Raw genomic sequence first — 1,153,433 nt, forward strand, 5'->3', positions numbered from 1 at the left:
TGTCTGCTACTGATGTGCGGATTTGCCGCGACACCAGCTAAACCACCTAGCCGGCCGTGTGGCCGAGCGTTTCTAGGCGCTTCAATCTGTAACCGCGCGACCGCTACGGTCGCAGATTGGAATCCTGCTTCAGGCATGGACGTGTGTGACGTCCTTAGGTTAGTTAGGTTTAAGTAGCTTTAAGTTCTAGGGGACTGATGACCTCAGAAGTTAAGTCCCATGGTGCTCAGAGCCATTTGAGTCATTACTTAAGCTTTAAGAAGATGGACAATGGATTGTTATTTCTAATGTAACCGTAAATATGACTTCTTAAAACATCCAAGCATTCTCAATCACCAAGTAAATAAATAAATGAGTTGTGACAACATGGCCTGGTGGAAGTCTTTAAATCGGACGCCATTTCGGCGACGAGTTCGTCCTTAGAATCAACGGCACCCAGTTGCCCCTGGACGGTCAATCATCCAAGTTCCAGCAGGCCCAACGTTGCTTAACTTCGGTGAGCGGATGGGAACGAGTGGCGAGGCCGGTGACTAATAATTAAATGAAAACTGAGGATAGAAGATTCTCCTATTTCCAAGTATCCTTCTTCTTTCGTGAATACTTTCGTTTATAACTGACCTTCCGCCGTCTTCCTATCTTCTTAGCAGTAACAATAACTAATTCCACAGTATGTGATACACCATAAATCACACATAACAATGTGAGCTAGAAAATCATAACATTATTTCGATATCTATTAAAATTATTGTTACAATTTTTATTTCTATTATGAGAGAGATACTTGTAAGTGGTTATTTTTTTAGGAATTGTATGAGCAAAGTTGTACTCTTCCGAAACAGGGCGTCCTTGTGACTGACCGGCACATGGAGCTCCTTGGATCGATCCCTGGCACCGCACGTGATCCGCTGTTCGAACAACTGAGTAGGTAGACAAAGTAGCAGTCCAGTTTAGAAAACCGACCAGGATCTAACATCATCCGTATGTTGTTGTCCTCGTGATTTCTGAATACTTTACACACTCCACAGCTTATTCGTCTTCTTGGCGACACAATCACATTGCAGATTTCTCCCGGAATCTTCTATGGACTGTGATTGTGACTATTGATTTCTGTCTATGGCTTTCTTCGGTAGTAAATGACCGCGATCCCAACCCGTTCACAACTTCAGAATTTGAACTTGTTAATGTGTTTTTGAGACCATGATGATCTTCCAGTAACGATCCAGAACCACTGAGCCTCCTGTCAAAATGAGTGCCGCCGATCTTTCCTACGTGTAAAGGTGGCCCTGGTGAGGGTCACACCACGCCGCTCCCTCCTAGTACCGTTTTAAATATAAAGGCTGCACACAAGAAAAGACCCTTGTTATTATGTGCACTTGCGTGAGTAGGATGAAAATAATAATATTGACGCTAATCATGCATACATACCTTGTAAACTGACTCGTCCCACACCATTTCGATAAGAGAGTCGATCAAATGATCTATGGAACAAACAACTAACTGACTGACTAACTACAGACAGCCCAATTATCCTGTTACGAGTAGACGTATCAATTAAAAATTTGTCACGTAAGAAGATCTATGGTCTCTTGATGGTCTAAACCATTTGAGCTTCCCAAGTCAGTACAATCAAAAGAATCATGAATGGACGAAGTAAGGTCTTTTAGTACAAGTAAAAGAAAGAAATAGTAAAATTATTAATTTGTAATCATATCACACAGTTTTTTGCCACGTTATCTGAGTGATTGTCTGTCCACGTGCTAAGACCCCTTTCTCTCAAGAGTAGGTACACGTTTCAAATTGAAATATCTGTCACCCCTCTCTTCCTCTGGAAGTGTAAAAAATTTAAATTTCCACATCATTGCAATCAATAGATACAGCAATTTATGTCACGTTCTTTGAAACAATGCGAGTGTCGATATCGATAACAAGCAGGAAACATCGAAATTCTCGGTTGCCGGAATGAGAACCCTTGGTGAGAGAATCCCACTCAGATGTTGTTTGCAATATATTCTTTCTAAAAAATGCACCAGTGTGTGTTAGGTAAGAAAAACTGGCACGTCGCCAATAGAAAAATAGTTGCCTACTTGAAGAAAGAAAGGAGAGATTACTGTGGTTTGACATTTCGTCGAGGTCTGTATCTTTAGAAACGGAGCAGACTCGGATAGGGTGTGGATGGGAAGGTATTCGGCCATGTCTGTTTGAAAAGTACCATCTCAGTGCATACATTGAACGACTTACACTCATTAACCAAAACATTATGACCAGCCACCCCCCCTCCCCCCCACCCCGCCTCTCTGACGTTGGATGCCACCTGGGGGTGGCTTGCGGGCATGTGACGCACGAAGCAGACACGGACGGAGTATCAACTCAGCAGAGATATGGACTGCAAATGAGGAAATCCATTGACATAAGTGACATAGGGTAGATTATTATTACGCAGTGCGTGTGAACTAGTATCTAGAAAACGCCGAAGCTGGTCGAATGTTCACGTACTACTGTCGTGAGCATCTTCGGAAAGAGGTGAAGGATAGTGAAATTACCACTAGGCGCTAAATGGTTGGACGTCCACGACTCATCACAGAATATGGGGTTTGGAGGCTTATCTGCTATGTAAAGTAGGATAGATCGTGATCTGTGGTATCTTTTCCGAAAGAGCACGTTAATGGTGCAGGAAAAAGTGTTTCAGAGCACACCTTTCAACGTATATTGCAGAAAATCGAACTCCACTGCACTCATACGGCCGCGCGGTTTGAGGCACCATGTCACGGATTGCGCAGCTCCTCCCGCTGGAGATTCGAATCCTCCGTCGGGCACACGTGTATGTCTGTGTTGTTCTTAGCATAAGTTAGTTTAAGTAATGTGTAAGTGAAGGGACCGATGGCCTCCGCAGTTTGGTCCCTTAGGAATTCACACTTATTTGAACATTTTGCACTCTTACGAGTTCACATGTTGTCTCAACGATATCGTCAATTACGATCGCAATGTGTACGGGACCATCCGTATGCGACCTTCGATCAATGGAAACGTGTCGGCTCTTCGAGTAAATCATATTTTCGCCACACTAGATCAATGGTCGTCCCCACAAACGCCGTCATAGAGGTGAACGGCGGGGCGAAACGCGCGACGCACAGCGGTAGCTGGCTGGTGGGAACAATGTTATGCTATAGGGGATATTCTCTTGCGCTCGTATGGGACTTGTGGTAGTAATGGAAGACACGATGACAGCTGCGAACCAACTGCATCCCTTCATGCTTTAGGTCTTCCCCGACTGCGATGTCATCTTTCATCAGAATAATTGCTCGTGTCTCGGTATCAAATCCGTGGTACACTGGCTTGCGGAGCATTACAGTAAATACACGTTGATGTCGCGACGACCAAATCATTTGTAACCCATCTGGGCCATCACCGCGCCTCGTTATCTAAGCGAATTACATGTGCGTAGACATCGAATGCCACATACAACCAAAAACCTACCAACAAACTGTTGGATCCCTGACGTGCAGAATCAGTGGTGTATTTAGCTCCAAAGACGGACGAGCAAGCTATTAAGTAATGTTTTGGCTCGTCAGGAAACTACAGAAAACATGTCTGGTTGGATGAACTACGATTTTAACGGTCATCCTCTCGACTGCGAGTCCATTGTGCGCATGCTCTGTGCTACCTCACGTGGACCTTGTGTTCGGTAGTAGTGGAGCAGATTGCATGATGAAGCAGTAATTGCGAATACAATGATGAACTAATTTTTGTGCATAAGGATTAGTGCTTTGTCTGGTACAGCATCATAGAAACTACTGGCAGCAGCGTTCCTGTAATAGCAGCAGGTGCTTAAGAGTCCGGCGAAACGATACATCAGCGCACGTGATGCTCGTCCGTAATCAACAACTTGCCACGGCAAATAAAACGAGATAATCACTATGTCGCCACGCTATTATGTTTTCCCTCTCGCTTTTTTTGTCAGTCGATTGTGCTTAACCACCGTTTGCGACAAATGAGCTGTCGACCGTAACAGCGTCAGTGGCTATGGATTACGCCCCTGCCGTGTGACGTCGCTCGGCGGGGCACACGGGGAGAGATTAACGCTGGCCAGTGTTTACGCGGCTCAGGTTCCAAACCGCCATCTATACGATCCCAGAGTGGCACTCGGCGTCAGACAATGCAGACCGCATTGAGAGCCCCTATTTTATGAAAACCCCATCGAAAAATACAGAAAAACCACGATACATGCAGGCTTTTTTCATCTCTACTTTCGAGAGCTTCTATATGTGTTATGGTTTTCATTGAAGAAACGTGTAAGGTTTGTGTTGTTGAGCTTTGACGTAATGTCAAAGCCAGTTGACATGTGGATGACAGATGAGTAATCAGAGAGAGCTTTCCATTGCCACAAAACTCTGAAGAGGAGAAATAATTCACGGGTGGAAGACAGAAATCTGAACACCAACTAATGTAGTATGACGTCACCTATGTCTTCAAAAATGATTCAAATGGCTTTGAGCACTATGGGACTTAACATCTGAGGTCATCATTCCCCTAGAACTTAGAACTACTTAAGCCCAACTAACCTAAGGACATCACACACAGCCATGCCCGAGGCAGGATTCGAACATGCGACCTTCGCTGTCGCGCGGTTCCAGACTGAAGCGCCTAGAACCACTCGGCTACAACGGCCGTCACCTATGTCTTCAAAACTGCTTAATACCCCATTAGGATCGAAGAAGACAAATACTGAACGGTAGTCAGTTAGGTTTTATAGCATTTCCCACGAAGAAAATTTCATTTCCTTCGCCTTTCATTGCTTCCGGAATATAGGCTACAATAGTTCGATAACATTAAAATCTAACAGTTTTAGTAGCTAACTGTGACCTGTTAATTAATGAGCATCGAATATTTTCAACCATGTGAAACATTATTATCTCCAAAAATGCAGTTTATTACTGTGAAAACTGCCAGCACCATTCACTAACGGTTTCATACGTGTGTCACAATATAATCTGAACATAGCTTTACGGAACTTCCACTGCGTTCCTCAATTGGATTTTAAACTTAGCCCACTGTTCTCCGTACGAGATCAGGTACTGCAATTGTGAATAACTTAGATGTAAACTCGCCAGATGACATTACTTGTTTGCCATTTGGCTAAAATACGATTTTTGGCCATTGTGTAACATTAACCTCCGTCTTGCAGTCGTTTGCCTTCACGAATTTTACTGTACAACCTCTAGGCCATATATTTATTTTATAAATATATAAACAAGTTCCGGAAATCATTTGCTTGTACTAGAATGTTTATAACGCTGTTCAAAATTCGGTATGACAGCGGAGGTGAAAGGAATCGGTGTAACAGTCACATTGTTGGTTACACCCATTGTAATTACAGACTCCAGGATCTCTGTAATATAGATCGCCAACTAATTCCACATTTCAAGCTTAAAGTCCTAAGTGGCCCTCCTTTGTAGTGGTGAGAACCTAATAGTTCGAGGTAATCTTACTATTTGCATAACATTTGAGATGTTTCAAATGCTCTAGCAGGATATGGCTCAATTCAGGATTGTGTTTGCACATAATGTCTCGGGAGTGTAGCGCGACGATGGATACAATCCAGCTTCCAAGCAGTATTATCACATTCGGGCCACGTTCTGTCTGGAGTCGTCCAGATAAAGCAAATGAGAAGTTGCGTCCTTTGGTAACACCTGGGCTATTGAAGACAGACGGCACCAATACTGGTATGCAGGTCTAAAATGGCAAATCCATCAATCAAATACTCGCCTGTAAAATGAAATAAAAATAAAGAGCTATGAAATCAGTCTAAGTTTTCACTAAAACGTATAAATGATAAATGTAAGAAACGAAAGATTTTTGAAAAATAATGGTTATCTCACACCTGCATTTGTCACTTTATTATGTCACTTTATTAGACATTTCATCTTCAGGTATCTATATACAAGGAAAAGACCAAAGGAAGTCACAATTACTGATAACAAAAACATTCTTAACATAGGAATCACCATTCACAGTCAATTGACTACATACATTGTGACATCATAATCAGATGTATAACAATTTCTATCCAGTATCAGGCATCATGTCGCAAACCAACTTGTCCATTTAAATATAAATCATGAGCACTTATAGCACACAACAAATCCGTGGCGAAGCACACCCAAAGTCTGAGGTGACATGTGATCTTCAGTCGTGAACGTATCGTCAAAGATGGAAAACTGGTGACGAAATATACAACACGAGAACACAGAGCAACCTATAATTGATATTTTAGGTACCAACTTGACGTATGGTATCTTACTATCTTTGACTCAATCACAAAACCAAAGAGAGTAGGTGAAAGCATGAAGACATCGCTGTAGCTACATAGTGAGTGTCAAATAATTTTGTCAAATCATATAGTATTTCGATATGGTCCACTGTCATAGTAGATAACATCGTTGTATTAAAAAATGTTTAGGAGGAATGGACACGCCCTCTAATCAAACTACTAACAAACTCTGCTAAACACCTTACAAAATATATTTCATTCATTTATTATGTGAAATACAACATTCCTAAAGTTTCTGGGAATTGAGGACAATACACCAATTCTGTTCTAGGTGCCTTAATCAGAACTGTCCTTTTCTTATGTTACATAACACCAGTAAAGATTTTAAAAATATGTAGTGATTACTGTCAGTTCGAATTCATACGTATGTACCATATAAAGATGTAACACTGTCAGCTAAGATCTTACTGTATAAAAAAATACACTCACACAACGTGCGTTCCAATAGTACGGGAAAATTTTAGTCATCATTATCTAAAGCTTCATTAGCTGAAGCAATTTAGCACCTAGTGTTTAAACTGGCGTCAGAATAGCAATATTTAATGATATCAACAAGTATTCCAGCATTCATCAGAATATAATTCAGTCTTACGTCCACCTTAAAGTATCTTGCTTACTTCATCAAACATGTATGTAGAAAGTAGACCATTCCTAATCCAATAGTGAACATAAGTGACCTAAAATTAAAATTATGAGGAATGTAAACTGATTAACCATCAATAGAAACTAAACGGAGCGCACATTCTAAGAATGTACGAACATTGCAATCGTTCTGTTATTCTATTAGTCAAAAGTTCTACTATGAAAAATGAGCATATGGTGACAATAACACACGATAAATGTGTCACACCACCTACATCTTTTTATTCTTAGTATAAGCAATAACACTACAAGTTGTTGTGCCGCTCTTCCATTGCACTCAGAGAACCCATACATTATGTAGTATCGCCTAACTGCTCTGTTCTCCAGAAAAGCTTGTGAGCAGTTACTGCCGTGTGTCACTGTTAACGCATAACTAAGAGTGCCGGAAAACAAATACAGAACCAATCAGTAATGAATACAGACCTGAGGGCAAAAAGTTAATGAGGACAGGTACCATGAGCGAATTGAAACAAGACACTCAGTGCACACCACCGACATTTGCGCAGTTGTGCACTATCTCCCGTGCAATACAGACATAAAGCTGCGATGAGAAACCAGATGAAATGCAATACCTCTATAACAAACTGCTGGATACCGTGGGTCCCTTATCTCAAAATAATCACGAAGTATCCCTGAACAACCTCTGAAAGGTTGGCAGTAGACTTCTGGTTCACCCTCCACATATATTTATTTTTATTCAAATTGTACCACCATGACAAATAAACATTCCTGCAAAATTGATCTACAGTGAAGTGAAACTACTAATATTCCTAGGGTTGTTCTAGAAAAGAACGTCCATCCTACGTACACTTGTAAGTCCTTGTAGCTAAATATTTAACGGTAAGGAAGCAAAATTTTGGAACGCCCTTCGAGTAGTATAAGCAGACGACAGATACAGTAATCCCATTATTGTTAAGTGTAAGAACAACGCAATACAGAATAGTGTGAAATATTCTACAACTGTAACTTTACAGCCTTTCGCAACAGTTATCAAGTTGCGCTGACCCAGTTCTGTTATGAATTCTGATGAACGCCAGTTGCAGCAGCAGCCTAAACTTTAGTACGCCATTAATGTTTGAAACATAGCGCTATTGAAGTCCTCGAAAAATGTGTAGGAATATTTAACGACTCTACGAGTATTTATTGCAAAATATCGAACATAATCAGGAAACATACAAGTATGAATTGAGAACTTAGACAATAGCTCAAATATTATTCCATTCCATAGATGTAAAATCAGTTATATTTTACACTAAATAGAGAATATACTAACAGCAAAAATAAATTAAAGAGTAACTATTTCTTTTCTTACGGCGTATTTAGTATTTCGGATAGTCTTCATAACTGCAGTAAGCCGCAAGGTAGATTTATTGTAGAATATTTACATACTTTTTTACAGTAATGGCGTGATACTGCGCGAGAGAGAAGTCGATAATAATATGTTATCAAGGTGAAAACCGTCAAGGTGGTGAAGTTTGTTCTTACAGTTCACGGCTGTGTTCATCCTTAGCTACAATTTCCTGGTCTTCCTTCAGTGGATCAGAATATCCATTCGTATTTCATAAATACATAAAACGAAAAGAGACAGAGCGAGAAGAGAAAGAGAGCAACATATATTGAAATTTTGCATCCTTTTCTTTTCGTTCACTTCAGAAATTTTTCGTCCGGGTTAATACAGTAGAGGAAACACGTAAGGTGTCTACAAAATTAAATGTTATCAGAAAATAAAGTTACAACATTAGATATTGTAAACAATATGTCTCAAATGCTGAATCTCACTCCACATCCTAGTATTTGTTAACAAGTACTAATTTGCTCTGTTCATATAACCGCAGTACTACATCTTTATTCAATTTACACTAACATTCTCCCACCTATCCTGAAGACTGGAAACCCACAATCATCTTACGATTACCATCAACATCTTACCACAATACAAGCATGTACCCGGTGTATTAAAGCCCTGTAATAGATTGTTCACGATCAACAGAATGAATTCTTTTACAGACACGGATTATACTACAGACATCAATCCGGATTTCGTAAACACAGTAGCACAAATAACGCACGTATAAAGATGTTAAGAGATATATGCATGTACTGCAGTCACATCGTGATTGGCCACAGAACACACAAGCACATCCTTCATTATAACACAGTCATACAAGAATAGTCTGCCAATATTATTATAAAGGCACTGTTGACTCGAACTATGCCACACACAACGATGACATCACAATATTGGCACTACTAGACTTCAGCAAAGGCTTTGGTATGGTCAACTTCACGTAATGTTCAAAAAATTTTCTCATAGTACACTTAAATGATTTTCAGGCTACTTGAGAAGCAGCAGCAGCGTGTTGCCCCTGGGAATAAGAAATCCTCCTGGTAGCATGTCTCAAAAGACCTAATAGAATTGTTTCTCGGTCACTCATTGTTCTCCTTGTATGTTAATATCATGTCATCAGTTCAGTCTCCTTGTAAGTAATAAATCAATGCCTACGACCTTCACACCTATGTAAATGAGAGACCTGAAGATACCGATACTCCTGTCGCCCAGAGTAATGACAATCGGCCTTCAGTACCCAGACTGGCGCAAAATCTTTTACCTAAAATAATTGCGAAGAAGTGCGAAGTGATTTCAGTATCCCGTCAGAAAGTAATTATGTCATAGTTCACCGAAAAAATGCCTCCTATTCTTTTCGACGGCATCCGAATATCGTAACATAAAATGGCGAAAAACCGGGGTTAACTTGTACGAGGCCTTCAACTTGGCAGATAATGCCGACGCTTGGCGCTGAAGGACTCCGCTTGCCTCTATACCCTCCAATCCATTTCCCATCCGGTCACCCTAATTTAGGTTTTCCATTATCTCCCTAAATAGCTTCAGGTAAATGCTGAATGAATTCTTTTGAAAAGGGAACCGCCGATGTTCTCCCTCCCTCCCTCCTATTCGTAATCTGAGCTAATCTTCCATCTGCCCTCTTCGTTCTGCTAAGCCCCCTTATTGCAATGTAATAATACTCCCCAGAAAAAGCGAAAAGTCTAGACGGTTGACTATAACTACTCAAGAATGCTTGTCTGCGTTAGATTTGAATATTTGTCTATTTGACTACACCAGTACCTGATCTGAACTATCAGGATGGGTGTAGAAAGACGAATTACGCAAGTACCACACTTCTTCATTCACAAGAATAGGATGAAATTTTTTGTAGAATTCTAACGATCTTTTTGTTTGGTGGGAAAGTAAAATCACTTGTCACTTCTTCCAATTTAGTTTGAAATCCAGGTTTTGCGCTCTTCGGACCTTTGTAAATAGATGTCATTCATATGCCCTGCGGTGGTATTAATATATTGAGGTTCGCCATCTCTCACTAATCAGATTTTACTCTAGCTGGTGTTTCTAAACATAAAATGAAGGTAAATGACATCAGCGTTGATTAGAATTCTTTTCTGCGGTGACAGTGAGCCAAATTAATAGCCAACAAACGAAAAGATTCTTTCGCTTATCCCGATAGGAGATCGACGCCTTCTGCCGACACACAGTACTTGGTACGTGAACCTAATCTATATTAAGATGTAAAGGATATACAGTTTTTACATTCTAACTAAGAGTTCTACACTGACTTAGTTGGTGTTGAGAAAATCGTGAATACACCAGTAATAAACAGCATCAAATAAATATATACGTTGGCTATTTGTGTAATTTCCGAAGGTCCCTTAAAGTGCTCGTTACACAAAATTTTTTTCGGCGTGTCTTGTTGACACTTCTTGATTGGAATACTTCAACATATGATCCCTCTATCGCAGAGTTTTTTAAGGGTGACATTATCACTTGCATAGCGCGAGCAGTGCTAAGGACGGAGGAAGCCACTGTGTTTATATATATCGCAACGTTTGTGTCTGGTGTTTTAGATGTGTACCGAATATGTGTAGACTGATATTACAGCGTTTGCTTCTCCTGCATAGCTACTATTTGGAATATGTTTGACGGGTGTATTTCATGTTATATCAGCCTTTGCACAATACAGAAAATTGAGAAGCAGTGTGCTCTTACTAATTAATTATTTATCTCCTAATTGAAGGGTCCTCTCACAATGATGTAGGATTTATTACCACAACAGAAAAACGAAAAGCCTAATTTGGTGTTACTTCGTCTTTCCCAGATGTATATTAATGCTCCGCGCGCAGCACGGGCTGTGCATGGCTATTTTTGGTGATATTTGTTTAATAATGGCCGTTGGGATTGGAATTAAATAGTTTCATTATGAAATTCAATTAAGAAATACTGTCTACAAAGGAAAAATATTCTCATCCATATAGATGCTAAGAGTTTTCACTAATTTTTGATAGCTGACCTCAGTCTTTACTAACAAATGTTTCTGCCCCAGTGTGGGAGTAAAAAGGAAGCTAATAAATTACTGTCCAACGCTGAATTCTGGAGTATCTGTTTCTTCAAGGCAAATGTTAATCACGTGACAGGAATTGTGGTTTCGTCCGAAGCGAAAAGTCCAAGGTTACAGCTGGTACCTGAACACTGCAGCGCAAGCCAACGAAACTCGCTGCCAGCCGCAGCCATGAGTGAACGTTATCGGCGAATGCACCCCTCGACATGTTCCGTAGATAGCCACTGCTGGAAGTCTACTTAAGGTCAGAACACAGCGTTGCTCGCCCCATACTGTGATCGTCGATTAAAACTGCAGAAGCCATTCAAGTAGCAATAGTCTTGTAGAAACTGCTCGACCTCCTCCTGAAGTAAATAAAGGCTTTCTACAATACGCAGAACAAATTATATTATTGCTGCAATCTGGTCTATTAATAAATGAATTTTAGTTGCCCTTTTCCCAGCGTTTAACGTAGGATAAACAAAAAACCGTCGTCATCGTTTTTAATAATAATTCTAGCAGTAGGCGACGAAATGTCAACCAGGAAAGTATTCCTTGGACCATGAAGAAACGTCTAAATCAGTTATCATCAAGAATTTAAATGTTCACATTTTGTTTCTCTTCTTCCATCTTTTTGTACGGTTCCGTACTTCATTCAATGAAAACGGGTCCTTACAGTATCACTTTGTTGTCCGTCTGTTAAGATCCCTTTTTCTCAGGAAGAGCTAGAGATATGAAATTGATATTTATGCCAAATATTCAAGTGTACAGTCCCTTGGCGGCGTAAAAAATTGAAGCTTCTAAGGCAATGCGATCAAAAGATACGGCCATCACTCAAGACTCGAAAACTCATTCTCCGAAACTTGTAGATAAACTGTCTATGTACGAGGGCGTACTGGGAAGTATTGCCTACCAATTTTTTATTCTATTCACAGTATCTGTTGATGTACACTACTGGCCATTGAAATTGCTACACTACGAAGATCACGTGCTACAGAGGCGAAATTTAACCGACAAGAAGAAGATGCTGTGATATGCAAATGATTAGCATTTCAGAGCATTCACACAAGGTTGGGGCCGGTGGCGACACCTACAACGTGCTGGCATGAGGTAAGTTACCAACAGATTTCTCATACACAAGCAGCAGTTGGCCGGCGTTGCCTGGTGAAACGTTGTTGTCATGCCTCGTGTAAGGAGGAGAAATGCGTACCATCACGTTTCCGACTTTGATAAAGGTCGGATTGTAGCCTACCGCGATTGCGGTTTATCGTATTGCGACATTGCTGCTCGCGTTGGTCGAGATCCAATGACTGTTAACAGAATATGGAATCGGTGAGTCCAGGAGGGTAATACGGAACGCCATGATGGATCCCAACGACCTCGTAAGACTAGCAATCGAGATGACAGGCATCTTATCCGCACGGCTGTAACGGATCGTGCAGCCACGTTTCGATCCCTGAGTCAACAGATGGGGACGTTTGCAAAACAACAACCATCTGCACGAACAGTTCGACGACGTTTGCAGCAGCATGGACTATCAGCTCGGAGACCGTGGCTGCGGTTACCCTTGACGCTGCATCACAGACAGGAGCGCCTGCGATGGTGTACTCAACGACGAACCTGGGTGCACGAATGGCAAAACATCATTTTTTCGGATGTATCCAGGTTCAGTTTACAGCATCATCATGGTCGCATCCGTGTTTGGCGACATCGCGGTGAACGCACATTGGATGCGTGCATTCGTTACCGCCATACTGGCGTATCACCAGGCGTGATGGTATGGGGTGCCATTGGTTACACGTCTCGGTCAGCTCTTATTCGCACTGAAGGCACTTCATTCGATCCCTGCGAAACCCTACATTTCAGTAGGATAATGCACGACCGCATGTTGCAGGTGCTGTACGGGCCTTTCTGGATACAGAAATTGTTCGACTGCTGCCCTGGCCAGCACATTCTCCAGTTCTCTCACCAAGTGAAAACGTCTGCTCAATGGGGGCCGAGGAACTGGATCGTCACAATACGCCAGTCACTACTCTTGATGAAGTGTGGTATCGTGTTGAAGCTGCATGGGCAGCTGTACATGTACACGCCATCCAAGCTCTGTTTGACTCAATGCCCAGGCGTATCAAGGCCGATATTACGGCCAGAGGTGGTTGTTCTGGGTACTGATTTCTCAGGATCTATGCACCTAAATTGCGCGAAAATGTAACCACATATCAGTTATAGTATAATATATTTCTCCAGTGAATACCCGTTTATAATCTGCATTTCTTCTTGGTATAGCAATTTTAATGGCCAGTAGTGCATTACATGGTCAACTTTTACGCTTCGCTGACGCAAGTTGCAACCCGCTGCCACTAGAGGGCTCCAAATTGCAGTGTGTAACGTGGCGGTGTGTAACGTAAGTATGTCGGTTTCTGGGAAACAACGTGCAGTAATAGAGTTTCGAATTCGAATAGGTCGTTCGCCCATGGAGAATCCTCTCCTTCAGTGTGACAATTCCAGTCCACACATGAACTCTGCGATATCTGCAACAATCCGACGCCTTGGGTTCGATCATCCTCCGTACAGTCCCAACTTGTCCCCATCCGACTCCGGAGTGGCCGTGCGGTTCTGGGCGCTACAGTCTGGAGCCGACCGACCGCTACGGTCGCAGGTTCGAATCCTGCCTCGGGCATGGATGTGTGTGATGTCCTTAGGATAGTTAGGTTTAATTAGTTCTAAGTTCTAGGCAACTGATGACCCAGAAGTTAAGTCGCATAGTGCTCAGAGCCATTTCAACCATTTGAACCCATCCGACTTATTTGTTTTCAAAATTTATAGAAAACCTTCGAGGAGTTATCTTTCAGAGGTGAGGCTGTGCCTCCGTCAATAAAGTAAAACGTTCTACAGTGACGGTAACAAAAAACTGGACTCTCGTTAGATGTAGAATATTTATGAGGGGTGTTTTATTTAAAAGTTCTAAGAGTTTTCCCATAAAAAATTCGGAGGCGTCACGTAGTGCGCAATAAAGTGTGTGCGGAACCCTCAGAACGTGAGTCCTACTCGGAACTATCAGATTTTTATTTTCAGTGCATTTCATTGTTTTTTTCTTTTTCATAGTGTGACCTTCGACATTCAATGTTTGTTCTTCCAGATCCGTTTCCTGTCGCCCTAACGTGATGTGTTGAAGTTCATATTTTTAGGTATGAAGCTAGACATTATCTTCGATGCTCGTTTAAACTGGAAATTTTCTGCAGTTCCTCTAGACGTTCGATCACTGGACTTGCTCAGTACCGCAAGTGTTCGCAATTTGTGCTGGCAGGGGGTGACCACGGCAACGACAGCGCTGGCGGCGGAGGGCCGACGTGGTGGTCGTGCAACGCGACGTCGCCCGGCGAAGAGGGGCGCGCCCGGGAGGCGGCGGCCGTGTTCAGCTGCGGCGGCGGCTGGTGCGTGGCCGAGCGCGCTCTCTGCAACGGCGTCCCCGACTGCCCCGCGGGCGAGGACGAGAGCGTCCACCAGTGCGGTGAGTCCCGCCGCACGGCTTTTGCTCTCTGGTAGTCTCCTGTCACTCGGCTGGACTCATTTGTTAACACTAGTCCCTTTTTAATCCTGAATTACACGTTGACATAAGAGCAAATGTACAAACCAAACAAGTTCCAGCAGACAGAAAATTTGTAGACGGGACTTGAACAGGAGGTAAGACGATTAGGTATTTACGTCTCTACAGTTCTACCCCCACGCATGCCTCCACAACTTCACATTTGTTCCTTAGACATTTCCGCTTTGCAGCCTTGCGCTTTCTTTCAGTTTCACTCTTTAGGCGTCTGTGTTACTTTTTTCCTGATTCACTTATTAAATTCCCATATCTTCTTTCGTCAATCAAATTTAGTATCTCGTGTTTTATCCAATAATTACTTTTATCCAATAATTTCTCTGCGTCTTGACTTCTTGTCTCGATTTTTCTCTCTACCTTTAATATCTCTCCAAGCTAGACATTCATCTTATATTCTATTACATTCTCCTGTTTCCTTTCGGCATTGCCTATTATTCCCTTTGAAACTTTTAGCCAACCCAGAGCCCATCTTCTTCATTTCCTACCTTTCTGCAATTGGTATTAGCTTCTCGCATTCAGCTTCTCACTTTTGATAACTAAAAGCATGTGGTAAGAGTGTGCTTCTGCTCCTGGAAGTGGTTTACAATTTAAAACCTGGTTTCTAATTCTCTACCTTACCACTCCATAGTAAATAAGAGAACTTCAAATGGGTCCAGGTCTCTTCTACACACGTAACTTCTTTCATTATTCTTTAAACAAACATTTAAAAATCTTGATTTACCAAAACAGTATTATGTCATTTAATAAAACTACCTTTCAGTCAAAAAAATGGTTCAAATGGCTCTGAGCACTATGGGACTTAACATCTATGGTCATCAGTCCCCTAGAACTTAGAACTAGTTAAACCTAACTAACCTAAGGACATCACACAACACCCAGCCATCACGAGGCAGAGAAAATCCCTGACCCCGCCGGGAATCGAACCCGGGAACCCGGGCGTGGGAATCGAGAACGCTACCGCCCTTGCAGTCAAACGACAGACCATCATCAGGTTTCTTTTAGTCCTTCTGAAGTCTGTTTTCTAAAGCATTAATTTTTAAAAATATTTTAAATCTCTAAATCATGGTCTCCTTTAACAATGCTTTAACCAAATGTTTGAAAATACTTATATTACTTAATAAATAAGATTCCGCCACTTCCAACTCTTCGCTCTCATTTGAAACGAGTAATGCTGGGAGACAAGCAATACATAGCCGTTACTTAAATCCAACATATGTACCTGTCTCGAAGACGAGTTTCTGTATTGGGTATTAGCAGGTTTAGCGAAACGGACGAGAAGACTTCTGTTTCTAGCTGCTGCTGACGTTGGTCACCATGGGAAATATAGTAGTCTGTAATTTGTTCGCATTCAACAGAGCAATTTGAAAGCACATTCCACTCACATACATGTTATAGCATTTGTATTCTCTCAGACAACACACAGAAAAATAGTGCTTTACAGGATGGAACAAGCATTTTCCCTTAACGACATGCTGCGCCTCTGGAGATGTTACGAATCTTCCACACGACAAACATCAGATGATCTGCAGGTGTTTAATGTGTAACAACAACCGCTTTTGGTATTTCGTTCCTTATCTTTCACACTGACTGTAAATCAATGAGCTACGTAAGTCTATTGCTGTTCCTGATGTATATAAACGGTTTAGGAGACAATCTGAAGAGCCCTCTTTGAATGTTTGCAGATGATGCTGCAGTTTACCGTCTTCTGAAGTCACCAAAAGATCAAAACCAATTGCAAAATGATTTATAAACGATATCTGTTTGATGCTAAAAGTGGCAATTGACACTAAAAAATGAAAAACGTGAAGTCATGCACAAGCTGCCACCGTATGCCTGTCTACAAACATACAATTAGCCTCAAAAATAAACTTGGAGGAAATGGAACACCCCAAGCAGATGTATTACATGGACCTTTATTCTTCCGTGGCTGCAGGATTAATTTTACTCTGGACGTAGCTGATGGAAATTCTGGTTCTTTTTGGTTTACACTGGCTATCGTTCGTTGTGAAATTCAACATACTCCTCACTAATAGCAGCAAACGGACTATCTAGGATACGCTCCCCATCCACAATTTGATCAACAAATCAGTATCAAATGTATCACATTCCTCCACTCCCAATTTCTTGCTGAAGATAATGGGAGAAAGAAAATGAACCTAGATTTCGTCATCATCAAAGCCACCACAGACCGAACAGCAAGTCATTCGAAGGATACATAGAAGCCGGCCGGAGTGGTCGAGCGGTTCTAGGCGCTACGGTCTGGATCCGCGCGACCGCTACGGTCGCAGGTTCGAATACTGTCTCGGGCTTGGATGTGTGTGATGTCCTTAGGTTAGTTAGGTTTAACTAGTTCTCAGTTCTAGGGGACTGATGACCACAGCAGTTGAGTCTCAAAGTGCTCAGCGCCATTTGAACCATTTGATACATAGAAGTGACAGTGACGTTTTTAAGGAAACATCCCGGTTTTGATCTCCAGAGACGTATGTAAGAAAACAATTTAGATTGGCTTGCCGGAATTTGAATATCGATACTCCTAGAAAAGAGTTAGATATTCATTCTGGCTCATTATAGTGTAAAAGTGATAAGAGTTACTCACTTAATGGCGTACATGACAATTCTTATACCTTCTCTGAGGTACTGGTAAGATCCGACTTTTATTTTCTGTATCTTCTTCGTCTTCTCACGGTGCAATGAACAGCTAAGGTACATTCTGGAAGAGCTAAGGTGTTAGACAGCTTACGGTTACTGTACTCATGCTTATAACCCTTCTGGTTATTCTTTTAATTTGAACATTAGACATTATGAGCTCTTTCCCCTATTTATTATTTAACAATAAACGTCAGTCGTAATAGCGGAAACTACACCTATTTGTGCCCTCTATTTCCTACTTCTCAAGTGGGTAGCTCTGTAACATCCTCGTCGGTTGCCAGTACGTTTCTTACTGTGGTTAGGTAGGAATGTGACATAAGCTAAGAGTCCTATTTTACAATTTTCCAAAAGTGTGGAAAAATTTAATAGTAATTCCTAACTAGCGCAGCTGCTTATATAAACCGGTAGACTGACCATTATACTACGGGGGTAATCGGAGACAGGCTTCTAGCTAGATGAGAAAAATGCAGATCCAAAGTCTAGATGGATGTCAGTTCTCTTTCAGATCGATAAGTAAACTGATAATTCGATCTGTCTCTTGTTTCACTAAGTGAAATGCCGATAAATGACTTCAAAAATTGAAGTGAGGCGCTACCCCTTTTTTTTAGCCGAGAACGTTCCAAGAACATAAGCAACTGTGCAGCACAAACAGGAAGTCTAGCGTCACGTCATTAGTGTGGAGTGGAGCTCGAGAGCTGCCAGCACGAAACGAGACTCGTGGGACATGGGGAGAAGGCTGCTGTCAAGAATGACCATCTAGGCAGTGCATAACTTTGCCGCCAGACAGAATTTGTCTCCTGAGTTTCGCACAGTAAAGTAATATTTTCGTTCGTCTTTCATTTTTAACGCATAACATCAATATTGGACAGAGAAAGATTTAGTGTCGTTCATAGAATCTCTCGTCCAACGCGAAGTCCCAAGCGTCTGGAGGAACGTGCTAAGACCGATAGAAGAACGGACCGGCAGAATTACAAAAAAATTAATTTTAACATTGGTTTGCTGCAGAATTTTTGAACATATTTTCAGTTCAAATACAATAAATATCCTTCAGAGGAAAAACATCCGCCCACAAATCAGCACGGTTTTAGGAATGATCGCTAGAGCGAAAAGCATCTTGCCCTTTCCTTACTAGAGATCCAGCGAACCATGAATGAAGGGCAACAGGCTGATTCCATATTCCTAGATTTCCGTGAAGCATTTGACACGGTGCCACATTGGCGATTGTTAACGCAGGTAATAGCATCACTGGTGGGAATCACTGGTGGGAAAGCGACTATCTTTTTGGAGGAAAACTGTTGACAAAATTTAGAGAACCAGCGTTTGAGGCTGACTGCACAACGGCTTCCAGGTATGTGAGTGACTCGAAGACCTCTTAAGTAACAGGACCTAACATGTTTTTCTCGACTTCGAGTGTCCATCAGAGGCAAGGGTATCGTCAGGAGTGCTCCAGGGAAGTTTGATAGAACCGCTGTTATTTTCTGTATACACAAATAATCTGGTGGACAGGGTAGGTATACGTCTGCGGGTGTTTGCTGACGATGCTGTGGAGTGTTTGTAGGTGTCCTCGTTGAGTGACTGTAGGAGGATACAATTTTCTGGTTGGTGTGATGAGTGGCACATGAGTACATCATAGATGAGTGTGGGTCAGCTGTAAAGGAGACCGCATGTAGGACACTAGTGTGTGTTGACTACTGTTCGAGTGACTGTGATTCGAACCAGACAGGATTAATGGAAGATATCGACGCAATTCAGAGACGGGCTGCTAGATTCGTTACCTACCGGTGAGTTCGAACTACACGCAGGTATTACGGAGATACTTCGGGATCTCAAATGGGAATCACTGGTGGGAAAGCGACTTTCTTTTTGGAGGAACACTGTTGACAAAATTTGGAGAACCGGCGTTTGAGGCTGACTGCACAACGGTTCTACTGCCGCCAACGCACACCTCGTGAAACGGCGATCAAGATACGGTTAGAGAGATTACGCTCGTACGAAGGCATATAGATAGCCGTAATTCCATCGCAGTGTTCCCGAGTGGAACAGAAAAGGAAATGACTAGTACTGGCGCCATACTGTGCCTTGTGGAGTATATATGTAGATGTAGACGTAAGTGCAGATAAAGTTTAACTGATCCATCACGTTGTCACTTATTCAGCCTTTAGTGAGTGATACGACTTTGGCCTCTGTTCTGTAATTATGCTAGCGGTTTGAATTCGTAATGAATACGGCTACTGCTTGTACTCAAATAACATGTAAATGAGGACTTGTACTAAAATAAATCGGTTTCCCAATGCTTCGTTTTTAAAGTCATGCATTGTTGCTGACATAATAACATAGTGTACTTCATTACTTCTTTAGAAAAAGTGTACTGTGTGGGGAGGCAACTCATTCTCGGAATTTTTCAACCAGTAGGTAACATCCGACACCTTGTCTGAGAAAGTACCAGAAATCAATATATTTACCCTTTTTGTGGGTGATTCTACATCCACTTAACGAAACAGTCAACAACCCAAAGATAAAAATTGTATAAGGTGGCAAAATGGAGAAGGCATGTTGGCGGGAAATGGTGATTGCAAAGGAATATTGATCAGCGTCCCTTCGTGTGATTCTCCTTTCAACTACAGCTCACAAGCCTAAGACATCAATACAAGCAGCTAATGACCATGCTGTAAATAAAGGAGAAAACGTTACTGTGGTGTCATGTAAGATGCTGCGACAGTCTTACCTTATCACAGAATGATACGTTTTGCGTCATCGACTTCATCTACACCTACATCTACATGACTACTCTGCAGTTCACATTTATGTGCTTGGCAGAGGGTTCATCGAACCAGAATCATACTATCTCTCTACCATTCCACTCCCGAACGGCGCGCGGGAAAAACGAACACCTAAACCTTTCTGTTCGAGGTCTGATTACTCTTATTTTATTCTGATGATCATTCCTACCTATGTAGGTTGGGCTCAACAAAATATTTTCGCACTCGGAAGATAAAGTTGGTGACTGAAATTTCGTAAATAGATCTCGCCGCGTCGAAAAAGTCTTTGCTTTAATGACTTCCATCCCAACTCGCGAATCATATCTGCCACACTCTCTCCCCTATTACGTGATAATACAAAACGATCTGCCCTTTTTTGCACCCTTTCGATGTCCTCCGTCAATCCCACCTGGTAAGGATCCCACACCGCGCAGCAATATTCTAACAGAGGACGAAAGAGTGTAGTGTACGCTGTGTAGTGTAAGCTGTCTCTTTAGTGGACTTGCATCTTCCAAGTGTCCTGCCAATGAAACGCAACATTTGGCTCGCCTTCCCCACAATATTATCTATGTGGTCTTTCCAACTGAAGTTGTTCGTAATTTTAATACACAGGTACTTAGTTGAATTGACAGCCTTGAGAATTGTACTATTTATCGAGTAATCGAATTCCAACGGATTTCTTTTGGGACTCATGTGGATCACCTCACACTTTTCATTATTTAGCGTCAACTGCCACCTGCCACACCATACAGCAATCTTTTCTAAATCGCTTTGCAACTGATACTGGTCTTCGGATGACCTTACTAGACGGTAAATTACAGCATCATCTGCGAACAACCTAAGAGAACTGCTCAGATTGTCACCCAGGTCATTTATATAGATCAGGAACAGCATAGGTCCCAGGACGCTTCCCTGGGGAACACCTGATATCACTTCAATTTTACTCGATGATTTGCCGTATATTACTACGAACTGCGACCTTCCTGACAGGAAATCACGAATCCACTCGCACAACTGAGACGATACCCCATAGGCCCGCATCTTGATTAGAAGTCGCTTGTGAGGAACGGTGTCAAAAGCTTTCCGGAAATCCAGAAATACGATATCAACTTGAGATCCCCTGTCGATAGCGGCCATTACTTTGTGCGAATAAAGAGCTAGCTGCTTGCACAAGAACGATGTTTTCCGAAACCATGCTGATTACGTATCAATAGATCGTTCCCTTCGAGATGATTCATAATGTTTGAATACAGTATATGCTCCAAAACCCTAACCGACGTCAATGATGTAGGTCTGTAGTTCGATGGATTACTCCTACTACCCTTCTTAAACACTGGTGCGACCTGCGCAGTTTTCCAATCTGTAGGTACAGATCTATCGGTGAGCGAGCGGTTGTATATGACTGCTAAGTAGGGAGCTATTGTATCAGCGTAATCTGAAACGAACATAATCGGTATACAACCTGGACCTGAAGACTTGCCCGTATCAAGCGATTTGAGTTGCTTCGCAACCCCTAAGGTATCTACTTCTAAGCTGCTAGCAGCTATTCGTGTTTCAAATTCTGGAATATTCCATTCGTCTTCCCTGGTGAAGGAATTTCGGAAAACTGCGTTCAATAACTCCGCTTTAGCGGCACAGTCGTCGGTAACAGTACCATCGGCACTGCGTCTTGCCGCTTGTGTACTTAACATACGACCAGAATTTCTTAGGATTTTCTACCAAATTTCGAGACAATGTTTCGTTGTGGAACCTGTTAAAGGCATCTCGCATTGAAGTCCCAAATTTCGCGCGTCTGTAAATTTTAGCCAATTTTCGGAATTTCGCGTTCTTCTGAACTTCGCATGCTTTTTCCGTTGCCTCTGCAACAGCGTTCGGACCTGTTTTGTGTACCATGGGGGATCAGTTCCATCTCTTGCCAATTTATGAGGTATGAATCTCTCAATTGCTATTGCTACTATCTCTTTGAATTTGAGCCACATCTCGTCTACATTTGCATAGTCAGTTCGGAAGGAATGGAGATTGTCTCTTAGGAAGGCTTCTAGTGAAACTTTATCCGCTTCTTTAAATAAAATTATTTTGCGTTTGTTTCTGGTGGATTTGGAAGAAACGGTATTGAGCCTAGCTACAATGACCTTGTGATCACTAATCCCTGTATCAGTCATGATGCTCTCTATTAGCTCTGGATTGTTTGTGGCTGTCAAGTGTGTTTTCGCAACCATTTACAATTCGCGTGGGTCCGTGGACTAACTGCTCGAAATAATTTTCGGAGAAAGCATTTAGGACAATCTCGGAAGATGTTTTCTGCCTACCACCGGTTTTGAACAAGTATTTTTGCCAACATATCGAGGGAAGGTTGAAGTCCCCACCAACTATAACCGTATGAGTGGGATATTTATTTGTTACGAGACTCAAATTTTCTCTGAACTGTTCAGCAACTGTATCATCGGAGTCTGGGGGTTCGTAGAAGTAGCCAATTATTAACTTAGTTCGGCTGCTAAGTATAACCTCCACCCATACCAATTCGCACGGAGTATCTACTTCGACTTCACTACAAGATAAACCACTACTGACAGACACAAACACTCCATCACCAATTCTGCCTAATCTATCTTTCCTGAACACCGTCTGAGACTTCGTAAAAATTTCTGCAGAACTTATTCCAGGCTTTAGCCAGCTTTCTGTACCTATAACGATTTCAGCTTCTCTGCTTTCCATTAGCGCTTGTAGGCTTGTAGCTCAGGGACTTTCCCAGCACAACTACAACAGTTTATAACTACAATTCCGATGGTTCCTTGATCCAAGCACGTCCTGTATTTGCCATGCACCCTTTGAGATTGCAGCCCACCCCGTACTTTCCCGAGGCCTTCTAACCTAAAAAACCGCCCAGTCCACGCCACACAGCCTCCGCTACCCGTGTAGCCGCCAGCTGAGTGTAGTCAACTCCTGACCTGCAGCCAACACGGTCGCAAAACCGTCTGAGCCTCTGACTCAGACCCTCCACCCGGCTCTGCACCAAAGGTCCACAGTCGGTTCTGTAAACGATGCTGCAGATGGTGCTCTCTGCCTTTATCTCGTAAGCAAGACCGGCAGCCTTCACCAAATGAGATTGCCGCTGGAATTCAGAAAGAATTTCCTCAGATCCAAAGCGACACACGTCATTAGTGCCGACATGTGCCAACACCTGCTGCTGGCTACACCCTGTGCTCTTCATGGCATCCGGAAGGGTCCTTTCCACATCAGGAATGACTCCACCCGGAATGCACACGGAGTGTACACTGGATTTCTTCCCCTCCTCAGCCGCCATATCCCTAAGGGGCCCCATTATGCGCCTAACATTGGAGCTCCCAACTACCAATAAGCCCACCCTCAGCGATTGCCCGGACCTTGAAGGCTGAGAATCATCCTCTGAAACAGGGCAGGCAGCAGCATCTGGCTCAGCCAAATACAGTGCTTGAAACCTGTTTGTCAGACGCACCGGGGAGGCTTTCTGATCAGCCTCCGGGCACGTCTTTCGCTGCCTCCACACCTTGGAACGACCTCCCAATCAACCACAGGCGAGGGCTCAGCCCCGCTGCGGGCAGCAACCGGGGCAACCACAGCCGCAGACCGAGCTGGGGACAGACGGGACGAGGTTGACATCCGGCTCCCCACAGTGGTGCCCATTGGCAACAGCCTCAAGCTGCGCGACCGAAGTCAGCGCCGCTTGCAGCTGTGAGCGAAGGGATGCCAACTCAGCCCTCATCCGAACACAGCAATCACAGTCCCTGTCCATTCTATCGATGTTGAACAACAGTTACTGAAACACGAGTCCGTGCCTAGGTAACGCAAGGGAAACACGCAAAGAATGTATGAACTAACCTGTACAAATGCCTAACGACTGCGCTACAATCTGCCTGAATTTGCGATTACAGTAACTAAAACTCGAAATTACACCTCCTATACGAAACTCACACTCAATTTAAGTAAGAATCTACGAAGTAAACACTAAAGCGCGATGCTACAACTCTCAAATATTATAATACGCCAGAAATTTATGAATTAAACAATGCAAGTACCCAAAAACATGCAAAAAAATTAAGAATTAAACTATGTAACAAATAAGTAAGCTAGGGGTATACGACTTGCAGCTGGCAGCTGCTTATCCAATGGCGGCAGGGACCACACTGGCTTCCACACAAGGTGACGCAGCTAAGGCAGGCCAACCCAAACATTTTCAGAATAAATGAATATATCGAGGTGCTGTTTCCGCCAAATTATAGAGGAAAATAAGGCGAACCTCCCGACTTTCACAAGTACTTTTTATCGTTTGTAGTCACCGAATTACGACATGGATTTTTTTTGTAAAAACTATAGACTCGTACTGTCGTCTGTGGCATCTGAAAGAAACTTATAAGAGAAATTCACCAGCATAATATATATATAGATCTTGATCAAATAGTTTCAAGACAACAGCTCCTCCAAACCACCTTTCCATCGTCAAGAGAAGAGGTTCCACAAACGTCCGCCGTATTGTTCCAAATGTAAGTAAAGAGCGCTATATTGAAAATTGGGTGGACTGATAAGATACGGGGATGTTCGCTGCAGAATCGGCGACGAAAGCAGTATACGGAAAACAATGACAAGAAGAAGGTACAGGAAGATAGGAGATCTGTCAAGACATCAGAGGGATAGCTTCCATCGTTCTAGATCGAGCTGTAGAAGGTAGAAACTGTAGAGAAAAACAGAGGTTGGTATGCATCCAGCAAATAACAGAGGACGCAGGTTGCAAATGCTACTCTGAGGTGAAGAGACTGGCACAAGGGAGCAAGCAGTTCGAGGCGGGTTGCATCAAACCAGCCAGAAGACTGATAAAAAAAACCTAAGAAAACCTAACGTAACGTGTAATATAGGTATCTTTCTTGTGTATAGCTTCAAGCCCATCAGACTGTGCTCTGCCGTTGGTTGTTGTAAGTGCATTCGATAATCTAAAACAAGAATATCGCTTATGGCAAATGTCACCAAACTATTAGAGCAGCAAGTGCGGTTGTGTGGTGGAGAGTATCTAAGAACTCAAGATCTGTCTTTTCAAACGTTATAAAAAAAAAGTTCTAGAAACTTGGAAGTGTGATGAATAAAACACGCCGCAGAAAGAAAAGAGCAGCTAGTGAAGAAATAAAATTTACAACTTAGCAACAGTAACACACAATGCAAAGGTCAGTAAGGAGCGTCTCGGAGGTGCGAAAGAGATCAACCAAACGAGTGTTCTGGGAACACTACATCCCATCGCATTTCATCCGCTTCACATTTCGCTGTATACACAGCTTCATAACAATGACTTCCAAACTTCGCTACACTTCTCTGAATGTTATCTACAAAACGTGGAATGTGATGCGGAAAATCTATGCCTCGTTTACAGAACATGGGCAAGTCAATCTGAGCAAAATGCACAAATCGTTAGTCGAAAATCCACGCTGATCCAAAGCAGTGGATTAAAACAACGCTCTTGGTCCATCAACATTACTTCCGTGTTTTACAAGGCCCACGCCATTGACGCCTGTTTTATAGGTGGGGATCTAAATTCACACGACTTTGTTAGGTAGGTCTTCGTAAGATACGCTCCTACCGCAGTTGTTGGAAGACAACAGACCGGACATTTGGCAGCCACTGTGGGACCAACAGTCCCTCCCATTCTTCACATGTAATGGCAGATCCTCTTAAGAGAATATGTTCAAATGGGTCTAAGCACAATGGAACTTAACATCTGAGGTAATCAGTCCCCTAGACTTAGAACTACTTAAACCTAACTACTAACCTAAGGACATCAGAGACATCCATGCGCGAAGCAGGATTCGAACCTGCGACCGGTGCTCTTAAGAGAATATGTGAAGGGCAATGGAACTGTCGTTCAGAAAACCCTGAATGGTCTGTGCACTCACAAAACTTAACTCTATACTTTTATCTGTGGCGAAAATTAAAAGAAAAGTGCTATTGAGAAATATCGTCTCCTCCCAAAGCATGAAATGCGTTATAACACGGGTCTGTTCTGCTGTTAGCTCCAGCTTAAATTCAGTGTGCAGTATTGTTTTCCCAGTATCGTTGTATAGCTTGTAGCAATGCTCAAGTCCAAAATTTTGAGCACTTGGTACGACAGCCGTCATAATAAACTCAGGAAACGTAACGGAATTGCATGTTTGATTACATTTGAGATAACAGGGAAGACGTTTGTGTAACCTCTTCTCCTGAAGGAGGGGCCATGGCTTGCGGCATTTTCTTGATACTATTTGATCAAGTGTTATACATGTTATGTCGTCGAAGTTCTCTTAGAAAGCCACTGAGAAAATATATAGTTCCATTAGAAAAAAAAGATGGTGTCCTAGTTCGGTGACTGTAACCGATAATAATTTCTTTTTAACGCCAGGGAAGTCGCCATATTGTCCGCTATAACTTCGTGAAAATCGCGCCTCGTTATTTTTATATCTTGTGGATGTGTTCGGTGTGGCCTCTCTTAGTTGCCTCACGCTATACATACATAATGTTCGCTATAATAGCGTTATAGTATCTCTCTGTGCTAATATTTATTACACGTAACTCATCCGCAATGAAAAAGTAGATAGAGACTGTGAAATTGAGAAATCTGCTGTCTTCCCCGTCTTGATTATTCGGAAGTTGCGATCGAGTCGCAGTCATCACCACAGGAATCAAGTACGTAAATCAGAGCTAAATCAAGTAAAAATGCAACTTTACATTTTCTTCTTGGAATGGTCTATTTTGTTTGATTCGTTTATCGGTTGCGCTGGTAACCGGGTGTCGAATCATTATTGGTAAGCAGATAAGATGGGTGACTGCGGACCATGCTTATATTAAACATGATACAACAAATGATTTGGTATTACGTTGAATAGTACAGATCCGACGTCGTGAAGTAACTTTAGACTGCAGAGTTACGGCTTTTCTGAGGTGTGCAAATCTACAACTAATGGCACCTGATGGAGCGCGAATTGACACTTCATCACACTGGTCTCCTTCCAATTTACAAAAGAATTTCGTAATTCACATCAGTGATAATTGTACAGACGTAATAGCAGTATCTGCGTCTGACGTCGGCATTGTTACTTACATACACAACAGAGATTTCTGAAGTACACTGCATTCAATAGAATTTTCCTGTTATCACCTATTCGTGGATTTACAAACCGAATTGAAACCTGAAGCTGTAATTCATGATTTTCTTGCATAAAATTCGTGAGTAAGTGTACTTGTAGTCTTTGTAGACAAGTTTTAATTTCAATATCTGAAAAGTTTTTGCAAAAGTAGACAGTAAAGGGAATCTTTTGGATGACAAGGAAAAAGCTCTTAGCTTGATTATTCATCTGCGAAAAAGGATTTCGAAACCACAACGCGAAAAGTAACGAAAGTTTTCAGAAGGTAATATTATTGCTGTATGGATTGAAATCGTATTCTAACAATAATCTAGATAATGAAGCACTAACATTATGTAACAAGTACCACACGAAAAACCTAACATTCAATTCCTTAGAATAGCGCCAATTTAAAATTCACCGTAGTTGACTTCCATCCGTAAAAACTACATAAATTAACCTAGAAGAAACGTACTGGGACTACCGCCGATAATAAAGAGGGTATACACCTGAGCAAGCATAGGAACGCTTAGAACAATCCTAAATAGATTAGATGTGGCTCATATAGAAAGAAATCAAAATTAATTGCAGCAGTTTTATTTTACTCATCTTAAGATGGTAGCTGAGTGGCTGCCACTATAAAAATAATGGTTTCGTTTTTTATAAATTGGCATTTGCTACTGCCAGCCACGGTTTTCCTTGTCTGTTGGTAGCACGACAAATTTCGTGAAATAATTCCAATTATAAAATGCATTTTTCTTGTACTATGGCAGTTTTATGCGTGATGTTTGTAGTGTGGGAGCTGCTGAATTTGAATTTAAAGTAATCTGAACGGGGCCAGTTTGATACTGCGTATATACACTCCTGGAAATTGAAATAAGAACACCGTGAATTCATTGTCCCAGGAAGGGGAAACTTTATTGACACATTCCTGGGGTCAGATACATCACATGATCACACTGACAGAACCACAGGCACATAGACACAGGCAACAGAGCATGCACAATGTCGGCACTAGTACAGTGTATATCCACCTTTCGCAGCAATGCAGGCTGCTATTCTCCCATGGAGACGATCGTAGAGATGCTGGATGTAGTCCTGTGGAACGGCTTGCAATGCCATTTCCACCTGGCGCCTCAGTTGGACCAGCGTTCGTGCTGGACGTGCAGACCGCGTGAGACGCCGCTTCATCCAGTCCCAAACATGCTCAATGGGGGACAGATCCGGAGATCTTGCTGGCCACGGTTGTTGACTTACACCTTCTAGAGCACGTTGGGTGGCACGGGATACATGCGGACGTGCATTGTCCTGTTGGAACAGCAAGTTCCCTTGCCGGTCTAGGAATGGTAGAACGATGGGTTCGATGACGGTTTGGATGTACCGTGCACTATTCAGTGTCCCCTCGACGATCACCAGTGGTGTACGGCCAGTGTAGGAGATCGCTCCCCGCACCATGATGCCGGGTGTTGGCCCTGTGTGCCTCGGTCGTATGCAGTCCTGATTGTGGCGCTCACCTGCACGGCGCCAAACACGCATACGACCATCATTGGCACCAAGGCAGAAGCGACTCTCATCGCTGAAGACGACACGTCTCCATTCGTCCCTCCATTCACGCCTGTCGCGACACCACTGGAGGCGGGCTGCACGATGTTGGGGCATGAGCGGAAGACGGCCTAAGGGTGTGCGGGACCGTAGCCCAGCTTCATGGAGACGGTTGCGAATGGTCCTCGCCGATACCCCAGGAGCAACAGTGTCCCTAATTTGCTGGGAAGTGGCGGTGCGGTCCCCTACGGCACTGCGTAGGATCCGTGCATCCGTGCGTCGCTGGGGTCCGGTCCCAGGTCGACGGGCACGTGCACCTTCCGCCGACCACTGGCGACAACATCGATGTACTGTGGAGACCTCACGCCCCACGTGTTGAGCAATTCGGCGGTACGTCCACCCGGCCTCCCGCATGCCCACTATACGCCCTCGCTCAAAGTCCGTCAACTGCACATACGGTTCACGTCCACGCTGTCGCGGCATGCTACCAGTGTTAAAGTCTGCGATGGAGCTCCGTATGCCACGGCAAACTGGCTGACACTGACGGCGGCGGTGCACAAATGCTGCGCAGCTAGCGCCATTCGACGGCCAACACCGCGGTTCCTGGTGTGTCCGCTGTGCCGTGCGTGTGATCATTGCTTGTACAGCCCTCTCGCAGTGTCCGGAGCAAGTATGGTGGGTCTGACACACCGGTGTCAATGTGTTCTTTTTTCCATTTCCAGGAGTATATCTTCCCCATCAAATAATGGCAAATTTGGAAGTAATTTTGCTCACCAGCATGTAGGAAGAATGGTAAACGCTACTGTCATAGGCCTGACGACCAGGCTACCAACTGAAATTGTAACTTCCTCTAAAATTATGTGTACCGAAATACTTAAATTAATGCCTGAACTGGGAATGCGCACAAAACATGAGTTATCGTGTAGCCTGCTGTAACTGTACCTGGTGTGCTTACTCTGTGTTATTGCTAGAAAAATTTTATACGAACTGATAGGGCAATGCGACTCCTAATGCCAATACGGAAATACAGTCACTGAAAATACATTCAGCCCCTTAAGTACTGAATCATCTGGCCCTGTTCAAAACTCTGGACATAACAAATAAATGAAATAGTCTTACCTCTAAAACAACGATGGTGGATCGGGTTATACTCTGCTCTCTCATGAATAAAAATAAAATATATTAGCTACAGACTCAGTGGTGTGTAATGTTGGCCTAATACTTTGAAATATACATGAAATTCTTTTGGCTGATAAATGAAAACATTTAAGAAGAATTAAATGTCTTTAAAAATCATATGAGCCGGACATGGAGGCGGTAGTGATTTGGGTGAATTACTAACACTGTCTTTTTCAATAATGAAATTGTATTCGAAGGTAAGTTTGTCGTTTGAAAACATCTTAAAATTGACATTACATTACTCAGAAAAATTACGCCCTTTTTTACCAAATGAAAACCTTTCTTTGCTGACGTAGTCAGACAAACATTAGATTTATACGTTAAGTATTACCTAACATCATTAAAAAGCATAAAGACAAATCTTCAAATTACGTATATCTTTGTTAACAAATCTTAGAAACATTATGAAAGGGAAATATCTAACCAGGCTACACATCAAATCTGTTAACGTACTTTCTGGGGTTACTCAACATAGAATTTACTGTTACTGATTATCAGCCAACTCATTTACACAAACTCTCTGGCAAAACGCAAATAATAAAAGTTAACTTCTTTACCTAAACCGCGAGAAGGTTTCTACTTACACATTTATATTTCCAATAATACACGTACTCATAAAACTTCTTTGTAATATCAGTCCAGTAACCAGTAACCCTTTCTTGTCACAGTTAAATTTACATTTTTTCATGTCACTTTTCATTCCATTATAAAATCATTCATCGTTTTAACTACCTATTTTACGTGCTGTGTAACACAAAATATTGGTATGACAAAATTCCTACATAATAATCAAACATTTGGGGACTTGACAGAGTACAACACAAAAACTGCCTACTGCATCCTCTTGGGGTCACAGACTGACACACACTCTTTTAGGTGCGCCAAACGCGCTCTTACTCCAACCTTACAGTCTCAGACCAGAAGCAGTATCTTTCGCTCTGCGGTCGTGAAAAGTCAGCGATCCACTCTATAGAGCCCATCAGAGACATACATAGTATACAATACTATAGTTTCATTTTGGTTTACATTAGTATCATTAAAATATTCGCATGACACATATGAGTGTACCCCAGTAGACTCCATTCAATATGTTCCATGAGGATAATCTAAGTCCTCCCACTGCACTCCACACCACAAACGCTTTGAGGCACGTACCGAGCCTTTACTGGTCTAAGCAGTCCCACGATTTGTCGCTCACAGAGCGTATCTGGAATGTGATTGGGAGACGCACGCGGCCATAAAAGCCTCCAATCGATTGTCTTCATCATCTGATATAATGTGGTTTTCGGCCATGGCACAAGGTGACATCAGGAGGCCATTTTGCTCCAATGTCACATCGAATAGAAGATGTATGTGCTCGCGAGGGTGACACCTCATACAGTTAATGAGTGACGAGGGTTCCATATGAAAATGAAAGTTTATTCATTTAACATCCGTTATATGGCTTCTATCTTCACTACTTTTGCTTTATGTCGAACTGGTGTGACACGTATTCAGTGGGTGTTACTGCTTACAGCATTTTTTCTGCAACCGTTCGGTCATACAGTATTATGCGCGACATGCTACAATTGTCTGTTTTCAGAAGCTGGTGCTCACAATTCGCAAATATTATATGCGGACAAGAGCAACTGATAAAATTTCTTTATTGAGCAACTAGTTTTGATGGGCCATCATCAGGATCATAAAAACATTTACATGGTCATAGTAGCAAGACAAATGGTGTCAGATAATAAAAGGCATCAATTCGTCTCCGTTGCCAATATAAATTACATCGTCAGTCAGAAAATGTGACAGACAGTGAGAGTGTGTCAGGCAGAGCTATTGTAAACGCTTTTGTGAAATGGTGATGATCTATGGACCGAAACCGGCTGATCAATAAAGAGATTTTACTAGCAGTTCTTGGCTGTAAATCATGACATTCTTTTTTTATTGTTTTGGGTTGATCCTCTGCACGTCTTCCTGCAGTTTGTCGGCGCTACAACTTCTCTCTCTTTACCATCATCCACGAACCGTCTTGTAACACGCCCGGGGCTACAAGTGGGGGTGGGGGACCCTTAAAATGGTTGTCGTTCCTTGACCGTGCACCCTGTCCACACCACGTACCTGATAATCCCGCGGCGGTCGTGCTGTTCTGCTCCACACTGCTGCTGGCTTGTCTGAAATTATCTATCGAAATATGCAAGAGGGTTTAGGGTAGCCACTTCGACGTTAAAACACAACACTGTTCGACGTCTTGTACGAACAACTAAATTCTGAGACGATAAAGAAAGTCGCAGGTTGCACTGTTTACATTATAATTCAGAAGTGTTATTCCAATTAATGGATGATTACCGGTCCATAATATCATTCGGACGAGCGTACGCGTAACCGACACGACGCGGGTGATTGTTGATGATGCAGAAGCCGAATGATCGCACGAAAGTTCTTACGCTCATCACGCATACACAGATATTTGGTACCAGTCCTTCTTGACACTAGTAGTGACATTTTAACTCTGTTCGTAGAGTTAAGTTTTTAGTTCTCAGTTCTTACTTGTGCGAGCGTGCGCCTAACTGTCGCGGCGCGGCTGATTGTTGATAATGCGGAAACGCGGTGATCGAACGAACATCCTCACGCTCGCTACAAGTCACTGGCACTTGACTGCACTCTTTTATGGCAACTAATTTTTACTGATTCACATCAGTTCATTCCGGGAGACAGAACACGGCGCGGATGATTCATACATTATGGTACGCATCGCAACGAGAGGATACACAATACGTTATCGGCGGCACTGCTCATTTTTAATTACTTCTTGATGCACTTTTCTCTGAACCATTTCCATATTTCATCACTTTACTATAATAGCACTTGTAGCAACACTTCAACTTCCATACTAACAATGCCTCTCACATACAGAGCTACACGCTACACAACATAACAGTTTCGTGTCCCGCCCTCGACTCGCCAGACGCAGCTGCTCCACAACTAAGCCAGCGATATGACAATACGCTTACAGTCTCACCGAACTTCTATTATTCAAGATGTCATTTATATGTATTATGAAAATATGGGTCCAATTCGGAGGACATTAGAAATAATGCTATGGCTCAATATATCACTAAAGCCTGAATGATAATGTATGTTATTATGTTATAGTATGAATGTATCAGGCTCCCAATGGCCGAATGGTTGCGATTTCTACACCATTCATGTTAGAGAGAATTATCCGTACGACAGCTTAAGTTGATAAATCGGATGAAATCCTTTCATGCAGATCGTGATGAGTGGTGCGTATGTTATGCGATGCTTGGCATTTAACTATCAGTGCTGGTGATTGCAGTGACAAGAACGACTAAAACCCAGATTCGATTGCCCAGTTTAATTGGATGCTACAAGGATGGATTTATGGAAGGGAGGCCCACACATTTAGCGGCTATCTAACCACAGTACGTCAGTAACTAACACTACTGCATACTGTACGATTACCACTCCAACTCATAACAGGGCGTAAATAATTATGCCAGGATGCGCGTTCACAAAATGTGTCCTTTAGTGATACCGGTCACAGATGGTGTGTGATAGTGTTTTTGCTTTCATGTATTCTGCCACCCTACTTAAATTCTGATGATGTCATAGTCCATTCTACAGCACCAGCTGCCACCTAACAGATCGAATTTGCACAAGAAGTCTTTCAATAAAAGTAAAGGTAAGGCATTTACTGTTAAACAAACTTTCTCCCATTACAGTACGTTCAGCTCCCTCCATTTTTCTCCCCTCGACCTCATATGTGATCGGGAAGCGGTGAGAGATGACCTCATTCTGATATCGTTGAAACCATACTTGTATTTTCCGTTCAAGATAGCTAGGAAAGGCTAAACAAACCCGGAAGTTTACTCGGAATGGGCATAAGGCGAAATTAATAATTTCAGTCCTAATGTCGTTGACTGCAAGAAACACTAAAACTAAACTACGCCGGAACATGTCATGAGTGCGCAACGGTACGGACCGGCCGCCGTGTCATCCCCAGCCAACAGGCGTCACTGGATGCGGTTATGGAGGGGCATGTGGTCAGCACAACGGTCTGCCGGCTGTTTGTCAGTTTACGAGACTGGGGCCACTACTTGTCAATGAAGCAGCACCTCAGTTTGCCTCACAAGGGCTGAGTGTACCATACTTGCCAGCAGCGCTCGGCAGACCGGATGGTCACTCATCCAAGTGCTAGACCAACCGGACAGCTCTGACGGGAACCGCTGTTACTACTGCGACGAGGTCGTTGGCCGTTGGCTGGGTGTCATACAACTCATTCACGATCGTGGTAGAAGCAGAAGCTTCTAACACGTCGTTCCGAGGGAATGTATTCACAGTATCTTCAATAAAAGCCTCCGATATGACTAAAGCCGTGGTATTCTCGGGATACTATTTGAAGAAGGATTACGCCTCTTTACATAGAAGTCAAAGCTGAAGATGTTCTTAAAATGTAAGTATTAAGATAACATGATCCTTGAAACAACGCAGAGGTTGCGTCTAAAAACTGATCTGTCTGTCGCTGAACTACATTGCTAATATAACGGACGTGTGACGGAAGTTACGTAGTTTACAAACAGAATATATGCTTGCGACATTAGACATATACTCGTGCAGTACATGAAAGACTTAGCAGATGCACTCACGTCGCCATCCATCAAATCTCTAACAATTCCATTAGATCTGAAGGTGGAAAATAACTTCATATACACCCACATTGCTGTGAAAAAGCTTCAAGTGTCATCAAGTAAACATTTTAAAACGGCCCGAAGGAGCGTCACATTTGTTATAAGATATTCGGATATTAACCATCACAAGCAATACAACATCTGCTACACATCCTCAATGAAAAAATGAACTCTCGATTCCTTCCCAGAGATGTGGGTAGCGCAAGTCATAGTGCAAGGAAGAAAGCCCAGGTAAGCCAATAGCGCATAGCTCGTGCGTCAAGAAAATTCTGGAAGGGATTGTTAAAGTATGGCTAGAACGGTGGCTGGGACTGATGTACTTGCAGTTTCAAAATACCTTCCGAAAAGGGAAGGGGATCTGTTTAATGATCCATTGCGTTTTTTGCAGTTTTCTCGCGTTCTCGTACGGTTAAATGAGTGAGGAGCTGCTTTCTATGATTGAAGAATTGAACGATTGTTAGACTGTTCTGACCGTGGTTTACAGAGAGCTGTTGCCCAAGTTGAAATATAATGTCATAGATCTTTGTCATATTGAAAATTAGTGCAGAATTTAATAAAATTAACTTGGACTGCCATAATAGTGTATAAATTTTCGAGTGCTCTCTTAGAAAATGTGGAGTGCTGTGTTATCCTTGGATGGAATGTGGCAGGTGAAGAGAGTTTTTAAACAAGTCTTTACGTCAATACGTTAGTAAAGCTCAAACAAATTGTGAAGTAAACAAAGACTGTTTTGGTGAAAGGGTAATAATTAGTACGACGGGCGTTGAATAAGTAATGCAACATATTTTTTTCTCCGTTAATTTTGGTTGGAAAAAATGCGAATTTTGTTTTGGGACATCGTGGAATATTTCTGCCCCAGCCTCTATAGTTTCATGAGGTTCCGATAGGTAGCGGCGCTATGTGTAGCGTTCAAAAGTGGCGTCTTTAACGTGGGTGCGTTGCAAGCAGTAAACTGTATTTTTGCATCTTTTGGCGGAAACCCAGAGCATCTCAGATATTAGTAGTCGCTTGCAACATGTCTACGGAGACCTGGCAGTGAACAAAAGCACGGTGAGTCGTTGGGCGAGGCGTCTCTCATCATCGAAACAACGTCACGCGAACCTATCCGATCTTCCACGTCTCGGCAGGCCGTACAAAGTTATGACTACCGTAATGTTGGAACGAGCGGACACTCTCATTCGAGGAAATACAGGAAACTGAATTTGTCGTCACAAAAATGCCAACTATTTTCTCTTTCTCCATGACAATGTGAGGAGTCACATAAGCCTGTACACCCGAGAGGAGCTCATAAAATTTCATTGGTTTTTTCTTTCCTCATACAGCCAACAGCCGGGATCTCGCACCTTCCAACTTTCACATGTTTGGCCACATGTAGGCTGCACTGTCTGGAAAACAGTACGTGGATATGGGGAGGTTATTGATGTCGACCAGTAGAGTGGTCCCATGCGAGCATACATACAGACCCTCCCAATAAGACGGCGTCAGGTCGTAACATTCAACAGATATTTTGTTAAGGAACAGGGTTTTGTAGCCCAAAGAGTTGGGAATGATATGGTGTACAGGGTGTTACAAAAAGGTACGGCCAAACTTTCAGGAAACATTCTTCACACACAAATAAAGAAAAGATGTTATGTGGACATGTGTCCGGAAACGCTTAATTTTTCATGTTAGATCTCATTTCAGTTTCGTCAGTATGTACTGTGCATCCTCGATTCACCGCCAGTTGCCCCAATTGAAGGAAGGTAATGTTGACTTCGGTGCTTGTGTTGACATCCCACTCGTTGCTCTACAGTACTAGCATCAAGCACATCAGTACGTAGCATCAACAGGTTAGTGTTCATCACGAACGTGGTTTTGCCGTCAGTGCAATGTTTACAAATGCGGGGTTGGCAGATGCCCATTTGATGTATGGATTAGCACGGGGCAATAGCCGTGGCGCGACAGGAAGACGTTCGAAGCAATTGATCGGCGTCTTAGGGAGCACGGAACATTGCAGCCTATGACTCGCGACTGAGGAAGACCTAGAACGACGGGGACACCTGCAATGGACGAGGGAATTCTTCGTGCAGTTGACGATAACCCTAATGTCAGCGTCAGAGAAGTTGCTGTTGTACAAGGTAACGTTGACCACGTCACTGTATGGAGAGTGCTACGGGAGAACCAATTGTTTCCGTACCATGTACAGCGTGTGAAGGCACTATCAGCAGCTGACTGGCCTCCACGGGTACACATCTGCGAATGGTTCATCTAACAATGTGTCAATTCTCATTTCAGAGCAAATGTTCTCTTTACGGATGAGGCTTCATTCCAACGTGGTCAAATCGTAAATTTTCACAATCAACATGTGTGGGCTGACGAGAATCCGCACGCAATTGTCCAATCACGTCATCAACACAGATTTTCTGTGAACGTTTGGGCAGGCATTGTTGGTGATGTCTTGTTTGGGCCCCATGTTCTTCCACCTATGCTCAATGGAGCACGTTATCATGATTTCATACGGGATACTCTACCTGTGCTGCTAGAACATGTGCCTTTACAAGTACGACACAACATGTGGTTCATGCACGATGGAGCTCCTCCACATTTCAGTCGAAGTGTTCGTACGCTTCTCAACAACAGATTAGGCGACCGCTGGATTGGTAGAGGCGGACCAATTTCATGGCCTCCACGCTCTCCTGACCTCAACCCTCTTGACTTTCATTTATGGGGGCATTTGATAGCTCTTGTCTACGCAGTCCCGGTACCAAATGTAGAGACTCTTCGTGCTCGTATTGTGGACGGCTGTGATACAATACGCCGTCCTCCAGGTCTGCATCAGCGCATCAGGGATTCCATGCGACGGAGGGTGGATGCATGTATCCTCGCTAACGGAGGAAATTTTGAACATTTCCTGTAACAAAGTGTGTGAAGTCACGCTGGTACGTTCTGTTGCTGTGTGTTTCCATTCCATGATTAATGCGATTTGACGAGAAGTAATTAAATGTGCTCTAATATGGAAAGTAAGCGTTTCCGGACACATGTCCACATAACATATTTTCTTTCTTTGTGTGTGAGGAATGTTCCCTAAAAGTTTGGCCGTACCTTTTTGTAACACCCTGTATACGGATCCTGAATAAAGCCAATAATCTTTCAGAAGAAAAAAAGTCTTACATTACCACTGGACTCCCTTCATAACTTAGTTCTCACTTAATGGCGTATTAGAGCACAAATTGTAAGCCCAGGCACAGTTCGAATGAGCACAGAAATACAGAGCGTTTATGCAGATCTCGGTCAAGAAATCCTTTCCAGAGATAAGATCGCGTATCAGACAACAGATGGCAGCCAACTGTTTGAGGGGAAACGCAATAAAGCGGCCTGCGCTTGGCGGAGCGGAGCCCCGCGCCGTGGAACGTCGCTCTTCGCAGAGGGCAGGCGTGACGGCAGAAATACTTGGCGGCTGGGACAGCGCAGGGTGGGATAGGGCGAGGTGGGTGGGGCGGCAGTAAACGCCGCAGCCCAAATAAACGCCGGCGCCCCATAAACCGCGGGCGGACACCGCCCCTTTTCGGCGCGCTCGCCACCATCCGGCGCTTACCATTCCCGCTGCCGCAGCCCACGTTACACTTCCTTACACGATTTGGCCAGAATCGTCCGACACCCACAGGAGAAACGCTTCAGCCGAACTATCTGACACAAATGTACCAGAAGACGAGAAGACCTACGACTTAGTTGCTTCTGCTATCTAAAGCTATTCTTTCTTAGTCTAAATGACAGCTATTTCCAGTCCGTTGCTCTGAGATCATGACTGTCGGTCACCAATTACATTTCATGGCTGCCATTTCGACAAACGACTCTGTTAAAGTCTTCCACGTTATGATCTGTAGCTGGCTAGCTGTCATGAACAGAAAAGAAAGGGACCAGAGGATGCAAACTGTTGCTACATGGTCTTCCGATCTATTGGTACGTAATCAGCATGGTTTCAGAAAACATCGTTCTTGTGCAACGCAGCTAGCTCTTTATTCGCACGAAGTAATGGCCGCTATCGACAGGGGATCTCAAATTGATTCCGTATTTCTAGGTTTCCGGAAAGCTTTTGACACTGTTCCTCATAAGCGACTTCTATTCAAGCTGCGGGCCTATGGGGTATCGTCTCAGTTGTGCGACTGGATTCGTGATTTCCTGTCAGGAAGGTTGCAGTTCGTAGTAATAGACTGCAAATCATCGAGTAAAATTGAAGTGATATCAGGTGTTCCCCAGGGAAGCGTCCTGGGACCTATGCTGTTCCTGATCTATATAAATGACCTGGGTGACAATCTGAGCAGTTCTCTTAGGTTGTTCGCAGATGATTCTGTAATTTACCGTCTAGTAAGGTCATCCGAAGACCAGTATCAGTTGCAAAGCGATTTAGAAAAGATTGCTGTATGGTGTGGCAGGTGGCAGTTGACGCTAAATAACGAAAAGTGTGAGGTGATCCACATGATTTCCAAAAGATATCCGTTGGAATTCGATTACTCGATAAATAGTACAATTCTCAAGGCTGTCAATTCAACTAAGTACCTGTGTGTTAAAATTACGAACAACTTCAGTTGGAAAGACCACATATATAACATTGTGGAGAAGGCGAGCCAAAGGTTGCGTTTCATTGGCAAGACACTTAGAAGATGCAACAAGTCTACTAAAGAGACAGCTTACACTACACTCGTTCGTCCTCTGTTAGAATATTGCTGCGCGGTGTGGGATCCTTACCAGGTGGGATTGACGGTGAACATCGAAAGGGTGCAAAAAAGGGCAGATCGTTTTGTATTATCACGTAATAGGGGAGAGAGTGTGGCAGATATGATCCGCGAGTTGGGGTGGAAGTCGTTAAAGCAAAGACGTTCTTCGTGCGGCGAGATCTATTTACGAAATTTCAGTCATCAACTTTCTCTTCCGAATGCGATAACGTTTCGTTGAGCCCAACCTACTTAGGTAGGAATGATCATCTAAATAAAATAAGAGAAATCAGACCTCGAACAGAAAGGTTTAGGTGTTCGTTTTTCCTGCGTGCCGTTCGGGAGTGGAATGGTAGGGAGATAGTATGATTGTGGTTCGATGAACCCTCTGCCAAGCACTTAAATGTGCATTGCAGAGTAATCATGTAGATGTATATTTTCCACATCACAGGTTTTTCTATTAGGTTCCCCAATAATCCCGTGGTCATGATAAGTGATCGTGGCATTTAATGAGCGTTTTTAACATTACTCAAGTTTCGGACAGCATGTTGCATAAATCGGTTGTTACTGAGCAATCGGGCTTCTGCCGGCTATCAGACAGCACCTGAAGAAGACTGCGAGTCACGCAGTAGAAATATCGTGCAAGAAAGGCGCGAATAACTTGCAGAAATCCGACGGTTCAAAATGGTTTATTATTAAGTACAGGTAATTTACGGTACTTAGGCGTAGCACCTCTTGAAGCGGGGACGACGAACTTAGCATGTCCACCTGTTTTGTGCCGTCTGTTGTTAGATGCCGCGGTTTGGAGGTGCTTTACGACCCTGGAAGAACAGCGCTTGGAATGACAATAGTGACTTCGTAGAAGCAGCAGCAAGAGACCTTGAAAGACTGTCATACTGTTTTATGTTCTTGGTTTTTTTGCTTGTCAAAACGTATTCTCGCTATACAAGGTATTTGTATCCAAAAATTTGTCATAGAATGCTAATATACATGTATGATTACACTTAGCTCAATGTATGAGGATTCTTAAATAGAGTGGTGTTGAAAGAAGAAATATTATTGATCAAGACGGAAAATCGAGTAGGATTCCAGTTTTCTTTCACCCTACAGCATTGAAAACCCCGCAAGGAAAAGAATGTCTGCTAGCAAGAGCAGAAGCACAGTTATTCGGATGTTTACTAGTTCGTCCGTACAGTAGTTATTTTCATGAAATAAGCGCTCACGTACATGTTATGTAGGAAGACACTGTAAACCCAAAAATTATTAATCAACATTCCAACCTGCACTCTAAAAGTCCTCCCAGCAATGTTGTCCGGCAACATTGCAGCTGCACTAATTGTAGCCACATGTATGGTATCATTGGCAATCACTGTTGCCCCACAAAGTTTGCGGCAGAACATTTCCAAGTCAGGAGTGTTCACACGACACACACTCTGACATCAAAATGAGCGAATTGAGATAGTAGAAGTGAGCCATTTGCATTCCACAATAAAAACAGTTACCAAGAAAAAGAGGAATCGGACTTCGTGGAATCGTTTTTTTTTATTTTTTTTTTAAATTTGAACCTCTTTCGAAACTTTAGCTCGTGAACTGATACTAGATGTATACCTTTTACAGAATGCTTAAACACGATTTTGAGCATATATTTTAAAAGTAATTCATCTGAGAATTGGTGGGATCAATGCCAATGTCAATGATTGTCCTCTCAGTTTTTGGCTATTCGTGGTTCATGAGGCTCATTTTCTGTAGTCTTGCCTCCATTACCAATAGCAACGTGAGAAGTCTCTCTGGTGCCTTTTCCTTTAGCTTACTATTTCAACACTAATACTTGATACACAGTTACTTCACTACTATTTTTTTAATATGAGCTTAATGTAGTGTTAAATAAATTGCCTTGTGGCAATGAGGAACAAAGTAGGTGTTGTAGCATCACATTTCAAATCCTTCGATTCTCTTCTGTTTCTGTTTTCCCACGGTCCATCTCTCGCTACAAAACAGTGCTGTGCTTCAAACGTGCGTTGTCAGAAATTTCTTCATCAAATTAAGACCTAAGTTGGATACCAGCAGACTTCTCTTGACCAGGAATCCCCATTTGCCACTGCTAGTCTGCTTTTCATGTTCTCCTTGTTCCGTCCGTCGTGGATTATTTTGCTTCCTTGGAAACAAATGTCCTTAACTTCATCTAATACGTAATTATCCATTCTGATGTTAATTTTCTCCCTTTTCTCATTTCTGCTGCTTTTCATTACTTTCGTCTTTCTCTGATTTACTCTTAACCCATATTCTGTATTCATTTGCCTGTTCATTCCATTAAGCGGACTTTGTAATACTTATCTTTCACCAAGGTTATAAATAACGTCAGCGAATCTTATCATTGATATCCTTTCACCTTGAATTCAAATCTTATTCTGAAAACTTTATTTTACTTCTGCCATTACTTCTTCAATGTATAGATTGAACAGTAGGAGCGAAAGAATATACCCTTTTTTTGCACCCTTTTTTATTCGAGCTCTTCGTCCTTGGTCTTCCAGTATTATTGTTCCCTTTTGCTTCTTGTGCATATTGTATACTACCCATCTTTATTTATAGCAACCCATACTTTTCTCAAAATTACATTGTCGAACGCTTCTGCGAGGTCGACAAATCCTGTGAACGTGTGTCGATTTTTCTTCAGTCTTGCTTCCAGTTCCAACGGCAACGTCAGAAAGGCCTCTCTGGTGCCTCTACCTCCTCAGAAGTCAAATTAATTGTCATCTAACATATCCTCAATTTTCGGCCCCATTCTTCTTATTATTATTCTTATCAGCAACTTGGGCACCTGAGCGATAATTCTCGCACTTGTCGACTCTTGTAATTTTCGGAATTTTTTGGGTTATGTTTTCCAGAAAGTCTGATTGTGTCACACATTGTGCACACTAACGCTGATACTCGTTTTGTTCCTACTTCCCCCAGTGAGTTTAGAAATTCCGTTGGAATGTTATGTACGCCGTTTGCCTTATTCGATGTTAAGTCTTCCAAAGCTCTTTTAATTCCACTACTGAATCCACTATTTCATCCCTGTTTCCTCTTCTGTTATGTCATCGGCCAAGTCCTCCCTTTCATAGAGGCTTTCGATACTGATTAAGAGGCTGAAGAAACCATTTGGATCGACTTAACACAGATGCAATCTGAGTCGGTGTCAATAGTCGTGGAAGCAGTGGGCAACCATTGTCATGTTTAAAATGTCGTGCAAGATATTTAAAACTGATCCATACCAGATTTTTCACTTTTTCCATAACTCCGTCGAATAGGATACGTCAGTCTTCGAATGCCGGACCTCTATTTCTCTTGCGATTGCCTGTTTTTCATAGAGAGATAGTCTGACACTTCGTTTTTCGTCATACGCACTTGTTTGATTACACTCGTAGCGTTTTCGCCACGTAGCCAATGTCCCATACGAAGGTGTGTTGTTGCCATATACAGTAAGACTGTTGCCATATACAGTAAGACCGCAACAATCTGGCACTCGATAGTCCAGCAGACCCGATAGTCCGGCAGACATCAGGAATTTCCCCGTATTTTTAGCTCTGCACGGCAGAACAGTCGGAAACCTTCGAGAAATGTCGGAAACGTTACGTGCAGTGCCTCGCCAGTAGCAATTGTCTGCCTCACTGATCGAATAAGTCTAGATGGAGAGCTTTGGAAACGATGATCAGTTGTCAATACATCGCCGTGAAATTGTGCCAATGATAATTCTGCAAGCACAAATCCAGCAGAAGAACTCCTGGAATGAATCTATGTTGACAGAAGCTTAGTCATCGAAGGAAAAGTAACTTATGATGCGATATTACTCTGCTTTCAACCCACAGGAGGCACCAGAAACTGAGAGTAACGAAGAAGAAACACCTAATACTCACATCTTTTGGGCGGAGGCCTCACAAACCTAAAATTTTTGCGAAAATCGCCAACAATAAAACGATTCTGAATTTGTGAATCTGCACTCCAAAAAAGATTTCAATTCCAGAAGCAAGTTAACATTTCTGCAGTATTCCAAAGGGCTCGAAAGAAAATTTGGGCTTAGCGTTCAGAGTATTACATAGGATGGACGACAACAGGTATCTGTGCTACTCATAATGACAGTGATTCTAATTAACCTTAGTGAAATTCTTTGTAATAACGTTTTGTTAGTTATCTTCGTCTTGATCTTTTCAAATAAATTGTGCCTGTTTTATTTCGTAACTGGAGTAAATAAAATTATTTATGTGTACTGAACTTTGCTGTTTTCCCTCTTGTTGTCTTTAATGAATAACAGCTACTTGATTTTGTACGTTAAAACTACGGCTCTTGCTTATATCACTTATTTCAGACCAAGTTTTCAAAACGAACGTGATAATTCATCATATTTGATAATATGCCGTTGACAGACATCCGAGCATGGGGGTGGGGATTGTCAAGATTCTACTGTATTTTCACCATTTCAACAGGATTGTTTTACGTTGTATTATATTCTTAAGTTTCTGGTTCGGTCCGTCTATGTGCAGCGGTTTTATCATACCATGTACAGACAAAAACCGAAAATAGTCCAAATCATACAACAGGCAATTACAGACGGCGTGACAACTAAAGTTAAAAATACCGCAGTGTTGTTCCTCTTCAAATGCAGGAAACGAATTGTCAAACAACATTCCACTCTGTCAATGGGCTATGACATTGTGTTCTGGCATATTACAGTACTTCTGCAAGGGGATTTCATCATTCATCGAGAACTGCAGATATGTACCACCAAATAAACAAAAAGCCCGCATCTCGTGGTCGTGCGGTAGCGTTATCGATTCCCACGTCCTGGTTCCCGGGTTTGATTCCCGGCGGGGTCAGGGATTTTCTCTGCCTTGTGATGGCTGGGTGTTGTGTGCTGTCCTTAGGTTAGTTAGGTTGGTTGGTTGGTTTGGGGAAGGAGACCAGACAGCGTGGTCATCGGTCTCATCGGAATAGGGAAGGATGGGGAAGGAAGTCGGCCGTGCCCTTTCAGAGGAACCATCCCGGCATTTGCCTGGAGTGATTTAGGGAAATCACGGAAAACCTAAATCAGGATGGCCGGACGCGGGATTGAACCATCGTCCTTCCGAATGCGAGTCCAGTGTCTAACCACTGCGCCACCTCGCTCGGTGGTTAGTTAGGTTTAAATAGTTCTAAGTTCTAGGGGACTGATGACCATAGCTGTTAAGTCCCATAGTCTTCAGAGCCATTTGAACCAAATAAACAGAAATCGCAGTCTGTTCGAAGTAATAATGGAAACTTTGTCATAACGTCTCGTATAGTTTTTTTTTTTTTTTTTTACCTACTTCATAGAAACGTAGAATATTATATTAACTATGAAACGGGGAAATATTGTATTATAGGATACTATTACCTTACTGTCATTAGTTCGATAATTTTGGAAATTTTATCTCTGGTGCAGCAAATGCCTTGTTCGAGTTAGCGAGGCACAGCGTTGTCACTAGCAACTGCCAGTACGGTTGATGTTCCTGTCGAGACGGGCTGATGTGGTATAGCTGAGGCCAGCCGGTTGAATTAACCTTCCGAAGAAGAACACGTTTTTAATATCTGAGAGAGCGTGGCTGTGCTCAGTATGAAGACAGGCGGTACCGACTACGAAGACTGTCACGACTCCTGAGGCCACAGCATCGGAGCAGTCCTTTCCTGCTGCTTCTCATGTTAATGTTGCAAATTCTCCACCTACTCTCGAAGAATGAGCACAACCATTGAATGCATCTAATTGAATTTCAGTTTGGGTGTACGGAACACATCGTTTTGCCTGCACAAAGTGCAAGTTCTGTGTGCTGAGGCTGTAGTCTCTTTGTAGAACGAGTAGCAGGTAGGCCAGTCGCCACTATCTAACGCACTAGAAGCAGCAACGACAGACTTTCACAACGTTACACCGACCCTTCCACATCGCGCCTTTTAATTCAGTGGCATCACAGTGCGCAGACACTCCTGGTGAGAGATTATTTTACCCTAATGCGTTATCACTGCAGGGAATCCTTAAATTCATATCTGATATAATTAACGCAAGGAACTTACACGACAGAATTCACGTCAACCAGCGCACGCTGCACCGCACTACAAGGCAGGAAAATGAAAGTTAGGCATACCGCACGGCTATTGAAGTAGCGTTCTTGCAGTAACGTACAGCTCTAAAATCGTTACTCGCTCCTCAGTCTACAGATAGACTATACTGATCTGTTAGTTAAAGGTACTGCCATATCATGGAATACGGAAATTGACCAGCAAGTATTATAAATTCAAATGAACAAAGGCAGGAAACATTTATATTTATTACAATTGTTCGCAAAGCATCAACACAACAATCAAAGAACGAGTGTGAGCATAGAAACGACTATGTAATTGGGCACGCAGGGAGGAATTAAGAACTTCATCTCATCACACGATGAAATTGGTGACACGTGGAGGCGTGGGCGACTGCTGTGACGTCGGAGCATTATAGCGATGTTCCGGCAAGTCTTCCACAGCGTTGCATCGCTACTGATTGGCACACAGCAGCTTTTATCTCCGCGTACGCCAAGTAAAACTTAATTAGTCTCTTTTTGCTCCATTCCAGCCTTAGCACTCTCCAGGTAAAACTATTACCCGAGCAGTCAACCCAGTTTTATTGTAATCGACGGAACAGTCACTTGCTGGAACCAGCACACATGCGTGGATTCTATTGTCTGCTGGAACAGGCCCGCAGTGTCAGGCAAGCTGTTCAATGTCAGATGCCTAAGATTCGAGTATCAGTCTGCTAGAAAGACCGTCTGACATGGAATGTCATAGAGTGACACTAGGCATCGGAATGAATCAAAATCTGAAAATCGAATAGAGAATAGGCTGACATGCCTCCAGAAGCCTAGTCAGAACACTTTATTCAAAACAGCATGCGAATCACTTCGCACGAAGTGTTATAATCTCTTGAATAGATCTCGGGTACAGCACTCAGATCACCTCAAAATAAATTCTCAGAGATCTTAGAATGGTCTTGGAATCACATCCAAATCAGCGTTCCATGGCATGGACTCTGAATGATCTCCAAAAGGGTTTCGAAAAGAGAGAATGACTTTGAAAGTAAACTCACAATGGTTTTAGACAGCCCCTATCGGCAGTTTTGTACTTTGTTCCTCACTCTGCCAACAAGTCGCTGTCGGTCTTGGTAGAGAGCGCCAACCTTTCTTACCTTGTTTCGAATACTCCCAGGGCGGCAACTGGTGTGGGTCACACGAATCGACACGATGTTTCAAAACCGTCTTTCACTGAGACCCCTGCTACTGTCCGTGGCTCGCTCCTTTGAGCCTTACATGCTGGATTTTATTGACAAAAGTGCTGTTAATGCATTAAGATGTTCCTCGGTATTGCTAAGACGTCGCGGGAGGTGTAGCTTAACGAAAAGCCAGATTCTTCATAACAGATAGGCCTTTAACCCCACTTAAGCGCCATAGGATCCCGGACACAGCAGTCAGTATTTAAACGGGACTTCCCCTTCAGGACGAAGCACAACACCTGAAAACCGCATTTATCCGTGTTCAGTAGCTTTCAGAAAAGTCCCAAACAAATCTGACGAGCCTTAACTAATATCTATTGTCCTGGACGCTAGGCTGCAAAATATTACAGGACTTACTAACATCTATAAGAATGCGTATACTCACGCGTTGTGGTTACATAACACCCGTCGTTGCGATCTTCAGTCCAGAGACTGGTTTGATGCACCTCTCCATGCTACTATATCCTGTGCGAGATTCCTAGTAACTACTGCATCTCACATTCTTCTGGATCTTCTTAGTTTATTCATCTCATAGTATCCCTCTATAATTTTTAACCACGCTTCCCTCCAGTACTAAATTGGTGATCCCTTGATGCTCTAGAACGTCTCCTCCCAACCAGTCCCTTCTTCTAGTCAAGTTCCTCTTATTCCGAATTCTGTTCAGTACCTCCTCATTAGTTACATGATCTACCCATCTAATCTTCAGCATTGTTCTGTAGCACCACATTTCGAAAGCTCCAATTATCGTCGTGTCTCATTTATTTATCGCCCATGTTTCACTTCCATACATGGCAACACTCCATAAAACTACTTACAGAAAGGACGTATTGACGCTGAAACCTATACTCGACGTTAAACAAACTTCTCTTCTCTAGAAACGCATTCCTTGCCATAGCCAGTCTACGATTTGTATCCTCTCTACTTCGACCATCATCACTTATTTTGCTTCGCAAACAGCAGAACTCATCTAATACTTTAAGTGTCTCATTTCCTAATCTAATTCCTTCAGCATCACCTGATTTAATTCGGCTACATTCCAGTGTCCTCGTTTTGCTTCTCTTTATGTTCAGCATACATCCTCCTTTCAAGACACTATCCATACCGTTCAACTGCTCTTCCAGGTCCTTTGCTGCCTCTGACAGAATTACAATCTCGTCGGCAGACATCAGAGTTTTTATTTCTTCACCTGGACTTTAATTCCTACTCCTAATTTTTCTTTTGTTTCCTTTAGCATTTGCTCAGTATTCAGGCTGAACAACATCTGAGACAGGCTACAACCCTGTCTTACACGCTTCTGAATCACTGTTTTCCTTTCGTGCTCCTCGACCGTTATAACTGCTATCTGGTTTCTCTACAAACTGTAAATAGCCTTACGCTCCCTGTATTTTACCCCTGCCGTCTTCAGAGTTTGAAAGTTTGCAGTCAACATCGTCAAATGCATTCTCTACGTCTACAAATGCTAAAACGTTGATTTGCCTTTCCTTAATCTATGTTCTAAAATAAGTCGTCAGGTCAGTACTGCCTCGCGTGTTCCAACATTTCTACGGAATCCCAACTAATCTTTTCCGAGGTCCGCTTCTACCAGTTTTTCCATTCGTCTGTGAGGAATTTGTGTTAGTATTTTGCAGCCGTGACTTACTAATCTGATAGTTCAGTAATTTTCACACCTGTAACACTTGCTTCCTTTGGGATTTCAATTATTACATTTTCTTGAAGTCTGATTCTATGTCGCCTATCTCGTACATCTTGCTCACCAGATGGAAGAGTTTTGGCATGGCTGGCTCTCCAAAGCCTATCAGTATTTCTAACGGAATAAGGTCTACTCTCGCGGCCTTGTTTTGACTTAGGTCTTTCAGTGCTCTGTCAAATTTTTCACGCAGTATCAAATCTCCAATTTCATCTTAATCTACGTTCTCTTCCATTTTCATAATTTGGCCCTCAAGTACGTTGCTCTTGTATAGACCCACCAATTACTCCTTCCACCATTCTGCATTCCCATCTTTGCTTCTGAGCTTTCGATATTCATATAGGTGGTTGTCTTTTCTCCAAAGGTCTCATTAATTTTGCTGTAGACAGTATCTATCTTACCCCAGTGATAAATGCTTCTACGTCCCTACACTTGTCCTCTAGCCATCCCTGCATAGCCATTTGCACTTCCAGTCGATCTCATTTTTGAGACATTTGCATTCATTTTTGCCTGCTTCATTCACTGCATTTCTATTTTTTCTCCATTCATAAGTTAAATTCAGTATCTCTTCTGTTACACAAGGCTGTCTATAGCCCTCGTCTTTTTACCTACTTGATCCTCTGCTGGCTTCACTATTTCATTTCTGAAAGTTACCCATTCTTCTTCTATTGTATTCCTTTGCCTGTTCTTTTCAACTGTCACCTAATGCTCGCTCTGGAACTCCGTACAACCTCTCTGGTTCTCCCAGTTTATCCAGGTCCTATTTTCTCAAATTCCTATCTTTTTGCAGTTTCTCCAGTTTCTATCTACAGCTCATAACAAATAATTGCGGTCAGAGTCCACATTTGCCACTGGAAATGTCTTACAAATAAAGTACTGTCTTACCATTACATAATCTATCTAAAACCTTCCAGTGTCTCCAGGCATCTTCCGCGTATACAACCAAGTGTTAGGTATGATTAAGTTAAGCTCTGTGCAGAATTCTACAAGGCGGCTTCCACTTTAATTCCTTGCTCCCAAGTTCATATTCACCTACTAATTTTCCCTTTGCTACTATCGAATTAAAGTCCCGCGGACTATTATATTTTCATCTCCTTTCACTACCTGAATAATTACTTTTATCTCATCATAAATTTTCTCAGTGTCATCTGCGGAGCTAGTTGGCATGTAAACCCGTACTACTGTGCTAGGAGTGGGCTTCGGGTCTGTCTTGTCTACAATAATGCGTTCACTATGCCGTTCATAGTAGCTTATCCACGTTCCTATTTCCTATTAAATGTACTCCTGTATAACCCACATTTGATTTTGTATTTATCACCCTCTGTTCATCTGATCAGAAGTCTTGATCCGTCTGCCATTGAACTTCAGTAATTCTTACTATATCTAACTGTAACCTATCCATTTCCCTTTTTAAATTTTCTAAACTACCTGCTCGTTTAAGGGATTTGACATATTACGCTCCGATCGGTAGAACGCCATTTTGGTTTCTCCTGATAACGACGTCCTCCTGAGTAGTCCCCGCCCGGAGATCCTAATGGGGGACTATTATATCTACCGAGTATTTTACCCAAGAAGACGCCATCATCGTTTAACCATAAGTAAAGTTTCATGCTCTCGGGAAAAATTACGGCTGTAATTTTACCTTGCTTTCAGCCGTTCGCAGTAGCAGCACAGCAAGACAGTTTGCGTTGGTGTTACAAGACCAGATCAGTCAATCATCCAACCTGTTGCTCCTGCAACTACTGAAAAGGCTGCTGCCCCTCTTCAGGAACCACACGTTTGTCTGGCCTCTCAGCAGATACTCCTCCGTTGTGGCTACACTTACGGTACAGCTGTGCGTCTATCTGCCAGCCTCCGCACCAACAGTCATGGTTTACGACCGGCAGGGGGGGGGGGGGGAGGGGGGAAGGGAGAGGCAACTAAGCAGCTAAATTTAAGGTACGTGAATGTAACGAGTGCTGCCAAATTCCGCAACTGTGGCTACATCGCGTTTGTTCAAAAAATGGTTCAAATGGCTCTGAGCACTATGGGACTTAACTTCTAAGGTCATCAGTCCCCTAGAACTTAGAACTACTTAAACCTAACTAACCGAAGGACATCACACACATCCATGCCCGAGGCAGGATTCGAACCTGCGACCGTAGCGGCCGCGCGGTTCCAGACTGTAGCATCGCGTTTGTTGCAAGTCGTATATTAGTCATAGGCATAACTAACAAGGAGCGGGGCATTGCACCCCTCCCCTCTGCCCAAGAATAAAATAATCTTTGTGAACCTAATTCACATCATGCTCCACCACACGGCTATTCAATATCAACTTGAAGAAAGGTGGAACCTTTAATGGATACTGACTAGATGCAAACAAAAGCAGAACGAGAACTCTGAAAACTGTTTCACTGATCACCACTAAACTAATGAAACGACACTCTAGCATAAATCCTGGCTATTGCCTTGATGGTACGTACGTCGTTTTTCCTGTATGTGTTTCAGTGCTGCCTGTGTAGGTGCTCAGACGGATTATTGAGTAAAGAAGTTATTTTAATTTCTGCTTCCAGGATAGCGTTATCAAGAAATTGTGACTACGGGACTGCATTGAATCTCCAGTGTGTACCTCTTATTGTTATGTTTTCATTTACAACGTATCAAATAGTTTGGTAACATTACTTCGGGTAAGCATAGCTGTCTAGTGCTAAATCTATGGATATCTCTTTAAGTTTTCATTCTTTCGGTGTAGCTCTGGCGTACAATTTAATCACAGGACTCAACCTGATTCCTGTCAAATAAACTACTAGCCCTACTTAGAGGAAGACTGACGGTTCTGTGCATTTTGCACTGCGATTTTAGCTAAATAGACTCCTGAAACGAAATCTAGTTCATGATAGACTAACTTTTTTTACGAGACACGTTTTGGGTTAAAGCAATTGCAACGCTAGTTCTTGGTCATACCGATACGTATATAAAATTATAACCATTTACCTACAGTACCCCGTGTATCTCTGCTATACTGAACATCTTCAATAACCCGTAAAATTTTTATGCTGCTCTATCGTTAGAGTTATCGCCCTCTCTACTCCTTCAGTGTCTAATTAACTATTTGAAGAATGCGCTAGCAAGCGTCTCACTATTTTTTTGTTATGGTACTTTAGTAGATATTACTTAGTATCGGGACGCGAATATCAATCTATGCGCTTATGTGAACTCATTCTGTTAACCAGACCACTGATTGTATAGCTCCCAAGCAACGCTGTTTCCCGAATTCTACCAGGCAGTGCTGCCCTCAGTCATCCCTTGATTGCGCACAGTTGACTACGCACAACTGGCTCCGCACAATTGACAGGGCATATCTCTGTAGCGCGGTATTTTGTCACCACATACCGCAAATATTATGGGAAGCAGGAGCACTGCGAACCGCCAGAAGGCAGCTATTTCTCTTGTATACCTTGATAGCCAATGAGAGAAGACTTATAAAAAGAATTACTCAGTTTACTTTCATGAAACAGATACGGGGATTTTTACGTAGGTTAAATATAACTAATAGGGATTTTAGACGTCCTAACGACATAATTGCTAGAATGTTACAGTTTATGTGATTTAATATAAATTCATGTGAGTAGTTCCTTACGTTCAGGAAATTTCATATGTTCAAAATATTTTCAAACAGTGTCATATAAAGGGCAATATGATGGGCGAATCCACACGGCAGGAAACAGGACTGCACCATAAAACTAGTAGGGACACAATTTCAAAGATAACGGACTCAATAATTCGGATGTACATGGTGGTTTTCAAAGTTATACGTTAAATGTCAATCTGGTAACATTTTTATAGTTACTGGAGAGTCGACAGCATGAACAGAAACATAAATATTACGTTGTGCTTTACTACACTGAAGAGTCAAAGAAACTGGTGCACCTGAGTAACATCGTGTAATGTCGTCGCGAGCACGCAAAAGTGTCGCAAAACGGCGTGGCATGGACTCGACTAATGTTTGAAGAAGTGCTGGAGGGAATTCAACCCATGAATCCTGCAGGGCTGTCCATAAATCCGTAAGAGGGCGAGGGGCTGTAGAACTCTTCTGAACAGCACGTTTCAACGCATCCCAGCCTTGCTCAATAATGTTTATGTCTGGGCAGTTGGGTGTGTTTAACCTCAGAAGAGTGTTTCTGGAGTCACTCTGTAGCAATCCTGGACGTGTGGGGTGTGGCATTGTCCTGTTGAAATTGACCAAGTATGTCGGAAAGCACAATGGTCATGACTGGATGCAGGTGATCAGACAGGATGCTTGCGTACGTGGCACCCGTCGCAGAAGTATCTAGACATATCAGGGGTTCCGCGTCACTCCAACTGCACACGCCCCACACCATTACAGAGCCTCCACCTGTTTGAACAATCCCCTGCTGACCTCTGAGATGCAGAGACCATGCACTCATGAGGTTGTCTCCATACCCGTACATGTCCACACGCTCGATAATATTTCAAATGAGACTCGTCTGACCAGGAAGCATGTTTCCAGTCATCATCAGTCCAATGTCGGTGTTGACGGACCTAGGTGAGGCGTAAGGATTTGTGTCATGCAGTAAAAATGGTTCAAATGGCTCTGAGCACTATGGGACTTAACATCTGAGGTCGTCAGTCCCCTAGAACTTAGAACTACTTAAACCTAACTAACGTAAGGACATCACACACATTCATGCCCGAGGTAGGATTTGAACCTGCGACCGTAGCAGTCACGCGGTTCCGGACTGAAGCACCTAGAACCGCTCGGCCACAACGGCCTTCTGTCAGGCAGTCATCAAGGATACACGAGTGGGCCTTCGGCTCCGAAAGCTCATATCGGTGATGTTTCGTTGAATCGTTCGCATGCTGACACTTGTTGATGGCCTAGTATTGAAATTTGAGCAGTTTGCAGGAGGGTTGTACTTCTGTTGCGTTGAACGATTCTCTTTAGTCGACGGTGGTCCTGTTCTTGCAGGGTCTTTTACCGATCGTACCGATGTCGGAGATTTGATGTTTCACCTGATATTCACGGTACACTCGTGAAATGGTCGCACGGAAAATCCTCACTTCATCGCTACCTCGGAGATGTGTCCCATCGCTCGTGCGCCGATTGTAACACCACGTTCAGACTAACTAAATTCTTGAAAACCTGCCATTGTAGCAGCGGTAATTGATCTAACAACTGTGCCACACACTTGTTGTCTTACGTATATAGGCGCTGCCGACCGCAACTCGTATTCTGCTTCTTTACATATCTCTGTAATTGAATACGCACGCCTATACCAATTTCTTTGGCGCTTCAGTGTATGTCCATCGATTCAAACTACTTCAGCGAAAATATTGTAATTTATATGATCGTATGTGAGAATAAGAAGATATGAGTGCAGGTGCCTACAACGGATCAGCACTGGTATATGATGACGTAGTTGTCAGCAGATATCCTGTCTGTAAGTAGTTTGTCAGCTTCAAAATAGTCATGAAAAGGTTATCTACTGGTTTATATATTCATTTTCATGTAAATAGCTGCGATTGTTATACGTTATCAATAACGTTAACATGAAGTAATTTTGTTCGTCGTCAGCGTCCTCAGAAGATATTTAACTAGAGCTACGTTTCTATTCACCAATGTAAAAAAGTATACTTAATTTGTATTTCTAATAAGCATTTATTCACAAGCCTTCCGTACATAAGAGCGCGGCTCTACAAAGTTCGTTTGTGTGAGGAGTTGCCAGTGTCATGTAGGCAAGTGGTGTGTGGTTTCTCTTGCGCCTCGGCCCGGACTTGACGGGGCGTCCACAGTACGACCGATAGACGGCCATCGATCACGCGGCCTGATGGATGGGACCCGGTGAATGTCCACCAAGGCGTCGCCGTCGACAATGGAAAATTTGAACCACATCGCCACTTCCGCTGTGAGGTACATGGCGTCGCTGAGATCCACTTACGGGAACATCCATCTCTCGAGAGCGACGTGGAATTGAACGCAATATTAATTGCCGTTTGTCCATCAGCATAACCCATTTCATCACTGTCATTTTATGCGTTGCTTTCTCTAAATTCATTTCGTTATCCCTTTGTGTATTAGAGGTCTAAATATCTGAGACTAATGATAAATCACATACTTTTTACAATAAACAAACTACTAACCATTTCAAAAATAATTATTTTTAAACCGTTTTCGAATATTGTGGCTGTGATGTCCACTGAGGAAATTAAATGTCAGGCTCGTGAATGTTTCAAACGTTTTGAAACTAGACATTTACCCTTTATTTCATCACATTATGGTAATTAGAATGAGAAATGGATTTCTTCATTTAGAAGAGTCGTTTGTAGTATATGACGCACAGTAAGAAATAGCCAACCAAGACGGAAAAGTGATTTGCTTCTTCTAAAGTTGACAAGTAGGAAATGTGCTGAAACGTAGCCGCAGAACGACGCCTTGACTGGCTGATAACCCTAGAAGACTTCTTCATGAAAATATTAATTTTCCAAACACAAGTTGTTATGAAATCGACTAATAATAGGGGAGAGAGTTGTTCCTTGGAACACTTCTCAGACTTTCCCCTGTAGCTAGCTTTGTAACAGAAATAAAATACAACTCCTTATTTCATTTAAAAACGACAGAATTCTCTTTGTATGTGGCGAAGTCTTTTTCTGAAATTACAAAAATTACTCCAGAAAATTATGGTGTATCCAAATATGAGTAACTGTTCGAGTGTACAACGTTTTCATGTACCTATGAACAAATATTCTTTTCAAATTTAAGAAAGCAGAACAGAGACAATCTCGTCAATATTGTATTTAATAGTCTATGATTACATTATTAGTCTTCTAAACAACAATGATAAAAAGTGAAACTGGATAAGTAGACGTGTTATCAAAAACTGTTTACATCTTTAAAATATTTTCAATTGGAAGCTGAGGGCAACAAACATAAATTTACGTTTTCAAGACAGGAAAAATTATTAAGATATTAAAGACACTCAGTTAATTTGCAAATATCACATAGCCCATGGTACAACACCGTCTTTCGTTTCAAGGTACAAGATGGTGCACGATCGGTGAATGGCTTAATCGACCACACATTATGTAACTAGTTTAAAAAAAAAATACATAATTTTACTCAGCATAAAACTCTATAACTGAAGAATTAACGGTATATTCCAAATATCTTTAATACATTATGCAGCATTTAAATATACTATACGTAGCCTCGTATATGTAGAACTTGTAATATTTATAAACACTGCACAAAACGCAACATCATGCTTCACAACAAAAACAGTAGAAGATGCCGTAAACTGCTTATGGCGGTTTCTAGTGTGTATTCCTTCATGTGATGCGAAAATCAGTCACTTCATCGAAACCCCTACCAGGAAACATCATACGTCCCTGAATGAACGTAGGAGGTGGGGTACTGGCGGGAGTGCAGCTGTGAGGACGGTTCGTGTGTCGTACTTGAATAGCTCAGTAGTTCGGTCAGAGGGTCGATTGTCCTCTGTAATAAAGAAAATGAGTAAAGAAGTCAACGATCAACTTGAACGGATGTCATGTGACATCCGCCCAGACCAAACGAAACGAGCAATACCGAACAAAAGTATAAAAAATAAATAAAAAATGTTGGTAGAGCACTTGTTCGGGAATGGCAAAGGTCCCGGTTTTGAGTTCCGGTCCGGCACACAGTTTTAATCTTCCAGGAGTTTCATCACATGTTCTTAGATACACTATCCTCGTGGTACAACACTCTTTGTTAGGAATTTGCGCATAGCTTTCGTATTAAAAGTTTGACAGCATCAAAAATTTGTCTGTTTTAGTCATCTTGTGGCTTATGTAAACGTTATGAGTACTCTGCTCGAAAATTGAAAGCTGTTGGAAACATTATAGGCTCATGAGTAACTGAACCAGAGAAACCTACCTAGAGCCGTGTGGCACCTCATTTATCCCTGATGCTGAGTTGATTCCATGAGACACCGAATCTCTTTGGTAATCATCGTAATCAAATAGCTACTCACCGGTAACGACAACCCAGATGGAGCTGAGTTACAAGCGTGCGCAACTCAAGTAACGACACTGTGCGATCAGTGGGACTGTTATCCAAGCACCATCATAGCTGATTCCTCAGACCACTCTAACACAGTTGGAAAGAGATGGTATGGTACATTGTCCTCCTGCAGGCATAGGTACTGCAGGCGAACAACAAATGTAGTTGATCGCAGTGCCTGTATAGTTCTGTAATGAAACACGAATGCAGAGAGTTCAGTTGCCCGATAACACCGTACGTAAACATTCTTAACAGGAGATTACCACCAGCATCACATAGGCACTTGTGAAACATAGAAAACCTGTTGACGCAACTATATTCAGATGCTCACATAAAATAACTGGCCTAAAACTGTAACACAGAATGATATACGTCAGACAATTGTTTATTATCGTGTATTTCTTTGTTTCAAAATATCATTTCTCTTCATGCAGTTTGTTTCCAATTTTATGAATTAGATCGTTGTCGCTTTTCTTTATGAGTCTGGTGACCACCAATTATTCCAGTGGCTTACTGGACAGGATAGATGGCCACTGGATCACTACATAATTAGCCTCCCTGACTGTAGCCAATATAGTAACCACTACAAAATCGTTATATGAATCTGAAATCACTTAATTCGTGTCCAACTGTTTTATGTGATCAACAATCTTATTAACTAACTTTCAAACCGATCCTGAATGACCTCTTTGACATCTTTATCTCTCACATCGCATCAGCAATCAACAAATTAATTTTTTGAGTTTGCTACAGCATGCTCGGTGTGTAGCGTGGTATTTAGATGGAGTGGGCTTGAAAGGGGGTTGTGCAGACGTGGGACTCAGTTTAACAGTGTTGTATTCACCACAAACAATTTCAATTAAGAGAACAGAAACAACCTAAAATAAAATGTACATAATTTGCCGTATCCAGAAAGAACTGACGTAGGGCTGAAATAATAATACACGAAATACCCTTCTGACGACAAATGAAGAAGGTTAAATCTGGAACAAATTCAGTTTGGCCATATAACGGGCCACCATGTAACAAAAAACACGTAAAAACGTCTGACACTTTACCACAATCAGAATTGACAAACACAATTGATGCTAGAAATACCAATCTTTCTTAGGATCAGTACAACAGCTTATAACTACGCCTTGATCTTTTCTCATTGTCGTCACCAGACATCTAACACATCATGTATCAACAAAACTACCATGCTCTCGAGTCGTATGTCTGAATAACTTCTTGTACAACGCATAATATTTGTCAATTCATTACATATATGACAACTCATTCCCATAAAGAAATAACATAAGAAAATCTTAATGTACAGCAGTGAATCACACGTTCAGTTACAGGAATTCAATGTTTAATAAACAGCTGAGTGACGCTCGTCACGAATAAAACAACCAGCTTGTCTCTAAATTGCTTACATAAACTCACAGCGTGTACTGATACAATTACGCCTGCCATGTATCACATCACACAACGCCAACTTTCGCAGGCTTCTCGCATTTATTCACTGTATTTTGGTGCAGTGATTAGCTTGTCCCATTGGCTGCTTAATTTCACTTGGTAGACATCTAGGCACTTCGCGATTTGATGGTGCCTTCATGGGTGCGTTCACACACTACCGCACGCGTCGCATAGTAAAAATACAAACCAACCACTGTACTCTCATACTTCGGTTCAGGAAACTGTTTTATGAGTGACTGCACTCGAATCAAGTTGGCACATAATATGTTGCACGGCTTCAGTCTCACAGCCACCAATCTACCGCCATTAGTTGCGAAAACACACAGGCAATTCTCCCCTTGACCTAAATACGCCGTTCGTTCGTGTCCTCTTAAACTGCTGTGCGGTTGGCCAGGTAAAGACAGCAACTTCTGACCCCGGTTGTTGGTTCACACGGCAGCCGCATCCACGCTGCCCGTCGTGTCGTACCGGCAACTGTCCTAAACAAACAACTCGTATAGCGGCCCCTAGAACTTGGCCCTGCCCGAGACTCGCTGCTTCCTGTAACTTACGGCACTGACCACGCCACTGCCTCGTGAAGTTCGTATCCTGTACAGTTCCCCAAACACAGCCCGACCCGCCATCCTTAGCCGCTGTGACAACACTCGATGCCACGTGCTGACTGCCGACGACGCGCCGCAGGCAACGACCGCAGACACGGCGATGGCTCGAGGAAGATGTTGTTAGTTCCGATCGCTTCATCTCACTACGAGCCGCCGTTCACGCCTGTTCCCAGCTCCGCTGTGGTGGCGTTCTCGTTAATCAAATGGCCCGTCCCGTTCGACCTCTCGCGGCACGAGCTCCATACACGATTTGAAAGGAATCCCTGGAGGTAAGCTGTTCGAGTATTCTGGTCGACACTACACATTCTCTGAATGCTCGAATTCTTTTAATATCCGTTAATCGTCTTTGGCCAGCACCACATTTGAACTAGATACTCTTCTGTATTGTGTACTAAACCGGGGACCTAGAAACGACGGAGAAGCTCCGTTCCGCCGTAGCCCTCTGTGGTTCACAACCCCACAACAGCCCACAGCAGTCAACCCACCCCACCGCCGCCCCGCGCCGAATCCAGGGTTACTGTGCGGTTCGGCCCCCAGTGGACCCCTCCCCCCTTCCCCTAGGTACGTCTCACACAAGACGAGTGTACCCCAAATGTTTGCGTGGTAGAGTAATTATGGTGTACGCGTACGTGGAATCGCCAGTTGGATTCGTGCCGGGGACCGGCACGCCTTCCCGCTCGGGAAGCAGCGCTTTAGACCCTGCGGCTATACCGGCGGGCCACCAGAAACTCTTGGTTTATAAACACAGGCCACAGTCACAGTCCATATTATCCCGAAAGACATAAACACACACACACACACACACACACACACACACACACACATATATATATATATATATATATATATATATATATATATATATATATATAAAGCTATTACTATACATAGACAAACGTCCTTGTTGGTCCTTCACATTTGATGTTTCTTCTGTGCGCTGGCGAAGTTTCGAACCGTTCTGGCTGATGGCAGAGCCGTAGTGCAGCATCAAAATGACGTCTATATGCCACTCAAGTCACAAGCAGCGTGCTGTTACTGAATTCTTGTGTGCAGAAAAAGAAACCGCGGTGAATATTCAAAGTTTGTGTGCAGTGTATGGCGAAGCTACGGTTGATGGGAGAACTGTTGGGCGATGGGTAAAGAAAGTTACATTTTCAGAAAATGCAGAAACAGAGCTCCATGATCAACCACGCTCGGGACGTCCTGTCACAGCCACTGCTCTAGACGTTGCCTCATCCACCCTACAGTTCACACCTGGCAACCTTGGACTTCCATCTCTTTGGGACGCTTAAGGATGCTCTACTGGCAACAAACGAGAGTGTCAGTCAAAGTGCAAACATAGCTACGCCTACAGGATACGGGCTTTTACCAACAGGATATGTACTTGCTGTTCCACAACGTTGGCGTACTGGCATAGAAAGTGATGGAGACTACGTAGAGAAATAGGGTAGGGACATGTTGATGTATATTGCACCAAATTCTTACTCTTAACATTAAACCATGAACCAAGGACCTTGCCCATGGTGGGGAGACTTGTGTGCTTCAGAGATACCATAGCCGCACCGTAGGTGCAACCACAATGGAAGGGTATCTATTGAGAGCTCAGATAAACATGTGGTTCCTGAAGAGGGCAGCAGCCTTTTCGGTAGTTTTAGGGGCAACAGTCTGGATGACTGACTGATCTGGCCTTGGAATACTATTTAACATGGCGTTTCTGTGCTGGTACTATGAATGGCTGTAACCGAAGGGAAACTACTACTATTTTCTCGAGGGCATGCAGCTTTACTGTATGGTTAAATAGTGATGACGTCCTTTTGGTTAAAATATTCTGGAGGTAAAATAGTCCCCCATTCGGATCTCCGGGCGGGGACTACCCACGAGGGCGCGTTATGAGGAGAAACAAAACTGGCGTTCTACGGATCGGAGTGTGGACTGTCAGGTCACTTAATCGGGCAGATAGGTTAGAAAATTAATTAAAGGAAATGGATAGGTTAAAGTTAGATACAGTGGATATTAGTGAAGTTCGGTGGCAGGAGGAACAAGACTTCTGGTTAAAAAAAAATGGTTCAAATGGCTCTGAACACTATGGGACTTAACATCTGTGGTCATCAGTCCCCTAAAACTTAGAACTACTTAAACCTAACTAACCTATGGACATCACACACATCCATGGCCGAGGCAGGATTCGAACCTGCGACCGTAGCGGTCACGCGGTTCCAGACTGAAGCGCCTAGAACCGCACGGCCACTCCGGCCGGCGACTTCTGGTCATGTGAATACAGATTTATAAGTATACAATCAAATAGGGGTAAGGCAAGAGTAGGTTTAAAAATGAATAAAAAATAGGAGCGCAGGTAAGCTACTACGAACACCATAGTGAACGCATTATTGTTGCAAAGGCAGACACGAAGCCCACGTCTACCACAGAAGTACAAGTTTATATACCAACTAGTTCTGTAGACGAGGAAGAGACTGAATAAATGTATGATGAGATACAAGAAATTATTCAGATAGTGAACGGAGAAGAAAATTTAAGTCATGAGGGACTGGAATTCGATAGTACCAAAAGGAAGACAAGGAAAAGTAGTAGGTGTATATGGAATGGGGGTAAAGAATGTTAGAGGATGCCACCTGGTAGAATTTTGCACAGAGCATAACTAAATCATAGCTAACACTTGGTTTGAGAAATATGGAAGAAGTTTGTATACGTGGAAGAAACCTGGAGACACTGGAAGGTTTCAGATAGATTATGCAATGGTAACACAGAGATTTAGCAACCAAGTTTTAAACTCCAAGACATATCCAGGGGCAGATGTGGATTCTGATCACAATCTATTGGCTATGAACTGTAGATTAAAACTGAAGAAACTGCAAAAAGATGGGAATTTAAGGAGGTAGGATATGGATAAACTGAAAGAACCAGAGGTTGTAGAGAGTTTCAAAGCGAGCATTAGAGAACGATTGACAAGAACAGTGGCAAGAAATACAGTAGAAGAAGAATGGGTAGATTTGAGAGATGAAACAGTGAAAGCAACAGGGGATCAAGTAGGTTAAAAGACTAGAGCCAGTAGAAATCTTTCGGTAATAGAAGAGATATTGAATTTAACTGATGAAAGGAGAAAATATAAAAATGCTGTAAATGAAACAGGCGAAAACGAATATATAAGTTTCAAAAGTAAGATCGACAGGAAGCGCAAAACAGCTAAGCAGGGATGGCTAGAGGACAATTGTAAAGATGTAGCATATATCACTAGGGGTAAGATAGATACTGCCTACAGGAAAATTAAAGTGACCTTTGCAGAAAAGAGAACCACTTGTATGAATATCAAGAGCTCAGACGGAAAACCGTTTCTAAGCAAATAAGGCAAAGCAGAGAGGTGGAAGGAGTTTATATAGGGTCTATACAAGGGCGATGTACTTGAAGGCAATATTATGGAAATGGAAGAGAAAGTAGGTGAAGATGTAATGGGAGATACGATACTGCGTGAAGAGTTTGACAGAGCACTGAAAAGATCTAAGTCGAAACAAGGCCCCGTTAGTAGACAACATTCCATTAGAACTACTGATAACCCTGGGAGAGCCAGCCCTGACAAAACTCTACCGTCTGGTGAGCAAGATGTATGAGATAGGTGAAATACCCTCAAACTTCAAGAAGAATATAATAATTCGAATCCCTAAGAAAGCAGGTGTTGACAGGTGTGAAAATTGCCGAAGTATCAGTTTAATAAGTCACAGCTGCAAAATACTGACACGAATTCTTTACAGACGAATGGAAAAACTGGTAGAATCCGACCTCTGGGAGGATCAGTTCGGATTCCGTGGAAATGTTGGAGCACGTGAGGCAATACTATCCCTACGACTTATCTTAGAAGATACATTAAGGAAAGGCAAACCTACGTTTCCAGCGTTTGTAGACTTTGAGAAAGCTTTTGACAATGTTGACTGGAACGCTGTCTTTCAAATTCTGAAGGTGGAAGGGGTCAAATACAGGGAACGAAAGGCTATTTAAAATTTATACAGAAACCAGATGGCAGCTATAAGGGTCGCGGGGCATGAAAGGTAAGCAGTGGTTGGGGAGGGAGTGAGACAGGATTGAAGGCTATTCCCAATCATATTCAATCAATACATTGAGAAGCAGTAAAGGAAAGAAAATAAAAATTTGGTGTAGGAATTCAAATCCCTGGAGAAGAAATAAAAACTTTGAGGTTTGCCGAAGATGTAATTCAGTCAGAGACAGAAAAGTGCCTGGAAGAGCAGTTGAACGGAATGGACAGTATCTTGAAAGGAGGATAAGATGAAAACAAAAAAAAAAACAAAACGAGGATAATCGAATGTAGTCTAACTAAATCAGGTGATGCTGAGGGAATTACATTAGGAAACGAGACACTTAAAGTAGTAGATGAGTTTTGCTATTTGGAAAACAGAATAACAGATGATGGTTGTAGTAGGGAGGATACTAAATGTAGACTGGCAATGGCAAGACAAGAGTTTCTGAAGAAGAGAAATTTGTTAACACTGAGTATGGATTTAAGTGTCACGATGTCTTTTCTCAGAGTATTTGTATGGAGTGTAGCCATGATGGATGTCAAACATGGACGGTAAATAGTTGAGACAAGAAGACAATAGACGATTTCGAAATGTGGTGCTACAGAAGAAAGTTGAAAATTAGATGGGTAGATCATGTAACTAATTACGACGCACTGAACAGAATTGGGGAGAAGAGGAATTTGTGGCACAACTTGACGAGAAGAATGGATCAGTTGGTAGGACATGTTCTGAGGCATCAAGGGATCACCAATTTAGTACTGGAGAGCAGTGTGGAGGGTAAAAATTGTAGAGGGAGACCAAGAGATGAATACACTAAGCAGATTCAGGAGGATCTCGGGTCCAGTAGTTACTTGGAAATGAAGAAGTTTGCACAGGATGAGTAGTCTGGGGAGTCTCTGGACTGAAGACAACAACAACAATAATAAATATCTTTGGACAAAAAAAGCCATATATGTATATCGACACTAATCCTTAGCCAGGATTTAGTTCCCTTGATAATACTCAGGTAACCCAAACGGAACTTGGTGGTTTTGTGGATTTCGAGCCTCAAGTCAACCAAATTACATCATGAATCCTGTTCTATGGTCCGCGGAACACCTTTCGTAGTTGGTCAAGAATCAGCACATACAGAAAATTCTTTATACGCAAAGGAGCTCCGTTCAGCTGTTCATCTTATCTTTTCATAGACCGAAAGTAAAACAGCATTCGGCACCATGACCAGTCATCCACACTCCAAGTAAAGATTTTACGTTTGCATCTGATACCTAAGAATGTGATTTAGAAATGATTTTGGTAGTACAGCGTTGTTCTGACTCTTAGGGCTACTACATCACATTCTGTTTGCTGTTGCTAAGACTGGATGAAAAGTGGTTACTGTATAAAAGATGCAGTCGACCAGGTTAACTTCCCGCAGCCTTGTATTGCTGTACTTGATGTTTTTGCGAACTCAAATTACGTCATAGCCTCCATTCCGTACACTGTGTAACACTGAAGTAGCGGTTGCCGACCTAATCATATTTCCAGTTTTTGCTTTCAAATAAGAAATTTCTCCTGCTAAAAGCGTGACACGATTTTACCTGCTCTTTTCATTAATGCCTCGTATTAAAGCTTACATTATTTATTTTCAGTAGTAGTTGTGGACATTTAAAAAAGGTTAAAAATGGAAAATTTCCTTTTTTATATATTCCCAAGTAAACTATTCTTTATAAACAAATTATAAGCTGCTATTAACTTCTTAACATTCACAATCATGCAAAAGTCTAAAGGTATTTTATTTGTGCAGGCTAATCAGCTGACAAAACTTAATAATCCTTACTTAAACATAACTAACCTAAGGACATCAGACACATCCATGCCCGAGGCAGGATTCGAACCTGCGACCGCGGTCACGCGGTTCCAGGCCGAAGCGCCTAGAACCGCACGGCCCCGAATAGTGTTATTTGTCAATCAAACTGCGGGACGGCTTTATGGTGTAGTATCATCGCTTCATGCAGCCTTCTTTGTCGTTGTTCTTGAACGTCTGAGTTGTTGACAATAAATTTCAGCAGCGATGGTTACACCTCAGGGGAGCAATCGCTAATACGCAACACCGTCACTGTTCCACCAGATACATAACACAGGAAACTAACTGCGTGTTTGCTACCGTGCGACTCTTAACTGATATGCAAATTAGGAGGCATAATCTCGAAGTTAAGTCAATCACACCCAAGTAGGTTTATACAGAATCTGCAGAAGGTGTGTAACGCAGTTTATGGTGGCCTTAATGTAAGTCCTACATGGGGAGGCTGACCTCTCACACAATCTATTCATGAAATTAATCAATGTATATTTCCCTGATAAATGATGATGAGAAAGGAGTCTGGTGAGTACCATCCTAAAAATTGACAACTACGTTTGTTTTCTTTAAATCCATCATGTATATTAAAGTAAACCAAATGTGTAAACAATGGTCACGTGGAAGAGGTTTTGGCAAGAACTTAGTATCAACGATACTACACGGAATCCAGTGTGCTTCTCTACTACGAGGAGGGGGAGCAAAGACAACAGGTGAAATGTATAATATCGGTAAAAAAAGGTGGATAATGTGACGCAACACCACGGTATACCCCAACGCAAAGTGGTTCTGTGAATGCTACCGCTGGGAATCCTCCCAATCACCTGAAACCCTAGAGGCTAGAGCTGCATATGTTACCGACAATAAGGCGCAAGACGGCGTGCTGACGACGGCTGCTATTCGTGGTCGGCTCCGCTGCATGGAGATGGGCACCACCTGGGAGACCGATCGAAGCGCGAGCGCGAAAAACAGAACTGTTTGCCCGTGTGGCCGGGCAAGTGAACTGAGAATGAAATTACTCTAAGCGAGGGTGGCAAAAAGCGCGGCCGACTCCTGCAGCGACCAGGAACCAACTCATCCCAAAAAATTCTTCCGACCCGTGCCGAGAGAGGGACCGCTCCGCTGTGCCAGAAGTCGGCCAGTTGACGCCAATAAACAAAACTTCCACCAGTTGTGGCCTTACAGTATACACTGCTGGCAATTAAAATTGCTACACCAAGAAGAAATGCAGATGATAAACGGGTATTCATTGGACAAACATATTATACTAGAACTGACATGTGATTATATTTTCACGGAATTTGGGTGCATATATCCTGAGAAAACAGTATCCAGAACAACCACCTCTGGCCGTAATAAAAGCCTTAATACGCCTGGGCATTGAGTCAAACAGAGCTTCGATGGCGTGTACAGGTACAGCTGCCCATGAAGCTTCAACACGATACCACACTTCATCAAGAGTAGTGACTGGCGTATTGTGACGAGCCAGTTACTCGGCCACCATTGAGCAGACGTTTTCAATTGGTGAGAGATCTGGAGAATGTACTGGCCAGGGCAGCAGTCGAACATTTACAGTATCCAGAAAGGCCGTTACCAGACCTGCAACATGCGGTCGGGCATTATACTGCTGAAATGAAGGGTTTCGCAGGGATCAAATGAAGGGTAGAGCCACATCTGAAATGTAACGTCCACTATTCAAAGCGCCGTCAATGCGAACAAGAGGTGACTGAGACGTGTAACCAATGACACCCCATACCATCACGCCGGGTGATACGGCGGTATGGCGATGAAGAATACACGCTTCCAATGTGCGTTCATCGCGATTTCGCCAAACACGGATACGAGCAACATGATGCTCTAAACAGAACCTGGATTCATCCGATAAAAATGATGTTTTGCCATTCGTGCACCCAGGTTCGTCGTTGAGTACACCGTCGCAGGCGCTCTTGTCTGTGATGCAGCGTCAACGTTAACCGCAGCCATGGTCTCCGAGCTGATAGTCCCTGCTGCTACAAACGTCGTCGAACTGTTCGTGCAGATGGTTGTTGTCTTGCAAACGTCCCCATCTGTTGACTGAGGGATCGAGACGTGGCTGAATGATCCGTTACAGCTATGCGGATAAGATGCCTGTCATCTCGACTGCTAGTGATACGAGGCCGTTGGAATTTAGCGCGGCGTTCCGTATTACCCTCCTGAACCCACCGATTCCATATTCTGCTAACAGTCATTGGATCTCGACCAACGCGAGTTAGGCTACAAACCGACCTGTATCAAAGTCGGAAACGTGATGCTACGCATTTCTCCTCCTTACACCAGGCATCACAACAACTTTTCACCAGGCAACACCGGTCAACGGCTGTTTGTGTATGAGAAATCGGATGGAAACTTTCCTCATGTCAGCACGTTGTAGGTGTCGCCACCGGCGCCAGCCTTGTGTGTATGTTCTGGAAAGCTAATCATTTGCATATCACAGCATCTTCTTCCTGTCGGTTAAACTTCGCGTCAGTAGCACGTCATCTTAGTGGTGTAGCAATTTTATTGGCCAGTAGTGTGTTCGTCTAAGCACCCAAAACGTACTCCGTCAACCTAGAGGCCAATTCCATTCCTTTCCGCCAATTTTCGACGGTGACTGCAAGTCTGTGCTGACGTAACAGTCGGGCAGCCTATCAGAGCCCCCGCCAGGACTTTGCGCGGGAAGCTTTCTCGCGATGGGCGCCAACGGAAAATGATAGTTGGCGCCGTTTTGTCGAATTTAGGCGACCATTTCACCGAAACGGTGTACTGAAAACCGCACTCACTAAAATTTGAGCCCAGTGAAATTTTCGCCTCTAAAGGGTCTAGGAAGAGTTCGCTAATACCCTTGCCCGGCAGATAGAAGAGCTGAGGGATGGTACCCAGAGGTTTCGAGCTCGCATTTTCAAGCTATACTATGCAGAACGCTGCGGACTGAGAATATCAATGTTACGAACGCATCGACAGTTTTCCAAAAGAAATCGATACACGTTACAAAACCATGGAACACATAACAGATGCTGTTTTAGGTGCTAGTCATTTGATTAAAACTTCATAGACGAAACTTCCCACGATTATACGAACATTAGTTGGTTCATATCATGAGATTCATTATCCTTGCATTAATTTCACTACTAAGAGGACTTTTTCCGAAACTTTAGTTTGGAACTAACGTTTTTCTGAACTTTGTGTGTTTCGATAACGTTACGTAAGATAATTGTATTTTAAGAAAAGGTCATATTAACTAAAAATTACCTTTGATCCGTTATGAGTCAAGTACGACTGGCTAATTAGGCGGGTAGTCAACAAAAAAAAATGAACTAGCTAAAGATATAGCTATTGATGAGGCAATATCGAAATCTGAAGTCGAAAAAGAAGGAATAAATTCTGAACTGCGTACTAGTCAACTGTCACTGAGATCTTCAGTTATTTGTTTTGCTTTTTGAATAATCAGTTAAACTGTTTTTAACGCGTTTTACTTATTCGTCTTCATCCATAAAAAACTGTTTACGAAGCAGTTAAAATTATACTTTGATTACTCAAGGACGCATGTGAAAAAACGTTTATGCACAAATGTATTTTATGCATTGCTTTTGTGAGTGGCAGTTTCGAGGAAGGGTGGGGGGGGGGGGAAGGGGTGGAAGGTGACAAACTAAAGTTCTGCACTGGGTACCAAACTACCCAGCTACGCCACTGCGGAAACGTCACTCTGAACGGGAGTAAAATATTGGGTGTGTAGGTAATCAAATGAGCACGAAATGGAAGGAGTGGTTGAGAAGGGAGTGAGACAGGGTTGTAACCCACTCCGGATGCTATTCAAGTTGTATATTGAGCAAGCAGTAAAGAAAACAAAAGAAAAATTTGGAGTAGGAATTAAAGTCTAGGGAGAAGAAAAAAAAACTTTGATGTTTGCCAATGACATTGTAATTCTGTCAGAGGAAGCAAATGACTTGGGAGAGTAGTTGAACGGAATGGACATTATCTTGGAAGGAAGATATAAGGTGAACATCAACAAAAGCAAAACTAGGATAATGGAATGAAGTCGAATTAAATCAGGTTGTACTGAGGGAATTGGAGTAGGAAAAATTTTGAGGAAATTTGTGTCACGGTCTTATGGGACCAAACTGCTGAGGTCATCGGTCCCTAACTTACACACTACTTCATGTAACTTAAACTAACTTACGTTAAGGACGACACACATACCCCATACCCCAGAGAGGACTCGAACCTCCGACGGGGGGAACCGCGCGGACCGTGACAAGACACCTGAGACCGCGCGGCTACCCGGCGCTGCTAGAGTTGGAAATGAGACACTTAAAGTAGTAAATGAGTTTTGTTATTTGAGAAGCAAAATTACTGATGGTGGTCTAAATAGGGAGGATATAAAATGGAGACTGTTAATGGCAAAAAAAAAAAAAAGCGTTTCTGAAGAAGAGAAATTTGTTAACATCGAGTATAGATGTAACTGTGAGGTTGTCCTTTCTGAAAGTATTTGTATGGAGTGTAGCCATGTATGGAAGTGGAACGTGGATGATAAACAGTTTAAACAAGAAGAGATTAGAAGCTTTTTAAATGTTATGCTACAGAAGAACGCTGAATATTAGATGTTTAGATCACGTAACTAATGAGGAGGTACTTAACAGAATAGGGGAGAAGAGAAATTTGTAGTACAACCTGACGACAAGAAGGGATCGCTTGGTAGGTCACATTCTGAGGCATCAGGGGATCAGAGATGAATGGTTACAATAGAGATACATACAGATATACACTCCTGGAAATGGAAAAAAGAACACATTGACACCGGTGTGTCAGACCCACCATACTTGCTCCGGACACTGCGAGAGGGCTGTACAAGCAATGATCACACGCACGGCACAGCGGACACACCAGGAACCGCGGTATTGGCCGTCGAATGGCGCTAGCTGCGCAGCATTTGTGCACCGCCGCCGTCAGTGTCAGCCAGTTTGCCGTGGCATACGGAGCTCCATCGCAGTCTTTAACACTGGTAGCATGCCGCGACAGCGTGGACGTGAACCGTATGTGCAGTTGACGGACTTTGAGCGAGGGCGTATAGTGGGCATGCGGGAGGCCGGGTGGACGTACCGCCGAATTGCTCAACACGTGGGGCGTGAGGTCTCCACAGTACATCGGTGTTGTCGCCAGTGGTCGGCGGAAGGTGCACGTGCCCGTCGACCTGGGACCGGACTGCAGCGACGCACGGATGCACGCCAAGACCGTAGGATCCTACGCAGTGCCGTAGGGGGCCGCACCGCCACTTCCCAGCAAATTAGGGACACTGTTGCTCCTGGGGTATCGGCGAGGACCATTCGCAACCGTCTCCATGAAGCTGGGCTACGGTCCCGCACACCGTTAGGCCGTCTTCCGCTCACGCCCCAACATCGTGCAGCCGCCTCCAGTGGTGTCGCGACAGGCGTGAATGGAGGGACGAATGGAGACGTGTCGTCTTCAGCGATGAGAGTCGCTCCTGCCTTGGTGCCAATGATGGTCGTATGCGTGTTTGGCGCCGTGCAGGTGAGCGCCACAATCAGGACTGCATACGACCGAGGCACACAGGGCCGACACCCGGCATCATGGTGTGGGGAGCGATCTCCTACACTGGCCGTACACCACTGGTGATCGTCGAGGGGACACTGAATAGTGCACGGTACATCCAAACCGTCATCGAACCCATCGTTCTACCATTCCTAGACCGTCAAGGGAACTTGCTGTTCCAACAGGACAATGCACGTCCGCATGTATCCCGTGCCACCCAACGTGCTCTAGAAGGTGTAAGTCAACTACCCTGGCCAGCAAGATCTCCGGATCTGTCGCCCATTGAGCATGTTTGGGACTGGATGAAGCGTCGTCTCACGCGGTCTGCACGTCCAGCACGACCGCTGGTCCAACTGAGGCGCCAGGTGGAAATGGCATGGCAAGCCGTTCCACAGGACTACATCCAGCATCTCTACGATCGTCTCCATGGGAGAATAGCAGCCTGCATTGCTGCGAAAGGTGGATATACACTGTACTAGTGCCGACATTGTGCATGCTCTGTTGCCTGTGTCTATGTGCCTGTGGTTCTGTCAGTGTGATCATGTGATGTATCTGACCCCAGGAATGTGTCAATAAAGTTTCCCCTTCCTGGGACAATGAATTCACGGTGTTCTTATTTCAGTTTCCAGGAGTGTAGGTTACATACAAATGTAGGTTACAATAGTTACAGATGAAGAGGCTTGCATACGATAGAGTAGCAAAGAGAGCTGCATAACATCAGTTTGTGAACTGAAGAACACAACAACGACACAACAACAGGTAACCAAAAAAGGAATTCTGTATCTAGTTCTGTAAAACTTCGAAACTGATCACAGCAAATATCACCAAGACATTAAATGACGTTTAAATAGCTCATGGGTCTTATCTTTTGGTCATTAAAATTTGTGTGTATGTTTTAGAAGCTTTATAAATTGAAAGAGAAGCTCGCTCGCAGAAACAAAGTTTACACTCCACTGATTATCATGAGAGATTTAACTTTCGCTCGGACTTGTAGTTATAGGAGGAGGAGGAGGAAACCATGGCCTCCTTAAGGAGCCATCCCAACAATTGCTTGGTATGATCTGAAAAGTGAAAACTAAATTTGGAATGTCCAGCCGTATAACTGAGCCCAGATTTTTAAAAACAATCAGATTTCCATCGTAGGCTTTGGACAGGCTAATGGAAAAAGTTAATTATTGTCATTTAGGTATTTTTATAGTTTATAAGCATCATCAATACATCATATTCAAATATTTTTTGTTTGTAAGTTGCTATATATATATATATATATATATATATATATATATATATATATATATATATATATTTCTGATAAATTTAGTCACGTTTCAGCCTCGATCTCACCATACTCTTAGATCTTTTTTGGTACTACTTCCCACGTTTCCCCGTTGCATTGTGACTCTCTTCTTTTTTCCCTCCCATACTCATCTTTGCCATCATTAGCGCGCATGCTGGGTTTACGGCTTCTCTTTTCATACGTCTAATTATGTCACTAATTTAGGATTTGGTTTAGCAAGCATGTTATTAATTTTGTGCCGCCGTCTTTCTACAACGTTGGTCGTTCGACAGCGCAGTTTGTAGGAACTCTAAAGTCTGATAGGGTTTTCTTCATTTTCTAACCATCTATCTACAAAGTAGTCAAAAAAGAGAAAAAACTCTCAGAAAGCCTGCGGATACCAGGTTCTTTTGTATGAATCTCGAGCCAGCCATCAAATACATCTTCAGGCTATAGAAACGCCGGCCCACTACATACGCAAATTTGTTGTCTCAAGTCTTTATTTTCTTTATTTCCATGTGTAAGTCATAGGTCTTGTACCTTTCTCCAGAGGGACTTTTTCATGTGGAAGTAACATCCATAATCTCCTGCTGTCTGTAGTAAAAGTTCAGCCACAGAAATCGCTACTGATTCGAAATGTACGGTGGATTAAGCAGGCGTCCCATCTCCTCCGAATACATTTTGGAATTAGAAGTCTCTTCCTCTAGTGCTCTTTTCTTTGGTTGGTTCAGTTTCTCCCATACTTCCAAACCAGCTCATTCGGAGCACCACATTGATGCTCGGATGAAAAAATCACCGAATCCTTGGTTTCAAGTATTCCTCAGCAATCGTTTGCTTTCAGTCTTCTACAGCGCCACGTCTTCTTTCGTTCTCTTACTATGTAAGAATAACCTTCATAGTGGCAGCATAGCTTATCCCAAATAGTCGCTGAAACTTACATAACGGAACTATCGTGAAAGAAATACACAAGCCACGCTTTGTGAACTCTACGAGAGCTAGGAACGGTACTAAGGCTGTTTCTTCAAACAGTCGGCTACTGTGTAGAGGAGGTCTATCAGGGCGAAGTTCAGGCGTGTCTGAGGAGCAGGTAGTTTAGACAATCCGGGCGCAGGAAGGCGTGGCATGAAGGGAGCAAGTATTGGGCGATAATTTCACTGGACGCAGTTTTCATGTATTCCTCCAAAACGGCCCAAATAATAACACAGCCGAGGTACCGAGCTGGCGCGTTCCTGCCCAGAACATGAGGGTCTCCCGAGAACACTACCGCCAGCCATTGTAAAAACAGCCAACGTCCGTCGTTCTGGCCCTTGACGTCTGATATCAAATGCGAAAGCCGCCAGCCATGGATCGGGGCTCCGTCCACAATTTCCAGAGGCCAGAAGTCCCCCACCTACAGCTAATGTGAGTGTTTGGTCTCCTCACAGCCCAAACGTTCCCTCTCCACTCCTACATGAAATGAACAGAATCGTAATATTCATGAATCCTACTCCCGATCATGTACATGCTGTTACATTGCATCCGATTACCTACTTTGCATGACGGAGCTATATAGTAGCAAAATGACATTAATTTGCATGTACGCAAATCAAAATTGTAGAAGTGCAAGGTAGTCTAGTTTGATGGCCCTTAATAAGTGTACGAACAGGCCAGAGGGCCTGTCATCTTGCATCATTTTTTTCGGGGAGTTGCTGCTTTGTTTGGCCTCGATTACTTCTTTCTTTCCCTTGTTGTTGTTGTGGTCTTTAGTCAAGAGACTTGTTTGATGCAGCTCTCCATGCTACTCTATACTGTGCAAGGTTCTTCATCTCCCAGTACCTACTGCAACCTACATCCTTATGAATCCGTTTAGTGTATTCATCTCCTGGTCTCCCTCTGCGATTCTTACCCTCCACGCTGCCCTCCAATACTATATTGGTGATCCCTTGATGTCTAAGAAAATGTCCTACCAACCGATCCCTTCTTCTCGTCAAGTTGTGCCACAAATTTCTCTTCTCCCCAATTCTATTCAATACCTCCTCATTAGTTATGTGCTCTACCCATTTAATCTACAGCATTCTTCTGTAGCACCACATTTCATAAGTTTCTATTATCTTCTTGTCTAAATTATTTATCGCCCATGTTTCACTTCCATACATGGTTACACTCCCTACAAATATTTTCAGAAATGACTTCCTGACACTTAAATCTATACTCGATGTTAACAAATTTCTCTACTTTAGAAATGCTTTCCTTGCCATTGCCAGTCTACATTTTATATCCTCTCTACCTCGACTATCATCAGTTATTTTTCTTCCCAAATAGCAAAACTCTTTTACTACTTTAAGCATCTCATTTCCTAATATAACTCCCGCAGCATCACCCGATTTGATTGGACTACATTCCATTAGTCTCGTTTTTCTTTTGTTGATGTTCATCTTATATCCTCCTTTCAAGACCATGTCTATTCCGTTCAGCTGATCTTCCAGGTCCTTTGCTGTCTCTGACATAATTACAATGTCATCGGCATGCGGCACCCATAGACCCTACACCCGAATTTTGAACTTTCTCCCTTGCATTCGCACATTACGTGATTGGAGAATAAACCAGGTCTCGAGTTTATTGATATGAATCATTGTCGATTAATGGGTTTAAATGATTTTCATCGAACTCCGAAGTCTTTCCTGGTCGTGTAGAATCGCAAATATCAGAATTATCCTCCTTAAAACGAGAAAACCATTTTCTTGTCATGCTCTGTCCAGTGACATTATCCCCACATCACGGTGCAAATTTTTTTGGCTTATTGTTACCACTCTATTGAACGCAAACAGAAGAATACGGAAATGTTACGATTTCTCCACTCAGCACACCATTTTCTGTCGTCCAGAGCTCCACTTGCTATCTCCAGATCACAGAACGACAATATTTAAACTCAAATAGCAACAAAGAATCACAAATAAAAATGACAATTTATAAATAAACCCACAGCAATCGGTATATCAACATGCAAAACAAACACGCTACGAGTGGATGCAACAACCTAATAATTTAAGTAGGTGTATGTATGTAAATTACTCTGAACACTTCGTGATTTTCTCAGGTTAATGTGCGGTTGATGGTTGATTTTAGAAAACCAAGTGAAAAATACTCGTCAGCAGCTATAAAGCAGTTTCAGAGGTGGTTTTCAATAGCTTTTATGTTGTTTTAGTCTACTGAACGATTTGCACAGGTGTTAGACTTTTTCGTACACTTGAGTTTCTTTAATTCGCAGTCTCTTTACATTTCACTCAGGTGCCCAAAAAAACTTTAGAAACTGCGATATTACCAGTTTCTGAATGATGTCACGGATATTATATCCTGTACATTCTATGATTCATTGATTTCTTACTTGATTTCGTCAGTCTAACTCATTGGTGGATGATTATGATGATGATAATGATGATGGTAAGTGTGTGACGGTGCTGAACAGCAATGTTATTCGTACCCTAACTGATTTAAAGTACATTTTTGGAATTCAAAACGAGCTGGCACACAATATTTCAACGATTGAGACAGTCGTATTCTCCTGCTATTTAGAGCAGTGGCCATACGTGTATTCGATGCTTGATCTCCGGCCAGACTCGTTAGCCCGGTATTAATAAGGAAAGGAAGAGGTCATCAGTGACAACTACGCATTTGAGAAGGGTTGAGAAGAAGATCGATTGTGATCTTTCCACAAAAACTTCGTCGGAAGAGATTTGGGGATCTTCTGGAAAGATTAAATCTCAATGTCTGAACCAGGAAATGAACTCCCGAAAATGAGAATCCAGTACATTATACGCTGTGCCACGTTGCTCGGAACTTGTATGGAAACTGGTGCACTGGACGGGAAAAAAGATATTTTATCTTTCTGTTCTGCGTTTTGTTTACCAGTAGTAATATTCATTCGATAAGGTTGTTTCACGTATAGAACACACCTACCCCATAAATTAAACAAAAATGTATATAGTTATCAACCTAGATCACCTGCAATACGCCCACTGTCTTTATCAGTCCCCTCTTTCTGCGGTTGTTAGAGTCTTTGGGTTGAATTTTGAGTGATAATTGTAACGACAGTTCCCATATCTGTCGTTCCGAATGAACAAGGTGGAAAAGACACGTATTTGACATAAAAATTTTCGCCTGCTCAAGAATAAATGGTTCAAATGGCTCTGAGCCCTGTGGGACTTAACATCTATGGTCATCAGTCCTCTAGAACTTAGAACTACTAAAACCTAACTAACCTAAGGACATCACACAACACCCAGTCATCACGAGGCAGAGAAAATCCCTGACCCCGCCGGGAATCGAACCCAGGAACCCGGGCGCGGGAAGCGAGAACGCTACCGCACGACTACGAGCTGTGGACTCAAGAATAAATGTCGACTACAAGAGTACACGCAAACATCAGTGAAATCAAATTAACGAGAAAATCACTAGAATGGAAAAAAATACCCAGAATGTCACTGTAACAATTCTCTCATTCTCAAATTTAATGTATAGCCCGCAAACCATACATACTTATGTTACAATCAACGAATTTGTCTGCGTTGAATCTTATTTTAAATTAAGAATGATGTATAAAGGGAGTTACGCTGACATACGGGGGCTGGATTTGCGTTGAGGCTTGGAGGTTTGCGTGCTGTTTTAGAGATAAGGCTGGGTCTAAATGCGGCGGCAGGTACTAAGTGAAGGGCAGTTTAGCTGACGCTAAGATTCGAGTGCCCTTAATCTTTGCCTCGTACGACACTTAGGCTTTAACGGCGAGTTGCTCTGAGTCCAGGAATATATTACAGAGGGGAAGTACTGTTGCCCTCTTAAGAGTAAATCTCACAGCCCTCGGTTAAGACTAAGGGCCTCATAATCTGACAAATTCCTTGTTTATTAAATCTGCGGAGAGACCTTTATCGTAACCTGCGAAGGCAGTTGAATTTCTTAGATATAATCATCATCTGAGCAATTTATATCGATACTATTATTTGTGCGACCATCCTATCTCTGCATCAGATTTCAAAAACACTATAGATCCCTCACGTGAAAGAAAAAAATTGTATTTGCAGATGGTTGTACGCCGAGACGAACCTTGCTCTAAGAAGAACTTTCGAATTCGATTCGAGTTCTGATCGCAGTTTCAATCTCGTGCAAAATTATTTGGCATTCACAGCTGTACCCACCTATTTTCAGAATAGGGTTTTATAGTATCATATGGATTATTGGTTGGCCAAGTAATTTTGTCGCCACAGTTGGCCCCTGGTGTGTCTCGGTATTCACACCGACTGCAGGTATCGCAAAACTGCATCCATTAGATGTGAACGACGTAATCAACGCACTAGACATATAATGAATGTAAAAGCAGAAAACTCAGGAACATAAAGTAGACGAAAATTAGTAAAATCTCCGTGCTATCATCATATATCAGGAAATGAAAACGAAATGTTGTTCCGTCACTAAGTGTATCGCCTGTGATGTACAACACAAATAGTATTGAGAAAAGTAATAAAGTTTCAATATTTATACCAGATGCAGAAGTATGAAACCGGAATTTCCCTATAGATGGTGCTAGCCGTCAGTGTAGTGTTCGTGAGACCGCGTCTGCAGAGCCATCTGCTCCCTGCAACGGCTGACGGCTAATGTCAACACACAGCAACCTATGTTCCATACGTCGGTATCTGTTCAAAATCCGTACCCATGTCGACTTTTCTGAGTACGAACAACGACTTGCGGACAGCATTGGTTTTCTGTTGTCATTTGAAGAAAACTGCTGCAGAATCGAATAGAATGCTTCTCGAATCTTTCGGCGAACATGCTCTTCTGAAAACACAGTGTTTCGAGTGGTTCAAAAAATTCAGAAGTGGTGATTCTGACGTGAGAAACAACGAGCGAGGGACACCACCGAGAAAGTTCGAAGACAACGAATTGCAGGCCTTATTGGATAAATATGATACTCAAACTCAACAGGAATTCGCAGAACAACTCAATGCGACGCAGGAAGCCGTTTCTCTTTGGTTGAAGGCTATGGGAAGAGTGCAGAAATTGGGAAAATGTGTTTCGCATGAACTGAATGAAAGGCGGCAAGGAAGTCGAAAGACCACTTGTGAAATGCTGCTCGCCAGGTACAGATGAAAGTCGTTTCCCCTTCGAATAGTGACAGGTGATGAAAAATGGATATATTTTGAGAATCCTATGCGTCTTAAATCATGGGTGAATCCGCGCAAACCATTGAATCCATTGCAAGACCAAATCACTTTGGAATGAAGACAATGCTCTGTGTTGGGTGGGATTAGAAGGATGTAATCTATTATGAGCTGCTGAGACCTGGTGAAACCGTTAACACTGATCCCTACCAACAGCCGATTATCGATTTAAGACGAACGTTATGTGAGAAACGACCGGAACTTGGAAAAAGGCAACACAAAGTCATATTGATCCATGACAACGCCCCGTCGTACACAGTAAAACGGGTCAGGAAACCGATAGAGACGTTCAATTGGGATTACTAGGGCATGTAGCTTATTCTCCAGACATGGCTCCGTCCGATTATCATCTTTTTTCATCAATGGGACCCGCTCTTGCTGAACAACGGTTCAGTTCGTATGAAAATGTACGAAAATGACTCGCTGACTGTTTCGCTCCAAAAAAAGAACCTTTTTATTTTTTTTGGTTTGGCATTCATAGGCTGCGGGAGAGGTGGGAGAAATGTATAACTAGCAATGGAGGTTTTGAATAAGCTATTGTTTATCAATTTCCAACTATAGACGAGTAATTATTGGTTCAAATGGTTCAAATGGCTTTGAGCACTATGGGACTTAACAGCTATGGTCATCAGTCCCCTAGAACTTAGAACTACTTAAACCTAACTAACCTAAGGACATCACACAACACCCAGTCATCACGAGGCAGAGAAAATCCCTGATCCCGCCGGGAATCGAACCGGGGAACCTGGGCGCGAGTAATTATTGCAACCAAATTCCGGTTTCATACTTCTGAACCTGGTATATATCAAATAGATATCCACGATATTTCTGTTAGAAATTACTTCAGTACTCACATACACAGGCTCACTCTGAGAGATTATTTTTGGAAGCAGATGGCTATGGACGGAGAGGAGATTCACAACGTTCAGGAACAAACCAAAAAATTGCCATTTGTTACTTTGGCCGATTCACTGATTCACTTCCGTATTGTTAGTAGCGATCCAAGTTTTTATCGTATGTATCAACGGTCGGAAATCCCAAAGAATATTTTTAGGACAAACAAATATAAGTAAACGGTTTGTTGAGGTAAAATTAACAATCTCTCTCCAAATGACAAAAAAGAGCAGAGGTATATAATACCTCGAATGCGCACCACAGGAACATTTTTGTGCTATACCATAGACGTGGGGTTGGTGAACCAATAGCACGTATCCAGTAACCGAAGTGCGACTAAATAAATGAGTAACGGATGTAGGCCTACTTAATAAAAATAATTTTTTGTTCGTCTGCATTTAAAGTCATAGTACCAAAGTTCATCGTCAACGGGCTATCGTTGACGAGGCGTCGTAGAGTTTGTGGATGACAGATCTTCGCTTATGCTCACTATCAGTCATGTCGAACTCCATAACACATTGTAATCCACTGTTAGATTGCATAGGTTGACAGCTGTTCCAACAACGACGCCTTCCGACCTCTGCCGACTAGCACCGTACTGCCAAATATTGTCGTGGCGAAACATTACTCAACGGTTTGAGTTTGGTTGTTGCGCGCTTACTTCGGATGTTGTGTTACACACAGTTAGTACTGTTTTGAAACTTGTAAGTATTATTTAGCATGGCTAGTTTGGCAAAGAAACAAAATGTGCAAGTTAAGTGTAATGTAGAATTTCAAACTAGGTGGACAGAGAAATATGGGAAGATTGCCACACTTAGTGCCCGCTTGGTTCGAGGCGCCACGCAACGGCTAGCACGGTTCCTCCCGTCGCAAGTTTGAGTCCTCCTTCGGTGTGTGTGTTGTTCTTAGCATACGTTAGTTTATGTAGTGTGTAATTCTAGGGACCGATGACCTCAGCAATTTGGTCCCTGAGGAATTCACACACATTTGAACATTTGAACATCGCAAGCTTACTAAAAGCAATAAAGCTGTGAGTATTTTATATTCCGGGACACTAGTACGTAGAACACCTTTTGTAAAACGACACTATGAAACAAATCATAAATCTCTTTTTCAAAAAATTCAAGCAGAGCTAAAGGATTGTAAAAGACGGAATAGATTGTCGAAATCTATGATTAAGTATGTTATCAAGGATTTTCATAATATTTCCGCAAGTTTGGCTTCAAATGTCACTGCCCGGCATGGTAAATCTATTGGCGGCTGAAAATTTTTGAAGGAAGTCTGGTTACCATGTGCCCCATAATTTTTTTTTAGGCTTTGGAAAATAAAGGTGAGATAATTGAGCGCATCGAAGATATTTCTTTACCGAAAAACAATAAAAGAAACCTAAATCTGACAGTAAATGAAAATTAACAAGAAAAATTGACCCCACGTCCTCTCCTTGTATGAGAGTAACTAAATCTGCCGGTTCAGCCATGATCGTGTGATTTATATGGTAAAAGACTTCGAGGAAGAATTAATTGTGATAATATCGTTGCCAGCAACTACAAAAGGCACAGATATTTGTACGGCTGCTAAAGATTCAGTTTCTGAAAAATAGAGAGAACTGAGCAAAATTGTTTCGATAAAGACTGATGGTGTTCCCAATGCAGCGGGAAAAGGTAATGGTTTCATTTTTTTATCACAAGCACACATTGGAAACTGTATTCGTGAAACCTCTGCATCATACAACAGCAAACCTTATGTGCAAAGGGGGTTTCGTTTCCTTGGCCGTAATCATAAAAATACTGAATCATACATCATCGAGAGCTTCTAATAAAAGAAAGTTCGAAGCACTGTTAGATGAAGTGAACTCGTTGTACAACTGCTTAGTGATGTGAAACAATGTTCGCTGATTGAGCGGAGGCAACCTAATACAAAGACTTCTGGAGTGTTTGGAAGAAATGAGAATGTTTTTGGAAAATGAGGGAAAAATTATCCAGCATTCACAGTTAATGGACGTCACGTGGTTTCCAGAATTGATGTTCTTGGCGGATATGTGTCCCCATTTCAATGATTTTAAAGTAAAGCTTCAAGCCAAGAACAAAACTATTGTTTTATTATGATGGATGTTATTCGCGCTGTTGACGCTAAACTGCAAGCTTTTTAAGGACAATATTGTTCTCAAAAACTACAAGTATACCAAAATTTGAAGTAATTTACTAGCATTTTGGATTTACACAAAAAGCGAGCCAAAAAAAAGTCACTGACGAATTTTTTTCAGTAATACATTATTAAAACGAAGATCATTCACAGAGATTTTCTCAGTTCACAAGTGTAATGAGAAACAATACAGTTTTGTGTGCATCCAGGCGTGACTTTGCTGAATAAACTGAACATGTCTAAATTTGACTGGGCGGAAATTGAAGAAATTTAAATACAGCTGAGTAATTTGCGGTCTATTTCAGTGTGGTCTCAAAAATATATCGAAATAAAAAAAGAATTCGAAGTAAACGGATTAGGAAGACTATCTTGCAACATGTGCAAAAATGCCGACATTAAAAATGTGGAAATGTGAAATTCAATTTGAATACAAACAGCTATCTAAAGAAGCTGGCGTTTGCTGTCTCCCAATACTTTCATCTACATACGCCTGTCATTATTTTTTGAAATGAATAACATTAAAGACTCGCTAAGAAACCATTTGCCACGTGACGCATGTCACCTGTCTTCTGCTAAACGATAGAAAGTATGCACCTAATGTAAATGCCATCCAATTTGCAACGACGTAAGTAACATAAATTTTTCTTTCATTTAGGTAAACAAAAAGCGTTAAATTAATGAGTGCTGTAAAGAAAGGTCTTTTTCTGGTTGCAAATAAAGACAGTTAATGTGGAAGTAATTAGTATTTCTTTTCTTCCGTTGATCACTAGAGCCCATATACCTGTGCACCATCAAATTATCGTATGTCCAAACAGTAATAAAATACACTACTGCCCATTAAAATTGCTACACCACGAAAATGATGTACTACAGACGCGAAATTTAACCGACAGGAAGAAAATGCTGTGATATGCAAACGATTAGGTTTTCAGAGCATTCACACAAGGTTGAAGCCGATGGCGACACCTACAAGGTGCTGACATGAGGAAAGTTTTCAACCGAATTCTCGTACACAAACAGCTATTGATCAGCGTTGCATGGTGAAACGTTGTGATGCCTCGTGTAAGGAGGAGAATTGCGTACCATCACGTTTCCGACTTCGATGAAGGTCGGATTGTAGCCTATCGCGATTGCGGTTTATCGTATCGCGACATTGCTTCTCACGTTGGTCGAGATCCAATGACTGTTAGCAGAATATGGAATCGGTGGTTTCAGGAGGGTAATACGGAACGCCGTGCTGGATCCCAACGGCCTCGTATCACTAGCAGTCGAGATGACAGTCGTCTTATCCGCATGGCTGTAACGGATCGTGTAGCCACGTCTCGATCCCTGAGTCAATAGATGGGGACGTTTGCAAGACAACAACCATGCACGAACAGATCGACGATGTTTGCAGCAGCATGAACTATCAGCTCGGAGACCATGGCTGCGTTTACCCTTGACGCTGCACCACAGACAGGAGCGCCTGCGATTGTGTACTCAACGACGAACCTCGGTGCACGAATGGCAAAACGTCATTTTTTTCGGATGAATTCAGGTTCATGATGGTCGCATCCGTGTTTGGCTAGATCGCGGTGAACGCACATTGGAAGCGTGTATTCGTCATCGCCACACTAGCGTACCACCCGGCGTGATGGTATTGGGTGCCATTGGTTACACGTCTCGGTCACCTCTTGCTCGCATTGACGGACGTTACATTTCAGATGTGTTACGAACCGTGGGTCTACCCTTCATTCGATCCCTGCAGTACCCTACATTTCAATAGGATAATGCACGACCGCATGTTGAAGGCCCTATACAGGCATTTCTTGATACAGAAAATGTTCGACTGCTGCCCTGGCCAGCACATTCTCCAGATCTCTCAGCAACAGAAACCATCTGGTCAATGGAAGCCGAGCAACTGGCTTGTCACAATATGCCAGTCACTACTCTTGATGAGCTGTGGTATCGTGTTGAAGCTGCATGGGCAGCTGTACCTGTACACGCCATCCAAGCTCTGTTTGACTCAATGCCCAGGCGTATCAAGACCGTTATTACGGCCAGAGGTGGTTGTGCTGGGTACTGATTTCTCAGGATCTATGCACTCAAATTGCGTGAAAATGTAATGAAATGTCAGTTCTAGTATAATATATTTGTCGAAAGAATACCCGTTTATCATCTGCATTTCTTCTTGGTGTAGCAATTCTAATGGCCAGTAGTGGGAGTTAGAGAAAAGAGTAACAGGCTATACCAAAATTTAGTTCTACGATTAAATTGATGACGCACCATGGACGTATTAACCATTTCTTTGGAAGAAATGGCACATACATGTACAAAGGTTCGTCATTCCTGCCACAGGCAACAGGACCAATAGTGAGTAAACGGTAGGCCGCGTTATACGCTGAGGTAACGAAAGTCAAAAAAGTGGCTCTGAGCCCTATGGGACTCAACATCTGAGGTCATCAGTCCCCTAGAACCTAGAACTACTTAAATCTAACTAACCTAAGGACATCACACGCATCCATGCCCGAGCCAGGATTCGAATCTGTCACCGTAGTAGTCGCGCGGTTCTGGAGTAAAGCGCCTAGAACCGCTCGGCCACCGTGGGCGGCAACAAAAGTCATGGGATAGGGGTATACACATACAGAGATGGCGGTAGTATCTCGTACACAAGGTATAAAAGGACAGTGCATTCATGAGAAAAGATTTTCGATGTTGTTATGGTAGCGTGAGGGGAATTAACAGACTCTGAACGTGGAATGGTAATTGGAGCTAGACGTGTGGGACACTTTATTTCGGAAATCGTTAGGGAATTCATCATTCCGAGATCCGAGAGTACCAAATTTCGTGCGTTACGCCTCACTAAGGACAAAGCAGCGGCCGACGACCTTCACTTAACTATCGAGAGCGGCGACGTTTGCGAAGAGTTGTTAGTTTTATCAGACATGCAACATTGCATGGTGTAACAGTAGAAATCAACTTATCCGTTAGGACATTGCAATGAAATCTACCGTTAATGAACTGTGGCAGCAGACGACCGACGCGAGTGTCCTTGCTAACAGCCCGACATTGGACCATAGACGACTGGAAAACCTTGTCATCGTTAGATGAGTCTCCATTTCAGTTACTAGGAGCTGATGGTAGCGTTTGTGTGGCGCAGACCATCCAAAGGCATGGACCCAAGACATTGTGCAAGCTGGTAGTGGGTCTACAATGTTGTGGGCTGTGTTTACAAGGAGTCGACTGTGTCCTCTAGTCCAGCTGAATCGATCATTGGCTGTAAATGGTTATGTTCGGCTAGCTGGGGACCTTTTGCAGCTATTCATGAACTTCATGAACTCAATCAGCGATGGAATTTTTATGGATGACAGAGCGCCATGTCACGGAGCCACAACTGTTCGCGATTGGTTTAAAGAACGTTCTGGACAGTTCGATCGACACTCCCGCCGAAGGTTCGAGTCCTCGCTAGGGCATGGGTGTGTGTGTTGTCTTTAGCGTAAGTTAGTGTAAGTAGCGTGTAAGTCTATGGACCGATGACCTCAGCAGTTTGGTCCCATCGGAATTCACACACATTTGAACATTTGTGTTCGAGCAAATGATTTGGCCACCCAGATCGCCTGAAGTGAATGGCATCGAACATTTGTGGGACACTTTCGAGAGGGCAGTTCGTGCACAAAATTCTGCACTGGCAACACTTCGGCAGTTATGGACGGCTATGGAGGCGTCATGCTCAGTATTCCTGCAGAGGACTTCCCAAGGACTTGTTGAGTCAATTCCACGTCGAGTTAGTGAACTACGTTGGGCATAAGGAGGTCCGACACGATGTTCGGACGTACCCATGACTTCTACCACCGCAGTGTGTAATACACGCAGGAAACTGATAAGAGAGGTAATTAGCTACATGCATTAACTTGGATGAAGTAGGTGAGCGGCAGAGGAGAGAGAGAGAGAGAGAGAGAGAGGAGAGAGAGAGAGAGAAAGAGAGAGAGAGAGATGAGACAAACAGACCGAGGTAATGAGTAGGACGTGTCCGTATAACAAATCAAACAGTAACCTTGGAAAGGGGCAGGTAATTTTATTATGGAAGCCTTATCTATATACCTGTTGATGCACAGTGGTGATCGTTCTTGGGAATGAGCCCATCGAAGTGATCTGTTCATCGAAAATCAAGGACCAAACGATGAAAAGGCTGCGTTCACACTGCCGGCCGGGCCGGGCCGGGCTGACGCGTACTGGCTCGGCTCGTGCCTAGCCAGCTCAGGCCGACGAGTAGTGCATTCACATCACATCGCGCGCCGCGCCGAGCCGAGACGGCGAAATGGAGGAAAATCCACTTCTCCGATTTTCATGTTTTAAAAATTCTTAGCGGTATACAAGACTTCGCCACATCGTTTTATGAACTTATTTTTTCCTTAAAAGCGTTACTTACGTCGTGAAAAAAGAAAAAGTCTACTTTTCGTTTCGCGTGATTTCTTAGTTTCGTAACGCTTCCCAACCGATTTTGAAGAAAGTATGCGGCTAAAGAATCTGATTTTTGTACACGTGGTAGTGCAACTTCTTAGCTTCGTATTGAATCATTTATCTTTCCATATTTCTTAACAGTCATTGTGAAATGATGCTATTTGTCAACGTTGTGCACTTGATTTACAAATCTTGTAGTGAAAAAGTTATGTAGCGGGTAGCTTACTGTTAGATCCGTTTTAGACCATACATTGTTGGGAATGAAATGTAGCTAAAAGTACCAAAAAGTTTTTGAAATGATAATGATACTGATATCTGTCTCTGGTCTCAAGTAATGCGAGCTATTCAGTGGCGTCAGTGCCGCGTCCGCAAGCGCGGTTACAGCTTGGTTTAGTGTGGTCATATAATGTAGGACAGAAAAAAACTAATTACTAGTGATCAGCGCAGACCTAGTGCCGACCCCTATTATTATTTTAATGGTCTCATTCTGTAAATAAATCCAAATGTATAAGAATTTTTCCCTCGGCTACTGGACAATCATCTGCTATGCTTTTATAATTGGTCCTTGATCACAAAAGACAAACAATTATTTGTTATCAACATCCTACAATTAGTATGATGTACATTTCGTATTTCGAACTAAAAGACAGAAAAAAAATAATGAAGAGTTTATGAAACTACTGTAGATCGGCACAGATGTGCGTTTCATTGTTCTTCATTTTTTTTTTTTCTTCCTTGGCGGGCTCCGCTGCACTGTCAAGGTAATCCCCACTCTTTGGCTAAATGGCTGGCGGGAAGCCAAATAAATAAATATAAAAAGATCCCCACCCTTCGACAGCTGACAAGCATGTCAGTAGAAAACGCAGCTGCAGTCAACAGTTGCTCGCCTTTAGCTTGTCTGTGCTGTCGTGTAGAACAATGTCTTCACTCTTTTATTGGTATTGTTTTGACTCTGCAGTGACTCGTCGAGTTTTGAAGTACAGAAAAACTAGGAGGTTATGGATTCGTCCTATAAATAGCGACAGACATTTAGGAGAGTTTTTTTCTTTATATGAAGAACTTAAAAACTATCCTGAAAAATTTTATTCAAATTACAGAATGAATCATAATACATTTCAGTGTGTGCTGCAGAACATTCAAGACAAAATTTCTAAACAGAACACAAATTTTCGCAGAAGTATTGCAGCAGAAGAAAAATTGTGTATAACGATAAGGTAAGATTCGTTAGTACGCACTTTTTGGTTTGCAGTAGAATTTTGTACAGCATTCACTACCTCCAATTAACTGTAGTCGTGCTTTTGTATTTTAAATTTCACAAACGCTTACCTCTGAGAGGAAGAGAGTTTATGGGACTCCTGAGAGTCATTAGGAAGTAATTAGCTTCGTCATTTTGGGTAATATCTTGCTGTGCCTTCAACGAAGAATCGCAGAAATACTCCTTCAGAATTTTCCAACTTTTTTCTTCTTTTTTCTTCATGATGCAGCGCTTGGCAGTGGTGATGGTTCATCATGTGGAGCCACTGATGACCTCACAGAATTCTTTTCATTACCTTGTAAGATAGACAGATTGATAGGCGAAGAGTTTTGAGATAATGCCCTTTGACTCAGTGGTTCTATTTCCACTGATAAGGAACTGCCACAGCATGACTTTACAATGCATGATCATCTGGTAGGGTCACATTTCCGTCCCTCAGTGACACTCATATCTGTCTCCGTTACAAGTAAATGCGAACTATTCAGTGGCGGCAATGCCGCGATAGCTGGCGAGCTATTGTTGTAAAGGCATGTAAATACGGTAGAATAAAAAAATGAAACAAAAGTAATTTCGCATGTATCATTATAATAAACGTAATTTTTCCTCACTGATTGTGAAATGTGAGGTAACATCTTAAAATAAAACACGTGTTCAGTCACACTTGTGATGAAAGCAGAAGGGAGACGTGTGATGCGTGTACTGCAGAAGCTGTGGTGCTGCTCCACAGGCTCGCGCCTGCGGTCGGCTCCCGCCGGCAACATTAAACACTCGGGATGTCGCCGGCTCGGCTCCGGGAGGCTCACGCCGTGTCGGTGCGGCCCGGCCGCCAGTGTGAACACCGCAATTCAAAACCATGTGCTTGATATCGAAGCGGGCGGCGGCCCGGCCAGGCTCGGCTCGGCCCGGCCGTCAGTGTGAACGCAGCCTTACTGTCTGCGCTTCGTCACGCAGCGAGCGGTCCCACGGCGTATTTCTCCAGCGGCGCCTCCTCGCGCCCCTGTCAAACATCGGCAGCGCGCGTAAACGGTCGGCGCCTATGCCCGCACCCGACCAGCACTTTCATTTGACTCGTCAGCGGGGTAGCGGCCTGCGCTGCGAGCACATCTCACGGCGCCCCAAACAAACAGCTGTCGGCGAGAGAACAAACCACTGCCAGCATAGTGCCACGGAGGAGCTCGGAGACCTGCTAAATTCGGGTAACCTGCCGAACTCTCTTAGTCATGTTACACTAACGTTTCCTCGTGTGACGTTCACAAGATGGAAAAGTCCCCTAAAATTCCGTACAGAAGAGGTCACGCCACATATCCACTGGCTGAAACTCTGAGGTATAGTGCTTCGAAAATGTTGAAGCTTTTTTCGGAATATCTTGAATAATAATCGCGTAGCTCCCCTTGTGAGTGGTGTATTTAACAACCGGCTTCGTGGCTTAGAAACCACATCATCTCTTAAATTACAAAAAATGTTCATTACAGTTGTGGTCGAATTACAGTTGCAATCGCCGGCCGCTGTGGCCGAGCGGCTCTAGGCGCTTCAGTCCGGAAACGCGCTGCTGCTACGGTCGCAAGTTCGAATCCTGCCTCGCGCATGGATGTGTGTGATGTCCTTATGTTAGTTAGGTTTAAATAGTTCTATGTCTAGGGGACTGATGACCCCAGATGTTAAGTCCCATAGTGCTAAGAGCTATTGGAACCATTGGAACAGTTACAATCAGTAGGGAGAAACAAGGCAGATTCCTAAGGTGGTTAATCATGGATTTCAAGTTGCAACAAATTACAAAAAGTGTTCACTACAGTTGCGGTGGAATTATAGTTACAATCAATAGGGAGAAATACAGAAAACTGCTTACATGGTGAGTAATGATGTGAAAGCTGGAACATGGACAGGATCGAATATTCCTTCCCTATGAATAAATCACGAAATTAGTGGTCGTTTGGCAAGGTTCACGGTCACACAGACGTTACTCAATTTACTTTATAAAACCATAAGAACTGTCCAGAAATATCCTTTCCACGTCATGCGATAAAAGACTGATAATGTGCTAGGCCAGCCAGTCAAAAATTAAAGACACCTACAGTGAATCCAAGAAGATGACAGTAAGCTGAAAATAACCGGTTAACCAACAGAAATGGGGGCACAATCCATTCAGATTGCCTTAAAGTTAAATGAAAATGTGGGAAGCATCTACAAGAACCCAAAGATGATAACTGACGGGGAAATGTGTGTGAAAATGACATACCATACATAATAATTCACCACAATGCATAGGGATGCAAGCGCGAAAATGACCAGCTATGGACTGACCGATAAGCCATGTCGGCGGCGTAAATAGAGTCTACAATGCGTATTGATGCAATTCGAGTGGCATGGTCAGATTTGTAGACAAAAAATGTTATGGTCAAGTAATACAACAGAACAAATACGGGTGACAAAAAGAACCATGTGTACCAAAAAAAATCATTTTGTCATGTGTTAAGTAACCGCTTACTGAAAATAGTTCAGGTAAAAATAATTACCATAAAATAAACATACAAATTACTAAAAAATGGTTCAAATGGCTCTGAGCACTATGGGACTCAAATGCTGAGGTCATTAGTCCCCTAGAACTTAGAACTAGTTTAACCTAACTAACCTAAGGACATCACAAACATCCATGCCCGAGGCAGGATTCGAACCTGCGACCGTAGCGGTCTTGCGATTCCAGACTGCAGCGCCTTTAACCGCACGGCCACTTCGGCCGGCTACAAATTACTATCTAAGGAGTTCTTACTTGAGCATATTGTAAGAAATAAGTGATAAGTAAACAAAGCATTTTACTGAACATTTTAGCGAGCAATGATAACACATTGCTGAAACATTACAATCTTGGCTAAAAATATCTTGTATTATGAAAGCGGTTATTTTCAGCCTGTTGTCGTCCGTTTGGATTCATTGTGGGCGTTTTTAATATTTGGCCTATAGTTCCTGCTTACCTTACGATCAGCTTACTGCCTAATTTGCTCATAGACTAGGAATGTTCGGTCCCGACCATGTTGCGACTGTTATGTCATAATTCACCATGTAAGTAATTTGCTCTATTTCTCACTATTTATTGTAACTATAATTCGACCGCAATTGTAATTTAATAGATGTAATACGATAATGTGTTTTCTAGGCTACGAAACCGATCTTTATATAAATTACTTACGAGAGCAGCCAAGCGGGTATTATTCAAGATGTCTACTTACGGCTGTGGTTGTCCGTGATACTCGCACAAAATAATTTGTCGAAGTAAGGGTGGTTGTGCAAGGAACTGAAGACATGCTATGATTTCGGATGCACAGAAACATAAAGACAAATTTCAGTATTGCAATTTTTGTTCATTTAACTTCTGAAGATCCTGTTACGTTACATCAGATATAGGTACAGGAATTTTATATCAGTTATTATCTGTATTTACAGAAGACGTAAAATACTTTTAAATTGGTTCTTGCAATAACTTAATTTACATGCTTATTTAATGGCCATACAATGTAAAATTTCCGAGTTTTAAGGACGCATACATTTTGTTGTAACTGCAACGGAAATTCATGTTAACACTTCCTGAGTGTCAGAACAGAGCAGAATGCGGCGAAGTCAAGAATCTCGTTACAATCACGACCAACATAAGCGTACATGCGTGGCGGGATGTAAATGACAGTTTATGTCTCACCCTGCTTCCCCTATCAGCAGATAATGACGCTCTCACCTGCTGGTCTTCTGTTCGCTGGACTATGGAGACATTTAACTGCTTCACCTAAGGCGGGGAATTATTTTGCCAAAATAAGTAACTTGATTAATGATTCGAACCGCTGAGAAACTATAGACCAGTAACAGACCGAGAACTGTGATGAAAGCAAATATTTCTGTGTAGAAACACACAAATGAAAGAAACCACGTCAAAAAAAGAACGTGATTTAGCGCGCCCACAATTCTAGACTATATAGCGAGGCGAGAGGTAGCTGTAGCTCAAACAAAATGTGTACAGGATGGTCAGAAACTGGCTGAAAAACTTGCAAGGGTGTTTCAGAATAGGCTGTGATGAGAAATCAGAGTTAAGAAAAACGTTCGATACGCTGCCCCGATTCTGAGTTAATTAGCATTTAACTTGGGCAATCAGGCCGTTGCGCTTGCAAATTCAAGCGACTCGCCGGATAGAATAAGTCTGTTGTTCCCATGGAGTAGACGATAGTCGCAGAGGCTGTTGTGCCCTTGGCTCGAGTTCGATCCTTACTGCCATCCGTTGTAAAATTTTCGTATCGCGCTCTTGTTCGGTTTTGGGAAGCTGTACGGAGAGCACGTCTGGCGACACAGTGTTTGGAGGATCGCTTGAATTTGCGGGCGTAACGATTCAAATGGTTCAAATGGCTCTGAGCACTACGGGACTTAACTTCTAAGGTCATCAGTCCCCTAGAACTTAGAACTACTTAAACCTAACTAACCTAAGGACATCACACATATCCATGCCCGAGGCAGGATTCGAACCTGCGACCGTAGCGGCCGCGTGGTTCCAGACTGTAGCGCCTTTAGCCGCTTGGCCACCGCGGCCGGCCGGGCGTAACGGTCTGACTGGCTAACTTTAATGGTAAATGAACTCGAAAACGATGAAAAGTATCGCCCCTTTTTTCTTTAGCAGTTATTTCTCAGAACAATCTATCCGTCAACACACTTACAAGCTTATCGGACTGTTTCTGAGAATCGAGTGTAAGACAGACATACTGTAGAATTAAACAAAAAGCAACGATAACTTCTCCAGTCTCTAGAGAGATTGATAATTGGAGAAAATATGGATGAATTTTGGCATCTGAGAATAACGAACGAAAGCCATTAGCCGTGAGAAGCCACTTAGCGTGAATACACAGACGAGGACGGGCAATAAAACTACCGCTCTAACATCGGGGGAACCGCAATGCTGTTTGCTCATGGTGCAAATCACGTATTTCCAGCTTAGGCCACTCACAAACTGGACTATATATTTTTCTAACCTTATGCGAAACTTTGGCTTATCAACTTTCATAGGTTTTTGACTTATAAGCATACGAGTATTCTAGGGCCGTTGTAAGTCCGTGTACGGTAGCTGAGAGGATGAGCTCAGCGTGTTCGGTCAGAGCTTGCTGGTCCCTGTAATAAAAAAGCAGAGTGAAGGGATCAACAACGATTTTCAACGGATGTCATGTGATGTCCGCAACGATCAATTACAACGCGCAAAAAAAAAAAAGGTCAGTGCGGCAGAATGTCAACTCTAAGGGCCCGAGATCGATTCCCGGCGGGGTCGGAGATTTTTTCCTCTGAGGGACTGGGTGTTGTGTTGTCTTAATCATCATCATTTCATCCCCATCAACGCGCAAGTCGCCGAAGTGGCGTCAAATCGAAAGACTTGCACCCGGCGAACGGCCTACCCGACGGGAGGCCCTAGTCACGTGAGATTTACATTTTTAGGGCCGTTGTAAAAGTAATGCAACACTTTTTTTTCTTAGTAAATTTCGGTTGGAAAATGTGTAAATTGTCGTGGGTCATTGTGGAATATTCCCTCTTCAGCCCCTAAAGCTTCATAGCGTTTTCATAAGTATGTCGCTATACGCAGCCTTCAAAATGGCGTCTGTAACGGAGGTGCATTCCAAGCAGAGATCTCTCTTTGTTTTGTGTGGAAAGCCAGAGCATGGCAGATATTCATAGGCGCTTGCAGAATGTATAAAGAGACCTTGCAGCGGGCAGAAACGCGGTGAGTCATCGGGCGAGGCGTCTGTACCCACCACAAGGTCGCGCAAATCTGTCTCCGCATGCCGGGCTACCGCACACAGCAGTGACTCCTGCAGTATTGGAATGTGTGGACACTTTCACTCGAAGGATCACAATCAGACAACTCGCTGCACAACTGGACGTCTCTGCAGGCAGTGCTGACACAGTAGTCCACAAGTTGGGGTAAAAACTGTGTGCTCGCTGGGTTCCTCACCCCTAACAGAGGACCATAAATGGCGCAATTGCTTGCGTCCTACGAGGCTGGCCTTGACAACTGTTTGTTGAACGTCGTCACAGGCTGTATAGCATGGGTTCATCACTTCGAAATGGAAACAAACTCGTAATACAGGGACTGGCGCCACACCACCTCTACTCCGAACAAAAAGCTGAAAGCCGAATCCTCAGCAGGCGAAGTCATGGCGACGGCCTTCTGGAACTCTGAAGGAGAGTTTCTGTTTGATGTTCTTCCTCGTGTCGTTCAACCAGTAGAGTGATACCATGCGGGATTGCAGGCCCTCCCAGTAATTTGGAGTAAGCGCGTTGTATTGGATGGAGATTATATTGAAAAATTTCGTTTTCTAGCCACAAGAATGGGAAATTATATAGTGTAGTGAAAACCTGGATAAAACCAACCTGATTCCAGAAAAAAATTTAATCCATTGTTTATTTAATGTCTCTCGTGTACAGGTTGAGTCACGTTATTTTGTGAACGTTTACACATATCGGAACGTGGTTTTCGGCAGATGTTTCTTTTTTTTTTAGCTTAATGTTTTTAGCACTGGTATCAACGCAAATACTGAAGCAAGTACGTTTTATTTAAATGAAGCCGTATTATATTTATAACTGCATTCGATACCTCGTGAGAAGTAAATTACAATGATATAGCGAACGTTGTAACCTTTTGTACAAAAATTAGAGAAATGTCTTAAAATTAGAGAGCGGGGTGATCTGAATCGGCATTAGGTCTGCAAACACCGCCAAGCAGAGCACTAGTGCTACGCCGTGCCACAATATCAACACATTTGACTGTTATTGTCTGCACTTCAGGCCGCTCATTTCTGCTTCATCGTTCATTGTCTGCAGCCATGTGCATCGATGAGGAGAAGTTGGCTATACTTTTTTTATATACTGAACGTAAAAGAAACGCCGCTTTATGAGGATCGCCAATGTCCGACGCGTCAGGCAACTGCTCGAGTTATTGAGATGCTATTGCGGACAGGCAACTTGAACGCCAAAAAGAGGACAAGGAACATCACTGCAGCTGACAATGAACACGAAGAAGTTGTTCTGGCTACGACGCTAAAAAAACCGCATAGTGGTACGAGACATATTGCCAAGGAATGTCGAATCAGCCTTTCGACAACTGTGATTTCGAAAGTCGTACAGAATTTTGTTGGTTCTCCCTTCAGCAACAGAGAGACAACGTGTGCACTTTACCGATGAGGCAACGTTTACCAACCACGATAACATCAGCCGAAAAACTTCGTCAGGTACAACATCGACGGCCATGGAGCGTAAATATTGGACAGCATCATAGGGTATTACATTGTGGGATCTTATTTCACGTGAGACTGTCTAAATGGACATTCCTATACACAATTTCTAACGAACATTCTGGCACTTCTTCTAGAAGAAGTACCACAGGCTGTTCGAAAACGTATGTGGTTGCAACACGATGACTGTTCATCTCACTTCTCCCGTGTTGCAACGCAAATACTAAATTAGAACTTCCCTGGACTTTGGAGAGGACGAATTTCTGTTGTCCAATGGCCTGCGAGGTCTCGCGATTTCACTCCGCTTGATTTTTTTCTTTGGGGAGCGCTCGATGATGCTGTCTATGACGAAGCCCCAACTACGCCAGACGATATGTGCCGTCGAATCGAGAGTGCATGATCTACCATATCATCCACAGTAAGTACATCGGTTCATCGTTCTTTCGAGCGCTGATTGCAAATAAGCCTTTCACTCCATAGTCAACAGTTCCAACACATTCTTAAATAAAGGATGAAGTTATTTTTTCGCAGGACAAAATTCATGTTACTTGCTTGTTACCAAATCATTGTTAATAAATTGTTTATTTCAATTACGTGTGTACAAAAATGCACAGAAACATAAAATAAATCGACCATGTGTATTGCACGTAGCTGGTAGCACTGTCATTACGCGCATGTGTTCAGCATGAAAATACATTTCGTCAAGAAGAATATTTATTTTGGAGTGTACAGGTGGTCAACCTAGTATGTTTAACAAAATAGTTCAACGAATGAATCCCATATGATATAATTTAGAGCTGTGTAGATAGAGACAGGTGTCTGACAGCATGTATTTTACCTCTAAGAAAAACACAGGAAAATAGGTCAAATTTTTCATCTAACATTGGATGCTTAATACAGTAGTTGCTTTTTGCAGGTATAAAACCTCTTTATTTCTGAACAATGTACTTGATTTCCCTGTTTCAGCTCACGTAAATCTGAGAGGATACGCAAATGTGAAATAGATTTCCTAAGCCCTCTGTATCACTCTAGATTCAGCCTATGTCGCATTTCCATGTATAACATTCATAGTTGAACCTCATCTATGTCCTAAGGTGGTTCAAGGGGAAATCAATATTTCAACTTGTAGCGCTGGCCTACCTTACGGTAAAAAGCTACGCAGCCTGATCCGAGACGCGTGCTTGGTGCTGTTTGTGCCGCAAATGCCGTTTCCGGCCACATTCTAGGACATTTCTCGAATTTGTTTACAACAGGTTTCAAAGTCAACATCAACAAATACTATATCACTATAATTGTCTTCTCAAGAGCTGTCGAATGCAGCTATAAAAAGTATACAGTTCCATTAAAACAAGTACTTGCTTCAATATCTCTGTTGATACCGGCGCTTACAACATTAACCAAACAAAAACATATGTCCTCCTCGACGCTCCAATGCATGCCAAAATCGCGTTTCGATTTGTGTAACCGTTCACGAAATGAAAGGGGTGTTATATCTCACATGGTTCACACTGTATAAGGGGCATCAAAAAGTTTCCGTTTCAGCGCATATGCAACGTAGCACGACTTCGTTGCGGGTATATAAGTACCGACATTTAGGCCATGGATTAGTGTGGCATTTGTGGCGAACTGTGGAAATGTTATTACCAAATGAGTCCAAATATGACGAAAGTGCTATTATTCATTTGTTAACTGCCACACGGCAAACACCGGCAGAGATTCATTGACATTAAAGAATGTGTATGGGGCAGTTTGTATGTCTAAAACTGCCATTATGGCATACGTACTGCTGCTTCATGGTAACGCACGTCCCAAATCGCAGATGTCGTAACGCAGAAGTTAACGCTACACCAAACTGGAGACACTCGAGCAATCGCCGTGTAGTCCTGATCTCTCCCAACACGATTATCACGCCTTCGGTCCATTACAAGAAAGGCCGACAATTCCTGGCGAACGAGGAAGTGCTGTATGCAGTTACGGACATCTTTACACAGGTGGCGGCGATGTCTTACGAGTGCCAGACGGTTACATCCAACTGGTTTGCCCCCGGCAGCTGAGTGGTTAGCGCGAAAGAACGTTAATCCTAAGGGCCCAGGTTCGATTCCCGGTTGGGTCGGAAATTTTCTCCGCTCGGGCACTGGATGTTGTCTTGTCCTAATCATCATCATTCATCCCCATCGACTCGCAAGTCAACGAAGTGGCGTCAAATTGCAAGACTTGCACCCGGCGAACGGTCTACCCGAAGGGATGCCCTAGTCACACCTCCAGCTTCGGGAAGTGATGGTCTGAGTGATGGTGATTTTACCTGATTGTCATACCGAATCATCCTTAGAACAGAAACTGTTTTGTTCACCCCTTATAAATAGTCACGGCCGTTCTGTCCCAAGATCAACCAATCGGGTGCGACCGAACGCTGTGTCATTCTCCTGATAACAACTTTTGAAATGCGATATCTCTCTTGTATTTACAGTGCAATAACAACTGATAGTATATTGAAATTAATAAAGCTGGCATTAATCTGTTGCCTGTGACTGAACTGTTATTTCGATATAAATTTAAAATCATCAATATTTCAATGACTGAAAAAATAAAACGATTCTGAAAATCAATCTTTTAATTCTAGTAATTCACCCAAAATACTATGTATTGAGAAGTACCTTTCAAACGTCCCCTTAGAAAAATTTATAAATGACTATGCTGATAAACCTCTACGTTATTTGATTTCCAAACAGCTGAACGAAACTGAACGTACTCCGACATTTCTATCTTTACTTATTCTGATCAACACTAAACTGACACACAATATTTTTAGCGCAACGCGCTCTGACTTTCAATAATCCCTACAAAAGAATGGCCCTGACTAACAATAACCTATACCTTTCATGAATCAATTACCTCACAAAAATCTTCATTGCTCTAACTACTGCAATACAGCATGTGCCAATACTGCCAGCTAAATAAAAGATTCTAACTACTGAAGGCACTAACTACTGCTAGGCATAGTTAGCAAATGAAAGATCTTGATAGGGAACAAACAATGTATTTACCTTAATAGTGTTCAAACGTTCATGACATCGTCTTACAAATATCCTGTTTCTGACGGACACACGTCCAGAACGTCCGCTCTCAAAATTCTGCCATCTCTGTCCCCACATCCACGAACTGCGCAACGCTACACAATGTTCACATCCAACTGCCCAACACTACAATAGCGAATATTCCAACAATGCAAACCAGCCACAGACTGCACACAGCACAATTAGTGATTTTCAAACAGAGCGCTACGTGGCGTTACCAACATAAAAACCTGAACAACCTACTTAGATAGCCCCCATGCTCGCCACAAAAAATTTTACAAATTTTTTTGGGCAATGGCCACTCTATATTTGTTAAAATATTTTTATATTAATGCTAATAATTATATCAAATGTACACAATTATTGATACACTGTCGGTCAAAAGCAAAAATTGCCCACTGTCCATAAAAACAGTCCTGATCATTCATCACAGTAGTAATTACATTGCAAAAAGGGTGATCAGTAAACGAAAATGCACATAGAAGTAGTGGATTTCCATGCAGTCTTGAAGAAGTAGTGTTGTCCATCCAACAGAAAGACAGTGCTGACTCTTGACATGCAGACAGGTAATGGGCCACAACAGAGCAAACATCCAGCAGGATCAGTCGAAGTTTTGAAGAATTTTGGTAGGTGGGTCATCACAGAGCAGACCCACTGTAGTCCTAGTAGAGATTATGGTACTGGTGGGCCACTAGAGGTTCAGACCCACTGCAGTCCTTGTATAAATACCGTACCGGTGGGCCATCAAAGGTTTAGACCCACTGTAGTCCTCGTAAAGATGGCCAGCAACCATCTGTTGCAGCTGTGTGGGTGCACACTCACCATTGAAGAGTCTTGCGGATAATATAATGAGTCCACAATCCAACACTTGTGCAGTCACTAACTTTATGGAATTGTCCTTAGAACCAGCAATGCTGTTAACCAGTCCCTTGCTCAGTTATCAACACACGTGCAAACACTAACAGTCCCTTTTTTCGACATATTGTGCATATACTATGACCAACAGAAATGTGTGCACTGAAAAGAATGCCTACAATTTGATGAACTGGTGTCAATTACAATTTTATAACATGAGAATACAATTACAAAGGGACAGAAAACATCATGAAAGACCATAATAATACATATAACATTTGTAGTAATACAGGCTTTACAAAAGAATAGAAATAAGCATATACATCAGTGTTACAGGAATTATGACATAACTAAAAAAATAAAAACATGAGAAGAGCTTTCGAAACATTATTTTCACACATGAGCATTAAAACAAAACACAATAAATAATGCCTAAACATCTTTACAATGTAAATAACAAAGTATTGAAAAAATTCTACAACATAACTCTTATCAGATAAACACATAAAGACATGAAGTACACAAATACACAAGGGTGGCACACAAGCACATAGCGGAATAAGACAAAAGGAAAGGACAGAGTATGTTTTACTGCAGTATTTATAGTATTTGATTTGCAAACAAAATTTCTTTACTTCTTGGAGATCTCTCTTAGTTTATCATTGTCCCCAACAAGTCTTATCTATACCTGTTGTCCCTAAACCCTACTGTTTTGTTGATATCCTCTTTCAAAATAATTATTCTTCATTGTGCACAAATTTTTTCAGCTGAACCTTTTTTTGTATAACTTCTCAATGCATTTCTTCCAATTCATCACAACTCATTCTCTTATATATCCTACCACCTCTTAAGCTAACTTAAATCTACTGAGCTCATATATACATATATATATTAAGGGACGAGGCAATACAGCAGCACATAACAAATTAACAGAAACAGCAATGACAAAAAAAATTTAAATTGGCAAAGCAAGCGGAAGTATATCTAAATAAGCAAAGCAAATGCAACATTACAACTAACATGAGCCAATGTGCAGCAGCAAGAAAAATAAATCAGTAGTAAAACTGGCTTAATACAATGTAAAATTCAGTAGAACTGTGCCTGGCAAACAGCAGCAACAAATGCAATAACTTATACCTAAACATGATAAATGTCAAGCAGAAAGAATATTACAGTAAAGATAGGAAATGTCTTATACCTAAGTGAGATCTTAAAACTAGAGCGTTGCATCACCTTAACTTACTCTACCAAAAAGGTTACCAAATCGTTGAAAAAATTATGTATGCGATTCCTGTGACGGGAAATGTCTATTTGTGCTCCCTTTTCTAAGAAAGTAGATCATAAAATCATTCTTTACTGGGTTTGTAGACAGAAAAATTTTCTATTAGTACATCTATTAAATTTTATTTTAACCAATGCTACAGTGCAGCTATAAACTAGATATTAAACAAAATGAGCAAATATATATATATAAAACAAGGCGTGAAACGTCATTCACTAGCCATGTGACATTTCATAATGCAGAAACAAATCTCTCAACTAGCAAGAAAATAGACATACAATGTTTCTCATCATTTCATTAGGCAATTCAGCAAATATCAGAAATTACGAGCTCCAAAGTGTAATCATATGTTTTCAAGTATGAACATGTCATACTTGCGATGCTTTCTACAAATAAATGTCAATCGCAAGGTTAATGGCCTCTCTTTTTTTTGGTTGTGCCTCTGAATGGCATGGCTTTTTTTCCAGGCGACTGTCATGTAGTTGTGCACCTACAGCACATTACGTCAAGGTCACTTAGCTATCTTACCGAAATATTTACGACAGCAGTTTCCGATACAGTGACAGTCCCATATTAAAAATTTCACAGATCGAAAAATTACAGTGGAAATGCTTAGAAACGAAATCTCATGAATAGCAGTGTTGTGATACTCACATACATGCATGTCTTACACTACGATTCTTGGTTTCCAACATCTTTTTCACAAATCAGAGTCCCTAACCACGACTCATCATTCATATACATATAAACATGTAATCACATTCCTCATACATCATCAACTTATCTCAACAGCATAATACATCGTCGTCGCAATAATAACATAATAACACCTCATTCAAATCTCAAAAACGTCGTAGCTTTCTTCAATTATCTCACAACCTTTAAAAAAATGCTCTCTGCTCGTTTCAGTAAAGTCATCTACCTCAAACGTATTTCAAAAATCATGATCCCATACCAAATACATCATCATAGGTCTCATAGTATCACAACAGTCCCGAAAAAATATGAACAGTTGACAAAGTAGAGACAAAACACAATTTCATAAGTGTGAAGTTATCCAACTGCATAATTGTGTAAACATGTGTTGCTGACATAGTGAAAGAAAAATGTTTCTCTCTCTCTCAGTTAAATGATCAGATAGCTGTGTAATTCCGTGTTAGAGAAATATGGTACCGATGTGTAAAGTTGTATAAGCAAATACTGTATTAGCTAGGGCTCCTTGTGCTTGCCACATGTTTAGTACACTAAGTAGGATATATCCCCCTGAGGATTAATGTAATTATACTGTAAGGTGTTACAGATTACAGCAATGAAATGAAATGTATCACGGAAAACCTTTGTATCTTTGTAATTCAAAAATTCATAAGAATTAATGTTTTAAATACAATATTAATCACACAAATACGTGTAGTGTAGCGCTTAACTGTGCATCTTGTTGTAAGATAATCTCTGTAATTACTTAACATTAAAAATGTGCCAAGTGTCGTAATTATCTTCCTCTGTAAGCAAAGTTCTGTAGAAGTCAATGTACTTACCTCGTCATAAACAAAAGTAAAAGGCTATGTGTATAGATATCGTAGTTATTACATACATTACCGTGATGAAGAAGTACAGTACTGTAACATCTTGTTGTGTAACGAGAACGCCTGTTTCATTGTAACTATACCACAAAAGTTTCTATTAAAACATGTTTTACTTTCCAGAAGAATTCAGAAAAACTGTGCAGATATAGAACAGATCCAGCACAAAAGCAACAATGTAAATTGTGTCACACATTAGTAGTGTCGTGATATAATCGTGTAGCTGTCAAATAATCTAACCACTGTGTCATCTGTTAACTCTTAGAAATGACTTTCAATCCAGAATGTCGTTTCAAGTAAACCAAAATGCTGCATTAGAAGTATATCTTCTAAGTATGTAAGCCTTATAGTCATTACGTAATTGTGCAAATAACAAGCAGAAATGTACACACACAGTAACACTGTGTTGTCTGTTCACTATAACAATGCATTCGTAATTATTGTCTAAGTAAGTTCCCTAGGTTCTTGACTGGATAGTTAACTTTAAAATATTGTTGCATGTTAACAGTTTGACAAAGCGTACTAGTACATGAAGTGAAAAATTTTATGGCAAAGACTAAGTTAAAAAGCAGATTATCTCTCTATAAATGGTTTTACATGTGAAATGTGGTGTAAACCTTTAGTCTTCCTAGTACGCAGAGCTTCAGCTTCAACACAATTATCATGTGGTATGGTAAAGAATTCTCAAATTTTTCTCAAGGTTAGAGTCTATGTTATTTTTCTCTGAGCCAGCCGGCGCACGTGGCTGCCTGCGGTGTGAGTCATTGTCTGTTACTTTTGTTGTTGTGCGTCGTTACTGGGATTTGGAGATCTGACTTCTATTAATTCACCTTGTCGAGAGGGCCCTGCCCTGTTTGAATCGCGCCAGTTCTGATTAAATTCTGGTCTGTCGTTAAGATTATATCGTCTGTCGTCATGTTGGTAATTTCTGTAATTTTTTTCTTGTTGGTCACATGGTGTGGAATTTCTCCATGAATCGTAACTGCACGGTGGACCGTTGCATCTGAAGTTATTCTGTCTCCCTTGATAATAATTATTTTGGTTCCCATATTGTCTGTTTCTCTGAAAATATTTTGAGAAAGACACATGGAGGAAATTAGTTCATTATCACAGAAAGTAGTCGAACTTTCGGATCAGCTAAATAATTTATCTGCGAAGGTAGATGATAATGTGAATGACACAAGACCGGTAGTCTTTAACGACACAGAAGAATACGGACAAATTAGGAAATTCAAACAAAATCAGATTCAAATTATTATTCGTTACTATGTAAATGCGGTCTTTCTCTGTGATTATTACTACTGTGCCAACGGTTGTCATACGGGTGGTGTCTGTTTTGGTCACGATTTGCATTGTCAGAATAGCCTTGTCGTGTCCAGTTATTATTTCCATCATCGCCGAATTGTGACAGATGTGACCTGTCATTGTTGTGTTCCAGTTTTCGTGTCCCGCGATTGTCATTGTCAATTTCCAATTCTTGTAACAGTCCCTGAAAAGCTTTGATGTCGTCTTTTGAACGTCCTGCCAAAGTAATATGTCTGTTCAGGCAATTTGATTAAGCAAATGCAGATGAGTTCTGAGGGGTTGTATGGGTTTGACGGGTGCTGATTCTTGTGCAACATGTCTTCAAAATATTTGACAAGACTGGAAAATTCAGATTGTTCAAAGTGTCTCATCATTATCTTGCTATGTTTTACTCGGTCTTGAGTAGCTTGAGACCAATATGCTGACAGGAAGGCATGATAAAATTCTCCTTCACTGTGACAATCGTGAATGACTGATCGTACTCTTACAGCTGGTTCATTCTCTAAATAGCCACACATAGGTTCTAATCTGTGCTCTAATGACCAGTTGGGAGGAAACAATGAGAGAATTGATGAAGCCCCGTTTGTGGATCAATGTCGTGGCCAGTATTCTTAAATGTTTTGAATTTATGTGTAGTAATGAACAGCTTATAGTCAAAGTCATCGTGTTGGAGAGTCGCATATGGGTAATTGTTACGTCGTGTCGGCAGTTCCATCTCAAAATTCGGTGCACTTTTTCAATTTCTTTCATAATTTCCCAAATGCCCTGTGTTATTATTTTGTGGCTTTTCCCTATTTCTAAGTCCCTCTTCCCGTGTTGGAGTGCGAGTCTCCTCTGAAATATGTAATTCTTGTATTATTTGTGCCCACTGATCTTGTACTTTCCAGATTTCTCTTTTGTGTTGCATATTAATTTGAGTCTGATTTTGTTTGAATTTCCTAATTTGTTCGTACTCTTCTGTGTCATTAAAAACTACTGGTCTTGTGTCATTCAGATAAATTATTTAGCTGATCCGAAAGTTCGACTACTTTCTCTCATAATGAACTAATTTCCTCCATGAGTCTTTCTCAACCAATTTTCAGAGAATCTACTACGTCCTTTAAGTTTTCCTGAGCTTAAGCAAGTTGCGTAACTGAATCGGTAGATGCAACTGAGTCAATGATGGCGCGCAAAGTCTCGTGATTTTCATGAACAACAGTTTGCAGTTCTTTTATGGCTGCCTCGTGATTCTGTAATGCATTGTCATGCCGCAAAAAAAAGGTTGAAAACGCTCACAAATTTGTGTTTTTACGTCATTACAGACTTTTTGACATTTCAGTTCGATGTTATGTAACTCAGTAGTTAAATCTTCACGTGTATGTTGAAGTGTTTCTTTAATCTGTTTCTGTTTTGTTACATTGTGTCTAATTGTTGCTGTGTTTGTCTCTGGCATTGTTCCATTGTGTCTAACGTTTGAAACTGTTGCTATGTTTGTCTCTGATTTTCTTTGATTTGTTGCATTAATTACAATAACAATGTATTCTGTTCCTCTATGCTTTTCGGCAGGGAATTTGCGCTGCCAACATTCGCATTTTGAGAAGCAGAAGATGTGTCTTGAGTTAATTGAGAAGAAGGTGAGCACACAAAACCTGAATCTACAGTATTTGCAAAATTTTGTCCTGTCATTTCGGAATCCTGAGGTGAGCTGTTGCCGACTGATCGATCGACAGTAATACCCTCTTCACTAGCTGCTTCACCATCTACACCATTATTTGCTGCCTGCTCCATTTCCAATTCACAATTACCAAATTACTACTTTGAATGTCTGGTAATTCATTACAAGGTGGTGCTGATAAGCTACGCTCGTCATCACTATCATTTATCAGTTTACTTTGGAGCTTAGTGTTACGTTTTCCACATGCCATAATTATCATGTATTGAACACGATAACAAAAAAGCACAATTTGAAGAGAAAAAATAAGAAAATACTTTAAAACAGCACTGAAAATAATATCTAATTGAAACTTCCTGGCAGATTAAAACTGTGTGCCGGACCGAGCCTAATTAATCGCAAGCACAGCTGAAAAATATCTGGTGCATATCTACATGCATGCCACAACTGTTTTACTGTACAATAGTGAAAAACTACAAATACAAAGAAGATTCTCTCTACAATTATGCACTAGCAATAAAGAATATCTACACTAATTACACAAACTACAAGAAAAAATCTGAGATTCCAGTGCAGTATCCTGGCAGGGTCGCCATATGAAATGTCACCTTAGAAAAATTTATAAATGACTGTGCTGATAAACCTCTACATTATTTGATTTTCAAACAGCTGAGCAAAACTTAACGTACTCAGACATTTCTCTCCTTACTTGTTCTGATAAACACTAAAATGACACACAATATTTTTAGCGCAGCACAATCTGAATTTCAATAATCCCTACAAAAGAATGGCCCTGACTAACAATAACCTATACCTTTCATAAATCACTTACCTCAGAAAAATCTTCGTTACTTGAACTACTGCAATATAGCGAGTGCCAGTACTCCCAGCTAAATAAAAGATGCTAACTACTGAAGGCACTAACTACAGATGGGTATAGTTAGTTAATGAAAGATTTTACAACATGTCACTGAAGATAGTGACAATGAGGAAACAAAGCTTTTATTAAAAATACGAGTATTATTGACCATTCTCGTCATGGAATCAGATGATCGAAAATCTATGCTGTGCTCTCTCCGTGACCTTGAAGGAACTTCGATTTTAATAGATTTCTTTCAACTTCTAGAGGATAAAGGAGAGTACTTATTGAATACGATTCTGTGAGAGTTGTTCTAAATTAACGAATTCATCACTTTTTAACGCCTGCTTTACTTACGTAGGTCAACCCTATGTCTTTTACAGGAAGTCTCATTTGTAGAAACGAAAGAGGAGTGCAAACGAAAGTGTCAATTTGTTCTTCCTCCCTTTGAGTTGAAATCCCTGTCATGAATTTCTTATTTTGTCTCATCTAGTCTTTTAATCTCGCCTTGGACTTTCTTTTATTCCTCGCTTTTTTGCTTCTTCGACCTTAGTCCATGTCGCAGACTATCTAGCTTCCTCTGATGGAAACTGTGAAACATCCTGTACCTGACGTGATGATGGCTTCTCAAAGGAGCTCGTTTCATTATTCTGCAGAAAACTTTCTCTAAAGGCGCTCTTGGAGTCTTACTAGCCACTGGCTGTAGTAAGACTATCAGAGATACGCAATGAATACGTTTGCTGAATGTTACTGGAAGACCTTAAAATCCTATTACGCCTTGTAAATTTTAAACGTTTGTGTTCGTGACTAATTGTAACGTGCTTTTGCCTTGAAGCTCTCAAAATATTGAACATAATAATTGGAAACGCAATCTGACTGGATTGCTTGTATATCGATGAAAGCAGAACTGCCGGCCGGTGTGGCCGAGTGGTTCTAGGCGCTTCAGTCAGGAACCGGGCAACCGCTACGGTCGCAGGTTCGAATCCTGCCTCGGGCATGGATGTGTGTGATGTCCTTAGGTAAGTTAGGTTTAAGTAGTTCTAAGTTGTACGGGACTGATGACCTCAGATGTTAAGTCCCATAGTGCTCAGAGCCATTTGAACCATTTTGGAAAGCAGAACTCTAGAAAATGCAACTAATTTCAGTGTTGACTACTAACACTGAATAATGGTTGTTCATCGTCCATTAAGCGGTACTTTATAAGCTCGACTTGTGCAGCACGTCTACTCGCCATTTGTGAGCTATACTGCCTGAAAAAAAGCTATTAATCTACGATCTGATGTGACGAAGAACGTGAAATCCGATAACACCGTTTCTGCATACCTCGTAATATTGCGTCAAGTAGCCTTAGTTGTAGTGCTGACAAAATCATGCGATAGAGCAGTACGTAACTAAATGCTGTTACCCAAGCGGATAATTCAAAGTATCACTGAAAATACTTATGATCTGGTGACGAACACGCTGTTGGAATCTTATACGAAGGGAAATAGGCAAAGCAATAAATTCACGGATGCTAAAATTACGGGAAGTGTTAGAATGATCAAAGTAACACATAGAATTAAAACCCGTAGTAGGGGGCGTACAATGGATCAGATCTGACACTTCTAGCATTCCGTCTTCGCGTTGTCACTAGAAGAAAATTCAAAATAATATTACGAAATTGTCTATCATGATTTTGCAAGTGAGAGAGAGTGACGAGAAGTGACCTGCATCCGCAAATGTTTGAACTAAAATCTAATCCTGGTTATTGGAGATCCTGGTTACCACGTGCCCTGCTGAAATCGAATGAGTATAAAGGTTTGAGATATAGACAAAAACTCGAAACAAATGTGGCATGCAGCGTGGGCTAGATTTCCCGTTGTATTAAAGAATACGAAAACCCCGGTAGTGTAGATGTAAGGCAAATACACTAAGGAATCTGTCACCTCACAAAATGTTTTGTAGCGGCCGCTTGAATGCACCCATCTAGAAACGCACAAGACAACCGAGGCAGAGACGAGAGTAATGTTTTATTCGTCCACATGACCTTCTGCAGAAACAGCTTTTGCCACTTCGCATCTTCATTGACCGTCACAGGTGAAAGTCCTGCAAGCGACCAAGACGTACCTCACAACGCTTTGAAAAGACTCTCTCTTATAGCAACCGTAGATGCTCGTGACCAAAACTCTTCGGGAATAAATGACTTGTGTGTTGCACGTGGATGTGCCTGATACGAAACAAAAGTCCCAAGAGAGCAGCCGAGAGTCAAGCTGATTTTTTGATGTAAGTTGTAGCAAACTTAGATGACAGTACTAGAGTCTTTCTTCTGGAGAATATCGACAGGAGCTAAAGTGCACATTAAGAATACCATATCACTTTAGTAGAAATCATTAATACTGAGCCGTGCGCTACTCGTGTTCATGCCGTTTATTGCTTGCCTTTGCGGTACTGCCGTCCCGTACCTTATTAGATTTACTGGCGTCACTAAGTCACTAAGTTGCTGGCCTGCCAGCCCGTGAGTGGCAGCAGTAGCACTATCGTTAAGAGCACGGTCGTACTATCTTTGGGCCCGCATCTCGTGGTCGTGCGGTAGCGTTCTCGCTTCCCACGCCCGGGTTCCCGGGTTCGATTCCCGGCGGGGTCAGGGATTTTCTCTGCCTCGTGATGGCTGGGTGTTGTGTGATGTCCTTAGGTTAGTTAGGTTTAAGTAGTTCTAAGTTCTAGGGGACTGATGACCATAGATGTTAAGTCCCATAGTGCTCAGAGCCATTTGAACCATACTATCTTTGGAGCGACCACTAGTATTTCTGGGACGTGGTGTGTGGTGAGTTCAGTTGGCATGGAGCTCCAGTGAGGTCTGCACAGCCAGTACACGCCCGACCGGTGGCGACACACATGCACTGTCCAACGGAAGGAGACCTTGAGCAGGGACGGCCTTTGGTTGGTCGATCGGTCGGTCGTCTCAGCAGGCGACGTGTATTTGGTCTTCTGACCGCTTCTGGGCCCCTTCAATTGGTCATCTTGCGGGACGTGGGTCGGTTCCTTCCTTGTGCAGAGAAGTCAGGTGGCCAATGGGCAAGTGTTCGCTGTGCATGGTTGGGTCCGAGCCAATGTCTCCGGGTCGTCCTGTGTCCGAGTTGCGAACGGACATCAAGGGAGTCGGCACGGAGCAGCAGTGAGGTCCGGATAGCCATGACTCGCCCGATAGTTGCCAACACACATGACTTGAGTGTGGACGACCTTGGTTGGTCGTTCGGTCGGTCGTCTCATCCGACAATGTGTATTTGGTCGCCTACAGCTTCTGCGTTCTCTGTGTGGGTCGACTTGTGACTCATCATTGTTGTTCAACAGTGGCTGGTTTTAGTGTTGCTCAAGTTGTTTGTGGAAGAGTTTCGCTTAACTGTGTGTGACTTGTGTGGTTTTAATGCTGTCTGCGAGCTGGATGGAGTGAGTCGGTTGGGACAGAGCAGCAAGCAAGTCTCCACAGCGCTTGGCCAGACCGGATCCGCAGGCAGCGTGCACGGGCTGTCCGACCGTGAGGCGCTAGCTTCGAGAGCGACAAGTTCGCTGCCCACTGAACCAGGACTCTGAAGTTGAGTGAAACCTCAACTATTGTGACACCTCTTTGCTCATTTCCGGGTTGTTGCCCCCTTGGCCGTTTGGGCTAGCAGCATTGTATGATATGTGGAGTCGGCGAAATCTTGCAGCTGCCTTCCCATGTTGTGATTAATTATTAAATTGACTGTTACTTATCAGTGAAGTGCACCAGCGGTATTTTCTGCCCTGTGGCCGTTAATGCTGCAGTTACCTGCCCTGGTCGATAGCGTAGTTTGTAGGCAGTGTGCCTTTTCCTCGTCATGTTGTTGCTGTCCAGCACACCGTGTAGTTCGACAGCCTTTTAAGTTGTTTCGTTTATATTTGCTTAGAGTGGTTATTGTTCCCCTGGCTGTTTTTAGACGCCAATTTCTAGAGGCGTAGTGCTGTTCGTATTCTCGTCCTCAGCCGATATTCTCCATCGTCGTGTCGTTGTTCAGACAGAAGGGGATTGGTCAAATTGTTGGTCGGTCCTTGGGCCATCACTAGTTTGCGTTGCCATCCCATTACCTAACTTTATCTCTTGGCTACCTGTCTCACCTCACCTTACGTTTGAGCTTGGAACACTTCTGAGCATCACTTGCTGTGATTGTTTTAAATTGTTATTTTCATTTTAGTTGATGTATTGTGCGAGGCTTTTGGTCATCTATTAATTCAGCTTTTTTAAATTTTGCACAAATGCCTTCAGCCGTGTTAAATTAAAATTTTGAGCATTGATTGTTTTAGAAAAAAAAATTTATTCTTAGGAATTGTTCGATCTGAAATGGTTTGTAATCCAGGACCGAAGCCGTTAGTTGTTCCATGTGTTATGTGTGATCTTCAGCCGAGGATTTGCGGGAACCCCTTAATAAGGCCTTCAGCCAAAGTTTCAAATTTGTTTCTGGCCTTCAGTCATGCAATAAGTTAATCAGTATTCGGCCATTCTGTTGTGAGTTTAAAACGAAATTTTCTTGCTTAAAAAATATTTATTGGTTTGGTTTGGTTGTTTGGGGAAGGAGACCAGACAGCGTGGTCATCGGTCTCATCGAATTAGGAAAGGATGGGGAAGGAAGTCGGCCGTGCCCTTTCAGAGGAACCATCCCGGGATTTGCCTGGAGTGATTTAGGGAAATCACGGAAAACCTAAATCAGAATGGCCGGACGCGGGATTGAACCGTCATCCTCCCGAATGCGAGTGCAGTGTCTAGCCACTGCGCCACAGCGCTCGGTAAAATATTTATTAATGTGCCTTAATTAAAGTTGTCCTTCAGACGTGTAGTGTAGACCTTCAGCCACTCATTGTTTTCATTGCAAGTTTTTCTTTAATTTTTTTACCTTCTATTTTTAATTGCTTTTGATTTCTAAGCCAGACCTTCAGCCTTTCTTGTGTTTTCTGTGTGGTTTTTGGTCTTCAGTCCTAAGGCATCTCAAGTTTTCTTTAACCAATGTGTAAATAAGTGGTTCTTAGAAAAATAAAATTGTGTGTTGGATTGTGCAGCTCACAGTAACTGTTTACGGCTCCATCCACAACCTTAACCTTACCCAGTGCGCTCTCTGGTTACCTACCAATCAGGTTTCATATATCAAATAGTCAATCTGCATGAAATCCATGCCCACATGAACGACAATAAATTTTTAAGGTACGGTCGCAGAATACAACAAATATGACTATGAAGGATACTGATTGACAGTCAAAGGTCACATTCAATTAACTATAGCTCTGGTAGACAATTCCGCCAGATCTGAGCTATGATGACGCTGATATCGTAGTCGGCTATAACGGAATGGTCCGAGCTGCACCGCGCCGTAGCTAGACTTCCAGCAGAGGCGGCGTATGGAACCTCTTGAGAGCGTGTCTTCGTCGACGTCTCTCGTTTGTGCCGTTAGCATGTAGTTCTGTCGTGAGGTGCCAGCCTTAACATGGGACATCACTCTTTGAGAGACACCACATCTCTCCCCCTTCCCCCCCCTCCCCCAAATCCCCCCCCCCCGTCCCCACCGAACCTCCACACTGCTGCCGTGTGGTGGTAAGTCACGAGACGATGGAGAGGGTGAGAGGGCGTGAGGCCTGAATACTGGCGTAGACTAGGAGGCAGGAAATGTAGCGACAGCCGATGGCAGTTCCCTGTCCACAACCCGGTATCCACATTGAGTGACCGGGAACACCGGCCGAAAAACTGGCCACAGTGTGCACACCCGCTACCAGGGGCACTGAAGCTGTGGTCGGAAGGACAGCAGGCAGAACTCCAGGGGCGTCGTTCCGACTACTCGGGGGCGGCGCCTAAGTGGACATCGGTTCTCACCGGCGGTGACGTCGTCGTTGACGGCAGCGGCGGGGGCGGCGGCGGTGCGACGTCCATCTCCATCGGCCCCACTCTGTACGGCCCCGACCGCGACTGGTGGAGACGAGGAGATGACTCCTGCTGCAGACCCCAGTGGCGTACTGGGTCTGTGGGGGCACTGACGTAAGAGCGCCACAGTTGGTTCTGTCGACACTGCTGCAGCCCAGAGTACCCTACAACGACGTAAAGTGAACAGCCAAATTCTTGTATGATGACAACGTGCCCTAACGTTGTTTCTTGCCATAAGCCCCGAAAAAAACTTGGTCCTGCAGTTAAGGTTTGATTGAGGTGGCGGAACGAACTGTTTCCGTTGCCGCCTCAGAAGATGCAACAGGGAACAGCGACGACGACCATGTAGTAATTCTGCCAGCGAGTTGCCGCCACGTGGCAAGGAGCGATAGGAGGGCAGAAAAATTTCTTCAAGGCTAGCTCCTGCGTGTGAGTGGTACAGAGTTTCATTTGACTTTTGAATATTGGAACGGACCATTCGTCAACACTCTTAGATTGAGGGTGAAAAGGAGCAATGTATGACGTTATCAACACAAATCTATTTAAAGTGAGCTGAGGTTAATTGTTGTTCATTGTCCGAGAAAAGGACCTCAGGACGGCCTTCGAGACCAAAAAAGAAGACAAAGCCCATAGTAGTACTAGCAGTACTGATGGACGCGGTAGGAACGACAAACGAAAATCTACTGTACGCATCAGCCTCCAACAACCATTGCGTGTTCCACAGTGGGCACATGAAATTTATGGGTATCTGTTGTCACAGTCTTGACCGGTCGTGGACACTGGAAAACTGTGGAGGCAGAGCAGAGAGATGCTCCGCACAAAGTGTGCAATGAGAGTTCATTTGTTGAGTTTGGGCGTCTATGCCCTACCAAGTACAATCACGCGGGGCGAGTTGCTTTGTGCAAACGCCACCCCAGTGAAATTGCTGCAACAATGACAAAACTGCCTACTGGTAGGGTTAAAGAATCACAAACCGTGCATCCTCATTTTCTATAAGTAACAGCAGATCACTTGACGGCGCGGATAGCCCATAACGACACGAAAAGTACTGACGTGTCACTGGGTGGGGAATTTCTTGAAAACTACCTGGCCATACATGGCCTATGTATTGTAAAAACTACTTACAGACCTCGCTGCTTCAGCATTACGCCGAAAATCGAGGGGAAAATTTTGAAGAATTCCTAAAACTTGAGTGTCAAGTTGATAAAATGATTCGTTAGTCAAATTAAACGCTGTGCTGCTACTGACCGGTAAGGCAGACAAGTCGGTATTTGAGTGTTGTGCAGTGGACTGTACAGCATTTTGTATCGATAATTAGCCAGTAACAGAGCCTAACGTTTGCTCTGTCCACGGTGGGAAAGACTTGGTAAGACTGAATAAAGCCAATACTGTTAGATGATCTGTAACCAAATATAACTTTCGGATGTTCAAATATTTGACGAACTTGGAAACATCACAGACAATGACAAGTCCTCTTTTTCAAGCTCACTGTCATTGCACTGCTCTTTGCTGAGAGTATTTGAGGCAAATTCAATGGGAATGTCAGACGAAACCATACTATGGGACAGCACAAGTCCAGTCCCGTAAGAAGATGCATCCACAATATCACAATAGAGTTAGCTGGATCTAAATGAATTAGACAACGACGACTTAACAATGCGTCCTCTAATTGCTGGAATGCGTCCTGATATTGTTCGGACAACACAATGGGAAAGCCTTTGTGGCGCAGCCGATGCAGCGGAACAGCAATTTATGCAAAGTTTGCAATAAATTTTATGTAATATACTAAATTCCATGTACAGCCTTAGTTCGTTAATGTTATGGGGTGCTGACAAATCTTTAATCGCAGACAATTATGAATGAGTAGGATGACAGCTTATGTGTTTATAACATGTCTTAAATATTCTGGTTCGTCGAGAAAGAAGGACACAAGAGGAGAGAATTTAGCCAAAGGTTAACATGCAGAAATTTCTAATCTGTAGCAGTATACGAGTAACTATAGACTTTCTCTGTGGAATAATGTAATTTTTCAGGATTATCAATAGCTGCAATAATGAGTATTACTGTGGCTCTGGAACAACACAAGTGAAGAAAATAAATATTTATTATTACACGAAAGAAGTGTCTTTTTCATAAGTTTTCGACCTGACTTTCCTCAATTCCTCACTCAGTAAATTACCTTTGAGGAAGTTTAATGTCCAGAATGAAAATCCTTCGTCAAATTTCAGTGCTCCTTAGTAAAAACACCCTATATTGGAAGACTCATCTGAAATTGCAACAAAAGGAGCGATTTACTTTTGCGTAACTTTTCAGCTTTTCTCAGAAAAGAGTCATATATGGTGATTTTTGACTGAAAGCCCACTGCACAACCTTGTTCTGGCGTTTTAAAGAAATGTTTTAGTAAAAAAAATATTTCCACCATCATTATGTGGCATTATCTCTCCATTCGTGCCTCTAGTCATTAAGCTTTCTTTTCAGTTTCTGTTGTGTTTTGGGAAAAGAAGCAAAATTTACAACTAGATAAATGTATCTGTTATTCAAAGCTCGTCGTTGATGAGACCCTCTGAAGAAAAAATGTTTAACAAGTCAGGTGAAAATAAACCGTCAATTCTGTTTTAATATTAGGGAAATCCTGTAGGCCAGTGTATGTTTATTAATGAACAGCTGGAACTGAAAGGAAGTATTATCTTTCCAAACTTGAGTATAGAATGCCATCTTTCCGTTCCTGCCGGCCGGTGTGGCCGAGTGGTTCTAGGCGCTTCAGTCTGGAACGGCGCGACCGCTACGGTCGAAGGTTCGAATCCTGCCTCGGACATGGATGTATGTGATGTCCTTAGGTCAGTTAGGTTTAAGTAGCTCTAATTTCAAGGGGACAGATGACCCAAGATGTTAAGTCCCGTAGTGATCAGAGCCATTTGAACCTTTCCGTTCCTGCCACGGTACAGAGTGAGGGAGTGAACCTTCTTACTACAAATATCCTGTCATTCATCAGCGTTATTAATTTTAAGGAATAGCTGGCAAGCTCTACAAGTCCTCACTGTCTTCACAGCTTCATAACTATGAAAGAGTTTTATTGGGTAAGTTCTACCCCGCAGCAAAAATGTAGCTCTGTTGTATCAGAAATAAAAAATTTGATTCCTGTTTATCCATGGATAAAAAGCTTACGAAAACATGACAGTCATTACTCTACGAACCAGTTGAGAGTACTCATTAAGATTAAAATAGGTTAACACGTCAAAGGATAATTAAGGTGAAGAAGTACACCACTTCATTCTGAATAGGGACAGGAACAAAAAGATGGTGCACTCTTCGCTGCGAATCATTTTAGAATTTCTCAGATGAATAACAGGAAGAAAATCCTTTGTCAAGTTATCATTCCTATCTTTCACTATTAGAAACGTGTTGGGTAATGGGATTCCGTAAAAAACTGCAGCAGAACTTGTGATTAATTTTTTTCTGAACCGTTAACCTTTCTCATTTGAAGAATCATCATCAGTGACGAATAACGGCTACATTTCTCTTGCTGACACGTTTCAGTTTGCTTCTTTTGCTAAAACACAGTATAAATTTGTATAAATTTACCTCGCAGTAGCCGTTTCAAGAGAATCCTGAAACAGTGTTTCTCATTAAACAAGCAATTGGCGACCAGAGAGGTCAATAGCTAGGAAAACCTCATTGTGTCGGTTTGCAGTAATATATGAGGAGATACTTGCTGCTTATTTTCATGTAGCGTATTCACTGTCCACCGGCAGTCGATGACTCAGAAAATTACTGTATTGGTTTGAAAATAAGAAGACCTTACCGTCTACGATATCGTCGTACACAAGAAAGTTCTGTATGTTAACCATATAGAGAAATAATATTCTCTTTGTGTGCTATCAGTTGCTAAAGTCTCGTTCCGAGACCTCGAAAGCTGTAGGAGTTATGTGGAATGTTACGCATATTTCACTCTCGCATGAATGCGCTACATAAAATCAATTTTCATGAGATTCGAGGTATGAGTTAAACAAAAAATTAGAATGTTAGCCACATTTCAGATGCAGCGATATATTGTCTAAAATTTACCACTACTTTTCTTAGCACCATTTTCGAATCTTAGCTGGTATATTACATAGAGATAAAATATCACAATAACTCCGGCAATTAACGAAATGTTGGGCTCTTCACCATGAAGCTGATACAAATTAACTTCCTTTACCAAATAGTTTATGTGAAATCGTTTGAGACAGGCACAACAATGCGCGTCTCTATTTTGTCAGCGCAGAGCATCGTTAACCAGCACGCCGAAAACGAACAAAGAACGTCTTGTTCATGCAGTCTGGGCGCTGCCAACCGGGAGCCATTGTGTGCTGCCTCATTACACACCAAGGGGATATTTTCAGCGATGGTTGAAGCCATCTCCCATTGGCTGGCGTTACGTAGGTAGCCCGCTTTCTTTTTGTGCGCAAGCTAAGAAGGTTTCAAGCAGCCGCGGCGTACGGAACGACTTGAGGGCATGTCTTCGCCGACGTCTCCCATTCGTAGCTGCCTCTGGCAGCGACTGTCTTCAGCTTGTAGCTCCGTCGTGAGGTGCCAATTCAAACATGGGATCTCGTATTACGCACAACACCACGTACGTAACAGGAGTAATTATTAACCACATCCATTAACGAAGATCAGGTTAACTTACATAGCGTATAGAAAGTAATAGTACGTTGGCTTGGTAATCGATTCTATGAACAGGTGTACTGCATGGCATATGTTTACTCTAATCTCAGCATGCTTCACAATATGCATCATCTGGCTTTACATTGTACTGAGGAAACAACGCCCACCACTGCCTTCATCTCTCTGCCCCATCAAACAACGGAGTATGAAACATGAGAAGCAGCGTCATCTTATACACTATGTCATCAAAAGTTCCCGGACACCCCCAAAAACACACATTTTTCGTATCAGGTTAATTGTGCTGCCACCTACTGCCTGGTACTCCATATCAGTAATTAGACATTGTGAGAGCAGACTGGGGCACTCCGCGGGACTCACGGACTTCGAACATGCTCAGGTGATTGGGTGTCACTTGTGTCATATGTCTATACGCGAGATTTCCACACTCCTAAGCATCCCTAGGTCCACTGTTTTCGATGTGATAGTGAAGTGAAAACGTGAAGGGACACGTACAGCACAAAAGCGTACAGGCAGATCTCGTCTGTTTACTGACAGAGACCGGCGACAGTTGAAAAGGGTCGTAATGTGTAATAGGCAGACATCTACCCAGATCATCATAATCCACTGCAAGTACTACGACAGTTAGGCAGGAGGTGAAATAACTTGGATTTCATGGTCTAACGGCTGCTCATAAACACACATCACGCCGGTAAATGCTAAACGACGCCTCGGTTGGTGTAAGGAGCGTAAACATTGGACGACTGAACAGTGCAAAAATGTTTTGTGGAGTGACTAATCACGGTACACAACGTGGCATTACGATGGCAGGCTGTGGGTATGGCGAATGCCCGGTGAACGTCATCTGCCAGCAGGTATAGTACCTACAGTAAAATTCGGAGGCGGGGGTGTTATGGTGTGATCGTGGTTTTCATGGAGGGGGCTAGCACCCCATGTTGTTTTGCGTGGCTCTATCGCAGCACAGGCCTAAATTGATGTTTTAAGCACCTTCTTGTTTCCCACTGTTGAGGAGCAATTCGGGCATCGTGATTGTATTTTTCAACACTATCGAGCACCTGTTCATAATACACGGCCTGTGGTGGAGTCTTTACACGACAATAACATCACTGTAAAGAACTGTCCTGCACGAGTCCTGGCCCGTATCCTATAGAACACCTTTGGGATGGTTTTGAACACCGACTCCGTGCCAGGCATCATGCCAGGCCTCGCCGACCGACATCGATACCTCTCCTTAGTGCAACACTCCGTGAAGAATTCCCCAAGAAACCTTCGAGCAGCTGATTGAACGTATGCCTGCGAGAGAGGAAGCTGTCATCAATGCTAAGAGTATGCCAACACCATACTGAATTCCAGCATTACCGATGGAGGATGCCACTAACTTGTAAGTCATTTTCAGCCAGGTGTCCGGATGCTTTTGGTCACATAGTGTATGAAAACTGCCAAGTTGGTCGACCTCCCAACCGAAAATAAAGAAAGCAGAGTTAAAAGCAAACTAAATGCTGACTTTTATGCTGTTAATTAAACTCTAAGAGCTACTGTATATAAAACCACATACTGAATCACTTGATGATGAATTATTTACAGAGTAATAAGACCAAAAAGACAAGAGTAACGTTCAATATTCACAGCAGTTTTCCAAGAATTTCACTGAAAATATGTTTTTGAATCAGAAATGAACCTGTACTGCGTCCAGCAGACGACTACAAATATCTTAGTCTAAAAACAGAACCTACGTACAAGCTCTCACAACGACCTTCATGCTAGCCACTCAAGGACGGCACCAACCCATTCCATTGACGATCTTATGCAGTTTTATGTAACGATTTTTGTGTGTGGAACAACGTCTGCAGATGATACAGATGAAGGAAGGTTCTCTTTGCCTAGCTGCGCTGGACTAAAGCAAACCTTCAGTTACAAATACACCACATAGTTTAAAAAAAATGACTCTGAGCACTATGGGACTTAACTTCTGAGGTCATCAGTCCCCTAGAGCTTAGAACTACTTAAACCTAAATAACCTAAGGACATCACACACATCCATGCCCGAATAATTTGAAAGAGAGACTAGGTTTCACCGCTTCAGTTTTGGGGTTACCTTATACATGTGAGTCAGCTTTGGCGGCCACTGGGTGCGCCATTAGGTTGGCAGGGGCTGGCACCATCAACCTCCAACTGTCTGCCCAACTGCTCTCTCTCTTCCGGCTGGCTGCCTGCTAACTGCGAGACAGTCTTGGTGACATTCTTTCACTCCCAGTTTTCTGTGAAGGCTGTCCCTTCAGACAATCACGTTGATCCAATATTACTGTTTCTTTTTCAGGCGGTCGTCCTGGTATAGATTTGAAACACACAAAAGAATATGTCGTTAGTGTTACAGAAAGAGTATTTTTATACCGACATGAATTCACTTAATGCGAATAAATTGGCATCAGATGTATTGGGTGCAGATGTTACACTAGCTGTTGGCGACGTGTGAAAATCTGTGTCCTATTGAGACTACAACCTGGATTTCCCGCTTGTCGCGATCGGTCGACATAACATTTAGTCCAGCCGTGCATGCCTGCCGGAATGACCTAAACTTGCATATGTCACGCTATCTACGCCCCACATATGGAGCCGGCCGTTGTGCCAGAGCGGTTCTAGGCGCTTCAGTCCGGAACCGCGCTGCTGCTACGGTCGCAGGTTCGAATCCTGCCTAGGGTTTGGATGTGTGTGATGTCCTTAGTTTAGTTAGGTTTAATTAGTTCCCAGTCTAGGGTACTGATGACCTCAAATGATAAGTTCCATAGTGCTTGGAACCATTTAAACCATATATGGACCTTTGCGGAGGTCTGGGAGGCATATGCTGATAGCCATATGGTAAGGCGAAAGCTCGGGATAAGCGGAAAATCCTGTTTCAAGTCTCAGTCCGGCACAAATTTTGGTATGTCACAAACAAGTAGTATAACACCAGTACCTAGTATCGCTAACGTCGGGTTTATTCTCATTCAGAAAATTTATTTCGACCTAATTTAAAAAGAAAAAAAGTTGTTCCGCCAGCATTTGTAGCCACCTAATGGCGTTTGGTGCTCTACCGTGCTAATCAGGTTACGAATTTGTTGGTTGTGTGGCCGATTACGTAATCCTCTTCTGTATGCCAGGTATTCTGTTGTGGCTGGCTGATAGAGTTCTGCCTTCCCTAAGCAGCGAGGTCGGTGCAATGTGAGTTTGTGACCCCTGTCTCCACCCACTGTTAGCGATCTTTTTTTGTACCGTTCGCGTTTCGCCAGAGTACTCAACCATGTTCTTGAACAGTGCCTGTGGGAATGGTGATTGTAACAGCGAGTAGAGGTAGTCTACGTGAAACATCCCAGGACCCATTCTGTGGCGATGGTGATGGAGCTGAGGTGTGTTAATTTCATGGTGAATGGTTAAATACTGGTCAGGTTTCGCTAGAAATAGCTAACGGTACAATTAATTTTAGTCAGAATCAATTATATGATCTTTCTCCAAACAGATAGCGAATTGATAGTTTCGTCTGTTTAGATCTGTTTACGAAGCCTTAACCTTCCGTATGCAATCTGTTGCGCGAGAATGATACATAGATATTTGCCCCTTCTCCCGACTGCTCAGCTCCACGCTGGACGTCTATTGGCAGAAGTACAAACGGACTGTAAATCACTTCAATACGACCGTTCTTTCTTACAATGTTTGCTAGACTCCATTTTGTCACTCATGACAGCTCTTCGTTGTAGCACGCTACCGCGAATGCGGCCTACGCCTTGCTCTGGCTGTCAATGTTTCGTCGGTTCGTAATCCTATGGCGGGTCAATGCTCTCAATTGACGCCTGCTGTACGAACCATTATCGCAACAGTTATCCCTTTACGCAGATAGGTCATTAAATGAAGAAGTAGTAGTTCACTTCTGACTGTCTTACATGAGGAGCTCAGTCGTAGCCTTTTTGAACAAATTCGGCTTTAATGACGCTAAACACGATTATTAATGGGCAGTTCTCTATTTATTTTGAAACTTTATTGATAATACAATATCATACCAGCAGACACAGACAGGCAGTCAACAATGGGATAGTTACTCAATGGTAATGCAACCTTATTAATAAAATTATTACATTAAAAAAATAAATTTTCAACATAACAGCTTCTTAAATCAGACTAAAAGGCATATTTTATCCTAGTCCCATACAGATTCCTAACCATCCTCAGTTCTGAACATTTGCGGTTATGAATTTTTAATAGTTACGACAATACTTGTAAGGTTTACATCCAAAAACGTGGAGTGCATACAATACATAATTCATACTTGAATATTATCTGTTGTAAGCACCCCTCGTTACTTATTTTCCGCTTTTTAATCTTGCAGATGGATTATAAAAATTTTGATGAGATTTTACTTCACTTACGTACGCCTGTGTCACAGATGTTTCAGACGTATCCTCCTCCTATCAGTCTGCCTCCTTTATTCCCCCTCTCTTTGCTCAGACGGAGGCCTCAGCTCGCAATCCACCTCCAACAAATTCCGATGTTACTCGCACAACACGTCTTTCCTGCGAGGCGGCTGAAACTCCAAGCGGTACCAGTCTTTTTAGCCCCCCACTCCCCTTTCTCTCACCACCAGCGAACAGACCAACGAGAAAGTTAATATTGCATTGTCATACAGTTATGAGCTGTGATTAGAATTTAAAGTGTCTACCTCTTCAGGAATTCAGTTTAAAGTCAATTGTACAGTTTGTACCGAAGACACAGCCTAGATAGCGACCCAATAAAAACGTACTGAAAACTGTGCCAAGTGGCGCAACGGTTGAAAAGGTCCCACTTGGTTTTCCCACAAAGCGCAGCTGGTTTAAGGATATTTTCGTGGTTGATTTCCTTAACCCATTGTCGTCAAACTGTGCTCGTTCTTCGACCCTGACGGACTCGGCGTCCATTTGACGGTAACCTCTGAGCTTTATTCCCTTCTTCACACCCATAAAATAAACAAGAACTAATTTTTGAATTATCAAGTAACTACATTAGTCGTTGTCAACACAAAAAGGAAGCTGCAAATGTTAATGCAGCTGCACAAAAACTGTGAATTGTTTGGAAATGTTGCGAGCATTGTGAAATGATCAGAGTTTTTTTTTTTAATTGAGCTCTACAGGAAATTAGCTGAATATTTAAATATAAAGTACCTATTGTTTCTTCCTCTCTATGAAAGTGTTGTTGCTTATACGGAAGACGTAAATATTAGTTAATGATAATATAGATTAAGGAAATCCTAGCAGAATAGGAGTTACTCAGCAAGACATAGGGTTATTGACACAAATGTTATACTGTCATAATAGGAGCACTAAACAGAACTGCAACGTGGAGACCAGCGGCGACGTTCGCATAACAGACCAATCTGTTTTTGAGAGTCGCGATTGGCAGTCTTAAGGTGCGAGATAAGATACAGAGTTGTCATATTTCTATAGAGAGCTTAGTCAAAAGCATCACTTACTATATGGATGTTTTTGGAGCCCCAAATCACAGATCACTCGATGATCGATTTTTCTATGTTATATGAGATATTTTGGTTTATTATCTGCTGGCCGATGTGGCCGAGCGGTTCTAGGTGCTTCAGTCTGGAACCGCGAGACCGCTACGGTCGCAGGTTCGAATCTTGCCTCGGGCATGGATGTGTGTGATGTCCTTAGGTTAGTTAGGTTTAAGTAGTTCTGAGTTCTAGGGGACTGATGACCTCAGATGTTAAATCCCATAGTGCTCAGAGCCATTTGAACCATTTGTTTATTATTTCCTTAGTCAGCCATCCAAAGACCTCAAAGAGGTTTAAAATCATTTTGGCAATAATATTCTCTTTTTTGTCTGAGCTATTTGTTTCTCACCAAGCCCCTGTGCATAGCACAGCATTCACAAATACAACTCTCGCTGTTTCATAATGCTCGCCGGCCGCGGTGGTCTAGCGGTTCTAGGCGCTCAGTCCGGAACTGCGCGACTGCTACGGTCGCAGGTTCGAATCCTGCCTCGGGCATGGATGTGTGTGATGTCCTTAGGTTAGTTAGGTTTAAGTAGTTCTAAGTTCTAGGGGACTGATGACCACAGACGTTAAGTCCCATAGTGCTCAGAACCATTTCATAATGCTCCACAATTTATTATTATTTTTTTTTTTTTTTTTCGTGAGACCATGAACGTTTAAGCTATTAATCACGGAACGATTCAGAGAACAATTCACAGAGTGCTAAATAAAATTTGAAAAGTTTAAACAATATAAAATAAACTTGAAAGCAAACGACGGCTTATAATAAACATAACTAAACATTACATGAAATTGCGGTAAACTACAAAAACTCTTGTAGTGGAAACTAAGAGTTTGCCGGTTGCAAGCCTTTAAAATTCGAGGATAATCGAATTTTTCATTGTCACTGGAGACCTACCGAAAATGTAACCTGCAGTGCAGTGAACACCAATCTGTACAGTGATTAAGAAAGGCAGGAACAACGACTAGGACTAAACGCCTGTTCGTCAATGACGTCTAGACGAAGCACAAGCGCTGAAGAAGGATAAGGAAGAAGTCAGCATCTCCGTTTCGAAGGGATACTCTTGGCATTTACCTTAGTCGATTTACAGAAACCACAGCGATTAATGCAAGTAAAGTTGTTTATATGAAATGTTCTTTTCGAATGAGTCGTTATCCAGAACAACGAATGCGATAGAAGGGTATATTTGCTTCGACGGCAGGGACACAGAAACATTTGAGACATAACACGTCATGACGACCGTAGCTTGTTGATGTTCATCTGATAGCTTCCTTTCAAGACGCTGTCCATTCCGTTCAACGGCTCTTTCAAGTCGTTTGCAGTCTGATAGTATTACAATGTCACCGGCAAAGCTTAAAGTTTTTATTTCTTCTCCCTGAAGTTTAATATCTACTCTAACATTTTCTTTGGTTCCTTTACTGCTTACTCAGGGTACAGACTGAATAACATTGGGGATTGCGTACAGCACTGTTTCACCTCCTTCGCAACCACTGCTTCCCTTTCACGGCCTCTGACTGTTATACCTGCCCTCTGGTCTCTGTACAAGTTGTAAATAGCCTTTCGCTCCCTGTATATTACCCCTGATACCTCAGAATTTGAAAGCGAGTATTCCATTCAACGCTGTAAAAGGCTTTCTGTAAGTCTACAAATGCTATAATCGTAGGGTTGCCTTTCTTTAACCTGTCTTGTATGACAATTCGTAGAGTCAGTATTGCCTCGCGCGTTCCTACATTTTTCCGGAATCTTCCTCTAAGTAGGCCTCTATCAATTTTTCGGTTCTCCTGTAAATAATTGCCGGCCGAAGTGGCCGTGCGGTTAAAGGCGCAGCAGTCTGGAACCGCAAGACCGCTACGGTCGCAGGTTCGAATCCTGCCTCGGGCATGGATGTTTGTGATGTCCTTAGGTTAGTTAGGTTTAACTAGTTCTAAGTTCTAGGGGACTAATGACCTCAGCAGTTGAGTCCCATAGTGCTCAGAGCCATTTGAACCATTTTTTTTTGTAAAGAATTCGTGTTAGTATTTTGTAGTCAGGACTTATTAAACAGATAGTTTCGTAATTTTCACACCTGTCAGCACATGATTTCTTTGGAATTCCTTGGAACAGAACAACAAATGCGATTAAAGAATATATTTATCTGGATGGCAGATTTATTATTCCGAGTTCCTGGACATAGACGCTCAAGAGACATAACATGCCCAGGCGACCGTGAACACAGCCATTGTAGCCACTGGAAGGACCACGCCATTCGATACTGCGGCAGAACGTTTACTTCAAAATGTTGAAATGTGAGTTAATTCCTAAAGCACCAAACTGCTGAGGTCATCGGTCCCTAGATTTCCACACTATTTAAACTGACTTAAACTAACTTATGATAAGAACAACACACGCATCCATGCACGAGGGAGGACTCGAACCTCCGGTGGGAGCGGCCGCACCATCAGTGACGTGGCGTCTCAAACCACGCGGCTACTCCACGCGGAGAACGTTTAGTCAAGGTAGCTTCTTCTGTGTTACCTCTAGGCGAGCGTCTGGAAAGAAAACAGTTTATCGGCGAACCATCTCACTTCACTGATGCATTACAATCGGAAATACGTAATAAATTATTAGCATCCCACGTTATCAGTTGCAATTGACGATATAACTGGTGCTACTTTGCAGGTTAGCTTTGTTGAAAGACAATCTCACGATCTCACATCGGAAAAGGAACGTGATATCCTCCGCTGCGGTTCCAAGCTGCACTTGCGCTAGCGGAACAGCCTGCGGCCCCGTCCGGTCCCGATTCGCTACCTGATGCTGGTTAACGACCACGCCAGACGACCGTTACCCACAGCCGAAAGAAAATTATGGCTGGCGCGAGGGTCTGCCGCATCCTGAGACCCACGACGCGCCGCCCCCAACCCCCACCCTCTTATCTGGTCTTAAAGCTGCAAGCGTGAGCCGAGGTTCGCCTCTCTGCTCTGCGCCGTATCTCTGCGGCGGGGGACATTTGCCTCGAGGATATACTGCCCTCCTAATACCAGCGCCACCTGAAGCACTGGTTGAGAGCCCTCGTCTAATGTCGAAGCTAAGTGGTGTTTCATTTCGTTTCTTTCTAAGTTGGCATCTAACACAGGTGCAACTTGTGAAATAAGGCGGAACCAGTGTGGGTAGAAGGCCCGCGACTCAAATTAAATGTTTTAGGAGAACGGAAGGAGCTCTGCTCATAACATGAGGCCTCTAACGAATGAAGGGAATACACTACTGGCCATTAAAATTGCTACACCAAGATGAAATGCAGATGATAAACGGGTATTCATTGGACAAATATATTATACTAGAACTGACATGTAATTACATTTTCACGCAATTTGGCTGCATAGATCTTGAGAAATAAGTACCCAGAACAACCATCTCTGGACGTAATAACGGCCTTGACACGCATGGGCATTGAGTCAAATAGAGCTTGGATGGCGTTCACAGTTACAGCTGCCCATGCAGCTTCAACACGATACCACAGTCCACCAAGATTACTGACTGGCGTACTGTGACGAGCCAGTTGCTCGGCCACCATTGAGCACACGTTTTCAGTTGGTGAGGAATCTGGAGAATGTGCTGGCCATGGCAGCAATCGAACCTTTTCTGTATCCAGAAAGGCCCGTACAGGACCTGCAACATGTGGTCGTGCATTATCCGGCTGAAATGTAGGGTTTCACAGGGATCGAATGAAGGGTAGAGCCACGGGTCGTCACACATCTGAAATGTAACGTCCACTGTTCAAAGTGCGTCAATGCGAACAAGAGGTGACCGGCACGTGTAACCAATGGCACCTCTTACCATCACGCCGGGTGATACGCCAGTATGGCGATGACGAATACACGCTTGCAATGTGCGTTCACCACGATGTCGCCAAACACGGATGCGACCATCATGATGCTGTAAACAGAACCTGGATTCATCCGAAAAAGTGACGTTTTACCATTCGTGCACCCACGTTCGTCGTTGAGTACACCATCGCAGGCTCTCCCATCTGTGATGCAGCGTCAAGCGCAACCGCAGCCATGGTCTCTGAGCTGATAGCCCATGCTGCTACAAACGTCGTCGAACTGTTCGTGCAGATGGTTGTTGTCTTGCAAACGTCCCCACCTGTTGACTCAGGGATCGAGACGTGGCTGCACGATCCGTTACAGCCATGCGGATAAGATGCATGTCATCTCGACTGCTAGTGATACGAGGCCGTTGGGAAACCGCACGGCCTTCCGTATTACCCCCCTGAACCCACCGATTCCATATTCGGCTATCAGTCATTGGATCTCGACCGACGCGAGCAGCAATGTCGCGATACGATAAATCGCAATCGCGATAGGCTACAATCCGACCTTCATCAAATTCGCAAACGTGATGGTACACATTTCTCCTCCTTACACGAGGCATCACAACAACTTTTCACCAGGCGACGCCGGTCAACTGCTGTTTGTGTATGAGAAATCGGTTGAAAACTTTTCTCATGTCAGCACTTTCTAGGTGTCGCCAACGGCGCCAACCTTATGTGAATGCTCTGAAAAGCTAATCGTTTGCATATCACAGCATCTTCTTCCTGTAGGTTAAATTTCGCGTATATAGCACGTCATCTTCGTGATGTAGCAATTCTTAAGTCCAACATGTTTTGATTGCTCTTTTAGTGGCAGTTCGAAGAAAGCGCCATGTTATCCGGTACTGAATTTAAAATCATTAGTAAATTTTCAGTCTTTGAATTATGGAAAACGTGCTACACCATTAGCAGGGAATGTTGAAATACTATACTTGCAAAAAATCGTCCGTATATTGTCTCGTTCTGTACTGGCGGAAATAAGAATTAATACGAGTAATTTTTACCTCTCGGGTACGTGGTTGCTAATATGAGGTTTCCTGATGTAGATAAACGCTTAAATTTATTGAATTACTAGCATAGCACCAAATGTTTGTTTCAAAAGTAAAGAGTGCTGCATTACTGGCCGCTACTCTGCAGGTATTTCAGCCATAATAAGGATAAAGCTCAGTCTCTGTGCTTCTTGAAACAGAAGTCACAATTAAAAACGTTCCAAGTATCATCGTTGACACGTGGACAAAGCTCTTACCAGCGAAAGTAACCGATGCATTTAATCCAGGTCTATTTAGATGCAGCAGCTGACGATAGTCTGTCGCTTTAAAAACACACCTCGTCCTCTTCATATTCAGATGATGGGTAAACATGGAGATAATGTCAACACTACTGTTTTACTTGATGTTGGTTTTAAGTCTGATGGTGGAAGTACAGGAGATGAGCTGATTTCAAAAGCATAAACCGCTGTTTCTTGCATTGCATTAACTGTTTTTGACAATAACCCTGCGATGGCGCCTAAGACCTTATCCATGTTTGCTGCAGATTACTGACCATAGATGAAGAAACCAGCGGATCACAAGGATAGATGTCACAATTCTTGACACAATTTGCCCACTTCATTTCTTGCGTCTCTGCAGTACGCTCAATCCATCAATGGCCCAACATCTTTGTCTCTCAGGCATTGGAAACTTGGCATCTGGAATAGCATTCGGCATATCTGTTTGCATAAACTGACGCCAAATTTCGGGTGCAAGGAACAGTGCCATCCTTCATATGTGTTCGGGTCCAACTTAACTGTTTGTCAACACGTTTTATTAATTAACAGGATTGTTTGTGGGGAGGAAAGTGCTTGCTTCGCACTATTCACTCATATTAAATAAACTCCTGGAAATTGAAATAAGAACACCGTGAATTCATTGTCCCAGGAAGGGGAAACTTTACTGACACATTCCTGGGGTCAGATACATCACATGATCACACTGAAAGAACCACAGGCACATAGACGCAGGCAACAGAGCATGCACAATGTCGGCACTAGTACAGTGTATATCCACCTTTCGCAGCAATGCAGGCTGCTATTCTCCCATGGAGACGATCGTAGAGATGCTGGATGTAGTCCTGTGGAACGGTTTGCCATGCCATTTCCACCTGGCACCTCAGTTGGACCAGCGTTCGTGCTGGACGTGCAGACCGCGTGAGACGACGCTTCATCCAGTCCCAAACATGCTCAATGGGGGACAGATCCGGAGATCTTGCTGGCCAGGGTAGTTGACTTACACCTTCTAGAGCATGTTGGGTGGCACGGGATACATGCGGACGTGCATTGTCCTGTTGGAACAGCAAGTTCCCTTGCCGGTCTAGGAATGGTAGAACGATGGGTTCGATGACGGTTTGGATGTACCGTGCACTATTCAGTGTCCCCTCGACGATCACCAGTGGTGTACGGCCAGTGTAGGAGATCGCTCCCCACACCATGATGTCGGGTGTTGGCCCTGTGTGCCTCGGTCGTATGCAGTCCTGATTGTGGCGCTCACCTGCACGGCGCCAAACACGCATACGACCATCATTGGCACCAAGGCAGAAGCGACTCTCATCGCTGAAGACGACACGTCTCCATTCGTCCCTCCATTCACGCCTGTCGCGACACCACTGGAGGTGGGCTGCACGATGTTGGGGCGTGAGCGGAAGACGGGCTAACGGTGTGCGGGACCGTAGCCCAGCTTCATGGAGACGGTTGCGAATGGTCCTCGCCGATACCCCAGGAGCAACAGTGTCCCTAATTTGCTGGGAAGTGGCGGTGCGGTACCCTACGGCACTGCGTAGGATCCTACGGTCTTGGCGTGCATCCGTGCGTCGCTGCGGTCCGCTCCCAGGTCGACGGGCACGTGCACCTTCCGCCGACCACTGGCGACAACATCGATGTACTGTGGAGACCTCACGCCCCACGTGTTGAGCAATTCGGCGGTACGTCCACCCGGCCTCCCGCATGCCCACTATACGCCCTCGCTCAAAGTCCGTCAGCTGCACATACGGTTCACGTCCACGCTGTCGCGGCATGCTACCAGTGTTAAAGACTGCGATGGAGCTCCGTATGCCACGGCAAACTGGCTGACACTGACGGCGGCGGTGCACAAATGCTGCGCAGCTAGCGCCATTCGACGGCCAACACCGCGGTTCCTGGTGTGTCCGCTGTGTCGTGCGTGTGATCATTGCTTGTACAGCCCTCTCGCAGTGTCCGGAGCAAGTATGGTGGGTCTGACGCACCGGTGTCAATGTGTTCTTTTTTCCATTTCCAGGAGTGTATTTTGAGAGTACGTCTCACCAGGCTCGCGGAAGGACCTACAACTCAACTCTGTGGAAACTTGAACACAATGCAAAAATAGCTGTGGAGAACGAAAAGTTAACAACACCGACACCAAACTCACACTGCACTGCGTAGGATCCTACGGTCTTGGCGTGCATCCGTGCGTCGCTGCGGTCCGGTCCCAGGTCGACGGGCACGTGCACCTTCCGCCGACCACTGGCGACAACATCGATGTACTGTGGAGACCTCACGCCCCACGTATCAGCACAGCCTTCGCTACTTGTTGACGGAGGGACCTATGCAGTGCAGCACCAAGTAGGGGAGGTATTCAGCTACCCGGAACTAGATAGCTACACGTAATATGGGCACTTTACCTTACTATTCTTTCGATGTTAGCTGCTTTATCGATCCTCATTGTCAATGAACAGTGCTATACACGAAAAAAGAACGTTTGCTAATGAGTACACCAGGAATGAACGTCGTTAGCTAACCTGGGTCTTTAAAGCTGCTGACATCCATGACTTTCCGATTCTACACTCTGCGACGGAAAGACAATGTAATCCAAATGACAGAAAGAATTCCCAGCAAATAGAGAGTGTCCGAGTTCCTAGAAACTGAAAGTAAAATTCCGTGTTCTGACCCTAGACGGGCGAATCAGTCCCACCGACCGCCGTGCCATCCTCTGCCAATGGAAATATCGGATGCTATGTAGAGTGGCATGTGGTCACCTTTAGAGGCGCAGCACAACCTCGTAATGGAGAATAACAAGGAATGAAAGTGTCGACGTCCTTTCGAAAGAGCTGTCACGGTATCTGCCTCAACGTTTTAGGGGAACAACGTAAAACCCAAATCTGGATGGCTGGAAGGAGATGTAAACTCTGGTCTGCCTTCACACAGGTCCAGTCACTTATCGAGTAGCCGCAAGGCTAGATCAGATAGCTCAAGCTAGGCCAGATAGCTCAACTGCTAAATTTTAATCTGCACTTCATATTTCCGTCGCAGAAATCTGGAGGCGGCCTTGTTATTTTGAAGCATATTCATCATACTGTGATTGTTAACCGTACTGCTGAATGGCTGTTAAGTTCTGAAACTGATATCACATCTTATGTTCCAACAAACAGCTCTTATGACAACGCCTCAGTTCAGGAGTTCGTCGATGTTGTCTGTGAGTCTACCCAACTAAAAATTTCGACCAAACTTTCGTTGTAGCACCCCTAAAATCGCTAGTAAAGACATTTCTTTCTTTTACGATCCCCAAGCTCTATTAGATCTCTCTAATTATGCAGATATGTCATCGACTGTCACAACAACGTGAGGTCGAGGAATGTTGAATACATATGACTGCAACAATGTTCTCTCTAAATAAGTACCAACAGCTAATGACAGTTGGTACAGTACACTGGATCACAGAGAGATAACGGCTTTCCGGAATGTGTGTGTGTGTGTGTGTGTGTGTGTGTGTGTGTGTGTGTGTGTGTGTGTGTAAGCTCCCACGGCCGGAATCAGGTTATATTAATAAGACAGAAAGAGTACCATAAATTGCTCGGTCATTTGGCGGCAGAAGAATCGTCGCTGTCCATGACTGAATGAGTGCAGTAAGGTAAAGTCAGCATTCTGAATCCGTACGGTATAGTGAAAGCAAACAAAGCCGGCAGATTGATGAAGAGAAATTGACAGATTCACAATTCTCTAGTTTGCAGAGTCTCAGTCCCTGAAATATTCCGGTTGCACGATTATTACCGTTGTACCGTGGGACATGTAAATTTTCTGACTTAAACAACTTCGTTACTTATCGCTATAAGGGGCTTCCAATTATTCCACGATAATAAGACTTACAAAAATTTACTTTCGGCAACGGTTGCTGGAGGATTTTTGCTGGCATATTCGCTTCTATCGGAGATCAAATAAATGATTGTTGTGTAATTAATCCTACTATAAAAATAATACCGAGTACTAATATTCCAAGAAGAACATTATCGGACATTAATTCAATTCACCTTAGTCTATTATGCTACTTTTGATGAGTGTACATACACATATCAAAATGTTTTGCATCACCCAGGTTCCCAGAACTCCTGAAGATAGACGTCGACTGTGGATATTGTATCACAGACACAGTTAATTTGACTTTGTTCAGAGATGTCACTAAGCCCGCCCAAAGATGTAAACAACCATGTCGACGACATTCCTCGCTCAGGCCGCCCAAGGGCTACTACTGCAGTGCATTACCGTTACCTACGGGTCATGGCTCGGAGGAACCCCGACAGTGACGCCACCATGTTGAATAATGCTTTTCGTACAGCCACAGAACGTCTTGTTACGTCTCAAACTGTGCGCAATAGGCTGCATGACGCGAAACTTCACTCCCGACGTCCATGGTGAGGTCCATCTTTGCAACCACGACACCATGCAGCGCGGTACAGATGGGCCTAACAACATGCCGAATGGACCGCTCAGGATTGGTATCACGTTCTCTTCATCGATGAGTGTCGCATATGTCTTCAACCAGACAATCGTTGGAGATGTGTTTGGAGGCAACCCAGTCAGGCTGAACGCCTTAGACACACTGTCCAGCGAGTGCAGCAGGTTGGAGGTTCCGTGACGCTTTGGGGTGGCATTGTGTGTGGCTGACGTACGCCGCTGGTGGTCATCGACAGCTCCGTAACCGCTGTACAATACGTGGATGCCATCCTCCGACCTATAGTGCAACTATACCGGCAGCATATTGGCGAGGCATTCGTCTTCATGGACGACAATTCAAGCCGCCATCGTGCACATCTTGCGAATAACTTTCTTCACGATAACGACATCGCTGGAATAGAGTGGCCAGCATATCATCCAAACATAAACCTACCGAACATGCCTGGGATAGACTGACAAGGGCTCTTTATGGACGACGTGACCCATCAGTCACTCTGAGGGATCTATGCCGAATCGCCGTTGAGGAGTGGGACAATCTGGACCAAACAGTGCCTTGATGAACATGTGGACAGTATGCCATGACGAACACAGGTGTGCATCAATGCAAGAGGACGTACTACTGGGTATTACAGGTATCGGTGTGTACAGAAATCTGGACCACCACCTCTGGAGGTCACACTGTATAGTAGTACAAGATGCAATTTGTGGTTTTCATGAACAATAAAATGGGCCGAAATTATGTTTATGTTGGTCTCTATTCCGATTTTCTGTACAAGTTCCGGAATTCTCGGAACCGAGGTGATGTAAAACTTTTTTTGATGTGTGTATATCTGATGGGATCTGAAGAAAACTGATATCCACGCTACCCAGAACCAAGACAGATACAAAAACCTGTGCAGAGTAATACAATGAATTGTAGAAAGGACAAAGCACAATTAATTAATGGTATCTGTAATGAAATAGAACTGTCTCGTAATTGCACATCCGGTGAGAGCCTTCACTTGTGAATTTAATCCTCATAAGTGGGTGTTAGATGACGAGAAGGGAAACCCTATCAGAGACAAGGAAGGCGTTGGTGCGAGGTGAAAACAGTACTGTGAAAAGTTATACTCTGGAATTAACAACAGTACGGACAATCAAGCAGTTGAGTAACTAACTTTGGAACCTACAATTTTACGCAGTGAAATAGGGAATGCGATTCAACATCTGAAGAATTATAAAGCCCCTGGTGTAGACGGCATATCTGGAGAAATGATCAAAGAAATGGTACAAGAAGGTATTGATGTGGTGCATTCATTGTGTAAAAGAATATAGGAAACTGGGGAGTGTCCGGATGTCTGGTCGAAGTCTTTCTTCATCCCCTTACACAAGAAAGGTTTTACGAGGGCTGTCCAGAAGGTAAGTTACGATTGATCGCGAAATGAAAATCACAGTGAAAATCTGAAATGTTTCATTTGTAACAGTTAGTTACACCTTTCAGCTACTTCTCTACGTAGTCGCCGTTCTGACTCAGACATTCGTCGTAGCGTTGTACCAATTTTACAATACCCTCATCATAGAAGGCAGCCGCCAGTACTTTCAGCCAATTCTCTACGCTGGCCTGAAGCTCGTTGTCTGTGCCAAAATGTTGTCTTCATAGCCAGCGGTTCGTTTGAGCAGAGATGAAACTCAGTGGGAGACAATTACTTGCTGTATTGTGGGTAACCAAACATTTCCAATTGAAACGATGCAGGAACATCTTCATTGCCCCTGCAGAATGAGGCTGAGAATTGTCTTGAAGAAGAAACCGCACGACAGTTATGTAATGTTGGTTGCATAGCTTCAGGGGAAAATTCCCACCAGGCCCTCGTACTTGGCGGCAGACACTATTTTCTATAACATCTTTACGCGCTCACTAAGAGCTCAGGAATGAAAAGAGCGACATAATTCTACCTAGAGTCATACTAGAGACACTGCCCAACACATCTTTGCAAAGCTTTATCGGATTTTCATAGTTGTTTCCATTTCGCGACCGATCGTAACTTACTTTCTGGAGAGCCCTCGTATTAGGAACTACTCCAACTACCGAACTATTGCCCTCATATCTCACGCAAGTAAAATTTTGCTTTACATCTTAAACCAACGTTTGAAGCCGTGCATTCAGCCTCATATATCCACAGAACAAGCAGGTTTTGTTGGAGTGGAAGGAACTCGTGAACAGACCCTCATATAGGAGAAATAATGGAAAAATCGTGAGTGTGCTGTGTTCCTGTTTTCATCTGCTTCCGTGACTATAGAAAAGCCTTCGACAGTGTTGTGTGCAAAAGTTGTGGCAGCTGCCAGCGGCGTTCGGTGTCCCACCCCACTTGATGATCAAAATTCTATACAATAATCACTTCGCAGTTGTAAAGACAAGTGCTGACACGTCCGACTCCTTCAGAGTATCAAAAGGTGTGAGACGGGGTTGTGTCCTGTCCTCACAACTGTACAACATCTATGCAGAACATGTCATTAGGACAGCTGTTGGTGGTAGGACCAAAGGCATCTCAGTTGGTGGGAGAACTATTAACAGCCTATGTTTTGCTAATGACACTGTGCTTTTAGTTAACTGCGAAGATGAACTTGCTGAGCTACTAACAAGAATAAAGAACATTAGTCTAGCATATGGATTAGACATCAACATCACCATTCGAAAATCATGATAACTGATCGAGAAGAACATATCCAGCTCATAGGTCGATTAAAGGAATTGGAAGTCGTGCAGTCCTTCATCTGTCTTGGGTCAACCATCTGCAGCACGGGAAGTTGTGCAGATGAAATAAGAAGACGGATCAAGCTAGGGCGAGTGGCTATGAAGAAGCTCACCAAAATCTGGCAGAGCGGAGCAATAGCAAATAGCACAGAGATCCGGCTAGTTGCAACACTTGTGTTTTCTGTCTTCCATTATGGAAAAAAATGGGTCTGAGCACTATGGGACTTAACATCTTAGGTCATCAGTCCCCTAAAACTTAGAACTACTTAAGCCTAACGAACCTGAGGACGTCACACACATCCATGCCCGAGGCAGGATTCGAAACTGCGACCGTAGCGGTCACGCGGTTCCGGACTGAAGCGCCTTGAACCGCTCGGTCACAACGGCTGGATAGACACTCAAGGCCAGAGACAAACAGAGCATTGATGCGTTTGTGCTTTGGTGCTGGCGTAGGATGCTACCCATAAATGGATCGAAAATAGAACAAATGAGTCCATTATTGAACAACGCGATATCTCCAGACGCCTTCCTTCCCGAGTCACCGAGATGATTCTCCAGTTCTTTGGCTATATTGTGAGAAGAGATGGAGAAAAGTGAAAGAATATAATCTTGCAAGGAAAGAACGAAGGCGCGAGACCAAAAGCAAGAGCAGCGAGCAGATGGATGGATCAAATTAAGAAGATCTCCGGTCTACCTCTTCAGCAGGCAGTAAGAGAATCTGGCAACCGTCTGGGATGGAGACGCTTGGTTCGTGGAGTCACGACGCTCAGCAGTGAGCACAACGACTTATGATGACGGTGATATCTGATGGTATCCTAAGCACTCGTATATTAAAGCAATTTCAAGAAATTTATTTGCTTGAACTGTGAATGCATAACAAACTGTAAACCCCCACGACTTTAATATTTAAACTAATGTTGTTGTTGTTGTTGTTGTTGTGGTCATCAGTCCTGAGACTGGGTTGATGCAGCTCTCCATGCTACTCTATCCTGTGCAAGCCTCTTCATCTCCCAGTACCTACTGCAGCCTACATCCTTCTGAATCTGCTTAGTGTATTCATCTCTTGGTCTCCCTCTACGATTTTTACCCTCCATGCTGCCCTCCAGTACTAAATTGGTGATCCCTTGATGCCTTAGAACATGTCCTACCAACCGATCCCTTCTTCTAGTCAAGTTGTGCCACAAACTTCTCTTTCCCCCAATCCTATTCAATACCTTCTCATTAGTTATATGATCTACCCATCTAATCTTCAGCATTCTTCTGAGGCACCACATTTCGAAAGCTTCTATTCTCTTCTTGTTTAAACTATTTATCGCTCATGTTTCACCTCCATACATGGCTACACTCCATACAAATACTTTCAGAAACGACTTCCTGACACTTAAATCAATACTTGATGTTAACAAATTTCTGTTCTTCAGAAATGCTTTCCTTGCCATTGCCAGTCAACGATTTATATTCTCTCTACTTCGACCATCATCAGTTATTTTGCTTCCCAAATAGCAAAACTCCTTTACTACTTGAAGTGTCTCATACCCTAATCTAATTCCCTCAGCATCACCCGACTTAATTTGACTACATTCCATTATCCTCGTTTTGCTTTTGTTGATGTTCATCTTATATCCTTCCTTCTCCATGGATTTCAATACCTACTCCGAACTTTTCTTTCGTTTCCTTTACTGCTTGCTCAATATACAGATTGAACAGCATCGGGGAGAGGCTACAACCCTGTCTCACTCCCTTCCCAACCACTGCTTCCCTTTCATGACCCTCGACTCTTATAACTGCCATCTGATTTCTGTACAAATTGTAAATAGCCCTTCGCTCCCAGTATTTTACCCTTGCCACCTTCAGAATGTGAAAGAGAGTATTCCAATCAACATTGTCAAAAGCTTTCTCTAAGTCTACAAGTGCTAGAAACGTAGGTTTGCCTTTTCTTAATCTTTCTTCTAAGATACGTCGTAGGGTCAGTATTGTCTCACGTGTTCCGACATTTCTACGGAATCCAAACTGGTCTTCCACGAGGTCGGCTTCTACCAGTTTTTCCATTCGTCTGTCAAGAATTCGCGTTAGTATTTTGCAGCTGTGACTTATTAAACTGGTAGTTCGCTAATTTTCACATCTGTCAATACCTGCTTTCTTTGGGATTGGGATTATTGTATTCTTCTTGAAGTCTGAGGGAATTTCGCCTGTCTCATACATCTTGCTCACCAGATGGTAGAGTTTTGTCAGGACTGGCTCTCCCAAGGCTGTCAGCAGTTCTAATGGAATGTTGTCTACTCCCGGGGCCTTGTTCCGACTTAGGTCTTTCAGTGCTCTGTCAAACTCTTCACGCAATATCATATCTCCCATTTCATCTTCATCTACAGCCTCTTCCATTTCCATAATATTGTCCTCAAGAACATCGCCCTTGTATAGACCCTCTATATGTTCCTTCCACCTTTCTGCTTTCCCTTCTTTGCTTAGAACTGCGTTTCCATCTGAGCTCTTGATATTCATGCAAGTGGTTCTCTATTCTCCAAAGGTCTCTTTAATTTTCCTGTAAGAAGTATCTATCTTACCCCTAGTCAGATAAGCCACTACACCCTTACATTTGTCCTCTAGCCATCCCTGCTTAGCCATTCTGCACTTCCTGTCGATATCATTTTTGAGACGTTCGTATTCCTTTTTGCCTGCTTCATTTGCTGCATTTTTATATTTTCTCCTTTCACCAATTAAATTCAGTATCTCTTCTTTCTGTTACCCAAGGATATCTACTAGCCCTCGGCTTTTTACCTACTTGATCCTCTGCTGCCTTCACTATTTCATTCCTCAAAGCTACCCATTCTTCTTCTGCTGTATTTCTTTCCCCCACTCCTGTCAATTGTTCCCATATGCTTTCCCTGAAACTCTGTACAACCTCTGGTTCTTTCAGTTTATCCAGGTCCCATCTCCTTAAATTTCCACCTTTTTGCTGGTTCTTCGGCCTACAGTTCACAACTAATAGATTGTGGTCAGAGTCCGCATCTGCCCCTGGAAATGTCTTCCAATTTAAAATCTGGTTCCTAAATCTCTGTCTTATACAATCTATCTGAAACCTTTTAGTATCTCCAGGGTTCTCCCATGTATACAACCTCCTTTCATGATTCTTGAACCAAGTGTTAGCTAAGAGTAAGTTATGCTCTGTGCAAAATTCTACCAGGCAGCTTCCTCTTTTATTTCTTAGCCCCAATCCATATTCACCTACTATGTTTCCTTCTCTTTCTTTTCCAACTGTCGAATTCCAGTCACCCATGACTATTAAATTTTCGTCTCCCTTCACTATCTGAATAATTTCTTTAATTTCATCATACATTTCGTCAATTTCTTCGTCATCTGCAGAGCTAGTAGGTATATAGACTTGTACTACTGTTGTAGGCGTGGGCTTCGTGTCTATCTTGGCCACAACAATGCGTTCGCTGTGCTGTTTGTAGTAGCTTACCCGCATTCCTATTGCTTTATTCATTATTAAACCTACTCCTGCATAACCACTATTTGATTTTGTATTTATAACCCTATATTCGCCTGACCAAAAGTCTTGTTCCTCCTGCCACCGAACTTCACTAATTCCCACTATATCCAAGTTTAACCTATCCATTTCCCTTTTTAAATTTTCTAACCTACCTGCCCGATTAAGGGATCTGACATTCCACGCTCCGATCCGTAGAACGCCTGTTTCCTTTCTACTGATTACGACGTCCTCTTGAGTAGTCCCCGCACGGAGATCCGAATGGGGGACTATTTTACCTCCGGAATATTTTATCCAAGAGGACGCCATCGTCATTTAACCTTACAGTAAAGCTGCATGCCCTCTGAAAAAATTACGGCCGTAGTTTCCCCTTGCTTTCAGCCGTTCGCAGTACCAGCACAGCAAGACCGTTTTGGTTAGTGTTACAAGGCCATATCAGTAAATCATCCAGACTGTTGCCCCTGCAACTACTGGAAAGGCTGTTGCCCCTCTCCAGGAACCATACGTTTGTCTGGCCTCTCAACAGATACCCCTCCGTTGTAGTTGCACCTACGGTACGGCTATCTGTTTCGCTGAGGCACGCAAGCCTCCCCACCAACGGCGAGATCCATGGTTCATGGGGGTGATTTAAACTAACACATTGAATAATAAGAACAATTCGAATGCTTTCGCCTTGATTAATTCGGTAGGTAGCTCCAACAAAAATTAAATGACATTTACAAACAATAATTGATACACCAGCGAAATATCAAGATATACGTCAGTTAAAATGTCAAGAATTTGTATCAATGTAATTTGGAATGACGGACAGGATTTTCAGGACCAGATAGAAAGAACATATAAAAAGCTAGTCGTAAGAAAGTAGCCAACCTACCTTTCCCAAACACCTAAAGAAACATGAATATGAACCTGGACGTGAAAATCATTAGAGTGAACAATTACAACAAAGAACTTCTGACATCATAGGAAAACTTTCACGTATAAAGATTCCTTGTAATGAAAAATAATCAATAACCAAATCAATATAAGCAGTAACCCATCATGTTAGCCACTGAAACAATAACAAAGAAATACGTAAAACATAGAAGACTAAATAATTAATTAATCCTTCCTCTCCGTCCCGCTCTGTCTGTATCTCTGTCTGTCTCTCTTTGTCTCTCCCTCTCTCTCTCCCTTTGTCTCAACACACACACACACACACACACACACACACACACACACACACACACACACACACATACACACCACAGTCACACATATGACAAATGGACAAATATCAAACCACACGTACACGACACTAATAAAAGACGAAAGGTAAACACACAGCGACAGTTGGAAACATTACTCACTGCTAACCAACACATATTGAATACAGTGAAATGTGGAAGTGAAGTCTTGAAATACACTCCTGGAAATGGAAAAAAGAACACATTGACACCGGTGTGTCAGACCCACCATACTTGCTCCGGACACTGTGAGAGGGCTGTACAAGCAATGATCACACGCACGGCACAGCGGACACACCAGGAACCGCGGTGTTGGCCGTCGAATGTGGGACCGGACCGCAGCGACGCACGGATGAACGCCAAGACCGTAGGATCCTACGCAGTGCCGTAGGGGACCGCACCGCCACTTCCCAGCAAATTAGGGACGCTGTTGCTCCTGGGGTATCGGCGAGGACCATTCGCAACCGTCTCCATGAAGCTGGGCTACGGTCCCGCACACCGTTAGGCCATCTTCCGCTCACGCCCCAACATCGTGCAGCCCGCCTCCAGTGGTGTCGCGACAGGCGTGAATGGAGGGACGAATGGAGACGTGTCGTCTTCAGCGATGAGAGTCGCTTCTGCCTTGGTGCCAATGATGGTCGTATGCGTGTTTGGCGCCGTGCAGGTGAGCGCCACAATCAGGACTGCATACGACCGAGGTACACAGGGCCAACACCCGGCATCATGGTGTGAGGAGCGATCTCCTACACTGGCCGTACACCACTGGTGATCGTCGAGGGGACACTGAATAGTGCACGGTACATCCAAACCGTCATCGAACCCATCGTTCTACCATTCCTAGACCGGCAAGGGAACTTGGTGTTCCAACAGGACGGTGCACGTCCGCATGTATCCCGTGCCACCCAACATGCTCTAGAAGGTGTAAGTCAACTACCCTGGCCAGCAAGATCTCCGGATCTGTCCCCCATTGAGCATGTTTGGGACTGGATGAAGCGTCGTCTCACGCGGTCTGCACGTCCAGCACGAACGCTGGTCCAACTGAGGCGCCAGGTGGAAATGGCATGGCAAGCCGTTCCACAGGACTACATCCAGCATCTCTACGATCGTCTCCATGGGAGAATAGCAGCCTGCTTTGCTGTGAAAGGTGGATATACACTGTACTAGTGCCGACATTGTGCATGCTCTGTTGCCTGTGTCTATGTGCCTGTGGTTCTGTCAGTGTGATCATGCGATGTATCTGACCCCAGGAATGTGTCAATAAAGTTTCCCCTTCCTGGGACAATGAATTCACGGTGTTCTTATTTCAATTTCCAGGAGTGTAAATGTCGTCGAAAGAACGCTGAAAATTTGCCATCTGGAGTATGAGGATTGAGTAAATACAACTCCAAGACGACACACATAGATTAACAAAATTGGAAATCATAAGTAACACCAAACCATAATTGGCTGCATATATATATATATATATATATATATATATATATATATATATATATATATATATATATATATATGGACAAACGTGCACTGCAGCCCACTGAAGATGCTTCCTACATAAAAGAAGCTAAACGAGTATTTCAGATAGCAAACTGCCTTTTATTTAGTTTAGAAGGCGGAACATATCTCTATGAATTTTGAAGCTGGTAACGAACGACGGAAAACAAAAAATAACGTAGTTCACGCGTACAGGCCAACAAATGCTTACACGATTCGTTTGACGAGAAAGGGAACATGAAACTGAGAACTGGAAGTGTTGCTTTTCATAGTTGTTTATAATAAGCTCAAGGGTGAGAGACGTAAGAAAAAACGTCGTCACGGGGTGACATCGGAACTGAAAAGTCGAGGGATATCAGTTATAATTTTCGCTGGGTACATTTTTGTCCTCAGTGAAAGCGAAGAAAATTTAAGATACTAAAATGAATAAACAACCCGTTGAGATTGGATTAAAGATCGAGAGAAAATTAAGGAAGAACAGAAGTAATGTGCAACATAGAAATGAGGTTAGTGAGAAGCTTGCCATCAAATTTGAGGATCACAAAGTATACGAAGTGAGATATGATTTGTCGTGGAAGCAAAGTAACACGCGACGGACGAAACAAGGAGGACATAAAACATAGCCTATCACAGCCAAAGAAGACATTCCTGGCCAAAAAAAGTTAATAGTTTCAAGCATTGGCCTTAATTTCAGGAAAATGGCTTTGGGTACATGCACTCTATGGAAGTAAATTATGGACCGTAGGAAAACCATACGAAAAGAGAATTGAAGCGTTTGTGATGTGGTGCTACAGATGCTTGCTGAAATTAGGTGGGCCGATGGGATAATGAATGAGGAGATTATCTGCAGAATCACATGTGCAGAAAAACACGTGAAAAACATCGACAAGAAGAAGGGACAGGTTGATAGGACTTGTTTTAAGACATGAGGGGGTAACATCCATGGTGCTATATGGAGCTGTAGAGGGTAAAAAGGTAGTGGTGGACGGAGATTGGAATATGTCCAACAAATGAATGACCTCAAAGAGAACGGTCTATTGACACAAAGTCGACATGGGTTTAGAAAACATCGTTCCTGTGAAACACAACTGCCTTTTTATTCACATGAATTGTTGAGTGCTTTTGTCAAGGGATTTCAGATCGATTCCGTATTTTTGTACTTCCAGAAGGCATTCGACACTGCACCAGACAAGCGGCTAGTAGTGAAATTGCGTACTTATGGAATATCGTCTCAGTTACGTGACTGGATTTGTGATTTCCTGTCAGTGAGGTCACTGTTCGTAGTAATAGACGGAAAGTCATCTAGTAAAACAGAAGTGATTTCTGGCGTTCCCCAAGGTAGTGTTATAGGCCCTTTGCTGTTCCATATCTATATAAATAATTTGGGAGACAATCTGAGCAGCCGTCTTCGGTTGTTTGCAGATGACGCTGTCGTTTATCCCTTAATAAAGTCATCAAGAGATCAAAACAAACTGCAAAACGATTTACAAAAGATATCTGAATAATGCGAAAAGTGGCAGTTGACCCTAAATAACGAAAAGTGTGACGTCATCCACATGAGTGCTAAAAGGAACTCGTTAAACTTCGGTTACACGATAAGTCAGTCTAATCTAAAAGCTGTAAATTCAACTAAATGCCTAGGAATTACAATTACGAACAACTTAAACTGAAAGTAACTCATCGAAAATGTTGTCGGGAAGGCTAACCAAAGACTGTGTTTTATTGACAAGACACTTAGAAAATGTAACAGCTACTAAGTAGACTGCCTTCACTACGTTTGTCCGTCCTCTTTTAGAATACTGCTGCGCGGTGTGCGATCCTTACCAGATAGGACTGACGGAGTACATGGAAAAAGTTCAAAGAAAGGCAGCACGTTTTGTATTATCGCGAAATATGGGAGAGAGTGTCACAGAAATGATAGAGGATTTGGGCTGGACATCATTAAAAGAATGCGTTTTTCGTTGCGACGGAATCTTTTCTCGAAATTTCAATTACCAACTTTCTCCTCCGAATGCGAAAATATTTTGTTGACGCCGACCTACATAGGGAGGAACGATCAACACGATAAAATAAGGGAAATTAGAGCTCGTACGGAAAGATATAGATGTTAATTCTTTCCGAGTGGTATAAGAGATTGGAATAATAGAGAATTGTGAATGTGGTTCGATAAACCCTCTGCTAGGTACGTAAATGCGATTTATAGAGTATCCATGTAGATGTAGATGTAGAAATGAATGAGGACATTGGATGCAAGTGTTACTCCGGGACGGTGAAGGTGTTGACATAGGAGAGCAATTCGTTGTAGACCTCAACGAATTAGTCTGAAGTTGGTTGATTCCCACAAAAAGTTATGGGAAGTTTGAACATCTCTATTGTACGTCAGCAGAACACTTCGAACATTTCACCTGTGTGATTGAACCACTAAAATGAAAAAAATAAAAAAGTTAGAGAAACGCAGTACGATTGTGAGAGAGAACGGTGAAACATCGTATTTGTTTCCTTTTTTTGTTTGTTTACAAATTTGATATATTTCTTCAGAGCGTCGTAGCGAAGCATGTCAGTGATTGTTGCACATATATTTTTAAAGGCGTGACTCACAGTACAATATTTTCATAAATATGATAAACTGCTCAAAAACATAAGTACAAAGGTGAAAGTTTCCCACCATTGTAGAAGACGAATATTAAGCAGGTGAGAAACTGAAGCAGGTGTAATGCCAGTTAAGTCTATATAGTCCTTGAAAGTGGAGGTGTAGCTCCGAAACGCGTTGGACAGTAATTATAAAATAAAAAATATTGTGACTGAAGGCGAGATAATTCATCTCTGCCCCAGAAGTTACGGTCACAGACAGGCTACGACTTAATATCCATTAATAACGTCATTTGCACTCTCCTGTCCATACACTCTCGTCTCGTTCTGGCTCGGTAGAGAGAAACCCCGCCCCAAATAGAACGCACACGAGCGAGCCGTTTCTTCCGTGTGTCTACGCAGCACGTAATTTGTACGTCCTTGCGCAGAGCATCGGAGTTTGACGTCCACACAGGACGCGCAGAATACCTGCTCCGGGTTTCCGCCGTGTAGCGCAGCGCACAAACGCATGGCATACAGAAGCTCAGACCGACACGGACCAGGCTAAAATTGCGTATGATGGAGCAAGTGTTCGTAGGCGCCCAGCAATGTTTCATTGTACACTCGCGCGGGTGAATGAAAATGTATAACGAGCAACGCCGTTCACATAGTGCGCGCGGGAACCAATATTTCCTTTGATGTACCGACACCGTGCGTTGCTTGTTAATTGGCCAGAGCAGCGTGGTTTGATTTCCACAACGGATACGCAGCGGTACACGTAACTTTTTTCATGGCGCGGTCCGAGTGGTCTCGGCTTCAGATTTTTTCTCTCTACGAGAATTATTTCTTCCTGAATTACCAATCACCACGTTAAATTCATAAGCTAATCGTAAGGCAACTGGAAGACTAACGCAATGAGAGATGAAGTAATATCGCTAGTGTTTAATGCGTCTTTCGTTTTACACTCATAGAAGAAATATGTTTTTTATATTATTGCATTCTTTTAAGTAGCCAGTGAATCCACAATTAAACATAAATTATAGATATCACAAGTAAACATAGAACTAAATTTTAGTTTTGTCAGTCACATAATTATGGTGACAAAAGTAGAAAATGGCTAAGCAGGTATCACTAAAGGACAAACTATTTGGCTGTAGAAACATGCATAAGTGGAGAGAAGATAGATGTCGCCTATAGAAGAATGTAAAAGGCATTTGAAGAATAGAGAAGCAGATCTATGAATATTAAAAGTTCAAATGACTATCCAGACCAAAGAGAGGAAAAGAAACCAGGAAAGTGGATATATCTATAAAATTGCTATACAAGGAAAATGAAGACGATATTACAGAAAGATAAAAGGAAGTAAATGAAGAAGAGACGGAAGATATTAAATGGCAAAAATTATCTATCGGAGCTGTTAAAGACTTAATTCGGAAAAAGCTCTGGAGTAGGCGACTTTGCCACAGAATTATTGAGATCTGTGGCAGGGCCAGCCATGACAAAACCACTCCGTCTAGTGTGCTAGATAAATGAAAGAGGTGAAATTGATATAGCAAGCACAATGTGAAATTCCAGTTGACAGAGAGGCAGGTGCTGATAAGTGTGAATATTGTGGGACCATCAGTTTAAGTCATGTTTGCAAAATACTGACATGAATTATTTACAGAAGAATGGAAAAATCTAGGAGAAGAACAGATTACCTACGACTGGCGTTAGAAGGCAGGTTAAATAAAAGGTAACCTACCTTTATGGCATTAGCAGATTCAGAGAAAGCTTCTGACAACATCGACTTGATACACTATTAACAGTACTGAAGGTAACAGGTGTAGGCCTAAAACCACAACGTTACATACCTTGGTTCTCATCAAAATACTGAAATTTACTTAGATATCATTGTTTTATAATTCTGCTACCTTTCAGCTTCATTGTTTGAATTCGATAGTATTGCTCTGTCACAAAACAATATTTACAAGCGACCGCAGGATGATATACACCATCTGATATTCTCCAGGCATTCGTCCAACCTAAATCGGTCCATCGGATTGCGGTATGGAACAGCGTGATTCATCGCTCCAAACTACACGTTTCTAGTCATCCACCGTCCAGTGGCGCTCTTTACACACCTCAAGTGTCGCCTTGAATTGTCTAGGAATATGTGGCTTAGAGGGTCTTGCTGGACTGCTGTGCCCCAATCTTTGTAACTGTTTTAACAACCTAGGCCCAGTCATTGTTCTAGCTGGACTACTGGTGACAGTTTGGAACTGACGAGTGATTCCATCGGCAGGTTTCATGTGATTTTTTACAGTCTCCGCAGATCTCGACGGTTCCTATCCGACAGTACATGCATGGCACCTGCCTGGACTTCGTTTATCTGTGACTGTTCATTTCGCATCTCCACTTGACAGCCACACCAAGAACAGTCGACTTGAGCAGCTTCAGAACGGTTGAGATATCCCTGATGGATTTGTTAATGAAATGACATCCAATGTTTAGTCAGTGTTCGAAGTCACTGAGCTCCCCTCATCGACCAATTCTGATGTTATTGCTTCTCTTTCCGCATTGCAATACTTCCCACCTCTTCTTATACAGTTGGTGCCGCCTCTGGTGATATCTAGTGGTCCATTACGCGTAAGTTCAGATACTTTGATCATAACAAGATATTTCGAGTTCCAACGCGTATTTTTCGTCTATGACAGTACCGAATGATGAGAACGTGTCGAGTTTCGTGGAAATTTTCCATTTATTGTTACAAGTTTATGTGGCCAGAATCACTAGATCTTTATATTAACAGCCGGCCGCGGTGGTCTTGCGGTTCTAGGCGCTGCAGTCCGGAACCGCGGGACTGCTACGGTCGCAGGTTCGAATCCTGCCTCGTGCATGGATGTGTGTGAGGTCCTTAGGTTAGTTAGGTTTAAGTAGTTCTAAGTTCAAGGGGACTGATGACCTAAGATGTTAAGTACCATAGTGCTCAGAGCCATTTTTTATATTAACATTTGTTTGCTGTAAGTATACTGCTGCTGGTGGAAGATTTGTAATAAGGCCTGCACAGCGTATAGTTGTCTTCTTGTACCGCATTGTGGGGCGCCGGGTGGAATTATTGTTAGTGTTCTTATTATTTATTTAATACTGTTGTTTGCCATTCTCAACACTGGCTCTCTAACTACAATATTGGCAACCAGAAAGTGATTAGCAAAACGTGAAGCCTGTAATTAGAATTCCTAGTGCCCACTTCATCTGAGAAATACATTTATAGCTACAGCTTATAGCTCTGAGGAATTAGGAGATTGTCTGGGATTCATAATCAAAAACCATTCTCTCTAAAATGTTCACTATATTCTGAAAGTCACAGAATAAAAAGAATCCACACAATCCAACTACCAGAGCAGCTCAGAGTGTAATGCGCTGATGCAACTATAACTGTTCAAATTAAATGTTTAAGTGCATGCTCGCCATAATTTGATGATAATGTTCACCATATGCCACGCTAAATAATGGAATGTCTGTCCTGCGGCGGCACGTGAAAATACGACATACACAAACTAAAGATAGATCATTAACGTCATCCCAAAATTAACACTTCACTCGAAATCTATTTCATTGTTACGCGTATCCCGAGTAACTTGCGACGCGACTCCCGGCACAGGTGGTGCGCTAATCAGCGTCTGGAGAGAACTGGGGCCTTTCTTTTCTCGTGCAGCGTTCTTCTATATAAAGCTGCGGTGCAGACGGCTAAGGGAACGCCTGATCAAATCCGCTCTCCCGACTAGCCGCTGGGCTAGTAATGCACCACTTTAAGTTATCGAATAAATCATTGCTTCCTTTCCTGATGGCCGATGAAGCTCTCAATTTAAATGTGCAATCAGCACACAGGTAAGTAATCATAATAAAAGTCTGACGTGGCTAAGTCAAATGTTTTGGGCGAGATATTTAATTTTATTACACTACACGCAGTAGACGAGCTCTGAACCTGCTCTTTGGGGATACGCTATAGCTATAGTTGCACAGTTATTCTGTTGAAACTTCTCACATTTTTATGATTATAGCGGATCTCCCTTCTACTTAAATTTAAATATTCTAGCTTTATTTATTCGCCTACTTAATCTATCTTGCTCCCTTAATTTCTAAGACAAAAACCAGAAAATCATGGATTTCAACTAAAGTTTTAATTTGTGAGATCCAGAATACTGTTTCTACTAAATTGTTATGCAAAAGGAATCTAAATATAAATTTTTAAGTTTCTAGCTCTTTTCCGTTGCGTCAATGATTCTTACAGAAAAAGTCCAAATTTCGAAAATGGTTAAAGTTATTGAACTGATATTCAACACATATTGATTTAGTATTACTCCTGACCTGCTAGAAACGTTTCAGGTTATTTATTTGATTTTTAAAGTATTGCGCAACATTTATGACGTCAGAGCTAGTTACAGCGGACTGGCTGTCACACAATGGAAAGACGGATGTGAATTTTGTAAGTCGTGAGTAGGCTGCTTCCCTACAGGATGTGCTTGACGGTATTTCGTCTGATGTAGATGCTAAAAATGTAAATGTCGTGTGACTAGGGCCTTCCATCAGGTAGACCGTTTGCCAGTCTTTTGATTTGTCGCCGCTTCAGCGGCTTGCGCGTCGATGGGGGTGAAGTGATGACGATCAGGACAACACAACACCCAGTCCCAGAGCGGCGAAAATCTCCGAACCCGCCGGGAATCGAACCCGGGCCCTCAGGTTGACATTCTGTCGCGCTGACCACTCAGCTACCGGGGTCGGACATGTAGGTGCTAAAGACCTACAGTTCATGTTTTAAATTCAAAAACCGCATTCAGAAATCGATTACTTGCCGAAACTGGGAATCGAAACATCTGGTGAGACAGTCCATGTAATGCATCTCTCTGACCCGATGCAGATCTGTTCTAAAGATCACGTGTGATTGATGCACTGTCTCCGAACCATTAATCGGGCCAACATGTTTCCATTATAGCAATGCTGTTTGCTAATGGCAAGCTGAGACAGGGAATCACTGACACATGGTATGACTGTGGCCGCACACATTGCTCTTTCCTCTGCTGTTCAGGAATATAAGCGCAGCTGTATGAGATCTGCTCGTGGACAACACTGCAGTGAGACAGCCAAAGTGATGTGGCCGACATTCACGAATGATTCTAAAGACCACACCGTTGAGTAGACTACAAATATTGATCGAAGTTCACCGCACTCCAAGCTTTGTGAAATGTAAGAAAATTACTTGATACTAATGTTGTTTTCAGCCACTAATATCCCACTTCTCCTAAAAGTCTATCCATCTTCTTCTTCTGGTCTCTGTCCCTCACTGTCATAAGTCTGATAAACAAAGAGCCAAGGTCTCTAGATTGCGTTGGTTAATGAATAAAGAAGCGTCTGGGCGTCCTATTGAACGTGTTTTATGAAACGTCATGACAGGCAAAACATGTCCACTTATGTTTTCTGATGCAGTGACAGTATTGAAGGTATGCATGCGCCCGAACATGGCATCAACGTGATATCCTAGAGTCAGGGAAGGGCCTGAAGGAAGCGTATTGTTTTACCGAAACCGGGTGCCAATGAATAAAACCAGTAAATAAAGTTGATACCGTTATTATTACTGTATATAAGACTTGATTCTGGTGGCCAGTAACTTCGGATTTTCCAAAAAGGGACTTAAAAAGAGCTATTTAGTTGTGCGCACGTGTGTTTCTAGTGCAGTTGGTCTGCATTTCAGGTAAGTACTACACGAAATCACTGACAGAATGAAGGAAAGGAAACAATAAATGTGATGTAGTGCATTTTAGAGCAGTGACTGCTACGACTGATGTAATCAACATTGACTGAAACACAAAATGCAACGAAAAGATATGGTATATCGGGATGATTCAGAAGGCGACTACTGCAACAGTGCTTATTCTTCTTTTATCTAGACTTTGCAACAGAGACGACGGTCACAAACGGAATTTTAATGTGAAAAATAAAATTTAAACCGTGTGCTGAATAGTGTCTTCAATCTTGTTCGGGGACTTTATCTATATACAACGCTAAATTATCATTGATAATACTGTAAAGCACGCGTCCACGTAGAAAAGTTACTGTATGCAGTGCCAAGTTAGAACTAAACTACAGCAAACTGTGCTTTTTTGACGACTATCTTGAGAACTCTCCCTTAATGTTATTGCGTTTTTTCATGTCGGCCCGGAAAACTACGAGCTTCGTGGTGTGCTGTATACAGGGGACAGTTAATACTTCTGAAATACGATCGCCCTAAAGGGTAAAAAATGTTGCTGTTTGGGATTTTGTATTACGATAAGTTATCGAAACGTGTTCAATTGGCGTTCAGAGATGGTGATTACTGTTAGTGAAGTTTGTACAAAGGTTTTACGCTTCACATTGAAGCAATGGATGAATGCAGACGGAAGTTGCATCCCGCTTCCATGAAGATAACACTCTGTCGATGCAAATGGGGCACCAACTGCTCTGTGCGTTCCGGTCGTTTTAACGTCCTTCCTGCGGAGCTCAACAGCTAAACAGCGGGGCCACTTCCGCAGTACACTGCCCAATACATTGCGTAGAAACCATTGTCTGGCATTGCCGGAAAGTTTACTGACGCCCGCAGTTTGCCTGAAAAACAAGCCAACACTGTCACGTCACTACCTTTCACGAGTGTCGAGTTATCTTCATTCTCTGTATTTCCATGTGGCTACTCGGTTCGCACAAGAACGTGGTTGATGAGTTTCACCAACGTCAGGCGGTAATACAGCTATAGTTGACTTCTTAACAAGGGTAAGGGCTAACAGTGGCGCATAGTGAGCTTCTGGAATCTGAGGAATTTGTGGTGGCAAGTGGGACGAGCGGGGCACACTGCAATCTCGGCGGTTTATGGATACCACAGGGGGCGAGTAAAGTGTCCTTCTTGTGTTCTTGCACGATGACCTGAAACAGAGCGCAGAATGTTCTTTCTGTAGCGCAAGAGGCTGGAATGTAATGGGAGAATCAGATATTGTCGTAGGAGCAGTATATGTGACATAGGCCTTCTGAGACAACGTTTCCTGTTAGTTACTGTTTTCTTTTTGTTTATGTCATGTGGCATCCTTGACCTATACTGATCCTACTCCAAGAGCGAAACACGAATTTCCAGCCCTCTGCATAGAAAACGAAGGTAAAATATCCCTGTGTAAGATGTTTTTGTTGTTGTGGTCTTCGGTCCGAACACTGATTTGATGCAGCTCTCCATTCTGTTCTATACTGTGCAGCCCTTTTCATCTCCGTATAACTCCTACAACCTAAATCCTTCTGAATCTGCTTATTGTATTCATATCTTGGTCTCCGTCTACGATTTTTACCGCCCCCCACACACACACGTCCCTCCAAAACTAAATTAGTGACCCTTTAATGTCTCAGAAGGTGTCCTATCAACCGATCCCTTCTTCTATGCAGGATGTGCCACAAATTTGTTTTCCCCGCAATTCTATTGAGTATCCCCTCATTAATTACTGGTCTTCTAATCTTCAACATTCTTCTGTACGACCACGCTTCAAACTTTTCTATTCTCATCTTCTCTAGACTGTTTATCGTCCATGTTTTACTTCCATAGACATACTTTTAGAAGAGACGTCCTGGCTCTTAAATCTATATTCGATGTTAAGAAATTGCTCTTCTTCAAAAACTTTTTTTTTTTGCCATTTCAAGCTACATTTTATAGCCTCTCTACCTCGACCATGTTCAGTTATGTTGTTGCCCAAATAAAAGAAAACTCATTTGTGTAAGATAAAAATGTGAAAATATGTGGGAATACTGCATAGCTTATAACATCCCCTTAGAAAATTAAGAATTACAGTGCTGGAAAAACTCTTACGTTATCTGATTCTGAAAAAGCTGAGCAAAACTAAACGTACTGAAACCTTTTTATCTTTACTTATTCTGATCATGTCTAAACTGACACACAATATTTTAGCGCAACGTAATCTGACTTTCAGTAACCCCTACAAAAGAAAGGCGCTGACTAACAACAACCTATACCCTTCATGAATCACTTATCTCACAAAAATCTTCATTACTTGAACTACCGCAATACCGCGAGCGCCAATACTCCCAGCTAAATAAAAGATTCTGACTACTGAAGGCACTAACTACAGATGGGCATAGTTAGCAAATGAGAGATTTTGATAGAGAACAGACAATGTATTTACCTTAATAGTGTTCAGAATTCATCCAGTTTTACAAATTTCCTTTTTCTGACGGATACACGTCCAGATCGTCCGCCCACAGTAACCTCTCAAAACTCTGGCATCTTTCTCCCCACATCCACCACTGCTGGCGGCTCACCGCCAACAGCCCAACACTACTGGCTGTTCACCTCCAACTGCCCAACACTGCACGATTAACTTTCAACAACGAGTCCAACCAGCCACAGACTGCACATAGGGCAGTCAGCAATATTAATACAGAGTGCTACGTGGCGTTACCAACATAAAAATCTAAACCGCCTACTTACAAACTGTTCTAGAAGAAAATACCGATTACTTCAAGCGTTGTGATTATTGTAAACAGCATCCTTTAAAGAGTCCGCCTCTGTAGCTGAATGGTGAGCGTGGCTATCCGCCGTGAGGAGCATCAGGGTACGATTTCCGATACTGCCAAAGATTTTTCCTTGGTGGGAGGGTTGTAAACCGGCGCTCTTAGTCTCAGTGATGCCCACTGAAGAATTACTTACCAGAGTAGTAGCAGTACCCTGTCTGCTAAACGCACAACGGCCGTTAGTGCGGTCTGCAGACTCCCACCCCTCCATACCGCATCCAAATAACCCCAGTGGCCATAACGGCGGTGATTACTAATATCCCTTAAAATTAAAATGTACGTTGCAACAACACCCAGATATTACTGTTTTCATTTTTCCGTCAACATTCACGTATTTTCACCGCAAGTTACTTTACAATGCATGGTAGAGGATATTGCCTACTAGTATTATTATCAATTTCCTGCCTTGTTCCAGTCACCTGAGAGCTGCCGATAAATGACGAATTGTCTTATATTGAGCCCTAAATTATTCATCGTGATCCCTTCGCAAGATATACCTCAGTGGCTTCTGAATGGCCCCACACTACTCTCCGAATATCGGTTCGATAAGTTATCCAACGGGGATTTTCGGCAACAGCATCTTTCGTCAGTCAATAGACACTTAGCGTTTTTGTTGCGACGACAGGGAATAAAACAGGAACTGTTTAATCGTTAGAAACATATACGTTACTGAAAAATCATAATAAGATATTGCTTCACGACTTTTTATAAAATATTCTATGTTAGCAAATTAAAGTGCCGACTGATGGAACGCATCTATAATGTAACATCATTCACTGCCTTGATTACTTTCTTCTACTACTCATTTGTGTAACATTTAAATCTACACATATTTCATCTGTCGATATGAACTGGTTCAAATGGCTTTGAGCACTATGGTGTGAAATTAACCTGGAAGTCAATGTGACTTAATACCAATTGATTTTCGGTCTCTTTCTTGAGGTTGTCTTCCAGGCCTTCTATTCGTATTTATCAGTTTCCTTACTCTTTCTTCCTTTTATGTTAGGGTCATACCATAGGTTATTACAGTATTTAATCCACTCCTCTTCCGTAATATTAGTCAAACGAATCGTGTCCTTGCTGTTTAAAGCCTTAGATACTACCTGCTAAGCGTCATGAATAATGGTTCAAATGGCTCTGAGCACTATGGGACTTAACATCTGCGGTCATCAGTCCCCTAGAACTTAGAATTACTTAAACCTAACTAACCTAAGGACATCCCACACATCCATGCCCGAGGCAGGATTCGAACCTGCGACCGTAGCGGTCGCGCGGATCCAGACTGTAGCGCCTAGAACCGTCGGCCACTCCGGCCGGCGTCGATATGAACTGCAAGTGATTTAAAAAGTTATGATTTCAGGCATTTTTGATACGGTTTAAATGCTTAAAATTCGCAGAGCTACGTTCTCGACACAGCTGCGCCTGCTCTTCCACCGATTCACATGCTATGCAGGAAAGGCTGTACAAGTCGCTGTTATAAGCGGGTTTTCGTGTAGAAAAAATTGATAACTTTAACATCTTCTTAAGAACACTATTAATGCACCTTAATTGACAAAAATTTACGAATGCATTTCTTTCGTTGCACCCTTACTGTGTGAAAAATTTCAGGGTAGGTTTCGACATGTCGGATTGGACTATTCCCTTGTAAAAGGCTTCTCGGAGGTACGAGTGGGTTCAAATAAATGAGTGTTATGCGGAAATTACATTCTATCACATTTCATCCTCTTCATATTTCGCTGCATCTACAGCTTCATGGCAACGACTTCCAAAATCGGTTACAGTTCCCCGAACGTTATCTACGAAAAGTGCAAAGTGATGCGGCATATCTACCCAACATATTTTTTAAAGAAGAAGCATCGTTCACAAACCATGAGCAAGTCAGTCTTCGCTATATGTAATAACTGTTGAAAATCCACGATGGCTTAAGAAGCGGATAAAAGCAACACAATTTTGGTGCCTTTTTTTCAAAATCCTCATCATTGGTCCTTGTTTTATTGATGGGAATCTCAGTACACTCAAGTATCTCGACTTCCTAAGGTATGTTGCTGTCATCGTTATTGAAACACATCCACTGGACATAAGGCAATCAGTGTGGAACGTACCATGACGGATATTCCTTATCTTCCGTTGGAGACCATTGGAACGGTCGTTGAGGAAATGCAAAATGGACTGCACACTTACCAATATTTCTATACTTTAATCTTTGACAAAAATAAATGCTAACGTCTTTTAACGCCAACGACTCCCAAAGACGTGAAAAGCTTTATAACAAGGGCCCATGCTGCTGTCAACTCCAGATTAAATTCAACGGGCAGTATTGGTTCTTCATATTCGCTTTATAGCGCACAGCAATGCTCAAGGTCAACATTTTGAGCCCTTGGTATGACAGCCGTGATAATAAACACACGAACCGTATCTGAGTTACGTGTTTGTGAAAACTCTTCTTTGACTGAGGGACAGTGGTTTGCTGCGTTGTTATCTTGTATTTGGTGAAGTCCCATTCATTTTATGCCACTGAAGTTCTTTTAGGAGTTTCTTTTAAATGCCACGCAAAAAAGTAAATAGATTCGTTAGGTAAACAACAAAATCGGCCTCTTAATTCGGCGACTGTAAAAGATAAAACTTACTGGCGTACGTCTGGAAATTGGCTATATTGTCCACTATAACACTGCGAAAACCGAACCTCGATATATTTAATAGTTCTTGATGTATTTGATAGTAGTGGGGCTAAGCAGTTTCTGCTGCAGCTTGCGATTTTGCCAAATTTATCCAAGATCGTGAATCGGAGATGGTGGCGATAGATGTGGCAAATTCGTATTTATGTAATAGTGGGAAATTCGAATTTTGGTCAGACATAGGGCAATTGGGGTATCTACACTAACCTAGCCCTCCCCACCCCTCCCACAACTGTGATGGCGTCACCTATTCTCCAACACCACCCCACCTCTGGAAATAATGAGAAATGGACACTCTCTGTCCACCTGCTGCAGAGGAAGGATAGGTTAGTGTACTTTATTAATTTCTGGTGGGCAATGTGTACTTGGTGGTGTTATCCTGATGAGTAAGTCCTCCCCATTCTTCCAACCCCCCCCTCCCCCCCCACCACCACCACTTTCTCCCAACATCTACCACCGCACCATCGCTTTTTTTTTACCTTGTATGTGTATGTTTGCTTTGAAGTTTGAAGGTGGACTGCCATAGTCCACAATACCGCCACCAGAGGGCTCTGGAAACCACCCCATAGCCATCCCCACTTTCCGTCCATCCCCGACCACCCTTTACGAGTTTCAGCTACTTGTTTGGAGGCACTGTCAGAGAGAAAAGAATTTCAGACTCCTACAACTACTGTGGTGTTCATCACTGTTCCGAAATAATTGAATGGAATTAGTTAATATTTGCTGCAGTAGTCAGGGATGTTAAAGCACTTTTTTTTGCTCTCCTGACTTCTGGAAGCAAAGTTCTACAATGGGAAACCCACACTGGTGTCTAAGCAGAGACACAAAAATTAGAATAATTACATATCTAACAGTTCATGAGATATTTCAAAACTCAGGACAGTTCGGGGAAAAAAACACAGATACAACAGATCAGATTCAAAGATTCTCCTAGAATTCGAAGCACTGTCCTACAGACAAGAAAAATGGCTGGAATTTTCGGTGAATTTTCTATGTCCTACAACTGCTGGTCTGGTTGTGCTCTAAAGCCACAATGACAGGTGGGGCACAGCATCCCACCTGTCTGAACCAGAGGAGGCTGGTCGGCCTGAACGTATCTCTGAACACTCGAACAATGATGATATCTCATGACTCTCTGACCTCAGGGAGCTTTTATAGATGCCTTTTTCTGCCACTGTCATGTCTGAACGAGCCTGTAAAGACTCCTATTCCTCCCACAAAGCGTGTCTTGTGACTCGCAGTCGTCATGGAACCTTACTGGTTCTTACTGACATTACCCACCTAAATGCTGCTTCTGGCGTGGGAGTGCCTTCCATCACTTCCTACTGATGGATAAATTACGAGAATTTCTGCAGAAAGCTATTTTTGTACAGATAGGAAAAAAGCACAACACTCATATTGTACTGACAGTAAAACTCTGCAAAAGTTTTCTACCGATCATGAAATAAGTAAATTATTGTGGACACTTAGTCAATTACATTGCTCTGCAACTATCGAGGAAAGCTTGAATATTTCGGTGTGAAACCGATTTCCAACCGTTTTATATCACCACAAGCGATTGTACCACCATGCCATATCACTACATCACTGTAGCAAACACAATTCATACGCAGCACCATAAAATCATCACTATCTTGTCCTCATACTGCGTATATCTATCGACCACGAGGCGCTGCTACATACGAGGTGTGGCTAGAAAAAAAGCGGACTAGTACTGGTGAAACAATAAAACGAATGCAATAAGGCTGAAAGTCGCGTGGCCTGTCACGTGACTCTCGCTCCGCCTACTGCTCGAGTTTCATCTGCCTCCTGCACTCAGTCTGCCCGTGGCGTCTGCTTTAAGTAGTTGACGTTTTGTCTGTGCGTCGGAAAATGTTGAGTGTACAGAAAGAACAGCGTGTTAACATCAAATTTTGTTTCAAACTAGGAAAATCTGCAAGTGAAACGTTTGTAATGTTACAACAAGTCTACGGCGATGATTGTTTATCGCGAACACAAGTGTTTGAGTGGTTTAAACGATTTAAAGATGGCCGCGAAGACACCAGTGATGACACTCGCACTGGCAGACCATTGTCAGCAAAAACTGATGCAAACATTGAAAAAATCGGTAAACTTGTTCGACAAGATCGCCGTTTAACAATCAGAGCAGTGTCTGAGTTAACAGGAGTTGACAAGGAAAGTGTTAGGCAGATTCTTCATGAAAGCTTCAACATGAACAAAGTGTGTTCAAAAATGGTTCCAAAGTGTCTCACAATTGAACAGAAGGAACGCCGAAGAATGATTTGTTCTGACATCCTGGAAAACATTGAAAGTGATCCCACCTTCTTACAAAATGTTATTACTTGCGATGAATCGTGGTTTTTTACTTACGATCCCGAAACTAAACGCCAATCGATGCATTGGAAAATTCCTGGTTCTCCACGACAAAAAAAAGCACGAATGTCAAAATCGAAATTCAAGGCAATGATGATTGTTTTTTTTGACATCAAAGGGATTGTGCACATTGATTGGGTACCAGAGGGACAAACAGTGAATCAGCATTACTACATTAGAATCCTGGCTACCCTACGTGAGCGAGTACGGAGAAAACGGAACGATTTGTGGAGAAAAAAGTCATGGATCCTTCACCAAGACAATGCCCCAGCTCACAGTGCGTTGTCAGTGAAGACGTTTTTGGCAAAACACAACATTCCCATCTTAGATCATCCACCCTAGTCACCTGATTTGGCCCCCTGTGACTTTTTTCTTTTCTCTAAAGTCAAGTCAGCTTTGAAAGGAACTAGATTTGAGACTGTTGAAGCAGTAAAAGAAAAAGCGACGGAAGTAATGTATGGACTTACCGAAAATGATCTGCAGCATTGCTATGAACAGTGGAAAATTCGTATGGAGCGGTGTAGAGACCGAGGAGGAGAGTACATTGAAGGAGATAACATGAAATTGTAAATAATTGTAAATAAATGTTTTTTCCAGCATCAGTCCGGTTTATTTCTAGCCGCACCTCGTATACTGTGAAGACACACAGGTCTAAGAAACAGAAGCACTTGCACTGTACGAGTCACAGTGCTAGATATTTCCCGTGAGGTACGTCGGTCATCCAATGCGGCGAACAGTCACGAGGCAAGTGCCCCTACATGCACTGGCCTGATGTGTGATTGGGGGATACTCCACACACAGGGAAAATCTCCAATCTAGTTTACAAAGGCGTCCACTAACAGCACTGTTTACAGCCAGACCTGCTTGCTGCCGTTGTTTCTGCAACGTGTTGCGACTATTTCCTGGTTCTGGGATTACAAGAATATTTCCTTCCTGAGTACTGTCGACGAGAAATGCTTTGATAATCGCGAATTAATTTACCAGTCTCGAAACCGATATCAGCTCCAATATCTGATTTTACACGCCAAGAAACGACGATATTTGCGTCGCTTTTATGCTGAAATCATTGAGTAGCATGTATTTTCACATGGATTGCCGGAATGTCATACCATTTACGTGACTGTTCTCGATATCAGCCCTATTGTACTATGCAACCGATCACCTGCACATTAAAATTCTGAAGATAAAGAGTGGAAACTATATCCTTAGAAAGCCGAACCTTTAGTGTCAGACGTCCTGCAAACAACTGAATAACTAGAGACTTATCTCGTCTGAGAAGATATTTATATGAAACCTCGAAAACAGAGGAAGCTGGTAGTTTCACTCATGTTTTTTTTAACGAATACCGATGTCAACGACATAACAGACTTCAGATAATGCTTGTAATTTACAGAGTCAACTAATGTTTAATATTCATAAAACACGTGTGTTTCTCAAGTGTAGAGCAAGCAAATATCTCTTCCGCCGGCGTTTCATCATCTCGATGTGAACAACACTTTAGAATAGATATTCTCTCAACCAAATAAAAATAGGAAATGTATAGAATGGTATTATACCTCACAGTCAAATAATAGGCTACTGGAACTCTCCGACCTCCTGGATGGGGAGAGAGAGAGACTTGTAACGACTTGCCTCAGTACAGCCCCAATAAACATGTATGACGTCACTGAACACATCACCACACAGTGGAACAAGAGGTTTCCCCTTCCTGTCTGCAGAAATCAGTCATAGATGAACAAAAGATTCAAGAACTGGACGCTTCCCGAAAGCCGTTGAATGTATTTCTTGGAAAGATTGGCCACCTGGAACAATAGCGAAGTACCAGACTACTCGTTACGGATGGCTAAAAAAAGTCAGGTTCATGTACGAAAACCATTAGGCTCGGCAAAGCTTTTCGTTGATGCTTATCACTTCAGATACCTCTATTCCTTCCCCATACCTACACCTGCTGGTAACTTTTAGCACTTAAATATGGTTTCCCATGCATATTTCCATTCTTCAGATTCAGTATTATGCATTAAATGAGTGTTATTCTGTGTTACATTGTTCTAGAACAATTCTCCTGCATCCCTTCAGCTGGCCTAAGCTACTCTTTGACATAGCTCAATTTTGATACCTTCTTACCTACACTCGCAAGATAATTTTATAGTCCGTCGTTTCTTGAATCTAGTATCATGTGGGAGATGTTCACAGTACCACTTTCGAAAAAACTGACAGGGGCGCTGAATTGTTGCGTAGCCGAATTCACATGAATTTGATGATGGAAGTGGTGAAATCCGCCTTTCTGACAGCGAATATGTCAAACACCCTTCCCATTTTTGTAGGGCTGCAATAGGAAGATACCTGATAATGTTGATACGTTGCCAGAAACTGTGAGAACTCATATCAGGACATATATCTCGTATGGTAGAGCTCAGACAGGCAGTGTTATAGGGGTGGATGTACGTCAGAGACAGCATGCTTCACCTAAGTGTTTGGAATGTCGCATGTTAAAGCGCGCCAGAAAAAATAATAACTCTGTCTGCCATACTAACAGCTGAACTGTTAAATTCCACCTCATGTCAAATGTGGTAGGAAGTAAGCATCTAAAGACTCGCGAATAAACCGTACTTGTTGGAAATAGTTGATGTCAAAATTGGTATTCTGGTGGAGCAGCTGTCAGCAATAATGCAGTTGCTATCAGTTCTTACAATTATTTTGCTATAAGTTCAACTTATGTTCTTAGAATCTGTGGCATATAGTCACCACCTCATCGGAAATTTACGTTCCTGGCATTGATGCGTCCCACACTCTTCCCACTTTTGTAGGAATGTAATAGGAAGATCCCCCCGTTAAAAGGAATCTGGTTTTTAAGCTCTGATTTAAAACTAGGGAAATGGAATGTTTGAAGTTTGATCCCTTCGCGATACGGAAGTACATTTCAAAAATTAACACATGGTCTATATGGTGAAGAAGGCTGTAGCTTTAATGGAACATTTATTAATTATAGAAGGGAGTACTTTACACTCTGTCTCTGTACTTAAGTAGCGCTGATAGTCGTTGGGAAACTATGTTACATGCAGCTGTTTCCTATACACCCTAGGGTTACTGCGATGTTTTTTTCTTCGTGGGCACTTATATTTCGAAATTAGAATCGAATCTATATGAATTTATGTGACATGGAATCATTTCGTATTAATGGAACATTTATTATTGGTGCGAAGGAGTACCACAAATAGCATCACTGTATTTAAATAATCATGAAAGATGTTTGGAGATTAAGTTACACTCATTTCATTCCATTACAACTCTGGGATACTGCATATTTCTTTTTTTCTTCATAAGCAAATTACATTTTGTATGCATGCATAGGGCATGGAAGACTGTAGTTTTATTGGCACATTTGTTAGTGGTGGGTGGAAGTACCACAGACAGCATCACTTTATTTCAATAGTCCCGAATGGTATTTGGTAACTATTGTACAGGCATCTCATTGTATTGCTTCGTTAAATGGGCTGTATTTTCATCATACACAGATTACATTTTGAAATCAGGATGGAGTTGATTTGCATGTATACGGCATGGAAGAGTCTAGTTTTAATGGAACATTTGTTAATGGTTGGAGGGAGTACCAGTCCTAGCATCACTGTACTTGAATAACAATGACTGGCATTTGGAAACTATCGAACAGCATTCCACTAGTAACTATTTCTGTATGATTTGAATTCCACAATTATGGCCTGCTACACCTGTTGGAGTAGGTACACCACCCTTCAACGAACTTTCATTGATCTTGGAATGATAGAGTTACCAAAATCATGAACAGCACATCTGTGTCTCAATGCTCCCCCTGTCTTACAATAAACAATACCACAGACCTACTCTCACTCCGCAGCATCACTTTGTTGCTTTAGAAATACGTCCTGTGATGCTTCTGGAGCTGTTAATTTTAAAATAGCACCACTAGGCGCAGTTAGTAATTACTGCACTAACACACCTACTGTTGAAGATGGGAATGCCAGACAGAATGTGTTGTACTTAGGTGTCAACTGCTCCTCGATGTATAAGTCAGCTTGCTGCAAGACTCTCCAAATGTATCTGAATGTGTCTCAACTTAGTACCTCTCTTCATATTCTCAGTTTCCACTATAACTTCTACTCTACCACAATTTTGACATTAGACGGCCGTAGCCTGGCAGCCGGTGTAGATTTTTGTTGACTCGGGCGACGACTGATCTTTTATAGATTCTTTTTATTGTCTTTCGAATCATATTGTGTACATCTTGGCAACGGATAAAGCTATCATAAAACAACGGGACGACTATTAATTACATATACACTCCTGGAAATGGAAAAAAGAACACATTGACACCGGTGTGTCAGACCCACCATACTTGCTCAGGACACTGCGAGAGGGCTGTACAAGCAATGATCACACGCACGGCACAGCGGGCACACCAGGAACCGCGGTGTTGGCTGTCGAATGGCGCTAGCTGCGCAGCATTTGTGCACCGCCGCCGTCAGTGTCAGCCAGTTTGCCGTGGCATACGGAGCTCCATCGCAGTCTTTAACAATGGTAGCATGCCGCGACAGCGTGGACGTGAACCGTATGTGCAGTTGACGGACTTTGAGCGAGGGCGTATAGTGGGCATGCGGGAGGCCGGGTGGACGTACCGCCGAATTGCTCAACACGTGGGGCGTGAGGTCTCCACAGTACATCGATGTTGTCGCCAGTGGTCGGCGGAAGGTGCACGTGCCCGTCGACCTGGGACCGGACCGCAGCGACGCACGGATGCACGCCAAGACCGTAGGATCCTACGCATTGCCGTAGGGGACCGCACCGCTTCTGCCTTGGTGCCAATGATGGTCGTATGCGTGTTTGGCGCCGTGCAGGTGAGCGCCACAATCAGGACTGCATACGACTGAGGCACACAGGGCCAACACCCGGCATCGTGGTGTGGGGAGCGATCTCCTACACTGGCCGTACACCACTGGTGATCGTCGAGGGGACACTGAATAGTGCACGGTACATCCAAACCGTCATCGAACCCATCGTTCTACCATTCCTAGACCGGCAAGGGAACTTGCTGTTCCAACAGGACAGTGCACGTCCGCATGTATCCCGTGCCACCCAACGTGCTCTAGAAGGTGTAAGTCAACTACCCTGGCCAGCAAGATCTCCGGATCTGTCCCCCATTGAGCATGTTTGGGACTGGATGAAGCGTCGTCTCACGCGGTCTGCACGTCCAGCACGAACGCTGGTCCAACTGAGGCGCCAGGTGGAAATGGCATGGCAAGCCGTTCCACAGGACTACATCCAGCATCACTACGATCGTCTCCATGGGAGAATAGCAGCCTGCATTGCTGCGAAAGGTGGATATACACTGTACTAGTGCCGACATTGTGCATGCTCTGTTGCCTGTGTCTATGTGCCTGTGGTTCTGTCAGTGTGATCATGTGATGTATCTGACCCCAGGAATGTGTCAATAAAGTTTCCCCTTCCTGGGACAATGAATTCACGGTGTTCTTATTTCAATTTCCAGGAGTGTATTAACTCTGAGCGGCCATAACCACGTGGGAAATTCTCCACATGAATCACATGGGTAGAAATGACAGCTCAACCAACGCGCTGCCGTTTTTTTAACTTGTGTACGCGGTGCTACCGCCTCCTCTACAGGGTGTCCCAGCTATCTTGTCCACCCAAAATACCTTGGAACAATAACAGCTATTGGGAAACGACTTTCACCGTTATCAATGTAGGGCTGGGGCCCATGAAAGTACATATTTGGAAACATTCTAAAACGAAAGCATAACTGTTGAAACATAAAACAAACACTTCATTTCCAAGTGCCACGTTTTCTATGATAAAAATCTTTCTATTTCAGGGTACAAGTTGACGGACGACTGACGAAGTATGGTTTAACCCGCCATACGTTGTGTAACTATTTTTAAAAATATATAGAATTCCATTCATCATAAAACTTTTTAACTGGAGACATGCCAATGGTCTTGCCACAGTGATAACACTGTTTCCCGTCAGATCACAGGGGTTCAGCGCTGTCGGACTTGGCTAGCACTTGGATGGGTAACCATCTGGGTCTGCCGAGTGCTGTTCGCAAGTGGGCTGCACTCAGCCTTCATGAATATAACTGAGGAGCTACTTGATTGAGAAACAGTGGCATCGGTCTCGAAAGCTGACAACGGGTGGAGAGTGGTATGCTGACCACATGCCCCTCCATACCTGCATCCGGTGACGCCTATGGGCTGAAGATGACACGGCGGCCGGTCGGTACCGTTGCGCCTTCAAGGCCTGTTCAGACGATGTAAACTGAGGAAGTAATTATATCCTCAAAATACCTTCAATATATTATACAGCACAAAGGTATAGAACACACAATACTTAGAAACGCTGTACAAGATACCTCATGTCTCAAAGTAACTAGAACAGTGTAGTATCACCCTTTTTGGATAACTTTTTTCTCTTATAGAGCTAATGTTTATGCGTGACTGCGCAAGTGACCTATATGGATCAAAGTCTCATTACGACTGCGATAAAGAAAGAGATTATCTCTGACTAGTGAATAAAAGGTCTGTGGATAGTGTGTGAAACATTGCGTATTCTATGGACTTAGTTACTTCTGATTTTGCAACTGCAGAGGGTACGAACAGGTGGGGACTGTAATTAGCGGCATTATTCGAAGTTGCTATTTTGAATATGGAATGTAATTTGATTAATTATGACAACATTTCGTCTCATATAAGAGGCGATGTATCCTGAATTGAAGCTATGAAGAACAATATAACGTCATGAAAGGATAAAGTACGTTTAACTCTTTGGTTATTCAAAATTCCCCCTTTCCTGTCGCCCGGGACGTTAGTTTTTGTGTCGTAACCTGTAGGAAATCAGCAAAGCCTGAAGCACGGTCGTTTATGCTCTATTTCGAGAGATTAATTTTTGGAGTTTTATCGAAATGAGTACACAACTTGGACACTGATTCCCATGCTGCAGAGTGAGTATTTCATAGCTCACAAGACGGTTTCCCCACGGCGTACTATTGTGTTTCTGAATATTATAAGAATTTTCAGAGTCGACGATCGCCGGAATTCTGTAGAGCCACAGAAATTTTATCCCATGCGCTGACTTCGAGAGGCAGATACAATATGATTATGAACTGTAACTTTCTAATCGTTTTGTTTTATAGACAGGTGAATTCAAATAGGAATTAAATTTATAATTCGCCCAAATGTTTCCATTAAAGTAACTACATATTATTCAGTCATAATAATGTAACTACAGTTTAATGGGGAGAGAAGTTAAAACAGTACAAAATGCCGGCAAGTGCTTAATAAGCAGTTCTTATGACTGTCTCTAGTGCGCGGCCACCACACCGACCGGGAAGAATCACGAGTTCCTATGTGCACTACCCTCCAGCTGCGTAACGATCCATTATATTATCTGCCGGTTCTGTTGCTGCGTAAATGTGTTATTTCTTCAAACATTTGTAAACCATATAAGCTATTACGACAAACATTTTTTCGTTGTATGTTATCCCATCTCATCATTCAGTTGTTTTGTGCAGTGGCATACAAAATTCACTTAAACGATTAGTCTGAATCTATATCGGTTTGGCAAAATTCCTGGTAACATTCACGGAAAATAATTTTTAGTTTCTTAAATAAATGTTCACATGCTGCCCCATAATTTAGATTACTTGCTTAGATATAATGTAGAACTGATCTGAGCAGGAAGATTTTTCCTCTGCCGCGAACTCTACGAAACACGCCACATGGAACCAGTACTAATTACTCAAAACATTTAGTTTGAAAAAGTAGTTATGAATAAAAGCTTTGACACTATTAATTCACATTCCCACGAGACAAAATGATTCTCCTTGGACCACTTACTCGTGTCGTAATTCGAAAAGTTAGTTGAAACAGCAGGAAATTCGCCTTGCTGTTAAAAGTGCATGGCTGCTACTCCCTGCGCTTGCCTTAAGGCACTTCGTAGCGCGGGATTACGCTCGATTCTCACTGTCTAGTACGGATCTGCAATCAATTGGCTCAAGTCCCTGTTCACTCTTAATGAGGGATTTCCCTCGCACAACCAAGATGCTTGCTTAAATAAAATTAAACTTTCACGGAAATCGAACTTTCCAGAAATCGAAGGAAGCTTAACAATTGCGGTCTCTACAGTTTTGCCGAGCAGAAGTAAAGATATTCCTAACATAATATAAATTCTGACAGCATTACAATCCTTTTTCTTACCATGCAGTACAATAACTCATTTCATACGACAGCAAAACGTTAGAAACTCATTAACGCACACTGAACTATATCTACTGTTGAAACGCACTCTTTACTTAAACTTCCCTTACATAGCTACATATTGAAATTAAGCCATTCTGAGGAACTCTAACTATTATAAGAATTTTGAGATATCTAGACTAATAAATCACTAACATTTATGAATTGCCTGGATTATTATATTACATCACCAAAAGTGTATCTCACGTACGTAATAGATAAAAATTTCTTTTAAGTAGATTTGAATATTCAGGTAATCATTGAAGTCAGAGCTATGAAGTTTTATCTAAACTTTACTATTATTATTTCATGTTTTATGAGAAGATTTACGACAAAGGTATAGTACAATGGGGTTAAAACTATTGGAGGGATACGTTACGTAGAGACCTCACAACTGGCTCATTAATTTATTGTAACCATTCGGCACAACCAGCTGTCACCTCGTACTGCGTGACAACGAACTCTTTTTCTGCTACGATACTGAAGCATTGCAAGGGACTTTGCATCAAATATAAAGGGACAATTCTCATTTACTACATGACTATACTTTATATTATATCTCATCCCTAAGTATCTATTTTAATTCCTTCTTGAAAATATATCCAATTCCTTCAATAATTATATAATCATTGATTTTGGTTGCAGCCAGTGGATGAGAGAGTAGTATATTGGTGTCTCGTATCGGAGTATACAGCTTCATATAAACTTCAGTTCAATGATTTCTCCTCTATTCGTTAGATAAAATCGAATCAGTGTTATTAGTATTATTTGTCTTCCCAAAATTTTGACGCATTATTAGTTCTCGTTCTTACGAAGATCGCTTCTTAAATAATCAAACCTTGCAATTGTTTGTAACGTGACTTTATATTCATTACAGCTGATGTACTATACATCTACATTAGATTAGTTTAACATCTTAGAGTTTTTTTTACTTGGGGGGGGGGGGGGGCGGAGGGGATTAAACTGTGTTGGTATGGAACGTTGGCGTTCCACACATACATGACATATCTTGGACAACGATACACAAAGAGCCTGCCATACGTCAACTCATAGGCTACACAAGCTGACTGTTACTGTTACTGTTAACTGCAAGTTGGAGACATCGGACGAAGTATTACTCTTACAGGCCACTGTACTGCGAGCAAATAGTCAGCCAGTCATTTACAAGTGTGTCTAGTATTGGGAAACGCTGCCTCTGCAGTACCGTGATCTCATGTGCAGCGGCATGCAATGTTATGCAGAAACGACGCACATGAGTATCAGTGCGTTTTGTAAGCTCTTATTGCCGTACCGCCTCGACCCTATCTCATGTCTCTTGGTAGATCGTGCAAGCGGCAAGGCTTATTGTGGTCGTTACAGAGCCCGCCAAGCTATGAGTCGATAGCCTGTTTCCGGGATAACAGGTCATCATTAGTCATGGCTTCCTCTCCTACAATTCCCAGACACTTTTCCTCCCGCAGAGAAACAGGATCCCCTGTCGACAAAAAGAAAAACCTTGTAACAAAAAATAGCTTAGGCAAAACCAACTGTTACTAGTATGAGCGGACACTAGTGCTGTGAATATATATACGGGATGTTAGAGGTATAGTTCAGATATTTTTTCGCGATTGCGGACATTGTCCTGAACAACATTGCAGCAGTATTTACTTCATTTGCAGACTAATAACTATTGCCATTAGGAGTAGTGTGTTTTTAGGTTGGTTAGTACCTCCAGGTATTGCAGTGTGGAAAGGAGGGCAGAAACGGTTAGTCTATACTGACAGTCGTAATCCACTTAGTGGTGGAGTTGTGACCGTGCAGAACACTTCAGGTATTAAATTTTGTGACGTGTTTGTGAGATGACTGAAGAGAACATCAACTAACACTCTAAAGTAGGTACATATTAAGCTACCAATGATCACAATATCTGCACGTAGACCTCTCATGCCCTGTCTATACTGGGAGCAACGGCTGTAAGTGCAGATATTTCTATCGGTGACTGAGGACTGTCTACTGAACAACATTACATCAGTGTTTTCGTCATTTGAAGACTAATAATTATAACTATTAAAAGTTGTAAGTTTTTAGATTGATTAGTACGTCCAAGTACGTGTGGCAAGAGCGAGCCATTAACGCTTATTTTTCCCTGGACAGCAGGACACGTTTTTGAAGTCTGGTCGTTGTCTTCCGGTTTTCAACATCCGCTGTTTGCTATCCATTCAATCTTCTTCCTGATGTGCCCTTTAATTTATCATGTCTTTACCATCTTGCTCCCATCTTCATTTGTCGTATCTTTACCATCTTGCTCCCACCTTCTAGATGGTCTTCGTTGTTTTATTAACTAAGCTGGTGTCCATTCATAAATTCGTTTCGGGCATAGTCTACTATCCATTCGTTGGGGTGGCCGTACCAAGTTAATATTTTGCTATGTATTTCATCGAGGGTAATGCCTTTATTTCTCTTATAATTTCTCGTATCCTGTCATTTCCGATTCGTTTGAGTCTGGATGTACGACCCCTTATTTCTTAAAACCAGTGATGTTATTAAGTACTTCACTTAAGTGTCACTGTGGAAGTTATGCATAGAATATTTCGTACATATCAAATAGCTTCATGATATCGTATTGAATTTGATGTTTTGATACTTATGGTTTCTTCGACTAGCGCACGTAAAATCTCATGTTATTATCTGCAAGTTGACTTTTACGTTAACAGGAGTACTCACATAGAAATATATGCAATCTGCCACACAAGTCGCACTGTCTTCTAAAGTGTACTGTTAGTGGCCAGCGCTGACCATCTTTTGAAAGTACATGTTCCGCAAGCAGACAATTTGTCGTGCAGGGGTTGACTGCGTGTTGACAGCCCCATTAGGCCGGAATTTAAAATTGATGACATAACTAACCAAAGTCTACGAACCACTCAAGCTAGTCAATTATAGAGAGCTGCACCAGCAGCCTTAATATGACGTGCAAGCTCTAGGCTAGGTCGGTATCATGGCTTGTGTGTAACGGGTGTGGTTAAAGTGCACACACAAACTCAACTGCTTCTTCCACATTCCTTATAGACATAACAAACTATGGAATAATGAAAATTAGTAATAGTGAAAAGCTGGCACTTTGATTTTCACTAGTTGGAGAAAGATCTTTCAGCGAAGTACAGATGAAAGAGCCACTTAACAAGGAAATTATAAACACAGTTGTGTATGTGGAATTAAGTTTGAATAAAAAATAAAATTCTTTAGAAATACTACAAATTTTTACCCAGACAAAGAAACTGATCCTTGCGCGAAATTACAAAAACTGCTGCATAAATTTAACTACTGAACTAGTTATCAACGAAACATTTCAGATTCTGAGAGGAAACAAAGACGTATGAGCTATGAAAAAACTTTAATTTGACAAAAATGATGTGTAGTTAATATTCGGAAGGGAAAAATTTTGGCAGTGGAAATTAACAATTACGGTAATTGCAGCATCAAAAATTAGGTAGCAGGTACTGTACAGTAAAGGCAAGAGAATGAAAATGCCTTCTGATTTATTTGGCAAATTTTGTAAAAAGAGCTGCAGCAATGAGCAGTGCTACTTAACTGCACCAATAATGTAAAAATTGAGTTTTAACACCGAATAGATAAACAAACTTGACAGTTACGGCAATGATTTCGAATAAACTGACGCTTACAACGTAACCAGACGAATTGATGGAAGATTCCCTATGGAAATAACCGCTGAAGTCCATCTGTTAGGGAAAGGCTTTGAAGACGATAAAAATGAGTCGTCAACAGTGTAGGAAAAGTGGGCGATGATGATGACACCCTAAAAGCTTAAAGCAGTTGCTGCTGGTAATGCCATTTGACTTCCAAACCTTTCTGTTATTCAGCTTGAACATTCAAGGTTAGCTATGAAAATATTTATATATTTGGTTCCATGTCATAGCACAGTAGTGAAGTAACGCATAAGCGTTAAACAACGAATTCATTAGGTGTTCCAAGCTAATAATATTGACTGCACGAAATAAAAATGTTCGGATTACTTAAAGCTATCGTGTATCATATGGTGCTTGATATACGAGGTTCTATGCGCAGCACGTTTCTACTGATTTTGTTTTCATACGTCGCACTGACTCAGCGCCTATTGGTAACACGTAACAGTATACGCAGCAGAATTCGTGTGAAGTTTTGCTGTGCGGACGGGTCGCGAGTAGTGCTTGGGCGGCTCAGTTGTTAGTTCAAGCGAAAGGATAATATCCCGAGTTCGAATCTCGGTCCGTCACACAGTCCTCATCTGTCACGTAATTTCACATCAGCGCACAATCCGCTGCAAAGTGAAAAATCGTTCTCGAAATACCCCTCAGACTGTGGTTAAGCCACGTCTCTACAATATCCCTTCTTCTAGGAGTGCTAGTCCTCAAGTTTCGCAGGAGAATTTCTGCAAAGTTAGGAAGGTAGGAGATCAGGTTCTCGAGTAAGTAAGGCTGTGAGGACGGCTTGAGAGACGTGCTTCGGTAGCTCACTTGGTAGAGCGCTTGCCTTCGAAAAGGAAAGTTCCCGAGTTCGAGCCTCGGTCAGGCACACAGCTTTAATGCACCATGAAATTTTAAGTATAGGAGTTTGCCGCAACAGATAGACTGTATACAGTGTAAAATCGACCTGATATACAACCAAAATTCATGAACATATAACCTATCGACATAAGCGCTATTAAATACAATCCCTTTGTGGATACTAAAATATGTATTGTATCAATGTGAGGACATGACCTGAATATAACTACCGTTCTTAGATAATTCACCCACTTGCAGTTCACAGTTCGTATTTCGAAGCGCGCGAGGAGTAGCATAAGGTAGTTTCCCGCAGTGAATTATACAGAGAGAGCTATTCTTGAACAACTCGCTCCAGCTTGTTCCTGGTCGTTATTTACTATCCTGATAGTTTCAACAGCCAGTACCGTATTTAAATTCGGTTACTATTTACTTACATACATTTACTGCAATCTGCAATGCACTGAAGTAGCGCATTCTAACTTCATGACTGGACTATAATTTGTTAATGTGAGGGGCTTATTACACTATTCTCACCATATTTAAAGGGTGACTCATTCCACTTATGACCCTAAGTAGTGTGGGTTGTACAACTGCATGTGTGTTTATTGTTTTAGCTTATATTTTGATTTTTAAACTCTTTTCTGAAACTGGCATTGCTGTCTACATTCACTCTTGTTTTATTGTTTCAACACGTGTGCTTGGAGAATGGTTGGCAGCTGTGCTTTTCAAATTCCTCTCATCGTTTCGGAGTTTATTTGATATGAATGTCGTAAAATGTTCTCGGGATTCCATTAATTTTTATGTATTAAGAGGTCACTGACCAGATACTTCCACACCTGACCTCTTACGTCGATTGATTTCTATAATACTGTTGACATGGTACTGTTTTTGATGAAGTTGCAGTATTACATAGTATTAGTTTTTACAACTTGTTCAGGTAGAATTTTGGATACTGCGTCTAAGATTTTTAACAGCAGAGCGTCATACCACCATACGCTGAATACTCATTAAGTGATGAGTTCAGGTATTTTCAGTTTTATTACCATCGATTGTACATCTTATAAAAACTTTGTAAACCGATTTAAAAACATGATAGTTGATCGTCTGGAGACTGTACTAAAACGGAGTCAAAAATCAAATACACGTGCGCTTTCTATTTTTGTAGATTCATCGAGTGTTGCATCGACCTGCTTTGTGTGTGCTCTATACTCAGCACACTGTCACCGTGTATTTATATGACTTAAAGCTCAGGGCCCAAACACACTCCTCTGTACTCCTGCAGATAAGGGTTGTTCTACTGATTGTTACACATGACTTGGAAAACGAACGATGTGTTATCTTTTGGACTATGTCTACAGGATATGTTCTTCTTCTATGTCTTTTTATTCTATTGGAACAGTAAATTGGGTTTAATAGATAGTTTACAGGGGTCATTTTCAAAACATGTTACCCATGTAGTTTTTCCTATGGTTTCCACAAATTACTACAGTCAATTTATGTGTTGCTCTTCAACAAATTACCGAGGTATTATACTGTATCATTTGAATCCTGGAGCGATTCACCGGTCGGTGTGGCTATAATGTACTCAGAAAGAAGGCACTGTCCACAGAGGGGCATCGCTTGCAAAGCATTCAACCACAAGTGTCTATCTTGCATAACCTGAGGGGATCGGTTTAGCAATGCAATTCAACTTCTGTTAAGTCGAAAGTCTGAATCTCTTGTTCCCCTGAATCATCTATTACACTACTGGCCATTAAAACTGCTGCACCACGAAGATGACGTGCTAGAGACGTGAAAAATAAAAGACAGGAAGAAGATGCTGTAATATGCAAATGATTAGCTTTTCAGAGCATTCACGCAAGGTTGACGCTGGTGCCGACACCTACAACGTGTTGACATGAGGAAAGTCTCCAACCGATTTCTCATACACAAACAGCAGTTGACCGACGTTGCCTGGTGAAACGTTGTTGTGATGCCTCGTGTAAGGAGGAGAAATGCGTACCATCACGTTTCCGACTTTGATAAAGGTCGGATTGTAGCCTATCGCGATTGCGGTTTATCGTCAACAGATGGGGACGTTCGCAAGACAACAACCATCTGCAGAACAGTTCGACGACGTTTGCAGCAGCATGGACTATCAGCTCGAACACAATGGCTGCGGTTACCCTTGACGCTGCATCACAGACAGGAGAGCCTGCGATGGTGAACTCAACGACGAACTGGGTGCACGAATAGAAAAACATTTGTTCGGATGAATCCAGGATCTGTTTACAGCATCATGATGGTCGCATCCGTATTGGGCGACATCGCGGTGTACGCACATTGGAAGCGTGTATTCGTCATCGCCATACTAGCGTATCACCCGGCGTGATGGTATGGGGTGCCATTGATTACACGTCTCGGTCACCTCCTGTTCGCACTGACGGCAGTTTGAACAGTGGACGTTACATTCCTCATGTGTTACGACCCGTGGCTCTACCCTTCATTCGATCCCTGCGATAGGATAGTGCACGACCGCATGTTGCAGGTCCTATACGGATTCAGAAAATGTTCGACTGCTGCCCTGGCCAGCACATTCTCCAGATCTCTCACAAATTGAAAACGTCTGGTCAATGGTGGGCGAGCAACTGGCTCGTCACTATACGCCAGTCACTACTCTTGATGAACTGTGGTATCGTGTTGATGCTGCATGGGCAGCTTCACCTGTACACGCCATCCAAGCTCTGTTTGACTCTATGCCCAGGCGTATCAAGGCCGTTATTACGGCCAGAGGTGGTTGTTCTGGGTACTGATTTCTCAGGATCTATTCACCCAAATTCCGTGAAAATGTAATCACTTGTCAGTTCTAGTATAATATAGTTGTCCAAAGAATACCCATTTAACATCTGCATTTCTTCTTGGTGTAGCAATTTTAATGGCCAGTAGTGTAGTTCTACAATTGCACAGGATGTTTCAAACCCTTTAAGTCGAAACAGCAGAGACGCTGGGTATTTTGAGATAACCAACGAGTACTTGGACAAGCTGTGCGTGTGAAGCTGAGGTCTGTTGACTGATTATGTTTCGTAACAAACAACGCCTCCGATATCACTGCGCTTGCTTAAGAAACAATACACAATCACCTACGATGTGTCTGCGGCAGAGATTACCGCCAGCTACGGAGAAAATTTTCATAATACAGTAGAATTTGAGGTGATGGTGTTGTATTGTGAGGGAAGAGATTCGTTAGTCATCAGCCGGCAACCACTGCGTGAAACGCACACATCGAAGAATACAGTGTGAGGAATACCGGCGAGACACCCTTTTGACGAAAAGCCCGCAAATACTGTAGCCAAATAATTTTGAACCAAGAGTTCATTTCGCAGTCGTTTATCAGGTTCAGTGCCTCAGTTTCAAAAGAGGTTTAATTGTTTTATAGATGTGCTTCTATTAACTGTAACGGTGTTTTCAGATGCTGCAACAGATGATTCTGGAGTGACGAAAATTCATCTCCCAAGTTCTGTCAGGCTCAGTAGATTATGTCTCAGTCTGAGGGAAAGAATTGTTGATCAACTAACAGGACCTTATTTCCTGCCGCTCCGCTTGAATGGTCACATTACTTGATATTCGTCCGGGATATGCTACCGTTTCCGTAGAGAACTGTATCTAACTCCGCGTGAGGCTGTAATTGCAACACAGAGGTGTACCATACATCTTCCACGTTAATGTCTGTGAGCACTTAAACAACAGGTATCCGAATCATTGGTTCAGAGGGAGACGTCCTGTCCCACGGCTAGCTCGGTTGCCTGATCTTTGGTTGGTTGCAAACTGAGAATACGTGAAGTCATTTGTGTATGATGCTCCAGAAGAAACTAATAAGAACTTATTGACAAGTTTCTACTTGTCTGTCTGACTATGCAACAGACAGCACGGATGTTTCAGAGCTTATGCCAAATTTTAGATACCATTACGTATACTGAGACTGTCTTTTATCTCTTAGAAAAGCTGTCAAATGTTTGCTGTCAAGTGTAAGTTGCTTATGTCAACAGAGAGGTAAATATACCTTTCCAACCATTTATTCTGTATCCTAAAGTGCTCAGTCAAGGGTTTCCTAATATCTCTACAAATTTCACCATAAAGTTCGGGGGCACCCTTCACATTACTTTTGACTGTGGATTCGCACTTAGCTTGGTACTTAAGTATCGTTCAGAAGTGAACATTTACTGCAGGAAGAGCGGTTCCAAATATACTTTTCATTAGTCCTGCCTCTCCATTGCTTTCATCTGGTATTCGAAGTCTTTTTTACCTCTGGCGAAAGGTTCGTCGCTTGCAGACTTCGCATTGGAATCAGATCCTCTTTGCTTTCATTCCACCTTAGAAAATTTCTTTCCTTTCCTCCAATGCTTCCCCGACATGTAAGCTAAGCAAATGCCGCAACATGAGTTCGTCTTTCTGTCCTTCCATATTTATTTCGTCCACTTGGGTTTTGTAGCTATTGTGGCTTACTCTTTTCTCCATGTATTGTAGCGTTATCCAAAACTTCCTCCAGATCGAACCTTGCTAGGACGAAATTTTCCTCAGTTGTCTTTTCATTACTATGTGTACTTTCTAGCTTCTTCAGCCGCATATAGATTTCAGTAGCTTCAAAGTTGTATCATCGACTCCTGCTACCATTGTTAAGCTCAGTTCATTTAAGCTGTGTGAAGTTCTGTCCGCAGCCCGTGGTCTTGCGGTAGTGTTCTCGCTTCCTGCGCATGGGGTCCCGGGTTCGATTCCCGGCAGGATCGGGGATTTTCTCTGCCTCGTGATGACTGGGTGTTGTGTGTTCATCATCATTTCATCTTCATTGACTCGCAAGTCGCCGAAGTGGCGTCAACTAAAAAGGACTTACAATACGACGGCCGAACTTCCCCGCATGGGGCCTCCCGGCCAATGCCATACGATCATTTCATTTTTGTGAAGCTCTAACCTTATTGCTGTACCATCTATTTCTTCCATATTGACTCTCTCCACTTTTTCTATCACACTCCGCGGCAGTTCTTCTCCACAGTACAGTCCATTGATATGCCCCTACCACACGCGTGCCGTTTTTTCGACATTTAATAGAAGCTATAAATGTACATCTCGTTTGTTAACATCTTTACATTTTATTTCTCCGCAGTCGCGCTTACTTGTCTTGTAAACTTCGTCGATTTTTCCTACAGATATTTCTTTCTGAATATCTTAACAAGTCCATCTCATCTGATTCATCTTGCTTGCAACTCCTATTAATTTCATTTCTGCTCTCCTACCCCAGTTTGAAAATTATCATGGCTTATTCTTCCGTGCATTAGCTCTGGTATTTCCTGCGTTATCAACAGTTACTTCGCCTCCCGATCCACTATATGTATGGATTCTTCTTCTGCATTAATTTTCTTCTATAAAATATTCGAATCCCGTTAAACTACTTTCCTTGCTGTTACTTGCACCAGTCGTCATTGTGTCAGGAAATTTCCAGTTCGTCTCAATCTGTCCTAAAATTCCAATAATCCACACCAACAAATACGTCTTTCTCTGTATCCTCATGAATTTAAACCTATAACCTGAATATGTATTTGCACCAGGGTATTTATGCAGCCCAGAAATTGATTTCCTGATCTTTACTAACTATGAAGTTGTTCAATTGGCACTTACTGTGCTGATGTTCGGTTTTGGAACAGTGTGTTCGCTGCAGCGAGTTTAAAGCTCTGGCTGAACTAAAAGAGACCTCTCTGACCCGTCATTCCGTGCCAGCAGTCCATATTCTGGCATAATGTTGCTTCTTTTCCTACTATGGCGTTCCAATGACCAAGGACTAGAAAATTTCTTAAACTCTTATTTCTTTTACCAAATTATCTATTTTCCCCTACAGTTCTTCTATTGCTCATTATTAGTTGGTGACTGGGTTGTTAAACGTGTACTGCTGTGTTTGGTCTTTCCCTGGTTTCAATACTTAAAAGAATAATACGGCCATCGCATTGCTCATAGTAACTTCCACTGTTACCTATTTAGTACAGTGTTTCCCAGTGCTACTGTTATGCTCCTGTACTCATCAGACCAGAGCTCTCTGTCCTCTTTCCATTTCGCATTAGTAACAACCTACCTCAGCCAGCCTATAACTTAGTTCTTTCTGTTCCTCTAAAACATTCAGATGTTTAATATTCCACGCTCCGATTCGTCCGTTTGATAGCCCAGTCTTGAGTTCTCCCCGCAGGTGCTCGAACAGGAAACTAGTTTACCTCCGTAATTTTTAAAGAGAAACTTTCCATAATGAGATCATGTTAGAGGACTTCATGTCCTGTAAATGGACGTCGTGTATGTCAGGGTTTCTATTGCTTTCTGCATTCTCACTGCGTTGATCATTGCTGATAGCTTCTGTCTTCTTTCTCTTATTTCTGATATATCTTGCGTGGGGCAGGACAAATGGTATCAGGCTAGAGGAAAACAATAACAGCTATGTCTTTAAACAACGACAATCCATCATTTGCACATCATGAAAATGAGTCAACATGACGGGAGAGCGACAGTGTGGTGTCGGTGGAGAGCGAGTGTGTAGATTGGGTTGGAGTTATAAAGTGTGATGTGGCCGCCCTCGTGAACGACCGCTGCACTGGCCGCCAATATCCGGTGCGGTCTCTGTGTCCTACTACGGCAGCTGCGGCGGGAGCGACTAGTGTAGCGTCCCGCCGGCCTCATACCAGAAACGTACTTGACAAGACTTTTCTCTCTGTCAGTCGGTGTGAGGGCTTTCAATGTCATTTGACTTTTCACCCAGTTTACTGAATATCCTAAACGGTGGCATCCATTTTATCGGCTCTGAGCACTATGGGACTTAACTTTTCAGGTCATCAGTCCCCTAGAGCTTTTTTTTTTTTAAAAAAAATCTTTATTCTTCAAAACCCAAAATTTTACAAAACTAACCCACCACCTGAAATCATTAGTGGGTCGAACTTAGCTACAAAATTACATTTCAGCAGCATTTACTGTATCTTTTATATTCTACTATTAATGTTCGCTACAGGAAATTAGTTCGATCTATGGGTATCTATATTATCTATGGGTATCAATGTGATTTACTGTTAGTCAATCATACTATCAACTCTAACCTACTTTACTACTAACAACTACATCCTGCAGCGTTACAGGTGTGCCAGTATATAATATAAAGCTACTGTTTCATGGCCATGCCCACCGAGCTAACCCCAGCGGGTGTGCCCCTGCACTGGGCTGGCCTTACAACAATCACTGCAGGTCTAAGGAAAATTTCCTACAATCTACTTCTACAAATAATAATAAATATTATAAGTCATAGTTGGTGTGCTGTAGTCTTAGCCGGTATGGTCGCACCCTCCCCCTGGTCCTGGATTCGTCGGATCCCGATCGTCGTTGACGGTCGGCCAGTACGCACCCTGGCGGAATGGGATGGTGCGTGATGTCAAAAATTTTTTGGATCCTATCTACTCGATCTCCCTTCTATATTCCCTTAGGATCTTGGCGGATACCTCGTTAGCCAGTTTATCGATGATGGTGAAGGTGGTACGGTCCCTAACGAGATGAAAGGTGTCTGTGTTAGGCAATGAGTTTCGTAAGTTACCTGCAACGTCGTCGAAAAGCGGACACTCGTAGACCACATGATCCGGTGTGCCCACTTCAGCACCACAGTCACACGATGGTGTCGCTCTTTTCCCGAATCGGCAAAGATATGCCAGGTACGGGCCATGCCCAGTGAGGAAGTGCAGCAGTCCCTTGCTTGGCTGGAAATGTTTCATCTCTAATCTTTCCTGAACGTTTGGTAATAATTGGTGCGTTCTTCTTCCTGTCTCTTCCCCATCCCAAATTTCCTGCCAAAGTTCCATTCCCCTTCTTTTAATTGTAATTTTATCCCCCACTCTGACCCCCATGATATCCCTAGTTTTTTCAATTTTCCCCTTTTTCACCCAATACCATGCAGCCTGCTCCCTGATTTTTACATCAAGTGGGCACAGGCCCATGAGTATCAGCAATGCTCCCCCTGGTGATGTTCTATATGCCCCTACTGATCGAAATATCATGTTCCGCTGCACTCTCCTCATGGCCACGGCAGGAACGACCCTCGTGAGCCTGTGGGCCCAGACCCCGGACCCGTAGCCCACGATGGAGACGAGAATGGTGTTATGATATAGCTTGGTGAGATTTGGTGGAAGATGAAATCGTCTATGGCCGATGTTGATGAGATTGTTTAACTCTTCTATTGCCCTATGTGTAGTTGCCTCAATATGCCTGGTAAAGCTCCATTTTTCATCTAGTATTACCCCTAGGTATCTATCTTCTCGACGACGTATAACTGGTGTGCCATCCATCCTAACTGTAGGGTTTCTGACCAATTGGCCCTTTAGGAGTAGGTAAGTGGATTTGTTAGGTGCTATTTTTTGCTTAGTTCTATGGCACCACTGTGAGAGTAATGTGGTTCTAATTCCTCCCGGCTCCGACCGCCAACAAACAGGAGGAGGTCATCAGCGTAAGCTATCACCTCTAGCACATCTGCACAGCTCTCCAAGGTCTCAAGGAGAGGCTCCATATTGATATCCCAAAAGAGTGGCCCCAGGACAGAGCCCTGTGGACACCCCTTTGTTATCTTCTTGCCCACTCTTCCGCTGTGTGATGATAGCCAAACCTCCCTGTTCAAGCAATAGCTCCTGAGACAGCCATATAGCGGCCCTGGACACTCCTTCTCTCGTAAGCGAGAGAAAAGCGAAGGCCACCACAGGTTGTCAAAGGCGCCACTGATGTCCACCATGATGCCAACTATGTACTTATGTGTGGACGACCCGCAGACCTCAGCCGCCATGGCGATTGCATCAGAGGCAGAACGCCCTGGCCTAAAGCCGAACTGCCTGCTGCTCATTCCACAAAGCACTCGGTGTGCCATTAGCCTGTCAGCCAGCAGCCTCTCCAGCAGTTTTCCCAGAAGATCCAACAGACAAATGGGTCTGTAGGACTTGACCTCTTTTGGATCCTTACCCAGTCCCATTTTTATTATTACAACGTTTGCTTGTTTCCAGATGGTGGGAAACTTTTTGAGGCTTAGGGCCTCATTGTAGATTCTAGCTAGAGGTGCTACTAGTTGAGGAGCGAGGTATTGCACCACCTCCGCTATGATGCCGTCTGGTCCTGGGGCCTTTCTTCTCTTAAGTGCCTTAATGTGCTCCGCCACCTCGGTCTCCGAGAAAGGGTACACCAAGGTGTTGTTTTGGTACTCATCTAGCTGAGCTTGCCTAATTAGGCCTTGTTCTTCTGTATCCTCGTTTTCCGCGTCATCCGGAAGCAGGGACCGGAGAAGGACATCAGCAGTTTCCTGCCATGTCCCTGTCATCCGATTCCCATCCTGAATGGTTGATAGTACCATAGGAGACCTAATTTTTTCCCTGACTATTTTATATGGGATACCCCAGGGATCTGTAGCCAATTGGCTTTGAACATACTTCTCCCAGCTTACCAGCCTAGCCCTTTTGAGCTCCCTCTGGAACTCTTCCTTGGGATTCCTATAGATTTCTAGCCATCTCTGTTTTTCTTCCCAGACGACACTTCGCTGGTAGTACCTCCTCGCCCTCCTGACCGACTGACGCGTCTGCCCCAGTTCAGCAGACCATGGCGACGGGGAGGCCGCGACAGCCCTTCTCCTAGTTGGTACTGCTGCCTTTACCGCTTTTGTGATGGCACTAACCAGCTCTTCAGCATGCCTGTCGGCGTCTTCATCACCCTCTGGCCATGTCGGGGGAAAAAACTCTCTTGTAAGGCGCTCCTAATCATTTTGTTATAATTTAATTGAAACTCCCACCCTATGTCCCAGTGGCATTCCCTGTCTGTAAGCTCAAATGTGATTAAGTTATGGTCACTTGTCGTTACTTGGTCTCTTACTCTCCAGTTGTTCAGGTGACCAGCAAAATTTGGTGAAAGCAATGTTATATCAATATTAGTTCCTTCTCCTCCTCCGCCTGTGTAGGTGGGGGGGTTCCCGGCTCTGTTGGCGACCAAGTACTGTAGTGACATTGGTGTTTCCTCCATCTTCTCCCCTCTGCCGTCCCGGGTGCCACTGTGCCACAGGGGGGACTTCGCATTGACATCTGTCACCACCACTATCTTTCTACCTCTTAGTGCTGTTGTGACTCGTGATAGTTGATCTAAATATGTCTCAATGTCCTCACCATATTGGTAATACATATTAACTAAGTGAATGACCCCGACTGGAGTCCGGAGTTCGGTTACAATACAGTGTTCATTTGAAAAATGAGCGAGCACTGTGACTCGTATGGCTTCATTTATGACTATAGTGGTGGCTTTAGGGTCATCTTCAGTGGATAATATTTGCCAGTTAACACTAGCGAAAGCTATGTTCCCCGCAAGAGAGTATGGCTCCTGTAGACAGAGTACGTCGAGACTCATCTCCTCCACCACCCTTCGTAGCTCCTGCATGACTAATCGGCTATCATGTGCGTTAAGTTGTCCTAACTGTATTTTAATTGTCATGGGAAATACGTGTGTACGTATTGTTCTGGAAAGGTCTTCCTCCAGTCAGAAGCTATCCTTCCATTGGCTAAGACAGCCTGTTTGTAAATTTCGTCTAGATCGAATTTCTCGTTTCTTCTTTGAAAAACCTTTTTGACAAGGTCACGCAGGGCGCCGAAGTTAGTGGGGAGATTCAGGGTCTTTAACTGTATCCTATCGACAGCCTCCATGGCCGAGAAGGTGACTTTACGTCCATACTGGTGTCCCACCCACACTATATGCCTTAAAGCTGTGGACAGCCGGCTCCTCCAGACGCGAAAGTTGCAAGGCATGTTCTAGATTGGGGTAGATCCTGACGGGATCCACCTCTAGACGTTTAACTAACGGTTGGTCAGAGGTAGGTGCAACTATTGTACTGCTAATTGTGTTAACTTGAAGTGGTCCTTCGGATGTGGAGCTATTTTTTGTGGCTTTAATTTGGCCCGTTATTGCAGGACGCCTGACTTCGGGTGCCCGATCCTCTGGCGGTCTCGAGTTCCGGGGGGAGGGGAGAGCGGCAGCTTCCCGTTCACACAGGTCCGTCTGGACGGACACATATACCATACCTGTTCTTCCTGTTTTACTTCCTTCAACGAAGGTTAAGAATTGCCTGAATTTAGTAGCCCTAGCCGCGTCCCTACGCCTTTTCGCCGGAGACTTCCTTTTTGGCATCCTGCGCACAGCTGCAGCTTCAGCCATAATCAATTCTTGATATCAGCCTTTGCTCCAACATCCTATAGGATGGGCAATTCCTACCTGAGGCATTACAGGTCTTTTTGCCTCTCTTTGCACATGGAATGCAGGTTCCAGATTTTGTGCAATTCTTCCTTACGTGATCCTCCACTCCGCATCTGGAGCAAGCCGACTTCCTGTCAGAGTACTTGTGGATATGATCTAAATCTCCACAACTGTGGCAACGAGGCACCACCAAGTAGTCCCTGACGTTGATAGCATGAAATCCAACGTATATTCTGCCCATAGATGTAAGCTTTTTCCACATAGATCTTGTTAGTTCTGCTACATGATGTACTGTTTGCCTGTCTCTTGGTCCTGTCTTAAATTTTAATTTAAAGTCATTTCTAAATTGTTCATTGGTCATATTATCAAAATTTTGATTCCTAATCGTATCGCACAATTCATTATTGTCCATCGTAACCGATACATCATACATGATTACGAGTGGATTCCTCTTCTTTGGGGGTTCACACCTAACCGCCTTACACAAATTTTGATTATTTAGAATTTTGTTTTTATCCTCTTCAGTTGCTACGTCCACAATTACTACATTTTTTGTTGCCTTAACTTTGTTCACCTTTATTTTATCTTTGACTGGATTTACTATGGTGGTGAAAATTTCCTGGACCTTTTTGGTGTCTTGACCAGGCAGGGGTCTTAAGAAGACCGCCGTGTCCGGCTTTTGTGCCACATTCGCTATTGTCTCTCTAGTTGTTTGGGATTTAGGGGCAGTCTGAGCCACTACACCTGCCCATGTCCTAGCCGGTTGTCTCCTAAGGGTAACGTTTTCTCGTTGCAGTTCTACAACTCGCCCCTCAAGCTTAGCATGAGCAATCGCCTAGGAGGCAAGTTCGTTCTTTATCGCCAGAATAGCAGTTTGGTTAATCTTCCCGTTTTTGACGTTGGACTCCAACAGTAGTGTGATTCTGTTGTGTCTCTCAGTCACACTCTCATCAATCTCCTCCATTTGCCCCGATGGGTCGGGAGCAGAAAGCATCAAAGCTCTCGCGAAAGCACACGATTCGCTTGTCTCTGGTTCGGCCATGATTTGACAAGCGAGAAAAAAGGGGGGTTGGGAGCCCGTCTCTAACCCCGGACCGTCTCCTCTGGCATTGGGGGGGGGGACTAAAATGCAGGTCGCCCACCAACCTCGTCCCTAAGTCAAGGGCATCTATGAGTCGCCGAGTTCAGCACACCGTTGCCAGTGTCCTGGTCCCCTTCAGTGGCCTCGTCACCGACGATTTCTCCCAGTGTTCCTCGGCAAGTGCACCCCACACTCTGGAAAAGCGGATGCACTTCTCGTCCTTTGCCGCCTACTAGCCCGAGCTCCCACCTGCAGGCCAAGGACCCACTCCTACTCAGGTGGCGGGCCGGTCACTCAGTCGTTCGACGGTCTGGACCCAGCTAACCTGGCCCAGGCGATGTCACCACCCCCTGGGTTTGGCAGAACACGCCCCGGTTAACCACGGGCGCGGCGAAGTGCACTTGCCGACTCGCGCCGAGGTCCCACGCCGACAAAAGATGTCGCCGGCATGCAGAGCACCAGCTGGTCTTGTGCCCTGCGAATTGAGGGAGGGACAGATAGTCCCTCAGACACAGCTCCCCCTGTGCCACGCACCCTTCGCTTTCGTCTTGTGTTGGGGGCGTTTGACGTCCTACCATGACGGGAGTTTAACGTCCTTCCTTGACATAACGACAACCCTCACCGTTCCACAGCCCAGAGGTGTTATGAGAGTGATGATGTGATAAAATGATGGTATGGCCCAGGTCTTATGTTGTGGAGTTTGACATCATCCAGACGGTGCGGCACTCAAACCCGAGTTACGTTCCCCGGAGGGCCTCCACACGTACTGGTGGATCATGGCCGACCATGTCTCACCCACCGCTTTTGATAATTCACAGTGCGGTTCAGTGAGGATTGCACCCAGTTAAGGGCTAGCCTTTTAACGTCATGCATGGACGGCCCTTCCTGTGTTAGCTTCACCCCATCTAAGGAGGTTACTGAGCGCCGGGGCCACGGGATAGGACATTACGGTCCCCGCCCCACTCAGGTTCCTCTGAGCCACGGAGCACTTCAGACAGTCTGAAGATTTCTGGGAATCAGAGGGTCTCCTGGCGGTTTTAACCCAGTTTCGGAAGGCAACACACCTTCCCCAGGTGGCGCCATGCAGACCGCTTTCCCCTAGAGCTTAGAGGTACTTAAAATCTAACTAACCTAAGGACATCATACACATCTATGCCCGAGGCAGGATACGAACCTGCGACCGTAGCGGTCGCGCGGTTCCAGACTGTAGCGCCTAGAAGCGCTCGGCCACTCTGGTCGGCCAGTCCACAGTAATCGAGCGGAGCGTACCTTAATATTCCCGCGTCTGAGGAACAGACTCTTTCCTGAAGTTAAATCTTCTGCATTGTGCCTCATAATCGATTGATTGAACTGTAATCAGGTATGAACGCCTGAAGAAGCGCATGTAATAAGTGATATGGCTAAAGTGACTACTCGTACACTGCTGACAAAACAAGAGCATGGTTTATGCTTTCAGCAGCTGCAAGTCTTGGTACAGCTCTTCCGAGATCATCTTGTACTCGCTGCAACATCCAAACATCTGGCGTCCAAATTGCAAGCAACACCACTATCCATAGTCCTTGTTGCGAACGAAGCTGTGTTTTGTAATTCTTCGGAAGACCCTCCAGAACACTTTTCCTAAGCGGAATGCGTTGATACACGACACTCACCTGTCGATGAACATCACTGGCCAAAGCACAGCAAGCGCACCGCTTCCCATCATTTCATTGTTTACGTGGCTCTACATCGAGTGAATTACTGATCTTGTACTGACACCAACATAACGTGAAAAGAATAGCAACGGTCCGGTTATCCGGCCGGTAATTCAGGACTCTGCGACCAGTGCGCTACCTACGGCTGACCCTGATACTATTGTAAGACACGATCAGTATGTCGGAAGACGGCCGGAGAAATTGTCAAATTGCTTGCCCGGAGCACAGCCTGTAAGCGGAAATTAGCTTGCCAACAACTTTTTTTTCTGAGCAGATATCAACAAGCAAAAACAAAAATATCTGCCAAACATGTAGATCTGGATAATCTTCTCAGTGACCACCAGTAATTAGCCAGGGGACTAAGTACAGAGAAGAACATAACGAATAAGAAATGAGCAATAAAAGTCACTACTGAGTCATACCAGCACATCTCTGGCAATCGATATGAGAGAGGTTTGCTGCGAGTACGCTGCGGCGCTGTCAATCCGTGGCCGAGTCAGAAGTCAGGACAGCACTGGCTGGCGTACGGTCCCATTCATGAGTCTGCCTGTGAACAAGAAAGCAAATACATAGTCCACTACATGCCCCAGGTGGTCGGTTGCATCTGTACTGAAGTCGTGGGCGCGACCGCTGAGCAGTCCTGAACTGCGCGCACCCAGTGCCGGTTATTTTTTGTCTGTCACTTCTCGGTGTCACGCACCGAAGACAGCGCCCAGACGTGCGCTGTGGATTCACTAGCAACGGGTGTAACCTGTCGGTTAGCCATTTCCTTGCTGCTATGTGTGTCTGGAATATGACGCCGGGGGAGGGCATGCCGTGGTGCTCAGCTAAGGCTGCTACACGTCGGCGACGTTGTTCTTTCGAGCATTATGGATCGTACGGCATTATGTTTTTTGTGGTTTTTAGCTGTCTTGTGCCATGTTGTGTATTGTTCATTGATTTCCGTTGCAGTTGCCTACCACAAGTGACTTTCTGTCTCATTAAACTGTGTATGTCAGTTCGTTCGTTTCTGATGTCAGTGTGGGTCCTATTATGCCATGCCAAGTATTGTTCTCGTTCGCTCCCGTTCGTTAAAATCAGTTTTAATTGCTGATTGTTGTTTATTTACGTCTGTAATCATATGTTTATGTTCTGGAACGGAGTATCGGTTTTTTGAGGGTAGAAATTTCCAAGTGTGTCAAGCTAATTGTTGTAAACGCAAATTATGTTCTTGTGTAAATCGAGACAACGTAAGAAAGGATTACGAGGTGTTTCAAGTGAACTGTCATACACGCCATGCATGTTCTTGGCTAAAATTTGCGTTGATAATCATGTTAAAGGCCAGCCAGTGTGGCCGAGCGGTTCTAGGCGCTTCAGTCTGGAACTGCGCGACCCTTACGGTCGCAGGTTCGAATCCTGCCTCGGGTATGGATGTGTGTGATGTCCTTAGGTTAGTTATGTTTAAGTAGTTCTAAGTTATTGGGGACTGATGACTTCAGATATTAAGTCCCTAGTGCTCGAAGCCATTTGAACCATTTTCTCATGTTAAAGAATTTGCTGAAATATTTATGCTACTATTTTGAGTTTTAACATCGGTCATTAGCCGCATTTTATCACCATCCATGGATCAATGTGCTTTGAAAATATAGGGTGATTCATCCGCCTGTACCTATCGCTTTCATGCAAAATGCAGAGCCTTCAAATAAACGTGCAAGGTTTTCATATTCTTTGGCTCGTTACACGCAGACCGTAGTCATACAGAAAAAATGTGTAGGACAATTTTGTAGGAAATTTAATGTAGTTATATGTCTGGAACTATTTGAGAAAAACTTACAAAAGTTACTTTCAAACATTTTGTATGTAAATAACTCGAAAGAAGTGGTTTCGAGCGAAAACGCATCCGAGCACAAAATTTAAGTACTGTATGTTTCCCAAAAGAAGGTCCTATTCTTTTTTTTCTGTAGGACTAAAAGTGTAAGAATAGGGAGTGTTGTGACTTGGCAAGACAGCCAAGCCACTATGAGATAGCCGAAAGGCACGCGTTTAAGCTCACGCAGGCTGGCGTGAGGTCTGGAACAGTTAAAGGAGTTGAGTCTAGTAAAAAAAGTATGTAGCTTCTGGAATACTTAACTTTAATCCATAATTGGTAAAAATCGGTCTGACAGTACATGCATCACAAGATAAATAGCAAATGATAATGGCGCCTTGCTAGGTCGTAGCAAATGACATAGCTGAAGGCTATGCTAACTATCGTCTCGGCAAATGAGAGCGTAATTTGTCAGTGAACCATCGCTAGCAAAGTCGGCTGTACAACTGGGGCGAGTGCTAGGAAGTCTCTCTAGACCTGCCGTGTGGCGGCGCTCGGTCTACAATCACTGACAGTGGCGACACGCGGGTCCGACGTGTACTAACGGACCGCGGCCGATTTAAAGGCTACCACCTAGCAAGTGTGGTGTCTGGCGGTGACACCACATTCCTCCCCCGCAAATCGGCGTACGGTTGTGTTATAAGGTTTCCGCCTGCCGTGGGGAGGACCGCATGTTGACGTATGCGACGAGGTGGGGAGCCTAACAACAGGCGAGGCTCTGCCACCCGCACCCTGCCATTCGGTCCGAGGGGAGCTAGGAAACGCCTGAAAACCTAGTCCAGGGTGCACGCCAACATGCGGTGTACGCGCCCGTAGAGAGACAGGAGGGGCCGAAGGGTCGACCTCCATCGGGTCGGGGCATCCGACGGGCGAAGATGTCCTATGGACCGGAGCGGGCAAGAAGTCCATGGCGGAGGACAACGGGTCACGGGAAGCGATCGGCGGCGCGTGACCTAGGGAGGCGCCCGGCGGTTGCAGCGACGCGTCCACTGTGGGCGTCGCTGGCGGGAGAACAGGCGAAGGCGGCGGTGGCGGTGCGTCGCCGTGGGGCAAAAGGGAAGGCATTGTCGGTAGCACCTGGGGATGAGGCGAGCCAGTAGATGGGTCCCCAGGGCGCTGACCGGACCGCACCGTCGCTGAAAGCAGACGGGGAGCGGCAGAACCCGTGCGACGACAGTGGCGCAGTTGATTGAGATGCCGACGCACCTCACCAGAGGCCCCCAAAACCAGATACGTATCGCGGCCGAGGCAGCGAAGAATGCGCCCTGCGAGCCAACGCCGTGAACCTCGATAGTTGCGATAGTATACAACGTCGCCTGGGGCAAAAGCAGGCGTCTGCCGCTGCAGAGGAACCTGATGCGGCGGATGTAGCAAAGACATCAAGGTTCGATGAGGACGACCGTGCAACAACTCAGCCGGCGAGCGACCATCTCGGGGCTGAGAGCGATACGTGGACAAAAAGAGCAATAACGCATCCTCCCGAGAATGAGACTCTTTCAACTTCAACATCTGTGACTTGAAAGTCCTGACCAATCGTTCAGCGGCACCGTTTGACTGTGGCGAAAACGGCGCGGACGTCAGATGTTGAATACCATTGGCCTTGCAGAATGACTGAAATTCTGCGGACATGAACTGTGGGCCATTGTCGGAAACAATAGTCTGTGGAAGACCTTCAATGCAAAATATTGCGGATAACGCTTGGATGATGGCAGATGACGTTGTGGAAGACATCCGGACAACAAAAGGAAAATTACTGAATGAATCGTCAACAACCAACCATCGAGCAGACCAGCAAAATCGATGTGTAAGCGTTGCCAAGGGGAAGTGGCTTTTTGCCATGCAAAGAAATTCCGCGGTGGTGCGGATTGTTGTTCGGCACACGCCATGCAAGAAGAGCACATATTCGTAATCGCGGTATCGATTCTGAACCAAGTACAGTGCTGACGAGCAAGTTGTTTCGTTCGCACTATACCCCAATGTCCTTCGTGGAGAATAAGACAGAGGACTGTAACGAACGTGGGACCACGACCCTGGACTGATCATTATCAGAACGAAACAGCAAAACACCACGTCGAACAAAAAGTCTCTCCTTGTTAGCAAAAAATCGGCGAACCAACGGATCCTCGATCCGTGACTTTGACGAGGGCCATTGCGTAGCAACAAAACGCAAAACCGTAGCAAGGACAGGGTCAGCAGCTGTGGCTGTAGCTACACGACGAAAATCAATCGGAAACGATTCGACCACGTCATCGGTTTCCGAATCAATGAACATGCAAGCAAGTTCGGAGGAATCGAATGCTCTGTCCTCAGCAACAGGCAAACGGGACAACGCATCGGCGGTTCCGTGCTTAACAGTGGACCGATACAAGATATCGTAGTGGTACTGCGAGAGGAAAATAGACCAGCGAATGAATTTCTGCGCTGTACGTGGAGGTACAGGCTTGTTCGGATGAAAAAGCGACGTCAAAGGTTTGTGGTCTGTGATGATGGTAAAGTGACGACCATACAAGAAATCATGAAACTTAGTAACACCAAATACGAGAGCCAATGCTTCTTTCTCGATCTGTGAATAATGTCTTTGCGCAGACGAGAGCAATCTGGACGCAAAGGCAATAGAGCGATCGTGCGATCCATCTTTGTGCGCAAGCACAGCACCGATCCCAAAATCCGATGCATCCACCATCAACAAAAGGGGCTTCCGGGGATCGAATGGCGTAAGGCAAGTATGGGAAAGCAACGCCGATTTCAACTGGCGAAAGGCGGAAGCGATGAAGCGGAGCTGAAATGGAAGAGGCGTGGCGCACATAGCGATGATAATAATTGATTTTTCCCAGCACACTCTGTAGCTGCTTCAAATTCTGCGGCAAAGGCCAGTCTTGTATGGCACGGAGGTGCTCTGGACTGGGATGTATGCCTTGGGCATTGAGTACATGGCCCAGATAGGGTAAGTCACGTGCAAAAAACACACATTTATCCTTCCGCAAGCGAAGACCATTTTGTCGCAAGACCTGAAATAATGTTTTGAGATTGGCTAAATGTTCTTCTTCCGTCTTTCCGGAGATCACAATATCGTCGAGATAGTTTGCTGCAGTAGGGACCGAGGCACAAACAGTTTGTAAATATTGCTGAAACAATGCTGGGGCGGATGCACACCCGTATGGCAGTCGTTTGAATCGGTACAAACCAAGATGTGTGTTAACCACCAAAACGCGCTGGGATTCTTCGTCCACCGGTATTTGCAAGTACGCATCTGCTAGGTCCTACTTCGAAAAATATTTACTCGGGCACAGTGTGTCAGAAAGATCTTCCAGGCAGGGTAAAGAAAAAGTTGCAATCACTAGTTGTAGATTCTCTGTGGCCTTGAAGTCCACGCAAAGTCTCAATTTTGTGGAAGGCTTTTGCAAAATTACTAAGGGTGATGCCCAGAGAGAAGCCTGCACACGTTCAATTACACCTTGTGATTCCAAATCGTGTAATGTTCTTGCGACCTCATCACGCAATGAGTGGGGAACATTGCGCGCTCTGAAAAATTTCGGTTGCGCGTTTACTTTCAGTTCCAAATGTGCTTTATAGTTCTTAGCAGAACCAAAGCCCGGTGCAAAAATGTCTGCAAACTCTTCACGTAGACGAGAAACACTGTCTGAAGGCACAGTCTGGTTCACTGAGAGGACCTGATTGACTATAGACAAGTTAAACAATTGAAATAAATCTAAACCAAACAAGTTCACTGCAGAAGAAGAACAAAGGACGTACAATGACACAAGTTTTGTTTGTCCCTTGTATGTTGCAAGAAGGCTGCACTGTCCTAACACAGGGATTGCTTGTCCTGAATAACTACTGAGCTTAACATTTGCGGCACGCAACAGAGGTGTGCCCAGCTGTTTGTACGAGTCATGATTGATCAGTGAAACTGCAGCCCCAGTATCGAGCTGGAATGGCATCACGTTGCCATTAATGTCCAAGTCTACGAAAAGTTTATTGTCCTGCTGACGACAAGAGCGACTGTCTCATGCAACGTGAACTGACACTGGTACAGAATCACTTGCGACTTGACGGGATTTCCGGCGATGTCGACGCACACTATTTGTGGGACGAACACAGTCACTGTTAGAGACAGTGGCACTGGGCGGAGTGGAATGAACTACATGAATTTCCATGGGCGAAGGGTCACGAGCCTGAGTATTCTGGGTTCGATTCCAATTCCGACGCGAAGCAAAGGGCCTGGAATGGTTGTGAGTGTCCGTTCTGAGCTTTTTCTGGCAAACACTCTGAACATGTCTTCGTTTATTACAGAAAAAGCAAATAGCTTGGCGTGACGGGCAATTCTCACGCGAATGTCTAGTAGCACACCGCGGGCATGATTTTAGCACTGCATTTGCTCGCTTGCGTGGCACACGTGGCTGAGAGCTTGGCGGCAGCTGCACGGACAGGCGCGAGGGCTGTTTACTGTTCTGTGCAGCGCGCCCGGTGGGCCGGTTAATGTGACACACAGCCGGTGAAGTTTCAAATGATTCCTGAGCAAAGTCAAGTGTGTCCTGCCGATCCAATATGTCTATCACTTGTTGAAGGGAGGGATTGACTAGTTTCAAAATCTGTTCCCGTATACGAACATCAGAAACGTTCTGTGCAATTGCATCATGTACCATAGTATCTGAATAAGGAAGTCTGCATTGACACTCAAAAGCACAATCCCTAGTAAGGCCTTGCAAGGTTGCAACCCACTCCCGATTAGTTTGACCGGCCGTACGTTTTGTACGAAAGAACGTATACCGTTTGGCAACTACATTGACTGATTCTTTGAAATATGCATCTAATGCAGACAAAATTTGTTCGTAGGACAGAGTTGCTACGTCACGTCGGGGAAATAATTTCACTATCACACAGAACGTCTGGACGCCTACGGATGCGAACAAAAAAGGCTGCGACTCATTATCTTGAATTCTGTAGGCGGCGAGGTGGAATCCAAATTGGCGTGACCACTCCATCCAGCTTTCCAGTGCCGCATCAAAAGGACGAAAAGATGGTGCAACTGCGTGTTGTGGCTGCGGGAGCGGTAGAGCGGCGGCTGCCGCATCGTTTTGCAGTGCACGTTGACCCTGGACGAGCTGTCCAAGGGCATCCAATAAGGCCTGCGTCTGCTGATTCTGCAAGCGATAAAATTCGGCCAGTACATCTGGAGATTGTGGCGAAGCCATGACACAAGTAAATTAGAAAGTATCGTTACGAACGCGAATTGGCCTCGTCGCCAAACTGTTGTGACTTGGCAAGACAGCCAAGCCACTATGAGATAGCCGAAAGGCACGCGTTTAAGCTCACGCAGGCTGGCGTGAGATCTGGAACAGTTAAAGGAGTTGAGTCTAGTAAAAAAAGTACGTAGCTTCTGGAATACTTAACTTTAATCCATAAATGGTAAACATCGGTCTGACGGTACATGCATCACAAGATAAATAGCAAATGATAATGGCGCCTTGCTAGGTCGTAGCAAATGACGTAGCTGAAGGCTATGCTAACTATCGTCTCGGCAAATGAGAGCGTAATTTGTTAGTGAACCATCGCTTGCAAAGTCGGCTGTACAACTGGGGCGAGTGCTAGGAAGTCTCTCTAGACCTGCCGTGTGGCGGCGCTCGGTCTGCAATCACTGACAGTGGCGACACGCGGATCCGACATGTACTAACGGACCACGGCCGATTTAAAGGCTACCACCTAGCAAGTGTGGTGTCTGGCGGTGGCACCACAGGGAGCACGAGAATATGACAATATAGCGTATGGTCATTGAAGGCGTCGTAGCTACATAAAACCATGAGGTATGGGCAGCTGAATCGCCCCGTAAATGTTTGGTTCAGTATGTTATTTGGTGTTTTAATATAACATTCATCGGATATTATAGCCTTACACTATATTATCAGTTATAAGACCAAAGGTTGTTGTATTTAGCTAAATGTAATCAAAAAATAGTTCGAGATCAAGCTCTTGAGAGCAGATTTAGTCGCTCTTACTATTATGTAAAAAGTCCAAATTACGGTTTCTGTTAATAAATGATGAGGTCAAATTTGTCGTATAAATCAACCAGCTCCTTCCACGATCCATTCCTTATGCTTCGTGCCGTTTCAACCGCACCATTGAGTGCTGACCGTTCTCGATAGATTTAATAGCAAGAAGTGTTTTTTTCTGGAGATGTGTTTGTATCTCGTTTGTTCTACACTTCTGAAAATAGCGTGTATTGACGGCTGCTATTTTAAACCTGTTCGGATACAGCCAGTACCTGTGTCCTTATTCGATAGCCTGAGATATTCGTTTCAATGTACGCAACAACTAAATTCACTCGCATTCTATTGCCTATGTTACGCATTACACTATCAGCTGACCCCTCAGAAGGAAGTAAGCACCGATGTCCAAGTGTTGTCTACTGAGGTACACATACGACAGTTGTCATTTGTGGACGTTGTTTTCAACCAGGCGCATGCAATGCGGCCTCTTAATGCAGTGTAAGTTGCAGGGGCACTCTGTTTGATCCAAGAAGGACAAATCTTCCCGTCATGTTGCTGCAGATGCCAATACCTCCCCATCTATTAGCCACAGACTGGGGACACGCTACAGAGAGACAGGTCAGTATAAAAGACGGGTTGGAAAAGGTCGCCGACGCATTAAAACCCCATGTCAAGCATCACTGCATTGGAGCGTCGTACGGCTGCCACCAGAGCACCGAAAGACGATCACAGAACGGCTACTGTAGCCGCTGTGCCCGATCTTACTTTAAAGAACACATTAGGAGACAGGACCTTATCACCCAAACGTCCTGCTCGAGAGCCCTGCGTGAAACGACAACATCTGGCTGCTTGTTTCGTTCTCATTTTAACTGGCAACGTCATCATCTGCCAAACATGACATTGATAAACGAGTCCATATTTACACTGATGCATGGTGATGGCAGTACTGTGTATGGAAACTCCATGGTGAGCGTTGCATGCCAAATGTTGTCCAGGAAATTGACGGGTTTTGTGACTGCGGTGAAGACATCAGTGTTGATAGCTGTACGGATCATGCCGTTGTCCATGATCGCTTTACAGCCAGGCACTCCCATCGAATAGATCCTCTCGGACCATGTGGTGACTGCTGCATATGGTGGTGGATCTGAATTCATTCTCATGCGCGATAATGCCAGGACCTGTGTACAGGCGTCAGTAAGGATGTCTTGTGAAGCCTGGACATAGCATCAATGTAAGGCCGGTAATGAGCCCCGACCTGAACCCCATCTAGCATGTGTGGGACATGCTTGACGGAAGTGTTCGTGGTCATGTTGTTCCGTCACAGGATCTCCAAGAATTCTCAAGGTTTCTCACTGAAGAGTGGGAACGGGTACCACAGGGTGACCTCTGTAGACTTATACAGAGCGTGCTACGCAGATGTCAGGTGGTGATAAACGCTCACAACACTGACATTATTGAACCTCTCAGAGTCCAATCGAAAGAACCCAGGGTGACGGGATGAATGATTCTATCCACTTTGTTTTCCATACCCGTCAGACATTGCAACTCTTGTTATGTAACTGAGCGAGGCTGTTATAATGATGTTTTGTTGTGTACTTAATTTGTGACAGATGAAGGTATAATTTGGTACGTACCCAGTCCTTAATTGTTGCTCAATAGAGTAAGGCAGACGCCCAAAGTCATGTTTCCGTAATTCCTTTGAGCAGTGTACCTTTAAACAATCGTATCTTCTGGAAGAAGAAGGAACAGATTTCTTAAGCATTCTATATATTCTCCTTAGTCCTTGTTCAGCTTGTATGCTACATGCAACTTCGTTTTGCCTGCGTCAGAGAACAAAATGAGCTCTCTGTTCCTGATTGCAGTACAGACTTTACACAAAGATCGTTCTGTGCATCACCTGTCTTCGTCTGTAAGTTCCTAGAAGGAGTAGTATCTGCCTGAAAAAATATGTTTATTTCAGTGTCAGCATTTTATCAAAAAATAATTTTAACTTCTGTTTGTTCTCGGTGAATTTTATATATTATGTTATAATACGCTAATATACTATCGAATAAGTGAATATTTCATCACACAATACAGCGATATATTTTTCTCCGTGTACTACAGGGTCTACATTCGGCATTAAGCTACAATTGCACATTCTAGTGGGGCTGTTTTAATAACTTTTAGATGTTTAAGACTGCGTATTCGGAGCCTTGCATACATTTCATCCGTTTTCTAACTTCAATAACTCAAAGTGTTCAAAATGGTTCAAATGGCTCTGAGAACTATGGGACTTAACATCTGTGGTCAACAGTCCCCTAGAACTTAGAACTACTTAAACCTGACTAATCTAAGGACATCGCAAACATCCATACCCGAGGCAGGATTCGAACCTGGGACCGTAGCGGTGACGCGGTTCCAGACTGAAGCGCCTAGAACTGCACGGCCACACCGGCCGGCAACTCAAAATGTTCCAAAATTTTGCTGAACCACACCCTTTTTTCAAAATTACTTTCCTCGTCTTATTTGTCGCTCAACAATGCACTGACCACGAATATCAACTTCTCATTCACGAAATATACGCTCACTGAGGATATGCCCTTCTTAGGGCGAAGTAAAACAGATGTTCAACAGACACTGGCAGCCATAACCGAATCTGCATCTAACCTTGCTCAGCTTACCCATGTCAACTTCCAGACCAATGGGTATCTTAAGAATCTATACTAAAACATGTATCAGGCCTGATAAATATGACTTTATCCATTAGTAAAGAACTATTTGTCGTACTGTAGACTTTTTCTCAACGGTTTGCGACTAGATGATAGTTCGTATTGATTTATCAAATTGGAAGCAGCAGAAGAGCAATTTACTGTAGACGTGCTTTGCATTCAGATAGAAGTTATCGTGTACCCAAAAGGATTTGAAATACCATCGATGATATTGTTAGTGTTAGAGTAGTCTAAATGGATCGAGACTGACGCAGTATATTTATATACTAACAAGTAAGTCCAGTTAATGACGCTCTAAGTTAGGAAAAGATAGAAGCCATACATTTTTATCTTCGCACCTTTCTTTGCTCAAAAAATTACTGCATATCGTTTTGCATGATGATTTGTTGGATCTCTGCCGTTTATAGCTTCTAGGGGAAACCAAGAATTCATAAGAACTTCTTCTTCTTCATGTGCCGTTTCCTCTAAGAAGGTTGGCTGTCATCATGGCAATTTCTGATCTTGATTTGGCTGATCTAAGGAGTTCTGACGTTGAACAGTTGTACCAATTTTTTAAATTGTCAATCCAGGATGTCCGTCTTCTACCCCTCGTTCTCTTCCCACAAATTTTCCCTTCTAGTATTATTTGCAATATTTTGTAATTTACTCCCCTAATAACATGGCCTAAATATTGTAGCTTCCTTACTTTAATAGTTTTAATTAATTCTTTTCCTTTCCCATTCTTCTTAGGACATCTTGATTAGTAATCCTCGACACCCAACTAATTCTAAGTATTCTTCTATATGCCCACATTTCAAAAGCTTCTAAACTGTACATGTCCTTCTTTTTCAATGTCCACGCTTCCATTCCGTATAATAATTTTGAGAATACATAGCATCTTAGCAACCTCATTTTTGTGTTTAAACAAATGTCTCTCGAACTGAATGCATTTTTCATCTTATTAAAGATACTTCTGGCCTGCCCTATTCTCGATTTAATTTCTTCTGAGCTTTCAATCTCCTCATTTACAATTGTTCCGAGATATTTAAATTTACGTACTTGATCGACTCTTTCCCTATTGATTGTAAGATTTTCTTGTTGGTGTGTTTTAGATATCACCATGAACTTAGTCTTGCTTACGTTAAGAGTCAAGCCAAATTCTTCACTTTTTTCTGCGACTTTGTCAAGAAGTAATTGTAGATCTTTGAGGTTTCCAGCTAGTAGTGCAGTGTCATCAGCAAACCTAACATTGTTAATGTTTAGCACATTCACTTTAATGCCAGTTATTTCATCTGATAGAGCTGCCTGGATTATGTCTTCTGAATACATATTAAACAATAAGGGTGAGAGAACGCAACCTTGTCTCACACCCCTCTTTATTTCTATATCATTCGATAACTCATTTTCTACCTTCACGGTTGCGGTTTGATTGTAGTAGAGGTTATATATAATGCGGATGTCTTTCTTATCAAGTGTTTTCTTTTCTAACAATTCTATGAGATGATCATGACGAACTTTGTCAAATGCTTTATTATAATCCAGGAAGCACACATATAGTGGCTGGTTAACCTCCATACATCGTTGCGCTAATATGTTAAAAGCAAACAATGCTTCTCTTGTACCGAGGGAACTTCTAAAACCGAATTGTGTTTCACTTATACCTTCTTCTACTTTTTTGTATATTCGTTGGTGTATAACTTTTAGAAATATCTTTAAGGTGTGACTCATTAAGCTTATTGTACAGTGATCATTACAAGTTTTGGCATTAGCCTTTTTGGGTAATGTAACAAAGGTAGATGTCAACCAATCCCTAGGAATAATTCCCGAATTATAAATATCATTAAACAATTGTACAAATATATCTATATGGTCTATTCCTATGAGTTTCAGGATGTCATTTGGTATCTTATCCGGTCCAGGGGCTTTTCCTGTCTTTGATTTGTTGATAACATGTAATATTTCTTCTTTCGATATGCTTGGTCCTCGTTCTCCGATCATGTTATCATAAAATTTTTGATCAGATAAGAACAGTTATGCTCAATTACGATACGACAAATAGCACTTAAGTCAGTGGTTCCCAAACTTTCTAAGACAATACCCCTTAGTGAAATCAGATGTTAGCAATTACCATACCAATAGAACGTGAAATTACAGTTCGCTGACGAAAGCAGTCCCTGTGTTACATGCATAAAAATATGTGACTGTATTGTTGTGATGAAATAAACAATCACTTGTTAGATAGTGTAGAGCAGTGATCGTCAAACTGCGGCACGCGGTATTCGTGCTGTCCGCGGTTCTGTAGCAACTAACAGCCGAACCCAAGAACGTCAACTAACGTAGAGATATTCTTAAAGAGTGTGGCTTTCCAGCTCAGTAACAGACATAAGGACTTATAGAGAAAGTGATATTTTATGATGAGCTTCATTGCGGTTGATGTTGATGCATTTGGCGGTGACCTATGTAAAGTTGGCTGCTTACCTCTGGGGCTGAAGAATCATTGCGGGAATAGAGGATTTGATAGGGATATAACCGGATCGTGGATAGAACCGGCTCTGCTGCCACTTCTTGACAACAAATAAATGAGGAGTATATATTACTTATCTTCAAAAGTACTGTCAGCTCAGACCGTCCGCGTTTCTTACCTGTCACCTGCTGTGGTATAACTTTTGACACGGAAATAATACAGATTCGTGAAAATGAATTTAAGAGTTTGTCATCATAAAATGTGGCACTTCTTTGTAGCATCTAACATTAAATTAGTTAAGGCTGTTGCAATACAATGCAGTGAGCAAAGGATAAATAATCAGTAAGACGTTTTGATCGCATATTACATAGCATACAATCCGAGTAGCTTTTTACCAGTCAGACGACTTCTGCGCCACTTACTGCTTTTGTTCCACATCGGTGCTATTCCACCTACTTGCATTATTTTGTACTAAAAGTAACAGTTTCAGTTTCTCTGTGATTTTAATAATCTTTCCACCATCCTACAAGTTAATAAGCTATGAAGGAGCGTCTGACTACTGTGATTGAAATTGACCAATGCCAAGTCAATACAATTATCTTGCTATTTCAAGGTAAACCTTGAATATTGAATTAACAGTTTGTTTTTATTTTTATCAACACCTAATATCCTTTTTGCTGGTCTAAAGTTATCCAGAACAGTAGGTATATGAAAAAAGTTTGTTTAAAACCTGGTGTGACATTAGCCTGGAAGTCAATGCAACTTAGTAACAGTTGATTTTCGGTCTCTTTCATGTGGTTGTCTTCCAGATCTTCTATTTGTATTTCTCAGTTTTCTTTTTCTTTCTTCCTTTTATGTTAGGGTCATACCATAGGTAATTACAGTATTTAATAAACTTTTCTTTCGTAATATTAGTCAAAGGAATTGTATCCTTGCTCTTTTATTTAATGTTTTCAAAGCATTATATACTACCTGCTGGGAGTCATGAATACCATGTTGTACAAGGCCGGAAAAAATCGCAACAACAAAAAATAATTAATGTACAGTAATTAAATTTGTCTAAGCAACATATATAAATGATTAAAATTGGAAGATAACGGGTTAATGGAAGCGAGACATAAGCCGTTGCAAATGCGTAATGGTGGGACGTTAACAGCCAGTCTAATCGTCAAAATTTTGAGCGCAAGCATGCAAACGTACTTGCATTGTGTTGTAAAAGTGTTAGATGTCAGTTTGTGACATGAAATTCCATGCCTTGTGTACTTGGTTGATCAATGGGCTCACGGTTAATGCTGTTTGCGGATGACGCTGCTAGACTTGTCGTCCGATGATGTTAAAAAATGGTTCAAATGGGTCTGAGCACTATGGGACTTAACTTCTGAGGTCATCAGTCCTCTAGAACTAAGAACTACGTAAACCTAACTAACCTAAGGACACTACACACACCCATTCCCGAGGCAGGATTCGAACCTGCGACCGTAGCGGCGGCGCGGTTCCAGACTGTAGCGCCTAGAACCGCTCGGCCAGCCTGGCCGGCGTCCGATGATGTCCCATATGTGCTCGGTTGGAGACAGATCTGGTGACCGAGGAGGCCAAGGCAATATGTCGACCCTCAAAGAGCATGCTGAGTAACAGCAGCGGTATGTGGTTAAGGCGTTACCCTGTTGGCAGCATGCCACGGAATATCGTTCATGAATGCCAGCACATCGGGTCAACCTGCCAGACTGACGTACAAATTTGCAGTCAGGTTGCGTGGGATAACCACGAGAGGGCTCCTGCTGTTACACGAAATTACACCGTGTACCGCAACTTCAGGTGCTTTCATCAGGAAATGTAACAGACCTCCATGCTGCTCTCACATGAGCTCTCGTTTGACAACACTGAAGTCAAAGATGGCGGTTGTTTGGGATTAGTTGAGTGCACACTAAAAGACGGAACTGTTCTTGATGTAACCGATTTGTAACAGTTCGTTGTTTGACTGTGGTGCCAACTGCTGGTCAAATTGCTTCTGAAGGTGTAGTACGATGTGTCAGAGCTATGCGCCGCCAACAATGGTCTTTCCTCTCGGTAGTGCCACATGGCCGTTCGGGGCCCGGTCTTCTTGCGAGCGTACGTTCTATAAAGGCTCCAGCCGGCCGGAGTGGCCGAGCGGTTAAAGGCGCTACAGTCTGGAACCGCACGACCGCTGCGGTCGCAGGTTCGAATCCTGCCTCGGGCATGGATGTGTGTGATGTCCTTAGGTTAGTTAGGTTCGAGTAGTTCTAAGTTCTAGGGGACTTATGACCACAGCAGTTGAGTCCCATAGTGCTCAGAGCCATTTTTTTATAAAGGCTCCTTTTAAAAAAAATAAATTTGTTTACTGCTACTACCAGGCTAATTACTGTTTAGCTCTGCAGGACCTTTATACTGAAATGTTTCCCACACCACCTTGTATTGTCTTTCTATGTGTGTGAGTAACTGTATGTTCACAGTTGTGGGTAAATACATACAGCGTACACAGGGCGATGTGTGAAACTGATAGCGATTACACGCTTCCGCTGTTGTAGAAATCTGCTCCAGTGCTGCAGATACCGTGTTGAGCTGAAAGTGGTAACCAAAGTACGGAGAAATGTTCTTCGGGGATCTGTTGCGTAGCAATCAGATTGCTTTCAGTTCTGAGAAATGTCCAGCTACAATTGTGGATTTGAATGATCCATGAAGTTACTTCTTTCCCGAAGAAAGCATCGAACTATTTCACTAGAACTGAACGCTCTCGTCGGAACTGTTCTCAAGCTGGTATTTATTATTAAATCACAACAGAAGTTTACGCTGGTTGTAGAATAACACGTACCTTCTTGAAATGAACAATATTTTATTGTTCTATTAACTGATTTCCTTCCACATATATTTTACAATGTGAATCAAAATCTCGCCTTGGCGTCGATTGTTACATCTCGAGAATGGCTCTTCTCTTGTAAAATTACTCTTAACAAGAACAAAAGCTCTATATCCTAAGAATAATTATGTGAGCGCTGACCACCATAGAGTAATAAACAATATCTTTGTCTCTCTCTCTCTCTCTCGCACTGTCACAGCAAGTTACGCTGCATGATACATCATAGTTTCCGTGAGCACCAGTGCCAGCAGCTAGCTACAGTGGCTACATTACTGCCTATTCTTTCTGCATTGTTGCAGAAGTAACATACAACTCCTCGTGGTCCCATTACACTGTTTCTTTGAAACTCAGTGAGCTGTTGCTAATGGGCTCTTCGTCGCATTAAAGCATTCTTGATTACCATCTGCTCAAAGCATCCAATCTCAAAGTTAACTAACGCCCATGACCGCTACAGCGTGTATTTGAAACAAACCTGATTTTTATCCTCATACTGGCTCTACTAGCGCCACTCGTAATGCGACTGGAGCGAAAAGTGACTATCTGTCTTCTTTCAGTTGTAAAAACACGCACAACTGCTTCTTGATGTTGCGATTTTTTACTCCTCCAGTGTATATTACGAATATATCTGTCCTAGATTTGCTCATGGGCTCTCTTCAACATTACTTTAATGTAATTCCGATTTTGTTAATAGTTTTATTTATTTCTCACGATAAGCTTTGAAATATAGTTTTTTACGCTGTTAGTATCTAATGTATTGCGTCGGCAATTTCTGTTGACAAAATAATCTATGTCTTCTGTGGTTCTTCCTTTTCTTTTCTAATGCTTCATTTTCACTTTTTACAGCTTTTCAGTACCTGTTCCTTCTTCTTCAATAGTGTCCCAAGTAGCTTATTTCTTACTCCGTGCTGATACAGGCAGTTAACACTTTCATACTGAAAGAAATGTACTGTAACGTAGCAAGTTATTACAAGATGACATTCGTTGCAGTAAGGCACTCGGCCGTTTGTTACGGTGGCTGCAGGATGGCTACGTTTTTTTTCGCTTTGCTCACAGCTTAGCTGACGCTGCCTCCTGTGAGAACAGCATAGAGTAACATTTAGTCAGTACGAAAATTAATACCTTCTACGAATCTAAATAATCCATATTAATTATTATTCCATTTTGTTCAAATTTGGTACACAGCCTTTTGTTATTAATGGAATGATGCTGTCAAAAATTCAGATTTTTATTTATTATAGTTCTGGAGATAATGAAAATTACCTAAAAGTCCTAAAACCGACGTTTATGTTTTAAAATCCAGTTAGGAACTAACAAATTGACTTCCATTATCATTTGTAGTCTTTACAAAGTTATCAGTGCATAAAATCAATTAATTAGAATTTCCTTTTCAAAACTTTAATTACTTTATATTATGTAATACAAACATGGCTCAAAATTATTATTTGCTTATATTTTATCTGTGTGAGTGCATGAGAATGATTGAGAGAGTGTATGTGAGACTTACGTTAAAACTTAATATGTCATTTTATGTAAGACCTTGTACAAGCGAACCGTGGGGAAGTTATGGTACAACCACAATTCAGATGACGTATATCGGTGTGAGCTTGCTTTTGTATAAAAGCAGCCAGAATGAAAGTTAGAGGTTGAATAAGTTTATTTATAGGTTTGGAGAATACTTTGAACTTCGCTTATTTTGATTAAACAATATACTAGAAAATGAAGTTTAATGATATTAATTACTATTAGTTTATCATTGGATAAGCAAGTTTTGCCGTGAGAGCGATCTAGAAGGAACATTCTGATTGGTCGTTTAGATAAACAGCCAATCGGAATTAAGCTATTCCCACACGAATATAGTGAGGTGGGTAGAGAGTAGAGGAGCTCGAGATAGTCCCTTGCTAATCGGCTTACGGATAACACCATGTTAGATAGCTCCGTAAAAATACTCTGCAAAATGAAGGAACAGTGTGTTGATTGCGGTTCAAATACCTCGTTGCTGAAGCGAATGGAGGTGCGAACCATGTTAGATAGCTCCGTAAAAATACTCTGCAAAATGAAGAAACAGTGTGTTGATTGCGGTTCAAATACCTCGTTGCTGAAGCGAATGGAGGTGCGAACATTTTAATGACGTTTGGAGTTTCTTAATTAAATAATTGGAGATTTATGAGCGTGTGAACTTTCTGGTCGAAGTAACAATTCCGCGTGGCATGTTTTGTGCTCTGTACGGATTACTTTGGCGAGCACTTCTCACTAAGAAGACCTCTGAAACGACCGAATGTTTAACTCGCGAATAGTTGTGGGTCTGTGACTGTTAGAACGTGAAAATTAGTCGGGTCGGACTTGCTGAAATTCTGGCTGCTTTTCGAGTGAAACTATGTTGTACACACAGTGAACGTTGTATGATAAAGTATTACCATAATATATAGGGACTTGATAGCTATTTAATGTGTTTCCATATGAATAAAAAGTAGATTCAATCTAATTTTAAATGCTTTCTGCAAGTTGACTGGATCCTCCGAACGCCCGATTTTTTTAAAATGAACTTTCAGGAACTGACTTTCAATGCGCGTTATGCGGCCTCTGTGTGGTAGGTATTAGGTAGTGGTTTCATCAACGCTGCTTTACAGTGTCCTAGCACGTATCTGTTACTACAGAGTGAAGGCACGTCGGAAGGAAGGAATATCGAGGTAAGGTGGACTTTCGATAATTCAGAGAGAGAACGAAGACGACCGACTCCGCCCCACCACAGTACTTTACAGACCTCTTCCTGATTCTGCGTAGCAAATAGCCCCTTCAACTTCCGTTTACGAGAACTGGCAATTAGACATATCACAATATAGTGAAACGTTCCGATATCAGAACTTCCATACACTCTTTTACATTTCATTTCATTTTTTATTCTTGTATGCACCGTTACATAATCTGTAACTGACTTGTGTCCACTACTAGTCCACGCATACTTCTGACTATCTTCTTTCATAAAAATATGTTAGTTACTATTAAATAATTAAAAGCGGAAAATTTATTCAGCAACAACCTATTCTGATTACAAGTTATTTCTCCGCCCATATCAACAAAATAAGTTATTGAATTGTTTCCTATCATTACATTTTGGTCACAAATAAAAACAACTTGATATTTTTGGTTGTACTGATCCATAACTTTCTTAAAAGGTGTCGTAAAAGGTGACAGATTCCTAAGTCTTACTGTCCTCATGTGCATGAACTGCTATCAGAGTAAAGTTTCCTTAATATTGTTCTACTGCACTTAGATGTGGTACAGCCGTTTATATTTGGTCCTAACCCAATTCATTTAACAAAAACCATTAATTTTATACCACTTACATTCTATTTTTAATAATCTGCGATTTTTCGATTCCCCGCATCGTCCTAATCAGTAGTCTTAGACAAAAAAAAAACATGATGTTTTTTGTAGCAATTTGAAAATAGTTTACTTTTCTTCTTGGAAACGTTTCGGCTGGAGGTCGGGGGTTCCGGTTAGCTCCAGAAAAAAATGAAAAATTACCTTTAAACGATGCTCCCCATTTCACCACAGTTTGTCAGAATTATCAGTTTGTGGATAATGCCACTATCTCTGACCATACCACAAAAATTTTCAACTACGTTCCACCTGTTTTGGTCTTCGTTGACTGGGCTAAATACCACAATGATGGCTTTTACAAAAATGAGGGGGACACTAATACACTCCTGGAAATTGAAATAAGAACACCATGAATTCATTGTCCCAGGAAGGGGAAACTTTATTGACACATTCCTGGGGTCAGATACATCACATGATCACACTGACAGAACCACAGGCACATAGACACAGGCAACAGAGCATGCACAATGTCGGCACTAGTACAGTGTATATCCACCTTTCGCAGCAATGCAGGCTGCTATTCTCCCATGGAGACGATCGTAGAGATGCTGGATGTAGTCCTGTGGAACGGCTTGCCATGCCATTTCCACCTGGCGCCTCAGTTGGACCAGCGTTCGTGCTGGACGTGCAGACCGCGTGAGACGACGCTTCATCCAGTCCCAAACATGCTCAATGGGGGACAGATCCGGAGGTCTTGCTGGCCAGGGTAGTTGACTTACACCTTCTAGAGCACGTTGGGTGGCACGGGATACATGCGGACGTGCATTGTCCTGTTGGAACAGCAAGTTCCCTTGCCGGTCTAGGAATGGTAGAACGATGGGTTCGATGACGGTTTGGATGTACCGTGCACTATTCAGTGTCCCCTCGACGATCACCAGTGGTGTACGGCCAGTGTAGGAGATCGCTGCCCACACCATGATGCCGGGTGTTGGCCCTGTGTGCCTCGGTCGTATGCAGTCCTGATTGTGGCGCTCACCTGCACGGCGCCAAACACGCATACGACCATCATTGGCACCAAGGCAGAAGCGACTCTCATCGCTGAAGACGACACGTCTCCATTCGTCCCTCCATTCACGCCTGTCGCGACACCACTGGAGGCGGGCTGCACGATGTTGGGGCGTGAGCGGAAGACGGCCTAACGGTGTGCGGGACCGTAGCCCAGCTTCATGGAGACGGTTGCGAATGGTCCTCGCCGATACCCCAGGAGCAACAGTGTCCCTAATTTGCTGGGAAGTGGCGGTGCGGTCCCCTACGGCACTGCGTAGGATCCTACGGTCTTGGCGAGCATCCGTGCGTCGCTGCGGTCCGGTCCCAGGTCGACGGGCACGTGCACCTTCCGCCGACCACTGGCGACAACATCGATGTACTGTGGAGACCTCACGCCCCACATGTTGAGCAATTCGGCGGTACGTCCACCCGGCCTCCCGCATGCCCACTATACGCCCTCGCTCAAAGTCCGTCAACTGCACATACGGTTCACGTCCACGCTGTCGCGGCATGCTACCAGTGTTAAAGACTGCGATGGAGCTCCGTATGCCACGGCAAACTGGCTGACACTGACGGCGGCGGTGCACAAATGCTGCGCAGCTAGCGCCATTCGACGGCCAACACCGCGGTTCCTGGTGTGTCCGCTGTGCCGTGCGTGTGATCATTGCTTGTACAGCCCTCTCGCAGTGTCCGGAGCAAGTATGGTGGGTCTGACACACCGGTGTCAATGTGTTCTTATTTCCATTTCCAGGAGTGTATAAGTAAAAGTCGTGTGTGCTCGTGCCATGTGGTCTTCCTGAAAATCAGAGGATGAGAGAAGGGATACAGCCTACACTGTCATATGACACTCTCTCCAGTGGATCTGGAGTGACCACAGGCTTAACCTTCAAAACGTATCCCCTTAAAGGCGTCACTTGACGTAGCTCTGCTTGAGATTTTTTACAAAAGGCATTACCACACAGTATGGTGACCAGAAACTATCCTCCTTCAGAACAAATACGGCGTAGGAACACTAGGACTCGAACTTCGGTGCACCATCGAATAACGTTGGAGAAGAGCTATCGTCGACGAGGGCGGAACAGGAGGATGAGGAAGAGATTATTGTTTAACGTCCCATCGACAGCGAGGTCGTAACAAACGGAGCAAAATCTCAGATTAGGCAAGGATGCGGAAGGAAATCGGCCATGTATTTTCCAAGGAACCATTCCTGGATTTGCATCAAGCGATTCAGGGAAATCTCGAATATCATAAATCTGTATTGCTCGATGCGGATTTGAATCGTCGTCTTCTCGAATGTCGAGGACGGATTCGTTAGGCTGCGTATAGTACTTAGTTAAATATATGTCAATGTCTTTTTCAGAATTTTTCTCTTCTTTGACTTAATTAACCCAACAGACAGAAATTTTGATCTTTTTGTGGCGTCACAACGCATATTTTTGGCATGTTTCGCTCTACACACCAAGAAATATCGTAAATTAATTTTGAAATAGAATACGTTATTGAATTAAGCCTAACCTTGTCAATGGTAAGCTTTCTCGCTTGGCGAGATTTGACCTAAGAAATCTACGGCGTACGGCGACGTCTCGAACGACAAAGAAAGGAGCGCGCACTTTATTCGTTTATACATCCACCGAATTCTCCTGATGCGTAATCTAATATTATCTCCGACGGATTTCTTTTGTCGAAGCTCTTCCCTCGCTTGTGACCGCTCTTATTATATTTCTTCCAACGGTTATGGGTAACCTAACTTTCGAGACAGCAACGTTCTTTCGCTTACTTTCCCAGTTTCCAAGTATCTATATCGTATTCTGTTGCCGTCCATTGATTCAAGGATTTTTATTCGTATGAAATATTAATTTATAGGAAAACTTAGTATTGTGTTTAATGTACGTTTACAAATTAAAGACCTCGGTCGTGTTGCAAAGTTAATATTTTTTACTCCAGAGACAATTCGCCCTTGGAGTGAAAAGAATGTACGTTTCGCCTATCGTATGACAAGAGTCTACGTTTTGCCTTTTAGGAGTGTATTGAAACATCGTTTCATTACATATTTTAATTATAGATTTTAAATAGGTCAATCCTGATCTGCTGAAGTCTGAAAAACTAGTCTCTGGTAATGACAGCTAAGTAGCATCGTCTTGTTGCCTAGTAACCATAGGAGCTCAGGCAGTGACGGAAATCGCTTGTGCAGGTACTACGAGTCAATTTGCCATCCTGCAAAACTAACGCGCTCGTATCGTAAACGTAAAAGTGGAAGTGAGCTTCGTTTGTGTAACTAACGCTACCGATTCCCTTCGTTTGAGCCGTAATGTATTTGGCTGTTGATATACTTTCCGGGATGTGAGGTCGTGGTCCAAGAACTTTTCTGCTCCTTACGTTTCGAGGACTGGACGTTTCCAGGACGTTTCCAGGACTGGACGAAACGTAAGGAGCAGAAAAGTTCTTGGACCACGACCTCACATCCCGGAAAGTATATCAACAGCCATGTCACCCGGTCGTGAAAGCCTTCATTCTACAATCGTAATGTAATTCGTGGTTTAATTTGTTCTTGGCGTCGTTAATTATTACGTCTGTTTCGTCTCACACTACGCCCAGTGTGGCAAGTGGGACAAACCCAACACGTGAATGAAACAAAGAAACTTAACTGTACACTCAGACTTTCAAATTAGTTCGTTTGATGAGGGAATACTTTGAGAAACAAAAGGAGAACAGGAGCCCTTACTTATTGTTAAGAGGACTGCAATGAGTTAGAAATTACGAAGCCAAGATCGATGGAGCTATGAAAGCTTGCGTGAAAAATTCAGTCACATATGTGGTAGGTAGCGGTGATTATGTGAGCGGTGCAAAGAAAACGGTGGCATTTACATGTGGCGTTGACGTGAGTGGATTTTTTCCATTACTATAAACGCAAGGTAGTCAGGAATGTGAAAAGAGAGGGTGTCATCGACGGATTATCGCACTGTGGTCACTTTTGTCACTTTGTATAATTTTAATATACTCACAGATTCTTTGGTCGCTCGTTGTTGGACAAGCTGTTAATGAACGCAAAATCAGTAAATAATTTACAATATTACGAATGTGGTATGTATTTTCATTGAGAAGTTCATCAAATAACTAACATGTTTTGGCGTACTGAATAGTTCTTTCGCAGTTTTGCGAGTTTGTGTTTGAGAATTAGTAACTGTGAATTAAGTTGCGTGCATATATACGGGGATTTGCATGATGTAGCGTATTTCATTTTGCACAAGCGCATGCAAATCGCAGGGAGTATGGTACCGTACATCAAATACGGTAACACTGCCACTTGGTCGATGAGCTGTGTTCACCAATCATTCGCCTCATGGGCTGTAGATAATGACAATACTGGCAGTTAAGGTCTAACGTACTGGAGTAATCGGTAATACATGAGTAGTTCTAATAACAATAGAATAGGCATGCGTATGGATATCACCGAATTCAGTCTAACCACACAAAATGTTATCAACAAGGAACTAACGTCACTGGATCTCCGATTGTTATATTAACAAGCAAACTCCAGCGGACGACAGTTGGATGCACTCACCAGCTCTGTAAGAGTGGCACCAAGAGTCAGATTATATCTCCACTTCTCCGGCGTCTACTGTATGACAAAAGCTAACTCTCTTTCGTCTGACGTTAATCGAACGACTTTCGTCTCTATTAGACTATCTCACTGCTACTCTGTGATACAAGGTTGCCAGCTTTTAATAAAAGTGATTGCCGCGTCAACATATCCATTTCTGACTTAGTAGTACATCACACGTTGTTCATAGGCATCATGACGTAGTCCACTGTCTACGAGAAATGTGTTGTGTCTAGACAAGACAGCCTAGACACAATGAGAGGAAGCCGAAAGGCACGCGCTAAGCTAAAGCAGGATGGCGTGAAGTCTGGAACATGATACGTAATGAATGCTATAAAGAAAAGTACATAGCTGCTGGAATACTTAACTTTAATCCATCCTTGTGGTACATCTAGAGATTGTGGCGATACAAGTGAGACTCTTTAGGTACATGCAATGTTACTAATGGCGCCTTGCTAGGTCGTAGCCATTGACTTAGCTGACGGCTATTCTAACTATTGGCTCGGCTAATGAGCAATGCTTCGTCAATGTAGTCGCTAGCAAAATCGTCCGTACAACTGGGGCGAGTGCTAGTCCGTATCTCGAGACCTGCCTTGTGGTGGCGCTCGGTCTGCGATCCCTGACAGTGGCGACACGCGGGTCCGACATGTACTAATGGACCGCGGCCGATTTAAAACTACCACCTAGCAAGTGTGGTGTCTGGCGGTGACACCACAAAATGAGTGTGATATTTAAGATACACAGGTAACATCGTGGACACAGAAATGTTCGATGTCAGGAAACGACAGGGAGGGAGTATCACATTCGTCTGTTTCAAGTACTATAGCATACTCCCACAATCGTAAAGCGGCCTCAGCATGAAACAACCAGGCAGCATGTTATCGCTAAAAGCAAACAAACTCCCATGATAGGTAACTGAATGGATCTAACAAAGTGGCTTCACCGTTTCATCACACGATATTCACTTATTATTAAGTCGTTAGGAACATAATATTGATAGCGATACCACATCAAGAATAATTCTATATATTTTTCTGCTTGTTATACTGCTGCATAGCGTGGGAAACTTTAATGAGTATCGTGAAAGATCAGTGTGAAGCAAACATAGCAATACGGGTAGGGTGATCCGTTGGTAACAGGATGAGTTGATTAGGATTAACATTCAGCAAATTATTGAACAAATTTCCAATAGGAGAACATTCAACACATGAAATTAGACCCACGGGCCACATAATTTTCACTACAATAACTGCAGTGACATAGCTACAACGAACATATAACTTGTGTGAATCTCTGAAACAGATTTTGTCCATCCGTATGCTACTGTGGCTATAATCAGTGGGGAATGTTGTTTCATGGTAGCGAAATACCCTCTAAACTCGGTCGACGTGCGAACTAGCTGACTACTGTTTACTGGATCACTGCCTAATACGGATAACGGTACACTGTAATTGATTACATATATGACGCCAGGGTGAAGGATAATGAAGTCCATGGCAATGTCATAGATCATTTATTAGTATTGTAGGTTATATAAGAGGTATGTAATTCACGTAATAAATCATATAAATATTTTACCAACTAAAATTATCGATCCTACCAGTGGCATTGTGATGCTAATAAATGGCTAAATGGAATAGTTTAGTTTCTGCAGCTCTCCAAAGATGGCATCTATATCTCCTGCAATCGGTCGCTCGAGCGATGTGCTAAGCAATTTCAACCACTGTTTCGAATGCCACTGTGTCGCCAAGTTTTCCTATGGATAAAGAACTGCTGTTTTTAATATCAGTGATAGTTGATCCCCGTGTGTTCGCTAATACTTGCAAAACAACATTTTTTTCAATAACGGTAATGTTATTGAATTTGCTTTTAAACTTTATTATTAGGAACTGTAGATTATATTGTAGAATTCATTACATTTTTATCGACACCAAAGGTGTTATGTACATTTTCCCAGACTTTTTTTTCTTTTTCAAATCTTGATTTGCTAGTGTTGTAGTTTATCAGCAAATATTTACACACCGACTTTACAATCTATGTTTCTATGGAAACGTTACCAGGAGAAGCACTGATAATTTTCGTAACTCCAGTTATAACTATCGTCTGAAGGAGAATTAGATTACATGAAATAAGAAGGGATTTCAGGATAGCTGTAACATAGCTATGCCCTAATCTGTAAATTAAAATATCCACCTAATACACTACTGGCCATTAAAATTGCTACACCACGATGATAACGTGCTACAGACGCGAAATTTAACCGACAGGAAGAAGATGCTGTGATATGCAAATGATCAGCTTTTCACAGCATTAAAAAAAGGTTAGCGCCGGTGGCGACACCTACAGCGTGCTCACATGAGGAAAGTTTCCAACCGATTACTCACACACAAATAGCAATTGACCGGCGTTGCCTGGGAAACATTGTTGTGATGCCTAGTGTAAGGAGGAGAAATGCGTACCATCACGTTTCCGACTTTGATAAAGGACGAATTGTAGCCTATCGCGATTGTGGTTTATCCTATCGCGACATTGCTGCTCGCGTTGGTCGAGATCCAACGACTGTCAGCAGAATATGGAATCGGCGAATTCAGGAGGGTAATACGGAACGCCGTGCTGGATCCCAACGGCCTCGTATCACTAGCAGTCGAGATGACAGCCATCTTATCTGCATGGCTGTAACGGATCGTGCAGCCACGTGTCGTCCCTGAGTCAACTGATGGGGACATCTGCAAGACAACAACCATCTACACGAGCAGTTCGACGACGTTTGCAGCTGCATGGACTATCAGCTCGGAGACCATGGCTGCGGTTACCATTGACGCTGCATCTCAGACAGGAGCACCCTCGATGGTGTACCCGACGACGAACCTGGGTGCACGAATGGCAAAAGGTCATTTTTTCGGATGAATGCAGGTTCCGTTTACAGCATCATGATTGTCGCATCCGTGTTTGGCGAAATCGCGATGAACGCACATTGGAAGCGTGTATTCGTCATCACCATACTGGCGTATCACCCGGTGTGATGGTATGGGGTGCCATTGGTTACACCTCTCGGTCACTTCTTGTTCGCATTGACAGCACTTTGAACAGTGGACGTTACCTTTCAGCTGTGTTACGACCCGTGGTTCTACCCTTCATTCGATCCCTGCGAAACCCTACACTTCAGCCGGATAATGCACGACCACATGTTGCAGGTCCTGTACGGGACTTTCTGGATACAGAAAATGTTCGACTGCTGTCTTGGCCAGCACATTCTCCAGATCTCTCACCAATTGAAAACGTCTCGTCAATGGTGGTTGAGCAAATGGCTCGTCACAATACGCCAGTCATTACTGTCGATGAACCGTGGTATCGTGTTGAAGCTGTATAGGCAGTTGTACCAGTACACGCCATCCAAGTTCTGTTTGGCTCAATGCCCAGGAGTATCAAGGCCGTTATTACGGCCAGAGGTAGTTGTTCTGGGTACTGATTTCTCAGGATCTATGCACCCAAATTGCGTTAAAATGTAATCACATGTCAGTTCTTACATAATACAGTTGTCCAACGAATAACGGTTTATCAACTGCATTTCTTCTTGGTGCAGCAATTTTAATGGCCAGAAGTGCAGTATGCCACTTAGTTTAAAAATTAGGATTCTTAATTATGCGCATAACTCAAAATCACGAGAATGGACCCAGTATATAGTGATTATTACTGTGAACTTCCCATGAATTCTACTTCTACGGCACAGCCTTGAAAATGACAATAAATGCTAAAATCTATGGCCGTCATTGTTTTTATGTTTGTATTCAGTCTTAATAAAAGCAGCACCTTCTTCACTTTTCAGAGGGACTCGTTCTCCATGAATAGCCATAAATTCTAACGCATTGTTCTTACTCTACCAGGGTATAGGAAATTAAAGAAGCTACACAACCAACCTTAATAAGCTAGACTTTTTATTGGTGTCACACTTTGTTTCCGTGTTGTAACCAAGGTCGTTTAGTCATTTTGCTAAGTGGACAACATATCAGTAAAAATGATTCCGTTCGAAGTAGTAACGAGAGACTTTTTACCGTCACGCTTCATTTCTGTGTCACATTTTGTTAGGTTGTCAAAAATGTCACTACACGTGGCGAGACATTAAAAAGTTCCACTGACGTAAACCGTATAGTGAGTTTTGCAAAAACTGGATTGGAAAATAAATGATATTTTCTTTTTACCCTGAAGTGTGTAGCTAAAAACCAAATACTAGGGCTTGCTGAAAAGTAACGCCAATTATTTTTGTGTGTTCTCAATATCGGGTGAGATATCACGCGTCATGCATATTAATCGGTTGATTTTCCAGCTTCGCTGAAGCAGGTTGCAACCGTCCTTCGCTAGAACCTCCGAATTGCAGCGCGTAACACGTTGGTGTTTGAAGTAACTATGTTGCTGCGTAAGAAAAAGCCAGCTGTGATCCTTCAGAAAACTGAATGCAGAAATTCGGAGTGTTCGTCTATACATGGAGCGCCCTCTCCTTCAGGCTACCACTGCGACACTGACATGAGCGCTGCGACATCTGCAACAAGCCGACGCCTTGGGCTCGCCGTCGACCAACGACCTCCATACAGTCCCGACTTGGCCTCATCCGATATTCATTTGTTTCCATACCTTCGAGGAGTTGGCTTTGACAGCGATGAAGCTATGCATGTAGAGGTGAGGTAGTGGCTCCGTCAACGGAGTGGAACATTCCACCGTGATGGTATCAACAAACTGACATTTCGTTGGGAGAATTGTGTTCATCGCACGTGTAGCTATGTTGAGATATAAATATGTAAACATGAAGAATAAAGGGATTTAATAAAAGTTTGTTTTACACAAAGAGCTTTAAGAGTTTTCACATAAAAAATTCGGAGGCATTACTATCAGCATGACCTAATACATCAACGCACAGCAGAGAGAGACACTAAAGTCCTTGAAGTCGAGAGAACTGCGGTTTAATCCACGCCTGGTCATTCACATTTAAGTTTCCCGTGATTTCACATAGCGCTTGTTGATACTGGAAAAAGTTTCAACTATTTGTGGCACGAGGGCATAGTTGCACCTGATGGTAACCTGGTAACATCTTGTCTGATAAAAGTCATTGTCTTATCGGGATGTACCTGCTCATTTGGTGCACAACTGAACAAGAACTTCGTGATTATTTTGGTACTTGTTTGAAACTTACGTCTGGAAGTTTTATAAGTCTTTTGACAAGGATTTTGACAATATTCAGGAAATCAAGACGGTGTGTAAAATAATAATGCTTTTAGCTGCTACAATTACCATACGAGAAGCAAAGTGCACACTATTATTTAACGTTTTATCCATGAAGCCTGAAGATTTCCACGATGTGGCAAGAGCAAGTACCAATAACTAAATAAAGTCTCTTAGAACATCAGAACCCACTTCACATCAGTATAACGGAATTTGAATTTCCATTTAAGAAAGTAGAAGGATGTCAAGGCTACGAAGAGAAAAAAATTCCTTGTTGACATGGAATCTCTTCCACTTTTCGAGACCATAACATAAGTTAGTGAACCCAGAAGATAAGATTTATTGCAATATTTGTACGCTTTAACGAATATCATCATCCAGCAATCAAGTGGAGTAATTACAGTTTTCCTGTTGGAGGGCTGATAATAAAACCTCACGGAAGCCGTAATACATAACTTCTCTGAAAATTAGCTGGATCACGTAACTCAGAAGCCCACTCACGATGCAACTATATGGGTTATAATAGTAACAAATCTCTACGAAGATGTCCTTGTCGTAACTGGTCATCAGTGACCATAAGACAACTGGATGAACAGGTATTGTCAACGCACAAAGGGCAAGCAAAAGAAGCAGAAAGATGTCCTATTCTTCAGACTAGATAATGAGGCAATGGTGTCATTTTTTAGTGAGGACCAGGAAACATTTATCATGAATAAGGGAATATAAAGGAACTGAGACTCAAGTTTAAAAAAATAGTTGAGCAGACACTGGTTAGACAGGTACCTGGTAGAACAGTTTATGATGGGAGGTGCTTTCTATGGTAAGCATACACATTTTCTGTGAAGAAACTCCCAAACAAATGGTAACTACTGCATAGCAAACGTTCGACAAAGCATGGGACTGTAGATGGAGAAATGCTAAATGAAAGGCCGTTGGCTGGCAAAAACGCGATGCGTTAAGTTGTCAACAATTACCGTAGCAGAATCTTACTGAAATACCTCTCGTAACACCCAAAGTAGTTCCGATCATGTGTAAAGGCCAGACACTCTTGGATAACACAGGACCTGAATTGAAGCGCGGCAAAGGAAAGCAGCCATGATGTACTCCATTTTGAAATGTTCCTTCAGAAAGAATACTCCAGAATTAATTCTCACACTATTTCAAAGGTTACTGATATTATTGTCAGCTGTGTTGACAAACATGTGAACCGAAATACAGTAGATTAGTCTAAGGTGGAAGGTGCTATGTAATCACTACCAAATTTTATGCAGAATGTGCAGATGAATCAGGCTCTCTTTTAACCGTATTACTCGTATATGGTTTATTCCTCGAGAAAGACTATGCCCAATAGTTGGTAGAAGGACCAGGTCATTATTGTGACCTGTTCTACGAGATGAGTATCAAAGGTGAGCCACAAAATTTTCAGCCAATATCTTTGACATCCATCTCTTGTAGAATCTTAGGATATAATTGTTGTGTCTAGACAAGACAGCCTAGACACAATGAGACGAAGCCGAAAGGCACGCGCTTAAACTCACGCAGGCTGGCGTGAGGTCTGAAACAGGATACGTAATGAATGCTATAAAGAAAAGTACGTAGCTTCTGGAATACTTAACTTTAATCCATAATTGTAGAACATCGCTCTTGATGATACATGCTTCATATAATAAATATCAATTGAATACGGCGCCTTGCTAGGTCGTAGCAAATAACTTAGCTGAAGGCTATGCTTACTATTGTCTCGGCAAATGAGATCTTATTTGTCAGTGAACTGTGGCTAGCTACGTCGGCTGTACAACTGGGGCGAGTGCCAGTAAGTCTCTCTAGACCTGCCGTGTGGTGGCGCTCTGTCTGCTATCACTGACAGTGGCGACACGCGTGTCCGACGTATACTACCGGACCGCGGCCGATTTAAAAGGCTACCACCTAGCAAGTGTGGTGTCTGGCGGTGACACCACAATAATCTTAATCAAACAGAACCGGTTATCTAGAACAGAATTTAGTCGTTTATGCCAAACCACTTGGATTCCTAAAATATCGATCATGATAAAAACTACCTGAAAATTATTCTTTTCTCACGGTATGTCCTAAAAGTCATGAATCAGAACAGTTGAGGTACATGTAGTAATTCTTTACGTACGAAATGTTTTGATACGATACGCACAAATGTTTATTGACGAAACTACCATCATGCGAAGTATTAACCAAATTTTTTACAGGACTGAGGGTTTCATGGTGGGAAGAACACGGCACATTACCTGGGACGGAGAGACATCGACAGATGTAGAAATAGCTTTAGCGTACTCGAGGGAAGTGTATTCGGATGTTTTCGTATGTTTGCTGATCATATTTTACATTAGTAACGTGGTAAACAATATTAATAGTATCCTCATAAATTTCGCTGAAGATGCTATTTGTAATGAACTGCTGTCTGGAAAACGGGGCACAATCATTCAGCAGATTTTGATGTGATTTAGAAGTGGGTCAATCATTCCTCAACGCACCTTAACTGTTCATAAATGTAAAATTATCCATGACACACGTAAAAAAACAGTTGCATCCTATGACTTCAATATCAATAAGCCACAACTGGTGTTAGCTTTAAAACGGAATGATCAAGTGCGCAACCACAGGTAAAGTAAGTGGCTGATTTCGGTTCCTTCGTTGGATACTGTGAAAATCTACATAGAACTCCGTACTAGAATATTACTGAAACGTGTGAGATCCATACCAGATAGACATGTCAAGGGATTTCGAACTTAAACAGGTAAGGGCAGCACGTATGGTTATGGGAGAGCTTCGTTGAGATTCTGGAAAGTCTGAACTAGCAAACACTTAAATTTGGCACCTGCTTCAAAAGTGACTGAACTGATAACGTAGAGACTTGAATGTGGAGGCACGGCTTTAGATAAGGGCTGCACAAGGAAGCTAATAAGTAATTTGGAATATGGATATCTCACTAAACAAGGGTTTCGTTTCGTTCAAGGTTGTAAATGGGGAAGGTGGGTATAGTAAAAAGAAAATTTCTTTGCTTTCTATCTGTGAAGCTACTTCTGCCATACAAACCGTTTGGAGGCAGTAGTAATAAAACATAAGGAAACGTTAAAATGTTGGTTTTAATTCGTGAGGTGTTCTGCATGGTTGCACGCACTTGAGTGTAACGCACAGAGCGTTCACACAGCCGTGTGAAACGGTCAGAAACTTATTAAAGGACATCTTCTGTGTCCATGATATTAAATAGATACGATTATTTGCCAAAACTGGTTTTCAGGTTTATAACCCATCATCAGTGGCATCTGATACAAAGGAACAAACACTGTATGTACATCGGTTTCTACAAACATTCAACTGTATATACAGTAGCAGTAACATAAGACTACTCACATTATGTACGCCTTCCTACATAGCAGTTACATGTCTGCCGTTTAATTCTATAGGATCTAAAATCTGTCCTATAATGTTGTATACAGGTCGTCATGTACGTTACTGCTCTCAAACCTTAGATAGTGACAGTTATTGATAATGTTTGACGTAACTGTCCTGCAATGTAAACATGCAACTGGCAGGTCAAAGAGTCTATATTACCTAGCTTTTCTTATTTCTCAGATCATATTTACACATGTGTGACAAGCATTCATGTATGTAAAATTCAGTTTTTCAACAATTCGTGTATCAAGGCAGAATATATGAAAGGTGTAAAACTGCAAAATAGTCCAACATGTAACATCTAATTAGAGAGTTTTACACGCAGCAGGTGGACTCCAAATCAAAATTCAGTGCTCGTTTAGGAGAATACAAGCATTCGGCTGATAACTTTAACAGGAACATTAGCATTTTCTATAAAGTAACTGCTGAAAAATTGTAATTTACATATATGAATGGTTGCCACACACACACACACACACACACACACACACACACACACACACATATATATATATATATATATATATATATATATATATATATATATATATATATATATATATATATATATAATAAGAGGCAGGTAACGTATGCTGTTTGACCTGTATGTTCAATGTTTAAGACAGTTATGTCAAGGATTGTCAAGAATTGTCACTGCCTGTTAACTGATACTCATGTCACTGCTACAGACTTAGGCCTAAATAATGTGTGTACACTTATATTACTGATTCTGTATATACAGTTGTCATTTTGTAGAAATCGACTTGCACAGAGGTATTGGTTTCTCCGTATCACATCCCACTGATGATGGGCTATAAACCTAAAAGTCGATTTTTGGAAACAAAACATATCTAACGCAGCTCATGGTGTATAGAAGATGTCCTTTAATAAATATCTGAAAGCTGCAGAGCACCAAACATTCAAGACTTTTACCGTCAGAAACGTCCTTCTCTGGGATACTGTTCAGTTTCTATTGCTTGAATGTCGGTTATGTCGTCAAAGCGTTGATCTTTCACGCAAATTTCTGCACGTTGTCGTTTTGTGGTAGCTTCGTATTGATATTTCCAGGTCTCGTCAGCCTAAACGGAACTGTCCAAGTTTTGCTTTTCAATCAAGTCGCGAAAGGCGTTCACATCTCCTTGTTTTTGTTCTGGTGTGAGAGTTTGAGGGACAAACTTTGCACACACTTTACTCTACTTCAAAAGATTCTCTAGAATGTTTTGAACTCGTGATTTAGAGATGTGGTTGCACTGTGATTTCTCACACATTAACGCCTACACGCTATGGTCACTCGTCCACTGCGTAACACAGTCAGCTTGGAAGTAATTGGTCGAATGCACATTTGTTGTTTACAGTAACGTTATTAATTCAAGCTGCCACGGTTGTTAGTGCGCTGACGTCACTTGTAAGTCATGAATAAAATCCGTCTTGGAACCTTGTGGACGGACGGTGAAACTACTTGAATTCAGAATTCCAACTGTTAATCACATCAGCCGAATTCTATGATTTTTCCTCTGGCAAGTTCATTTCCTCTCCCCTCGTTGTCCATCCCACCCAAGGGGCATTACTTGTAATTTCTTTTCCTACTGGACATTAAAACCTTAACCTTTATTACTTCCCTCCTTCGTTTTTATATTTTCAATCGATACAGTCTTAATTTTGTCACTGTAATATTACATTAGAGTTTTTTGGAACTTTCTGTTCTAACCTACCTGTCACACGCCACACTGGCGCATAATCTCAACGTGAACTTTTGAGTTCAGTTGTCGTCCGGCATGTCAGTGTTTCACATCGAAATCGCTTCTCGTAAAAACGACAAATTTTCTAAGAAGCAGATAAATTACGTGCAGAAGTGTTGAAAACATTAGAGGAGGACCCGAAGGAAAGACGTTTAGCAACTGACGGGACTCTGAAAAGATTGGTAGGAACAGGACGCAAGATTAAACATTCTAAGACCATGTCTGAGAAAACAAAAATAAAAGGATTGTTATATGGCTCTCATAAATTATCTTATGTTTTATCATTACACCAGTTCTTGCTCTTTAGCCAAAACGCTGAGCACCCTACGCATATCGCTCTTACTCTTTTCCTGCAGGACATATTGATTGGACGGCATGACTCGGCACACACAGGCGTATCTGTACAATGAACTCTGAAGATAGCACCAACACAATAAACAGCTCAGTTGGCGCTTTTACTGCTTCACTCATTACCATTTTAATCATTCTGTCCAGATTAGGATTCGCCGCTTTCATTAAAGGAAGTGAAATTCGGTGTTGAGTAAATGGCATGTGGTGACGGAAAAACGTCAACGGGACGTTCAACTCTAACCTTTTCCCACTTCCGTATGACCCTAATTTCGGTTCCACTTTGCGCTACATCAGTACCCTCTCGTTTAATAGATATATGTACGTTACATGTTTTGGAAGTAATGTGCGCCCTTACTGTATTTTCATTTTTTCATTTTATTTTGGTTTATCAGTATGTTCAGAGTCCCCATGGGCTACCAGTTTAACGCGGTAAGAAGGCCAGAATCATCCACTGAGCTATGCTTGCGGCAGCAGTACGTCTTCTAGGATCACCCATGCCAGACTGATCAGGCCGTGAGATCCCTTCCTGGGAGTAGGTTGGTGGCCGTCACATGGGCCCCTACTAAGTATGAAATTACTCGTATTTCCAGTTCTTGCGCCAGGCTCCCTCTGTAGTCTTTCCTACAGACCTCACTTAGTCACCTCTTTTTTTTTTTCTCGACCCCAAAGATATCAGGAGAGTGGCCTCAGGCTGTCTTACATAGGTATGTTTCATTATCCTCCTCATTATCTGCTTTCCGAGAAGGCAGGGCTCCGAGAACCGTAGGAGAGACAGCCCGCCTAAAGGAAGGAGACCTCATGAACAAAAGCGTGGTCCTCCAGGATGGGCGTTCCCGGATGAGATTAGCATGCTGCCTGCGAGAAGACGGTCTAGGGCTTCTCACAGAAATAATAGTAAGCCTGGGAACAGAAGAGTAAAATCACGACAATAAGACCCCAGAAAAGGCAGAGAATCGGAGAATAATGTATTAATAAAGATATGCAACATGGAACGCAGCGTTATCGAATAATAAACCTCAGTAAATTATTACTGACATACAAGTGCGTAAAACATGTATAGTGACTGTGATAATTAAAAAAAAAAAAAGAGACGTGTCCGGTAGTAAGATGAAGTTGCACGCTACAGTACTGAGCAGCTGACAAACCTACACGAGCACTTGCTGGAGTGGGGATCCTAGTTTTCCAAAAATTTGATATTAAGAATACTGACATTAGCTATGTGAACGAAAGGGTCATCAAGATGATAATGGAAGTAGATGAATCTATAATTTACATACTTTCTATATAGATACCTAATGTGGGAAGACCTAGCCCGCATCTCGTGGTCGTGCGGTAGCGTTTTCGCTTCCCACGCCCGGGTTCCCGGGTTCGATTTCCGGCGGGGTCAGGGATTTTCTCCGCCTCGTGATGGCTGGGTGTTGTGTGCTGTCCTTAGGTTAGTTAGGTTTAAGTAGTTCTAAGTTCTGGGGGACTGGTGACCATATTAATTCATTATACGGGGAGTATGGTGGATGGTACAGAACCTCCCAGTCCCATTGACCGAACAGAGCAGCCACAGCTTGCACTGTCCTCGCCCGTGCATTGTCGTGCCCCATAGTGCTCAGAGCCATTTGAGCCATTTTTTGTGGGAAGACGTTATCAAGAAAGAGAAATATTTTATAATAATCTACTATCTATAATCAACACTGCTCTCGAAGGGGGAATTCTCAGAAGGAGAAATCTCAATGGACGTATTGGCGATTTGAATAGTTCTTACATTAAAAAAATATTTAATGAAATGGAAATAATGAAAGTCGAGAATACCTAATTCATTTTAGGACATTGAACTTACTACGTATTATCAACACATATTTCGACAGTAAGTAGCAGCTTAAATACACCTGGAGTAACACAAGAGGCCATGTCAATAGAGATGTGCATCCAAGTCTAATATTACGCGTGAGAAAGTTAACGTCTAACAATGTAGGATCGGATCATGGGTTGGTGATCCGTATATTTAACCTGAAATTTGAACCGAAAAAAAGAAAGAAGAAGACGCTGACTGAAGAAACGATTACAGTCGAAGTACTAAGATGTTGCATCAAAATAGATTAAAGTAAAAAAATAACCCTAATAACCTATGTCTAGACGAACAAGACGTAGGAGCCTGGTGGACAACTCTTAGGTCGAACATTAAAGAGGCAGCAGGAGAAGCTTTATGTACGAAAATACTGAATGTGATAGGAGGCAGGACTGCATACGCATCATCATGTCTCAGCCGATATGTTAAAGAATTAGCAATTAAGAAGAAGTACGCTTTTTTGTACGCATTCCTAAAATCCGAAGCCAGTCCAAGTCAAGACACTTACACGGAATATAAGATCATTCGTAATAGGTTGAATTCGACATTAGAAAAATGAAAAAGGCTTACTTGGAACGATATACGAAAGATAGGGAACGAAACCTTGATGGAACACAAAAGAACGTATGGTACAGGCCACAAGAGCAAAATAAAGACGTTAATGAACCCATTCAGATACATAATATAAGCAAAATTCAGCGTGAAAATTATTTTAAATTACCATATAAGGACGTAACAAATGTGGAAATGGAAACTAGACACCATAGCAAAGAAAATTACAACTAAATAAAGTTAACAGTGGCAGAAATATGCACTGAAATAAAAATTATAAGAAATAGAAACTTTCCAGGACCAGATGGTACATACGTAGGTTGGAACTTAAACAGTGGCATCACTGCTGTGGAGACACTGTGCAATAGAATCTACTATTGTCGCTTATAGCACACGTAGTTGACATACCTACCTCACCTCCGAGCAAATGGACTCGCCCGTCCCATGTCACCGGTGTACGCACAATCGAGGGAAACACTGTCACTTGTGAGCGAACGGTCTAACGTAACGGCGTCACTATGTTTTCGAAACAGGAACTACGAAGTTGGATCAGGATTGAATGTGCCAGAGGTCGTACAGCACGTCAGTGTCATCAAGGTCTTCAAGCGACGTCCGGGGAATCGGCATTGCCGTGCAGAACAGTGGCACGACAATGCACGGGCGAGGACAGTGCAAGCTGTGGCTGCTCTGTTCGGTCAATGGGACTGGGAGGTTCTGTACCATCCACCATACTCCCCGGACTTAAGTTCTTGTGACTTTGATTTGATTCCGAAGATGAAGGAGCCATTTCGTGACATTCGCTTCAGAAGCCTTCCAGAGATTCTACAGGCAGTAGAATGCTCCATTCGCACCATCAACAGAACAGGTTCCGATAACGGTATACTAAGCCTTCCACATCGCTGGAAACGGGTGCTACACAACTACTTTGAAGGACAGTAACGGATGCCAACACGTGACTCTTTTGTATCAGTTGTGAGTAAATAGTTGCCACCATTTCAGTTCCAACCCTCGTATAATGAATTAATAAAATGTGGGGAGCAAGTTTTATATCGACAGTTTAGTACTTTATTTGACAGCCTTATCAAGGAAGGAAGGAGACCAAGAGAATGGAACGAAAGTATTACTGTTCCAGTGTATAAACAAGGAGACTACCGGGAAATCACCCTGCCCTATAACATCTTAAAATTGTTAATATCAGTAATTAGAGACAGAATGCAGACTGATATAAAAATAGTTAATAGTTGAAGAACGTCAAGGATTCAAGAAAAACATGAGCAGAATGCATGGTATTTTCGCGCTGCGACAGGTTGTAAAGAAATACACGGAGTTTAATAAACCAGCCTACTTGTGGTTTGTTGACTTATCAAAAGCCTTTGACAGGATTACAGAAATGATGTAATTCAGACCTTAATCAACAGGAGGGTGCCAATGGGTATAGTCACATCGTAGAAGATTTAAATACTGGTAATAAAAGTGAAGTTGAAAAACACGATGGACTAACAAATGAAATTATAAGACGTAAAGGAATTAGAGAAGAAGATTCATTAACCTCACTCCTCTTCTAATTAATAATGGAGTCTATCATTGATGCCGTAAGAAAGAAACCAGCTTAACGGGAAATAAAATGATCAATATTATATGTTAGGCAGATGATGCTGCACTGGTAAGAAATGAAGAGGATAAATTACAAAGGCTACTTCACCAACTCAATGAAACAGATAAGCATTATAGCCTGGAAAACTCATCTAAGAGGTCAAAGAGCATGGTGGTAATAAAATAAACAAGTGACTGTGGATTGTAATCACCAGCTAAAAAGGCTTTACAATATACAATGGAAGTGAAACAGCAAGTGACAAAGGCAGTAAGGGTAGCCGGATGCTTTCAAAATACTGTACGGAGAAACAAATTTATGAGAACTGAGGAGAAAATATTTTTTTGTGTGTACAATATAGGTAATTTTCTGTTGGTTACAGTTACTTCATGTAAGATGTACCATCGATGCTTCACAAGACAGTATTCTATTTTATTCATGATTAAGTGCCTTAAAAGGAGTCACTCTGGTACATAAGTGCAACCAAAGTAATCATTTTCACTATATACAGGGTTATAACTATGTAGATACGCTACTGGCAATTAAAATTGCTACACCACGAAGATGACGTGCTACAGACGTGAAATTTAACCGACAGGAAGAAGATGCTGTGATATGCAAATGATTAGCTTTTCAGAGCATTCACACAAGGTTGACTCCGGCGGCGACACCTACAACCTGCTGACATGAGGAAAGTTTCCAACCGATTTCTCATACCCAAACAGCAGTTGACAAGCGTGGCCTGGTGAAACGTTGTTGTGATGCCTCGTGTAAGGAGGAGAAACGCGTACCATCAGCTTTCCGACTTTGATGAAGGTCGGATTGTACCCTATCGCAATTGCGGTTATCGTATCGCGACATTGCTGCTCGCGTTGGTTGAGATCCAATGACTGTTAGGAGAATATGGAATCGGTGGGTTCAGGAGGGTAATACGGAACGCCGTGCTCGATTCCAACGGCGTCGTATCACTAGCAGTTGAGATGAAAGGCATCTTATCTGCATGGCTGTAACGGATCGTGCAGCCACGTCTCGATCCCTGAGTCAACAGATAGGGACGTTTGCAAGAAAACAACCATCTGCACGAACCGTTCGACGACGTTTGCAGCATGGACTATCAGCTCGGCTGCGGTTACCCTTGTCGCTGCGCCACAGACAGGAGCGCCTGCGATGGTGTACCCGACTACGAACCTGGGTGCACGAATGGCAAAACGTAGTTTTTTCTGATGAATCCCGGTTCTGTTTACAGCATCATGGTGGTCGTATCCGTGTTTGGCGACATCGCGGTGAACGCACATTGGAAGCGTGTATTCGTCATCGCCATACTGGCGTATCACCCAGGGTGATGGTATGGGGTGCCATTGTTTACACGTATCGGTCACCTCTTGTTCGCATTGACGTCACTTTGAACAGTGGACGTTACCTTTCAGATGTGTTACGACCCGTGGCTCTACCCCTCATTCGATCGCTGCGAAACCCTACATTTCAGCAGGATAATGCACGACCGCATGTTGCAGGTCCTGTACGGACCTTTCTGGATACAGGAACTGTTCGACTGCTGCCCTGGCCAGCACATTCTCCAGATCTCTCACCAATTGAAAACGTCTGGTCAATGGTGACCGAGCAACTGGCTCGTTACAATACACCAGTCACTACTCTTGATGAACTGTGGCATCGTGTTGAAGCCGCATGGGCAGCTGTACCTGTACACGCCATCCAAGCTCTGTTTGACTTAATGCCCAGGTGTGTCAAGGACGTTATTACGGCCATAGGTGGTTGTTCAGGGTACTGATTTCTCAGGATCCATGCACCCAAATTTCGTGAAAATGTAATCACATGTCAGTTCTAGTATAACATGTTTGTCCAATGAATACCCGTTTATCATCTGCATTTCTTTTTGGTGTAGCAGTTTTAATGGCCAGTAGCGTATTTTTATATGCGGTACCTAACATGTACACACAGCAGTGTGCTGAATGTTTCTTCTCTGCATCGAATAGTCTTCCCGCAAATATGCTGCAAACTTTACGACCTGATGTGTTCTGCGTGGCCGTAGGTGGACCACTAAGTGGACTACGCCTGCCAGTATTGAGTAACCGTTTTGGGTCCACATGTTCACATTTCAACATCTGATCTGCTGGCCAGGGGAAAATACGCATTAATGACTTGCTCCCGCCAAATGTACTTGGAGGTACTAACCAACCTAAACAGTTACTACTCCTAAAAGGTATAATTATTAATTTGCAGATGAAATGAATACTGATGAAATGTTTTTTACTACACCGTCTTCGGTCACCTATAGAAATACCGTATAAAGGGCAGTCAAACGAAGAAAGGAGACAGATGGGAAAAGTAAGTAGAGTGTTTATTACTTCAATGGTGATTGTCATAGTAGTTAACACATTTATCCCACTCTGAGATGAGGCGGCCAGTACCTTCATGAAAAAAGTTTGCAGTCTCTTACGCAACCAACTTTGTACCCAGGCTTGTACCTCTTCGTCCCAAGTAAATCAAAAGCCACGAATAATTTTGTTCATAGTTCCAACACTACGGAAATTGCAAGGAAACATCGGGACTGCATGGAAGATGTGTAAGGACTTCGTAATGGATCCTCTGGGTGTGCTCGAAGCAACATTGGCAACATGTGGGTGGATATAATCTTGCGACAGAATGATGCCGCCTTTCAACATTCCTAGGCGTTTGGACTTGGGGAAACTCTTCAGTTTTTGCAAAGTGTCCCTGTATTGCTGCGCGTTATTTGGGGCCTCATGTGTGGAAAGTCATTGAGCAACGGGCCCTTACAGTGAAAGGAAAAATTCATCATGACTCTCCCGGAGCTGACGCACCTGTTGTTTGGACTATGCTACGGAAGTTTCGCTGGGAAGTCCTTACCCAACCTCCACACAGTCCCGGTATCTCCCCATACGATTTCCATATTTTTGGAGCTCTCGAAAAAGAGATTTGTCGCCACCGATTTGCTTCGGACGACTGAGTAGAATCGTGGTCCCGTCTTTTTTCTAGAAAGGTATTGGCCGTCTTGTCTCTGAATGGGACAAATGTATGAACAATTTCGGCGATTTCTTTTGAAATAAAAAATAGTTTCCTTAGTTTTCCGTGTGTCTCGTTTGCATTTGACTGCCCCTTATATTTAGAATACTACGCCTGATAGCCATGCGATCTGAAAAATTACAGCACTTTGCTCTTATTTTACAGGGGTTTCAAGAACAATAAACGAAAGCTTAATTTTTCGGCTTCGTTTGGCACGTTTCTGAAGGAGACATGGTGCGTGATGTGAAGATGTCAATGCTTTCCATTCTTTTTTGAGCATTTTAGATGACAACAGCTTTTCATTTGATCGCAAGTAAGACTTTGAGGGTTCTGGTCAATTTACTGGTGCTTTGACTTAACGTCAGATCATTTGTTCAGTTTCATTACTTCATTAGATCCAATGACAAAGATCAGATGTGTTAGCAACTTATTTTTCGTAGTTTCCCGATGTTAAGGAACGTTCCGATTACCACCATTCGTAACAAATTGTATGCTTTTGTCAACTACCGACATCGCTCCTAGCACACTTAATGTTTTATGACGGTTAGATATTACAGTCAACTACTTTATGGTTTAGGCTGTCTGGCCTGTTTCAGTTAGACAGTCCACTTCTTTCTACAAGCTCCCATGCAAAGTTATATTGAATCTGAATAAGTTGTAGCTATTGGTATGTGATTTGTAAAATGCAGTTATAGTTACATCGTTGAGGTAAAAGAAGATGACCACTGCCTGCCGCGACACTCAGTGTTATCAAGCGAGGTGGTTAGCACACTCGACTCGGATTCGGGTGGACGAAGGTTCAAACCCGCGTCCGGTCATCCTCACTCAGATTTCCCGAGATTTCCCTAAATCGCTTCAGGCAAATACCGGGATTCTTCCTTTGAAAGGGCACGGCCTACTTCCTTCCCCATCCTTCCCTAATCCGATGGGACCAATGACCTCGCTGTTTGGTCCGCTCCCCCAAATCAACGAATCAACCACTGAATGCTATCAGGGACCTCGCGTACGTCTATGCGTTAAGAAAACTATAGGGTGGTAGAAATGAAATCGGAAATTATTTACAGTAAGAGTGACGCGGGATTGACCCTTGTTCAGGAACATCGCAGAGGGTGATAGAAATGACCACGTGGTCACGTCGATGCAGCTCTGTGCTTGATTAATCAGACTGTGAGACAAGCGTAGCAACTCTGCCTGAAGGTTGGTAGTAATGACGCTTTCATTGTTTAGCTGCAGCACTTCCATTGTACCAGGATTATTAGAGTACACTTGACTCTACAGTATGCTCCACATGTAAAAATTACAGGGACAGAAAGCAGGCGAGCGAGGTGGACTGGAGATTGCCCTGCCTCGGATGATTGTCCTCTCCCCAGCGAACACATCATGCACTCGTGACAAGACCGTCAAGAAGGAGAGTGTTGTCTCTCCGTCTTGCTGAATACTCCCTTGAGTCGTTCACTTCCTGTGAGTTGATCTACTTATGGATTAAGCAATGATTCCGATTAGCATTAACAGTTTATTGAAAGAATCATGTTAAGACTTGGACAGCAGACACTGAGAATCACACATCGGCCGCGAGATTATGAAACGGCTCTACAAAGCACTGATGGGGATTTTATGGTGCATAATGGCGCATGTTCTGTGAGTTCATACGCCCTGATACGTTGCACAATGCCCCATCCGAGGAAATCAAAAACTTAGGATCGGAAAGTCCCGATTCCACTTTACTCAGACAGAACTCAAAATGCGAAATTTCACGTGTACTCTTTATCTCTTGCAAAATAGTTCATTTCTGAGGGTACAGATTGAAGTAGTTTTAGATCGTGTTTAGAAACGGCAATTGTATAGATAAAGAAGGTTGAAATTTCGGCAGTGTTTGTTCCAAGCGTTTCTACATTAGAGAAATATTTTCTTTTACTCCAACACCTTATGGATAGTTATGGCTTCCATTCGATACAGAGCCTGTTCTGCACCATGCTGCCAGTGAGTTTTGCATTGCAGACTTTGCTGGTTGTTTTGTCAAAACACTTCCAGTCTTCAGCTCTTGTACAAACAATTTTTCAAATGTTTTCCACTAGTTGTACTTCTCATAACATTCGAAAATGTAAACGACGTTTATCATCGAGAGCGCCATTTGGTGTTGTATTCAACTTGTTACGAATGGTTGCTCCTCCCACTCGCTCAGACGTAATGACATGGTGAAGTAATCGAGGCAGAACATGCAGGAGATATGCATGGGTATGCATATGTCAGCAGCCGTTTGGTGTACCGAAATTATGGTTTACGGCATATTCGCTGATGGTTAATTAGACTGTTTATTAGGAAGGGTCAATTTCACGCCAGTCTGTCTTATAAATATACGAGCAGCAAATGGAGAATTTAGTTGACAGTAGCGACTATGAAAACGGCAGCTTATTATGGGTCGCAGTGTGACAACGAGAATTTGAGAAATAGCGAAACTGTTTAAGTGTTGGTGTTCTACGTCGCCAGCTTCTGCGGAAATTGGTTGAAGGACGGTGAAACGGCGAGCAGTTAACAACGTGTCGGATGACTATGCCTCCTGACAGAACTTGGAGGCTCGAGGCTTGCTCATTGTGCGAAGCAGGGTAAGGGGCCATCTGTGGCAGATATGACGACAGAGTGCGATGTTCCTGCAGGCGTGTTTCGGTGTACAAAGTCCGCGTACATTGCTGAGCATGGAGCTCTGCTGCAGACGACCCCTATGTCGTCTCTATTGATCGGCTGAATGAATACCTTGAATACTTGTTCGCCCAAAGACTATGTGTGCAAAACACAGAATCAAACACAGACTACGCAGTTACTTTGAACCTACTGGTGGAACTATCGAAGATAGATCAGAGATTGGCCTAATTACGGTTATTACTGTGATAAAGGAACAAGAATGAGAAACCATGCACTTAGGTCAACAAAATATTATTTATTTCTCCGTTTATGTGGATCTCTTCCGGCTTTCTCGAGTATGGCAGCTTAATCTGGATCGACTTATGAAACCTATCGGCGCACTAAAAGCGGATGCACTTCAACTGTGGCAACTATTCCGCAAGGAGGTGATGCTCATGCAGTGTTCGTGCTGTTCAAATGTCATTGCAATCTAGTAAGGAACTAACGAATGACCTGGGTATCTGAGATCACAGTCATAGAAGTCCGATTCCGAAACCTTGTAGCCATTTTGTGTGCTTCAGCAACTGACAACAACAGCGCCGGTTGCAAGAACTTACATTACCATCGGTATATCCTAGAAACGATGCGCAGGAAGCTAACTGATGCCTGCACGACTCAGAAAACAATCCATGCGCCTGCCTCAGTAGTTTCAAATGCGCTGATTTCTGGTATGTCTGCACGAGAGCTTCACTTTGTCTGACGAAACCACAGACATAGCCCGCGCTATACTATTACGGTCACGAAAGCTACTGGGGCATTGACTGTCGAACGGGATATCTACCCTATATTTTATAGCATACTACATTTTTACTGTTCCTCTTTATTTTCATACGCAGACCGTTAGTTTACTGTGCGCAATATACACAGCCTGAAAAATTTAGGACACCTGGATAGACGACGTTGATTTTGATCCTCTGGCAGCATATACCACCTGGGAATAGTAGATCTACTGACAATGGTTTCAACGGCTTCCGCCAGCATATAGCGTAGTGGCATACCTACCAGAGAGCCATCTGTGTGCATCCTTTAACAGAGATTTCTCACAGCCAGAAGGCTCAGTCTGATGCAGACGTGTGAAGCAAGCAGGTAACAATGCCACGAAGACGCACTCGTGCTTCCTACAGCCAACCGAGCGAGTTTGATAGGGGTCACATTGTGGCCTTACGGGAAGCAGGACGGTCCTTGCGGAGAAGTGCTACACAAGCTGGAAGTGCGGCATCAGCTGTGCAACGATACCGACATCAGTAGTCACGTGAACGTTCTCACACCCCTAGTAGAGTTTCTGTACGACCACGCAGCACAGACGACCGCCAAGATCATTGTGCCGTAAGGGCAGAAGTGGTAGATCGTTCAGCTACCATAGCATAAATAAGAGGGATTGTTTGTCACAGACGTGTCAACATGAACTGTAACGAACTGGTTATTAGCAGTGGGACTACAGGCACATATATACCTGTAGCCCCTCTTCCACTCACCAGACAGCATCGACGCGCAGAGCTCGACAACTGCCGCCAGAGCATCATTTGGAAGATGGAGTGGCGCACCGTGGTTTTCAGCGATGAAGCCAGATTCTGTCTGCATGCAGGTTATGATCATTTGTGAGTACGAGATAGACCTCGTGACTGCTGTCTCGCAGAATGCTTTCGTCCAAGATATAACGACTCCATCCCAAGCGTTATGGTCTATGCTGCGATAAGCTACAAATCTCGTTCACCTTCGGTGTTTCTAGAGCGTCCGCTAACCACAGTGATGTTAGACCAGTATTTTTGACGTTCTTGCAACAGCAAAGTGATGTGTTGTTCCACCAGGATAGTGCTAGCCCACACACTGCCTGTGAAACTCAACGTCCTCTACAAGACGCGCAGCAACTTCACTGGCCAGCACGATCTCTGGACTTGTCTCCCATCGAGCACGTGTGCGATATGATGGGACGAGAAGTGTCTTCAGCGAGCCGACAGCCAACTGCTAATACAGAACTACGTGAAAACATAGAGCATAACGTATCCCTGGACAGTATTCGCTATCTGTACGATAGACTGGATGCCAGAGCGCCCGTGGAGGCTGTGTTCGGTATTTCAAATCCACTTATGCTTAATCTGTAAATGTAATAGTTTTATGTACTCGATATCCACTGTTGAAACAATAACTTGAGCGAATTGGAAACCTCGAAATTGGTGTACCGGTACTAATATTTTTCTGCCAATGGCCATCGTTAGATTCAGTAACACCTGCATAATTTATACTTTGTACACTCCTGGAAATTGAAATAAGAACACCGTGAATTCATTGTCCCAGGAAGGGGAAACTTTATTGACACATTCCTGGGGTCAGATACATCACTTGATCACACTGACAGAACCACAGGCACATAGACACAGGCAACAGAGCATGCACAATGTCGGCACTAGTACAGTGTATATCCACCTTTCGCAGCAATGCAGGCTGCTATTCTCCCATGGAGACGATCGTAGAGATGCTGGATGTAGTCCTGTGGAACGGCTTGCCATGCCATTTCCACTTGGCGCCTCAGTTGGACCAGCGTTCGTGCTGGACGTGCAGACCGCGTGAGACGACGCTTCATCCAGTCCCAAACATGCTCAATGGGGGACAGATCCGGAGGTCTTGCTGGCCAGGGTAGTTGACTTACACCTTCTAGAGCACGTTGGGTGGCACGGGATACATGCGGACGTGCATTGTCCTGTTGGAACAGCAAGTTCCCTTGCCGATCTAGGAATGGTAGAACGATGGGTTCGATGACGGTTTGGATGTACCGTGCACTATTCAGTGTCCCCTCGACGATCACCAGTGGTGTACGGCCAGTGTAGGAGATCGCTCCCCACACCATGATGCCGGGTGTTGGCCCTGTGTGTCTCGGTCGTATGCAGTCCTGATTGTGGCGCTCACCTGCACGGCGCCAAACACGCATACGACCATCATTGGCACCAAGGCAGAAGCGACTCTCATCGCTGAAGACGACACGTCTCCATTCGTCCCTCCACTCACGCCTGTCGCGACACCACTGGAGGCGGGCTGCACGATGTTGGGGCGTGAGCGGAAGACGGCCTAACGGTGTGCGGGACCGTAGCCCAGCTTCATGGAGACGGTTGCGAATGGTCCTCGCCGATACCCCAGGAGCAACAGTGTCCCTAATTTGCTGGGAAGTGGCGGTGCGGTCCCCTACGGCACTGCGTAGGATCCTACGGTCTTGGCGTGCATCCGTGCGTCGCTGCGGTCCGGTCCCAGGTCGACGGGCACGTGCACCTTCCGCCGACCAATGGCGACAACATCGATGTACTGTGAAGACCTCACGCCCCACGTGTTGAGCAATTCGGCGGTACGTCCACCCGGCCTCCCGCATGCCCACTATACGCCCTCGCTCAAAGTCCGTCAACTGCACATACGGTTCACGTCCACGCTGTCGCGGCATGCTACCAGTGTTAAAGACTGCGATGGAGCTCCGTATGCCACGGCAAACTGGCTGACACTGACGGCGGCGGTGCACAAATGCTGCGCAGCTAGCGCCATTCGACGGCCAACACCGCGGTTCCTGGTGTGTCCGCTGTGCCGTGTGTGTGATCATTGCTTGTACAGCCCTCTCGCAGTGTCCGGAGCAAGTATGGTGGGTCTGACACACCGGTGTCAATGTGTTCTTTTTTCCATTTCCAGGAGTGTATTTCTACATCTATAAATAAATTACAGGAAATTATGTAAGTGTAGTAGGTTGACAGCGCATTGTCCTCCAACGTCTTTACCATAATTTGCGAGTTATATCTTTTTTTTTTAAAAACCGACCGCCGTGTCATCCTCCGTGGAGGATGCGGATAGGAGGGGCGTGGGGTCAGCACACCGCTCTCCCAGTCGTTACGATGGTATTCTTGACCGAAGCCGCTACTATTCAGTCGAGTAGCTCCTCAATTGGCATCACGAGGCTGAGTGCACCCCGAGAAATGGCAACAGCGCATGGTGCCTGGATGGTCACCCATCCAGTGCCGGCCACGCCAGGCAGCGCTTAACTTTGGTGATCTCACGGGAACCGGTGTAACCACTGCGGCAAGGCCGTTGCCAGTTATATATTTCAAGGAAATAAATATTACAACTGTGAACATGTGCCTCTTTACTGCCATTTTTATATGTAGACACAGGTTTCAGTATATTTAACACTGTTATCGCCTTTTGAGAAGTCCGTAAGACAACGAACAGAATTTCTCAAGGTGGAACGACTGGTTAATGCTCTCTGACATATTTTGTTTCTGTATGGATCCACAGCCTCTAAATTCTTAATAAAAGAAAACACGATCCGCACTTTTCGTTTTTCGAGCAATTGCCGGAACATGTACCTGAGGTATCGGTGACGCCGATATTTCTATTTGGATTATTTGATACATGCTACAGCTAAGAGCTTTTTCAACACTTTGTATGCCGCCATGACGGTGATTCCTTGCTGTTTTTGTTTACCATTAAAATCCCCAGAATCGGACGACAGCGAGAAACCCGATGTGATTCGAACTGTCCCACATTCCTAAAATTTTGGCAGTTGCAACGCAGAATTGCAAGGGCCTTTCAACGTCAGCTCGACACTTGTTAATAGCCGGGATTACATTGAATACGACGTCGAAAAGGCTCCACATAAAAGTGAACTGTACTCTGCAGCTCCCTCCTTCATAGAGTGCACTTCACCACATCAGTCCACCGGCTGACAACCGTGAAGCGGCTCAGAAATGACTGGCTTCATATACAACACGAAAGGCATGGAAGTTCCATCATCTCCAGAACAACACTCTGTATTCCAGGTAATCTCGTAAAGAGCTCGTAGTATATGCGGTTGGGAATCTGTTGAACATTCTTGTGTGAAACAACCTGCACATTCCTTTCTGACCGATTGCAGATGAACTATCTCCATATCGACAGAGACAGCACAGTGCTGCATTTCGGCGGTTTTCATGTTGACAGGCATAGAAAGAGAGGGAGGGAGGGAGGGAGAGAGAGAGAGAGAGAGAGAGAGAGCGGGAGGGAGGGAGAGGGAGACGGAGAGAGAGTGGGGGAGGCGGGGGAGAGAAATAGAGAGAGTGTGAAGAGGCAGGGTGGAAGAGAATTAACTAAGCAAGCGGCGTAGTGCATTCGAACCAATATCCTCATCCAACATATCATCTAATCGTGAAAACCCCATTATTCTAAGCAACAAAAACTACTGCTCTGAAAGACAGTTATATACAGTAATTGACCTCCACAGAGCCACGTAAGGCCAGAGCACCACACCACTACTCTATATGCACTGCTTAGTCTACAAACTATAAAATAAGTGTCAATGAAGTAACAAATACTGTTTACAATTCGACAGCATAGAGCACATCCTATATGAGAATATCAACTGAAACAAAGATCAGCTAATACTACACCTTTAAGTATGAACTGACTAAACAGTATCTAGTCTATAAAACTAGTTTTGTTATAGTGTGTAAATTTTTCAGTACCTGACATTGAATATGGGGTGTATTTGCGTGACATTTCATCTAATTTGGTGACAGCATACCAGATGTTTCACATTACTCGTGTTGACATGGAAGATCTTCCCAATAGGTAGTCATAACAAAGGTTACTGTTCCCTTACACTTTAGTTAACATTGCAGGTTTTTGTAACAAAGGTTCATTCTCCCTCTTGTATTGAAAATAGCCATCCATGCGTATCTTGACGTCTTGACAAAATACTGTAATTTAAAATATCTGATGTCAAGCAGAAGTCGTTTACTTTATAAAATGCCGAATGGCAAGAGCCAGTTCCGTCATCGATGTTGAAGAAGAATGTTTCTCGTTCACTAGGTACGATGTCTCCACTGACGTATGTAACTCAACGCATTGCGACATGTACACACACTTGTTTCCCCATCTCGTTTTACGTAATATTTTTTCTATTGCGTCACTGTACAAAAAATACCTCTCCCTCTTTTCTCGTGTTGCATTTTGTGCCATAGATCTGATTATACTGAGGCGAAATGTACCATGAGGAGTAAAAAGTAAAAAGAAACAGTGATGGCTAAGACAAGAGTGATTTATTTGTGGCACACATGGTCGCAGATTCGCTAAAGGACATAAGCGCCTTTATAGGCGCTATCAGAAAATAACTACCAATCTACAGCATCCCATTAAAAAAAAGTTGACCTTCATATCTCTGAAGCGAGCCCACCCAGCAACAAAAAGCCAATGTCATATTATGGCCCCCCTTGTCTCATGCAACATTTTTCCCGCAAATTTTACGGCTATTATCATGCTCATGCTTTCGGAGTTATTCTAGGTGGTAATAGGTAGTGACTCACCCTATATATATATATATATATATATATATATGTGGTGTCCCAGCTATCTTGTCCACCCAAAATATCTCTGGAACAATAACAGCTATTGGAAAACGACTTTCACCGGTATCAATGTAGGACTGGGGCTCATGAATGTACATATTTGGAAACATTCTAAAACGAAAGCATATGTGTTTTTTAACACAAACTTACGTTTTTTAAAATGGACCTCCTCTATTTTTTCTTCAGCAATGCATAGCATGACAAAGCACATACACTATGGCGTTGATTGCATCGCAATATTCCCATTACATCCCGAGATATTAAGACGCAAAGTTGACGCTTGAAACACCCTACATGCGCTGCTAGCGCACGTCCTGAGGCTCAGGCGTGAATCCCATGCTGCCCGTAATCGCGATGTGATTGACATGCGTAATCACACTTCCATACTTATCAAGAGGTCCGAAACGAATAATACGGTCTACTGCCATCCTGCATTAACGTCGTACATTCCAGCAGGTCTTTATCCCATAGGCTAGGTTCAAAAATGGTTCAAATGGCTCTGAGCACTATGGGACTTAACATCTATGGTCATCAGTCCCCTAGAACTGAGAACTACTTAAACCTAACTAACCTAAGGACAGCACACAACACCCAGCCATCACGAGGCAGAGAAAATCCCTGACCCCGCCGGGAATCGAACCCGGGAACATAGGCTAGGGGTGATGCGGTTCTGTAACATATCTGTGTACCGCAACGTTAGTCACAAAGTTAACTTCGCTTATCGTTAATCCGTTACTAAAAAGGTAATGCCGTTCAACGTTAAAACTTTACTTTACTGTAGATCTAGCGCAAGTGACAGTTAATCATTCACTCGTAATAGTAAAATTCATGTTGATGGTTTTAGTGAAACGAGCAAGTGGACTAAAAGTTTTACCGTTGTTAGCGAGGTTCCCGTGGTCTAGGACAGCCGGCAAGGTAGCTTAGCGTGTTAGGTCAGAGAGCCGGTTGGCCTCTGTAATAAAAAACTGAGTGGAACGATTACCCACCGAACTTGAACAGGATGTCTTGCGACGTCCGCAACGACCAAACACAACGATAAAAAAAAAAAAAAAAGTGGGGGGTAGCGCCTTTGATTCGTAATCCAAACGTCTTCGGTCCCAGGTTCGATCCCCGCCACTGCCTAAATTTTGATAAATAATCAGCATTGGCGGCCGAAGACTTCCGGCATAATAAGTCAGCGTCATTCTGCCAACGGCCTTGTCAAAGAGGGCGGAGGAGCGGATAGAGGTTCAGGGCACTCTCTTGTCCTAGGGGTGGGAAATTGCCCCTAAAGGCGGAAGAATCAGCAACGATCAACGACATGAGGATGCAGAAGGCAATGAAAACCACTGCATTAAAGACACGTAACGTGTATCCACAGGACAGGGGGCCTGTAATTGAAGAAGAGTCATGATGATCTCTCCATTGGCAAAAGATTCCGGAATAGGCCCCCATTCGGATCTCCGGGAGGGGACTGCCAAGGGGGAGGTTACCATGAGAAAAAGACTGAATAATCAACGAAAGGATAACGTTCTACGAGTCGGGGCGTGGAATGCCAGAAGCTTGAACGTGGTAGGGAAACTAGAAAATCTGAAAAGGGAAATGCAAAGGCTCAGTCTAGATATAGTAGGGGTCAGTGAAGTGAAGTGGAAGGAAGACAAGGATTTCTGGTCAGATGAGTATCGGGTAATATCAACAGTAGCAGAAAATGGTATAACAGGTGTAGGATTCGTTATGAATGGGAAGGTAGGGCAGAAGGTGTGTTACTGTGAACAGTTCAGTGACCGGGTTGTTCTAATCAGAATCGACAGCAGACCAACACCGACAACGATAATTCAGGTATACATTCCGACGTCGCAAGCTGAAGATGAACAAATAGAGAAAGTGTATGAGGATATTGAAAGGGTAATGCAGTATGTAAAGGGGGACGAAAATCTAATAGTCATGGGCGACTGGAATGCAGTTGTAGGGGAAGGAGTAGACGAAAAGGTTACAGGAGAATATGGGCTTGGGACAAGGAATGAAAGAGGAGAAAGAATAATTGAGTTCTGTAACAAGTTTTAGCTAGTAATAGCGAATACCCTGTTAAAGAATCACAAGAGGAGGAGGTATACTTGGAAAAGTCCGGGAGATACGGGAAGATTTCAATTAGATTACATCATGGTCAGACAGAGATTCCGAAATCAGATACTGGATTGTGAGGCGTACCCAGGAGCAGAAATAGACTCAGATCACAATATAGTAGTGATGAAGAGTACGCTGAAGTTCAAGACATTAGTCAGGAAGAATCAATACGCAAAGAAGTGGGATACGGAAATACTAAGGAATGACGAGATACGTTTGAAGTTCTCTAACGCTATAGATACAGCAATAAGGAATAGCGCAGTAGGCAGTACAGTTGAAGAGGAATGGACATCTCTAAAAAGGGCCATCACAGAAGTTGGGAGGGAAACATAGGTACAAAGAAGGTAACTGCTAAGAAACCATGGGTAACAGAAGAAATACTTCAGTTGATTGATGAAAGGAGGAAGTACAAACATGTTCCGGGAAAATCAGGAATACAGAAATACAAGTCGCTGCGGAATGAAATAAATAGGAAGTGCAGGGAAGCTAAGACGAAATGGCTGCAGGAAAAATGTGAAGACATCGAAAAAGATATGATTGTCGGAAGGACAGACTCAGCATACGGGAAAGTCAAAACAACCTTTGGTGACATTAAAAGCAATGGTGGTAACATTAAGAGTGCAACGGGAATTCCACTGTTAAATGCAGTGGAGAGAGCAGATAGGTGGAAAGAATACATTGAAAGCCTCTACGAGGGTCAAGATTTGTCTGATGTGATAGAAGAAGAAACAGGAGTCGATTTAGAAGGGATAGGAGATCCAGTATTAGAATCGGAATTTAAAAGAGCTTTGGAGGACTTACGGTCAAATAAGGCAGAAGGGATAGATAACATTCCATCAGAATTTCTAAAATCATTGGGTGAAGTGGCAACAAAACGACTATTCACGTTGGTGTGTAGAATATATGAGTCTGGCGATATACCATCTGACCTTCGGAAAAGCATCATCCACACAATTCCGAAGACGGCAAGAGCTGACAAGTGCGAGAATTATCGCACAATGAACTTACAGCTCATGCATCGAAGCTGCTTACAAGAATAATATACAGAAGAATGGAAAAGAAAATTGAGAATGCGCTAGGTGACGATCAGTTTGGCTTTAGGAAAAGTAAAGGGACGAGAGAGGCAATTCTGACGTTACGGCTAATAATGGAAGCAAGGCTAAAGAAAAATCAAGACACTTTCATAGTATTTGTCGACCTGGAAAAAGCGTTCGACAATATAAAATGGTGCAAGCTGCTCGAGATTCTGAAAAAAGTAGGGGTCAGCTGTAGGGAGAGACGGGTCATATACAATATGTACAACAACCAAGAGGGAATAATAAGAGTGGACGATCAAGAACGAAGTGCTCGTATTAAGAAGGGTGTAAGACAAGGCTGTAGCCTTTCGCCCCTACTCTTCAATCTGTACATCGAGGAAACAATGATGGAAATGAAAGAAAGTTTCAGCAGTGGAATTAAAATACAAGGTGAAAGGATATCAATGATACGATTCGCTGATGACATTGCTATGCTGAGTGAAAGTGAAGAAGAATTAAATGATCTGCTGAACGGAATGAACAGTCTAATGAGTACACAGTATGGTTTGAGAGTAAATCTGAGAAAGACGAAGGTAATGAGAAGTAGTAGAAATGAGAACAGCGAGAAACTTAACATCAGGATTGATGGTCACGAAGTCAATGAAGTTAAGGAATTCTGCTACCTAGGCAGTAAAATAACCAATGACGGACGGAGCAAGGAGGACATCAAAAGCAGACTCGCTATGGCAAAAAAGGCATTTCTGGCCAAGAGAAGTCTACTAATATCAAATACCGGCCTTAATTTGAGGAAGAAATTTCTGAGGATGTACGTCTGGAGTACAGCATTGTATGGTAGTGAAACATGGACTGTGGGAAAAACGGAACAGAAGAGAATCGAAGCATTTGAGATGCGGTGCTATAAACGAATGTTGAAAATTAGGTGGACTGATAAGGTAAGGAATGAGGAGGTTCTACGCAGAATCGGAGAGGAAAGGAATATGTGGAAAACACTGATAAGGAGAAGGGATAGGATGATAGGACATCTGCTAAGACATGAAGGAATGACTTCCATGGTACTAGAGGGAGGTGTAGAGGGCAAAAACTGTAGAGGAAGACAGAGATTGGAATACGTCAAGGAAATAATTGAGGACGTAGGTCGCAAGTACTACTCTGAGAGGAAGAGGTTAGCACAGGAAAGGAATTCGTGGCGGGCGGCATCAAACCAGTCAGTAGACTGATGACAAAAAAAAAAAAGGTAAAAATGTTTTGATTTGGGAAGTTCAGGTAGGAGATAGAAGATGAATGTAAACATGTTTAACCAATTAGTTTTATTATCACATAATTATCAATGTTATGTTTATCTAATGCGTTAAATGACAAATTGTTGCAAACAAATGTTTCTTAACATCACTGGGTAAAATGGCCCTTTGTAGAAACTTCCACTGGAGATACCAGCACTACATACTAAAGATAGCGTTCACATCTCATGCTCAAAGTGATGCCCATTGGCTTGCATACATAGGGTCACTCTGCGGATGAAGGATGCCCTACTTCGTGCTACTGTTTCCTCTTTGATGGCTGTACAAGTATCAATAATGCGTAGCTTCATGTCCTCTGGTGTTGTTGGTTCGTGTTGGTAAACAGCATCCTTCACTGCTCGCCAAAGAAAATAATCCAGCGGTGTAAGGTCCGGAGATCGGGCAGGCCACCTAACTGGGCCACCTCGTCCAATCCACCTACGAGGGAACTTACGGTTCAGAAGTCGTCGTGCCCGTAGGGCGTTATGTGCAGGGCATCCGTCATGCTGATACCACATGACCATTCTCCGGTTCAGAGGTACGGTGCCCAAGAGAACAGGAAGATTGTGTCGTATAAATCTCGAGTATTGTCTGCCATTTTGGATGCCATTTATAAAGAAAGGTCCGATAATGGTATCTCCAATAATCCCACACCAAACATTAACTTTCCACGGACGTTGATGCTCTACCTGGCCGGCCGAAATGGCCGTGCGGTTAAAGGCGCTGCAGTCTGGAACCGCAAGACCGCTACGGTCGCAGGTTCGAATCCTGCCTCGGGCATGGATGTTTGTGATGTCCTTAGGTTAGTTAGGTTTAACTAGTTCTAAGTTCTAGGGGACTAATGACCTCAGCAGTTGAGTCCCATAGTGCTCAGAGCCATTTGAACCATTTTTGATGCTCTACCTGACGGAGCCATTTTGGATTGTCAGCGGACCAATAGTGCATATTCTTCATATTGACAATTCCTTTGTTGGAGAATGATGCCTCGTCGGTGAAGAGAACATCTGCAAAAAGATTTGGATTAGTCAGAAGTTTTTGCTGAGCCCACCGACAAAATGTTACCCTATTGCGGAAGTCATTTCCATGAAGACCCTGATGTAAATGAACATGGTAAGGATGAAATTTATGACGTTTAAGAATACGATGTGCACTTGATTTCGACACACCAACTTCACGTTCAGTCTGACGTGTGCTGATTTGAGGATTCACAGCTATGGTAGCGAGCACAGCAACTTCAGCACGTTCATCTGTGCGTGTTCTAGGACGATGTCGAGGTCTTGGATTTAAGCTTCCCGTTTCCCGTAGACGAGATGTGAGACGACCAAACATCCGGCGCGAAGGCGATAGCTTGTCAAGGAATCGTCTTTTGTACAGTCGTTCTGCCTGAACAGCATTTCGTCCACCTACATGTATGTAGAGTAGGGTAGAAAACAGACATATTAACTTAATAATCATAATGTTCGCTGACAGTACTATCAACAAACAAGCAATCTCATAACGTATTTCCCGTCAACGTACATTATCCATAGATCAGCAGCATTTCTACCATATCTTCATGTGTGTACATTGTACTGTACAGTATAAGTTCCACAACACAACGTTTATTCACAATGTGTACTACCTCCGTGCTGTCACTAGATTACTCTGATGCACGACTACACTGACAAGCGGTGTACTGCACGCCAAAGCAACAACAAATGGGATGCTCGGAGGGTGGTGGAGTACAGGAGTTTGCATGGGTCGCAAATCATAAACAAGGCGAAGTGGTAACTGTGGCAGTAGTTGGAACTACGTGGGACATTTGACTAGGTAGAGCCAGGCCCTGCGCGACAGGCACAATGGGTCATACAACGCATTAGATAAACCTTATTTTAGGTGTGCAGGATAAATAAGACAACCTGACGGGTGTACACCGATCGGTACTGGTTCATATTGTGTACGTAGATACGTAAAACGTGCAAGAGGGAAACCATTATGTGCTTATGAGAGTTGATGGCAGCAGACCGTATTATTCGTTTCGGACCTCTTGATAAGTATGGAGTTGTGATTAGACATGTCAATCACATCGCGATTACGGGCAGCATGGGGTTCACGCCTGAGCCTCAGGACATGCGCTAACAGCGCATGTCGGGTGTTTCAAGCGTCAACTGCGCCTCTCAATATCTCGGGATGTAATGGGAATATTACGATGCAATCAACGCCATTGTGTACGTACTTGTTACGACCACCTGTCACCTTTTTTCGGGACGTCATGACCACACCACTGCCATTTTCATGGGGGTCACACGTTCTATTATGTCACTGACCTTTGTTGTGTATCTGATATCAACTGTTCTCTTTCTGTCTTTCTTTGTGTAGCCCAACATCGATCTTTCCTTTCTCTTTGAGTTACTATTACTTTTGTAACAATGACTTCGTTTAATGTCTGTGTCTCACAGCATTAAATTCCTGGCCGAAAACAGTGGCCAAAAACTGTTTTCTTCTGCTCAGTCGACATCTTAGACTTCAAAATATATGGGCAGGTGGAAGTTGCAGAAATTTAACTGCAGTCAGGTGTGAAAGGAGGAGGTGGAGGCTCAGATGGAGGATATAGCCAGAGGAAGTGGGATGGAAGATATGGCCGGAGAGGGGGGAGGGGGAAGCAAATGGACAAAGAAAGGGTCAGGAATAGGTGAAAATGGACAGAGGGAGAAAGAGGTAGAAGCAGAGAGAGGCAAGAAGAGATTTGTTCAATACACGTGTCGAAAGCATATACGGATGAAGGTTTGGGGATATATATATATATATATATATATATATATATATATACCTATGTGATGTCTTTGATCTGTTGTAAAGAAGTGGAAAGGTAGTGTGACATGTTTACTCTTTTCAAGTTAAGTTCTTTGTATTATTTAGAGGGAAGCGGTATTTAATTATGTATATTTGTGTTGACTTCTTAATATGTTTAAATAATGAGTTTTTTTAAATATGTTTGCTGGCAATTATGTAATAACTGGTTCATACTTCATAGGGACTTTGTACTGTATAAAAAGAGACCCAAAGTAGTTCCCCTTTGCAACCGAAGTGAGTTGGCATGTTAGGAAAAGGTGGATGTGGCGCTCGATCTGGGCAGCAAGTGAGCGAACACAGTAGTCAGTCGGCAGTAACTGACAAATAAACAGCGCAGTTGCCGAGTGAGACTTACGGTATTGCAGTTGGAATGGAAAGACCTCGTATTTTAATACGCAGCTGTAAAAGGGTGCTCTCTATTTGGGAAAAGCTCTAAAAGTGGTATTAACAACGCCAAGAAGATGCAAATAGAGCTAATTATTGCCAATGGATAGACCACCTAGACGCCGTGGCTCGCCGCCAAGATTGCGCAACCACTTCGTCACACATACGAAAGGTCAGAACTGTATTACTGTATGAACCAGTAATGTTGTGTTTGGTTCTGAGAAAATATAATACTAATATTCGAAATGTGTTTGAACAATGTGTCCGCCCTACGCACTTATCCTAGTAGGACCCTCTCCTTTAAGTGATGAAATCCGAGAGTGTCCTTTGCATAAAAAGCATTAACAGTTTTACAGTGCGTTTTGTTTGATGTGTGGCAAAGTTATGCCAGTACTCTTAATGCGCAGGGTAAAATTTACTTGTTTTCCATACATATAAAAGAGAGTATTTTGAAATTTAACTAGAAATTGAACTTAAATATCAGTTTAGGAAAGAGTATTACTTTGAAAACAAAAGTGTTCTAATGTTTGTTGCTTTAAAGTTGTTTTCAAAACTACTCGCTTCACAAGAGGTAGGATAAATCAGATTAGTAGGTTTCTAGCTGGTGAATCTTTAAATGATTACTGAGAAGCAAAGGTAGAAGGTTTGTATGCTGTGTCTCCTTATAGCTTTTGTATTGTAAATGTTTGTATTAATTGTACTTGACTATTATCATGTGCTATCTGGTCTTGTGTGGGTTGTGAAGAGCAAGTTTAGATTATATTAGTTAAACGCAAAAGCAATGATTAAAGTAAACAAGAGAAAGAGCTCATTTGCAAATCTCGTGACTGCTTTACTGCTAAAGCTATACACTGTGTAATTTGTCCAATTGCGTGTGTTCATTGCACTTCACAGAACAGTATTTAATGAAAGTTTGTTTTGAATTAGTAAGCCGGCCTGGGTGGCCGAGCGATTCTAGGCGCTACAGTCCGGAACCGAACGACCGCTGCGGTCGCAGTTTCGAATCCTGCCTCGGGCACGGGTGTTTGTGATGTCCTTAGGTTAGTTAGATTTAAGTAGTTCTAAGTTCTAGGGGACTGATGACCACAGCAGGTAAGTCCGATAGTGCTCAGAGCCATTTGAACCATTTTTTTTTTGAATTAGTAAAAATAGGTTCTTTGTAAATAAGGTTTTTACATTATTATGTCTGATTAGGCTGGCGACCGTGTAACTATTTCATTTACCAGTAATCAGTTGCTGTTACTTCTTGCAAAATTGTTTCTTTCTTCTGTCTACCTACAGCTATTATTACGAAATTAAGGTTGGTTCAATACCAATCTTTCCGTTAGGTAAACTCGGTCAGTTTTCTAAACTAACATGTACCGCAAGTTAAGGCCATATTTGGCAAATTTACTACGGCAGTAGTGTTATACGTGGCTGCCTTGTGACAGAAATAAATATTGTCGTCACTAGGCTAAACTTCATGCCGGTATAACAAGTGAAGCAGTAGTGTTATAAGAGGATTAAAATAAACACTTTGCGAAATACAATCAGGGACAGTAAGGTGTTAAATCGCTATAGTTGGACTCCAAACATTCCGCTATGATTGCAGACGGAGTACAGTCCATGTGAATATGCCTAGGCTCAATTACTTTCTCTTGCATGGTGTCGCGTAGACTGCAGATATTTTCATTCCATGGCTTCTGTTTCGATCTTAAACGGAATGCTTCATCCCACGTTTATTGCACCCAACGGAGCTCGCTACATTTGAAACTCAACACCAAAAAATTTATTATTGATATCACAAGGAACATTGTTGCAGGCATTCTCATTGCATTCGAGCTCATTGGTAGACCATATTCTGAGATATTCATGGGTTCTGTAAGAGGTGCACAACTGAAATTTAATTTGTTATCTAGATTTTAAAAGATGAATTAGAAACTTTAACTTTTCTACAAACCCTAATTTCACTGAGTCAGATAATGCAGTACGCACGAAAAAATGTACACCGAAAGTGAAAACGTACTGTGAGTGGTGGTTCAGGAAATAGTTACATCACTGGAAGCTTTCTGTTGAACTATGGGCAATGTACTACAAGATGTTTGCAGCCTTAAACCAGAGACTACATCGAAAACATAAGCGAAGAAAACAATGTATTTGTCTATCATTAACATGTGTGCAATATTACATGTAGATGAAGAAACTTTGCAGAAGAAGAATTATCAAAGTATTATTAGAATTGGCAGTAGAATTATTTCAGTTTTATTACTTTATTCAGCTGATATTAATTGTGGTATTTAGAGATCACAGTAGCAGGTAATACTTAATACAATCTTCTTAAAATCAATGTCATTCTATTTTATTTGGATATTGGTTCAGAGCCACGTATGTAAAGCCGTTTAGCAGAAGTGAAGCAAGCAAATATTCACGTTTCAAAATTATTATTTTGTTGCCTGTAGTATTAAAAAGTAGCCAGTCATTCTCATTACGAACAGTCGTCTAGCTCTAATGATAATTCGTTAATGAAAAGATCAGACGACCTGTTTATGAAATATGCATAAATTCCCCGTACACCAAGACTAAGATTTCTTGTGCTTTTAATGCATGATACTGAGAATACAAAGTAAAACGATAATTGGCTGAAGACCTACTTACAATAAAGTGTCAGGTTCAGCTGTGCCTGTGAACAACTTTCATATGTAGTGAAATATTTCTTTAATTTGTAAATTATTCAGACCGTGGTGAACCTTAGAATAATTCTGTGGCTTGGAGCCTGCAGAATGCACATACGGTTATATGACAAAAAAGGAATGCGTTTTTAGTGTTAGTCTTTCAATTCTGGTATAAAATAGCTTCCAACTGAAACAATTTACTTGTTTCTTGAGCGGTAAATGTGTACTGCAACAGATTGCTACAGGTCAGTCAATAATACAGGATCACTCATTAACTCAATATAAATAACCTACAGGTTCTCCAATATTAACTGCCGAAGCACCTTGTTCTTCTCGCCAAGTTATGATGTGGCGCTTGCAGTAGTTGCAGTAGTCTGTTTCGCTTACTGTCACATTTTGCGTGGTAAATTTTTCTGGACACATCGAGATAATAAAAACTGGCCTACTCGCACTATGCTTCACCTTACGTTTCATAGCGAGGCTCCAAAAAATTGTCCCTTGTTAGCTACTTCTGCAGCTACATCTACAGAGAAACTCCGCCAGCCACCGTACGGTGCGTGGCGGAGGGTACCCTGTACCACTACTAGTCATTTCCTTCCCTATTCCACTCTCAAACAGAGGGAGAGAAAGATGACTGTCTGACTCCGTATGAGCCCTAATTTCTCGTACCTTATCTTAGTGGTCCTTACACGCAATGTATGTCGGCAGTAGTGGAATTGTTTGGCAGTCAGCTTCAAATGCCGATTCAAAAGGTTCAAATGGATCTGAGCACTATGGGACTTAACAGCAGTGGTCATCAGTCCCCTAGAACTGAGAACTACTTAAACCTAACTAACCTAAGGACATCACGCACATCCATGCCCGAGGCAGGATTCGAACCTACGACCGTAGCAGTCGCGCGGTTCCGGACTGCACGCCTAGAACCGCGAGACCACCGCGGCCGGCTCAAATGCCGGTTCTCTAAATTTTATCAATAGTGTTTATCTAAAAATAATGTTGCCTTCCCTCCAGTGATTCCCATTTGAATTGCCGAAGCATCTCCGGAACACTTACGTGTTGTTCGAACCTTCCGGTGACAAATCTAGCAGCCCACCTCTGAATTGCTTCGGTGACTTCCTTCAATCCCTTCCCCGTTGCACGGCTCCCCAAACCTCGAGCAGTACTGAAGAACAGATCGTACCAGCGTTCTATATGGAGTCTCCTTTGCAAGTGAACCACTCTTTCCTAAAATTCTCCCAGTAAACCGAAGCCGACCATTCGCTTTCCCTACCACAGTTTTCACATGCTTGTTCCACCTCATATCGCTTTGCAACGTTATGCACGTATATTTAAACGAATTGACTGCGTCAAACAAGGCCCTAGTAATACCGCATCTGAACGTTACAGGTTTGTTCTTCCTGTTAATCCGCGTTAACGCACATTTTTACACATCTGGAGCTAGCTCCCATTCACCAGACCAACAGGAATTTTCGTCTGCGTCGTCTTGTATCCTCCTACAGTCACTCAACTTCGACACCTTACCGTACACCACGGCATCATCAGCAAACAGCAGATTGCTACCCACTCTGAGCCAAATCATTTAAGTATATAGAGAACAATAGCAGTCCTATCACATTCCATGGGACACTCCTAATACCCTTGTCTCTGATGAACACTCGCCGTCGTGGACAGCGTACTGGGTTCTATTATTTAAGAAGTCTTCAGGCCACTCACATATTTCTGAACTTATTCCGCATGCTAGTACCTTCGTTAACAGCCTGCTATGGGACACCGCGTCAAATGCTTTCCGGATATCTAGAAATATGGAATCAGCCTGTTGCCCTTCATCCATAGTTCTAAGTACATCGTGAGAAAAGGGCAAGCTGAGTTTCGCACGAGCGATGCTTTCTAAAACCATGCTGATTCGTGCGTATAAGCTTCTTAGTCTCAAGACAGTTTATTATATTCGAACTGAGAATATGTTCAAAGATTCTGCAGCAAACAGAAGTTGCTTATACGTCAGTCGAAACATTTAAGTTGTTCATCTGATGTTGGAAGCTAACATTCTGAAACATACGCTGATGTAGCGCATTGAATCGTAGAGATTCAATCATCGATTCATGAAATGTCTCACACACTAAGGACTTCTATATAAGATGCCCCTTCAGATGGGCTTTTTCGCCTTTCTAGCTTTTCAATACGGGTAGATCAAACTCCGTGCAATGTCTGTAAACATGATACGGTTACTGCTCTCAAGCACTGTAAAAAACACCGATTGTGGTCTGCTAGACTAAATATCCTAATAAATGAGAAAGAAAACATGGGAAAACAAACAACAGGTACCAATAAAAGGTAAACTGTTAGGAGACTGATATACCCTTCTAGGACCGAGTGCCGAAAGGTGGACGGTATCATAGCATGCAGCGTTTCTCAGACACGCAACGGGCTGCCCCCTGCTCTGGAGATATGGTACGAGGGCTAATGAACTTGTTTGAATGGCAAAGAGGGTTAAAATTCCAGCCTAATAATACTAGTTTAAGTTTGCAGAGTGTCCCTAAGCCACTTGAGGTAATGTTCTTAATATTTCGCAACTGCTGCGCTCGATATTACATTGAACTGTCTAATTGACAGTTTGTTTCTTCATCAACAACAGGCAGGTTGACAGCTATTACAAAGACTTTACGGACGCACACATAACGACTGCAGAAAATTACCCAGATTCCTCTATCACTGTATGCAGCAGTTACAGTCTCTGGAGATCCAAGTATGTGGATGTTGAGATAACAACATTGGCTGCAGATTGTAAGACGTCTTGTCGCTTCTCTGAACTTGTTATTCCGAGAATCATTTAAGAAGCGATCTTTTCTCATCGTGCTTCACTTGTTGTCAGATCTCCAGACTTGTGTTTCCGTCTCCGGAATCCTTCTAACGGCTTCCGACCGAGACGACAATATCTCTCTTTTATGCTTTTCGCTTCTGGGAAAGAAACACTTAGACTTACTTCCCCTCGAGAAAATAAACCTCCTTTCCGGGTAACGATAACAAGGTGTAGAGAATGACCTTGGAGAAGTAATGCAAAGTAGTTCCTTGAATTCAACACGACTCAAGTTCGCCATACAATTAAAGAAAAAGTGCCTCGTATTTTGCGCTACTGTTCATAGCTTTCTTAGAGAAACGCTTCCATAAAGACTAGAAAGTACTTTACATTTCGGTAGGTATCTACGGAGAAATAAGACTGATTTTGTAAACCTGTATACGAGGGTAAACTTTTATTAATCATACATCTATAACAGCGGGCTGAGTTCATTTCTCTCGGAAAGCTGGTCACAGGTAACGCTTGCGGCACAAGATTTGAAATGAAGATAGTGAAACAAGAAGATAATATTTATATTGTGAGGTGTTTTCTCGATAATGGCATAATTTGTTTTTCCTTTTTCTGCAAGCGAATATCCTCAATGTTAATGTAATCTTTTACTGTCTTTCGAATGATTTGACACCATTTTTCACTCTTTACTGTACTATGATGGGCTTACATATGAGCACATATACTAAGACGAATATCTTCGGCAATATGGGCGAGATGAAAGTAATGAGAACTTTTTGCCCGTCATTTAGGGACGTCACCGCTCAAAATTAATGCCATGTAGTCCCCGTTTCCCCTTTACTGCCCGACTCCCATCCCACACACACACGGACATGTTTCGAAGATGTCTCAGTAGATACATCAAATGAATTCGCAATTGAGAATAAGGAGTGCTATCAGCTGTAGAAAATTTGTGGCGCACCGGAATTCAGACCCGGATTTCCTGCTTATCGCGAGCGGTCGCCTTACCATTTGGCTACCCGTGCACGACTCGCGTGCAGACCCAAACTTCCATATGTCGTCAGTCATGTGTCTATGACTTGTACTCGTACATCCATTATGTACAGGGTGGTCCATTGATAGTGACCGGGCCAAATATCTCACGAAATAAAAAGCGAAGAAAGTGGTCCAACTAAAACATTCATATTTCTTTACGTACTACACGAATAGGTAATAAAAATCGGTGTTCCTATTTAAAAAAACGCAGTTGATATCCGTTTGACCTATGGCAGCGCCATCTAGCGGGCCAACCATAGCGCCATCTGGTTTCCCCCTTCAAGCTGGACAAGTTTCGTTCTTTGTAGTTTTTTTGTTTGACGCTTATTCCGTGAGATATTCGGACCCGGTCACGATCAATGGACCATCCTGTATTTTCCCGAACAGGTCTGACGTTTTACTTGAAAGTCGATTGCACGGCAGCGGCAGACGCATGCATGTCCAAAGGAAACTTGCATCGTGATCACAATAACACAGGCATTGCAGTATCATATAGTCTTAATAAATGGCTAACCACAAACCTTGCACCGTAATCAGAAACACAGACACTGCAATATCGTATAGCATTAGTAAATGGTTAACCAGAGGGCGATCGATGTAGTACTCAGACTGCATTGCCCTTCCGCACATTTTCTGATGATTTTGTTTGTATTTCACTCTTGACACCTTTTCCGCCTCTGTGGCATTTATTCTGTTTAATTGTTGTTTTTGTTTAAACAGTTGTAACTTGTTTGATGTAATATACTGCACCATAACAAGTGTTTCTTCTTCTTTGCTTTCAGGTTGCCTCCCAAATGAATTCCGGTGCAGTAACTCTTGCATCGACCTGGTACGACGCTGTGATCGCGAACCCAACTGTCCTGATCAGGAGGACGAAACCGGCTGTGGTGAGTATCCAGACCTTCATACACATTCTGCACCTGGCCGTCAAACGCTCATTGCCGCTCTCCTGCTGGGACAACAGTGTGATGTAGTTACCTGTTGCCTTACTTTTGGTATTTGAAAGGAGGCTTTATTGCTCTCAATAGACTTGGTTTCTTCGTTAAATAATTATCAACAAAGCACAGTCATATTTTATTAACCATTCCTCTCCAGTTTATAATGTAAACGAACAAACAAAATCATTTGTACTCACACTAAACCCATGTAATAACGGTGTAGATAGTATCTCTTCATTAAATGTGCAAAGTAGCTTCATTTAACTGATATTTCGACTCCAGCAAATATATCCACTACCTTTGTTCATAATCAGTCATAGAGATTACGTATTACGTCCACATATTATCGCCGGTTCATATGGCTCTGAGCACTATGGGCCTTAACTTCTGAGGTCATCAGTCCCCTAGAACTTAGAACTACTTAAACCTAACTAACCTAAGGACATCACACACATACATGCCCGAGGCAGGATTCGAACCTGCGACCGTAGCGGTCGCGCGGTCCCAGACTGTAGCGCCTAGAAACGCTCGACCACACCGGCCGGCATTACCGCCGGAATCGTGCCAAATCCCTGATGAACCGGATAAGCGTTGTGTCACGCTGCCACATTGCTGGAGAACATCCTGTCTAATAATATTCGATTAAATCGTATTTGAGGGCGTAAACATAGCAAAGTTTTACTATGGGCTACCATTCAAATTATCCCACCCTGTCACTCGTTTAACAATGAGAATTTACAGGTGTACTTCCAATCGTCTTCTCCTCTTTAGGAACGAATGTAATACTGTTTTAGAGTCAAAGAGCCCCCATTTGATTCGAAGATAAGAGAAGATACCAATTAAAAGTTGAACGGGTAACCTGGTAGAAATGTGAACTTTTATTCGATGAGTTGTTGACTCTCGTTTACCTTATGCTGCGCTATACCTAAGTTCCAACACTTTCGCTACAAAACATCTACAAACTTGTCAACTCATATTGTGACTGAAAAGACAAGGGACGATGTGTTCGTAATACCCTATCCGTTTATCGAAAGTTAGATTCCTACTATACATTCCACTTACTTTAATTTGTCCACCTGTCAAAAGCCTGAATACCCAACTATTGCAGCGTGGCCAGATGCGATAGGTGCAAGAAGAGCGTCGATGAAGTTCTGGAGGGCATTGACAGGTATGTGGAGGGTTGCGGAGTCCAGTGAGGTGGCCCGCTGCTCCAGGTTTCACGGTTGAGGATTTAAGGAGCGAACAGCCCAATCGAGGTACTGCGCAAATTCTCGATTAAGTTTAAATCCAAGGGTTTGGTGGTCAGAGGAGTACGGTAAACGCTCCTGCGAGCCGTGTGACACGTTTCAAGCCCTTGCCGGCAGATTCCACCGTGCAGAGGAAAAACAAACTGCATGCAGAGGTGGACTTGGTCTCCAAAATAGACGCATACGTATGTTCATCCGTTGAGCCTTTCAGACTGATGAGATCACCCAGAGGCCGCCACGAAAACGTTCCTCAGACCATAAAGGCCCCATGAATATCAGGATACTGTCTGCGAAATTTATTTCTCACAGAATTAGTGGCACAGAAGTAATAAATTTAAGCATCATAAATGATGCGGCGGTTTTTCATGCATCGGTTTGATTATGACGTCATGAGAGGTAGGTGGTTCTTACACCGACAGCAACTGTTTCCAGACTGTAAGCGATACAAAGTTTGCTTGAAATTGGCCCAGGGGTATAGGAGGAGATGTGGAACATACATGGGTATACGTATGGATCCATTTTTTAATGTACATGAATGTAACGTACATTTTGCACCCTCTTGAGTCTTTCATTCTATTGCAATATTCAGCCCACTGTGTGTGATTTCGTCAACTGCTAGACCTAATGAGAACGTGCATAATCTGTTTGGAATAAGGAAGGGTACTACGTACAGGAAGCCGTGTGTGTAAGCTTACCGTAACTTACCTATATCGTTCAGCAGCCGTTATTAGCGCAATGCGACTTGCGTCTTGTGTACATGGGACGGTGGCAAACGAAGTACTACTTAGTGGTAGAAACCACTGAATCAGTCAACCCGTATAATCAGCTGGTCTTCATGTAGAGGAAGAAGTCGTCTTTCCAATATAAGCCAGCGCGGTAAATTACACAGATCCATGAACGTTGCAAACGTGATATTTACGGACTCGAACTGCTTGCTTTTGTCATGGCTTACGGCTGTAACTTGCTGTTTCAACTCCCCGGAAATGTCAACACCCGTGCCCTTCAAACCATTGCAAAGAGAACTGCCCTTAGGATACCTCTAGCGTGACGTATGGAGCAGAGCGGCCCTTTTCTCACTGGGGCGCGAAAGGTGGTACCCCACAGCGAACAGAGACTTGGTAAAACTAGCGGCGGTCGTTATCCTTCCTCCATCTTCTTTAGGCGCCTGACTTACGAAGGACGAATTCTTCCAATCGCCTTGAGACAATGATCGTTTGAGTATCGGACATAGATGATCAATAATATAGCTAGAGTTCTCTGAAAGGTCTTCATGACAACATACTGCATAGAAGCAATATTAGTTTAATATTTTCTTTTCCTGTCCAGTTAGCGATTTATCTAGAAAAACAACAAGAATTAGATAAGTTATTGGAATATATTCATGTCCTTATTAAATCGTGTCCACAAATCAGAACAATGGTAATATTCCGACTCATTAGATCGTGTACCACTGATTCTAGCTTATCATGTTTTATTGTAATGAGCTGTGTTCACCCAACGCTATGGCGAGGGATATTTCTTTGCGAAAGGTCGATATTTACGTCGTTTTACGTCGTTTTCAAGGAACGATGTAAGTTTGTAACATATAGATTATTGGCTCTGAGCACTATGGGACTTAACATCTGAGGTCATCCACCTCCTAGAACTTAGAATTACTTAAACCTAACTAACCTAAGGACATCACTGCCCGAGGCAAGATTCGAACCTGCGACCGTAGCGGTCGCGCGGTTCCAGACTGAAGCGCCTAGAACCGAAACACATATGTTTTAGGAATATTAAACATTAGTTTAATCTGTAAATTACAAGCATGATCTGAAATTTGTTATGTCGTTGGCATCGGTATTCGTTAAAGAAAAAAAAGCGTCCGCCACATAGATTATTAACTGCCCAGAATCGTTGGCAGAATATTTTAATTTGGGCAGACAGCGACTATGCTGAACTCATTGAAATGTATACCATATAGTTGACTGCCGGTAATTTGTCCGTTTTGATAATCTCTTTTATTAGACGATTTCAAGTGGATAGCCAGGTCTTCATTATGTTATCAAAAATTATCGTCATCTTTTACCGATGACATTTCCAGTCATCTGTAACTTCCGATATTAATTGCTGAAGATCATACCACTGATACTATTTTAGCAGTTCCTTTTCAACTCTGAATCACTCGACATTCTTTGAATCCTTTTGTGGCTATTCTCCATATACGCATATTTATCGCCTTTAAATCTCTATTTTATTTATTCTGTCGAGGTATACCGTCCAATACTGCATATCATTGAAATTTATTTCACTTCTTAAGGCCAGTTTCGCCATATACTGCACGGTTAATATCTAGTCGACTGCTGTTGTCAATATAAGCTGGATTCATTTACTTGGCTCAAAAATGGCTCAAATGGCTCTGAGCACTATGGGAGTTAACATCTGTGGTCATCAGTCCCCTAGAACTTAGAACTACTTAAACCTAACTAACCTAAGGACATCACACACATCCATGCCCGAGGCAGGATTCTAACCTGCGACCGTAGCAGTCGCGCGGTTCCGGACTGAGCGCCTAGAACCGCTAGACCACCGCGGCCGGCTCGTTTACTTGTTTTACAGTTGAATTCTATCGTTTTATCTCGCGTTGCTGTTGAATTGTTTGATCAGCATCACTTTATAGAATGAATTTTTACCCTTGTCGGCGGAGTGCCCGCCGTCATGAAACTTCCTTGCAGATTTCATCTGTCTACCGTTGGCAAGTTTCTTACCAACTGAGCTATTCACCTTGACTCATGACCCATTCTCACAACTTCACTGCAGCCAATACCTGTCTCCAACCTTCCAAGCCTCACAGAAGTTCTCTGCATACATTGCAAGACAATGGCGATGCCGTGCGAAAAACCATAATTTGACTGAAAAGACGGTGTAGTGCCACTACAGGTTGGAGTGCTATAATTGGCTGCACCACTCCCGTCGTCCCGTTCTGTGCTACAGTGACAATCGTCGCCATGTTGACTGTCTGTGATGCACCAGACGTCATATCGCCTTCCATGTGGATACTAGTTTAGCTACACACAAGACCACTGCCTAACACAATGTGCACGACGTGCGTGGTTGATCTTGAACAGTGCGGCGAACATGATGTCGGTCCTTCCAGGTGCTACTCGCTTGGGATCGAGTGTGACGATGTAGGTCTTTTTGCATGCTAATCACTTGGGGCCATAAAGATCCTGCATGTTGTTGGTCATGGCTCCCTTGAACCCATCGATTCCATATTGAAATGACAGTCCGAACCAATGTGAGCAACTGAAATCATGGGAAGCTACGACGCTGTCCCATGCGGTTAGACTTTTTCCCTTCTTACAGACACAACAATCATTAAAAATATTACTTCTGAATGAGAAACATGCCACAAAATCTTTCCTTATACATACACACATCCCCTCGGTTCCCAGAACTCCTGAAAATAGACGTTGACTGTGGATATTATATCACAGACACAGTCCCTTTGACTGTTCAGACATGTCACTAACCCCACCCAAAGATGTAAATAACCATGCATGAGTAGCGCCTATTGAACGGAGGGGGTCCGACAGTCGATCAGTTCCAGTCATTCCACCAGGAAAGAGGTACACACTCGTGTTGTCTGTAGTTCAACCATGCCTAGACGGTCAATACCGCGTTTCGATCGCGTCCGCATTGTTACTTTGTGCAGGAAGGGCTCGTATCAAGGGAAGAGTCCAGGCGTCTCGGAGTGAACCAAAGCGATGTAGTTCGGACATGGAGGAGATACAAAGAGACAGGAACTGTTGATGACATGCCTCGCTCAGGCCGCCCAAGGGCAACTACTGCAGTGGATGATCGGTACCTACGGATTATGGCTCGGAGGAGCCCTGACAGCAACGCCACCATATTGATAAATGCTTTTCTTGCAGCCACAGGACGTCGTGTAACGACTCAAACTGTGCACAATAGACTACATGATGCGCAACTGCACTTCCGACGTCCACGGAGAGGTCCATCTTTGCAACCACGACACCATGCAGCGCGCTACAGATGGGCCCAGCAGCTTGCCGAATGTGCCGCTCGGGATTGGTGTCACTTCTCTTCACCGATGAGTGTCGCATATGTCTTCAACAAGTCAACCATCGGAGACGTGTTTGGAGGCAACCTGGTCAGGCTGAACGCCTTAGACACGCTGTCCAGTGAGTGCAGCAAGGTGGAGCTTCCCTGCTGTCATGCAGTGCCATTATGCAGTGCCGATGTACGCCGCTGGTGGACATGGAAGGCGCCGTAATGACTGAACTATACGTGAATGTCATCCTCCGACCGATAGTGCAACCATATCGGCATCATATTAGCGGGGCATTCGTCTTCATGGACGATATTTCGCGCGACCATTCTGCACATCCTGTCAATGACTTCCTTCGGGAAAACAATATTGCTCGACTAGAGTGGCCAGCATGCTCTCCACACGTGAACCCCATCGAACATGTCTGGGATAGATTGAAAAGGGCTGGTTACGAACGACGTGACCCACCGCTCATTCTGAGGGATCTACGCCGAGTCGCCGTTGATGAGCTTGTGGATAGTATGCCATGACGAATACATGCATGCATCAATGCAAGAGAACGTGCAACTGGGTATTAGAGATACTGATGTGTACAGCAATCTGGACACTGTACGGTGGTACAACACGCAATGTGTGGTTTTCATGAGCAATCATACGGGCGGAAATGATGTTTATGTTGATCGCTAAACCAATTTTCTGTACAGGTTCCGGAACTCTCGGGATCGAGGTGATGCAAAACTTTTTTGATGTGTGTAGTATACACCTGAAAACTGATATGATGGTCCCTCTATTCACAAAATATTCCGGATTAGATATCTGTTGGGATCTCCGGGAGGTGACTGCCCAAGGTATGTTGAGCATGACAAGAAGTTTGAATAACCAACGATATGGTATGATTAAGTGTGGGAGGTAAGAAATCTATGGTAGGTAAGCTAACAAAACTGGAAAGTGAAATGCGAAGGATCAATGTATGAGGGTGTATTCAACAACTAATACACAACTTTTTTTTTTTTTTTTTGAAAGCAGGTCGGTTTTATTCAGGATTCCAGTACACCATACTATTACGCACTCCTTTGGCTAGAAAACACTGTTTTCCAACATAAATCTCTGCTCAATGCAACCGCCTTACGCTACCTTACTGGAAGGGCCTGTATGCCCGCATTGTACCACTGTACTGGTCGACGTCGGAATGAACCTCTTGCTGCATGAGTATCATCGTCGTCATTCACGAACTGCTTCTCGAGGAATATATGCTTCATTGGATCAAACAGATGGTCCTTCGTTGATCTTTATTGTCTTCTGTTAGACAGTGAGGAACACAGTGCGCTCACACCTTTTGTAGGAAGACTGTTTAGGTTTTTATGTTGATAACGCCATGTAGCGCTCTGTATAAAAATCACTGGCTGTGCTGTGTGCAGTCTGTGGCTGGTTTGCGTTGTTGTTTGCTATTGTATTGTTGGGCAGCCGGATGTTAACAGCGCGTAGCGTTGCGCAGTTGTAGGTGAGCCGCCAGCAGTGGTGAATGTGGGGAGAGAAATGGCGGAGTTTTGAGAGCGGATGATCTGGACGTGTGTTCATCAGAGACACAGTAAATTTGTAAGACTGGATGTCATGAACTGCTATATATATTATAACTTTTGAACACTTTTAAGGTAAATACATTGTTTGTTCTCTATCAAAATCTTCCATTTGCTAACTATGCCTATCAGTAGTTAGTGCCTTCAGTAGTTTGAATCTTTTATTTAGCTGGCAGTAGTGGCGCTCGCTGTATTGCAGTAGTTCGAGTAACGAAGATTTTTGTGAGGTAAGTGATTTGTGAAACGTATAGGTTATTGTTAGTCAGGGCCATTCTTTTGTAGGGATTATTGAAAGTCAGATTGCGTTGCGCTAAAAATATTGTGTGTCAGTTTAGTGTTGATCAGAATAGGTAAAGAGCGAAATGTCTGAGTACGTTCAGATCTGCTCAGCTGTTTGAAAATCAAATAATGCAAGAGGTTTATCTGCATAGTAGTTCATTAAATTTTTCTAAGGGGACGTTTCACTTTGAGTAGTCCAACTGTTACACGAGTGTGTCTGCACTACCAACAGGGGCGTCCACTTCTTCAGTGAGGCTTTTGATTGTGATCCAGCGATCACCCTCGAATGAGTGTCCCCACGTTCGAACATTGCAGGAATCACAGGTGTGTGCAGCCTGCCGGTACGCGGGAGATAGGACAGGTTTGCGTGACCTTGTAGAGATGACGACAGATGCCTCCGTCAACGACTCACCATGCTTTCGTTCAGTAACAGCTCTCCGCAGACATTCTGCAAGCGCCTACAAATATATCTGTGACGCTCTGGTTTTTCGCGAAAAGGGAGTCAATAACAACTCTCTGCTTGGAACGCCCCTCCGTTATTTACGCCATTTTTAAAGCTAAATATAGCGCCGATATCTACGGTACATGAAACTGTAGGGCTAGCAGCGAAAATATTCCACGATGTCCCACAACGAATTCCGCATCTTTTCAACGGAAACTGGCCGAGAAAGAAACTATTGCATTACTTTTTAACGCCACTTGCAGATATAGTGAGTGCTGGTGAAGTGAAATGGAAAGAAAATAACGATTTCTATTGAGACGAACACAAAGCAATTTCAACGGCAGGAGAAAACTGCATAAAGGGAGCAGTATTCGTTATGAATGGGCAGAAAGGGCAGAGAGGGACCAGCTGCGCACATTTCAGTGACAGGGGTGCTCTCATCAACAATACCTACAGGAATAAATCATTTATACATGTCTACGTCTTTCGACACCGATCCTCACAAGCGTCTTCTAACCAAACTGCGTGCCTTCGGAGTATCGCCTCAGTTGTGCGACTCGATTCGTGATTTTCTGTCAGAAAGGTCACAGTTCGTAGTAATAGACGGAAAATCATCGAGTAAAACAGAAGTAATATCCGGCGTCCCCCAAGGAAGTGTTATAGGCCCTCTATTGTTCCTGATCTATATTAACGATATAGGAGACAATCTGAGTAAGCCATCTTAGATTGTTTGCAGATGATGCTGTCATTTACTGTCTTGTTAAGTCATCAGATGATCAAAACGACTTGCAAAATGGTTTAGATAAGATATCTGTATCGTGCGAAAAGTGGTAATTGACCCTGAATAAGGAAAAGTGCGAAGTTATTCACATGAGTACTAAAAGAAATCAGAAAATTTCGATTACGCGATAAGTCACACAAATCTGAAGGCTGTAAATTCAACTAAATACTTTGGGATTACAGTTACGAATAACCTAAATTGGAACGATCACGTAGATAATATTGTGGGTAGAGCAAACCAAAGACTGCGATTCATTGGCAGAACACTTAGAAGGTGCAACAGGTCTACTAAAGAAACTGCTTTCACCACGCTTGTCCACCCTATTCTGGAGTATTGCTGTGCGGTGTGGGGTTCGCATCAGGTGCGACTGACGGATGACATCGAAAAAGTACAAAGAAGGGCCACTCGTTTTGTGTTATCGCGGAATAGGGGAGATAGTGTCACAGACATGATACGTGAATTCGAGTGGCAATCATTAAAACAAAGGGGCTTTTCGTTGCGACGGGATCTTCTCATGACATATCAATCACCTGTTTTCTCTTCCGACTGCGAAAACATTCTGTTGGCACCCACCTACATAGGGAGAAATGATCATCACGATAAAATAAGAGAAATCAGAGCTCGCGCAGAAAAATTTAAGTGCTCGTTTTTCCCGCGTGCCGTTCGAGAGTGGAACAGTAGAGAGACAGCTTGAGGGTAGTTCATTGATCCTCTGCCAGGCACTTTATTGTGAATAGCAGAGTAATCACGTAGATGTAGATGTAGACGTCACATGCAGAAGATGAAGAGATAGAAAAACTGTGTAAGTATATTGAACATAATATCTCCCGTAAATGGAGATCAAAATCTAACAACCATGACTGATTGAAACTCTATAGTAGTGGAAAGTCCTATGGATGAACTTAAAGCACAATATCGGCTTGATAGTAGGAGTGAGAGGGGGCAAATAGTAGCGTAGCTCTGCATTACATTCAGCTGCTAATAGCGAGTACACAGTTCAAAAATCACAAAACGGGGAGGTATAGTTTAAAAAAAGGCTAGAAGTAGTGCGGACAAAATTTCTGTCATTAAAGGTTTGTTATAGTTGTTGAGCACCACAACGGAGGGGTATCTGTCGAGAGGCCAGACAAACATGTGGTTCCTGAAGAGGGGCAGCAGCCTTTTCAGTAGTTGCAAGGGCAACAGTCTGGATGATTGACTGATCTGGCCTTGTAACAATAACCAAAACGGCCTTGCTGTGCTGGTACTGCGAACGGCTGAAAGCAAGGGGAAACTACGGCCGTAATTTTTCCCGAGGGTATCCAGCTTTACTGTATGATTAAATGATGATGGCGTCCTCTTGGGTAAAATATTCCGGAGGTAAAATAGTCCCCCATTCGGATCTCCGGGCGGGGACTACTCAAGAGGATGTCGTTATCAGGAGAAAGAAAACTGGCGTTCTACGGATCGGAGCGTGGAATGTCAGATCCCTTAATCGGGCAGGTAGGTTAGAAAATTTAAAAAGGGAAATGGATAGGTTAAAGTTAGATATTGTGGGAATTAGTGAAGTTCGGTGGCAGGAGGAACAAGACTTCTGGTCAGGTGACTGGCACAACTTGACCAGAAGAAGGGATCGGTTGGTAGGACATGGTCTGAGGCATCAAGGGATCACCAATTTAGTATTGGAGGGCAGCGTGGAGGGTAAAAATCATAGGGGGAGACCAAGAGATGAATACACTAAGCAGATTCAGAAGGATGTAGTTTGCAGTAGGTACTGGAAGATGAAGAAGCTTGCACAGGATAGAGTAGCATGGAGAGCTGCATCAAACCAGTCTCAGGACTGAAGACCACAACAACAACAACAACACAGTACTGTGGTAGTAGTATCTGACCATCACGTTCAGCTTGAGCAAGGGCTTGATTATGTAATATGCGAATGGAGTTCGTCTTCGTCCCCATGTGGGCGAGGATATCCGATCACTCATTCATCGTATCTCCGTGTATAATGCTTATGTAACGTCTCACAGTTGCAATCCAATCAGTGAATTATTCCACTAGTTAGGATGATTAATGAGTAATGTGTGATTGCGTGTCTTTAGAGAGCACTATTGTTTTGCATATGTACTGTGACGAACGTCCGCGTGAAACTTACTTGGTGTCAAGAGGACAAGTCAGGGAGAATTAAATTTTTTTCTCTGAACTTTCGATAGTTATGAGAAAGCTATCTACATTCTTCTGTTTAACCTTGTTCAGTCATGATCCATAGTCATCAATTTATTCCTGTTCATTGGTTATCAGTAAGGAGCCTGGAGAGCTTTGGTACAGCATAATTATCCTTAGAAACTGCCTTTCATGGAGTAATTATCATTGCTTTCTTCCACCTTGCGTATCATAAGTAATTTAATTTTTTCTCTTTTGCTTGAACGTGAAGATGTATTTCATTTCATTCCTGTGGGGTGATCACCTTTTCAGTTCAGGAAGTACAGTACAGATTTCAATGATACAATAATGTGCTTTTGTTTTTGGGATTTATCTTCCTTTTTCTCTTGGGGTTTTCTGTAACAGTATTGTACGGCGTCTTTCAGTAGGGTTATTTATGTTTCTTCTGTGGGTCGGTGTGCATCTGATTTCCTCTCCGTGGTATGCAGTAGATCCTACAGTAAAGAGTCTACGAGAGCACTTTGTGTTTTCATTGTCTTGTAACATTGTGCACATCCTCTAAGGATCCCATTCTTTGGCTCCGTTTGACAATTATACAGAAATGTTATCAGATTTGTCAAGAAGTGGAACTAGAGTCGGAGATGGACACGGAAATTTTTCTTGGGGATCAGACCACATCGCACCTGTCGTTCGTGTATGAGGATGAGGAAATGAAGTATCAAAGGCTAACGTTTAATCCTGAAACGTGACTGCTATTCCGCTTTGTTTCCTACTACCGCCGCAGTTGTTAAGTGAAACGAAATTTCCAAAACTGCTTGCAAGAGTCAGACATGTGTAGATATCTTCAGATGACACACGGCATGCTGGCAGTAATGTCACATGGAGTGCTGTGGAGTGGCGGCTAATCACTACTTGTCCGATGAAATTTTGAAAGAACTGGATTTCATTTTAAGCAGTTGTGTAGAATTCCTAAACGGGGTGGACGCAGATATAAAAGATGCATGCAGCTTAAATGGCGAGGTCGCTCGATTCTCTTGCGTGTAGGGAACACATTACCTTTGTACTTTTCTACGTTAACTTGGAAGAAGTCACTGAACTTCCGGTGTTGCAGTACTGGGTGATAAATTCATTCATTTTATAGAAAGTTTGCTTGACCGATATCTCAGTGTTATGGGAATGGAGTTGAGCTTCGTACCCATGTGGGTGAAGATTATACAATCATTCATGATCTCTCTTTGTACAATGCTTACGTAGCCTCTCTCAGCTGGAATCAAATCAGTTAATTGACTGGATATCTTTCTGTCGAACATTATCATCGAGTATGAGAATGAGATTTTCATTATCATCGAGTGTTGTAAAAGTTTGCAAGTAGTGGGTTGTCCTTTGTGGAACTGAAGCCCACGTGTATGAACAGTGGGTACTATAATTTCCTCACTCTTTACACTAATGTTTCATGGATTAGATACGTTGTTACCTCTTAATATTTCCGTTGCTTGTGTTATTTCGTAATTTCTTTGTGGATTAATAATTTTGCTGTTACTTAGCTAGTGTACTTTATATGCCAATTTTGTTTTAGAAATGTAATCGATATAAGCATACAGCCCGCACTGTTATGCATATGACCCTGTTCAGCCGTAATTTCCGCTCCATGTATCTTGCGTTACTAGCAGCATGGCAATTTATTTTCATCGTCTATATTTTTCAGAGTCACATGTTAAGTGACAATGTGCAGTACTGGTGCTTTTTCATGTGCCTTTGTCTCGCAAAATTTGTATGTCGTAAAACTGAGACGAGTATTGGATAACACTACGGTATTCATCTAGTGGGATGTGGGAAACTACCTAAAAACACTTCCAGAGTGGCCTGCACACCCACCCTTGCCGTTAATCAGCTGGACGTATTCGATTCGGGGCCTGCGCGCCTCTCCGTCTCGAAAGCGGCGCTGTAGCACGCATGGCTATAGAAGCCAGTTAAGTGATCATCGGCAGCACCTTTCTCTCAATTAGAATCAAGCTGCCTCTCATTAAATGCTGAATCAGAATGCTTATGTCTTGCAGTCATTGGCGTTTTCTAATTTGTGTGCTTTTCAGTATATATTCATATAGGAGGAAGGAAGGAAGGAATACTGGGTTTAACGTCCCGGCGACATCGAGGGAGCACAAGCTTGGATGGTATGAAGGATGGGGAAGTCAATCGGCTGTGCCCTTTCTAAGGAACCATCCCGGCCTTTGCCTATTGTGATTTAGGGAAATCACGCCAAACTTAAATTTGGTTGGCCGGATGCGGATTTGAACCGTCGTTCTCCCGTAAATGAAAAAAAATAATTACCCTGGATTAATGACATAGAAAGCAGAATAGCTTGTGGTAAGTTAATATCTTTGATTTGGACGGGGTTTCAGAGCAACCTCATGCCCTGATATTGCGAAACTGCCGCAAAAAGGCGAAATATTCAGCAATGATTAAGGGGCATCAGGAGAGAGAAGATATTAGAAACAACTGAATGAAATGAACACAGAGGATAAGCACATGACATACGGCCTGTAATTGAAAAAGTGCCATAATTATCACCCCACTGGAAAAAAGATCCCACATGTGTCCCCAGTTCGTATCTGCGGGAAAGGACTGTCAATGGGGAGACAATAATGAGAGAAATATTAAATAACCAACGTGAATAACACGGCGCGGCGGCAGTTGCGGTACAACACTCAGTCCGGGGGTGTATGTGTCTGGCGACAGGAAAGGCATCAGGCGACCCGTTCAAGTATCCCTGACGAATATGTTAATAAACTTGCTGAGCCTGTGCCGATTCCGGACAAAGACACAAAAAATGAAGAAGAACATCTTTTATTCTGCACAACAGGCAAGGCACAAACAGTTCGTTAATGAAGGTGGTTCAGGCAAACAAATATTCGTATTTTCTAAAGTTCCTATACTTTCATTGTTATGTTTATGTTCTTATAGAACTTAACTTATTTATTTTTCAGGTATGCTTACCTGCAATTTTATTGAACTTGAACTTGTGATCACATACAATCTCGCACTGGACACAAATAAGCGCATTGTCGAAAACCTCTGAACCGACCGACAGCAACAACGAAGTAATATGAACTGGTAGTGGTTATATGTCTTGCGTTTGAATTTCTTCTGTTGTAGTGTTTTATATTATACCACATTTTCTAAGGCGTACCTCATGTTCCAGAAATTACCATGATTTGCCCTGTTACGGTTTCTGATGTTTCTCATGTTTCACAGCTGTTCAATCACTTTCCATAACTGCTCACGACAACAGCACGCGAACACCCGTCTAGCTTCGCTGTTTTCGAGACGTTCGCTCCCAAGCGCTGAGCTGAGACGATCTGCCTTTTGCCAAAGTCTCTTACGTCACTGGTTTTTTCCCACTTTTCATCACGTATCGACGATAGAATTATTTCCTATTCGCATTTGTTCCACCTACCTACTTTCTCCTTTTTGCATCAGATGTCCGAAACGCCACCAGCTGGTATTCGATCTCACTGTGGACAACGGTCACAATGATTTGCATATTCAGCTTAAAAAAGATATATTTACATTCCACAGTGCGTGGGTGATTTGACAAGTTTGGTAAAAAAGGAAGAAAAAATGTTTATTTCGTAAACAACTCTCCTTACTGGTCGACATAGTCTCCTTTGAGGAATATACAATTGGTCCCATGATCCTCGAGATTTTCCATCACATCGGCAAATGGGTTTTGTCAAACTCTGCAAAATAATCGCTGATTGCAACTATCACTTCCTCACTTCATGAAATTTTATTTCTAGCAAAGCCAAATAGTTAGGCGACAGGAGCAAGTCAGTTAGAGCTACGTCTGGTGAATAGAAGGGATGAGGAATCAATTAAAAGCCCAGTTAGTGCGCTTTCGCCATTGGTTTCGAATCCAAAAAAACAATGATCATCACCTTACCAGATGACAAAAGGTATTTGCCTTCTTCGATGCTGTTTCACCAGCGTTTGCCCATTGTTTTGACTGCCGTTTTCACTCTAGTGTGTAATCATGGACCCAGATTACATCAACAGTCAAAATCGACTCAAAAGGTGTAGCGGATTGCGATTAAACATCACGAGACATTGTATTGAAATGTTATGCCATTTGAGCAGCCTAGCACATGGCTTCTTCGTAAGCAGTTCTCCGAGCAGGATATTAGGCATTCGCTCAGTTGAGATGCCTACAGTCTCAGCAACCTCACATATTTTTATTCGGCAGTTTTGCAATACCTTACCATGGATCTTGCCAATGATTTTCTTTATGGTGACCTGTACTGGGCGTCTGGAGCGCGCTTCATCTGCGGTGTTTGTACAACCACGTTCAAATGCATTACTCCAAAAGTAAATATTCTTCATTGGTGGTGTAGAGTACGCACGAACATAAGCCAATTCTGTTTAAATTTTCGCGGCAGTCCAATCCTTCAAATGAAAATGCTTGGTAACAGCACGAAACACAGTTTACTCCATTTTCAGTCGCGGTCGACACACTTACCAATTCAGACGGCTGTCAACAGTGAGCAGTACGCTGCACATTGTTGAAGTTACTTATGCAATCCTTGGAATAGTCAGGCTACCAACCATGAAGGCGGCACAATAATGTTTCATTCTTTCATGGAAATTACCAAACTTATCAAACGACCCTCGTACTTTTACTTTATTTTCCTCAGGTAATTTCGAAGATTAGGCAATAGTTATATAACAAAATAAATCTTCCTTGGAAGAAAACTAGTGTACGGAAATTATTATTAATATATTTATCTATGTCATTGTGTTTAACATTTGAATGTGCAAATTTTATGTTGGATTTTGTTTGCTTTAAAAATGTGACACATGCCACTGGCTAGCTACTAACACGTTCCAGAAGACTGCTAGTTGTATATTTTTGAATGTTATTTCTCAACAAAAAATACATGAAGTCTTGTGATACTCACAGACAATATATTATTCACTTTATCTTGGTTGCCATCTTTCTCTCTCAGCTGCTATAATACAATTACATGTAGAAATTATTAATTGAAATAACAAAAAATTACACAAAATATTTTGATGCTCATAGACAATATATTCTTCACTTTATCTTGGTGCCATTTTTCTCGATCAGCTGCTGTTATTCTCTTATATTTGGAAATCTGCGTAACTACATTCAGTGCAAAGAAATGAAATGGGACGGAGTACATCAAGAGATGGAAATACTTTCATTGTTTCCACGAGAACCAGTGCAAAAAGGTTCCGCACGACAGAAGTGCTGTACCCAGTACTCGGCAGCTGTTCCTTTGTACAGAACATTTGTGGGTATTCAAAAGTAAAGTTGGAAATGAAGGTAACACATCCCGTATCACACCATTGCGTTCCATGAAGTGCTTCCTACAATTAGCGCTCATTCCCACTGTATGCAGGACGACCGCTACTCCTGCGTTGCGTTTCCTCCATCGAGCGGCGTCTCCGCCATAGTTGCAGTCTCGTATGTGTTGTGCCGATTGCGTGGGCCGTGTGAAGACTGTCGTGCGGTGGCCTGCATGGGAAGGAGGGCAGGCCGTTAATCTCCCAGCCGTCCCCGCCAGCCGGAACCAGCACGGAAAACTTTTAAACAGCCTGCAGCTGAAGAGGCAAAGAAATCGGGTCCATTTAATTCAGTGTTGTAGGAAATTGAGCTTGAGGCCAGACAGAGACTAAATAGTGCTATATATTCAAGAGTGCTGGGAATGCTGCATCTGGCAGACTCTGTTCTATCGGCCATGCGGATCTGGAGGAAAATACGTGACCCGTAACCACAATTTATAAAACAGTTTTCATGAATTAGCTGGATTCTACAGTGGAAGATCGACAGCGAGCAAATGACACGCAATTTATAGACAACTTCAAATATAAATTCTAAGATCTACTAAACCAAGCCGGCCAGAGAGGCCGAGAGGTTCTAGGCGCTACAGTCTGGAACCGCGCGACCGCTACTGTCGCAGGTTCGAATCCTGCCTCGGGCATGGATGTTTGTAATGTCCTTAGGTTAGTTAGGTTTAAGTAGTTTTAAGTTCTATGGCACTGATGACCTTAGAAGTTAAGTCCCGTAGAGCTTAGAGCCATTTGGACCATTTACTAAACCAAATTTACACATAATGAAATTTGGTACTGATATTTGCAGTCCTCACACACCCATGGGCAGATTCAAAGGGTATCTGACAATGTGACATTTCCATTAAGATATCCGGTGAATTACGTCACAAAAACTATAGCTCGTCACATACGGAGTTTTTCATTAGTAAATAACACACTACACTTTGTTTCCGCCATACGTGTCACATTTAAATTTACTAGCTTTTCTGTAGTATTCTTATTAGTTTCCAGCTGAGGCACTTCGTATAGGAGTAATGTGCCTATAGCAGGGTTCAATCAGAAAAAATTATAGTCTCTTAATTATTTACTTAAATGTAAGGCAAATAGTATACCTAAAGACTGCTATTCTCTTATCGTTCCACAAGCTACCGTGGTAACGGTTATTTTTAAATACAGGTTCGGGTTCACTTTAATTAGCTACTAATCATCAGTATCAATTCTCTGGCTTTCATTCAAATTGTATTATATATACGTATTTCTGTCATCGTTAGCATTGCTCAAGCTTACTCAGATAAGACTGTCTTATTGGTATATGGCTTTGCAAATTGTTATTTTACCTAGGAAGGGAAAGTTACACCCTTCAACGCCTCCAATTAACAAATTATTTCACTGAGTGAATCTCTGTATGTGCATCCTCTTCTTGTTTTGCTTTTTTAGAAGGTACCATTGACTTTTCTGTGTCTCTACTCGTTAGATGTCTACCACTGCGAAGCCGTGAAAGCAGTTGCGACCAGTCCCGGCTCCCGCTTCTCCGGGCAACGCCTTTACTCTGTTTCCGCATGGATATTCCCCGAAGAAAATCGAATGGCAGTAATCCTTCAGAATACCTGCTGCACTCTTGACAACTGCAATTCCTGGGCGGTACATTCGACCAGTAGCAATTGGCTCTAGGCACCGGCTCCTAAGACTTGACAGATCGAACCGCAACCTCTTCAGGATGTATTTACGAGGGGAATTCAATACGTAATGCAACACATTTTTTCTCCGCCAGTTTCGATTGAAATAATGCGGTGTTTACTGTGTGACGTCATGCAATATTCCCGCTTCAGCCCCTATAATTTCATGAAAATCCGATAGGTGGCTGTGTTATATGGTTCAAATGGCTCTGCGCACTATGGGACTTAACATCTGAGATCATCAGTCCCCTAGAACTTAGAACCACTTAAACCTAACTACCCTAAGGACAGCACACACATCCATACCCGAGGCAGGATTCGAACGTGCGATCGAAGCAGTCGCGCGGTTCCGGACTAAGCGCCTAGAACCGCTCGGCCAGCAGTGTTATAGTAACCTTAAAAATGGCATCTGCAACGGAGATGTGTTTAAAGCAGAGAGCAGTTCTTGAGTTTCCTTTGCCGGAAAATCAGAGCATCGCAAAGCTCATAGTGGACAAAAACACGGTGAATCGTTGGGCGGGGTGTCTATTATCACTGCAACAAATTCGCGCAAACTTGTCCGATCTCCTGCGTGTCGGCTGGCAGCACACACCTGTGACTCCTGCAACATTGGAACGCGCGGACATTCTCGTTCGAGGTGATCGCCGGAACACAATCAAACAACTCGTTGCATAACTGGGAATCTCTGTTGGTAGTGCTGACACATCCTTCCACCAGATAGGGGTACTCCTGTGTGCCGGCTGGGACCATAAAGAGCAACGAAGGACCAACTGTGCGGAATTGCCTGCGCGTTAGCAGGCTGCTCGTGACAATTTTTGTCGAACATCGTCTCAAGGGATGAAGCAAGGCTTCATCACTTCGGACGGGAAGCAAAACGGCAATCCCTTCAGTGACGTTATATCACCTCTTCTCCGATGGAGAAGATCAAAGCCGCACCCTCAGCCCATAATGTCATGGCTACGGTCTTGTGGAACTCTGAAGGCGTCATTCTGTTTGACATCCACACTCATTGAGCAACAATCAACTCGGAAGTGTGTTGTTCCACCATGAGTAAATTCAAGAACCGACTTCAGAGTGTTCGTCTCCACAAAAATGCAAACGAACTTCTCTTTGTCGAAGACAACACATGTCTTCACACAAGTCTACGCACCCGAGAGGAGCTCACAAACTTCACTGGACTGCTGTTCGTCGTCCAACCTGCAGCCTTCGCATCTTACGACTTCCATCTGTTTGCCTCAACAAAGAATGCACTCTATGGGAAGCAGTAGGTGAATGACAGGGAGATTATTGATGCAGCAAGGTGTTGGCTCCGACATGGCCCAGTTGAATGATGCCTTGCGACAATACAGGCCGTCCAAGCAAGATGGCGTAAGGCCATCTCAATGCATGGAGATTATATTGAAAAGTAGGCTTTTGCAGCCAAAATGATGGGAAATAATATGGCATATTGGAATCCTGAATAAAACCAACCTGCTTTCAGAAAAAATGTGTTGCGCTACTTCTTGAAAGCCCCTGGTAAGCCTGTCTCCAGAATAGAAGTGATGCATTGCTTCCTGAAAGCCTCTCGTAAGCCTGTCTCTCGAATCGCACTCCAAGTTGCTGGTCATCTGACATCTGACGTGCCTAATTTCGTTGTGATATGACGACTAAGCTCGTAGAAATGACGAAAGAAGTTTGGTAGTGCTAACCTCCTTCGTATACAGAACAACATAGTGAATAAATAATCCATGCCTGAACTTGATAATCATATTCAAATATTATACAAATTGATGGTCACTAAACAAAAATTTAATCTTACTCTTAATTATTGTGATACACTTTAATGAGCTATAATAAAATGAAGTGAAGAGATTACGGCTGGTACAGAGGCATATAGGCAGTCATTATTCCCTCGTTCTGTTTGGGAGTGGAACAGGGAGAGAAGATGCTAGTTGTGATACGAGGTACCCTCCGCCACGCACCGTATGGTGGATTGCGTAGTATGTATGTAGATGTAGATGTAAATGTCATAAGTTCCGGAACACATACTAACAATCATTGAAGGACTTACATAGTAGGATGATGATCCATGTGTGCTAACGTCCAACAAAATTGCTTATTAGATTCAACATCCACCATAGCGAGTAGAAGAAAAAGTGTGCCCTCTCCGCTAGTTCATAGGTTCCGCCGCGAGATGTCAGTTGCTCCGCTTGTGACCCACGGACATACATGTTATTACGCCAAACGCTGCACACGAACTTATTCATTCATAAAATTTATGTAATCGTATGAAAGGTAGATGGATTTAATTAACTTACCTCAGTAGGCATCAGTTTTTAGCTAGTTTGGATAGTTTCCGGGCAGTCTTGGAAGTTTTTGAAGACTTCAACTCCTTCCGAGGTTGGAGGCCTGAGAAAATGTTTACCTTTACTTTCTCAGTAGCCAGATCTGCACGCTGGAACGAAACAAGACGGCATTTTTTATCCTTCTTCAAAAACCAGTAACTATACCCTAAACACCACTTATTTACCACAGACTTCTACTTTTCAACGTTCACTCGCCACACCATAAATACACTCACAAAATAAGCACAGACAATAGCGAAACACATCTTCGGATAAAGCAAAACCGCGCGAACTTGGGATTCTCAAGCGACAGTGCTGCTCATAGTTCGCAAGCACGCCACCCGTCCTATGCTGCCTGTCCAACCTTGCCCATAACACCATCACTATAGCTGCTGGCGACTTTCGAAAGTGAATATCGCGTCCACTCATCGATGAAAAAATATAGAGGGTGTGATTTACGCTGTCATCTTGCTTACTGAAACTCTTCAGTTTTGCTGACAGGACTATCACAAAAGCCTTGGCACTGTAACTTCGTGCATTTTGTCTGTGATTATAAGACCACAGGCACGATAAATGAAGTCACCATCCATAACACAGATTCCTACACCTTTTTCCCCTCCGCCGGTGTGCCCCAAGGCTCCGTCCTCTCCCCCCTTCTGTACCTTTTGTACACGGCGGACATGCCGCTGCCGTCGCCCCCCGTCCACCTCCTCCAGTTTGCCGATGACACCGCCTTCCTCGCCCTTGCCCCCACCCTGCAACGCACCCAACGCCTTCTCCAATCCCATCTTGACCGATTCACCGCTTGGTGTAACCAGTGGTTGCTCAAGGTCAATCCTTCGAAAACCCAGGCGATCATTGTAGGCAAAACCATCCCTTCCTTCCGCCTCCTTGATTTCTATCTCACAGTCTATGGCCGTCCCATCGCCCTCACTCCCACCCTTAAGTACCTTGGCGTCACCCTCGACCGTCGCCTCTCCTGGACTCCCCATCTCCATACAATCCAAGCCAAGGCACGTTCCCGACTCCGTCTCCTCAAGCTCCTTTCTGGCCGTACGTGGGGTCTGGACCCTTACACAATCCTCCACACCTATAAATCCCTCATCCGCCCTATCCTTTGTTATGCCCATCCAGCCTGGATCTCCGCCCCCCTACCTTTTATAAATCCCTCCAAATCCTTGAACGCCATGCTCTCCGCCTCGCCTATCGCATCCGTCTCCCCTCCCCCACGCGGATCCTGTATGATCTCATCCCCTTCCCCCACCTCCTCCTTTTCCTTGAAAGGATACGGATCCTGTACACCTCCCGTAAACTCGATCCTCCTCACCCGCTCGTCTCCCCAATCCTCTCCCATCCCCGCCCGCTGCCGCGCCAGTATTCCCACGTCCCGCCCGGTCTCCATCTCTCCACCCTCCTTACTCTCTCCCAAGGTGGCTTCCGCCAGCTCCCCCTCCCTGATGATGTCCTCCTCCCCTCCATCTACCCCTCCTATCAACTTTGACCCTGCCCCACTACCCACTTCCGGTGTCCTTTCCTTTAGGCACCCTCCCTCCCTCCCTTCTCTTCCCTTCCCTCCCCTTCTCTTTCCTTTTCCCCCATCCCCTCCCTCCACCACTCTTCCCCCCCGGGCTTCCCCTCCCCCTTCCTCCCTCCCCCCTTTCTCCCCTGCCCGTGGCATCTCCGCTCTCTCCTCTCCCTCTCCCACTCCCCTTCCTCCTCCTCCTCTCTTGGCAGGTCCCCGGACTCGCACACGCATGGTGAACATTCGCGCGCCGGAGATCATCGCCGTCAGTGTCTAGTGTGTGTGCTTCGTTTTGTGTTTCGTGCAGTTACACCTCCACTGTTCACATGTGCCGTCGCAGCTCTCCGTGTTTTGTGCGCCGTGTCAACAAGTGTTAGTGTTTTTTCGTCCAACGTGAACGGCTTCTTGTTTTTTGTTTTTTTGTAACTCCTTTCTTTGCCCGCCATTTTTTGTATTTTCTGTGTCACCTATCTCCTATTATTGTACCCCATACAGCTGAAGAGCGGCGTATTAAGCTGCTGCCAGCCCGCCTTGTATGAGGTGCTGAAAATTACAATAAAGGAAAAAAAAAAAGATAAATGAAGCCAATAATGGACTGTAGATCGTTACTTATAAGCCTAAGTCAGTGACAGTTAGTCAGCATCTATAAACTAATAAGGAGACTAGACGCTGTAACGGAATCTAAACCCGTACTATCACTGGTTACACAGGTCGGTTGCCAGGATTCTCATAGAATCATGACTGCACTATGAAGCGTGATAGCTTCAAGGAATTACACTACCGTTGCTTCACTGTCTGTAAGATCAGCAATTTTAAAGCTTCCAACAAGTTTCGAATCAAATTACTTACAGAACATCCTCCAACTACAATTTTGTTTTCAGTAGCAATAGTAATTTAATAACGTTCATAGCGACAGACATGGGGAAATAAATAATAAGTGCCTACAACTTCCTAAAGAAATTGCTCCTGTTTCTCTGTTTATCATTGGTTTGCGTCCAAACGTTGACTAGTATTTCGCTTGCTTATAATCGTGTTAAAAGACGTACAAAAGAGTTTAGATTATTGATAAGATAATACTCTCAAAACGTGCACTCTTTGTGTGCGGTGCTAGGTTTTACACATACTTACAATTTATACTCAGTTATTGACTTATTACTTGTTTCATAACATTACAAAATTTCCATTAATCTGTGGGAGTGACTTAACGCAAAAGAATGTGTGAACAAGTAGTACATCAAAGCATTTTCGACTAGAAACAAGTTTAAAATCTCTGTCCGCTGAATAGGTGATATTCACATTTTTAACGAAATGCGACACACAATATATATTTGTGGATGAAAATACTTCGAACGTCTGAATTTTGTTGTTTGAGATTTTTATTTTCATTGGGTATTTCGGAAGGGGAGCTCCATCGTCAAGGTATACTAGATTTACTTGAGACGTTCCGTCATGCCCATTGCTCTTAATGGAGGATACGTTTTACATAAACAGAAATAGATTAAGAGTTATTAAAAAACGAGTTACAGAACTATAAAATATCTGAATACTGCACACATTTGCTTCACTGGCTGTCGATGGCGGATTTTATCCACGTAGTTTGGATTTCATTGCGAACTCACTGTCAACAAACTGAAGTATGGAGACACTGAAAGCAAACGTTTTATGTGGCCATTTGTATTGGTGTAAAGCAGTTATACTCTGTAGACATGAGACACTAGAGAAACAAGGTTGCCATTGGTGACTATAATTTTCTTTCTGCAACAAGGAATTATATAAACCATAATTTACGAGTCGTAAATATAATCAGTGATATTCTGCATTCGAAGCAGTCGCCCATGCCTTAATACACTTCCACCTAGTCACACCTTAATTGTAGCTTGTGTACATTCATGTCTGAGGATGTTATTGGTAGAAATTAAAAAGAGTATAGAAGAGTAGGAAAAAAAGAAAGAGAAGCAATATTTTGTTTACAAATCTGCTGTGGATCAATCAGATACCTTTTAACTCGTGCAGTACTGTCACTTTTCTCATCTTATCCTCTACTTTTTACTTTTCCGTATGTCGAAGGTCGTCAGTTAAGGTATAACTGAAATCTGCGTTAAGCACAATTAATGTTGCGTTCTTTGTATGGAAAAATTTTCCTTCGTTCTGGTAGGCAATTAACACATTCAGCAAACCAAATGCTCAATTTTTCGGCTACCTACACAAGAATGTCAGGAGCTATGCTGTCGAACTGTATCTGATTCGTTAAAATGACGTAGAGGTAAGACGCCGCACAACGCCTACGTCAACAGCCTTATGTGTCCACAAATGAAAACCCTGTACGTTCCAAGGACCAGGTGTAAAGAGAGATCACTGTGTATGACGTTTTAAAGCTCCCGCAACGCCAACAAGGAAACCGAAAGACTCTCGTTTCTATTGTGTCTTGAAAATGTCAGGGTTACGTTGCTGGGTTGCTTTGAGTTATACATTCAACACTCCGGATGGAGCGCAAAATAAGCTTTATGTGATATTTATTGGCATTAAGCTTCAAGCCTTTGACACACAGTTCAGATCATTATTTAACTCAGAGTTAGAGGAAAAGATATTATTGGTTGGAAGGCGGAATGTACGAGACGTTATTAATATATCAGTAAAGAAACTATGAGCGGCCCCAATGAAATTCTGACACAACATATTTTCAGGTACGACGTACTGCTGTCATTGTCTAATTTAATTGTCTGATTAACAATTATTTAACCTGACATCTCACTTCAGTCGTGCAGTTATTGTAAGACGCTGATCTTTACGCATATGTAAAACATTCCTTTTACACTACTGGTCATTAAAATTGCTACACCGTGAAGAAATACTGATGATAAACGGGTATTCATTGAACAAATATATTATACTAGAACTGACATGTGATTACATTTTCAAGCAATTTGGGTGCATAGATCCTGAGAAATCAGTACCCAGAACAACGACCTCTTGCCGCAATAACGGCCTTGATACGCCTGCGCATTGAGTCAAACAGAGCTTAGATGGCGTGTACAGATACAGCTGCCCATGCAGCTTCAACACGATACCACAGTTCATCAAGAGTAGTGACTGGCGTATTGTGACGAGCCAGCTGCTCCGCCACCATTGACCAGACGTTTTCAGTTGGTGAGAGAGCTGGAGAATGTGCTGGCCAGGGCAGCAGTCGAACATTTTCTGCATACAAAAAGGCCCGTACAGGACCTGCAACATGCGGTCGTGCATTATCCTGCTGAAATGTAGGATTTCGCAGGGATCGAATTAAGGGTAGAGCCACGGGTCGTAACGCATCTGAAATGTAACGTCCATTGTTCAAAGTGCCGTCAATGCGAACAAGAGGTGACAGAGACGTGGCCAATGGCACCCCATACTATCACGCCGGGTGATACGCCAGTATGGCGATGACGAATACACGCTTCCAATGTGCATTCACCGCGATGTCGCCAAACACGGATGCGACCATCATGATGCTGTAAACAGAATCTGGATTCATCCGAAAAAATGAAGTTTTGCCATTCGTGCACCCAGGTTTGTCGTTGAGTACACCGTCGCAGGCGCTCCTGTCTGTGATGCAGCGTCAAGGGTAACGGCAGCCATGGTCTCCGAGCTGATAGTCCATGCTGCCGCAAACGTCGTCGAACTGTTCGTGCAGATGGTTGTTGTCTTGCAAACGTCCCCGTCTGTTGACTCAGGGATCCAGACGTGGCTGCACGATCCGTTACAACCATGTGGATAAGATTCCTGTCATCTCGATTGCTAGTGATATGAGACTGTTGGGATTCAGCACAGCGTTCCGTATTACCCTCCTGAACCCACCGATTCCATATTCTAACAGTTATTGGATCTAGACCAACGCGAGTAGCAATGTCGCGATACGATAAACCGCAATTGCGATAGGCTACAATCCGAACTTTATGAAAGTCGGAAACGTGATAATACGCATTTCTTCTCCTTACACGAGGCATCACAACAACGTTTCACCAGGCAACGCCGATTGACTGCTTTTTGTATATGAGAAATCGGTTGGTAACTTTCGTCACCGGTGCCAACTTTGTGTGAATGCTCTGAAATGCTAATCATTTGCATATCAAGCATCTTCTACCTGTCGGTTAAATTTGGCGCCGGCCGCGGTGGTCTAGCGGCTCTAGGCGCGCAGTCCGGAACCGCGCGACTGCTACGGTCGCAGGTTCGAATCCTGCCTCGGGCATGGATGTGTGTGATGTCCTTAGGTTAGTTAGGTTTAAGTAGTTCTAAGTTCTAGGGGACTGATGACCACAGTAGTTAAGTCCCATAGTGCTCGGAGCCATTTGAACCATTTTAAATTTGGCGTCTGTAGCACGTCATGTTCGTGGTGTAGCAATTTTAATGGCCAGTAGTGTAATACCAAGCTGTAAAATCAAGGAATATGTCATTAAATTAAATAGGCTGCAATAATAACGATTTGTAAATTCCGTAAACACGAAAATTTAACTCATGCCTTTAGTGACATCTACGAAATCTGAACGACATTCAATACCTACAATTGAGAACAATTGTTGCTGGGAAAGGAATGTACTCGTATTAAACTTCCTTCGGCGATAATCATAAAATGAAAACTGCAAAACATATCAGTAACAGAGATACAGGTTCGGTATCTTAAATTTTATCGCTTGAAGGTTTTCATAACTGCTTTGCTGATAGAATCAGCAAACACGAGCTTTTCAAGGAATGAATATGTGTTTTAATGGCCTGCCGACGAGGAAGGCGGTCTCTCACGGAAGATGCCGTAAATCGCCCGCATCCATTTCAAAGAAACTTTGTCATCTGCCTCGGTAGGCACAGAGAAATCAAGAAAAATCTAAATGGCAGCGGAGAAAAGGATTTGTACCCCCCACTTACGGAATCGGTGTGCTTGAACCGCTGCGCAGCCTCGCTCGATACACGTGTATATAGAACCAGTAAGAGGGGCATAGAATTAATCTGCGACGAATTAAAAAGCGATGTTCACTGTGCCTCTCCGACTATCAAATTGAGCAATTATTTCTGAAGAGGAATGCGGCCGATTTCGCTTCCCCCGGCTGAAAAAGGGTGATTTTGTATTAACCAACTGCGCGCATTTTATTTTATCTTGTTCCACAATATCCGGCAATCAGCGAGAATTCAGGCTTCTGACTAACGTTTAATCTTCTGTTTGTTCACTGTTTGACGTAATTCCGCTGTCAACTACAGACCAGGATTTCTTTTCATTTGTACTGGATGCACAGCCGCAAACTAATTTGCGTTGTCAGTTTTTTCCAACTAATCCATAACTGTTTGGACAATACACCGTTCCTGTTAAAGAATGACGATTTGAATGTAATTACTACTCTAATCCCAGTTTTCTCTGCTGGCCGTCAGTAGTCAACGTGCTATTAGCCGTGCTGTTTTACGCCCTAAACAAGCAATGATCACCAGCAGTGAATAATAAACGTCAGTTCGTATGAAGAGAGGCCATTCACTTATGTTTGATTAACGCAGATACTCCTGAGCTTTTCATTTCTGTTACGTTAACAAAAGTGTGTCTACTTGATACTTTGTAAGGCTATTATTTTCATAATAATGGAAATATATTACTGAAAAGAAGAAATTCAGAGAACTTCAACAATAAGTTCCCTCTTTCATTGTAAGGAAAGATTAAGATATCTCAATTTTTCAACTTTCGTCAAAGGTCTCTCTCTAACCACACAAACATCTGCATAGAGATTGTTAACGGGTTTATTATGTATAGACTGGATGCCACATCTTTTGCTTAACTGCGTGACAAGATATGAGTCAGAGCTGCTAAATGTGAGGTGTCATGATAGAAATATTTTAAAAAGATGTGTGTGTGTGTGGGGAGAGAGAGAGAGAGAGAGAGAGAGAGAGAGAAAGAGAGAGAGAGAAGATGCTATTCACCATTCAAATAGATAATTAGCAGATTTTTATATCATCATGAGTTTATTTAAGTTATAAAAGAGCAAAAATATGCATTCTATACAGATCCATCATGAATCAGTCGCAGTTATTGAAACAAATCGTGCAAATTAAAAGGCAAACCGTCTTATTTTAGTATTTGTTGATCTATAAAGACTCTGCGATTGAGTTTCATACAAATATTTAATTGATCTAGACAAAAAGGAATGCTTGTAGATCAAGAATCACTTGTTACCGGCAGTGCCAGCATAGTTGCTTCAGATAATAGTTTAACAAAGTCCTCTTTCTCTAGATCGGCTAAGAATTGTTTTAAGAAATTTTAAAAGGAGAAACGAATAAATCAGAAGTGTTCCTGGAGTCGTAACCACCTTTTGGCGACACGGTGCTTCCTCCTATGATAAAAATAAACTTCAATTGATGGAAATACTTAACATAGAAAGTTGAATAGTAGGCCTTATTGTAAGGTTAAAATACGGCGGCTATTCGGTAAGTAAGGTTCGATCGGTCGGGAAATGGGAACCACTGTGCAATTCAAAAATGTTTTATTTGAAACAATTAGCTAAATCTTCCATCTATTTCTCTAAATAGCCGCCGCTCAGACTTAAACATTTGTCGTAGCGTTCTACCATCTTTCCAATGCCCTCGGCATAGAAGGCAGTCGCCTGTTCTTTCCACCTAATCTCTACGCGAGTGTCAAAGTGTTGTCTTTATAGCCAGCCGTTCATGTGAGCAGAAGCGAAACTCAGTGAGAACCAATTACTGGCTGTATCGTTGGTAATCAAATACTTCCCATCGAAAACGTTGCAGGAGCATCTTCATTGCCCCTGCAGATTGCGGGCGAGAATTGTCATGAAGAATGAAATGCATGACAGTCACGTTATGTGGGCTGAATAGCTTCAGGTGAAATCTCTCACCAGACCCTCACACTTGGCGGGAGACACTATTGTCCTAAGCATCTTTACGTGCTCACTGTGTGCTCAAAACTGAAAAGAGCGACGTGACGCGATCCACGGGCATGCTAGAGACACTGCCTAACACTCCTGTGCAAAGTTTCATCGGATTTTCAGTGTCGTTTTGGTTTCGCTATAGATCGGACCTTATTTTCCGACTAGCCCTCGTAATATACAATCACCAAATAAGGAAGGAACTTTATTAATTAATAATGTAATTACATATAGAATTTATGGTTGTTTCTGTTTATCACTGTTGATGACAATGACAGCAAACGAATTGAAGTTAAGGAGTAGTTATTTTAATAAATTAAAAGTGGTTTTCAACTATGACGTCTCGATGTGACTGCAGACGCTATGTTTACCTTCAATTCTGGCTTATGACAGTGAGATTCTGAGTTTTAATACGAATGCATTTTAAAATCTAGGAGGAACAAGAATATAAGCAAATTTATCGAGGAACAGACTCGAGTGAAAGATGGCGATAATGAAGATGTAATGTAAGCTAGTGGGATATTGACCACGAAAACACACTGTCCAGTCACAGTAATGTGGGCATCTGCCAAAAGCCTCAGTAACCACATTTTACAAAGTGAGGCCGACAGGAAGAGAGTGAATAGTCTACAGGGATGTGAAGCCATGCCTACCCCATTGCCGTGACCAGCTGCACCAGGCAGAGGATCCATGGCGCGTACAGCCCGATCGAGGGGGTCCAGTAGATTTTCAGTTGAGTTTAAATCAGGGGAGTTTGATGGTTAAGGGAGTATAGACCAAAATAATCCCACCTGCTACCAGGTTTTTTTCCAAAGCTGTTTCACAGAGGAAGACTGCACTGTAGTTCCTTGTCTAGATTGTCGCACAGATGACAAAATGGTAGATATCGAAATATACGACAGAGGGATAGAGAAACAATTAAAATCGCTCAAAAGAGGAAAGGCCGCTGGACATGATGGGATACCAGCTCCATTTTACACTGAGTTCGCGAAGGAACTTGCCACCTTTCTTGCAGCGGTGTACCGTAGGTCTCTAGAAGAGCGTAGCGTTCCAAAGGATTGGAAACGGGCACAGGTCATCCCCGTTTTCAAGCAGGGACGTCGGACAGATGTGCAGGACTATAGACCTGTATCTCTAACGTCGATCCATAGCAGAATTTTGGAACACGTATTATGTTCGAGTATAATGACTTTTCTGGAGACTAGGAATCTACTCTGTAGGAATCAGCATGGGTTTAGAAAAAGACGATCGTGTGCAACCCAGCTCGCGCTATTCGTCCACGAGACTCATAGGGCCATAGACACGGGCTCCCAGGTAGATGCCGTGTTTCTTCACTTTCGCAATGCGTTCGATACAGTTCCCCACAGTCGTTTAATGAACAAAGTAAGATCATATTTACTATCAGAGCAATTGCGTGATTGGATTGAAGAGTCCCTCGATAACTGAACGCAGTATGTCATCCCCAACGGAGAGAAATCTTTCGAAGTAAGAGTGATTTCAGGTGTGCCGCAGGGGAGTGTCGTAGGACCGTTGCTATTCACAATATACATAAATGACCTTGTGGATAACATCGGAAGTTCACTGAGGCTTTTTGCGGATGATGCTGTGGTATATCGAGAGGTTGTAACAATGGAAAATTGTACTGAAATGCAGGAGGATCTGCAGAGAATTGACGCATAGTGCTTGGAATGGCAATTGAATCTCAATGTAGACAAGTGTAATGTGCTGCGGATACGTAGAAAAAAAGATCCTTTATCATTTAGCTACAATATAGCAGGTCAGCAACTGGAAGCAGTTAATTCCATAAATTATGTGGGAGTAGGCATTAGGAGTGATTTAAAATGGAATGATCATATAACGTTGATTGTCGGTAAAGCAGATGCCAGACTGAGATTCATAGGAAGAATCTTAAGGAAATGCAATCCGAAAACAAAGGAAGTTCGTTACGTACAATTGCTCACCCACTGCTTGAATATTGCTCAGCAGTGTGGGATCCGTACCAGACAGGGTTGATAGAAGAGATAGAGAAGATCCAACGGAGAGCAGCGCGCTTCGTTACAAGATCATTTAGTACTCGTGAAAGCGTTACGGAGATGATAGATAAACTCCAGTGGAAGACTCAGCAGGAGAGTCGCTCAGTAGCTCGGTACGGGCTTTTGTTGAAGTTTCGAGAACATACCTTCACCTAGGAGTCAAGCAGTATATTGCTCCCTCCTACGTATATCTCGCGAAGAGACCATGAGGATAAAATCAGAGAGCTTAGAGCCCACACAGAGGCATACCGACAAACTTCCTTTCCACGAACAATAAGAGCCTGGAATAGAAGGGAGAACCGATAGAGGTACACAAAGTACCCTCCACCACACAGCGTCAGGTGGCTTGCGGAATATGGATGTAGATATAGGTGTCTGCTTTCAGACGTTTCACGCTGTACAAGCCAATGGTCATCTGTTCTAGGGAGCATAAAACGTGATTCATCTGAAGAGGGCACATTCAGTGGACTTCCACTTGGGTAATGGGGTGCAAGAACCATCTTCGTCACCCATGAACAGAAATCAGCATGGGTGCATGAACCAGGCGCCTGCTACAGAGACCTATACAAAGGAACGTTGCCTGAACGGTAGTTGAGGAGTCGCTCTTTGTAGCCCTTGGGTTCATATGGCCGTCAGTTGCTCTACAGTTGCCCTTATTTTCGATCGTACACATCTCCACAGACGTCGTTGACCGCTGTAATCTTAGACCCTTGGTGCACCACAGTTGCGTCGGCACCAATTTTGGATGGCGCTATTTTTTCATGCATGGTATGCTTTAACCACAGCGGCACGCGGACTGTTTACATACTCAGCCGTTTCAGAAATGCTTCCACCATTTGCCCGAAAGCCATTGAAGGTGCTCTTTTGGACGTCAGATAAATCGCTCCGACTTCGCATTACCCATAAAGGCTGCGCTGTTTTCCACATCCTTCCTAGACGCTCTACATATATCATCCACTGCTAGTGCTGTCATCAGCCTTCTGTGAGTGGTTATTGCACGTTGTCGTCCAACATAGGCGGTGATTCATTCATGTGACTGCATTCTGTGTATTGCACAAGGTGCATGGAAGTAGTTTTTTGTATTCTACAAGATAAAGAAAGTACAAGGCCACGAGCTAACAGATGCTGGGTAGATGACATTAACAAACAGTTGGAGGAGCCTGTTGCGTACAGCCAAAAACACTAATGTTTGTTGATATCAATTCCATCAATGAACCACAACGACGATGAGGGCGAAACGACGACGACGACGACGACAAGGATGACTATGCTGACGACGTACATACAGTCAGTTCTGTTTCAGATGTGGTTTCTATCACTATGTGATCAAACATTTCTGGGCCCCTGATTGAATGCTCTGTATGATGTCAAATTATAAATGAACAGGTACAGTATGAATTCAGTAAGTTCTTGACAGGTTTCGGGAGGTATCTGTACCAGTTACCTATGCACAAGCAGCACAGTTCCCGTAAATGGCGGGAGAGTGGTTTGTGGACGTGGAGCTGGTGCTCTGTGGTGTCCCAGATGTGCTCCCTCAGGTCAAGATCATGCGAATTTGTTGGCCAAAACATGTGTGGGTTCACTATCATGCTCTTAAAACAGCTGTATCACCGACACTTATCCTGCTGGAAAATGACATCTTCGGTAGGTACAACAAGTTGCAAGCCGTTCGCAGTATTTCCACGTTGACATGGCGCTTTTGATTACTACCACGGGTCATAAGGAAGTCCAGATAAGTCTTCCTCATAGCGTAGGCTGCTGCCTCACCAGCCTGCGTCCGTGATGCACTGCATGTTTCCAGCAGCCGTTCTCTTGGATGATAGCATATACGGACACGACCATCGACTGGTGTGGCAAGAAACGCGGTACATCCGACCGTTTTCCGTTGATCCACAATCCAGCTCGGTGACTCCGTGCCCATTGCAGTCGTAACTGACGGTATAGTTGGGTCATCATGGGAATACGTACGGATCGTCTCTGGCAGAGCCTCGTGTTCATCAATGTGCACCGATCAATGTGGTCGGAAACACTTGTGCCTGCACCGGAATTCACAGATCTGCTAATGATCGCTGCATCCTCTGCTTTCCAAAGCCGGGAAACCTGTGCCCTCCACGTTCCGTGACAAGATGTCCAAAGCTTTGTCGCCTATTCCATAGTTTCCGACATATTTGCTCCCAGGCATCGAAACATAATGACCTACACTTCGTTGAAGCCGCTGCTATCAGTGGAGTTGCCCCACTCGGGGCCCGTATCGTCGTTAGAATGATTTACCATTCGTCTCCGTTCCTCTTGTATAGTTTCCTTGCCGTGTCACGTGCCCGCAATGCCAGCAGACGGCATTCAGTATCGCTGAGGACAGTCGTCCTAATGCGTTTATCACCAGTGTATCTATCTCTTTAATCGTAGTATCAGTTCAGTGGTGTTTTTAGCCAGATTGTTATGTTGTTGTTGTGGTCTTCAGTCCTGGGACTGGTTTGATGCAGCTCTCCATGCTACTCTATCCTGTGCAAGCTTTTTCATCTCCCAGTACCTACTGCAACCTACATCCTTCTGAATCTGCTTAGTGTATTCATCTCTTGGTCTCCCTCTACGATTTTTACCCTCCACGCTGCCCTCCAATACTAAATTGGTGATCCCTTGATGCCTCAGAACATGTCCTACCAACCGATCCCTTCTTCTGGTCAAGTTGTGCCACAAACTTCTCTCCTCCCCAATCCTATTCAATACCTCCTCATTAGTTATGTGATCTACCCATCTAATCTTCAGCATTCTTCTGTAGCACCACATTTCGAAAGCTTCTATTCTCTTCTTGTCCAAACTATTTGTCGTCCATGTTTCACTTCCATACATGGCTACACTCCATACGAATACTTTCAGAAATGACTTCCTGACACTTAAATCAATACTGGATGTTAACAAATTTCTCTTCTTCAGAAACGCTTTCCTTGCCACTGCCAGCCTACATTTTATATCCTCTCTACTTCGACCATCATCAGTTCTTTTGCTCCCCAAATAGCAAAACTCCTTTACTACTTTAAGTTCCTCTTTTCCTAATCTAATTCCCTCAGCATCGCCCGACTTAATTAGACTACCTTCCATTATCCTTGTTTTGCTTTTGTTGATGTTCATCTTATATCCTCCTTTCAAGATACTGTCCATTCCATTCAACTGCTCTTCCAAGTCCTTTGCTGTCTCTGACAGAATTACAATGTCATCGGCGAACCTCAAAGTTTTTATTTCTTCTCCATGAATTTTAATGCCTACCCCGAATTTTTCTTTTGTTTCCTTTACTGCTTGCTCAATATACAGATTGAACAACATCGGAGAGAGGCTACAACCCTGTCTTACTCCCTTCCCAACCACTGCTTCCCTTTCATGTCCCTCGACTCTTATAACTGCCATCTGGTTTCTGTACAAATTGTAAATAGCCTTTCGCTCCCTGTATTTTACCCCTGCCACCTTTAGAATTTGAAAGAGAGTATTCCAGTCAACATTGTCAAAAGCTTTCTCTAAGTCTACAAATGCTAGAAACGTAGGTTTGCCTTTCCTTAATCTTTCTTCTAAGATAAGTCGTAAGGTCAGTATTGCCTCACGTGTTCCAGTGTTTCTACGGAATCCAAACTGATCTTCCCCGAGGTTGGCTTCTACTAGTTTTTCCATTCGTCTGTAAAGAATTCGTGTTAGTATTTTGCAGCTGTGACTTATTAAGCTGATAGTTCGGTAATTTTCACATCTGTCAACACGTGCTTTCTTTGGGATTGGAATTATTATATTCTTCTTGAAGTCTGAGGGTATTTCGCCTGTTTCATACATCTTGCTCACCAGATGGTTGAGTTTTGTCAGGACTGGCTCTCCCACGGCCGTCAGTAGTTCCAATGGAATATTGTCTACTCCGGGGGCCTTGTTTCGACTCAGGTCTTTCAGTGCTCTGTCAAACTCTTCACGCTGTATCGTATCTCCCATTTCATCTTCATCTACATCCTCTTCCATTTCCATAATATTGTCCTCAAGTACATCGCCCTTGTATAGACCCTCTATATACTCCTTCCACCTTTCTGCTTTCCCTTCTTTGCTTAGAACTGGGTTTCCATCTGAGCTCTTGATATTCATACAAGTCGTTCTCTTATCTCAAAAGGTCTCTTTAATTTTCCTGTAGGCAGTATCTATCTTACCCCTAGTGAGATAGGCCTCTACATCTTTACATTTGTCCTCTAGCCATCCCTGCTTAGCCATTTTGCACTTCCTGTCGATCTCATTTTTTAGACGTTTGTATTCCTTTTTGCCTGTTTCACTTACTGCATTTTTATATTTTCTCCTTTCATCAATTAAATTCAATATTTCTTTTGTTACCCAAGGATTTCTACTAGCCCTCGTCTTTTTACCTACTTGATCCTCTGCTGCCTTCCCTACTTCATCCCTCAAAGCTACCCATTCTTCTTCTACTGTATTGTTATAAGCATTAGTAATTTGATTGGCATGAATAAGTGGCAACAGAAAATTCTAGTAGTAACTGTAACGTAGGCGTCTCTTTTACAATAGAAAGCTCTGACCTGCATGGATAGCACACAATCGAGTCCTCCTGAAGATGTAACCAGACAAGTAGCGACCTATCGGCTAGCACAATTGTGTGGAGATTAACAAGTCAGTTGCTAGTTAACGATGAATTTTTCGAGTATTCTGATCAACCTATGGATATATCAACATAATACGACTAACTACTCTTTCTTTCTATATACATCTAATTATTTTACGCCCTACTAGCACGACAAAGTTACTATTTATTTCAGTTACTACTTCTGCTTACTTACATATTATTTGGTGTAGAGCGCTATCTTTTTCTTAATAGATATCTTTCGTATTTTCCTAGACACTTTCCAATAAATGTTAAACACCATACTTTTGTACGAGCAGCTTTAGTAAGGGCAGTAATAACGTTACAGAGCTCTACTGTCCGCTGTAGTAATTCAGGGGACCTATTATGTAGTTATGTTGGTCATCAATACAGGACAATTTCATACAGGTCTTCTTCAAAACAATACATTTAGTTACTTATGTTAGTTTGCTTCCTTAGATTGTGACATCACAGTTTCCACAAACAGTACAGTATTTTAATCGATTTATCGTGTAGTGGTCACATTCCGAAAAGAATCTGTTCTCTAGCCGGAAATACGAATAAGTAGTTCAACTTAAGCTCAATCGATCGTAGGGTCACCATGACGCACATACAGACACATTTTGACAATCAGTCCTACTTATTCCTTAGGTCCAACCGGCAGATAACATCGCTAACATCTTCTGAGTGTACAACAGTCATTGTTATCAACATCTCGCACAGAAAAATCGACTTCTCAAACACAGGACGTTACAATTCACCACGTAGCAATCTTTACCTTAGTTTCCTCTCTTTCATCGGTATCTGTCTTATTCCCTTCTATCTTCTGCTGTTACTTCTACACTTCTTCCTTCCTTCTTCTATTTCTTTTTCCTTTTGTTATCTTCAGTTCCTCCTCGTTTATCCCGTCTTACTTTGGTTCTGCTTTTTGTTTCTGCGTTCTTAATCTGTTTCTTTATGCAAACTTTTTCCATTATATAATTTATCTTTTCTTTCTGTTTCTCTCATCCTTTTGTACGTACATTTATATTGCCTATTTAACTTTGATTATAATAAATATTGAAACAATTTTCTCTTTTGAGGGTTTTGATGCATCTTGTGACGCTTTTACACAGTGCCATTGTCATCAGTTCAATATGAAATTGCATGCCCATGAAGTTTGTTTCTAATTTATGTTAAATTACTGTTTAATTTTTCGAACATTTTTATTTCAGAGTCCTTCGTGTGTCCTGTGACGCATTTCAAGTGTGCCAATCACTACTGCGTCCCAGAGGACGCCGTGTGCAACTTTGAGGACGACTGTGGTGATGGGTCCGACGAACAAAATTGCTGTGAGTAAAGTATTTCCTGCATTTGTACAGAACTAGACCGTTAATGAATTAGAACATCAACCTTGCAGGTATCGAACTATGGGAGTTTTGCTTACGTTTTTATTTGGAAAACTGTGTTTCTCTTTGAGACTGATTCCTTATATCAAACGTATATCTTTTCTCAACCGGGGTAGATATATGTTAATCAAGATGTCGACTCTTCAGAGTCTTTATACTTGTTTTTCCTGCTTCTCATAGATTTTCTTAGAACCGCCATAGATAAACGCCGGGTGTCATTAAGTTATTTAATGCAGGTTAATAAAACTTTTTATGTGGATAACTGTTACACTATTATTATTATTTTTGTGATCATAGCTCTATCAAATCTCAATTTCATTCAGTCCCATGGTATGCCGCTTCGAAGGGCACGACCTGTAGAAACGAGTTAAAATTTTTTTTTAAGGTATCTGCGCTGAATCTTTCTGATTGTGTAGACGAAAATCTCAATTTATGATGACACGTTTAGTAGCGCTATCTACTCGTACATAAATACTCTTGAAGCAGGCTAACTATGTAGTACGCGAACTTTCATTTCTCGAAGTGTTCCTATTCTACCAAAAAATCCAGTACAGAAAAATAATTATCTGCACGCTTCAGTATGCTCCGTGATCTCTCTAATCCTGTTTCTATGATACTTTCGAGGGATAGACTGTGGACTCGATAGCAGCGTTTGCAGTTTGTCTCATACATTGTTTTTCTCAAACATATCGATGGTTTTGACGAAATGCACGTGTTTCCTCATCCAATTTCCATGGGAAGTCCTTAAACATGTGCATGAAGCTCTCATTCCGACTGAATTGCCCGTTAACGAGTCAACCAGCGCCTTTTCATAGGCTACTTTAATCTGAGCTTGCACTATCTAAGCTTTTCTAGAATTCTCCAAATAAATCTTAGTCTTAAATTCATTCGTCGTACTACTGATTTTGCTTGTTCATCCTACTTGACACAAATTTTTGTGTCTTATGTATGATAGGAGAAATTATTTAGTTAAGGACCAACCACGTAGCCATTGATAGATAGAATTTCTGAATATCAGTTTTAACGGTATAATAATTGGATAACAGCAAATGTAAAACAAGAGTAAAAGAATGCAGTCGAAATAAATCACGCGACGCTGATGGATGTAGGTTAGGAGCTGATACACTAAAAGTAGCAGACGAGATTCACTCTTTGGGAAGCAAAACAAGTGATGATAGCCTAGGTACGGATAATGAATGTAAAAAGCAGACTGTCAGTAGAAAGAAAAGCATTTTTGAGAAAGAGAAAATTATTAAAATCGAATATACATCTAAAAGTCGTTTCAGGAAGTATTGACCTGAAGTGTAGCAGTGTTCATAAGTGAAACGTGGAAAATTAGCAGTAAAGATGGGAAGCGAATAGTAAAATTTGAAATATGGTGCTGCATATTAATTCTGAAAAATAGTTGTGTGGTTTGGGTAACTAATGAAGAGGTACCGAATCTAATTCGGGAGAAACGAAATATACGTCACTAAAAGCAGTGGGACTACAGATTGAAATTATGAGAGCTAGCTTTTTCTGTCTTCCTACCATGCGCAAGAAATGTATTATTAAGTGTCCAGCGAATGTATATCGTTGCTGTTGTACCAATGAGTTGATATGTCACTTAGTGGATAACTGGTCACGATGTGTTTCTATCCAACAGCACCGCTCATATACCTGTTTTATTCAAAGTAAAATGCTATTTTCTCCCTTCATTCCTTTGAGCTTTATTGCAATATGAAATATTGGTCGTATTGCTGTCTTCACATTGACGAACTATGTGACTTTTTTAATGTTTCTAGTTTTTGTTACAAGTGAAACTCTTCGTTACTTAAATATTCAATAACTTCTAAGTCTTACTGGTGAGACACTTTGCCTTGGAGATGAGATCGGATCAATTCCCATTCCTCGGACCAAGGGGGATCGTTATGGAAGAAGAGCAGATTTGGCGACCAGCAAGTTAAAATAGGACTACTTCACAAGTTACCCTCCCAGGAAAATTTTTGACGTAATATCTAGGTACGTCGCGTCAAAAGCTGGAACAGAACATGTAATTCATAGGAAAATTGGAACTTTATTTCAGGTAAAACTTCGCACGCTTTTCTGGTCCATACCAATTTCATATTATTTCTGTGAGCTGGCGTTGTGTACCAGCTTTGCTCGAACATATGGAGTTACGGTGAAGTCAGATACAATTCATTTGAATAGAGCCGCACTGGAAGTCAATGGGAGTCGGGCGGTTAACTTATTTCCTCTGCAACGTATCGGAATTAAAGTGTAAATGCGAGGCTAAAACTCTGTGCGGGGTTATGTAATGAATGTCTTTACATTTCTCGAGATGTTCAAACATAAACTATTTTGGAGGACAAGCTTTTCGAAGAGGAGATGGATATCGGATAATTGCCGTTGAAGATCATAGTAGGATGAGAGTGATTCGTAGGAATTTCGTTCATAATACCAACACCAGCGTGGCCAGTATCATATCAGTGAATAGTGGCATTAGTCTCAGTTCGAACAGCGCCGGTATGACCATTACGCTTCGCATTCCCAAGCAATATTAGCCACAGTTATTTGTATGTTGTGACTGATACCAATCTTGACTCACGGACGGTTTCATCTGTGGCTGCTCTGGACATCATCCGCCTCCGTAGCTGCGTCGTCAGCACGCCTGGCTGCCATGCGGACGAATCGGGTTCGATTTCCGGTACTGTCAGGGATTTTCTCTTGGTGGCAGGGCTGGTAAGAGTTGTACTCAGCCTCTTAACGCCAACTGAGGAGCTGCTAGACCGATTAGTAGCGGTTACAAGGTAAAAAAAATAAATCTTACAGTGACTGGGAGAACCGTGTGCTGACCACGTCAATATAGCATCCAATTAATCGTTAATATGCTGACATATTCCATCACTGTCCGCCCCTGGTAGCTGAGTGGTCAGCACGACGAAATGTCATACCTAAATGTCCTGGTTCGATTCCCGGCTTTGTCGGAGATTTTCTCCGCTCAGGGACTGGGTGTTGTGTTGTCCTTATCATCATCATTTCATCCCCATCGACACGCAAGTCGCCATAGTGGTGTCATATCGAAAGTCTTGTACCCGGCGACCGGTCTACCCGACGGGAGGCCCTAACCACACGGCATTTCCATTTCCATTCCATCACTTTCATACACATATTCCTGTGCAAGTACGATAGGAACTATAGTGTCAGGTAATGTTTCCGTGCTAGCATTGTAAATATTAGTGGACAACAATTCGCAATCCAACGTGCTGTACCGAGCGAGGTGGCGCAGTGGTTAGACACTGGACTCGCATTCGGGAGGACGACGGTTCAATCCCGCGTCCGGCCATCCTGATTTAGGATTTCCGTGATTTCCCTAAATCGCTCCAGGCAAATGCCGGGATGGTTCCTTTGAAAGGGCACGGCTGACTTCCCTCCCTAATCCGATGAGACCGATGACCTCGCTGTCTGGTCTCCTTCCCCAAACAACCCAACCCAACCCCCTCCAACGTGCTGTAAAATTCAGTCAAACACTTTGACAAATACTGCTAACGAAAGCAAATGAAAGGGAACAGGTGCAGGCTGTATTAAATATTTAGCGCCTAGCCTATATCACTTTGGCCTCAGCTTTCTCATATACGAGTGGCTTTCAATGAGTAATACAACTGGCTTTTTTCTAGGCCAATTTCTGTTACAAATGTGGAATTTGTTGTGGGATATCGTCGAATATTCCCCCTTCAGCTCTTAGAATTTTATGAAGTTCCGTTATGTGGCAATGCTATACGTAGCCATCAAAATGTCGTCTGTAACGAAGGTAAGTTCTATGCAGAGAGCTGTCATTGAGATCCCTTTGGCAGAAAACTACAGAATAGTAGATATTCATAGGAGCTTGAAGAATGTCTACGGATACCTGGCAGTGAACAAACGCGAGGTGAGTCGTTGGCCGAGGCGACTTTGAAATTTGCAACAAGGCCTCGCAAACTAGTCCGATCCTCCGCCTGCCGGCCGGCTGCACACAGCTGTGACTCCTGCAATGTTGGAACTTGCGGACACACTCATTCGGGCTGATCGATGGATCACAATCAAACACCTCGCTGCTCAATTCTCCGCACCCGAGAGGAACTCGCAAAACTTCATTGTACTGTTCTTCCTCATCTATCCTGCAGCACCTTTCGATATCCAATGAAAGATACACTCCGTGGGAAGCTGTATGTGGATGATGGGGAAGTTACTGATGCAACGTCGACTATTAGAATGGTACCAAGCGGGCATATGGACCCTCCCCTCCCAGTAGGGTGGCATAAGGCCCTCGGATTGAACGGAGATTACGTTGAAAAATAGGGTTTTGTAGCCAAACAGTGGGAATAATATGGTGTATTGGAATCCTGAACAAAACCAATCTGCTTTCAAAAAAGAAGTGTTGCATCACTCATTGAACGCTACTCGTAATTAAACTTAAGTTCTCAGGCAGCGGGCGTTCCTGGTTTTCACCGTCACAGGGTCGGGAGCGAGAGTATCCGAAGTCAGGGAATGGGGTCAACAGCAAGTACTGCACCGCTTAGTCATGTTTGGTTGTTCTGTGAATGAGAAAATTAAACATTCAATTGCAATAAAATCATTTTGGGAATTAGACCACGTCATTGCGAAACCGCACAACAACTCAAATGCAGACATTTTTACCGGCTTTGCAGCGACTCTCTTCAGGCCGAGTGACTCACTTTATTAAAATTGCCACAGGTCGTGGCAGACATCGAACATACGTTAAATTACAGTTTAACGATCTTGTGAGAGTCAAATACCTCAAAACATCTGAAATGTCCCACTAAATACATTTTTAAAAACATGAATATCTGGGGCAAATTAAGTAAGACCTGGAGAAATTTTAAATGAAGTTGTAGACGAAAAACGTCCACAGTAAGTCCTTAACATAGGGGGGTGCTCGCTTGTCGAATGCGTGAAATGATAAGCATTAGTAAGTAAGTTGGGAGTTAATAGCCGCAGAGGAAGGAAACACCTTGGTAATTCAGACTGCAGGAACGCTAGTAGTAGCTGATAAGACAAGAGGGCAATATTGCCACAGGATACAATTAATGTAAGGACACATCAAACCAGTAGACGGATTATGGTAATGAGAAAGACAAGGAACAGGTCATCTCCTGGGACATGGGTGAAGAGCGGGGCTGTCGGCAGGACGCTCCTGCGTGTGGGCGGGTGTGGCCACGCGGCTGACGTAGGGGAACAGTTCCACATATGGCCGCCGCCGTCGCCCTCACCCCGCGAGAGGCAATCTCTTACCCGACACCCGGCCCTCAGCGCCCCTTACACCTGCAGTAAATGCGCATTTCCCCATTCTGCCGCCCAATTTATGGCCCCGGGAGAAGCGAGGAAAAAAATACATGAAACCTTACATCTCTCATTTTTCCTCGTACCACAAGTAATATATCTTTACCTAAGCCCTGCCGCGTTATCCTCATGGTGGCGGCGTGCGTAACGAACGATGAAGGAGTGGTTGTTATTGCCTTCCAGAAAGATATGAGAGATGTACTTGTACTTGGTGCGTCATAACCTAAACGAAAATAATGAAGGGAACCTCGCTGTCAACCTTGTGAGTAAACCATAAATTTTAAAGATGGTAGCATTATTCACATGGCGAAAGCTCATACAGTGCCCAGTCCGGTATTTTGCCAGTGGTTAATATAAAGTCACTTCAGTCAAAATAACATTACTAAGACGAAAGTGGACGTCTTTAAGAATCAAGGGGACATTTTGTCACCATGCACTACACAGAAACAACTAGAAATTTCTCATGTAACAAACTGCTCCAAAAATACTTTCTGCCATGCTTAAAGAGTAGCAAACACCAAGGCGTGAGCCTTTGAAGGAGGTCAGCTCATCGCTTAGTGAACATAGGCACCTACCATTTGAACTGCACAAGATATCTCAAATTAAAACTAAACAAAGTATTTTAATTATGTTCATCAAATGAACAGAATAGTTGATAATTAAAACTAAATACAGTGAAAGTAGAGAGTAAAGCTGCTATCGCAGAAATGGGAATATCCTATTGAAGGGCCGGCCGTTGAGACCGAGCGGTTCTAGGCGTTTCAGTCCGGAACCGCGATGCTGCTACGGTCGCAGGTTCGAAACCTGCCTCGGGCATGGATGTATTTGATGTCCTTAGGTTAGTTAGGTTTAAGTAGTTCTGAGTTCTAGGGGACTGATGACCTCACTTGTTAAGTCCCATAGTGCTCAAAGCCATTAGAACTAATTTTAAAAAGGAAACCCAACTTCACACAGTATTCTATAGCAGAATATAACAGTAACATTTATTCCTCTTGAACATAGAGGTAACATTTTATTACACTTTTAATGCCACGTACCCGATGGAAAACGGGTGGGGCAGGGGGGGGGGGACAGTTGTGGGGGAGGACGTTTCTAAACATTAAAAATTATTTGATCATGAATGTGAGCATAGAAATTAAAAATTTATTACAATATTAATTCCACACACCAAACAGAAGATCTGGTTGGGGTGGTGGTGGTTGGTGGGGGGGGGGGGGGGGGGAGGAGCGAGGGACCTTTCTAAACAGTAGATATTTTGATGAATGTGAGAATAGAACACACTTCAGAGAAAGCAGGAGGAAACAGTTTTTTGTGTGTTTATGAATTCCTAAGGGACCAAACTTCTGAGATCTTCGGTCCCTAGACTTACACACTACTTAAACTAACGTAAACTAACTTATGCTAAGAACAATACACACACCCATGCCCGAGGCAGGACTCGAACCTCCGGCGAGAGTGGCGGCGCAATCCGTGACATGGCACCTCAAACCCCGCGGCCACTCCGCACGGATTTTTTAAAACTATTGTTCAACATTAAGGTCCAGTAAGAGAGAGTCCTGATCTCCCAACATCTCCATAACTACAGGGAAAAAATCTGACATAACAGGCTTCATATATAAGTGATATTATAAAACCATATCAGAAATGGTTTGGTACATTAGGACCCTGTTACAGTATTACTGGAGAAAGTACAGCATCACAAAATTTTATATTTGCATTTTCACTCTTTTGGATATACTAAAGGGGGGAGGGGAGGAGGCCTCACCTCTAAAGAGAAATGCATTTAAGTTAATGAAAAATATTTATAAGATCGTAGAAATTATAAAATATACATGATAATTCCCGGAAATAACTATCAGGCATTTGTGGGTACTTAAAAACATATATTCAGTAACGGTGCCCAAAAAGACTGACCATCAGTCTCTAAACACTCCATCCTTACAGAACAAAGAAAACATGTTCACAAACATAGACTTCGTACCGAGAATACAATTCATCTTGCGTAGTCCATATAAAATCATATCAGAATTGAGTTGGTACACTAAAAAAAACAAGTTATAATAACTCAAAAGCACATACAATGTCATACTTGCGTTGTCATTACTATTGGATCTGCAAAGAATATAAGGGGATAAGGAAAATAATTGTACATCTGGAGAGTGAAACATTTAAGATAATCAATGATAATTATAAGAACCTAGAAATGTAAAGCGTACGTGACATTTCCATAAATGACTGACAGGCGTTGAACTATGTATAAAAACTTATATTCATTAAGTTGCCTCAGTAAGGGAGAACACCGATCTCCAACCGAGCGGAGTGGTGCAATGGTTAGCACAATCCACTCGCATTCAGGAGGACTACGGTTCAAACCGGCGTCTGGCGATCCTGATTTAGGTTTCCCATGATTTCCCTAGATTGCTTCAGGCAAATGCCAGGATGGTTCCTTTGAAAGGGCATGGCCGACTTCCTTCCTAATCCTTCCCTTACCTAATGGGACCGAAGACCTCGCTGTTTGCTCCCATCCCGCAAATCAACCAACTAACCAACCAACCTCCAAACGTCCAATCATTACAGTAGAAAATCGAACATACCAAATGTACAATACATTTTCCATAGGGACACTCACTTTGAGTGAAACTTATCAACTCATGTCACAGAAGGTTTACACTAGCACTCAAATTACAAAATTAGTAAAGGAATCTACAATATGACATACCTAACATTTATATTTGCATTGTCATTAATACCAGTGTGCCGAGGAGGAGGGAGCTCTGGAGGAACATCGTGTACAACCAGAGAGTAATTCATATAAAATCATTTACAAGAGTCATAAGATACATAAAGCAAACGATAATTTTACATAAATAACTGACAATTATTGAAGAGTACATGAAAAAGGTGGGAATATAAGGAAATGGGACCTGGATAAACTGACTAAACCAGAGGTTGTACAGAGTTTCAGGAGGAGCATAAGGGAATAATTGACAGGAATGGGGGAAAGAAATACAGTAGAAGAAGAATGGGTAGCTCTGAGGGATGAAGTAGTGAAGGCAGCGAAGGATCAAGTAGGTAAAAAGACGAGGGCTAGTAGAAATGCTTGGGTAACAGAAGAAATATTGAATTTAATTGATGAAAGGAGAAAATATAAAAACGCAGTAAATGAAGCAGGCAAAAAGGAATACAAACGTCTGAAAAATGAGATCGACAGGAAGTGCAAAGTGGCTAAGCAGGGATGGCTAGAGGACAAATGTAAGGATGTAGAGGCTTAGAAAATAGATTAAGGAAAGGCAAACCTACATTACTAGCATTTGTAGACTTAGAGAAAGCTTTTGACAATGTTGACTGGAATACTCTCTATAAAATTCTAAAGGTGGCAGGGGTAAAATACAGGGAGCGAAAGGCTATTTACAATTTGTACAGAAACCAGATGGCGGTTATAAGAGTCGAGGGGCATGAAAGGGAGGCAGCGGTTGGGAAGGGAGTGAGACAGAGTTGTAGCCTGTCCCCGATGTTATTCAATCTGTATATTGAGCAAGCAGTAAAGGAAACAAAAGAAAAATTTGGAGTAGGTAGTAAAGTCCATGGAGAAGAAATAAAAACGTTGAGGTTCGCCGATGACATTGTAATTCTGTCATAGACAGCAAAGGACTTGGAAGAGCAGTTGAACGGAATGGACAGTGTCTTCAAAGGAGGATATAAGATGAACATCAACAAAAGCAAAACGAGGATAACGGAATGTAGTCGAATTAAGTCGGGTGATGCTCAGGGAATTAGATTAGGAAATGAGACACTTAACGTAGTAAAGGAGTTTTGCTATTTGGGGACCAAAATAACTGATGATGATCGATGTAGAGAGGATATATAACGTAGACTGGCAATGGCAAGGAAAGCGTTTCTGAAGAAGAGAAATTTGTTAATATCGAGTACTGATTTAAGTGTCAGGAAGTCGTTTCTGAAAGTATTTTTATGGAGTGTAGCCATGTATGGAAGTGAAACATGGACAAGAAGAGAATAGAAGCTTTCGAAATGTGGTGCTACAGAAGAATGCTGAAGATTAGGTGGGTAGATCACATAACTAATGAGGAAGTATTGAACAGAATTGGGGAGGAGAGGAGTTTGTGGCATAACTTGTCAAGAAGAAGGGACTGGTTGGTAGGACATGTCCTGAGGCATCAAGGGATCAAAAATTTAGCTTTGGAGGGCAGCGTGGAGGGTAAAAATCGTAGAGGGAGACCAAGAGATGAATACACTAAGCAGATTCAGAAGGATATTGGTTGCAGTAGGTACTGGGAGATGAAGAAGCTTGCACAGGATAGAATAGCATGGAGAGCTGCATCAAACCAGTCTCAGGGCTGAAGACAACAACAATAACAATGACTGGGATGTATTTCATTACATTGTACTTGCTCAGAGTACGAAATGTAGCCCACTGAAGAGAGTAAAGTAAAGCCTAATACTCAGAGATGGCACATATTTATCTTATCATATAGGTTTCGAAGTACCCACTTCATTAAAAATGGGATCATGTTACAACTTACATCAAATATTTACAAACTTTTCGTAGAAGCCTTTGGTTTTGAAATCTTTTTGTTCGTTAGTAATCATATTAGGGTACAATCTTAAGCCACAAAGAATCTCTTCAATAGCGTTCAAAATATAGCCCTTTTCTCCCCTATGTAATAATGTCATGTTATCGAAGATACCTGTTGTATTGTGTTGCAAGTCATTCAAATGCACACAAAGAACTGACTGCCTTGTGGTTTGGTTTACTGATTTAAGTTACGATGTATTTTAGATTACAAAGTCGCCAGTGTGGCATATTTGTATTACATTTGTTAATATGGAATTTCACGATCTAACTTACTAATGCACAGAGTTTACGTGGCACCAACGATTATAATACACCCTTTAGTAAATTGCTAACATGTACTATAGTCTGTCTCTGACATCGCATTGTCTTTGTTTGTATCCTTGACTGTTTGGCCTAGTTACATCTGTTAGTGTGTTCCTAGCTGTCGATGAGGATTTGCTTCTTCCCAAAAATTATCGTACACTGTTAATACTGTGGGAAATTTTTTACATACTATGGTGGGCTTAAAGGGCTTATTCAAATTATGGTATAATTTTCCTGCCGTTTATGCCAGTAAGTGAAATAGTATTTAATCTCATATTTCCCTGTAAGCTGTGTAATCTATAGTGGTTTGATTTAGTCGAAGCTTAATGGTCATTGACCGAAACTAGTAGCGAACTGTCAAAAATAAATGACAGCTGAAGGTTTCATCACGGATTTTAACAATTAGAAGTCTCTGTTGTTGAATTTGTAAAGGAGAAAAGAGTGCAGGAACGAAAATTAAAGTTCCGTAAACAACTGCAAACATTTTTCCACGAAGCAGTTGACATCTTGTCTGAACAAGGGGTAAATTTATTAACTGCTATGGCGATTGTGTTTGAAATAACAAACATTTTAATTACTTTCTCCCATCTGTCTAGATTTCATTTGACTGTCACTCATATGATTTAAAACGTTGGAATTTTATTCCTGATTTTGTTTATGAGTCCTGCTACACATGAATGTAGTAGAGGATATGATGAAAATACAGCAAAAACGGTATAGTAATGTCCTCTCTATGCGTATTAACTGTTTTTGCATATTACTTAATTTTATACAAGTTCTGAAAGAAGTACATTTTACTTCTGCAACCGGAAATAAAGAGACCAGGGTAAGAAACATATTGCTTTATTTTTTCTCTGCATCGGAATTTTCAGATGTTCTTTATTACACAGTCTTTTTCGTAACATGGACTCCAGGCTGATGTTAAAAGTTAAAGTTACGAATACTGCAGTATTTTAGTTGCGTTAAAGCATGTTGACATTCACAATTTTCTGATTCCCTAATTACATATTGTGGGATATGGTACAAGGGTGTTTAGTGAATCACAACTTCCCGTCGATTGACTGTACAATATCAGAAAAAAAGATAAGAGTAGGGGACAGGAGAAAGAAAAGAAGAAAGTATTCCCGCAGTAGTATTACAGTATCGTGAATACATGCGGTGATTAGACGAGATTTTAATCCTATGTTTGTCATAGGGCAATGGGTTTTCCTTGTAATGTTGCTTCAATATCCGGATCATTCACCGTGCTAGAAGATATGACGCGAACGAAACTGGACATGTATTCGAAAGCAGCAAGAGTCACTTCTCGGTCCTGTCACTTTCACTTAAGTTTCCATGACTGAAACTAAATCTTTTCAGGAGATTACAAGGATGGTTTCTCCATGTAGGCCGTTCCAAGTATTCAAATACAGGGGCTGGACAATAATATGACAACACCATGAGAGACGCATACTTGAACATAAATGCACGACCTAATCAAGCCTGTGCGTTGCGCTGTAGTATTTCACCTCGACCGGCAGCTGTGCTGTGCCCTCGGAATGTTGTACGTTGTACGTGTCAGTCGTGGACAAAACAGCATTCTGTGTAGTCGTGAGAACGTTATCTCGGAACTAAGAGAATTCGAACAGTGGGCAAATTGTTGGTTCTCGTATGGTGGGTGTTCCGTAATCAAGGTAGGTGAAGTGTTTGGTGCTTCCCGATGCACAGAAATCGAAGGTGGGAAAATATCATCCACCCAGACGAAACTGATTGTTATCACGACAGACAGGCAGTGACGAGAGTTGTGGAGAAACGTAAATGGACAACAGCTGAAAATTGACGCAGAACGAAATGTTGCACATGCGAACCCTGTCAGCACCAAAATTACACGAAGGGAACTTCTTAAGCAGTGACATGCAGGGCGAGTTGGAATTACAAAACCACTCGTTAATAATGCAGATGTCCGTAACAGGAAGACGTCGTGCCAAGGGCGTAAAACCTGACTCATTAAGTAAAGGAAATAATGCATATAATCGGGTGATTCTTGTTGCATACTATTTACTGGCCGAATTTACGTAACAAAAATGAAACATGGCAGGGGTTGAGTGATAATCTGGGAAGTCATAATGTGGCATTCCACGTGCCGCATGGTTATTCCTCCAGGCTGTATTACTGCCAAGAATTATGTGTCCAGTTTGGCTAATCAGGTCCATCCCATGTTACAATGTTTGTTCTTCTGTGGTGATGTTGTGCCCTCATGTACAAAACTTGCATCGTCCAGGACTCATTTACGGAGCACAAGTGTGAACTATTGCACCTCTTCTCACCATCAAAATCACCAGGCCACAATATTATTGAGCTTTCGTGGTGTACTTTGAAGAGAAAATTGCTTAGTCGCGATCCACCTCCATCATCGTTACCTGGACTTACCCTCATTTTGCGGTATCAGATTCTTCTGAAAACCATACAGGACCTTTACCTATCCATTCCAAGTTGACTGGAAGGTGCTTTGTATGCCATCGTGTTTCCCGTGGAATATGAATGCTAATGTGTTGTGTTTCTCGTGTTTCCATTTCCATATTTTTGTCCACCCCCTGTAAATATTTGTCCATCTCAGGCATGGCTCTCGATACTGGCTGGGAGTATCACTGTGGTCTTAGTTCGTGATCATTGCAGACAGAGCACGGGCAATAAACTGGACGTGATCTTTACAAATGTACCATCACTTTATTCGCCTTAAGTGTGGTCATTTGACGCTCGTACCTCTTTAATGCGTGACTAGTAGATTAACTATTGCAGCTGTTTGGTGCGTGAATAGGGAGCTGACTTTCATTTTGAACAATAATGTAGCATATTGCGAACAGATAGGCAAAAAACCCATTATTAAATGGTTACACGGTTCTCGAACTACCATTGTGAGCAGTCACTTTTTCAAACTGCATGTCTCCAACTCTTGACATTTCCTGATCTACGGCTGTTGGCACTCTAGTAGTAACCAGGCACTTAGATTTTTCTTCACTTATCCTTAGACCTATATCTTCACTAGCCTTGATTAACGCATTCGCATTTGCTGTTACAGATTCTTTTCTATCGCTAATGATGTTTAGATCATCTGCATACCCTAATATCTTAATATTTCCATTTAACTCCACACCCTCTAAATTATCTGCTGCCATTCGTACTATATATTCTAGGACTAAATTAAAAGTAGCAGAGACAGGGCATCTCCCTGCTTAAGTCCGTTCTTTATTATAAATTGGAGCTATACATAGATTTTTTAATAAAATAATGTCTACACAGCTCGTGTCGCTCCATGTCGATGGCAGAGAGACTATTTGCGCTTCGTTTTGAGGAAGCTGACGTTACCACTGTTTCTGTCTAAAATATGTTACGATAAGGGAGAACACTCTAAACTAGAAATGTGGGTTTTTCACCTAACAGCCGTGTGCGCCTTAACGTGTGGTGTGCCCGTTGTGGTTCCAGCGCACCGGACGTGCTGGAACTCGGAGTTCCGGTGCGACAACGGGGAGTGCATCCGGCCCGGCTACGTCTGCGACGGCGTCGTCGACTGCAAGGACGCCAGCGACGAGGCGCACTGCACGCCAGGTCAGTGCCGGCCTCCCCTCCACCTACTCCCGCTTGCCTGGTGGCTCTACCTGTCTCCCTCCCTGTACGTCTTCCATTCACGCAACCCATTTGTTTATTGCCTTAGACTAAAAGAATTTATCCAACAGCGTTACAAAGCGACCAATGTCACAACACGAATGAACAGAAACAGAATACAGACAGTATCAATATACAGGGCGATTCAGTGATGATACTAAAAACTTTCAGTGGTGACGGAGAAAGTAACTCTATCAATCTGAGGTGATGGACCGTGGTCGGGAAACAACTAACGAGGAGAACACGGCAAGTGCCATCACCCTAGTACAAGAGGTGTCCAAACAAGCAAACACGTGTTTCGACTTATCCGTACATACTCAACAGTTTCCAAAAAAACCACGCTCGAAATTTTCTAGGTACTTTATAAGCCATTCATCTGACGGGCGATATCCGCGGACGAACTGTGGCACAATGGTTAGCGTCACGGCTTCAACATTTTGTAACACCTCTCCAAACCCGATGTTGTTATTATTTACTTTACTTTTGCTGTCTTCATGTATCTACCTTTCTCCATAGGAGATTATTACACGAAAGTTTCTTATGAAATTGGGGGATACAACGATGTTATTTTAACTGTAAAATTATAACTGGATTTCAGAGTGTCATACATTTATGGTATGTTGGGGGGGTTACAATATTTTTAAATTCTCATACTCTGATATTTCATTCTCATACCAATCCTTATATTAATTCCTGTATTTTATTCACATGTGTTGGTGCAGAAAGATTAGTTGCATTCCACTGGATGACACCGATGATAGAAATATACGAAACAAAACTGTTTCGGACATTACGAGCTACGTCCGAGGGCAGGTGTGCGACAGTGACATTTTTTGTATGAATATTACTAGGGAAGCAAACGTCGTTGCTGAAGACTTAGCGCGTTGTCAATAATTTCGTGGCAAATCATGCATAACGGATCACTCTTCCAAAAACTGGCACTTGCAATTGATAGTGAATCAAGCTACTGCACACACAAGAACTTCACCGAAAACTATTTCACATAATTTTCTCGCTTTTTTTAACTCATTCAGCCGACAAACTATTAGTAAACAGATAGGGACAATGATATATCAATATACAATAGAAAACATTCATGTAGTAAGCTACTACAGGTGTAGGTATATAAATGAAAAATGTAATAATGTGGTTTCGAACACGGAGCGCAACATTAAGCAGCCATGACGCTAATCACCATTGTGCAGTGTAAAGGGTCCGTACAGTAACTGTAAAATAGTTGTGACCATCATTTTTTCAAAGGAGATCGAGTATCTACGGACAAGCCGAGACTCGTGTTCGCGTATTTTGACCCCTTTTCCACTAACCGAATTTTCTGAGAAATTGAGTTATGGTATTTGATGTGCTCTCCTAGTGAGACGAAAGTTACACTGATAAGCCAAAACATTATAACAACTGTCATCCATGACGTTGTATGCCGCCTGGTGGCGATTCTGGCACGTGACGTGGGAAAAAATGGTATGTAAGAGGAGCAGACATCTACGGGGTATCACCCTAGCGATGATATGGACTGAAAATGGGGAGGTCCATTGAGATAAGCGACTTTCACAAATTGCAGATTATTATTACGCAGAGCCTGTGAACGAGTATATCGGAAACGACGAAGCTGGTCGAATTTTTAAGCGCTACTGTACCGAGCATTTACGGAAAGAGGTAGAAGAAAAGTGAAACTACCACTAGGCACTAAATGGTTGGGCGTTCACGATTCTTCACAGAACGTTGGGTTCGGTGGCTTGTATGCTCTGTAAAGTACGACAGATGGTGATCTGTGGCATCTCTGACGAAAGAGCACAATGCTGGCGCACGCACAAGCATTTCAGGGCACACCATTCATCGTACATTGTCGATCATGGGGCTCTGCAGCAATCAACCCCTACGTGTTCACATGTTGACCCATCGACATTGACAGTTATGACAGCTGTGGACATGGGACCGTAGTGATTAGACCGTCGATCAAGGAAACGTGTCGGCTCTTCGGGTGAATCACATTTGTGCTACACTAGGTCCATGATCGTCTGCAAAACGCCGTCATCGAGGTCAACGGCGGCCGGAAACGTGCAGCACGCCACGGAGGTAGGCTGGTGGGAAATACGCTATCGGAGGCATCATGCTGCGCTGTCATGGGACATATGATAGTAATGTCTACGTTCCGTAGCCCGAACCACGCTGTAGTGGTTTGAGGAGCATTATAATTAACTCTCGTTGATGATTCTGCGGCCAATTGGCCTGATGTAAATCCTATGGCACCCATCTGGGTCGCTTCCTAGCGCCGTAATCGAGTACGCAGATCAATGGCCTGTTATTTACGCGAATTACCTTTGAGTAGACGTCTAATGGCACATACCTCCACAAACCTACCAACATGCTGTCTGATCCCTGATACGTAGAATCAGTGATGTATTTCGTTCGAAAGACAAACAAACAAGCTATTAAGCCAGTGGTCATCATGCTTTGGCTCATCTGTGTATAAGCGAAAATCAGTCTGATGCATCTGATAGTGGACCTGTTCTACTGTAATCTCTTTGCTTTCCATATTTTGGGAAGAGGTGAAGTGCTCATAGCTCTTAATATATACATTTTAGGACCCATGTTATTAGACATTTTCACTTGTTTTGGCCAATACTGCCTTCTCCAAAAATATGGAAAACAAAGAGTTAGCAGTGGAAGAGGTATCACAATGATCTTCGATTATAAACTGCCACCCAGTCATCTCTGGACTGAGGTCCCTTACCTTACATTGATACATTTACCCTTTTCCATCATCCCTGAAAGTTTGTACCATCGTCTTGGAACCACTGCGTTGGGAGTTGGGCGGTATGCTACTCGTAAGTTGACTGAATGCAGCACAAGAGTTGCACGACACACGCGAAACAGTAACCACAGCGATGAGTCCACATCACCGTTTCATTATAGCTGCAACTTTAGCATTTCTTTATCACTAAAAATGTCTGCCATGTCTCTCTGTTGTCAGACAACTAACAGTGCTGAAAAAAAAGTAAACCCGAGGCAGAATCGACCAGTACTGAATGCAAGCATGAGGACAAAGAGTAAACTGGAAATTACCGTTGTCAACGGCAGGTACAGCGAGTAAACAGAATACGTTTTTTATTTCCAAACGAGACAAAGTGTTCATACCCACTGTTGTGCAGTTATTTCCAGTTGAACAAAAATACAAAGGTAAATTCGGATACGAAATCAGCGAAAATGTAATTAGTCTGTAACGAACCACCGGATCACGGATATATACTCAGAAAATATCCTTGAACAACCTTCAAAGTTTTAAAACTGGAATTTAGTTTCAGTTTATGTAGACAGATTCAGGGTGATTCCATGGTGAAGTTACAATCTTTCAGGGGTGTCGGAGAAGGGTAAATCTGTTAATTTCAGGTAATGGACCCTGGTCGGAAACAAATGAGTCGAAAGTTACAAGCGAAAATCAATTTGATACCTCTGACTGTGGAATACATGTATCGGTTCTGTTGGTGCTAAGATTGAAGGGTAGATAACTTTCAAGAGTGGTAGTGAGAATCAAAACAAGAAAGAAAGATTGGTGAACATAAGCTGTAAAATCCATACCATAAGAGCTACGAACACTTGTTATTCTTAGGTACTGTGAAACATTTTCTTTCTGCTGAGGAGGTGCCCATAGCTCTTAAGATATGTATTTTAGTGCCCATACCTTTTCCCCTATTTTGGTCCATACTACCACCTCTGAAAGTTGCCTGCCTTACAATCATAGCACCAACAGTGCCGATAGCCCATATATATTGCACTGTCAGAAGCGCCGGAACGATTTTCACTTATAGGCTTCCACTCCGACGTTACTGGACCAAGACCCCTAAACTTAAATTGATACATTTACACTCTTCCATCTCCTCTGGAAGTTTGTAACAACGTCCAGGAATCACCCTTTATACAGCGTGAGACAGGAAGAAAAGAATGTGCTTTGAGGGATGAAAGTGACTCCTGAATAAAAAACATCCTCATGACATGTGTCCTATTTTTACAGTTTCAGAGGAGACTAATGAAAACAAAGGGAGACAGGAGAAATGCAGGAGTACTAATGAAACGTTCTTATGTAATGTTTTGTTTAATTGTGTACATTTTCTCAAAAAAGACGTTCAAAAAGTCCACCGTTAATTGCAAAGCGTTTTGCATCTCTAGTAGAAGCTGCTGTGTTGCTGATCTCAGCTCATTGGTAGTTCCTTTATTGGAGCAAACGGATTTGAAATACAACCGTAGGGAAGTGCGCATTGAAATGGACGGTAAACCCAATACTACGCAGCGTAATATGGCTTTGGTTGTATTCGAATTTTACAGCTGGTGCAGAAGGACATGCCACTGACGCCAGTGATATTCAAAGAGCTATATATGATGTTGTTGTTGTTGTGGTCTTCGGTCCTGAGACTGGTTTGATGCAGTGCTCCATGCTACTCTATCCTGTGCAAGCTTCTTAATCTCCCAATACCTACTGCAACCTACATCCTTCTGAATCTGCTTAGTGTATTCATCTCTTGGTCTCCCTCTACGATTTTTACCCTCCACGCTGCCATCCAATACTAAATTGGTGCTCCCTTGATGCCTCAGAACATGTCCTACTAACCGATCCCTTCTTCTAGTCAAGTTGTGCCACAAACTTCTCTTCTCCCCAATTCTATTCAATACCTTCTCATTAGTTATGTGATCTACCCATCTAATCTTCAGCATTCTTCTGTAGCACCACATTTCGAAAGCTTCTATTCTCTTCTTGTCCAAACTATTTGTCGTCCATGTTTCACTTCCGTACATGGTTACACTCCATACAAATACTTTCAGAAACGACTTCCTGACACTTAAACCTATACTCGATGTTAACAAATTTCTCGTCTTCAGAAACGCTTTCCTTGCCATTGCCAGTCTACATTTTATATCCTCTCTACTTCGACCATCATCAGTTATTTTGCTACCCAAATTGCAAAACTCCTTTACTACTTTAAGTGTCTCATTTCCTAATCTAATTCCCTCAGCGTCACCCGACTTAATTCGACTACATTCCATTATCCTTCTTTTGCTCTTGTTGATGTTCATCTTTTAATCCTCCCTTCAAGACAATATCAATTCCGTTCAACTGCTCTTCCAAGTCCTTTGCCGTCTCTTACAGAATTACAATGTCATCGGCGAACCTCAAAGTCTGTATATCTTCTCCATGGATTTTAATACCTACTCCGAATTTTTCTTTTGTTTCTTTCACTGCTTGCTCAATATAGAGATTGAATAACATGGGGGAGAGGCTACAACCCTGTCTCACTCCCTTCCCAACCACTGCTTCCCTTTGATGTCCCTCGACTCTTATAACTGCCATCTGTTTCTGTACAAACTGTAAATAGCTTTTCGCTCCCTGTATTTTACCCCAGCCACCTTCGGAATTTGAAAGAGAGTATTCCAGTCAACATTGTCAAAAGCTTTCTCTAAGTCTACAAATGCTAGAAATGTAGGTTTGCCTTTCCTTAATCTAGCTTCTAAGTTAAGTCGTAGGGTCAGTATTGCCTCACGTGTTCCGATATTTCTACGGATCCAGACTGATCTTCCCCGAGGTTGGCTTCTACTAGTTTTTCCATTCGTCTGTAAAGAATTCGAATTAGTATTTTGCAGCCGTGACTTATTAAACTGATAGTTCGGTAATTTTCACATCTGTGAACACCTGCTTTATTTGGGATTGGAATTATTGTATTCATCTTGAAGCCTGAGGGTATATGACCTGTCTCATACATCTTGCTCACCAGATGGTAGAGTTTTGTCAGGACTGGCTCTCGCATGGGTGTCAGTAGTTCTAATGGAATGTTGTCTACTCCCGGGGCCTTGTTTCGACTCAGGTCTTTCAGTGCCCTGTCAAACTCTTCACGCAGTATCATATCTCCCATTTCATCTTCATCTACATCCTCCTCCATCTCCATAATATTGTCCTCAAGTACATCGCCCTTGTATAGACCCTCTATATACTCCTTCCACCTTTCTGCTTTCCCTTCTTTGCTTAGAACTGTGTTTCCATCTGAGCTCTTGATATTTATACAAGTGGTTCTCTTTTCTCCCAAGGTCTCTTTAATTTTCCTGTAGGCAGTATCTATCTTACCCCTAGTGAGAAAAGCCTCTACATCCTTAAATTTGTCCTCTAGCCATCCCTGCTTAGCCATTTTGCACTTCCTGTCGATCTCATTTTTGAGACGTTTGTATTCCTTTTTGCCTGCTTCATTTACTGCATTTTTGTATTTTGTCCTGTCATCAATTAAATTCAATATTTGTTCTTTTACCCAAGGTTTTCTACTAGCCCTCGTCTTTTTACCCACTTGATCCTCTGCTGCCTTAACTACTTCATCCCTCAAAGCTACCCATTCTTCTTCTACTGTATTCCTTTCCCCTATTCTTGTCAATTGTTCCCTTATGCTCTCCCTAAAATTCTGTACAACCTCTGGTTTAGTCAGTTTATCCAGGTCCCATCTCCTTAAATTCCCACCTTTTTGCAGTTTCTTCAGTTTTAATCTACAGTTCATAACCAATAGATTGTGGTCAGAGTCCACATCTGCCCCTGGAAATGTCTTACAATTTAAAACCTGGTTCCTAAATCTCTGTCTTACCATTATATAATCTATCTGGAACCTGTCAGTATCTCCAGGCTTCTTCCATGTATACAATCTTCTTTTATGATTCGTGAACCAAGTGTTAGCTATGATTAAGTTATGCTCTGTGCAAAATTCTACCAGGCGGCTTCCTCTTTCGTTTCTTACCCCCAATCCATATTCACCTACTACTTTTCCTTCTCTTCCTTTTCCTACTGTCGAATTCCAGTCACCCATGACTATTAAATTTTCATCTCGCTTAACTATCAGAATAATTTCTTTTATTTCTTCATACATATGTCGGATACGAATAAGAAAAGGGCATATGTTTGAAGGTTTTTTGTTCGGAATAATCAATGCTCTCACCTTTCAAAGCATGTATCTTCCCTCCTGACGTACCCTGCGTAACGTTCCTTTCGTTCTACCAGCATTTTGTAACAGACACCAGCTTCCCGTCTAACTTGCAGGAACAGGAGTGCGTGGCTCACTTGTTGAATATCTGCTACGAATATTCACAAATACCAGAATGAGATTTTCACTCTGCAGCGGAGTGAGCGGTGTTATGAAACTTCCTGGCAGATTAAAACTGTGCTGGACAGAGACTCGAACTCGGGACCTCTGCTATTCGCGGGCAAGTGCTCTACCAACGAGTTACCTAAGCAACGTAGGAAACGAGGTACTGGCAAAATTGAAACTCTGATGACGGGTCGTGAGTCGTGGTTGGGTAGCTCAGTTGGTAGAGCACTAGCTCGCGAAAGGCACAGGTCCCGAGTTCGAGCCTCGGTCCGTCACACGGTTTTAATCTGACAGGAAGTTTCACACTCATTAATAGGTTTGTGCTCCGTGAGGCAGCTGTAAGTCCCTTAAAATAAACTCACAGGGAAACAATATTACACACTCTCTCTGGTCAGTTTGCAGCACTGTAGACGGTGCAGAACGAGCGTAAGGTGGATGGTATAGGGTTGGTAGCTGGCGGTCATATGGCCTAAGCGTGGCAGCGAAGTAATCCGCGTATGTTCCAGTCTGTTATACGGAATCAGTGCAGTAAAATGGGTCGATGTGAAAAATGACGGTAGCATAGAGGAATTATCATGTTCGCACGTGCCCATGACCACACCGTCGACGGATTTTCCCGGTTTGTTTGCGTATAAACCCAAGGAACGGTGATATGTCTAAAACATATATCGGGTGTAACATGACTACATAAATAAAATTTTAGAGTGTTTAGAGGAGACGAAAGAAACACACTTTTTAAGAGACAAAAATGTCACAGGTGCATCGTTTCCCCATTAGGGTCCCATGAAGGTTTTGGCGCTAGTCATGCCCAGATATGGAGTGCGTTTGATATTGTTGTAGAAATGTTGCTGGAAATTCATCCGTTTCCATTTGTAGACATCTGGCATCTGCGTGCCAACCAGATGTTTCATGAGCAACCAAACAGACAACCAACTCTTGTGGTGTGTCAGTCCGTGTCTCGATCTGCAAGCGCTTCATGTCTTCCGCTGAAAGGAGTCTATAGTACGTGTTCGGGAAAACGTGGTAGACACCGTACTGACAGACCCCTCTAAATGCTATGATTGGGAACAATATTGTCTAAATGTCCTCTGACATTAACGACAGAGTGTGATGAAGCTCCCTGCATGCTGGAACCATAATAGTTGCGTGACTCTCCAACATTTCTTGTAATACGCTACGGAGAAAGAAATTGTAAATTCCTCCATCAAGCCTGATAGGAAAAAGCAAACAATGCCCGCCATCACATTTGAGGTAAATCGCTGGTGGCTGGAATACACGAATTGCCTTAAGATTTTCCAACTACCATATATATATATAGCGGCTGTTAAGTATTTCTTCCCTTGCGAAGGCAGTTTCACCAGTTTGGAAGTCATAGATGTTTACAGTTCGGTGCAGACACCAATGGCACAATTCCATATTCTGGCCAAAGTCGTCAGATGATAGGTTGTACTTTCTGACACTTGAATGGATGCATATCTGTCTTATGCAGGAAACTCCACACTTTGGGGTTGGAAGTATTTAGTTCCTGGGGTATGTGTCGTTACTGGTGTTGCTAATGTCCTCAGATCGCTGTAACACAGCTACCGCAAAGTGATGGTGCAAAATGGTTCAAATGGCTCTGAGCACTATGGGACTTAACATCTGAAGTCATCAGTCCCCTAGAACTTAGAACTACTTAAACCTAACTAACCCAAGGACATCACACACGTCCATGCCCAAGGCAGGATTCGAACCTGCAACCGTAGCGGTCGCGCGGTGCCAGACTGAAGCGCCTAGAACCGCTCGGCCACACTGGCCGGCCGCAAAGTGAAAAGTTCGCACAGTACGACGTGTACCATTTTCCCGTCGGTCAAGTCTAAGGGATCTTCTATAACGAAGATGGCCATCCAATCCTTGAAATGTGACATGATTTGATAACGTCCTCTCTGGAAATCGTTCTGCATACAAGAACATTGCAGCTCAACTGTTGCATCGTTCCTCCACATATATCAGATAATTTTAGATAAATCGGTTATAGTGTATTCAGCCACTGAAAACCTACAAACAACAATAGCAGCTGTCATGAAAACTCTACTAACATAAACAATAATAATATATTTAATTAGCCCGGACAAAACAGTGCTAGCAGTGATGAAAACATATCCTCCCTAGGAGTAAGACGTAACTGAGCCGCTAATTAGATTCCAGTGTCAACATATTACATGCGAAACAGTCAAAACAACTGTGAACGTCGATCCAAGAGATGTCCAGCAGCAAACCCTTCAAGTACCCCCAAACGGTGCGCCAGTGACATTTGCGTCACACAGAAGAGGGTTTCTTTTTATCTCTTCTAAGGACTCTACAATTTCGTATATGTGGCTTTTTGACACACTATGTAATTGATCCAGTGGATTACGTCGGAAGCTCCATGATGTTGTTCGTAGATGACGCGTATGTCTGAGGAGACAGCAGTGCCAGATGAAAAGACTTGTAGAGGCTCAGTGATTGGTGCAGCAACTGACATGTGAAATAGAACGTAAATTAAGGTTACGTATTGCGCATAAATAGGAGAAGATATCCACTACTGTACGATAACACAAATGGTGACAAATCACTGGGAACTGTAACTACTGTAAAATTCCTAGGACTAGTCATCCGGAGTGGCTTGAAGTGAAATGATCACATAACACAAATTGTAGGAAAAGCAGCATGAGCTTCATTGAAGAAATCTTAAGGAAACATATTTCATCCATGAAAGAAGCATCCTATTAATCACAGTCTCACAGATTCGTATGTATTACTCATCCGCTTCATTTAACAAGTAGGATTAATAGAATAGATAGAAAATATTCAATGAACACCGACGCGTTTCGTAACATATAACACTCTAGGGGAATACTGTACTCGCAGTTCCACTCTATAATGATACTGCTTCACCAGGATTTAAATGACAAGAGTAATTTCAGCCAAGTGTATAGCAATAATTAAAGCAACTGCTGAATTACAAAATGTTTACTTCAGTAAGAATTTGGTTTAGTATTCGGACACGAAGAAGAAAGCATGTACAAGCGATGTAAACAGTCATGACTTAATGTGTTTTCAGTTTAAGCAATTATAGCAGCAACTACATCACGGTTACGAATACTAACGGCTTTAAGGTGTAAAAAGAGAATGATGCTTTCACAATGCTATTTAATGGTGCAACAGTACTAATCAGTCTGACAATGTATTGGCTCTGGAACTCTACCGTGAACACCAGTTAGTTTCATTGATTGTTTCTGAGGTTTTACATTGCACAGATAATGTTATGTAAGAGTACAACGTTAGCTTGAATTTATTATTGATTAATTTTAAGTATTTCAAAGCAAACTTTTTAACTACACTAAATATACAAACATTCGCGTAACTTCCACTGCTAATTTAATGATTCCCTGACTATGTTGTACGAAACTATTCTATATCGTACTATGTTTCTCACTAACATTTTCAACGTTAAATGATACCAACCAGAATACATCATCGTAAATATGCACATGCACTGTTTGCAAAAATGTTAAACAAGTAGAAGTGGCTTACGCCATCTATCTGCTGTGGTCTAGGATCAGTAGGGTACTAACAGGTTGTACTAGTAAATTCTGCATTGTGTGAAAACATTTTAATCTTTGTTTAAAGTTATTTATATCTATAGGATTCTCAAGTAAATGTTCTTTCACTGTGAATAGATTTTACGAATTTTAAAAACCACGTGGAATACTTCAGACAAAAGACTACATGCAAAATCAAACAGTATTGCTCCAAGCATCTTCACACTACTTCCAATTAGGTAGTTCGACATTTTTAGCTTGTGTCAACACTCGGAATAGTCTCGGTACTAAGGTAAGTGCCTAAACGGTGAATGATTAAGATAAATCGAGTTTGTGACACACATTAACATTCATCGATTCAAATCTGAAAACTTTAGCAAAACCTGGTTTATGCACGTATATGCAAAACTAATCATCACAGTGTCTCAAAGTTGGTGGAGGCGACCTTCTATGGCGAAAGAACAATGTTGTATGGTGGAATCATGGCATGGCAAAAATATTGTCCACATTTAATCTTGGTGTCGGATATGCGAATTCCAGAACAACCCAATAAATTTCATGATACAACGATAGGAAAAATTCACATTCGAGGCATATTTAATCCACTTGTCCAGAAATCCTTGTCTCGCTGAGTTCTTTGGATGTCTACTTATCGAAAGTTAGCGACAGACTCTTAACCACACAAAAGTGTGGCGCCTTAACTCACGCCTATCCGCCTTCGACAATCCCGCCTAAAACTTTCCGTTGTAGAGAGAATTCCCTTCACTTGTTTTATTACGTACGGTACAATATTCTCTAAGCATTAACCAGTTACATATGTTATAGTGTAGTACATATAGACGGCCTAGTCACATTTATTTGGCAACCTTTCAGAAGCCTGAATAACCACCTTTTGTATCGCGGACGTGCGGGAAGAGAGTCAGTGAGGTTCTGAAAGATACCAATAGTTATGGGGAGTCATGCTGACTCCAGTGTCGTGCGTAGCTGCACTAAGTTTCAAGGTTGAGGGTCGACTGTCGCCAAAAGATCGATGGAAGTGGTCCCGCAGATCCTCGATTGAGTCTAAATTCGGGATGTTTGGTGGCCAGATGAGTACGATTATCTCATCCTGACGCTCTTGGAACCACGCAAGCCGTACATTGAGTGCTGTGTGATACGTTGTATTGTCCCGCTGGTAGATGCCATCCTGCCGAGGGAAAACAGATTGCATGTTTGCTCGAGATGATCCCCAAGGATAGATACATACTTTTGTTCATCAACTGGGCCTTCCAAAATGACTAGAAGATCCAGAGAATGCCATAGAAACATACCCTAGACCAAAACACTCCCTCCTTCGAAATGGACGCTTCCGACGAATTTTGCAGGGCCCTACTCGCCAAAGGCCATGTGTTCGATGGAGATATAAAAGCCACTCAGAGGACGACAGTTGCATTGGCGTGCAGACTCTAGTCTTCAACGCAAATGAATAGCACTCAGAATGGGTACATGAACCACATACCTGCTGCAGACGGCCATACGAAGCAACGTTCGCTGGACGGTCGTTGTGGAGCCACTGTTGGTAATGCTTTGGTTCATCTGGGCGGTCAGTTGCTCCATAGCTGCTGTCCATTTGTCCGTACGCATCCCTGAAGCCGCCATTCACCCCTGTCATTTACGGCCCGCGGTATACCACAGCACCCTCGACGCCGATTTTGCATATCGCCATTCTCTCATGCACAGTATACGTTAACCGTGGCGGCAAGCGAAGATTTTATAGACTTAGCCGCGTCCCAAATGTTTCCACCCTTAGCCTAAAGCCAACGATATGCTCTTTCCTTCGTCAGATAAATTGCTCCGTTTCCGTATTACGACAGCGAATGCACTGCTTCTTCAAAGCCTCCGCCCACCTCTCCCCGCCTCGTGTTATACACCTTCCACTACTTGTGCTGTCACCTCGGGCATGGATGTGTGTGATGTCCTTAGGTTAGTTAGGTTTAAGTAGTTCTAAATTCTAGGGGACTGATGACCTCAGAAGTTAAGTCGCATAGTGCTCAGAGCCATTTTTGCTGTCGCATGCCGTCCATGAATGGTTATCGCACGTAGACGTCGAACAGAGCGGTAGACACATTAATGTGACAGGATCGTGTATAACATAACGTGACTTAACTTTAAACAGTATATTTACAGACCATTTCAAAATTACATAAAAGTTCAAAAATGGTTCAAATGGCTCTGAGCACTATGGGACTTAACATCTATGGTCATCAGTCCCCTAGAACTTAGAACTACTTAAACCTAACTAACCTAAGGACATCACACAACACCCAGCCATCACGAGGCAGAGAAAATCCCTGACCTCGCCGGGAATCGAACCCGGGAACCCGGGCGCGGGAAGCGAGAACGTTACCGCACGACCACGAGCTGCGGGCTACATAAAAGTATTCACAAGTATCTTAAAAAGGTAATTGAATTGTGAGATAGTGCGTCAGGGATGAGTGGGGGACCATATTACTTCCTTCGACATACAGTGTCTTGTCAACTGACCGCAAGGAGAATCTCAGAAAAATTAGAGTTCATGCGGAGGTTTACCGACAATCATTCTTTTCATGTACCATTCGAGAATGGAACAAGGAAGGGGAGAAAATTACAGTAGTACGAGACATACCAACTGCCACGCACCATAAGGAGGTTGGTGGAGTGTAGATGTAAATGCAGATTATCCCTCGGGTCTATGCAGAGACGTACGTGATTCGCAGACGTGTAACACCACCTAAGAACAGTGTTGGTAAAAATACCCTAACCGATACGGACTAGAGATGAGTGTCACGACCTTTCATAGGCAGTCGGCTTCAAACCCGACAGAAATTGTTTCTGTCCAATGAATTCAGATCCATCTATACCAGTTTTCGAGCGAGCAATGCGGGAGAAACTGCATGCAATGGAGTTTTAGCGTTGGGTGTCTTGCAAAAGGCTATTGCTGCTACAGGAATGCAGTGCGATGTTATGACTGAATGTTAAACATACTTTTACCTTACGGAAATGCTTTTGGTTCAGTTCTCCTGCCTAATGATGTTCGTAGACTTTAAGTGTCCAGCTGCGATACTGATTTAGCTTACCGCTCTTTATAAGCAACTGTTGTGACAACTGAATAATAGTGCGCTGAAGAACAGTGTCCCAGTACTTCTTACTTTATGCTCCTTTCAGGTGTCTTTCCTGAGAGCTCCAACTTCTCCCTTATATCATCTCTTTAAATCAAGTCCATGGTGGGAAGGGAAATACTAATTCTTACTGATAGCCTCAAAACACTTTTTTGTATTTACATTATTATATTGGTGAATTAATAATGTACATTCAATTCATGCAAATTCTCTAGACTTTGTAATTTGTTTAAAAGTGAAATAAAGGAAATGTTCCTTATTAAAAGTGATCATTGATACCTTGCAAAGCCTATTTTGATATAACGTGAGTAAGTTGGTTGGTAGCTGTCGTCGGTATAGTTCAACCATGAAACTTTCTCAGCTAAGGTAGAGATCACCAATCAACCAATAATAGCCTCATTCAGTTCATTACAAGTAAAACACTCGATTTGCCACGCTTTATTAAACGCTGACGACATTACAGAGGATAGCCAATAAAGACATATCAACTCCTTCATCGCTCTAAATTCGAAGTTACGCACAAAAAAATCCAAAAAACTTATCGAAGTATCACAAATCCGAGTCAGCGTATCGAGAAACAAGGTGACATACCCGAGAAGTTTTCGCACACGTTCAATTCCCATTTGCGAATTTACAGTGATCAGATAATGTTTTACTGAAAAGTTTGTACGTTGCCGAGTAAATTCCAGAGAAAGTGTCACCCTATCTAACCAGATAAACAAGATATTGTTTAAATGACGGGGCACGAACGCGGGCATGCTTTGAGAGATCCTGTCAGATATGGATTGTGGCTAAAATATGTAAATGTCTATGTTTAAAAGCGACAATGTGTCGTTAATTTCTTGACTGTGCAACGTATAAAATTTCAAAATCGAAAGTTTAAATCAAAAGGTAATTAATTTACACTGATTTTATCGAAGTCTGCGTGTGAACAGTTTGTGTTGGCACTATAAATTATACAGCTTAATGAAAGGAGAGTTACAAAAAATACAGTTATTATTAATGTCAATCGGTTGCAAAAGTACCGGGACGTCATGCACTTGCTCTAGATGGCAACTGCATTAGGAAACACCTGCTCTCGTAATCAGAATCCTAAGGCGGCACTAAACAAGTGCATAACGCCGTGTAAATGTGGGAGACTAAGGTAGAGAAGGCTATTATTGCTTCTCCACACTGCGGCACATAAAACTGCGCGCCTTCAGTGAATCAAATAACACACTTCGTCTATTCGAATGAGGGGGTGGGGTAATTCGTGCAGTCGCAAATATTTGCGCAGTGGTACGAAGGAGTGCCATGAACGACATACTAGAAATCCTGACCAGGGGGGTGTGAGGTGGAGGCGGAGGTGGGTCTTTTCGCGTTCATGTTTCTGTATTTTTCTCGGTATTTTTCTTGAGCAATTCGAAAACCGCTGCTTTTAGAGAAAATATTTCCTGGTGCAAAATTAAACTACATAAAATTTCCTACAAGAAATGTCCTATTCATTTTTATCTGTATGGCTAATAGTTTCCCCGAATTGCAGAGGACAGAAAAATGCACTTTACTAAGAAATGTGTTTTAATGCATTTAATGTTTATTGTTACATGAAATGGGCCATGAATAACTAGTCAGCTGTGCACTAATTAATTGTGTACCATATCTAAGTGCAGCAGGAGCCTATTAAGGGAAAAACTGTGTTCTGGCTTTGTAAGGTAGAAGCGAGGGGGAAGGTAGTGATTGGATTGTGATCCTGCACTTTCGTCCTTCATTGGTCTGCAAACTGATGAGCTTGCAGCAAGTCCCACCACTCTTTGTGCTGCTACGTCACATGACGCTTCACAAAATTATACAGGTCCTTTCGCAGCATGCCTTATGAAGCACTGATGACCCAATGCACAGACACGCCAGAAGGGTATTTTATCCAACAAAATATCTTAGCAGTACAATGAATATAAATTTGATTAGTAATAATTCTGAGACAAGAAACGCATAATGAGAGATCCCACGTAAGTCTCCGCACACTGTCCTATACTGCTAAAGGGGAACTGATTCTTAGTCATCCTGCACGGTAGTTGTTGCTTATCCGTTAATAAGGTTCTGCTACATACACTTAGACGTGGCACACACATTTAACAACTGCTCTTAACCTATTCTATTTAACAATAAAATTAACTTTATACCACTGAAACACTATTTTTAGTTATTTCAGATTTTTCCATCCTCTGGAACTAGGAAATTATTAAGTGCCAGAGAAAAAACGAACAGGACATTTTTGTAGGTAATATCATGTAGTTTAATTTTGGGCCAGGAAATATTTTCTCTAGAAGCAGCGGTTTCCATGTTAATAAAGAAAGACATAAGAAGTGGGCTTTGAGCACCCCGTGACGACCATTACACTCACGCCTCACTGGTCAGTTTGTAGTATAATCGTGGTAATTCCTCCTATCGCTGTGCAAAAATTTACTACCACATGAATTTTCCCCCCAAATTCTCCTTCGTGGAAGAAAGCACTACAGAAGGAAATGCACTACATCTATGGCCAGAGTTCAAAGCAAATTCGCCATTTGAATATGAAAGCAAGTATTCAAAGTGAAACTTGGAATTATTGTAATTGTGTAATAATGACCTTCTTGTTTCTGCGCATTAACTCGTTCTCGTAGTTCGATCTCACCATAGCAGACTATAGCTGAACGCTGAAACGACTGCAGAATCAGCCATTGGCGGGACACCAACGACACTCGCCAGCAGTTAATTCAAATAAGCCCGAAATTTTTCTAAGGTCATCGCACTCATCTGCTCTGACTGCGGAGTTGGATTCTCACGGAGACCAAGCAACGACGGCTCTCCGCTGTAAAAACTCTTCATGATAAAGACTTTAAGCCTGTCAGTGAAGAAGTAATTTTGCACTGAATGCTTAAGAAAAGAAAAACTCGTGTTTCTGCATTTTGCGCTTTTCACTCTGTTCGGATTCGCTGGACTACGGACCTGCCGCGGCCAGACCTTTGAAAATATTCCTTAGAAAATGCTGGTCCTTTTCCCTGAGTTTTTCTTCTCGTGATTAACCAGTAACGCGCGTCTTACCGTTTAGTGAAGGAAAAATGCATCTCACTCTTTCTCTCTGTGGCAAATGAGGCGGGTCCTCTAGGCACAGTCCAGTTTCTGTCTCTAACCTCCAGTGTATTTACCTCAGCCAATCCTAGAAATTCTTATGATGCATAAACATTTACCTTATGTGAAGCCAGTGATGGGCAGCATCTGACACGCGCCTCAAACTGCGGGTTCTGACTCCATTTCCTACGTGTTATCTACAGTGTCCAGTGCTTTGCAAAGAAATACAGCATTCTACGTTTTTTGTACAATAGTGTCTTCGTTGATCTTGCTGAAAACAGCATTCTTCCTCTTTCACGGCTGTAAAGCGGTCGCTCCTGGGGCTTATGCAATAGGGGATCGTATAAGAGTTTTCTGATGTGCATCTGGCGCCCAAGAGATGTATGACAAAACACAGCCCGTGGACTGCATGGCAGTGACCTGAAGGCCTCCTGGCGTGTCCTTCTGAGAACTACTCCAAGAGAGTTCTTCCTCTGTTTGCGCACATGACTCCGCTGTTGCCCCAAACACTGTCACCTCATCCTAATCCTTCAGAGTCCTCTTGCTTATATAAAGCATGCATATTTAATAAAATTTAAATTTCGATAGCTGCATAACAACGATGACTACTACTGTTATGCATCACTTTTCTGCATGTCAATTAATAATTCTGATCTAGTAGATACCTATGTTCTGATTTTATATACATTACGGGACAATTTTGGAGAAAAACGGTAGCGTAACATGTGGTTCGATTAATCACAATGACACCTGTCTCCAAATGACGCAGCGTCAAATGCAGCGATGGCCTAATGCGGCGTTATTCTCGTTGATCAGGCCAGAGGTGGTTCTGTAATTCTGTAGGAGTCTTTTTGTAACATGACCAGAGCTCACCCATTCCACTCACAGTGAATATGAAGCAGGATGCTCGTTTCAGAATTCTCGGTTACCAAATGTTTCCCAATCTTCTACGTCCACAATGGGTATGCTATGGGCTCTCCGGTTTTGTGCAGTCAGAAGCACCCGGACACATTATCGCATCTCCACTGGTCTGATAAATCACCCGATGTACATCCCATACATAATATTTGGGACTATCTGGGACCGCTGATGAAACGTAACAAGCAGCATCCCCGCGGTTTGGTAGCTATGGGATATAGTCATCGAAGGCATCAGCGTGATATAGTATACCTGGAAAAATTGTGCCCGCTCTCGGCCGCTGAATTGAGGTCATTATCACAGCTATAGGCTGTGTTAATGGTGTTAGAGCGATGTTTCTTATGGGTGAGCAATGTTTTGTTCGGTGTGTTTATATCTACAACTAGTGAAGCAGGTATTGTTTCGCAATTGCTAAATATGTGTCAGAAATGGTTCTCTATCCACGACCACCTCCCCCCTGTTTTTTACTTGCCTTCTTCTCCTCACTCTCTTTTTGCATCGCCTCGCCTCTTCGCCCCCCCCCCTCCCAACCCCTCCCTCTCAGTGCAATTAACCATCTCTCTTATTTTGATGATTTTGGGCCACATGTCTTTTTATTGCAAACGAAACCTTGACTGGGAACTGCAGTCGCTTAAAAAGAATGATTGAATTTCTTGGGATCATTAGTATGTGGGGTATGAGATAAAACTTTACGGCTGCTCGATCTGTGAGGGTAATAGCTTCAACGACAGTATTTATCACACTTTTAATCTGCAAATGAGTAGGATTACGAAATTTCGAAGGATTGAGATTACGTATTAATATTCCAATCACAGGCTGATATGCTATAAATCCACCTCTGTGTTTCCTGTAAAACAGATGAAGAGAAGGAAAACAAAACAACACATTGTTTCGTATAGAGTTTTAGAATGAATTAATTATAAGGAGAGACAATGCGTAAAGGAGAAACATCTTGTGTGATGGTTTCCATGCACTGCGGTCATAGTTGGAATGTGAGAAAGAAAAATAATGGGCCATTTTCCTAGCAAAGTAGAGCCTTGTTTCTTGCAGTGGGTGCTATGAGAAAACCAGAATAAGGTTGTTTAAAATAATATGCATCGTTTGTCCGTCCGAATGGCGTTTACAGCTCACTTTAAAAGTCTCAACAAAATCTCTCAAAAACTTTCAATGATTTTTGGTACAACGTTTCCGATTTATTTATTATATATATGTTTATGTATAATGTAAATTAAAATATTGTGAAAAGAATAGTTGCTACTCACCATATAGCGGAGATGTTCAGTCGCAGATAAGCACAACAGAAGACTTTCTAGAAACTGAGCTTTGAGCCAACAAAACTTTCATCAGAGGTTGAACATACACACAACCACACACGCAAACGCAGCTCACACGCACATGATACCACCCTATGGCTACTGAGGCCATGCTACGAGCAGCTGCACATGATGGGAGACACAACCTTGTGGAGGGTGGAGAGAGGGGTAAGGAGGAGGCTGGGATGGGGAGGCAGAGAGATAGCAGAGTAGGGGTGGGAGGCAGTAAACTGCTACTTGTGGAAGTGTACAGGGACGAGGTATAGGGATGATGTAGGGGGGGAGAGGGTAGGGAAGCTAGGGACAGCCAATAGGTTAGACAGAGGGCTTGGGGGGAGGGGGGGTTCAGCAAAAACGGTGTGAGGTAAAAAGACGGAGGGTGCATTGGAGAAATAAAGGACTGAAATGGTAACAGGGGAGAAGCTAGAGTCTGAGGACAGACACTAATGAAGGTTGACGCCAGGAAGGTTACGGGAACATAGAATATATTCCTGTGAGAGTTCCCATCTTCACAATTCAGAAAGAGTTTGTGTTGATGGAAAGGATCCAGGTGGCACAGGCTGTGAAGTAGTCACTGAAATGATGAATGCTGTGTTGGGCGATGTGCTCAACAATCGGGTGCTCCAGCTGCTTCTTGGTCCTGAGTGATCAGGAGAATGTTCGCCTGTGGCCAGATGGTGGGACTTTCGGAGGTGGTGAGTGACTGGAGAGATATGACATGGGAGATCTGTTTAAGTACAAGGTTGTGAGGTTAATTATGGTATTTGAAGGCCTCAGTGACACCCTCAGTGCATTTACAAAGGGACAACTTCACATAACAGATCTAATGGTGATGGGTTACTGCACTGAATGGAAAGGACCGCCATGTGAAATCGATGGTACCAGTCAAAGTGGAGATATTGCTGGTGCTGATGTAGCAATCTTTGATATGGAGGTCAGCATCGAGGTAGATGGCTTGTTGGGTTGAGTAGTACCAGGTGGTGTTGAGATTCTGGAGGAATGTGGATACGGAGTCATCACCCTCAAACCAGATCATGAAAATGGCAAACAGTGAATTTGAAATGGGTGGGGGATGTGGGATTCTGGGTGCTCAAGACAGATTTCTCTATATGGCACATGAATAGGTTGGCATAGAATGGTGCCATGTAGTGCCCATAGCTATACCCCAGATTGGTATGTAGGTAATGCCTTCAAAGACAAGTAATTGTGGGTGAGGATACCCATGTTCATGGCATTTAAGAAAGACTTTGTAGGATGAAATACGTTGGTCGTTGGGGAAGCTTGTGTTCAATAATGGTATGGCCATGGGAATTATGGATGATTGAGCAGGGCACCAAGTGGTAAAGGAACAGGAACTGTGTAGAGTCATTGGAGGAAACAGTTGGTATTTTTATATAGAAGGGTACGGTGCAAGCAGTAGGCTGAAGGTATTGGTGTGTGAGACCAGAGATATTCTCATTGGGTACACAGTAAGGACCACAATGGGGTGTCAAGGGTGATTGGGCTTAGGGACTTTAGGAAGCATGTAGAAGGTAAGAGTAAGTGGTGTGGTAGTGGTGAGAAGTGAGGTAGACTCAGGGAAGGGTTCTGGGGTGAAGCTAATAATTTGAGGAGAGATTAGAGATCATGCTCGATTTCTGGAATGGTATCACTGTGGTAGGATAGGTACATGGTTGAAACTGACAGCTGGCTGAGTCCTTCTGCCACCTAATCCTTGCATTCAAAATGACAGTGGAGTAGCCTTTGTCCATAGGTAGCATTCTAAGGTTGAGATCATTTTTTTTGGTGGTTGATTGTAGCTCTTTCTGCGAATGTGAGGTTACTTTGCATGTTAAGGGATTTGGGGAATGATAGTGAGTCAAGGACTGAGGTTAAAATATTGAGAAAAGCTAGCAGGGGGTGGTTTCTGGGCAGTGGGGGTAGAACACAGTTGAATGAAGAGTGATCTGAGTCTGGCAGGGTTCAACATTGGGCTTTAGTTGAGTCTGGGTGATAGGGTTGCTGGTGAAAATGTGATTTCATTGGAGGGATCAGGAGAAGGAGAGATGCACTTTGACAAATCCCATGCAATTGAATTTGGAAGCAGGGCAAACAGGGAAGCCTTTGGAAATGGACTGACGCTTTTGTGGGGCTAAGGCTTTTGGAGGAAAGGTTCATTACTGTGCTTTGGGTCTGTTTCGGATCTAAATTCTGGATGGTGGAGGAAGGGAGCGTTGAGGGTCAGGTAAATGTAGTAGGTCTGCTAGGAAGGGTTTCATAGCCCTGGGGGGAGGTTTGGAAGTAGTTGTAGGGGTAATGGATCGTGGTAGTCCAAGGCAAGAGTAGGAAATGAACAGGGTGGAGAGTGTTTTCAGGTGGCTTTGTGCTTGTTGTCGTCGTTTCTGGAGAGCAACGGTTTCAGTGTTGGATATGGGACCCAGGAATTTGTGATTGTATAGCAGCAGAATTATATGGATGGAGAGGAAGTGTTGCATGGAGGTATAGGCCTGATTAATATGATTATGCAGGAGTATGTTGGTGATGGTTAAGGACTGGCGGTTTCTGAACAGATGGAGATCATTGTGGAAGGAAGGGTGGCAGCTGGAGTTGGGTAATTTGCTTGAAGGCCATTCCCTGAGCCAAGCAAGATTTCTGGAACAGTATATGGGACGTGGTATTGGCTAGGTCTGAGGAAATCTTGAGTAGTGACGCCGTTAAAAGGGGCAACGATCTGCGATCGTGGTTAAAAACGCGTAACTTTATGTTAATAATACAGAATACGTAAGAAAAACTCCGCAAAATACATCGAAGCACGTGGGAAGCAACCACGAATAGATTAATCTGATGGAGTAGGGGGAAACATGACGAAATCTGAGGGAGTAGGCCGATAGTAGAAAAAGTCGAAAACCAACTGAAACTGGCATCAAGGCACAATGAGATTAAAGAAAAAGGAAATAAGACGATAGTAATGACAGTTGTTGGTGGGTAAGTGAGAAGGGGGACAACGATAGATGTGACTAGTTAGGTAAAGGGGGAGGGATAGCTTGGTAGGGGTTAGGGACGATGAAGTGCTACTTGTAGGAGCATACAGGGACAAGGTGGAGAGAGGGTATGGCGGCTGGTGCAGTTGGGAAGTTAGACAGAGGGTGAGGAAGGTTTAGTGGAAAAGGAGGGATGTAAAAAGACTGGGTTTCCTTGGTGGAGCAGTGGGCTATGTAGTGCTGGAATGGTAACCAGGGGGGTCTAGAGGGTAAGGACAAACTTAACGAAGGTTGAGGCCACGAGCGTTATGGCAATGTAAGATATATTGCAGGGAGACTTTATATCTGCACAATTCTGAAACGTTGGTGTTGTTTAAGAGGAACAGACTCTGAAGCATTCACTGAAATGAAGAATGCTGTTTGGTGGCATACTCTGCAATAGGGTAGTTAGGAAACCTTTCTGAACACCCAGAATCCCAAATCCTTCACCTCTCTGCAATTTGCTGCAGCTGACCTACTTAACCCAACAAACCATCTTCCTCAACATTGACCTTCACCTCAAAGATGGTTACATCTGCATCTCTGCCCATGTCAAACCTTCCAACCTTCCACAATACCTCGACTTTGACTGCTGCCAGCAGTACCTCTAGAAATACACCAAGGGTCTCACTAAGTCATTCATAGGTCATAATTACCCTCACAAACTCGTACAAAAACAGATCTCCTATACCTTGTCTCTCCAGCCACCCACCACATCCCATTGTCACACCATCCAGTCACAGAGGAGCAAAAGTAACATTCCTGACCAGACATTCGATTACATCTTATCATGCTTGAAATGAGGAATGTCCTACCCAGTATCCTTCCCAACACTCCCACAGTGGTATTCCACTGCCTACCACACCTACACAGTATCCGCAATACACCATACCAAACTCCTGTTCACAACCCCAAGTGTCATTGCTCATATCCCTGTAATAGACCTAGATGCAAGACCTGTCCCATATGCACTCCCATCACCACCTACTCCAGACATGTGACATGCATCCTCCATCCAATCAAAGGCAGGGCTACTTTGGAAACCAGTTATGTGATCTACTAGCTAAGTTGCAACCACTGAACAGCATTCTACGTGGGCATGAAAACTAAGAAGCTGTCTGTCCACAGGAATGTTCACCGTTTACTGTGGTAAAGAAAGAGCTGGACCACCCCATTGTGAAGCCATCCATCTAACACAATGTTCTTCATTTCAGTGACTGCTTCACTACCTGTACCATCTTCATCCTTCCTACCAACACCAACTTTTCTGAATTGCGCGCGTGAGAACGCTCCTGGCAACTTATCCTAAGTTCCTGTAACACTCCTGGCCTCAACCTTTACTAAGCCTTGTTCTTACTCTCTAGTCCCACCTTGCTCCCATTCCAGAACTATACAATCCTCTATTCCACCAACTCACCAAAGTCTTTTTACATCACTCAATTTCTACTAACCCTCCCCCTCCCTCCCCCTCGACCCTCTGCATAACCTTGGGAGTGCACCTAGCTGCCATACCCTCTCTCCACCTTGTCGCAGTATATTCCTGCAAGTAGCAATTTACTGTCCCCCACCATACCCAGCTATCGTTTCCCTCCCCGCCCCAGCCTCCTCCTGACACCCACCACAAAGCTGTGCCTCCCATCATGTGCAGCTGTTTGCCATCATGTGTGTGTGTGAGAGTTGTATTTGTAAGAGTTTGTGAGTGCATTTTCTATCTCTGACCAAGGCCTTGTTGGACAAAGGTTCATTTTCTGACGGTCTTTTTGTTGTGCCTACCTGCGACTTAGCACCTCCACTGTAGGGTAAGTAGCAACTATCCTTTTCATAACATTGTTACATTCCATCCTGAATTTTCCGTTGTTGATAGTTTTTCTTCCACACCATAACCCAGTGCTGCCTTTCCTTTGTTACTATTTTTTAATGTATTACTAAAATCAGTGTCCATCCTTCTTTCTCTTCTTTCCTGTGTTTCTCTTGTTATCTTACAAACCGCATTGTACACTCTGCTTAGGAGTCACACTGTGTGAATCTTACTGGTTGTGCACACAGTGAGTCACAAGATCGCATTGATGGTTTGTTCAATATCTAATGTCCCACATTACTCTCGTCGATATCATTAATCCAGTGACCTGTAATTGATTTCTCTTCCTTCGTCACTCTCACATATTCTCACATATTAGTTCCCATAACTCCGTACGCCAAACAAACTTGTGTCTTATCCTACCAATCTTTCCCAGTCTTCACGCCTTCTCCTCTCTGTTCCAGTTCCCATACACTAACTTCACCTAACTACTCACATCTGTCGTCCCCCTTCATTACTATCATTTTATTTCCTTTTTCCTTGAGCTCATTGTGTCTTGTCGCCGATCTCATTCAGTTTTCGAATTTTTTTACTATCAGCCTACTCCTTCAGATTTCAACTTGTTCTGTGCAGGCCAGTCCATTACAGGGAGGTTACTCTCGTGTAACGACTCCACCACAGCCCATGCATTATGAACAGGTGCTCGATGGTGTTGAAAGATGCAATTGCCATCCCCGAATTGCTCTTCGACAGTGGAAAGCAAAAAGGTACTTAAAACATCAATTACGACTGTGCTGTGATAGTGCCACGCAAAACAACAAGAGATGCAAGCGTCCTCCACGAAAAACACGACCACACCACAACACCACCGCCTCCGAATTTTACTGTTGGCATTATACACGCTGGCAGATGACGTTCGCCGTACCCAAAACCTGCCATCGGATCGCCACATTGTATAAGGTGATTCGTCACTCCACACAACTTTTTCCACTGTTCAATCGTCCAATGTTTACGCTCCTTACACCAAGCAAGGCGTCGTTTGGCATTTACCGGATGTGTCAAGAGCGGCTGTTCGATCATAAAATCCAATTTTTCTCACCTCCCGCACAAGTGTCATAGTACTTGCTATGGAACCTGATGCAGAGCATTCCTGTCTGATGGTCTGGATAGATGTCTGCCTATTACACATTAAGACCCTGTTCAACTGTCGGTGGTCTGTGTCAGTCAACAGTCGACGTCGATCTGTACGCTTATGTGCTGTACGTGTTCGTTCACTTTTCCACTTCACTATCATATCGGAAGCAATGGACCTAGGGATGTTTAGGAACGCGGAAATCTCGCCCACAGACGTATGACACAAGTGACACCCAATCACCTGACCACGTTCGAAGTCCGTGAGTTCCGCGGACCGCGCGACTGCTACGGTCGCAGGTTCGAATCCTGCCTCGGGCATGGATGTGTGTGATGTCCTTAGGTTAGTTAGGTTTAAGTAGTTCTAAGTTCTAGGGGACTGATGACCACAGACGTTAAGTCCCATAGTGCTCAGAGCCATTTAGTTCCGCGGAGCGCCCCATTCTGCTCTCTCACGATGTCTAATGACTGCTGAAGTCGCTCATATGGAGTACCTGACAGTAGTTGGCAGCACAATGCACCTAATATGAAAAACGTATGTTTTTGGGGGTGTCCGGATACTTTTGATCACATAGTGTATGCGAGCAGGTGAAATTTGGAAACCCTGTGGTCCTAGGAAACCCTGATTCACGAGATGTGCGTAGAGTAGATGTGGAAAGGTTTCGTTGCCTGTTGTAACTCCGACCCTTTGTTCGCCGACCGAAGGCCGCCCTTTTCGCGAAAGGTCCAACACACCGCCGGTCTGATTAAACTTCATGTACCACGCAACAATACTCAAGTCAGCAGCTTCTCTTCCTCATTGCCTCGGCAAATTACGCTGCACATTAACTCAAGATTTTGTCTCGTGATACCACAGAACACAGTGCGACTTCTTCTCTCGTGAAGCTATTTTATAGCGATACCGAGTGTAGTGCTCTCCACTCAACTTCTACGTGCAAAATTGAAAGGCAATTAAACTTGATGGTTTGTTCATCCATTTGCCATACAGTAAAAATTTGTATATTTTATAGTTTTTGTAAAATAAATATTGATAAATGTACAACGACCTCAGGCCCACCCTGTATATCCTTTTTCTGCGGTACTAAAAAGAACTGACTAAGAGAGTTTCAGCGATGCATGTGTGGAACTTTATCAAATTGTAACGAGAGAACAGGGCAGCAAGTCGTTGCCCCGCCTTCATAGAGAAGAGTTCCGTCAAACTTCTGCAATGCCGTACGTCCTCCAGAACCAGTGAGACTGCCGCCCACCCTATCTCACTCATTTATACGAAACATGTTGCCATAAAATTTGCTAACAGTGATGCATCGGGGTTCAACATGTTCGGGTTCGTGGTATCAAAAGAAGTTCTTGAATTTAACGTATTAACTGACTTTCGCTGCCTGTGTAGGAAAATTATGGACTGACGTCAATTCCGGACCATGTGTTGCTGCAGTTTGTTCCCATTTCCGCGATACATGTCACACTAGAGTGATAGGGACACTGGCAGTAGATGTTTGGAATAGAAAGTGCTTTTTCCAGTAGCTTTTTCCAGTCTAGCCATTGTATGGAAATGGAAATGAGCGTTTGGCGTCATTGGCCGGGAGGCCCCTCGCGGGGCAGGTCCGGCCGCCATATCGCAGGTCTTATTACATTCGGCGCCACATTGGGCGACCCGCAAGCCGGATGGGGATGAAATGATGATGAACACAACACAACACCCAGTCCCTGAGCGGAGAAAATCTCCGACCCAGCCGGGAATCGAACCCGGGCCCAGAGGACGGCAATCCGTCACGCTGACCACTCAGCTACTGGGGCGGACAGCCATTGTATGAAGCAGACAGTTTATCTGTCGTAATGAAATGTCGTGTGGCTAGGGCATCCCGTCGGGTAGACCGGTCGCCAGGTGCAAGTATTTTTAGGTGACTCCACTTCGGTAACTTGTGTGTCGGTTGGGTAGATATGATGATGAAGACGACACAAACACCTAGTCCCTGAGCGGAGGAAATCTCCGACCCAGCCGGGAATCGAACCCGGGCATCTTTGCATGTCACTCCATCGCGCTGACCACTCAGCTATCGAGGTGGACATCTGTCGTAATGGGAGGCATATACTGGTATACTGAAGTGGAAAACCTGCTCCTTAGTGGAGCATATCTAGTGGATACCTGCGATAGTTACCTATGCGCTACCGTGGTCACTGGGTTACTGTATGAAACGGTAGAAACGAAAGCAAAGACAGGATAATAATACATATAGCTTATTCTTTTGGTGCGTCGTCAGAAGGACCGCCAACAGTAGCTGTAACTGCTTGAGACTTTGTGCAGACGTTTCAGATACAACCCAGGAAATCAGCATAACGCCTTATAATCAGGACTGCAGACCACCATCTCCCATCCCCTTGCTAGATAAGGAAGGTCTGTTCGGGTGCCAAGTATTTCTGGATCGAGGACCGACGTATCAGCGACTTTGGAAGACTAACCTTGGAAGGCGAACCTTCGAAGACACACATTGCCCACTGGCATTCAGGTCAGCTAATCCACATACTGTTACGGCCATGTCTGGTCATAACCCAAATATTAAAGTCATATAACCATTATTCAATCATTCCCAATGTAATAATTTTTTCATAATGTGGGGCCACAGTCATAATATATTTCTTTAAAGTCAGTACCGCCCTTAGACTGTTGTTTATTTACAGTGTTACATTTACACTTACAAAATCATGATTCCGGCTTCAAAGAGCCATTATCAAGTGTTTAAGTGTTATACAGTGCCTAGGATTGCATACTGTCGTATTTAAAATACGTTATTTGACTCAAGATGGTATACTCAGTGATGAAACAAAGCAGTAGGCTCTGCAGAAATATCGACTCTTACACAAAGTGTCTAATAGTGTAACAGTTATGTCACTAAATATAACTGGATTTTCTCTTTTGATGCTAGTCAATTGTCAGGATCAGCATCACTGCAATGTACATTTAATTCTAAAGCATTATGCCATGGTGAAAATACTAAATAAATTAATTTTTCTCTCTTAACAACATGTAGTCTTCCTTGGCTCGGGTATGAGGTAGAATGAAACAGCATTTTTACATAAGATAACTTTTATTGAAGATTTGTACAACTGTTTCCTTACTCGATGTTCTGGCTCGGAGAGCGGCAGCTGTGTCGGTTGCGAAGCCTTCTGCTGCGGCAGTGGCGGCGTCTGATTACGCGTGGCACTGTGTATCTCGTGTCGCCGTCTCGCCCAGCTGACTAGAGACGCGCAGCGCGAGGTGGCCCGTTTAATTATTGCGAGCGAAGTCGTGCATCGGATGGTGATACCTTGGATGTGGCGTCCCAGTGTTCTCTTCTCTAAGCGGCCACGTGTGTTGCGCGTCGGCCAGCGGAGTGGCGCGGCGGGGGAAGGCCAGTGTCCTGGACTCGAACAACGGACTCCCGCTTGCCAGTCTTCGGCTGTCAGATCTTCATCCCAGCTCACAGGTGACTGCTGATGTGAGGCCGTCTCCTTCCCGTCCTCACGCGTCACCCGGGTACGTAAAAATCAGACTTCAAATACCTTTTAACTTCTGTCTTCTGGCGCCGAGGCTGCTGCTTGCTATTCCATTACAGCAGCGGACTTGGTGCGTCTGTGTATGATGTAGTCTCTTCTTGCATGACGGTCTTCAGTACCGAAACTGACTGAAAACTACTGCTACTCTCTTCCCATTTCTTCGTCTGTCGGGCCCAGTGCGTCTCGCGTATTTATTCACTTCAGTTTACTGGAGGTGAACGACTTCACGGTCAATGCTTCGTCTGTCGCGTTGAAAAGCTTCTCGAAGAATCTTCTTAACGTCGGTCATTGGCTCTTGGAATGTAGGCGAGGGCCTTTGATCACATGTGACGACTGAGAAACACGTGAACCGGTCATTGCCTCTTCTGTCACGTTGAAAAGCTTCTCGAAGAATCTTCTTAACGTCGGTCATTGGCTCTTGGAATGTAGGCGAGGGCCTTTGATCACATGTGACGACTGAGAATCACGTGAGCCGGTCGGGCGATGCCCTGACGGCTGAATCGACAGCGTCCACTTATGTGGAACTTGCTGACTTCATGGTCATTGTCTCTTCTGCTCTGCTGTTCTGCCCACTGTTTTCCAGTGTGTAATTCTTCTAAACTAAACTAAGTTTTTCATTTATATTCTAATTTCTACTTCACTTTGATTTCACTAATTTATTTACTTAAGTACCACTCAACAATAGTGTATTTTAAATACGACAGCATGACATCTTAGGCACTGTAAAACACTTAAAACACTTGATAATGACACTTTGAAGCCGAAATCATGATTGTGTAAGTGTAAATGTAAGATTGTAAATAAACAAGAGTCTGATGGCGGTACTGACTTTGAAGAAACATTCCCAATTTGTTTTAATGATTATGAAACAGCGAAAATTTAAAATTTTTCCATTACCGGTTGCAACGTGCAGCACGGTCGTTTTCACATGGAAAATAGAACAGGAAAAAGAACACAGACCTCTATCAGTTTACATATTTATTATTTTTAACACCTTTTTCATAACATCACAACCTCTAACGGATGTCTCTGTTTTATCCTCTTGGTCTTAAAATAACGTCTTTTTGTGACAATACTTGAAAAAACTAAGGAAATTAATGTGCACTTTGTTATGAGAATTCTGGTGTATTAAACGCATTTACGAAATTACACAGACGAGTACTTTCATTTTCGCTTTTATTTCAATCCGATGTTTAAAGTTTGATATTGCTAAAATATGGTTTGCGATTATTTCAAGATGTTAAAAAAATTATGCTTATAGCAATAACGACCTGCATGAGATTATAATGTCCTATTAAGACTTAGGCATGTTTCCAAGATGCTCCACTTTGTTGGAAGTTAGCAATTATTTATCAGTTGAGTTGTGTTCAAAAAGTTGTAATAAAAATAAAATGAGGTTGGAGTGTCAGATATACGATTGTACAGTTTCTTAGAAATTTCATCAGCTCAGCCGGATGTTTCCTACACAGATTTCTTCCGGATATGCGGCGACGGGACTCGCGTTCACCGCTTCTTCTGGTGTGACGACTGGACGCACTGCGCTGATAACCACGCCGACGAGCTGAACTGTAAGTACCTGTCTGACGTCACCACTAATGTCGGCACTCATCATTCAGTTCTCGTCTATCCTCTGTCTGTCAGTAAATAACTCATTTTGTGTGTGTTTATCTCTGGATTATGTTAACAAAAACAAATATACTGCATCGTTATTAGCCCGATACGTGGCACTCGTGTGAGAAACAGGGAACGTTCGTCTAAATTATGTTAACAATATTCTCTATTAATCCTGGTGCGTATTTGTACAATCGACTTTAGCTTACGTGTTACCCACTCTTTTGATACGTCTGGCCATAGATGTTACGATAACACAATTTCACTAACATAAACACAAAAAATTTATATTTCTTTTCTTGAAAATGCGTAATTTTCGTCTGCCTCACTAACTCTCCTTTTCCTCTCCGTAAGTCCCTTCTTATACTTCCCCTTTCTGTCTTTCAATTCATTCTCCTCGTACACATTTATGAGCTAAAACATTAATATCATTCGCTTAATAGCGTATTGGTCCAAGTTTGCAGCGTAATACAGCAGCTCCTGTGCGTGGGATGGATTCTGCTAATTCTCTTAGTTTCACGGAAGTGATTGGCAATAGTGGTGTTCTGTGTGTAACGGTAGGTGGTTCTGCTTTTTGGCAAAGTTTGTATTTTGCCAAGACAGCGCGAATTCGCTTTTCCATATTATTGAAATAATGGGCATCCCGTAATTTCTTTAGCACCAAAGTGAGATGTGTGTACCAAATGAGTTTGTTGACGAATTCATCTGTGATGCACAGTACCCAAATAGGTCTGGCAGGACATCTACGTCTGAATAAAATATTACGTACGAGGTAGAACTGTCTTATCCCAGTATTCGATTTGTTTTTCTATTTCTCCTTTATATCTTTCCAGACTGATTACTTCTCCTGAACGTGAGCAATATCACATAAAGAAGATGAAACAAAGTTTTCAAAGGCTATTTTTGGCATATACACTGAAGCGCCAAAAAAACTGGTGTAGCCATGAATATTCAAATACAGAGAAATGTGAACTGGCAGAATACGGCGCTATGGTCGGCAACCCCTATATAAGACAGCAAGTGTCTGGCGCAGTTGCTAGATCGGTTACTGCTGCTGCAATGGCAGGTTATCAAGATTTAAGTGAGGTTGACAGTGCTGTCACAGTCGGTGCACGAGCGTTGGGACAGAGCATCTCCGAGGTAGCGATGAAATTGGGATTTTAACGTAAGACCATTTCACGAGTATACAGCGAATATCAGGAATCCTGTAAAACATCAAATCTCCGACATCGCTGCGGCCGGAAAAAGATCCTGCAACAACGGGACCAAAGACGACTGAAGAGAATCGTCTAACGTGACAGAAGTGGAACCATCCCGGAAACTGCTGTAGATTTTAGTGCTGGGCCATCAACAAGTGTCAGTCTGCAAATCCTTCAACGAGACACCGTCGATATGGGCTTTCGGAGCCGAGGGCACACTCGTGTACCCTAGGCGACTGCATTACACAAAGCTTTACGCCTCGCCTTGACCTGTCAACATCGACATTGGACTGTTGAAGACTGGAAACATTTTGCCTGGTCCGACGAGTCTCGTTTCAAATTGTATCGAACGGACGGACGTGTATGGGTATGAGAGAACCTCTTGAAACCTTGCACCCTGCATGTCAGCAGGGTTACTGTTCAATCTGGCGGAGGCTCCATAATGGTGTGGGGCGTGAGCAGTTGGAGTCATATGGGACCCCTGTTACGTCTAGATACGACTCTGACAGGTGACACGTTCATAAGCGTCCCGTCTGATCACCTGCATCCATTTATGTCCATTTTGCATTCCGACTGATTTGGGAAATTGCACCAGGACAATGCGACACCCCACACGTCCGGAATTGCTACAGAGTGGTTCCAGGAACATTTGTTTGAGTTTAAACACTTCCGCTGGCCACCAAACGCCCCAGGCATGAACATTATTAAGCATAGATAGCCCTGCAGGATTCATGGTGTCCGTTCCCTCCACCACTACTTCAGACGTTAGTGGAGTCCATGTCACGCAGTGTTGCGGCACTGCTGCGTGCTCTCGGGGCCCCATACAGTAACAGTTTCTTTGGGTCTTCAGTGTATGTTTCCGGAGGTATGTGGCACCTTATGTCTAAGCCCAGGTCACAGAGTCATATAATTCCCCTAAGTTACGGGAAAATGGCTTCTCCGCGCTTAGCGAATTTGGTTTATTACGCCACTGCAAAGCACTGTACCACTGTACCAAGAATGTGGTCTTATTACAGGGACATTTACCGTGCTGGAAGGTGTCATCGCCGTCATCGGAGACACCAGCCAAGAAGAGACGCTGTTGATCCACAATAATATTCGCATAGTTAGTGGTAGTCCTGGTGCCTTCGATTACTACCACAGGTCACGCGGAAGGCTATATGAGTAAACACATAGTATTATAGCACCCCCGCAGTGCGGCGACCTTGACGAGGTTCATGTTTCGAGCAACCGTTTACCTGGTTGATGCTGGTTCCGGACACGACCGTCAACCTTTAGTAACAAGAAGTGACTCATGTTGCCTGGTGTTTCCATTGATCCACTGTCCAATTTTGATGATCGCGTGCCAAGTGCAATCGTAATTAATGATGTCGTTGGGTCAACGTAGGAACCCATAGGGGTTGTCTACTGCGGTGCCCCGGTTCAAGAACGTGCATTGAACGGTGGGCCCCGAAACACTTGTGGCCGGTCCACTACTGTATTCCCTCTTCAGATCTGTCACAAATAGCCACCCATCATGCTTTACAGATCCGGCAAGCCACCAATCTGCACGTTCTGGGATGAGATACGGGTGTCCAACGCATTGTCGGGTACTCGCTGTTTCACCGCCCTTCAACCGCCTTACGTGAAGACTCACGGCAGTGTTACACGGGCTGTAGACCAGCTCCGCTGTGGACGGGCTGCTCGTTTCCACTCCCTGTACCATGTCAGTGGACATATCTACCAGCGGCCAGTATCGTCGCTAGTATGATTCTCCATTCGTATACGCGTGTTTATACTGTCGTTATCGTGTCACGTGCCTGGCATTGGGTCTCGTCTTAATGCCTTGGCTCATCAGTGAATGTTACTCCTTTGTAGCCCCTTATTGTTCAACCCCATTTCAAGCTCCACGCTCATTCTCATTTACATGCCTCATCTGAGGAACGGATGTCATAATAAAATTTTAATTATACTTGAGCAGTCCATTTTCTAACAAACAAAAGGAGCAATGGATGCATTATTATCATCAATCTGTTTTACCGAATTGTTATAAAGACGACCACGGGAAAGAGTAAAGTGACTAAAACATAAAATTGCGTATTCTCTTGAATAAATCTTCCTCGCAGGTATGTAGCGTAATTTAAAGAATGAGTATTCAATTGTTCCCAGGACTATGAAAATACCACTATCAATACAGCTTTGATTGGAAGAGAAGACTACCGTGTAATGAGGCTAAAACAGTCTTCTTTTTTGATAAAATCCATCCTTAGTAGGAATTCTGCTATTGTGCTGTGTGAATATGAAGCGCAGAATATAGAAAATTATGTGGCCTTCTGCCTTCCCATTCAGTTAAATGTCGATGCGATTGCAGAAGCGGAGTGAATTCAATTACACGACTAGATGAGATAACCTTCGGTCAAGAAGGATTACGAAAAGAGAGCTTGTGAACCTCATCTGGAGTTGCGTGAAAGAAAAGAAAATGTGTATCTGACCGGGACACGGACGCCAAACATGTTCTTTTACGGGCAGTGCTCTTACCGATTGAACTATCTAGGTGCAACTCATGACCATTCGTCAAGGGTTTTAATTTTCCATTCTCTCCCGATTTTCAAACTCTCGCTGAACTAGTTTTCCTCGAAGGGATTATATCATACAGAAATGGTTTGGCCGCATGCTAGAGAGTTGTTTCCGCTATATACCTTTCACTTAGCAGCGTGGTGTGTTCGATTTCGAAATTGTCTGGTGAAGTGGGACCCAAATCCTGAACACGTATCAAAAGTCCGACTCTATGCTCATTTCTGTTAATTTTTCTTCCTTGTCCAGAAGAACTCCCACCAACAAAAATATATATAAAATTCGCATCCATACGGGAATAGGACTCAAACACATGACACCCTCCAGCGATGGTGTCATAAAGGCTACCCTTCAAATACTGTTCTCAAACCCAAGTTAAAAAATTATTTGTTACCGAAATATTTATTTTTTTATGTGTTCATTTATTACACTGTAGACAGTTGTCTATAATTTAAGCAAAGGCTGTATTCATTTTTCGATAAATTATCAACAGTAAGTTCTTTCCTAGTAAGTTCTTTCCTATACATCACCAGCTAAGGATACTTTAGACATTCCCACCACATAACTATTCCTACTATTAATAAAACTACACCTACTTCCCGATCTAAATCTACCTGACAGTATTATTGCTCTAAACCTGATTTCCTCCTATTTGTCACTAGTATGCATTATAAAATATTAAAAAAGATTATAAACGGTAATGATATCAATTCTAATCTGCCATATTCCGAAATGCACTCCGGCGGTCCCCAGCCCATATGTACTCCCTGCCCATTCCTGGGCGCTTCGGAGAGCGGTGTGGTTGCGTGTGCTTCTTACCATTTGTGTCAGCTTCTCCCTCCAGGGGATGACTCCCCTGTCCCGATGGAGAGCCGCTGTTGCCGGTGTTCTAGTTCTGTGGATGGAGAGGCACGGCACACGGATGCGCTTCCACTCTATCTTGTTTTTGTGATCGTCTAGCATGCGCAACTAATATATCGTCTGCTGCAACTGTTGATCTCAAATGTCTTCGATCCGTTGCTCTCGGCCTTCTGCGTCACAACCTCCTCTAGTGAAACAGACGGAGGTTCGTTGCCAAGGTAGCGCACAACACGATTTGTTTCAAAAAAATATTGTCCTGGACCTGCCATCCTGCTTCGCCACGCACTCGAGCGTTCCGTGCTGATTCAGTTACTGCCGATCAGTATCAGCAGCAAAATCGTCGTACAACGGTCGTCCCCAGATAGTATGTCCTGAATATGTTCACAGAACGGAGGGGGTAGACCATCAAATTGCAGTGGGTGCAGTCCCACGCTAGCATCCGCTATAATGAGGAAGTTGACGTATTAGTGAACCAAGCTTCCTCCGTGGCATTGTCTTTGATTTGAAATTTCCGTGTACTGACTACCTACGTGATGGCCAGAGCCACGGAAAACACAATGGCAAGTATTGTGGAACGTGTCCCAACAAATGGAGGAGGTTATTACACGGTATTACAGCCTCGAATTCCTACAAAACCGTGGTTTCCGAAGGCCCATTTCGACCGATCAACGATTTCCACCATCGTTCGACTCTTGTTCAATCATGCCTCTTTTCCTCTCCATCTACAACGAATCAACACTTACAGTTCCCTTAGATGTGACTTTGGTTCTGAATAGGAAACTCACGTAACCCACATCCTTTTTTCGTGTCCCAAATTTCAGTGTGAAAGGTTAGATTATTGAAGAAATCGTTATGTATGAGAAATACCACGTCCTTCTATCAGATTCTTCTCTTTCGTTTTGATACCGACATTCGTCTTTATAAAGTGACTGTAAATTTCCGTTAAAGTGTTGGTAAGAGTCTGTAGCTCTTAATGGTTTGCGTTTTTCATGTCTTTCTTTTGATGGAATTTCTATACTGGTGTGAAATGTTGTTGTCCATTTGTGGTGGACAAAATTGTGACAGCTTCAGGTCTTATATCAGCAAATACGAATTTATGTATTCTTTGCATACAATTGAACGTACAGTTTAGCCACGTTATTTAGATGGTAGATTGAGTACTACTGGTGGTCAAATAAATAAAAGAAATGGTATGTTCTGGTGTTCTTTCTTTACCAACGGCACATTTGGAGGTCTGTCTTCGACCAGTTGAGTGCCAGCAGGTTACATAAGGCTCTTGACGCGTCAAGACGTGTGTCACGTCTCTTGACGGATTCAGATGCCTCATTCCCAGTTTCAGTTTTATATCTGGGAGAAAAACGCAGGTGCACTGCCTGTCTGGGCATCTTCCTTCCGTTTTTGATTGTCAATTTACTGCTTTATGGCTCGTATTCTTATTATATGCAGGACTTCAATATGCTCTTTCTTCAGTCAATAGATGACCGATCTTTTCAGTATCTCAAGATTAAGTGGACATTTTCCAAGTATTATATGCAGCGTCTCAACCGACACATTATTAAAGCCGCCGCCTCTCAACCGAAGTAGTATTCCGTGTTCACCCTACTAACTATCCGCGCTGCTGTTGTGAGCAGAAGCCTGTGCACCCAAGCACCCTCACATCACCCCCTAACGCTTTTATCACAGTTAGGGTGGCATTATGATACGTCCCCATTGTCTATATTGATAGTTTATAATCATAATTGACTAGATTAATAATTCTGTTATCAATGTACCTGCATCTCTTGTTTATTTCTCCAATATGATAATTTTGTTGCTCGTCCCAGAGAACACCTTAGTATCTGGTGGCGAATTTTCCCCTTGTGGACCTGTCACATAATTTCATGATCGTATCTCACCAGAGTTTCACTTTTAACAACATTTACCACGTTTATCAGTCGCATCAGACAATTTAACAATGTAGTTGTTGAAGGAGCTTGCCACATCCTTCTTCCAGTTCACTGCAGCTTTTTTTGACTGGGACCGTCAGGTTGTCAGTATATGCCCCTATCCCTTCGACAGCTTCGTTATCCTGCAGCTTCCATAATACAGGTTCAAGTACCAGATCCCTGTGGGCAGCCGTTAGAAAATTCTTCTGTGAGAGCCTCTCTAGGGCACGACGTGATTGCTGCTCTGTTTTGACAATAGTTCTTAAAGCAGTTCTAGAAAGCTGCTGGGCAGTCCAAGCCCCTCAGGAGGTCAAGAAGCAAGAAGTGCTAGCTACCATAAGTGATCGAAAGCCCCGGCAATGTTCACATTGTAGCTACAACATATTTAAGGGCGTAAGTCTTACCGCCTCTTTACGGAGTCTTCTGATGACTTCTCACTTCTGAATTCATAGGGTGGGAGATTTATTGCATGAAGAAGATCTATTCTTCTGAAGTTTGCCGGCCGAAGTGGCCGTGCGGTTAAAGGCGCTGCAGTCTGGAACCGCAAGACCGCTACGGTCGCAGGTTCGAATCCTGCCTCGGGCATGGATGTTTGTGATGTCTTTAGGTTAGTTAGGTTTAACTAGTTCTAAGTTCTAGGGGACTAATGACCTCAGCAGTTGAGTCCCATAGTGCTCAGAGCCATTTGACTAGCCATCTTCTGAAGTTTACGGTATTGCTGCTTCTCAACCACTGTACCTAAAGCAACGAGAAGGCTCATTGGTCTGTAGGAATTTTGAGCGAGAGGAGTCATGTCTTCAACTTGCTTCAGAATAATCAGATTTCGGTTCTTTCATATACTTAGTATCATTGCTGCAACATACACGCTTTATACAGTTGTATAGACTGGAACTTGCGTCCATGTGAATAGTCAGTAGAACGTCAGCAAGTATACCGTCAAGACCAGGTGATTTATTCCTTTTCAGCTTCAGGAACTATTCCCTCAACCTCCTCTTTCGAAAATGGGAAAAATTTCATTTCTGATGTATACTTCCCCACTTTCGTTCTGTGTTCATCAAATTCGTTTTCTGTCGAATTATCTGGAAAGAGACAGTCCAGCAGCAATCGTGCAGATTAGCGCCAGATTTCTATCACGCTGCTGTCTGCTCACTTTAGAGTTACTATCATTGCCGGATATTTTACCTTTCGGCAGACGATTTTATACGTCGTAACCGATGGGTCAAGATTTAGGTTCTGTGCCTCGAATCGGTTTCAGCGCTTTGTTCTTGTTTGCCGCAGGTGGTCCATAAAATTGCTGCAAGTTCTCTGTATCTGCCCAGACGGCGGGCTCTTTCTCCCGTAGTCTTGCCTTTCTGTTACAGTCTTCTTCTTCTTATTCTTCTGACTTCTGTTCTAAGACTATGGAGATACTCGTTCCATGGTACTTGCGAATTCCAGCCCCAATTCCAGCCCAATTGTCTTATGACTGTTATTGTACCTCTTGTATTGCGGTCACGAGTTATTGAGCTATTGTACAGTCTTTGTCATCTACTTTCGCCGGGTTCGGGCATTGGAAAATACTGCTCAGGTGGGTGCAGTCGGCTTTCCTTACGTTGTGTCGTGTCTTTAATGCGTTTAGAGCATCGAAATCTCTGAGTTCATGTCTGTGAGAGTCAGCTGCCTAGATTATAAAGTCGTGGTCACTCATGGGGAGGCCTCTTTCAACTTTCGAAAGGGAAAATACAAAATAACATAAACGCGAGCAATGAAAATTGCTAGTTTTGAAGCATATAGTCTTTCTCTACCTCATCAACACTACTGACCTCCCTGTTTTCCTCTCATAGCATTCGCCTCATGGAATATCTAAAAGGTGGACGATTCACGTCACTTTTTGATACTAAGGAAGGTAGTTTAATTGTATCTTATGTAATTTATCTAATGAAGGCAATTTTTACTTATTTGATTTACCCTATGAACTCATAAGTGTTCCTACAAAACGCTCTTGTAGTTTCTTTACGTTCAGCGCGTTTCAACATTTATGCTCATTCTCACATACAACTGTCTTACTGATACTCCTTCCAAGAAGTTTTCAAAACTAAAGATAACTGTGTGTGAAACGGAAGATTTAGAAACAGTGTGTATTACCAGTTTTTATTTATAGCAGTGAGAATAATTTCAAAATCAGAGGCTCATTTAGCTATAAACTGGAGATCTATGTCGGTAATTAGTGGACTAGACGAATTAACAGAATTGGCTCAGATTAGTGATTGTAGAGGGTGACTATAATTAAAATTAAACTGAGGTCGGGTAGACATGAAAGTTTTCGAGTGTATGATGGATGGGATAAAAAATTTGTTGAAATCTAAGGATAAGGAAAGACCGAGGCGGTAACCCAGTGCTGGGAAGGAATATGATGAAAGCATACAGGAGAAAAATGCATCCATCTACCTGAACGCAATGAGACACACAGTAGTCTGGAAGGGGGCCTGTACTCAGCACTGTATGTGGAATGGTTGATGGTTGTGGTGTTCAATGATGAGATACAACGGTGCACGACCTCTCCACGCGGGAGCGCTTATTGGTGATGTTTCAACTGCTACAGGGATACGATAGGGATTCTAACCAGTCACTCCAGTGCCTCTACTGAAGATCACAGAACTTGTTAACACGCATGTTGTGCTCCCTGTCGGTTGCTCTCATGTGAACCAAAGTCTTCTCATTCCGCTGCATCCGGCACAGTCCTACGTGTGATCAAGCAACAAAGCCTATGGCAGTTTCTTAGGGGCTGTCTCTGTGAGGACGTATAACCACATAACTATAAGAAAATTTTAAACAGACTACACATACTGCCTTAGGGAGACACAGGGACCACCTAATAGAGGTATTTTGTTGAATATTTCAGCTTCAGTCTAGAAAAATGTTATCATTACCAGTTTCATGTTACCAGCTCGTCATCAAATATCGTTTTTACGTTGCAGAGTCACACTTTGGCATTTGACGAGCTCGCAGGTAACGGATTAAAATCATTTGATGCTGAACTGGTAAGTCGATATCGTAATGATACAATTTAAGACAAAAGAAAAGGAAAATGAAAGAAAAGACGACGTACCATGAAGGAATTGTCCGAATGGGGCGGAAATCGGTAAATCTGATATTCATGTACAGACAAACAAGTGATTACAATTTCAGAAAAACTGGATGATTTATTCAAGAGAAAGAGCTTCTAGAACTGAGCAAGTGAGTAACGCGTTTGTGCACATCTAGCCTTTATGCAGACAGTTATTCGGCTTGGCACTGAGTGACAGAATTGTTCGATGTCCTCCTGAGGGGTATCTTGCCAAGTTCTGTCCAACTGGCGCGTTAGATCGACAAAATCGAGAGTTGGTTTGAGGTCCCTGGCTTTGTTGCTCCAAACGTTCTGAATTGGGGAGGGGTCCGGCGACCTTGCTGGCCACGGTAGGCTTTGGCAAGCACGGAAACAGGCAGTACAAACTCCTGGACGTCGGGCAGTTTGGGTGGCGACAGTCAGCTACAGCCTCCAGACACGTCGCCAGGCTGGAATCCCAGTGACCGGGGTAGAACTGTCGTCAGTGCTGTGACCCGCTTCAAAATGAGACACAATGACCAGCGAAGACGTATCTGGAGCAGCAGTGGCATACCAACCTCACTTTCGCTCGCCATATGGCCTGAGAACCAAAAATAATGGTGCGGCGTGCCATTTCATATGACAGAAAATTCGTCGACGGTGTTCCACACCCCTTTTTGTTGCCGTTGATGACAAGCCTCTCTGGGCTTACATTTCAACAAGATAATGCCCTCCCGCACGCGACAAGAGTTTCTACTTATTGCTTGCAAAAGTTTACCGTTACGAGCAAGGCCAATTGGGCAGAATGTGGCACGGTACCCCTCAACAACGTTTCCACCAAATCTATGAATGAATGGCAAGTCAAATAATTGCTCGCCTAAGGGCCTGAGGTAGAGCAACACATTATTGATTTGGTCAATTTGTGACTCTCTCTCTCTGGAATAAATCATCTAGTTTCTCTGAAACTGGAGTGATTTGTTCGTCTGTACTTGTACATCCCGTCTTCCGGTTTCCACTCATTAGGATAGTTCCTCCGTGGAGTGTCTTCTTTTTTAGTCTGAGTGCATATTATTAAAAAAATGCAAGTTAATTCTTCGGTAACCATGCAGCTACTTTAAGATATGCAGTTCCTCAGCAAACTATATGTCGGAGGCATCAAACGCACGCCGTAGGTCGGATGATTTTATGTACGCAGAGCAGAGACTGGCCCGTTTATTGCAGTTTTTACGACACCTACTCCAGATGTTGATAGAATGAGGAATAGTGGACTTCACAGCTGTAATTAACTACGTTTTCGAGATATGTCGATTTTCACGCCGGGTAAACACCTACCGTATAGACCGTATACCATATCTCTGATTATGAATTTTACACGAAAAGGGCGGGAATATAGCTCTTCACCCGGTGCTGAGGACACACAAAAACTGACCACAAGTGTTCCTCAGGAAGAATAAAACTGCTAATAAAAGTCTTATGAAGAATGCTACCTCGTTTCCGGATGATATTGTAGCTATTAGAAAAGAAAAAAAGTAAAGCTCATTTCAGTTAACCTCCGTCCCAAATTCCTTGAAGAACAGAATTTCCATGCACAAAACATCATGTTTCCCGAACTATATGCCGTACAACAATACAGTTTTACAGATACATTCAATAACGTAAATGCTGTCTGCAAAACGTTTTGCGAATAGAGTTGATAGTAAAGAAGTAACGAATTGAAATGTCATGCCAGGTGCAGCAGTTTTAGCGCATGGAAGCAAGAGTGCAGTTAGTCATACTTTTTTTTCATTATTTTGTGGGGTTATCAGCGAAACAGAGTTTCTAAAGGATTTGAAATTATATATACAGTCGGTTGGAAGTCGCTAGTGCTTTCATTATCAAGTACAGGATGTTTATAGTTTGAGTAATTTGTGCACTACGAGTTACTTTGCCTAAAGACATATAAAAGCTACCGCGTTACACGTTCTGACATTACATTACCGCTCCTAATGACTAGATTGTGATAGTAGTTTAAGTTTTTAAATTTGATCAGACAAAGAAAAATCAAATATCGTTGCGCTGCGAAATGCTAGATAGTAACCTGCAACTGGGACCTGCCCCGTGTGCCATGCACCATGTACTATACACTGTGTTAGCCATTTCCTAATAGAGATGTCACATATTAACAGCCTTATTTATACCTGTGGAGAATCTGACGTTTCATCACCTTTTTTTCTAGTGTGCATTCTGTTTCAAATATTTGGCAGTTACAATTTTTTGTCAGTACTCGACTGTGCACAGTTATTGGAAAGAATCGTAGGTGTCTTTTACGGACAGTAGTTCATGTGAAGACTGAGGACACAACAGTGATGTGAGTCAATATTAAACAAATAATGCCTTGTGAGTGGTAAATATGTGCACACATGTTAAGTTAGTTGTCGTTGTGATTATACAATGTTAGGGGCACCTGGCACAAGGTGATGCGCTGATAGTAAAATTACGAACCACAAATAAAATAAATCAGTCAGCGTATTGACTTCCAGTTCGTACAGTGGAAGGTCAACTTTTCTGATCTTTAGGTGGCTTATTATACTAACGTCTTCTTTCGCTACAGGCGTCTCACAGCCACACTGGAATGGAGTTCGTAATTCTCCATTCACTGAGCGCCTAAGTCATATTATTGTAATGGCTAATTGTCTTAGCCGATGTTGTTGACATCGCTGTTAAATGAAGAGGAGACGGCGCGGTGAGGCGGTCGTGGCGATGGTTGCAGGTACAGCCTGTGACGGCGCCGACAAGTTCCGCTGTCCGAACGGTCGCTGCATCCGTCGCGCCAACCTGTGTGACTCGTACTGCGACTGCGCGCCGACCGAACGCGGCCAGGGGTGCGCCGACGAGGCGGGCTGCCAGCACAGCTACCTGCAGAGGCACGGTATGTACCCTCTACACCTGTCTACCCACACAAGCACTGCATGAACGCACCACGCGCTGCGCCCGCTCGCTAGAGGATCTGTCGTGGTAGCATTTTACACTAAGCTGAAACAAATCATGGGATACTTCCCAGTATCTTGTCGGACCTCCTTCTGCCTGAAGTAGTGCAGCAGCTCGAAGTGGCGTGGACTCAACAAGTCGCTGGAAGTGCCTTAAGATTTTCTGAGCCATCAGTAGTTGCAAAACTGTTGCCAGTGTAGGATTTTGTACTCGAAATGACCTCTCGATTATATCCTATAAATGTTCCATGGGTAGCCCAATCATACACTCTTATTTTCCAAAGTGTTCTTCAAACTAATCACAAACGATTATGGCCTAGTGACATGCGCTTTGTAATCCATAAAAATTCCATTGTTCTTTGGGAACACTAAGTCCATGAATGGCCACAAATCGTATCCGGCTAGCCGAACACAACCGTTTACAGTCAATGATTGTTTTGGTTGGACCAGAGGACCCAGTCCTTTCCATGTAAACACAACCCACACCATTATGGATCTACCATTACCTTGCACAGTGCCTACCTGACAACTACAGCCCATGGCTTCATCGGGTCTGCGCCACCTCGATCACTACAATCAGCTCATATCAACTGCAATCGCGACTCACCTGACCAGTCCACGGTTTTCCAAACCACTAAGGTCCAATCGATATTGTCACTAACACAGGAGAGGCGCTCCAAGCGATGTCGTGCTGTTGGCAAAGGCACTTGCGTCGGTCGCCTGCTGTCATACCCCATTAACGTCAAGTTTCCCCCATTTTGTACAAGCGTATGCGTTCGTCGTGCGTCCAACATTAACTTCAGCGGTTACTTTACGCAATGCTGATTCTCTGTTGCTGAGACCTCTAGTCAAACGCTGCTGCTCTTGGTCATTAAATGATGGCCGTCAGTTGTTGCGTTGTCCGTTGTGGAAGGTAATGTCTGAAACGGGGTATTCTTGCAACGGGTGCACTATGGATCTCGGAATATTGAATATCCTAACGATTTCTGAAGTGGAATGTTCCATGCGTCTAGGTCCCCAACCAGTACGCGTTCAAAGTCTATTAATTTCCGTCGTGCGGCCATAATCACGTCGGAAACTTATTCACATGAATTATCTGAGTACAAATGATAGCTTTGCCAGTGAACTGCCCTCTTGCACGCGATGCAACCGCCATCTTCATATAGGCATATGGCTATCTCATGACTTATCACCTCAGTGAACTTTCAGTATAACTGGTAGAGAGACATTGGGTGCTGACTTATAAATGGAAAACAGAGGTATGGCTCAACATCATATATCTGGCGGTAAATCGCGTAACAAACGACGTTTTTCGAGAAGTTACTTCTCATCCTCGGGTCTTTCTTCGTCATGGCGACCGGCTCCACCGGATCCATCAGCCTCTATCTTCATACACAGCGCCCTTTCGCTTTATCCACCACACTGTTCCCTTGTCACGGGGCCTACGGCGTGTTTTTGCGATCCCGTAGATCAGCCTCCCGACATAGCAAAGTTGCGAGTCGGCAGTGCAATCAAGATGCAGACCCTCTACTACACATATTTGATGACTTTTTATTTATTATTTGTTTTACACATCTAGTTTCGTAAGACAAATTCAGGAAAAAATCTCCATCGTTATGGAATGTTTCAGTCATCAACTTGCAACAGGAAAGTAATAACATATAAAATAAAATATTTATAAATCTTAAAAAGACGTCAAGCTATAAGTTTATGTAAGCGTACTAAACATTATAACGCAGGAATCATCTTATTTATTTAAATAACTCCTCAACAGAGACATGAGTAAACTCTTCAGGTTGGATCTGAAAGCACGTGGATTACTGCTAATATTGTGGTAGCTTATTGAAATTGGATGCAGCAGAACACTGCACGCCTTTCTGCGCAAGAATCAAGGAACTTCGATCCAAATGCAGATTGGATTTCTGCATAGCGTTAACTGAGTTAAAACTGCTAATTGGGAATAAGCTGATACTGTCAACAAGAAACGACAATAAAAAATATGCATACTGAGAGGCATGAGAATATCCAGACTAATGAACAGGGGTCAACAAGAGGTTGGCGTACGTAACACGACTTATTGCTCGAATCGCCATTTCCTGAGTCAAAAATACCCTCTGAGAATGGGAAGAGTTATTCCAAAATGTAATGTTATACGTCATAAGCAAGTAAAAAGAAGCATGGTACTTTTCATGTCGAACTATCTCATATCTCAGATACTGTTCTAATAGTGAAAATGGCAGCTTTAAGTTTTTGAACAAGATCCTGAAAGTGGGCTTTGCACGAGAGTTTGCTGTCTAGTAAAGAAGAATGAATTAAAGTATTGCCTTGGTTTCTCTACTGTTCGCCTTCACTCTGGTTGGAAAAAATACTGTCTGCATCATGTCCTATGAATTTAGGAGATCTTTCAATATCCTTTTTCCTGCACAATCACATACAAAATTAAATTTTTAGACAGCATAGTTGTATGGAGATAAACAGTGATTAATTTTCTTATAATCAATTATTCAAAATGAGAGTCACAATCACATTATTTATTTTGCCACCAACCGGTTTCAACACGCCATGGGGTCATCTTCAGGGCAATTTACACCATTTGGTCGCTCGCTGGAGTCGTCACCCGGTTGGTAACTATCACTACCAACCGTGCACAGGCAAGGTGACAACTCCAGCGAGCGACCAAATGGTGTAAATTACCCTGAAGATGACCCCTTGGCGGGTTGAAACCGGTTGGCGACAAAATAAATATTGCGATTGTGACTGTCATTTTGAATAATTGACTTACAAAATTAATGCTGAAGTCACCATATACAACTAACTTTTGGTACTTTGTATAAAGTGAACCAAGAACTCTCTCTACCTTAAAGAGAAGTGATCTGAAGTCAGAGTTAAGGAACCTGTAAATAACAATTAGAACTTTAGTTTCACTAACTTCAACTGCCCCTGCACAACAAACCTGTTCAGTGCAGTGCTTTGATACATGTATGGACTCAAATGGAACACTGTTTTTTACGTACATGGTCACTCCCCACGCTGAAAAGAACTATTTCAAAAATAGCCAGCTAATCTGTTTCCTGGTAAAGGAAGCCTCTTAACTGTCACATTATTTAAGTGGCGCTTAGATATACCAATAATCTCAGAGTCCACATCTATAAGCAGATCACGAACTTCAATAATTATTATATTTTGATGAAATATGCTAATTCCTTCATTACTTGGATAACTGACTTTCTTTGAAGGTGGATCGTTGGTTGGCGAGACTTCCTTTAAGCAGGGATACTTATCAGCTGACTGCAGTCTAAAGAAGCCGCAGCAATAATACCAACCACTACAGGAATTTCCCCATGGGTGATCCGACCCCCGCCCACTACACTATCGCCTATAACCTTGGCCAAACTCTTCTTCCATACCTGCTGAAGTGCAGGCCGTCACCATCGAAACCCGCCCTATTGACAGACTCATCTGGCACCACTGCAATGGCCGATCATGACGCTGAAAAATTGAGCCACTAGTTTGAGTAGCTATCTTTTCCAGGTCAATACCTACGTCGTACTCCCCGTCCTTATGAAGAATGAGGTCTGCTACATGTGGCTTCTCTCCACTAAGCTCTGACAGTTGATCAAATGTATTGGTGCAACTGTCTGAATATCTTCTCCTCCCAGCTGCCTTCTTACCGACTGACAGTTACCATCGCCCACCGCCCTTCTCCCTCCTCATCCTCATGACATTTTTTTTAATGCGACGTCTCTTGTATACTAAATCTGAGGGTGAGCTATGCTCTTCGAAGTGTGTTGTTTTACTTGTGATTAATAACTAATCTTATGTGATTTGCCCGAAGTTTAATTAATCAACTAATAACGGTTCATTACGAGTAGCAATCTCCTAGAACACAGTGTGTGTGTTTGTGTGTGTGTGTGTGTGTGTGTGTGTGTGTGTGTGTGTGTGTATGTGTGTTTGTTTGTGTATGTCAGAAAGAGAGTGAGGCAAAGTGAAAGACATAAATAATCAGAGAGAGGAAGATGAAGCGAGAGAGACATTGAGAATTTAGTGTAAATGACGTTCAACAGACTCTAACCAGACAACTTGCATATCTAGTACCGCGATCGTAATCTGTTCTCTCTCTCTCTCTCTCTCTCTCTCTCTCTCTCTCTCTGTGTGTGTGTGTGTGTATGTGTGTGTGTGTGTGTGTGTGTGTGTGTGTGTGTGTGTGTGTGTGTGTTTGTGTGTGTGCGTGTATGTACGCGTGTGTAGCTTCGAGCTGTCGATATCAATTATGATGATGGGACTTAAACAAAGAAAGCTGATGGCCGCATGTTGCCTACTTATCGCTAAAATTATAAGGAGGACACGAAATTGATCATTCGAAAGACGTATTACCATATCAACATAACTTTCCTCAAAAAGATACTACCCACAAATTAGGAACTGTACGCACGATGTTTCCTCTAGAAATTAGTGGTTAGGAACAGTACCTCACTACAGCTTCTGCCACTGTCGGTCAGGTCCTGGCGGTGACATGTTTCTTGCAACCAGGATTTCAATCTTCTGTTTCCAAGTCAAGCAACACAGCACAAACCCACGTTAGCGACGTCGGTCACAGTGTGTGTCAGAATACGGAGTTACCTTAACTTTTCAATTCTGAATCCATACAAGGAATACAAGTAGAAATTTATTAGCATTGCATTTCGCCGTAACATGTTTCAGGAGTTCGCCCATCTTGAGGTCTTAAAATTCATGTATGCTGACGTAGTTCGTCAACTATTACATTTTATTTGTGAGTTACTGACGTTTGTAGCCACATCGTTATTTGAGTCGTGTATATCATTCAGTAATGCATTCATGTTGCCTTTAGCACAATGATGCATTTACGCCATTTTTCTTTTACTTTAATCACATGTTACTATAGTCTGACTCGGTAAGAATCATTGGCTAGCTTGTCGATTGAAACATTTGGTCTGAACATAAACCACAACAAAAGTCAAATTACGTTTTCCTGTATGTAAATTTGCGTGTATGTGCATATAAGTGCAAAAAGGTATCTTCTTGCATCGATGAAAGAAGGGTAGCTATATAATAACACAGAAATCGGTGTTCACTGATGGAGTTCGTAGGGGCCTTACAAACATATAGCGTTTGTCCTAATTACTTCAAAACGTGAAATTAACCATAAATATGAGTGCTGTCCTGTTTTATAGATAATGTATATTCTTAAGTCGTGGCATGTAATGAAATATGGTCTACATTAAATGAAAACATGCTGAATGTATTAGAAGCGGGATCGGATCTTTACTGAGGGCCTTAATTTTTTGCTTATAAACTTCGCATCTGAACTGAATATATTACAGAAAGGTAGGAAATTAGAGCTGACGCCTTCATAAGTTGAAAGAACGGAGCAGTAGGCAAAGTTTGACCGGAACGGGGATAAGGAATACAATAAGGACGAATGAGTAGCTGTGAGAGGTGAAATAGTGAAGATAATAGAGGATTCGGCAGGTAAAAAGATATTTAATTTCATTAACGAAAGGAGAAATAAAAAGTCAACAAATGAAGCAGACAAAAGGGAATACCTAGTCTAAACAATGAGACTGACAGGAAGTGGAAAATGTCAAAGCTGGAATGGCCAGACGAAGAACGCAAGGATGTGGAATTATGCAAAACTATGGAAAGGATACATGCTGTCCATAAGAAAATTAGGAGATTTTGGATAAAAGAGTGAAAGCTTAGTCCATATTCTGGATCAGAGTCGAGGTGAGTAAGTGCAGTGCTCATTATAAAAGAAATTTTTGATCATACAAGGCGAGCGAATGTAATGCTCGTTGTTTTCTCGGAATTTCTGTTATAACACACCAGTGAGTTTGACCACTGCGCACAACGATAATGCCTACACTGTGACATCAACAAAGTTAGGCGTGCACCAGCTTATGTTTATTATTAGTGGGTAACATAACCCTGGAAAACTTATAGGTTAATGCAAAGTATTTTACAGTATAACTCAAGACTGAGATTAACAGATATTTATTTGCTCTAGTGACCGACAAAAACCACAATAACAATAAACAGAAAACAATGTTCTCTAAAACACAAATTAAATTACAAAACTGTGCTAATACTATGGGGAAGTGCCAATTTGGTTGCAAAACATAATGGGGAAAGCACAACAAGATTGCTCATCTGGGCAGCTCGTGAAATCAAAGATAACCATGCAAAGTAACTACACAAGTTGCGTTGCAAAGTAGGCAAAAAATGAGCTGCTGTGAATATGCATCGTGCTGCCACAATTATAACACTTTCATTTCCCCAAATCCAGCCAAAAGTGAGCATATCTCCACCGAATTGCGATCGGAAGACAAGTGACCCGCATGGTGAAAGGGTGACGATTCACTGATCACGAAACATAGATCCATAGATCTCCCTCGAAAGTTGTCTACTTAAAAAAAAGGAATCTGTATGTAATGGACGGGTCAATGCTATAGCTAGTATGATGGACAAGAGATTCGACTACTTCATGAGAAAATGGGGGAATGCTGCAGAAACTTCCCAATCTTGGCGTACAGAACGCACCTAACCAATAAGAGGTTGGTAACGGGATGGATGGGTGTCTCACTGGCTCATCGGATTCTACCCTCCAAGCACGATGATGGGGCGATTCCAATCGATTAGATACACCCACTTCTGAAGCGAAAGCAAAGTACTTTCTCAAGGATATTGGGCGGCATCTCGGTGTCTTGTTCTTTGATGTCTGAACAGAACAGTCAAATACATCGTACTTAATTATTATCTAAGGACGGCAGTGTTGGTACGGTGCTTTCCGATCAGGGCTAGCTAGCACAGGAGCCGGCTCTACCGAAAAAAGTACGAAGCGGGTGTAATATCTCCCCTCCTTTCTTCCCCCATCTATTGTCCACATTAAACAATGTCCAGTCCAAGTAATTAATAAGCAAAGTCTTCTATGAAGATGAGAGGAGCGAAAATTACAATAAGCTTTCAAGTTTACGTAGCTTGACATGTTGAGATGGCTCCAGATCTTCTTGTCTAGGTGTCTGATTCTTGAAGCTGAAAATCTGACGTCAGGTCCTCTGGATTGATTTGATCTAAATGAATAGGAAAATTGCTGTCGCAGAATTTTACGTTAGTATATTTTCCACTGACAATCTAACATTTTAGGATATCATAAAGTATTTTGATTTTTCACATTAACAAAGCCGAAATTGCATTGTTCCCACCTGTTATACAAAAATAGATCCGATCACATCAGAGGCACGCTTATGACTCTGACGCTCTGCCGAAGTATTAACATTCCACAAGGTTTACAATTTTTCTTAACAAATGAATTCCTACTAGTTTTCGTTACATTATTAATTTAGATTATTATTTCATCAATGAATCCAGAAACAAAGATGTTAAACAGTACAGGATTGCGTAATTCATAACAAAAATTTTATGTGTGCAAGTAATTCTTAATTTCAAATAATTCTTAAAAATTTATTTTAACTGTACATTCAGAACTAGTACTTATCGAGTATAACATCGAAACCAAAATATTTTATAAAGTAATTCCTTTTCATAAATTTTACCTTGAAATTCAACATAGTGTGTGTAAAATTACGTGAGAGTTTTCAGAAAAGCAACTGAGATAATACTGACCTATCGAAAGCTCGAAAAATAATACTAGTATCGGCAACTAATGTTGAGGAAAGGTAGTGCTAGAGGAGCATGTCCCATTACACAGGCCACAGCCTTACTTCAGCGAAAACTGCTCAGTGCCCAGGGGATCTTCACCCTGCCTAATGAGATTCAACGTTCTCCCTCGGCTGACAATGAGGACCCAGGGACCACTCTGGGACGACATCTTCTCAGTAGGAAAAACAGGAAGTTTTCCTCCCAGAAAACTTTTCCAGTACACTGTGAATAAAATTAACCACGAAACTGTGCAAAAGTATATCATTATTCTGTAGAGATATCTGACGCTGTCACAAAAGAAGCAGCAGTTCGAATATCAAGATCTCAGACGGATAGCCAGTACCAAGGAAAGGAAGAAAAGCCGAAAGGCGGAAGGAATATGGAGAAGAACAACATAATAATAACGAATTTGAAGGAAATATTACAGAAATACAAGAGGAACTAAATGAAGATGTGTATGAAAGTGTGATAATGTAAATATAATTCAACAGAGCACTGAAAATCTTAAGTCGAAACAACACCTTCTTTCAGAAACATTGAGATCCTTGGCAGAGCGAGCCAGGACAAACCAGAACCACCTTGTGAGCAAGATAAATGAGAGTGGCTAAATACGCCCAGACTTCAGAAAGAATGTAGTAATCTAGTTTACAAGGAAGGCAGGTGTTGCCATGTGTGAATTTTACGTAACTATCACTTTAACAAGTAATGGCTGTAAAATACTGAAACGAATCATTTAAGGAAGAATGTAAAACCTGGTATGGGCCGACCTTATGTGACATCAGTTTTGGTTCTGGAGAAATGCAGGAACACGTGTGGATGGGATGACTCTATGAGTAATCACAAAAGACACAGAAAGATAAACTTGATTTCATAATAGCCGGTTATGCCCCAGGATAGAATCCTCAGAAGACACCAAAAATTCGTCCAAGTTCTACCTTGGTAGCTCCCGGACGCCGCGCCGCCTGTGTCAATGACCTGTAGACTGCCAGCTAGGGAAAAACACCGAGAGACTTCTAGCAAACTTGGAAGATATCACATCACGGGAGAACGAGAGAGCATCCAAGTCTGCAAGTGAAACATGCACACCGAGAGATACCCTCATACTAGTGACAAAGCGCAAGGCTATGAGGACACCTAGGTACAATGAAACAGTAAATATTCCAATGCTATACCAGCAGAAAAGCGCCTCTGAAATGTGGACATTTAAGTCAAACCTCATGTTAATAGTGAGGGAAAACGAGGATACATGATGTCATTGCTATCCCCACCGCCACAGGCCGCTTGGGAAGCGCCGACACAAATACTTCACTATTCTTAACAAGTGTTGGATTGCTGAGTACGAATGGCTGACTGCCCAGTGCTTAGTCTCAGCACTTTGTTGCATCTATCTACGGAGAGGGGAGGCTATGGGGGTCGACCCTCAGCACGCCTAGCTGTCTTCGATTCCCTATGGAGTCTCTGTTGACCCAGATGTGGTTGGGCGCTTTGGAAAACAATACTGTATTACTGCTTACTAGATATGTCATTGTCAATGACGTTTTCTTGGCGTTATCGAGCGTATCTAGGTCTCCATCGCGCCAGGCTCTCTCCCGATGATTGTAGGGCCCCTATATCTGGTGTCATCAAGAGGTTGACAGTGCTAGAGTGGGAGAACGACGCTGCTTCCAGCTGGACTGCCAACTTCCGAGGCAACAATAATGGGCGCAGAGGCCGCCATCACCCTGCAGGCCAGCTGGAGACTTAATCTGCGTGACCAGGACGCTGTCCGTCACCTCTATTAGGGTTGGAGGGCTTCTGCAGCTGCTCACCCATTCCTGAGGCCGACGCCCATGATGCCAGCTCATTTCTCCTGAACGTGGGCTAAGAACCATTCACTGCGAGTCAGCGAGTGTTGCAGATGACCTGGTGACGTGACTCTTGAGTGCACATCTTTGAAGTCAACGAGACGACTTTCAAGAACGATATGTAGGGCTGGAGGCTGCCGGCGTCCACGGGTCGACGGCCGCCCCGTGACGTAACCGCCGCCACTGGATGCTTTGCTTCACTGGTGGAACCCCAAGTTAAGTACCTACCGCCTCTCTTCTATTCCGCTGCTCTGTTGACCCAGCTGTGGTGAGGCGCTTTGGAAAGCAATACTGTATTACTGCTTAACAGATATGTCATCTTCAATTATGTTTTCTTTGCATTCTCGAGCGTAGCTAGGCCCTCATCACCGCATCCCGCCCGGCTCTCCCCAGATGATTGTAAGACCCTTCTACCTGGTTGCATCAAGAGTTTGACAGTGGTAGAGATATATAAACCAGATGCCACGCTCACATATCTCGGAGAACAGCATCCGACCATCTACGCAGCTCTCATGTGAGATCAACAGCTATGAGCTAGAGTTTGTAACAATGCCTGTGTGGTGAAAGATAGATACTTGTTTATTCTCTCGTTCTGTATTTTTTTGGTCATGTTCAGCGCTAAGGACGCTTGCAGTGTGTTAAAAGTGTCATTTGGTAGACTACAGGAACCTGCAGGATTGTCCGTGTTCCATGGGAACTTACTTGCAGCCACTGAGGTGTCCGTTCTGTAATGTATTTCAGTATGACGTATCATGTGTTCAAGCTGTGTCATCTACTTATATTAATTGTTGAAGGGTTGATAACGAAGTACACTAGCGCAGAGAATCTCGTTGGACTATGATACGGCATAAAGATTAAGTGCAGTTTAATTTCTCTTATGTGCCTGCTGTTTGTTTAGTCTCCTTCTTTTCTGATGTAACGGCAGATGGAGTTTACCCAAATGCCAGACACAAGAGCAGCAACTCAGAATGAAGCGGTGCTAGCTTTGAAGAGGCAGACAGCTGCGTTGTTGGGAACTACAACATAACACAGGCAAGACAGTGATGCACTGCGTAGGAGAACAGAGCAATGGGAAGCCGTTGGAGGGCCGTGAACTCCTTGATTCATATGAAAATAAAACCGTGTTGAGTGTACTCAGCTATTCTATTCATCCTCCAGCAACTAGCCTTATAGCGTCATTTTCGTGGAAAGCAGCCGAGGATGTATCTGTTTTTGTTAGTGACGCAAAATCTTCCACCAAATTTCCAAAATTTTCTGAAGAAACGTCCTTGGATATGGCTAGATTAACGTTTACGGATGAAGCGAAAATGTATGTTACGTACCACAGGACCGTCAGTGAGTACCAAACATTTGAGAAACTGACTAACGGTCCTAACGGTCTAATACAGCGCTATCAGAAGAAGAACATCACGACGTTTTTTAGGGAGAAACTCAATGGACTCTGGCAGAAGGAAGGTGAATGAGTGCATTCCTTCTCTGACATAATTAGGGAACTGAACTGGCAGATTTATGAACTAATGAAGAATGAAGAGGCTGATAAAGTGATTCTGCATGAAGCAGAGAATAGGGCTCTGGATATTTTTCTAAGAAGTATTTCTGCTGATATTTTGAGAAGGCCGGCCGGTGTGGGCGTGTGGTTCTAGGAGCTTCAGTCTGGAACCGCGTGACCGCTACGATCGCAGGTTCGAATCCTGCCTCGGGCATGGATGTGTGTGATGTCCTTAGGTTAGTTAGGTTTAAGTAGTTCTAAGTTCTAGGGGACTGATGACCACAGATGTTATGTCCCATAGTGCTCAGAGCCATTTGAACCATTTTGAGAAGGATCTCAAGTGACTTATCAGCTGCCATCAGGGTTTCCATGCAATTGGAGGAGATCGACATTGCTACATGAAGACAAAGTGATCACGGTGTTTTTTTTTTTTTAGTAAGTGAAGTGTTTTAGGTGTGACAATGTCGCCAGCCGCCCGAATGTTACGAATACTGGGAAGTGTGCCATTAAGCGCCTGCTCGTTAGAAGCAGTATCTTAATATTCAGTCATTAAACAAGAATGGGGGTGCTTCAACCGTTGAACGCCCTTCCCAGTAGAACACGAGACTGCAGAAACATATCCAGAGACGGCTTGCTGCTTACTAGGCAAAGCAGATGGTAGAGAACATAAATTTCTGGCGGACATAGAGGCTTACGTGTCAGTAGTTAGTCTTGATTTCTTGGGGAGAAAAAACCTCTGGTCGCCATAGTATGGGTTACGCACAGTAGGTCATCATGACGTGAAGCCACTGAAGACAATGCTTTTCAGCTCTAACGTAGGGAATAAGTGTTTTCGAGAGCACGTAGAAGCATTGCCTGGTGTTGATGAGGGGTATTGTGTTATCCTGGTACTCGACCTTCTTGCTAATAATCATACAGTTGACTTTTTGCGGTGTATAATTGAAATTGGTGAGACACTGTTTCCACTAAGGACAACAGCCACATGTGATATACTGTCGCAAAATTCACAGATTATGAAATGGGTACCCAATAAACTGTGGAGACAGGCACTAATAATCAATTTAAGTGATATGGTACTGCAAGGTACAAAGAATTTGGTCTGGGTTGATATGATTCAATCTAAGTATGTGTTACATTATGTAGAGCCACTGGAAAATAACGAATAATTGGATAAGTCACACTGTTCTGTACGCAGAGATGCTGTATAGTGCGCGTCACTGACTTGGATGAAGATTTTATTGGTCGAGTCAGTCTTGATAATTTTGGCAGGGATGAAATGAGTCTACCAAAGAGTTTACTGACACCTAATTTGGATATCTTGGGGGAAGATGACACGGATAGGTCTAGGTAGGAGCTCTGCCGCAAGCAAACTGTCAACTGCAGCACATGAGAAAGTGAAACATTTACAGCGAAACGATAGAGAAGCAATTCATTGGTTTGATTAATCCGAGTGTTCTATTTAGCAGGAAAGCCACTAGGAAACATAGGACACTAACAGAGGATAATGCTCCAGTGTACAAGAACCCATATGGAAATGGAAGAATTTATGGACCAGCAGTTTGGTGATACTGTTGAGTACGAGTATAGTGATAGTCTCTGGGAAGCACCAGCAATTTCAGTCATGAAGAAGTCGCCAGATGGCACACAAAACAGAGATTTTGCTGCGATTAATATCTCAGTGCACAACTGATAACTGATCCATATCCAATACCAAACTTAACAGAGTTTGGTCAAAACAATGTGTGTGAAATCTAATGGGACTTAACTGCTAAGGTCATCAGTCCCTAAGCTTACACACTACCTAACCTAAATCATCCAAAGAACAAACACACACACCCATGCCCGAGGGAGGACTCGAACCTCCGCCAGGACCAGCCGCACAGTCCATGACTGCAGCACCTCAGACCGCTCGGCTAATCCCGCGCGGCTAGTTTTGTCAGTGCAACTATTTCCCCCACAATGGATTTAAAGAGCGTATATCATCAACTAGAAGTAGTGCCATAGGATCGACAAAAGACAGCTTATTCCATTCTGGGAGGTCACTTCCAATATCGTCGAATGCTATTTAGACTCAAGAATGCACCTGTCCCCTTTCAGAGTTTATTGGCTGGTGTATTTAGGGAAACGAAACTATAATAATGTGTGACGTATCTCGATGACATTACAGTGTTTTCGACGGGCATGGAAGAGTTGACTAACGCTGAGCAATGATAAATGCCGTTTTTCAGTAAGAGAAGTAAATTATGTTGGGCAAGTTAATTAGCAAGAAATGTGTGAGAACAGATCCTTGCTTGGTCTCAGCAGTTCAGAACTTTTCGTCACTGAAACAATTAAGCAGTTTCAGAGTTTCATCAGTCTCTGTAATTATTATTATCGATTGGTAATGGATTTTGTTGAAACTGCTGGACCTTTGAATCATTTGTTACAAAAAGCAGTAAAATTTGAGTAGTGTACTGAACGACAGACTGTGTTCTACATTCCAAAGCGAGCAATTATATCGAACCGAGTTTTAATGATCTTTGATTTTAGAAAAGAATTTTTCTGTTTTGTGATGCTACTAATACAGCTCATGGAGCTTTCCTATGGCAGAATATTGATGGTAAAGAGCATCCTGAAGATTATGCATTCTGAAAGTTGAACAAAGTAGAGAAAAATTTTTCCACGACTGGGTAGGAGTCGTTAACAATGATTTATGACATTATGTACTTTCGGTTTTCAAGCAGTGAAGGAACACGCTGCTCTTAGGTGATTATTGGGATACAAGAACACTTGCAGCAGATTAATAAGTATTTATTGAATTTGATTATGAGGTAATACACAAGCCAGGAAAAAGGCTTGCTAATGTAGGCAGTTTGAGTAGAAAAATAGCAATTCAGCAAACATTGGGCAGGAGCGTTGCTGAATGGTGAAAGACTCAAACTGCTGATGCTGACTGACTGTAATTCAAGCTGCAACCTCAGTTTGTGACACACGGCAGCTTGCTTTGCAGAACTACAAAGTGTGGATTACGAGTACTGGTACCTGCAGCTTTCTGGAATGGAGTCTTGTCACGAGCACGTGACCAGTCCATGGCGGACAGAGAAAAACTGATAGATAAAGTGCTGAAAAATTCTGACTGAGAACTAGGAAACGAGATGTCGAGCAGCATGTCAGGATGTGCACACGCTGTGCTCAACGAGCTGATCTTAAACCCAAACCTCCAGTTGTCAGACACTCAGATTGGTACCAAACGTTTTGTATCTAGAGAGTATCAACCAAAACACGAATCTAGTTCATGCTGTGTGCTGTAGTCCAGCAGTACACGTGTAAATGGTAATTAAAAGTAACGCCAGAAATACTGAATACAGGAAATGCGTGTCTGTGAGTTGGCTATGTGAAGACCTTTCGTTGGTAGAGCATCAGATTGTTATACTAATGGTCCTAAATTCGAAACTCACTGAAAGAATTCATTTTTTCTGACATGTACAAGGATGTTTCAGAGTTTGTAGGATTGTTCTTTTGGCAGTCAACTTTCGCTTCGTTAGTTAAAAGTAGCAAACATATAGTGTATATTTGTATAGGCAGCACCACACCTATCTACACAAATGTACTCTATAGGTTTGCTACTTCCAACTAACGAAGCGAAAGCAGATTGCCAAAATAACAGTGCTGCAAGCTCCGAAACGTCCTTTTACGTGCCAGAAAAATGTTCACCTATGTAACTGTTTCACGCGCAAACTGTTAAAAAAGAAATCGTCATCAGTGAGTTTCGAACCTTGGTATAGTTTCGACAGGGTAAACTAGTTCGCCATCTGAGGGTGCTTCGACTTACTTTCAGTGGATGGGAGGTTAGAAATGAAATGCATACATTGCGAGACGTGCTTGTTGAGCTGCTTCGAGAAGCACAGAAAGAGAGAATTTTGACTGAAGTACAAGGGGATACCAACGTTTACAGCTCTCATATGAAAATCTATGTGAACAACTTACGCAGGTTATGGGCCAGGTACCACGTACCCTGGTGCGTAAGAATAGGGGTTGATGAGACGCTGGTGGGAAACTACCAAAACAGTTTTTGGCACATCCGACAGCGAAGATATCCGGGATTAGAGCGACACCATGGGACGAATACATAAACTGGCGGAGGCTACTAGATCTAGAGTGGAATTCCATTTCACTCATTTGTCGAACATGGAACAGCATGTGCTAAGTAGTACTACGAAGGTGCGAGAATGAACTGCTGAAATAGCGCAGAATACAGAGATACGGTGCAGGCCTCAAACAGTGACTTGCAGACAGTGAAAAAATCGACTTACGCATTGAATGGGAGAGTGGCCGTAAACAGGTTGCTACAAGCGCAAACAGATAGTCTGAATGCTACAAAGGTGGAAGCAGCTACGCTACAAGAAGCAGTGCATCACGTCATTCACTGGCAGCTAAGTTCTACATGACTGTCACTACAGCAATTCCTAACCAGCCTACGTAATAGGCAAAAGGAATTTACAGCAGAATAACGGCACGTATTGGAACCACCAGAAGGAAATTTGACACTAGTCTTTCACGTGTCCGTCGTTTAAATGAGTTACGATGGTGCAAGGTTACATGTGCTGAGATGGTTCCCGGTGGTAGTGGTAAATTTGCGGTAGCTTTGTTTTACCACACACGCCTATCCAGTTAAGAGGGAAAGTACGGGGGAGTGGGTACAGGTACGGACCAAAGATGTTTTAGTAAGTGACAGAACAAAGAGATGCCTATGTTCTATTGTCGTTGAGAGACCTACAGAGATGCCAGAGGGAAACTGTAACGATCTGCTCAAGTAGGATGATACATATTGGCGTGCAGGCATGTGAGGTTCAATTATTCCTGTGAAATGTCAAAGGGAAATGTTAACACAGTGTTTACGTTTCCAGAGAGTAGGCTCCCACTGTGTCTACTCAGTTTTTTCACCAGAAGTATTCATAGTAAAATATTACAAACACGTAAACCCGGATTTGAATAGAGTGGAATTACAGGATAGCGGAAGTCACGGGTTATAAACAATATGTACAAGAGCAAAGACTTGTGACCGTCAGGCACGACATTTCGTCTAACAGCTACGATCACTGGTATGACCACACTTACGTGGTAAGAACCTACATTATATTGGCCCGAGAAGTTTCTAGAGGTCTACATGCTTTCATGCTTTCTTTTTCCTTTTCTTTTCTTTGGTTTTTTTTTTTTTTTTTTTTTTTGAGTTGTCGGTTTTCTGACAGGTTTGATGCGGCCCGTAACGGATTTTTCTCCTGTGCCAAACTCTTCATCTCAAGGTAGTTATTGCACCCAACGTCGTCAATTACTTGCTGGATATATTCCAATGTCTTCCTCTGTAATTGTCGCCCTCTACAACTCCCTCTACTATGATGGAAGTCATTCCCTGATGACTTAACAGATTTTCTATCATCCTGTCCCTTATTATCAGTATTTTCCATAATTCCTTTCCTCTCCGATTATGCGCAGAACCTCCTCATTTTTTATGTATCAGTCCACCTAATTTTCAACATTCGTCTGTGGCACCACATCTCAAATGTCTCGAGTCTCTTCTGTTCCGGTTTTTGACAATCCATGTTTCACTGCCTTACAATGCTGTGCTCCAAACGTGCATTCTCAGCAATTTCTTCGTCGAGTTAAGGCCTATGTTTGATAATGGTAGAACTCTCTTGGCCAGGAATGCCTTTTTGCCAGTGCTAGTATGCTTTTGATGCCCTCCTTGCTCCGTCCGTCATTGGTTATTTTGCTGTCTAGGTAGCAGAATTCCTTAACTTCATCTACTTCGTGACGATCAGTCTTGATGTTCAGTTTCTCGCTGTTGTAATTTCTGCTACTTCTCATTACTTTCGTCTTTCTTCGATTTACTCTCAGTTCGTATTCTGTACTCATTAGACTTCATTTCATTCAGTAGATAATGTAATGCTTCTTCACTTTCATTCAGGACAGCAACGTCGTCAGCAAAAAGTATCATTGATGTCCTTTCACCTTGATTTTAATCCCACTCGTGAACCTTTCTTTTATTTCCATCACTGCTTCTTCGATATACAGATTGAGCAGTAGGGGCGAAAGCTTGCATACCTGTCTTATACTCCTTTCAATCCGAATACTTCGTTCTTGTTCCTCCACTCTTATTATTCCCTCTTTGCTCTTGTACATATTGTTTATAACCCGTTTCTCTCTCTATAGTTTACCCTCATTTTTCTCAGAATTTCGAATATCGCGCACCATTTTACATTGTCGAACGCTTTCTACAGGTCGACAAATCCTATGAACATGTTTCGATTTTTCTTTAGTCCTGACTCCATTATCAACCCCAACGTCAGAATTGCCTCTCTGGTGTCTTTACTTTTTTAAAATTGCAGAGAGAGACCAAAGATGAATGCAGCAATCAGGGTCAAGTGGATGTAGGTTACAGCAGTTATTGGCAGATGAAGAGGCTTGCCTGGAACAGAATAGTGTGGAGAGATGCCTCAAATCAGTCTTCGGGCTGAACACTACAACAACAATATGTATTGTGGTTTGATGACTGAAACGCTAGTTTACCTGATAAGTAACAGAGAGTGCGTCAGTAGCCTCCCGTAATTTACGTAAAATGTATACGTACATTACTGAATATCGAATGAGACGATGCTCTGTCAGGGACGTTAGAGAGCAAATGTGCCATTCTAGACGAAGTTTGTCAGGTACGGTAAGCATTCGGAAATCAATTGTGTCTTCTGCTATTCTTGCTTGTTCCTGGTTTCTCTGATATAGGCATTTTCCATTTGATTTATGCTGCTAGCGGTTAAAATTACACTACGGGGGTAACAAATAACGAAATGTTACAAATTGTACATCTGCAGTATATACGGAAGAATAAGTTTTTAAATTTGTTGATGATTAGTATTCAGAGATTGTACATGGTGTAAAATTTGGTACACAAAACTATTAGCTCTAACGAGAACATCGAAGTCAGCTTGGATGACAGATATGTCACTCCATACTTCTTAATCAGAGTTCATAATTCGTAGTGTCTGGGTCTGCTCGAGTGCTAGTCGTCTTTCGGCAACCCTTGAACAGATTTTATCGAAGAGTGAAAGAACCGAAAAAAGTACTCAACAAGCCAACAGTCCATCACTTTAAATATCTAGATAGGTTGAGTAGCCCAAGCAACGGTCTTGTGTTGTCTTATTAAAAGATGTCACAAAGACCTCGAAGATAGGGTAGAGCAACCTGTTTTCATTTGTCAGATATGTAACGTCTGCTACCCAAATTACATTGTATGCGAACGAGTGGTGATCCTTTTGTCTACTCACTGACACCAAATGACGATGAGGAAAGCAACCTCTCAAAGCCTATTCAGATCGGAGCCTCAGCATATGGATACGACCAATCATGATACTGTGCACAGAATCTGAATTCGTCTGAAAAGACAACGTGTTGCTACTTATGTGATCAGTGTTGACACTGGGCGCATCTCTAATGGCGCACCTCTGTGTTCAGCCGCGTCAAGAGATGCTGCCACAGTTCTCACTGCACTGACAATCGATGGTGCTCCAGACGCGGTGGCACTGTCCGTGTGGAAACTTGTCTTACTGTAAACAGTCACATTTCCCGATCTATGGTGCGTGACGCAGCTGTATGATAGTGCATGACCGAGTTAATAATATGACTTTCCTCTCCGAAGCTAGTGGCCTGCGGCCATTGCAATCCCACGTGGCGTTGAGTATCGTACTCCAGGACATATCGATTGCGTATTTGTGTGACAGGCATGGGATTCCGAACAATGTGGGTTGCAATATCGCGAAATGATAAACCACGTTCCCCGCAAGACACAATCCTCCCGGTGTCGATTTTCGATCGTGCTGGTAGACGTTATCTTTCTTACATGAGGCATAGCTCTATTTTGTCACAAACAACCTACATTAAAATAGTATTTCTGAATGAGAGGTCCACTGTGATAATCTTTCCTTATACGCAGAATGCAGATGGCCTTCTTACTAGATAATTTTTGCGGCATTTGTATATCCAAGAATGTATTACACTTCAAATCAATTTGAATTTTATTGAATGCCGCCTTCGTAGTGTTCCCTTGTTCACACTTTCGAGAATGGCCTCGGTCACCGTGGTTCATGCAGCTCATCGGCTGCTTTTAACACATTTTTCGAATATATTAGCTTTAAAACTGCAATAAATTTGTGTGGTGTGTCAATTGGAACGAAGAAACTTAAGTTATCTATTCCTGGAACTTGTATTATGTGGTATTAAAGTTAGAAGATATACAAGCTGTTATACTGAGCCGGCCGCTGTGGCCGGGTGGTTCTAGGCGCTGCAGTCCGGAACTGGGCTGCTGTTGCGGTCGCAGGTTCGAATCCTGCCTCGGGCACGGATGTGTATGATGTCCTTAGGTTAGTTACGTTTAAGTAGTTCAAAGTCGAGGGGACTGATGACCTCAGACGTTAAGTCCCATAGTGCTTATAGCCATTTGAACCATTTTATTATAATGAATCAAATTGTCATTCCCAAAAGGACTTGTAGACACTGTTCTTAAGCATTGCTTGTGTGACTGTGGTATGTTTTGAAACAATCAAGCATACATACAATTTGGGTACAGCAGGGGCGTTTCTTTACCCTTTTGTCTCTTACTGGCATCGGAGCACACTATTGCACACACGTTTTGGGTGTGATTTGCTCTCAATAGATGAATTACTACAGCAAAATGTTACCGAATATGTCTGCTCCACCCAGGAGTTGGCCAAGAATGGATCTCTTATCGTGCCGCACTGTCCAAGGAACTGAGAGAGGACTTTAGTTTGATGTATCAACGCTACCCAGGGCAGCAACTTACTGGGCGCTGTTTTCGAGTACAAATGGGTCTGAATTCGATAATCAAGTAGTAACACAATGTAAGACATTCTTTGTTGTGCGATCTACATAGTCACCTATAGAGAGACGGAAGCGTAATCGCAGCTACGAATTTGTACGCATTCCACGGGTAAGACTCGAGCGTTGTCCACATGACTAACTGCCGTAGCGCGAGTCTTCTTCGGATCCGTCTCGAATGTCTTAATAGCAAAGAGGGTAGAATCTACTGGAAATTATTTTGATAGTCACATGTTAACCAGATACCAAAGATACCAAAGTGTGGGAGATGTACAGGCACTTGAAACCGGCTCTTCTTTGCAGGTATGAGCGTGTGCACGCCGGGGAAGACCCTACTTTGCATCCCGCACCCCGGCAGCAGGGAGGACCGCTGCATCGCCCCCGAGTACATCTGCGACGGCCACAACGACTGCCACAACGGGAACTACGTCTCGGACGAGCTGGGCTGCCGTGAGTATCCTCAGCTGGACGCAGCGCGCTCCCACTCGAAAGAATGTTCGTACCAAGTCCCGACAAAAAGGTTTAAAACATGACAGTGTTTGTTTTCCCTTTACGTATATCACATTCTCTTCTACAGAGACACGACAAAGCCCACGGGATATCCAAACTGATGTCATAAATAACTCACGTTTTTGCTCATAGATAACATTCTACGTACTCTAAAGAGTGACAGGCACTGACCTACATAAAACGTTTGTAAGAATTGTGTCAGTTTCCTAAAAAATAGCTGGGACATAAGGGATATACAGACCTTCCGACATTCTACATCTCAGCTTTCTGGCAACTGTGTTAATGTTTCCAACAGCTTTGAAATCTGAGATCAGTGGTTAAAAGCAAACGATCGATATATCTGGGCGTCGAGTGTTTAGACTTAAGGCTGGTTAACACTTGACATCAAGGAACAGAAATCAACGTAAAAAATTCGAAAAAGTGCTAAATGGCGGCATTCACAAAGGGAATTAACAGAATGGGGTGGGCCATCAACATGAACGATACTCGCAAGGGAAATAAATTTTGATTTGGCAGTTAACCCATTCTCGCCACGCACATTCGTGTTGTAATTGTGTATTTTGTGTCTTGCACCTTCTCAATCTCTAATTATCGTTTGCTTTGTTTTATTGACAGTCTGACAAGTTGCTATGGAGACTTGGATGTTTTTCCTGAGTGTTGTATTTCAAAGGTGGTGAACTATCTGAAACAGGAAAAAGATTAGGTTTTACAGTACTTGGAGGAGAAAAAGTTTACACTGTGACACAGTAATAATATAGAGCAGATGGAGAAATTTTAATTAAAACATTTTTAACAGCGAAATAGTGAGCTCTAAATGTACAGTTCTATTCGATATTATTTTTCACTTAGAAAACAAAAAATAGTGGATAAGGTAGGCAGAGACCCAGTATAGTGCTTTATAACCAATATTTGTTGTATAGGGATGCATAGTTTGGCAGCAATTTGTGCCGATTAATTTCTCTCGAGCTTCCAGCCGCATCAAATGGTTTAAAGTACACGTGCTTTAAGTCAAGTGTTCCTCGGCTGTTGTCAAGTGGCGACTGTATTTGTAATCGCTGCTACCGTCCTTGTATAGCCACGATGCCGTCTGTGACGTTATTGGTGCTCAGTCCAGCCCCATAGAAGGCCATATTATCGTCGTGCTCCCGCCTTGCCGTCTTCAACTTTCAGATGGTTGCATCCCAAGCGGTGCTTAGGTGCAGACCGCCTTCTTTATTGAGAGTGGTGTCACAAATCTGTATCTGGGTCGCTTCCTTTATTACACTATAACAGAAAATATTAATCTGTGTAATAACATACGCCTCCTAGAAAGAAATACGTTCTCCGTTTCCTAGAGCATGCTGTGCTACCACTGTTTTTTCTGGTTACTCATGGTGAAGGCATCTCTCGTGTTCTACACAACGCTGATCAGTAGTACACACAGTCTGTCCGACATTAAAGTGTACACAACCACACGATGTTTTATAATCGCTTGGCCTTCTGAAGGTTATATCGTTTATCACAGGCCTCATGAGCTGTAGAATTTTTGTTGGGACCCTGAAGATCGAATTGACTGTATGCCTCTTTAGGAAACGGCTGATCTTTCCTGTTACTGAGCCACAGGACGACCAAAAATCGAGCTCCCCAAGTCCTTCTCGGTGTTCTTCTGCTTCCGTTTTTCCGGAAAGATAGCTTGCAAAATCTCACGGTTGTTATAGCCGTTTACCTTGAATACTTTTCGTAAATGGTTCAGTTCCTTAGGCAGGTTTTCGGCGTTTGTAACACATTCCGCAAGATGCAGCAAGGTCCTCAGAGCAAGCGTTTCTGCGGCAGATGGTGATACCTGAGGGATGATGATGACGATGTTTGGAGCATATGGGCGCTAAACTGCGATGTCATCAGCGCTATTGCACTCATTAAAACAAACGAATGTGGCTAAAACCTCGAAAATTTTTCCCACTCATACACTCGAATCCAGCACACAATTACTCTACCTCACAAGCGCTAAAACAAAGGAGAAAGAGTAAAAGTAGCTATACATAAGATTAAAACACAAGTCAAACGACAATGGAAGTAAAAGAAAGGCACAGCCAGATGTGACTAGCTGACCACTTACAGAAATATGGGTAAGCCAGTCACCTTGTTAACATATTGAATCTATCGTCATAAAATCTTGGGAAAATGTTGGACAACTCACAAAACTTGAAAACTCGAACAACATTCATTTGAACATTACTTAAAAGAGAGGGCATATCCGTCGCAAATACCCCGCGGCACGTTCGTCGGAAAATAAAACAAATTCCAACAAAATGAAGCGCACGGTTATCCATACGCCATAAACACTACACATTGGAGGTTCCTCTCGCCACAGCAATAAGCCATAGGTCATAGGAATGAGGCCTATGCGAACACGATTAAGGAGGACCTCGTCCCTTCGACGTTGCACGAAGGAGTTACGCCACGGCCATGTTGTAGGCTTTATTAGACGGCGATTACTGTCTGCCATTTCAGCCTCTCATCCTGGAACTCAACACCGAGTTTATAGCCTGCAAGGGGTTGGCACACTGAAATACCTGAGCATCGCGAAATGCATCCTTGGCTGCTGGATCCTCCCTTTTGTTCCCAGCAAGTCTCACGTGCCCTGGTATCCAGCAGGAAGACACGTCATTCCCCAGTCGTTGAAGCTGGAGGAGGGCATCCTGGATATTCTGGAACATACAAAAATTCAGCACCGCAGAAACGTCTCATCTGCTCCAGTGCCGGAAAGATCGCACATAATTCGGTGTCGAACATATTAAAATCTTAAGGCAGTCGGACCTTGAGGATACGATCCGCAGAAACAACACAGCAACTAAGTCCCCCTATTTCGACCCATTCGTAAATACAGCTACATAGTAGTGGTGCTCTGATAAAATGTTAGAAAATAACGTATGGAAACAGAAGCAGTAGAGCAACTTTTACTGTATTGCACCAAATCTATAATTACCTGGGATCTATGTCGTAATAATGGTAGTAGATGGTTAAAACACTGGCTTTGGGTCGTGCTTGCTCCACTTCATGTGACTGCACATGGATTTTTTTCTTTAATTTGTTGTAAGGTACTATGAAACCAAACTGCTGAGGTCGTCGGTCCCTAGGCCTACATACTACTTAACCTAACTTAAACTAACTTATGCTAAAGACAACACACACATAGCCATGCCGGAGGGAGGACTCGAAACTCTGACAGGAGCAGCTTCGCGAACCTTGTCAAGTCGCCTCAGACCGCGCGGCTATCCCGTCCGCCACACACGGAGATCAAACGGTATTGTGGCTCGTGGCCAGTTGCGTTCTAGAGGCGGACAAACAACAGTATGGTATGCGGATGAAGTCGGAGCCAAGAGTAACTTACTTGCCCGAGGCACCATGAGAAGCTGCCGCCGGATGGTTAGTGGCGGCTCCTCGGCCTCAGCGACTGGGTGTGGGACTGGTCCTATAAGCACCCGTCGGCAGCCGAAATCCCTCGTTTTGGACAGTGTCAATGATTTTGAAACAAGAAGGCCTCGCCGATCCATTCACCATACGCCCACAGCCCTGCCGCCAACGACGAAAGCCCTATTAAACTGGAGCAGACGCATCCTGCCCACTTCTCAAGACCTGTGGCTAAGATACTTTATAATGTCTAGTGCCTTGAGAGATTTCTCTTTTAGGTCTCTCAGGTGTGGGAACCACTACAATTTGGAGTAAAAAATGAGGCCCAGAAACCTCACTCAGTCTCTAAAACGTAGGATGGTGTCCCTCATATTCAAGTCAGGTAAATTAAAAATACGACGAGAACGATTAAAATGCACAAAGACACACTTACCCGCAGACAAATGAAATCCCCTCTTTGCAGCCCACTCCTCTTACCTCCGTAAAGTAAGTTTCACCTGACAGATACCTGTTGCAACGCTAGAGGAGGAACAAACAACGTCAAAATTGTCCGCAAATAACGATCACTGTACTGGACACCTTACCGTAGATGTGATATTGTTTATAGCTATGACAAAGAGGGTAACACTTAAAACACTGCCCTCAGGGATACCATTCTCCTGCTCGAATCGATCTGGCAGCCTGTCACCAACTCGAGTCCTAAAAAGCCACTGAGACAGGAAAGACCGTAAGAAGATGTGGAGGTGGCCACGAACGCCCCACTGATGTAGTTGCGCGAGAATATTGTATCTAGAAGTAGTGGCATAGGCCTTACTGATGTCAAAGAAGATAGTGAGGTTTTCTTAGGAAAGACTGCTCAATAGCCGCCTCTAGCAGGGCCAGGTTGTCGACAATGGACTGATATTACCGAATTCCTCATAGAGAACGGCTGAGGAGTTGCCTGGTCTCTAACAACCAGACAAGACGATGGTTAACCATTCGCTCCAGGGTCGTTCCTACCCAGCTCTTTAACGCATTACACCAATAACTACTGGGAGACGTGCGGTCTTTGTCTGGTTTGAGGAGATGTATCAGAACTGCCTCCCTCCACGACTTGGAACGTTGCCTGTCTCCCAAATAAGATTAAAATATTCTAGGAGGACTTCCGTTGAGGCCGCAGGTAAATGTCGAAGCTTGCAGTACCAGATTTGGTCGTGGCTGGGAGCAGTGTCACGAGTCCCGGATAGTGCCGATTCCAGCTCCCATATTGAGAAAGTGGAGTTGTAGGACACAGAACTTTTGGATGTGAAGTCCAACTTGCCCCTCTCTACAGTCGAACGGTAGCGACGAAATGCTGAATTCTGGCTTGCATTGGCAGTAGTTTTTGCAAAATGCTCCTCTAGCGTCTGAGCGATATCTGCAGCAGTTGCTTGGAGACTCCCAAGTTCCTGTACTGCTGCTATTGGTAAATTGTGTTTACGGAAATCCTCCAGATCGCTTTCCATACTTTCGTAGAACAAGTGGCACGGTTTATAGAGTTCAGAATCCCTTGCCCTGACCTTTTCTTGCGCTCCTTAACTACGCGTCGATCCTTGGCTTTCACGACTCGAAAGGCTATGTGGTTGTCTCCCGCTGGGTGGCATTTAAATCGTCGAAGAGCTGCCTGCCTGTCCTGGGTTGCTGAGTGGCACTCATCTGTCCACCAAGGTACGGGTTGCCTCCTAAGGTGACATGAGGACTTTGGGATGGATAACTCAGTGGCATGATGGATCACTCATTTGATGTGGTCCATCCATTTCTGGATTCTGTAGTTATGCTCAACCACAGCCACCTGGCTGAACAGCTTTCAGTTAGCCCTGCTGATCATCCACTTTGGTGGGTTCTGTTGAAGCAATCCTCCATCCAGTAGATTAATGTGGAGTGGGAAGTGGTCACTGGAATGGAGTTAATCAACGATTTCCCACTGAACAGAGTCTGTAAGAACTGGACAGCAGAGAGAGTGGCTGAGAATGACCCAGTAGCAGCCCAGAAATGAGTGGGAGTATCAGTGTTTGGGGCGCACAGCACTTCGTGTGCCCTGAGGCTTTCCAAAATCCGACTCTGAGGGCAATTGGAGGTCGAGGCCCACAAGACATGATGGACATTAAAGTCTCCCAAGGGCAATGGTTTTAGAGACTGGGTGTTTAAGAACAGACGTAAAAGAAGTAGCGAATGCCGAGGAGCTGCACAGTCTTACAGATCTTTTTGGCCTCTCCATGTGAGATATGTTTAGTTGCTTTTATTTTCTGTATCTTCCTTTCTTCAAGAAAGACAAATGCAGTCCATACCCCAGACAGGGTGATCCACAGAGCAGTGGACACATTTCACAGGAGATGAACAACCAACTCCTTTATGGGCGGCCTTCCCACATTTGCCACAAGTGGCTTCTCCCCTGCATCTGATTCTAGTGTGCAAAGAGCTGTGGCACTTAAAAAAGAACATACAGTTCGGGAAATAAGGCCGCACGCTAGGGTGAAGGAAGCCAGCCTTAATGTGCTCTAAAGGTTTCATGCTGCTGAAAGTCAGTATAAACGAGTCTGATTTCATTATATTGTCATTCACCCCTTGGATAATGTTTTGTACATCAAAAGTGCCTTCTTGGGATCATCCAGCTTTCAGTTCTTCTTGGGGAATGTCAACCAGACCTCTGTAAGTCACAACACATTTGCTGGAGTTCAAAGTGTTGTGCAGTTGAGTTTCAGTTGCGTACTTCCCGAGGCATTGAGGTTTTTGGAGGTTCTTCACTTGTTGATAACTTGGCGTTCCGACCAACAGCCTTACATTTAGCAAGCGCTTGACAGATTTTAATGTTTCAGCAATGCCATCCAATCCTTTTTCTGCAAGAAATAGTGAAATTTTATAGCAAGTGCCCTCTTTTCTTTTAACTGTTAGAAACACATTCTGAAAAACAGCATATGTTCTGTTACAAGTGGCTGAGTCGTGTGGTCTGCCTCCTGAGCCCTCAGACTGGGTGTTGTTACCTTCCAGCGGCACACCCATTCCGCTGGGAGGAGGAAGGGAAAATTTCGAAGATCCATCTTGGTATCACGAGCAGCAAGGAAATACAAGTCGACTCAGTTAAATCTCTGTGTGCCTAGGTAAGCCTTACCCATCTGCATTACGGTAGAGGAGAACGTCAAGGAACAGCAAGACATCATGAACTTGATGTTGTCATGGAATTTGCAGATTGCTACAAGAATTCTCCCAACTTTTCACGTCCATGTGACCAGACCAAGAACATGTCGTCGATTTAACGGTAAAAGCAACTAGGAGCCATGTTCAGGGCATGTCCTTAAAGTACTCCATAAACAGGTTGGGTATAGCTGGAACTAATGGGCTTCCCAACACAACGCCAACGGTGTTATTAAAATATTCTCCAAGATACAAAAAATACGATGACATCCGAGTGTGCATAAATAAAGCTACAACATTTTCGTCAAATAACTGGGAGTACCCTTGATGGAGATGCGAGTGAGTTATATGATATCTGACCAAAATATCTCGGCGATCCTATGGTGCTCTCAGCGGGACGTAGAGGTGTGTTCTCCTTGTGAAACTTTGGAAGGCTATACTTCGTAGATTGTTCAAGTCCCCATGGGCGGAGATTTTTGATGTCATTCTCCTCCGGTGGGGAACTCTTGAGATGATCTTTAGCCTCAGTTATATTCGGCCTTTTTATGGCGTAATTTGGGAACATGCCCTGAACACGGCAAAGCCTAGTTGCTTTCACCGTTACCTCGGAGACACGTTTGTTGCGTGGTCACATGGAAGTGTATGTCTGGGAGAATCCTGGTACCACATCAACGATATCCATGACAATATCAAGTTCACGACGAAGGTAGAGACGCATAGTACCTCGCCGGTCCTTAACGTCCTCGCCCATCGTAAGGCAAGTTTGTGTCTCAGTCGCAGTGTTTACTGGAAGTCCACCCATATGGACCAATATCTGTACGCCACTAGCTATCACCAGCCGTCGCAGAAACGTTTGTTCTGTGGACCTTGGTTCACCGAATGGAAGCCGCCTTAGACGCTGAAAACACTCCGAAGCAACTGAGCCACTGAAGGGAAATATTCAAGGAAAACGGCTACAACAATCGTCAGATTTCGCAACTCATCTTTCCAGGACCACGGAAGGACAAGGACCCAGAAGAGTACCCTCAAAAAATAAAAAGAAACATTTGACAGCTCATGAGGCCTGTGAAAAACGACGTAAGCATCAGAACGACAGACTTGTATAAAATACCGTGTGGGTGTGCACAGTTTTATGAACAGCGCTGTGTAGAAGACGAGAGATACTTTTCCCGTCAGTTTCCTGAGCAATCAGCGGTAGTAGAGCATGCTCTAGAAAACGGTGATCGTATTGCTCTCGAAGAGACATGTGTTATTACAAAGACTAATAACTTCGGGATAAAAATTTGTGTCATCACCCTCGATGAAGACGGCGGCCTGCAGCTAAGCACGGATTCTGACCCTGCCATCGAAAGGCTGGAGCGGGCGCGGAGGGCGCGCAGCGATAACATTGCTTTATATGGCGCTGGAGACAGCATCAGTGACGTCACAGAAGGCAGCGTGGCTATAGAAGGACAGTAGCAGCAGCCAAAGACATAGGGACCTCTAGACAATAGCCGAGGAGTACCCGGCCCAAAACTCGTGAATTTGAAACCACTAGCCGCGGCTGGAAGCTCGAGAGAATTTTAACAGTATTTGATGTGTTTACATGTATATATTTTCTTGAGCAAAAACATGTCCAATTTTTAAAATGAATGTATGACAGTGTTTTATTCTTTCATTTTTCGGCAGCGTAGAAAGCTGTGGCACAACTTGAATCATGAATATTGCTCTGACCCATTACGAACTTTCTAGCTGATATTCGCTTACTTCTGATGCTGTATTACGACTATAGTGGTGCGGATGGTACCATGTAATCTCACTTTCAACGTTCGGTATTGTACTAAGCCAGAATCCATAGTGATGACATTCCGTCTAACATGAAAGCATTACCATTTGACGGTGACATTTCGTTCCATTCGGCTGACATTCATCGTGAATGAGCTTTCCTCTGTCACTGTCACAATACTCTTCTCACAGCCTTTTTAAAGTTAAGGACTGAAATAATTTGGCTGAAACATTTTGGGTTTTAGACCACATTGTTATGAAACAACTCTCTTTGCAGAGACCCTCTTCCCTCAAAAAGACCTCTGCAAAGACGGTAGAACAATTGATATTCTAGTTATTTTTATTGTTTCGTAAGGATTCGGCATAATACGAAAAGGGATACGTTTAAAAATAAGACTGGATGGGAAGCCTACGAATTTGTACAATTGGTATAATATTTATCATAGGTACGATGAGAAACGAAGTGAGGAAGAAATCATCTAAGCAAAATACTGTCTAAAGTCTACAGGTAAAAACAAAAAGTCGTTCTCCTAGGGTCATTCGAGGCGAATAAGTAGATTGTTAATAAATTATTAATATATTTTATTACCAGTCACCTATGAGAAGAGAAGTGTAGAGAATGCCCAAATGAAAAATATGGACGGAAAGACATAGAGGCAAAATAAAACAAATACGGAAGAAAAAACCACTTGCCAACATCATGTATCGAACCATCAGATAAAACGTATAGGATAAGTTTATTCATACTTTCAAACCTTCTGTAAGTTGCTCATTAGAGCAGTGGCTGCACAATATACTTTCAACTCCAGGCATCACGATAACGATAACGCACTACCACATGCTGTTCTTTACGCTAACCAGTCCGGTAGCTAGTTTTAAAAATAATATACGTAAATATAAGAAATTTTATTACTTTTAAAACTAACGAAAAATGTTTTCCATTGATGGTTTTGTTTTACTGAAATTGCAATACATCGTAAGGATAAAAGTTGACGTCTATTTCCTTTTGGAATATACCAGTTTAAATATAAACTAAATTACCTGTAATGCTATGTGCTGTTGCACACGCAGATCTACTACCAGGTACACATACAACATTTGTTCATAAGCACATTACTTGCTCAGAAAATGGTGAGATATTGCTGTGTTCCAAACTACGGAATAAGTAGTTTCGTGAACTTAGATCAAAGTCTTGAAACAGTCGTTTTTGTCATCTACTTCACCACTGCTTTTCATATGAACTGCAATCGATTTCGAAAATAAAAAGCTTCAAATTGTGGTACAAAATGTAATAATCCACCTCCAGTACGCGCTAAAATATATCATTTGAATATAATTCATTTCATGCACCCACGTACAGGTTTGAAACCACCGATATGTTCAGAGCATCAAGATCAAATATGAATGTGTTCAAAATACTTACGGGAATGCAACCGAGTGACGTCTTCGACACTAACAATTGTTCAGTCTGGATTAATTTGAAAAGATACGGTGTTAATATTTGATCGAGCGTACCGAAATCCGGCAAAAAGGGCTGAGAGAACGACAGAAAACCCCGTGAAGCGAAGTTCCTTGTCACAAAAGACTGTCATGAATCTAAACACTTACAGCACTGTTCCTCCTAGACCCTCTGGCATTTAGAATATCCATAATGAAGGTGTCCCTCTGATGCCTACTGTCAGTAATATATCGTGTAGCAGAATATCTTGCTATTCTGTTACACGCATTAGTAGACTGATGTGTGTTTCACATTAGGAAATAAGTGGATTTCTCACGTCAGTTAGAAGGACTGTGATTGAATAACTCTGATATTTTAGTAAGTTATGATTTGGTCTCTCTTCTCATTCGCTCTTCTCTGATTCGTTACTGTAAATGAAGTTAAGTCTGGTGTAGAATTAACTGGTCTACGAAATCTGACTTCCATTTACTGTTCTGTGAGCAGACAGATGTAATTTCGTTGGGGCACCCTTTGAAATCTATAATTGGCAATCTCCCATGGAATATTCCGAGGCAAGTGTCCTGGAATCGCCGGGAAACTTGCGCGATTCTTTTTTCTTTTTTTTTTTTAGATACATTGACGATGCTTAAGTTGTTCTGCCTCCTGAAAATGAGAATTGTACAGAGTTTTAGGAAATTTGAAATCAATCCACCTTAATGTTCGCTTCACTATGAAGGTGGAAAAGTGTGGTTGTCATCCATTCCTTGAGGTGTTGGTCAGAGGAAGGTTGACAGTTCGTTTGGATGTCTCATTTATAGTTTCCTATACTCACATTGATTATCTTCAGACTGCCAATTATCATTTTTGCTCAGCATGATGTGTGCTTCCACCCTGATCAATAATGCCCGGGTCATCTCAAAGCCTAAAAACTTTTCAACTGACTTTCGGACATAATGGTTACGGTGAAAAACCGAAAAGGTGTGCGTTGCGCTATCGACCGACGGTGAACGGGATTAATGATGAAAATAACTAAGGTGGCGGTTGTCTATGGTCTATTTGTCTTACGTAAGTAGCATCGCTTACAGGGTTGGTAGTATTCTCCGGACACACGGCGTGAAATGTGTTTTCCGATTACCATTCGGTACTGAGGCCTTTTAAGGATCTGTAAAGGAGGGTGTGGTTTGGCTGAGGCGGATGTCTACCTTACCCCATGCAGTTGTGGCATGTCAAACATTGTTCATACCATCAGGACCTGAAGGACCGATGTATAGAGCGTTGGCGTCACACACACTTACAATGTCTGACCAAATCAGCCATTTCAGAACATTGCCTTGGTCTCGGTCATCCACAACATGTAACACCACAGAATTTCTGGTGGGTATTTTCAGCTTTTGGGATAGGGTTCTTGAAGAATCAGCTAAGATTAAATTAGCAACTGATCTCATAATTAGAAATGGATGTTTTTGCTTAAGTTCTGCTTTGAACCATGTTCCCTCTCTGGTAAAACAACAGAGGGACAGAGTTAATACTGCATGAACACATGTTGTTAGTTAATATTCACTATCGAAAACTTCTAACGTTGTTCATCTTTAGTTGTGTAGTGTTGCTAGCTATTTACATCGTATGTGTGTGTGTGTGTGTGTGTGTGTGTGTGTGTGTGTGTGTGTGTGTGTGTGTGTGTGCGTGTGCGTTTGTGTGTGTGCGCTTGTGGATGTGTGTGTATTTTTCTTGCATATGTTGTATTGAGGTTGTTGGTCGGCTTAGTCCCGCCCCGTCTGAGGATTTATATTTCCTTGCATAGCGCTTTCTCGTTGCATATGTGACTTGAAAATGATGGGGCATTCAACCGACAAAGTATAGGCGATTGTCGAAGACATTACCTGGCTGCAACTCCTTAAGTTGTCTGAACAATTTCCAAGCCGAGGGAAACTTAAAATTCGCAAGCTTCAATCTGTTACGGGTGGTGTTTGTAGTCAGAATGTCAAGCTACGCACCGTCATCGGCCCACAGCTTCACCACTGAGATTCCTATTAAATCTACAAAGCTTACAGACCAGTCTTTCAGCAGCACCATTACAGTTTTTATAGGCTCAGGATTTTGACACGTGGCAAATAAATGTTTTCAATCCACAACATAGTGCTTTCTGTCATTGCTGTTACTTTCCTCTATCTGTGTGTTTCTACTACTTGCCTTTAGATGTGACCATTTTTTATTTACCAAGCGAGGTGGCACATTGGTCAAGACTGCCCTCGAATTCTGGAGGACAGTGAGTCAAATCGCCATCCGATCTTTCAGATTTATATTTTGCCCAGTTTACACAAATAGCTCAATGTGGAATCCGTTATGGTACCTTTGGAAAGTATCGCCTGATCTCCTTTCCGATCCACCGCTATACCGAGTTTAATTTCCTTATCCAGGTTTGTCTAATTCTTTCCTGCTCTCCATTTCTGAAGACGTCGTCATCGACGTCACATCAAGGCCTAATCTTACGTACTTTTTCCTTCAATTTCTGTTTTCCATTGTTGTAAAATGGTAGAACGTTGGCGTTCAAGGAAACGTTATTGTTGTGGTGCTCGGTACAATGACTGGTTTTACGTAGCTGTCCTCACTGGTGCTTCATGCTTAATCCCTGAAACTTGCATTCATTTGAAGGTGATGACGTAGTCTATCAGTGGCGTCCCTCTACAGTTGTTACTCTTCACAAATCCCTCCATTATCATCTGGACGATTTCTTGATGCCTCGCGATGAGTCCCATATACCGACCTCATCTGCTTGTCAATTTGCTCCTCAAATTTCTTTACTCCAAAATCGACTTTTCTTTAGTTACCCGTCTGTCTGCTAAACAACCCCTGGACTGTCACCAGTGGAGATTGAAATGAAACGTCAGGACGATAGTAGATTTGTTCAGTTAATTTCTTTATGCCAGTAATGGCCACAGTGCATCAGAAACAGCTTGGTGGACGCATCCAGCTGCCTCTAATGCAAAACAATAGCATTGCTGGCAGGTCAAAGAGTGGAGCTGAGCGTGGCGTCACTCTAATGCCGCTCTCAGCGACATCTCTGGCTGCGACTGTGACGACAGCGCGGTGGCACAGGTGATAATGGCAGTGAACTTTCTCCAGCAAGCGGGCGGCACCCTCGTGACTCGGGGCAGGCTGCCCTGTTTGTTTTTCAAACAGGGGACACTGTACTGCATTCCAGGATGTCACTCTGGGTGTCAAATGATGATGATGTTTAGTTTGTGGGGCGCTCAACTGCGCGGTCATCATCGCCCGTACGAAGACCTAATCTTCTACACAGTCCAATCGACCACTTTCACGAATGATGATGAATCATGAGTACGGCACAAACACCCAGTCCTCAGGCAAAGAAAATCCGCAACATAGCCAGGAATCGAACCTGGGCCCCCATGATCCACAGGTAGCAACGCTAGCCACTAGACCACGAGCTGTGGACTGTTGGGTGTCAAAGACTCGTGCTTTAGGCTGTGGTACTTGTGGTGTCACCGCCAGACACCACACTTGCTAGGTGGTAGCTTTAATCGGCCGCGGTCCATTTAGTACATCTCGGACCCGCGTGTCGCCACTGTGTGATCGCAGACCGAGCGCCACCACAAGGTAGGTCTCGAGATACGATAGAGCACTCGCCCCAGTTGTACGGACGACATTGCTAGCGACAATACGGACGAAGCCTTCCTCTCATTTGCCGAGAGACAGTCCATGGCTAAGTCCATGGCTACGACCTAGCAAGGCGCCATTAGCCTTACCTAGCTTGAGAGTTATCGTATAAATGTCTCAAGAAGACCTTTGTCAACCAACAAAGAATAAAGTTAAGTATATTCCAAAGCTACGTATTTTCTTTATAGCAGTCATAACGTATCTTGTTCCAGACTTGACGCCAGTCAGCGTGTGTGTACGCGTGCCTTTCAGCTCCCTTCCCAGTGTGGCGTAGCAAGCTTGTTACGCCACAACAGATTGGCGACGAGGCTTAAAGGATCGTGTTCTTTCTACATGCTTTGCTCTGATTTATTTGTGTCATGGCTTCGCCACAATCTCCAGATGTACTGTCCGAATTTTATCGCTTGCAGAATCAGCAGACACAGGCGTTATTGGATGCCCTGGGACAGCTCGTCCAGGGTCAACGTGCGCTGCAAACCGATGCGGCAGCCGCCGCTTCACCGCTACCGCAGCCACACCATGCAGTTGCACCGCAGTTTCGCCAGTTTGACCAAACCCACGAGACTTGGGCGGAATGGTCCCGCCAGTTTGCATTTCATCTAGCCGCCTACAGAATTCAAGGTAATGAGCGGCAGCCGTTTTTGCTTTCTTGTGTCGGTGTGTCCACCTACCGTGTGATAGTGAAATTGTTTCCCCGACGCGACGTAGCAACTCTGTCATACGATGAAATTTTGTCTGCTTTAGATGCCTATTTCAAAGAAACAGTTAATGTAGTTGCAAAAAGGTATACTTTCTTTCGTACAAAACGTACGGCCGGTCAGACTAATAGGGACTGGGTTGCAACTTTGCAAGGCCTTACAAGGGACTGTGCCTTTGACTGTGACTGTGGCCTTTCTTATTCAGATACAATGGTTCGTGATGCAATTGCACAGATCGTTTCTGATGTTTGCATACGGGAGCAAATTTTGAAACTAGTTAATCCCTCCCTTCAACAAGTGATAGACATATTGGATAGACAAGACACACTTGACTGTGCTCAGGAATCTTTTGAAACTTCGCCAGCCGTGTGTAACATTAACCGGCCCGCTGGACGCACTGCGCGGCCCGGTAACCGGCCCTCGCGCACTTCGACGCAGCTGCCGCCGCGCTCTAAACCAGGCGTGCCGTGCCAGCACACAAATGCAGTGAAATCATGCCCACGGTGTGCTACTAGACATTCGCGTGAACATTGCCTGTCATCCAAGCTATTTGCTTTTTCTGCAATAGGAAAGGACATGCTCAAAGTGTTTGCCAGAAAAAGCTCAGATCAGACAATAACAACCATTCCAGACCCTTTGCTTCGCACCGGAATCGAACCAAGGACACTCAGGCTCGTGGACCTTCGCCCATGGACATTCATGTAGTTACTTTCACCCCGTCCAGTGCCACTTTCTCTAACAGTGACTGTGTTCGTCCCACAAAAACTGTGCGTCGACGTCACCGGAAATCACGTCAATTAGCAAGTGATTCTGTACCAGTGTCTGTTCAAATTGCACAAAACAGTCGCTCTTGTCGTCAGCAGGACAATAAACTTTTAGTAGATTTGGACTTTAATGGCAAGGTCATACCATTCCAGCTCGATACTGGAGCTGCAGTTTCATTGCTCAATCACGACATGTACAAACAACTGGGCAAACCTCCGATGTGTGCCGCAAATGTTCAGTTAAAAAGTTATTCCGGACAGCCGATCCCTGTGTTAGGACAGTGCACTCTTCTTGCAACATACAAGGGACAAACAAAACTTGTGTCATTTTACGTTCTTCGTTCTTCTTCTGCAGTGAACTTGTTTGGTTTAGATTTATTTCAATTGTTTAACATGTCTATAGTAAATCAGGTCCTATCAGTGAATCAGACTGTGCCTTCCGACAGTGTTTCTCGTCTATTTGAAGAATTTACAGACATTTTTGCACCGGGCCTAGGTTGCGCTAAAAACTATGCAGCACATTTGGAACTGAAAGTCAACGCGCAACCGAAATTTTTCAGAGCGCGCCATGTTCCTCACGCATTGCGTGATGAGGTCGCAAGAACATTACACGATTTAGACTCACAAGGTGTGAGTGAATGTGCGCATTGTCTCTTCTATTTCAGCTCCGCTACATCGCTTACGCCGTACTGGTGTTCCGTTCGTCTGGACGACGGAATGCGAACGCGCTGTTCGCCAGTTGAAATCAGCGTTGCTTTCTAATACTTGCCTTACGCCATTCGATCCCCAGAAACCCCTTTTGTTGATGGTAGATGCATCGGATTTCGGGATCGGTACTGTGCTTGCGCACAAAGTTGGCTCGCATGATCGCCCTATTGCCTTTGCGTCCAAATTGCTCTCATCTGCGCAAAGAAATTACTCACAGATAGAGAAAGAAGCTTTGGCTCTCGTGTTTGGTGTTACTAAGTTCCATAATTTCTTGTAAGGTCGTCACTTTACCTTCATCACAGACCACAAACCTTTGACATCGCTTTTTCATCCGAACAAGCCTGTACCTCCGCGTACAGCGCTGAAATTCATTCGCTGGTCTATTTTCCTCTCGCAGTACCGCTACGATATCTTGTATCAGTCCACTGCTAAGCACGGAAACGCCGATGCATTGTCCCGTTTGCCTGTTGCTGAGGATAAAGCATTCGATTCTTCCGAACTTGCTTGCATGTTCATTGATTCGGAAACCGATGAAGTGGTCGAATCGTTTCCGATTGCTTTTCGTCGTGTAGCTACAGCCACAGCTGCTGACCCTGTCCTTGCTACCGTTTTGCGTTTTGTTGCTACGCAATGGCCTTTGTCAAAGTCTCGGATTGAGGATCCGTTGGTTCGCCGATTTTTTGCTCACAAGGAGAGACTTTTTGTTCGACGTGGTGTTTTGTTGTTGCGTTCTGATAATGATCAGTCCAGAGTAGTGGTCCCACGTTCGTTACAGTCCTCTGTTTTACGGCTTCTTCACCAAGGACATTGGGGTATAGTGCGAACGAAACAACTTGCACGTCAGCACTGTACTTGGTTCGGAATCGATGCTGCGATTACGAATATGTGTTCTTCTTGCATGACGTGTGCCGAACAACAATCCACGCCACCGCGGAAAGTCTTTGCATGGCCAAAAGCCACTTCCCCTTGGCAACGCTTGCACATTGATTTTGCTGGTCCATTCTGGAATGCTCGATGGTTGGTTCTGGTCGATGCCTTCAGTAATTTTCCTTTTGTTGTCCGGATGTCTTCCACGACGTCCTCTGCCACCATCCAAGTGTTGTCTGCTATATTTTGCATTGAAGGTCTTCCGCAGACTATTGTTTCCGACAATGGCCCACGATTCAAGTCCGCGGAATTTCAGTCATTCTGCCAGGCCAATGGTATTCAACATCTGACATCCGCGCCGTTTTCGCCCCAGTCAAACGGTGCCGCTGAACGATTGGTCCGGACTTTCAAGTCACAGATGTTGAAGTTGAAAGAGTCGCATTCTCGGTAGGACGCCTTGTTGCTCTTTTTGTCTTCGTATCGCTCTCAGCCCCGAGATGGTCGCTCGCCGGCTGAGTTGCTCCACGGTCGTCCTCATCGAACCTTGATGTCTTTGCTGCACCCGCCGCATCAGGTTCCTGTGCAGCGGCAGACTCCTGCGTTTGCTCCAGGCGACGTTGTATTTTATCGCAACTATCGAGGTTCACGGCGTTGGCTCGCAGGGCGCATTCTTCGCTGCCTCGGCCGCGCGATGTATTTGGTTTTGGGGGCCTCTGGTGAGGTGCGTCTGCATCTCGATCAGCTGCGCCTCTGTCGTCGCACGGGTTCTGCCGCTCCCCGTCTGCTTTCAGCGACGGTGCCGTCCGGTCAGCGCCCTGGGGACCCATCTACAGGCTCGCCTCATCCCCATGTGTTACCGACGATGCCTTCCATTTTGCCCCATGGCGACGCGCCGCCGCAGCCGCCGCCGCCGCCGCCGCCTGTTCTCCCGCCGGCGCCGCCCGCATTCGACGCTTCGCTGCAGCCGCCCAGCGCCTCCCTAGGTCACGCGCCGCCGATCGCTTCCCGTGACCAGCTGTCTTCCGCCATGGAACTCTTGCCCACTCCGGACCCCGTGACGTCATCGCACGTCGGCTACCCCGACGCAATGGAGGTCGACCCTTCGGCCCCTCCTGTCTCTTTACGGGCGCATACACCGCATGTTGACGTGCACCCTGGACTAGGTTTTCAGGCGTTTCCTAGATCCCCTCGGACTGAATGGCCGGGTGCGGGTGGCACAGCCTCGCCTGTTGTTAGGCTCCCCACCTCTTCGCATACGTCAACATGGGGTCCTCCCCACGGCGGGCAGAAGCCTTATAACACGACCGTTCGCCGATTTGAGGGGGAGGAATGTGGTGTCACCGCCAGACACCACACTTGCTAGGTGGTAGCTTAAATCGGCCGCGGTCCATTCAGTACATGTCGGACCCGCCACTGTGTGATCGCAGACCGAGCGCCACCACAAGGTAGGTCTCGAGATACGATAGAGCACTCGCCCCAGTTGTACGGACGACATTGCTAGCGACAATACGGACGAAGCCTTCCTCTCATTTGCCGAGAGACAGCTAGAATAGCCTTCTGCTAAGTCCATGGCTACGACCTAGCAAGGCGCCATTAGCCTTACCTAGCTTGAGAGTTATCGTATAAATGTCTCAAGAAGAACTTTGTCAACCAACAAAGAATAAAGTTAAGTATATTCCAAAGCTACGTATTTTCTTTATAGCAGTCATAACGTATCTTGTTCCAGACTTGACGCCAGTCGGCGTGTGTGTATGCGTGCCTTTCGGCTCCCTTCTCAGTGTGGCGTAACTAGCTTGTTACGCCACAACAGTACTGATACGGGTTTCATTTAGTACACGAATGATTAGTACTTGCACGCTCCAAACAGTGTTCGTTTAGGTCATAAGGCAAGTACTCTAAACATTTTCGTGATTGAAAGTAAGGAAAGGCTTCCGTCATTCTACTAGCGTATTGCAGCGTCGGTTGTTGCTGTACCGCGCCCAGCTGGCTTCACGTCGAACGTCAATGGGTCGTGTTTCGCTTTGCAACACACTGACCTGCCTGCGGCTGGCTCTGTTGCAACTCATTTACGCACTGGCTTATTTTTTGAGCGAATACGCTACATATCCATCAAATCTGAAGCATTCTTCTGTATTACCACGTTTCAAATAGCCGTTTTCTTCTCGTATCTCGTATTATTTTATTCGCGTGTACGTTCCACTTCCCGAAAATGCTACACTCTCTACGAATACCTTTAGTAATGTCATGTTAACAATTAACTTTATTTTTGATATTAACTAAAGTCTCATTTTCAGAAACGGTTTTCTTAATACCTTCCGCTTTTAGTGTCTCATTTTCTAATCTGATTTCCGGAAGTGCACCTATATGAATTCGATTATATTCCGTTAAAGTTGTTTTAAAGACGCTAAAATTTCGTTCAATTGATCTTCCAAGTACTCTGCTGTCTTGAAAGCATTATAGTTTCATTTCAACCTCAAAGCTTTAATCTCCTTCCCTGAACTTTAATTCGTATCCTGATTTATCCTTGATTTCTTCAGCTACTTGCTTAATGTACAGACTAAATGACACTAAGTCCACGGCTCGGTCCCTTGTCAACTACCGCTTCCTTTTCGTGTTCTTTGACTCATTACAGCAGTCTGTTTTCTGTACAGGTTGCAGAAAGCTTCGCACCCTGGGTTGTATTTCTACTTTCTTCATAATTTCAGGAAAGTATTGCAGTCATAACTGCAACAATATTTCTCTGCAGTTATCTTTTTCAAAATACTATAAACGTAAGCTAGCATTTCTTCAACCTGTCTTCCAAGAATACGGTCAGTCTTGTCTCACGTGTTCCTACGTTTTTTGATATTTCAAACTGATCATCTTTATACTCGTCTGTAAACAATTCGTATCAGTATTTTACATCCACAACTTACTAAACGTTGTCATTTGATAATTCATGGTTTCTAAAATAACAGAACGCGAAAGCGAATTTGAACAACTCACCTTTAATGTACGCCACGTTCAGAAGAAAAATGTTTACATACCACGTGTCGTGTAGGTGGTGAAAGGTATATTTGTAGTAAGATTACGCTCCCCGAGGACGGGAATTCATCCCTCGGGGTCTTGTAGGCTCACGATCGATATCCAAAGCATTAGCTGCGACAATAGAGCCATTACCTAGCAAACCGCAGCGCAGCTGCCGCAGGAATTATAACTAAGGCACGTGATGCAGCAAGCGGAGCGACACCACCGTAGCGTACGAAAAGCGTGTTCATTGTCACTCGCTATCCGTGTATCCCTGTGGAAAGTAATACGTGTCCTTCTTCATGTTTTCTTCTGTAATCCCATGCCTGAATTGAGTTGAATAGAGGAAAAAGGAAACGAAACAAATACACTGCTGTCCATTACTTACGGATCACTGGGATTTATAAAAAGTACCGCCTCACCGCGCCGCTGTAAAAATTCAACTGCGTCGGAAAAACAAAAAAATACGTGCCACATGATAGTATGAGGCAGCTAAGGACACCTGCAAAAGATCGTTTGGACAGATGTTTCTGACAAAATGATTCTGACGAGGAATCCAAGGAAGGTGGTTTTATTGGAACCGAAGTCTGAACCAGAATTGGAAAATCGCTTTTTTTTGTATCAGTAGTTACGTAATTATGATTTCTCAATTTCAAGAACTCTGCGTAAAATTATCATTTTATGTAGTCAAACAATCTAATTACGTTAATTAAAGGTTTCAGTGTCTAATAGAAGTATCTGGACTGAAAATAAAAATTAATGACGTTTCTTTGATTTAGGATTCCACGTATTTTCAAACGATCTAACAGTGTTCAGAAAGGATAGGTTAAATACAGCTGGTGGTGGAGTATTTACTGCTGTCAGAAGTAGTTTGCCTTTTAGTGAAATTGAAGTAGATAGTCCCTGTGAAATAGGATAGGTAGACGTTATACCTGACAATCGCTCTAAACTATTAAATGGATCGTTTTACCAACCCTCCCTCCCCCCCCCCCCTGCCCCATTCAGAAGATGTAGTCGGTGAACAGTTCAAAATTGAGTCTCATTTCAAATAGGTACCCCACTCATACAATTAAAGGCGGTGGTGACTTCAATCTATCCCCGACATGCTGGAAAAAATTATACGTCTAAAGCCGGCGGCAGGCATGAAACGTCATCCGAAATCGTACTGAATGCTTTCCCAGAAAATTATTATGAACAATAGTTCATGAGCCCACACGAATCGTAAATGGTTGAAAAAGCATACTTGACTTCTTAGCAACAAATATTCCTGGACAAATAGTGAGTTCCGTGACGAATACAGGGATTAGCGACCACAAGGCAGTTGCTGCTAGGCTGAATGCCGTAACACCTACTATCGCAAAGTATATCTATTTAAAAAGCTGATAAAAATGCTCTTAATGCCGTTTTAAGGGACAGTCTTCACTCCTTCCGATCTGGTCAGGTAAGCATAGAAAAGTTTTGGAATGATTTCAGAGAGATAGTACCGACAGCAATTGAGAGATACATACCACTTAAATTAATAAGTGATGGTCCTGATCCCCCATGTACACAAAACGGGTCAGATCGTTGTTGCAGAAGCAGCAGAAAAAGCATGCCAAATTTAATAGCATGAAAAATCCACAAGACTGACAAAGTTTTGCAGAAGTTCGAAATATAAAGCGTACTTGCTTTTAATAATTTGCACAACAGAACTCTGTCTGGAAATCTGGCAGAAAACTTAAAGAGATTCTGGTCATACAAAAGCACACCAGTGACAAGGGACAAACAATACCTTCACTGCGCGATAACACGCGTGAAGCCACTGATGACAGTGCCACTAGATCAGAGTTATTAAACACAGTTTTCCGAAACTCCTTTACCAAACAAGACGAAGTAAATATTCCTGAATTCCAATCAAGAACAACTGCCAAGATGAGAAACATAGAAGCAGATATCCTCGGAGTAACGAAGCAGCTTAAATCAGTTAATAAAGGCAAGGCCTCCGGTCCAGACTGTATAATAGTGAGGCTCCCCTCAGAGTATGCTGATAAAATAGCTCCATCGTTAGCAATTATATACAACAGCTCGCTCACAGAAATATAAAAAAAAATGGTTCAAATGGCTCTGAACACTATGCGACTTAACATCTGAGGTCATCAGTCGCCTAGAACTTAGAACTAATTAAACCTAACTAACCTAAGGACATCACACACATCCATGCCCGAGGCAGGATTCGAACCTGCGGCCGTAGCGGTCGCGCGGTTCCAGACTGAAGCGCCTAGAACCGCTCGGCCACTCCGGCCGGCAGAAATATCCATACCTAAAGATTGGAAAATTGCTCAGGCGACACCAATACCCGAAAAGGGAAGTAAGAGTACTCCGCTCAATGACAGGCCCATATCACTAACGTCGATTTGATGTAGAGTTTTGGAACATATATTGTATTCGAACATTATGAAGTACATCGAAGAAAACGATTTATTGACACATAGCACGAATTCAGAAAATATCGTTCTTGCGAAGCACAACTAACTCTTTATACTCATGAAGTTATGAGTGCTATCGACAGGAGATGTCAAATTGATTTCACATTTCTAGATTTCCAGAAGGCTTTTGACACCGTTCATCACAAACGTCTTCTAACCAAACTGCGTACCTATGAAATATCGCCTCAGTTGTGCCACTGGATTCGTGATTTCCTCTCAGAAAGGTCACAGTTCTTAGTAATAGACGGAAAGTCATCCAGTAAAACAGAAGTAATACCCAGTGTTCCACAGGGAAGTGTTATTGGCCCTCTATTGTTCCTGATCTATATTAACGACATAGGAGACAATTTGAGTAGCCGTCATAGATTGTTTGCAGATCATGCTGTCATTTGCCGTCTTGTAAAGTCATCAGGTGACCAAAACGAATTGCAAAATGATTTAGATAAGATATCTGTATGGTGCGAAAAGTGGCAATTGACCCTGAGTAAAGGAAAGTGTGAAGTTATCCACATGAGTACTAAAAGAAATACGTTAAATTTAGATTACACGATAAGTCACACAAACCCGAAGGCTGTAAATTCAACTAAATACTTAGGGATTACAATTACAAATAACCTAAATTAGAACTATCACATAGATAATATTGTGGGTAGAGCAAACAAAAGACTGCGATTCATTGGTAGAACACTTAGAAGGTGCAACAGGTCTACTAAAGAGACTGCTTATACCACGCTTGTCCGCCCTATACTGAAGTATTGCTGTGCGGTGTGGGATCCGCATCAGGTGGGACTGACGGATGACATCGAAAAAGTACAAAGAAGGGCAGCTCGTTTTGTATTATCGCGAAATAGGGGAGATAGTGTCACAAACATGATACATGAATTGGAGTGGCAGTCATTAAACAAAGGCATTTTCGTTGCGACGGGATCTTCTCATGAAATTTCAATCACCAGTTTTCTCCTCGATTGGGAAAACATTCTGTTGGAACCCACTTACATAGGAAGAAATGATCACCACAATAAAATAAGAGAAATCAGGGCTCGAACAGAAAATTTTTTACCGCGTGCCGTTCGAGAGTGAAATGGTAGAGAGACAGCTGGAAGGTAGTCCATTGAACCCTCTGCCAGGCACTTTATTGTGAGTAGCAGAGTAATCACGTAGATGTAGTTGAAGATGTACTTCTGAATAAAGGTTTTTTCATATTTACCGGTTCTCAGTTCATGTAGCATGACAGAGATTGAGAATGGTGTAGTAACACTTCTATCTTTTTCCCATTGTTCTACAGTGTTTACGGATTTTAAATGTCCTGCCAAAGAAAGTGAAGCGCCCAGAACGCGGGAAAGGAAATATGAATACGGCGCCATTCATCAATAGTCCATGCTTTCTGCCAATGGCACCTCGGCCTTTTGTGTTATTGTGCTACCGGCAGGCTACGCAGGGAACGGTAATTCTCTGAGTGAACTGTTGCTAGCCTCAGACACACAGAATGTTGCACGGAATCCTGGCACAGATTCGAAGAGGTTACGATGTTCTTGGAGCACAATACGGCGATCCTGCATTGTAGTTGTCAGATGCGATCGACCGGGACGTAGGCCTTCAATTTCCCTTACAGTCTGAAGTCGGACCACTGTCACATCCGAGTGCCCCAGAAATCTGGATATCCACTATTGGACCAGCTGGTCAAGTAGAGAACCGCAATGAAGCCCCTTTCAAACACTGTCGTGTGCTGTGAACGCTCCCTCACATGAGTACGCGGCATCTCTGTTTCTTCCGTAGTGATCGCATAAGATCTGACACTTGTCACGTCCCTTGCATACACTACCACGGCTGGTAATAGCACTAAACATAACAAGACTAATGCACTGTCACAGAGACTTGCAACTCTAACAACATACATACCTGCCGATGGTGTATACTTGTACGAAGGTAGGCTGACATCCGACCATGTCTTCTTCACACTTCTCTTAATCATCGTCAGCAGCGGCAGACAGATGCCGATGTCTTACACTTAGAATAACTAAACAGTACACGAATGACTGAAATTAAAGACTAGCTATGAAAACCTTTCGATCTTCTGGTCGTCACGTGAAAGGTGTTTGTTGTTTATTTATATTTCCCCCATCCCATACATTCTTCTATTTTACATAAGGCGCTTAGAGAAAATTTTATTAATCAACACAACAGCGCACATACATGAGGCGATTACCAAACAGCGGCACTCCTTTTTCGTCGGCCGAGGCAGATAGGGAGAAAGCATCGTAAATGAGCATAGAGCTGTTACCGTTATCGCTGCTATAAGATGTTTTGATTTTTGAAGTTTGAAGTTCAAACTCTGAATCTTCACCTTCGGTAAAATGTATCTTCCAAAATAACAAAAATCCTAGGTTAAGATATTTCGCAGTCAGCACCAAATATTCGTTGCAGCTGTAGTTCTGAACAGATCAAAACGTCGTATGACATTACATGTCGCCAGATAATTGGCACCTTAATTGGCAGCACACAGAACATTACACAACAGCGTAACAGGCAGTAGCATCGTTATCTGACCTTAATTGGCCGCAGACGTCCGACCGCCAAAGCGCAGCCTAAACTCTTTGAGGGGCAAGAATATTTTTTTGAAGGAAAAGATATGATTTTTCAAAATTATAAAACTTCTTAACAAACAGAACAATTTATTTTAATGTAGTTTTACAATATTTTGCCCACTTCTTCAATTATAAGCAGTTACATTGTGGTTACCTCTGTTAACCGCCGCCGACCGATGTGGCCGAGCGGTTCTAGGCGCTACAGTCTGGAACCGCGCGACCGCTACAGTCGCAGGTTCCAATCCTGCCTCGGACATGGATGTGTGTGATGTCCTTAGGTTGGTTAGGTTTAAGTACGTTCTAGGGTACTGATGACCTCAGAAGTTAAGTCCCATAGCGCTCAGAGCCATTTGAACCATTTGTTAACCGCCGCCCATAATATTTATTTGTTGACAGACTGCGACTGGTGGAATGAAAAAGATTTCTTAGGATATTATTTACACAAGCAGCTCACAGCTACATTATTATTGAGACTGAAATGTCTAAAAGCAAGTTTTGCCTTTTGTTAGACAAAGAGACACATTACATGTTGAACACACCAGTCTCTCACTATCCGTGTTCCCACTCACATTTCTAGTTTTTCTTTCGTTAATTTTCCTGTATAAATTAGTAACTTCAAATTATATGTATATTCACCACACAGCATCCACATTTCATACCGTCTTTCATAGCCCTTCTCCTCATTTACTACGCCATTGAGCTTCTAGCTCTTAATTTCTCCATTGAATGCTTTTTGATAAGGTCGATAGTATTTTGCAAATCTTTCATCGAAATTTCAACTAATGGCTTAATTCTATAGAGCTTGTCAAAATCGGTCTGTCCTACTTTAGACATCATCAAGTTCTCATTTGAATGTGCGTGACTCAGGAGAAAACTGAATCGTTTTACAGCCATCAATCCACGTATATATGACTAATTTAAATCTGGAGATGAGGATCGGTAAGCTCAATAACTTGGTAATTTTTTGACATTCATAAATACATTAATGTTTAAGATATCTCTGATCTTCAGTAGTTTGGGTGAAATACTTCCCTAATTTGTGGCAATCTTATTGACGTGAACTGTTGCATATTTTACCACTTTATTACTAAAAATAATTCACCAAATATTTTACATCTACATACATCTACATTTATACTCCGCAAGCCACCCAACGGTGTGTGGCGGAGGGCACTTAACGTGCCACTGTCATTACTTCCCTTTTCTGTTCCAGTCACGCATGGTTCGCGGGAAGAACGACTGTCTGAAAGCCTCCGTGTGCGCTCGAATCTCTCTAATTATACATTCGTGATCTCCTCGGGAGGTATAAGTAGGGGGAAGCAATACATTCGATACCTCATCCAGAAACGCACCCTCTCGAAACCTGGCGAGCAAGCTACACCGCGATGCAGAGCGCCTCTCTGGCAGAGTCTGCCACTTGAGTTTTCTAAACATCTCCGTAACAATATCACGGTTACCAAATAACCCTGTGACGAAACGCGCCGCTCTTCTTTGGATCTTCTCTATCTCCGCCGTCAACCCGATCTGGTACGGATCCCACACTGATGAGCAATACTCAAGTATAGGTCGAACGAGTGTTTTGTAAGCCACCAACTTTGTTGATGGACTACAATTTCTAAGGACTCTCCCAATGATTCTCAACCTGGTACCCGTGGTAACGATTGAAAGTTCTACATCTACATCTACATGGATACTTTGCAGATCACATTTAAGTGCCTGGCATAGGGTTCATCGAACCACCTTCACAGTTCTCTATTATTCCAAGCCCGTTTAGCGCGCAGAAAGAATGATCACCTATATCTTTCTGTACGAGCTCTGATTTCCCTTATTTTATCGTGGTAATCATTTCTCTCTATGTAGGTCGGTGTCAACAAAATATTTTTCATTCTGAGGAGAAAGTTGGTGACTTGAATTTCGTGAGAAGATTCTGTCGCAACGAAAAACGCCTTTCTTTTAATGACGTCCAGCCCAAATCCTGTATCATTTCTGTGACACTCTCTCCAATACTTCGCGATAATACAAAACGTGCTGCCCTTCTTTGAACTTTATCGATGTACTCTGTCAGTCCTATCTGGTAAGGATCCCACACGGTGCAGCAGTATTCTAAAAGAGGACGGACAAGCGTAGTGTAGGCAGTCTACTTAGTAGTTCTGTTGCATTTTCTAAGTGTCCTGCCAATAAAACGCACTCTTGGTTAGCATTCCCCACAACATTTTCTATGTGTTCCTTCCAATTTAAGTTGTTCGTAATTGTAATATCTAGTTGTAGCTATGTATGAAGATAGTATCTGTTCCCGAGGAACAGATGGTACCTGTTCGTTCGGGAAGAGATACTACCTTCATACATAGTTAAAATATGGCTACCCGGCCTTTGACCTTCTTGGCGAACGCACATGCTATGCCCAAACTCGTACGGGACATGGTAGATTAATCTGCCACGAGTAATGAGTGTGATGAGCAAACATCTATTAGGGGGATTAGGAATGTAGTGGTGTGGACATGTCGGGAATGTGGGCCTAACGGGGAGCGTGCAATTGGTAAATCCCTGTAGGCGCACTATCCTCTGTGCCCAAGATGGATAGAGCGTCTGTCCTGTAAGCAAGAGATCCCGGGTTCGAGTCCCGGTCGGGGCACACACATTTTCAACATGTCCCCAGTGATGTATATCAAAGCCTGTTTGCAGCTAGGGTGTCGATTTAATTATCATTTGAACCTAGTTGTAGCCTGGATGCGCGATGGTTAGCAGCACTAACCAAGATTAAAGAAACAAGAATATGAAAAGTCTCACTTAACTAATGCGTTGAAATTCTTTGGCATGAATAAAATGACGTATGATAATAGTTACTTGAAAATAAAAATAGTATATATGAGAAAACTCTGATACTCAAAACATCACCAAATAAGTCAGGCGAAACCGCTGCAAGCCAGCAAACGAACGGTAATGTGCCAACAATACGAAAGCGAAACGTGTGATATCCAGTTTCATGCTACATAGCGAGAACTCTTTTAACTAACTGCGTTCCTCAGAACGAGAAATGCTGTCATAGCCAGCTACTACGCGTCTTAAAATAGTTGGTTAACATCGACAGCCATCGCCCCTGAAAGAGCGGAGTCTCCGAGATAAATCAGTGTTATGGGCACTGTTGCCTCGCGGAACAAGCGGAATGTAATCGAAAATGTGTTGATGCACAGGTCAGGAAAAATGCTGCTATCTTCTCTAAATTTGTTTATGGGAAGGAAAAGCGGACAACAATGCTGATTTCGACGACGTTAAAATCATGAAGTGTGCTCTTAGATAGCAATTTCTGCTAACTACACTACTTGATCAGACGTATCCGGATACCTGGCTGAAAATGACTTAAAAGTTCGTAGCACCCTCCATCGGTAATGCTGGAATTTAATATGGTGTTCGCCCAACCTGAGCCTTGATGAGAGCTTCCACTTTCGCAGGCATACGTTCAATCAGGTGCTGGAAGGTTTCTTGGGGAATGGCAGCCGATTCTCCACGGATTGCTGCACTGAAGAGAGGTATCGGTGTAGGTCGGTGAGGCCTGGCCCGAATTCGAAGTTCCAAAACTCCCAAAGGTGTTCTGTACGATTCAGGTCAAGACTCTGTGCAGGCCAGATCATTACAGGGATGTTATTGTCGTGTAACCACTCCGCCACAGGATGTGCTTTAAGAACAGATGCTCGATCGTGTTGAAAGATGCAATCGCCATCCCGGAATAGCTCTCCAACAGTTGGAAGCAATAAGGCGCTTAAAACATCAATGTAGGCCTGTGCTGTGATAGTGCCACGCAAAACAACAAGGGGTGCAAACCCCCTCCGTGAAAAACACGACCACACCATAACACCTCCGCCTCCGAATTTTACTGTTGGCACTAAACACGCTGGCAGATGTCGTTCACCGGTCATTCGCCAAACGCACAACCTGCCATCGGATCGCCACATTGTGTACCGTGATTCGTCACTCCACACAACGTATTTGCACTGTTCAATCGATCATTTGTCACCCTCCTTACACCAAGCGAGGCGTCGTTTGGCATTTACCGGCGAGATCTGTGGTTTATGAGCAGCCGCTCGACCATGAAATCCAAGATTTCTCACCTCCCACATAACTGTCATAGTACTTGCAGTGGATCCTGATGCAGTTTGGAATTCTTGTGTCATGGTCTGGATAGATATCTGGCTATTACACATTACGACGGCCTCTGTCAGTGAACAGATGAGTTCGGCCTGTACACTTTTGTGCTGTACGTCTCCCTTTACTTTTTCACTTCACTATCACATCGGAAACATTAGACCTAGGGATGTTTAGGAGTGTGGAAATCTCCCGTACAGACGTATGACACAAGCGACACCCAATCACCTGACCACGTTCGAAGTTCGTGAGTTCCGCGGAGCGCCCCATTCTGATCTCTCACGATGTCTAACGACTACTGAGGTCGCCGAGATGGGGTACCCGGCAGTAGGTGGCAGCACAATGCACCTAATATGAGATACGTATGATTTTCGGGGTGTCCGGATACTTTTATTCACATAGTGTATAAAGAGCAACAGAGATACTAACTCTGAGCATTTCTTGTTGACAAGAGTACAGTTCAACAGCGAAATTCCTAGAATAAACAGACTGTCTAGGTGATTGAGTTGTGTTTCTCATCTCGTGCGAACAGAAACCAGACTGTCACTTTGTTTTTTAATTGTACCTGTCTACTTATTGTGTGTCTTCATCCGCATCGTCACCGCAGTGTTTTTATATTTTAAATTCCACAACTTGACGCCATTTTACAGTTTTTTATAATGTCACCGTTTTATCGCCTTTTTTCTGGTATTGTTTATATTCTCGTTATGTATTTTCAACTTTTCTGTAGGCTGTAGAGCAGCATATTACGCTACTGCCAATCCGCCCCCCCTCCCCCTCCCCGGGGAGGAGTGGGGGGCGGGGGAATCGAAATGCAATAAAGAGGAAAGAAACTGCATATCGAAGATTTTTATGGATACGTGGTTCATCAGAATGTAGTGCGGTAGTAGTTTATTTATAGGAGACGTGCATAGATACATATCTGACTGTTAATAAATGCTGGTGGCATAGTGGGGGAAGCTTTGACGAGCAAAAAGTGGCGGTTAGGTGTAATGTTGTTGCTCAAAGTTAAACGCGTAACAGAGCTCCTATTATAATGCTACCGAACGTACGCCGACGCTATCTCTGTCTCTCTGTTTATCGGCCGTTAACATTACTGTACTTACATTACGTTCGAGACCTCAGTTTACATTGCGAGACATACAATTTAAAGTGTTACAAACTCGCAGAGCTTACACAAATGACATGTGCAGCTGCCGTAGCGTATCAGTTAGCTGTGAAAGGAGTTTGTAAGTAAGGTTTTTCCCGGAACTGCGAAAACTGCTCGGTCAGAAAGCGTGAGCACTGCGAGAAGTTAGCAGTGGATATGACAACCCTGCAAGTAATTAAGGCAGGACTTATTGGTGTAGCTAAAATAGCGAATTTACAGGGAAAACAAGTCTTACACGTAGAGCACTCCGTAACGTGGGTATTTATTTATTCATTGGAAATTTAAAGAACTATTACTCGATATTTTAAAACAGGTCGTCTATACTACGCTTTTCGTTTGTCATCTTTTCTGTGTGTGTAATTTTCTTTTTCTATCTGCGACATCTAGCACGGAATAATACTTTTTTAAAAATAAAAATAATTTGAGACTGAAAAATAAATAAAATTTTGTTGCTTTGAGACGAATGTAAAATGGTGATAAGATAGAGGCCACATCTTTTTGTGCCATCACTGAAAGTGACAGGCGGTAAACACCTCGGAATGGTTTCTTCAACCTCTGACCGCCAGTGACAACAAAATAGTTTATACATAGTAGTAGAGAAATTGTATTGCTAACCCTATGCATTAACATCAGGTATTCCATGCCTGTGAGCAGTGTGCTGACCACACGCCCCTCCTATCCGCATCCTCAGCTGAGGATGACACGGTGGTCGGATGGTCCCAATGGGCCACTGGTGGCTTGAAGACGGAGAGCTTTTATTCCATGCCTGTACAGCAGTAGGTGCTTTGTTGGGTGGATACCTCAAACATACCACGAATCATTCGCAATATCGTCAACAGCTTTTCGAGAAATGGTAATTAACACAGGGCAATTATTATGTTAGTGATTAACACAAAAAAAATTTATACCGATTTATTAAGACGAAGTTGCTCTTTGATTTAAATATAAAAGTAGTTCTCTGTTATGCATGCTAGAACTCTAGAAGAGAGAATTACAGTAATATGCTGCTTGCTAATACACGCGGAGACAAATTAAAGAAATGCACGCAAAGCCCAGAATTCCAAGGGAAACGAAATTACACTTAAACTGCGAATATAATACGACAGGGCGACTCACTGATGAGTCAGCTTGCTTGGTCTTATCTTGTGTAATGCTTCTTTGAGAAAAAACTTATAAAGAAACATTAAAAAACCTTATATTATGGTAACCTGCCGTTGTAAAGAAATTGCACGTGTCTCAGTGAATTCTACAGTAAAATTTTCAACCAGATGGGAAAACATGTGGCCATTGCCTACAACTTTCTGTAAACATTGTTTCAGCATCTCGATCTTGACATATTTATTAGGTCGCACCTGCAAAGCAGTGACCAGGTTTCCAAACTGAACCGCTGTCGTACTTTTCTTATAAATCTGTGTCAGTGACGCAGATATGGACCTGCTCTGCGACACAAATCGTGTCACTCTTAGCACTTGTAGTCTGAGTTAAAAGTTTGGAAAGCTGCGCCAGACAGTGATATGTGCCTACTTTCCGTATAATTTGTTTCTCTCTTCACAGCCCGCGATGACCAGCGTCGTCGTCTGATTATCGATTTCAGTCAGTGGTCGCCGTCTTCAGATCCACAGGAAACAGGAGAACCAAATACAATTATTGGGCAACCTTTATTTTGTAAATAATAAATTACGATTTAATGTAAAGATGTTACTCTCATATAAGTAGAATACATGAGCTTACAAATATGAACAAGCATTCCTATTTAAAATTTAAGCCAGAGTGGCATTTGTGTGTTTCTAGTAGTTTGTGTTCTTTTGACACCCCGTAGGTACTTATGAATAATTCTGTACCGATAATGTTCGACATAGGCTCTATGCAGAATCTGGCAAGGGTAAACACGCAACAGTCCCGGTGAGAGACTTGAACTGCAAAGTGAATTCCAACAACATAAGAAAATCTTACACTTGCTCGAGTTATTGGCCGTCAGAGACTCAGAGCAGTTGGTCTGTGTATCACACATCGAGCTCACGACTAAGCAGAAATTCGCCCGTTTCGTGCGGTTTCAGTTTTTATAATGCATCGGGTGTCATTTTCGTCGACTGGACGGAAAACCACTAATGATCCTTCGTTATTCCTCCTATCACACGTTTGTGGAAGAGAGAGAGAGAGAGAGAGAGAGAGACAGAGATAGAGAGAGAGTTAAGTGAAACATTACCGGAAAAACGCAGAACGAGGAAAAAAAGTGAAGCTTCACGTCCACTACTCTGTATTTAGCACTGGTCCTCCAAATTGCGAGTCCAGTGTCATAAACTGCGCCACCTGTCTCGATCTCGTAGAAAGAGGGAGCGCACGTTAATGGTAGTGGAACCCTGGTGTGGAGGGCATTATGTTTTTTATGCAAATGCACATTTCAACCCGTACGTCTTCATTGGTAGCCAGAAATTATTCTACCTACCGGAGACAAACTGGAAACACATATGACAGGGTCCAGAAGAACAGTTCGCGAGAGTCCTCTTTGTCGAGGGGAATGCTCGTCTCCGCATGGAGCTACCGTTACGGGTGAACACCGTGCCGGGGAAGATAGCCGAAGCACTTTTAACATCTTAATGTTCGGATAATAACTTGCCGTCTCTTTAATCTAAAAATCGATGATCAATGCAGCTAGCCGCTATCTCTGTGTAATGTCTTGTCTGTATAGACGCGTATCTGCTGTCTTTAAGATCCCTTCACCTTCACACACAAGTCTATACAATAAAGTAAGGCCCTCCCAGTTCTTGGCTGATCCGTGATAAGACAGACGAAAAATTAGACTAATGGAGGATTATTAGTATTATCTCCATTTTCATTCGCTCTCTCTCTTTCTCACCTTTATCTATGTATAGTTTTTAATATAAGATTTGATTACGTGATATAGTGATAAAAAGAATCAACCAAACAGAATCTTTGGTGTAGTCCTTCGTCTTGGTAATCAGCGGCTGGCTTGCTGTAAGAGATCTTTATATTTATTTTTACTGTTAAACACTGCAGCCAGTCGGGAGAATCAATCGTTTGGACAATTTGTTCCTTTTACGAAAGATTGCGAATTCCAGATGTGTACGAAGCCTTTTTGGACGATTTAACACAGACTCAGTGATTGCAGGCTCTCTTCGACACAGCTGAAACTTCCCCACTAATTACAGGGCCAACGTGGTCAACAAATGATTCAGAAAAAACTCATTCGTTCATTCACTCCAGAACAAAAATGTCACAAGCCTTATTTATCGAGGAAATCGTGTATTAAATCCATCTCCATTACATGTCAAGATCTCCTGTGATTCCACGCCTTAATTATTTTCCTTTTACAATCTCTTTCTCTTCAAAACAAACCACCAACGGCACAAATGTTAATTGGCTCGCTTTAGCGAGAAGAAAAGCAGAATATGTATCTCTCATAAACACGTCAATCCCTCGACAGAACTCCAGAAGCTGTCCGAGTTACCACTCTAACAACCATGGAGAATGCATATATGCATCTCTGTTATTTCAAAGAATAAATGCACTGGAAAATACTTTGGCGTCGACGAGCTGTCGCCGCATATATTACGAGAAAATCAGATCAGATCACTTTTCCAAAGTAAATGAATGTGGATGGTTTGATAGAAAATGATTAATTGGTGCGTGGTGGAGGGTATTTGCTTTGGGGACATTACAATCTGACTGTCCTGCTAGATTTCTCTAAGTGAAATCTACACAGGTGTAGAACGTGTGATGAAGAACAGGCTGCTGTAAGCAATACAATACAATACAATAAAACGGTCCTTTAAGATCACTATATAGTCGCCAGGTGCGGAGAACAGCGTGGTGCGCTTCCTTGATGTGTCGGTGCCACTGCCCACAGCGTCGTCGTCTGTGGTCCTGACGGGGCAGTGGTTCACGTGCTCCGAGGGCCGGATGATCCCGCAGGAGCTGCGCTGCGACTTCAAGTGGGACTGCCTGCTGGGCGACGACGAGGAGGGCTGCGGTGAGTCTCTCTGCGTGTGTCAACCGAGCTGCCACCGACACGCACACACACTCGCACAGTACGACCAAACCTTTTCCTATGATGACAGCTTAAGTAACGGTTTTCCACACTGAATGTTTGCATAGGGTAACCATCATTGCTTTCTATTAGCTATAGTTGCTTAAATAACGAGGGCGATGGCCTGATATGTTTACTAGTGATTAGTTGGTAATGTATTTAGTTGATCCTTAGGCCGAGAATTGGTGAAAGTGGAAACTAACACAGAACACGAAATTTTTTACAGAACGGATCCCGTGTTCTAAAAACGAATTCACGTGCAGCAATGGCCAATGTATCCCTATTGAAAGCCAATGTGATTTGAGATTTGACTGCTGGGACAAGAGTGACGAATTTAACTGCAGTAAGTACTCTCATATAGATACATTTTACTACATTACAAATCCCATAAGTCGGTTGCAGAGTGTAAAATGCTATATTATTTCAAAAATCACGAGGTGTTAACTTCGTGTCATTATAAATATTTTAACTACTATGGATTCTGCATCATTAATTCGTTATAGTTACCATTTTCACTGGCGTAAGAGTTTAGATATTTAACAAGCTTTTATGTACATGTTTTACTTACGCTAAGGTACTTTGAAATTCTAAATAATTGAAAATCATTTTAAGTATCATGTTGCGTCTTCTTTTACAACGTAAAATTCTGAGACTAGTATTTATTGCTCTTATAGCCTCCAAACATGTATACGTTCCTTGCTAACATAATTTCTGTCAGTTTTTTATGTACAGTAAACTGCGTCAGTAGAATAAATTTTTTCATGCATTTTTTAACTAACTACAGGCTCAACGGGACAGAATAGTCGTTGAGGTGAACCATTCGCTTCATTACTTTACATTCCACTCAGTTCCACAGTCCTCCGTCCAAACGCATAAATGCTATTGGCACTGCTGTAGATATTTTTCAATTTTATGATTAAGCATATCTCTGAGCCACAACTTTACTTTTGCATTTGTAATACCATGAGGGATTGTTGTTTGCATCGTAATAGATCCCTCAGTTATAAACTGAAGGAAAGAAGGAGCATTAGGATTTACCGTCGCGTCTACTACAAAGTCCGCCGGCCACGGTGGCCCTGCGGTTCTAGGCACTTCAGTCCGGAACCGCGCGACTGCTACGGTCGCAAGTTCGAATCCTGCCTTGGGCATGGATGTGTGGAGTCCTTAGGTTAGTTAGGTTTAAGTAGTTCTAATTTCTAGGGGACTGATGACCTCAGATGTTGAGTCCCATAGTGCTCAGAGCCATTTTCGAACTACAAGGTCCCTAGAGACGGTCAGCTCTGAACTGATTAAAACTTAAAAGATTTAAGTGTCTACTATAGAAAATGTTCGACGAAGTAATGCACCAGCACAATAGAGTAGTTACTCGGAAGTTTCTAATCATTAGACAATGTGCAGTACCTCTTTCAGTTCCTCCTCCTCGGATCACAAAAACGCATAATCGATTCCGACTGTGGAGCGTGCATAAGCAATAAACGGGGCGAGTTATTCATAAAAAATATATTGCTAGGATCGCACCGCTGCAGTGAGTCAAAAGTCGCTGTTACAAGTACTTTCCTTGTGCTTCAATTCTTCGAAATGAAGGGAAAGTCAATCATTCAAATTTATGCTAAAATTTTGAGAATTTAGACACCTTATGCGGCACATGATACGCCGATATCACGATGTAAGTATAGCCCTTACGAGGTAGGATGATAATTGTATCTCACACTAAAGCAGACACAGTAAAGGAACCGCCTAAGTACAGATGTTTAAAAAAGATTCATCCTATTTCACATGAGTGTAGCTTCTACGTGAATGAAGACAGAAAATTAGTGTGAGTTGTAACTTTCGCATAGAACTGCATATATTGTTTAGTGGTAGCACATGGAACTTTGAGGGGCGTTTTACAATTACGTTTTATTTCCTTTTCACAAAGGTTCAATTAGCCTTCCATCGAATGCCTGAAAAACACCTAGACAATGGTTTCACCTTTTCCTTACTTGTATGAGAGCATGTCTGAAGCTAATGCATTCACGGCGCTTGCTTTATGTATGCTGCGTCGGTCTGCATTCAAAGTTATTTGAGCAGAAGGTACATATAGAAGTCTTTAAGAGAAACCTTTCTCTGAGAACAAGCAATGTTGCAGATGGCGTAATTCCAAATCCGTACGCCGCTTACGTATGAGGAACTCCAATGCCGTACTCTCGACGAAAATAGCACCTCACAGTTTTAAGTGAATAATATCTGTGTTGAAATGCAGAAGCAAAACGCCGTTTGTTACTGTGTTACCGCCAACTAGAACATACAAACATCGGGTAATGTACCACAAAGCGGGAGATCTAGCTGCACTAGAGAGACCCCAAAAAGCGACCACATGACAGGGAGCCTACATACCGATTTAAACTTTTAGCTACGACAGGGAAGTAAAAGTGCTTGTGAATTCGGATGAATCTGCTTGAAACAAACTGTTTAGTACGGATACTGAGAAGAATTTGTTTCCAGGTGTGGCAGAGAACTGAATTTCTGTCACGGAATTATAAAAACGGAATTATAAAAACTATAAATCTTTGATGTGCTGTTTCTGCGCAGAAACAATTTCCATGACTTTGACACAAACGTAGATGGTATTGCAAAGTTCGGGAGATTACCTGCAACTTCATTAGATGTTATCTGATATGGAGATATACTCTCCATAAAAAAGTGTACCGACTGACATGGGGCAGTATTTAGCAAGCTGGACTCTCGCATTCGGAAGGATGACGGTTCTAAACCGCGCTCAACAATCCCTCTTTAGCTTTTCCGTGTTTTCCCTAAATCGCACCAGGCACAGCCGGAATGGTTCCCTTGAAAAGATATGGCCGACTTCCTTCCACTCTTTGAAGCAGTCCGAGCTTGGGCTCCGTCTCTAATGACCTCGATGTCGACAGGACATTGAACCTTAATCTTCCTTCCATTATTTCTCCATAAAATAATTCTATTTAACGGAGGAGGATGTCGCGGATGAGCAGAAGTTATCGCGCGGAACACGTGCCTGCAGAGGTATGAACAAAGGTGCCGTATCTGTCAATATCTAATGCGGTATCGTTGAGCGACGTCTCTTACGATTATACCTCCTACCACGAAGAATATCAGGACAAGTAATTTGCGTTTCACATAACGATTTCGCCACAGTTATTCAAAGACTGTAATGCGTCCTGTTGTTTGATCGTCTCGAGCGCCTGTTCACTTCTGCGCAACATTGTGATCTCAAATGCATAAAAATGAATATTTGTTTGATTGTCTCCCACGCGTAGGTGGCGTAGAAGCTCAACGCAGAAACGTCCCGAGCAATTTTAATAAAATTTTGTGTCTACATGACTCATTTTCATAATAATTTGATTAAAAGTACTATGTGGGTAATATACCCCAATCATGCCTACGTGGTGGGGATGGGGTTGAGAGGACGTCACATGTAAAATCCGTAGTTTTCAGTGTAGCTAATCTTTTTGGCGATAGTCACGCTGACACTTCATCACTGCAGACAGGGCCACAGGAGGTGTGAAGACAGTGACATATCAGCATATCTTTGTAAAGCCTGAAGGAATCTCCATCGAAAATGGTACACATATCAGTTTCTATTTGGAAAAATGGACTCTGGCAATAAGACACCTCTATGATATCTATTGTTGAAGGTATGGACAGAAAAGCAGTGACACAAATGCGTAACAGAAGAACACGGGGAGCAATTTCAACCAAATTTGGTACATACACGACTCACTGTTTTATAAAAATTCTGTCAGACTAAGATGACTCTACAAGCGCTAGGGGTGGTCGTGGGTACGAGTAGGAGAAACTTGTAGAAACGACCTGTTGGTATTTCTTTCATGCAATTAGTCTACTTAGAATACTTTCAAAGTGTGAAGCGCCTTCTCTTTCATATTTAAGTTTTATACTGAATCACCCACGTAGTGAGACTGAGCACTCCAGCGAAGCATTAATTTTGCCATCTTGTTTAGGGGACACAAATCATGCCACATGGTTCACTACGTCAGATAACGTGCTCTCGGGATGCGCATAGTTTGCAACAGTAGAGAAACAGTTGCCAGCGGCAGTCATTTCTCTCAAAATGGCCTTCAGTTATTGACACAGCTAGAAGTTTCCTTAGAATTCAGTTGAAACTGCAGGGCAAAATTTACTAGAGATATGGACGTAACTTATATATATATATATATATATATATATATATATATATATATATATATATATATATATATGTATGGGGGAGGGTAAAAGGGGTTCTAATGACGTTCCCATAGTTCCACCTCACATGAGCTTCTGACCTCAGTACATTTTTGGGGCAAGTTTTGGCACCTCGCATTTCCGAGCCCAAGGGTGACGTCGCAGGGCGTTACGCTTTTGCACCTTTACAGACGAAGGTTGTAGGGACCTTTGAGCCAAATTTCAAATTTCTGTGTCGTAATGGGAGACAATTAAGTGATTTGCAAACGTGACCTGTAATGGTTTAACGCACAAGAAGCAAGTTGTGTTGCAAATTGGCAAGAGAAGAGACGACGACAAATAGGATGTTGACACAAATGTATGGAACCTAAGCCGGGTGACCCATGTCAGACTCTACTATCTATATGTCAGTAAGCATATTTACCGAAAATGTCGAGCGAATACGACTGAAGCTGCCACAAGCTTAATGACTCACTCTGAGATTGATGTAGGAGGGACAAGAATATACTATGTATACGTCACCATATACAGGTATTTATGACCGATTTGTATGCCCTTTTGGACTGGTGACAGTAATACATCGTAGGTAATAACTGCTGGAGATTTCATTAACACGTGTGATCGAAATGTCGGAAGTTGATGCTTGGCACTATGAGTTTGGTCCGGACTCGTGCAGCGATGGATATGATGTCTTGTGATAGCATGGGGTCGCTGTAATGGAGGACAGAAATTGAAGTGGATTTTCCACGGTTTGCGGAAATTTTTTAAGGTAAATGCCGCGTCAATTACTTTGGAATGGATATGACCGATTTATTGGTCTGCTCTTTCCCTGTCTGAGCTTGTTCCGCATCTCTGGTGACCTCTCTGCCGCCTCGACGATAAACGTCTTACTTTGGTACAGTGAACTTCCAATATCTCAGTGCACAGCTGGTTGCAACATATTCGAAGGAAACATAATTCCAAAAGAAGCCTCGCTCAAAGTTACGGGAAGGGGTTCAAATGGCCCTGAGCACTATGGGACTTAATTTCTGAAGTCATCAGTCCCCTAAAACTTAGAACTACTTAAACCTAACTAACCCAAGGATATCACACACATCCATGCCCGAGGCAGGATTCGAACCTGCGACCGTAGCGGTCGCGCGGTTCCGCACTGAAGCGCCTAGAACCGCTCGGCCATACCAGCCGGCACAGAAAGGGGCATACCGTCACTGGATATTACTGTATTTTGGTCGTGGATGCGGAACACCGTCTGATCAAGAATATCCGGGCACCTATTGGTGAACTTTAATAGCGGATGTGTCCACCCTTTGCCTTTATGCCAGCCTTAACTGTGCTCGGGACACTTTCAATGAGGTCTGAATGCCTGTCAACGAGTGGTAGTCTATCATTCCTTAACAGCCGACTCCACAGCAGGTAGTGGTGTTGGATGCTGGGGCCTGGAGGGAAGTCGGCCTTATAGGTTATCCCAAAAGTATTCCATTAGGACCAGGTCGGGGCCCTGGGCAGACCAGTTCATTCAGGAACGTTAATGTCCAAAAATCACTGCCTCACAGATGGTGCGTTATGACAGCATAGACTGATACAGTTATAGACTCCCAGCTATTCCTCTATTGTACACAGTACATAATGCTGTAAAATGATTCACTTTCTTCTGTATTTAGTGTTTTCGTTAGCGGTATAATGAGAGACACCATAACAGTAAGGAACACCCCCATACCTACCACCACAACCTCCGTACTTCACTTTTGGTGGTACACTTCTACGGGTATTTGACAAACCCGAACTGTTACATCAGATTTGGTGTTATTCAACACTCCAAGTCACTCGTCATACACTATCAAGTGCTGTCACTCTTTATACCATTTCAAGCATTACTTGGGATTGGCTACGGAAATGTGTGGCTACTCTATCACTAAAGCCATTCTTTTTAACTGTCCACGCACAGTCATAGTGCTATCAGGATTGCTAGAAGTTTGAGATGCACTAGTGGGTCGTTCCGCTGATTTCATGCGATTTTTTACAACCAACTTCCACAAAGTTCCACGGATCCTGTCCGTCTCTATGTGATGACCGCCTCGTCTTGGTTCAACTGTGGTGATCGCTTAGCGTTTCCACTTCACAGTCACAACCTTAACACTCAACTTGAGCAGCTTTAGACGGATCTAAATGTGCCTAATGGATCTGTACACAGGTGAAATCCAATGACTGGTCCACATTCAAAGTCAGTGGGCTCTGCGGATCTTCTCGACTGACGACACAGTGATTCTCTCCTCCTTATATATTGGCGGGTCCGCCTCTCGTGACATCTAGTGGTGAATTCTGCATCACATAGAGGTGCCGCGATACTTTTGATAAGGCAGTGATTTTCGTGCGTATCTCGCCGCTTACTTAGTTTTGTAGCACGCGTAATGTGCCTGTCGTGTTTTAGAGTGTGTGCTAGCATGAGCTGCCCGGCTCCTTGCGCGCTCTCCCGTGTTGGCAGAGGAGGCGCCCTGCCCGCCGGGCCAGCTCAAGTGCTCCGGCAGCGGGCAGTGCGTGCCGCGGGCCTGGTGGTGCGACTTCTACCTCGACTGCCCGGACGGCTCGGACGAGCTCAGCTGCGGTGCGTGATTCCCCGACCCGACCTGCTCCGCACCAGCTGAGTGACACCTGCTCTCGCGCCATAGTAATGCTGTTCTCTGGCCTCCTCATGCCTACAGTCAGGTTTCTAGCTGTAGCTCTTCGGTCACCATTGTGTTTTCAGAGCTTAACTGTGACAACAAAGACTCCGTAAAACTGTCTATGGACAAGGTATCTTTTAATCTACGGAGAAATTAACGGTGCTGTAATAAACGTTTTCTGCAACTACATTTATAGATGTAGCTGTTCCATGTGCTTTGTTGTGTTTCTTTATTTTTTTAAATGTTGCTATGAAAGGTCAGTCAAATGAAAAGGAGACGGGTGGAAGAGTGTAAGTAAACTGTTGATTATTTTAAAAGTAATCCTCATAACAGTTAATCCATTCGTCTGACTGTGAGAGAAGACTGTCAGTGCCTTTACGGCAAAATGTTTGCGGTTGTCTATGGCACCGTGCAAAGTACCAACGCGAATCTTTACAGACGAATGGAAAAACTGGTAGAAGCCGACCTCGGGGAAGATCAGTTTGGATTCCGCAGAAATGTTGGAACACGTGAGGCAATACTGACCCTACGACTTATCTTAGAAAATAGATTAAGGAAAGGCAAACCTACGTTCCTAGCATTTCTAGACTTAGAGAAAGCTTTTGACAATGTTGATTGGAATACTCTCTTTCAAAGGTGGCAGGGGTAAAATACAGGGAGCTAAAGGCTATTTACAATTTGTACAGAAAGCAGATGGCAGTTATTAGAGTCGAGGGGTATGCAAGGCAAACAGTGATTGGGAAGGGAGTGAGACAGGGTTGCAGCCTATCCCCGATGTTATTCAATCTGTATATTGAGCAAGCAATAAAGGAAACAAAAGAAAAGTTCGGAGTAGGTATTAAAATCCATGGAGAAGAAATAAAAACTTTGAGGTTCGCCGATGACATTGTAACTCTGTCAGAGACAGCAAAGGACCTGGAAGAGCAGTTGAGCGGAATGGAGAGTGTCTTGATAGGAGGATATAAGATGAACATCAACAAAAGCAAAACGAGGATAACGGAATGTAGTCGAATTAAATCGGGTGATGCTGGGGGAATTAGATTACGAACTGAGACACTTAAAGTAGTAATGGAGTTTTGCTATTTGGGGAGCAAAATAACTGATGATGGTCGAAGTAGAGAGGATATAAATTGTAGACTGGCAATGGCAAAAAAAGCGTTTCTGAAGAAGAAAAATTTGTTAACATCGAGTATAGATTTAAATGTCAGGAAGTCGTTTCTGAAAATATTTCTATGGAGTGAAGCCATGCATGGAAGTGAAACGTGGACGATAAATAGTTTAGACAAGAAGAGAATAGAAGCTTTCGAAATGTGGTGCTACAGAAGAATGCTGAACATTAGATGGGTAGACCACATAAGTAATGAGGAGGTATGGAATAGAATTGGGGAGAAGAGGAGCTTGTGGCACAACCTGACTAGAAGTAGTGATCGGTTGGTAGGACATGGTCTGAGACATAGAGGGATCACCAATTTAGTATTGGAGGGCAGCGTGGAGGGTAAAAACCGTAGAAGGAGACCAAGAGATGAATACACTAAGCGGATTCAGAAGGATGTAGGCTGCACTAGGTACCGGGAGATGAAGAAGCTTGCACAGGATAGAGTAGCATGGAGAGCTCCATCAAACCAGTCTCAGGACTGAAGACCACAACAACAACAACATGACACCGTAATTATAACTAAGGACGCACCTCTTGATCTGAAGCAAATCGACAGCCAAGATTGTCCGTCCTCCATTATGTTGTCAAGATTGTTTCGAGTACGCCGCAGAAGTTTCGCTGGGAAACCCTTACACCTCATTCGTACCGTTCCTATCCAACCCAATGCGATCTGCTTCCTTTTGGAACAAAGTTATTCGTGGCTGTCAGTTTGCTGCGGACGAAGAGGTGGACGTATCGACACAAATATGGTTTGATAGGCAACCACAAACACTATTCGATGAAGCCATTGAACACCTTGTCTCACAGTGTTATCAACTTAGTAACAGTTATTGCGATTACCCTTGAAATAAGAAACAGTTTACTTTTTTTTTTACGTTTCTCGTTTTCATTTGACTGCTCATTACATTTCTTCACTCTTGTTTTATTGCGCTCTTCCCATACCACCTGAACTATTGTACACTGTCATCTGCTCATTATATATTTTATTTTAATTAAACGCAGTTGTGAAAAACTTTTAAAATTGTGAATTATATACTTGCCTTATACAAAAGTTACCTACCGTTTAAATGTTTAATGAAGACATTTACTGGAACTTAGCAGTATCACAATGATCCAGCTTAAGGTGTTAAATGATAGTGACAGATGACTTGGTAACGTTATACGAAGGCCCTGTACTAGATAATCGATGATTTCGAAGGAAAGTATAAATTTAAAAATATCAAAATTGCTTGTAGGGCACGAAGCACCAGTGTCAGTAGGTTTTTGCGTTTCTCTTACTTCATTGACCTTGTCATTTAGTAACTTACAGTATCTAAACGATAACTGTTTACAACGTACCACAGAGGTGTAGGAGAGGCCGGAAATAGCCTCAAACAAAAGGCAATGTACATTACCTCAGACATTTAGGCTCAAAACGTCCTCTAATCTTAAAACCTTCTTGTTCTTGCACTTACGTAATGTAAAACAAGATTTGATGTATTGTGAATTTTAGGCATATAATGAACATTTAAACCGATTTGTTTGTAGTTATTCCTTCCAGAAATCAATATTCTTGTAAAAGTTAAGTTCAGATCCAATTTTCAACTTTCCTGAAACGTCGTTTTCTTTCTTTCGTTACCATCATGGTAAACTAATACGATAAAGAAGTGGCCGATTATGCACGTCGCGTAACAGAGCGAGAGCATCTTGAAAATGTCGCACGGCGAGATTACGTTGTAGCTTAGGCGACTTTTCTTGGCAGTTTTATGTTATTTCCAGGTTTGATAGACCACAAGTGTGTTGCATCAAACAGTTCGTCTCGATTCCTCCTACACCATATTGGTACAGTGAAAAGTAATAGCTTACAATCTCTATATGTTGAAGCATAAGTATGTTGTTCGAATGCAGACTCTGAGAATCTTAATACCAGAGCTGTCCTTAATGCACAACACCCCTCTTGTAGCGCCTGTCACTGTAGTCTGATGAACATTATTGTGACACTCTCCATCTCAATAAACGAACCCGTGAATAACTACGCTGCTGTTCCCCATACCATCTCTGTCTCTCGCAGTATATCGAAACGAGCAATACTCAACAGTTGAGTTGTTTCTCCAACTTGCTTAAGATGAATCTCGGATTTTGCAAACCACATACTTCGTGACTGAATTACATTTCCGTACAATACGTTCAACTGATCCCAGTTTCGCATCAGTCTTTTTTATCCGTTGTTCCATGTTGCTAAAGCGTGCTGGAGACACACTGCAAGATAAGTTTCTTTGGTGACCGTTCTGCAGCGACTGATCGCTGGTCTTGCGGAGCAATGAGCTCTCCAGCTGAATTATGTACGCTGCATTAGTAATTATCTATGTTCCTTATAATTCAATAATAGTTTCAATAATAGTTTTATAAGGTTGTCTTCTTTTCTGTTCCGGACCAGCCTATCCTGGACGTAGCGTAGCTTGTTGTGATGGATACAATGCGTTTACGGTACTGTTGACAACAGGGTCTACCAAAGGAGATTCTCTTGTGGAGCTGGAGTGCAGGCAAATTTTTGACTATTTTCTTATTGCAGATAGCCATGGTTGCAGGTGAAGGCCGCCCACCCCTCCCTCCAATCCTCATCCCAAGGGATTCATGGTGGAGCCATATTGATATGAATGGAGATACCGGGTCTCTACCCACTAAGGGAAAAATTGGTGGCGTCATCTCGAAGATTGAGATCCCTGTGTTGATAGAGCGTCCAATCTGATGAGGCCCCTTGGAATCATTTTAGATGTCTACGCGTGTGGTCACTCTTGATGGCTCTGTCACCTTCCCCGGACAAGAAGACTCAAGGGCTGGGAAAATCTTCACAACACTCGTATGGGTAGCCCAGCTGTGGCAGCAAAAACTGGAGCTGACATGGACAGGAACCGTCCACTGCAGACGTGGAGAGAGGAAATATATATTTTCTTCATCGTGGACAGACCGATCGCTGGTGGCGCTTGGTCCATGTCTGGCTCGCATAAGTTACCCAGAGGGAAGCAATGGGCTGATTGAGAAAGGCAAAAGGACTGCTTACGTGGCCTTGTTGTCATACAGTTAAGGACTCATGTTAGATGGACCAATAAAGGCTGTATCTTGCCGAGTCCTCAGTCTAAAAGGAGTGGAAGCGAGAAGAAGGGGGCGACTCCATCCATTAGAAGACGGGTGTCCTTAAGATGGTTGAGACTTGGGTAGGAAAGGGTATGGACACGAAGCACGATGATGGCCAACATCAAACGATGGGAAGACGGAAAAACTAGCTGGCTGGCCTATGGCATCGAAGAGATGGACAGCGCCCTCGTGAGTCTTTGAGTGAGGAGCTGCAACGGCTGTCGATTCTTTCCCCTGAGAGCAAGATCGTGGTGCGTCGGAGTCATCGGCGCGAGGGGGCGGGGGGAGGGGGCGAGAAATGAAACCAGCAGACGGAAGTCCGTAGAAATGCAAACCAATTGCACCTCATAGGGAGTGCTGGGAACGTTGTTTCATCTGTAGGGTGTCTGGTAATGCAAAGGCACCCTGGAATGTATTGAGGTAAACATTTCGTACTTGGAGGGCGTATGGTGGCCCGTACTGATTGAAGCGCTGCTGGCTTTCAGTGGGTTTATAATGGATAACGATCAATACAGCCAACGTCTCGGAAAGAGGAGGGTGCAGCGGAGAACTAAGAGGATGGGAAGACGGAAAAAACTAGCTGGGAGTCTCGTTGTGCCATGGGAGACGCTTCGCAATTGTTAATGTGCGGATAACCACTGACGACTGGCAAGAGTCCAGCTGTGTTGCGGAAGGTAACTTGATATCGTGGGTGTACGTTCGAGCCCGAAGGACTGGCAGGGAATCCCACTGCATCACTGAAGACGTCTCGAAACTGGAATTTCACACTGGAGCACACAGGAGAGCTGTGGAAGACTACTTGGGAGTGAGAAACGTGCGCATGAGTACTATTGTGCATGAACACTATTGTGCGGTGCAGAGCAGAGGAGCATCATGGAAGCCGTCTTGGGAGGAGGGGACGGGCTCTTGAAAACTGAAATTTGTTTGTGAAGCATAACAGACGGTATGTATGGATTTGTGACTGATGTATGGTGAGGTGTGAAGATCTATACCAGAATTAAGACACTGAAGAAGTTGATAGGCGAGAGCACTAAAGCTTGCTAACAGAAAAGCCCGTTGCTATGTGTCGCTTTGAATTGCAAAGGCCACGAAGTGTCGCTCCAATGTTGTGATTGAGGCAGAGTTCTTGAATTCGTGAAACGGACGCGACAGACCGTCATCGCCTATGTCGGCGTCAGCAGCAGAAGGTCCTACTGGCGCTGAAGTTGCTGGAAAGCCTTGAGTAGGGCGGCGTCCTGGCGTGCCATAGTCTGCAGATGGGTCTTCTGTTCTTGCTGAAGTCGCATGCAGCAACAGCATCAACTCGTCTCACTTCTGAACTGTCATGGTGGAACGACAAAAGTTGTTTAGTACACTTGAAATTACGTGCCGAAATGGCACTATAGTACGTAAAACGTGTGTGGAGGCACTGGCGACACGGGATGTAAACGATACGTCAGCTGATGTTGTAACCGCTAACTTGGAAACCAGTTATACTACTCAATGCCAGCTGGTGGAACGAAATTGGAAAATCTGTATTCTCATCGTCCACTCAGATGGGACAAAACACTGGAAACCAGCAACACTTTTATTACGCCACTGAAGGAACAAGAAGAACACAGTCCCGATGAGTAAAGCAAAACAAAAGTGAAGAACACAGTCCCGATGAGTAAAGCAAAACAAAAGTAACAGAAAATACCATAAAGGAAAATCTCCTTCTTGGAGCAAGTTTGTGTCCTTTGGGCCAGTATCAGACATTTGGAAATGAAAGCAGAAGTCAGTTCACTCAGAATCTGGAATTAATGTAAAAGAGAACTATTACTATGGGCATATGCGTGAAGAAATTCGAGTAACACACAAGCATCTCATGTCAGTCGATGTGCCCTACGTGTACCAGGTGGTATGTAATTAACATTTATCTGCCAGCTCAACACAAATAAGCGAAACACAACTAAACTGTCCTTCTTGGCTAATTCAGTACAGATGAAGTTCGTCATGAACAAATGATTGATATACCAATAACTAGTCTATGTCTGTACCCAAAGACATGAAGGCTGGTGCGTTGCGCAATAGGATCAAGGAGATCAGAGTCACTGAACTAATTATGAACGAGATAATGAATCCTAAGCCCAATTACGCCCTTAATCATGGGAAGTCTAAGTTCGTTTGGTCTATACTGATGGTGATCACAGGACACAGTTAACAGTCTAAGCTCCACACAGGAGTACCATCCTCGGAACACCTCCCGCATTGGAGGCCTAGCCGGAAGACGCAGAGTTCATTGACCAATGTCTGGGTGCTCCTAGTGGCTGCAGTGTGGTATCATCGAGGTTGAGCTGCTGCTGCGAACATGTCGTGTGCAGGCAAGAGGTCGTTCTGCATTGGAACTTGGACTCAGCAAAATGAACTGGACGAAAGGGGCTGGGTGCTTCCCTTAATGCTCGTCTGGCAGAGTGAGATCTGCTTGATGCCAGGAGAACGAGTGAGTGGAGGAGATAAAGTAGTGATCCCGTCTGTGGCACTGTTGTCCGAGATGCGCGCACCTGTGGTCTTGAGGTTGGCATCTCTCCCAGCGAAACTAGTGGCACAGATTTCCGTGGTGCCGGTTAGAGTTCTGCTTCTAAACAGACCGGCATGCTCTGAACACAACCAAGTTTTATGTGATGTGTACTCCGCACTTGCGGTGCTCTTGACATATAGGTGTGCCATTGTAGTTTCACCTGCAGTCTGGCGTCCAGGCAATGTGTCGGCCGTGTCTGTGATGCGAGTAGCGACGGGTGCAGGCGAAGGCCGTGGGTATGGTACGTAGTTATGGATGGAAACCTTTTTCCTCTGCATTCTTCTCACTGTTGAGAATCACTACTACTTCTCTGACAGCGGAAGGGACAATGCGATTTGTGTACACGTTTCTGTCTGTTGACGTGCCTTGAAGTCATTTCAAGTTGAAATTGCAAACATATATTCACTTGACGCCAAGAAAGGTTGTTGCCCTCTGAATTGCCATACATCACAGCGACTCCATTCGAACATTCAACTCTTATCATAAGACAAACAACACTGAAGATCTGTCTTGTAGTGTTCATTCTGGGTCCGTAACACCAGCTCATGACTGCTGTCTGCAAACTGTGGCTAGTAGACACCAAAACGTTTGACTCTAGATGCCCATTACGAGTAGTGGTAGAAACCAACATCTACACTGTGGCGCTAAAGGACGGACACAAAGGGACATCTGGGTCAAAAAAGCCGGTTGCTCTTCGCTAACGAGTGCAGGATTCGTTTGACGCTTGATGATCGTTGTCTAACGCTGCTAAGGTGGCCAGGTAGCAATGCACGCCGCAGCCACGAAGTGCGACAGGTTCAGCAGCGAGTTGTGTATGTATACAGTTTGATCTGTGCCTGTACTCTGATCACTATGGGGAGTAATTTGAGGGCTGTGTAGCGTCCTTCAACCTGTTATCTAGTTCCATAGTCATCATTTTGGCGATGAGTTCAGGTTCGAAAGCTTCCCACCCATCTTGTGAACACCTGCTTCCAGGAGGTGGGAAGCAACCGACTGAAATTACCAGCGGCTTATGCTGTCATTGAACCTGGTTGAGCGTGCATGGGACCACTTTATGTTTGCTTTGCTCAATGCCGCAGGTATCCTCCTCACCTTAGGGTGGCCGATGTTGATGGGCGTCAAGCAGTAATGTCTCGACCACACTGTCGGCAAATCGAGCCAAGGAGAGCCAAAGTGTGCTACAGTGCAACGGATGCGTGTTCATTGATGTATAGGTGATGCAAAATGAGCTGTTTATATCACTTGGAATAACGGTCCCTATAAAACTCTCTCGGCGTTTCACATCTGATAATTTCTTTACTTCAAGAAGTAAATGCTGAGTTCTATGTCGTAGGAAGCCTCCAAACCATGCATTCACCAGTTTCGATAGTACTTAAATAACGTTCGTTAATCGATAGTTGTAACATCAGCCACACCGCTGTATACCTACCGCATTCTGAATCTTAAAGACGGGAGAAGCGTAACCCTTCATTACACACAACATTAGACAACAAATTGTAAACTTTCGTTTTTTACAAAGCCAGAAAAGCCGATTTATTTGTGTTTGAGTGTGTTGAAGCTGAAGATGACACTTGAAAATATAGATTAGATCACTTTTGAAAGTTATTGAAACTTACATCTTCTTCACATATTATAATGGGCCATAGATTAACAAGCGCAGAACTGCGCAACATCCATAGTCTTATCAAAATTTTGACTGTACTTTGGGGCTGATTCGATGCACTAATCACAATTATTGCTCCATTTCTCTAGGATGGCTCTATTTCTTTTAGATACAGTGTGTCTATATTTTCACTGAAATATTGATGCAGAAATTTTTCGTATTCTATTCAAAAATTTTAATTATGCCACGAATATGTAAATGGATTCATACAATTTAAGGGTTTCTGAATCCATGTATAACATTATTTTTGTCATATAGAGATTTAATGGCATTTAACACTGAAATGTATGACCAATGAAAAATGGCAAAGAATGATCTATTTTTGGGGTTATAAATGCATCTCCAGGGAATAACAACAGTTTTGATTTCACACTATAACTCAGAAAATCTCGTAAAATTCACGACACACAATGGAGCGCTCCTGACGGCCGTCAATCTCATTGTTAGCTATAAACAAAAGACTGGTGTAATATCACGTGTAGCTCGTTTTCACCGATCGATATATCTGAAGATGAGGTCAAGGTCGTCGACTCACTGTGATTATGTTTATCTTATGACTGCGTTAAACACAGAATTGAAGTACGATTTCAGTGGCATTCGTGATATAACAAGAAATCGATAACTGAAAAGCAGAAATAAGGACGTAACAATCTCCGTATAACACGAAAACGGGATCTGAAAAATTCTTGTCATTCTAGAACTTAGTGTGGCAAAATCATCACTGCCCAGTCGCATTAATACGACCACCTCTCAAAATCCCGAATAACCACATTTTGCAGCGGAAGACGTACAGGAAGTGAGTCTGCGAGATTCTGGAGAGCTGTGCCAAGTTTCTCGGTTGAGGATCCATGGCGCGAATAGCCCGAATAAGATGGTCCCACAGAGTCTCGGCTTGGTTTAAATCTGGGGAGATTGGTGGCGAAGGGAGAATAGTAAACTCTTCCTGGTTATTTTCGAATCATGCACATACGCTGCGAACAGTGTGAAACGTTGCTTTGTGCTGCTGGTAGATGTCATCTTGCTGAGGAAAAACAAAAGACATATAGGGATAGACCTGGTTCCCAAGGGTAGATCCATACTTGAGTCGATCCATTGAGCGTTCCAGAATGACGAGATCACCCAAGGAATGCCACGAAAGCATTCTCCAGACCATAAGGCTCCTTCTTCCGGCCTGGGCGCTACCGGCCAAGGTTGCTGGATGTTTGCTTCCAGACGGGCATCTGTCTGAAGAGGCATAAAACATGGTTAATCAGAAAAAGTCGCGTATTGCCACTCAGTGAACGTCCAATTGCGTTATTAGCGTGCAGATTCCAGCCCTCATAGCCGATTAACAGCAGTCAGAGCAGGTGCACGAAACAGGCGCCTTCTGTGGAGGCCCAAATGCAGCAACGTCTGCTGGACGGGGGAGACACTTGGTAGCCCTTTCATCTGGGAGGTCAGTTACTCAGCAGTCGCATGTCTATTCCCCGTTACACATCTCAGCAGTCGTCATTTACCACTGTCATCTATGGACCGTCATACACCACAATTACCTCGGCGCCAGTTTAGCATAGCGCCATTTTTCCATGCACAGTATACTTTACCACGGCGGCACGCTATCGCTTGGAAACGTAGCAGTTTAGGAAATGCTCCAACCTTGGCTCGAAAGGAAATGATCATGGCCCTCTGGACATCAGGTAATCTGACTGTTTCCGCAATATGCCAACGACTGCACTGTATTTCGCGTACCCCAGACAGGCTTTGTATACCCTTCATGACAAAATACAAATCTCCGCCATCTCTCTCCCCACATCCACCACTGCTGGCGGCTCACCTCCAACTGCGCAACGCAACGCGCTGTTCACATCCAGCTGCCGCTGCCCAACACTACAATGGCAGACAACAATGCAAACTAGCCACAGACTGCACACAGCACAGCCAGTGATTTTCATATTGAGCGCTACGTAACGTTGCCAATAAGAAAACATAAACAGCCTACTTACATAGAGAAAACATAAACCGCCTACTTACATAGCCCCCATGCTCCCCACAAAAAATTTTACAAATTTTTTTTGGGCAGTGGCCAATAATGATTTGATAAAATTATTCATAATTACAATAACAAAGAAATCAAATGCACACACTTATTGATACAATGTTGGTCAAAAGCTATAATTTTCTCACAGTCCATAAAGATAGTCCTGATCATTCATCATAATAGTAATTACAGGTTTTTTTTTCACAAAGTCTCATTAGTAAAAGAAATTGCACACAGAAGTAGTGGATTTCCATGCAGTCTTGAAGAAGTAGTGTTGTCCTTCCAACGGAAAGACAGTGCTGACTCTTGACATGCTGACAGGTAATGGGCCACAATGGAGCAAACCCACAGCAGAGTCATTCGAAGTTTTGAAGAATATTGGTAGGAAGGTCACCACAGAGCAGACCCACTGGAGTCCTGGTAGAGATTGTGGTATTGGTGGGCCACCAGAGGTGCAGACCCACTGCAGTCCTTGTAGAAATAACAGCGTTGGTGGGTCATCATAGATGCAGACCCACTGTAGTCCTTGTAGAGATAATGGTATTGGTGGGCCACCAGAGGTGCCGACCCACTGTAGTCCTTGTAGAGATGGCCAGCAGCCATCTGTTGCGGTTGTGCAGGTGCACATTCACCATGAAAGAGTCTTGCGGAGAATATAGCAAGTCCATAAACCACCACTTGTGCACTCACAAAGTTTTTGGAATTGTCCTTAGAACCAGCAATGCTGTTATCCAGTCCCTTGCTGAATTAGTAACAAACGTGCAAACACTCACAGTCCCAACTTCTCACATATTATCCATATACTATGACCAACAGAAACGTGTGCAGTGAAATATAACTAACAAGTTAATAATATCATGAACTGGTGACAATTACAATTTTATAACATAAGAATACAATAACAAAGGTACAAAATACATCATTAAAGAACATAACAATACAGATAACATTTGTAGTACAGGCTTTACAACAGAATAGAAATAAACATATACATCAGTGGAATTATGACATGAGTACATACATAAATGATCACAATAACTTTTGAAACATCAACTTCACACATGAGCATTAAACCAGAATAAATAATGTCTAAGCATATTTACAAGGTAAATAACATATTATTAATGCAAATTATATTTGAGGATAACAGTATTCCTCATCATAGTGAATGTAGCTTAATATTAAAAGAAGAAAAAATTCTATGAAACTACACAGAGACAGGAAGAAAACAAATACACAAGGGTACACAAACATATAGTGGGATAACACCAATAGGAAAGGACAGGGTTTGTTTTACTGCAGTATTTTGCAAACAAAACTTTCTTTACTTCTCGGAGATCTCCCTTTGTTCTTCGTTATTTCCAAAAGTCCTATCTATACCTGCTTTCTCAATGCATTTCTTCCAATTCATCGCAACTCATTCTCTTAGAGGCTACCCCCTCTTAAGCTAACTTAAATCTACTGAGCTCAGATGCTAAACTAAGGGACGAGGCAATGCAGCAGCACAAAATAAGTAACACAAACAGCAATGACCAAAAAATTGGAAAATTGCAAAGCAAGCTACAGTAAATCTAAATTACCAAGCAATGCAACATTACAACTAATATGAGCCAATGTGCAGCAACAAAAAAATAAATCTGGCTTAGCAGAGTAACACAAATTAAAGTTCAGTAGCACTATGCCTGGCAAACAGCAGATATCTAAACATGACATAGCTCAAGCAGAAAAAAATATTACACTAAAAATGGCCATGTCTAATACCTATGTCACATCTTAACACTAGAGTGATGCATCACAATTTATTCTACAAAAGAAATTACCAAGTACTTGAAAAGAAAATTATGAATGCAGTTCCTGTGAAGGTAAATGTCGCTTTGTGCTCCCTCATTTTTTTGAAAAAAATTATTATATACTCGATCTGTAGACAGAAAATATTTATATTAGTACATCTATAAAATTTTATTTTAACCAATGCTGCAGTGCAGCTAGAAACTAGATATCAAATGAAATAAGCAACTATGTACAAAGCAAAGCATAAGAACATCGTTCAATAGTCATGTGGCATTTCATAAGTAGTAAAAAAATCTCTCATCTAGAAAGACAGTAGTCATAGTCAGGGGTGTAGACAAACTATTTCTTGTCATTTCATTAGGCATTTCAGTAAACATCAGAAAGTACGATATGTTTCCAAGTAATTAACGTGTCGGATTTGCGATGCTTTCTCTAAAGGAATGACAATGGCCAGGATAATGGCCTCCCTTTTTTTTTTTTTTTTTCCTGTGCTCTGAAAGGCACGCGCCAATGGCCCTCTCTCCAGGCGTCCGACACAGCTGGGTGCCCACGACGCATTACGTGCAGGTGGTCACTTAACTTTCTTACGGAAATATTTACGACAGCAGTTTCCGCTACAGTGACAGTCTCACATAAAAATATTTCACAGGTCAAGAATTAGCGTTGCAAATCTGTAGAAAGAAAATCCTATAAATATAAGTGTCCAAATAAAATATTCGTCAGCATTGTGATACAGTCACGAATTTACGCACATTTCATAACTCTTAAAGTACGATTCTTGGTTTCCAACATACTTCTTATTCCTCATATACGGTAGCATCATCTTATTGATCATAAACATATCTCAACAGCATAGTACACATCGTCGTCATAATAATAACATCATAACACTTCAGTCAAATCTCAAAATCGTCGTAGCTTCCTCCAATAATTTCAAAACCTAAAAAAAATTCTCTGCTCATTTCAATAGTGTCATCTACCTCAAACGTACTTTAAAATCATGCTCCCTTACCAAATACATCATTCAAAGCTCTCATAGTATCACAATGATTCCGAAAAAATATGAACAGTTTACAAAGTACAGACAAAATACAGTTTCATAAGTGTGAAGTTACCCAACTTTGGATTGCGTAAACATGTGTCACTGATGTAGAAAAAAAAGTTTATCTCTCAGTTAAATGATCAGATAGCTGTGTAATTTGTGTGTTAGAGAAATATGGTACTAATGCGTAAAGTTGTATAAGCAAATACCATATTAGCTAGGGTTCCTTGTGGTTGCCACACACATGGTACACAAAGTAAGCGTGTACCCCCCTGAGGATTAATGTAATTATACCCTCAGGTGTTACAGATTACAGCAATGGAATGAAATGTATCACGGAAAACTTTCTTTGTAATTCAAAAATGTTGAAAAATAAATGGTTTAAGTACAAAATTAATCACTCAAATACGTGTACTGTAGCGCTAAATGTGCGTCTTGTTGCAACATAATCTGTGTGGAAGTGTCGTAGTTATCGTCCTCCGAAAGCTAAGTTCTGCAGAAGCCAATGTACTTACCTCATGATAAACAAAAGTGAAATGCTTTGCGTAGAGATATCTTAGTTATTACGCTTATTGTTGTGATGATGAAAGTACTGTGCTGTAACGTATTGTTGTGCTATGGAAAAGGCAGTCTCATTGTAGCTATACCACAAAAGTTACTACTAAAACCTGTTTTACTTTCCAGAATAAAACAGAAAACTGTGCAGATATAAAACAGAAACACTGCAAAAGCAACATTGTAAATTTTCACTCATTAGTAGCGTCGTGATAAAACCGTGTAGTTGTCACTTAAACTAACCACTGTGTCGTCTGGTATCTCACAGAAAGTACATTAAACCCAGAATGTATTTTCAAGTAAACCAAAATGTTGCATTAAAATCTCATTAGCAGTACTGGTAAATGTTCTAAGTATGTGAGCCTTATAGTCGTTACGTAATCGTGCAACTAACAAGCAAGAATGTACAAATACAACACTGTGTCGTCTGTTCACTATAACAATGCATTTGTAATTTCTGTTTAAAAATGTTCCCTAGGTTCTAGACTGGATATTTAACTTCAAACATAGTTGTATGTTAACAGTTTCTTAAGTCTGACAAAGCATACTAGAAATGTGAAGTGAAAAGTTTTATGGCAAAGACAAAGTTAAAAAGCAGATTATCTCTCAATAAACGGTTTTACATGTGAGATGTGGTGTAAACCTTTACTCTTCCTAGTACGCAGAGTTTCAACTTCAACGCAATTATCATGTGGTATACGTCGGTAAAGAATACTGGAATTTTTCTCAAGGTTAGCGTCTATGTTATTTTTCTCTGAGCCAGCCGGCGCACGCGGATGCCTGCGGTGCGAGTCATTGTCTGTTCCTTTGTTGGCGCGCGTCGTTATTGGGATTAGGAGACCTAACTTCTACAAATTCACCTTGCCGAGAGGGCCCAGCTCTGTTAGAATCCCGCCAGTTCTGATGAAATTCACGTCTGTCGTTTTGTCGGTACTTTACATAGTTTCTTGTTTGTCGGTCATGTGGTGGAGAATTTCTCCCTGAATCGTAGCTCTGCGCTGAACTGTTGCGTCTGAAGTTATTCTGCCTCCCTTGATAGTATTTATTTTGGTTCCCATATTGTCTGTTTCTCTTATTGTCTCTGTGATAGTCATTACCACGGAGAGGTGATCTTTCCCTGTAGTTATTACTACTCTGCCAACGGTTGTCATATGGGTGGTGTCTGTTTTGGTCACGATTTGCGTTGTAAGAATAGCCTTTTCGTGTCCAGTTATTGTTTCTGTCATCACGGAATTGTGACGTATGTGACCTGCAGTGATTGTTTTTCTGTTTTCGCATCCGGCGACAGTCTGTGTCAATTTCTAATTCTTGTAGGAGTCCCTGAAATGCTTCAATGTCGTCTTTGCAACGTCCTGCCAAAATAATATGTCGTAAATGTTCAGGCAATTTGAGTAAGCAAATGCGGATGAGTTCTGAGGGGCTGTATGGGTTTGAAAGATACTGATTCTTATGCAACATGTCTTCAAAATATTTCACAAGACTGGAAAATTCAGATTGTTCGAAATGTTTCATCATTATGATGCCATGTTATACTCGGTCTTGTGTGGCTTGAGACCAATATGCTGAGAGGAAGGCATGGTAAAACTCTCCTTCACTGTGGCAATCGTGAATTACCGATCGCATTCTTACAGCTGGTTCATTCTCCAAGTAGCCACACATAAATTCTAATCTGTGTTCTAACGACCAGTTGGGAGGAAAACAATGAGAGAATTGATGGAGCCATGCTTGTGGATGAATGTCGTTGCCAGAATTCTTAAATGTTTTGAATTTACGTGTAGTAATGAACAGCTTATAGTCAAAATCATCATGTCGGCGAGTCGCATATCGGTCATTGTTAGGTCGTGTCGGCCGTTCCATCTCAAAATTCGGTGCACATTGCCAATGTCTTTCATAACTTCCGAAATGCCCTGTGTTATTATTTTGCGGCTTTTCCGTGTTTCTAAGTCCCTCTTCCCATGTTGGAGCGCCAGTGTCCTCTGAAATACGTAATTCTTGTATTACCTGTGTCAGCTGATCTTGTACTTCCCGGATTTCTCTTTGGTGTTGTGTATTAATTTGATTCTGATTTTGTTTGAATTTTCTTATTTGTTCATACTCTTCTCTGTCAGTGAAGGCTACGGGTCTTGTGTCATTCAGATCATCATCTACCTCTGTAGATAAGTTAGTGACCTGATCCGAAAGTTCGGCTACTTTCTCCGATAGTGTACTTATTTCTTCAGTGTGTTTTTCTGAACCAAGTTTCAGAGTATCTACTGTGTCCTTAAAGTTTTCCTGAGTTTTTGCAAGTTGCGTAACCGAATCGGTAGATGCAAGTGAGTCAAATTTAGCTTGCAAGGTCTCATGATTTTCATGAACAATAGTTTGCAGTTCTTTTATGGCTGCTTCGTGATTCTGTAATACATTTTCATGACGCGAAAAAATAGGTTGGAAATGCTCACAAATTTGTGTTTTTACCTCATTACAGACGTTTTGACATTTCGATTCGATGTTATGTAACTCAGTGGTTAAATCTTCACGTGTTTGTTCAAGTGTAGTGTCTAACTTTTGAAGATTTTGTTCCATTATGTCTAACTTTTTGAGATTTTGTTCCACTGTGTCTAACTTTTTGAGATTTTGTTCCACTGTGTCTAACTTTTTAAGATTTTGTCCCATTTGTCTCTGATTTTGTTCCATTTGTTGCATTAATTGCAATAATAATGTATTAGTGTCTGGAATCTGTTTCTCTACGCTTTTCGGCAGTGCATTTGCACTGGCAACATTCACATTTTGACAAGCAGAAAATGCGTCTTGACTTATTTGAGAAAACGGTGATAACCCAAAACCTGAATCTACAGTATTTGCGAAATTGTGTCCTGTCATTTCGGATTCCTGAGGCGAGCTGTTGCCGACCGATCGATCGATAATGCTTCCCTGTTCACTACCTGTTTCACTGTCTACACCATTGTTTGCAGCCCACTCCATTTCCTTATGCACAATTACCAAATTACTACTTTGAACATCAGTTAATTCATTACTCGGTGGCGCTAACACACTGCTTTCATTTTCACTGTCATTTCTCAGTTTACTTTGGAGCCTAGTATTACGTTTTTCACACGCCATTATTGTCACAATATTTCACACAACAACACAGAAAAGCACAATTTGAAGAGCAAAAATAAGAGAACACATTAACATAACACTGAAAATAATACCTAGTTAATTGCAGCTGCGAAATACTTGGTGCAAATCTACATGCATGCCACAACTGTTTTACTGTACAACAATGAAAGACTGCAACTACAAAGGAGATTTTCTCTACAATTACGAGCTAGCAATAAACAAAATCTACACTAATTACACAAACTACAACAAAAAATCAGAAGATTCCAGTGAGGTATCCTGGCAGGGTCGCCATATGAAACGTCCCCTTTTTGAACAATTTTACACGACTGTCCTTAAACTGACACACAATATTTTGTTAGCGCAACGCAATCTGACTTTCAAAATTCCCTACAAAAGAATGGCCCTGACTAACATTAAACTATACCTTTCACAAATCACTTACCTCACAAAAATCTTCGCTGCTCAAGCTACTGCAATACAGCGAGCGCCACTACTGCCAGCTAAATAAAAGATTCAAACTATGGAAGGCACTAACTACTGATAGGGATAGTTAGCAAATGAAAGATATTAATAGAGAACAAACAATGTATTTACCTTGATATCATCATATATAAATATAGCAGTTCCTGACAAATTACAAATCTCCGCCATCTCTCTCCCCACATCCACCACTGCTGGCGGCTCACCTCCAACTGCGCAACGCTACGCGCTGTTCACATCCAGCTGCCGCTGCCCAACACTACAATGGCAGACAACAATGCAAACTAGCCACAGACTGCACACAGCACAGCTAGTGATTTTCATATTGAGCGCTACGTAATGTTGCCAATAAGAAAACATAAACAGCCTACTTACATAGAGAAAACATAAACAGCCGACTTACAACTGACGTCTAACATACGCCGGTGGTTAGATTAATGTGACTGGACCGTGTAGAAAGACGGGGTATTTTTCCTCGTGTATAAATTTCGTTGTTGAACTGTGTAATCTACCACAACATTCTTATGACATTTTAATAAGAAGGTAATGAAGCTTTGAACTAATCATACTTTCATTGGTTACACAACATTTTTTTTTCTCCACCTATGTTCAAAGGTTCCTCAAAAACAATAAGGTAACGAGTCCTCTGAGAGGAAACGTTTACTCAGGACGTCAAAGATAAATAAGATACACAAAATTATTAAGGTTCAGCTGCTTTCGGAAACCATCTCTTTTATTTGATATGAAAGTTTTCTGCAGCCGTTCCAGCATCCACGGTCTTTGCATGAGTGAGTAAATCAACCAGCAGTACGCCCGGATTGTCCCAAAAGACTGTGGTCAGGTCTTCGCGAAAGTAATTGTTTTCATGTTGTTAAGGGGGATACGAGGAGGTCTCGATGAGAATGATACTTTCTTCGTCTTTCGTCCGATGGGGGATGTGAGGAGTGCTCGATGGCAGTGATGATTGCTCATGCTTTCGTGTCGTGAGATCCACACACGGTTCGTCCCTTGCGACGGTAAGGTGCAGGAATGAATCATGCTCCGCATTAAATGCAGCAGTGACAACCCTATTCACGTGGCTTTATTCTCGTCTGAGAGTTGTCGTGGTTGCCACAAGAGAACGCTTTCCGAAAGGCCACTGTGTTGTGTGCGATGTCACTAGGCAACGGAAGTGATGAATTCATACGCGATCTGCCTCACACGAATGCGACTCATGTCCAAGTTACAAAATTCTGTGTTCGCGTCCTATTCAGTTTTGTTGTATTATAATCAGCTCTCTTATGCGAACATGGATACCAGTGGAAACTGTTAAATCCCTTTCTGTGCTTCATACAGCACGCCACTAAGCTATTGTCACTATTTATTAAACCCCTCTGTATAGCAAAGTAGAGGTATTCGTAGCAGTTGGAGTGCCAGGCTACCTGTGGCTCTAGTGTGGCTGACGTGTGTGTGATTGGATCGACAGTGGGCCGCGGGCGGGAATGCGGCCGCGACGAGTTCCGCTGCCTGAGCGGCCAGTGCGTGCCTCGCACCGACGTCTGCTTCAAGTCCGGCCACGAGCGCAGCGGCTGTGCCGACGGCTCCCACCTGCTGCACTGCGGTAAGCTGCCTGCCTGTCTCTCTGTCTGCCCAGCTCCTCTACCGAGCCACTCTGCTGTGCTCTCCACCTGCGTCCCAGCACAAATGCTCTGACACAAGTTCTGCACTAAGCTGCGGGCTGCTAACTCGTTATCTGTCATTTATATCGGTTCCATATTATTGGACAATTTTATACGGTTTCATATCAACCATTGGTAAAGGGTCGACTTTTGCCCCCTTTCCGTGAGACATGCCCTACAATTTTTGTGCTGGTTTCTCTTTCTCTGTTATAAATATTTAATTATTTGTAATATATTGAAATATATAATTTATATTAAATGAACTTTAAAACAGAATACGCCATAAGAATAAATAAAATAAATCAAGATCAAAGAAAATTTTATATGTATAATTTTCTTTGATTTTGATTTATACTCGATCAGTGTAGCACTACGTGACCATCTTTAGCGGTCCTCCAGGATCCTCCAGGAGATACACATTAATACAGTACATAATGCTACACAGTAGGCCAAAACAGTATGACCACCTGCTTCATCGCTTGTTTGTCTTTGGAACGCAGTACATCACTGATTCCGCGTATCAGGGAACTGACAGTTTGCTGAGTTGCGTACTTGGTGACGGCGACCGACAGCGATCCATATGGGTTCCATAGGATTTACGTTAGGTGAATCTGGTCACCTGGACATCAACGTGAATTCACTATAACGCTCCTCAAATAACTGGAATACGCTCCGAGACGCGGACAATTATACCGCTGAAAGACGACATCGCCGTCGGGAAAGACATAAAGCACAGAGAGAGGAGGAGGAGGAGAAGAAGATTAGCGTTTAACGTCCTATCGACAACGAGACCATTAGAGACGAAGCGCAAGATCGGATTAGGGGAGGAAGGGGAAGGAAATCGTCGGTGCCCTTTCAAAGGAACCATTCCGGCAGTTGCCTGGAGCGTTTTAGGGAAATCATGAAAAAACTAAATCAGGATGGCCGAACGCGGTTGTGAATCGTCGCCCTTCCGAATGCGAGTCTAGAGAGCTAATCTCTCCGTCGCCTCGCTCGGTAAGCATGAAGGGATGCAGGTGGTTCGCAGTTGTCAGCGGGTCTTCGATTACTACAACGGGCCCGATGCAAGCGCAGAAGAATGTCTCCCGCGGCATGCTACTGCTCCCAACAGTCTGTGTCCGTGGCGCGCTGCCCGTTTCGAGCTACCGTTCACCTCGATGTCGGCGTTTTTGGAGATGACCATCGAGCTATTGTAGCAAAAATGTGATTCGCCCGAGGAGCCGACACGTTTCCATTTATCGAAGCTCGAATTCCGATGGTCCTGCGCCCACTGCAACCGTGAACACGTAGGGGTATTCTGCTGTGGAGCTCCGTGTTCGACAATGTACGATGAACGGCGTGCTCCGAAACACTTGTACGTGCACCAGCATTGTGCTCTTTCGGTACAGATACCACAGTCACTATCTGTCCTACTTTATAGAGCAGACAATCTTCTGCACCCCACATTTTGTGAAGAATCGTGGAAGTCCAACCATTTAGTGCCTAGTAGTAGCTTCACTCTTTCCGTTGACGCTCACGATAGTAATACGTGAACATTCTATCCGATTCGGTGCTATCGAGGTGTTTACAGGCTCTGCGTAATAATAATCTGTCCTTTGTCAAAGTCCCTTACCTCAGAGGATCTACCCATTTGCAGTCCATATCTTCGCTAGGGTGATCCCCCGTCTGCCTCTGCTCTGCTTACATACGCGTCACGTTCCCTCAATGCTACCAAGCGGAATCCAACGTCGCGGTGGGCGGTGAGCATAATGTTTCGGCTTACCATTGTATATGCTATGGGATGTTACTTTAAATGTTACTTTACCTTTTAGCTGGTTTCTAGCATGTCCTCGTAGGGTAGTGGATGAGACAGCGTACTATACAATACTAGCTTTGTATTTTATCGTCAAAGATATGTGTTCATCCGTATTGTTTTCTGTCATTTAGGCAATGTGTGTAACTGTTTTATTCAGTCTGTTTCGTTTATTGATAATATAACGCCCTAGATAAAACAGAAATCTTTATACACGTAAGAAAGTGCGAGTAGTATTCTTAAGAGAGAATAGTTTTATCAAGATCTTCATAATTTTCTTGTCCAGATGTGAAATAACCTCCTAAACAGAATTTATGCTAATTACAATTTAAAAACTTTACTTTTATATTAATTAAATTTTATATTTATTATCGATAAACGAGACAAGAGTATTTCAATCAAACGACTGAAGTGGGAAAATTAAAGTAACATCTCCAAAACCATCTACAAGAAACCCCATATGAAATTACAAAAATATATTGCAGGTAAGTACTGATCACTACAACTCGTACAATAAAACTTTAATTTGTGACGGTATTCGAACTAATGATGATATTCACAACATGTTTAGGTTTTGTGACACACTGTCTCACAAAGTTTTTAAGCCATTCAATCAATTTCATTACGTGAGGCTTTGGTGGCAAGCATAGCATCCAGTCTGTATTCAACCTGTGTCCAGTCTCGACGCACCATATGCGCAACTGTGGCGATGGAAGCTGCGATTTGGTACTTTAAATCACTGATGTGGCTGACAGGCGTTTGACAGACTCTTTCCTTGACGTATCTCCATTAGAAAGAAAAATTTCAGGTGACCTATGTCAGCGAATTAGACCACATCTGCCATCCCAGTGATATGGAAGCACCTGGTCGAGAGCTTTTCGCTCAGTCTGAACCCAGTGTGAAAGTGCACCATCATTTTTGAAAACCACTCTGTATTGGTGGTCAGCCAATTGCGATAACGCAGACGGATATAAGATATCAAGGTAACTGTTAGACTTAAATGATTCTTCTGAGAAAAGGAATAGTCCAACAAATCGATCAGCCATCAAAGAACACCACACCACAGTATTCGGATTACATGCCCCATACACATGCTATGTGGCTTCGTTAGACACTGCTAGATTGTTTATAAAATTACTGTCCTCTTCTAAACGGTGGAGAAAGTCCACGGTGAATTGCGTACGTTGTGGCCTGTCGTTTGGTTTCAGTGTGTGCAACTGGTATGGATACATCTGTACACGTTCCCAATGGACACTGTGTATGGCCGCCCTACTGATTTGCAGCTCCTGGTGAACGATGTAAAGCCAACCGTATCTGTTCTGTATTGGCTACACTTGTTCCAATATGTTGCTTCACTTCCACGCTCCTGTCTGCAGAATATTCCTGTACCACAGGCGTATCGAAGCCCGAGAGGGTAGTTTGGGTGTTCCTTTGAACCTAGGTATCCGACATGGTGTCAATAAATCATTCTACACGTGAGACTTTTCTTGAACGGTTCCCATTATGCTACACTCACGAAACCTGGAACAGATACGTATAAAACTTTGTGCGTTCGCCTGTCACATAAGCCAAATAATGTGTGAGTATGTTGTTATAAGACTTTCTAGTTGTACCGTTACTTTTGAGACGCCCTGTGTTACGCCTTCATCTTATGTAAGTGCTCTGTAAGATACTAATGCGATTTTCAGGACACTGTCAATTATTCAGTTACAATGTTTTATGGTCAGTAAGATTCTGTATACGTTAAAATTACTTACTTTAAAACTACTTTAAAACTGTAGACAGTGAACCCACACATCGTCAGTCGTGCAGCATGTTGTACCCTGAAGTAGAATACTTAATATTTGCAAATTAACCGAGTTTCGTTAATGTCTCGCCATTTTCCCTGTTTCTAAAATGATAATTTGTGTTAGCTGCTAATAGGTACTGTTTCAAAATGTTTTTAACGTGTAACCGGATTTTGATCATACTTATTCATTATTTGTTTCCACCTGCTGGCTATCGGTGTGCAGTAGAGTAATACTGTAGCATGTAGAATATTAAAGACGTAATTGGCAAGATTTTTCTCGACTGCAACGCATTTAAAATAGAATACAATATTTTTTCCTAGGTACTGGATCCTGTCGTACTTTAAATAGTTATTCACATTTGAGAAAACCTTAATTTTCAAGAATGGTCTTTGTACATCAGAAAAAATGTAACATACTTAAAGTGAATGCTACACTAAAAAAGTTTATTACATTTTTATTACAAGGAGAGATGAAAGTACGATAAATGCACACGGGTACAACACTCAACCTCACTGAAAAATACAGTGCTATTTTAGGAATTTTCTCTGTGCTTCCAAAAACTTTGTGGGCGCTGAAATCCACTGACAGAAAGAAATCGCATCACCTAGATCGAGTTGCGTAACATAAACGAATGTTGGTAGGCGTGTTCTAAACTGAAAGATGATGTCTACACGGATTCGCATAATAGTGGCGTTAGTAGCACCATTATGAGGATGCAAATCAAATTTGCTTTAAATATACGCCATAACGGTGGTGCACGTTAGTGAAATTTGTGATTGGACGTGGTGAGGTGATGTTAGTAAAGAATGGCTTTCAGACGACAAAGACGCCTTTATCAAAACTTCACTGAGTTTGAACGAGGTCGTATAATACGGTTACGAGGAGCTGGATGTTCCTTCTGCGATGCTACAGAGAGACATTGCAGGAATGTAGCTACACTACTGGCCATTACAATTGCTACACCATGAAGATGACGTGCTGCAAACGCGAAATTTAACCGACAGGAAAAAGATGCTATGATGTGCAAATGATTAGCTTTTCAGAACATTTACACAAGTTTGGTGCCGGTGGCGACACCTACAACGTGCTGACATGAGGAAAGATTGCAACCGATTTCTCATACACAAACAGCAGTTGACCGGCGTTGCTTGGTGAATCGCTGTTGTGATGCCTAGTGTAAGGAGGAGAAGTGCGTACCATCACGTTTCCGACTTTGATAAAGGTCGGATTGTAGCCTATCGCGATTGCGGTTTATCGTATCGCGACCTTGCTGATCGCGTTAGTCGAGATCCAATGACTGTTAGCAGAATATAGAATCGATGGGTGCAGGAGGGTAATACGGAACGCCGTGCTGGATCCCAACGGCCTCGTATCACTAGCAGTCTAGATGACAGCCATCTTATCCGCATGGCTGTAACGGATCGTGCAGCCACGTCTCGATCCCTGAGTCAACAGATGGGGACGTTTGCAAGGCAACAACCATCTGCTCGAACAGTTCGACGACGTTTGCAGCAGCATTAACTATCAGCTCGGAGACCATGCCTGCGGTTACCCTTGACGCTGCATCAGAGACAGGAGCGCCTGCGATGGTGTACTGAACGACGAATCTGGGTGCACGAATGGCAAAACGTCACTTTTTCGGATGAATTCAGGTTCTGTGTACAGCATCATGTTGGTCGCATCCGCGTTTGGCTACATCGCGATGAACGCACATTGGAAGCGTGTATTCGTCATCGCCATACTGGCGTATCTGCCGGCGTAATGGTATGGTGTGCCATTGGTTCCACGTCTGTGTCACCTCTTGTTCGCATTGACGGCACTTTGAACAGTGGACGTTACATTTCAGATGTGTTACGACCCGTGGCTCTACCGTTCATTCGATCCCTGCGAAACCCTACATTTCAGCAGTGTAGTGCACGACCGCATGTTGCAGGTCCTGTACGGGTGTTTCTGTATACAGAAAATGTTCGACTGCTGCCCTGGCCAGCACATCCTCCAGATCTCTCACCAACTGAAAACGTCTGGTTAATGTTGGCCGAGCAACTGGCACGTCACAGTACGCAAGACACTACACTTGATGAATCGTGGTATCGTGATGAAGCTGCACGGGCAACTGTACCTGTGCACGCCATCCAAGCTCTGTTTGACTCAATGCCGAAGCGTATCAAGGCCGTTATTACGGCCAGAGGTGGTTGTTCTGGGTACTGATTTCTCAGGATCTATGCACCCAAATTGCGTTAGAATGTAATCACATGTCAGTTCTAGTATACCATATTTGTCCAATGAACGCCCGTTTATCATCTGCATTTCTTCTTGGTGTAGCAATTTCAATGGTCAGTAGTGTACTTCACATGATTTGCGGCAGCGGTGGTCACGAGAATGTTCGATCGCAAGAAGATCGGGCTCCAGACGGCCACGTGGCACCACCAAGAGAGAAGACCATCGTGTTGGGCGTGTGGTTAGGTCGTATAGTGGTGGACTTGCTGCAGGAATTTGAGCAACATTTGGCACCACAGTGACACTCGAACTCTTAAAAATCGGTCACTTCATGAACAGATGTGAGCCAGACGCCCTTCGTGTGCATTCCACTGGCCACAAACCACCGCCACTTGCAACTTTATAGGTGTCAAACGAGAGCTCATTAGAGCGCTGGGTGAAGGTTTGCTGCGTTTTTTGATGAAAGTTGGACCTGCCTCGGAGCCATTGGCTACAAGGAAGCCAGTTGAGGGCGTGCAGCCAATCTGTCTGGGTGCTAAACATAGTGGGCCTACGTGTGGAGTGCGTTTCCGTATGACAGCAGGAGCGTCCTCGTGGTTATCCCACGCACGCACCCGGACTGGAGATTTGTACGTAACTCTGCTGTGCTGCCTTTCATGAACAGCGTCAGGGTGTGTTTCCCAACAGGATAATGTTCGCTGACACACAGCTGTTGCAACCCAACATACTCTCCAGTATGTCGACATGTTGCCTTGGCCTGCTCGATAACCAAATCTGTAGCCAATCGAGCACAAATGGGATATCATCGGACAACAATTCAAGCGTTATCCATAAACAGCATTAACCGTCCCTGTACTGACCGACTAAGTGCCACTGCCATGGAACTCCGCCCCACAAACTGACATCCGGCAGCTGGACCACACAACTCATGTATGTTTGCATCCATGCATTTAAAATTCTGCAAGCTACGCTGGTTATTAATGTAGCAGCATATCACATTTGCAGTGGCTGATCTCGCGCGTTTTACAACCTGTGGTCTTGCGATATTAAACACTTAAATATGTTACCTAGACAAATGCATTCCCTAAATGTCATTTCTCTACATTAATTACTTTTTGCTGTTGTAATTTATTCCGTCAGTGTATGAAAAGCTTACACTTTATCATCATCATCAACATCGTTGAAGTTTTACCTTAACAGCTTGTCTGGGTACCTCCCGTACTCGCAGGTCTATAACCCCATACTTTCAGACGAACCTACCTCGCTGATGCACTGCAGAGATGATCACTTCGACTTCTTTTGTACTCACTTACTTCATCATAACATTTACGTACGTTTACAAATTTATTCGGACATCTTCGATCATTATTTTATATTCACCAGGAAGTCTCTTAACAAGAAGACCATATATGCTTTATGTGGACAAGTGTCCCAGGATTGACTACGTAAAAGAGATGCGGGAAGCAGTTTTATCCTCGTTCCATATCTTGTCTTGCTCCTTACGACGCTTATATTTTTCCAGATATCGGTCTGATATAATTAGTTTCTGTCATGATGTCGACGTCTCTATTCACAGTTAAATTGTGTGCGACCTATTTAATGTATGACTCCCGCACATGAATTTTATATCCTTGCTACTGGACTGCAATTACGTAGGTATGTTTTATTTTATGACTATAATCCTAGCAGACTTTATGTGGTTACTTCACCCGTCTTTTCATACCGTATTCATTCTGTGTCTAATAGTGATGCCATCAGCAGTAAGTAAGAAGCGAATAATAAAGGATTGCATTTTCCTTACTGCTATTCAGTGTGTACATAGGAAACGATGTAAAAGATGGCACTGGGAATTTCTGGGAAATAAAATGAAACCAGATTGTGATTTGTACTCGGTGAGACGAAGTGCTTATATGTTTGTTCGATTCTGTTTACAGCACAATGTTTGGGCGACTCGTGGAGCCATTTTCGTCAGTTCCCCTGAACAGGTCTCTTGTGGAAATCGACTTCTGGCTCACAGCCTCTCATCCCGACATCTCATTCTGTGGAGAGGAAGTACTTTACATTGTACGAAAGCTGAATGAAGTCAGACAAAGGAAAGGTCGACAGTAATGTGGAGGCATAGTCGTACTTGGAAATTGTTTATTTTTTCGTTACTATTTAGATCTAACACTACAGCTGTATTATAGCGAAGTCTTCGACTTCACATTCTTCAGAGTAATAGTTTCGACACTGGATCGTGTAAACGTATCTCATGTAGTGGGAAAAGCGTTTGTTGTTGTAGAAATCTAGTTTGTCAAAGACGTCAACATCAACAAAATCTTCTTAATATACCAACTACGTCAAATTGTGGGTTTCTAGCAACCTTTTACGACATACACTCTTTCTCGTTCCTTTTTCCACGAAAATGTGGTAAGCTTTTTAATTTTATACTGTCAGCAATGACATTAGTAAGACGACCATCCATAAGCTACATTGTCAACCCTGTAGTGCGCGGCTACTGACAGAAACGGCGAATGCAAGACTGCGATGGTTGCTGTACATCACACTCGAACGTCCATGACACACGTATGAGAAGTAGAGGAAAGAGGGAAAAGAAAATAACCACAAACGCGGAGAAGGACAAGAGTTAAAAAACACTAGAAAATTCCGCTGATGAGAAAAGAAACAAATAGCAACCGTCGATGGCGGGGATTTTAATCCCGCAACGAACGACGGAAAAGAATTTGGCGTCCGCTCCGCCCCATTTTCGTGGCGGCAATTCGTCGTTGCTGCCATGACAGTCGGCTGATCCGTTATTACAGTCGCTTCCTTGATTATGCTGTTCCAGGAAACACGAGTTTTAAAAAAGGAACAAAATTTGGTTCTCTGTTAGAGACGCTCAGCAGAGGCAAATTTGTCTCCTGTCAAGCTCTTACGTTGCGAATATCTGCCGTGGAAGGTTGAAATATGGATTGATGTACCCAGAAAGTATACAGCCTGCCGTATTCACAATGATTCCCATATTACAGGGATACGAAGCTCTATCAGCTCATAGCGACGTAATGGATACTTTATGCTGTTGCAACTGCCGGTAACGTCTTATGAGAATTAAAGGAAGATATCACGATAACTCAAACTACAGACCGCAGTGACTCGTCGTTAACGCACATGAATTTATGTGCAGCGACCTTCCAATACACAGTCTACTACAATCAAAAAAATTTCCAATTCTAAGCTTAACTGGTATGTGGCTAATGGTAGGAGAATAGACTGGAAAACGGTAAGTCCAATTTCCCGACCAAACCGTGATCGACATGAGTTTGTTCTTGTTCTTTAACAATGCAACAGCAACCCCAGCTAACTTCTCTTTGATTCATTAGACAGTGTGCTTAGTTCGGCGCACCATAAATGCTTTTAGTGGAGTACTGAACCACATAAGGCAATATTTCTCCACAATAAAAACCACCTCTGATGATCCCAATGTCTTCTGTGGTTTTATTCGTACATGCTAAGTTACTTATTCAAGCAAAACATCGCTCACATATCAACTTACCAACAACCTTGTTAATGGAATCCAGCATAAAGATCCTCAGGTGGTTCTTTATCTTTTCAGTTTGTGTAAAGGTTTGACTAATGAAATGAACTAAATCAACAAGAAAAAGCAAAATGTCTCCTTCAGCAGTTTTAGTGAGCACTTGCTACCACCATACAGGGAAGGTATTCATGTGTTTATTATGTTGTCCACGATGAGAAAAGCCACTTTACATCGATTATATATCTTAATGGTAAAGAATACATTTGGTTGCAACATTTATACTCAACAAACAGATTAAATGCACCAGCTTCAAAAATATACTTAAAGTGCATCACAAAGTATTTTGATACGAGACTTTCGACAAGTTCTATATAAATAGTAGTCATCCTTTATCGAATCACTGACTCTGAAGTGTTTGAACCCAAATAGTTATCTCGTTTTCATCATTCACTAAGACTTGAAGTAATAACACCGAATCTATGGATAATATCAGGGTCTGTTTCTAGGGTGTTGGTTATTACTTTAACACAAACGTAAAAGTGGAAGGTAGACTTTTACTGACGCAAACTTAACATTGGAGGGCAGACCTTTACTGGGCTACATTAGTGCAGTATGTTATCAAGTGAACGGGGACCCATATGTTGGCAACGAACGGCCTGTAGCTTTCACGCTGTACATATGCCATAGTAACATATATAGACATTAGGTGTTGCTGGCATGTGGCTGTGACTTGATCAGAGTGTACCAAGAGTTTAATAACAATTTTTCTGACTGATTATCTCTACTTATTTTTGTAATCAAATCCTTGAGAGACGGGACAGGTTTGAAGGTATCTCACATCAGGTGCAACAGTAATGTATCACTCAGCAGAGGCACATAGAGATCTGGTCTTCCCTGCCATTCCACAAACGTCTTCTTGATTAAACTTGTCGTCACACATTATTTGTTACATATAAGAAACAGAAAGAAGTTGTCAACTGATACAACAAGCGAATACGGGCAATGAGGCAAATCGTAATTTTTGTTGTCAAATAATGCATTTTTGGCCAAATGTGTGACAGCTGGTATTGCATACTGAATGATGTAGGTTTTTCTATCGTTTTTCCTGATTTTGTAGGTGATTTGTGAAAAATAAGAGTACCCCTTGCTCAAATAAAGTAATGTTTGTTACAACTAAAGAAGCAAGCAATTATATTCTTCAGAAGGATTCTCGAACGAGCCACTGTGGTTGGCTTCGGTTCATCTTGGAGGACCCAAACTGTTTATTGCTGCTTACGATCCCGCTCGTACGAATATATCCAGTCTTCTTCTCCTGTTATAGTATTTTCATTTCGTCAGACGATTTTTTTTTAAACCAAAGGAAACGAGACTACTTTAGAGCTTCTGTCTAGTTATGCGGAAACCACCAAGAAGAGTCCTCCTCCACAGCTAATTGTTGATGTGAAGTAGAGGGTACTTGCAGTTTTCATTATTTCAATTTGGTGCTGTGTTTAATCTTTCTTTTCCGAAGGGTCTTCATTACCAATAGGTGAACGAACGATTCGAAACATTGCTAAGAGTTGGGCATTTATACGAAAGTCGTAAAAATACCATCCAACGTAGAATTTCATGTGATAAACCCTACTCTTGAGGATTTGTTACATACGTTAATAAAATCGTGAACGATACAGTGTTCTAACTTCTCTGTAGACCCCGTTCACGAAATAAATATTATTTTTTGTAATCGTTTTGCAGAGAATGTGACGTGCCCAGAAGACACATTTAAATGCAGAAACGGCCCGTGCCTCAACATGTCACTGCGCTGCAACGCCTTCCTGGACTGCAAGGACACTTGGGTTGACGAAGACGGCTGCAGTAAGTAAACACTGGCTGCCTCAAAACAGCCAGTTAATAAGCAATGGCCAAAGCGCTTAGGTGTTGATGCGGCATTATCCGTTGTCACATCTGCAGTAACAGGAAATCAACAGAACTGCTGGTTGTGGCTCACCAATTTCAGAATAATGTAATAATTATTTTCTTTCTCTGTTTAGACTTTTTTTTCCAAATTAAGACTCAGACACCCTACAAAATCATTCATTTTCTTTATCTGACGTGTTTCTCTGTCTGTAATACACTTTCATACGCTCACTGACCTGCTTACCTTGTTTTTCTGTCCAAGCACGAACATTTTTTTACAGCGCCTCTCAGTTTATAAACCAACAAATTACGTATATTTTCCCTAAAAATATACCTTCACTCTAACGTCTGCGGATCCGATGCTTTAGTGTTTCTAGAATTCTGTCTTCATGGTGGTCTTCTTCTTTCCGTAGTAACATATTTATTTAGTTTATTTCAGTGATTTGGTACAAGTAGCACAGAAACGTCATTCGCTCCTACTCAGTCTGATCTCTACACGTCCTCCGGTACTTATCTGTTTGTCGGAAGTAACTATCCATCTTGGTTTACACAAAATTTGATTTATAGGACATTCAGAACTGAGAGGCATGATTAATAGACTGACATCCGCTTCAGCTGTAATAATGATTTGTTCCGTCCAATACCGGTTTTGGAAGTTAAAACCTCCTTTTCAGCTACGTAAAACCGGAGAAAATATAAAACAATGCATCTGGGAAAACCAGAAGAACAAGCTAAGAAAACAAGGAGACTCACTAATTGTACTTGGTTATGCATTACAAGCGGTCGGGCCAATCACTTCAAAGTCTCCAAGTCACTGCATATGGATGTGACTAGAAAAAGAGGAGAGATTCAAATAACCAAACAGACCTAATAATTTAACATCAGGAACGGTGGGATGAGAGAAAAACCAAACACTGTACTCACACTGTACCGCCTGTTCATTCATTTGGCCTATGTGCCATCGCCATGTTCCCTAATACTTCACGTATTTTTAAATGACTGTGAGTTATAAATCTTGACGGCCTACCACTGCCCTTTAACTGAACTAGTGTAACGCTTGAATGTGTCAGTCCCGATTTACAATATCTTCGTTAATACCGACGTCAGTTCTGTCCCCCTCGTACACATTTGCGCCTGCACCGCTCCGCGCCTCCAGACTCCAACGTGACCTTCAGTTCAATCTTTGGTGGCGTCCACAGTGTGCGGCTGCTCGACGGCGGACATAATGAGTACACTATTCGGTTTTGGTTCTTTTTCGCTTCGTCCTACGTTCTACATGCTACATCGTTCTTCCACATGTGTTGCATGCCCCCCCCCCCCCTCATCTTTTGTATGTTCTTTTTTTTTTTTTTTTTAACATGAGATTTCAACACCCTGAAACACGAGTTGGAGTGAATAGCTCATTGTTACTACTTAAGCGGATGTCAGTCCATTAATCGTCTTCATTTACTTCCGTATCCATGATTCTTCTTAGGGTTCTTTTCTTAAGAAATATTTAGATTTCCACTCTAGTCCGCCTCAAGCATTCACTAGCATAAAAGCATTCATCCTAGGTGATACAGTTCTTATTGTAGATGTCTTTTGTCACTCCATGTCGGGTCCTACGATTCGATATTCGACGACATTTTCTTCTAATCCCCTCTCTTGTAAATTCCTACCAATGTAAGTGAATTCTTATCTTTTTGGATAACATCTAACTCAGTTTCAGAAAATTTTTAGTTCATATCTGTTGTTACTCATGAGCTCGATGTTTTGTGCTGAGAACCTGAGGCATATATGTCGAGCTATGTGTTTCAAGAGGTTGACTTCTACAGTTCATTCTTCTGCACTTTTTAATAGTGCCGCAAAGTCGTTAACAAAAAGTGGAATAGTATCCTAAAGATTTGTTTCCTAACTGCGAAGTTGGGAGCTTCTAACTATTACAGAATCTCTGGGACATAGTTGCCGCCCCCCCCTCCTCCCGCGCTCTCCATCTAATAATGTCTGACAAGGTCTCTTTGACTATATTTACCAGTTTGGTTTTCGTCCCAAATTCCTTGGCGATGCTGTCCAAAGTCTGTTTGGCCACAGACTCCGAACTTTAAGAGTTAGTCTGTAAAGGAAACCACAATTTTCACCATTCCGTAGTAGAATATCGACTTCTAGACTACAGTAAACAGGTTTAGATGTATGTTAATTTTCAGGACAGCTATGCACAGATGAAAACTGGAAAGACCATTGCGGAGGCTGCATTAAACCACTCTTCAGATCAAAGGCCATAAAAATATAGTCAAAACTGTTCAACATAGGAGCGAGATTATACTTAAAATATTCTATTTGTTTTTACCCAGGAACTCTTCAGTTCCATTCAGACCATGCAGCAGAAGTTCTTAGAATTTCTTGTAGAGCAAGAAAGGGCAGCGCTGCTTTTCGTGCTGCTGGAACATCCTCCATTTTCCGAACTATATTACACAGCTGAAAAAAAAACCTGATAAACGAAAGTAATCTAGTGCTACACGAAAACAGTCAGTTCAGAGTCGGGCTGTTCATCAGGTTCTTCATCACAATAGCTAAAACACATTGCAACTGATGACAGCTGAGTCAAAATGGTTTAAGAATCACTACTAATTTCGTCACATTTTAGTCACACCTTCAGATAGCAAACAGTTGACCTTTCAATACATAACGACCTCAAAACCCAAGTAGAGCAAATAAAAAAAGTCACCTGTCTTCGTACGCGGCACAGGCGTTACAAAGTACGCGTTCTGCTATTTACCCTTACGGAGTTTTAAGGACATCATGTATTGAAAATTCAGTTCTTTGTTACCTGAAGATGTGACAAAAGCGGCATGAAAACAGTCGTGATTAATCAATCACTCTGATGCTGCTACTGCGGTTTTTATCAATAGAATCGTTTCATTACAGCTGTGGTTGCCCGTAATACCAAGTGATTCGTAGCTAAAACAAATTTTAATGTTTCTCAAACTAATAGAGAAAACGATTAGCGACCTAAAGTCGAGACCGCGCTCTTAGGACAGATGGTAAATCACGCCTAAACACAGTAGTAAGAGCAGTGTCATGTAGCTTTAGATATTGGATTACTGTCCAGTACACAGCCAAAAGTTTCGTATCGCTGCACATACAGCTCCATAGCGAAAGATCTTTTCTGTAATAGATATGACAATGAGATAATCAGCACTAGGGGTTCAGCCTAAAAAAACAATAATTGTTCACCTTGTAGTAATACAGATAAACTTTCATCTCTAAACAATCTGAAACATAATCATTCGCGACGCAGATTTCAAAACTAATGAAAGGTTCGCAAGAACAAACGACAAGTGAGTTAGTATGTTTACAGTTCAAATAATTTAAGGTATATTATTTTGCCACTCTGGGGGTCACCAAACAAATGAGTACTTATTTCAGCGTTCCAGTGCTCCACAGAACCTCGATGCGTGTGCCACGACACAAAAATCAACTGCACCAGTCTTGGCCTGACGGAGTTCCCGGCGGTCATTGAATTTCAGATAAATCGCTTGTAAGTAGCATTCAGAACATTACTTGTTCCTCAAGAACATTTAGTGTAGCGATTGCGATTTGCAAATCTTCCTACATAACGTCACTACTATCTCACTTAAAATCCAGTTATTTGTTTGTGCTTAAGTAATGGAGTAATTTTTATTTTCACAGTTATATGGCAAATAATTTGTTGAATGAGACACTTAATGAAGATTCATTTTCGAAACTGGACCGACTTGTTTACCTGTAAGTAACAGAAAAACTACTTTAAATGGTAATGAGTTATAACATCTGCTTTTACGCAATGACTCACATTAGCTCTGGGATTTTATATTTGACAGACTTATTGACTGTAAACGTATAAATACGATTTCATATGTAAATACGAAATTTGATGAACCATTCTGTTCTAGAGATCTGAGGAACAACAGTATATCTAGACTTCCCGCCATGATATTCCGCAATCTCTGGCGACTACACATTCTCAACTTACAAGATAACCATATCTCCGTTATAAACAACGGTAGCTTCTTCGGGTTGCCAGATTTGCGCACACTGTGAGTGACATAAGTTTCATAACCTTTCCATCAACGTGTTTGCCATATTCCCATTATAACTACTCGTACTTATTGAATTATCTTCCACCTTACAGCCATCTACAAGGTAACGGAATAGAAGTCTTAGAACCAATGGCTTTTTACGGACTCTCGTCGATTACTACGTTGTGAGTATTGGCAATTTAATATTGTTCTCTATTATATCTAATCCTACATCTCCGTTTAAAAAACACGCTGACCTACTACATTTGTGTGAGATAATATCTCCAGTCTTAAATGAACGCTTATCTACTTCTGGTACATGTTGTAAATGCTGTCCTTTCTTTACTTTATAAAACACAATCTCCGTGACAATCGTCTACCTGTTTTCAGGAAGTATACATGACTAGAGAATGTCCATAAACAGTAACATACTAATAACATACTAACAACTAAAAAATAAATCCATAGAGGTTATGTAATCTTAAAACAGTTTCAAGACTTGCTGAATGAGAAGGCAAAATTTTTCAACAGTACAACTATTTCGTAGAACGAAGTCGCAAAAATAACATTTGCCTTAGACAACACGTTATCATGCAGAAGACACTACACCGATGTGGTACATACAGACTCAGAACTATGTGGGATATCTTGCACCACAAAATCATTCGCTGAACACAAAAAGAAGGAAGTCTAAAATTTTCTGAGCTATCGAGAATGGTATCATTAGAGACGGAACGACACAGAAGTAAACAAGTTCATTTGCGCATAGTTATATTATGTTATGTAGCGGCCGGTTAATTACTCCTTCATAGGCAATATAAAGTTTGGTAGGTGACTAGCACTTAATATAACGATATCTGTTTTGGGTTTAGACTTCCATATGACATAACGGAATAGAAAAGATACAAACATAGGTATTTAAAACGTAGGAAAAGTAAATTTCTGCCAATATTGATTTTCGTTATGCTGTTTCAAGTTCCTATATCAATGAAGCGGTAACTTGTTAAAAAATGAGGGCGTGCTGAAAAGCAATACCTCCGAATCTTTTTTTTTTTTTTAACTCCGAAGGTTATTAACTTTCTGCATCTTAAGCCTCCATGTCTACGTATTTATTTCTCAACATAGTCATCCTGGCAACAAACACATTTCTCCCAACGGGACACTAATTTGGTGATACCATCACTGTAGAATTTTTGACATGGTTGTGGGAGCCACAGCCTCATCTCTGATGTCACCGTTTCATCGGCATCAAAATGCAGTTCTCGAAGGTGATCCTTAAGTTTTAGAAACTGATGAAAATCGGTCGTGGCTGAGTGACATTGTATGGAGGGATGATCGGTGACGGTGAACCCAAACTGTCGGGCTACTGCAGATATCGCAGCGCTCATGTATGATCTGCCATCGTCATGCTGCTGGAGAGGGTTCTGCATGTGTGGGCGAACTCTTCGATTTTGAAACTCGTTTGCTGCACATTGCTTCTCACGCGCCTACATAATTACGTTATGCACCGCTCTATTATAGGCTACAATTCGGAGCCCTCTAGCGGTCGAGGGCTACAAGTATGTAGACATGATGAATAAAGATGTAGAACGTTAATAACATTTATTTTATTTAGAAAGCCTTAAGAGTTTCCGCATAAAATGTCGGCGGCATTACTTTTCAACACGACCACATGTATAATTCTGCAACTGTTTTACGAATGAAAAGGAAACAAATTGCGCTCTGTTCCATTAAAGCGCAATTCGTTTTATTTTCGCTCGTAAATGTGAAAATCTTCTATGATAAGCAACGAAAAGATCACTTTTGTGAGGTACATACGCAAATTAGTTTAGGAACCTACCTTTCCATAGAAAAAAGTATCGATTACTGTCCAGCGAAACATATATGGGATATTGTGCCAACTAGCATGCGAGATTGCTGTATCACGGAACTTGTGCAAGTATTATGTCACATTAAAATTCCCCAAATCACCTTTACGTCTAATAAGAGCAATATTTAACGTCATAAAAAGTTAATTACGTTGGCTGTAAACTTCTGTTAAATCGAACTTATGTGCAGAGTGGGCTAAATGTTACAACTATCGAACTGTATTGATTGATTAAAGTAGAAATAGCAATCACTCACTTTATAGTGTTGAGACATGATTTATTATTCCAGCAGCAAGATTTAGGACCCCTGCAGGCAAATCATCAGATTGCAGGCAATCACAGGAACTTTTATTTCATTTGTAGACCACGTGTAGCTAAAGGCTGGCACTGTGGTGCTGCTAAAAATAACTAAATGGAGACGGAGTCTACCTAATTGGTCAAACAAATGTTGACGATGGTTGTTATTTTGGTTAATTATACATCATAGAATCCACAAAATTACGAGAAATGCTCTATTATTGATCTTACAATAATGGGAAAATACAACATTCAGATGCACTAGGTTTTAAGTTACACCAGTTTTGCATACCATTTAGGTTCATTTGGAAGTATACTTGTAGAAGAGTTCCACACTTACATGACAGCTCTAAAATTCACATTTAAGTACCTGGCAGAAGCTAACAATCATATACAACCTATTGTTCGTCGAAACATCCCTACTTAAGGACTGGGAAGCTGCTGAGGTCTCACCAATACTCAAGAACTGAAATCGTTACACCAAATTGCAGACCCATTTCACTAACGCCGATTTGCCGTAGGATTAAAGAACATATTATGAACCAGAGGAAAAATGCTCGCCGGCCGTTTCGACCGAGCGGTTCTGGGTGCTCCAGTGCGGACCCGCGCTGCTGCTATGGTTGCAGGTTCGAATCCTGCCGCGGTCATGGATGTGTGTGATGTGCTTAGGTTACTTAGGTTAAGTAGTACTAAGTCTAGGGGACTGATGACCTCAGATGTTAAGTTCCATAGTGCTTGGAGCCATTTGAACCATCTGAAGAAAGCTCCCATCGGAGCACAAAAAAATGCGAGTATGTTACTGTTTCTTTAAAAGACTCTGAGTAGAAAAGGGGGTACCAGCTGCCTCATTCTGCCTTCCTCAGCATTTCCAAAACTTTTGCCAAAAACTTGGGCATGCGAATATATTCGCGCTCTTTTTACCACGCAACTCGCATTAAACTCTCTCTAGCTCTCGTAACTGCAACTTGCTAAAACCCATTAGTTCATCGCTGAAAGTCGTTCACATACATACACTTCCACTTGCCCATTTTCAGTCATTTGTCCAGCCCAGCTCATTGTCATTATCTCCGTGTGTGTGCCTCTCTCTCATTGACTCCTGTCTCAAAGCCACAGTCTCCTTCGTTCTGTACTACTACTACAGTCTCCTTTGATTGTCACTATCTGCCTCTTGCTCTCATTTACTGGTACTATCTCATACATTCATTCCCACTGCTGCTGTATCTTCTCGCTTTCATTACCTCTCTCCTCCTCCTTGTTACTGTCATAGACTCTGTCTCTCATTATTACTGACTCTCAACCACATCCACCTTTCCTTCTCTTTATTCCTCTCCCAATTTTATTGTCTCCATCACTCTTTCTCTAGCACTGTTCTTTCCTGTCTACTATGTTCTACTGCCACTGTGTCCCTCTCTTTCTTTCACAATGCCATTGTCTCATTCGCTCTTTCTATACCACAACCATTGTTTGCTATCTTCCAGGCTTTATTACTTTCTGTCTTTCTTCCACTGCCACTATCACCATCTCGCGCAAAATCAAAAAGAATATGTTCACATGCCAAAAATTTTGGGAGTATTTTTGAAGGTGCCATGAAATACAGAATGAAGCAGCTGATGCCTGACTTTTCAGTGGGAAAATTTTAAATAAACAGACACACCTTCGCATTTTTTCCACTGATAGGGGCATTTTTCGCTGGTTTTCTTTTTTTCAATCCTGCAACAGTTCATGTCACTCATATGAAGAGAATTCTATTCCTCAGTAAAATTTTAATAGTTTAGTTATGTGCAATTGAAATAAGGTAGAACTAATTTTACACCTAAGCCTGAATTTCAAGTACAGAAAGATTTTTCATTTACTTCAGTACTACGAAATGGGGTTTCCAGAACCCTTCTCATGATAACGGAGACGTATTACGGGGTGTTGGAATCCACGGCTCAGTTTTGGTACGAAGAAATGGTAAAAGAAGGTTCTTTCTGGTTCTCTAAGGGACCACTCATGAGTTAACAGTGCCTCCATAAACCCCGTACGGTCCACTGTAAACCGCATCAAACGCAAAGAAACCAATCGATTTGCTCTGTTTGCCTAAGCTCGAGGAAATGTGTAACATTCATTTTTTGACTCTGTACTGTAGGGTAGCAACACTAAGACGATTATTCTGTTGGACACACAAATGGTTACTAGCCAAATGGTTATGCTAAACATTTGAACCTATCTCTCTGTCATCAATAGAACGCGAGGTATAAGCCCCTGATAAATCCGTTTTTCATCAGCGGTGTTTTGGAACATGCTAGATACGCATTCTGTTGTATGCGTACCGATTACATCGAAGAGAACGATTTATCGGCGAATAACTAACTCCAATTCAGAACACATCGTTCTTGTGGAACACAACTAGCTCTTTATTATCGCGAATTAATGATTGCTGTCGACTGGGGATGCCAAACTGATTACATATATACACTAATCAAATTGCGTGCCAACGGAGTATCGCCTCAGTTGTGCAACTGGACTCGTGATTTCCCGTCAGAAGGCCACAGTTCGTGCATAAGCTGTTGCCGTTCCTGATCAGTGCAACGATTTAGGAGAGAGTCTGAGCAGCTCTCCTTGATTATTTGCAGATAATGCTATCATTTACCGATCTGTAAAGTCACCAGATAATCAAAGCCAATTGCAAAAGATTTAGACAAATATCTATATATTGTAATCAATGGCAATTGACTCTAAATAAGGAAAAGAGCAAAGTCCTCCACATTAGTGGTAAATGAATCCGCTAAATTTCTGACACTCAATGTATCATACAAAATTAAATGCTGTGAAGTCAATTAAATGCTTCCGTCTTACAGCTACAAATAAATCAGAACGATCAAGTAATAATATTGTGGAGAAAGTGAACCAAAGATTGCGATTTATTTGCAGAAACTTAGAAAATGCAACTTTTCTACTAAATAGACTGCCTGGATCACAGTTGTTTGTCTTCAGCTGGAATATTGCTGCGCGGCATGGGATTCGAATCTGACTGGATTGACGGAGGACATCGAAAACGTTCAAAGTAGGTCACCTCATTTTGTATTATCCCGAAACAGGGCAGGGAGTGCCACGGATATGAAACGCGGATTTGACCGCCGATCATTAAAAGAAAACATTCTTTGCTGCGGAAGAATCGTCTCATGAAATATGAACTTTGTTTCAATAGTCTGAAAATACTTTTTGGGGCCCACCAACATAGAGAAAATGATCACCACAATCAAACAAGAGAAATCAGAACTCGCATGGAGAGATGTAAGCGTTCGTTATTGCAATGTGCTGTTCGAGAGCTTCAAGGTAGTTCAAGAACACTCTAGCAGGCATTTAATTGTGAACTGCAGAGAAATCATGTAGATGTAGATGTAAAAATATCAAGCGTAATAATTAAGAGTATCAAACTTTGAGATACAGTTCGTTGCTAGAGCAGAATCTTCGACCTGTCGATTTTCTTTTTCGAGACACTTCGTCAAACAAATTCACCTTAAAGATCGCAATCTGGTGGATTGTTATTTCTCACATGTGCTTCAATTACATATGTGTAGATAGTGACTCATACGTCATGCATCTAATCGCCGTCTTTGTGATGTGATATGAAATGAATAATGTAACAGAGTATTTCGCACAATCTCTTGGTTCCTATAATGGATAACTAACCAAAATAAAACTAAATACAATAATTCTTTGCATATGTTCGGTAGACGCAATTCAGTTAGTGCCTTCAACAGCACTGTCCCAGCTGTTAGGCATACGTTGTCCAGAATACAAAGTTTGTGAGTGAGCCGACTATCTGATTATGAGTTTTTTCTGAAATATACAGAGTGTTACAAAAAGGTACGGCCAAACTTTCAGGAAACATTCCTCACACACAAAGAAAGAAAATATGTTACGTGGACATGTGCCCGGAAAAGCTTACTTTCCATGTTAGAGCTCATTTTATCACTTCTCTTCAAATCACATTAATCATGGAATGGAAACACACAGCAACAGAACGTACCAACGTGACTTCAAACACTTTGTTACAGGAAATGTTCAAATTGTCCTCCGTTAGCGAGGATACATGCATCCACCCTCCGTCGCATGGAATCCCTGATGCACTGATGCAGCCCTGGAGAATGGCGTATTGTCCACAATACGAGCACGAAGAGTCTCTACGTTTGGTACCGGGGTTGCGTAGACAAGAGCTTTCAAATGCCCCCATAAATGAAAGTCAAGAGGGTTGAGGTCAGGAGAGCGTGGAGGCCATGTAATTGGTCCGCCTCTACCAATCCATCGGTCACCGAATCTGTTGTTTAGAAGAGTACAAACACTTCGACTGAAATGTGCAGGAGCTCCGTCGTGCATGAACCACATGTTGTGTCGTTGTGTTGTAAAGGCACATGTTCTAGCAGCACAGGTAGAGTATCCCGTATGAAATCATGATAACGTGCTCCATTGAGCGTAGGTGGAAGAACATGGGGCCCAATCAAGACATCACCAACAATGCCAGCCCAAACCTTCACAGAAAATCTGTGTTGATGACGTGATTGCACAATTGCGAGCGGATTCTCGTCAGCCCACACATTTTGATTGTGAAAATTTACAATTTGATCACGTTGGAATGAAGCCTCATCCGTAAAGAGAACATTTGCACTGAAATGAGGATTGACACATTGTTGGATGAAGCATTCGCAGAAGTGTACCCGTGGAGGCCAATCAGCTGCTGACAGTGCCTTTACACGCTGTACATGGTACGGAAACAACTGGTTCTCCCGTAGCACTCTCCATACAGTGACGTGGTCAATGTTACCTTGTACAGCAGCAACTTCTCTGACGCTGACATTAGGGTTATCGTCAACTGCACGAAGAATTGCCTCGTCCATTGCAGGTGTCCTCGTCGTTCTAGGTCTTCCCCAGTCGCGAGTCATAGGCTGCAATGTTCCGTACTCCCTAAGACGCCGATCAATTCCTTCGAACGTCTTCCTGTCGGGACACCTTCGTTCTGGAAATCTCTCTGATACAAACTTACCGCGCCACGGGTATTGCCCCGTGCTAATCCATACATCAAATGGGCATCTGCCAACTCCGCATTTGTAAACATTGCACTGACTGCAAAACCACGTTCGTGATGAACACTAACCTGTTGATGCTGCGTACTGATGTGCTTGATGCTAGTACTGTAGAGCAATGAGTCGCATGTCAACACAAGCACCGAACTCAACATTACCTTCCTTCAATTGGGCCAACTGGTGATGAATCGAGGAAGTACAGTACATACTGACGAAACTAAAATGAGCTCTAACATGGAAATTTATTTGTGTGTGAGGAATGTTTCCTGAAAGTTTAGCCGTATTGTTTTTTGTAACACCCCGTATGTACGGGGGATAAAGCAATTTTAAAATTTCTGTTTGTAGTCAGATCTGTTTACAATACTATACATTTTTTTGTAACTGGAGGTTATTATGTTTATCTAGAGGATAATAAACGGGAAAATTATTGTAGCAGTCCCAAAAATAAGTGGATGTATCTGAAAGTGTTCGAAATCCACAAATAAAGAAGTATTCAAGAATCAAAAATGATCGTCTCAACATCGTCATCTTCTGAACGTTATCCCTCGCAGCTGCAAAACTTCTCCTCTGTTTTGTTGCTTCTTCATCATTTCTTGGTAATTATGGCAAGTAGGTCTATTTACCTCCAATATATATGTTATACTAGTCCGTCTCCGTAGTTAAGTGGTCACCGTGTGTGACGATTATGCAACGCTCCGTGGTTCACTTCCCGCTACTGCCAGGCATTTTCCTTGGTGTGGGGGGGGGGGGGGGGGGTTGGAATGGGGTCTGGTAAGCGGGCAACGGTTGGGAGAGGTCTGTGCAGACCCGGCGCCAGTACACCTCACATCCAAATGACGCCATTGTTGGGGGATGTCACGATGTCCGGTTCGGATAGGAATGTCCAGACATGACTAGTCGACATAGCTCTTAGTCAGATACTACAGTATTTTGTGTCTTCGGCTTTCTTTCTTTGTTTTTGGACAAGTTGTTCCATTCCACATATTTGTTAAAAATTTATAGTGTCCAAATAAATGTCCAATACGTTTAGCTTTCCTTTCTTAAATAGTTACTTTGATGTTCCTTCGTTCCCTGATTTCTTGGAAAACATCTTCACTGAATTTTCTTTGTGTCCTCCGAAAGTTGCTTCTAATGGTTTTCCTTCTTTCTTCAACAGTGTCTGGCTTTCATATCCAAACAAGAGCACAATCTACAAAAAATACTTTTACAAACATTAGCGAGAGTTTCCTTACAGAAATACAGGAAAACACACCATTGGGTGGCTTGCGGAGTATAAATGTAGATGTAGATGTAGAATTAATGTAAACAGATATATGAAAATCCTTCGTTTTCGAGTTAGTAATGAAAGTTTACAGTTTAACTGACTGGAGCTCATAAACACAGAAATTCATAATAAATGATCGAAATGTCCTGATCATGCTTCTAAACACTCATGCAGTCGTCGAGTCACTGACTGTCGCACCTTTCAAATGACGCTTTCAAATGGTTCCGCAGGTCTCCATGGCAAGCTGATGAACCGTGTATGCACCCGTATGATCAGCTACACAGATCAATTGCTTAGATACCCCCACAAATAATAATCTGAAGAACTGAGATCGGGGGAACGTGAAGACCGGATCTAGTCACCCTATGCCTATCCATCTGCCATTATAGATACCAGCCAGCGCATATCGAACACTGAAATGTGCTGCAGATCCATCATACATAAACCACAAGGATCCTCTTATTTGCAGGGTGCTCACATTCTAGGGTGATCTGAATTAAGTCCCTATAGACATCACCTGTGTAGCGTGCTGGGAGAAAGTGTGGCCCTACCAAACAGTCACCTACAATTCCAGAGCATACTTTAATCTTATGCCGATGTCTAGCCTGCACTGTAGCACTGAGGACTGCGATCGGCCCATATGTGTTGGTTGAAGGAATTTCATTATTCCAGCTCTTCAAAACGTTGCCGTGTCTGTAAACAAAAATGAAGAGACAGACAACGGATAGGCAGTTTGTGCAACAAATCATCGGAAAAGTTCTACCGTGAAGGGTGACGGGCAGGCGAAAAGCTCTGCAAACGATAAAAATTATACGTATACATAAGGTGCTCGTGAAATATCCTCCATATTGAGCTTGGAGATGTACCACAAGCCACGGTCACTTACCCTGCGCTGCTATCTGCCACTTCTTCGACGAATGTAAACAAACCTACCTTACAACACAATGCTATCTGGGATACACTAAGTCAATCGGGTTCATAGATAAATGAAATTGTTGCTGTGTATCTGGAAAATCATTAAACGTCAGTTTTCAATAATCAGCCGAAAACGAAGAATTTTAAGACATATATTTATGTGAACTTTTTTTTCTTGCTTTGTTGTGAGAAACTTGTCCCCAAAGTTTGTAAAACTATTTTTGAAACATCACATATTTGAACCATACGATGATTTTCTTTTCATTTTCTCTGCTAAACAACTTCAGTAATAGTGGTCTTATTTCGTTGAAAACAGGTTTTGCCATTGCAATTTTTTTTCTGACTTGTAGAAGTGGAACTGTTTCGTCTGAAATAAGGTGCTGAAATAGCAAAACTTATCAACGATGTCTATTAAGACAAGGGATGTCAATCTAGATTGTAACTGATTATTGGGGCGGGACGACCTGAATGTCAGTGAAGTTGCTGCGTGGAAGACAATAGGGTATCAAAATATCATTTCGTAAGTACAGCAAAAGAGAATAATTTTGACATTAATTTGGAGCTGAGCACAATAGTATGACGCTGAAAGTACCCCTATCCTTCTGCTGACGTCCTGACGCGGAGACAATGTAACTACAACACTAATGCCCTTTTTACTCGTAAAACAGGAAAAAATAAGAGAAATCTGCGAAAAAATCAGCAATTGAGGTTCGGAAATGTAATCATACTCCATGTCGCAATATTAGAACATAGCACAATTACAGACTGAGTTTCGCGCTTTTATGTATCTGAACTTACTTTTTCACAGGGACTTGAAACACCAGAGGATACGCAACATATCTCGCAACGCCTTCGTTGGGCTCAGAAGTCTCGTCGCCCTGTAAGTATCTCTCCCTAAATGTAACACAAACGTCTGCCTTTAACCGTTAGTTACGTTTTAGTTGTCAATTGAACAAGCAGATAATGGAAATGAGACATAGAAACTGAATATGAGTAACATTCCTGTTTATACTTAAGAAATAAAACGTATTCCATACAGATAAATAACAGTCGGTACGAAAAATTCCTCATTAGTCTCTCCCGAAACAGGCGGAATCCACTGCCGAAACAAGCAACCCTTTTCCCGTGTGGGACATCAGTTCCGTTGTATTCTGGTGTCTCCGTTGAAAGATATTTCTAGACAAGAATAGGAAACTGAAATAGACTGAATGAGAAATGCCACGACCCCTATTGACTCTTGTTTCTCCGTGACTGTGACGAAAATGTAGCTACCTGGTTATGTTCTGCAACCACTGGTGCAGTATTATTAACTCGTGTTTCCATTATTTATCAGAACACAGGACTGCGCGTATAAGTCTTTCGTTCATCATCTGGTAATTTATTATGGCTAAGTCTATCATAAAACAATTTACAAGCTGCAACATAAAGTAAAACGTATCGTATCATAACTTCATTCTTAGATACCATAGATAAACACGTAATATAATATATTCGCACACAGTCTGGTAATTAAGAAACGTATCTTGCTGCGTTCTTTGTAAGGATGTTACCATAAAAATTTCATTATCATCGCAAGCACCAGTGTAACATCTTCATGTCACATCTAAACGTTTTCACATCTTATTGTGCAACACTGCCTAATGGGAGAGCAACCAGTTAAAGTAAATATGAGATGAACATTAATTACGAATCAATAATGTAGAAGAAAGGGTACTTTAAACTTATTTGCTACGGTATAATGATTACGGTGGCTTGAAAGAAGAGATATCAGTGGAATTTCTAGTTAAAAAATCTGGATTGATGAAACGGTTTTCTACGGGAAGCAATGCCAGGCGGAATGCTTGGCAAAACAATTCGGCTTCTACCCATCACGCCAAGAAAACTGCTTATGTTCTAGAAAGTACAAACATCATTCCACGTCAAAGCCAAGCTCGCGAGGTGTAGGACAGGAGTAATATTGACGGACCACGGAACTTGAATCACAATAAGAGAATGATAGAACGGACTCAGATTCTGGTGTACCATTGCAGATCACATCGAACTTTGCTACATGTGTTATTCGCTTTACTTTGCCGGAGGCCACAGCTGGGAAGGGAAGGGAGTGGGCATTGATTGTCATGCTGTGTTTTCTACAGTCGTAGGCAAGAAGTTATCAAAAGGCTTAGGTGTATGGAATTCGGACATGAGGTGGACGACATCGAGTTTAACTGAGAACAGCATGTTCGAAAGGAATAATCGAGGTCTAGGAGTAAGGGAGCGCTGGAATTTGATTTATGCTACCCATTGTCAGTTTCTGAATTAGACTAAAAGTGTGGAATTAGAAGGCATTGGTAGAATCAATAATTTGATGAAAGCATCATTTCCGTAGCAGACATGCTGTTTCAATGCCAACGACAGAAAGTTTCGTGAATGGAGATTTGTATTGTGTTGCCAAAGCAATGTGAAACATATAGTGGAACTTCCGTAAGTGTACATACACTTTTTGTTAATTTGAATATAATTTAGAATTCGAGCAATTAGTGAACCTGTTGTCTGCAAAAGCTTTTCTAATGAATAGCCACCCCTACGCGGAACAAAATAAAAAGACTTTCTAAGTTACGTAGCGGTCAATTCCAGAAACAAATATTGCAGCTGCTTTCCGGGATGGCGCCCGCTGTTGACATATTTATAATAAGCTGAACGCGTTTTGAATTCGACCACTCGAGCAAAATAACGAAAACGTGCTGCTCTGACAACAGCTGGTGAAGTGTTAACTGCACGAGGCATGTATAATAATAGCTAATTCCGGGAAATAAGCTGGTAAATAACTTAATATACGCAAAACATAGGAGCCTCCCCGCCACATGAGAAATGTTACAATAGCACTAGAGAATCTTAAAAAGTGCAGAATTACAATTTCACACTACTCTGGTTGATAATTAATTTCCAACGTATTTTATGCAGGGAATAAGTCAGTTTTCTAGAAGAACACTCCAAGCCGAAATTGGCCTCTGTCGGTATGACAGTATAGTTTTCAGTATAGACGCCGCAGGCTTGTCTCTTACAAACAGCATAATCCTCGATAATGTACGGCTGAAACTGTCAACGGTTTATGAGATATACTCGCTCCCGAGTCCAGTGCACATATTCACGTCGTGGTGTATTATTCTCTATCAAATCAAGAACACTGTCTTCAATTGCTTTTTGTTGAAACTAAATGACACAGAGGAATTAAAAGTAAGTAATATCATCAACAAACAACACATGATTAGAAAACTAAGTAATATCATCAATAAACAACACATGATTACAGAACAGACGGATCACAAGTGACACCAGCACATAAAATATCTTATTTTTGTATAAGCTTTCTAAGCTTTCTTGAATATTATCATTTCATAAAATGATTGATACTAAGAAATAAGGACCGCAGTTGTTTGATAAATCTGAAAATTACTGTTTCAGTGACCTGTCTTTCAACCACATATTCTACCTTGCAGACGGAGCTTTGAATGGAATGCCTAAACTGGAAACATTGTAAGTAATTGGCCATAAGATTAAAATATAGTTTTAGTACATTTCATGATTGCCTCATGTGCATTTTGAAAACTATTTATCATGAAGTGTCAAGCTCTCTTCATCAAACAGGCAATAAAATCTTCGCGAATTTAATTTAGATGTTTTGAATCTAAAACGATTTTGTCTCGTTAGCCCTTAAAAGCAAGTCCCTATTTAACCCTCCATTTGGCGCGGGCTTCCCAGCAGTGACATTGGATGCGGTGTATCAAGCTGATCATCGCTTATTCACATTTTTATAGTAATTAAACACATTATAAATGGTAGTTACCTTTACAGAAAGACCATGATGCCATATGAGCAAAACAAAAATAGAATATAGAAATATTTATCAGTGAATTGTCCCATTATCACTACTGGAGTATGGAAAAAAGTGAGGAATTTTACCGCAGAAAGAGCGAAAAGGTTGTCCATATAGGAGATGGACTCTTTGTAAGGATATATTGTCGGCAACAATACATTGTCAGTATTTTTTTTTATTTTTTTACTGTGTGAGTGTAAAATCCTTGTTTCTTGAACCCTTACTTCTTGACACAAGCTGCATTTCTGATGTCGTCTTTTCTTCTCCACGTGTTAGGCTAGTGGTATATAAAATACCGACAGCGTTTTCTGATGGCGACTTGTACGAGGATTTATACGAAATGAACTTCAGTGACGACCTAGATGAAGAGTTCACGAGAAAGGTCTGGCTACCATTTAAATAGGGTCAAGGGACAAAAGGCTCCCTTACATCCATTAAAGCCAGTCCTGAAGTTCACTACGTTCTCCTCCAAATGGAGTGAGTATACATGGACTTCGAGGCAGTGAGAATCAAACATTTCGTGCACGTTCAAATGTCCTTTAATTGCTGCATCATAGGTCACACAGCAAAGAAATTTAGAGAATGGGAAATAAGTTAGCCAAGTATTATAGGGGGCTCGGCTTTGAGCACTATGGGACTTAGCATCTGTGGCCATCAGTCCCCTAGAACTTAGAAGTACTTAAACCTAACTAACCTACGGACATCACACACATCCATGCCCGAGGCAAGATTCGAACCTGCGACCGTAGCGGTCACGCGGTTCCAGACTGTAGCGCCTAGAACCTCTCGGCCACACCAGCCGGCGAACAAGTAGACACAAAATCGAACAGAATTATCTCTGTGATTACGGGATCGTAGAGGAGAACTAGTACATTAACTGACTGGAACAGCGAGACATCTTTTAAACAGTACAGCGTTTCAAACCACGCAAAATGCTCTCAAAAGAGGGTACAGTATGCTTTCAGGCTGAATTTGCTCAAAATCCTATACTGACATTGTGGGGCGACACCTCGAGCCGTTGATCGTTGAAAGTCGACACCATTCCGAACTCTTCGCCTCAGTTCTTGTTTTCCAGATTGCTGCGACCCTCAGTGACCCCAAACTTCATACCCTGTAATTGTACAGTGAAGTAATGTTGCGTTGTCAACTTGAGAGGATGATTAATTGATTAATAGCAGTAACTGTCCTTTTACTTGAACGTATAATGCGAGACACAATCACGAATGCTTCCTGCAAGTTTTGGAAGTCATTTTTCTTCTGCTCGTTGCGTTGTATTACAACAGCCTTCATTTAATTTCATTTTCCTTACTGCACGTATGTACTCCTTCAGCAGTTACTAAACTTTAACAAATGATAACAAATGGAAATGGACATTAGGAACCAGCACCGAATTATTTTTTTTTTTTTACTATTCGCTACTATTGGCTGATAACAGCACCAAACAGGTGCTGAGAGTGAGGTAGAGCAGACCTTGAAGGACACAATACACAAATCCAGACATCGACCAAATGCAAATAAGAAAGAAACTGAACAAGTAGGCAAAAAATGGCTCTGAGCACTATGGGACTTAATTTCTGAGGTCAGCAGTCCCCTAGAACTTAGAACTACTTAAACCTAACTAACCTAAGGACATCACACACATCCATGCCCGAGGCAGGATTCGAACCTGCGACCGTAGCGGTCGCGTGGTTACAGACTGTAGCGCCTAGAACCGCTCGGCCACACCAGCCGGCGAACAAGTAGACACAAAATCGAACAAAATTATCTCTGTGATTACGAGATCCTAGAGGAGAACTAGTACATTAACTGACTGGAACAGCGAGACATCTTTTAAACTGTACAGCGTTTCAAACCACGCAAAATGCTCTCAAAAGAGGGTACAGTATGCTTTTAGGCTGAATGATCTTAAAGGCTGAAAATCTCCCGACTAATGCCTGCTTACTGCTTGAACCCCTTCGGCAGATTTCAAGAGGGGAACAAGTGTATAGAAGCCTTGTGAGGGAGCAAGGGCACATAGTCTTCGAAACGATCAGGATGGGTATCAAATATCTTGTTTCCACCAACCACACGTGAAGCTGTTCCGACTGTAAGGGTCGGTGGGCTTTGATCCATTCGGATGTGGGATGCCGGAACGTGGAACACAGGGGTAGAGGCCCGTCAGGAACCCTAGGTTAGTGATTTATACATTTATTAGCTATGGTTTTATAATTGGATCGTCTTTTTCGTGACAGCAGCGAGAAGGGCGGAGAACGCAGCATGCAGGAGTGGAATGTGCAGATGAACCCAGCTCAACAGTCTCTCGACGCCGTCGACGAGGCCACAGCAAGTAACGCCGGAGGGGCGTCGCCATCCAGGGAAGCTGGCCCAGCTGGTGGTAGTTATTACTCGTCTGTCTGTTTATCGAAAGTGCGACGACGCTTTTGACTAGGGCACACGCTTGGACATCGAAGGGACTGTGCGAGTAAGCTTCCAGCAACTCTGCACTGTTGGTGATGGTGGGGCAGCGCTACGTCATCGCTTCTCCACCAGAGGAGGACCGTATCCTCACAGATAATCGTTAAGGTGCAGCAGTGAGAGCGTGATAGTGATTCATAACGATTCAAGCACTATCAGTTTTTTCTCCAGTAAGCTAGTGGTTGAAGGCTCCATATTCACAAATGGTTCAAATGGCTCTGAGCACTATGGGACATAACTTCTGAGGTCATCAATCCCTTAGAACTTAGAACTACTTAAACCTAACTAACCTAAGGACATCACACACATCCATGCCCGAGGCAGGATTCGAACCTGCGACCGTAGCGGTCGCGCGGCTCCAGACTGTAGCGCCTAGAACCGCTCGGCCACTCCGGCAGGCCCATATTCACATCGACAGCTTACAAAGGCTAAGTCCAGCAGACCAGTCCGGCTGCAATCTCGAAGGTAGTAGTCATCTTGCGAATGGCAGTCAGCACATCACAGGTCCTGCCTCGAAATCGGCTCACTACAGTTTAAACGTAGAGGGGCTCGTAGTTCAAGTCAGAAGCATGGATATTATGTCTTGGCATGGATGAGTGAATGTAGTGTAGCCTTGTTTTCTGGGTTTGTCAGTGTTCTTCACTGCAACATTTGTGTCTCAGCTGTGGCTTTCAGCTATTCAGCTTGGCGTTTCTGCAATGCCATCCGCAAGAAAGACAATCTTGTGTAAGACTTACATGTTATTATTATGTTATGTTCTCTTGACAGCGAGGTCATATTGCTGAATTGGCGATTCAGAAAACTCGCTCGAGCGCTGTGTGGCAAGGACCTCAGTTGTGTGCCACGATATTTGCTGAATCTGCTCTTCCGCCTGTTTGTCAATCCAGCTGCGGCACTGCACATGAGCCCATCTTAGTGCGGCTTGGCACTGGCTGGGCTATACTTAAAACTTTTTACATTCTCCCAGTACATCTGTCTGCAGTATAACAAAACTAAATGCTAAGATAAGTACTGTTGTGAATGCAGAGCTAGAAAAGATCGCCGGCGAGGAATCCCTGGACTTGGAGTGCTTGCATGAGCCGTACACAGCGAACCGATGGCTGGTTGGTCTCGCAAACAACGCAACAGCGATGACTGGAGGGACCGCTCCAAAAGCTGCATTAATATTAGTTAACAGGCGGTGGACTCTGAAAAAGATGTCACAGCCCTACTCTGACCGCGTAGTTAGGGTGAAAGTACGTAAATGGAATGATTCGTGGGAATAGCGTCAACTTATGTGCAGTTCTCTGATGAGGTTTTCCTGCACAGGTAATGGACAGACAGACCTGTAGAAGATGCCAGACAAAAAACGTTAATCATCATAGCATGTATCAACAATACGGCAACCATCACGAACAGTTACACAAAGACATTGCATTAATGACAAGATACACACAAAAAGTCTGTAAATACTCGGGACCTTTGCCTTTCGTTTACACGTGCTATACCAACTGAGCCACGCAAACACGACTCACAACTCCTCCTCACATCTTCACTTCCGCCAGTGTCTCATCTCCTACATTCCTAACTTCACAGAAGTTCTCCTGTGAAACTTGCGGGACTAGGACTCCTGCGAGAAAGGATATTATGGAGACACGGCTTAGCCACTGCCTAGAGTAAGATTTGATACTGAATTTTTCACTCTGTGCTGATATCTACTACATCTACATCTACATCTATACTCCGCGAGCCACCTTACGGTGTGTGGCGGAGGGTACTTATTGTACCACTATCTGATCCCCCCTTCCCTGTTCCATTCACGAATTGTGCGTGGGAAGAACGACTGCTTGTAAGTCTCCGTATTTGCCCTTCCTGGCATATGTAAACTGTGTGCTGCACCGAGACACGAAATTGGGACCTCTGTCTTTCACGAGCGAGTGTTCTACCAACTGACCTATCAAAGCACGGCTCGCGCCCCGTCCTTACAGCTTTACTTCCACCATTACGTCCTGTCCTACATAGGAGAAAGAAAATATAAGGGTCCCGAGTTCGTGTCGCTAGCCGGCACACACTTCAAATCAGCCAGGATGTTTCATATCAGCACACACTCCGCTGCAGAGTGAAAAATTCATTTACACAGTTAAAAAGGAGGGTCCACGCCGCACATGTAGCAACAGGGCAGATAATACAGGACTTTGTGCCGATGGACAGTGTTTCACAATCTGAAGGCAGCAGATAACAGTAAAAGTGAATAATCGAGGTGGAACGAACTCAATAAACTCAAAACGGTTTCAGGAACCACTACCACAGACCAGTAACAGGTAGAAAGACCATACACGACGATCAGTTCAGTGAGGTGAAGCATCAATACAAGGACCTAATGATGCAGACAAAGAAACGCCACTGGGACGAGTATGTTCTAAGACAATTAAGCGAAAAGTTTAGAGGAGCAGCGTACACACTGATGACATAGGCGGAATGAAGGAGATTTCACACAGGGATGAAGCATAGGGTGGTCATAATTAAACTTTCGCCACTTTATCCAGTCTCGACGGAAAAATAAATTGTCCAGTCACGTTACTGTGACAACAGCGTATTTTCGATTATCAACGTGCAATAACCACCCACAGACGCCGGGTGGCAGCACTAACAACGGTGGGTACACAAGGTCTGTCGGAGGGACGCGGAAAACAGTGCAGTCGCTGTCGTAATGCGGAAACGTAGGGAATTAGCTGATGTCCAAAACGGCATCATCATTGACTTTCGGACAAGGGTCGAAGCATTTTCCAAACGGCTAAGTTTTCAAACTGTTCTCCGCCCCAGAATTTAAAGTACAATGTGCATGGCAAAATGGCAGTAACCAAAACCGGCGCCGAGGCAACAATGGTGCACCATCGGCTGTAAATGTCAGGGCCCAACGACGGCTACGGATAGATGTGAAACATCTGAGTAAGTGACCGCCCACATGCACAATGCGATTACCAATAATGTCTCCTCAGTGACAGTTTAGCGAATCACTGGCCGATTGTTCCAAATTGCGCCGTCGTGAAGATCACCAGGTTTGAACCCACGTGTTTTCTGGTTGTGGGGTTACCTGAAAGTTAGGGTTTATCAACGAGACACCAACACATGTTGGAGGTACAAGATGAGCATAGCGAGGGAGGTAGCCAACATCTCACCTGAGACGCTTCGGCAACAGCAGAGCAGTCTATATTCCGCCTCCAGACTGTCGTGGATGCAGAACTGAGATGTGGTTGTAACCAGGAATGTAGCAGTGCATGCATTTAACAAATGTTATTCTCTCACAAGAAAATTTGTATGTTTCTCACCATGGTGTATTCACTATTTCTTTGCCACATGTCCTTACACATGTTTCCACAATCTTTCATTGTCCTGTTATATATGGTTTTTCATGGGGGCCTTGTCAAGTAGCGAAAGTTTAATTCAAATCATCCTATAAATCTGAATGGAGATCGACCTCTAATACCAACAGAATACGTGATTGAGACCGTCAATCGCTCATTCGTGCAGTGAGAGGTAGTGCTAGCTGTAGCAAAATAAATATTTGAGAAATCAGCAGGCCCAGGTGAAAATCACTCAGAGCCCCTTGAACGAGCAACTCCACAGATTTTCCCATCTCTATCTGAGGTAATAAATGCAGCTCTATGACTGGGAAGACTTGCAGCATGGAACTTAACAAATGCAATGATCATCAAGATCAAGATAACGGAAGACAATGATCCAGCCATTGTGAAACTGTATAGACTAATTTGGTTCATCAACGCCTTGGCTAGGGTCCGGGATCACAGGCGGCCCCCAGGGTTCAGCCCTAGCCAAATGAGTCCTTCGAAAATAAGACGAGTGACGATGCAATTAACCGGTCCCTTGAATTAGCAGACAATATCAGCTGGCAGTACGTAATGACCATACATGGGGACATCGCTGAGGCATTCGGTATCCTCTGGTAACCTGCGATGTTCACTAAACTATGGGAACCGCAGGTACCAGCAACTCCATACGATGATGTACTAGACTACTGTAAAAATAGAATGGTTGAACGCCGAATGGGTTAACTGAATGTGATCAAGGTAATCACAAAGGGGCTCCCGCACGTTTAAGTTCGTCTGCCCCTCGGTTGGGATCTTTCCATCGAACCCATCCAAACAGAAATGGATGGGGACACAAACGCTGACGGGATTGCCACATACGCTAATGATCTGTTGGTTGTTTTGTACTAACTCAAGAAGAGAACTGGAAACCAAAACCTAGTGGCATTCTACACAGGGTGAGCAGGTGGAGCCTGAAAAACAAGCTTGCTATAGCTTCGGAGAAGACACTCTACGTATACTGAAACGGAAACTGCAGGGAGACCTGATCATAAGACTGCACAATGCAAATATTACCAGAAATCACGTACCTAGATATTTTTGCTAGCAGATTGATTATCGACAGATTTATGCCAATTCAGTCAACTTCTTTTGGATCTTCGACATGTTATGGGTCGAGGGGATTATACCTCTCGCTGTATCCAGCCGTGGGCAAACGTATCCTACCAAAAAGAATAAAGCTCCTATAAAAAGATGAAATCACATGCATCTCCTTCTACTCTAATTAATATTTCATTCTAATTTAATGTAATTACATGTATCATTTTGCATGTGTGTTTATTGTATCTCATTTACACCGTGTAGTGGTACTACTTCAACACTAATAGCTATATTTTAGTAGTAGTAGTAGTAGTAGTAGTAGTAGTACAACTACAAGGTGTAAATGAAATAAAATACGTACACACATAAAATCATACATGAACTAACATTAAATCAGAATAGAATAGCAATTAGTATACAGTGGCGCAAAAGACAGTCATAAGGCAGCGGCTACGTGTTCATTTGGAGATGCTTTATGGAGTCAGTCAATCAAAAGGATTAGAAATCAAATAATCTTAAATTAAGTTCTTCTAACTTCTCAATCTAACGTTTTGAATAAAATGTTTTATTCAGCTATAAAATCGTATGTGCATACTAGGACATAACAAAAATATTTTCCGTACAACTAGCAAAAATTTTAATGCAAAACAGGGTCCACATAATTAACTATGTGATGGACCATCAGTAACCGTAAACGTCAATGAATAATATGTGAAGGAGTAAAACGTAGGCAACAATACAGCCTTTCTTGAAGCCAAAAGTGATCAGTGGACCGCCCTTTCTTTATTGGAAATAAACTCCAGAGGCTTTTCACACTTAACTTTATTATCGTCGTGGAAGACAAGAGTTTTTTCTTCCTCTTCTAACAAGCTGATACAGCTAAATCGGTTGTCTGCCGTTGCATTTCCACCTGTATTGTAAATACGCGTAGGTACACACATTCGCAGAATAACATTCGAAGATTCGTCACTTATGTTCTGCAACCTTCTGGTTGTAACGTAACGTATATGTCCAAATAATAAGATACCTGAGAATCCATGAGAGCACACACTCTATACAACATTTGTTTGGTTTTTTTCACATTGTTCACGAAATGTAAACCACAGTGAAAGTCCTGTGAAGCTTTTTGGTGGTGTGTTGCACAGGGTATCTAGAATGCTCATGGATCGCGTCTCATCACATTTTTCAGTTGTGAGCGCACAGTGAGCATGTAAAGGTCATTAGATGATCAAGAGTCTCCCACCAGGTGTGAAGTGCCTGCTGAGGGGGTCTGCCATGCAATCCAGATAACGTAATGTCTTAAGCAGGGTTACGATTTTTACGTGCGCCCCTATTTTCTTAGGGTAAATTAAAGCTGTTTGGAAAGATATTCTGTTCTAATTGTGGCTTTTATTCCCTTTTCTCCCCGAACCATGGTCATAATCCCATTATTCCCTTTCTTCTTTTAACTTTCATTCCAATTTATTATACAAGACTTCTAATCAACATAAGATATTTAACTTTCAGTTAAAGTCTCCTCAGCTTGGTGTGTACGTGTAAACAGCAAACCTCATTCTTTCAGCAAATGCCACCTGAGTGTTCAAAGCACGCCTGAAACAATGGAAAATAATTGTATCTTGGACAAAACCCCTCTACAACTATACAGTTGCTTGAAATAAAGCATCTGACAGTGAGTGATTCTATCCCAACAAAATCAGTAGCCTGCTGTTCGTGAATGTGAGCTTATTACTGTGAGAGACGTCATCTGTTCGCGTGGGGCGGAGGATGGTCACGCAGAGACGGCAGTAATCGCAACCGTGTAGCTCCGAGAACTGACAATGGATTCTGTTCGAAACTACAATCAAAAAAACAGTTTTGGGTCGCCCCGGTTCCCAGAACTCCTGAAGATCGACGTTGACTAAGGATATTGCATCACAGAGACAGTCCTTTTACTGTTCAGAGATGTCACTAAACCCGCTCAAGCCGGCCGGTGTGGCCGTGTGGTTCTAGGCGCTTCAGTCTGGAACAGCGTCACCGCTACGGTCGCAGGTTCGATTCCTGCCTCGGGCATGGATGTGTGTGATGTCCTTAGGTTAGTTAGGTTTAAGTAGTTCTAAGTTCTAGGGGACTGATGACTACAGATGCTAAGTCCCATAGCTTAAAAAAAAACCGCCAAAGTTGTAAACAACCATCCATGAGCAGCATCTATTATACGGAGGGGTTCCGACAGCCGATCAGTTCGAGTCATTCCACCAGGAAGGAGGTATACGGCACGTGTTGTCTGTAGTTCAATCATGCCTAGACGGTCAATACCGCGGTTCGATCGCGTCCGCATTGTTACTTTGTGCCAGGAAGACTCTCAACAAGGCATGTGTCCAGGCGTCTCGGAGAGAATCAAAGCGATGTTGTTGGGATATGGAGTAGACACAGAGAGACAGGAACTATCGATGACATGCCTCGCTCAGGCAGCCCAAGGGCTACTACTGCAGTGGATGACCGCTACCTACGGATTATGACTCGGAGGAACCCTGACAGCAACGCCACCATATTGAATAATGCTTTTCGTGTAGCCACAGGACGTCATGTTACTAATCAAACTGTGGGCAATAGGCTGCATGATGCGCAAATTCACTCCCGACGTCCATGGCGAGGTCCAGCTTTGCAACCATGACACCATGCAGCGCGGTACAGATGGGCCCAGCAACATGCCGAATGGACCGCTCAGGATTGGTATCACCTTCCCTCACCGATGAGTGTCACATATACCTTCAACCAGACAATCGTCGGAGATGTGTTTGGGGGCAACCCGGTCAGGCTGAACGCCTTAGACACACTGTCCAGCGACTGCGGCATGGTGGAGGATCCCTGCTGTTTTCGGGTGGCATTATGTGGGGCCGACGTAGGCCGCTGGTGGTCATGCAAGGAGCTGTAACGTCTGTAAGATACGTGAATGCCATTCTACGACCGATAGTGCAACCATATTGATAGCATATTGGCGAGGCATTCCTCTTCACGGGCGATAATTCGCGCTCCCATCGTGCACATCTTGTGAATGATTTCCTTCCGGATAACGACATCTCTCGACTAGAGTGGCCTGCATGTTCTCCAGACATTAACCCTGTCGGATATGCCTGGCATAGATGGTAAAGGGCTGTTTTTGGACGACGTGACTCACCAACCACTCTGAGGGATCTACGCCGAATCGCCGTTAAGGAGTAGGACAATATTATACCAACAGTGCCTTGATGAACTTGTGGATAGTATGCCATGACGGATACAGGCATGCATCAATGAAAGAGGACGTGATACTGGGTATTAGAGGTACGGCGTGTACAGAAGTCTAGACCACCACCTCTGAAGGTCTCGCTGTATGGTGGTACAACATGCAAGTCTCGGAACGGAGGTGATACAAAACCTTTTTTGATGTGTGTACTAGAAATCGCTGAGACTGTACTTCCAATATTACTGAGAACATTCTGATAATTGTCGCAGTGCTATAAAGGAGACTCTGGACGGCAAGTGAGCGAGTGGACGCAAGATTGTTGTGGGAGAGTCGCATTAAGTCAGCAAGTGAAGTGGTGTTAGCTCTTTGTTACATTACTAGAAGAGTGTACTACTAGATTTTTATCATATCAATGGTGTCCAGCGCCCGATTTATTGCTCTGGCTCAGGAATTCAAATAAGATTTCGTAGACATTGATGGTAATGTTATGCACTGTACTAATTGCGATTCAGGAATTTGTTTAGATGAAAAACACCAGTGAGATCGTATCACACAACATATTTCCAGCTCTTACCATCAAATGAAGAAGACTCTTCAAGCAAACAAAACAGCGACAACATCTATTACGAAATGCGTTTGAAAAGGGTTCTTCAAAAAGCCGAAATTTGAAGGAATTTGATTTGTGGGCAGCCTTTACACGAGCAGGAATTTCACTCAATAAGGTGAACCATCCAGCCTTCATGGGATGTCTTGAGAAATTCACGAAGATGAGAGCACTTTAAGAAAAAATGCATGGAAGCTGTTTACCAAGAAACCATGCAAAGAATCAAGGAGAAAGTGTCTGATTGCGATGTGGGAATCATTGTGGATGAAACCATAAACTCAATGGAACGATACGTTTTGAACAATTTAGTTTTTTCTTTTGCAGGGGAGAAACTTAAGTCCATGTCGTTTAAAATGTATGAGCTGCAAAATACCAATGCCAGTACAATAATGGAATCAATTATGGACTTCTGCCAAAAGCTCTGGCCTGCAGTTATCGAGATTGAAAAACTTCTTCTTATGGTTATACCACGCTCCATACATGGTTTCAGCTCTTAACCAATTTAAAACTTTATTTCTTAAGTTGAAGCACGTACCACCCTTGGTTCATGCCCTTCACAGGGTTTGTGAGTACGTGAGGAACGCATACGACATCGCAAGTCATTTCATCTCTGCCCTGAAGAAGATACTACTGAAAGCTCTGGGACTTGTTGTTGCCTACAGGGAAACCACTGGCCTGCCCCTTCCAAATTTCTCGGTCATTACTCATTGGGGATCTTGGCTTGAGTGTGCTGCTATGTTGTGTGAGAATTCTGACAAAATTAGAGAATCTGAGCTTTCTTTGGATCCAGCCGACGCACCTAGCAGTTTCCAAGGCAGAGCAACTTCTTTTACCGCTGTTACCGGAGAAAATACACTATGTGATCAAAAGTATCCTGCTGAAAATGACTTACAAGTTCGGGGTGATCTCCATCGGTAATGCTGGAATTCAATGTTGTGTTGGCCACCCTTAGCCTTGATGACAGCTTCCACTCTCGCAGGAATCCGTTCAATTAGGTGCTGGAAGGTTTCTTGGGGAGTGGCAGCCCACTCTTCACGAATTGCTGCAGTGAGGGGAGGTCTCGATGTCGGTCGGTGAGGCCTGGCATGGAGACGGCGTTCCAAAACATCCCAAAGGTGTTCTATAGGATTCAGGTCAGGACTCTGTGCAGGCCAGTCCGTTACAGGGATATTATTGTCGTGTAACCACTCCGCCACAGATCGTGCAGATGCTCGATCGTCTTGAAATATGCAATCACCATCCCCGAATTCCTGTTCAACAGTGGAGAAGCAAGAAGGTACTTAAAAGATTAGTGTAGGCCTGTGCTGTGATAGTGCCACGCAAAACAACAAGGGGTGCAAGCCCCTCCAATGAGAAACACGACCACACCGAAACACCACCGCCTCCGAATTTTACTGTTGGCACTACACACGCTGGCAGATGACGTTCACCGAGTATTCGCCATACCCACACCCTGCCATCTGATCGCCACAATGTGTAACGTCATTCGCCAATCCGCACAACGTTTTTCCACTCTTCAATCGTCCAATGTTTACGCTCCTTACACCAAGCGAGACGTCGTTTGGCATTTACTGGCGTGATGTGTGGCTTATGAGCAGCCGCTCGTCCATGAAATCCAAGACTTCTCAGCTCCCGCCTAACTGTCATAGTACTTGGAATGGATCCTGATGCAGTTTGCAATTCCTGTGTGATGGTCTGGATAGATGTCTTCCTATTACACAGTACGACACTTTTCAACTGTCGGCGGTCTCTGCCAGTAATCAGACGTGATCAGCCTGTAGGCTTTTGTGCTGTAAGTGTCCCTTCACGTTTCCACTTCACTATTACATCGGAAACTGTGGACCTAGGGATGTTTAGGAGTGTGGAAATCTCGCGTACAGACGTATGACACAAGTGACACCCAGTCACCTGACAACGTTCGAAGTCCGCGAGTTCCGCGGAGCGCCCCATTCTGCTCTCTCACGATATCTAGTGACTACTGAGGTCGCTGATATGGAGTACCTGGCAGCAGGTGGCAGCACAATGCCTAGAATATGAAAAGCGTTTGTTTTTTGGAGTGTCCGGATACTTTTGATCACATAGTGTACATAGGTTGCAGAGAGAACTATATTGTGTCTATAGCTACAAATACCTGACTGCAGTCATTAGACGATTAGAAGAAAAATGTCTGGAAAAGGATAAACAATGGGATATTTTTACTTCCGTGAGGGAATAGTTCCAAAGACAAACTTGAGTGTAGTCTGCAGAACAATCCAGATATTGAGGAATTCGCCACATCTGCAGAGCTGCCACTCCGAGTGAATACAATGTTTGCTCCACTGGTTTCTTTGGTGTCGAAAGACGCTTTAGCATCTCTAATGTCGTTCTATCTCTTAAGAGAAACAGATTTACTTTTAAAATTTTAGAGAAGCTATTTGTCTGGAAGTACAATAGCTTCATGGTTTTTCCTACTTTTGATGAATGATAATTTGAGGTACTTGTTTGTAATTCCACAAATTGGGAATAGAAAAAGAGAAATCGTTGAATATACCAGTATCTTTTGTCCCTTTCTTTACCTTATATGAGCACCTTTTCCCTTCCCTTTTTCATTTGAAACTTACACCTCTAATCCTGGTCATGAGTTCCCTTCTTCATGCCAATAGTCGGGCGCACGCTCCAGTGTAAGAAAGATGCTCCTGCAGCGTGGTCGATGGGAGGTGTTTGATCACCCGCTATACACCCTGGACTTGGGTACCTCTGACTCTCATCTCTCTGATCACATTAACCACTGCCTATGAGGACATTATTTTGGCTCAGACAACGGACTGCAGACCAGAGTAGACAAGTGGCGGTCAGCACGAGGGGCTGCCTTTTGTGGCGAGGGTACGGGGAAATCCATCCTAAGCTACGATAAATGTGTAAGTTTGACTGGCGACTACACAGAAAAGTTGCTGGAAGGTGTATCTAAATGTTGTAAATAAACCATTTTTGCTTTTCACTGTGTTTCCATTTTGCGACCGATCGGAAATTCAAAAGTAATAGCTCTCGTGTATAAGCGAAAACAGTACCTCCATGGCATCCTTCCGGCTTCTCATATACTGGCATATTTCCTCCGAGAATGCAGGAATGACAGTTCTGTACAAGTATAAAATATACATTACTGGCCATTAAAATCGATACACCACGACGATGACGTGCTACAGACGCGAAATTTAACCGACAGGAAGAAGATGCTGTGATATGCAAATGATTAGCTTTTCAGGGCATTCACGCAAGGTTGGCGCCAGTGGCGACACCTACAACGTGCTTACAATAGGAAAGTTTCCAACCGATTTTACACAAACAGCACTTGGCCGGCGTTGCCTGGTGAAACGTTGTTGTCATGCTTCGTGTAAGGAGGAGAAATGCGTACCATGACGTTTCCGACTTTGATAAAGGTAGGATTGTAGCCTATCGCGATTGCGGTTTGTTGTATCGCGACACTGCTGCTCGCGCTTGTCGAGATCCAATGACTGTTAGCAGAATATGGAATCGGTGGGTTCAGGAGGGTAATACGGAACGCCGTGCTGGATCTCAATGGCCTCGTATCACTAGCAGTCGAGATGACAGCCATCATATCCGCACGGCTGTAACGGATCGTGCAGCCACGTCTCGATCCCTGAGTCAACAGATGCGGCGTTTGCAAGACAACAACCATCTGCACGAACACTTCGACGACGTTTGCAGCAGCATGCACTATCAGCTCGGAGACCATGTTTGCGGTTACCTTTGACGCTGCATCACAGACAGAGGTGTCTGCGATGGTGTACTCAGCGACGAACCTCAGCACGAATGGCAAAACGTCATTTTTTCGGATGAATCCAGGTTTTATTTACAGCATCATGAAGGACGCATTCGTGTTTGGTGACATCGCAGTTAACGCACATTGGAAGCGTGTATTCGTCATCGCCATATTGGCGTCTCACCCAGCGTGATGGTATGGGTTGCCATTGGTTACACGTCTCGGTCATTTCTTGTTCGCATCGACGGCGATTTGAACAGTGCACGTTACATTTCGGATGTGTTACGGCCCGTGGTTCTACCCTTCATTCGATCCCTGCGAAACCCTAAATTTCAGCAGAATAATGCACGACAGCATGTTCCAGGTCCTGTACGGAAAATGATCGACTGCTACCCTGGCCAGCACATTCTCAAGATCTCTCACCAATTGAAAACGTCTGGTCAATGTTGGTCGAGCAACTGGCTCGTCACAATACGCCAGTCAGTACTCTTGATGAACTCTGGTATCGTGTTGAAGCTGCATGGGCAGCTGTACCTGTACACGCCATTCAAGTTCTCTTTGACTCAATACCCAGGCGTATCAAGGCCGTTATTAGGGCCAGTGGTGGTTCTTTTGGGTATGGATTTCTCATGGTCTATGCGCCCAAATCGCGTGAAAATGCAATCACATGTCAGTTCTAATATAATATATTTGTGCAATGGATACCCGTTTATCATCTGCATTTCTTCTTGGTGTAGCAGTTTCAATGGCCAGTAGTGTATCTTCTGGATCGCTATTACCTGGTCTGTCTCATTTAATTGATAGACCTACGACTGTCAAATTTAAGGCACCGCATGATGTGTTGGAAAAATTTTATGTTCATTATGATGCGAAATTTTTAATTACTACCCACATGAGATACCCAAAGAACCTCTACACTTAATCTGTACAGAAGCTAAAAACGAAGTTTCTCAATTCAACCACATGTAATGGCGTTAACATGAAGCTTTCAGTAACTAAACTGATTTGTGTACAGAACTACGATAATGGAAAAGTCATCTCTGAGGCAATTCCAGCGTGCCAAACGTATCCTCGCTGCAGTGGAACTTTGTTCTATTTTGTCGCTTTGTTCCTTCCAAAATAATAATGGTTGTTTCCAAGTACTTCCTCACGATCATCACTGTCGTCTACCTCTGTTTCTGAGTCTGCCTGTTGAACTCCAACTTCGTCATCACCCTCTCTAACTACTTCGTCTTCAAGGTCATTTTTGAATTACTTATTTGCCACTTCGAACAACATCTTTTGGATATATTCAACACATTTTGGGTCGAAGAGATTGCATGTCTCATTATATACACCTACCAAAAAATGTACTGCACCGAAAAGAATAAAGCTTCTATAAAAATATGCAATCAGGTGCAAAGTACTAGTTTCATACTTGATATTGACAAACGATTTAATTAGCGTTTCAGAAAATTATTCATTTTACATTGCGAAGTATTTTTGCACTACTTGGTAGAATATGATGATAAAAAAATAACTGAGTTATCACCACATACCCTCGTAACACCGCAGTCCCTCCAACATCGGAGCATATGCCAAGGAAAAGGGTTCCGAGAAGGGAAGCTGATAACGAGAATGCGTCACTGCCGTCGAATGTTGCAAATTACTGACAGAAAATTTCATCGAGCGTGTATCAGTTTGACAAGGCACGCCCGATGGGAGGTTATTTGTATATTATGGAAAGACCCGCTGGATCAATTATTCGTTGCAAATAATTTGTTATCACTATAAATTGAAATCGTTACATTTAATTGTAAATAATGGCGTTAATTTTCGTTTCTTTTCTTGTTTCAGAGATCTGAGTAACAATTTCATCAAGAACGTTGGAAACAACGTATTTAGAAGCGTAACTGCATTAAAAACACTGTAAGTACACCTCTTTCTTTGCGAAGATTTTGATACAGTAGTGATAGCGAAAAAAATTAATTTGACTAGCACCAACTCTACACCAGTCGCTGGGTATTTGAAATCGAAATAAATAAAAACATCAGAGGCTCACTTGTTTGTTTATATTCAACTAGGAATCACCTAGTCCTTATTGTATTTGTGTGAACAAATAAAGATTAATGTTTCGGCACCAAAGAAGGTAGGTAGATAGATAAAGCACGCAAGATGGATCAAACTCCAAGACAGACACCCATTTACAAACCGAGCGTTCGCAGCAATTCGGGAATCATGAATTACGGTAGTGTGCTATCGTCTCGTTACAGAGGGCAGAATGTGTGCCTGTGCCTTGTGGAGGACCGCGCTTAGTGCTTGTGCCGTGTGGTACGGTGCATGTATGTTACGGAAGACTGCGGACATAAGGAATCTAGGGAGCCACATTTGAATTCACTAGTCTAGAACAATTCGAAGGTCCTCGTCGACACCAGTGTCTCCACCATTTGGACGGATCGTCAATAACGTGGCAATCTGCCTTTACGCATGGCACGGACTTAAAAGGGAACCTGACCTCCTGTCGTCACCGATTTCGTCCCAGTTTGTGGTATATGCAGCGCTAGGCTAAATATATGCAGCGCTAGGCTAAAAATTAACGTGCGGAAAGTGGACCTCCAGTTGACCAAGCATTAAAAAAAAAAGCTATGGCGCGGGGCGGGTGACACGTGAGCGCTTTGTGTTAGCGTTGTTTCCAGGCAGCGGTTGGCACTGAAGCTCAGCGCGTTTTGACCGCGGGCCGACAACCATCAGTAATAATAATAATAATAATAACACAAAAGCATGAATGAACTTCTTCTCGACATATTTTGAAAGGCGTTACGTGACACCGCTACAGAACTGCTGACGTAAAACCAACGTAGAAACAGATCGAAAGAAAGACCACCAAAAACAAACATTGTAGGGAGCTAATCCAAGGATCGTGGGATCGACTCGCTGTGCGGAGTCTTTATTTTTCATCTCATATTTTACTTTACTTACACTCGAAATAAACGTAAATAATCCTTAACGTATTGTATTTATTATCTTTTCGTAAAGTGCATGAAAAAGAAAGAAAAAGGGAATCTTGATAGATGGATACGTATCAAATACTGGAATTTAGTCATTACTTCGTTAAAATTTGGGAAACGAGAACCCTAAACAAAATTTTTTGACTGATGTGATCAAGGCTACCATGCAGGAGAAAAAATTTCTTCTATTAATTGAGTCTTGAGGAGGAAAACCGTATTACAGTTATAAGACGAGATTTTTAAAGTTGAAGGAGGACTGCTATCATGCTGTATAAAATTGATATTCCCGCTCTCCAATTGCAGGTGACAGTGTAACCCTGCGATGCCTATTTTTATTCTCAGGTGAAGAATGTGACTTAAAGTTTCTAAACTGCTCTTATCTCAATTGTTAGAGAGAAAGAAGTCACATCTCGAGAAGACAGCGTCAAAATGCATTCCATTGCCAATATGTGTTAAATGATGCGCCACGCATGGACGCATCGTTTGCTGACACTCTGTGCGATGACAGAGAACCTTTCATAAATGTAAAGCAAGTAGGGTTTTCCATCAAAACAGTAATTACACCATGTAATTATAAAAGTATAGCGTTTATATCGTGTACTAGATGCTTCCTCTGTATTTACTATGATCATCACCTCAGCACGTCTAAGTTACAACCGTAAAATAACGAAAGTATCTAATTTTATTTACAAAGTTCTCGCGAAAACCTTACGATCCCTCCCTGGAAACTTATTTGCAATCCTAAATTTTCGTTAACCTATCCTTTTCGTGCCTTTTATAAAAATATCAATAAATACATTGTATTCAACGTTATTTCGGTTTCTTTGTAGCGCAAGTAACGTAAAAAATTTAAAATAAAAACGTTTTGCAGAAAGACGCGAGCTCAGGACTCGTGGATTATCATTTTACAAATTGTCTGCTGCGCCAACCTCTGGCGGGTAACTATACTACAACTACAACTACCACTATACTACAACTAAGTGTCTTCCTTGATCGACAAAGTGGTGATGATGAAAATTGCCTCCATGACAAGGTTTAGAATCAGCAGCCTTTGAATAGACTGCAACCGCACTAGCGTAAATTACTGGCATCCCTTCTATACGGTGTGGTGGTTTGGTGTAAGGTAGACCGGAAGGCAGAAACTGATCTCACACAAAAGTTCACGTAAAGCTGGCTGAGTAATGAAAAGGTACAACATTTTTCCATCTAATATAAAACAGCAGAGGATGTTACTCGAATCGACTTCGAATCTCCTTCAGTTGTCTCTAAAAATGAAATACAGCAACTGCGGAGGGATTCACAAATTGCTACTCGCAATATATACTCATATGATATCAAACACATATTTCAATCATTCTATCTTGTTTTGAAAGGCCACCATTTAGCTTACATCTATTGTTTATCAGTTTTCTATGAAATCTTCTTCAAAATATGTCGGCTGATCTATGTACGTCATGGAATTAGAGACTGTTTTGAGCTCAGTACTTTACAAACAGTCCAGTTTGTGTGCGCAAAGACAGTGGGCCTAATTATATTTAGGCGCGTGTTGCAGTGTTAATGGCACTCAAATTTCATCAGGATGGACTGGGATTCAAATTTCCATCAGGACGTTCTGACTCTGATTCTCTGTGATTTTATCGTACTAGACCAATTGAGGAGCTACAGTCGTTGCGGCAGTGGACTCGTCAACGAGAGACTACTCCTAATTTTGGCTTTCCGAAGTTTTCTATAGCTTATGACAAAATGCGGGACGGTTCATTTGAAATGGTGGCGGCTGATTTCCTACCACATCTCTACTCTACACGAGCCTGTGTGCTCTTTCCTTGACGATCTCGCCGTCGACGGGATGTGTGTTTTAATGCAAAGATGTCTCATTGAAGAGGTCAGTGGCGCTCCAAGCCCATAACTTCTTCTTCCGAGCAGACATTCTGTGTCCAGCGACAATAAGGACTGAAAGTAATACTATTAGCTCCGATTTTCAAGTTTGGCACAAGCTATAACTGCCTGCCTATCGTGGACAGAGGCACAGTTTTAACATAACATAAATAATCAATATATGATATACTCCACAATCTGTAAAACAATTTCCTCCCGACAACTCAAACTAAAACTGCTCAGCGAGTGAAGGGACAAGAGTTTTTGCAGCCATAGAAACGAAATGCACTCTACAGGCAGGAAAGTATGCAAGAAAAAAACTTCGACGTACCGCTCTCTGCCCTTCCCTTACACTCCATTAGCTCGCTTTTGAAGCGGAAAATCAAGAATCGATGGGGGAACGAGTGGTGAACGTCAGGGACCATACGCCGCGGTAGGTGACATCAGTGGTTCGACGGGAGCCTCTCTCGTTTTATTCGTGAGCTTCACATACAGAATGAGATTGTCATGAAGCCCTTCATTTGTCGGGGGAGATGTATAAAATCATTTAAAGCCTCACGTACACTGAAATTATGCACCCATGGAGTAATCATACCGTGAACAGCTGTAAACATAACTGCTATTTTTGAGTTGTAACGTGTCCATATTGTTCTCCTTACTTATCGATCGCTTCTGGAACTTTCGGAGCCGAGCATGCCTTTTCTTTGAGGGTGCAATATCTTGCTGCATAATGACAATAATGCAAGTGCAATAGTGGTCACGCTTCGTCTTGGCGTGTGACGAGAGTCAGTGTTGGGATCCAGCATGTAGCGATCGCGCGATGCCGCTTAGAGGATAAGTAGTATGACAAATTTCGTGGGGAGAGAAATTAATAGTTGAAACTCTTCGTCTTTGTAGAAGAAAAGTATTTCAGTAAATGAATTATTTTGTGGAAAGGCGAGAAGGATTTATTACGGTAAAGTTCTAAAATTACTGTGGGCTACTGTAGCCTATCGTAATTCAGCGTAGACACGTTACTTTTCCTAGTAGCTTTGGTCAGTTAAGATCGCTACCTGTCCGTTAGGTGTGTTACATACCTATCGGCGTTATCTCATTTTGATCGCTTTGTTCTCATATCCAGTCAGCCTCTTACTCGGTTCCCCTACAAATTGACAGCGATGAACCGTTTAAAAACTAAGTGAGGATTTATAAAATAGCTACGTAACCTGTCGAACATTTTTATTTAAATAATTATCCTCCAGTCTGTTACGTAAAAATAAACAGCATTTATAAGTAAACTGATATTGTCAATGTGCCATTGTGGTTTCCTTGTTGATTTGTACGGTGAAATAGAGGTGTGTTGTGGTAAAAATTATAAAAAAGAATATATATTTATCCTATAACGCAAGAGAATACAATATCCTAAAAAAGTTAAAAGAAAAAACTGAAAAACAGAAACATATCAAACATCGGTTCAATACTTCCTCGAACTTACTGTTCAAAATGGCTCTGAGCACTATGGGACATCTGAGGTCATCAGTCCCCTAGAACTTAGAACTACTTAAATCTAACTAACCTATGGACATCACGCACATCCATGCCCGAGGCAGGATTCGAACCTGCGACCGTAGCGGTCGCGCGGTTCCGGACTGAAGCGCCTAGAACTACTTGGCCACCGCGGCCGGCCGAAATTACTGTATATATAACATGTTTCTGTTGTCCATAAACAACTTTCGCGTTCATCAGAAATAGAAGGAGGTCTTGCATTTGCTCACGATGAAGAACTATTAAGTATAAAATAACAATAGTAATTATATAGAGTCTTTTATGCTTGATCTTGTAAACTGTACTTACATCAAAAGTAATTACAAGTAACTGCTTTGGTTGCATGAAGGCGGAGAAACTATGCAATCAACTAAATTTTATTGGTTATAAAACGCAACTCCTTTTTTTCAAGGTTATAAAATACATAGGGATCTAATTATGTGCAAAATGAAGAAACAAACAAATCAAAAACGAAGAGAAGTTACCGGTTCCCAGTTTCTCCCTCACACTTCCTTTTATTGTCTTTTCTTACCAACGCTACCTAGATTACCAGTAATCCCACTATTTACTGCATCATTTATTTGCTAAACCAAATTTACCGAACAGTACTTTTGGTTAGAGCAACTCTAATTATGAGATTTGCGATTAAAACAGTCTCATGTTCGCGAATCAGCAAATTGCCGTGGACAAAACATATTGATAGTAATTGTTGTTGTTGTTGTTGTGGTCTTCGGTCCGAAGACTGGTTTGATGCAGCTCTCCATCTTACTCTACCCTGTACAAGCCTCTTCATCTCTGAATAACTACTGCAAACTATACCCTATCACTAATAACTTAGTGATCCTCTGATGTCTCAGAATGTGTCCAACTAACTGATACCTCCGTTTAGTCAAGATGTGCCGCAAATTTCTTGTCACTCTAATTCTATTTACTACCTCCTCATTACATACGTGATCCAACCATATAATCTTCAGCATTCTTCTGTGGCACCGTATTTCAATAGCTTCTATTCTCTTCTTGTCTGTACTGTTTATCGGTCCATGTTTCACTTCTGTACGTGGCTACACTCCAGACAAATGCCTTCAGAAAACACTTCCTAACATTTAAATCTTTATCCGTACTAGGAGATGAAGAAGCTTGCACGGGATACAGTAACATGGAGAGCTGCATCAAACCAGTCTCTGACTGAAGTCCACAACAGCAACAACAACAACAACAGCAACATCCAGCCGGCCGCAGTGACTGAGCGGTTCTATGCGCCTTCAGTCCGGAACCGCGAAAACTGCTATAGTCGCAGGTTCGAATACTGCCTTGGGCATGGATGTGTGTGATGTCCTTAGGTTAGTTGGGTTTAAGTAGTTCTAGGTTCTAGAGGACTGATGACCTCAGGTGTTAAGTCCCATAGTGCTCAGAGCCATTTGAACCAGCAACATCTGATTTTAACAAACTTATCTTGTTGAGAAATGCTTTTCTTGCTGTTACCAGTCCACATTTTATATCCTCTTTATTTGAGCCATCATCAGTTATTTTCCTGCCCAAATAGCAAAACTCATCTACTACTTTAAATATATCGTTTCGCAACCAATTCTCTTAACATCACCTGATTTGATTCTACTACGTTTCATTGTCCTTGTTTTGCTGTCGTTGATGTGCGTCGTATATCCTCCTTTCAGGACACTGTCCATTCCTTTGAGCTGCTCTTCCGAGTCCTTTGCTGTCTCTCACAGAATTGAAATGTCACCAACAAATCACAATTTTTTTTTTCTCTTCTCCCTGAACCTGAATTCCAACTCCATATTTTTCTTTGGTTTCATTTAGTACTTGCTCAATGTACAGATTGCATAACATATGAAATAGGTTATAAGCGTGCCTCACTCTCTTCTCAGCCACTGCTTTCCTTCCGTGTCCCTCGACTCATAAATGCCATCTGATATGAATGCAAATTGAGAATACCCTTGCGCTCCCTAAATTTTGTCAATATTGTCTCACGTTTTCCTACATTTCTTTGAATCCTTTTTTCAGTTTTTCTATTCCTCCATGAAGAATTCGTGTTATTACACTGGTTTGCATTAAAATTGCTACACCACGAAGATGACGTGCTACAGACGCGAAATTTAACCGACAGGATGAAGATGCTGTAATACGCAAATGTTTAGCTTTTCGGAGTATTCACACAAGGTTGGCGCCGGTGGCGACACCTATAACGTTCTGCATGAGGAAAGTTTCCAACCGATTGTACACAAACAGCAGCTGACCGGCGTTGCCTGGTGAAACGTTGTTGTGATGCCTCGTGTAAGGAGTAGAAATGCGTACCATCACGTTTGCGAATTGATAAAGGTCGGATTGTAGCCTATCGCGCTTGCGGTTTATCGAATCGTGACATTGCTGCTCGCGTTGGTCGAGATCCAATGACTGTCAGCAGAATATGTAATCGGTGGGTTCAGGAGGGTGATACGGAACGCCGTGCTGGATCCCAGCAGCCTTTGGAAGCGTGTATTCGTCATCGCCATACTGGCGTATCACCCGGCGTGATGGTATGAGGTCCCACTGGTTACACGTCTCGGTCACCTCTTGTTCGCATTGACGGCACTTTGAACAGTGGACGTTACATTTGAGATGTGTTACCACCCGTGGCTCTACCCTTCGTTCTATCCCGGCGAAACCATACATTTCAGCAGGATAATGCACGACCGCATGTTGCAGGTCCTATACGGGTCTTTCTGGATACAGAAAATGTTCGATGCTGCCCTGGCCAGCACATTCTCCAGATCTCTCACCAACTGAACACGTCTGGTCGATGGTGGCCCAGCAACTGGCCCGTCACAATACGCCAGTCACTACTCTTGATGAACTGTGGTATCGTGTTGAAGCTGCATGGGTAGCTGTACCTGTACACGCCATCCAAGCTCTGTTTGACTCAATGCCCAGGCGTATAAAGGCCAGAGCTGGTTGTTCTGGGTACTCATTTCTCAGGATCTATGCACCCAAACTGCGTGAAAATGTAATCACATGTCAGTTCTAGTATATTATATTTGTCCAATGAATACCCATTTATCATGTGAATTTCTTCTTGGTGTAGCAATTTAAATGGTCAGTAGTGTATTTTGTATCGTTGACTGAATAGTGCGGTAATTTTCACACCTGTCAGCAACTGGTTTCCTTGGAATTGGAATTACTACATTCTTCTTGAAGTGTGAGAGTATTTCCCCTGCCTGATACATCTTGCTCACCAGATGGAATAGTTTTGTCATTGTTGGCTCTCCCAAGGCTATCAGCAGGTCTTCCATTTCTATAATAATGCCTTCAAATTTATCTCCCATGTATAGACCCTGTGTATACTTTTTCCACCTTCCAGCTTTCCCTTCTTTGCTTACTACCGCGTTTTCATCATAGCTCTTGCTATTCATACATTGCTTCTCTTGTCTCCAAAAGTCTCTTCATTTTTCCTGCAGGAAGCATCTTTGTTTTCCAAAGACATTTGTGTTTAGCTATTTTGCATTTTCTCTCAGTTTCGTTCTTCTAGACATTTGTTTACCCTTTCGCCTCCGTTGTGGTAGCACCTACTGTACGGCTATCTGTATCGCTGAGGCAGTCAATTCATACCGGGAAGTAGTATGTAAATGAAAAGGCTTCCAAGATCTGTGATTACCTGTTTAGTTAATGTGGAAACGCAACGTAGCAATGGCTCCATAGTGTCAATACGAAACAAACATAACTGTTAAACGAGACTCGTTAGGGAAAGGGACAATAAAAGAGAGTTCAAATGGCTCTGAGCGCTATGGGACTCAACTGCTGAGGTCATTAGTCCCCTAGAACTTAGAACTAGTTAAACCTAACTAACCTAAGGACATCACAACCATCCATGCCCGAGGCAGGATTCGAACCTGCGACCGTAGCGGTCTTGCGGTTCCAGACTGCAGCGCCTTTAATCGCACGGCCACTTCGGCCAATAAAAGAGAGTCATTTGACTTCTATTGTTATTATTTAAAAGTGACATTTCTCATTCTTTAAATGTGCAACTAACAAAAATTGAAAAGTAAAAGAGGTACATGTTTTTATTAGGCACACGTCAGATTTATTTCGTAATGAAGCGAGTTCTCTTTGCAAGATCCCATACTTCAAGCCGATAGTGCGATACCCGCAAAATTAATCTAAAGTAAACGCGGAATGACATTTAACAACGAAACTAGGAGTCTTACAAATCATCCAATATGGTCAGCACTACCGACCTGCGTTTAGATTTGCGGCTAGGGGACAGATGGTCCAAGTCTTAAACTCCTCGCTCCTGATCATTAACGGCAGATACAATTAGGTCATATTTAATACAAGCATATAACAACTTATTTAATGAAATCGTTATGAAGTGAAACCTGATGATCTGTCAGATGGACTATAGGAACAAAGAAAATGAGCTCGCAGAACAAAAAATTAGACACCTCTTAAAAGAGCACAGTGATCAATGTTGTGTCGCACTGGCATCAGACGGTCATATGACACCCCATCACTGACGTAAATCATGGCAACGAAGTTGTGTATTTGCGCCTGTAGGCTGTATGGACAGTGTTTGTCGTGCCCGTGACTGCACTGTGATTTAAGTTGCTCGATTTGTAGTTCGATGAGTGCAGATTGTCCAAACTATCAATAAGGAATGATGTACCATTCAAAGCCATGTGACACAGTGTAAGGAGGGCCATAGTAAGAAGCGTGGTCGTTAGGAGATCATAAACTAAAGGGACCGGAATTTAGCGTCGGTTTCAACTTCTACAGGAATGGCTGCTATCAGTGAATGTAGGTCCTTTTCAACCAGTTTCGGTGCGACGATGACGAGGCGACGGGAACTGCACGAAATGGATTCATTAAAAAATGTCATTTCTCTCAGAGACAAGAAAAACTTCATGTATTCAGTGGGTCAAACAACATAGAGACTGAGCAGTAACTGACTGGAGACAAGTCGCAGATCTGCCTCTTTATAAATTGTGGATGGCACTGAGTGTAATAATGGTCCAATGATTCGTTTATGCAACATTATTTGGATTGTTTGGGACAGAAGTACTTCTATAAATGGACAACTTATTTAAGTTACCGTGGAAATGATTCAAGATGTGTAGAACATCTTCGATACCAAGTGTCGACATTTTTTCTGCGTTTTCGTTACACTCCCATCTTCCACCCAGACGTTCCTAGGTTGACGAACACCCAGACACACTGTCGCAACTCTAGTGGCCTGCTAAATCAGTTGACCTTAATTCCGTGCAAAATGCCTGGGACTAGTTGGAACAATGGGTGAAACACAGCAAGCGACATTCCCCCCGCCCCCCCACCCAGTTTGGTATCACTGAGGTAGTGAGTGGCTTCAGCTGGACACGGCATACCTGAGGAAACTCGTGGACTCTTTCTCGACGAAGTAAGTTCATTATCATGGCCAGAGGCCTTTATTGTCGGTAGGTGAATCTTGATGTTGGTGCTGCTTTCTTATTCAAGCTTTAGCCCATAAGGCCACTGTACCGAATCCTGGTCAGACACTAAAATCTTTGGTCTTGCTTTGGTCTATGCTTCAGCTCTCAGTTCGCGTTATCGTTAAATTATATTTCTCCTTTCCCCGGTAAGATTACTGGGATAGTTTTAGTGTGCACAAGTCGCCGAAGTGAGGTCCGATTGTAAGAACGTGCTAACAGGTGGCTTAACATTTCTCTTAACAGATTGTTAGGCAGTTATGCCATATGAATTTACCTCATGAAGTAGCAATCACTGCACGAAAATAATCGTCAAATAGTCAAACTATCCTTCAACACGCACGTGACAGAGATAATTAGGGGAATGACCCTGTTGCTTGCCTCATCGCTGGTACATTTCTGTTTACGATATTATAGTACCTGTGTTGTTCATTAAGTACGATGCAAAGTTCCTCCGGGCTTGCATGAACGCATGCATATCCAAAGGAACATTGCATTTATTTATTTACTTACTGCCCCCGTCGGGCAGACCGTTCGCCGGGTACCGTTCCTTCAATTTGACGCCACTTCGGCGACCTGCAGTCGATGAGGATGATAGTATGATGATGAGGACAGCACAACATCCAGTCGCTGGGCGGAGAAAATTCCCCGACCTACCCGAGAATCGAACTCGGGGCCAGAGGACTGACAATCCGTCACGCTAACCATTCAGCTACTGGGGGCGGACAGGAATATTCCATCATACTTCAGAACAACACAGACAGTGCAATATCGTATTTATTCGCCGACACCCGGCAAACGACTTTGAATTAAAAAGTCTCCCCTGCACGGAAATATATACATAATGGATGTATGGGTGTAGGTTGTAGACATAGGATTGACGAGGTCGACTCCCAGCCTGGCAAAAATTTTCACTGGCGTTGATCCATTACACGGCCGATGGTTGTCCATATTCGCAACTGCGAAAATATTTCATAGTTTTCTGTTTCTTGCTGTGAATCTTCTAATCAGCTGCTTTCTAGAAATGCAAATTTGTAAAAATGTCTAAATGAAAAAGAAGAGAAGGCTAGGATTTACTGTCTCTTCGACAACTATAGTTCAATTCTTTTATCTTGGCTGTACGTGCATGCCCGCCCAGACGCGGGAGATTACTGCGTCGCCAGTTGCACGCGCCAAGAGAAGCAGCGCCATGAAATAGTTCGCAAACTTACGTTTAGGGGGGAGCGCGCAGTTTATGAAGTAAAGCCGCCAAGGCCGCATTAACCCTTTCGCCGCTACAGAGACGTGCTCCCCGCATTCCGCGCTGTGGGCGATTTTGTCATCGCTGCACTGCTCGCCTGTGCAGACAGCTGGTGTTTCGACTGCTTTGACACACTTTATCATTCGATTTCACAAAAACTATTTGGCCCAAAAATTTGATATGTACACATCTTCTTGACTGATACCTTCCCCCCATAAATGACTTCATTTTGTTTCGATGTTCAACGCAGTTTCGTGCAGCATTAGATGTAGTAAACCATAGCACGAAGTTTTGAAGAGATTGCAGAGGTAAAAGTCCATAGCGTATAGCGTATACTTTCTGTATGGTCGATTTTAGTTGCCAAAAAATGGTTCAAATGGCTCTGAGCACTATGGAACTTAAGATCTGAGGCATCAGTCCCGTAGAACTTAGAACTACTTAAACCTAACTAACCTAAGTACAACACACACATCCATGCCCGAGGCAGGATTCGAACATGGGACCGTAGTGGTCGCGCGGTTCCAGACTGAAGCGCCTAGAACCGCTCGGCCACTCCGGCCGGCTTTAGTTGCCACACGAAATTTCTAAAAATTACATTCGAACGTATAAAATTCATGAAGTAAGACACTTCGATATTGTTTTTAAATAAATAAAATATTAAGAAACGTACAAGGTTCGAACTCAGAACCTTTCGCTTAGTAGACAGACACTTTAACTATTACAATAACGAAGCTCGTCGCAATGGATCTTCTGGAGGACTTTAAACTCTCACGCAAAATACCGACAAATACTGTTGGTATGACTATGAATTGCTCACGTTTCGTCGAAGTACAATAGGAAATAAACAATTATGGCTGTTCTTTAATCCGAAAAAGCGGTTAGTGAGAATGATACAAACACCTTTCCTTGCTATCGCCTGAATTATTGCTTGTTTGGTTTAATTAATTAATAGAATATGAAGCAATTGCTGTAAAGAATGCTTTTTTCTAAACATTGCTTTTGTTCAATTCCTTTATTTATGACTGAAAGTATCTAAAGCTGAAGACACTCGTCCGTGCTCTGCACTGCAGTCGAGCTCTGGCAACGTTGTTCTCTGTTCATTGGGTGACTGTGTTTTGTGACGTCAGATGCGCAGAACGAACCTAAACTCGGCCGCCGTCGTAAATGACGCGCACTTTAGTTCATTAGAGACGGAACACAAAGGAAGGTGCAGGAAGTATGGTGAAGGAAATCCTGGACGTTCATTTGAAGGGAATCATTCCAGCAACTTACCTTAAGCGATTAGGGAAAGCATGGAAAGCATAAAGCTTGATGGCCGAATAGGAAGATGAACCGCAGCTCTTCTGGAGGCGGCTGCTGTGTCTAACCACCGCACATCCTAGATCGGTATTTGCTCGACCTCCGTTAAGCGCGGCAAATACAATTCGTCCCTGCAGTACGTCCCAACAGACCGTTCCCTGCAGGCGCGACCGCAGCAGATTTCCCACAGGAGGCGGTCCGGGGCGCTGACGGCCGCTGTGTGTGCCCGCAGGGTGACGGACGAGTTCCGGTTCTGCTGCGTGGCGCGGCACGCGGCGCGCTGCCTGCCGGCGCCCGACGAGTTCTCGTCGTGCGAGGACCTCATGTCCAACCTGGTGCTGCGCGTCTGCGTCTGGGTGCTCGGCGTCGTCGCCACCGCCGGCAACGCGCTCGTCATCGCCTGGCGCATGCGCTTCAAGCACTCCAACCAGGTGCGTCACGCCACAGTCCCAGTACCGCAACTTTGCACGCGTTACCCATCCGAAAGACGTCAACACGTAAGTCCACACAGCACTTTTGTATTAGGGTGCTTCGTATGTTTGGTATTCTGGTTGCAACGGGTTTACTTATTAACAGTCTTTTTTCAATTGTGGTTCACTGTTGTTATTTGAGTTGACATATTGTCATTTAGTCATTTGGAGATAGTGAGTGGAGCTGTGAACGCTAGTAAATAAAGAGCTAAGTAGAGAAATCGGCACATTTCTGACATATTCTTCTGTTTGAGTTCGGCCTCTGTTCGGCATTTTCAAGTATTTTTCTTATCGCTATCTGTGACGAAATGCATATCGTCTTTCCTTCTCCGTTATTCGAAACTACTAAACCTTTCGAGTCCGGTCTGCCGTTTGTGACTGTAAAATGTAATGAACAGGAATTTTATTATGTGCTTTCTGGGCAACTGAATGTTGTGGGTAACTTTTTCCGGACATATCCGAAAGAACAGATACCATCTTAGTATACATATAGTTAAGGCTCACCGGCCACTTGACCATCTTCATCTTCTGTGCGAATGCACAAACAGTGCCCGAACTCTTACGGGAATCGCCAACGCGCCGCAAGTAATGAGTATAATGGGCGGCAGCACTACGAATACGATGCGAATGTTGGTTTCCCGTGAGGCGTGCCAGAGATAAGTCCCTGCAGTCGCGCTATTCTCTGTGTCCTCGGTGGCTCAAATCGATAGAGCGTCTCCCATGTAAGCAGGAGATCCCGGGTTCGAGTCCCAGTCGGGGCACACATTTTCATCTGTCCCCGTTGACGTATGTCAACGACTGTAAGCAGCTAAGGGTGTTCGTTTCATTGTAATTTCTTTCCTTTATTGCCATCATTGCTTCCTCGATGTACAGACTGAAGAGGTGAAATGCCATATCCTTGTCTTACACCCTTTTTAATACGAGCACTTCGTTCTTGATGGTCCACTCGTATTATTCCGTCTTGGCTGGTGTACATATTGTATATGACCCGTCTCTCCATATAGCTTACCCCTATATTTCTCAGAATTTCGAACATCTTGCACCATTTTACATTGTCGAATGCTTTTTCCAGGTCAACAAATCTTACGAACGGATCTTGACTTCTCTTTAGTCTTGCTTCCATTATAAACCGCAACGTCAGAATTGCCTCTCTAGTTCCTTTACCTTTCCTAAAGCCAAACTGATTGTCATCTAGCGCATCCTCGATTTTCTTGTCCATTCTTCTGTATATTATTCTTGTAAGCAACTTGGATGCATGAGCTGTTAAGCTGATTGTGCGATAATTCTCGCACTTGTCAGCTCTTGCAATCTTCGAAATTGTGTGGATGATGCTTTTCCGAAAGTCAGATGGTATGGCGCCAGATTCATCCATTCTACACACCAACTCGAATAGTCGTTTTGTTGCCACTTCAACCAATGATTTCAGAAATTCTGAGATAATGTTATCCATCGTTTCGGCTTTATTTGTTCTTAAGTCCTCCAAAGCTCTTTTAAATTCTGATCGTAATACTGGATCCTCTATCCCTTCTAAATCGACTCCTGTTTGTTCTTCTATCACATCAGACAAATCTGGCCCCTCGTAAAGACTTTCAATGTATTCTTTCCACTCATCCGTTCCCTCCTCTGCATTTAACAGTGGAATTCCCGTTGCACTCTTACGTTGTGTTATTATCCTTGCTTTTAATGTCACCGAATGTTGTTTTGACTTTCCTGTATGCTGAGTCTGTCCTTCCGACAATAATTTCTTTTTCGATGTCTTCACATTTTTCCTGCAGCCATTTCGTCTTAACTTCCCTGCACTTCCTATTTATTTCATTCCTAAGCGACTTGTATTTCTGTATTCCTGAGTTTCTCGGAACATTTTTGTACTTCCTCCTTTCATCGATCAATTGTAGTATTTCTTCTGTTACCCATGGTTCCTTTGCAGCTATCTTCTTTTTACGTATGGCTTCCTTCCCAACTTCTGTGATGGCCCTTTCAGATATGTCCATTCCTCTTTAACTGTACTGCCTACCACCTTTTAGCTCTGTCTAAAGCCTTAGAAAAGTTCAACCGTATCTAGTCATTCCGTAGTACTTCCGTATCCCTCTTCTTTGAGTATTGATTCTTCCTGGCTAATGTCTTAAACTATAGCTTAGTCTTCATCACTACTATATTGTGATCTTAGTCTATGTCTGCTCCTGGGTACGCCTTACAATTCAGTATCTGATTTCGGAGTCTCTGTCTGACCACGATGTAATCTAACTGAAATCTTCCCGTATCAGCTGGCCTTTTCCAAGTATACCCCCTCCTCTTGTGATTCTTGAACAGAGTATTCGCTATTACTAGCTGGATCTTGTTACAGAACTCAGTTAGTCTATCTCCTCTCTCAATTCTTGCCCCAATTCTCCGTAACCTTTCCTTCTACTCCTTTCTCAATAACTGCATTCCAGGACCCCATAACTATTAGATTTTCATATCCCCTTACATACTGTATTACCCTTTCAATAACCTCGTGCACTTTCTCTATCTCTTTATCTTCAGCTTGCGACGTTGGCATGAATACCTGAACTATCGTTCTCAGTGTTGGTTTGCTGTCGATTCTGATAAGAAAAACCCTATCACTGAACTGTTCACAGTGACACGCTCTCTGCCCTATCTTCCTATACAGAACGAATCCTACTTCCGTTATATCATTTTCTGCTGCTGCTGATATTACCCTATACTCATCTGACCAGAAATCCTTGTCTTCTCTTCACTTCACTTCACTGGCCCCGCCTACATCTTGATAGAGCCTTTGCATTTCCGTTTTCAGATTTTCTAGCTTTCCTACCACGTTCAAACTTCTGACATTCCACGCCCCGACTCGTAGGACGTTATCCTTCCGTTGATTATTCAAGATTTTTCTCGGAATAACCACCCCCTTGGCAGTCGCCTCATTGATATCTGCAGTTATTTGAAGCAGTGGAGCTATTCTGTTAGCACCGACAATTCCACGCAATCACGTTGCTCTCGGTCGGTAAGTGAAGGCCACCGTGGACTGCATTATCCGTGGTGAGATTTCAATGCCCGAAATCTGGGGTTTTCGGCACGCTCTTGTCACTGTGGGTCTTGGAATACTGAATTGCCTAACATTTTCCGAAACGGAATGTCCTATGCCTCTTGCGCCAAGTATCATTCCGCGTTCAAAGTCTGTTAAATCCCGTCGTGCGCCATAATCACGTCTGACACTTTTTCACATGACTCATATGAGTACAAATGACAGTCCCGTCAACTCAATGCCCTTTTGTACCTTATGAATGCGATACTGTAAATGTGCATATACATACCCCATGTGTACCTCAATGTATAGGCGGGGTAACCACAAATAATCGGCTGTGAGAGCATTGGTAGCCATCTATGGGGATTTGCCGAAAACTCATAGATTTCATGTTTATTTTTGAGTCATCAGGCTTCTGACTGGTAGGACACGGCCTTCAAACCTTTTCATCACAGCGTAGCACTTACAACCTACGTTCTCAATTATTTGCTGGATGTATTCCAGTCACTGTCTTCCTGTACAGTTTTTGCCTCTACAGCTCCCTCTAGTATCATGGAAGTCATTTCCTGATGTCTTAATAGACGATCTATCATCCTGTCCCTTCTCCTTGTCAGTGTTTTCCACGTATTCCTTTCCTCGCTGATTCTGCGCAGCTCATCCCTTACCTTTATCAGTCCACTTAATTTTCAACATTCGTTTGTAGCACCACATCTCAAATGCTTCGATACTCTTCTGTGCCAGTTTTCCTACAACTCATCTTTCGCTGCCATTCAATGCTGTGCTCAAAACGTACATTCTCAGGAAGTACTTCCTCAAATTTAGGCCTATGATTCATATTAGTAGACTTATCTTGCACAGGAATGGCTTTTTGCCAGTGCTAGTCTGCTTCTGATGTCCTCCTTCCCCCGTCCGTCAGTGGTTATTTTGCTGCCCAGGTAATAGAATTCCGTTACTTCATCTACTTCGTGACCATCTATCCTAATGTTAAGATTATTGCTGTTCTCATTTCTGTTACTTCTCATTACTTCGTCCTTCTTCGATGTACTCTCAATCCATGTTCTATACTTAGACTGTACGCTCCGTTCAGCAGATCATATAATTCTTATTCACTTTCAATAACGAAAGGTATGTCATCAACGAATTGTATCACGGAAATTCTTTTACCTTGAATTTTATTTCCACTACCAAACTTTTCTTCTATTTCCATCGTTGCTTCTTCCGTGTATAGATTGAACAGCAGGGGCGAAAGACTACACGTCTATCTTACATCGTTTTTAATCCGAGCACTTCGTTCTTGGTCTTCTATTCTTATTATTCTTACTTGATTCATATAAATGTTCCATATTATCCGTCTTTCCCTATAGCTTACCCCTATTATCCTCAGAATTTCGAACATCTTGCACCATTTGACACTGTGCAACGCTTTTTCCAAGTAGACAAATACTATGATCAACCCTTGATTTTTATTTAGTCTTCCTTCCATTACCAACCGCACCGTCAGAATCGCCTCTCTGTTTCCGTTACCTTTCCTAAAGCCAAAATGATCATCGTCCAACAGATACTCCAATTTCTTTTCCATTCTTCTGTATATTATTATTGTCAGCAGCTTGCGTGCATGAGGTGCTAAGCCTATTGTGCAATAATTTTCGCACGTGCCAGCTCTTGCTATCTTCGGAATCGTGTGGACGATATTTTTTCCGGAATTCAGTTGGTATATCGCCAGACTCGTTCATTCTACACACCAACTCGAATAATCGTTTCGTTGCCGCTTCTCTTGATGACTTTAGAAATTCTGATGAAATGTAATCAATCCCTTCTGCCTTGTTTGCTCTGAAGTCTTCCACGGATCAGAATGGTTCCCATGGAGACGGCGTCGACATATCGATATGCGACATCCAACAGAAGACAATTTCACTACTGCGACAGCGACTGGATGTTAAAAACGTACTGCCCCGCAGGCCGGCATGTAGAAATTCACGTCAGATGTTGTAGACTGCTCCTGCATCGTAGTGCAAGTGAAAATACTGCCGTCGTTTACCATGGACGACCGAGCGAGGTGGCGCAGTGGTTAGCACACTGGACTCGCATTCGGTAGGACGACGGTTCAATCCCGCGTCCGGCCATCCTGATTTAGGTTTTCCGTGATTTACGGAAATCGCTTCAGGCAAATTCCGGGATGATTCATCTGAAAGGGCACGGCCGACTTCCTTCCATGTCCTTCCCTAATCCGATGAGACCGATAACCTCGCTGTTTGGTCTCCTCCTCCAAACAACCCAACCCTTACCATGGAGGAGGCGTGGTATTGTCGAAAGGCACGTTTTAACGGTTGACGATTTCAAAACTGTGACAGTGACTAATGTTACTGAACATGCTATATTTAAGCAACAATTCCGTTGTTCTCCTCAGCACGTGATGATAGTGGAACTACAACACCTTCTCCGTCCATCGTCACCGCCCACCATCATGTGTATAATTTTGGTCATACGTCACGTACTCGTAGATTATAGTTTACTACTATCGTCAGACTTCCGTCTAAATTCCTAATGTATTGCTTTTTTAATATAGATGGTCTGATTACTGTCACCTGTTACCGAAACCTGTTACCGAAACCTGTTACCATCACCAATAAATATTTAACTACGGTCAAGACTGTTTTTAACCAATTTTAAATTATTTTGGCTACACCGCTGTCTTTCCCCAAGAGAAATGTTGTCAAAAATTATTGATTACTTCACTCAACTGTTTAGTACTTCGTCCATTTCAAAGATTATTCAATTTTATGTAGAGGTAACGTAGGCAAGGGCGCCTGTACAATAGTTTCTATGGGGGGGGGGGGCGGGGGGGGGGGGCGGTCTTGACCCGGTGGTATGCAGTATTTTTAATATATTTTGGTAGACGAACGGTGACTTGTAAGTAGCCATAAAAAGTTCCGTTGCTCACCCAGTTAAAAACCTGCGTAATATCAATTTTTAAGACATTTTCTTAAAAGAGAAACACTTCGTTACGCTATACTTCATTTCCTCTCCCAGAGTACTTGGGAGGGGGGTGGGGAGGAGGGGGAAATTGTCCTTGCCAATAGGCTAGCTGCGTATTATAGCTCAAAAAATGGTTCAAATGGCTCTGAGCACTATGGGACTTAACTTCTGAGGTCATCAGTCCCCTAGAACTTAGAAGTACTTAAACCTAACTAATCTAAGGACATCACACACACCCATGCCCGAGGCAGGATTCGAACCTGCGACCGTAGCAGTCGCGCGGTTCCAGACTGTAGCGCCTAGAACCGCTCGGCTACACCGCGTATTATAGCTGCCATGACCTTTATTTGCAATTTGGTGTTCCTTCTAAGCGTGGGGGTCAACTCTCGATAATTTGTCATTACCGAGACTCCAGTCGTGTTTCATAGAGCTAGCCGCTCTCAGAAAGAACAATAAAAAGTATTCAGCCAGACAATTTTCAGCTTTATTATTTACTTGCATATTTCAAGTTTCGTACCCGCCACTAAATTTTCTACGAGCTTTGCAGATGAACAGCTTCTCCGCCTCGAGAGGCTTTAAAACCTTATTTAACTCGTCAAAACGTCTTCAATTAAAGAGTATGACTTTGTTTTACGTGTCTTGCTGTGTAACTCGGTAGTAGTCACACAACGACTGCTGACCCTAGTTGCGCGACGTTTATTAGCAAAGTTCTTACGACGGCAAGAGCTGAAATATGTGACATCCAGAGGTCGTAAACAGAAGGACGTTAAAATATGTAACCATTTTACGCTACCTGACCTTGTTGAGAAGAACACTACTAATACCGCATCCGCGTATTGCGGGTTTGTTTCTCCGAGTCATCCGCATTGATGTACATTGTTCTACATTTAGAGCCAGCTACCACTCATCATACCAACCAGATATTTTGTCTAGGTCACAGTCCCTCAAGTTAGACACCCTACCGCACACCATGGTATCAGCAGGAAAGAACCGCATATTTCTGTCCCTCATTCTCAAACAGCAGATCCTAACCTGCAATTACGGTTGCGCTTATTCTCCCTGGACGCTGAACTTACGATCTGCGAATTAATGCTGTTACAGGTTTATATCACAATGCGATGTTGACCATGACTTACGGCCACTTGTGTCATACATTTGCGTAATGTAGTCTAATGTCGTTATTAGTCAGACGCTCGTGATATAAAATATTTGTTTCGAATAAAAGCATGTAATGTAAAAAAAAAAGATGATCTTGTACATGAAATTCAAAGAAGCTACAGATCCGAGCATAAGAAGAATATTAACCGTTTTCTGTTTATACTGCCGGCGACTGAAAACATGCCTTTCGAAGTGTGTTAAGGAACTTAATGTAGGGGTCATGCACGTATTATGTCATGAATGTAGTATGTCGTTTTAGTTTGCAGCCGACAGTTGATTTAGTAAATTAAATGTTATTGCACTGCTAAGTGTATTCGCGTTAACGTAGTGACAAACCGAAGCTGTTCCAACGACCAGGTGCCCCAAATGGAGACACTGTCTAAAACATTCCAATGTGAAGTAACATTCACAGAACTTTATGGGAAACTACCTTAGGAAACATTTCATAAATCTGCAGGCCACATATCACGGTGAAACTACACTGAAGGAAAAAATCGCAGCACGCAAAAATAATTAATGTGGTGTAATGAAACTTCGTGACCACATTCGCTAGGTAACATATTTAAGCGATTAATGTAGCAAGATCACAAGCTAACGTAAAATATTTAATGTTGGTACATTAATCACCGGTGTAACCGCCAAAAAGTTGAGTCCAAGGATGCAAACGTGCATGAATTGAGTTGTACAGGTGCCGGATGTCAGTTTTTGGGATGGAGTTCCAAGCCTATTGCACTTTGCCGACCAATACATGGACGCTTAGTGCTGTTTGTGGATGTCTCTGTAGTTGTCATCCGATGATGTCTCATATGTGCTCGACTGGAGACAGATCTGGTGACCGAACAGGCCAAGGCAACATGTCGACATACTGGATAGTAGGTTGAGATACAGCAGCGGTATGTGAGCGACCGTTATTCTTTTGGAAGACACTCCTTAATGCTGTTCATGAACGGCACCACGACGGCTCGAATCACCAGGCTGATGTACAAATCTGCAGTTAGGGGGCGTGGGATAACCAGGAGAGTGCTTCTGTTGTCATGTGAAACCGCATCACAGACCATAGCTCCACATGTACGCCCAGTGTGTCTATCACGCCGATGGATTGGTTGCAGGCGCTCAACTGGCTTCCTTCTGACCAACACATGGCCAACACTGGCACCGAGCCAGAACGAACTTACATCGGAAAACACAACAGACTTCGACCCTGCCGTCCAATAAGCTCTCGATTGACATCACGGAAGTCGAAAATGGCGATGGTTTGGGATCAGTGGAATGCAGGCTACAGCGCATCTGGCTCTGAGCTGTCCTCGATGTACCATATTTGTAACATTTCGTTGTCTCACTGTGGTGCCAGCTGCTGCTCGAACTGATGGTGCAGATGCAGCACGATGCTCCAGATCCACACGCCAAACACGATGGTCTTCTCTCTCGGCAATGCCACAAGGTCTCCCGGAGTCAGGTCTCCTTGCTACTGTACATTTCTGTGACCACCGCTGCCAGCAATCATGTACGATGGCTACATTGCTGCCAAGTCATTCTGCAGTATCGGAAAATTAACGCCCATTCCTCGTAACACTATAACACGATCTAGTCCTAATTCAGTGAGGTGGTGATAACGGCGTCTTTGTCATCTTGAACGCAATCTCGACTAACATGAACTCACCACGTCTAGTCTCAAAGGTAAGTGACGCTCAGGGCCGTTAAAGCGAGTATTTAAAGCAAATGTGATTTGCACCCTCACAGTGGCGCTACTAGGGCCAGTTTTATGGGACTTCCGCGGAATTTTAATATACATCATCTTTCACATGTAGAAACAAACCTACCCTCTTTCGCTTATGTCGCACAACTCCTTCTTGGTGCTGCAAGTTTTTTTTCCATCAGTGTATTTCACGTAATGTATTGAATGTATATGGCAAGATATTTGTCGATTGAATAACAGTGCAGCTATTTGAGGGCTGTAGGTAGCGCAAAACTGTTACCAGGCGGGCACTTGATACGTCACGCAGCCATGGATCATGCGGTGAAGTTGTATGCCCGATGGTGGAGTTCAAACCAGAGCCGGTTTTGTGATGTTTTGGGGCTGTTTTAGGTAAAACGACTTCAGCCCACTCAATTGGGTTACCGTTAACATGGACAACTGTGCTTCGTTACAGCATTCAGGACGACGAAGTGTTGCCCTTTCTTTTACATATCCGTTATGAGAATGCTGTGGGCAATCGGAAATAACAGCAGCTGCGTTCACAGTGCTACACATGTAAATTTCTTGGTTTCGCGAACACCCAGACGAACTATCGCGCCTCGACTGACCCACTAAATTGATAAATCTTATTCCCACAGCAAATGTCTGGGACTTTTTGGAACAGGAGATGAAACGTATTAGTCAACACTGCCGGAATTTGGTAACTCTATGGGATCAGATCTTCTAAGAGCGGCTTGACGAATATTGTGGGCTCTCATTACCCTCTGAATAGCAGCCGTTGAGAAGTTTAGAGCGGTGTTACCCAGTATTAGAGGGAAGTCTCCTTCGGGGTGACTATTTGTCCTGTGCGCTTCGTACGGTAGTGTGAAATTCTTCTGAATATCGGTCAGGTATTGTCAGGGTTTGGGGATACAACAGAAATGTTATGTACAACAAGGGCAGAAATACTTTGCATACACGCATTTTTGTTCAAACTGTTCTGCAGGAAAACAGACCTTATTGATGATGCAAATTATTTTTCTTAACAGCATTCGTCAATCAGATAATTTATTAAGTAAATCTGGCAGCACACTTCAGTCATTACAGAAATATAAAGAAAATATAACGACTCGGTCTTAAAAAGAGACCCGTAGACTCACAAACACTCGACAGTCTCGAGTGCAGCGATCCTGCTCTCCAAGAACTTTCTTATGAGAGCTCACGTCGGCTGAAACTGACGATGAATACTTGTTTCTGATACATTTGCGGTGTTTGCTATTTCGACCATACCGCTCCGTCTAGGAACAATTATCATGGCTATGGGCCGAAAAAGCGCAGAGATTATCACACTTTATGTTTTCTGTTGCACTCCTTCCAGTGTAAATAGCTCTGAGCGCTATGGGACTTAACTTCTAAGGTCATCAGTCCCCTAGAACTTAGAACTACTTAAACATAACTAACCTAAGGACATCACAAACATCCGTGCCCGAGGCAGGATTCGAACCTGCGACCGTAGCAGTCGCGCCGTTCCGAACTGAGTGCCTAGAACCGCTAGACCACCGCGGCCGGCCCTTCCAGTGTATCTCCCACCCTTACACTACCATCTGAATAAAATGGTATAAATACCCGTTCTCAAGAAAGTAAAATTCTAATGAAATGAAAACCCTTAGCTGCTTACAGGCGTTGACATGTGTGAACGGGGACAGATGAAAATGTGTGCCCCGCCCAGGACTCGAACCCGGGATCTCCTGCTTACTTGGCAGACGCTCTATTGATCTGAGCCACCGAGGACACAAGGATAGTACGAATGCAGGGATTTATCTCTGGCAAGACCACATTTTCAACGTATTGTCCCGCACTTCATTCGTAGTGCCCCCGCCGCCCATTATACTCATTACTCGCGGCGCGTTGCCGATTCCCGTAAGAGTTCTGGCACTCTTTGTGCTTCTCTTCTTTCCTAGCAGCCACTGTCACTTTCTCCTCAAAATCTGCTCTTTCATTATACTTTCCACTTCTTTTAATACCAAACGAGACTTCAAAACCGGTAAGCTAATCAATATCCTTCTGAATGCCTCCACTATTTTATTATTATTATTCGTGTAACTAGTGCGTGTTGTTACTACTCAGATGTAAGAGAAGACGTTAAGGCCCTAATGTGGCAAGGCAAAATAAGCAGTAAATGAATAAAAGAAAGAAATAAACGACGACACAAAACATTAAAAATAAATTATTATTAAGCTTTATTACCCATCTTGGTTATATCTACTTGCTGAACAAAAACTCAGCCTTAAATTTAAGGATGTAAACACGTTGTATAAAGAAGCCGATGCTGGGGAGCGTGTGAGGTTTTGCAGACATGCTACGTTCGAGTAAGAGACTTCACTCGTACGTAAACCATTCCATAATGCCTTAGCACTCGTTCTACTGTGAACCAGCTGATACAAGGTATCCCAGGAGGAATGGTCAATATTCAAGGGTACGACAGGAACGATCATTCGAAGCAAAAATGTGCAGTAAACGTGGGCTCTAAAACGCATACCTCAAAAGTTATTAGCGCTTCTTCATCTTCTATACTCTTAAAAAAACAGTTCTATTATACGATTCTTACTTTCTATATTTAATGGGGAGTTAGTATGGACCAAGCTTTCAGCAAAAGGTATTTGCTTCACAGTATCGAAGGTGAAGATGTGCTCATGGCTCTTAAGGTATGCGGTTTAGAGCACTTGTTTACTAAACCTTTTGCTTCGGATGACCGTTTCTGTCATGTCCCTCCACATTCACCATTCTTCATGGGACACTGTCTACAATGTCTCTGCATTGGTTTCTCACTTAAGCCCTTCAATATCTCCTCACTACCCCCTTCTCTTGGTTATTCGAGGTTTAACAATTCCCCTGTGCACCACATCATTGCCACTTATTACCCCATGTTTTCTCACTCACCATCTGTTGAAAGCACGAAAGGTTGATCAGCACAGCATCCCCCACATGTGTGTGTGCGGCAGGTGCACTCGTTCCTGATCACGAACCTGGCGATCGGCGACCTGTTCATGGGGTCGTACCTGCTGATCATCGCGGCGGCCGACGCGCACTACCGGGGCGTGTACTCGGTGCACGACCGCGACTGGCGCTCCAGCGCGCTCTGCAGCCTCGCCGGCTTCATCTCCACCTTCTCCAGCGAGTTTTCCGTCTACACGCTCACAGGTCAGCCACTCTCTCTTTTTGCACAGTTACCAGACTCGCTATTACTGCTCCTAAAGCACTAATCCAAGCAGGCGCTTTCTGTTATGCTCCATCCCTTTGGATTTGGTCTTTGGGCTACTTTAAAAAATGTCCACAAAATTACTAATTCTGGAAACAGGCTAAACCCAACGTTCACCAGTTTACACTCAGAAGTGCAGCTACACGTGGAGCACTATATTTACACTTGACGGGCAATCACTATGACCCCAGACGATGGCAAGAAACGTAGTTAGAATGTATTTGAATTTAATAGCTGGCCGGGTACGAGTAGGAGACGCGCATTGAGCGTTCCGTACAAATTCGGCTATGTATGTAGAAGGTTCATCCATTTCAGGAATGGAAAATCTCCAAGATTTTGTTGTCTCTTATCGACAATGATACTCGCAAGATATCGGTTCCAAGGACTCCAAGACATTCGAGAATATTTTCAAGTTTGTAGCCGGATACAAAATTAGTATGTATATAATTTTCTGATTTTTTCCTTAGTTTTTACTTGGAAACCTCACTTCGTGCTAAATTTCATGATTCTACCCCAACTGGAAGTACACTACACGTTTTAATGATTGAGTGAGCGAGTATCAAAAGATGTGAAATAAATGGCTGTTATCTTTTCTTTCCATTGAGGTAGAAGCTTAACCACCTAATACCACCAAAGGACTATACACTTCAGTATGTGGCATGACTTTTAAAATGACATATGTACCCGTTTCTGAAAAAGAAGGGGTATCAATCAACAGACGGAGGAGCAGACCTAAGCCAGCTAACACACGAAGAAAAGAAATTCGTATGATATAATTACAAATTCTCTATTTTCAGAGTTTTCCTTTACTTCTACAGTGAAACCTAGCATCGTACCGCATTTCATGACTCTAGATCAGCGGAAAGTCTCTATAATTTTAGATGAGGGAATTTGCAAGTATCAAAATATGTCACGTAAATGGCAGCATCTTTTCATTACTTCGACTTAGAAGCTTCAAGTTTTTTACGCTACTAAGCGTCCGTAGACCTTAGCGTGGCCTAAATTTCAGCTTGCTGCGTCCATTCGTTGCCCTGCAGCCCTGCAGCCGGGCGCCTAGCGCAAGTTTTGGTGTTCTCGTAAAGATAAGTCATTTTAGATTATAAAAACATTTAGTTTAGTACTGATTACGTGCTGAATAGGTGTATAAGTGTGTTTTATAGGCGTACCATTAAAGGTTTCATTTTTCTTTACGTAATATAGCAGAAAACGCGAGAAGATCGTACAGTCACATTACAGTCGTATTTTCTATTTATGTTTTGCAGCAGCAAGTCTACAGAATTTCGTTTAATTGTTCTTTGCTCTCTCCAGTAATTTAACTGTAGCGTACGTCTTCATTATTTAACTCACATTTCCGGAAAGTAGCGTTAAGTTTAAGTTGTTGTTCCAGAAACTTTGCCCTTTTGTTCTTGTTTACATAGTTGGGTATAGGCCATGTTCGTGGAATAATATATTGTGTTTCTCTGTAATTTAACTGACATACTTTTAATAAACTATTACGTTTATCATGAGTGAAAAGTGCTTGACTTGCCGTAGAATTTTTAGGTCGGGACTTTGGTGTAACGGGTGCTGTAGTTTTTTCCATGTGGGTGACTCCAGTGGCGTGGGAGAAGGGGAAGTAAATGAGACTCATCAATGGTTTTGTAAGATATGTAGTAGAGATAGGAAGATGCTAGAACAAGAGGGGAAAATTGCAGCCTTTCAGGCTGTGTTACACAAGGCCAGAGGAGACCTTGACAGGTTAAGGAGGGAGAAGGGTAAAGGGAGGTTGGAAGTGGCAACAGACAATAAGAGGAACAGGCCTACAACTTTGTCTGACAACTTTGTGGTGAATGTGGAAAATAGATTTGACCTGTTGCTGCAGTTAGAAGCTGGTGAGCGTGAAGCATATACAGATGTAGAGAGGGCACAACAAACTTTCAGCAGCAAATTGAAAAGTAAGAATGTAGTGAAATCAGTAAGAGAAAGAAAGTTCCCATGGAAGAGGTGTTGCCAACTTTTGGAGGATGAGCTAGGATCAGAATACCACGACACCAATTTTCTTAAACCTAGTGCTCGTCTGGAGCAGGTGACAAAGGATTTGGGATCACTTTGCAAAGATTTCGCTAAGGAAGATACTGTGGTTATAGTAGGTGAGTCAGGTAATAGTATTGACAGAGACCCTAGGTACAGTATAGAGTGTTATCTGGCAAAGATTGCATCAGCATCGAAGCATGTTAGTGTTGAATTTGTATCTGTTCGTCGGCACTGTGATTGACCTCATTTGAACTCTTCTGTCAAGACAGTTAATTTGGAGTTGGAACAACTGCTTATGTTTGGTGCAGGGTCACACATTGGTGCGGTTCCTGTTGATCCTCTCAATAGGTGGGATTATACTAGGCATGGCCTTCACCTCAACAGGAAATGGTAGGGTAAACTGGCTGGTAAAATAGCAGGAAAGTTAAAGGGTGGAGGCACTGTCATGAGTGATAAAATACGAGTGGTTCTAGGGTTCAGAAAAGACCCTTCCTTAAGGTAGGGAGGACAGACAGAAACCAAGTTCTAAGAGAGGTTAGGTTTGAGACAAACCTTCAGTTTGAGAAAGAAACAAAAAAATATAATTCCAGCTTATTAAATCAGCATAAACAGCTATTGGTTAAGAATTTTCAACAATCAGCAGAAATTTCAACTCTACCCAGTTTTAAGCCAGTCAATGTGGAATGTTAGCTATCTTTATCGCATCAAAATATTCGAGGAGTGAGAAATAAATTTAATGAATTAATTATCTGCATAGATGATTTAGAGTCCACAAACCAAGCTGACATAGCCAGAATGAGATTTTCACTATCCAGCGGAGTGTGCGCCGATATGAAACTTACTGCCAGATTAAAACTGTGTGCCGTACCGAGACTCGAACTCGGGACCTTTGCCTTTCGCGGGCAAGTGCTCTACCAACTGAGCTACCCAAGCACGACTCACGACCCGTCCTCACAGTCCTCGCAGGAGAGCTTCTATAAAGTTTGGAAGGTAGGAGACGAGGTGCTGGCAGAAGTAAAGCTGTGAGGACGGGTCGTGAGTCGTTCTTGGGTAGCTCAGTTGGTAGAGCACTTGCCTGCGAAAGGCAAAGGTCCCGAGTTCGAGTCTCGGTCCGGCACACAGTGTTAATCCGCCAGGAAGTTTCAAGCTGGCTTAATCTGCCCCTCTGAACATCATGTGGCCACTGGTATAGAACTTTTAAGTTTTAGAGGATTTAGGTTAGAACCTGACTTTTATAAGGCAGAAATGGAGAAAGTAAGAGTTGCCACATTCATCAGGAACTGTTATAAATTTAAGAAAATGGACATTCATAGATGTTGCCTAGAACAGCATATGGAAGCATGTGCGACAGAACTAGAATATCACAAAGTATCCTTCATAATATTAAGTGTATATCTATCACTTGCAGGTAACTTTAATCTGTTCATAAACAATCTTGAAGTTGTACTGGTTCTTCTAACAACCAAAAATAAAGAAATAATGGTTGCTGGTGACTTCAATGTAGATTTCCTTAAAGAATCTCCCAATAATAACTTGTTTGAGTTAGTAACACTATCATTCAACTTAATTCCCACTGTAAAGTTCCTCACTAGGGTAGCCAATTGCTGACAAACGGCCATTATAATAATTTTATAGAAGACTCCAATGGACAAAATTATGTTACAAAACCAATAGTCATTGGCCTCTCAGACCATGACATGCAGTTCCTTCTTTTAAATGTTAATTCTGAACAGAATATAAACTCTGTTAAATATGAGCTTGAGAGGGTAACCAATAAGGCAAAAATTGATTATTTTACCCTCAGAGACATCCACTGGAGTGATGTTTACAGTGTTCATGGCATGAATGAAAAATATAACACTTCTGCTAGTAAGGTGCTTACCTTATTTGAACACTGTTTTCCCTCCAAAGTAACCAAGGTTTGAACAAAATGTACAAAGAAGCCATGGATTACTAAAGGAATAGAGCTATCCTGTAAAACAAAAAGAAAACTGTATGTGTCAATCTGAAACAGTTCTGATGTTGATGCTATGGCACATTACAAGAAATACTGCAAAGTATTAAAGACTGTAATATGGACATCAAAGCAAATATATTATAAGGAAAAGATAGTCATATTAGATAACAAAATTAAGACAAAGTGGGATATAGTGAAGCAGAAAACCTGTAGAACCAGACATGAAGAGGGATAAATAGCATTAAGAGTAAATGATACATTGGTGACAGATGTGTATAGTGTTGCAGACCTTTTCAACAAACATTTTATAGCTGTTGTCAGGTTCGGTATATACTGCTATGGAACACCTTAAACCAGACATTTCAAGTAACTTCCATAATATGAACTTGACCCTCACTACCCTAGCAAAACTAATTTCCATCATAAAATCTTTAAAATCAAAAACATCTTGTGGGTATGATGAAATACCAACAAAATTGATTAAAGAATGAGATTCTGAGTTAATTAACATATTAAGCAATCTTTGTAACCAGTCCTTTATCACTGGAATATTTCCTGAATGGCTGAAATATGCTGAATTTCAGCCACTGATTAAGAAGAGACATAAAGAAATACCATCAAATTTCTGTCAAATTTCACTTTTGCCAGCATTCTCAAAAATTTTAGAAAAGGCAATATACAATCGGCTTTATTACTATGTTATCACAAATAATATACTGTCAAAGTTGCAGTTCGGATTTCTAAAGGGTTCTGATATTGAGAAGGCTTCTACACTTACAGTGAAAAGTACTTAATTATGTAGACAAAACACTGCAGGCAACTGGTGTATTTTGTGATCTGTCAAAAGCATTTGACTGTGTAAATCAAAATATCCTTTTAAGTAAGTTAGAATATTATGGTATAACAAGAAAAGCTGCAAAATGGTTCAAATCTTATATCTCTGGCGGGAAGCAAAGGGCATTATTAGGAAAGAGACATGTATGAAGCTATTAGACATCATCCAACTGGGAACTAATTATATGTGGGGTCCCACATGGTCCATCTTAGGGCCTTACTTTTTCTCGTGTATATCAATGACTTTTCATCAGTAATATTACCAGGTGCTAGGTTTGTTTTGTTTGCTGATGATAGAAACATTGCATTAAATAGCAATTCAAGTGCAGCCCCAGAAAGATGGGCTAATAAAATATTTGTGGACATTAATCATTGATTCCTAGCTAATTCGCTGTCACTAAATTTTGAGAAAATGCACTACATTCAATTTAGAACATTTAAGGGGTTGGGCCACAAGTGTGTGCCTAACATATGATGACAACTAGATAGAAGAAGTGGACAGTGTTAAATTCTTGGGATTACAGCTTGATAATAAATTCAACTGTGAGGAGCACACCACAGAACTGGTGAACCTTCTTAAGAAATCTCTATTTGCAAAGCGAATTGTGTCAGACATTGGGGATATAAAAATGAAAAAGCTGGCACACTATGCTTACTTTCATTCCATAATGACATATGGGAGTATTTTTGGGGGTAATTCATCAAGCCAAGCTAAAGTTTTCTGGGCACAAAAACGTGCAATAAGAGTTATGTGTGTTGTGAACTCAAGAACATCCTGCAGAAGCCTATTTAGGGAACTATGGATAAACTAGGGATTCTGACTATTGCTTCCCAATATATTTGTTCCTTAATGAAATTTGTCATCACAAACACATCACTTTTTCAAACCAACAGCTCAGTTCATGGAATCTATAGTAAAAATAAGAATAATTTTCACAAGGATTTAAAGTCACTTACTGTGGAACAAAAAGGAGTGCATTATTCAGGAACACACGTTTTCAGTAACTTCACAACAGGCATAAGAAGCTTAACACCAGTGAAATTCGGTTTAAGAGAAGCATAAAGGATTTATTGGTGTCCAACTCCTACTACTCCATTGATGAATTTCTCAGTAGAGCTAACTGATTTGTATATATATATATATATATATATATATATATATATAATCCCACTTCTGCACCATTTCAGTGCAGTAATGTGTGCATTGTAATAATTATTGTAGTAGTTACATTATTTGTTTATTAAGGTATAAATAAAAACATTTTTTTACTTTAAATTCAGTGCATTAATGTGTTCTTAGTAAATGAGTGTTTCTAGGATCATTCTTTCATATAGTGTTCATTAAAAAAATGACGATCATTCCACTTGGGACCTATGGAAGGTACATTAGCTTATTTGTTTCAATTGTAAATATATGTCATGTATTATTATTTTTCTGACATGTTCTACATCCTAGAGGACCTCCTCACTATGGATCAATTGGAATGAAAGTAAATCTAATCTGGTGAAACAGAGACTTAAGCAGTCGTACCGACAGACAGGCAGACGGTCAATGAAGTGATTCTGTATTCGATCCGTTTTTGCCTATTGCGCAACGAAACCCTAAAAATAATGTTCGAATACTTCATGGTAATTTTCTAAATTTTCATTGCACTGCTTACCTTTACATGACTTGATAGTTTACATTCTTCATCATGTTGCATTACCTCAGTACTTTACTACGAGGGTTAGTCAATAAAGACCGATCATAAGTTTTTTAACCGTCTTAGTTTCTCGTGTTAGAATTTAATTTTATGATTGTTGGCTTAATGTGTAAGAAGCACGCCATATTAATTTCATTGTTCCACTCCTGATTGGTTCGCGCCTGTGAGAGATGGCCAAGATTAGACACGTCTGGTATCGCCGACCGCAACAATGGAGGTGATACACAGTGAACAATGTGAGGCTTTGAAAGACTGATTCAGTCTCTACTAATCTTCATCTAAGGGTTGTACGTTAGTACAGGTGGCCTATGGAGAGTCTTTTTTTCCCTACAACACAACTCGAAGATGATTTAAATAGTTTAATCAGGGGAGAAAATTTATTTCAAAGAAAGGTGTACCTGGGCTACAACTACTGTACTTCAAGAACAAGACCTACTGCTGCAGTCATTGTGAGAGAGAACTGACGAATAACCTTACGACCACTTTCTGCAATACTGAAAATATCACCTTGTGCCACTCGCACATTGGTAACAGAAAATTTACACATGAGACGTGTTTGTGTGCGGTGAGTGCCAAGATTCCCAAAGCAAAGGACATTCAATTCTTCATTTGTGTGGCCATAGTGTCCATAGTCGCTCTATAATTCATGAGGGTATTTTTCGTCCGTCGTTGCAAATACAAAAAAGCGTGATTTTGTCACCAGACGCGTTTCGCTTTATTCAGGTAAAGCATCATCAGTGGTCTGTAATTAAATTTATTTACATTTTGATTTGCTTTTTAGACCGATAAACAGTTTGTTAGGAACAAGTTGGTTTGTACTTACGGTGATTTTTCGGCTTCTTTCTCGCTTACATCGGGAAATGCCGTCTGCTAGCACATCGTTGTTTTCTGTGTTAGACACTGATAATTTTCGTCTACTTTTTACATGTTCTGCAGCACTATGCAGTTCTCACAACACACTTTTATGCACGCCACTGAGTTCTGTTTGTTTCCGTATTTCAAGTATGTGTTTGTGTTTGCGTTTTGTACTGTTGCCAACATACCCTTTCCACTACTTTGTCCTTGACCTACAAAGGTTCTGTTTGTTTCCGTACTTCAAGTATGTGTTTGTGTTTGTGTTTTGTACTGTTGCCAACATACCCTTTCCATTACTTTGTCCTCGACCTACAAATAACCTTTTCTAAATTTGATTATTGTATGTGTGTAATTCTATTTAAGTATGTTTCTACGTAGTTATATACTGTGTAAGAGTAGAGAAGGAATAGCGATGGCGATTTATTTATTCATTTATTTGGGGAGGAGCAACCATGATGAGTGGACATAAGTACATAGCAGTGTGATGGATTGTGGGCTAGATGAGAAGGTGAGGAGCAGGAGTGAGAGCTGAAATGGAATGTGAGTGAGGGGGTGGGGGGGGGGGGGAGATTGTGTGAGGGGGAGATGAAGGATGGTAAAGGCTCTTTTCATTTTCATGTGATTTCATCAATTATTCTATATAGAGTCTACTTTCCAATATTTATCTGGTCATTGAGCAACTGTTTATTTTGTGTTAATGCCTTTCGTATGTGAAAATTTTCTTGGAAAGGAAGGAGGTGTCTGTCTTTACTGATTTTTATGGAATGCATGTGTATGGACATGATGGAATGAAATGTTCTTTCGAACTTCACTACCACCTAACTTCCTTAAAGAATTCCAACAGTTGAAAGTAGCATGAAACTCTGAGCTGAAATCCTATAGTTCTATTATTACCTGAGCATAACTCAGCACGACAGCACATGGAATCTATGAAAATGCAGAATACTCATGTATCAGAGGTTATCAAAACTGATGTCATTATTTTCTTAACGACTATCTGGCAGGAAGCTTCCGCAAGATAGACAAATTCATGAGCAGAGTCTTCTGCGGTATACAGCCAAAATAATTTCGGAACACAGTACTTTATTTTTTATCTTGGAAGATCTTTACGTTTGAAGCAAAGGTTCCAAAGAAAGTTTTATCCACGTGTTGTACACTGAAAACGTTCCATGAAAACTTTTGAGGTCTTTTACCTTTCTACTCAGAATGAAATAAGAAAAAATTTTCTTTTGTGAATTACTTGCAACATTACTTTTTTTAAGTTTTCTTGTAGCAAGTAGCTAAGAATCAGAAAGAGATCCATCACACTATAGGCAAAAACCATTGATTTCTGATTTTTTGGAATTTGTGTTGATACTAGAGGTTGTTACATGTTTAATACACTTTGAAGCAGGCAATCAGACCTTGAAGTTCCTACATCTGTGATGAGGATTATAGAAAATGTTAGATTACTATGAAATCATCTATCCATCGGTTTGCTGGCTACACATTGATCAGCCAGAATATAATGGTCATCGCCCTGCTGTTGATATAAACCCGTTCAGGTGATAGCAGTGTCACCTGGCGAGGAATGACTGCTAGTCAGACACACGCATGTACTATCAGCGAGCGTGCTGTGCGTGTGTAGAATGGTGAAGGCGTGCGCTCTGAGTTTGACCGAGGGCAGATTGTGATTGCGGGGAGGCTCGGGAAGAGCATTTCGGGAACCGCACGACTTGTCGTGTGTTGGAGGTGCTGTGGAGAGCGTCTTCAACACCTGGCGAAACCTAGGTGAAACCACGTCCAACCGTCGTGGGGTTGGGCGGCCACGCCTCATTACAGATGTCGGACGTCGTAGTCTGGGTAGACTGTTAAAACAGGGCAGCCAGCGAACTGACTTTAGTGCTGGACAGAGTACAAATGTGTCTGAAGACACAGTGCACCGGGCACCCCTAACAATGGTCCGCCGCAACCGACGACCGATGTATGTGCTTAAGCTAACACCACGACATGAGCAACTACGACCGAAATGGGCACTTGACCATCGGCACTGAACGTTGGTGTAGTGGCAGAGCGTTTCATGGTCTAATGTATCGCGACACCTCCTTCATCATGCCGATGGGAGGGCGGGAATCCGTCGTCTACCAGAGAAACAGCTCCTTGACACCGTTTCTCCCACTCACATGGGCATCCACGGGTCCAGTGGAGCTCGTGCAAGGCATCGTGACGGCCAAGCAGTACCGTACATTGGCTGCAGACCGCGTACACCATTCTATGGCGATCATGTTTCCCGACGGTAGTCGCATTTTTCAACAAGATAATGCACCATGTCACAAGGCCAGGAGTGTCATGGAGTCGTTCGAGGACACAGGGGAGAGTTCAGATTAATGTGCTGGTCCTCTGCTCGCCATATCTGAACCCGATTGAACATATCTGGGGCGTTACTGAACGCGGCGTCAGAGCTCCTCGCCCCCCTTCCGAGAATTTGCGGGAATTAAATGACTTGTTTGTTAAGATGTGGTGCCAACTCCCTCCAGTGACCTACGAAGGCCTCATTGCTTCCATACCACGACGCGTAGCCTCTGTTATCGGTGCCAATGTTGGACATACACACTGTTAAGTGGTTGGTCATAATGTTCTGGTTGATCAGTGTATAACACGTGGATAAAACTTACTTTCGAACCTTTGCTTCAAGTTTTGAATTATTTACTTTTCGAGAAGTATTTTCACAAAGATGTCCATAAATTGTCACTAAAACAGACGTAAATAACTTTTTTCCCTTACTAAATGTTCCTGTTACTGACCTAGCAGCTAAAACGTTTCGTTGGAAACGGAGTATAATCACAGCTATTTAGGTAAGAAGTAAATATTTATGTACAACATTATTCAGGAAATGCGTATCCAATTTAATTAATTCTTATCTCATGAAATGCACAGTAATATAGTTACTAATAATCAAAACACAACTGGAAGTAAGAGGATCTGAAGTTTCGATTGAGGTCGGCAAAAACACTGTGAAATGATGTAACATGAGAGAGAGTTCTTCTTCTTCTTATTTTCCTTGGGCCTTTGTTCCGTAAAGCCACAAGGTCGGCGTCGTTATGAACGGTGTTGATGTGATGTGGTTAGTTTAAGGAGTCATCAGATGCCCCTCCTGTCGCCCCCATTATCCTCCGGAACGGAATACGTAATCCAACAGTCTGTGTGTGGTGTTATTGATGTGAACGTGAGCGGAAGTTTTCTAAATGTTCGCGAATCGTGTAACACTGCCCGGCATTCACTTAGTGGGGTGTAGGAAACCGTCTAAATGCCACACCCAGGGCGTCGGGCACATTGGCCCTCGTCGCTAATCCGCCGGGTGGACCCACGAGGGGCCGGCGTGCCTCCACGTCCTGTTAGTCGTGCTTTAACATGCACGGCTATTTAGGCGGGTGTAACGTGAGAGGGACTGAGAGAAGTTAAACGTGTTTTGGGCCTGATCACCAAACAATATTTTGTACGGAGGGAACAGTTCGTGGAGTAATGTACCTGTTCATGCATGAGCAATGACTTTTTCCTTAACTTAGTGGAGACTCACAGAACTTAATTTTTAGGGCTCCATTTCACAGTCTGTAGAAACAGAACCATTACAGGATCACTTTGTTGTTTGTCTGTCTGTCTGTCCGACTATTAAGCACCCTTTTCCTCAGTAACGAGTAAACATATCAACTAGTAAACGTATCAAGTTCAAATTTATGTCACATATTAAGTCTATGGAAAAACTTTAAACTTCTAAGTCAATGCAATGGCAAGACACTGTCATTTCTGATATTCGCAAACTTACTGATCAAAATCTATAATATGCTTCCCGTTGGAATTTGGCAAGAAGCAAGGCTTCACACTACAAGAAAAGGAAAAAAATCCGATAATTTATAATTTGTGATTATATAACAAGAAAAAATAAGTTTTTGTCATTTTTCTCCGTGTGTCTATTTGTCCGTCTGTTAAGACCCTTTTACCACGAAACAGTTTGGCACATCAGTTGCAATTTGTGGCACATACTAAGGGAAATGGTCCTTGCCGGTGTAACATTTTTAAGCTTATTGGTCTATTCAGTCAAAAGACACGGTCATTTGGGTACTTCCCGTTAACCTACAACCGTGAAAGTTGTAATAAGCAAGGTTTCACAGTACAACTGAAGGAAAAACTCCGAAATTGCTACTTTGGAATTATATCACACGAAAAAAATATTTTTGTCGTTTGTTATCCGACTTCGAACTTAAAATTAAAATATTCTAGAAACTACTGGACTCCCTGAGAAGGATATCTTGCCAGTATTACGGTCGAAAAAAAGGCAAAAATCATAAACATCCCTGTTTCCTGGAATGGATAAACTGCCTTTATACATAATTAAGTTTGTACAGAAACTTCAGTGCACGAATCCTACGCGCACCTGGCGAATTTTTCTATTTTGATGCCAAATCATTTTTGAATGAACCGTTTCCTCAACGATTGGTAGACTTTACACCAGAGTACCTCACTGAAGTCTTGGTTAACGAGATTTCCTTTTTTCCAGCCATGTGACATTTTATTGTGGGTCTTTTTAAAGAGAGAGTTGAGTTTCCACCTCTACCAACAGCTCTTGTCGATTGCGGAAGCATATCACAGTTGTGGCAACGTCCGTAACACAAAAGCGGTCTCTTCATGAGTGGGACGTATTCGGCTATCGGTTATGCCTTAAATATTACACTTGCAGAATAAGGAGGCCACAGTGCAAATATATAATCTATATTCATATTATAAAACTTCCTGCTTCCGTCTCTATATAGATTACTCATTTCCAAATAACAATTCACTTAATAAAAGTTCTTCAGTAACCTTGTACATTCTCTCCTGTACTTGTAGTTATGTGGAATGACAATCGGTAACAAAATGTAAATTTGTATGGAACAGTGATTACGCTGGACCGTTTTCTGGTGATAATATTTCCGTTCCGGATCCGGAGGCTGGAAATGTCCAAGACCCGCATGCTGATGGCGGCGGGCTGGGCGGTTGCTGCGTTCCTGTCCGGCTTGCCGCTCTTCAGGATAGACTACTTCAGGTGAGTCCACGGCGCTGGCTGTGCATTGCGTGGGGGTAAGTGTAGTGTAGCTGCGATGTGAAAAGTTCTTGGGCATCATTACTGCTTCATTCGTGTAGTTTCGGTTTTTTTCTCAGTACTGGCCATACAATAAAGTGCGCTTTTCTTGAAAAAAAAAATTATTTCTCTTTCACTAGAAGTGGTGGGCTGGTGGCAAATAAAGCCGACCTTCAGCCACAAGCCACACTAATATATCACACGTTAAAATAGAATACATTAATTTCTTAAAAGCACCTCTTATGGCCTTAAAACGTTTTGAACGATTTTATATAACAGTTACACTATAATCACTCATTACAATGAGAAGGATGCTGTGGTTTATTAATAATTATGATAATAATTTCATAATGGACGTAAAAAGCTAAGTATGACTATGGGGCCTCGTGGAGCCGCGGGTAGTGACTAAACGTCAGTTAAATGGTGAGAGGGAGAGAAAGGAAATTGGTATAATGGTATGAGATGGAACATCATGACTAGAGTTGGAAAAAATGGTGTGTGTTAGGACGGATTTCATCTTTGGTGCGTGGAAGTTTGTTGAAATTAAGACAGGAGAGGAAGGACAAGGAGTGAAGGTGTGCATGATAGGTGGGATATTGATACAGTGGCGCAGCTGGATACCTGAATTGGTTTTCAGAGGGCTAAATATTTGGTGCCTGGACTGGGCTTTGCCATTAATGCAGCGTTCGGGCTGTGTGTTGGATTGTAAGGAGGTCAAGTGTTAGTCCTAAATACTTCACAGCCTAAGTCATACATATGGGTTGATTGTAGATGGAGAGGTGGAAATCTGGACAGCGGAAACGCCGAGTGGTGCAACCGAATATTGTGACTGGGATTTTCTGTGGATTTGCTAGAACTTCTCATACGTACCACCACTCGAATGGGAGATTCATGTGACGTTGGAGGGAAGCGTGGAAGAGTTGGAGGACGTGGTGAGTAGGTAAGTAGGTAGAGTCGTCAGCGTATTGCCGGAAGTTAGTGGGAAGAGGGGAGCGGATTGAAGGACAGTATTTCCCACGCGTATTGCCATATATATTGACCAGTGGGTGTTGTATGAGGTTCTCGTGATTGGTGGAAGCGTTTTCTGGTATATTAATGGCTAGAGGCGAGGAACAGGTGGCACTCTGCTTGCGTTTATGTTTGCACACTACGGCAGCATTGTCGTAGTACCAAGGGCAGGCCCGTCGAGGCACCGGAAGCCTAATGGTGTTGTTACGATTAACATATTTTGGGTCTTTAGCAGTGCCGATGCATTTCTGACTTTTCATTTACTCTCATACGGTGGTTTTGTTAAAACTCGATCATCATCGAAACGATATTACAAAGAAATACATCGTAACTGTTTATTGGGAATGGGCATCTTGCTAGACCTAGTGTCGGGTTCGAATTCTGGTACACTCGTGTTTAATGATTCGTCCTTTCGAACTGTTTCATATTTGAAGTGATATCTGAGATCACTTTTAGTCAATGAGGGGATGGCATTATCAACACTCCAGTACCAAAGTTCTTCTGATTCGAGACGGGAAGTATAGATACCTCGCTTTTAAGGACCAGAACGGTTTCTAGTTCTCGGAATACCTAGAACTTTCCCCCTTCCGCGACGTTTTGTGGCTCTAATCCTTATCAGTTTTTCTCAGCTGCCCAAGAATTAAAAAGGAAACGCACGTCTTCCTCACACGATTATTGTATTTAGGTAACAGCACATGGGATACCACACTGCGAATGTAACAGAGGGTATGGGTAGTACGCTATAGAGTTGAAGGTTTGTAATTAATCCCCTCGGGGTTGTTTATGTTGTAACGGTATCATAAACATGTTTATTGTAGTTAATTTATATAATTCCCTACTTTTACCAAAGTAGAGTGATAAATACATAAATTGAAATAGATAAAGGCGACTTAATATATTAAGCAATGTTCAAATGTTGATTAGAATACATGACATCGAAAATTAATTATTTGGGACGGAGAGCAGTTAACTGTTTGGCAAATCGGCTAATTTCTATGAAAGGTTATTATGCGAAGGGAAAACATAGTCAAGATTGCCGTAACGATACTCGACAGCAAAAGGCAAAATTTTACCGTAGGATGAATCGAATAATAGAATGGAATGTTCTTACAGTTTCATGAGTTACATACCAAACAACATCAAATTAAAAAGTGAGACATACTCGTATCCCTCATGATACAGTATGTTGAAATACAAGTTCTTGCTAATTCCGAAAGATCACGTTGCCGGCTCACAAAAAGGAAACGTTAATAGCAAAGGAAATATTCAACCAACATGTTTAAATGAAACCACTGTTAATAGTTGTCATATCCGTGTATGCCCATCACAGTCCACGAATAAAGTAATAACATGCAGGTTTACAATACTTGTTTTTGAGCAGAATGTAAGAAACTGAAGTGATTTATAACATCAGATGAAGTTAAATTCATACTGAGAGGACTCTATTAAAAAGTTATTGATCTTAGGCAAGAGACCATCACAACGAAGAAAAGTTGAAAGAAGATTCACTCGTGAAAGATAAAATTAAGGAGAGAGACAAGCTACCTGTATGCACAGGTTAGCGTGTAAGGCCTTAATTCACGAGATAGGGAGGTGACCATAAAGTGAATAGAATATTCTCACTACGTTAATGCCCCCGATACTGAAAGAGGCTAGTGTGAGTACATGCTTCAAGTAGTTTGCCACACTGTCTATGCATACGTAGGGCTGATTCTTTGTTTATGTCTCAAAAACAATACGCACTAACCGGTAAAACAGAAATAGACAAACTGTTTACGTAACTACCGGGAGAGTGGTGTGCTGACCGCACACGCCCCTCCTATCCGCATCCTCATCTGAGGATGACACGGAGGTCGGATGGTCCCGATAGACCACTTGTGGCCTGAAGACGGAGTGCTTTACGTACTGACAGGTGAAATGTATACTCTACCTCCATAAAGGTAAATGACGATTACAGCAACATGAAGTGTACCCAACCGCAGAATTAAAATACGTACTTTTCACCATAATTAATAAATTCTATGACAGTTAGAAAACAATGAGGAAATTCAAACTAAAATAACTTAATGATAAAAAAGTGGGACAACTGGAGCTGATGACGAATAAACGTGCCATACAGCCATTCATTCGTTCGTAAGTCGCGTTCAATAAATCCCATAAAACAGGAGAGTATTGAGAGACGTGGAAAGAGTGAAAGTGTATGACAACAGGTAAGAGAAATCGCTGCAAGCTATTTACGTAGATAATATGCACAGACAATACCCACTGATGTCAATTTACTCACACTGTCTCTCATATAGGCCCCCAATCTGAAAAAAAGTCACTACTCACTTGATGCTTTTATTCAACACTTGAAACCATTTACGTAACGGCGTGTGCAACACTAGCTCCATTACAAGGTACTGGGCTGTCAGATTGTCTGCCTGCCACGTCGTGGAAACGTGTTCAGTTACTGGTACTGCCAGGGCTTTTCCTTGGTGGGCGCACTCTCTTCCTCATTACACCAACTGATGAGCAACTTTAATGAGGAGTGCCGGGCCTAAACGTCGGAAAGCTGACACTGTTGGGAGAGCAGTGTGCTGACCCCGTAGCCCTCAGTACCGTACCAAAATAACGACAGCAGCTGGAGGATGGCACGGGGGTCGGTCGACTACACATCGCTCTCTGGGCTTGATCTGGCGTCACTTTTTGTTTCTACACTACAAGGTGTCAGTTTACTGTTCAGTTATTCTTAACTGGAATCTAAATCCTCGACTTGAAATATTTTGATAAATTGTAGAAGCAGTGGCTAACAGGGCAGAGTTTACATTTGTTCTTAATGTCTGAAGTTTTTCAGTTATCGCTATGTAGTTGCAGCTGGGAAAATTAGGCGAAAGCCACCACAAATTTATTCTATTATTGTCCAGAAATTAGGTTCCTAGGCTTTAGTATGATAGACGCAGTTCCTTCCAAGATAATATGTTGATCTTTACCTTTCAGTAAGAGGGAGAACTCATTTCTTTACTTTGTTCTTTGTACCAAGAATTTGTTCTATCAGTGAAAAAGTGTTTCATTGTCAAAATATCTTCAGAGGTACAATGCAACTTAATTTCTTTATTTTGTCACTAGAATGTTTAGCATAGAAAGCAAATATAAGTGCACTTACATTCTAACTTAAAATATTGTGAGCTAATTCCATTAGATGTAAGAATACATTATATTTAACGAAATGCCTTTAATTACATGCTGATCTCAAGGATAGCGTTGGATGTTTCACGATGTTACTAATCCCATGGCTATACCTTATTTTAAAGTTTCGTTATTTATTTATTATGTCTCGCAACCTGTAATCCATAATTCTTGTTTTTGATGGATGTATGGAGGACAGGATATATTTTTGTCTCTCTGAGGCGTCTGCTTTAAGCTCGAGTGGCTACCCCGTGTCCAAAAAACTGTTGATGTATCATTATCTGTCCGCCAATTACAGTATACTACTTTACCGTGTAATACTTCAGGTTAAAATCAATTGATTTTCTTCTGTGGAACTTATTTAATTTTTCATTGTAAATTGATACATGCGAAAAAATATTTCAAATCTGCAAAGATTTATGGAGATACATACAATATTTGACCAGCGATGAGAAATAACTAATTTTTTTAAAGCAAATTACTAATGTCAAGAACTATGATAACTAAAAGAAGTCGTCATTGTAAATCTCAACTAGAAAGCTGTAGTAACACATTTACCGATATATCTTCTAACATGAATTCGGAGCTTTTAGTTACATATTTTTACTTGCTACACATCATTTTCAGTGCGGAAAATAGAAACAGACGGTTGCAATCTCGAAATTATCCCGTCAGATAGGTTGGCAGCCCGGTTATAACACAGACAAGCTGTCCGCGACAGATATCGTCAAAACCGCACTGCCTTGTCAAAGCCACGCAACTGGTAAAGACTGCATCCACGTTGCTCTCGATACGACTAATTTTTAAACGAGTCATGTTTCCAGTGTCCACTTCTTTCCATTTCATGATAGTTTAAATCACTGAAAAGTCTGTGACTTACTTTGCTATCATATTAACAATGATTCTGTTTTCTTTTATACAAGAAATTTCTACGGGAGATCCGGTGTTTGCCTAGCCCTGCACATAACTCCAGACAAGCCGAGCGGATGGGAGTACTCCGTATTTGTATTCTTATGTAAGTACACAATTAAAAATTCATGTATTTATGATTAACTAGTTGTACAATATGAAAACAGTAAGCGTTTCTTCAACCATATATTCTACGACTATAAAAAATACTGTAATGAAATAATGCTCCTACTTGCAGCAAATCAAATGATGATCACTACCCCGACTACTAAGCAAAATTTCTCAAATTTTGGTATTGTTGTCTGTGACTGAGAATCAACAGCGTCCTTGAGACACAGAAGTATGATCCCAGTACTGTAGAAAACCTGCCTCGAAAAATAGGAGTTATTTGTAGGAACATAAAAAATATAGGAGTCTTGGACAGATCGCCATAAATAATCATTTCACTTTATATGCAACACTTTCGTTTTTCACTTCCTTACAACGTTAGTTTTTTTTCTATTTTTGTCATTGAGGGTACCATAGCTGATACTATGAGTGAAATGGAAAGTATTACATGAAGCTTTGTCAAGATGTTCGTCACATAATCACGGCTTCATTTCATTCGGGACTGATGCTCATCATAAAAATCAGTACGAGTTGTTACCCGAATAGCCACGAATTCACTGTTGATTTTGTTGTGACATGTAAATAAATAGCCTTTTAGCGTCAACTTGAGGAATATCTTACCACGCCTGAAGTACATGCTGTTTCCGATCCAGTAGCTTGCTGGTCGGAGGCTTGTGTGCTACTGTGCGAGTACATATTCCCACCGCTTTTCAGATATGCTCCATCGAGCCGGGCAGGGCAGTCAAGGATCCACACATTTTTAAAACCATCAGTGTTGCGAATCGCATTGTGAAGATCTTTCACATCCTACTGGTCCACGTTATTTGGAACCCTACTCAAGAAAGGCAGACATGCCCACGTAGCCGCGCGCGTTAACTCGACATGTTACGGGATGAGGTACTAGCCAGCCCCGGATCGAATCAGCCCGACGAGTTAACGGCGAGCGGTTCTTGCGCTGGCCAGCCTGAATGTGGCTTTTAGGCGGTTTCCCAAACCCCACCTCAGATACACGCTACGCACACGTTTAGAATATTTTCTCACATTTTCACACAGAATTTACTCTATACGTAGACAGACTGGATGCACTTATTCCGTCCCGAGGGAGGGGGAGAAGAGTCGAATAGGAGACTGATGGTCTTCGCTATTTGGTCTCCATTAACACTTACACAGAACCACCATCAGCAGCATGAAACGTATCACAAGAGCATTTACTGTTTTCATCAACCACTGATAGTCATCCAACATCAATTCAAGACTTACCAAATCAGTCTTGAAGAAACAACCAGTAGCTCCCTACACTAGGCGATGGAGAGATTTGTTGACTTTGTCTCCACAACATACAAGTCTCTGTTGTCTGTGGCATTGTGTTACAGGTAACGATGCGTCATGACTGCAATCTCTGTCTCATTTCAGCTGTTTACATAAGCCTATTCGTCAGTCAATCGAACAACCCTACAATTTTGTAATCGTTTAGTCCTTCTGAGAGGTCCAGTTTAAACACGCAACCCACTGTGATACAAATTTGGTGTCTAGATTTATAAAAGTAATGAAATTTCCAGGTACATAGTATTCACAGAATTATACATATTTTTATGTTAATATCAGTAGCGGCCTCTAATACTTGTGATCGACGTTGTTTAACTTGTAGATTACGGCATTTTTTGTATCAGATGATAAAAAATCATACTTTGAAGCAGCATAGAACAGGGAATTGTAGCTGAGAGAACATCGTAAGTGCTTTCATGTAGTTACATTAATAGACTTTTTTCGTTGTAATGGATACTTCAATTCTAACTAAAACATATGTCTTGTTTTGAGAATTATCTCAATAGTCTGTAATTGTGTACGCATGACAGCAAAAACATTTATATTTGTGGATTAACTTCTATATTGATCTTACAGTGAAAGGAGCTCCACACAATAATATAACGCAAAACATTAAATAAACTTTCATGTCGCTCGTGCAACGATCTACTATCGCGCTCAAAAGAGTCAGAGCGACCTGAATTGCGTTCCGCTTGATTTGCATACAGCCCACATAACATAGTCTCCCTGCAAATCCTCTAATCCCTCTGCGGTAGAGTCGTTCGACTATACAAATGGGTACCACTAGAGACCGCTAGATAACACTGTTATTTATGGTAATCAGTCTAAATGTAAAGTAACACCACACCATGAAAATACTGAGAAATATATAATTAGAGATGAGACAATCCTTAACGCTTGTAAACTCAACTCTATTACTTTAATGACTTAGAGCTGTATGGGGCACAGTTGAAAATCGTCTTACGCGTCTCGACAGTCCATAATTTTCAAAGGCTACAATATAAACACAAAACTGTTATCAAAAGATAGGAGAATATGTTACATTTCTTAATTGATTAGAGGCATAGTTTAATGAGTAGAATATGGTTTTCTAGTTTACCAATTTTATGTCAATAATATAAATTTATTCTTTGGTAGCAGTTCGCACTTCTCTCGTGAACGAGAGTGTTGACGAGATAAAGTGTATCTACGAAACTATTTTATATGATTGACATAACATTGGTAAGCTATAAAACAATATTCCACTCATTACGCTATGTCTCTAATTAATGGAGAAATGTAACATATTTTCACATATTTCAACACTAGTTTTGTATTGCATTTTGAAGCCTGTGAAAATGTCGGAATATCGAAACACGTAAGGCGATTTTGGAAATAATAAAAAGTGTGCTTGAGACATTTGAAAGTTATTCGTATTAAAGTGCATCCAAAAGGCCGCTTCGTCTTACGGCATTTTCATGTATATTTCTGCTAAATTTTCTAACAATATCTGACGTTTGAAATGTATTACAACACTCATTACAATTGGAGACAACTAACCCTGACATATAAATCATTTAGTAATCCTAAGGCAACATTAAATATTTTTATGAACAAGAGATATCGAGACAACATTTGGACTCCTAAAGTTCTACGACAATTGGACTATTTTAGCCCTGTAGAAGTTTTTCCCACACCTACTAAATGCCGTTCCTCTTGCCATTGATTTTTAATAAACTGCTTGTAAACTAACGACTTAAAATAATGCTAGTAAGAGCAGAAATGACTCTATGGAATCTTCAACATTGACAGAGTATCATCACTAAAGTCATTGCACTCATGAATCAGCAACAATTATTTGTGCACAAGTTACAAATTTAAGTGACAAACGGAACGTTTTGTTCTGGATCTGGATTGAAACCAAGCAAGTATAGCTGTTATTAACTAACAAAATTTTTTGTGCCTGACCGGAACTCGATCACGGCAACGATCGTCATTGCTAACTAGGCGTAAACACACGTGAAATATCGAAATCTTCACCAGTAGCAGTTAGAAAATCTGAAAGGAAACTAAATGACGCTAATTTTCGTCGTGAATCAGTAATTCTATCAATACCCTCATCTCATTGATAGCTAAGCACGAAACTCTTAATAGACGGCACTTCCATTTACGAGTAACTAGTCTGCTGGTTAAAATTGAAGTGCCGTGATGGAAAATTATGTTTCATGGGTTCATAGCCAGTAAGTATTCGGGTGGTTAACTAAGAAAAATCAGATGTTAGATACAGAATTTCTTCAAATCGTCGAAATCTTTGAATCTGAAATGTGGATACAATTCTTGAGTCGAACCCAGTACCTAACGCTGTTGTTTTCTACCAACGAATAGACGTTAGGCATCAATTGTTTGCTCACGAGTAGTGGATTTGGATGTCTGAGTGGAAATAACACCAGTATCGTTATTGTTGACAACACATTAACAGACATTGAAAACGAAAAGTCTTTTTCGTTAGTAGTTCGTAGTGCACATGCCAGGACATGAAATAAAAATAGTGAATACCTTTGTGCTTGACCAGTAATCGGACCAGAGACAGAGAAGAGTTTGCAACTTGGAGAACACAACGAAAAGATCAAACTATATATTTCAGAGAGGGTAAAATACTGCGGAATGGGTGATTCGAACTGTAAACGCATTCCAGAACCACCAAAATTTTCAATATCTCAACTTCAAATAAAATTTCTAGTGCAAGAAAGGTTACTGGTGACAGTATCTACTTTTTGCAACTCCCGCCTTTGTTATGGGCCAACCTAAACCAGCTCTGCCTCAGTTGATGGCGAAGGGATATGATGTTTACATTGCGGATTCTGAACTATTGTGCAACCCGATATTCTTTACTTGTCTTTAGCAGAGGTGAAGTCGATCTGTTCGTGTGTGTTGAAAATGTCCGCCTGAAGTGGGATCGAATCTACACGTTGTAGCCAGCAAAATAAGATCAATGTGACAAACGACGGCATCCCGCAGTTGGAAAGCACATGACAGCGCTGTAACGGTTGATGCACTTCGCATTAAAATTAGCCACAACGAAGAAAATCTGGCTGTCTATTAACTGGAAAATTACCAGCAAGCTTCTGATATGGAAATTAAGCTAGCTCAAGCCAGTCAGATGTAAAGATGTTTCTAGTCATCATAACCTCGTTTGTAAGCCATTTTGAAATCTTCACAATTTCAAGAAATTTCTTAGTTCGAGAAATACTGTTGTAGACTATGAAGTTACCAAATAAATCGATTACTATTGTTATTATTTTCACGGCTGCTACACTTGTGTTTAAAAGAAGCGTTTAATGGTTTCTGGAGAGTTCTGGAAGCAGTTGCCAAAGACGTGGTATTATTTATTTGTTTCCTTCACTGGGAACACTCTTCAAGCTTATGTTCGATGTCTCCAATTATTTCTGTATTAAATTAAAACTAAGTTAATAGATGAAGACGTTAATTGACAGTAAAAATCGCGTTACAGTCTCCATTTACTTGCGCATATCGACGATGCATGTAGAATGCTAAAACTGGCAATTTCAAATAGAATAAAAAACAAATTGTTGTAGAAGATCAACGGTTTTCAATGCAATAAACTCAAATTTTGGCATTCTGCGTGTTCGAAGATCAAAATTTCATGGCGATAGTGTGAATTTAGTATCCACTTCAAAAATGTATCAAAAAATTGCAGAGCTGCAAAACTCACATACGTCTCGCGGCCGTACATTTATTCGCCTCCGTGGAACACCAGTTTCAGTCATCTGATGTTGCGGAGACTGTTTGCCAGTATTCTTTTTCTCAGAAAAATACGCAGTTGAGTCATTGGGCTCCATAACTACAGTGTTAATAATTTCATATACAAGCACTGCATACCTTTTGCAGAATTTAGTAGTGCCGTGGTTTCCAGTTATATGTATTCAACACCTACGCTGGCGCTGTGTAAGTTCAGGCCCCAGGCAGTGAAGAATCACACTGGCGCCAGTACTGTGCCTGTAACGCCAACTTCATTGTCAGTTTCACTTGGTTTTGTAATACAGAATCACGTGACCTCTCAACATGTCAATCAGTTTTTCCCCTCCTGTGGTGTACTGCGTAGTACACTAGTATTCCATTAAGACTGGAACAGAGTAAATACTTTGGAAACAAGTAGTGTTCACATATATGACATGATTCTAATGCAGTCGCAGACACTTGTAATATTTAACACTTTGTTATAGGATGGTACTTAAATATCTCAGTTCGTTTTCAACATTACTCAACGTTGCGTATAACTGTTATAGTGGCACGCAGGTGGATCTACACTATGACGATAACACTGTTGTCGAAAGCGGCGATAACCTTCCATCGCTGGTTGCACAAAAGAGTGAGACAAGCGGCACTGTGCTCGGACATAAATAACTTTCCGTCTATGGCGTCGTACGAAACACTAGGTAGCGTTTCTGTGGCTAGATTTGCGATTCGTTGCAGCGATTATTTTTACTTGATTCCTTGAGGTACTAATTTCTGCATGATAATTCGTTCTGGGGACAAGGCCAGCGAAATACGACAAAATACAGCTGTCAATCGATCCACGAACAACTATTTAGTACTGTTAAGAAAATTTCCTTTAACTTTGTCGTCGTTGGAGGAATTTAGTTTCCTCTTAAAACGTCTTGAATATGAAATGCTCATTGTCCAGGTACGAAGAGGTTTTAAAACAAAGTCCACAAAGCCTGGGTCGATGTTTTCGTCTGACAGCTCTGCGTAAGTGTTTTGTCTTAGAGGTATCACAAGTTGTGTGCGTCCAGCTGTGGAAATCGTTAGTTGAATTGAGTTAAATATCGAAACCTACAGTACCGCTAAAAACACGAAACTATCAACCCAAGGCTAAGTTTATCTTCAAACTGAGGTGTATATATAAAACGGTATAACTGACGTTGACCTTCTAAACTAAAGTTACAAAGTAACAGCTGTGGGTATACTACGATATGGAAGCTTTCTGTATGTGCTCACTAATAGAAGTAATCATGTACACTACTGTACTGTTTTTGTGCTACATACGCACAGAAATACGATGTATAACTGTCCTCATGTAGCAGCGATGTAGTAAAATGTGAGATGAAGCGTGAAACTTAAAATATGTGCTTGAAAATGACCGGCGGTTTAAATTGGCTAACTGCTCAAGTAATAAACATATAACAGCATACATAGACCATCCATATGTCCACAGCCTAAGTAGATCATCTATATTTTCATCCTCAAAATACACTGATGCTCTGGACTCCCAAAAGAATCAAATTTTGAAGTATTTGTTTGGTGTAATATTTGACTGAAAACATACGAGAGCGAAACAACATGATCAGAATCATTATGTGATTCTAAATTTCACCTCTGAAGTATGCCACTTCTGAAGCTTTCGAAATAGCTCAGTCCTTTACAAAAACATAAGGCTGTCTGCAGCCTCCTCAGTGGCTAAGATAGAACCTATTCGTTAGGCGACACTCTCCGAATTCTATATCTGGAAATCTGCAAGACTCACCACATGGCTGGATGGGGAAGTTAGAAGAGTAAATTTTTTCATCTGCTACAGCCATCGAATGCCGCGTCTACCAGAGGTCTCGTGGTACAGGGTGCTAAGAAGAGCGCTGATGTCAATTCATTATACTGCATTTCGACTGTATACTGAAATTATAAGTCTAACGGAAGTAGAACATAGTTCCCCCTTTTTGGCACGTTTTTGATGGTAGTATAGTGCAAAATGTTTTCGTGGCGGACCTCTAGGCTGGGTGCCCACTTCTGAACGCCTTCGTGCTCCAGAGTACGTTCCCAATAGAGCAACAGCTGACACTGGCTCCGGCCACTGGCCACCTATGCGCCCAAGTGTCCCCTGCATGTCGCACTGACTGCCAGCGAGCTACGGCAGTGCTGCTGCCCTCCTTTTGGCTAGTACAACACTCTTCATAGTAGCTGTGTGACTTTCTATGGAAAAAGAATATGATATACCGAGTCAAAGTGAAACAGGTGTGTTTTATGGAAACACAGACGTGTCATCTGGCTTTGAATTCTGTGATTGGAGCTATGAAGAACATAATCTGACTAAAAGTGACACAGCTCGTATTCTGCTAGAATCCATCAGACGTGCTTGTAGATGCCGAGTGTGGGAGGGTGTGAGAATTTAATATCTGTTACCGCAAATGTTACAGAATTTCGACGTAGGTATAGCAAAGTTACTCGTGTGGAAATTTCTCGTGCAGCGTATGGCCTGAGAATCTTTGTGGCAACTGTATCACAAAATGCACTAGAATTATACCTTTACCACATCTGTATTACTAGGAAAGTTTGTTGTAAACTGTTTTCGTCAGTCACAGTTTTTAAATGATTCAAGTATATTACACACTAATCAAAATGTGTACCCACAAGGAAAATTTAACACTTCTGGCACAGATACAAAAATAAAGGTATGAACAAGCATATAACTCTGCTACTCTATACGTTTCTCATCTCAAGAATTACCTGAGTGTGTTAATTGCTTTCATAACTTTTGTTTTCGATGATGATTCCGTAAATGATGAATAACTCTTAAATTACTGTCATTAATGGTTACTTTAAGCCTTTCCAGAGCCTGACGTTTGAAGTATTTCTAGAATACATACTTCTGGTTACTTCACTGTATTGAAGCGAGGATGTGGTATGGCTCGGGATGCAGAGGTTTCCTTAAGATTTCTTTACTGAATTTCGTTCTGGGCTTTGGAAGATCGAATAAAGGAAACTAGAAAAGGACTTACGAAACGCAGCGTATTTCCATCGGGATCCAACCCGATATGCAAACCAACCAGCGTACTGGAAGCGGAGAGCATTGCTGCTAAGCCACCAACACACTGCTGCAGAGTACTTTTTCACACTACTCCCATGTTGCTTCAGGTAGATTTCTCAGAACGTGCAGGAAGAGAGGTGCCAAACTTAAATCCGGAGTTCAAACAACGAATTTTTCTTACTCAGACTCATATCTGAAATGGAAGCCATTCAGAATATTTCATCGAGATGATAACAAAGTATCAGGTTAATGTAGACGGACACTTCAGTGTACAGCCTGAAGTAAGTGGAAGATCACAGGATTGCCACACTTCTCGTGCTTTGTTTTTAATATAACCTAACTAGCATTGCTATACTAACTCAGTGGTTTCGTAGCATTCCGTTACTTAATTTGATTACGGTCATTTACAGTTAAAATAGAGATGGAGGAAATAAGGTGAGACATCTCACTTTAAATATACTGTTCCAACGGGATTTGAATCGATGACTATAGTTGCAGCCGTTGAGACACTGAGCTCGTGAGCATACTCTCATTGCTGTAGCTGAGGCTAAGGAAGATAAAAGCAGGTCTCCTCAAAGTAAATGATGAAACACACTGTAATTTACTCGCGAAACTTACCTTAAAACTTAAATTTTCAATCTCAGTCACTTATTAAGCACGAATTGTTCAGAATAGTTCATCAAACTTACACGTAAATACCTAGTGAACTTCGCAGCATCATTCAGCTCCACTTCCGGAGGTCCGTCGACTAAACTTATTGAATGTGAAATTGTGTGTATCATTGTTTTAAGAGACAATACGTGCGATTTGCGAACATTTGTCTTGCTATCTGCGTAGCGCGACTTTAATGGCATCCTTTCTTTAGTCATTGTTTTGTGATGGAGTTAACTCGTGACAAATACATGTGAATCAGAATGTAGCACCTGTATATTCAAATGACGAATAGTCAGTACATTTCAGAAAAGTGGAAACAAGATTGCTGCGAGCTGATTACTTAACTAATTGCAACATATAGAACGTCTGTAGTGGCTGTCATTCTTGTTGCATAGAAGACGTTAATTTTTGTTAAGCTGTTACCTACACAAACCACAAGATGATCTATGTGCCTTCTTGGTGCTAACGAGATAGGTGCCTCGTATATTACGTAGAGGAGATTCGGAAGTGTTTGCAGTCAAACGTTAGCAGTTTTTGGTTCCATTCTCTGCTTGTTCTTCAGCGAAACGTGAAGCGTTATAGCAGCGTAGGTGTTCCTAGTCGTCCATCAGAGCATATCGCTGGCTTGCGGAGCGCAGTGAAATAGAGGAAGCGTCTGAACAGTTCGGTGAACAAGAGATGCTAACAAAATGCATTTACTGGCGTTCAAAGTAATCACCTTTCGCTACAACACACTTCTGACAGCGTTTGTAAAGAGATGCACACCTAGTATTTGTTAACTCTCCTTACTTAACTTGAATGACAGCAAGTCGAGAGGATATTCAAATGAAACTTCGTAACCCGTATTAAACATCATATCCTTTGGCTACCATGAGAGTCGGTTTAGGTTAAACCATAAAAAAGGGGAAGTCACACCAATTATATAATGTCAACAGCAGACTTTCTTCCACTAAAAAAATTCATTTTATTAACTGAACCAGTGCCCATTTAAGGTCACATACTCTATTTGAAGTTGGGACGCTGAAAATTTTGGTGCGGAACTGCATTTCGAAATGAAGTCTCCTCTGTCGCAGAATTTGACCCCCTCGGAACGGTATACCTCGATCATTTATTTCTTCTCCCCGCAATAGAAAATGCCTCTGTCTCCACGAAAGGTAAGTGTCTGGGTTAGAATGCTGGACCAGCATACAAATATCAACAATAACGGTAGGTGCCATTATTTCGAGTCAAATAGGCATACAAATCACTACTAGTGAGCAAACAGTCGATACCTAATGTCTATTCGTGGACAGAATACAACGGCGGTAGGTGCTGGGTCCGGTTCCCGGTCGGATAAAAACAAAATGTATCTTCGTTTCAGATTCATGCATCTCGCTGCTGCTGAAAAAAATCGATAGGTAACATGTGATTTTACTAAGTTACCAATTCGATTACTTGTTCTTTACCAGTCCCTCGCACAAAACTTTACATTATGGCATTTCGAGATTAAACAAATGCAGACATTGTTACTTGTGAGTTAAAGTACCGCATCTACATCTACATCTACATCTACATTGATACTCCGCAAGCCACCCAACGGTGTGTGGCGGAGGGCACCTTACGTGCCACTGTCATTACCTCCCTTTCCTGTTCCAGTCGCGTATGGTTCGCGGGAAGAACGACTGTCTGAAAGCCTCCGTGCGCGCTCTAATCTCTCTAATTTTACATTCGTGATCTCCTCGGGAAGTATAAGTAGGGGGAAGCAATATATTCGATACCTCATCCAGAAACGCATCCTCTCGAAACCTGGCGAGCAAGCTACACCGCGATGCAGAGCGCCTCTCTTGCAGAGTCTGCCACTTGAGTTTATTAAACATCTCCGTAACGCTATCACGGTTACCAAATAACCCAGTGACGAAACGCGCCGCTCTTCTTTGGATCTTCTCTATCTCCTCCGTCAACCCGACCTGGTACGGATCCCACACTGATGAGCAATACTCAAGTATAGGTCGAACGAGTGTTTTGTAAGCCACCTCCTTTGTTGATGGACTACATTTTCTAAGCACTCTCCCAATGAATCTCAACCTGGTACCCGCCTTACCAACAATTAGTTTTATATGATCATTCCACTTCAAATCGTTCCGTACGCATACTCCCAGATATTTTACAGAAGTAACTGCTACCAGTGTTTGTTCCGCTATCATATAATCATACAATAAAGGATCCTTCTTTCTATGTATTCGCAATACATTACATTTGTCTATGTTAAGGGTCAGTTGCCACTCCCTGCACCAAGTGCCTATCCGCTGCAGATCTTCCTGTATTTCGCTACAATTTTCTAATGCAGCAACTTCTCTGTATACTACAGCATCATCCGCGAAAAGCCGCATGGAACTTCCGACACTATCTACTAAGTCATTTATATATATTGTGAAAAGCAATGGTCCCATAACACTCCCCTGTGGCACGCCAGAGGTTACTTTAACGTCTGTAGACGTCTCTCCATTGATAACAACATGCTGTGTTCTGTTTGCCAAAAACTCCTCAACCCAGCCACACAGCTGGTCTGATATTCCGTAGGCTCTTACTTTGCTTATCAGGCGACAGTGCGGAACTGTATCGAACGCCTTCCGGAAGTCAAGAAAAATAGCATCTACCTGGGAGCCTGTATCTAATATTTTCTGGGTCTCATGAACAAATAAGGCGAGTTGGGTCTCACACGATCGCTGTTTCCGGAATCCATGTTGATTCCTACATAGTAGATTCTGGGTTTCCAGAAATGACATGATACGCGAGCAAAAAACATGTTCCAAAATTCTACAAGAGATCGACGTAAGAGATATAGGTCTATAGTTTTGCGCATCTGCTCGACGACCCTTCTTGAAGACTGGGACTATCTGTGCTCTTTTCCAATCATTTGGAACCCTCCGTTCCTCTAGAGACTTGCGGTACACGGCTGTTAGAAGGGGGGCAAGTTCTTTCGCGTACTCTGTGTAGAATCGAATTGGTATCCCGTCAGGTCCAGTGGACTTTCCTCTATTGAGTGATTCCAGTTGCTTTTCTATTCCTTGGACACTTATTTCGATGTCAGCCATTTTTTCGTTTGTGCGAGGATTTAGAGAAGGAACTGCAGTGCGGTCTTCCTCTGTGAAACAGCTTTGGAAAAAGGTGTTTAGTATTTCAGCTTTACGCGTGTCATCCTCTGTTTCAATGCCATCATCATCCCGTAGTGTCTGGATATGCTGTTTCGAGCCACTTACTGATTTAACGTAAGACCAGAACTTCCTAGGATTTTCTGTCAAGTCGGTACATAGAATTTTACTTTCGAATTCAATGAACGCTTCACGCATAGCCCTCCTTACGCTAACTTTGACATCGTTTAGCTTCTGTTTGTCTGAGAGGTTTTGGCTGCGTTTAAACTTGGAGTGGAGCTCTCTTTGCTTTCGCAGTAGTTTCCTAACTTTGTTGTTGTACCACGGTGGGTTTTTCCCGTCCCTCACAGTTTTACTCGGCACGTACCTGTCTAAAACGCATTTTACGATTGCCTTGAACTTTTTCCATAAACACTCAACATTGTCAGTGTCGGAACAGAAATTTTCGTTTTGATCTGTTAGGTAGTCTGAAATCTGCCTTCTATTACTCTTGCTAAACAGATAAACCTTCCTCCCTTTTTTTATATTCCTATTAACTTCCATATTCAGGGATGCTGCAACGGCCTTATGATCACTGATTCCCTGTTCTGTACATACAGATTCGAAAAGTTCGGGTCTGTTTGTTATCAGTAGGTCCAATATGTTATCTCCACGAGTCGGTTCTCTGTTTAATTGCTCGAGGTAATTTTCGGATAGTGCACTCAGTATAATGTCACTCGATGCTCTGTCCCTACCACCCGTCCTAAACATCTGAGTGTCCCAGTCTATATCTGGTAAATTGAAATCTCCACCTAAGACTATAACATGCTGAGAAAATTTATGTGAAATGTATTCCAAATTTTCTCTCAGTTGTTCTGCCACTAATGCTGCTGAGTCGGGAGGTCGGTAAAAGGAGCCAATTATTAACCTAGTTCGGTTGTTTAGTGTAACCTCCACCCATAATAATTCACAGGAACTATCCACTTCTACTTCACTACAGGATAAACTACTACTAACAGCGATGAACACTCCACCACCGGTTGCATGCAATCTATCCTTTCTAAACACCGTCTGTACCTTTGTAAAAATTTCGGCAGAATCTATCTCTGGCTTAAGCCAACTTTCTGTACCTATAACGATTTCAGCTTCGGTGCCTTCTATCAGCGCTTGAAGTTCCGGTACTTTACCAACGCAGCTTCGACAGTTGACAATTACGATACCGATTGCTGCTCGGTCCCCGCATGTCCTGACTTTGCCCCGCACCCGTCGAGGCTGTTGCCCTTTCTGTACTTGCACAAGGCCATCTAACCTAAAAAACCGCCCAGCCCACGCCACACAACCCCTGCTACCCGTGTAGCCGCTTGTTGCGTGTAGTGGACTCCTGACCTATCCAGCGGAACCCGAAACCCCACCACCCTATGGCGCAAGTCGAGGAATCTGCAGCCCACACGGTCGCAGAACCGTCTCAGCCTCTGATTCAGACCCTCCACTCGGCTCTGTACCAAAGGTCCGCAGTCAGTCCTGTCGACGATGCTGCAGATGGTGAGCTCTGCTTTCATCCCGCTAGCGAGACTGGCAGTCTTCACCAAATCAGATAGCCGCCGGAAGCCAGAGAGGATTTCCTCCGATCCATAGCGACACACATCATTGGTGCCGACATGAGCGACCACCTGCAGATGGGTGCACCCTGTACCCTTCATGGCATCCGGAAGGACCCTTTCCACGTCTGGAATGACTCCCCCCGGTAAGCACACGGAGTGCACATTGGTTTTCTTCCCCTCTCTTGCTGCCATTTCCCTAAGGGGCCCCATTACGCGCCTGACGTTGGAGCTCCCAACTACCAGTAAGCCCACCCTCTGCGACTGCCCGGATCTTGCAGACTGAGGGGCAACCTCTGGAACAGGACAAGCAGCCATGTCAGGCCGAAGATCAGTATCAGCCTGAGACAGAGCCTGAAACCGGTTCGTCAGACAAACTGGAGAGGCTTTCCGTTCAGCCCTCCGGAATGTCTTTCGCCCCCTGCCACACCTTGAAACGACCTCCCACTCTACCACAGGTGAGGGATCAGCCTCAATGCGGGCAGTATCCCGGGCAACCACAGTCGTAGTCCGATCAAGGGATGCGTGGGACGAGCTGGCCGTCCCCGACAAACCCCCATCCCGACCCCCACAGTGATGCCCATTGGCAACAGCCTCAAGCTGTGTGACCGAAGCCAACACTGCCTGAAGCTGGGAGCGAAGGGATGCCAACTCAGCCTGCATCCGAACACAGCAGTTGCAGTTCCTATCCATGCTAAAAACTGTTTTGCTAAGAACGTCTGAACTAATCTACAGAGAGCGCAAACAAATCGACAAAATTTAAACGGTTATTAAAATACAAGATTGCCTAGTAAATGCAGTAATGCTGCTACTTGCGCACTGCTGACACTGCTCGGCGGCGGAAGGAGACTAAGCGAAATTACACTATTCAGGTACTAAAACACGATGCTACACTCTCAAATACTACAATACGCCCGAAATTTATGAATTAAACAATGCAAGTACCAAAAACACGCAAAGAAATTAAGAATTAAACTATGTAACAAATGAGTGAGCTAGGAGTATACGACTTGCTGCTCAGCTGCTTATCCAACGGCGGCAGGGAGCACACTGACTGCGACCAACCGACACTGGCCGTTCAAAACAAAACAGTAGACAAACGACTACGCGAATTTACACTATTCAGGTACTAAAACGCGATGCTACAACTCTCAAATACTATAATACGCCCGAAATTTATTAATTAAACAATGCAAGTACCAAAAACACGCAAAGAAATTAAGAATTAAACTATGTAACAAATGAGTGAGCTAGGAGTATACGACTTGCTGCTCAGCTGCTTATCCAACGGCGGCAGGGAGCATGCGAGCATGCGAGTATTAAACGTGTTTGGTTGCTATTTAAAACGGGATAGTGGTCATGATAGACTTTCTGGTTCGCAACAAAAATTTTCGTCATTTATTTTCAAGTTTAGATTTGCTAACTGATGGGTGGTGGAAACTTTGATATTTCACGTCTGTTAGTGCCGAGTCATCAATGACGACGTTGCCGTTATCAAGTTTCTGTCACGCAAGAAAGCTTCAATTAGTTAGCAAAGACTGTAGCTGGTGGATCTCAATCCAAATCTAGATCCAGAATAATAAAGTTCCGTGTGTCATTCAAAGTTGATGCATGTGCATAAATAACCGTTCATGAATCAAAAAAATGTTCAAATGTGTCATCCAACCCTAGACTACTTAAACTAAGATACGCAAAAGACAAACACACACCCATGCCTGAGGGAGGACTCGAAGCTCCAGCGGAAGGAGCCGTGCAATTCGTGACAGGGCGCCTCTAACCGCGCGTCCACTCCACGCGGCGTTTTGTGAATCATTCGTACAGTGACATAACTGGCGACACTCCGTTAATGTGTAGGTTTCCATAGGGCACTTGCCACTTTTAATCGCGTTTTTTAACTCGTTAGTACAACAGACAGTTTTTGCAAAACTATAGCCACAGGAACGAAGTTTAACAGTACTGAGAAAACTTTTTAGAGTGTTTTAATATCTCGAATTATCATTGATATTTGGGAAACCAGATATTGTCTCAAAATGTCTTGGTTATAAAAAATTTAAAACAGTCTGCCGGATCGAGACTCGAGCTCTGTACCTCTGCCTTTCGCGGACAAGTGCTCTCACCGTTGAGCCACCAACGTAAGACTCACGACACCTCTGCACAGATCTACTTCCGCCAGTACATCATCCCCTACCTTCCAAACTTCACAGATGGAAAATTGAATAGTTTCGTAGAGATGCAGTTTACAGGGTAGTAATGCATCATGCATGTGTGAAATTTGGATATGATTATGGTATGAATGTGAAGAAACTGAGAAACAGTGAATAAGTTTGACTTGATGGAGACAGACAAATTTCCACTGATTTGGGAAGGACGGTGGGAAACGTAATGTTGATGCATTTTATGATCAGGGGTTAAGAATAGGTTGAAGTTACTGCGGGTATAGATATGGGACATGATGGGTTGAAAAAATTTGTCTACCTTTAGGCATGGACCATGACAAAAGACTAAAGAACCAGAGTAATCAAAAGGTAATTCGGTACGTAAAAATCTAATAATCGTAGGGGATTGGAATGAGATTATTGGGCAGGGATTATAAGAAAGAGTTATGGGAGAAGAGTGGTTGGTAGTAGGAACTTGAGGGGATTAAGACTGATTGACCTCTACAGTAAATATCAGTTATTAATAGAGAACACTCTGTTCAAGAATCATCAGAGGAGGAGATACACTCGAAAAAAGCAGGAAAATATGGCAATATTCTAGTTAGATTACATCATGGTCTGGCTGGGATTCCGAAACGAGATACTGGATTGTAAGGCGTATCTATGGGCGAATAAAGACGCAGATCACAGTTTAGTAATGATAAAGAGTAGGCTCAAGTTAAGAGTAAAGCCAATAACAATCAGTGCGTCAAGAATTGAGTTACGGAAGTACTACGGAGCGAAGAGACATGCCTGAAGTTCTTTAAGGCTGTAGATACTGTGATAAGAAATACCTCTGTGCAGTCCTAATGCTCGACTGCACACCGATCAGCGCAGCTCCACGAAACGGCATCAAGAAGGAGATGACCCTCGCGCCAGTGGATAGAGCGGTCGGCGCCACACTTCCAGGAAGACCGCATTTAAGTACCCCCTGTCAACGATGATTTAACTAGCTCCCCATCGCTGGTCGGCCCAGTTCTGTCGCAGACTAACTTCGAGAGCATCAGTACTGAGTAACAGGAAGGTGATACTTAGCATGCGTTCTGAGAGTGGTAATAGAGGATAAATAATTGCAAATAGGAGGCACAGGCATCCACTTCATAAAGATAAGTTATGTTTATTTTCTTATCAGTAATAAAGTGTTCTAATTAGAAAGTGTTTTGTACGGATGATTTTGGATTCCCGCCACTGGACATCGCAGCTCTTCTCCTCTGTTTGTGTCAGTGCTGGCTGCCACAATAGCCGATACAACAGTTTCAGTTCGAAATTCAGTTTTAGGCGAATGGACGTCTCTAAAAAAGGCAGTCACTGTAGCTGGAAAGAAGAACATAGATTCAAGGAAGGTAACAGCGAAGATACTAGGGGTAACAAAAGAAGTACTTCAGGTGACCGGCGAAAGAATGAAGTTCAAAGATGAGCGTGGAAATTCAGGAATGCAGAAATAAAAGTCTCTTAGTAATGAAATAAACAGGAAGTGCACGGAAGCTAAGTTGAAATACCTGCAGGAAATATGTGAAGAAATAGATAGACTGTCGGACTGACTCAGTATTAAGTAAAATCAAAACAACTTCCGTGAAACTAAAAGCTATGGCGGTAACATTAAGAGTTTAATTTAAATTGAACTGTTAAATGCAGAGGAGAAGGTGGATATGTGCAAAGCATACATTGAAAGCGTCTGTAAGGGGAAGTACTTATCTCATGACGTGATAGAAGAGCAGAAGGGATAAATAACATTCCATCGGAATTTCTAAAATCATTGAGGGAAGTGACAAAAAAAAAAACGAGTGTTCACGTCGGTATGTAGAATGTATGAGACTGGCGATATACCATCTGACTTTCGGAGAAACATCATCCACACAGTCACGAAGATACGAAGTGTCGACAAGTGTGATAACTTCCGCACAATCTGCTTAACAGCTCATGCACCCAAGAATAATATACGAAAGAATGAAAAAGATAACTGGGCATTTGTTAGATGATGATCAGTATGCCTTTAGAAAAGGTAAAGGCACCAGAGAGGCAGTTCTGCGCTGCGGTTGATAATGAAAGCAAGACTAAATAAAAATGAAGATACCTTCACAGCATCTGTCGACCTGGGAAAACGCTGGACAATGTAAAATGGTGTAAAATGTTCTAAATTCTGAAAGGAAAAGTATAAGTTATAGCGAGAGACGGTTAATGTACAATATGTACAACAAACAAGATGGAACAATTAGACTTGAAGACCAAGAACGAAGTGCTTAGATTAGAAAGTGTGTAAGGCAGGGACATAGCCTTTTGCCACTGCTATTTAGTGTATAAACTGAAGAAGCGATAACGAAAATAAAGAACAGGTTTAAGAGTGGGACAAAAATTCTGGGTGAAGCGGTATAAATGATGAGATTCATTGATGACATTGCTATCATCATCGAAAGTGTAGAAGAACTACACAATCTGCTGATTGGAAGAGACGATGTAATGAGTACAGAACATGGATTGACAGTAAATCGAAGAAGAAATAATGAGAATTAGTAGAAATGAGAAATGCGAGAAACTTAATAGCAAATTTGACTGTCACGAAGTAGACGATGTTAAGGAATTCTGCTACCTAGGCAGCAAAATAACTCGTGATGGACAGAGCAAGGAGGAGGTAAAAACCAGACTAGCACTAGCAAAGAGGGTATTCCTTTTCAAGAGAAGTCTACGAATACCTAACATACGCCTTATTTTGAGCAATAAATTTCTGGGAATGTACATTTGGAGCACAGCAGTGTAGGGTACTGAAACATGGACTGCGGGAAAACCGGAACAGAAGAGAAAGAAAGCATTTGAGATGCGGAGCTGTAGAAGAACGTTGAAAATTAGGTGGACTGATAAAGTAAGGAATGTGGATGTTTTCCGCAGAGTCGGCGGGGAAAGGATTGTATAGAAAACTCTGACAAGAAAAGGGACGGGATGATAGGACATCTGTTAAGACATCAGCGAATAACTTTCATGGTACTTGTTGAGAGACCTGCAGAAAGAAAAAACTGTAGAGTAATACAGAGTTTAGAATACATCCAGCAAATAATCCAGGACGTAGGATGCAAGTGCTAGTCTGAGGTGAAAAGGTTAGCACAGATGAGGAGTTTATGGTGGGCCTCATGACTCCAATCAAAATCAGAGATAAGGATGGAACGGGGGGATTGTTGGTATGAAGTGGTTGGCACTTCATTGGGCGTTTCAATGTGTGTGGTGCTCGTGTACAGGATCCAAGTTGGTGAGCATAAATGTTTGATGGTGCAGTGGACAGCCAGACGAGATACATGTAAAAGTAGTCGCGGTGTCTGATCAGAAGTATCCCGACACTATTTAGTAGACATTAATGTGCAATGTTTCCACTCTCCGTATTAATGTTGGATGCTGGGGCCTGGAATACATTTGATGCACTGACTCACCCCAAAAGTGTTCCATTGGTTCAGGTCAGGAATATGCGCAGGCCAGTCTGGTTCAGAAACGTTATTGTCTGCAAAGCATTGCGTCACAGATGCTTCTATATTACAGGGTGCATTCTCATGCTGACAGATTCGGTGATCGACTCTGAAGTGTTCCTCTGTCATACACAATGTAGAAAATCTGTACAAGTACACATGTATCACCATTTCACATTTTCTTAAGTGGAGTAAGGGCCCACATCCTAGTCATGAAAAACACCCATATACTGAAACACCATCTTCTCTGTACCTCACTGGTGGTGCTACATATGAAGGGAGGTTTCGTTCTGTGGGCAATGCCAAGAAAACCTTCTATAGGATAGCCACAGGGTATAGCGTGATTCATCACCCCACGGTATTTGTTTCCGGTCTTCCACTGTTCAGTAGCGTCACTCTTTAGATCAGCTCAAGTATCGTTTAGCATAAGCTGCTAAAATGTATGACTCGTGAGGAGCTAGTCGACCTTAGTATCCCATTATTTTTAACTCTCCACGCATAGTGACTGTGCTAGCACGAATGTTGGTGACACTTCGGAACTGATGAATTGTATCTGATTTCAAACGATTTTTTTACAACGACCCTCCGCCATGTGTGAGGTGTAGTAGACAGTACCACGTTACGTAGGTTTGTCTTGATAGTCTTGATGAGGTAATGTACAATGATCAGCAAGACCATTAGGACCAACTTCCTAATCGCCGTTATGTCGAATGTAGGTAAGGATAACAGCGGGATGCGTCTTGGCATGGAATAAATGAGGCCTTGATACGTTGCTGGAGGGAGATGGCACCACATTTGTGCACACAATTCACCTAATTCCCATAAATTCCAGGGAGAAGGCTATGATGCGCGTTCAATCACATCCCAGGTGTGTTCTATTGGGTCCAGATCTGGCGAGTTGGGTGGGGGTGGGGGGGAGCAGGACGTCGACTGGCACTCGCCATTGTGTACCTCGAACCACTCCATCTCACTCCTGACCTTGAGACACGGCGCATTATGTTGGAGGAAAGTGCCACTGCCGCCGGGAAACACGATCGCCATGAATGGCTGTACGTAGGTCCGCAAGTCCTTGGCCGTCGTGGTTCATTGCACGAAGTCTACTGGACCTGTGTATGGCCACATGAATGTTCCCCAGAGCATAATGGAGCCGCTATCAGCTTGTCTGCGTCCACAGTACGTGTGTTAAGGAGCTGTTCCCCTGGAAGAAGACGGATTCCCGCTCTCCAATTGGCATGATGAAGATATTGGGATTCATCAGACCGTGCAACGCTCTGCCACTGCGGCAACGTCCAGTGCCGATACTCACGTGCCCATTTCACTCGTAGTTGCCGATATCGTGGTGTTAACATTGGCACTTGCATGTGTCCGGCGGCAGATGCCTGTCATTAGGAGTTTTCGGTGCACTGTGTGTACAGACACATTTGTACTCTACCCAGCATTAAAGTCTAATGTCTGCTCCGCCACAGTTCGCTGCCTGCCCTGTTTTACGAGACTGCTCAGCCTACGACGTTCAACACCTGTAATGAGGGATGGGCGTTAAACACCACGACGTCTGGCCGCAGTTTCACCGCTTGTTGTTGACACTTGTCACAGCTCTCTTGAAACACCCGACCAGTCGTGCAGTTTCCGAAATGCTCGTTTCAGGTCTCCAGGCCATAACAACCTACCCTCTTCAGGCTCAGATAGATCTCGCGCCTTCCCTGTTCTGCATAAGGATAGCACGCTCACTGATACTACACTCATGGTGATAAATTAAGGATAATTGCCGAATGGGGTGCCACACAACGTGGCACTACACAAAACTAACGCTAATAGCATAGGAATATAGTGAACACACGCGACAGAGATCTGTTAAGTCTACGGTATTGGTGATAAGTTGAGGAAACCGTCCAGCGACACATGTGCTACAGAATTCCACTGTTTCCTGCGCATGTACCCCGACATCAATATGGGATATGATCACCGTGCACACCTAAACAGGCCCCACAACGGGTTGGCATACTCGGGATTAGGTGGTCGAGCAGCTGCAGGGGTATAGCTTCCCATTCTTGCACCAGTGGCTGTCGGACCTCCTGAAGTGTCCTATATGTTTGAAGACGTGCAGCGATACGTCGACAGAGAGGATCCCAGACGTGCTCGATGGGGTTTAGGTCTGGAGAACAGGCAGGCCACTCCATTCCCCTGATATCTTGTGTTTCAAGGTACTCCTGCACGATGGCAGGTCGGTGGGGCCGTGCGTTATCATCCATCAGGTGGAAGGTGGGACCCACTGCATCCCTGAAAAGGCGGATATAATGGTGCAAAATGACGTCCCGATACACTTGACCTGTTACGGTTCCTCTGTCAAAGACATGCAGGGGGGTACGTGCACCAATCATAACTCCACCCCACACCATCAAACCACGACCTCCATACAGGTCCCTTTCAAGGACATTAAGGGGTTGGTCTGGTACCTGGTTCACACCAGAAGGAAACTCGGCGAGAAACACTGTTCAGACTATACGTGGACTCGTCTGTGAACATAACCTGGGACCACTGTTCCAATGACCATGTACTCTGTTCTTGACATCAAGTTTTACGGACTCCACTGTGACCAGGGATCACTGGAATGCACCTTGCAGATCTCCGGGCGAATAAACCATGTCTCTTCAGTCGTCTGTAGACTGTGTGTTTGGAGACAGCTGTTCCAGTGGCTGCGGTAAGGTCCAGAGCAAGGCTACCTGCAGTACTCCGTGTCCGTCTGAGGGCACTGATGGTGAGATATCGGCCTTCTTGTAGTGTTGTACACTCTGGACGTCAGGTTACTGTAGCACCTGGGCACGTTTCCTGTGTGCTGGAATCGTTGCCATAATCGTGACATCACACTTTGTGGCACACGGAGGCCCCGTGCTATGACCTGCTGTGTTTGACCAGCCTCCAGTCTCCCTAGTATTCTACCCCTCATAACGTCATCAACATGTGTTCTTTGAGCCATTTTCAACAAACAGTCACCATTAGCACGTCTGAAAACGTCTGCACGCTTACTGGCTGCATCGTACTCTGATATGCACCAACACACCTCTGCGTATGTGGACTGCTGCCAGCGCCACCTTGCGGCGACCGCTGGTGACATGCACCTCATGGTCATATCCCGAGGTGATTTAAACCCGCAAACCGCCGACCAGAGCGTTGTTTCACCATGTATCAGCATTATCCTTAATGTATGAGAATAAGTTTACACGCATCTGCAATGTATCTGTTCAGCAATCATTAGTAGCCAGGTGATGCTGCTATCGTCTGTGCGGGTGTGTATCATTAATAGGTCGATGGTCGTAATGTTGTGGCTGATCAGTGTATGTGCAGGTATCAGACGCACAGTGGAGGACGGAGTGGTGGAGGAGAGCGTGACGTGCTGGCGCTGTTGCAGTCCTCAACCTGGCGTCGTTCTCGGTGATCGCGCTGGGCTACGTGTGGATGTACGCGGTGGCGCGCACCACGCAGCGCGCCGTCCAGCAGCAGCACAAGCGGCCCGACTCGGCCACCATGGCGCGCCGCATGACGCTCATCGTGGCCACCGACGCCGCCTGCTGGATGCCCATCATCCTGCTGGGCCTGCTCTCGCTCGCGGGCATCACCGTCCCACCGCAGGCGAGTCTCTACCCTTCTCTCGACTGTCTGCCACGCACTGCACTGCGCTCTCTCTTCACATTGTCTGGTCTCACGTGAACTTGCAGTTCGGTATAGCCTATCTGTCGTTTAATAAAACTTTTTCTTGTCTATTAGTGGAACTACCTTCATTTGAATGTTGTTGTTTGGTTTTCTCTCCGCATCACGTCTTATGAAGACCGAAATTGTACACTTGCGGATAAATATGTTAATATACTAGGAAAGACGATGTCGATTTTGATCCGATGACTGCACATGCTTTTGTTAGTTTCCACAATGAAACATTGTCTCAAAATATGGTAGAAAACCCAAAGAGATTCTGGTCGTATGTAAAGTACACCAGTGGCAAAACACAGTCAATACGGCCACTGCGCGATAGCGATGGAAATGTTATCGATGATGGTGTCATTAGAGCGGAGTTACTAAATACAGCTTTCCATAATTCCTTCACGAAAGAAAACGAAGTAAATACTCCAGGATGCGAAACCAGAACAGTTGTTAGCATGAGTGACATAAAAGTAGCGGGTGATCAAAAAGTCAGTATAAATTTGAAAACTGAATAAATCACGGAATAACTTAGATAGAGAGGTACAAATTGACACACATGCTTGGAATGACATGGGGTTTTATTAGAACAAAAAACAAATACAAAGGTTCAAAAAATGTCCGACAGATACCATTTCATCTGATCACAATGGCAATAATTAGCATAACAAAGTAAGATAAAGCAAAGATGATGTTCTTTACAGGAAATGCTCAATATGTCCACCATCATTCCTCAACAATAGCTGTAGTCGAGGAATAATGTTGTGAACAGCACTGTAAAGCATGTCCGGAGTTATGGTGAGGCATTGGCGTCGGATGTTGTCTTTCAGCATCCCTAGAGATATCGGTCGATCACGTTACACTTGTGACTTCAGGTAACCCCAAAGCCAATAATAGCATGGACTGAGGTCTGGGGACATGGGAGGCCAAGCATGACGAAAGTGGCGGCTGAGCACACGATCATCACCAAACGACGCGCAAGAGATCTTTCACGGGTCTAGCATCATGGGGTGGAGCGCCATCCTGCATAAACATCGTACGTTCCAGCAGGTGTTTATCAGCCAGGCTGGGGATGACGCGATTCTGTAAGATATCGGCGTACCTCTCATCCGTCACGGTAGCAGTTTTGCTGTCCATCGCCATCTGTCGGACATTTTTTGAACTTTGTTTTTTTCGGTTCTAATAAAGCCGCATGTCATTCCAAGCATGTGTGTTAATTTTTACCTCTCTATCTACATTATTCCGTGGTTTATTAAGTTTTCAAATTTATACTATCTTTTTGATCACCTGTTAGATACCTTAGGTGTTGCAAAACAACTCAAATCACTTAAGAACGACAAGTCTTCCGGTGCAGATGGTATACCAGCCAGGTTCCTTTCAGAGACTGCAGGCACAATAGGGCCCTTCTAAGCAGTCATATACAACCGCTCACTTGACGGAAGATCTGTTCCTAAAGACTGGAAAGTAGGACACGTCACACCAATATTCAAGAAAGGAAATAGGAGTAACCCATTGAATTACTGACCCATATCACTGACCTTAATTTGCAGTAGGATTTTGGAGCATATACTGTACACGAACATTATGAATCACCTTGAAGAAAATGACTTACTGATACATAACCAACACGGATTGAGAAAATATCGCTGCTGCGCAACACAGCTAGCTCTTTATTCCCATGAAGTATTCAGTGCTGTCGACAAGGGATCTCAGATCGATTCCATATTCGTAGATTTCCAAAAGGCTTTTGATATCGTTCCTCACAAGCGACTATTAATCAAATTGCGTCCATATGGAGTATCGTCTCGGTTGTGTGACTGGATTCGTGACTTCCTCTCACAGAGGTTACAGTTCGTAGTGATAGACGGTAAATCATCGAGTAGAAGTGATGTGTAGCGTTCTTCAAGGCAGTGTCATTGGCCCTCTGCTGTCCCTGATTTGCATAAATGATCTAAGTGATAATCTGAGCAGCCCCCTTACATTGTTTGCAGATGACGCTGTAATTTACCGCCTAGTAAAATCATCAGACAGTCAGTGCCAATTACAAAGTGATCTGGAGAGAATTTCTGTGTGGTGCGAAAAGTGGCAGTTGGCACTAAACAAAGAAAAGTGTGAGGTCATCCACATGGGTACTAAAGGAAATCCGATAAATTTTGGGTATACAATAAATCGCACAAATCTAACGTCTCCCAATTCGACTAAATACCCAGGAATTACAATTACGAGCAGTTTAAATTGGAAAGACCACGTAGATAATATTGTTGAGAAGGCGAAACAAAGACTACGCTTTGTTGGCAGAACACGTAGAAGTTGCGACAAACCCACTAAAGAGACAGCCTACATTACACTTGTCTGTCCTCTGCTGGAATATTCTTGCGCTGTGTGGGATCCTTACCAGGTACGATTGACGGAGGACATCGAAAACGTGTAAAGAAGGGCTGCTCGTTTCGTGTTATGGCGCAATAAGGGTGAGAGTGTCACTGTTATGATACGCGAGTTGGGGTGGCACTCACTGAAACATAGGCTGTTTTCTTTGCGGCGAAATCTATTTACGAAATTCCAATTACCAACTTTCTCTTCCGAATGCGAAAACACTTTGTTGACACCCACCTACGTAGGGAGAAATAATCATCATAATAAAATAAGAGAAATCACAGCTCGAATGGTAAGATTTAGGTGTTCCTTTTTCCCACGCGCCATTCGATAGTGGAGTGATAGAGAAGTAGTATGAAACTAGTTCGATGAACCCTCTGCCAGGCACTTAAGTGTGAATTGTAGAGTAACCATGTAGATGTAGATGAAGATGGACAATGGTAGATGTTCTGATAATAGTTTCAACGTCGTCCGCTAAGAGATAGCATAGAGACATAGCTACCAGAGCGCCAGCTGTGTCTACCTTTTAATAGGGAAAGCTCAGTGTGATACAAAATTCTGAAATAAGCAGGTGATCATACCGTGGAGATGCATACGTACTTCCTACAACTAACTGAGCCAAATTGGAAAGGGGCTAAATTTTGACCTTACGAGTGGCGGAATGATCCTTTCTAAGAATCGCAACACAAATTCGACGTGCTGCGTCTGTGGTGTAGCAGTGCTGGTATCTGTGCTCAAGTGAACATTCTCGTTCCCGTTGACGAGTCTCTGTATAACGCCCACCAGGGTCGTTGTATTGTAAGGGCAACAGTGGCAGGTCCTACAGATACCGCAGCACACATAAGAGGTCGCGTGAGCCCAGACGTGTAAACTTGAACTGTTGCAAACCGGTTTTTAGCGGTGAGGCTAAAGATGCGCACACCTATATCCCGATTTCCACTCACGCCACAGAATCGACGTGCACGGCTCGGCTGGTGCCGCCTCAGGATGACTTGGAAGATTGAATGGCTCGCCTTGGTCTTCAAAAATGAAAGCAGACTCTGCCTGCACGCGAGTGATGGTCGCTTGCACGTACGACGTAGGCCTGGTGAGTGCTCTCTCGTAGTGTTCATTTGTCCGAGATACACTGGCTCTTTCCCAGGCCTTATCGTCTGGAGTGCTATAAGTTATAACTCTGGTTCACCTTTGGTGTTTCTGGAAGGGTCGCTAATCAGCGCACGGTAAATGCAGATGTAGCTATACCCATTCTTTTGCCGTTATTGCAACAGGGATGTGATGTGTTGTTCCAACAGGATAATGCTCACCCATACACTGCCTGTGAAAGGGAACGTGCTCTGCGAGACGCGCAGCAGGTTCCCTGGCCAGGATGATCTCCGGACTTGCCTCCAGCTGAGTTTGTGTGGGATGTTGTGGGACGGTAACTGACTTGTGCGATTCGTCAACCAACAGCCCTTACAGAACTACGTGAACAGGTCTAACAGGTGTGGCATTACGTATCCCAGGACGGTATTCGCCAACTGTACGGTCGACTGGATGCGAGAGTCAGCGTCTACACTGCTGCGTATGGAGGCTGCATCACGGTCTAATATGGGTGTTTCAGAATGGCTTGGTACGCTACCTGATACTTCAGAACCGCTTGTGTTATTGGTCTGTGAGTGTAATCATTACATGTACTCCATGTGGACAGTTGCAACAATAAATCGTGAGTGAACTGGAAAGCACTAAATCGGTGTACTAATGTTTCTTCTGGCAGTGTAATCAGCAAAACGATTCTCTCTTTTCGTCCTTCGTAAAATTTCGTGTAATATCACATCAGAACTTAGGGATCTTTGAACAATTCAAGCTCATTTAAAATAGTCAGAGACAGCTTTATTCTTGCTTACTAATGCTGATATTATCGGGTGCTAGCTGTTCACTAAGGTGCAGTGTGTGCTGTAATTATCGTAAGGCTGTGAATCTTAGTAGATATGATAATACGTTAAGGCGCAACCTATTTACGCTGGAAACAAATTAATTCCCATTTTGGGCATCAGGCGCAAATATGGCGCTGTACAGTGAGCGTATGACGGTATGGCATCCACGCTTTCATTGGACAACCCACGAAGTGAGTGAACAGTATGGATATCGAGAATATAGGCCGCGCGCTGTTAGTGAACTGTGTTATGTGAACGGCGCAATTATGGTGCTGCACTGAGGAAGTATCGCTGACTGGAAGGTCTGAGAGGAAGCCTCTTGTCATTAAGGAAGATGATAATGAAATTCTAAAACAAAGGTGAACTTGGTGTGGCACCTGGAAGACAAAGGCATCCAATCTCGTTGTAAATTGTTTAATGACGTTGCTGTTGCTAGTACTGGTGCTCTCGGAGTGTCAAGAGAACTGTCTACCTCATGGTCAATAGTAAGAAAAGTTTTGCGGTCTATATTAAACTGGTACCCGTACAAGATCCAGACGGTGTTGTAAATGATACCTATTTATACGTAGCAACATTCTCAATTTGCTCTTTGGTTTCTGGCATGGGTCAAAATTGATAATTTGTGGCAGTGCAAAATTCTGTAGAGTGACGAGGTTCATTTTCATTACAGAGTGATTGCACTCACCGTATGTGACTCTGTGTTGTGGATTCACGAGCACCTTTATTCTCGGTCCGTTCTTTTAGAAGAGAATACACCGAGAGGGCCTGTCTTGTTTACCATGCCGTCTGCGCTTTATCGAGACTTTGTTGTATAGCATGTGATTGCTGCTGCGAATGAGAGAAGCTGTGTGTAAGCCACTGCTGTCATGCCAGACAGGGCATAACCTCCTCTCGCTCGCCCACTGAAAGACCTGCTGAATGCAATCATCCACGAACGTGTTATCTCGAGAGGTTTTTGCAGATTCATGGCCTCTAAGGTTGCCCAATCTGTATCCATGTGATTTTTGTCTATGGGATTATCTAAAAGAATGTGTTAACCAAGGACACGTTCCGCCTCTACCTGATCTGAAGTCTATGAACACGTCGCTCAAATGCCACAGGAACTACTGTGAGCAACTGTTGATCACGTCATTTTATGTATGCAGCATCTCCTCCACGTCTCCGGTGCTCATACTGAAACAATTGTGTAAACTGTGGTTAATAATAAAACCAATATTATGCCTTGATATTCATCCCAGGTCTTCAGCCGGAACATAACATCATCTTGACACAATATTTCGGCTGTCCACCTGGCCGCTATCTTCAGGTGAGTAAGCCGTCACACTGACTTGTCGGAATTGAAATCAAACCGAGGCAGCGGCTCTTTTAATACACCGCCTGTAGGTCCAGAGTTCGCAGATGAACGTAATTGCACTCTAGCGCAAAGCATGGCAGCCCACCGGTGGTGAAAACTCGCGGAAACGATAAATCGATATCAAAAATTGTTTTGTCCCCTTTTGATGACCGAAACAAAGACCGGGTTTTTAATGTCAAACAAAAGAGGGTTATTACTTTCACTTAAAGGATATCCCTCATATATGTTTATATATTTTCAGATAGCCGGGTTTCAATGGCTTCTTTCACTACACAGCCCCAATACCGCGACACAGGGCAACCACTTGTGTCTCATGATACAACATTTTATGGCCTTCAGTAAGACAATGATCCGCAAATGCAGATTTTCCTGGGTGAAATAAACGCGCATGCCGATGGTGCCCCACGCACCGTTATTGGACCGTACGAATCGTCTGTTCACTATAGGCTCTCTCGCAATGGCAGGGAATTTTGTAGGCATCGGGCTTCCTCAAATGGAAATCATTCTTCACCGAACCAAGCAGCTCTCTAGTCTTAGCTGACGGACGGAATACACTGTTAATATCAAATCTCTTTAAAATTCTTCCTACTTTTGAAGATTTACTTGCAGCGAAAGGTAGGAGCGCTACCGATTAGAATGTGTCCTTTATTTTTTCCCGCGAAGGTCCCGTCTGCAGAGCACGGCGGATCTCATTGGCGCGACAAGCATTCTACTTGAACACTGCTTTTAGATGATCCAGTTCTTGTGTCAAACTATCTGCATCTGAGACAGCATGAGCTCTTTTTACCGATCTACGTAGGACCCCTTTGCGTTGACAACGACGGATGACAACTTTATGCATGAAGATATCGGTCCGTATGCGTGGGATTACGATAAACATTATGTCCTAACGTCCCATCATCCCTCCTGTAGACCAAAACATTTAAAAACGGAAGTTTTCCATCGTGAACTTGATATTGGGATGCAGACAACTGAAGCGATAAGTTTATGGTGTGCCCACATGGGAGAGATGTTCTGAATCGTTTCCTAGATCAGACTCTGACTATGTTATAGACGGGGATAAAGAGTAATACTTTAAGTTCAAGTTGGAACCCTGTCTTGTTTGACATTAAAAAACAGTGGTTTTTGTTACGGTCATCAAAAGGTGTCAACAGAGTTTGACATCGATTTTTGGTTTCCCCGAGTTTTCACTACCAGAGTGCTATCACGTTCACGTTCGCGCACGTACGGTGGACCCACAGGCGGTGTATAAAGTAGCCGCCGCTGCGGTTTGATTACAGCTCCGGCGAGTTAGTGCGACGGCTTACGGCCATATGGACCGCCGAAATATTTCGTCAAGATGACGTTACGTTGCGGCTGGAGACCCGGTATAGGTATCATCAACTACGGCGCCGGGAAGGTTTACGGAACCACAACATTATGCGTTCCTCAATTGTTTGACCTTTACTGCCCCCGTCCCATTCCTAATCCATTACATACGGAAACATTTCTATACGTCCTTGTGAACGAAACCTGGCTGCTAAAACTGGAACTTTTTTTTTCCAGCGCAAACCGGTTCTGCGTTAACACATTAGAATATCTATCATGTTTGGATGTCATAAAATAATTGCATGGTAAACCGATTCTGCGTTAACGCATTAGAATGTCTACCATGTTTTGCTCCCTACGATAACTGCAGTTCACACAGCACCTCTGTAACCAGTTGCAATTTATTATAACCACCCTGTAAATCTTACATTTACTGTAAGTGAATGTAACAGCGATATCTATTTCAGCGCTTCAAATTAATACCGTGCTTGTACGTACTCCGACAGGAAAATGAACAGCTTTTTGTTCGAGTGCAAAACATTTGTTGCTACAAAAGACATCCTGCATTGCATTAATTCCCGGGAGGGCCACGCTCTCCCGGCAGCTGACTGTCGAATATGCCGCACTCGATACGGCTTCGATTCCTCATATTTCGTGACAACGCTGGGAGTGTAGCTCCATGACGAATCGCAACGCCACGATACATACAGTTAGCTGAATAAAAATTTGCCCGTGCTCCTACGGCAATTCGTAGTGACCAAAACTAAAAGGATCCTGTACATGCACGTGTCAGATGAAAATACTAGTTGACATAGGGGTCACTGTACTTCTGTTGAGAATCGTGCAGTGTGCCTGTAATTCACTGCACGGTATTTATTTTACACAAAAGTCTTGAAATTGTGCTGAAGTGAAGTTATCTCGTTACTGGGTTATGAACTGCACCATATTTCGTCTATACTGAATACATAATTCAACCTTCATGATATGCTTAACACTTTCTGGAAACCCAGGGTCGCCCTTCTTTCACTGACACGGAGCAATAACTTTGCAGGCTAATCACTTCTTTGCACTAAACAGAAGGCACATTCGTGTTTACGTAAACAAATAGTCGCTACTGTGTACACACTCTCAGCTCAGGATTACCTCTACTTGCAGTAAGTTGCGAGAAGGGGATGCTATCAGTGGTCCACATTTTTTGTACTAAATAAGTAAACAACTCTTACGTCGTCCCTATGAATGTGACTAAATGCAACTACGTATACGTGACCTTGTATGCATTTGTTGTTACTTTGTTCCAGCGCAAATCTATTATTATTTAATTTAAATTATTTCAACCTAGCGACTGCGCCCTATAGTATCTGAACTGTCCACTGATTAGTTACTACGTATAATCTACCAGTTGTACTCAACTAAATATTTAATGAATGAGGTCTACACGGTTTTATCACATCGCCTATCACTCAAAGGTAATTGATTCAAAGCAGAACAACCGCTTGGTCAATTTCGTCCACTGAGCAGTAAATTGTATTACGTAATGGTGCAGGTTCCCCTCAGATTATTAATAAACTCCAGGAATTCCATACCTGAAACATAACAAAACCCTTAGTCAACTATGCAATTTTTCTCGACAACTTTTCGCTCCGTTTTATTTCGGTATGAAATAAGTGTTTTTTTTTTCGATTAAAATTTATTTTTCTTTCCAAAAACATTTTAGCATGAAGTATATATTTTGATATTAATCATTTACTAGATTAAACGTCCTTTCTTTTAAATATTGTTTATCCTTCTCATTTGAAATTCTGCTCTGGTAAAATCACAAGCTAGTGGTAATTCGAACTTACAGTGGCACTGTTCGCTTAACTACTTGTAGACCAATAATAACTTTGTCTTAATATTTTTTCCCTCGCAAACTATTTTAAGACGTTAATATAGTTTCATTTAATTTCATATAATTCCATTTTTTATTCCTTAGCCATTAAAATAGTTTGGTTTGCGAACAACCATTCTTTTTCTTTAAGTAAAAGTCGGAACTTCTTTATTTTCTTTATACGCTCGGTAGTTTCATTTAAGATTGCTCATACATAATAAGTTGACTGTAATGGTCGAGTGCCAGTAAAAATCTATTCCCCAGTGAAGCAATTCAACATTCACAAAAAATACAAAGAGAAAAGCTATGTGCCACCTCCACTTTAAGACCTGAAGTTATACAATCAAAGCAAAATGTAAGCCTCTTCATTACTGGAAAATCGCGACCCACTATCTGTGCCGAAGTGAACGGTTACTTGCCATTTAAGCAAACGAAAGTAATTACAATGCATGAATGTTCCAATGTTAATGGCTCCAAGGGATTACTATTTATAGTTACGGGAAAGATCTAGACAATCTACGGTCAATCGCCACTGTACGACCAATAAATAGTTACGTTCCGAAACTCTCCAGTGCCACTTCAGTATCAAATATCGTAAACTGTGTCACTATGGCTCAAAGCGAAATAACATTCCACTGCTTTATATAAACAACGCGCTTCTATGTGATCCCAGTGTGTGGAAATCCCACAAATCAGAACGAGCACTCGATTCTATTAGGGTGTACTAACTACATAAACCAAATCAATCACTTCAACACTAAATTACGGCTTTGCAGCACTGGAGAACTAGTTAGGATTTGCGGAACAATCTAGGTCGGTACGTGATCTCAAATTCAGTTACGACTCCATAATAAATACTTGGTTTTCGGACAGTGTCCACAATAAAATATTACTCCCTCCAATAAAATCTTCAAGCCCTCTCTTTAGTATAACATAAACATTATCTGTGTCAATAGCAAAAAAAAAAAAAAAAAAAAAAAAAAAAATGGTTCAAATGGCTCTGAGCACTATGCGACTTAACTTCTGAGGTCATCAGTCGCCTACAACTTAGAACTAATTAAACCTAACTAACCTAAGGACATCACACAAATCCATGCCCGAGGCAGGATTCGAACCTGTGACCGTAGCGGTCGCCTGGCTCCAGACTGTAGCGCCTAGAACCGCACGGCCACTCCGGCCGGCTGTCAATAGCAATCCAGTGATTTACCCATGGGACCTGCAAGATAGTATTTCACTGGCGGAACTCGCACAGCTAAACAAGACAACTACCTCGGATCAGCGAATGTTCCTGTGTGAAGTTGACTTTTCAACACGTCTTCTCCATGGTAATTCTCTTTCTCAACTGACTATAACATCCATGTCAAATTGTTTTGGAACGAATCACACGGAAAAACGTAAAGCGATAACACTACTTTTAACAATTAAGTCATTGTTTCAGATGGCTTTAGACTATTCTTCTCTCGGCCGGCTGCAAGCATCGTAGCATCTTTGCCGCTCGAACTACTACTGCCGTGCACTACCGATGTAATTATGCTCTAAGCGTCAGTACAAGTATTTTTTCTGCCTGGTGTTTGACAACGTATTGAACACATACATATAAGTAACATTATAGTAAATAACGACTAATATTTAAAGCATATCATAGTAAATTTCCGGTGCCACACCAATAAGTTAAGACGACAAGACTACCATGACGACACTAGAATTAAAATATCATCCTTTGACCGGTCACAGACGGTCAAACCACAATGACACAAGATGTTGGATATCCATTCCTGGCCGTAGAAAGTGGAGGTCGGAGGCCTGCTCTTTCTGTAAAGCAGGATATACGGTAGTTTGTAGCAACTCTAGACGTCAGAGTACAGTGCTGGTGCAGCACAGTTCTTTCGTACCACACTGTTCAGCGAGCGTTGTTGAACATGCAACCCCGCAGCAGACAACCCCTACGTGTGTCCGTGCTGATGCAACAAAAAAATGTGTGAATTCCTAGGCGACCAAACTGCTGAGATCATCGGTCCATAGACTTACACACTACTCAAACTAACTTATGCTGAGAACAACACACACACACACACACACACACACACACACACACACTCACTCACTCACTCACACACACACACACCCATGCCCGACGAAGGACACGAACCTCCGGTGGGAGGGGCCGTGCAACTCGTGAACGGCACCTCAAACCACGCGGGCATTGCTCGCGGCGACTGACCCAACAACCGCGTCAATTAAGACTGCAGTGGACACGGTATCGCGTCTCTACTGAAACGTGATACTCTCGTAACAATCCTTGCTGCAGCTTGTGCGCCTAAACATCACAGCTAAGGAATCAGTGTTAACGGAAACAAGTCAACACAGTCGTTATTAGAGCATCTGACGTTTGTATCTACGGCTTCTCTAGTAGTTGCCGTTGTAATGGTCTTCGCTCCGAAGACTAGTTTGATTCAACTCTCCATATGTCTTCATATCCGAATAACTACTGCAACTTACATGTTTCCGAATGTCCTTTCTGTATTCATCACTTGGTCTCCCTCTACAATTTTTTCTCCGCACACTTCCCTCCAGTACTAAATCGGTGATATCTCGATGTCTCAGAATATTTCCATTAACCGAATCCTTCTTCTAGCCATATTGTGCCACAAATTTCTTTTCTCCCCAGCTCTATTCACTACCTGCTTATTAGTTACCTGATCTATTCGCACAATCTTCAGAATTCTTCTGTGGCACCACATTTCAAAAGCTTCTATTCTTTTCTTATCCGAGCTGTTTATCGTTCATGTTTCGTTTGGCTGTAACTGCAAGTTGCGAACACAGCAGTATATAAGAAGAATATCATATATCAGCAGTTCAGCATCATAGATGTACTAATGCAAATCTATCAACAAGAAAGGCGTATTCGGAGTATAACAGATCTATGTAACAAAATTTGTTATATTCAGTCCATCATTGCTTTGTAAGTCGAAAACGGAGGAGCAGTGTGATTAATTTCGTTGAGAAATTATCCTCGCAGCCGAGCAGTACTGTATAAAATTCTTCTTACTATTCGTAGTTAGTGCTTACCACATTTCATCGGTCATCAGCTGCACTGGTAACAGAGCGTGCATCAGTGATTCTCTACATAAAAACTGCTTAATGCTTCAGTTTATTTGCACAATTGCACAACTCTATTAAAACGAAGACTGATGTATCATTACACATTCATTAATTAATTATAGAAACGGGCCATTAATGATTATCATTTAAGTAAGAAACAAACCAAAGATACGTAAATCACGATCGCTGATGTATTGGGTACCAAAGGCGGACCAACACAAAATTAACGAAGCGGTCATAAGGTTTTAGCTAATCAGCGTATTTTTATAGGGCTTTTTACTATACCAGTACTACCTCCTGTAAGAATATGTGACACATTTCTATTTTGAATATCCTTTACGTGTTATATTTGTGTAAAAGGTGAAAGTTTTACTTAGTGCTTATCACTGATCGTCTCGGAATTTGATTACCCCATAACAGGTTGAAACCATGATTGAAAATGAGCTGTAAGCTCTTTTCCTAGAAATTAAAAATTTAAATTCTTTCAGAACAGGCGTACGACAGTTTCTCCTCTTTGGAAGTCTAAGAGATCCACAATGTACCTGAACTGCAGAACTGTGTTTTCTCAGGTTTTCTCGGAATGATGGAGTGATTACGCTCACCCGAACTGTTGTTTCCATTTTTGTGCACAATACTTTGATGCCGGATGCAACAGTCTTTTTCAGGAGCTGTGAGTTTTGTTGTTATGTCTGCTCACTGCCTGCAATACAAGCACACTGTAAGCATTCTTGGAATCGCGCTGCTTTTCATAGCTGAGTTAGACCTTCGCGTCCTCTACGCCCTTTGATGCTCAGATGGCTCTCATTGGTTTTGCCCAGCTCGCCTCATTATTCCCTGAAACGCACATTCTCCCAACATCTCCAGCTCTGGTGAGCGAAATGCCCCGTGAAAATTTAATAAATTGTGTGTAGGCCCACAACTTCTGCTTAAAATGAAACCACATGGTCCAGTCACAATAATGTGATCACCTATCAGAATCCTGAATAACCATCGTTCACAGTGTGGACGTGCAGAAAGAGAGTCAGTGAGGTTCTCCAACGTAGCGACGAGGATGCAGAGCTATGCCCACTCCAGTGCCGTTGCCAACTGTGCTAGCTTTCGCGCCAGAGCATCCATGGGACGAACAGCCAGATCGAGGTGGTGCCACAGATACAATTGGGTTTAAACCGGGGAGTGTGGTGGAGAGGGGAGTACGGTAAACTCGTCCTGGTGTCCTCTGAACAACGCGTGTACACTGCGACCTGTGTGGTACGTTGCACTGACCTGTTGGCAGATACCATAGTCCCGAGGAAATTCAAGCTGCATGTAGCGGGTCACATGGTCCCTAAGAACACATGCATGCTTTCGTTGGTCGATTGTACCTTCTACAGTGACTAAATCACGCAGGAAATGCCACAAATACATTCCACAGATCCTAACGCTTCATTTGTCCTACATCCTTCCAAAGCAGGCGGCAGGGCGGTACACGCCAACCGCCATGTCTCCAGTGAAGTATAAAAAGTGGTTCATTTCAAAAGGCGACCTGTCACCGCTCATTGGATTTCCAGTAGCGGTATTGAAGTGCAAATTCCAGCCTTTGTTCGCGATGAACAGCGGTAGCATGAATGCATGAACAAGGCACCTGGTGTGGAGACCCATAGACAGAAACGTTCGCTGAACGGTCTTTCGGGAGACACTGTTGACAGCCCCATGTTTCTCCTGGTTGGACACTTGCCCAACAGTCGCACCCATATTCGCCCGTACACATCATCGCAACCGTCGTTCACCTCTGTCCTTGTTTCCCATGGTGCACTACAGTTGCCTCGGTGCAATTTTGGTTAGCGCTGTTTTGCCATGCACAGTTTATTTTAACGACTATGGCACTCTGACAGCTTACAAACCTAACCGTTTGGGGAATGCCAGAGATAATACTCTTTTCCAAGTCAAATAAACTGCTCTGTTTCCGCATTACGACAACGACTGGACTGTTTACGGCATCCCCCGACACGCTTTATTCACCCTCCGCTGCAAGTGCGGCCATCTGCCATCTCTGAGCGGTTATTGCACGTTGGCGTCAAAAATTGGTGGTGGTCACCTTAATGTGACTGTGACGTGTGTAATGAGGGATGAGCATAGCAGCCAATTGCGTATCAGTCTGTATTTTATTGCAGCTGTACAGTACAGCCCTGAACAGTGCGTTTAGTAGCGAATCATAGAGACCCAGAAAGTATGTATCAGGAAATTTTGTTAAAACAACCTGTAACTATCTACGGCGTGAATTGAGTAATGGACAGTTTAAGACCGTTTTATAGAAATGTTCTTACACAATGTTTCTGGGTCTGTATGACTATCTACTTAATGCACCGATGACGGCTATACTGCAGCTTAAATCTAGCTTCACCTGCAATAAAACACAGATTTATATGCGACTGATTGCTGTGTTCATCCATGATTACAAACGTTTCACAGTAGCTGAACACAACGGTTCCTCAGGAAATGCAACTTGGATAATGTGAAACTGCCTTCTATCTTTCTAGGTTTTCCGACATACAATATTTATTTGCATGTACTGCATACATCTGCTGTCCACCGAATTTCGCGTTTTGGAATTCAGTACTTCTGTCATCGCATTTAATTTCATGATTATAACTGAGGCAGTTCTGGGCGGCTGCTTAAATGCTTCGTTGTTTTAGTCGAATGTGTCACTGCCTTCCCTCGCCCTTCTCCTCGATTATTCTACTTGTCTGCCCCGCATAAGACATGAAATTGTCGCATGGAATCTTGGACACATAGACCGTCTTTACCGCAACGAAGAAGACCTTTTACCTTTTTCACTGGGAGTAAAATCCACGGTTTCCTTTGATACTTAAACAGTTCCTGTTATAAATGTAATCAGTGATTCTACATTTGTCTTAGACACCAGAATTTTTGTTTCTTTTTATTTAACTCTTTATGACGCCTTTCGTGTTATCGCATCATCAGACCTATGGCATAATGACACATTATAAGACGATGTGGAAAGCGTGCATAAGAATGAAGCAGTGAAGCAGACAAACATTCCTGTAACATCGATAATAGTATCTTTTCATTTACAGTCATTCCATTGCAACTTCATTGGCAAAACTGTCTCAGGCAGTATTACATGTTGTAAGGTAAACAATCTCGCCACTATGCGGCGTTGCTCACAGTATCAAAATGCTTGTGGCGGTAGATACATATGTGACATGTCAACAGTTGTTACAAGTCCATGTACACCTACATCTACACCTACATACATACTGCGCAAGCCACCGTGTGATGAACACCGGGGAGAACCCGTACCGCTACTAGACACTTCCCTTCCTATTCCGCACGCGAACGGAGCGATGAAAAAACTCCGTACGAGCCATAATTTCTCTGGTTTTACTTTTGCGGACTCCACGCGAAATGTACATTGGCCGCAGAGGACCTGCAGTCAGCCTCAACTGATGGCTCTCCAAACTTCCGCAATAGCTCCTCGCGAAAAGACTGTTGTCTTACCTCCAGATTTTCCCATATGAGCTCACGCAGCGTCTCCGTAATACTTGCGTGTTGATCAAACCTTCTGGTAACAAATCTAGAAGCATGCCACTGAATTGCTTCTATGTTCCCCTTTAGTCTAACTTGGTGGGAATCCCAAACAGTCAAGCAGCATTCAATAATGAGTCCGCACTAGCGTTGCATACGCCGTCTCCTTTACAGATGAGCTACACATTCCCTTAAATCTCCCCACAAAACGAAGTCGAGCATTCGCCTTCAAGTCTATCAGCTTGACATGCTCATTCCATTTAACATCGCTTTGCGTCACCCCCAGACTGTTTCAAGCTCCACATTGTTAATGCTCTGTTCGAACATTACAGTATAGTTATTCCTACTCATTCGCATTAACTTACAATTTTCTACCTTTACAGCGGTGTGCCATTCATCACAACTAGAAATTCCATTTAAGTCGTCTTGTATCCCTCTACAGTCACTCAAGCACGACACCTTGCCGTAAACGACAGCTTCGTCAGAAAACATCTGTAAATTGGTGTTCACGCAGTCCGCCAGATCGTTTATGTATACAGGGAACAAGAGCGATCCTGACACACATTTCTGGGACATTCCTGACGATACCACTGTCTTTGGTGAACATTCGCCGTCGAAGACAACGTGCTGGGTTCTAGTACTTGAAAATTCTTCGACCCAATCATGTATCTGGGAAACTGTTCTGCATGCTCGGACCTTGCTCAACAGTTTGCTGTGAGACACCGTGTAAAGCGCTTCCGGAAATATAGAAACATGAAATCCATCTTTTGCCCTCTAACCGTGGTATGTAGGACATCATGTGAGAAAAGAACAAGCTGAGTTTCACATGAGCACCTGTTTTCTGATTCCGTGCTGACTTGTGGACAGAGCTCAAGGGAATTTGTTGTGTTTGAACTCCGAATGTTTTGAAGAAGTCTGCAGCAACCCGATGTTAAACATACTGGTCTGTAGTTATGCGGATCTGTTCGTTTACCTTTCTTATATACAGGAGCTACCGGCGCTCTTTTCTAGTTGCTTAAGACTTTGCCCTGGATGAGAGAATCGCGATAAGTGCAGCCTAAGTAAGGGACCAGTGCCCATATTGCCCTCTCTATAAAACGGAATTGGGATTCCATTAGGACTTATTTGTTTTCAACCCTTTGTGATGCTTCTCTACGCAGAGGTTCCTATTTCTTATGTGTCCTCCGCGCGAGGTCTGTGCGACAATCAAACGACGGTATGTTTTTGCGGTCCTCTTGTATGAATCATATCTTAAACTGGAAATAAGAACTTGTGTGTTGTTTTTCTTTTTCTGTCTTCTATTAGCTTACCAGGCTGGGCAAAGAGTGACTGGTTCGAAGCCTTCGACCCGCTTAGTGATTTTGCGTATGACTAGAATTTTCTCGGGTTCTCGACAAGACCTTCCGTTAAGACATGACGGTGGGAGTTGTATGTTTACGCATCTTCTTACGAACGCAACGAATCTCTCCTAACTTTTGCCTCTCGACTTATTGTTTAACATCAATTATGTAAAATAAATAAATCAGTGACTAAATAATGTAGCACGGGAACGATAACATTCAAATGCTATTAGCGTATGTTTCATCAAATCGTAAAAATCAAATCATAAAATTAGAATCCATTAAAGCACTTAAAAGGTAGAAGTGCGAGAATACGGTTGTTATTGGAATTATGAGCTGGCTACAGAAATGAAACTCAGCAGAGTTACCTTATACACTGAAACAGTAAAATGAAGTACAAAGATATTACTAACAAGGAACTAGACAGATTGCGTTAATTCCTCAATGTGCTCACTTCCCCACTCTTCACTTTACCCCTTTCCCAAACGGCCTCCGTTTGTCCCTCAAGGTTGGTGATATTACAGATGAAAGACGATCACCAAACCAAACTAAACCGTTGACGTGTTTTCAAAAGTAGGACCAAGTGTTCTTTTAATGGTTTTTAGGTAATATATTGTTCCTCAGCTTAGTACCTGATGTGTACCTCTGCAGCTATATGTACATTTAGTATCTTTTGGAGTTTACTAATCACGCTTTCTTCTCCGTTATTGGATGTTTTATTCGACCTCATTGTGAATGTTACCCTATTACCTTCTTTAACACTATTATGACTCCTTAAGCTAGCAGTCTTAATTGACGTACTCTGTATATTGCCATTTCTTGCACTATTATGTATAATTTGGACCCTTTACTTCTGTACTGTAGTTTTATTAATTTTATATTTTGTAAAACAGTTTTAATAATTTTATTTCTTGACGATTTCTTTAACCCTTTTTATTATTTTTATTTCTTCACTTTTGCTTTATACATCGCATGTCTTGCTATTGTTGTTCGCGCTGCACTACGCCTATATTATCTGGATCCATGCACAAGTAATGTGGTTTTAGCGATATCAGCAGTGGCTGGCGTCTGGGAGTAAACGTCGGATTGCGGCTGTGTTGTTAGCTATGATTTCTTCGGCGGATCCTTCCACCCTCGGTATTAGTTCCAATGTCGCCCACTCTTCGACGTATGTGTGAACAAGGCGTCTCACTGCGCTTCCCTCGGCATTTTGTTGACTAGTCTTGCTGGACCTCCACGACATGCGGCACGGTGGGCACTTACAAGGGAAGCTGCACTGAAGAGCCAAAGAAAGTATTACAACTGTCTAATATCGTGTAGGAACCTGTAGGGCTGTCCATAAATCCGTAATAGTACGAAAGGTTTGAGATCTCTTCTGAACAGCATGTTGCAAGGCATCCCAGATGTGGTCAATAATATTCATTTCTGGGAGTTTGGTGGCCAGCAGTGTTACTGGAGCCACTCTGTTGCAATTCCGGACGTATTGGGTGTCACATTGTCCTGCTGGAATTGTCCAAGGTCGTCTGACTGCACAATGTACATGGACGGATGCTTGTGATCAGACAGGATGCTTACATATGTCTCACCTGTCAGAGTCGTATCTAGACGTATATCACTCCAGCTATACACATCCCACACTATTACAGAACCTCGGCACCAGCTTGAACAGTCCGCTGCTGACATGCAGGATCTATGGATCCATGAGGTTGTCTCCATACCCGTACACGTCCATCCGCTCGATACAATTTGAAACGAGGCTCGTCCGACCAGGCAAAATGTTTCCAGTCATCAACAGTCTCCGTGCGGTTCTGGAGCCGAGCGACCCCTACGGTCGCAGGTTCGAATCCTGCCTCGGGCATGGGTGTGTGTGATGTCCTTAGGTTAGTTTGGTTTAATTAGTTCTAAGTTCTAGGTGACTGATGACCTTAGAAGTTAAGTCGCATAGTGCTCAGAGCCATTTGAACCATCAACAGTCTGACGTCGGTTTTGACGGCCCCAGGCGACGCGTAGAGCAGTCATCAAAAGTACACGACTGGGCCTTCAGCTGCGAGAGCACATATCGATGACGTTTCGATGAATGATTCGCAAGCTGACACTTGCTGATGGTCTAGCACTGAAATGTGCAGCAATCTGCGGAGGGGTAGCCCTTCTGTCTCGCTGAACGATGCTCTTCGGTCGTCGTTGGCCCTGTTCTTGCAAGACCATTTTCCGGCCGCATCGATGTCAGATATTGATGTTTTACCGGATTTCTGATATTCACGATACACTCGTGATATGGTCGCACAGGAAAATCACCACTTGATCGCAACCTCTGAGATGCTGTGTCCCATCGCTCGTGCGCCGGCTATAACACCACGTTCAAACTCAGTTAACTGTTGATAATCCTCCACTGTAGCAGCAGTAACCGATCTAACAACTGCGCCAGACACTTTTTGTCTTATACAGGAATTACCGACCTCAACGCCGTATACTGCCTGTTTACATATCTCGGTATTTGAATACGCATGCCTGTAACGATTTCTTTGGCGCTTCAGTGTACTTTTGAGCTTGACAAATTAGCATTCAACGGCTTTTATGGATTAATTTTAAATTCTTAAGCCCATACGGCATGTCTAGTTGTTCACAGTTGGTTCGTATGTTACATTAGGTTGGTAAGAGTGCCTATTTGATGTTACATACATGGTTTTTTTTCAGCTAGGCTCCGTTCACCCGATAAGATACTTGTTGACTCAGAGAACTTCTTCATGCCTCACTCGCACGCGATCTCGCATGCTACTCTATAAATTTCCTGGATTTTTCACATCACTGGTACTACTTTCCCGTACGAAATCAGGATTTTACCCGATGTTCACATATGTATGGGTCCTTTTAATGGTTAACTGATTTTATGAAGGATCCCTCTTAGTTTTCCTTGTTTTTTGTACCGCCTGACGGCAGGATTTACATCCGGAAATCCAGTTCGTGTGTTCCATTTTATCTAAATAACAGATCTGTCAAGTACAATCGGATTAGATTTATTCGTCAAGAAAAAATTTAGAAACAGTTGTGGATGTCCCGCAAAGAATATATTACACAAAATAAGCTCTAGGGGTGAGGAGTGTGCACCAGGATGTTGAGGTTTTCCAATGCTGGATCGTGGTTGAGTGAGGTGTGTGGTGGGGGTGGCAGGTGTTCGCCTGGGTGGCGGTGTTCGTGCTGCCGCTGAACGCGGCGGTCAACCCGGTGCTGTACACCATCTCGACGGCGCCCTTCCTGACGCCGGCCCGGCGAGGCCTGCGAGCCTTCAAGCGCTCCTGGAAGCTGTCGCTCACCGCAGACCAGAGGAGGACCTTCTCTTCTTCACTGGGTGAGTCACCAAACTGTTGCTCACTGTCTTTTGACTAACAGACTGGAACTCCATGAAAAACGCAGCAAGTCAGTGACAAGCAACATTTCCAATAAAGAGAACTAAATCAAAAGGTAAATTATAAACTTACTGAGTAAAATACACAGCCTTCAAAAAAAAAGTGAAGCGCCTATGAGGGGAGGATGCAACGAAATGAAGCTTCATGGCTTGAGAGGCTGCGTGACTTTATTTCAGTGATCACAAACTTGACTCAGATTTACATTGAAAATTGCAGTACGAGCCCACTTATAAAGACGTTTCACCGCCCCTGGCGTGGATGCATGTAGTGATGCAGTTGAGAAGAGTGCCATAAAGTCCTTGTATCCCGTTCAGAGGCAAAATGGTCCACAACTCTTGTAAACTGTCCTTCACATTCCGCATACTGACACTGGAAAGGAGCTGACGTCATACCTGGTACCATACATGTTCTATAGGGGAGAGAGATCTGTGTTCCTGTTGGCCACGGGAGTATCTCAACATCACGCAGAAAGTTTACAGACACGCGAGCACCTGTTCAGAGCGCTGTAATGATAAAAAAGGCACTACGGCATTGTTGCATAGAAGGTAGAAAACTGACGAGCCTGCAGCATGCGTGAGGTCTATCGTTGTGCGACAGACTTCCCTAATCGCTACGAGTCGTGACCTGAAATTATACCCGATATTCCCCACACCATGATCCCGGGAGTGACACCTCTTTGCCTCTACGAAACATCGGAAAAGTGAGAACTCTCCCCAGGTCGCTGCCATACTCGACGATGATGGTCACTTGTGATAGTTCACGATTAGCGTTCATGGATGAAAACAGGTCGCCACCTACTAGTGGTAGGACGCTAATGCCCTAATCCTGCTGCTGCTAGTCTGCGACCAATGGTGCGGGGTAACACAGAATGTTTCATAGAATCCATTTCGTGTTCTCGGACGGCAGGTGCAGATCTGAATGAGTTAACATGTTCTGGGTGCACAATGTGGAGATCCTCCGCTGTGCTGCTCAGACATGGTCTACCGAGAGCTAGACGACCAATATGTCTGGCTTCAGGTTCCGTTGAGTCCGACATCGGGCCACTGTTGCGGTGGCATGCTCCACAAATCTGGTTATGCACAATTCCTTCAGCTGGACAAACCGGGACCCACAATGAGGCCTCTTTCAAACTCTATCAGGTGCTGATAACGCTGTCACATGTGAGTACGCTGCAACACAGTGATTACTCAAGATACGACACTGTTCACGCCTCCTTACCGAATTTACTTGACCGTAATGTTCCAACAAACGTAATGGGAACAGCAATTTTAAAAATGAAAACCATAAAAAAGATTGTGAGCGTACCACCGTAGTTTGATGATTTTGGTTTTTGGGGGGCACTCAGCGGTGTGTTTACTAGCGCCCGCAAAAATTCCCGCTCTCTATACTGCCCAGTCCTGCCATTTTACTGAATGATGACGAGATGAGGAGGACAACACAAACACCGAGTCCCCTGGCGGAGAAAATCCCCAACCCGGCCGGGAATAGTCATAGGTTAAATTTATGTTTTACACACCAATGAACGTATATATGAATGATTTTACAATAATTATTGTTTCGATGCTTTTGCAGACATCCTAAACGCAGTGTGCAATAATTTGTGATGCAGACGGTTAATTTTTCCTGTCGGAGTCAGTTCACAGTTTGTATAGCAAAATCATTTTTCCTACTGTTCCTGAACGCAACCTATGAAAGGTTTATTTATACTAACGACCAGAAGGTGTAAAACAGAAGTCATTCCTCCAGAAATAATAACAGGGTCACTGGCTAGGCTGCGTATCTTCTTCCGTCGTCGTCACAGAGATGATCATGATACACAGCTAGACAAAGCATTAATGGTAGTTTGGGAAGCCCATCAGGAAGGAATTCCTATTCGTGTCGGAGCCAGTCAAACCTTAAAGTTGGTCGCCCATGCCTTCTTCTGATTTCGGACGTGGCATCAGGGAATAATTGTTTTTTTTTCATTTTTAGGGGTTTTGTGGCTTGCTCTCCGCTTTATGATTAAGAAAGAGGGAAGTTAGCGCCCGTCTGCTGTGATTGCCAGTTACGCGCTGTCTTTTATACACTGGTGTTTTGATGGTAGCTTCCTTTTTTCACCTTCTCATTAGTCTTGCATTTACGTGATCAATAGAAATTGGCATCTCATCAGCGTTGCCTACTTGGCCCATCGAACAATTTCTGTATCCGAAGTGTGCTGATGCATCACTGATGCTCTTGAAGTTTTTTCTCAAAATCGTATGGAAGCTTTTGACATAGTTTTGTACGGCGACGTAGAGATAAGCCCGCCCGTTTCGTAAAGCGAATAACTCATCTACAGCTAGCCTTCAGCTCGTGTCTCGGTATACTAAGAACTGCAGCCACCTCTTTTATTTTGTTTCTTATGGTGTCAGTTGTCAGAGGTTGCTCATTCTTCCTCCTTTCACAGACGAAGCCCAAAATTTTTACTTCAACGTCAGGATTATTTTTTTTCTCTCTCTACTAGCGTTAGTTCGAAATAACACCAATTTCTGTTTGAACCGTAGGCGAACGTTAGTTTCAGCTACACTGATCACTCGCACCGCAGTCTTGTTACCGTATTTTTCAGCATAAAGAATTACTTTAGGCTTGAAAGTAGCATCATAGGATGATCTTCTCTACTTGCCTTTCATTTCTTCATTACCTAATTCAAACACACTACGCAGTAATAGGGCAACAACAATGTATCGACGTTGAGAATTACAGCAATGTGACGTACAGAACAATACCTACATTTAAGTAATGTTGCCGATTACAGACGGATTCAAGTTTGTACTAGAATATAATTCATCGCCGAATCTTATGCGCACCCCTATCTTGAATACTGAATATGATAAAAAAGTACGTATTAGAATCGGGTAAGTATGGTACATTGTGACCTGTTTCTGCATCAGCACAGGCTGTCCATCTTGCCTCGAAGGAATGGTGTACCACTCGTACACATGTAGGTAACGAGGCGTCAGAACGGAGGCTATAAAAAGATCTTAACCTACAGTGACCAGAGATGAGTGTCACGCCATGTTAATGACTATCGATTTCGCGCCAAACAGGAATTGTTGTTGCCAGGGGGTGAACGTTCACCTCACATTTCCGAACAAACATTACGAAGGAAGGTGCATGCAGTAGGACAGGATACCTCGCTTAGGGCATTACTAACAGAAGCACAAAGCGCTCTGCCTTAAATGGGCCAAATAAAGTAGGTAATAGTCAGTTGCTGACTCGAGGCGTGTAGCGTGGTCAGAGGAGTCGCAGTTTTGTCTCTTCTTGAACTGGCGATAGGCGTCGAGTGTTTGTCGGCCCAGTGCTGCATTTAAAAGTGCGTGTAAGGTGCAGTTGAGGCCGGGGATGATTCTGTGACGTTTTGGTAGTGTTTTTTGTGCCTCGACTCGAATCCACTCTTTCATATCAACAATCTCGGTTACCAAGAATTACCTTTCCTCTACTTCTTCAAGATGACTATGCTGTGGGCATATCTGTTTTCCAGCATGACTACAGCCGGATTCAGATGGCTGATCGCGAACGTTCCTATTTTGGCAAATACTCAGGCAACCTTTTGCACTTCGATTTGTCTTCTGAATCACCCGATCTTATTCCCAAAGTATAACTCTTGACTTACTTGACTTGATTTACGATCAGCGGGTGAAATGTAGCAACAGAAGTGAGCTCTGTTGGATGTAATCAGTAATGAATTCGTTCAGCGGGATATGGCATGTGTGAAGGAACTTTGGGACAGTTTACCTCGCCGAACTGAGCCCATTACTAAGCTTGATTCCATGTAATACGGTGTGTCTGGGGACAACTCATTTTTGATTAGTCTCCAAAAACAATTTCAGTTGAACGATGAAAGAAGCAATTACGAAAATGTTCAGGGAAATTCTGGAATACAGAAATACAAAAAAAAAGTTCAAATGTGTGTGAATTTCTAAGGGTACAAACTGCTGCGGTCATCGGTCCCTGGTCCTACATACTACTTAAACTAACGTAGGCTAAGAACAACACACACACCCATGCCCGAGGGAGGACTCGAACCTCCGGCGGGAGGAGAGAAATACAAGTCCCTTAGGAATGAAATATATCAGAAGCGCAGGGAAGCTAAGACGAAATGGCTGCATGAAAAACGTCAAAAGGAAAGGACAGGCTCAGCCTACAGAAAAGCCAAACAACCTTTGAAATTTGAAACAACGGTGGTAACATTAAGAGTGCAATAGCAATTTCGCTGTTAAACGCAGAGAAGACAGCGGATAGGTGGAAAGAGTACATTGAAGGCCTCTATGGGGGAGTAGACTTGTCTGTGATATGTTAGAAGAAGAGACAGGAATCGATATAGAGGAATAGCCTATCTAGCGTTGGAATCAGACTTTCAAAGAACTTTGGAAGATTTAAGATTAAATAAGGCAGAAGGGATGGATAACATTCCATCAGAATTTCTAAAATCGTGGGCGAAGGGGCAAAAAAAAAAAAAAAAAACCTATTCGCGTTGATGTGTAGAATGTTTGCGTCTGGCGACATACCATCTGACTTTGGGAAAGATGTCTCATTCATCCAAGATGTTGACAAGAATAATGTACAGAAGAACGGAAAATAAATTTGTGGATGCGTCAGACGACGATCAGCTTGGCTTTAGGAAAGATGGAGGCATCAGAACGGCAATTGTGGCGTTGCGATTGATAATGGAAGCAAGAGTAAGGAAAAATCAAGACACGTATTTAGGATCTGTCGACATGCAAAAAGTATTCGACTGTATCTAATGGTACGAAATGTCGAAAATCTGAGGGAAACAGCTAATATACAATATTCACAAGAGCCAAGAAGGAACAATAAGAGTGGAAGACCAGCAAGAAGTGCTAGGAATAAAAAAGGATATAAGGCAGGGATGCAGTCCTTATCGTTACTGTTCAGTCTCAATTTCGGTAAAACATGATGTAAACAATGGACAGGTTCAAGAGTGGAATTAAATTACAAGGCGGAAAGATATCAGTGATAAGATTGCCTGATGAAATTGCTGTTAACAGGAACTGCAGGATATGCTGAAAGGAATAAACGGTGTAATGAGTACAGAATATGACAGAGTAAATCAAAGACAGAAGAGAGTAGTGAGAAATAGCAGAATTGAGAAATTCAACATCAGGATTGGTGATCAAGAAGTAGATGAAGTTAAGAAAATGTGCGGGCTAAGCAGCAAAATAACTCACCATGGATAGAGTAAGGAGGACACATAAAGCTGTCTAATACTGGAAGGAAGTACAGTCCTGGCCTTGAGAAATCTACTACTATCAAAAATAGGTCTTAACTTGAAGAAGGAATTTTTGGAGCACAGCATTGTACAGTAGTGAAACATGGCCTGCGGGAGAACCGGAACAAAAGAGAATCGAATCATTTGAGATGTGGTGGTACAGAGGACTGTTGAAAATTTGGTGGATTGATAGGTACGCAAAGAGGAGATTCTCCACAGAATCGGCGAGGAAAGGAATGTTTGGGAAACAGTGACAAGAAGAAGGGACGGGATAGTAGGACACCTATCAAGACAAGGCGCTAGATGGAGCTGTATACGGCAAGATTTGTAGAGGAAGACAGAGATAGGAATACATTCAGCACATAACTGAGGTTGTAGGTTTCAAGTGCTACTCTAAAATGAAAATGTTGGCCACAATGGCAGGCTGCATCAAACAATTCAGAAAATTGATGACTCAAAAAGGAAATAATTAGAGTCTGGATAAAATTGCAATTGTCAATGCTTAATATGAGAGCTGTTTTCGATCTGTCAAATATTTGGCTTAGGCACTCTGCGTGTTCATCCAGATCTTTTGAAAAAATGATGTCATGCAAATAGACCATGTATTTTTTCGATTTTAACCCTCAAAGGACTCGATTTAACAAGTGTTGACATATTGCAGTCGCTTTTATTAACCCGAAAAGCATTCTACGATAGTGACAGTGACGGAATTATGTTGCCAAAGCTGTTTTCGGACTATCTTCCGCACACACTTCAATCTCGTGATTCCCGCTCTTTAAATCTATCGTAGAAAATAGTTTGTACTGTCCCAGGTTATCCAAACTTTCAGTTATATTTGGAATTGGACGTACGTTGGTTACTGCACATTTTAAAAGCCTATAATCACAAAAAATTTATATTTTATTGTTCTGTCAGGTTACATTTTTGGCACGATTGCTATACTTGCTTACGAAGGACTGTCTCTGAGTTCTGTTTTGCCTTCTTTAGGTTGTTGATCTAAGAACTGTTCCATTAATGGGTGGATATGCTTTTGTTGCATATAATTCTTGCAGTGCACTGGTGCATGACTACCCACAGGAATAGGATACTGTGTTATGGATGTAATTGACACTGTTATGTAACGCTTACGTGCTGACAGTTTTCTTGAAATATGTTCTACATCTATTTCACTGAGTACCTGTAGTGTAGCTTCTACCAACAAGTTCAGAGGACTTACTTCTTTCATTCCGAAATCATCCAGGATTACTGGCACCGTAAGCTGGCTGGTTATTGCCATAACATGCGCTGTACTTCTTCGTCAAAGCAACACTAATCAGCAAAATGTCACTACTCAAGAGAGGTTCTATTAAACATAAAGCTTGTTGTGAATCATCTACGCCTATCGTAACCCAAATTAACTTTCTGTAGCTGCTGGTACTCGGTCACACGAAACAACTTTTAATGTCACTGTACATAGTTTAGTTGATACTACTTAATCAATGGGCGCAATGTGTTATACAGAAAAATTTGTAACTGTTGCATCAATCGAAAACGAATCTTCATTGAGTTCAACTGTTGCCGAAGGTCGATATTAGCTTTATGACCAACCAGAAAGTCATATCTGAGCATTACAGAGAATCCTTGCCCCAGAGATGGCAACATTTTCGTTTGCTCCGGAAGAAATGTAATTTGAACGACATTGCAGTGCCTGTTTTTTTTTCCAGAAGTACGACACAATGTTCATTCGAACATGCATGCAGGTCTAAGCGAACTCTGCATCGCTCTTCTGAAAAACGCAGGCGCTCCAGTGTAGTATTTATATGCCGTCACCGTGCAAGCGACTTCCAGTTCAAATGTATCCCTTGTACGGGAATACACGTAATGAATGTAGGAGTTCAAGTTTTAGGCAAACTGTTGACAATACATGGAATTCTGTGTTTGACTGTGAGTCGTTCTCTGATAGCCTAGTGGTAAGGCGACCGGTCGCGATAAGCTGGAAGTCCGGGTTCGATTCCTGGTCCGGCTCATATTTTCAGTGTCATCATTCCACTGTACATCGGATGGTTGTCTGTATTCACAACTGGGAACGCATTTAATGGATTTCTATACGGAACTTGGGCTGTGTTGTCCTCACTGAATCTGTTTTGTTATTTCCTATTGTGGGCAATCTGTATCTGGGCGTTTTCAGTCTCCTCTTGTCCGCGATGTTCAGAGTCACAACCAGTACGTGTGCTCCAGTATCGACTAAAAACTTATACTTCTTCTTATATATCGAGGCTATAAAGCAACTATCCAGCTTTGCGTAGGTTTTTACCGTTCTGCCAAAGACTGGGAGCACTTCCCGAAGGGAGTAACATCACTGTCGACGTTTAACTACTTTTTTCGCATTGTACTTGTCCTACTTGCTAGATTCACAAACCCGGAGCCCTATGTCCGAACTCCTGGCAGTTACAGCGCTTTTAACTGCCCCTCCTGACCTCAACGGCACGGTTCTTTACCAGAGCTGAATATCATCCATTTACTACGCATTCCAGTTGCAGTAACAACTGCTTGTAAATCCGTAGCGACACAAAGTTCTGCAGCTAAATACTCAGGGACTTCCATTCATCCGTCATGAAAAATGTGGGAGGTTCGCTCTGAAAAACACGTCCAGCTCTTTATTTTCCAATTCATTGAGCAAGACTCTATCCGCATCTGGCTTGTACGTCATCTCATCGAGTCTGTACATTAATATTGTGTATTCTATAAGAAAATAGCTCCATTATTTCATTCGTCTTCTGTGTTAAATTACTGAGTTTTTTCCTAAGTAACTGTGCACTGTTCTGTTTTCTACGACGCAAACACTCTGCTGACTCACTGACTGTGGGTACTTTATTAAAAACGTCATGTTACTTGATAAAGGTTTTCGCCTCGGATGTTATACTTAACTTGGCCATCCGCAAGCTTGTTTCATCCGACCTATTACTTAACGCGGCCGTGGGAAATACATTATCTATAAATACAGTAATACCCCTGTTGCTTTCCTGGAAAAGGGAGTTACGAGGTTCGCGGTTGAAGGACTTTTAACTTCATTAAAACCTGGTTTTCACTCCTGTTCAGCCAACAAAACTTGAAACTGATGTCTTAGCTGTTGTTCATTATTGTTTAGGTATTTGGAAACTTACTCTGTAAGAGTGCCTATCGCCTCGTTAGAACGGCTGACTCTGCCATTTTCGTACAATTTACCTAATTCTCTTAAACACGAATCAGACTATTACTACAACCGACTATAAGTTAAAAGCCACAGTTGCAGAAATAGAACAACTATATCTAATTCCTATGCCTAATCGGTTATCAACAACATTCCGCGCAATCATCTGCCTTGTGATCATACTCTGAAGCGCCAAAAGAAACTGGTGTAGGTATGCGTATTCACATACAGACATATCTAAACAGGCAGAATGCGGCGCAGCGGTCGGCAACGCCTATATAAGACAAAAAGTGTGTGGCGCAGTTGTTAGATCGGTTACTGCTGTTACAAAGGCAGGTTATCCAGATTTACGTGAGTTTGAACGTCGTATCATAGTCGGTGCACGAGCGATGCGACACAGCATCTCCGAGGTAGCGATGAAGTGAGGATTTTCCCGTACGAGGTTGCGCAGTGGCTAACACACCGGACTCGCCTTCGGGAGGACGACGGTTCAATTCCGCATCCGGCCATCCTGATTTAGGTTCTCCGTGATTTCCCATAGTCGCTCCAGGCCTTTGAAAGGGCACGGCCGACTTCCTTCCCCGTTCTTCCCTAATCCGATGAGACCGATGACCTCACTGTCTGGTCTCCTCCTCCAAACTACCAACTCATGAGTGTACCGTGAATATCAGGAATCCGGTAAAGCATAAATCTCCGACATCGCAGCGGCCGAAAAAAAATCCTGCAAGAACAGTGCCAACGACGACTGAAGAGAATCGTTTAGCGTGACAGAAGTGCAGATTTCAATGCTGGACCATCAACAAGTGTTAGCATGCGAACCATTCAACGAAACATCATCGATATGAGCTCTTGGAGCCGAGGGCTCACTCGTGTACTCTTGATGACTGCACGACACAAAGCTTTACGCCTCGCCTGGGCCCTTCAGCACCGACATTGGACTGTTGATAACTGGAAACATGTTGCCTGGTCGGTCGAGTTTAGTTTCTAATTGTATAGAGCGGATGGACGTGTACGGGTATGGAGACAGTCTTGTGAATCCATGGACGCGCATGTCAGCTGGGGATTGTTCAAGCTGGTGGAGGCTCTGGAATGGTGTGAGGCGTGTGCAGTTACAGTCTTGTTGGCCCCCTGGAACATCAATATACGACTCCGATACGTGACACGTATGTAAGCGTCCCGTCTGATCATTCGCATCCATTCACGTCCATTGTGCATTCAACGGACTTGGACAGTTCCAGCAGGACAATGCGACACCCCACACGTCCATAATTCCTGCAAAGTGGCTCCACGACCGCTCTTCTGACTTTAAACACTACCGCTGGCCACCGAACTCCCCAGACATGAACATTACTGAGCATATCTGGGATGGCTTTTAACGTATTGTTCAGAAGAGATCTCCACCCTCTCGTACTCTTACGGTTTTATGGACAGCCCTGCTAGATTCAAGGTGTCAATTCCCTCCAGCATTACTTCAGATATTAGTCGAGTCCATGCCATTTCATGTTGCGGCACTTCTGTGTGTTCGCGGGGGTCCTACACGATATTAGGCGGTTGTACCAGTTTCTTTGGCTTTTCAGTGTATTTTTACATGAAGTACATGCTCATAAAAGTCACGTGATACACTATGTCCCGTTAAATTACAAAGTGTCTGAACAAGATACTCTTGCTGACGGTTAACCCTGAACAGCGAAAAACCTGTTGGGTTTCTGGGTGGTAACAAGATAACATCAAAGTCTTTCAGTCCTAAACTGAACATAGCAAAGAATACAACTTTTTTCTGAAAACAAATTATAATATTTCTTCTTTCACTCACTCTCTGTTACTGCTGCCGTATCGTTTCCCCCAACTATTTCTGGTGCTGAGATGGAGCATTTCTGAACAAACATTTGTAGGACTTGCCCACTGCCTGGATGGAAACCCCTATTGTTTTGTCTGGGTGCAGAACGAGGACCTGGGTGATATCGTTAGACGCCACAAAACAGTATTCGCCATTATTCCATTTATTTCTGCAAATGTATGTCGTTGTTGTGTCTTCTGCGATGGCTGGTGACTAAATAATCCGTAGAGGAATCCGCTGAACCAAACAGTGGACTTACAGCTGACGAGGACGTTGAATGATTTCGGAGCGGAAGTCGATGATGACACCCTGTTGCTGCGGTTTGCTCCCCGCTGGCGATGTAGGCACTCTCCGCCGGTAGCCCAGCTAGGAGATGGTGGTGACCATGTCGTATTCTTTTATTCAAACGTCGTTTCGGGGAGTACCCAGTTCCTCTCATATCACAGTCCGTGTTGCCCAACAAGTGGACTGCGATGTCTGGTGCCGCGATGTCACACTAAACGCTGAACATGGCCATCCGGTATGAGAGGCAAGCACACCTGTGTGTCGCTGGAGTTTTAGGGCAGCTTCTGCCCTGGATCGGAGCTATGATGGTAGGGCCTTAGGACTACCCATCAGTGATGGTTGGTAGGCTGACTTCAGTATAGGACTGTCGATATTTTTAAAAACATCGAGCGTCGGATATATCGATAAAGTGTATCGATATATCGACGGAAATATTATCGACGTACTGGCCTATAAAATTATCGGCGGCACATGAAAAATATACTACCGGTATTAGAGGTGTATATTTAAGTACTGATTTGTTGTTAGCCATTCTGTACATCAAAAAGCTAGCAGGCTGCCTATCCCCCTTAGAGCAAGAACTGAAAGGAAAACGATGAACATTCACGTTTGCGACAACTTGTTGTTTCATTCATACTGCCAGCCCCCAGGGATGACAGCTCAAACAGTAGTAAGACTCCTTCACACAGTGAAAGTAACATTATTTTCTACTACAATTTCAAAAGAACAACTTCGAATATTTACCGCTGATTGCGAAAAAAAAAAAAGCAAAATAAAAATTTCAGCACTCGATATTGCTATTTAAGTATCGATATACCGAGCAATAGCATCGCCAGTATATATCGATATCTTTTGGAAATGTTTCGATTTATCAACAGTACAACTTCATTGCTGGTTGCTGGAAATCATTATCAAGGCTACGGATCCCTGACCTTCCTATGAGGCTGCAAGTGTGAGGCCAACGCTAGAACAATCTAATACAAGGATAAGCGAGTGGGTCACACCATAACCAGGGAACGAGTGCAAACGCCGTGAACACCATCAGTTTTACTGATCGAGCGCTCTAAGCTAGCAGGAGTGGAGCGTTTATGTCGTCGAGGAGAAGCTTCGCTCTACGGCGTCATTCTTAACGACCTATTAGTTATGCTCTTCTCTAGTTGCCAACGGTTTTCAGTTACACTACATTTGCTTGAAGGATTTACTACTGTGTCTTTACTGCTTATTCAAACCTCCTGCTAGGCGATGTTGCGTGCTACCTAGTGCCTCTTACCCAAACTGAACAGTCAAACAAACTGGTACAGGTGCCTAATATCGTGTAGGGCCCTCGCGAGCATGTAGAAATACCACAACACGACGTGGCAGGGACTCGACTAATGTATGAAGTAGTGCTTTAGGGAACTGATACCGTGAATCCCGCAGGCCTGTCCATCAATCCGTAAGAGTACGAGGGGTGGAGATCTCTTCTGAAAAGCACGTTGCAGACCATCCCAGATATCCACAATATCGGAAGTGTTTAAATTGAGAACAGTGTTTCTCGAGCCACTCTGTAGCAATTATAGACGTGTGGCGTGTCGCATTATACTGCTGGAATTGCCCAAATCGGTCGGAATGCGCAGTGGACATAAATGGATGTAGGTGATCAGACGGGATGTTTACGTACGTGTCGTATCTAGACATATCAGGGGTCCCATATCACTCCCACTGCACACGCCCCACACCGTTCCAGAGCCCCAACCAGCTTGAACAGTCCCCTGCTGACATGTAGGGCCAATGGATTCATGAGATTGTCTCCCTACCCGTACACGTCCATCCGCTCGATACGATTTGAAAAGACATGCGTCCGACCAGGTCACATGTTTCTAGTCATTAGACGTCCAATGTTGGTGTTGAAGGGCCCGCGCGTGGAGTAAAGCTTTGTGTCGTGCAGTCATCCAAGGGTATGCGAGTGGTCCTTCGGCTCCGAAAGCCCATATCGATGATTTTCGTGGACTGGCTCGCATGCTGACACTTATTGATGGCGCAGCATTGAAATCTGCAGCAATTTGCGGAAGGGTTTGACTTCTGTCACGCTGAACGATTCTCTTCAGTCGTCGTTGGTCCCGTTCTTGCAGGATCTTTTCCCGGCCATAGCGATGCCGGAGATTGGATGTTTTAACCGATTCCTGATATTCACGGGACACTTGTGAAATGGTTGTACGGGAAAATCTCCACTTTATCGTTACCTCGGAGATGCTGCGTCCCATCGCTCGTGCGCCGACTGTAACATACGTTCAAACTTACTTAAATCTTCATAACTTGCCGTTGTTACAGCAGTAAACGATATAACAAATGCACCGGGATTTTTTTGTGTTATACAGGCTTTGCCGACCGCAGCTCCGTATTCTGCCTGTTTACATGTCTCCGTATTTGAATTTACACGCCTGTACCAGTTTCTTTGGCGCATCAGTGTAATATTATGAGAGCAATGAAGGCAGTTTAATCTGTGCTCGTCTAACGTCTGAGCTCACTTGCGGTTGCACCCAAGAGTGCCGAGTTTGCTGTCTTCCTGACCGGATATCGATGTCCAAATATTTACGCTTTCCGGCTGGCAGCTGCTCGTACTTCGACGTGATTGAGTAATGTCGGATTTTAGAAATCCTTATTCTCCCATTTCCTTCACAATTTCTCGCTCAACAGAATGCTTTGCAGGAACTCGGATGGAACGAATGCCCAGGTAATGATAAAATACCAGCGAACATTTTCGCGGTGCATGCATCAGAGCGATGGGGGGAGCAAGAACTATGCAAGTTTATGATTGAAATTTACGTAGCTAGTTGTTACTTTTCTGGAAAAGAAACAGTGGATAGATGTGAAAATTACCGCTCAGTGTCTGCCATCTCATACATAAAAATACTCAAAAGTGTTCTTTATCGAAGGAGCAGGGGCACTGGAGAATAAATTATAACACAGCAGTAAATAATAGAGGGTAGCTTTGGGTAAATAAAGGAACCTTAAATTGCATTCACAGATGTGAATAAGGAGTTTAACAACGTTGGTTGGTAAAAAATGAGTTCCATTATTTGCTAGTATTGTTTAGAGTTCAGGGATAAAAGAATAATCTGTCCTCATAATTCGAAGCAAGCAGAACAGAGTAAACAATATACGCAGATTGATACATTATTGAAGCTATAAGGCATGCTTTCTGAATGTAAAATCTGATATTCTGATAAACAGGTTGCACTGAAGGTGGACATATGAGAAGGCTCAATTTTAACTCTTCCAGAGGTGATGAATCTTGCTATGTTGGAAGCAGGATATATGAAGGAAAAGACAAGAAAGGCATAGTAGCGTTAGAAGATTCTATAAAACGGAACAGCCACTAACATCCAAATGTATAAACCTCCATGCTAGAGAAACACTGAAGAAACCTTGTGGTAGGAGGAAATGTTTTTGTGGGTGGGAAACAGGAATAATGGTTAAGACAGCAGTGGAATGACGATGATCCTTTGGAACTTGGTGTTACTTGGAACTCTTAAAGAACCGATGTACTGATAGAATTAGGGATGAAAAATTCTCATAATTAGTTAAAGGGAAGAAATTTCGTCTAAGGAACGTAATGAATCGAAGTTATTGAACCGTTGGGCACATATTAAGGAATAATTTATTAGTGGTTTCTTCATGTTTGGATGATGCTTTTTTCGCAACTGTTATTCAGTTAATAAAAAGCCGCTCCAGCTGCTTAAATGGAACTATGTTAAATGCACACACGGCCGGTTTCTGTTTCAACTGTATATTAGACCATTATCAAATATATTTGACACTGCCAAATATAACATGATGGCATTCTTTTTGATAATAGGAGATGAGAGAAAATGCTTATATATGCACAGTACAAGCGCAGAATGAATGTACAACTCACATTATGCTGTATGGAAGCGACTTAAAACGATAAAAAAAGTAGAACTCAAGTGGATTTAAAAGAACTTGCGCCCAATGACATCATTAAAAATATTTGCGTATCGTAATTATAAAATTTGCTCAATATATCTTAAAACTTCTTCAGCAAAAAATTATTTACCTTGCATATTTTTCAGGTAAACTGTTAATAGTAAACGATAAAAAATAGCCAAAGTTAGGTAGATTTAAGAAGTTTTGTTTCCAGTGACGTCACGAGAAAAATGGGCGTGTTCTAATTATAAAAATTGCACAGAGACATTAAAATTTCGAAGAGGCTTTAGTTTAAAAGGGTTATATTCTGCCGTGTTTCAGAGTTACAACTGCATGTTTTTCAAATAAAATGATGAAAGTAATTATGTGGAATTCATAAAAGTGTAAAATAGTTGCTATGAACAAGATGTCCAGGCTTAGCGTAAAGTTACAACGTCTAACGAGTAAAATTTGAACCACCAATACCTGCCGTAGGCTCTAGGATAGCTTTGGATCATCGTCGATTGTTTAAGAAAGTTTGTTTACGAACAACTAGTTACAGCTGCGACAAAGCGGGATATCTTCAGGGGAAGTTGTCAATAGCTGGGCGGCAGATATCCAAGAACGCGATGCTCCTTAATATGCACTGCTCGTTAAGCTTAGTTTCCTTGGCTTCTTCAGGTGAGTGTATATTAGTATCTTTTCATCAATGTCCATAAAGTAGCCCTTCTTCGTTGTATGTAGCATTACAAGATTGTTTTCGCTACTGTATACCTAGTGATAGTAGCAAAAAACTGTAGTGGAAGGGACGGTGCAAGGAAATTATTACTGGAAGAAGCCTCGATACGGATATTTAAGACAGACGGTCTGTGGTATGCAATGCTCCTATTATTCTGAAATGAATAGTATGGCCACTACGTGAGAAAAGGATACAATCGTCAGAACACCATTACGATTAATGCGCGAAACAACAAATTCTGCATAATCTTGATGAGAAGTCAAAGCTAGATGGCACAACACAATCCGGCACATAAAATATATGTGCTATTGATTAAGTAGTGGTAAACGTGAACTTCCGGCTGTCTCGATAACACACGTAGATGTTTTAGTTAAGGTTCACACTCAGAATGTGGCAGCCTAGATCTCAATAAATTTGATCGTCATCTTACTGAAACGACTCTTACACGTTCGAGACTAATGGGAAGGACAATTTCGTGTTGTGCCCAGGTAGTCCGCACTTGGCACAAAAGAACGCTGACAAGTATTGAATCTTCAGGTTGGTTTCCCTTTGTATGGGTCGTAATATGGTAGATAATACAGTGATGTAACAGGATGCAAAACCATGAAGTAAAGGGAACCGACAATTACCAGAAAAAGTATTTTTTTCATATTTTCATGGACCAAACACGAGATTCCCGTGGGAAATAGTACAGTTACTTCGTTGTGCCAATAACTAGCTACAAGGAATAAGGATTAGGGTATAACGACCCGTCCACAAAGCGGTATTTATAGTTGGGAGACAAGGTTGGATTTGGGGAGGTGTGTTGAACGAAATTGACTGTCCACTTCTCAAAGGAATCATTTCAGTAGCTGCCTTTAGCGATTTAGGAAAACTACGGGAAACCTAAACCTGCATAACTGAAAGGGGATATGTAAAGCTACTCTCACGAATGTGAGTCCATTCTCTTACCATTTAATCTCCATTCATCCTCTACAGATCAATAAAAATGACGCCGTTTTTGAATGCCAGAGCATTACATCATTGCCTGTTTGTCTGAAAACCACGTTCTGGCATTTGTGCTTCTTTCTTCCACTAGGCACTCAATCGACCTAATGACCTTTGCGCGTCGTTGTCACCTACAGTATTCGTGAGTTAGCAAACTTCTACCTTCTGTGGAGTGTGCGCTGTGCTGGGCGAATGTGAGAAACTATAACTGCCCCGGTAAGTGCATTCTTTTCTTCCATGAGTAGAGCGCTACCGTTTAATCATTGAGCACTCATAAGACACCGACTCGAAACTTCATCTTGCCACCGGCAGGGACCACAGATAACCATTGTTCCATCATAGTAGTTGTTATTCCTGGAGGAGATATTTTGGCTAACAATTGTGTGAACGTGTTAGGCGATAAGCATCTAACTAACATTCTGTACCATAAACCTCGTCTTCCAAGAAGGTGATAGAATAAATCTCAAAAACTGCCGACCAGTTTCATTGTTGAAATTGTTTTCCAAAATTTTTGAGAAGGTGATGTACTCTAAAACAGTATCTCACCTGGGCAACAGTAATATCCTCAGCAAATCACAGTTTGCATTTTAGAAGAGTTGCTTTACAGATAATGCCCTTTACATGTTCATCCCCCAAATTTTACAAGCATTAAATAATAGCGCCGGTTGGCATTTTCTGCGACCTGTCTAAGACATTTTACAATGTAAATCACTGTATTATCCTTGAGAAATTGAGGTTTTACAAAAAAATGCTTATGAGATTGATGGTACAGACAAACAATGAATAATGTCATATCTGATCAAAAGAGTGCAGAAAGTTGTACCTAGTAATTTAACCAATGTAGTACGGGGACATTATTCTTCCTGGAGAGAAATGTAATAGAAGGTTCCCCAAGACTCGGTCCTAGGTCCACTAATGTTCATCATATGCGTTTACGTTCTTCTGTCTGATGTACAACAAGCAGAATTAGTTCTTTTGGCAGGTGACACTAGCATTGTAATTAATCCAAGCATACATACAGGAACAGAACAAATAGTAAACAATGTTCATTGAATGGTTTTCTGCTAATGGTCTCATACTCAATTTTGAAAGGAGACAGAATTTTTCAGTTATGCATATCTAGGGGTACTACACCAATGATAAGTGGAATACATTTTAGGTGTCCATACTGACGAGAATTTAAATTGGAAAAATCAAATTTTGGATCTCCTAAAATAGCTTAGTTCAGCCACATTTGTACTTAGAATCACAGAAAATCTTGGCGAGAGACCAATTAGGAAGATGACATGTTCTGCGTATTTTCATGAAATAATGTCATGTGAAATAATGTGCAGGGATAAATCATCTTTAAGAAAGAAAGTCTTCAATGAGGCAAAACGTGGTGTAAGAATAATATTTGGTGCTTGCTCCTGATTTCGTGCAGATTATCCATATAACACGAAACTAACTAACTAAAAGACAGCAATTGAAGCTCATGCCTCAGTCAGCCCACTTGCATAGTTTTGAAGCTCAGCGGTGAGTGTTAGTAACTTGGGTAGAATTCCTTCGCTGATATCGATAGCTGAAATATGTGTGGTATTTTACGGAGAGTAGAATAAAATATCTCCGAAAACCATTTATAAGTTCCGCACCCGTTCCGCAACGAGCCTCAGATGTGTTACAAGGTAATCAGCAAAGCGCTTTCGTGACTCTCTGCCCTTTTGGCAATTTAATGCGGGTACACTATCTCTTAATGACATTTGTACAATTGATAGAGATCGTAGTTAAGTATAAATTTTCTTTGTCATAAAATATCCTAACACCACTTGTTATTCTTTCCACAAAAGCCATGTAATAATGTGTATTCATTGCTATTGTCCGTGATGATCCGAGAGAACGAAGGAAAAACAGCGCTATGCCTTGATACAAAATGAACTAATCTTTAAATTTATTGTTTCCCTAACGTTTCCATCTCAGAATAATATCAATATCGGTGGACAGGGCATATGTTATACATATGAAATCTCTATGAAAGAATCACTAAACTTGTGATCTTCCAATAATGCAAAAGTGGCGACACATGGTGGCTTCTGTTTTTTAGTTCTAATGTGTTGCCTGTCTTCACAGGAAATCATTAATGACTGTTCTTTCGGACATACACATATAATAGTAATATCTACGCTCTGACGACATTTCATGATATATTCGGTGTGGATGTACCCTAGGTCCGACCTTTTGTGGAAATCATGCGAGATGCTACGACTGATGGTGAAAATGGTCAGGGGGCGCTACACAAGTAATGTATGACACGTTAGGAATTTGAGTTTGGCGGGAAGCGTGCTCAGAACACCGAAGCTGTAAGGTATGAAGTGGGAAATACGATTCGAGACTCTGTCGGGCACAAATCTTCACTTGTCGCCATTGAACTGTTTCAATGTCCTCTTGGGGCTGACGTCAGTACTTCTATTTCATCATATTGTAGAAAGGGCTTTCAGTGCTGTGTACGTAGTCTTTTAGTCACATACCATATGTCTTGCGCAGAGAACTGTGTGTATATTCCTGCTATTCGCGACCACCTGACTGACAATAATGCTGGGCAGTAATATTGCATAGTTATTAACGTTTGGATCCAAACAGTGAAATGATGTTGCGTAAAGTTCATGTCAAATCTTGGAGGTGTAACCATGGTGGATACTGTCGCCAGCAGTTATTTGGCTCTTGAGCTCACTTTACGCTCGCGGAAAGAAAAGATCGGCCCGCCGGGGTGGACGAGCGGTTCTAGGCACTACAGTCTGGAACCATGCGATCGCCACGGTCGTAGGTTCGAATCCTGCCTCGGGCATGGATGTGTGTTATGTCCTTTGGTTAATTAGGTTTAAATAGTTCTAAATTCTAGAGGACTGATGACCTCAGAAGTTAAGTCCCATAGTGCTCAGAGCTACCTGAACCAAAGAAAAGAGGATCCTTAGCAGGCCTTCTCTCTCGGCTGGTTACGTCGTAACTACCATGATTGTTGCGGACGCTGGCCTAAATATCCGCACGGCGGAAATATAATTATTTCTGATTGTCTGCCCGCGACAATGGCGGCTGCAGCAGAAGGTTCGTTAAATGAGCGATCTCTCCTGCTGATTTACATGCCCTCTGTACTGTCGTCCAGTGTACGTGAAGGCCCTCTGCAGGTCGCGGTGCAAATGACGGAGTCGAAACTTCGTGTACTCGCAGGGGCTGAGCTGGCAACCAACCCGACTGTGGTGCGTTGCCGTGTGGCATTGGCGCTTGACGGCCTTAGCGACGCGCCAGTGATCACAAAGCAGACGAATTTAAGGAATTCTGCTACCTAGGCAGCAAAATAACCAATGACGGACAGAGGAAGAAGGAAATCAAAAGCAGGCTAGCACTGGCAGAAAGGGTATTCCTGACTAGGAGAAGTCTCCTAGTGTCAAAATAGGCCTTACTTTGAGGAAGAAATTCCTGAGAATGTGTGTTTGGTGCACAGCGTTAGTGGTAGTCAAACGAAGCATCTGAGATGTGGTGTTACAAAAGAATGTTGCAATTAGATGGACTGATAAGCTTAGGACTGAGGAGATTCTCCACCGAATCGGCGAGGATAGGTATGTACGGAAAATTCTGACAAGAAGAAAGGACATAGATAAAATAAAATGGAAATGTCGTGTGGCTAGGGCCTCCCGTCGGGTAGACCGTTCGCCTGGTGCAGGTCTTTCGATTTGACGCCACTTCGGCGACCTGCGCGTCGATGGGGATGAAATGATGATTAGGACAACACAACACCCAGCCCCAGAGCGGAGAAAATCTCCGACCCAGCCGTGAATCGAACCCGGGCCCTTAGGATGGACAGTCTGTCACGCTGACCACTCAGCTACCGGGGCGGACAGGACATAGATTGAAATACGTACCGTAAGTAATTTAACACGTAGGTTGCAAGTGCTTCTTTGAGAAGAGGAGTTTGGAACAGGAGAAGAGTACCTGACAGGTTGCATCAACCAAGCCAGAACATTGAAATCTGAAAATAATAATAATAATAAATAAAAAAATAGAAAATAAAAAAATAAAAATGAAAAATGCTATTCTATAGAGGGCCGGAAACGTGGCCTCTACGGTTGTCAGGATAGCGTGATGGTGATGTGTCGAGGATTTGTCGGATGCCCGAAGGCACCTTTAAAACTCCTTACTAACGGAATATACATTTACTGCACATGGACACGGGGGTTACTGACAGTCAGGCAAGCAAGTGAAGCTCACACAAGGCCGGTATGCACTGACGCATGAGAGCCTCGCAGTGTCGGCTGTTGCGACGACTGTACTATGCGCAGCTACTCACAGGAATTTGCTGACGGAACGCGCTTTGAACGGGGCCTTCATGGTTCCGGTGACCAGGTTGTTAGAGCGCTCTCGCTGATGTCGTAGACGACTCCTTGGGACAGGCACCCAACAGCTGTGCACAATGTGGCTGTAGTCGTGGAGAGCTACGTCATATCTCTCAGCGAGAGAACGGCCAGCGACACTGGTGTTCCTTGTAGATGTAGGTCGAGAGGCGGCAACTGTTGCACTACCCAGGTATTATTGTAGTTTGGCATTTCATCAGATATATTCGGTTAGGTCTCCAGGGACCTGATCGTAGGACGCACTAAAGTAACCAAACTCTAAGACGAAGCGGCAGCATCCCATGGCAGCCAAATCCTTCAGCCCAGTCTGGTTGTTACATCGAACTCATCTAGACGGACTGTCGATGGATCGTCACAGACGCTACCTCGGGACTGGCCAGCCGCAAGCTGAGAGCTGGGCCTTAGAAGTCAGAGTATTTCTTCCATTCGATGTATCCCAATGACGTTATCATGTGGGAAATATTGCCGAGTGTGTCCTAGATTTCTGAGCCTGTCAGCTCTCTGCACCACGGTGGAGTGTCACAACTCTTCTCTTCAGGATTTCAGTTTTGTTATTTCTTCAGTGTCTGTCCGCTCTAAGGTCAGTTATGCTTACTACTTACGCCTTGTCACATCACTGTGATTAGTCGACAGAATGTCGTAATGCTCGTTCTCCGATACATCACTCTGCTGCATCGGCACCTTTGTCCTCCAGCTCGGGCAGTGTGTGGAAGTTAATTGGCGTTGTGGCCATGCTGAATACAATAAGGGAAGTTCTTTCTAGCTGACATTCCAATCAAGACGTTGAGTACGAGCCTGCCTTGGCTTCAGCTCAGACGCTGTGAAGGCCAGGAAAATTTTTTGTTAAAAAAATTCACATCCGGCCCAATTATCATTCCGGGGAGCAAAACCTCCCTCTGCACTACATTTCACCTTTTTTCATTGTGAAAATAGTTAAAGCCACTCTAATCAGCATGAAGGCTACACATCACAGTACCATATGTATGATGCCACGGTAGAATACCTCAAAACGTTAGAGAGGTGGCGTTGAAATTAATTACATTGTTTGACGATCGTACGTGTTGTACTAACATAGAATAGTTTTATTTGTATCCATCTCCCCTACCCCCACCGTAAGTAATTGGTTTCTTGTGTATTTCATTTCGGCGGAGAAGTATGGGTAAACTGAATTACTGTGCACTCACAAAATTTGTATCTAATGCTTTATTACCAAAGGAAATAAGTGCAAAGTTGCTAAGGATTTGTTAAAAACATCTATCCCTTTATTTGTATCAATTTTGAAATTAGAGGCTAAAATCGGAGAAGAGTGGGAAATATAGTACTGGAGAGTTAAAGACAGCAATTAATGGTATGGGCATACGAGAAGAATGAATTGTACTGGCGAGTTGCCATAAAAATGCAATTTATTGAGTAGTTGCATCCGTCAAATAATCTACACATGTTGCTAGTTCATTTCAGTACGAGTATAAAACTGAGAAATAACTGAGTATCTGTTAACTGCTAAGGCACAGTTTCATATCTTTCATAGGCAGTTGCTGACTACCGTCTTAGAAAATCGAGGAATGCGTGCTCAGTTTGAAGCAAAACAGGCACTTGAAGAACTAAAATCTATCCACATTATTTATTAATGCAGCAGGTGTCAAGGAGATAAGGTAATGTACAACACAGCAAAATTTAGTAACACTACCAGAAAATAACAGTTCGAAGGCTTCTTCACCATCTTCAATAATATCATAGCAATAAATTATAATGTCAAACAAACTGACCTCAAAATCTTCAGGTTTTGAGACATCAGTATTCGTATGAGACAGGATAATGTCGTAGCTTACCTGTGGTTCCCTGTATACATTATGAGAATCGTGGTCTCGTATTCCAAAAAAAATCTAAACTTCTCTGCCTTTTGTTCATATGTAACAATCGGTGCTGCATAAAAAAGATGATCTATCTTGCTATTTGATATTCTTTTGTGCAGACCACTTAGCTTACGACATGAAGGTAACGTCATCAGCTTTTTCCGCCTTACACAGTTTCACTGCAAGCATACCGTCGATAAGATTTACTACCGGTTGTAGTTACTTCTCCGGCACAAAATTAACATATCTTGTGTGTCTTAGATCAGCTTTAGTCAAGCGATTCCTTCTTGCCTATTTTATGGTACATTTACTTCTAATTTTGTGTAGTATTTTTCTGCAAATGAAAATAAGTCAGGACTCAAGATGAAAACCAGATCTTATTTTCATTCTCGTGAATAATACCTCACCCACACAATAGAAATGATTACCAATAATGAACAAGCACTTGTTTGAACTACCTTGCTTTACCAGAAGGGATTTCATTCTTTCTTCTGTTATCTTTTATTGTGTTGAGTTAGTTGAATCACATACTGAAAAATCTTGAGAGAATCGAGGAAAATTCTTGCATTTACTAACTTTTAAAACAATTATGGAGTTACTCGTGCAGCTTCCTGAATCTTAGAATGTTTACAGCTATCCCTAGGCGAGGCTACTTCTATCAGGGATCAGCTGATATTTGGCGACGTTCCTCATTCCCAGGTTCGACCCACGTCCACAACTGCAACCTGTGCGACGTAAACTGCCCGCTTGACGTCAACATCTTCATGGAGAACGGCGGGGGCGTTGCAACCGCTCCGGAGCATAGTGATCTCGCTGGCGGGGACGACAATAACGACTCGCAGCACTTCGCCCTCTTCTCGCTCACCAGACGGTAACTTCCCAATGCATTTTCTACATCTGCCGATAGTTGTCGTATGCAGTTAAACTGGCAGCCACCGGGTACTGCTTGCTAAGGATGGAGTAGTAGCTAATGTACCCACAGCTACTTATGGAACCAGAAGACACTGCATATTAGCGCGAAAAGAATGACCCAAAATTTGAGGGACATTCACTTACTGTGTGATAAAAATCGTTAGCATCAGTATAGTTGCTGGGATCTTTAGTCCGGTGAAAAGTGTGAAGTGGGTCTCCATGCAAAACAATCCAGTGCAAGCCTCTATATCACTGTTAAGTTAATGCAGCCTAAATCTGTTTGAAACATACCTCCTTGATCTTCACTACAATTTTAACCTCATCTAGTTTCAATCATTAAGAAATGGGTGACTCCTTGATGTCTCGGGATGTGTCCCGTTTGCCTCTCCGTTTAATTAGTACTGTTATGGCATAAATTTCTCCCTAATTCCGTTCAGTATCTCTTCATTAATCATCACACTCAACGATCTAATCTTCAGCATCATTCTGTAGCACCACATTTCTAAAGCGTGTATTCTATTCTTCCCTGATCATTTTATCATCGACGTTTCATGCTTGGAAGGTTACTCTTCAGACAAATCGCTTAACGAATGATTTCCGAATACTTCAAGATACATTCCATGCTTACACATTTCTCTTCTTCACAAATGCTCGTATCATATAATATCTGTGTAGTCTCAAAAGCCTTAAGAAATTATTGAATAAACCGACCAATTAAGTGCTGAATGATAGAATGAACAATTATTGATTGTACTAATTAATATGTCTGTTCATTTCTGGAAATAGGTTTTGCGTTAATAACAAAGATATGTCGAGATTTTAGCTAAGTAAGAAGAAATTTAAGTGGTGCCTCAGTAGCCTATCATCAGCAGCTTCTGAGTTGAAATAACAACCCGTGCTGATTAATAATGGGGTAACAAAGTACTTCGCAGTAAGACGATGGAGAGTATGCCTTACATTTAAAGCTGGGTCATAGACAATGGCAGTTTTGCAGGCTACCTTTGCTCCATAATAACGAAGGAGGTAAAGCGAAGAATTTTTTACGTCTTTTACGATATTTAAAGCCAAATTAATTACATGAGATAAGTAAATTAATTGCATAAAAAATAACAATGCATATGACACCTGTAACAACCGAACCTTTTAAATGGCTAAAATGGTACCTCGACGATTCTTGTCTATAAGGTATAACACAAATTTAGGTGTCGAAGACTACAAAACCAAAACAAAATTATGGAGTATGGGCAGTATTGCCGTTATGTAGAAAAAAAGTCTAAAGACAGGAAGTGTTGAGGAATGGCTTCAGACCAATCAAAACACTGATAGAGTATTAAAACATGCATGTATGGGATTCTAGAATGAATTGCACACAAAAAGAAACTGCTGCACGGTCTGTGCTCCTCTGTAAACAATAATCGTTTTTAAAATAGATTGTAGAGGCGAAATTTGTCAACAATTCTCTTGGTACATACCGAACGTCATTTTACTCCTACTGGGAAGAAATAATGTTCAAATCACTGCTCCACTATTCCCATTCATATATCTAGTGACTCTGAATGTATTTCTCATGATGGCATTTATGAGTTATTTTGTTAACTGGAACTCAAGTTATTTTATTTCTTAGATGACAGATGTATCACTTTTACGAATTTGCCAAACTATGATGTCGACAATCAAGTGGTATAGACTAAACATTGATCTTCGACACAGTTTCAATATCATCAAAATGTGATGTATGTGTAAGAAGCTGGTGATTAAATGTACTAAGATATGTAATTTCTGTAGTCTACGTGAACTATCATAGAAATCGTAGTATCCCCTGTCTGACGTGCTACTACGTTGCATTTTATAGCAGAACATATATCAACATATGTTCCTAATTGTCATTTCTTTCAACAAGTACTGTTCTGCCATAGTTAGGAGATTTCCTCTTAACATTTTTATGAAAGTTGATGTTAAGCAGCAGAAAATCACTTAAGAAGCTTATTTAGTGCTTGCTATTAAATACAAGTAAGTGTTTGAGCAATTATTTATTCAGACATCTTACTTCTAAAATTCAACTTATTAACTCGTACAAACAGAACATAATTGTTGTATCTTCGCTACCACTGACTGACTGGATAACTGGTGTTCAGTGATTAACTCGAAGCAATACTTTGTTGGCCTAAGCAATATCTCCAATCTTCAATACTCACAATGGCATTGTATCATCATTGTCAGTAATGTGAAGAAGTCAATCAAGGGAGGTGATAATGAGTTATATACTGTACACTAATCAAAAGTTACTATAAACATGGACGAGAAATACAGTGCTGATATGTAAAAAGAGATAACTGATTTGTCTTAATCTTTTAATGTATACATATATAAAAGCTGACATCCTAGGACAGAAAAGGAAATACAATTTTCATTGAAGTAAACACTACCGTATCTAGAAGTCATGGGTGACCACACATCATTAAAATATATGTTGGGGCTGAAAGGCTCATTGAATATGGTAGCAAGGGATGTGATCCGGAAACCAGGTAGGAAGCACACGAATGCATATATTCTGAGCAGGAAGGTTGCAGTGCTGAATGCACTAGGCAAAAGTCTAACAGTAGGGAAGAGAGCACAGACGGTTGACAAAGAGTGTCAGGCATTTAAATCACAACCACAGTTCCTAACACATGAGGGCTTTCTCTGCAGAACAACGAAATGCAGACGATGCTTAGTGGTTCGAGTAGCATTAAAGGATGAAGTGTTAGACAAGTGGATGAGCATGTGTTGTCAGGTCATGAAGGACACCAAACAATGGGAAGATGAACAGTGCAAATGTCCTCGTGGAGAACAATGAAACGTGGTGTTGAGCAATATTTGAAGGAATGTGTACCTTGTGCAAAAAGGGATGACTTTATTCATCAAAGAATCCCATTAAAAAGACTGCCAAAGGCATTTAAAATCTTTCACATAATTGGACTTGATATCTCAGGGCCATTTAATAGGCAGCCACTGGAAATAAATACAGTATGAACAATTAGACAGCAGCTGAATAACATGATTTGGCTACTGGAAATGATGTCAGAGACTATCAAAACCATAGCAGAATTAAGAGCAGGCCGTTCTGAATAACACCCAAGTGGTACATGTATTAAGTTTAGAGCTACCACAGTACACCTGAGAAACAGTGAAAACAGCGGATAGTGATTTGGGGGAAATATAAAAAACAAATGAGCTTAGTGGGAAGCATACTAGCAGTAGCCAGACAATTGTAGTCATGAGTAGATAGATTGGACAATGTGGGAACTGCCATGAGGTCACTACAGAAAACAGACTATCATATAGTCAACAGACAGTTGAGTTCAGTATTACTATCACTACAATGTACAAAAAGTTCCATCCCAGGTACGACACGTGACAGAGGCATCTGAATAGAACGTATCTATGTTCACCATATAGCAACCATGGAAGAGTATGCCCACAGATTGAAGTTGTACGAACTGGTCTGACTGCTTGTGGTAGGAATGAACGTGCAGTATTGATCTTATACAGTCCAGTCTTATCCAGTAATATGGGAAATACGGGTAAATGGCTACAGGTAAAGACGCAACAGATGTAAATAATTTCTGAGCATGGAGAAGTTCACTAAGGGAGCTACAAGAGTGTTTGAATGAAAGTATCACCATTTGTTCAGCCAGAGAAGTGCAGAATGACGCAGAGCCATGCAAAGTGTAACTGTTTCTTCGGAAAGCAGAGGCAATGGAATGCAAGAAACAAATGTTTCCACCGCAGCCTCATTTTTAGGAGGTAGGAGTACATTGGATCTAATCAGATATTGCACCAGAAACCGTGATAATGAATCCCACCAGACTGGGAAACCAAAGGGAATGGTAAAGTTAGAGTTACGTAGCAGTAGTATTTTGATAAATGACAATACTTGTGACATAGCTGGGGTGAACTTTTGCCTCCCAGCTACGATCATGGGTACAACTGTAATCCAACTAACACATTCTGGTCTGATTTGGCCAGAGACCTGTGGAAGCACTGTCTCCACTAAATGTAACCTAGCTTAACAAAATCCTAAATCCTGAACTCCTACACTGTTCAGACACACTAATAGCATCTCAGCAAGGCAAACTTTCCCTGCGGCAAGTGTTTCAGCTTACTCAGCAATATCAAGAGAACCGACGCTGAAATATGGTATGTGAGGATTACCATGTTTCCGAGAGCTGTTTGCGTACTTTGGTGTTTCTCTGTTCTCCAGACCTACCAACGCATTAGATACCTGTTGAGCAGTTAATGGCGTAATCCAGGAAACGTAGACTAGGAAAACTGTAAAATTATTAAGAATAATGTAGCATTACTTGAAAAGAGTTCAGAAAACCTAGACATAAGGTTCCGTATTAGGAAACAAAGAAATAATTTACGTTAGTCAGTTTTCGCGAGCTCAAAAGTTAGTGCAATGGCCACAATTTACAATTCTGTACGTAAGAGTTTGAGACTGTTACAGAGGATAACCAAAGGAAATATTCGAGACGAATGTTTTGAAGCAAGGGAGGAGTGTTGTGCAGCGGTATATGTACAAGATCAATTTTTTTAAAGTTCTACCAGCTGAGCTCAGATAAGATGTGGCTAGCTATGGACCTGTAGGCCAAATCGAATATCAAAAAGATGTACCGCCGATGAAACGGACGTCAGGGCATTAAGCGAGCATTACCACACAACCTCCGAGCCAGGAGAGAGGAGACGTAAATGCAGCACCGGTACATAACACGGTAGTGTGAAGTAATACCTCGTAACTTCAGTGCTACAGAGTCAACGCAGAGTCAAACGTAGGCATAAAGACACGAGTTCGGTGACCGAGAATAGTTACTGATGTGCCACAATGGGGAATGCTGATCTCACTGATAAACGACGGATAATGCATTCATGCATCCAGAGCTACCACGTTAGAGACACAGGTTCTGCCCTTTAAATAATAAGTGTTTCGGAGCTCAAAGATACATTCAGCCGTGCTGTCTGTGTCGCTAGAACCAAAGACAATGATAGTTTACCGAATTTCAGTGAAACTGAGACAAATTGATCGATGATAATCTGCCTGCTACCTGTTTGTTTACTTCGACACCAAGACACAGTCAACCTGGTACTATGACAGTAATGCTCTGTTGCTTATCTCAAATGGTACATCGTGGATGAGAAGAAGACAGGCGCGTAGCCACCACTCCTCCACTACAGATCCTCGCAGGGAATCTGCAATTTGTTACCTCCACACCGAACATGCTTGGAACGTTCGCGCAGCCCCCTGCCAACTCTTAAACATCTGCTGCAGTCTTCGACGATCCATAGTGGATGACCAGTGCATAATCTTCACGACAACCAACGACCTGGACCACAGTCAGCTGTGCTCACCTGAGCGCGCGACGGGCGGTCTTCGAGAGTGCTGAGGTGAGAGCCGCACTGTACCGCAGAACGTCTGGGGGCAACGCCTACTACTTCCCATGCTGCCACTACGGTGGGTCACTGAACTGCGGGTAGACATTTTGTCTCGCTGCTGCCTGTCGCCATGAAGACATTTTATAACTCTGTAAACTCATCACAAGACATAAATGTCAGATACCAGTGAGTAACTGACGTCTCCGAGAGTAAACAGGACGTCACCCAAACTCCGTGCCTGGCCTCCTGCACACAGTGCGACGCTAGCTCTCCGGATCGCAGTACTTCATTTAGAAAGTAGAATTGGAACTCTGGTCAGAAAGGTGAATTTATCTGTGGTTTTACTAATAACAAAGATTGATGCTTTTTTAGAAAGTTTCGTTGGATGAAAGATCTCAGCTACATCTCCTATCTCGTTCTTATGACAGTCATAGAGAGTAAAATCATTGACGACCATTTTACATATATAGGAAAGCATTCGTGGTTCTAACGTATTCCACTGCTATGATCACGCTTCTCACCTTAGAAAACTGAACGAAAGGGGTTTATGATCCAGATCGAATTGCAGCAGAATATTGCCCGTTATGACATACACTCCTGGAAATGGAAAAAAGAACATATTGACACCGGTGTGTCAGACCCACCATACTTCCTCCGGACACTGCGAGAGGGCTGTACAAGCAATGATCACACGCACGGCACAGCGGACACACCAGGAACCGCGGTGTTGGCCGTCGAATGGCGCCAGCTGCGCAGCATTTGTGCACCGCCGCCGTCAGTGTCAGCCAGTTTGCCGTGGCATACGGAGCTCCATCGCAGTCTTTAACACTGGTAGCATGCCGCGACAGCGTTGACGTGAACCGTATGTGCAGTTGACGGACTTTGAGCGAGGGCGTATAGTGGGCATGCGGGAGGCCGGGTGGACGTACCGCCGAATTGCTCAACACGTGGGGCGTGAGGTCTCCACAGTACATCGATGTTGTCGCCAGTGGTCGGCGGAAGGTGCACGTGCCCGTCGACCTGGGACCGGACCGCAGCGACGCACGGATGCACGCCAAGACCGTAGGATCCTACACAGTGCCGTAGGGGACCGCACCGCCACTTCCCAGCAAATTAGGGACACTGTTGCTCCTGGGGTATCGGCGAGGACCATTCGCAACCGTCTCCATGAAGCTGGGCTACGGTCCCGCACACCGTTAGGCCGTCTTCCGCTCACGCCCCAACATCGTGCAGCCCGCCTCCAGTGGTGTCGCGACAGGCGTGAATGGAGGGGCGAATGGAGACGTGTCGTCTTCAGCGAGGAGAGTCACTTCTGCCTTGGTGCCAATGATGGTCGTATGCGTGTTTGGCGCCGTGCAGGTGAGCGCCACAATCAGGACTGCATACGACCGAGGCACACAGGGCCAACACCCGGCATCATGGTGTGGGGAGCGATCTCCTACACTGGCCGTACACCACTGGTGATCGTCGAGGGGACACTGAATAGTGCACGGTACATCCAAACCGTCATCGAACCCATCGTTCTACCATTCCTAGACCGGCAAGGGAACTTGCTGTTCCAACAGGACAATGCACGTCCGCATGTATCCCGTGCCACCCAACGTGCTCTAGAAGGTGTAAGTCAACTACCCTGGCCAGCAAGATCTCCGGATCTGTCCCCCATTGAGCACGTTTGGGACTGGATGAAGCGTCGTCTCACGCGGTCTGCACGTCCAGCACGAACGCTGGTCCAACTGAGGCGCCAGGTGGAAATGGCATGGCAAGCCGTTCCACAGGACTACATCCAGCATCTCTACGATCGTCTCCATGGGAGAATAGCAGCCTGCATTGCTGCGAAAGGTGGATATACACTGTACTAGTGCCGACATTGTGCATGCTCTGTTGCCTGTGTCTATGTGCCTGTGGTTCTGTCAGTGTGATCATGTGATGTATCTGACCCCAGGAATGTGTCAATAAAGTTTCCCCTTCCTGGGACAATGAATTCACGGTGTTCTTATTTCAATTTCCAGGAGTGTATTAATTGCTGTTGCTCCATTATCAATTTATCAGTACTCCATTCTGCTAAATCATATCTTTAAACACAATGAAACAGGGGTATGGCTGTTACAGCCAAGAGACGTTTCCGTAGTGCACATGCAGTATTCTGATAAGACAGATTTACTCACGATATCTACGTTTGGCAATAAAACGATGCTGATGACCTTATATGCCGGAAGCCATCTGCAATACTTGAGATATTTGGGATCAATCTCAACTCGATGATTAAAAAAATGAACTGATACCAGTGCATGAATTGTTATAGCCTAAGCTATCTCACTTTACACTCAGTAGTGAACTACGAAACTACCGATCTGCTACACAGAAACAAGAAGAGGGCCGTAAGAATCCGATTAAATGCAACAGCTAAGATCTTGCGTGGAGCGTACAGCAGACACAAATATATCTCAAAGATTCCATAAACACGTTGTTATATCTTCCTGGTACCTCGTAAAAGAACTGGATCTTGAAACAAATTTACAATCTGAAACCGACGAAGATGCTGTGGTTTATTCATAGACAATCTGATAAATCGAATTTGGACACCTGTTAGTATGTGGTATGTCCACTCTTCTTTATAACGGCTTCATCTCTGCCGGGGGCAGTTTTAATCAGGCGGGTGAATGTCTGTGGGTGAATGGCAGATCTTCCTCAACAGAAAACCAGAAAAGTTATTAATGCTGTACGGTTCTCTGGGTGCTCCAACTGATCCCAAAGATGTTCCGTTGGGTTTAGATCGGGAATCCGGACAGGCCAGTCCATTTCAGTAATGTTATCGTCCTCAAACCATGGCCTCAAAAATGTAACGTTGTAACAGGGAGAATAGTCATGTTGATATAAACAATCATCGTCTACGAACTTTTCCAGTAGTATATGCAGGACATAATGTTGTAATGTGTTCATAGTCTTCCACATTTAAAGTTTTCTTAAGTGCATTAAGTGGGCCCCACGCTAATCAAGGAAAATACCCTGATTCTTTCTCCGTTTCACTTCACATAATAGCAGGTAAAGTTCCCTAGACATTCGTCAAACACAGTCCTTTCTGATCGAACAGTCCAAGCATATACTGCTGGCTCATAGTGTCCAACGGACACTATGAACCGGTAGTACAATCGTGGACTGTTCAATCAAAAAATCCCCCCGGAGAAACTAAAGAATCTCACAGACCGTTCTGTTGTGTTGGTACAGGGTACACCGATATTCATCACTCCATATCATTCGTTTCCAGTAGTCCAGGTGTCCAATGGCGTCGGTCTTTACACACCATTGCGAGCTTCTCTTAGCACTGACTACAAAAATTTAAGATTTATGGGAAGGTGCTCGTCGAGAGTACTCCATGCTTTCTAGCTCCCTACGCACAGTAATTGTGTTAGCTGAAATGCTAGTAACACTTTGGCAGTCATGAGTGATTTATACAGTTGGTTTCAAGCGATTTATATAACTCTTCAGTGCTCCGCGATCCCTGTTAGTCAGTGTATGCGATATGCGTCGTCTCAGTTCAGCTGTAGTTGTTCGTTCTCATTTCCATTTCACAGTCACATTAGTAACAGTCGACTTGGTTGACTTTTGATCAGTTTAAATGTTTCTGATACATCTTTCACTCAGGGAACGTCAAATGACTAGTCACTGAGCTCTCCTGGCCGATCCATTCTGTTGTTAATGCTTCTATATTGTGAGTACAATAGACTCCATTCCCTTTCCAAGTGGTGGGTCTGCCTCCCGTGACATCTAGTGGTCAGTTCCGCGTCTCATAGTGGTGTTCAGCTACTTTCCATCAAATGATGTACGCTTCTAATGGCATGTTTTGTGTTTGTCGAGAACTCATCGCCCCAAGACAGCCCACGGCTGAGAGCATTGTGATATAAGAAACATGTACAATCTATAATTGATGGGTCAGTGGTCTTGTGTAAAGTGAAAGGAATGTAAGAGTCAGTATCCCACCACTTTCGTCTGACGAAATTTACGCAGTTTATGTTTCTTTATAATACTAGAGAAGATTTAAAAAATCGTTTCAGTAATTATCAGCTTTGGTCCTCCTAATAAAACACTTGTCATCTGCTAACAAGATTCAAGCAAACTATGAAAGTTACTATATGTTAATTTACTAATTATGCTTCCAGAATGAGAATACTGGCAGAAGTAAAGCTGTGGGTACCGGGCGTGAGTCGTGCTTCGGTAGCTCAGTTGGTAGAGCACTTGCGCGCGAAAGGCAAAGGTCCCGAGTTCGAGTCTCGGTCGGGCACACAGTTTTAATCTGCCAGGAAGTTTCTTACTAATTATGCTATAAATTTCAGATTCCTGTTGGATGCATAACATGCACCAGTACTCTGTGCAGGAAACGATTCAAACTTTCGGCGAGAAGATGTTTCTTATATTCCTGATGCACAATAGAAATGAAAGGTTCCGTAGAATGATTTCGTTAGGTAACGTCTTAGATGTATTTGAGGATCAGTTCACTGAGACGACAAAGGTCGTGGGATACCTTGCAATAAATTGTCGGACCCCATTTTCTCTGCGCAGTGCAGTAACTCGACGTGACAAGGACTCAAAAAGTCGTTGGGGGTCTCCTGCTGACATTTTGAGCCATGCTCCCTCTATAGACGTCCATAATTCCGAAACAGTTGGCGATACAGGATGTTGTGTACGAACTGACCTCTCCATTACGTCTCATAAATGTTCGATGGGATTCACGTCGGGGGATCTGGGTGGCCAAACCATTCGTTCGAGCTGTCCAGAATGTTCTTCAAATCAGTCAAAAACAACTGTGGCCCGGTGACTTGATGCATTGTCATCCATAAAAAATTCATCGTTGTTTGGGGACATAAAGTCTATCATTGGCTAAAAGTGGTCTGCAAGTAGCCGAATGTAACCATTACTAGTCAGAGATCGGTTCAGCTAGACCAGCACACCCAACGCTATTAAGGAGCCACCACAAGCTTGCACAGTGGTTTGTTTACAACGTGGGTCCATGGCTTCGGGGACTGTGCACCACTCTCGAACCCAACCATCAGCTGTCATCAACAGAAATCGTGACTCATCTGACCAGGCCACAGTTTTCCAATCGTCTAGGGTCCATGGTTACGAGCCCAGGAGATGCACTGCAGTCGATGTCGGCCGTTAGCAAAGGCACTCGTGTCGGTTGCCTGCTGCCATAGCCTTTTAACGCCAGATTTCGCTGCATTCTGCTAACGGATCCGTCCGCCATTGCAGCGGCCATGGTGATACGTAATACCTGAAATATGGTATTCTCAACATACCCTTGACGCTGTGGATCTCGGAATACTGAATTCACTAGCTATTCCTGAAGCAGAATCTCCAACTACCATTTCGCGTTCAAAGTTTGTTAATTCCCATCTTGCTGCCATAATCACGTTGGCAACCTTTTTACATGGATCACTGGAGAACAAATGACAGCTCCGCCAAAGTACTTCCCTTTTATATTCCGTTTACATGCTACTGTCGCCATCGGCCTACGTGCATACCGCTATTCCATTGCTTTTGTCACTTCAGTGTAAGTTAGTTCGTAGCACATAGTATATTTGTTCTTACATGAACACTGATGGGCAGAAACATTACGACCACTGCCTACGCGAGAATGAATGCTACGTAACTACGTTTGGGCGCATCCAGTACGTAATGTTGCGTTGATACCTGCACATTGTCTATACTGTTTGCGGTGGTGCCAAGAGCATAAGGGCTGGACCAGCGAGCGGTGGTGGTCATTTTCTTTTCGCAGGTGAGATCATATTCCGATAGAGTAGCTATTATGGACATATCTTTACATGGTGAGAGGGGGGAACACGTAATGCACCCAAGTACATTGCCTGATTTGATGGTTTTGGTGGTCCAGGTCTTATGATGTGAGGAGGCGTCGTGTTGCACGGACATACTGACCTCGAAATGTTTGAACACAGTTCATTCACCAGTCAACGTTATTGACTGTACGAATTTCCCATTTCCAGCTTTTTAGGAGTGCATTCGACCCTGAGGTCATTTTCATGGAGGAAAATGTGTGTCCACAGTCGAACAGCGCAGGTGGAGGAGATCTTCGAACGGGAGAATATTCCGCGAATAGACTGCGCTGCCTATTTCTCCGACTGCAACCCCATCGCGAACGTGGGGAATGCGTTGGAGACATGTACTGCAGCACAACCATATTCACCAACTACCGCTGGTGAATGAATGGAACACCCTACCACAAGAACCCCTTATCAACTTTGTGGTCAACATGGAAACACGTCGCAGAGCATGTATTGCAGCCAATAGTGACCATACACCGTTCTAAGACCCATGTCTCGTCTTTAGTAATGTTGTAGAGTAACCTAACCTTCCTACTGGCGGAATAAAAAAATGAAAGAGAAATTTAAGTATGGTAAGAATATGTAATGCATACAGGAAGCTTTGCGCCGAGGTGGACGCGTCACAAATGCGACGGCACGAACCTGTTACTGCTTAAACAACCATCAAATGTGAATTATTATCAAACTGTATTTCATCAGCTTCATCACCGATCGTGTGCCAACGCTCTTTTCCTTTGCTTTTTGATGTCTCAGGTCGTGGTGACTATTGCACATCGCCATTGTCGGGAAGCATCTTAGCAATGAAAATACTACTATGATATCCACATTGAAAGTGGTAATGAATACTGAATCGAACTTCGTAGAAAAAAAAGCAGAGTTCGGTATTATATGTACGTATTACTCAAACGGCACGACGTGATAAGCAAAAGGTTATTCTGCTCTCAAAAAATGATTGTACAATCCTGATATATCTTTGAGAAACGTAACACTCGTACAACACGATTGATGTATTGACGCCAAAGAAATTATACCAAAGATTACAGACCTATTTTGGAGGAAAGTAATACGAGGGCAGTTCAATAAGTAATGCAACACTTTTTTTTCTCGGCCAATTTTGGTTGAAAAAACCGGAAATTTCTTGTGGAATATTTTCAAACATTCCCGCTTCGTCTCGTATAGTTTCATTGACTTCCGACAGGTGGCAGCGCTGTACGGAGCTGTTAAAATGGCGTCTGTAACGGATGTGCGTTGCAAACAACGGGCAGTGATCGAGTTTCTTTTGGCGGAAAACCAGGGCATCTCAGATTGCAGAATGTCAACGGTGATCTGGCAGTGGACAAAAGCACGGTGAGTCGTTGGGCAAAGCGTGTGTCATCATCGCCGCAAGGTCAAGCAAGACTGTCTGATCTCCCGCGTGCGGGCCGGCCGTGCACAGCTGTGACTCCTGCAATGGCGGAGCGTGCGAACACACTCGTTCGATATGATCGACGGATCACCATCAAACAACACAGTGCTCAACTTGACATCTCTGTTGGTAGTGCTGTCACAATTGTTCACCAGTTGGGATATTCAAAGGTTTGTTCCCGCTGGGTCCCTCGTTGTCTAACCGAACACCATAAAGAGCAAAGGAGAACCATCTGTGCGGAATTGCTTGCTCGTCATGTGGCTGAGGGTGACAATTTCTTGTCAAAGATTGTTACAGGCGATGAAACATGGGTTCATCACTTCGAACCTGAAACAAAACGGCAATCAATGGAGTGGCGCGACACCCACTCCCCTACCAAGAAAAAGTTTAAAGCCATACCCTCAGCCGGTAAAGTCATGGTTACAGTCTTCTGGGACGCTGAAGGGGTTATTCTGTTCGATGTCCTTCCCCATGGCCAAACGATCGACTCTGAAGTGTGTTGTGCTACTCTTCAGAAATCGAAGAAACGACTTCAGCGTGTTCGTAGGCACAAAAATCTGAACGAACTTCTCCTTCTTCATGACAACGCAAGAGCTCACAAAACTTCAGTGGACTGTTCTTCCTCATGCACCCTACAGCCCCGATCTCGCACCGTCGGATTTCCATATGTTTGGCCCAATGAAGGACGCAATCCGTGGGAGGCACTACGCGGATTATGAAGAAGTTATTGATGCAGTACGACGTTGGCTCCGACATCGACCAGTGGAATGGTACCGTGCAGGCAAACAGGCCCTCATTTCAAGGTGGCGTAAGGCCGTAGCATTGAATGAAGATTACGTTGAAAAATAATGTTGTGTAGCTAAAAGATTGGGGAATAACCTGGTGTATTTCAATGCTGAATAAAACAACTCCTGTTTCAGAAAAAAAATGTGTTGCATTACTTATTGAACTGCCCTCGTAGTTGTTAATCCACAAATAAGAGCGTAAATCCGGGAGAGGCGTCGCGTGCCATATACTGCGCACTCCACTTAGTTTCGGAAAACACCGACACCGTATGCAAATACCGGTTCTGCAGTGGCTCAATGGACGCCAGACCATAATAAATGTGTTTACGTTTTGACGCAGGAAGTTTTCTATAAGCTCTGGGAGAAAAACTGAGGTAACTCTGTAAATGTCCATTCAAAACCTTTTACAGGATCACGATTAGTTCTTACTGTATACTAAACAGTTATATATTTCCAGATGTTTGAGTAGTTGTATTAATAGTCTGTTCTGTTGGGCGAGTTTTGATTCTAGTGCGGCAGTCTTGGCTATCAAGGTCATGAATTTATAAGTTACGGCGTTTGTCCCCTACAGATTGCGATACATGCCGCGATAAAATACTGTACATATGCTGCGTATTTTATCGTTTGGTATACTTGCCACACAAATCAAGTGACAGCCTTAAATAAGTGAAAACATTCCTGTTTTGTTTGTACTTTGGTTCAAATGTTTTATCATGCATTTTCAGGATGTTTACACAGTCTCATGAATGTTAATGCACAATATTATTCAGTATTCCCAATAACTTAAAATTTGTTCACCACATACTGACAAATTAAGTACACTAAAACAGTAAATATAATTATATTTTTAAGTTAATCAATGGCTAAACCTGTTATATAAACCCGTGAACTAATTAAATATATAAAAAAGAAATAATTAAAAAACTATTGTTAACGCTTGATAGTCTTTTCTTTACCCCACAGCTTATACAGGGTGTTACAAAAAGGTACAGCCAAACTTTCAGGAAACATTCCTCACACACAAAGAAAGAAAGTATGTTATGTGGGCATGTGTCTGGAAACGCTTACTTTCCATGTTAGAGCTCGTTTTATTACTTCTCTTCAAATCACATTAATCATGGAATGAAAACACACAGCAACAGAACGTACCAGCGTTTTCAAACACTTTGTTCCATGTTAGAGCTCAATTTAGTTTCGTCAGTATACTCTTCCACCTACGCTCAATGGAGCACGTTATCATGATTTCATACGGGATACTCTACCTGTGCTGCTAGAACATGTGCCTTTACAAGTATGACACAACATGTGGTTCATGCACGATGGAGCTCCTGCAAATTTCGGTCGAAGTGTTCGTACGCTTCTCAACAACAGATTCGGTGGCCGATGGATTGGTAGAGGCGGACCAATTCCATGGCCTCTACTCTCTCCTGACCTCAACCCACTTGATTTTCATTTATGGGGGCATTTGAAAGCTCTTGTCTACGCAACCCCGGTAGCAAATGTAGAGATTCTTCGTGCTCGTATTGTGGACGGCTGTGATACAATATGCCGTTCTCCAGGGCTGCATCAGAGCATCAGGGATTCCATGCGACAGAGGGTGGATGCATGTATCCTCGCTAACGGAGGACATTTTGAACATTTCCTGTAACAAAGTGTTTTGTAGTCACGTTGGTACGTTCTGTTGCTGTGTGTTTCCATTCCATGATTAATGTGATTTGAAGAGAAGTAATAAAATGAGCTCTAACATGGAAAGTAAGCGTTTCCAGACACATGTCCACATAACATCTTTTCTTTATTTGTGTGTGAGGAATGTTTCCTGAATGATGTTATTTAGACATGTGTCCGGAATGTGAGGAATGTTTCCTGAAAGTTTGGCTGTACCTTTTTGTAACACCATATATATATATATATATATATATATATATATATATATATATATATATATAGAGAGAGAGAGAGAGAGAGAGAGAGAGAGAGAGAGAGAGTGAGTTAATAAAGAGGGTAATTTTGCTGTTTTTTACCATGCGGAATGGATGTAAATATGTTTTCATCGTCAAATAGTATGTTGTAGTGCAACATCAAAGAAATAAAACAAACTGTATAGCATAGACAGCTGATGTGTTCAGTTATACAAGAAAATTACTGTTATGCACCATGAGACATTAAACATGTGCTTCTAAAGTTATGTTGCATCTCTCCTATATTTAACCACTTAACGCAAGCATTTACAGCCCGATACACATATCTTATACCAGTTTGCAAAAGAGAACTGAAGTGCCTACAAGAAGTGGAACTTGCGAACTTTTGTTTAAGAAAAAATTTTGAAAGCTATTTAAAAATTACCCTTGACATTTCTCGTGAACACAGTCTGTGGGTACCAAGCAATATTAGTTCTGTCACATGCGCTACAATATTCATTTTCCTCAACATGGTTTCCATGCGGAGTATTTATTACATCATAAAGTAAAAAGCAAAAACAAAAAACTCTTTCACGTGATACGTTTTAATGTCCAGCGTCATCATAATTCGCGGTAACTTTAGTATAATTATTGCCTTTGAATGAAAGTGTCATTTCTGTTCATCTCGTTGCGAATCTCATTCAGCTGTCTTCTGTACTGTACTATGGCACTTCGTTCCATGTGTAGTCCAAGCTTCGTAGGGCTATGTACCTTGGTAGTATTACATCATGCAAAAGTTAGTTCCCGATTTTATATTTTGCACACCATAGTAAACAATCAACGAGGGACTCGTTATGTAGTGTGACGGTATTACTCTTCTAGTTACTCTACTGGCTATTAAAATTCCTACACCACGAAGAAAAGCAGATGATTAACGGGTATTTATTGGACAAATAGTAGTAACTAGAACTGACATGTGATTATATTTTCACGCAATTCGGGTGGATAGATTCTGAGAAATCAGTACCCAGAACAACCACCTCTGGCCGTAAAAACGGCCTTGATATGCCTGGGCATTAAGTCAAACCGAGCTTGGATGGCGTGTACAGGTACACTTGCCCACGCGGCTTCAACACGATACCACAGTTCATCAACAGTAGTAACTGACGTATTGTGACGAGCCAGTTGCTCGGCCACCATTGACCAGACGTTTTTAATTGGTGAGAGATCTGGAGAATGTGCTGGCCAGGGCAGCAGTCGAACATTTCCTGTATCCAGAAAGGCCCGTAGAGGACCTACAACATGCGGTCGTGCATTATCCTGTTGAAATGTTGAATTTTGCAGGGCTCGAATGAAGGGTAGAGCCACGGGTCGTAACGCATCTCATATGTAACGTCCACTGTTCAAAGTGCCGTCAATGCGAACACGAGGTGACCGAGACGTGTAATCAATTGCACCCTATACCATCACACCGGGTGATACGCCAGTATGGCGATGACAAATACACGCTTCCAATGTGCGTTCACCGCGATGTCGCCAGACACGGATGCGACCATGATGATGCTGTAAACAGAATCTGGATTCATTCGAAAAAATTACGTTTTGGCATTCGTGCACCCAGGTTCGTCGTTGAGTAAACCATCGCAGGCGCTCCTGTCTGTGATGCAGCGTCAAGGGTAAGCGCAGCAATGGTGTCCGAGTTGATAGTCGATGCTGCTGCAAACGTCGTCGAACTGTTCGTGCAGATGGTTGTTGTCCTGTAATCTTCCCTATCTGTTGACTGAGGGATCGAGACGTGTCTGCACGATCCGGTACAGCCATGTGGATAAGATGCCTGTCATATCGACTGCTAGTGATTCGGGGCCGTTGGGGTCCAGCACGGCGTTGCGTATTACCCTCCTGAACCCACCGACTCCATATTCTGTTCACAGTTATTGGATCTCAACCAACGCGAGCAGCAATGGCGCGATACGATAAACCACGATCGCGATAGGATACAATCCGACTTTTATCAAAGTCTGCAACGTGATGGTACGCATTTCTGCTCCTTACACGAGGCATCGCAACAACGTTTCACCAGGCAACGCCGGTCAACTGCTGTTTGTGTATGAGAAATCGGTTGAAAGCTTTCCTCATGTCAGCACGTTGTAGGTGTGGCCACCGGCGCCAACCTTGTGTGATTTCTCTGAAAAGCTAATCATTTGCATAGCACAGCATCTTCTTCCTGTCGGTTAAATTTCGCGTCAGTAGCTCGTCATCTACGTGGTGTAGCAGTTTTAATGGCCAGTAGTGTATACGCATGTTGATGTTTTCCGAGAAGCCGTTAATAAGATGCACAGTGTGGTTTGCAGCCAGCCGCAGGCGGCACACGCTCACCGCTGGTGCTCTCGGTCACCCCAGCAGCGCGCTAGCGGCGACTGGCGTTCCGGCCGATGGCGGGGGCGCCACCCGCAGCAGGCGCTGGCGTCGGTCGACACAGCTGTCTCTGCTGGCGGCGAGGTCATCCCCCTGCGGCAGGTGGCTGGGCCCGCCCCCGCGGCTGACTCCCGCCGCCGACGCCTCCGCGAGCTGTACGACTGAGGCCCGCCTCTAGAGCACCATCCGCCCACTGTCGAACGATGCTGGAGGCGTTGTTCGGGGGAAGTTCCCGGGCAGCGATAGGCTCACGCTGCAATAAGGGCTGCAGACTCGTGTCGATTCATTTCTCTACGTCCGAGAAGCTGAAGGTCATAGTTTCGACGACGTTTTGTTGGGTTTCTATAAAAGTTCAAATAAAGCCTACGTGTAGTGTAGGGTTACAGAGCAAGTGCCGATAGCGAATATGTAATGATAAATGAATGAAACAGGTTTCAGTTCGGCGCTTAGATTTACAAAAGACCAAAATACAAGTATCAGAGACAATAAATAGCAAAAACCTAACGTTGATATCGGTAGAAGACTCAGGAATACGAACGGACAAATCGTGATGGAGTGGTTATTTGAATTCTTAGCAAGTGTTTCTTCTGGATGTGCAGAGACTGAGTTCTCAATGAAAAATGTGCTGAGGCGTGTGTGTGCTAACCTAAAAAGACTACGGGGGGTAATAACTGTCAGGAATTAGAATCGTGAAGTCGATCACCACTGCAGTCGATTGCTTGCAATTCATCTAAACTGGGGTGACAAGTACATTTACTGCAGTTCTGGATGGTTGGTGGTATTACTGACGGAACGTTAAGCGCTCTAGATTCACCAACATATGAGAGGGCTAAGCGGAAAGTAGTCGACGGTAGAGCACAGTTGGACCCACGACGTAAGCTGGTTCTGATTCCTGCAATCAGACATAAACATCACTCACGTAACCAGCGACAGAGAAGAAAATGAAACTTTTTTCTACTCTAGACAAAATTCATCTTCAGAGACGTAGCTTACACTCTATGACAATATAAGTCAAGGGGAAATGGGGGCTACTGCAACAGCTGCCTAAGTGACAAGTGACTCCAAATCTGATTTAAAAACATTCTCGACCATTAACTGGCGGTATTAATAAAGGACGCAAATTGCAACACGTTGTATACCCAAGCAGAAGTTCTTACCGGCGCTCTTATACGTCGTCGTCAGTGGTGATGGAATAACTTCGGTCCCACCATCGAAAAGCTGTTTACACATACCACCGACTGCATAAAGTATAACACAGCTACAATATTTGCTAAAACTGAAATGCAGACAGTACCTAGTTTGGCACATTCTTGAAGAAATTTATTTTCTTGAGATATGATGAAGATTAGAAAACGAATTGTTCATGGTGAGGAAGCATGAATTTTACAGAAGAAAGAGACAAGTTGTGTAAAAGAAATGGAGTAAATATCTCCCGAGCGCACAAGATGTGCTCATTATCACTAATCAGTGTATCGGCATGATACTATCCCCGCACTATCAGTTACTTTAAAAGTTAAAATTGACATAACATATGCGTTAATGTTGCGTCATGCAGTGTCATGCGGGCTGGCTAATGTCTAATCCATTTAAGTGAATTTATGTAATCCATATACCACAATATGCTGTCTTTTGGAGTAAATATAATCTGACGCTAACTGACTTTCAAAGACGCGTAAACCTCAGTTAGACCAAGAACATTTTTTAACATGTGTGGTAAAGCGAAGACTCATACATGACAACAATCAGAGTGCGTGGTATAATCGGAGCAGACGCGCGAAATCTATCTGAATGGGAGTCTGGGTGCTGAATCGTTAGATATTAAGATCATCCGAATTCCGTCTTGCACATACCAATTTTATTGTTATGAGATATGAACCATTCTCTCTTAATACACATTCCTTTTGATTTAGTTAATTTTAATGAAGTAAAGTACCTGTGATTTACATTTACAAAAAATCTATTTACGTGATATTTTCGTGGAATCTCTGACTTTTGTGATACTGAAATATTGAATGTTTCTTAAATAAAATATGGTTTATACTAAGGTTGAGTTTTTATCTTTCTTGTGGTATGTTGCAGGTATCACATTTTTATTTTACCTTTTCGAAATAGCACGACTTAACAGACTGCACCACAACAGCCTCCCGGTAAAACATATGGTAACTTGTTATCGGCAGATCTCAGTGCGACAGTTATACTGATTTGCACAGGCTCTACTAGCCACTTTCATTTAAGTACCAACAGAGCTTACTCACTAGCCCCTTTCTTATCATGGTACTCACTGCACTTTCCCTGTGGTTTTTCAGTGATTTTTAGTTGGATAAGACAGACTGATTAACAAAATCATTCAGAGGAGAAACCAGATACTATCATAAAATTGATATTGATACACAGAATACACAAAGAAAACTCATAACTATAAACCATAACATTAATATGAGCGTCTGCGATTAATGTTATGGACTCTTCCTGCCTGATACGCCTCAGGCACAAATTTGTAAACATTGAATATAAAAATTCGCGTTGAAATAAAAGGTCACATCTAACAACAACTCAGAAAACACAGTAATAGATATAGGTACTCTTTGACAATGAAGCGGATTATGAGCAAAATTCTATGAGTGACATTTGTCATTGAAATATGCAATTGCTGCCTGTCGTCGAGTTTCATCCAGTTTAAAAGTCTGAAATTTCTGTAGCTAACACTAATCACCGTTCCGATATTCAAGGAAAATGTTGACTTTGATTGCGATTATGGTTAATGGTGCTTTAATGTGTACACTGATTACCAGGAACACACAGAAACTATCTGTGTGACATTCGTTAACCATGCAGTGCACACTGACTGAAGTACACTTTTCTTCACATTTTCGAGTAATTTAGATAATTTTAGACCTCACAATCTTGGTAACTTTTTATTCTATTTGTATATTTAAAAGTTTCGTATTTAGAGCCATGTTATAAAGCAGCAAAGCAAGGCACGTAGTCATTACTCAACAACCAAGATAAACGAAAAAACTTCCACCCTGTCGCCGCCTTATGAAACTAGATAGTCGCTGATCATCATCATCATCATCATCATCATCATCATCATCATCATCATTTAAGACTCATTATGCCTTTCAGCGTTCAGTCTGGAGCATAGCCCCCCTTATACAGTTCCTCTATGATCCCCTATTCAGTGCTAACATTGGTGCCTCTTCTGATGTTAAACCGATTACTTCAAAATCATTCTTAACCGAATCCAGGAACCTTCTCCTCGGTCTGCCCCGACTCCTCCTACCCTCTACTGCTGAATCCATGAGATCCTTGGGTAACCTTGCTTCTCCCATGCGTGTAACATGACCCCACCATCTAAGCCTGTTCGCCCTGACTGCTACATCTATAGAGTTCATTCCCAGTTTTTCTTTGATTTCCCCATTGTGGACACCCTCCTGCCATTGTTCCCATCTACTAGTACCTGCAATCATCCTAACTACTTTCATATCCGTAACCTCAACCTTGTTGATAAGGTAACCTGAATCCACCCAGCTTTCGCTCCCGTACAACAAAGTTGGTCGAAAGATTGAACAGTGCACAGATAACTTAGTCTTGGTACTGACTTCCTTCTTGCAGAAGAGAGTAGATCGTAGCTGAGCGCTCACTGCATTAGCTTTGCTACACCTCGCTTCCAGTTCTTTCACTAGGTATGGCAACATAGTCGCTGATGACTGCTATAAATCCGTGACGGTTACGGATGCAAACAAAATAAAATGTCATTAACCCCGTGCTTTATTTCTCAATTTATTTATACTTCACTATAAAACATCCAATATTTCAGCTCTCTCTCTTAACTGGTTCTGTCTGGATTGTCTGAACCAGAATGGGTCGACATATAAAAATTGCTATTGCAATTTCTCTACTTTTCTTGAAGTTCTTATTGAATTTACTATATCAGGTATCCTTTGTCAGCCCTAATAATACACGGGGCGTTCATCAAGTAATGTGACTTCTTTTCTTTTTTTTTTTTTTGCGGGCAGCGTCGGTTGAAAAATGCGGATTATGAGACATCTTCGAGTATTCCTATTTCATCCCTATAGTTTTACGAAGTTACCATGGTGGCGGCGCTATACGTAATCTGGCATTTGGTATTACAGGTCTCAACTTCAGACTGTCCCACACCAGATATACCAAAACTGCCCTCGCCTTTCAATAGAAGAGGAGTCAGCCACCAAGGGTACCACGGCATCCCTGCCAATCTAAGTGTGAACTGTGAGTGCCTGGCCAGGCACCTTCCTCTCCCCTCCCGCCCCCCCCCCCCCCCCCACTTCCACCACCCGCTCATCAGTAAAATCTCTATGGCTTTCCGTCTATGCTACTAATAGCTGACAAAAATGCTCTGGCAGGCTACAGTTCCGGTCAACCTTATGAAACTCACATTCACTCACATCTGTTACGCATACTGTATTAAATTATAGGGAAAGAATGTAGGAAGAACTCAAGTACACAAATATCAATGCAAAAGCTGAGAGTAAAACCATTCACTTCTTTCCTAAAGGCTTATTGTCTTCACCTACAGGTAAGGAGTGAATACAGCAGTAGATTATATGAGATGTTTCTGACGGATCCATCTCAACTTTCACTGTTCTCCCCCGAAGGCCATAGCGAGCTCATTTCACGTTGAAGTGATTTCCTTCCCCTTACCACTTTGTTTTACAATATGTTTAACAATTTCAGTATAATTAGTTAACGGCATTCGTTTGTCGGTGACCGTCTCTTTATCAACTTTGATATACGCATGTACAGTGAATTGAATATTTAAGAAGTGAAAAGCTATACCAACTGTTTAAAACGAAATAAAAGTTACTGTTTAATGTACGAAACCCTAAAAGGTAAATTGATAGAGTACTACACTTTACGATGGTATTGTTTGTGTGTGTTTCTTCGTTGATACCTGTTGACAACATCATAGGAAGTACAACACAAAACTAAGTAATTGCTTATCAGCCTGACAGAACACCATTTCCGCTTCACATTCTGCTATGTTTATGGTCATGATCGCGTTAGACATAGTTGTCTACCAGCAACAGCAAGGTACGTATACTAATGTTTCGTTTGTTACAGTGAAACTCTCACACAACATATGCGCGGCTAAGGCCGGTTTGTGCTTCTAAACAGTCATCATTTTACTGCACTATGAAACGTAAGGTGCTAATAGCTCAACCCAAACGAATACTTATGCATCACTTACATGAGACAACAGCAAAAATAAATTGTCCATTACGGGTTTTGGAAGGAGATCCGGCAGGAAAGATAATCGCCGACTGCCACGTAGTCGCATTCTGTAAAACTGTAGGACTGCACCGACTGATGTGTATCGGCTCAAGTAGGAGCCTCCTTTCCAGTGTTATACAAAGTCACGTTCTATATGGTTCACATCAGCTCATCTACATGCTATGTTTCACACAGGTGAGTAATGGCGCTTTAATGCTGTCCATAACTTTCTTAAACATGTACCACTATTAAGAAAATACTTATGAAGATCATACATACCTGTACGACAATATTTGTAAACATAGAAGTTAAAATTCAGGTTTAAATATAGTATCTGTGTAAGGTAAAAAGGGAATAGAGCAAGGTCCGATTCAAACCATCAGTTTTGGCCCATGACGTCATACTTCGAGTAAAGAGTATACTTTACACAAGTAATTAAGACAAACACAGACAAAGCTTAGTAAAATGCCGTTTACATTCTTCAAGATGGTGACTACAAGATTGATCAATACGGTCAAAAACAAACACAAAAATATGAGAAGTATTTTAATAAGCTAATAAAATTAAATAAATGGGACAACCACCGGAGTGAGGGAGTTCTGGGCAGAAACAAACTAAAAATTTTTAATAAATTTGAAATAATACCAAACAACCAAAGAACCGAGAAACTACTCACACTAATTCCTATTGAATAAACGGACCGAAAATAAACATAATACACAAAATTGGAATCGAATAATTCACTCGACCTGTGTAGCTCAAATGAAAACAGCTAAACAAGACACTCCCGCACAAAAGAACGACAAAATCGAAAAATAACACACAAAAATGCTTCCAGAATAAACGGTAATAAATTATAAAAATCTCAACTGGCATCTCAGTGTACGTTGGACCTGTATAGCTCAAAAGAAGTCTGAGACACAAGACACCCCTCGAAAAACAACCACATAATCGAGAAATAGCACACACCATTTCCTTTAAAATAAGCCAAACAAAAAATGCAAAACAACACACATGGGATTGCAAGCATACGTTTTATCTGTGTAGCTCAAACAAAGATAGCGATGTCAGACACATCCCTACAAAACAACGACTTAATCGAAAAATAACAAACAAAAATTCCTCCACAATAAACCAAAAGAAAAAAGTATATTTAAATATTAGAATCGCACTGCAAACGAAATTTAACAGGTCAAAATGGAAGGCGAATAAATAACCAACAAATACCGTTCAGGTAAACCATTACTACAAACTACAACACTAAAATAAACATCCGACAAGAGTGTGTGCCACCGGTAGCTACTCGACCCATATAACGAAGACCGATTTCACGTACACGCAGTGCCTCAACGACCTCACATTTGAAGAAACAGCCAGACATCTCTAAAACCAAAAATTAAAAATAACGTTACTATTCGTTACACACGCGATCATTTGAGATGTGCGCTCAGGCTCCTAACCAATCTCATCCTCAACAAATCTGCACATTACAAAAACAACCGAATAATTGTAAGAAACAACATGATAATTATATTCACTAATCGTTTCACTCCCGACAACTTTACTTACCGTACTAAATTCCTGCCTAACCACATAGAAAGAAACAAACAAATACTAATGACAATGAAAAATAAAAATGTAATCGCTATTACCTTTTTTGCCGACAATTTAGGCTGTGCTCTCAGATTCCATCCGAATCACTCCGTCGTACGCCCCGATACATTTTGGATAAACAACATGTTCCCATGGTACACAAACATCAAAGGTTGCACTAATAACAAAACAAACGCTGATAATATTTAATAATAGAGCACTTACATCCTTCGTAACGTAAACGCATGACGTCACACAGACGTCATGGATCCAAGCAGAATGGCGGAATCGAATAGGACGCTTGACCAGATGGAAATAATAGACTGTCATGTGGCGCCATATACTACATTATCACGGCCAATTTTAAGACGTAGTCTGTAGAGATACAAACTTATAGCGGCTATGTTGGCGTCACATTGCTAGGCGACACGCCTCAGTCAACAAACACCGACGGTAAGCTGTCTCGGATACGACGGCGTCACGTTGCCATGCAACGCACGGCGTGCATTTGTATCGTTGAGTGTGACATGTTCCTGAGTAACAGCTCGTCGGACCATCTTCACCATCATCTCGCTGTAGGCTGACACGATGTTACGACACGACCCACACAGTTGAGTTTGGCAGGGCCTATCTTGTGCCTGGTGTGTGGAAATACTGCTACGCGGCGTCGTGTGACCTTAAACAGTCACAGTCAATTCTGTGCCGGCACACAACCTCTGCGGTGCCATCAAACGAGCTGCTTATCTTAAAGATTCGTCAGAACAACAGATCAGTAAGTATCTCATGTCTTTCGTATGTAAAATAGTGAAAAGTGACTCGGCGTTTTGGAACGCTATACGGTGATCAAGAACTATACTGCCTACCTCTATTCTCCTTCCTAGTGAGGTACTGTTTAAGAACATTGGTTCCATCACCAAGTTATGTCATGCTTCATCGCTTTTAACTTTCGAAAATACTGCTTATTGAAAAAATTATCTACATAAGTCAGTGTTTTAGAACCCTAACGTTGTGGAGCTTGAACCAATTTTTGTGACCGAAGCGGTGTTCATCATCACGTCTTACTACTGAAAGCATTGGCAGAAAGAAAAGCTAACCCACAACTGCGTCATTTTGAGTAATTTCTTGCTAGATGTTGATTCAATTCAAAGGCAGTAAATAAAAACGGTGATATAGAACAGTTTATATGCTAGAAAGTTCTTACTACTCATGCCAATGACATATTTTACCAGCGTATGAGGCATTCAAAAACAAACGGATACGGTCTTCACTTTAATCCTAGCTAACACGATGATTAGGAAATCCTTCCACTGACCCGTTCCATTGTGGGTCGTCCCACGGCAGCTTGAAGCATTCTTGAGCGACACTGGTCGCAGCCAGGACAAGTATCAGGATCTCGTGGCTTGAATCCTCGATGGTTGTAACTTTCATCGGCAATAGTGGAACATGTCGAGAGGAATCTTGATTGCCGTCTGTCTCATCCATCACATAGGATCGTTCACAACACCTTGCGCAGTTACTGTTTTGCCTTTGAGAGGATAGTAGATATATTACTGCGGCGATTAAGCTTGTGGCTGCGACGTAGAAATCGATCTAATCAGTGATGAGCATCCGGCAAATCGATGGTTCAAATTTTTAGCCCTGTAGGCGTTGAATAAAGCTGTCATGTTGTATGTTAAAGGCCATCTCATGTTTTGTCAAGGGAGGCCATACTCGATCCTTGGATAAATTTTAGTATCCGATTCCAAATGTCGCTTTTGACCAACAACTCTACGTAGTAGGGATATTTGATGAAAACGGAAAGTGGGGGTTTTGGTCGGGGACGAACTAAAATATAACACAACAACCACATAATGAAATGAAGAGTAAAGCCGGCCGGTGTGGACGAGCGGTTCTAGGCGCTTCAATATGGAAGCGCGCGACCGCTACGGTCACAGGTTCGAATCCTGCTTAGGGCATGGATGTCTGTGATGTCCTTAGATAGTTAGGTTTAAGTAGTTGTAAGTTCCAGGGGACTGATGACATCAGAAGTTAAGCCCCATAGTGCTCAGAGCCATTCGAACCATTTGAAACAAATGAAGAGTAACATATGGGAAACTTAAAAGGGACAAACAGGAAGTTAGGAGAAACTTCACAGAAATCCTAACAGAATAGACACCACACAGGTAATTAAAATTAAAAAAAATAACACATCTTGAAGGTAATAACTAGAATTCAGCTTTATGGATTAATTCCAGTTACCGATTCCGCGCTTCATTTTTTCAGCGTTTTTCAAGTAACTGTCTTCAGTTATTCGAATCTATGCGTTTCTATTTTTGGTGTTGCTTTCAATACTGTTGCGAGAAATAACAAATTTGGAATCGGTAACGATTTGTTGATTCCAAGGTTCGTTATTTATCGGGTTCTTGCAGCAGTACGGTGAGCGATACAAAACAGCCAAATCCTTAACGATTTAGCAAACGACACCTACATAAACTGACATAACAACGGACATGGAATCGACAATTGGAGCCATATCACATGCGAAATTTCTGAAAGAATGGGCGATGCAGTTGTACTACAAAAAAATGGAAAAGTAGCAAATCTTGGAATTGGTAAACAGAATGACCTATACAGATGAATTCCAGTAGTTGCTTCCAAAGTTCACTATTTTTACCGTTTTTGCAGTAGCTCTGTGCAGTTGTCTGCTGTAGCATTTCTATTTTAGCTATTTCTCTCCGGACTTGTGTACTATTCTTTGTTATACGATTTCTATTTTTGGTGTTGCCTTATGTACTACAGTTGTTGCAGTAGGTGCACGCTGCGCATTCCTTGCGAATTTCCACATATAGTATTGCTCTCTGTACTACTGCAGAAAATTGATAAACACCAAACCTCAGATTCGACAACTGAAATTGACATACACAGATCAGTTTGCTTACTGATGCTTGCTTCGTTATTGTTCCCAGTAGTTCAGGCAGCAACACAAAATAGGTGGAAATGCTGGGAGAAAGCACTGCAGTCCCGCATTGCAATAATTCAAATCTACTTGTCGATTACAAACTCCTCCCGAACAGGCCAAGAAGGCCCAATGATACCGACCGACCGCCGTGTCATCAGCCCACAGGCGTCACGGGATGCGGATATGGAGAGTCATGTGGTCAGCACACCGCTCTCCCGGCCACAAGTCAGTTTCCGAGATCGGAGCCGCTACTTCTCAATCAAGTAGCTCCTCAGTTTGCCTCACAAGGGCTGAGTGCACCCCGCTTGCCAACAGCGCTCGGCAGACCGCATGGTCACCCATCCAAGTGCTAGCCCAGCCCGACAGCGTTTAACTTCGGCGATCTGACGGGAACCGGTGTTACCACTGCAGCAAGGCCGTTGGCTGTAGATAACAAGGTTTTTCATTATTTGCAATAGTGCAGATATGATTCCCAACAACGAAAATCCTAAAAAAATATCAGTGCACACGTTAACTACAAGAACAGGGAAACATTGTCAAATATTTGTGAGAACCAAGATTTTACATTGAGGTGACATGGGATACCTTCTAGTATCATGTCAGGCGTCATTTTTCCCGGCGTAGTGTACTACTTGACTTGACATGGGCTCAAAAAGTCGTTGAAAGTCCCATGAAGAAATTTGAAGACATGCTGCCTCTATAGCCGTCCATAATTGCGAAAGTGTTGCCGGTGCAGGATGTTATGCACTAACTGGTCTCTAGAATATGTCTCATAAATTTACGAAGGGATTCATATCGATCAATTAGGGCGACCAGGTCATTCGCTTGAATTGCCGACATTCTTCGTCAAACCAAGCGTGAACTATAGTGGCCCGATATTATGGCGCACTTTCATGTGTAAAATTCCATCGTTGCTTGTAAGCATGAAGTTCATGATTGCCTGCAAATGGTCTCCAAGAAGCTGAACAAAACAATTTCGAGTCGGTGATCCATGTAAACACAGGCCATACCATCATGAAGTTATCACCAATTTGCACAGTGCCTTGTTGATAACTTGGATCCATGGCGCTGTGTGTCTGCGCCGCACTTAAACCCTACCATCAGCTCTTACCAACTGAATTCGGGATCCATCTGACTGGGCATGGTTTTCCACTTGTCTATGATCCAGGTTATGTCATGCAGTTGGCAAAGGCACTCGTGCTGGTCGTCTGCTGCCATATCTCATTAACGCCAGATTTCAAAAATGTGTGTGATATCTTATGGGACTTAACTGCTAAGGTCATCAGTCCCTAACCTTACACACTACTTAACCTAAATTATCCTAAGGACAAACACATACACCCATGCCCGAGAGAGGACTCGAACCTCCACCGGGAACAGCCGCACAGTCCAGGACTGCAGCGCCCCAGACCACTCGGCTAATCCCGCGTGGTCGCCATATTTCCACGTTCAAAGTCTGCTAATTCGCACCGTGCGAACACAATTACACTGAAAACCTATTCACATGAATCACGTGAGTAGAAATGACAACTCCGCCAATGCAGTGCCCTGTAACACGTCGTGTGCGCGATACTACCGCCATCTGTATATGTGCATATCGCAAACCCATTACTTTTGTCTCCTCAGTGTATGTCGCAAATAGCAACGTCGCTGTCACACTGCGCTGAGATACGACTACCGTTGCTTTTGTCTAGGCCTCGTTATGAACAGCGATAAGAAATTAATCGGCTGACCAGGGATAGCTCGTCAGGAGAGGCAGACAGTGAACAATAAACTCTCCCTTGTTGTTGATACATGGACCCCGCCTGGTTGTTGTTTCCCAATGGTTGTGCTCCACTACGCTTATTAATGGTCGTCACGGCAATTCACAGACCTGTCGCACAGGAAACCAGCAGCATTATTTTACAGTGTAATTTAAAACAGTGTGCGGATATTTGCTGACGATATTTCACCTCTTTGCAGAGCTCATCCTAGGAGTCTAGCATCTTTTGCACGGTGGCAGAATATCTTTACATCATCCTGCAAAGCCCCTGTAACGATAACGATTGTAATAAGGCGAAGAAGACGCTTCATCTCATGACGTTGCGAACGGATATCTCCGTGTACCATGTCTGTCAGCTGTAGTTCATAATAGTCGTGCCCTATTGTAACACAGCGCAGTAACTAATGACACGAGTAAATGGAGTTTTCTGGGAACCATAAGCGAAGCTACGTTTTTCAGCGACTATTCGATGTTACAGCATCTCCTTGTCCAATGTAACCGGTATTAATGCCAAAGGAACACAAAGAGTCTGGCTCTAATGGACAGATCTGATGGCAAAACAGCTTTTCCTAGTCTTTGTGAGCACCTCTGGTTGTTGTGAAACTGCTCGATTTATAATGGTTGCCTGTTTCGAATTTTGAATTAAGGGTAGCGCTACGATTTCTGATGTACTTTCACCGCTTAAACTCATTCATCTCGTTCAGTACCTCGGTTTCTGGCGACTCTCTCTGATGACTTTCACTTCTATTTTTGCCATGTTTATTGGATACTACTGAATGACTTCAACATGTACTGAAGATAATTTCATTATTCTGCGCACATTTAAGTAAGGTAGATGTTATGGTTCCTTCCTTGGACTCGTGATGGCACGTGGTGGTTAGAACGACGTAATGCCAGCATTTTCCCTGTTGTCTACCCACACAGAAACAGCGTTTGCAACTGCTGACTACATCACTATTACTGCTTCCTACAGCACACGGTCGGCAGTGATATGTCCCTAGCCTGAACTTATAGCAAGGATCATCAGGTCTATGCACTTGCCGCTTTTGCAAGCTGGGTTCGAAAATGGTTCAAATGGCTCTGAGCACTATGGCACTTAACATCTGAGATCATCAGTTCCCCCAGAACTTAGAACTACTTAAACCTAACTAACCTAAGGAAATCACACACATCCATGCCCGAGGCAGGATTCAAACCTGCGACCGTAGCGGTCGCGCGGTTACGGACTGAAGCGTAACTTCAATCCCGGTGTCCAAGCCGAGGTCCATCTTTGCAACCACGACACCACACATCGCGGTACTAATGGACCCAACAACATGCCGAATGGACCGCTCAGGATTGGCATCACGTTCTCTTCCCGATGAGTGTGACATATGCCTTCAACCAGATGGTCGTTGGAGACGTGTTTGGAGGAAACCCGGTCACGCTGAACGCCTTAGACAAACTGTCCATCGAGTGCAGCAAGGTCGAGATTCTCTGCTGCTTTGGGGTGGCCTTATGTGGGTTTGACCTACGCCACTGGTGGTGATGGAAGGCGCCGTAAAGGCTGTACGATACGTGAATGCCATCCTCCGATCGATAGTGCAACCATATCGGCAGCATATTGGCGAGGCATTCGTCTTCATGGACGACAATTCGCGCTCCCATCGTGCACATCTTATGAATGACTTCCTTCAGGATAACGACATCGCTCGACTGGAGTTCCCAGCAAGTTCTCCAGACACAACCCTGCCGAACATGCCTTTTACAGATTGAAAATGGTTGTTTGTGGACGACGTGACCACTAATCATTCTGAGGGATCTACGGCGAATCGCCGTTGAGGAGTAGGACAATCTGGACCAACAGTGCCTTGATGAACTAGTGGATAGCACGCCACAACAAATACAGGTATGCATCAATGCACGTGGACGTGCTACTGGGTATTAGAGGTATCGGTGTGTAAAGCAATCTGGACCACCACCTCTGAAGGTCTGGCTGTATGGTCGTCCAACATGCAATGTGTGGTTTTCATGAGTAATAAAAAGGGCGGAGATGATGTTCATGTTGAGCTCTGTTCCAATTTTCTGTATTGGTTTCGGAACATTCGGAACCGAGGTGATGCAAAACGTTTTTGGTGTGTGTACAATTTCTAAGTTTTTAAACTATTATCTCATGGATAGGGGTCTATGTTCGACGCCAACCTACAATAACCACTCACAGACGGCCCGTAGAAGCACTAGCAGCGGAGGGTATACAGAGCGTGTCGGGGTATGCGGAAAACAGTGCAGTCGTTGTCGTAATGTGGAAACGGACCGATTTATCTTACGTTCGAAAGGGTATGACGATCGGCTTTCAAGCCAGGGGTGGAAGCATTTCCAAAACGGTTAAGATTGTAAACAGTCTGCGTGCCGCCATGGTTAAAGTATACCAGATATGGCAAAATGGCGCCATCCAAAACTGGTGCTGATTTAAGTGTGGTGCACCACGGTCCGTAGATGATAAGTATGAACGACGGTATCCGAAATGTGAACGGGTAAATAGACGTGCAACTGTTGAGCTACTTGCCGCACAAAAGAACCAAGGGGATATCAACAGTATCTACTTAGGACCGTTCAGCAAACGTTGCTGCCTATGGGCCCCCTCAGCAGCGGCCTGGTTCATGGAGCCATGCTGAATGCTGTTCATTGGTAACGAAGGCTGAAATTTGCACACCAACACAGCAACTAGAAGTTCAGCGAATGGCTAAAGGTAGAATTTTCAGATGAAAGGCGTCTTAAGTTCCAGGGAACAGAAAGAAAACATCCTGCAACAATCTTAGGAAAGGCCCAGCAATAGTAGAGAGCCTTATGGTCTGGGGAATGTTATCGCGGCATTCCCTGAGTGATCTCGCCATTCTGGAAGGCACAGTGGATCAACACAAGTATGCTCCTTGGGGATTACATGACGTGTTTTCTTTTTTTTTTTTTTTTTTTTTTCCTCGGCACGATGACATCAACGAGCAGGACTATGCTACGTGTCACAGAGCGCGCAGCGTAAGCGCTTGGTTGGAAGAGACCAGAATGAGTTAACCGTTCTCTCCTGACCATGAAATTATTCGAATATAAACCCACTCGAGAATCTGTGGGACAACGTAGATAGGGCTGTTCAATCCACGGGCCATCAACCGAAAAACCTAGCTTAGCTGTCCACAGCACTGGAGTCGGAAAGGCTCCACATCCCTGTAAGTACCTTCCAGAACCTCTCTGACTCTGTTCGTACACTTCCTGTAACGGTCTGTGTTGCAATAGGTGGTTAATCCGGCTTTTGACAGGTGATCGCATTAAAGTGACAGGAGAGTATATTACTTAGCGAGCCCCCATTGCTTGTTCCCGGTTAAATTGTCTATAGTTTGAATCCAGGCAGCGTCAGCATTACTTTTTTTTATAAATTGTAATCTTCGTAAAGTAAGTAAATTGAACTTAATTGATGGAATTAACAGTGGACAAAGTATCAGATGGCACGTCAGGATGGAAACATCAATAATGATTCATATTCCATGTCCGACACTTCACGACCTCATTATTTACGAAGTAGCTGAGATAAAATTAGGCCAATATTGTACTCTTACTTATAGAGTAGGAAATTAATTACGTCGTAGAAGTTTAGTAAGAGAGATGTAGGAACTTCTGCCACAAACATTATTCCGAAACGTTCAGTACACCTGTGTAGAGAACAAAATACCAGACCCTAACAGTCAAACCAACTCACTGGAAATACAAATAATATAGGGCGCCGTTGGATGGAAGTGCTTCCAAAACGCCACCCAGAAATAGCACAGAACGCTAAAACTAAAGCTCAGAACGGATTCGAAATTATAAAGTTCGTTTTCATTAATTGATTTATCAAACTGATACAAGTAATGGATTATATGGGAAACCCTTTGGGACATTATACTACTTACAACAATTTGTACAAGGGAGAGATATTGTGACCAGTGTGCGAAGAGGATTTTACTTTGACAGCAAAGTTGTGATGACGCCGAGGGGAAGCGCGATCACCGAAGTTTTTACGCACTAGATGGACCATTCTTCCCAGTATAAAACAGATGTAACTAAAACATTACTTATTTTGATGGAGCTTCTTCACATCTTGATATTGGTATTTTTCTGCAGCGGAGAGACGAAACATTACTCTGTGCTGTCTCCTGGGTAACATCACCCATCAATCGCAAAAGCTACAAAAATCAGTCTTCAAATCCTTTGAGACGTATTGAATGATGTAGTACAGAAATAGCGATACTGGTTGTCTCATCCAGAACGTAAACTAAATGTAGCTACATTTGGGAATATATTTCTTAGCGACTGAAGGAGATCCGTGGCCTGGATGAACTTGGCACCTGAGTTTAAAGCAAGAAGGAAATATCCATGTACTCTGGATATTATTCTGGAAGCTGCATTTGCTCCCTCAACTTTGTCCGAGACCTCGTCAAACACATCTCAGAATAAATCTCCGTCAACCACACCTGTTGTACAGACTCATCAGTTGAAGAAAGCGGCTGTGGAGAGTCCGCATTCTTCTGCTTCTTTTGCTTCATATGCTGCCGAACGTTCTCTAACAAGGGGAGGCCACGACGTTTGGAACGCGGATTTACTGCAAACTTCGTACACTCGTAGTACTCCATGAGGACAACAAAATGTGTAAGCTGTAGCGCGTACTTCTCAAGCGTTTTTGAGAAAATCGCAAGATAATTTCGGTCGTCAAACATATACCTGTGCGTGGCCATTTTTACCATGAAGCGGCGGCAGCCTAGTCTTGTCAAAATAAAAAATATATGCCGGCACGGTAGCTCAGCGTGTTCGGTCAGAGAGCCAGCTTGGCATCTGTAATAAAAAACTGAGTGGAAGGATCGATCACCGAACTTGAACAGGATGTCTTGCGACGTCCGTAACGACCAAACCCAAAAAAAAAAGAAAAAAAAGTCGTTAGCGTTCAAACCCCGTAATGGCTACCTCGAGTGCAGTTCGTCAGTTTCTTTTTTATTTTCAACACAATAATTTTCTTTACTATTTATATTACAATTGATATAATGGGAAAAATACGTGAAATCGGATGAACTTTCATTAAATTTACGATCTTATATGGCAGACTACAAATTTTTATTGTCACAAATAATATAATATTCATAACCATCGACTAGTAAACGACCAAACGCATCAAGTGATACTGATATATATGCTTGTCCGTGTCTTCAAAATTGTTCGTATTTAATCGAAAGAGAAATTGCTTCTCGTGAGGACGCTATTAAAATACAGTCGATACTGCATGACCAATTATCAGCGTCGATATTTAAGGAAATTCTGCGTTGCGCATGGCTTGCTTCCAAATTATCTGCTGAAAGAGAGGTTTTTGAAACTGTTAACGAGGTTTGTTTCTCCACGGAAAACCAGAAAAGACCTTGTGTATGCGGAAACATTGCATTTATTCACTGCAGATGATGCCGTTTAACTTTATGTTTTCCATGATTTTTACGAAAAATACCATCCTGCAACTTGTACTCGTAATGTCGAAAGAGACGATTAATTGTACATCTTTCGAAAGCCGTCTGTGCCGGTCAAAACTTGGAGGTAACAAGTCATTTCGGGCTTCTTCCCGGTATAAGGGATTTCTCAGATCACGGACAATCATACATTTTCAGTATCCCTTTATGTGTTTGGTCGTTTACTAGTCTATAGTTATGAATATTATATTATTTGTGATCATAAAAATTTGTAGACTGCCAAATAACATTGTAAATTTAATAAAAGTTCATCCGATTACACGTATTTTTCCCATTATATCAATTGTAATATAAATAGTAAAGAAACTGACTGTGTTAGAAATAAAGGAAACTGACGAACGGGACTCGATCCATCGATCCAGCGATTACGGGGCTTGAACGCTAACCACTTTCTTCTATTCCACAAGAACAGTAACAAGAATGGCTAGCTTACACTGAAATGACATAAATAAGGTGACAGGTAGTTGCAGTCATAGATTACAGCATTCGCAGAATGAGGATCGGCTGCCGTCGCTTCATGGTAAAAATAGCCACGTAGAGGTATATATTTGACGACCGAAATTATATTGCGATTTTCTCAATAACGCTTGAGAAGTGCGCTACTGCTTACACATTTTGTTATCCTATTGGAGCACTGTTCCAAGAGTGTACGAAGTTTACACTAAATCCGCCTTCCAAACGTTGTGGCATCCACTTGTAAGTGCAATCCTGTCCACGCCTAAAATGAAGCAGCAAGAGACACCTAGAAGTCAAGCCTTCAATTCCTGGAGCCTAGTAGCTGTGAAGTCACTATTCACAAACAACAAGAATAAATAGACCTTGGTGGTAAGCAAGTCTATGGGGAGCACAAAACTATCTCCAAGAATCTCTCTCAGCCAAGCACTAGTGCCGGTTTACAGAATTCATGTGTGAGCTGATATTGTTTTGTTTGTGAAAAGCATTGTGATACGAGGATTTGCATTCAGCGCAACACTTACGATACTGAACTAAAAAAAGTTATTCAGACTGTTTCATTTGCCAAAAGTGTGAAAATTGATTTTCAAAGTGAAATTCGATACTATCACAAAAATATGCTATCCTGTACCTCGTAAGTATTATGTCGATACATCGTCTTGTTCTCACGCAGTATTAAACGTATTAAAAAAATACAATTTACACATGGGTGACAGCAGCAACCGTGGATAAGTTATCAATATATTAAGTACACAGCCAACTTTTTGGCTGTATATATTATATATTGAGAATTAAAAAACATCCAAGCCATTACAGGTAGTCGATTATTTGACTAACATAATATGGTGTTGTTGGAAGCTCCTTATCCATAATAACGTCACTTCGCGAAGTATCACACATAAATTACATTATCTGTAAGTAGGCTGTTTAGGTTTTTATGTTGGTAACGTCACCTAGCGCTCTGTATGAAAATCACTGGCTGTACTGTTCTCGGTGTGTGTGACGTGGAACAATATGCAGGTCGTCGTTATAAATATTTACTAGTGAACAGAAAAATGAATTATGTTGATATTTTTATATAAAAAAAGGAACTGTAAGTGTTTGCAAGTGTGTTAATAATTCAGCAAGGGACTGGTTAACAGCATTGCTGGTTCTAAGGACAATTCCTAAAACTTTGTGAGTGCACAAGTGGTGATTTATGGACTTGCTATATTCTCCGCAAGACTCTTCGATGGTGATTGTGCACCTGCACAGTCACAACAGATGGCTGCTGGACGTCTCTGCAAGGACTACAGTGGGTCTGCATCTTTGATGGCCCACCAATACCATTATTTCTACAAGGACTGCAGTGGGTCTGCACCTCTGGTGGCCCACCAATACCGTAATCTCTAACAGGACTACAGTGGGTCTGCTCTGTGACGACCTACCTACCAATATTCTTCAGAACTTCGACTGACTCTGTGTTGGGTTTGCTCTGTTGTGGCCCATTACCTGTCTGCATGTCAAGAGTCAGCACTGTCTTTCCGTTGGAAGTACAACACTACTTCTTCAAGACTGCATGGAAATCCACTACTTCCGTGTGCATTTTCTTTTACTGCTCAGACTTTGAGAAAAAAAAAATCACTGCAGTTTTGCTGTGATGAATGATCAGACTGTTTTTATGGACTATGAGAAAATTTTAGCTTTTGACCAACATTGTATCATTAAGTGTGTGCATTTGGTTTCTTTGTTATTGTAATTATGGAAAAAATTTTCAAATCTGTATTGGCGAAAACAATTTGTAAAATTTTTTGTGGGGAGCATGGGAGCTATGTAAGTAGGCTGTTTAGGTTTTTATGTTGGTAATGTCACCTAGCGCTCTGTATGAAAATCACTGGCTGTGCTGTGTGCAGTCTGTGGCTGGTGGGCATTGTTGAAATAGTCACTATTGTAGTGTTGGGCAGTTGGCTGTTAACAGCGCGTTGCGTTGCGTAGTTGGAGGCGAGCCGCCAGCAGTGGTGGATGTGGGGAGAGAGATGGTGGAGTTTTGAGAGCGGATGATCTGGACGTGTGTCCATCAGAGACAGTAAATTTGTAAGACTGGATGTCATGAACTGCTATATATATATTATGACTTTTGAACACTATTAAGGTAAATACCTTGTTTGATCTCTATCAAAATCTTTCATTTGCTAACTACGCCGATCAGTAGTTAGTGCCTTCAGTACTTTGAATCTTATATTTAGCTGGCAGTAGTGGCGCTCGCTGTATTGCAGTAGTTCGAGTAACGAAGATTTTTGTGAGGTAAGTGATTTGTGAAAGGTATAGATTAATGTTCGTCAGGGCCATTCTTTTGTAGGGATTATTGAAAGTCAGATTGCGTTGCGGTAAAAATATTGCGTGTCAGTTTAGTGTTGATCAGAATAGGTAAAGAGCGAAATGTCTGAGTACGTTCAGTTCTGCTTAGCTGTTTGAAAATCAAATAATGTAAGAGGTTTATCAGCACAGTAATTCATTAATTTTTCTAAGGGGACGTTTCATATCCTTTCGGCATAGGTCATTTATGTGTTAAATGAAGTAGTAATGTCTCATGCAATAACCCTGGGTTCGGTGTGGGACGGCGGAGTGATGAAGTGGACTGCGGTAGTCGTCGTGGGATTGTGGACCACTGTGGCTGCGGCGGGGACGGAGCCTCTCCGTCGTTTCTAGGTCCCCGTTTAACATCCAATACAATACAATGTGTAATGCAAAGAAATTAAAACATGTGTTCGGTATGAAAGATTTAAGTCCTCTAAAAATAATGAAAATCTTCGTATGGCTGCATTTAGACTATATTACGAGAAATGGTGGTAATAGAATTTTATCCCCTTATGGATAAAATTTTTGCTGACGCCCATGCGGTCACTACGGTATTGAATTGTGAATGTTGACTGTAATAACAGTTCAGAAAACCGGTATCTATTCTGTGGACAGGAAATCCACATCGTTACGTGAAAAAGCTCGAGGCCGATTGGCAAGTGAAACTCAGCAGTAAAGATGTGAATCACAGGTGAAATATTTAAACTGGAATAATTCTATATGGGTCACAAGATACTGAAAAAAGTTCATAAAGCAGGAATGTGATGAATTCAAATGGCATAGTACCCGTATGCGCTAATCTGAACCTGATTCTGTACTTACCCGTCTAACCAAACAACGTGTTAGATAAGGTTAGAAAATATTGTAAATACCACTATGCCAAGTCTAGCGACATGAACGAGAACATAGGCACACATTTGTAGCACGAGATCTGAGAATGAACAGCTGGCTCTGACTTCAGTTCCACTTTAATTTTACTTAACCATAACAGCGTCTCGCCACACCAGACCATGCCCACCATTTCTGTGTGTATTTAAGCTAGGCGTTTCTTGAGAAACACGTGGCCTCTTCGATTCTTACTACATTAAATGTAATCGCAGTTGCGAATATGGACAACTGTCAGCTTTAGAACTGAATGACAACAAGGAAAACCTCTACCGCAACCGGGACTCGAATCCTGATTTCCCTTTTATCGCGAGCGGTCGCCTTACCATTTGGCTATCGGTACACGACTCAAGGACAGATCCAAACAACACTACGTCATCAACCATACGTCCACGATCCCTACTCGTACATCCACTATGTATGTTACCGTACAGATATGACACTTTACATGAAAGTCGCTTGCCCAGTTTCGGCGGATAAGCAGGAAATTCGGGTTCGAGTCCCGGTCCGGCATAAATTTTCATTGTCATCATTACATTCTACAGTTGATGGTTGTCCATATTCGCAACTGCAAATACATCAACTGTATTTCATAACGGCTGCAGTCACCGCAGTGCGTGTTCCTTTGGATACGCATGCAAGTCTAAAGGAACTTTGCATCGTTTCAGAATCACACAGGAAATGCAATGTCGTATTGTCACTTCCTATTGGCTGCTGCAACTTCCCCGCCAACGTGCTTCTTAATAGACTCTTAATGAATGTATCATAGACAGTCATTCTTTCAGAAATCGATTGCTCGGAACGGTATTTATATTAGCTTCGCGTGTGCGATTTAGAATAAGCGAAAGAAAATCAGCACTGACATTTGTAATTGTGATAGACAGCTTTCATCGGATTTCCCTTCAACTAAGAGCAGATTTGAAATGTAGTTTTTAGGAAGACCAGCAGAGGATCATCCAAATAGCCTGCATAACTGCCGGCCGAAATGGCCGTGCGGTTAAAGGCGCTGCAGTCTGGAACCGCAAGACCGCTACGGTCGCAGGTTCGAATCCTGCCTCGGGTATGGATGTTTGTAATGTCCTTAGGTTAGTTAAGTTTAACTAGTTCTAAGTTCTAGGGGACTAATGACCTCAGCAGTTGAGTCCCATAGTGCTCAGAGCCATTTGAACCAGCCTGCACAACTTTATACAAACGAAGATAAATCAATCATGGACCTACAGTCTAATGGGGAAATGAACACACTGTTCTAACACCAAAACACAATATTAATAAATAAATAGGCCACAAATCTGACTCAACAGTAGGATAAGAAAATACCAAACGGATGTATATGTACACCGAATACAAAAATTTAAAAAAAAATCATCAATATCATAGTATTGACAGACACAGTGGGACAATAACATACACATCGAAGAGAAGATACGTGTACAATTACAGCATCAAACGAAGTCCCTGCTTCTGAGAGCTGTCACACTGGTTCTTTTTAGTTGAACCTGACTTAATGAAAGTAGAATATTTTATATTACTGATTTCTAAGAGCATCGTTGTCATTTACCAATCTCTGTTATGTGATAGGAGATTAACTAATTTTGTCAAACTACGTGGTTAACTGTTAGATGCAGACATTGAGAGGCGAATGGGGCTCCGAAGAGATTCTTGGAATGACTTGTATCCCGCACTGTAATAAAATGGCTTCACATTGCATGGCTTGGTATAGTACATATTTTAGCAGAATACATGAGATTTAGAATACGAGAAATAAATCAGCAGCGAAAGTTGCGATTGTGACGGTCAACTTTCAGGTCCTGTTCATTCTATGAATGATCTTACAGGCTTCGAAAAGGGAAATGACATACGTAGACCCGTCACACTGAATTAGGCCATTAGTAATTTTTTAGGAAGGAACAATGTGCTAAATTTCCAACTAATTATCGTCACACGAACGTCGCAATTACATATGTCGCTCTACAAGTGACTGCGGAGTAGAAAATCAACTAACATCGTTCAATGGATGGTAGACTACAGAAACTTGTAGAATGACATCTGCACGACTATACATAAATTGAACGGAAGCAACAGTTTATCGCATGATACTGTAGCAGCGAAGAATTCCAAACAATTGGAAACAGCCGCATGTCATTTACGTTTCTGAAACTGGTCGTTCGGCAGATAAGCATAGCTATAAGACATAACGATGAAGTCCTGTTGTTACGCAATTATGACACATGTTCTATGCTGGTGTGCAATGGTGAATGAGAGCTAAGATCTCGAGTTGGTGAATATTTCGTATTGTAATTACAAAACGGATTTCATTTTCGCATATTTTTGATGAATATTTAGTGTGGGGATTTTGCTGTCATTCTCGTAATGCTCGCCGGCCGGAGTGGCCGAGCGGCTCTAGGCGCTTCAGTCTGGAACCGCGTGATCGCTACGGTCGCAGGTTCGAATCCTGCCTCGAGCATGGATGTGTGTGATGTCCTTAGGTTAGTTAGGTATAAGTAGTTCTAAGTTCTAGGGGACTGATGATCTCAGAAGATAAGTCCCATAGTGCTCAGAGCCATTTGAACCATTTTTTTCGTAACGCTCTCAACGTAATTGTCCTACTTCTTCTAAGGGTTTTCTTCGGTCTGTATTTTAAATGAATATCGTAGAACTAATTTCCATTTATTTGAAATATTATAAATGTTAAACATAATTCTCTGTCACTTACGTCAATTACAGGCGTTAAAACATAACCCTTGTTATTAAACTCTGCATTTAATTTTTATTTTATATTTCTGTGTATTTTATTAACTCACAATTGTAGCCAATGCGTAGACTATTTGACTGCAGTATCACACCTACAGGTTATTATTTGCTGCAAATTAGCTGCGGAGCATAAAAGCAGACCTGCGCGGCTCTATCCTATGACTAAATCGAGTCATTCTTTTTCAAACAGAGCCCTGCGTAGCCAAAATACCTAAGTAACCACAGGTGAAGACGCAACTGGTTTACTCGCATTGAATACTGTTCAGAAGAGCAACTATACTAGCAGTAACCAATACGTGCCGTTGCAGTATCCTTCAGACTACGTAGAGAGGTTCATGGATATTTAATTTGTGGGTATATGTAGTTGAATTTAGTAAAAAAGTTCCGCGAACTTTCCACAACAAGTTGTTTTTCGTGATCATTGTTTCTTCACAGATATTTCTTTATTTCACTTAGTCCCACAATATTTTACGGCATGGTACTCCCATCTGGACCAGTTTAAATGTGGGTAGTCCCTTCTCGGGTGTCTTCCGCTTCTCGAGCTTTATTGTGTTTACTCTAGTCTGCAAGGCGGCTCCTGAAGCGGTTATTGCTTTCTTGCGTCTGCCTCACAGAACGCTTTATGAATCCTCTGTCAGTTGCAGGAAAAGTGTTTCTCAATCTCTTTTCCTGTAGGAAAGAAGGTTACACATCTGCTGATACTCTCGTATTGGAACTGTATTTCAGGAAAGAGTTTTGTACTCGTCACATATGCAGCAGTTTCGGAGCCCTCGTTTCATTTAGCACCACAGAAAGAAGTAAGCAGTGAAACAAACATTTTTTTGGCACTCTCGAAACAACTTTTCCCGAAAAATAATAGTCAATGAAACTTTTTAAGCGTGAGAACAGATAAACAGTGAATTGTTTAATTGACATTTGTTCATTATTAATAGTTTTACAATACTATCATTAACTGTTACGTATTCCATCAGAAATAAACAAATATTAAGGGAACGAAACTCAGTTTATTTGCTTTTAATATCTGAATATGCAGTTGTTCCACCAAGAAGAGACGGAAGATTTCAGTGATAAAAGAAAAAAATCACGAAACTTCTATGCTAAGTGAATTACGGTGTGTCTATGATCCAAGAGTTAGTAATATGAATGAGAGGCGTGTCTGGTTTCAGTTAATAAAGAAATCACATCTTCGTAGCGGCAAAAAGTTTACAAATTCAGAAACATTTATTTACACATTGAGGGAAGACAGTCTTTGTCCAAAGGACCGCCCAGCTCGACTCAGCTCGCAGACTGTAATGATCAGAGACGAATAGCACATAGAAATTCAAGCAAATTAAAGCGATCCCTCAGAATTGTTACCCTATGGGAACTAACAATTTCACGGCGTCAACGTCTGAACTTAGCTTTGGCACCAACTCTGTAAGGTTTTCTTAATCCAAATATCCTTTACATTGAACCAGCAGATGAGATTTCGCACTTTGTTAGTTGAGGACAACAACAGAACTAGAAAAAGACGGAGGACAGTAAACACCCTCGTTACTTTTTAGTAGAGTTTCTGAAACTATGCTTTCAATGCGTGTGAAACGGAAAGGCTACAATCTAAGTCACCTGTGTCCACTTACGGCAGCGAACATTAGAGCTTTAACGCGTGAACAATTTAAAAACTGAGGGTAATTCTACAAATGAATAATGAGAGATGCAGGAAAACAGACAAATAAAACAGGGAACAGATCTCAATTTAGCACGAAAATTAAATCCAGGTTGGTGGGACGTACATGCAGGCGAATGCGTAACAGAGATAAGAGGAAGCTTTTTGCTCAGTCTCAACAGGTAAGACTAAAATGATGATCTAATGGGAGCAGCGTAGGTGGCGTTAGAAATAATGCAGGAATAAATTAACGCCTAGCAACGTTTTTATGCACATCACAAACGAGCACCTAAGAAACATTATTTTCAGCAATTCGTTTGGACTCTTTCGTCATAATCTGGTACAGATGTAGTGAAACAACGGTTTATACCAGAATATAGGTGATATGTGTCGAAATCTCGTTTTTCAGAAGTGTGGAGCAGGACTTGCCGATTTTATGAATATGTATACCTAAACCGTCATGCATTCAAATGTAAACGATGTAAACCATGTAGTAATCTAATCCCATCTGTTGTTTGTTAGTTTCTGCTTTAAGTGGCCTTAAGTCATAAGTTACTGCGTACATGTTCCTCAATTTGTAAATTTTCATAACTGTAAGTTGTGGATTTAGTGGTTGTAACAGGTCAAATGTCTGAGCTGAGTGAAAACCAGACTCTCTATTAAATATAGAATTGTTTTTCGTTCGAATTTTCATAGCCAAACAAAAACTGGGAATTGAGACATAAAACTGACGAGTGTGTGTGTTTGTGTGTGTGTGTGTGTGTGTGTGTGTGTGTGTGTGTGTGTGTGTGTGTGTGTGTGTGTGTGTTTGCGTGTGTGTAAATATTTGTGTGTGTGCTATAAAGTAATCAGGCTGGCTCTGAGCACTATGGGATTTAACGTCTGAGGTCATCAGTCCCCTAGAACTTAGAACTGCTTACACCTAACTAACCTAAGGACATCACACACATCCATGCCCGAGGCAGGATTCGAACCTGCGACCGTAGCGGTCGCGCGGTTCCAGACTGTGGCGCCTAGAACCGCTCGGCCACCCCGGGCGGCAAAAGTAATCATGACTGATTACAGGAAAAAATTAGTTTGCTATTAGCAGTTTCACTCACGTCAGTGAAGAGCTGGTTTTCAGTACATAACTTCACTCTATTACAAAAGTTTATAGAGGCTGAGTGACTCTTGCTAATTAATTTACCCGGATGTCGATACAGAAAGAACATGTACATACAGAGGGAGACGTTGGCGAGCAAAATGAAACATGAATGTTAATCTTGTCACGAGTACAGTAGCTTTTCGGTGAAGTGAAGAGAATCAGCACCGACAGTATGGTCTCCTGACCATGTCGATCACCTGATTGTGCTCCGTGTGACATCCACACTGCACGGTGAATAATGCTCACTTATTGTAAGATCTACAGCCGAACATTGCAAACGCTATTGCTGTTATCCCTCAGACCGAAATGGTACGCGTGTTTGACGGTTCGATAAATCGAACTCAGAAGTGCATCGAAGCGAGTGTTTGCCTCTTTCCAGAACGTCCAATTAAGTTCGAAACGGTGTTTCCTTTGTTTCTGCTAGTTCGTGTACTACTTAGTGCCAGAGCTCTTGGTTCATATGCACTTACTTTATGACCCTAGCCTTTGTGTCAACAATTCTTGCTCGTGCGATTTTCCTTGGTACATTTCCTGCTGGCGATCTCGGGATAATACTAAATGGAGGTTGCTAGATGTACTGCCATTTCAGTAGCATCTGTCTTTGAACCCCCACTGGATGATCTGCTTGCGTCAGGAACCTTTAGAAGTACCTGCGAATCAGAATATTCGGTAAACTCGGATGGCGCCAGCTTTTCTCATGGAATGGCATTTCCATCCAAGGGTATCATTCGACAAGACTTGAAGACATTATTTTGTGTTTTTATCGGACACACCTTTTACAAGCGGCATCTTGAAGATGGTGTGGAAGTTTCTTTTATTTGGTTTCTCTACTGGATTTTTGCGGTATAATTATGCAGTTCATCTCTTATCTCTCTAGGCATTTCTAAGAGCCTTTCAATTACCACAGTCCAGAGGATGGAGCACGGGTGTAGTGTGAGAAAATAATTGTAATTAAATACATGTCATTTTGACTAGCAAGTCCAAATATTTGTGGAAAAAAATGTGATCTATGCGAATCCCTCAGCAACAGCAAGTATCTTGGTCTGTTGGATTCAAGAAAAAATTGAAGCCATTCTAACAATAGTTCTTTGCTGATCCACTTCAGGCAGATGAACCTGGGTGTTCGGTAGGCAATCCCTTTTGTAACCTTCATTCCAGTGGGAAGCTTTGAAAATTACGAATGGGGGTATCCAACTGCCATTAGCAAAAATACAGCCTACTAAAGTCTTGAAATTACAATGAAATACAGATCATTATCTGTTTACAGGGGTTGATAAATATCAACGGACACAGTTGAAAATATGTACCCGCACCAGGACTCGAACCCGGGATCTCTTGCTTATAAGGCAAAAGCTCTCTCGGACGTTTTCTTTTTATAGAATTAAACCTCTTTCACTTCAGGCGTTGCCCCCTATCACCCATACTACCCCCAAAAAACTATGTAACCTAAAAGTAAAAACAAAGCTAGTGCCACCGCCACTTTGACCCTAAAGCTAACAAGGACGATCGTGCGCCATGACTTTAGGCTCCGCCCACAAACAGAATTAAATATGCCTCTCAACAATATATTAAAAAAAAAGTATAAAGGAAAGGGTACAATTCTTCATTATATTTTATTTGTTGTTCATTTTGTTCTTATGTTTTTATTTTTATTCTTTTTTTTTTGTTCTATCATTTTTTTTCTCGGGGTGTCCACAGCAGCCAGACAGCGGGATGTCCTGGTCGTCTTCTCATTCAGGGAGGGTGAAACACCCTATAATTACCGTCGATGTCTCTCATCAGTCCTTCATGTGCGATATCTTAGTCTCTTCTCACACCCGATATACCCCAATGGTCTGGAGGGTGCGTAAACAACGACCCAAAGTAATTCGCAAAGAGGGTACCATACGACGCTTTGCGCCGTAAAATCGTTTAGTTAGACGTTGAATAATGATAGTAATCTAACAACCATGCAACACTCTCCTTAAAAAAGTATGACAATTCCACACCCTTAACCCACAGCGTGGCGTTATGACGAGTAGCAGGGAAGTAAGAGACGTCGGGATGGATGAGCTCGGTGGGCTCTACGGACTGAGGCGTCCGTCGCAGCAACAATGCCAACATGCGCCGTGTGAGGAGCCGGCAGTCGGCAGCCGTACCACAAATGAAACGGTGCATGTCGGTGTCGTCAGCGGCGCATCTGGGACAGAGATGATCCACGGCAAGATGTGTCATGTGTAAACGTTGTCGGGTGGGTAATTTGTCAGTCGTTATCACATACCACAGCGCCCTGACCGCGGTAGGAAGGAAAGGGGAGTGTACGTTACTCCACACTCGTCTCCAGCCAACCGCAGGATGTCGGCGTTCAACCACATTAGCAGGCAGCGACCGTTGAAACTAGCGGTAGAAGTCCTTAGTGCTAGGATCCCGCGTGGTCTGTAAGACATCCAACAGATAACTCATATCGTCCAAGTAGTGCGAATGTGAAACAGTGTTGGCGTGATATGTACAACAGGAATCGGCGGACAGAGGGAGTGGGGTACCACCTCCTGAATCAGTGTACCATGGAGGGGAGCCTTGTCCGAAGTACGTAGGAGATGCCATCGTCCGCAAAAAGAGAGCGCGCTCACTGCTGTGCACGTTTATCATTCCAATGCCACGAGCGTGTGTGGGCAATGTTAGCTCACGAAATGACCGAGGCCTCCTGGAACTTGGCAGCGACCGCAGCGGCAATAGGGAGAATGTGTGTGTAATGATTAAGATTCGGAGCGAGGTAGTCGTTGACAAAATGTACCCGCATCACTATGTCAAGTGTTCGAACGTTGTGGAGACGAACCTGCCTCCGGATCACATTAAGTAGTCTGCGATACGTGTATGCTGCTGTACGCTGCACGTTCCAATGAAAGGACACTCCCAAACACTTCATCGTCTGGACTTTGGTAATGGGCACTGGCGTACTCAAATGCAATCCTCTGTCCACACCCATGTAGTGCGACTTTCGCAGGTTGATACGGCTCCCGATCACCTCTCCGTATTGCTGAACCCACACGATCGGTGTACATACGAGGCCTGTTCAGAAAGTAAGCTCCGATTGATTGCCAAATTGAAACCACAGTGAACATCAGAAATGTTTTACTTGTAACAATTAGCTACACCTTTCAGCTACTTCTCTACGTAGTCGCCGTTCTGACTTAGACTTTTGTCATAGCGTTGTACCAACTTTTCAATAGCCTCATCATAGAAGGCAGCCGCCAGTGCTTTCCGCCAATTCCCCACGCTGGCCTACACCTCGTTGTCTGTGTCAAAATGTTGTCTTCAAAGACAGCGGTTCATGTGACCAGAGATGAAACTCAGGGGGAGACAATTGCGGACTGTATTGTGGGTAATCTAACATTTCCATTTGAAAACGATGCAGGAGCATCTTCATTGCCCCTGCAGAATGCGGCTGAGAATTGTCTTGAAGAAGAAACAGCACGACAGTTATGTAATGTTAGCTGCATAGCTTCAGGCGAAATTTCTCACCAGGCCCTCGTACTTGGCGGCAGACACTATTTTCTAGACATCTTTACGCACTCACTGCGAGCTCAGAAATGAGAAGAGCGACGTGATGCTAACTGGGGTTATACTAGAGACACTACCCAACACATCTGTGCAAAGCTTTATCGGATTTTCATAGTCGTTTCCATTTCGCGACCGATCGGAGCTTACTTTCTGAACGCCCCTCGTATATCTTCTGTCGACCTCGCCAAGAATACCACATCGTCCGCATAGGCACAACATTTAAAATGCACGCTTTCGTAGACAATGAAGTGCAGGTTCGAGGGCGACGGCGTAGAGAAAGGTTGACAGGAGACATCCTTGTCACACTGAGTGCTCAATAGTGAACAGTGGCGAGCGGTAGCCATTGATCAGAACTGTGGAAGGGGCTCCGTGGATGAGACGGAGAACCACACCTGCCGATATTGGGGACAGTACCATTTCCAGGGGCAGATGTGGACTCTGACCACAATCTATTGATTATGAACTGTAGATTAAAATTGAAGAAACTGCAAAATGGTGGGAATTTAAGGAGATGGGAGGTGGATAAACTGACTAAACCAGATATTGTACAGGGTTTCAGGGAGAGCATAAGGGAACAATTGACAGGAATGGGGGAAAGAAATACAGTAGAAGAAGAATGGGTACCTATGAGGGATGAAGAAGTGAAGGCAGCAGAGGACCAAGTAGGTAAAAAGAAGAGTGCAAGTAGAAATCCTTGGGTAACAGAGGAAATATTAAATTTAATTGATGAAGGGAGAAAATATAAAAATGCAGTAAAAGAAGCAGGCGAAAGGGAATACAAACGTCACAAAAATGAGACCGATAGGAAGTGCAAAATGGCTAAACAGGGATGGCTAGAGGACAAATGTAAGGGATGTAGAGACGCATATCACTAGGGGTAAGATAGATACTGCCTACATGAAAATTAAAGAGACCTTTGGAGAAATGAGAACCACTTGCATGAATATCAAGAGCTTTGATAGAAACCCAGTTCTAAGCAAAGAAGGGAAAACAGAAAGGTGGAAGGAGTATATAGAGGGTCTATAAAACGGTGATGTACTTAAGAACAATATAGTAAAAATGGAAGAGGATGTAGATGAAGACGAAATGGGAGATGAGATACTGCGTGAAGAGTTTGACAGGGCACTGAGTAGACAGCATTCCATTAGAACTACTGACAGCCTTGGGAGAGCCAGTCCTGACACAACTCTACCATCTGGTGAGCAAGATGTATGAGACAGGCGAAATACCCTCAGACTTCAAGAACAACATAATAATTCCAATCACAAAGAAAGCAGGTGTTGACAGATGTGAAAATTACCGAACTATCAGTTTAATAAGTCACAGCTGCAAAGTACTAATGCGAATTCGTCACAGTCGAATGGAAAAACTGATAGAAGCCGACCTCGGGGAAGATCGGTTTGGATTCCGTAGAAATATTGGAACACGTGAGGCAATGCTGACCCTACGACTTATCTTAGAAGAAAGATTAAGGAAAGGCAAACCTACGTTTCTAGCATTTATACACTCAGAGAAAGCTATTTGACAGTGTTGATTGGAATATTCTCTTTCAAATTCTGAACGTGGCAGGGGTAAAATACAGGGAGTGAAAGGCTATTTACAATTTGTACAGAAACCAGATGGCAGTTATAAGAGTCGAGGGGTATGCAAGGGAAGCAGTGGTTGGGAAGGAAGTGAGACAGGGTTGTAGCCTTTCCCCGATGTTATTCAATCTGTATATTTAGCAAGCAATAAAGAAAACAAAAGAAAAGTTCGGAGTAGGTATTGAAATCAATGGAGAAGAAATAAAAACTTTGAGGTTCGCCGATGACATTGTAATTCTGTCAGAGGCAGCAAAGGACTTGGAAGAGCAGTTGAACGGAATGGACAGTGTCTTGAAAGAAGGATATAAGATGAACATCAACAAAAGCAAAACGAGGATAATGGAATGTAGTCGAATTAAGTCGGGTGAAGCTGAGGGAATGAGATTAGGAAATGAGACACTTAAAGTAGTAAAGGAGTTTTGCTATTTGGGGAGCAAAATAACTGATGATGGTCGAAGTAGAGAGGATATAAAATGTAGACTGGCAATGGCAAGGAAAGCGTTGCTGAAGAAGAAAAATTTGTTAACATCCAGTATTGATTTAAATGTCAGGAAGTCGCTTCTGAAAGTATTTGTATGGAGTGTAGCCGTGTATGGAAGTGAAACGTGGACGATAAATAGTTTAGACAAGAAGAGAATAGAAGCTTTCGAAATGTAGTGCTACAGAAGAATGCTGAAGATTAGATGGGTAGATCACATAACTAATGAGGAGGTATTGAATAGAATTGGGGAGAAGAGGAGCTTGTGGCACAACTTGACTAGAAGAAGGGATCGGTTGGTAGGACATGTTCTGAGATATCGAGGGATGTCAAATTTAGTATTGGAGGACAGCGTGGAGGGTAAAAATCGTAGAGGGAGACCAAGAAATGAATACGCTAAGCTGATTCAGAAGTAAGTAGGCTTCAGTAGGTACTGGGATATGAAGAAACTGGCACAGGATAGAGTAGCATGGAGAGCTGCATCAAACCAGTCTTAGGACTGAAGACCACAACAGCAGCAACAACCATCTTCTCTAAGACAGCCTGGAAGAAATGCTGCTCAACTCGGTCAAATGCGTGGTCTTGGTCAACCGCCACGAAGGCGCCTTCTAAGCGGCATGCCGTCATGAGCGCCATCACATCTCTATAAGAGCTTAACGCCGTGTCTATGTTACTGCCACCTCCCAGCCATGTTTGGTCGGCGTGAATGGCATCTTTGACGATAGCGAGGAAAAGAGCACGAAGAATACGGGCGAACAGCTTGTAATCCGAATTCAATAACGTCAACGGCCGGACGTCTTGCGGTCTGCAACCCTCGTTTGGTTTTGGCACAGGGACGATGATGCCCTAAAGAAATTCGGGGTGGGTGGAGGGGAGGGGAAGCGGAAGTCCGGGTCCAGGAGTTCGCAACACATCTGCCCCCATAAGGTTAGAAAAGGTGGTATAAAATTCAAACAGAACACCTTTTTTCTAAATGTAAATGAGCGTACGGCATTGTGGGCTGGGAGTCCCCTCGTTCGGGAAAGCTCTGCCGCCGACGGCTAATACTTATTGCATTCGGCGCCACATTGGGTGACTTGCGCGTCGGAGATGGGGGATGAAATGGTGATGAGGACAACACAACTCCCAATCGCTGAGCGGAGATAATCTCCTGCCCAGCCGGGAATCGAACACGGGCCCCTTGGCATGGAATTCCGCCGCACTGACCACTCAGCTAACGGGGCGGACTTAAAATGATGAGAACACAACACTCACTTCCGGGGTGGAGAAAATGTCACGATGAAATTACAATCTTCATATACTAAAATCATAGTTTCTCCCCGTTCTGCGTGGATACGTCTACATATTTACTTCTTTCCTACCTCAGTTACAACCTTATTGGTCTTGATGGCAACCATCAGGCCGATTTTATCTACAAATGATCTTCCAACTCCCTTAGAAGAGACAAGCCAAGTTTCTTTGTGTCATGCGAAAGTTTGTCACAATAATCGTCGATCATAACAGAATAAGCCACGCAAACCGGTATGCAGAGAAATCTTCCGGCACTCAAAATGTCAGCCCATATCGACGTTTATAGTTAAACTACAATTTCTTGCTTGCAATTTTCTTTTCAAGAATATAAATTTCTCGCTATGAGCTGCACTTCGCAATATGCAATCGCACCCATTTGTTTGACAGTAACACCATATCTTGGCTTGCAATTATGTATTCAGTGTGTCATTGTTGAAATTCTGATTCTAAGGTGATAAGCGACCTAAATTCTTCAGCCCTACCAGTGTCTTGATTTCCTGGCAGCAACCTTTATAAAGGGCTCCAAGGCACATAGTCCTCTTTTTGCAGCCTTGTAAACGCTAAGATGACTATGCTGAAACATTCTTGGCGCCTCTAGAATTGTATTAGAGCTGTCGATACGATAGATCCTATTTCCTTTCGGTGATACCGCATTTTTACATATACTGTCCATCGTTTCCACGTTGAGGGTAAAGTAAATCAGTCATACCTCAGTTAGTGATACCACCGAAACTGGTTATAAGTTGTTTGAAAACATGTTTACTAAAAACACTTATTTCTATGCATGTACTAACAGCAGATAACAATTGAAACATGAATTATGAATTTTTGAATTTATACCCGCACCATCACTTCGTAAATATGGTTGAGGAACCCTACTTTTTCACAAAATTGTTAGGACAATAACAATATTAATCATAAAGTAATCAGGAAAATATAATTCACTTAGGCTTCTGTAAGGTTTTGTGAGTGGAATACACTTGACTTACTCACTTTACACAATTATACTGAAGAAATAAAGTAAGTATGAATTTATTTACAAACACAATTATTGCTGCAACATTATACTCTGTCCACAAACAAAATAATTGCTGCAACGCTATGTGCTGTCATTTAACATCTGGTGCACTATACTAACAATATACACTGATAAGCCAAAAAATTATGACCACTGCCCACCTCGAGGCTGGATGTCGCCTGGTGGCGTTGGGGAAACATAACACCATCAGGAAAGTATATAAGTGGATCAAAGGCGGATGACGAATCATTCCACCGACGACACGGGCCGCAATGGTGAAATCTGCTGATATAAGCGACTTTGACAAAGGTGATATTATTACTACAAAGAGCCTGTGAGCGAGTATCTCGAAAACGTCGTAGCTGGTCGAATACTCACGTGGTATTGTAGTGAGCATTTGTGGTAAGTCCTGGAACGATAGTGAAACTGCCACTGGCCGGTAAGTGGTAGGACGTCCACTGCTCTTCACAGAAAGCGGCATTTGAAGGCTTGCCCCCTCGGTAAAGCAAAATAGGTGGCGATATGTGGCATCTCTGCAGCAAAAGCACGTAGCTGGTGCACGCGTAAGTGTTTCAGAGCACGCCGTTGATCGTACACTGATGAACGCAAGACTCCGCAGCAGAGGACGCCTATGTGTTCGCATGCTGGCCCAAAGACATCGTCAATTACGGTTGCAGTGGTCACAGGATCACCGAGATTACGCAGTGGATTAGTGGAAACGTGTCGCCTTGACGGATGAATCACGTTTTTGTTACACAGAGCATAGCTTAATTATAGCTAACACTTGGTTCAAGAATCATAAAAGAAGGTTGTAGACATGGAAGAATCCTGGAGATACTACAAGGTGTCAGATAGATTATATAATGGTAAGACAGGGATTTAGGAAGCAGGTTTTAAATTTTCAGACATTTCCAGGCGCAGATGTGGACTCTGACCACAATCTATTGGTTATGAACTGTAGATTAAAACTGAAGAAACTGCAAAAAGGTGGGAATTTAATGAGATGGGACCTGGATAAACTGACTTAACCAGAGGTTGTACAGAGTTTCAGGGAGCGCGTAAGGGAACAATTGACAGGGATGGGGGAAAGAAATGTAGTAGAAAAAGAATGGGTAGTGAAGGCAGCAGAGGACCAAGTAGGTAAAAAGACGAGGGAGAGTAAAAATCCTTGAGTAACACAAGAAATATTGATTTTAATTGATGAAAGGAGAAAATTTAAAATGCAGTAAATGAAGCAGGGAAAAAGGAATACAAACGTCTCAAAAATGAGATCGACAGAAAGTGCAAAATGGCTAAACAGGGATGGCTAGAGGACAAATGTAAGGATGTAGAGGCTTAGCTCACTAGGGGTAAGATAGATAGGATAGATACTGCCTATAGGAAAATTAAAGATACCTTTAGAGTAAAGAAAACCACTTGTATCAATGTCAAGAGCTCAGATGGAAACCCAGTTCTAAGCAAAGAAGGGAAAGCAGAAACATGGAAGGAGTATATAGAGGGCCTATAAGGGGAAATGTAGTTGAGGACAATATTATGGAAATGGAAGAGGATATAGATGAAGATGAAATGGGAGATAGGATACTGCGTCAGGAGTTTGACAGAGCACTGAAAGACCTGGGTCGAAACAAGGCCCCGGCAGTAGACAACATTCCATTAGAACTACTGACGGCCTTGGGAGAGCCAGTCCTGACACAACTCTACCATCTGGTGAGCAAGATGATGAGACAGGCGAAATACCCTCAGACTTCAAGAACAATATAATAATTCCAATCCCAAAGAAAGCAGGTGTTGACGGACGTGAAAATTACCGACGCATCAGTTTAATAAGTCACAGCTGCAAAATACTAACACGAATTATTTACAGACGAATAGACAAACTGGTAGAAGCCGACCTCGCGGAAGGTCACTTTGGATTCCGTAGAAATATTGGAACACCTGAGGCAATACTGAACTTACGACTTATCTTAGAAGTAAGATTAAGGAAAGGCAAACCTACGTTTCTAGCATTTGCAGACTTAAAGAAAGCTTTTGACAATGTTGACTGAAATACTCTCTTTCAAATTCTACAGGTGGCAGGAATAAAATACAGGGAACGAAAGGCTATTTACAAATTGTACAGAAACCAGACGGCAGTTCTAAGAGACGAGGGGCATGAAAGGGAAGCAGTGGTTGGGAAGGGAGTGGGACAGGGTTGTAGCCTCTCCCCGTTGTTATTCAATCTGTATATTGAGCAAGCAGTAAAGGAAACAAAAGAAAAATTCGGAGTAGGTATTAAATTGCATGGAGAGGAAAGAAAAACTTTGAGGTTCGCAGATGACATTATAATTCTATCACAGACAGCAAAGGACTTGGAAGAGCAGTTGAACGGAATGGACAGTGTCTTGAAAGGATATAAGATGAACATCAACAAAAGCAAAACGAAGATAATGGAATGTAGTCTAATTAAGCCCGGTGATGCTGATGGAATTAGATTAGGAAATGAGACACTTAAAGTAGTAAAGGAATTGTGCTATTTAGGGAGCAAAATTACTGATGATGGTCGAAGTAGAGAGGATATAAAATGTAGACTGGCAATGGCAAGGAAAGCGTTTCTGAAGAAGAGAAATTTGTTAACATCGAGTATAGTTTTAAGTGTCAAGAAGTCGTTTCTGAAAGTATTTGTATGGAGTGTAGCCATGTCTGGAAGTGAAACATGGACGATAAATAGTTTGGACAAGAAGAGAATAGAAGCTTTCTAAATGTGGTGCTACAGAAGAATGTTGAAGATTAGATGGGTAGATCACTTAACTAATGAAGTATTGAACAGAATTGGGGAGAAGAGGAGTTCGTGGCACAACTTGACAAGAAGAAGGGACCGGTTGGTAGGACATGTACTGAGGCATCAAGGGATCACAAATTTAGCTTTGGAGGGCAGCGTGGAGGGTAAAAATCGTAGAAGGAGGCCAGGAGATGAATACACTAAGCAGATTCAGAAGGATGTAGGTTGCAGTAGGTACTGGGAGATGAAGAAGCTTGAACAGGATAGAGTAGCATGGAGAGCTGCATCAAACCAGTCTCAAGACTGAAGACCACAACAACAACAACAACAACAACAACAACACCAGGTCAATGTTCGTCTCCACAAATGCCATCATCCACGTGAATGGCGGTTCGAAATGTGCACCACTCCAAGGACGCATGCTGATGGGAGCAGCATAATGTTATGGGAGACATTCTGCTGCGCTCGCGTCGGACTTGTGGTAATCGATCACATGCGCTCCATCATGCTAGTTGTCTTCCCCGTTAATGATGTCGTCTGTGTCTCAAAGCCAGAAACGTGCCACAGTGGTTTGAGAAGCACGATAGTGTACTCACGATGATGTCTTGGCCACGATATTCTGTTGATGCATATCCAATGGAACCTATTTTGATCGCTGTAGGCACCATCAACACAAGCCAACGGAGCGTTGTGCCAGAAATTACATTACTTGCGCGTGGACGTCTTGTGGGACATATCTCCAGAAACCTATCAACAAGCTGTCGAATCCATGCATGGAGAATCGGTGATTTATTGCTTTCCCGAGACGTACCAACAAGTTATTAACCAGGTGGTCATAATGTTTTGTCTCTTCAGTGTAAAACTGTGGTTCTGCGTGATGAGCACGAACAACAAATTCTGCACCAGCTATGATCGATATCTCGAATTATTTGAATCACCCCTACGGTAACGTGAGATGAAATGAAATGTATCACAAGCTTCGCTGTATCACCAAATAAGATTTCCTCCCTTATACAGAAAATTCGAAATCGCTCAAAAGCTGTGAATGGATGGATTTGTAATCGCAATACGTAGTGCCCATGAACAGCCTGCCGCAGCTCAGAGCGATCAGTTCCACCGTTAAACATGAGTGGAGGTTACCGACGAAAGACGCTCAAGCCATGTATTCTATTGAACAACGTATTTTTCTGGTAATGGAATAACACAGATTAGAACACACTCCTACAGTAATAAGACGCAGTTTTCTAACACTGTTAAATGTTCCAAAAGTATCCGATGCGAAAACCATTCGCAAGTTCCTTGCCAAATTGCAGCAACCAGGCAGCGTGGCTGATGATCTAGCGGAAGATGTTGGCCCCAAGCGATATGTAGTTACCCCTGAAAATGTCACCTAGGTTTCTGAAATTATTCAAGAAAATCGAAGAAAATCCATCAGAAGAACTGTAATAGCGACTAGTTTCAAGTGTTCCAGCACGCAGAAAATACGGAGACGGAGCCTAGACAAGTTTCCATTCAGAATCCAAAGCCACGAAACCATTCTTGTACGAGCTGTGCTACAGAGGGCTGCCTTTTCGAACAGACACTGAAATTGATTTATAATGAAGGACTTAATGTTGGCTGCATTTGGTTCATAGATGAAGCACACGTCCAACTGAATGGAGTTGTAAGTATACAGAACTGGTGATGTGGGGTTCCGAAAATCCCCATTCGTGTGAAGCGAAACCAGTGTATTCTCCCAGTTACTGTTTAGGCTGCGGTATGCAGCGCAGAATGACAAATGATCTATCGCTTGTGAACGTTACGTTGCAATTTTGGAGCAATTTGTCGCCACACCGATAACTTTGGAGGACCGACCAGACACCAAGCGTTTCACATAAGATGAGGCAAGTCCACATCAAACAGAACAGGTATTTCGCTTGCTGAATACTTTCGGAATAAGGTCATTGCGTTGAGTTATTCCAAATTTATTGGCGTAGGGATGGATTGGCCAATACGAGGTGTGGCTAGAAAAAAACCGGACTAGTACTGGTGAAACAATAAAACGAATGCAATAAGGCTGAAAGTCGCGTGGCCTGTCACGTGACTCTCGCTCCGCCTACTGCTCGAGTTTCATCTGCCTCCTGCACTCAGTCTGCCCGTGGCGTCTGTTTTAAGTAGTTGACGTTTTGTCTGTGCGTCGGAAAATGTTGAGTGTACAGAAAGAACAGCGTGTTAACATCAAATTTTGTTTCAAACTAGGAAAATCTGCAAGTGAAACGTTTTTAATGTTACAACAAGTGTACGGCGATGATTGTTTATCGCGAACACAAGTGTTTGAGCGGTTTAAACGATTTAAAGATGGCCGCGAAGACACCAGTGATGACACTCGCACTGGCAGATCATTGTCAGCAAAAACTGATGCAAACATTGAAAAAATCGGTAAACTTGTTCGACAAGATCGCCGTTTAACAATCAGAGCAGCGTCTGAGTTAACAGGAGTTGACAAGGAAAGTGTTAGGCAGATTCTTCATGAAAGTTTCAACATGAACAAAGTGTGTTCAAAAATGGTTCCAAAGTGTCTCACAATTGAACAGAAGGAAGGCCGAAGAATGATTTGTTCTGACATCCTGGAAAACATTGAAAGTGATCCCACCTTCTTACAAAATCGATGCATTGGAAAACTCCTGGTTCTCCACGACAAAAAAAAGCACGAATGTCAAAATCGAAATTCAAGGCAATGATGATTGTTTTTTTTTGACATCAAAGGGATTGTGCACATTGATTGGGTACCAGAGGGACAAACAGTGAATCAGCATTACTACATTAGCGTCCTGGCTACCCTACGTGAGCGAGTACGGAGAAAACGGAACGATTTGTGGAGAAAGAAGTCGTGGATCCTTCACCAAGACAATGCCCCAGCTCACAGTGCGTTGTCAGTGAAGACGTTTTTGGCAAAACACAACATTCCCATCTTAGATCATCCACCCTACTCACCTGATTTGGCCCCCTGTGACTTTTTTCTTTTCCCTAAAGTCAAGTCAGCTTTGAAAGGAACTAGATGTGAGACTGTTGAAGCAGTAAAAGAAAAAGCGACGGAAGTAATGTATGGACTTACCGAAAATGAACTACAGCATTGCTATGAACAGTGGAAAATTCGTATGGAGCGGTGTAGAGACCGAGGAGGAGAGTACATTGAAGGAGATAACATGAAATTGTAAATAATTGTAAATAAATGTTTTTTCCAGCATCAGTCCGGTTTTTTTCTAGCCGCACCACGTATTCGCCAGGTCTGACTCCTTGTTATTACTTTTTGTGGGACACGTAGAAACACACACTCTGCCGGAACCATCGAATCACGCTGGACGATCTTGAATCGGCGATCGGTGTGAAATCTGAATTCATTGAAACACTACATGGTGTGATGACAAATTGCATTGTTCGTTTGCACCATCTCTATACTGCAAGTGGTGAGCATTCTGAATAGACTGTGATGTGATTTAAAAGATTACCTGCAGAGGACGGAGTTTAATTACGCACTCTGATACAGTACTGGCTGCACAGCGACATCCGTTAGCAGCTTTTCCAACGATTTCAGAATTTCTGTGTAAAACTTTTACAGCTTTCACAGTAATCATACCTTTTATTTTACACGTCTATCTAACTTAGTTTTCGAGATATTTAATTTTGAAATCAGGGTCTCCTTCCCTGGACGTCCTGTATTATCCGGACCAGTTTTATTTTGGCCGATATTGTATCTGAATTGGACTTTATGAAGCCTAATGACTACCACACAGTGCTTGGACGAATATCAGACTTTAAATAAAAAATTAAATTAGAGGCGAGTTGGCTTATCAACACTACCGGTAAGTGTAAGTTCATACCAGTTTATGCAACAGCGTCCTGCTTTCTAAAACTGTGGAGTGGTACACACCATGAATAATTGCCTACTGAAAATAATTCCCAGAAACAACGCATGAATTTAGTTTCTAGCCCTTCATTGCTATTGTTTACTTGATTTTAGCAGTAAATATTATTTCTGTGCTTGGACAGAACGAAACGAACGGAATTCGATTACACGTTAAAGCAGTTATGGTCAGTGAATACACGAGAAGCTGATTATTGAAATGCTTGTTACCGTTTTGCAGGCGTATATTACTGCCATAAATCTGTATGTTCTGCACTTGTTTAAGAAAAGTTATGGCGCAGAACGAATAGGAGAAAAGCTAATACGTATATATTACCGAGTGATACAACCAGGCGCAAAGTGACTTACCGAATATGGTTTCCAAAGCGACCATGGACAATGCGTGCAACAGAAACGAAAACTCTATGTGAGGCAACCACTGACTTTAAGTTTTATCATAAGAACATAAGCTGAGAAGCTAGAATAATGAAATTTAAGGGGTAGGTGATGTTCACGTTTTCCATGGCATCGATAATAATACAAGAAATTAAATTTATACGAATTTTACAGACATAAAAATAATAGGAGGCACTGATGACCGGAAATATGGTTCCTGAGACAAGAAAAATTGTCTATAACACGTCCATTAACTGCGACAGTGGTAGTATGGTCTATCCGCAAACGTAAGCAAAACATACTTGCTATTTAATTTAATTTTATGACCCCCCGCTCCCCTTGGACACAAGTCTCATCGTTTCAGAAGAACACGGGTATATCCTAACACAAATTGTCAAACTAAAGTTCATGAAAATGACATAATTTTTTGTTATTTTGGCATGAGATTGCAGTGGAACGGCACTATTTATTTTACATCGTATTCATTACAGGGCAGTCAAGGAAGACCGGTTATATAATTAGTAATTGTGTTCTGTTTCTTTATATATGGGGAAGTAAAAGCATGAAAGACATAAAATTTCTGTCTGTAGCTGCATTCATACTTCTGTATGTATTTCAACTGAATAGAAAACGCAAAAACTATACTTTACTATAATAAACATTCTACTGTAATACAATAACATGATTAAATAGTAAAATACAATCAAATTTGCTATGTTTAGGTTGACTAGAGAAAGCACCCTGACAAAATGTTCCCATCAGTATCTAAAGTCGATACTATATAACTTTATCTTCGTTATTAGCTGTCCCCTATTGATCGCTTTCTTGATTTGGCAAAGAAGTGAAGGTGCGCTCCACCGCAGAATATTGACATTAAATGTGCGCAAAGAGTGAATCGATATTATAACCCCCTGACTGCAGAGCTAAGACAATATGCTAAAACTTATAAGCACTGATAAATCATGTAGTATCAGACTACATCTTCGAATTTCAAGTTATTCTCTTTTGTATATTTTTTTCTTTCTTTTCTAAACTAGATAGTCGTACTGTGACGAAGAATTCCTAGCGTTCTATATAACAATTATGACTACCTAAACCAAATTCTGAAAATTAGCTTTTATTTAAAAAACCTTTCGAACTTATATTCCTCGTTTATCTTAGGGTATTAGATTTAATTAAATCATTGAAGGGCAACTTATTTCAATTTTAAGCCGAGAAGCCAATACTAGTTTAAATACTGAAGCTTTATTCTTTTTCTTTCATTTTTAATGTCAGGTACAGCTAATACATCGCAAATGTGTGAGTGCCAGAAAATCATCTCAGTATCCACTATCAGCCTGTAACACAAAAATTACAAAAAAGAAACGAAGTGCCGCCAACACTTCGTTCAGTAAATAATGTAAACAAAATTCAATGTTCTTCGGGTGTTGGCGATAAGCGACCACCATATATCACCAACTGAAAAAGTCACTTGACACTAGTATATCAGAAATAACACTTCTGTTGTACAAATGCCTGTAATAATGGATCCTTAAAAAGTGTGGTCTCTCTTTCGCTATTTCATGGGAGATCGTCTCAAACTCATGGCGATTTTTCACCGTTAAGGACAATAAAAGTTTCCGCTGCCAATTTATGAGTCTGTCATCTTAAATAAGCGCACTTGAGACTTTAACTCGCTCAAGGCCAAAATCCCACCTATACACAACTACAAAATAGCAATAATAACTCAATTACCTTAGTGTGGGCTACCAGAACCTCTAGCAAAACTCCATAGAAGAAATCGGATAGCAGTGTATCACAGTCAAGCAAGTCACAATTGCAATCATTAACACTTGTTCCTCGCTGTATTAAACCCAATTACAGAGGCCCGTTAAACAATATTTCGTTACAGAAGATCTCTCTTTACCATATGAATAGTGAGGTGAAGACTCTCTAAGTAACTATTCTTCCAAAATTTTATCTTGTGGTTATGTGCGATGCGATAAATGCCGTCGGTAGTCTCTGCGTATTGTGACTTTATTGCACCAAGTAGCTCGCTTCCGTCATGATCTTATCAAAGCTATCTACCTTCAAGTCCCGAACTAAACACTAGTTCTGCTGAGGTGGTACTACCTATCTACCCATGCTAAAACTATTTGGAAAGATTAATTTGAAGAAATATTCAGCACCAATATTCCTTTTAACAATTTTAATAATGTCGCTGACGGCCGTAGGCTGCATTCTCACCGGCTAGTTCCAGACGTAGGATGTAACCTCTCTGGATTACAAGGTGACAGCGTCTATCGCACCGCGACAATTCTCGAGCAGCGGCATATTGCATCTTGAATTAATGACATCTCCAACACAGTACGACGTACATGTACATGTACGTCGTCTGCATCTACATGGACACTCTGCAAATCACATTTAAGTGCCCAGCAGAGGATTCATCGAACCACTTTCACAATTAGGTTCTATTATTCCAATCTCGTACAGTGCGCGGAAAAAACATATATTTATATCTCTCCGTACGAGCTCTGATTTCCCTTATTTTATCATGGTTATCGTTTCTGCCTATGTAGGCCGGTGTCAACAACATATTTTCGCACTCGGAGGAGAAAGTTGGTGATGGGAATGTCGAGAGAAGATTTCACCGCAAAGAAAAACGCCCTTGTTTTAATGATGTTCACCCCAAATCCAAAATCATTTCTGTGTCACTCTCTCGCCTGTTTCACGATAATACAGAACGTGGTGTCCTTCTTTGAACTTTTTCGATGTATTCCGTCAGTCCTATTTGGTAAGGATCCCACACCGCGCAGCAGTATTCTAAAAGAGGACGGACATGCGTAGTGTAGGCAGTCTCCTTAGTAGATCTGTTACATTTCTAAGTGTCCTGTCAACAAAAAACAGTCTTTGGTTGTAATTGTAATTCCTAGGTGTATAGTTGAATTTACGGCCTTTAGATTTGATTGATTTACTTTTAGTAGTCCTGAAGATGTCCTCACAATTTTTGTTATTTAGGTTCATCTGCCAATATTCGCACCCTACAGATATCTTTTCTAAATCGTTTTGCAATTTGTTTTGACCTTCTGATGACTTTTTTAGTCGATAAACGACAGCGTCATCTGCAAACAACCTAAGACAGCTGTTCAGATTGTCTCCCAAATCGTTTATAGATAAGAAACAGCAAAGGGCCTATAACATTACCTTGGGGAACGCCACAAATCGCTTCTGTTTTACTCGATGACTTTCCGTCAATTACTACGAACTGTGAATACAGTCACATAACTCAGACAATATTCCATAAGCACGCAAATTCACTACAAGCCGCTAGTGTGGTACAGTGTCAAAATCCTTCTGGAAATCCAGAAATACGAAATCAATCTGAAATCCCTTGTCAATAGCAGACAACACTTCGTGAGAATGAAGAGCTAGTTGTGTTTCACAAGAATGATATTTACTAAATCCGTGTTTACTGTGTGTCAATAGACGGTTTTCTTCGGTGTAATTCATAATGTTCGAACAGAATATACGTTCCAAAATCCTACAGCATATCGACATTAATGATATGTGAAACGTCCCCTTTGAACAATTATACATGACTGTCCTTAAACTGACACACAATGTTTTTAGCGCAACGCAGTTTGACTTTCAATAACCCCTACAAAAGAATGGCCCTGACTAACATTAACCTATATCTTTCACAAATCACTTACCTCACAAAAATCTTCGTTACTCGAACTACTGCAATACAGCGAGCGCCACTACTGCCAGCTAAATAAAAGATTCAAACTACGGAAGGCACTAACTACTGATAGGCATAGTTAGCAAATGAAAGATTTTAATAGAGAACAAACATTGTATTTACCTTAATAGTGTTGAAAAATCATAATATACATAGCAGTTCATGACATCCAGTCTTACAAATTTCAAAACTCCGCCATATCTCTCCCCACATCCACCACTGCTGGCGGCTCACCTCCAACTGCGCAACGCCACGCGCCGCTCACATCCAGCTGCCCAATACTACAATGGCAGACAACAATGCAAACCAGCCATAGACTGCACACAGCACAGCCAGCGACTCTCATACAGAGCGCCACGTAACGCCGCCAATAAGAAAACAGCCTACTTACATATGGGCCTGTAATTTAGTGGATTTCCCCTACTATCTTTCTTGAGTATTTGTGTTACCTGTGCAAGTTTCCGATCTTTTCGTTCGGATCTTTCGTCGAGTGAACGGTTGTATATGATTGTTAGTATGGAGCTAATGCATCAGCATACTCTGTAAGGAAAATAACTGGTATACAGTCTGGAGCAGAAGACTTGCTTTCATTAAGCGATTTCAGTTGCTTCACTACTCCGAGGGTATTTACTTCTACGTTACTCATGTTGGCATCTGTTCTTGATACGAATTCTCGAATATTTACTTCGTCTTCTTTTTTGGAGGCAATTTGGAAGGCTGTGGTTAGTAACTCTGTTTTGGCAACATTGTCTTCGATAGTACTTCCATTGCTATCGCGCAGAGAAGGCATTGATTTTCTCTGGCCGCTAGCGTACTTCACATGCTACCAGAATTTCTTTGGATTTTCTGCCAGGTTTCTAGACAAAGTTTCATTGTAGAAACTAATAGAAGCATCTCGCATCGCGTTCGCGCTAAATTTCGAGCTTGTGTAACAGATCGCCAATCTTGGGGATTTTGCGTCTGTTTAAATTTGGCATGTTTAATTCGTTGTTCCTGCAACAGTGTTCTGACCCGTTTTGTGTACCAAGGAGGATCAGCTTCGTCGTTTTTTAATTTATTTGGTATCAATCTCTCAAATGCTGCCTATACTATTTCTTTGAATTGAAGCCCCATCTGGTCTACACTTACATCGTAAATTTGGAAGGAGTGGAGATTGTCTCTCGGGAACGCGCCAAGTGAACTTTTATCTGATTTTTTGAATAGGTATAATTTTCGTTTGTTTTTGGAGGAATTGGTTGTTACAATATTCAGTCTCGCTACGACAATTCTGCGGAATCTATTTTCAAAGTAATGAAATCGTATGTTGTACATCTCACGGTCTTCACAGAAGAGATCGCCTAATCTAGCATCTGTTTATCTTTTGTCTTCCCTTTTTGTACACCGTATAACTTTATTTCGCGGTCTGAACCACCTGTTGCTAATAATTCTAGACTTGCTTTTTCTTTAGGTAAATTTTCAGCATCAGAAATGAATCTGTCACTTTGCACTGTGATGTACGGAGCACAGCTGAAGGATAAAATATAAAATTATAGTGTTCGACGAAACAACTATCTTGACCAATGCATAATGCTAATGGAACCATGTCATCAAAGAGATCGTAGAGATAAGAATGTGGAACAGTAACTTTAATATTGACAATGACCATAGTATCAGTGGTACGTGGAAAGAGTTATAGACGTTGGGAAACCCAATTAAATCTCCATGTTCTTACGTTCCAATGCTCGCTACTACTACCTCTGTCGCAACTCCCCCCCCCCCCCACCCCTCACCCCACCCTCCACCCAATCAATACTTAAACATAATACTGCGGAGAGCTACATCAGAGCATAGCTGGTTGGCATGCACGGGGTGCCACTTCAAACCCGACAACCACCAGTTTATTCCTGTTTAGCACTCAACGGTTTTGAAATGTTCTTGAAATATCTTACGTTTGTAATATATATATATATATATTAGAAACGTATATATATATATATATATATATATATATATATATATATATATATATATACTACATTACAAAGACAAGTCGTTGTTTAACGTCAATTCCAAAAAACAAGAAAAGTTCTTAAGTGATTTATTTTAAATTGTTACGAGATACTCTAATGACCATTTATACAGACATAGGTTACATGTTTTTAATACGTACACACATCAAAAAATGTCTTGCATCAATGAAAGAGAACGTACTGTTGGGTATTAGAGGTACCGATGAGTACTGCAATCTGGACCACCACTTTTGAATGTCTCGCTGTATGGTGATACAACATATAAGAAAATTGGAATAAAGATCAACAAATACATCATTTCCAACCTTTTTATTGCTCACGAAAACCACACGTTGCATGTTGTACCACCATACAGCGGTATCTCTAATACCCAGTAGCACGTTCTCTTGCACTGATGCATGCCTGTATACGTCGTGGCACACTATCCATAAGTTCATCAAGGCACTGTTGGCCCAGATTATCCCACTCATCAACGGCGATTCAGCGTAGATCCCTCAGAGTGGTTGGTGGGTCACGTCGTTCATGAACAGCACTTTTTCATCTATCCCAGGCACGTTCGATAGGGTTCATGTCTAGTCGAGCGATGTCGTTATCCTGAAGAAAGTCATTCACAAGATGTGCACGATGGGGGTGCGAATTGTCGTCCATGAAGACGAATGTCTCGCCAATATGCTGCCGATATGGTTGCACTATCGGGTGGAGGATGGCATTTACGTACGTACAGCCGTTATGGCGCCTTCCATGAACACCGGCGGCGTACGTCGGCCCCACAAAATGCCGCCCCTAAACAGCAGGGAACCTCCACCTCGCTGCAGTCGCTGGACAGTGTGTCTAAGACGTTCAGCCAGAGCGGGTTGCCTCCAAACACGTCTCCAACGATAGTCTGGTTGAAGTCATATGCGACACTCATCGGTGAAGAGAATGTGATGCCAATCCTGTGCGGTCCCTTTGATGCCAATCCTGTGCGGTCCCTTCGCCAAGTTGTTAGGCCCATCTGTCCCACGCTGCATGGTGTCGGTTTTCAAAGATGGATCTCGCCATGGGCGTCGGGAGTGAAGTTGCGCATCATGCAGCCTATTGCGCACAGTTTGAGTCGTAACACCATACCCTGTGGCTGCACGAAAAGCATTATTCAACATGATGGCGTTTCTCTCAGAGTTCCCCCGAGTCATAATCCCTAGGTAACGGTCATCCATTGCAGTAGTAGCCCTTGGGCGGCCTGAGTGAGGCATGTCATCGATAGTTCCTGTCTCTCTGTATCTCCTCCATGTCCGAACAACATAGCTTTGGTTCACTCCGAGACGCCTGCTCACTTCCCTTGTTGAGAGCCCTTCCTGGCACAAAGTATCAGTGCGGACGCGATCGAACCATGGCATTAACCGTCTGCGCATGGTTGAACTACAGACAACGTGAGCCGTGTTCCTCCTTCCTGGTGGAATGACTGGAACTGATCGGCTGTCGGACCCCCTCCGTCTAATAGGCGTTGCTCATGCATGTTTGTTTACACGTTTGGCGGGGGGGGGGGGGTTCAGTGACATCTGTGATCAGTCAAAGGGACTGTGCCTGTGATACAATATCCGCAGCAACGTCTATCTTCAGGAGTTCTGGGAACCAGGGTGATGCAAAACTTCTTTTCACGTGTGTATATAATAAATAAAACGTATGTAATACATGAAAGGGAAATGCTACAAAAAAAACATTTCTAAAAGTTATAAAAAGCTGACTTCATATTTTTACGCGTACCGGTACATTAGTAAACATTCGGATGGGCATAGGCTGTATAAGGTTTTAGACGAAAACGTAAAGGTTTTCTGTTAAAATCGATGTTGTAAAAGAAAAAGGTGTGCTGTGCTGTTGTGAAAACGTGCAGTTTCGCATTTTTCCTCGCACTCAGTTTCTACTATTGTAGCAAGTCATGCTAACCATTGGACAAATTCTTTCTCACATTCTTATTATTTCTTCTTGTATGTCATTCCAGACAAAAATTGTATACACCTCAACGTGCTGTGTATGATTTATCCTTGTCATCGGTTTTAAAGAAATCAGGAAAGGTTTATTAATGATTAGACTACTGCTACGGAATCTGAATCGTCCGAAATTTTGAAATGCTACCCGATTAATACAACATGCCCAAAATCCAAGGTACCGCCAATGCCACCATACAGAGCCCATTAAAATATGAAGTCTAGATTGCTGTAGTAGAGTCCTGTGAGAATATCTGAAACAGTGGGACACTGCTTCTCCAGGCAAAGGAACAATATCACGAACTGCGATGCATGCATTGTGGTGTAGCGGTTAGCACCAGTCAGTGGCATCCTCAAAGTCGAGACTTCCAACCCAACCATCAGCTAACATTTTTTATTTAGCATTAATTGTTTCTACAATGTTCCTAAGACATTTTACATTTGTAAAGGTTGTATACTCAGGAATGTTCCATGTTTGTGTATGTAGTACCTTCCTACTGCGATATTTGAAGTTTGTACAAATAATTGCACTTCACGGTAAATATTCCTAGGCTCCATGTGGCCTACGATACATGTTTGTAGGCTTCCATGGCCAGGGTCATTTAGAACAAAAAAATGCAATTTTTGGCTATTAGGACACATCAACGTAAAACACTGAAGCAACCTTTCTCCCGACGTTACGACCGTCTTTGCAGCGGTGCTCTTTATGGTGAATCTGGTCAGTGTCTTCCCATGTTTACTATCAGTTTTGATTATCTGGTGGTTACCGACGTCATACATCTCGGACATCACTGAACTATTGGGAGCGAGGTGGTGTGGTGGAGGAGAGGGGGAGGGGAAATGACTGTACAACCTGTTGACTGTGCTACTCTGGTATGTTGTTGGAAAATAGCTCTGGTCGATGGTGGCTAGGCAAAAGGAAATCGACAGCTTGTACCCATGGATATTGCTGTAGTAGAAGTTTACAGAGCATCTAGCGGCAAATTAGGACATAAAATCGAAAGGAAACTGACGCGCCCCAACAGATATCTGCATTCGGATTAGCACCACCATCCAGCAAAAAAGAGCGCTGTGGTACGTACGCTCGCTGATAACTCGACCTCATTGGATTAGTCATGTTAGCAACATACAATATTTACCGAGCTACTTCAAGACGAAATTCTACGCTAATTAATGTAGCAACAGAGACATACAACAAACTATGAGGTACAGCGAAGATCAAACAAAGGTACAGAAGAAATTCTACCTGTTGCTCGTTTATTTTGTGTGAGAGGCGTCAGCGACCATGTAGGCGAGGTTCTGAATTACGGATGGATTAAACTCATATTCCAGAGAGGCCACAGAATCCCAGATCTAGAGCCCGACAAAGGATCCTGAGATCCTGGCCAGCCACGGCTTGCAAAACTTCACGCGTGCTGTGTGTGCATGCCACGTGTTGGCCAAGGCCCGACCTGTGACTCAGCTTTGCTCGGTCCTTCAAAATGGTTCAAATGGCTCTGAGCACTATGGTCATCAGTCCCCTACACTTAGAACTGCTTAAACCTAACTAAACTAAGGTCATCACACTCATCCATGCCCGAGGCAGGATTCGAACCTGCGACAGCAGCAGCAGCGCGGTTCCGGACTGAAGCGCCTAGAACCGCTTGGCCGCAGATTCCGGCCCACTGTACGTGCTTGAGCATTGTCCTGCAAAATGATGGTCAGGTTCTGCTGTTCATTTTTGGAACAGAACCTACGACCAGCTTAGAGGCAGAAGTGATGACTCTTTCTGCAGGACCTGACCATCATTTTACAGGATACTACTCAAGCACGTACAGTGCAAGCTGTTAATGATTTGTTTAACTGATGGGGCTGCTAAGTGCTATACCACCTACTGCACACCCCTGACTTAAGCCCTCGTGAGTTCAGTTCGATATCCAAACTGAAGGAATCACTTCACGGCATTCGCTTCTGAAAATCTACAAATTCGTCGGCAATAGACGGCGCCGCTCGAACTGTCAACACTACTGGCATTGCTAAGAGTATCATACAACCTCCACAACACTGGCAACGGGTTATACACAATGCTGATGACTACTTTGGAGGTCAGTAAAACTTTGAAACATGTATCTATTTTGTACTAGCTGTAAATAAAAAGTTGCCACTATTAAAGTTCTCGTATATTATAAAAATGGATGCATACATATATATGTGCGTTCCACATCTGCTGCTAAACCACAGGGCCGATTTAAACCATGCGTGGTACACGTATCACTTACTGTGTGGCAAGAATCGATGTGGGTGTAAGAATCATGTACCTGTGTAGCCCACAAAACGCGAATACCCATACCTTATTGATTCCGTATTTGAGAAAGAGAGCAGTTAGTGACATTAGGAAACTTTCTTCTCGCTGACAATCCCGCACAAAACTATGAAAAGAAAAAGTTTATCAGGTACTACATTTTCAACGTTCACGCAGAAAATGTGCCGCATGGAACATAACGAATTGATTTGTTACATTTTTGCTACTAACCTTACTCGCGATACATTTTGCAGACAGTATTTGAACATACCACTGAAAGCCCTATCCAAATTATGTCACTGTATGACACATAGTTCATGTCGTCATAAACAGGTAGATGCGTGAAAATCTGCCGCATCCTGCAAGACATTTAAATTCACCACCTGACTGGTACCATGTGTAGTCGCAACACTTCTCGCAAACGGTATCGACATTTGCCGCTGATTTTATCAAGAAAAATGTATCATTGTACGAACATAGTTCAGGAAACATGACATCATATACACGGAGATGAGTGAAATCTACCATATCAAGCACACGTTTTAATTTGGTACTGGGTTACTACTAATTCTATTCACAATACATTTCGCATGCAGTAGTCACATATACGTACGGATGTACCTGCAAAATTATAGCACTGTGCATCACATAGTTCAGGAAATATGACGCCATAAATATTTAGGTGCATGAAAATGAACTTGCAGGAGAAATACGCTAGAGATTCAGGTGAAATATTTGTACAAATACGTGTGAAATAAGTTTAAATATATGTGAAAGATATTTTACATGTGCGTACGCGGGCCCTTGTCTAAACAAGCCATCCTAAATCCCTGCAACAATTTAAAATAAATTTGGTACCCATATTACGAGTAGTTACGATGTGGAAAGAAATGCGGTGGTAGGGCCTCAAAACTCCTAGAGGTTAAAGATTTAAAGTTCTGTGCCATGTCAAATGTTTTTACAAATATTGTAGGGAGAGGATCTTAATTTGCTCACTGTCTGACAAGCTCACCCATATTTTATGTAAGTGGCCAGCCAATGACAATTTCCTGTGGCATTCTTGCTGCTGCGTTTTCCCTTTCCTTACGTTTTACTTTCTTATGTAGCATTTTCCTTCTTCTCCTGCTTTCTTTGCGTGTGTGCTTCGGTTTTATTAGATCTGTCCACATTCGTTCCTTTTAATGTGTGTCAGGGCGCTGATGACCTCGACGTTGAGCAGCCATAAGCCCCAACACACATATAACGTGGAAGGAGAAGAGGGGAGGATGAGATGAATAGATACCGAGGGGGAAGGGTCAGATGGACACAGGGGCGACAGAACGAGGAGGAAATGGACAGGGAAGATGGAGGATATAGGGAGAGTGGAGAAGAGGAGATGGAATTAGGGGGAGGAAGAGATCAATAGAGGAGGAAGAGTAGATGGGCAGTGAGAGGGTCAGGAGGAGATGCACAGAGAATAGGGATGGTGGAGGAGGTGGACAGGGAGAGTAGTTGAAGGAGATGGACAGAAAGGGGGCGAAGGACAATATAGACAGGCATTGGGGAAGAAGGAGGCGGACTAGAAGAAGATCGGAATAAATCCAAAAAAAGGTAACACAGGCTATTCAGCTACGAAACAACAAAATATTCACAAAATTTTTGTCAGGATGTTCCATACAGGCAAATAAAACATTTGAAGAAATTAGTTTTTCGTTATATTGATTCATTGCATAAAAAACATTCTTGTGCCCATTCAGCAACTTATAATTCATGCGAAATATACGTAATCTAATTTTTAGTTGCTTCCATTTACAAACAATCCAATGTTGAAACATTTTTAATTCATTGATCACAATATCCCTAAATTCATTAGTGCTAAGTGTTATGAAGTTTCGAGATTTTTTCTGATGAACAACAGAGAAATTCTACCAAATTTTCATGGTTTTTCCGTAATATAATCTTACTGTTCTATGCTGTTTTTTGTCTTCCTGGATTTGAAAGTACAATACCGACTGAACTGAAGTACGTATATACGAAGTTTCGAATTTTGTTTAGGGAATGAGGTGATAACTGTATCATCTGAAGCTCATTAATTTACCTTAGATGATATTAAACAACAATTAATGTGTGTGACAGAAGAAACATATACACAGTTGTAGGTCAATGGAAAATAGATGCAGTGTATCGTTTGATTCATTAGAAACGAGCAGTGCTATATGGATCGAGTGTCATGTATTTCATTAAACACCTCTCCTAACAAATCAGTTGCTTCTCACATTGCAGACATATAAATAAATCTGACAACATTATGACAACCAGTTATTCTTGACATACAAGATGGATATTATCTAAAAAAGTGTTTGCAGTTTTATTTTTTAGTATTCAGTAAGACTGCCAAGAGTATTTCGGACAAGAATGCCAAAGCATTCGTACATATCATATCCGATTGACACCTCGAGGTAGATGGAAAACAAGACTGAAATCTAGGGAAATGTCGCTAGCAGAATTCAAACCTGAGAGAGGGTAGCAACGATTACAAAATGTAAGATTCCGGCTTTGTGTCTCCATCTGATACGCAATTGAAATCTGCCACTATCTTTGAGAAACACTGAATAACAAGAGTATTTTCTCGTCACTTTAATAGTTATAAATGCTCAACAGCTGTCCTTAAACTACCAATTGTAGTTGTGTAAAAAGTACTTAATTAGTTAATATATGGGCAATCTTTCCATTTTTTGTAATGTGAGTGCTTTGTACAAAAATTTTGTACATAACTCGAGTACGTAAAACGTGTAACTTCAGCAAAATTCACCGTCCGGTTCTAGGCACTACAGTCTGGAACAGCGCGACCGCTACAGTCGCAGGTTCGAATCCTGCCTCGGGCATGGATGTGTGTGATGTCCTTAGGTTAGTTAAGTTTAAGTAGTTCTAAGTTCTAGGGGACTGATGACCACAGAAATTAAGTCCCATAGTGCTCAGAGCCACTTGAACCATTCACAAAATTCACTGGAAATGATCCTCTATATCACAAGATTTTGACCCAAAAAAATCATTAACGTTGACCTCCATTTAACTGAAATATTGAAAAGAAAGAAATTCTTTCATTATGCAAAGGAAAAAAGAAAAAGGAGAGCTTACACAAATACTTAGGTGAATGCTAGATTACGCTTGTACCCTCAAACTACCTAACGTGATCTATGTTTTACAAGTGTGACTGTACCCTCTCTCATAGGCAGATCATGTGCAATGAGGCTATGTAACCTCGTCTTATAATCCTAAAGGCTATTCAGGAAAATAACATGGAACATAACAACACAAAGTCTTGAAGTCTCCTCAACCCTAAGTTGTCAGATTCACTACTGTCTCTCTTCAGAATATAAGAGCACATGTGAACAGCTGAAAATTTGTTCAAACCATATGAATGACTGTGAGACGTGAATAAATCGAAAATACCTTACTGAAGCTACTGGCTACAAATAAGTACCTCAATAAGCAATGGCAACAACAACAAAAAACCTTTATCCTACGAGGAATTATGTGGAGTACAATTGCACAAAAGACGCGAATCGGAACAAAACGACACTCTGTATACCACAGAATACTCGGAGCAATACTAAAATCCTGGGAACGTAATAAATACCACACTCTAATATCATGGACGGGCGATTGAAATACCGGTATTTCTGGGTGCGTATGAATGGAACAAGATCTCTTGCCCTGAACAACGGATCTTAAGTTTTATAATGGCTGAAGGTACATTTACAGCTCTGAAAGCTCTGCAACACACAATATTACCCCAAGCTGCGCCACAAAAACTATGTTCTTGCCATAAATTTTCCAGGCTACAGCATGGAAATGACCACTGGAACATAGCATCAAGTCTGTGCGCATAGATTCCTCAAGCTACCCTCAAGGAATGTGAAGATTCGGCGTGAGCACAAACAGGAAATAGAATGCCATTATCTAGAATTCAATGGGGCTTGTCTTCGCAGAACTCTGACGTGCGGGCTCGTGATTCGTCAGCTAATTATAATTCAAAAGTACTGACTACGGATATATCTTTATTTTACCAGCCAAAGACTGTACTACGCTTAGCCGTGGAGAGTCCGGGTACAGAAGATCTTTGCAATTCCTTAGTGATTCACAACTCTCGTAAATATGAATAATTTGAAAGGCATCTCTTGATGCACAGTTTTCTTGTCCATCTCACTCATTTTAGATGATAAATTAGGTTGCAGTTTTGCAAATTAATTAGGAGATAGAGTCTAGAAATTATTTCCTACTTCATCGTATATTTACAAAATAAGAATAATAATTACCTGCGAACTACAATATTTGACAATGTGTTTTGGACTGATAGTCACTGAGACAAGTATGAATACGAATGAATTTACATAATTATCTCAGGTACCTGGATGTTTTGATACCACACAATATTTTCAAAACGTAATAGAAATGGCATAGGAATGTTGTTGATTAATCAATTTGAAATAGACCATCGTAATGAGGGTTGTACTCCTACAAATATTTAATGACTCAAATTCCCCACATCCCAAAAACTAACATAATTACCATAAAATGAGTTTTAGGCAAAGTATTAATACAGCTGCAGTCAAGGAAGGGACACATTAGTCTCACACTCAGACATACAATAATTATGTGAATACAATGAATTAAAGTCTTTCCGGAAAGAGAACACAAATGACAACCACACAAGGAATATATTCTAGGAAGCAGAATTTGTGTTGCTGTCTTCCTGAGTGTAATACCTAATAAAGGAATTTCTTTAGTTTTCCATGAGTTTACTAAGAGAAAGAAGAGTAAGATAGGACATTCTTGTTCTGTTTCTACACATGGTTGATTTTCAGATTAACACAGACACTCATTCTCTGATGGGGTTAGGAGGGCGTATATTGTCACGAGAAATATTACCAGCTCTGCTTACAGAAGGTTCATAAATGAGGTTGTGGAGGGCGAACAGAAATTTGTCTTGGCTGGTGAGTAGAACTTTTGATTGAGAAGATCAGACAGACTTATGGCGGCGAATACAGCCTTACATGACATCTTCTCGATCCACGATAATTCTATGCGACCTGGGCAAGTCACATTTCAGTGACAATACAGTTGAACTTTCATCAGCTAGTACCTAATCCGGCATGTAAGGTGCCTTAGTATTAGCCCTGCGGAGGTACTATTCTGTTGGAGTGTGTTGTATGACAAAAAGTTTCTCCATGTTGTTCAGAGTACTCTGATCACAGCTTCATTTCTAACTCGTCAAGTGAAGTGGTTCAATTAAGTTGGTGCCCATCTTTCGGCTTGGATCAATCTGCCCCTCCACCTCCTCCGTGTGCCTTCATAATAGCTCCCAGTGGCCATCTTCCTCTCAGTTCCTGAACTTGAAAATATTTAAAAGGAAAATGATTACAGAGTTTCACAAATAGTTTATAATCACTATGAACAAGTTAATGTAAAGTCAAAATATTCTTCCAAGAGTAATATAGCAAGACACCTCCAGGTCCACTTTGCACTTAAAAGACATTGTCAAGTTTTAGGTAATTACGTCAAATGTGCGGATTTGCTAGATGTAGGGAAGAGAAGCTAACTCAGGAGTAATCTGACTTTCAGTTACGTCAGAAAAAAACTATGCATCACCTGCGAAATTTCTACCTCATCAGCAAAAATTCTACCTTGTCAGCAAAACACCCACTTACACACACAAACACATACACATTTATTTCTCTGTCTTAATTGCATCCTAATAGCTTAGAATCAATTAAAACTAAACAATCCATCGCATCACAGGGCTTTACCATCCATTTAAAACGTAGCAGCAAATGCGTATGAACACACCATCTCAACGATCTTGATTTCTGCACCATGTTGAAAAGTATTCGATTATTCATCAAAATACATAAAGAGTGTACTTCACGATATTTCTCATGTCAAAAATACGAAATCACTTCAAATTTTGAGTCTCTGTTTTATACATCACTAAAATGATTATGTCAAATAATGACATATCATTTGGCATGTGCACGGACACAGCAATAAAAAACTTCATAATCGATGTAACTCACAGTATTTCCACACCTGCATAATTTACCGAAGTTATGCAAGGATCTACAATTCTGTCTCATCACTAAATTTAATCTCACTGTCTCTAACAGTAGCTGAAACAAAAATTACGTAATGCATATAAATTACAGAATTACCATCATCCGAAATATGTAAACATCTAAAATTCTGCCGCGTCAGTAAATTTCTCTCCCCGTCCTCTCTCTTTTTCTCTTTCACTCTGTTTAAATGTTATTACATAAACACTGTACTTCATCATCATTAACACGAACAAAAATCTCATTATAGTTAACTTACAGTCTTTCCAACGTCAGAATACGTGAGCTCTTAGGGTAAGGCCTAAAACATGACTATGGACTCTCAAATTAATGGCCATCTGGTATTTACATGTCTAAATTGTTACGAACAACATGTGGCTAAAAATAACATTCAGTCAGGCATTATGTTTTAGACCTAAATGGGGCTATGTACCAAAACACACCTGACGAAGCTTTATCTACGCAAATTACATGTTGGCTAAAATACTATGCTAAGGAAACAAACAAGCAGTCTGAATGTGATTTGTACAGTAGCAGAACAGTGGCCAACTAGAAAACATAAAGTTCGTGTAGCGACCAGCACGACTAGATGTACAGGGTGATTATAATTAAAGTTAAACTTTCAAAACGCTGTAGAAATGACACCACTGACACCAAATTTCAACGGAATATTATGGAAGAAGGGGGTAAAACATGTGGCAGAAGGAAAAAGTAGTGTGATAATTGATCAATAGATGGCACTGTATGAGTCAGAACATTTAAATGAGAACACCTGTCATTCGACCGAACCATTGAAGTTGGTACAAACACGCCGGGTGCACGGCTTTTCCTCCTATCGCTTCTACTGTCTCAATGTAGGATCGCGCTCTGCTCAAAATGCTGTATTACAAGAATGTTAATTGAGCACACGTCGCTCCGGACACTGAAGGGTTTGAAAAAAGGTGTTGCTCCGATGGCTGCCGTGGGTCTGGAGAAAATGATTCGGAAACTCGAAAAGATGGATTCTTGTGATGTGCAACCTGGTAGAGGGAGGAAACGAATTGATTCGACGTCAGTGGAAGCAGTGACCACAGCAGTGCAGGAGCAGACGAATGGTGGTGTGCAAACGTGTAGTGCACAGAGAATTTCCCGAACATTGGACATACCCGTGAGTACCGTCCGTAAAATCCTACGAATCATTATGATTTGATATCTATTCAAAATTACCAATGTGCACGTTTGCTTCCTGTTGACCTGCCAAAATGAGAGACTTTTCCTTTAGAAGTTCTTGCTCGCGTGGAAGTGGTCAATGATTGGCCGAGGAACATTTTTGGACAGACGAAGCCCATTTCCATCTGACAGGATATGTCAATACACAGAATTGTCGAATATGGGCAACGGAAAATCCACACGCAAATCAACCAGTACCACTTCATCCTGAAAAGCTCAGTGTGTGGTGCAGGTTTCCGGCATCATTTATCATAGGGCCATATTTTTTCGAAGAGACAGGTGCTTCCGATCCTGTTACCTGTACCGTCACTGGTAAGCGCTATGAGTGTCTTTTGTTCAACCACGTCATTCCAGATCTCCAACTGCGTGGATGTGTGAATGCGATCACTTTTATGCAAGGTGGCACACATCCGCACGTCGCAAATCCAGTTAAGCAGCTGCTGAAGTGCCATTTCGGACATGCTAAAATTATCAGTTGCCATTTCCCTACAGCTTGGCCGTCCCGATCACTTGGTCTTAATCCATGAGACTTCTGGCTGTGGGGCTATCTGAAAGGTATTTGTACATTGTTCTGACTGCAAACTTAGGCGCATTGAAGGCACGCATTGCGCAACACATTCTGAACGTGACCCCGGAACCACTTCGATCAGTTGTGGAACATGCTGTTTCTCGATTTCAACCTGTTGCAGAAAATAGTGGACAGGATACTGAACGTGTTAGCGCCAGTCACACTGAAATTAATAATCCGATTTGATTTTCATTGATGGTTTTTATGCTTTTTTTGGTCTCAGGACAATTAAAAACCGATGTGATTGATGCTTTTTATGCGGTTTTTGGCATCAGGACAATTAAAAAGCGATGTGATTGATGCTTTTTATGTGGTTTTTGGACTCAGGACAATTAAAAACCGATTTTTCCCATCCTTGTCGTTGTGGATGGGCTTACGTATCTAACAGTATCACACCTGCACACCCATGCACACTGAGTAGTACAGTTTGTTTAACATCAAACGAACACCTTAGGCGTTGTTAAATGATTGATTTGTCATTTGTAGTCGGCCACTATTAAATTATGATGGTTACAGCGCCATCTATTGCTACATTTTGTAACTATTTATTTTTCTACTGCCATACGTTTTCCTCCTTCTCCGATAATATTCCGTTGCAATTTGACGTCATTTTGACCATTGGTGTTATTTCTACAGCGGTTTGAAAGTTTAATTATAATCACCCTGTATATCGACATAGTTTTGGGCTAGGATTTGTTCTCTTGTAGAGTAGCGATATGATAGTTCTGAAAGGTGTAAATAGTATGTTACAACTCTGAGCTCACAGGTCACATACGCAACACATGCAATACTCTGTGTTTAGTTGACGTAGAACGTAAGGTATTATATCATACTGAGAGTAATGTATTGCGAATACATAGAAAGAAGGATCCATTATTGTATGATTATATGATAGCGGAACAAACAGTGGTAACAGTTACTTCTGTAAAATATCTGGGAGTATGCGCGCGGAACGACTTGAAGTGGAATAATCACATAAAATTAATTGTTGTTAAGGCGGATGCCAGGTTGAGATTCATTGGGAGAGTCCTTAGAAAATGTAGTCCATCAACAAAGGAGGTGGCTTACGAAACACTCGTTCGACCTACACTTGAGTATAGTCCAGGTCGGGTTGACAGAGGAGATAGAGAAGATCCAAAGAAGAGCGGCGCGTTGCGTCACAGGTTTATTTGGTAAGCGTTACGGAGATGTTTAGCACACTCAAGTGTCAGACTCTGCAAGAGAGGCGTCCTGCATCGCGGTGTAGCTTGCTGTCCAGGTTTCGAGAGGGTGCGTTTCTGGATGAGGTATCGAACATATTGCTTCCCCCTTCTTATACCTCCCGAGGAGATCACGAATGTAAAATTAGAGAGATTCGAGTGCGTACGGAGGCTTTCCGGCAGTCGTTCTTCCCGCGAACCATACGCGACTGGAACAAGAATGGGAGGTAATGACAGTGGCATGTATAGTGCCCTCCGCCACACACCGTTGGGTGGCTTGCGGAGTATAAATGTACATGTAAATGTAGAGTAATGTAGTTCTAATATTCAAGGTGAGTAGTCCTATAAATATATTAACTTGTAGTGGCCTCTCTTTTAGCTCTCAGTGAAACACTGAATTTATTAAACAAGGGTTCAAAGCCCATATTCTGGTGTTACTCTTTTGCAATGTATTATTCACGCAGTTTAATGCACTGCTAATAGTCTACAACCGCAGTATAAATCGTACTCAAAACGTCTGTACTTGTTAAATTACAACGAAATTAAAATAAAAAGTAATATAACTATGAGAAGCAGTTACAGAAGTTAATATCATATATATCATATAATATCATATATATCACTTCATATATGAAGTGAATGTTAAATTCAAGTTATTAAGTGATTTTTATCCACCTGAAGAAGAACCCAACAGTTGGGTAGGGTCTTTAGAACATGTAGTAGACGGAACTGAGGTTGGTAAACAGCCTAGAAGATTTTACATTTAATGCGACCTGAAAGAGTGTTGCATGTTACTGGATGAATACTTGAAAGTTCTTATCATGGTTATTCCATTTCTATTATTCTCTTTAAATAGGTAATAATTATTGTAATAGAGATGACACTTTTTGCGGCTGCCGAATTTATATTAGGCAAAAAGAGACCAATACCAGTTTTACCATTAAACATTTGTGATTTACATACTGATGAGAAACTGAACGAATTAATTTAGCGATCCGAATTCAGGGCCTTTGGTAGCTGATGGATTTGACAAGAATCTATACATCTCACATTTACGATTAATAGCCAGCAGTTATTTATTCGTTTGAAATGCACGGCATATACACACAACAAACTAGTATATGTGTAGCACTAACCCACAAACATTGGATAAAGATGTTATTAAGCGCTTCAGGTAAACAGTAATGTTATCTATTTTTTCTAGGAGATCTAACTATAACCTGTTCGTTAATAGCAGTAATTACAACAAATAAAACTTGAACCAAAATATAATGACTTAAAATATTTGGATAGAGGGTAGTGTTGTTTTTAGTTTTTTTTAGCCATGAATCTTTTACATTATGTCATCAGCTAAGCATCAAAACCGTCTCATTAATCCTCGCACGCAATAAACGAACATTTTAGCGTAGACAGTTAACCATTGCAATACCAAGGGGAGGAGGGGGTACCTAATGCTCACCTTTTGAAAATGTTGTAATTTAGTCAATTACTACATTTACTCTATATTTTGAAATAATAAAAATTATTTATTATTTTAAATGAATTCTCCTACCGGATTCCACAGCTTTTTATTAATGTTTCAGTCAAAGTTAATACAAAAAAAAAAAAAAGAATTAAAGCCTAGGAATATATGTTACTTCCCCAATAAATGTCGTATTCATTACTTACAGATTCAAGACCTCAATCACACATCAATATCTCTTTAAATATGTTGTGAGTAAAAGTGGACAATAGTTAACGAAATTGGCATTTTTTGTTTTCCTTCCAGTGAGCACTAAGTAGATCAGTATGTGTTTAAATATATGTTGTTGGTATTAGTGAAAAGTCAACAATAATGAAGAATTTTACTATTTTTAGATTTTTTTAGTGTGGACATAAATACCTCCCCTCCCACATTGGTAATGCGTTTCATGGAAAATGCGTTCGTGTAGCTAGGGATAATCTCTCTCTGTCTCTGCCCTTCCCTCTCTCTCTCTCTCTCTCTCTCTCTCTTTGTATCTATCTATCTGCCTATCTTCCACATTTTTCATATAAACCGAAATGTTGGCATCAAGTACGGAGTGAATTAGTAAAAAGCAACAAGTGGAGCACATTTTAGATGGGTAGTTTCTAGAAAAAATAGAAGTTCGTACATACCGTAGTACTTAGGTCAGCTATCAGATTGATTATGTCACCCCTTTATCACATTACACGCACATGTCTACAAAATCAGGAATCAATTTTTTTAGAAGAACTGTAAAGAATTACTTCAACACATTCCATTAATTTGGTGATTGCGTGCTACACTAATTATGCATATTTACGTTGCCTTACATAATTTTTTCCTGTGTAAAAGTTATTTAATTTATACCGCCATACGTGTATGCATCACTCATTTGTCTACAGATCTTTACTTTCTCGATGGCAGCTTTCCTAAAGACATGAGCGCTTTCTGTAGATCCATAGAGAAAACTATGTCTTTGATACGATACATCTATTTATGGCACTGCCTGATCATTGCATTGCTGCACGGCATTCTGGTACTACCTACAATTCTCTCTGTCCGGATTTCATTTCACAGTCGAGGTATCGTGTAAACCACTGCCTGACAAAAGAGGTGAAGCACCCATCAGGGGAGGGGGGAACGAAATGAAAGTTCTGGAGTTGCGAAGGTACGTGATGTTATTTACAAAGGACTTAGCGGTACATGCCCACTTCTCATTATTAAGTTGCGCCCCCTCTGTCCTGGAGTCAAGCACTGATTATGTTTGAAAGTGCGTCATAAAGCCATTCTGGCTTCTCCTGAACCATGCATGCCTACAACTATTGTAACTGCTCCTTGACATGCTGGATGCTGTTACTGGAATGGAGTTGACTTGCTAGCTGGTCAAACACATGTTCTGTTGGGGACAGATCCATTTATCTCGCTGGCCGCGAGAGTACCTCATAATCAAACAAACCGTTCATAGAAACAGGTGCCACGTGTGTACGAGTATTCTCCTGTAGGGAAGTGACACTGATCTACAGCAGCATGAAAAGTGGCACGTGGGGAAGCAGGATAGACGGTACGTACAGTTGTGCCGTGAGAGTTCACACAATCACAATCAGTAGTGACCTGAAGTCATACCCGACAGCTTCCCACAACATGGCCCAAGGGATCCACAATCAGGAAGTAGCTTTTAGCACACTCTGAACTCTTCCAGTGTAATATCAATGGGAGTAGGGATAGGGTATGCTTACCGAAAGGAAAATAAAAAAATCGAAATTTCGTGTCTCTCGAAATCCTTGGAAGAATGCGACGTGTCACATACTCACTGACGATGGTTAATAATGATAGTGCAGATTGCGATTCATCGATGACAACAGTGCGACGCCATTCATCAGCTGTCAATACTTCCGGATCACGGCATCACTACACATTTGTGTTGCGGTGATAACGGAAGCCCACGCTTGGGACAGTGATTCTCTGTTCCAGGTGATCCTAATCTCCGAACAATACTGCAAGTTGACACCGAATGTTTTCGGGTGGCAGGCGCATATGTGAAAGGATTACGACGTTTGTGGTGTACAATACGCCGTTACTCCCTTGTGACGGTCAGGCGCGGTCGACAGGAAACTAGGAAACTTGTATGCTTGTCATCACGTGTTCATGCAGTCGAACATTGGGCCAGTGTCAAATTCGACTGCCACACAAATAAGGCTATTGAATGATTCGACCAGCCGGCTTAATTAGAGCCCACATCGAGGCAGCTTGCAGACTCTGTCAGGTACTGTTAGTGCTGTCTCACACCAGCACTCAGCATACACTCTTCCTTCACAGTGATCACACAACATCTGACTTTTCATGCCCCTTATATAAAATGCCAGGGCTGGTAATAACCATCAAGATGAACAAAAATAATGCCCTGTGGATGGCGTTCCACCTGCCACAGATCTCTCTAGTCATTTACATACAGGCGAATGGTGTGTACGTGTACGAACGAAATTATACTGGCATCCGATCATGTCTTCTGGGTACATCGCTGTTTTTGGTAGTCAGTTTGACTCTGAAAGGTGTGATACGACATTTTGTGATGTTGTCTACGTTCGTATTCTTTTCCTGGTGGTGCCTCTCACAAAACTTTTGTGTCTGTTTGATTCTTACGAAAAATACTTTAACGACGTTAAGACACTAAAATGTTTGCCGCTTTGGCGCAGAGTATTCGTGATGGTTCAGTAACACAGTTTTTGCTAACTATGAGGAATAAGCAATAACAGAAAGAAGTATAAAATGAAAACTTTCTTGACGAAGAGAGCCTATCGTAAATGCTTCCCCATAACTTTCCAATAAATATGTGAAGGAGATACGCATTCTTTCGTAATTATAATGTAATGTAGGGCAAGATATTTCATTCTCTACATCTCCGCTTCTACAGTTGTGCACAGTCATTCATCAACATAGTTTAATTTGTGCTCCAGATACTACGGTAGCCAGCTCGGTACATGAGAGATCAATCTTTGTGGAGCCTGATTACATGCCAGCTCAATCTCTCTGCGTTTCTTTGACAGGAAGAGCAAAGCTGAGAGATTACTGTCAATACAGATTTTGTGAGCAGGCTCTTGAGAACGGAGCTGCTCCACGTGCGAAGGCCTCACTCTTGACACGTGCTTTCTTGGTGAACGTCCAGGAGTGGCTCCCAATATGTTGGTTTTTATCCTTGTGGACCGCGTGATGTGCCATGAAGAGAGTGAGTTTTTGTATAGAGTCAATTAATATGGAACTTGTAGTGGAATAATGTTGTTCCTTCCAGGAGTATGTTGTGTTATCTTTATGTTTGTGCTTCCTGCGCCACTGCTAATACAACTGAATATAAAAGAAAATATAACATCACCTGACTATTCAGTTCCCAGTTCACACGACGATTTGTATATTTAAGCACACTTAGCTTCTACCAACTGAATTTTGATTGCAGGCCCACTTGCAAAAGCTTGAGTCGCCTATACAGTACACCTACAATCTTATAAGATAACATGCTTATTGACGCAGTGACTGTTGCTACTCTTTAACATTTCCTAAATACATTAGTATTATAACAAGGAAACTTTAGATGGCTGTAGATTGCTTACACTACGCAAACACAATCACGTTCTCTCTCTCTGAAATATTACACCCGTACATAATGCATTAAACGCCTTTGCTATATGATGCCATTTATGAAATGTATAAATATAATCGAAGCAAGGGGTATACATCGATTAGCACTAGTTAGACCTCACCGTTGAATACATCCAGTCCCGCGTTTTGTTCTCATTATCAGCCAAATTGTGTGTGCATGGTAGACAATATGTGTGGCATGAACGGCAGAAAATGGTCAGTTTGTCCTTATGCAATCATTCGTAAAGTGTAGATAGCACTTAATATTGCTACTGTCTGCATTGCATAACAAATGTGACACTAATGGGGCCTATAGCAGTGAATTCCAAGCATACCTGAACATTCAAGACGGACTACAATAGAACTGCACATTTGGAAACATTAGACAAAAGTAATTCGTAATGATTGTACTCCAACCATGTTGGCACATTCAAGAAGCAGTACAACAAATAGCACGTTAGGAAGGTTTATACAGTAATAATTCGTAATATTTGGAAACTAAATCAACATGAAGGAAACACAATTTCATAAAAACATTACTAAATAGTTCTTCTTTTAATAGGATACATATGGAAAACGTAGAAAAATAGTAGAATGTTACCGCGTGAGAAATTAGATTGTGTCCTTAAAGTGTAGCTGAAAAGCTTCCTATAACCCCACATTTATTTCAAAAGCCCTATTTAAGAAAGCTACCATCACAATCCAGAAGACATTCATCAGATGTGATCACCCATATGCGCTACCCACTCAACTCACACTATGAAATTAGAATATCATAAAGAAAAGTTGTGCCTCACTAAATGTCAAATTCAGCTGTGAGTAAATACGTACCTGAAAAGCACTCGTATTCCTCAGTCCACGCAAAAAAATCGAAAACTTAGCATTATAATGCTACCCTATATTCAAAGACGTGGCTACGCTGGAATTTTTGTAGCGAGTCCTCTTTCTATCACATTATTTATTCGAAAGAATCACGTAACTGTAAGGGATCACAAGGATACTACTGCAAGATGAAGAGAACACTGCAACCTCCCTCCCTGGTGGCTCAAAGATAATCGTACCATAGCCAGGGAATGAGAGACTCGCTTATGCCTTTGGCGTCTTATGCGGAGTTCGGCGTATGTGGATAACTTCCATGGGGTTTGGTGACCTGCGGGCCTGATTCAAATACTGAGTTAAACTTGCAGGCCGCCTCGTTTCTTGACGTGGCAGCAGCGCTCCTAACGCATAAAGTCGAAACTACAGTGTCCTTGACATAAATGTTTAAGAGCTAACGCACCGATATATATATATATATATATATATATATATATATATATATATATATATATATGAGTAGCAACCATTTCCCGATAGCCCACGCCCACAAATTTTACCTCAAGATACGCGTTTTTGAGAGTACATTCATTTTATGCCCATTCCATCAGATATTTGCACTGGTTTTCGCGTCGTGAACATTGTTTCTCTATTTACGAAGTTTTACTATAGCTCTCTTCAAAATGTCAGTTGCAAAATTCTAAATGCCGCGCCGTTAGGAAGGAAACAATGTTCACGACGCGTAAAGAAATGAAAATATCTCTAGATGGAGCGCCAGTCATCTTGAAATATTATTACGAAAAAATAAACGCCTATAAAAGCAACTGTTGGCAGCCAATTCATTATAAATTACCGTCAGTTTGAATATTTACATTTTTCTAATACACCCCGGGAGGAGTGTGACGCAAGAGCCCCACTTACTGTCCCATGAATTTCTTCCACGGGCCGGACTGAAACCAATAGCAAGTCGGCAGCACTACAATCACATGTATGATATCCATAGTCACACAGTTCATTTCAATCTGACAAGTAACCCAGGAACCACTAGTGTGCGAGGTTGCAAAAGGCCAATGATGTTTGCGGCATTCGACGCCCCACATTTTGTCTACCATGCAAACACAATTTGGCCGATAATGGGAACAGAAGGCGGGACTGGATGTATTCAACGGTGACCTACGAAGTGTAGTTGAACCGCTTAGCCGGAGAGTAACTTATAACAGTGCTACAGGAGTTGATACAAAGCAGAGCAGTGGTAACTATAAACAACTGAAACATTACATTACATCTACAACAGTTTCCGACGTTAACATTTCTTCAGAAAAGAATCCAAGGAATTTCGCAGAGTGAGACAGAATTGGCAGATGAAATATTAGTGTTTCTGCGAGATGAGACAGTAGAATGTGCGGTGTTGTATACTCTCGACTGTGCGGACTATGTACATGGGGAGTACAATGCTGACGATACGTACCCAACAAGTGAAAGTGGTACTGGGAGAGCTGGCTAGCCATGTTGCTCATCATCCTAGTCGGACGGGGACTCACAAATTCCGTCTCCACTGAAACGCAGTAAAGGATAATCGTTGTCCAAGGAGCGTGTGCTAAAAATAATTTCGTACATGGGAGGTCATCCACAGTTATGAACGGATTTAGAAGAAGTCCGCAGCAATGTGACCGTATATTGCGTAAGAAAAACCACGGATATTCTAGGGAGGACAAGGCGCACTTGTTACAAAAACTGGTGCTTGAGGTTTCCAAGGATCCTCGATACCGTTTGCAGGATGTGCGTGATAGTGACCTACTTCGTCATCTGAATCACACTGCGTGCGACATAGTTCACAGTGATTTGAAGGGAATCAGTGGATGGTTACATAACTTCGAACAATCCTACAGAACTGGAAGACGGAAGATAACGAAATTTCAAACAAAGCGTCAACTTGGAGATGCTGAGCAAATTGCGGAATCAGCCCAAAAATTTTTATATTCGATAAATAAACTTATCGGATTGTTCAGTTAGGGATTTGTTTTCAGCTCCGACCAACCGGGATTTGTAGAGGAATTGCATATGAAAGGAACCCTGAAAATTAGAAATACGAAGAGAGTTGTATCAAGATCATCTAACATCAATGCCTTAACGGATTTGTATACAAGTGTGCCGACTGTTAATCTGGATGGTAAATTGGCTAGAAAGCTATTGATTGTCCTGTTAGAGGTTGGAGATATTCTGTCCTCTGTAATTCCCTCTCATGTGCGTGATCTTGCAAGGGCGGTAGGGAATATTTACGTCAGAGCAAGCAACAGTGGGGAGAATTACAAACATGGTATGAGCACTGCTTTTTGCCATTAGCTGCTCAAAATAACTTGGTTTTACTTGATTCCTGGTCAATGTATAAAAATCATACTCATTTAGAGCAAACTATCCATCCTGAAAAACCACTGGACAAATTCAGTCTCTGAATGCATTTTTTCCCTTGCCTATAAAACATGTTATTGCACTATCTGCAAGTACGCCTTGAACAATAGCCATTTTAACACTAAGCTCCACGACAGACTGATTTGCATTCGGTTGCATGCCATCACATTCCATTAGTTCTCATCACTCCATAGCACCAATAGAATTCGATATACATGCTTTAAGAGTTGATTCCTAGCTGAACGTATTACACGGTATGTAGCTTTCAAGGAATTTGCCTTAGATCTTGGTGGAACGAACGTTTGTGATCACTGTGACGAGCTACTTTTCCTTTGGTGCTCATGGTGCAAGTTACTGGTTTGTTCTGAACATTCCGTGAATGTCGACGATAGTTTTTCTGTGAAGTCATTCCATAGAAGGTTAATCTCTGTGCATCTCGGAAGATCATTTTCTGTCGTCCTCCTAATGTACATGGAGAGCTAATTAGCAGCTAATACTTTTCCTGTCATAATTTTTAACCCACTTTCAAATGAGCTTTACTGAAGTTTGAACTTGCGACCTCCCATTGAAAGAGTTCCATGTTAGTTCGAATGCTCACTAAATGGTGCAAAACAAGTGATTTAAGTTACGTGCCTATATGATGCTTATCTTATGGTTGAAATCGTCCTATTTAGGACATACGGGAATTGATTAGTAGAGCATAAGGGGCCCAGGGGTAGGCCAGAAAAGAATAAGGGTAGTGCATGGTAAGGGAACAGAATGCTTAAAGCCAAAATACATCTGTAGAAGTGGACTGCTAAAAACTACTGTACTCTCGTTCTGTGATAGAATTAAGTAATTTCAAGCAATTTTACAAGACATACAGTAATTTCAGTGTGACGATAAAGAAAACAGATTCTATACCACGGAGACTAACATTAATAGACAATAACAAATACACCTAGTTCCTCAATCGGGTTATTCACCTCGAGATCTATAACTCACAAGGGAAAGTCCCCCCTCCCCCCGCTAACCCTTCAGATTTAGTGGTAAAATGGCCCAGCCGATAGCTCGTCAGAAATGAACACAGATCAAGCATGAAAGCAGGAAGAAGGTGTACAGAACTGCAGAAAAAAGTAGCAAAAATAGAAACGGCGGACGGTCCAAGCTCAAGATATATAACATAGGGCTTACTGGAGAAATCACGTCGCCTTGATCTTTTTTTTTAATTTTTTTTATTTTTTATTTTTGGCCTAGCCGGTCTTTGGCGTGTCTGTTTTCCTTCTGTAGTCTTGGCAGTTGTCGTAGTATACATTGGTTATAGCATATGAGTCACGTGGTAAGAATATATTTCTGTCGCAAGTAAATGTGATGAACAGTGTAAGCAGGTGAGATGCAGCGTAGACCTCTCACAGAAACGAAAACAAGAAAAAAATGGTGTGAACTATGTTACAACAAAGGAATTCAAAATTTATAATTCCAAAACGGAACCCAAAAGTCATAACTTGTGGTACTCGTGTAGAAAAAATAGGAGGTACTTACGTCTGGAGGTCCATTCCTTACAACTCGTTGTTGCGAACGGACGTTACACCACGACACAGACACAAAGTTGAACACAGCGAACGTAGATGTCAATGACCGGTAGCATAGTTCACAATTTTGTGAAAAATAAGACGGGGGGGGGGGGGGGGGGGGCGAGGGAGATCTGAGGCCCTTGACCGCATAACTAACACGGCGTTGTTGTTTTATTGTAGTTCGCTCGATGTTGCCCACCTTGAGCTTAGACTATTCAATGTTTCGACTTTGCTCCTTTTTTTACAGTTCAGTGCAAGCTCATCCTGTTTTCAGGGTTGATATGCGTTCAGTTTTTGGCAGGCCATCCACTGAGATATCCAACCATTCAGTCTAGGAGCGGCGCGATGGGCACTGTCTCTTGTCAGCGCTCTACCGATTGCGCCAACTTTCCTGTACTGTTAAACTGGACTCGATATAGAGACTTACTGTACATTTCATTAAAGAGTGCCATCAAGTTTCCACTGAAAATACGCATAGGTAGTTATTTTTTTACAGACGCTTTTGTAGCCCCACCACTAGTATTTTCAAGCCCTACTACTAGCAGACTCTATAAGTTTGTCGATAAGGCTTTTGCTGCACTCCTCTATTATTCTACCGATGTACACATGAGAGACCTGGAAAGTCTCACCAATATCAGTTCACAAGCTCAACTTTTTCGCCAGCGATGTTTGAGACGAATTTTGAAGAGAAGTTATCGCTACACATTTCACATGATTGCGAAGTATCAGTATACGCAGCCTGCGTAAAATCTTTGCCGAAAAAAGACTTTAGTTTGCAGGATATGTTCTACGGCTGAAAGGTGGAAGACTCTCCAAACAGCAATGTTCGGGAATCCAAGGGATGCATACAGAAGTAGAGGAAGGCCTCGTAATATCTTGAAACGAACTTCTGGGAAAGATCTTCCGTATATGGACATGAAGTGGGAAGAAGCTAAAACCAGGCACCTTATCGAGTTTTCTGGAGGAAACTTGTTACCAGATATGATACCTAGCACTGGAGGGACTAAAAAATACTACGCAAGGTAATTTCGTTGGTTGATTAGGGGAGGGGACCAAGCAGCAAAGTCATCGGTCGCATCGGAATAGGGAAGCATGTGCAAGGAAGTCGGCCGTACACTTTCAAAGGAACGATTTTGGTATTTGCCAGAAGTGATTTAGGGAAATCACGGAAAACCTAAATCATAATGACCGGAAGCAGGTTTGCACTGTCGTTCTCCCGAATGCGAGTCCAGTGTGCTAACCTCTGCACCATCTCACCTGGTGACTATGTAAGTGGTCTAGCTGCGAGAAAATTTTTCTTCATTTTGTTTAAAAGCACTCACGCACACACACAAGCGCAGACACAGATATGCAGACACACACACACACACACATACACACACACACACACACGCATACAGACACACAGACACACACACACACACACACACACACACACACACACACACACACGCATACAGACACACACACATACACACAAACAAAAAATGACAAACATATCAAACTTCACTCCACAATCACTTATTTTATACCTCATGTTATCTCAGTTTGATTAATTAATTGTGTGATTGCAGATTTTCAGTCGAGTTATAGGTCCAACTTTGTTGCACAACATAGGACGCCGAGGTCGTCGACTTCAGGTGTTCTTATGTGTACCGACTGCTTGAACTCCACCCAGACATTAGGTTCTAGAGCATATGTTAGAAAACATCAAATTCTTTATTGTCAGAAAAGAATTGCTGTCTATATGATGTAAATAATATGCCACAAACGTAAAGAAGTAGATATTCTAAAAGTAAAACAGTGTATCTGTTACAAGTTTTACCTCGACATCTACTTATGCACCTTTACTCGGCAACCCTTCTTATAGCGTATGGTGATGGGTACGTCGTGAAGTTCCATCAGTTCACATTTTTTTCTGCGCCACTCGTGGATCGTACAGAGAAAGAGTTGTTATTAGTAGGACCCGGGGTGAGAGATCGAATTTCTTTAATTTTACCATTCCGCGAAATGTACAAGGTGTAAACAAACGATATAAGCCGCAAAAAAAACTGTTAGTATAATACGAGTAACTATAACGTCTAACAACGTGTTAGTTCATTTCTTGCGGTTGTCTCATTTAGCAACAACGTTGTTAGATACGTAGACACTGGATAGTGCATCCGGATTAGACGTGACTTGGATAAACGTTGTGCACAGTAGACTAGGAGAATTCATTAAACAGCATCAAAACACTCAGCCCCCTCTCTTAACACAAATGCACTTAATAAGCAACTGGTTTGTGTTATTTATCGCTGCTCATATTGACTTCACAAGCGTGAGTCGCAGACACTACTACGGTCTGCGTAGTTGAGATATCGTAATTCGCCGATCTCAGACAGTCGTAGAGTTACCTGTGAAGATGTTATTGCAGCTCTGTTAAGCGATAGGAATGGAAAGGAAATTTACTATCGTTGGATTACGCAATATTCATTTAATTTATTGCGCGGCTAAATGTGCTCCGAAGGCACCTGTATGAATTTATCGAGAACGCTTCCAATAACGAAGAGATCTTTTACGATCAAAATTTGTTGCTGTTCATCAGAGGTTTGTATTATCATAGTTCTCTTCTTTTACTCGATTATTCGTAACGAAGTATGGTAGTTATGTTAACCTTTTTGTATTTAATTCTGTGTGCGATGTTGTAATGTAATAAAATAAAAATTATTTGTGACTCTTTATCTTTGCTATCAGTGTAATGTAACAGAATGAATATGAACCGTGACTTATATTAAAAAGAAACACACATTAATGCAATGGATCAGCATAAAAGAGAAATAACTAATGTAGGAATATTATTAACAGTGTAATATGTTGTTTAATTTATCCCGGCGTGTGTAAGCACTTAGTAAACTAGCTCAGTTTTCAGGGTAGTTACGTAATCATCGATAATTAATTGTCCTTTTCTTATTTTCCCAACACTACAGATGTTACTCCAGGCTCGTGTGATGTCGTGTGCTTATTGCACCAGAGAATACTGGCCAAGTCTGTTCGATGTACACTAATGCAATACGTAACGTAACATCGTGGTTTGGTCTCGATTCGCCAATATAAGATATCAAGAGTAGCATCTACAAATTAAATCCTATAATGGAACTGGAATCCTGTGACCAGACCATTTCTCCTGGGATGTTATCCCGTTATATAAAGAAAATCTGTAAGGAAAATTGTTAAATTAATAGTAGCTGCTTCCGGTCTCGTGGGATCTGAAATAAGGTTAATTGTCCTAACCGACGGCAGGTCTCGTAGATGAGCTAAAAGAAAAATGTTAAAGATTTTTCTAAGATGGCGCCTAACATTGAAAATTCTTTGTCAAGACCCATATCTACTTAAGACAATCCAGGTATCAGACTACCAGTTGATTGACCACATACACAAATTCTTTTGACAAAATAACCAGTATATTTTTCGGGTTTTAAGTACAATTATCAGCTAGTACAGTAAGTTGGGCTTTACACAAGAACGTCCTCTTAGGTCCGAATCCAAGCATATAAGTGAAAGACAAAGGAAAGATAGCTTATGCATATGAGCTCAAGAGTCCATGGAATAACATGTCCATTGCAGTTCTATCTCTTCTTCTTTGGCGTACTTGTCGATTATTTATACAATTTATCGTAATATTTAGTATATTTTTTTTTTTAAATCCAAGTCCGCCCAGGAGAAACAGTACAATGTGTATTGACTGTTCTAATGTTCTTCCATTTAATTATTAAATCATTACACAATACAACTTACGAATCTGCACGGATTAACAGACACTTGCTCTATACTGACCTGCCAGAAGGTAGAGGCTTACAACATGGAGAATGTACGTTGGAAGTTGAGGAGCAAATTCTGGATCGCATCCACGAAGATCTTACTCATAGTACTAACAGCATCGCCCGCCAAGTGGGTGTATTGCACACTGTCATTCATCGCATTTTGAAAGAGCGCTTGCGACGTTAGCACGTTTGACGCCTACAAGCGTTGGAAGAGTAAGACTTCCCTACGCGACCAGAGTGGTTTTTATTAGAAAGCGCGCAGCATGATTTTGTAAACAAAATTCTCGTCGCAGATGAAGCGTGTTTCACTCGCGACAGAATAACTGATATCCATATCATGTACACATAGGCTGTACGCCATATGAGCCAAGTAGTAGCAACACATTTTCCGTAAATGTATGGGGACGAGAAAGAATAATCGATGATTACATTACTGGTTCTTACGTTTTACCGGCACGATTGGCTGGTAATAATTACTGAACCTTTCTAGAGGAAAAATTGCTACCAACTTTACTGGAAGATATTAGCCGTATGTCATAACATGTGGTTCCTCTACGATGGTTCTCCATCTCACATTGGTCACAAAGATTTTTGAAGAGGCTATTTCCAGTACGTTGGATAGGACGTTTTATCCATGTGCATGGCCATTCCTGACTTAAACACACTGGATTTTTATTTTTGGAACACATTATGGATTTTATTTGTGCTCACCAAATAAGTAATGTAGATTAACTTACACAGAGGATTGTCGATGCAGCCAGTACCACAAAGGTAAATATGAATATAGAGTCTGACGAAACTGGGTTCCCCGTAATGGAGCATGTGTCGAATCGAATGTTGAGCATTTTGAACACTTATTGTAGTATTGGTGTAAGAGTAAACTAAGTACTGTGGTTTACACTCTCGTTATGGTATTGTTGTAAGAAAGGAAAATAGTCTGAATTAAATTTTCTTTATGGTATTGTTGTGAAAAGAGGTAACAGTTGATTGTAATTAATATACAACGAATTACGTGGTAATTGGAAACAAACTTTATTTGACATAAGCTTTTTCTTACTAACACGACCTTCGCCATGGTAATGTTGTAAAAGGGAAAACCTCTTGTCGTACGTATTTCATTGTTTACTGAAAAGGAATTACATGTTGTTAACAACCCACTGACTGCTTACATTGCTTGTTTCGATAGCACCTGACCACCGCACCGGGTCATCTTACACGACTAATGTTTACGTTTCTCATGTTCGTCCGTTACCTTTCTCTGACCGCCGTGTCGATGACGGTAATACTCAAGTGAGGTTGTGAAACGAACTAGTGCTGTCAGCAGTTGCTAGTATCCTCAGGAACCTAACGTGTACTACTTCACATAACTTTGTCCTTGAGTTAGCCACGTCTGCAGAGTGGTGGAGATACGTCATTACTGTTACGGTCTTCAGTCCGGTGCCTGTTGTGATGCTGCTCTCCACTCAAGTCTAACATGTCAGTCTCTTCATGTCTGCATAAACACTGCAACTACATCCGTTTGAAACTGCTGATCGTATTCAAGCGCTTGTCTCCCTCTGTAACTTTTATCTCGAAACTTCCATCCATGACCAAAGTGACGGTTCTTTAATGGCTCTGGACGTGTCCTATCAACCGAGCCCTTCTTTCAGTGAAGTTAGGCCACAAATTTATTTTTTCCGCTGTTAGATTCAGTATCTCTTCATTAGTCATTTGATCTACCGATTTTTCTGCAGTACCAAATTTCATAAGTCTCTGTTCTTTTCTTCTCTTAACTGCCTTTCGTCCACGTTTCACTTTTGTCCAGCAATACACCCTACCAATAACTTCAGAAAACATTCAATTTTAAACCATAAGTTAACCAATATTTCCTGCTGCAGAAACGTTTTTATTGCTGTTGGCAGTCTTGATTTTATATCCCCTCGTCTTAAGCTTTCGTAAGTTATTCTGTTGATTACGTTGCTAAACTGTCAGTCCGAGTAGATCTTGGGAGTCCCAACTGTGTCAGCCTACCGCCATATCATCCTCGAATGATAAGCGTCGCTAGACGCCGTATGGAAGGTCATGTGGTCAGCACACCGCTCTCCCTGGAGGTCTCAGTTTTCGTTACCGAAGCCGCCACTTCTCAGTGAAGTAATTCCTCAACCGATGTCACAATGGCTGGGTGCATCCCGCTTGCCAACAACGCTCGACAGACACACACGATCACCCATCTTAGAGCTAGCCAAGCTTAACAGCGTTTAACTTCGGTGATCTGACGGGAACCGTTGTTACCACTGTGACAATACCGTTGGCAATCAGATTATAAAAACATTATATAAATAAACGAATACACATAATTATATTATATACATATATATTACCATCTTTCGTCGCACTAGATTTATGACATTCTTGTAAAAGCCTATGGGCTGTCTCACGAATGCGTGCTGAAAATTAGTACCTCCGATTTTTTTGTGTCGAAACACTCAAAGCTTCTAAAATAAAATAAACGTAATCAACATTCTACATCTTTTTTATTTATTTCTCAACGTAGTGACCGTGGCAACGATCACATTTCTTTCAGCGGGAGTCCAGCCTGTTGAAATCGTCAATGCAGGATGTTCAACTTTGCTGACCTCTGTCTGCACCCCTTCATTACTATCAAACATGTGTGTCTGTTTTTAAGTTTTACAAACAGATAAAAATCGGACTGGATCATGTCGGAACTATATGGAAGATGATCGATGGAAGGGAACCCGAGGAATCGGATTGTTGCACGCAGCGCTCGTGTGTGATACGATGGAGAGGGTGCTCCGTGCGTGCACGAACTCTTCCAATTCGAAACCCTATTACAGATAGCTGTTTGTCACTTTCTCACACACCGCCATGTTACACTCAACAAAAAGGTGTTTCATTGTTTTCTGGGAAACAATGTTAAATGGTTAATTATGTCATTTTAAGTTCATCATATGCTTTTCTGATCCTGAATATGAGTTTTTTTTAGAAAAAAGAAAATTAAATTAAAATAATTTGAAAGACGGAAGACACTTTTGTTCAGTCGTTACAACTACAAGAGAATGCTTGTTTTTCTCATGACAAGCATTACACTTTATTGAAATAAAGCGCCATCAGTAGCCTATAATTAAAGGTATTTGCTATTTGATTTATTTTCTAGTCTAAAAATCAATCGTTAACAAATTTTTGGTTTTTACTTACGCTCATTTATGCTTGATTTGTGGACATCACAAAACGCCGTCAGCTGGCATGTTTTTGCTTACTTTCTTCGTTAGGCACTCAAAATTGTAATCCAATTATACTATCCTTTGCTAAAATATGAATTTTAGACGTTTAATACAGCACAATTTCATACACCCCTACTTACTGTTTATTTGTGTACTTCTAAGTATGTATCATGTTTTGTAGTGTTTCCGACATTGCCACTAGTTTTTTGTTGATATATAGTTTTTCTTTCTCTGTTGTTCATTATATGTGTGTTATTCTGCTTAATTGTTGTATTGTTTGTTTATGTACTGTTTAAGAGATATGAAGTAGTAGTGATGGAGTTTAAATTTTGTATGGTGAGTAGGTGGGGGAAGTGGTAGAAGCAAAGATCAGTGGAGAGTAAGAGAACAGTAGGGTGATGGAGAGTGAGTTGGACGTAAAAGTAAGGAGCAAGAAGTGAAATGAAATTGAGCGAGAGAGGCTGAAAAAAATAAAAGGCCCACTTTTATGTGATTTCTTCAATTATTTTACATAGTGTCTCTATTCCAATATTTATTTGATCATTTAGCAACTGTTTGTTATGTGTAAATGCTGTTTGTATATGGAAGCTTTCTTGAAAAGGATGGAGATTTCTGTCTTTACTGATTCGTATGATGTTCGTATCTTTTTCAATGGAGTTTCGTCTGGGTGTTCCTGTTTAAGATGGTCTGCAACTGTCGAGTGGTTTGGACTCTGTTCCCATTATGTGACGTGCTCTTCATATTTTGTGTTAAATGTTCTGCAAGTCATCCCTATGTACGTACACTGACGAAAAAAAATTGCAACATCAAGAAGGAGATGTGCGGCATAAGCGAACTTGGTAGGCCGTTTCCACTTCTGAAAGATGATGTCTGTTGCAGTTTCGCGCCACTTGCTTAATAGTGGCATTGGCAGCACCACAATGTGACGCAAATCAGGTTTGCTTTAAATATACGCTTGAACGCTCGTGAGGGTTCCGTATCTTTCAGATTGGACTGATGAGCTGACGGCAGTCAAAAATGCCTTTAAGGCTACAAAGACGCCATTGTCAACACCTGACTGAGTTTGAACGAGGTCGTGCAATAGGACTACGAGGAGCTGAGTCTTCCTTCCGCGATATCGCAGAAAGAGTTGGCAGGGATGTAGCCATTGTACATGACTTCTGGCAGCTGTTGTCACGAGAATTTACGATCGGAAGAAGACTGAGAGCCGGACGGCCACATGACACTACCGAGAGGGAAGACCGTCGTCTTCGTCGTATGGCATTGACACATCTTACTGCATCTGCTGCAATAATTTGAGCAGCAGTTGTCACCACAGTGACTCTACGAACTGTCACAAATCAGTTACGTCAAAGACAGTTCTGAGGACAACGCTCTGTACCGTTCATTCCACTGACCCCAAACCACTGCCATTTGCGACATCAGTGATGTCAAGCGACAGCTTATTGGAGGACACAGTGGAAGACTGTTGTGTTTTCCGATGAAAACTGGTTCTACCTCGGTGTCAGTATGACCACGTGTTGGTTAGAAGGTGGTCAATTTAGGGTCTGCAAAAACCTGTCTGCATGCTAGACATGCTGGACCCACACCTGGAGTTAACGTCTGTGGTGAGATTTTGTATGACATCAGGAACACTCTCCTAGTTATCCCACGCCCCCTGGCTACAAATTTGTACAGGAATCTGGTAATTCGACGCGCTGTGCTGCCATTCGTGAATGGTATTCTAGGGCACGTTCTCCAATAGGATAACGTTCGCCTACATACCGCTCTTATAACCCAACAGACTCTAAAGAGTGTCGACATATTGCGTGGGCTTGCTCGATCGCCAGAAATGTCTCCAGTTTAGTTCAAATGGGACATCATAAAACGATAACTCCAGGCTCATCCGCAACCAACATTAACCGTCCCTGTATTGACGGACCAAGTGCAACAGGCATCGAAAAAGCTGACGTTCGCCATGCAGTCACGTTTGCACAGTTGCATGCAACATTCTGCCCGCTACACCGATTATTAATGCAGCAGCATTTCAATTTGCAATGGCTTACCTCGCGCTTACATTAACCTGTGATTTTGCGATGCTAATCACTTATACATACTACCTAGAAAAATGTATTCGCGAAACTGCACATTAATTGTATATTGGTGTTACGATTTTTTTGACAATGTGTATTTTTCCACAGGGTCTGAAACTGAGCTGACACATCTAAATCTACGTGGATACTCTCATTTAAGTGCCTGCCAGAAGGTTCATTGAACCAATTTCACAATAATTCTCTATCATTCCAATCTCGAACAGCGCGTGGAAGAAAAGAACACCTACATATTTCCGTGCGCGCTCTGATTTCCCCTATTTTATTATGATAACAGTTTCTCCCTATGTAGGTCGCCGTCAAAAAAATATTTTATCATTTGGAGAAGCAAATTAGCGACTGAAATTTCGTGAGAAGATTGAACAGGATCGAAAATTGTTTTTGTGGTAATGATGTCCACCCCAGTTCCTGCATCGTGTCAGTGGCACTCTCTCCCCTATTTTGCGACAGTACAAAAACCGTTCCTCTCCTCTAATCCGTTAATCCTACCTGGTAATGATCTCAGATCGTGCCATAGCACTCCAAAAGAGGACGGTGAAGCGTAGTGTAGGCAGTCTCTTCAGCAGATATGTCCTGCCAATAACACGCAGTCTTTGGTTTGCTTTCCCCACAACATTTTCTACGTGTTATTTCCAATTTCAGTTGTTAGTAAATGCAAGTCCTAGGTATTTAGTTGACAGTTCGGCCTTAAGATTTATCGTGCAACCAAGTTTAACGATTTCCTTTTAGCACACATGAGGATGACCCCACATTTCTCATTATTTAGGGTCAATTTCCAATTTTGGCACCGTACAGATATTTTTTTAAATTTGTTTTGATCTTCCGATGACTTTAGTAGACGATAAACGACAGTATCATATGCATAAAGCCAAAGATGGTTGCTCAGATTGTCTCCTACATTGTTTATAAGGAATAGCAACTACTGATGACTTCTCGTCCGTTACTACGAACTGTGACCTCTCTGACGGGAAACCGCGAATTCAGTCACATAACTGAAACGATATCCCACAAGCACCCAGTTTCATTACAAGCCGCTTGTGTGGTACAGTGTAAAAGTCTTCTGGAAATCTAGAAATACGGAATCAATTTCAAATTCCTTGGAAAAAAAAAGACACAAACACTTCGTGTGAGTAAAGAGTTAGTAGTGTTTCACAGGAACGATGTTTTCTAAATCTGTGTTGATTGTATGTCAAAGACCGTACTCTTCGAGGTATTTCGTAATGTTCGTACACAATATATGTTCCAAAATCCTTCAGCATGTCGACGTTAATGATACGGGCCAATAATTTAGTGGATTACTCCTAATATCTTTCTTGAATATTTGTGGGACCTGCGCAACTTTCCAGTGTTTGGGTATGAATCATTCATCGTGCGAGCAGTTGTATATGATTGTTAAGAATGGAGCTATTGCATCAGCTTACTCTGGAAGGAAATAGCTGAATTTTGGTATCGGTATAAGGGAACCTAGTAGATTATTGGTATCGGTCTAGTTTTGAGTTGTGTTTTTGTATTGAGTTATTCGGTTCTTGAGCAATATTTATGCTTCGTTTTTTTGTATTACCGATTTTATGTGCGAATTTGTTATTGTGGTTCGCTGTAGGCCATTTTTTGTGATTGTGCAGGTTGTATGTGTTGGTATGGTTTGTTTAGCTTTTTCACTCTTTAGTTCAAGTGTTCAAATGTATGTGAAATCTTATGGGACTTAACTGTTAAGGTCATCAGTCCTTAAGTTACACATTACGTAACCTAAATTATCCTAAGGACAAACATACACACCCATGCCCGAGGGAGGACTCGAATCTCCGCCGTGACCAGCCGCACAGTCCATGACTGCAGTGCCGTAGACCGCTCGGCTTCATTCTTTAATGTTTATTTTTCTGTTAAGTTTTTCTAGCAGTTATTCTTTCTGTCTATTTTTAATGATATTCGCCAGCTCTTTTTGATAATCAGAGGTGTTTAGGGGGATCCTGTTCAGTCTGTTTGATATGCAACTGATGTGGCCTGTTTATAATTCAGCAGATGATTGAAGGTTACATTTAAGATATGGCCATTTGCTGCGGTTTTTTTTTTTTTTTTTTTTGTACGTATCAGACATTGGTTTGAGACTGTCTTTTCTTATGGTTATGTGTAGAGAGTGGAGTGTTTTCTTCTTCTTCGTCTATTGTATACTTTACGTTCTTGTGTATTGTATTTGTGTCTTTGTGTAGTTGTCACATTTTGATTTTAGGTTCATCTACCATACATACCCTGTCATCCATGTACAGAAACACATCCCAGAACTGAAATCAGAACCACAGAGACACCAACAACCTGATATACAGGGTGATCAAAAAGTCAGTATAAATTTGAAAACTGAATAAATCACGGAATAATTTAGATAGAGAGGTACAAATTGACACACATGCTTGGAATGACATGGGATTTTATTAGAACCAAAAAAATACAAAAGATCAAAAAATGTACGACAGATGGCGCTTCATCTGATCAGAATAGCAGTAATTAGCATAACAAAGTAAGACAAAGCAAAGATGATGTTCCTTACAGAAAATGCTCAATATGTCCACCATCATTCCTCAACAATAGCTGTAGTCGAGAAATAATGTTGTGAACAGCACTGTAAAGCATGTCCGGATTTATGGTGAGGCATTGACGCCGGATGTTCTCTTTCAGCATCCCTAGAGATGTCGGTCAATCACGAAACACTTGCGACTTCAGGTAACCCCAAAGCCAATAATCGCACGGACTGAGGTCTGGGGACATGGGAGGCCAAGCATGACGAATGTGGTGGCTGAGCACACGATCATCACCAAACGACGCGCGCACGAGATCTTTCACGCGTCTAGTAATATGGGGTGGTTCTAATAAAACCACATGTCATTCCAAGCGTATGTGTCAATTTTTACCACTCTATGGACATTATTCCGTGGTTTATTAGGATTTCAAATTTATACTGACTTTTTGATCACCCAGTATATCAACTCATTTGCGAAGACTGTAAAATATATACATTCGGATGATCAGCAGGTCATTTGACACAAGACATAGAGAACAAATCAGAGCACTGAAATACATTATAAACTATTGAACGTTTGCAGATCATCTTGGACAGGAATACCACACACAAGCACTATTAATAAAATATAGGAGTGTCGTAAGAATCAATAAAAAAAGACATCTCCTCCCTTTCAAGGTAAATTTCCATATTCAGAAATCACTTATACAAAAAAAAAAAAAAAAAAACAGTTTCTCAATCATCAAACAAATATTAGAAAACACAAGCTATATAAAATAACAGAAGAAATCACATAAAGATATCCTTTTCTGCCTTTTAGCCCCTCCACTCTACTTCTTTTCTCTTCTTGCCGATCACCTTGTACCAGCAAGTCACTCTCTGTCACACTACTCTGCACCTACTGTACACTCATTTTTGTTTCTCGCCCCCACCCCCTCCCCCCACGTATTCACCACAGATAATTCAAACAGTAACAGTTAAACAGAATACAATAACGAACTACAGAGAAAGGACATCTATAGATGAAAGTTCTGCTGCAGTGCAATTTTCGAGTTTCTTCTACATCTACATCCATACTCCGCAAGCCAGCTGACAGTGTGTGGCGGAGGGTACCTAGAGTACCTCTATCGGTTCTCCCTTCAATTCCAGTCGCGTACTGTCCGTGGAAAGAAAGATTGTCGGTATGCCTCTGTGTGGGCTCTAATCTCTCTGATTTTACCCTCATGGTCCCTTGGCGAGATATACGTAGGAGGGAGCAATATACTGCTTGACTCCTCAGTGAAGGTATGTTCTCGATACCGTACCGAGCTACTGAGCGTCTCTCTTGCGGAGTCTTACACTGGTGTTTATCTATCATCTCCATAACGCTTTCGCGATTACTAATGGTCCTGTAACGAACCGCGCTGCTCTCCGTTGGATCTTCTCTATCTCTTCTATCAACCCTATCTGGTACGGATCCCACACCGGTGAGCAGTATTCAAGCAGTGGGCGAACAAGTGTACTGTAATCTACTTCCTTTGTTTTCGGATTGCATTTCCTTAGGATTCTTCGAATGAATCTCAGTCTAGCATCTGTCTTACCGATGATTAATTTTACATGGTCATTCCATTTTAAATCATTCCTAATGCCTACTCCCAGATAGTTTATGGAATTAACTGCTTCCAGTTGCTGACCTGCTATACTGTGAGTAAATGATAAAGGATCTTTCTTTCTATGTATTCGCAGCTCGTTACACTTTGAAATGTCCCCTTTGAACAATTATACAAGACTGTGCTTAAACTGACACACAATATTTTTTTAGCGCAACGCAATCTGACTTTCAGTAATCCCTACAAAAGAATGGCCCTGACTAACATTAACCTATACGTTTCACAAATCACTTACCTCACAAAAATCTTGGTTACTCGAACTACTGCAATACAGCGAGCGCCACTACTGCCAGCTAAATAAAAGATTCAAACTATGGAAGGCACTAACTACTGATAGGGATAGTTAGCAAATGAAAGATATTAATAGAGAACAAACAATGTATTTACCTTAGTATCATCAAAAGTCATAATATATATAGCAGTTCATGACAAATTACAAAACTCCGCCATCTCTCTCCCCACATCCACCACTGCTGGCGGCTCACCTCCAACTGCGCAATGCTACGCGCTGTTCACATCCAGCTGCCGCTGCCCAACACTACAATGGCGAGTATTACAACAATGCAAAGCAGCCACAGACTGCACACAGCACAGCCAGTGATTTTCATACAGAGGTGGCGTTACCAATAAAAAAACCTAAACAGCCTACTTACATAGCCCCCATGCTCCCCACAAAAAAATTTACAAATTGGATTGGGCAGTGGCCAATACAGATTTGAAAAAAAATTTTCATAATTACAATAACAAAGAAATCAAATGCACACACTTATTGATACAATGTTGGTCAAAAGCTAAAAATTTCTCACAGTCCATAAAGACAGTCCAGATTGTTCATCACAGTAAAAATGCAGAGTTTTTCTCAAAGTCTGAGCAGTAAAAGAAAATGCACACAGAAGTAGTGGATTTCGATGCAGTCTTGAAGAAGTAGTGTTGTCCTTCCAACGGAAAGATAGTGCTGACTCTTGACATGCATACAGGTAATGGGCCACAACAGAGCAAACCCACAGCAGAGTCAGTCGAAATTTTGAAGAGTATTGGTAGGTAGGTCATCACAGAGCAGACCCACTGTAGTCCCGGTAGAAATAATGGTATTGATGGATCATCAAAGATGTAGACCCACTGTAGTCCTTGTAGAGATGGCCAGCAGCCATCTGTTGCGATTGTGCAGGTGCACATTCACCATCGAAGAGTCTTGCGGAGAATATAGCAAGTCCATAAACCACCACTTGTGCACTCACAAAGTTTTTGGAATTGTCCTTAGAACCAGCAATGCTGTTATCCAGTCCCTTGCTGAATTAGTAACACACGTGCAAACACTAACAGTCCCAACTTCTCACATATTGTCCATATACTATGACCAACAGAAGCGTGTGCAGTGAAATGTAACTTACAAGTTAATAATAAGATGAACTGGTGTCAATTACAATTTTATAACATGAGAATACAATTACAAAGGTACAAAATACATCATTAAAGAACATAACAATACAGATAACATTTGTAGTAAAACAGGCGTTACAAAAGAATAGAAATAGACATATATGTCAGTGTTACAGGAATTATGACATGAGTACATACATAAAAGATCAGAATAACTTTCGAAACATCAACTTCACACATGAGCATTAACACAAAACAGAATAAATAATGTCTAAACATCTTTACAAAGTAAATAACACATTATTAATGCCAATTGTATTTGAGGATAACAGTATTCCTCATCATAGTGAATGTAACTTAATATTAGAAGAGAAAAAAGTTCTATGAAACAGTACACAGAGACAGGAAGAAAACAAATACACAAGGGTACACAAACATATAGTGCGATAACACAAAAGGGAAAGGACAGGGTTTGTTTTACTGCAGTATTTTGCATGGAGATCTCCCTTTGTTCATCATTATTCCCAAAAAGTCCTATCTAAGCCTGCTTTCTGTATTCTGTTCATATTTCTTTCAAAATAATTATTTCTCAGTGCACAATACTCATTTTTGCCAAATCTGTTTCTTATATCTTCTCAATGCGTTTCTTCCAATTCATCGCAACTCATTCTCTTATATAGTCTACCCCCTCTTAAGCTAACTTAAATCTACTGAGCCCAGATACTAAACTAAGGGACGAGGCAATGCAGCAGCACAAAACAATTAATATAAACAGCAATAAAAAAACACAGATCTGCGAAGCAAGCAGCATTAAGAAATAAGCAAAGCAATTGTAATATTAGAACTAATCTAAGGCAATGTGCAGCAAACAATAAAAATAAATCATTAGTATAACTGGCTTAACAGAATAACACAAATTAAAATTCAGTAGCACTATGCCTGGCAAACAGCAGCAGAAAATGAAGTAACTTATATCTAAACAAGACATAGCTCAAGCAGAAAAAATAGTACACTAAAGATAACAATGCAGATAAGGGAAATGTATAATCACATCTTAATGTCTAAGTAATTAAAGTGGTGCACCACAAGAAGTTATTCTACCAAAAAAGTTACCAAGTACTTGAAAAGAAAATTATGTGTCCAGTTACTGTTACTAGTCCCTTCTTATTGTTCTTTCCTTTCCAAGAGCTCCTTTATCGAAGAATGTGGGTCATAAAATAATTATTTAATAGATCTGTTGACAGAAAGTGTTCACATTAGCAAATGCATTTTATTTTATAAAAGCAGTGCTGCAACACAGCTGGAAACCAGATATTAAATGAAATAAGCAATTACGCAAACCAAAGCATAAAAATATCATTCAATAGTCATGTGACATTTCATAAGTTAGTAGAAACTCTCTCAACTCTCGTAGAAAGACGCTTGTCTTAATCAGGTGTGCAGATGTAAAAATATTTCTCGTCATTTCATTAGGCATTTCTGTAAATATCATAAATTAAGAGCTCCACAGTGTAATCATATGTTTTCAAGTTCGACCGTGTCGTTTTTGCGATGCTTTCTACAAAGGAAGCGAGTTTAATGGCCTCTTTTTTTCTCCACCTAATGGCTTTTTTCTCCGGGCGGCTGGCCCAGCTGGGCGCCACAACGCATTACATCAAGGTCACTTAGCTTTCTTACCGAAATATTTACGACAGCAGTTTCCGCTACAGTGACAGTCTCATATAAAAATTTCACAGGTCGAAAATTTGCGTTACAAATGTGTAGAAGCAAAATCCTGTAAATACAACAGCGTCCAAAAAATTTTCGCCAGCATTGTGATACATTCACGCATTTACACACATTTCATAACTCTTAAAGTACGATTCTTGGTTTCCAACATACTTCTTATTCCTCATATACGGTAGCATCATCTTATTGATCATAAACATATCTCAACAGCATAGTACACATCGTCGCCGTAATAATATCATAACACCTCAGTCAAATCTCAAAATCGTCGTAGCTTTCTGCAATAATTTCAAAACCTAAAAAAAATTCTCTGCTCATTTCAATAGTGTCATCTACCTCAAACGTACTTTAAAATCATGCTCCCTTACCAAATACATCATTCAAAGCTCTCATAGTATCACAATGATTCCGAAAAAATATGAACAGTTTACAAAGTACAGACAAAATACAGTTTCATAACTGTGAAGTTACCCAACTGTGTATTGCGTAAACATGTGTCACTGATGTAGTAAAAAAATGTTTATCTCTCAGTTAAATGATCAGATAGCTGTGTAATTTGTGTGTTAGAGAAATATGGTACCGATGTGTAAAGTTCTATAAGCAAATACCATATTAGCTAGGGTTCCTTGTGGTTGCCACACACATGGTACACAAAGTAAGCGTGTACCCCCCTGAGGATTAATGTAATCCTATCCTCAAGTGTTACAGATTACAGCAATGGAATGGAATGTATCACGGAAAACTTTCTTTGTAATTCAAAAATCTTGAAAAATAAATGGTTTAAGTACAAAATTGATCACTCAAGTGCGTGTCCTGTAGCGCTAAATGTGCGTCTTGCTGTAAGATAATTCTGTGGAAGTGTCGTAATTATCGTCCTCCGAAAGCTAAGTTCTGCAGAAGTCAATGTACTTACCCCATCATAAACGAAAATGAAATGCTTTGTGTATAGATATCGTAGTTATTACGTACATTACTGTGATCAAGAAAGTACTATACTGTAAAGTATTGTTGTGCTACGAAAAAGGCTCTCACATTGTAGCTTACTACTAAAACATGTTTTGCTTTCCAGAAGAATTCAGAAAAACTGTGCGGATATAAAACAGATACACCGCAAAAACAACATTGTAAACTGTCACTCATTAGTAGCGTCGTGATATAATCGTGTAGCTGTCACATAAACTAACCACTGTGTCATCTGGTATCTCTCAGAAAGCACTTTAAATTCAGAATGTATTTTCAAATAAACCAAAATGTTGCATTAAAATCTCATTAGCAGTACTGGTAAATGTTCTATGTATGTGAGCCTTATAGTCGTTACGTAATCGTGCAACTAACAAGCAAGAATGTACAAATAACAACATTGTGTCGTCTGTTCACTATAACAATGCATTCGTCATTTCTGTTTCAATAAGTTCTCTTGGTTCTTGACTGGATATTTAACTTCAAACATTGTTGCATGTTAACAGATTCTAAGTCTGACAAGCATACTAGTAATGTAAAGTGAAAAGTTTTATGGCAATGACAAAGTTAAAAAGCAGATTATCTTTCAATAAACGGTTTTACATGTGAAATGTGGTGTAAACCTTTACTCTTCCTAGTACACAGTGTTTCAACTGAAAAGCAATTGTCATGTTTTATACGTCGGTAAGGAATGTTAAATCTTTTCTCAAGGTTAGCGTCTGTGTTATTTTTCTCTGAGCCAGCCGGCGCAGGTGGCTGCCTGCGGTGCGAGTCATTGTCTGTTCCTTTGTTGGCGCACATCGTTATTGGGATTAGGAGACCTAGCTTCTACAAGTTCACGTTGTCGAAAGTGCCCTGCTCTGCTTGAATCCCGCCAGTTCTGATGAAATTCAGGTCTGTCGTTATGATTATCTCGTCTGTCGTCATGTCGGTAGATTTCATAATTTCTTTCTTGTCGGTCACATGGTGGAGAATTTCTCCCTGAATCGTAACTGCACGCTGGTCCGTTGCGTCTAAAGTTATCCTGTCTCCCTTGATAGTATTTATTTTGGTTCCCATATTGTCTGTTTCTCTTATTGTCTCTGTGATGGTCATTACCACGGAGAGGTGATCTTTCCCTGTAGTTATTACTACTCCGCCAACGGTTGTCATACGGGTGGTGTCTGTTTTGGTCACGATTTGTGTTGTGAGAATAGCCTTGTCGTGTCAAGTTATTACTTCTTTCATCGCGGAATTGCGACGGATGTGACCTGTAATGGTTGTGTTCCTGGTTTCGCGTTCCGCGATTGTCAGTGTCAAGTTTCTAATTCTTGTAAGAGTCCCTGAAATGCTTCAATGTCGTCTTTGCAACGTCCTGCCAAAATAATATGTCGTAAATGTTCAGGCAGTTTGATTAAGCAAATGCGGATGAGTTCTGAGGGGCTGTATGGGTTTGAAAGATACTGATTCTTATGCAACATGTCTTCAAAATATTTCATAAGACTGGAAAATTCAGATTGTTCGAAACGTTTCATCATTATGATGCTATGTTTTACTCAGTCTTGTGTGGCTTGAGACCAATATGCTGAGAGGAAGGCATGGTAAAACTCTCCTTCACTGTGGCAATCGTGGATTACCGATCGCATTCTTACAGCTGGTTCATTCTCCAAGTAGCCACACATAAAATCTAATCTGTGTTCTAACGACCAGTTGGGAGGAAAACAATGAGAGAATTGATGGAGCCATGCTTGTGGATGAATGTCGTTGCCAGAATTCTTAAATGTTTTGAATTTACGTGTAGTAATGAACAGCTTATAGTCAAAATTATCATGTCGGCGAGTCGCATATCGGTCATTGTTAGGTCGTGTCGGCCGTTCCATCTCAAAATTCGGTGCACATTGCCAATTTCTTTCATAACTTCCGAAATGCCCTGTGTTATTATTTTGTGGCTGTTCCGTATTTCTGTGTCCCTCTTCCCGTATTGGGGCGCGAGTATCCTCTGTAATACGTAATTCTTGTATTACCTGTGTCAGCTGATCTTGTACTTCCCGGATTTCTCTTTTGTACTGTGTATTGATTTGATTTTGATTCTGTTTGAATTTTCTAATTTGTTCATACTCTTCTGTGTCAGTGAAGGCTACAGGTCTTGTGTCATTCAGATCATCATCTACCTTTGTAGATAAGTTAGTGACCTGATCCGAAAGTTCGGCTACTTTCTCCGATAGTGAACACATTTCCTCAGTGTGTTTTTCTGAACCAAGTTTCAGAGTGTCCATTTGTGTTGAAATCGAATCTACTGTGTCCTTTAAGTTTTCCTGAGTTTTTGCAAGTTGCTTAACCGAATCGGTAGATGCAACTGAGTCAATTTTAGCCCACAAGGTCTCATGATTTTCATGAACAATGGTTTGCAGTTCTTTTATGGCTGCTTCGTGATTCTGTAATGCATTTTAATGTCGCGAAGAAATAGGTTGAAAATGCTCACAAATTTGTGTTTTTACGTCATTACAGACTTTTTGACAATTCGATTCAATGTTATGTAGCTCACTAGTTAAATCTTCACGTGTTTGTTCAAGTGTGGTGTCTAACTTTTGAAGATTTTGTCCCATTGCGTCTAACTGTTGCTGTGTTTGTCTCTGATTTTGTTCCATTGTGTCTAACTTTTTAAGATTTTGTCCCATTTGTCTCTGATTTAGTTCCATTTGTTGCATTAATTGCAATAATAATGTATTAGTGCCTGGAATCTGTTTCTCTACGCTTTTCGGCAGTGCATTTGCACCGGCAACATTCACATTTTGACAAGCAGAAAATGTGTCTTGACTTATTTGAGAAAACGGTGATAACCCAAAACCTGAAACTACAGTATTTGCGAAATTGTGTCCTGTCATTTCGGATTCCTGAGGCGAGCTGTTGCCGACCGATCGATCGATAATGCTTCCCTGTTCACTACCTGTTTCACTGTCTACACCATTGTTTGCAGCCCGCTCCATTTCCCTATGCACAATTACCAAATTACTACTTTGAACATCAGTTAATTCATTACTCGGTGGCGCTAACACACTGCTTTCATTTTCACTGTCATTTCTCAGTTTACTTTGGAGCCTAGTATTACGTTTTTCGCACGCCATTATTGTCACAGTATTTCACACGACAACACAGAAAAACACAATTTGAAGATCAAAAATAAGAGAACACATTAACATAGCACTGAAAATAATATCTAGTTAATTGCAGCTGCGAAATACTTGGTGCAAATCTACATGCATGCCACAACTGTTTTACTGTACAACAATGAAAGACTGCAACTACAAAGGAGATTTTCTCTACAATTACGCGCTAGCAATAAACAAAATCTACACTAATTACACAAACTACTACAAAAAATCAGAAGATTCCAGTGAGGTATCCTAGGCCAATGGTCGACATATGAAACGTCCCCTTTGAACAATTATACAAGACTGTGCTTAAACTGACACACAATATTTTTTTAGCGCAACGCAATCTGACTTTCAGTAATCCCTACAAAAGAATGGCCCTGACTAACATTAACCTATACGTTTCACAAATCACTTACCTCACAAAAATCTTGGTTACTCGAACTACTGCAATACAGCGAGCGCCACTACTGCCAGCTAAATAAAAGATTCAAACTATGGAAGGCACTAACTACTGATAGGGATAGTTAGCAAATGAAAGATATTAATAGAGAACAAACAATGTATTTACCTTAGTATCATCAAAAGTCATAATATATATAGCAGTTCATGACAAATTACAAAACTCCGCCATCTCTCTCCCCACATCCACCACTGCTGGCGGCTCACCTCCAACTGCGCAACGCTACGCGCTGTTCACATCCAGCTGCCGCTGCCCAACACTACAATGGCGGGTATTACAACAATGCAAAGCAGCCACAGACTGCACACAGCACAGCCAGTGATTTTTCATACAGAGGTGGCGTTACCAATAAAAAAACCTAAACAGCCTACTTACAACTTGTCTACATTGAGATTCAATCGCCATTCCCTGCACCATGCGTCAATTCGCTGCAGATCCTCGTGCATTTCAGTACAATTTTCCATTGTTACAACCTCTCGATATACTACAGAATCATCCGCAAGAAGCCTCAGTGTACTTCCGGTGTTATCCACAAGTTCATTTATATATATTGTGAATAGCAACGGTCCAACTACACTCCTCTGCGGCACACCTGATATCACTCTTACTTCGGAAGACTTCTCTCCATTGAGAATGACACGCTGCGTTCTGTTACTCAGGTGAGATACTGTTGTAGACTACATCACCTTCTCTAAAACTTTGGAAAACAATTTCAACAATGGGACAGGTCGGTAGTTTTTGAGATTTATTCTATCACCTTTTGGAAGACGATGTTTATGGTAGAGAATGTTAGCCAAAATATTTCCTCCAGGAATAAAAACTGCTACAATGGAACAATGGTTATCTATGGCCCTTGCCGGTGGCACGATGAAGCTTCGAGTCGGTATCCTACGAGTGCTTAATGATTAAACGCTAGCGCTCTACTCATGGAAGAAAAGTATGCACTTACCGCGGCAGTTATAATTTCTCACATTCGACCAGAACAGCGCACACTCCACGGAAGGTAGAAATTTGCTATCTCACGAATACTGTAGGTGACAGCGACGCGTTGTGTTATCTAGGAACTCTTCAATCCAATCACACAATTGGTCTGATAGTCCACATGCTCTTACTTTGTTCATTAAACAACTGTGGGGAACTGTATGAAACGCCTTGCGGAAGTCAAGAAATACGGCATCTACCTGGGAACCCGTGCATATGGCCCTCTGAGTCTCGTGGACGAATAGCGCGAGCTGGGTTTCACACGATCGTCTTTTCCGAAACCTATGCTGATTCCTACAGAGTAGATTTCTAGTCTCCAGAAAAGTGAATATACAAGAACATAATAGGTGTTCCAAAATTCTACAACTGATCGTCGTTAGAGATATAGGTCTATAGTTCTGCACATCTGTTCGACGACCCTTCTTGGAAACGGGTATGACCTGTGCCCTTTTCCAATTTTTGGAACGCTACACTCTTCTAGAGACCTACGGTAAACCGCTGCAAGAAGGGGGGCAAGTTCCTTCGTGTACTCTGTGTAAAATCGAACTGGTATCCCATCAGGTCCAGTGGCCTTTCCTCTTTTGAGCGATCTCAGTTGTTTTTCTATCCCTCTGTCATCTATTTTGATATCTACCATTTTGTCATCTGTGCGACAATCTAGAGAAGGAACTACAGTGTAGTCTTCCTCCGTGAAACAGCTTTGGAAAAAGTCATTTAGTCTGTCATCCTCTGTTTCAGTACCATTTTGGTCACAGAAGGTCTGGACATGTTGTTTTGATTTCAGGAAGACAAGGAACTCGACTGTTTTCGAAGAACGAAGAGACCATAAATACGTCAACTTTAGCAAGGGTTCCGAGGTCAGTCATAACAAAATTCTTTTCCATTGCTACCTAAAAGTTGCAAATATATTTCCCGTCACTTAACAACAAAAATGTTTCAAAAAATGTGAGGTAAAGCAATAGTAACCCCGACTGACATTCCTATAACACACGTATAGCTACGTCTTACGCCTAGCCTGTGACGCTATTACGTGAAAAGATTTTAAAATTTAATGATTTTTAAGCTTTAATTGCATAAAACTAACAGATATATTGTAAAAGTTTTGGTCGAAAAAGTAATATGAATCTCACAATCAGTGAGAACAACAACAGTTCGAATTATATTTGTACCTTAAGGAACCCTCTAGCGGCAGACTGATCCAAATATGTAGACATGAAGATAAAGAAGTAGAATGTTAATAGCGATTGTTGTTTCAAAAGCTTTAAGAGTTTTCTCATAAACAATGCGGAGTCATTACATTTTCAGCACTCACTCGTGTATACGCTTCACACAACATGCTACCTTTTTGAGTAAAGTGATGTTGCCTGCATTTGGGAAAACAAACTGCGGTAATACAAAGGACAAGAGTCAGTTACTACAGAAGTGAAGGTTGAACACGCTGGCGGGATGTTGACTGGCACCGTTAATTGGCGGATGTTGTCTCAGCCCCGGTTGTTCCTCGTAAACGATGTAAGGCAACAAGTGACCGGAAATTGTTAGCCGTGACGACCCATAAGCACTCTGACATTGTGTTAGGATGCCCAGTTTTTTCCTCTGCTTACTGACAGTCCTACTGTACAATGTTTCACTGGCTGACATTTCGCCTTTATGACCTGTCGTAATCTCATATACTGTTTTTAATTCGTATTACGAGCTTCATTATAGAACAAATAAAGACAATAACATCAGCTTGCAGTTTACTATCAGATTTTGCTGCCGGTAATCAATAATTCTGCTTCTTCTTATCTTCCCCGATTTCTCGATTTACTTTGTTTTTCCTGTATTTATAACAACTGGACATTACTTTGTGATCTTCGGCCAGTATTCCGTAATCTCTCAGAATGAATATATCACTCTGTAGCCGAGTGTGTGTTACTGTGAATTTTTCTGGCAGACTAAAACTGTGTGCCGAACCCAGGCTCGATCATGGCACCTTGGTTTCCACTGACAGCGCTCTTACTGGCTTACGAACCGTCCACACAGTTCCAAGTTCGAATCCTGGCTGGAACATAGCTTTAATCTAATATTAAGTTTCGTTCCTTCTTCTCTTGTACTTCTTCCAGCTACATCATTCCATTATCATCTCTTTCGCCTGTGTTGTTTTTATATGCGTGGATTTGTAAGTGTAGAAATAAACGTTTCAGAGTGACCCACAATCAGATTATCCAGAAATAGAGTATTGATCCGTTGAAATACCATGAACTAATAAGACATAAACGTAAATTCTATTAGATTGCTTCAGGCGTTGAAATAATATACTGTGGCCGAAATTGAATGCGGCATACTTATCAGACGTCTGCAAAGTAACTAGTAATCACATAACTTGTAAAGATATTTGAGAAATTTAACTAGAAAAAACAACCTAGCAACGTGTATCACCCCATCGTGACAGAATACTTCAAGTCGATCGCGACAGAGTAGCCAGGAAGTAACACTGAGAAAAGTCGGAATGAACAGATTTTGAATACGAAATTTGTGGTCCCAGTGCTAGTAGGAAGCTTAGTAAAGGGTCTCATACTAAGCACTAAAATGAGCGGAAAATCGGAAAAATATAGAATTCGTGGAAACAACCACCACCAGTTAAAGTTGATCTATGATAAAACGAAGTACAGTTCTGGAATAGAAGTATCAAGAAGGGAATTCCTAGAGTAAGCGATAAATTCATATAGCGATCTCCAAGGTGTCAACGGACGTCTGTGCTCAAGCGCTATCGAGTGATATACAACACTCTATGGTAATTACCCGCCAGACGCGCGTGAACAAGTTGTGGGATTTTGCCACTAATTCTCACGCAGTGAAGAAAAAGCATACGAAACGTACAAAACAGCATGTTATTACCAAATTTTAATATACTGCAACTGTAGGTTTACACGTTTCTGATAAATTTCTGCCTCCGTAAACTTTATGCCACTAATTACAGACAAATGATGTAGACCTTAAGAAATCAGAGCTGTACCCAAAATCACGTGTTCATTGGTCTTTAATTGTTAATTTTAAACCAGTTTCACAAACTGATAACTGCTAATGAACACAAATTGAGAGCTGATAATTAACAATTAACTAAAATTGCTGATACGATTATAATTTTCCTGATGGTACCATTTGATCTGAGCATGTGCGAGCTCTTTTTGGGGCACTTAAACTTGAGATTAACTTGTATAGGTGAAATTTTCTAAAAGAAGTTGGTTATTGGTACAATGAGAAGTTTGCGTACCCAAACTTATGGTGGATGTAACGCCTTGTGAGGATTGCGTGAAGGCAGCAGACATGGACATTTCGGTGTCCTCAGCGTTATGAGGGAGACCTGTCATTCATCTCACCGCTGGACGCAAAATAGCTGGTGGCTGTGATTGGGATTTTCACGATATGTGACTTACATACCTAGAAAATTTGTATTTGAAAGAATCGGTTTGCGCACACAGTTTACAGCAGTGTTCAGCTGCTTCAGACTGGAAATATATTTCAACTCACAAGTCAATTTACTAGCACTGAATTTAGTTTGATCATATCTGAAATTAACTTGGAACTTGTGAATTACTACCATTCTACGGTATTATTTGTAGATATGGATTGTGTCATTGAAAATTAATTTCCCACATGCTGCATAAACTCAATTAGTGAATGAATCTGCAGTTCTACCATTTTAATTACAGCTTAGATGTCTATAAACAGCCGATTTCAGTAACACACAACGGTGGCTTATGGTTATTCTTGAAAGTCAGTGTTCCATAACCAACCACGGTTACTATACGTTGTTCCAAAGCCAGCTTGGCAAGTAGCCAGACAATTGGTATTTATTACAAGGGGTAGTGAGCACGAAGGACAAGAACCTCAAGGGACGTCACGCTTGTACTATGTGTCACCGCGTGTAGTTTTGACAATCGGCGGGAAAGACAACCCACACATTTCTTCAGATTTGCTGTATCTAGATGAAGCTGCTCAATGCTGATTAAATTCCATAAAGGTACCAGATTGTGGGGACGTTGATTGCTACGTTTCGCCAGCTCTTGCAAATAGGCTCAGACGTTTTCTGTACGTTTACGGTCCGGTGACTTGGGAGGTTTGCCGAGGTGCGGTAGCACGCGTGACTGTTCGTCAACATAAGACATGAGCTACATCTGCGTTGATTGTATAACGACACAGGGCTAACAAAAAAGTGAAGGCTTTGGAAACAAACGGCTGCAGGAGGAGCTAACGTTGCATTCTGAAAGGCAACCTCTGTTACGAGGGAGGTGAGAAGAGATTCTGTTCATGTGAAGAAGAACATGTGTCCAGCAGGATCTTAGAACAGAAGGAGAAAGATGATGAGACGAACATATTTACCTAATATACAGTCGTAAGTAAACAGGCCAGGGATTAGTACGTGAACATACTTGCACCCTATAGTGCTACCTTATTCTCTTGTGTCTTGCAGGTTGGTCTACAGTGTATGGAGAATATGGTTGGAGCTATTTTAAATGGAGCATCCACATCGTAGAACGCTACCTTGTTCTATGTACTAGGGATCCCTAATATGTAAGATGGCCTGCACCAACCAATGTTGTCCGCAGATCGTGGGCGTGCAGTAGCGTTCGCGCTTCCCACGCCCGGGTTCCCGGGTTCGATTCCCGGCGGTGTAAGGGATTTTCTCTGCCTTGTGATGACTGGGTGTTGTGTGATGTCCTTATGTCCGTTAGGTTTAAGTAGTTCTACGTTCTAGGCGACTGATGACCATAGATGTTAAGTCCCATAGTGCTCAGAGCCATTTTTGAACCAACCAATGTTAAACATCATCAGGTACGAGAAATAAAATAGAAAAATCTCATGATAAAGCTTGAACGGAAAGCGGATTGGAGGATATCATCTTGGGTAATATATGTACATAAACGCACTGCAGTGATGTTTTAACAGATTCCAAATTCCTCTCTTATGGTGCTGGAGTACTATAAACCTTTTACGGGGCCCACGAGGAAAACGGGCTCCTCAACAAACTTGTAACGTCACACAAGTTGTCCTGTACACCACACTCCGCGAACGCTCCACTCCAATCAGTATGTCAATGAAAAGGAACCAACTAAAGGTCTTAACTTTGTCGTATGCTATCCAAAGCTTGCGTACATTTAAACTCTCAGTTAGGAATTATTAAACTCATCAATAGTCACTTGGTCCTTTCCAGAGACGACTGCTGGCACTCGCGACGCCTGCCATGTCACGTGCTCTGACGTACGCTCAGCGGCATGTCTTTTTCTTGGGCCTAGATCCTTTATTAGTGACGTCAGTTATTTAAGTGTCACAACGCCAGAACCGCTGAGGACTAGAAAAAATAACACGATGTAATGACAAGTTTTTCAATTCGTTTTCAGAAGCTGAGGCGCTCAAATACGAAGAACAGGTGAAGAGACACTTTAAAACTTAGTGAGCACATGGCATCGATGTTGTTGCCTGACGACGGTGCAGTATGGGGAGACGGCAGTTCTCGGATGCATAAAGAACTGTCAAATGGCGATGCGAATATTTAATGAAGAACTGCGGCACCTACTTTGGCAAAATGACGAGCCACATAGGTGTATTATAAACCAAAGTTAGTAGTACATTACCTCATATACTTTGGGAAGATTAACTTACAAGATTCAGCAAAATTCAGTTCTAACATGTCTCTGAACTTTACAAGTGGATGCATAGCATATTTATCAACGCCTTAGCTAATCACGAACCGGAATTCATACTAATAAAAGTTAATTCGCAATAAATCGATGTATTTATAAAAGAATATTTATACATTTGCAATTGAGCTTATCGCGTTGTTATGGAATTGCTAACTTTGATTCCTATCTTACGAGCAGTAATTTATATCAAGAAAATTTATCAACAAGTTTAAATAATAACATTTCACATGGCTAGAATCTTTTCATTTTTATCGTTTACTACGACTTGGAAGTTGTAAAGATTTCTTTTTTATTGCTGGCACTACATTAAATTTTTACATCACCTCAAGGGACTTTGAGAACGTGACAACATAAGCAACTTAACTGTGTTTTACGAGGTCATTCCTAACTAAGGGCACGTAGTGTGAGGCGATCATAAACTTTTACGACACATCCCTTCGCTTTTAGATAAGAGAAAGAACAGAATTTCATAACTTCGCTTTCCGTCTAACAACTTCACTTGTCGTCCGACGGTACTGTCTTACTTGTCCTTGTTTCTACCTTGCTCTCCATTCACTGACTTCTGGTGGGTACATCTTCATGAATCCTGCGGACGTCGCAGTGCGACGCACAATAAAGATTTTTCTCTCTCTTTCTTGTTCCACTTGGCAAAGGCAGTTCGAAAATAACTCTCTTTGTTAGTGATCTAAAGTTCATTATCTTGTTCTTACGAAGCTTACATGAGATAAACGATAGATGCAGTAGTAAGAGCGGTCCTCTGAAATTACCCAAAGCTTTTATTAATTTTCCTTCCAATGGATGCTCGTTATGTCCTTAGTTGTTTACCTTTCCATCGAAAAGATTTGCGATCTTCAAAAGACAAACATCTGTTGTTTGAAGTGATTGGAATTTCCATTTATGCATATTTGCTGATGTGTTATTTTTACACCTGCTAATGAAAAACATATACAAAATTTACTTTCTACATTTTTAGCAATTATAAAGAAAATTATTATTTAAAATTAACTTTCAGAGAACTAGAATCATGAGAGCAAGTAAACCAGAAATAAGTATAGAACCTGACAGATAAAAGTGAAAGAAATAAAACTGAAAACTTGATAAATATTGTTATTTAAGCACGTTAGTTACAGGAGACGACAGATGCAGAATGGAAACCAAATAATTGTCAGAAATTAAGATGCTTTCAATGGACGAAAATAACTGCTAGCGAACAGACGGTTTAGCATAGAATAGAATACAATGTAACTTGTCGTGAAGTTCAACCAGATTGTTCTACTGTATGATTGTGATAGTAGGATACTGTTGTAAAACACAAAAAGAGCTTAGAAGTGATGGAAATACGGTTCGAATATGGCTAACAAGCTGTATAGAATGGTAAACTCTTCATGCTGTTCTGAGAGAGTTCAATGGACAGAAAAATCGCAGCAGGAAAAAGAAATGGACGTTTATTGAGATACTTTCAGTTTTAAATAAGATATTCGAAGGACAAATTTTTGGAAAGTAAACAAAGCGAAGGCCGAGTAATAAAATAGTTGAAGGTCTAGTGTAAACGCCAAAATTATCAAGAAATTAAGAGGATCGCACAAACACAAGAGAATGTTTACAGTGGTAGGTAATAATTTTTAGAAGGTGGTAATGGTGGTTCTCGTGTAAGATAGTTCAGTCGTTTTCCGTACCAAGTTCACACTGAGTGAACTGGGATATTACAAATGTAGAAGAAAACTTTTGAATTTCCCTCTTTTAATTCGATCATTTGATAATCGCAATCAGAAGTGAAGAATAACCCATATACAACTCTTATATTTTGTCTCGCTTGTAGACGCACTGTATTTCACCCAGAACATCTAAATAAGCATATGCCGCTCAATATCTTTCCCCGGATGTAATTTTATATCGTTTTGAAACATGACTCGTGTAACGGAAGTAACTGCTACCTCTACTGGAACATTCATCCAGATCTCAAAAGCTACCAGATTTCCTCTCCTACTCATGCGAATTTACTTACATTTAACCAAATTTACAAAATTCATTTCGTGGAAAAGGGCGCAAAATAATAACTGGATACAGGTGGCCACTCTATTGAGTTTTGGTTTTCGAATGTTCTTGTTATGAATTTTTAATGCGCTTTCAAATGAGAAGTACTGTTTCATTGCAAGTCATATTGTAAGCTTCCACACACACAGGCTCCGTCAGATTCATCCCCTTTTCCTTCACAAATGTATTCAACAATCCATTTTTGCAACCGTTTGTCACATATCATAAGAGTAACTGGGAGGAAACATCCAAGCAGAGATGAAACAGTCACCACGAAATAGCCACCGTCATTTTAAATAAATAGCCTGGTCAGATAATCTGCTACAGATACTACGAACAACGAAAGGACACAGTTGACAGTTGGAAACTGTACCACCCAGTGTATCCACTGTACCGTAGGAGCCCGGTGCCAGACTACTACAGTGGTCAGGTGAGAGCTGGCCGGCATGTGATGGGGAGGACCTAGCTGCTGCACTCGAGGATGCCAAGAGAACATTATTGACAATGAAACATCTGTTAGGCAGTGATACGGGATTGTGTTCCAAAGCGCTGTGCCACAGTGGGCGTGCAGAGCGGCTGCTCATCACCAAAAGAGGGCCGACACGGCTCTAATTCCGGTTCTGCCAGCGCACTGAAGCGCAGGATAGCGGCTCCTACGTCGAGGAACACCCATCAACCGTCGACGCCGGCGGCCACCGACTCTGCACATCGATCTGAAAATGAGCTCTCATAGAAGATTTGCACTGGAGAGTCACGCCTCAAGGCTCACCTGCGAAGTAACAGACATATTTTTGTGACAATATTCACATTTGGTTTTATTAATGTATAGCTACTCCGATGTGTCGATATATTACAGTGATATGGTTCTTGTGTGTATTCATTTCTGTAAAACTATCTTTGACTTACTTCTAACCGTTTTGGCACGAATGCGCACAGAGCAGTCTGTGTCTCAATTTGCAGAAGCTAAGGTGTTATTTCGCTTTGTAAAAGAACAATCAAGTCTTGTGTTTGGTTAAAGTGGAAATTAAATATATAAAGATTGATACAGGACTGTTTTCTTGATGATGTGACAATTAAGAAGAAGTATATGTGAATTTACAAGAAGTTTAATAAAAATGTGCATCGTGAACACCAATTCAAAAATTATTTCTGCCATACCATTGTTCTGATCTGGGATTGTTTGATCATTAAGAATTTCCTGAAAAAACGCATTTGTTAAGTCTTCAAATACTGATAAAATACTGATCTGGACCTTCTAGCAGTCAAAGTGGAATCACCCTAGTATCAACAAGATGAGCCATAACAACTTCGACGAAATCTACATGGGAATCCATAAGTGCCAGAATTAATGACTTTTTTACAGAGACTTCATTATTTCCATTCAGTCAATAACTTTGTTGTTGCCCGACAAAGCAAACATATGCTGCGTTAGCAACATTATTAATCTGATTTCTAACCTACTTTGCAAGTGGTGATATTGTTAGAGCTGTCAAGCCCTGTAATATTAGTAATTTTCGCCTCACAAACATTAATATACGCTCAATAGTAAACGCCTGATGGCCTAAAGTTATCGAAAAATTGTAAAGTAAAAGAAATGAATCATCGCATAGCAGCGACAGAATCTATTATTCTTTATCTTTACCGTTCTTGCGCGGTGCCAGTAAATCTCTATGTACATGTATCGATTAATGGTATAAAAAAGAATTCTGTTGTTTCAAGACAAATGAGGCTTTTGGCGCCTCACCTTTTACTGTTTGTTTTCCATGAGAGGCGGACGCGGACTTGCTGCGTTCCGCAACTGTATTTTATATTTTATGTGAAAATATTTAGTGAATATGCTAATTGTTATTTTTTCCAATCAGAAAACATGTAGTTTCTTGTAACTGATATCGAACAGACAGCGTCAAGAGGACATTTTGACTGTTATGTATAAAGTATTTAACCACAATGGTCATCTATTGTAATTTAATATGAAAAGGTACGTAGCATTAAAAAAAAACGTGTGTTAAAGATAAGTGTGCTTATTTTCGTATATTAACCTTGATGAGTCCATCTCCTTATTTACTTAACTGTTAATTATTTTGTGTTACTTCATCATCAGAAATTACGATCACGCTGATGGGCCGAACGCAGCATGAGGCAGAAGGAACATTATCGTTTTCCTATTATTTCTGAACCAACTTTTTTTAATTGTGTAGTGTTGCATTTCTTTTAAAGTCTATAAATCTTCTGGTCCCTTAGTGTTGATCCGGGTATGACTACATCGCGACTATAAAAATGCACAGAAATGATAATGTTTCTTCCGAGCGATCTCAAATATATATATCAATATGCTGCTCTTATTCAGGTATTTAATGGTCAACGTATGTTATTATAATAGCGTATTAAATCCCTGATTCTGTTGCCAAGTGGCCCACCAAAATATTCACTTTTTCGACATTAAAAAAAAAAAGTAACAATTCTTTTTATTTTTGTCCCCCAAGAGCAACGCTACACTTGGCGCCCGAACAGGGACTTGATCAAAAAATCATTTCATGTATGTGTTTAAAAAATTTTCTTTGCTTGTTCTAATAACTGTTTCATTTTTTCATGTGGATGCAATTCAACCGAGAAAGAGAAGTGGGAAAACCTTTTAATTAATTCAGAAGAACGATTGATGAAATTACCAAAAAACGCGAGTATCCAGCTGTATCATTATCAAGACAGCCATAGTAAGTCAAATTTTTATACGCAGTAGCCAAGCTTTCGTAGTGACGTAGCATCTTTCGAGTTGATCAGAACGTAAACCTGTCTTTCCTTGCCTTGTAACAGCTTTATTTCAATTTGTCCATAGTCCATTCCTATGTAGTTAAATTCAGTGAAAGTGTACCATTGTTGTCAGTGCATAAAAAAAAAATTACGATATGGCGGATAACTACGCTCAAAACTGGTAAAACGTGTGATATTTCATTTGTTTGTAATTAGTAGGAACCATCTTGTCTTCTTGGCGTAAATGAACGTCAGTTGTTACCCAGAGTTAAAATTTTATCTTAGGTCCCAGTAAGCCATAGCACTACGTCACAGACAAACGACTGACGGCAGTGACAAACAATATCTGTAGCATTTTGACGTTTGACAAATAATTCATGAACATGGCTGACGGTTAACAGCGGACACAAACAAAACCAGACGACAGCGGTGATGCGAATGGACCTCACTATCCATTACGATCACGCGCGATAGGTACACGAGCGGAGGCAGAAGCAGCCTCGACCGAAGTTTTAGAAGCTGGTCCTAGTGTGCAAACTGTTCCCGCTTTTGAAAAAAATGACTTGGCTGCAATGATCGAAGCAATAATGGAACGCAAGTTCGAAAGTCAAGGACAGAGAGAGGCGCAAAGACAGGAACGTGAAAAGCAGGAAAAATTAGATGAAAAGGCCCGCGAAGAAAAAGAGAAGGCCGAAAGACGGCATAATAAAAATCAGGTCCTTACAAATCTGTGCAACTCAGTAAAAGAAGACATAAATTCAGTAAAAACAGAAATAAATTCGGTAAAAACAGACATAAATTCAGTAAAAACAGATCTGCAAACGGAGATAAATGACCTAAATACACGGTTAAATTCGGTAAAGGCCGAACTAAAGGCAGACATAACAGCTGATTTAAATACCCTGTTGGGTAATGTCCAAAGCCAAATCAGCAGTCAGATCACGATCATGAGGCTAGAAATTGACACACAAGTAGAGTCAAAAATAGAGGATATTTCAAAACGGTTAGATGAAAAAATCGAAGCAGCCAAGGGAGAGATAAATTCAAAAGTGATAGAATATCAAAAACAAGCTGCGACCTTAAAAGAAGATTATACTGCAATCTCTGATGAGGTCAAAGGAGTTAAAACCGCAGTAGACACGATCGAGAATGTTGTTGATGATCTTTCGAAACAGATTGAGACTCTTAATGTAGAGGACCAAATAAAGAATACTGTTAAGGCACATGCTGAAGCATTGTCTGATCACTACCAAGAGTGGATTAAAAACAAAGACGGATTCATAGAAAACAAGGTCAAGAACGAACTCAGGGAAACTGTCAAAAACGTGACCTTTGAAATATTGGCAGCCCCTGGAAAAACAGGAGACACGGTGATGTCAGAATTAGGCCAGATAAGACGAGCGTTAGCTCAAGATTTACCTGAATGGCGTCAACAGATAGTTGATGAAGTTCGTACACTAAAATGTCAAGTTGAAAATTCCCCACCTCCCGTGTCAGGAAACTGGAATAATTCACCACGAAGTAATGAACAACAGCAGGTACATTACCGTTCACCATTTGTTAACGCTCAAACTCATAGTTCTATAGAGGCACAAGTTAACCAGACTACCAGCCCATCCACTTTTGTCAGTTTGATGCAGGAGGAAAGCGTGATCAAACATCGTATTTTTCCGACCTTTCACCCACAGAAAAGAGAAATTCATCCTATAGTGTTCCTCCGAAATTTTTCAGGAATTTTCCCGAGTAGCTGGAGTGACCGCCAGCGAATTCAATTTGTTAGTGGATTTATCGTAGGCGATGCTGCCTTATGGGGAACCGAAATGGTCGACTCTTGTAAAAGTTGCAAAGAGTTTGAACAGATGTTTTTAGCTAAATTCTGGAGTTCTGGTGTGCAGCAGCGCCTGAGAAAAGAGGTTTACAACGCCGAAGTGTTTAACAGTAAGCGCGGTAGTTTGAGAAGATATTTTGAAAAGTATTTAGCGAAAATTAAGTTCTGGGATTCGCCGATCACCGCCAAAGACGTTATTATGATTCTAAAAACTAAGCTACCGATTGCGATCAGAGAAAAGTTAGTAAACGTGTCTGAGGACGATACGGACACTTTCCTATCTGTGTTAGACTCGTTAGATCTGATTTACGAGGACGCTAGAGTTGATGTTGGCAACGCCCACTTCAGTGCAGGCGGCCAGCACAATACAGAATACGTAGGCAACAATGGGGCCGAGCGAAAGCGCGTCACAGCGACAGCCAGTACCAACCCCACAACGGTTTCAAAAATAAACACACTACGTACTCCAACAGCAAATACAAAAATAAGTACAATAACGGCCAGAGATACAATCCAATATATAATTCGTCACCACCTCAGTACGAAAATACACATTATAGCACACAGCCCCAGCAATATGGAAACACGCAACCGATCAACGGTAATTATCAAAACGATCAGTCTTACGATTCAAATCGTCAGTGGAAAAGAAATAAATGGCATAATCAAGGTGGAGACCAATGTACACCTTTCAGTAACGGTTACAATCAACACAAGCCACAGCAAAATACCTTTCAGCCACAAAATATACACTTCACGCAACAAGCGAACGGACCTTCGGGAACTCTGAAGCCTAAACGCCCGCATAATACGCAAATTTATTATGCGCAAGCGAATACGCCAGGACAACAAGATCCGTTTCCAACAGAGTTCGTACCACAAAACCAACACCAGTTCCAGACGGAAGAAACATTAAGAAATATAAATCAGCAGGAAAGTAAGCGTCGAGCGGAAAATTAAAAGCAGCACCTTTGAGCCTCCTAGAGGATGCTGCAGGTTTGAATGGGGGCACCCTGTCCCTTAGTCCAAACGAAATTAAAGCAATTAGGTATGACAAACTTACGGGATGATCTAGTAGCAGACACTGAGACGAAAGACAATGATGACGTATGGGACGAACAAGTTCAAGCTTCCATAAGGGTATCAATTGCCAACATACCTGTAACAGCTATTGTAGATACAGGAGCTAATATAAATGTCTTATCTTTATGTTTATTTAAGCAAATATCCTCTGTATGCAAAGTTTTATCACTTCCAATTCAAGGTTGCACCATATCGGGAGCAATTGGTCCACTAACACAACGTGTAAATCTTCAGACTCAGCTTCAAATCCAGATAGAGTCTATTTCAGTAACGTGCATTTTTCTTATTGTTAAAAACCTATCAGTGCCATGTACCCTGAGTATGGAATTCTTGAGGCAGACGAAAGCTAAAATTGACATCGAGTGTGGAATCTGTACTCTAGTAGCGAGCCAGCAACAAGTAACTGTAAATTTGTTAAGAAGTAAGGTGAAGACAAACTTTGGGGTGCTTCAAACAGCAGTACGGCCATGGACTAAAAGACAACAGTACAGTCAGACAGAAGACATGACAGATCTTGAAAGTGTTAATGACGATGAGTATAAAGACCTAATTCCCGGTCAGAATGAATTATACGGTAAAGCTAGTGAGTCCATTGAATTATCCAAACAACAGAAGAATGAGCTTTACAATTTGTTAACAGATTACGTTCAAGTATTTTCTAAGAAACCTGGACTAATAAAAGGCTTTGAATATCGAATGGATGTCCTGCCCCATTCAACCTACTGTAGAACAAGCTATTCCATTCCATATGCGAGACGCGAAGCTGTCAAGTGTGAGATCAAGAAAATGTTACGCTGGAATGTGATAGAAGTATCTCATTCACCCTATTCGAGTCCTTTATTGTCTGTGCTAAAATCAGATGGTAGCGTAAGGCTAGTCCTAGATGCAAGATTAATCAATAAAATTATAGTACCCATAAGAACGAGACCAGAGGCTCTTGAAGAGCATCTGCAGAAGTTTCTTGGAGTTAGTTATTAGTCAGGACTCACTTTAAACCATCCCTGTTGTTAAAGAAGAATCGTAAGTGGCAACACATTTATGAAGGTCCCTTTGTGATAATGAGGAAACCACACATTGGTTGCTATTTGTTATCTGACCCTGCCACGAATAAAATCAAAGGATTGTTCCACCATCATGATTTAAGAAAATTTTATAACGCCAGGAATTAAGTTAATTTAAGCTGTAAGAAAATTCTAAGGTATTGGAGATCAGGATTAACCGAAGCTGTAAGAAAATTCTAAGGTATTGGAGATCAGGATTAACCAATGAGTAACAAGAACGGAACTGAACTGACTACGGACGTTAGCCGGTGCTAAAAGGAAACCTTATGTATCAAAACAACGTGTCTGGAAAATAAAATACAGAATAAGTTGCAGACAAGTATTTACATGAATAATCTTTATGTAAACAGGAGGACATGTCCTAGAGGCGATTTTCAATTCTAGTTATAAGTTAGTATGTAAGGAAAATGATGTACTCGAGAGGTATTAATTAGCCCCGAGGTACTAAAATGAGGAAAGAGGAAGGAGCGAATAATGCACTTCTCTCGCTAAATAGTAATTTGAGAATGAGCAGGAAGGAGCGAATAATGCACTTCTCTCGCTAAATAGTAATTTGAGAATGAGCAGGAAGGAGCGAATAATGCACTTCTCTCACTAAATAGTAATATGAAAATGATGATTATATGTGCTTAGTATTAGTAAGTGAAATTTAATCTAGGACAAATTAATGACCTGTTTTAAAAGGAAATACTTAAACGTCCAGACAAAAGAGGAAAGTTGTGAGAAAGATTCGATTCCATGAGGATATTCCCTATTTTCAAAGGTGACGTAAATAAGGCACCACCTGTTAGCGTAAAACAGTCGGTAGATTTAACTTGTAAATTCCAGCACAGTGCTGTGCCAGCGATAAAATAACATCTCTTTGAAGTGAACAGATACCTAGGATTAAGCATGAACAGATTGATGACGCAGTGCAATTGTTCTAAAAAGGCCTGACGTTAACCTTAAGTAAAAGCGTGATGGAATAAAAAGGAAGTTTATTGTATAACGCAAAGTAAGATGAGTCCAGACTATAAACAAGCTGAGTAAAAGAAGATATGCGTAACATGGTTTATTATGGCAACTTCACGGTACTATTGAGCATTAGCGATACTGCAAATTCACAAGCTAGCAGCACATAGAATAAGGATCTCGCCCAAGCTTCACAGGTAGCGACAGCAGCAAACAACAACACTCTAGTGAGAGGCTTATATATACAAATGATAAGTAATACCCAAATGCGTAATGCATAAACTTGGCTTAGTCTAAGAAATGAGCAAAGAGTAGTAAGCAACCTGCAGCAAGATACATATTAGATATATATGCTTGAAGTGATAGACTTTATTTTAAGTGTGCACTGCAATATTTATTGTTTTCTCTGTGATTATGTGATTATTGAATCCCTTTCCTAAGTGCAAATCCTTTAAGATCCTTGATCCTATCCACTCCTCAGGATCAACTTGTAAAGATGCACGTGTGCTTAGGAAGTGAGGCACTACATATAAAAATGAGTAGGTTCGCGACGCGCATATTGCTTTTGTAATGCGCAAGGTAATTTAAATTTTCGACCTGGTTGAGGAGTAATTTAGATTCTGTCGACGATCCGCGAGTAGGCCCGCTTTTCCCACCTTTCTTTTTTCGACTGTTTGTATTTCTACACGAAACTCAGAGGCGGAATTGCTATTTTCAAATCTGTCCTCGAACTTTCTTTAAAGACAAGCACATACGAGAAAAACTTTTGACACTAAATAAGACGAGCACTAAAAAAAAAAAAAAAAAAAGTATTGGTCCTACAAAACGAGTAAGCAAGCGTGATAAAGATTACTATGAATGAAATTAATTTGTAAAGGAGATTGGAATGGATTCGGTCAAAGAAAAAGGACTCATAATAGCCTACCTGTGATCGTAGGCTTAAATAAAAAAAAAAGACTAATTAAGAAACAATTGTTTTGATTCAAAGTGGTCAATTAGATTATTTCTCGATTTAAATGAACTCTTGTAAATATTAGTATGTAAATCAACTTGTAAACACCGTGTGATGTTATGACGCGAGAATTTCTGTTAATACACCGTTCACGCAGACGCTCACCACAGTGCAAGTGAAGTTTTAAAGTTCGACGATTGTCAGTGGCAGTATTCTACTGCACCATATGTGTGAACAATTCCGTTGATGTGTGCAGTGTGTAATAATCAGTGTCATTCCACACATGCAGTTGCAGCGGTAGCTACCACTTATCTGTGAATCCGTAATTGGATAGTGGACAGGAAGTGATGTGAGGCAGTTTCGGTGGCAGAAGCTCCCTCCAGCAATCTAAAAAGCACAAAGCCACGATCCGCCGAACAAAAGCGGCGCACGGCACCTCAAGCGCGAAATCAACGCTCTGCAAGAAAGCTCCGGTCACGTGCGCGCGCACAGAATGAATTTCAAGATTGCTCGCAACAGTGGGGGCGGACAGCCACCACGTGACGAAATAATGTAAACGTTCAACCGACAACACAGTTGCTGTGCGCTACATTCTGTAGCAAAAACATTCACACCCAGTACTGAAACATTTTGTATGTATCATAAACCTTCCGAGAGACTCTAAAATAGAGAAGTTAACGTAATTATTATAATGACTGATTGTACACAGAGACAAGTCACAAGGTCACCTCTGAACACTGTTGAAATGTAAACCTTGACGAGAGGTCACGATACGAATGAAAATAAGCACACGAAAATACGTCAAAGGATCCGATCCTTCCTATATCCCATCCCAATTGTATATAAAATTAGTTTTGTAAGCTATTCTAATATAAGATATTTTATCTGTTTCATATGGGAAATAATTCGGAGAGCCACACTCGAGCCCTGAAAGTGAAAGATATGGACTTCCTTGTCGAAGCCATCACCAGTGGCCGCTCTACAATCAAAGTCTATCATAAATAGTGTATGTGCGACGAAAATAAATGTATAATTAAGTGCGACGACGGACAAGGCAATTAATCGACAAGACGATGACAATGTAATGAATACTGTCAAAACAGAAAGTTGTGTACCAGTTGTGATAGTCAAATTACTTTTGCAACGATGAAAAATGAAGTGTGACTCTATTTCCTTATAAATTTTGTAAATATGTGTACTTATAGCCTTAATTTTAAGAATCACCAAGAAAGACTGAATCCATGCAAACACTGATAGAAAACAGAACAAATTCACAATGATCCACCGTCAGTAATTACAAATTGAAACGTTAATTCTTTTATTATGGAATGAATATAAAATGAAACTTTTAATAACCTGTGTGTTACACCCGAAAATCACAAATATTCCAATGGGCATGAGGATGAAAGTAATACCTTCGGTATTCCTTCCCTCCTCATGGGAGGTAGTGTAATATTAGTAATTTTCGCCTCACAAACATTAATATACGCTCAATAGTAAACGCCTGATGGCCTAAAGTTATCGAAAAATTGTAAAGTAAAAGAAATGAATCATCGCATAGCAGCGACAGAATCTATTATTCTTTATCTTTACCGTTCTTGCGCGGTGCCAGTAAATCTCTATGTACATGTATCGATTAATGGTATAAAAAAGAATTCTGTTGTTTCAAGACAAATGAGGCTTTTGGCGCCTCACCTTTTACTGTTTGTTTTCCATGAGAGGCGGACGCGGACTTGCTGCGTTCCGCAACTGTATTTTATATTTTATGTGAAAATATTTAGTGAATATGCTAATTGTTATTTTTTCCAATCAGAAAACATGTAGTTTCTTGTAACTGATATCGAACAGACAGCGTCAAGAGGACATTTTGACTGTTATGTATAAAGTATTTAACCACAATGGTCATCTATTGTAATTTAATATGAAAAGGTACGTAGCATTAAAAAAAAACGTGTGTTAAAGATAAGTGTGCTTATTTTCGTATATTAACCTTGATGAGTCCATCTCCTTATTTACTTAACTGTTAATTATTTTGTGTTACTTCATCATCAGAAATTACGATCACGCTGATGGGCCGAACGCAGCATGAGGCAGAAGGAACATTATCGTTTTCCTATTATTTCTGAACCAACTTTTTTTAATTGTGTAGTGTTGCATTTCTTTTAAAGTCTATAAATCTTCTGGTCCCTTAGTGTTGATCCGGGTATGACTACATCGCGACTATAAAAATGCACAGAAATGATAATGTTTCTTCCGAGCGATCTCAAATATATATATCAATATGCTGCTCTTATTCAGGTATTTAATGGTCAACGTATGTTATTATAATAGCGTATTAAATCCCTGATTCTGTTGCCAAGTGGCCCACCAAAATATTCACTTTTTCGACATTAAAAAAAAAAAGTAACAATTCTTTTTATTTTTGTCCCCCAAGAGCAACGCTACAGCCCCCATGTAGGAGACAAGAGGCGGCAGTATCGGCGTCTGCCACCTCAACTGGATGAGCACAGGCAGTGGCCCTCGCTCTTGAATGCAGATGAAAGACAGTGTCCAAGTCACGCAGTTCCAGCTACGGCAGAGTTCAAGGGTTGAGGCGGTCTCCGCGCACCACTGGCGTTGCCTCAGAAGCTAGTGCTGCAGCTGGCAGCAGGAGAAGCCGCACTCGTCGTTCCACAGACGATCGAAGACAACCAGGCGTGCCAGGGGCCGGCCTCCATAGCCTCCCATCTCACTGGATAGCTGCAACTGACACAGGGGATGAGACTAAGCACTGGGCAGTGGGCAGTCAGCAGTTAGACATCTGTTAAGAAGACTGGAGTGTTTACGTTGGCGTTCCCGTGCGCTCTGCTGCGCTGGTGACGGCTGTGACATCATGCGTCCTGGTTTCTCCTAGTTGTCAGCTCCCCTGGTAACTGCTGTCTTTGGCAGCTTCACCTTTCAGAGGCTCTCTTCTACTTGTTCGGCACATGAGTATTGATCGTTGCGTGAAAGGTCGAAACAGATATGGAGCAAAACAAGCGAGAAAGCACGTGATAACCAGGAATGGCCTGATCTGACGTGGAAATGATTAACCAGGAGAAAATATGAAAGAAAAACACCACGAGAAAATACAACACGGGACGAAACACTGAGGTACGAATGAAAAAGAGATGTCCAAACGCACTCCTACAAGAAATTAGATGGATGACATTGAGGAATCCCCAATAGAAGAATGGATGCTACAAATCTGAGAAAGACATGTCATAGGCTCTGCGGGAACAGAACATGGAAGAGGAAACGTCGTCCAAATCTAATAAATGAAGAATATGAGTCATCATCGTGATGAAACTTTAACAATGAACATACAACGACAACTGCAACAATGGATATTCATAACTGATCACGACTTCGCTGCAGGTCTAGAGAATCAAGACGTTAAACATAAACAAGATCCGCAGTTAGCTAAACTTGAAAAATTACGCAACTGACTTGAGGTTACTGTTACGGAGCACGATATCAGGCAAATATGCATAACCACGCTAAAGATATGTTTGCTAATAAAGCAACTGTCGCCAGCCGGTGTGGCCGAACGGTTCTAGGCACTTCATTCTGGAACCGTGCGACCGTTACGGTCGCAGGTTCGAATCCTGCCTCGGGCATGGACGTGTGTGATGTCTTAGGTTACTTAGGTTTAAGTAGTTCTAAGTTCTAGGGGACTGATGACCTCAGATGTTAAGTCCCATAGTGCTCAGAGCCATTTGAACCATTTGAGTAACTGTCATAACGGAGCAAAGTACCTCGTAACAGAACTGACAGGACCCATAAGAATCCAACAACCTCTTAATGGAGATGGCGGTAGAAGAGGTAAAAGATGCTACGGAAAGAAGCTCGGAAAATAAGTCGCCAGGAACCGACGGTATCCGAGCAGGACTATACCAAACTTTTACAAGCAAATAACAGCCAAGCGAACGTCCGTCTGTAATGAATTAATGAATACCAAAATTGACATCTAAATGGCTTCCGGGAATGAATAGTATTTTTAATTACGAAACAGGCAACTCAATAGCAAATTTAAGTCCTCTAACACACCTACTAAAAGGTATCAGATAGATTATATAACGGTAAGACAGATATTTAGGAACCAGGTTTTAAATTGTAAGACATTTCCAGGGGCAGATGTGGACACTGACCACAATCTATTGATTATGAACTGTAGATTAAAACTGAAGAAACTGCAAAAAGGTGGGAATTTAAGAAGATGGGACCTGGATAAACTAAGGGAACCAGAGGCTGTAGAGAGTTCCAGAGAGAACATTAGGGAACGACTGACAGGAATGGGGGAAAGAAATACCGTAGAAGAAGAATGGGTAGGTTTGAGGAATGAAATAGTGAAGGCAGCAGAGAATCAAGTAGATAAAAAGACGAGGGCTAGAAGAAATCCTTAGGTAACAGAAGATATACTGAATTTAGCTGATGAAAGGAGAAAATATAAAAATACAGTAAATGAAGCAGGCAAAAAGGAATACAAACGTCTCAAAAATAAGATCACCAGGAAGTGCAAAATGGCTAAGCAGGGATGGCTAGAGGACAAATGTAAGGATGTAGATGCATATCTCACTAGGGGTAAGATAGGTACTGCCTACTGGAAAATTAAAGAGTCTTTTGAAGAAAAGAGAACCACTTGCATGAATATCAAGAGCTCAGCAAAGAAGCAAAGAAGGGAAAGCAGAAAGGTGGAAGGAGTATATAGCGGGTCTGTACAAGGGCGATGTACTTGAGGACAATATTATGGAAATGGAAGAAGAGGTAGATGAAGATGAAATGGGAGATGTGATACTGCGTGAACAGTTAGACAGAGCACTGAAAGAACTGAGTCGAAACAAGGCCCCGAGAGTAGACAACATTCCGTTAGAACTACTGACGACCTTGGGAGAGCCAGTCCTGACAAAACTCTACCATCCCGTGGGCAAGATGTATGAGACAGGCGAAATACCCTCAGACTTCAAGAAGAATATAATAATTCCAATCCCAAAGGAAGCAGGTTTTGACAGATGTGAAAGGTCTAGCGGTTCTGGCGCTGGAGTCCGGAACCGCGGGTCTGCTACGGTCGCAGGTTCTAATCCTGCCTCGGGCATGGGTGTGTGTGATGTCCTTAGGTTAGTTAGGTTTAAGTAGTTCTAAGTTCTAGGGGACTTATGACCTAAGATGTTGAGTCCCATAGTGCGCAGAGCCATTTGAACCATTTTGAACAGATGTGAAAATTACCGAACTATCAGTTTAATAGGTCACAGCTGCAAAATACTAACACGAATTCTTTACAGATGAATGGGAAAACTGGTAGAAGCCGACCTCGGCGAAGATCAGTTTGGATTCCGTAGAAATGTTGGAACACGTGAAAGCAATACTGAACCTACGACTTATCTTAGAAGGAAGATTAAGGAAAGCCCTACGTTTCTAGCATATGTAGACATAGGGAAAGCTTTTGAAAATGTTGATTGCAATACTCTCTTGCAAATTCTAAAGGTGGATGGCGTAAAATACAGGGAACGAAAGGCTATTTACAATTTTTACAGAAAGCAAATGGCAGTTGTAAGAGTCGAGGGGTATGAAAGGGAAGCAGTGTTTGGGAAGGGAGTGAGACAGGGTTGTAGCCTATCCCCGAGGGTATTCAATCTGTATATTGAGCAAGCAATAAAGGAAACAAAAGAAAAGTTCGGAGTAGGAATTAAAATCCATGTTGTTGTTGTTGTTGTGGTCTTCAGTCCTGAGACTGGTTTGATGCAGCTCTCCATGCTACTCTATCCTGTGCAAGCTTTTTCATCTCCCAGTACCTACTGCAACCTACATCCTTCTGAATCTGCTTAGTGTATTCATCTCTTGGTCTCCCTCTACGATTTTTACCCTCCACGCTGCCCTCCAATACTAAATTGGTGATCCCTCGATGTCTCAGAACATGTTCTACCAACCGATCCCTTCTTCTAGTCATGGATTAGAAGATCTCGCCCAAAGACAAGTGAAACAGGTAACCAATATGAAATACCCTGGTGTACAATTCACGCGTAACATAAATTACAGAAAAGTACCCACCAGTATACGAACCAGTATACATCAACACAGCCTTAGGATTCTTGACGAAATACAGGAGCTGGATTTGATGAACATCTACATAATGTCCAAAATAAATTGCGTGGCTCAGGTCCTGCCACTGCCGAAAGATGTGGCCAAAACAATTTAAACCGCTCTCACCGTTTCGTCACCCGCCGACATATAATTAAAATAAAATAGTAGGTGAATCGGTGGCACTGACCACAGACAACGGCTGTTTAAACGTTACAGATGTGTACAATTAAGCGCAAGCTCTGTATATATGTGTAAAACATACAAACAGTGGAAGAGGTCAGTTAGTAACAAAGCGGCATCGCTATTAGATGAAGCAGTGCCCACCATCCTAAACGCCCGCCCCCCCTTTAGTAGATGTCCACCACACTCGAATGAATTACGCTCTCCGAAACTATTCCTCATGCAATACGGTTGGACTAAAATGAGAACTGGCCGAGCGGCTCTAGCCGCTACAGTCTGGAACCACGCAACCGCTACGGTCGCAGGTTCGAACCCTGAATCGGGCATGGATGTGTGTGATGTCCTTAGGTTAGTTAGGTTTAAGTAGTTTTAAGTCCTAGGGGACTGATGACCCGAGAAATTAAGTCCCATAGTGCTCACAGCCATCTAAAATGAGAATTCCTGAAGAACATATGACCAAAATGAAAGAAGTGTACAAGAACTTGACGCAAAATAAAACTACGAATGTCATAGAACAAAAGTATAAAGCGTTCAACTGGCACAAAATCTGGGAGAATAGCCACGACCGAGTGTTACCCACTAATTTAAGGGCAGAGTGGTACTACGTTGCCAAAAGAAAATTCCCGACAAACTCAAGACTACACTCCATTCGTGTTTCAGATTCGCAACAGTGTGCCACCTGCGATCTAATTAAAGCTGAAGAAAATATTTTTTTGTAATAACGCAAACAACATCTGGTCATCCATCAGAAAAAAGCTAGAAAGTATCCAAAGGACACCGTCCAACAACATGATGACACCGACGAGCCTTCTACATCCAGATGAAGAACCGTATCCGAAAATTGAGGAAAAGTTTAGTCAGCTGGTTAAAGGAACATAGGATACTTTACTTATCCTCAAAGAAGGACAGGAATGGAGAAGATTTCTGGTTGTATATGGGTACGCAACACCACAAACTACAACAAATTAACAGTTATCAGGAGTATGCATTATTCCTTAGAACAACTGCAATGTGAATTCTACGCAAGTGTCATCTAAGAAATTACTCAAACGACTGTTTCTTACAAATCTCCACACTGGAAACCTAAATGTAAGTATGATGTAGTGACGTAAGTGTTTTTAAAATGAGTTTTGTTTCCTGGTACGTTCTGGTATGTGATGTGATAGTGTGAAGGTGTTAAAGGTTAAGCAAACTTTTGAAAAACAAATTGGTGTATCTTTCTTTCTTTCGCAATACTTCTCGTCTCCATTTTTCTATGGCAATGAAAAAAATGGTTCAAATGGCTCTGAGCACTATGGGACTTAACTTCTAAGGTCATCAGTCCCCTAGAACTTAGAACTACTTAAACCTAACTAACCTAAAGACATCACACACATCCATGCCCGAGGCAGGATTCGAACCTACGACCGTAGAGGCCACGCGGTTCCAAACTGTAGCGCCTAGAAACGCACGGCCACCCCGGCCGGCCTATGGCAAAGAGACGAATTTGAACAACTTCAGGCCACTGCTAGCAAATAGGTATTAGCTGACCAAAGGACCACGAGACACCTTCAGCTTATTGGCAGCTATGAATAGATATCAGGTGACTAAGCGAATGGACTCTAACGTCGGTACTGTTAAGCCCCAGGATATCCCTGGCGGACACTAAAAATTCGTCCAAGTACTGCTCTGGCAGTTCCTGGAAGCCGAACCGCTTGTGGAATGACCGAGCGCCCTAGTGTGCAAGCGAAACATAATTACATCACGCATGCCGAGAGATACCGTCATACTAGTGACAAAGCAGAGTGTCGTAAGGCATTCGAAGGAGCTAAAGAAAAACTGCCCACCTTTTTTTTAAGTTCCTAATTTTCTGAAATTGTATTTGGGTCTTGTAGAAAAGCGTCTCCCACATCATGTCGTCTGCACTACGTTCTTCAGGCTCTGAGTCGATGTTTATTTCTGATCTATTGGAGATAGCTGGACTGGTCTTTCCTATATTGATGGCTTCTTTTAGTATGCCATCATCACTCTCATTTATCTCATCGTTTGTGTCCATCGCAACAGTTCATTTAGTGACGGAGTTTGTGCGAGTTACCGCTGCTTACGTCACTGGCAGCGTTTGATGTCTACGTGGGAACGACTGCTGCCTCTGCTGGAAGTCGCGTCACCCTTACTGGATACACTCTTAGTGTACGTGCACTGTCAATTCGCAACCTGAACACGCACGCGATTGTCAATCATACATTACTATAGCCCTACATCCACAAACACAGGGTGGTCAGAAACAGTCTGAAAAATTTGTGAGGATGTCGTAAGGTAGGCTGTGTTGATACATAATTGTTTAGAATAGGAATCGATATTTTGCACCGTTCCCGAGTTTAATTAGAATTGAAGTAAGCGAACCAGGCCGCAAACATATTTTTCGCTTAGTTTTCTAAAACCGAAGAGGAGAGCGACATAAAAAAAGGGACGGTAACAACTATCGAACTCGAGCTAACGGCTGAGCAGTCTCGTGCGCTGTCATCTAAGCTATGACAATAACTAACGCTAATTGTATCTGGCGGGCCGCTTTAATTTGAGCGCGCGACGGCCTGATTGGCTAACTTCGATACTAATTAATTCGGGACTGGCGCAACGTATAATTTTTTTTCTCAACAACTGTTCGGAAGCACAATTTATACTGCAGTACCCTTACAAGCGTTTCAGACTGTTCCTGACCGTTTAGACGACTTTTTATTTACGCAAGACGGTATATGCATTTGTAGATCTATTTTTATTTGTTTGTCACCATATGTGGAAAGTTGTCCATTTTTCTGCAGTGTTTCTTCAGTCTTTCCCATACACTTTTATAGCTGAATTGATCTGCTCTGCACAAATTTCGTATGTTAATTCAAATACCTTGAAGACTGTAATCTCAAGACCTTCGTGAGTGACCTCAGCCTGTCTTCTGATTTCATCGTAGCGTTTAAAATTAAGTGTTCCCCACATTATTTTGTCACAACATTCTTAATTCTCTTTTTTTTATATTCACATTACTATTTCCAATCGACCAATGGCTCATAATTACAACATCAGGTCTTAGTTTTATTACTTCTTCTATGAACGTTTTTACTTCGTATTGCATAGGACGTGCTCAATTTCCACCATAATTGAACTTGGAGAATTTTTCCACTCGATTGTGTCATCTTTAAATTCTATACATTTTCTGTAGGGCTTGTTGAGATCCAGTCGGGCAGCTAAGGAGAAAGATAGATAACAAGGGAAATTTTTATTCTTGGGATTTCAAATTTATTTCAGTGGAAGATAAACAAGGTATGAACAATATATATGACCTACGGGAACTTATTTCTGGTGGTTTAAACTGTGTTTAATGTAACTCAGCACTGTGCAATGTGTGGCTATAATCCATACCTTGGGGTAAAAGCAGATACTCTGTGGAGCACAAACGGACATGGCTATATTTTCCATCTGTGGTATGGGACACACAGCCAGTCACGCAAGTCGTGTTACCATCAGTCACGCAAGTCGTGTTGAATCAGCCCTGTACAGTTTTCGTGGACCCACTTTTCGCATTTAAAATATTTGATCTAGACATATGATTTTCTTGTTGACAAATAGGTCTCTTTGCACAGGAGATAAGGCGTTCCTTTCTCATCTCTAGTAAAGCTCTAATGGTTCAAATGGCTCTGAGCACTATGGGACTCAACATCTATGGTCATCAGTCCCCTAGAACTTAGAACTACTTAAACCTAACTAATCTAAGGACAGCACACAACACCCAGTCATCATCTAGTAAAGCTGTGGTAGTAGTAATAGTAGAGGGGTTTTTGGGCGCACGACAGCAAGGTCTTCAGCGCCCTCTAGTAAAGCTGTTTGCCTCACACGCCTTCATACTCTTCCGACTCTTTTTATGGTCTAAATCCAGAGTGGCCAGAAATATCGTTTTGTTGCAATGAGTTCATTGTTATACGGCGACTCCGTGATCACGGCTCATTTTTCCTGTTCACCTGTTTGATGATGGTCTCTCATGAGAAACTGGCTCTTCACTCTCCGGTATTGCAGTGAACGATGAGTGTATCAGTACGTCAGTCGACTGATCAGGATGCGGAGAAGGAGCACTAGCTTATTGTGTTGTGTTCTGGGAATCTGAAATTATTCTTTCTGTTGTATTTGATACTGCAGATTCCCCTTGCCAGAGTTATTGGCATTAAATGGGAAAGTACTGTTCTTTTAAAACACAGGTAGGTCATTTCGTATTGTTGCAGTTCCAGAACATGCAAGTCCGAATACCTGAGCAGTTTGTTTCTTGGGTTGCCACTCTTCCCAGATGGTTGCCAAACGATGTCTTAATTATCTCACCGTAAAAAGCGCCGAAGTGCACCGTCTCGAATGAAAATATACCTCTTGAATAAGGGACTACCCGCACGGTCTAGCGCTGGTTCCCGAGTGCGAAGGCTTGCGGTCTCCGGCACGAATCCGCCTGGCGGTTTGGTGTCGAGTTCCAGTGTTCCGGATGGTTTTTAAGCCGGTTTTCCATCTGCCTCGGTGGATGCGGACTGGTTCCCCCCAGTTTCACTATGTCGGCGATTGGTGCACAAACACTGAACACTGTCTGCACGTAAGTGTACAGCATAATTATTGTACCACGCAAACATTTGGGGTACACTCGTCTGGTATGAGGACGTTCCTAGGGCGGTGGTAGGGTGGATGGACTACAGTGGCCTTTTGTGGGGTTGTCAACCATTGAGGGTTACGGCGGGACGAAGCCTCTCCGTCGTTTCTAGGTCCCCGGTTCAATACACAATACACACACATAATGTAGCTGTTAAATTGTGGTTACTAATACGTGTACACGCAAATATCATACCATTAAAAGCATGGCCGGCGGGAGTGGCCGTGTGGTTCTAGGCGCTACGGTCTGGAGCCGCGAGACCGCTACGGTCGCAGGTTCGAATCCTGCCTCGGGCATGGATGTGTGTGATGTCCTTAGGTTAGTTAGGTTTAAGTAGTTCTAAGTTGTAGGAGACTGATGACCTCAGGCGTTGAGTCCCATTGTGCTCAGAGCCATTTGAACCATTTCAACCATTAAAATCATGTGCCCCTTATGTAACACACGCAAGTTATTTGCAACGAAGTAAGGGGTAAATGAGGTACATCCGGCCTTACCTCATTGACACCATCCGGTCTTACCCCAGCTGTATCTTAGTTGTGAAGTTTCTTCTGCATAAGAAAGAATCTTAAGGATCATTTATCATGGCATATATTCATAAAACATTTTAAAAGTAATAGTTTCAACATGTCATACGAAGATATTAGTTCATTATTGAACACAAAACATCACAAAACGCAAACATAAAAATCTAACAAATTATTTTCTTCAACAGCAACGCGTCTAACACTTCCAAGCCTGAAGGAGGTACTGAAATTCCGGCTGTCTTCTTGGTATAACTGCCAAAAACCAAAGTCACCATCCCGTAATGACAAATATGAGGGCTGCCAGTCTCACTTCCATACCCGATTAAACTTCAACTCCCCAGCCCGCATCTCGTGGTCGTGCGGTAGCGTTCTCGCTTCCCACGCGCGGGTTCCCGGGTTCGATTCCCGGCGGGGTAAGTTATTTTCTCTGCCTCGTGATGGCTGGGTGTTGTGTGATGTCCTTAGGTTAGTTAGGTTTAAGTAGTTCTGAGTTCTAGGGGACTGATGACCATAGATGTTAAGTCCCATAGTGCTCAGAGCCATTTGAGCCTTCAACTCCCCATAGTACAAAAATCGGTATTTTGAAACGCTGCAGTAGCGCCGATTCCCACATGCAGGTCCGTGCGGTACAGTCAAGCGAAAGCGCAGGCACATCGGATTGGCACTGTGAAGACTGCAGCCCGCGAGGCGCGTGCTAACGTTGAACATTCCTGCAGCGGATGGTAACCGTGGAAGAGCGCTAAGCACGCGGCCAACATAGCAGAGAATTTCCTATCCCGGGAATTTACAGAATGGGGCGTGTCCAACGTCAAAAGGCTCTACCTTTGCGTCACCGCCTCCAGCAGTTACCGGCCTCTGCCCAAGCGGTCCGCCACGTGACCTAGTAACCTGAGGTAAGGACGAGGTGGGCAAGAGCCGGTCGACGTGGTCGCCGATCACATGGCCTGCTGTTGGCAGCCTAATACAAGGTGACAATTATTGAACTATGTGAGAAAAACTTAAATTAGTTACAAACTTCAAAGTGCACTCACCGTATGCAAACGTCAGTACAGATATTCGGATGTAGGTTATGATATGTTCGATGTGCCTGACATACTTAGTGAGATGTGGAGCAGACGAACAGCTAAATTCTGCATGAGCCGCTCAACTATCGGAGACTCTATGCTGTCAATGACCTCCTGAAACTCTGTTGTCAGCTCAACAATGGTTTCGGGATTATTGCCGTACACCTTGTGTTTAATATAGCCCTACAAAAAGGAGTGTCCTGTGTTCGGATCCGGCGAATATGGCGACCAATCGACAGGAGAGGAAAGGACAACTGGAATGGTAGGCATTTTGGAAATTATTGAGGCGGTAGAGGTAACGGTAGAGGTAGTCACTGGAATCATAGAGGTGCATGTCCACACACTGTGGAGAGGTCACTCAGCAGATCCACAGAATAATGTATGTACACGGGGTCTGTCCCCACATCACTGACAACAGCGTTCTGTAGCGTATACGGGTGCTGCAGATATGATGTGCAGTTGCAGTGAACAGATAAACATGTTAGATTATGGATGTGAAGCTAAATTCGCTTTATTAGAGATAGGAAAATCGGAATGCTGTGGTGATTACTTCAGATAGAAGTAATGGAATTGTGTTATCTTGCGTTCTTGATACGAGCAGTCAGGTGTCTGTGGTGAATGGGATGGCATTTGAGAGGTGTGAAGGTGTAGTGTCTGGCCTACTCTTCTCTTGAAACATACTAAGGTGAAGGGGACGATCCTTGTAAGAGTGTTGAAGTGAAGTGACAGGTGTATGTTGAACTTTTGTGGTAGGGTAGGAAGTTTTCTGCATATTTTGTGACTTTGCCTAGGTTAACGATTCATGTAATATTAGAAGTTATTATTTTGTCTGCGTGTGAGCCAGTGATGGACTTGGGTTGCGGTGAAGTAATGTCTACTTCGAAGTTGTTTTCTGATGGGAGTGCGATTAAAAATGAGAGTTCGAACCACTGTGTTAACTTTCTCCTATGGTCTAGGTTGTCTTTCGAGTCACGGATTCTAATAAACGAGAGTCTGGCCAAAATATTTCTTTTGCTAAATTGCCAAACGGGTGTTTGTATGGAACAATAAATACAGAATCGTACTGACTGTGTCAAGAAAGTGAATGAGAGTGTGAAACTAATTTTATTTGACGTACTGCATTGCCATTCTTCAGTGTTCCCTGAATGCTCTGGTACAATGAAGGGATCCACAAATCAATTTGAAATTAAGGAATACAAGAGATTCTCTGTTAGACCATATTACATGCCAATAATCCACAAGGAAAATTTTGAAATGGAAATAGTGGATATGCTCCTGCAAGGGGTGATTGAATCTGCAGCTAGCTCATACAACAATCGTAGGCTGTGTTCAATTCCAGGCATGTTCATACGATAATTGTACCACAAATGAATATAACATTGACATTAGAGGTGTTACTGCAAAAATACCAGCGTATTACATTCCTATCCAAAATAAATCAAGCAACTGGCAGAACGGGCTGCAGCATTTATGGCAGACGTTCATGGGGTTCTTATGTAATGGCTTTTGCTATGGCTTTTACGTGTTATCCTTTTGGTGGAATATGAGTTTTGCTGCATTTATCAGAAGTTGCAATAACGTTCTTCCACTTAGTTAAAAAAAGTTGAAAACGTATGTAACGGCTTTTCTAGGGCTGATTAATATTTATAAAATCTTCATGAATTTGTCTTTTCTGGTTGTACCACATTTTAATGCATCATACATATAAATAACATTTCATTACACTACATGTAATTTATATGCTTAATGCCTTAAAGGGATAAAATTGACTACCTACAGTGGTTAAAACGGTTCTATCATTTGGACAGTATGGAAATGGAAACGAGCGTTTGGCGTCGTTGGCAGGGAGACCCCTTACGGGGCAGGTCCGGTCGCCTTGGTGCAGGTCTTATTACATTCGACGCCCCACTGGGCGACCTGCGAGCCGGATGGGGATGAAATGATCATGACGACAACACAACACCCAGTCCCTGAGCGGAGAAAATCCCCGACCCAGCCGGGAATAGAATCCGGGCCCCTTAGGACGGCAGTCCGTCATGCTGACCATTTATCTATCGCGGCGGACGACAAATAGTATGAATCTTCCCCACTCCATGTACTTCAAATCCATGAAATACTTCAGCACCAAGACCTGTCTTGGAACTATCTGTGCTTACACAAAATTTCATGCGTAAGTGTGGATGTGAAAGTTGAAGACTTATAACACTTCTGTCCGCTACTGCTATACCATAACCTTAAAGTTGGTGGCAGGTTGTGAAATAAAACTATCTTGTTAAAGCAATTATGGTATAAAGCAACAGAGCAGTGTTACCCTCTGACAGGAATTTTGTTATGTTGACCGTGTTGTATCTAATGGAGGTGGCTTGTCGGTAGTGAAAGTCAGAATTACGTAAATATTTGGACAGTAGCAAACAATATTTTTTTTTTCGTCTAGCTATACTGTTTAAAGAATAAGGAAAACGGTCGCCAGCCTAATAAGTCAAGAGAAAGATTAACGTTCTCGTTTAAGAAAGTAGTATGAGTAACTTCAACGGACAAACACAACCTAGACCTAGCCACACACGAGTGCCATGAACTCTGACACATACATATGTTTACGGTAAGATTGAAGCTAACAGCTAGAGCAGCACAAACTATTTGCAAAAATATAACAGATACCGAAACACACTATTGCTTTCAGGGCTTGTTCAAACTGAATGGTCTTTGTAACATTGCTATTAACAGTCACTGCAGAAATGGACATAGATTAAGTATTATTTTTCAAACACTTTCCTAATTGACATAGAATTATAAATGTTGTTCACTCCAAAATTATGAGCTGGTAACAGGTTAAGTGTCTCTCAGTTAAATACTTTATTATTTAAAATGAAAGTTAAATGGAATTCACTAACAGGTTACTTTTCACTGTCTTTTGAATAAAGAAATTATTGTTTTCTTAAATAGTGGTAAAGGATGACCTGTGGATCTCATTACACTATTAATATGCACTTTCAATACCCAAAAGAAACACGCGCTTAGCAAGTATGATTATATAACTTCCCATAAATGCAGTTCACGACTTTTACTACAGTGAGACCCAATGTTGACAAATTTGCAAGAAACTGACTCAGCTTTTAAAATTTACTACAGGCAGCACCATGAGCATTAACTAAGCAAAACTTTATAAGCCTCAATTTTAAGAACTTTAATTTATAAAGGAAACAACAAATTGTCTTTGTTTCCAAAGTCTTCTACTTTCAAGTAAAAACTATAAATTGGACTATTTCCATCACTGGGAGGCTTTCACAAAACTGCATTTACTACCTCCCACAATTTCATTAAATCCACAGTAAATCTAAACACTCCCTTCTTACCAAAGATCAAACAACATTATTTAATGTTCTGAGGCTTTCATTTTTTTTTTTTTTTTACACAAACTAAGACACTCGGTAATCATAATTTAAATGGAGAGGAACCTGAAAGGTGTTGTGATAGGGAAAAATCAAGGTAGCTACATAAATTCAGTTATAAGTTACCTTAAATTTTAGCACACTAACACATCCAATAAGCTGATCCTTCACTGTACATTATTATAGTGCCCCTTTACAGTGATTGCGCAATGTGGTGGCAACTGAATGTTGGTAGGTGGATATGCAGGCAGAATTGCTTGGTGGCGATGATGGATACCAATTCCAGAATCGTTCAAGCTGTTTATCCATCCGTCCGAGGCATTAGAAAGTAGCAGAAAAAGCCTCTCTCGGAACCAGCACAAAATGCTACATTTACATGGCAGTGCACAGTTTGGTAGCTCGTCCCCGACTGACTCTTGTTCCACCTTTCCTACCTAGGCCAACCACAATTTGCGCGCGCTACACAGTTCCGTTCCCGAGGGGAATCACTACACCTTTTATATACTAAAGAACTCTAAGTGAGGATCAGCAGTTTACATAACAGCAAACAATCATTTTAAACAAAACGTATGATTTGCACATATAGGTAGTTCTAAACAAAATTATTTAAACAAATTCCAAATGCATACAGTAAGTTTTGTCTCCCTCCAATTGAGACAAAGAATTTAAATGACAGATATACTACATTGCATAGAGTCAAATCATGACATGAAAGTTTTAACAAAGAAAGGAGTATACAATTTTGTGTTATCTATTCAGTCAAACACATTTACAGAAGCTCAACGATGTAACATTAAATAAAACAAAAAGGTAAAATAAATCAGTGGAGTATTAGAGATATGGTGTTGCAGACTCTTCAGAAGAATGTGTTTTATACTTCCCAACTCTATTTGGGGTTTGGGAATCGCAGTACCAAGTATTCTTCTTACCAGTCATTATACGCAAATGTGGTATAGGCATAAAAAAGTGACATTCATTACCCCTTTATAAAAAAAATTAATCAGCGCTAGAAAAGCCATTACGCTGCTCATCCAAAACCTTATCATATTTCTCCCAACTTCCTTCTGCAATTAATACTTTAGCAACATACGTGCTAAATTTTTTTTTAACTACGCCGAAGAACGCTACTGTAACTTCCGATAAATGCAGCCAAACTCACATTTAACCCAAAGGATAACACGTAAAAGTAACAGAAAAAGGCATTACATAGGTAGCCCATGAACTTCTGGCATAAATGCTGCAACCCATCTACCAGTAGCTTGATTTATTTAGGATAGGAATGTAATGACTTGGTATTTTTCCAGTAACAACTCTAATGTCAATGTTCTCTCCGTTTGTGGTACAACTATAAGTATTCACTTGCATGGAATTGAACACAGCCTACGATTGTTGTAGGAGCTAACAGCAGATTCAATCACCCTTTGCTGGAGCATATCCTCTATTTCCATTTCAAAATTTTCCTTGTGGATTATCGGTATGTGATATGGTCCAACAAAGAATCTCTTGTCTTCCTTAATTTCAAACTGATTTGTGGATCCCTTCATTGTACCAGGTCTTCACAGAACGCCGAAGAGTGGCAATGTAGTACGTCAAATAAAATTCGTTTCACAATCTCACTCACTTTCTTGACACAGTCAGTACGATTCGGTATTTTTTGTTCCATACAAACACCCGTTTGGCAGTTTAGCAACAGAAATACTGTAGCCAGACTCTCATTTACTAGAATCCTTTACTCGAAAGACAACGTAGACCACATGAGAAAGTTAACACAGTGGTTCGAACTCTCATCTTTCAGAGATTGAGGAAGCCATTGACAGCAATGATGTTCTGACAGTTCAGCGGCACTTGCAGAATTTTGCTGTTCGTCTGTGCCACATCATCGCCAATGATGACAGGCACATCTAACACGTCATAACCTAAATCCGTATATCTGTGCCGACGGTTACATATTGAATTAAGTGTGTGCACGCCGCAGTTTGTGACTAATTTATGTTTTTTTTTCATATAGTTCAATAATTGTCACGTTGTATTAGGCTGTCAACAGCAGACCATGCAATTGCGTTAGTTACAAAATGATTCAAAATTGCAACGATCATTGAGCAGAATTCGACTAAGCCATCATCTGTCAAATATTCCTGTAATTTACGCTGACAAAATAAGTTATGCATAAATGTGAGTCAAATAAATATACGAAAAACACGTTACGCAGATCTTGAATGTTAATCTTATTATTTAACAGTTCACAGTCTCTAATAACTACCTTCGCAGTCGTTGTCGCAGATGCACCCACACTGGGCATATTTCACTAAGTTACAGTTTCTTGTATAATGGTGGCCAACAATACAACGCCGTACTCATATTAATCTCGTTAATACATTCACATTAGTATGTCTCGTTCCAGAGCTCAAAAAGAAGTCCCCTAAATAATATCTTTCATATGACATTGCTCTCCAAGGAAGAACCCTCGTTCATTGTCCAGAAAACGTAAAGCTAACCTTCCAATAAAATGTTATAACATCGTTGAAGGTGCTCTGTCACATAGCGCAAATGTTCATGAGACATGGAAAATGAGGTGTTCTTAATGTTAAAGATTCTTTATACCTCAGTTAAAACATGTAACCAGATGGATATGAAATAAAGGTCGCTTGGCGATGAAATTTTCTCAGTAAATTTACAATGTCCGTATATCTCATTTCAAACATATAAGCAGGGTTCACTGTTGATGGGTATAGCGTAGTTACATGTATTTGATATTTGGAGGTGGTGTAGAAAGTGTAGTTTATCGCAGGTAGAGTATTCGGGTATAACTTGGTGCCATTGAGAATAACATCTCTGGCCAGATTAGGAAGAAAGCAATGACAAAAATCCATAATGTTTGTAAAACATGTGTGATTAAAGCCGGCCGAAGTGGCCGAGCGGTTCTAGGCGCTTCAGCCTGAAGCCGCGCGACCGCTGCGGTCGCAGGTTCGAATCCTGCTTCGGGCATGGATGTGTGTGGTGTCCTTAGGTTAGTTAGGTGTAAGTAGTTCTAAGTTCTAGGGGACTGATGACCTCAGCTGTTAAGTCCCATAGTGCTCATAGCCATTTCAACACGTGTGATTAAGAAGAATCTATTTATAATCGTTTTGCTTGTATAAGGGTTGTGCATAGCATTCATCATGAAATTACGCAACATTACAACTAAGCTATGACAATAAATGTTATCTTCATAGTTATTACAAACGGTTATCAATAAGGAGGGAGGTGGCCAATCAACGAATATGTTGTGTTGACTAAGCCAGGTCCTGGAATGTGGAGAAGTTTCATAAAGGTTGCAAAGTCAAATAGGTTCCAGACGAATACCCAAGGACTCTATTTGACAATAGCCCAATCTATCGAGATGAACTGTGATGCAGTGAGTGCTACTACTGTGTTTACTAGTGTAATTTTTTTTTTTTTGACAGGAGCTCACCTCTTAGCCCTCCATGTCTTACGGAACTGTTTCAAGTGGTTCTGAGCACTATGGGAGGTCATCAGTACCCTAGAACTTAGAACTACTTAAACGTAACTAACCTAAGGACATCACACACATCCATTCCTGAGGCAGGATTCGAACCTGCGACCATAGCGGTCGCGCAGTTCCGGACTGTAGCACCTAGAAGCGCTCGGCCACATCGGCCGGCTCTTAAGGAAGTCTGGTGAACTGTAACGTGGTGAGTGACACTTATAACGGCATGTCTTGATGTTGTCCATGAAAAGTATTGAAGCATCACATACGAAAATATAAAGAGAAAAATCGATGCATGCCTATGTAACTGTCTAATTACACTGATGAACCAAAAGATTATCACCAGTGCCAAATGCGACGTTGGCTGCCACCTGGTGGCGTTGCGGTCACGTGGCACGGTAACAAAAGTATGTAGGCGGAGCGGACACGGATCGAAGATCATCCCAGCGAAGATATGAGCCGCAAATGAGGAAATCCTTTGAGATAAACAACTTTGACGAAAGGCAGATTGTCATTACGCAGAGCCTGTGAACGAGAATCTCCAAAACAGCGATGCTGGTCGAATGTTCATGTGCTTCTGTCGTGAGCATCTACGGAAAGAGGTAGAACGACAATGAAACTATTACTGGACGCTACATGGTTAGACGCTCACGACTCTTCAGACAACTTGGGATTCAGAGGCTTGTCTGCTCTGTGAAGTAGGCTATAGGGGATACGAGGCATCTCTGTCGAAAGAGAACAATGCTGGTGCATGTACAAGCGTTTCGGAGCACACCGTTCATCGTACATTTCTGAACCTGAAGTTCCGCGGCAGACTACCGTTACGTCTTCACTTGTTGACCCAACGACATCGTTAGTTACGATTGCAGTGGGCACGGGACCAACGGAATTCGACCGTCGATGAATGGAAACGTTTCGGCTCTTCGGATGAATAAATCTATCGTCATCTCCACAAACGCCATCACCGACGTTAGTGGCGGCTCGAAACATGCAGAGTGCCACGGACACAGTCTGGAGGGAGTAGTATTATGTTATGCGAGAAATTCGTCTGCACTTGCATGGGAATTGCGGCAGTAATCGGAAACATACTGACAGCAGCGAAACACCTGCATCCCTTCACGCCTGACGTCTTCCACGACGGTGATGTCAAATTTCAGCAATGTGCATCTGTCCGCGTCTCTGAGACGTAACTGTGCTACAGTGGTTTGAGGAGCATTATAGTGAACTCCCGTAGATGTCTCGGCAACCAAATCTGCCTGATGTAAATCCGATGGAACCCATCTGGGTCGCTATCGTACGGCTTCACAACATAAACAAACCAACGGCTGTTATTTATGCAAATTACATGATCTTTTCGTAGACATACAATGCCAGATACCCCCATAAACCTACCAACAAACTGTTGGATCCCTGATACGCAACATCGGTGACGTATTTCGTTCCAAAAACAGACAAACAAGCTATTAAACAAGTGGCCATACTGTTTTGCCTCATCAGTGTGTAGTGATGCTATGTAAGTTGTTTTCCACTTTATCTATAAAATAATACATGTTATGAAATGAAAATTAATTTTTATACCCAAAGGCTCTTGCTACCAGGCAGAAGTTCTAGAAGCGATAATAACACTGAGTAGCCTTTTGTTGTAACAGGAAAAGAGGAAGGTTTGTACTTTATTTTTCTCTTTCCATGCTTCTGCGCCTTTCTCGACCTGTTCTTGTGCCATAAGCATGTAAGTTTCAGTGTGCTGCCACTGTACTGAAATGGAACATAACGTAATATCTGAGCATAACACTGTTATTTCAGAATACTTTACCTGTTTGAATCTCAAGTGATCAAAATAATTTTTTATGAACTGCCGCTTTATTTCAGAGGCCGTGAAGAATAGATGGAGGGCGAACTGATCAGTGTCATAACATCTGGACACATTATATGTTCTTTCCTTATTTGTTTACCATCACTAAGCGGAACAATCCTGAGGTCGATATACCGATCACTTACTTCAGTTTTTACGTGTATTTTTTACGCGTGAACCTTTTTAGATTTATCGGTCATTTACCACCGAATATGACGTCGTCAGTCGCTTCATTGGCTTGATATCTCCAGCCCCATGAGATATTTCGACTGAATAAGAATTACATGCTGATGCATAACTATCCGTAATTTTACCGACATTTATACCTTTATCTAAAAATGTAGATCAGGTTCATCATTATTTGGGTTCTCTTCCTTGTCGTCGTGCTATAGCTACATAAAAAAATAAGTTTTTAAGATCCATACTGCTATGGTCACCCGCTGCAGACATCATAGCGCCTACTGCATGGGCATCTCACTTCACGTCCAATCAACATGAGATGGCTGCATCACAGGGCGTATATTCACCAGGAAAACCTACGTTGTCCGTGTTGTCAACACAAATATTTATTGGCAGCCACAACACAACACAATACCAGGTCTCCACCAACGGCCGCCATGGACCGCTACCCGTTCGCGGAGCCTACTGAGCAGCTTAGCTTCAGCCAGAGGTCCCAGCTACCCCAGGAACTACTTTGCTTCGCCATGCACGTAATCTCAAATACTTCCGGCCGATACATCCGCCAAACGGGATTTATAGGGCGGCGCACTGACGGCAAAGGGCAGTTCGACGCACTGCTTGGAAGTCTACAGAGCTGCCATCCCGGCAAGCATGGCCAGATACCTTTTCTACCTGGCCGGTCTTCTACAGATGGACCTGGTATAATCGACGATCATCTTGACATTGTAGAATTACTTGATTGTGAGCTCTCCCCATAAAGAGTCAGGTCTTTCCTATTATTATTTGTTATTGTATGTTGATAACGATCCGCAGTTGGGATCGCGTCTGTTGCTCTTTTTGGAGATTGTATTATTGTTTTGTTTCGGTGAGTGCAATAAATTGTTTGGGGACTTGTGTTTTCCGCATTTCTATTCTGCTAGTGCAGGTACTTCAGTGGCGACGAGTTGGTTTATGAGTTTCCCACGTTTTCTCGGTTGTTGTCCGCTATGGCAGACGGTATTCCACCTACTCGTGAACCCACAGCGCGAGTCATAGCGCTGTTGGAACAGATGATACCTTATGGACTGATCGTCTGAAGCTGAAACATCCCTGGACACCTGTTTATCCATTATCTGCGCTCATGAACAGTCCTTTCGCTCTGCTTCCACACTGCAGTCCCCAGCGCGGGTCTTCGCCATCCGCTCTCCGCGACGTGGGTTCACACCACCGCAACCGCCGCAGCAGCGCCGGGCCCCCTCCTGAGGCCGCGCCCGGCCTCCACGACGAGGGCGCCGGTCCCCATCTGCACCACCGCCGGCCGCAGCGGCAGCAGCAGCAGCAGTAGCGACAACGGTTGCTCTCTTGTAGTCAATGCTTTGACACACATCAGAGGTAAGAGTGCCACTTTCCGTGGGTTGACCTGTTCAGCGTGCGGAAAGCAGGGCGACAAAGATGAGGTCTGTCGTTCGTCACCGTTGATGGCCATGGACTACACTGCTTTGGACACCTCCGACTCAGTGGTGGACGAGACGGAGCCGATGCTGCCAATTTCCTTTATGCGGTCGGTTTTTCTGCACATGACGGCAGCGATCACTGTGACTGTGCAGGTGGCTGGCACTCCGCTCCCTTTTCAAGTGGATGGGGTCCTCCGTCACCATCACCGATGGGGATTACCACCATCGGTAGGGGTTCATCGCCACTTTGTGTGTTCCATACTTCCCTGAAGAGCTACAGCAATGACGTCATCCTACGACAGGGGTGGTTCTTGGGTCGGATCCAGTACCACACTCACCATGTCATAGCCAGGCTTTTGTTGGTCCTCGCCGCCCCCAAATGCCACCAACCTATTGGGAATGGATCTTTCTTCCTTACTGGGCCTCGAGATACATGACTTGGGCTTGGCTGTCCAGTCGTTGTTGCAGAAAATGACTTGCAGCAGCTTCTAGATGACTTCCCAGATGTTTCTTTGCCACATCTCTGGGGGTTTCAGGGTTCAAAGCCCATACCAAATTCCTCCCCTCAGCGCTCCCAAAGTTTCACAAGGCTCGCTTGGTACCGTTCGCCCTCTGTGACAAACTACAGCATTAGCTTCATCACCTAGGGGCTGAGGGAATCCTGACCCTGGTCCACCATAATCATTGGTCTTCACCCATTGTGTTCCATGAGAAACCAAATGGATTTCTTCACATTTTCGGCGATTTTAAGGCCACTGTAAATTCTCAGTCCGTTATTGACTCCTATCCCATACCCAAGGTTGATGACATCCTGTCCAGTTTCGCTGGAGGCAAGGTGTTTGCCAAAATTGACCTGCGGGATGGGTACCTCCTGTTGCCTTTTGACGATTCATCGAAAATGCTTTTGCTAATCAGCACCTCTTCTGGGCTATTCCGTTGCAACTGCCTCCTGTTCAGGGCCGCCAGTGCTCCATCCATCTTCCAGCGCCATTTGGAAACACTGCTTGGAAGTGTACATCCCAGCAGCCACACTGGACACCTTTTCTAGCTGGCCGATCTTCTGCAGATGGACTTGGTATAATCGACGATCATCTTGAAATTGTAGAATTGTTTGATTGTTAGCTCTCCCCATGATGAGACTGGCGTTTTCTATTATTATTTGTTATTGTATATTGGTGACGATCCGCAGCTGGAATAGAGTCGATTGTTCTTTTGGAGCCTGTATTATTGTTTCGATTTGGTGAGTCCAATAAATTATTTTGGAACTTGTGTATTTCGCATTTCTATTCTGCTAACGCAGATACCTCACATGTCCTCTCCTTGCTGTGACTTTCTCAAGAAACTTTTATCTAAGACATTTCAACCTTTAAATATAAGAGAGACAGAGAGAAAGAGAGAGAGAAAAATGCTCTGTATGCTATATACCAATAGTTAAGAATCTAAACATAACAACTGAGGTAAGCATTTGTTTTATTCAGCAAAATTTGAAGCCACTCTCTAATACTTTCTAGTAATTTCATTGATGTCAGAGGTTTACTATTCAGTTCTATAACGCTTTTGTTCAGTCCCATAAGGCTAGAAATGCCTGAACTTTTCCAGTTTTACATGGTCATTTTGTGGTGATTAAACTTTAGTCAGGTCACGAGTACTGTGATTTATTGGTTCTTTTGTATCTAGATGCTCTTCAGCAACTTAGTAACTTTAAATATTTACTAAGATTTTGACTGAAATCTGATGAAGTTACAGTAACAATTTTCTGTATCTTAGTATGCTGACTTATTCCTTTTAAATTACAAGTACTAAGGAGACCATATTCTAGAAACTTTGTATAATATGATAACTGAAGTTGTGCATCTAAATTGAAATACCTGTCAGTTAGTTATTGGAGCCATGCTCCATTCCGAGCTTATTGGCTTGCATCACAGCTGCAGTGAGGCCATATTATTTATTTAACTTACTACACTTTTCACTTACATACTTTTGTATTATTTCCAGGTATTGTGAATGGATGTTTCAGTTCTATCATGGCGACAGTAGAACTATGATTTTACTTAGCTTACTATATTATTCAGCAGTACAATTTATACACACAGATATTTTTCTTACATCACAATCATAGTGAGGCCATAGCTTTCGTTGTTTTAATGTACGTTTTCATTATTTTGAGGCTTTACGTATGTGTTTTGTGCATGGTCTTATTCAGTATGAGTATCTGCACATCTTAATAAAATATACATAATTTAGATAATTTAGATTATACTGAAATCTAATTTTCAGTAAAGATAACAAGCTTAATGTATGTTTTCAAAAACATATTACATTCTATTACAGTAATAGTTCATGTATAAAATGGATGTTAATGTTCATACTCAGAACGTAATAAACAATTACTCCCAAAAATATTGATGTTTACTTCAAAAGGAACATGTTGCAGTTTATCAAGGTAATATTTGAAAGAAGTTTTGTGCAGTTTATTGAATTATGAACTATATTAAATCTGTTGGTACTTAATTAATGAGGTCCATTGATGTCAGAGGTTTCTCTAATACTTGGTAGTAATATCATTGATGTCAGAGGTCAGAGGTTTACTATTCAGTTCTATAACGCTTTTGTTCAGTTCCATAAGGCTAGAAATGCCTGGACTTTAGTAATTTAACACAGTCATTTCATGGTGATTAAACTTTAGTCAGGTCACGAGTACTATGATTTGTTGTTTCTTTTGTATCTAGATGCTCTCCAGCAACTTAGCATCTTTAAATATTTACTAAGTTTTGCTAAATCGATAAGCTTGGATTGTGTTCTGTTGGCTGCTTCACACATGACATTCCAACAGTGCTGTACAGTTCCAAGAGTGTCTGATGTAAGTCAGTTAGTTCCGTGTCGGTTATTCGCAAGCGTCCTTTGCTCTTATCTTAGAACTCACCGGTCGACTACGACTAGGTCGTTTACTATGGTAAGGTGTCTGCTAAGGTTCTTTGACACCTGAGAGGCCTGCCCTATGAGCTACGCAGACTGGTATTGCACTGTCAAACTTCTTTCACAAAGTTGGTTTGTCAGATGTATTTGACACAGAGTAAGAGGAAATCTTTGACAAATGGTGTCTTTCGTCAACTTAATTTGATCAAACGCAGCGCCACCCTTAGATTTGATCGAGGAAAGCGATCGTCTTCTCTTTACTTCAAGCGGATGGCACGCATAAGTTAACACTGCGTGAAGCCATTCAATGTCTGTGTATACGGAGTGGAGAAGAACATTCAAAATGCAAAGGAGGTCGTGTTTCGGAGTTTATTGTGGAGCTATAAACATGGAAAGGCGTTTCATAATCTGGGAGGAAATAAAATGTTTTTCCTTTTTTAAGCAGGGAAAGGGTACACACTCTCTTTCTCGAAATCGAATTAGAGTAGTCTGCACTGACTGATTTGTATAAGATGTGAAAACCGCGAAAGATGTAAGGCAAATTCATTGTCACTACTGCTGTTTATTTTTTCATTGAAAGGAAATTAGAGAACTGTTATTGTTTGTCGAGGACAGAAAATTAGCACAACACGATTCATTGATGATATATAAATATAAATATAAATATAAACGTGTGCCTGCTGCAGGTGAAGATATGAATACAAAGAAGAAAGCGTCACCGGCGGACTTGCTAGAAAACTAAATATTGTAGCCAGGAAAGAGATACTTGATAGGTTCTCGCAAGGCATATAAGTAAGGACAAGGAAAAATTGTCTTTTGTCATAATTAATAGTAACTAATGACCAAGAATGTAAAAATCGTGCCTCGTTTGACTTCATTGAGACGAGTCTGAAATCCATTCAAAATTTCGCAAAACAAACTGTAACTCTGGTCAGCAGTGAAAATACTTCGGAGATAGAAGTAACCATTTCTTACTAATTTGAGAACGCTGATAACGAATATGACTTAGGTTGAGAAGATTCGTTCGAGTTTCGAAGAAATACATTATCGCCAGATATGTAGAAGAGAGCATAATGATAAAAGCAGCTGGCGGCTTATCTAATAAACATCCATCGTTTCGCAGTCAGCTACATCGCTATTCTTATCTCTAACACTATAACGCTAACACAGAAAAATGAGGAACCTTATCAGTGTTACAATTTGCAGTGTTATAATTTGCATTCCCAGAGGTAGTCGTGGTGAGATAGCACGTTATTGCCTCTGTTAAATCTCTTCTCATTAAATGAAGTGACTAATTTTACATGTATCGACTCGTTTGCGATGACACGACATTTGACCACCAAAACAACGATACCAGTACTTGTAAGTTTGTAGTGAAAATTTGCACTCGCTAATGAGATTGTGGTGACATATTGGGTGAGTATGTGCTGTTTCTTTTATGTATGCTGACCAGAAACATGTTGCGTAAATGTGTGAACAGTGCGGTCAATTTTTGTTGCATTTGCAGTGAGGTAACATATACCAGTCAAAAAAAGAAATTATTCACAAGTCATAAGGAAAGCCTACTAGTTGTATTTTAGTTTTAAAGTAGGAGATATGGACAAGAATTGGGCATCACACACTTGTTGTAATACGTGTTCCACCAACTTGCGGGACTGGCTAAAGGGAAAAAACCAAGCATGACTTCATGACTACACCACTTAAAGGCACATCCTGAAAAAAAGACTGGATTATCACGTACCAATATCTCTCGTTCTGTGCCACATTCTGAAGAACTGCCTCTTCCAAAACCACCCGCGTCCTACTCTAGCGGTTCATCCGAGGAAGAGATAGACTCGGACAAACTCGAGGATGATGTGTGAAATGCTGTTGCAGATGCGTCGGCATCCACTGATCCTGAGTTCACAGCCAACATCTCATCATCTGTTGCCATGTGATCATTCAACATAAATTAAATGATCTTGTGAAGGATCTGACGGTTGCCAAAATAGTGGTGCAGAATTGCAGGAATCTAGACTCAAGCTTTGGGGAGCTCTTGCTGAAGATTTGGTCGTATCTGTCTATAGGACAAGTTAAAAGACTCTGGAAGATTATTTTTCAGTGGAAAGTGATCTTGTGTACAGTAGAAATGTAACTGGTCTTATCTTTAAATTTAACTTAGAACATAATACCAATGACTGATGACTGTTAATAGACACATCAAGAGCAAATGTGAAAACTGTGTTACTCAACAATGGAAATTTGTTGCCATCAATTACAATCTGTTATGCAATGCACTGGAAGCAGGCGTATCCCAATATGGGAAAACTGTTGAGAGTTGTAAATTATGTCGAATACAGTGGGAATGTTGGTATCTACTACGAAGTTCTAGCCATACTTCTTGGCCTGCACCTCACCTACACAAAATATTGCTGTTTCCTGTGCGAAAGCGACAGCCGACATTTGGATTCCCACTACGTAAGAAAAGACTGGCCACTCCGTAAATCTTGGGAACCAGGAATAAAGAACTTTCAAAACCTTCTTTGATAAACTCCAACAGGGTTATACATCCTTCTTTACACAGCTTTTATCCTTCTTTAAACAGCTTTTATCAAGAACTTTGTTAAGAATGTGAACGAAGACAGAGACGCATTGAAAAACATTCTGAGTAAATTTCCACAAATTACTGAAAGTAAAGTCAAGGAGTCAATATTTGTTGCACCCCAAACTCGAGAATTCAACTATTCTGAATTTGTTACACTGTGACAAGATAGGGAGCAGATTGCATGGGATTCCTTCCGAACGTGGTCACAAAAGTATTGAGAAACTTGCGGGCATATAACTATGAGGACCTAGCGGAGCACCTTATAACGTCGTACCGAGAAACGAGATCTCTAAAAAATGTATGTTACACTCCCGCATAGATTTCTTCCCAGAAAATTGCGAAAAAGTCAGCGACGAACCAGGGGACCATTTCCATCGAGTGACTTTTACAGTGGAAAAATAATATCAGAAGGATTGAAGCAAGTCCATGCCTCCTAATTATTACTGAACGATCGCTAGAGATTTTCCACACCCACAATACAAGCGAAAGGCAAAATAGAGCCGTTTTTAATATCCTGGTAAGTAATGTTTTTATCACTTCCATGGTATGCACTCCTGTTTATTTTTCATTAACACTGGGTAACACTGAACCTTTACAGTCACCTTAAACTTGAACCAATTCAGCATTTTTATTGCCATTTTCGTATTCAGCACCCTCGAATTTCATAGGAAACTTTCTTTTCCGAAGCATGAACAAAGTTACATTTTGTTGTCCAGCATAATCGGCGTAAATCATCATAAAGTACTTTGAAAGCATGCTTATATGCTCGCAATCAGTTCTTCTTGAACTTAAACACATCAGGTCACAATTAATTTCTCATTTAAAAGGATTTTCGATGATGCGATTACGGCTCTGCTACTTTAAACTGTGTACACTACTTTAAGCCCATATTTTATTATTGTTTATGTTAAAATTAACAAGCGGAGGACATTAGTTCAATTGCATTTCGTATTCGTGTTGTAAAAATCGTTGCCTCGTTTAGTGACTGCGAACTGTGAAACAAACACCATTACAAATAATAGTGTCTCAATTGATATCATGCTGTCCTTCTGTCACTACGTGGCAGCCTTCCTGAAAGAACTGTGACGAAATATTTGATGACAGAGTAATACCTCTTTCTGTGGCGCGTCAAAAATCTTTGTCAAAAAAATGTAATGAATACTTGATCAAATTTCTTTGTTACATAAATCTGAAAGTGTACAACGGCCTTGTGATTTTCACGCGGGAATAAGATGTTTGACTTTTCGCCTCCCGGTCTGTGACTGATAATTGTAAGGCGTACTTTACTTTGGTGTGCTATTCGAAATGGCACCACTTATATGAAACCAGAATGGTTTGTAGAAGTGAAGTAGTTTACTAAAAACAAAGCTTCAGTCATGTGACGACTGTGGACAAAAACTAACATTTTTGCGTTATTAAATGCGGGTGAGACCTCTTGAGTGGTCGACATCTGTCTGGAATGAATACTAAATACGGGGGCAGCGTGGCTTCGCGAATGCAGTTCAGTGGGTGGTTTTATTCGGTTTGTGAACTTCTTCTCTCGACCGAATTTAGCATTCACTAAAGAGGCTGTGTTCCCCATGCTTCCTTTAATTTACGTTGATGGACTGGTTTTTCTATGAGAGTGGGAAATACAGCTTTTTTACAGTTACTGTAATCCATGAGGGGCGCAGGTTTTATATGTATGTATCAGAATAAATCTTACACCTTTTTATTCCTAATAGATACAATTCATATATTCAGTTATTTGAGGTACCACCCTAGTGAGATTACACCTACGACCGAGTAGAAGAGGTTGCGCGAATACTATGTGTACAAGTAACTAAATCAAAAATATTGAGTGTCTATTGAATGCATTTTGTGTTTTTAAAGCTCACCATTCAGTAAGATTACACGTGAATGCGCGAACTTGGAATGTTATTTCACTACTCAGAGAAGAGCTGAATGCAATTCAGAGGGTATATCCTTGTTGCAGTGAAAGAAAACTAAATCAATTCAAGTAAGATATACAATGACCGTTGCAGTATTTAAGTATCGGTGACTTAGAAATTTAACTGTGAGTACTAAGATTGCGTTATATTAATATGGGTCTTCATTTTGTACGTAGTGCAACTTCTAGGGGGGAATTAGTCATCAACAACTGATACTATTTATAAGATAGACAAGAACTAGTTTTCGTTATATGGGTACAAAGAATGTTATATATGAACTGTGGGGAGAATAAAGGGACCCTGTAGCCTGGAAAAACAGGATGCTGCCAGAACAGATGAAGTTTGAGACCAGCTTTAAATGTGAATGTGACGGCAAAATGACGTGGTATCAAGAATGTCTTGCGTGGTACTGAAGTATCAAATCTAATAAAATAATGATAAGCACTATCATCTTCAGATCCAGATACTGAAAGGTGGCTACACTGAGCCACTGCGCCAGAGATTGCGCCAAAGAGTATTATTAAGCCGCCTCCACAGTGCTTGTCGAGAGCTCATGGTAGTCAGTGCCTGTCGAGGACTCGGGGTAGTCTGTGCTGAGATGTTGTAGCATAGAGTGTTTGTTGAGATGTGCTAGTAGGCAGTGCTTGCCGAGATGTGATATTGGAGAGTTCTGGTTGAGATGTGATAGTAGAGAGTCGGTGTGAGATATAATGTAAGGATTAGAGTGATTTTCATCAATATAAATGAGGTAACTAACTCCGTTTCTTTTTATTTCAGTGTCCTAAATAATGCGTCATTACAGGTTCAGTCAACAAAGCATCTGGCGTGTGTTCTTGTATTAGAGTTTAATTCTGCTTTCCTTACGCAATTATAGTATTTGTAATTTTCTTTTATCACGTCAGTAAAATTGGTATTTAAAAATTCTTGCCTTGTTGAAGAAGAACCGTGCCAGATGTGCGTTGAGCCATACTTCCACATATAGAACAGTTATACTTGTGCTTTGGTTTCGCAGGTTTCATAGTAGCTGGGGACTTAATTAATTAATTGTGTTAACGAAAATTTTCGTTTCATTCTTTGTTGTTGTTCATTGCAGTCAGATTGCGTAATAATACTAATCAGGGCCAACCGATTACGAGACACAGCGTAATCGGACATACAGCTACTAAAAACTAAAAGTATTTTCAATCATATTTAATTAAGCCCCCATGCACGTGGCGACCGCTGCTTCGGATCGTCCCTTGGAATCTTCTGATTGTAAAAATAGTAGACCGTAGTATTGTTGTAGTAATTTGAGTTTAGTAATTGTAGTCTATTTTGCATGTGTAGATTTGGTAATTGTCATTCTTCTAATGGTATTTTTTCTCAGAATTTGATTTGTTGTCTTGTATACGCGTTTGACAATTTAGTGCAATTATTTCAATTGTTCGATTAATCGTGTTTGAGGGAAACATTTTATGTAAATGGTATTGTTGGAGATAAAGAGTCATTGTGTGTAATTTTCGTACAGTGACGAATTTTTTTATGTTTTGCAAATGATTACGCGATCAATGAAAAAGACGAAAATGATGACTAGTGAGAATGACGAAAATGTTAACATGGCGAACTCGCCAACAGAGGAAAACAGTATGATGGATAATGAAGTGGAAAACAATGTAATAAGTCGGGAAAATAGTCCGGAACCATTTCAAAATTTTTCTCAATCAGAAAATTCACAGAATCCGAGATTAACGACAGAAGATTCTGGAATAGTATCGAACACAGATAGCCTTATGGCTATGCAGAAGGAAGTTAGTTTTGCGGGAAATGTTAGGGGCGAAAAGAATTCTGAACCATTTAACATGGAACAGTTGGTGGGTGTAATATTAAATTTGGGATCAGAATTAAAAACACGGTTAGACTCACAAATGGGAACAATGGAAAAACGGTTAGACTCACTGGGATCACAATTACGATCTGAATTAAAAACAGATAGGGGAACAATGGAAAAACGGTTAGACTCACTGGGATCACAAATGGGAACAATGGAAACACGGCTAGACTCACGAATAGGGACATGTTTCAAAAACATGAAAGATGAATTAAAGAAAGAAATCAGAGAAGAAGTACAACCGATTTTGAATTCTCACAATAATAGATTAATTGCAGTAGAGATTAGACAAAAGGAACAGGATAGAGAAAAGGAAGAAAGAGATCACGTGATAGTACAAAAATTTTCAGAGTTAAATTTACAACGTGCACACGATAAAAAAGAAATATTTGAGAGAATCGAGGAATCCGTACCAAATGACAGATTAAATAATCTAACACAACAATATGAACAGTTAACTACCAAATGTGTCAATACTGAAACCCGAGTCACGACACTTACGGAAGACGTAAATAAACAGAAAGAACAAATAGGTGATTTATCGGAAAGAGTTGAGGAGATTTCAGATAAACTGACAAGTCTTAGTTTAAGTGGGGACAGAGATTCAGATGATACAGCACCATTGGCATTCGCAGAAACCGAAGAGTATCAGAACATAAATAAACATGTCGAAAATCAAGGAAAATTTAATGAACGCGTGAAAAGGGAATTTGAGGCTTTAAAAAAGCAAGTCAAACAGATTGAGAGCGAAATCGTAGGAAAAGACAGTAGAAGAAACTTAGAATCACAGATACCAGAGGGGTTTGAAGAAAATAATTTCTTTCATTTACGGGATGCGACAAGAGAGCGCCAGGCGCGCGAACTTGACAATAATCGTCATTGGGACTGGGACAGACGCAGTAGGTCTTTGTCGCCACGAGGCGAAAACTTTGACTATAAACACTTTTTGACTGTTCGGAAATTTAAGATCTTCCGCAATTCTAAGAATGACATACATCCATGTGCATGGTTAGATCAATTTATGTACGCACTTCCGCCAAATTTGCCACTAAGTCACAAACTTGAAATTATGTGCGGCTATTAAAGTCCTCAGGGGATTCACTACTCTAAGTGAATATGTGCCGTAGCGACCATAGGGCCCCGAGCTGTAGTGGTGCTATTTCCCTTTTAGTTTTCTGTACCGCTGCCTACTCTTTTACTATTCTTTGCATCTGTCAAAACAACTCTTCGACTATCAATCTATCTAGAGAGTAAGTAAACATTAACCGGATATGACTGTTTTACCCAAAAGTTACTTTGGAATTTACCGTTTGAACTTTACCTTCAGCAGCATTCATTCGTAGTTTAAAGGAAATTTTACCTGTTTATCTTCGTGACAATATTACTTCTTATGTTGACGACATTCTTATTGCGAAACGTTCTTGGAGTGAGCACAACAAAATTTTGGATTCATTGTTACGTATTTTTGCAAGAGTTGGCATTACTGTGAACTTGGAAAAATCTGAATTTGGTCGTTCTCAGGTGAAATTTCACGGTCACATTATTTCTACAGAAGGTATTCTTCCTGATCCAGAAAAATTAGACGCTATTCGTAACTATGCTGTTCCTACCACAAAACGTGATGTTCGTAGTTTCCTTGGTGTCTGTAGTTTTCTTAGACGCTTTGTTAGATTGGACGATTTGGCCACACCTCGTTTATGCGAACTATCTGGAAAGAAATCTAATTGGTGTTGGGATGAGGAAGCTCAGTCAGAATTTGAACAGCTTCGTGATGCTTTAGTTGCGGCTCCACTTCTTTCACATCCGGATTTATCTAAAGATTTTTGTAGGCGACGGACTCATCATACAAAGGCCTAGGTGCACATTTATTTCAAGAGATAGAAGAAAACGGCGTTGTAGTACAGAAGACTATTGCATTTGGAAGTCGCGTCCTCTCTAAATCAGAAAAGAATTATTCGATTACGGAACTTGAAGCTTTGGCTGTTGTTTGGGCTTTCACAAAATTTCGAACATTTTTGTTTGGCAGACATACTAAGGTTTACTCCGATCATCGAGCTCTGGAATTTCTTATGTCGACAAAATTAACTCATGGCAGATTGTCACGATGGGCGTTGTACCTACAGGAATTTGATTTTAGTATTGTTTACACACAGGGTTCTTCAAATATTGTTGCTGATGCTTTATCACGTGCACCTGTGGGTTTGAAACAAAGTGCTGAAGAGGACTGCATAGAAAACAATTATTGTTTGATGTATATTCAAGGTGTTGCGTTTGAGAACTTTATTTCGTCTTCGCTCCAGGACATCGCTAAGGAGCAAAATAAGGATCCAATCTGGAAGGACATTAAGGAGAAGTGGAGGATAAAGGAAAGCGTAGCGATTAGACAGCATTATTTAGTTCGCAATGACATTCTTTTTAAACGAAAATCGGTCGACAACTCTGTTTGGTTAGTTTGTATTGCTGATGAGTGGGTTAATAAGCTGATTTGGTATACGCATTTCAGTTATGCACACTTTGGTCCCAGAAAATGCTTTCATAAATTACGAGAAAATTGCTACTTCAGTAATACGGAAAAACGTATTCGATCTGTTCTTGCCAAATGCAAATTATGTCAAAAGGCTAAGCCGCCAACAGTTTCTCACAGAGCACCGCTGTTTCCTATCATTCCAGCGAAATTAAAGGACATGGCTGCAGTCGATTTGTTCGGTCCAGTGGTTCGTTCTGCTAATGGTTTTGCGTACATTTTCGTAGCGGTGGAGTTGACATCAAAATATGTGTGTTTTACACCTTTACGCAAAGCAACAGCTCGTTCAGTATCTAACGCTTTCATCAAACATTTTCTTAAAGAAGTTGGTCATGTTGATTAGGTTATATCAGATAATGGATCACAGTTTCGTTCTAAAATTTGGCTTCGTACTCTACAGCGTCGTAAAATTAAACCAATCTTCATTTCACTTTTTCACCCTCAATCTAACGCTTCAGAGAGATGGATGAAGGAAATCAATAAATTGTGTCGTCTTTATTGTCACCAGAATCACAGAACTTGGGATCAGTATCTTCATATTTTTCAAAACATTCTGAATGAACTTCCTAATGATTCAACTTCTTTACCGCCGTTACTGATATTAAAAAACAAAGCACCGATAAATCGCATTTCTGAAATCGTTCCTTTTCCGCCTACACGGAAACTACGGCATTCTGAAGTTGTGAACATGGCTATGCAAAATATTGCATCTGCGGCTGCTAGAAGGGAGAAATTAGCTAAGCGTCCTGGTCGTTCAAAAATCTTGTCAGTTGGTCAGAAGGTGTTAATTAAGTCCCACCGTTTGTCTCACAAAGGAAAAGGCTTGTGTCGCAAATTTTTCCTGCTTTATAACGCTCCATATAGAATTCGCAAAATTATACATAATAACACTGTTGAAGTAGAAACTCTTAAATCACGACGCTCTAAAGGAATACATCATATATCTAACGTAAAAATTTTTGTGGAATGACATACTTTAGAGAAACTCACAGCTACATGTAAACATGCGGAGAGTACAAGGATACCGCGCTGTGTTTTGGCGGCGGCACATACTCAAAGCAACAGCCAAGTCTGCGCGCCGCACAAGCCAGTCGTTGACCGCGAACAATTGCTTCCTACGTCATGCGCCTACAGCTGATCGAGCGCTCAGTGCGAATGCACTGACAGCCGTAAAAAAACACACAGTCTAATTTCTCTGATTAAATTCAGTATAAAGCTATAGTGACTTGATGAATTATGTTATTAACATTCAGTATTTTTCAGGATACGGCTCTATAAAATATTTAAGAACTTCAGGTAAATTCTGTGTGTTTCCGACGTTAAGAGGACTTGGTATCGATAAATTTTCAGGAAGAATGTAATTTCGAAGAAGAAACTAATAAGCTAAAAAGGGTAACTATTAATTGAGTTTATTTTTCAGGTAACATATTTCCACTTAGGTACGTACTTTAGACGTAATTTGCTGCTCGCGATTACGTGATTCATACTTCATGCTAATTTCATGTTCTATGAAATTACTTGTGAAGCGACGTGCTTGCGTACGTTAACTGATTTTGACAATGATTATTAATGAACTGGGTTGTAACTTGTGTATATTATGCATCGCTTGGCTGCACTGCTTTTTCACTGATGTCATATTTTTTAATTATGTGCCTGCTGTGCTTATTTATTTAAATTATAATTGTCACCTGATTAGTTGTGCTGATATGTATGTAAGTTATACTTTGTGATTTCTCTGCTTGCGCCTTCATGTTTACTTATTAAGATGACATATGAACATTTATTTGCTTATGCTGATATGATGCTAATGACCTGTTTATTATGTTAGATAACATATGTTTACTGCTATGCGTATGGATTGCATATTTATATATTTCTGTTTGTCGTCACAACTACTCTTTAATTTGGTATATAGCAATGCTGATGTACAGTGTACGAACATAGAGTTTAGGTTACACTATGGTATAGGTTACAGGTTGTTCGCTTGGCAGAGCCTCGTTGTAAGGATTGTGCTGCATCCACTTGTTGACATTCTGTTCTCTACTGGTATATTTACTCGCTATTGCTTGTTTTGCTTACGCTCAGTGCCTTATATTTTTAAGATAAGAAAATGAACTGCTATAATTCGACGAACGACATTGGTACAAAGAACTTCATAGAAGTCACATGAGCTGAGGTTTTATGGAAGCTGTATAACTTTGTGCTAATAGGAAGGAAGCTAACGACATGACATACCATTGCTAGGTTAAGACCATTAACAATTATTACACTGCATTCTTCGTGAGCAATTGAAATAGGAAGTGACACTTGACACAAAAAATACTCCACATGTTTGCTTCTGCCATAATTCTTGAAGTGGTGTACACACTGTGAAATATTATGATCATTCACATTCCGTAATCGTACTTAATTACTGAGAGTTATTCGAACTAAGTCTGTTAGCGGTCATGTATGCATTTCTTTTGTTTATAATTCATAATGAGTAGAAGATTTGGGTCAGACGGATTACACAGAGGTTGTGTGTTGACAATGTGTCTTCAGATTGTATGGGAGGATGAACTGAAGTTTGCACTAGGATTTTATCTGTACTTGTTCGAGGAGACTGACTAGAGGAAAGAGTTGTTATGGAAGTGAAGTGATATTGGTAATAAGGTTCATATGTGTCGATGCATTGAAGAGGTATTATTGAGGTATTGTTGAGGTATTGAGATTATAGGAAGTTGATGATTACTGGAGTTTTTGTGGACAAGAGGTAAGATAAATGCTATTAATGATAAGGTTTATATGTATCGACGTAAGAGGTATTATTGAAGTATTGAGATTATGTGATGCTGATGGTTATTGGAGTTTTGGTGTATAAGAAGTAAAGTAAGTGAGGCGCATATTTTTTTTTGTTGGTCTTATGGAACAAGGAGGATGAAGATAGCAGACTAGAACACTAAAGTAGAAGGAAGATAGTCTATACACACTTTGTTAAATCACTAAGCAGTATATACTTTTTTTTGAAGAGAGGAAGTATTTGCATATCTTGGCTCACTGACAGTTGTTCAACAACAGTACATTTGATCTGGCTTGGCAAACATTGGTCTTGACATGATGACTATGACGTTGACTTAACTATTATTGACTGTTATACATTGCTGCCACTACTACTTGATACACATGATGAACATTAGATTTTGACAGAATTGCATTTACACAGTTAACACTATTCAATTACACAGTAGTACTTAATGTGGATGAAAGATGAGTGAGTGTGTTTTGTGTGTTTTCCTTTCCTAATCCTACCCACCTATCTCCTAAATATTATTTCATTTGTTTGTAGTGGCTTGCACTGACACTCATAAATATTATAGTTTTACTGATATTTGAGTATTTGTAGTAGTTAATATGACAATTATCTGACATCATTTGAGTGTTTGTTATGATTTGTATGTTTAGTGTAACAGCATTTGTATGTGCATTCAAACTATTTTTCATGCCTGAATTGTGTGATCAGTGATAGTGAATATTATGGACTCTTACTTGTACTTTTTCTACATGATTGGTTCCACTAGGACATGTTTAATTTGTACTTATATACTCTGATGATCAGTGTGATCAGTGATAGTGAATATCATGGACTGCTCTCTGGGCCTGCTCATCATTGCTAGGTGCAACTGATGGACTACTTGTATGGAAATGAAGTCACTTCTTGCTGTCTGCACCTACTCAACACTGCTGGGTGCCACTGATGAACTGATTCTACTGAACTAATGTGACTTGTTCCTGTGTGTACCTCTTCAACTTTACTGGGTGCCACAGATGGAACTGCTTCTACTGAATTGATGTCACTTGTTGGTGTCTGCACCTGCTCAACATTGCTGGGTGCAACTGATGGACTGCTACTACTGAAATGATGTCACTTGTTGGTGTCTGCACCTGCTCAACATTGCTGGGTGCAACTGATGGACTGCTTCTACTGAAATGATGTCACTTGTTGGTGTCTGCACCTGCTCAACATTACTGGGTGCAACCGATGGACTGCTTCTACTGAAATGATGTCACTTGTTGGTGTCTGCACCTGCTCTCAACATTGCTGGGTGCAACTGATGGACTGTTTCTGCTGAAATGATGTCACTTGTTGGTGTTTGCACCTGTTGACCATTGCTGGGCTGGAATTATCAACTATTTGTTTTTTTTTGAACAATTAAAAGTATTTTATGTGAACATTTGTATAAACTGATTTTTTGTGTATTGTGCAAACTATTATGTAAAGCCACATGTATGAAAAGAGTTTGTATTGCCTACTGTATTTTATATATTAGGTTATTGAAAGGTCAGTGCAAAGCCAAAATTTTAACTAATTATGTGATATTTAGGTATTAATATTATCTTTTATTTTTGTCTGTATTTTTCTGGACGAATTTGGTGGTATTTTCACCACCAATGCTGCCAAAAATACCATCAAATTCTGGCCTGTGGAGGAGGGGCATATGAAAGGTGGCTACACTGAGCCACTCCGCCAGAGATTGCGCCAAAGAGTATTATTAAGCCGCCTCCACAGTGCTTGTCGAGAGCTCGTGGTAGTCAGTGCCTGTCGAGGATTCGGGGTAGTCTGTGCTGGGATGTTGTAGCAGAGAGTGTTTGTTGAGATGTGCTAGTAGGCAGTGCTTTCCAAGATGTGATATTGGAGAGTTCTGGTTGAGATGTGATAGTAGAGAGTCGGTGTGAGATATAATGTAAGGATTAGAGTGATTTTCATCAATATAAATGAGGTAACTAACTCCGTTTCTTTTTATTTCAGTGTCCTAAATAATGCGTCATTACAGGTTCAGTCAACAAAGCATCTGGCGTGTGTTCTTGTATTAGAGTTTAACTCTGCTTTCCTTACGCAATTATAGTATTTGTAATTTTCTTTTATCACGTCAGTAAAATTGGTATTTAAAAATTCTTGTCTTGTTGAAGAAGAACCGTGCCAGATGTGCGTTGAGTCATACTTCCACATATAGAACAGTTATACTTGTGCTTTTGTTTCGCAGGTTTCATAGTTGCTGGGGACTTAATTAATTAATTGTGTTAACGAAAATTTTCATTTCATTCTTTGTTGTTGTTCTTTGCTAGTCAGGGCCAACCGATTACGAGACACAGCGTAATCGGACATACAGCTATTAAAAACTAAAAGTATTTTCAATCATATTTAATTAAGCCCCCATGCAAAACCTTCTATGAAATGTTAGTATATTTTTTCCCTGTTTGTAAACAATGTTTCATAAGTGTGTGTGGAAGTTAAAGGAAAAATTTTACATTAAAATTCGTATTATTTTGAAATATGTAAGATTGCATTTTCATTACATTCTTTTATGATGTAGATTCAGTAACTCCACACATTATTTCGGTATACGCCTCCCTACCAGTAACGTCGATAATGTTTCAGCACAGCTTAATTTTCAGGCAGTCCACATTCGCAATTACATTTGAATGGATGAAGAACTGAATGGAATGAGAAATGGTAGCAGATGATGAGTACCGCACTCTGTATCAAATATCTGCCAGTTACAACATTGAAACGTAGAACAAAGAATCGTTGAAATTAGGTAGAAAATAGAAGCTGCATATAAATTAATAGTTTTTGTAAAAATGTTACATATATATTTATTACGAAAAAAGTTTCAGAAGTATGTCAGAACCAAACATTCTAAATGGAGGTACACCTCGACATTCAGAGTAGCTTTAACTTTACACGTCATTTAAAGATTCCTGTAGTTTAAGAACTAGTTTACATTTGATGTCTGTTATTGACAACAACAATTTTTGATGCGTAAACAGTCACGACAGTGTGACGGTGGGAGGTACTCTTTTGGCACGAGCATATGATCCTCAATTAATGGAAAAGATTTATAGAGAGACAAGTTTAGATACGCAAGATCTGTACTGACTGTACATAGTATTGATCACTAAGCCCAGTATCACCATAAACTCAGACCACGAAAACGGAATCACCTCAATATCATCACAATTACCTAATATCAATTTTCAGTGATTAGGACCGCTCTGTCTTCGTGAGTCAGACTTATTCATCATGTCCCTTCCAAGACTTTTCCCGGGTAGTTCGCATTTCATAGCTTATAATGGTAATCGTTTCTGTTACATTCCAATGGCTTATTTTCTCTGTATTTATTCACTGTATGGTTTATTAGTCAGCCGAGCGGTCTAAAGTGCTGCAGCCATGGACTGTGCGGCTGATCTCGGCGGAGGTTAGAGTCCTCCCTCGGGCATGGCTGTGTGTGTGTGTCCTTAGGATAATTTAGGTTAAGTAGTGTGTAAGCTTAGGGACTGATGACCTTAGCAGTTAAGTCCCATAAGATTTCACACACTTTTTTTTGTTTATTAGTTCAAAATTCAATTCTTATCTAAGAGCTTCAATTTTTTCTTATCCAATTCTTACAGCTTTTATAAGCTCTTAGGGCTGACATTTCGTGAGTCTGAATTTTACTTCTGTGACGCATTTTAAGGGTGCTGATATCACTGTCATAGTTGTACAAAACTTAATATAAATTTCCTTCTCCGCCTTACTTTTTAAATATCTGTTTACAGTGGCACAAATATATTTAAATTTTACAAATATTTTTGTATACATCTTGATGTTTTATATAATTTTTTTGCTGTCCAGGATAGTTAAAACTGTTTGCTTCTTCCAGTATGTTTGAACTGTGCTTGCCATTAATTTTTTCTTATCAGTACAGATCATTAAATTATATGCTTGGCACAGTGAGGTCAGTTTCTGTGCCGCAGCTTGTGGTTTTTCTTCGTCATCATATGTAAGTTACAGGTCACCAGTGAATGAATACAAGTATAGTTGTGTTTCGCAAGACATTTTTGAACCTGAGTGAGCGAAACCTTTTCACTCCGATCGTCAGATGATTAACTACCCCCTAGTCTAGCCTCTTATTTACTAAGATTTTGTAAAAAATGTTTGAGGGCACCTTCATCCTTGTTGTTGAAATTTTATAAGGTTTTGATACGCGTTGAATATCCTCCTTTGCTACAGAGAAGTTTTCTGATCATTCAGTCAAACGCTTTCATGTGGTATATAGATCGTATGTGGGTTCCAATTCAATACTCTGTTCTCTTCTAAACCAGGTTTTCATAATGAGCAAGTTGTTGATGTAAGATCTCCCCTTTTTAAAACCATGCTGCTACAAGAAAATGTTTTCAGTTATTACCAGTACTCTTATCATTCACGTGTCATAACAAGGCATATATAGGATACGTGTAGCTCTATGACTTCTGCATTTACTTCAGCTTCGTTTCCTTGAAGGAATAAAATGAGGTAAACTCCCTATCCAGTACTGTACCTAAAGCACAGTAGGCGTTTCTTCCACTTTGTGCTCCTCTGTAAATCTTTGTGTGTCCTTGTATTTCTCTTCAACCTGCCAGTTTCTTCGTAATGTCTGTTAATAGAACATTCTGTACTCCTCTGTTTTTAAGCTTCTGTTAAAGAACTGTGTCTCTAGTACCAGTGTCTCTTCCATTCCATGTTGTTAAAAGAACTTTACCTTGTCTACCAAATCTCTTGTCCTTAACACGTCATTAGCTTTGAAGTCTTGTTGGCTGTGACTTTTGGAGATTTTTAACGTATAATATATCCTCATTACAGGAAACAACTCTGTAATTGAGTAAGTAATGTGGTGGGGCTGTGTTGAGTCCACCTACATTCATGCACAGCAACCCTGGACGTCATTGTAGGTTTACTATGAAAACAGATGTGAAACTCTGCGTCCAAACAGGTCTCGGAATGGCCAACGGTACCTACCGACCGCTGTGTCATCCACAACCGATAGGCATCACTGGATGCGGATGTGGAGGGCCATGTGGTCAGCACACCGTTCTCCTAGCCGTTGTCAGTTTTCGTGACTGGAGGCGCTACTTCTGAATGAAATAGCTCCCCAATTGGCCTCACAAAGACTTACTGCATACCACTTACGAACAGCTCTCGGGAGACCTGAACTGTCACCCATCCAAGTACTAACCACACCCGACAGCACTTAACTTCAGTAATCTGACGGGAACCGGTGTTACCACTGCGGCAAGGTCGTTGGCAAACAAATGCAAGCTTATAGCAAAGCTAGCGTACCAATTTTTACCTTCACGCCTAACAGTGATACTCAAGGCATCTTGACGCCGCCTATTATTTCTTTTTGCGTTCTAGTTAACTTAGTAACCGTCCTAGGTAGGTGTAATTAGTGTTCGTCGTAGGTACTGCGGTATAAATTTATTACAAACGGAATATTTACTAGCGTGCTTGCAACGAGCTTATCGCCCACACTCTCTGCAATGTTAAACCAGTGATCCTAAACTTCACTTTCTCTATGACCTAAAATCATTTGAGTATCCCGTTCCCCATGCTCTGAAAGTAGTACATCCGAATACAAAATAAATGAAACTCTGTTGATTACTGAATATGCTTTTACGATTAAAAAGCTTTAATTTAGGGAATTTATCGCAGTTACAATTAACTCAAGTTACCACCTGCACCATTTGCTATAGTATAATCAATTTTTAGAGTCCTAGGCTTTTGTTTCTATATTTTGTTCTTTCTTTACCAACTATTTGTGAACAACGTTACGGTACACGTTGTTTATTACTTTGCTCCCTATGTACTTCATGCCGGAGTCTCACATTTAAAATTAAAATTCAATAAATAGCCTAAACTGTGTTGCCTACCTGGGAGTCACACTACACAGGCGTCACAAAATTTTCTTTCAAACTAAATAAAACGTTTGTTGCTGAATATTGATTACAACTGCAGCACAATATTCTTCGCTCACAAGTCGATGTAAAGATTCATATCAACTATCAACTTACATAAAACATTTGCCTCGACGATTCTCTGCAAAAAAATAAAAAATTTTTTTTAAAGAAATCGTAGGCTCGTTCTCTTCCTAACTTATAAAAATTAAGTCTGATCCCTTTCACCTGTTAGCCCCACCTCGTTCCAGAGCTGCACAATTCAAACGGTAAGTACTGAACTTAATCAAGGGAAAGCGCTGTCACTCTCTATAGCTTACCCTAATGTCAGTAAAAGATTCTTTTCCATTCTGATAAAGTGCGGATCCTACTTTAAGTAAAGAAGAAAAGGAACTGTGTAATTTTCTCTTCACAATTATGTAGTGCTTTGTTACATTTGAATTTACAATTCACGTTTGTTGTTAAGTATCATTGCTGCTTTTTAGGGACGTATGAGGTCACAGTTTGACGTAGTTGTGGCGGATACTACCTGGTGCCATGCTTCTTGCTTTCGTTGCTCTGTGCGTACACATCTATCATCTCGCGTGTAGATAAACAGTAAACATTACTCTAATTTTATTCCGTCTCATTTCATTGTTTACTACAGCTGAGGTGAACAAAGAGCTGTAACGGGACTTCAAGACATAAAAAATGAGAATGAGACATCACAGTTATCACGTTATGGCTCCAGAGGCTATGGGAATTAACTAGTGAAGGTATTTCGTTCATAAATGATAATGTCGATATATTACAAAACATCTTCATACGTGAGGTGGGAAGAGTGGATATAGCCCGATATCGTAAGAGAAGATATCCGGAGTGACAGCAGACGACAGCACTTGCTGGGAAATGGCGCAGAGCACTCAAGAGACTTTGCTGCGTCCAAACAGAAGACGACAGCGCACTAAGAGCTGCCCATCGACCAGGCTCGAGCTGGACGGCGCGGTCACCGCAGGTATCTGCAGGTCCCGAGACAACGGGTGTCACACCACCGTTCGGTGTCAGTGGTTAACTCAAGGTCACTCGCATGAAAGTCAAGTATGAGTACATGACAAGCGTACTACCTAGTGTCTAAGACAAGTGAATGAATGACAAAACCACCCCGACGAGGTAGTCTCTCAATTAAGAGATCTGTTAGAATTTTAGATGTTACAGCTCCTTAACGTACGTGCTCGGTTATTTATCAGCCACAGGCAGTTTCATTTAAAGTGAAATGACACCGTCCGTGTGCCTCGCAGTGTTAACATATCACCTCATGTATTAACTGAGTAATGCACTATTTTCTACTCTGAAGCGCCAAAGAAACTGATATAGGTACGCGTATTCAAATATAGAACACGGCTCTGAGGTCGGCAAAGCCTTTATAAGGCAACAAGTGTCTGGCACCGTTGTTAGATCGTTTACTGCTGCTACAGTGGCAGGTTATCGAGTTTTAAGTGAATTTGAACGTGATGTTATAGTCGCCGCACGCGCGATGGGACACAGCATCTCACAAGTAAAACTTCAAATCTCCGACCTCGCTGCGGCCGGAAAAAGTTCCTGCGAGAAAGGGAACAAGGACGACTGAAGAGAATCGCTCAAAGTGACACAACTGCAACCCTTCCACAAATTGCAGCAGATTTCAGTACTGGGCCATCTACAAGTGTCAGCGTGCGAACCATTCAACGAAACATCATCTATATAGGCTTTCGGAGCCGAAGGCCCACTCGTGTACCCTTGATGACTGCACGAGGCAAAGCTTTACACCTGGCATGGGCCCATCAAGACCGACGTTGGACTGTTTATGACTGAAAACATGTTGCCTGGTCGGACGAGTCTCGTTTCAAATTGTATCGAGCGTATGGACGTGTATCAGAGACAACTCATGAATCCATAGTCCCTGCAAGTCAGTAGGCGACTGTTCTAGATGATGGTGGCTCTGTAATAGTGTGGAGTGATGCAGGACCCCTGATACGTCTAGAAACTACTCTGAAAGGTGACACGTTTTTAAGAATCCTGTCTGATCACCTGCATCCATTCATGTCCATGTGCATTCCGACGAACTTGAGCAATTCCAGCAGGACAATGCGACACCCCCAAAGTCCAGAATTCCTACAGAGTTTTGAGTTCCCCTTCTGTGTTTGAACACTCTTCTGAGTTTAAACACTTCCGCTGGCCCCCAAACTCCCCAGACATGATGATCCATGGTATCAATTCCCTCCAGAACTACTTGAGACACTAGTCGAGTCCATGCCACGTCGTGTTGCGGCACATCTGCGTTCTCACGAGGGTCCTACACGATATCAGGCAGGTGTACCAGTTTCTTTGTCTCTTCACAGTAGTTTCATAAAGTGGCATAAAGCTGTTGTGCTAAACCATGATTTTTCAAATTCCTACATATGACGCAATGCTTATCTGATCAGACGCAGTACTATCTGTGCTGGTGCGTCTGGAATAAATTCGACGTCGACGATAATTAAACTGTAATATCATTTTCCGTCCTATTTTGCCATCTGTTTTACACAGAAAAGTATTCAAAATGGCTTTGTGTGGAAATTTTCCAAATTTGCTCGCTGGGAAGCCTAGGATCGATTAAATTACGTTTCTTGCACTGCAATGCCATCTTTATCCGACAGAGCGAGATGAAAGAGCTGGACCATTCCTACACCACCATTCTGGCTTGCATTGAACAATGTGGTCGAGTGTTGTTTTTGCAAAGGGAGCCAATCAGTCTTCAGCTCTTGTTTCTTTCGTTATGAACAACTGCTGTTGATGTTGCGGTATTCATTGAGGTAAATTCCATTAATAGTATTCGTTGGTATACTATGCAAAGGATGCTTCTCAGGAACATTGTACTCTATGAGAAAGCAACTATTATGTTTTAAACGATAGAATGTCAACAGCTTCGATGGCAAGCCCATACTAAGCATCTAAGCAAAGAAGGGAAGGTCAAAATGTGGAACGAAAATACAGATGGGTTGTAGTAAGAAAATGAACGTGAAGGTAATATTGTGGAAAGGGGAGAGGAAGCAGGTGAAAATGAGAAATGAGGTATGATACTGCTAGAACTACCCCTGTTTCAAAGAAGACAGGTGCAGACGGACACTTCAGAATATTATCGAATTATCAGTTGAATAACACATCTGTTTCATTCTCTCGGATAAGGTCTATTTCGGTTTTGGGGGAAATGTAGATACAAGCGAGGCTGTACTAATATTGCAACGTATAATCTGAAGAACGGCAAACTTACATTCATAGTATTCGTAGATTTAGTGAAAACTTCTGACAATGTTGACTGGAGTACCTAATCTCTTTCAAAATTTGAAGGTAAGAGGGTCATCTTCAAATCGTGCAGAACCGCGACCGCAGTTGTAACACTGGAAAGACGTGAAAGGGAAACGGTAGTTCAGAAGAGAGTGACATTGTTATTCATTCTGTACATTGAGAAATCAATAAAGTTGGGAAAGATTTGTACTGGACCAGTTGGCCTTGGACCCATGGGGTGTACCCCACAAACTAGTTAGGGAAAAGATCCGATCCCCAATGATGCTATCAACGGTCAGGCACGGGGATGGGATGACGGATTCCTGGCAGGAGACTGCCGAGGTCTTTCTCCGGTCCATGCTGCCTGATGACGATGTGGCTAGCGACACCGAAAACCAGTCCCAGTTACGTAATGAAGATCCGGACAGAATAGTAAACGATAGGGCAGTCTACCCCTCCTCTGAAGAGGAGGTGGCTCGCCACATCAAAGCATTAAAGACAGGGAAAGCCCCCGGCCCAGACGGCATTGTGGCGGAGGTGGTGCAGTTTCTGGCACCCCAACTGGTAGCTCCACTAACCCAGCTATACAACGAGTGCCTAAAACAGGAAAAATTCCCAAAAATTTGGAAAGTGGCAAATGTAGTGGTCATAAAAAATGGACCCAACAAGGACCCAGCGGATGTCAAGTCCTACAGACCGATCTGCCTACTAGACATTTTTGGGAAATTATTCGAGAAATTGCTAGCTGACAGAATGACTGCACAACAATTGCTGTGCGGGATGAGCGGCAGGCAGTTCGGCTTCAGACCGTGGCGATCGGCAACCGATGCAATCGCTCTGGCGGCCAAGGTCTGCAGCTCTATCCCGTACAAGTACGTTGTTGGCATCATGGTTGACATCAGTGGCGCCTTTGACAACCTGTGGTGGCCTTCGCTCTTCTCCTGCTTGCGGGAGAAAGAGTGTCCAGGGTCGCTATATGGTTGCTTGAGGAGCTATTGTGAAGGGCGGGAGGTCTGGCTATCATCCCCTAGCGGCAGAGTTGGAAAAACTAGAACTAAGGGATGTCCCCAGGGTTCCGTCTTAGGTCCCCTGTTCTGAGACATCCATATGGAACCACTTTTAGATAGTTTGCAGCAGAGTGAGGAAGTGCTAGAGGTGATAGCCTACGCAGATGACATCCTTCTGCTGGTCGACGGCAGGAGCCGCGAAGACATCGAGCCAAAAATAGACAGAGCTATGACCAAATTGCAACTGTGGTGTACGCATACCAAGATGTCGATCTCACCATCAAAATCAACGTAGTTATTACTGAAGGGACAGCTAGTAAGGAACCCTACAGTTAGAATTGGAGGCTCACCAGTTACAAGACGACAAGAGACTCGCTACTTGGGCGCCACCATCGATGAAAAATCGAACTTCGGAAGGCACATTGAGTCCGTAACCCAAAAAGCACTACAAGTACTCGACAACCTTACTTCCATAGGGCACAAACGATTTCACCTTCCACCACACATAATCAAGCTATATCACAACAGTATACTAACTTCAATAGTGGGTTACGGATCGGGAGTCTGGGCACACAGGCTCACAAGGGTGGTGCCTGCCATGGCGGTGAGAAGAGTACAGAGAAACATGCTGTTAAGATCTATAGGGGCGTACAGAACATCCCCAGAAAGTGCCCTATTAATAATAATGGGGCTCTGTCCTCTAGATATAAAAATACGAGAACAAGCAGCTAGGTATTGGGTTAAGAAGGGGAACAACATGAAAATAGAGAATATCCTGGGAGCTCTGGTGAGGGACAAGGGAGAAATACGAAGAAGGGGTAAGGACTTATGGCCGGAACCTTGGGAAACGGATGAATCTGGCAGAAGAACCTTTGGGTTCCTGCCAAATGTTAAAGAAAGGTTAGGGATGAGGTATTTCGAGCCAACCTCCTTCTACACTTTCTCACTGGTCATGGGCCCTACCCGACATACTTATGTCGGTTTGCGAAAAAGGCTACACATGAGTGTGACTGTGGAGCTTCGGAGGGCACTCCCGACCATGTGGTTTACGAGTGCCCCCTTTTCGAAGATGTAACAGTGACACTAAGACAACAGCTTCCACATAACAATACATATGACCTATTAAGACATGAAGAGACTTTTGAGACCCTAAACAGTTTGGCAGACGAGGTATCACGGAAAGTACTGACAGCATACTTGAGGGACTCTCATGACTATAGACAGACACTGAACGCGTCCTATTACCCTGATCCTGTACCGCCTGTGCGTGGACAGGTCGACTTTTAGTTGCAATCCGCCACGTGCAGGACTAGGGGGACCAGGGTACACTAATTTCAGACCAAAATAGCACCGGAATTGACGTAGGAAGTACAGTAGTTGTAGCGTTAGATATAGATATAAAGTTAGGAACCTGCAGCGACAAGCAATTTTGGCCTGCCCAGTGTCAGGGGCACGCTCATCGGGATTAGCTCGTTGGGCAGGGCCTTTAAGTAGGTTTATATCTAGGCTGACACACCTGTAATGCTGCAGGTAGTTAGGAATTAACAAGTAGGTAGGAAAACTAACAGTTAGCTAGTAGTGTAGTTTAATAACTGTAATCTGCCTATTAACCTGTACTGTTACGCTGTCTGTAGCTCATAATAATAAACAATGTATCATTGTAATAACAATAATAATAGCTGCTGAAATATATAACACTGTAGTAATATTACGAACTACTAATCACTAAGGTGGTGGGTTGATTTTGTATAAATATTATAGATGTTACTATTAATAAAGATATTTAAAACAAAAAGGCAATAAAGGGAACCCTGAATAAATTTCGAAAGGGAATTAAAATTCAAGGAGAGTAAGTAAAAATATTGAGGTATGCCGATGACATGGTACTTCTGTCACTGACAATTAAGAATTAAGAATACGTCTTGAGCAGATTGAGTATTGGGGTATTGTCTTGTAAAGACACTGAGTATATTTCGAGATTGCCAAGGGAGAGAGTATTTGAAATTAAAGTTAGCAATAAAAAGATATAATTCCTAAAGAAAAAAGAATATTTAAACCTATAACTCAAATTTTTATACCTACAATTATGTCTTTTGAAATGTGGCCCTGCAGAAGATACTGAGAAGTAAATGGGTGAACTAGAAATCTAAAGATGAGTTACTTATTCTAATCTAGGAGAAATTTTAGGGTCCAATTAAGAACCAGAAGGAGTCAAAATGTGCGTGAATTCCTAAGGGACTAAACTGCTAAGGTCATCGTTCCTAGGCTTACACACTACTTAAACTAACTTATGCTAAGAACAACACACACACACCCATGCTTGAGGGAGGACTCGAACGTTTGGCTGGAGGGGCCGCGCAATCCGTGACACGGCGCCTCAAACCGCTCGGCCACTCCGTGCGGCCCAGAAGGAATCACTTTACAGGACACTTCCTGAGGCTACAAGGAATCCTTAATTTGGAACTGGAGGGGTGTGTGTATAGGGAAGGGGGAGGGGAGAGGGGGAGGCTAGAAACCAAAGAAACTGCTGAGGGAGACCAATATTTGACCATAGGAGTTAGATTCCAACGGATGTAGGTTACAGCAGTTAAGCAAAGGTGTGGGGGTTACACAAGATAGACTAGCCTGGAATGATGCATCAAACAGGTCTTCGGAGTGAAGATCACTGCTGAATACTTGTTTCTGTTATAACTTCACCCAGTGCTGCGAGATTAATACTAATAGAAAACGTGCAGCGGCAGACCGTTTATTCTTAAAGATCAATCCAGTCCATGACGGCAAGAACTGGCAGTCAGTGACTATGTGAGCAGCAGATTGGTGAAAAGTCACCTGCTTTTCAACTGTATTGATCATTTTAATTGAAGCTGTCCTCGGTAGTTCTCGGTAGCCCTAGGAAAGCGCCATACATCTTTACAGCCCATGTTATTTCCCACCAGTTAGTCGTAAAGAGGCACAGCATCGAATTACTAGGGCAAATGAATTTGTCTTATAAATGACCAAATATATTCAGAGAATCAAAAGATTAACAGTGGATCCACTTGGTTCAAAGGGTGAACCAGCAGGCAGTAAAATAAAAGTAATGACAATTTGGTGACAAAGGAGCCAAAGCCATATGCAATGATGAGCATTAACAGCGAGAGCTATAATGCCGAGGTTTGCAATTGATAAAATAACGATATTATTAACGTAAGCTATAACTTACTTGTGGAATGAACAATACCGTGAATATTATGTGAAGCTGATGTGCTAGTGCTGAATCCAAAAGACAAACGGATTAATGTCATATCTGTACTCAGATGTTCTGTATTACGGCTGTAATCCACATTATAAAGTTCGTAGTACATATTAATAGTTGTTAGCGTATGATGGATAACATCGATACAATTTGATCTCTTTAAGGATTGTTTGCATCAGCGGTAAATTCGTAGGCGTATAGAGCAAACTAGTGTAAGAGCGTTTTCTTTTATACTAAATCACTTAGAAAATGAACATCGTTCTACTGTAATACTGTTCTTTTTTACACTTAAGAAATTGATATAACTGATTTTACGATGATGAATTTCGTAGACGACGATTGATGTGCATTGACAAAAAGGTACATAATCATATTATTTTCACGGATTTTCACTGTCACGGTATCGGTTGTATAGCTGTGTGAATAAAGAAAAAACGGATTTTAAGTTTACATCAAATTTATGGGCCCCGTGCAGTAAATCGAGCTCATTCCGACTCACTACAGGAACCTTGTTAATTGAAGCTACTTGAAATTGTTTAATCAATACGAGTAAGCTTACTTTAAGAGTAAAAGGCCATAAACGGTATGTATATCGGTTTCTTGTCTACCTATTCGTACGAGTATTTTTGTTCAGTGCCCGACCAGTCAAAGAAATTATTCGGTCATTCATAGTTTCCTTCATCTCCGACATCCACAGTATTTGCATTTGTGAACAAATTGAAGATGTCACCTAGTTCGGATCCCGCCATTAAATTTTAGTTTCCCCCATAATCGGTTGCGTAAGGCAGTACGAAGGCAAGAGGAAGAGAGGACATAGTACATCAAACAGGACCGTGCCTTGTGCGGCACTGTGGTCCAGACCGAGATTCGGGTTAAAAGCAGCTTTCCCTTTTGAATTATCGGTCTTCTGACTCGTCTGATGCAGCCTGCCAGGAATTCATCTCCTGAGCCAACCTCTTCATCTCGGAGTAGCACTTGCAACCTACGTCCTCAACTATTTGCTGGATGTATTCTAATCTCCGTCTTCCTATACAATTTTTGCCTTGTACACCTCCATCTGCTACCATGGAAGTCATTCCTTCATATGTTAACAGATGTCCAATCATACTGCCGCTTCTTCTTGTCAGTGTTTTCCAAATATTCCTTTCCTCCCCGATTCTGTGCAGAACCTCCTCATTCCTTACCTTACCAGTCCACGTAACTTTCGACATTCGTTTATAACACGACATCTTAAATGCTTCGATTCTCTTTAGATCCAGTTTTCCCATAGTCCATGTTTCCGTACCATACAATGCTGTGCTCCAAACGTACATTCTCCGAAATTTCTTCCTAAATTAAGGCCTATGTTTGATACTAGTAGACTTCTCTAGGTCACGAATCCCCTTTTTGCCAGTGCTAGTCTACTGTTGATGTCCTCCTTGCTCCAGCCGTGGTTGGTTATTTTGCTGCCTAAGTAGCAGAATTCGTTCACTTCAACTTCTTCTGGACCATCAATTCTGGTGTTAAGTTTCTTGCTGTTCTCATTTCTGCTTTACCTTACAAATAGATATTTTAGAGCGGAAGTTCCATCATCAGGATTCACACTTTTCAGTAGCCTCCAATGATTACAAGCCTTGGTAATGGGACATTCGCTTCGAAATCGTCCAGGTAAATAAGTAACGAAAATACAGACTTCAGGAGACCTTTTATTAATAAAGAATATGTCGTCCTTTGTCTTTGAATGCTGTGAAAAGTCCTTGAGGGTTCGTTACAGAATTCACGGAAGCTCTTGCCACTGCATCCAAGAAATAGCGATGAGAGATACCAGCGCTTCCGTCTTCGTTCTTCTTTGGAAATTAACATTAATCACACTTCTAGCAGACTCTACGTGATGTCTCTTTTCGATTATCCTCAGTTATATAACACAAAAATATATTTCATCACTTTCACACAGATTTGCAAGAATTATATTCAAAAACACTGATACCAATTAATAATATTGTTTTAACAACAAAACTAAAACTTTTTACATCTGTGGCAACGCCGTTTCGTACGTGTGTTACAAATATTATAACATTTAAAATACCTTACTTTTGCTTTATTTGTTATATCGATAGTGGTTCTTAAAAGCTCCAGTGAAACATGGCTTGACGAAAAAGTACAGCACCTGGAGGTCATGGTCGGATATCATTGTAACCTTGTAAACTTACACATATTCGGCGGGTGTGTAAGTGATTAGAAATACTCTTCTCTGTGACAGATAGAACGTCCACTAAATCAGTCTATACGTATGATTACCCTCCTGTACTTGGTTTGTAATAACTTCATTTGACGATTAATTCTGAGTCACAGTTTTGTGACGATAAACCATGCTTAGTACAGAACAAATACCACACATTTGAAACTTCACTCCAGTTTATCTGAATATCAATTTACCCACAAGAAAAGTTCAGTATCAAAAGTCTTATCAACTCACAATGAGTACACATTTTCAAGCTGCAAACTGTTGCACTGAAAATGACTATGTCCAATCTAGCTGCCTCCTCTCTAGCATTTTAACAAGTAGGCAGCTCCTATGCCGCTCAAGATCTTACCTGTTTACCTGACCAAGAACAGCTCCTAATACAAGGTCTCTGCTCCCTGTTAAACTCTCTATGTGACTGACATTTAGCCAAAAGAGTTACTGCATGCCTGACCACCATTTTAAATGTAATTCTGTATCACTTTTTAGACAAAAAAAAATGGTTCAAATGGCTCTGAGCACTATGGGACTTAACTTCTGAGGTCATCAGTCCCCTTGAACTTAGAACTACTTAAACCTAACTAACCTAAGGACATCACACACATCCGTGCCCGAGGCAGGATTCGAACCTGCGACCGTAGAGGTCGCGCGATTCCTGACTGTAGCGCCTAGAACGGCTCGGCCACCCCGGCCGGCAGTTTTTAGACATTCCGAGTATGTACAACATATTTGTCTGAAAACTAACAACCGGATATCAATTATTTTTGGTTACACATTGTTAAATTACTAACATAAAGTTCCATTTCATGTTCTACGCGAATCGGAAAGTGATTGACAGCCAACTGTCCAGTTTCATTATCTTTTGCAGGTTTCGTACTATTTCGTACTGTACAGTCCTCATGAACTTTAAGCCACATATTTCTTGTTAAATGAACATTAACAATAGAAACGATGTCTAAACAGTTCGTGCCATGGCTAACCGTTTCGGATAACTATGGAGAACTCTTTGTTTTGGCAGTGAGCAAGTGTTAGTGTGTGTGTCACGTATGCTAATTTTGTGGCTGATTTCTAGTACTCACATACAGTTGTTAATAGCTTTGTTAGTCTACGAACACGGTGATAGTCTTCCAGGAATTTCTCTTAATTCGATTTGAAACTGTGTTTAATTTTCTGTAGCTCTTTTGGAACCGATTAGGTTGAGTAGTTATCTGGTATTAGCTTTAGACATCGTCAGAAACTCGCTGTGTTGCTAGCGTCCATGGTCACACAATGACTCTGTTTCATCTTTCTTTCCCACGGGAAGATCAAAGCAACATCTGCCGACTGGCCAACTAGACATCTACCTGTTCTCCCGTCGCCTCACTCGTTGTGGCCTCTCTAACTATGCAGTGGCCATTACCAACTGGTCTGGCCGGGTTACTGTGCTATAGATAATCAGCCACACATCGCTCAACTAAACCTTGCATATCATGATAAATATATGGATATGGCCTACTTTTTGTAACGCCACACATCCACTCATTAAGGGGGGCCAGCAAGATGAGCAAAATTGGGAATGAATTTGTAAAAAACAATTCACCATACTTACAAACCCAGCTCTACCCTTTTTATCTTTGAGCTCTGAGAACAGATGAATAACTTTGGCAATATCATGGTCCACACTTATGCCTTTTTTCAACACAAGATGACTGGGGAACGAGATTTCTTTCTTGGCGAGATTGACGTTAGCAGGTTTTACAGAGAGCCCCGAAAACCAGAGGTAGTGAAGGACTTGACCTATACGGTCTAAGTGCTCACCAAAAGTTTTGCTGTCGGTAATCACATCGTTTAGATAATCGTAGACACACCTGAATTTTAAGCCACCCAACACAGCTTCTAATAGACGTGGCAGTACCGCCATTCCGGTAGCCAAGCCAAAGAGAGCTCTGCTATATTCAAAGATATTCTAACTCGTGCACAATACAATAAGAGGCTTGGATTCCTCTAAAGCGGCGTCTGGTAGGAAGTCTGACAAAGGTCAAGCACAGTGAAATACTGAGCACCTAGAAAACAAGTAAAACACTCATGAGGTTTGGACAATACTCGGTTTCCTGGCTCACTTTTTCATTCAGCACCCTGTGATTCACAACTGGACGGTACCCTTCACAAAAGGGTTTGGGAATCAGATTGATTGGTGATGCATATGGCGACACTGGCGGCTGAATTACACCATCAGCCAAAAGCTGATCGACGCTTTTCCTTAAATCCATCATTTATGCTAGGGTGACTACTGAACTGGCACGTGATCCATCAGTAAGAACTTATACTATATTTTGTAAGTGACCACCATCCTGTCAGTGAGTATTTCTGGGAACCACACCAAGACCTACAACGAGGCAAGTCGCTATACTTTAATCAAGCAGGATACCCAAAATGGAGATCTCTCTGGCTCTGCAGAAGTAACTACACACTTGTGCTGCTGCCTGCACAAAAAATACTTCTTCCCTTATGCAAATCTGAACGTAAAGAATTTTCCACATAATTTAATACGTACCTAAGCACTCAAGAAAATCGTACCATAGGAGCAACTCAGTTCTCAAACCCTCAGTGAATTTAAGTGGAAAAGAGATCCCTGAATTCCAATATGTAGTCACACCTTGCCCACCATTGCCAGCAGAATCCCACTCTCACTACGACAAAACATATTAGAATTTTATAGAGAAGCCTTTCCTGTATCATTGCCATTTCACCAGTAACACATTAATACCAGATTCTAACAGAGCACAGACCAGTTCTTGATTGATGCTAGTGTACATGAAAGGTAAGTCAGCCTGTGCAACAGTCATGAGTTAGTGGGATGTTTGATCAGTCCTCACAGATTCACACAACAGGTTGCTCCTACTTGGCGTCGACTCTGCCCATCCTTTTCTCGGGGTTCTGTGCAGTGCCGCATCAAGGGCTTTACTTGGTTGCACCTACAACATGCCTTCCGATTATTATATTTAACACTAGGTTCATCATACCTGGTCATTGACCTTTGATCTGTCATCATGGAAATAGATTGTGCTAAACACTCTTCTCATCTCCTTAGTGGACACTATCGATGCTGGACATCAACCTAACTCAGATCAGTTTTGGGGCTTACTGTGACATAAAATCCGCAACGTGATCCCAGGATGCATCCCTTCCAGAATGTTGATAGCAAAGATTCAGAAACTTCGAGATGTAAAGATCTCATTGCGACCTGGAAATATTCAATATACTCACAAAAATTTTGTCGTCCCCATGCACCTAATAAATGTATCAACTTGCTAGGTGATTGACACTGATTAGACATATTATCTTCTAACAACCACGACCGGAATGAATTTAATGTTTCACTCACGCCAAGGGATTCTGAAACAGATCTACTCAGCTTCCTATGAGTCAAAGGGTAAGTTACCTCAAACATTTTTGAATCGCACTGCCCACGATGGCAGCCTGAACTTGCATGTTGGCAATCACACATAGTATGTCTACTACTTTTTCACTGGAGAAACTGGCCGTCCCCTGCTCCATAACGGGGAGATTGGTTAATGTTTTAAATAATTTCCAATCATCTTTCTGATACTATTCAGTAAAATCCAGCATTAGCTGTTGATCAGGCTACTCAGGAATAGAACCCTCATCTCGATCCATGATATTCAGCCAGTCTAGTAAGCTACCTACAAATTCCAAATGAGTGAACGTATCATGCAATTCCTCAATTGCTGGCTTCTGCTTAGTGTCAGCATCGATTAATGGAAGATCTTACACCTGAGAGGCTAAAACATAAATTTGGACCTGGATTCTAAACGCCAGAGAACTGATGCAAACAGTCCCCTGCAACAACTCAACATAGACTTGCAGACCAGCAGAGAGGCCCCCCCCCCTCCCCAGTGTCCAAGGAAAATAGTAGGCTGAACGTATACTAGAGGACACATTTAGGCTGTGTTACTTAAAGTTACATAAAGGCAAGGACGTCTTTTATAACATACCACAAATGAATTGAATAACTAAATAATTCTTGGTAAGACCATTGCTGAACCTTGGTGGCAGTAGATAACAGCAGTGGACGCTCAAGTAAAAGAGTGAGCGAGGTCCAGGAGGCATCATGAAAAAATAAACAACTCACAAAAAATAAACAGACAGAAGACTAGTTCAGAAAACCCACAGATGAGAAGTAATACTGATTTAATATACCCAGCTGGCTAGCTGTGTTATCAAAATAGTTCTCTTTTGACGGACGTATTACGAAATGTATTTGGCGACTGTATAGCGAGGTCCCTGACAATAAAGCATGAAGTACACGTGGAGACAGTATTGAACACTATTCAATTTTAAAACCAATGCGTGAATTAAGATTAACAAGCACTGATGCCACTAGCAAAAGATGTTTAATGAACATCGGTTTCATAAAATGCAAGACACTAGATAACATGTGAGACAAGTAAATCATGGGTACGAGCCTAACAAAATCCCATACGTGTTAAGACATTAGCAACATGAGACAAAAAAAGCAGTAGCGGCTTTAGCTCACAACACCAGAACAGGGCAATAACAGAAATATCAAGCAAGTGCAGAGAGAACCAGAATGCCACAAAAGAGAATATAATTAATGCCTATTACCAAAAGCTCTCACCATTCTCCACAAAATGGACAGACAAAAGTTCTCCATCCAGGCTCGATTCCTTCAGCGGTCGGATAGATGACAGTCAAGTTCCGAAATGTTCAGCCAATGCAGAACACTCACCCGTCCTCAGTCAACCCGGATCTCCAATTGCCACCCCTCCAAGTTAGTCTCACCTACAGCGAGCCGAGGACGGGCTTACATCCCGTCCGCCGCCGTTAATGTGTACTCTCTCGAAGCGAAGCTTCCTCTCGTCTCCTAGCAACAGGCCATAGGCATACCTAGCGTAGAAACAATCGGTACTATTCATGCTCACTGCATACTATTATGATTGAGTTGTAACGTGCTGGTCCTCTGCATGTATGTTTGAAGTGTCTCAATGCACTATTTATTTGTAGTTTGAATTTAGTTCATCAGCGGAAATAAGCATTCATCGAATTTTATGTTTATAACTTCAAAGCGACTCAACAGAAAGTATGTAATAAATTTAAAAATTACGTGTAGGATTTACTGGCAGTTATAGCCTATTACTTTTAACAACATTTTGCATGTTAGCAAGTATACTCACATTGAAGTTCAGGTCGATGGGGAAGGGGCGATGAGGAGTCGAAGGGGAAGACTTGTCAGGATGACTGATGCCGCCCTCACTCCAGGGTTCTGTAGAGGGAGCAGGAGCAAATTCAGTCACACTTAGGATGGAAATAGTTGATTAATTTCCTAGGTCAAACATACGACGGAGATCCATCGGCCACGTGCAGCAGGGGGAAGGGAATGCAGCATGGCTCGGAGTGGGATATGCTTGCTAGGCAGGCACTGCACAGCTGACAAACAGTCAGTGTCGGTCACATAGTCTGCATTATCGTTGGTCCACACATTGATGCCAACATTGGTGCCAACACAGGCGCCAGCCGGAGTGGCCGAGCGGTTATAGGCGCTTCAGTCTGGAACCGCGCGGCCACTACGGTCGCAGGTTCGAATCCTGCCTCGGGCATGGATGTGTGTGATGTCCTTAGGTTAGTTAGGTTTAAGTAGTTCTAAGTTCAAGGGGACTGATGACCTCAGATGTTAAGTCCCATAGTGCTCAGAGCAATTTGAACCATTTGAACCAACACTGGCCAATATATATGGAATAGTGCCGAAACATTGTGTTTGCGTGGTAAAAATGGAGAACTGGTAAAATTAGCCTCGGATGACTGCTGAACGATGTTACTATTTTATAAGAAGTGCAGCTATACTGTGTGTTTACGGAAGAACACGTTTGCTCTGATATATTGTGGAGTAAAAGACGAGTTGTATTGTGGATCAGGGAACTCTGCCAGCTGCAAGAGACATATTGCTGGCTATACGTACAACTGAAGATACTGTAGCATTCTGGGCCACAAATAGTAAGCTGCCACTTCGCATTCAGCGGCATTTATTAAAGAGGTTTGGATAAGGCTCGCCATCACGTGAAATGCAAGTGTTTTATTTGGTCCGTGCTACAACACGTTACAGTGTTAATTTGTATATGGAACATCGTAAAGTGGACTTGGAGTAAGAAAGCCATATTAGTAAAACATGTGAAAGCTATGACATATTTGGAACTACTAGATATACTGGTTATTTGTAAAGCAAATGCTTATCTCGCACGTTTTTATCTATTCAAAAAGTCAACAACCTTTTAGTTTCTATGTTTCAAACCGAAGATTCTTCCAGTGATAACTGCTGTTATTTATTTGGATACAAAATCGTTCGTCCACTTACAATGAGATTTCATTCCTAAATTAGAAACCAGCCATATTTCGTAATGGATGCTGTGTGTCGCTGTTACTGTTGAGAAGAAGACACCACAAGGTAAAGTGAAACTTGTAACTTTTTTCTTCAGAAAACTGTGGTGGCCTGTGTGCTTTTCAAATCGAAACCAGTAGCGTCTGACGAAATCTGAGCTTATGTTAATTAAAATCAGATATAGGTAGAAACTGAGATCCATTACGTAATTTCTGATAAGGTATTGCTACGTGACAAACTTTTTAATACCTTGTCCGATATATTTTTTGTAGTGTTAATTTTAAATATTTTACTATCAGAGTAGATAAGTATTTTCGACACTTACCAGGCTTTTCATTTAAAGTTTCTTATATTGACTTTAATGAAAAATGCTGTGCTATTTAAAGTAATACATATCGATTGTAGGCAATGAAACCCTCGTAACTCCATTTTGTTAAATTTTGCACGTGAAGCAAAAACAGTTTCTTATAAAATAATGTAAAACGGTACAGAAAGTTGCTACATGTGTAACTGTATAGTAGAAACCTAATTCATGACAGATAAGAGAGAGCCATGCACTTACAAAACTGTCTTTGATTATAGAGTTAGTTTTTACTGAAATTACGAGGTTTCACAGACAGATGGACGCCTACCATCGGTATATGTGAATGCAGGCACATTTATATTAGGCATCTCTGCGAATTTATGAGCATCATGTTGAACTAACATCCTGTATGATCCTCACCTCAAAGGCGGTTAACATTAAAATTACTGTTTCCTCTACGGTTATTTGCTCTTAACATCTGTTTACTATGATCCACACTAATTCAGAAAAAGAGAGTGATCAGCCATCACGTAACTGAGCGTCTACCGCACGGGACTGCCTCCTGTAATTTACGAGTCAGATTGCCATACACTATTAATAAAGCAATTATTACATTCTAGTTAGAATAAAATAAGCGGAACCTAACGGGAACATCGCAAGTTTCACGTAGTATGCACACTTTAGAGGTGCAGTACAGCGTATCTTACAGAAAATAATTCACAATTTCTTCTAACTAGTATCATAGGCAGACAACACAAAATGCTCTCTCTGTGTGCGCGCCCTTCCCAATCTAACGGCGGCCTTGTGCTGAGCAGTGGCTTGTGGCGAGTGCTGTGTCATCGAAGGAGTTAAGCTCGGCCCCGACGGCTGATGGCTGCACCTGCAATGGTAGACGTCAAGCGGGTCGCTGGCTGGAAGGCTCCAAGTTTGGCCTTAGGCCTATAAGAGCCGACGCTAGCCCACACAGTGGGCGATCTCGTACAATGACGGATGGTGATGGTTGCAGCAGCAGATGGCGGTAGAGCGACGATGCTTCTCTGGGCCATGCAGCTGTAGCCCAGTCCACAGCAGTCCTCGATTTGATGCCCCAGTAGCTGATAAGTGCATGTGTGTTAGCATGTAAATGTACCAGGCGTCATGTATTTCCTGTGTCCCAACCCTCCATAAATGTCCTGGTTTTGGGTACTACCACTGGTTGCCATCCATACCAACATATCGTCGTCGGCCATGGTGGTGTAACGCTATGTCATTTAGTTATTGCAGTCAACATGGTTACAGCAGGTAGGACACACGTGACAGTGCCCATACATTTTATAGGCCTTTTTCAACGAATCATCATGACATTTACATTGTAAACCCCGTTCTGTTAGAGCCTGATTAATGATGCTACCTTGTAGCTACTTAGTTAAATATTTGCCCAAAGAATCGTGATGATCAAATTTACCTCAACAGATTTAATAAACACCAATTTTCGGCTCAGCAGTGGGTCAATGGATTGGGATAATCATGAACTGCCATTACTTATCCAATGGGATGACCAACTGAGAAATGAAAATTAAACGTTAAATAAACTCTTTGAACAATAACTGTATTCTTTAAACATTGTCAAATAATTCAGTAAAAGTTTGCCGGCCAGGGTGGCCGAGCGGTTCTAGGCGCTACAGTCTGGAACCGCACGACCGCTACGGTCGCAGGTTCGAATCCTGCCTCGGGCATGGATGTGTGTGATGTCCTTAGGTTAGTTAGGTTTAAGTAGTTCTAAGCTCTAGGGGACTGATGACCTCAGAAGTTAAGTCCCATAGTGCTCAGAGCCATTTGTACCATTTTCAGTAAAAGTTTCTTCATCATGTGACAAGCACTAATATTAACATGAAGAAAACGGAACTGGAAAGACCAGCGATTGGCAAATTTTAGGACAGGAAAGTACATGATAGTACATTCAGCTTTCTAACATATTAAAAATTGACTGACCGACATCCGTGAGTCAACAACAGTGACTGCTTGTCAAGCTCAGAATAGAAGCACACTGGAGTTATACACACATCTAAAAAAGTTTCGCATCACCTCCGTTACGAGAGTTCCGGAACCTGTATAGAAAATTGGAATCGAGATCAACATATTCATCATTTCCGCCCTTTTTATTGCTCACGAAAACCACACATTGTATGTTGTAACACCATACAGTGAGCCCTTCAGAGGTGGTGGTCCATATTGCTGTACACACTGGCACCTCTAATGCCCAGTAGCACGTGCTCTTTCATTGATGCAAGCCCGTATTCGTCGTTACATACATACTATCCACAAGTCCATCAAGGCATGGTTAGTCCATATTGTCCCACTCCTCAACGGCAATTCGGTGTATATCCTTCAGAATGGTTGGTGGGTCACGTCGTCAATAACCAGCCCTTTCCAATCTATCCAAGGCATGTTCGATAGGGTTCACGTCTGGAGAACATGCTGGCCACTCTAGTCGAGCGATGTCGTTATCCTGAAGGAAGTCATTCACAAGAGGTGCACGGTGAGGGCGCGAATTTTCGTCCATGAAGACGAATGCTTCGCCAATATGCTGCCCATGTGGGTGCACTATCGGTTGGAGGATGGTATTCACGTATCTCATAGGCATTACGGCGTCTTCCACGACCACCAACGGCGAGCGTCGGCCCCACATAATGCTACCGCAAAACAACAGGGCATCTCCAACTTGCTGCACTCGCTGGACAGTGTGTCTAAGGCGTTCAGCCTGACCAGGTTGCCTCCAAACACGTCACCGACGATTGTCTGGCTGAAGGGATATGCGACACTCATCAGTGAAAAGAACGTGATGCCAATCCTTAGTGGGCCATTCGGCATGTTCTTGGGTCCATCTGTACTGCACTGCAAGGTGTCGTGGTAGCAAATATGGACCTCGCCATGAACATCGGGAGGGAAGCTGCACATCATGCAGCATGCAGCCTATTGCGCACAGTTTGAGTCGTAACACGACGTCCTGTGGCTACACAAAAGCATTATTCAACATGGTGGCGTTGCTGTCCGGGTTCCTCGGAGCCATAATCCGTAGGTAGCGGTCACCCACTGCAGCAGTAGCCCTTGGGCGGCCTGAGCGATACATGTTATCGACAGTTCCTGTCTCTCTGTATCTCCACCATGTCCGAACAACATCACTTTGGTTCACTCCGAGAAGCCTGGACACTTCCCTTGTTGAGAGTCCTTCCTGGCACAAAGTAACAATGCGGACGCGATCGAACCGCGGTATTGAGAGTCTAGGCATGGTTGAACTAAAGACAATATGAACCGCTAATCTCCTTCCTGGTGGAATGACTGGAACTGATCGGCTGTCAGGCCCCCTCTGTCTAATAGGCGCTGCTCATGCATGGTTATTGACATCTTGGGTGGGTTCAGTGACATCTCTGAACGGTCAAAAAGATTGTGTCTGTTGTACAATATCCACAGTCAACGTATGTTTTCAGGCGTTCTGGGAACCGAGGTGAGGCAAAACTCTTTTTTATGTATGCACTAAAAAGGCGGCATTTGAGAACTACATCACCACGAGACTTAAGGACAACAGTGGGAAACAAGACAAACAACGAGCTGTGCTTACTCTGAAGAGAAGGTTAACGAACATTATGGAAACTAAGCTCAAGCAGTCCTACTTATTGTGGACAAGATCTTTTAATTTCCAGTGAAGAAGGAACGCCCTAGCGTGTTTGTATTCGAGGTGAACTTGTGGAAAAGGTTATGTGATACACCTAACTTACCCACGTACATTTTGGAGGGCCAGAAATGCTACCTGAAATTATGATCACTGTGCCGCTTTAAAAATACAGAGACACGAATTTGGAAGCTTCTGGCGATGTGTAAAGCCTGTCAGAACCTAACGCCCTCCCCTCCCCCACCACTCTCCCCTATAAATTGGTGGAAAGTTCAAATAATAATAGCAGGACAATGCCACGCACCAGGACTACCTTCACTAACCTAAGAAAATGCCGGGAAAATAGGTCACTTGGGCTACCTCCACTAACCCAACTTATCCGACCGCCATTTCTTCCTAGGAATTGGCTAGTAAAGGACTCAGCTTGTGGTGGATAGGATGGTCTTTATTTTGCAGGCAGTCTTTATTTAAACAATTTGAGGCAGTACCTCCATCTGATGTGCTCTCCACAAAGTTTGCAGTCCAACTGACCTAGTACACAGTACTGCCTCCAGAGGCCACATCGTTCCTCCCATGATGTAATCCAAGGTGGCGGTCTGGGGGAAAATGTCGGGAGAGGGACTCAGCCAGTGCTGGGCTGCTGAAGTGAGGAAGGATTGTACTTTATTTATTCTGGAACAATTTATTTAGGGACGGTTTACCCGTAATTCATTTATTACACTGATACAAAACACTCACTCTTACGTGCTGGGTTGACAATACACAGTTTTCATGCCTGCAAACTGCTCGTAAATCAGCAAGATAATGCACTACACTGGTGTACAGACAGGCAAACAACTCGTAAATTACCGGAATAATGCAGTACACATCATACAAACCTCCAAACTACTCGTAAGTCATCGAAACAATGCAGTACACTCATGTGCACACATTATTAACAATTCGTAAATTCTCAAAAAAGAATGCATGTAAAAGGCTCTGGAAACACGCTCAGAAGGCTTAAACAGCCGAAAATAATGCACTGCACAAACAGTCATTGCATGTAAAAATAGTTTTTGAGCTATCGTCATCCACAACTATTAGAGGCTCCAACGCTCACACACACAGACACCGCTGTGAGCCACTGTCGGACTCAAGCCAGTGCCAGAGTGCGAGCCATCACTCTCATGCCACTGCCACCTACAGCAAGCAGGTGACAGTCACTTCCTATTTTTTGGTATACAGTTAGAGTTCTTTGAGTGTTATACTGATGTCACATGTGTATGTAAATGAGAACCAAGTCACCCTCTGGGCTGCATGCACGTGTTTACCATTGCTTGCACGAAACCTGTCTAGCTATGGATACTGACATCACATGTCGCGCTATAGAGATCTGTTCCGATGCTTTCCAGAATATCACAGGATGCATTGCTCTTAGAGATCCTAATGGGACATACGAGCTGCGTCTAGCCGTGCATGCATTTACATGTCAAACGTGGCTGATGCATTGGTGCAAAATGTTCATGTGATGACTCACCAACTTAAAGGTTCTCAGTGTTATATGGACGTTACATAGTTATGTAAATAAAAGCCGAGTAACCTCTCGGAAATTGTAAAGTGCTGTAGAGATAGTTAATGATCGGTTTTGTATGATCTCTCGTGACGTCTCAGCTTGTGTGAATGAAAATTCTGGTCCTGACAAGACCTGTTCACGAAAATGGTCCAGAACAACACCGATTGCATTCTTCCTAATGGTCCTAACGAGGCACCCCGTTCACCACTCGTTACCCTTCCTGGAAATCGTTAAGTCTTGCTTTCAACAAACATCTCTGAAACACAAACGTTTTCACTGCTATGTAGAGGCTCCTATGCCCCAGCACAAACGATGTCTTGTGAATGAATGGAGCATTCTAATTGGCTCTTTCTGAATTTACCCGCCAAATTACTGATGCTGCCGGTGTGGAAGCACTGTCCGCCTTTTTTTCTGCAGACGAAACGTTCAGCGGAAAAAATACTTTGCACAGATTGCCATATTGCACTGACAGTTAAACCCTGCAAAAGTGAACTACAGGACGTCAAATACATCCCACGTATTCACTGTGCCGCTGTGCAGCACTGACGAAGGAAAGTACCACCGTAAACATGGCCAGCCTGTGGTGGACGACCCCACTTCCCGGGAGAACGCTATCAATACTCCCAGCGCAAACAATCGTTGTAATGAATATCCTCAAATATCCGCAGGGTATACACGCGACACACGCGGTCCCGAAGGCAACTCAACGAAAACTGGGTATTAGTTCACTATTCACTCGCTCATGGCAGACGCGAGACAAATCGCCATAAGCCATAAGCTTTCTCGGACTCTCTGAATTGATATACAAAGGATGGGCAAGCCCTCTCGGAACAAAGGCATTACTGTTTCCGGCCTCGATCTGCTTGATTCCTGCTAAGCTTTCTATGTCCATCTCCAGCCAAACAAGAATATTGGGAACCAAACCCATATTTATCAGTGTAACTACAATTAAATATTAGGATTGCTGCCATAGTCTGACACCGAACAATGTACTGGATATGTCTCCTCTTTATGACCGTGGCTCTGGAACGAATCTCAGTATCTATAGAGTACATAATTCTCCACGAAACAAAATCTTTCATTTCCGTTACGGTTGTAGATGTGCTGAATCTATATCTCCCTCGCGATAGGACAAACTCATACATATACCGCGAACACTATTGTACAAAGGCTGCGCTATGCTGTGCCGTGAATATGTGCAATTTCATTTTCTTTCTCTTAGTCGGTTTTAACTCAATTTGCAGGGCATTTACACATTACACATAGTGTTTCTCCCATACAGCTGCCTCACTGATGTTTCCACGTACCAGTCGGGGGAGCTGAGCCAAAAGCTGCTGCCCCTACATCAACTGCTGAGTGAATGACGACCCACACTCAGGTGCGACCTCGTTGCACTTTAATTGTTCAGCCAGTACAGGAACCATCTGAATGTATTTAGTGCTATGTTCTTTCTGAGTGTCTTTGTTAGTGTAACATATCTCCCCAGGGGCCCTTTGGGGGGGGGGGGGGGAGCGATAGGATGTTCACATTTCAGAGAGACTTATAATCCAATATACATTCTTGTGAAATTAATTTTTGCAGATGATATAGTGAATATAGTTTGTCAGGTGGTTGTTAAGTAATCTTAAGGGAAGTAATTTTCAAAGGCAAAGCAGGTAGAAGGAACAACATTACACTGCCCTAGGAAATAAGTACACTAGCTGAAATATGTCACCTATTTATTTTTAGATTTTGAAAATGAGTAGGATTCTTAAATGATTTATTATTGTCTGTTATTGTATCAAATACTTTTGAAACCTTATGGATGACTGAGCAGGGGTAAACTACAGAGAATGGAGCAAAATCCGCGGAATTGTAATATGACTGGGGACATTAGTTGTCTCTGACCTCAGATGTTGTATGTGTGAATAAAAAAATCCTTCTCCATAGCCTTTAACCGTTTAATAATTCTCCATGTGAAGACTGGGTTCACATGAGTCATACTACACTCAGCGATGTTCAGCTACACAACTTACAAGCATTTTTATGTGTGGACTTGGTTGGCAAAGTTGCCCCCATCAATTATATCATCACTGTGAGATCTCATTACTATTTGATGATTTCTTCTGTTCTGTATCACACTATGACATTTCGAAGTGAGGCACTACACATACGGAAATCAACCGTGATTTTTTTGTGGGGGAGGGGGGGGGACATTGAGAGAAGACGAGTCATCTCCATGCTCAAGGATACAATTTAATGTTGATTTTTCACCCAGGACATCATGTTTGTGAGATGACAGGAAGTTATCAGCTTGAGCAGGCATGGATGGAAGCATGTTCATTGTTAATGCATGCAGGGTCTTTATGGTGGCTCTCCTTCGAATAGTATTTTTCTGAAGCTGAGAGAAGCATACAGTTGGTCATTTAACAGTAAATCTTGCGGTGGACATTTGGGTCTTGAAAGCCACGAGCAGCTATTAGGGAAAGCATGATCTTGGAACACTTACTTGCAAGAGAAAGGTGGGTCCAAGAAGTTATCCCATGGTGTGCAGACATTGCATTCGGTCGATGGGGCGGAAAAACGGCCAACCAGGACCTACCTGTTAGGTGCCTCTTCCTGCAGTAGAGACCGGCGCACGAAAGAACTCTAGGTTGCCCCGCCACTGTGTTACAACAGTATGTAAACGTCCTTTCTGTATAGGGATGGTGACCATACAAAATTCGTTATTTTCTATGTTCACTATGGATAGGACACTATCAAGGGAGCAGTGAGATGGTGCTGTCCCACGGCCTTCAGAATTTTTGGAAAGACCTCAGGCCATCAAAACAATTCTAGAAGGAACACAACACATATGGCGGCTCTGAAACGACCTATGTTGGGACACAAAAGCAAGGCAACTTAGGACACTTTTAACCTGAATAGTTAGCCGTTTGATTTGGTAACATCTACTGAAGGCGAGGAATGCGGTGTATTTCCTGCAGTCTGGATGGAGTGTTATTTGCCAGAAACTGGACTTTAAGTCGAGCGACGAAAACACTGTTATGCCATGGAAGTTTTGCAAGAGTTCCTCCAGCCTCGGGACGATATGTTTCTGGTTCTATAATGGTATTAATTTGGCGTGAATCCAGCACCAAACGGAGCTATCGGACTTTCCTACTATGGTGATGGGGTTGTCGTATGTAGAAGTTGCTGGCTCAACGATATCATCCTCTAGCATTCTCTTGATCTCTAAGAAAACTTAGCGACAGTAGATCAGGGGGATCTGGTAATGTGGTACAAAGAATGTTTTTTTGCTCATGCACACGGAATGCACATTTAGAATCACAGATAGCCCCCCATTTTTGGTCGAAATACATCTGCGATTCTAAGTAAGTTTTCTTCCAGATTTTTCTTACCATTCACTGGAATATTTTCTAGGTTCAGTAACACGTAATCAGTCGCATTGCGCACCTCCCTACGAATCTGTTCATCTTCTTTCGCAGTGCGACAATGCTCATTATACCACAGTTGATTAATATCTTCTTCCCACTTTTTTGTGTAATAAAGGTTGAGGCATTCAGCAGAAATTTTCTCCCATATTGCGTGATAGCAAATGTAATTTTCCTAACGATCTATTTTTACAATTTGAGCTCTCCTTGTTCCACGTCCAATACGGGCTGATGTTGGTTTATGAAAACTATGTCGAATATTAATTCGATTGCCAGCTAAGGGACGACCAGAAAGTTCACTTCCACGGTGTGCCATTGGCAGTTGAACATCATTCAAGTTTGTAACTGCACCTCCATGTGCTTTTCTCTCAGTTCCTGATGCTTCTAGATCTCCTGATGCATTATCTCCTGCTTGATTCTTTACCCACCGGGTTAGCCGAGAACACTAATGCGCTGCTTCCCGGACTCGGGTAGGCGCGCCGGCCCCGGATCGAATCCGTCTGGCACGTTAACGACGAGGGCCAGTGTGCCAGCCAGCCTGTATGTGGCTTTAAGAAGGTTTTGCACATCCTATTAGGTGAATACTGGGCTGGTCCCCACGTTTCGCCTGAGTTACACAGCTCGCAGACATTTGAAACACATTCGCACTATTTCATGATTTACGCAAGGCGCAGACAGCTGGGGTGCACTGATTCTATCCCTGGTGTACAGGGTGGCGGCAGGAAGGGCATCCGGCCACCCCTTCAAATTAACTTTGCCACGTCCGATAAACAGTGCCAGCCCTGCTCAAACTGCGGGAATACGGCACTAGTGAAAGAAAGAAATCTCCTGCTTGATTCTTTCCTGCGTTTCTTGCGACCAATATATGTCAAGTAACGCGTCCTTGAACGAGCGATAACTTTGAGAAACACTGCGCATATGCTCCACGATAGATCCTTCGTTAAATCCAAAGATAAATTTTAGTTTGTATTCCAGTGGCCACAATTCCAGTTGCACTTTATCACATTGGACTATCCAACATTTTGGACGTAATGTATTGTTATTCTCCTCGTACAAATAAAAATTTTGAATAGATAAAAATGTTTGTGCCCGAATGGTTCGAAATTTCCGGCGAACGAACTTTCCTCGTTTCATCAGCATGTGTATTTATAAATCTGTGTCCAACCGATCTTTTCCCACTGTTAATGCCACTTCTTGTGTCGTCAGATTCATGGAGAAATGTTTCTGTTCGGCGAAGACGCACAAAATTGAGTTCTGGGTCGTTTTCTGCCATACTCTGTGTGTCTGACAGCGCGTGCTCTGTCGAGGGCCTATGGTGGCTGCTGTGTTCTCCCGAGGCATTCGCCTTCTTGCCGGTGAAATAGCTACACGTTGCCCATCAAACTGTCGTAATGCATGCAGTTCTCTTCTTCCCTGATCGTGTGGGAGTGCTACCGTACGAGACCGTGATTCTAATGGCCTACTCCACTGACGCGGTTGATTGACATCTTTTGCTAACTCGTTTTGCTGCACCGGTGATCTGAGTCTGCTCTTCCTTATCCTCTGATATTTCTGCCTTGGCGTACTCCATCTCCTTCACACCCATCGTGTTCTCGCAAATTTTTTCTTGCTTTTCCTGAATGACCCTTCTTCCACGTGTTTGGAGCGTGGCTTGAACCTTTTTTCTTGTTTTGCACATTTTGTTTTTGGCCTGTTTCACTTATTCTTTCGCTAACAAAGCGTCCTTGCGTGCATCTTGGGCTGCTAACCTTGCCACCATGCCATCGCCGCTTGCCTCGCTTGTGACCTTTGCGTTTCTCTCAGTGTTTTCTTGACGCTTTCTACATCTTCCCTCACAGCCGCGACTTCCTTCTTAACCTGCTCTATACCTTCAAGAAGTGGTTCAGCTACCATCCGCACCTCGATCGTCTCCTTAGTGACTAATAATTTCATCTCCTTCGTGGCTACCTTCTCTCTTCTCCGTCTCCTATACCTTCTTCTTCGCTTCCTGCGTAAATAGCATGAGCGTCTCAAATTGAGTTCTCCGCTAATACTTCCAGGACTAGACGAACACGGTTCCATTACTCAGCGACGTTTTGTTCGTGAGTCTGAACTGCCGCAGTCACTAACGATTCTTCTTGCCATGCCTGCGGATTCTACAAGGCGCTCTGGTGCGGTTTCACCTTCTCGCTTGTTATATGACTGAAGTACCTCGTCATAATCAGAAAATTCTGCGTTCAACAAATCCGTACGTTCAGCTACTATATGCGACTGAGAATTCTCCGCAACTTCCACGTCATTAGTCCTACCAGTCCGACATGATCCATTCGAGACGAGACTCGAATATTCTCACTATTTTGGAGCAAACCTGCCTTGCTTCTAGTGAGCATGCATTAAAGGTAGAAATGAATTTAGCAGACGCGTAGGAGATGTAGTCAAATTACGTATTACTAGTCAAAGTACACTAATGGCCATTAAAATTGCTAACCAAGAAGAAATGCGGATGATAAACGGGTATTCATTGGACAAATATATTACACTAGAACTGACATGTGATTATATTTTCACGCAATTTGGGTGCATAGATCCTGAGAAATTAGTACCCAGAACAACCACCTCTGACCGTAAGAACGGCATTGATACGCCTGGGTATTGAGTCAAACAGAGCTTGGATGGCGTGAACAGATACAGCTGCCCATGCGGCTTCAACACGATACCACAGTTCATCAACATTAGTGCCTGGCGTATTGTGACGAGCCAGTTGCTCGGCCACCATTGACCAGACGTTTTCAATTCTTGAGAGATCTGAAGAATGTGCTGGCCAGGGCAGCAGTCGAACATTTTCTGTATCCACAAAAGCCCGTACAGGACCTGCAACATGCGGTCGTGCATTATCCTGCTGAAATGTAGGGTTTCGCGGGGATCGAATGAAGGGTAGAGCCAGAGGTCGTAACACATCTGAAATGTAACGTCCACTGTTGAAACTGCCGTCAATGTGAACAAGAGGTGACCGAGACGTGTAACCAATGGCATCCCATACCATCACGCCGAGTGATACGCCAGTATGGTGATGACGAATACACGCTTCCAATGTGCATTCGCCGCGATGTCCCCATCTGTTGACTCAGGGATCGAGACGTGGCTGCACGATCCGTTACAGCCATGCGGATAAGATGCCTGTCATCTTGACTGCTAGTAATACGAGGTCGTTGGGATGCAGCACGGCGTTCCGTATTACCCTCCTGAACCCACCAATTCTATATTCTGCTAACAGTCATTGGATCTCGACCATCGCGAGCAGCAATGTCGCGATACGATAAACCGCAATCGCAATAGGCTACAATTCGACCTTTATCAAAGTCGGAAACGTGATGGTACGCATTTCTCCTCCTTACACGAGGCATCACAACAACGTTTCACCAGGCAACGCCGGTCACCTGCTGTTTGTTTATGAGAAATCGGTTAGAAACTTTCCTCATGTTAGCACGTTTTAGGTGTCACCACCGGCGACAACCTTGTGTGAATGCTCTGATAAGCTAATCATTTGCATATCACAGCATCTTCTTCCTGTTGGTTAAATTTCGCGTCTGTAGCACGTCATCTTCGTGGTGTAGCAATTTTAATGGCCAGTAGTGTAATTACTTTCAGGCCTGTAACTCAGCCACCTGTGGCCTTTCAAAACATAGCGCAAGTCCAGTGCAAGCAGGCGGTGCAACAGGTGGCTGGCGGTCCAGTGGTAGTCTTCTGTACCTGACTCCTGGAGACACCTGAGGCCCGCTGGTTTCCCTACCACATAAGCCAGCGGCGGGTCATAACGACTCTTCTGCTGTAATGTCCTGTCTGCTTTGAGGCTGACACAGCTCACTGGAAACTTCTTTAATCATGTCCAGTACACCTGCAAGCTACATATTCAAGTGCAGAGACGAAAGGAGAGGAATAAATCAGCAAACTAATCACAGTTATCACTATATAATAGGAAATCAGCGCGTTTCTGCAGTCTCCACGATATCTATTGCACTTCACTGAAATTTAAGTAAGTTGCATATCAATTTGGCGCTAATTTTCATATCAGGGATGGAGCTAGCTTGTATATTAACGTATCACGGAATAAAAAGAGACGAGGCCCACCGCTTCGACACTGCTCCGCTGAGTAGAAAGTAAAGAGTATGGAATCATTGGGTGGTATTTTCCTTAGCGACTCATCTGCGAAAATCGGCGAATGTGTTCTCCATTCGCGTCAGTGCGAGTCTTCCTTCTGCAGAACGTGCTTTCTAGCCGAAACGTGTCTGGTTTAGGTGAGTCTAACGAGTGCCTGTTGTGAGTAACAGGGAGATTCTGTTGCACATGACGATAAAACAGGGGACCGTCTAATAGCTTTGTTCCACGAAATAGCAGCAAGGATTCTGTCGAGAATCGCTTATAAGTCATATATACTTGAAATGATTAAGTTCAATTACGACAGTCATAAATCATTCGGTTAATTACAGTTTCAACGCCACTTCTCCCGAAAACGGTTCCACATCGCGGTCACCATTTTCACTAATCCATTGGGATGGAATTTAACTACAGCCTATGTATCTTATTTGAAGCCACCCATATGAGTAATGCTTTCCAACTCTGTGTTCATTTCCCGATGGTGCTGGAACAAATAGATCTGTTGTGTGAGGGGCAGTCACAAGGAAACTGAACATCGACCACGATGGAACCAGTGAATGGTTCCATTCAAAAGTAATTACTACACGCATGAAGACATTCATGCCATCGAGAGACAATACGATCTATTCCTGTATCGTAGAATGTGGGCGGCCGCTGACGGATCCACAATCATACCAACTCTTGCAATTCCTCATCCAACTAAAGCCATCATGACCGGACAAAGGTGTGAAACTCGCACAATGAAACGTCAAAACTGTATGGAGGATACTGCAGTGTCTCATTACTGAAGCGTAGGCTTCATCCAATTGGCAGTGTGAGACAGGTCGTTATCATGCAAAAGTATTATTGCGTCCAACAGCATTCCTACAGCGTGAGGATAAACGGCAAGTCCAGTTATGGATATATCCTACATCTCTTCCTCCTAAGTAATCCACAAGCTGCAGTAAGAACATGATGACCATTTATGAATGCAGGGTCACCTGATTATCAAGTTCCTCGAGCGTGAAGCCACAATCAACGCACAGCACTATGAAGACACCTTGCAGAAACTGCGACGCACCATCAAGTCAAATCGCCCAGAAATCATCCTGCTGCACGAAACGCTAGCCTCCACACTGAGAATCGGAGGAAAACTCCTCTGATCTGGTTGGGAAAGACAGCAACATCCATACAGCCCAGATATTTCACCGTCTGATTTTAACATCTTTGGTGACCTCAAGAAAGGCATATACGGACGTCGGTATCAGTCGGACGAGCTATTACAAGCGTGAGCGTGGTTTTGGATCCATCAGTGACTGCATTCTGGGAAACGGGAGTTGATCATCGTGTTTCCTAGTGCGATAGATGTCTTAATGCATGTGGTGATTACTTTTGAATGGAACCATTTCATGGTCCCATTGTGGCTGTTGCTCGGTTTTCTTCTAACTACTTGTTATCTGTTGGTTTCTCCCTGTGGTATTCTATTCACCCATTTTTACATTTGGGTGTACTTTCTTTAGCTTGGAATTGTATGTATCACGAGAGTCGACGATAAATGTCAGCTAACGAATAAAGTAGCTCCACAGCATACTCGCTGTAAAATTTATAGCATTTGTGAAGATACTCTACTACTTGTCTTATTTTTCTTTTCTTTTCACATCAGACAAAATAGTAGGTGTGCAGATTTTGTAGCTCCCATCTGTGGAACTGCTTTTGATGCACATTACGCACCGTGAAATTAAAAGATAAAAATATTAAAGTGCTTCTTGTGCTTTGCTGTCTTCTCACAAAGTGGAATTTTGAATTACGATGTGCGAACAGGAGCGTAACGTATTTGCTTAGTGGGCAGGTTTCGGTGTGTAGCGTGGACTGTGACACTAATGCGTGTATAGATCAAGTGATTTTCGTTATAAACTATTGTATCAAATTGTAATGCTGTGGAAGATACAATTTCGGCGTAGTGAAAAGCGAGGTTTTATCAAATTGACTGGTTTCATTGTGCAGCGCGGCCTGTGAAGTTTAATTATAAGTATGTTTCCTGTCATGGACTAATGATTCACAAAACAGTAATCTGAATTTACGAATTTGCACATTTCAGTAACAAGTTTATCAAGAAAAACCGGTTTTCTATGTGCAGTACGAACTGTGAAATATCAGTACACTGAAATGCTTCTCGCCGTAAACAAATGTTTGAGAAAATAACACAAGAACTGGAACATTCAAACAGTGAAGGGAAATGTTCGATATGCGGAGTGACGTCAGTCAATATTAGGTTTTACGGTGTAAGCACTTTTGATCTACATTATCGACTACAGTTACTTCAGTCACCGGAAAACCTCTGTCTAACACACTTTCTATTACATCTAAATATATACATTTTCTCATTTTCAGGAGGACAATTACAGCGTAAATTCCTAGTAAAGCTTACGCTAATTTTGTCTCTCCACACCTCATTTCTGTATCTTCATGGGGCAGGGAGCTCTTTCCCATAGACATGTACCATAAAGACTTATGTAATAGGCGTACTACTTTTTCCCTAAGTTACTTGTACGACTTCTCATTGTAGTTAGTTATCTCACTTATCTTAAGAACTAGCCAGTTTAAATCATACTCGCAATGATTTAAAGCATTAAACTGAAATTAATTTAATACATTTAATGCTCTTTTTGGAAATGTTTTCTTTTTAGTCTCTCTTTTGACATAGTCTGCTTTCTGGTAAATTTTACATTTTCTACGATACGATTTTTTAATTTGTAATGGATTAAAATTTTTGTTTCAATACCCAAACATGTTTCATCACAGTTGTGACAAACCTCAGTATTTTTTTCCGTTTGTGTTTTGAAAAATGTGGACACACACATTTCAGTAGGTTAGGAATATGATACATCAGATTTTGTTGTTATTTAAAGCACATATGCATTTCGCTCCTTTTATTTTTACGTTGTGTGTGTGCTGTGACTGCCAACAGCATCAGCGACAGGTCTAAATTAATAAACTGTGTAACGCGCAATGCAGGGGCTTCAAGGCAAAGTGTGAATTAAAACTTCATTTAGAATATAACCTTAAAACTCCACATTCCGGGATAACTGTGACGTACTTCTAGTTTTTACGCTTACCCTTCCTATTTAGTGTGTCCTGAGCTGTTCTTGGCTTCATTTCCTTGCTGAATGAGTTTTCCATTATTTTTCAATCTAAAATGACCTGCCGACATCGTTAACTTTTTCCTTATTGAGATTTTGGTATGGAGCGCTATGTGGTATGGTTCGTTATTTATAGATTTTGTTGCGTACTTTAACAGCATTTATTTATATTTCCTCCTGCTCATTGCTGAAATATGTTTCTTTCTATGTCGCTATGGCTTAGGCACAGATTTTGACCCACAATTTCCGCCTCTGACGCACTCTTGACAGTCGTTTGATTTCCATTGACAGCCGACTAATTGTAAATTTACTGTTATGTGTTTTCATTTTGTTGCTTGTGTATCTTTGAATCAGCGTATGAGTGTGTGTGTGTGTGTGTGTGTATTTTTCATTCTTTGGTGAGAATTGTTTCATAGTTCACTTCAGTTGTTGATTATCGATAACGTTGTTGCCCTATATCACAGCTTTAAGGAATCTGGTAATTTTCCTCTGTCGTTAATAAATGGTACAAATGATTACTGCACCTGTGTCACTAGACTGGTGGTTTTTTCGTGGATATGGTCAGAAAATGCGGAGAGTGTGCTGCCGGTTTCCAATGCTCTTAAATGTTCTGAGTTTCTTATTCTGAAACTTCTACATATCAATCCATCATATATAGAATCACAAACATTGCAGCTTAACTCGTATGTATCTGCTTTTATGTATTTACCTATGGTGTAGAGTGCTTTTAATATTTCCTGTAGTGTTCTGTATGTCTCATGTATTCCTTCGTTTCCCATAAAGTCTCCTATCCAGGGTGTATTTTCTTTCCAATGTCAGTGTGTGTCATTTTTCCGTTTTTCCCTGTTGTTTGTGGTTTCTTAATCTCACATACATTCCGTACTCTCAGTTGTGTGATCATTATTGCTGTGTTGTACTGTAATTCAGTTGTATGTGTATGGTGGTTTAGTTCATGTCCTTAGCTATCTCTAACGGATGGAATTCTGATCATTCAGAATAGGAGGTACGTGAGGCTGACCTCTTGTGCTGTGTGACACTTTGATCTATTGTGTTTTAATGTGTTGATTGATGTAGTTTTTCTATATTTAAAGATTTAATGTTAATAGTTTCTGTTTTTCGTTGTGATATCTGGAGGTGTGTTTCTTTGTCTCTTTCCGTTTCAGGGGAAAGTGGATATATGGGTGGACAGTATAGGTGTCTCTGTGTAACTGTAGTATCCAACTATTTGTTTTGCCTGCCAAGCGTGTTATGTCATCACCATAGTGATTTCAGTTCATTTCTTTCTGCTGCGTAGGTTTCATAATTTTTTCGAACATTTAATTTTCAAGGTGACTGAGAAAGCCATTGGGCAGTGCGGCACTTACGTCTGAAACCATAGTGGTCGTACCTGTTGCATGTAGAATTCATTTTCAAATTGGAATATTTTGCAATGTGATAACTTGTTGAGACTGCTTGTGTCTGTGTATGTGGTATAAGTTTGTCTGCCTTAATTTGCTTTCAGCTGCCTTGATTGTTTCTTCAGTTGGTATATTGGTGTACACTCTGACATGATGTCAACTGAGAGTAGTTGGGTATATTTATGTAATTTAATTTGCCGTTTAGCTCACTGGTGTTTCTCAAACTTCTGCAATATTGATGTATGCAGTGTTTTTCCAGAGAGACGTGCATGTATCTAGGTAAATGAAATGCTGGTCCTGTTTTGAAATTTACCACAGAACTGATCAGCATATCAGGTTTATGAATTTTGGTAAAATACTGATCGTGGGTGCTCTGAGGCTTTTCTGGGTTGTTCTTTTTACTTGACTTGATGAGAGGATGGCTCTGACGTTCTTGATAATTTTACACGTCCCTTTGGAATCATTAAGTGGGGTCAGTCATTAGCCACGTTATTTGTTTGTTGCTATGAAATTCCTCGATACAGTTCGATCCACCTTAAGAGTACGCATTCCTGTACATAATATGGTATAGTAGATAAGTTAGTGGTGTAACTATAGGGTATGAGAATTATTATATACTAATAATTAATAAGCGACTTACTAAAGGATATCGTTGCTGAAAGTTGCAGATTTTTATTATCAAGTGTAATCTCCTCTTATACATACGGCAATTAGTTCCATAAGCAATGTGTATTGCTTCAGAACACATATGTCAGATTTTTAATAGAAAATTTCACCAGATTTTATACTAATTGGAACCTTTGTGAAAGGCTACAACTGCGTACCACATTGAACTACACTAGTTGTAACTTCAATATAGGACTTTCCTAATTAATATATTAACTCCTCACTAAGACTACGGTAATATTTATCTTTGTACTGCTTCATGTCGAATAAGTGACTCTTCCATAAAGACTTACGTACTGAAGGTTTCTAATGAAAGATTAGCATGTAGTGTCACTAACGTTAGTTTGTTACTTCCTTTACTATGCAGCACCCAACACAGATTATGAATGAAGCTCAATACACTGCTCGCCACGGGGTTTAGCTCAAAAATATCACACTGAGTATCTGGAACCTGTATCTGTTTCCGACGCGTCTACATGACTTCAGTTGCCAATGTGGTAGTCAATCTCTTATCCTGTTCAAATAATAATATTATCAGGTGGGAAAGCTAGCACAAGTTTTTCCTATAACCACACAACATCGCCACTGTCCATACAACGTATGCTGTCAGCTATAACGCCGCTGAAGTACGATCCACCGTTGACAGTGATATGATGTTGACAGTTTGCTACATGCCTTTGTTATTAATTCGACACTTCGAGTTCATTTGGCCCTGTTGGACCATCGATAACCAGTTTGACATTTAATTCAGATATTTTCTCTATATTTATGTAGATCTCCTCATTACTTCTCATCTTCTAACCATCTGCAGTTTTATTGCACCCATTATTTTTCTGATACTCCTTCTTTCCAGTAAATGTAGTCTGTCCATCTTGTAGTTCATCGTTAGATCCATATAAACATTCTGGTCGTACCACAGTGGTATAGCATTTTAGTTTTGTTTTTCTAGATATACATTACTTGTTGCAAAAATTTTCGTCAAACCATATGCTCTCTCCATTTTGTTAATTTTTACGTCTATTGCAGATTCTTCTAGTAAATTCTGTTGTATAGTCTCTCCAAGATATTTAAATTTATTTATTCGCTCTATTTTACCTATGTGTTTTTCTATGAATTTTGGCGCATTTTTTATATTTGTCATGAATTTTGTTTTTTCAGCCGAAATTTTGAGACCAGTTCTCTTTGCTATTTTTTCCAGAAGGTTTATCTGAATAACTGCTTCTGTCAGGTTTTCTAAAAGCATTGCAAAATCATCCGCAAAAGCCAAACAGTTACTTTGATTCAATTTGTTTTCCTTCTTAGAGTTATGGGTTCAATTTTGTGTTTTTTTAGCTACGAATTCCAGATCCTTACACTTTTTTTCTAGAACACAATTAAACAGTAGAGGTGATAAACCATCACCTTGTCTAACACCAGTTTTGATTTCAAATGGCTGCGATACTTCTCCCACAAATTTGACTTTAGATATTGTACCTGCTAGTGTTTCACGAATTATATTTGCTAATTTTGATTTAACATCAAATCTCTAACTACCTTATCTATTGTTTCTCGGTCTATATAATCAAATGCTTTCTTGAAATCAATAAATCACACTATTATTGGTTTGCTGGTTAACATTCTAATGCGAGTTATTGCCTGTAAGTGAAAATTTTGTTCTGCACAGGATATTGCCTTTCGAAAACCATCCTGATATTCACCCAGTTGTTTGTCAAAAGTATCTACCACTCTGTTCAGGAGAATTTTTGATAATATATTGTATGCCACTGGCATAAGTGACACTCCTCTTTAATTACTGACATTTTGTTTCTGTCCCTTGTTATGTAGCGGGTGGATTAATGCTGTTTTCCATTCAACTGGAATCTTTTCAGTTTTCCAAATGTTCTCAAAAAGCCGCGGTAGATATTTGATGATTTTTGGTTCCAACCACTTCAATAATTCTGCTGTAATGGTGTCTTCAGCACTTGCTTTATGGGTTCTGAGAGTTTTGATGGCTTCATGAATTGTTAACTCTGTTGGAGGGAAATCTTCCTCTAGATTTTGAGCTGTCACAAATTCTAATTTATCAGTTGGAACTGGACAGTTCAACAGCTTTTCAAAAAAATTTGCTAAAATTTCACAATTTTCTCTGTCATTTAATCTCATTTTGCCATTTTCATCTTGGAAACAAACACTTGGTGGCTGATATCCTTGATGTATGTGTTTCAAAGTCGAGTAAAAATTTGTAGTATTATGTTTGGTGAAATTTTCTTCTGCTTCAGTTAACTGAGAATGTCCAAAGTTTCTTTTGGTTTTCCGGATTATTGTTGATGTTTCTTTCGTTTGTTGTCTGAATTGTTCAAGGTCTTCCTCTTTTTTCGAACTCTCCTCATTCCTCAATGTCTTTTTTTTTGTTCTTAGCCAATCCTAAAGTTTTCTCCACTGCTTGAGTTATTTGAATCTGAAGTTCACGCCAATCACCTTCTTTACTTGTCTCAATTCTTTCTCTAAATTTTTCTATGTTTTCTTTTGTAGTATTATCTTATCACTTGCTTGGTCGCCTTTTTTGTTTTAGATGGGAGAAATTTTATTTTAATCTTAGAGAGATAATGATCTGAGTCGAATTCCACATTTCTAACTATTCTTCAGTTTATTATAAACATTCTTGCTTGCCAGCTAACCTCACTCACATTACACTTAAAACTTCATGTATTATTACATTTAAAACTTCATCTATTATTATATTTACGTAACGTGGAGGTAAACACACAGTTACATATCGGCCTGCGTAGAACTTATTTAGCATCTGTAGTAATACTGACTACGAGAGAAATACTTTACTGTTATGTTGGTTAATGCTTTCTTTGGCTATATGTAGCAAAACATTATTGTTTACAAAAATATTATAAAAGCCTATGAGAGGCCCTAGGCACACGAAATTTCATTTCAGTGCAGACCAAGCCTCAAGATGAGCTTTAAGTCAAAATTCAGTAAGAAATTTTTTAGAAATTGTACTGGTCGTCTTCTCTACTGTTCTGAAAATTAAACAATTTAAATCGTTGCAGATCGTGCACCCTTGTCATGGATAATTCAAATTCGTATTTGTAGCTTACTAGCGGCGGCTGCAGCTCTTCAGCGAATATGCTTGAACAGATAAAAATGCTAAATGCTAAATAATCTTAATGAATTTGACATGGAATGGTAATTACAGTAGTTAAATAATTCCAAGAAATGCTCTATAATCATATATTGCAATATTTACAGATTTACACGCACACACAAACAAGCACATCTGATTACTGCCAGAGATACAGTTCGACAATTAACATCGCAAACAGAAGAGAGCAAAATCTGTAATGGCACAATTTTAATAACGAAAAATTACCATGACCACAGACATTATTATAATGTAACTGTAAGACACATCTTTTATAGCATGTAGTTATTTTTGGATGATTACATTAATAATAATTTTTGATAAATAAAATACATATCACATTTTCAGACTCAATATTTCTTAGCACTTTGTGAATGTTTGTTAGCAAATCGTTTACGTTATTGCTTATTATTCATCGCTCGTAATGTAATGTTGTGCAACAATAAAGAACAAAAGTAAACACTATGTATGAACGGAAGCGATGGTTGTTCTCGAACAGGGCTGATTTATGTTATTACTGCTTTTTAGTTGAACCTGACAACTATTCCACCGCAGTTAAAAAATGAGGCTCTTTACAAATTCATAATTTATGAACACATGCACCAAATTACTTGTTATTTCATTCGCTACAGAAGAAAGAAGGGCAAACACAGGAGAGAGTTTACAGATCTAATCGTATTTAGAGTGTGGACAATTTAATGTTTCAGTCGGCAGCATTTGCAAACAAAGGAGTAATAAGACTGTCTAAACCCGACGTCTGTGCTTTTGCGAACATTGAACTAACATACAGTTATAGCGGTAGCTGATTGTCTCTGATGAGGAAGTCATACTCGAACCATCTGATAGACCAGGAAAAAGACTTTTCGTAGAGTTCAAAATAAGAAAAGAAAACTAGCAATGCCTTGGAAACATGTAAAAGTCAATCAGTGTAGGCAGACTGGTGCAATACAGTATTAATGTGGCTTCTTGTTGGCACTTTTCAACATGGGGTGGACACAGTCATAGCAATCACTTTTACAAGATTAGCGAAAAGTTGACGTTTTGTGTTTTTAATGAAAGACTGCAACGAAGCAGAAAGCTCCGAAATATTGAAGACCGCATGGAATGTATACCGAAAAGACAAGTTAGACATCCTGGGAGAGGGAGTGTTCTTTGCAGTCGCCGTACAGGGGATGGACAAAAATATCGTAACGCCACAAATACATCCCATTACCACAAATAATTCGATGTGCGAAAACAGCTGGAATTCAAGCCAGATTCCAGTCATATCGCAATGGATAAATGCACGTCATGTATGATTTTCTTCACGCAAAACTGTGAAATGTCCCCTTTTGAAATATTATACGTGACTGTGCTTAAACTGACACACAATGTTTTTAGCGCAACGCAATCTGACTTTCAATAATCCCTACAAAAGAATGGCCCTGAGTAACGTTAACCTATACCTTTCACAAATCACTTACCTCACAAAAATCTTCGTTATTCGAACTACTGCCAGCTAAATAAAAGATTCTAACTACTGAAGGCACTAGCTACCGATAGGCATAGTTAGCAAATGAAAGATTTTGATAGAGAACAAATGATGTATTTACCTTAATAGTCATAATATATATAGCAGTTCATGACATCCAGTCTTACAAATTTCAAAACTCCGCCATTTTTCTCCCCACATCCACCACTGCTGGTGGCTCACCTCCAACTACCGAACGCTATGCGCTGTTAACATCCAGCTGCCCAACACTACAATGGCAGACAACAATGCAAACTAGCCACAGACTGCACACAGCACAGCCAGTGATTTTCATACAGAGCGCTATGTGGCGTTACCAATAAGAAAATCTAAACAGCCTACTTACATAGCCCCCATGCTTCCCACAAAAAATTTTACAATTTTTTTTGGGCACTGGTCAATACATATTTGTTAAAATTTTTTTCACAATTACAATAACAAAGAAATCAAATGCACACACTTATTGATACAATGTTGGTGAAAAGCTAAAATTTTCTCACTGTCCATAAAGACAGTCCTGATCATCCATCACAGTAAAATTGCAGTGTTTTTTTTCTCGAAGTCTGAGCAGTAAAAGAAAATGCACATGCAAGTAGTGGATTTCCATGCAATCTTGAAGAAGTAGTGTTGTCCTTCCAACAGAAAGACAGTGCTGACTCTTGACATGCAGACAGGTATTGGTCCACAACAGAACAAACCCACAGCAGAGTCAGTCGAAATTTTGAAGAGTATTGGTAGGTAGGTCATCACAGAGCAGACCCACTGTAGTCCTGGTAGAGATTACGGTATTGGTGGGCCACCAGAGGTGCAGACCCACTGCAGTCCTTGTAGAAATAAAGGTACTGGTGAGGCAGCAAAGGTGTAGACCCACTGTAGTCCTTGTAGAAATAATGGTATTGTTGGGTCATCAAAGATGCAGACCCACTGTAGTCCTTGTAGAGATGGCCAGCAGCCATCTGTTGTGACTGTGCAGGTGCACAATCACCATTGAAGAGTCTTGCAGATAATATAGCAATTCCATGACCACCACTTGTGCACTCACAAAGTTTTTGGAATTGTCCATAGAACCAGCAATGCTGTTATCCAGTCCCTTGCTGAATTATTAACACATGTGCAAACACTAACAGTCCCTACTTCTCACATATTGTCCATATACTATGACCAACAGAAACGTGTGCAGTGAAATGTAACTTACAAGTTAATAATATGATGAACTGGTATCAATTACAATTTTATAAGATAAGAATACAATAACAACGATACAAAATACATCATTAAAAACATAATAATACAGATAACATTTGTAGTAATAGGGGCTTTACAAAAGAATAAAAATAAACATATACATCAGTGGTACAGGAATTATGACATAAGTAAATACATAAAAGATCAGAATAATTATTGAAACATCAACTTCACACATGAGCATTAAAACAGAACAGAATAAATAATGTCTAAACATCTTTACAGAGTAAATAACATAGTATTAGAAAAATTCTACAACATAACTCTCATCAGCTAAACACATAAAGACAGGAAAAACACAAATATACAAGAGTACACAAACAGATAGCAGAATAACACAAGAGGAAAGGGCAGGGTTTGTTTTCAGTGTAACATTTGGTACTGCAGTACAACCTAAAAACTTCAATTCATAGATCTTTCGTCTTATTTCAACATTTGTTTCCACCAAAAAAATCCTATCCAAGCATGCTTTCTGTATTTATATGTTCACATATTTCTTACCTCATTATTCATTTTCCATTATCTTACCTCATCATTTATTTCCAAGAAAATCCTACCTAAACCTGTTGTCCCTAAACCCTACTTTTTTGTTGATATCCTCTTTCAAAATACTTTTTTGGCCAAACCATTTTCTTATAGCATCTCAATGCATTTCTTCCAATTCATCACAACTTGTTCTCTTATATGGCCTACCCCATCTTAAGCTAACTTAAATCTACTGAGCTCAGATGCTAAACTAAGGAACGAGGCAATGCAGCAGCACAAAACAATTGACACAAACAGCAATGATAAAAAATACAAATGGCCAAGCAAGCAGCATAAATTAGCAAAGCAAATGCAATACTACAATTAATAAAAGGCAATGCACAGCAAACAAGAAAAATAAATCAGTAGTAAAACTAGATTAAGAGAGTAATACAAAGTGAAATTTAATAACACTATGCCTGGCAAACAGCAGCAGCAAATGCAATAACTTATATCTAATCATGAAAAAGCTCAAGCAGAAAAAATATTACAGTAAAGATGGCCATGTCTAATACCTATGTCACATCTTAACACTAGAGTGATGCATCACTGTAACTTGCTCTAGCAGACAAGTTACCAAGTCACTGACAAAAATTATGTATGCAATTCCTGTGAAGTGGAAATGTCTTTTTGTGCTCCCTAATTTTTTTGGAGTACATCCATCATAAAGTTATTTTTTACTGGATCTGTAGGGATAAAATATTTATATTAGTACATCTATTAAATTTTATTTTAACCAATGCTGCAGTTCAGCTAGGAACTAGATATTAAACAAAATAGGCAAAGCAAGGCGTGAAACGTCATTCACTAGCCATATGGCATTTCATAATGCAGTAAACAATCTTTCAACTAGCAAGACAACAGACATGAAATGTTTCTCATCATTTCATTTCAGTAAATATCATAAATTAAGAACTCTACAGTGTAATTATGTTTTCAGGTTTGAGGGTGTCGTATTTACGATGCTTTCTACAAAGGAATGTCAATAGTGAGGATAATGGCCTCCCCTTTTTTTTCTCCACCTGTGCCTCTGAAAGGAACACACTCATGGCTTTTTTTTCCAGGCAACTGTCGCGTGGCTGGGTGCTTACAGTGACCTACCTTCCTTACCGAAATATTTACATCAGTTTCCCCTACAGTGATATTTTGATAGAAATTTCACAGGTCGAAATATTTGCGTTCCAAATCTGTAGAAGCAAAATCCTATAAATATAACAGTATCCAAAAAATTTTCGCTGGCATTGTGATACATTCACGCATATACACACATTTCATAACTCTTAAAGTATGATTCTTGGTTTCCAACATCCCTTTTCACAAGTCAGAGTCCCTAACCACTACTCATTATTCCTTACCTTATTACACGTATACATATTCATCAACACGTCTTCAATATTTCATCATAATAAATACATAGCATAATCAGATTACTCATATAGCATCATCTCATTGATAGTAAACATACCTCAACAACATAATACACATCGTCGTCATAATAATAACATCATAAAACCTCAGTCAAATCTCAAAAACGTCGTAGCTTTCTGCAATAATGTCAAAACCTAAAAAAATTCTCTGCGCCTTTCAATAGTGTCATCTACCTCAAACGTACTTTAAAAATCATGATCCCATACCAAATACATCATTCAAAGCTCTCATAGTATCACAATGGTTCTGAAAAAATATGAAGAGTTCACAAAGTACATACAAAATACAATTTCATAAGTGTGAAGTTATCCAACTGTGTAATTGCGTAGACATGTGTCACTGATGTAGTAAAATAATATTTGTCTCTCTCAGTTAAATGATCAGATAGCTGTGTAATTCTGTGTTAGAGAAATATGGTACCGATGTGTAAAGTTGTATAAGCAAATACCATATTAGCTAGGGTTCCTTGTGGTTGCCACACACATGGTACACAAAGTAAGCGTGTACCCCCCTGAGGATTAATGTAGTTATACCCTCAGGTGTTACAGATTACAGCAATGGAATGAAATGTATCACGGAAAACTTCCTTTGTAATTCAAAACTCTTTAAATATAAATGTTTTAAGTACAAAATTGATCACTCAAATACGTGTACTGTAGCACAAAATGTGCGTCTTGTTGCAACATAATCTGTGTGGAAGTGTCGTAGTTATCGTCCTCCAAAAGCTAAGTTCTGCAGAAGTCAATGTACTTACCTCATAATACACAAAAGTGAAATGCTTTGCGTATAAATGTCTTAGTTATTACGCTTATTGCAGTGATGAGGAAAGTACTGTGCTGTAACGTATTGTTGTGCTACGGAAAAGGCAATCTCATTGTAGCTATACCACAAAAGTTACTACTAAAACCTGTTTTACTTTCCAGAATAATTCAGAAAAACTGTGCAGATATAAAACAGAAACACTGCAAAAGCAACATTGTAAATTGTCACTCATTAGTAGCGTCGTGATAAAATCGTGTATCTGTCACATAAACTAATCACTCTGTCGTCTGGTATCTCACAGAAAGTACTTTAAATCCAGAATGTATTTTCAAGTAAACCAAAATGTTGCATTAAAATCTCATTAGCAGTACTGGTAAATGTTCTAAGTATGTGAGCCTTATAGTCATTACGTAATCGTGCAACTAACAAGCAAGAATGTACACACACAATAACACTGTGACATCTGTTCACTATAACAATGCATTCGTAATTTCAGTTTCAATAAGTTCTCTTGGTTCTTGACTGGATATTTAACTTCAAACATTGTTGCATGTTAACAAATTCTAAGTCTGACAACCATACTAGTAATGTAACGTGAAAAGTTATATGGCAAAGACAAAGTTAAAAAGCAGATTATCTTTCAATAAACAGTTTTACATGTGAAATGTGGTGCAATCCTTTACTCTTCCTAGTACGCAGAGATTCAGCTTCAACGCAATTATCATGTGGTATACGTCGGATTCTGTAAGGTCCATTGTAAACTAGAAAGAATTTGTGACTGAAGTGTTTCTTCTTATGTGATAATGAATGAGCTTTAATGAGAACCTTCTGACCAATGTATAATTTCTCTGCATTTGCTTTACCGTTTAGTTTTCTCCTTTTGTCTGCTGCAGATTTTATATTTTTAATAGCCAAATCAATTATGTCCTTGTGTCGAAGTTTACGTGTATTCGGGGAAGGTACAAGCTCTCTGATTCTGTTCGGTGGTTCTTCATTCTTCAGTACAAGAGTATGTGGTAAAGCAGTGGAATCATGAGGCATTTCATTCAGCACATTTTGAAATAAGTGTAAATATCTGTCCCAATGCTGATGTTTTCTGTTACAATAAAGTCTGCAAAGCTTATTGATTTCTTTCCTAATCCTTTCAGACGGGTTACAATGTGGTGAGTACAAGGAAATAAAAACAGGTTTGATTTTATGATTCCGAAGCATGCGTAACCAAACAGCAGATCTGAATTGCAGTCCTTATCTGAAATGTCTTTAGCAACGTGGCCAACTTCACGTAAGAAATTTTTAATAAAGGCGTTGGATACAGACCGTCCAGTGGCTTTACGTAACGGAGTGAAAGAAACAAATTTTGAAGTAAGTTCAACAGCGACTAGAACGTACGAAATTCCATTCGATGTTCTGACAAGGGGTCCCAAGAGATCAACAGCAGCAAATTCTTTTAATTTAGAGGGAATAATAGGAAACAACGGAGCACGACGTGAGATAGTAGATGGTTTCGCCTTTTGACAAAGTTTACGAATAGACAAGACTCTTCGAATTCTCTTTTCCATATTGTTAAAATAACAAGTCGTCAGAAGAATATGATAACATTTTCGTGGACCAAAATGTGCATAGCTGAAATGAATGTACCAAATGAGCTTATTAACAAAATCGTCAGGAATGCAAAGTACCCATAGCTTGTCAACAACAGTGCAGCGTTCGAACAGTATGTTGTTTCTAACCAGATAATAATGCCGAATCTGAGTGTGCGGCTTTTCATGCCATTTACTTTTGATGTCTTTCCAAATCGGATCTTTATCTTGTTCATGAGCAATGTCCTTTAAAGATGTGGTGATGAAGTTTTCAAAGGCGACTTTCTGAATGTAAAGAATACTGAAATTTTTCTCGAGGTTGCCTTCTGTGTTACTTTTCTCAAGCCCAGCCAATGCGCGTGACAGTGCGTCTGCAACAATGTTCTCCTTGCCGGGAATGTAGACTATTGTGAAGTGGAACTCTTGCAGAAACAATGCCCAACGTTTTAACCTGTCATGATTTAATTTTGAAGACATAAGAAATTGTAAAGCACGATGATCACTGTATACTTTTACCTGCTTACCAGAAAGAAAGAAACGGAATTTGTTAAATGCCGAAACGATAGCTAAAGCTTCTAATTCAGTAACGGAATATTTTTTTTTCAGATTTTGTTAGCACTCGGCTAGCAAAAGCAATGGTTTTCTGAACAGTAGTGTCATTTTCTGTGGCTTCTTGAAATAAATGGGCACCAAGACCGACTTTAGAAGAATCCGTGCTAAGGCAGAAATCTTGTGACAGATCTGGATGAGCTAGTATTGGCGCGTTAAGTAGCGATTCTTTCAAAGAATTGAATTCCAACTGTGCTTGTTCGTCCCAGTTCCAAATAATATTTTTTCCAGTGAGAGAACAAAGTTTTGGTGTAACTAGAATTTGCATATTCAGAAAACGACGGTAAAAATTTACGAGACCAAGAAAACTGCGGGCTTGTCTTTTTGTGGATGGAACTGGAATGGCTCTGATTGCTTCTAACTTTTCAGGATCCGGCTGAATGCCTTCAGAAGAAATAATATGTCCCAAAAACCTCACATTTGACCTACCGAATTCAGACTTTTCCAAGTTAACTGTAATTCCAGATTCTGCAAAAATACGTAACAAACTGTTGAGGATGCGATTATGTTGTTCCCATGAAGCTTCTGCTATTAGAATATCGTCCACATATAAGGTGATGTGGCGTTTTAAGAACTCAGGTAATATGGAATTTAGCCCGAAGGAAGTTTCCGAAACTGATAACAAACGCCGAAACAAAGGAAAGCTGTGTATTTTCTACATTCTGGATGAAGTTCGATCTGATAAAAGTTGGATCTGAGATCAATGGAAGACAACACTTTTACACCATTAAAATTTTGAAGAAGTTCTTCCAACGTTTCCGGCCTGTCTGTTTCAGGAATGATGATAGTATTGATTTGTCTCGAATCTAAGACAAGCCTGATCGATCCATTTTTCCTCTCAACAACATGTAATGGATTGTTGTATGAGCTTACTGCAGGCTCAATAATGCCCTCGTCAAGCATAGATTCTACTTCTGTTCTAACACGGTCCCTATAATGCGCCGGAATTACGTATGGTCTAACACAAAATTTAGTATGCTCACGAACACGAAATCGGCATTGAAATCCCTTGATTGTTCCTGTTTTGTGAGTAAAAACTGTGGAATGTGCTTGTAAAATCTCAAAAAGGTCCTCCCTATCAGTGTCATTACAATGCTCAATTGTTTGAATTTTATTCTGAATTAACTCATTAGTATCAAATGCGCCGTCGATATCATCCCTGTCAGTACTTGCAGAGTGATTGTTAGTGTAAAGTTCCGTCGAAAATTCCGAACTGTTGTCTAACAGGAGGTAAAGCCGATTAATTTCTTCGTCATGGTTTGAGAGCCAATCTTCAAATTTCAAAGCTACTGACTTACCTTCTTTTTCTAAACTTATTTCAGAATCGTGAAAGCTTAAGATTGCTTTGTATTCATTCAAAAAGTCTACTCCCAGTATAATTTCCGTCGACAATAATGGAACAATAAGAAAGTTCATAGAGAAGCTGTGGCTTTGACAAAAGAATTCTAAGTTGATTTGTTGGCGTACATCTACACTTTTTCCAAAGATTGCACCTTGTAATTTAATCTTACGTAACGGAAGTGTGAGGCAATCGTTCGATTTGTTGCATTTGCTGAAGGCTGTTTCACTAATTACTGAAATGGGACTCCCAGAGTCAAGTACTGCCGTAAATTTTACGTCATTTACTGTAATGTGAATCACAGGATAAGTAATGTTGTTATGTTTTCCGTCGTGTTCTTGGAGTAAGATGTCCCTAATGTCTTCCATTTTTACGTAATTACTAGCTACGACAGCTGCGTCGTTTGTTTCATACGTACGTTTTGTGGCTGCCAGCGGTATGAGTCATTGCCTATTGTCTCTTTGTTGGCACGCGTCGTTATTGGGGTTTGGAGACCTAACTTCTACAAGTTCACCTTGTCGAGTGGGCCCTGCCCTGTTTAAATCCCGCCAGTTCTGACGCAATTCAGGTCTGTCGTTACGATCATATCGTCTGCCGTCATGTTGATAGATTCCATAGTTTCTTTCTTGTCGGTCATGTGGTGGAGAATTTCTCCCAGAATCGTAACTGCGTGGTGGACCGTTGCGTCTGAAGTTATTCTGTCTCCCTTGATAATAATTATTTTGGTTCCCATATTGTCTGTTTCTATGGTTGTCTCTGTCACATTCATTACTACGAAAATGCGATCTTTCTCTGTAACTATTACTCTGCCAGTGGTTGTCATATGGGTGGTGTCTGTTTTAGTCACGATTTACGTTATAAGAATAGCCTTGTCGTGTCCAGTTATTAGTTCTGTCATCGCGGAATTGTGACGGATGTGACCTGTAATTGTTGTGCTCCTGTTTTCGCATTCCGCGATTGTCAGTGTCAATTTCCAGTTCTTGTAAGAGCCCCTGAAAAGCTTCAATGTCGTCTTTCCAACGTCCTGCCAAAATAATATGTCGCAAATGTTCAGGTAATTTGATTAAGCAAATGCGGATGAGTTCTGAGGGGCTGTATGGGTTTGACAGGTACTGATGCTTGTGCAACATGTCTTCAAAATATTTGACAAGACTGGAAAATTCAGATTGTTCAAAGTGTTTCATCATCATGATGCTATGTTTTACTCGGTCTTGTGTAGCTTGAGACCAATATGCTGAGAGGAAGGCATGATTAAATTCTCCTTCACTGTGACAATCGTGAATGACCGATCGCATTCTCAAGCCGTCGGCCCACGGACCATGCATCCGAACGTTGAGCGTTGAGCGTGCCGAGTTTCTGACGTCATAGCGTGGAATAGCACGTTCGGGGGTCTTTCCGAAAGTGCAGAGTAATATCTGGCATGTCAGATATTCTGAGCATGCGTCTGAGCGTTGACCAATGAGATGTCACAACGCCACCTACGTCACACGTACGCCATCTCCCTTCAGTATAGAGTTGTGAGGCGCCATATTGGCATTCATTTCAAGCCTATATGTATATAAGCTGTTTCTGAGCACCAGCAAAGTAAGAATCACTGGAAAACCAGTTGTTAACTGCGTTATTCGTTCCAATAAAATAATGAGAAACATCATATTCATGACAAAAGAATTGTTGAAACTTGGGTATTATGAGAGTAGGATATTTGAAGGCATCGACACACTGAATCTCCACCCAAAACGCATTGTTCTTAGTACAATTTGCTATAGTTAAATTTCAATTAGTAAGATGTCTACGATTAAGGTTTCAGCATGGGGTAACATAATGTGGTTAGAGACACTAGACTTGTTGTTGGTTTAGCGTAATGAGTAGCGTCAGTCTCCCAAAACAAGAATTTTATTGACGGCGCTGGTTCGCTACTTCACACTCCCAATTTTTTTTCCCTTAAGATTCGCGTTTTTATTACGTTCTGACACTTTATTATTAGTTTAATATGAAATATACTGTAATATTTGATGCTATGTAAATATAATTTCTTTTTTTTGAGGGCTGACTTTATTCGATTGGCTTAATCTACAGGACAGCTTGCATTACTTGTATAAAGATATTTTGCTCCTTTTTCTTTTACACTTCGTAATTCACATGTTACAAAGATTCTGCTACTGTGCAGGAACAGTCATCAAGTAAGACTGACCTTGTGATTTTAGTAAAATGTGGGAATAATGAAATAATGTTCATCTTATGCAGAGAAGCATTCCAAATTTGTACCGCACTGTTTGTAATGGAACTTTTATAAGCCTGTGTCCTTATTGGCTGGACATGGTACTTTCCTTTTCGTGGACGAAGGAGGAAATGAGCATTTTAATAGAGCTCACGTGGGAATTTTACGATCGCCCCTTGAATAATCAGAGTGATTTACGAACTAGAAACATCCCTCAACTGCCGCTGGAGTGCGTTGCGATCGCGTTTACCACGTTGTGGCCCACGTACCGTACGCACAAGTCGCATCGTTCCTGAGCGTTCAGCAGCACGTTGAACTTGGCACGCTCAACGTTAACGTTCGACAGCACGGTCCGTGTGCCGACGGCTTTACAGCTGGTTCATTCTCTAAGTAGCCACACATAAATTCTAATCTATGCTCTAACGACCAGTTGGGAGGAAAACAATGAGAGATTTGATGGAGCCATGCTTCTGGATGAATGTCGTTGCCAGAATTCTTAAATGTTTTGAATTTACGTGTAGTAATGAACAGCTTATAGTCAAAATCATCATGTCGGCGAGTCACATGTCGGTCACTGTTACGTCGTTTCGTCGTTTCCATCTCAAAATTCGGCGTGCCTTGCCAATTTCTTTCATAATTTCCGAAGTGTCCTGTGTTATTATTTTGTGGTTGTTCCGTATTTCTAAGTCCCTCTTCCCGTGTTGGAGCGCGAGTGTCCTCTGAAATATGTAATTTTTGTATTACTTGTGCCAACTGATCTTGTACTTCCCGGATTTCTCTTTTGTGTTGAGTATTAATTTGATTCTGATTTTGTTTGAATTTCTTAATTTGTTCATACTCTTCTGTGTCAGTGATGGCTACAGGTCTTGTGTCATTCAGATCATCATCTACCTTTGTAGATAAGTTAGTGAACTGATCTGAAAGTTCGACTACTTTATCCGTTAGTGAAATTATTTCCTCTGTGTGTTTTTCTGAACCAAGTTTCAGAGTGTCCATTTGTGTTGAAATCATATCTACTGTGTCCTTTAAGTTTTCCTGAGTTTTTGCAAGTTGCATAACCGAATCGGTAGATGCAACTGAGTCAATTTTAGCTTGCAAGGTGTTGTGATTTTCATGAACAATAGTTTGCAGTTCTTTTATGGCTGCTTCGTGATTCCGTAATGCATTTTCATGACGAGAAAAAATAGGTTGGAAATGCTCACAAATTTGTGTTTTTACGTCATTACAGACTTTTTCACATTTCGATTCGATTTTATGTGACTCAATAGTTAAATCTTCACGTGTTTGTTCAGGTGTGGTGTCTAATTTTTGAAGATTTTGTTCCATTCCGTCTAACTGTTGCTGTGTTTGTCTCTGGTGTTGTTCCATTGTGTCTAACCTGTGAAGCTATTGCTGTGTTTGGCTCTGATTTTGTTCCATTTGTTGCATTAGCTGTAATAACAATGCATTAGTGTCTGGAATCTGTTCCTCTACGCTTTTCAGCAGTGCATTTGCACCGGCAACATTCACATTTTGACAAGCAGAAAATGTGTCTTGACTTATTTTAGAAAACGGTGAGGACGCAAAACCTGAATCTACAGTATTTGCAAAATTGTGTCCTGTCATTTCGGATTCCTGAGGCGAGCTGTTTCCGAGCGATCGATTGATAATGCTTCCCTGTTCACTTATTGTTTCACTGCCTACGCCATTGTTTGCCGCCCGCTCCATTTCCCTATGCACAATTACCAAATTACTATGTTGAACATTAGTTAATTCATTACACGGTGGCGCTAACACACTGCTTTCGTCTTCACTGTCATTTCCCAGTTTACTTTGGAGCCTAGTATTACGTTTTTCACACGCCATAATTGTCGGAATATTTCACACGATAACACAGAAAAGCACAATTTGAAGAGCAAAATAAGATAAAATAGCAATGGAATTAATGTCTACTTAATTGCAAGCGTAGCTGCGAAATACTTGGTGCAAATCTACATGCATGTCACAACTGTTTTACTGTACAACAATGAAAAACTACAATTACAAAGGAAATTCTCTCTATGATTACGCGCTAGCAATAAACAAAGGCTACACTAATTACACAAACTAGAAGAAAAAAATCAGAAGATTTCAGTGAGGTATCCTCGGCTAAGGGTCGACATATGAAACGTCCCCTTTTGAAAAATTATATTCTTGACTGGGTTTAAACTGACACACAATGTTTTTAGCGCAACGCAATCTGACTTTCAATAATCCCTACAAAAGAATTGCCCTGACTAACATTAACCTATACCTTTCACAAATCACTTACCTCACAAAAATCTTCGTTACTCGAACTACTGCAATACAGCGAGCGCCACTACTGCCAGCTAAATAAAAGATTCTAACTACTGAAGGCACTAACTACTGATAGGCATAGTTAGCAAATGAAAGATTTTGATAGAGAACAAATGATGTATTTACCTTAATAGTCATAATATATATAGCAGTTCATGACATCCAGTCTTACAAATTTCAAAACTCCGCCATTTCTCTCCCCACATCCACCACTGCTGGCGGGTCACCTCCAACTGCGCAACGCTACGCGCTGTTCACATCCAGTTGCCGCTGCCCAACACTACAATGGCAGACAACAATGCAAACTAGCCACAGACTGCACACAGCACAGCCAGTGATTTTCATACAGAGCGCTACGTGGCGTTACCAATAAGAAAACCTGAACAGCCTACTTACAACTGTGTCAACTTCATTCAACGATGATGACGGTGGATTCCGATCATGTATCTTTCTCTCCAAAGTGGGCAACAGAGGCTCGATAAGAAACTTCACTTTCTCATAAATCACGAAACATAGAAAGTAATAAAGTTAACTTCTGATTCGACACAATATCTGTAAGTCAGAACGTTACAGTGAAACTGCTACCCAGTTATGCAAGAACAAGTTTCTCTCGATACTTCTCAATAGCAAATGCCCTGTGCTTTCAATGCACGGGGCCGCTCGCCGTCGGAACCTGACGCATAGTGAGGTGTGGCCTCGTTCCAGTGATACGGTGAAGATGGTCGGCCCACAGGAAAAGTTCTCCTGCAGCCGGGTGGTCAGCGCTGCTCGTCTAATCCGCGAAGAGTCCTCCCAGCGGTTGCTGCCGCCGTGTGCATTACTGCAGCGGCGGGCGCTCCACGCTGGACTTGTTAAAACATGAATGCAAATCCGAGGGTACTGCTGACCGAAATGAACCTTCACAGTATGTTTGTCCACTATTTTCGAACCAACTGCATCGTTCTCGAGCCTGACCTCCTGAGGCTGCTTGACAATCAAGCGATTGGGTCGAAACTAATCCCCAAACATATGTACTGCGCATGTAACAGATTTGTTAATAAACGCTTCGAGGAATATGAAAATATGTTGCTGGTCATGTATTAACAAAAAACTGAAACCGTCATATGTGATCCAATGGCCAAGGCGATACTTAAACATTTCTGAAAATATTCAATAAATGGAAGTTGTAATTATTTATAACCTTGCCAGAAATTTCACTACAGCAGACAGTTCATGTGACGAAATGGAAGTTTCTTATACTAAGAAACCCTAGGAACCCAGAAGTTCGTTCCATCAGAAACGGGAAAAGAGTACAAGCTAAGATGAATAGATAGGCGACGACAAATCGCAAGGGTTGTTGTCGCATAGCATACACTGACTGGAATATTTTAGCGGGTTTTTCCTCACAAGCCCGAGAATTGTCCATTAAATAAAATCTATTAGATGCTGATTTATTTCTCGTTCAGCTACAGGCAAAGCGTGATACACTTACAAACATCAACATAAAAATTTAAATTAACATTAACAATGATTTACAATAAAATTTTCAGGGTTTCCAGCCACAAAAGTGCTTGGTCACTTATCACATGTATGTCCATCAGATTTCCTCCCTTAAGTCCGTGTACGTCACACTCAACTATATGCTGCATGGTTTGACTCTCTCCGCACTCACAATTGGGGTCCTGGGAGAAACCCCACGTTTTCAGCAAATATCCGCACCGACCAACACCTGTCCGCAGACGATTTAGGGTTACCCACACTCTACGTTGGAGTTGGAAGCCTGGAACTCGTTGAGATGGGTCCTCAATAAGGAAACTGTTATTCACTTTGCTTTCCTGCCATTGCTGTTTCCACAGGTTATCGATATCAATCTGTTGTTTGAGTTCTTTCCAGAAGGGATTTCTTGACATCAATCTGTCAGGGGGAGGAGGTAGGTCCCTGAACTTTTCTTTGTACCTCTGGATTGCTCTTTCACGTCTAATCGAGGGTGGTTCGATATTGGCAAGGACGGGCAGCCAAGGTTTCGGGGTGGGTCTTACTGTTCCTGTTATGAGCCTCATTGTCTCGTTAAGTTGCACATCAATATATCTGACATGCCTACTGCGGGCCCAGACGGGTGCGCAATATTCCGCTACACTATACAGAAGTGCCAGTGCTGATGTGCGTAGAGTTTCAGTGGAACATCCCCAGGTTGTTCCTGCCAGTTTCATTATGATGTTGTTTCTTGTTTTCATTTTTTGGGCGACTTCGTACAGGTGGCTCTTATATGTGAGAGTGCGATCTAGCTTAACACCCAGATATTTTGGCGTTCTATCGTTTTTCAACAATTTACCTGCTGAGAAACCAGGTAATGATGTATATGCATTTGTATATATTAAATGAAGAAGAAAAATTAATTGAGCTCTAAGTTCGTCCCATTGCAATAACAACGGACAAATTTACCCCACTAGAAACGGACTCCTTCCGTAGTGTCGGGTAAGACGGCGCATTTTCGTTGACTAACAGCACATTAAAAGCAAAAGTCAGACGAAATGCCAGATAAAATATAACTGTATTTTGTGAAGTTTCCTTCAGTGAATTGCTAATTACATCTTAAGTGCGGAATCTTGCTCCACTTTACATCTCGTGTAAGGACCATGGAAACAAGGTAACAAAACTCATGTCTCGTAGGGAAGTACGTAGTAGTTTTTCTTCGCACCATTTTCGAATGGTACAGGCAAGACTATGTATTCAGATGTAGATATTGTCTTTCAATGTCATTGGCTGACTTGCACTAGCTGAAGTGTTCATGTATAGCTTATAAAGCAGCGTGGAGCCTTTTTGAAGTTTATTCAGTGTACTGTTCTCTCCGACAAAGTATGGACCTAGATGAAGAAGTAAATGATCACTTACAGGCAACATCAAATCTTTCAATCAGTTCTCCTATACCAGGTATGATTTTTTTTTTTTTTTTTGAAAGGGGGGGGGGGGGTTCTATCGGATAAGTGGCAGCCAAATGGAAACGAGACAAATGGAAAAAGTATTAACTGTTTAGTGTTTCAAAAGTAATCGTCATAATTGTCGACTCATTTGTCCCATCATGAGAGAAGACGACCAATGCCTCCATGGAAAAACATTTGTAGTTGCCTACGGAACCATTATTGTAATCAGGCAAACACTTCTTCGTCCGAAGCAAATCGACGGCTACAAAAACATTGAAATCGTATTGGTAGAAATCGAGACTGTATGGAGGATATGTAACCGTTTCCCTGAGAAACTCCTGCAGCGTAGTCAAAGCAAACTTCCCAAAATGTGGGCAGGCATTGTCCTGCAGCAGAAAGATGCCGTCTGTCAACCCGCAATCACAAACTTTCTGGAACACGGAGCCACAATTACCGCACATCTGTAGGTGGACACTTCACAAAAACTGAAGTGTGTCATCAGTTCCATATGCCCAGAAATGTTGACTGATGGCATTATTCTGTTGCAGGGTAATTCCCGGCCACATGCAGCCATGGTCGTTTCGTCTACGCTGCAGACAATTCGCGGGTAAGCCCTTATCCATCCTGCGTACATCCCCGATCTCCCCCAAGCGATTTGTTAAGACTTTAAGAAAGACATAAGTGGCTGTGAATTTGCTGCGGGGAAGAAGTGCACTCCTGAGTACAACCATGGTTCTGTGGGCAGCGGAAAACATATTTCCATGAATGTACTGACTGTCTGGACTCACAGGGAGTTAAATGTATTAACAATTTTGGCGATTACTTTTGAAACGACAAACAGTTTTCTTTCTTCTTTCCATTAGTCTCACGTTCAATTGACTGCCCTTTATACGTGCTTATTATGCAATATTGCTTTTCTTCTTTCTGAAAAAGAGGCCACTCTTACTATCTCAGCCAGGTTTATTGTCTAAACCTGTTCCTTTGCATGAAATAAGTAGATCTTTCAACGTAACAAAGTCCGCACGTCTATCTCCAGTACATTTTCCAGTTCCTTTTCATTATTGATGTCTGACAAATTTACGTTGCTCATATTTATTCTTACATTGCGTTACGTCATTACGTCATGGTAACCACAGTCTCGAAACAAAACACTATCACCAGCTAAAATTTTTGTACTGCACGAGACAAAAAATATATATCCAATAGAAACTTACATGTTTAGATGTATGTGAAAGTAGGATAGTATAATATAAATACGCAGAAATATATTAATGGTATGGATTCATACCCCCCATGAACCATGGACCTTGCCGTTTGTGGGGAGGCTTGCGTGCCTCAGCGAAACAGACAGCCGTACCGAAGGTGCAATCACCACGGAGGGGTATCTGCTGAGACGTCAGAAAAACGTTTGGTTCCTGAAGAGGGGCCGCAGCCTATTCAGTAGTTGCAGGGGCAACAGTCTGGATGATTCTTGTAACACTAACCAAAACGGCCTTGCTGTGCTGGTACTGCTGAAAGCAAGGGGAAACTACAGCCGCGATTTTTCTAGAGGGCATGCAGCTTTACTGTAGCATGGAGAGCTGCATCAAACCAGTCACAGGACTGAAGAACACAACAACAGCAACAAACAATGAATTCATACCCATGAGAGAATAATCTTAATGTTTGTAGACTTCTAGTTTATGGTTACATTTTTTTTCCTGCTTCCTAGCATCCGGTGGAAGATACGCATGGCTATCATTCCAAATAATAAAGCTACAGGATTCGTTTAGTTGAAACAAGTATTGAAAAAAATGCAGTCAATTGCTCCCAGCTGTTTTTATGCGGCCTCGAACAGCGCGTTTACTTCTTTAAATAGCGAAAGAATTTGACGAAAAAGGATATTTCTCCTAACTGAAGTTCAGGAGAGCACTGAAAACCACTGCAGCAATTTGCCGCATACAAAACGTCTCTCCGTTTTTCCACAACTAAAATTTGTTTTCTGTGAGCTTCTACATCTTTCGATAGCTGCTAATTTTAATTTATAATATCAAACACTGGTCCTAAGGAAAATAAGGTGACCGAGCTATAATTTAAAATTCGAATATACACACATCAGAAGAGTTTTGCACTATTTCGGTCCAGAGAGTTGCGGAACCTGTACAGAAAATTGGAACAGAGGTCAGCAAAAACATCATTTCATCCTTTTATTGCTCATGAAAACCACACATTTCACGTTGTATCACCATACAGTAAGACCTTCAGATCTGGTAGTCCATATTGATTTACACACCGGTACATCTAATACACAGTAGCACGTCCTCTTGCATTGATGTATGCCTGTATTCCTCGTGGCATACTATCCGCAAGTTCATCAAGCCACTGTTGGTTCAGATCGTCACATTCCTCAGTGGTCATCCGGCGTAGATCCCTCAGAGTGGTTGATGGTTGATGTCGTCTGTAACCAGCCCTTTTCAATCTATCTCAGGCATGTTCGATATGGTTCATGTCTGGAGAACATGCTGGCCACTCAGGTCGAGTGATGTCATTATCCTGAAGGAAGTCATTCACAAGATGTGCACGATAGGGGCGCGAATTTTCGTCCATGAAGACGAATGCCTCGACAATATGCTGCCAATATGGTTGCACTATAGGTCGGAGTATGGCATTCACGTGTCGTACAGCCGTTACAGCGCCTTCCATGACCACCAGGGGCCTACGTCGCCCCACGTAATGCCTCCTCAAAACAGCAGGGAACCTCCACCTTGCTGCACTAGCTGGACATCGTGTCTAAGGCATTCAGCCTCACTTGGTTGTCTCCAAATACGTCTCCAAACACGTCTCCGACGATTGTCTGGTTGAAGGCATATGCGACATTCTCAAGAGAACGTGATTCCAGTCCTGAGCGGTCCATTTGACATGTTGTTGAGCCTATCTGTACCGCGCTGCATGGTGTTCTGGTTGCGAAGATGGACCTCGCCACGGATGTCGGGAGTGTAGTTGCGCCTCATTCAGCGTATTGTGCACAGTTTGAGTCGTAACACGACATCCTGTGGCTGCACGAAAAGCATTATTCAACACCGTGGCGTTGCTGTCAGGGTTCTTCCGAGCCATAATCCGTAGGTATCGGTTATCCACTGCAGTAGTAGCCCTTGGGCGGCCTGAGTGAGGCATGTCATCGACAGTTCCTGTCTCTCTGTATCTCCTCCATGTTTGAACAACTTCTCTTTGGTTCACTCCAACACTACTGGAGACTTCCCTTGTTGGGAGCCCTCCCTGGCACAAAGAGACAATGCGGACGCTATGGAACCGCGGTGCTGACCGTCTAGGCATGGTTGAACTACAGACAACACGAGCCGTGTACCTACTTCCTGGTGGAATGACTGAAACTGAGCGGCTGTCGGACCCCCCTTCGTCTAATAGGCGCTGCTCATGAATGGTTGTTTATATCTTTGGGCGGGTTTAGTGACATCTCTGAACAGTCAAAGGGATTGTGTCTGTGATAGAATATCCATAGTCAACATCTATCTTCAGGAGTTCTAGGAATCGGAGTGATCCAAAACCTTTTTTTTATGTGTGTAGGAAAGCTAAATAAATGTGAGCAATTTCACCCTCCTCTAATATTTTTGGAAGACGATCTACTGTTATCATATACCACAGTAGACGAAGCTTTCAAGCTCTTAACTCAAATGATGAAACCGCATTTGAAAATACTATGATTTCACAGATAACAATGTTTTCAATTATTTACTTTCGTGATGCAAGAGATTCTTAGGACAGGCCTTCGCATTAAGTCACGTTTTTGAACTATTTTATTCACTAATAGCTGTGAATCCTAAGGTGATGATTTGTTTAATGGTGACTGCCAGCTGCTGTCATGTCGTGGTCAGAAACACATACATAGACGATAAAAACGCTGTTCCACTATTCTGGACTCAGAACAAGTAGCAAAACGAATTCGGGCATCCTTAGCAACTAGTCATGGTTCTGGAAGCGGAGGAGGAGGAGATTAGTGTTTAAAAGCCGGACGACAACGAGATCATTAGAGACGGAGCGAAAGCTCGGATTATGGAAGGATGGCAAATAAATTGGCCGCTCCCTTTCATAGGAACTATTCAGGCATTTGCCTGATACGATTTAGGGAAATTACGGTAAACCTAAATCAGGATGGGCGGCCGCGGGTTTGAACAGTCGTCCTCCCGAATGCGAGTCCAGTGTGCCAACCACTGAGCCATCTCGGTCGACGCTCTGGAAACAACGAAGTCTTTGCTGTAAGGGAAGGTTTTTCGCTGGCTCAGTATTAAAAACGTAATCAAGATCAACACGAATCCGAGTAAGATGCGATTGTTCTTGGTGTTGGCATGTTACTGAATTGTAATTAAATTATCATTATAAATCATGTATTTTTTTTTACGTCTCAGCAGTTATCCCTGTTGCTAATAACAGGTACGTTGTTTTATTACTTAGTCTATTAAGGCTGTGACTTTTCTGCCGACATTTTTGTCGTATGGGTGCAGTTCCTTTTGTGTCAATGATCGGTATACGTCATTTGTGTTTCTTTTGCCCACTTCTGTTTCTAGTGCCTCTTATTCTGGAATGACTTGCTACAATCACTGATAGAAGTCCAGTCCTAGAACAGACAGCTGTTCCACGGCCTGATAAGGTGATAAATGAGGGATAATAGTCAATAAACGAGGCGTTACGGGAGGAGCTAACCAGAAGCAGCCTCGCTCCTCTCCGAGTTTGCCTTGGCACTTAAAACACGGTATGTGGTGCCATTTACATCAATCAGTTCGACACGTATTGACCTTGGTGAAGTATGGTATATGACACTAGCTTTAACTGTAATAGTCGTAGTGCGTCAGATGTTACCAGTTAACATCATATTTTAAATATAATGGACGATAAGCTGTAGGTCTTTTTAATTGTAAGACTTCCAGGAAATCTCTCAAGCAGTAACTGACATTGACCTTTTCCAGTAGCTCAATGTCACAGAAAGTACTAAAATATCGTTGTAAAATACTTGTGATTAATTAGTAACCTGAAGTAGCCCCCGCCAAACGGGCAACAAAGCAAACTGCGAACAGAAACAATTTCATTTTAGTTAGCTACTTGTTTTAAAAGTGAAACGAAATAATAACTTCCTAAAGTAAATAGAGTTCCAATAGCAAAAGCTCGTCTCTCTACAAACAAAGTTGTTTGCCTTTGAAATTGGAGTTAGAGACTACGAGTTTCTGTATATGTGATCATGAATATTCCATTCGAAACCGACATTAATCTCCACCGCATTCTGCCTACTGTAGACTGTTATTTGACGATTCGAAATTGAAAACGTAGAGAAAGACATATATTTTCATACATATTTATTTCTGTTTTGTAAAGATCCCGATTAACATCCTATTCATGGATGAGTGAGAGCGAAAAATTAAACTTAACTAACCGATGAGGAAAACAAAAATAAAGATCGTGGTAAAAAAATAAGAGCTTAGGGTCAAATCCATAGTGCCATCGAAAAGGAATAGTTTCGTAAGGTATTACAGGAATGTACACTGTTAGAACAGAAAAGTGCTACAGTTATTGATACTCACATAATCATTCCAAGCTCATACTGTTATAGTTTTAAAGTATTTTTGAAAGAAACGCTGCAGAATTTTTGCCTTACGTAAATAGCTATATTAAATTACTAAATTGCTAAAATTATGTGTAACTTTCACTTCCTTGTCATACTATCTGCCAATGCACTATTATCACTCCGATTTTAAATTCTCCCAGTGGCAACATTTGCACGTATCTGCGTGCGGACTTCATAGCAAGCTTTGATATTACCATTGTATTTCAACAGTAGTGAAACATACCTTTTTGCAGATTCAAATAAGACCAAAAAGTTCCTTCAAAGCTAATATTAATATCAATAAAATGCCAAATAGCAACATCTTATAGCGTCACTAACCAAAAAATTAAAATATAATTAATCTTACAAGACATATATACGGTGAAACTGTACGGATGCAAGTACAAAAATGACAAAAGGAACGGCTAGGAAACGCCAAAAATTAAACGTAAACACAAACACAACTACCATAAGTCACTTAGCCTGTATGTTTACCGCCTTTCGCCATTCGCACATGTGAGAACTGAATCATTTCTTCCTACCGTTCAGCTTCGCAGGTCCAGCAGAACCAGTCTGAAGACGATCAGCAGTCTTCGTTTTGTTAGATTTTCTTTGTTTTATCTGTGATTCAGTGGCAAAGATGACCCTTTGTACGACCTCAACAGCAGATGATGATCTTTTGCTTCTTATTGTTTCTTGTAGAGTATGGATAGGAGAGATGTCCTGTGGTCCTACTGACAGCCTCCCATCACAAGTTTGGTTTGAGGCAGTTGAGGAATTCAGGAGTGCATAAATTCCATTAGTTTTGTCTTGATTTTCCTGGGAGCTCTTGATTTGTCTGTTCACTCCCCCATTTGTAGCTTCTGGATTAAAGAACCACGGAGTCCGAATGCAGAAAAAGTATGGATTCAAGGGGCAGATTCCATTTCTGAACTTTTTGTAGGGCCGTAGCCTTGCCGTATTACTCTCCTAACAGCTGAACAATCCTTGTGTGACTAATATTGCTTCCAGGGCTTGTGCGAGGCAATTTGTCAGCTTCCTGGTTGTAAAAAAAAGCTGAAAATGGCTTAAAAGTGCAACGTCTAGTGAGGCGTGGAGTCGGAAGAAATATGATTACACCGTTTTCTCCAGGCACAATTATAGCATGCAACACATATAACAGTACAAACGTAAGATCAGTTATTAGGTCAAGACAATTGTTAAAACATGAACAGTGAAAATTGTTATGAAATATACCGATACAATGTATAAGAAAGATACTGCTACAATTTATAAGACGGCGTCCTATTTTTTAAACGCACTTTTACGAAATGCTAGGTTAATATTAAACGTGTCTACGCTACGTTATCAATGAATAAGTATAGTTACATGCTATACAAATTATAAATAGACATTACGTATCTGTAAGAGTACAGATGCTTAGCTTCACGAACAAATATTTACTTCCTCAGAGCAAAAAAATAAACAGGAACCACGGTACTCCAAAATAATCAAGGATCTAACGAATTGGTCATGTAGAATAGCTTGATACCACCTTATATACATTATTTCCAACATTCTCCGTCGCCAAGTAGTTAGGTTGCTGGATATGTTAGTGGTGCAATTAAAAAGAAGTTACAGCTTACGAGTATATCATTTTACCCTACTTGACACTAAATTTATTTAGTGCTGACAACTACATATGACTACCACTGGGCTATTCAAAGAGTTCCCATTTTCAATGTCGCTGCATTCTGCACTTTCTTGGACAATTACGAAAATACTTCTGAGAAGGAAAGTTACTTGGAGTAAAAGAATGTACGTAAATATGGTACCAGAGGACTCGTTAACGCCTAGCTCCGTGAAGAATAATCTTTCCCGCCATGAAACTATTCAACAAACTAGCGTCCCACTAAAGACATTAACCGCCAAAATTTATGAGGCAATTGTATCGTCCTTCTTCAGGAATTTACGGACGCAATGCGGCAGCATTAAGAGGACTTAATTGCTAATTTGCAGCGTCGAGTAAAGTTTTAACATAGTCCTGAGAGTGTTACGAGGAAGTTTGCCTATCTGTAAAGGCAGCACCGCAGGAGTGGCCAAGTCCTCCTCCTGCAGTGGATTTGCGACCGCAGAACACAAATCACGTGTAATCACTTGGCGTCTTGGGCACTTGATGTCGTGTTAGGAGGAGTGGATATCCTTACCACTATCTCCACAAATGGAAAGCAGGAAATAAATTATTTCTGCAAAATAGCCATATAGGCGTATTCTGCTGATTACGATAAGCATATACTTTCATATGACGATATTAACGTCTTTAAATGTGCGATGCGAAAGCGGTGCTCGACAAAAACCGAGCGGCTTTATCCGCAAGACTGTCAACTGGGGCTCCATTAATTTATCTAAATGCATCTCTTCTGAAAAGTGAATCTGTAGTCGCGTGACAGCAACTGTTCAGCATTTCAGTCGTAATAACGAGCGTGATCCAAATCTAACAGTCACATTAGTCTCTGGCAGGTGTTCACATCTAACTGAATCATTCACACTCATCGAATCAATACGAGGAAATGATATCAGTGGAGTAGGAGTTAAATATACGTGACACACAGATCAAAGATTACACGATTCACACACACATGGCGCACATGAATTTCTTCCTTTAGGTTAACTTACAAATTTGGTGACAGGATCGGGATTCGGCCACATAATTATAATAAAATAAGTATGACAAATGTTGAAAACAACATACCTAGTCCAACAGGAAAGAGAAGATTTGAATTCGCGTTTCCAATTCCGAGGTTTCTTTTTTTCAGACACTCTTAGGATCTATGTTAAATGATCACACTAGATAGCTATTTACATTCGGTCATTTTAGAACTATTTCTTCTGACAGCGTCTTTGCTAAGAAATAGCTCAACTTACATACGACGAAAGATGAGAAGCTTTTAACGAGAAATTATACATTCGTAAAGTTACCTCAGAATTATTGTCTGGCAATAAAATCATGCAAGTCTTGAATGATATACTCATGGTATGAATGAGGATTCTTTGTAATATACACATGAATGCCATGCAGATCGATATCCTTTTCATACTTCCGTAAAATGTCTCATTTGTAACTACCAACTTTGAATTATTCATACGTCTATCAACTACCGCTTCTCACTCTTCCAAATGGTCAGCAAGTTAAATGGCTGTAATAGAATGTCACTGTGCCTGTCCACGGAGACAATTTCGAAAATTTCTTTGAATGTTCGTGCCGCGAGCTGTCAACGGGAAGAACCTTGAAACCGAACGATACGGAGCGGGTCGTTGAATCCTGACGCTATCGAATTGCGTCACATGCTCACAGACGGACGTTATTTCTTGTTGCACGAGGCTTAACAGGATCTACATACAAACAAATGACATCCAAATGCGATTTATGACTGAGAAACCCATTGCGTATTTTTAGGGTTCGTACCTCAATCGGTGAAAACGGAACGCTAATATGATCACTTGTTGTCTGGCTGTTAACACAACTTTTTCTTTGGAACGGGTAAAGGTATCACTTGAAATTTATGCCAAATACTGAGATACACGGTCTCTTTATGGTTTAAGAAGCTTATGCCATTACGTTAACACAATAAAAACACACGGTCATTTATGTTAGATATTTTGACCCTAGGAAACTCACTTATAAAAACCTCTGTATTAAGTTTGTGCGGAACCATAAGAACGAGAGTGACACTGGTTTTTGTTCGCTTTTAAATTTTATTTCTTTTTGTTTACAAAAAGTAGAAGGCGTGCTGCTATGTAGGAATGCTAATCATCACCATATTAAAGCAAGCTGTACACTTCACATCGATTAGAGGCTTGATGCATCACTTCTTCATGGTGCTGCTATTCTCATGGCCAGCAGGGTATTTATGAAGACGCCTGGTAAGGTATAATTTTGGTTATGATTAAAACAGGTCATTTCTATATATAAAAGTTTTTAAAAAACGTACAGAAAGAAATCTATCCGCCCTTAAAAGCAAAATGTCAAGACACAGCATACAAACTGTATAAACACTTTGCCTGGACAACCTAATTTGCCGGCAATAGACGAAATTTCGTCAGAACTACCGATAGCCTTGGGACATCCGGCCATAACAAAACTCTACCAGCTGGTGTGCAAGATGTATGAGATAGCTGAAATACGCCAAGACTTCAAGAAGAACGTAGTGATTGCAATGCCAAAGAAAGCAGTTACTGACAGGTGTGAAAATTCCCAAATCATGGTTGCAAAATACTAACACCAGTTCATTACACAATAATTGATAAACTGATGGAAGCCCACCTTGGTTGAGATCAATTCGGATTTCGGAGAAATGTCAGAACACGCGAAGCAGTATTGACTCCACGACTTATCTTAGAAGGTAGGTTAAAGAAAGGGAAACCTGCGTTTAAAGCATTTATAGACTTAGAGAAAGCTTTTGAGAATGTTGACTGGAATAGTCTCATTGATATTCTGAGGGTAGCAGAGGTGAAATACAGGAAGTAAAAGGCTTTTTTCAACTCGTACAAAAGTCTGACAGCAGTTGTAAGAGTCGAGTGGCATGAAAGTTAAGCAGTGTTGTAGCCTATTATCGATATTATTCCATCTGTACGTTGAGCAAGCAGTAAAGGCAGTAAAAGAAAATTTTGGAGTAGAAATTAAAGTTCAGGGAGAAGAAAGAAACACTTTGAGGCATTCTGATGACTTTGCAATTCTGTCAGAGACACCAAAGGACTTGGAAGAGCAGGTGAACGGATATAAGACGAGCATCAGCGAAAGCAGAAGAATGATAATGGAATGTAGTTGAATTAAATCAGATGATGCAGGAGGAATTAGATTACGAATGTAGACCGATGAGTTTTCCTATTTGGGCAGCAAAATAACTGATAATGGCCGAACTGGAGAGAATATCAAAATGTAGACTGGAAATAGCATGAATATATATAGAAAAGCTAGGAAGTCTTTTCTGAAAGTATTTTTTATGGAGTGTTCCTATGAACGGAAGTGAGACTTGGATGATAAACGATTTAGGCAAGAAGAGAATAGAAGCTTTAGAAATGTACTACTACAGAAGAATGCTGAAGATTACGAGGACTATTCAAAAATTGAAGTCTGGTCGGGGGCGTAATGGAAACCACAATGAAAATCCGATGAAATAGTCAGTGTCTCTAGTAAGTTCTTCGATCGCGTCATGTCGCTCATTTATGTTCTCAGCGCATAATGAGCATGTAAAGATGCCTACTGAAATAGCGTCATCCGCCAAGTACAGAGTAAAAATTGATGAAGCATATGAAGAAAATGCAAAATCAAATTACGGTGTAAACACACTTTGTTCAACATGTAAACGTCGCTACAGATATTGTGATTTATGTTATGACATGTTCGATACGCCTGCCATCCTTGGCGATGATGGGGGCAGACGAATAGCGAGATTCTGCACGACCCGCTGAAGTGTCGGAACGTCATTACTGTCGATGACCTCCTGAATGGCTGCTTTCAACTCATCAATGGTTTTGGAGTTATTGCTGCACACCTTGTTTTTAATACAGCTCCGCGTAAAGAAGTCGCATGTGTTCAGATCTTGAGAATATGGCGGCCAATCGAGGCCCATGCCAGTGGCCTATAGGTACACCACAGCCAGAATGCGGTCCCCATAGCGCTCCTCCAGGACATTAAACACTCTCCTGCTTCGATGGGGTCGAGTTCCGTCTTGCATGAACCACATCTTGTCGAAACCAGGGTCACTCTGGAAAATGGGGATGAAATTACCTTCCAAAATCTTCACGTACCGTTCGGTAGTGACCTTACCATCAAGTAATATGGCACCGATTATTCCGTGACTGGACATTGCTCACCACACAGTCACCCGTTGAGGGTGAAGAGACTTCTTAATCGCGAAAGGAGGATTCTCGGTCCACCAAATGCGCCAGTTTTGCCTATTGAGAGACCAATCCAAACGGAAGTGGGCTTCGTCGCTAAACCAAACCATACAGCGCATACTAATTCCAATCATGACCCGCGGCCAATAATGCAGTTTGAACGTCCTGACGCAAACCGTTCAGAAGTTATGACGATTTTATTTGATATAGTTCAATAACTGCCACACTGTATGAGGGCCTGGTGAGAGATTTCGCCTGATTTCATGGAGCCCCACATAACGTAACTGTCATGCATTTCCTTCTTCACGACATTTCAAATCAAATGGTTCTAAGCACTATGGGACATTTGAGGTCATCAGTCCCCTAGACTTAGAACTACTTAAACCTAACAAATCTAAGGACACAACACATCCATGCCAGATGCAGGATACGAACCTGCCAGCATGGCAGCAGTGCGGTTTCGCACTGAAGCGCCTAGAACCGCTCGGCCACAGCGGCCGGCTTGCGACATTTCTCGGTCGCATTCTGCAGGGGCAATGAACATGATCCTGCAGCGTTTTCGATGGAGAGTGTTAGATCACCTACCATATAGTCCGTAATTGTCTCCCTCTCAGTTACATCGCTGCTCACGTGAACAGTCGGCTATGAGGAAAACATTTTGCCACAGACAACGAGCTGCAGAGCAGCGTAGAGAATTGGCAGAAAGCACAGGTGGCTGCTTTCCACGACGATTGTGTTGGAAAGTTGGTGGAACATTCCAACAAATGTCTACTTCTGAGGGGCGACTGTGCAGACAAGTAGCTGGAAGACGTATCTAATCGTTGCAAATAAAATATTTTGGATTTTGATAATACTTCCCATTTCGCCACAAATCGGACCTTACTTTCCGAATAGCCCACGTAGACGGGTAGATCATGTAAGTAATGGTGAGGTACTGAATAGAACTGACGAGACAGGAAATTGGTGGCGCAACCTGACAAAAAGAAGGATCGGTTAATAGGACACATTCTGAGACATTAATGGATCACCAATTCACTACTGGAGAAAACTATGAGAGTCAAGCCGGTAGAGGGATACCAAGAGATGAATGCAGTAAGTAGTTTCAGAAAGATGTAGGTTGCAGTAGTTATTGGAAGATGAGGAGGCTTGCACAGAACAAAGTAACATAGAGAGCTGAATCAACCAATCTTCAGATTCAAGACCAAGAAATGGAAACGAGATAAATGGAAAAAAGTAAGTATACTGTGTAGCGTCCCCAGTGAGGTAATAAGAAAACACTTAAAAAACTGTATTTATAAAGAAGAGACATTTAAAACTTGAATGATACTGATTTTTTATAATGTACCCGTAAAATAATAACTTCTCTGTGTAAGTTTCGAGTGCAAAGAAATATAACAAAATGATCTAAAGAGACGACAAGATACGCTCTTTTGTTAATTTTTTAGTCGTCTTCACTTCTTCTCTTGTCTCGGTTGTGTGTAGACGGACATCTTGCGAGTGCTGGCAGATGTAAGCATATTTGTATGAGTTAAACAGATAATATATTGATTTAATATTATTGTGTACTTTTAATTTGTAATAGGTGATCCCTATTTCATGTCCGCCTTCCTTGAATTAACCTGCATCCAAGTAATTTACAGTTCAACAATCGCAGCGAACGATGCAGCCAACGACGCCATTACGTGGCGATGTTAACTTATGAAAAATTAGCGGAAGTGAAAAACTCGCCCACTATTAACATAATATTAATTTTTCTCCACATCCGCCCGACGTTGCAGCTTTAAGATTCTTGTTTTCAGTACCATAGCCGAGAGCCACACTACAATACAATGGTTAACGGAGGTAAGAAAAAATACAGTCGCGCCTGTGTGGGCCGCAATTGTAATTAATAACTAAAGATCTTTTGCTTTAAAGTGAACTGACTAGCCGAGGAAATTAATATGAAAAGTTTATTCCAATGTTCAACTTGTATGCTCATGTTTTAAGATTCAGCGAGTCTAACATTCATTAACGTAACAAATAATTTAAGATTAATATTGTTAAAAAGGAGAACTTCACAACCGTAAATCAAAATTGAATGAAGTATCATTTTTATTAAGGCCCACCACGTAAGTCGGCAACAATCAAAATAATAATAATAATATATTAAATTACGACGGCCGACGGACGCGAGATTGGCGCCGCAACTTTGGGGCCCGATCAAAGAAATTACGAAATTTATTAAATCTGACTCTATTGTAATGAATGCAGTTATGTATGTGTCTAATTGTTGTAAAATATTAATGCCTATATGAATTCTTTTACATGTACAACAACAAAACCACACCCTGAGGAGAGCTTGAGAAGAAAAAGTGTAGAAAAGAAAAAGGATTACGAGAAAGATAAATAAAGGTAAGGCCTTTTGCGAAAGCATCCTGTGTAGCTCTGTTGCGGAATATCGAACCCATTTGCACATGCGACACCTTCTGTGAAAAAACAGTAAGTAAAGTGCAAATTAATCTTTGTGTATTTATGTGTTCATTTTTGGAGGGGATAATTATTCGTGTGTGTATCAGTGTTAAAGATATGTCAGTGGCTTAAAGTGAATTTAGTATGGGTAAGATAGGACAACCTAAAGCATCCGTACCAGAATAACAAGTTTCTGTTAATATGGAAAGTGAGGATCATTTGCAAAACGTAAACGAATCCCAAGCCGCCGCCTCGGGTAACATAATTTCCGGAGCGGGGGGCGAGGATCTGTGGATAGTGAATGACGCTCCACAGCAGAATGGGAATAGAGTAACAAATCCACTGGCTGGGCAGGGGGGCCAATCGAGTGCTAGATTAAGCGGGGCACCAGTAGGCTCACCGATTGCAGACCTTTTTGCTGAATTTCTGTGTAGGCTCGAAGAAAGAGATAGGGAAAGAGACGAAAAACTGGCTCAGATGCTACATGAGCAGGAGAAAAAATTAACGCTAATGCTACATGACCAAGGAAAGAATTTACACAAAAGCTCAGTGAGCAAGAGCAGCGCAGTGAAGCGAAACTAGATCGCATCCAAAGCGAACTTGCCGAGATACGGGACGCGTGCAAAGATATACCCGATCTTGTGCAAAGCTTAGCCGGCGAGATGCAAAAACTACAGATATCGCAGGCTAGGCTTGAAGACAATGTCCAAACTTTAACCAACCGCATGGATAATGTAGAGACAGATGCACGGAAAAGTATTGATACATATTTGAAAGTGCAAGCTCAAAAAGTCGAAAAAGAATTTAATGAGTGGCTAGAAGTAAAGGATCGCGAGATATCTGCTAAGATTGAAAGCGACGTAAAAACAGCTGTAGAACAAGCGACTGCGGCCGCGAGTGTAAATACTGACGCTAGCGCTGCCGCGCTACATGCCGAATTAACACAGATCAAATCCCGTGTGACAGCAGAGTTGCCAAATTCGCAACAGGAGGTCGCACGGAGACTGTCTGCCTTGGAAAGCAACGTAAGCAGTGGCGGACAGATGAATCCGACTCCGCGTACTGTCTACTATAATAACGCAGACTGTATGCAGGGTGCGAGTGCGCAACCGCAACCTAATGTGAATTACGGGCACGAACAACATGCGATACCGTGCAGCGTACATCACGAAGTGATGAATGTCACAGAATGTAGCAATCAGATGTGCAAAAAAGAGGACAATGTGTTGTGACTTGGCAAGACAGTTAAGGGAATTAATAGTAGCAAATAAAGTACGTAGTTGATATAATACTTAACTTTAATCCACAATTGGTGTACATCGCTCTTGACGGTACATGTTATAATCTCAATATCAAATGCTATGGCGCCTTGCTAGGTCGTAGCAAATGACGTAGCTGAAGGCTATGCTAACTATCGTCTCGGCAAATGAGAGCGTAGTTGTCAGTGATCCATCTCTGGCTAAGTCGGCTGTACAACTGGGGCGAGTGCTAGTAAGTCTCTCTAGACCTGCCGTGTGGCGGCGCTCGGTCTGCAATCACTGACAGTGGCGACACGCGGGTCCGACGTAAACTAACGGACTGCGGCCGATTTAAAGGCTACCACCTAGCAAGTGTGGTGTCTAGCGGTGACACCAATTCCTCCCCTGCAAATCGGCGAACGGTTGTGTTATAAGGATTCCGCCCGCCGTGGGGAGGACCCCATATTGACGTATGCGACGAGGTGGGGAGACTAACAACAGGCGAGGCTGTGCCACCCGCACCCGGCCATTCGGTCCGAGGGGAGCTAGGAAACGCCTGAAAACCTAGTCCAGTGTGCACGCCAACATGCGGTGTATGCGCCCGTAAAGAGACAGGAGGGGCCGAAGGGTCGACCTCCATCAGAACGGGGCACCCGACGGGCGAAGACGACATCTGGTTCGGAGCGGGTAAGAGTTCCATGTCGGAGGACAGCTGGTCACGGGAACCGATTGGAGGCGCGTGACCCAGGGAGGCGACCGGCGCCTGCAGCGACGCGTCCACTGCGGGCGGCGCCGGCGGGAGGACCGGCGGCGGCGGCGGCGCGTCGTCACGGGGCAAAATGGAAGGCAGCGTCGTTAACACCTGGGGATGAGGCGAGCCAGTAGATGGGTCCCCAGGGCGCTGACCGGACAGCACCGTCGCTGAAAGCAGACGGGGAGCGGCAGAACCCGTGCGACGACAGAGGCGCAGCTGATTGAGATGCCGACGCACCTCACCAGAGGCCCCCAAAACCAGATACATAGCGCGGCCGAGGCAGCGAAGAATGCGCCCTGCGAGCCAACGCCGTGAACCTCGATAATTGCGATACTATACAACGTCGCCTGGAGCAAAAGCAGGTGGCTACCGCTGCACAGGAACCTGATGCGGCGGATGTAGCAAAGACAGCAAGGTTCGATGAGGACGACCGTGGAGCAACTCAGCCGGCGAGCGACCATCTCGGGGCTGAGAGCGATACGAAGACAAAAAGAGCAACAACGCGTCCTCCCGAGAATGCGACTCTTTCAGCTTCAACATCTGTGACTTGAAAGTCCGGACCAATCGTTCAGCGGCACCGTTTGACTGGGGCGAAAACGGCGCGGATGTCAGATGTTGAATACCATTGCAGAATGACTGAAATTCTGCGGACATGAATTGTGGGCCATTGTCGGAAACCATAGTCTGTGGAAGACCTTCTATGCAAAAGATAGCAGATAACGCTTGGATGGTGATGACGTCGTGGAAGACATCTTGACAACAAAAAGAAAATTACTGAAGGAATCGACCAGAACCAACCATCGAGCATTCCAGAATGGACCAGCAAAATCGATGTGTAAGCGTTGCCAAGGGGAAGTGGCTTTCGGCCATGCAAAGAATTTCCGCGGCGGTGCGGATTGTTGTTCGGCACACGCCATGCAAGAAGAGCACATATTCGTAATCGCGGCATCGATTCCGAACCAATTACAGTGCTGACGAGCAAGTTGTTTCGTTGGCACTATACCACAATGTCCTTGGTGGAGAAGCCGTAAGACAGGGGACTGTAACGAACGTGGGACCACGACCCTGGACTGATCATTATCAGAACGCAACAGCAAAACACCACGTCGAACAAAAAGTCTCTCCTTGTGAGTAAAAAATCGGCGAACCAACGGATCCTCGATCCGTGACTTTGACAAGGGCCATTGCGTAGCAACAAAACGCAAAACGGTAGCAAGGACAGGGTCAGCAGCTGTGGCTGTAGCTACACGACGAAAATCAATCGGAAACGATTCGACCACGTCATCGGTTTCCGAATCAATGAACATGCAAGCAAGTTCGGAAGAATCGAATGCTCTATCCTCAGCAACAGGCAAACGGGACAACGCATCGGCGTTTCCGTGGTTAGCAGTGGACCGATACAAGATATCGTAGCGGTACTGCGAGAGGAAAATAGACCAGCGAATGAATCTCTGCGCTGTACGTGGAGGTACAGGCTTGGTCGGATGAAAAAGCGATGTCAAAGGTTTGTGGTCTGTGATGATGGTAGAGTGACGACCATACAAGAAATCATGAAACTTTGTAACACAAAATACGAGAGCCAAAGCTTCTTTCTCGATCTGTGAATAATGTCTTTGCGCAGACGAAAGCAATTTGGACGCAAAGGCAATAGGGCGATCATGCGATCCATCTTTGTGCGCAAGCACATCACCGATCCCGAAATCCGATGCATCTACCATCAACAAAAGGGGTTTCTGGGGATCGAATGGCGTAAGGCAAGTAGTGGAAAGCAAACGCCGATTTCAACTGGCGAAGGGCGCGTTCGCATTCCGTCGTCCAGACGAACGGAACACCTTTACGGCGTAAGCGATGAAGCGGAGCTGAAATGGAAGAGGCGTGTGGGATATACTTATGATAATAGTTGATTTTTCCCAGCACACTCTGTAGCTGCTTCAAATTCTGCGGCGAAGGCAAGTCTTGTATGGCACGGAGGTGCTCTGGACTGGGATGGATGCCTTGGGCATTGAGTACATGTCCCAAATATGGTAAGTCCTGAGCAAAAAACACACATTTGTCCTTCCGCAAGCGAAGACCATTTTGTCGCAATACCTGAAATAATGTTCTGAGATTGACTAAATGTTCTTCTTCCGTCTTGCCGGAGATCACAATATCGTCCAGATAGTTGGCTGCAGTAGGGACCGACGCACAAACAGTTTGCAGATACTGCTGAAACAATGCAGGGGCGGATGCACATCTGGATGGCAGTCTTTTGAATCGGTACAAACCAAGATGCGTGTTAAGCACCAAGACGCGCTGGGAGTCTTCGTCCACTGGTATTTGCAAGTACACATCTGCTAGGTCCAACTTCGAAAAATATTTACCCGGGCACAGTTTGTCAAAAAGATCTTCCGGGCAGGGTAAATGAAAAGTTGCAATCACTAGTTGTGGATTCACTGTAGCTTTGAAATCCACACAAAGTCTCAAATTTCCGGAAGGTTTTGGCAAAATTACTAAGGGCGATGCCCATAGAGAAGCCTGCACACGTTCAATCACACCTTGTGATTCCAAATCGTGTAATGTTCTTGCGACCTCATCACGCAATGCGTGGGGAACGTTGTGCGCTGTGAAAAATTTTGGTTGCGCGTTGACTTTCAGTTCCAAATGTGCTTTATAGTTCTTAGTGCAACCAAGGCCCGGTGCAAAAATGTCTGCAAATTCACCACATAGACGAGAAACACTGGCTGAAGGCACAGTCTGGTTCACTGATAGGACCTGATTGACTATAGACCAGTTAAACAACTGAAATAAATCTAAACCAAACAAGTTCACTGCAGAAGAAGAACGAAGTACGTAAAATGACACCAGTTTCGTTTGTCCCTTGTATGTTGCAAAAAGGCTGCACTGTCCTAACACAGGGATCTTGTGACCTGAATATGTAGTTAGCTTAACATTTGCGGCACGCAACGGAGGTGTGCCCAGTTGTTTGTACGTGTTGTAATTGATCAGAGAAACAGCAGCTCCGGTATCAAGCTGGAAAGGTAGGACGCGGCCATGAATGTCCAAATCTACAAAAAGTTTATTGTCCTGCTGACAAGAGCGACTGTCTCGTGCAAGGGGAACAGACACTGGTACAGAAGCAATTGCGACTTGACGCGATTTCCGGCGACTTCGACACACAGTATTTGTGGGACGAACACAGTCACTGTTAGAGAGAGTGGCACTGGGTGGAGTGGAATTAACGACATGAATGTCCATGGGCGAAGGTTCACGAGCCTGATTATTCTTGGTTCGATTCCGATTCCGGTGCGAAGCAAAGGGCCTGGAATGGTTGTTAAGTGTCCGATCTGAGCTTTTTCAGGCAAACACTTTGAACATGTCCTTTTTTATTACAGAAAAAGCAAATAGCTTGGCGTGACGGGCAATTCTCACGCGAATGTCTAGTAGCACATCGCGGGCATGAGTTCACTGCATGTGCTTGCTGCCGCAGGACACGTGGTTGAGAGTTTGGCGGCAGCTGCGCGGACGAGCGCGAGGGCTGTTTACTGTTCCGTGCAGCTCGCCCGGCGGGCCGGTTAACGTGACACACAGCTGGCGAAGTTTCAAATGATTCCTGAGCAAAGTCAAGTGTGTCCTACCTATCCAATATGTCCATCACTTGTTGAAGGGAGGGATTCACTAGTTTCAATATCTGTTCCCTTATACGAACATCAGAAACGTTCTGTGCAATTGCATCACGTACCATTGTATCTGAATAAGGGAGGCCACATTCACACTCAAAAGCACAATCCCTAGTAAGGCCTAGCAAGGTTGCTACGTCGCGTCGGGGAAACAATTTCACTATCACACGGTACGTCTGGACGCCGACACACGATAATAAGTGAGGTTGCCGCTCATTACCTTGAATTCTGTAGGCGGCGAGATGGAATCCAAATTTGCGTGACAACTCCGTCCAGCTTTCCAGTGCCGCATCAAAATGACGAAAAGGTGGTGCTACTGCGTGTTGTGGCTGCGGTAGCGGTGAAGCGGCGGCGGCCGCATCGTTTTGCATTGCACGTAGACCCTGGACGAGCTGTCCAAGGGCATCCAATAACGCCTGCGTCCGTTGATTCTGCAAGCGATAAAATTCGGACAGTACATCTGGAGATTGTGGCGAAGCCATGACACAAGTAAATTAGAGCAATACGACCGTTAAATCTCCGTCGCCAATAATGTTGTGACCTGACAAGACAGCCAAGTCACAATGAGAGGAAGCCGAAAGGCACGCACTTAAGCTCACGCAGGCTGGCGCGAGGTCTGGAACAGTTAAGGGAATTAATAGTAGCAAATAAAGTACGTAGTTGATATAATACTTAACTTTAATCCACAATTGGTGTACATCGCTCTTGACAGTACATGTTATAATCTCAATATCAAGTGCTATGGCGCCTTGTTAGGTCGTAGCAAATGACGTAGCTGAAGGCTATGCTAACTATCGTCTCGGCAAATGAGAGCGTAGTTGTCATTGATCCATCTCTGACTAAGTCGGCTGTACAACTGGGGCGAGTGCTAGTAAGTCTCTCTAGACCTGCCGTGTGGCGGCGCTCGGTCTGCAATCACTGACAGTGGCGACACGCGGGTCCGACGTATACTAACGGACCGCGGCCGATTTAAAGGCTACCACCTAGCAAGTGTGGTGTCTGGCGGTGACACCACACAATGTAATAAAACACAGGACATTCCAACCCTTCAATAGCGAAAAACGAAATGTCCACCCGGTGGTATTTATTAAGAGCTTCAGGAATGTGTTTCCCAGGACATGGACGGAAAGACAAAGAATACAGTTCGTGGTCTCCTTTATTCAAGGTGACGCGGCACTGTGGGCCACCGACACGTCCGAAAAATGTCTAACAATGCAACTGTTTGAAGGTGCATTCTTGCAGAAATTCTGGTCAGATAGCATCCAAGAAAGACTACGCAAGGAGTTGTACAGTCCAGAAATGTACAATCCTAAAATGGGAACGTTACGCAAATATTTTGAAAAGTATACAAACAAAACCAGGTACTGGGACGAGCCAATGTCCGATCGTGACATAATCAGATTAATAAAAATGAAGTTGCCCAGTGAAATTAAAAGATATTTCATCAATGTGCCGGAATACGATATAGAACAATTTATGGAAATAGTGGATCCTGTTGACTTATTGATCGAAGATATGAAAAACGAAAACAAGTGGAACCATGCAGGCTGTAATCAACAAAAAGCCGATTACAATGGCAGCCACAGTGACGGTAGTAACTTAGTACCAAATGGTAACGGGAATAGGCAAGAGCACCGGCAACAGAATCGAGGCACAAACAATGGCAATGGTTATAACGGAAACGGTTATAATCGTCAAAAGCGAAAGAGACATCATGATGGACGTATGACTAATGGATATAATGGTAACGGCAATCCGCGATGGCGGAACAACCGAAACCAGTGGCGTGGTTGTAATGAACCGACACCACAGTGGCAACAAAACACAGCGCCACAATGGAACGCCAACCCAGGTACATCAGAGAACATGTCAGGAAGTTACAACCGACCATCGCAAAACCAGAGCCATACACAATATCAAAATACACCATCGGTAGGTAGAGCGGCCAACCCAACAGTAGCAACAACAACAACCAGAACCACAATGTGAGGTTAGTGGGAGTGACAGACAACTGTCAACCCACTAACGCTCATCCGTTAAACTAAAGACAGCCACAATACGCTCTCCGTTGTTGGCTGCAGGATGGTGTAGTGAGGGCAAAAATGGTTCAAATGGCTCTGAGCACTATGGGACTTAACTACTGTGGTCATCAGTCCCCTAGAACTTAGAACTACTTAAAACTAACTAACCTAAGGACATCACACACATCCATGCTCGAGGCAGGATTCGTAGTGAGGGCACATTCACGGATGATAGCCATAAACTTTGTATGCTGAGATACAATGAGGGAATAAAAATAGAAAAGGAACTTTTAGACATATGTAACCGAACCGACAAAAGTGTTGTGCAGGCTATGTTGCAAGCAGATATGTACGGAGCACCAATACAGATAATAGTCGATACCGGTGCGTCAACCAATGTCATGAGTGCAAATTTTTACAAGTACTTGAGTCAAAATAATAGAATACCAGTATTGCCAGTGAAGAATTGTCGTGCAACAGGTGGAATAGGTGCACAATCTCATATCATAAAGCACCAGGTGCAAGTCGAGTTTACGGTAGGAAATGAAGCAATGAAAAGCTAGTTCCTAGTAGTTAAGGGACTAAGTGTTGCTTGCATCCTGGGGATGGAATTTTTACGCCAGAGGGACGCAAAAATCGACCTCTTGTGCGGGGAAGTAAGCCTTATGAATGAGGGTAGACGTGTAATTTTGCCATTGTTAGAGACACGGGCAGTTCACGGTAAACATTGCCGGAACTTTCAGTCTAGATTCGAAGGAACACAGGTAATGAATTTATATTCTGACTCAAGTACAAGACAAGCATGTTATAAAGAGTTCATTACTGAAGACAGAGAGGAAAAATGGAAACTGATAGCCATGAAAGTCAGGGAGTCGGAACATTTGACTGAAGCACAACAAAACGAATTGACTCAGCTGCTTATAGATTATGAGAATGTGATTTCGGAAAAACCCGGTGTTATCGAGGGCCACACCTATAACATCGAAGTGGTACCTCACGATACTTTCTGTCACGAAAAACTACACCATCCCGTGGTCAAAGAAGGAGGCAATTACGGAGGAAACAAGAAAAATACTTACAAAGACTTAAGGACGTTCGCTCAGTAGAGCAACTTTTACATATGTGAATAATAGGTTAAGTTTATAGTGTATTTTTCTGTGTGTGTAAATGTTCACATTTTACTGTAACTGGTAAAGATAATGAGGCACACAGGATTAGTACGATTCAATTTTGTAGATGTTAAGGAATAACAGTACTTTTAAGTAATTGCATTTTGAAAGAAAAATGAACGTAGGTTTAAGAATAATTTACTAATTTCATTTAAAAAAAAAATGCTTTAAAAATATTTTTTAAAAAAGAAATTCAACAGCACGTAATGATGAAGGAATTATTCATTAGTGTGCCATGAATATTTTTGAACTGTAGTAGTAATGAAACTTATGAAATTCAATATTATAGTGTATATGTTGTTAAATGTATTTATGTCTATACCGATCTTGAAATATACTCAATCATAATTTACTAAACAACATGAGTGCAGGGTGTACATCACCCATGGTACCTCATGTGTTGTGGACAAGGTTCAAAGCAAATCAGTAAACGCGACTAACGCTAAGCACTGTTAAAATATATTGCCATCTGCTAAGGCAGAGATTTGCACGAATTTATCGTGCAAACAAAAGTCACAAATCTAACACTAATCTAGGAACTTGCACGCTAGGTCTAGATTATAAAATGTATACAATAATGCGAGAGACAAAGTGTTGTAAAGTCGAGTCTGGGTCTGGAGGACAAGTACGCAATGAGTGGGCAGACATGACATGGGGACTTACCTCAGATGAGACGGAAATACAATTGTATAGTCAAAAAATCTGAAGGCAAGTACGACTCTAAGTGGAAAATGATAAGAGATAATTAGTGCGAGAGACTGGTAAAATCCAGCACGAGCCAAAATCCAGTTCAGACTGAATGAAATACATTAGTGTTTGTGAACTAATCGAGACAGTTACTTTAAACAGTGTGAAGAACTGTGAAGGTGAAACTGTGATACGGACAGTGAAGTGCTAGTATTGCAAGTTCAACAGCGGTGAAGACGCCAAACGCCAATATTACGGGCGAAAAACTGTGAATTTACTTATAAATGTGAACTGTTGACGTGAAGTGAACCCACAGTCAATATTTTTGGGACAGACTGTAATTTCAGTGAGTACAATAATGCGAAATTGGAATGCGATGCGTGGACTGTTGCAAAACAGCGACCGCAGAAACGGCGAATGCTTGTGCTAAGCTCTCACTGGGACACTCGCCAATGCCTGCGAGTGCAGCGAAAACATAAATAATTTTATCAAGATAAAAACTGACGTGTAATGGAAACACTGGCGCATCAAATCTTCATTCACGGGAGAAGATCCAGGTCATGTATTCTGCAAGACAGTGCTAGCTTGACACTCGGAAACTGGCGAAAACTTAACAACAACTGCTGCACTAATAAATGCTTCTTTCCCACTAGCGTAACCATCTGCAGCGGGAAACAAATATTACGTTGGTTGTGTGTATGTTTCATGTACTACGTCGGAGATGCGTAGCAGAGCTGACTCCTGCCAACAAGCGCGGGGGGCGAATATCATCGAATATCATCCCACTCCGCCACGCCCGGGCGAGACAGAAGCGCATCGCCAACCGTGCAGCCGATCAGCTGATTCTGACGTTCCACGACGGTGAGAGACACGCTGGCGTCGAGCGGGCGTTGACCTCTCCGCAGCCGCCGCGAACGCCGAGCACCGAACACATCAACCGGCGCCGTCGCGAGCTAAACGTCGCGGTGTAGACCATCAACGACACCGTATTAAATAACGGCGATATATTGTTATAATTACCTCATTTTTTGTATAGTGCAATAAAAATATTATTTGTAATGTATGCACATCCTGTACTCCAATGACATCCCAGAAACAATTAAGTGAAAGTAACCAAAGCAGTTACTCTGTCGCTCCTCCGAGATTTTCCACAGGGTTTCCCTACGGCCGCGCCAAATGGGGAGCGAACAGTTGACACCCCTAGGACTTCAAGTATTACGGACTAACTCGTGATTGTAGACGTTTGAACACTGCAAAAGTTGCAACCCTAAAAAGTAGCAACCAAAATGAAACTAATTGTATTCTACGTCCTTTTCATTTGTACATGACTATATTCGTAACCAATTGTATATTACATTGTTATGTAAATAACTTCATCTGTATCACACTTCGTGTGCAACAAACATTAAGTGCAACGACTAAAATATACAATGTGACAGATGTAAACTGTGAAAGAAAAATCTGCGTGTGGACACTATAGACATCAAGTAGGAAATATTTATGTCAAAAAACACGAACATTTTTTATGACATAAACATTTCGGGGGGCAATATAGCGTCCCCAGTGAGGTAATAAGAAAACACTTAAAAACAGTATTTATAAAGAAGAGACATTTAAAACTTGAATGATACAGATTTTTTATAATGTACCCGTAAAATAATAACTTCTCAGTGTAAGTTTTGAGTGCAAAGAAATATAACAAAATGATCTAAAAAGACGACAAGATACGCTCTTTTGTTAATTTTTTAGTCGTCTTCACTTCTTCTCTTGTCTCGGTTGTGTGTAGACGGACATCTTGCGAGTGCTGACAAATGTAAGCATATTTGTATGAGTTAAGCAGATAATATATTGATTTAATATTATTGTGCACTTTTAATTTGTAACAGGTGATCCCTATTTCATGTCCGCCTTCCTTGAATTAACCTGCATTCAAGTCATTTACAGTTCAACAATCGCAGCGGCCGATGCAGCCAACGACGCCATTACGTGGCGATATTAACTTATGAAAAATTAGCGGAAGCGAAAAACTCGCCCACTATTAACATAATATTAATTTTTCTCCACATCCGCCCGACGTTGCAGAAAATACGTAGCTTTAAGATTCTTGTTTTCAGTACCATAGCCGAGAGCCAGAGCCAGGACTCCGACTACAATACAATGATTAACAGAGATAAGAAAAAATACTGTCGCGCGTGTGTGGGCCGCAATTGTAATTAATAACTAAAGATCTTTTGCTTTAAAGTGAACTGACTAGCAGAGGAAATTAATATGAAAAGTTCATTCCAATGTTCATCTTGTATGCTCATGTTTTAAGATTCAGCGAGTCTAACGTTCATTAACGTAACGAATAATTTAAGATTAATATTGTTAAAAAGGAGAACTTCACGAAAGCATTTAACCGTAAATCAAAATTGAATGAAATATCATTTTTATTAAGGCCCACCACGTAAGTCGGCAACAATCAAAATAATAATAATAATTTATTAAATTACGACGGCCGACGTACGCGAGAACTGTTAATTACGGTGCCAGAGTTGTTTCGACTACAATGTTTGGGAAGCCCTTACACGTACTCCATAGAGTCCCAATTATCCCGACGTATTTTTCATAGTTTCGGAGCGCTGCAGAAAGACATTCGTGGGCGCCGATTGGCTTCGGAAGAAGAGCTCAACGCCTGGGTACAGTCATGGTTTCGTGGGTAACCACAAATTTTTCCATAAAGACAATAACGTCTTGTCTTAGAGTAGGATTAATGTAATAACAGTTATGATGACAGCAAGTGCACTAATAAATAGTTTATTTTTTTTCCGTCTGTCACTTTTTTCATTTGGATACATACGATACAGCGAAATTAATGACCTCAGTCATCAGTTCGCGGCTCTCAATGGTAAATATGCCTCCATGTACACAGTGCACGTGAGGGGAAGTGACGACTGAATTTTGTGAAATTATAAACAAAAATGCATGCTCCCCACATGTGTTTGAAGTTAAATCTGGCTTCTAGGTGTTACAAAAAACACAGAAAAGTACCAACAGGGAAAAGAAATGCATCCACGATGGGAAACTCAGGCACGTTCACTCCGTTGCAAGCTGCGATGCGGGAACTGATTCTGTAGAAAAGCCTCCATGGTACCAGAAACTGTTTCTCCGATCTTTCGAAAGATAAAAACAAAAGATCGACATCATTCAGTCCCATACTCCGATGAACAAGGCACCCCCGGATTAGATATATTCTTCTGAAACACACAACAATGAGGATAACAATACAAGCAGTCATTAGATTCTTCTGAAGCAACACCGACAGTCCCCCCATAATCACAATCAACGGAATGACACCTCTTCACAGACAAATACATGCTGCTCAACGGAAACAATACATAATCGTACCTATCATTTAGATGGGGAACATAGAATCGCCTGATGTGTACTGACGACACACCACCATGAACGCTTTAACCAGTGCCTGTAAATACACTACTAGCCATTAAAATTGCTACACCACGAAGATGACGTGCTACAGACGCGAAATTTAACCGACAGGAAGAAGATGCTGTGATATGCAAATGATTAGCTTTTCAGAGCATTCACACAAAGTTGACGCCGGTGGCGACACCTACAACGTGCTGACATGAGGAAAGTTTCCAACCGATTTCTCATACACAAGCAGCAGTTGACCGGCGTTACCTGCTGAAACGTTGTTGTGATGCTTCGTGTAAGGAGGAGAAATGCGTACCATCATGTTTCCGACTTTGATAAAGGTCGGATTGTAGCCTATCGTGATTGCGGTTTATCGTATCGCGACATTGCTGCTCGCGTTGGTCGAGATCCAATGACTGTTAGCAGAATATGGAATCGGGTGGTTCAGGAGGGTAATACGGAACGCCGTGATGGATCCCAACGGCCTCGTATCACTAGCAGTCGAGATGACAGTCATCTTATCCGCATGGCTGTAACGGATCGTGCAACCACGTCTCGATCCCTGAGTCAACAGATGGAGACGTTTGCTAGACAACAACCATCTGCACGAACAATTCGACGACATTTGCAGCAGCATGGACTATCAGCTCGGAGACCATGGCTGCGGTTACCCTTGACTCTGCACCACAGACAGGAGCGCATGCGATGGTGTACTCAAAGACGAACCTGGGTGCACGAAGGGCAAAACCCACATAAAGGACGGTCTGTGGTCACTGACGCAAAATTTGTGTTCAAAATCAAATGCGGCACCATAAAATCATGGTATTAACACTGCGCAAGAAATTACTGGATCAGTTTTTCGAAACCGTATTTCTGTCCCAATGCGACATAGAAGTTTGAAAAGCTTGGCGCCTTGAGACGTCACCCATGGGCACGTCGACATTTCAAACAGCAATGTGTGGACTCATGAGAAATAAATATCGGAGCTCACAATTTCATGTGAGGTGTAACCTGCGATGATGATGTTACACGGGCACAAGGTTTCACCAAAATTTTGCTCAGCGCCATCGCGGATGTGTGATAACATGGGAGAGCGCTACACCCCTTCTTACCGCCGGTTTTCTTATGGGTGGCGGAGGAAAACATTTTAGAAACACCGCCGCTCAGATTCGGCATGAAAAGGCCTTAGGAGGTGGTAGTGCGTCAGTAAAACCGTCGATTTCCATGGGGTGTTGATCCCCACAAATCTCTAGGTGGAAAATGACAGTTTGCAGTGTGACGAGCAACAGGTCGCCGCTCTTGACAACTTGAATTTGCTGACATGCCGCCTCCTCTCTCCGTACGATTCGACGGTTCTCTAAGGGCATCTGGTCCAGCAAACACACAGAACACGATCGCTCCCCTTTGGAGCGCTGTGCAGCCGCAGGTTATACCGTGGTGTACGGAACCATAAAAGCGGTGGCTCGTTTTCTTCACACGTTACTATCCCTTGCGGCAGGGGCTGTAACTTCGATATTTTTTCTAAACCAGCAAGGTAAAACAATGGCCACTAGTTCCACTACATCAAGTGGATTTGGTACTCACATACTCACACTGAACCGTGAATACTTCCCATTGTATCAGTGGAGGGTAGTTGAAAATTATTATTACTCATGAGAATAGTTCTGCATTATTCTACTGTAACACTAAGGGTGATTTCACGTACTGAAAGGGAGAATGTAAAGATTAAAAAGGACTCATTTATTTAACAGTTGAATCTTGAACAATTATATAATCAAATTGGTATGGGGCCAAAAAGAATTGAGTTCAGCAGACTGCCCCAACGTACGTTGATAATAAGCCACGATGGCAGGAGAAAAGGGATTTTAGGAACGATCGCCGTATAGTTCAATTTACTAGAGGAAGGGGTCGCAGGCATGCAACGACCACTACCATGAATGAGCCAAAGACTAATAAAGATGCTACTAGGGGTGAATCGATAGGTAGCCTCCTGTACTAAAGGAAAAAGAAACAAAACAGCAAGACGCGAAACTATTCATACAGGTGATACTAGATAACTTTGGCACGCGGTCCGACTACGTTAACGGAACATGAAGGGGCGCCAGACACTCTCCACGTGGCGTAGGACAAAGGGCACAAGCTTTCAAGCTAGGAAAACCTAGATTCTGAGTCAAATTTTGCACGGGAGAACTGAAAGAGCTACTGCCAGACGAAGCGGAGAGGTGAGCATGTAAGTATGCACTTTAGTGCCGAACTGCAACTACTGTGACTAACCAGCACATCGCGCAATTTATGTCCAACTGTACAAGGAAAACCTACAGTCTTATAACTCGGAAAAATTGCGTAAACCGTAATTTAACAAACGCACATCAGTAAAATGACCTATAAGGTTCCCTCTGGGCCGCAGGGCGCGAAGCTACAGTACATATCGGCGCCCACGCTTACCGAAACTTCATCTCCTGGAAGCAGCACCTCGAATCTCAGGCACGGTCACACTAGAACTGCCTACTGCCCTTTTGTCCACTATTCACCCGCGGAGGGCGGTTGGCGCCCACCTGCGAAAAACGGGCGCACACCTGAACTGACCAATCAGAGGACCGGAATCTCACAGGAAGGTGATCTCGCTACGTTAAAATCGAGCAGAAATAGCAGTTACAGGATTGGTAAGGCAGGTTGGGGAACTGAGAACAGGAGAAACTTTGGCCACTACTGAACTTTCAAACGGCACCGCGTGCTACGCTGGCGATCGGAAAAAGGATGGGAAACGGGAAGCCATCATGGCTGCTAGGAAGACTTCTGCCGTCGCCCTTAAATAAAGAAATTTCCTGGCGCGAAGCTCCTCTCACAGATCAGTGTGAGACAAACTGTAAAAATCGTCAAACAAATTAGGCAACCCATAGAAATTATTAACAGGGCCTGAATTATTATTTTACGAAATACGAAAATGCTGGGATTAGAAATATGAAATACGAGCACTGAATGGTAAATGAAGTGCACGTCTTTCAACCACTAGCTACCGTTCGAAACCATTCAACGGCATATGTATGTGATCCGAAGCAGCGAAGGGTGTTTATGATTTGTCATGTCTCTTGTTCGCGCCCTCCTGCACCATCATCATGGAGAGGTGCAACATTGACACATACGTGAATAAAACGGCAAAATGTCTCTCCAACACCCCCTCCCCAGTTCGGCAACATCCTCGTCCCACCCATCAACTTTCGCTGGGCACCTTAAATATGCACAAGTACAGAGAGAAACTGTGACGATCCTAGGCACTCGCAGTCAACCCCTCGGCACTCCAGCGATTCTGCATTCGTACTAGTAGGTGCTAGAGCAGCAGCAAAGCCTGCCTGCAGGCGCCTGGGACTCTTGTATACCTTTTGTTAAAATGTAGCACAATAAAATATTTATTCCAATTAAAAACTGTGAGGATGTCTTGAGACAGTGTTTCTGATTCTGTGCAAATAACCAGACTTTATTTATCAAATGTTTGAGAATGAGAATGCTTAGTGATTACCAACGAACTTTACACATAATTTCAAACCTTTAAGAAACTTTTTCTTGCCGAGACCATCCAAAAATTGCTGAAAGGAAAAATTGTATTAGTTACTACATTTTTGTTGAACATGCAGTCAAACTTCAGCATCCGTCACAGTGATTTAATTAATTTCTTTTTTATTAGTCACCCTTTTCGCAACACACTTTGCAAGCAGTATCCACATGCATTACTGAATGTAGCAGCAAGATTATATCGTCGTATGATACAAACTTCAGGAGATACGACGTCATGAACATTCAGATGTGTGAAAAACTAGCTTTTTCTTAAAATGACGCACAATAAAACTCTGGTATCACGCAAAATGTTTTAATTTATTACTTTTTTACTACTTAGTTTATTCCAACACACTTTTTCAGACAGCATCTGCGTGTACCACTGAATGTGCCTGCAATATTGTATCATTGTACGGCACATAGTTCAGGACACAGATCGCTTTCGTCCAGAATTTTGTAATTGTAACAGTTAGAGACTTCAAACAAACTGTAAGCAATCTTTCAAACCTTTCCTACACCTTTTGTCTCTTACATGCCTAAACTCAGTATTTAAACATTCGCTCATTTATAAAGTAATCAGACGTTTGAAGCTGCTTTGTACATGGGAGTTCGATTCTTTAGGGAATAGAGGGTGTACTGGTCTACTCAGAAGTTACTCCATTCTCAAGTGTACGGTCCCTTGAATACTATGCTTCTTCAAGATACCCCAATACCATATCACAACATGTTGTAACTCAGCATGATCTTCTCAGTTAAGCAGAATATACTTTCGCCTCAACCACAAATACTCGGACTAGGCTCTGCACTCGGAAAGTTTCGGCATAAATTTCCACAAGTTGTGAAACATGAACTCACGCAGTCACCCGTTCTAGCGAACTTTCTGAGCTGCAATTTAATGCAACATGGGACAAGTAGTGAAAACTATAGGCCGCTAGGAACCACTATCCAACATCTACTTCTCTGACTTTCTACCCTCAGGTAAAATGGATGCGATACGGCTTGTTGCGTAACTCTCACAGGCTATGCACACTTCACTGCCTTCTCATTGTGTACGCCCTCTTCAATACACAGCACCTCAGATAACTTAGCTATAAGCTGATCAACAACACGAGACTCGATGTAGTATCGTTCTGGCTCTACCAAAGCATAAAACATACATATATTCAAACATGGGCGTTGCTGTTATTAGCCTCTGGAACCAGCTTATATACACCACAACTAATTTGGTGCATTTAAGAAAAAGCTGAAGCACCTCCATTTCTCACGCTTATAATTTTTCTCTCGAAAATTAACATGCAAGACCACTTATCTCTCTCACACCGTGAATGAAATACCAGTTTATTTTTTAATTCGTGTGATTCATTACATTTTCAGTCATTCACTTCGTCTTGTTTCAGCGAACATCCGTCTAAATCTATATGTCTGTAAGTTATTTCCAATATTCTGCTTCTGAGGAGTAAATACAAGATAAATGTTTCTTTTAGCTCTAGTTGTTATCGTTTCACTACTTTGCTACTTGTCAGTGTTAGATTCTGTACTACAAGTAATGATTATTGCAACAGTGTTTCGTAATAAAAGCAATGATAAAATGTGAAAAATATCTGGTAGAATGTAAAAGTGTCTTATGACCTAAACCCTTACAGAATAAATAAATTATGCCTTTGAAAGGGGTAAAAATTTAAATAAGACTTTCTGACAATTCATACTGATAACACAATATCGTCAACTAAAAACTGTGGCTGCAAGGACGCTTCAGGACCTGCGTTCGAATATCTGAGGTTTATTTGCATTGCTTTGTACGACTACGAACGTGGAGCTGCGAACTGACACTTTTGTAGGTTGGGAATATTTTTGTTTTGTTTATAAGGTAGCACCGCAATATGATACCAAACAAAAGAGTGCATAAGTAAGCAAAGCAAAAAAAAAATCGTTTTCGATACAGTGTACACACTGTTACGTCACATTTAAGCGAAAAAGCTTTACTGTATGGTTAAAAGCAAAACGAGGATAATGGAATGTAGTCTAATTAAGTCGGGTGATGCTCAGGGAATTAGATTAGGACATGAAACACTTAAAGTAGTAAAGGAGTTTTGCTATTTGGGGAGCAAAATAACTGATGATGGTCGAAGTAGAGAGGATATAAAATGTAGACTGGCAATGGCAAGGAAGGCATTTCTGAAGAAGAGAAATTTGTTAACATCGAGTATAGATTTAAGTGTCAGGAAGTCGTTTTTGAAAGTATTTGTATGGAGTGTAGCCATGTATGGAAGTGAAACATGGACGATAAATAGTTTGGACAAGAAGAGAATAGAAGCTTTTGAGATGTGGTGCTACAGAAGAATGATGAAGATTAGATGGGTAGATCACATAACTAAAGGGGGGGGTACTGAATAGGACTGGGGAGAAGAGAAGTTTGTGGCACAACTTGACTAGAAGAAGGGATCGGTTGGTGGGACATGTTCTGGGGCACCAAGGGATCACCAATTTAGTACTAGAGGGCAGCGTGGAGGGTAAAAAACGTAGAGGGAGACCAAGAGATGAATATTCTAAGCAGATTCAGAAGGATGTAGGTTGCAGTAGATACTGGGAGATGAAGAAGCTTGTACAGGATAGAGTAGCATGGAGAGCTGCATCAAACCAGTCTCAGGACTGAAGACCACAACAACAACAAGCGAAAAAGCGAGAAATAGTATCCGCGAACCACGTTCTGGTGTTAACTTCTAACCTATTTGCTGATGGACTTATATTTCATAGCAATCCACTTTCATGAAACCGCGGTAGTAAATTCGCTCTTGACAGTTGTTCGTTGCGGCTCTGCGAATGATTACTTGTGTGTTGCAATGAAACCTGTGGTAACTGCTTGAGTGAGTAAGTAACTTTTTTTAAATATTACACTTTTTTACAGTCACACAACGCGTCAGATACAGAAACGGTCCACCTTTTTAGCTCCTGCAGATCACTGGCCCTGCATTTAGAGAAAAATACTCTCGTCCATGAAGTTGATATTGAGGTATTAAAACTTCGCAACAAAATTTGTTTCTTCGGAATCGAGAGTTCCATAAAATATCATTAGATAAGAGTACAAAGTTATCATCGTTCAGTGTAAAATAAATTTGCACACGCCGCGCGGGATTAGCCAAGCGGTCTAGGGCGCTGCAGTCATGGACTGTGTGGCTGATCCTGGCGGAGGTTGGAGTCCTTCCTCGGGCATGGGTGTGTGTGTTTGTCCTTAAGATAGTTTAGATTAAGTAGTGTGTAAGCTTAGTGACTGATGACCTTAGCAGTTAAGTCCCATAACATTTCACACACTTTTTTTTCCATACGACTCAAAGTTGCAATTTCGAATTTCTTATTTATTCATTTCTTATTTATTCATAAATGTTCCCTTAACATACAACGATACTGTAAATTACTCGAAACTACACTACAATATACTACGGACTGTTTTACACATGTAACTTAACAAATATATAAAAATAACCGATATAAAATAATTTCATACTAATACTAAGTGTTCTTAAGCACTAACCTCGTATTCTTTCAAAACTCAGGATATGTCGATTTGAAGGTTTTCGCTTCAGCTCATTATTGCCTTACGTTCATTTTCTAAACGTGCAAGTGTTCAAAAATGGTTCAAATGGCTCTGAGCACTATGGGACTTAACTTCTGAGGTCATCAGTCCCCTAGAACTTAGAACTACTTAAACCTAACTAACCTAAGGACATCACACACCTCCATTCCCGAGGCAGGATTCGAACCTGCGACCGTAGTGGCCGCGCGGTTCCAGACTGTAGCGCCTAGAACCACTCGGCCACCCCGGCCGGCCGTTCAAGTGTGTCAAACTGTTAAAGCGCATCTTTTAATTCCACAAAGCATTATTCTAACACTGTTATCTGACGGTAATGACTTGTTACGTTTAAGTAAAACTTTTGAGATGGTACATAATGCTGTCTTACACTACGTTTTAGGCGAAGAACTACAAATTACAAGGTAGGTTCTGAGCTTCCTGAATGCTGACCTAAAGCAAATGTGAAACCAAATCCCTGGAGAGTATTTGGACAGTCTCAAAAACACCTCACGTGCCATAATACCTCCTCCGTTCTTCATTGTAGGTACTTCACACGATGGGAGCCGCTCGGGATAGCCGAGCGGTCTTGGGCGTCTTGTCATGGTCCGCGCGGCTCTTCCCGTCGGAGATTCGAGTCCTCCCTCGGACATGGGTGTGTGGGTCGTCCCTAGCATAAGTTAGTTTAAGTTAGGTTAAGTAGTGCGTAAGCCTAGGGACCGATGACCTCTGCAGTTTGGTCCCATAAGACATTACCACAAATTTCCAAAAAAATTTACATGATGGGAGATAACGTTCTCCAGCGATTCGAAAGAAACAACACTTCCACCGGATTGTCAAAGGGTATAGTGTGATTCCTCATTCATCTGTGTTCAGGAGTCGGGAAACTCGGACATACACCTATCAATATTTATTTCTTTAATGCCGTTTATTGTTATCAACATAGGCTTACTCCCAAGAATTAGCAGCTTTGACTCAGTTAGTACTAGGCAGAAGTAGTACAATTTGCATTTGTATCCTGCCTGCACAATGTTCGACGGTCCATATTCGTTAGTAGGTGAGATATACCCGGTCTTGATTTAGCAGCGGTTGCACCCTCGCTTTTCCACTTCTCAGTTACTCTGCCCTTCGGTGGCATACGGTAATTTCCACCGAAACGGAGTTCGAACCGGGATTTCCCGCTTATCAGTTGTTGACTTTGGGCATCTTTAGAAGGGATGAAATGCTGCTGGTGGAGTTAAGGATCACAATACTCCGCCCCTCCTTTCGTCCTGGTGGGCCCGACTTTCGTTGCAGCTCCTGGTCTATTCCACATTACATAGGGGTGTCCGGATACTTTTGATCACGTACGTTAAGAGACCCGGACCGAAACCCATTCATCATGTAGACAGCGTGACATAATGGAAGTTTGGGTCGGTCCGGGGAGCGTACTCAGATAGAATGGGGGAGGGCGGGGGGGGGGGGGGGGGGTTAGGCGACAGATCGCGATATGCGAGAAATCCAGGTTCGAATTTCGGTCCGTTGGAAATTATCATATGTCTCCGATGGGTAGTGTAGCTATACCGAATACGTTTCATGCTAAAAAACATTCGCAATTCAGCTAATGTATTTCGAAAAATATTACGACGGCTGTAGCATCGTCAAGTAAAATGTGTAACCATTCATCAAAAGTACCGAACCATCATCCTGTTGTCCCAAAGTCCATAAATGTGTTTGTGGATTGCCCCCTTACTCCCTAACTATCCCTCCGTGCTGCCTTTTCACATTTTTTGTATAATGGCGGTGTGCCCCCAATAGATCAGAAAATGTGAAATGTTTGCTGTTTCCTTATGGACTCCAAGTAGCTCGGAAAACCGCGTTGCTGACTGCCTGACTTACTTACGCTTCTGTTGTTAAGTTTCCTGTAGTGCTTTTTTTGTGCGGTACTCTATGTCTTGCCCATATTTCTTCATTACGTTGGCCGGCCGGTGTGGCCGTGCGGTTCTAGGCGTTTCAATCTGGATCCGCTTGACCGCTACGGTCGCAGGTTCGAATCCTGCCTCGGGCATGGATGTGTGTGATGTCTTTAGGTTAGTTAGGCTTAAGTAGTTCTAATTTCTAGGGGACTGATGACCTTAGATGTTAAGTCCCATAGTGCTCAGAGCCATTTGAACCATTTTTACATTACGTTGGCAACCTGGTAGAACCTCTTGGTATTGTAAGTGAATATATTCACCTCTGATGTCCATTTCATGCGTGGGCGGGGGGAGGAGGGGCAGAGGGAAGGGACATTGGCAAGCTCTGATTCCTCTTCGGCTCCTTCTTGCGTACTGTTGAAACACGTATGTAACGCAGCAGCGATGGCGAGGCATTGTAGCATCTGTGACCAGAGAGTATGCGCTTGACCGCGCGAGTGTTGCGAGCGGTTCTCAGTCAGTAGTAGTCTTTGCGAGTTAGTTGTCGCTATGCAGAGTAGCAGTCAGTCTGTCGTTGCGAGTCAGTCAGTTCAGTCGTTGCGAGTCTGTAGCTCTGTCTAGTTGAGAGCAGTACTCAGCCTGTAGTCGTCATGCAGAGCGGTCGGTCAGTAGTAGCAGCCCAGTGCGGTTGTGTGATGTAGGCGGTCGGCAACAATGGTCAAGATGAGGAATAAGGTATACTGTTAATTAATATAATCATTAGATAATGAAAAATTTTATTTATTGTAATTATTCTCCAACAAGTCTCCCAATAATAATTTTTTATTTCAAAAGCATTTTTTCAAAAATTTAATTTTTTATTGAACTCAAGATTTCGTTGCACTTCCCATTTCATTCCACTTCTTTTGAAGAAAAATTTCACTAAAATCACAAAAAAAGAGAATATTATTATTTGCAATGCAGTTCCTCCAAGCGGTGCGCAACAAGAGCAGAAATGTGACATCCATTTATTCTGAGGTAAGACTTTAATTCTGTTTGTTTTACACAGGGCCAAAGACCGATATTTCGGTTTAATTAAATTTTCTTATCACTGAATGGACTTTAATTTTTTGAAGGATTTATAATTGAGTCAGATTGCGAATTTCACATTTGTTGCCATTGTCAGTACATTTGATTGTGGGCAGGTTACGCATAGAGCCATGTCCATCAGCATTTCTAATTAGTATCGTCTTTTCTTTTAAAATTTTTGTAGGGAGGTTACACTTGGCTCCACATTTCTATTAAGTATTGTCCATTTTCTTTCTTTTAAAATTACGGTGGGGAGGTTACACTTGGCGACACCCAGTCCAGGATCGTATTTCGTTGAGAGTCTTTTGAGCGACAGTCAGATATCTGCTCTTGTTTGCTTAGATATAATTAGGATTTAGCGCAACGCTTTTAATAATATTGTGGCTTTTTCTCTACAGGTCAACGGCAATTTGTTGCTTTGTTGTATTTGTGTGTTGCTTTTGCATTGTGTTGATTTGTTTTGTGAAAAATTTTGACTATTGTAAAAATGCCGCGAAAGACTGTGAATAGTGTATCGCGAAGTATTGTGAATGAAATTACCGACTTAAACAACGTGACCGATAGTAATTGTGATACGCAACGTAATGATGTCAATCCTGCGTTCACTAACAATCAGTGCATTCCAACCACTAATGATGACTTTCACCTTAATGATGAACAAACGAACTCAATTGTCTCATCTGTTAACTTGACGACAATTGATGACGCAGAGCGGTCTATAGTAATGAGCGCTGCCGAGCTTAACACACCCGATTTAGAAAATCTAAGTAATGTACAGACAAATTTGTCTAATGAAAATGAAGAGGATACACAAGGTACGACAGATTTATTTAATTCCGAAACAATGACTGATAGTATACATTTGACTGGCAAACCTTTTTCTACAATACAGAATAACCAAATGGTTACAGTAAACGAGACAATTCCAGATCCACCACTAAACAGCGCAGAGAATATAAACGCTAATTTTGACTTGGTACGAATTATGACAAGTTTGATACAACAGCAAAGTGAGAAAATAAACAACAATTTCAAACAACAACTCAATGAACAGGTCAAACAACTTAGGGAAGATAACAAACACTTAAATGAAAAACTTGACAATAATGACGAAAATTTCAAACAAATTAGTGAACAAATTACAGCCGTTGCCGCGCAGTGCCATGACACTAAGGAACAGTTGCGCGCGGAAATTGAGGCGTGTTCACAAAAAAATAGCGAAGAAATTAAATCTGTTGCGCAAGAATTGAGAGAAATGCAAACAGTCGCAACAGAAACACTCAGAGACGAAATTAGCGGAGTCGCTAAACAATGCTCTGAAAAAGCTGCACAATTAAGGGACGAGTTTAAAGCAATGACGGTAGAACTTTCGCGCACTATGGACGCAAAGATAGACGCGAAATTCGAACAGCAGAACACTCAGATTAACGAGCGCTTTAGTCAGCACATACAGAACAGTGATACGCGTTTCCGCAGATTTATTCAAGATCAAAACAAAGTAAAACGACAAGTCATGGAAACAATCACTGCACAGAGACAAGAGGACAAACGTAAAATATTCGCGAAAGCGAAGACGTATGTAGACAATAATATTACTACAGTGTCCGACAAAATTAATACCATAGAACAATTGAACGCGGAATTACGGGATGAAATTTCTGATCTTAAAGCAAAAACGGATACACACACAGTAAATATTCAAACAGTGACAGATAGATTCGAACAACTAGATCTAACACAGGATTGCGATGTCATCAAAGCTGATGTTAAAAAACTGAGCGAAACTACGCGCAAGTTGCAAAAACAGATTAATGCGTCTGATTCTAAAACCGATGATCAGGTTAAAATATTGACTGAAAAATGTGATGAATTGGCCAGTCGTATTGATGTTATCGAAAATACTAATGACAATAAATCAGACGATACTGCACCGGTTTCTTTTATCCAAACACCTGAATTTCAAAATTTACAGCTGACAATTAATGAAATCGATTCATCTAACAACACGTTACGTCGGAAGTTATCAAATTTACAACAAGAAGTAACAGAGATGAAAAACATGTCAGTTAATAACATACCACAACAGACGCCACTTTATGAACATGTGTCAGACTCACGCAGCGCGTATAATTTGGGTAATCCACAGAGAGTACGGGACTTAGATTCCGATCAACCGCAGTTCAATAGATTCTCTTACGATCCTGAACCTGTTTCATTACACAGAGATGATAATTTCGACTATAAACATTTTCTGTCAGTAAGAAAGTTCAAAATATTTAAAAACGATAGAACGCAGATTCACCCACTGGATTGGATTCAACAGTTTAGCTTTGCTCTTCCACCGACTTGGCCTGTAACACATAAACTTGAATTTATTTGCAGTTTTTTGGAAGGCGAACCGGCAACTCGTATGAGACCGATCGCGAGACAGTGTTACTCGGTAGAGGAATTTCAGAATGCTTTTCTGTCAGCGTACTGGTCGAAGACGACACAGCGCGGAATTAAAGATCAACTAATTAGTTTGCCAAACTATGAAAACTCAAATTTTCCCAGTGTAACGCAATTTTTTGAGCACATGGTACAACAAAACCAGTACCTAAGTGAACCGTACAGTGAATCCGCACTTATACAACTATGCATCTCTAAATTACCACGGTCATTACGAGTGTCACTTCTAACGGGCCAGCAAAAAGAAAACATTTCAGCATTCAGAGATCTTTTACAGCTCTTGGAAGTACAGCAATCCGATTATTCTTTTGTAAACAAAAACTTTTCGAGTAACAACCAAGGTCAACAACAGTACTGCAATTATGATCAGGGACGTAATTTCAATCGGAAAGATAACAGACGCTTTAGGAACGATAACTACCAGAAATTTAATAACAGGCAAAATTCTAATTATCAATACCGTCAAAATTTTCAGCAACAGGAACAACACTTTAGTAACAATAGAGGTGTTTCACAACAACAACATCAAAACCAGCCGATTAGGATACCTAACCAACAATGGAATACACAAGGTCAACCAGGCTTTAATGTTTCGCCGCGTGGACGCATAGTCCCTGGTCCAACAAATAGTAACGTACGTCAGCAAGGAAACAACTACGTACAAAGAAGACAGTATTTCAATTCCTATCGTAATGCACCGTATAGGAATGACTATTACGACAGACGTAAAAATAATGAAGACAATTTTCAGCGAACGTCTAACAACAGTCGGTCATACCAACAGCAAAATCATACGCAAGAACATATTCTCATGAATGAACCCGACAGTAGGTACCATCCAGAGCGTAACACGCCTGGAAGAAGTAATAGGACAGTTCAAATAGTCGAAATGCCACAGAATCCTCCTAATAATAATAACACGTCAGATAGAATCTGACTAGATAATGTACAGGACGCATCTTGCAATAATACAAGCACTACCTTAGACACGCAAAATGTTGTTCACGAAAATGTAATTACTTTTGACGACATCAGAGACACTCTTTTACAGGAAAGACCAGTTATTCAGAAAACCATTTCACATCCTGTTATCGAAATTAAAATTGGTTCATCGAAATTCTCAGCAGTAATTGATTCCGGATCACCTATATCAGTAATAAATGAGGAGACTTTTAATGAGTGCAACAAAGAGAATACTTATCCGACATTACCTTTAGGCAAAACAAAAGTGAAAGGAGCAGTATCGAGTAAAGGAGTAGACGTTAAATTACAGACACATTTATCATTTTGTATCGCAGGTCACACGTTTCACTCTAATTTTTGGATTGTTCCTTTATTGACAACAGACGTTATTTTAGGCACGAATTTTCTGGTACAACACGAAGCAGTCATTGATTTTCAGAATTCTTATTTAATGTTAAAGGATGAAAATGTACAACTTGCTTTAGAATTTCAGCACTCATTATCTGCGGAAGAACAAACAATTAACCGCACAGAGGTCATTTCCGCAACACGTGACATAGACTGTAATCCCACATTGTTAACGGATACGTACGTACACAACTATAATACTCCAGACGAAATGGACTACGACGTAATACAAATGATTTCCGATAAAGTTAAAGAGAGTAGTGCAATTACAGACGACGAACGAACGCAATTACACAAAATTCTTTTACAGCAAGCTCCAGTTTTTGACAACATTCCTGGTACTATGTCCGGCTTTATGTATGAATTTCAAGTCAAACCGCATGACACATTTAAAGCAAAGCATTATCCTATTCCATACATTCACAGAGAACAGGTTAAAAAAGAATTGCAGGATATGCTCGACCAAGGAATTATAGAACCAGCAGTTAGTCCGTACATAAACCCGCTACATATTGTTACGAAAAAAGATGGCTCACTTCGCCTTGTACTTGATTCACGTCACATTAATGACATTATTATTAATGAAACAGATCGACCACAGACATTAGAGGAACTTTTACAGAAATTTCACGGTACAGCTATTTATTCCACATTAGATTTGAAATCGGGATTTTGGCAAATTCAACTTCATCCGAATTGTAGAAAATATACAGCTTTTCTCTGTTTCGGCGACTGTTATCAATTTTGCAAACTACCGTTCGGCTTAACTATTTCTTCTGCAGCTTTTATTCGCGGTTTGAACACAATACTTCCGACAGAACTTAAAGACAGAATTACGACGTATGTAGACGATATTCTTATCGCAGAAGCTAACTGGTCTGAACACAATATGATTCTTGAACAACTGTTACAAACTTTTCATGCACAAGGACTCACAGTTAACCTCAGTAAATCGCACTTTGGCAAAACTTCTATAAAATTTCTTGGACACGTAATTTCAGCAGAAGGCATTGCACCTGATCCGGAAAAACTTCAAGCTCTACGTGACATTACTGTTCCTACGACGAAGAAGCAATTACGCAGTTTTTTGGGCTTAATTAACTTTTTTCGTAAATTTATTCATCATTCTGCTTTAGACACGCCTAGACTATGCCAATTAACAGGTAAAAACAGTATTTGGTCTTGGGATAAGCAAGCACACTCTGAATTCATGAACCTGAAACATGCTTTGTTGAATGCACCACTTTTATCGCATCCAGATCTTACTAGAAATTTTTCCATTGCTACCGACAGTTCCAACACCGCTTTAGGCGTACACATTTTCCAGGAAATAGAAGAAGATGGTTCTACAGTAATTAAAAACATCGCATTTGCAAGTCGCATTTTGTCACCTGCTGAACGAAATTATTCCGTCACAGAACTTGAAACATTATGTGTTGTATGGGCTTTCACGAGATTTAGGCACTTTCTTTACGGCAGACATACCACCGTCTACACAGACCATAGAGCGATACAATTTTTACTTTCAGCTAAATTCACTCACGACAGGTTAAGCAGATGGAAACTATATTTACAGGAATTTAATTTTACAATAGTTCACATTCCCGGTACGCAAAATGTTATAGCAGACGCACTATCGCGTTCTCTCAGTAACAATCAGCAAGACGTAGCAACCAACTTCTGCAAAGCAAATTTCAGTGTCATGTACATTCAGCAAGTTGCATTTGAAAATTTTATTTCATCGTCATTACAGGACATAGCACAAGAACAAAATAAGGACAATGTGTGGAAAGAAATTAAACACCTTTGGCAAGATAGGAAAAATGTTACGATTAGGAACCACTACACTGTACGCAATGACATTCTGTTTCGCCGCTCTCATCCTGACAGCAACATTTGGTTATTATGCATTCCTGACGAACTGGTTAACAAACTAATTTGGTACACTCATTTAAGTTACGCACATTACGGAGCACGAAAATGTTTTCTTATACTGAGACAGAACTGTTATTTTACCAACATGGAAAAACGTATACGACGAGTTTTAGCGTCTTGTAAAATTTGCCAGAAAGCTAAATCAGACACCACTTCACATATTCCTCCTTTATATCCCATTATACCTGTTAAATTAAGACACATGGCCGCAGTAGATATTTTTGGTCCGATTCCGAGAACTAACAGAGGTTTTTTGCTACATTTTTGTCGCTGTTGAGCTCACTTCAAAATTTGTTACTTTCACTCCGTTACGCAAAGCTACTGCTAAAACTGTTTCGAAAGCATTTGTAAAACATTTTCTATCTCATGTAGGGCATGTAATGAAAGTAATTTCTGACAATGGATCTCAATTTCGTAGTAGTGTATGGACACGCATGTTACGAGCTAGAAACATTTCTCCGATCTATATATCCAAGTACCACGCTTCTTCGAACCCCTGTGAAAGATTAATGAAGGAAATTGGTAAGCTGTGCAGAATATACTGCCACAAAAGACATATTGATTGGGATACACACATACTCTCATTCCAAGATGTAATTAATTCCATTCCAAATGAATCCACTATGCTATCTCCGACTGTTATACTGAAAAACGTTGAACCACCGAACAAAATTAAAGAATTAATAGAATTCCCCAAAAATCGTCGCCTACGACACCACGAAATAATTGACATTGCGCTGAACAACATCAAACGTGCCGCAGAGCGCCGGAGAAGACAGCAAAAACAGGTTTGTACACGCCGCGACTTTTACGTTGGACAGAAGATATTAGTACGTACACACTATTTATCCAGCAAATTAAAAGGTAAGTGCAGTAAATTTGAACTTCTATACGCAGGTCCGTATCGGATTCGCAGCATCCCTCACCCCAATGTTGTACACGTCGAAACTTTGAGAACCAGAAAATCGAAAGGCAATCACCATATCTCAAACATTAAACCGTTTATTGAGTGAAACCACTGTATGATTCAACACACTATGATGCCATTTACTAATGCAATTAATTCACCTGACTAATTATTGATGATTATCGTTTTTTTTTCTTGGCAAGTGCCCGGCAAGGTAAGGTTAGCAGGTCGCTCTTCTTGTCGTTACACATCAGACCGTGCATATTTTTCCAGATGAATTTACGCATTTACGACTATTTCTGCAATTATATTTATGTGACTACTTATTGATGATTATCGTATTTTTTTCTTGGCAAGTGCCCGGCAAGGTAAGGTTAGCAGGTCGCTTTTCTTGTCGTTACACATCAGACCGTGCACATTTTCCATTTTTTTGTGTATATGACTGTACTCCAGTTTTGTTTGTATGCACTATGAAATAGTTAAGATATAACACACACCAGTCGACTTTGACATTTTTTTTTGCCTTATGACATCTCAACATCGTGACTGTTTCACATTTTTTTTGCTACTGCATTGTATTATTCTGTGTACATTTTTTCGCATCCGAACACTGTCAATGTCTTGGACATATTACGTTTTCTGTCATGTTATGCTGTATGGTTAATTGTGTCACCATAAACCAGTCATTATTTAGTGGGTATAGGATTTAAATGCAAGACATTAATCTTTGTTCATCAATTTCAGAAAGGAATGATGATTCTAAGAAATAAATTTAACATAAATGGGAATTTCACATACGGAATAAACGAAAGAAGATGCAATAACTTTATGAGGAACAGTAAAGGGATCAGGATTAACAAGCATTAACAAGACTATACTATACTCATCACAGAATAGCAGTCTTAACTAATTTTTTCTTTCAGATTACAAGGTGATTGATGCAGGCTGTCAGACTGAACTACACATCTTAGTTTTAGTGATGAAATATGCTAGAGATAAGGAATAGTTATGTAATGAGTAATGAAGTGATTTTTTGCAGATGATAATGAATACTGATGAATAATGATGAAGGATATGCTGTTATGAATAATGAAGTTTTTCTTTACAGGTGGTGATAATAATGAAGTTATGATAATATGGATAATGAAGTGATGGATAATGAAGTTTTTTCTTTACAGATGAGGATAATGTTGAAGTTATGTATTTATGCTACGTAGTTATTTAAGTATTTGTTGCAGTTTGCTTTGACAGCAGGTGTTACATTGCATAGTAGGATGACTGAAAGTTTTGGAAAGGACAGCTATGGAACACATTTTATACACATTTCACTACTTGTTAATTCGAAGTTCACTATTTTTCAGCATAGTGTGCGTTTCTTCTTTCAGGTCAATAATCCGTTTTTGTATTTTTTCCAGGAGAAGTTTTTCATGACACTTACTAAACCTGTTACTTATTATACCTGTTCTAGTACTTGCATTTTTATATTTTTTACCCATTTGTGTTTATCATTTATAAATGTGATCACATGTACTGCCTTGTTACATAATCTTGCTACAGCTGACTCATGACGAATGACGTTACCTATCCTCATTTGCAGCAATAGGTCAAAAGCAAAAAGTATTATGCCTCAGCAATTAATTATCGATCTCAACGCAATGCATTGCTACCAAAAAAATGTATTACCAGTCCCACATAATGTCACTAGTTTATGATAATTCTGAATAATACTGATCAACTCTGAATAGCATGTCACTCGAGTAATGACCTATTAATGAGACTATATTCAAAATAATGCTTTGTCACTAGCTAATAACTGCCACTGTTTATTGTAATGCCTGTGATTACTAATGATTTGACTGTAATTAACTGATTTTTAATAATGACTTTGTAATGATCTGAATAATACTGAATGATGAACTATGTTTTATTCTATTCAATACTTGATGGCCACTGAGTGCCAATAATTAATGTCAATCAACGAAATTGTTATTAATTATGCCATTAATTAACTCTTGTTTTCAATGTTCATACTTTGTAATTGGAAATAAATGTGATTGTTTAATAATGCTTTGTAATTAGGAAAAGACTAATGATTCTTAATAGATTGGAATGACACATAATTAATTAACTATGGTACTGTTTAATAATGCTTTGTAATTAATTAAGGCTAATAATTCTTAGTATATTGAAATGACAAATGATTAATTAATTAACTGTAATTAGACAAATGATTAATTAACGACAAATGATTAATTAACTGTAATTAGACAAATGATTAATTAACGACAAATGATTAATTAACTGTAATTATACAAATGATTAATTAACTGTAATTAGACAAATGATTAATTAAAGACAAATGATTAATTAACTGTAATTAGGAGAAGGTTAATGATTCTTAATTATACTCTGTAACTGAAAAGAATGCGATTATTTCATAATATTTTGTAACCAGGAAAAGAAGGCTACTGATTCTATGTAAAACAATTAATGAACATTTTTCTGTAATACTACATACTTGGTACAGAAATGTTCAATAACTGGGCTATGAATGCCACGAACTATCAATGAAGACTGTAATTGTCAATATTATGTGACTTGATGTCCTTCACCTCATAAGCTGACTACCCTGAATTACTGCAATGTCCATTTGTCCTGTTTATCCCAGTGATCATGGAGCACTATATTTGGTTTTGCACTAATTCTACGTTGGTGTGCCTTGTAAGAGTGTGGTGTTGACACGACATGCTGTCCACCACCATGAACGATGAAGACATTATTATGGTCCCACTGTTTGGTGTACCTAATGTACTGCCAAAATGAAAACATGGAACATTACTACGACAGTTCAGTGTCTTGGCTACACTGATAAATTCTGATGGGAAAAGAACTTCAAGTTGTGTCACTTGGTGTTGTACTACTGTGGAAAGATATGGACTTTCAGAGCAGCTGTGTGCAATCTAAAGTGCTACAACCATGATGCAATCCTTCCCTTTCCTATCCTGATTCTTGTCACATAAAGAAAAAATTTTTTTGGTAACATCATTTATGTTCATAGGTTATACATTTTTCGATTCGCTAAACTCCAGTGTGAGTACACTTATGTCACTGGTCGACATGATGTTTGCCATTATGTTTATTTGTTGTGAAAATACTAAAGACATTTTTCAGTGCATGTGCACTTTGGACATGAATTTTTTTTTGCCATTATGTTTATTTGTTGTGAAAATGCTAAAGACATTTTTCAGTGCATGTACACTTGTCAACATAATATTTTTGCCAGTCTGTTTATTTGTTCTGAATATGCTAAAGAATTTTTTCAGTGCCTGTGCACTTTGTTATCTGTCAAATAATTTGTATATACTTTTCTGATTTGCTACTATGTTTTGTACTCACATTTTGTCTTTGTCTGATATATTTTGTACTTAGTGCGTGTGCACAACATTTACTTTATGTACTACATCTAATTATTCTTGCCAGTCTGTTTATTTGTTCTGCATATGCTAAAGAATTTTTTCAGTGCCTGTGCACTTTATCTGTCAAAAAGTTTGTATATACTTTTTTCTGATTTGCTACTATGTTTAGTATTCACATTTTGTCCTTGTCTGATATATTTTGTACTTAGTGCATGTGCACAACATTTAAATATTCTGTAAGTTGTAGGAGTTTGTTAATTAAAGAAAAATTTTGCCGCGCTTGGCAAGTCCAAATGACTCACCATCGCTGCCAAATTTTTGCCCCCCGAGTGGAGGGTTATGAAACACGTATGTAACGCAGCAGCGATGGCGAGGCATTGTAGCATCTGTGACCAGAGAGTATGCGCTTGACCGCGCGAGTGTTGCGAGCGGTTCTCAGTCAGTAGTAGTCTTTGCGAGTTAGTTGTCGCTATGCAGAGTAGCAGTCAGTCTGTCGTTGCGAGTCAGTCAGTTCAGTCGTTGCGAGTCTGTAGCTCTGTCTAGTTGAGAGCAGTACTCAGCCTGTAGTCGTCATGCAGAGCGGTCGGTCAGTAGTAGCAGCCCAGTGCGGTTGTGTGATGTAGGCGGTCGGCAACAATGGTCAAGATGAGGAATAAGGTATACTGTTAATTAATATAATCATTAGATAATGAAAAATTTTATTTATTGTAATTATTCTCCAACAAGTCTCCCAATAATAATTTTTTATTTCAAAAGCATTTTTTCAAAAATTTAATTTTTTATTGAACTCAAGATTTCGTTGCACTTCCCATTTCATTCCACTTCTTTTGAAGAAAAATTTCACTAAAATCACAAAAAAAGAGAATATTATTATTTGCAATGCAGTTCCTCCAAGCGGTGCGCAACAAGAGCAGAAATGTGACATCCATTTATTCTGAGGTAAGACTTTAATTCTGTTTGTTTTACACAGGGCCAAAGACCGATATTTCGGTTTAATTAAATTTTCTTATCACTGAATGGACTTTAATTTTTTGAAGGATTTATAATTGAGTCAGATTGCGAATTTCACATTTGTTGCCATTGTCAGTACATTTGATTGTGGGCAGGTTACGCATAGAGCCATGTCCATCAGCATTTGTAATTAGTATCGTCTTTTCTTTTAAAATTTTTGTAGGGAGGTTACACTTGGCTCCACATTTCTATTAAGTATTGTCCATTTTCTTTCTTTTAAAATTACGGTGGGGAGGTTACACTGTCTCCAGTGAGTTAGTTTCACTGCGGAGTATGTGCGTAGCGCTCTTTCATTTCCTGTTTCGCCAATATTGTGACTGAGCGTCTGCCATGCGTCCTACTTTATCAGTTCTCCGTGGATATACTTTCATTGTGTTTAACAAGTATGTGGCCTGTCTTTCTGCATTGGTGTTCTGTTTAATTTGTGAGATATATATCTCAACATTGCTCGCTTGTATTCGCTCTGAGCTTGGTCGTAGGGGATAGCAGCGCTTGTGGTTATAGGCTTTTGTATATTGCAAAATAATACCTCTGAACCCAAAAGGAAGCTACAATTCACATTACGCATACGATGACTAAGTACTGGCCCACAGTCATTAGTCATGTAAAGTAGATACAAACTTCCAAATCGTTAAACCCAGCCACGATCTATAACAAAAACTGACTGTTGGTGATAGTTTTACCGACAAAGGGTAATAGCAAAAGTGAAACTAGTATTACACGAGTAGACAACCCTATGTAGCGAAATTATGTTCAACCCAAAGGAATTACATCAAACAAGTTACTACTAAGATTATTTTTTCCTCATATATAAGTGAAAAATGGTTCAAATGGATCCGAGCACTATGGGACTTAACTTCTGAGGTCATCAGTCCCCTAGAACGTAGAACTACTTCAACCTAACTAACCTAAGGACATCACACACATCCATGTCCGAGGCAGGATTCGAACCTGCGACCGCAGCGGCCGCGCGGTTCCAGACTGAAGCGCCTAGAACCGCTCGGCCACTCCGGCCGGCATATAAGTGAAACCATACTGCTTTTGAAGAAAAGCTTTATAACTTTTGACTCAAATGCTGACGTAGTTTTTGCTGAAACAGATGAGAGCTGTCGGAGATGCAGTGTGCGTGACGTTCTTGGTAGCCGTAGTTATATCCCTCCGAATTTTCTTTAGTTCTTTGGTGCTAAAGGGATTCCGCCTGTTTCTTACAACAATAACTAGCATTTACTTCATTCTGCACAACAATTCTGGACCGAGTTGATGCTAAGAGGAATGAGCGCTGTGTTAGGGGAACTCTCCTTTCATCAACACATTGGTTCAGGGGCAGTCAAATGAGAACGAAACACATGGATGGAAATAAGTAAACTGTTCATTATTTCAAAAACAATCACCATAGCATTTAAAACACTTATTTCACTGTGAGACAAGACCGCCAGCGCCTTTATGTGAAAATGTTTGTGGTTGCCTACGGAACCATCATTCCACCCAGGCACGCAACTCTTCGTCCGAAGCAAATTGAGGGACATCAGTGTTTTAGCGCTCCAAATAGAGATCGAACCTCTACAGAGGATGTGGGTGCGCCAAAATGTTGCCGACGTTGTTTTGAGTATGCAGCAGAAGTTTCGCTGGGAATCCCTTGCACGTCCTCCATACAGTCCAGATCTCTCCCCATGAAATTTCCATATTATTGGAGCCCGTATGATAGATATTCATGGCCATCGATTTGCTTCCGACGAAAAGGTGAATGTCTGGGTACAATCATGGATCCATAGGCAACAGAAAACATTTTTAAATGAAGAAATTGTCTGTCTTGTCAAAAAGTGGGAAAAGTACCGGGTGATCAAAAAGTCAGTATACATTTGAAAACTTAATAAACCACGGAATAATGTCGATAGAGAGGTAAAAATTGACACATATGCTTGGAATGACATGGGGTCTTATTAGAACGAAAAAAATACAAAAGTTCGTCATGCTTGGCCTCCCAGGTCCCCAGACCTCAGTCCGTGCGATTATTGTCTTTCGGGTTACCTGAAGTCGCAAGTGTATCGTGATCGACCGACATCTCCAGGAATGCTGAAAGACAACATCCGATGTCAGTGCCTCACCATAACTCCGGACATGCTTTACAGTGCTGTTCACAACATTAGTCCTCGACTACAGCTATTGTTGAGGAGTGATGGTGGACATATTGAGCTTTTCCTATAAAGAACATCATCTTTGCTTTGTCTTACTTTGTTATGCTAATTATTGCTATTCTGATCAGATGAAGCGCCATCTGTCGGACATTTTTTTTGAACTTTTGTATTTTTTTGCTTCTAATAAAACCCCATGTCATTCCAAGCATGTGTGTGTCAATTTGTACCTCTCTACCTACATTATTCCGTGATTTATTCAGTTGTCAAATTTATACTGACATTTTGATCACCCGGTACATTAACAGGCTATCACGAATACTTTTAAAATAATAAACAGTTTATTTTTTTCAGTAAATGAGCTGTGGTAGCGAGAAAATTACTAGTAACGTTAAATAACTTCTTACACAAAACTTTAATGCAATGTACCCACTTAGTAACTATGGTCGTTCACACATGACGGATTCTTTTTGAACGAAACGTCTTGCTCGGTTTTTTATTACATTTTCTTCGACAACTTTAAGTTCCTGATAAGTGCGACAAAAATCTGTGATTTTATCGCATGTAGTACTTCTTTTCATTCTTCACTGGTTGGGAAGAAATTCTGTGGAACACATTGGCGTGTGGCAAAAGTCGTCATGCGCCGTCGCCATACTGCAACACACCACCGTCGGGTTGGTTCCAGCTCAGCCTCTGCGATTATATGTTAAATAACTTTGCAGCGTGGCCTGTAAAGGGCTTTGACGTACACCAGACTGAAGTACAGAGGGCGTGTAAGTCAGCAAGTGAGGTCGCTCCTGCCACGAACCTTTCACTACATCCGCTAATGTCACGCACAGCTAGTCAGGGGGGAATGCACCACCTTGTGCTGATATTCAGGATCACGCCAGTGCCAGTTACGGCACGCCAATGCAGGCGTGCCCCGACGTTCCGTTCTCCCCCCAGTTCTTACTCCTCTCCCCACCTCTTATACACAGCCGACATGCCCACACCACTTCCTACCATCCACCTGCTCCACTATACTGATGACACAGCTTTCGTCGCCCTCTATGCTACGCTCCAGAAGCCACAAAGATCCCTCTAACTTCACCTCAATTAGTTTCCCTCCTGATGCAACCAATGGCTCCTCAAGATTAACCCCTCCCAAATCTAGCCAACAGTTATAGTCGCACCGCCAGCACCTTCTGTCTCCATGACTGTACCTCACGATTTACAACAGACCCATCCAGATCACTCACACACTAAAACACCTTGGATTAACCTTCGACTGGCAAATAACACGAAAACCTCAGTTACTAACCATTCAGCAGAAATCCCATAATATGTTGAAACAACTAACTTGCCGAACATGGGAACTACACCCTTCCACTTGTAACGCTTCCGCCCTACTCGGACGTACGTTAGCTCTATAAAGCCTGTACTGCAATAAGTTCACGGGCTTCACCTTATAAACAAGGATTTTAGTACATAAGTTGACCGCGTGTACCTAATAGAAGCAAGATCGGACTTATATTCAGTCAATAACGACAGTGATGCATCAAGCAAATGTAAAGTATAATTACTCTTTCGCATGGACAAGAAGTACACACAGTAGATGCTACCTATAATTAACAATTCGGTCGCCAGCCAACTTAGGCAATGAGTGAGTTTTTCCTTGTACAAGTGGGTGCATGTACAAGCATAGTAACACGTAGTAATGATGCGTTATATGGCAAAGTTTGGAACCGGAAAAATCCACTGAACTAAAGTTTTCTCCTTTAGTACTAATTTGGACGAGCTAAATTTACACAACACCACCCAGCAATGATTACTACGAACTGCATTTTGTATATTGATCAGACCGAAATCGGGCATAGATTGCCCTAGCATCGACAATCTTGAAAGTACACACACAATGTCACTATTAAGGATGGAAAAACACTAATACACTTAGGATTAATATAGACTTAGCTTTACAGGTCAGATCTGATCAACACATTTCAAGGTTTGAAAGAATGGACAAGAGAAGGGGGGGGGGGGCCCTGAAACTGTGATGGTCGTTATACTGAAACTATTAAGTACTGAAGGCAAATTAACACTCAAAATTATCAATCTATGGATAACTACTCTTTTGTCTTACTTCTGAATAATTTAACTGTCATTATTTCTGTCTCAAATTAATTAAATAACATCGCTCACTCAATTCAAAAAAAAAACTCTCTTCCAATTTAGACATACTTTTGTTCTTTACCAACATTTGCAATAACACACAAAACTTTAGAATCCTTTATGGCATAGATTAATCTGCTGATAATTTTCATTAACACTAACATTAAACTTTCAGTTCAGGATACTCGGATTGCACAATACGAGGTAAGGATCCTGTTTAGGTCAGTGATCAGGATCAGTAATGGCTAAGGCAATTCTGGTAAAAGTCACGTTATTATTGAACAGTTAGAAACAGTTTCGACACTGGTCCACACAGATACACTTCTAAAGATGAAATAAATGTTTGACCTGTGCAAGTCGGTGCGGCGGTTGGCGGGCAGCGAGATAGCGGGCAGCACGGCACACATACAAGCACGGCTAAGCCTCACACAACATCGGCACTTTCCATCTTCTTAGCGTCGTAATCTTTCCGATTTTGTGCCTCAGAATGTAGCCATGCCAAGTAGTCGTCGGAATCGGTTCATCCGAGGCTCAATGGAATCCACTTTTCCTGGGTAGCCTCCTCGGTACAGTACGTGTACTTCCGACTGTTGCTCGCCTCCGACTGTAATACTGTGCCCGTTGTGCCGAACCACGCCAGTGTGCGTTTTCCCGCCTCGCCTGTCTCCACCTTTTCCCGCTCCCCTACAGGTAGGATATTCACCACAGGTTTTCTACTACACATATCCTAATGCATTACCTACGTATGGACCAAGTGTTTAAATTACAATTTTCACATCTTACAATAGTTTTAACATTAAATACACTTTCCTTTGATTACCACATTATTTGAAATCTAATATAAATAATAATATTCATTTCAAAAGTTACTCACTGTCTCTTTAACATAACGATACGAACGAAAAAAAAGTTCAAAACATTGCTTACATTAATTTATCTAAATTCATAAAAAAAATATTATTATATGTACAGTTGCCGTTACACACTATCCATCACACATGCAAATCCCTGATCCATCTGATCCTTTGCTATGCCAGGGTTGTATAGATATCTGCCTCATCCAAGTTCCATATGTTCCTCCAGAACTTCGAACGCAATGCTTTCCACCTCGCTTTCCACATCCGTTTACCTTGCCCCACACGAATCCTTTACCAGCTCATCAAATCCAAGCCTCTTCTCACTCATATACAACATCTCCGGATAATCTACACCATCCGTAAACTCGACTTCAGCAATCCTATTGTGGCCCCTCTCCTTATCAGTCCTAAAGTGCTGCCACGCCCCTACCTGCACATACAACGCTCGACTTGCATACCCTCCACATCCTCTCCCAAAGGAATTGCAACCATCTTCCTCTCCCAGGTCATGAACTCCATCCGGAAATATACGCGTCTTACCAACTCTGAATCCGTCCCACCTTGTCCATCTCCAAGGACCTCCTTCCCCTTCCTCCTCCTCCTCCAATACCTCTCCCTTTTCCCCTCCCAGTCGCTCCCCACTCCCCTTTTCCTCCAAATTCACAAATCCCAATACCGGCTACCCATCTCTCTCTGTCCCCAACAGCCATCCATATCTCTTTCTCACTGCTACCACTTACTAGCCCTCAGTCCCATACCTATCACTCTGCTCTCTCCATATGTAACTACTTTTCCTTTCGTCTACCATATAAGGGCAGTGCTCCGTTTTTAATGGTCAGTGTCTCCAGTGTTTTTTCGAATGTTTTTAGTGTTCTTGATGTGTTTCTTAAAGTGTGCTTCCTGACCGTATTTTTATCACTGCTTTCACTCTATTCGTTCAGCCTTATTACACTAGTCTTTTACAATCCTCGTATTTCCACAATTTTAAAATTATTGTCATTATGTCTTCACATTTACATGTTAGCGCCTAAGTGTGTATAGTCCCCTGGATGAAGAGCGGGTTGAGTGTACCCCTGCCAGCTCTCTCCCCGCCCACATGAGGGGAGGAGAGATGAAATCACAATAACGAAAAATCAGGCAGATTTTAATTAGGATGCAGCCAGCCAGGAGAAGACGTCTGCTCTGGAGCCAGCGCCACCTCGACCGTACGCCGCCTTCGCAGCCAAGGGATCTCGGCAGCGCGCTCGCGAGCCTTTTCGTATCCTGCCAGACTCATTTGAATAGACTGTAAAAACTGTGAACTCGTATAGATCGTAATTACGTGTTAGTCTATTCCCATATGTTCCGCTCAAGGAGAGCGAGGACTTAAATATCTGGTAAATTACTGGAGAACAAAGCTTTCACTGTGCTGTTTCCTCAACCAAGAGTTGTATTCCAAGCAGTTGTATTTAGTCCTGAACTTATTTTCTTGTTAGAAACTATTTACAAAGTTTGTTACCTGTATGTGATGGTCGATGAACACCATTTGTGTTGAATTCATTATGAACCATATGCTCGCGTGTTTCTTGCAGAAATGTGCGAAGTCTGGATACGTGATTACGTTGAGCACTTTAAAACTTCTCATTTCATTTTTTACTTACTCCCATTGTTATCGTGTCCTCCTTTCTCAAATTTGTCCGCCTGTCCGCCCCGGTAGCTGAGTGGTCAGCGTGACAGACTGTCAATCCTAAGGGCCCGGGTTCGATTCCCGGCTGGGTCGGAAATTTTCTCCGCTCAGGGACTGAGTGTTGTGTTGTCCTAATCATCATCATTTCATCCCCATCGACGCGCAGGTCGCCGAAGTGGCGTCAAATCGAAAGACCTGCACCAGGCGAACGGTCTACCTGACGGGAGGCCCTACATTTGTCCGCCACGAAGTATCATGATTTCTACAACTTACAACGACATCTAATCCTCTGTTGTAACCTTCCGAATAAGGTGGTACATTGGTAAGACAGCGGGTTTCGATTCGCGAGGATGGTGGTCTAAATCACAGTCCGACAGTGTAGTTTTCTAGCGGTTCTCCTAAAGCTTTTAAGGAGAATGTGGTGATGGCTCCTTTAAAAAGACGCAGCTAATTTCGTTCCCCATCCTTTCCCAATCTGAGCTGCGTGGTCTATAACGATCTCGTCATAGGGGGGATGGTAAACCGCAATATTCTTTTATTTAGTTGTAACTGTCAGTCACCACTTCTTCTTAAGGAATGTGATGATGTTGACTGTTAACAGGGGGGTGCGTAGAGGCACGGTCAACCTACTTCTCAGTTCTCACTAATGGGGGAGCAGCATTTCCCTTTACCGCGTAGTACAAGGTTCTCATACATACATCCACGAAAATTACTTTCTGCCCATATTAGCCCTTGGCCCGCGCTAGCGAACATAAGCCAATGAAATAACGTCCACCTTTTGAAGGGTCTAAAAGTAATATATATCATGAGGTGATACGTTTCGACTGCGCGAGCGAGATGGTTATACATTGACTTCGCGTTGCTCCTTGTCGCTTGTCGAGCGAAGAAAAGTAAGAAAATCGGAATGTTACGAGACAGGTCAACGAGAGAATGTTTAGGAAGTGTATGCAATGAAACAGTCATTATTAGCCGCCATATTGTATAATTTGTGTTTTTTCACATGCGCGTATTTAATTTTGATCAAAGGATTCTGTGATGAACTATTACGTACTAGAAGCTTGTATAGGACTACGAAAATTGGGTGGTCGTTGTTTTCTATAGAACCAGCTTCAATGACACGGTCAAAAGCATAGAAAAAGTTTTCTCTGCTAAATGGAACTCATTTCACTCGCAGACAACCATCGACTCATTTCACTCGCAGACAGTCATCGAATGACCAAATGCGAAAGGCAGCGTTCCAATTCGAGAAGATCATATAGATATTTTCTTTCTCTTACATTCAAGAATTTTGCAGACAACCGTCGGAGTCGGCAGCTGCTTCTCCACCATGAGAGTAATTTGTCTACGTGTACGAAATTACATACGCTGTAGGGGTCGTCGACGCCGCACGTAATATTGTACTTCACATACATACAGAGACACTACACACACTAGTTCAGTAACAACGAGTTACATATTACCATCTTGAAAAACATTTATTTCGTCTTTTAAGCAGTAAAATGTTAAAAAAATGGAGGGGAATTAGGACTATATTGACACAGCACTTGGAACTGACCCAAAGTGGTTCAGAGAGACTATGTTCTCGTTTCAACTGCTGTGATTCTAGCAGTCAGGAATCGAAGCCACAAGCACAGAGTTCCGGGAACAGCGCGTAGCGCAGCCGCGAGCGAATAAGCGATTACGAAACAGGAACGCGTCATTACGCGACAGACTCGTACTACATACATCTCCGTACTCCCTGTGTCACCGGCTGAGTGGACGGTCGTATCCAATAATGTGGAGCGATTACGGAGGATCAGTTCTGTGCTTAGCTCCTCATAATCCCTGTTTGCGGTCGCCCTATCACGGCAGGCCATCACTGGTGGCAAACCACTAGTATATTGTAGGAGTCACGTGAATACCTGATCGTCTCTAACGTGTGTAAGCACCGACAGTCAGAATATGTAACCCATCATTTACTGTCAAATTGGCGTATTCGAAACAAACACCAAAGTCAATACAAATACGCTGGGATTGTCACAAAACACAGAGAAAAAATCTCTAACAGAAAAAGTTATTTTACTCTTAATGGTCACTAACTTTCAAGTAGTTACACAGAATGACCTGTTAATAAGCAGTAAATAGATGTACCTCAGACGACCAATGAGGTGACTGAACTGGTACGTTGTGTAGGACAGGGAAGCGATAATAATTGTCCCCGTCTATAAGATAAGTAGTGCAGCTTTTATGGGATGGTGACAGTGTTGCTAGCATTCATGACTTGTATTTACGTGTATTTATTTACACTGCGAAACAATGTTTTCTTCTCAAATGATTTACTGACAGCCATCAAGGTTATCCTCATGATTCGCGAATAAACAGCACCTACAGCAGTAATTCTGTGCAACACCACAGAAAGCTTATCAAAAACCAGTGTATCACATATGCGCAGATCATATTAATTGTGTCGCCTATGGTCTGTCATTCAGTGGGAAGCCAAAGCCGCACATAATAGCTAACGTGGGTAATAGGGCAGCAAAGAGAGAAAGGGAACAGCAAATTCAGCACTTTCTGGTGCCGTATTACAGATGATGTAAATGTACGTGTGGCGTTCAAGGTCATCCCCGTCCCTCTCATCCCCCTCCCAATCCACACTCCCTCCCCCCCCCCCGTACCCTCCCACATCACATCTCCTTCCTCCATTTTGCTCTCGCCTAATAGTGGCAATAGTGATCATTGGAAGCCTGCACGGACTATTGAAAGAATCGTTATGAATCGCTATCACCACAAATCGACCAAAAAACAGAAAAAGACTGAACGTATTTATCCATCAATTATTATTATTATTATTATTATTATTGATGTATTTATTTATACTTAAATCAGATTAAATTTACATTAGATTGAGTTTTAGTTGCATAGACCAAAAATTGAGATAATTCTCGTGGGTCTGGACATGTCAAAGTACAACATAAAAAACATAAATCATTTGGATATAATACTTACTATCCTGGTCATTTGTCATGAGACTACCAAAATAGGTGATTACACTACAGTAAACTGGAACTACTAATATTTACAGAATTAATTATTCAAATGGCTCTAAGCACTATGGAACTTATCTGAGGTCATCAGTCCCCTAGACTTAGACCTACTTAAACCTAACTAACCTAAGGACATCACACACATCGATGCCCGAGGCAGGATTCGCACCTTCCATTCCATTATTACATATATCTCCAGTGCCAAATAATGTTAATATAAGACAGACAGACCGAATCTACCATAGGTGTATACTTGCAGTCAAGTCACAACTCACATATCGATAATATGCCACAATTCCAAACACTTTCACAACATCGCTGACTTTGAAACCATTGTGGTAGTACCACCTTAGCCCATAGAGTGCACACTGAGTATACACTGTCTGTACAGTTACTTTTAAAGATTTTAATTGATATTTTATACAATATTTAAATAGTTCCATGGTTGTAATGAGATATTCTGTGCGTAACCATTTTTATATTATTATCGTACTTTGTTTTTTTTTTTACTTTTTGACGATTATGTGAACCCGTTTTACACTGATTGGTTGACATGAGGTTGAGGGAGAAGAGGTAGGCGGAGCATCTTCGTATTTATGCGTATGCCCGTCACTTGCTGACTTCGTACTAACATCGGACAAACCGTTAACTTACGACACTGTAAATGTCACTCACAATAAATGCTTCCATTCTTGTAGAAAACACGGACGCAATGCACATTGTAGCTGCCGCCTACCATTAAGAAAACAAATCAACTCCAACTTCCTTTCAGCAATTGCATATATACAATGTAGTGAAGGGAGTCTGTTCTTCTGTAAATAACTATATATCATAAAGTAATACAAGCTAAGACCCTTCGGCGCTATAAATTAGTGACATCATAGCACATTCTACAAAATGACGGTAAATATTATCATGAGACACTTTGATGACGTCGTGGTGAAAAGAAAGGTTAGTCCATTCACTCCGCTAAGCGGATTGTGTGAATGACTGCATGTAACACGATTATGAGGAAAATGTTGGGTGCTGACTATAATTATTTTTCCTCAAATATCCACGGAAAGTCTGACAAAGAAAGTCACTGCTACAGTCTTGCACTATCTCCATAATTTCGGAACTATGATATCCTCTGGGAAGGATTTTGGTAATGGAATGGAAATGAGGCATGAAGACAGGAAACAGGTATAAAGAGAAACAAATTATCACTATTTACCGAAGAGTTACAGGTCCCATAATTTTTTTTCCTTTGGCTACGAAGAGTACGAGTTGGGATGGTAGCTGCTGTTTATCTACCACAACGGAACAGTCGTAGCCAACCAAGGTAATAGAAGCTGGAAATAATGAACGGATCTATACACATAGTATCGACAATGTGTACTTCTTCAGAGTGTCTATCCTGAAACCACACACGAATGGCTGAATTTGTATAATATTTGTTACATAAAGTACTATGCATAACTACAGTTTAAGCTCTGTTACGTCACACACGACGTGTGCGGACAAAATTACTGACGTCGCTCACTGGTCTGCCTTTGCGTTGCTCAATGACCAGCACTCGTGCACATCGAACGTACAAGTGTCAGAAAGTCCCTTTCATCAGCTGCACATGTGTGCGTTGGGATAAAAAAATCATCACTTCCAAATGGGATATCGACGTAATTCGTCAAATAATGCTGTGCAGTAGTTGTTCAACACCGTGTTTACATATGCATCGTCCTGAGGACGGCGTTTTTCCCCAGTATGTCGAAAAATTATTCGACAGTCGGCATGCATGCAAACCACATAAATTGTTTATGATCTCAACATTTATATGATACGTCAATCTGAAGCAGTATAGAAAATTGAGATTAACCTATTTCATCTTCTAAATATGTACAGAAACACAAATAAAAAACTGTATTTACAGCAGCGTGAGGTACACTATCCACATACTCTGGTGTCACTCACCGATCATCTGGTACAGTACAGCATCTTAAAGGAGGATTTGATAATAATTGTTGAGCAATTGAAAGAAAATTCTAAATAGTCAACTTCAGTGTCTCCCATTTCCCTCCTCAAGTGATTGGAATTCTTTATATATTTAGCTCGATGCTACATATCCCTGCTGCTTGTGGCTATTTGTGCAGCGCCATTTATTACATAATCATCATTAAACGGACTTAAATTATAATTCAGGTATATGTTAGGAGCTGCTTTCTTTGTTAGTACTTTCATTTACTCTTCTTCTTACACGTCATTTTTATGCGGTCTTTCGTTCATTTCCACATACTTCCAATAATTTTTCTTCGCTAGTGACATATAACTTGCTTAACAGAAGACTTACAAATGCAGGTTGTGGATGCACCCTAACAGACACACAGCACAGCTACAGCAACCACATCGCAGTGCTTTTGCACCCGCATACGAGGGCTTATGACAAACCGGAATGCTGAAAAATGCACCAGATATAGAGGAGAATGCATTGCGCTCTATTGGGGGCACCAGTATTTCGTGAACTGCCCGAGCTTGCATCAAATAAACGCACTGAAATCCTGTCACGAATTCCCCCTCTTGTAACGCTACTCAGATGGTTCAGAGATACATGATCGTACTAGTATACCACGACAACAAACTCATTTGTGTGTTATTTGGTGGAACAAAAGTGGTATTCCATGTACGTTAGTCAAAGTAATTCTCACGAGACCTTGGACTGTGTGATAACACTTCCTTTGATATCGCATACCTCAAGTGGAGATTAAGATTAAGGCGTATGGATAAAAAAAATTCTGCGCTTCCTCTCCGATCGCCTATTCCCGACTGGTCTTTCTGCAATTCCCTTCTGCCTTTTGTAGATAACAGTGAATTTATTAATCTATATAATATCGTTGAACTAACCGAGTGATGCCTATGGGAATCTCCAGCAAGTTATTCACTAAATGGCTTAACTGCAAGTATGCTGAGCAACGGAACTAACAACAGATGTGAATGTCTTTATTCCGCCTGTCGTTATCGGAATAGTTGGGAGGGTCAACCAACATTACGTGATGCTCTTTTTACCGAATGGTGTTAGTTGTTCACGAATGTCGGCAACCCTTTGTACTAAGTCCCGGTTTGTCTCTGCTTGGACAAGGTTTAACGTCATTCTGGCGAATATCACGGCATATTATCTGTTCAAATAGTAATCCTGAACTGGATGGCTGGATGTGGAATGATGATGTATCCGTTAACAGTGATTAATAAGACATCTAAATACAATACCGCATCCTGTCGTCCTGGTATGACGTGTTATAACCGATGGTTCAGGAACAAAAGCACAACACAGGTATCAAACGGACGCACAGATGACAGGGGAAGCATACCAGCGGCGTCACTCGCAGAAAACAGAACCGTCTCGGGACTTTCAAGTTATTCCTCACGTGATCAAGTTATCATAATACATTTTTCTTAAAAAAAAAAACATTTATCTGGTTCAGTGTATATGTTTCTCATACCTGCTCTTAAGCGTGAACGTGCCTTTGAGTACAGAAGAATATGCTGTGTACTAGGAATTCTGCAAACTAACCACAAACCTTGTTTTATATTCCCATATTTTATTGATATGCCGACATCCTGAAACTGTACGAACATAGACGTAGGTATCCACCACGTTCTGGGTGTCATGGGCGAACAGAGCAAACTGAATTGCACAATGGAATGGATGCTGTTATTATGTCTCTATAAATAGCATAAGCCGGGTTCCGCAATTGCACAGTCGCCTCACAGACGAAAACACACTCTTTTCATGGGTGACGGTATTATTGTTTAACTAACACTGATTTTCGCAGTTGTAACGTCCTGGTGTGATGGAAATATTGAAATCTAACCATCACTCCTATAAACATAATGCGAACTATTGAGCAGGCCATCATTCTGATTTTTAAGTGTTTTATCATATAAATAGTAAGTGTTTACTCTGTATGTAAGAAATGCAGATTTCTATCCACCACTCACCACCCAGCATCCACACTTAACAAACCTTTAAGAACACATAGGCGGAGGAGATACGGAATTGTTTTCAGACTTCGAGATTCTGCTCTCCACAACATCTAGGTCACTCGCATTAACTGAATACCTTGTTACTTTCTGCTGCGTGAGGGGAAAAAAAATGGTTCAAATGGCTCTGAGCACTATGGGACTCAACTTCTGAGGTCATCAGTCCCCTAGAACTTAGAACTACTTAAACCTAACTAACCTAAGGATATCACACACATCCATGCTTGAGGCAGGATTCGAACCTGCTGTAGGGAAGCAGCATACTCACGCCTTATAAAATTCACATCAGCCTTTCCATTGTGTGCCAGCCTAGTCCGCTGCAACTAGCTCTGACGTCATAAATATTGCGCAATACTTTAAAATGAAGTAAATAACCTGAAAAGTTTCTAGCATGTCAGGAGTAATACAAAATCAATATGTGTTGAATATCAGTTCAATAGCTTTAACCATTTTCGAAATTTGGATGTTTTTCTGTAAAAATCATTGGCGCAACAGAAAAGAGCTAGAAACTTAAAAATTTATATTTACATAATAATTTAGTAGAAACAGTATTCTGGATCTCACAAATTAAAATTTTAGCTGAAATTTATGATTTTTTGGTTTTTGTCTTAGAAATTAAGGAAGCAAGATAGATTAAGTAGGCGAATAAATAAAGCTAGGATGTTTAAATTTAAGTAGAAGGGAGATCTGCTATAATCATAAAAATGTGAGAAGTTTCAACACAATAACTATAAAACTATAGCTATAGCGTATCTCCAAATAGCAAGTTCAGAGCTCGTCTACTGCGTCTAGTATAATTAAATTAATGCTCTGGCCCCAAATATGTGACTTAGCCACGTTAGACTTTTATTATGATTACTTACTTGTGTGCTGATTGCACAATTAAATTGAAAGCTTCATCGGCCATCAGCAAAGGAAGCAATGATTTATTCGATAACTTAAAGTGGTGCATTACTATCCCAGCGGCTAGTCGGGAGAGCAGATTTGATCAGGCGTTCCCTTAGCCGTCCGCACCGCGGCTTTATATGTAAGAACGCTGCGCGAGAAAAAGAAGGCCCGAGTTCTCTCCAGACGCTGATTAGCGCACCACCTGTGCCGGGAGTCGCGTCGCGTTGGTATCGCTGATATAAACAGCCTCGGATGCAGTAATAAATTACTAGGGATACGCGTAACCATGAAATCGTTCTCGAGTGAAGTGTTAATTCTGGGATGACTTTAATGATCTATCTTCAGTTTGCGTATGTCGTATTATCACGTGCCGCCGCAGAACAGACATTCTACCATTATTTAGCGTGGCGTTTGATGAACAATATCATCAAATTATGGCGAGCATTCACTTAAACATTTAATTTGAACAATTATAGTTGCATCAGCGCATTAGACTCTGAACTGCTCTGGTAGTTGGATTGTGTGGATTCTTTTTGGTCTGTGACTTTCAGAATATAGTGAACATTTTAGAGAGAATGGTTTTTGATTATGAATCCCAGACAATCTCCGAATTCCTCAGAGCTATAAGCTGTAGCTATAAATGTATTTCTCAGATGAAGTGGGCACTAGGAATTCTAATAACAGTCTTCACGTTTTGCTAATCACTTTCCGGTTGTAGTTAGAGAGCCAGTGTTGAGAATGGCAAACAACACCATAAATACAAAACATTTATTCTATTATTCCACCCGCCGCCCCACACTGCGACCGTAGCGGTCGCGCGGTTCCAGACTGTAGCGCCTAGAACCGCTCGTGTACCCCGGCCGGCTCTGCTGTGTGACATATTGCCGTTACAGAATTGTCTTCGAATCGAGAGTTCAAAGTACTTTTCTGTAATCCACGATTTGCCGACATGATGCTGTCAGATTATGATTGATTTAAATATATCATGATCCAACACAAATACTTCCGAGAACTGGCCAAGAACTGTGAAAATATATACATCAACAACGAGAATGTTATGCAGTACACTCACTGTCAGAAACCCAACGGATGTCACCGATATGTTTAGACTATTCTCCACACGGTCTAGAAGCAAATTATACATCTTTTGTAACTTTAAAATGAATAATAATTTATTACATTTTTTCATGTGTACAATCTTTTTAATACGTGCTCTTTTTCCTTCGTCAAAACCGGTTGCCACACCTCAGTACTTGCCAAAGAATTGTTTTTTATACACGGTATATTCAGCATATATGAGTTTGTAACCTTGCCAGTGGACAGCTGTGAAATCCTCCAACCCTGAATCAATACACAGGCGAAGCTGCATTATAATTCTTACAATGTCACTGAACAAATTTTGACGTCCTCGCCTACTCGATGTATCTGGTGAGCAGCAAAACGTATCGCATCATACAATACCGGGGTGTTCGTAAAACTTTGTCGCTTTGACAACAGATTGCGTGAATCATCACCTGATCGAGTAGTTTATGTGCTGTGCAGCCCAAAACCTTACTTTCGAGAAACTGCTGGCGCCGTTGCTGCTGGTGTAGAAAACATTCACTTTGATTGGGGCTGACCTAACTCGTTGGTTAACTGCCTCTCAATGTACGAAAACCTATCGCTCTAGCGGTACCATTGTGTTAGCGTAAGCTAAACCTTCCTACGATGTACGACGTCTTCTATTTCAACTATCGCCTCAAACTAATTATCTGCTGAAATGCAGTCATTGACATTTGGTCCAATGAAACGTCTCATGAGCAGCAGAATCGCACCGATGACTACGTGAGCAGCATTGCACTGACCACTAGGTGAGCTGGTGAGTATACTGATAATTTTTATTTTGGTTAGAGCCACTGTCATCATAATTTTTTTGAATGATGGTGCCGCCATTTGACTGTAATAATTTTTATTTTGTTGTTTTTATTTTATTGTGTCAAGTACAAGCAACCCTGGAATAAACAAGAGAAACATAAATCACAAAAACAAGAAACAGTGCATCATGTTTCATCGTTGCCCTGTTTCTTGCTTTTGTTATATATACTTCTGTTTTTCATTCCAGTTTTTTGTATTTTAAAATAGTTTAAGGCCGAAATCTGGATTGTATAACAATAAAATAAAAATTATTGCAGTCAAATGGCGGCAGCATCTTTCAGAAAATGGTGGGTGTACATATACATGTAGGACTTCCCCACCCCAGCTGCTGTTGTGTACCAATCACCGCCCCCCCCCCCCTAAAAAAAATCACACACACACACACACACACAGACACGCGAGCGCGAGATGTGTAACGTAAGCACTTACAATTTATGTGATAACTCTTTTACAAATGCAGTGCTAGACGGCTCATTAGATTGCATTTCGTTTATGGGAGGTGTAGTTGGTTTTGCACCTATCAAAGGAGTGTGTTCTCGCTTGTCAGTCGGCTGAGCAATTTCAGAACAGGGTTTGTCCTATTTCTGGAGGCAGATAATAAGCATGCATTCCGTAAAAACTGACTACATGGAATTCAGCTCGCTCTGTTCTTCCACGAGACGCAGAACCTAGCAGATACAGGTGTCTTTTAGCGAAGCCTGACAAGGCAGGAAGGAGACGGCGGTCTCAATCTGGTTACATAAATAAAAGCGTTTAACTTAAAAACTTTTAATACCAAGACCACAATTGTAATGGGAAGCCAGTTCCAAAAGTAAAAGTGAACCTATGACAAATCCGTATAACAGTGTAGTACGCATTGTGTTGGTGTTAATGTATTTCGTACTACAGTGTTAAATGGATTTGTCAATTGTTCACTTCTACTTTTAGAATCGGCTCCCGATTATCTTTGATCAGCTTTTGTATAGCGTTTTTGTATTCTACTTAACTGTACATAATTTTCTAAGACTATGGTTCCTACATGTGTTACAGATCTGAAGATGGTTTCAGATCGTAACAAAAACTAGTTATTGAACTTTAATTGTGACAGGTAAATGTGATCTAGGCATTAAAAGATTTTGCTTTAAAAATTTTTTATTTAGTAAACATTTGCCTATGTTGGTATAGTTTCACCATGTCGGTAAATGAAATAAAATCGGAAATTAGGTTGGAGAGTTCCTAGTTCATAGCGTATTATTCTTAACACAGAGGTAAGTTCACGCTTAAGAGAAGTTATGAAAACCACACACACTACAGCAGAGGAACATTTTTTTATGATGAAACCCATTGCTTACGATAAGTTGGCCACGTGAGCAATAACTTGAAATTTCCTAGGTGGTTCTATCTGCTCACGAGTGACGCCGTTGGTATACTTTTCCTTTGATCTATGCGTCAGATGGACACCTGGCTTCCCGCTTACGTTACTGATTTGTTACTGTACCATCGGCTGTAACATGTTATACTACGGCGCTGTTATTGGTTGCCTTGCGAAAAACCAATAACGGAAACGTTACCATGTCTCAACCAGCCAATCAATTCGGGAATAATGGTTGAATTGGTATATAATCTGATCTTCATTGATATTCAGCTAACTTTTTCCAAGTAGAATCTAATATAAATTATTGCAGACATTCGTGAACAGCTTCTCTAACGCAACACACCGTCGAGTAAACCGTTCTTGGATTAACGTTGAGGAAAACCCGTCTATTCCGTTGCCAACGTGTGGTATAAAGATATTCACATCTATTGCTGTTAACGCACGAGACGTTGCTGTTCACCAGCATGTGCAGTTAAGTTATACACTCCTGGAAATTGAAATAAAAACACCGTGAATTCATTGTCCCAGGAAGGGGAAACTTTATTGACACATTCCTGGGGTCAGATACATCACATGATCACACTGACAGAACCACAGGCACATAGACACAGGCAACAGAGCATGCACAATGTCGGCACTAGTACAGTGTATATCCACCTTTCGCACCAATGCAGGCTGCTATTTTCCCTTGGAGACGATCGTAGAGATGCTGGATGTAGTCCTGTGGAACGGCTTGCCATGCCATTTCCACCTGGCGCCTCAGTTGGACCAGCGTTCGTGCTGGACGTGCAGACCGCGTGAGACGACGCTTCATCCAGTCCCAAACACGCTCAATGGGGGACAGATCCGGAGATCTTGCTGGCCAGGGTAGTTGACTTACACCTTCTAGAGCACGTTGGGTGGCACGGGATACATGCGGACGCGCATTGTCCTGTTGGAACAGCAAGTTCCCTTGCCGGTCTAGGAATGCTAGAACGATGGGTTCGATGACGGTTTGGACGTACCGTGCACTATTCAGTGTCCCCTCGACGATCACCAGTGGTGTACGGCCAGTGTAGGAGATCGCTCCCCACACCATGATGCCGGGTGTTGGCCCTGTGTGCCTCGGTCGTATGCAGTCCTGATTGTGGCGCTCACCTGCACGGCGCCAAACACGCATTCGACCATCATTGGCACCAAGGCAGAAGCGACTCTCATCGCTGAAGACGACACGTCTCCATTCGTCCCTCCATTCACGCCTGTCGCGACACCACTGGAGGCGGGCGGCACGATGTTGGGGCGTGAGCGGCAGACGGCCTAACGGTGCGCGGGACCGGAGCCCAGCTTCATGGAGACGGTTGCGAATGGTCCTCGCCGATACCCCAGGAGCAACAGTGTCCCTAATTTGCTGGGAAGTGGCGGTGCGGTCCCCTACGGCACTGCGTAGGATCCTACGGTCTTGGCGTGCATCCGTGCGTTGCTGCGGTCCGGTCCCAGGTCGACGGGCACGTGCACCTTCCGCCGACCACTGGCGACAACATCGATGTACTGTGGAGACCTCACGCCCCACGTGTTGAGCAATTCGGCGGTACGTCCACCCGGCCTCCTGCATGCCCACTATACGCCCTCGCTCAAAGTCCGTCAACTGCACATACGGTTCACGTCCACGCTGTCGCGGCATGTTACCAGTGTTAAAGACTGCGATGGAGCTCCGTATGCCACGGCAAACTGGCTCACACTGACGGCGGCGGTGCACAAATGCTGCGCAGCTAGCGCCATTCGACGGCCAACACCGCGATTCCTGGTGTGTCCGCTGTGCCGTGCGTGTGATCATTGCTTGTACAGCCCTCTCGCAGTGTCCGGAGCAAGTATGATGGGTCTGACACACCGGTGTCAATGTTTTTTTTTTCCATTTCCAGGAGCGTATATATATATATATATATATATATATATATATATATATATATATAGGTAGCCATAATGGCATAGGAGGTTAGTCTGATTTTGGTTTTTGAGCAGTTGAGCAGTGAGCATGTAGCTGCTCCATTTGCATTGTATGATACCAATTGTTTCCGTTACGTAAAGATGCTTGAATTTTGAAATTGCAATAAATAACTTAACAAGTGCAGGAGTAAATATTCATTTAACTTTATAGTTAATATTTAAAGTAACTGCAAGAAACCACTACTACGGCTGCGACAGATGGTCTGCAACGATGAGTATACAATATTAAATTAAAATTAATTCATAGATACGTTTTAACAGGCCGCCGTGGTCTAACCGTCTGGCCGCCGTGATCGCCGGATTTAACTACTTTGGACTACTTCTCGTGCGGCCGTATACAAAGTTGAATTTACGAGACACCTATACAGACAGAGGAAGACCTGGTGACGCGGGCTCTGGAGAGACACGAAGTGGGATGGAGAGTGTGTACCAGAACATTATTCATAGTCAGGATGTCTGTAACAACGCTGGTGGTCGCTGTTGTAACGCATCAATACTGTTATTGTGGTGACGGTACTCACGATTCCAAAGAGTACCGCACCACAATCGATAAGCCGCGCTCGAAACACTCGTAGCTCTGCTGCTGTATCGACTGACAGTACCGACTATACCGAGGTCCGCCAGGGGCCACAGCTGCCAACCTATAGGTGTCACGTGTGTGGATATCGATTGGTCGATGCCTCGTTAGATACCGGCGCACTGAGCTACGGCGGACATTTCTCTTCAGTGCACCGAGTCGTCTATAGTCTCCAAGTAGTGCGCCGATACTACAAGCTGCATGTCAGGCGTCGTCTCCGAGACTTAGGCTACGGAGGACTCATACGCCAGCCCTGGACTCTACGTAGGCATCAGTCAGAGGCACAGTAACATGAATTTCATATTTCAGAGGACTTGTAATAATTTCAAACGTCTTACTTTTCTGGTCGTTTCACAAGAAGCAGCATCATTTGAGAATTTCTTCACGTTTAATAAATATTATTTTTATTACTATTTGTTACGTCGTCCTCCTGCGTTCCAACACTTTTGTACGTACAGTACCCTAGGTTCTTTTCCTTTTGTAATAATGTTAACATGTAATGTTTAAGTGTTAATAGAAACAAATATAGTTAACTGATAAAATAGGTGATTCGTTATGCTTCCTTTCGGATTCTTACCTTGTAACTCTACTGATCGTACATAATTCACTTCCTCAAGCGGAAGTGGATGAGTGAAACATCTGAACTGAGACCGTCGTACAATGGAAACGGTGTTTGTGGACAGGGGTTCCTTTTCAAATTATGACGTGCTCACTCCCCTCTACAAGTCCTAGAAATCTGTACCGGTAATTTCCGAACACCCTGTATTAGATTTCAAGCGTAACCGGTGCTTGTAAACCTTTTGAGGGACAGTATAAAAATAAGGTGTAAGGAGAACAGTAAATGAGTGCACCAACCGAGAAAGCAGCTTCTAACACATATCTCAATTATTTATAAAGTTAGTTTAATGCCATTTATGTAATAAACGACGCTGCACAGTCAGCCAGAGGCAACACGGTTGTGTGACATCAACCTAAATATATAAATGTTTCCAACCCTTCAGTGACTTGTGGAAGGAAAATGTGAAACATCAAAGTTGACTTACAATTATCATATTCTTTCAAGAGCCCAGGCGAGAAATATAAGAACGTTACCTCTAGAGTTGTTATCAAATTTCCCATTAAGATGCTGTACGATGTTAGTTCAGTTTTCGTAGTCCTGTCCTCCGCAGCTGCATGTAGTATTACCGTTTGTTGATAATTTTTAGTTTTGGACTGTCTAATTACAACTGAATGAAACACAATTTTTGTGCCGTATGTGTTTCACCTTTATCTTTTCAATGTATCTTCATTGGCCTGGGATATGTATATATTATTGTTCTTACACATAAAAAAGGAATTCATTTAGAAAAAGATACATATACCATCACCTAATCATACCTAAACAAATGCCGTTTCACAAACACATGCGCACACATATGGACACTCACACACTCTACAAGCCCTAGAAGTTTGTTGCAGAAATTTCCGAACATCTACAAGTCCTAGAAGTTTGTTGCAGAAATTTCCGAACACCCTGTATTGGATTTCATGCACAAATTGTACATGTAAACTTCTGAGACACACACACACACACACACACACACACATACACATACACATTCACACACAGAGATCCCAGATTCCAAAAAACTCGTTCAATAGTTGGCAATAACATTCGACCGGCAACCAAAATACGCACACCAAAAAAAGGTTTTGCATCACCTCGGTTCCGAGAGTTCCGGAACCTGTACAGAAAATTGGAATAGAGATCAACATACACATCATTTCCGCCCTTTTTATTGCTCATGAAAACCACACATTGCACGTTGTACCATCATACAGAGAGACCATCAGAGGTGAAGGCCCAGACTGCTGTACATACCGTACCTCTAATACCCAGTAGCACGTCCTCTTGCATTGATGCATGCCTGTATTCGTCGTGGCACACTTTCCACAAGTTCATCAAGGCACTGTTGGTCCTCAACGGCGATTCGGCGTGGACCCCTCAGAGTGGGGAAACAGCTCTTTTCGATTTATCCCAGACTTGTTCGGTACGGTTCATGTCTGTAGAACATGCTGGCCAGTCTAGTCGAGCAATGCCGTTATCCTGAAGGAAGTCATTCATAAGATGTGCAAGACGGGGGCTTGAATTGTCGTCCACGAAGACGACTGCCTCGCCAATAAGCTGCCGATGTGATTGCACTATCGATCGGAGGATGACATTCACGTATCGTACAGCAGTTACGGCGCCTTCCATGACCATCAGCGGCGTACGTCGAACCCACATAATGCCACTCCAAAACAGCAGGGAAGCTCCACATTGCTGCACTCGCTGGACGGTGTGTCTAAGGCGCTCATCCTGACCGAGCTGCCTCCAAACACGTCTCCAGCGATTGTCTGGTTGAAGGCATATGCGACACTCATCGGTGAAGAGAACGTGATGCCAATCCTGAGCGGTCCATTCGGCATGTTGTTGGGCCCATCTGTACCAGCTCTACATAGTGTCGTGGATGCAAAGATGGACTTCTCCATGGGCTTTGGAAGTGAAGTTGTGCATCATGCAGCATATTAAAGAAAGTTTGAGTTGTAACACGACGTCCTGTGGCTCCACGAAAAGCATTATTCAACATGGCGTAGCTGTCAAGATTCCTCCGTGCCATAATCCATAGGTAGCGGTCATCCACTGTAGTAGTAGCTCTTTGGCGGCCTGAGCGAGGTATGTCATCAATAGTTCCTGTCTATCTGCACCTCGTCCCTATCCAAACAACATCGCTTTGGTTCACTCCGAGACGCCAGGACACTTCCCTTGTTGAGAGATATTCTGGCACAAATTAACAATGCGAACGAGATCGAACCGCGGTATCGATCGTCTAGGCATGGTTGAACTACAGACAACACGAGCTGTGTACCTCTTTCCTGGTGGAATGACTGGAAGTGATCAGCCGTCGGACCCCCTCCGTTTAATAGGCGCTGCTTATGCATGGTTGTTTACATCTTTGGGCGAGTTTTGTGATATCTTTAAACAGTCAAAGGGACTGTGTCTGTGACACAATATCCAGAGTCAACGTCTATCTTCAGGAGTTCTGGGAACCAGCGTAATGCAACACTTTTTTTGATGTGCGTATTACATAGAAACAAGTGTTCAGATCCTCGTGCTGTGAAGTCTGAAGATAAACTTTCAGGTGGCAGTTATAAAAATAGGACCAGCGCCAACAATAAAACAAAAACACAACATGTAGAATAACAGCTACGGAACCCGTAAGTAGAACATTAAATTATTAGCACAGCGTAGGAATGCAAACTATCAGGACTGTTTATAACCTGTATATACAATCCCAAAATGTAAACTAGATGGTATGCCTTACTGAGAGTAAAGACGAAACGCGTACAGCATAAATACTGTGTTCCATTCGGTTTTAATTAGACGGTTCGAAAGCAAAAATTATCAGCATTCCCTAAGATCAGACATAGTTTATGTGGTTTGCGTAAAGCAGACTGTCGATTGAGTTTTCACTCACTGGCAAACAACGCTATTCTCAGGGCCGATTCGTATAGAGCATTTGTAAATACGATGTTGAACGATTCTGCAGCGCATTAGCTGGCCGCTGTGGCCGAGCGGTTCTAGGCGCCTCAGTCCGAAACCGCGTGACCGCTACGGTTGCAGGTTCGCATCCTGCGTCGGGCATGGATGTGTGTGATGTCCTTAGGTTAGTTAGGTTTAAGTAGTTCTAAGCTCTATGGGACTGATGACCTCAGATGTTAAGTCCCATAGTGCTCAGAGCCATTTGAACCATTTGAGCAACGCATTATTTAACTGATATCTTTCCCACTTGCGCACAGCAGTGCCGCTACCGGAAGAGAGCTGCTGACACCATCTATTCGAATCAGATGGACACCGGCATGAGTATGCCTCTTGGTCAAAGCCGCGTGGCTATGGATCTAGCCCGGCGGCTAGCCAAGGAGGCAAAGCAGTGCGAGGCGAGTACGTCACGCGTGCTGGAGCCGCGTCGTCGAATGATCCATACTGGTTGTCTTGATTCCCTCACTACAGTGACTAGACTCATCCATCTATCTAAAGGAATAGGGATTGAGAAATTATATTTAGTCGAACGACAGCATGTCCAATAAATGTCGAAGACCTCCTGTACGTTGCAGGAAATCAGCTGCTACCGGACCCGTTATGCTGCCAGAACAATGATAGAAGTATAAATGAACAGGAACAGAACAATAACAGAAATGTAGAGAATTTTTTTTAATAACATTAATAATAACGGTAATAACAGTTGAGGGAGAAATACTTGCTTTCAGTCTTCTGCGATCTGGCCAATCCCTGCTGATAGCGAGTGCTTCATGACGATCCTTTCACTATTGCTTACAGATCTCTAATGATCTTTTTGCAGGTGAGAGCAACAAACATTGCCTCAGAATAAATTTTTCACTTATTTGCTTGTGCGCTGTGCTTTTAAAAACCTGAATCTCGTGACCTAATCCTGAGCATATGGCCGTGCTGATCTTTTGGCAATGAACTTATGAATGTCTTTTCCCAGTCTTGAGCCTTTGGTCTTAATGATCTTTCGAGAATGGAGTCATGCTTCATTATGCTATTTACAGGAACTCAGTTGTTATTGCTATACATATAAGCCGTTTCCTTCTTGGTGGACAAGTCTTGATGGTCTACATGAACTGGAAATCAACCCACAGTCTTGTCTAACAACTTCCTTCGAGAATCTTAAACGCTTGTAACAGAGTTATTCACATACCGAAAACCTTTCATGTTCAGGTAACTTTTTGCGTCAGAAACATGATTTTCTATCTGTTCCTCTGACGGGAGTCGTGTCACTGACAGTAAGTGTACTTTACTCCCTTTACTGCAGTCTACTTAAGTGGTACGAATTTTTGATGAAGACAGCTGCAGATTTTCACTTAGAGCTGGAGGGGTTCTTTGAAACAAACCGGTATTTCGATACGGCTGCTGACCTGTGACTAAATGACGAAACAATCTATTTGGTAGAGAGATTTAAGTGGCACAGTCTACTGGGGAAGTTTCATTATACTAATAACCATCCGTGAAATCTCAAAAACAGTGTAACGAAATTCTGTTTCCGACTCTTGGCCACTTAAGCATCATGTCTCCTTGTAATGATAGAAGCTCTGGCTGAATGTTAAGAAGAGGTCAGTCCGCGTGCCACTGTGTACCGATAGACAGATCCACGTATTCCACATTACAAAGCATACTCAGAAATATTTTGAATGTTCACTTGTTACAATGTTGCTGAAGTTGCCGTGTATATCAAATCAGTAGACTTTCTACTATTTCTTTTCTCAACATCGCAGTACCATAGATTTGAGATTGTAGATATACAAGTTTGTTAGTTATTTGTAGTAAATACTGCACAGTGGTTGACTCCCACGCTCGTCGGTGATTCTTGAAATCTCCTCGCATTGCTGCCTTCTTAAATGTCGTACAACAGGTACTTTCCCTTTGCGATCCAGCAACGCATTACAAATTATCGACTGTATGCCTGTATCGGCTACTTAGCTGTGGTGTGTGTCTGCGTGTTGCAGTGTTGTTTGGATCGTTGAAGGTGATTATAAATGTGGGTTTTCAGCATTCGATATTATGGTCACAGAAAAATACACAGTGCAACTTATAGTGGTAAAGTCTGAATAAAATTCTAATTTTAACAATTAAAAGCATCCACGCTTATATTCACTGCCATAATAATGGTCCTATAGATATATTTTTATAAGTTGACATAGAACAAAAAACCAATTGAAAGAGAACAACTTAAAGTACAATAGCAAATACACGTGGTCAACTGATGGGTAAAAGTAATGGACGAAAGTACTACTGTGAAATATACTGAAGTCTCCAACCTAAAAGCTTAGGCTAAAGTCTCGACGGTACACGAATTTTCATAAAACCCTTCTAAGTGCACACAAGTTTAATATAAAATGAACATATCTAAAATACCAACTCTTTTTCGATGTACCTACAACCATTTATCGTAACATCTCAAAGTTATTTGGAAATTTTTCGTGAAAAATATGTTTCTCTCACTCCTTCTCCCCTGAACTCCCAAACTCCCCCTTTCAGATCAAATCTTTCTTACGATCTTGATTTTTGACATTTCATACGATGGTATTTTTATGACTAGGCGTTAATACATTAAAAACTGAAAAATTAGTCCCTTGCACAGCGTATTGAGAATGGTGATTCAGTCTGCACTTTCTATTTCAAATTCCCCAACAAGTTTCGGTCCCCAATAACATTATCCAGTGGTTAAATGTCAGACGTCCTGAGAGAAAACAGTAGCTCTGTGTTCTCTAAGGACGCCTGCCATATAATTACTGGATAACGGCCTTTGGAACAAAACTGTTGTATAGAGGGCAGGTCGCATCAGGCCAGAGTATATGGTAGTCTTCACCAGTTCCAGCTCGGGAATGCTGGGTTTGCCAACTCATAATGAAACACCAAAATACGAGTTTCCTAGGTGCTCGACATGCAGTACCAATCACAATACACGTGTACCTTAAGGGAAGCAATGGACGCGGTCGATTTGTCGTCATCTTTGGACGTGGAATGAAAGGAGGGTGTGCGACAGAATACTGCACCGTATCCTGCCCTACTGGACCACAACCGACAAACGGTTAACAAGATGCTTGCATAGGGGGGGGGGGGGGGGGAGGGGGGAGGGGGTCAGTGGGTTATTAACATTTCATTCACACCCACGTTTCGATGGCTACCGATTGACCTCTGCTATAGGAACAAAGAATAAGAGGAATCTAAACATAACATCAAAGTTGTTTTCAACCCATCAGTTTTTACTATCTATGGCGCTATTGTAATTCCCATACTTCTGACCACCTTCGACATGTAATTTAGCTCAGCCAACTCATCGATCATGTACTAAATTTTGATAGACATTCCGAATTATGCTTCATATGAACGTAATATTACTTAAAAGGACTCTGTGAGGAGAAAAACTGCATTTTGTGCCGGGAAAGGTGATCGGAAGTCTACTTTCGGACCTGAGTCAGAATTCAAAATACTTTCATTTGTGACTGGTTTAACTGTAGGACCACCGTCTCCTTCTTTCAAGAGTCAGGACGAATCGAGTGCCTTGAAGTCCATTGTTTGCTTGGTCTTCGCGGATATGAATATCGGAAGAATTTAACAAGATGAATAATAAATACCACATGTTTCCCATCACATATGAAACAGAAGAAATCGTGAAAAGATCACCCTCGGCCTAACATTTACTTGCAACGAATACACGTGCATATAGTTATTGAACTTTTAGTCGTTTCCGACGCCAGCTGCCTCCCACCTCTTTCATCCTTCACCCTCTTTACAGTGCAGCAGACATCCATTGTGTAGCACGAAGTAATATAGAATGGCGTGACGCTTTGAGTCAGTGTCTACTGCAGAGAAGCTTCGGAATGTGTGGGTGCCCAGAATGTATTTCTATCCGCTTCCTAAAATGAAAGATACTCCATTCACAATATTCTGAAGAGAAGAACGTTCCATTCAGGGCCGATGGCGTCAATTGGAATCTGTGTCGAGCACTACCCATGGAGAATCATCTGGATTACATTCTCCTTGTTGTAAAGTTATGTAATGACATTCAAGCAAATCAGTACATTTTGATATGTCTATCTGTAATAGTAAGTGAATTAATGGTTTCGTCAGAGAAATAAAATTAACTGATTTCCGATTCTCCACGCCTTGCCAATTCAGGAAAAGTCTCATTACTACAAAGTAACATGATGTTTACATTCCTTTCAGGAACAAATGCATACTCTAGTCCAATGGGTATTTTAATTTAAGCAGCGAATAATGAGCTGTGTTCTGAAATACGCAAGAAAATTTTAATCTGTTGATTAATATTAAAAACCTTATGTAATATCAAAGTAACCAGTCTCTTGGCATAAATTCAGTTGTTTAATTGAACTGCAGGTTCAACTGCAATAAAATGAAAAACGTTTATAGCGGAGTTTTACTTTAAACTTTTAATTAATGTTTGGCTAGTTTCATGCTCTTAAGATTGCATTACCAAATGCAGGTCATATGTCAGTCTAAATGACTGAATCTTCAAATCTATTTTTCCGAAGAAATGATAGGTATGAAAACACTGTTCAGTCCAATAGAAGCAACACGTTGTTTTCTTCCATTAACCGGACGGAATCACCGCCAAGTTCTTCTGCTCTTTCTAATCAGAGCCCAGCAGTTCGTGCGTGCACACAAAATAACGTGGCTAGTAGCTTCGCAGACAGCGGGGAAGAGGAGTGCTCGCAAAATTAATGTTTAGGGGCTCCGTTATGAATAACCACCGCTCGGTTGGGATGGTTTTGTTCGATAGCAGAAGACTATGCACCAATGTAGTTTTATCATAAGTTGTAGGTTACGAATAGCTTGTCTGTAGATGGTGCTATCAAAAATTTTATAGTAAAAGGTTATGTTAGTTCGATCAATAATTCTACACACATAAACGTTCAGAGTCAATAGTTTCTCTCTAGGATACCGGAAAAGTAGTCGTCTCGTTAAGAGACGGTCATATAACGGAAAAATATCAGCGAAGTGTTGTCGGAAGGGTATTTCATTGAACAAAACTACAGCAATGAATGTTATGTAGTGACATTATCCACAACTACACTACTGGCCATTAAAATCGCTACACCAAGAAGAAATGCAGATGATAAACGGATATTCATTGGACAAATATATTATACTAGAACTGACATGTGATTACATTTTCACGCAATTCGGGTGCATAGATCCTGAGAAATGAGTACCCAGAACAACCACCTCTGGCCGTAATAACTGCCTTGACATGCCTGGGCATTGAGTCAAACAGAGCTTGGATGGCGTGTGCAGGTACAGTTGCCCATGCATCTTCAACACGATAGTTCATCAAGAGTAGTGACTGGCATATTGTGACGAGCCAGTTTCTCGGCCACCAGTGACCAGACGTTTTCAGTTGGTGAGAGATCTGGAGAATGTGCTGGCCAGGGCAGCAGTCGAACATTATCTGTATCCAGAATGGCCCGTACAGGACCTGCAACACGCGGTCGTGCATCATCCTGCTGAAATGTAGGGTTTCTCAGGGATCGAATGAAGGGTAGAGCCACGGGTCGTAACACATCTGAAATGTAACGTCCACTGTTCAAAGTGCCGTCAATGCGAAGAAGAGGTGACGAAGTTGTAACCAACTGCTCCCCATACCATCACGCCGGTTGATACTCCAGTATGGCGAAGACGAATACACGCTTGCAATGTGCGTTCACCGCGATGTCGCCAAACACGGATGCGACCATCATGATGCTGTAAACAGAACCTGAATTCATTAAAAAAAATTACGTTTTGCCTTTCGTGCACCCAGGTTAGTCGTTGGGTACCCCATGGCAGCCGCTGTGATGCAGCGTCAATGGTAACCGCAGCCATGGCCTCTGAGCTGATAGTCCATGCTGCTGCAAACGTCGTCGAACTGTTCGTGCAGATGGTTGTTGTCTTGCAAACGTCCCCACCTGTTGACTCAGGAATCGAGACGTGTCTCCACGATCCGTTACAGCCATGCGGATAAGATGCTTGTCATCTCGACTGCGAGTGATACGAGGCCGATTGGATCCAGAACGGCGTTCTGTATTACCCTCCTGAACCCACCGATTCCATATTCTGCTAACAGTCATTGGATATCGACGAACGCAAGCAGCTGTGTCGCGATACTATAAACCACAATCGGGATATGCTACAATCCGACCTTTATCAAAGTCGGAAACGTGATGGTACGCATTTCTCCACCTTAAACGAGGCATCACAACAACGTTTCACCAAGCAACGCCGGTCAACTGCTGTTTGTGTATGAGAAATCGTTTGGAAACTTTCCTCATGCCAGCACGTTGTAGGTGTCGCCACCGGTGCTAAACTTGTGTGAATGCTCTGAAAAGCTAATCATTTGCATATGACATCATCTTCATACTGTCGGTTAAATTTCGCGTCTGAGGCACGTCACCGTCGTGGTGTATCAATTTTAATGGCCAGTGGAGTATTACATTCAGAGTGAAAACTAAGGAGCCTGTGTCATATGAAATCTAATATCAGACCCTTATACCCATTTCTGCGATATTACCTCTGCATCTTTCTGAAGAATGAAGCATCGGGCAGAACTTGCAGCTACCTTTTCCCCCTCCTTTTTTAATCTTTCTATTAAGGGAGTGGAATAGCCAGTGTTTCCTGGAATCCTCTCGGCACAGTTTCAGTCAGAATTTTGGTTCCTCGTTTGCCTGTTTGATGGCACTGCATATAATCGAACGAGCTTGATTAAGTAGAACATGCGTTGCATTTACGGGGCGTGAAGATTACGGTACCATGCCATGTGTAAAGGACAATGAAAATGTTTCTGTTTGAGGGTATTGCTGTAGCTTACATACGACGTACCGAGCCCCGATGCTGGTATGCAAGCACCGACATTTAGGCAAGAGGTTTGTGTTGCATCCGTGTCCTCCCGACGTGAGTTAGGTAAATGCGGTAAGGTGAACTATGGCGATGTTACGACTGAATGCGTTCACACAAGACCCGCGTGCTGATATTCTTTTCACGCCTGTCGAAGGACAAACACCTGTACACATCCATCGGAGAATGAAGGATTTGTATGGGGCAGCATGTCTGTTGAAACCACCGCTGTGGAATGGTACACTAAGAGGTGCTGCTGCTTCATGATAACGCATGTCCCCATATCAAGAATGTCGTAACGCGAAAGTTACTCCAATTCAAGTGGGAGGCAAGTGGTTCAAATGACTCTGAGCACTATGGGACTTAACTCGTAAGGTCATCAGTCCCCTAGAACTTAGAACTACTTAAACTTAACTAATCCAAGGACATGACACACATCCACGCCCAAGGCAGGATTCGAACCTGCGACCGTAGCGGTCGTGCGGTTCCAGACTGTGGCGCCTAGGACCGCTCGGCCACCCAACATGGGAGACACTCGAGAGCGCGCCCCATAGCCCTAATCTCTCCCTACGCGATTATCACGCCTTCGCTTCCTGTAGAAAGGCCTTGAAGGGTCGACGATTCCCGTCGGACGAGGATGTGCATCAACAGTTCCGGACTTCTTCACGCAGCAGGAGACAGTGTTTTACCAAACGGGTGTCTTCAATCTGGTACGTCGGTGGGATAAACCCCTCTAAGCTCGCGGTGATTTTGACTTATTAGCATAACGATTGTGGATTGTCCGTCCATAGATAGGAAACTTGTTCATTGGCCCTCATGTTACAGCGATATCAACGAGACCGCTCGAAGCGTGTAGATCGGCAGGCGACAGTCAACTAAGGCCGCCGTCCATGTGGAACAACGATATGGGTTCGCCCAACGCTGGTGGCGAGGCTGTGTTTCTGCGCATGTGCCACGTTATTTTGCACAGCCTCCACTTTCTTGTAGACAACACCATCGTCACCAAATAATCTCAGAGTGCTGTATCCCCTATCTGATATACAAAGTGTATTTATACTGAGAAAGTCACCAATTCTATTTCGTTTGCTGGAAGATCATCTAATTGTACTTTCGTTTCTATTGATCATTTAGTGTCCACTATAGTGGAGTGCTCTATATCAGTAAACTACTGTTCGACTCGATCTAGATTTCCGGACGGCAATCGACCCCATACCACATTGTCGAACAACTACACAATGTTTATTTGGAGTAGCATCAAAGTACTCTGATTGTCGTGCAACAATGTGGTACGGGGTCGAATATTATGCGTTGTCGAAGGGATATGACTTTAAAACTCGATATTTCGTCCCCATCTGTGGAGGACACTTTCAAGGGAAAGCGTAACTTTGTTGAATGTCCAATATACATCCTGACTACGGCAAAATTCGGCTTCCGAAAGCTTCCACGCAGTGGCGTGACGTCACATGTTTTGAATACGCGAGAGCAATTGGCCGTTGTTGACTGCCTACGTCCGCTGCTACTATCATCCCACGGTGGAAGACTCGTACACGTCTTCTTCAACACCGGCATCCTATTTTCATTCAATATCAGGCCCTTCTCCTTCCTACTGAAATTTCTGGGATGTTTCGCAATCTCAGTGATCTCTCTGTATAGCCTTTCGTGGTATCCGCTTGTGGTTGCCAGTACTTGAGTCCTATCAAAATGAGTGTCGTGGCTTCCTGACTATAAAGCATGTTCCACGATAGCTGGTCTGTCAATCTTCTGTCTTCTGCAATTGCCCTTATGCTCTTCGAGTCGGTTTTTTGACAGTTATTTTTGTAGTATCGACGTACACCTCCCCACAACTACACGGAATTCTATAAATTCTAGTTTTTTCCAGCGGTTGGCGAGCAACCTTGGACGATTTTAGGAGATCTCGTACCTTCCGCGTGGGTGTGTAAATTATCGAGATGTTCCGCTTTTTCTAGGATTTTTCTGTGCGGTCAGTCACGTCCTTAATGAATGGCAGGAAAACTTTCGATTTCACCAGCACTTGAGCATCACTATGATTTCTACAAGTTAGTCTGAAAGCCCTTTTCACTTCAGCGAAGGAATAACCATTCATGAGCAACGCATTGGTGAGATATTTTAATTCTGCGTGAAGCAGCTCTGAGTAACAGGTTTTTCTTGCTCCATTCGCAAAGCTTTTTCCTACGCTTCGTTTTTGTTATGGATGGTGGTTCGAATCCCGGTGTAGGTAGCTGTCTGTGTGCGTGGGTTTTCGGTAAACTGTGTGGCCCAAGCTGCCATCTGCTTTCCTGAAAGCTAGCACATCAAGAAAATTTAATCTTCCGTCTGCCTCCTCCTCCTTGGTAAACTGAATCTTCCAGTTGATCCAGTTCAGACGTTTGTGAAAACCGATCCACTTCCTTCCTGCCACGCTGCGGCAAAACAAACGTATCATTTACATAAAGGAACCAAATATTCGCATTCTAGTTCGCAGTTTCCAATGCCTGCTCCTCCAGTTTTTCCATAAAGAAGTTAGCTATAACTGGGCTCCCCGTAACGCCACCATCTGTTTTGTTCATAGAACTCTTTGTTTCATTTGATATACGTGGTTGTGGGGCAGTATTTAAACAGTTCTGCAACATCGGGAGGAAAAATCCGATTCGGCTGTTGCAACACTTCATTGAGTGGAAGTATAGTGAATAGCGACACCACATCAGAACTGTTTGATATGCCGTTTAAGTTACTGATATAATGTACCGAATTCTTGACATACTAATCGAATCAACCCACATACGGTCGTAATAATGTTCTCAAGAACTTGATAATCGAACAGGTGGGCGAACCAATAGAATTCGCTGTAGCCCTCAGAGGAACACGTTCCCAGTGCGCCTTTGGCAATCCATAAAGCATTGGTGAGAGCGCAACTGAAGTGAACAGACTTTCCTGAACGATCTGCTTGATAGAGGACTTGTCTATCAACCGCGTAACAGTTCTAAGAACTTTGTCAGTGGGGTCTTTACTTAGTTCCCCATACGTTTGCGTATCTAATAAGTCGTTAATCTTACTACAATAGTCGGTAACTCTTACACACCCACACGGAAGATAAGGGCGAAGGATGCTCGGCAACCGCTGGAAGAAGCTGGAATTCATAGGATTCCGTGTAGTTGTGGGGAGGTGTACGTAGGTACTACAAAAAGAACTGTCAAAAAACAACTTGAAGAGCACAAGGGCAATTGCACAAGACAGGAGATCGGCAGTAAGAATGGGTAACTGCATGTCAAGTTTCCTAGCAGACATTTTCATCAACCACTTAGAGAATAAGTTCTTCAAAGGAGAAAATAAACTTGTTCAAAAAATTGTGTATTATAAGAGATATGTAGATGACACACTACTCTTATTTGATGGCACTAAAGATGAGTTTGAAGAACTCCTCACGTAATTCAACTCACCCCACAATAAAATAAAGTTCACAATAGAACATGAAACAAATCAGTCCATAAATTTCTTAGACCTCACAATTGGGAGTGAACAACAAGAACATAACTTGTACATTTATCGAAAACCAACCTACACTGGCATCACAATACATGAATCTTCATACTGCTGCTGCATTTAGATCAATGTTGAACAGGGCACATACATTACCTTTAAAACCCAAAGCACTAACACAAGAAATAGATACTATCAAAACAATTACAGTAAATAATGGTTACTCTATAAAATCAATTGATAAACTATCTAGAAAAATTCAGACCAACATCATTCACAAAAACACTGAAAAGAAAACTACCGACACAAAACAAATCTTCACAAGCATTCCATACTTAGGCACAGTATCACTTAAAATAGCTAACTTATTCAAAAAACCCCAATATTAAAATATCTTTCTTCACAAACAGCTAACTTGGATACCACTTACCTAACACAGTGAACACAAACAAGCCAATAACACAATACAGTGGAATATATAAATTACAGTGTAACAGTTGCCCTGCATTTTACATAGGAAAAACTGGCAGTACCTTCCACACACGGTATAAAGAACACTCCGACGCCTTTCGACTAAACCATTTTGAAAAATGTGCAATAGCTAACCACATGTATATTAATAAACACAGACTTGGCAACATCCACAACAGCCTAACTGTACTTCACACAGAACCCAACAGTAAAAAACTTACTGTACTAGAACAGTTAGAAATAATGCTACACAAAGGAAAATATTCCGAAAACTTGTTGAATGAACAAACAGAGTTTAACAGCCACAATTATTTCTACTCCTTTAAAATTTTATTTTTTCCTGAGAAATCAAATCTATAATATTAAAAACAGCTGACAACCCACAACATGGTGCCAAATAATTATTTTAATAATACATGTGTACTAGTAATACTATATCATATTATCTTCCGTGAAACAAGAAAATCGATTATATTTAGAAGTAGAACATTTGTATGAACGAGAATCTTTGACATGTTTACGTTCTGCTACTGCAATGTGCGAAAAAGTGTGTGACTATATACGTACTACAAAATTAAAGATGTGTATTGTGTACACCACCTGCACAACACAAGCAGACATCATACAATGTCAAACCGTAAGTTAGTTTCATATTATTAACGCTGTTAAACTTATATCTACAATATACCATGTTGTAACACAAAAATGTAATATCAACAGGTAAACATCTAAAAACAAAAACCTAATGTAAATCACTAAAAAGCACCTGAAGATTAGCCTCCAGGGCTCGAAATGCATAATGCAGTAAACAAACACATCTTGTGACTGAAGGCGGTTTGTTCTTCATTTTACGAAAGTAAAACAGTTGCGGACTAAACACTGGGAAACAATGGATAAAATTAACTTATATAATACTTACTGTCAACCGACGACGAACATAACCTGGAGAAAGGTGAGCACCTACACACTGGTTATCATGAATTGCAGACATTTACGTTAGTGACTGTTTTACATCGCATTAGATGCTATGTCTTAGAAATCACTTAGACTTAATGTTAAAATGTTGTACATAGTTTGTGAGAGGGCAGATAACGTGACCCCAGGTAAATCATTTTTACCAAATTTCGAAAATATTTAACATCAGCCATATTTTTACATTTACCAGGAATGTAAATTTTTTTAAGATTTTAATGAACGTAATAGATAGCACATCTTTACTTTAAAGGTATTGTTGCGCTTTCCAAATTTAGTAAAAAATGAGGCAAAGTTTTTGCCAGTTCATTCTCGTGTGATGAAATCATCTACAGAAATTATTGTCTTTCTCAGGTTCCGACTAAGACCGTTCAGTGTATCGACATTTAACTACCAATCACATTGGTTTTCCTTCACCATTTGTGCTGTGGATTTCTTGGATCGTAGAAGCATGTGTATATGTTCACGCACTCAGATCACCGAGAAAAGTAGACCAAGATAGCAGACGGAAGATTTGTACCACTAGTGCTGAACCGAAGAGGACGCAAATTTCCTTTGGTGATTACCTAAAAGAGTCCCAGTTACCGTAGCACTTCCGTACATTAGCGAATGCGAACCGAACACGACCGAATGCAATTCGCTCGCGCTTGCCAAACATTGACACAAGAGAGAGTTCACGTTCGCTTCAGCTTGTTCTCTTTTGTTCTCTCCCGTACAAACCACACTAAGTGAACGCGGAAATGTTTTGTTATTGTCGTTATTTCGATTCCATACTTCTGTTGTCCATCAAAGCTAACATAGTGCAATGTAACGAGCGGTTTTATTCTAAATGGGTAGTTACGCCTTTAGAAAAAGATACGAAGTACGTGATTATCACGAAATTTTATATTTTCGTCGGGACAATAACATGTGATATCATATATGCTCTACAACTTTGTATACAAATCTTTTGTAAATTCTTAGAAATGATACTGAAATATTTTTCGTATTCCATTAAGGGGGCTCAAGAACTTTCACATGAGAAAAGAAAGAATTGCTTTTGTCGTTCGCAAAATGAATTATTCACAACGCATGCGTGTGATAACGAATACAGCACGGCTTTGTGGTTAAAAAATGTATGCGGTCTACGCGCTGTAAATATGTAAGAGTTTTCCACAAGCCTTTCGCCGTTCTACAGAGAACGTAATATTTCTAATTTCTATACAAAAAGTGGGCCTCAGTTACGTAGCATCGTAAAGAATTCTAGGTGAATGTCGCTTGCTGTGCCATCGCTTATAAACACAGACCGTGGGCTCTTATCACGACGAGTCCGTCATTAAGGAATTATTGTTATAGAGCTATAGTTAAGGGCCATAGAATTCAGCTGACCTAATTAATGTGAGGAAAATGACGACACGAATAGCGTCCAGTTGATGTGAGTTATTTTTAAGAACATGGAGGATATATTTCTAGTGAAATAATGACAGTCGCGTTTAACTACATTCTACCCTTTATTCAGCCTCTATTGGCTGTGAATTTCTAAAAGATATTCTGTAAAACCGAGAATTTTTCGAACATATTGTTTTGCGTAAAATGAAGTCAGATCAAATGGAAGTTGTTTTAAACAGTGGGAGGGGTTCATTCCTTCATGTAATACATTTTATAATATTTATCGCTTAGTTTCTTAATATGGTGTTCGGCTAGCTTACATATCTTCAATCATTTTGTATCGAATTTGTCCCGCTTCTGAAGCAAAACAAAATGTACCGAAGTTGTAATTAATATTTGCAAATGGTACCTGCACTTGAATTACCAGTAACAGCCAGGAACTATGTTCCGAAAGGAGAAACGGAAACAGGAAGACCGAGGAAGCAATAGGGACCGTAATGAATTTTATCGCACCCAAATCCTTTAACAGAAAAGAAGACAATGAAGCATCTCAAAATGAATGTAAGTCATCGAGCTTAGCAATCGACGTGTCTCAGGTATGCTGTCTTTTAATACGAACATTTGTCACAAATGAAAATCAGACGCCTGCCTCTGGTTCAAACTCGGACACTGTAGGCCGCGATCTTCTCGGAGTTACGGAACAGAGCCATTCTGAGTCTTATGTTATATGTGCCTTCTCATTTCTTCCAAACTCAAAAGAGTTTATCACGTGACGCTACGCAGTTACGCTCGTACGTCCGCTAGTATAACCAAAACTGGAGAACTTTGCAAAAGACTCATGAGTGCAGCTGATATGAGAGTGATTTCGAAGTAGACTATACAAACCCGGGGGACAGAGGTAAACACACATAGGATAAAGTGATATCATCTTAATCTAAGTTCTGAAGCAGTGTTGTAGCTGAACTACACATTGTGTCTATTATAACTGCGTTTGTAAGCTGCAAACCACAGCATACTCTTCAAAGAGTTAGAAGAGGTGTCAGTGATGAAATTGATATTAAAATCGGTTCTTCTCTAGGCATGATAGGCTGAAAAAGTCAGTTTAAGCAGCTAATGATAGACAGATATCCGTATTCCAGACCCAGTTTAGTAAACTACTCCGACTTCTCAAAAATATCTATATGCGAGAGTAGCCTCATGTGTCTGTAATTAGTTTCGGTGACCCAATGAATATTGGGTCATATCACTACATGACGGGGTCACATACTCAGGAAGATTTGATTTAGCATATAACAAGTGTTTAGCATGGATCAATCGTATAATACATATCGCATGTACTGTGGAAAGTAATTGGAGAACGGGAGAGCATTCGAAACGTAGTTGTGAAGTTAGGTGCCTTGGTAACGTATCACAGTGACTCTACTTCTACGAAAGTACATTAGCACATTGGTATAAGAACTACATTACATGTGGAACGTTGTACTAGAATGTGACACATTGCCGTCAGAAGAATGGAAGTATAAGGAAGGCATGTGTGTGTGTGTGTGTGTGTGTGTGTGTGTGTGTGTGTGTGCGCACGCGCGAGGGAGAGAGAGAGAGAGAGAGAGAGAGAGAGAGAGAGAGAGAGAGACAAAATGGTTCAAATGGCTCTGAGCACTATGGGACTTAACATCTGTGGTCATCAGTCCCCTAGAACTTAGAACTACTTAAACCTAACTAACCTAAGGACATCACACACATCCATGCCCGATGCAGGATTCGAACCTGCGACCGTAGCAGTCGCGCAGTTCCGGACTGCGCGCCTGGAACCGCTAGACCACCGCGGCCGGCGAGAGAGAGAGAGAGAGAGAGAGAGAGAGAGAGAGAGAGAGAGAGTGTATGTGACAGTGTGTGTGGAAGTGGGAGTAAGAGTGAGAGTGTGAATGTGAGGACATTTGAATGGCATGATGATGAAGGAAAAATACGCTACAGCAAAAGTAAAGGAATTTTTGATGTTATGCGAATCACTGCCATTGTCTAGGGTATACAGGCTTGTTCTACGAAAGATGCAAGTATGACTATAGTCAGTCTCTTGAAGCAGGGCTATAAATTGTTCAATTTTGTTTGTCATTTATTTACACAACGTCGATGGCGATTTTTTAGAATATGATTGTAGTGAAAAATAAAAAAGCAAAATATAAGTAATTGCAAATGCAAATAGATGACATATGCTTTGTGGGTCACTGAGAGGCTCTGTTCGACTTTCTACACTGATCGGTAAGGACGATATATTTAGGGAACAGGCAGACAGATTATTCCTCCTACAACTAAATTAAAAAGAACTATGGCTACTGTACAAGCCAGTCTTCCTGCACTTGTTTAATCGAAAACTGAAACTAATTTCTTTTTAAGAAATTTAAAAAGTAAGACAACAATATCGGACAGAGTTTCTTCATCACAAGAGTCTTGTGGTGAAGAGAATATTACCTCTGCGGTTCTGCCTAAGATGATATTATGTTGCATAATTGTTGACGAAGATCCGAACGTACTGTGTAAGATTCAACATAGTTGAGTGGGTTGTGGAGTTTTTAAGTAACAGAACCCAGCACGTGGTCCTCGACACTAAACGTTCATTGTCAAGAGCGCCCCACGGAAGTCTAAGAGGATCACTATTTTGCTCTAATGACCTGAAGGACAGGGTGAGCAGTAATTTAAGGCTGTTTGCAGATGACATGACGATAGGAACATACAAGATAACTTAGACAAAATTTCTAGTTGGTGTAATGAACGGCAGCATGCCCTAAATATAGAAAAATGTAAGTTAATAAGGAAGAATTGGAGAACCAATCCTGTAATGTTCGAATACAACATTAGTATGTTACAGCTTCATATAATTACTCCATTTAATTTTATAGGCATAACGTTGCATAGTGATATGAAATGGAATGACCACGTCAGTTTTGCTGTAGTGGAGATGAATACTCGACTTCTTTCATTGGGAAAATTTAAGGAAAAATGTAGTTTATCCATAAAAGACGCGTCGTATTGAACGCTAGTGCGACCTATTCTCGAGTATTGTACAAGTGTGAGCAACCCCCGTCGGGTCGGCGGGTTAAAGGAAGACATCGAGCCAATGATGAGGCGGGTTGTTAGACTAGTTCAGCTCGATCAGCACGCAGGTATTACGGATATGCCTCTTCAACTCAAATGGAAATTACTGGAGGGAAGACGATGCTCTTTCGAAAAGACACGGTTGCGCAATTTAGAGAACCACCATCTGAGTCCGACTACAGATCCAGTCTGCTGCAGCAAACTTGCATTTCACGTAAGGGCCGTGAACATAAGGTGCAAAAAATTTTGGCTCGTTCGGAGACCTTTAGACAATTTTCGTTCCCTCGCTATTATTGCGAGTGAAACACGAGAGGAAATTACTAGCAGTTATACAGGCTACGATCCGCCACGCACCTTAAGGTGGCTTGCGGGTTATGTATGTATTAAAATTCCAACACCACGAAGATGACGTGCTACAGATGCGAAATTTAACCGACAGAAAGAAGATGATGTGATACGCAAATCATTAGCTTTTCAGAGCATTCACACAAGGTTAGCGCCGGTGGTGACACCTACAACGTGCTGACATGAGGAAGGTTTCCAAACGATTTCTCATACACAAACAGCAGTTGACCGGCGTTGCCTGGTGAAATGTTGTGATGCCTCGTGTAAGGAGGAGAAATGCGTACCATCACGTTTCCGACTTGATAAACTTCGGATTGTAGCCTATCGCGATTGCGGTTTATCGTATCACGACATTGCTGCTCGCGTTGGTCGAGATCCAATGACTTTTAGCAGAATACGGAATCGATGGCTTCAGGAGGGTAATACGGAACGCCGTGCTGGATCCCAACGGCCTCGTATCACTAGCAGTCGAGATGACAGGCATCTTATCCGCATGGCTGTAACGGATCGTGGAGCCACGTCTCGACCCCTGAGTCAACAGATGGGGACGTTTGCAAGACAACAACCATGTGCACGAACAGTTCGACGACGTTTGCAGCAGCATGGTTTATCAGCTCGGAGACCATGGCTGTGGTTACCCTTGACGCTGCATCACAGACAGGAGCGCCTGCGATGATGTACTCAACGACGAACCTGGGTTCATGAATGGGAAAACGTCATTTTTTCGGATGTATCCAGGTTCTGTTTACAGCATCATGATGGTCGCATCCGTGTTTGGCGACATCGCGGTGAACGCACATTGGAAGCATGAATTCATCATCGCCATACCAGCGTATCACCCGGCGTGATGGTATGGGGTGCCATTGGTTACACGTCTCGGTCACCTCTTGTTCGCATTGACAGCACGTTGAACAGTGGACGTTACATTCCAGATGTGTTACGACCCGTGGCTCTACCCTTCAATCGATCCCTGTGAAACCCTACATTTCGGCAGGATAATGCACCACCGCATGTTACATGCAGGTCCTGTACGGGCCTATATGGATACAGAAAATGTTCGACTACTGCCCTGGCCAGCATATTCTCAGATCTCTCGCCAATTGAAAATGTCTGCTCAATGGTGGCCGAGCAACTGGCTCGTCGCAATACGCCAGTCACTACTCTTGATGAACTGTAGTATCGTGTTGAAGCTGCATGGGCAGCTGTACCCGAACGCGCCATCCAAGCTCTGTTTGACTCAGTGCCCAGGCGTATCAAGGCCGTTATTACGGCCACAGGTGGTTGTTCTGGGTACTGATTTCTCAGGATCTATGCACCCAAATTGCGCGAAAATGTAGTCACATGTCAGTCCTAGTATAATACATTTGTCCAATGAATACCCGTTTATTATTTGCATTTCTTCAGGTGTAGCAGTTTTAATGGCCAGTAGTGTAGATGTAGAAGTTCGGTGACAAGGTGATTAGTCCTCATAGGATGTTCCTCAGTGCACTGCAGCTAGTAAGGGAAAGAGAGTATATAAAATCGGCCACTGAAAACCAGAATGTTGCTGTGGCAGATACAATGAGTGTCCATAATTTATCTCCATATAGAAGTAGTTACGTTACAAGATAATTTAGTCATGTGGAAATTACCACAAATTCACCTAACAAGAAGTCTTCCTTCTTCGCTTGTTTCATCGCTACATACAATGCGAATGTCAGAGTTTACTTTCATCACACATACAAATTTCGAAGAATTCCACACTGAATACACTGTTTGGTCTCTAATAAATTCAAGCTTATTTACGAGCTTTAAATCCAATCAAAACGAGGTACAACATCTAACTCTATATGTATTCTCAGGGGCCGTCCGGCAGTGTGTGGCGAAGGGTATTTATGGTGTCGCTATTCCTCTCTTTCTTTCTCTCTCGCCACCCCCACCGCCACCCCCACCCCTCCAATCTGTTGTATCATTAGCTAATGATGTGTGAGAAGAATCATGCTCGGTAAACCTCTGTATGAGCTCTGATTTCTCAGATTTTCTAGTCGTATGTGGGAAAAAGTAACATCCTCCTTGATTCGTTCCGTAAGGTATACTCTCGGAGCACTAATAGTAAACCCCAGCGTTGCGGACAGTGCCTCTCTCGTAGGTCTGCCACTGGAGTTTATGAGCATCTCTGTGGTTCTCTGGCGCCCGTGAACCGGCCTCTTGAAGAAACGTAATATACATCATTGGATCTTATTACCTGTCATTCTATTAACCCAAGCTGGTAAGAATTCCAGACTGACCAGTGATATTCAAGAGTCGTTTGGAAAAGCAAAATGCCTACTGTTCCGTATGTTAATTACATATCCTTAAAATTTTGCCAATGAACCTCAGCCTGGCATCTGCTTTCATTACAGTTAGATAACTTCTAGGCGTTTTACGTTTCATTTATGTTCGTTTTGGCTCTCATCTGCCAGTTCCCGTAACAATCATCGATTCTCTGCAAATTTTCTTGAAACTGTCCACACCCGTAGCTGAGTGGTCAGTGCGACAGAATGTCAATCCTAAGGGCCCGGGTTCTATTCCCAGCTGGGTCGGAGAGTTTCTCCGCTCAGGGACTGTGTTGTGTTGTCTTAATCCTGATCATTTCATCCTCATCGACGCCCAAGCCGCCGAAGTGGCGTCAAATCTAAAAACTTGCACCCGGCGAACGGTCTACCCGACGGGAGGCCCTAGTCACCCGACATTTACATTTCTTGCAATTCGCTACAGTGTTCTATCGTTGTTCTCTTCTTATTGACCACCGCATCTTCGGTGAACAGCCTTATAAAACATCGGACGTTATCACTAGGTCACTTATGTACTGTCGCATGCCAGCCGTGTGCAAGGCAGCAGCCGGGTAAAATTTTGAAAGTCCCAGAACGGTCCTATCTTGTTTACACTACGGCAGTTCGATACGAGGTGTGAGCGACGAGTAACACTTCAATACCGAGAGCGAGTCAGGGGAATCGACAACATGGACTTTCCTGGCGGGCCAAAGACCAGACCTAAGCAGAAATGTAGTGGGGCAGAGCAGCTAGGCAGGATCACGTCACTTACGTTACGTGTTGAAAGAAACGCTATTCCTAATGCAACTATGCGTGCCAAGAGCTTTTACTAATCTGTCCTATACTATAACAAATTCGCTAAGCAAGCACAGGAGAGTGAAAACTACCGATACCTTCGTGACAACAGGACCTAAAGCGGTCGCGACATGCGGTGTCGGGTAAATATTAGCCATTACTTTGCTCCATAAATACCCCAGCGTTTTAGCTCGTAAGCCAGTTTGTAAGACAGATCGATGGCCTACAAAACGTTGCTACTCGATTCCCTGATTACAGAACAGTGACGTCTGGCAGAAATCTGTTGTAGATTTCCTGCCCGCTCTTGATCAACGATAGCCGCTACTGGGAGAGATGGCTACCTCGACAGAGCCACCAGTCGCAAGGTTCAACAGCACAGCCTGCCGGTGTCACAGATGGGTAGACCTGAGGGTCTTCCCTATCATCCCGGGCCACGATATCAGAGTACCTGATACTTCGACGGACTGACCAGGTCCTACGTGAAGGGTAGGTCAAGATCATTGTAGTACACTGCAACACGGCAACAGATGAATAAGAACGACGGCGAGTGGGATGGGACATCCCAGATATGCGTGCGTCAAGTCCAACATAAGCGCCACCTCCAGTCACCGCCGTGGCATCGCAGTACGGCCAGCGCCGTAGCCACTGCGGGTGAAACTCTTCGCCTCAGAGCAGCACTTGCAACTTGCGTCCTCATTTATTTATTTGTTGGAAAAATTCTAATCTCTGTCTCTTTCTACAGTTTTTACCCTCTACAGCTCCCACTAGTACTATGGAAGTTGTTCCCTAATAACTTAACAGACGTCCGACCATTCTTTCCCTTCCTCCCTTTCCGATCCTGCGGAAAACGTCATCATTCCTTACATTTTTAGTTCACCTAATTTTAAACATTCTTCTGTTGCACCACATCTCAAATGCTTCGATTATCTTCTGTTCCAGTTTTCCCACAGTCCTTATGTCACTAAAGTGTTGCCCTCCAAACGCACATACTCAGAAATTTCTTTCTCAAATTAAGGTATATATTAGATACTAGCAAACTTCTCTTGCCGGTAACGCCCGTTTTGCCACTTCTAGCTTGTTTTTTATGTCCTCCTTGCTCCGTCCGTCATGGGTTATTTTGCTGCTTAGTAAGCAGAATTCCTTCACTTCATTTACTTCTAGATCACCAGTTTGATGTTAAGTTTCTCGCTGTTCTCATTTCTGCCACTTCTCATTATTTACATCTTTCTCCGATTTACCGTCTATCAACATTTGTACTCATTGGACTGTTCATTCCATTCAGCAGATCATGTAACTCTTCTTCACTTTCACTGAGGATAGCAATGTCATCAGCGAACCTTATCACTGATATCCTTTCACCTTGAATTTTAATTCCACTCTTGCGTATTTATTTCCGCCCTTGCTTCTTCAACGTATAGATTGAAAAGTAGAGGTGAAAGACTACAACCCTGTTTTACACTCTTTCTAATCCGTGCACTTCGTTCATGGTCTTCTTATTGTTCCCTCTTGGTTCTTGTATATATTACTTACTGCGCGTCTTTCCCTATGGCTTACCCCTATTTTTCTTAGAGTTTCGAACATTTTGCACAGTTTAACATTGTCCAACGCCTTTCCAAGTCGACATATGCAGTGAACGTGTCTTGATTCTTCTTTGCTCTTGCTTCCATTATCAACCGCAACTGCAGAATTGCCTCTCTGCTTTCTTTACCTTTCTTAAAGCCAAACTGATCATCATCTAACACACACTCAGATTTATTCTCCATCCTTCTGTACATCATTCTTGTCAGAAATTTCGGTGCGTGAGTTGTTCAGCTGACTGTGTGATAATTCTCCCACTTGTCAACTCTTGCAATCTTCGGAAATGTGTGGATGATGTTTTTCGGGAAGTCAGACGGTATATCGCCAGACTTACATATGTTACACAATAACGTGAATAGTAAATTTACTGCCAGTTTTATAATGATTTTAGAAATATAGATAGATTGTTATCTGTCGCTTCTCTATTGCTCCATCTTAGTCTTCCAAAGCTCTTTTAAATTCTATCTCTTCTACATCGACTTCTATTTCTTCTGCTGTCACGTCAGCAGACAAGTCTTCCCCCTCATAGAGGCCTTTAGTTTGCTCTTCCCACCTACCCGCTTTCTCCTCTGCGTTTAGCTATGAAATTCCCATTGTGTTCTACCACTCTAGCTTTCAATTTCACCGAAGGTTTTCTGACTTTTCTACATGCTGAGATCGTCCTTCCGACAATCATTTCTTAACAGGTTTCTTCACGTTATTCATGCAGCCATTTCGCCTTAGCTTCTCTGCACTGCCGATTTATTTCATTCCGAATTGACTTGTATTTCTACTTTTCTAAATATCCCTGAATGTTTTTGTATTCCCTTCTTACATCGATCAACTGGAGTATTTCTTATGTTACCGATGCTTGCTTCGCAGTTGCCTTCTTTTTACGTATGTTTTTCTTTCCAGCTTCTGTGGTCGCCCTTTATAGAGGTATCCTTCCCTCTTCAAGTGAACTGCCTCGTGAGCTATTTCTTACCGCAGTATCTATATCCTTAGAGAACTTGAATCTCTTCATTCCTTAGTACCTCCCTATTCCACTTCATTGCGCACTGATTCTTCCTGACTAGTCTCTTCAAGTGAACTGCCTCCTGAGCTATTTCTTACCGCAGTATCCATATCCTTTCAGAACTTCAATCTTTTCATTCCTTAGTACCTCCCTATTCCACTTCATTGCGCACTGATTCTTCCTGACTAGTCTCTTAAGCACGTTACGACACAATATCTGGTTCCGGAATCGCTGTCTATCTATGATGTAATCTAAGTGAAATCTTGAACTACCTCGTGACCTTTTCCGAGTATACAACACCCTGTTTTGATTCTTGAACAGAATATACAGAATATTCGCAATTACTAACTGAAATTTATTGCAGAACACAATTAGTCTCTTCGTCTCTCTCATGCCTGCTACCAAGCCCATATTCTTCAGTAACCCTTTCTTCTATTGCTTCTCCTACCACCACTTTCCAATCTTCCGTGACTATGAGATTTTTATCTCCTTTAACGCACTGAATTACACGTTCAACATCCTCATATACTTACTCTATCTCTTCACCTTCGGGTTGCTATATCGACATGTATACTTGAACTATGGTTGTCAGTGATGGTTTGCTTTTGATTCTGATGAGAATAATCCTATCACTGAACTATTCACAGTAAACCACTTTCTGCTCTACCTGCCAACTCATAAAGAACTTTACTCAGGTTGTGTAGTTTTCTGCTGCTGTTGATATTACCTTATACACGTCTGACTAGAAACCCTATCTTCTTCCTATTTGACTTCACTGGTCCCGACTGTATCTAGATTGAACCTTGGCATTTCTCATTTCTGTTCTACGATTTCTAAGATTTTCTAGCTGCCCTGCCACACCCCGACTCATAAAGCGTTATCCTTTCGTTGGTTATTGAATCTTTTTCTCTTGGTCACCTCCCCCTTGCTAGTCCCTTCCCGAATATCCCGATGGCACGTATCGGAATGAATAATTAATTCTGGATCTTCTTTCACTGCACCTACTGGCGACATCAGGTCACCTCATTAGCCCGAGGAAAACTGGGAATGAGTGAACGAGAGAGCGCATCTTGACACAGGATCATCCCCACTTCCACCCTCCCAACAGTCTGGTCTTGCAGTTTGACGTAAACCTCCTTGATGTATACCCGAAATTTTCGTTGCATCTATCCGTTTCGTCCTGTTATGTGCGGTGCGTTGCCTATCTGCAAAGAAGTCCAGTCACAACTCCAATCCAATGCTCGGTAATCTCCTAATTTATACCAATGTGACAATGCAGGGCTGCACCAAACGCCTTCGTGTAGCGAAGAAACGGGGTGTCAACCTGAGCGTCCTTGTCTATGACGCTCTGAATCTCATGGAGGAACAGAGGAAAGGGGACTTGGAAAGATTTCTGTCTGTGTAAACCACCTTGATTTTTATAGGTGGGATTTTAGTTCCCTAGATGTCTCACAATTGTTAGCATGAAACATGTTCTACAACTCTACAACAGATTGACATCAGCCTCATGGACCTATAATGTTGGCCGGCTGGAGTGGCCGAGCGGTTCTAGGCGCTACAGTCTGGAACCGCGTGACCGCTACGGTCGCAGGTTCGAATCCTGCCTCGGCTATGGATGTGTGTTATGTCCTTAGGTTAGTTAGGTTTAAGTAGTTCTAAGTTCTAGGGGACTGCTGACCTCAGCAGTTAAGTCTCATAGTGCTCAGAGCAATTTTAAACCTATAATGTTGAGTTTCTTTTCACAACCCTTTTTTTAAAGCGGGAGTGATCTGCCCTTTTTTTCCAATCGCTAGATACCGTTCGTTGTTCCAATGACCCACAATATATTACTGCTGCAACTCCTACTCTTAATAAATCATCTTTACTTCTTTGCTATTTACTTACCGTGGTTATATGGAGACAAAATGGTAATTCAGAGTTATTATTTCATCTTCTGTGTTAGGCCGCAAAATGAATTTATAGAATGGAGAATTTATGAAAGAGCAACCTTGAGAACGAAAAGAACTAAACCGTTGCGGAGGGACTTTCCCAGCAACTTTAGCGGGCGACACGTTATGCGGATGCTTCGTCCCATTTATCTTTACCACGCCGAGACCCGTTCTGGCTAGGTCATAAATCGACGTGGCGGGGGCGGCTTGAAATTGGAAGCAGGCCGCGGTCGTAAACACTCTTCATTTGTTGCCTCTATCACGCGGACAGCATCGATAACACAGTGCCCCGGACGCCGCCCTTCTCGTCTCTATGACACAGTGCTGCTACACACAAAACTACTGCGACGTGGTCTTCGGCACGGGGCAACTGCGTCACCGCTTAGTCATACTAAAAGTCATCCATTCTAGATAAACCTTCGTTAATGTTGATAGTTACATTCTTTTCTGTTAATGCGGGACGCGCTTTCGCCGTATTGGCTCAAATGGCTCTGAGCACTATGGGACTTATCATCTATGGTTCAAAAATGGTTCAAATGGTTCAAATGGCTCTGAGCACTATGCGACTTAATTTCTGAGGTCATCAGTCGCCTAGAACTGAGAACTAATTAAACGTAACTAACCTAAGGACACCACACACCTCCATGCCCGAAGCAGGATTCGAACCTGCGACCGTAGCGGTCACGCGGCTCCAGACTGAAGCGCCTTTAACCGCACGGCCACACCGGCTGGCAGGTTCAAATGGCCCTGAGCACTATGGGACTCAACTGCTGTGGTCATAAGCCCCCTAGAACTTAGAACTACTTAAACCTAACTAACCTAAGGACATCACACACATCCATGCCCGAGGCAGGATTCGAACCTGCGACCGTAGCGGTCATGCGGTTCCAGACTGTAGCGCCTTTAACCGCTCGGCCACTCCGGCCGGCTAACATCTATGGTCATCAGTCCCCTAGAACTTAGAACTACTTAAACCTAACTAACCTAAGGACATCACACAACACCCAGTCATCACGAGGCAGATAAAATCACTCACCCCGCCGGGAATCGAACCCGGGAACCCGGGTGCGGGAAGCGAGAACGCTACCGCACGACCACGAGCTGCGGACTTCGCCGTATTACATGGTGGAACTGGACCACTCTATTGTTACACTAAGTTTTATTATTAAACCAGCCTAATATATAATTCTGGAAATGCGTAACGGATAACTGACAACAAGGCTTCAGATGGAACCATCAGTCAGTAAATTTAACTTAGCATATTCGGATACATTTCTCCTCCGGAGAAGCAGTGGGTAATAAGCACAGGAGACAGGCTAGAGTGCTGGCGTGCACATTGAAGGGAGAATTTAACGAATTAACTTGAATTAAAGTTGACATTCATCCACAAAAGGAGAGAGCATACCTCGATTTCACCAATAATTTGACACGAGATTATTTTAGCTCTAACTTCCTTAAGGTAGAGGTGATCTCTAATCAGCAAGGACAACGTCGTCAGAAAAAATGGTTCATGATGTGTGACAGAAGTGCCGACACAGTGTGATTTGAGGGGACCGCAATGCACGCTATAAACACACAAAGGATGGCGTGAGGTCTGAAACAGGATACGTAATGAATGCTATAAAGAAAAGTACGTAGCTTTTGGAATACTTAACTTTAATCCATCCTTGTTGTATACATCGTTCTTGATGAGACATGCTTTATACGATAAGTATCAATTGCTATGTAAGGCTAATGGCGCCTTGCTAGGTCGTAGCCATGGACTTAGCTGAAGGCTATTCTAACTATCTGCTCGGCAAAGGAGCGAGGCTTCGTCAGTGTAGTCGCTAGCAAAGTCGTCCGTACAACTGGGGCGAGTGCTAGTCCGTATCTCGAGACCTGCCTTGTGGTGGCGCTCGGTCTGCGATCACACAGTGGCGACACGCGGGTCCGACATGTACTAATGGACCGCGGCCGATTTAAAACTACCACCTAGCAAGTGTGGTGTCTGGCGGTGACACCACAGTTCAAATGGCTCTGAGCACTATGGGACTTAAGTTCTGAGGTCATCAGTCCCCTAGAACGTAGAACTACTTAAACCTAACTAACCTAAGGACATCACACACATCCATGCCCGAGGCAGGATTCGAACTTGCGACCGTAGCAGTCGCGCGGTTCCAGACTGAAGTGCCTAGAACCGCTCGGCCACTCTGGCCGGCAACGTCGTCAGAGGAACAGAACATGGACACTTATGTGCTCAACTAAAACATTCAAACATGCAATTCAGATTGTACAACGGACACTAGAAAGAAAATTCACCGTGTCTAATTAGCTTCGAATAACTCTTACATATTCCAAACCACCTTCGTCAATACTGGTTTGTGATACACTGATATACTCACCAAATTTACTTAGAACACTATTCCCGATATTAATCGTGTATAGATGGGAGAAAATTGGCCCTGCCAAAAACTAAAACTATCGTAGACCTTTTGTAAAACCAGCACACTCGAAAACCACATAATATGGTTAGCAAATGAATATGATAACCAAGGAGATTTCCTACACAGCAACACGAAAAGTAAACGACCTCCTATGAGAAATATTCATCTGAAGAGTGCACAGAGCCTGCACGTCGACTCATTCTGCCAAACCCAGAGAAAATCTCAACCTACCCTTTCTCCAAATAACAAGTGTAGGAAGAACTTGGTTGGAGTTTACACGGCTAATCGACATAACACACGACAGTCACACCAGGCCTTTTCTCAAATCTGATGGAAGTGGAAAAACCTCTGTGCCCCCTGCTCAAAATTGCCCACCGGCTTCACGCCAAAAATTTGAAAGTGCTCTCGGCTTGCGCGTTGGTCTGAGGGACCAATCACAGGACGAGACCTGAAGAAGGAGCGGGACAAAAGACGCCACTGCCGCACTTGCGCCAGAAGCAGCTCTCTAATTCAACAGCAGTTCCCACGCCTTATGGCAAAGGAGAGAGCTGTTGTGGTCTCCAATTATTCACACATTCACAACTCCTAGAGTTTATCCGTTTCTAGGATTACGAGTATGGTGGAACATAAGCTGCTGGGTGCCAGACATAATCAACAAATGACATGAAAATCAATCAACTCAGTTCCCAACGCGATATTTCTCCCTGGCATGATTACGTGAAGTAATTATTTACAGCGAGAGAACACTATGCTGCGCTCAACTAAATTACGCTAGTCATGGCAGCATGAAAGGTTCATCAACTGTCCCCTTTCAATACGACCATGTATACTTCAGAGAACACACGAAAGGAAACCAACTTCTTAAAGTGTGTCCATCTGTCTGTATTAGAAAATAGGAGAGAACAATGTGCAACTTTACCATTGCGATCTACCCCTAAAAGAAACGTTGTATAATTGACATGGAAAGTAAAGCAGCACCTAAAGCTGCCGTTGTTCTTAATATCATACTTTTCGCTTAATAACACTACATCTGTTTCTAGCTAAGTATTCCTTGCGTCGTTATAAGGTTGCTTTCCCTTAAAGCGTGGACTTATCTGACTTCATGTTGATAACCAATGGCTTTTCCGTCATAGTTTCAGGTTTGTGTTTTTGACACACATCCTTCAAGGCATGTCACTGTGAAGCAACTAAACAGAACCAGCCGTTTTCGTTAATGGCGGGAGAAAAAAAGTTGCACCGTCGGCAGTTTGTCGCCGAAGATAGGAAAGGTGGGGGCCGCAATATTTTGAAGAATAGTTTTGAGCCAACATTCTCGTTGAAATTGTAAACCTCTGTGCAGTTTCTGTCTGAGACACGGTACATGATAAACAGTCCGTACAATGTGGGCTTATGTCCTTGGTGATAGCCTAGAAGATTTGCCAGCAGCAGATTTCGCCCTCACTTTTCCCTGTTTTATAATGAACCACACAAATGTGACACCATACTCATTACGCTTCGTTATGGTCACTCGCTGTGAACCGAAACGTACGAATCGTAACAGGGTTGAGGCATTACGTATTTTTGTGTGTACGAAGAATGCTGTAGGTTGACAATGATAATAAAATCTGCATATATGTTCAGTGGCAAGACAATTATTTATAAACAACGCCTATTCTTACAGACCTAAGAGCTCTTTCGTACGTTTTGGGCACAGCATCCAGCAGGGTCGGTAGTGACGCAAGTACACTGAAAATTCTGAGCGAGGCATTAACTTCTTTCCTATCTACAAATAAATAAATAAATATTTACATACACTAGATTTTCTATCTATGTCTGGTATATATTGTCCCAGAAAGAAATTAAAAATCGCCCAATTCTTATCAACGTTTACAGGGGCATTCCCAGCTAGGCCTCTCTTTGTCCCTCCAGCACCGCGTCTGGTGTTTTGCCGAAACGTACCGCCCTCTAAATCAAATGAATCAAATGACTCTGAGCACTATGGGACTTAACATCTGAGGTCATCAGTCCCCTGGAACTTAGAACTACTTAACCCTAACGAACCTAAGGACATCACACACATCCATGCCCGAGGCAGGATTCGAACCTGCGACCGTATAGGTCGCGCGGTTCCATACTGAAGCGCCTGGAACCGCTCGGCCACACCTGCCAGCTTACCTCCCTCTAACTTGGGGTATTATTGGAACAGTCCTCTGTACATACAGGATGAAATGAATGAAAAGTTGAGAAAATAATCAGATGTGAGTGTTGTGATAATACGTACATGTGATACTGAGTTCATCTAAATTCTGTAGTGAAATTGTCTCGAGATGGTACGATATTAATTGACGAGTGGAATTCGAAAATAATTTAAGTGCCTTTTTTTCACGATGCATTTTTTAGTGCTGTTGTGATCTCCGTACTCTGTTGCATGTCCCTACACTTGTTCAAAGTGTGATATCATTGAGAGTATCTTTCAAACATTCGTTGTTGAGCGGCATGGCCTTTGTGCCAAGCACTACGTACTTCATAATGGTTTTCAAAGTGCCTTGCGTTAAATTCTCCGTTTAGTGTGCGGTGGTTTTAAGACATAACACAGATACCTTTAAGTAGAAAATTCGATTAATTGTTTTTAAATAAAAGCGGTCTACGATCACATGTATGTTGTTGGAATTTAAAATTTATTGTTCAGGTTATTGGTTTCGATCGTGTACGATCATCATCAGAACATTAAAACTTTGTGAAAGGAGTAATACAAAGGTTCAGAGGAAAAGATGTAGGTATAAATGTAAATAATATACCTAGGATTGCATATCTACCCATGATGACGGCTGGAGAGAGTGGCGAGGAACCGCCCGTTACCTAGCGACGGCAACACTGGCGAAAACACACAGACACTTACGGTTCAATAGCGGAGCCGCCAACCGCTGTCTCCCGCATAACGTCATTTACAGCCAATGGTTACTGGGTATGACATAATTTCATAATAACATTGCAGTAGATTGTAATAGACGTAATAGAGAAAATAGATACGAGGCAACGAATTTCATTTACGATAAAGAATCGAAAGGCAGTGGTACTCCGTAACATACTGTGTTTAAACGTGGCCTGGTCTCTGTAGGTGGTTGCGGTACCTTTATGTAGTCCAAAGATGGTTACCTAGAAGATGAAACATGAATCGGTACATACTGTTATCGGTCCACGATGTTATAGAAACAGTGGTAGCAGGAAAATGGGTCGCCATCATTTATGACAGTATGCCTCTACTGCTAACAAGCGTTAAGCTTAAGCTTAAATTGTATGTCAAAATATGTGACCTATCGTAAAATGAAATTAAAGTTGTGTGAGCTAAATTTAGTCCCTAAAGTTACTAGTAAAAGTACTGATTACATACTCCTCTGTTCATTTAATACAATAATAATGAAATATACATTAGTATCTGTCATTTAACAGTTGTATAAAAAAAGCAGTAAAGTAAATCACTAAGACGTCAACGGTTATTTAGGAGGAAAGACCTGGATACATTTAAGGTTTCTTGTCAATTGAGGGAGCATGTACAGTGCAATATGTATTAACACGTAGTGTAAAGCATGGCATCCGTTTAACGCTAACTCCTATGATTTTGTTGTCTGAGCCGGCCGTTGTGTCCGAGCGGTTCTAGGTGCTTCAGTCCGGAACCGCGCGACTGCTACGGTCGCAGGTTCGAATCCTACCTCGGGCATGGATGTGTGTGATGTCCTTAGGTTAGTTAGGTTTAAGTAGTTCTATGTTCTAGGGGACTGATGACCTCAAATGTTAAGTCCCATAGTGCTCAGAGCCATTTGAACCATTTTTGTTGACTGACGATGAAACAGTTCTTGTTGTCTAGACAACCAAATAGCGTTCTTATGATGCCATGCTTTACACTTTCGTGCTAATTTTCCATTTTCATTCTTCACCTGAAAACGATTTTAAATGAATCCTGGACGTTACAGTGATTAATAGTTTCTTCCGCTGCAAAGGAGATTCTGTTTGGGCTGCCAGTATCAGTTGCGGAGTCCTCTGTATGTTTCCTGGTGCTGTGCAGATCGCCTTCAGCGACTCCCATGAATACCGAGAATGCACTGAGTGCAATCACTTTCAGTAGGCACAGATAAAATTCGACACTGTTATCAACGCCATCCATTACGAACCCATGAACTACATCTACATCTTCGAGTATTTGGTTACTCTGCAATTCACACTGAAGTGCCTGGCAGAGGGCATCGATTTAGTGCTCACCCACATTAAAATAAGTATGCAAGCAGCAATAAATACGCACTAGATGCCTTTTCGTCAATCTATAACTAACCATGAGCTCAGATTACAAGCCGAATTTATTACAGGGTAACATGTAACATAGTCAGTTAAACTATATTATTTTTTTACCAATTGACAAATTATCATGATTAACTTTTAAACATACAGCTGTGGGACCTTCCCGTTATTGACTGAAGTGTGTCGGCTTCCTTATTTCGTACAATTAGTGGCACATGATATCTCAACAACGAATTCTGTTTAGAGATTACGATATATAGTTCGTTAATTTTGTGGCACAGGTCAGTGAACATTATTATGTAGCCTGTATTTAGTATCTCTGTGTGATTTACAACAGTTTAACTACAGCGATTTTACAGCACTGATGTAACGTCCATTTTAGCATTTAATTAGAAATATTTTTCGTAACAAACTGTAATTAAACTTTGCTAACTTCCCGTTGCCTTGTTCTGCTGTTGAGCTTCAATAAGAGATGCGGTCCTTTGTACTCGATAAAGGCAGAAACCTGCTTCTGAATTGTTCTGTGTCGCAGTTAAATCTCTTCTGCAGCCTCTGTCACTTAATGGCGCAGACTAAACACAATATAGGGGCACTCGGGATTTTCTTAATCCAATTAATTGCTCCAACTTAGTTCTACGCGTCCCAGAGACTCGAAGATCGCTCAAATTTCTTATCTGAAACAGTCTGGTACAAGTTTTTGGCAGTACACAAAATCAGAATACGACTGAAAAATGTGTAAAGGTTTGAATCGCAACGTGAATGCATGAATGTGTGAATCGCTACTCGCACAGACGCTAATCTGGAATACTACCGGATTCTGGATGCATTTATAATTTTGTGCGTTATTTAAACATCAGCAAAATCGCTATTTGCATTTCATCGCTCATTCGATAAGTTCGGATACCAAAACCCACCTCATCGTTTTGTAACTGTCCAAATATAATTACGTGGCCATGATGCTACATATCCATCTGCAACTAAATGCTTTTTCTCCTTGCTGCTAACCACTCACTGTCGTGCGTTCACTCACGGTAAAATATAGTGTGATTCTTGTTCCCTGAAGCGACGTAGATGACGCTGATAAAGCAATTTAATATAAGCCACATGGGGCAGCAAATGTCGGGAAATACCCCAATAAAGAAGGACACATTTGAACATGTGACGCAACCAGATGACGTACCTCGCTACACGTACAGCGGTTGAGCCTATCGGTCTGTCATACCAACTCATCACAACGAAAGCAGTGTAATCACCTAGGTATGGTTCCGGGCCGCCGTGCGAGACTTGGCACGTGAGTCCCAGCGTTCGAGCTTGTGTCTCATTGCCAGTGTATTTTTCAATTGTGTTAGACAATTGTGTGTTCAAACAGAGGTAAGATTTATTTTATTTACTGTTCTCGTGGTCTGTGCTGGTTTACTGCAAAGTAAGAACAACAAACTCTTACCGTATTGCGTCACAAATAAATGAGCATAAGCTTTCGAATTGCGACGCTAGCAGTAAATGACCTACGTTTTCTTTATTAAATAGACAAGTGGAAAAGCTGCAGTGACTTTTACGTTTAAACACTTAAAACAGAAACAAAGTTTTAAGCTACAGTACGTGTTTACGAGCTAAACTATTTCAGCATTAACACAAAATCCCATAAAGCAAACATAAAAAAGTAGAAATTATTTCATACGTTAGATCTTATCTGGTAATTATGCTTCATTGCAGGACGTAGCATATCTCACTGTGTTAACTCCCCTCAATATATTTTTTGCCTTCAATGTTCCATAGCGCGCGAAGCTGCTTTTTCATGCATTCGACGATCCATAGCAGCAAACTATACGTGCGAAGGTAAAACACTCTCTGGGGAATTTTCTGCGTTAATATGTCTTGCTACAAGTGCTTTAGAGTTAGCAACACCTTAACAGAGATACATTTCTCGGGAAAGAAACAAATTATGTGTGAGAGAGAAACTGTTTTCTGTTTGTTTGTTTTGCACATAACTGGAACCGCACATCTTTCAGCCTTAGCCCATTGTGTATTTTATATCGTTACAAAATATGTAGTGCATATTATAAGTAAACTAACTTACACACTCACGTAACTTTAATTTATTCAAAACAGTTACTTTTGATGCAAGTACGGTAAACATGCACAAACACAAAAAATATAATTATTTTTGTTATTTTGTACTCAATAGAACATTCACTATCATAACCAAAGGTCAGAGTTTCTGTTATAATTGATAAATGCGACACTTGTTTAGCAAATGAGAGAAACATGTTTTATGTAACCTCAGCGAGATACTGAAGCGATATTTGATAGGTTTTTCATTTCGCAATTTTTTTTTACATTTTTTTTGCGAAAACTGTTATGTCTAATGTTGTATTATAAATCTGTACTTTTTTATCATTATGGAAATATCACTCCTATTTTTTTATTCATTATTAAAACTACTCCTGCATTACCCCTATTTGACTTTGTGTTTATAGCCCTGTATTCACCTGATCAGATGTCTTGTTCCCCCTGCCAGTGAACTTCACTAATTTCCACTATATCTAACTTCAACCTATCCATTTCTCTTTTTAAATTTTCTAGCCTACCTGCCCTATAATGTGTCTGACATTCGTCGATCCGATCCGTAGAACGCCAGTTTTGTTACTCCTGATAACGACGTCCTCCTGGGTAGTCCCCGCCCGGAGATCCGAATGGTGGACTATTTTACCTCCGGAATTTTTTAGCCAAGAGGAAGTCATCATCATTTAACCAGCACCGCAAGGCCGTTTTTGTTGATCTTACAAGGACGGATCAGTCAATCATCCAGACTGTTGCCCCTGCCGTGCGGTACTAGGCGCTTCAGTCCGGAACCGCGTGACCGCTACGGTCGCAGGTTCGAATCCTACCTCGGGCAAGGACGTGTGTGATGTCCTTAGGTTAGTTAGGTTTAAGTAGTTCTAAGTTCTAGGGGACTGATGACCACAGATGTTAAGTTCCATTGTGCTCGAAGCCACTTGAACCATTTTTGAACTGTTGCCCCTGCAAGGCTGCAGGAACCACACGTTTGTCTGACCTCTCAAAAGATACCCCTTCGTTGCGGGTGCACTAACGGCGAGGTCCATAGTTCATGGGTAAGGATTAGAAAAATGCGAAATTCAAAATTGCAATTTACGAAAAAAAACAGTTTTACAAGGAACGCCAATTATGTATAGTTTTTAGGAACATAATTTACGAAAACGTAGAATCACAAACCAGTTTTTATAATATATGAATACTTGTCATCTAGAAAAGCGATTCACTATGAACTGTCTACGTAGCAAAAATTGCCATTTTTTCTTGTATGTTGCAACGCACGAAATTTCGTAATAATTGCAATAGCTGTAATCCTTAAAACAGTGTCTGTTCTTTCAGTCATTCCTCCAGCTGAGAAGGACATTATAATGCAACATACAGACACCGTATAAACAGCGATACTGTAATAATCGATGATATAAAAAATTACATTTAACTTTCCTTACACATGAAACGTTTTAAAATTCAGAATGTGCCGTTCCACTTGAATGACGCATGTACACCTGCCAACAGCAACAGTGAAGTGACACTGTTCTTGTCATGAAGTATCCTACAACGAAAATGACAAACATGCAATGAGGTGAACAATTGCGAGATAGAAATGTGCGGTTGCTCGTGCTCGTTGGGGCACTCCATGTTTATTTTTTGAGTGACATCAGCTGAAACCGCATTCTTTTTGGGCTTGTTTCATTTTTATTGCCTTAGTGTGATACATGCCCCTGCCACTGCCACTTCCATTGCAGTCCAAAAGAGCATAAAGACAATCACAAAAAATTAAAAACTTTCGAGGTGTGATGCGTTCTGCATGTAATTTGTAGTAACGTTCTCATCATTACCCGTTTTATTCTCGGTTTCGTTAGGCTTTATCATTTATCCAACAACCAGTTGAATCATGTCACCTCTCCTTTCGAGACCGTCCTAAGAATGCGCACTACTGTGGGATACATGTTCCAGGTGATGCACCATGAACTCGATTACATAAGGGTTGACAAATAGAACAGTTACTTTTTTTGTCACAAGAGGTAGTATTAATAATAACCCATCATCACCGACGTGAGTCCTGCTGTAAAATTAATCCTTTCCCAAAACTTCTGTCTGCACTTAGTCTCCTTCGGCAAGGACTTCGGATCGTCTTTGGGACGATTTATCCTAACCTTGCTTTTCGTTTTAGATCTCGGAAAAGCACTCTAAGAGAAGGAACTGTGAGTGCAGAGACGTCAGGGAGAAATCAGTATTTTAAATTACACAGATGCTATCAAAAGTCTTTTTACTTCGGAAAAACCAATCAAACATTTTCCTTTGTTATTTTATCCACAATTTAAAACAGAGTTACCACCGTGAGCTAAGCGATTACAGACTTCATCACATCATCAAACATGTAAACCCAAAAAAGAAGGCAGAGAGATAAAAAAATTTGCATCTCCAAATTCCTTAGGATGCCAAACCACCCACCAAACCTCATAAGAACCGTTTGCCAAAAAGCCGAGGTAGCATCATGTCCTGAGCAATTGCAGATATTTGTGTAACGTATAACATAAGGCTCAAAATTGTTCAAATGGCTCTGAGCACTATCGGACGTAACATCTGAGGTTATCAGTCCCCTAGACATAGAACTACTTTAACCTAACTAACCTAAGGGCATCACACACATCCATGCCCGAGGTAGGATTCGAACCTGTGACCGTAGCCGCACCGCGGTTCCGGACTGAAGCGCCTAGAACCGCTCGGCTACATGGGCCGGCTAACATAAGGCGCTTTAATCAGTCAGCATTGCTGGTACAGACCGGCAAACGACTTGGCATTTTAGCGAACATTCTAACTGGTTCTGTCTTCCGGTTTATTGTGTAACGTACAGCACAAATTTCGTTAGGTCTAGTGTCACTATTATTAGAGTCGTAAGGTCTAGTAAAGTTTCCACTGCCACCACAGATTACACGCATGACGCTGAGACTAGGTCTGGAACACTCAAGAATGTTCCGAAAGTACTGGTAGCCGTCTTGAAATCCATTATACTAAAGCGCGAAAGAAACTGCTATAGGCACGTGGATTGATGTACAGATATATGTAAACAGGCAGAATACGGTGCTGCGATTGGTAACGTGCCTGTATACATAAGAGAAAAGTGTCTGGCGCAGTTCTTAGATCGGTTACTGCTGCTACAGTGGCAGGTTATCAAGATTTAACTGAGTTTGAACGTGGTGTTACAGTCGGCACACGAGAAATGGAACACAGGATCTCCGAGGTGACGATGAAGTGGGGATTTCCCGTATGACGATTTCACGAGTGTACCGTGAATATCACGAATCCGGTGAAACATCAGATGTTCGACATCGCTGCAAGAACTGGAGTAACGACGACTGAAGAGAATCGTTCAACGTGACAAAAGTGCAACCCTTCCGCAAATTGCTGCAGATTTCAGTGGTTGGCAATCAACAAGTGTCAGCGTGCAATCTATTCAACGAAACATCATCGACATGGGCCTTCGGAGCTGGAGGCCCACTCGTGTACTCTTGATGGCTGCAAGACACAAAGTTTACGCCTCGCCTGGGCCCGTCAACACTGACATTGGACTGTTGGTAATTGGAAACATGTTGCCTGGTCGGAGGAGTCTCGTTCCAGATTGTTTCGAGGTATGGAAATGTATGGGTATGGAGACAACGTCATGAATCCATGGACCCTGCATGTCGGCTGGGGACTGTTCAAGCTGGTGGAGGCTCTGTAATGGTGTGGGGCGTGTGCAGTTGGAGTGATATGGGGCTCCTGATACGTGTAGGTACGACTCTGACACGTGAGACGTACGTAAGCATCCTTTCTGATCATTTGAATCCATTAATGTCCATTGTTCATTCCGACGGACTTGGGCAATTCCAGCATCAATGCGACACCCAACACGTCCAGAATTGTGACAGAATGGCTCCAGGAACACTCTTCTGAGTTTAAACACTTCCGCTGGCCACCAACTGCGTCAGACATGAAGATTATTGTGCTTGCCTTGGATGCCTTTGCAACCTGCTGTCCAGAAATATCTCCACCCCCTTGTACTCTTACGGATTTATGGACAGCGGCGCAGGATTCATGTTGTCAATTCCTTGCAGTAGTCGAGTCCATGCCACGTCGTGTTGCGGCACCTCTGCGTGCTCGCGGGGTTTACCAGTTTCTTTGGCTCTTCAGTGTATATGTACTCGTAGGTGTGTAGACCCGGACAAAAGCGAAGATTCCAGCATAATTACATCCTGGTCAGACAGAGATTCCGAAATCAGATACGAGGTTGTAAGACATACCCAAGGGCAGATTCAGTACTGATGAAGAGTAGACTGGTTTTTAAGAGAATCATCCAGAAGAATCAATGTAGAAGGAAGCTGGATACTGAGGATTGTTGAGAGACGCGTTTGAACTTCGCTAAGACTATCTGTCTTGCTATATGGAATATCTCAGAAGGTAGTTCATTGGAAGAGGAATGTACATCTCTAAAAAGGGCAGAGGCAGATGTTTGACATGCAGACTTAGGTACAAGAATGGCAACTCCGAAGAAATGCTCGTAACTTAGTCGACAGTCCGCAGAGGGACACCGTGTAAAACGCTTTGCGCATTACAGCCAAGTAAAAAAATGTATTTGAAGACACCACAAGCAGTGATAAGACGTGCAACTCTACGTGGAATTGAATTGCATACAGTGTGTTTCTGGGGATTTCTCGTATAAAACAGCTGAATTTTCTTCTTTATACCCATTAAGATCAAATTAGAGACTGTTAAAATAGTATGCTTTCCAGGCGGACATGACGTTATGTACACGCATCGACCAAATATTAATCCAATCAATCGTTCAGAGAAAAATTCCTTTATGTGTGAAAGTGTACGTCTAAACTGGAATATAATATGTTAGAAGTGATCGAAGTACACCGTTTTGGAGTGTACAGTTTTCCCAACACATTGAGCGATGTTAACACATCCCACAGTGTGAAGTCTAATGTAATGCTAGAACACTGTGAATGACTTTAAAGACCACTTAGCTTGACGTTCATCGCTCTAGTGCAGTGGTTTCTAAGCGAGAGAAAACTGAAATTTTCTGAGGGTTAAATACAAGATAAAAGCTTTCGATGGTGTCTCAGTGACGAAATTAAATCCTTTTTAAAAATCATTATTATTTTCACAGTTTTGTAAGACCATAATGCTGGTCGTATACTTTATCAATAACTATGCTTTTTTTCTCAATGTTCAGATTCAGGAAGACTTGTTAGTGACTGGGTGTTAGATCGGCAATGTACGACCTGCGATCAGGTTGTTCCCAACCAAATAATCCCATTAGCTCTTGACTTCGATTGGCCGTCTGTGGACGGACATTATCACGAAGCAAAAACGATCTGCTTACTCAGCATGCCATACCTTTTGTTTTGGATTGCGTGTCTTAGTTTGTTCAAGGTCTCACGATTAGCCGTGGAATTTACAGTGTCACCACCAGGCAAAAAAGTCACAAGGGACACCCTCTCCCGTCCGAAAAACAGTACACATGATTTTCTGGGCTGAAATTGTTTGCCTGAAATTCTCTTTATTGGGTGATGCTAAATGGCGCCATTCCATGGTCTGCTACTTTGGTTCTGGTATAACGTAAGTACCCATGTTTCGTCGTCTGTGACAATTTGTTATAAAAACTTATCTTCCTCACTGTACCGCTCTAGAGCTGGTGAATGTTTGCTTCTATGTGCTTCACTCGCATTTTAGATACCCAGCGTGAGCATAGGTTTCGATAATTTAAACATTCAGTGACAGCTGCATAAAGCACACTTCTTGACACTTCAGGAAACTCATCACATAACGTCGAAATCGTAAAGTGTTTGTTCTCTCTCTTTTTCATCACCGCTCTTCACTAAATCGTCGGTAGTGTTTGCAGGTAACTCACTTCGTTCGTCATCATCTACATTACTACAGAAATCTTTAACAGCTCACACCCGTTTCCGTACCATCCAACCGCTCACTATGTTTTCTCCATACTCATCATAGATCTGCCGAATTTCAGCCGCTTTCACGCCTTTAGCACTACGGAAACGACCGAGCGAGGTGGCGCAGTGGTAGCACACTGGACTCGCATTCGGGAGGACGACGGTTCAATCCCGTCTCCAGCCATCCTGATTTAGGTTTTCTGTGATTTCCCTAAATCGTCTCAGGCAAATGCCGGGATGGTTCCTTTGAAAGGGCACGGCCGATTTCCTTCCCAATCCTTCCCTAACCCGAGCTTGCGCTCCGTCTCTAATGACCTCGTTGTCGACGGGACGTTAAACACTAACCTACCCTAACCACTACGGAAACGAATCAAAGGGTGTTTTCCACAGTCGATTGGGTTGTCAGTCGGAAGAGGCATTTGAAATACTCACAAACAAACGCAAACACGCTGAATGAGTCTAATGCGGCGCCAGTGGCTTGTCAACAGTGTGCGGTACACAAAGCGCATGCGCCAAATGCCGACAGCGGCGCTGAAGCGGCGGAATTTCAAAACAGTACTTACTTTAAAAATTGAAATTTCTCACATTAAGAAATGATAAGGAGCGATCCGCATGTACTTTAAAGAAAATTTTTATAGAAAAGACTGATTTTTGAGGAGAGTATATTGCACGTTCCACACAAGGTTTTTAAAGATAAAATTACACACAGATTTATCACAACTCAGGTTATTCATAGCTAAAATGGACCTCGTGGAATTTGGTATGTTTATATATGTAGCACTCTCTTGATGCTTGCCACTTTGTAAATTCCTCCTCCCTAATAGACCTACTGGAATGCGATGTAACTGATCGCGATCGCATATGCCTAAAATGGTTCAAATGGCTCTGAGCACTATGGGACTTAACTTCTGAGGTCATCAGCCCCTAGAACTTAGAACTACTTAAATCTAACTAACCTAAGGACATCACACACATCCATGCCCGAGGCAGGATTCTAACCTGCGACCGTTGCGGTCAAGCGGTTCCAGACTGTAGCGTCTAGAACCGCTCGGCCACCGCGGCTTATGTCCTTGGTGATAGCCTAGTAGAGTAAGCGATTTGCCACCAGCGGGTTTCGCCGGCGATCGCATATGCTTAATGAAATTTGACAGTGAGAGAAATATCACGTACAAAAGAAAAATCCGTATTTTCAATACAAATGTGAAGGCTGTCCTTCTGTACGCCAGTGAAAGCTGGAAAATGGATACAGAGATAACATACCACTTACAAAGCTTCATAAATAGATGTCTTCGACGCGTCATGAATATCTGGTGGCCAGAAAAAATATTTAATGAGGAGCTCTGGCGAATAACAAACCAGATACCTATAGAAGACCAGATACGAGAGAGAAAGTGTGGCTGGTTGGGGCACACCTTAAGAAAACCAGATGGAGCCACCGAGAAAAAAGCATTGGAATGGAATCCCCAGGGAACAAGGAAGAGAGGAAGACCAAGGGACACATGGAAGAGGACAGTGGAAGGGGAAGCAAAAAGAGTTGGCAAGACCTGGGCAGAATTGAGGCAAATGGCCAAAGACAGAGACGGATGGCGAGTTCTCCTGGATGCTCTATGTCCTCATAGGGGCCAAAGGAATTAAGTCCACTAAGTCAAGGCTACTGTTACCGAAGGTAAATAACATCGGTTAGTTGGAGGAAAGTGTACAACAGACTCTTTTGCAGGAAGAATCTATTCTAAATTTAAGTTGAATATTGATGATAATTATGAAATTGGTGGAATATAGTGTAATCCCTCACGAACCACACAGGGGAAAAAAAGGGTACCAGGTAGTATTTACTGCAAAAATTACTAATAACACAAGGTAAATACTGATTAGCTAAAAAGGGTGTGATTAAAAGGTCGCCAGCCTGCTAGGGCAATGAATTTCCAGAATCTTGGGAAAGGTAACGGCAAAGGCTTTTAAGCAAATAATCACAGGCTGTTCCACAGCACAACAGTTCACGAGAAAATAAACGAATCAGAAAGCACTGAGTTTGCAATTACTTAACCTGAAATACTAAATGTTGAAAGTAAACTTAAATGGAGTTACTGGTTAAATAAATGTAACTAAAGCTTGGTTATGTACAAAAATTTACTTTCAGTAACCTCAGTGTAACGTAATGAAAAATTTAGAAAAAAGCAAGCAATTCACTTTTGATTATTGAAAGATTGAATTGAATTTTCTTTAGGCAAATGAACAACTGATTTTACTTTTGATATAAAAACAATAAAGTACAAACCAAGCCAGCAGAAGTCACTCGCTCAGTTAAATGTAGAATAAATGCTATTTGGCACTCTTAATTTGTGCTGTATCTTTAGTTATTAGTTTTGCGAGTGAAATTTTTTGTCATTTAAGTGAATGAAGCTAATACTTAAAATTGCAAGTTACCTAAGCCTCTGTTATGCAATAAAAGAATGAACAGTTACTGAAGCAGAAAATTTAGAGTGAAACTGGTCATTAGCAGCAAACAAAACTGGCAGTAATAGTTAATAAATTTTCATATTCTTACGACACTCAGTGATTGCACGGAAAGTAAAGGAGCACTGCCTGGTAATAATGTTTGAGCTCAACGATAACGCAGGTGTGCTACAAGTTCTAACTATTGCAGGTTACTATTCACATTAGTCATACTTTGCGAAAGAAGTGCAAGTGGGTAAAACCTTTACATTAGTATATCTGACAGTTAACAGTCTTACGATGTTGTATCTGTGCGGACGATGGAGAATGTAGCCGACGACAATGCTGAGTTGCCACTGGTGCTGCTGTAGCTGATGATATTGGAGGAGAGCCCCGAACCGTCTCCATGGCCATGGGTAATTATGGGCCAGGCAATAGTTAAAATTTCAGCTTCCTCCGCCTGTCCACTCTTCCCGTGGTCTCAATAGTCGTGGTTTAACGAATCGGGTGCGCCTACACTGGCGCGATCATAGATGCCCCCAGTGTCTGCGGGAGCGTCCAATAAACACTTCCTCTCTTTCTCGTGACTCAAGCTGCTCTGGTTCCTCTCTACTCGCAACGCGACAGTCTCCATACGTAAAGATAAACAACGGTACAGCTGCTGCCATTTCGTCGTTGTTGTCGATACATTTAAATAGTTCCCTTGGCTATTACCGGCAATTTACAATATTTTCATTACAATTGCAATCAATTATATACAGTCAGAAATAAATGTACAATTACGTCGATTACTTATTAAGTATAGTTTCTGTAATACAGGTTACAGATTCATAATCAGAAGTACAGTGTAGGTGTTTTATCTGCATTTTCAGTGTTACAAATTGTTAAAACCCACAGCGTATCGTAAAAGTTGAACCTTTGCAGTGAAAATACATAGCATAACTGAATGACACTGATGCAAAGGTAGGGTATCTGCATAGTGTACTATAGGCCTATATGTAGCCACGCCAAGTTCCACAAGGTGTATATTTTTACCTGTGACAAACCCATTTGTAATTTTATCTTTGATCAACCTCTGCGGGATGTGCAATTTACTCTCCACTAAACTGTTAAGATGGCATCAGTAATGAATGCACAATGGAATATGCAGTTGAACAGCTGCAGACCCGAACCGTAACATTTGGTACAAAGCTTTTTCTCTTTTTTATGTGATAATTGGATACTGAGGGATGCTAATTTTGATGGGGGTGCCACTTTGGCATCACTCTGGAACTTTTTTATGACGTAATTTTGTTCAGGATTTTGAAATGTTCCAAAGGATACACCAAACTAAATGTTTATTCCTTAACAAGAAAATAAACTGTTGTGTCGGTAGCTGGGCCGACACCGTGAAGTTGAGATGGCTGAAAAGGCACGCTAAACTAAAGCAGACGGGCGTGAAGTCTGGAACATGAGAACTTATAAATGAATAAGAAGAAAAGTATGTAGATGCTTATTACTTATCTTTTAATTAGTCCTTGGAATACATCTCTCTTGAATACTCGTAAGCTATAGGCACTGATACAAATGGCGCCTTGCTAGTTCGTAGCCATTAACTTAGCTGATGGCTATTCTGTCTCTCGGCTAATGAGAGAGAAAGGCTTCGTACATCTGGTCGGTAGCTAGGTTCTCGTACAACTGGGGCGAGTGCTCTCTCGTACACGAGACCTGCCTTGGTGGTGGCGCTAGGTCTGCGATTACACAGTGGCGACACGCGGGTCCGACATGTACTAAGTGGACCGCGGCCGATTTAAGCTACCACCTAGCAAGTGTGGTGTCTGGCGGTGACACCACATAAACTTTGAAGATTTTATGAGTATAAAAATTTACATTTACAACTATGTGCCATTTTTGTACGCAAGAAGACTACAGTAATGTTATGTGTCTGAATGAAAACTTTGTCGAGTAAGTTAAAATAATGCATTAAAATACTGCCTTCGCTGTGATTTGTTTAATGTTACATATTTTGTGCATTATGTTATTGTACCAGTCAAACCTTTGCTCACCGTGTCATATGTCAAAATGTCGATATCATCTTCAGCTTCACTTTCATTACTGCTGATACGGCACAGGCTACTTTTGGTGGCTGCGAAATTATATACATACCTCTGACGATCCACATGTGGTGCAAGATAGGTGACTAGATTTGCAGTTGCAGTTACTTCGCTCATGTGTCATACATCCACAAGCTACTAATTACATCAATCCAGGAAAGCCTACAAAACTCATTGCAGTTAAGGATACACATGAGTCGTTTTTCACTTTCCAACCATAATCACTGAAACAAAGTGGGAGAGATGGCAACCGTTCTGCTGATTTCCAGTAAACGACTTGCAAGTGAGAACGTATTATGTGGCTTTGCAGTATTTCATCTGTTGGTGGAAGTAACCTTACATTAGAAGAAATTTATCTTGTGGCCATAAACAATTGGTGTGGTAGTTGAATCATTTATTCACATTATCTATCGATATACAAAAGAGAAGAAAGCTGGTACCCAGCTTTCATTATTTGATGATGATCAATGTAAATCTCTCCTAGTAACTCCAATCCAAGATCTTAATATCTCTGTTACAAGGTGCATGCTAAAGCATTGCCTTTCCGGAACGGATAAGAGGCAGAATCACACCCTGTTGAAGCATGTACACCAAGTATGGTCTTACTCTTGCTTAAAACAATATTTCGGGTAGGAAGTACCGAAGTTAGTTGCTTAACAGCGCCAGCAGAAAGGCGTCTTTCTCATTCATGGTTTTTAATAGATGTAGTCTCATAACTATCAAAACGATATATGTGTTGTAATCTCATTTCACTGCATTTATTGTGATGGAGTAGAGGAGGGAAGCATCAGAGCCAGTGGGCCTTCCCATATGATACATCAAAGCAGTTCCAGCAATGAGGTCAGCTTCTGGAGAAATAGCTAATGAAGTAGTGGCAGCAAGTTTCTTTAGCAGAACTGCTCTGTTCGCATATTGCCGAATTCATCAAATAATGACAACGGAACTGCAGACAGTTCATATTTAAGAATGTCGTACGAATTTTTTCCTTTGTTGAAAGGTGATTAATAAGCCAGCATATATCTTTCCAGAAACATAAATTTATTTTTTGTCTAACTGTAAAGCTTTTCTTCATTATAACCAAGGCTGTCACTTCTTCACGAATCGTGTCGTAAAAGGCAGTAAGTAATTAATTTTTGAAAGCAGTGGCCATTTTGTCATCAATAACTAGAGCGTAATGAACATTATTCTGTTATTGGCTTTCTGGCCAGTGACAGTGTTGACTAAAGTATCTTGTTCAACTAACAAATAATGCATGTGTTGTGAGGGAGCGGACTGTATTTTCAGGTTGTCGTGTGTATATAACATCTGTCTAATATTTCTCGTCTCTTTACGAGAAGTGGTTACTGTTCCTCTTGATGTTTCATATATTAAGTCCTTTGACATGGATACCTAACTGTGTAACAGCTGTTAAAGTACCCATCTAATTATTTGATCAGGAGACAACGTTGTCCCTACAGGACCCACGCCCGCTTTCCCATAGAGTACGTAAGTTTCTCATCAAACTGTTCAAGAGGTGCAAATTTGCAAAACCCGAATTCGTGTCCACACGTGTGTGCTCCTTTTCTTAGAAGAATTTTCTTCTGGCAGTTTGTTTTTCGTTTCTGTTAAGTGAATTGACATTTATGTTGCCTAACTTCAGTGGTCGGCTGCAAAAAATGTGTGAAAGCAGAAGTTAACGAAATGCATTTCTAACAACCAGTCTCCTTGTGTATGCGGTCATTGAAGAGATGGATGAGTATTTCGGGATAAATGAGCATACCTACCCGTATCCTACCAGTAGGATTATCTGTAATTTCCTCCAAAGGCTTCTGAAGTTCATACATATTAGAAAGATCAGTAGTGACGAAACCACGAAGGAGGCTATGCCTACCATACGTAAACGTCTAACTTCTTTTGGCCATGCGTTGTCTGACAACATCTTGAGAAAGTACACATGTAAAACAAGGAACATCAATCATGAGTCAGTTCTGTAACATTTTCCTGGGGAATCTCAATGCGAAACAAAAAATAACAGGTGTAATTTGGTATTTTAAAGTTGTCCCATTCTCCCCCCCCCCCCATCCCTCTTACACTTCTGATGGACCGAGGGAGGGAGGAGGGAGTATTTTTTGCTTCATTCTCTTTCCTACTGTGAGTCTTCTTTTCTACTGTGAGTCTAACACATTTTATGACCCATGTTCTTTGATCAAACGCGTGGTTTTCGAGATATTTCAATACCTCCAGTAAAACTGACCACACCATATATTACGTGATAAGGGAAAATATATGACGTCATTAAATTTATTCTCAACTATCATTTGGAAAAGGAAAATAAAAACTTTGTACCAAAGTTGTGGTGTTATTAGTTCTACATTGACCACTGTTGGACTATGACGTTTAACCAAAACAGTTTTTGAAACCAAGAAGATGACCGTCGTATCTGTTCAGACCATAAAATAAAAAATAGTTTAGAACAAGATCCTGGCAACAGAAAATTCCTTTAAATTGCTTGAAAAACACATTTCGTGTTTCATGAAAATATCTTCTCCAAGTTATAGCTAATTAATGGAATAGGGCAACAATTTCTTTGTTACTTAGTTCGAAACTGTTGAATGAACTAACTGACAGAACGACTCATCGACGGCTCCCCAAGGGCTACTATAGTGCTGTACGCAGCAATAATATTATTATACTTACTATTATTATTATTCGAATTGTCAGACACAAAACAATGACAGCTTGAAGGTTACCAGTACCTACCAGTTCAGAAGGAGAAAAACATGGTTCAAATGGCTCTGAGCACTATAACTTCTGAGGTCATCAGTCCCCTAGACCTTAGAGCTACTTAAACCTAACTAACCTAAGGCCACCACACACATCCATGCCCGAGGCAGGATTCGAACCTGCGACCGTAGCGGTCGCGCGGTTCCAGACTGTAGCGCCTAGAACCACTCGGCCACCCAGGCCGGCCAGAAGGAGAAGCCGGGCGATCAAGTGATACACGGGCAGTAAATAATGAGCACACACATTTCGTTGGCTGATGTTAATTAGGGCTGCAGGGTACGGGTTAAGCAAGTGCCACCAAGGAGAAGTGTGTTGCTGAGGAACTGTGTTTTGCAACAGGTTTCTACCCCAGCAGTCAATAGTTAGCTTCCTTATCTGAGAAGGAATTGTAGGTAGCATTCGTAGTGCGTCGGAAATTCGTTCATCAAGCATTCTGAAACACACATGCATACTACCCAACAACAGCACATGGAAAAGAAATGTGGCATTCAAGAATTATGTGAAAGCTACGAAAATAAAAACAAGAAACTAAAATTATTTGGACTATGATTTATTATGTGCACTTACTGAGAACAAACCGAAATTTTTTAAAGAATTGGTACTGTAAGAACAGACTTATTGACTCATTAGCTCGCAGCCTAATAAACCACGTACAGAAACTAAATATTATTTAGCTCCCATCAGTTTAATAGTGAAAGCATTCAAAGAAAATTATTTTCCATTCTAAAGTTTAGTTAGGTGCTAAGGCTAGTGATGATGATAGGAGCGGTGGCGGAGAGAGAAGGCAGGGGAGAGGTAGGAAGGGGGGGGGGGCGATTTCTAGCAAATATCTGAGTGCAGTAATGGTTGAAGAAATGTGGGAAACCACTGCTTTAGTGGCACACAAACGATGGCCGGTCACTGTAGTCTAAATATACTTCCTACACGTGCAAAGATTACTTCTTCTGCCTATATCAGTGTGGCCACTGTAGCTAGATGCTTCCCATGTTTAATATTAGATGTGTTCTGCACAAAGAAAAGGGTACACGCCGTCCACGATACAATAGACTAACAGCGGTGGTCGAGAGTGGCACTCATCCAGAAGTTCTACAGGACTGTACAAAACCATTAACTCACAGCTGGGAGAAATCGTCAGTGCAGATGAAGGCCTAGAGACTTAACAGTTCGTTGTCTCTCAAGAACATGTTTTAAATTTATACGACGGTGAAGCCTGATGTTTAATTTTGTACGGCGGTGATGCCTGAATATTTGACACACCTACAGCTAATTAACAGTACACGATTTTCCTTAGAAGTGGATCACTTTCTAAACATTTCCCTAAAGCTAATATTCCGGTTTTAGGTTTTCGTGTCAGTTTTATGTTTTTTTTGTAAGTGGGATGTAATCTATTAAAATTAGCATTAGCATTTGCAGTCGTACGACCTTCGTAATAGAAGGTAACCTCGTTATTCAGCCAGCAGTACGTATTTTCGACAACTCACCCAGCCTTCGTCAGAACTACATGCACGATGAACGCAACTCACATGCATTCGAAGATAATTCAATGATTAGAGATAGATTCTTATTCGCTCAGCCGTTTGAACGTGGGCATTAATTTTAAAAGGTACCAAGCAAATACTGTTATTTTCAAACTCAGATTCTGAAACCAGGTGTTATCTCATCTCGTGATGACGTCTAACTGTAGTATTTTTGCGGGCCGTGCACTCGGGTAGTCATCGAATATTTAAATTGAAACACTCTTCACTTATGGAACATACATGGGCCTATAACTTCATGAACCTTCAACTATTTGTATTTCTGATGTGTAATCCACGTAATTTGTTTTCACCAGAGATTTTAACCATCTCCACAGAGTTAATACATAATGTCCAATTTTGAAATTAATTACAAATTGGCTTTGAAATGAAGCACCCACTTCACTGAATCTTTGAGAGTGTTCGAGACAACGAATATTTCAGTGTGAATTATCACCTTGATCTGACCCCTTATGACAAACAAGATCAATGAAATTACAGTGCCCACTTCCATAAGTTTTTATCAATCAAAGCATTGATCTCTATATTACGTGAATGTAGGTGAGTGATCTCAGGGCATGGAACTTTGACGTGACTGCAGGTTCTTGTCATCTGAATAATCCACCAAGTTGTAATGAGACGAAATAATTTCCACCGGTCTGTACGTGATGAATTCTTTGCTTACTCCTGGTTTTGAACTTATCTGAATATGCGATGAATAGGCTGACGGGGGAGTAGAATCGAAAAGTATATTCATTTTGTTTTGTCGTGACGTTTCGTGGCAGCCATGTTGTAATTAGGCAAGAAACGAAATACGAGCATCCCTTTGGGCGGCACGTTGAGAGAGCAGGACTTTGATATCCATATAGTATGGAGATGACTGAACCAAAAATCACATTCAGCTTTCCATCAGTGTCATTATGAATCTCGTCTGTAACTACGTACTCTCCTAAAATGATATTGCTCTCCCGGTATCACTTCAATTATACTCTTCTCAAAATAACCAAAATGGATCAGAACACCAAGATTTTCAAATTAGTTTCTACACTTCACGAAAGTTTTATTGGAACACTACAATGCAGCGTCTGGCCACGTGTTGTTCCTGTTGCACAATTAAACACAAACTACACTATTTTAAATTCAAAATGTTATTTCAAAACTTCCATTTTTGGGCAAGGACAAAGATCAAACACTCCAAACAAAGCATTTGTTCTTTAGACCTCATCTTACACTGAATTCCAAATGTCATTCGTTTTCAAGTGAAAATAAAGTCAACAGAAATAATAACTATTTACAGAATTGTAGGTTATGAACATAAAGATAACGCTATATCATTCCCCCCTGCTCCCTCAGTATATAAATCAATTATTTGTACTTTTCTGGGAATCTTAACACTTGATCAAATCGTATAACTTTCTTTGGTGATATTCTAGGAGGAAAGGGTAACTCATCCACAGGTGATATTACTTCTACTTCTTCCTGTAGACCACTTGTGCTTTAATTTGCAAAGATGTAGGCAGGTTTGAGTCCTATCAAGTGTCAGTTATCATCTTTAATTTTTAGAGTGTAATATCTTACCGTTCCAGAGCTTTGTAGGGAGGCTTTAATTTTGTCATTTCTCATAAATACTTGAGTCGGGTTATGCGGGTCTTTACTAAGAAATGGTGTTTCCTTCATCTTGTGGTAACATTCTGAAGAGCGTAGTTTATCTATATGTTGGCTTTACTGAGAAGTGAATGCTGGCAGATCAACGTCTTGTTTGTTTTCCAACCTTGCAATCACCAAGAAGTGCTACGGTTGTACCAGACAGCATCTCAGCAACGCAGTCCTAGGAGAACTGTAGGAATAACGCCACTCCATTGATTTTTGCCATGTGTTCTGAGGGCGGGTTTCTATGTCCAAAGGAATCCCTCTATTTTGCCATTTGATTGTGGACGATATCCTGTAGTAGAACCACAAATCTGAGTTAGTGCACGGAACTGCTCTGATTGGAACTGTACTCTCAGTCACTACGTGTTACATGTTCCAAATTTACTGGCTCAGGAGTTACAAAACACTCGTGTCACAGTTTCTGATCGAACATCACATAGTGGAGTGACTTCTGTCGAGTTCCTGAACAGATCAATGAACGTTAAGTAGTGATTTCATATAAGCAACGCAGTGGGCCAATCAAATCGATATGTACCACCTTAAATCGTCTACCCTTGTTTCGAAAATGGCCAATAGCTTATTTATTGTGTCTAATCACTTTACTCTTTTGTCCTGTTCTGCATCATTTCGGCCGCTTTATTTATATATTCTTTGATGTTTGACCTATTGAACTTACATTTGAGTAATTGGACAGAAGACTTAATACCAGGTTGTGTCATACTATGGTAATGTTTCCACCAGGGGTTTCATGCTGTGTACACTTCAAATGAGGTGTAAGGTTTCTCGATCTCTTCATCACTCACTTGGGTATCTGTTATCTTCTCGTAATCGATAAGTACTATTTCTTCCACTCGAGATTGGTTTCAGCTACAGTATTTACTTTTCGTTAAATGTGTCTTAGATCGGTCATAAACTGTGATATCAACTGTAAGTAATGCAGTTCCGTGCGTCAAAGGAGATTGGTCAGTATACCCTTCAAATGAACGTCCTTCAAGCAGGTATTTAAAATACCTTATTACCGTGTACATGTCGATAAAATTCCTATTGTTTGTTGATGGATCTTCTAGGATGGCGAGAATTCTTTGGTGTAGAAACCAATTGGTTTACTCTTCTTCTAATGCCAAATGAGGCTTCAAAAGTGATGATTAATCAATATTATTCACAAATCCTCTATTATTTTATTATAATTAATAGTTGTGTTATTATTATTATTAGAAATTATTACTTTTTAATTATGCTAAATTTTATCAATGATTTTGTTATATAGTAATAACTTATTTCATTCTTATTTTCTCCATTATTTTATCTTCATTATTAGTGTTACTGTTATTATTATTGTGACTTACTATTTTATTAATAATGTAACATTATTGCGACTATTAACTAACAATTTTTGTATGTGTTGTTTCTGGTCAAATGTAAGAGAGGGGCTTAAGGCCCTAATATGGCCAGCATAAATAAGCAATAAATAAATCCCACTTGGTTTCTATTGTCCTACTGGGTGCTTCCACAGGTGACGGACAGGAGAAGGTTCTGCAGATATGAATGGTCCATGGGAATTAAAATACCACCTGTGGACAAACACAGAAATCAAAATCCAAAGGCGGCTCTCCCCAGGTTGGGCGGCCTTCGACCAGTTTCTGTTACCTAGGTCAGTGGCCGCTGATAAAATCATCCATAACTAACAACAGTCGTTGTAAACCAGTGGCTCTAACAATAGGAGCCACCCAATACATAATATTATCAATCATGGAAAAGTATTTTGTGAAACAGATTACCCCAGGTGGACACTCCAACGCACCAAAGTGCGCAAGCAGATAATCGGATTTTTGGACGTCTGCAACATTACACAGATACAATTGGGAGCGCCTTAGAACCTCAAGCAAGATTAAGTTTTGGAAACCAAGTTACGTAGCTACTTTCAACGTAAATTCTCTTCTAAAACCTAGAAAATTAAAACATCTTACAAACATCCTCAAGAACCACGAAATTCTCATCACTGGAGGCTTCAGAATATACAATGGAAAGGTAGGCAAAAATTATGAATTACACACAGCATCTTGGAATTGGTTTCATAACTGACAAAAATATTTTAGACTCCATTATCAGTTTCGAATCACAATCCGAAAGACTCTCCACACTTACTTTCAAATATGCAAACAAAATATACACCATCATGAATGCACATGCCCCCATAAATGGAGAAAATAGAAATGACAAGGCAAAGGCGGAAAGTTTTTAGGACCAACTCAATGATGTTGTGCAAAAAATCCCAGAAAAAAACGCAGTGACCTGTCTCTGGGGTCCTTCAATGCCCAGATAGGGAAAGAGAAGAAATTCAAATGAAGTGTTGGGAACTACCGAGCACGTAACAGGAACAACCAAAGTGGCATCAGGCTGATAGAATTATGCCAAGCAAGCAACGTGATAATTAAATCTACAGCCCTTTAAAAGCTCCATCGAAAACAGGAAACAAGTGTCTCTCCTAACTCACACCTAGTTAAATTCCAAATTGATCATATGGTAATCAAACCAAAGCTCCATAAACAAATACCAAACGTTAAAGTCCTCAGAGGAGCCAACCTACCTTTATAAAATAAAGTTCAGAATCTTCCCAAAAAGGAGAAACGGAGCCAACAACCCCATATGAAGAAAATATTATCCGAAAAATGATAATAAACTCTTATGTGTTTCCCCTGCACACATGCAAAACCGAAACTAGGACCAAATAAAAGAACAACTAATAGGTAAAGCTGAACAATTGACTCCCATAACCAAAGCCAAAAAGCGTACCTGATGGACAGAAGAATATGACAGACTCCTTGAACTAAGAAGAAAAGCGCCCAACAGTGGCAAGCACTGAAAAATGAATGGAACAGACAAAACTTCTTAATTCTTTATCACAAGAAACTTAGTCAGCAAAAATATGAAAACAATAAGAAGGCCCAAGAAGACCAATTCCCCTTTCACATCAATGAAGACTTCATCAAAAACAACACAAGAAACTTTTGTAAGATTATTAAACAAACAAAAATAACCAAATATAGCCCACCGTCCTAAAAGCTCCAAAAAAAAAAAAAAAACGGAAATACTGCCACAACAACAGGAGCAGTGGCAGAATATTGACACAATATTTCTGAAAACTTCTCAAATTTGAACAACCCATAAAAAATGGAGGTCTCAACAATAACGAAGCCTAACTCTGAAGCACCTTCCACTGAGAAACTATAGACAGTCTCAAAAATTATAAAGCCTCTGGAGAAAACCAACTCACAGCAAACATTGGAAAAATTCATAGATTCTCTCCGAATGTCTTTGAAGAAATCTGGGCAACAGAAAGAATACCAGCTGAAAGGAAGACGGCTCTCATCCACCCACTCCATAAGAGAGGGTCTGAAACAGACCTCAACAACTACAGATGGATCTCACTCGTAAACGCTACGTATAACATATCTCTAAAGTCCTGCTAAACGATACCGAACCCCAATTAGACCATCAACTTGGAAACTACCGAGCTGATTTCAGGAAAGGGAGATCCCGCTCAGAACAAACCTAAACCTTAAAAACCTCATAGTATACCAAAAATCAAGGGTCAAATAAAATGTTGTCACTTTCATTGACTTTCAGAAAGCATACGACTCAACATCCCGGGAATCAGTCGTCTCTAAACTAAAAGAATTAAGCCCAGACAACAAAACCATTAACTTCATGGTCGAACTTTCCACCCCTTTTGAGATAAAAACTGTTGTACGATAAGGATATGCACTGTCCCCACTGTTATTTAACGGAATTCTAGAAAAGTTAGTTACAGGGTGGAACGCAATGATCCATAGAGGAATCCGACTAGGAACAAAAAATAAAGGCATCAAAGGCATTGTCTAGTATTTGTAGATGATGTGGGCCTGCTAGTCGAGACATGGGAGAAAGCCAAAGAACAGACCCTCGAATTACCAAAACAAGCTGAAAAAATTCGTCTCAAAATCTTCTTTGAAAAGACTAAAATAACAATAAACATAAAAAAATCTACCAAACCATTTTAAAGTGGGAGAATAAAAACTGAGATCATCAAGGTATTCAAATATCAGATGGGATGCCGTAGAGAAAAAGATAATGGAAGCTCGAAGAACTAGCGTTCCAACTCATTTAAAGCTCATATAACAAAAATATCCTGCCATGGAGTGCAAAAACAAGACATTACAATACATTAATCAAACCGTAAGCCCTGATGGAGCCGAAACATTGTCCATATCGAACCATGACTCAGTTGAACAGTTGGAGACCAAAGAAACGAAGGTAGTAAGAAATATCTAGGCCCCAGATTCCATAACAACAAGCTAATTCACTTTAAAAATGAAATACTTTACGTAAATCTCTGAGACACAATGAGGAAAAGAAGAATTCATTTATATGGACACATCCTCAGAATGAACCCAAATAGATGAACATAAAGTCTTTGAGTACTTCCGCAACAAAAAATCCGAACAAATTGGTTTAACGAAACAGAGAATGACTTAACAGAATTCCATATCACAGAAAATATACTCGCGAATGAAACTGCAAAAAAAAAAAAAAATAAAGATCGAAGGCAAGAAATAGAGGTAGCAAATCAAAATGAAAACCAATAGAAAAATCCAAATTTCTGAAGAAGAAAGGAAAGTAAGATGAAACAATGCTGGGCTAATAGGAAGGGATAGAACTTTGAAAAGTGATTGATTTAACGTACCACAAAGTAGGGCGAAAAGAAAGAAAAAGAAGAAAAGAATTATTCCCTCTTGTTTTACTGCACCACATGCAAAATCGGATGCGTCCGCAAATAATGCAAGTTCATTATTTACATTCGGGAATGTCGAAAATGCTGCGTTTGCAAGGTCTATTTTGCAATTATAGAACTGCCTTATTGCGACTTCTGTCCACTGAATGCTACTTTTGTTGTTTCTCTTGGTGTTCTTCAAGTAATCATTTAGGATAGCTTGGTGTTCTGCATCCCCCCATGAACCATGGACCTTGTCGTTGGTGGGGAGGCTTGCGTGCCTCAGCGATACAGATGGCCGTACCGTAGGTGCAACCACAACGGAGGGGTATCTGTTGAGAGGCCAGACAAACATGTGGTTCCTGAAGAGGGGCAGCAGCCTTTTCAGTAGTTGCAGGGGCAACAGTCTGGATGATTAACTGATCTCTCCTTGTAACATTAACCAAAACGGCCTTGCTGTGCTGGTACTGCGAACGGCTGAAAGCAAGGGGAAACTACAGGCGTAATTTCTCCCGAGGACATGCAGCTTTACTGTATGATTAAATGATGATGGCGTCCTCTTGGGTAAAATATTCCGGAGGTAAAATAGTCCCCCATTCGGATCCCCGGGCGGGGACTACTCAAGAGGACATCGTTATCAGGAGGAAGAAAACTGGCGTTCTACGGATCGGAGCGTGGAATGTCAGATCCCTTAATCGGGCAGGTAGGTTAGAAAATTTAAAAAGGGAAATGGATAGGTTAAAGTTAGATATAGTGGGAATTAGTGAAGTTCGGTGGCAGGAGGAACAAGACTTTTGGTCAGGTGATTACAGGGTTATAAATACAAAATCAAATAGGGGTAATGCAGGAGTAGGTTTAATAATGAATAAAAAAATAGGAGTGCGGGTTAGCTACTACAAACAGCATAGTGAACGCATTATTGTGGTCAAGATAGACACAAAGCCCATGCCTACTACAGTAGTACAAGTTTATATGCCAACTAGCTCTGCAGATGATGAAGAAATTGATGAAATGTATGACGAGATAAAAGAAATTATTCAGGTAGTGAAGGGAGACGAAAATTTAATAGTCATGGGTGACTGGAATTCGTCAGTAGAAAAAGGGAGAGAAGGAAACATAGTAGGTGAATATGGATTGGGGGGAAGAAATGAAAGAGGAAGCCGCCCTGTAGAATTTTGCACAGAGCATAACTTAATCATAGCTAACACTTGGTTCAAGAATCATGAAAGAAGGTTGTATACCTGGAAGAATCCTGGAGATACTAAAAGGTATCAGATAGATTACATAATGGTAAGACAGAGATTTAGGAACCAGGTTTTAAATTGTAAGACATTTCCAGGGGCAGATGTGGATTCTGACCACAATCTATTGGTTATGAGCTGCAGATTGAAACTGAAGAAACTGCAAAAAGGCGGGAATTTAAGGAGATGGGACCTGGATAAACTGAAAGAACCAGAGGTTGTACAGAGTTTCAGGGAGACCATAAGGGAACAATTGACAGGAATGGGGGAAAGAAATACAGTAGAAGAAGAATGGGTAGCTCTGAGGGATGAAGTAGTGAAGGCAGCAGAGGATCAAGTAAGTAAAAAGACGAGAGCTAATAGAAATCCTTGGGTAACAGAAGAAATATTGAATTTAATTGATGAAAGGAGAAAATATAAAAATGCAGTAAATGAAGCAGGCAAAAAGGAATACAAACGTCTCAAAAATGAGACCGACAGGAAGTGCAAAATGGCTAAGCAGGGATGGCTAGAGGACAAATGTAAGGATGTAGAGGCCTGTCTCACTAGGGGTAAGATAGATACTGCCTACAGGAAAATTAAAGAGACCTTTGGAGAGAAGAGAACCACTTGTATGAATATCAAGAGCTCAGATGGCAACCCAGTTCTAAGCAAAGAAAGGAAGGCAGAAAGGAGGAAGGAGTATATAGAGGGTTTATACAAGGGCGATGTACTAGAGGACAATATTATGGAAATGGAAGAGGATGTAGATGAAGATGAAATGGGAGATAAGATACTGCGTGAAGAGTTTGACAGAGCACTGAAAGACCTGAGTCGAAACAAGGCCCCGGGAGTAGACAACATTCCATTAGAACTACTGATGGCCTTGGGAGAGCCAGTCATGACAAAACTCTACCATCTGGTGAGCAAGATGTATGAGACAGGCGAAATACCCACAGACTTCAAGAAGAATATAATAATTCCAATCCCAAAGAAAGCAGGTGTTGACAGATGTGAAAATTACCGAACTATCAGTTTAATAAGTCACAGCTGCAAAATACTAACGCGAATTCTTTACAGACGAATGGAAAAACTGGTAGAAGCGGACCTCGGGGAAGATCAGTTTGGATTCCGTAGAAATGTTGGAACACGTGAGGCAATACTAACCTTACGACTTATCTTAGAAGAAAGATTAAGAAAAGGCAAACCTACGTTTCTAGCATTTGTAGACTTAGAGAAAGCTTTTGACAACGTTAACTCGAATACCCTCTTTCAAATTCTGAAGGTGGCAGGGGTAAAATACAGGGAGCGAAAGGCTATTTACAATTTGTACAGAAACCAGATGGCAGTTATAAGAGTCGAGGGACATGAAAGGGAAGCAGTGGTTGGGAAAGGATTGAGACAGGGTTGTAGCCTCTCCCCGATGTTATTCAATCTGTATATTGAGCAAGCAGTAAAGGAAACAAAAGGAAAATTCGGAGTAGGTATTAAAATTCATGGAGAAGAAGTAAAAACTTTGAGGTTCGCCGATGACATTGTAATTCTGTCAGAGACAGCAAAGGACTTGGAAGAGCAGTTGGAATGGACAGTGTCTTGAAAGGAGGATATAAGATGAACATCAACAAAAGCAAAACGAGGGTAATGGAATGTAGTCAAATTAAATCGGGTGATGCTGAGGGGATTAGATTAGGAAATGAGACACTTAAAGTAGTAAAGGAGTTTTGCTATTTAGGGAGTAAAATCTGATGATGGTCGAAGTAGAGAGGATATAAAATGTAGACTGGCAATGGCAAGGAAATCGTTTCTGAAGAAGAGAAATTTGTTAACATCGAGTATAGATTTAAGTGTCAGGAAGTCGTTTCTGAAAGTATTTGTATGGAGTGTAGCCATGTATGGAAGTGAAACATGGACGATAACCAGTTTGGACAAGAAGAGAATAGAAGCTTTCGAAATGTGGTGCCACAGAAGAATGCTGAAGATAAGGTGGGTAGATCACGTAACTAATGAGGAGGTATTGAATAGGATTGGGGAGAAGAGAAGTTTGTGGCACAACTTGACTAGAAGAAGGGATCGGTTGGTAGGACATGTTTTGAGGCATCAAGGGATCACAAATTTAGCATTGGAGGGCAGCGTGGAGGGTAAAAATCGTAGAGGGAGACCAAGAGATGAATACACTAAGCAGATTCAGAAGGATGTAGGTTGCAGTAGGTACTGGGAGATGAAGAAGCTTGCACAGGATAGAGTAGCATGGAGAGCTGCATCAAACCAGTCTCCGGACTGAAGACCACAACAACAACAACGGTGTTCTGCATATGTTCCAAACGCCTTCGGCAAAAATTTAGTATGACAAGGACACAACGTAATTCCTAGATAGTTCCTGAACGTTTGAAATTAGTTATTACGTGTACTCGTTTTAGATCTGATTTGGTACCTTCTGGAGTAATCACATGACCTAAAAGGTTAAATTTTTGAAAATGCAGACACAGACATTCCAACATTAATGCTTAAACCTAATTTTTTCAGTCGTTCAAACACGATAATTAAATGCTAAGCGCGTTCTTGTGGAGAGCTAGAAGCTATCAGAATGTCATCTACACTCCTGGAAATTGAAATAAGAACACCGTGAATTCATTGTCCCAGGAAGGGGAAACTTTATTGACACATTCCTGGGGTCAGATACATCACATGATCACACTGACAGAACCACAGGCACATAGACACAGGCAACAGAGCATGCACAATGTCGGCACTAGTACAGTGTATATCCACCTTTTGCAGCAATGCAGGCTGCTATTCTCCCATGGAGACGATCGTAGAGATGCTGGATGTAGTCCTGTGGAACGGCTTGCCATGCCATTTCCACCTGGCGCCTCAGTTGGACCAGCGTTCATGCTGGACGTGCAGACCGCGAGAGACGACGCTTCATCCAATCCCAAACATGCTCAATGGGGGACAGATCCGGAGATCTTGCTGGCCAGAGTAGTTGACTTACACCTTCTAGAGCACGTTGGGTGGCACGGGATACATGCGGACGTGCATTGTCCTGTTGGAACAGCAAGTTCCCTTGCCGGTCTAGGAATGGTAGAACGATGGGTTCGATGACGGTTTGGATGTACCGTGCACTATTCAGTGTCCCCTCGACGATCACCAGTGGTGTACGGCCAGTGTAGGAGATCGCTCCCCACACCATGATGCCGGGTGTTGGCCCTGTGTGCCTCGGTCGTATGCAGTCCTGATTGTGGCGCTCACCTGCACGGCGCCAAACACGCATACGACCATCATTGGCACCAAGGCAGAAGCGACTCTCATCGCTGAAGACGACACGTCTCCATATCGTCCCTCCATTCACGCCTGTCGCGACACCACTGAAGGCGGGCTGCACGATGTTGGGGCGTGAGCGGAAGACGGCCTAACGGTGTGCGGGACCGTAGCCCAGCTTCATGGAGACGGTTGCGAATGGTCCTCGCCGATACCCCACGAGCAACAGAGTCCCTAATTTGCTGGGAAGTGGCGGTGCGGTCCCCTACGGCACTGCGTAGGATCCTACGGTCTTGGCGTGCATCCGTGCGTCGCTGCGGTCCGGTCCCAGGTCGACGGGCACGTGCACCTTCCGCCGACCACTGGCGACAACATCGATGTACTGTGGAGACCTCACGCCCCACGTGTTGAGCAATTCGGCGGTACGTCCACCCGGCCTCCCGCATGCCCACTATACGCCCTCGCTCAAAGTCCGTCAACTGCACATTCGGTTCACGTCCACGCTGTCGCGGCATGCTACCAGTGTTAAAGACTGCGATGGAGCTCCGTATGCCACGGCAAACTGGCTGACACTGACGGCGGCGGTGCACAAATGCTGCGCAGCTAGCGCCATTCGACGGCCAACACCGCGGTTCCTGGTGTGTCCGCTGTGCCGTGCGTGTGATCATTGCTTGTACAGCCCTCTCGCAGTGTCCGGAGCAAGTATGGTGGGTCTGACACACCGGTGTCAATGTGTTCTTTTTTCCATTTCCAGGAGTGTAGATACAGGAAATAGAAACCCACATCTCTCAATACTTCATTAATAAATCTGCGGAAGGTACCGCGTGCAATCCTGAGGCAAATGACATGAAATTCAATTCATGAAGTCCACAAGGTGAGATCGAGGCACTCTTTTCCTTATCATTTTCAGCTAGTGGGATTTGGCAACATGCTTTCAGTAGATCGACTTTAGAGAATAGTTTCCTTGCCACAAGGATGGAATTTACATTACTTATTTGAGTAACTGAAAAGCTATCAGTGGATTTAGAGAGGCGAACTTTATTATGATTCGTTGTTAAGCCAAATTTAGCTTATGTGGCTCAACACTTGCAGGCCACATCTGGCTGCAATATAATGTATATCATCACGCTTAATTTCTCCTGGCGCAATGCTGGATTTTGAATAGTTCAGAGTATGTACAGTTAGTGTGGAGTGAACTAACTGAATCAGACAAATCATTTGTAAACTGGAGTGCATCCACATGGAACTAACTAAACTAAAAACTTTCTTTTTGGGTCTATTAATGTGCAAACTGATGAAGATCTCAGCAGTGATTAAACCTTCAGTTACGTTGGCTATAATGAAAGTGCACTCCGAACTGTCTATTAAACCTGAATCTAGGTTCAGTAACTTTGATACGTAAGTTTAAATGTGAGATCCATTTGCTACATATTGTTAATAATCTCTGTTTTTAACCTTATCGTTAGGGCACGTTGTTATAACGGAACAATCAGCACTGCTGTCAACCAGGTAGCATAGCCCTGAAGTTTTATCTCTAACAAACAATCGATATTGCCGACATAGTATACTCGTTGCAGCAGAACAGTCAGCCTCTACCTTGGCTGCTCATTGGAGTTTCCCTCACTTTTCCTCTGGCAACTGCAGACACGCTTTTCAGATCTGCAGTTCGAGTCATAAACAAACACCGTCCGAACAGGCCTTGAGGGCCAAACGCTACCGACCGGCCACCGTGTCGTCATCAGCTCTTAGGCGTCACCGGATGCAGATACGAGGGCCATGTGGTCAGCACACCACTGTCCAGACCGCTGCCAGTTTTCGTGACCGAGGCCGCTACTTCTCGATCAAGCAGCATGCCCGACAGAGCTTAATTTCGATGATCAGACGGAAACCGGTGATACCAATGCGGCAAGGCCGTTGGCAGTTTGATTGGTTCAAATGGCTCTGAGCACTATGGGACTCAACTGCTGAGGTCATTAGTCCCCTAGAACTTAGAACTAGTTAAACCTAACTAACCTCAGGACATCACAAACATCCATGCCCGAGGCAGGATTCGAACCTGCGACCGTAGCGGTCTTGCGGTTCCAGACTGCAGCGCCTTTAACCGCACGGCCACTTCGTCCGGCTGGCAGTTTGCATCTGCAACGAGAACGTCGTTATGATTGATTTTTCCCCAACATCTGAATTGTCGGACTTCATTTTCTATCTCTTGGATCCATACCCGAATATCTTTCACGAAAGAGTCACAAGCCAAAGGGGTCACTTCCACTGAAGCTGATTGAATTGCCTATCTGCTTCGTATTTCCAGCTATTTGCGCTAGTTTATCCATTTTTTTTAAACTATTAAAATATTTCGGACGCTACTACGAAGTTTGTCTAACCAGTCTTTAAAATCCTATCTGAAACGTTAGTTCCGTTCATTTTCCGAAGCAGTTTACTGGGCTTCAACTCACCAATTTCAACTCGCTTAGTAGTTCTTAATACGAGGTCGTTTTCCTCCCTTAAAAGTCATTAACAATTTTCCTTTAACTAAGGAGTATCCAAATGTAAATCTACACTCCAAGTGAACGACAGAGGATATGTCCCATTGTACCATTTATCAGGGCTTCTTCCTCTCCCATTCACTTATTGAGTATCGAAGAATGATTGTTTAAATGCTTCTTGTCTTCACAGCCTCTGTGTGGTCAATAAGTAAGTCATTGTAGTATCCTCCCACAATCATCATTTAAAGACAGTTCTTGAAACTCTCCTGATAGTTCACGTCTGCCTTCAAGTGTCTCCCAGTTAAGTTTCTTCTCTGCAATACCTTCCCACGAAATCTGTGATCATACGTGCTATTCTTCTCCGTACACCTTAGATGCTCACTGCTGGTCCTACTTCGAGAGGATCCCACACAGATGAGCAATATTCTAGAACTCGACGCAGGAGGTATTTATAAGTGATCTCCTTAGCAGACTGGTCGCGTTCCCATAGATCGAAATGTACCACCTGCTTTACCCACAACTGAGCCTATGTGGTCATTCCATTCCTACAAAATGCTATACCATAGTATTTGTATGAGTTGGCCGATTCCAGCTGTGACTCATTGATATTATAGTCATACGATACTACGTTTTTTCGTTAACGAAGTGCGCAGTTTTTCATATCTGAACATTAAAAAACTAGCTACCAACCTTTACACCACTTTGAAATCTAATCAAGGTTTGACTGAATATTTATGCAACTTCTTTCAGACAGTACTTCAGTATACTGGGTAAGTCACCTTCTAGAATAACTCCGAAACCATGGTACACTACTGGCCATTAAAATTTCTACACCACGAAGATGACTTCCTACAGACGCGAAATTTAACCGACAGGAAGAAGATGCTGTGATATGCAAATGATTAGTGTTTCAGAGCATTCACGCAAGGTTGGCGGCGGTGGCGACACCTACAACGTGCTGACATGAGGAAAGTTTCCAACCGATTTCTCATACTCAAACAGCAGTTGACCGGCGTTGCCTGGTGAAACGTTGTTGGTATGCCTCGTGTAAGGAGGAGAGATGCGTGCCATCACGTTTCCGACTTTGATAAAGGTCGGATTGTAGCCTATCACGATTGCGGTTTATCGTATCGCGACATTGCTGCTCGCGTTGGTCGAGATCCAATGACTGTTAGCAGAATATGGAATCTGTGGGTTCAGGAGTGTAATCCGGAAAGTCGTGCTGGATCCCAACGGCCTCGTATCACTAGCAGTCGAGATGACAGGCATCTTATCCGCATGGCTGTAACGAATCGTGCAGCCTCGTCTCGAACCCTGAGTCAACAGATGGCGACGTTTGCAAGACAACAACCATCTGCACGAACAGTTCGACGACGTTTGCAGCAGCATGGTTTATCAACTACGGAGACCATGGCTGCGGTTACCCTTGACGCTGCATCACAGACAGGAGCGCCTGCGATGGTGTACTCAACGACGAACCTGGGTGCACGAATAGTAAAACGTCACAGTTTCGGATGAATCCAGATTCTGTTTACAGCATCATGATGGTCGCATCCGTGTTTGGCGACATGGCGGTGAACGCACATTGGAAGCGTGTATTCGTCATCGCCATACTGGCGTATCACCCGGCGTGATGGTATGGGGTGCCATTGGTTACACGTCTCGGTCACCTCTTGTTCGCAATGACGGCACTTTGAACAGTGGACGTTGCATTTCAGATGTGTTACCACCCGTGGCTCACCCTTCATTCGATCCCTGCGAAACCCTACATTTCAGCAGGATAATGCACCATCGCATGTTGCAGGTCGTGTACGGACTTTTCTGGATACAGAAAATGTTCGACTGCTGACCTGGCCAGCACATTCTCCAGATCTCTCACCAATTGAAAACGTCTGGTCAATGGTGGCCGAGCAACTGGCTCGTCACAATACGCCAGTCACTACTCTCGATGAACTGTGGTATCGTGTTGAAGCTGCAGTGGCAGCTGTACCTGTTCACGCCATCCAAGCACTGTTTGACTCAGTGCCCAGGCGTATCAACGTCGTTATTACGGCCAGAGGTGGTTGTTCTGGGTACCGATTTCTCAGGATCTATGCTTGGGATAACGGGACCTATAACATGACGTTGGTTTCCTGTTGCTAGGTGGCATCGCTTCGGAGATATGAACGTCAATTTTTTTTTTTTTTTTAATGGGATGCTATAGTCTGGTACTTATTTTCTGATAGCGGCATATCTTCAGGTCTAGTTGGAACGTCTTAATAAACGAAATGATAATTAGACACCCTAGCTGCAAGCAGGCGTTGATACACTTCATTGGGGACATGTTGAAAATGTGTGCCCCGACCGGGACTCGAACCCGGGATCTCTTGCTTACATGGCAGACGCTCTATCAATCTGAGCCACCGCGGGCACAGAGGATAGTGCGTCTGTAGGGACTTATCCCGTGCACGCTCCCCGTGAGATCCACATTCCCAACATGTCCACAACACTACATTCGTAGTGCGCCTAATAGATGTTTGCCCATCATACTCATTACTCGTGGCAGATTAATCTACCAAGCCCGGAAGAGTTGCAGCTTGGGTGTCTATTTAATTATCATTTCATTTCTAGCAAAGCTGCATGGTCATCCACAGTAACTGTTCTTTCGGGAACAGACACTACCGTCATATATAGTCTTTATAAACAATGTCATTTAGGAATCCCCATGAGAAAAAATCCAGCGGGGTCAAGTCTGGCGAACGTGCCGGCCACGACATACCTCCTCCGCCTCCAATCAAACGATGTGGGAATTGTCTGTGCAACTCATTTCTAGCCATCAGCGAAAAATGTTCCGGACACCCATCGTGCCGATACCACATTATGTTCCTTGTTCCTGAAGATATTTCTTCCAATTACAGACCTAATGTTTCTTGCGGGAATGTGGTGTACTTCCTACCATTAAGATTTCCTTCGATGAAATAGGGCCCTATAAGTCTGTCCACCAGAATGCCACTCCACACATTCACCGACCACGGTTTTTGGTGCGCAAGTTGCCGCAGCCAACGCTGATTTTCACTTGCCCATTAATGTATGTTATGCAAATTAACATTTCCGTAGTTCGTGAATGTAGCCTCGTCAGTAAATAAAATCAAATTAATAAATGTGTCATCCCTCTGAATCTGAAGTTGAGCCCATTGGCAGAATTCAGTGCGACGTATACAATCCGTACCAGTTAATTCTTGGTGAAGACTGATATGGTAAGGATGTTATTTATGTAGATGCAGAACACAAACAACATTACTATGGCTCACGCCAGATTCCCTTGCGATCTGACGCGAACTAACACAAGGATCTCGAACCATAGTGGCAAGAGTACCAATTTCTTTTCCTCGTTAGTAACTTTCCTTTGCCGGATATGTTTCCGATGCATTAAAGATCCAGTTGTTCTCAATTTATCATACTCATATTTAAATGTACGACATGAAGGGGGAGCACGTGGAGGATGTCTTTCAGCGTATAAGTCTCTAGCTCTCACTGAATTTCGTTGCCATTCTGCGTAAATGAGAAGCATATCGACTTATTTTTCGAAGGAATACATTATTCACATTTGCTAGATTGGACGATACTAGTCTTATCGTTCCTATTAGTGTCGTATTGAGAAACTGTCGAATGGTGTTTACATGTCATTGTCATTTTATATGGATACCCGTAATAGGAGAATATTTACTATTTGCACGATATACGAGAGCTAATTGTCAGAGCATGTTCTCCGATATGTGCCGAAGTGATAAGAAATACCACTCAATCCATGGTAAAAACATTGCAGCACTACACTGCTGTCAATGTTCATCATTTGAAACACCTTCTGCAAATGGGCCTGCATGCCATCTTCTTGGCCATCGTTGACCTTCAAAGATCTTTCTGTTACACATCACTGGAGTCGTCTCGATAGCCGCTATCAGAAAATAAGCACCAAACTATATCATCCCCGTTCAAAAAGACAAAGTTGACCTTCATATCTCTGAAGCGACCTCACCTAGCAACTAAAATCCAACGTCATATTACGTCCCCCGTTGACCCATCCAACATTTGTACCACAAACTTTTCAGCTCCTATCATACTTTCGGAGTTATTCTTGGTGGCAATAGTTAGTGACTCAGCCTGTAGATAACTGCGTCATCTGAAAAATATCCGAGAGTGCTATTAATATTGTCCACAAGGTCATTAATATACAATGTGTAGAGGAAGGGCCCCAACACAATTCCTTGGAGCACACCGGAAGTTCTTCTACACATTTGTTGCTTTATGTCAGTGTTCACGAGATACCATATACTTTCGACAACTCGGTGCTCTAACTGTGCTAACAAGAAACTGTGTTTGGTAGCTTCAGTCTGTTTCCACGTGATTGTAAATTGTGCTGCAGGCACACAAAATTACATGTCAAGCTGTTCAATCCAGAATGGAGAGAATTTCACACTTCGTTCTCTTCTATTATAGTTTCACACTTTGGGATACTACTGTGTATTTTATCTTCCCTCATACTTGTTTCTTATTCAGACCACGTCTGAGTCACCAGTGGTAGGTCCTGCTGTACAACGGAACACAAAGCACAGTATTTCAAATTCAAAATGTTATTTGAAAAATTCAAATTTTTACAAAGACAGAGATCACACACTCCAAACAAAACAGTTAATATCTAGACCTCCTCCTACACTGTGTATTTCAAATGTCATTTGTTTTCAAAGAAAAATAAAGTCGATACAAAGAAGAGCATGAATATAATCTTATGGCACGTAGCAACTTTACATTAAAAATGATACGTTGTGGCTATTACGACATTACGTATACCAGATTACAACTCCAGATTTGCAAGATCTCAAAACAGGCTGGAAGTTTTAAGATACATATTATATCTTTTTTCCTTACTCGTTCTTAACAAAAGTACTCACAGGAAAAACCTGAGCGCTCTTCGCATCTTCCTCTTTCCTCTGGCCGCCGACTTGATGCTGCATTATGTCAGCTAGTGTTTATTGCTCTCTCCGATGTTAAGACTGCCGTCGCTGCTAATTTCTGCGCTGCTAATGGAACAAAATAAAAAAAAATCACATTTTGTTATTATACGCAAACAGTACAAGCTACATGAAACCATTATTTCCACTTACCGTATATAGTTGATGCTGGAAAGACAGGTGCAGGTACGACTGAATATTGCGTATCACTACACTTTGTGTCAATTTTCTAAGCATATCAAAAAATTAAAATGTCAGTGTTGACACACTTCATGTAGTAAAAGTGGAAGTAACGCAACAGTGACAAATATACATTTCGAACCACATAACTTTCTGTTTTATCATCGACTACCGGGCGAAGACGCACACTGTTAATATTCTTGGCTCGCTTTTGGGATTATCGAAGTTCAGATTCCTACAGTGCTCACTGTAAATGTCAGTATGGTTCCGTTGAAAAGGAATCAGCCTATTTCCTGCCCCAATCCGAAATTGTGCTTCGCCTCCCGACTCCCGCCTCGTCTATTGGACGCATAATCTGGACCTTCCATGCTTCCACAAACCAAAATCTCCCTCCTTTCTTAGAAACTGGTCATCAGAAGTACTGATAAAATATAAAGTGTAAAGACATACTTCCCTCCATCTTTGTAAAGCATTTTTAACTAGTCGTTTACTATTCAGAAAAGAAATTGAGTTCCTAATTTTGCATTTTTTCTTTTTTTTTCGTATGCAGAACTGTCTGTGAAAATTTCAACACGCTGAGTAAAGTTTAGAGAAAAAGTCACATAGCAACAACAAACTAATTTTATTTCTCCAAAACACGGGAGGTAAGTCATCGCAGATTCCTCCTCTTCATAATCAACTGGAGGAGTTGCTTGGTATTATCGTGAAGTATTCTCTCCTATGATGTTTCTGTGTAAATGTAGAGTGGTGGCTGCCAGTTGTCTATGGTTTCTCAGTTACAGAGTGACGTATCTGGCGTAATAAAACACATTGCTTAAGCGATATCCGTCGTCATATGATGAACAATGAGATCATGGTCTATACCTTTTAAGATGTGTTGAGTGTAGTCGTCATGTGAAGACGTCGACGCTGATATGAAACCTCTAATGTACACTTTGAAACAGAAAAGAATTATCACTATTTTATCTAACAGCCGCCGACGAGCTTCCATCCTTTCGGCATCTTCCTACAACAAGAACCGGATCACACCGCTTTGTATTCGTATGAGACAAACGGATAGCAGTCCGAGCCTGTTTACCAGAACAACCGCTGCGAACGAACTGAGGGACGAAGGTCAAACCTTCATTAGGAAACCGCAAAGGACTTCCTATCTAGCCTACATTAAGAATGCAGATAGCAGTGCAGCCAACCGCTGCCTACTAAAACATAATTGTGGACACAATTTGACAAGCCAATGTCTACATCTACATCTAAATCTATACGCTTACTCTGCAATTCACACTTAAGTGCCTGGCAGAGGGTTCATCGAACCATTTTCATATTACTTCTCTACCATTGCACTCTCGAATGGCGCGTAGGAAAAAGGAACACCTAAATATTTCCGTTCTAGCTCTGATTTCTCTTATTTTATTATGATGATCATTTCTCCTTTCGTAGGAGGGTGACAACAAAATATTTTCACTTTCGGAAGAGAAGGTTGGAGATTGAAATTTCATAAATAAATGCCACCGCAAAGAAAACCGTCTTTGTTTCAGTGACTGCCACCCCAATTCGCGTATCATATCAGTGACACTCTCACTCCTATTGCTCGATAACACGAAACGAGATGCACTTCTTTGCACTTTTTCGATGCCCTTCGCCAATCCTACCTGGTAAGGATCCCACACTGCGCAGTAAAATTCCAGCAGAGCACGGACAAGTGTAATGTAGGCCGTGTCTTTAGTGGATTTGTCGCATCTTGTAAGTGTTCTGCCAACAAAGCGCAGTTTTGTTTCGCCTTTCCCACAATATTTTCTATGTAGTCTTTCAATCTAAGTTGCTCGTAATTGTAATTCCTAGGTATTTAGTCGAATCGACAGCCCTTAGATTTGTGCGATTAACGGTATACCAAAAATTTATCGGATTTCTTTTAGTGCCCATGTGGATGACCTCGCACTTTTCTTTGTTTATTACCAATTGCCACTTTTCGCACCGTACAGAAATTCTCTCTACATCAATTTTTGATTGAAATTGATAGTTTGATGATTTTACTATACGGTAAATTACAGCGTCATCTGCAAACAATCTAAGAGGGCTGCTCAGATTATCACCTAGATCATTTATGTAAATCAGGAACAGCAGAGGGCCTATGACACTACCTTGCGGAACGCCAGATATCACTTCTGTTCTACTCGATGATTTATCACTACGAACTGTGACCTCTCTGAGAGGAAATCACGAATCCAGGCACACAACTGAGACGATACTCCATATGCACGGAATTTGATTAATAGTCGCTTGTGAATAACGGTATGAAAAGCCTTGTGGAAATCTAGGAATATGAAATCGATCTGAGATCCCTTGTCGACAGTACTCATTACTGCATGGGAATAAAGAGCTAGCTGTGTTTCACAAGAACATTATTTTCGGAATCCTTGTTGGTTATTTATCAGTAAGTCATTTTCTTCAAGGTGATTCATAATGTTCGAGTACAGTATATGCTCCAAAATCCTACTGCTGGTAAGTAATATGGGTCTGTAATTCAATGGCTTACTCCTATTTCCTTTCTTGAATATTGGTGTGACCTGTGCTACTTTCTAGTCTTTTTAGGGACGGACGTTTCGTCAAGTGAGCGGTTGTATATGACTGCTAAGAAAGGCGCTGTTGTGTCTGCATACTCTGAAAGGAACCTGATTGGTATACCATCTGGACCGAAAGACTTGTCTCTTAAGTGATTTGAGTCGTTTCGCATCACCTACGATATTCAGTGCATACAACTACACCATTAACTGTAAAGCCAGAAGAAGAAGAAACTTAGTTAAGATACAGAAGGATTCCTTCTGTAGTTATTACAACAGAATTCAAGAACTCAAGCCAGAAACAGCCAGTATTCTACAGGATGTAATTACTTTCCTAGCCATTTTTCGCCTTATAGGACCAACATAACGCAAAAAATCGACTTATATCGTCAAAGACGCAGAAAAGAATAAACAGAAAGTGTATTTTTAGAAATACACTTATAATAAAAATAACCGATGCAATTAATTACTGAATTAAAAATACCATGAATGATCACAAATACATTACCGGTTTATAGTTACTAATATTGTATTACATTTATGTGAAGGAACAACAAACTATAGACGAAATATACGAACGATAAAGGTGAAGTTCTTCACATGTATTGTATATGCGTACATGGAGTAACAGAAAAAATAACGGCACTATGGGTAGCCTAGAACACTGCTTGAGGAGACTTCATGAAGCATAGGATCGCCATTATTTTTCTTTAACCGTTCAAAATCAAATAACTTATCAGATGATAAGTCAATTTAAAGATTTTCAGTAGGTTCAGATTTCGCTTTACTGGATACCACAAGTATGACTGACAGCTCCCCCAGTTTTCAGTGTTTTCTTTATTTTGTTAGTTACGTTTTGTGACTATATTACCATCTTTTGTACAGAATTAGTGCTACACACCTAATGAGTGTAACATCATATACAAGAAGTTGTTCATCAGCAAACTATCATCCTTGAACTGCTAATTTTTTATTGCTTTGTATGCCGGGAACATTGTTATTTTACAAACTGATATATACACACAAAAGGAAGGTATTCATAGAGTTGTAGATGGAAAATGCAAAGTTGTAAACCTTAGCACCCGATGGATGAATGTCTGATGCAGCACTACAATTTTACCGAGCATCTGGCAAAGATAGTAAACAAGGGACATGTCGATGTCAGGATTTAAGGTCGTCGCGAACTGCGTTCCACGTACTCAGTCCGACAGTAACTATGCCTCAGCGATAGGAGAGTGTACAACATATGTAGATGTCAGCATTCGAGAGAGGACATGTGTATGTGCTGAGAGAAGCCGATTGGAATAATCGGCGAGTCGCTCGACAAATGAACAACGTCACTATTCGACTATGCTGGCAGGAATCGGTGAACCATGGCCGACCGTGGCGTCAAGAAGGAAGCGGTCGACCTAAAGAGACGACAGAATGTGAGGACCGAGCAATTGTCATAGAGGCACTCATCATTGTCATCAATACGATGTACAACTGGTGCTTCAGTGTCCGTAAGGACCATTAACAGGCCGCTCATAAAAGGGGACTGCGCCAACTATCAATGGTTCAAATGGCTCTGAGCACTATGGGACTTAACTTCTAAGGTCATCAGTCCCGGCCGCGCGGGATTAGCCGAGCGGTCTTAGGCGCTGCAGTCATGGACTTTGTGGCTGGTTCCGGCGGAGGTTCGAGTCCTCCATCGGGCATGGGTGTGTGTGTTTGTCCTTAGGATACTTTAGGTTAAGTAGTGTGTAAGCTTAGGGACTGATGAACTTAGCAGTTAAGTCCGATAAGATTTCACACACATTTGAACATTTTCATCAGTCCCCTAGAACTTAGAACTACTCAAACCTAACTTAAACCGTAGCGGTCGCGCGGTTCCAGACTGTAGCGCCTAGAACCGCTCTGCCACCCCTGCCGGCGCGCCAACTATCATTGACCTCTGTGCACCAAGCTCGTTTCCAGTGGTGTCAGGCACATTCGGCTTGGAATCTCATTCACTGTAGTAGAATTGTCTTCAGTGATGAGTTCCGCTTCGAACTGAGCTGTGATGATGTCTGGAGACGCCCCGGACTATGGTTGGGTACCAAGCTGACTGTTGTCAGCCAATACGGCCCGACATCCAGGAATGACGGTCTGGGGCGTCATTTCATTTCATTTTGTAGCAGGCCCCTTTTTGTTGTGATCTGCAGCACCCTTACAGAACAGTGGTATGCCACCGATACTCTACTGCCCGTCTTGTTTCACTTCATGGCAAGCCATCCTGGGCTTACATTCCAACAATATAATACACGCTCACACACGTCGAAAATTTCTATTGCCTGTCTTCGTGCTTGCCAAACCCTAATTTGGTCCGCATGGCCGTCACGTGAACCTGTGTCACTGCAGTCAAAGCTAGTTTCCTGACAGCTGACTGTTGACATGTTCGTATGTGCACGAATGCATACGAAGAGGCCGAAAGATGTTCCATTGTTTTATATAACTTCGTAGAATGTTGTTAAGAGGATCTCGGGCGTTACGTCGACTGTTGCCGCAGGACGGTATTCCGATGAACTACTTTCTGTTGATGTTGGAGCGTTAAAAGATCGACAACATATTCTGCAGATGCGAGCAGGTGTTGTTTGGACATAATACAAGATCTGTAGTGACTGTCAGGATCAATGGACAAGTGCCTGGTTAATTTAAATTGCGTCGGTGCAGTGTGCATCGACTTGTTACCTTCACCTTGAAGCCCGTGACAATGACAGATGCGCACCAGAGGCACACCTTCTTATCTGCGCCAGTATTTGGAGACTTGACAGTTTAATCCGCACGTCAACACTGTCAGCGGAGCGTAGAGCAGGTGCCACGCGTCACGTAGCGTGTGACGTCACGCGTGTTGGCATTATAGCGCCTCACGAGCCGCGGCGGCAGAGCGGGCGCGAGCGAGGCCGCCCCGCGGTGGCCGACCCGGAGATAAGCGGGCAGCCGCGGCGGCAGGCAGCAAGAGAGACAGAAGCAGTGCCGCCATGGCCCGCTGCCAGACACTGCCGCTGCTCCTCGCACTGGCCGCCTGCGTCCGCTTCCTGCCGGGCGGTGAGTACTCGTCACCAGGCGAGTCCGTCCACTGGCGTGCGGTACTGTGTCCTCCGTCTCGACATTTCATATAAACAAATGCGAAAGTTTCCTTCTGTTTGTTAGCACATTTGTTACTCCTTCACGCTGAAACGGCTAGACGTATTTGGATGAAATTTGCTTATAGCCCGAATTAACATACAGGTTACCTTACGTACACCTACGTATCAAAGGGGTAGGGGTGAGAAAGAAGTGTGGCCCATGACGGGTGAATATCCGTGCTCTAGCCGGCCGAAGTGGCCGTGCGGTTAAAGGCGCTGCAGTCTGGAACCGCAAGACCGCTACGGTCGCAGGTTCGAATCCTGCCTCGGGCATGGATGTTTGTGATGTCATTAGGTTAGTTAGGTTTAACTAGTTCTAAGTTCTAGGGGACTAATGACCTCAGCAGTTGAGTCCCATAGTGCTCAGAGCCATTTGAACCATTTTATCCGTGCTCTATTCAAGCATTATTTGTGAATGGCAGCACTTAGTGACTTGCAGCAATCTTTACATACAATTGCAGAACTTTGTAAAGATTGCTCTTGATGACAACCACCAGAAAATTATGAAACGACAAAATTTTATCGTTTGGTTCAAAAATGGTTCAAATGGCTCTGAGCACTATGGGACTCAACTGCTGAGGTCATTAGTCCCCTATAACTTAGAACTAGTTAAACCTAACTAACCTAAGGACATCACAAACATCCATGCCCGAGGCAGGATTCGAACCTGCGACCGTAGCGGCCTTGCGGTTCCAGGCTGCAGCGCCTTTAACAGCACGGCCACTTCGGCCGGCTTATCGTTTAGTACGTTTTTACTGTTCACGCAGTAAAACTTCTTTAATACTAACTGTATTCACTACACATTTTCTAGACAGTATTACATATACCACCGAATGTACCACCAACATTATATCTTTCCATGGCACATAGTTCAGGAGATGCGATGTCATAAACAATAAGATGTGTGTTAAACTACCGCTTCATGCAAGACGTTTTAATTTATTACTGATATGCTACTAATTCTATTCACAACACATTTCGCAGACATTAGCCATAGATACCACTGGATGTACCGTCCGCCCCCGGTAGCTGAGTGGTCAGCGTGACGGAATGTCAATCCTAAAGGCCAGGGTTCGATTCCCGTCTGGGTCGGAGGTTTTCTCTGCTCAGGGACTGGGTGTTGTGTTGTCCTAGTCATCATCATTTCATCCCCATCGACGCGCAGGTCGCCGAAGTGGCGTTAACTCGAAAGACCTGCACCAGGCGTACGGTCTACCCGACGTGAGGCCCTAGACACACGACATTTTTATTACTGGATGTACCTGCAAAATGATATCATTGTGCGACACATAGTTCAGGGGACACCACGTTATAAACACTGAGCCGAGTGAGAATGAAACTGCAGGGCGAAATTCGCTAGAGATACAGGTGAAATATGTGTAAAAATACATGTGGAATATGTTAAATACATATTAAATGCATTTTACATGTGCGTATGTGGGCAAAGTCATGGTTAAACAGTTCATCCTAGACCCCTGGAACGATATCAACCGAATTTGATACACGTGTTAGATACGATGTAAAAATAAATTCAGTGGGGTTATAAAGCTCAGCCTCACATTGGGGTGGGGTTGATAACGTGGGGACAGAGGCGAGAGGAGGAGGAGGTAGACAGAGCGAGGGGTAGTAGGAGATTGACACAGATAGGGGGATAAGGAGATGGGCAGAGAGAAGAGAAGGAGGAGATTCACAGAGAAAGGGGAAGAGGAATAGGCAATCAAAGGAGGAGATGGAAAGAAGAGAGGAGCGGAAGAGATGGTCACAAAAAAGAAAGAAGAGGAGATGGGCAGATAGAGGAGGGCGGAGGAGGTAAACAGCGAGACGGAGGAGGAGGACATAAAACGTGAGAAGGAACAGAGTATAGGGGATGTAGGAGGTGGGCAGAGAAAGTGGCTGGTGGAGGTGGAGAGTGAAAGAGGGGAGGGAGCAAAGAGATCGACAGACAGAGACGGAAGGCGAACGTGGACTAATAGAAGTTTGGAACAAATAAATATCGGTGTTTTTTTTATAGACAGATGTTTAACTGCGGGTGATATATAAACAGCAAATTTTGGAGCGGTATCTAAGCTACGACACTGTGTTGTGCCTGTCGCGATTTTCCTTTGTCAGTGCATCCATAAGACCGCCCAAAGAAACAGTCGTTACAGACCAATTCGATGAATGGTACCTCGGTAGTATGCTGCAACGGGCGCATTAATGCTTATACATGTACGGCTACACTCCACAAGCCACTTTATGGTGACTGGGGCAAGGTAATTCGTATACTGCTGGCACTAACCCCGTATCTTGTTCCAGGTGACAATTGTCTACGGACGCAGGAAGAACGATTGTTGCTAAGCTCCTTTGTGAAGCCAAATCTGACTAATTTATCTGCAAACAATTTCACTTAAAATCGTCATTACAAATCAAGGCCGTGGTAGTATTTAATACGTAATGGTTACAATAAATGACGTACAGAAGTATGTCCACATTACAATGTTATTGAAATTTTTCCTGTCCAAAAATTAGAACGAGCGATCTGTTGCACTTGGTAAAACACTTTCTGTAGCCGAGATCCCATAAACACTTATTTATTTTCGACAACCAGTTTGGACAGGTCTTCAAACATTTTTGTCACAAAACCTGTTCATTTTGAGTTGTAACATCATGACAAGTTGTCATATTAGTGGGTAAATTGTAGCCTATTATGCAAAGGTTTGTCAGAAATAAGACGTTTACAATCAAAAACCACCTTGTGCACATGGCAGTGTCTGTATACATAGCGCAGTAAAATGTATAATAGCACATCTGTTTACGATAGCGGGACATAACCCTTGTTACACTGCCATCCAATTGTACTTTATACGTCGTCTAAGGTGGTTCATCAACGAATGGAACATGTCACGCTAACGTAAATAGATGTGCTATTGTACATTTTACTGTATATTGAATTTTTTTAAGACTTAATAATCATATGTGAACGCTACGTGTATACAAATGTCAATACGCACAAGTGCTTTTTGACAGAAAACGTTTTATTTCTTACAAAGCTTTCCATAATATGCTACAATTTGTGCACTAATATGACAACGTGCCATGATGTTCCAACTCATGATGAATACGTTTCGTAACAAACATGATGTTCCAACTCATGATGAATACGTTTCGTAACAAACATTTTTTAAGACCAGCAAATGACAGCAAAGCCAGTCGAAGCCAGTTGTCTAAAATAAATATTCATGAGAATTTTGCTATAGAAAGTTTTTAACAATGTTATTTGTGGAAATCTGAGACACATCAGTTTCACAAAATTTCATGCGTTTTCTTCTTTAGTCTCATTTCTTTCACTTTTTTCACGAGTTTCGATTGCTCGCTTTCATTATCTTCGGGTCAGTGTGTTAATAGCAAATTATTTTGTGTCATTTATAAATGTTTTGTCGTCCTGTGAAATAGATTAATTATAAACTACGAGGCAAAGCTCCAACTTTCGCACTCAAAGAGGATACAATCCATTTCTAGCATCCTGAACACGAAAAAAATAATAAAGAGAAATTTTTCTTCCCTGAATATATCAGGGTGGCAGAAATTAATTTGATTTTCCCGCGACCCAAAGTAGTTTATACCAATTTATTGTGATCAGATGCGATTATTCGTTAACTAACCTGACTGGTGAATACAACAGAAATATCGAATTTGAATGCACAGTTTACTGCAGAAAATAATGTAATAACATACTGGCTACTGAAGATGGAAATATGCTACCGAAATGTGCCGTGTTCAACTAATAACAAAAAATAAACAAGTTATTATATAAAAAATATAATGTTTTGTAAGCTACTACGTTAACCCTAATGATGAAACAAGACTTCACTGAGTTCTGAAGTTAAAGTAAGCATATACTTAATATTCTCACTGTGAATGATAATTTGACTGTGACAAACGGCAGTAGATTCGACATCTGCGCTAAGTATGTTTAATGTTAGAGTATCGTCCACAATGGTATTGTTCCATTTTAATAGATTTTTTTATATTTTTTTATCCTTTTAAGCCAAACGGGGGCGGCCGTAAATACAGCAACGGTACTAGCAGCAACGTGCCGAAACTGTGATCTGCGTAGTTTACGTTTGGTGTAGTAGAGGACCTCTCTCTCCACTGGAAAATTTTCACGCTTATTCCTCAACATCCACATCTCTCTTGACTTACTGTACTCCCATTATGTTACGATTTTACAGAACAGAAAACATGTCGCGTAACAAGATCGTTCAGAAAGCCTAAGCACATTTAGTCAAATCATAATACGCAGTAACTTACTAGATGCAACATTACTGCATCGGTCTTACATCTCTCACCAGTTGTCTTTAGTTTCTAACTTGTACTTCTTTTGTTTCACTTTGATAGCCAACTGATATGTACAATCAGTTTGTATTTCCTTCTGTTTGAATTTAACTTTTGGCTTTCAGAATTCCAAATTCGCAACACGTTCTTGGGCAGGAAATTGTTGTATCCTTTCTAGAAATTGTAAGGATCTCTCTTTACACCGTATAGCTACCATTAGTACAGATATCTTAGGAACTCTAGGTCGTGCTATGAGAACCTATCTCCCTTTCAGCGAGAGTTTGTCAGTGATTTATTCCAGTAGATAGAGTTGAGTGTATTCATTCTTTAATTGGATGCAGTCAGAGCTGCTTTGTTAAAGTGTGCAAGTTTTTAGAGGCATGTACAGCAAACTAGTGTATGTAAACTTTTAACTTGGAGGTATCTATGAGGCAAGCTCTTTCCTTTACTTATAGAACACATTTTCAAATTTCCATTCGTAAATAACGATACACTGTCCAGTCATGTCAATGTGACCACCTGCGAAAAGCCTGAATAACCAGATTTAGCACCGCGGAACGCCGCGAGAAGTGCTACAAGATGCTTAATGGGGTTCAGGAAGGTACCGACAAGGATGAGCAGCAGTGGCGACTCTGGTACCTTGATAAGCTATGCCAGATTTTTTGATTGACTTTACATGGCACGTACAGCGTGATCGAGGTGGTACCACAGATTCTCGAGTGAGCTTAAATCCGGGGAGCCTGTTGGTCAGAAGAGTACGATAAATCCATCCTGGTGCTCTTCGAACCATGCACGTAGACTGCGAGCCGTGTGAGACATTGCTCCGTCCCGCTAGTAGGTGGCATTGTGCCGAGGAAAAACAGATTTTTGGGGTGGACATGGTATCCAAGGATGGGTGCATACTTTTTTTGGCCCATTGTGCCTTACAGAATGATGAGGGAATACCACCATCTTCGGGCCAGGACCCTTCCGACGACTGCTGCAGACTATTTGCTTTCAGACGTTTCACGCCCTGCAAGCCAATGGCCATCTGTCCGATGGAGCATCAAACGTGATTCATCTGAAATGGCCCCTTGTCTCCACTCAGTGAACGTGTAGCGGTGGTACTGGCGTCCGAGTTGCAGCCCTCGTCATCGATGAACAATGATCAGCATGGGTGCAAGAATCAGGTGCCTGTTGTGTAGGCACGTACACAACGACGTTTACTGAACGGTCGTTGAGGAGAATTGTAGGTTGCTCCTTGGTTCATCTGGGGGTTCAGTTATTCAACAGCTGCACGTATATCCGCCCGCACACATCTCCGCACCTGTCGTGCGTCCCTATAATCTAAAACACGTTGTGCCTCAAAGTTGCAATGACGCCGTTTTTAGAAATCGCCGTTTTGCCATTCAGGGTATGCTTTAATACCTTAACGACGGCTTCACGTGAACAGTTTAGAAACTTAGCCGTTTCGGAAATGTTCCATCCATTGCCAAAAGTCATTGCTGATGACTTTTGGACGTCAGATAAATCGCTCCGTTTCCACATTACGACAATGATTGCACTGTTTCCACGTATCCGCCCCACCTCTCTCCCCCCTCCCCCCCTCCCCCCCGACTCAGTTTTTATACCCTGCGCTGCTTACTGCTATGTTCATTACATGTAGACGTCGAACATAGACGATGGTCACATTAATGCTACTGGACAGAGTAATTTGAACTGGATGTTTATTTTCAACTGCTTTCTCTAAAAAGCTGTCGAAATTCTTGAATCTCAGCCCAAGAAAAGATCGTCTAGTCCCTTTCGTATAATAATAATATAATCGTGAAATTTCTTTACAAGTGGGAAGTATGTGAGTTTCTTACCGACTTTTTTCATTTATTTTCCGACACCTCAAGTTCCTGACCTAACGTGATAAAGTTTACCATTATTCTGGCTCCTCGCTAAACTATTCATATACTAGAAGAAGGCTGTACGTGGCCTTGAAGCAATGGGTCAGACGGTGCTAAGTTTGCTGCTTCCTGCGTTAAAGCAGACTGCAACGCTACTATACTTCTGTACACGCCAGACGCGCAGGCGTGGACTGAGTGCTGGGGTGGGCACAGGACAGCGGCTGCCTGCTTGAGGTCGCCGTTCCCACCGACAGCTCTCCCTATGTATTTCGCTAAGTGCAAAGGGTAGGAATTTTAACGTTTCTTTGGCCCGTTCTCATGAGCGAGTCACACCTAGCTCGGATATCGTGAAAGAAAAGGTCTGCAATCATCCCGGGCTGTTTTTCTCATATTTTACAGTGTTAAAATGCAGCTTGTCCGAAATTTTTATGATGGACATAAACTACATGTCCATCCACGTCACTGGAAAAGATGAGACGTATATTAAGACTGTGAGTGGATCAAAGGAGCTATAGGAAAGAGAACTGACAGTGCCGGTTTCGTAAAATGACATCAACTTGAAACTATTAAAGCTATGTGATAGCTCAGACTTTCTCGGCACGATTCATTAGTAGTATGCTTTCGGGTATTCTGTCGAGTTAACGTTTCCATTCTACGCACAGTATTTCGACGGCCCACGTAGCCGTCTTCCTCAGGTGCTGCGAGTTAGAGTCCAGCTAGCGAGTAAACATAACGAAAAAACTCGTAGCACCTGAAGAAGACGTCTGCGTCGGTCGTCAAAATACTGTGCATAAAATGGAAACAAGCACCTGAAACCATACTGTTACTAAAAAAGAACAACACTATAACCAAACCTCGAGAAATATCAGTGTGGATTTCGGAGCGATGTGAGAACACGCTAGACAATACAGACTCTATGACTTGTACTAGAAGATATTATAAGGAAAGGCAAATCTATGTTTATAGCATTTGTAGACTTATAGAAAGCTTGTGACAGTATTGATTGGAATACTCTCTTTGAAATTCTGAAGGTAGCAGGGGTGAAATACAGGGAGCGAAAGGCTGCTTAAAACTCGTACAGAAACAAGATGGCCGTCATAAGAGTCGAGGAACGTGAGAAGGATGCAATGGTCGCGAAGGCAGTGAGAAAGGATGGTAGTGTATTCTCTATGTTTTTCACTCTGTACAGTGAGCAAACACTAAAGGAAAGGAAAGAATAATTTAGAGTAGAAATTATAGTCCAGGGAGAAGAAATAAATACTTTGAGATTTGCCAATGTTGTATCTCTGTCTGAGACATGAAATGACTTGGAAGAGCAGTTGAATGGCGTGGAGGATAATGGAGTGCAGTCTAATTAAATCAGGTAAAGCTGAGGGAACTAGATTACGAAAAAAGACTTAAACCAGTAAATGAAATTTGTTATATGGACAGGAAAATAACTGATGATTGCCGAAGTAGAAAAGATATAAATTTAACACTGGTAAAGTACTTCTGAATAAGAGAATGTGTTAACATCAAATATAGATTTCACTGTTGGAAATTCTTTTCTAAAAGTATTTCTATGCAATGTAGCCATATATGGAAGTGAATTATGGACAAGGAACAATTTTAAACAAGAACAGAATAGAATGTTTGGGAATGTGATGCTACAGAAGAATATTGAATATTAGATGAGTATATCACGTAACTAATGGGTTGATACTGAATAGAACTGAGAAGAAAATAAATCTGTGGTACAACCTGATTAAGCTGGCCGAAGTGGCCGAGCGGTTCTAGGCGCTACAGTTTGGAACCGCGCGACCGTTACGGTCACAGGTTGGAATCCTGCCTCGGGCATGGATGTGTGTGATGTCCTTAGGTTAGTTAGGTTTAACTAGTTCTAAGTTCTAGGGCAGTGATGACCTCAGCAATTAAGTCCCATAGTGCTCAGACAGACCCATTTGAGCCAACCTGATTAAAAGAAGGGATCGGTTGACAGGACACGTTTTGAGACGTCAAGGGATAACCAATTTAGTCTTACGGGGAAGTGAGATGGGAGAGGGATAAATTTTGTAGAGGGAAACCAAGACATGAATAAAGTAAACCGATTGAGGAGAATGAAAGTTGCAGTAGTTATTCCGAATCATGTTGGTTCCACACTAACTACCATACGTCCAGTGGAATGTCTTCCTGTAACTGCCAATAGCAGTTTGTCTTAGGAACTCGGGATACGTGAGTAAATTTAGGTACCCATCAATAAAAATGAGGCCAGTGATTCAGGTCTTGAAAAACACGCACCGAACGTTGATAGACGAAGAGCGTTGTTTTCACCCACTTCTCTGAGTCAGCCTGGATTTTCAAATGACAGTTAGTGCATATCGCAAAGATTGACTTGCCCTTGGTTTGTAAACGATGGTTCTATCTCAAATAATACTTCGCAGCCGGCCGAAGTGGCCGTGCGGTTAAAGGCGCTGCAGTCTGGAACCGCAAGACCGCTACGGTCGCAGGTTCGAATCCTGCCTCGGGCATGGATGTTTGTGATGTCTTTAAGTTAGTTAGGTTTAACTAGTTCTAAGTTCTAGGGGACTAATGACCTCGGCAGTTGAGTCCCATAGTGCTCAGAGCCATTTGAACCATTTTAATACTTCGCAGAGATATGGCGAATCACTTTCCACTTTTCGTAAACTGTAAGCAATTTTTGAAGTCATTGCCATGAAGCTGCTCATGCAGCGTAACGTGAAGAGGATAAAATGCAATGAAATGTAGTGTTCGTGGAGAACAGTCGTTTGGGTGATCTCTTTCGTACTTCCAAGAAGCCTCTTAGTGACATATGCACTGTGTGTTACTGCTGCTAAAATTTCAGTTTCGTTTCGTTCATCAGTTGCTCTTCTTTTCTCTCGGCGTATTTTATACTCTACACTTCCAGTTTCTAGAACTTTTTTATAACTTTTGCAGATTCTGACTCTGGGTGCTTGGCACAATCTGGATACTCGTCATCACATACCGGCACAGCTGCTCTAATGCTCAGACGACATTCGCCGTAACGATGTTCACTTCTTCGACTGTCGTATACACTGTGAGTGTCTCAGTGGCTATATGAGCAAGTTATCATATTGCTACAACTGCAGAACGCGGACTGATGGGATACAAGCGCACAGGCAACACAAGAACCACACCTGAGTTACGGGTTTGGTTACATTTGGTATAAGATGGAAGACGTTTGTTAAACGTCCTCTTCTCACTGTGGGTCAGAGGTCTGCCGCCATGTTACCTTGATACCAAATGGTCAGTTCTCATACATGTCATGTCATTGATATACGCTTAGAAAATTCTTGCAGGTGCCACAGAAAAGAGTATATTATAATTTAAAAATTTGCCTCATAACTCTGCGACGATAAACGATCAGAGTTACTTGTAATTGTCAAGGAATTTTAAATAATATCCACTATAACTTGACGAAAACCGCACCTCGATGTATTCATTCGTTCTGGATATCTCTTCGGTAACTTGTCTTCCGCCTCACTCCATATAATGCAGTTCCAAAACATCCTGAAAGCTTATCACCACCGAATACTCCAAATATTACACCTGAAGATGTTCGATTTACTAGGCGTTAGTCATCTCATATTGTTCCAGTGCTTTTGGAGTTAGAAGTACATTATCCCAAGCCTTATTTCCGGCAAGAGGGTGCGGTCTGTGACATACACGTTACCATAGAATGCTCTACTACAGAGCTTTGGGAATTAAGAATAAAATTTCAGAATAATGTTGGGAATAGAAATAAATAATAATTACCCGTTTCCTTAATCAATGCTTGGATGGTTAATGCATTTAGTCTGTCGGATATTCCCTCTCTCATACCTATAATGTTCTAATCTTCTCGCTGAATAGGGCCGAAAAAAAATGGATTCACTGTGAGCAGATTTAAGAGTGCTTATTCTCCAAATAATATGAATACAGAGACTTGGAAGTGTACTAACTTCTTTAAGATTCGGTAACGCTCGAGTGCCTCATAAGATGCAAATCGTTATTCACCAAACGACGTTGCTCGTACCGTACAAATTCTTTTCATGTAACTGTAAAATGTTGCCTGAAAACGGGAAAAATTGAATTTACATTCCATGAATTTTAATGTGTCACGGAGAAGCAGCTGTCAGGAACAGTGTTTTGTTGCTCCCCTTTTTTTTCTACTGACATTCTGAACGTAAGATGTATCAAAAGTATTTGCATGCTAAATTTAACAGTAAATGACAGCAATAAAAATACATGACATTTACATATAAATGAATGAAAGTACAATCATTTCAGCTCTAGGATATGACAATGAACTTAACGGATCCCTAAAAATATTACATCAATAAACACTCTACTTTGTTAATAACTCATCTTCGGGTCAGATGACACTGCTCATGTCCACAGGGGAGTTCACATAATTTCATCGAAATGAACCCACAGCGGTTTCCATTACTTAAGGTAGTCAGAAATATAAACCATCAGTAAGTCCTTCATTTATTTGCATTATATATTGCAATAACAGCATCACTAAATGAGCTACGAAATGAAATCACGAGCTGTATATCGTTGATTTCGTCTGATATTTTACTTGATCTTAAAATTCTGAGGTCTCCTGACAGCTAGTCTGCCTTTACTGAGATTAGTCTTTAAAAATAATTTTGTGAATTCCAAATGTGGAAGCTACTCTTGCCGCTATTGTTATAGGCACCAGGGGCGCTATTTAACACCCTCACATGATTAAGCAAACTAGCGCTGCTTCAGAACTAAATATAATTCATACTACAGTACATCATCAGAATGCACATAATAAAACTACGAAAACAAAAATTATAACAGTCGTTCCCCTCAGATATCTCCTGAACCGTTTAAGATATCATAATTTCTTTTTACCCAATGGCATTGTGAAAAGGTTCTCACTCAATGACGAATAGCCTATTTTGACAATATATTAAGTAAATAAATAATTACCGCTGTTAATATTAGTCAGGCAGCAGAAGCCGGCCGAGACAGAAGCAGCAACATGGAAGTAACCGATTTTGTAATTTTTACGAGTTCGTAACCTGGAGCGAATTGTATAATTTCATCTGTGTACTTTAATAGTTTGGTTTCTTGAGTTTAATATCTAACAGACACAGTTCTCGCGTTTTCGTTTGCGTCGGAAAGTAAACCGATTTTGTGACGTATTACAAGTTCCAAATCAGGGGCGAAATACTTAATCTCACCTGAGTGCTTTGGTAGTTCGGTTTGTGAATCTCTGCGTTTTAATCTAATTTATTATACACAGTTCTTGCATACTCGTCAGAGTCTCCAGCAGACTTCCGCAGTACGTATCAATAGTCTGTTTGTGTTAGTGGTGCAGTTTTCCACGGTCTCTAGTGTGGATAGGGACTGTGACTGTTGTGTGTGGATGTGAGCCGAGTTATGACACTTCGCCCTCAGCCACAGGCTGTGATGGCTTTGGTTACGCAGCTTGAAGCTGCAGTGGATGGGCATCACTGTTGTGGGCCAGCCGATGGGATCCATCGGGCATCCTTCATGTCCGAGTTTCTCCAATCGGTCCTCACCGGGGCCGTAGCAAGCGGCGAAAGACTTCCCAGGGGGCCGCACGTAAGTCCTACCCAGTTGGTCTGACAAACAGATTCCAAGTACTGTCTGTGACTGACACTGTCAGCAAGATACAGTCGCCTGTCCTGTTGCACAGGAAACCTCTCAGCCTACAAGATCTGGGCAAGTACAGAGGGTGGGATTATTGGTAGTTGGGAGCTCCAATGTTAGGTGCGTTATGGGGCCCCTTAGGGACATGGCTACATAGAAGGGGTAGAAAGTCAATGCGCACTCCATGTGCATAATGAGTGAAGTCATTCCACACGTGGAACGGTTCCTTCCAGATGCCATGGAGAGCACAGGATGCAGCCAGTTGCAGGCGGTGGCTCACGTCGGTGCCAGTGATGTGTGTCGCTTTGGATCGGAAGGGATTCTCTCTGGTTTCGAGCGGCTAACAGAAGTGGTAAAGGTAGCGAGTCTCGCATACGAGATGAAAGCAGAGCTCACCACTTGCAGCATAGTCGACAGTACCGATTGGTACAGAGCTGAGTGAAGGGTCTGAAACAGAGGCTTAGACGGTTCTGCAGATTCCTCGACTTGCGCCATAGCGCGGTTGGGTTTCGGGTTCAGCTGAATAGGACAAGAGTCCCCTCTTGCAGGAGGCTGCTACACGGGTGGCAGGGACTGTGTGGCGTGGACAGGGTGGTTTTTTTGGGTTAGAGGGTCTCGGGAAAGCACAAAAAGGGCTTCAGTCACAAAGGGTGCGGGGCAAAGGAAGAACGTAGATAGAGGCGCCATCGATATAACAGTTGTAAATTGTCATAGCTGGGTTGGGAAAGTACCGCAGCTCCAAGCTCTAATAGAAAGCATTGATGCTCAAATCCTTATAGGCACTGAAATCTGGCTGAAGCCGGAGATAAGTTCAGTCGAATTTTTTGCGAAAGCTAACAACGTTCCGAAAGGATGCGCTAAACTCGGTTGTCGGTTGCGTATTTCTTGCTGTTAGAAGTAGTGTATCTTGTCACGAAATTGAAGTAGATAGTTCCTGTGAGTTATTATCAGTAGAAGTCATTCTTGGCAGCCGGAATAAAACAATAATTGGATCGTTTTACCGACCTCCCAATTCGGGTGAGGCAGTTGCTGACAGGTTCGAAGAAAACTTGAGTTTCATTTCAAATATGCACCCGACTCATATAATTATATTTGGTGGTGACTTTATTTTACCCTTGATATAGAATGAGATTTTCACTCTGCAGCGGAGTGTGCGCTGATATGAAACTTCCTGGCAGATTAAAACTTTGTGTCGAACCGAGACTCGAATTCTGGATCTTTGCCTTTCGCGGGCAAGTGCTCTACCAACTGAGCTACCCAAGCACGACTCACCCGTCCCCACAGCTTCAAATCTGCAAGTACCTCGTCTCCTACCTTCCAAACATCACAGAAGCTCTTCTGCGAACCTTGCAGAACTAGCACTCCTGGAAGAAAGGACATTGCGGAGACATGGCTTATCCACAGCCTGGGGGATGTTTCCAGAATGAGATTTTCACTCTGCAGTGGGGTGCGCACTGATATGAAACTTCCTGGCAGATTAAAACCTTGTGCCGGACCGAGACTCGAACTTGGGACCTTACTCTTGATATGTTACTCGATATGTTGGCGAAGATATGTATTTAAATCCGGAGGTACGCATAAAACATCCCCTGGCATTGTGCTAATTGTATTCTCTGAAAATTATTTCAAACAATTAGTTCACGAGCCCAGGCGTATAGTAAAAGGCTATGAAAACACACTTGACCTCTTAGCAACAAATAATCATGAGCAAATAAAAGCAATAAAACGGATACGGGGATTAGTGAACACAGGATTGTCGTAGCGAGGCTGAATATGGTAGCCCATAAATCCTCCCAAAATAAACGAAAATTATACCTATTCAAAAAAGAGATAAAAATTCACTAGTCGCCTTTCTCAGAGATAATCTCCACTACTCCCAAATTAATAATATACGTGTAGACTAGATGTTGCTTAAATTAAAAGAAATAATATCGGCAGCAATTCAGAGATTTATACCAAATAAATTAACAAACGACGGAGCTGATCCTCCTTGCTACACAAAACTGGTTAGAACACTGTTGCAGAAACAACGAAAAACATGCCAAATTTAAACGGACGCAAAATCTCCAAGATTGGCGATCTTTTACAGAATCTTGAAATTTAGTGCAGACTACAATGTGAAATGGTTATAATAGTTTTCACAACGAAACTTTGTCTCACAACCTGGCAGAAAGTCCAAATATATCGTTCAAATGGCTCTGAGCACTATGGGACTCAACTGCTGACGTCATAAGTCCCCTAGAACTTAGAACTACTTAAACCTAACTAACCTAAGGACACCACACACATCCATGACCGAGGCAGGATTCCAACCTGCGACCGTAGTGGTCGCGCGGTTCCAGACTGTAGCGCCTAGAACCGCTCGGCCACTTTGGCCGGCAAATCCAAAGATATTCTGTTCGTATGTGAAGTATGCTAGCGGCAAGGTACATTCAATGCCTTCTCTGCGCGATAGCATTGGAGATACTATCAACAACAGTCTTGCCAAAGCAGAGTTACTAAACACAGCGTTCCTAAATTCCTTCGCCAAACAAGACGAAGCAAATATTCCAGAATTCGAATCAAAGACAGCTGCAAACACGAGTAACGTAGAAGTAGATATGCTTGGAGTAGTGAAGCAACGTAAATCGCTTAACAAACGCAAGTCTTCTGGTCCAGAGTGTATACCAGTTAGGGTCTTTTCAGAGTATGCTAATACAATAGCTCCGGACTTAAGAATCATATACAACCGTCCCTCGACGAGAGATTCGTAGCCAAAGATTGGAAAGCTGCACAGGTCACGCCAATATTGAAGATAGGTACTAGGAGTAATTCACTAAATTACTGGCCCATATTATTAACGTCGATATGCAGCAGGATTTTAGAGCATATATTGTATTCTAGCATTATGCATTACCTCGAAGAGAATGGTCTATTGCCACATTGTGAAACACAACTAGCTGTTTACTAACACGAAGTGGTGAGTGCTACTGACAGGGGATTTCAAATCGATTCCACATTTCTAGATTTCCAGAAGGCTTTTGATACTGTACCACACAAGCGGCTTGTAATAAAATTGCTTGCTTATGGAATATCGTCGCAGTTATGTGACTGGATTCGTGATTTCCTGTCATACATGTCACAGTTCGTAGTAATTAACGGAAGGTCATCGAGTAAAACAGAAGTGATTTCTGGAGTTCCCCAAGCTGTTCCTTATCTATATAAACTATTTAGGAGATGATCTGAGTAGCCGTCTTAGGTTGTTTGCAGATGATAGTGTCGTTTATCGTCTAATAAAGTCATCATAAGACCAAAAAAATTGCAGAACGATTTAGAAAAGATATCTGAATGGTGCAAAAATTGACAATTGACACTAAACAACGAAAAGTGTGAGGTCGTCCACACAACTGCTAAAAGGAATCCGTTAAACTATTATTGCACTATAAATCAGTCAAATCTAAAGGCCGTAAATTCAAGTAAATACCTAAGAATTACAATTACGAACAACTTAAATTGGAAGGAACACATAGAAAATGTTGTGGGGAAGGTTAACCAAAGATTGCGTTTTGTTGGCAGGACACTTAGAAAATGTAACAGACCTACTAAACTCGTCCATCCTCTTTTAGAATACTGCTGCGTGGTGTGGGATCCTTACCAGATAGGACTGACGGAGTACATGGAGAAGAGAAAGTTCAAAGAAGGGCAGCACGTTTTGCATTATTGTAAAATAGGGGAGAGAGTGGTTCTGAAACGATACAGGATTTGGGCTGGACATCATTAATAGAAAGACGTTTTTCGTTGCGGCGGGATCTTCTCACGAAATTTCAGTCACCATCTTTCTCCTCCGAATGCGGAAGTATTTAGTTGACGCAGACTTACATAGGGAGAAACGATCATCATAATAAAATAAGGGAAATCAGAGCTCACACGAAAAGATACAGGTGTTCGTTTTTTCTGCGCACTGTACGAGATAATAGAGAATTATAGTGCAGGTGGTTCGATGAATCCTCTGTCAGGTACTTAAATGTGATTTGCAGAGTATCCATGTAGATGTAGATGTAGCTGTTATGCATTTGTGCTTGTTTCTGCAGTGACTCTTTACGAAATGAACTTCAGATTTATGTCTCAATTAATTGTGAGAAATTGTGCTACTTGACGTTAAGTGTTGAGTTTTTAAGCAAACTGCACAAATTACTTGTCTCCCGTGTGGCAGGGAGCACATGTTTGTGAAGCGGGTGACGGTAACGTGTGACGTTCACGCTGTTTGTCCTCGGGGTCCGAGTTCCACAACGAAAAATGGAGCAATCATTAACTGTGTGCTGAAGCCACGCCACGGACTGACGCGTTCACTATGCAGGGGAACTTCATTAATGTTCATTAGTGTTGAGGATCCTCAAATGCGATAGTTGTGAGTGTCCACTGTCCCAGTAACCGTAAAGTGTGCTTCATAACTCTACAAAATGTTGCAAGGCCACGTATCGTCAACTCCAACCCTCGCAAGAAACGTAAGAGCAATGTCTACTCGAATTTCAGAGTCATGTGGCAAAAGTTGGTGAGTACCGTAAAGTTTGTACAAATACCATTTCACAACTGTTAACAGTTGTTTTCGAACGGTTGACCATGGAATATTCAGCTGTCGTGACACAGCTCGTGCAACGCTTCAATCTCGTTCAGTGCTTCCAGCGTTCTTAGGCCTCTCCAGAAGCAAACGGAATAACTGGACGATAGGTCAAAAGTGCGTAACCACCAAGATCACCAGATTTGAACCCTATCACGTGGAAATTAATGTTTCTCTTTCATAGACTGAGTCGGTATTTCTCTTCTGCATGTCTTCACAAATGTACGAAGTTTCACTGTGCTACGATCACTCGTTTCTCACGAGTACTCTCTCAAGTAGCGAAAGCTTAAATATAGCAACCCTGTATTTCTGAGATTTACGTAGGACATGCCAGTGACAGTGCATTAAAGTTCATTAGGAACGAAACAACGAATACTGAGGAGCATTCGAAACTACAGTACAATGTCTTCACTCACATTTATTGCACATTACCTCTTTGTTAAGTAAATTGTTTGAAATTACTTTAGCGCTGATATATCCTGGAGCTACAACTGAATGAGAGCGAAACGATTAAGGATTGTAAGACCACAATGATACCAAAGACCAACCACAGCCTCTGAAAAACTGCTTTCTGATGGTGCTACATTGTCGGACTTCTTTGGAAAACATCTGTGTATGCGTTTTTGAAAACATGTCAAGAAACATCTAGAGAGTTCGACCTACAAAATTATAAGGAGGTCTCCACTTCATTGTAACTTACCTTCATCTGTGTCTTCCAATGGTGATCTTGGAATGGAGACTCTAGTGAGGGAAACAGAGTATCCTCTTGGGAAATTACGAATAGTAAGCTAATGTATTCGAATCTATACACTACGGATGACTACGTTTTGGCAGATAGACACTGCTGATTGCTTCGTAGGCCTTACTACTGCAAGGACGTCACTGGAAGGTGACGCGATGTATTGTAATTCATGCGCTCCAGATCCATATGCAAACACTGATGGAGCTCATTCATTGACAGCTGTATAATCACTATGCCCGACCAAGCGTAAACAGGTCAACCGGTTTGACCTACTAATTGTAAAGCAGCGGCCAGCCTCCCACTCCCTCTCTCCCTACCCCACTCTGACTTGAAGAGGAAAACTGCCTACAGGGAGAGACACTATCTGTGGCCTGAGAGAGTTCAGCAGCGACCCATCTTCTTACACTTTGTATGTGTTCATATCTATCTAACTCTTATTTTTAGGAAGTTAACCGTCCTTTGTGAACACGCACGTGTAGATATCCAAATAAGTGACTCACTTGGATACACATACCTTTTTAATGTCGACGTTTTCGTCCGTAGGGGCTGGTATACGGCTTCTCTTGATGTCTAAGAGACTTTTACTGTTACGTTAGCAATGAATGACTAAATATATAGGAATCTTTTCACCCTGAAACTTTTGTTTGCTTGTTGGTCGAACTTGCTTGTGTGACATAATACCGTCAGGTTTGAATCTCTAATAATTACGAGACAAATAATGCGCAAACAGTGGTTAAGCCCCCCAACGGATAGATCATTTCTGTACTTGTTTATCGCGGAGTATCTGTTTTGCCTCGGACATCATCGTGACAGTATGGGCGCTTGTGCGATATTGTTGCGAACATTAGCTTTTTGTAAAATTATAAGGTTTAGCGTGAAAACGCATTTATCTAGGACATTCATTAGGATGTCATTTTGAAGATTTTGCGGAACACTACTGGGAACCCAAAGTGATACGATAAATATAATCTCCTGAATATAACTGAAAATCTGTATTAAAGTGAAAATTACAAAATAATAAAGACTTCGTCTCATATGACTCGTAAACAAGCCTGGAATTATAGAAAACGCAAGTCAGAGCTAAGACCGCGTCGAAACGAATCCAAGTGCCTAAAAAGAATAGAACAGTGCCGAGCGAATGCTACGGTCGCATCGAAAATGACGTGAGAAAAAGGCGCAAAAATATTACATAGCTGCGCAGCGGGCACTCAGGGGCAAACAACAGCCCAGACTTGTGTTTTATATATTTTGTAACCACTATACAACTCTGATCAACAGTTATATTAAAGAGATTGATAATTACATTACATGTTAACACGACCTTTTCACGAACAATCTGCAGCATAAACCCAAACGGCACACACAGACAAGTTTTTAACTTGCAGGTGAGATGGAAATGGAAATGAGCGTTTGGCGTCATTGTCAGAGAGGCCCCTTACGGGGCAGGTCCGGCCGCCTTGGTGCAGGTCTTATTACGTTCAACGCTACATTGGGCGACCTGCGCGCTGGATGGGGATGCAATGATGAGGAAGACAGCACAACACCCATTCCCTGAGCGGAGAAAATCCCCGACCCTGCCGGGAATCGAACCCGGGCCCGTAGGATGGCAATCCTGAGCACTCAGCTATCGGGGCGGACATTGCAGCTGAGATAAAGATCTACGAATGCAACATACACACATTAAATCCAAATACAAGATGGCTGACATAAATAGTGTCATCATAAAATTATTTCAAACTAAACTACTGGTTAAGCTCTCATTAGCCAGCGTGTGTCAACCTCGCAATGACACTGTCAGCCAGGCGTTGGCCTTCTTCAGCTGAAACCGTTCCTTTTCAGATGGTGGCTTGTCATGCATTTGGTATGGAGTCAAGCGGGCCATGATATCAGGATTAAACAACCAAACACGTGCGAAAAAAGATATACCATAAATTTGCATAAAATAGGAAACCTTACAATGTTGTTGCTATATATACACATCGAAAGATAATGTTTGGTGAGGTATCCTATTTTGTAAAGACAGTGTATTTTGGTAGCTATCTTTATATTCTTATTGATGTTTTAATAAATTAAAGTTGATTGAATTGTATTCTTATGTGAAAATAGTTGTCAGTCTTGGGGTATTACTACCCTCTGTTCCGAGTGAGCTTAGTTACTTCAAAAAGACTGTTATTTCAAAACAATACTTTCACAAAAATAAGTGTTGCTGTTGGCATGTCTAGCTCATGAAAGCTAAGGTCCACAAAACAGATCACCTCACTGAATATAATTTGGTTTCCATAACCAACTTTTTGATTACTTGAAAATTTAGATTGTGAGAAACGTAAGGCTTCCGGTCAGAAGCAAAGATCAGATGCTTTTCGAATGATTGCATTCCAACTGTTATTGACAGAAAGAGTGATGAATTAAATAGAATTATGTCGTGAAGTATACTGAGTTTAAGTGTCTGGTAAACGGGGATTAGGCAAAAATAGCAGAATACGCCACCATCTCTAATGACCGCCTTGCCGACGGGACGTTAAACTCTAATCCTCCTTCTTCTACAATATGCCAGCATCGGCCTTGTTTTCTTTACCGCTCTGTGCCAGAGTACACTATTCATGCGTTTGGCACGTCTTCTGTGAAGCTGTAGTAGCGAACTTCATTAGGCGCCCCACCGTATTTGTGGTTCGGCGTTGTGACAGTACGAGCAGGTTGCGACTGTGAAGACAGCCAAGTGCTCCGAGTAATGAACGAACTGTTGTGTGGAACTTCTGAAACCCCTCTCGCTCACACGATTTCCGTCAATGGAAACCGTACTTATGTTTACAAAATGCCTTACATCTGATGCCTACGCGGGATACTACTTCAATCAGTACCTCGCTGCTTGTTGGCAGACACGGAGGATTGTAGCTCACAATAGCTTAAGGAAGTAAATTTCGTTCATCATCTTGGATGTTTTGAGAAAGCCTGTAACTGTGTCTTTCATGATTTACTGTAAATAATGAAAACTGCACCAGTTACTTGTTGTTTTCTGCTTAGCGCACCGCGTTTCGAGAATTTATTCTCATTTTCAAGTGCATTTGCGCATTTGATTAATTGAATGTCTGGTGATGCTAGCATCTGTAATTTTCTGTCTCTCTTGCGTCTTTTCGAGATTAGACTGCAATCGGAAAATCGGACAAAATGAATTTTTTAGGGTTTTGAAATGCTAGATTAAAAAAAAATTGTTAGTTTGTTTGCTTACAGGTACTGTGCCTTCTCTATTATACAGAACATCACACATATGCAAATCATCACTTACACTTTATTTATGAAACATATTACGACACTATGGCATCACACAGAGTTTGTACATTGTCAGAGTTATTACAGTGATTTGGATTATATTATTTGTATATATAAGGCTGTATATAATAAAATGTATTTTTATCGTTATTGACTACTAAATTATCGATTACATATTTTTCGAATTAGGAAAAGTACATATTTATGAAATTTGTCACAGTTATTAGATGCAGGGGAAATATTTGAAGAAATTAACTGATTCGTTGTCTAGCTTGTCACAGAGAATTTTTCCTCCTTGCTTTTTGTGGTGCACAAAAATTTCAAGCTCCTTCACTAAATCCATTGTATGAGATTTTTAGTAGTGGTGTATCTTAAGGTATTCTTCCATGTTTTACAATGTGCGTCCAGTGTGTTGCTGTTGCTGATTTTGTAAATTGGTTTGTGTACAGGTCATTTGTTCAGTGTATAGAATTTGAAAATTCCTGCCCGTTTGTCCTATGTAGTGTATGGAACAGGTTTTACGTGTTATTTTGTATATTCCTGAGACTGAAAATTTATGTTTTTTATTGTTTAAGGTTTGGACTACTAGCCGACACGTTAGGGTCATAATATCTTTGCAGTATGTTTTGTAAGCAAGCAGTGTGAGTGATGATTTGCGTATGTGTGATATTATGTGTAATGGAAGAGGCGCAATACTTGTAAGTAAACAAACAAAAATACGATTTTTAACGTTAGCCTTTAAAAGCCCTCAAAAATTTATATTGTCTGATTTTCCAATAGCAGTCTAACCTTGGAAAGACGCAAGAGTTGAAACAGGTGAAACGCAGTGAAAATTGGTGTTAGTTTTTTCCATGTAAATGAGGGCGTGAAGGTATAATACAAGGCAAATCATATACTGTGGACACATTAGATATTTTCAGAAGTGTTCAGGACTATGAACATGATTTACGACGAGTACGATTGTATTACACGTCAGTTAATTTTCGCTCTTTTGACATTCGGAAATAATTTTCCTTCTGAGCTGTTTTGAAATACCTATCGATGATTTGAAAATGGCTCGATAAATTTCTATTAAACGTTTTTCATTTTTCAATAGTAAGTGAAAAAGGTAGAAAGATGGAAAAATGGCTGTACTACAATTATAGAAAAAACTGTTGCAAAATATAACAGTGGGAGACCATAATTGTGAATCAACTCAGTTGTAGCTTAACTGTTACTAACAGAGAGCAACAGAGCTAGTCTCGAAAAAATGATGGGTTTCAATAAACGTTTAACAAATTTGACGGCTACTTTGTTTCCAAGTTCCATATCGTGTATTAACGAGAACATGTGAATATACATTTGTTTCTCATTGCTTCCAGTACCTTTCCATTAAAACACAACATAACCGATTCGTTACATCTGCACAAAGAGGAAAGCGTTTACTGACGAAAGAAAAGACAATATTATGTCCCTAGGCAAGACCTACTAGGGAAATTTCAATACAATGTAATGAACTGTTAACTCAGTACAAGGAGTGATGACCAATTTCAGAGGAGGAGACTACGGGTTCTGTACGGATTATGCAACTGTGTAACAGGCCTGTCTGGGGTTCTGTGGCGCCTGGTTTGTGCAGTTTCAGTCCAGAGTTGCCGTTCTCCACTGCGCTGTACATTCAGCCTTGAAGTGATCCTCTAGTCCAAACTGATGACACTGACTGGCAAACCGCATAGCTCTGTTCGACAAGATCTAGCGTCCTGAAGCCCACCTTGCGACGCTGACTGCCACACATTGAGTGGCAGCTGACTTTCGGAGTCGGAAGGCTCACGATTCACTTTACTCCGACGGGGAGACAGCCGACTAATCGACAGATAGTGGGTATGTATGATATGGAGGACGTAAGCTGCAAGTGCTACTCTGAGATGAGAAAGTTGGCACAAGAGAGGAATTCGGGTTAGGTCGCATCAAACCAGCAGACTCATGATTAAAGAAAAGGAAACGGTATTTCTTAATCGATGGCGATTATTTAAATGTAAAACCAGTAGCGATCATGAGCTGGTATACTGGACTGTTATAGTGTGGTTTTAGGCGGTTTCACACGCTCGTGTAGGCAAATACTGGGCTGGTCCTCGACTTCCGTCTCAAAACTACTATATGCAAACAGTTAAAACGCTATATAGAAGACAACACAGTTAAGACGTTTCATAGAAAGATGACGTACACGACGCATCCGGACGCAAAGTTAAACAGTCTACACCTACATCTATATTCCGCAAGGCAATTTACGGCGTGGCGCAGGTTACTTTATGTCCCATTTCCACTTCTCCTTTTTGTGTTCCTGTCGCGAGTTGTTCGCGGGAAAAGCGAAAACTTTTCACGAGATGTGTGTAGGAGAAAGCAATATATTGGTCGATTCTTCTACAGGCGTAACTAAGGTCTCGAACATTTACAGTAAACCACGCCGTCATGCAGCAGGCCTCTTTTGCAGCGTCTGCCACTGAAGTTTGCCAAATCCTGACAAAGCAGACAATATACTACACGGGATCAGCGCTAGCAATAGGAAAGAAGAAAAACTTCCTTCGAATAGTGTCAGAGAGCCATCTACTTCGTCATTACTGTTCTACGAATGAATCGCTGCCAAAACTGTTCCACTCATTCTCTTCAGCAGACATTGCAGAAATTCGAGTAATTTGGGCTTAATCCAGATAGCAACCTTATGGTAATATTGACTACCTCCTTTCACCTAAAAAGCAGTCGCTCAAAATGTCTTTCGCCACTGAGATTTGGAGCGGCCACCATCACTTCGAACGTCATCACTCTAGCGTGTGATAGCAGCCTCGTTTGCACTGGTCTGTGCGGCCATCTGACTTCACTAGTACAAATACATTAATTGAAACCATAGTATCAAAGTCTCACCCTGCTGTGGTCCTGTCAGTTTCTTTACCTCATCGTAATTCTGAAAATAAGAAATCTACAGAATTTAGTTTCCTTTGTTATAAAGAGTCCTTTTTCCTTTTTTTCTTAAAAAAAAAGCAACGGTCTACACAAACCAAACTGTAGTTTGTGGGCCCTCTCTAGAAGAGCAACAGAACGTAGTAAACCGGTTTTCGGATTGAGAGCTGACTCTTAACACTAAACAGCCATAAGTGCTGCGCCAATCGTAGATAACTCATTGTTCCTTCTAGTTTTTAGTAGTTTTCTACATTTTTTGTGCCATAAGTTACATGATATATAATTGAAGTTAAAATCTTCTGGGTTATTAGGCCGCGTCATGTTTCTTCTAAAATGTTCGACGTTTTGACCGCTCTGCTGGGATCTTCCTCACGATCTTTTGGTGTCCACTACTGCTAGAACACTGTCAGAGAAGAGTGTCGCGTCCACTTATAAAGGGGAAGTTTTCTGGCGTTTGTGCTGGAGAAGTGATAATATTGGTTAAAATTCATATGGCTACCATTGGTGGGCCATAATCATAGGCTAATGCAGAAGATCCTGAGGAAGATCCCAGCAGAGGGGTCGAAACGTCGAACATTTTAGAAGAAACATGGCGCGGCCTAATAAACTAAAAGATTTTAACTTCAGCGATAACGGCAACGAAAGCCTGCAGACTTACATGATACATAATGACTTAAGCCTAGTAAATTACGTTTGATTCATAGTACGAAAATTTAAAGCACATTTGACTGATCTAAGAACAACAAGTCTACATCACAAGTATTTGTGTTATTCAATGACCAATTTCAGTCCAAATGATCATCTTGGCCGGCCGGAGTGGCCGAGCGGTTCTAGGCGCTACAGTCTGGAACCGCGCGACCGCTACGGTCGCAGGTTGGAATCCTGCCTCGGGCATGGATGTGTGTGATGTCCTTAGGTTAGTTAGGTTTAAGTAGTTCTAAGTTCTAGGGGACTGATGACTTCAGCTATTAAGTCCCATAGAGGTCAGAGCCATTTGAACCATTAATATTTTTAACCAAGAAGCGATATGTTAAGAACGCAAAATTTGTAACCAATTCAAATTAACAGATAATCAGACTATGAACTTATAGAAAATAAATAATAATTATAATAATAGTAATGATTGTTATTATTATTACAGTGTGCTGCGGTGGGCCTCATATGTATTTGAATGACAAAGGTCACCTTAGAGGAGATCTCTTCGATGGTGAAGCCTTTTCCATGACTGTTTCACAGCAGAATAATTAGTCAGTTAAACGTAGAGAACGAAGATTTGCTTGGAAACTAGTGATCATGTAATTTTCACAAAAGTTCAAATCAGTCGGATGTACTCCAAGCACACTTACGTATTTTTGTGTGTTAGTAAAAAAAATGGCTCTGAGCACTATGGGACTTAACATCCGTGGTCGTCAGTCCCCTAGAACTTAGAACTACTTAAACCTAACTAACCTAAGGACATGACACACATCCATGCCCGAGGCAGGATTCGAACCTGCGACCGTAGCAGTCGCGCGGTTCCGGACTAAGCGCCTGAACCGCTAGACCACCGCGGCCGGCTGTGTGTTAGTAGTTTAGGTTTCCAGTGAAGTTTTGCTCAAAGCAACTGGATACGTGTAAACGCTTAGCGATAAACCTGTGGCTAACGAAAACATTTCCTTAACGCGTAAGCTCCTATCTATGGTTATAGTATGGTTACCGTACGTGACAAAATGGCGCTATCCAAAGCCGATACCGAGGCAACTGTGTTGCACCACAGGCCATAGATGGCAGAAGTGAACGACGGCCGAGGAAATGCATACGGGTGAACCAAGAGACTACCAACAGTGCCTTCTCAACGACCGTTCAGCGAACTATACTGCGTATGTGCCTCCGCAGCACGCTACTGGTTGATGCACCTGTGCTGAGCCGGCCGCTGGTGGCCGAGCGGTTCTGGCGCTACAGTCTGGAACCGCGCGACCGCTACGGTCGCAGGTTCGAATCCTGCCTCGGGCATGGATGTGTGTGTTGTCCTTAGGTTAGTTAGGTTTAAGTAGTTCTAAGTTCTAGGGGACTTATGACCTCAGCAGTTGAGTCCCATAGTGCTCAGAGCCATTTTTGAACCTGTGCTGACTACTGTTCATCGCTGAGTAAGGAGGCAATTTGTACGCCGTTACCGTAAATGGACGTCCACTGAGTGGCAACATGTGACCTTTTCAGGCTAATTAGGTTTTGTGCTCCATCTGACATATAGCCATTGGCTCTGCAAAATGGCTGAAAGGGTCGAGGATGGAGAAGTCATGGTCAGAGGAACGTTTGCAAGGCGTTCCCTGGGTGATCTAGTTATTCGTGAAGGTACAATGGATCAACACTTTTATGCATCTATCCTTAGGGCCATTTTCACCACTACAGGTAGTTTGTTATTCCTGGGCACGATCGCATCTACCAACAGGGCAATACAGTGTGTCACACAGCTCGCAGTGTACGTGTGTGGTTCGAAGAGCACCAGGATGAGTTCATCGTACTCCCCTGGCCACCAAACTCCCCGGACTTAAACTCAATCGAGACTGTGTTGGATCACTTCGCTCGGGTTGTTTGGACCATGGATTTTCAACCGAGAAACGTCTAACGCTTCTGGCCACGGCAATGGAGTCGGCAGACTCCGCATCCCTGTCGGTACCTTCCAGAACATCTCTGACTCTCGTCATGCACGCCTCGACTGAAAGGTGGTTATTTAGGTTTCTCATAGAGGTCATATTAATGTGACTATTAGTGTATTATATTTGTCTTTTTGTTATCTTCAGAGACACAGATCAATCTGAAGATGATCAAATGGCTCTGAGCACCATGGGACTTAACTGCTGAGGTCATCAGTCCCCTAGAACTTAGAACTACTTAAACCTATCTAACCTAAGGACACCACACACATCCATGCCCGAGGCAGGATTCGAACCTGCGACCGCAGCGGTCGTGCGGTTCCAGACTGAAGCGCCTAGAACCGCTCGGCCACCATGGCCGGCTAAAAATATTAATCACAAACATATTATTTTATACAGCTACACCTGAAAAGTGTAAGATTCCCAACACTGCTCTACTGTAAAAAATAGTCTATATTCTAAGTAGGAACGAAATAAGTGCCGGTTACCACATGTTACTTAAAATTGACCTTGGCAGCAATAATTGTCCATAAGGTATGCGATGTCAACGAGAAGATGCAAAATGAGCCACCTCTATTGAACATATATCACAGATTCTATTGGACGCATCACTGGAACTCCTACCGTTGTCACATTAACTATAAGTGGCTCTATTCATAAGTAGACTATGATATAAGCAAATACCGTGAGACCGCATCAGCTATGATATCAGGCATGACATGCGAGTGTATATACGCTGTGTGGTCACACCAGCTAAGATATCCGATATTTCACAACGCTCTCGCCCTAAAATAATAGTTTCACATTGACCGGAGGTGTCTTTAGGCTTATTATGGGGGACGAAAATCTAATAGTCATGGGCGACTGGAATGCAGTTGTAGGGGAAGGAGTAGAAGAAAAGGTTACAGGAGAATATGGGCTTGGGACAAGGAATGAAAGAGGAGAAAGACTAATTGAGTTCTGTAACAAGTTTCAGCTAGTAATAGCGAATACCCTGTTCAAGAATCACAAGAGGAGGAGGTATACTTGGAAAAGGCCGGGAGATACGGGAAGATTTCAATTAGATTACATCATGGTCAGAAAGAGATTCCGAAATCAGATACTGGATTGTAAGGCGTACCCAGGAGCAGATATAGACTCAGATCACAATATAGTAGTGATGAAGAAGGCTGAAGTTCAAGAAATTAGTCAGGAAGAATCAATACGCAAAGAAGTGGGATACGGAAGTACTAAGGAATGACGAGATACGTTTGGAGTTCTCTAACTCTATAGATACAGCAATAAGGAATAGCGCAGTAGGCAGTACAGTTGAAGAGGAATGGACATCTCTAAAAAGGGCCATCACAGAAGTTGGGAAGGAAAACATAGGTACAAAGAAGGTAGCTGCGAAGAAACCATGGGTAACAGAAGAAATACTTCAGTTGATTGATGAAAGGACGAAGAACAAACATGTTCCGGGAAAATCAGGAATACAGAAATACAAGTCGCTGAGGAATGAAATAAATAGGAAGTGCAGGGAAGCTAAGACGAAATGGCTGCAGGAAAAATGTGAAGACATCGAAAAAGGTATGATTGTCGGAAGGACAGACTCAGCATACAGGAAAGTCAAAACAACCTTTGGTGACATTAAAAGCAACGGTGGTAACATTAAGAGTGCAACGGGAATTCCACTATTAAATGCAGAGGAGAGAGCAGATAGGTGGAAAGAATACATTGAAAGCCTCTATGAGGGTGAAGATTTGTCTGATGTGATAGAAGAAGAAACTGGAGTCGATTTAGAAGAGATAGGGGATCCAGTATTAGAATCGGAATTTAAAAGAGCTTTGGAGGACTTATGGTCAAATATGGCAGAAGGGATAGATAACATTCCATCAGAATTTCTAAAATCATTGGGGGAAGTGGCAACAAATCGACTATTCACGTTGGTGTGTAGAATATATGAGTCTGGCAATATACCATCTGACTTTCGGAAAAGCATCATCCACACAATTCCGAAGACGGCAAGAGCTGACAAGTGCGAGAATTATCGCACAATCAGCTTAACAGCTCATGCATCAAAGCTGCTTACAAGAATAATATACAGAAGAATGGAAAATAGAATTGAGAAAGCGCTAGGTGGCGATCAGTTTGGCTTTAGGAAAAGTAAAGGGGCGAGAGAGGCAATCCTGACGTTACGGCTAATAATGGAAGCAAGGCTAAAGAAAAATCAAGACACTTTCATAGGATTTGTCGACCTGGAAAAACCGTTCGACAATATAAAATGGTGCAAGCTGTTCGAGATTCTGAAAAAAGTAGTGGTAAGCTATAGGGAGAGACGGGTCATATACAATATGTACAACAACCAAGAGGGAATAATAAGAGTGGACGATCAAGAACGAAGTGCTCGTATTAAGAAGGGTGTAAGACAAGACTGTAGCCTTTCGCCCCTACTCTTCAATCTGTACATCGAGGAAGCAATGATGGAAATAAAAGAAAAGTTCAGGAGTGGAATTAAAATACAAGGTGAAAGGATATCAATGATACAATTCGCTGATGACATTGCTATCCTGAGTGAAAGTGAAGAAGAATTAAATGATCTGCTGAACGGAATGAACAGTCTAATGAATACACAGTATGGTTTGAGAGTAAATCGGAGAAAGACAAAGGTAATGAGAAGTAGTAGAAATGAGAACAGCGAGAAACTTGACATCAGGATTGATGGTCCCGAAGTCACTGAAGTTAAGGAATTCTGCTACCTAGGCAGTAAAATAACCAATGACGGACGGAGCAAGGAGGACATCAAAAGCAGACTCGCTATGGCGAAAAGGGCATTTCTGGCCAATAGAAGTCTACTAATATCAAATACCGGTCTTAATTTGAAGAAGAAATTTCTGAGGATGTACGTCTGGAGTACAGCATTGTATGGTAGTGAAATATGGACTGCGGGAAAACCGGAACAGAAGAGAATCGAAGCATTTGAGATGTGGTGCTATAGACTAATGTTGAAAATTAGGTGGACTGATAAGGTAAGGAATGAGGAGGTTCTACGCAGAATCGGAGAGGAAAGGAATATGTGGAAAACAGTGATGAGGAGAAGGGACAGGATGATAGGACATCTGCTAGGACATGAGGGAATGACTTCCATGGTACTAGAGGGAGCTGTAGAGGGCAAAAACTGTAGAGGAAGACAGAGATTGGAATACGTCAAGCAAATAATTGAGGACGTAGGTTGCAAGTGCTACTCTGAGATGAAGAAGTTAGCACAGGAAAGGAATTCGTGGTGGGCCGCATCAAACCAGTCAGTAGACTGATGACAAAAAAAAAAAAATGGAGCTCTGTTGTGGTGACGCCGCTGTCTCTCGAGTGTAGGAAGGCGTGAAGAACTGCCTAGGGGTTCACATAGGCGAGAAAGGCAGTCAGATCATTGTCCTTGTTATGATAAAGTCATTGGCTGCAAACAGAAATTTAGTTGTTAATTTTTATAAAATTCTGGATGTAGCCCTGCTCACAGCCCAGTGGATGTGTGAAAGTGCGTAGTATCATTATCCATGCATGTCAACAATCATTCGGAAGCTTGCAGGTACTAAAGAGATGAAAACATGATGCCTGGGGGCAAATTTATGATTTTAGCAGGACATTATTTTGTTGAAAGATGGCCCGTAATATAGTGGAAAAAATCGGCAGCCAGCATTTGGTTGGACAATTTTGGTATGGCCAATACGAAAGAATGTAGGATGATTTCTATAGCTTTCATTTTGCTTCAATTATAAATAAAGTGGATGTTTTATACTCTATTATATACTCGGGTAAAAGTCACAATAATAGAAATATCGGCTGAACTACAAATGATGGAACATTTTCTATTCCGAGTCATGGCAGACTCGAGGTGCCAACAACCGTGATTGTGGGAGATGGCAGTTCGACGAGCCACCACTCGATCTGAGTGACCGAGAGGTGGGCATGCAGGGAGGGGCCAGATTGGTCAAGGTGAGGGTGCAGGCTGAATGCGTGGTCGATATCGGCTCCCCAAGCTCTCAGCATCAACAGACGGTGTGCGGTGTCTAGAGGTGGGCTCTCCGTCTCTCAGACAACGACCGAGTAAGAAGCACTCGAGGCGGGCTGGTAGTGAGTAATGAGTGCATCTGACGGAGACATGTTCGGAACTCTAAAGGAAAATTTTCTTTCTGGAAACGACACCAACAGAAATCGTTACGTTTCGTGCAAGTTACAGTTGAAATAAAAGATTCAGCTGTTGCATTTAACAACGTACGAGAAATGCAAGCAAACGTAGTTGGTGGACGGGACAATTACAAATGAGGGAAAAAATTCTGTTCTCATGTGCAGGAGGAAGACAATCGAAAATGTTAAGTCTTTGTTTCAAACAGCCAGCGCTGAGATCAGATTTACATAGATGAATTTTCAAAAGAGGAATACGTGGTGCCCGAGTAGCCTGTAACTATTTCTGGGTCAAAGCTAATTTTCCTCCCTTCATTGCAGGTATTCTGAAAGATGTTGATCAGCAGAACAAAAATCAGCGACGCAAGTCGGACACATAATTGACTGCCCTTTGCTGAGGCTTAAGAGCGGTTTCGCCGACGTTACCGTACCGGAGCCCCAATGCGACCCACCGTTAGAGATTTGGTCAACAAGTTACAGCGAGCTCGGATTGTTTGTGACAGGAAACGTTAGGGGCAACCGCAGACGACGCAGGAAACTGTGGGCATCGTACGAAGGTCTATTGAGCAGAGAGCAGAAGCCCTGACATGTCATCTGAGCCGGGAACACGGCATCCCACAGTCCACTGTGTGGCAGACCTTACGCTTCAACTGAAGCAGATGGATCATTACATCCAGGAGCTCCATCAGGACTATGCGGCAAGCATGGCCATGTAAACAGTGATCATTTGTTAGCACACGTGGTGTACAGTGACGCGGCTTTCTTCCGTACCAGTGGCCTCATCAATCATCCACAACAACAGGTTATGCACTGATGAAAAATCACACATAGCCATGGATGGCGAAAACATTCTCGATTCGGTACGGCTGCAACTGGAAAGCGTTGCACCGCACGGCGCGCACGTTGTATGTACTTACCTCAACGATATCCCTTCACCGACGCGTATCCAGGTGCACCGAGCACAGACTGCAATGGCGAATTGAAGGTGCTCCTTACAAGAAAGGTTTAGGGGCCCTGTATATTGTTTAATGAACAAATTTATCCGACAGCTCTATTAGGTTTTGCGGGATATGTCTGACGAATGTGTTAAGGTGCAGAATGGATCATTACCATTACAATTCAGGAACACAAATGTGAACATAAATAACCAGGTTGACTCTTTTGAAACAATAGGCAAAATGTCGAGGCTGTCATGTATCTGCAGTCGCAATAGGTTGCATCAGGGGGATTACTACGAGAACGTCCGCCCCCAGTAACTGACTGGTCAGCCCTACAGAATGTCAATCCTAAGGAGCTGGGTTCGATTCCCGGCTGGGTCGGAGATTTTCTCCGCTCAGGGACTGGGTGTTGTGTTGTCCTTATCATCATCATTTCATCCCCATGGACGCACAAGTAGCCGAAGTGGCGTCCAATCGAAAGACTTGCACCCGGCGAACGGTGTACCCGACGGGAGGCCCTAGTCACATGACATTAACATTTACTACAAGAACAAGTCGATAAAGACTATAATGCGGATTTAGAACCTTATCGTGATGCTAATATAACCTCTGTTGTCATGTAAATACAAAAATGGTTCAAATGCCTCTGAACACTATGGGACTTAACTTCTGAGGTCATCAGTCCCCTAGAACTTAGAACTACTTAAAACTAACTAACCTAAGGACATCACACACATCCATGCCCGAGGCAGGATTCGAACCTGCGACCGTAGCGGTCGCGCGGTTACAAACTGTAGCGCCTAGAACCGCTCGGCCACTCCGGCCGGCTGTAAATACAATATTTAGTCCTAAACCATGAGCTACTATATGGCAACGAGTAATAAACCAGGATCAGAACGTCACTGTTGCTTTTGCATGAAGCAACGCGATTATATTCATTTCACGATACTGTAATAAGGATCGGTGTTGTAGTACTTTGTAGGCTTCTCCTAATACCAGTGCCCTCGTTGCGGCCTCCAGCGACTTGGTATTATTAGGACCGACTTTGGCGGCCGTGGCAGGTTGGTATGCTGAGACACGGTGTGGTGCAAGCGCGGTTTGGCGCCCCCAAGTGGTTCGTCGTACACAGAGATACCGCTGGCGTACGCAGGAAACAGAAACGCGTCCGAATTTCGTCAGCTAGCAACAGCAGATCAATAAATACCAACAATGCGCCGCCATTTCTTTTGTATGTTGGGTGATCTTTTGAATATAAATAACCCCGTGTGCTCAGTAAGCAATTCTACTCTTACGGACAATACCTACTTGATTTCAATGATTTCTAGAGAGATCGGTGTTTTACAAACGCACCAGATTCAAACGGTCCATGGTAAAATAACAGTTCAGGTTTGCCATTTTGCCTATAACGTTATATTACATTGCGGATTCTTTCATTCATATTTTTTTATTATTCATCCATGTTTTATGGTATGTTTTAAATTTTCTGTATTTTTTACACTACAACTTTGAGATACACCGTGACAGGCGACTCTCATCTCACTTCTGGTTATAGGTGCTGTCCGTCCCGGAATATCGGGACCGCCACCATTATGGACCTTCTTGTCCCGAAATCGCGAGAAGACCCAATCACTTTCCCCATTTTGAAAATGCTATTACGATCTTGGCTTGAGTACTGAAGTTGCCCCATCTGTTAACATAACAGGTAAATGCAGCTTCAGTTAGTTTTATTTATGTTAACAAGCTTACGTTGACAAGGTCGTCTCACAAATCTCTTCAACTCTGAAGAATGGAAGTGTGAGCACTCCACGGAAGACATGTGGATTTACTTTCTTAAGGACGCAAATGGCAGTTACAAAAATTATGTTCGTATTTGTTTTCTATTCCTAAATACAGCACCACTGTGGAACCAGTATTTTTGCTGATGTAGGCCCGTGGACTGGTGAAAGGAATCGACTGCTACGACGGACTGTGGAATCAATCTTATAGTGCCAGCTTAACTACGAACTGACTTGCATTAAATCTTACAAATACGAAAAATGGAACAAGACTTGCTAAAATAATTGTTTTCTAAACAAAAAGTAATTATACCACATAAATTTTTCATTTCATTTCTATACCCCTATCTCATAGTGCTCCGAAGAGGTCCCAGGTAGATATGGCGACACAGCGTCTAGAGCAATTTACGTCTATGTAATACTTAACGCTGACCTACAGTATACTCACCGAGTGGTGTAGCGCAGTGGTTAGTACACTGGACTCGCACTCGGAAGGCCGATGGTTCAAACCCGCATCCGGAAATCCTGATTTAGGTTTTCCGTGATTTCCCTAAATCGCTTAAGATAAATGCAGGAATGGTTTCTTCGAAATGACACGGCCACTTTTGTTCTCCTTCCTTCTCTATTCCGAGGTTGTGCTCCGCCTCTAATGACCTCGTTGTCAAATGGTTCAAATGGCTCTAAGCACTATGGGACTTAACATCTGAGATGTGAGGTCATCCGTCGCCTAGACTTAGAACTACTTAAACCTAACTAACCTAAGGACACACATCCATATCCGAGGCAGGATTCGAACCCTGCGACCATAGCAGCAGTGCGGTTCCGGACTGAAGCCCCTAGAACCGCTCGGCCACAGTGGCCGGCTAACCTCGTTGTCGACAGGACGTTAACACTAATTTGCTCCACTTACACTTAATAATATAATGAAACATCTACCTAGATAAGTTAGTTTCGTGACAAGGGTTTAGGGCTGCTTACATTTTAATGTCACACACCGCAGCAAATTTTAGGTATCATGTGGGAAAGTATTCTATGAACGTTTTCTAAAGAGAGTACTGATATTTTTTTTTTATCGTAGAATGGCCTGATGACAGGGTCTAGTACTGAAACTGATACTCATTTAACAAAACCAAAGTTCAAATTAACACTAAAAAACATTTCTATTTTTTCTAACCAAGCAACAATGTTACAACACTGCAGTCCTTTCTCATACGTTCTGCCTTTTTGAGAAATGATCAAAGTATAGACTCTTGTACATTGTTTGACGCTTTACCTGCATCCGAAATCACTTGTTCTTCAGTTATAAGAGGGATATAATTTTTTTCTCTCATAAGAGAATTTCACGTCATTTGTGGAAAGAAGTATATCAGAACTTCATTGGAAATCATGCACCAGTTAACTCTATTTCATATACGAGAAGCTTTTAGTATCTAATGCCACACAGATCAAGGTGGCGCTGTGGTTAGCACACTGTACTTGCATTCTGGTGGTCGACTGTTCAAACACGCTTCCGGCCATCCTGATTTAGGTTTTCCTTGATTTCCCTAAATCACTTCAGGCAAGTCCCGGGATGGTTCCTTTGAAAGGGCGCGGCCGACTTCCTTCTCCATCCTTCCTTAATCCGATGGGACCAACGACCATTCTGTTTGGTCCCCTCCCCACAAAAACCAACCAACCCATTAATGCAACTTATTTTCTTTCTCGGCCAGTTTCGATTGAAAAAAATGTGGAATTTGCTGAGGAACATCTTGTAATATTTTCGCTTCAGCCTTTATAGTTTCAAGAAATTCCTAGAGGTTGTGGCGCTATAAGTAGCCTTCAAAATGGCGTCTGTAACGGAAGTGAGTTCCAAGCAGACAGCTGTCGTAAATTTTCTTTTGGCTGGTAACCAGAGCGTGGCAGATATTCATAGGCGCTTGCAAAATTTCTAAGAAAACCTGGCAGTGAACAAAAGCACAGCAAGTCATTGAGAGAGGCGTCTGTTCATCGCAACAAGGTCTCCCAGACATGTCCGATCTCCCGCTTGCTGGCCGGACGCACACAGCTGTTACTCCTGAAGCGTGGGAACGTATGGACATTCTGATCTGAAGTGATCGACATATCACAATCAGAAGTCTCACTGCAAGAATTTACGTCTCTGTTGGTAGTGCTGACGCACACGTCCACCAGTTGGAGTACTCAAAGACGTGTGCCCAAAGGGTTCCCCGTTCCGTAACAGAAGACCATAGACTGTAACGAAGGACCATTTGTGCGGAATTACTCGCACGTTACGATTGAGGCAACTGAAGTAGCAAGAGGCTCCAATGTCAACTAGTAGAGTGGTACCATGTGGGTATTTCCCTGTAAGGAGGGGTATCGCCGTCGCATCGAAAGGAGATTATGTTGAAAAATATCGCTTTTATCCGGAAGAGTGGGGAATAACAGGTGTACTGGAATCCTAAATAAAACCAACCTGCTTTCAGAAAAAAATTTTTGCTTATTTAATGCTGATTTCTCATTAACGAGAAATATACATATCACTTAAAGGTCGTCAGAAAAATAGAAAGTTGTGAGACAACTCATGGACAACTGAAATAATGGTCGTTTCTGCTTAACGAGTATTAAAAGAAGAAATTTGACACCCGTGGAAAAATTGTTCTGCCAGGTATCTAAATGTTCCATATTCAGTGACGCTCATGTCACGCAATTTTGTGCTTCATTGAAAAAATCAAAGATAAAATTCTATATGACACTACGAATAGGTTCTCCTTCGACTCGCTTGCCAACTTTCAAATCTGAAATTATTCCTTCTTGTGAAAAATCTTACGAAATTCTAAACCTTCGTTATCACTGATTTACGCGCCCAGAATCGGCACAAAGTGTTGCTGTTCCTCATGCGAAGGAAAAACCAAGAACCCGAAATACGTTTGTACATTTATGTTCAGAACAGCTTGAACGACCAGAGGTAGGATGTTCATATTCACAGGAATGTATATTAGTACGTTGTGCAGAAATGATTAGCATTTGAACCTTGTCGGCCTGCGGGTTTAACGTCAATATCGATATCGGCGCGTAACACCAGCTGCTGGTAAAATCTGCCTGCGTCTTTCGTTATCGCTATATACCGAAGGTCATGGATCAGTGTGACTTGAACAGACGTTCAGGATGCCTCGAAGACGTATGCGCGAACTCTTCGGTCAAATCTGAGTTTGAAAGGGGGCACTTTATTGGCATGACAGAATGTGATGTATCCGTCCTGGAAACTGCTGCTAGTGTGGGACGAAGTGTTTCGGCAGTGCAACGGGTACGTACAGACTGGTTCGGAGAAGGCCGTAGGACACGACGAGGTGGGTCAGGTCGCACCACCCAGACCAACCCTCCGACCATTGTAGGACAGATCTGCTTTCTCCTCTGCCCTGGCGCAATAGTGGAACAGTTTAACACATCATACATTATCAAGGGTGACAGTCCGTCGCCGTTTATTACGACACAAGTTACGTGCGCATCGTCCACTTCTCCGCCTACTGTTGACGAATGTGGAGAAACATGTTAGACGGCTAAGTATGTAACGACGTCACTGGGGACAGGAATGGAATCAGACAGTGTTTTCGAACAAATCGGGGTTCTGTCTGTTTGAAAATGATGGCCGCATTTTGATTTGCCGCAGACAGGGGAAGCGGCATCACAGTGATTGCATTCGCAAAAGACATACTGCTCCAGCTCAGGCCTTATGGTGTGGGGTGCTACTGGATACAACCAGAAGTCATAGTTGGTGCACGTACAGGGCACTGTGCCCAGTGTGACCTACGTGAATGACATTCTGAGACCCGTAGCCTTACCCTTTCTGCACAACACCCCAGACGCCGTTTTTCAGCAAGACAATGCACGACCTCATGTTGTTGCACGAATAAGTTTCTCGTAAGGATCACAGGATTCAGCCATTTGCCCTGGCCGACCAGATCACCATACTTGTTGCGAATCGAAAATGTGTGGGATATGGTGAAACGACGGGTGCAGCCCTGTGACACAATGCCAACCATCTAGACACCACAGATTAACGCTGGAACCAGGTGAATGGAGCATGGGCGTGTATACCACAGACCTCCATTCGTCCCTTATGCGCTTCGATGCCATCACGCATGAAACAAGTTATCAGGCCCACGGTGGACCTTTTACCTACTGTGCTACAGGATACATGCTGAGTCGAGGTGACTGAAAGGCTAACCATTTCTGCAGGACATACTAATGTACAAGCCCCATGAATGTAAACCGCCTGTCTCTCGTCGTTCAACGTGTTTTGTTTTTTCTGAAAATGTGTACCATAAACAGAAGCTTGCTGGTAAGTATAATTCGTAATAAATGTTCTGAAAAGTTAGCCTTCAAAAATTCCGAAGCAGTACAACAATTAACAATGAAAGTACATCTACATCCATACACTTTCTCCGCAAAGCACCGTTCGGTAGACGGCGCAGGGTACCTTGTCTCAGGACTAGTCATTTCTTTTCCTGTTCCATTCTCAAACAGAGCGAGGTTACAGCGACTGTCTAGATACCTCCATATAAGTCCAAATTCCTTGCAGCTTATATTCACAGTTCTTACGTGCAATATGCGTGGGTGGCAGTAGAAGCGTTCCGTAGTCAGCCCCAAATGCTGGTTCTCTAAATTTCTGCAACAGTGCATTCCGAAACGAACGTCGTCTTACCTCCAAGTATTCTCATTTCAGTTCATGAAGTATCTCCGTAATACCTGTGCTAAGACTGAAACTTTGAGTAGTAAGTGCAATAGCACTTAAATGCGACCTAGTGGGCATTCGAAACACTAGAGCAGTACTCAAAAATGGGTCGAACTAGCGTTTTATAGACCGTCTCGTTTTTGGATCAGCTACTTTTTACCAAAATTCTCCCAATAAAAAGGAGTCGAGCATTGGCCTTCCCTGCTATAAATCTCGCGTGCTCATTCCATTTGATACAACATTGCAACGTTGTATCATCATAAAAACTAGAAATTTTTTCTAAGTCATCTTCTATACTCCTACGGTAATACAACAACGACACCTGCCCGTACACCACACTGTCATCAGCAAACAGCGGTAAATTGCTACCCACCCTGTCCAGGATGTCATTTATGTATACAGAGAAGAAAGCGGTCCTGTGACACTTCCCTGGGGCACTCCTGACAATACCATTGTCTCTGATGAACACTCACCGTCGAGAACAAAATACTGGGTTTTATCACTTAAAGTTAACCTAAGAAAGAACGTTATTGAAAAATAAAACGATGAAAACTATACGCCGTAAATAATTTTTTAATCTGTTTTCTGGATGTATTGGCTAACACTGTTATTTTACGACGAGCTTCTCGAGGTTGCATTAAATTCCCCGGAACATATCGACTTCTTTTAGTCTTAAATATCTGGCTTTGATGCCTCTAAAAGCAAGAAATGTTTGGGAAACGAGGTTTACCGTCAACGCTGTGATTTAATTTCAGTTCCTGCATTGCCATTCAAATTGCTGAGTGGATTTTTTAAGTAATTGAAGGTACTACTTGTAGCTGTCGCCGTTTGATTACCTTAAAATGTTTGCAACGTACACTGAAATATGATTACAACATCAAAGAACGCAACAAAATACAGTTTTTCCCCAAAAAGGTTTTCGAATGAGTTCACTTGACTGAAGTATTTATTCGTGGGCGGGCACTTCCATTTTTATTTTCTTTATGACTATTTTTATCTCTCAGACTAGAACACGTTTCTCCTGGTACATACTTACATAGTAGCCTTGTTAAAATTCGTGTAGCGTCGTATTATCTAAAACCGTCGCTTCCCGACTGTGGTCCTATCTTATCTGTGTGACTCCCACGGCTCAGTAAGCAAGAAGTAGATAACGTCTTCTTAGAAATTTCCGTGCGATCCTTGCAGATGCATTCATTATCTCTGTACGCGCCCATTGTCCTGATGAGACACTGAAAAAATCAGTCTTAATCAAAATTATCGCAAGTGTTTTACGTTACTCTTATTCCAAATGAAGACAGGCATATTTCTTGACAGACACGTGTCTGCCTGTATTGAACCGTGTGAAAATATTATGTAGAACGCAGGCTAAAATTGTATGGACATACTGAAACAACGGATCCGATCAGAGTACTACACTGCGGAACTATACGAACCTCGCAGAAAAGCTAGGAATTTGCCGTATGAGATGGAGGCGAGGCCAGGAATAACCTCGAATTACACAAGATGGGTTAAAAAATAGCTCGGTTGAACGTTTGCCAGATTTAAGCATTGTATCATTTTGCTCTGAAGGCAGCAAAAGCAAAGAAACTTTTACAGAATGAAAGGGGTATGGTCACAAAGAAAAGCTAAAAGAAAACATCACTTGTTGTACGAACCATGGTCTAGTATTCCCCAAATGTGAATAGTAATAATGAAGTACACATATTCTTGAAGGAATATTTCACATATTTCTTTTCTCCTATAACTGAAATTAGGAGAAGTTCTGTTTCACGAATATGAAGCAGCGTCCACACCTGAAGCGCCACATTGCACCTTGCCGCGCAAAACCAGGAAAGAAGTCCAACACAGCACATCGCGTCCGGTGTGGGCAGCAAACATCGGTTCTGTGCGTGCTGTCGAGCAACAGAGAACAAGTTCGACGCAGTGTCGGTACATCGAAGGGAACAGTTCTTTCGTGCGCGCTGCGTTGGACGTGGATTTTCGCTGCCGAGCCAGAACGAGACGGTAGTGTGCCGATACGAGATGTGCAAAGTCAATTCATATTATATCCCAAAAGGAGTTTCGAGTGGTATCATCACAAAATGTAAATCTCAAGAGATCTGGGGCCCCAAACAACCGGAATTGTAGAATCCGAAATATAACCATTACCGAATAAAAAATAAAGACCAGGATGCTGATCGCACTCCTGGATACAATCCTCTTCAATAACATTCCGAACCATCTCTGACCTCTTTACTTCTATGTTCTTCAAGCCTAATGGCCCTGTCTTCCCTTCAAGAAACAAATCATGTACTTTCCTATCTGTACCGCGGCTCCTTCCATAAATTTGTTAGTAATTGTATCCCCTAAGTGGTATTCGTAATACAGGAAATTTGAATTAATGAATACATATAATATAATGAAGAGGCAGCTGATTCTGTGAGATTGTAAACCTGTCATTCACCGAGAATTAAATTTGTTATCAAACATTCGAAACGTGTTGTACCTCAAAAGAGTGATACTTATGCACTTACTACTTTTAAGGTACGTTGCTTTGGTACCTAAATAGTAAGCATATTTCAATACCAAGTGAAAAATACGTCCTTTTTGTTATTGGTATGAAAGTGAATGTCACCTTTGTGATCCACTGATTCAATGATCTGAAATTATATCCTCATCTGATTACGCCCAGCGTATAAAACGAGTTGCGAAATAAAGCCGCAAAATATTCAGAACAATAATTTACTTATACCTCCATAACGATACCTTGAAACCGAAAATTAAAAATCTGGAGCACGGAAAGAAAATTCAGAATTGTTGAGAAAATCCCGGTGTACATCAACAAAAATGGGAAACTAATAACCCTCGAAGAAAAAAAATTGAATAATCTTTAAGAAACGCTTACTCAGTTTCGATGTCATTTATAACGCTTTGATGGCTTATGAAACTTCACATATGTTTAGGTTAATAGATTTATGCCATTGCTTTCATGATTTCTGTTTTTTTTTTTAGGATCGACTGACATAAATTAATATGGATAAAATTGGTTTCGATAGCTGTACATTTCTGAGTTGGGAGAAAAAGTATAGCCCCGGCCAATGTACGACTAGATGAAATGGGAAACCCCGCAAGACCCTTCTAACATTGGTCGGTAGAAGCAAATGTAAGAGCATGTTCGTGTTTGGACTGATGTGTTCCAGATTAAGTATAGATTCACACATGCACACTATAGCAAGGCTGTGTTCTTTCGTGCGTACATAATAGCTCTGTTGTGTAAAACTGAATGCAGAATCAGATAGTCGTCCTGGAATTTCTTTTACCGCAAAAAGCCGGAGAACTAATATGGTGATTCCCTTATATAGCAAAGGGAAAAGATGAACTGAGGACGGATGACTGTGTTGGGGATTGGCGACGGACTCCGTACACCAGAGTGTTGGACTTGCTCGTTTCTGTAGCTCAGCTGCATACATTATTTCCGCACGGTTTTGTAAGCGTTCGTATTCATCTCGGCTGCGGATCAGCGCCGAAAGCACGAGGTTCCAAGGAATCGGCATACATTCCCGTGAACAGAATGTCAAGTAAACAAGACCAAGTTATACAGTAACTGCTAAAGGTCTCATGGTTCTCGTCATGGTCGACTATATTAAATGTGCAGATTGCGATTCCTAGAAATTCGAGAGACTGGTGTAATGAGTACGAAGTCTGTACACAGCGTCCCAGAAGGGAGCAAGTGCCACCTCCTCTCCTCTGCCCCCTTCCCCCTCCCCCACCAACCCAATTGAAGTTTAGTGGAGTCGCAGATTGCGATTCCTAGCTATTCGAGAGACTTCTGTAATGAGTACGAAGTCTGTACACAGCATCCCACAAGGGAGCAAGTGCCACCTCCTCCCCTCTCTCTCTTCCCCCCCCCCCCCCCCCCCACAGTTGTGGACGACTATCGATAAATCATCTTGTAAAAGAATCCACAGAACACAGTGTAACTACCACTGTCTCTTCAGAACATACTGCATATCTATAATTAGTTTCTTGTTTCTTTATTACTGGTTCACTCGAACTGACCAAATCTTCGAAGTTTTCTGACGATGAGCGATAAAAGTGTTGAAACTTTCAGTCAGTTTCTTGGACGGTTATCCGACTTGTTTTGGTTTGACGCGCCCTGACACGAATTCCTCTCCTGAGCTAACCTCCACGTCCTAGAGTAGCACTTATAACCAACGTCCTGTATTACATCTTGAGTGTCTTCCAATCTCGGCCTTCCCCTACAGTTTCTTCTCTCTACAGCTACCTCTAGTACCATGGAAGTTATTACTTGCTGTCTTAAAACATGTACAACCACCCCGCCCCTCCTTCTTATCAGCGTTATCCACACATTTCTATCCCCATCGATTCTGCGGAGAACCTCCACATTTCTTATCAGTTCGCCTAATTTTAATATCCCTCATTAGCGCATCTCAGAAACCTTCAGTTCTCTTCTTTCCCGATTTTCACACAGTTCGTGATTCACTTACAGCCACTGCCGTGCTCCAAACGTACATCCGCTTAGATTACGGTCTATGTTTGATACTAGCAAGCTTAATTTGACCAGGAGTACCTTGTGATAGCTCAAAACGAAATAGTCATTTTAAGAGTCTTCGCTGCAGTGTTTCGTATTAACTTATTGTTGCAGTGGCCCGATTGTACACCAGATGTGCCAAATGTGGTTTTGATGTTATTATTATAAGTTGCTTAGATCTGTTCTTCGAATAATATGTTATAGTGTAGCCATGCTGACGTTTACTTGAGATACAAATTTTAACGACAAAGATGATTTTTATTGTGAGCACACAGCGTGAGCGGGTCATGTGGCAAAGACTACTTTGAATCAAGAAACTGAATTAAGTGGTAAAAGTAGTGGTATTGCTCTACATTTGTTTGGTAAATAGTTTCTTATGGGATTAAGTCAGTTGTGGATGAGCTGTTTTTGGGGAGAGTCAAAGTAGAACATTCCGGCTGAATTTGATACTTTCAATACAGGGTGCGTGTCGATAGTTGTTGCTAGTTACATTGGTATTAACCGCAGCGGAGCAATAGCACTCGCAGTGTGAAGTGAATTAAATTTTCGCACGAGTACCGACTTACTCTGCGTAGAGAAAGATAAATACTGCGAGTTCCGTATGTGAATTCATGGTACACGGTTAATACGGTATAAAGGAGAGATAACAAGAGAGGTCTGGCTTTTAATAGCGCGGAGTGGGAGAAGACAACAAGTCAGAATATTTCGTTAGAATCGAGAATTCAGTAGCGTGGACTGTGCAGAGACCAGACTCTGGTTAATGAGTTGTGACTGCAAAGGGCGATTACGTGATGATCAGAATTGTCACCTACATTCGTTGTTGTGTGCTCGAGTTTTGCAGACTCATTTACATTTGAGTGTTGTAACTTCTGTTTGATGTAGGAATTTGGTACACCGTGACTGAATTGAGTGTTCGAAATTGTGTGACTGCGCACACACTGAGGTAGTAGTGTGATGTGTTTTAACTGTTAAAGTTTATTTATTTTCGGTTTGGGTAATAGTATCTCGGAAGCGCCGAGTAATATTTTGCTGGCGCGAACGAATTTAGGAACGTAATAATTGGTTGCTCTTACAGTGTAAAGTTTTACCCATTCAGTGCAAAGACCTTGCCTCTAAAGTTGAGTAACAATTAATTGGAAGCATTTACATAGGCAAGCCAAGGCCTACCATTTCCTTTTTCTCTTACAAGTGACTGTAAAATAGAAAAATATCATGGGTCGCATTCAGCCAACAGCTGAAGAGGCGCAAGGTTTCTTTGGTCTTTTTAAATGTTGTCGTAAAGAGTGGTGATGGCAAGTAGGATTTTCGTTTATATTTTTTTATGAGTGTCAGACGGATTGGTTGCGTTTAGAGTTTTGTGGTCACTTGCCCACAATCATCCACTGCCTTAGTATATGAAAATAAAATAGAGCCACAGTGCGTTACACTGAAATAAAACTCTGGGTATTAATTTATCCTATAAGAGGAGAGAAAGGAACTAAAGATATTTTCCCCTTAGAAACAAGAATAATCATTTGAATCAAAATTACAGAAAATAAAATTAAAGTAAATATTAGTGAGTGATCAGTCAAAGATATTCTTTGACGTCAACACTCTGCTGGTCGAAGTCAAGAAAGGTCGGAGAAGTTGTAGTTAACCAGCAAGCCTGAAATAATATTAAAAGTTCATGCATTAGAAAAATATAAAATGTTCTAATCAGTCTTCCTAACTCAAATATAGGGGATATACACTAAAGTACCAAATAAACTGGTATAGGCATGCTTATTCAAGTACAGGGATATGTAAACAGGAAAAATACGGCGCTGCTGTCTGTAACGCCTATATAAGACAACAAGTGTCTGGCGCAGTTGTTAGATCGGTTACTGCTGCTACAGTGGCAGGTTACCAAGATTTAAGTCAGTGTGTACGTGGTATTATAGTCGGTAAAACATCAAATCTCCATCATTGAGGCCGAAAAAAGATCCTTCAGGAACAGGACCACTGATGACTGACTGTCTGTCTGACTAAAGATAATTGTTCAACGTGACAGAAGTGCAACACTTCCGAAGATTGCTGCAGATTTCAATGCTGGGCCATCAACAAGTGTCAGCGTGAGAACCATTCAACGAAACATAATCGATATGGGCGTTCGGAGTCGAAGGCCCAATAGGGTGCCCTTGATGACTGTACGACACAAAACTTTATGCCTTGTCTGGACCTGTCAACAAAGTTATTGGACTGTTGATGAGTGGATACACGTTGCCTGGTCGGACGAGTCTCGCTTCAAATTGTATCGAGCGGATGGACGTATTCGGGTATGGAGACAACCTCATGAATCCATGGATCCTGCGTGTCAGCAGGGGACTGTTCAAGGTAGTGAAGGCTCTGTAATGGTGAGGGGCGTGTGCAGTTAGAGTAATATGGAACTCCTGATACGTCTAGATACGATTCTCACAGGTGACAAGTACGTAAGCATCTTGTCTGATCACGTGCATCCATTCATGTCCACTGTTCATGCGGACGGACTTGGGCAATTCCAGAAGGACAATGAGATACCCTACATGTTCAGAATTGCTACAGAGTGGCTGGAGGAACACTATTCTGAGTTTAAACTTTTCCGCTGACCACTCCCAAGACATGAACATTATCGAGCGTGCCTGGGATGCCTTGCAACGTGCTTTTCAGAACAGATGTTCACTCCCTCGTACTCTTCTGGATAGCCCTGAAGGATTCCTGGCGTCAATCCCCTCCAGCACTACGTCAGACATCGCTCGAATCCACGCCACGTCATGTTGCGGCATTTCTGCGTGCTCGCGGGGACCATACACGATATTAGGCAGGTGTCCCAGTTTCTTTGGATCTTCAGTGTACAAGAAGATAATAATGCTGAACTGTTGCTTGAGAGAGAAATAAACGAAATAAGCACGTAGCGTGGATATTGATATCAATATGGCGAGGGAAGAAACAAAATGGAGATAATTTCCACTGATCAAATGTTATCACTGACTGAGCGATGTGGTTCATCTACAGATTTTCAGTTTCTTGGCGTATATGATGATAAATATTTACGTCTTTAAATACAATTGTACGTATCTGGTTATTTCCTAGATATATCAGATAATAATGTAGCATTGCAACCATATGACACTTGACATCTCGTGGAAATCGGGTTTTCTGCCGGATATCAGCGTCTTCCAGACACGATATTTCGACCTCATTACTTGACGTCTTCACCAGGTGTTCCCTGAGACTGGCTGCCAGTATCAGGGAACACCTGATGAAGACGTCAAGTAATGATGTCGAAATATCGTGTTTGGAAGACGCTGATATCCGGCAGAAAACCCGATTTCCACGAGATGTCATCAAATCGCCGGGAAAGTCTAAGAAATTACATCACATGACACTTGTTAACTGTGTAATCAACTGTGTTGTACAGTTTGATTTCATCTCACGTTAACTTGAAGACCAAGGATGTACATGAATTCCCATTGTACGTAGAAGTATCTTGTGATTACCATTTCCGTAAGAAGGTTGATTTACTATTCCCATACTTGATGTGAAGGAACTACCCTGAAATACCGTAGTAGTTATTAGAGTACAGTAATTACTTACGGCTAGATTTAAGTTGTATTGACACGACATGAGTAGAGTGTACAACTTCCGTCATTATCTGCAGAGTTATAAGTTCAGTTAAACAAATTTTGAAAGCAGATTACACGCTAGTAAAGTGTTTTATCTGTCTAGGCATTGCTGCGCTGGATTTAATTATAATATTAAGATTCATCCTAAGCTCGCGTTTGCAGACGTACACACAATTTGTGCTAGAACACTGGAATTCCTGATCCTCATCAGTTCTGATGCGTTGTAAGAACTTGTTTATACGACGTTAGTAACTTGTTAATTAAATAGTGTTCCTTCGCAGAATAATCAGGACTTAAGCACATATTTATAATTTCGTCGTGCTTAGCAACTATTAGCCCCTGATATGGGAATGTAAGTTGTTATGTATACTGATATTGTGAGGCTATCTACAGTTTTAAGCATGTCACAGCCTTGTTTCCTTTTACGTTAAACAGTTCATGAATCTCCGACCGTCGCTAGAAAGCTTTTCTTACAAATCAATGCTAGGAAGTGTCAATAGTTATTGCGCAGATTCAGAATAGTTGTTCCATCACAACGCAATCTCCTCTGCCTGTGGTAGTCTGCTAGCCTAGTCAGTCATACATTAATTTAATGACAAGATAACAGGATTTCTCCAGTTCGTCTACTCTTGTGGTTTCCAGTTTTGACGTTAAGTGTATCGCTTATCTCATTTCTGATACGCCTCTTTACTTTCATCTTTCATTGGTTTGCTCTCAATCCGGATTGTATGCTCAGTAGACTGTTGGTTCCATTCAGTATGTCCTACAAGTATTCCTCGCCTTGCCTGAGGACAGCAATTCATCAGCGAGTGTTGTCATTGATATCGTAGGGAACGTTACTTACAGTACTCATTTTCGACTTTCCAGCACTAATGTCGCCTGCTGACGACGTTTTGTAAACGTTTCCCCCTTCAGCTGATAGTAAATGTGAAAGCAACACCTGCAATTATCATTGTTTCGTCTTCAGATTTTACTGCCGTGCGCGCGCACTCCCTGTAACGAAAACTCTACTCCATTATACGCAGTTGTGCTCCTACTTGCGCTGTTCAGTGCCGCGTGGTTGTGCATGGCGTGGCGCATCCATTATGGACGCGGTTTTGCACGCATTGTGCAGAGAAGAAATTACCGTACTGATCGCCACATAGATAACAGAATTTTCACTATAATTCTTGGAACAAAGAGTTCCTGTGAGAAAATGCCTCCTGAGTAGTAACAAAAAATCATTTTTAAATAGTGTGGACCATGAACGCAGGAGAGAACAATCGTAAGCACCTCTGTGGGTCTTTTTTTACATTCTGTTAATTACTCCGAAATTCCATTCCATGTGTAAACTACGAATTCGGTACTTGAGGAGATCACCGAGACAGATTTTTATTGCGTTATGATCTTTGCTATGAAAGATGCATTGTTTATCATCTCAGTAGAACTAAGAGAGTTTCATATGTCATCTGTACATGGCATATGCAATCTTGCTATTACACACAAAGTTAGAGATATTCATGCATTTATGAAATATTGGTAATTTTCCGATAATTGCCTGAACTGCAGAATGTCACATCCAGATTCTACACGCGTAATTAAAAACATCGATGAAGAGCATGTATTCATGATATTTTCGATATGTCTTTCTTGCAAATTTAATTACTCTGTCTGAAGAATGAATTTTTATTTTTCATAGCAGCTGCTGTGGTCAAACACAAGTTGTCTTTACTATGTGCGCTAAGTTTTATCTCGATGACATCTTGTCTTTCCCAAAGTAACTGCTGACTTATTTTTTATTCTGCTTTCATGCTGTCGGCCCTTATCCGTGAGGAAGCATTGACAGTAGTACAGATGTTAGCGAAAAAACTCTTAAATATTTTCATATATTTAATTATTTAAACAGCTGTTGTACTTTGAAGATATTGAAATATGTTTGTTGATTACAATCTGAGTTTTGCAATTATTTTTGCTGCCTTTTGGCAGCAAATGCTTATGACAAGTGTTACTAATGATGACGAATGTAATGAACTGGCTCTCACGGCGAGAGGAAACGTTGAGTGTATTTTGAGAGGTTCAGCAATACTGAAAGGACTAGGGAAATTATGGAGCTGTTAGGAGGGAAAACGGGAATAATTTAGAGTGTGAGAATATGTGGGAGGAACCATGATGTCTGCGAACAGGATCACTGAAACGTACGCTGGCCCATGGTTACAAGGAGAAAGTCTTCGTTCCGGGAAGAATGAGAATATGCGGGTCACATTTTGATTTCAAATATGAAACTGAAGCCCAGTGATATTCCCTGGAATGTGCAGGCAGGAAGTGTTGGGAGTGAATAAAGATGGCGCACTGGATTTGGAAGTAGAGACAGCACTTGAAATCTATATCTTGGCAACACTGATACATAAGGGGGTGGCTAACATAAAGGACTAGTAGGTATAGCGAACAGTGAAGAGCTGCAATTCTCGCTTTCTTCCTGCTGAGCAGGTGCCTTAACAGTTGTCAAAAGACTAACACCTTGTTTATTGCAAAATCACTGCATTGGCGAAGGTAAGACTAGAAATTAGTTGCAGTGACGTACTACTTCAAGGCTTCAAAGAGAGGAAAATGTGCTAACGACTATTTATTTTCTTTTTGTCGATCGCTGTTTTCATTATTTGTCGTATTTGCCGAGTAACCATTGCTATCGGAAATACCAGTTTCACGGTCACTTCCGCTTACTATATTACAGGAAAACAGTTTCATTAACGGGGGGTCTTACGCACTGCTCTGCCCTCTTCGATTTCCTTCATACTTGTGCTTCAAGGTCAGCGCTCAGTCATGAATTTCCAAATACAAATACAGTAAGACACAATTTCAGACTTGAAAGATAATCGTTTTCGAGGATCATATTTCCGAGCGCGGCTAAATACAGAGCATTTGCAACTCGTTCATATCTTGGTTATCAGGTGAACGTACTCTCTTCTGTGCTACAAAGTCTAAAACTGAAACGATAAACAGAAGATTAGCTGATAACATGAATGTCTGGTAATTGTAAATTCGCTGGATCGAATCTTGCTAGTAGCAACCTCTCAGTTACTCCTATTTGGATTCCTAATAATTATCAAATAGAGATGTCAATTAACATATATCGGATCATTACGTTTTATAAAAACATTTGTCTGTTGCTAAGTATTAATAACATAAAAATGCGAATACGCAATATATTAAAAATTGATTACAAATGCAAAGTGTCAAATATAAATTACAAACTTTTCTATTTCTAGAAAGTATACAGTATTATTAATGTACATTACTATAAAAGTAAAAAAAAATTGTGACCACTAACATGAATCGATTAAGGGACTTTACGATTACCAAACTAACACTCCGCGCTCTTCTACATACTACCACGCAAACAAATTACAAAATTTTCTGTACTTTAACCATTATCTTCCAGTGATCTGCTTTTAGACTCTATTGATTTTTATTTTATTACCAATAAGGTGAGAACTTTTATTGAATTCCAATTATTGTATCGTAAATCTATGTTACTGACAGTAATTTTGTATTATTTTATTAGTGAGTATTTTTCATGTCCTTTAAAATGAGGTGACAATTGCTCCAAATGGGCCACGTAAGCTTTTTTTATCCCTTCCACTTATCAATCATTTCTTAATGTCTGTTGAATTTGGTTGTGCAGGAAAAACTTCATACAATAATACTGCTAGTAAATAATAAGCCATTAATAAAAATGGTTCAAATGGCTCTGAGCACTATGGGAGCTAACTTCTAAGGTCATCAGTCCCCTAGAACTTAGAACTACTTAAACCTAACTAACCTAAGGACGTCACACACATCCATGCCCGAGGCAGGATTCGAACCTGCGACCGTAGCGGTCGTGCGGCTCCAGACTGTAGCGCCTTGAACCGCTCGGCCACCCCGGCCGGCGATACGCCATTAATAGCCTATATTATTGTTTAGCAAGCTTAAAGACAAACTACCTACTTTTAGATCACTGGAAGGAAACAGAATCGTCTTTTGAGATAACTATAATAAAAGCAACGCAGTAAGAAGATTCGGTTCCAGTAGGGGAGTTGGTGAGTGAAGTTTACTTCATGCACTGACGCACAAGAAAACAGAGAAGATGTAAGAAAACTATGGCAGCGTTCAAAGGAATTACGATGGATGAAGCTTTAGACATTATAAGTAATGACAATTTTGAAGGCCTGATTGATGAAGATATTGCAAATGTTGATGCTGTTGTTGTTGCTCCGGATACTGATACTTTGACAGATGAAGGTGAGGCAGTTAATGGTGCAACAGGTACTTTGAATGTTTTGGGTATAGCTCGGTGGGTGGAAGTTCATTTTCAAAGTACAGGAAACACGTGTTTAGGGATTGTGGATAATGAAGTAATGAGTGCCAAAGATAGAGTGAACTCAAGTAAACAGCAAAAACTTTACTGCGAACTGCCAACTTACAGGAAAATAAAGCCTGAAAATGACCTTTCAGCTGATGCAGCTCTAGAATATATTTCACAAGAAACAATAGTTTCAGCTTAAATCAACTTATTAATGCCATTACATCTTAATATGCATTTAAACGCACCAGAAATACGAAAACTACGTTAATAACTTATATTTTACATCAGTTAATTTGTTATTTTGAAGGTAAATACTGCGCTAAAAGAGAAGAACTATTTTCGGTCTCATCAGATTAATAAAATAACCCCAATCACTGAAATTGCTACGGTACCTTGCCTCAACTTTCATTCGGAACTGCAATGAACAACCAGCTGCTTCTGCGAATCATCCGCAGTCGTAGAATGTCGCCGATCAGAATGAATGCTTTTGAGTAAGAAAGTGATCTCTGGGCATCACAAGACAACGATGGTGCAAATTATGAGAGATGAATATTTTCCCGGAGAGATGTTCACTGTAGTGTCTTCGTCTCCCCCACTCAGGATATTGCTGATAATGGCAAAAGTTGAGCAGCCTGGAATTCTTGCCAAGAAAGAACAGCGTCAAACTTATTCAGCACACCTGTCCAACACCACCTCTAATGTTAATTTGCTTCATTTGACCTTCACAACAATTACTAACAATTTCTGCTAAGTCAGCCCGATAGATTCCAACTTTTTAATACTCCTGCCGAAGGAGCCAAAGTCTATGTGAACGTGTGTCAGGTCATTTTTGGTTTTGGGTTCTGTGAAAAAATTTTGTGCCTCCCGTACTCAAACAGAAGGTTGTTCGGGAAATATACCATCAAAGATTTCGCTGCTTGAAAATATTCCTTACAGTAACCGACAGCTTCAGTACACGCACCCCATCTCGCTAGGAGAGACTAGGGCGGCAACGCTACATTCGGCAACTATTCTCTATAGAGCTACATACGATATGATGCTCTGAAAAACACTTTCTTGGTGTACCAAATTATTTCATTTACCTCTGAATAGTTACAGTGCATTTCGTCGGCGATACGTTTCAATGCGTGGGTTGGACTGTTAATGTGGATTAAATGTGGATAGCGTACACAACGATATTCACAAATGAGCTACTGTGTTACCCACTATTTTGCGGGAAATTGGTCTGAGGACTCTTATCCTTCGATCATGTCAGCAATGAGATTGTGAATGAAACGTCACTGCACACTCTTTGTTTCGTGGACGGCTATAAATATGCGGTGCCCATTTATATAGCAGCATACACTTTTCAAAAGCTCCTGCTGCAAAAATCTAAATACTTTTTCCTTAACGTCAACTCATCAGGAATCTGTTACTCACAGTACTTTTGAATAAATAAGTGATATTCAGGCAATTGAAGTGTCTAACATGGGTGTTGGCACGAACCCTAGTGGCGCATACAGCACGGAAAAATTCATTTGCCCAATTTGTAGTCCTTTGCATTAGCGTCAGTAACAGCTGCTTCATGTACTACTGCGCTGTTTTTACCTTTGTTTGCGGATCACTGCGTACATGTTGCTGAAGTTAGGACTTCTTACTGTATGTTCGACTTGGAGTAATCTTAACATCATTAGTGAAAATCTGGTCAATACTAACACAAGATCTAAATTTAGATTATGATTTTAAGCAACAGGAGGAATGATGAACTCAAACAACCACGAATTTTTAAAAGTACTGTTTGGCAAATTTTCTTAGCGCCCTCTCTCTCTAATTCTGAATCACTAGTAGCAGGAAAACTTCGGAACGTTAGTAGTGTGTTTGTCCGACTTTTAATCTCGAGACATCACGAAGCTATATCACAGACAATAATGGTTTGTACACTACTAAGCAGTACTAATTCTGTGTCTGCTTTGCTTCTTAGAACTTTGCTTCCGAATCTTAGAGAATTAAGTAAAGGAATCCAAGTAAGAGTGCACTTAACGACGTTTAATCACAGCAGAACGTTATTTTTACAAATAATTTATTTCCTGCCAGATTTTCTGGCAGATCGGATTTGGGTATTTTTCTAAGGGAGCGGCCTGCTGAGGGTGTAGGGAAATATGAAGGAGGGCAACAAAGCAATATTATGTCACTTAATTTATCAAAAATTTAAAACATATAAAACACATATTTATGTGAATTATTCAGAAATATGTAACAATAAAGTAAAACATATTATCACTGGCTACATAATTCGTTGACATTTACCCGTTTCACGCGCGTGTGATCAGAGGAAAAGAATATGTAATTACATAAAAATTCAGTCTCTACTTTGATGAAAATGCAGTTCCGCGTCTTCCCTTGTACTGTATTAAACAGGGGACGTAGAAACGACGGAGAGGCTTCGTCCCCGCCGTAGCCCTCAGTGGTACTACAACCCTACAACAGGCTACAGCAGTCCCCTCATCCCACCGCCGCCCCACACCAAACCCAGGGTTACTGTGCGGTTCGAACCCTGTTGAGAAGTGTCGCAGTGCTTATTATGATCAGCAGATAATTACGTTGACTGTACCACACAACCAACAAAACTACAAAAAATCATTTTTCAAACGTAGGTGACGCTAATACGTCTTTGTCACACAGAGTTTGTCCAGAATTCGTGTGTACTCCTCGGTAAAAACATAACTGCTGACAGATGTCGGGAAGACTTTCCAGTTTGCCATGATAGATAACAGATCTAAGATGACGGAGTGAAACTCGTTCTCTTCCAAGAAGAGAACATCAACTCACCATGTGTTAAATACTTGTACGTTTATATCTGTCTTACACAAGAAACTTTATAATGTCTCACGAAGGGTAAATTCTGTATCAGTATCATTTCTATAAATAAAAAGCACAGGTATTTTATTAAATATTCATGTAGGCTTTACATTTAATGTCGAATAGATGAATGTGTTACCCCATTAATCAAAGGCTTGCAGCTTTCCGTATGACGAAACAATCCGTGTGACATATGTCACGCAACGTGTCACGTAAATTAACGTATTTTATTATTGTGTTAAAGAGCAGATTTGTTTATTGATGATAAACGTAACTCATTTCTCTAAAATAGTTATTAGGAGGGATTATGTTGAAACAAAGCATTTTGCTCAATGTTTAATTTATGACATATAGTGCATTGCTTCTGAATAAACAATTGATCTTTTTTTTCATTTTTCACCTCTGCTGAGGTTTTCTTTCAAATTTATATTTCCCTAGCCTACCCGGAATAGGTAGAAACAATTTATAACAACACGCACTGGTGGCAATGGGGAGACGGGCGGAATGAAAACAATCGAATTCGCAATTGAATGACAGCGGAGATTAACAAAGGTGAACGGGAAACCAACGAAGTCCCAAGGCGTAGCCAAGCCATTTACATGTATATCATGATCCAAGAGAAAATCAAAATCTCAAGACGTAATCACGCAAATTTTTCTTCAAACGATTCAAATGGCTCTGAGCACTATGGGACTTAACATATGAGGTCATCAGTCCCATAGAAGGTAGAACTACTTACACCTAACTAACCTAAAGGCATCACACACATCCATGCCCGAGGCAGGATTCGAACCTGCGACCGTAGCGGTCGCGCGGTTCCAGATTAAAGCGCCTAGAACCGCTCAGCCACACCGGCCGGTGGATGCTAAATCTGTGACCGGTTAGGTAACCGTTATGTGCCTGGACTTTAATATATTTATATATTAATACCCTGTTATTTTACTCAGTCAGTAGTTAATCGGTCGAAGAATGCTATCAGTATTTGATAACTGTAGTTATTACTTACAGTAAATCCTGTCAGTAGTTTGGATGTTTATGTTACTTTCTTGTGTACTTCCTTCCAGACAGTATCCCTTGATGTTCGGATTCCTGTCGATTATTACTGTTTTTATGACGACAATAGTAATATATTGCCAAGGTAACACTAAAGAACTAATTCAGCCGAAGTTCTAACTACTTTGAGGGGCAGGTGAATGCTTCAGCGCAATTTCATGCGTAAGTTCTTCAAGTAATATTCTATGAATTCGAGCAGTGCTTTTTTACCGTCGGAAGTCACAGCTTTAATTTCGCAAGACTTAAAATGCTGTCTTACAGTTTCATTCAACCCAGACATATTGCAGTGTGGTGCTAAGAGTTCAGTGTTCGAAGAAATTTAGAGGCTCACTCAGCAAATTCGACCACGAACTCCATATCCACCTGCTTGTAGAGCAGTTCGCAAAAACTTCATAAACTGCAAGATTAGGAACACTAAGCGAGAGAAAACTATTCTGCGGAGAAGTAGATATATTATGCAATACTATTATGAGCCTAAGTGGGGATAGAGAGTGTGAGTGTAATGCCCCGTATACGTTAGATATGTAGCCAAAGTACACATTGGGCTGATCCGCCGTAGTTATTTTTATGGAAATATTCCGACAATAGTCTCAGGTGGTTTACAGACATAACATCGGGGAGGATGGAGAAAGATTTGCAACGTTCCTCCTGACTCTAACATAACCTCTTGACTCTAATGTAAACTTTGATACCTTACTTTAGTATGACATGGTGTGAAGGAAGGCAGTTCAACTGTAAATAATACCATGGGCTTAAATATGTTTATCAAGATTCTTCATATAGTCTGATTCGATCTATATAATGAATGGAAAACTGAAGCGACGAGAGACCTTTCGTTTCTGTAGACCAACAGTATCAAAGCTGTACAAAGGCCTTATAATTTTCACAAGAAAGCCTAAATTAAATTTAAAACAGAAAAAATTAATGCACCTGCTTCTTAAACGCCAGTTATCGGTTTTAGTGGTTCTGTAAGAGATTTTAGACATTTATTTTAGCCAGTGTGTAGAGTAACGATTTTGTGAACGTACCTGTGAAGAATTTAGGCAACCGTTTCGCAGGTAACGATACAATGAAGAGGTGCGGCCGTTTAGGCAATTTAAAAGTAGAGGTTATAATTATAGGAGATTTGAATGGAATTAAATGAAGAATCGTTTTTATAATAACAGAGGACAATGGCTACTTATGTAAAGAACAATAACAGAATGGTGAAATGAAATCAATATGTTTGTTTTATATGAATCGTTAGTAGAATTACTGATGTTTTTCGATAAACGTCTTGTAGTTTATTCACTGAGACAAATTCGAAAATATTTCACTATTGTGAGTGGTTTTCATCAGTTTTATGATGATCTGATGAATGTGCTACCGTGTCCTGTGATTAATTCCAAACTTCCAACACTGTTAATGGTAATCACTCCCTGATATGCTGGAATGTTTCTACGCCGCGTCCTCGGGGTAATGAAGCCGAATAGTCTGGTCATTTTCACCAGCACAGACAATACAATGCTATATACACACTTTTCATAGTCACCTGCTGTGCCATTGTATTGCAAGCCCTACCGCCGGAATCAAACACTAGCCGCCTCGCGCCACGTATCATGTCGACAATACGACCGATCAACACATGCCAGTTACTGTCAAGAGGAACTCCAGCAGCCGCCACAGAATTGTGGGAGCCCGTTTCACCACAGGCAACATCCGTATTACTGCTGGTGGCTCGGCATTTGCAGGCACTTCTTCGGAAACACCACTCTTATGTCCACCAGGCACTGAACGGATATCTATCCCCCATGCGTGTAGTTAAGGCGGCACCCAGCCGCTAGCAGGCAGTACGCTGACCCAAGCAATTCCACCCGAAAACCAAATGGCCAACCACTCCTCATAGCGATACTGTTCCAGCTGCAGCACTAACTTCTAAGGTACACCTCAGCAACCAACAACGAGCAGCCAGCTGTCGCCACTCGACATTTCACCTCTTTAGATATTGGTCTCCTTAGCACTCTGTGCTTCATGATTCGGTATAAGCCGATTAACTTAAGTATTGCTTTTTCCGTTCTACGAGCTATTAAAAATAGTGTTAATTAAGCACTATCTGGGAACAATTACTGTTTGAGCGTATGTGCTACCACTGAGGATACCTCACAAATCCTGTTTTCTATTATTTTATACAGGAGCCCCTCCCTCTACAGGGTACGTGGAAAGCCTGTTAATTTATTAACATATACTTCTTTTGTTTACGAATAATTTCAAGGCTGTCTACCAATGTAAAGAAAATTCCCAATGCGGTCTGATTTTACACGAAGGTAACTAATATGAAACACTGCGCTGAAATATATTCAGTCAGCGCCTAGACATCTACGTGATCACTCTGCATTTCCCAAATAAGTTCCAGAAGGTTCATGATACGACCTCCAAACTATTTCTCTATCGTTTCACTCTGGAAGAGTCATTGGAAAGAAAAGGCCTTTCCGCGCAAGCTTTGATTTCTCACATTTTGGTATTATGATCAATTTTTCCTACGCATGTGGGCACCAACGAGATATATTCACAGTCAGAGGAGAAGTTAATGGTTGAAATTTCGTGTGAATATCATGGCACAACGAAAACCAGTTTTGTCGAAATGATTTCCTTCAACATTCCCGTATCATTTTCGTGGCTCTCTCCACTATTTCGCCATAATACTAAACGTGCTGCCCTCCTTTCAACTTTTTCTATGTCCTCCGTCTGTCGTATTCAACGCGGGCAGCAATACTTCAGAAGAGTGTGAAAAAGCTTAATGTGAGCAGTCTCTTTAGTAGATCTGTTGCAATTTGAAAGTATTCTGCCAATAAATCACCGTGTTAGGTTTCCTTCCTTCATGATATTATCTATGTGATCCTTCCAGTTCAAGTTATTCGTAGTTGTAATCCCTAAGTATTCAACTGAATTTACAGCGTTTGGATTTGTGTGATATTACATGTAACAGAAGTTTAGCAGAATCCATTCAGTACTGATGTGGATGACCTCACAATTTTCATTATTTAAAGTCAATTGCCACTTTTCGCGCATGAAGATATTGTGTCTAAATCATTTAGCCATTGGTTTAGATCATCCATGGTTAAAGTGTGTATTTACTGTACTCTTTAATGCCGCAATAAATAAAATCTTCTGATCCTTGACCGTAATGTTACCCGCCGTTACTCGCTATTTTACTACAACGGCACAGCGAGTGATCCCAATTAATTGAAGCGCTATCGTCTGGGACGAACAGAGAAAGTGAAACTGCACTGGCGCTACTCCTGATACAAAGGACTGTTACGTGGAGTTGGTTTTTCTCGTGATACATAACTTGGTGAATATACTGCGTTGTAATCAGCTGGATTGCGATTATCGTATCTGGCATTTCTGCTATAGTAGTATGACTGACCACAGGGAGAGAAAAAAATATGAATAGCATACGAAAACAGGTGAATGTGAAAACACACAAAAAGATATGATAGTGACGTGCGTGAAGCTGAGTTACGACCGACCCCTTTTATGAAGAACCTGAAACCGTAGCAAGTACAGTGTTCTGCGGTAGCTAGAAATGATTCTATGCTATTCATTGTGTTCGTGATCCAATTCTGCTGGGTAGTTAAAGTGCAGTTATTCATGGAGGTCCAGTGTGGGCTCTAACTATCGTATGGCAGCGAAACTTGGTAGACATAGGCTAATACGTTAATGCGGAACTGATTTACGCTGGAAAATACTTAGTTCCAGTCTAGGCCAAGAGGTGCAAATTTTTCGGTGTGAATGCAAGAAAGTGGTTTACAAATGTTGCCATTTTTTTCAGTATGCGCGCCGGGACGTCGACGAAATACTTCATCCGTAAAACTACATATCAAAAGCGCCAGATTTTGCAGCTGCTGGCTAAAATTGGAACTAATTTCTTTCCCAGCCTAAACTGGTTCCGTAATACCGCACTAGTATATCTACAAAATTTCGTTGTTTCACTGGGCCTATAAGAGTAGTTGCACTTTAATTATACCCATCTGGTATACACTCTCTCTCCCTCTCTATGTACTTTCATGTGTGTGTAGGTGCATCTGAGCGCGGCTACATACGTACTATGTACAGGCTGTTTTTGGTAAATGTCGAAAAACTGCATGAAATGACAGCTGAGATGATAAGGAACGAATAAATTTAGTATGGATATAAGGTCGGAAATGCGTTCCAACGGAGGAATATCCACTTGAATGTGGAGACAAAACTCTTTGACGTTGTGAATACGATGGATACAGAAATCACTAACACTGTGGTGGCTTGTGAGACGAACCAACGACAAGAACTGTCGCTGCAGAGGCCGGAACGCTTTGTAAGTGATAGGGATAGTGGCAGTTCTCGTGGAGAATGTCGCTTGCCCCATGCTGACGGCCCACCTACCTGGTACTGATACGTGGGTCTCATTATACAGTGTTCGACACGTTTTCCCTCCACCATCAAGAGGGAAAAATGACCCTGTATACGCTATTAGCTATGTGAAGAGTATCATTATCGACGGTGATCAGTTTGTGACGCATTATAATTAAAAGTTTATATTATACTGGTTTTGAAGAGAAACCTGGAAAATCTGCAAGCGGAATGAAATGAAAATGGAACATATGGAAAAAAGTTAGTAAACTATTTACTATTTCAAAAGTAAAGGCAATGATTGTGAATACATTTATCACACTGTGAGACAAGTCAGTCAGTACCACCATGGAAAAATATTTGCGGTGCCTGCAGAACCATGAAAGTACCCATGCGTGCTGTTCCTCGTCTGAAGTAAATCTACCACCACAATTATCTGCATGGGAAAGGGGGGGGGGGGGATCTGTATGATGTGGAAGGGCTTGCAGGTAAAACTTGTGTAGCGTAATCTAAACAACAATGGCAATACGTAGGGCCGCCCACATACAGTCCCGATCTATCGCCATGCGATTTCTATATTTTTGGAGCCTTGAATAAAGAAATTTGTGGGTGTCGATTTGCTTCGGAGGAAGTGCACGCCTGGGTACAGTTACGGTTCCGTAGTCAATCTCAAACATTTTTTCCGCGAGGGCGTTGACTGTCGTGTCGCACAATGAGATCAATCTATTAACGTTATGACTATTACATTGGAAATAATAAATAGTTTACTTACATTGTTTCCATTTATCTCCTATATGTTGTTGTAGAGAGCGGATCAGTGGCTGGTACATGTAGTACAGGTCAGTAATGTGTGTCATTATCGTCTCAGAAACAACAGTAGGTTATGAGTAATCATACAAAACCAAACACCATATGTGCTTTGGTGAATAGTTTAGCGTGTGTTGTGCCTCAACGTTTCTTTTTAACCATGTACGTTGCACATATTTGTCGTCATTAACAAGAAATTTTTAATTGTTTTCCTACGCTACAAATACTTAGATTCCACCTCATTGACCCTTGTGAAATATTCAAAATGTACAACAATTTCAACAAAGATTCACGTTTTCACGTTTCATTGCTGAACTAGAATCTTAATGCCTCCAGTGCGTGTCATCGTAGGAGTTGTGGGAACGGTACTACCACACACTGGTGTAAGAGGTGAGGCACCATCCGACTAGCATGAAGATGATGGGGTGTAGAATGGCCAGTGATGAATACTTGCTGTTCCAGGAGCGGCGCTGCGGTGCTACCACTGCTACTCCAGCGAGGACCCCGCCTGTGGCGACCCGTTCCTTCCCGGCGGCGTTCCTCTCGTCGACTGTTCGCACCCTCAACAGATGTGCGCCAAGATTACCTACTACGGTAAGAGCTCGCAGATGCCGTGCAGTTGTTTGTTGTGATGTGTGACAGACGTTTCAATATTTTTGGTACTTTACGAAGTTCACAAATAAAGGCATAACGCTTTGGGTACTTTGAAAACAGATAATTTTATTGAAAGCAGTCAACGAGGGTCATCGTTGTTTATTGCATCATGTGGAGTTTTAGTGTCACTCACAGGCCTTTTTAAGATCAAATTCTGCAAATGTTAAATGTATTCTTGTCCTGTGCACTTTACAGAAGTAATTTTCACTCGGCGTAGTAGTTTTGGCATACGTGCTGAACCAGAATCGAATCTGCAACCATGCCTTTCACTGACAGTGCTCTAGCGAATGACTTATCCTGAGGTGACTCCCTCCCTTTCCTCACAGCCTAACTTCCCATATACGAAGACAGTAACTTGTTCTCGAAAGAACAGTTACTGTTGATGACCATGCAGCTTTTCCCTGGAATAAGTGATGACTAACTGACAACCTCAGCTGCCGACAGGTGTTGTTGATATACCTCGATGTGGACAGCTGAAAATGTGTGCCCCAACCGGGACTCGAACCCGGGATCTCCTGCTTACATGGCAGACGCTCTATCCATCTGAGCCACCAAGGACACAGATGAATAGCGCGACTTCAGGGACTTATCCATTGCACGCTTCCCGTGAGACTCACATTCCCAACTGTCCACAATTCTACATATATATTGTACCTTATCAACAACACCTGTCGGCAGCTGAGTTTGTCAGTTAGTCATCATTCCAGGGAAAAGCTGCATGGTCATCAACAGTAACTGTTCTTTCGAGAACAAGTTACTGTCTTCGTATATATAGTTAAAGGCTACCCAGCCACTGACCTTCGTCTGTATGAATGCACACAGCTTGACCAAACTCTTCCGGGAATCGCCAAAGCGTGCGCGAGTAATGAGTGGGTGAGCAAATGTCTATAAGGTACAATACATAAGTAGAATTGTGGTCAGTTGGGAATGTGAGTCTCACGGGAAGCGTGCAAGAGATAAGTCCCTGCAGTCGCGCTATTCATCTGTGTCCTTGGTGGCTCAGATGGATAGAGCGTCTGCCATGTAAGCAGGAGATCCCGGGTTCGAGTCCCAGTCGGGGCACCCATTTTCAGCTGTCCACATCGAGGTATATAAACAACACCTGTCGGCTGCTGAGGTTGTCAGTTAGTCATCATTTAACTTCCAATAGTCGGTAAACCATTGTCCAATTCTCATTCGACACATAGTATTAATGTACGTGAACTGAAAGTAAAGCATTAAAGCTTAATGGTGCCTGAGACCAAGTTGCTTGGGCGTTCTGAACACGGTTCACTCACCATCCAAAGTTATTACGATTCTGTACTTCTTCCACATATGCGTATTTTCAGAGGTGAATTCTGCCATGACTTCATTTTTAATGGATGACTGTGCGACTGCATCGAACAACGCAAGTGGAAGAGCTCTCTGAACGAGAATACATTGGAAAACTGTCTGGCCTATCTTTTCCACTGACTTAAATGCCATCGGGCTCGTGTAACACTCGTTCGCGGACAATTGCAGCAAATCCACATGCACCAAAGACCAGCCAGTAGTTTTTACATGCGCTGGTGAAAAAGAGAACGCCCTACCACAAGAACTCCTTACTAAACTTGTGGCCATCGTGAGAGCATGCACGACCGTCCGTAGTGATCCCACCCCATGTTAACAATCATGTCCCTCCTTTTGTAATATCGAGAGGACAGACATGAATCGCAGCGACTTCAGTGAGATTATTGCCTTTCAATAGAAGTGTCGTTTCTGTATGTCTCATAGCAGATTCTTCAAATTACTTCTTGCACTACATATACTGTAACAGCTCTTTCTACGTATGATCCTAGTACATCGAAGTATGTTATTTGACAGTGACACACCATACCACAGCTACTTTGGTCCTTAAGTTCAGTGCACCAGCGTGTTTTCACTAGTGTTTTTTCTTAATATTTTTGTTTATGAGTCATCATTCTTCTGACTTATTTGATCCGGTCGGCCACGAATTCCTCCCCTGTGCCAACCTCTTTATCTCAGAGTAGAACCTGCAATGTACGTCCTCAATTATTTGCTGGATGTATTCCAATCTCGGTCTTCGTCTACAGATTTTACCCTCTACAGCTCCTTCTAGTGCCATGGAAGTCATTCCCTCGTGTCTTAACAAATGTACTATCATCTTGTGCCTTCTCCTTATCAGCTTTTTCCACATATTCCTTTCCTCTCCAATTCTGAGTAGGCTCTAGAGCCTCCTCATTCATTATCCTATCTGTGCACCTAATTTTCAACATTCGTCTGCAGTACCACGTCTCAAATGCTTCGACTCTCTTCTGTTCCGGTTTTCCACCAGTCCATGTTCAACTACCATACAATGCTGTACTTCAGACTTACATTCTCAGAAATTTCTTCCTCAAATTAATGCCTATGTTTGAAACTAGTAGACTTCCCTTGGCCAGGAATGCCATTTTCGGCAGTGCTAGTCTGCTATGGTTGTCCTCCTTGCTCCGTCCGCCACTGGTTATTCTGTTGCCTAGAGAGTGACCATCAATCCTGATGTTCTCACTGTTCTCATTTCTGCCACTCCTCATTACTTTCATCTTTCTTTGATTTACTCTCAATCCATATTTCGTACTCATTAGACTGTCCATTCAATTCAGCAGATCATATAATACTTCTTTACTTTCATTCAGGATAGTCATGTCATCAGCGAATCGTATCATTGATACCATTTCACCTTGAATTTTAATTCCACTCCTAAACCTTTCTTTTATTTCCATCATTACTTCCTCGATGTACAGATTGAACAGTAGGGGCGAAAAACTACATCCCTGTCTTACACCGTTTTTAATCCAAGCACTTCGTTCTTGGTCATCGACTCTTGGGTCTTGTAGGTATTGTATATTATCCGTCTCAGCAGAATTTCGAACATCTTTCATCATTTTGCATTAACGAAACCTTATTCCAGGTCGACAAATCCTATGACAGTATATTGATTTTTCTTTAGTCTTGCATCCATTATCAACCGCAACGTGAGAATTGCCTCTCTCGTGCCTATGCCTTTTCTAAAGCCAAACCGATCGTCACATACCACATCCTCAATTTCCTTTTCCATTCTCCTGTATATTATTCTTGACAGCAACTTGCTGCATGAGCTGTTAAGCTGATTGTGCGATAATTCTCGCTCTTGTCTGCTCTTACAGTCTTCGAAATTTTACCGAAAGTCAGATGGTATGTCACGAGATTCATACATTCTACACAACAACGTAAATAGTCTTCTTGTAGCCACTCCCCGAATGATTTTAGAAATTCTGGTGAAATGTTATCTATCCCTTCTGAGTTATTTGATCTTAAGTCCTCCAAAGCTCTCTTTAATTCTGAGTTTAATACTGGATCCCCTAGATCTTCTAAATCGACTCCTGTTTCTTCGTCTAGCACGTCAGACAAATCTTCCCCCTTGTAGAGGATTTCAATGTATTCTTTCCACCTATGCACTCTCTGCTCCGAATTTGACAGTGGAATTTCAGTTGCACTATTAATGTTACCAGCCTTGCTTTTAATGTCACCGGAAGGTTGTTTTAACTTTGGTGTATGCTGAGACTGTCCTTCCAACATTCATATCTTTATCGATTTCTTCACATTTTTCTTGCGACCATTTCGTCTTAGCTTCCCCGCACTTCCTATTTATTTCATTCCTCAGCGATTTGTATTTCTGATTTTCCTGAGTTTCCCAGAACATTTTTGTACTTCCTACTTTCATCGATCAGCTAAAGTATTTCTTCTGTTACTCTTGGTTTCTTCGCAGCTACCTTCTTTGTATCTACGTTTTTCTTTCCAAATTCTTTGATGGCCCTTTCTACAGTCGTCCATTCATCTGTACTGCCTACTGAGCTATTCCTTATTGGTGTATCTATAGCCTTAGAGAACTACAAGCTTGTTTCGTCATCCTTTAATACTTATGTACCGCAGTTCTTTGCGTACTGATTCTTCCTGACTAATGTCTTAAACTGCAGCCTACTCTTGATCACTACTATGTAGTGATCTGAGTCCATATATTTTCCTGGGAACTCCTTACAATCCCATATCTGATTTTGGAATCTCTGTCTGACCATGATGTAATCTAACTGAAATCTTCCTGGACTATTCCAAGCATGCCTCCTCCTCTTGCGATTCTTGAACATAAATAATATTTATTACAGAACTCAGCATTTGTACTCTCTCACTCTTTTTCCCAAGCCCATATTCTCCTGTAACCGTTTCATCTACTCCTTCCCATTGCAGTCCAGTCCCCCATGATTATTAGATTTTCATCTCCGTTTACTTACTGTATTACCTTTTCAATATCCTGATATACTTGCTCTATCTCTTCATCTTCAGCCTGCGATGTCAGCATGTACACCTGATCTATCGTTGTCAGTGTTGTTTTGCTATCGATTCTGATAAGAACAATCCTGTCACTGAACTGTTCACTGTAACACACTCTCTGATCTACCTTCTTATTCATAGCGAATTCTACTTCAGTTACACCATTTTCTGCTACTGTTGATAGTACTCTATACTCATGTGACCGAAAATCCTTGTCTTCCTTCCATTTCACTTCACTGACCTACCATATCTAGACTGAGCCTTTGCATTTCCCTTTTCAGATATTCTAGTTTCCCTACCACGTTCAAGCTTCTGACTTTCCACTCCCCGACTCGTAGAAAGTTATCCTTTCGGTGATTATTCAATCTTTTTCTCATGGTTACATTCCCGTTGGCAGTCCCCTCCCAGAGATCCGAATAGGGGACTACCACGGAATCCTTTCCCAATGGAGAGATCATCATGACACTTTTTCAATTACAGGCCAGAAGTCCTGTGGATACACGTTACGTGTTTCCATTGTTTTCTGAATCCTCTTGCCGTTGATCATTGCTGATTCTTCCTCCTTTAGAGGCAGTTTTCCACCTCTAGAAGAAGAGAGTGCCCTGAACCACTGTTTGTCCTCCGCCCTCTTTGAAAGGCCGCTGGCAGAATGAGAATGACTTCTTATGCCGGAAGTCCCGGCCGCCAATGCTGATTATTAATCATAATTTAAGGAGTGATCGGATTCGAACCCGGGATAGAAGACGTTTCGATGACGCTACCCCTAAACCACGGGCGCAAGTCCCGCCAGTGTTTGTTTCCGCTATTAATTGTGATGCATCCAAAATAATGACGTAAGAGGACACTATGTCGAAAAATAAGTGGATATTGGTCTAAAAATCATTGTCTTGTGTTATTGTGAGATGAATTTTCATGGTGACCTCGTAAAAAAACACACGGCACAGGAACTTGCTCTGTTTTCCTTTCATTATAATGCGTTAATCAACCACAATATTATTGCACCTGAAGTGAAGGTGCTTTGCTAGCTTGTGTGTTTATCTGTGCGCTTGGAGCCGATCAGAATGTGTTCTGCTGTTTTAACGACCAGGCATCGTGCCGTGAAGCTATTCGTTCCACGGTACATGCAACAGTCGAAGAAACTGATGTGGCTTCTGTTGAATGTAGTGTCATCAGGCGTTTCCGATAACGGCCACTGGAGGCCAAGTGCAGTAATATCGTGGCTGAGTAGTACGGTCTTATGTGTAAATGTAATTCCGTTTTATGCTGTGGCAGCTGACTGGGAGGACATGTCGGTTTGTTAGCAGAGTCGCGCGACTGGGTGGAGAGACGGTGCGCCTTCATGGGGGGCTCCGGGGCGTGGCGCAGTGGCCACGTGTACACGTGCGGCGAAGACGGTTGCAACGTGGCAGGCCGCGCCGCTGGGCAGGCTCTGCTGCTGCTGTTGCTTCTGCTGATGGTGGCAGTCAGTGCCTGGTGACCGCATCAACGATGCTGCACAGACCACATCAACGATGCTGCACAGACCACATCAACGATGCTGCACAGACCACATCAACGATGCTGCACAGACCTCATCAACGATGCTGCACAGACCACTACTGTCTCCAGCTGGCAGCAGCCACTTTCTGTTCTAGATGTGGTGATGAACACAACAGAAAAATAATGACATCGAAGAATGAACTAGTCTTCTCTCCTTATAGATCTGGGATATCATGCACTATATGTGTGAAAAGTGCGTCACAGTTAAACAGTGATCATTACCATTATACATTTTTGTTACATTTGTTTTATTTTTAATACACTATGTAGTGAACAGAAATATAGTATTTCGTGTTTGTAAACATAGATGAATGTATCCGTTATCGTCTGAATCGGAGGGTAATTGATTCTTAGGATCGCGAACTAATCCGAAATTATTCTAACATAGCGAAAGGAATAGCATTACTGAAATCAATGAGTAGCGCTTAAAAGAATTTTAGCAAACTAATAACCGTCCAAGTGCTGAAGGAACAGTGGTGATCAACCTACGGGCCGCGAGCTGCATGCTGCCCCCATCAAGTGTTTGGGCAGTCCGCTGTTTTATTTTACAATAACAAGCCTCTGCCATCAACGTCAACAAAGTTTAAGAGGTTCTTAAGAAGGTAGTTGCCCTGCCCATATTAAACAAAAATACTTACAGAGACAGTAATATTTTATGATGGGCTTAACTTTAGTTGACGTTAGTGAATTGAGGTGTGAACTAAGTAAAATTGGCTTCTTACCTCAGGGCCAGAGGAATATGTAGCGCGGCTGCGGAGTTAGAGGACGCAAGAGGGAGAATATTTTGACCTGCAGTGCTGACAACTGATTGGCGTATGTTCCTCCTACTCTTCAGCGCTTATCGTCTATATTTCAAATGAAAAAAAAAAAAAAAGATTCGTGAATGTACACTACAGAGACGGTCAACTTCGAATACGGCACATACACTCCTGGAAATTGAAATAAGAACACCGTGAATTCATTGTCCCAGGAAGGGGAAACTTTATTGACACATTCCTGGGGTCAGATACATCACATGATCACACTGACAGAACCACAGGCACATAGACACAGGCAACAGAGCATGCACAATGTCGGCACTAGTACAGTGTATATCCACCTTTCGCAGCAATGCAGGCTGCTATTCTCCCATGGAGACGATCGTAGAGATGCTGGATGTAGTCCTGTGGAACGGCTTGCCATGCCATTTCCACCTGGCGCCTCAGTTGGACCAGCGTTCGTGCTGGACGTGCAGACCGCGTGAGACGACGCTTCATCCAGTCCCAAACATGTTCAATGGGGGACAGATCCGGAGATCTTGCTGGCCAGGGTAGTTGACTTACACCTTCTAGAGCACGTTGGGTGGCACGGGATACATGCGGACGTGCATTGTCCTGTTGGAACAGCAAGTTCCCTTGCCGGTCTAGGAATGGTAGAACGATGGGTTCGATGACGGTTTGGATGTACCATGCACTATTCAGTGTCCCCTCGACGATCACCAGTGGTGTACGGCCAGTGTAGGAGATCGCTCCCCACACCATGATGCCGGGTGTTGGCCCTGTGTGCCTCGGTCGTATGCAGTCCTGATTGTGGCGCTCACCTGCACGGCGCCAAACACGCATACGACCATCATTGGCACCAAGGCAGAAGCGACTCTCATCGCTGAAGACGACACGTCTCCATTCGTCCCTCCATTCACGCCTGTCGCGACACCACTGCAGGCGAGCTGCGCGATGTTGGGGCGTGAGCGGAAGACGGCCTAAAGGTGTGCGGGACCGTAGCCCAGCTTCATGGAGACGGTTGCGAATGGTCCTCGCCGATACCCCAGGAGCAACAGTGTCCCTAATTTGCTGGGAAGTGGCGGTGCGGTCCCCTATGGCACTGCGTAGGATCCTACGGTCTTGGCGTGCATCCGTGCGTCGCTGCGGTCCGGTCCCAGGTCGACGGGCACGTGCACCTTCCGCCGACCACTGGCGACAACATCGATGTACTGTGGAGACCTCACGCCCCACGTGTTGAGCAATTCGGCGGTACGTCCACCCGGCCTCCCGCATGCCCACTATACGCCCTCGCTCAAAGTCCGTCAACTGCACATACGGTTCACGTCCACGCTGTCGCGGCATGCTACCAGTGTTAAAGACTGCGATGGAGCTCCGTATGCCACGGCAAACTGGCTGACACTGACGGTGGCGGTGCACAAATGCTGCGCAGCCAGCGCCATTCGACGGCCAACACCACGGTTCCTGGTGTGTCCGCTGTGCCGTGCGTGTGATCATTGCTTGTACAGCCCTCTCGCAGTGTCCGGAGCAAGTATGGTGGGTCTGACACACCGGTGTCAATGTGTTCTTTTTTCCATTTCCAGGAGTGTATTTGTAGCAAGGAATTTGAAATTATGTTAAGGCTGTTGTTACATAACGAAATAAATACAAGAAAAATGACAAGAAAAACATTTAGTAAACGTTTATGATACTGTCTCGTATTCATAATGCTCTTAAAAATAAGTAAATTGTTTGTTGTTATCACTGACTGCCAATCCCTTCTATTGACGGGAAGCGAAAATCTCGGTAGACTGCCGATACCGACATGTGACAAGTACAATTTATCCCACCTTTTTTTTCAAATGTGAATTTAGGTTTATTTACGAGATCGATCGATCTTTATTGTATTGCATGGGATATACACCTGCAAAAAAAGCAAAACAAATTTTTTCAGAGGACTGTCAACAGCATCGATATACTTGGTGAATGCATGATAACACACTGTGCTCTCTTACAATGAATTTATTCGTTACCGGTTTCGATCGCGAACCATCTTCAAAGTACTAGCACAGAAATTGAAACAAAGTGAAAATTACATTTGCATGATAATTATTAACGGCAAAAATTAGGTGTATTTACGAAAAAGTCTACTGTATCAACTTCACATGTCGTACATGCTATTAAACCAGAAAAGTATACACCATTGCTGATTTGATAACTTTAACCATATACTAAACGTCACAACAACTGCTGAAGAACGCCGAAAACATTTAAAACAGGAAAACATGCAACAGCAATAAGTGCAGAGCATCACTGATCAGGCACAACTACACACAGTAGGTTAACATACAAACGTTCAACATTTTTGTGTACAGAGCGACGCTTTAAAATCAATACAGGAACATGTTTGTCCAGCCCGACGAACTATTGCTGTCCTGCACATCACTCGTTATGCTATTGCAGTGACTGTCCTTAGTTTGAGACCGCGGTTCAAACCAAAATGATGGTAAGGAGTACCAGAATTTATCAGTAAGGATTACGATTGTTAGAATCTTCGAATATTTCCGATAGAGATATCTTCCTAAAAATGATTACATGAGATGAACTCGTCTGCATGCTATAACTCTATAACGTTAATATATTTTTACAGGACTACGTTCTACAGTATAACACAGTATCACTAGAACGTTTCTTGCTACGTAACGAAGTCCAGCCTTTTCCTTTTTACTTGACATGTAGTTTACTGGATATGTATCATTTTTCGTACTCTAAATACTCTGTAAGGCTTATTAAGAAGGAAGATGGACATAATCTGAGTAGTGTATCTTACAATTTGCCAGATATCTCATTGATGTTACAACGGAATGTGTACAAGCTCATTTTACAAGTTACGGCCCAGTAAGAACTATTGATACCTCTGAATTATTTCTTCCTATTTATCTCAAACATTATTTCTGTGCAACCGTGTGGGCAGTAAATATTCACACTTTCGTGTTTTACACACAGTCGTATAATATCTGGCAATGATACGTGGAACTTGTATGAGAAAAGTAAGAGTACCGCACACAAACTTCACGGTGGAATTCATTATTCAATAAGAATGAGGAATTGAAAGAAGGGACAGAAATTTTCAGATCAGGAATAAACGTACAAGCCAGTGTATAGTATTACGAAGGTGTGAAAGGTTAACAGTTGATATATACGTTTTAATTGAAAAAAATAATGTTAATTTAAGTCAGAGGGATGATTAGAATAAATTATCAGAGACTCTAAGAGAAAATTAAAAGTATGATTAATTATCCCATCAACGACTATCAAAACATAATAATATTTAGAAAAGAAAAGCTGTTATTTTTTTTTTCGAAGCTGTGAAAGAGCTTCTATTCATTCGAGATATAGTACGACCAGAGGAAGTGACGGGGCTGTTACCCTTTGTTACGGCAGAGAAAGGTACACTGGGGGAATGTAGTAATTTTTACAGTTTTTCGCATCCAGCGCCGAGCCACGGCAATGTGGGCTAGAACGCTGTGTCGCACCCGGAATGTCAAACAGCAGGAGAGCCGATACTGCAATATCGTGGCACACAGTCGAGGCCACTGTCTCACATCGCTTGAGCGAGAGGTATGAATGGTCACTTTAGCAAGATGGCTTCACTGTGAAATGATTATAACGTCATTTTGACGACGCTGCGAGTTTCCGTAACTATACATAAATCTTTCAGAAGAACGCCTTTGAGTCTGCTGAAGTTGCAGAAAATCACCGAGCTGAAGAGTTGAAAGTTACAGCTGGGACACTGAGAGCCATGAAGACCACTGATGAACATAGAAACCGAGACCACATTCGAACATCCTTGCTGGGACATAACGCCATTGCCTCCGGCAGACAATTATTAATACACGGGCTGCGGAGCTCTCCATCTTCCAGTTGCAGAGATCCAGTATCGAGGCAGTACATCTACATCTACATTTATACTCCGCAAGCCACCCAACGGTGTGCTGTCTGCCGTTCACCAGATGACTTCTATCTTCGAGACTGCACCTGCGGCACTTAGCTGCTGTGAGCTGCGAACGTCTCATACGCTGATGGATAGGTTTGGCGTTTACTACCATCGGCTCATTGGAACCAAACGGAAGGTGCTTGACACGCTGTCAATCTGTAGCTTCACTCACGAGGCACGCTATCTGTTGCTGCCCCGACTTGCGTCTGTGAGCCGACACTGTGGGAGAAAGGCCATGCCGTAACCCTCCACTAACATCGCTACCTCGTGCAGAGCTGTTGGAAACTGACTGAGGCACTCCCTATGATGCCTTCGGATGTAGTCAAAAACAGGGAAGTCTCAAGGTGACACTGATGGGTTAGGTCGCAAAGTACGTACTGTAGGATTCAGTGGAATTAGATACAGAAGAGTGATGCAGAGCTCAGGCTGTTGACGTCAAATAACTGCAGTACACGAAACATGCACACTTCAGCTCTGATGACAGCGGCTTAACAGGCAATCACGAAGTGGCCACCGTGTCATCATGTCAGCCTCCTTACGGAATGAGGTGCTGAGGCACCCCTTGATTCCATTTTAGCTGGGCATAGCGGACGACGATCCAAGAAACACCTCGTTGCGAAAAATTAAAGATGCCACACAGGAAACAATATGTTGAGGGCTACCTAAAGAACAGCAAAGTTGAGTCGCCAGCTAACCCATTACAAAGACTGCCTCAGACTGAGAAACTATTTCAAATGGTAGGGCTTGACATCCTCATACCATCTGCACAAACATCAGCGGAAAAGTGATATATGAGCTGTAATTGATCATTCTTCACTTTACCTAGCCAAGGTCGCCGTACCAGACCAACAAGCAGACACTGTGACTCGCGCTTTAATTAACCAACGGCTATTGAAATTCGGCACACCTGAATCAATATTACCGACTAAGGTACGAACTTTACGTCTAAACTATTTAAGCAACTATGCTGACAGTTGTGCATGAAGAAGTTACGAACTAGTGCCCATGAACCGCAAGTAAACGGTAGCACAGTGAGAGGTCATACAACTTTGAGTGAAATGCTAAATTTTTATGTAAATAGTAGCCATGATAAATGGGACACAATATTACAGTATATGGCAAGTGTGTACAACAAATCACAAAAAACGATCTTACGGGCTACGAGATTGTTTTTGTTCCTAAAATGCCCTCACCTCTTGAATTATGTCAATCTACTCTAGGAAAGGATTCATCTTCCGTTTGGGAATTTATTAAGAGATTGAAAGGCATTTGGCGTCAGGTGAAAAAAACCGATATGTTGTCTCTAGAAAGACAGGTAAACACCCACAATAAAAAAGCAAAATCAAAAGTCGGGCAGTTGATTAAGTCATCTGATCCCCGTCTTATGAACAATTGTTTATACAAATAGAATTCGCACATCTCAACACGAACCAGAAGCATTGCCTGAATTTCCGGCGGCTCCTTCCGAAGGGGGAAGGGTTCTGGTCAGAGAGAAGGCAGAAAGATATATTAATAAACCAATGACGGAGAATGTATCTAAAATTGTTGCAACACACTCATGCATTAAGATCTCCAGGTGGTCTTACGAGCTGAATGTTTGTATTTACTTACAAGTTATTAGGTATTATGGTTATGTTTGTGTTATTTATATGAGAAAGGTTTATTTGGAACTATTAATATAGCATTCGTATGTCTAATTAAAACGAAAACATCAATTGTATTGTTTTAGGCGTAGCTGGTGTAGAAATTGATAAAAAGACAGTTGGTAGTAAGTGAGAATTTGTGAGTATATGTGTGACGCGCTTTGGCCTTTTTCTGGAGGATTCAATGCAAGTTACAACGGATGTTTCATAAAGGCAATTTAGTCATTAAAGAGAATGACTCTGAGAACGATTTATGAACGTGAGAGTGACAAGTAAGCTGACAGGGAATTTCCTCTTCCCATAGGGTGTAGACCGGACCTAGCAAAGTATAAATTTAGAGAGAGTAAAGAATAGCCATACCAGTTCCGGTCGCCCAAGGTAAAACGAGGGGAACAAAGGGGAACATGAGATCCAGACGCTTCCTGGTTCTGGTATTCCAGAGCCAGCGGGGCAAATCCGAAATGGCAGAAGCTGTCAAGGTACGACTTTGGGTGGAGTTTGGCAGCCAGACGTAGTAACTGCTGTATAGACGGTAGTTCAGCAGCTCGTGGATACTTTCACGAAATTACAAACCCTGATGCAAGGTAGAGCGACACTGAATGATACTTAATAGTAAGATGTGTTGTTATGATCAGCTTTCGTACGGTTATAGCAGCAGCTGCTCTAAACCATGGAACTGATCCGGAAGTTTGATAAAAGGAGAGTTTGGATAGGCATAGTCGTCGGAATGCGAAAGACAGTATTTGGCACTACCGACGCAGAAGATGTTGAGGAGATGAAGGCGGAGTTGCAGCAGGTACAGGCAGGCGTGGAAGGGCACGAGGAGACTCTTGAATTTAACACCACGCAGATGCCCAGTCTCGAACAAGAGGTGACGAACAGTATCCGGCAGTTACACACCATCGTCACCAGCCTCATGACACACTCTGAGAGTCACTAGAAGCACTAAATCAGGACGTAGGTGTTTTCAAGGACCAATTGGAAATCTTCGACAAACAGTTGACCTACGCGGGGCTTTTACGTACACTTGCAGAAGTATCACCGACACACATATCCAAGCCGTAGAGCTGCAGGAAGCATTTTTCCACGCGATCCGTGATCATCTGACCCCGATACTTTCGCCACCGGAAAGGCTTCTGGAAGTGCTATACAGAATTCGAGCCTTGTTAGAGGCCACCATTACCAGCAGTGGAACAGGAATCCTTACCATTCCACTTGTAACAAGTACACAAGGTGAAAAGAGGCTAAATGGTTCAAATGACTCTGAGCACTCTTGGACTTAACATGTGAGGTCGCGCGGTTGCAGACTGTTCAAATGGTTCAAATGGCTCTGAGCACTATGGGACTTAACATCTATGGTCATCAGTCCCCTAGAACTTAGAACTACTTAAACCTAACTAACCTAAGGACATCACACAACACCCAGTCATCACGAGGCAGAGAAAATCCCTGACCCCGCCGGGAATCGAACCCGGGAACCCGGGCGCGGTTCCAGACTGAAGCACCTAGAGCCGCTCGGTCACACCTGCTGGCGAAAGAGGCTACGGGTACGAATACAGATACTATTAACCTGTAAAGATTGTCGATTCCATTGTTTCACCGTCCATGACTGTCCTGTAGCCTGGAAAACCCTACGAAAATTTATGCGTTTACTAGTACACTAAGCACTATTGATATCAACCGATAGACAGTACCATGCTCCACACACCAGCGCAGAGCGCAGAAATACCACAGTACAGATGAGGGTAAGTTATTGTTTGCCTCATAAAGCGAAGATACGCCATACATGAGTCATACGAGTAAACTCTGTTTTGATGTGAGAATCATGCGACATGTAGGCGCTTCAGTCCGGCACCGCGCTGCTGCTGCGGTCGCAGGTTCGAATCCTGCCTCGGGCATGGATGTGTGTGATGTCCTTAGGTTAGTTAGGTTTAAGTAGTTCTAAGTCTAGGGGACTGATGACCTCAGATGTTAAGTCCCGTAGTGCTTAGAGCCATTTGAACCATCTGAACCAATCCTGCGACAAAATGTCCTAGGGGGTAACTATATGTAAAACCGAGTTTTTCAGAAGATAGTCTCACACCGTCTGTACTCAAATAGTGGTCACTGCCACCTGCTACGACCAAGGATATTCCGGTGGCACCAAGTGCCTAGAGCTACAGGGTCAGGGATGGTTGATAAATTGTACTCCATGCAACATTTCAGATCTTACTTTCCACTCACCAGCCGCCATTATGGAACTACAAATCTAAACACCAGCTCTTCGTCAATTTACCTTCCAGACTTACCTTTCGAAATCCAGGCGAAGGAAAACCTGGCTTCCCTAAACACGCTAGAGCCAACTCTTCTGTCTGCGCTGGAACATATGATAACAGCACACTCGTAGTCGTGTGACCATGGAACACCTACACGATCACGTAAAAAAATATCTGCCCGAGCAATGCCACTGACTGCTTACAGGGACTACCGCATCAGCCGTTTGTGTAATATTTATAATAATATGTATTGCGTACTGCCATCTCAGACGTAGAGGTGCTCAGGTCTCATCCTTACCTTCCTTCAAACTGTAGGTCCTCCATAGTCACGCCGGCACCAATGAGGAAGTTATTCAACCACAATGAGTATTGTTATGTTTCAAAAAAGAAGAAAAAAGAAGAAGCCAAGGGAGACGCAGATACTCAGTGCTGAAGTGTTGAAGAGTGGGATTCTACAGCTTGTGTAATACAAAAACGGAAAGAAAGGCACACAAATTTCTTATTCCAATGTTACATGGGGAAACGGGTAATGAAGAGACACTGATAGATTATAAGCGTCTCTGTTGCAGTCAGAGCACTAAAACAGGGATCAGGATGAACAAATTAATCTAAGGTGGGAGGAAATGACCGGCTCGTAATCCCACAGCCGGAAAAGCAGTCCAGAAATGAAACCAGGCCGCAGTCCGACGTATTCGCTACGCCACGGCTGGCGATGGACACCCCTCCAGGCGTTTCGTTGTGGAGTTGGTAATGTGCTTTCAGCATCTCCCAGCACATGGACTCGGGGATTTAAACCGCTAGCGCCAATACTTCATGATGTCGTCTGATGACACACAGCCTTTGGCAGTTGTCACCGCATGTATGACGTGGTCTCCACAGGTCGCGAACCAGCGACCGTTGCCCGAGTGTACAACCCGAGCACACAGTCGTTGCCCCTTGCCGCATTGCCATCTAGCAGTCGTCTACCGCCATCCGCCATTACGCTGTGAAAGTCAGCTCGCATTCACGTGGAAAGTCTGCGTCAGTGTCTCCTTACTGGCGTACCGGCTTGATGGGGACCAGGGATCACTTCGAATCGTCTGCAGTCCGTTTCGGATGCGCTAAACAACGTATTCCTGCCTGTCAATAAAGTGTTCGAACAACTGATTGGCTACATTCATCACCAGCTCCTCCATCAACCTCCAGCAGAGAACCATTCGCCCCCCACTTATCCTACAGTACACCTGTTGCACTGCAGTAAAGTATCAAAATGCGGGATCCAACCTCATTTAATAAATCAAACAAAAATGAGGGAAATGAGTTTTCACGATCAACGCTATCTGAAAATCATTCTGAAGGCATTATTTGCAGTAACGTTCGTGTAGTCAGATCAAACTTTCAAGCACCATAATATTCAAAAACCAATACGCTATGTCTGTTTCCATATTCCCCCAGTTCCAATCGACGCAGTAACAAGTTCCCGGCGTACAACTTTCTTGTTGTGCTAAATGAGAAATTAGGGCTAGCGATCCACATGTGTTCACAATTTTGATGGCAACATGAGACCGCGTATAAATATTTCTCAAGGAAAAGTTATACGTTAACTGACTTTTAATGAAACGAAATAACGACATGCGGTGTACACGTATAGCTCTCCAAAACGCTAATCATAGACTGAGTAGTAACGCTTCCTGAGGCAAAGTTAAAACTCAGTTCACTTTTAATTAAACAAACAAGTGCTTTAGCTAACACTTGTTGCCTGCCCTAAAGCTAGAAACTACTCATAGACTCCTCTGGGTTATTGTTAATCTTTTCGGATGACGTGACTTACCAAAAGAAAGCGCTGGCAGGTCGATAGACACACAAACAAACACAAACATACACACAAAATTCAAACTTTCGCAACCAACGGTTGCTTCGTCGGGAAAGAGGGAAGGAGAGGGAAAGACGAAAGGATGTGGGTTTTAAGGGAGAGGGTAAGGAGTCATTCCAGTCCCGGGAGCGGAAAGACTAACCTTAGGGACACAAGCAGACATGTGTGGATGGATATGTGTGTGTGTGGGAGTGTATACCCGTCCTTTTTTCCTCCTAAGGTTAGTCTTTCCGCTCCCGAGATTGGAATGACTCCTTACCCTCTCCCTTAAAACCCACATCCTTCCGTCTTTCCCTCTCCTTCCCTCTTTCCTGACGAAGCAACCGTTGGTTGAGAAAGCTTGAATTTTGTGTGTATGTTTGTGTTTGTTTGTGTGTCTATCGACCTGCCAGCGCTTTCTTTAGGTAAGTCTCATCATCTTTGTTTTTAGATATATTTTTCCCACGTGGAATGTTTCCCTCTATTATATATATATATATATATATATATATATATATATATATATATTCTGTAGGTACGATTTTTTCCGTTCATATATATATATATAAAATCGTACCTACAGAAAATAATTAATGTGTAGTAATGTAAAAGTCGAGATAAATTTGTCTAGATAACATATGTAAGTGATTAAGATTGCAAGGTCACATATTAACGTAAGTGCCAACTAACCAATATAAGTGTAAAATGTCGATGCATTAATAACCAGTGCAACCGCCAGAAAGTAGGATGCAAGCACGCAAATGTGCGTGCACATGCCGGATGTCACTTTATTGTACGAAGTTCCATGTCTATTGAGCTTAGTCGTTCAATATAGAGACTGTTGATGCTGTTTGTTGATGACGCTGTAGTTGTCATCCCATGATGCCCCATGTGTCCTCCACTGGAGACAGATCTGGTGTCGAACAGGCCAAGGCGACAAGTCCATACTCTGTACAGCATGTTGGGCTACAATAGCGGCATGTGGGCGAACATTATCCTGCTGGATAACACCTCCTGGAATGCCGTTCACGAATGGCAGCACAACACCTACAATTACCGGACTGAAGTACAAATTTATAGTCAGAGGCCATGGCGTAGCCAAGAGAGTGATATTGCTGCTATACGAAATCGCACCCCAGACGTTAACTCCAGTTGTAGCTCCAGGATATCTGGCATGCAGACACGTAGGTTGCAGGCTCTCAGCTGGCCTTCTTCTAACCAATAAACAGCCATCACTGGCACCGAGGCAGAACCAGCTTTCATCAGAAAACACAATAGACATCCAAACTGTCCTCCAGTGGGCTCTCGCTTAATACCTCTGAAGTCGCAAATGGTAGTGATTTGGGGTCAGTGGAATGCACAGTACAGAGCATCTGACCCGGAGCTGTCCTTGAAGCAACCGATTTGTAACGGTTCGTTGTGTCACTGCAGTGGCACCTGCTGCTGAAGTTGCTGCTGCAGATGGCTTTACGTTGTGCCAGACCAATTAGCCGAAGGGGATGGATGGTCTTCCCTCTCGGTAGCGTCATTTGGCCGTCCAGTCTACGTGTGACCATACATTTGCGTGATCCCCACTGCCAGCAGTCATGTACAGTGGCTACATTCGTGCCGTCTTTCTGCAATATCGCAGAAGGACCATCCAGTTTCTTTTAGCCCTCTGCAGGATCTGTTTTAAACTCAGTGAGCTGTTGATAATGGCGTCTATGTTGCCTTGAAGGGATGTTTGACTAACGTCAACTCACCACAACTAGTCTCAAACGTAACTAACGCTCACGACCGTTACAGCGTGTACTTAAAGCAAACGTGATATGCATCTTCATAGTGACGCTACTAGAGCGACTCTTATGTGACTGGCCTGAAATTTGAATAGACATCAGTAGACATAATTTTTCAGATGTACAAACACCCCTACCAACTTTTATGTCAGACAACTCCTTCCCGGTGTTGTGATACTCCTCCGTCTAAAGCTGTCCCTACCGCTGAGGGCTTTACGCAACCTGCATCGTATTCGGATACTACTTGAAAAATTTTCATGTTCTCTACGTGCAAACTATTACTCCAAAAGAAAGATGAACGGAAACTTTTGTAGGAAATTTAATGTAGTTAAATTTTGTACTCGGACGCGATTCCGCCACAGGCCATAGTTTCCCAATTATTGAAGAAAAACGTACAAAAGTGACCTTCAAATGCGTTTTTCTTCAATGACTCGGAAACTGTGGCCTCTGGCGAAGATGTATACCAGTACAATAGTTTGCTACATTAAATTTCCTACAAAAAGATCCTATTCATTTTTTCTGTAGGGCAAATTCCTTTTTTTTTTTTTTTTTTTTTTTTTTTTTTTTTTTTTTTTTTTTTTTTTTTTTTGTCGTCAGTTTTGTGACTGGTTTGATACGGCGCGCCACGAATTCCTCTCTTGTGCCAACCTCTTCATCTCAATTTACGTCCTTAATTATTTGCTGGATGTATTCCAATCTCTGTCTACCTCTATAGTTTTTGCCCTCTACAGCTCCCTCTACTACCATGGAAGTCATTCCCCCCCGTCTTAACAGATCTCCTATCATCCTGTCTCTTGTCGTTTGCAGAGTTTTCCACGTATTCCTTTCCTCTCCGCTCAAAACCTCCTCATCCGTACCTTATCAGTCCACCTAATTTCCAACATTCGCCTGTAGCACCACATCTCAAACGCTTCGATTCTCTTCTGTTCCGGTTTTCCCACAGTCCATGTTTCACTACCATACAATGCTGTGCTCCAGGAGTACATTCTCAGAAATTTATTCCTCAAATTAAGGTCTATGTTTGGTACTGTTAGACTTCTCTTGACCAGAAATGCCCTTTTTGTCAGCTCTAGTCTGATTTTCAAAAAATGGTACTGAGCACTATGGGACTTAACTGCTGAGGTCAGCAGTCCCCTAGAACTTAGAACTACTTAAACCTAACTAACCTAAGGACATCACACACATCCATGCCCGAGGCAGGATTCGAACCTGCGACCGTAGCGGTCACGCGGTTCCAGACTGTAGCGCCTAGAACCGCTCGGCCACCGTAGCCGGTCTAGTCTGATTTTGATGTTCTCCTAGCACCGTCCGTCATTGGTTACTTTGCTGCCCAGGAAGCAGAATTTCTAAAGTACATCTACTTCGTGACCATCAATCCTGATGCTGAGTTTCTCGCTATTCTCGTTTCCGCCACGTCTCGTTGCTTTCGTCTTTCTTCTATTTACTCCCAATCCTTATTCTGTACTCCTTAGATTGTTCATTCCATTCAGCATACTATGTAATTCTTCTCAACTTTCGCTCAGGAACCAATGTCATCAGCGAATCTTATCATTGATATTCTTCACATTGTATTTTAATTCCACTTTTGAAGATTTCTTTTTTTTTTCATCATTACTTCTTCGATGTACAGATTGAACAGTACGGAGGAAAGACTACATCCCTCTCTTACACCGTTTTTAATCCGAGCACTTCGTTCTTGGTCGCCCACTCTTATTGTTCGTTCTTGGCTCTTCTACATATTGTACATTACCCGTCTCTCCTTGTAGCTTACAACTATTTTTCTCAGAATTTCGAATACCTTGCACTATTTTACATTGTCGAACGCTTTTTCCAGGTCGACAAATCCTGTGAACGTGTCTTGATTATTCTTTAGTGTGGCTTCCATTATTAACCGCAACCTCAGAATTGTCTCTCTGGTGCCTTTACCTTCTCTAAAGCCGAACTGATCTTCATGTAACTAATCCTCAATTTTCTTTTCCCTTCTTCTGTTTGTTATTCTTGTCAGCATGAGCTGTTAAGCTGATTGTGCGATAATTCTAGCAGTTGTTAGCTCTTGCAATCTTTGGAATTGTATGGATGATACACTCCTGGAAATGGAAAAAAGAACACATTGACACCGGTGTGTCAGACCCACCATACTTGCTCCGGACACTGCGAGAGGGCTGTACAAGCAATGATCACACGCACGGCACAGCGGACACACCAGGAACCGCGGTGTTGGCCGTCGAATGGCGCTAGCTGCCCAGAATTTGTGCACCGCCGCCGTCAGTGTCAGCCAGTTTGCCGTGGCATACGGAGCTCCATCGCAGTCTTTAACACTGGTAGCATACCGCGACAGCGTGGACGTGAACCGTATGTGCAATTGACGGACTTTGAGCGAGGGCGTATAGTGGGCATGCGGGAGGCCGGGTGGACGTACCGCCGAATTGCTCCACACGTGGGGCGTGAGGTCTCCACAGTACATCGATGTTGCCGCCAGTGGTCGGCGGAAGGTGCACGTGCCCGTCGACCTGGGACCGGACCGCAGCGATGCACGGATGCACGCCAAGACCGTAGGATCCTACGCAGTGCCGTAGGGGACCGCACCGCCACTTCCCAGCAGATTAGGGACACTGTTGCTCCTGGGGTATCGGCGAGGACCATTCGCAACCGTCTCCATGAAGCTGGGCTACGGTCCCGCACACCGTTAGGCCGTCTTCCGCTCACGCCCCAACATCGTGCAGCGCGCCTCCAGTGGTGTCGCGACAGGCGTGAATGGAGGGACGAATGGAGACGTGTCGTCTTCAGCGATGAGAGTCGCTTCTGCCTTGGTGCCAATGATGGTCGTATGCGTGTTTGGCGCCGTGCAGGTGAGCGCCACAATCAGGACTGCATACGACTGAGGCACACAGGGCCAACACCCGGCATCATGGTGTGGGGAGCGATCTCCTACACTGGCCGTACACCACTGGTGATCGTCGAGGGGACACTGAATAGTGCACGGTACATCCAAACCGTCATCGAACCCATCGTTCTACCATTCCTAGACCGGCAAGGGAACTTGCTGTTCCAACAGGACAATGCACGTCCGCATGTATCCAGTGCCACCCAACGTGCTCTAGAAGGTGTAAGTCAACTACCCTGGCCAGCAAGATCTCCGGATCTGTCCCCCATTGAGCATGTTTGGGACTGGATGAAGCGTCGTCTCACGCGGTCTGCACGTCCAACACGAACGCTGGTCCAACTGAGGCGCCAGGTGGAAATGGCATGGCAAGCCGTTCCACAGGACTACATCCAGCATCTCTACGATCGTCTCCATGGGAGAATAGCAGCCTGCATTGCTGCGAAAGGTGGATATACACTGTACTAGTGCCGACATTGTGCATGCTCTGTTGCCTGTGTCTATGTGCCTGTGGTTCTGTCAGTGTGATCATGTGATGTATCTGACCCCAGGAATGTGTCAATAAAGTTTCCCCTTCCTGGGACAATGAATTCACGGTGTTCTTATTTCAATTTCCAGGAGTGTATTTGTCCTATAGTCAGATAGTATGTCGCTAGACTCATACGTGAATAGTCGTTTTGTTGCCATTTCCCCCAACGATTTTAGAAATTCTGATGGAATGTTATCTATCCCTTCTGCGTTATTTTATCTTAAGTCCTCCAATGCTCTCTTAAATTCTGATTCTGATACTGGACCCCCTATCTATTCTAAATCGACTACTGTTTCTTCGTGTAGCACATCAGAGAAATCTTCCCCTCATAGAGTATTTCAATGTATTCTATCCACCTATGCACTCTCTGCTCCGCTTTTGAAAGTAGAATTCCCGTTGCACTATTAATGTTACCCCCTTCCTTTTAATGTCACCGAAGGATTGTTTTAACTTTCGTGTATGCTGAGACTATCTTTTCAACAACCATATCTTTATCGATTTCTTCACATTTTTCTTGCAACCATTTCGTCTTAGCATCCCTGCGCTTCCTATTTATTTCATTCCTCAGCGATTTGTATTTCTCTATTCCTGAGTTTCCCAAACATTTTTGTACTTCCTACTTTCATCGATCAACTGAAGTATTTCTTCGGTTACCCATGGACTCTTCGCAGTTAACTTCTTTGTACCTATGTTTTTCTTACCAACTTCTGTGATTGCCCTTTCTAGAGATGTTGTTTCCTCTTCAACTGTACTGCCTACTGGGCTATTCCTTATTACTGTATCTATAGCCTAAGAGAACTTCAAGCGTGTATCGTCATTGTTTAGTACTTTCGTATCGCAGTACTTTGCGTATTGATTCTTTCTGAGTAATCTCTCTTGAACTTCATCTGAGTTTATATTTGCTCCTGAGTACGCGTTACAGTCCAGTATCTGATTTCGGAATCTCTGTCTGACCGTGATGTGATCTAACTGAAATCTTCCCGTATGAGCTGGTCTTTTCCAAATATACCTCCTCCTCTTGTGATTCGCGATCAGAGATTCGCTGCTACTAGCTGAAATTTATACAGAACCCAACCAGTCTTTCTCCTCTGTAATTCCTTGTCAGAAGCCCACACTCTCCTGTAACCTTTCCTTCTACTCCTTCCCCTACAGCTGCATTCCAGTCTCCCATAACTATATTAGGTTTTGATCTGCCTTTATGTACTGTATTATCCTTTCAGTATCCTCGTATAACTTTTCTGTCTCTTCATGTTCAACTTGAGTCGTCCGCATGTATACCTGAATTATCGTTGTCGATGTTGGCTTTCTGTCGATTCTGACTAGAACAATCCTACCACTAAACTGTTCACTGTAACACACTCTCTTTCCTACCTTCCTATTCATAATGATTCGTACACATGTACTAGTTACTGCTCCTGTTGATATTACCACATACTTAACTGACCACAAATGCCTGTCTTCTTTCCATTTAACTTCTCTGATCCCTACTATATCCAGATTGAGCCTTTGCATTTCCGTGTTCAGATTTTCTAGCTTCCCTACCACATTCAAGCTTCTAACATTCCACACCCCGACTCGTAGAACGTTATCCTTTCATTGATTATTCAAGCTTTCTCTCATGGTCATCTCGCCCTTGGCAGTCCCCTCCCGGATATCCGAATGGGGGAATATTCCCTCAATCTTTTGCCAATGGAGAGATCATCATGACACTTTTTCAATTACAGGCCGCATGTCCTGTGGATATACGCGATGTGGCTTTGATGCAGTGGTTTCCATTGCCTTTTGCATCCTCATGCCAATGATCATTGCTGATTCTTTTGCCTTTAGGGACAGTTTCCCACCCCAGGGACAAGAGAGTCCCCTGAACCTCTGTCTTCTCCTCCGCCCTATTTGACAACACTGTTGGGAGAATTAGGGCGACGTCTTGCGCCGGAATCTTCTGCAGCCAAATGCTGATTATTAATCAAAATTTAACCCATGAAGGGTTTAGAACCCAGGACTGAGGACGTTTTGATTACTAATCAAAGACACTGCCCCTTCTTTTTTAAAATTTTGTTCATTGTGTTTGGTCGCAGCGGACGTATCATGACATCCGTTGAAGTTCGTTGTTAATCTCTTCACTAACTTTTTTATTATAGAGACCAGACAGGTCTCTGACAAACACACTGAGCTACCGTGCCAGCTGTCTTTAGACCTCGAGTGCAGCGCACTTAGAACGACAAAATATGAAAATTTAAATATGGTGTTTGAAGGCGTTGCAAGAGGTATAATACCCAGGGACGGCGCAGCTGAATCACCCAGTACATGTCAGTGTGGTTGAGGTCCTGAGTATTATCAGAATAGTTTCTTAATCATTTGGACACGAAATATTGATATTAGAAGTTATTCGTCTTGGCTCCAAACGTAACACTGGATTCTCTACTGCCATAACTTTTCCATACTACCTGCCAGATGGCATAACTTCTTTTAGTTGTGGAGTGGATATCTCTACTTGCTTGCAAAGGTACAGTAACCAACCAGTTGGATAGAATACAATAAATCCATCGCCTACAATGTGGCATAAGAACCGCACATGGATGTACTTGCTTTTTATATTTAGTTACCTGCAGTGTTTAAATTGATGTTAACGTTTAAACAATTTCAGCCACAGTAAATTTTTCTAAAGCGAAGCTGGAGAATCGTAGCTGTTTCAGTTTCAAAACTTTCAGTGCATCTTCTGACATTGTATAAACTATCAAATATTTTAAACACGACCGTTGACAAGACTTATCACAAACTTAGGTTCCTAAAAACCCAATAGAGCAAACATCAAGCGCACAGGTAAGAATGCCAGGAGAGTCAACACTGAGGTGAGCGGCTGGGAGCCTGCTACTGCGACGTTTCCCCGCCACTGATTAAGCTGGCCACCACCCACGTGAACCCTGCCTGCACACACAAAGATAGACAGTAGGTAAGATACGATTCGAACTTTAGGTGTTCAGCATAACAGACTATTTTTCAGTTCTGAATGATTGTGTTTTTGTATATTAAAGTCATCGTTTAAGAGTTATACGTTAAAGTCGTTTAATAAGAATCATATAGTACGAAGTGGCGAGTAGTGGATCACGGACGAGTGTGCCTCAAGGGCTGCGTTCGCAGTAAATGCTAGTACGTCGTGTCAACGTCAAAGGTCGAATTAACAGAAAGTGCGCAAGCAGCGGAATCATAACTCGCCGCGGAGTGGCTGTCTGACATTTCAGCTCCAACAGGGCATGCAGCTAAAAGCGTGTTGCGAGTGTAGAACTGGTGGGAAGAAGAGAATCCTGTGAACTGGCGTGTGTGTACGGAGCCATATAATGTAACCACAGCTCGGATTAACATACTAGTTGTCCACCTGCCCGTAACGGGCCATACAGTTCCCCCCACAATTGTCTCCGTGCGGAGAAACTGCACGTGTGAACAATTTGTCTGGGTCGACGATTCGAGGCCCTTTATTGCGGTGGACTGGTGACTAGCATTGCGCTCACCTCAGAGCTGGCCCAATGGAATGCAGAAAATACAACGATATACCTAGTGGTGTAACAAAACTTTGAAATACGTGGAAAGCGTGATTACCGAATGCCCCGTTAGAAAAATGCAATATATGTTGGGGTATACATTTATTTCTCGGCTAAAACAAGAGTTTTCATTCGAAATGGTGCGCAGAGACTTTCAAATTATACTCAAATTTATGAGAAATCCACTCCGGCGATCAAGAGTTATGTTTCAGCTTTAAGTACTATCATAAACATCGCCATAAATGTGCTTACTAAAATATGTCAGTGAACAAGGTTTGTCCCTATAATTCGACGTACACAGAACAGTGGCCTCATACGACCAACTGGCTGTTACAAGACCACATCAATATAGGGATTGTGGGTATTATTTACTTACAAACAGAGATAACAACAGAGTACTCAGTCATGCTCTATTGATTGCCAAAGGCAGAAATGGTCAACGTGGAAGAGATTATTGGGACTGAAGCTAAAATTAATATCTATAAAAAATTAGAGTCCCATAATTACGTCCCGCCCCAGAGTAGCTCTGTCTCGGCAAACATTGCAGAAAACTTAAGGACTTATTGTATCACGCTAACAAAAGGAATTTAGTCTAATTACAGATCGCGGGACATGTCTAGTACAACTGTACAGTATAAGCAGAAGGATTACTGACATGTTTGAGTGTGATGTAAAGGCAACAACTGAGCATGGCCTTAAGAACTGCACAAGAACGTAGTACCTGCGGAATAGTGAGCACAAATTGGTATTAAATGGAACTGTAAGAGATGAGACACAAATACATATGTCAACATGGTTGTGGATCTAGTTTCAAAGAGAGAGATTATTACATATTTTTAAATTCAGAATATGCTTGGTGACACGTGATTTAGAAAATAACGAATTGATGACCGAATGAAACATGTCATTCGACAACTAACAGCCACGTGAAACTATTACTAATTGGAGAATTACGGACAGCTGTGCGACCAAAGTCCAAAGACGTACCACTGACGGCAGATAGTAATAGAAACGTAAAACGATAGGTGCGGAACTACCCAACGCGATGAGCTCAGTAGAGAGTCGTGTAAGCGGTTCATTACAGAAAGGATAAACAAATGAAAGTCGGAAGAGAATATACTGTTATCGCCATCGGATTTGATGATAGACAAATGAGGAGTTAAGCCACCGAAATAACACGCTAGGAAGTTAGGTATCTAGTTATTTCTTACAACAAAAAAAAAAAAAAAAACAAAAAAACCAATTTTCTTGTGTTTGTACTCGTCAGCATGTTGGGATACTAATAAACGTTTCGGTAACTTTTACGGCCGCACAATCCCATAATAGGAGTAGCTAAAATTTTCAGGTTGGTTTAACTGTCGTACTATTTAACAAAGAAGTGGCTCACTTCACAGAGGAAGCTTCTAACAGGCATCATGGTGCTATGGCACAACAATGAGTTTCATCAGGCAATATCACACAATAGAATTACGAATATAAATACCACCAGTAAAGAACGCTAATTAACTGCTCTTCCTACTACCACTTTACTGTTCCTGATAAATGAAAATGTGCCCAGTATGAAATTGTGGTTTACTAGGCCTGAAGTAGTAACTGACAGTTGTAAATACATCACTGATGATTACAGTGTCTCTGTTTGTCTTCATCTTTGTATACAATGGTCTTCCGACATGCATGTATGTCTGAATGACATTGTATTATGAAGATGCATGTATGCATGTTCGTGGATCATGTTATTGTGAAGACACAAACACGGTATAAACACAGACACGGTAAATATCAATTATGTATTCAAGACCCGGCGGGCTAAAATGAGGACATTAATTGGTCTCCATGTGCAGGAATCACGAATTGTGGGAGCATAAGGATCAACACATACTCGCCGAATTCGGATCTATTGCGTAAAGGTGTAAACACTGTATCGTGATGAATGCCAGTTACCACATTCACCTAAATGTCGATCATTATCATAACACGATGACCCCGTCACACATTCGCCAAAATGTTGCTAAGGGTCATCACAGCCTAGAAACCCTACTATCTCTAATATCCAATTATTAACTGTTTCCAGTTCACCAAATCAAGCTGCTTTCGCAGGTCTGTAGCACTGGACACCCTGCAGAGCACATTTTTTTGTGTACTTTGAGGTCGTTCATCTTCCATGCTTAGTGTCAAGAAGGTATAGCTGTTTCAATTACACAAAAAATAACAAACATTATTCACTTTTATGAACTGTGCTGTAGATGCAGTAATGCAGTTGGTTCCTTCTCATACGGGTGTGTAGGCATAAATGTCAGTCTCAGTTAATATTTCTGCAATTTAGGGTACTATGTTTTGTAGTTTCAAAAGAGTTGTTCTTGTATTTGTATTCACCAGTTTCCCAGTTCAACAAATGTCAGTAAATAATGCTTAATTATATTTCTTTGATATCTCGACCTTGCGTATGTTGTGACATATAAAATGTATGTAAGGTCAGTTGTTTCACACATTATCTATAATACTCACTAAAAATAATCACATATTTCATTTATGCTGAATATCCAAATATGAACCTCTAATTACTATTACTCGTTGATATTTTTGGAGAATAAATAAACAAAATCGTTGAGAGCAGGAACCCATGAAATGTAGAGTAATAAGTATATGAGTGGAAAGAGCCTAGAAAAAGAATTTATTCCCTAAGTCGATGAAATCGAAAATTATGCAGTCAAATATTCTCAGAAGAGATACCATGGTACATATGAATAACAATGCATGTTCAGATTAGTGAGCCAACACAAAATACAAAATGAATTTAAGACAGCACTTGTGTGGAGTCTATCGTAAGGCCTTTAGGTAAAAAGATAGAACCTGAGGTTGGTCGAAACTTTGAGGATCAAACTTACACCAATAGTAGAGAATCGTAAACTGAGCATTTTGAGAAATTTACCAATAGTTGTTCAGACGATACGGTATCGTGAATGAGAAATGCTCAATTAATTGCCTTCCGTATGAACGTTATAAGATAACTACTCATTGTGAAGCTTTCAGATTACATGCAAATATGTATCCTGACACACGCCCCTAATAAACGCCGTTTATTACATGATTTTTAGATCCAAGAAGTTATATTATAACCGCGCTCTGACTATATTTGTAAAGGAATAGAACATAGTGAAGGAAATGTGTAGCTTACGTTGTGCAACAAAATAATAGTTTCTGTAAATGAATATCTGGATGAATTTATGATCGTGCTAACTTATTATACGCTCCAAGCCTCGTTTCAAGAGCAGGTGAGTAACCGTCCTTGTAATCAAGTCACATGCAGGGAGCACGAATGGCTCAGTCTGTTAACCCAAACTTTTCTACTAAGAAACTGCAGTTTTTAAAGGTACTTTTCAGTCACGAAGTATATAAAATGAGGTACAATCAGCTCTCTCTTCATCTGCAGCTGATGTCTTCGGCATAAAAAGCATGCAAAGACAATATCCGAATCGTACTGCTGATTGCAGTTTTGGGGAACGTAGATACCGATTATAATAGTGGTTCACTATCACTGGTGTTTCTGCTGAATGCAGAAAATCTGTAACGTTGCGTGTCGTAGCTCATTGCCGGTTGTATATCGATGTGACACAAGTCATGGTCATGGGCCACCTCCTAATATCTTGTCGGACCTAATTCTGCTCGGCCTAGTGCAGCAACTCGACATGACACGGACTCAATTCGTTGGAGGTCCCTACAGAAAAATTGAGCCTTACTGCCTCTGTAGCCGTCTATAACTGCGATAGTTTTGATGGTTTAGGACTTTGTGCACGAACTGATCTCGATTACGCCCCATAAATGTTTGATGGGATTCGTGTGGGGTGGTTTGAGTGGCCACATATTTCGTTCGAATTGTCCAGAATATTCTCCAAAACAATTGCGAAGAACTGTGGCGCGATGACATGGCGCATTCTTACCCATACAGCTTCCATCGTTGTTTGAGAACATAACTTCCATGAATGGCAGCAAATGTTCTTCAAGTGACTGAACATCAGAATAACCTAGTCCGCTCCATGTAAACGCAGCCCTCACTATAATGAAGCCATCACCAGCACGATCGGTGCCTTGTTGACAATTTTTGTCCATGATTTTTTGAGGTCTGCGCAACACTCGAGTACTACGATCAGGTCTTACCAACTGAAATCTGGACTCATCTGACCAGGCCATGGTTTTCCAGTCTTCTATGGTCCAACAGATATGGTCACGAACACATAAGATGCACTGCAGATGATCTCGCGCTGTTAGCAAAGGGTCTCGAACGTATGCTACCATAGCCCATTAACGCCAAATTTCGCCGCACTGTCATGACGAATACGTTTGTTCTGCGTTCCGCATTGATGGTTCAAATGACTCTGAGCACTATGGCACTTAACATCTGAGGTCATCAGTCCCCTAGAACTTAGAACTACTTAAACCTAACTAACCTAAGGACATCATACACATCCATGCACGAGGCAGGATTCGAACCTGCGACCGTAGCGGTCGCGCGGTTCCAGACTGAAGCGCCAAGAACCGGTCGTCCACCACGGCCGGCATCACATTGATTTCTGTCAGTACTACACTCAGAGTTGCTTTTCTGTCAGCATTGACACCTCTACGCAAACGCCGCTGCTTTTGGTCTTTAAATGAAGCCCGTCGGCCACTGCACCGTCCGTGGCACACTCTAGAGACTGTGGATCTCAGAATATTGAACTCGCTAACGATTTCCAAAATAGAATGTCCCATGCGTCATATTCCAACAACTACTCTGTATTCAGAGTTTGTTAATTCCCATCATGCGGCTATAATCACGTCGGAAAGTTTTTCACACGAACCACCTGAGTACAAATGGCAGCCTGACCAATGCACTGCCCTTTTATACCTTGTGTACGCAATGCTGCCGCTATCTTTGCGTCAGCATATCGCTATCGCAGGACTTTAATGACCTTATTATAAAGTACACACACTATCGTAATGATACTAGAACCTTCTAGCAATGACAGCGGATTACTAATGAATTAAATGAACTTTGATTCATAAAATTATTATTTCAACTAAATTATTTCCTTCAGGGATACAAGAAAATGTTGGAAATAGACGAGAGTGTGATGAATTCAACACACCTTTTATTCTGAGGGACTAATACAAAGACGATTCCTTAACATGTCTTGAAAACACGCCATCTTATCAAACAAGGAATATTATGTCCGAGCACAGGTAAGTGGAAGTTGAGGACTTGGAGGTGGTGCAAATACCATTGCACCAAACAGTGCGAGGCAAGACAGAATGCCCAAAAAATTCGTAACACGAAATCTACAAATGATTTCCGCCGGCTTAGCTAAGTGCTAACGTGTTTGCCTACCATGCATCACGCCCAGGTTCCATTCCTGCCGGGTTGGAGATATTCTTTGCTCGTGGAGAGGGTGTTGTGTTGTCCTCATGATAATTTCATCGTAACCGAAGCACAAGTCGCCCAATGTGACAAAATGAGGCAAGAATTGCAAGCCGGTGGCCGAACTCCCCCGGATGGGACTTTTCGACTATCAATGCCAGACGAACACTTCATTTTTTTGCAAATGACTGATAGATAGACAGTTAATATTGACCTACACTACTGGACATTAAAATTGCTACACCACGAAGATGACGTGCTACAGACGCGAAAATTAACCGACAGGAGGAAGATGCTGTGATATGCAAATGATTAGCTTTTCAAAGCATTCACACAAGGTTGGCGCCGGTGGCGACACCTACAACGTGCTGACATGAGGAAAGTTTCCAACCGATTTCTCAAACACAAACAGCAGTTGACGGGCGTTGCCTGGTGAAACGTTGTTGTGATGCCTCGTCTAAGGAGGAGAAATGCATACCATCACGTTTCCGACACTGATAAAGGTCGGATTGTAGCTTATCGCGATTGCTGTTTATCGTATCGCGACATCGCTGCTCGCGTTGGTCGAGGGCATCTAATCCGCGTGGCTGTGGCGGATCGTGCAGCCACGTCTCGATCCCTGAGTCAACAGATGGGGATGTTTGCAAGACAACAACCATCTGCACGACGAACAATTCGACGGCGTTTGCAGCACCATGGACTATCAGCTCGGAGACCATGGCTGCGGTTACCCTTGACGCTGCATCACAGACAGGAGCGCCTGTGATGGTGTACTCAACGACGAACATGGTTGCACGAATGGCAAAACGTCATTTTTTCGGATGAGTCGAGGTTCTGTTTGCAGCATGATGATGGTCGCATCCGTGTTTGGCCACATCGCTTTGAACGCACGTTGGAAGCACGTATTCGTCATCGCGATACTGGCGTATCACCCGGCACGATGGTATGGGTTGCCATTGGTTACACGTCTCGGTCACCTCTTGTTCTCACTGACGGCACTTTGAACAGTGGACGTTACATTTCAGATGTGTTACGACCCGTGGCTTTACCGTTCATTCGACCCCTGCGAAACCCTACATTTCAGCAGGATAATGCACCACCCCATGCTGCAGGTCGTGTACGGGCCTTTTAGCATAAAGAAAATGTTCGACTGCTGCCCTAGCCAGCACATTCTCCAGATCTGTCACCAATTGAAAACGTCTGGTCAATGGTGGCCGATCAACTGGCTCGTCACAATACGCCAGTCACTACTCTTGATGAACTGTGGTATCGTGTTGAAGCTGTATGGGCAGCTGTACCCGTACCCGCCATCCAAGCTCTGTTACCCATTCGTACAAAGGCCATTATTACGCCCAGATGTGGTTGTTCTGGGTACTGATTTCTCAGGATCTATGCATCCAAATTGCGTGAAATTGTAATCACATGTCAGTTCTAGTAAAATATTTTTGACCAACGAAATCCTGTTTATCATCAGCATTTCTTCTTGGTGTAGCAATTTTAACGGCCAGTAGTGTATTTACTCAACCACAGCAGCGCCTCTGCACCACCAAATCTACCGATATGTAGCACAGACCGACTAGTCTCGATTTTTGTGGTTTATGCGATCGGTTTTCAGTGGCACATGCAGCGCGCTCGCCTCTTATTGGCTAACACTTTCGCTCGCCGAAATATTTCACCTGATATATTCTTCCTAAGTTATTCGAAGACAGCGATACATTCAGAGATCGATTTCTCTGTACAGTATCTATCATCGTTATACACTCCTGGAAATTGAGATAAGAACACCGTGAATTCATTGTCCCAGGAAGGGGAAACTTTATTGACACATTCCTGGGGTCAGATACATCACATGATCACACTGACAGAACCACAGGCACATAGACACATGCAACAGAGCATGCACAATGTCGGCACTAGTACAGTGTATATCCACTTTTCGCAGCAATGCAGGCTGCTATTCTCCCATGGAGACGATCGTAGAGATGCTGGATGTAGTCCTGTGGAACGGCTTGCCATGCCATTTGCACCTGGCGCCTCAGTTGGACCAGCGTTCATGCTGGACGTGCAGACCGCGTGAGACGACGCTTCATCCAGTCCCAAACATGCTCAATGGGGGACAGATCCGGAGATCTTGCTGGCCAGGGTAGTTGACTTACACCTTCTAGAGCACGTTCGGTGGCACTGGATACATGCGGACGTGCATTGTCCTGTTGGAACAGCAAGTTCCCTTGCCGGTCTAGGAATGGTAGAACGATGGGTTCGATGACGGTTTGGATGTACCGTGCACTATTCAGTGTCCCCTCGACGATCACCAGTGGTGTACGACCAGTGTAGGAGATCGCTCCCCACACCATGATGCCGGGTGTTGGCCCTGTGTGCCTCGGTCGTATGCAGTCCTGATTGTGGCGCTCACCTGCACGGCGCCAAACACGCATACGACCATCATTGGCACCAAGGCAGAAGCGACTCTCATCGCTGAAGACGACACGTCTCCATTCGTCCCTCCATTCACGCCTGTCGCGACACCACTGGAGGCGCGCTGCACGATGTTGGGGCGTGAGCGGAAGACGGCCTAACGGTGTGCGGGACCGTAGCCCAGCTTCATGGAGACGGTTGCGAATGGTCCTCGCCAATACCCCAGGAGCAACAGTGTCTCTAATTTGCTGGGAAGTGGCGGTGCGGTCCCCTACGGCACTGCGTAGGATCCTACGGTCTTGGCGTGCATCCGTGCGTCGCTGCGGTCCGGTCCCAGGTCGACGGGCACGTGCACCTTCCGCCGACCACTGGCGACAACATCGATGTATTGTGGAGACCTCACGCCCCACGTGTTGAGCAATTCGGCGGTACGTCAACCTGGCCTCCCACATGCTCACTATACGCCCTCGCTCAAAGTCCGTCAACTGCACATACGGTTCACGTCCACGCTGTCGCGGCATGCTACCAGTGTTAAAGACTGCAATGGAGCTCCGTATGCCACGGCAAACTGGCTGACACTGACGGCGGCGGTGCACAAATGCTGCGCAGCTAGCGCCATTCGACGGCCAACACCGCGGTTCCTGGTGTGTCCGCTGTGCCGTGCGTGTGATCATTGCTTGTACAGCCCTCTCGCAGTGTCCGGAGCAAGTATGGTGGGTCTGACACACCGGTGTCAATGTGTTCTTTTTTCCATTTCCAGGAGTGTAGATTGTCTGCAGTTTAATACACTTGGAAGATAACGATGTTCTGAACGTCACGATTGGGGCAGGCAACTTCCAACGTTGATAGCACTGTCTTCAAAAGCGACATACTGTCATCTGTGACGTGTCGCCAGTGTCGTTGACCCGTTGATGGAGATGGAGTACTACCTGTTGCATTAATTTGCATACATGCATTTAATTAATGGCGCCAACGGCCTTGCCGCAGTAGTAACACCGGCTCCCTCAGATCACCGAAGCTATGCGCTATCGGACTTCGATAGGTCACCGCCCGTGTGTGCCGAGTTCTGTTGGCCAGTGGGGTGCACTCAGCCCTTGTGAGTAGTGACATCGGTCACGAAAACTGACAACGGCTGGGTGAGCGCTGTGCTGACCACATGCCCCTCCGTATCCGCATCCAGTGGCGCCCACAGGCTAAGGATGACTCGGTGGCTGATCGGTACAGTTGCGCTTTAAAGGCCTGTCTGGACGTTGTTTCTTTTTATTTAATGTATGTTGCTGCAGAATGTACTTCCCGCATAGTGGAAAAAGTGAATAAGAATGAGTTTGCAACTCTATAGATTTTATAACCGTAGTTCGTTCAAGGCAGAGATGGCTGACGAAGATGATTTTAAACCCTGAGTTCTGTGTTGTAAATACACTATGCAGTGCAGTACTGTAGTGACAAACTTTTTACAGTTTGTATTTGCTCACGGATGAGGCGTCTTTTCTCCTGATGGTGTTATTTACTGCCGCAATAACTATTGAGAGAATAAAGGAAACCTGCTGCAAAATAGTAATGGGAGAGTGGAACGCCATTGTGGGAGAAGGGAAAGAAGGAAACATAGTAGGCAGTCGTCGTCTTGGAAAGAGAAATGACAGAGGTGAATGGTTAATTGACTTCTGCGGGGAAAGGCAGCTGATAGTGGCAAACACATGGTTCAAGAACCACAAGAGGAGGCTCTACACTTGGAAACCACCAGCGGGGTAAATACAGAAACCAAATCGACTTTATACCGGTAGAAGAAAGATGCAGGAATGGAATCAAGAAGGTGCACATATTACCAGGTGCAGATATTAATAGCGACCACAACTTACTTATGGCAAAAATAGAAATAAGAATGACAAAAACTGAAGAAGGCGACCATGGTGAAGAAGTGGGATTTACAGAAGATAAGATCCAACAAAGAACAAATTACAGAAATGCTGTCTCATGAGTTTCTAAACACATTACGAGACAAAGAACCATCTGATAATGCCAACGAGTACTGGAATATGCGAAAGAAGGAATCATTAAAGCAGGACAGCAAAATATAGAATATGTAAAAGGAAAAAGATAAAAAAAACATGGGTCACACAAGAAATGATTTCCAAGATGAAGGAGAGAAGAAAATTGAAAAACAAGAACACTGAAGATGCAAGAAAGATGTACCGAAGGTTAAATAATGCACTGCGAAGAGAAACAGAGCAGTCTAGGAAAAAATGGCTAAAACAGCAATGTGATGAAATTGAAGAACTGGACAGGAAGGGAAGATACGACTCACTATACAACAGAGTAAAGACTATGGCATGGGAACGAAACAAAGCAGGAAGTGGTATTATGGAAATTTTGGGTAAAGACGAAGAGGTAGTATACAAAGATCGTGACGATCTCCTCCAGAGATGGGAAGAATATCTAAGAGAGCTATACGACACAAATAGCAAACCAGAAACTCTGGAACTTGAATCACACGTGACGAGAAAGGACCAACCATCATAATGGAAGAAGTATAGTCTGCCATGGCTACAATGAAAAATGACAAAGCGGTAGGTACAGATACAATACCGGGAGAAACACTAAAATGCTTGAACCAACATGGAATAAGAGAAATATTGAGGTTATGTAATAAAATATATGACAGTGGTGAATGGCATAGGACTTTCTGACAACAGCAATGATTCCATTACAGAAAAAACAAGGAACCAAGAAATGCAGAGAGCACAGGACAATCGGCCTCATTTCACATGCAGCCAAAGTGATGTTAAGAAGAATTAATAAAAGACTTGAAAAAGTAATGGAGAAGAATCTTTCCGGGGAGCAGTTTGGCTTTAGACGGAATACGGGCACCAGAGATGCGATAGGGCTCCTACGAATCTTGAGCGAAAGGTTTATTGAAAAAGGAAGAGAACTATATATGTGCTTCATCGATCTAGAAAAGGCATTTGACCATGTGGTTTGGGACAAGCTGGAGACTATAATGATGGAAAAGAGAGTGGACTGGAAAACCAGAAGACTTATAAACTCATTATATCTTAATCAAAAAGTTTCAGTTAAAGTGAGAGGTGAAAGTACGAACTCGATCAGGCTAGGAAAAGGAGTAAGACAAGGATGCTGTCTATCACCTACTCTTTTCAACCTCTACTTGGAAAATATGATTGATCAATGCTCATTAGACGACAAAGGAGTAGAAATTGGAGGAAGAAGAGTAGGGTGTTTGAGGTTTGCTGATGACATGGTTCTTCTAGCCACAGGGGAAAAGAATTACAGGATTTGCTGGACACCATTGCAACTAACGGAAAAAAATATGAAATGAAAATTAACACAAATAAAACAAAATTATTGGCACTAGGAGGAAATAAGGAAATAAAAATTATGCTGAATGGAGAAATACTAGAACAGGTGCAAAATTTTAGGTATCTTGGAAGCAGGATAGACACCGACTGGAAGTGGACCCCAGAAATTAAAACAGGGATAGCAATGGCAAAAGAGGCGTTTTATAAGATAAGGAGAATTTTCTGCAGCGGTCTGGAGAGAGAACTCCAAAAGAGACTCATAAAATGTCTTGTATGGAGTGTTCTTCTATATGGCGCTGAAACATGGATAAGGAGGAAAAAAGACAGAGAAAGGCTGGAGGCTTTTGAGATTTGGACATGGCCGAGGATGGAAAGAGTAAGTTGGATGGATAGAGTAAAAAATGAAGAGGTACTGAGACGAGTGGGAGAAAAAAGACAGTTATTAGATGTAATAAAGAGAAGAAAAAGAAATTGGATTGGGCATATATTAAGAAAGAATGACGGACTGTTAAAAACAGTTTTAGAAGGTTATGTAGAAGGGAAAACGAAGCGAGGAAGGAAGAGATTCCAGATACTCGATGACATGATGGACGGTACAACATACAGCAGCCTTAAGAAGGAAGCAATTGATCGCAATAATGGAGAGGCAAAGGACCTGCTAATATAGCAGACAACTGATGATGATGATACCTCACTCTCTTCTTAGATCACCGTCAAAGACTTCCTAACAACTTGTGCGCTGTAACACTACAAGATCAGCAAATAGCACCTTATTGGCTTGAATTATGTACGTTGCCTAGTGTTAATTCGAGGTGTGCTGCCTCACTTCTGGGAGACGTATCTCGTTTGATTCGCGAGAGGATGTTTTCTACACGACTTTGTGCCATAGCCCTTCGACACTAATGTCCGTGGGCACCTGCACAACATATACTCTCATCATTGGGTTACAACGGGAGACCCTGTCCCTTCGACAAGGGGCATAACCTGATCCCACTCCCGTGGATTTGTTCCCATGAATCACGTGAAGACTTTAAAGCACGAAACGCGATTTTGAATTGAAGAGGGATTGGTTTGTTAGGTCCCAACTGCCTGTTTCATTGTGCAACAAACAAGGATATCTGAGAGAGACCATCAAAATTTTATGCGCAGTTCTTACGCATACATTGAGATTGGTGGTCGCCCCTTTGAACAACTGCTACAAGCTTAAGTTATGGCTGTATGGTGTACTCTTGGAAGTCAATAAAAAAGTAAATATTAAGTTACGATAATCACGATACGATACGCTGCTACTAAATGTTTGAGACACCCTGCCTATGAATCCTATCGAAATTCGTTTCGTTAAATGTTGACGGACAGGCAAAGTACAAACTGATGTCGTGAAGTGGCGATAGCGCCTACTGTATTACATAACCCTACTATTGATAATCCACACTGACTTACATTATATTGTAAGAGGTCCATGATTAAGGAATTTGTTGCTAGCGCACTCGAGCAGATGTAATTTCGATGGATTGCTCGCGCTGCCTGCGATATGTAAGCGATAAGAGAATCTCAGAACAAAGAGCAGTGTTGACTGCAGTAGGAACTGTGTTGCAGTAGGTGTAAGTAGTTGCTAGCAGTGTGGTGTATCGAGTTGGCTGGGCCGGTCGTGTGGAACGATGGCAGAGCCTGAGCATTGTAGTGTAAGGTAAAAGCAGCCTCGCGCATATGTAGTATTGTTATATTAAGTCCCATGTAAATGCTTTTAAAAGTAAATCTCTTAATAATAATCTTTCTTATAAACATTAACTTTTGACAATTATTCAACTCAATTGAAAGATTTTACTAATCTCTCCAATCCATTGTCATCCTGATTATTGTAAAGAAAAATCAGTTGTTTCTCTTTATACATGACAAATCTATCGGCCAGCATTGCACTGAGCTGTGCCAGAAAAATTTCTTATAGGAGCAGATATATACGCGTTATCCGGCGACCTTATTGATGTAAGAATTTTCAATTTATTCAGAATGATCTTTCAGGGCCTTCACACAGTGCTGCTGACGTCCAAAATTTACCAATTTAAGTTCAGAGTCAATTACTGAAAGCTTATAAGTAAGCCACAATTTTATTGAGAGATTCGTCACACTGTATTATTTGTAGGTTACGCTAGAATGTGAATTATAAGTAATTATATTTTTACTGTCGGGTGGTTATCATAAATATTTTTTTTTTATCTGTGGACAGGTTACACTAAATGTGAATGATATATTTATTACATTTTATTGTTGGGAGGTTACAATATGTAATATGACTGACATTATATACACTAACTTACATTATGACTACTTGCTTAATAGCTTGTTTGTTCATCTTTGGAGCTAAATTCATCACTGATTCTGCGTATCATGGATCTGACAGTTCATTGTTAGGATTGTGGTGGCATGCCGTATTAGATGTCTCAACACAGGTATCGTATTTCGCGTAAATACCGGACGGCTGAAGTGCGTACGCGGTGATGGCGCCCTATAGCGACCAAGATGGAATCCGATAAGATTTACATCAGACGAATTTGGTCCCCGAGACTCAATGTGAGTTCACTATTAATGCCCCTCAGACCACAGTAGCATGGTTCTGGCTCAGAGACACATGTTGTTGAAAAATGATATCACTTTTGGGGAAGATATCAACCATGAAGGTATGCAGATGGTTCGCAGTTGTCAGCACGTCTTCGAGTACTACCACAGGTCCCATGCAAGCGCAGGAAATATCTCCCGTAGCGTAATACTGCTCCCACCATCCTGCGTCCTTGGCGCACTGCTTGTTTCGAGCCGCCGTTCACCTCGATAATGGCGTTTGTTGAGTCGACCATCGACCTAATGTAGCAAAATTCTTCTACATCTACATCTACATTTATACTCTCAAGCCACCCAACGGTGTGTGGCGGAGGGCACTTTACATGCCACTGCCATTACCTCCCTTTCCTGTTCCAGTCGCGTATGGTTCGCGGGCAGAACGACTGTCGGAAAGCCTCCGTGCGCGCTCGAATCTCTTTAATTTTACATTCGTGATCTCCTCGGGAGGTATAAGTAGGGGGAAGCAATATATTCGATACCTCATCCAGAAACGCACCCTCTAGAAACCTGGACAGCAAGCTACACCGCGATGCAGAGCGCCTCTCTTGCAGAGTCTGCCACTTGAGTTTGATAAACATCTCCGTAACGCTATCACGCTTACCACATAACCCTATGTCTAGTGCTTGCTTACTTGGCAACCATGTCCAAATATTGTGCAGGAGATATATGTCCTGCTGGTTCAATTCGATGGCAGATGAAATTTGCAATTTGTGGTAAGGTTCTATGGGACCAAACTGCTGAGGTCATCGGTCCCTAGGCTTACACACTAATTAATGTAACTTAAACTAACTTACGCTAAGGATAACACTTACACCCATGTCCAAGGGAGGACTCGAACTCTGATGTGGGGACACGCGTGAACCGTGACAAGTCGCCCTAGACCGCGCGGCTACCGCGAGTGGCAATGGCATATGCCCTCCACCTGCGTGTTTGATTCAAACGTATGCTTCGTCTCAGATAATCTCAATGTCGAAGAAGCGTCAGATTCTACCCTTTCTTACTTCATAGGCAGCTAAGCGTCCTAGCTTGAAGGGTGACTGAAATAATTTATTCACGTACATACTGGGAAGTTTCCCCGGACCACAGTGCCTCAATACTACGAATGCCATGGTACGGCTATGGTTGTCACGTACTGAGATCATAATTAACACACGTTACGCTACCTTCTCTTTGCGATTCGTGATCGACAAAGATTGTAGCTGAAGCAAGCAATATATTTTGATCTTGGTCCTTGTCTTTAACTTTATTTGGCAGAGATTCAATAGCAAATCTAGCGCAAAACGCCGCACCACACCGATAGACAAAAATTGCATTTATACTATTGAATTTACAGAGCCAGTCTTGAAAATTAGATTGTTGAAATTTGTTTTAGAAAATTTGGAGATTTGACAGTCTAATACATACAGTCACCAAACTTTCTTATGCTTACCGTTTGACAGCTGGAGCATGTTTTTTTTTTTTATTAATTTTCTACTTAATTAACAATATAGTTATTATATTTTTTCTTTCTACGAGTTAGTAAATTACCGAGAATGTGAATTATCATTAAATACATGTAAAAACAGCCGAATCGCTCGGATTCATTGATATAAACCACCACTTATTCATGAAGAAATACATTCAAATATGTATATATTTGCAGCTTATTTCGCTGAAAGCAAGAGATTATAAAAGCGTATTTCATTCATGAGGAGCACATATTTGTGTTGATGTCTGTGATTATTATTATAGGCACTTGTCTTGATACTCGCAATTATTTTTATGGAGTGTAATGATTCGCTCATTTTAATCACTCCATTTTCTAACACACGAACAGGTGTGTAAATGTAATTACCTTTGCTTCAAAAGCAAAGTATCCAGATTACGGCAAAAAAATAGTTCTCTCGTTTAAAGAATGATCGTTTTGACATTAGTGACTCTCCACGTTCAGGAAGAACTTCGGGATTTGATGAAGAGCACTGAAGTGCATTAATGTGTATTCTTGCCGTCTGTGACTCGGATTTAGCAACAATACTGTGGAATTTCGTTTCTTCTGTGTCGAGAAACACTTTTATTACTTATGACAATTTATTATCACGTCATTATGGTCCTCGGCTAAGCTACCGTTGTGGTGGCTTATTTGGACCGTTAAATAATGTAGACATTACATTTCATATTACATTTCATACGGTTTTCCCACGTTCCCCATTCACTGATTTGGTTGAAAGTGTAGCGAACAAAACTCTGGTCCGTAGATCATAGGGTAAATATCTCTGGAGTGAGCATTGCGTTCTGCGCATGTTGTCAACATTAAACCAGGATTGACACGTGTTTTCGGGACTCCGCTGTGCGTGTGTGCTTTCCGCAGAGTTTGAAGTTTATAATATCAAGAGTTTTTGTTGTGTTTTCACCGTTTGTTGATAGTGTAATAGCAATGGTGAATTACTGTTGTTGCTACGGATGCAAAGAAAAATATGTGAAAGGAGGGATAGTAACTTTTCATGGGTACCATGTTTAAAAATTTCGAGACGCATTATAATTAAGGCTTGATTCTGTAGACCTATTTTTCTACGATTTTGTGACTATATAATAGATATTACGGCTCATACAAAAGCTTAAAAACAATCGCTTCCTCTCGTAAATTTGCTAGTGAAACAGGAAAGGGAATGCTTACTTGTTACAGCAAATGCTATCCTCCATGCATTTATCAGTGACTTGTCGCTTATGTATATAGATTTGAAAGACGGGAGACAGATAAATTCAATAGAGTGGGAATCTGTAATTGTTTTCGTATAATATGTGTCCAAACCTTTTTGTTTACTATAAAGTTACAGTAGGAGACCATGTTAAGTGTGTCTAGGACATGGAGAATGATTTTGTGTGATTTATGTTTTAGTTTCCCGAAGGATGAAGAACGAGTAAAGATGTGGCTCCAGAAAATAAGGAGGAGTAATTTTGTCCCCACAAAATATTCCAAAGTATGTTCAAAACACTTTGAAGAGGAATGTTACCCAGAGAAAAATTAGACAGAGAAAAATTTAGACGTGTGTGGCTGAAGGTAGATGCTATACCAACTATTTTTAATTTTCCACAGCACCTCCTACCAATTTCTGCATTCAGCTTAAATACATTTTTTGCACAAATAAAATAAAAAACACAATCGTGTAGCTAGTCAAAGTACACATTCATCTTCTTTAGTGTATTTTGCCTTCAATTTATTTTCTTCACCATTTGATTAAGAAGCGTAAAATATTGGTAAACATATCCCCAGACTTTCATTTGTGTCACTTTCCACTTCCCTTAATGGTGTTATATGGGTTGACTGTTACATGACCAACTGTATTTGCTTTACTGTACATTTATTCTCCTATCGCCTTTTTTTCCCCTTCTTACTCATTCTACTATTTATTTAATAAACTGGGAGCAAGTACGTAAAATGCGTTAAATAAACACTTCAAAGTGTCACCAGTACGAAAAATTGTGCTTTAGGTCGCAAAAACGAGAAAATAAATCCGCAGAAATAGCAGAAAAAAGGACGAATTAGCAGGGATGTAATCACTAATGTTGGCAAATTCGGTGTTTTTCGGACACTTGCAAAAGTACTTGCGTAATGTCAAGTCGTTTTGCAAGACCATCACTGCAAACATATACGTCAGGCTCTGTAATGCTATAAAGTGCCGTATCATACCTAAAACTACAAAAAATCTAATGCATCTGAACTGTGACTCCTATCGCAAAGAAGCAGAATGCAATATCACTTGCCCTTAAAAGTTACGTAGCTGGTTTATTCCCGGTATCAGATGGATGCTGTTAACATGTCTGTGCAGCATATATAAATAATCCACGACACGTACGAAAAGAATGCGTCTGTACTAGGGATGTAGTGACTTTCGAAATATACAGGGCGCTATGCGGACAAACACACGACGTCCCGAGAACACGTGACCAGGCCGGCAATTTATGTTGACAACACAAAATCTGTTCTGCGCATGTGAATGCTCACTCCAGAGATATTTACTCTATGGCGTAGATATACGACGTCTGGCATTTAATAGCAATTTTTTGTTATTAAAGGAAAATGACGTTATTCAGTAAATGTCTGTACGTTACAAGAGAATAGCAAATAAACTGTCCTATTTTTTGTTATTAAACGAAAATGATGTTATTCAGTAAATGCCTGTACGTTACATGAGAATAGCAAATAAACTGTCCTGTAATGTACCGTTTCGTATCTCCCTGGATCCTTAGGAAACTAAATAATGACAAATATGGTGTCATTTTTTAGTTATTTTCGATTATTATAACATTACATACACTGCTTACTGTAGAAACTACGTTACAAATCAATATAAACAGTAGTATTAACAATAATTCGATTTCGTAATCAGAAGTGTCGCTTGCTGGCCGTTTTGGGAGCTGCTATCGTTGTGGGTAACAAAAACGAGACGGAGTGTCGTGACTTATGTTAGACTGTGACGGTATTATGTGCGGGAATGAAGAAATAATGACTTGCGCCTATGCAGCAATAGTTGTTTTGTTTTATGCACGTGTCTTTGTCTGGAATTCTTTTCTTCTGTTGAATAGATTCGTTATCAAGCATACAACTTTATTCGCCACCTTTTATTACAATGATATTTTTTTATGAAATCGTAAAAGTCACTGTGAGAAAAAAATTCAATAATGCACGCAAAGGCCCATATAAATCTAATACATATTTTAACATGCATGTGATACGGTCATTACCTCCTGCAATGCATCGCCAGTCTGTAATATTCGTTCCCATTCTTTCCTTGTTGTTATTTAGTTTTACGTGATTTAATGATCTTCTGGAACATGGCGTTGTGGTAAAGGAACAAATTCAGATATTAATTATTGACATATGAAACTCGGGGAGAATAAGGCTCATTAGAGACGGAGCACAAGATCTGATTCCAGAAGGATGAAGACGTAAAACTGATCTCACATTCATTTTCGCTTTAAAATACATAAATGCCAACGTGGAATATTAGTTCCTCATTAGAACAAAAGTTTTTTTCTTAAGAAGAGCGCTAAATAAAAAAAAATTGCCCCAACTTTTCCATATTCGTTTCGGAGATGACAAGTGAAGACTACGCAAGCATCGGTGACTTTCATCGGCCATTTACATGCTCAAAAATACTATCCTTGACCGGAAAACGCCATGCCGATATAATTGTTCACAAATCTGAACAGTAAGATCACTGTTAATGGTCGTGACCTCTACAAATTACAACACGGGAGACACTCAGCAAGTGCTGAAAATTCAGCGTTTGAAAATGAATTATGGTTTTAATCTGCTCATCTGAAATTAATTAGTGCTTGAAATTTTTAACTTTTATGTAAAAACGGAAATAGTCTAGCTTCTGTAAAAAAACTTTTCCTAACATCCCCCGCATATGTTCGGGTAGACTGTTGAATAAGCTGTGGGAAATTCAGCTCGGAAATTCAGCTTCTGCGAGCTGGAACTGTCCGACAGGGTACTGGCGCTTCGGAGTAGGATAGCCTATGAGATGTCGACAGTTCTTGCGGACTCCGAGGGACCTTTTAACTCCCTCGGACAGCGCCTAACGAGCCAAGTCCTCCCAAAGTGGCAACGGCAGCCAGCGTCCACGGTCCGCTGACCCTATTGTTGTTTTCGTCTTCGATCGCACTCGTCCTCTCTCTTATGACCCCAATCCACAGCGTCGGCCATTCGTAGACTATTGCGATGGCTCCATCTTACACTCCCCTCTCCCCCGCCCTCTCTCTCCGATATGCCTTCCATCTTTCCATCTCTTTCACTCTCCCTCCCTCTTTCTATTTCTTTTGCTAGGCACTAGTTCACTTTATACCACACTTTTCTCCCATAATATAAAAAATGAACGTTGAAATGCACTAAACGCTGAAATATTACCAACGATAGATAAGAGAAAGTCACATGAATATAAGTTCCGTTGCAAGTCATTTAGCCCGCATCTCGAGGTCGTGCGGTAGCGTTCTCGCTTCCCACGCCCGTGTTACCGGGTTCGATTCCCGGCGGGGTCAGGGATTTTCTCTGCCTCGTGACGGCTGGGTGTTATGTGCTGTTCTTAGGTTTGTTAGGTTTAAGTAGTTCTAAGTTCTAGGGGACTGATGACCATGCATGTTAAGTCCCGTAGTGCTCAGAGCCATTTTTGCAAGTCATTTAACCAAAACAAATCCTACTGCATGACGATATCGTGTTTGAAAAGCATTTTGCTGTTTACCTTGATATATCAAATCGATGCTTTTTGTTTTGCATTTTCGTATTCGGATTGTTATAGGTTTATTTATCGACTAACATTTTCATTTGCAGTTCCCTATTGCTGTTTGAGTTGATATATTGTCATTTGCCATTTGGAGGTAGTGAGTGGACCTTTTGACATTAGAGAATGTAGTACTAAGTGGAGAAATGGGAACATTTCCTAAGGATTCCTAATAATGGCTCAAATGACTCTGAGCACTATGGGACTTAACATGTGAGGTCATCAGTCCCCTAAAACTTAGAACTACTTTAACCTAACTTACCTAAGGACATCACAAACACCCATGCCCGAGGCGGAATTCTAACCTGCGACTGTAGCAGCCGCGTGGTTCCGGACTGAAGCGCCTAGAACCACTCAGCTACTGCAGCTGGCGAAGTTGTTTTTTTTTTTTTTTTTTTTTTTTTTTTTTTTTTTTTTTTTTTTTTTTTTTTTTTTTTTTTTGTAGAGGGATGACAGCAGCAGAGGCATCCAGAAACATATGCGCCGTGTATGGGAAAATGATATTGCACAGCTCACAGCTCATGGAAAGGAAATAGTTTTCTCGTTTTAAGGACGATCGTTTTGGCATTAGTGAATCTCCACTTTGACGAAGAACTTCGGGGTTTGATGAAGAACGTTGAAATGCATTAATCCACAACGATCCATGTCACTGTACCCGAAATTTGCGTGTAACGGGAAAGGTTCAAAAATCAGGCGTATGTTTACCGCATGCCCTAAGGCAAAATCGCAAATATCAGCGAGTGCATCCATGCTTGCTCGTCATCAATTAGCTGGTGAACAACACAGACCATTCCTATCCTGTATCGTTGCTGGCGACGAGAAATGGTATCTTTACGCTAATATTACAAAAGAAAAAGGAATTAAATGGTTGAGGCAAATCAAAGCAGTAACTGCCCGTACAAAGACCGGTGCCCGTCTACAAAAACTAGTGTTGTGAATCTGGTAGGAAAGCGACAGTTTGGTATACTACGAATTGATTCCCCGAGGCGTAACCAAGTCGATGAAAGTTCTGTTTTGAAAGCTTTTCTACATCACTATAGAGGTCGCTCCCCTTCTGGCAATGTCAGGTAATTACAAGACGTATATTCGTTAGGGTTCATTTTTTCTTTATATTGATGGTACACTGCATCCGATGTATGTCGTCCATTTTGAGTTTCCATACTATTCTTTACATCGGCGACCAGATTGTGAGCCACTCTGACGTGCACTGCCGAGCGGAAAACCGATATCTGGTTGAGTAGACGGATATTCGTACCGCCATTAACCCGAAGGCAACTCAGCTGCGATACCACTCTGCCTGCCCTCCTGGTCAGAATGTATTAAATGCTGAGAAGTTCCGCTATCGTTCACGCATAGAGTGTAACGATAACAACGCACAAGAATTATGTTGTTGTTCTGAAAAGGTCACAATATAAACATATAGCAAGAAAATAAGTATAAAGAAAGTGTTATTATTTTAAGCATGCGATGATTTACTCGTTTTAGACAGTTTTGTAAAGTTGTGATATACCACGACAGTGGTATCTAACTTTTTTATTAAACCTGCCAGTTTCGGTCACTCAACAGCACATACAGACCTGAAGAACGACATCATTTGCAAGTTATGTTATCAAATATGATCTACATTTAAATTAACATACACATTAACTGTGTCAAAATTACAGAATACAGTACAATACTAGACGTATACATTATTCAAAATGTTTTCAGGGCCAATCATTCTATAATTTTGATCCACTTAGTATACACTGCCTAGCCACAGTAATGTGACCTCCTAACAAAAGCTTGAATACCAACATTTTTAAAGGCACATTTACATTAGCAGAAAACGTAATTATAAGTAATGAAATGAAGAAATATTTTGAACCATAGATATAGTTAGTGGCTGTATAAATATAGTCTGTAGCCGCTGGAAACATTTAAAGATTTTTTATCGTCAGATTATTGGCGGAATAAGAGGCACCTTTTGCTTTCTAGGTCTTTTCCAGATCGGACGTATTTTGGCACACCGCAATTAATACTGCATTATTTTATAAATACATTCACGAGTTGCTACCAAACGGCTCTCGTAACTGCATAATGCAAGTCTCAATGTAAGTGTCGTAAATTAATTGTGCTTTATTTCAGAATATGCTGTTATTACTAACCTATGTATGTTTTATTTTGTATCTTTAGTCGTTGTAAGACTGTTGGATGACTTGGCGTGGCAAAAGGTTCCGTACTTCTAGTCTCAAAGTCGTCCACCTCGATTCACCGACTTCTGGAGCTGTCTTATGAAGTCCGATTTTAGTAAAAACACAAAGAAACGCGGTTAAAAATACATGAACGGACCTATAACCAAAAAAAAATGCCATGCTCAAGCGCTGAGAGTTTGTGTGATATTTAATATTCATTACAATAATTCATTCTATTGTCTCCATCCAGGTACGAACCAGCTAAAAAATTAAATTGGTGACTTTGTGTCTGGACGCATTGTTATATGTGCTAGTTTGTCTTCCTTTTGTTACACTTATATTGCATACTACTGGGTACGAGACCCTATTGTTGGAATACATTGAAGTAAGGCGAATTGTATGTTGACACCTGAAATTATGCTGCAGTCGCGGATACAAGGAAACGGCACCGCATCTTAACATCAGCAATCTTGCCCAAGCTCTTTGTGTTATCTTTGCTTGCTTGGTAAACCTATCACAATTTTCCATTTCCATAGCAGTGATTTTAAACTACATCGCGGTTTCCAAAACTATTTTCATTATTCATGCAGTGGAACAACTTAGTTTCATCAGTTCACAATATGGCCGACTTTAGTTCTGTGCGACGTAATATGGCGTGCAGCTATTAGTGTTCAAAATTCCACCATTACTTACGACAATTATTTTCTTGTTAAGACATTGTCGCACAGCGAGATTAATTTGTACATTTATTCTGATTACACATACGAGTTTAAATTTTTATTGTGTCATACATTACGTGTGGCATATTATTGACCAGAAAATAATTAGCAAACATGGGGAACCAGAGACTGCAAATACAGACGCAAACAATGAAAGTGCTGTTACGGTTGACTCGAATACTAACGTGCGATATATTATTTACTATTCTGGTGACGTAAATTTAGAAAATACACAGTCCACCAATAATATGCCTAAATCTAGTTCCGAACCCATTTTGGTGTCTGACGTCATGCCTAAAGACGTGGCGGGGGCGGAACAGTTGCACATCACTAGTACTGCCAGTACGTTCGATGCTGTTATGAAACAGATGAACGAACAAATGCACATTATTACTGACAACAAAATTCAGTTGGAATCCATTAAGAATCAAAAACGGATCTGGGCACTATGGGACTTAAATCTATGGTCATCAGTCCCCCAGAACTTAGAACTACTTAAACCTAACTAACCTAAGGACATCACACAACACCGTCATAACGAGGCAGAGAAAATCGCTGACACCGCCGGGAATCGAACCCGGGAACCCGGGCGCGGGAAGCGAGAACGCTACCGCACGACCACGAGCTGCAGACTTTCAGAATCAAATGACACCACATAAAAAGGACATTTACGCACGTACCGACCAACAGATGAGACTATATGTGCCACTTTGAAAACAGCTCATGACGAAATAAAAACAAAACGTCAAACAACACTTTGTATATCCATGTTTAGAAGATAACTAATAGACTGATTGGACAAGTGTCCGACCTCAACGCGAAATTTTCAGAGCTTACATTACAAAAAGAAAATACAACTAAAGATGTGACAGATATCCAAGCACAGGTAAACAATCTCAGTAAAACATGCGAGTCTGTAGTTACTCAGATTAAATCTTATCGGGCAGTGCATGGTGATATAAAAACGCATGCTGCCGATGTCGAAAATAAGGTTGACAAATGACAAACAGCGTTCTGATAAAGTATGACTACGTACTCACAACTATGTCTCACACATCAATAGAGAATTTCACAGTTGGATAGAACAAAAACACAAATATTTTGACGAGTGCTTATAAGAAAAATTGCCTGCTGTTGTCCACGACACTGTCGCGGAATTTATAAACAACAACAAACACGTAATCAGGTTTGACAATTACATACAACTAGTGTGGAATGACGGTAACAGCAACCAAAACACACAGTTTGGCAATGAATATAAGTACATTTATGACGTATAACACCGCACACTACGTACTCACAACAGTACGCACCTCGATATGATGCATTGCACTGCAGTCGTGATAATTATCAACAACAATTTCCCTGCCATTCGCCGGTTGAATCTTGCAGTAATCGTTCTGAAACTAAACAATACTATAATGCCAAGGAAGAAGAGAGCCTCGTAAAACACAGAGAATGTCAACCATTTATACCTGAAAAAAGAACCATACATCTTGTCATCTTTCTTAAAGCCTTCAGAAATGCATTTCCTGGCACTTGGAGTGACAATAAGAGGATATCTTATGTTATTTGTTATATCCAAGGCGACACAGCTGTATGGGCGTATAATGAAGCCGACAGATGCGTTACATACGAACAATTTGAGACAGGCTTTTTATCTAAATTTTGGTCACAATCTGTACAGGTACGACTTCGTTGGCAGATTGTGGATCCTGAACGATTCAATCCTAAACACGGCAATTTGCGCAGGTATTTTGAGAAATATTTCAATATGGTACATTTCCTTGACGAGCCGGTTGTAACGCGTCATCCTTCGCTCATTGCGCATTAAAAGTAAGACTGCTGTTTAATATCAAAGAAAAACTTCTGCACATCCCTAAAAACGACGCAGAGTATTTTCTCACAGTGCCCGATTCTGTTGATATACTTTACGAGGACCAGCGTTCCATATGACAAAACATTTGCGCGATGCAAAATACGCAAGGTAGCCAACCCAATTCAGCACGCCGGCTGCTGTCGGACACGCAATCCAAGAGAATCAACCGCTTCAAATGGCAAATGTATGTATATACACAACAGAACCAACATGCTAAACACAGCACAAACAGCAATTACAACACTTCTTATTCTACTGGCGGTAGTCCAATTAAGATACAGCGCATCAATAACAACTACAACGGTAGTGATAATCAGAAAGGCTCTAAAAATTTTAAGAGAACCAAAAATAACTATTAATTCTCACCAAACAAGCAACAGAGCTGGAGTAGCAACAACTACGCTGCTCAGTATCAAAACACTGCGACACCACCGCAGCAAAACAATAACACACGGCACTGGCAATTGCCTCAGCCGCAAATGCAAACTCAAAACTGGAACGCACAGGTTAATTAAAACATGAAAACACAACGACCGCCAATGTCTGAAGACTGGAATAAACAATACCCTAATGTAAATATTATCGACGTAACTAGTGATACTACTCCTCCGTCTGTGTCCGCACCCACTACAAATGTGACGACGTCAAACTAAAAACAGCCAATACTGTGTCCCAGGTCGTAGCTGTGGAAGATTTGGGGGGCGACTTCAATTTAAATTTATTATTTGACACACCCACTTTGCCACAGCACAATGATCATGTACCTGACAGTTGTATACAGCAACCATTATTATTCATAAGGTATAATCGTGACGAAAACTTGTCTGATGAACTGTTACAAGAGAACACACAATGTCGTTCATCATCCAATGAAATTGTTTCGGCCTCACCTACTTATGTTGTGGGTGGTATTCCCACTACTATTATTATGGACACAGGAACGGCTGTTAGTGTCTTATCCTATGATTTTTACAAGAAAATGTGTGAGTGTGAACCAGTACCAGAGTATTCTGTGCAGAACAATAAAACTTTAACTGCAGTAGGAAATAAGTCTTCTAGGGTTACTAAACAGGTGTTTGTGACAGTAAAGGTAGGTAATGGAATCGTACAATAGCCATTCCTCGTAGTCCACAACCTGGTCACTAATTGTATTTTTAGACATATTGTGTGAGAAGAACAGCACTATTGATTTCTCCCAACGTAAATGTATACTTAGAGACAAGGGCAGTGAAATTTCAGTTGACCTGGATACCAGGACTCTGAAGCACGATAAATATTGTACAGGGTACAAGATTCAGTTAATACAGGACACGGATGATGTTGACACACAGACACATGCACTTGATGCCGAGTTTAACGACTTGAAAACTTTAATTAGTAATAAGTTATCAGAAACCACAGCTGTCACACTCGATGAACGTAATGAACTTTACGATGTTTTGTCCAAATACATACAAGCATTTAGCGAACGACTAGATGTTATCAACACATGTGTATGAAATAGAAGTTAAGCCTCAGCAGAATTTCTTCCACAGAAACCTATAATGTACCACGACCTGCTGTGTGGCACAAGTTGAAACAAATGTTAGAGAGAAAAATCATCGAACCTTCCACGTCACCGTACCGCAGCCCTTTACTTGTTGTAAGGAAACCCAACGGGAATATCAGAGTTGTTTTGAATGCTCGTTCAATTAATGAGATTATTTTACCTCTTCGCACGAAACCTGAGAATTTAGAGGAGCAACTCCTGAAATTTTTAGATTGTAAGTATTTTTCTACGATAGATTTGACCAAGTCGCAATCACGCCAGATTCTAGAAAATGTACTGCATTTATATCCAGGGGGGGGGGGGGGGGGCAACCTATCAATTCTGTGTCCTCCCCTTCGGTCTGAACGTCAGTTCACGCGTGTTTATCACAGCATTGAATACTGTACTTGAATAGGTAAACTCAGTTACTCACTACATTGATGACCTTCTCATAGCTAGTAAGACTTGGCTTGAACACTTTGATACTTTGAAAAATATTCTGCATAAATTCGCACAAGCTGGAGTGATAGCTAATCTCTAAGAGTCGGAATTTGCTTCCAGTGAAATTAAATGTCTTAGATTAGATTAGATTTACTTTCATTCCAATTGATCCGTAGTGAGAAGGTCCTCCAGGATGTAGAACATGTCAGAAAAAACAGTAATACATGACAAATATTTACAAAAAATTATTGAAATGGCTCTGATTACTATGGGACTTAACATCTGAGGTCATCTGTCCCCTAGAACTTAGAACTACTTAAACCTAACTAACCTAAGGACATCACACACATCCATGCCCGAGGCAGGATTCGAACCTGCGACCGTAGCAGTCGCGCGGTTCTGGACTGAAGCGCTTAGAACCGCTCGGCCACTGTGGCCGGCAAATATTTACAGCTGAAACAAATGAACTGATGTACCTTCCACAGGTCCCAAGTGGAATAATCGTCATTTTTTTAATGGACACTGTATGAAAGAATCAGTGTACACTCATTTACTAAGATCGCATTAATGCACGGAATTTAAAATAAAAAAAAATGTCTTTTTCATTTATAAGGTTATAGACATAAGTTACTGAAAATGTGTGTTCCTGAATAATGCACACCTTTTTGTACAAGAGTAAGTGACTTTAAATCCTTGGACATATTAATGCTCAACGTATACGAACTCATCCAGGAATTTCCCTAGTCCACGGACTAGAAAGCAATTGAATTTTTCCTTTGACTTTGTTCTTTCTTTCGACGATTTTTACCTCAGCAACTTTTAAACAGCAAACATCTATGGAACCTACTCAAAAGGGATCAGATATGGATATGGTCTGACCAGTGTCAGAAAGACTTTGATAGTATTAAGCATGCTTTGGTTAAGGAAAGCATTTTGAATCACCCTGATTTTAATTTAGATTTTTGTTTGACATGTAACACCTCATCCCGTGGATTAGGCGGTTGTTTGTTTCAAGTTGTAAAGAATGGAGAACAAGAACATGTGAAAATTATTGGTTTTGCGAGCCGCACACTTAGTGAACGTGAACACACTTACTCTGCTACAGAACTTTAGGAAATTGAGTTGTTATGTGTACGGTAACCACACTAAAATTTATACTGACCACCAAGCTCTCACATTTCTGTCAACTTGTAAGCCTGTACATCCCAGATTATCACTCTGCGCTTTATCTTTACAAAACCATTCCTTTGAAATTGTTTATATTAAGGGTAAAGAAAACATCATTGCCGACGCTTTGTCTCATCTGCCTCAGGGCTTGAATAAGTGTAACTCTGACCTGGAGAATGTGAATGATTACCGAATACTTCTTATGCAAGGTAAGCTATATCACCAATATTATATTGACCTACGTAGAAATATGTCAACGTTGCAGAAATCTGATCCTCACTGGAACAAGGTAAGAGTTTTACTTACAAATCAACCTGACCATCCTCTGTCTAACCAATATTTGATACATAATGATGTGTCATTTTATCGCCGTCATCCTGAATCCGCTACTTGATGTGTTTGTATTCCTAAGGATTCTGAACACAACCTAATTTGGCACATACATTTTGTTTGAGGTCATTATTGTACCAAGAAATACCTAGCAAAGTTTAGTATCTACTGTTATTTAGCAATATGAGACTTAAGATCCACAGTGTCCTCAAAACATGTGCGATTTGTCAAAAATCTAAACCGCTGAAGAACGATCTGCATTCTATTCTACCCAGTAAACCTCTAGAAATTGTATGTTCTGACACAAGTGGTCCACATCCAACAAGCAGTGGTGGTGTGAAATACATTCTTGCATTTTACGACTTATTCTCCAAGCATGTTAAACTGTATGCTATAAGACCTGCTATTGTCACTGCCATCACTCGTCGCTTCTAATGTGACTGCATGCCTCACGTGGGAAAACCAAAAGCCTTTCTGTCAGACAATGCTGCATACTACACTGGTTACAAGCGGCGTAAATTTCGCAAAGACAATAGTATTAAGGTATAGTCCCCACTGTAATCCCACTGAACGTATGTTCCATGGTTCAAATGGCTCTGAACACTATGGGACTTAACAGCTGTGGTCATCAGTCCCCTAAAACTTAGAACTACTTAAACCTAACTAACCTAAGGACATCACACACATCCATGCCCAAGGCAGGATTCGAACCTGCGACCGCAGCAGTCGCGTGGTTCCGGACTGAGCGCCTAGAACCGCTAGACCACCGCGGCAGACGTATGTTCCATGAGATACTTTTATGAGAACCTACATTTCTACCAAACGTACCCCTTGGGTAACATATTTGTCTTTAGTTGAAGAGGTACACAACAACCTCAATGTTCGTGAAACTCAGAAGACAACGATTGGACAAACGCCGTTACCAAAACTTCCTTTTCAGTAAACACACGACGAAAAGGTAAGAGAAGTGTGTGCGACGCCGTCTGTTGAAGCCAAAATTAGGAACAAAACTTATGCGCACACTATCAAGAGCAAGAATTTAAAGTAGGTATGTTAGTGCTTCTGCGTACTGACCCTCGGTCGTGTGCTCTTCAGCGGCGCAACGCGAAGTGGCGTCTGCTGTACGACGGTTCTTACGTCATTGTCAACATTCCGCATCCTGGAGTTTATGTGTTGCAGCATCCTAAATCGAACAGAATTATTGGACTATATGCTCACTGTGATCTTGGAGTATACCGTGCTCAACAGTAAACACATCTATGGATCATGCTTAAGTTATACACAACTATTAAATACACGTACCTCACAGTACTTCTACAGACAATCTGCGTATTGTAAGGGTTTTATTTCAGCTGTTCCTGTCAGCAGCACTAGGAGGAAGGAGAGATTCCTCTTCGCCGAATACTTACAGCAGCCACTTAAAATTTTAAAGAAACTTTTATATTAACTTTTATACGGGTGTGAAGAAGAAGATATGTTTTCAGCCTACGAGGTTGACTATCTGCACCGTCAGTCTTCTACTTCTTACGACTGATTGACGTGAATACCTAATCATAATACACCCTCACACTTTCACCTTGTAACTGATTGGATACGCATCTCACCACTGAACACACAACCTTACGAGTAGCTAAGGTCATGCTTACACCGCACAGCTACAATCGTGCCGCTAGTATTTCCTATGTTTGATGTTAGTTCATTGTTTTTGTTATTTGCTTATTTGTATTGGTGCGCTTGGTCTTATTGCTGGTGTGGGATGACGTGTCTAGTCCGCCTCTATTTTAGGTGGCATCATTTACAAAAGCAAAACGTAGATCTAAACTTGTAATGATTGTAAATACTGTAAATATTGTAAACGTATGTACAGCAATATGAAAAATATTTCTATGTGACCAGTTATACTGATATATTCTCAGTTGTAGATGTTAACTGTACTTGTTACATATGCCCACATATGAGAAGTTATGAGACTTGCGTAACCTAAAACTATTTGTGGACGTTTACTATACGTCTCTGAACGTGGGAAGTACAAGGAAACTGGTGTACAAAACCGCGTAATTGAGAAAGACTATTCATGAGATTTTGCTATGTGTATAGAGGTGATGAAATATTTATGTTTGAAATTTGTTTACAAACTGTTAATGTAAAGTCGTGTTAGGAACTGTTTGCGTAAAGAATTTCAACGGACATTTGTTCTACGTCACAACTACTTGTGTACGAATATTTGTATACCCTCTGACAAACTGAGCCCGTGAAAAAAGAATCTGTCATAGTGAAGTGCACCGCCACTTTTGAGTGCACCGCAAATTGACATTTACTGCGCTGCATCTCTGTATATCTGCATCTCTGGAAGTCTGAATAGCAAGAACTAGTTCACTACTGCACCTATAGTCGCTATGCTCCAAAACGATAAAAGACCACTCGACGGATGGAGGATTTTTGGACGGGTCCTCATGGAGCAAAATGTTCCCGAAAAAAAAAAAAAAAAAAAAAAAAAGAAGACAGTTCTACGAGTGATTCGATTCATGGACTGTGAACGACGACACGTCGTGAGAACGCGTGATATCTGAACCAAAAAGACATTTCAAGTGCAATAGTGTGCGAAAGAGACTATCAACAATAAAAATTTGTTCAAATGGTTCAAATGGCTCTAAGCACTATGGGACTTAACATCTGAGGTCATCTGTCACCTAGACCTAGAACTGCTTAAGCCTAACTAACCTAAGGACATCACACACATCCATGCCCGAGGCAGGTTGGAACCTGCGACCGTAGCAGCAGCGCGGTTCCGGACTGAATCGCCTAGAACCGCTCGGTCACAGCGGCCGGCTAAGAATTTGTAATTTTATGTTAACGAATATCGTAACATTAGGATTTTGTACCTGCTTTAAATATTAATCCCCATTTGTGAAATCCATGACGATAAATCTTGTCTCCGCGACGTCTTGTGCACATGAACACCCGAACTGAGTATAAACTACGTATCACTGTGTTATGTGATGAACCTGCTTCGCAACGGCCCCGTTAGTACTGAACTTTACACGACTGCGCATGCGCGGTAGGCTCAATACCAACGTAAGACTGCTATAGGCGCACGCGCCACATTCAAACACTGAAAATCTGTTTTGTGCAAATATTATGTTATGATATATAGGTTATTATGCGAGTGAATTGCTCGCCTGCACGTCTGTCCTTTCGCCTCGCAACTCAGGGAGCAGTTTAAAGGCACATTTGTATGCTGAGCTTTTATTTGCAGAAAACGTAATTATAAATAATTGAATAAAGAAATAATTTGAACCATACATATAGTCCAGCGCTATATAAATATTACAAGCAGCCGCTGTAAACATTTAGAGATTTGTTATCGCCAGATCATTGACGGAATAAGAGGCACCTTTTGTTTTCTTGGTATTTTTCAGATCGAACCATTCACAAGATGAAACCAAACGGCACTCGTAACTGCATAATCCAAATCTCACTGTAAGTGTCGTAAATTAATTGTACTTTATTTCAGAATATACTGTTATTGCTAACCTAAGTACGTTTTATTTTATATCTTTAGTCGTTGTAATATGGTTGGGTGATTTGGATGGTAAAAGGTTCCGTACATCTAAGCAGAAAGTCGTCCAGCTCTATCGACCGTCGTCCTCTGGTGCTGTCTTATTACGAGGCCCGATTTTAGTGAAAGTACAGAGAGAAGAAACACGGTTAAAAATATATGAATGGACTTTCAACAAAAAAAAAAAGCCATGATCATGCGCCGAGAGTTTCTATGATATTTAATATTCAATACTATAGTTCACTGTATTGTCCCGATCCAGGTACGAACAAGCTAAAAATTAAAATTTGGAATGCGAGACGTGCAGTAAAAGAGCCGCTAAGGTTCTAGAAGCTACCAACAGGGATCTGGAGCTATGCCGTCTCCAGTGCCGTGACCAGCTGCTCCAGCTTCTCGGTAGAGGCTTCACGCCGCGAAGAACCCGATCGAGGTGGTCCCACAGATTCTCGACTGGGTTTAAATTCGGGGAATCAGGTGGCCAGAAGAATACGGTTAACTCATTATGATGTTCCTCGTACCACGCACATGCACAGCGAGGTGTATGAAACGTTCCATTGCCCTACTGGTAAATGCCAGTGTGCAGAGAGAAAAAAACTGCAAGCAGGAACGAACAAGGTCCCTAAGGATACATGCATACCTGTGTTATTTGCATTGTGCCTTCCAAAGCACCACAATTACATTCCCAATAATACGAGGGTCACTCCAAAAGTAATGCACACTTTTTTTTAATCCATCTTTTATTCTACATGTTTGAAAGTTTTACAGTCTGTAGATACATCCTTTAGGAACAATATTTTCATTTCTCCACATAATTTCCATCCGTCTCTACCGCCTTACACCATCTAGGAACCAGCGCCTGTATACCCTCACGGTAAAATTCTGGATCAACCTGTTGGAGCCACTGTTTAGTAGCGTGCACAAAGGAGTCATCATCTTCAAACCTTGTTCTACGAAGAGAGTCTTTCAGTTTCCCAAAGAGATGATAGTCACATGGAACCAGGTCAGGACTGTAAAGCGGGTGTTTCAGTGTTGTCTATCCGAGTTTTGTGATCGCTTCCATGGTTTTTTGACTGACATGTGGCCGTGCATTGTCGTGAAACAGCAAAACATCCTGCTTTTGCCGATGTGGACGAACACGACTCAATAGAGCTTGAAGTTTGTTCAGTGTCGTCACATATGCATCGGAATTTATAGTGGTTCCACTTGGCATGATGTCCACAAGCAAGAGTTCTTCGGAATCGAGAAACACTGTAGCCATAACGTTTCCAGCAGAAGGTGTGGTTTCGAATTTTTTTTTCCTTGGGTGAATTTGCGTGATTCCACTTCATTGATTGCCTTTTCGTCGCTGGTGAAAAATGATGGAGCCATGTATCATCACCTGTCACAATTCTTCCAAGAAATTCATCTCCACCATTCTCGTACTGTTCCTAAATTTCGCTGCATACTGTTTTTATTGTTTCTTTGTGAGCCACTGTCAACATCCTGGGATCCTACCTGGCACAAACATTTTTTAACGCCAACACTTTCAGTATTCTGCAAACACTTCCTTACCCTATCCCAACGTAGTTTGACAATTCGTTCACTGTGATGTGTCTGACAGCAGTCACCAATTCGTTAACTCTCTGCACATTGTCTGGAGTGTGTGCAGTACGAGGCCTGCCGCTGCGAGGACAATCCTCAATATTGCCGTGCCTGCTTTCATCACATAACCTGCTTGCCCACCAACTAACTCTACTGCGATCGACAGCATCATATCCATACAACTTTTTCAACCTCTTGTGGATGTTTCCCACTGTCTCGTTTTCACGGCACAGGAGTTCAATGACGGCACGTTGCTTCTGACGAACGTCAAGTGTAGCAGCCATCTTGAAGACATGCTGTGACTGCGCCACTCACGGGAACGGGTTGAACTAAGTTTGAAAACAAGCGGGAAGGATGTATCTACAGACCGTAAAACTTTCACACATGCAGAGAACGAAAACTGTATTTTTACAAAGATAGTGTGCATTTCTTTTGGAGTTAGCCTCGTAGAACGCTCCGTCCTCTCTGCAGGATATTTCGTTTGACGTTTCACGCCGTACACGCCAACGGCCATCTGTCCGATGGAACATAAAACGTGATTCATCTGGAAAGGCCACCTGTAAGGCCATTTGCGATATCAGTGTGCAAATTCTAACCTTCGGAGCCGCTGAACAGCAGTCAGCAGTGGTGCATGAGCCAGGCGCCTGCTGCGGAGATCTGTACGCAGAGTGGTCATTGCGGAGACGCTGTTGGCAGCCACTTAGTTTATCTAAGCAGTCAGTTTCTCAACATCTGCACATCTATTCGCCCGTAAACTCTCCACAACCATAATTCATCCGTGTCATTTGTAGCCCGTGGTGCGCCACAGTTGCCTAGGCGCCGGTTTTGGATAGCACCACTTTGCCACATACGGTATATTTTAACCACAGCAGCAAGCAAACAGTTTAGAGACTTAGTCATTTCGGAAATGGCCCGGAAGCTAATTATCAAGTTCTTTTGGATGGCAGAGATAATGCTCCATCTCCGCATTACGACGAAAGTCGTTCGACTCAGTTCCGCACTGTCGTTTGCTCCATAAAGTGCGCCCTTACGGTCTATCCGATGACATATGCGGCTGGATAGAAAGTTTTCTAACAGACAGGGAGCAATATGTCGTTCTGAACGAGGTGATTTCAGCTGAAACAAGCGTAACTTGAGGTGTACCCCAGGGCAGTGTAATAGGTCCGCTGCTTTTTACGATTTACGTGGACGATCTGGTTGATGGTATTGACAGCGGCTTTAGACTGTTTGTCGATGATTCTGTGGTCTACGGGAAAGTTCACACGAAAGTTGTGAACAAATCAATGAGGATTTGCAGAAAATAAATGAGTGGTATAATGACTGGCAGTTATCTCTCAATAATAGTAAGTGTAACCTACTGCGTATAACAAGGCCCAAATCCCCATTAATGTACGAGTACAAAATAAATACCCAGTCTTTGGAACCGGTAACTTCCGTCGAGTATCTGCGTGTGACTATTCGAAATGATCTCAAATGGAATTATCAGAATACACAAGTAACGGGTAAGGCAAACTCTAGATTGTGGTTTATTGGTAGAATCCTGAAGCGATGCAGTCCTTCAGCAAAGGAAATAACTTACAATACGTTAGTTCGTCCAGTCTTAGAGTGCTGTTCATCTGTATGGGACCCTTACCAGCTGGATCTGATCCAAGAGATTGAGAAGGTCCAAAGAAGAGCGGCAACATTCGTAACTGGTACATTTAGCCATCGCGAGAGCGTTACAAATCTCATAGAAAGTTTGAAGTGGGACACACTTGCAGATAGGTGGCGTGTTAAACGGAAATCCGATCTTCGCCGAAGATGTAGAGCATAGATTATTACCTCCAACTTTCAAATCGCGCAATGATCACCATTCAAAGATACGGGAAATTAGAGCTCGTACTGAGGTGTTCAGACAGTCGTTTTTCCCACGCGCGATCCGCGAGTGGAACAGAGGGGGGGAATGACTTTAGTGCGAATTGTGCCCTCCGCCACACACCGCTTGGTGGCTGGCGGATTGTATATGTCGATGTAGAAGACTACACTATTTTCTGCTCCATACCCCTACCACCACCGTCCCACCCCAACCCGCCCCTACACGGTTTAGATACCCCCACTGCTAATGCTGCCACCTACTGTCTATGAGTGGCTTTTACACGTTGATGTCGAACACAGAAATTGGTCACATAAATGTGACCGAGCAGTGTATAACTTTGATCTAGATACAAATAATAAGTAACTTCATTCTTCATGCATGACGATGGATAGATGTTTAACAGAGACTGTTGGTTTTAATAAAGAAGTTCTACAGCTTTGGTGCCGAATCGTGTTTTTCAAAAATATTCCCAAGTTTAAAAAAGCTGCACGGACGAACATCCCCATCCCTGCTCACTTCCAAGCACGTTTTACCAGGTTACATACTGATAAAGATAAATATGGAATTTTCTGATACACCCGAGCTTCGACTTTTTTCAGCCGGTATTTGTGGATGTCACATGTGTACACATACCCAATGCTGGAAAATTATTTATATTTGTCAACCCAAGAAGAAGCTAACATAAGTATCAATTTCTAATAGTTTGAATATTGTGTATCTCTCCCGTCTTAATTTGATGTTGAATAAGGTATGCATAGGAAAATAATGAGGATGGATACGTAAGGCTCAACGTCGCGTCGACGACAACATCATTAGAGGTGGAGCACAAGACGGGATTGCGCAAGAATGAAGAAGTAAACTGGCGTCTCTAATAAGGAGCTACCTTGAGATTCATCCTGGAATATCCTGTAAATCCTAATTTTGCATGTATAGACAGAAATTTGATAAATGCTCTCCCTAAATGCGAATTCGGAGTATTAAATGATATTTTGACATCGCTTCCACTGCAGCGTCTATTGCCGACAGCAAAAGGTACAATAGTCTTGGGTTGGTGCATAAATTGACAGCGTTTTTCTGTAACTTGAATAAACACAACAGATACGCATAACAGAGATTTTAATCATGAATAATATCTCCTTCGCCATTTACAATAGTCTACCAACGCTGGGATAACTTTTCGATTCCGCAACTGTAGAAATAACTTGGTTTTTAGACTAAGAACTCGTGAGCAACGTTCGGAGGGCATTTTCATGTAACTGAGGGGCGGGGTCGTGTGTGATTGCGCCATCGCGACTCTGGTGATAGGGTCACCTGGATGAGTGGACTCTCGAGGCTCCAAGAAGCGCGGTAAGGTAAGGGTGACGCAAGGAAAGCAACCATCTCGCTGTAGCAACGAATAGTAAATCATCTTCTACGTCTGCATCTACATACATTGTACATAAATCACCTTATGATGTGTGGCGGTGGGTACCTTGTACCTCTAATACTAGTCATTTCCGTTCCTGAAACTTACAGACAGATTAAAAAAATCTGCCGGACTGAGACGCGAACTCTGGAGCTTTAACTTTCAAGAACAAGTGCTCTACCGATTGATCTACTCAATCGCGACCCGTCCTCACAGCTTTACTTCTGCCAGCACCTCATCTCCTAGCTTCTTAAACAATGTCTCCGCAATACCATTTCTTCCCGGAATGCTGGTCTTGTAATTTTCGCAGGAGAGCTTGTGTGAAGATTAGAACGTTGGATCTGAGGAACTGCCGCAGGTAAAACATAAGGGCGGGTCAATAGTCGTGGCTGTGTAATTCGGTCGGTAGAGTACTTCACAAGGAAAGGCAAAATTCCTGAGTCGAGTGTCGGTCCGCCAAGTATCTTAATTTACCAGGAAGATTAATATAAGAGAAAACTCCACTGCAGAGCGGAAATTTCATTCTACTTCCTTTCCTGTTTCACTCACAAATACAGTGTGGGAATAACGACAATCTATCCATCAGCAAGAGCCCTAAATTCTCTTATCTTTATGGTCCTTAAGTGAAATGAACTTTTGCGGCAATAGAATCGTTCTTCGGTCAGCTTCAAATGCAGATTCTCTAAATTTTCTCAATAATGTAACTCCAAAAGAACGTCTCCTTCCGTCGAAGGCTTCACATTTGACTTTCCGAATAATCTCCGTAATACTTGCTTGTTGTCCGAATCTATAACTAACAGATCTAGCAGATCGCCTCTGAACTGTTCCAGTTCAAGCGGCGAGACGGGGCGGGAAGGGGGGGCGGGGGGGGGGGGGGGACGCAAACACTAGAGGATCGCACTAGTGTCCTCTAGTCGCATTACTGTCTTATATGCTATCTCCATTATAGATGAACCACACTTTTCCTAAATCACTCCCGGTATACCAGAATCGACTATTCGCCTTCCCTGCTGCAGTCCGTAAGAGCTCCTCCCATTTCATATCGCTCCGCAACGTTTCGCATGCATATTTTTCGATGTGAATGTATCAAGCCGCATACTACTAAAGCTGTTTTCAAAGATTATGGGATTCCTTTTCCTACTTATCTGCGTTAACTCACATTTTTCTGTGTTCAGAGCTAGCTGCCATTCACCACACAAACTAGGAATTTTGTAAGGGTCACCTTGTGTCTTCGTCCCGTCATTCGTCGATGACACCACCCCGTACACCATAGCGACATCAGAAAATCAGCAAACAGCCGCAGAGGCTGCTCATCCCGTCCGTCAGATCATTTAGGTAAGTAGAGAATAATAGCGGCTGTGTCTCACTTTCTTGGGGGCACTCCTATCAGTAGCCTTATACCTTATGAACACTCGCCGTCGAGGACAGAGCACTGGGTTCTTTTATTTAGGGAGTCTTCGAGCCACTGACATACCTGGGAATCCAATATGCGCGCACCTTCGTTAACAGTCTGTAGTGGAGCACGGCGTCAAATGTTTTCGGAACTCTGGGAATATGGAATCTGCCTATTGGCCTTCTCCACAGTTCGCAATATATCAATTGAGACAAGAGCAGGCCGAGTTTCGGACGACCGATGTTTTTTAAAACCGTGCTGGTTTACCTACAGAAATTATTCCGTCTCAATCTTCATTGAGCAATTTCCGCCCGTTACGCGGATGCGCAGTGGAGAAGTTGACTTCGAGAAATAGATTGCACTGATTCAAAACGTTTGAAATTGGAAGTTGCGTAAGCAGTGCTCACCGACGACTGGAATCTGTCAGAGACAGTCAGAGGTTATTTCTGCAGCTACTCCAAACTGTAAAGTCCACGCATGTTTATAGATGTTCATGAGTACCCGGGTATCCTCCTTCATACGGAGAACAATTCTGCTTTTGCTGCAGCGTTACTAGCAAGGCAATTATCTTTCCAGAACGACCATGAGAGCAGTTTTTTATTATTTTTTATTGGTTGTGACAATGATTTTATCAAATGGCCTGCCTCATATGCCATGATGTACATACGGTTTTATAAATGTTAATCCACGTTTCAGATCTGATGACGGCACCTTCAGAGTGCTGAAACCGGTTATCTGATAAACAACTGAAGCGATCGTGGCTTTTCAATTATTTTAAAAACAGAGTAATCGCCCCATGACACACCGTGTGTTCACTGAAATTTATGAATTCATTTTATTCTTCACTAGCGACTCTCTCCAGCTTCACGCCTACTCAGGCGAATTTCGTCGGCAGGACACCAACGTGAGTTCGCTATCATGCTCCTCAACCCAATGTAGCTCGATTGTGGTCTTGTGGCACAGACATTTACCTTGCTGGAAGACGCCACAACCGTCTGGCAAGATGTCTTGCATCAAGACATGCGGGTGGTCCTCAATAATGTCCACGTAGTCAGCAGTTATCATAGTGTCTTCGATTACCACCACAGGACCCATGGAAGCGCAGGTGAATGTCCCCTATTGCATAATATTGATTTGCATCCGTGGTACGGTGCATTTTTCGAGCATCCGCCCGACTGCTTCACGGCGTATAGGGCCACGACATTGGATCTGGTGTAACCAGAAAACTGGTTCATCCGATAAGGCGACACGTTTCGAATTATCCACGTTCCAGTATCGATGATCTACTACGGAATGCCACCTGCCCTGCTTGGCAGAGCGGTAAAGCCTTCACGTACCCACAGTTCCACCAGACGATATTCGGTCTTTTGGTGTGCAGTGCGGATAATCTTTTGACTCATCATTGCATATATAAGTATAGACAATGTTTATGTCCCTGCTTCAGACCAATTTTTCATATCACATACGTTTCCATCCATCGACTTCTCGCACTATTTATTTAAAAATCTGAAGCACCGTCATACAATATGGTTATAAAACTTCCTGGTAGATTAAAACTGTGTGCCCGACTGAGACTCGAACTCGGGACCTTTGCCTTTCGCGGGCAAGTGCTCTATCATCTGAGCTACCGAAACACGACTCCCGCCCGGTCCTCACAGCTTTACTTCTGCCAGTGTCTCGTCTCCTACCTTCCAAACTTTACAGAAGCTCTCCCGGGAACCTTGCAGAACTAGCACTCCTGAAAGAAAGGATACTGCGGAGACATGGCTGTATTCAGTCGGCTGTACTGATCGCAACGTGCGTTGCGCCGCTGTTACTGTTGTCCGTACCCCTGCTCGGGCTTCTGCGAATATGTTCCTAATTCTGTGCAAGATCCGACGCAAGGTGACCTTTTCCCTCATAGTATCTGTTTATGAACTCCATTTGTGATTTGTCGTCGGTAAGTAACATGCATTCACTAAGGATGTCCACGCACGCTATGAATTTGACTAACGATAATGCTATGTCTCTTTTTTGAAAACTTTTGAAGAACAGGCAAAATAATATCTCTACACAAATTTATTATAAAATAGGATACTTGTACTATAAGTAATACAGTTGTAACTGATCGTCTGGTCTTCGAAAACATTTTTGTTATAAAAAGTGTTCCATTGTGGTTTGGTTCAAAAATGGCTCTGAGCACTATGGGACTTAACATCGATGGTCATCAGTCCCCTAGAACTTAGAACTACTTAAACCTAACTAACCTAAGGACAGCACACAACACCCAGCCATCACGAGGCAGAGAAAATCCCTGACCCCGCCGGGAATCGAACCCGGGAACCCGAGCGTGGGAAGCGAGAACGCTACCGCACGTGTGGTTTGGTACCTCATGACATGTTGTCATTATGATAGATAAAATAAAGCAGTTTTGACATAGGTTAGTCGACGATAAAAGAATCCACAGTTTAACAGCACCTTGTGCACATGTACGCATAGGTTGATAACCCTTAAAGTTCATAATATGCAGTAAAATGCACATATGGACATCCGTTTATGTACGAGTGACATGTTACACACATCGTTGATCCATCTTAGGCAAAGTATATGGTGCAAATATAGTGTAAATTGTTCTTTTGTCAACAGATCGGTTGATAATGTGAGGTATTTTATCAACCATAATGGCAACATGGTATGCGGTGCTAATTCACAATGGAACACGTTTCTTTACGAAAAATTTTCTTGAGTCCAGAAAACGACAGTTACAACTGTCGAAACTGATTGTCAACAATAAAGACAAATTTTTGCAATCCTGTCTATTGAAAGTTTTTTTTCTCAAAATTTATTTTTAAGACAGTCGAAGTTTCAGTTGCGAAATCTACCGGGAATAGTGTCTCTGAATGCTGACTGAAGATATCCCGCTCTCCTGATACCATGTGTAGCTCGCACTACGATCTGACTACCTAATGTTTTGTCAATGACGCACGGAAGTAACAATGTTTTGTGAAAGCACGTTACAATGACATTCAAGAGTGGTACTTACATGTCCCAATGTTCATGAAATGAAATTAAGGCCATAGCTCAAGATCAAGCAATAAGCGGTTCATTTCGTAATGACTACTGCAGTGCTACTCATTGTGAGCTCGTGTAAAGAAACAGCAGTGGTAACCGTTACGAAAACTTCTGAACTGTACCGACGAGTTCCGAGCAGTACTAGGGTATCAGACATCAAGGAAACAGACCGTTGCTAGGTTTTGGCACTTGGGACTTAATAGAAGAGCCACTGTGGCCCTTAGGCTAAGATGTTTGGAGACCCCTGCTCTAGATTCAAAACTGGCTGTTGTACAGTGGTATATTACGTAAACAGAGTGACCACAAGTAAAACTGAAAGCTTTCAATCAATTCGCCGCATGAGAGGAAGCTGTTTCGCTTATAAACAATGGATTAGACCATGACCTGTAAATAAGTTTTTCTTATAAAACTGGACAATTTCAAATATATAACCTGGATGTGAAAATGATGGTCTGTATGTGCAAACGAAAAAATTGCGTAATATTTCAGGGCACCCAACGGAGAAGCCTTATAATTAACGCAAAACGCGTCTGGGTGCCTTAGTTAATAAAAAAAACTTGTTGTGCAGCTAGCAAAAAGGCGTTTTTCTGTTAAACTACCTCAATTTGTATACAGCTAATGTGAAAATGGCGACAACAAGTAATTTGTTAGTCATAAGCAGTCTGGGTGATTCAAGCCAGACTTTTTTCCCTATATTTTAGAGATAAACATAAAGACGTAGTTTCAAGAACAGCCAGCAAATGATTCAATTACTGCTGCAGGCGTAATTTTCAATTTTAAGTTACTGTCAATAAAATTTAGCTGTTCTGGATAGCATTACGTTCTATGATTTCGTGAAACTTTCTCAGACCCTAGACTAAGTGTGACAGTCGTGATGAGCGAGGCACAAGATATGAACAGATTTTATGGCGGCCAGGTTGTGGTTTCCTGTAAATAGACACAGACAGCAAAGGACCTGGAAGAGCAGCTGAACGGAATGGACAGTGTCTTGAAAGGAGGATATTAGATGAACATCAACAAAAGCAAAACAAGGATATTGGAATTAAGTCGAATTAAATCGGTTGATGCTGAGGGTTTTAGATTAGCAAATGAGACACTTAAAGCAGTAAAGGAGTTTTCCTATTTGGGGAGCAAAATAACTGATGATGGTCGAAGTAGAGAGGATATAAAATGTAGACTGGCAATGGCAAGGAAAGCGTTTCTGAAGAAGAGAAATTTGTTAACTTTGAGTATAGATTTCAGAGTCAGGAAGTCGTTTCTGAAAGTATTTGTATGGAGTGTGGTCATGTGTGGAAGTGAAACGTGTACGCTAAATAGTTTGGACAAGAAGAGAATAGAAAAAATGGTTCAAATGGCTCTGAGCACTACGGGACTTAAGATCTGTGGTCATCAGTCCCCTAAAACTTAGAACTACTTAAACTTAACTAACCTAAGGACATCACACACATCCATGCCCGAGGCAGGATTCGAACCTGCGACCGCAGCAGTCGCGCGGTTCCGGACTGAGCGCCTAGAACCGCTACACCACCGCGGCCGGCAGAGGATAGAAGCTTTCGAAATGTGGTGCTACAGAAGAATGCTGAGCATTAGATGGGTAGATCACTTAAGTAATGAGGAGGTATTGAGGTACTGAATATAATTAGGGAGAAGAGAAATTTGTGGCACACCTTGACTAGAAGAAGGGATGGGTTGGTAGGACATGTTCTGAGGCATCAGGGGTCACCAATTTAAAATTGGAGGGCAACGTGGGGGGGGGGGGGGGTAAAAATCGTAGAGGGAGACGAAGGGATAAATTCACTAAGCAGATTCAGAAGGATGCAGGTTGCAGTAGGTACTGGGAGATGAAGATGCTTGCAGAGGATAGAGTAGCATGGAGGGCTGCATCAAACCAATCTCCGGAATGAAGACGACAACAACAATAACATCAATTAGTTCGTCCAAGTGGGGCTGGTTCGAGAATACTTTTCCACGCAAGTGATTTATCGTCTCCTGCCCCTTCCATTCTCTTCCCTTGTACTCATCCATCCGTGTCAGTTTTCGCTACACAAAGTGGTACTTTACATGAATGCTTAGTATCTGTTCTGTCGTACAAGTCCGAAAGAACAGACACCACGCATAACCCGCAGCTGTGATACATCGTATGCTTATTGAAAGTGAAGGGAGCAGAAAGGAATGGGAATGGGAGCGGTATTTGATGTCAGCTGCAACCAGACGTTACTCGGAATCAACGGCGACGAGTGAAAATGTGTGCCGGACGCGGATTCGAACCGGAATTTCCTGCTTACTAGGGAGATGCATTAATCACTGCGCCACCTGGACATAGTGCTTATCGCAACTGTGCTTATTGACTCGATACGCCTCTCGGCCGACCCAGATTCCCACCTAGCGCCAACTCTCTGCAGTCCCAGTCCATGCTTTCCACGTTCGCTCCTTCGTGATTTTCGCAGATCAGACGTAATTGTGCATCCGTGCTGAAGAAGGTGAATTCGTGTGACTCCTGTGGGAATCTCAAAGAAGCAGCATGGAGGACATGGACAGGGGCCGGGGATATGTGGCGCTGCGTGGACCGAGAGGCGAGCCGAGATCTTCCGCACAGTTACAGTAAACATTGTGTCAGGATGGCGCAATGGTTAACACAGCTGCCTAATACGCAGAAGATCCCAGTTTCCAGTTCTGCACACATTTTCACTTTCCCCGTAGTCCCTCTGCCACTGACGTCAGTAGTCCCTTCCTTCCGTTTCCTGTCTCCCCCCTCCACGTTCAAATTATATTGTAAGTGGTACTTATTGAATACATATCTTCCAAACGAGTGACCCTGGTGGACTTCACAGCTTGAAGTCTGACGCGGCCGCTACAACACTCAAGTTCACAAATTATGGATAATTGCGGCATGTGGTGCCACACAACGAAATGGTTTAAATGGCTCTGAGCACTATGGGACTTAACAGCTGTGGTCATCAGTCCCCTAGAACTTAGAACTACTTAAACCTAACCAACCTAAGGACATCACACACATCCATGCCCGAGGCAGGATTCGAACCTGCGACCGTGCCACACAACGTGGCACTTTACAGTACAGGCGCTAAGAGCGTAGGCACATAGGGAACACACACGACACGGATCTGTAAATCCACGGTATTGGCGATAAGTTGAGAAAACCGTCCCGAAACACACGTGTTACAAAACGCCACCGCCTCTTGCGCATGTACCCCGACTTCAATATGGGATATGATCACCATGCACACGTACACAGGTCGCACAACAGGTTGGCATACTCTGGATCATGTGGTCGAGCAGCTGCTGGGGATAACCTCCCATTCTAGCACCAGTGCCTGTCGAAGCTCCTGAAGTGTCGTAGGGTTTTGAAGACGTACAACGATACGTCGACCGAGAGCATACCAGAAGTCCTCGATGGGGTTTAGGTCTGGAGAACGGGTAGGCCACTCCATTCGCCTGATATCTTCTGTTTCAAGGTACTCCTCCACGATGGCAGCTCGGAGGGGCCGTAAGTTATCATCCATCAGGAGGAAGGCGGGACCCACTGCACCCCTCTAAAGGCGGACATACTGGTGCAAAATGACTTCCCGATACACCTTGAAACTTCCCCTTTGAACAATTCTACAAGACTGTGCTTAAACTGACACACAATATTTTGTTAGCGCAACGCAATCTGACTTTCAAAATTCCCTACAAAAGAATGGCCCTGACTAACATTAAACTATACCTTTCACAAATCACTTACCTCACAAAAATCTTCGCTGCTCAAGCTACTGCAATACAGCGAGCGCCACTACTGCCAGCTAAATAAAAGATTCAAACTACTGAAGGCACTAACTACTGATAGGGATAGTTAGCAAACTGAAAGATATTAATAGAGAACAAACAATGTATTTACCTTGATATCATCATATACAAATATAGCAGTTCATGACAAATTTCAAAACTCCGCCATCTCTCTCCCCACATCCACCACTGCTGGCGGCTCACCTCCAACTGCGCAACGCTACGCGCTGTTAACATCCAGCTGCCCCTCTACAATGGCAGACAACAATGCAAACTAGCCACAGACTGCACACAGCACAGCCAGTGATTTCATTTTGAGCGCTACGTAACGTTGCCAATAAGAAAACATAAACAGCCTACTTACATAGAGAAAACATAAACAGCCTACTTACATAGAGAAAACATAAACAGCCTACTTACATAGCCCCCATGCTCCCCACAAAAAATTTTTACAAATGGTGTTGGGCACTGGCCAATAAAGATTTGACAAAAATTTTTCACAATTACAGTAACAAAGATATAGAATGCACACACTTATTGATACAATGTTGGTCAAAAGCTAAAATTTTCTCACAGTCCATAAAGGTAGTCCTGATCATTCATCATAATAGTAATTACACTTTCTCATTAGTAAAAGAAATTGCACATAGAAGTAGTGGATTTCTATACAGTCTTGAAGAAGTAGTGTTGTCCTTCCAACGGAAAGACAGTGCTGACTCTTGACATGCTGACAGGTAATGGGCCACAATGGAGCAAACCCACTGCAGAGTCAGTTGAAGTTTTGATGAATATTGGTAGGTAGGTTATCACAGAGCAGACCCACTGGAGTCCTGGTAGAGATTGTGGTATTAGTGGGCCACCAGAGGTGCAGACCCACGGTAGTAGTAATGGAACAATGAGAAAGCTCATAGAGAAGCTGTGGCTTTGACAATAGAATTCTAAGTTGGTTTGTTGGCGTACATCTACACTTTTTCCAAAGATTGCACCTTGTAATTTAATCTTACGTAACGGAAGTGTGGGACAATCGTTCGATTTGTTGCATTTGCTAAAGGCTGTTTCACGAATTACTGAAATGGGACTGCCAGAGTCAAGTACTGCCGTAAATTTTACATCATTTACTGTAATGTGAATCACAGGATATGCAATATTGTTATGTTTTATGTCGTGTTCCTGGAGTAAGATGTCCCTAATGTCTTCCATTTTTACGTAATTACTAGCTACGGCAGCTGCGTCGTTAGTGTCATAAGAACGTTTTGTGGCTGCCAGTGGTATGAGTCATTGCCTATTGTCTCTTTGTTGGCGAGCGTCGTTATTGGGATTTGGAGACCTAACTTCTACAAATTCACCGTGACGAGAGGGCCCTGCCCTGTTTAAATCCCGCCAGTTCTGATGCAATTCAGGTCTGTCGTTACGATCACATCGTCTGTCGTCATGTCGGTAGTTCCTGTAGTTCCTTTCTTGTCGGTTAAGTGGTGCAGAATTTCTCCCTGAATCGTAACTGTGCGTTGGACCGTTGCGTCTAAAGTTATTCTGTCTCCCTTGATAATAATTATTTTGGTTCCCAAATTGTCTGTTTCTCTGATTGTCTCTGTGATAGTCACTACCGCGGAGAGGTGATCTTTCCCTGTAATTATTACTACTCTGCCAACGGTTGTAATACGGGTGGTGTCTGTTTCGGTCACGAATTGTTTTGTGAGAATAGCCTTGTCGCGTCCAGTTATTATTTCTTTCATCGCGGAATTGCGACTGATGTGATCTGTAATTGTTGTGCTCCTGTGTTCCGCGATTGTCAGTGTCACTTTCCAATTCTTGTAACAGTCCCTGAAAAGCTTCAATGTCGTCTTTGCAACGTCCTGCCAAAATAATATGTCGTAAATGTTCAGGTAATTTGATTAAGCAAATGCGGATGAGTTCTGAGGGGCTTTATGGGTTTGACAGGTACTGATTCTTGTGCAACATGTCTTCAAAATATTTCACAAGACTGGAGAATTCAGATTGTTCGAAATGTTTCATCATTATGATGCCATGTTTTACGCGGTCTTGTGTGGCTTGAGACCAATATGCTGAGAGGAAGGCATGGTAAAATTCTCCTTCACTGTGGCAATCGTGAATGACCGATCGTATTCTTACAGCTGGTTCATTCTCTAAGTAGCCACACATAAATTCTAATCTGTGCTCCAATGACCAGTTGGGAGGAAAACAATGAGAGAATTGATGGAGCCATGCTTGTGGATGAATGTCGTTGCCAGAATTCTTAAATGTTTTGAATTTACATGTAGTAATGAACAGCTTATAGTCAAAATCATCATGTCGTCGAGTCGCATATCGGTCATTGTTAGGTCGTGTCGGCCGTTCCATCTCAAAATTCGGTGCACATTGCCAATTTCTTTCATAACTTCCGAAATGCCCTGTGTTATTATTTTGTGGCTGTTCCGTATTTCTGTGTCCCTCTTCCCGTATTGGGACGCGAGTATCCTCTGAAATACGTAATTCTTGTATTAACTGTGTCAGCTGATCTTGTACTTCCCGGATTTCTCTTTGGTGTTGCGTATTAATCTGATTCTGATTTTGTTTGAATTTCCTAATTTGTTCGCACTCTTCAGTGTCAGTGAAGGCTACAGGTCTTGTGTCATTCAGATCATCATCTACCTTTGTAGATAAGTTAGTGAACTGATCTGAAAGTTCAGCTACTTTATCCGATAGTGAAATTATTTCCTCTGTATGTTTTTCTGAACCAAGTTTCAGAGTATCTACTGTGTCCTTTAAGTTTTCCTGAGTTTTTGCAAGTTGCGTAACCGAATCGGTAGATGCAACTGAGTCAATTTTAGCTTGCAAGGTGTCGTGATTTTCATGAACAATGGTTTGCAGTTCTTTTATGGCTGCTTCGTGATTCTGTAATACATTTTCATGCAGCGAAAAAATAGGTTGAAAATGCTCACAAATTTGTGTTTTTACGTCATTACAGACTTTTTGACATTTCGATTCAATGTTATGTAACTCAGTAGTTAAATCTTCACGTGTTTGTTCAAGCGTGGTGTGAAGATTTTGTTCCATTGCGTCTAACTGTTGCTGTGTTAGTCTCTGGTGTTGTTCCATTGTGTCTAACTGTTGCTGTGTTTGTCTCTGGTGTTGTTCCATTGTGTCTAACTTTTCAAGCTTTTGTCCCATTTGTTGCATTAATTGTAATAACAATGCACTGGTGTCTGAAACATGTTCCTCAGTGCTTTTCGGCAGTGAAGTTGCACCGGCAACATTCACATTTTGACAAGCGGAAAATGTGTCTTGACTCATTTGAGAAAACGGTGAGAACCCAAAACCTGAATCTACAGTATTTGCGATATTGTGTTCTGTCATTCGCGGTTCCTGAGGCGAGCTGTTGCCGACCAATCGATCGATAACGCTTCCCTGTTCACTACCTGTTTCACTGTCTACACCATTGTTTGCCGCCCGCTCCATTTCCCTATGCGCAATTACCAAATTACTACTTTGAACATTAGTTAATTCATTACTCTGCGGCGCTAACACACTGCTTTCATTTTCACTGTCATTTCTCAGTTTACTTTGGAGCCTAGTATTACGTTTTTCACACGCCATTATTGTCACAATATTTCACACGACAACACAGAAAAGCACAATTTGAAGTGCAAAAATAGGAGAACACATTAACATAGCACTGAAAATAATATCTAGTTAATTGCAAGCGTAGCTGCGAAATACTTGGTGCAAATCTATATGCATGCCACAACTGTTTTACTGAAAGGCTACAACTACAAAGGAGATTTTCTCTACAATTACGCACTAGCAATAAACAAACGCTACACTAAATACACAAACTACAAGAAAAAATCAGAAGATTCCAGTGACGTATCCTTGGCTAAGGGTCGCCATATGAAACTTCCCCTTTGAACAATTCTACAAGACTGTGCTTAAACTGACACACAATATTTTGTTAGCGCAACGCAATCTGACTTTCAAAATTCCCTACAAAAGAATGGCCCTGACTAACATTAAACTATACCTTTCACAAATCACTTACCTCACAAAAATCTTCGCTGCTCAAGCTACTGCAATACAGCGAGCGCCACTACTGCCAGCTAAATAAAAGATTCAAACTACTGAAGGCACTAACTACTGATAGGGATAGTTAGCAAACTGAAAGATATTAATAGAGAACAAACAATGTATTTACCTTGATATCATCATATACAAATATAGCAGTTCATGACAAATTTCAAAACTCCGCCATCTCTCTCCCCACATCCACCACTGCTGGCGGCTCACCTCCAACTGCGCAACGCTACGCGCTGTTAACATCCAGCTGCCCCTCTACAATGGCAGACAATGCAAACTAGCCACAGACTGCACACAGCACAGCCAGTGATTTCATTTTGAGCGCTACGTAACGTTGCCAATAAGAAAACATAAACAGCCTACTTACATAGAGAAAACATAAACAGCCTACTTACATAGAGAAAACATAAACAGCTTACTTACATAGCCCCCATGCTCCCCACAAAAAATTTTTACAAATGGTGTTGGGCACTGGCCAATACAGATTTGACAAAAATTTTTCACAATTACAGTAACAAAGATATAGAATGCACACACTTATTGATACAATGTTGGTCAAAAGCTAAAATTTTCTCACAGTCCATAAAGGTAGTCCTGATCATTCATCATAATAGTAATTACACTTTCTCATTAGTAAAAGAAATTGCACATAGAAGTAGTGGATTTCTATACAGTCTTGAAGAAGTAGTGTTGTCCTTCCAACGGAAAGACAGTGCTGACTCTTGACATGCTGACAGGTAATGGGCCACAATGGAGCAAACCCACTGCAGAGTCAGTTGAAGTTTTGATGAATATTGGTAGGTAGGTTATCACAGAGCAGACCCACTGGAGTCCTGGTAGAGATTGTGGTATTAGTGGGCCACCAGAGGTGCAGACCCACGGTAGTCCTTGTAGAAGTAATGGTATTGATGGATCATCAAAGATGTAGACCCACTGTAGTCCTTGTAGAGATAATGGTACTGGTGAGTCATCAAAGATGCAGACCCACTGTAGTCCTTGTAGAGATAGCCAGCAGCCATCTGTTGTGACTGTGCAGGTGCACAATCACCATTGGAGAGTCTTGCGGATAATATAGCAAGTCCATAACCACCACTTGTGCACTCACAAAGTTTTTGGAATTGTCTTTAGAACCAGCAATGCTGTTATCCAGTCCCTTGCTGAATTATTAACACACGTGCAAACACTATCAGTCCCTACTTCTCACATATTGTCCATATACTATGACCAACAGAAACGTGTGCAGTGAAATGAATGCTTACAAGTTACTTAGTTTGATAAACTGGTGTCAATTACAATTTTATAACATGAGAATACAATAACAAAGGTACAAAATACATCATTAAAAACATAATAATACAGATAACATTTGTAGTAATATGGGCTTTACAAAAGAATCGAAATACCATATACATCAGTGTTACAGGAATTATGACATGAGTACATACATAAAAGATCAGAATAATTATTGAAACATCAACTTCACACATGAGCATTTAAACAGAATGAATAATGTCTAACATCTTTACAAAGTAAATAACATATTATTAATGCCAATTATATTTGAGGATAACAGTATTCCTCATCATAGTGAATGTAGCTTAATATTAAAAGAGAAAAAAATTCTATGAAACTTCACAGAGACAGGAAGAAAACAAATACACAAGGGTACACAAACACATACTGGGATAACACAAAAGGGAAGGACAGGGTTCGTTTTCAGTGTAACATTTGGTACTGCAGTCCATCCCAAAACTTCATTCCATAGATCTTTCGTCTTATTTCAACCTTTGCTTCCACCAAAAAAATCTTATCCAAGCATGCTTTCTGTATTCTGTTCATATTTCTTTCAAAATAATTATTTCTGATTGTACAATACTCATTTGGGCCCAAATCCTTTTTATATAACTTCGCAATGCATTCTTTACCTATTCTCCATAGTCAGTTTCTCATATAGTCTACCCCCTCTTATGCTAACTTAAATCTACTGAGCTCAGATGCTAAACTAAGGGACGAGGCAATGCAGCAGCACGTAAAACAATTATTATAAACAGCAATAAAAAAAATGGAAAGTTGCAAAGCAAGCTACAGTATAAATTAGCAAAAGTCAAATTCAATAACACTATGCCTGGCAAACAGCAGCAACTTATACCTAAACATGACATAGCGCAAGCAGAAAAAATATTACACTAAAATGAACATGTCTAACACCTATGTCACATCTTAACATTAGAGTGATGCATCACAGTTTATTCTACAAAAGAAATTACCAAGTACTTGAAAAGAAAATTATGAATGCAGTTCCTGTGAAGGTAAATGTCGCTTTGTGCTCCCTCATTTTTTTGAAAAAAATTATTATATACTCGATCTGTAGACAGAAAATATTTATATTAGTACATCTATAAAATTTTATTTTAACCAATGCTGCAGTGCAGCTAGAAACTTGATATTAAACAAAATGTGTAAATAAATACATAAAGCAAGCCATATGGCATTTTTCTTAACTAGCAAGGCAATAGCTGTGAAATGTTTCTCATCGTTTCATTAGGCATTACAGTAAATATCATAAATTACGAGCTCCACAGTATGCTTTCAACAAGGAGATGTCAGTAGCGCGGACAATGGCCTTCCCTTTCTTTTTTTTCTACCTGTGCTTCTGACGAGGCACTCACACTAATGGCTTGTTCTCCAGGCGTCTGACACACCTGGGTGCCCACGACGCATTATGTGCAGGTGGTCACTTAACTTTCGTACGGAAATATTTACGACAGCAATTTCCGCTACAGTGACAGTCACATATACAAAATTTCACAGGTCGAGAATTTACTTTGCAAATGTGTAGAAACAAAATCCTATGAATATAACAGTGTCCAAAAAAATTTTCAGTGGCATTGTGATACATTCACACATGATTCACACATGTACACACATTTCATAATTCTAAAGTACGATTCTTGGTTTCCAACATCCTTTTCCATAAGTCAGAGTCCCTAATCACTATTCATTACTCCTTACCTTATTACACATATTTATATTCGTCGACACGTCAACCTTGCGACGACACTTCAATATTTCATCATAATAAATACATAGCATAACCAAATTCCTCATATAGCACCAGCTTATTAATCATAAACATACCTCAGCAGCATAATACACATCGTCGTCATAAAAAAATAACATCATAACACCTCAGTCAAATCTCAAAATCGTCATAGCTTCCTCCAAGAATTAAAAAATTCTCTGCTCATGTCAAAAGTGTCATCTGCCTCAAACGTACTTTAAAAATCATGAATCCATACCAAATACATCATTCAAAGCTCTCATAGAATCACAATGGTTCCAAAAAAATATGAGCATTTCACAAAGTACAGACAAAATACAATTTCATAAGTGTGAAGTTATCCAACTGTGTAATTGCGTAAACATGTGTCACTGACATAGTAAAAAGAATGTTTGTTTCTCTGTCAAATAATCAGATAGCTGTGTAATTCTGTGTTAGAGAAATATGGTACCGATGTGTAAAGTTGTATAAGCAAATACCATATTAGCTAGGGCTCCTTGTGCTTGCCAAACACATGGTACACAAAGCAAGCGTGTACCCCCCTGAGGATTAATGTAATTATACCCTCAGGTGTTACAGATTACAGCAATGCAATGAAATGTATCACGGAAAACTTTCTTTGTAATTCAAAAATCTTTAAAAATAAATGTTTTAAGTACAACATTAATCACTGAAATGCGTGTCCTAAGCTAAGTTCTGCAGAAGCCAATGTACTTACCTCATGATAAACAAAAGTGAAATGCTTTATGTATAGATATCTTAGATATTATGCTTATTGGCGTGATGAAGAAAGTACTGTACAGTAACGTATTGTTATGCCACGAAAAAGGCTGTCTCATTGTTGCTATCCCACAAAAGTTACTACTAAAACATGTTTTTCTTCCTAGAAGAATTCAGAAAACTGTGCAGATATAAAACAGATACACTGCAAAAGCAACATTGTGAATTGTCACTCATTAGTAGCGTCGTGATAACATCGTGTAGCTGTCACATAAACTAACCACTGTGTCCTCTGGTATCTCACAGAAAGTACTTTAAACCCAGAATGTATTTTCAAGTAAACCAAAAGTTGCATTAAAATCTCATTAGCAGTACCAGTATGTGTCCTAAGTACGTAAGCCTGATAGTCGTTACATAATCGTGCAACTAACAAGCAAGAATGTACAATTAACAACACTGTGTCGTCTGTTCGTTATAACAATGCATTCGTAATTTCTGTTTAAATAAGTTCTCTTGGTTCTTGACTGGATATTTCACTTCAAACATTGTTACATGTTAACAGATTGTAAATCTGACAAAGCATACTAGAAATGTGAAGTGAAAAGTTTGATGGCAAAGACAAAGTTAAAAAGCAGATTATCTTTCAATAAACGGTTTTACATGTGAAATGTGGTGTAAACCTTTACTCTTCCTAGTACGCAGAGTTTCAACTTCAACGCAATTATCATGTGGTATACGTCGGATTCTGTAAGGTCCATTGTAAACTAGAAAGAATTTGTGACTCAAGTGTTTCTTCTTATGTGTCAATGAATGAGCTTTAATGAGAACTTTCTGACCAATATACAATTTCTTTGCATTTGCTTTACCGTGTAGTTTTCTCCTTTTGTCTGCTGCAGATTTTATATTTTTAAGAGCCAAATCAATTATGTCTTTGTGTCGAAGTTTACGTGTATTTGGGAAAGGTACAAACTCTCTGATTCTGTTCGGTGGTTCTTCATTCTTTAGTACAAGAGTAGGTGGTAAAGCAGTGGAATCATGAGGCATTTCATTCAGCACATTTTGAAATAAGTGTAAATATCTGTCCCAATGCTGATGCTTTCTGTGACAATAAAGTCTGCAAAGCTTATTGATTTCTTTCATAATCCGTTCAGACGGGTTACAATGTGGTGAGTACAATAAAATAAAAACAGATTTGATTTTATGGTTGCGAAGCATGCGTGACCAAACAGCAGATCTGAATTGCGGTCCGTTATCTGAAATGACTTTACTAACGTGTCCAACTTCACGTAAGAAATTTTTAACAAAGGCGTTGGATACAGACCGTCCAGTGGCTTTACGTAACGGTGTGAAAGAAACAAATTTTGAAGTAAGTTCAACAGCGACTAGAACGTACGAAAATCCATTAGATGTTCTGACAAGCGGTCCCAAGAGATCAACAGCAGCAAATTCTTTTAATTTAGAAGGAATGATAGGAAACAGCGGAGCACTATGGGAGATAGTAGATGGTTTCGCCTTTTGACAAAGTTTACAAATAGACAAGACTCTTCGAATTCTCTTTTCCATATTGTTAAAATAACAAGTCGTTCGAAGAATATGATAACATTTTCGTGGGCCAAAATGTGCGTAGCTGAAATGAATGTACCAAATGAGCTTATTAACAAAATCGTCGGGAATGCAAAGTACCCATAGCTTGTCATCAACAGTGCAGCGTTTGAAGAGTATGTTGTTTCTAACCAGGTAATAATGCCGAATCTGAGTGTGTGTCTTTTCATGCCATTTACTTTTGATGTCTCTCCAAATCGGATCTTTATCTTGTTCATGAGCAATGTCTTTTAAAGATGTGGTGATGAAGTTTTCACAGGCGACTTTCTGAATGTAAAGAATACTGAAATTTTTCTCGAGGTTGCCTTCTTTGTTACTTTTCTCAAGCCCAGCCGGTGCGCGTGACAGTGCGTCCGCAACAATGTTCTCCTTGCCGGGAATGTAGACTATTGTGAAGCGGAATTCTTGCAGAAACAATGCCCAACGTTTTAACCTGTCATGATTTAATTTTGATGACATAAGAAATTGTAATGCACGATGATCACTGTATACTTTTACGTGCTTACCAGAAAGAAAGAAACGGAATTTGTTAAATGCCCAAACGATAGCTAAAGCTTCTACTTCAGTAACGGAATAATTTTTTTTCAGATTTTGTTAGCACTCGGCTAGCAAAAGCAATGGTTTTCTGAACGGTAGTGTAATTTTCTATGGCTTCTTGAAATAAATGGGCACCAAGACCGACTTTAGAAGAATCCGTGCTAAGGCAGAAATCTTGTGACAGATCTGGATGAGCTAAGATTGGCGCGTGAAGTAACGCTTCTTTCAAAGAATTGAATTCCAACTGTGCTTGTTCGTCCCAGTTCCAAATAGTATTTTTTCCAGTGAGAGAACAAAGTTTTGGTGTAACAAGAATTTGCATATTCAGAAAACGACGGTAAAAATTTACGAGAACTAGAAAACTGCGGACTTGTCTTTTTGTGGATGGAACTGGAATGGCTCTGATTGCTTCTAACTTTTCAGGATCCGGCTGAATGCCTTCAGAAGAAATAATATGTCCCAAAAACTTCACCTTTGTCCTACCGAATTCAGACTTTTCCAAGTTAACTGTAATTCCAGATTCTGCAAAAATACGTAACAAACTGTTGAGGATGCGATTATGTAGTTCCCATGAAGCTTCTGCTATTAGAATATCGTCCACATATAAGGTGATGTGACGTTTTAAGAACTCAGGTAATATCGAATTTAGCCCGCGAATGAATGCTGCTGAAGAAATGTTCAAACCAAAAGGAAGTTTCCGAAACTGATAACAAACGCCGAAACAAAGGAAAGCTGTGTATTTTCTACATTCTGGATGAAGTTCGATCTGATAAAAGCTGGATCTGAGATCAATGGAAGACAACACTTTTACACCATTAAAATTTTGAAGAAGTTCTTCCATCGTCTGCGGCCTGTCTGTTTCAGGAATAATGATAGTATTGATTTGTCTCGAATCTAAGACAAGCCTGATCGATCCATTTTTCTTCTCAACAACATGTAATGGATTGTTGTATGAGCTTACTGCAGGCTCAATAATGCCCTCGTCGAGCATAGATTGTATTTCTGTTCTAACACGGTCCCTATAATGTGCTGGGATAACATATGGTCTAACACAAAATTTAGTATGCTCACGAACACGAAATTGGTATTGAAATCCCTTGATTGTTCCTGTTTTATGAGTAAAAACTGTGGAATGTTCTTGTAAAATCTCAAAAAGGTCCTGCCTATCAGTGTCATTACAATTCTCAATTGTTTGAATTTTATTCTGAATTAACTTATTAGTGTCAAATGCGCCGTCGACATCATCCCTGTCAGTACTTGCAGAGTGATTGTTAGTGTCTAGTTCCGTAGAAAATTCCGAACTGTTGTCTAACAGAAGGTAAAGCCGATTGATTTCTTCGTCATGGTTTGAGAGCCAATCTTCAAATTTCAAAGCTATTGACTTACCTTCCTTCTCTAAACCTATTTCAGCATCGTGAAAGTTTAAGATTGCTTTGTATTCATTCAAAAAGTCTACTCCTAATATAATTTCCGTCGACAATAATGGGACAATGAGAAAGCTCATAGAGAAGCTGTGGCTTTGACAATAGAATTCTAAGTTGGTTTGTTGGCGTACATCTACACTTTTTCCAAAGATTGCACCTTGTAATTTAATCTTACGTAACGGAAGTGTGGGACAATCGTTCGATTTGTTGCATTTGCTAAAGGCTGTTTCACGAATTACTGAAATGGGACTGCCAGAGTCAAGTGCTGCCGTAAATTTTACATCATTTACTGTAATGTGAATCACAGGATATGCAATATTGTTATGTTTCATGTCGTGTTCCTGGAGTAAGATGTCCCTAATGTCTTCCATTTTTACGTAATTACTAGCTACGGCAGCTGCGTCGTTAGTGTCATAAGAACGTTTTGTGGCTGCCAGCGGTGTGAGTCATTGCCTATTGTCTCTTTGTTGGCGAGCGTCGTTATTGGGATTTGGAGACCTAACTTCTACAAATTCACCGTGACGAGAGGGCCCTGCCCTGTTTAAATCCCGCCAGTTCTGATGCAATTCAGGTCTGTCGTTACGATCACATCGTCTGTCGTCATGTCGGTAGTTCCTGTAGTTCCTTTCTTGTCGGTTAAGTGGTGGAGAATTTCTCCCTGAATCGTAACTGTGTGTTGGACCGTTGCGTCTAAAGTTATTCTGTCTCCCTTGATAATAATTATTTTGGTTCCCAAATTGTCTGTTTCTCTGATTGTCTCTGTGATAGTCACTACCGCGGAGAGGTGATCTTTCCCTGTAATTATTACTACTCTGCCAACGGTTGTAATACGGGTGGTGTCTGTTTCGGTCACGAATTGTTTTGTGAGAATAGCCTTGTCGCGTCCAGTTATTATTTCTTTCATCGCGGAATTGCGACTGATGTGATCTGTAATTGTTGTGCTCCTGAGTTCCGCGATTGTCAGTGTCACTTTCCAATTCTTGTAACAGTCCCTGAAAAGCTTCAATGTCGTCTTTGCAACGTCCTGCCAAAATAATATGTCGTAAATGTTCAGGTAATTTGATTAAGCAAATGCGGATGAGTTCTGAGGGGCTTTATGGGTTTGACAGGTACTGATTCTTGTGCAACATGTCTTCAAAATATTTCACAAGACTGGAGAATTCAGATTGTTCGAAATGTTTCATCATTATGATGCCATGTTTTACGCGGTCTTGTGTGGCTTGAGACCAATATGCTGAGAGGAAGGCATGGTAAAATTCTCCTTCACTGTGGCAATCGTGAATGACCGATCGTATTCTTACAGCTGGTTCATTCTCTAAGTAGCCACACATAAATTCTAATCTGTGCTCCAATGACCAGTTGGGAGGAAAACAATGAGAGAATTGATGGAGCCATGCTTGTGGATGAATGTCGTTGCCAGAATTCTTAAATGTTTTGAATTTACATGTAGTAATGAACAGCTTATAGTCAAAATCATCATGTCGTCGAGTCGCATATCGGTCATTGTTAGGTCGTGTCGGCCGTTCCATCTCAAAATTCGGTGCACATTGCCAATTTCTTTCATAACTTCCGAAATGCCCTGTGTTATTATTTTGTGGCTGTTCCGTATTTCTGTGTCCCTCTTCCCGTATTGGGGCGCGAGTATCCTCTGAAATACGTAATTCTTGTATTAACTGTGTCAGCTGATCTTGTACTTCCCGGATTTCTCTTTGGTGTTGCGTATTAATCTGATTCTGATTTTGTTTGAATTTCCTAATTTGTTCGCACTCTTCAGTGTCAGTGAAGGCTACAGGTCTTGTGTCATTCAGATCATCATCTACCTTTGTAGATAAGTTAGTGAACTGATCTGAAAGTTCAGCTACTTTATCCGATAGTGAAATTATTTCCTCTGTATGTTTTTCTGAACCAAGTTTCAGAGTATCTACTGTGTCCTTTAAGTTTTCCTGAGTTTTTGCAAGTTTCGTAACCGAATCGGTAGATGCAACTGAGTCAATTTTAGCTTGCAAGGTGTCGTGATTTTCATGAACAATGGTTTGCAGTTCTTTTATGGCTGCTTCGTGATTCTGTAATACATTTTCATGCAGCGAAAAAATAGGTTGAAAATGCTCACAAATTTGTGTTTTTACGTCATTACAGACTTTTTGACATTTCGATTCAATGTTATGTAACTTAGTAGTTAAATCTTCACGTGTTTGTTCAAGCGTGGTGTGAAGATTTTGTTCCATTGCGTCTAACTGTTGCTGTGTTAGTCTCTGGTGTTGTTCCATTGTGTCTAACTGTTGCTGTGTTTGTCTCTGGTGTTGTTCCATTGTGTCTAACTTTTCAAGCTTTCGTCCCATTTGTTGCATTAATTGTAATAACAATGCACTGGTGTCTGAAACATGTTCCTCAGTGCTTTTCGGCAGTGAAGTTGCACCGGCAACACTCACATTTTGACAAGCGGAAAATGTGTCTTGACTCATTTGAGAAAACGGTGAGAACCCAAAACCTGAATCTACAGTATTTGCGATATTGTGTTCTGTCATTCGCGGTTCCTGAGGCGAGCTGTTGCCGACCAATCGATCGATAACGCTTCCCTGTTCACTACCTGTTTCACTGTCTACACCATTGTTTGCCGCCCGCTCCATTTCCCTATGCGCAATTACCAAATTACTACTTTGAACATTAGTTAATTCATTACTCTGCGGCGCTAACGCACTGCTTTCATTTTCACTGTCATTTCTCAGTTTACTTTGGAGCCTAGTATTACGTTTTTCACACGCCATTATTGTCACAATATTTCACACGACAACACAGAAAAGCACAATTTGAAGTGCAAAAATAGGAGAACACATTAACATAGCACTGAAAATAATATCTAGTTAATTGCAAGCGTAGCTGCGAAATACTTGGTGCAAATCTATATGCATGCCACAACTGTTTTACTGAAAGGCTACAACTACAAAGGAGATTTTCTCTACAATTACGCACTAGCAATAAACAAACGCTACACTAAATACACAAACTACAAGAAAAAATCAGAAGATTCCAGTGACGTATCCTTGGCTAAGGGTCGCCATATGAAACTTCCCCTTTGAACAATTCTACAAGACTGTGCTTAAACTGACACACAATATTTTGTTAGCGCAACACAATCTGACTTTCAAAATTCCCTACAAAAGAATGGCCCTGACTAACATTAAACTATACCTTTCACAAATCACTTACCTCACAAAAATCTTCGCTACTCAAGCTACTGCAATACAGCGAGCGCCACTACTGCCAGCTAAATAAAAGATTCAAACTACTGAAGGCACTAACTACTGATAGGGATAGTTAGCAAACTGAAAGATATTAATAGAGAACAAACAATGTATTTACCTTGATATCATCATACACAAATATAGCAGTTCATGACAAATTTCAAAACTCCGCCATCTCTCTCCCCACATCCACCACTGCTGGCGGCTCACCTCCAACTGCGCAACGCTACGCGCTGTTAACATCCAGCTGCCCCTCTACAATGGCAGACAACAATGCAAACTAGCCACAGACTGCACACAGCACAGCCAGTGATTTCATTTTGAGCGCTACGTAACGTTGCCAATAAGAAAACATAAACAGCCTACTTACATAGAGAAAACATAAACAGCCTACTTACATAGAGAAAACATAAACAGCCTACTTACAACCTGACCTGTTACAGTTCTTCTGTCAAAGGCATGCAGGGGTGTACGTGCACCAATCATAATCCCACCCCACACCGTCAAACAACGACCTCCATACATGAACCTTTCAAGGACATTAAGGGGCTGGTATCTGGTCCCTGGTTCACGCGAGATGAAAACCGGGTGAGAATCACTGTTCAGGCTACACCTGGACTCGTCCGTGAATATAACCTGGAACCACTGTTCCAATGACCAAGTACCGTGTACTTAACACCAGGCTTTACGGACTCTTCTGTGACCAGGGGACAGTGGAATGCACCTTGCAGATCTACGGGCGAATAAACCACGTCTGTTCAGTCATCTGTAGACTGTGTGTCTGGAGACAACTGTTCCAGTGGCTGCGGTAAGGTCCCGAGCGAGGCTACCTGCAGTACTCCGTGGCTGTCTGCCGGCACTGATGGTGAGATATCGGTCTTCTTGTGGTGTTGTACACTGTGGACGTCCAGTACTGTAGCTCCTGGACACGTTTCCTGTCTGCTGGAATCGTTGCCATAACCGTGAGATCACACTTGTGGCACACAGAGGGCTCGTACTACGACCTGCTGTTTTTGACCAGCCTCCAGTCGCCTTAGTATTTTACCCCTCATAACGTCATCAGTATGTTTTCTTTGAGCCGTTTTCAACACACAGTCAGCATTAGCACGTCTGAAAACGTCTTCACACATACTCGCTGCACCGTACTCTGACATGCACCAACGCACCTCCGCGTATGTGGACTGCTGCCAGCGCCACCGTGCGACAACCGCAGGTCAAATGCACCGCATGGTCATACCCAGAGGTGATATAAACCCGCAAATCGCCCACCAGAGTGTTCTTTCACCATGTATCAGTATTATCCTTAATTTATGAGCATCAGTGTAGTTGTGGTGCGACCTGTATAGAAATCTTCTAAAGGTGTGGCGTCTCTAGCGCATCCCGAGCGTCAACTTCCGTCTCTTGTGCTTCAAACCAGGCCTGGCTGTACGCAATGCGCATTTTACGGTCCATTGAGTCACGTGTATACCACGCTGCCTGTATTTGCAGAAAAGAGCAGCCTGTGAGCTGTTTACGGCTGCGTGTTGCGAAATTCACCCTGTGCATCGATTTCCGAGCCAGCTGTCAGCGTCTGTAATGTGGAGGGAAGGCGGCGGCAGTGATGCGGCACGCCAGTACCGGGTCTCCCATTGTTGCTGGCGCCTGTCAGCAACAGCCAGCACGTTATCCTCACGGCGCGGCGGCTGTGACAGTGTGCTCACCACGTATGCAAAACTAATAAGCGCTACGCCGTATCTGTTCCCATTACCCTCGTGCTTTAAAGCAAGCATGCCCGCAGACACTTATAATGCATACATTTAAACCGCAGTTTAACGCTGTAGTCACGATAATCGCTGTTACAAAAAATTAATTTAACCGCTGGAGCGAAAAGAACGGGCCGTGTCTCAAACAGCCCGTTCTGGTACCTAGAAAATAAAAATAAAAGTAAAGAATGCCCTCTAGCGCTCTGAGCAATCCCTCCCTTAATCTGATCCAGCAGTGGAATAGTTTCTGTTTGCCATCCATTTTCCATGTAATTTATGAAATACGCACAACATTTTTCTTCCCAAACTTATCTAATACTAACACGAAAGAATGATCATAAAATAATCGTAAACAGAGATTAAAAAAAGTAATCAAATGGCAAAAGCTGCAAATTATTTATCAAGGAAAACATGTAAAATTCAATAAATTTCTGTTCATCCCGATGCAATCAAGATGCATGCGTAAGATGCATGGACACTTGCTTCACTTCCCCGAGTAAATATTGAACACTTCTATTTAGTGCTCACTAGGGTGCCAGTTGCACAACGACGATTTTCATCTTTATTGGTACAATGGCGTGCTGAAACATAATGCCTCCGAGTTTTTTAATCGGTTCTCAGTATCGTATTAGGTATTTCATGTCGTATATATTATTCGATCGACTTTACCGCATCGCCGACGTCAGTTGGAACCCTCTGTCTCTAGAGAGCTCAGAATTGTAGCGTGTAACATGGTGGTGTGTGACGTAACTATGTCGGTGTGTGAGGAAGGGGTACAGTTATCAGTCACAAAACTGAAAGCACAAATTCGAGGAGTTCGCCCACACCTGGAGCACCCTCTGCTTCAGCATGGCAGTGCCGGGCCACACACGAGCGCTGAGGCATCTGCAACAATCCGACGCTTTGGGTACACCGTCGTCTGTCATCCTTCCTACAGTCCCGTCTTGGCCCCATCCGATTTAAAGAACACCCTCGAGGATAGTGATGAAGCGGTGGAAGCAGAGGTAAGGTTGTGGTTTGTCAAGAAGGACAAACATTTCACAGTGACGGAATCAACAAACTGATCCCTCGTTGAGACATATGCGTTCGAGGCCAGATTGATTGTGTTGAGAAATAAACGTGTAGTCACGAGCAATAAAGATGTAAAATGGTAATAGCGTTTTTTTACTAAAAACGGTTTCAGAATTGTCACTCTTCAAAATCGGATTCATTACGATTCAGCATGTCCTCGTAATCTATATTGTACGAGTGTCTTTGAATTAAGGATAGAAACTGGTAGCATAATTTATTATACACCACTGATTACATTACAATTCACTAAAATACACGTATTATGTCACTCACTATCAAGCACTTAAAGGCAGTTACCAAACAAGCAATTCCATTACACGTAATTGTGAACTTAATGTCTTACTCATCGGAGACGCAATACGCGAATGTCTTCGTAAATCTGTGTCTGCTTTTAAAACAGAGAACTGTCGAAATGTTTTCAAGGGACGAAATAAATAAATAAATGCGTGTCCAGAAAACAGAATCTCAACTAAAGACACATGCCGTAACAACAGCACTGACTGATATAAAATAATACATACAGTAAGTTGTGATCACTGCAATAAACGATTGAAATTCAGTTGGAAAATACAAATAAGAACAAATTTCATTTAGCAGTTGTCACTGACTGGAAGTAAGTGCAGGACATCAGAGGTTAAGCATATGATAAATATCTGTTTCGAGAGAGAGTAGTACTGTAAATTACGGCAGATTATTACAATAAGGGCAAAACAACTGCTGTAATCATTGTTTTGTTGTTAGATACTTGAAAGATAAATTTTGGAAATTCCCTATGGGACCAAACTTCTGAGGTCATCGATCCCTAGGTTTACAAACTACTTCATCTAACTTCACTTAACTTACGCTAAGGACAACACAAACACCGATGCCACAGGGAGGCCTCGAACCTCCGCCGGGGGGAGCCGCGCGAACCGTGGCAAGGCGCCCGGGACTGCGCGGCTACCTCGTGCGGCTTAAAAGATACAGACTCCACTGCAGAGAGTGACATAGTTCCAGATGTACAAAATGCAAGCAAGAAGTATATATTTACAAATCGCCAGAAATAAGTCACAAAATTTTTGATTTTTCGGGTAGAGAATCGACAGAAAGTCTGATTTCATATCTAATGAAATAATCGCATTTTCAATTCCACAGGTATTCATATCGTTCTATGTCTACGAAATTCATAAGTATCTACCGGTTATTACTGTATACTGCTGGTACAGTCCTTAGCGAAATTTTTTTGAGTCATCATTCTTCTGATTTGTTTGATGCGGACCTCCACGAACTCCTTAGACCACCTCTTCATCCCATAGCAGCGTTTGTAACCTATGTCTTGATTTATTTAGTGGATGTATTCCAATCTCCGTCTTCCTCTACAGTTTTTGCCCCTACAGCTCCCTCTAGTACCATGGAAGGTATTCCCTGATGTCTTAACAGATGTCCTATCTTCCTGTCCGTTCTTCTTGTCAGTGTTTTCCACATGTTCCTTTCCTCCTCGATTCTGCACAGAACCTCCTCACTCCTTACTTTATCATTTCACCTAATTTTCAACATTTGTCTGCAACACCACATCCCAAATGTTTCGATTCTATTCTCTTACGGTTTTCCCATAGCCGATGTTTCATTGCTACGAACTTAAAAATTGGGCAGTGGTATCTTTCTTTTTCTTATTGTTTCTATAGTTTTATTGCACTACAGTCCTTCCTGTTTGTAAAATCCATTAGATCAACAAATACAAACGATACGATTCGCGTCCTCCAACTGACGCAATTGGCAGCCTAGTGTCGCAGTGAATAACAAAGTTGAGCAGAACATCACGGCTGTATGTGTCAGAATGCATTGGATCGCGTCCGAATTATTCCAGAAGTATTTGGTTCACTGAGCCTCCAACCAAACATAAGAATGTGGCACAACAGACAGGTCACGTTCTTCGACCCTGAGACCACTCGCAGAGAGTACAGTTGTAAACAGTGAGATCGCGCGGTTAGGAAAATGTGAAAGTGCTTGACTTTGTGCAAAGAGTGATGCCTTACCGTCAACAAAAATTAGTATAATGCTCGTAATAGACGGAAACTGACGATATCATTTGATAATACGATCGGTGAATAATCACAGAAATGAGTCATTTGTAGGAGACTTTGTGCGGAGCGATTAAGAGGAGTTGTAACCAAACTGTATGATGCTGTACAACTTATTTACATGTTATACAGGGTGATTCTAAAGTCACTATACATTTCAGTGATGCAGTAAGGGAATATTTGTTTCTTGCATGTACTACGACAGAATGCTAACCAAAGAATAACGAATCGCTGTTGTTTCTGCTCGTCTTTGTGGAATGACGTATGAACAGGTGCGGACCAACTTTGCCGGTCGATTCTCGAAAACAGGCCCCACCTGGCTTGCTATCAAGGCCTTCGTCAATAAATTCCAGAGTACTGGTAGTGTTGCAGTTGACGAACGTCCAAGGAGGCCGGCCATAGCGCCAGACACCGTGCAAGGTGTGGAGGATGCGGTCACACGTAGCCCTTGCGCATCTGCCAGGGAACTTAGTAGGGAGCTTGGTATTCCTCAAACCACTGTATGGGGAGTTCTTCGTTACAAGCTGCACAAACGTGCGTACCATATCCAGGTAGTACATAAGCTTGAAGTGGAGGACTACGCAGCCAGACAAGCTATGTGTTAATATCTGCTACAACCTGTGGAAAATGATAATTTGATGCAAAATGTCTTGTTCAGTGATGAAGCTACATTTCATACTTGTGGACATGTGAACAGACCCAACTGCATGATCTGGACAGACGAACAACCAAGTGTGCTGCAGGAGTGGCAACGGGACACAGTAAAAGTGAATGTGTGGTTAGGGATAACGAGGTCAACAGTGTACGGGCCCTTCTTCTTCGCAGAACAAACCGTTACTGGACCCACATACCTAGATATGTTGGAACAATTTTTGGAGACCCAGTTGATATCTGATAGGATTATGGATACTGTTGTTTTCCAACAGGATGGTGCACCACCCCATTTTTCCCTCATTGTACGGGATTATCTGAATCAAGCATTTCGCTGCAGATGGATTGGTCGCGCCTCTCCACGGATGTGGGCACCCCGCTCCCCTGACTTGACACCCTTAGACTTTTTTGCATGGGGGTTTATCAAATCTAAGGTGTACCAGGTGAAGATCCGCAGCACTGAACACTTAACACAGAGGATTCGAGCCTCAGCTGCTGAGATTACACCAGATATGCTTGGGCAGGTTTTTCGGTCTACAGTGGAACGCTAGGGGGTGTGCCTAGACATGCAAGGTGGGCACATTGAAAGAATGGTTCAAATGGCTCTGAGCACTGGGATTTAACATCTGAGGTCATCCGTCCCCTAGAACTTATAACTACTTAAACCCAACTAACATAAGGACATCACACACAGCCATGCCCGAGGCAGGATTTTAACCTGCGACCGTAGCAGCAACGCGGTTCCAGACTGACGCGACACTTTGAAATGTACTGAAATTTTGTCCTATTGTGACATTACATATTGGTTAATAAAATTTGTTTAAGCACAAAATGTATAGTGACTTTAGAATCATCCTGTATTTATGCTAGTTAACAGATGTACAATGTCCAGTAACATTAGTATGACCACCCGTCAAAAGCCGGAATAACCACCTTTTCCAGCGCCGATCGCTGCGAGACGCGCGGAAGAAAGTCAGTGAGGTTCTGGACGGTCAGGATGTGGAGCCATATCGACTCCAGCGACGTAGCCAGCTGCTCCATGTTTCTCGGTTGAGGACCCACGGAGCGAATAGCCCGATCGAGATGATACCACGGATTCTCGATGGGGTTCAAATCCGGGGGATTTGGTGGGCAGGGCAGTACGGTGAACTCATTCTGGTGCTCTTCGTACCACACAAGTGTACTACGAGCTGTGTGACACGCTGCTTTATCCTACTGGTAGATGCCGTCGTGCAGAGGAAAAGCTAATTATATGTAGTGATGGAGATGGGCCCCAAGCATGGATGTATACTTGTGTCGATCCATTTTGCCTTCCAGAATGACGAAATCACTCAGGGCGTGCCACGGAAACGTTCCCCAGACTCTCTTCTACGCTCTGGACCCTTCCGACCGTTGTTCCAGAATGTTTGCTCTCAAATGTTTCACGTCGATGGGGCACAAAACGTAATTCACCTGGAAGAACCACTTGTCGCCATTCGGTGGGCGTCCAGTTGCGGTGTTGTTGCCTTCGTAGCCGATGAACCCCAGTCAGCATGGGAGCATGAAACAAGTGGCTAGGGCAGATTCCCATTCGCAGCAACGTTTTCTGAACGGTCATTGGGGAGACACTGTTGGTAGCCCCTTGGCCCGTCTGAGACCAAGTTGCACATCTCCGCAGCCGTCGTTCACCAGTGTCACCTATGGCGTTTGGTGCACCATAGTTTCTCGGCGTCGGTTTTCGATAGCACCATTTCGCCAAGCACGGTGTTCTTTAATCACGGCGGAACGCGAAAAGTTTACAATTGCAGCCGTTCAGAAATACTTCCACCCTTGGCCTGAAAGCCAACTTTCGTGTCGTTCTGGACTTCAGATAAATCGCTCCGTTTCCGCAATACAACGACTGCACTGTCTTCCGCGTCCCCATTACACGCTTTGTATACCCTTCAGTGCTAAATCTGCTAACTGCCGTCTGGCAGTGGCTACTGCAAGTCGACGTCTAACATACGCAGTGGTTACATTAATATTATTGGACCGTGTATTTGGTAGCCGCTTTCGAACTCTGTAGGCACTGAGGGGTAACAGGCCAGCCATTGCTATAGAATTGTATGGGATCTGCGGCGAAGAACGCAACTGCTCATGAGAGCTCACAATTTGCAGATGTACAGCGTCGCTGTCAGAAGTCAATAGTACATACAGGGACTATTATAGAAGATTTGAAAATGTTGTTGTGCCGGCGTGAAAACTTCTTTCGCAAATATAAATAAGTTTTGTGTGTGAGGACATTTCTAAATATAGAATGGCCCAACACAATTTTACTCTGTTTAATTGCTCACATCTTCGAAATGTACTGACGGGAACGTCTCATTATCGTTGAAAATGTAGCTTAAAGAACGAGTCATCGAACTCGGTGTAGGTATTCAAGGTGGCCACCATTAACATCCACCCACAGGCTATGCCCCTGAACTGCTGCAGAAATACCGACTGCAACGTTTCCAATTGAATTTCTGCACAGTAATGTTTCTCGAATTTCGTCCATTGTGCCTGGTTTTTGTGAACGAAAGAGTTGTTAAGTCTGGGGTACGTGGTAGATACTCAACGGCCCCTTTTTTACCTATCCATTGCGCGGGTACAGTTTTGCGGGTACGAGATGGTGGTTGGGGAGGGGGGGGGGCATCATTTTCTTCGACGTAAAGCCTTCCCTTCTCATAAAATTCATGGATGGGAGGTAAAATGGATGTCTCAAGCTTCTCTACGTACACCTCACTAGTAACTGTAAGGTCAAAGAACAACGGTCTAATCAAATTCCGATAAGATAACCCACGTTACACATTCACTGCTCGTAAATTCACGTCTTTATCCACTCTGACGTGCGGATTTGCCGCGGCCAAGCACACACAACTGCAGCGGTTTACGGTACCATTAAGTTTAATTTGAGCATCAGAGCACACAATTATGTCTGCAAACACGTCACTGTTACGCACCATGCCATAAAACCACTCCCAGTACTCCCCAGTACGATCTGAGTTTTTCTTGTGCATAAAGTGTAACAATCTTTGGATGCGGCGCGTAAGCTTCGCCTTCTTCAAAATGCGATGAACATTTGGAGGACACAGGAACATTCAGAGTGAATCATTTTAATACAGCAAGGCGTTCGCTGGACTTGTTACTGTTACAGGTGATCCAGGTCGTGGTTTGTGTACGTCTGTCACACGGGCTGTGAGTACAAATTCGTCTTCAACGCGTTCAATTGATTTACATATGAACGGCTCTATTTGAAACTCAGTTCTTTATTGGCGTTGAACCTCATTAATGTTTCCGTAATTCTGAACCACTTTCTTTCATCGAATGTCAGTTTTGCAGCAGTCATGTTGACTCACATAAGTCGAAACAAAACCAAAGAGAGGTTTTATAGTGATTATCAGAACAATAAACTATTCAGCTCCCAAATATGAGATATTTCGGTCAGTTAATTTGCAATTACTGACAAACACAGAATAAATATTTTTGGACTCTCTGTATTAGCAAACTGTGTGACATTATAGAAAGTGTAGACGCATATGTATGATGGGCACAGAGCAAGACAAGTACTTTTTCCAGCTACGTTGTTTTTCTTATTCAATTCTTTCATATAATATTCAGCTGGATATGATGCTGCCAATACCTCAACAACAAGAGTTATTTAAGTGATGCCCATGATGGTTCAATTAGAAAATCAGGCCCCCATGTAACCTTTCCGACAGGTGTCCCTCCCTTGCGATGTTACTGGCACTCAGTGTATAGTGGCTTGTGGTGTGCAGAAGCAGATTCTTTGTGTGTTCAGAAAATCGTTTCTCGACCACATATTAAATCCTTTCTCATTGTAACTGAGTCTCTTATTTGTCTTACATACATTTGTAAAATGGTAGTATTCAGTCTTTTCCCTCGTAATTCTCCATTTGATTTCTGCAGTGGATAAAATAGCAAGAATTCTGAGTACATTTCTGTTGCCAATATAATATGTAGAGCATTTCCATTAATGATCCTGTGCATATAGATAGAGATCCTAAAATGCAAAAGCTGTCATTTTTCCAGATTTCTATGCTATGTTTTCTGCCATAAGTCAAATTACAGCTTACAAAGGTGATACTGTAAAAAAAAATATCGCCAACACGTAATTTATCATGCCACTTCTTCGTATCCGTAGTATGTGGCAATTTGGTCTGTGTACTACAAGGGTTGTCCAGAATGTAAGATCCGATCGGTCGCGAAATGGAAACCACAGTGAAAACCCGAAAGGCTTTATTTGAAAAAGGTAAGTACACCATCCACCTCCTTCTCTACATAGTCGCTGCTCCAACTTCGAGTGTTGTCGTAGTGTTGTATCAACTTCCCAACATCCTCGTCATAGAAAGCAGCCGCCTTTGCTTTCGGTCAGTTAATTGCACTGGTCTGCAGCTCGTTGTCTGAGGAAAAATTTTGTATACATAGCCAGCAGTTTTGTGAGCAGAGATGAGACTCAGGGGGAGCCAGTTACGAACTGTATTGTGAGTGATCACTTCTCATCGGAAACGCTGCAGGAGCGTCTTCATTGCCCCTGCAGTGTGCGGCCGAGAATTGGTATGAAGGAGGATCACTCGACAATTGTGTTATGTGGGCTGTATAACACAGGCGAAATATCTAACCAGGCCCTCGTACTTGCTGGGAGACACTATTCCCTACGAATCTTTACGCACTCACTGTTCACTCAAAACTGAAAAGAGCGGCGCGATACAATGGACGGGCGTGTTAGAGACACTGCCCAACACATCTGTTCAAAGCTTTACCGGATTTTCCCAGTGGTTTCCATTTCGCGACCGATCGGAACTTACTTTCTGGACAGCCCTCGTATATGAAGTGACTCACGGCCTGTTTTGATACAGTTAGCCTCCAATCTGTCCCATTTTTCCTTCCATAATGGATTGCGTAAGACTCGAAAAAATAAGTTGGCAACTTCTCCAGCGTTCTCACAACCCCACCTTATGAATCAAAACCATTCTTCCACGGAATATTTTCTTCGCGTATTTTTCATACTACACCTCACAGTATGAGAGCTTTATTGTGTAGACTTTTCATAAGTCAATTGCCATCCTTGACAATGCTTCAAAAAGTAGGTTCTCTTTGAACGATTTATTTGGCATGTTGAGTCTTGAATAGTCAATACCTAGAAGACCGTACCTTAGTTTACTAATGAACAGAAGGATCAAATTTAGTGGCGTGCAATCGGGGGAAGCAATAGAAGCAGATCCTGGGTAATAATAACTGTATGGATACTTTATGTAAATACAACCATATGTTTATTCAACAACATCTAGATTAAACCGTTACATTTCTTCGAAACCCATATAACTAATACGTTCACTACGTAGCATTATTGACAGAGCACTGTGGGACTAGACGAAACGATGTCTGTGTAGCTTAACTGAGCAGCAATAGAGTTGCGCGCACAGCTCTGTTGGTCGCGGGTGTGGGCGCGTATTTACGCCGCAGCCGAAGCTAGCTGCGGACAGCGAGAGACTAGCGCGTGTACCTCTGTAAGCCGCAGGCCGTGTGTGTGTTTTTTCGACCACAAGCGGTTCTAGTCTCGGACGGGCATATAATATAGCGACAGAGTAACGGAGAGTATCAATAATATCGTACTACCTTTTGACCCAGTTTGCGCATTTGCCGAATCTATGTTAAACTGTTTATAGCGTCAGGGTGCCAGGTAGTGTCTCATAATTAAATTTAGAACTAAGTTTACATGTATTATAAAAGAGCTTTGTGTCTAACCCGTTCTTCTGCACATTTATTCCCAGAAAAGAAGAAGATAATTAAAAACGGACGAACACCAGAACTTAGTTCAAAAGACCAATAAATTTGCTAGACTTTTTCATTGTAATATTTATACCAAATGTGACTGGTTAGCCGTCGGCTGTGAGGTAAATGCTGTGTTTTACTGGTATTTTCTGTGGCTTGGAAAGGATAGAAATATTAGTTGCACCAAAACCGGGAACAATCATTTGAGAAGTTTAGTGAAGTCGATCACCGAGAGTGGACTGCCTGTTAAACAGTCCCATTCTCTAATCCTGCCGCTGGTTGAATTTTGAATGAAAGTAGTCAAAAATGGCGGCTGAAGACCTAGGGCATAAGGAGTTACCCTCATTCTGCCAATGGCCTTGTCAAAGAGGGTGGAGACACGGGAAGTCGTTCAGGGCACCCTCTTCCCTTGGTGTGGTATACTTCGGCTAAAAGGGAAAAGAGCAAGCAACGATCCCCAACGGCACGAGCATGCTGAAACCCATGGAAGCCACTGATTAAAGACATACGTGCATTCGCAGTGCATGTGGCCTGCAATTGAAAAAATGTCATGGGATCTCTCCACTGGGAATAGATTTCGGACTAGTCTCCCGTTCGGATCTCCAGGAGGGGAGGTGACGATGGGAAAAAGATTGGATAATAAACGAAAGGACAACATTCTACGAGTTAGTGTGGAATATCAGAAGACTGAACGTGGTAGAAAAGCTAGAAAATCGGAGAAGGAAAATGTTAAGGCTCACTGTAAGTATAGTGGGGATCAGTGAAGTGAAATGGAAAGAAGACTAGATTTTCTGGTCAGACGTGTATAGGGTAATAACAACAGCAGCAGAAATTGGTATAACAGGAGTATGGTTTGTTATAAATAGGTAGGTAGGACAGAGAGTGAGCTACTGTGAACAGTTAGTCCCATCAGAATCAACGGTAAATCAGCAGCAACAACGACAGTCCAGGTATACATGACGACGTGGCCAGCAGACATATGAGAATACTGAATGGGTAATTCAGTATGCAAAGGGAGATGAAAATCTAATAGCGATGGGGAATTAGACTGTGGGGGAAGGTGTGGAAGAAAGGGTTACTGAAAAATATGGGCTTGTTATTAGGAATGAGAGGAAAGCAAGACTAACTGAGTTCTGCAATAAATTTCAGTTAGTAAGAACGAATACTCTATCCAAGAGTCACAAGATTAGGAAGTATAATTGGAAAAAGTGTGGCAATACGGGAAGATTTCAGTTAAATTACACATGATCAAGCAGATATTGCGAAATCAAATATTGGAATATAAGGTTCACTCAGGAGCGGATATGGACTCAGATCACAATTTGCTAATGATGAAGAGTAGGCTGAAGTTTGAGACACTAGTCAGGAGGAAACAATGTGCAAAGAAGCGGGTTATTGAAATACTAAGTAATGTAATACATTTGTGGCTACAGATACGATATTGTGATAATGAATAGATCTGTAGGAATAGACATCTCTAGAAAGAGCAATCACGGAAGCTAGAAGAAAAACATAGATACAAGGGACGTAACGGAGCAGAGGCCACGGATAACATAAGAAATACTTCAGCTGCGCAGGGAAATTCAGGAATACTGAAAGTCACTTATGAATGAAATAAATAGTAAGTGCAAGGAAGGTAAGGCGAAATGGCTGCGTGGGAAATGTGAAGAAACCACAAAAGAAATGGTTGTCGGAACGACTGACCCAGCATATAGGAAAGTCAAACAATCTTCGCTGAAATTTAAAGCAAGATGTTGGTGTATAAATTGGCAGGTCATTTCTTGTGTCTTTGAGCTAGGCGAGAGATTGACAATAAATTCAACCTAAATTAGGGGCTAATGTCGTAGAGTACTCTTTGTAGAGCCGAACTGGGATTGCATCATGACCTGACGACCTTTTTTTCACTCTTTCGCTTACTTCTCTACGTCAGGGGTGCTTATTACTATGTCATGCATACTGGAATCTATGCTATGTTCAAACGACAGTACGTTTGTACGCTCCTCCTGCGTGAACGATTTCTTAAACGAGAAATTTAAAATCTCAGCTTTCCTTTTGCTATCTTCTAATGCCACATCAGACTTGTCACTAAGGACTTGCTGAAACCTTCGACACGATTCGCAATGCTGCGTTGGACCACAGATTTCTGGGGTCTTCGGCTGGATCTTCAGCTAAAGTACGACAAAGCTGACCGCATCGATCTTTTTAACAGACCCAAGAATCTCCACTAACTTTTGCCTGTCGTCATTTGCTACTTCTCTTTTCAGCCGAGAGTGCAATAATCTTTTCTTCCTCAGCATTTTCCGAATTTCATTATTAAGTTACGCACTGGTGTTTTCCGCTTTAAAACTGAGGTACTCAGAGCTTCACTGACCACATCAAAACACATTGGCCTGTTACGATTAGTCTGTTCGGTAATGGACATCTATGCTCGTATAATCGAAAATTCTGCATCTCATGCAGTGACCCTATAATTCCTTTATTTATCACTGAATATTGTATTTCCTATTGCGTTAAGATTCTCCTGGACTACCGTATAGTTTTCAATCGCAGTTTAGGCTTTCTCACAGAGTCGAGCAATGATATCGACTTCGAAACTACCTCTTCATCGTTGAGTGAAATGAACACGTTTTCATAACTTTCGGCCCTCGGAGATTCCGTTGAATGGTGATACGTGTTTCGCATTTCTTGTTTCTATAGACGTCTTTTCGTCCCGGAACCCCCTCCCTCCCAGAACAGTTGCCCTTTTCATGTTCTGCTCAATATTTTTCTTCATTTTGTGGCAAAATGTATGTGGCCTTGACGCTTCTTCCTCGGGAGATCTATCTAACATAGATAGTCCACCTTGTGATATTCATCTCGCAGTGTGCACGATGTCAAAGGCTCAGAAACACATTCTGAGCCATTTGCAAATATGGGGACAAATGCGGGCGTATGGTTCATGATCAGCACGAAAAGAGAAAACAACCGTTATGAAACTTAAAATAGTAATAGATAGTCTGTTCGGTAATGCACAGCTTTGCTCGTCTGTGCAATCAAACTCTCCTTTGTAACGTTCAATGACATGTTGCTCCACTCATTGCAATGTAACATACGTTCGGCGTATGTAGGAGCCATTCCGTAACTTGCAGGCATCGGTCATCGGCTTCTGTTGTTTACGGGAGACGAAGATTTTCAATATTTTGTGTTTCACAACATCATATGAACGTTTGCAAATAATGTCGGCCTATATTTGATGAATATAAAATGAATATAATAATAACTTCCTAGACAAAAGATTACATTGGCCGTCGCGAAGCAAGAGAGTAGCAGGAGAGACTCATTCGAAGGCGGTAGGGGCGAAAAGTTATTGTATCTGGCATACGCGAAGAAGGATTATGCGAAAAGCCCGATGTGGATGATGGACTTGTAGACGAGGGCTAGGCACTAAAAGGCTAGACGTTTCTGGAACCAAACAGAAACCAACACTGGAAGAGGACGACGCGACCACGTAATATACACTCCTGGAAATGGAAAAAAGAACACATTGACACCGGTGTGTCAGACCCACCATACTTGCTCCGGACACTGCGAGAGGGCTGTACAAGCAATGATCACACGCACGGCACAGCGGACACACCAGGAACCGCGGTGTTGGCCGTCGAATGGCGCTAGCTGCGCAGCATTTGTGCACCGCCGCCGTCAGTGTCAGCCAGTTTGCCGTGGCATACGGAGCTCCATCGCAGTCTTTAACACTGGTAGCATGCCGCGACAGCGTGGACGTGAACCGTATGTGCAGTTAACGGACTTTGAGCGAGGGCGTATAGTGGGCATGCGGGAGGCCGGGTGGACGTACCGCCGAATTGCTCAACACGTGGGGCGTGAGGTCTCCACAGTACATCGATGTTGTCGCCAGTGGTCGGCGGAAGGTGCACTTGCCCCTCGACCTGGGACCGGACCGCAGCGACGCACGGATGCACGCCAAGACCGTAGGATCCTACGCAGTGCCGTAGGGGACCGCACCGCCACTTCCCAGCAAATTAGGGTCACTGTTGCTCCTGGGGTATCGGTGAGGACCATTCGCAACCGTCTCCATGAAGCTGGGCTACGGTCCAGCACACCGTTAGGCCGTCTTCCGCTCACGCCCCAACATCGTGCAGCCCGCCTCCAGTGGTGTCGCGACAGGCGTGAATGGAGGGACGAATGGAGACGTGTCGTCTTCAGCGATGAGAGTCGCTTCTGCCTTGGTGCCAATGATGGTCGTATGCGTGTTTGGCGCCGTGCAGGTGAGCGCCACAATCAGGACTGCATACGACCGAGGCACACAAGGCCAACACCCGGCATCATGGTGTGGGGAGCGATTTCCTACACTGGCCGTACACCACTGGTGATCGTCGAGGGGACACTGAATAGTGCACGGTACATCCAAACCGTCATCGAACCCATCGTTCTACCATTCCTAGATCGGCAAGGGAACTTGCTGTTCCAACAGGACAATGCACGTCCGCATGTATCCCGTGCCACCCAACGTGCTCTAGAAGGTGTAAGTCAACTACCCTGGCCAGCAAGATCTCCGGATCTGTCCCCCATTGAGCATGTTTGGGACTGGATGAAGCGTCGTCTCACGCGGTCATCACGTCCAGCACGAACGCTGGTCCAACTGAGGCGCCAGGTGGAAATGGCATGGCAAGCCGTTCCACAGGACTACATCCAGCATCTCTACGATCGTCTCCATGGGAGAATAGCAGCCTGCATTGCCGCGAAAGGTGGATATACACTGTACTAGTGCCGACATTGTGCATGCTCTGTTGCCTGTGTCTATGTGCCTGTGGTTCTGTCAGTGTGATCATGTGATGTATCTGACCCCAGGAATGTGTCAATAAAGTTTCCCCTTCCTGGGACAATGAATTCACGGTGTTCTTATTTCAATTTCCAGGAGTGTAGAAACTGATTCGCTAACTGTATTACTAATTATATGAAATGGTCTCAGTAAGAACTTTATTATAACAGCATCCTCTTTCAGGACCACAAAATGCTGGAATACATTAAATTCCTTGTAAAATGAACTTCTGTTGGCGGATATAATATTCATTTTGTGCTGTGCCTGTTCCTGATTGATGTTTCCCGTAAGTATCTCGTTTTAGTTTTTTAAACAAATGAACTGCGTCATAGATCAAAAATAACATGAATAAAATTATATTTTCAATTAACTGTTCGAGTTCCATGAATGGAATAAATTCTAGTGTCCGATACCATCCGTCGGCTTTGACCAATGACGTCATACGTAAGGCAAAGATACTGCAATGGACAATCTATGAATGGAATGGATCATAATTTTTAAACAAACGAATTTAGCAAGTCATAAAATAATGTGTTTAACGCGACTATTATTTACGCGCAAATTTCATTTAAACGAGTTGAAGATGACTGAAATAAATGAGAACATGAGAGCAATTACAAGTAAGTTTACTGAATTCTGTTCGTTGTGTGTAACATTCTACGCTACACTGCACTAACGTAACTTTGATTATTACTTTGATTGCTTTTTATATGCGGATGGGAGTTATGTAATTTAGATTATTAGTCATCTATTTCAGTTACGATTTTTTGTGTAACAGCGCCAACGATTTGAAAGAGAATAGCCTTATGTAATACATTTGTCGTTTCCACCGGCAGTTCGTGAACCGCTTATGGGATTTAATTTAAGATATTTGTGTGCAAATGGTGCATGATTGGGTACATGGAAATTGTGTGATATCACACGACTCCAGAGCTCATAAATTTCAAGTGAAAGTTTAGTGAAGTGCTGCGTTCGTCAATAACCTACACCGTACATGATTTATTTTTTATTTTTATGACAGTTCAGACATGTAATGTACCTAAAACAGTTATAGATTAACCGTGGTCTACTGAACAGCACTAATAATGCTCGTTTGCTTTCATCTCCGTTACACACGTGGCTTACTTAGCGCTTTTCTGTGGTGAGAACAGTGTTAAAAGACAATTTTCCATCAACAGCGACGAAGCTTTCCAGGAGACTTTTGTACTGGCACTAGCTTAGACCATTTTCTTTTTGACGCTACTGCATCCCAATCAACGTAAGCGATCCTTCTATCCACGGCGCTGACCCACTGGCATTGCGCCACACGGTAGCTGTTGTATCGTACTACAAAAATCTGAACAGATTTCTCACTGTTTCGCTGATCTTCTTTCGACGAGATATTTATTGGTTTTCTAGTCTTCTTAGTGTCTTCAGCATACTACGATGGATTGTGTTAAATGTTTCGTTATCAAGTGGAAATGAAGTTTTCTAATAATTTATTTGTTTATTTGCAGCTGTCCGTCTGAAGTCTTGGTACACAATGAAAAGCTAGCGCCACAGTACAGTGGCGCTCTCCTTGAGAAGCCAATACAAAACAGCGCAGCATCGTGCGGTTAGTGCTGGCAACTCTAAAAAGTATTTATTGGTGAATCTAAGTATCGCGAATGTCAAAACTGTGGTAAAGTTTCCGGAAAACTATCAAAAAATAACGTTACCAATAAATAGGGTTACCAAATGTTATTTTTACCAAGTAACGTCCCTACCATTTACTATACTGTTGAATGTTCCATCTTCAACTAACTGCAAAAAGGTAGCACCAATATACTTCAATGATTTTGAGATATATCTGACTCATGCACCTAATAGTTTCCTCACTGAAGCATCTGAAGTTTCGTCAATTTAGTGTATTCCTTATCTCCGATGTCGTGTACCGATTCTCTAAAAAAGTCTGGGGCCAATACGTTCTCGATTTCATCCGCACATTTTCTTCTGTGTAGTCGTAAGCCAGCCTGTCTTGTTTGAATTTTTTTTACGCACTTCTCTTAAATGACCATTGGTCGGAATACAAGTATGCTCACATACGCCGGCCTTTCTGGCCGAGCGGTTCTAGGCGCTTCAGTCTGGAGCCGTGCGACCGCTACGGTCGCAGTTTCGAATCCTGCCTGGGGTATGGATGTGTGTGATGTCCTTAGGTTAGTTAGGTTTAAGTAGTTCTGAGTCTAGGGGACAGATGACCTCAGATGTAAAGTCCCATAGTGCTCAGAGCCATTTGAACCATTTTGCTCACATACAAATACAGCGACTATGCTTTCAGGCTTTCGCGTGTCGAAGGGTAATTTTTATTTTTTGGAAATTGAATCTGTTTGACTTTTTGATGGCTCCAAAAGGTGCTGATGTGCTTTGAAGATTAATGAGGTTGTTTTTAACAGCAGATTTTAGCCACAATATTGCACTTGCAGTGATTACAGTATGCTTTTGTGGAGTTGTTTGCGGCGGGCTGAAGCCACTAAATTCCACGTCAGCTTCTACTCTGAACGATAATATCGGATTATATCTAGCCGTCAGCGTCAAAATGTTGCTCATCACTAATCCGATATCATATTCATGCACGAATTAGATGCTAACTAACAACAAATTCAACGTGTATTGTCTGGTTGGGATTTGTACATGAGCTTAGGCTCTGAACTTCCGGGATTCCCCTTACAACGACAACTAACGGCGTAGGATCTCCAGCAAATGTGACATTATGATTCGGGATGGTAGGTCGAATAACGATAAAGCAGTGCAGTGACGCGGTAGAAACCAAAATCTCCATGATAACACCTTTTTGTTTCTTGAACAAGAGAAACAGGACCGCTAACCCACCAGGAATGTATGCTATATGTAAAATTAAATTTTCTGCACCACTACTTGAGAAAATACTAAATTTAGTCATAAATATGGTAAACCGGCAGCGTTAGTTAGTTTTCTGCATTTCCAGGGCAGCAATCCTGCGACAATCAGTGCAAAGTTAGTGAAAATGTTTGGCAACAATTCACCATCACGTGACGCAGGTGTTACGTAGCACAGACGCTTCCGGTGTTCTATAAGGAACAAGTAATCGCGAGAAAAGTTGATGTCTTGGTGTTCTAAGACAACTACCACAGTCAAGGCGGAAGCAGAAGAAGTAAAAATCTACCTTGGATATGTATTTAACACCTTGCACAACGTTCTCAACAAGGTAAATGTCGACACCAGCTGAGTTCCGCTACTGCTCACTATAACCCTTCAAAAAGTCCGCCGAACATACGCAGTAGCGGAAATGTTGCAATTGTGTCAGGCCATTCCAGCCGGCTTCTTTAAGCGCGTGATCACCATGAACTATAATCCGTTCATCATCAGAATAAACCTGATTAAACATTTCACTATGTACTTTTCCGCATTTGCTGGAACCCCATTGGATTTTCGTTTCACGTGGGACTGCGGCCAAGCTGTCTCGAGCACTGTCAAGTACGATAATAAGGGTACGTTTTGTGCTGTGCGTTACGCGACATCGACTTAGCGGTAATAGGGGACAACAGCTTTACCGCCGCATTTAACTTGGACAGCATTGGCCGGTCAGCTGGTACAGCTAGCCTGCAGTGATGTGGCCAGCTGCAGTTCACACGGAAAGAGACGAGCAGAGGAGCAATGCAGCCCCGAATGCCATTTACTTTTGAAGTAGAATGAAATAATACACTGCAAATCTCCCACAATACGCTTCTTAGACGACTAGACGAAAATCGTAACACGTTATCGTTTTTAACTGACGTACTATTGTAATTACAAACAAGAATGATGAAAGTTCGTGCCGGCCGCGGTGGCCGTGCAGTTCTAGGCGCTCCAGTCCGGAGCCGCGCTGCTGCTACGGTCGCAGGTTCGAATCCTGCCTAGGGCATGTGTGTGTGTGACGTCCTTAGGTTAGTTAGGTTTAAGTAGTTCTAAGTTCTAGGGGACTGATGACCACAGCAGTTGAGTCCCATAGTGCTCAGAGCCATTTGAACCATTTTTGATGAAAGTTCCTGACTTCACCACTGGGTAATTTTTCTGCATAAGCTGTGCGTAAAGTAAGAGAGTACTGTAGTATTTCACCGCATTGTTAAATATTGAAGCCACTGAAGGTATTACTTACAGTCAATCGTCTGGTAATCTCTTAGCTCTCCGAGAAATACATTTCTGTTCTGGAAGTGTCACCTGCTACGTTGATAACGAGCATATCAACAACAGAATCTACGAAGCCAACCAGTCGCAGCATTTTCTCTTCTTCTTTTATGACGAGCCGTTCTATATCCCGCCAGCGTTCGGCAGTGACGTGTGAAAAAGCTGCGTGTGTTAGTTCCAGTACGTCTGGCAGCTTAACAGTCTTGTTACTTCTCAGGCCAAATCCTGCAGCTTGGCTCCAGATCAGTTCTGTCGTGTTCATATTGTAATGGTACAATAGCAAATGTAAACATGCAGCATTTGTATGATATCCTCGATGCTTTGAAAATAATTGTTTTTCATGTTTCTACGATGCTTCTCTACCTCTGCGGTATAAAACGCTGACATAATACAAATATAGAGAATTTGGTTCTCCATTTTTGCCTTAAAAATTGAATTGTTCTGTTTTCTTCATTTAAACAACTTTTATGAACAGTCTTCCATAAAATATCGATAATTATGAATTAGTATTTGAAATGGAAACAGGAATTTAGTATCCAATATGTAATTAGAAACAAGGAGACGATATATAAAAAATGATTATAAGTTTTATAATGAGATGTAGACATTTCAAAATGAACGAGAAAAAATGATGTTTGCGAGAACTGAACCAACGCACGAATAACCGCGTATGATCCATTGCCCATTACGCTACCGACTGCGCTATACGTTGAATATCAAGTTGCTTTTCAACTGCAGCATATACAACAGAGGAAAAACTTTAAACCGATTATCTCCGTAAATTTATGAAAAACATTAAGAACAGCCTATTTCTCGGCACTTTTTAACGGTTTTCCACGCTCGCATTACGGTACGGAACAGAAAGTAGCCTCGGCCATTTTCATACTGCGCATTAACAGCGCTACAAATGGAGTACAACGCTGCAGAGACTGTGACAGTACACTATTTTTGAAATAAAAACTATGTAGCTAAAGTATGATTAACAAAACGTTGATGGCTGTTAATACATTATAATATCTCAAAGCTTCATTTAACGTAACTTAGTAATAAAATATTTACTACATAAGTAGGACCTACTTCCAGGAGCGTAACAACACCAATGTACGTGTGTTACGGCTTCTGACCAATCATCGCGTTTGTGTTTGTTCACATCATGTTTATTCTTATGATGGACGGATTATAGTGCTGGTTGGATGACTATTACATCAAGATAAACAAGTGAAGGTAATAGTCGAAATAAGGGGATTTACCTGTGCCGGAATATTCAAAGACCCAACAATAATTGGATCAGGGGCTGCCTGTTATTTCGGACTGTCATGGTATTAACAGGGACAGCTCGTCACAGGAGCATTCAACAGACGGGGCTATAGGACACTATGAAGACGTAACATCGCCGGAAGCTGACGAAGGGAGTGTTTCTGCTCCACAGCTTCGGCAAAGCTCTTTCTGCACAGGATGCAGCCACTCGTGATGCTATGAAATGTCAGCCCCCCATTATGCTCTCGAAATGACACCTGATTAATTCTGCTCCTTTCCTCGCATGCAGAAATCATTGCATATCATACATTTCTGGAAGATTAAAACTGTGTGCCGGTCCGAGATTCGAACTCAGGACGTTTGCCTTCCGCGGGCACGTGCTCTACCAACTGAGCAAGCCAAGCACGACACACGACCCGTCCTCACAGCTTTAATTCTGCCAATATCTAGTCTCCCACCTTCCAAACTTCACAAAAGCTCTTCTGGGAACCTTGCAGAACTAGAACAACTGGAAGAAAGGGCATTGCACAGACGTGGCTTAGTCACAGACTGGGAGGTGTTTCCAGAATGAAATTTTCACTCTGCAGTGGAGTGCGCGCTGACATGAAACTGCCTGGCAGATTGAAACCGTGTGCCGAACCGAAACTCGCAGAAGAGCTTCTGTGAAGTTTGGAAGGTGGGAGACTAGGTACTGGCAGAATTAAAGCTGTGAGGACGGGTCGTGAGTCGTGTTTGGGTAGCTCAGTTGGTAGGGCACTTGCCCGCCAAAGGCAAAGACCCTGAGTTCGCGTCTCCGTCAGGCACACAGTTTTAATCTACCAGGCAGTTTCATATCAGCGCACACTCCCCTGCAGAGTGAAAATCTCATTCTGGAATCAGTATAATAGTTAACATGGCGGTGAGGCGGAGTTTGGAATCAATCAGTGTGATACTGCACAGTACTTCATTACACGTTGTAAGCAGTCTATGCCTATATTACAAATTGTAGAATAGATATAGAATTAGTAACAGCTTACTATCTCTATTGGTACCTGACAGGGGGCTGCAGAACCAGATGCTTGCCGCGTGAAGAACATTCAGTCAGTGTGAGAGAGCACAGAATTCAAAAGCTCCGCTGTCGGAATAGAAATGTCAACGAGGTAATTAACAACACGAACATTGACGGGGCAGATTTACAAATATGGTTGTTCCGGGGTGAAAAGTTGTTTCGCTATAATAAAGGAATGTTGTGTGAAGAGAATGGTTGACAGTTTCGAAACATTAATAATTGCATGACATTATACTTTTCTCTATGGCCATCTTATTCCTAAAATCTATTTACATAAATAAACGATGAAAATCAGTAATAGGAACAGCTTATAGCAATAGTTGCAGGGAATATGAATCAGTACATTCTGCAGAAAGTAACATCAGAAGTGAAAGCATAGTTTTTTTATGCCAACACTATGGAAAGGGCGTAACTTTACTAATAGTGTCTCTCGCATTGCCAGAACTATATTCGTAGTTTAGAAAAGTCTGATAGGCCGATAAAAACCGTGAGTCATGTAATGTAATAAAGATGTTTTCAGCCTGGTATCATGAATTTGTACCATGCAGCCGTGTAGCGATACGAACAGTTAACTTGCTGTGAGATTGTGGAGCTGTCATGAGCAGGAGCAGAGTGGGTAACGGGATGCAAACAACGGAACAGACTGTAACACAGTTAAGAGAATCGCTCTAAATGTCAATCATTCTACGTGCAAAGTTAAACGAATTATGACAGAGTGAGGACATATGGACAAATAGCACACGAATTTTATCCATAATGGACGCAGTGGAACTCCGAGACAGTTCCTTTATGTAGTGCAGAATAATAACTGCTGCCTGTCACCAAAGGAGGTGATTTTATTTAATGCACTAGCGGTTTCGAGCTTGTGCCAGTCTTCAGGTGGTTTTACATTCAGTTATATGTTTCAGTGTTCAGTGTTGGCGATCACTGAAGATGGGGAAAATCCCGAAACCTGAAATTACCTTCTATTACGATTGGTAGCAGTTATTCTTCTACACCATACGAAATAAGATGTTCTTGGACGCGTGTCGCAGAAGCGACTAGAACTAACACATTGTGAACTTTCACCATCGTGCCTTATCTTCAGTGTGAGTGTCAATCTATTCTTTTCCTAATATTACTCATCTTCCAGCCCGCACTTTCTATTATTTGACATTGTGAACTTCTTTACATAAGACAAAAAATTTTCCTTATTGTGAGAGTGAGAAGATCAGTGCGTGAGTTATTCTTTAACTGCTGATAATTGTGAGCAATCGCTGATAAAATGGGAATAATAGTACAACAGTGAATAGCCAAGTATATAGTGTTGGGGTGTAAAATGTAGAGTCAAATATGGAATTGAAGGAACTGTTCAATGAGGGCATTATTCTAGAAATAGGATTTTCCTAATTTACATAATTCACTACGAAGAACATCAAATTTGACCGGAAGGTAGCTAAAAGAGGGAAAAAGGGAAGAATCCTGCAATTTCGGGAAAAAACTGTATCAGACAGAAGTGCACAATAATGCAAACGAAGCAGGAAACAGACAGACTTCGGGATAAATTTCTTTTCACAGATGATTTACCTATGTTACAGCAAACAATACGTGCATGTGCGGCAGACATCACGAAACGCGCAGAAGAATCGAAGGAGTTGAAAAAAGAACGTATAGGGACGGCAGCAACTTACGAGAAGGGGCAGTCAATCATGGACACATTACGAAGAGCAGGAAAACTGAAAGACAGGTGAAGGACAGGCAAACTGTCCAGTTTTGAGGACATGATGATAAAAATATCTATACCGGCAAGGAACTGATTGTTGTAAGAGAAGGACTAAATTCTGACTGGAATTATTTAAGACGATCGAGTGCCAAATGGGGAAACTCGTGGCGGCTGTCCATAAACAAAATCCATTGAATATGAGAATTGTTAATAAAGTCGATATGCAACTGAATCAACTTTTGTGAAAACAGAAGAGTTATTCCATTAACCAAAGCAAACTTAACGAATTTTATTTGAAAGGTAATACCAACACAGACACGATGTGCTGAAGTTTCTGAATAGTCTTCCTCGCAATTAAAAACGTCAAGAAGAGTTCCGTGTTGCTTTGACAGGAGATACTGTCAAAGACGCAGATTCAGATATGTAAATTGATATGAAAATTTGGGAAGACAGATTTAAAACTCTACTGATTGCCTGTGTGCCACGACGAGAGAACGAAACGATTAATAAATGGTGCTCTCCAGTAATTATGAAAGGAGTGGGGTAGAGAAATTAGCCATTCGAAGTTAGTTTATTAGTGACACGTATTATACATATGGACTGCTTGAATCAGTGGTGTAGCCGTTGAGGCATCAGTTGATAGATATACAGAAACAGCGTTAGGATAAGAGTTGTGACAGGGCTGGGTCGAGAACATGTTTTTTACACAAGCGACTCATCTTTTGGCGTTCTCGCTCTTCCCCCGACCATCACCTTCGCACACTGTCAGCCGTGCCGGTTTTCGCTACCAGTTATGATACGCACTGGATATGAACTCAGTTTGGCTCCCCAGGCGCCTGTTGCAAATTGTCTTACGTCCTGTACCGAAACCTCACAGATGTGATCTCTGGCGCCCATCTCAGACTGGCGCCTGACTCGAGTCACTTGGATCTTAAACAGGCCATGGGTAGTGTTAAAGTTTCTTATTACCACATCGGGAGAATTAAGATACGACCACGAAGCGTGGTGAGAGTTCCCTACAAAAATACCAGTCAATGCGACACCTTTTCCCCTGAGGGAGGACTTGGCAAAGATCTTGCCTGTAGAAATTCGCTATTTAGCTGGCCAGGAAAAGTTCCATCTCATTCTGGAATCATCCCGCAGGCTGTGGCTAAGCCATGTCTCCGCAATATTCTTTCTTCCATGAGTGCTACTTCTGCAAGTTTCGAAGAAGATCTTCTGTGAAGTTTGGAAGGTGGGAGACTAAGTACTGGCAGAATTAAAGCTGTGAGGGCGGGTCATGAGTCGTGCTTGGGTAGCTCAGTTCGTAGAGCACATGCCCGCGTAAGGCAAAGGTCCCGATTTCTAGTCTCCGTCCGGCATACAGTGTTATACTGATCTCTCTGATATTATGATCAAATAATATCGTCTTCTTTCGTCTATTTATACATACTACATTGAATTTTATTTACAGACAAGCGTCAGTCTTTGCATCAACTCAAAACTTTTTGTGTTTTCACATCCATGTGATTACTCCGTATACAGCTGCATCGCCTGCCACCGTCCTTTGAGAGTTAAACGTGTTATCTATCAGAATGGTTATTCGATGTGTGTCAGATATACCAGTACAAAATTTGGGTTCGGATTCCTCGTATAATGTGAAAGAAAAGAGAACACTTAGCATTAAGTCTTTTTTGTATTATTTTGTTTTTTGTTTTTATAGAAAGAGTATTTCATGAAGTTCTAATTGCAGAGACTAATGTCCTAATATAAAATAGCGATCTCTTTATAATCGCACAGACCCCCATAAGAGATTTTGGCATGCTTAGTAATAATGCGTTGAGTGAATTTATATACACTCCTGGAAATTGAAATAAGAACACCGTGAATTCATTGTCCCAGGAAGGGGAAACTTTGTTGACACATTCCTGGGGTCAGATACATCACATGATCACACTGACAGAACCACAGGCACATAGACACAGGCAACAGAGCATGCACAATATCGGCACTAGTACAGTGTATATCCACCTTTCGCAGCTATGCAGGCTGCTATTCTCCCATGGAGACGATCGTAGAGATGCTGGATGTAGTCCTGTGGAACGGCTTGCCATGCCATTTCCACCTGGCGCCTCAGTTGGACCAGCGTTCGTGCTGGACGTGCAGACCGCGTGAGACGACGCTTCATCCAGTCCCAAACATGCTCAATGGGGGACAGATCCGGAGATCTTGCTGGCCAGGGTAGTTGACTTACACCTTCTAGAGCACGTTGGGTGGCACGGGATACATGCGGACGTGCATTGTCCTGTTGGAACAGCATGTTCCCTTGCCGGTCTAGGTATGGTAGAACGATGGGTTCGATGACGGTTTGGATGTACCGTGCACTATTCAGTGTCCCCTCGACGATCACCAGTGGTGTACGGCCAGTGTAGGAGATCGCTCCCCACACCATGATGCCGGGTGTTGGCCTTGTGTGCCTCGGTCGTATGCAGTCCTGATTGTGGCGCTCACCTGCACGGCGCCAAACACGCATACGACCATCATTGGCACCAAGGCAGAAGCGACTCTCATCGCTGAAGACGACACGTCTCCATTCGTCCCTCCATTCACGCCTGTCGCGACACCACTGGAGGCGGGCTGCACGATGTTGGGGCGTGAGCGGAAGACGGCCTAACGGTGTGCGGGACCGTAGCCCAGCTTCATGGAGACGGTTGCGAATGGTCCTCGCCGATACCCCAGGAGCAACAGTGTCCCTAATTTGCTGGGAAGTGGCGGTGCGGTCCCCTACGGCACTGCGTAGGATCCTACGGTCTTGGCGTGCATCCGTGCGTCGCTGCGGTCCGGTCCCAGGTCGACGGGCACGTGCACCTTCCACCGACCACTGGCGACAACATCGATGTACTGTGGAGACCTCACGCCCCACGTGTTGAGCAATTCGGCGGTACGTCCACCCGGCCTCCCGCATGCCCACTATACGCCCTCGCTCAAAGTCCGTCAACTGCACATACGGTTCACGTCCACGCTGTCGCGGCATGCTACCAGTGTTAAAGACTGCGATGGAGCTCCGTATGCCACGGCAAACTGGCTGACACTGACGGCGGCGGTGCACAAATGCTGCGCAGCTAGCGCCATTCGACGGCCAACACCGCGGTTCCTGGTGTGTCCGCTGTGCCGTGCTTGTGATCATTGCTTGTACAGCCCTCTCGCAATGTCCGGAGCAAGTATGGTGGGTCTGACACACCGGTGTCAATGTGTTCTTTTTTCCATTTCCAGGAGTGTATGATTATTTCGTAAGAATATGTGGTACCGCACTCTTCTGCTCTTGGCACAAGACTTGCTCCTGAAAATGGCGGGAAGCGTGCGGTTTATGCATGGTGGGGTCCAGCACACTGACGTTACTCGTGATGCGCTGTCTAATGCAACAGGTAGACATATAGGGGGATCAGATTCAGTGCCTGCCAGTCCTCACGCACTCAGTCCTTTGCTTTATTATTTCCAGAGTCATCCAAAGAGTTGGCTTATGCAAGAATGTTCCGTCAACGTGTGACGAAAGTCTGAAAATTCATTTGCCGTAATATGTGAAAGAATAAGTGTGAAACACCCCCTTAGAAAAATTTATAAATCACAGTGTTGGAAAACCTCTACGTTATTTGATTTCCAAACACCTGAGCAAAAGTGAACGTACTCACATATTTCTCTCTTTACTTATCCTGATCATTACTAAATTGAGACACGATATTTTTTAGCGCATCGCAGTCTGCCTTTCAATAATCCCTACAAAAGAATGTCCCTGACTAACAATAACCTATACCTTTCATGAATCACTTACCTCACAAAAATGTTCGTTACTCGAACTACTGCAATACAGCGAGCGCCAATACTACCATCTGAATAAAAGATTCGAACTACTGAAGGCACTAACTACTGATAGGCATAGTTAGCAAATGAAACATTTTGATAGAGAACAAACAATGTATTTACCTTAATAATGTTCAAAGTCATCATATATATATCAGTTCATGACATCCAGTCTTACAAATTTCCTTTTTCTGACGGACACAAGTCCAGATCGTCCGCTCTCAAAACCCTGCCACCTCTCTCCCCACATCTACCACTGCTGGCGGCTCACCTCCAACTGCACAACGCTACGCGCTGTTCACATACAACTGCCCAACACTACAATAGTGAAAATTCCAACAATGCTAACCAGCCACAGACTGCACATAGCACAGTCAGTGATTTCCATACAGAGCGCTACGTGGTGTTACCAACATAAAAACCTAAACAGCCTACTTAAAAGTGATCCGACGAGTGCATACAGATGTTGTAGCAAGGGGGGAACCTTGTGGGAATTTCCGACTTGAGAACTTTTTCTCTGACTGCTGGTGTGGCCAGCAGTCTGAAGACTGGTTTTATGCCTCTCACCAGGCCAGTCTACGCCGTAAAGCCTCTCCATCTCCACAATATTGCAACCTTCCTCTGTTTAAAACTTTACTGCTGTCAGGACCAGGCCTCTCCATGCAATATTAACGCCACTCCCCCCCCCCCCCCCCATTTTCGTTAGTGACTCAAAAACAACTGAATATCGTATATCGTTACTAAAAATTATCTTGTTCATGTTAGAAATTACCGTTAAATTCATCAGTTGCAGTCCTTAGTTCCACCGGATCAACATCTCCTGTGTCACATTATTATTTTTTAGGTAAAACGAACACGTTACGGCAGTCTGCCTCGAAAAATAAGTGTTTCCCACAGCGTGAAACCGAGTTCCACTAACAGAATACCGGAGGTTATTCATGAATATTTTGGTGTAAGGAATCCATGATCTCCGGTGACTTGATATAAAGTAACCCCTTTTTGTTTGATTTCTTAGACATAATTGTTTTTATCTCTGTATTACACTCAAAATGTTTACAAGACAGTGTAAATGTCGACGGTGAGCACTATGTGTCTTGTTTGGAATGACATTTTTTTCCAGTCACTCACGGTTCTTGCTGCTCACGCTCAAGCTGTTTCAGGTTACTTTTTTTGGGAGTGTTAGATAATATTGCATGTTACGAGTTGAACGTTACGACTTCTGGGAATGTTGTCGTACGTCAACAATGATACGCAGCGGTAGGGATACATTTGCATATTAAATTTTGGGCGATGTGCCCATCGTGTATGGTTTCACTGAATATATTGGGAGAATACCACAACGCCGCAATGCTAACAAGGGATCGTGCGAATTTCCCCTCACCGATTTTATTCATATTGACAGGCAATGTAAAGCATGACTCGGACTTCAGCACATGTAAATAGGAAGTTGCAGCTCTCAATCGTTTTCAGGAAATCGACTTTGAACATTTCACGCGTGCTAAATACGTCGTATGGTCGCTATTACATCTACATCTACATTTATACTCCGCAAGCCACCAAACGGTGTGTGGCGGAGGGCGCTTTACGTGCCACTGTCATTACCTGGCCGCGCGAGATTAGCCGAGCGGTCTAGGGCGCTGCAGTCATGGACTGTGCGGCTGGTCCCGGCGGAGGTTCGAGTCCTCCCTCGGGCATAGGTGTGTGTGTTTGTCCTTAGGATAATTCAGGTTACGTAGTGTGTACGCTTAGGGACTGATGACCTTAGCAGTTCAGTCCCATAAGATTTCACACATTTGAACATTTTTTTGTCATTACCTCCTTTTCCTGTTCCAGTCGCGTATGGTTCGCGGGGAAGAACGACTGCTGGAAAGCCTCCGTGCGCGCTCGAATCTCTCTAATGTTACATTCGTGATCTTCTCGGGAGGTATAAGTAGGGGTAATATATTCGATACCTCATCCAGAAACGTACCCTCTCGAAACCTGGACAGCAAGCTACACCGCGATGCAGAGCGCCTCTCTTGCAGAGTCTGCCACTTGAGTTTGCTAAACATCTCCGTAACGCTGTCACACTTACCAAATAACCCTGTGACGAAACGCGCCGTTCTTCTTGGGATCTTCTCTATCTCCTCTGTCAACCCGACATGGTACGGATCCCACACTGATGAGCAATACTCAAGTATAGGTCGAGGAATTCTGCAGCCAATACTCGCCCGGTCTATGGATCCAGTCTAGCTTCCGCTACTTCAAAAATGGTTCAAATGGCTCTGAGTACTATTGGACTCAACATCTGTGGTCATCAGTCCCCTAGAACTTAGAACTACTTAAACCTAACTAACCTAAAGACATCACACACATCCATGACCGAGGCAGGATTCGAACCTGCGACCGTAGCGGTCACGTGGTTCCAGACTGAAGCGCCTAGAACCGCACGGCCACACCGGCCGGCACTTCCGCTACTGTACTTTTATTTCATTCTCATGTAATTGTAACAACAGATATGCGCCGTACGCTTCGAAATTGTGTGGTGACAGAGCACCGCTTACAAATTTAACCCAAATTTGTTTAGCAATAGACACACTGAAAAAAAAACAGACAAATGGAAAGATCCGGCGTTCATTAGAAGTACGGTATGTGGCAACAATTCTTGTTCACCATGTTTCTCTAATAAGTATCCTCCTGATTCGTACACTGCTCCATAGCTTACATATTATACTTGCCACACATATGGATAATATAATGTAAATAAAATGACAATACTCATTTGATTTTGTTCTTTCAGTCTCATTACGAAATCACTTTCTTCTTTTTTCGGGATAGAGGTTATGAAAAATAATAAAGGAATCATTCGATAATGACGGATTTCACAGTGATAATAATTACGCGAAAAGATAAACAAATGCCGATAGGAATATTTGATCCATGGTGCTCCAGAAACTAACGGCTTAACATGCGCGGCTTCGGACTTCCTGAGCACCAGCGATCATACACAATATATAAATAGCCGTGAAATTTTCAAATTCGATTTTTTTTCGAAAACTATTAAGACTTTCGTCTTCCTGTTTACATGTACGGTAGTCGCAGTCGTGCCCTACACACCCTGTCAATATGAATAAAACCGATGAGGCAGTTCGTACGCTGCCCTGAGAGCTGTTCCGGCAGGGGCAGCTACGATATCTCATTGAACATGATTCGTCTCACAGTTATTAGATTATTGTGCCTCCTGTCTTGCACGTTTCGCTGATTTCATACAATTTGTTTTTTTAACTGTTCTTAAGGTATTCTCACATAAATCAAACCAACTGTGGTAAGAACCCACATAAATCTTAGTTACGTTAAGTCTCTGTCACCAGTAACCATGATACCCTCAGAAAACGGTGATACCCAGGAAATGTCCCTGATCAAGCTCTAAAATTAAGTCAACGGATTTCAGATGCTCTCTTTATATCTTAAAAGAATCTTAACTTCCAGTAGATACATTTTTTTTCCTCAGTCCTGCAACCTCGTACAGATTACAGCCGGGTGGTGTGTAAAAGAATGTTGATTGACTAACTAAATCTGCTGTATTACATTCATGCTAAGTTAGACGTTCTTAAATGAACGCGTTATTCTCTGACCTGATGGTGGTTTAATTTACATTCATATTCCGTTATACAGGCTTAAATAAACGCGTTATTCTCTGACCTGATGGTAGTTTCAGAATAAACAGTTAGATAGTCCCTTCTAACAAAAAGGTCAAAGATGGTTCTGCAGAGAGCTATTTCCACTTTTCCTGATCTCACCGAATGTTTTGTATACCGCCTGGAAGGCGGCGCGTGGGTAGGAGCAGGAAAAGGTAAAACACGTCGGTACTGCACGTAAATAAAAGTGGTTTACTGGAGCCTGAATATATACAGAGGCATACATAACTTTGTACAGATGAGCACAGTCTCAAACTGAAGCGAAGTGTCCCGGCCGTCTGCTCTTGATCACATGGGCTCAGTCCGGAGCGATGCTCGTAGATCTGCACAGCATCGACTAGAGGGCGCTGTCGTCGGTGTCTGCCGTAGTGCCAACCTAATAGAGCTCCTACGTTGTGGTATCGTAGCTATCGATACCACAGAATGTAGTTCTCGTTCGTGAGTCGTGCTACCACCGTCAGACGGAAGGAATTACTTGTCTTCCTCGAGCGTCTAAGCGAGCACGGAATGCGACGTCTCCCAAGGATCCGCTGCCACGCAACGCTCACTTATTATGTTGCCCGGGTTGCTGGCTTTGAAGTAAAGCGGCCTCAAACTGACTGCTTCCTGTATGCGGTCGGGAAGAGTGTATTGCAACCTGAACTCTAACCGCCCGATTATGGTAGCGCCGCAACGTGACTTCAGAATGGAGTGGAAATTCGTGTGTTCACTATAGCTAGGATGTGCTGTAAGCTCGATAAACTTATAAGACCGCATGTTTCGCCGCTAAATCTCTGAAGAGATGGGTTCATCAGATTCAGAATATGAGTTTGGACATATATGTCTACTGTCATCAATTTTGGTCGACAAACTTCACCAAATACTTGAAACTGATGTTTAATCTTACTTCACTTTATCGTTAATGATTTCAAAGTAACAGTGAGATACCATAGACACACTGAAATAAGAGAGCTGAGTCACCGGCACACAAAATTACCCAAAGCGCATAAAGTTATTTGTTAAAGTTAAGTAAAAAGTGAAATTTACTACGATCTTGCACGTTCAGAGGTTTCTACTGTCCTTTCAAATATTGATTTCAAAGTCAGTTGTTATTATTATAGCTCAAAAGTTTATTTAATGATTTTAAATAGTAATCAGTAATACGAACTTCCGACTCAACAAGAAAGTTAGTTTTACTTTCTGGCAAACTTATCGTTCTTAATATTATTAGAATTTTTCATTCATAATATGACATTCAGATCATAGGATAATAAGAAATGGATCCTATCTGAGGTAATAATGACCTTGTAATCTCTCAACTCCGTCCGAACAGGCCTCAGAAGACCCAGCTGTTCCGACCGACTGCCGCGTCGTCCTGGGCCGATAGAGGTCTTTAGATGGTTCAAATGGCTCTAAGCACTATGGCACTTAACATCTGAGGTCATCAGTTCCCTAGACATAGAACTTCTTAAACCTAACTAACCTAAGGACAACACACTCATCAATGTCCGAGGCAGGATTCGAACCTGTGTCCGTCGCAGCAGCGCAGTTCCAGACTGAAGCGCCTAGAACCGCTCGGCCACAACGACTAGCTAGACGTCTTTAGATGCTGACGTGGAGGGGCATGTGGTCACAGCACCGGTCTCCTGGCCGTTGTCAGTTTTTGTGAGCGGTGCCGGTACTTCACAGTCGAAAAGCTGCTGAGTTGGCTTCACAAGGGCTGAGAGCACCTCGCTTGCCAACAGCTCTCGACAGACCCGGACAGCAGCTCATGCAAGTGCTCATGGCCTAATGAAATTAAAATTCAGGCTTACACAAAACGTATATTATCCAAATCACTCACACATGGATCCTCTTTGAGGTAGTACTGACTTGGCATAATGACGACTGTGAAATTAAAACTAAGATTACAAAAGGTTATAATGTCCAAATCACTCAAAACATCGGCAAGCCATTTACAAAGAGAAAAGAAGTGGCTCAATCATACAACTACAGACTAATAGTAGTAGCTTCAGTGTAAAGCGATTCGCCTTGTCTAACAGTTTCATTTTCTCCTCTGAGAAGCTACCGTTGGGGATAACATACGAATGAAGTTTTGTGTGGGTTTGTGAACGCAGTTCCCTTCCCCCCTCCACCATCTGAAAGTCGTTTATGCACATGTAGATGTTTCTGGTGGGTCTAAACTACCTGCAGGAAAACTAGGAATTTAGTTTGGAGCTCTTAGACCTCTTTGTCACTCGTACGACTGTAATGTCTGCATGTATTTTCATTCCTTGTCTGAGAGTTCCTTTTTTCTTCTTTTCTGAGGTTCTTCATTGTTTCTTCAACTCATTTACAAAATGATTGACACTTTCTCTTCAAATAAGCTTACCTTCATTGTTCTACTTTTATTACCATCTCTCATCTATTTAGATAATGTAAATAACCCATCTACTTTAAGATTCTAGAACGTCTTATTATACTCAGAAAAGGGAAAGGCTGTTTTCTATTTCTACATAGAATTCTTTTCATTGTGGTTCTTGTTGTTGTCGTCATAAATACGAAGGCTGGTGTGATGTAGATCTGCACACTATCAACCCTTCCATTACTACATGCAAACACTAAATTGTTTCCCTCCTACCATAAAAATTTCCGGCTAAAACGTCTTTCTTTCACTATCACCACATTTGTCAGTGTATTCTCTTTCTCAGCAACTTACAAGTTCGATATGTCGAACACATCGTTTCTAAAATTTATCTACTCGCCTTAGCAGTATGGCAATAGCGCCATTCTGTAAAAATTGGAAGAACTTCGTGAGAAGTTTTTCAGATCTAGTTCTGTTAAATAATTATGATTTTAACCTCGACTTGAGGAACAATATTATCACATTGCAGTCACTCGTAAATAATCAATTCTCTTCGCAATATACCGGATACTCATCAGGGTTAAGTTCCAAAGTTTAAGGGACTTCACTGGTTTCATAAGGATGTGATTTTACGTATATAGACTGAAGCAGCAAGTGAAAATTTGTACCGATGTCAGGAATCGAACGCAGGTCTCCTGCTTACTTGGTAGGTGCGTTATCCAGTAACCCACCTAGGCACAGCAGTTCAGACCTCTGCCTCCCTCCTCGATCCAAATTCTCAGCGTGTAATGTAATAAAATAAAATTTTTTGTGACTCTTTTTCTTTGCTATCAGTGTAATGTAATAGAATGAATATGAGCCGTGACTTATATAAGAAAGACACACACATTAAAGGAATTGCTCAGCATAACAGAGAAATAACAAATGTAGGAATATTATTAACAGGGTAATTTGTTGTTTAATTAAGCTCGACGTGTATAAGCACTCAGTAAACTAGCTCAGTTCTCAGGGTAGTTACGTAATCGTCGATAATTAATTGTCCTTTTCGTATTTACTCAACACTACAGACGTTATTCCAGGCTCGTGAGAAGTTGTGTGCTTATTGCACCAGGGACTATTTGCAGAGTCTGTTCGATGTACACTATTGCAATACGTAGCATCGTGGTTTCGTCTCGATTACCCAGTATAACAAGAGTAGCATCTACAACTGAAATCCTATAATGGAACTAGAATCCTGTGACCAGACCTTTTCTGCCTCGGATGTAATCTCGTTATATACAGAAAATCTGTAAGTAGAATTGTTAAATTATTAGTATCTGCCTCCGGTCTCGTGGGATCTGAAATAAGGTTAATTGTCCTAACCAACGGCACGTCTCGTAGATGAACTAAAAGAAAAATGTTAAAGAATTTTCTAAGATGGCACCCAACAATGAAAATTCTTTGTAAAGGCCCATATCTAGTTAAGACAATCCAGGTATCAGACTACCAATTGATTGACCACATACACAAATTCTTTTGACAAAATAACTAGTATATTTTTCGGGTTTTAAGTACAACTTATATTATCAGCTGGTACAGCAAGATGAGCTTTAACAAGAACGTCCTCTTAGGTCTGAATCCAAGCAGATAAGATAAGTGAAAGACAAAGGAATGATAGTTCATGCATATAAGCGCAAGAGTCCATGGAAAAACATGTCCATTGTAGTTCTATCTCTTCTTCTTTGGCGTACTTGTCGAATATTTATAAAATTTATCGTAATATTTTGTTCGCATTTTTTTAAACCCGAGTCCACCCAGGAGGAACAGTACAAGTGCCATTTCCGTTACAAACGAACAGATTTGTCGACTCTCTCCACGTTCTGGAATAGCACCTCAGCATCGAACGTAAGTGGGGGATCCAGCCTGAAACCCAGGTGCGGGTATCTATACAAATGAAATGACAGAATTACAGGCACTTTACAGGTCTTATACAGATATAATTTTATGTACCGGTTCGTGCTTAAGGGGGAATTTAAAGTATACTGCGGTGGCAGTGAGAATTTGGATCGAGGAGGGAAGCGTACCAGGGTAATCTTAGCAGTGGTCTGAACCGCTGTGCCAAGCGGAGCTGCGGTTGAGTAATGGTTAGAGTTTTTGCCGGCACGGTAGCTCAGCGTGTTCGGTCAGAGGGACCACCAATTTACTAATGGAGGGCAGCGTGGAGGGTAAAAGCCGTAGAGGGAGACCAAGAGATGAACACACTAAACAGATTCAGAAGGATGCAGGTTGCAGTAGGTACTGGGAGATGAAGCAGCTCGCACAAGATAGAGTAGTAAGGAGAGTTACATCAAACCAGTCTCTAGACTGAAGACCACATCAACAACAAATAATGGTGCTACATTTATTGTAGTTCTCTGCGTGCCAGAGATAAACATATTCAGAACAATGTTAGTTAATACGTCAGTGAGATAATTTAACCTTACTTCTCTCTCAGGGTAGAGTTGAAATAAATTAATCTTGCATAGAAATAAACTTTGGTAAATAATCTTCCGAGTACATCCAGCAAATAAATCTGATTACACTCGAATATAATAAGTAATTAAATGTTAATGTAAATTTAATTCTAAAGAACTGTCTCCTGCTGCACATCACAACGTGACTGTAGCAGGAAATAAAGAATAGAACGCACATGATTGCGTAAAGGCGAAATGGCCGACTAGACATAAAATGCACCCAGGAGGTAAAATCTTAATGTTAGTGAAATGTGACGAAGTGAAATATGACTAAGCATTACTTACCGTTTCACGCAGAATTTCATGTTACCCATGACAAAAGCTCAGATGGTTTTCGGTAGCTGTGATACGCAGTTTTGGAATGAAGCTATGGAAAAGCGAAAGAAATTTTGTTCAAGGTCCACAGATGAGGGAGATATTTGCTGACAACCGCTCCCAAAAATTTTTGCGTTGTGCTGAAAGACACTCATCGGTGGGATTGAAGTTACTCCCAATCAACTTCCTTGGAAATTTTAAATCTATTCACAGAGTGATACTGTACAGAAGAATATCAATGGGATCAGAAAGTTCGGGTGCAACATATTCCCCAAAATGAATCTTCTCTGTTCATACCTTTCTCTCTTCCCTCGAACGTATGTTCAGTTAAGGACGAAGAGGGTGAACATATAAAATGGTTCAAATGGCTCTGAGCACAATGGGACTTAACATCTGAGGTCATCAGTCCCGCTGTGCGGGATTAGATAGGGCGCTGCTGTCATGGACTGTGCGGCTGGTCCCGGCGGAGGCTCGAGTCCTCCCTCGGGCATGGGTGTGTGTGTTTTTCCTTAGGATAATTTAGGTTAAGTAGTGTGTAAGCTTAGGGACTGATGACTTTAGCAGTTAAGTCCCATAAGATTTCACACACATTTGAACATTTTTTCATCAGTCCCCTAGCACTTAGAACTACTTAAACCTAAGTAACCTAAGGACATCACACACATCCATGCCCGAGGCAGGCAGGATTCTAACCTGCGACTGTAGCAGTCGCGCATTTCCGGACTGAAGCGCCTGGAACCGCTCGGCCACCGCAGCCGGCTGAACATATCCTTCAGAACATCTTGTGATGAACTGTTGATGGAGTGAACTGATGCTGGCTTGAACATGATGCGCCAAATGTTCAGCAGAAATACTCCATATTGTAACAAATGTTCCACTGAAACTATTGAATGTTAAACGTATGTGAATAATTTATCTAATTTGTTTTACCTTTTTTTTTGGATGGATTGATGGATTATCACTCACTATGTTTCAGTAGTCTTACAGAGAGGCCTGTACATCAAGATAACCACAAGTTCATTTTATTTATCAGTGTAATCAGTACACAGAAATCTCCTCGTAGACTCCCTTAAAAATTAACATGACAGTGGAGAAAGGTAATAAATACACAGCTTAATACAAAAAATTGGCTCAAACATATGTCCTAAACAAGAAGAAGGAGAATGGCAGACACACAGCGCCTGTGCCACTGTCCATCGATACCGAATCAAATTCCATTCTCGAATGATGAACGGTTCACTGTCATTGACACCGATTACTCAGCGGCGTGTGACAGTATTAGCATTGCGTCCCGAAGCGCATATGTCACGCCGATCCATATATCTGGTGTGCGTTCCACGCTAACGTGAAACAGTCAGTTCCCTTGGTTTTTGCGGTCAGTTACCTCGCAAGATTACTTTTCATTCCGAACAGCTGAACTGCTATTTCCTCCAAGTAACCATCGTAAAATGAAAATATTGTCTAATTAAACAGCATAGACAGCAGCTTTTACAATTCTGACAAATCAGGTGGTTTGGAAACAAGCACTATGTCTTGTGGTTGCATAGAAACCAAAAAATAGTATGCCCAGTTTCGTTCGCGGAGGATGTCATCTGTTTATAAGTGCTTCTATAGTTCTCATTACCTTTTGTGAAATGGTGGTAGATCTCAGTTCACTTCACTGAATTAACGAAAATAAACTATGAGAAACAGAAAGTCGATATTCTAGTATTTTACGAACATTGAAGCCATTACTCGCATTGTGAAATATCTGATACAATTCATGAGCGCAAAATTTTGTGCTGATGTAGTCCTTTGGCAATAGACTGCAGCCGTTACTTGCATTAACCATTTAAATGGATCTGAATCGCTCAGGAAGTTGCTCAGCAGTCGGCTTTTCTGTTAATCTAATATTTCCTCAGATTTCTCTCCGCTCCGTCTGTCGTCAATCCTCCTTAAGCCTTTTCGTTCTAAATTACGTTTAGCCGTTTTTATGGTTTACGAGGTACAAAACTCTCTTTGTAGTACCCTCCCAGTTCTGTCCAGAAGTCTCCGCTATGGTCAACGTTTCAGTCTTTTACGAAGTAATTTCCACAAGTAAATTGTAATATTACATACCTAATTCTCATTTTCAAATACTTCAATTTTTGCTTGTGCTATTCGGTTTTTCTTGTCGTGTTTGTTTCTCTCCTCGTTATATAAACCGTTCTCAAACAGAAAATTGTATTAACTACCTTTTTTTATTTTCAGAAGTCTGTTGGTGTCCATATGACTTTTATTTCTTATTCTTCCTGTTATTTAGAAAATATTTTTAGCCACTAAAGTGTTTTTAAACACTTTGTTTTTTATCGTAAGTAGATACTGGCAGGTCATGGAAAAATCTTAAGCTTCTTTTTTATTCATTTAATAGAAAAGTAGTTCCTCTTTCAGTAGACGCAGCATTTAGTGACATGTATTATTATTCCCGACATTACCCGTGATTGAGTGGACATATAGCGCAAAAATTCTTTTTATTTAAGCGTTTCAATGGAACTTTCTTAGATATATCATATTTGATTGCACTTGAGCAACATCCAGAGCAGTTGCTTCCATCTTGCTACATTACGTGCATGTATTTTCCACATAGCGATTTACAGTTTTTATATTAACAGAATCAAATAAATAGAGCACTTTACCGCTGTTGCATATTGGAGTCACTCTCTAACACTGTGATTTGAAAACAGATATAGAATTCATAATGTAATTTCTTACTCTCTTCACAAAAATATTGTTTCTTTACAGTACAGAGGGTGCTGGCTATTATATGTGCAAATGAAAGTTAATTTCGAAACATGGCAAATCAGGCACAAACTTCATAGTGATGAACTGCTCTTGTTGCATTTTATCATCACTTTGGATACCTAAGTACTAGTAAACAGCATTTAGACAAAAAATGTATCGTTCATGGCTCGCCAGTGGTCTTCCACATCCCCCGCCTTGAAATCGTTGGATAGCTTTTGTGTGGGAACGTTTAAGCGCTTTTGTGTCTTTCTGAAATTTTGATTGTGTCAAACGGACTCCGAGATTGCGTTGCGGTTGGTTGTCGATGCGTTCGGAACACTCCTGGCCTGAGGAGACGCGCTGAATGCCGTCTTCACATGAACATTGGCCATATAGAACGCGTGTCGTAATGTGTTTGTCGTCAAGTGCATATGTCCAATTTGGATCTTCATGGACTCCGTTAAAAGGTTTTCTATACTCAGTTCGTAATACATGTACTGGATAAATGTTCGGTTTGCAGACCCAAGCATAATGAATATTATTTTCTTGTTATGTTGTCCTTTAGTCGGCCCTTTCGTTCATTGCCATAGTATTGAAGTACTTTGTACATGAAGCTTTGTTCCTACTCTAACAAATTTCAAATCAATTGTTTCCTCGCACTGTTTCCTATCTGTGTTAGGGGTGTGTACAATAACAACGGTCATTCTATATTTAGTTGCCCCCTCCTTCTGTCCACTTAATCCTGTTAGTTCATATCTGCCTTCTCCTCATCCTCTCTCATCCACCTGCTCTTACCTCTCTGCCCATTTGCTCCTCCCCTCCATCCTTCTGCTCCTTTCCCTTCTGTCCACCTGCTCCTTCTCCCGCTATTCCATCTCCTACTCCCTCTCTATGTTGTCCCAAACTCATCTCCTCTTTCCTGCTCTCTCTATCCCTCTTCCCCGTTTCCCTGCTGATCCCCTACTCTCCCCACTCTGCGTCCATGTCTTCTTCTTGTCTCTCTCTGTCCCTCTCCTCCTCTTTCCTTTCACTGCCCATCTCGCCCCCTCTCTTTCTCTGCGTTTCTCCTCCTCCCTCATATCGCTGTCCATCTCCTCCTCCCGGGTATCTCTGTCCATCTCCTCATCTCCCCTTATCCCTTCTCTGTCCACGTTATCACCCCTACCCTAACAGAAGACTGTGGTTCTTACTGCTACAGTATTCTTTTCCAGATAGTAAGTAGTATGTATACCACATTTAGTATAAACTGATCCAGAACTTTAGGAGGAGCTGTTCACCCATGACTTTGCTTGCGTACACTTGTTTTCCAATGTAATTAACATATTTAACACATATTTGTACACATAATCACTTGTTGTTGTTGTTGTTGTTGTTGTTGTGGTCTTCAGTCCTGAGACTGGTTTGATGCAGCTCTCCATGCTACTCTATACTGTGCAAGCTTCTTCATCTCCCAGTACCTACTGCAGCATACATCCTTCTGAAACTGCTTAGTGTATTCATCTCTTGGTCTCCCTCTACGATTTTTACCCTCCACGCTGCCCTCCAATACTAAATTGGTTAGTCCTCGATGTCTCAGAACATGTCCTACCAACCGATCCCTTCTTCTAGCCAAGTTGTGCCACAAGCTCCTCTTCTTCCCAATTCTATTCAATACCTCCTCATTAGTTATGTGATCTACCCATCTAATCTTCAGCATTCTTCTGTAGCACCACATTTCGGAAGTTTCTATTCTCTTCCTGTCTAAACTATTTATCGTCCACGTTTCACTTCCATACATGGCTACACTCCATACAAATACTTTCAGAAACGACTCCTGACATTTAAATCTATACTCAATGTTAACAAATTTTTCTTCTTCAGAAACGCTTTCCTTGCCATCGCCAGTCTACATTTAATATCCTCTCTACTTCGACCATCGTCAGTTATTTTGCTCCCCAAATAGCAAAACTCCTTTACTACTTTAAGTGTCTCATTTCCTAATCTAATTCCCTCGGCATCACCCGAATTAATTGGACTACATTCCATTATCCTCGTTTTCCTTTTGTTGATGTTCATCTTATACCCTCCTTTCAAGACACTGTCCATTCCGTTCAGGTGCTTTTCCAAGTCCTTTGCTGTCTCCGACAGAATTACAATGTCATCGGCGAATCTCAAAGTTTTTATTTCTTTTCCATTTATTTTAATACCTACTCCGAAGTTTTCTTTTGTTTCCTTTATTGCTTGCTCAATATACAGATTGAATAACATCGCGGATAGGCTACAACCCTGTCTCACTCCATTCCCAACCACTGCTTCCATTTCATGCCCCTCGACTCTTATAACTGCCATCTGGTTTCTGTACAAATTGTAAATAGCCTTTCGCTCCCTGTATTTTACCCCTGCCACCTTCAGAATTTGAAAGAGAGTATTCCAGTCAACATTGTCAAAAGCTTTCTCTAAGTCTACAAATGCTAGAAATGTAGGTTTGCCTTTTCTTAATCTTTCTTCTAAGATAAGTCGTAAGGTCAGTATTGCCTCACGTGTTCCAACATTTCTACGGAATCCAAACTGATCTTCCCCAAGGTAGGCTTCTACCAGTTTTTCCATTCGTCTGTAAAGAATTCGCGTTAGTATTTTGCAGCTGTGACTTATTAAACTGATAGTTCGGTAATTTTCACATCTGCCAACACCTGCTTTCTTTGGGATTGGAATTATTATATTCTTCTTGAAGTCTGAGGGTATTTCGCCTGTCTCATACATCGTGCTCACCAGATGGTAGAGTTTTGTCATGACTGGCTCTCCCGAGGCCATCAGTAGTTCTAATGGAATGTTGTCTACTCCCGGGGCCTTGTTTCGACTCAGGTCTTTCAGTGCTCTGTCAAACTCTTCACGCAGTATCTTATCTCCCATTTCGTCTTCATCTACATCCTCTTCCATTTCCATAATATTGTCCTCAAGTACATCGCCCTTGTATAAACCCTCTATATACTCCTTCCACCTTTCTGCCTTCCCTTCTTTGCTTAGAACTGGGTTGCCATCTGAGCTCTTGATATTCATACAAGTGGTTCTCTTCTCTCCAGAGGTCTCTTTAATTTTCCTGTAGGCAGTATCTATCTTACCCCTAGTGAGATAAGCCTCTACATCCTTACATTTGTCCTCTAGCCATCCCTGCTTAGCCATTTTGCACTTTCTGTCGATATCATTTTTGAGACGTTTGCATTCCTTTTTGCCTGCTTCATTTACTGCATTTTTATATTTTCTCCTTTCATCAATTAAATTCAATATTTCTTCTGTTACCCCAGGATTTCTATTAGCCCTTGTCTTTTTACCAACTTGATCCTCTGCTGCCTTCACTACTTCATCCCTCAGAGCTACCCATTCTTCTTCTACTGTATTTCCTTCCCCCATTCCTGTCAATTGTTCCCTTAGGCTCTCCCTGAAACTCGCTACAACATCTGGTTCTTTCAGTTTATCCAGGTCCCATCTCCTTAAATTCCCCCCTTTTTGCAGTTTCTTCAGTTTCAATCTGCAGTTCATAACCAATAGATTGTGGTCAGAATCCACATCTGCCCCTGGAAATGTCTTACAATTTAAAACCTGGTTCCTAAATCTCTGTCTTACCATTATGTAATCTATCTGATACCTTTTAGTATCTCCAGGATTCTTCCAGGTATACAACCTTCTTTCATGATTCTTGAACCAAGTGTTAGCTATGATTAAGATATGCTCTGTGCAAAATTCTACAAGGCGGCTTCCTCTTTCATTTCTTCCCCCCAATCCATATTCACACACTATGTTTCCTTCTCTCCCTTTTCCTACTGACGAATTCCAGTCACCCATGACTATTAAATTTTCGTCTCCCTTCACTACCTAAATAATTTCTTTTATCTCGTCATACATTTCATCTATTTCTTCATCATCTGCAGAGCTACTTGGCATATAAACTTGTACTACTGTAGTAGGCATGGGCTTTGTGTCTATCTTGGCCACAATAATGCGTTCACTATGCTGTTTGTAGTAGCTAACCCGCACTCCTATTTTTTTATTCATTATTAAACCTACTCCTGCATTACCCCTATTTGATTTTGTATTTATAACCCTGTAATCACCTGACCAAAAGTCTTGTTCCTCCTGCCACCGAACTTCAGTAATTCCCACTATATCTAACTTTAACCTATCTATTTCCCTTTTTAAATTTTCTAACCTACCTGCCCGATTAAGGGATCTGACATTCCACGCTCCGATCCGTAGAACGCCAGTTTTATTTCTCCTGATAACGACGTCCTCCTGAGTAGTCCCCGCCCGGAGATCCGAATGGGGGACTATTTTACCTCCGGAATATTTTACCCAAGAGGACGCCATCATCATTTATTCATACAGTAGAGCTGCATGTCCTCGGGAAAAATTACGGCTGTAGTTTCCCCTTGCTTTCAGCCGTTCGCAGTACCAGCACAGCAAGGCCGTTTTGGTTAATGTTACAAGGCCAGATCAGTGAATCATCCAGACTGTTGCCCCTGCAACTACTGAAAAGGCTGCTGCCCCTCTTCAGGAACCACATGTTTGTCTGGCCTCTCAACAGATACCCCTCCGTTGTGGTTGCACCTACGGTACGGCCATCTGTATCGCTGAGGCACGCAAGCCTCCCCACCAACGGCAAGGTCCATGGTTCATGGTTCATGGTTCACCCTGTAGGTACGTTTTCACGTAGTTCATTGTTTATGACGTCATATCTCCTGATCAATGCTTCGTACGATGATACAATTTTGCAGATACATTCTGTGGTAAATATAAATACTGTCAGTAGCATTCGCCGCGAGTACAGCTAGTACAAAAGATGCAAAATTAAGACATCTTACCTAATGCGGCAATTTTACTGCGTGAACAGCAAAACTGTAATAAGCGGTAAACATTTTCCTTTCATCATTTTGTGGAGGTTGTTAGAGAGAAAATGTTTGGCAAACATTTGAAGTAATATGTGAAGATTGTTGCAAGTCACTAGGTGTCCTTGCTCCCTATTCTCTGGGTATCCGCGGGTATTGGGCTACACATCTTTTTCACCCACGCCACTTTCATAGGCGGGTGGTTCTTACTCCACGGGGATTCTTTCCAGACAGTAAGTGTGGTGTCACCGCCAGACACCACACTTGCTAGGTGGTAGCCTTTAAATCGGCCGCGGTCCATTAGTATACGTCGGACCCGCGTGTCGCCACTGTCAGTGATTGCAGACCGAGCGCCGCCACACGGCAGGTCTAGACAGACGTCCTAGCACTCGCCCCAGTTGTACAGCCGACTTTGCTAGGAAGGGTTCACTGACAAATACGCTCTCATTAGACGAGATGATAGTTAGCATAGCCTTCAGCTACGTCATTTGCTACGACCTAGCAAGGCGCCATTACCAGTTTATATTGAGATTGTAATTATGTATCAAGAGCGATGTTCTCCAATTATGGATTAAAGTTAAGTATTCCAGAAGCTATGTACTATTTTTGGCTACTATAATTCCTTGTCATTTTCCAGACCTCACGCCAGCCTGTGTGAGCTTAAACGCGTGCCTTTCGGCTACCCGTCACTGTAGATTGGCTGTCTTGCCAGTCCACAACAGTAAGAGATATGTGAACCAAGGTTGGGTGAAATCAGTCGAGTGCCTTACGGAAGAGAAGAGGAACGTACTCACGAGCCAAACCATTTTTGGAAATTTGGATGTTTGTGGCAAGGTCTTATGGGACCAAACTGCTGAGGTCGTCGGTCCCTAAGCTTACACACTACTTAATCTAACTTAAACTAACTTACGCAAAGGACGACACAGACAAGCATGCCCAAGGGAGGACTCGAACCTCCGACGGCGGGAGCCGCGCGGACCGTGGAAGACGTCCTATACCGCGCGGCTACCCCGCGTGGCAGCCAAACCATTACGGCCACTGCCCACCAGTACGTTGGATACCACCTGATGGCGTCGCGGGCACGTGACGGGGTGATAAAAGTATGTAAGCGGAGCGGACACGGACGGGGGCTCACCCTAGCGAATATATGGAATGCAAATGGAGAGATCCATAGAGATAAGCGACTTTGAGAAAGAGCAGATTATTATTAAGCAGAGCCTGTGAACGACTACCTCGAAAACGCCAGAGCTGGTCGAATGATCGCTTACTATTGTCGTGGACATCTACGGAAGGAGGTAGGTAGACAGTGAAACTACCACTAAGCGCTAAATGGTTGGACGCCCACGACTCTTCACAGAACATTGTGTTCGTAGGCCTGTCTGCTCCGTAAAGTAGGAGAGATGGTGATCTGTGGAATCTCTGCTGAAAGAGCACAGTGCTGGGGCACACCCAAGCGTTTTGGGACACATTATAGTATATTGTTCACCATGGAGCTCTACAGTAGACAACATCTACGTGTCGACATGAGGCAACGACATCGCCAGTTACGCTTGCAGTGGGCACGGGATCATCACGATTCGGCCGTCGATCGGTGGAGACGTGTCGGACCTTCGGGTGAATCACATTGTTGCTACACTAGGTCGACGGTCGTTTCCACAAACGCCGTCATCAAGCTGAAATCTGGCTGGAAACGTGCAGCGCGCCAAGGGTACAGACCGATGGGAGCATTATTATGCTTATGCGATTCTCTTGTGCCTGCTTAGGACCTGTGGTAGTAAGAGAAGACACGTTGACAGATGCGAACCAGCTGCATCGCTTCATGTTCAATGTCTTTCCCGACGGCTATGACATCTTCCAGCAGTACAAATGTCGGCGTCTTGGAACCAGAACGTTGCTAAAGTGGTTTGAGGAGCATTATAGTGAACTCACGTCGATGTCTCGGCTAGCAAATCTGCCTGCTGTAAATCCTATGGAACCCAACTGGATAGCTATCGGGCGCCGTCACTGCGTGCGCAAATCAGCGGCGCGTTATGTATGCGAATTACATGACATGTACGACATAGCTCCACAGACCTACCAACAAACTGTCGGATCCCTGATATGCAGAATCAGTGATGTACTTCGTTCCAAAGACGGACAAGTAGGAGGTCATAATGTCTTGGCTCATCAGTGTACATACATACTTACATACATACATTTTTATAATGTGTGCGGATTATATCATTACGAAAGTTTCAATATTATCAGCTTTTCTCATTAAACTTTAAGTGTAATCCATATACTAAAAGAAGCATCGTACGCAGCCGCTTTTTACTTCGACTGCGCTCAGCCGTGCTATTGCCAGTAATAGTGCTGAAATGCTGCAACGATTCCAAAACAGCCGCCGGTTAGGAACATGGTCAGGCCGTCAGCTCAAGGTAAAGGGGTGCTTGTGTGCGTTCGTGCGCTACACCCGGAGGAGCTGCTTGTCCGTGACGTGCGCGCTGTTTGGAACAGAGCAGGTGAGCTCTCGCAGAAACTGCCCGAGGCACCTCAAGCTCTCCTCTGAGAGCCCGCCGCTGTACCAACACCGGGTGGTGGGGCATGAAGGGCTCCAGAGACGACTACGCGTCTCTCCCCCTCCCCCAACCCTCCTGACCATGGACATCGCTGAGTAGCGACGCACATCTGAGTCCCGCTACGGTTATGGATGTTCCCTCACTGTTTGTTTATTGTTACTGATAATAAAAGTAATTACATAAGTCCAATATGCAGGAGGGAGGTGTACGTAGCCAAAAAGCAGATACATATCCCTCTAAACGACGCGGGATATCTAACAGTTTACTTCAGCATGTTGTGTCTTTGCTCCAACACTGTGCATCGCCGCTGGAGTAAAAGAGAAGAGAGAACAGGTATAGCTGCCGGGTATAAGTAAACTGTATCTTCACAAAAAGAATTTTTTTCAGATAGCTGAGAACGCCGTCATGTTGTTCTAAATAACGAGGCAGTAAAGACAGGCTACCCTAGGCCTACACAGGACGAAAAAATTGTATCGTGGTGTTTTTTTTTCCCAAGTTCCAGCGAACAACATGGTATTTTTTGAAATCTTCTTTGTAATTTCTTTGGCACTAGGAACAGATTTCTAAGAAGGGTTGGGTGGCATAATTTGAGTGGCACTCGATAAAAAGCTAATACGAAGATAGCGCCAAAAATTATTTCCCTTCCCTCAGGAGGAGATGTCCGACAAACAACTACTTTACTGTAAGAGATGTAAGCAAATGCTTAACTCAAGGCGATAGTATGGCAACATTTACACGCACAAGAAAGGAACAAGACGCCAAGTATACAGTGTTCGGGAGCTGTAACATCATCAGCAGTGAAGTCGTACACGCAATTTCACTAACTGAAAGCAATTGTTAGTACAAGAAAATCGGATTATCCGATCCCGAATCTTCATAAGTCGGGTGAAATGGTAAGCACATAATGGGAGACGCAGATTTTGGTAAGGAAGACATGCAGCTGTAAATAATTCTTTAGTTATGTGAAAATTATGGGGCGAACTGCTTCGAATCTACAAGTATCACAACTAAAAATAACAACCATATTGTTGCAGTAAAATATCCATCGCAAATATCTTTACAATATTCTACAAGGGGCGTGCAATAAATACGGCTACAGTTTATTCTGAAATCAGGTTGGTGTTATTCAGAATTGTTATACACCATGTTATTCCCCACTCTTTTGGCTACTAAACCTTACTTTTCAACATAATTTCCGTTCAATGTGACGGCATTAAGCCACCTAACTGGAAGGCCATGTATTCCTGCATGGTACGATTCCGCTGCAGCAATAACCTCCGTATCATCCACGTACTGCTTTCGACGAGCGCACTCTTCATCGAGCTAGACAGACGCTCTTTATGGTTGTCTCTTAGGTTGCGAGGAACAAGGAAGGCACACATACGTCTGAGTACCCCAGCTGGAGAACGAGTTTGTCAGCTTTACCAACGATGACGTCCAGTTGAGCAGCATGGTGTGTGATTGTGATCCGTCGGTCACCTCGAATGAGAGTGTACACGTGTTACAACATTGTGGAAGTCACAGTTATGAGCGACAGGGCGCCACGTGGAGATCGGACAGGGTCGCGTACCTTGTTGCGATGGTGACAGACGCCTTGCCCAAAGACTCACCGCGCTTTTGTTCATTGCCAGGTCAGTTCACAAGTGCCTTTGAATATCTGTGATGCTCTGGTTTTCCTCCAAAAGAAATACAATGACACCCCTCTGCTTGGAACACACACCCGTTACAGACGCCATTTTGAAGGGTATGTAAAAGTCACCACCTATCGGAACTTTGTGTAACTGTAGGGGCTGAGACAGGAATATTCCACGATGTCCCACGACAAATTCAGCATTTTTTTCAACAGAAATTGGACTAGAAAAAATGGGTTCCATTACTTTTCGAAAACCACTCGTATGTCTACGCAAAGAAAAGGGCCTATGAATTAATAAAAAGAACATTTATACACTTGCTGCTGCTACTGACCACATCAAAAATCTTAATACTGCATGAAATGTCTCAATTTCGGGTTATGTCTCAGCTAAAAGTATCTCTTTATCGGTCTAAGTCAAGGGTTACATTTCGTTTCATTTGCTGGCTACTCAATCTTAAGCACTTTTCTTGATTTTTACATTCCTTTACCGCCACTACCTGCTTAGCGTGTAGTCTCATTTTTTCTGCTGCTGATTTGTACAGATTTTAGAAATATTTTTGATCGTTACGGTCATCGAAAATACGACTATTTTCAGCAAAGGTATTAAATGTTTTTCATACTTAAAATAATCGAAGAAATACTTCAGGAATCTATTTACTTTATGAGTCAAAACCATCGTTGTACGTTTCTACCAAGTTAAATCTATTTAGCACACAGGATTAGAAGTCGGATGCATCTTATCACCCGTGCTATTCGAGCACGCCTACCATTTCGACCTTCGGTTCAATATATAATTTTAACTACTCACATCTCAAAAATCCTCGATGGAGGAAGGATAAAGAGTAGGAAAATCTCTTTTAATATTTGTTAATCACAAAATGACTGAAGTGTTCTCTTTTAAAATTACCGAAACGCTTAAAATCGCACTGTCAATGACCATAACATGCATAGAGCTTCGCTTTTTCCTTTTCTAGATGTTCATGCTCTAATTATCCCATTTCACTTTTCGTGTAGATTTCAGCGTCTAGAGGGAATAAGAGATTTATAGGTACGTACAGGCTATAGTATGATTTTAAGAGTGTATAAAACAGAATTGATGATGCATGTTCAGAAGAAGAGAATTAAAGGTGTTTTATAACTATCAATAATAGAATACTGTATGATGATACTTCCTCACGGCAACAAATTTTAGGCTTAAGAAACTGAAACGCGTACGTTTCATATGTATTCATTACCAGCGATGGCGAGGCATGACAGAATCTCTGACCAGAGAGTTATATATCGTGGCTAGTCTGCGCTTGACCGCGCGAGTGTTCAGTTGCGAGTTGCACTCTGTCTGCAGTAGTAGTCAGAAACGCGTACGTTTCGTATGTATTCATTACCAGCGATGGCGAGGCATGACAGAATCTCTGACCAGAGAGTTACTTATCGTGGCTAGTCTGCGCTTGACCGCGCGAGTGTTCAGTTGCGAGTTGCACTCTGTCTGCAGTAGTTGTCAGTCGGCAGTAGTTGTACCGAGCGGACGGTTGTACTGAGCAGTCGTCGCCATGCGTCGACGGCGTGCTGTTATTCCGAATCTGGTCAGTATTGTGGTGGACGATGTGTATTATTATTGAAGGTAATGAAGCAGCATTGCGCTCAGCTAATAACGTGTGTTAATTGTAATTAATCTGTTCAAGAAATGCCCCAATGATAATTTTTTTGTGAAGTAAATCTTTTAAAGAAAAGTAACCATCTCAACTTAAAGAATTTTTCCATTTTTTAAAGAAAAAGATTCATTTCAATTTAAAGAATATTTCCTATGCATTCCCTCCAAAAATCAAAATTAAATGTAGGCCAGCATTGCACGGAGCTGTACCGAAAAATAAGATCAGATATAGACGCAGTTTTACTGAGGTAAGAATTTATCAGGTTTAATTATGTCACAGGGCCGAAGGTCAGCGTTGCTGCCCTTATGAGATTTATCAGGTTTAATTATTTCTGTTCAGATGTTACATTCAGTTGATGGTTCATTATTTAATTAATATTATTGTGGGTTGGTGATCAATCTTCATCCCTTAACGATATTTTGTGGTGAGCTTACATTTGGGCAATTTTTATTCTTTACTTTTGCAAGAAGGTTACGCTTGGCTCATTTTTATAATCATTGACTTTCTAATTAATTTCACGGGGAGGTTACACTTGGCGACATCCGGACCAGGATCGTATTTCTTTGTGAATCTTCTGATAAGTAGTCAGATATCCGCTCTTATTTACTTAAATATAATTAGCATTTGGCGCAACGCTTTTACTAACTTTGTCTCTTTCTTCCACAGATCATCGGCAATTCGTTGTTCATTGTTGTATTTGTGTTTGTTGCTTTTTGCATTGTGCTTATTTCATTTGTGATTAATTTGTTCTGAGAAAAATGCCGCGAAAAACTGTTAATAGTACATCGCGAGGTACAATGAGTGAAATAACCGACTTAAACAACTTGACCGATAGTATTTACGACATGCAGTGTAACTATGACAATCCTCCATTTACCGACAATCTGTGTGTACCGACCATTAATGTTGATTTTGATCTTAGTGATGAACAGACGAATTCAATTGTATCCTCTGTTAATTTAACGACAATAGATGACGCGGGGCGTTCTGTTGCAATGAGCGCTGCCCAGCTTGACACACCCGGTTTGCAGGATTTACGTGACGAACAGATAAATTTTTCTAATGAAAATGAACAGAGTAATCAGAGTACGACGCACTTATTTAATTCCGGTGTAGTGACTAACAGTGCACATCCGATTGGGAAACATTTTCAAGAATCACAGAATAACTAAATGGTTACACAAAACGTGACAATTGCAGGTACGTCATCAAACAGCACAGAGAATAGAGCCGGTAATATTGGCTTGGATCAAATTGTGGCAAGGTTGCTACAACAAATTGAAAGGCAAGAGAACTATTTTAAACAACAGAGTGAGGATAACAAACAAGTTAGGGAAAGTTTGAAACAACTTAATGAAAAACAAGACTACCTTAAAGAAGATTTCAAACAACAACTAGATAACAATTCCAAACAGAATGAGAGGCAAGACAACAATCACAAACAACTTAGTGAACAGAATAAACACCTTAATGAAAAATTAGACAACAATTCCAGACAGCTTAGTGAACAGATTAGAGCCGTTGCCGCGCAGTGTCATTATACTAAGGAACAATTACGCGAGGAAATTGAGACTTGTGCTAGGAAAAGCAGTGAGGAAATTAGATCTGTTGCTCAAGAATTAAGGAATATGCAAACAGCTGCAACAAAATCACTTAGAGACGAAATTAGTGCAGTCGGTAAACAATGCTCTAAGACGGCAACACAATTACGCGACGAGTTTAAATTAATGACAGCAGAACTTTCGAGCACAATGGATGCAAAGATAGACGCGAAATTCGACCAACAGAATAGTCAAATTGACGAGCGTTTTAATCACCACCTACAAAACAGTGATACGCATTTTCGTAAATTTATACAGGAACAGAATAAAGTATAACTACAAGTCATGGAAACTATCACCGCACAGAGACAGGAAGATAAACGTAAATTGTTCGCTAAAGCAAAAACATACGTGGACAACAATATTGCTACAGTGTCCGACGAAATTAATACCATCAAACAGTTGAACACAGAATTACGTGATGAAATTTCCGATCTTAAATCGAAAACAGACACACACACAACAGACTTTCAGACAGTGACAGACAGACTCGAACAATTAGAGCTAACACAGGATTCTGATGTCATCAAAGCTGACGTTAAAAAATTGAGCGAAACCACACGTAAAATACAAAAGCAAATTAATGCTTCTGACACCAAAACCGATGATCAGGTAAAAATATTGACTGAAAAATGTGATGAATTGGCCAGTCGTATTGATGTTATTGAAAGTAATAATGACAGCAAATCAGACGATACTGCACCGATTTTGTTTAACCAAACACCTGAATTCCAAAATTTACAGCAGACAATCAATGAGATCGATTCGTCTAATAACACATTACGTAGAAAATTGTCAAGTTTACAGCAAGAGGTAACAGAGATAAAAAATATTTCAGTTAATAACATGTCACAGAATACGCCACGTTGCGAGCATTTGTCACACTCGCAGAGCCAGTGTAACTTAAGCAATTTACAGAGACTACACGACTTAAAATCCGAAAAGCTACGCGACTTAAAATCTGAAAAGCTACGCAACTTGAAATCCGAAATGATACAGACAAACAGATTCTCACACAAACCTAAACGTGTTCTCAAATTCAGTGACGAGAACGTAGATTACGATCAATTTTTATCCGTGAGAAAATCTATGGAACTTAATAATGACAGAGCACAGGTACACGCTTTGAACTGGATACGACGATTTATTTTTGTACTTTCAACGCCATTACCTGTGATACAGAAACTACAATTAGCATGGATACAGCAATTTGTTTGTAAATTTTTACCAACATTGCCTGTTACGCACAAGCTAAAGTTTATCTGCAGCGCGTAATTGACCTCAGGGGATTCATTACGCTTTAATGAGTATGTGCCATAGCGTGCACAGGGCCCCGAGCTGTAGTAGTGCTGTTTCATCTTTAGTTTTCTGCACTGCTGCCTTCTCTTCTACTATCCTTTATATCTATCAAAACAGCTCTTTAACTATTGCTCTATCTAGTATTAAGAATGTATAATGAAAACCCGATAAGACAAATTTTAACGAAAGTGACAGTTCTCTTTAGACACTCCCGAAATGACAACTACCAGCGTAATTTTAATATCAAAAAATTTTTAATCATCAGTATGTGTAAAATTATCAGCAACAGGAACCACATTTTGGTAACAATACAGGTTTTTCACCGCAACAGTAAAAAAACCAACCGGTTAGCATACATCTACATCTACATCTATACTCCGCGAGCCACCTTACGGTGTGTGGCGGAGGGTACTTATTGTACCACTATCTGATCCCCCCTTCCCTGTTCCATTCACGAATTGTGCGTGGAAAGAACGACTGCTTGTAAGTCTCCGTATTTGCTCTAATTTCTCGGATCTTTTCGTTGTGATCATTACGCGAGATATATGTGGGCGGTAGTAATATGTTGCCCATCTCTTCCCGGAATGTGCTCTCTCGTAATTTCGATAATAAACCTCTCCGTATTGCGTAACGCCTTTCTTGAAGTGTCCGCCACTGGAGCTTGTTCAGCATCTCCGTAACGCTCTCGCGCTGACTAAATGTCCCCATGACGAATCGCGCTGCTTTTCGCTGGATCATGTCTATCTCTTCTATTAATCCAACCTGGTAAGGGTCCCATACTGATGAGCAATACTCAAGAATCGGACGAACAAGCGTTTTGTAAGCTACTTCTTTCGTCGATGAGTCACATTTTCTTAGAATTCTTCCTATGAATCTCAACCTGGCGCCTGCTTTTCCCACTATTTGTTTTATGTGATCATTCCACTTCAGATCGCTCCGGATAGTAACTCCTAAGTATTTTACGGTCGTTACCGCTTCCAATCATTTACCACCTGTGGCATAATCGTACTGGAATGGATTTCTACCCCTATGTATGCGCATTATATTACATTTATCTACGTTTAGGGAAAGCTGCCAGCTGTCGCAAGATGCATTAATCCTCTGCAGGTCCTCCTGGAGTACGTACGAGTCTTCTGATGTTGCTACTTTCTTGTAGACAACCGTGTCATCTGCAAATAGCCTCACCGAGCTACCGATGTTGTCAACTAAGTCATTTATGTATATTGTAAACAATAAAGGTCCTATCACGCTTCCCTGCGGTACTCCCGAAATTACCTCTACATCTGCAGATTTTGAACCGTTAAGAATGACATGTTGTGTTCTTTCTTCTAGGAAATCCTGAATCCAATCACAAACCTGGTCCGATATTCCGTAAGCTCGTATTTTTTTCACTAAACGTAAGTGCGGAACCGTATCAAATGCCTTCCTGAAGTCCAGGAATACGGCATCAATCTGCTCGCCAGTGTCTACGGCACTGTGAATTTCTTGGGCAAATAGGGCGAGCTGAGTTTCACATGATCTCTGTTTGCGGAATCCATGTTGGTTATGATGAAGGAGATTTGTATTATCTAAGAACGTCATAATACGAGAACACAAAACATGTTCCATTATTCTACAACAGATTGACGTAAGCGAAATAGGCCTATAATTATTCGCATCTGATTTATGACCCTTCTTGAAAATGGGAACGACCTGCGCTTTCTTCCAATCGCTAGGTACTTTACGTTCTTCCAGCGATCTACGATAAATTGCTGATAGAAAGGGGGCAAGTTCTTTAGCATAATCACTGTAGAATCTTAAGGGTATCTCGTCTGGTCCGGATGCTTTTCCGCTACTAAGTGATAGCAGTTGTTTTTCAATTCCGATATCGTTTATTTCAATATTTTCCATTTTGGCGTCCGTGCGACGGCTGAAGTCAGGGACCGTGTTACGATTTTCCGCAGTGAAACAGTTTCGGAACACTGAATTCAATATTTCTGCCTTTCTTCGGTCGTCCTCTGTTTCGGTGCCATCGTGGTCAACGAGTGACTGAATAGGGGATTTAGATCCGCTTACCGATTTTACATATGACCAAAACTTTTTAGGGTTCTTGTTTAGATTGTTTGCCAATGTTTTATGTTCGAATTCGTTGAATGCTTCTCTCATTGCTCTCTTTACGCTCTTTTTCGCTTCGTTCAGCTTTTCCTTATCAGCTATGATTCGACTACTCTTAAACCTATGATGAAGCTTTCTTTGTTTCCGTAGTACCTTTCGTACATGATTGTTATACCACGGTGGATCTTTCCCCTCGCTTTGGACCTTAGTCGGTACGAACTTATCTAAGGCGTACTGGACGATGTTTCTGAATTTTTTCCATTTTTGTTCCACATCCTCTTCCTCAGAAATGAACGTTTGATGGTGGTCACTCAGATATTCTGCGATTTGTGCCCTATCACTCTTGTTAAGCAAATATATTTTCCTTCCTTTCTTGGCATTTCTTATTACACTTGTAGTCATTGATGCAACCACTGACTTATGATCACTGATACCCTCTTCTACATTCACGGAGTCGAAAAGTTCCGGTCTATTTGTTGCTATGAGGTCTAAAACGTTAGCTTCACGAGTTGGTTCTCTAACTATCTGCTCGAAGTAATTCTCGGACAAGGCAGTCAGGATAATGTCACAAGAGTCTCTGTCCCTGGCTCCAGTTCTGATTGTGTGACTATCCCATTCTATACCTGGTAGATTGAAGTCTCCCCCTATTACAATAGTATGATCACGAAACTTCTTCACGACGTTCTGCAGGTTCTCTCTGAGGCGCTCAACTACTACGGTTGCTGATGCAGGTGGTCTATAGAAGCATCCGACTATCATATCTGACCCACCTTTGATACTTAACTTAACCCAGATTATTTCACATTCGCATTCGCTAATAACTTCACTGGATATTATTGAATTCTTTACTGCTATAAATACTCCTCCACCATTGGCGTTTATCCTATCCTTGCGGTATATATTCCATTCTGTGTCTAGGATTTCGTTACTGTTCACTTCCGGTTTTAACCAACTTTCCGTTCCTAATACTATATGCGCACTATTTCCTTCAATAAGAGATACTAATTCAGGAACCTTGCCCTGGATACTCCTGCAGTTTACCAATATTACGTTAACTTTTCCTGGTTTTGGTCTCTGAGGACGGACGTTCTTTATCAACGATGATAATGTCCTCTCTGGTAAGCCGTCAGGTATTTTATCGTTTCGCCCAAGGGGGGGTCCCTCTAACCTAAAAAACCCCCGTGTGCACGCCACACGTACTCTGCTACCCTAGTAGCTGCTTCCGGTGTGTAGTGCACGCCTGACCTGTCTAGGGGGGCCCTACAGTTCTCCACCCAATAACGGAGGTCGATGAATTTGCAACCATTATAGTCGCAGAGTCGTCTGAGCATACCTAACCAACAAGGCAGTGTACAAGGTCAACCAAACTTTAATGTTTCGCCGCGTGCACGTATAGTCTCAGCTCCAACAAATAGTAACGCACGGCAGCAAGGAAATAGCTACGTACAGAAAACACAATATTTCAATTCCTATCGCAATGCACCGTATAGAAATGACTATCACGACAGACGTAAAATTAATGAGCACAATTTTCAGAGTACATTTAATAACAGTCGATCTCATCAGCAGCAAGAACATCAGCAACAACATATTATCATGAATGAACCAGACAGTAGGTATCATCCAGAACGTAATACGTCAGGAAGAAATAACAAAACAGTTCAAATAGTCGAAATGCCACAGAATCCTCCTGATAATAATAACACGTCGGATAGAATTTGATTACATACAGTACAGGATGTATATTCCAGTAACGCAAGCAATACTTTTGATACGCAGAATCTTGTTCACGAGAATGTTATTTGAAACATGCTTTGTTGAATGCACCACTTTATCGCACCCAGATCTTACTAGAAATTTTTCTATTGCCACCGACAGTTCTAACACCGCTTTAGGCGTACATATTTTTCAGGAAATTGAAGAAGATGGCGTTACAGTAATTAAAAACATAGCCTTTGCGAGTCGCATTCTGTCACCTGCTGAACGAAATTATTCTGTTACAGAACTGGAAACATTATGTGTTGTTTGGGCTTTTACCAAATTTAGGCATTTTCTTTAAGGAAGACATACTACTGCTTACACAGACCACAGAGCGATACAATTTTTACTTTCGGCTAAATTTACACACGACAGATTAAGTAGATGGAAACTTTATTTACAGGAATTTAATTTTACAATAGTTCACATTCCCGGCACACAAAATGTTGTAGCAGACGCACTATCTCATTCTCTCAGCAACAATCAGCAAGACATCGCAACCAACTTCTGCAAAGCAAATTTCAGCGTCATGTACATTCAACAAGTTGCATTTGAAAATTTTATTTCGTCGTCATTGCAGGACATAGCACAAGAGCAAAGTAAAGACAACGTGTGGAAAGAGATTAAACAAGTTTGGCAAGATAGGAATAATGCTACGATTAGAAACCATTACACTGTACGCAATGACATTCTGTTTCGCCGCTCTCATCCAGACAGCAACAACTGGTTATTATGCATTCCTGATGAACTTGTTAACAAATTAATCTGGTATACTCATTTAAGTTACGCACATTACGGAGCTAGAAAATGTTTTCTTACACTGGGAAAGAACTGTTATTTTACGAACATGGAGAAACGCATTCGACGAGTTTTAGCGTCATGTAAAATCTGCCAGAAAGCTAAATCAGATACGACTTCACATATTCCTCCATTACATCCCATTGTACATATTAAATTAAGACATATGGCCGCTGTAGACATTTTTGGTCCGATTCCCAGAACTAATAGAGGTTTTTGCTACATTTTTGTCGCTGTTGAACTCACGTCAAAATTTGTTACCTTTACTCCTTTACGCAAAGCTACTGCTAAAACTGTTTCGAAAGCATTTGTAAAACATTTTCTATTTCATGTAGGGCATGTGTTGAAAGTAATTTCCGACAATGGATCACAGTTTCGATCTGCTATATGGACACGTATGTTACGAGCTAGAAACATTTCTCCGATCTATATATCCAGGTACCATGCTTCTTCGAACCGTTGTGAACGATTAATGAAAGAAATTGGTAAACTGTGTAGAATATACTGCCATAAAAGACATATTGATTGGGACACACACATACACTCACTCCAGGATGTAATTAATTCCATACCAAATGAATCCACTATGCTATCTCCGTCTGTTTTACTGAAAAATGTTGAACCACCTAACAAAATTAAAGAATTAGTAAACTTTCCTACATCTCGTCGACTACGACACCATGAAATAATTGACATTGCGCTGAACAACATTAAACGTGCCGCAGAGCGCCGGAGAAGACAACAAAAACAGGTTTGTATACGCCGTGACTTTCACGTTGGACAGAAGATATTAGTACGTACACACTATTTATCCAACAAAATAAAAGGTAGGTGCAGTAAATTTGAACTTCTATACGCAGGTCCATATCGGATTCGCAGCATTCCTCACCCCAATGTTGTACACGTCGAAACTTTAGAACCAGAAAATCGAAAGGAAACCACCACATATCGAATATTAAACCTTTCATTGAATGAAGATACTTTGTGATTTAACATGCTGTAATGCCATTTGCTAATTTTTATGACCACTTATGCAATTATATTCACATGAATACTTACTGATGATTGTATTTTTCTTGGCAAGTGCCCGGCAAGGTAAGGTTAGCAGGTCGCTTTTCTTGTCGTTACACATCAGACGTGCACATTTTCCATTTTTTACGTATGTATGATTGTTTTCCTGTTTGTTTGTATGCATTATGAAATAGTTGAGATATAGCAATCACCAGTTGACTTTGAAATTTTTGCCCTATGATATCTCAACAACGTGACTATTTTTACATTTTTTGCTGCTGCATTATGATATTCTGTGTACATTTTTGCATCTGAACACTGTCTATATTTTTTGACATAATACGTTTTCTGTCATGCTATGCTGTATGCTTAATTATATCACTATAAACCAGTTTTTATCTAATGGGTATATGAATTAAATGCAAGACATTAATCTTTGTTCATCATTTTCAGAAAGAAATAACGTGTAAAGGAAATAAATTAAACGGAAATGGGAATTTCACCTACGGAATAAACGAAAGAAGATGCAAAAACCTTATGAGGAAGAGTAAATGGATCAGAATTAACAAGCATTAACAAGAATATACTATACACATCGTAGAATAGCAGTCTTAACTAATTTTTTCTTTCAGAATACGAAGCGATTGATGCAGGCCGTCAGACAGAACTACACATCTTAGTTTTAGTGATGAAACATGATAGAAATAAGGAACAGTTGTATAATGAATAATGAAGTGACTCTTTTGCAGATGATAATGAATGGTGATGAATAATGATGAAGAATATGCTATTATGGATAATGAAGTTTTTCTTTACAGGTGATGATAATAATGGAGTTATGATAATGAAGTGATGGATAATGAAGTTTTTTCTTTACAGATGAGGATGATGTTGAAGTTTATGTATTTATGCTCTGTAGTTATTTAAGTATTTGTTGCAGTTCGTTTTGACAGTATGTGTTGTATTGCATAGTATGATGACTGAAGGTTTTGGAAAGGACAGCTAGGGTACACATTTTATACACATTTCACTACCTGTTAATTCGAAGTTCACTACTTTTCAGCATAAAATGCGTTTCTTCTTTCAGTCTAATAATCCATTTTTGTATATTTTGCAGGAGAAATTATTCATGAAATTAATGTACTATAAGCAGTTGTTCATTAAACCCATGCCATTTATGAATGTGATTACATATACGCTACTTGTTTCATAATCTTGATACAGCTGACTCATGACGAATGACGTTACACATCTTCATTTGCAGCAATAACTCAAAAGCAAATATTGTTATTAATTATCGATCCCAACGCAATGCATTGCTAGCACAAAAAAAATGCTTTGTAACTGGCAAATGAATGCCACTGATTAATGTAATAAGACGAACTATGAGGACAATGTTTACTATAATTAGATTAATTATGCCATTTATTAACTCATTTTCAATGATAACTTCTGATGGTTTGTAATTAGGCAATGAGTGCCAATGTTCTCTGTGAATGACTTCTGATGGTTTGTAATTAGGCAATGAGTGCCAATGTTCTCTGTAAAGTTACTCATGAACATTATTCTGTAATACTACGTACATGGTACAGAAATGTTCAATGACTGGGCAATGAGTGCCACCCAATACAAGTGTAATTCTCAATGAAGACTAGTATGTGACTTAATGTCCTTCACCTTCTAACCTAATTACCTGGAATTAATGCAATATCCGTTTGTCCTGTATATCCTCATGATCATGGAGCACTATATTTGGTTTTTGCACTAATTCTACGTTGCTGTAACAGACAAGAACGTGGTATTGACACGACATGCTGTCCACCACAATGAGCGATGAGATGCTATTATGGTCTCAATGTTTGGTGTACCTAATGTACTACCAAAAGGATAACATGGAATATTACTACGGCATTTCAGTGTCTTGGCTACGCTGATTAATACTTCTGGGAAAATAACTTCAGATTGCCTCACTTGGTGTTGTGCTTCTGTAGAAAGATATGGACTTTCAGTGCAGCTGCGTGCAACCTAAAGTGCTACAACCATGACGCAATCCTTCCCTTTCCTATCCTAACTCTTGTAACATATTAAAAATCATATTGTTATCATGATTTGTATTCATGGCCTATACATTTTGTGATTTGCTGATATGTTCTGAACTACAGCGCATGTGCACTTTTGTCATTTTGTTAACATGTTTTCTACTCATTGCATATACATTTTTTGTGATTTGCTGATATGTTCTGTACTACTGTGCGTGTGCACTTTTGCCATTTGTGAATATGTTTTGTACTCATTGTATATATTTTGTCTTTGCCTGATATGTTCTGTACTCAGTGCATGTGCACTATATTTACTTCATGTACTACACCTATATATATCTGTATATATTCTGTAATTGTAAAGTTAATTAGTTAAGAAGTCCAAACGAGTCACCATCGCTGCCAAATTTTTGCCCCCCCCAGTGGAGGGTTATGAAACGCGTTCGTTTCATATGTATTCATTACCAGCGATGGCGAGGCCTGACAGAATCTCTGACCAGAGAGTTACTTATCGTGGCTAGTCTGCACTTGACCGCGCGGTTGTTCAGTTGCGAGTTGCACTCTGTCTGCAGTAGTTGTCAGTCGGCAGTAGTTGTACAGAGCGGACGGTTGTACTGAGCAGTCGTCGCCATGCGTCGACAGCGTGCTGTTATTCCGAATCTGGTCAGGATTGTGGTGGACGATGTGTATTATTATTGAAGGTAATGAAGCAGCATTGCGCTCAGCTAATAACGTGTGTTAATTGTAATTAATCTGTTCAAGAAATGCCCCAATAATAATTTTTTTATAAAGTAAATCTTTTAAAGAAAAGTAATCATTTCAACTTAAAGAATTTTTCCATTTTTTAAAGAAAAAGATTCATTTCAATTTAAAGAATATTTCCTATGCATTCCCTCCAAAAATCAAAATTAAATGTAGGCCAGCATTGCACGGAGCTGTACCGAAAAATAAGATCAGATATAGACGCAGTTTTACTGAGGTAAGAATTTATCAGGTTTAATTATGTCACAGGGCCGAAGGTCAGCGTTGCTGCCCTTATGAGATTTATCAGGTTTAATTATTTCTGTTCAGATGTTACATTCAGTTGATGGTTCATTATTTAATTATTATTATTGTGGGTTGGTGATCAATCTTCATCCCTTAACGATATTTTGTGGTGAGCTTACATTTGGGCAATTTTTATTCTTTAATTTTGCAAGAAGGTTACGCTTGGCTCATTTTTATAATCATTGACTTTCTAATTATTTTCACGGGGAGGTTACAAAACGTAAACGTAACTGAATCAGTACCCAGGTGTGTATTAATTCCAATCTTCTCCTTCTCCTTCCCTCTCCGTTCACCTCCTTCTCCCTCCACTTTCTGTGCATCTGCTGCACTTTTCCCTGTCCATCTGTTCCTCCTCGTCTCTGGATCCATCAGCTTCTTCCGCACTCTGCCTCCTCTTATACTCTTTAAGTTCATCTCCTCTTCGCCCCAATAAGTTCTTTGGCTCACTGCCTCTAAACAAATCTCGTCCTCCCTCTCTCTCCACCCGTGTCCTCCCCTTTCTCTGTCCATTTACTCCTCCCCTCTCTCTATCCTCCACCCCCTCCACCTATCTATAACCATCTTCTCCTTTTCCTTTTGCCCATCTCCTCCTCCCTACCTTCTTTCATCACCAAGTAGCCACACCCAACCCAATACCAAGCTGGTGGTTCTTACCCCACAATATTTCTATGCAGATAGTAATATGTATTTCAAGCTTGGTTGAAATCAATCCGGGGGTTTAGCAGGAGCTTCTTACCCATCTCTTTGCCAGAGTACGCACATGTCACATAAACTTAACATACTGAACTGTTATAATTAAACTTTCGTTTCTTGAGAGGGTTCCCATGAGAAACGAATGATCGTAGATCAATGAAACTGTGTGGAAACAGTTGTAAGGACGTGTGGAAGAGACGTAACGGATAAACCACTGAAAGGAAACATTTTGATTTCCACATCATCATAGTTACATTTACTAACTGCGTACTAGACTTGGGTTTCTGGTTACATTCGTTGCTCAAATTGACAAACCATTTCCACCTATGGCAGTCTGTAGCGGCACTACGGGCAACTGTTCGCAGTACTTTCCGAATGGTGGACTATGGAACGTTCAGATCTCGTAACAAAGATTCTGCACCCCTTGAAGATGGCACGTTGCGTCCAGAATTCTCAGTCATGGCAACAGTAAATTCGTCAACAATTTGTGGCGTAATTGACCTTGGTCTCTCCCAGGAGCAGTTCCCAAATCGCCAGTTAATTCGAAATTTTGAATCTTATTCTTCAGTCGCGTTGCGGAACGACAACTTCTCTGTATTCCTCTATACTCGCTAATAGTAGTTTGACGAGTAAAGCGCTGCTCACATGTTTTAAAGAGTAAACCGTCATTTGACTGTGTATTACTGTATTTATCTTCTGTACTATCTGAATTTCGGCTTTTAAAGATATGTGTTCGTGTTGTTTACCTGCTTTGGACTGCCTTAACATATATGACGTCATAATAGTCTTACAAATTCTAGCAATTTCCAGGATGGTACAAATGAAAGTGACTCGAACGAGCCGATACGATTGGACGTGAATGTGTGCACATAACCACATCAGGTGTACGTCCGCCACGTCATCCACACCGGTTTAGAGCGTTGTGTCAATGCGAGTGGAGCAGTGCAAAGAGGACGATGCGGCTCTCAGTAGAGCAGCGGCTGTTCGTTGCGGAAAGTTACGTGACAACATAGTCGTGTAAACTGTGTGATTAGTTGTTTGCTGGGAAGTTTAATGGCGTCAGAGTGCCAGAAAAGAGTGCCATGCTACACTTAGTCCGAAAATGACGTCGCACAGGACTTGTTTTGAAACAGTCAAATGGCTCTGAGCACTATGGGACTTAACATCTGACGTCATTAGTCCCCCAGGACTTAGAACTAATTAAACCTAACTAACCTAAAGACATCACGCACATCCATGCTCGAGGCAGGATTCGAACCTGCGACCGTAGCGGTCGCGCGGTTCCAGACTGAAGCGCCTGGAAACGCTCGGCCACACCGGCTGGCGAACGAGTCAAAAAACTTCCCGAAACGTGCCGCACACCAGACAATGGGACTGCAGGTCATCATAAAATGCTTCAGAGTCGTACCAAATCATCCCGACGCCTGTTGCAAGAGACCGGTGTATTACGTCGATCGTGCAGACGAGTACTCCACCTGGACCCTCACACGCATCCCTACTGAGTGTGTGTGTTGTTCATGCATTAAAACCAGCAGATGCTCCTCAGCGCCTCCAGTTTTGTGAGTGGCCGTACAATGATGTAACAGTGAATGGCTTGGACATGGATCTGTTCTTTATGTGCGATGACGCCTGAGTAGTTATGACAACCCACATAATCATAAGGTCTGGGCAGCGGAGAATCCCCATAATTTCCACGAAACACCATTGCACGATCAGAATGTTGGGGTTTGGTGTGAAAAGTCTGCACGCAGCATTATTGGTCCCATCTTCTTTCATCAGACGCTGACTACGGCGCGTTACATTGGGAACATTTTGAAACCATTTGTGGCACGGAGGAGAAAAGACCTACAGTTACTTCCAACAGGATGGAGCAACTTCTCATACAGCCGGGCAAACCGTGGAGCACATTTACACAATATTTAGAGGATCTGCCAGAGTTGTTAACAGAGATCAGCCTGGTGGCGGCACTAGCTGGCCACCCTGATCACTTGATCTGTCGGTGTGCGATTACTTCGTGTGGGAAACCCTCACGTCTTCAAGAACTTGTAACGCTGCGCTTTGGGGCACACGATACTCCTTAAAGCCTGTACTATGGTAAGTTCACGGGCTTCACCTTAAGAGAAAGGAGTTTTGTATAGATATTGACCGCGTATACCTGAATGGTGGCAAATCAGACTTACACCCTCTCTGTAATAACAATGATACGTCAAGCAAGTCCGAAATGCAACTACACGTCAGGACGGACAAGAACCAACACAGAAGATGCTACCAATTTGTTAATAATACGGTCGCCAGCCAAATTAGGCATTAACTGAGTTTTTTCCCTGTACAAGTTGATGTACGTTCATGCAAAATCACACGTAATAACACAGCATAATATGGTAAATTTTAGAGCCAGAAAATGTACTGAACTGATAATTTCACTTTCTGTACTAATATGGATAAACCATAAATACATAACATTGCACTATAATGTTTACTACAAAACTTCGTACTGTCTATTGATCTGATTAAAGTCGGGCATAGGTTACCCTAGAAATAGCACTTTCGAAACACACACACAATGTCAATTTTGATAAAGGTAAAACACTGATAAATTTTGGTTTTTTATATTGACTTTAACTTTGCTGGTCAAATCAGTTTAGAACACTTCAGAATTCAAATGAATAAAAAAAGGGGGGGGGGGGGACCACGAAACTGTTATGATCACTGTATTAAAACAATTAATTACTGAAATCATTATGCCCTCAAGATTTCCAATATACGATTTACTACTCATTTTGTCTTATTTCCTGCTCATTTACATACCATTATATCTGTCTCGAAATAATTAAGCTTTATTACTAAATCAATATCAAAAATTATCTTCCAACTTTGTCAGACCTTTGTTATTCGTCTATTAGTTCATTAACAAAAAAGTTCTTTAAACATCATTCTAACATAGCTAGGTCTGCAGGTAATTATTATTAACATGAACTTTAATTCTTCATTTCGGGACACTCGGATTGCACAACATTTGGAAAGGACCCTGTCTAGGTTAGTTGTGAGGATAATTAAATGATAGGACAGTTCTGGTAAAATTTAAGTTGTTATTGAACTGTATGGAACAAAAGTAACACTGGTCCACACGAATACAGTACTAAAAGTTTCAACGTGTTTGTATCGATTTATCGGTTGGCGGGCGGCGAGATGGCGAGGCACAGAGCACATATACAACCACAGCAATGGCTCTGGATGTATCGGCACTTTACTTCTTCATAGCGTCGCCTATGGAATTTTGCCATGCTTTATAGGCGTCGGAACGACATATCCGAGGCTCAATGAAACTACGTCTTCCAGGAGAGCCTCCTCGATCCAGAACGTGTTGCTCAGACCAATGCCCAACTCCGACTACTACTGCTGAGTCCGTTTTGCCGTACAGCGCCCGTTTGCATTTTCCCGCGCTCGCCTGCCATCCACCTTTTACCGCTCCCTCACAGACAGGGTATTCACCCGATGCTTTGCATTCTACATATCCTAATACATTGCCTACGTATGGACCAGACGCACAGTTACAATTTTAAACATGTTACAACAGTTTCAACATTTGTTACACTTCAATTCTATTACAATATTGCTTGAAATTTGACATAAACATTAATATTCACATTGAAAATTGTTTACAGTTTCCTTAACATAATGGCATGAAACAAAAAATAAATGAAATCAGAACATCGATTACACTAATTTATCGAAAATCATAAGAAAAATTATTATATGTACAATAGTACAGCGTTGTTGTTGTTACAAACTGCAGCTGAAGATTTCGGATGAGATTGCTGCAATTCCAGCAGTCTAGCGTCGATACGCCTTCATAACTTGCTGACCAAGGCCAAGAGTGCTGAGAGATGAATGGTGGTCACTTTCAGCCTCTGCTATAGTCAGGTTAGTTCTGTATTTCCTTTCCTCTAATTTCTTTGTAACCTGGAACTCTGTTTTCTGGGCCACTTTTATTTTCCCCACCTGTACTTGATAATGGCATAAAAGCAGAAATCTAGATAGTACTGAGGACAAAATATAATAATACACAGTCAAGTGGCGGATTATTCTTTCGAAAAGTACTGCATAACTGCGGCTCAACACCATCGTAAACTTTTTCCTGCTTATCTTGTTGACTAACTGCAACAGTAATGTACACGGATGGTTGTGCTTGAACGGTACCAGTACGGGCGCCTAACGGCAAGCAGTGACACAAACATACTAACTGCTCAAATCCTGAAACATCATTCCTGTGAAGTTGGGTTGTCGTCTTATAACACAAGAAAGAGGGTAGTCGGAGGGTTACAGATCAGTCTGCAATTTCCGAGCGATTACGAGCAAATGCAGAA

The 1,153,433-nt window shown here is 42.1% G+C and overlaps 2 protein-coding genes, 1 non-coding gene and 1 pseudogene across 4 annotated transcripts; 2 read left to right on the forward strand and 2 right to left on the reverse strand.

Moving 5' to 3' along the window:
* Positions 1-5,584: 5,584 nt before the first annotated feature.
* Positions 5,585-574,411, forward strand: LOC126456273 (G-protein coupled receptor GRL101-like). Its single transcript, XM_050092025.1, has 28 exons — positions 5,585-5,720; positions 14,660-14,863; positions 247,278-247,382; positions 283,573-283,689; positions 297,425-297,547; positions 327,678-327,776; positions 340,171-340,329; positions 360,566-360,712; positions 394,444-394,566; positions 394,850-394,966; positions 401,306-401,425; positions 401,680-401,694; positions 420,408-420,542; positions 431,648-431,767; positions 435,215-435,326; positions 435,479-435,553; positions 435,721-435,864; positions 435,960-436,031; positions 446,065-446,136; positions 448,701-448,772; positions 465,375-465,446; positions 478,149-478,347; positions 490,217-490,415; positions 502,747-502,894; positions 508,030-508,121; positions 530,661-530,881; positions 550,895-551,072; positions 574,236-574,411. Exons 1-28 carry the CDS (start codon positions 5,585-5,587, stop codon positions 574,409-574,411), a joined length of 3,552 nt encoding a protein of 1,183 aa, XP_049947982.1.
* Positions 574,412-602,290: 27,879 nt separating this feature from the next.
* LOC126459638 (5S ribosomal RNA) lies at positions 602,291-602,408 on the reverse strand (annotated as a pseudogene).
* Positions 602,409-941,834: 339,426 nt separating this feature from the next.
* LOC126455640 (uncharacterized) lies at positions 941,835-1,007,707 on the forward strand. Of its 2 annotated transcripts, none has more exons than XM_050091405.1 (3): positions 941,835-941,923; positions 1,001,590-1,001,721; positions 1,007,409-1,007,707. In XM_050091405.1, the coding sequence occupies exons 1-3, from the start codon at positions 941,857-941,859 to the stop codon at positions 1,007,582-1,007,584; spliced, it is 375 nt and encodes a 124-aa protein (XP_049947362.1). In that variant the 5' UTR covers positions 941,835-941,856; the 3' UTR covers positions 1,007,585-1,007,707. The 2 variants fall into 2 exon arrangements, with proteins under 2 accessions (XP_049947362.1, XP_049947363.1); XM_050091406.1 differs by having other exon boundaries at positions 1,007,412-1,007,707.
* Trnat-ugu (transfer RNA threonine (anticodon UGU)) lies at positions 1,002,266-1,002,339 on the reverse strand. The gene has a single exon. It is a non-coding gene; the product is annotated as a tRNA-Thr (tRNA).
* Positions 1,007,708-1,153,433: the final 145,726 nt, after the last annotated feature.

This window comes from Schistocerca serialis, chromosome 2 (assembly GCF_023864345.2).
Source record: "Schistocerca serialis cubense isolate TAMUIC-IGC-003099 chromosome 2, iqSchSeri2.2, whole genome shotgun sequence".
NCBI classification, from domain to species: Eukaryota; Metazoa; Arthropoda; class Insecta; order Orthoptera; family Acrididae; genus Schistocerca; species Schistocerca serialis.

Coding starts and splice junctions, on each gene's coding strand:
- LOC126456273 (XM_050092025.1), top strand. CDS start 5,585: ATGGATACAATCCAGCTTCCAAGCAGTATTATCACATTCGGGCCACGT. Junction 435,327..435,478: donor GAATTTCAGATAAATCGCTT/GTAAGTAGCATT, acceptor TTATTTTCACAG/TTATATGGCAAATAATTTGT. Junction 530,882..550,894: donor GCATCACCGTCCCACCGCAG/GCGAGTCTCTAC, acceptor TGGGGGTGGCAG/GTGTTCGCCTGGGTGGCGGT.
- LOC126455640 (XM_050091405.1), top strand. CDS start 941,857: ATGGCCCGCTGCCAGACACTGCCGCTGCTCCTCGCACTGGCCGCCTGC. Junction 941,924..1,001,589: donor CGTCCGCTTCCTGCCGGGCG/GTGAGTACTCGT, acceptor TTGCTGTTCCAG/GAGCGGCGCTGCGGTGCTAC. Junction 1,001,722..1,007,408: donor CGCCAAGATTACCTACTACG/GTAAGAGCTCGC, acceptor TCGGTTTGTTAG/CAGAGTCGCGCGACTGGGTG.